A 1,033,408-nucleotide genomic window follows, 5' to 3' on the forward strand; every position below is an offset into this window, starting at 1 on the left:
GAAATTGATGTCATGTTGCACAGTCGATGATTCTGTAGTAACGGTCAGGGGGGGTTGGAGCTGGAGCTTGGTGGTTGCGACTCTCAACTCAGATACCACGGGGCCAGGCTGAAATCTATTTTTCTTCGCATTTTACTGCCCAACTTATTGCGTAGAAAGCGTACAGGATTCGATGTGATGCCCAAGCTGCGTTTGCACTGCGGACCAACAGCAGGGTGATGCGTAACCCCCCCCTTTTTGCGCACGACATGCTGTTTAGTCAGTTTGATGCTTTATGGAGTCAATGCCGCTCCATCCGGCGACCGGCGCATGGCCAAACGGACAAGTCGACCGACACATGGGGCCCCCGGGGGAGAATAGGCATTTGCCGACTTGGTTGCTTAAATGACCTTGGTAAAGAGAGAAAGTGCTGACATGACGAAATCTTGCAATAACCTTTTGCTGTGTAGAGACGGCGAGTAAGACGAGTGGATCCATCGTGTTGGGGTGCCTATGCGGTATCGAATCGAGTCGTCATCGTCTGTAGCATGATATTAGCAAATAAGTTGCTTTGTTAAATAATGAATTTTTTTTATACTCTCCCAAGAAACGTGATGGACGTCGTTTGAGGAGCGAGCCGACGATGTCGTGAATCACCCGCATCACCCGTATCACCCGTATCACTTGCATGCCATGACCGTCAAACTGCAGCGGAGTTGTAATACTGCATATGTCTCTTCTACACCTCTCTCTCCCAAGCATCTCGTCAACCATTCTAGAATATCAAAAGGAAGAAAATAGTCGTCGTGTTTAGTAGCCACAGCCTCGTGGCATGGCACATAAAACGAGTCTACTTGATAGCAGCAAAGCTAAACTTAGTCCACGACTCTTAGTGCTGGGGGGTGTCCGTCCATCCAAGTTTTCACTAACTTTAGGTCGACAGATGGAGCTTGTCTTTTTTTTTTTTTTGTGTCTCTACTTTTTTTTTTAATCCCATCCGGTGCTAAGTCGTAGTGCGAAAGCGTTGGTCGAGCCCGATTAATTTAGTGCATGCAACAGAGTTTCTTGGATAAGTGCGTGATGGTGCGAACCCAAGGCTGCGGCAGCTAATTTGGGCTGTCGAAGTTGAAAAAGCATTGGATGTGATGGAAATCACGGGGTTTGACCTCTCGTCTGGCGCCTCTATCCAAGCTGGTGGCATTAGCTGCGTCTCCCTCTTTCTCTCTATGATGACGACTGCATCAAGAATTTGAATTCCTATTCTACCTTGTCTTTGTTCAGATTCGACCACTCCTGTATACTTGCACACCCTCTTCGCATCACCTCAAGTACTTTATTTGTTTTTGTTTATGCTCATATCGATAACCTCGCTCTGCACGTCGGGCCTAACACGGATATAGAGCGATTAGCGCCACAGCAACCGCAGCATCTGAACTGCACGTCATCTTCAACCTTGCATTCTTGTGGCCTTCTTTCACATCAACTTCAACATAAACCTCGAGCATCGCCTTCTCGTATCTATCGCCTTCAGTTAATTCTTAAGCAGACGGCATTCAGCTTACTTGTTAAAAACTCTGTTAGCAGCTTTTTTCGCGATAAAAGTTTTCACTCTCAACCTACTATTCGGTCTGCTTCGAGCTCCTGCAGCCATAGCTGAGAAGCACCTCATCAATAGCAGGGCAAAGCTCGCAGCCCATCACAAAGAGCAAGCATCATCGATTTATACAGCATGGACGTCGAAAATTCATCCTCTTCAACGCCTTCGGCTCCGGATGAGCTTAAAAAATCCAACTCTACAGGCTCTACCGGCGCCCACTCGGTAAAGTCTCACGACTCTGTATCAGTCCTGGGCGCACATCCCTACGGCTCACTCCACCTTCATCAGCCTGACGAGTTACCACCTCACCAAGACAGCAATGTAGAGGCACGAGAAGACAGCCCGCCGCCCCCGCTGGATCCTCCCTTGAGTCCCGGAAGAAAGCAAGTCATGTTTAGTGCTGTTCCACCAGAGATCTTGAGCAGCCAGTCAAGTCTTTCTGCCACGCATGAGACTCATCAAGTCATTACTCATTCCATGGGTGGAGGAGACGTGTTGCTCATTTTAGATCTGCCCGAGGTGTATCTTGTGGGGTACGATGCCATCTCGTTTACCGCCAAACACTTTGGCGGCATCAGGGATATCCCAGTAGGGCCGCACTTCTTCTGGGTAACACATCCCGATAGTGGCTCCGTTCGGGCCGGCTTCTGGATCGTATCATCTGGCATCGACCAAGTCCACGTCTTGCAATGGGACAAATTCACCGAAACCATTCTTGAGCCGTCACGGGCAGAGGCTCGAATCCAAGCTGATAATCTTGAGAGCTTCCACGATAAGCTAATACCCTACCATGACCCATCATCCGTCAACTCAGAGCCGATAAAGATGGAGAGTTCTCTTGACCACGATTCAAAAGAGAAACTGAGAATGTGGAAGCGACTGACTGGATGTGTCACGGAAGGGGTACTTGGCCGTGTTACTGGACAGCGGACTAACAGCTGGCATGTCGACACAACAGATCGCGTCAGAGGGGCTGTGCTTTTGGCAGCAGAGATGGAGCTAGAACGACGATTTTCAAACCATCTGCTTCAGTCCAGAGAACTCAACTTTAGTTTCTCGCAGCATTCCAAAACGTATACCGCTGACTCTCTAGGGGCTGATCGGACTCTAGCAGCTACAGATGCGACACCTTATATGATATCTGTCATGACTGCTCCTGGCAAGGAGTTGACTGACGATGATGTCGTTGGCGAACTACAGTTCGCCTTTATTGTTGGCGTGCACCTTGGAAATGATGCTTGCATCCAGCAGTGGTGGCATATGGTGCTCAAGCTCATTCTAAAGGCCTACCTTTTGCCAGAGCAATATCCAGTCCTCGCCTCCAGGCTGCTACAGGTCATTGCTTCACAGATCCAGTACAGTTCTGAGTGGCTGGGCGAGTCTATTTTGGACTATGGTGGCTCAAATAGTCATGACCTGAGGCTTGCTCTCATCATCTACAAGCGGCGACTCGAAGAAGTCTTCCAAAGTCTCGGCAATGAAGCTACAATCGACCAGATCAAAGTCGGCAACTCGTTTGCCAAGGTCGAGGCAGAGGTGGCGGACCTTGGATGGGACCTATACGGCGATTATCTCCGAAAGGGAAAAGTAATGATGGAAGACGGCGAGGAAGTGGAGCTGGAAATGGCCGAGCTGCAGGCTGAGGATGAGCGCGGCGAGTGGGCACCAGAAGTCGTGCAGCTCGACGAGCAAGGCCGCCAGCTAGACTTGGTTTCGTGGAACGACTAGACGGCGGGCATGGGCGGTCTAAAGCTGGTAGAGACAACTATTTCATCAAACGGTCGAGAAGACGAACCGTCATCATGGCCATCTTCTGGGAGGACAGTCTTTGGAGGGGCTATGAAGCTGATGACGAGGAGGAAGATGAGCGTGTTGAAGAAAGCGAAGAGGCGCATGATTTTGTCCGAGTAGCCTTGATTCTGAGCCTCATTAATTTTCATTGTCTTGGTGTTTTAAGGACTGGATGGATACATGGAGGTATACGGCAGAAAAAGTATCATTACTGGTGTTTGGACATATGTATTTGGCTACTCGAGGTTACTTTGAGGATTGTATTATTACAAGTGGTAACGGTTACTGGTGGTTGTCAGTGCACCATGTATATATAGCCCTCTTTATAAAACGAAACGAGGTAAAAACCATGCTTTTTTACTGAATCATCTTACGGCATGCCATCGCAGTTTAAACATTGTCATTCACAACACACACACACACACACACACACACACACACACACACACACACACACACACACACACATGCACAGTGATGCGTTTCGTAAACGTTTGAAGATTTCATTAGCCTGCCAGACCCGTTACAATCCGCCCAAAGCAAGGCCATGCAAGTGCCAATGGGAAACCTATCCCCATGCCAAGGGATATGCGACTCCGGCCCCTTTTGTATTCCACATCCTGATGCCGCAAAGGACCGCCGCCCAGACGTGGCAGCAGCGCCATCCTCTCCAGCAGCCACAAGACGCTTTGTTTTCGACCAGTTTCTTCTTCTTCCTCTGCAGATTTGTCTCTTCCCCCGCCAGCGCCACAAAAAAAAGTAAACGCCTCTCCCCAAAACCCAGTTGTCGCAAACCCTTTATCGGTAAGACTTCTGGTACCTGGCACGGGCGCCGGGACCACCGAACTTCTTGGGCTCGCAGCGACGGTTGTCAGCGACCAGCAGGGTGCGGTCGAACTGGACGAGGGCCTGCTTCAGCAGGTTCTTGGAGTGCTCGTCGACGAACTTCTGGTAGTAGGCGATGAGGGACTTGGCGATGGCCTGACGGATGGCGTAGATCTGGGAGGTGTGACCACCACCAGTGACGCGGACGCGGATGTCGACGTTGGCGAACTTGTCGAGGCCGACAACCAGGAGAGGCTCGTAGACCTAAAGAGACGGGCGAAAAGTCTTAGTATTTGGGGGGTAAATCTCGTTTTAATGCAGTGACCTCTTAAGACACAATTTGTAGCCATCTCCAATTTTTTTCTTCTCGAAGTTGAACCCCCTCCAACGTTCGCGGTTGACGAGTATTTCGTTCTCCAGAAAAGCGAATTGGAGAGAGGCTACAAAAAGCGTTTTCGAGTCGATTCGGAAGGGGAAAAAAGGATGCGTACCTTGAAGCGGAGGATCTCAGGCTGGACCAGAGACAGGGGACGGCCGTTGACCTTGACGAGACCACGGCCAGCCTAGATGATGGAAACCAAACGTCAGCATTTCTGCATGTCTTTATGAAATCGTAGTGTTTTTTTCTCCTTGTCCCAAGTCAAAGAGAATTTTTGCATGACTCCAAGTCCAAAAAAAAACATCCCCCACATCGATTTCCCAGCCTCGATTCCCATCTCTTTCTCTCTCAATATCCCGCCGACGACACTCCCATCTTCCCATCCATCATGAATCCGTCCACTAACCTTGCAGTGGGCGACGGCGGTGGCCGTCTTCTTCTTGCCGAAGCATTGCACGCTCTGAGTCGACGACATGGTTGCTGGTGGTATGTGAAGGAGGGTGAGAGAGCGGGTTTGTTGCTGGCGGTCTCGCTTCGCTTGTCGTCGTGATGGACTTCGGGTCCCTTTTTCGCCTAGACGGATTTTTTTGCGTCCCGGGCACGTCTCTTGGCCGGCGAAGAGAATGAGAGGGTTTGTGCCCTTAATGTGCGCTATTCCGCTTTTGGCCGCACGAGCGAGGTTCTGCCGCAAATCTTTTCTGCGCTCTGCTCTGGAGAAGAGGACGGGGCTAGCTGGTTACGGCATAGCGGGAGGGTAGTGGGGTCGCTGTCTTGTGGTGCGCATGCCCAAACAGCACGCAAAAGAGAGCGAAAAAAAAAAGAGCGGATCCACGTGATGCGTGCCCTAAGCCCTTTGCCTAGTGTTCCAATTGTGGCATCCCGCCAAAATTTCGCATCGAGTGAAGCATCACGCCGGACAAACTAACCACAGCCAGAGTAACCGTCAAGGTACGTTTTTGCCGTCGATCCAATCTCAGTCGCGAGTCCTCCAACGGTTACCGAATCTAACAAGAAATCTCTGTTCAAGATGGTCGCCGCCAAGAAGCACGTCCCCATCGTCAAGAAGCGTACGTCTTTGATCCGAATATAGAATAAGAGCTCTCCTCTCCCGAGATACGGTCGCCGCTCCTCTTTTTGCACCTCAATTCTCAATTTCCGACTGCCTTCGAAAACAACGCACCCGACGAATGAAATGTTTGTGGACAAGGACAAGTTCGAAGCGCAGTTGGAAAATTGGTAGAATCAAGGGCAAATTGGAGCAGGCGACCGAATCGAACTCTCTCTTTAATTCTTGATGCTGGAACGAGCATGTTGGACGCATAATTAACTGGAGATGTGTGTGCAGACAAGACTTCTTTCAACCGTCACCAGAGTGACCGGTTCGATCGTGTCGGTGCCAGCTGGAGAAAGCCCAAGGGTATCGATGGCCGTGTCCGCAGACGTTTCCGCGGTACCATCCGTATGCCCAAGGTATGTGGAACTCTTGCCTCGAAAGAAAAATTGACCAAGGAACAAAGTGTGCTGATGCGATGTGAATTTGTTTTAGATCGGCTACGGCTCCAACAAGAAGACCCGTTTCTTGACCCCCTCCGGCCACAAGGCTTTCCTCGTCAACAACGTCAAGGACCTTGAGCTGCTGCTGATGCACAACCGAACCCACGCTGCCGAGTACGTCATTCCCTAAAAGACCATACACCGGAAACGTCCCCCCTCAAACTAATAATTTCCTACAGGATCGCCAGCTCCGTCTCATCCCGAAAGCGAATCGACATCATCTCCCGCGCCAAGCAGATTGGCGTCAAGGTCACAAACGCCAAGGCCAAGGTCACCACCGAGGTCTAAATGGAATAAAGTTTGTGTACGGGGATGTGCGAGAGGAAGTCGGGTTTTTTCTTCGGATCATCGGGTGTGTGGATGGGACGATAGAACAAAAATAAAGCATTTAAAGCACACACAACAATGGAGAACAAAAAAAATTGAACAAAGTCTACAAGAAGCGCAATTTTTTTAAAAAAAGTCTCTCCGGGTTTATCGGTTTATCATATCTCTGGAAAGGGAAAGGGGGCGCCTGCGGTCTTTTGGGGCTGCTGTCTTTATTTTTTTCGAAAGAGGTGCTACGGTTTGCTTTTTTGGCCATGCGTGCGTGCAATGCTGCATACGGCTGGAGAGAGAAGACGGCCTCGGGCATTTCCATGTATTGTCGATTGCTAGGGAAATATGACGCACCGTTGACGAATGACGATTTGATACCTGAAGATTGAGTGCCGTGACTACTACCTTTGAAATGAGATTGTGTGTTTTGCCATCTGGTCAGGAAAGCACACGAGCAATTGAGCTGGTATAAGCTGTCTCTAATTAGCACAAGACTGAGCATATCTGAGCTACACCACCGCTTTTTTTTATAATACTCGGCGGCGATAAGAGGCTTGCGAGCCAGCAGTTAAGGCTCTGATGAAAATCATTCCGATTCGACCCAGTTCCCTGTGGAGACACCAACGGGACTCGGGGTTGATTTTCTTAGTGCTAGTAGTACGTGATGGTAATACACATGAAGCCGAAGATCATATGCGTCTTGTCTAGTGGCTGGCTGAACCTTCATATATGTACATGTGTATATATGCGTTTGACCAGCCGCAAGCTTGTTTGCATGCGCACGACTTTTTTTTTTTGAATAATGGCAAAGAGACGGGGGTTCTTTAGGCATTCATATGAAACAACGTCCACGCATCTCCTCCACCTGTATCTGAAGAGATTCACTCACTTACACACAAATAACACCGAGCAATATTAGAGCAAACCATCAAAAACTCACAATTATTTAGTTTACTATCGGCATGATAAATCAAGCCATTCCAAAATACAACGTCAACACCATCTACGACGAATCGTCGAACTTCGCCACCTCCCTGAATCTAAAGAACAGCACCCGACCTGATGCACGCCCAACCACAACTCTACGGTCCCGCACTCGCATGACCCTTTTGCAAGACGATAACTTTTCCAAAAGAATATCGCGTTCCTCCTTTGGCAAGAATATCATCTCCTTGCCCTGCCAAGTGATGCTCCCCGCAGAATCCTCATCAAAGCTGGTGAAACTACACGGACACCATTCCGTGGGCGTTATACGCACCTCGTCACACCCCAGAATGTCCTCTATCAGGATTGGACCGGTTCCCGTCACTATATACTCTGGATATGCAGGATTGAGCTGCAAGGCGGAAAGCGAAACGCTGCACTTTGCCGTGACGCACTGGCTTGACGCAGTGTCCCATATCCAGATCTGGTGCGAAGAGCAAGCAATGAGGCTGCTTGCATCGGAATTGAACACCAATGAGACGATCGTATCCGGTCCTCGTTGCATGAGAACCTTTGCTGGCTGGGCCACGCTTTTAGGATCCTGCGGCCTGAGATCCCAGTAAAGAACTCCGTTGTAGTCACCGCCAGCCGCCACAAATCTCCCGTTTTCGGAAAACACAACCGATGTGACACGCTCGTCATGACCCTCGAGTATATACTTGCAACAATCAACGCTATCGTCGGCCTTTGAAGAGTTCCTCCCATCAATCAGACGCTGAATGTCCCACACGCGCACCATATTGTCATCGCACCCCGATGCTACAGATTTACCATCTTGTGAGAAGACGGCACACCCTATCCAGTCAGCATGCTGAAGTGAGAGCTGCTGTGAACCATTTTCACTCTCCATGTCCCAGATTTTGACGGTGTGATCTCCAGATGACGAAAGGAGATATCGGGAGTTGCGTGAGAAGTCAAGCGACAGGACCTCGTTGCCATGCGCACGTAATTGTCTTTGGAAACTCCCTGACTCTCCATCCCAGAGGCAGATTACACCGTCACTCGACTCCGAGGCCGAAGCAATGAGCTTGTTATTGCTCGAAAAGGCTATACATGATATGGCCCATGTATGAGCTGAAGCTTGTGGATCAGTCTCTGCGCCAACCTCAACGGGTGTTTCCGCAGTTGGTTTTATCAGGTCATGGCTATAGTCCCAAATGCGAAGTGTTCCGTCCGCTGAACAGCTGATGATGCGTTTCTTAGACTCCAATGGAGAAAAGGATAAGCCGTACACCATCCTCGAGTGCCCGCGCAACAGCAATCGAGCTTGTTTATGCTCGCCATCCCACGGGGCCTCCCAAATCCTGACCGTCATATCCGCTGACGCTGATGCCAGGTAAGAGCCGTCAGGAGAGAACGCGATTGCGTTGACGACGTCTTTGTGTCCAGAGATAATTATTGGTTCTCCGTCGGCTTGTAAGTCCCATATGCAGACGTCGTTGCCAGTTCCAGTAGCCACGTACTTGGAGTTGTGTGAAAATGCTACATTAGAAGCCCACTCATGATTCTTTGGTAGAAGAAGCTGTCTTGATTTTTGTAATTTCAAAATTTTCTTAAAGGGAGGCTTATCTGTATCCACCCTCCAGATGAACACACAGTTTCCTGATGTCGACGCAAGCAAGGCGTCATCGTTGGAGAAGTTCAATCCCATAATCCAGGATCCTTGTTGGGATGCATCCCGCAGTGTAAGAAGAGAGTAGGTTGACATGTCCCAGATCTTGATGTCTTTACCTACCGCCGCAGCTAACTTGCGTCCGTCATTCGAAAAGGTGAAACAGCTCACAACCCCCGTATGACCGGGATCAAAATACTGGTTGGTTGTTGATTTATGACGTTTTCCGTCGCTAACATTCCAGATCGCAATGCGATGTTGATCGGAGGCGGCGATAACTCCTAGAGAAGAGAAGGCCAAATGGTATACACGGCGGGAAAGCCCTCGGAGCGTGTGTTGGATTTTGCACATTTTTGCATCCCAAATACTCACGGAACCGCCATCAGACCCAGAAGCTACATATTGTCCATCGCTGGAATAGGCACAGCAGCGAACATGGTCGGTATGCCCTTGGAGAACACGGACGGCGGGATTCCAATCGTGATCTAGAATCGGCGAGACTTCCAATTGTGGCATCTCTTTATGTAACAATTCTTGTCCATTCTGCTATTGAGAGGACCGAAAAGAAGAGTGTTTCTGGCTCCGAATTTGGCTGGATTTTCCATGGACTTGTGGAAATCAAGAAACTTCTGCGCTTCGTGAACATGGCTAATAAAGGTCCGGAGGTAGGTGGCATTGATGCAATATTTGTCAGACTTAATCTTAGCTTCTAAATCTTTCTTTGGGAAAATTAGCAGCAAGACGCTGGAATCTAATGAGAGAAGCATACCTTGAGGCGCGTCTCCAAGTCTAGCATCAGGTAGCAAGCTTGAGATAGTCCGCCTAACGAGACGAGCAGATCTGACCATTTCAACAAATATTTAGTCATAAAATCAACCGCCTGCCCAGTTACTTCTTTATCATCAATTACATGATAGAGATGTTGGATCCAATATACTGTAGGATAATAGGTGGACGTCGTCAAATGTCTGCCTCGCTCTTCATTCGAACAATTATCTGCAGGTGGATTAAAGAATTTCGTGAGAAAAGTCAGACAGTTTTGGGCTATCCATCGATGACGTTGCGTCGACAACTCAGTCATATGATCAATGTAAAATTCTCTGGCTGAGTGATGTGTGAAGCATACTGAGTCACAACAAAGGTCCAGAAAGGTAAAGCAGTGCTTTATAATCAGAGTTTCAATGTCAACCACTGGTGATAGATTCACGAGCACCCTAAGCTCTGCGAGATTGATAGGCTGATAGGCCTCAGCTATTGCTCCAAGTATTTTCAAGCAATAGTCGTTGTCTCCAAAGGGTAGCTGATTGATGTTGTCCATCATAAGAGAATATGGGTTAGACTTTGGGTCAGAGGAATTTCGGTAATCCAGTAATTGTTTTAGAATATACTGAACATGCCATGAATCCGCCCGCTTAATAACTTCGCATGCCATATCCGCCCAGAAGAAGTCCCCGGATGATACATTTTGTAGCAATTCCGTTATTTGATGTCGCAACTCTCCGTCGTAATAATTTCCATGGAGTGTGAGTTCTTCGATCTTAGAAGGAATATAATAATCGTTGAAGATTGCCAAATTGTTTGTGTAATCTTCATTAAGGCTTATTTGTTCAGCCATATTTATTTGGTCCAGCGATGGCAAGCTATCAGCTGATAGTAACCATTTGATCCTAGATGAAATGCTAATAGTAGTCCTTATTAGCTTTAAGAAGCGATTGAAATCATTGCCCCCTCCTCTGATTTCATCCACGCCATCGATTAGAACTAAAGTAGGCTGGAATCTTTCGTCCTGCACCATTCTATTGAGTATCAGAGACAGAGCATAAAAGTCGCTCGCATAAGAGAGATGCTTTCTGCCTATGGACTTGAGCTCATCCGATATAATATCGACCAAACAGCTTTGTTTCATCAATATTGCGTGAATGAGACTCTTAATCGCGGATGCAGCATTTTCTGGCTTCTGCTGTCCGTTGCCATCCCGCGAAAACGATAAGTGTAATGGAAGAAAGCGCGTACCGTTTTGCCGAGAGTGTGCCCACATGATAGCTGACATATAGATCGACTTGCCAGTTCCTAGAGTACCAATAATCCATAGTATGCGGATCAAATCCCCATCGAATGCCTTGTACTCGGATAATGAGGATATCCATTGGTAGAGCTGTTCGTATACCGGTATTAGGATCTTTCCCTTCTCACTATGTAGACCTCAATGATGCTTTTGTCGATCTACTGCGGAAAGGTTATTCAGCAATGTTTCCACACCATCTTGGTGTGCAATCTCATCCCATGCCTTGTTCCGGAGATTGGATGCTGGTGATTCGGAAGATTTCGCCAAAATTCTCAGCGTCGTCATTTCGGATCCAGGCCCCTTTTTGAACTGCTTTTGGTTCGTTTCTGAGCCTACCCGATTCTTTTTTTGGTAGGTTGATGGTTTTATAGAATGAATGCCTTGGGCACGACAAGCAGCAAGTACTATTTGCGATTGCCCAACGCGCGTGCGGTCTGATCACCACTGGTTGTATTGTGTTGGCTGCTCCAGGTGGGGTTTGGAGGTTGTCTCTCGCGTTGATTATTGAGATTTGTAGGCGTAACTGAGACATCATGTAGCGCTCTTGCTTTGGCTTTCCAGAATATCATGGCTCCGCCTCGGCGCTCGAGCGAAGAGGCCGTAGGGGCCGTAGGGTGCCCATGCTCCATTGCAAGTTACCGTGTGTAATGATACATATCAATATTGGACTCTCAAAATCCAATAGTGACAGTACCAATGAGACATGACTAATGCCGTAGAAGAAGGCTATGATTCGATATCCGAACAAGATGGGTAAATTGAATAGCTGGAGAAGAACTTGATGGCCAAAAGTGTAGTTGACGGTCAATAGAATGAAGACGAAGTATCCTGTACAGAATATTACATCAGCTCTGCCATTGCACATGCAATTTACGATAGAATAACCAGAACATGTGGCCAGAGCCCCCACATGTGGGCAACTAGAACCATCCAGACATGGTAGCACTCAGAAGCAGTGCAGTATGTTGTATTGACGGGGATTGTTACACGAGCTCGGCGTGGTAGGTTCTAACTGGTGTCCTCTCTGCGCAAGGTTACGCTTGTTGCACCAAGGTGAGCTCGTGTATGCCTAGGCAGGATAAATACGTGGCCCTGTTCCTAAGCGAAGTAGCAAACGTCCGTTCCTCCTAAAAAGCAAACTGTCATCATCCGAAGCCAACACACATTCCCATACAACATGGATCCGGAAGACTATACGAGCTTGGACGACTCTTACTTTGGATCTCTGCTACATAGAGAATCATCCAGACACCGTTAAATAAGGCTCTCTCAAGTCGTATGACACCAAAAATTGGGATATGCCATAACAGTAGAAAGGCTGCTTTGGGTGGACGGATGGGAAGAGACAACTATTGATAATGGGAAGTCTGTGCATGGGCAAGAGGTGACGCTAGTGGTTCTCAAAATCGTAACGGCGTCACATGGTCTCTTGAGCAGAATAAGATCGAGAATGAATGCAGGCGTCACTCAAGAATTCTAGGTCACGGTCCTCTTGTCGCGACCAACTGCAGAGCCGTATCTGGTTAATTTCCGCATTGACGCATTGCGTGGGCACCATGGAGGACTTTGCAAACAAAACAAAACAATGAAATTTCTTTGGTTTGAATCCGGACAAAAACCAAGCCGTTCTTGGAGACCCCCATGGAAAAAACAAAATGTGGTTTGCAACTACGAGGGGCAAGGATATCAAGAAATGCATGCATTGACGTCAACAACCTGGGAAAACTGGTAGAAACCAGACTACCAAACTCAAGGTCCAAAGATTATAAAAGCGCATTTTTTAAGGACATATTGGCAGAAGAACAGCGACAAATACATCCATCTTGCTAGAGAAAATTTTGCTGGCGTTGACAAAAAAGCTCAAAAGGTTGGACGAATATCTTTGCTTAAGAAATGAATAGACATATATTTCAGAAAAATCAGAGAAAACGAGATGACTGTTAGACAGGGCTGCAATGCTTTATTAGAATGGACAAAGGTATAAAAATATATTCTATGATGGCTCACTTACTTTTTTATAACGGCGCCGTGGAACCTATCTGACAATGGAGTAATCTTATAGTATGGTCAATATTTATAGGCTAATTAGCAATCGGGAAGATGTCTTCCACATAAAGAAAAGTAGATATATTTGTCAGTTTCTTAGCCTACACCTATCGGATTGTAAGTCTTCTACAACACCACGGGTCGAGTCGCTCTCTGTGTATTTGAGAACACACCTATATCTTATTGGTAAACTCTCTGTCATACGCAGGTCCTGAAAAGCTCAGCAGAGAGTGTTGGTTCCTTTAATTTCGAGGACCAAACATCTCACCTGAGTCCTAAAGTTCAAAAGCAAACTTCATTGAATGACATCCAATGTTACCCTGCTACATCTGGATAATGACCTCTTGCAACTATGGATTGACTTGGGCAGCATTTAAAATGCCCATTTCAGCCACCCTTACTTACCACTTTAGCACACAGCGACTCACTTCATTTCACTTCACTCACTTTCTCAAAAACCAAGACATCACCTCTCAAAATCCTCTCATCATTCACCACTCCCCCACAAATAAAAGCAGGGGCCAAAGGCAAAGGAAATATACAAAACATAAATCGCAACATCATCTCTTTAAATAATAAAAGGCTAAAATGGGTATCTCACCGACCCTTCACACACACACACACACACATCTTCCTCCTCTCCTCCTCTATCTATCCTCTCTTTATCCTTTATCCTTTCAACTTCACTAAACCACACAGCACCAAGAACATACAGACGAATGAGGTTAAAAATGAAAGAGGGAGGGTGAAAATAGAAAATCTTCCTTTGTGGAATATATCTCCATAAAAAGGACACCGAACAATTGAAAAGAAAAAGTAAACCACCAGGGTCTAGTACATCAAATATGTCGGTTTATACTCCATTTCCTCTCCATCTCACTCAGCCAAACCAAAAAAAAAAAAAAAAAAAGTGAAAGAGAAGAAAAGGAAATAACAAAGTGAGCAGACAAAAATTGTCAACGACTTCAGCAGCCAATCCATACGGCTGAAAAAAGGGGGAATAGAAATCGGGGGAGATAAAAGAGAAGACATAAATAAAAGTGGAATACCTGACCAGGCAAAGCAAAAGAGAAAAAAAAAGTAAAGGAGAATAAAACCCATTCCATCCCTTCCAAATCTCCCGAAAAAAAAAAAGCAACCACGCCTCTGCAGTGCCTTTGCCAGCCAATAACTGTACGGCAAGAATGATGTATATATCTCATCATGAACGTGACATGACAAATGAAAGAGGAGGCCTCAGCTTCGAGCTTAAACGAAGATAAGAGAACAAGAGTTGGGTTACAAGAACAAGAAGCATATGATATGCGTCATCGCATTCAACTCGTTCGTCATGCCCGAAAAAGAAAAACTTTTTTTTTGTTCTCCCCACTGGATTTCCGCAACGCCCTTAATGGTTGGCTTGTTCCGGCAATAAAAGACGACAAAAGTTTCATGTAAATGGAAAACGACAAGCCATGCGCTGCGTGATGGGATGAGCGTGAATCCAGCAGCTGAAATTTTCTTTCAAAAACGGCGATCAACGTGCGGATATAGAGAAGAAGAAAAATTGGAACCCCAAGAGGCTCTCTTAACAAACATTATGTAAAAAATCGTAGGAAAAGCCGGTTTCGAACAAACTACGTTGGCTCAGAGGGATCCACGAGTTCGCTGTTTTCTTGCCAGCCAGTCCCCAAGCATGTTATCAAGTTGCTGTAACGATTGTTAGTAATCTGTCGTAATTGTGATACAAGAGTAAATATATCAACACTTACAGTTGTTATTTCAGCCAGCTTGGCATTCTGCTCTCGGAAGAGACCACCTACTACGGGGTGATCGCTACTTGCGGGCACCACATCGGTCTTGTCGTATACCACTACCAAGAGGTCACGAATATGCTCGGGCTCGTCGAAAAACGCACGCAGCTTCATGTCGTCCCAAGTCTGCTCTTTGCTGCCAGTAGAAGAGGAGCTGCTCTTGGATCTACCCTCAGCGGGCTGCGTTAGCTCAGGAGAGGGCGAAACAGTGGGCGATCGATCCTCTGGCGACGAAGTATCAACCATAAGAGCAGGAGGATCCGATGGAGCAATCGGTGACTCGGGAGATGCCTCTGAAGGCGAGCGGGGTCTAGACCCGGCTGAGGTCTGTTGCTGGGAAGCGGGAGTTTTGTCACCAGTAGACGGAGTGTGGCTCTCCGGGAAGGAGCGAGGAATAATAGGCTCTTCTTGTTCTTCCTCTTGGACAGCATTGGTAGCCGCAGGTGTGGATGATGACTTTGGCTTGGGCATCTGATCCAAGATGGCTTCGCCGTCGTCCGAATCGTCCGAATCGGATAGATCCAAATGGGCGTATGGGGACCGCGGTGCAGCAGCGGCTCTCGGGCTGGGAACTACCTCGCCACGACGTGCAGTAGGAGACATTGGCTGTTCCAAAGATGGGCGGCCACGAGGGGGCTGGTGCGATGGAACCTCGTGTGTCTCGTTTGTCTCGGGGTTGACGATGCGCATCGAAGGTGGAGGAACATTGGAAACATCGTTGATGCGGCTTTCGGCCAGATAAGAGGCAAGCTCCACGGTGGAATTGGCAGTCTTGTCGTTGATGGATGGCTCGACCCGGGCTTGGGGCTTCTGTAGCTTGGCTGGCTGCCTGGCCTTCTCCGGAGACGAATGCTCCTCAGACTGGCGCTCCTCGCTCTCGCGGGGCTCGCCGTCCGGCCCATCGTCATTAGGCGACCTTTTCTTGTCTTTCCTTGAGAAGAATCCTCGGAGACCACCGGATTTCTTGTCCTTATCCTTATCCTTGTTCTTTTTCCTGTCCTTGTCCGACATGAGCTCCTTTTCGAGCTTGTCTAAGCTTGTGCGAGACTTGGATCCGATGGAATCAGATGACTCTCGAGGAGGAGCATCATCCCGCAACAGATTGGGCGTAAGGGTAATCTTTTTGGTCTCGGCTGTATCGTCCTTAAAGAAAGAGTCGGTGTTCCTGATATTACCGTTACGAGATATGCTGGGGCCGTTCTTCTCCACAATATCGAGGCTGCCCCGATCTTCATCGTCTGATGAATCATCCTTGGTTGGCTCAGGTTGCTTGGCGGCCTTGGAAGATTTGGTTTTGAGTGGTTCCACCTTGGCAGTATCGTCTGCAGCGTCGTCGTCTTCTGACAGCGCCGCCTTTTTCTCTTGAGTTCCCTCTAGCAACTCATCGAGATCTTCCTCATCCGAAGAATAATCAGGGTTGTAGTTGTGGTAGGTGGGCTCTGCAAAAGCGACAGTGGCTTTCTTTTTGATGCCGATGGAGAAGCCAGTCTTTGGTTTTCCATCGGCTTGTGTATCGGTCAACATGGTTGAGGAAAGCTATTGAGCATTAGTAACAAAAAGATGCCTTCAATTTGTGAGACTTATACACACATCAATATTCCTGTGTTTGTTCAGTCGCGCTAATCTTTCGGTGGGCGTCTCGATGTGCTCGGCTGGCAAGTAGCCTACATACTGATATATTAGCCAACTGCTGATAGAAGCTGAGAAAGCAAGGCAAAACAAGTTCACATACCAATGCTACTATCCTTGACTACTCTTACCAGCCACCAGTAGCTGTTGCTATCGTCGAGCAGAACCATGGTGTCACCCTTGGTCGCGTTGGCCTGGCCCTCGACGGTGGCCACAAAGGTGTGAAGGGCATAGACGAAATCGAAATCGATATCCTCTGGTTCATGTAAGCACTCTGCTGCCCAACCATAGTCAATGAAGCGGGGGTCGTTGGGGAGGGAGAAATCAGAATCATCATCTTCTTCAAAGGATTGGTTGTATGGTATCGTGAGCGATGTATCGGCCTCTTCGATGTCGGCTTGGGTCTCGTATATGAAGGCGTCTTGATGGATACAGCCACAGCCACAGCCACAATCATGTCTTATAGCATAATCATACGTCTTCCCATCTTCGATAGCGCCGAATGTCCGATGAGCTAGATCTTGTGATATTGCCCAGTCTCCATTCTCGTCCACCACGGGATCCTATCCCTCGGTTTTCAAGACGTGTTCCACTGCCTCTTCAACATCACAGCCGCCGTCATTATCAAAATCGTCATCGTCGCCGTCATCTTCGTTTTCGTATTGGTCGCTACATTCGGCATACTCACCCGAAAGAAGATGATGATGCCCAATTCGAATCTGCTGCAGGAAATCTGTGTCTCTAGTGCTAGGGATTGGAGGAGATGGAGTGTTTGGGTGCAGGTGCAGTGATGCCCAGGGGGTCCGAGGGATGGAGGTCAGGGAAGACACTCGCCGCGGCCAGGCCACGGGAGTGACGGTAACAGAGTTGCTGCACGCACCATCTTCGATTGAGGGCGAGCTCGAGATGCGATCCATCATGTCGTCATCCAAGTCGCCGTCGTCCTCGATGTCGTCGTCATCGGCCATGCCGCCATTCTGGGCCACGGCCAGCGGGTCCTGCTGGTGCTGATGCTGCTGGTAGACGTCCATGTTGGCGGTGTCTGTGTCCGAGTCTGAGTCTGTATCGGTGTCGGTATCGGTGTATGGCGGGCCGTTGTATCTGGCGGAAAGGGCAGCCCGGGGACTGCGCGATTGCTCCTGGGCGGTCTTGTGGGCGACGTCGCGAAGGGTCTCGGCCTGATGCGGAGCGCGGGCGGCTGGGCGTCGATCTCGGTGGGCGGATTGATCCTGAGCCGAGGGAGCGTGATGGTCCTGAAGATCGATGGTGTCTGTATGTCGAAGCAAAGGAAAAGGGAGTAAATGCTCGTCAGCCTCGAGCAGTCAATGCTCACGTGTCTCGCGGCGCGGACTCGGAAATAGAAGAGGAAATGGCGATGGAAATTGAGAAGAAGAAGAAGAAGCAGAAGCAGAAGCAGAAGGAGCGTCAAAGAGAGCGAGTGAGGGCCGGCAAGTTGCAAAAAGGCAGAAAAGAAAGAGCGCAGGGAGCGCGGTCGAACGAGCGAGAGAAGAGAAGGAGAATGCAAGGGAGAAGAGAAGATGGAGACAGCTGGATGTGCACACGGAAATGCAGCAGCAACAGCAGCAGCGAGCTCTGGCAGATGCAAGATCAGAACGATGCCGGATTGGCGAAGAAGAGGTCTGGCAAAAAAGACACCCCTGGTCGAGCTTTAGGCACGCTCTTGTGGTCGTCTCGCTCTCGTCGCTCGTCTCTCGCTGTCGCAACGTGCAAATGCAATGCAAGGCTAATCACAGCAAAACGGGGGTGGCGCGCTCTGGTGCTATTCCCGTCCCTTTTTTTTCTGGAGCCAGTGACAGGCACCAAGTCCCGGGCCAGGGCCCAAAGTCTAGCAGGGGGGAGGGGAATATAAGGTGGAGGAGGTGGGAGGGTAGAGGTGGGAGGTCAGAGGCGGGAGGGCACCAACCAGAAAAGTCGACGCAGCAGTGGTGGTGATTCGATATGGAGGGACAGCATAAAGGCATGAGAAATACAGGGGCCGGGCTGGGACGATCGCTTGTTTGCAGGACACGCGGGAAGAGGCAAAGGATAAAAGATGCCTCGAATACATGAATCAGGATAACAGCACGCTGTAACTGGAATACGCACCCGCTCTGATGATGGACGGCCTCGTCATGGCGAATGGATCGCAGCCCGTCAGCTGGACCTGGCTCTTGGTCTCTTTATTCTCACGTACTGTATGTTTCCGCCCAGCGTCGAGCGAGATCGATCGATCCAGGAACAGAGGAACCACAGAGGTTTTTCCTCCTCCTTCTCAATTTTTGTGAAATGTGTTTTTAAAAAAAAATCCCTCTCGCTGGCTTTGAGCGGGTTTTCCGGCTAGCTGGCGATCTCCACGTCACTAAGCAATTGGCTTTTGCTTGCTTCGCTAACTCTGTGGGAACACGCTCGTCACTCCAAGCCTATCTTTCTTATCTGCTGCGTGTTGGCGGCCGTGCTTGTTTCTATGAATTGCAGCAAGAATAGGATCGCGTGGTCTGTTGTTGTTGTTGTTGTTGTTGTTGGCTGACTGTGCTGTGCTGCTGTATTGTGGCGCGTGCAGCTGGATGCAGTAAGATAAGAATTGCAGCAAAGCAAAAAAGCTGATGACACTTGACACTGCAAAAATAAAGAGAGAGAAAAAAGACAAAACTAAGGTGAGGGGAGATGGAAGTAAAAAGGTTTGACGGAGCGTCGGTAGGCGACGGGGTCGAGAAACAGGTGACGACAAGAGATGAACGAGTGAAACATGCGCCAGACAAGAAGACGCGGACACGGCTGCTCTTGTCTTGTCCTCCCATTGCCTTTCTATTTCTAGCACATGTCAAGGACTCTGCTCTGCGCATGTTTATAAAAAGGGCCAGCGAGCCATGTTTCCTCTCATCGTCCAACTGTAAAACGCAGCGTGCACGAGAATCAGCAGATGCAGCCCGTCCACGGTGCCATCGCAGGTACCTACATTTACTTGCCCAGCACGCGCGCCAAAATGTTTCTCCCGACGCACGTCCTCCAGCCCACACACACAAACACACGCACACACGCACACATGCTAATAACATGTCAACACCAAAACATTCCTCCAATATACCCGCTTCTCCAACACTGCCTACTGCTACCCCTCTTTTTCTACCAAACAAACAAAAATCTCACCCACTCTCGCACAAGCATGCAATAAAGCAGCATTGAATTTCTTCAAGTCAAAATCAACACACGCAGCAGACCTTGTCCAGCATCTTCAATTTTGATCTCATGCACCGTGTCCACTCCATGCAGGTGCAGATGCAGCTGAGATGCACCCGCCGGGTTCCTACATGCTCGTAGGTCCAGTCCAGCTAACGGTACCCACATATCTTTCCACCTCCAATATCCACCCGCTGCAGCTCCCATGTATCCCTCGCTCTCTATACCTCATCCGCTGTACTTCCATCCCCATCTTCAAAAACATCACCACACGCATAACACACCACCATCCTCCAAAACACCGCCGCATAAACACAGCATGACGCCGCATAAACATCCCCATCCCAATCCCATACCCGCATAACCAAACGGACTCTCCTAGCGAATCCCGCTTCAACCCAGGTTTTAAAAAGAAAGGAAAGAAAATACTACATACTACAAGTACAGGCCAAGGTACCCAAAGCTGAAACAACCCCACGCACCCTTCACGCAATCTCACTGGCTCTCTCTGGTGCTTCTACCCCTGGATCCGAAACATGATCATTCCCGGCTTGCATTTTTTTTATCAAAGTGTGTGTGGGCAATCGCGCTTCCCTTACACAATCTCTCTATTCGTAGCTTTCTTTTTTTTTTTTTTTTTTTTTTTTTTTGGACTCGCTCGTATTAGATAATACAGTAACACACCCTAGCATCTAATTAGCATCATTCTATTTTCAGAAACAAAGACATGGTAGCATTCATAAGTCCATCAGCGTCATTAGTGTAAAGACATCATCATAGTTCACAAGATAAATCATGTAATTCATCAAAATCATCCTTTTTTTATTCAGTCCTTTAATCCCATAAGAACCCTATCAATAATCCTATAAATCTATTTCTTATAAAGTTACTCCCTTGTTGATAAGGCAGCACTTGAGGGCCATTTAACCTGTTTTTTCATTTTCCTCCATTCTTCGTTTGACCCAAACTGAGAGACACTTTTTTTTGGTTGTCCTCTATTCAATGCATCATATAAAATATTGCAAGTAAAACACGCTCCAAAGGCAAAAGCAAAAAAAAGCAAGGTATTAATTAATGCAAAATCTCCTCCATTCTCCCTCTACTGGTGGATAGACATGCGTCGAACCTGCTCAGTAGGGTTGCCCTGAGCAGCCATCTCGGCCAACTTCTTTGTCATGCTATTAAAGTAAATGTTAGCAGCTATTCGTCAAATATATTAAGTTGGGGTAAATAAAACTTACAAATCAAAGAAGGCAAACTGGCTGGGCTGGCTACCAAACTCGTAAACGAATCGGCTGGCCAGGTAGCTGCCAAAGATGGCGCGCAGGTAATTCTCCGGCACGCGGGAGATGATGGTGTCGAGGCCAATCTTCTCCAGCAGCAGCTTGGGGAGAGCGTTCTTCAAAACACCCTTGCGGATGTTCTCGTTCTCCCACAGGTCAGAGTGCTGCAGCTTCTCGTCGAGGTCGGTAATGGCCACCGACAGCTTGTCGGACAGAACAGATCGGGGAATGCCAGTCTGCTCGTGCTCACGCCAGATGGCCTCGAACTCAAGTCGGGCATTCTCCTGGATCTTGGTCTGAACCTCTCGTACGTAGTCGTTGTAGAACTGGGGTGCCTTTCCGGTCTTGGCATCGACGCACATGTGCTCGATGAAGCCGTCAGTGTCAAAGGACAGAGAGGCCAGGACTTCCAGAGATGATGAGGTGACACCTCCCTTGTTGGCAGAAGCATCCTTGTAGAGAATGCAGCCGGCAGCCTCCAGGCGCAGCTTAGCGTCCTGGGTGATGAACAGGTTGGCACCCTCAACAATGTAGGGGATGATGCTCTTGCCGTCCTTGATGAGGCGGTTGACCGAGATGAGGTCAATGGATTCGGGTCGGCCACCGCAGGGAACAAAGCTGTCCGTCATATCGGTCTCGCGCAGGTGGTAAGTGTTGCGGAAAGATGTGCCGTTGTTGACGACCTCTCCGCTAGGCAGAGTGACGTTGTTCTCGTCGCAGAGAACGCGGTATCCGTCCTTGGACAGCTTGGACATGTCGTACTCGATAATCATGGCACGCTTCTTGGCCAGGCGAATCAGCTCGTCCTTGTCCAGGCCGTTGGGGTCCGCCAGCACACCAGAGCCGTCGACGACAGCAGTGTACTTTTCGTTGCTGAGAAGGATTTCGTTGCTGCCCAAGTCGCCGTCGGGACCACCGGTCTGCATCTTTCGGACCTGAGAGGGGTCGAGGTCGAGCTTGCGGTAGATGCCCTTGACATACTCGCGCACAGACAGGGTAGTCATTCCGTACTTGTCGTGGGGGATACCACCCAGCTTGGGGGACTTGCCGGTGAAGAAAGACTTCCACCAGGGAGCTCCACGAGCCTTGGCGTGCTCGGTGGCCCAGTTGACCAGGTCAGCGGTGTTCTCATCGGGACCCATGAACAGGATCTCCTCCTTTCCATATAGATCAACAATGGGGTTCTTGATTCCAGGGGTCTCTGCGGGGAGGAGAAGATCGAGGATACTATCAATGTACTTCTCAAACGCCTCGGTGGCCTTGTCCTGCTGCTTGGGGTCCAGGAGAATGACACCCTTGGATCCACCCTCGGGAATGTCCTTGTTCTTGCGCTGCTGGGTGCTGGCAAGGCCGTAGTTCTCGTCAAAGAGGTTACGCGCGTTGATGCCATAGGCCTCCTTGCTGCGGGACTTGACGATACGGATACCACCTCGAGAAATGTCTCGGAAACGGAGGTGGAAGCCACGAGACTCAGCGCCAATGACCAAGAACATACCATACAGGGGCTTGGGGTACTCAGCCTCTGGCAGGAAAGAGGGATCCAAGCGGAAGCTCAGAGCGACCTTGGTGGGGGTGAAGTAGTTGGTCTTGAGGATGGCGTTGTTGAACACGCGGAAGGCAGTCATGACCATCTCGTCGTGCTCGTTGGCGACCGTCTTGGAGATCCTGTCTCGGAGCTTGTCATCAGACATGACCTCGACGGCAGGGGTGGCCAGGACTGCGCCGTTCTCCTGCTGCAGAGGCGCGGGGAAGTGCACGTTGGCAAAGGCAGCATAGAGCAGGCGGACCAGCTCGGGGTATGTCTGGATAATCTCGACAATGTAGTCGGGGGTAAAGGTCTCGGTACGGAGACGTCGCTTGAGCTTGGACAGCAGAGCCGCATGAGCGTTCTGCTTGGGGTCCAGGATCTCGGAGAGAGAGGCGTACTCGGGGCCGAGACGGTTCAGGAAGTGCTGGACAAACACCCAGGCGCTGTGGGCGTAGACGGACTCCTGCAGGCTCAGCTCACCAGTGGCAAATAGGTGGTGGAACTTGTTCTGGGGCAGGCAGTAGAGCAGGGAGATTTCCTTGGTGATCTGGTGGATTGAGGCATCGATCGAGGGGAAGTAGCCCTCCAGGTTGGCGGCGGGGCGGAGGTAGACAGACATGACGGTGATGCCGTTGGAGAACTGCTCCACATACTTTCGCGAGGAGGTGACTCCATAGTAGTGGTACAGGTCACTGAGGGTCGAGAAGATGCCGCGGGCAGTGCGGCTGCGGAAAGCAACAACCAGACGTCTCTCGGCCGAGCCCTCAATGTCGAAGACCTCAATGACGGGGCCAGCTCGGTTGACGGCAAGCTCGATGATCTCCTGGTAGATCTGCTTGGTGTTGGCGGTGGCCTTTTGCCAGAAACCAACGTCGGAGATGACCTCGATTCTGGTCTCCTTGGGGTCGGTAGACTCGGGGCTCTGCTTGAAGTGGCACTGGTACACAAAGTAGCAGCGGAGAGTGGCCTTTGAGCTCGGGCTGGCGCCAATAGCGGCAGGCGATCGGAAGGTCTCGACACGGTACTTGCTCTTGCCCTGGTGATCCAAATACTTGGACTCGAGACGAGACTCGTACCTAGGGCCGGCAACGTGGGCCTTGCCAGGCTCGCTCGTGTCGATGTAGATGGCGTGGTCATGGGCCTCCATGTCCAGGCGGATCTCCTCCTGCTTGTCCTCTCTTGAGTGGGCAGCAACCTTGGCGGCGTAGAGAGAGGTGATCTGGTTGGCAATGACATCGGGGGTCTCGATGTGGAAGTAGACATCGTCGATGCCCAGCTTCTCGTAGAACCACTCAATCTGCTCGTCAATCAAGGCATCAGGGAGCCAGCCACCCTGCTGGATGATGGCCTTGACAGACTTGATCTGCTCCGTCTTGCCCTCAAACTGGGGGGCGACGTAGCCGACTGTGGCAGAGCGCAGAACTCGGTGTCCATTCCTCACGCTAAGAGGAACCTGGGGGACGCTGACGTGAGTGGGCTGAGGTGAGGGACCACGACTTGATTCTGATTCAGAAGTCTGAATCTGAGCCAAAGCCTTGGGCCTGGGGGGAGCTGCGGAAGACATTGTGGAGGATAGGTCTAAAGGGTCCTTGTATTCAGGGAAGCTGTCCAAGTGGGAAAAGTTAGTTTGGAGTGCCAAAGCCATGGTGAAGGTATCAAGCAGCAGAGAAAAAAAGTATTAAACAAGAAACAATGAATACACGAAATTTGGAAGAAATTAAAAGTTGGTATGAAAACGGGAAGAAGGAGAGAACGCTGGCGTGCAAGGAAAGCCGTTGCTAAGACGTATATCTTATATATACTTTCAAGCCACGATGCTCCCAAGCTGTAGCGTGAAAAGATAAGGATTTCTTTTGCATTGGTTTGCCAATGACAGGCAACCCGGCGCATGAATCAAATGACATAGGCGATCCAGGCAAGGGTAGCTATCAAGCCCCAGGTAAGACACGCCAGAGACGCAAGGAGAGATCAGATGGCAGCGCCACACTCGTGGTGTTGATACCGCGAGATATCGCAGTTGCCAGGGGCAAGGAATGCGAGTGCTCGCCCAAGCTTGGCTGGGCAAAGGCCACGGTTGAATGTAAAACACGATTCGTGCTCACCGCCGCAGGCCAAAGCTCAGGCACGTCATGATGCCACAGCCCCTTGGGCGGTTTTCTGCAAACTAGTCTGCCGTATTGATTCGACGGGAGCGGCGGAGGGCGACGAGGGGCACAGAAAAAGAAAAACAGCCACTAACAGCCCAATCGCAAGGCTAGCTATCACCACGTACCTAATATCAAGACAGGGAAGGGCGAAATGGTAAGAATAGCAGCGGATCTCGTGTCAATCCTAGAGCAATTGAAAAAAGCAGTCAGCCAACAGCTGCTTTCGGAAAAAAAGGAGAGATTGTTTGTCAGATCCATCAATCAGACGTACCAGATAACGCTATTCAAACAGCAGTTAAAAAAGCTAAAGGCTGAGGCTGTGGCGGGGCAGGGGGCTTCAGCTGATAGTGGTGCTCCTGCGGTCTGGATGGCGACAGGAGGAAGATAAGAAGACCCAAGATCGGTGAGACGGGCTTCGTATTTATGAGGTCGGTGCGTGGACGAGAGATAAGAGAAGAAATTCTGCGAGAGAGTTTCTATTTTAAGCGCTGCGTCTAGAAGCCACAGAACGGCCATCTGTTAGCAACTCCGTTGCTGTTTGCAGCCAGATTCCTCTTTTTTTCCAAAGCGGATCAGAAGGAGCTGACAGCTTCGGCAGTGCCGAGGTGCCGCTGCTGGTGATCATTGGATCGCCTGGGACCCTTTTGTTGGGCTGTGTTGGAGCTGGACTCACCGTTTTGGGACTTTTGTCTAATAATGTTTTCTCTTTTTTTTTGTTTGGTTCTTTTGTTTATCCCCTGAGGATGGTGTTGGGCGAGGGGGATGCTGGTAGAAAAGATGCAGATGGCAGAGAAAGAGTATAGGTAGTGGCGTATAGTTGACGGCTCAGAGGGATTGAGGAGCCAATTGGCGCTGGTGACAGGCCTGACGGGATGATTCAAGGACAACAAGTGAAGCTGAAGCTACTCATCTGCACCAAACGCACCCGGCGGCGCTGGCTCTTAAGTACTCTGGCGATTCTGGCTCTGGTGAGCTCGTCGACGCTTCGTGACTCTTGCCATCGTCACGGTACGCCACGGTACTTGGCGCTGGTGACCTCGTTGCCCCTCCCCGGGTGGGCCAGCCAGGCCCAGAACTGGAGCCCCCCCTGCGCTGGCCGAGTGCCGCTAGAGCGCTGTAGCACTGTACATGTACGTCCGGTACAGCGAGTACATTGTGTCCCTCCGGCACGCCTGGCCCGCTTAAGCTGCTTCTCGAATCTTTTTTTTCGTCTCGTTAGCCCGGCACAGTGCCAGCCGGTGATCCGGGCCGGTCGAGCTCGCTTTTTGCGTCGCCCTATGACCTGCTTCAGGGCCTTGCCGCTTCCCCCAGCGCCTGTGTTTTAGGGGGCCTGGCCGCTAGCAGCATCACGTTGGCTGTTGCTGGGCTTCTCGCTTTGCCTCCGGCTAGACCGTTGGCACGATGTCAGATGACTCTGGCTCTCATCTCAATGCGGCCGGGGGGGCGACAAAGTCCCTATTCCAAACAAACGGGCGTGTGCTGTACAGTATTGCCTGGGGGGCCGAGTACGAGTCCAGACGAAAGGGGGAACGAGAATGAGAATGAGAAAACCATGCACGGTGTGCGATATGTCGTATCAACACTGTGCTGCACGCACTTCGACTTTGCACTTTGTACATGCTTTGTACATGCAAGCATGTCCGGCCCCCAATGAGGGCAGAGAAACGCTCAAAAGACCCCAAGAGGAACAGCGCGCAAGTTGCGAACAATACATGCTTGATGGCGATATGACCTCACGCCAGCGCCTGGCACGCTGCAGCTTCTCTCCAGGCACTGTAGGCGGTGCGAGTAGGTAAGTATTACCAAATAGCAACTCGCGGCTAGACCCCAAGGGGCAGTATCGCTGGTCCGGGCGTCCGGTACCTGACCGTTCAGCAATCAGGAACCAGCACCGGGGCTGCAGGGCAGGCGCAGGCGCTGCAATGCGGCACCTGGTCACAAATTCCGCCAATCCTCCGGGCCGGTGACACCCACACAAGGCCGACGGTACCAGCACAGTGGCTCTGTCGACGCGCGGACGGGCATGTACCCCAATTGCGACGACGGCGTACCATCGGTACGTACCTCTGCTCTGGCAGCCGGCTATTCGAGGCTCTGCGCTAAGCAGTCCAGTTTTTTGGATTTGCTTCGTTCGCCGTCGTCCCAGAGCTTCTCCAGACGTCCCTGAGCTTTCCCCTCTCGCTGCGCTCTCCACACGAGGGATCGAGACGAGGACTAAGCCTCAAGTGGTGGCTCCCCGTCTTGGCCAGCGCAGAGTCTGGCTGTCTGGTGATGACTCGCAGGATAGACGCGGCCATGGGCCAGCAGTCAGCCAGCCAGTAATACTCGTTCTGCGTACGTTACAGGTATAACCACAAGACAGACGTGTCAGCCTGCGACAAGGGATGTGGGAGAGAGTTCGGAACAGTGTTTTCTGTCTGCTGCATGATGCAGCTCCGGCTTTGCATTGATCATCGGCCTCCCGGGTCCTTCAAGCAATTGCAAATGTGATGCCATGCTGACGTGCGACGCATCTGCGCTGCGCAACATTGTAGCCTGCCTCAACGTCTATTCTTGGCCGCTTATCCGATTTGTGAGAGGCAACGCAAGTCCATTTGGGCCACTCTGCGTATATCAACACCAGGCCCGATGTGTTATTCGAATGCGCCGTGTTACTATATGCTGTATGTACCTGCATGCAGCAGCCAAAGTATACAGACATCCACTTACAAGTGCCTATATACAAAGTACAAGTGTTCGCAAATTACACAATTTCCATCAAGATTCCAAAAGAATTACTACTCGTACAAGGTTACTCAAATCCCAGCGCCTCACAGTCCGAGGAATTCAAATCCTGGGCTTGTCAATGTCGTCGTCGGTTTCGAAAATGCCATCGTGACAATGCAAGGTTGGCTAAGACAGCATCTAGACCTGCCCGTAACGAGCTGTTTGTCATAGGTAGTCAGCAAATTTCGCCTCCAAAGGGGAAAGAAAAACGAAAAAGACCACCTGACAAGCGCCTCCACAACGCGCAGGGCCTAGTCTAATTTCTTCTTTTTCTTCCCTATTTTTTTTTCTCCGAATGCTACTGTACATGGACTACATGGACTACATGGACTACATGGTCACGATGCAGGTGGCCGTTCTGCATACCGCTTCTTTCACATTGTACCGCACTTCTACTTGTAATTCACTCGCAGAATGCACGCTTTTCTGATATCTAAACCAGGTAGATCCGGGGTATAAGCATCTCGTTTGTCTGGCTTTTCCCAACAAAAAGGGCATAAATGCACTATGCAAGCAGGGGCTCGTATATACCTGACACCTTGCATGCACAGTTGCGATCTGGCTACGGGTCCGTCCCCGGTATATTCCAGCTAAGCTTCCCGCTGGCCAGACCCAGCGGCCAGCCGCGGGGATGCTGTCCTTCGTCTTCTCCATCAAATACTATTGCCTGGCGGAAGCGGGTAGCGGGCCAATGGCCCTGTCTAGCTGGCCACGAGGCACATCACGATGGTCCAATCTGCGACGGCGACGAGATTGCGTGGCGGCCCCTATGGTCGTGCTGCTACGGGAGAAAAATTTTCAGCCCCCTGAATGCATTCCATCAACGACAAAACGCAAAACGAAGGTACCTGTACCAATCCGTGTACATAGATGCGTGTTCCTTGCGGGTGCATTGGTCCAAATTGAAACTCGACAGTTGCCCGCTTGCAGCAAATAGGGTGATGGAGCCTGGACATGGCCAGCAGCCAAACACAATGGCAGCACGACGCCTCTCCCCAATATATTCGGCACGGCCTGGAGAAAACGTCCCCACACCCGGTCTTTGTCTCCGCCTCATCGGGCTCTGAACCCCACAAAGGGCCAAGAGACAAGCCGATGGCCCCAGACCCGGCACCACCGCGCCACAAGACTGTCTCTGCATTAGGATTTCCATTACCCCCAGGTTTTCCCATCGCGGGTTTCTATTACCCCCAGTTTACCTGATGAGCGTGCAGTGGGCGAGGGCTAGCGCAGGCTAACTGTGCTTTTGCTGACTGAGGTGTTTTGGCTGCAGGAACATGCCCGTTTTGTGTCTTTAGGCCTGGCAATGGCGTAAACCGCAGCGAACTCGACGGGGTGGCTGCCTCGCATTTACCTCACAGGACGCCGATCTTTGACGCCTTGCAGGAATATGCCTACCTTATGATTTAATCCAAGTGCCTATGCTATTGCCTGTAGAGGTAAGTAGTTACCTGCGAGTACATACATACTTCTATGGAGCACCTAAGTAGTAGTATTAAATTGCCAGCCCAGGTGATGAAACCAAAACTTCTCCAGCACAGTGCGGATGGATCGATCGTCTCAGGATGAAAAATATGCGGCAGAAATGCGGCAGCTTCATTGATCCATTAGCTCATTGATTCATGCATCGTCTTCCGGGACAACTTCATCTACACTCGTCTCATCTCCCTGCCACGGCTTTCCCCAGGAAATAGAGAACAGCGAAAACAAGCTAGATGGGCGGGAGCGGCAAGTCTTGGGCGGTAAACAGGAGGGTAGCATCAAGACCTGGAGTAATAGTCGCGGCTAGAGAAATCTGGGGGAAGCCGTCCGCGCAAATCAATCTAGTATGGACTATTGTATGTGTGGCCGGGACGAGAGCCGCTACTCTTTTTTTTTTTTTTTTTTTTTTTTTTCTCGCTCTGGGGTCTGGCGGCGGAGAAAAACGCTGTGGCCACCTGTTAGTAAATCGTGGGTCCTGGGCAACAATTCGTCTCTTGTTCCACACCCCGCTTATTTTGTTCTTTTCTTTTCTTTTTCTCTTCTTTGGTTGCCCTGCCAGACAGACACCCCTTAGTCAGGGGGGCCAAAAAGACCCATCTAGGCGTCGGCACTGTACCATCACGAGGACCGCAAAAATTAGAAACGAAAAAAATTGCTTCAGCATCTTGCATTGGAGTGAGGTAACTATGTACCTTTTTGATGTGTTTCCCCGTAAAAATGAGAACGACGTACTCCGTACTAGGGATTTAATGTAATTATGTATTTATCTATTTATTTTAATTTTTTGTTTAGTTTCTTTTTCCATTATTTCCATTACTATTATTTTGACGAGTCACGATGGTGGTACCTTGAGTACACGTAGGTAGTTTTTCGTTTGCTGTTAATTCTCTCCTTTCTCACTCCCGTCTTACGTACAAAACTACAGTGGCCTCAATTGCGTGCTTGAACGCCACCGCCGGCAATTTCTCGTTGGTTTTCTTCTTTTTCCGTTTCCTTCTTTATTTGTTCTATTTTTTTTTTTTTTTAGTTTTCAACTTCCCGCTTGGCTTCCTTCTCTTCCGAGGAATTGGCGTTCCTGTAGATCATTTGTTTCCCACTGGCCGGATTATGGCTATTTTAGGAATGACAGTACGAATACAGTCCGGATGAAGATCTCTTGGGAGTACACACAACAGAAGTAGAGTTGTGAAGAAATAAAATTACAATCAAACCAGCAAAAAGCTGTCATCTGGCACATTGATATGGTCTTCCTGTGGCGCTGGATCCCCTGATCTTTTTTTAACTCACTCGCACCGCCACTATAACGGAGTAACAGGAGAAAAAAAAAAAGAATAAGAAAAGCTGGGGATCGGTCTCGGTAGCTCGTACCGAGAGGCTCTCGCTGTGTCATGTGGCCTCTTCTCGCTCGCTTTTTTTTGTGCTACTGCTTGGTACATGCTCGGCTTTGCCCGACCCCGGGTTTTTGGCCGCAGACTTGTCCATATTACTCCGGGCTAATGGTACTGCTCCATCTTGGCGGTCATGATGTAGCTACGTTGCGGGTTCGACTGGATCGGTAGTGTCTTTCATAGTTCCGGCTTCCGGAGCCCATCTAGCGCTGAGACATGACTCTTTTTGGTCACGATTTCCTGGAGAAAACCCTTTTTTTTTCTCTCGTTATGATGTAGATCAAGGGAATAAGATACGAGAGGATACTTTCTTGTCTTACATTGACAATTGCAGTGCGTTTTTTTCTTGTTCCCCGGAAGTTGTTATTTACGGATCCGACTTCCGAATCCGAGACCTGCTGTAAATGGCCTCCTCTGTTTCCACCCCCGGCCATCTTCCTTTGCAAACCCCCTTATTTAGAGTTGTTGGCGGGAATAAAAAGGGTGAGCGCAGGTCGATCACAAGACACTTCTATTAGGAAAGGCTTCATGGCAATCTTCAGTGACCGGGCGGTGTAAGGGCAGATGCTCGATCTTGGGGATTCGTTGAGAGAAGAAAGGATCGGGACAATCCTAAATACTTTTTAGGTAAATGTGTTTTACTTTTGGGGTTACGGTGAAGAGGAAAGGGGTGCGGATGGCCTCGTGGATTGGTTTTGGTGGATCATGGTGTGTTTGATGTTTTGCTGTAATACATTGTGATGGCCGTTGAATTTTAAGGGGTATGCATGTAAAGCTGGAGACGAAAATAAAAAAAAAAATAAAAAAAAAAAAAGAGGCCGTGTAGCATTGGGGGATTTTGACTTGATTCAATCTACGGGATGATCAGGTGTGCGTGCGCATTGGTTGACCAGCTATTGAAAGAAAGATTATATGATACGGGTGGTCAACGGCCAAGCAGCCATGACTTTTGCTTAGACCCTTGCCCTTGCTCAGCCTGACCGTTTGTTTGGACAGGGAACTCTAATTGCACTGATGAGCGAAGGAGGTGAGGTCGAATTGTAGATCGAGATGACATGTAATATGGAATTCAACACGTGCGGGACTATTATGTGATAATCAGAGACCATGAGTCTCAGGACAACTGGCTGATCAGCGCGACAAGAAAAAAAAACCTGCTTCTCCCTCTACTGTCAGGAGAGGAGAAATGACGGGGAAATAATTCAGCCTGTTAAGAATGCATTATGCAATGGAATTCGCATTATGTTATGAAAAAATACTTTTTTCTCCTCATTTTCTTACGCATACGGCAATGTATAAAGGATGTGTTGCCTATATAGTAAGGTATGTTTGCCAAAAGTGCAGGGTAGGTGTCTTCATCTATTTTTACATTCCAGGATAGGACTGGGAGGCCGCCATGTGGTGGAATTTTTTTGGCGGCGGCATTTGGCGGGAGGAAATACTAGCTGCGAATGGCATCTGCGTGACAACATACGCAAATATTTACGGCTAGCATTTGATTAGTTAATTTGGGGAATTGTTATTCAATGGCCCAGCCGTAGCAAAAGTTATGAATTTACAACCTGCCTTTTTTTTTTTTTTTTTTTTTTTTTTATTCGTTCTGCTGTCTCTTCTGTCTCAACTGTTGCCACTACTTTCACTTTCTTAAGAGCTATATGTTCCAAAATATTCATGTGCGTTAAATAATTACTTTGCTACGTCGCAGCTGGGATGCTGGATAACGAAACCGGGGTGTTGATAACAACTCCCTTAATTTTTCTCTAAATTAACTTATCAAAATATTCATCCTCCGTTTCGTTTTTTATAACATATACGGTGCACCAATGGGGGCCGATTTTAGGTTAGCAGATGATGTGCTGCGGCTGATAATATCCAAAAAAGTTAGTGTCCATCAAATTTAGAACACGAACTTTTTTTTCCCTAAACCAGAGAGAGCCGCGAATATGCGAAAGCGAAGGATTTACGGAGTACTTTTACTGAATAAAATTCTACAAGAAAAGGGATGACAAAATAAATTCTTTTATTTTTGCCGCTGTTGCACCGAAAAAAATGACAGTGGCACATGCGCGTATTTTTTGACTTGTTTGAATAGATTAGTACCTACTCTGCGACTTTTGAGTCTGGTGACGAGGGCGTGCAATGACATCATCAATGGGAAGAAATTGCTTCACTTCGGCATTGGAGGAAGCAATGATGTGATTAGATGGCTTAAAAAACTTGCCTAAGGCGCAGCTTGTGGCCACTTGCTGCAGTGAATTTTTTTTGGTGCCTTTTTCTCGCAGTAGCTCATCCGCTGCTGGAGCCCGTGTAAGTCAGCAGCTGAAATTGTGTGACACTCCTTGCAATGGCGTCTCTGCAGCAGTTCCGGGGCAGATTCATCTTTTGGGCATTTTCTCTTCAATTTTTCTAATTGTGAGAATGCTCCAGCCTTGCCCAGTACAACTTTCATTCAGAGTTTCTATTAGCAACCTCATACTACAGTATACGCTATGTAGCCTACATGGCATCAGAGCGTCGTAGATAAGGCACGTGACTCTTGCGATATCTTCGGCTAAACCGCCAGAAAAGACGACCCGTAAATCGGCTTCGGCGAGCATAGAGGCCAAAAAATTTGAACCACTGTAGATTTGTGACTGCAGCAATTGAGCGACTAAATCGCATCTCGTCCTCGCAAAGAATCCTCTAAACAAGGATTCGTCTTTTCACGTCTTGTCCCTCTTCTCCGACCCTGTGTTCCGAACGCAAGTTTAAAATAACCGGCACTCGAATTTTTGGAGTTCTGTCCCTCCCCCGCAAACGGAAAGCTTTCTGTATCGCCACTTTTGATATCGGCTTTTCATATCCAATTTGCTTGCGCAACTTGCATTCTTTGCCCACCGGAGCATCGCATACGCTTGATTCACAAATAATCCGTCAAAATGGTTACTCTCACAGAAGTCGAGGATGAGCACTTCCAGCACGCCCACCTCGGGGCCGAGATGGAGGATGACGACTTCACTGATACCGGTATGCTTCTGTTTCCATCCATCACCACCACCACCTCCAGGCGCATCCAGTTCTAATCAAGGCCACTCTTTTCAGAATCCGAAATCTCCAACGAGTCCGACTTTGACCCCTCAGAAGAGACCCTCGCCGAACGGCTATATGCTCTCCGCGATATAATCCCCCCCACCACCCGAGGCTGGGTCTCCAGCCGCGTCAACGCCGTCACCAGCGCCGCCTGGAGCGTCCTGTCCTTTGGCGGCAAGGGTGCCTGGGTTATCACCACCTCTGCGCTCTTCCTCGGTGTTCCGTTTGCGCTGTCCTTTGCCGAGGACCAGCAGCTGACCGCCATGGAGCAGGAGTACAACATGCGACAGACTGGCAGCGAGCTGCTTACCGCAGGAACAGAGGGAAGCACAGCGGACCAGGTCGGAGCTGCTCTGGGCCCTGAGCAGACCAAGGCTGCGCTGTGAAGAGGATAACAAAGGGACTAAACAGGCAAATTCAAACTCAAGATGTAACAAAAAAAGGGAAATGAGACCTGAGGCGCTCATGGTGCAAATGTAGGCGCTTGGAACTGGAAAACAACGATTGGTTCTAATGTAATGACTGGCTTACAATGACAAACGACGGAGGAGGAAGATGGGACGATATATGTGGTTAAGGGGGCCCTACAAAGAGCATTGTAGTCTCCCCTCCATTCGTGTACAATACCTTTAAGCAAGGGAAAGGATGTTTTTTTTGGACGGCTAACTATTAGCTGGGATCTTCCTTTTTTCTATTACAGCTTGGGATGCAAGAAGGAAGAGAAGGGCAAAGGGAAGCTTGTATGATTGACGGCCATCTCATCTCTGGAACGTGGTAGCATTCACACATACTTGTGTATATTTTTTATTCAGCCGTTTGGCCGGAACTGTTGATGAAAGATGTTTATGTGAAGGTGTAAAGACATTGCATGAAGAAGAAACGAAGATGAGAGATTCACACTCTGTGCTTGTAATAGAGCCGTGATTATAGTTTGCGCTGTGCACCTGTCAAAGGCGTGGCAGAACGTATAAGACTGGTATTTGCATGTGCTCTCCAACTGCGGGGCACTTTTCAACCTTCAACTGCTCGCCCATCGTCAACATTTAGACTCTTGACAGCTTCCACCCCTTTCTCAAAAGGTTTTCTCAAAAAAGCTCTAGCGACGCTAAAGTCATTCACCGAAAACTTTAACATGGACTTTATAGCCCTCCCAAAGATTGAGGTTTATCTGTGCCCCCTCTTCTCACCAATCCCATTATCTATCCCTGATGCATCTCATCTAACCTGAGGCTTCTGCACAGCTTCATGCCCACCTCACGGGCAGCATTTCCCGCCAGACCCTTCACGAAGTATGGCTCACCAAGAAAGCCGCCGGGCAAACCGATCTGGAAGATCCACTTGCTGTCATACCAGAAGGCAAACACGACTATAACCTCATAACGTATGTGAGATAAAAAAACGCACATATGCCCAAAGCAAACACACTCCTACACACATATTGGCCATATACCTATATATATAAAGCCTCCTCTCACAAAATACATCTTGAAAAAAATAAAGCTTCTTCCCCCTCTTCAGCAAATACATCTACGCCCTCCTCACCGACGAACCCTCCATCCGCCACGCCACAACCGCCGTCCTGCAATCCTTTCTCCAAGACGGCGTCGTCTACCTCGAGCTGCGCACCACTCCTCGTCCAACACCGCTTCTCTCCGCAGCGCAATACGTCGACATCCTGCTCTCGACAATATCCGAATTTGAAGAGCTCCATCCGCAGCTTCACACGCGGCTTATCCTCTCGGTGGATAGGCGTCATGATTTTGACATGGCCTCTTCTGTGCTTGATCTCGCCATCAACACCTCGCCAGAAGGCATCATCTCTGCCAGAAAGCACGCAATGATAGTAGGTCTGGACCTCTGCGGCGACCCCTCCGCCCGTCCTGCAGGAGAAATATCCCTCTTCACGCCCGTCTTCCAAAAAGCCCGCGCCGCAGGCCTCGGCTTAACGCTGCACTTTGCAGAAATCCAAGCCAGCGCCTCAAAGGCAGAGCTCGAGACCTTGCTGTCGTGGGGGCCCCGGCGGCTGGGCCACGTCATCTGGGAAGACGCTGAGACGAAGAAGGAGATTGCGAGGCGGAAAGACGAGCTGTGTCTGGAGCTGTGTCTGAGCTGTAATGTTCACGCGGGCATGGTGGAAGGTGGGTTCGAGAGCCACCATTTTGGGGAGTGGAGACGTGTTGAAGGGGTGAAAGTGTCACTTGCGGTGAGTTTTCTTCTTCTTCTTCATTTTACCCCGTTTGTTTGAAGTTATACACAAGTGTGGTGGTATAAAGAGGGCAAGGCAGAATATATGCTCACTGTGTTAAAATAGACAGACGATGTGGGCATCTTTGGCAGCCCGCTATCCAACGAGTACCGCCTCGCTGCACAACATTTCCATCTCGATAACCGGCAGATCTGTGCTTTGGCTAGAGAAAGCATCGACTTCATCTTTGGAGGCGAAGAGGAAAAGGAGAGGCTACGACGGATCATGTGGGATGACCATACAACCGCATTATAAACCACATCAGCAAACACTTAGAGAATAATAGAGCAAAGAGTAAAATTAAAGATGAGCATACTGTTTTTTTATTTTATTTTTGCTTCCGTTGCTCTCTTCAGTAACAACACCATTGCGCAATATTGTCATAACGCTACTTTGAATCAGGCTATATATATATATGCTAGAACAAGAAACCAGCTACAACAAGCGAGAGGAGTAGAGAATCTCCATCCATAATTTCCCAATCACTGTATTTTTTGTTTTCCACCCCTTTTAATTCCACCCCCCTTTCCCCCTGTTCCCGTCACGGCCACGGCCGAAATCAAATATCTTGCAACTTTGTAGCGGATTTATATATTAAACGCCAGAAGAAGAAAAAAAGAATCTCAAAAGTCTCAGGAGTCCCAATCTATTTTTTGTCATCAACACGTTATGGAGCACTGGATTCAATTTTTTTTTGTTATTTTATCTTTGTTTTTCTTTCTTTCAGTGCAAAGCTTGCGGAGGGGTATCGAGGTCCACTCCCTCAACCATGTTCTTCTGGACCTGAGTTTCGCCAACCAGTTTGCGGAAGAACTTGGAGGCCTTTTCGCTCTCGCCCTTGACCTTGACTGTCTCGTCGCGCTTCTTGTTGAGATCCTTGACGCTGTGGTCGAGGCCAACTCGCAGGTTGTCGGCGGGCATGCGCAAGACGGTGCGCACTGCTCCTGAAATGCGGGAGGCATTGGTATGCACATAATCAATCTCAGACAGCTGTACCTCAATCTTTCGGGCCAGCCGATGGGGAAGAGAGGTGGGAATCTGCTGAAGGACATATGCCGAGGCGGCAATGGCTAAGAAGATTAGTCAGTAAAGATCCAAGGTCAGTATTGGAAAAAAGGGCTACATACCGGCAATCACAATTCCAGGAAGGATGAGCTTGCGAAGGTTGTCATTGCCAAGGATTTTCGTCGCGGTAATGGCATGGTCCATCCAGGAGTTCATTCCCAGCATGCGAGGCACGACTGCACCAGCAATTGTCAGGGCCATACCTGTGCCGGCAAACTTCTCTTGGCTGTGCAGCAGAGTTGAAAAGTCCACAAAGTCGGCAAAATGAGTAGGGACATCCACCTGGCGGGCAAAGGCATCCTTCTTTCGTCGGAACATGACGTCTGGTCGGAAGTGGAGGTTTTGGAATTCGTCGCCCACATGCAGCAGGCCGAGCTGCTTGATAGCATTGACGCCCCTGACGGTCTGGCCACGGGCGTAGTCCTCGCAGGTGCTGACGGCGTCCGCAATGTGGGATAGAATAGCATCCTTGAGATCGTCGGCATATCCAAAAGCACCAAAGAGTCCGGGGTACGGGATATCGTACTTGGTGCTTCCGGCGTAAGTGATGGCAGCGTTAAGCTGATTTCGAGTATGGTCGTAGACGGTCTTGCAGGTCTCTTCGATGTTATGGACAACCTGCTCATCAACTTCGGATCGGGCCTTCTTGCTGGCCAAAATCTGCGGCTCAAGCTCCTTGAGCTCCTGGGTGACACGGTCAAACTCAGATTGGGCCACCTCATGGTTGACGGTAGCCAAGGTATTAACGTCATTGAGGATATTCAACAGATACGTCCTTGCGGGAGCAAGCTTCGATCTTGCACGCTTTTCCAGAACAAATCTCCGCAGCGACTGTTCGAGCTTCTCAAAGTCACGAACCTTGTCCAGGTCCTTGCCCTTGCCGTTGTCGTCGGGGTCGTCTCCACCCCCGCTGCCACTCCCACTGCCGCCTCCGCTTGGTCCGCCAGGGGGTGAAGGTGCCATGGGGATAACATTGCTGGAGACGAAATGGACAAGTTCAGACGCTTCTTTGTGAGTTCGCGGACTGAGCCCGGCAACTTGGTCCAAGATCATCTTCTGGCATCGCTCCTTGTCTCGAATGAAGTCATAGCCGTTGACAACGATGAAAATGTACGCCTTCTCCGCAGCGGCGGCCCAGATGAATTCCTTGGCAGACTGCGTAAAGTGATTCGCCGCGGAAACAACAAACACAACTACGTCAATCTCCTCTTGCCGAGCAAAAATGGCCGTCGTCTTGGTTGTATCTGAATTGAGACCTGGAGCATCGATCAGGGCAATATCCACAACGCCGTTGCTGAGTAGAGATTCATCAATCGTTCGGACATCCTTAACATAGACCTTGCACTGGATGTACTTTTCATTGTCAATGACAATTTTCTCGAGCTCCTGAAGAGAGTAAGCATCATATGTCGATTCGTCGTTTCGGTTGTAAATCATCTCCTTGTGGACGGCGTGGACTTCTTCGATGCCTGCGTTTTCCCGTGCGTTCAAAACCTCACAAAAGATGGCGGTGCAAGGCTGCTGATCCTCAGGTAAAACTTTCCGGCGCAACAGGGCATTGCAAAAGGTCGATTTGCCGGCATTCAAATCACCGGTAATAAGGACCTTGCTTGATGTATCCTCGATACGTTCACGGAGCGACACAAGATGCTTGATGCTGGAGCCGATTTTGCCATCAAGGAGTGATGCAATAGAGCCCTTTTCCAAAGAGTGTACCAGCTCGGTCTGGTGGAGAGCTCCTAGCTTCAGGTCGAGCTTTAAAATTGAAAATTCCTGAGCGATCTGAGGTGAGACAAGTCGAGGCTCCGCCGCGGGTCGAGCCTCAGCCGCTTGGCTAGACTCTGCCGACGCATCTTCGAGGCTGGTCATGGCTCTCCTAAGCATGGGTGGCGGCGCTTGGCTGGACCTGGCCGCGATATCCTCCATGGTGGATGAGTGTAAGAGTCCAGGACGAGGCACATCCGCTTCCATTTTCTCCGCTCGTTGAACAGAAGGGTAATGCGCAGGCCACGTAGCATTCATCTCTCGAAGACTATGCAGGAGGTCCAGCACCTTGTTGATTGACCGGCCCAGCGTGGCCCTCTGGGAGTTGTACCACATCTGGTGGATAGCATGGGACTGTCGACGGTCGCCATGTGTTGAGATGTCCAACATGCCTGGTTCGTCGCCCATGATGCTGCCTCCATATCCTGAATCAGCTTCGAGCATGCTCTGCAGGCGTGCGGCGTGCTCGGAGGTCGTGCCGTTGCCAACCGTCATGTAGTTGGGCCGCACTCCGGATGCACCCGCCTGGCCTGCCATGTTCGGGTCCAGGTGAGCATCGTCAGAGTCGTGCCCCGCGGGCGATTTGCCCTTGTCGTTGAAATATTCCTGGCTCATGCTGGTGAAGGCGTGCCTGCCCACAGCATTGTCGAGCTACGGGATGAGGGAGCAGAAATGCCGGTGCGGTAGAGCTGCAAAGGTTGGGTATGTAGGAGGAGGGTCAGGCGTAGAACGGGGTTCGTCAAGTAAAAAGGTTGCATGATGTTTAAGCAAATTGCCTCCCCGGCGGTCACGAAGCTCCCTTGATTGGCCTAGCTCGTCGGCATAAGCTCGGCAGGCCTGCAGCTATCTTATCGTTGGTCCCGAAAATTGGGCCAGCCGAAACAGGTATCCTGCAAGTACCTTGGCACCTCTGCGCGGTGGTGGGGGTACATTGCCCAGCTTTTTGGCAACGACGTAACGCTTTTTAGCGACGCAAGCACGGCGCTGCAGTGAGGACGACCGACGTACGTCGCTCTTCGGGCACTCCGCTAGGCAGATGTCATTCTTCCTCGTTATCATCTCGCGACAATCTATTCACCACGTAGTTCTTCCTCACTGCCGCATCTACAGCACCGCACCGCACTGCGACTGCTTCCTTTCCACAGGACGAACCCTGAATCATCATGAATGTGAGGCACTGCACTGGCATCGCAGCCTTCTCCCCCCACCCAAGGGCAACGGCACCTAACCAGACGTGCAAATGCAGATCCTAGAATGGGCGTTTGGCAAGCGCATGACGCCGGCCGAGCGCTTGCGCAAGAACCAGCGCATGCTGGATAAGGCCATTCGAGAACTCGACCAGACGCGTGTCAAGCTGGAGAAGCAGGAGAAGACGCTGATACAGCAAATCAAGACGAGCGCCAAGAACGGACAGATGGGCGCTTGCAAGATCCAGGCCAAAGATCTGGTGCGCACACGGCGGTACATTGAAAAGTTTTACGGCATGCGCAGTCAACTACAAAAGATTTCTCTGCGGCTGCAGGTATGTCATTGTCCTGTGTTGGCAACTACCCCGATACCGGCTAACAAGCGGATGACGATTAGACCTACCGGACGAACGAGCAGATGATGCAGGCCATGAAGGGTGCTACGATGGCATTGGGTAGCATGAACAAATCCATGAACCTGCCACAGCTCCAGCGGATTGCCATGGAATTCGAGCGAGAAAACGACATCATGGAACAGAGGCAAGAGATGATGGATGACGCCGTTGATGATGCCATGGACGTTGGAATCGAAGAAGAAGGCGACGAGGTTGTTGAGCAAGTGTTGGAAGAGATTGGAATAGATCTAAACCAGGCTGTAAGACTGCACTTTCCCCCGGTAAGAATCTTGACGCAAAAAAACCTTGACTGACTGTTGGATAATAGCTTGGGGAGACCCCAACCGCCTTGGGCAATTCTGCTGTGTCTGAGGGCAAGATTGCGCAGGCCGTTGGCGCTGGAGGTGGAGGCGGAAGCGGTGACCCAGTTGACGACGACCTCCAAGCCCGACTCGACAGTCTTCGAAAGTGAACAACTTCACGACCCAGTCACGAACAGAATAACCAAGGAAGGGGTCTATTGATAGAACCGTCTTTGAATGGAGCCTGCCAAGTTAAAAAGGATGTCTCTCGAGAATGTCTCTTGCTGAGGAACTGCATCCCGTTATGATGCAAGAGAAACATTCAAAAGATGACGGCCTCTACAGAGGATCGTAAAGTCTGAGGATGTTATTTATACATGTATGCGGGGGCTTAGACGGGGAGTGAGCCATGTCCGTTTTCTTGTTCGGCGCAAGAGGTGTTGATGGCGAATATGATTTACGAATACACAAGCAGACATATTTATGCATTCATATTCTAATTATTATGCTAATATGCAAGAGATGCTGCTCTATTCCAACAGGCATCAGGAATAGAGAGCATGACTGCGGCGCCATGGCTTTTTGTCTGTCCTGTTTGGACACACTGGATATTTATAGCGACTGTATGTTTCAGGCCAACAGTCTTGTTTAAACAAGAATATACACTTCTATTTTTACTTTCCATCCCCTCGCAGATTCTGATGTCCAACAATCGCAGTCTGGAGGACGGGAGCACCATCGATCAGAAGAAAGTTTCCAAGGTAACATTGGAGATCGAGATCAAGTGGACAGGTAAGAATAGCATCGATGGGGGGCGCTAGAAACCCCCGCGTCCACTAAACAGCGCCGAGACCGTCATCTTGGATCTGGAGCCTAATAATGCCCCGTTCCGTCACCCCCGACTTTTGTTTCGCTCGGTCGAGGAGGCCTAAATATAGATGGCGACGTAGTATTCTTGGGCTGGATGCCCTTACATGAGATTAGCAGTTGATTTAGCGAGCACATGATTGATGAAGGATTCATGTTTGTTTCGTTTCAGTGGTGACGTGAGAATATCAGGCCGGGGAGCTAGGTATTACCTGGCAGGGCCCTTTCCCTTGCACAGTAGCATTAGCATTAGCATTAGCAGCTTACTTATAGCACTGCTGTGCCCCGGGTCGCTACGCTGGGCCGAGACGCTAATTCGCGCCTTGCAGTCGCAGCTACTCAGCCATCCACAGCACTGTTCGTCATCTACATACGTATATCTACGCTGCCCGTCTGTTCTTCTTCTCCCTTTCTCACTGCAAACGCCGACTGCCTGATCGTCTCTTCCTGCGAGACGCACGCTCCAGCCCGAATACTGTAGTGCCGTCTTTTCCGTTGTGGTATGTAATCAGCCTCTCCGGCATTCTTTGTAAATGCCCTGGATTCCTGCTGTTTGTCCGCTCTCCCCGTACTGTGCCCTGATCATCAGAGGACAGAACTGTCCCCAGTTTCCGCCGTCACAATACTTCTTTTAGCCAGCGCCCGTCAGCAGGATAGGAGGGCGAGGACAAGGAGGATTGGTGCCAATTCACTGCTCTGCTCGTATTGCCGCTTGCCCGTCGTGAACGAGGCTCAATCCGCTGCTACCCACAGCACATGCGGAATACAAGCCGGCTTCAGTCCCTCGCCAGGCACCGGCCCAGTGGCACGCAGCATTGCAGGCAGCGCCTCACCCGAAGCTGCCAGAAGCAAACAAGCGCCAAGCCGCCTGAGTCCTCCCCGCTATCCCGCTGCTGTCCCCGCCGATGTCATCCTTTTCTATACCGGCCCCCCTCTCTATTGCCCAAACACCAGCCCGTTTGATCTCCAGCTTGTCCATTTGCAAGCCACCAGCTGTACCATAAGCTCATTGACCGGTGCAGCATTTCCCGCCTCGTCCGAATCGCCAGACATCCCCGAAGCTCGCATTGCGTCTGTCGCCTTGCCACGCCAGCGCAGCAGCCTTTCCATCTGCTCCGTGGTCAGTCGGCGCCTACAGCGTCCAATCACACAGCGTCTCCTTGACGAGAGCGCGATAGCCATCGCAACCCCCGCGACGACCCTTCAGCTGCGATATCGACCAGCTATCCATCATCCCATCGGCCCATCTCGAGGCGTGTCACCTTATTTCCCGACCGGCCCCTTTCGCACTCCACAAAACTGGCAGGAAGCAAGCGCCGCAGTCTCTCCTCTCACGGAGGAAGTCTGCTTAATAGAATGTTCGGCGGAGCTTCCAAGCCTGAGAACGATTCCAAGAGCGACGACAAGTCGCCTTCTCCCGAGCCAAGCCCCACTGCTGCGTCCGCCGTGCCCATCAAGAACGCGGACCAGGCGGCCAGCGGCGAGAAACGCAGCGGCAATGGCAGCCCGCCCACTCGACAGGACGTCGGCGAGAAGAAGCGCAGGAGTAGTGGTGTCAGCAGCAAGGCCAGCAGCCTGCTAGCCTCGGCCAGGAACTCGCTCAACTTCTCTCAGGTCACCCGCTCCGGGTCGGATTCCGGCGCTCAGACACCGCTGCAGAAGCTCGGGAAGCATGACCCTGCCCTCGTCGTGCCGCAGGGCCAACACAACAACTCGGCCGGCGAATCGGTTCCCGGGCCCAAGTCCACCTTCCGTGTCGGCGTTTGGGAAGATAGGAACAAGAAATGCCGCCGGACGATGGAAGACACCCATGCCTTTCTATACAACTTTCTAGACACTCCGGCGCCGTCGGCTGATGGATCTGGCGGAAAGGACAAGTCAAGTAAAGACGACAAGGACGCCGCTGTTTCCGAGTCTGACAATGGCTACTTCGCCATCTTTGACGGCCATGCCGGCACATTTGCTGCGGATTGGTGTGGAAAGAAGCTTCACATTATTCTGGAGGAGATGATACGAAAGCACCCTAATATGCCGATTCCGGAGCTCCTGGATATGACATTTACGGCTGTTGACACTCAGCTCGAGAAGCTCCCGTTAAAGAACAGCGGCTGTACGGCTGCTATTGCGGTTCTTCGCTGGGAAGACCGTGTGCCCAGTGACCGGTCCATCACCGGCTCTCTCGCCATTGCCCCGGCCGCCGCAACCGCCGCTGCCGCGAAGGCGATGGCCAAAGCGCAAGAATCAGAAAAAGACAAGGATGGGTCTTCAGAAGCACCGCAAACCAGTTCCAACGAGTCAATTGCTACGAAACTCAAGGGACTCTCCAGTCGACAGCGCGTCTTGTATACCGCCAACGTGGGGGATGCTCGCATCATTCTGTGTCGTAACGGCAAAGCCTTGCGCCTGTCTTATGACCATAAAGGCAGTGACGAAAACGAAGGAAAACGAATCGCCAACGCTGGCGGTCTCATCCTCAATAATCGTGTCAATGGAGTGCTAGCTGTTACCAGAGCACTTGGAGATACCTATATGAAGGATCTCGTGACTGGCCACCCATACACCACAGAAACAGTCATACAACATGACCTTGACGAATTCATCATTATTGCTTGTGACGGGGTAAGTAATACTTAGCAAATTTACGTTTGTTGTCAAAGTGGGAGAATACCATGCTAACAAGCAACTCATTAGTTGTGGGATGTTTGCAGCGACCAGGAGGCTGTTGATCTTGTCCGAGAAATTCACGACCCGGGCGAAGGAGCAAAGCTATTGGTCGACCATGCCCTCAATCGATTCAGCACCGACAACCTGTCATGTATGATTGTACGGCTAGATAAGGAGGCTCTTGTACAACGCCAGACCAGCCAGGATGCTGAGCCCGAAGCAAACCACGGTGCCGCCTCCAAGGTGAGCGAGGCAGACAAGATCGTCATGGATACAAAGCAGAAGATTGCCGACGGCTCAACTCCCGCGGTGGGCGTGTCAGCTAGTAACTCTGGACGCGGATACGACAATGCTTCCACGAACGAAGGGGAGTTTGTGCCTACGACGTTGAGCGATGCGCTTGTTGAGGAGCCTATTGCCATTGGGGAGAGCGACAGTCCCGAGCTGGTTTCGCTCGACACTTCCATTGACAAGCCAGCTGCCGCTGCTGCACAAGAGTCAAAAGATGAGTCAAAAGAGTTGGCAGACGTCTAGGACTTAGGAACCCTTGTCATCCAGCTAAAAGCCGTCTAACTTTAATTCAGTGACGGCGAGAGTCGCCCAGACGAGCTGGCCAGCTAGATCAGGCAAGGACGGGGAAATGAGAGGCATGGCATGATTAGAGTATACGTCGGTGTGGGCATGTTATGCGAGGAAGAACCTTGGTGATGCTTATCCTAGGTTCAAGTATATCGCATCATACTACAGAAGAGACAGAAGCAAGGCGATGAGGCTGGTGCCTCACCGAGGGATCGGGCATTGGGGCGCATGGTTGGACTAAGACGACGTTGGCAAAGTTTCTGTTTTGTACGCTATGCTATCTGTATGTATATGTACGTGGGCAATTTTTCAATGCAAGATTTTTGAGATGCAAGCTGCCATCTGTTCTTCCTTGGCTGTGGTTCGCCAGTATAGCAATAGCATGTGAGCTGTTCTGTCAATCAAGAGGCTTACCATACATCTATGATTTGGGACATGTATGAACTACTAATCTGAAAGCCCAAATGTTTAATAATTTGCGTTTGATTGAAATGACAATAAGACACAAGAGGAGCATGTCATTCTACTCAGGCACTCCTTACAGAAAGCCGGTGGAGTACAAGCAGACGGCGCCGACAGATGTGGCTTCCCGGATGCGACGAGGAATTTAGTGGGATGACTAAAGAATCAGATAAACTTTTGGCATAGAGTATGGGCCTGTAGCAGGCGTAGTAAATCATAAATCAAGCATCAACTTGACCGCGAATCTGTCCCTTGCTACGCTCGATCTGCACATCAGTCGCCAATAAATAGCCACAGCGCCCGCTGCATTAACCATCCGGAAACTTGGCCGGCCTCCACCAGGACATATACTTGTAGCTGCTAACCTGCTAATATGGGTAACGATGGGGCCCCTGTGCAGACAGCTGCTGCACGACGTGCGTTTCAGGGCTAGCCACCGGCATTTGGGCTGCATGTTGGGATGAACCGGTGCGGCCGCAGTGGAAGCAACAGCAGCAGCCATATAACGAGATGGCCGCGGCATGGAGCTGGAGTCTCTGTCGCGTATATTGGAGTCTCTGTCGCGTATAACAGCAGAGCACAGCAGGGCACACCGCACAGCGACCAAAGCAATCTTGCGGGAAGCCAACGGGCGATGCGCAGCTCCCAATCGCTGCTGCTGGTGAAGCACGCTATCCGATAGCCATTGCGACGCTGTGCCTGGCGTTTCGCACTACCGCCGCGATTATTGGAGGGGAAGCAATAAAGCTAAGGGGCGGCCCAAGCTTCAATTTCGACGAAACTAGCGAGACGAGATGGGGACTCCCCCCCAATGGCGGACCGCTGGTGAAGACACACACGAGGGCACTGCGGTCCTCAGTGGCAGCGGAATTCTCGTTGGCTGGCGGGCCTAGGACCCCTGTTTGCAGATGGAGACGACTTTTGACAGGGGGACAGACAAAATGGCCAGCTAAACCCCCTTAAGCTTGCCTAGCCAGAGACGTGGAATGGAAGCCCGGCTGTTGACCATGTCTTGGCTGGCTGATTGGGAGATTTTCTGCTCGCTGCTCGTGGATCTCGCGGCCTGTCTGGCACTCGTGTTTGGCTGGGCAAGGGTTGCTTGTGTGGACAGCTCGTTTTTGCCCGTCTGTTTCTCAGCTGACTGCGCGGCTCCAGCCAGTAACACGGCGCCGCGAAGCAGACACAGCCTTGATCTGGCTCTGGTTCTGCCGTGTGGGTGGCACCAAGGCGTGCATTGCATGGGCTTCTGGCGCGCCCCTTGCCTCCCTCCATGCATCTGCGGCGCGGCGCTTAGCACGCAGGTGGACTCGCTTTAGGCCAGGTCCCGTTCGATCTGTCACGGAACCTCGTGTGTTTTGTGCCGCAGCCAACAGGCGTCGTAAGAGAGAGCATACCAAGTGACAGAGAGGGCGAGAAAAAAGCGTGTGTCAGAGTGCAGCTGCATGTAATTCCGTTCCGGCGGGCAACCACTCACTCCTCCCTGCGTCTCGCCATCTTTGACCCGAACCGAGCCGTAGGAGAAGCATCCAAAAGGGCTGAGGCTTGCCTTGCATTCTGCATATCCCGCCTTCCCCACGTCGCGATTTTGCTCGTCTCCATGTCGACGTCGTCGCAACTTGCCCCTGAGCATTGGTGGTAAGACAGACAGACAGACAGACAGCCGGCGCAGCGCGTCGAGCATCTCTCAGCCCTTCGTTATTTGCTGTTGTTATTCTTCGCTCGTTTCATTGCTCAACACCCTTGTCTCTCGCTATTCACATCCTCCATTCTTTTTATCTTGTTCCCTCTTTCGATATCCAGCTGCATTGAGCTGGGCTTGGCTGGGCTGGTGGGCGCAAACGATCGAATCATAGATATCCGGGTCGTATGTCGCAGAGAATATGTCGCTAAACGGCTTAGACGATCCCAAGATTGTAGAGGCGCACGAGGCTGGCGTTGCTGAGCCTGGAGGATGGTATGCATGATTCAACTCTTCGGACTTTTAAGCGTGCTATGTAGGATTCGATTTTGCTGAGACTTTCCTGCTTTTTTGCTGTGCAATCTATAGGTTTCTGATCAAGTATTCGAGTCGCGACGAAGTTGAGCTGCTGGACAAGGGAAATGGAGGCATCACCGAAATCCGAAACGCCGTCGAGGGCTTTGACGAGGAAAGCCCATTGTATGGCTTCCTGCGGTACCGGCGAAGGAACGTCATTGTCAAATACCTGCCGGAGGACTGTTCTCGACTTATACAAGGTTAGACTCTTCTTTATATGCTCTTTACATCCCCCATTCTGCGATCGGCGGCGATCTGCGATGTCATGCGATGCGATGCGACGAGATGCAAATCATGGGTACTAACTTGTCGCAAACCAGCTCGAGTTGCTGTACACTTCACTGCCGTCTGCGAACGATTCTCCCCCTACGATGCCATTTACGAGATTTCCACCGCTGCCGAGTTAAAAGATACAAAGCTTTCTGCTGCCTGTTCGCTGCATGCCGCATCTGGATCCACAGCATCTTCCACGAGCTCCCGAAGACGACGGTTAATGGAAATCGCCGAAGAGGAGGAGGTAGAGGAACAACGCTCGTCGAAGCGGCAGTCCATAGGATCGGAACCCGATGGCGAGCGGCCGCAAACACCTGGCGGCAAATCTACAACCACAGACGAGGTCAAATTAAACTCTGAACTGGCAGCTTCCCCAGAGCATAGCAAATTTTCAGCCTCAAACACCTCTGAGGTGCCCAAATTTACGGGCATCCACGATAGACCAAGTTCACCCACGAGATCGATCGACACTACCGACAGCCGGTCAGATATCTATAGCTATTATCCTACAGGTAAACCGAAAGTGAAGCTCGCTCCTCGGCCCAAGGCCGACATTACGATTAGACCCCAAGCCGCCGGAAACTTTAGGCCCGTTTCGTCGCTTCCGGTTGGATACAAGTTGTTTGGAAAGGGCGGAAAGAAGAGCAAGAGCAAGGATACAGACTCTGCGTCTTTGATCCATGAAGAGATTCCAGAGATGGAGCCACCTACCGATGCTGCCCGAGCGTCAGAAGATGCATTAGGAATCAGCGGCGATGCGCGACCGTCCACAAGCACTGGCGCCGAGTCGCTGTCTGTACCAGCGGCGCCGGCCAAACCTACCATTACACCTGAGAAGGCTAGGCTTATGAAGGCCATGAAACTCAGAGAAAAGAGAAAGAAGCAGCAGGAGCTCTTGAAGCAACAGTCTGCAGAAGTGGGAACACCTGGCGCCGAGGAAAAGGTTATGGTGTTGAGGGGAGGAGAGGATCAAGACTTTGAGCACTCTGCGCATATTGATAATGACGATGATGAAGACGACGACGACGACGACGAAGATGAAGCGGAGGGTGAAACCGAGAAGAGCAAAGAAATTGAAGATCGGATAGCATCGATTAGCCATGCGGACTCTGGCGTCGTTTTGAATAGTCTCTCGTCGTTGTCCCCGCTCTCCCAAATTGACGAAGTCTCTGAGGAGACAGCTCGATCAGAGTCTCGTGCGCAAAGCCCAACGGTTGCCTCTTCAGAGCATGATGAGTCGACTGCTGCATCTTCGCTTTCGGGTTCCACAGATGAGACTGTCCATGGCGCTGTCACCGCGTCAAAGTCTGAGGCTGTTGATATTCAAAATGCGGCGGCTGCTGCGTTGAAGGAAAAGCCGCAGGAAGAGGAAAGCAAAACCGCACAGGTTGAAAAGTCGTCAACATCGTCACCATCATCGTCATCTACTGCTGCTGCTGCTGCTGCTGCATCACCAGAAGAAAATAAACCGAGTGCGGTTCCAACAAAAGATAATGCCAATCCAGTCGCATTGGAATCCACCAGAGCTATAGCAGCTGAGGAGGCTGCCGGGGCCGCTAATAAGGGATCGGCTAAGCCCGAAAATGAAAAGGAGAAAAAAGGGATTGCAGAGCCAATTTCAAACTTCTCGGCGAATATTCCGACGTCAAATGCCCCACCAGCTGCATCATTAAAAGGCATGGGATCTGGTGCAGCCGAGATTCCACTCAGCGACACCCCCGGCGATGTTGCGCAGGCAACAAACAAAGGGGAATTACCGCCAGTAAAATCTGCTCCACTGCCTTCTGGGCCTAAACGCTCAACGCAAGGTTTGGTCGACGCTGCAGATTCGGCCGCCAAAACCACCGTAGCGACGACACCTTCGATGGATCTCCAGCCGGAGGACCCATTGTCGGCGGCGCAGGAATCGATGCCAGCAGTAGAGACGGCTAATGAGACGGCGGCCACTCCCAAAGAAGGTTCCAAACACTCGGTTAGCAGTCCACCACCGATCCAGACAGATCTGACGGAGCCAAAGCAGCAGTCAGCAGCTCCCGCGGAAATCGCTGGCGATGACGATGCCGCTGCAGCTGCAGCTGCGCACGCCAGCAAGGAGGCGACGACTCAGCGCGACGACGCAACGGTGCAGAATGATAATAAGCCAATGAGTGCCACCAAATCTCCGCTCACCCCTGTCTTCCCCAGTGCTACAATTGCGAATGGCCCGCTAGGCGCAAGAGCTCCACAGGCGCACACTGTTCGGACAGTCTCTAATCCTGTCCGTGGCAACTACATCGCTCCGACAGATGTAACTCAGTCTACGGCGCGTTCTCTGAGCTCCGGCGCAGCTTTCCTACACAAAATCACGCAGCAGCAGTCGGCCAGCCTCGCCACCATGAAGCCCACCGTCGGGTCGAGCATTTCGCAGCGCATCAAGGCGCTCGAGAAGCTGTCAGCGACATCAGGTGATCAGGCTCGTCCGGTGAGTCGAGAGCGCCCTCAGTCGACCTTTTTCGCCGTCCAGAAGAGGGACACGTCCCGCCCGCCGTCCGTGGTGGACAGAACGAAATCCCTCAAGGGGAGGGCCGCATCGCCAACGCCATCGCAAGATGAGTTTCCGCTACCGCTAGACACAGGCAGAGTGCGCCTGCAGAGATCGGGGTCAGTCGTCAGTCGGGTTTCCATGTTTGAGCCCCTCGGCGCACCCTCCAGCGCAAACAGCCTAGCACCGGGACCTCAGTCGCGAGGACGACCAGAATCGATAGCCGTGACGCCGAGAACCTTACGGGACGCAAGCCTAGCGTCCAGGCAAGATGCCTCTGAGTACAGCTATCCGGATCTGAGGCAGCAGCAGCAGCTCACGGGTGACTATGAGGACTCAGGGCGGAAGTCTAGGTCTCTTGAGCGCGACGGCGAGGATGACATGGGTAGGCGATCCTCGCTAAATACGGTTAAAGGGTTCTTTAAAGACCCTCGGAAGTCGGTGACTGTCTCGACTAACATGCGCCAAACGATAGTATCTAGGACAACAACACAGTCGCCCAGCAGCCGGCGCTCAATCACTCTTGATCGCGACAACCTAGCTAACTCTAGTGTGACGGAGGATTCATATTCTGGCGATGAGAGGGACAAGAAGACGTCGCGCGCCGGGCGCTTCATGCGCAAGCTCTCCAACTTCTCCACCGGGTCGTCTAAGAGCAAGACTTCTTCGGTAGAAGACAGCATCAACACCACCGCCACCAGCATCACCACCACTACTAGCGCTGCTGCTGCTCCTACGCAGACCCGCAAGCCGGCCCCCCCCGCCACCTCTGGCGATGCGTCCATCGTGTCGGACCTTGGCGACGTCAACGTCCAGTTCCCGGATAGTCTCCTGTGGAAGCGACGAAACCTGTGCCTCGACTCCCAGGGGTTCATCATCCTGGCCGCGGGAACGCAGAGCGGCCGCGCCGTCGTCGGGCCTAAGCGGTACTTCTTGGGCGAGTTTCGACAGCCATACACGCCGGACGTGGAGGTGCAGGAGCTGCCTAACAGTGTGGTGTTGGATTTTGTTGAGGGCACGGCGATCCAGTTGGCGTGTGAGGATAGGACGGGACAGCTCAATGTGCTGCATGGTATGGCTGCTCCTATTGTATGAGTGTGTTTGTGAAGGATTTTGCTAACTGGATGATTAGTTTTGCAAGCTGCTCATGCTAACTATAGCCGATAAGCAGCGAACTTTAGTCACCCTATTGAAACAAGACCGTTGGAAAGGCGAATATCCTCTGCTTTGAGAGGACTTATCATGCCCCCTCATGCCTGCACGATGTCGGAATATCTTCTTACGGCACCTTTGAACTCAACTCTATTTCCCTCTTCTTTCCATATCCTAATCCTTTTCTCTCCCCTCCCTTTCTTTTTACCTAAAATTTACGCTTAACATACCTACTAGACATAGAAGGTTGGGACAGGAAAAGGGGGTTTTAGAGCGGGAACGGGTGGTGATTTGAACTTTGAGCAACAAACTATTCGTTAGAGGATGGATTTTTACACCCACAAGCGAAAGATGCACTCTCTAAAAAAGGGGGTGTGTGGTTTCTAAGGGTGTATATTATACTTGTACATCCTTATTTCTTTTTTCCCCTTCCGTTTCTACCTCTTCTCTACACTACCTATAGCATACGCATACACACCTCGACGAGCACCAAAATTTCCCTTGTTTACATCTCATCTATATTTTTTTTTTCCTCAAGGAAAGGAAGAAGAAACTACACACTCACATGATACCACTCCACAGAAAAATCCTTTTTGTCGCTTTTTTATTTATTCTATTCTGGCACCTTTTTTGTTGTTACACAGACTATTTTTGTGCTGTTTAACTAGCTAATTTCTTCGAATTACCCCCTTTTTTGTCTTTTTTCTATTTGTACTACATATGTATACACATCGCACATCTCTTTTTTTTTATATGTTGGTTATTTTCTTCTTCTATGTCTTTTTTTAGGCCTGGAGATTTGGGAGGAGAATGGTGGAGGAAGGAATATTTAATTGAAAAATAAAAAATAAAAAATGGAAAGAAAACAGATGACATGATTGTTCCTACTGTCCTGGCAAGCAAGTATCAAAAAAAGAGGAGAGAGACTGAGGTAATTTTGAACACACAAAGCAATAACTATACACACACATAAAGGCTAAGACCAGCCCATGCTCATGGTGCTCATGTAATTGCCTTGTATGTGGATATTCATTTTGCGGTCTCTATTTTTTTGATACCTGCTTGCCTACATATGTGAAATTGCTTATTTCTGCTTGCTTGCCGTAAGAGGAAACTAGTCCGCACTTACATATGTATTTTGTTTTGTGATTGGGGGATGCCATGTATTGTCGGCTCTCATTTCCTTAGTAAGTTTCTTTTGCATGAGCCTGTTTACTTTCACCAATCAGTCAAATCTGACCTTTATTATCCATGCATATCACATAGTTTGTCAAGAGCAAGGGATTCATTGCAGACCGGCGCAGACGCCACATCTTATACACATCGCTAGCCAGCTTATCCTACTGACGGCTATAGAGACCACGGAGCGAGCACCCGTCAGGGAATCATTTGATCTGGCCACCACGGCCGTCACATAGCTAGAGATCATTTTCATGTAGAGGAGCGTGCGATGTTTTCTCTTTCTTGTCAGTACTGATTTTACAGACAGAACCTCCGTAGAGTTTACCCACTTAAAATCACCAACCATTTCATGCGGCCACTGCCCAACGCCATGCATGTACTCGTACGACGGTGTACGTCCAAGGTAACACAAACTCAGTTGATGTGCTCGTGTAAGTCGGCCTTGTTGGTTGATGCCTTATCTCTTCCCCCTCATCCACGCCCAAGTCCAAGTGTGTCTCAGATTTCGCTCCTTCGTCCCGAGACATTTTGACTGATACTGCTGATTGCTATGAATAACGCACTGCTCCCGAGTCAATCACAGACATGGCCTCAAAACGACTATCTAAAATTAAGAAAGTCTTATCAAAGCTTAGAAAGATTTTCAAGTGCAAAAAGCAACAACCAATGGAGCCACAGTCTCAAACGGAGCCTGAGACAGTTTCGAAAGCTCTGGAGGCTGAGTCCTGGGCGGCAGCTCCTACTGCACAAACGATCACTTTACCAACGAACACATCCGACGCGGCCCCTGTTATACCCGAGACATCAAATCTAAGTCAGTCGAAGATAGTCGAGACATCGCTTTGGGACCGCGCATATGACGGCCTTAGGGAGAAGGATAGGAAGCTAATCGACGTATACGAGCGTCTACTATCCAGAGAGTTGCCAACAAGTACCAATACAAAGAGTGGCACACATTTCGACGATACTCGACAGGTTTCTTCACCTGCTGTACATGACAATGTCGATGAAAAATACATAAAAAACGAGAACCAGATTGACAGCGACAATCTCAATCGTCGAGACCAGTTGCATAAAATCACCCGCAACGGACTGCAGCAGTTGGATAAGAAGAGGGCCAAATACAATATATTTGGCCAGGATTTCATATTGCGTGACCAATTGACACAGGCTACTCGGCTCATCCAAACCATCAAGGATGTCATTGACGGTGTCGTTAGGGCATCCCCTGAAGCCTCTCTAGCATGGGCTGGCATCTGCGTCATTCTTCCCATCTTCATGAACCCCAGCGCCGCAGAAGAGGCCAGTCGTGATGGTTACATATACGTCACCTCTCGCATACGCTTCTACGTCAAGCTGGAGACTCTGCTGCTGAAGAGCAAGGCGCTGCACGATTCTGGCATACATGTCGAGCTTGAGGACAGTCTCTTGGCACTGTATCAGCTAATCATTGATTTCCAGATCAGGACCGTTCGACGTGTCTATCTAACACGTCTTGAGAGACTGGCAGAGGACGCGGTTGGACACGAAGACTGGAAGGGCATGATGGCTAGAATCCAAGAGTCGGAAAAGTTGTTCAGCAAAGATTACAAACTAATCAAGGATGTGCCAATGAGAGCAGCCCTAGAGGAGCTGAATGGCAATGCAGAAAAGTTGGCAGCGGACATTGATTCTATGCTGTCTTCCCTGGTCAAGGAGAGTCGCAATGTGCCTACGTTTGCGTTTCAAAATGAGGGTTCGGGTGATCAATTCAACGCGACAGGCGGGATCCAGTATAATGCGACTGGCAATGGCAAGCACTTCACTGGGGCGACTTTTAGTGGAACTGTACACTTCTAGTTTGAAGACAATGTTCAAAATGGCTGTGCTTTCATTCATGTAAACGCTAGCAAATTGAGTCTTTCAGGTATCTGCACCGATACGCAGGAGCCTAGTTATACCATCATCACCGTCTCTCAACCTTGCTGCGTGCTTGACAGTAAAGCTCGATAGCCAATGTTCCCTAGGCTTGAGGCTTATGGAAAGTCACAGTTCCTGAAAATACAGCCCCAGAAAATTGTGTTGCAGTATCCGTTGCATTGTGCTGGATACCTCCAGTCGTGTTATACTGGTGGCCAGTGTTGGAGTTTACGAATTGGCCTGCTCTAATTTGCTCGGTGGGTTCCGACGATTCAGCATCCCCCCCGGAGGGTTCCTGTCCCCCGTTGGCAGGTGCCTTGGAGCCTTTGTTGGGTTTGCCGTTTGGTGTTTGCCCATTAACGTTGTCTGATTTTTGCGAGCTCGTGCGAGTCTCTTCATCATCCTTTTGCGTTGGAGGTGTGTTTGTTGCTGTGAAGATAATAATGGCAGAAGGTGATTCCGGGGGCGTATCTTCAGGCGTCGTTTCGTCAGACTTCGTAACTGTTACTTCGCATAAAATAGCGGTAGACTTAGTAGTTGAAGTTGACATGATGGCGATTATCCTAGAGATATAGTTGCCGGGTTTAGCAAAGGTACTTTTTGTTATGTTGACGCAAATATTCGGTTTCTTTACATACCTCTCACTAAGGTAGATGTGCTTTGGGTATAGGAACTTGACACAAGATTGAAGATGGAAATGATGGATAGGGAGGAAATCATTTACCCATGGGAGCTTTGGACGGAATATTTATACCCAACTATAAGATGAGGAAAAGTGCAAAATCCACTTGTATAAACCTCCATCACCTGCTGAGACACGCAGATCAGAGAGGGGTAGTGAACCAGATAGCTTGACCATCTTGGTGTGGTCCTTCGAAGTAGCTGTAACAATCGGATTTGGTCGTCATTATCGTGTCGAAGGGATCAGCGCCTTTCCAAATGATAAGTTTGGCCAATGGTCACATAGCCTTTTTTAGACGCTGAATATAACAGTCACAAGCCTTCGTTATAAGACAGATCGACATCCAACCCCCTCTTGAGCAATATATATGTCGGTTTGATGTGGCTAAAAAAAACATGCTGCAAGGAGGAGTGCACGTCCCAGATTACCTGAGGCGGTAACATCTGCTCCCAGCTTGATCAAGAGCCCAAGAACATTGAGGTGGCCATAAGATGATGCTATATAAGCCGGTGTTTGCCGCCCATTAGTAGACGCCATATACACTCCATTGCTTGAGGAGATCGTCGGCCACATCAGCATGGTGGTTGGCAGTTCCTAACACGAGTGGCGTATTGTCATTCTCATTGCCTGCCGAGACATCAGAGCCCATTCCCGGTCAGAAGATCAACTTTTTTTAGCATAGCCGCTATCTGACACTGAATACTACAGACGTCATCACGCAGGGCAGTGAAAGGAGCAGCTGAGACACCTCTGCCTGGTCAGTGCAGGCTGCCGCATCCACATCCATCCGTCAACATTCAGGAAATTGATATCAGCACCTTTTTTCGGACCAAGAAACTAACAAGGTCGACATGACTACTCATAAGTTCCCCTCAATATGATGTTTTTTCCCCCGGCTGGCGTGATGTTAACTCCCTTCTCGATCAGTGAGTTGGTAATCTCGATTTGACCACCACAACATGCTGCATACAGCTGTTTTCCCTCGCCTCATCTGATACCATTATATTAGATTCACTTTTGATAAGCATCTTCACAATTTAATCACATCCATTGCAACATACCAATTACTATATATTCATTAATATATATATATTACACTATATCCTTTACTATATATCCATTACAACATGCCGCAAAGAACAGTGTTTACCTAGTATCTAATGTTTAAGAGGCAGTTCAAGTATATCAAAATTATGGCCATCAAAACCTGCTTTAAAGAGTGAACCATCGCCATTTCTCGTCTAGCTGATGAATGCTGGCACCTTTTGGATCAGTCTCTTTACCGTAGTTAAATAGCAATTGATACTGGCAACAAGAGAGGGAGAGACGCCATCGTCATCTCAGATTGTGATATCAGCACCATGGTCGATTAAAGGTTCGACAAGCTCCGTATAGCCATCTAGAGCCGCATACCTTATTGCGGTCCGACCCTGGGCCTCTTTGATTCCAACCTTGGCGCCGATTGCAATAAGTTCGCGAGCAAGATTCCCGCACCCCTTGGAGCATGCGACTCTCAGAGTTGAACAAATACTCGAGCTGCAATTTACACATACCTTGCCCTTCTTGAATATTGCCGTAGCCAAATTGACAAACCCAAGTTCTATTGCATAAAGAAAGTGAATTGGCGGTTTGCCCTTGGAATGAGCCCAATCGTCATTCGTCGAATCAAACCATTTCCTCCGCATGGCCCGCGGGGGTTTCTTTTCATCGAGGAACGTCTCCATCTCCATCATTCTAGGTAACCCATCTATATCTGCGCCAATGTCTTTTTCACACACTTTGTATTGTAAAAACTCTGCGCCTTTCGCTTTCATTAAAGCCTGGTGGATAGAGGATTCAGATCGACTCATCACGAGGATCCTAGCATTTGTGCCAAGCACTGCTTCGTCAATTTCTTTAACAAAGTCGGTCACGGATAGACAAAACCTGCCTGGTTCGCATTCATCAAGACCATTGACGACGAGTGTGCAGGTTGGTACCATCTTGATCGCTTCTCGGAACAATCCCGTAATGATAGCTTGTGAAGCTCTCGCATCTTGCTTCCGTTTTTTGTTGACGACATCGAGTACCGACGCATTCATCAAAGCCATATGGTATAACCACGACCGCATAGCTATCATAGGGTCTCTGTGGTTTTCCAAGTCAGGTGAGAAGAAGTAGTATGCAATGGCCTCCTCTTTCACATTCTTTATGAATTCAATGATTCGAGCGCAAAGAACTGTTTGCCCAAAGGCTGAGAGTCCGTGTATCCACAACCATTTTGGGGATGGGGAGGATTCTGTTCGCCAAGTGGTAAATTCCGGTTTATCGAGAATCCAATCACAAGTGTCGTTTATTTTTCTGTGAATAGAATTGTCGTAGCACTCGTCGGCTATGTGATTACTCTGAAGCCAAGCACAGAGCTTTTGAAGGATTTCGGCTGCGGAGGATTTGAGTTAAACGCCAATACTAGAGATATTCGCCAAGGCAAAGATCTTACCTCGGCATTCATCCTTCTCTATACTGATATTTACATTTCCATTGAAAATAGACCCCGCGATTGATACGCCTCCGGTAACGACATTCTGGCTACCGCCTTCATTATTGAACTGAGAGCCAGCACCCCAGTTATTAGCAGACGAGTGTCGAAGTATGCAGCCTTCCACTCGATTGGATTGCGTTCTGTGATTCTGTTCGGTAGAATTATGATTTGATATTCTCTCGTCCGTTTCCCTGTTGATTCCCTGCAGCTCATGGCAGAATCCCCCCATTGATTAAAGTCGATGATAGACGCGGGGAAATAATTAGTGTGTAGCTATGTTGACCGACTTTAGGTTTGATAAGGCACAACTCGCGGGATCATGGAGGATCTAGAGGATCCAACCATAATTTGGATTCAAGCAAGCACTTCTAAGATTGATACAAGTGATTCTATTGCTTTTATAGAAAAATAGTACCCAAAGCTGAGACTTTTACTCTGCGTAATCTTCTGTACAATGATATAATTACGGCATTTCATCAAGCCTGTATGTATAGTACCTAATTTCAGGAGAAGCGGAGTTGTAATTTACAAGGTAGGTCTGATCCAAGCAATGAGACATGATGATTTTCTTATATGCTATGAATGCGTGTATCTGTACTTGCATCTAAAAAAAATGCGTTTGAATGCAAAGAATGGCGAAAGTGACGGTTCCGTAACAAAGAGACGGGAGCGGCTGAACGATGAAGTGAGACATCATCTTAAGAGCCGCACTAATACGAGAAACAACCCCCCTCTCCCCAAAGTCTCCTTGCATAGATCGACAATGCTGCAACCAAGCCGGATTGGCCACCGCAGATCACCAGTGATATCATATGAGAGGATCGCGGTCGAGACCCTTCTCGACTTTCTAGCTCTAATACGGCTCACAAGGGTAACTTCCCAGATTTTTGCTGGATGTAAATGCACGCATCCGAGGATGAAGGTAATCTTTGCTCTTCTTCCTTGTATGTTGAAACAGATGACATAGGTCGGCACGTGTCTGACAGCAGAATAGAACAATAGCCCGATCTAGCCCAAGGGATCAGCAAACGATCGACACACAGCATCTTGTATGTATGTACGACGAATTAAGTGCAGGGTGCCAGATTATGCGTACGTATATGGTTATACCGACCTGCTCAACTACTTAGGTGCCTACCTAGTAGGTCCAAGCAAAGCACCACCTAGACCTACATCTTATACAAAGGGAATATGAAGCCGTAACTTCCCAACTCTATAATATCCCATAGTGGTCTAAACAAATAATGCGTGTCTATTTTTCTGCCAAAACACCAGATTCCCTATATAAATTGCAGCGAAATCTAAATATAATAGGAATCTCACATACAAAGCGGGCGGCATCTCAGTTATCTGCCCATGCGGGGGGGCTTTTGCCACGTTTGTGTCCCTTTTTTGGCTCGTATTTGTATATGGCACCTAGCCAGTGGTCCGTTTCTTCACCGAAGAAGTGATTTCTGTTCCCCGTTTTATTTTTAGACTTGGCCTATACAGGTTTCTACTCTTAGGGAAACCACTTTGTAGGCATGGCATGGCATGGCATGGCATAAGTGCCAGCACACAACCGAAATGGATGCGGTCGTCACTTTACTTTTGCCAAATGGACTGACTATTCAACAACATAATACTGAGGCTTCTACGGAAAATCCCACTCCATATTCCACATTTAGTAAGGCCGATTGGGCATCAATAAAACACTTCTCAAGAGCCAAAATTGTCGATGAATATTTTTGAACTAGGAAGTCTAAACTATATCCATCTTCGATAGTAGTTTAACTTAAAAACAATACTGATCAAGTTTAATAAGATGCCCACGAGAGCTTGTTTCCGTATGTCGATACCACCACATCTGTAACTTTTACAATCTAACACGGCTCGCGAGGCTTAGAGAGGACACAATTCAGCATAAGAATTAGAAAGCCATGATTGCTACAATCCTGGGTTCAGAAAAAAATGTTTAGCTTACGACTTCAAGCTATTCAGAAATGCCGCCACAGGAAAACGCCAGGGTGTTTTGAGTTACGCAGGGCTTTAAGTTACACTCATTAAATAAACTAAAACTCTGATTTATCAGACATAAAAGCAAAACATCGCAGCGCTTAACTACCAGGACGCTTTACACTTTTGCGCCTATACTATAATAAAGAATAAACTTGCGAGAAATCAATTGCGTCAAAGTAAATTTTCAACACAACGAACAAAGACACGTCATGAGTAAGAAAAGTCTAACATGGTTGGTCACTACGTATGCTTGTTTCTCCGTTAGATAAGAGAAAAATTGACTTCATGTGGTAGAATATAGATCCCTCGACACCCCTAATTCACTCTCCCCCCCCCTTTTTTTTTTTTCCTTTGCTAAGGTAAGTAAGAGTAGGAGTACTCTCGCTAATAAATTAATAAGTTGAATATATTTCGAAATGAGCACTCTTGCCTAGATTACCGGCGTCACCACCATCTTCAACACCCTCCTCACCTTCGCCGGCCTCGTCGTCTCCTTTCTCGTGTTCCGCCAAAACAGGCGCCTGGCCCGACGGCAGGCGGCCGACTCCGAACCGCCAAAGGAGGATGAGAAGAGGCAGATTCGAAAGGTACTGGCGATGTTGAAGTCGACGGAGTGGTTGATGGAGGATCAGGTAGGTGTGGGCGGCAGAGTTGGATTGGGGGGATCGGGTGCCCCCATTCCCAGCTTGAAACGTCCCCTCCTGAATGGTCATCACCGTTGCGCCCTCCCTCGTTACCGTTGCTCCCACCGTCGTTACCGCTGATTTTATTTCTTGTAAATAGCTTTTTTGCATCTTCTTTTTTTTTTTCTCTCTCTCTTTTTCGTCATGGGGGTTTCTCATAGCGTAGGTAGCATAGACAGCGTAGGTAGTAATAAACAATATTTGGTTTTACGCCTCCCCTCTCCGGAGGCGGAAGTGGGTTTCCTTTAACTCAATGTTTTCTCACGATATGTGTCTTGTGTTATACTCAAAATTTCTTCATCTGCTCATTAGTCACTGGAGTCCTGTGCACATTTGACGAGACTGTCTGACTTGGAGGAGATTGACGATAAATAATGATGCTCCCTTTATTACTACTCTAACTAGTCACACATCAAGATAGAAATTCTCCTCTAACCAATGTAGCAATCACACTTGTGCTCATTTTGACCGTACAGCTCTTCAATGCTTCCAGTCTCGTGATAGACACTTGTAGTGTTCCGCACAATCGCCTCCCAATCCGGATCATACACCGTTGCTTCCGGCCCCAAGTCTTGCCAAGTGCATATAATAAGGCGCTCTAGTGAGGCCTCTATAGTAATATCTGTTTTACAAGCAAGACAGGAGGTAGAGATTATAGTGTTTGGTGGTGCTGAGAAACACGTGTATAAAATCATATCCAAATCTCTTGTCAGAGTATTCCGCCCGCAAAACGCACCAAAGGAATATACATGAGGGCATATTATTAAAAACTCTATAGATTGTTGTAAAATTGTGCCCCTAGATGCAAGATAGGCATGGGCACTAAAAAGCAAGTATCTTCCATCCACAACCTTGGGGTAAAATGAACTTTGCGCTCGAACACCATTGGCTACAGACATTCCGCCAGAGATTTGACTGTCGACGTGATATGATGCAAGAAGCCTTTGAAGATGTTTCTGATGCTTCTTTTTGGGGCTCTTTAGCCGCGCGTACTTGAGCGTAAGTTCAAGGTGCCTATGGCATGGCGCATATTCAGTGTTGGGAAGTTTTCGACATTCGCTGCGTTCATCAACAAACGACAGTCCGTCTCGACATTTTGGAGTATAATTTTGGGGTTTCGGCGTATCCCACTCGCAGGTTTGATGAAGTTTGCAGCATTTGGCGCAAACCCATCGATCGGGCAGAGACCTAGCGAGATGGGTGAGATAGCACAGTCTGTCTTTCGGTGCGGCCAGGATATCTCCCTTGCCAGAAAGGAAATATTGATGAATAATTGTGCGTAGAGGTCGACAGGTCTGGTAGACTAGTAGTTGGCTGTAAGGAGGGAGATATTCGAATATTCGTAAAAGTACTTCAATTGGCAGTTGAAGGATATGGCTGCGAGTCTGAGATCGAAGACTCAATCTGGCGCGCTTTACGACGCGGATGAGGGATTTGACGGTGTTCATGACAAAATCTCCTTTCTTTTCCATCATGTATATTACTCTTAGTCGTAAAAATTTAGAAAAGAGAGAGAATTTATCCGGGGTGCAGAAGCTCTTTGTAAAATGAAGTTTTCGTCGGCTAGGCCCCATCTTCGTGCTTGGCCCCTCGGCCGTTATATAGAACAGACACTACATTTCTCCCCATATATGGCTCAAACTTTCTTTATTATTTCCATATTATCATTCAAACACCATTTTGGTATCGAACGGCAACGGTATTAAGCGGATATGTGTAGAGCATAAAGCTTGGGTAATACAGCTAATACTAGTAAATAAAGTGGCTTTCTCAGTATACCCACAATATTGCAGAAAAGAGTTCTATATAGGCGCCCAGAGGTGTTACTAAGCTTTCGTGAACCACTGCTTTTAAATAATTGGGGTGTATTCACTAGGATCGGGGCACACCAGCATGGAAAACTATGCTGTTGACGATGCCCTCTCAAAGCTTATTCAATTTATACAGCCAGCCATACGTACATAGATCGATTGCATCTTCGGGACACGAAAAATTAACACCCCTACAAAGTAATATGGCGCAAGCCGAATATATCCATGCCTGCATTCGTAGCTACCATAGGGCCCTTTGCGGCTTTCAAGGCCAGATGAGAGAAGAAGTAACGAGCGACAGTCTCTTCCCGCCAAGTGATGTGTTGAATCATTCGAGCACAAACAACTATTTCCCCCGAACCTGGGAATCCATGTATCCAGAAGTACTACACATCTAAAACAGGGTGTGTGTGTGTGTGTGAGTGTGTGTGTGTGTGTAAATGAGAGTATGAAACTCCAGCTTTGCAAGAACCACTCCACATCCACCCTCTTCACAATCAAAACCACAGTTGGCTGTTTACATCCCAAAGGGAAGAACGCACCCCTGCGCAATATGTATATTAAGCGCACGAGACAGAATGCGTGCTGTATCTAAACCATTGAACAATCCCCGTTCTGGGGCATGCTATTCATCTAAAAAAACCATAAGTAGATAGAGTATTGAGTATTAAGGCGTTAACCCTCACGGCAAAGTCTTGAGAAAGGCAATCACAGGTTCTCTACCTTTTACTTTTTACCAAATCATACTTTGCCCAGTATAGATAAATAAACTAGCAGTATGTAAACATGAGTTTATATAACCAGGGATAGTATATATACCATTACAGCACCAAGATATAAAGTGGCACTTGACTTACACCAGAAAGGCTGTTAAACAACAAAATAATAATGGGGCTTTTACCCCACTTCATAATCCACCTGCGATAAGACCGACTATTCGAGCATGAAGCAAAACGCTTCTCATGAGCTAGAATTGTTGATGAATTTTTGAAACTCGGAAATCTGAACTATATCCATCTTCTTCGATGGTAGCTTAACTAAACACGATACTAATGAAATTTGATTAAATGCCCACGACAACTTGTTTCCCGTATGTCGATACCACACCCATAACTTTTAAAATCCATGCACTCCAAAAGACAATCAGATTCGTCGCTCATTGTATATAGGTCACCGCCCTCATTTAACTCGCCGCCCCGCTATTCCCCGTACCATCTAAGCCGGGAAAGTGCACGGGATCCATGGCCATATACTCTAGGAGATCCAAGCCGCCAACGTTGACACCCTCAGCCGTCATGGCAACAGAGCTATTCTCCATGTTCTGGAAAAAGGCTGGACCAGGAGGCAGATACCACATCTCGCTCCCAGCATTGTTCCATTCGTCAAACAAGTTGACGTCCATGTTGGCCGATGTGTTGTTGTCAGCCGCTGGAGTTGATGGACCAATTGACGACGCCCCATGGTACGGAAAGTTGCCACCGGTGATATCAAAAGGCGTAGCAGAAATATTGTTCGCCTCAGCAGTGGGAGTTGGCACTCGGTCTAAGATTGCTCCAAATTAGTCTCTAAAAATCTCAAAATTATAAGCAACTTCTTCAACTTACACTGTCCGTTGAGGCCATCCCTAAGCCTCTGCGCGTGGCTGCCCACCCAGTTTGCATTCTCTCCATTCTCTCCATTCTGCACCGGCGCTGCACCACCCGCACTGCCTGTGTCTGGAACAGGACTCTGTGCTTTCGCAGATGCCTGTGGCATCGGTGCTTGGATGAAGCGGTTCCGCAGACGGCTCGTCAAAGACTCCAACAAATCGGCAAAGCGAATGCCCAAGTGGACATCATCAACAATACAGTTGCGCAGAGCCTCCACGGTAGCATCCATCAGATCAATGCTCATCTTGACATCGGAACGCGGAGCGCCGAGGGCAAAGGTCTTGAGCAAAAACATGGCGCCGCTGATGATGCGAAAGTACGTTCGCACAGGAGCGTGCTTGAGATAGCCACCGGGAAGCAGCCCCTCAACGACCGTTCGAAGAAGATTCCGGCTTCCCTCCACGACCTCACGCACATACTCCTGGTCATGGACGGTGAAACCTCCCAGCTGGCCGAGAGGCAGCTTTCCGTAGTTGATCATGGTCTGGGGGGATAGATGCGTCGGCTGCACTCCGTTGCTGGAGTTGGCAGTGTTACCCGCGTTATTAGTACACCGCTCAACTACTGCCTGTAATGACAGGGAATTGATGTAAATTCGCACATATTCATACTCAATGGTAAGAATATGCCTGATATACTGCGGCAGGCGGAACAGCTCAAACTCTCGGTACCAGTCTTTCAGAAGTGGCGTGAAATCCCTCAGCAAATCAACGTACTTGCCCGATTGAATAATCTCCGTGGTGTGCTTGCGGGTTTTAAACAGCTTCTCGTTGCCGAGATGCATGGCGTTGCTGATACCTGCCCAGCAGTGGATGATTTGGTCATCAAGCTCGAGATCGGGTACATAGTTGAATCCGTTTGCCAAAGAAGACGGATTCGTCGCCGGGGTGCTGCTGCTGTCGGTGGTCAGGGGCCTCTGACGAGCGACGGCGGGATCCGCCTTTCTAAGGTGCTCCGGCGTCATGCTGGTCCAGCCCAGGCGTCCGGCAAGCTGGCTCGTGTAGATGAGCAGAAGCCGTTTGATGCGATTGGCGCGTTGACGATAGACCTCATCTTTATACTCTGGCCGGGTGATGGCATCATCCTTGAGAAGCTCATCAATGTCATCAAATACGCCAAGCTCATAAGCCAGTCCCATGGCAGTACTAAGAAGCATCCAGCACATGCGATCACTTCTCCACGCAGGCTCCAGCCAGCTCTCGATCCTCTTACCGCCGATGCCGGGTCCGACTGTTCTGTGCAGCTCATCCTCAGATGCCATCAGCGGAGAGGCTTCGGCTATGGGGAGGACCAGCTCATCGGTAGCCTCGTTGGGGGGAAAGTGCAGCGCACGAGGGTGCCACTCGGTTAGGATCAATAGCGACTCAATCGTACCCAATGTCCTCAAGCTGCCCTTGCGAAGTCCCCGCCACGGGGCCGTGCTGCTCGTCTGGGACTCATCGGTGATCATTGAAGTGGATGCAGATCCTGAGCCGCAGAAGCCACCTCCAAAAGCTTCTTGACCCCACAGACATCTCTCAATCATGCCGCGCAAATATGTCCATAGCTGTTCTGGCACGGCGTGCGATCGACAAATACCACCAGCGCCAGGTAGTTGGCAATATCTCGAGGAAATCGTAAGCAAGGTAACTGTAAGAATAGGCTCCTCGGTCAAGAGTGTCAAGTGAGATGAAGGATTGCTAAAGGTGGGAGGAGAAATCGGTGTAAGTGGAGAAAGGTATTTATAGTAGCTAGCAGAAAGAACCAGGAGTCAGTCTCATAGGTTTTGCAACCGATAACTTGATGATACGCTTTCGACTTACTAGTCAATGTACTCGATGGCTTCCTGCGCAGTGAACCATCCTGCACGTACGAAACGGAATCTTGACCAAGCTCTCAGGGCATCTTCATAGCCGGGCTGAGCGCTCAGAGTTGGTCGATCCAGATTAGGGTCGACGGGCTGCTCTGGCCGGACGGACATGGACGGTCCTCTTGACCTGGCACGATTGTTACGCTCGTCTACTGCCTGGGCTTGTTGAGGTGGCCCTGCAACCGATGCCATGCTTGGCTGGCGCCTGTGTGCATCCGCAGCCGGGCTGGACTGGCCGTTAGCAGTACCCAAAGCAACCGAGGATGGCATGACAAACCTATCCGTCGCGGCCTTGTAGAGAAGATCGAGAGCATCGTGAGGACCAAAGACGCCCTGTCTCATGACCGTCTGAGCCTCCAGGTTCTCCAGCGTCTGGTTGGAATCGCCGTCGCCAAACTCGCCATCGCGCTTGCGGCCGTTCTCCTTGGAGCCATCCGGTCGCCGCAGCGGTTGGGACCGGCCAGTCGATCCTCCGGGCGTCAGCGGCGTGTCGCTGTAATGTCGCTTATCGAATCGTGAAAACGGCGGGCTGTCGGCGGCGTGAAGCTTCTTGCGGCCATTGCGGATGACATACTCGTCGGCGTCGCTGTCCTCCTCGTCGGTCTTTCTCTTGCGCCTGGTGGCACTGAAGTAGCAGTCCTTGCTCTCGCGACGGCAGCGCACGCATGGCGGGTCATGGGGGTTATCAACGCTGCCGAGGTCGCATCGCACCTTGCGGCGGCGACATGGAATGCACGCCTGGTAGACGCGCTTATGCTGGGAGTTCTGCGACTGCCCCGAGGACGCCGCGGCGGCGGGCTGCTGCTGAGCCGAAGACTGCGCTGAAGCTGCCGTCGCAGTCGACTGGGCGGGACTCGCGTTGTTCGTGTATTGGGCCATTTCCTCTCTTTTCCGGGGGGCCGCAGGCAGGGCTGCCCAAAAACCACCAAGGTGGTGGTGAGATGTTGGTCGGTTTGCAGCGGGATGGGCGCCAGAGGCAGAGCGTAGGCCGAAGTCAAGCGAAAATCAAACGCTGGCGGGGGTCGCTGTCTCGGTGCACGCTTGGATGGCAAATCGAATCCAGTATAAAAGAAGGTAAGAAAAAAGGAAAAATCGAACCACCCTCTGCAGGTTAAAAGGAAGCGAATCCGTCAATAGCCTTTTTTCCCTTCTTTTACCTTGTTTTCCTCTTTTCTGATGTATCTCCCAATCTCTGGCTGAAGAAAGAGAAAGCAGAATAGAGGAGAGGAATGAAGCAGAGAAGGAAAGTAGGTGGTTTGTAAGAAGAGAAGAGGAGACGGCCAATTGAAGTCAAGCGCAGACAAAAAGAAGACGTAACAGTAACAATTTTTTTTTCGTCTTCTTGCTCTCTCCTGTGCTTCGTTCCTTCCCCCGGAAAACTTTTAGCAGCAAGCACTACGGGTACTTTTTTTTTCTCTCTGTTCCAGAAGTAGGTACATGCTCGATCCAAAAAGGCCAGAACCCTCCCTCATGGGGGCCGTCGTCCCCTTCCCCTCTCTTTTTTTCTCTTGCCAATGGTTCCCAGGCGGCTGCGCCTTCGCTCTTGCCCGCCCCAGAAAAGCCAAAATAGCGATAAGGCCAGGCGGGAAAAGGCACGTTAGTGGAAATGATTAGTGGAAGCCGCAGCACGCAGCACGCAGCGACGCAGCAGCTCTTTCCCGCCGCGTTAGCCCCTCTTTCCACCCCGGATCCGCCCCAGTGCAGCAGCCAATAATGGCCGCCAATCAACGTGGCTATTAGCCAATAAGAGGCCCCGTCCGACCAATCGCAAGCCGCCAGCCGCTGCATCCTGGGAGGTCACGTTGACGGAAATGAAAACTCATTGACTCGTCCCCCATCGCGCGGTACTGTGTACTTGCACCAAACTGGTACTTGTTTGTCATTAGCACGAGTGTCACGAGCGTAGTGAAAGAGACGGTGCCGTGCTCAAGGATCGATCGCCAGCGCGCCACTGGCTACCGGCTGCACACCGAGAGTCTCAGAAAGCCCAGGTACTGATTCGCAGGCATGTGGCGTGTGAGCTGGCAATTGTTGGATGCAAGGGATGGGCGAGTTACGTGTTGCCCGCCCAGGCATCAGCAATCAGCATCAGCACCAGCATCAGCATCGGTAGCGTCATGTGAAGCGAATTATGCGTCTCACCGAAAATAAGAGAGGTGAAACAGAAAGTCAAAAGTCAAAAGCGCGTTTACACCCACTCTCTATTTCTGATACCTGGGTCAAAAGCTAGAATCAACTGCTACATAGTACACACTGCTACATATATACGGAGCTCTCTCCATACCAATCTGCAGCTCAAATTGATGCTGGTACAAAAGTACTACCTTATCTACCGTAGCAAATAGGCACAGTAGTCCACTTGCCAAGCAAGTCGACTTATGTAACCCTCCTATATGCCACGCCTAGACTATTCCATCCATAAAAAGAGTATCTACCTAGTGCAGGAACCATGACCAAACAGAGGGGGCCCGCTTACAACATCCGCCTAGTATACATATCCAAGCACGGCACACGCTTACAGGAGCTGCTCGTAAAATGCACCCAAGGAACCCATCAATCAGCCCCCATGTCCAATAAACGGCGGTCTGATAAAAAAAAAAAAAGAGAGAGAGAGTCCCTCCTGCAAGGGGACCGCCTAACGGGCACGTTCACATGCCGGCTTGTCTGTTCCGGGTGGAACTCCACATCTGCACAAGTCATCATCTATCACAAATACTCATTGCAAAAAGTCAAATAAATTATCCGCACCGATACAACATTATTCTCTTCCAACTAGCACTTATCTCTTGTAAACTAATAGGTAGTAAAAAGAAAAAAGCACCTATATACGCCCCCCTTCTTTTTTCCTCCTCCAACGATACAAATAGAGCCCAGCACGCCTCATTATAAAAAGGACCCATATGGATGGATCCTTCTGACAGCCTCATTTCACTAAAGCCAGATAGTGATCCTCTTTGATGTTCCTCCTACCTGCTATCCACACTGTAACACTTGGACGCAAGATAAGAGCAAAGAAGAAGGAAAGGTCGAAGTAGAATAAAGAAGAGAGGGGAGAATCTGTCCAGGGTCAAGGAGATCGAGAGAGAAAACATTGCTTCTGCCGCAGCTTCAAGGAAATTGTCTGTTTCATCAAACAGATAGCCTCGCAGTGAAGGAGCCTTAAAAAAACACCCAAATGCATTTCCCCCCTCTCAGAAACCAAGAAAAGTAAAAAAAAAACGGAGTAGCAGATTATTGAGTGGGAAGTTCTTTTGTGACAACCAAAAGACAAGAACCGATTTCGCGACTTCTTGTTTTTGAAGCAAATCTTTCCTTTTTTCTTAAAAAAAAAAAAAAAAAAATGCCAGGCTTGTAGCCGTTTTCTCTCTCTCTCTCTCCGGGGTACCCTTTGCGTTACAAATAAAACCACAATTACTTCCGTCGTATCGATAGTTTCCTTTGTGCGTATTCTCATAATTGCTCCTTGCCGTGATAAGTAAAAACATTAAAAGACCAAAAAAGGACAATGTGTAGCTCTCTCTCTCTCTCTCTCTCTCTCTCTCTCTCCCCTCTCTCTCTTAAAACTCAATCGACCAAGTTCCGTTGACCAGCATTTGGGTCGTCTACCCCCAAGACACAGGTTACTACAACTCGGAGGCGCAACGCACAACTTCTTTAGGCAACAAGACCCTTCTTAGACTATATACGTTGTAACGCTGTCAGAGTCCCGGCTCCATTGCTAGCATTAAAAAATGGGGTCTCATCAAGGGGGTTACTCACCAGGTGCTCCCAGAGCTTCGTCGTCAACGCATCCGGCATGGTATATAAATCGATGGAAAATTCGCCAGCTTCAGACAAGTTACTCACTACAATTCCGAAAGAAAAGCATCAACACGGGGTGTGGACTTGTCCAAAGAAGAAGAAGAGAGATGTTCAAAATTGGAAAGAAGATACACGCATGTTGATATTTTTTTTTCAATGGGAGAGAAAGGGGGGACTTACCTTCAACATCACTCCGGATATAGGTATCCGGCCCCTTGTTCTCGTTGATCAGCTGAATGACGCGCAGAAGATCCTCTTCCTCGAGCTTCTCGAGGGCCTCGGCGATCTTCTCGTAGTCATACTTTTGGGCTCCCTTCTTGCTGACGAGGCCCTTTTTCTTAGGTCTGTCTTCATCAGAGGGCAGAGGACCCGTCTCGCGCAGCCGCTCCTGGAGTGCCTGGGAAGGGTTCTTGAAGACCACCGTGTGCGTCACCTCGTACTTTTCCTGCTGAAAGTTCAGGTCATGGATGATGGGAGCCAGCTTGGTTTTTTCCGTGGTGTAGAGATCGATGCCAATCTCAAACTCACCCCAACCCTCGTTAGAGCAGATGAAGGGGGGCTTGGTGAAGGCTGCAGAACGTAAACGGTGTCAGAAACGTCTCAGAATTGGGAGCCGGGAGACATGGGAAGCAATCATGAATTACAGAAGGAGAAAGAAAATTAGACTCACTCTGGGTGGGGTTCTCGAATGTAGGATGCAGGTTGTAGACAACCTTGGTGAAGACATCGCCAGGCCGCTCATTGCCATCCTCATCTAGCAGAAAGAGCCGCAGGCTCCATTGCCGCATAGGAAACTCGGCCACGGGCGAAGGCTTGTCGCTGCAGCATCAGGTCAGTAAGGAGCCACGGAATAAAAGGACGTGGGGTTTAATGAGAATTCGTCTCTTGTTCGAGTAGCAAACACAAAGAAGGGGCTGTGTTTTGACGGGCTGTTGGTGGAAAAGCGAGATACCGGGCAAAAGGCTGCACAAAAAAAAATACTCACATGACGTGTTGGTCCGTAACGACCTTGACTTTCCTCTGCTCATCGTTAGTCCCAAGCCTCGCATGGATCGCCAGCTTCTTGGCAGCGCGCGGCGCTCCCCTGCGAATCGGCGCCATTGTGGAAAAAAAAAAAAAGAAAGAACAAATATAGAGGGAGCAATGGGGCATTCGAAATCCAGACGTGAATGGTGAAGAACCAATGCGTGAAAATATCAGGGCCGTTCAGGATCGGGCAACGCGCTTTTGTGAGGTCCTTTTTCTGCGTTTTGTGCGTGATGTGACTCGACACAGCGAAAAGTGAAGCAAGGGTGAGGATGAAGAGGAAGAAAACAGCAGCATCGCGAAAACAAGAAAAGAGGCTTCCATCATCCTTCCAAAGCGAATAGGCAAATAAAATCCAGCCGGCTGGCAGACATTTGGCGAGAACCTCCCGGCCAGCTGGCAGCTCCCATCGTCCGTCGTCTGGATTTTTTTTCCGCAGCCCTCCCTCCACCTGTCGCGATGTAAAAGCGTCCATTCGCCCGTTTCCCTCTGCGTGTCTGCCAGTGCCATCCAGCCGGCATGGATATAGATACCTCTTCCTTTATTAAAGGAAAAAAGAAAGAAAGTAAGAGAAAAAGTAAAAGTAAAAAGATATCCAGTTGCTCCGAGGAATTATATAAACGTGTCCCAACAAGGCGTAAAAGAATAGGAAAAGCCGAATTGCAGGCAAGAAGGGGAAATACGTGCGTTTCATAAACTCACCTCGACCAACATGATGAAAATGTGTCCTAAAGTTTCTCTCCTCCGTCAAAAATAAAAAGGAAAAAAAAAACCGTTCTATACCGAGTAACAGGGAATTGGAAAAATGGTGGCAAAAAACCGGGCGGGAGAAAAAAATGGGAAGGATTTCAATACAAGGAAAAGGGAATTAATTTTGACGAGGAAAAAAAAACAAGCTCGCCGCTGTTGCTGCTGCTGGCTTAGGCGGCCCTTGTCCGGTCCTACACGGCGCTCAACACAAAAGGCAAACACACAGGCAGAGCCAACCGAGCCGGGACCGCGAAAAGAGGGAGTTGAAAAGGGGGGGCTTTTCGAGCAAGAGGAACGTTGTGCAGCGAATTGGTTCACACGGCAATGAGGGATGGAAACGGTATCTGATCTGGCCGGCAGCAAATTGTCGCAGCAGCGCAATAGACGCTTTCCGTTGCAATAAGCAGAGCTGGTGAAGGGAGAAAGCGCCGTGTACAAGGAAAAAGGGCTGGGGGGTCACGTAAGAGTCGCGGCTAGTTCTCACTGTGCGCTTCTGCCGTCTTCCACTTCAGCTCAGAAAAAAACCGGGTTCCACTCTCCGTTAGAACAGTACAGTAGATGGGCAGAGACACAGGCAGACAAGCAACGGCAGACAAGCAAAGAAAAAACCTTTTTCCTGCTTCATGCCGGTAGGGGCCCGGCTATCCGCCGCCATTCGGGGCTAACGCTGTCCCCTTTGAATACCTCCGTCTCGGCTGCTATGATTCTGTACTTTGCCTGCGCTGCGCCCTTGAGGCGGTCAGGGCCGGGTCCGAGGTACCACGTCATAGCCTGATGGACGCCAGATCGGATGGAATCTCTGAGCCTCATTTCGCGCTAACCCTATCGCTGAGCTGGAAATGCACGCATCGTCGACAGCTGTTGTTGTAGTAGATAGTACTATTACGACCAAGTACCTAATAGGCACTACATATCAGGAGCTACATATCAGATGCTGCCATTTTGTTTTGCTCTTGACAACATGTACCATGTCTACCTTAGTACCTATAATATGGAGTTGACAAGTCAACGTAAATTATAGCCATCTAGCGTGCTGTCATCATCACAGCAACATGGCCGTATACACCCTTCTTACATGTTTAACTAGTAGGCACATACAACGCCCAGTGTTCATTATTTTTCTCTCTCAAATATACATAACAAAATCACTCTTTACATCATATAGCGCGCTTCTATTCTGGTATCAACTTTTTTATTCTTTGCTGCAGGGTGCTTTACTATCAAATGCCATTATCTGCTATCCCCCCCAAGCCGTGCGCCACTTGGTGCTTACTTTCATCGGGGGGACCTCTCCAGTCTTCATGAATCCAGATCGACTGCCTCTGACTACATCGACTTCGTACAGGGGCTTCTTATATATCGATGTGCTGTATTGCGTAGTGTGCGGTGTGTTGTGTTGTGTTGCGTTGTGTTGTGTGCTGTGGCGTGATGGGGCGTGGGATGGTGTCGTGGTGCTAGCATCTTTTCTGTTTGATCAACAGCTGATGCGCGGGGAAGGGGGGATTATGGTTCGAGAAGCGGCAAGCACTGGTTTCGGGTTACTAGTCGGTCGAGAAAAACTTCAGCTTAAGCAGTCTTCTCCTCCTCCTTGGACTCCTCCTCGGCGGCGGCGGCCTTGAAGAGGTGCTCGCTGTCCTTCTGGGCCTTCAGGAAGGCATCTCTGAACTGGTTGGCATCTGCAGAAAAAAAAGAAAGACTCATGTTAGTGATTGTAAAATGCAGACGTGCTCAAAGGTCTTCACATACTGTCAGAGTTGGCGAATCGAATGGCAAGGGTAACAGCCTCGGGCTCGCCCTCGCTGACATCAGCGGCAGCGTTCCACACCCAGCTGCGGTCAGAGCCAACGTTGGGGGACAGGGTGATCTCGGGGACAACTGCGCGCAAACATGTGTCAGTAAAGCTAGCTTCATTACGAACAAGGGTTTGGGGGGAACATGTGGGGAAGCATAACATACTGTAGTGGTTGGCGCAGACCTTGAGCGTCTTCTCTCGTCGCATAACCAGGCGGACCTTGTCGTTCTCCTTGTGCTTGAGAAGTCTGACATCACCAGTTCCTCGCTCCTTCCACTCGCCGGCGGCGGCGGGTGCATCCTCGCCATCCTTCTTGACGGCCTTGACGAACTTGAACAGCTTGGCGCGCATCTTGAAGAGCTGCTCCTCAGACTCCTCGTTGGTCTTGACCTCGACCTTCTCGGTCAGCTTGACGACGGGCTCGAAGTGGACATCCTCGCTCTCGGGGGCCTCCTCCTATACGACAGATATGTTCGTTAGCTTTGTCTCCTCCTTGCCTTACTCTCCTCTCGGCAGAGCTTACCTCCTCGGCCTTGGCCTCGCGCTGGGCCTTTGCGCTTCCAGAGTTGTCGCCACGGTCCTCATCCTCCTTCTTCTCCTTCTTCTCACCACCGCCGAACATGGAGAACACAGAGGAGGCGGTCACGGAGGCAGCAGGGGCCTAGACAAAAAGGCGGCGGGTCAGTATATATTACATGGATAAAACGTGGCGGGGTTGCCCCCTCCAGCATCGATATATCGTCAGACAGCGGAGAATGTCGCGCAGAAACCGACACCGATCGATCGAAAACCTGGGAGGGACAGATAGAGAACCGCATGGAAAGTCGTACCTCAGTGTTGGTCTGCTCGACCTTGGGCTCGGTGGCATCGGCGGAAGACATTTTGAATGTGTGTGTGTATCGAAAAGTCTAGTCGATAGAAGCAAAGAGCAGATATTAGTCGCCTGCAGTTGTAGCAAAAGAGGAAAGAAAAAAAAACAAGAATACGCGACGGATTTTTTTAATGTTGAAGAGCTGGCAGCGGGGCAAAAAGAGGGAGAACAAAGCAGTCTTCTCCACAAAACCTCTGCGCGCACTTTCGTGGACGGACTCACCGAAGAATGAGAAATATCGCTGATTTCTAGAGACAAAGAGAGAGTCGCAACTTTTTTTTTCTTCCCTCGGGTCTGCCTAGCGGGACGGAGTTTATGGTTAAAAAGGGTGAGTGGTGGTTGGTTTTGGTTTGGTGAGTCCCAAGACAAAGGAGGGGCTGTGTTTGGGCTGGAAAGTGGGAGTTTCCTTTTTTTGGCGCTGCCCCTCCAGTGGCGGGGGCCTGTTAATTTTTTTTCCTTGCTTCTATTGGGTTCCCTAATTTTTGTACTACGAATTTGGTAGCTTTGCACGTATTTTCTGCAGGAGAGGTACTTGCCTTTGACTTGCCTTTTTTTCTTTTTTGCAACTGTAAAGATCTGGGCGGCTAGGCTGTAGGGCCCCTTTTTATGCACTTGCGCTTGCATGCAACTCATAGGTGCCTGGGCTGCTACTCCATATTAGTCTATATCCTGTCCTCTTTATCTCTGCTTGCCACAGCGCGGTGTTGTCTACCATTTAATACGAGCAGAATCAAATCCAGATGATACCCCCGTGAATGGCTGACTAGCACGTGCTTCTCTGAGCCATTTAATGGCCCATCGAGTGAGTAACGTGGGAAATCACGGGAGATGGTCCAGATGGATCAAGTGACCGTAATATGGCGCGACCAAATAAGACATCCATCTATATAAGAGCTTACACTCCATATGCACCTGATAGGGTACTCTAACAGAACTGTGTATATACTTATCGCACAAACAACATGCCATATTCAAGGGTTATACAAATACCCATTTAAGTATTAATATATAAAAGCTGCCACAATCACTGTAAATCAAGGCTAGACACTCAATCGATGCCTAGGCAAATAAAGCAGCGTGTATATTTGCGTCTGTCATACACATCACACCTAGTAAAAACCATAGTCTCCCTTCCGCCTTGTTGAGCAAAGCAGTGGCCAAGCTAACAAAGAACAAATAAACAACAACAAAGGAAAGCCCTATAACTCCACCCATTCCGTTTCCTCCAATCCATATTTCCTGCCTCATTTCAAAAGTTTCATTAAATACATACAAAACCTAATCCTCGCGGATTCTCATAACTCACAAGAAAAAAAAGAAAAAAAAAGAGAGAGGGAGAAGGGAGATAAAGAAGAAGAAGAAAGATATTGGCACAAAACAAAGATATATATCCCATGCCCTTTATGCCGCGTCCTTGCATGAATTCTTCTCTCGACACGCTGATTTGCCTATCAACTTGGACCAGAGCCGTGAAGCTGCTTCTATTGGCTTTTCAGAGACTTCCTTTTTGGCATGCTTCATCTCTTCAGCGGCTGCGTGCTTCCTGGCCGAATAAGTCTTTGCCTTGCGCAGATATTCGTCATGTTCCTCTGCGCTGCCAAAGGTTTGCAGCCACCAGAGCTTAGCTGAGATCTGGGCGTCGAGAAGCTGGAGTTGCAGTTGGTTTTGTACATCTTCAACCGATGGCAGGTTTTCGACAGCCTGCTGTGCAAAGTTGTCAAATATCGTGGTAAACTCTTGGGTGGCTTCTTCAAGCTGGGCCTTGGCTGTCGATACGAGGTTGTCCAGATTCTGCTTGGCATCTGCAAAGGTGACGCCAAATGTCTTTGATACAGTCTCAGTGACGGTCTGGCAGACATTTTGGCATGCTGAATTGATCGACTGCTTTGCATTCTCAATACACCGCTCTGCCTCCTGAGCAGCAGCAGGCACAAGTCCGGACAGATCATGAGCAAGATGTTTGGTGCGTTCCAAGGCCTCTTCCATCAACCCTTTACCAAAGTGGACCTTGACCACTTTGTGAATCTTGGGACGGCACTTGGCTTCGAGAACAAGGCTGACAACGCCGTGGACCTCCCTCTTGGCAAACTTTAGGCGAAGGCCGTCGTCTACCATGGACATGGTGGTATCGACAATGTCATCTCCCCTCTTGACAGATACAGATAGACAATCCTTAGCCAACCACGTCTTCTTAATACTCTTAGGGATGTGTATCAAAACATCATTGTGCGCTTCGGCCGTAAAAGAAACAGCAGGCTTCTTGGCGCCAAATATCCAATCATCAGATTGTGGCTCGCCAATGGGCACTAAAGCCACGCTGTTAGTGGAAGATGGAGTCGGTTGACTACTAGAGGTTGGTAAGGATGAAGTGGTGAGATATGTAGTGGTGGTAATGGTTGCGGTGATGGGCGGTGGCGCTTGGACGTTTGATAGACCTGGGTCGGATGGCGATCGGATGAAGATGGGGAGCGCCACGAGCACAACGAGAACGAATGCGAAGCCGGGAAAAGCTCCCCATGTTGCCTCTACTAGATACTCTCTAGCTTCGGATTCGAATAGCCAAAACGGAGACACCTTCTGTTTCCAAGATTTCTTCTTCTCAGGCTCAGCTGGCCCTGGTCTCTCGATGACCCGACTGGCCTCTGGAGTAGGGAAAGAAGGAGTCCCTAAGCTCTGCTGTGTGTATTCAAGCGATGATTGAGAGTAAGCCTCATGCTCGAAGGGCGGGAAAGGCTCAAGCTTGGCAGTCTCATTTGTAAAGTGCGACTCGGCCAGCACACTGTCTTCGTGAACAGAGTCTTCGTCATCCTCTTCGTCTTCGGTCTCATCGCGGTCAGACGCCGCTGTACTGGGTACATCTGCTTCATCAACCGCAGACTCGGTCTCGTACGAGTCTTCTGTGCCCGCCAAGCTTTGCACGTCGTCTGGGCGATGAATGTCGAGCGAGCCGACGGATTCGCTCATGGACCCGGTGTAGTTGTCGTCTTGAGACTCTTCGGTATCGGTGCTCGGGCCCGAGACGAGCTCGTAGGTTGACTCGGACAGAGTGTTGTCCTCGGTGGGCGGGGCCAGATCCATGATGTTGGGGTTGCTGCTCGATATCCAATTTGCAAGCTGCTTATTCCCCTGCGGTCTAGGAAATCGGAGAGTAGGCTCTGAGGAAGCGAGGCTCGTGGGAGAAGCGGTTGTCGCCGATGGCGAAGGAATCGAAGTTGGTGCTGGGTAAGAAGCCGATGGTTTGCTAAGTCGAGGAAGCAGAGTATCGCGACGACGGGGCTGCAGTGGCGGCGGGGATGGCGACGTTTCAAGCTGTTCCATCACGAGGTGACTGCGGTCAGTCGAAGGACCATCTCACGCACCAAAGCGATGACTCGGCGGCAGGCCCATGAATCAAACAGGCGGCAGGTATGTAATTCTTTTCTGCAGTGGCAGCGGGGTGGACGTGAACGCAGCCGTGAATATGAAGGAGGGGAAGAAAAGCGGCGGGGAGGGGCTTTTGGCTCGGATGCTTTGAGGGATGATGGATGATACGGAAGTGAGGTCAGAGCCAACAGCAGCGTGCAAGACGAAAGAACTAACCGCAGTCCAGACGGAACAAGGTAGAATAGAACAAGGACGCAAAAAAAAGAATCAAAGACGAGTTTATAAAGCGAAAACGAGACTCATCCAGCCCTGGTCGCAGCAAGAATCGGCCAGGTGAAGCTTGATGAGGCAAAGCCGTGCCAGTGACATACAAGGATTTGGAGCTTCTTCTTTTGAGGCTGAGTTGCTGCCTGCGGGCACCCGAGGCTGCCTGATGGCTGGTGGACCGCTGGAAGTTTAGCTGTCGAGCGCCTATAAAGCATGCGGGTTAGCCGCTGAAGGCGGGACGGTGCAGTGGGGTTTTAGCTAGAGGTACCCAGCACGGACGCTATGCGAAGTTGAAACGACTACTGACGGCAGCTGCGCGTGACCTCGACCTGAGGTATTATCACTTCGTTATCACCACAGAAAGGATGGAGAGAAATGGCCAAGATGGCGAAGCTGGCGCGGTTCGGGGTGGAGAAGTTGATGGAGTGGGAGGATCTTGCGAGGCTCGAACGGTTTGATAGGATGGAAAGAAGATCAAATACTTGTAGATACGAAGCAGTCTCACGTGAAGATTATGCAGTCAGTTTGAGGCCATTCTCTCGGCCAGTAGGAGGAGTGGCCAGCTTTAATGAGAGCGAACCGGAAGAAAGTCAATAAAGCGAGGCTTTCCCTCTCCGAATACGGCCAATCAAATTATTATGGACTCTTGTAGAACTTTATGCCAGCCAAATTTTGCTCTGAGTCTAGGATCCAAATCTAGATAGACGCTGAGTGGAATACTTCGGACAATAGCACTACCTAGTAGTACAGGCACAGCCATGCAAAGAGATATCCGTCGGTAAGGTATGCAGTCTGCGTTAAAGATGGATATGGATATGACAGAGGAGCATATTTAATACGCATCTACATATATAATAAACATGTCTGAACTCAGCGCCATGTAATGCTATGCGTACGCTTCTCTTCTCGATAGTATCATTCTCCATTAACCCAAGTGGATCCTCCCATTCCCGCCATCCCGAGCTTCCATAGTGGGTCCCCAGCGCAATACCCCATACCAGGTACATGTCCGGAGATGTCGAAACTAAAGCGAACAGGACCAGCTATACGGCGAGCGAAATTAAAGTTAATTAGTAGTAAGTCGTCCATCTCTGGATCGATAAGAAGATGCCGGGCCATGGTATTGTCATGGACGATTCCATGTTTGAGGTTCAAATCATCCACGGCCTGAATGAGCTGCTTGAGCCACTTGAGCTTGAATCCTCGTGACGGATTATCTTCCAGCGAGCCACCTGGTATATAGGGGGTTGTAAAGCCAACAATCCGACTGTACATCTCACCGAGTACAATTTTATTAATCGGCACGATATTCGGATGGTGGGAAAGCCGGATCCAAACATTCAACTCTGTCCAGAATCGATCAGAACCCTGAAGGATGAGCACATACTTGAAGACGACTCTCCTCTCTTCTCTAGTGCCGTACGAAACGAGGTCAAGACCTCGGCCCAAGCGAGATATTTCACACAATTCGGTTCGCTTAACGGTTTCAATGCTAAGAGGCTTCTGAAGCTGGAGATCCTCCACCTTAGGTCGTATGATAGAGATCCAGGCGTTGTCTTTTGGGTCTGTAGAAACTCGAAGGTCGCCGGTCTCTGACACGTAAATCTTATAAGTATCAAGTGGGAGAGAATCAATGTGCCTTTCAAAATATTTCCCAGGTATGTCTGGATCCCCTTGACAGTCGGTTGGGGTGACGAGGGAAATCACCCGCCTCCGATCCCAGTCCATTACATGCCAAGTGGTTGGCTTCCCAGGGATAGTCATGCTCTCATAAACACAATATTTATCGATTTCTTTTAGCATATTGGCTTGTTTGATGTCAGTGGTGGCTAGAAAGGCGGAATGAGAGTAAGTCCACAACAAGCAATGATGGCAGATCGGCGTCGAATTGGATATAATCGGCCAACATGAGAAATTGTTAGATGGGTTGAGGCAGAATTCTTCCAACATCTTCTCGGGCGTAGATGTCTTTATATACAAGAAAATAGAGTTTTGAAATTGCTGAACGTAGCAAAACCCTGGTCTAACATCGGCGGAACTATATACTGTTTGCCATGCTATAAACTATGGTCGCAGAGGCTTGAGATTTCCGCACCGTACAGTAGTACTAGATGGCTTGTATAGGTGTCTAGGTCTATAATCTTAGGGAATCACTAGTGAGGTCCGACGAAGTGAACTCCATCCGTTACCCTATAGCCGTATTAACTGGCGAAAATTAGCATATGCTGGTGTAAATCAGTAAACGCTAGCTGTATGTGTACATATGTAAAGATATACATCCCATGACTTTATAAAGGCAATTTTCGAGTACATGCTTAAACGGCAAAACGAGTCTGTAGACCAGGAAGAAAGGTTGAACCACAAGCCATAACGATGCCATCACAAGACAATTTAACTCATGCAACGTTAAATCACAGCATTCATCGGGAAAAAAAAAAAAAAAATCATTGGGTAGAAAATGTTTCATATTGGAGCCGATATCGCTCGGCATTTATACGCACCCAGCCCTAGGCAGCTACCCTGTCACAAATAGAAATCTGTCATAATAAACACCATCCCGTCATGTATCCTAAACATAATAAACAATACAGGAACGTCAAAAAAAGAGAAAACGTTCCGACATTCCGACATTATACGCGTGTCGCTTCCCGCCTAGTAGTAATACTTTTGTATATCCCCTTCCCCGAATCTCCACAAACTCCGTAAGAATGATAACAAAGAAAGCAAAAATAAAGCCGAAATGCAGACCAGGCAGCAGACACTCCAGGTACAAGGATTAGGTCATGCGTTGGACGAGGGGGGTTGTATAAAACAAGCTCGAGCCAAAAAACACCAAGGGTTAAGGGGGAAAATCCCACCTCAAGTCCGTAATCCCAGTAGCCAAGAAGAGAGAATTCGAAGAAGTGGGGTATCTTCACAAAAAAATGTTGTAGCACGGATGTTGCTGCCGGTTCCAGGGAGACCGAGATGACAGATAGTGATTTTCCAAGGGATCTTCCAAAGGATGATGCTATCCGGTAGAAAATGGCATCTAGTTTGTTAAACCCAAGCAAAGCCATGTATTAACAAGGTGTACAGAGGAAGAAGAGGAAGCGAGGTGCAAGTGATTTATAGAGAGAGCAAATTATTGAGCGCAGAATTTTTTAATGTTTTTTTTTTTTTTCATGATAGCACGCCGTGCTTCTTGAGCACCTTTTGCAGGGACTCAGGGCCAAAGTGCTCATCATCTGGCATCATCTCAATAATGCCAGTGAGGTTGGCAAATAGATCGCCCTGGTTTCGGTAAGCCAGGATGGCAGGCACCGCAGCATTGTCGAATTCAATGTCCTCGTAGTGGACCTTGACGAAATGAACTGACGGATTTGCCTTGACCAAAGGCACCAGTACCGATTCGATTGCTGATGAGACTTCGCTCTGGACAGGTAATGTTAGAATACAGCTTGCGTAAAACGTTGAGTAGAAAGGGCTCTTACCTCGTGATCGTACACAAAGACAACAACAGTAGTATCTCTGTTCACCTTCTCAATGGCGTCCAGATAGCCTAGCGCATCCACCTCGTCCATGCGGCCGTAAATCCGGGTGCTTGGGCTTGTCCGTCTGGTCCGGATGGACTGTCCGGACTCCTTCTCGAGCTCTTGCCTCCGCGCTTCCCGCCACATGCTCAGGAACTCCTCTTCGTCTTCGTCATCGCCGCCGCTGAAGATGGCCTCTTCGCTCTCGCTCTCGCTCTTGTTGCTGCGTGGGGAGCCAAAGACGCTCTTGCGGACGGACGCTGCTCGCGCTCTCCACTTTGTCTTGCGGGCAGATTCATAGCTTCTGGCGTCGGCAATGACGCCCTTGACACCGGTAGAGCGGCCGCTGTCAAAAGACACGGGGGGCAGCTTAAACTCTGTAGCGGCGGTAGGCATTCTCATTGCCTCTTCGATCCTAGCGTTGCGGTATTGTTCTTCTTCAGAGAGATCAGATCCGTGTTGGGAGTCGGCGTCGTCGCGATCTTCAGGATGGACAGTTTCACGGTGGGCGTTGTTAGCGACAAGCTTGTCGAATTCGTCTTGGGCTTCAGTAGTCATGCTGGGCTAGAAGGGCTCGTCTCACGAGCGGGAGGCTGAGGGTAGTTATATAGATGGGTAGAAAAGTGGTGTTGTGGTGTAGTTGTAGTTGCAAGCTCCAGCCAGCAGACAATGCGAGGTGTGCAGGAAGAGATAACCTGTCAAGTGAGAGCCGAAGATGTGTGAGGGAGGGGGCGTGTGGGCTGTCGTTTATGCCGTCGACTGGCTCTCGGACAACGCGTTTCTAGAAGAAGCGGAGCAGGGCAGCAAGGGTGTGAGACGACTGAGCTGGTGAAGCCTCTGTTGATTTGAGCGTCGATTAGGCTGCAATAGGTTTCGCGCGCGATTGACACAAGCGACGCTCGGATCGAGAGACTGAAGAGGGTAGAATCGTCGGCGAGAGCGAGAGAAAGTTGGCGAGATGGCAAATGGGGGCCCCCCGGAGAAGTCGCACGCCCCCCTTTTTTTGATGCGTCAAGCTGTTTCAGCAGGCAGATCAGAGCATGTCAATTGCCAGGGGGAGGCTTGAGAACAGGCGGTAGTTTCAAGAGTGAAGAATAATGATGACGGGCTGAAGAGGATGCGAGCTCGTGATTGGCCGAGGCCGGCGCAGAGTGGGCGAAAAGATGGGCCGGCCAAAAGTGGCGCCGCGGGGCTGTGGCGCAAGATGCGGTACGTCGTCCAAGCACTCCATATTCTGCAATTGCAAATGAGTTTATTGTGGCTTTGCTGTGTTCTGCAACGCCAGATCAGATCAGATCAGCGTATTTCGGTATGGAGCTGATGCCAATCTCTGCTGATCAGCTGAAGAGCAATTAATATCTATGAAGCATGGGTTATCCAGCCGCATTGCCTGATGCTACATCGCTACTTGCACCAGCAGTATTCGTCCTAGCACAGCGTCCATATTCCTAAGAAGTCCCGGGCAATCAATGCTGCCGCTGCTGGACTCTTACGTACGCTTCGCGTGGAAACATCGATACGACATTGGCGAGGCTGAAGCCCGGTTCAAACACCGATAATTTGAGCCCAGGGGTCGTGGCCTTGTTCTTTGTCTTGGGCCGCAATGCGGTCATGCCAGTGTGCCAGTGGCGCCAGCAAAGCAAGACAACAGCATGGACGGCAATGAATCCAACGGTCCTGTGCGGACCCCAGGAACTGACTGCTCAATTTCTCAATTTCATCATCTCAAGCTGCCCAACGACAGAAAGAAAGCTGGGGTGATGTGTGGTTCCTCCGGCGCTAAGAAGAACGAACGACTGACGGCTGAGCCCTTGCATCACACGGCTCAGCTCTTTTCCACGGCTAACAGAGCACACGAGTAATATGTCATTTGGACAAGAAGAGAAAGGCTCTTCCCAACGCCCACCAGGTCTCACACGTGGTGAGAAGCCGGATCTGTGACAAGCCTGCTCCACCCGCAATGGAAGTGAACCAGCATTATACACACAAGGAGATGACAATTCTCCGCTCGATTCATGCAACCCAGGTGCGGCTGGCTGGACACGCCGTTTGAACGCGCTTGGCCCTCTCCCCCGCAATGGCGAGCTTTGTTAATTCCATCATTTTCTATTCTTAGGGCAGGATGAGAAGCATTGCCAGGCTATCATGTCTGCAGGGCGTCGGGCTGGGCCGACATTTCATGCGCATTGCCCAGGACGAATCGTTCGTATCCAATTACGGCAACGGGCGTGTTTTGGTCGGCTAGACGAGAAGAATGAAAGAGAGGAAGACTGGCGGTATGTTTCAATGGCCGGCCAGCCCTATCTCGCAAACAAGACGGTGAAGAAAGGACACCCCCCAGCCCTTGGCTCGGAACTTTACACGACGACACATGGCAATGCGGCTGACGTGGACGAGTCTGGACGAGAGCGTCATGAGCAGCGCACGGTGACTTTTCCCTTGTGGAATAGTAAGCTGATGGCCACGCTGCTCGTGCATATCGATTCCAAGATGCCGAGTACCTGGTCATTCTTCTCCGCGCTACCTTTGCTGCAGAATCAACGGCAAAACAGTCTCCAAGAACACATATTCGTGCTCTGTACTCCGTACTCGCGTCTCAGTGTCCGTCTCAGTCTCGTCTTCACCGCCATCTCCCAAGCCAAAGCCGGCATTCAGCCCGTTCATCCCACTGCCGAGCCCGGTTCCAGTCACAGCCCTAGCAGAGGCATTAGCAGTTCTCGGTAATAGTGCCGTGCCAGCGGCCAAGAGAGCCAAAAAGGCGAGACGACGAGGTGAACAAGGATCACTGCGTCTCATCTGACATGCTTAATCCATGGTGTGCACAGACTATCCCATATCAGGCATGGCCAGGTTATGCTGCTTGTTTCAGGAGCTGTTTCATCCTTCAAGCGCAGATCGGGAAAATGGAAAAAAGAAGAAAGCCAGCCCACTCAAATATTCAACCACCCTTGTCGTATTGTTCCTTGTCTGCTGGGTACGCACGGCAATTCTTTGCGGCCCTGCCATTGGCGCTTTTCGGATAATGGCCTTGTCTTTCAGCAAATTAGCAGAGGAATAGTAAACCAAAATACCCAAAGCGATGTGGCGCAGATTTGCCAAGTCCTGCGTTATCCAAAGAGATGGGCGTTTGGGGGCCAACGGCAATGTGTGATTATCGAGTGGTGAGATTGTGTAAATGAGGGAGCCGGATACGAGATGCTTTGCGGCTGATGATGCTGCCAATATGAGGACCTGTTGGGAGCGCAGCTGAATACTCGCAAGCATCAGAGATACTAACTCGTCGGGCAAGTTTTTACCCATCGTACCATGCTCGTGCTATTCTTGCGAATTTTCTCTCTCATAACTTGGGCTCGCATATCGGCAATTACCGTAGTGTAGCTGCAAACACCCGTTTGCGTTACATCCTGTTGGCTGCTGCCACCCTACCTTTATGCAATCATTTTATTCCCCGGCGACCTCTTGTACTTGCCATGATATTGCTACGCTCATCAGCACTTGGTTTCTTCCTTCTCGAAGGTCCTTGTGGTTCTAGGCCTCTCCGCAATCCCACACCAGCTCTTCCATCATGACACCACCAGCACCACAAAAACAAACAAGCATGATATGCAAGTGCTGCTTCTCGAATATTCCTTTCCTTTTCTAGAAACAACGAAATAGAAGCAGATTAAGAAATGACACATGGCATGACCGATTTGCTTGATTCACTCCCACTGCCGGGGCCGCCGTGCCACCGTTTCTAGAACGACGTCTCGAGTCGAAACTTACACGGGCCATATACGGGCCCTCCGTGTCTCTCCACCGTTACTGCTGTTAGAGGCTGTCTTTTTTTTTTTTTTTCTCTTTAATGACGGATGGTGCTGTCATAGATGACGCTACCGTTTATAGAAAGCTGTTGGGTTTGTTTCTGATGATATTTTGTGTTGCTACATCATCGTCACGTTCTAAGCAGCGTAGAGGGCATCTGCTGACGAGAATAGCATCCACACGCCGATCAACATGACATGCAGCACTTCAATGTCACGCCCACAATTTTATCGTCATACTTTCACGGAAGACGAATAAGCTTAACAAGTTTAATTCATTCATTAAGCTCTAGCTGTCACTGGACCCTTCCTCCTCGTTCAACAAGAGGCGTCACGTTAGACATCGTCAGCAAGCTAACCTACAGCCATGTTCAGACATGCAAGATACCCTCTTCACTGCGAGCATCAATGGACCAAGAAGAATATTCAGCGTGTTTGCATCTTTCAATTTAAATTGGGCGATTTCCTATCCGCAAGCAACCCGATGATATAAATAGGTCTCCTTCGCCTATTCGTCTAGTGACAAATTGTTGCTGATGACGGGCAGCGTCGACATACTTGACATGAAGGAATTTAGGCCGACTTTACGCTCTTCCTCGGCAGAGACTTTGATTCTTTCTTATTTATAGCGTTGTTCCTATTGTCAGATGACGGATTTGCTCTGCAGTCATCAAGTCTTATATATAGGAAAAATACTATTTGAAAAGGATAAAAAGGTTCGTCGAATCCTTTCAACCAGCCACACACTCTTCTCTTCCTTTTTTTGCACTCCTTGGGGATCAGGAACCTGGCTTTTCTGTATCCTCCCCCCAAACGCGACAATTCGTAAGCAGGACAAAATTATTAATAGTAAGTACTCAATACCGTCTTTTTGTTATTTTTATTTTTAACCTCATTTTTCGCTTCTTATTTTACCTTGTTGCCGAAAATGAAACGAAATATAATCTCATCTAACATATTTTTCACTAAATGAAGATGCAAGAAATCCATCAGTCTCACACAGTTGAAGAAACTTATTTTGCAGAAAATATTAACTATAAAGGACAACGCACCGTAACCAATCGTACGCAAGACAAAATAAGAGTATACAACCCAGATAGATGAAAGAAAACCACAGTTTGATTAAAAAAAAAAAAAAAAAAAAAAAAAAAAAAGAAAGAAAAACCAGACGCAATCCTCCCCATTGGTATACCATACTTTCCAACATCTGGAAACCATCGCGGAAAACGCATTTTTTAGTTCTTGGTTGGAGGCGCTCCATCCTAACGCAACTATCTTGATTTAAGTGCTCTGCATCTTTTCCTCTTTTACATATAATTATATGTCTCGAAATTGAGCGAGAAAGTAAAAGAAAAAAAATTTGCGACATAGTCTCGTTGAATTATTGTACTGTATTGCTTGGCCTTTACTCTCCACTGTATTGTTAGGATAAACTCATCCCATATGCTGTACACTCGTTAAAGATAGGAAATATATATTGATCTCACTCATTCAGAGTTAATAAAATAACATATTGTATCAAAAAGAGCAACTAAAAAAGAGTATAAACGCAATTTTTCCGATAACAGAATGCAAAACAAAGGAAAGGAAAAGAAAAGAAAAAGAAAAGAGAACAGAATAGAAAAGAAAGCCAAACGAAACCTCCTCCATGGTATTGTGTCACATTCAACAAACTCGTTCTAAACAGCCATCAGCACACAACGTCTCTCTCCGCCTTGCTCTTCGCGTCTCTCCTCGTTTTATGTGCCTTTGCATCCTCTTTCTTTGCATATACCTAGTCATAATATATATCCCAAAAACAGAGGAGCTCAAGAGAAAAAAAGAAGACAAAGAAAAAAATGCGGCCCGGTCTTGTTGAATCATCGTACTGTATTATCTGGAAGCTTTTTGAACTTTGCTCCTCCTTTGTTATAAGTCAACCAACTAAATCCACCACATCCCATTTCCCATCGCTAATCCCCCCACCCCCCTTCCCCTCTTCCAAACAAATCCTTCCCCTTCTCTCTCCCCTCTTTACTCTCCAGAATTTTTTTTTGGTTCTCATGAGCTCTGTTATATGCGTTGTCCTTCTAAGAAAAAGAAAACAAAACAAAACAAACAACTAAACTCGCTCGACCGCGGCATATTAAAAAGATGGGAAAAACACCGCAGAAGCAGAGCTAGAGAACACATAGACACAAAAAAAAAAGCTGGAGGACAGTAGAAGAAAAAAAACAAATAACCATCAAGTAATACACCCCGCCCGTCGCCAACAACCCAGAGCTTATCGGGAAAATGAAAAACGCAGAAACTTGTGCAAATAATTTTTGGGGGATCAGAGGCGGGAAACGAAAAAAGAGTAAAAAAGGAAAAAGAAAAAAATGAGAGATAAAGGGAACTTGGGGAAGCAAAAGGTATCAAGTCGGCCGGTTTTCCTTTTTCCCGACTGCTGCCGAAAGAAGTGGGTTGAGATGCCTCCACGAAACATGGAAGTGTTGCTCATGCATCGGCCAAAATAAATAAATAAATAATGGTAAAAAAAAAAAGGGTAATGGTGTAAGTAGGGCACGTTTCGTCACTTCGTCCTGCGTACGCCAGTATTCGCAAGCCTGATATGCGTGTGGTCGGGTGTCCGAAATTGGCGGGTAATATAGTCGTTGAATGCGGATGGTTGAAGAAGTCATGGGGTAGACTTGAATCGGCATATGCGTGAAAAGCCCGTCTGTGTCATAGATTAGGCATTTTAGTAAGCCCAAACCTTGAGCTGTAGATGGAGTTAGCGGTCAATCTCAAATAGAAGCTCAGTTTACGTCTTGTTGAAACATACCAGAGAGTCCCATGAACCTGTGCACAAGCTGATGCCATCGTTGCTCACGCCCAAGCAGCTCACACGGTTCTCGTGGCCCACCAGTGAGCCAACCTTTTCGCCTCGTGTAATATCCCAGACCTAATTGCAAAGAGTCAGCATCAGATGCATCAATATTAATCTGGGAGCGTGGCTTACCTTGCACTCAAAGTCGTCATAACCAGCGAAGAGCAGACGTCCAGAGACGGATGTGGCGACGGATGTGATACCGCAGAGAATGGATTCAGACTAGGTTGACACGTTAGCATCTCTGATCATACTTTTTCCTGACAACTCTCTCTACAAAGTTAAAAACAAAACAACTAGACGTACTCCATAGAGGTTCAATTCACGATCGGCACGGATATCGAAGAGTCGGCAGGTAGCGTCGTCGGATCCGGTGACGAAAGAGTGGCCATCAGGGAAGAACTGGATGGCGTTGATGTCAGACTCGTGGCCGGCAAAAGTCTGGACCGCCTTTCCGGCACGGATATCCCAGAGCTTGGCGAACGCGTCGCAGGCACCGGAGATGAAGGTGTTCTGGTTGGTGGGATTCAGGCTGATGCTCATGACATCGCCGAGATGGTCGGCAAACTCGGTGACCTTCTGGCCCGTCTCAATGTCCCATTTCATGCAGGTCATGTCACCTGACGAGGTGAGGATGCTGCGGTCGTTGATGAATCGACAGCAAGAAAGATAGCCGGCGTGGCCGGATAGTTCCCTGGCCACCCGCGTAGGGCCGTCGCGCTGCTGGTTCAAGTTGTAGATGGAGCAGATGTTGTCGAGACCACCGCAGGCAACAAAGTTGCCGCTGGGGGCGTAGGCGCAGGTCATGACCCATGATGATCGCAGGGGGATGGCGTGGACTTTGTTGGTGGTGTAGGCGTCCCAGATGATGAGCTTTCCGTCCTGCGAGGCGGAAACGAGGTGTCGTCGGTCGGTGGACCAGTGCATGGCGTAGATCTTGGCCAGATGGCCCTTGAGCGTTCGCTTCGACCGCATGAGCTGGTTCTTGGGGATGGACTCGTGAGCCTGCTGAGCGACAGCCCGGACTGGAAACTCGAGAGCATTAGCAACTGCGGCAACTGTATTTCTTTGGCTTTTGCGCAGAGTGAGACAAATTCGCAGCCACTCGCCATGGCGATTGAGCAGCCAGCGAAAAATCCAGAGAGACGACGCAGAGAAGAAGAAAGAGAGAGAGAGAGAGAAAAGGACAAAACATACGTGTGGTATCGGCCAGCTCATCCTTCTTCCGCTTGATCCTGTCCTTCAGAGTCTCGGCCTCGCGACGCGCTTGCTGGATGCGCGCCTGCATCGCCTCGGGCGACACATCGTTGGGCTGCGAATTCATGGCGGCGGGTTCGAGCGTGGGCGGGCGAAAGGGCAGTCGAGCAGCAGGCGATGGCGATTCTCTCTGCACGGGTTGATGGCGGATTCGCTCGTCGGGGGGGAATTGAATTGACGAACTTGGGATTGTGGAGAGCGGAGGGAGAGGAGAAGAAAGAATGCGCTGGCTTTGGGGGGGAGCGAGAACTGAACTGAGCTACAGCAACGTTAGCTCCTATCCCAGGGGGGTTGGGCTAGCTTGGCTGGGGCCCGGCTGTCTGGGGGCGGATTTGGGAAATTGACGGTGGGCTGCAAGGCCCTGAGCAGAGGTAGGGGAACAACGCTGGAGGAGCTCGCTAGCGAGGCAAACGCGCCGTGGCCTCTGAGGCGCTGGAATCGGCCTCTTCTAGGGCCGGGTCGAGCTGGCGCTACGTCTGCGCTACGTCTGCGCTACAGATACTACGTGCAACTGGACGCCGGACAGGCAATTTAGCCAAAAGCACACCTGATAAGCTAGCTGCAGCCATGTTGGCTCGGCGTGCAACTATCTGCCTGCGTGTATGTATGTATGTATGTGTGTATGTACGCACTCTACCCACTACTGTCAGCATCCACTGGCGGTCCCCTTTTTCGCAGTTTGCAGCTGCTGCATATCGCAACTGATGGGCGCTACGGAGCACTGCTGCAACAGTGCAGGCTGCGCTACGGCTAACGGCTGCGCTGCGCTTACGCTGCAACAGGCAAAGTACGTGCGGAACAACTGCCTTCTGCTACCGTCGCGGAGGTACCTGTACCTGCGTCCGTCCTCGCTCGCGGGTCGAGGTACCGCCTCCGGGCGCAGCTTTGTAACAGGACGCAACGCAGAGATGCGCTCTTCCTCTGCATCATCCGCGTTTTACTGCCTCTGTTCCGTGTTTCTTTGTACCAGCTCAGCCCTCGCCGTCAGCCTCTTCGCATTTCTCATCGCCTCACGGCCCGCCGTTCTGGTATCCGGGATTTCGGGCACAGGGCGTTATGCTTGTAGACCACCAAGTACCCAGCCTTATACGAGTTGTAGAAATCCAAGTGCTTTACTATACCTAGTAGGTACCTACATATATCCAGACAGTTTACGGAGTATTTGCACTCGTATATAAGCTCAGCGATGAAATAAATACTACTAGTAGATAGTACCTGAATTTATATGGGCATGCTGCTGGATTAATTGGCACGTTTACGCTCTGGTATTGCTATTCAATGCCTGTGCTCTATCATGAATGCCGGTGATTCTGCCCAAGGTTTGCAGGCTGCCAGCTGTATGAGAGTAGATGCACATGAGAACAACGGCACGGCGAGAGTACTCTCTGTATATGCAAGACTACAAAAAGTACTCCCAATATGGTTATTGCATCAGGGGCAAGGAGAGGAGGCCGGTGGAGTCTCGCTCTTCGCCAAAGAACATTTTCTTCTTCTCTTTTGGTTTCTGCATTGCGACCAGGGTGCGCTTTGAATTACCTCCTCCGGCATGTACTGGGTACCTCCCGGGCAGTAGCAGGTACGAGCAGGGGATGATTCGCTAGTTCCGTGCACGAAAGACCTTTGGGGCCAGATTCAAATCTTGCCGTCCATTCTGGGATGTTGCGTTTACGCGCCATTTCTGCCTCATTCCTTTTTCTCTCACCATCTGCCACACGATCTGCGGCCAACCGATGCTGCTGCACCTTCAGTCAATCGGCCAACAGCCCGGCCAATTCCCAAGTCTCTGCGTGAATGCAAATCGCCTGGTTCCTGGCCAAAGGACAAACTCCACTGACGCCCGTTGACGCCACTGGCCGGTAGCCCTGCAGCTTTAACCCCTGATGAGATTAGTCGCTGGGCGGAAGACGGGCTCCGTCGAGTGCTTTTGATACGGGTTCGAGTAATATTGCCAGCAGCGCAGACTGATTGCCTTTCTCCTGGGCAGCAAGTGGTGGTCAGTCTACCTCACACAGAGCTTGTATGTAGCACCAGCTACGCGTGCGTGCAGCGACGAGCAAGGCTTCGAATCCATCTACGCAGGCGCCTCTCCTGCGAGGCGCACAAGGCAGAACCCCCAAACTGACTCTACCCGCGACGCCTCCATCCTTCCAACCAGCAGAGCAGATGCCTCCCACTCACTGCTGCTGCGTCTTTCTGGCTTGGCTGCCTGAGCGAGGAATAAGGAACGGCCAGAATCACGCCGCGGGCCCAAGCCAAGGACGCAATTTACCATGCCTGCACGCCGACCCGCTTCTTCCTCCGAGCCCACCTTCTAAGAGCAAGTTTAGCCCCGGCCTATTACCAAGACGGTTTGCTCTGCACTCGATCCCGGCCTTGGGCAATCAATCATTCGACTTGGATGGACCCGCCTTAGCTCTTGCTGCGAGTAATTTGCAGTGCTCTTCAAGCAAAGCTGGATGTAGCTGGTCTCGTGTTGACGGCGAGAGGCGCACGCACTGATACCTAGCAGGATGAAATGGATTCTGCCAAGCTGGAAACTATTCGATGCTGCGCTCGCGCCATACTCGTAGCAGAGAAAGACGGAAAACGGAGATCTGGTGCTTCTAAATTAGCTCCGCCTTGAAAATCCAGAGCGCCGGATATTGCCAGGGCAGAGGATGGAGCACGCAATGTGAGCGAGGCATCCGTGGCCTGCTCTGCTGCCCCCCGGCCGAATGCCGTGCGGACGCTACAGTACCAGTGCCACGATCATGCTGTGCTCCAACAACGGGAGGCAGCTTGTCGGGAACTTGCGTTTGTGACTGCGGACGAGGGTGCTTGGGCGGTTACTTACGTACTTGGGAGAAGAGCTTTGAGCTATCCATAAGACCCAGAGGCCGTGCTATTTTATACGTGTACGCGGAAAATCCACTCCTATTCCGTTCACCAAATAATATACTGTACATACGCAGGCGAGCAGATCTACTTGACTAGCTTTTCTACTAAGAGAGCTTGCCGAGACATGATTTACACATTAAACATGCTCCCGCAATCTATCCACTGTTATAGATGACAGTACTACAAACTGCCGCTTTATAAGCTCTTGGATCTGACAATTTACCTACTCATATATGTCTTACTTGCATTTCTACTTCTACCTACGGAGTACCTGTAGCTGTACCTGCACAAAGCCGGCATGGCTTCCTTCCAGGGTACGCCTCTCGGCACATTTCCTCACTCTTCGTATTTATCCCTCTATCCCAATGGAGCAGTTCGCAGCAGATGATCTCGATGTCTAGCCAAATAACCCTGCACCGTTAGTCGTATAAGACGGGAACTTATTATAAGCGTGGTTTGCCTTGTATGGGCCAAATTTCATTTGCGAGCCGCGTACTAGGTATATATATGCGTATTTCCCTGCAAAGTTTGCCGTGCTGTCGTACCATTTTTTGCATGGCATGTTGCTTGGTAGGGGAAGTTATCTGTAAAATAGCAGTTAATACTGCTAGCAGCAGTACCGCCAAATATTTGTCTAGACGCCTTCCCATGGCCAGTTACCAAGCTCCGTGCTCGATACTACTTTGTTCTCCTATTGGGAAAGGCGAAGGCGAATAAAGCAACAAAGCGTTACATTTAATTGAAGCGTAGCTACTACTAACCAAATTACTAATGTACACACTGGCCGGGGATGGCTCCCCGAATCGGCAGCATCCTGTACCTGCGTGAGGCTTTTTTGGGGGGGGATATCCACAAGTGATGTTCTGATTAGAACGACGAGATGAAAAGTGATAGCGGCATACTACTGCTGCTTTGCACACACATCCGGCTTGGGGATATGCTAGCCCTTTTTTATCTTGTGTCAACAGGCTATGGATGGTGTGGGTGCTGCAGTAGAGAAAATACTAGTAGATGCATCTCATATATGATATCACGATCCACTTGAGATCTAGCTGCGTTTAACGTGTATCCTTTAGCAAAGCGATTCGACCGAGCAATTATTAACTAGCTTCTACATTGAGCTAGCTCAACACCCAAGGAACACATTAATCAAAACTTCATATATAATGCTTGTAGCTCGATTTCTTCATCATGGCATAATACTGCCCAAGCGCTATCCCGAGAGGGATTTCCACTATCCATATCCTGCTTTTTAATCTTTCATCCCTCCTCTTTTTGAATATATCTGTTTATCCAACATTACGCTTTTTTTCTATATCTCATTAATTGGCCTCTGCCCATTGCTTGAACCATTCCAGAGCCTCTGGGTTGGCCACGCTGGCGTTCGTCTTGACCGTCATGCCTGAAAGGATCTGCTTCACAGCAACTTCGATTCTATAACGGACAAAATGGATTAGCATTACTTTTCTTCGCTTTTCTGAGAGGGAAGGAAGGGACAGGAGGACTACAAACTTTTTACCATTGCCCGTCTTGGGAACACCGCCGCCACATTCCTCCACCACGCCCGGGACGTGACGGGGGCTGAGCTCGCTCTTAATCTTCTGCTTGATCCTGTTTCTCAAGTCATCGTCGAACTTGTGATCCGGCGTAGTGACCACAAAGAGGCACACCGTCTCGTCAGTGTCCGTGGCTCGTCGGCGCCCCACACAAACGGCATCTTCCACCTCGGCCGCGAAGAACCGAATCAGGATGTTGTAGATCTCGGCCGAGCCGAATCGCACGCCAGCAGGCTTCAGGACGCCGTCGGACCGTCCCAGCATCAGGAGACCGCCCGTCTTGGCGTCGGGGATCTTGACAAAATCGCCATGGTGCCATACCGCGCCCTTGACGCCGCAGACGTCCTCGAAGCGCTCAAAGTAGGCAGCCTTGTACTTGTCGTTGCCGCTGGCGCCAAAGAATGTCAGGGGCTGGCAGGGGAAAGGCTTGACGCAAACCAGGTCGCCGGGTTCTCCTGAGGGCACTTCTTCTCCGGTGACAGAGTCGACAACTCTGATGGCCATGCCGAGGCCGGCACACTGGATCTCGCCAACGCGCACGGGAAGCAGAGGGCAAGAGGCGCCGAACAGGGAGATGATGTCGGTGCCGCCGGTGATGGAGCCGAGATTAATGTTCTTGGGGAAGGCTTCGTAGACGAATGAGAAGGTGGATGGAGGCAGTGGTGATGCAGTGGAGTAGATGGCTTCAAGATGGGACAAGTCAATGCTAGGATCGCGAACAGGATAGACGCCGTTGGCCTCCAAGGCCGTGAGGTAGGCCGCTGAGGTGCCGAAGTGGGTAACTTTGAGATCTGATAGCACGCGGGGGATAGACATGTATGAGTTGGGTCGGAAGGGCGATCCCGAGTACAGGATCAACTTGGCTCCAGCAGCAAGCGCTCCGATGCTCCAATGCCACATCATCCAGGAAGTAGTTGTGTAGTAGAGCATGCTCGACGCAGGGGTCAGTGAGCAGTGCAGCACGTGCTCCTTCTTGTGCTGGATGAGTGTTCCCAAGGCTGTGTGAACAATGGCCTTGGGAAGGCCAGTGGTTCCGCTGGAGTAGAGGATGTAGAGTGGGTGTGATGGCGGCAGCTGCTCGAATCTGAGATTCTCTGAAGATGCGCTGGCGAGAAATGCCTGGTATTCAACAGCTTTGACCCCGTGAGCCTCAAGGTCCTCAATGCCAAGCTCGCCCTTGATGTTGTTGATGACAACGACCTGTTGCAAGCCCATCTTGCTAAGCGCCGCGACAATGTCCTTTGTCTTGGATGTGCTTGACCACTCCTTGCCATTGTAAACGGTACCGTTGTCGGCGAACAGGACACGAGGTCCAATCTGGCTCAGTCGATCCAGCACGGCAGAGACGCCGCTATCAGGGCTAATGCCCGTCCATATCGCGCCTATAGAAGCGGCAGCCAGCATTGCAATCACGGCCTCCACATGGTTAGACACATAACCGGCAACGATGTCATGGGGCTTCAGCCCTGCGGCGCGCAAGCCATTGGCGCATCGGCGGACAGCCTCACGCAGTTCACCCCAGGTAGTTGAGCGCAAATCGCCTGGGAGCTCGGTGGTGGTGATGACGGCGGTGGAGTTGGGGTCGAGAGGCTCTGGGGTGGGAGGAAATAGGAGGTTTTCGGCAAAGTTGAGAAGAGAGTCGGAGAAGAAGTCGGGGCGAGGAAACATGGGCGCATTAGGAGGTAGAACCTGTTCCAATGAAGAAGAAGCGCTGGTTAGTACGCAAATCCCATCATGGCTAATAGTAGAAGTTGCTATCTGGAGTTGTAACACACCGAAGAATGCGGCTTGGAGCTGACGATGCCGACAAACTGCCACACTTCGTCCCAGAACTGGGCAACGTTGTCGACGGACCACTTGTACAGGTCTGGGTAGCCATTAAGACGCAGATTGTGCTTCTCGTTCACAGTCTGCAGAAACTTCCACATGGGCGTGGAGGCAGGGTCTGGATGTCTCCAGAGCTCCTTTGCCGGCGCGACGCCTGGAATGGTGTCGTTGCGATCGATGGACTCCCCCATGGTGTATATGCCGTGAATAGCCCGCGAAGTCGAGTATGAAGATGAAGAAGAGAGAGTCAAGCGAAAGAAGGGGAAAGAGGGAAGTTGATTGGGGTCCTTTTCTCGATCTCTTCCTCTCCCACAACAGAAATTCAATCTGAACAAATAGTCTATCCGGATTCAGGGACCAAAAATCGGTTGGGGTTTATCGCGGATGGCACTTGGCCCAATGCCGAATCGGCTTCGATTGCGCACCTCCATCTTAGCCGTTACAACCCGCGGGCAGCCCTCGGGTCTAAATCTGGCATGGACGAGATGGCTAGAGGGAGAGGCTGCGGCTGTTGAGAAGGTGAGGAGGGCTGTGGCTGGAGGGTGTGGCTGGAGACCGAGGCAGGAAGCAGTGTGGCTAACCGAGCACGTCCATGTGGCTGTGCAAGAAGAGAGATGGAGAGTGTGTGGCTGGTGCAGCCCGATTGACTTTGTTGACGAGCGAAGCGAAGGCGTGGAGCATGTGATGGCTTTAGAGATGGAATCACCCCATGTGCTTGTAAGCTTTGATCTAGCGGAATGCAGAAGTGCCGAGGACCAAAAAAAGTGGCTCATGTCCAATCTTTTCTTTTTCTGTCGTTTTTTTTTGGAGTGAGGCTAGAAGTTTGCACGAAGACAGACTTTTTTTTTTATTGCCGTAGCTACAAAGTATGGACTCTACTACTTCGCACTACTGTAGGTGGTCGCTTGGCAAATACTGCTCAGGTGAGATGATGATGCATCATCCAAGTGCGCCGAAGTACATTGTGAATACTAGCTCGCAACAACAATAACTCTCCGCCCCAACTCCATGGCTGCAGGGTAACCCGTACGGGTACGCGTACAGTACAAGAGCTGTAGTTGCGGAGGAGCAATTCCGTGTATTCCGTTGGCACGAGATAACAGTGAGACACCTGCCCCCACTGTCTGGAGTGGGATAGGCACTGTTCGTTTACACAAGGTCCTTGCGTCTTATTTAAAATGAAGAAAGGATCGTCGATGTCAGTGCCAACCCAAAAAAGTTTAAAATGAAGAGGCAAAAAGAGAGAGAGAGAGAGAGACAGAAGAAAGAGAGGGCCCCTTCTATGCTGTATCTCGTTTGTCCGTTCTACGGCAGCAAGAGAAATGGAGAGCAACAGTTTAGAGGCACATATACAATACGCACACATAGAGAAAGGCTGCAGCCAGTAGTAATAACACACGCCCGGCTTCCTCGGAGAGTTTCAGCGACCGCAAACCCGCCCAGCTGGCAATAGTTTGTAGTGGCTGCCAACAGCTCGCAGCTCGCAGAGCTATCAGCCCTTTTTCTTTCCCGCCACCACGCCGCCCCCTTTCCGAGCGATAGAGAGGGCTGCGAAATGTCATCACGCGGTTACCCCCTTGCAGATCTCGACGTCGTGCGACGAGAGCTGCCAAGAGCTCTCCAGTGCGTGTAGGATTTTGCACCTCAGTGCTACAGCAGTTGCATGCCTGTGTATACAGCGCTGCATCATTGTTGGCACTCAGTACCATGTACAGTATTGACTCGCAACGTGAACCCGAGCAGACGCGGGACGAACAATGATGTATTTTCTTGCCGTGATGCCGATTAATGGCAACTTCCGGGTTCACAGGACTGCAATTGCAGCGTTTTGTCGAGCAGTATTTCGCTCGAATGACCTCATCTCAATGCACGAAGCAATGCCGGAGAAGGCTCGCGATTCGATTGTCTTGTCAGCCCCGGGGGATCCGATGCCATAACCGACAACCTGCTAACCGATAGCCTGCTGGCCCATGTCTGCCGAGAGCATGAGCTGCGTGAGTCTGGTACTCGCTGGCAGAACCACTGGTGCGCCGGTACTTGCACTGGTGCTTGCAGCGGGCGTCGCCGCGTTACGTCCGGCCCATCAGGCGCCCAGAAATCGACCTGAAGGGCCTGTAGACAGCGGAACAGGCCCAAATTAACAGCCCCATGGCCCAGGCTAGGCGCCCACTTTTGCTGGCCAGAGGCCCCTGTCTGGCCGCTCCTGAATTCCGACTTGGCTGATTTTGACCGACCCGACGACGCTACGCTCTTGGCCGCAGCGCGCCGCAGTTCCGTAGCCCCAGTGTTTTGGCAGCAGACAGACGAGGAAAACGGAGCAGAAGCGAGAAAAAAAAGGTGTTGACGGCGCACGCAGAAAAAACCCGGACGGTGTCGCAGCCCCGACGGCGTGGCTTATGAGCGCCTGTTTTTGAGCCCTCCCTCTGCTGGCCGTGGCCGAGCACTGCGCTGCCGCCGTCTCATTGGTCTCAGTGGCCCTCTGCCAGAGACCCCCTTTCGCCAATTCATCTTACCTTATCGTCCAGCCCAGCCGAAACATCCCCCCAGAGCCAAAACCTGCCTTCTTCAACCTGCTTTGCTTTGCTCTTCCCGGCTGCCATCGTGGACCTTTTATCTCGCAGTCTCCCCCCTCGCGTGGTGTCCTTGTGCTCTCAGAGTCGGATCTCCACTGGAGGATTGGCCTGCCACGACATCGCTGCGTCGACATCCGGGGCTGTGCTGGACCCCAAGCGTCGATCGATCGAGCCGAGTCGAGGCAAAACAGAGTTAAATCGCCATCACAGGCGAGCAGCTCAGCAGCAGCATCGTTCGCTGCCGGCGTCAATTACGGACTGGTAAGTCTCCATTGCGTTGATGTTCTGCGTGTGTGCCCTTCAACCCCAGCCCCAGCCAAAAACCCTCGTGATATCGGGCTTTGGGCCACTTGCACCTCTCTTCCCACAGCTCCCCTCATGCGGACGTGCAATATACCTGCAACTGTCTCCAGCTGAAAGCTTGTTTGGGGCTTCATCAGACGCCTTTCCTGCTGCGGATGTCTAATGCTGGTGGCGCTGCTAAGCAAGGCTTAAAAGCGTATGTGGCCACACCGCATCGCGCCGTAACTTTGGTGCTCGTCGCGGTCGCTGCCGAAGCAGTGGATGGCAAGGGAAAGATAAAGTAAAATTAAAACAACGAGCCAAAAGCTTCCACCACCCCCATTTCCACACCCGCAATACGCTTGCATCATCGCCGAGATCTTGTTTCGTTCCCATTGGCCGCTCAAGCTAACCCGTCTCGATTTTTTCCTCTGCCAGACGCCTAGCCCCAGAAAGCCTTGTTCTGGGCCTGCCGACCTTTCCATCCAACCACGCGAGTTGGATCTGTCTGGTTAAAACCTCGCGGAGATCATGCCGCGACGGCTTGCAAACCCCTTCTCCTCTACCCAGTCTGCTATGTCAGCATCCGAGAAGACTGGCGAAAGACGTCTCTCGTCCTCCAAGACCAACCGACTGAGCCAGCTGTTCTCATCCAGCCCAAAGTCCAAGGACCAGTCGCCTCTCGCCGCCATGCATCAAAGCCAGATGAACAACACCATCTCGCCGTCGACGGTGTCGCTGCCCACCATTTCCCTGTCCACCGCGACTGGGGAGCCCAACAACGTCGAGCCAGCCAAGATGCTGTTCAAGCCTCAATCGGCCGAGGAGCAGGAGCATCGACGACGCACCGAGGCCCAGTTTGGACCTCTGCTTGACCCATCCCACCGCTATGTTAGCAAGTCGAATGGCGAAGAGTTCAAGGAGCCGATTGAGGACATGCCCCCCTACTTCTTTCTCTTGACCACCTACATAAGCTATCTCCTCTTGATCATCTTTGGCCATTGTCGCGATTACTTTGGCAAACGTTTTGGCGATAAAAAGCGCTACAATGCCCTCAAAGTGCGAAACGGGCTTGCGCCTCTCACTGATGATTTCGACAGCTTCTACACCCGACGCTTGAAAGGCCGTCTGGATGACTGCTTTGCTCGACCTACTTTTGGTGTTCCCGGCCGCTTCATCACTCTCAAGGAACGTACGGCAGACAGGCTTAACCGCCACTATCACTACACTGGTAACCACATTGAGACGCTCAACGTGAGTTCGTACAACTATCTCGGCTTTGCTCAATCCGAGGGTCCCTGTGCCGACGCTGTCGATGAATGTGTCAAGAAGTACGGCGTTACCGCTGCAAGCCCCCGTGGTGACAGCGGCACTTCCGACTTGGCCCTTGAAGTCGAGCGCGAAGTTGCGGCCTTTGTTGGAAAGCCAGATGCCATGGTCTTCTCTATGGGTTATGTTACCAACTCCAGTACTTTCCCTGCTCTCGTGTCCAAAGGCTGCCTGATCATCTCTGACGAACTGAACCACGCCTCCATCCGTGTCGGTGCTCGTCTCAGTGGCGCCGTCATCCAGTCGTTCAAGCATAACGATATGACCGCTCTGGAGCGTGTTCTTCGTGAAGCCATCTCTCAGGGCCAGCCAAGGACTCACCGCCCCTGGAAGAAGATTCTTGTCGTTGTCGAAGGTCTCTACTCTATGGAAGGTACCATGGTTAATCTACCCGCAATTGTGGCCCTCAAGCACAAGTACAAGTTCTACTTGTACGTTGACGAAGCCCACTCCATCGGTGCCCTAGGACCCCGTGGCCGTGGTGTCTGTGATTACTTTGGCATTGACACCTCGGAGGTTGACATCCTTATGGGTACTCTGACCAAGTCGTTTGGCGCCAATGGAGGCTACATTGCGGCTGAGAAGCACATCATTGACAAGCTCCGTGCCACTAATGTCTGCTCAATCTACGGCGAAGCTCCTTCTCCTTTTGTCCTCATGCAGATTCTTACTTCGATCAAGCTGATTAACGGCGAGATTTGCCCTGGAGAGGGCGAGGAGCGCCTCCAGCGAATCGCCTTCAACTCCCGCTATCTTCGTCTTGGACTCAAGCGTCTTGGCTTGATCGTTGCTGGCTCTGATGACTCTCCCATTATCCCCGTCCTCCTGTACAACCCCGGAAAGATGCCTGCCTTCAGCCGCGAAATGCTCAAGCGCAAAATCTCCGTCGTCATTGTTGGTTACCCGGCTACCCCGCTCATCAGCTCGCGTGCCCGCTTCTGCATCTCTGCCGCTCACAACAAGGATGATCTTGACCGAATGATCAGGGCCTGTGATGAGGTTGGCGACATGCTTCAGCTCAAGTTCTCATCAGGCATTGCCGGCGGCTTGGAGCCACTGCCTGCTGGTGTGGCACCAGAAAATGAGGCTGAGTGGAGGAAGGCCAACAACGTCCCCATCAAGCCTCCTCGATGGGATGTTGAGGAGGTCATTCGACGAGGCGCCGCCGATTGCAAGCTTCCTCTGCGATAAACGCCACATTGTTTTTTTTTTAATACTGTCAACTTTTCTTTTTATTAGTGAGCAGCTCATGTTGTCTCTTCTCTTGATAAAAGAAGATATCGCATAGAACGGGTAAAAAACCAAACTATGGCCCGGTGTTTGAGGCGTAAAGTGTTGAGCTATTCATGAGAGATTTACACACAACACCTTGTTTAAACAAGAAAGAAAAAAACGCAAAACTTATAATAATGTTCGACTAATGGGGCTTCACGGTCATCCAGAGTATTACGATTATCTCTGATTTGATGTCAGCCATACTTCTACTACTATATAATTAATTAATGTGATCAATGCCTGACAGAAAGCGCCATGAATGTGAGAATTACAGATGGCCATGAGTGCAGGGCGAGGTTGATTACCTCTTTTGCTTGACGCTGGGATGGGGCTCGGGTGCCAATGCCTTTTTTTGAATTTGCTGCTTCAGACAGTTCGAATTAGGTTGGGCATAGTTCGGGTGGAATCACAGGATATATACGGCGGATTAGGTATTAAATGGGACGAGAGGAAACTTGACTAGGTAAATGTAAATAAGAGAGAAAGAGAGAGAGTGAGAGAGAGTTGTAAGCTCCGTTCAGACAATGTTTCTCTTTTAAAGACTATGTAATGAAGCTGGAACGTTGGAAGAAGAAACGACTTGGCTAATCCTTTTCATTTTAATATCGCTGCTCTTTTTGTTCTCCTGTACTCTTTGATGTGTCAGGTTGCGGGTTGGGAAGAAGCCGGGAAAAAAAAAAGAGAGAAGGGTAATCTGTCATTTTGTGATTTGTGATGTGCCTTGAAGCGACATTCCCTTTGCTTCTTATCAGGTCCGTCCCACGGGATGGGGGATGGGGGATGGGGGATGGGGGATGGGGGATGGATTTGGGTTAGCGAATTTGCTCTTGGCCATACATAGCATGAACCCATGTTCGTATTTCTAGTATCCAATGGGCTTAGTACGGCGCAGCATCGAGAAATTGTCCTAATGCGATTTCTGCAGCTTTATTAATAGCAGTAGTATTCCGTATTAGCGAGTAAACCGCCTGCTCCCCCCTAGGACGAAAATAACAAGGGAAAGAGAACAGGACGGGAGGTATGTAAAACTGAAACGCAAGAGGGGTTTTAGCTTTTTCTTGGTATATACGAGCTTTTTTCTTCTTATTTTTGGTGTTTCATGATGAGGGGTGGTTGGGGGTGAAACGTGTTTGAGGTATGAGATGTTGTTTCTGGCTTGTTCTTCTGGGGGCTCGGAATTCAGCACTGAACTACGAATGTTTATGCTTATGTTGGGTGTCGGAAAAGAGGCAAGGTGGATGTCGTTTAGTCATGTACGAAGTATAATACGAGGTTTCTCACCAATATGTAAAACACGTCTAGACGATGGGTAGGATAGGACAGGATAGGATAGGAGGAGAGGGCGCTGCAAGGGGGTGGTGGTGGTGGTGGTGGTGGTGGTGAGAGCTGGCTTCTTTTCTCCCTTGCATACGGCACATGCAAGGGAAAGGCAAATGTGAATTTTGTTGCTTTCTTTGCTACTATCCATCAATCGTGATTCGCTTGCTGTTCAGTGTAGACAGGGGAGATGCGCCGAGGCAAGGGAGAGGGAGTGAGGCTGTATCGAGATGGTGGCGAGTTAGCTGTCGATGCTGAGGCTGATAGCTCTACTGCGTAGTGGCTGGATGTGCTGGTAGCTCTCTTTATATGCAGACAGGAGGCTCAATTGATACAACAGAGCGAGTGCTGAGCTGCAGTATGCTGTTGACAATATCGACGTTTATGTAGCCACAGCACAGCTCACCTTCTCCTTGATCCTGCCTGCACCTACTTTGCAGTCCACCTCTGGGCCAAAATACAGTGGCCTGACTGGAATCATCGCAATGCGACCTTGGCGCTCGGGTGAGTCAGGTCCCGTGGCATGACGGTAGCACTGCGACGCTCAGCTGTGCCTTTCTCTGCATCCGCGCATCGTTGCCGCAGACCGGCCGTGTTATCTACAGTGCATCAAATCATTCGTGCCCTTTTCTTCTTTCCCCTTCTGCTCAGCCACAGAAAACAGGAGGTTGTTGATGTGGGGGACTAGGCCTCGTGCGGCTAGCGGCGCGCATTGCCCTGGCTCATTAAAAACGGCTGCTTGGAATAGAAACGGCGTTGCAGGTGCCAGGCCGCGGCGGCGTTATGGGCAGTTACAAGCTCTGCCTTATAGTGGACTCCAGGCGGCTAGCAGCAGCCCCAGGGCCCTTTTCCCTCGCGCGGTGGCCGCTGGCGCCGCGTACCTGTACAAGGCCCTGGGCGAGGCCCGGCGGCGGAGACGGCGGACGAGCGCCTGTTTCTGCAGCGCCGCCGCGTGCCCGCCGCTGGCCTGCTGCTGCCTGTGCGCCAGCCGCGCTGGTACCGGTACCTGCGGCCCTGCTGTGCCTGTGTCGGCGCCCGCACCTGTGCCTGTCGGCTGGCATTTATTGGCCGAGATTTGACACTCGGGCTTGTTGCGAAAGTCCAACGCGAGGTTTCGTCTCGTTCCTTGCCTTGCTGCCCCTCCTCGCAGCTTCCAAGCGACGATCGACCGAGAGCCAGACGAGGCTTGTTTCTGGTTTTGCGTGCTTCTTCTCTTCGCACATCGCTGCTGGCTTGGCCGAGCGGATTTTCGTCGTCCTCTTCTGCCTTCTTCCTGGCCCAGCCGCTGCTGACCCTGTCCACACCCATCGATCAATTAATTAGCCGCCCGCTGGCGCTTCTGGTCGCCTCCGCACGCCCTGCTCGCCTCTCGTGGTGCCTCAATTCCTGCCTACACAGCCCGCATTCCCCTGAAGCGAAGCTCGACGCCGCGAAAACAACCATCCGTCTCCAATCAAATCGCGTTTGCTATCGGATACTGTGTCGGCCAAGGGGAAAAAAAAAGGCGGTTGACGGGAGAAGAGAGAGAGAGAGAGAGAGAGAGAGAGAGAGACAGAAAGAGCAAGGAAATAGGGGAGGACACTGCGCCTGCAAGAGGGAAACAAACGAGCGAGCGAGAAAGAGGCGCTGGCCACGGACCTCCCGCTGCCGCGGCGTCTCCCCAAGATGATGAGCTTTGAAGGAGGCACGGGCTACGCCGAGTCGGATGCTGACGATGAGTATGAGCATCTGGGCGACCACTCGCCCGTAGGCGACTCCGAGACATCTCCCATAGGCTCTGAGCTGTCGACGTCTGCAGAGCACACGCCCACGACATACGGCCACCGAAGCAGCATGGACCGTCTGCCCGAGACCATCGTCACGGATTGGACGGCGGAGGAGTGCGCCGACTTTATCAGCGCCATCGGGCTGCCGCAGTATGCCGACACATTTCTAGGTATGTTTTTGACGGCAACAGGATGCAAGGCTGGGAGGACATTTCGCTGATCGTGGGCGTGTATTTACAGAAAACGATATTGTTGGCGAGGCCCTGGTTGCCCTGCTGCATGACGATCTCAAGAGCATGGGCATCGCTAGTGTTGGTCACCGTCTGACGATCCTCAAGAGCGTCTACGACGTCAAAAAGGCTCAGGATATCCCAATTGAGAGCGACCAATATCTGCCGCTCTGTAAGCCCTCCCCGAATTCCTGCTTTTCCGCATATACCAGGACTGGTTGGCTGACTTTTGCTTTTTTTCCTTTGATGAAATTTGTAGCCGCCGATGCCGAAGCTCAATATGCTACTGCAACACTCAAAGATATCAAGCGTCTAGTGGACCAGCTCCGGTTGCGAGACGAACGGATGAGCCTGCTAGAGCAAGACTTGCGGCGGATGAACGAAGATTTCAAGCGTCTTAGAGAAGATATGCTGCCGGCACTGCGGCTCGTCAAAGATGCCCAGCACCCACTACCAAATGTCAGCGGCCCCGGCCAAGGATACGCATACGAATCCACCCTCTCTCCGCCCGCGCCGACACCGCCCGGAGCCCAGCCTGGCGACAAAGGAATCAAGCGACAGTATTCCCAGCGACGAATCTTGATTGGGGCGACGCCCAAGAACAACTCACCGACGCAAGCCACACACGATCAGCGAATGATGTCGGAACAGACGCTGGATCCGTCCAGCGCAGCGGAGAGAGCGGTCATGTCGTCGTCGCACCTGGCGGCCATGAATGGTGGCAGCCAATCTGCCTCGGCTACAAATTATGCTTCGGCGTCAAGCTACCCTTGGCCAGCCGTACCATCGCCTACATCGCCGCAGAATCACCTGAGCGGAACCACTCTGGGATCTCGGTCTTACAACTCGACTACCACCCCTTCCGTAAGGACGACATTTGTCGATTCAGACCTCAACTACAACTCACGAGATAACAAGATCGCGGGCTCCGGGTCGATTCGACGTCGCGAAACGCCCGTTCCCGAGACGCCAGGCTCAAATAGCTCTGTCGAAATCTTCAAGTCGTTCAGGGTGGAAATGGACGACCCGTGTCACAAGGTGCTACCGGCCGCGCTGAAGAAGTATCAAATCAATGCGCCTTGGGACCAGTATGCCCTTTATATTGTCTACGGCGACCAGGAGCGTTGTCTCGGCATGGATGAGAAGCCCCTGATCCTGTTTAAGCAGCTGGATAAGGAGGGCAAGAAGCCCATGTTTATGCTGCGCAAGATAAATAGCGCCCAGATAGATGGTGGTATGGGGATGGATCCGGCCAGAGGAGCTACGCCATATGATCCGCCGGGAGGCATCATCTGAAGAGAAGACAAACACTCGACTACTACTCACACACTTTTTTTTTCTTTTAATATCCGCCAACAGGGCCTCCTTTTTGGAACCTGGATGATTAGGCGATATATATATATATATATTCGGGGCGCATTATGGAGTTGGTCGGAAAATGGGAGAAAATCTGGCCGCGGCGAAAGCGAGGAAGGAATAGAGAGGATTTGCCTAGTCATTCTCTGCAGCCTACTTGGGTAGGCTGCAAGCCCGTGTAAGGGCGGCTGGTCTACGCTTGGGTGGTTGATGAATGAAGTCAAAAGACGTGCTTCTGCCCATTACTCGCCCGGCGTGGTTGACGACTGTTGCACCGGCAAGCGCCCAAGGGTCAAAGGGGTGACATCATGATGCTTCAGCATAATGGGCCTGTGACATTGAAGGTAATGCGGAGACTTGAAACCAGGTGAATGGGCTATAATGGAGGATTCGGCCGACAGAGTTCCTAGTCTGGAACTCTTCATTCTACAGGGTCATGTTGACACAAGTGTATTTGGGCGAGAATTTTGTGTTTTTGTTTTTGAATATACTGGGCACTTACGCACAGATATACACATTCGGAGGAAAGGAGGGATAAGGGGGGGGAAACAAACAAACATGGTGGAATACTTTATTTTGGTGTACAATAGCAGATTTGGGAAAAAATATGGAAGGGCTAAGGGGGATGTGGATGTGTCTTTTTTAATTATTTCTTTCCCTCTTATGAGTGTGTGGATTGTGGATGAAGATGTGAAATGCGAATGTGAATGGGGGTGTGAATGTGTGAATGAGCATTTGGGGAGCATGTATTAGTAGCGTGATTATGTTAATACTATGTATTGTCATTTTTTTTTTTCTTTGCACCTATTCGAATTTGCTTTTGGTTTTATTGTACTTCTTGAGCAGTGCTTATTGTTTGAGCGAGGGGAGCGTAGGAATGGAAAATTTGTTCTTTAAAGGGGGTTGATGTGAATGGTGAGATGAGGAGAGGAGGAAGATGGGCGCGAAGCTGCTATTGATGATGATGGGGATAAGAGGAGGTTACTAATAACAAATAACAAAAAGGGAAAAAAAAAAAAAAAGGAACAACTATAGGTTCTATACTTTTGTAAAGGTTTAAAATAGGCTGTGAAAAGAAAGAAATAGGAGTTATAGTAGGATCAAATCTTTTTGCGTAAAGGAATCTATAATGGACTAGGAGTAGCCGTAGTTTTGATATATATATTTTTTTATAGATTCAGAATATTTATTTATTATGAAAAAGTGTCATTATGGTTGTGCAATGTTAGTTTGGAGATGTAAGTGGATTTGACCGGCTGCGAGTAATGACATAGCACTGGTAGGATATTACCCAAAGATGCTGATAGTTGACGGAGAATGTATTGGCTTAGGGCGTATCCGTATATTTGCAGGATTCGAGGCTCCATGTAGCTGTAGCGTGGTTATTGGATGGTGGAGATTATTGAATCGAGGAGCATCACTTGCTAAGCTGCCTCGTGAGAGCATCTCAGCTGGTAATGGCTTTAATTACTAGTTCGAGGCGTTGCTTTATAAGCCGTGAATGACATATTCCTTATCTAGACCGAATGATGATCTCCGTATGAAAGGAGGGGAGGGGGATGTTGATTGAGTTACGGGATGCTGTGCCGTAATCGGATCTCTGTCTTGGTAAAAGCTTGGGGGGCTGGATGGCCACATGGGGTAGGAAATGGAGAGGAGGAGAGCTAGGATTTAGAGTTGAGCGATGTTTTAGCTGGTGTCGAGCTACTAACTAGCGATGGTGAAGTTAGTACTAGATGGATGGATGGAAGTTGTGTGTATATACGTATATAGTTTGGGTGGGACACCGAGACTAAATGCTCATAGCTTGAATGATTTCTTGGCGGGCGTTGCTTTGCGGAGATTCACGCGTGGATTGGGGGGATTTTGATATGCTGGAATAAATTGGGATATACCTACATAGGCAAAAGCTGCCCTGTTGTATATGTATATGTATATGTGTGTGTTGTCTTGGGCCCTTGACTGGTGGGGCGGAAACGAGGAATACGGGCTGACAGGAACCTGGGCTGGAGAAAGTCGTAAGTTTGAATGGGCTGGGCTGGCTAGGCTATGATACCCGCAGAGCAGATTGCGTACACCGTTGTGCGTACACCGTCTTGCGTAAACACGAAGGATATGGCTTTGGTAGCTTAGCTGGCATGCGGATTGATCAGTAGGATAGCTTTTCTCTCAAGGTGTACGACGCTTTATAATTTGGGTGCGGGCGAGCTAGGTCCCCTGAGTCGCGAGGTGCTTATGTGAGAAGGGGAGCTGTCTTTTTTCTTCTTTTTTCCTGATCAGTCCATGGCAGCTTTTTGCTGGAAATAGATATCAGTCGGTCAAAGTAAAATGTGTGGCTTGCGTCAGGCAGATGGGCTTTTTTTAATCTGATGCTGCGCTTGAAGAAGCGTTGCTTGGTCATTCTTCCACGCCTTATGCAGTACATGTATGTAGTAGTTATTCCGAGTTATAGGCACAAAATGCGGCTTTGAGTCACGTAGTTGGCGGCGGCTCACGGCACTTGGGTCTATTACAAATGGAAGCCGAAGAGGATTGTATCATCAACTGTTTTTGATCGGCTTTGCCGTCATCGATTGCCGCTGTCACCTTGACGGCTGCCGCACCCAGCAGTATGTATGTATGTGGGATCGGTGCTGCAGCGCGGCTTCGGCTTCGGCTCACCCACAATTTTTTCTCATTCTGCTACTACATACTAGCACCAACACAGCAACAAGACGTACTCCGTATTAGCTCGTCTACATTGGCAGGAAAAGAAAAGAAACGTTTGCCTATCCCGCTTCTCCACAGCAGCAAGCCACATTTTCAAACGACGTTTGCACTACCGGTTGAGTCATATCACCGCCGGGGGGGCTTTCAAGGTCCCCACTGAGCGTGAATAGAAGGGGAGGCGTCCAATCGCAGGGCGGCGGGCGTAGAGCTGGTTTGCGCTGGCTGGTGACCTGGACACGCGCGGATGAAAGTTTGTGACGTGCTTATGCCTTTTGGGATGGGCGTTTTTGGGGCCTGACTGTTGTGTGCTGTGTTAGTCGTTCTGGTGCGTGCAAGCGAATTCCTTTGCTTCGTTCGGGGGGCTCGTTTTCCTCGGGTTCGAAGAGTATGGCGACTGGGTCTTTTCTTTTATTAAGAGGTGGTTGTCGCCTTGTTTTTTGGGGGGGGTTTTTTCTTGGCATACACGTACAATCCATTTATACTAAGGAAAATACATTACTATTATTCTTGTTTGAAAGCAAATATCAAGACTCACTCATAATATACTATTATATCCTGCTGCTTTGTTCGGATACTGCCTTACACCGTCTGTACTGCATTGAGTGACTAGAATGGAGGAGAGTATACACCATACTGGTTGATACACTTATACACTCGTCAAGGTATGGTTCACCCTAATCTCTTGTAACGGCATCAACCATTACTATTTGGCCTGTGCTGACGCATACTTGTATAGATGGGTATTATAGCACGCATGAATCTCGAACCTAATCCAGACCTTCCAAAGGGTCCTCCACGTCCAAGTCCGAGCTTAGTTTCTAGTGCTACTCCCACGGCTACCGACATCATATCAAGTATCACAAGAACCATGGCGACATCATCAACATCCTCTCCAACACCTACCAGCAAGAGCCAAGGAATTGTTGGCATTGCCGAGGGGGGCAATAGCGGAGAGAGGATACTGCGAGGATTCTTCATCGGCATGGCCCTTGGCATCATACTGAGCTTCATGCTGTGCTGCTGGCTGCCGTGTCTTAGGAAAAGCAGAAGGACGCGGTTGCAGAGGAGGAACGATAATATCCGGCGCAGACTCGTGATTCTCGAGGACGAGGCCTGGGTGAACCAGAACTGGCCACAGAGGAGACCGTGGGAAGTTGGTCAGGACGAGAGAGGAAGTTATGAGAGTCATGAACCCATGAGCCACGAGGAGGCATAAAGGATGGGCCTAGTGTTGTTGCTGTTTTGGGATGCATCTTTGCTATTCACTTTTTTACTATACATACTTGGAAAGCGGGCACAGTTATACGGCGTCGGATTATGATACAGGATATTCAGCCACCCAGGGGGATTTGTCTGACAGGGAAAGCGAATCGGGATATTACGTGTTATGGGATGGAGTTTTGAGGCGTTTTGGCTTTTGGGATTATGGAATTGACATGGGTTTCTTCTTGGTCTTGACTTTGCGAGGATGAAGTTGTAAGAGCTGACGAGTTTTAATGACGATATGCACGCGGGCTGAATCGCTTACAAAGAGAAGAAGCACACAAGAATACTATTAATGCGCAAATAATGAAAACATTGTGATTTATTTAACAAAAAGGCTGTAAATAAAATAAGCAAGCCTTAAAGCTGTGTGCCTTTCTAATGATAGTAGCCAATGCCGAGATGCGTGCATGAAATAAGGTAAGAGGCAGACTCCACCATCCAGGCCAGGTACGTACCGGCTCTCGCTGTTCCAGGCGCAGCACAGCCACCCGCAACTGGGGCGTGTCAGAACGGCAGCGGCTCAGCCAATGGGCAGCGCAGGAGAGCGTCGCGCGGCTGTGGCGCAGACGAGCCATGACGTTGGCGGGGAGCCACAGTCGTTGCGTAAAGCTGCGATGGACTTGAATCCTTTGCTGCATTTTCTCACTGTAATATATCACGATAGTTATTTATTTGCTGATTCCATATATTGCACATTTCATTTCTTGGGGATAGACGCTTTGAACAACGACTGAGCTTGACGCTGCTGCAGCCTGAAATCCTCATCATCCTTCCAGGCCCCTCCTTAGAAAGTACCGCGTTCCAGCTTGACGCAGCCTCGTTTCTATAGGCGCCCTCGTCGAAGCCAGGACTGGGATTGGAGCGACATGACCAGCTGATTTTTTTTTTGGCGCCGGCGGACGACTCTTTTCGATTCCCATCTCCAGCAGACTCTCCACCTCTGCTTATTCTCAACCCCGTCATCTTGTCTGGTCTCTCATCCTGTGCCTTGAACTGCCATGCTCGACGACAGCTTCCCGACGTACCGCTTGGCCTCTACCAAGGAAGATCCGCTCCAGACCACTCTCTTCTACACCTACAACGGCTCGGATCCTGCACGTGCCTACACCCTACAGAGACCGGCGCCCTCGTCCTCGGCAAATCAGTATGCCGTCGCCCTCTTCGACGCCCAGCATCAGTCCGTCATCTACGGCGAGGTGCTGGTAAAGCCCGAGTTTCAGCAGCCCAGCCTCTCGGCCGCCGAGCTCCGCAACCAGAACGGCTCTCCGTCCAACGTGCCCATCACGCCGGATTCCTTCGCGGTGCTGCTGTACAACCCGGACCAGAGCATCGCCGTCAAGCGGAACGCCGGGGGCTGGAATCGGGCTGACTCGTGGGGCTTTGAGATTCCCGAGCGCTCCTTTAAGCTGCCCAGCGCGAGCAAACTGGATCAAGAGACGGGCAGCAATGAGGTGTCGGACCTGTCGCCCAAGATTATGTTTCACTGGAAGCGGGATGGGCGGCTGAACAAGGATATGACGTGCTACATGTCTGGGAAGAGCGTGGGCGGCAAGAAGAGCAAGGAGCCGGACATTACGGTGGCCATGTATCGGAGCGAGAAGCAAGGCGATGCCCTGAGCATATATGAGCCCAACATGGCCCGCGTGGAAGTCGAGGATAGAAAAGGACTTGAAGTTGTGCTGCTACTGAGCGCAGTTGTTGTCAGAGACTTGCACTTTGCGCCTCGGCATGATCCCTTCAACGTCTCCAGCGCCGGCATGGCTCCGGCGGGTGGTGCAAGAAGAGGCTCACGGCCCCCCTTGGCACCGTCGCCCAACGACCCAACGCTTGTGTCGGGCGCATTGGGCAATACTCCGCCGGCGGCGATGAACAGCAATGCGGCGAAGCAGGCCGAGATTGAGGCAGAGACGCGGAGGCTGCAGGCAATGGTGGCCGAAGAAGAGCGGCAGCGTCGAGAGCGCCTGGCGCGAGAAGAGGAGGAAAAAACGAGGAGGATGCTGCAGCGGGAAGAAGAAGAAGCGGCGCAACGGCGCCGGAGGCAAGCCGAGGTCGATGCCGAGACCGAGCGTCTACGCCGAGAGTACGGCGTGCAAGGCCAATGGCCACCACCGCAGTCTTCTTCCTCCCCTCCTCTTCCGCAGCGACCTTTTGAATCGACGAACGCGGCGGCGACAATGTCTGGAGCGTTGGGCACTCGCTGGTATGGCCCGCCTGTCGTCAACAATCTCCAGCCTCCACCCCCTCCGCGGCCGAACAGTGTAGGGCCGGGACCATCCACCCAGCAGCAGCAGAAGAATGGCCGCAACAAGCTTTCTCCGCCAGTGCCAGGGGGGTCCTCAGGGCCTTATGCTGGGCCGTCTGGCGCGCGGGTGAGTGCGCTGAGTTTCTTTGGAGGGGGGAAGAGTGATGAGGAGAAGAGGAAGAAGATGAAGAAGAAACAGAGCGTGCATTTCTAGGTGTATTGAAATTTTTTTTTTTTCTTTTCTTTTTATTAAATGGCGCTGGGATAGGGGGAAAGAAAGCATACAGGTTGCTTGTTATATACTGAGCATTTGTTTATGGATAGAATGTTTTTTGGGGAGAGCATTATTCACCATCGAGTCTGTGTGTTCAATGAATTGAGGATTTATATCATTTCACTTTTTATAAGCATCAGAATAAGACAAAATGTTAAGGAGTGAGAATTATGTGGTTATTAAATGGTTTGAAGTAGATATCTAAACCGTCTTCCCCCTCTCTCCCTTCTCCTAATCCTCCTTCCCGATGCACATAAGCATCTTTTGATATCCCTTCTCCCGTGTATAATAAAATGTATCCTTGCGAATCGAATCAAATGGGTATATGTTGTAATACTCTTGATATAATAAAAAAACTTTTATTTTTCCTTCCCATGTCCCCCCAAGCAAAAAGCCAACAATCAGAATCTCAAAAAACTTTTATGTGTATGTTTTGTCGTCGTCATCATCGTATAAAAAAAGTTGGAAGTTGAAGTTGAAAAATCTTGGCAACTTTCTTAGTGGATAATAGGGCGAATCTGCTGGTAGTGCAGAGAGTGATCCTTTGTCTGGGTGATGTTGGAGGGCAGCTTCATGCCGGCGCCGCAGTTGGCAGCCTTGACGGAGGGCTTGGAGCCTGAGGAGGAGGAGAAGATGCTGAGCCTCTTCTTCTGCTTTTTCTCGTTGGAGGCGATGGAGCGGTTGTCTGGGGTGGGCGCCGCGGAGGAGGCTGCCGAGCCGGAGGGGGAGAAGATCTTGGGCTGGTTCTTGCCGCTGAGGTGGGCGCGGATGTAGAGGAGATCGTCGATGAACATTTTGATGGTGGTTTGTTTTGTGAGGTTTTGTTTTGAGAGAAGAAAGTAGTAGTAGATGATTGATTGATGTGTTTGTAAGTGAAGCTCTTTTGTTTGTGTGTGTGTGAGACTTGTGTGTGAGTGAAAGCTTGTTGATGCTGATGATGCTAATAATTTCCTCCTCGAATGGCACCTCCCACCAGCTCCTTATATATAAAATCTATCCACGACTCCGTGAGTACGTACTCTTCACGATGCCGCGACTTTCCATCCTCATCCCCTCTTACGAATCCATAGCGGGCTCCATCCTTAGCCCCCTTGGAGGATGCCTACACTGCAAATTTTCTCTTACAAAAACATGTTTTCCTCTTGTTACTACTACAGGCCTGTAAACACGGCGGATCCGTCCGTAAAACGAGGTTCCACAGCCTTCTGAGTGCCGGGGATCCACAACCCGATCGTAGCCACCACGAGAAAAACTCCTTTTTTAGAAAAGGCCCATGACACTATTGCAGGTTTTTTTCTTCGTAGTAGTACCATCGTGATTCGAAATAAGTGGGCTTTGCTATGGGTGTGGCTCAGCATGTGGGTTCCTGACTCAGCCGGAGAATATTGGTTGGAAAGATTTTTTTTTTTTTTTTTTTTTTCAGGTACCAACATTGTGTGGTACGTTCCTGTTTTTGCAAGCACGGTAAACCGCGGGTTAAGCTCGCTCGGGCCGAAAGACAGGGGTCTGTCTGTAATTTGTAACTGATGTGTGGCTTGATGAGACGTTGGTTTTTTCAGGCGTGTGACGAGGGCTGAGCTGGCGATTGGCCAGTCAGAGGGCCGTGTTTTACGTGTATAGCAGCCTGATTTGAAGCTGAAAGCTGAGGAAGTGGATGGAAAGCTGGAAGCCGGGCGGCTGCTGGTACCTGAATTGAATCGGGCCATCGGCCGTGGCGGCGATGACTGGGCGACGGTTCGGGATGACTGCAGGCGGTGCTGGCGGCTTCTACGGATTACTCACTGATTCTAGGCGTTGTGACTGTGTTTTGTGTATGACATCAAAGCTATCACAGCTTTGTAGTATTCGTGGATAGCTTCACTTTACTTCAGCACGGTATGTAGCTGTGGATAACCCTTTGGTGGAATCATCAACTCCTCATACACGTATTCATGACAAAGTAGCATCTCCACAGCATCACACAGCAATTTTTCTCTTCTTCTTCAAAAAAAATTGCCCCCTTTCCCCTTTTTTCTTTCGCTCCCGCCCCTCCAATGCATGGCAGCCCTATGGATATTTTATTTTTTTCTTAGAGTCACGAACCCTCCTCTCTGCCGTGGGACCCGCCTAGCCGGGATCCGCAATAGCTATACCTGCCCACTCTTTTTCTCTGCTGTGGCTGCCGCAGTGGAGCATCACAGAAACAATTTTTGCAATTTTCTACATAGTATAGTATTAAAAGGGCAAAAAGACTGTAAGAAAGAGCAAGAGTTGGCGAAGGGGTGGCGTGTAAGTGGACTCTGTGGCGAGACATGGAGCTGGGCAGGGCTGGGATTGTTGTGGTTCTTTGCCGTAATAATTACTACCTAGGCCTGCTAGCCTTGTGATTTATTGTATAATTTTTGTCCCACCAGCGGTGAAAGTACGATGGGATTCGCTAACTTGTATGTATATTGAGCTTCAAGTGATGCATGAAAATTTCAGGGCTGCGGGAAGCTTCAGTTAACTAAAGGGGAGGGGCGATGGATGCGCTTTGCTGGATACAATGTACCCACGTGGATTGAACGTTTCGTCGTGATGATGCTGTTGATGTGGATACGATTTGTCTTGTGTGTTTGTTGTAGGTAAAGCAAAGTAAAGGGGGGGCGCATGAACGCTCGTGTTTGCGTCGAATGATGAAGCTGGTGGTAAAACACATGATTGTCATGAGGGCATGGTGTTGATATTATTGTTTTGCGCTCCCCGACGATAGCCGCTTGCTTTGCTGTTGGATTGCGACGGTACAATGTTTTCTGGTGGGAATGATTGCTTTCATCTTAATAATGTGGAAAGGCGAGATGAATTGCGCGCGAGAGCTGGATAGCTGGACATCTTTGGGCACTCCTTCTACTGGATTGTGTAGTCAAGACCACGTAGAGAAACGATTGGTATCAACAGCCTAATACCTACTAAGTGACATTGGAATCCCACACGTAGCCGCTGGCAAAAATGGATATAATGGACATAATGGATACCTTCAACACCAGTCAGTCTCTTCTCAATGGAGATCCACTCGCTCCCGCTTGACCTTCCGCGCTAGTCATCTATAACGGACTATCCTTACTCTGCTCTGGCATCACGTTCAATAGGAGCGTAGCGCTAAGCGATCGATCAAACAAGTCCGTAGAATATGGACTGCAGGAACAAGATGCTCTCAAATGAAGACGGCTGTTGAAACTCGCTCTATCCTGGAGGCCTCGGGGCAATCTTTGGCCGTTCTTTGCCGCCGGGAACTCGAGGCAGCGTGGAGTTGTCCACAGCAATAATACTCCTTTTGCTGCCCAGTGGTTTTAAACACGACAGGGGCCAGTCAAGCGATATTGGACCAAGAGAAAGGAGAAAGTGTTGAGATGAGTCTCCAAATATCCCTCGCGACGGAAACAGGCGACATCTCAGCATCTTCTGCAAGATAGAATCCATCTTCGTCGACAACAGCATTCTGAAATTCGCCCGTTTCCCAACAAAGAAAAAAAAGGCCAGCATCACAATGTATGTAAAAAGCCAAAGAGATAGATGCATGTCATCATCATAAACGTAAAACTCGAAATAGATCTAGGCAAGTCATTTCACACATCCCCCATAAGAGCAAGTAAGCCGGCTCTCATTATAAAAAAACGCCGCTCATGCAACGCCTCCCACCTCCCCCCCTTTCCGTCTCCAATGACCCATTTATGTGACCCAAATTCCCTACCTTGTTGGCTCCTCTACACGTCAATCTCGTAAAGCTTGCTTTGTATTGTTCGAATTGATGTCAGAATGTTTTCAATTTTTTTTGCTTCTGCTTATTTCCATATTTAATCCTTTTCTGCTTTAGTTCTCCTCGTCGACCTTCTCCAGTCTCAGGTCGTTGACGAGCATGTATCGGCTGAATCCGAGCCACAGGTAGCGGAACCAGACCATCTGGCTCTTATGCGCAGTGGTCATGGCGCTCAGCGCAGTACCCAGGCTAGGCTCTGAGCCGATGAGGTTGTTGGCATAAATCAGCTTCTCAGGACGCTCGGGGTCCTTGTTGGGTGTGAATAGAGATGAGGCGATGGTGGTGAAGAGATCTAGGCCGCCAGAGTATTTGCGCAGCAGGCTGACGGTGTTGAGGGTGTAGACGTCGACGGGGCTCTTCCATTCGGGCTTGCCCTCGGTCAGAGCCTTGGCAAAACCTCGTGCGCCGTGGTAGAGAGAGATGTGGTTGGGGTGGGACGACACACCGTTGCCGTCAAAAGTGATGAGGGCGTCGATGTTGGCCGTGGGCTCGGAGGCGTTTTCGGCTCGCTGGCGCGCCAGTTGCGGCGCAAAGGCCTTTGTGAGGAGGTTTGCGATCTTGGTCTCGTCCCAGTGCGTGGCCATGGAGTCGGGGAAGTCCTTGCTGTAGATGCCAATTGTGTCAGTCTCGTCTTTGAGTTGCGCTCGTAAAAAAGTTTGGCGGCACTTACGGATTGTCAACCACAAAGACATCGGACTCGTCTCGCAGACCCAGGGCCAGGCCGCTCTGGACAAGCTCCTTCTTCCTCGTCTCGCCAAGTCCATCCGCGTTGCCTAGAAAAGCTCAAGTCAGCCCCAGTTTCCATATGCGCGCAAATTCCTCTTCCTCTCAGTATTTCCATTCCATTCCACCGGGCTTTTCGCTCCTCGTCATCGTCGCGTGGCTGACAACGTGCTAATACTCCACAAGTAAAACAACCCCACATGACATGATCATCCGGATATTCCCCCCTCCTCTTCCTCCGCACCAGATGGCCATAGAGATACCGGCAATTGAGGGATCGCAAAGAAACAAACAGACTCGCCGTACCTGAGCTCAAGCAGAGAATCTTGACGTGGTTGCCCGTCTCGGGCCGTGCCAGCGCCAGCACGGTGGGCGCAAAGAACATGGCCTCATCGTCCGGGTGGGCAATCAGCAGACACACGCGCTTCTCCAGCAGCTCCGGGAAGCGGTTGCGCACGGCGTTTGCGGTGCAGATGTAGATGCACGGCACGGCGGCGGCAACCGAGGCGGCCAGCACTAGCAGGGCGTTGGAGTCGACGGGCAGGCCGACGGGCAGCTTGAGGCCGAGGTCGAAGGGGAGGTTGAAGGGCAGGCTGAGGCTGGTGGGCATGGCGGCGGTGATGGCGGAGAGAGACGGATAAAGCTGCGGTTGAGGCGGAGGCTGAAGCTGCGGGAGGAGCGCGCGTGTGTGGCCGCTGGGACTGACTGCCTCGAAGAAAAGGGGGAGCCGCGATGCGAGTCGACGATGTTTTGCTGGCGACTGTGGTGGTGGTGTTTTGGTTTTGTTGGGGGAGCAGTACAAAGTAACAGGCCGAGTGCCCTTTTCTGCGACGGGCGGGCTTTAAAATTGAAAAGGCGGGATGGGCAAGTGGGGAGAGACCCGGAAGGCTCTTGCAGTGGCTCCAGGGCCTGGCTTAGCGGGCTGCTGGCGATTGGACAGCAGGGCGAAACGCGCCAGATGTGCTGCAAGGGATCGGCCTTGGAGAGGCCTGACGTTCTGCAGCGGACGAGTAGCAGGCCGAGGCGAGGGATCACGCGGAGGGCAGGACGCGGCATTGGGTGGCAGCTGGAGGCCGAAGGGGAGAGGCAGATGCAAGGCTTGGATTGGAATGGAATGGAGGACAGAAGTGAGCATACACGGCGCTGCGTGTTCGATTATAAGACTGTAATGGTACATATAGGTATCAACATCTGTGCGGCCATCTCTAGGTTAGGTGCCAGGTATATAAGCCACCTTGGCAGTGCTATAATGCATCTGATCTTGTGCAACTGTAAATAGCATGCGACTTACAGCTGCTGTCGATGGCGCCACTGCCAGGCACACCAAATCCCCAGCACCCGGCAGCATTATCGATAACGCCCTCCCCCCACTGACAGGTCTGCGGAGTGTTTGCCATGGCCGCTGATTGGCGGCGCCGCACGCCTCGTTCGGCTGATGTCAACCGACCAACCGATTTGATGTCATTCGTCAATTTTCCCACAAACACGAGACACGTATCTCACCACTGCCGCAAACACCACGCACACGAATACTTTTCGCTTGTTCATGGTTACTAGCAGTATTTCAATTCCCCCGCAGAATACACGCTACATACACAGAACCGCTTCAGCACGCAGCCATGGTCAAGAATCGCAAGGAAAAACCCATCAAGCTCCGCCAGCCCGACCGCTCGGGTCCAACCGAACAGACGCTGCTGCAGCTCGCCGACGAGCAGCAGCTCTTCAAAAAGGCCGCCAAGAGAGAAAAACAGCTTGCTGGAGACGACGAAAACGAAGACGATGATGAAGAGGGCCAGATGTCGCCCGGCGCAGAGCGCTTCCTCGAGGCGCTGCTGTACACGTCGACGCTGGCGACGCTGCACCTGACGTTTGACGTCTTAGTGATGAATCAGTACGGCACGTCGATCAAGTGGGACAGGGTGGTGAAGAACGCCGGCAGAGCATTCATCGGTAAGCCAGCCGACTTTGATCACCCCTTGAACTCGTTAAAAAAAAAAAGCTAATCCTTATTAAAAAAAAACAGCCTTCTTCTTCCTCTTCTACGCCCTCCACCCCTCCGAGCCCAACGCCACCCTCATCCCCGGCCTGCCGCGACGCTTCCAGCGACCCCTCCGCCAGCTGCTCTTCTTCGCCATGAGCTGCGTCGCCGGCTGCGCCCTCGTCTACACCACAAACTCAAAGGGCTACCTGGCCAACATGAAGCGCGCGCCGCCGCTGGGGTGCATCTGGCTGTGGGCCGTCGTCGAGCTGGACCTGCTGTGGGCGGTGCCGAGCCTGGCCGTCACGGGCATGTACTTGTGGGTGAATGGCTATTCGATTAAATAAAATTGGCGCGCGCATTTTCTTCGAAAACGACAATAGAAAGCTTTTTTTTTTTTCCTGTCCTCGACATTTTATTCTCCATAGTCCGACTGCCACCCCTCGTCCTCCTCAACCGTATCATCGTCCGTCCTCACCGACGAGCCCCCCTTCTCCTCAAACAGCTTCATCCGCGCCTCCAAATCGCCCATCCTCGACGCAATCATGCTAATCTGCAAAAACTGCACCCTCGCCGTCAACGCCTCCCGCTGCCTCACCAATTCCAGCGCCTTCGTCCTCACGCTCAACCACGACACCGCCACCGAAGGCCTCCCCCCCGCAGCCCACCGCCTCGGCAGAAGCCCCCATTCCGCAGTGCCCCTCAGCGCAGACTTGACCTCTATATCGGTAACGAGATCCAGCAGCCTCTGCTCCAGATTCAGCAAGTCGTCCATCACAAACTTGTACATCTGCTGCTGCCTCTGCCGCCGCGACTGCTGCCCCCTTGGCGTCGTCGTCGTCGTCGTCTTCTTCTTCTCATCCTCCTCCTGCGCGTCGTCCAGCGCGCGCAGCAGTTCCGCCAGCCAGGTTGATTCCGTCTTGTACCACGATAGGGACGTCTTGACGCGCAGGTACTCGTCGTCGCTGTTGCGCAGGAAGGCGATGCGGGCGTATGCCGCGGCGGCAATGGCCACGACAAAGGTGAGGATGCCGATGATGTTGGCGGACGTGGAGAGCGGCGAGTCTTGGTTGTTGGTGGAGTCCATTATGTCCATTGTCCCTCCCGATCAATGTATGGGGGGGTTGGATCGACCGTGTCGTTTTTAGACGTGGTTATTAGAGCATTAAAAATATCTTACTTTACGACGTTGTTTTTTTTGTAGTCAATGGATAGATTGATTGATATTTACATACGGCTGAGCTTGGGCCGGTTTCCATAGCTGGGCGCTAGTCAGGGGTAGAACCACTTTTGCCCGGGATGGAGCATGGCAGTTGACAATGCATCGACCACTACTACTAAGGTACGCCATAAGCCATTGTCTGCGGGAGAGCCACTGCTGTGGTACAACTTAAAAATCACATTGCAAGCAGTAGAAGCAAGCAAACCACAAAGTAACTAAGTTTCCTTCGCTGGTATATTTCAGTCATACACCTTCTCTTAAACTAGCAACACGTGAAATCTCTGCAACCTCACAACGTCAAATAGCCCCTTTTCGTTCCAACGATATCTGAACACGTAAAGAAGCAAGATGCGACCAAGTTAAAGGAAATGAGTAAAATAAATAGGAAAAAGAAAGAAAAGAAGAAGAAACAACACCCCATTTTGGTTCCCGGTCATTCGGTCATACATCTTCATGCAGATTACGCTATGCAACATGATATCAAGAAATCACATCACTCCTTTTTTTTTGCTCTCTTCTTCTCACTCCTCCATCTTCTTTTCAGCTTTCTCATCCTCCTCACCGTACTTCCTCTTCTTCCGCGGGTAATAATAATAATAAAAAAAAAGAAATAAAAAAAAATAGCAAACCTGTCTATGTGGATAGTGGTATCAGGTTTTTTCTTCATGCAGCGCAGTAATTAACACGAAATAGATAGCTCAGATGCTCATCATGCTCCAAGAAAAATGTAAAGTTGATAAAAAAAAAGGTGAAATATCGGGCAGATTATTTTTGTCTGCTCGGTTGCTCCGCAAAGCGAATACCCCTTCGGGCTGGTGGCACTCGAGGCGTGCCCTCGTCATCTGAGTCGCTATCCTCAGCAGCTGCCGCACCACCCATTCCCAGGGCTGCTTCACGTCGCCTTCGCTCAGCCGGTGTTTCGCCTGCAATTTCACGCCTTTGCGACTGGCTTGTTCTGCTGCCGCTGCCTTCCATCTCACTCTGCTGGCCCCCCAGCGCTGCGAGACGGCGACTCCGTTCAACGGCAGTTTCGCCCTGAAGCTCGGAAGGATGCAAAGCGTTGTTGCGACGGCCTCGGGGAGCGTCGCTTTGCCGTCTAGGGGACAAAGATTCAGAGTTTCGGGCGCTATGTTGAGGAGTAGGAGACACTGAAGTGGAAGCCGAGGTTGACCCAGAAGCGGTACTGGGTTCGGGCTCGACAATCTCGGGTATGTTCGATGGGCGGTTGGTTCTTCTGTGTGACAAATCCTGGCGAGCCACCTCTTTGAGCGCGTTGGAAGCGGTCGACTGGTCTACAACTTCCTTGCGCGTGCCAACGTCCAGCTTCTGCACCTCTCGGATGAAGTCGTCCTTGGTCATGCGTCGTCCCACTCCTCCGATTGTGAAGCGAATCTGTCTGTCGTCGTCCGAGTCTTCCTGTTGCGCCACGCTCTTCCTACGGCCCTCACCACCGCCGAGGACACCAAAGCCAGTGGTCCAACCAGGCTTGAATACGGGTTTGGCTAATGACGCAGCTGCAGACGTAGCAGCAGTCGTGGCCGCAGATGCGGCAGATGCGGCAGCGGCAGCGGCCGCACCAGCAGCAGATGATTCCCCTGCCTTGCCTTCTTCGGCGGCAGACTCAGCAGACTTGTCGGGTTGGCGCGCAAGAGCGCCGAGGCCAAAGTACTTGAGACTGTTATTAATCCGGGTACCATCCTGGCCAGAAGGTTTTTGCGGGGGAAGTTCATAAGTCTTGACGACCTCTCCGTCCTCATCTTCGACGATAATCTATGCAACATTCTAGTTAGTACAACGCGCGCACGCGCAGAGGGAAAAGAGATTCGTACCGTATTGCCAAACTGATAGGCTCGGGCAGGTTCATGTCGTCGGTGGGACTTATCCTTTTCTTTTCGCTTCTCCAACTCGGAGCTATACAGATCCGTCACTTTGCGTCGGATGCCACTCATCGTCCAATGGAACGGCTCTGCCTCAGGCTTGGGTTGCTGCCGACCGGCGAGCGCCGGGAGTTGTGTCCCTTCTTCTCCATCACCAGCTCCATGAGGGGCCGCCCGAGTATCGATAACTTCACCATCCTCATTTTCAAAGACAAGATGTTCTCCTTCCTCATAAACATTAACGTGCGGCGCCCGGGTGCTGTGCTCGCTTGTCCTGCGGCGGCCGCGCTCTTCCTCTACATCATCCGATTTCTCAATATCAACCTCTGTAGGGCTGTCACCAGAGAAGTTGGAGTCTCTGGCCTCCGCAGGCGGCGTCTCTCTGTCGGGTGGAGGTGATGCCACAGCAGGACGGTTGGGGAAGATGGCCGACTGGCTGATGGGGCCACCAGGCCCAAGGCCGTCGTCCCACTTTTTGTGCTTTCTTCTCCTGCCCGACAATGACGAGGGACGGCTGCTTGAGCGGCCATTGGTGTCGTCTTCTTTCTCTCGCTGTCGACGGAGGAATTGTCCGGGTGGGGGTATAGTGCCGGGGGGGAAGTCGGGCACCTTGTAATCATCCAAGGACGCATCTGACATGGTGCGCGCCTGGGATCTAGACTGGGATGAGATCCTTGGCAGTCGATTCATCCATGACGGCCCATCGTCAGGGGCGGCGGTGTAGGACATGGTTAGCGTCAAAGTATTGATACGCTTGCCGAGCGTAAAGACGGCAACCGAAGAACCATGGACCAGAATGGATGAGATAACCAGGAAGGTGACGATTGGCCAGACAAGGTAGATGAGGTTGAAATGCGCCGTATTGGGTGGCGGCAGCTCCGATAGCGGCACGGGCTCGTCGTGCTCCAGCTCAGACCGCGCGAGAATGGCGACGAAGATGGCTCCGACGCCGATTGGGCCAAAGTGGCCTGCGAAGAGGGCCTCTCGCCAGTTTTTTATGTCTGGTATAAAGGGCTTGAGCATCATCATGATGGGGATGCGGCGGAACAGGATGACAAAGATGGCAATGACCACGAGACGCCACACCTCCATGCCCAGGAAACCATTGTTGTACTGCTCCCAGGGGATGATTGTGCCAAAGTAGACGAAATAGGCCAAGTTGAGAAGCAAGTCGATGACGTTGGAAACGTGTGACTCCTCCGTCTTTTCGCCGAACCAGCCGTCGTTAGAGAACCCGACTCCGGCGGCAAAGCCCACAAGCAGATCGTCCACGCCGAGGATACTACCCGAACCGGCGCAGAAGAGAGAGAGGGCAAAGTAAAAGACGAGGAAGCTCTCGCGATCGATGAAGTCGTGCTCTTCGGCGAAGCGAATTCCGCGGCGTGCAATGTAGCCAATCATGAAGCCGTAGAAGGCACCAAAGATGCACTCGTACAGAATAACGTAGACGATGAAGTGGAAGCTAACCTCGCCGGCGTCGCGGTTATACTGGATCAGGTAGAGTGAGAGGTAGATGAATGGAAAGGCCATGCCGTCGTTGCAGCCAGACTCGGCGGACAGCAGATCTCGCAAGTGCTTGGGCACGCGCTTGGCGAATTTGCCCTTTCCGACGACGGACGAGGCCAGGACGGGGTCGGTAGCAGTAACGCAGGCGGCCACGACGAGCGAATCAAGCCAGTTGAGCGAGGGCATCATCCACCAGACGAAGAGGCTGACCAGCAGCCAGCCCACGGCCATGACGGGCACCAGCAGGAAGACGACGGAGCGCCAATGCTTTTCCATGTAGAACTTGGGCAACTCGACGCCGACGGCGAAGCACTGGACGACCAGGACGATGCGCGAGAACTCGACGGTGATGGTGTCGACATTGCCCCAGGACTGGGGGTTGATCAGATTGGCGGCATGGGGCCCGAAGATGACGCCGCAGAGCGTGGCGACGGTGGCCTCGCCAATGTACATGCGCTCCTTGATGATGGACGAGCACAGCATGAAGAGCGAGGTGAAGCCGCCCAGGATGATGTACACCAAGTGCGGCTTGGTGATGTCGAGGTTGTCCCACGCCATGGCGGGCGACTTGTTGAGGACAACAGGATCGAGGCTTGTGGGTGTGCGATGGACTCGATTCTGGCCGAGTTGTCTGTGTGTGTGTCGGCGCCTGTAATTTTTATTCCCACTTCGTTATTATATTCTTATATTCGCCTCCTCCTCTTGTTCCTCCTCTATGGCACAGTAGACTCGCTTGGTTCCCCCTTTTCCTCCTTCTCTTTCCTTTTCTTTCCCAACAGCTGTTTCCCGCGCAGCCCTCGTGGCGTTGCTCCCAACAGAGTATGTAAAGCTGTACTCGCCAAACGAATTTTGAGAGGGCAATACTTCCTGGCGTCCCAGCCCTTTTCTCTTTCGTTTTCCCGTCCCTTCCCTTCTTTTCTTTTTTTCTTTCTAGCTTCGTTTCAAGATCCGGCCTTCGTGTGCTCAAACGAATCACAGGGACTTTTGCGGTTTCCGGCTCACGGCACCGGTCGAGGCCCTGACGGAAGCTGGCGCCGGGAGAAGCAGCGGCCTACGGGCTGGCACTGCGATCTTGGTCTTACGCCCCAGTCAATGGTAGCCGAGCCAGGGATGTCGTGATGGCGAGACATGCAGATGAAAGAGAGAGAGAGGAGAAAAAAAAAGAAAGCAAAATAAGTTTTGGAGACCGCGATACGAATGGGCAGACAGGAATTGGGAGAGGACAAGGTAGGTGGACGGGGTTGAGCAAGAAGTGGGTTAGCACGTGTATGTGTATGGCCGGACGAGGCGAGGACGATAAGGATTCAACGGGCAAGATTGCCACGCTAGTAGGGGCGAAGAAGAGAGAAAGGGATGGAGAGAGGCCGAACGCCGCGCCAAGAGGCTTGGAAAGAGGCAACGCCGTAGAAGCAGCGATGGAATATAAGATAAAGTGGACTGAGTTGGCTTGGTATCGCAGTAGCGCGAAGTTTGATGGACGACACACAGTGGACCCGTGGAGACGGCGACTGTCGAGCTGCTGAGCAGAATTGGGGCTGTGTCGTGTCGTCACTGCTGGGGTCGGGGCGTTCGGTTCCGAGGCCGCGACCAGAGGAACTACCGATGGGCCCGGAAGAAGCTCGTGGGCCGGAAGCAGAAAATGGGGGTCCCGGCGGCCAGTTCTGGGGAAAGCTGAGGCTGGATTGGGGCGCTACGGCTGATGCAGCTGTGCTGTGGTGTGTCGTGGTATTGCTATGCTGTGATGGGTGCTATGCTATGCTACAGTATACGACTAAGTATTAGGTAGTAGTAGCTGGGCGGTATAAAAGTGGTGACGCCGTATCTGCTGCCGTGTCTAATCGTCGGTGGTGGTGGTGCTGCTGCTGCTGCGAGGATGGGTTGCGGCAATCGATAAAAGTTGCGTGCAGTGTGTGTGAGTGATTGTGAGTGTGAGTGATTGTGAGCGTGAGAGAGTGTGAGCGTGTGCCTGTCGTCAAATCCGTGCGGTCGATTGATTGATGCAGAGAACTTTGCAAAGAAGACCCCAAGAAACGAGCCAAGCTGGGGACGATGAGGGACCGCCAAGGAGCTATCGCTGCAAGGTTTGCACACCGGCGCTGATGCATTGGCCGCACTGACGCACTGCAGGCGCTGTGCGTGGGGACACTGCGGCCTCGCTACAGGGGCCTTGCATCCACTGCGGCGACCGCCAAAGAGCCACTAGCAGCCTCCAGGGCGCTTCAATGCTGTGCCCAGTGCCCCAGGCGCATCATGCTCTTGCATTGATCATGCTCTGAAATTTTTTTAGCACTTCTTGGCTGGGGCGGGTTGGGGATCAGGGAATCGTTGATGACGAATTCATCACTTTTATTATTTCATTTTATTTTGTTTCATGTCTTCGTATGCATATAGGTAGAGTAACCGTTGCGAGAATTCCAGCGGGTTTGATTTTTTGTTTTCCCTCCGCTGCAACCAGCTGTGAGACAGGCCGATCCGGGTTGCCGGGATCGCTGCGCCTTTCCCGCTCATTTTCGTTTCTTCCCTTTTTTTCCCATGTCTCACCCGCCTCGTGATGACTCAGATGCGCCGACTGCAAGTGATTGCCCAGACACTGTTTTGGGGTCTTTTTTTTTTTTTTTTTTTTTTCTCAATAGGTACTTACGCGAAGCTGGAAGTGAGACAAAGCTTCGCCTAAGCCAGCGACGGTCTCGGTACGGCTCTGCCTTCGTTGTAGGAGAGTTAGTTGGGTATCTGATTCCTTTGCTTTTCTTTTTCCTTTCTTTTTTTCTTTTCCTTTCTTCTTTTTCTTTTCTTTTTTTATAGTTGCTATTTTAATCTTGTTCGTAAATTAACCTTTTTTTTTTTTTTTTTTTTTTTAAGTTGCCATTGGGGGCTAAATGCCCGCGTGTTACTCCCGCGACGTTCTCTTCTTCCCTTTTTATGCCGTTTGGCAAATATTTGCCGTTTTATTCTTTCAGCTAGTTTCAGCCACCCCGAAGTTCAAGGATGCTGTCCCGGGATACCCCGTGAATTATTGCTTTCCTGGCGTTTTCCACCCGCTGGCATTGGCGAGGATTTGGACTCCAGAAGAACGAGAGCCAACCGCATTTTGCCACTGTGGCCCCCCCTTTTTTTCTTTTCTTGCCGTCCGGTTTTATGCTTATCTTTGGGAGCCTAACAGCACTTAACAGCACTGTAACCCGGACGGCTCATCTAGATTGATTGCTGACCAGCGCGGGAAGCAGCCCCCAACCGCTGGCCGTACGTACCCGAAGCCCCTATCACTATCAGCCAGCCATGAACTGCAGCTGAGCGTTGTTTGCTTAGGTTAATTTGAATTCCCAAAATGGCCCGGCTATTGAGGAATACAAAACCAAGCTCAAATGTTGGCTGCGCAATGACTCTCTCAAGCCAGAGCTATCCATTGCCCAGCGAAACAAAGGGGCTGATCCGTCTGTCTTGGCCTTTTCTTTCCCCGCCCAGCGATCCATCATGTGAGGAGCCATGGATGGTGCCATGCCATGGAATAGAGCTACATGCGAAAATCTTTCCTTGCAGATCGAATTACCATCCAGCTGCTTGGAGGCACTTCCTTTGAATCTGTCAAATCTGACAGCCTTGGATGATTCGCCATATCATCTAGCGGCGCACCTTTATCGCTTGCTGTCCCCCCCCGCATCTGCATGCGTTTGCATGTAAGATGTAAGATAAAACAAGAACACGGTATGCGTTGCCGTGTTCAAAACAGGCGGGATCTACGCATTCTCGTGTCTGCTGTGTCTGTGTCTCGTTCCAACCACCGCCCATGTTGCTGCCGTGGCGGAGGCTGCGCAAATCATGCACGCACGCGGTTCGTCAGGCCGGCTCTGACGGCGATTGCGGAATGGGCTTCTGCCATTGACATTCTTCTTTAAACCTTCTATTTCCGTTTGAGAAGCCGTGAGCTGACGGGATGGTGGTGGCACAGCATTCCTCCATCGGATAGCCGGCCAAGTCAAACAGCTTATGTAAAACCTTTTGGAACATGGCTCCCAGCAGCTGCAAAACATTCTGGGCTGTATAATAAAGTATGAGTGAAATTGTTGCTTGAATTTAGCTATTTGGCTGCATTATTTTGGCGGCCAGGTCGCTACATAAAACTCGGCGGGGGCTTATATCCGCATCTACAGTTTACACATATTAACAAAACAACGGCATACCTCGGTATCGCTTTAGTATTCGTGCATAATCTGGATTACGGCCACGTATAATTGCAGATGCTGACATACCCTGTAGACAATCGCGAGCTTTTCCAAGGCCGTATTATTGCTCTAGAAGAAGCTATATAAGATATTGAATTCCAGGATTTTTTATGAGTATTTGAACTTTCTATTTGTATAGCAAAATAAGTTTTTGTAAGGCAGGTTAACTTGTATGCTTGTGGTGGGATTCTGTTGTGTATGAGACTCTTCTAAATGCGCCTGCGAGCTCTGCTTTATTTGTGACCATGATTAATTTATCCAGCAGTATGTCTGCTGGATTGCAATACTATATTTCTGCTCCTGGTTTAGTAATAACTTCCGTCCATGTGGACTCAAGCTTGTCTTCACTAGGCTTCTGGATACATTTTTAATGTCAGTGTTATTTGTCATGTTTCACTATAGTTGCAATTACTCCTTTTGATGCATTGGCAGAACGGAGATGGCTTGTTCGTCGAGGGGTGTTTGTGAGTTCTAACTTGAGATGTGCCTTGTTTATTTCTGAAGTAGCTCAACTCCAAAGGTCGTGATACACCTCTTGACGCCCGCACATTCTTCGTTGGCCGATGACGAATGGGTTGACATCATAGAATACTAATAGACGTTTAGATTAGACAACTTTCCCGTCATTGGTTCACCTCCTGACCTGGCCTTTTCCTATATCATTGTTGTTGTTGTTGTTGTTGTTGTTGTTGTTGTGATACAGCGCGGACTCTAATTTACAACACATGACGGTCCTGAAGCAAGTTTTGAGATGCCTCCAACGTACGATAACCGCGCCTTTGTCTACACACATACGAAGCGTGTTATTACAGCACACCTGGAAATATACACTGAAAAAAAAAAATTAAAAAATTTATGGCAGCATATTCCTGCGTTTGAGTCCTTATTTATGAGATTGTCGTAGCTTTGCCTTGTCTGAATCATCTATCTTCCAAAAATGTAGCAGGCCCATTTGAAGTATTAGATGGCGGAGATCCTTTCCGTGACATAGACCGATAGAAGCCTTACTTTCTCGACCTCCGCGCCCATGATTGTTCTTATCTTAAAGTCCGGTAGATGGCTATGGAGAAGAAGCCTGCGCAGGAGACTGCTCTAGTGGCCGACGTCTATGTCCCCATTCCTTTACACCATGAGGCTTGGTGGTACTTTCGTCTGCCACTTGCAAGATAGAAGAAGAATCATGCAACGTAGGATGGATGCTGAGTTGTCTAATCCGGTGCTGCTGTTCATCAAAGTAAATGGCATCATCGTCAAATTGTACCATCTTCCTATATATGTCTCGCCCTTCTTCTTTGACAGGTCAGATAAACCGAGTATTGCACTAACTGCTTCCACTGTATACATTGCGTGTGGTTGATATGATCGGCTGGTAGAATTGCCGAATGTGGCTACATGGTAGATATTTCTTCAATACCAGAACCGTGAGATCTGTTGGTCGCAACCTTTGTTAGAATAAAAGCTTCATCCGGTAAATACCTCCCAGGTTCCATATGCCCTTCGTGTTCTTCATTCTAATAAATAATATACTGCATCTCCATTATTTTATTTTGACAATCGTCTTTAGGATCAAATGGTTCTTCATGCCATATCATATGTGCTTCCCAGCGAAGTGTATTTCCTTTCAGAAGCCGATTAAGAAAATAACATTAGGGGTTCGGCAGGCTTTAGTGGGATTACTGTATGCATCATGACACGGAAAACCTTTATCGCTATATATAATTTGATCTTCGGCTGCTGGAAAATGGTTTCTCGCTCTGCCAGCCGCTGATGATTTCTTTCCTCAAAGAACCTTTACACCCCTCTTTAATATTTTTGCCTATTTAGCTATATATATTGCGATTTCAAGAACTAATCCCCTGGGAAGACAGAATTTTAGACCGTCTTAAATTGCTCTCAATAAGCCCACTAAATAGCTCTTAATTCGGATAAGGGATCTTCGAGTTCATGTCTACGCTCATAGCCTCCCCGAGATTTGATATGCTGATCCCATATACCCATCTGTCTCCCAGTAGGAGTAGGCCTTGGGTGGGTGAATACTGACATTGCGATTGCACTAGCCGCGGCCACAGTCCTGTAAAACTGTTTGGGCGAGGATTAGGATTTCGTGATATGCAAGATGCAAGCGAGAGGGCTCCGCAAGGCTGCTGAATCCCTTGCATTGTCTGATAAGCGAGCGGCACGTTATCAGGCTCTCGAGCGGGGGAATTGTCCGAGATACTACATTGCAAACCAACACAGCATACTTTATGCATCCTATCGTTTAATTACTTTGTCTATATGTTAGTATTCAGTGTACTCAGTACTTATGCACTCACTCACACATCTAGGGTCAATATGGAGCTTCTTCGGTTGGTAACATTTCTCGCTGGCTGGTTTCTGGATAAGTTTTACAAGCTCAAGGCAACTTTGACAGAAAATATTCGTATATTATCCCATTAACATAAAATCATTCTAGCTTAATTCGTATCTCATATAGCATACGCATCGATGCTTCATTTCTAATAGCAAATTGAAAAGCGCCTCTGTGGTGTTGCCCCGCAACTACTAGTAAGGTACATGTATACAGGTACAGTATACAAGTTCAAGTTACCTGTATACCAAACCCGACGCATGACACAGACCCCGGTTGGTACTTTGTATCTTTGGACTTCATTCTTTAGTTTGTATCGTCAAGATACCAACTTCAGCCTCAAATCCTACTTCTCGTCTGCCCTGTCCAGCTTGCCGGCCAATTTGCCTCCGTCAAGGATGCTGCCAAACATGGCGGCTTCAAACAAATAGTTGACCTGCCAGGCGTGGTGATTCGCGTGAGCGATAATCCAAACCATCTCGAGGATCTGACCGCGAGAGAAAAGCTCGGCCATTCGCACTCTTGAGCCTTCAACAAGTTCGTATTCACGCTGCTCATCGATCTGGCCCGCTCTAATATACTCCAGTGGACCCGTGACGAGAAACTCCCAGAGTTCCCGTAGTACTGGCTTATCTTGGTTGCGATCAAGGAAATGGTCGACGTGGTCGCATGTGTCTTTGCCGTTGCATGCGTATTTGGGATCAAGCGGCCTGCTGAAGCCAGTTGTGCGGTACTGCTTGTCAAATACCTCGTCGAAGTCCGCCTCAAACTGAGGCTGAGCGGGTGTCTTTCGGGCTTTGGACCAGCCCAGAAGGGCGCGACGGAAGAACAAGTGCCGGTCATTCTGGATATGCCATGTATACAAAGCAGCACACATTCTGGCGACTGGCTCATGCCACCTCTGGGTCAGCATCCTGGCGCTTGCTGCAGCGTAGGCATCATATATCTTGTGCAGAACCTCTTCGCTTACGACACCTGTCTCTGTGATGTCTGTCACATTCAGGAAGGAGTTCATGACCTCTGAATTCACCAGGTCGCATCCAACATCGACAACGTCAGTGCCTGGGGAGCTGAAGACAAGATCAGCCATAACGCCAGCTGGATCAAAGCCTCGTGCTATCGCCTCGGCTGCCATGCCGAGCAAGCTGCTCTCTGACAGAGAAACAATTTGTGCAGAACGCCGATCTAGTCGTGCTGACCGATACGTCAAATTCTTCACGTGCCGCTTCTCCAGTGCAATCTTGCCTTGGATGTATTGCTTGCCGAGAGAGACGGCGTCTCGACGCTCGCGCCCTCCAGGAGTGCGTAGCGCATGTGGATCTTCCAAGCCTCTCTGCAGAAGCGGTTCTAACGTCGGAAAGACGTAGTTGTAACCGTGCTCGTAGTAAAAGGCCATGTCAGTGACATAGTTGGAGAACATAGTTCGCGCGTCAGCAGCGCCCATTAGCAGACTGGCAATGCCGCAGCCGAATATGGCATTGTTCGTCTTCATTGCCTCCGGCCAGTCTGATGCTCCGAGGTTCTTGAGAGCAATGTCCGAAGCCGGCTTCAGTCCGGTGCCCTTGGGTGGCAAGATGTTGCCAGCTGCATGCTGACTATCTTTCCAGCTCTGGAGGTCGGCGGATAGTTTCAATTGAACTATCCGGGGTCCTGACTCGATAGAGGATAATGATTGTTTTTCGTTTAGAGATGAACTTTCTGGCACATCTCCAATGTCCCCGAAGATCTCAGCGATGATGCCCCGGGCTTGGTCAGAGAGGGCTGCTAATTCTGGCACAGTTCCATCGCCGACCAAGGCTCTTGCTTCGGAATAGCCGGTATGGATGGGGAAAGAATGCTTTCTCGGCTTACGGCCTAGTATTCTTCTTACTCGATTTCTGAAACCCTTGGCCCAGAAATACGGAGGAATTTGATCTGAGCCGTCCTGGAAAGTGCCTTTCTTTAGTGACTTGACCTTGATCTTGATTCCTTTGAGATCAAAGTCGCTCCAGTAGCCCTGACGGGGCTCAAACCGACACAAAGAGAACACCATGATGATTAATGCCGGGAAATCAGATCAGCTTAGACTGGTGGTATACAAGGAGCATTATGAACTCAATCATTGGCTTCCTCCACCCTCTTATATAGCATATGGGCTTTCAACTTGCGGGCACTCTACGAAGTATGCGGGCACTCAAAGCGGGCACTTCCAATGGGCGTTTTTTCGCGGCCTAGCTGCGCATTTGAAAAGCCCGCATGCAGTTCCAAGGCCGTATGCACCGCGATGGAGACTCTTTCGGTCTGGGGGGAACCAACAGCACTACATGTCATATTCCACTCGGGAGTTGCTGGGATAGATTCAGACCACGAGTAACAAAGCGAACTTTTAACCTGGCCAGCTGAAGAGGAGGCCCGAGTCAGCTGATGGTTATACAGACTCTTTGGGCCGTACGGGCGTTATCGCATTACGAAAGCCTACAAGGTAGGAGGGGGGACAGCAACGAGAAAAGCCAGGTTGACAAAGACCACGACGGGAGAATCGCTCGGTTAACGTCTCGGTCCTTGCCGCTGTCGATTGGCGCAACCACTAGCAGAGAACAACGGCAGTGCCACTGTTGGATCATGACAGGCGGCAGTCCGCACATGCCTTGGCACCACTTCCCGGTTTGAGCATGAAGAACTTTACCCATTCGCACATTTAACGCAGCACAGGAACCTGAGGGGCCCCCTGCAGGTCCGATTATGCAGGCTCTCTCCACAATGATATCAGGTTCTGTTGGTCAATCCATGTTTTCGATGTCGCCACTTTCTGACTTTGGGATAGTCGCATGCATGTGTTGTCTACGGCGACGAAGCGGTGAAAAATTAGTTTTGATTGCTTTGCACTCCAAGTGCTATCGTGCTATCTCGAGCTTGGAAAACAGCACCGGGCGGTGATGGCGATATTAGTAGCAACACTGAGAGGCTCTGGAGGCGGGGCTGGATATCTTCCATGTCCGCTGACAAGCGAGATGTAACATTGGTGATGGATCATCAGCCGCGTGGCAGGTTCGTTATGCTGGAAGATCACCTGCACGATACATCGGATCCGTCGCCATTGCATGATTGTTTTTTATTTCTAGATTGAGCGATTGAAGCCGGGGCTGATGCTTACGGTTCGTAGGACTTGAACGGGCAGCAGCAGCTGCATCAATGCTAAGCCTTGCTGGCTGCCAGGATTCAAAGATCAGAGCCTTGCACAAAATGGTACTACCTGGTAGTTATCACATATGAGAAAAAGGACTGTACTCCGCAGTCGTATTACTATACCTAGTATGTAGTATGACAATACGGGGTCATTTCTGAGAGCTTTGCTCTATAAAACTTAGGTAACACTGCGACATGTGCAATGATAACCCCCGTCCAATGACATGATTTGAGTACCATCTCCCCTGCCATATGCACTTGGCCGGACGAGTAGCAGGGTCGTTCTTGTCGACGCCGGGATCTGATTGGATGTTAATCAGCCGTACTACACACCCGGCCTACCTGAGGTGGGTAGTCAACCCCGACGCGAGCCCAATACGGACGTGCCGAGGCTGAATCGAGCCAAAGGCGCAGAGGCAATACCGCAGCCTGCCGCGCTTCGCGGCAATTGGACAATCCTTTGCTGGGGACTAAAAGCTAAATGTGGATAGAGTGCAAAAAGACTCCGTTGCAACGACCCGTATTCGCTGTCGAAGAACGACTACGCGTATGGAGTATAGTATGGTGCCGCAACACCGACGTGCCAAGTGCTCGTCTCGAAAGCCTCATCTCGCCATCTTCAAGATGTCGAGTAGATAGACGGGCCGTACGCTCTGGCCAGTGGCTGATCTGGTAGATGGCACGGTCTCCCAAGCTAGCGGCGGACCGTGCCATTGGTCTGTTTCGACGGCGTTGCTTGGTGTTGTCAATGCAGCGACACACAGCTGACCCCGGCATGGGGAAGCGCCACAAGGGCTCATCTTCAAGCCCAATGTTACCGCGGAAATGACACGACCCCTTCATGGCTATTATAAGTGCCGCCGCAATCGAGATTACCAAAAAAAATTGGGTTGCTGACCTTCCATCCCGTGCGAAGGTAACCTTTTTGAAAGTTCTCAAGCATCCTTCGCATGTCAATCATGGCCCCGCCCGAAGTTGCAACGACGATTCGGTACCGCCCACTGGACCGGTCCGGAAACGAGGTGCGCTTGCTCGAGCTGCAGCCGCCGACGACCAACGACATCAGCGAACGCGTCGTGTGCCGTCTGGTGCACGAGAAGCTAAGCGATGCGTCCAACTTCATCGGCCTCTCGGCACTATACGGTGATATCAACGCCACCGAGACGATCCTCCTAAACGGCGCCAGCATAACTATTCCAGTCCACCTCGCCCAGGCGCTGCAGTACATGCGAGTCGTGTTCCTGGCGGCTTCGCTCCCAACTCCTGATGCTTCGACCACTGATCTCCCGGGCCCGGCGTCGATGCCACCGCCGCTGCCCACGCCGCCAAAGAAGGCCCCTGGCTGGCTGCGGTCTCTCCTGAAGGGCGTTCGACAGATGCTCGCTGAGCCAGGCGCGCCGAAAGGAGGCACACCGCCTCTACGGATATGGCTCGATCTCCTATGTATCAACCAACGAGACGCGCGTGAGGAGGCCGAAAGGCGGTCACACATGGCGAAGGCGTACCACCACGCCAAGATGGTGGTTGGCTGGCTGGGGCTCAAGGACTCGACGTCTGACCTCGCTATTGAGATCATCAAAGCGTGGGACAAGGCGATGCCTCGCACGTTTGGCGAGCCGGGCGACCGCGAGGCCCATCCCGAGAACTATGCCCCTATTATGAAGTGGATGGCCCCGGTGGCGCACCTAAGCGACATTCCCGAAGGCATCAAAGACCCTCGGGACGTGCCGGCCTACGTGGCCATCTCTGGATTCCTCAACCGACCATACTTTCGCAACTCTTGGATCCTCGACGACATGTCCAAGGCGCGGTTCCCAGCCTTTTTGCTGGGCGACGACATCGTGTCTTGGATGCAGATCCTGCGGCTCAATCGCGCCAACGAAGAGATTAGAGACAATGGGGCCGAAATGTTTCCCGACGAACTTCGACCGCTGCTGGAGTATCTGCCGCTGGGCAGCGTATACGCCTTCTTGAAGGACTTTGACAATCGGCAGAGGCTGGAGGGCGGTACGCCGGCGATGCTTACCGCCACAAGCTCTATTAGAAGCTCGTCATCGATGACGGGCATACGGACAAGGTCAAGGCAATAAAGCTTAAAAAAAAAAAAAAAGATCTTGTTTCTCTTTTTATTTCTTTTTATTTCTTTTTTACTTGACCCCTTTCTGTTTGGGAAATCTTTTCTTCTTTTGGTAAACATCGCGTGATGATGGTTGTTGCGGTATCATAAACAAAGGGCGTGAGAAATTGGAAATAATTTTTTTTTTGTTTTTGAGAATGATATCACCTGAGTTTATATATAAAGGGAATGTTAAATGGGGATTTATTTTTTATACTATTCATCTATCTAATACCAGACAAGATAGTTTCTTCGGCGTGTTGTTGTTGCCTTGGTTTTTTTTCTTAATTTTGTATTGTTTTTGTTATGTGGAGAGAGATAGGGGGTACGGTCATAATGTGCGATGTAATGGCTCCAGGTTGCCAGTTCGGATAGGCCTGCCGCAAGGCATACGCGTGGCATTCATTATGATGAGCTTTAAGATTTCTCACTGTACAATATATCGGGTTAGGACTACTGTTTTTTTTTTTTTAGACCTGCATGCCGTAAGGGAGGTATCATATACGTACACATCATCCCGTGCGGGAGCGTTGGCTAATGGCTGTCTTCTGTTTCGAGCAATTTGCCAAATTCGGCAAGTGTCTGCTTCTACTACCCGACGCGGGAAATTAAGCGAATGCTTAGTCATCGAGGTTACCAGACGAGCGGTTCGGGCACTACAGTAGCGCTATTATGCGGTGGAATTGGAATATTGGGGGTATAAAAAATAGACCAACTGGTATTACTATTAGGATAGTTGTTGTTGTTGGGAATGCCATTGAACATACCGCCGAAGCTCTTATTGCTTGGTTTCGCGACCTTTTAATCCTATTAAAAAAAGTCAATAGCTGTCTCTAATGTTGCCTTAACTGCAATCTTATCAGCGATACTTTCGGATCCGGTGCGCACAATGATAACGGGAAGCCTTCCCATTAAACTTGAATCTTTGCCGTTCCAATATCCTGGGTAAGCAAATATGAGAAGAGATTGTAATAGCGGTTGAAGGACTTAATTGTGAGGATCCTTGTTAAGACCATAATGACCTTTTTCGCTTGAAGCAATCGCTGCTGCATAATTTTGACGGCTGTCATTGGCATTTGCATAGATGGCTCTAAAAGGGACATGATGCTTTGTATTGCGGCCGGTATAGGTAGATCTGTGCCCCTTGGTTCAATGAGTTTGGTAATGAACTGTCTGTGTTCAATGTCACTCCGATAAGGCCTAAACTATCGGCGGTATGTAAAGTTGGGAAGTATACAAGCAGGTTGCAGGTGGCCGTCAAGATATAAGGTGGAACTGGTTTGTTAAAGATGTCGGTAAATTGCCATCGTTCTATAATGAGCAAAGGCTGATGAATTGGCGGGTGGCAAATACCACTAAACGTTATGACATACATGTCGTTGCGATGGTCTCTTTCCAATCTAGTGCGGAGGTACCAGAGCTTAATGTAAGTTTACTACTTCTACTATATCTGCTGCTCTTATCAAAGGAGGCAAATCAAAATATTCTCTGTAAGCGAACAACTTACTTTGCTTCCACTGCTTTTATATTGACTGGAAATTCGTCGAATCGGCTCGCCATCATGAATACGCCAATCCATAGCGAGCGACATATCATAATCTCTACCCCCTTTTCTATGCTTATCTATACCGAGGAGCTCTGGTAATTATTAACTCATTCAATTCCATTATTATTATATTGTATATTCCTGCCCCAACAACTTTTCCCGTCTCATCCCTTCCTACCAGTAACAATTATTTCCCAATCTGTGTCCTAAGAATTCCAAATGTCTATTTTTCCATAATTAATCTTACTAATTCATCTTTCTCACCACTGTGAGAAACCATCTCCTTGAATAATCCACCCTCTATTTCCAGTAGCTCCCTTGGACTGCCGAATTCCGCATCGACACCATCCTTGATCACCAATATCCGGTCAAAGTCCACCACCGTACTCAAGCGATGCGCAATGACTAATAGCGTAGAGTCGGAAAACTCTTCACGTATCGACTGCTGGATCAGTCTATCAGTCTCCATATCGACAGCCGAGGTCGCCTCATCCAGCAGCAAGACCTTCGGACGTGATAGGATTGCACGTGCGATGCAAAGCAGCTGCTTCTGGCCATGTGACAGGTTGGAGCCGCCGGATGCCACGGGAGATGACAGTGTCAGAGAAGAATTCGTGTCTGAACTGATGGTGGCACTAGAAGACGGAATTGTGTCCTCAGCATTTGATTCGCTAGCCGGTGTGCCAGGGCTCGAATGAACGAGGTGGGATCGTTCCAAGGCCTTCTGGAGATCATAATCGGTGAATTGGTTGAAAGGGTCGAGATTTGAGCGAATGGTGCCCGAAAATAGGAAAGGATCTTGTGGGATAATGGCCAGACGAGTACGCAAGTCGGAGAGTTTGATCTTGGAAATATCAACGCCGTCAATCGTAATGCTGCCTGATCGAGTTTGAAGGAAGCGGAAAAGGGCGAGCGACAAGGTGGATTTTCCTAGTTTATGTCAGCGTGGGTTACTTTCAGCTTCAAAAAAATGCATATAAACAAAGACATACCTCCTCCTGTTCTACCAACAATTCCAATCCTTTGGTTCTTTTCGGCAGTAAAACTCAACCCTTTGAGGACAGAGGGCAAGCCTTCGGCATATCCGACCTCCAACTTTTCGACCTCTATCCTTCCTTCTTCGGGCCAACTTGCACGTACGTCCTCTCCGCCCTGGTCTTCAATTTCCAAATTTGTGTACTCAAAAATACGCTCTGTCGCGTTCATATCGAGTTCAGTCTGAGTGGAAACAGAAATACCCCAGTTGATATAGTGGCCAAAGCTCAGTGCAAAAGAGAGGACAAAGCCGGCTAAACTGGCATCGATTTTTGGGGTGGTAATAACAAGAATACCAACGACGGCAGAAAACATGGAAGCTGTAATACCGATGCGAATCATGAGCCACATTCGGAAAGCTGAGATATACCAGGTGCAAGCTGCCCAATCGTCGATAAGAGTAAACATTCTACCGGTGAATTCAGATGACTTGGAGAATGCCCTAATGGTTGACAGACCGCTGAGGGAAGATGCGAAATGAGAAATGACTGGGGACTTGTTGGTGGACTCGAGTCTCTTGATAGTCCGTGCTGCAGCCATGTACTTTTGAGCGTAGAGAGTGCAGATCGCCAGAAGAATAATGGCAATGAAGATCATGTATGGCGAGACAAAAACACCTGCCACCAAAACACCAAGGATGTCCCAGACTACATTAGCAAAGTAGTAGAAATTAGTACCCAATGAAGAGTCCATGCTGGTGAAGTCTCCCGTGAACCTGTTCAGGATTCTTCCCGTAGGCACAGTATCTAGCCATCGAAGTGGTGCTCGGAGTACACTGCGCAATATACCCTGGAAAATCCTTCGGGAAGCACGGAGTGAGCCGAGATAAACGCAGTACAGACGGCTGACAGAAACAACCACCGAAACGAGCGATATAGCGCAGTAGATTCCGAGATAGAACCAAAGGCTTCTGATTTGGGCCTCTGATTGAGTACTTGCGGTCACACCTGTTGAGTTGAAGTAGCTTGCTGGTTGAGAAAAAAGCTGTGTCTGCAGTTTCTCCTGATAATGGTACGTCACGCGGGGTGAGAAAGAAGCATCAACTTCTCCGTATGCACCAGACCAGGTTTTGATCCAATACGTGCGGCCAAGCGTGAAGCCCTGAGCCAAAGCATATAAAAGCACGAGAAAAGCACCAAGAGTATATCCGCTGAACGATTTGAGGTATCCAACATAGACGGCAGTTTTGACTCTTCCAGTCTCTCGTTTCTCGTCTTCCACAAGCTTCTTGGGCGCTTTCTTGGCCTTTGGCGCAGGAGTCTGCGATGTGTTTGAGGCTTGACCATTCGTTTTCACAATAGCTGAATCGATATCTCCCTGCCCTTCTTCGGGCTCCGCGGCGTCGTCGGCCTCAATGATTTGATTCAAGACTTTAGTGCGTCGTAATTCCTCCACTGAGCCTGCATGTTCGACAATTCCAGTGGCTGAGAGATGCACAGCGTAATCTGCTCGCGGCAGGCAGAGTGATGTGTGATGAGTAACTAGAATTCGAGTCCTTCCTTTCGCAAGATCGCCCAAAAGCGCATTCGCAAAGACGTCCTTTCCAACATGCGCATCGAGAGCACTGAACACATCATCGATGACCATGATGCCTGCCCTCGAGTATAAAGCCCGTGCAAGAGTCAATCGCCACTTCTGTCCACCACTTAGCGTGATTCCTTGAGCTCCAACCTCAGTTTCATCGCCGTCTTCAAATAGGGAGAGATCCTGCGCAAGGGCGCAAGCCTCAAGAACCGATTGGTATCTAACAGGGTCAAATGGAAGGCCAAAGAGCACATTATTCTTGATGGTGGCATTCTCAATCCATGGAGTTTGGGAGATGAAACAGATTGCGTCAGGAATTATCCAATTGGCGGGAGTTGCTTTGCTGTCAAATCGTTGCTCTGGAGGAGGAGCTTTGGGAACTTGTATATAGCCACCGAGAACTTCAGCTTCGCCGAGAATCGCAGCCAGGAGCAGTGATTTTCCAGATCCAGTAGGTCCTGAAATAACGCTCAGCCCACTGCTGGGGAAGTTAAGGTTGAGCTTTCGCAGAGCAAATTGGTCTTCCGTTGGACCATCGGCGCCGAAAGGAAAGGTGATGGTGGCGTTGCTGAACGATATCGCAGCGCCTGGGTGGACATTATCGGCCTTATCAGGCATGCGGAAGAACTTGTCGATTCTATCGCAGCTGACTTTGGCGTTGATAGCTGTAACCAACAACAGTGGGATATGCTCCACGATGCCTTCAAGGAATCTGAATAGCGTAATCGCCGTAAAAGCAACCGAAGGCAACAGGTTCCCATTGATGTAGGAGTATGTCGCCAAAGAAAGTGCCGTGATGACGATAGGAGTAAGCTCTGAAGCGAAGGCCATGTAAATGTTGTCGAGTCGTGTCTTCCAAAGCATCGAAAGCTCTCCTTCACGTACATTCTCGATTTTCTCCGTCCACTGGGTTTCAATAGCAGAAAATTTGATCTGTCGGATTCCGCTTAGGGCTTCTGTGGTAACAGCAGCTCTCTCATCACGAAGTTTCATCAAAACTTTCTGGTTTTTGCCGTATACCGCTGCGAGAGCTCTGTTGATAGGGAAAAGGATTAAGAGTCCCAGCATTCCTGCACACAAACTTTGCCAACCAACAAGATGGAGCAAAAATGCAACGATAACTATGAATTGTCCTGCACAGTTTACGTATTGTGCGCTTTGCGATCCAAATCTGGCGATTGCATCACAGTCGACCGAAAACATGTTGACAATATCCTGCTGGGATTTTGAAGCTGGCTGCCCGTCTTGTTCCTTTGCATCATCGGAATTTTCAGCACTTGAATCCGAAGACTCCTGAGTCAGATGATTAGCTTGGCTTGAATGCTGAGGAAAGTGATTCATTCCATTATGCGCTGTGCTTTGGAAATAGGATTGTCATGCTTTTTTTAGATTACGGAATTGTATCTTACCTTCTTGGGAACATGAAGTGAATCCTCAATTCTCATCAATTTCTCATACATCAGCCCGGTCAAAGTTGATCTCAGAGGAATAACAATATCTAAGCAAAGAATATTAGCAGCCCGAAAAAGTCAATGGAAGGCACAAAGACGAAGGAGATCTCATACCAGCCATCTCTGACCACATGACTCTGGAGTCAACTAAGCGCGAACTAATTGTAGCCACGACAATTGCAGCCACCCATTTCCACGCAACGGGGTCAATAATACCACTGTCGCTACGATTCTCAAGGTATCGAAGCAGCTGTAAGTTTGCAAAGGCGGGGGCGACGTCGAAAAAGTTTGTGAAAAGAATCATGGACCACTGATAAAGGAACATCCATCGATATTTCCAGGTAATGTGCGCCCACAGAGGGAGCTTATCTTCCCTGAAGATCATTCGCTTAAAGTCTGCTGTCGAATTTTCCGATCTCGTAGCATGGTCCATTGACGGCATGTCTGAATTCTCAAATTTCTCTGTGCCAGCGGCGTTAAGCATTCCCAAGCTCCAACTAAAGCTATATCTCTCCCACAGAGTGCCTGTGAATAGCGAATCGACTACTTTTCCATTTGGGCGGTAGACGTCTGGACGTCTTCGGATTAACCAGACCGTCGCAAACAAAGCCAGTGATGCGACAATTTGAATTTCCGTTAAAATTGCAGTAACGAAAAGTCCGTCACCGTAACTGTAGTCGAGGCCATTGATTCCATGAAGATCCACTGAAGCTATCGCAGTAATCGAGACGCACGTATAGAGGCTTGAGGCAGCAGTGTTGAATCTCGCCACTGGTGCCACTTCTCTAGAAGCGACTGTGAATTGCAAAAGCAGAAGTATCTACAGAGTATCAGCTTCAAGCTCAGAATGTGCAAACCGCTGCAACTTACCCAGGCAGGCACCAGTAAGAATATCCCCAAAAGGGGCACCGCTGAACGCGAAATGTCGAGTCCTTGCTGGACAGCCGTGAAAATTGCATTTGCAAGAGAAATTGCGATTGCTAACAGACTGATGGTGAAAATCGCGATAAACTGGCGCTTGTTCGAAAATTGAGCCGCTGAGTCTTCGCTCGCGACTCCATCAATGTCTTCGTATGTAATACCATCTTGGTATAGATTCTTGGTGTTTCGGCGGCTCGTGACAAGCTTTCGAATAAACGGAATCGAGAGCAGTGCGATCAAAATCGCCAAGCCCGAGGCCACATAATCTGGCTGGTTGAGCGATCCCATCGCGCGCACCTTGTCCGCCTCACAGCCTTGCGATTTGCAAAGACTATCAACTCGAGTTGACAACAGGAATTGCTTGGCATTGAGATCTTTAAACCAAAGAACGAATTGATAAGTCGGAAATAATAGCGGGACCCGGTGCCACGCGCCCTTAAAGAGTTCGCCGTCGGTGTGTGAGTCAAATGGGTCAATCTAGCTGAATAGGGAAGGGACTTTTGTGAGCCTTGTTCCTCCTATCGTTAGCCTTTTGCTGCCTGGTACGCCGCATGGAGTAGATGACTCTGATAATGGGTCGTAATACTCGGAGCATTATCGCTCCTGCATTACGGTATTCCGTTGATGTGGAAATTTCACTTGTACTCCAGCTCTTGTGTGATTCGGAGTAATACGGGTAAAAGTTGAGCGATCCACGATTCAAGCGAGTACTACTAGATGGGCTTCCCCAGAGAGTAACGCACGTCTAAACGTTTAGCAAAGACATGACTAGAAAGCTCGGCGTTACTTTGTTGCCATCTACGGGGTACTCCATAGATTTATCAATTTGTGGTTCTACCAATCGGAGCGCTACGCTAACTAATACGGCGTCCGATTGGCGTAGCTGAAAACAAGCCGATTTACCCGCGCCAGGCCTAAGGAATACGACTTATACGGAGATGGAGGTACGTACCAGCGCTGGTGAGTCTTCCTTTTCGTCGTTTTCCTAAATAGGCAATCAGCTTGATCGGTTACCAAGTGCTTGGGCCAGTTGGTTGCATGACCCAAGCGCGCGGTGCCTGATCAGGTGCGCAGCTTACATGTGATAGTGCTTTGCGTATATTTGAGTGACTAGGGACCAACCGGTCATCGGAAACTAGACGCGACGAGCTATTCTTTCCAAATTTTGACTGCTCCCATTACTCATCTTGACACAAGCTTGAAATGGAATAGGCTGTGAAGTTACTCATATTGAACATGATCTTCTTATACAGACGACGCGTGGGCGAGCTGCCGTCAGATTAGATGTAACAGCATCTCTTCTCGTTTTGAAGCCAATGTTGGCGAAAATTGAATGAAAATAAATTAGAAGATAGGTACTTTCCAAAATACCACCATGATCTGTGCAATGATAAGGCGTTTGTACTTCCAGGGGGTTGAGCGATCTCGCAGCAGGCGTTTCGTATGACTCACCAGTGCCCCTGAGCCGTTGAGAGGATTTTCAATGTGAGGTATAGGTAAATTATTGTATCTCCTTTCTTAGAGGCATATTGACAGGGTGCTGCAAGGGCTAAGAGACACTTTAAATAAAAGGAGAGTTGTGGACCCTTCTCTCGTATCCTCACGACTCAAAAGAAACAAATGTTCTATTACGGCCCATGATTGACAACAGATTGTTAGCCCGACTTTAGGCGGCCTTAGTTTTAGGAAAGAGGACCGTCAGGTAAAACAAGCTGCATCCATGTAGGTGAAGGGATATTTGTGGCATATGTGATCTCGTACTCAACGCTATATGTCCAGGTAGAGTGCACTAAGCTTACGGGCTGCTTTCATTCATGAACAAAGTGTAGAATTTAGGAATGCCAAATTCGACTATAAAATAAGGTGAAAAGGCCAGGATAAGTATTTGCATAAGACGATTATTTACAGTAAAGGATTAGAGTAGCGATATTGATATATAACTGAATCGTGCAGCTGGTTAGCTTATTGAGCTCTGGCTTTATAGATGTTGTCCAAGCTTCTGCTTCTCTGCGTGTTTCTAGGGTATAGCAGGAAAGTCTTATAGAATGTTGATAAATACGTCAGATAATCTAAAATTTGAGAGCTGCTTGTATCTCCAATCCTTTGACCAGTTTTGACCAAGCCATGGCGGTATCGGGGCCGTTCAGGAAGATGAGATTAGGAAATTTGATATCATCGTCCTTAATTTTAATATTCGATTAGCGTTTCTCTGTCAGATTATAATGCGTCGTCTGGGTTTTTGATTGGGATTCTGAACGCCAATGACTGACTGCAACCGGATCATGAATTTATGAAACAACATCGTTTGTATGTGCGGTCGCTTTGCAACAACACAATATCCACCCATCGTAATAATGGGTTGCTAACTACCTAAACATTATCTTTTTGAAGAGTCTTAAAAACTCCCGAGAGAGACATTAGTGGCCTCTTGGACCCAAATCGGCCGTTTGGTGTTAATTTTTGACGGAGAATAGCATCAGGCACTTGTTATTAAAATGTCGACGAAAATAGCGTTCTGTATTCTTTGCCATCCGAGTCAGGTCGAAAAGCGAAATACGCCCATATACCAAAGAGATTCCCAACCATATGGGCGTACGGTGCAAGAAATCCAGGGACTCAACAGAATGCCCATTTAACACAAGCCGGATATTTGAAGTTGTTGAACGGTTGGCAATAAATCATGCTTTGATAGAATGCACTGACCGACATGGCTTGCGCTTGGATGTATGGCAGTACCTGAACAGATGTTGGGCCAGTGCCCACATATACCACATACCATATACCATATACCATAGACTTGTCGATGAAGTCATACTTTGCTGGCCATTCTGAGGCATCCCGCACATCGCCTATAAAGTGATCTATTCCGGGAATTTGTGGTGTGTTCATTCGATTATAAGTTCCGGCAGCCTAGATTAAACGTGGCAAGTCCAACGTTTGCACGAGTTCTGAAGCTGTGGGGAAAAGATGGTTTCCAGTCTGGGAACGTAAAAGTCAGCTTGTGGGCAAGTATGGATACATCTTTGTTTAATAATACCACCTACCCGGATTTCGATGCCAGCTGACTTCTTAAATGCAAATAGACACATTACAGGTAGTACCTGGATAAGTTACAGCTTTTTAGAATGCCCCTATAATCACTGTGTCGTTCCAAGATTGCAAATCTTGCGGCTGCAAAACCTTCTTTCGCAGTAACTCCGCAGCCTGCACCAAACCGCCAGCGGCAGTATTCATGCAAGAATTGTAAATCTCTGGCTCAGAGTCCATGTCATGGATAAGAAGATTGCTATCTGCTCAATTAATTGTCTTGTTTCGTTCTATTGAGGTTACTGCAGAAGACCTGGCGTATTATGTAACTAGGTATTTTGATTGCTTCATGAAATGGTTTGGATTCATTGAATGATGGCTTAGACGTAGATGCATTCTAAAAGAATTAATATTTTGAAGGGAGTATGGGCAAAGACTGACGCTGTTGCACCGTGGATGTTTACGGAGAGATCATAGTCTTAGAGTAGGTTCTTCATTTAGGATAAAGAACACGAGTTGCATATATTTGATAGTCAAACTCTACCTTACTGCTACTTGACGCATTATATCTTAGGATTCACCTATTCTGCAAGGCGAACTGTATTTGTATGCACGCCTCTACCAAAAGCATTTCACCGGGGCAAATAGTGAGAAAACTACCAATTACTTACTTACTAGCGTTTTTTTTCTGGGTTTGTACACAGGCGCTACGAGATGAATGGTATTACTTTTTCTTACCTCTTTATAGCTTCATTCTTGAACCCTTATATTAATCTATAACTTCTAACATGGGCATGAAGCGAATAGGAACACGTACATGAATGTATAGGTGGATCTTTGTGACTGCGACTATCTCCGTTTTTATATAGCATTTGTAATCGTCAAGCAGAAATTTGGAAATTCTTAAAAGAAGCAAAGACGTCCTCCCTCAACGCTTCCTTTAGCTTGTCTTGCGCAAGACATTGGAACTGCCGTAAATATTTATCCACTACCTATATGTCATTTGAGTTGTATGGAGGCAATGAAGCCCTTAGCCTTTCTTTCTGCTAGCAAACACTAGACACCCATAATACAAATTCTTTCTTTTCGTCCAATAGAAAACCAGTAAACCCGCGGCGAATGTATCTCTTCAAGCGACTGGGTCCTGGGTTCGATCCGCGCCGGGAACTCCACATAGCAAGATCTCGGCAGAAAATGTCACTTAACGTGTCTTGGCATGATATATGGCAGGCTGCACGGATCATACATTTGCGCTACCGCGACTCGTAAATGGATCTAGGGAAGCGTGGGGATGGCGGAATGGTGGAGAAGGCAAAGAAACATGCGTTTTAGAGCCCAACTCATAATGTTGAATATTTTAGCATCGTTCTTGGTAGAGTTTGAAGAAGTGATATGCTTGAAGGCATAGTTTAAAGTCCATAAGAGCTATATTGGATGTTGACAGTCCAGGTACACAACGTGTGGCAATTATCACAATAGGTGTTCTATAATATTTAGGTCTACTTCCGTTTCGCTGATAGCCTTACAGTAACTTCTATTTCAAGGCTAGCAGTACGCTCCGCATCTCCACAAGAGCTCTTCTCCACTTGGGAGGTCCCTGAAAATGGCTATGGCATTTCTTTCTCGATCACTGGATGGATCGGGAATTTCCATCACATCAAGATACCCGTCTTCACAGGCGGGGCAGAAGCATTCTAGGGCATCTCCTTTCACGAACGTTTGCCAAAACTCAATCTGAAATACTTCTTTCACGCAAGTGTCGAGAGCCCATTCGCCAAAGCTTAGCACCCCCGGTCCGAGATATGCCAATACTACTCTATACTCGGGGTAGCTTCGCTGCTGACCCACCTGATGCTCAGGAACTAAACGCCCGGGCTGGCCGGGGTTGCCGGGAGCTGGCCGAAGCGAAGCCATCACGTGCAGACGGACATACAACGGATTAGGAATCTCCTCCAATGTCTGGCTACTACTCCGTACTCGCAAATACTTCTCACCTGCGATGCATTGATCGTAGCTACTGGCCCCTTAGTTGGGATCGCGTCAGTTCTGCAGCATGCCCACAGCAACAGCTTCCAGCAGCGGGCGGCCGAAGCCTTTCTTCCCCAAGACAGATGCGGTCATCTTGTCGTCGAAACATGAGCCCCAGCCAGCTCTCCCGCAGAGCGTCTGGCCCATCTACGATCCAGACAATGCCGATAAGCCAATTGAGCCCTGGAATCCTGAAGTAGAAAAGAATTATTATCCTTCTCAGGACGACGAATATGCGCCGTCCACGGCCCCCAATGCGCCACTGGGCAATGCCGGGCAATATCTGCGCAGCTTTCTAACGGAGAATGAGAGGCTCAGGACGTCCATGCTGTGGTACTATACTCGGGATATCCTCAATGAGCCCGAGTTCCTATCTGGGCTTCAGCAGAAGGCAAACCTAGCTCAAGAATCCAGTGGCTGGGACTTTGTCGTAATCGGCATTCAAGATCTCAATTACTATATTCGTCTGGCAACTGTTGGGCTTCCCTTGGCCATGCATCCACGCGGAGAGTCTCTTTGTGCACACACAATTGCTCAGCCTCATGTATGTTGATGATGCTTGATGCGTAGATTCCTGCTAATCGTATCTAGGATATTTTCCATCTGCCTAATATGATGGAGGACTGGAGATTTAGAGACTGTCCGTATGCCAAGGCTGCTGGAATCCGTGCATATGCTGGAGCTCCAATTCGCCTACAAATGGAGGCTGGGGAGCGCGTCAACATAGGAAGTCTTACGGTGATCTCGAAAACAGTCCAAGAACCTTTGACCAAGCTTCAGCAGCAGACGCTTGCTCGGCTGGCTGACTGGGTCGCCGCCGATATCGTTCAATCGGCGAGAGCAAAGCGCCAGCGAGAGCGCCGCCGAATTTCAGAACTTCTCTCTGCAGCACAGAGCGAGGCAGACAATACGGGGTCAGAGGAACCGGTTTTGGGGATATTGAGAACTACGTACCCGGATGCGACAATTACCGTGCAATCATGCAAAGACGCTCATGTCGAGATTGAAAATCATGACCCAATACCCTTGTCTGACTTGGAAGATGGGCTGTGGGAAGATACTGACTATCTGGATGATTTTATCCAAACTTCAAATCAAAAGCCTTTCCCATCAAACAAGGTAGTGCGCGCAATTGTTGCTCCTTGCGAAACCTTATCGGGATCTTCCCTGCTTGTTGTGGCGTCCAAAGATTTTCGACTAGTGTTTGACGATGTAGACTCTTGGTTTGTCAAGTCGTGCGCAACCATGCTCTCTCAGATATGGCACAAGAGACTTCTAAAAGAAGCAATGAAAGCAAAAGAAAAGTTCCTTCGAGGGTTTTCTCACCAGCTTCGAACCCCAATCCATGGGATCCTCGGTTCTGCAGACCTACTAACAGAAGAGCTTGTGTCACAAAAACACCGTGAAAGCAGAAATATGGAGCCATTGCCAGAGATTAAGCCGGCGGGTGAGCCTGAAGAATCGATCATTTATCTGGATACCATCAAGTCATCAGGACGAGATTTGATTTCCATAGTCAACAACATGATTACGCTAAACAGATGGGCTGACATCGCCATGAAAGACAGACAGTATGCTTTACACACCGTCTACGAGCTTGAGACAGAGTTATCCAACGAGATGCGCAAAGCTATATCAGATGATACTCGCTACAGGGCCTCTGTTTTCTTTAACCATGACTCCCAATTAGACTGTGTCAGCTTCAAAACTGATCTCGGTCTACTTCGTGATAGCTTACTTCAGCTTATCATCAATGCCATACAGAACACTTCAGAAGGCATCATAACGGTGACCATAACTGTACAGCCAGGTCAACAACAACTTGTTGTTGATATTGAGGATACTGGTCGTGGCATTCACTCAGACGACCAAAAACGTATATTCGAGCCTTATGAAAAGGTTGGAATGCACTCGACGGGTGCCGGCTTGGGCTTAACTCTCGCTTCCAATTTTGCAACACTGCTCCACGGATCTGTCAGTCTAGTATGGTCAGAAATCGACCGCGGGTCACATTTTAGGGCTACCTTCCGGGAGATGGAGTGTGTTTCTTTACCACCATCGCAGCCGCTTGTTCAAAAAGTCAAGGCTTTGCCTTCCAAGTTTTGCAATATGACGTGCGGCTCGGATAATACATCATTATGCAGCAACTTCACTCGTTTTTTGGCTAGGAATGGTTTTACATCCTCGGAGAGTTTGGATGGCTGCTTTGTAGTTTTCGACTATGTGTCCGGACTGGAGAAGCACCGTTCACACCTATCTCAAATCCCAACAGGAAATGTTGCCATCTGCCTCGTCCCAGCTTCTGAAGTGAACATTTGCTTGGAACAACACCCTAGGAACATATTTTATGTCACCGCGCCATTTTTAACCTCGACAATGATCTCGGTACTCAAAGACGCAGATAATTATCTTTCAGAGGCTAAAGCCTCACGTGAATACATGTCTCAACTAGCCCTGCTCACTCCACCAGAAACACACAAAGGCCAGAGCACGGATAAAGAAGACAGGATTTCATCTTTCTTCGATAGACAGATAACCAACCCACCCGGTGGTAACGATGGTTTGTTAACGCCGCCATTTGATCCCAACACGGAAACGTCTGCGAAAGCAAGCTCTGTTGCTTCAATTCCCTCATCTATCACCATCTCCAAGCCCATGGCACTGCTTGTTGACGATAATAATATCAACCTCCGAATTCTGCAGATGTATTGCACCAAACGAGGTCTTCCATACTGCTCCGCGACTGATGGACTACAAGCTGTGGAAGCATTTGCAAAGCAGCAGTCATTGGCTGCCAATGGCGAAGGAACATGGATTCAGCTGATCTTCATGGACCTCCAAATGCCGGTATGCGATGGTTTTAAGGCGACCCAGCAGATACGACAGCTGGAAAAGGAGAATAAGTGGGGAGAAAGCATTCTCTTCATTGTGACCGGCCAGGATAGCCAATCGGATAGAACAACTGCGGAGGAAGTTGGTGCTGATGAGTTCTTAGTAAAACCGGCTCCCGTTAAGGTCCTGGATCGTAACGTCGTACGACACTTTCCAGCATTTAAAGTTGGCTGAAACTATATATCTATGCGGCAGATGCACACCAACATATGCGCGGTGTCCCCCCCCCCCGTTCTGCTGCATTCGGCATCTTTCACCCACTTATTACAACAACTTGCATCTGGTCACTCTACCAAGCGACGTTAATCTACGTTAAGCATTGCAAGGAATTGATACTTTGACGAGGCCAAACTGCTGAAGCTTTACCTAGTGTTTATCAACACAGTCGTGCAACATGAATTACGAGACATGAATTTTTTTTTGAGCGAGTTTTTATTTATGTACTATCAGTTAGTATAACCTTTCGGTCATTTAGATGATGAATGCCTTCGAATGAGCTGGTATGAAACTAAGACGACGCTGAACTTCGCTTGAAACTAAATGTACGGAGTACTGATTTATTGTATGCAAGTACTTGAAGAATGAAGAGCTCTATTATGACCCTTTTACTTGAAATAAGTGCTACACATTGTATGAATAATTAACTTTGAAGTAGAGGCAGCGTTTGATCAAATTACTGAGCTAATCGGATGACTGTTTCACTACTAGGCAGCTGCTTAAATACTGAGGGAGATTAAGTATTATTCTTGGCCACTTAATTATTCATAAATATGAGGGGTCGTCGGCAATAAGGCAAACTAAGTGCTGTGGATAAGGTTTCTGTATGTAAAGGCGAATGTGGGATGGATGGGATTTATAGGCCTACTTGTAAGCACACAGCTCTCTATTATACTATTATATATACTATTATTTTACGCTTCTGCTGCCTCTACCGCCTCTACCGCCTCTACTGCCTCTACCACCAAAACAAATAATATTGCTAGGCAACGTAAATAGCCATAATGAAAAAGGGTCATTGGCATTGATTGGGGTAAATGTAAGACAAAGCTTCCTTGCGACGATAACGACTGAATTGAAGGACGCCAACGATCGTCAATTTTCTTGCCAGCAAACGTCTAAGAGTTACTAGCATCTCTTCCAAAATATCGCGCCACCTCTCCGTTTTGGCATATCGAATCATTACTATGCATCTAGGTGCTCAGATGTTCGAGGTGGCGATTAATGACGACAGCATGTTACTGTCGGAGAATCTTTTCTCTATAATTGAAGAGTGCGCTGCGTCTTGTAAACAGATCATACCTACGGACTCAAGAACAGGGTTATCGCTGCAAGCAGACTCCCGACGGTTCGACGACTTGGCCGACCATTTCCATCTACGAATAATTCTTGAATGGCAAGTTCTACAGTCCCGCCTCCGCTGTTTGCTACTGATCAGAAAACTTATCATATATTTGATCATGAACAAAATTCGCTCTTTTTTCGGGATCAACGCCGTCCGGCATTTTCACATAATGCTGGGATGTCTCTCAGCAGCGACGGAAGAACGAATTCGTTCCCGCCACATCCTCGGATCCAAAGTGTATTCTCTGGCCTTGTCTTCCTCCGACAAAATCAGTTCTGGTATTCGCGATTTATCTACTGAAGATGTAGCACGTTGCAACCCTTATCTCGCCTACTCTCGGTGGGTGCCTTCGTGCCTCCAGCAGCTTGTCAAACTATTCACTCGGGCCGATCCGGAGCTGGCAGAGAAAGCGTCGCTTTCCTTGAAAATTTTTACCATGACTCTAGAAATATTTGCAGAATCTTCAGGCCTTGGCCAATTGGTTCTGAGTATGTTGCAGCCGGCTTTCCATCGCGGTTTTGGGCTATTCAATGAAGTCATGGACTAATTAGCAGTGTATGGTTTCGTTTCGGCGGTATGAACAGAAATTAACAGATGTCAAGGCAGCAAATGACAAACTGGGCGATGATAGCCATTGGATCGCGACACGAATCTTGTGCTTTCCAAGCCATGTTGACGCCTCTTTTCTGAAAGAAGCGACATCGCTCAGTCGTGCAGAAACTCGAATGGATGAAACACCTGCTTTTCATCAGACGGTGGAACATCATTGTACTTACTTGGCTACATCATCCGGTGTGAAATTAAGCACAGAAGGGGACTATCTTCTACAGGATGACATAGATAGTTTTGACTACATCATCCAAGATGCAAACTGGATGTGGTCGGAGGGCTTTACTACATATTTACTGTCGACACCGCCCCGGCCTGGTTTCGAAAAATATTTAAGTTAAAGTCTCTGAGAAGAACATTATCTAGAGAACTGATGGTTGCGGATACGCACGACCAGGGCCTTGTATCAAACATATTGAAGGAGGGATTGAGACGACATCCATAGATCATGATGTAACGTGTGGGGAATGCCAGAGCGGATACCTTTATCCGGGATCAGTCGGCATTGAAATGATAACAAATTGCCGTTTGCTGATTGCCAATCCTGGTATCATGTCCAATGGGTGTGCACGACTCCGATCGTCGAGTAAAGCCATATGCAGCGGCCGTTTAAGGGCGGAGGGGCGGGCAAACTCTTCAGGCGGGGCATTTCTAATCAGAGGATATTCCCACTCTTGCTGCGGCTACGGGCCAATTGATTGCCACTCTGAACCTTTGCGTGTTATTGCCGACGACGGTCAAAAGAAGCTCGATGCCATACTTCGAATTATTTCAAATCCGCTATTGACATTTTGTTTTCTTCAATACCTCGAGAAGAGTGATATCGTGAGACTCGATTATATCTGCTTATTCACCCGACTATCTCTAGGTGCGCCATGAGTACCGAGTCTCGGCCTACCGAGGCCGTAAATGGACACAAGACGCAAAAGTCGGATCCAACGAAAGAGGAAGCATCACGACCACCATGGGACGAAGCCAAATCAACTTTTGTCCAACCTCCTGAGCCTGGCTGGACCTTCGGCTCTGGTGCCAACCACACGCACGCACCAGCTTCGGCCGCTGCGACGGCTGCTAAGCATGTCGCCATCGACCCTTTTGCTCCAGACCGTAAAGCATTGGACAATTACAGACTGCTCGTGAGCGGAGTCGTTCCACGGCCCATTGCACTCATTTCAACGCGGTCTCCCGATGGCACAGTCGAGAACTTGGCGCCGATGAGCTTCTTCCAGATGGTGAACATAGACCCACCTATCTTGGCAGTCGGATTAACGAGCTCATTGAAAGAAGCCAAAGATACATTGCTCAACCTCATCCAGGCGAGGGAGTGCGTCATAAATGTCGTTAGCGAAGGATTCATCGAGGCTGTGAATGCCACAAGCATTAATGCCCCCTACGGAGTTTCTGAGTGGGATATAGCTGGCTTGACGCCTGTGCGTGATTGCCAAACTGTGTCGTGCGCACGCGTCAAGGAATCAATCTTTAGTATCGAGGCTCATCTTGAAAGTGTTCGAGAGTTTACTAGTCGCAGCAACCCTGGAAAGAAATCGGGATGCCTTGTTTTACTTGAGGTTACGTATTTTTGGGCGAGAGAAGACGCTCTCAATGAGGATAAGAATCATCTGGACCTTGCGGTTTGTCTCACCTGTTTGCCCTCCTTGCCTCCTTGCCTGCTTGTCTGTCTCTCACCTGCAATTCTTCCATCCAGTCCATCCATGAAATGAAATCATTTCTTGACTTATACATCTCAAGAAGACTATTTGACTGACTTATTAATTAGGTACTACGTCCGATGAGTAGACTAGGAGGTAATATGTACGGCAGAACTACACAAGTTATCGAACTGAAGCGCCTGGACTTTGAAAAAGATTTGAATGGGTTTGAAGGCTTGGAAAAGCTAAAGGATGCCAAAGAAAAGCAATAATAAAGGCTGCAAGGCTTCAATAGAGTTACTTTCGCGATATATGAGAATAGAAAGTAAGCTGAGCGTCTGTGCAACAACTCTGCATGCAACACGATTGCCATGCGCATCAATGTAGCGAAGATTAGCTTACAAGTAGCGTCAAATAAGCTGACATTACTTTTCAGCCCATATAAATGTTAAATATCCATCGAATCGGCTACCTGTTATATAACTCGAACCGATATGTGCGACTTTGCTGCCTTTCATGCTAGATTGTAGATGATGTCAGCTATTGAACGGGTAAGCTTGAATTTATGATCTATGTAAATTGAAACTCAAGTTATCGATCTTATCTACGGCATGAAGCCGTTAATTGTATAACTGATTCGTAGACATGTCCATTTAGAGTTGTATTTCGAATGCGATCGAAGAATTCTTAGTTGTCCATACAGTCTTGAAATGAGCAAATGAATTACTAGCTTTGTTCACTCTTCTACTCCTTGAAGATACCCTCCAAATGGCGCTTGGAGTTCTGTTTCCTTGACTCAGCAGCCCAATCAGTCAAATAAAGAGGGCACTCAAACTCCAAAAGTCCAAATGAGAAGCCTTCATCTTGTACCATCACCCGTTTAGTCGTGTCTGATGCTTCATGGCCTGATAAAGCTCTTCCCCGGGGCGTGTGTAGCCATTGGCCCGTTCAAGAAGGCCGCCACCGGGTCAGACTCGAGCTTAAGATGGTAAAACGGGGAATCTTCACGTTTGTCGTTGATGATGCCAAAAACGAACTCTTGTAGGGTGTTGCAATGGCACCAGGGCAGTAGATACGTATTTTCTACCATTTGCCAACGAGGCTCAACGCAGGCAAAGTCAACCACAGCAATGCCAGGGGTTTTCCGAATGGAGGAGCCGTCAACACAACAAACACTGAGGGATCGGCGTGACCATAACGAATGTTGGCTATGGTATCCACATGAGCCAAATCGTACTTATAGGGATACAGTGTGCCTTGCCAGCCGACGACATTGAAAGGAGTTGTAGGCTGGGAACAGCCCCATAGTTTGGTGTTTAGACGTGAGATGAGGGTCCAATCGCCAGATCCGTTGTTAGTGACGGCAATCTGCTGACTGTTTGGCCCTTGTTCAACACCATCTTGAAAATATGCCTTTGGGATCTGAAAGTCAAAAGAGCTGGCCAGGCCAGTCGTTCCAATTATACCGAGCTCAGGGAGCCTGAAATGTCCCTGATAGAGCTCGCAAATATACCTTCGGCACGGCTTCCCTTCTGGCAGCATCACACGGTATTTAATACCACGCAGAAATACTGCTATCTCGTTCTGCCTCGCCAAGATCTTGCCAAGTTCTGTCGTGATATCGAGGGCTCCGAACTGTGGAACAATAAGGACTTCACAATCTCGGCTACGAAAGGCTGATTGATCATCTATATCTCTTTGTACGTTAAATAGCCAGATAACGAGGCCTGTTTTCTGCTATGGATCGCCATTGCGTCCAACCAGACGCTGGGCCAACCAGTCTCCCTTGGTCTGCCACGGGAAGGATGACCATGTGATAGAGTTTGGGTCAAGAGTTGTCTCTGGCGGTGGATTGCCGTATTCGAAATTTTGATTCAATTCGAGAAATTCCTGGTAGATATAAGAGGGCTGGACTCTACATGTATGTATACAAATTATGTGCCCGACATTTTCTCTTTGCGCAATCCTAGAGGGGGACATTGTTCATGGGCATTTGATACTGGAACAGCACCGGCAACTGCTTCGGATCTATGATAGAAGGGTTAGACTTCATTTTTTTTGCTACTAAACTAGTACGAAACCCACCGAAAATGACTTCCAAATTCTTCATAGTATATGTACTTCTCCTTCAAGGCGAAATCCGTCCTGAGATGCATTTTCGGCCCTGTTGTTAAATAAAATTGACTGTTATTGTTTATAGGCAAAGGCTGTCGAGAGTCGAGGTTATAGTTCAAACCATAAATAGGAAAGCTAAAGCCATTAAAGTGACCTGAGTATTCAGGTCACTTTTGCGCATATCGTTCTTCTTATACCATTGCCGTCTTTAAGACGACTGAAGGTGGAATCTCAATGTGCAGCGGGCGTATCCGTCTGATTCGATCCCTCAATTCATCATAACAAAGTCATTGCAGCCAATCTGGTCATCTATCTGTATGGATAGTTGCTACTGATACCACTTTCGCTAATGGATAATAAGCCGCTTAGTGATGCTCTAGATGCACCGCTCTCGAGATATAGAACCGCCGCAACTATAAGTGGATCCGCCACCAGCGATGGCAACCTAGTTCAAAAAAGAAAAAAGTTGGCTTAGAGGAGAACAAATGGTGATAGTTAGCCTGACGACTATACAGAACGGATGTGATAGTATCTGCTAGCACCGGGAGAAAAGGGAATGTGAAACCTTAAGCTCCTTGAGCTGGGCCGTCCGGGGCGCTTAGCTGGAATCTCTGTAACACAGTATATTGTACTTGATTGCGTGATAGACTAATTACGTGTTGTGTATAGCTAACCCGGTATATTAGCTTGATATCGCGACGCTGATCGCGCGTAGTATTACTTTGCATTTTCGCAAAAAGCCCGGCCTAAGAAAACAAGCAAGGAAGAAAGTGAGCAAGAAAAGATAAATAACGCGTGTTTTGAGGTACTTTGAAGCCCCTGTCAAAAACACCTGGTCGGAACGTATGCACTGTTTACTATAATACTTTGGCCGTCTCGGAGAAAACACCCCGGGACCAAGTGTGAACTCTCTGAGAGGGTGTTATGATGTTAAGAATGATATAGTTATAAGAATTGCCAAACGAAAAGAGTGATAGAGTATAAAAATAATAATAATAAAAAAGTGTGTAATAAAAGAAGAGGGTAATATATATATATATATATATATATATATATAAGAGTATAATAAAAAAGAACGTATTAAAAAACGTTAAACAACAACGGACTTTGGTCTGTTGGAAGAGGGGGGGGGGGGGTGGTGAGGGGGTCTTAGGCCGAATGCAGCGGCAGAGTAGGCCCCCCCTACTCTACTGTCGACCGGTCTTCAAGCCAGTCGTCCTCATCTTGACAAGTGTCAGGGATACAAGGATTTGGGTGGCAGTAGGGGGAATGGTAGAGTTTCCGGTTCTTGCCGTACTTGGCGGCCAGATTCATCTTGATGTTGAAATCTTTGTATCCGCTCCAAAAGGACCAATCCTTGGCTTCCAGCATTTTGATTGAGGTTTCTTTTTTGAGGGTAGCATCAAAGCAGACTTTGTATGCCTCCAGTGCGGTTCCGACCATAGATCACGTTGGTTAGGACTGCGGCGCAAGCTGACTCAATCTCTTGTTTGGTTATCTTTGAGGGATCCTGGTGAGCGCTTGTTGGATTTCTGACCGGCTTGAAGACATGGTCTTTAAGCTGGTCGAGTCTCTGGAAGATGCGCTAGCCCTCATCCTGAATACTAAGCCATCCAGGATGAGCTTGCAGCGTTGTCTGAGGGTGATGCACAACCCCAGATACCCGCAAACGACCCCCAAAGCGCCGAAAGCAACCTCCTAATCTGCCATTTTCAAAAATCACCAGCACCCTATCCCGTTCCATCACCTGCCTCTCCAGCTTCTCTACTCCCTTCCTCATCCTCCCCCGCAGCACCTCCACCACAATCTCCAGCTCCTTCACCTTCTTCACCTCCTCGCTCTCCCCAAAGAGAGGCTCCCCATGGGACCATCGTTTGATGGCCCCCACAATATTTATAGCTTTAATCATAACTACAGCGGCGACTGCAGACGAATACCACGCAGCGGCCGATATGATGAAGAAAATTGTATATTGCTATACGATTTGCAAACGATTCTAACACCTGGGCCAAAGGAATCTGTGCATCAACCGTGTGATGACGGCCTTCAACTAGTTAGACGGTCGACTTCATGCCGAACGAACCAGTCCTAGTCTGTTCGTCCCTCCGCATGTCCGTCCGTTGGGGGGCAGCCGTCGAGGTCGTGGAGCCGGAGGGGGTCCTGGACCGAATCTGGCAGTAGACTAGGGCCCCCTTACAGTACTGTCCACCGGCTTGAAGAATCGGTCTTCGATGTCTTCGATGTCTTCGAACCGGAGGAATCTCTGGCCGATGCGGTCACTTGTATCCCAAAGTATGGACAAGTCAAGTCATGACCAACCTCAGATACCTGGAGAAGACCCCCAACGCACCAAAAATAATAGTCCAAGACTTTATCAGCCAAACCATGTTCAAACCGACTCTGCGAGAGTGAAAGTCGCGATGGCCATAGGGAGAAAGTTGGGAATAGGGGCAACTGATCCCCCAATCCAGCTCCTCTGCCCACACCTACCTGCGCCTGCTGCCCTCGCCTGTCCTCCATCAACATCGCCAACTTCGCCTGCATCTCCTTCTTCTTGGACTCGGTTATTGGCGGGGCGGGTGCCTGTCGTCGGGCCAGGCGCCTATTTAGGATAAATACGGCGAGGGCGAGGGCGAGGACGAAGCCGGCGATGCTGAAGAGACGGGCGATGGCAGAGATAATGCTGGATATCCAGCTAACGATGTTCATATCAAGATATATGTTATCTTTTTGCATTTATGTCATAAATATTACAGTATCAGCGCTAAGCGAGCAAAAATGTTGCCATGTATCAAAATGACGGAATGCAGGATGAAGACTGATCAATTGCGAGCAAGGAGAAATAAATATAGAACATCGAGGGGTGAGTAATGAATAAATGAATACGCAAAAGAAACGCCTGTGGCAAAACAAAACATACACGCGTCTGATGACGAGCTATACTTCAGACAGTAACCTTTAAGTTATCTTATCGGCCAAGTGATCTTGTAAATACCCAGGTACCTAGGTATGTAATATCGGAGGCAAGTCAAGTGTATTCATGAAACTTCATCTAGCCTGGCAATAGCTGTAGCCACGATATCCAACTCTATCGCATTTTGAGTTCTTCCAAAAGCGTATCTTTAGGCAGCCAAGAGATAGAGGCCTGGGAATGGCTCGTTAATGGAAAACACTAAAATAATTAACCCTTTGTTGTAGTAGAAGCAGTAGAAGCAGTAGAAATGGTACCAGCAGTAGCGACAACATAGGTATGTAGTAAAGATTATAGCAGCGACAGCAGAAATTATACCATAACAATCGCTCATAATAATAATTGCTAACATAAAGTGTTTGGTACTTCGTTCATGATACATAAGGCAGGAGTGCACTTTTTGCTTTGGCTACTGCCGCTTTGTGCGCTGTACATCTTCTAAGCTATGCCAAGAAAGCTTTCTTGGAGAGACGACTTCTAGGCTATATAATTTAAAGTTAACCCTTCAGTTGAAAATTGTACGCGATGCATTATAGCTCAGCAGCTTAAACGAAGTCATCTTCGCTTCAAGAAACGTAAGCTTGTTCCCACGAACGTTCCGACAACGCTGGTAAATTTACCCACCTTGCAGTCGTCGGCCCAATTAAGTCTATGATATAGATACAGCAATGAGCTTTAATATGTTATTCAATGTCAACTACTACCTTTGACCACGTCATTTCTCCCATCTTCACTTTCCCTTTATGCGGGCGCAAACATCATCGTTTTAACTCGAGAAACGCATGGCTTCGCTTCCTACGACCAAGCTTTGCCGCTTACTATAACAGACTTATTCACTATAAGCCAATAATTTGCGTGAATTATGGAATCAGTCACTGACCAGCACCTAAAGCAGCACTTTAAATAGAAATCCAATGAATAACCACCTAAATCGACGAGTGTAACGTTCAAGAAGAAGAAAACACTAACATATCTAATAATCCAGCAGCTACACTATTAGATCAATTTGTTTAATCTAGCCCTTGTCTTGTCTACTCTGTATTCCCTTGTTGAGATGGGCCATCAAGTCTCTCCTTTAAATTTTCCTTGCTTTTTAAGTCATCTGAGAGCTCCGTACCTTGACCGCTGGCTACATTATCCGTTGCAAACGCGCGTTCTGGGGATGGGGAGATATAACCATCCGATAACAACAACGCAACAATGACTTTCGCTTCCTGCCATCCCTGACTACTTCTCAAGCTCTGCTGCCAGTCTACGAGTTCGGTGTAACGAACATAAACAACTATAACTACCACGACGTGATTGCAAAGTGTTCTGATTTACAGCTTTAGGCTACTTCTATACGCAAGTGAGCAAGCGCGGCGCATATCCCTGCCGCTGTTATAGCTCCTCCCGCTGATATTTCCCACGCACTGTATTTTCCTTTGTCGGCCCCGTGTCGCGAATGATGAACCGTCAGGTACTAGGTATTTATGACATTTAAGTAGAAAGAAGTTGGCTCCGGGTGACTATCCGGCCCCATAAGAGGATATTAGCCATGCCACTGCACTTAATCTCCAACAAGCAAAGAATCAAAAACAGGTGAGCCATTTCACGTCGATGCACCCGCAGCTCACCCCCACCCTGTTTGAATGGGTTGTAATATGGGCTTGTTACAGCCTCGGTTAGGCAGAGTCACAACTCAGCTATAAAGAGTTTACCTTAAATGTATGTTGGTCGTACAGGAAAAATTTCATGCCAAAAGTACCACTGAAGCCCCACATTGCAAGGTAGGATGCGAGGTTTTTGGCCGCAGTCCGCAGTGAACCAACAACGGGCTACTGCATGTTGGTAGCAAGGTATATATCACGACAGAAGTACATGAGGAACTAGGTGTCCATTTTTCATGTCTCAGTCAACAGCTTCAGATTAAATACGAAGCACATAAAGTGGCCTGGTTACGAATTTTGCACTACGGTACGGGTACACTCAGTGCTGTAAGTGAGGCTATGAAATGAGCACTTTCAGGAGCACCGAGAGCGCCTTCACTTAGAGCCATGTCAGCGATCCGGTGAGAGGGGCATACGAGGGTGTTGCGCATAGCTAGTGCCTACATTATTCTAGGTAACCTTCGCGCTACTCTAAAAGGGTGATTCCGTGCTTCCGCCTGTCAGACGTCTCCACTCAGAGGCATTAGAGGCTTCCGCTAATGCAAGGTTTGGACTGCTGTAGATAAAGTCATGCCCTCAAATCTGTTAGAGCAAACCTAAACTCCCTGTCAATCTCGACGTTGCGCTGACTGATCCCAAGTTTGGAACCTGCAATAACTCCAGAACGGACTCGGCAACCCCGACCGCTTGTGGACCTCTAAAGGTTGAACAAGTTCAGCTTGTCTAGAGGTCGATCCTGCGGCCGGGTGTGAACCCCCTGCTTGGCGTGTTCCTGACAGGTAGTAATTTGGCGCTCTGGACGCGTTCTTTGGGATAAAAATACTGTGCCGAGGTTTCGGCTCTTTGATGGATATCTCAGGCAATGTAAACTACATTTTATATATCGGTACATATAATTCATTTACCCTAGACTGCTTTAAGACCACAATAGTTAATAAAATAGCTGAAAATACATAACTGCAACGGTTGAACTTGATACTTGAAAACGGACGTTATAGCATTACCATTCGTCTAAAATAGCGCAACTGATATAATCCCAACTCAAAGATTACCTAAAAGTATATGCTCCTTACTGTCATTCTCGCTCGCCAACTCGAACTCTCTTACCACACGAATCTCCTGATTCGGCTGTTCTCTGCTGCTAATGGACTCCTCATTGCTGGACTTCTTGTGGCTGCCACGTAAAGACAAGAAGAACTCGAATATGGCTTTGAAGGCAGGCCGCATGACGACAACGGAGGCGGCGATGATTGTAATATTCATTTCAACGACGATAATAATGTGAGTGGGGATGATAAGCCCTGAAAGAGAGAGTATTAGTATTGTTACATATGCCAGGATGCGGGTACATGCAGGTGAAGTCTTTTTTAACGTTTTGAAGATCTGCGATCATGCGGAGGCGGATGATGGAGATTGCGGTGTCGCTGGAAAGAGTCAACAATCGTCCGTATGCTGAATGGTCCAATTTCTACATACATCAACCCAAAAAGGACCAGGGCTGTGAGTTGTTTAACCTCGATCCCCTTGTTCTTAGACAGATATAGCACCGGCAAAGGGATGCAAATGAGGCATGCGCTGGTGAAGATGTTGATACCGCTAGTGACATAGTTGAACATGATAGTCGTATCGATGCATTTGCCCGGAGTCTTGGGCAGCCAGCTCTTGTAGATCGGGTTGCAGGCGAACATACTCACGAGCGTGGCGGCGGTGAAGAAGCCTGCGATAACGACCATGAGAAAGTAGTTGACCGCACGGGAGATTCTGATCAGGGTAAATTCGAGGCGGGGGTCCATGAGATCGTGATAGACAAATGTCAAAGAGAGCTTGCTGAACAATAAGGGGAGTTTGGTGAAAATTTGGATGAGCCAAAACATCTGAGTCGTCAGCTCGGAAAAATCGTGATGGAGTTTGATGGGACGTACGAGAGAGGTCTTGTAGGATCCTTGGAGGCTGGGTGGGAGGTCTTTTTGGTGGCGAGCATAGCCAAACCGAGCTGTGACTAGAAGACATTAGTTTTGGGATATTCGATGTGGGCTATAAATGGTGGCTGTCGGCGTACTGATGATATCAAGAATCATATGTATAATAGCAGCGAGCTGAGGTATAGTTAGTTAAGCATCAAATATACTCCAACATCTTCCCCATATCACTCAAATTACTTACCATAGCTATGCTCACCAAATAGTCTGAAATCGCCAGGCGGCCCCTCGACCATCGATTCACGACTCTCAGTACAACCACGCCTAGAGCCAGCATTGTGATGCCGATATCAACACCGAGAAAGACAGCGACTCTAGATTCCGGCATCTTGACTTAACTACCGCCCAGCGGATAGAGGAAGAAAAGACAGTCTTAAAGCCTCCCCCTTCTATTAAACTATTTTTTTGTCCTCCATAGATGTATATGGGCGTGGGATTCATGCTGACTATCGGCATGGATTGTGCATGGGCACGGTCACAACGCAGGGCAGCGGGAGTACTTACTGCTCGCTACACACTGGGGTCGGCTCAAGTCTTCCGGTGCAGGGGTGCGTTCTTGCACTTGACAAGGTCGAAATGCTACATTGTAACTTTTGGGCAATCCACCAGAATGTCTGCTCCGTAATCCGTAAGTTGTGCAACATTGTGCCCCACTCAAGGTCCAGCCAACGGGTTTACCCCGAAGACATTTGTCTATTTCTAGCAGCACCAGAGGACTTCTCTCCCATTTATCGCTCCTTCAATCTTCCACATCCAGCAATCATGGCGCCACCAAATGACAATGTAGTAATAACTGATGTGCCTGTGCTAGCAACTACCGAGAAGTCTAGCGATGACTTTACCAAAGAGGAAGCCGTCCTCGACGATCTCGGTCCAGCGCCCGACGGCAGCGCGGAATCCTACGAGGACCCCAAGGCAGCTCGGCGACTTCTCACCAAATGCGACATCCGTCTAATTCCGATCTTGGGATGCCTATACCTTGTATCCTTCTTGGACCGCTCAAACATTGCCAACGCGCGATTGTTTGGGCTTGAGAAATCGCTTCATATGCCATCAACGGGGTTCAACACCTGCCTGTGGATTTTTTACCTTCCTTTCGTTATTGTAGAGATCCCAAGCAACTTATTTATGAGCTTAAATAAGATCAAGCCAAATCAGTGGCTTGCTGGGGCAATGTTAATTCTTGGTATATTTTACACAATGGAAAGTTCAAATCTAAATATATTTTCTAACGAGATTTAGGTGTTGTGTCGATGTGTCAGGGATTTACAAGGAGCTATGGTGGGCTGCTTGCTTGTAGATTCATCATGGGTACTATGGAAGCTGGTTTGCCGCCGGGTATGTATCACACTCTACATGTATCCTTTTGAGAGTTTTGTAACTGATGTTTCCAAGGGGCCGCCCTTCTTATTGGGCAGTACTATAAACGCAGCGAGTTTAACATCCGCTTCTCATACTTTATCTGCTTTGCTTTACTTGGAAGCGCTTTCAGTGGGCTTCTCGCATATGCCATCGAGCACATGGATGGAATCCGTGGCTATGAGTCTTGGCGCTGGATTTTCATCCTCGAGGGCCTCTTCACTATTACTTTTGGATTCGCAGCGTGGTTCATTATCCCAGCTTTTCCGCAAGATGCTACATTTCTTGACGAAGCTGAGCGAGCTATGCTTCTCGCTCGCCTGCGTGGCGACCGCGGGAGAGAGAGGATTGACTTCAATGGAATCAGTTGGCTGAGACTCCTCACTGACTGGAAGATCTGGTCCTTTACCCTCGTTTACTTCTGCGCTGACATGGGCGCTGCCTCCATCTCGTCCTTCACCCCGACCATCCTTGCTCAGCTCGGGTGGACTGCCTCGCGAGCCCAGGTCATGAGTATCCCCATCTGGATGGTGGGAATCTTTGTTACTTTGTCTACTTCCTATGCCTCTGGAAAACTCTCTCTCCGCTGGCCATTCGTGCTGATTGGCGCCATCTTTGCCCTTATTGGCTGGTGTATCCAATATACCCAGGTCCAGCCACCTGCGGTTCGCTACTTTGCGCTGTATATCATCGCTTTCGGCTCATTCATGCAATTCCCCATCCTCATCGGCTGGCTCAACAGCAACTTACGCGGCCGCCCGCAGCAGGCCATTGCGAGCGCTGTCCAGTTGGGTATGGGCAACTGTGCGAATTTCGTGGCGAGCAATGTCTTCATCACGAAGCAGGCGCCCAGATACCCTACTGGATTTGCCACGGGTGTTGGGTTCGCGACGCTCGCGATTGTGAGTATTCTCTTGGTGTTGTGGGCATTGGTTTGGCATAATAGACAGTTTGATCGGGAGAATCAGAACAAGAGTGAGAATGTGGAGGACCAGGATAACTTTAGATACGTGTTATAATTCGTCGCATGGATAATAAGGGCCTATTCGCGGAACTGAATACTAGGTATCGTCATTTACGGGATGGTGCCTATATAGAGTTTCCACGCATAAGCTACTTAGATACTCTTCATGGACATGTTGCCCTCTCATTTTAGGATTATTTGTAATGTAATATAATTTCAAGATTATCTATTTAAATCTCGCTACGATACCGTCGATATGAGCCATAAATTGCCTGGCAATTGTGCCATTCGCCATTCTTGCCACCCATGGGCATTGCGGTAGGAATTGCGGCGTCCAACATCACACCTAGAATAATACTTTTCTTCAGGGGGCCAAAAGAAGGTTAGGGCCCCATTTAAAAATGGACCACTTATGCGGTTGGTCCCTAGCGCATATGCCCCTGAAACTACTTACTACATGTATCTACGGAGTATATACTACTACTGGCTCTGAGCGCCGTAGGATGCATGTGGCCCACAACAATCTGCTCAAGCCTCCAGATTCAGATTCTTACTCCGATGGAAGTGTTATTGAGCACGGCTGAGGCAGTGTAGTGCGGTCTAACTTATTAGAGCTGCGAGCAGGGCAATCTTCGGGTCGGACTTCTAGCAGCAGCCGTGCTCTTGACTAATATCCATTCCACGTTACACTACGATAGGGAAAACGAATCATCCTCGCGGCACATCCTCACGATACATCTTAGTCCAAGACCTTGCGTAGAAGCACTGATAAAAGAAGATGGTTTCCGCTTCTGTTGAAACGCGGCTGTTCATCAATGGTGAAGTATGAATTGACTGTATATCGGCTGCGCCCACATGCTCACGCGCGCCATTAGTTCCGCCCATCATCTAACAATGAGACCTTTGATCTATTTTCCGCAAGATCCGGCTCATTATTCGCCCAGGGCAAGTTTCTCTGATCAGGGCTTATTCTCTTCCTTTCCAGCTCTGTCTCATAATCTGTTGACTTAGATTTTAACAACATGATAAAACAGTGCACGAAGCGTCCAAGGAGGATGTAGACGACGCTGTAGCGGCAGCCAAAGCCGCCTTCCCAGCATGGGCGCAGCTCTCCCCGCGCGCAAGAGGCAGATACCTTGTGCGACTTGCCGATTTAATTGCGGAATCTAATGCAGAATTAGCGAGACTGGAGGCTGAGTCTATGGGCAGGCCTGTGTCAACCTACTTTGATGCGACTATGGGCTCTGACTATTTCCGCTACTTCTCTGAGGCAGCTTACCCTCAAGGAAGTTCGAGTTTAAATACTCCGGGATTCGTAAACGTTACTGTGAAGCAGCCGGTAGGTGTCGTTGCGGCGATTATTCCTTGGAATGCACCTCTTGTCTTCTTTTGTAAGAAGTTGGCGCCAGCATTGGCGGCAGGCAATACAGTCGTTCTCAAAAGCAGCGAGAAAGCGCCTTTAACAGTTAGTTCACCTGAAACCTTTTACGTATGAATTCTATACTAAGACATCCACAGTCTTTATATGTCGCCAATCTCGCGAAAGAAGCCGGCTTCCCCCCGGGTGTCCTCAACGTCCTCTCCGGCCATGGCCCCATCTCAGGAGCAGCGCTTGCATCGCATATGGACGTCCGAGCCCTGACATTTACCGGCTCTGTGCGCACGGGGAAATTACTCCGCAAGATGGCCGCCGATTCAAACATGAAGAATTTAATCCTCGAACTAGGCGGCAAGTCACCCGCAATCGTTTTCGACGACTGCAACATCGATGCTGCAGTTCAACATACCCAATTCAGCATCCAGCTCCTTAGCGGGCAGAATTGCATGGCAAATTCGCGCATTTACGTACAGAGCAGCATCATGGAGTCGTTTGTCGAGAAGTTCAAGGCGGCCTTTACGTCTGCTCGGTTAGGCGACCCGGCTGATCCCAATGTTAATCATGGGCCGCAGGCAGATAAGATTCAGCATGCTACTGTGCTGCAGTATATTAATCTTGGAAAGGAGACAGGGAAGTTGGTGACTGAAGAGCAGTCTGCTCCGGGATTGTTTATCAATCCTACAATCTTCAGAGACGTCCCTGAGGATGCGAAGATCATGAAGGAGGAGATTTTCGGGCCCGTGGTTGTTATCAACTCATTCGATACGGAAGAGGAAGCTATTAAGAAGGCGAACGATAGCGAATACGGTCTGTATGCGTCAGTGTTTACAAAGGATCTTGACCGGGCGATGAGAGTTGCCACGAGGCTCGAATCAGGCACTGTGGGAGTAAACTGCTCGGGTCCAACAAAAGGGGATGATATGGCTTTTGGTGGACAGAAGGGGAGCGGATTACAGAGAGAGAGCTATTTACATAGCATGGAAACGTTTATGGAGACCAAGTCAGTTATGATCAAGGTGGACGGGCTGTGATTGGGAGAAATTATATACGCGGTATCTCCGCGAATTAGACAACCAATAAGGAGGACCGATATATTCAACAACTTTAACCATGTCTTGTACAGTATCAGGCACCGCGAAACATTAATAGTAACCTCGCAATCGCACAGAGCAATATGGATTGCAGATGGCCCATTGGGAGAAGATATGACAGCCAAATCCCGCCGCGCCCACGCTAAACACCATTCCCAAGCATCCCAAGCCGAGATTATCTCATAATTTGACGGGTCCCAGCTCAACAGAGGGGCCATCAATTACTGCAACTCCACCCACAGAACCGCCATGGGTGCACTCAACAAAGCCGAGGTTTTCGACGCCGAGATCACCGGCGCACTCGTGGCGGCGCAACTCACCACAAGGTTCCTCAAAAAGCAGTCTACACCCGCTGCCGCACACTACTTCCTAGACAACCAAGCCGTGGTATCCGGCTTGCTCAAAGTCCCCCCCGGACCGTTCGTAGGACAAGCTCCTGAAGTTGAGACACCTAGCGAAGGAAGCACCCCGCAAAGATTGCTGTATCTTCACATTATGAGTCCCCGAACACAAGAACGTAGAGGGGAACGAATCAGCTGACAGCCTCGCGAAGAAGGGGCTCCAAGCTAACCCCTCGCCCGTCCAAGCCAACCTTCACTCACCTGCTACGCATCAACAGGTATCAGAAGCTTCGCAAACACACTACACAGCTACCGCGATGAGAAACTCCCTTGAGTAGACGACCACGATCCAGTTCCCTTTCCGAAAATGAATTTGTATGCAACAACAATTAAATTGACTCACTGCCATACAAAATAAACGAGAACCTAGCCAGACTGTGCGATCTGGTTGGAAATAGGGGAAAATAAACAAAATGATATACCCTAGAGCTATAGCCCACCGGGTAATCAAACTCAAAGAAATAGCCAAGGCTGCCACCATACAGTACCATAACGCTATTCGACAAAACAAGGAAACTTTTAAACTAGCACTTATAGTACTGGTATCTGACGTTCGAATTAAAAGCTGAATAAACCGTCTCTTCAACTCTTCGGCCAATAAATATTAGTGAAAGTGGAATCACAGTTTTTGAACGGTGCTGCAAAGAAGCTTGTTAACCAATCTGAAGCCGATAATGTCTTCGATGAATTCAACATAGTCCATTATAATCAAGATGATATCTGTAGGAAGACCGGATAATGTAGCCGATCGGAAATACTCCGCTTGGCCTTCATGATCCGTCTTCTTCAACAGATCATTTTTCGAAATTTCAGTGCTAGCTTTGCGTTTGATGTCTCTTGCTACTATCACATCGCTGTGCTGGTCTTGGCCGTGGGAGAAGTAGTTGTGTAGTATGTTCTGAGGCTCAACTGATGCCTGCTTCCGGTCGCCCATATGCTCAACAGGAATGGCAAGCAGGTAGTTAGCAGTGATGTTAATGACAGCGGTAAAGGTCTTTATCGAAGATATAGCGTTATATATGGGTGTTATGGTTGTCATATTCCAAGAAGATTACGATAACTAATATGGACGGTAGGTTAAGATGAAAGGGTCGACAATCTAGAGTCATTGAGGTTGGGACATCCGGGCATTATAAGATGTCAATTAGGATTAACTTCTGGGCAATAACCATTGACTTTATGCTATGCTCTTATTATAGTGGAGAATTGGCCAGGGTCGTATACAGAGTCGCTCAACCAAACGATAAACCATCTCAAAGTCAAGAAACCGAGCTAATCTTGCAAATCAAAGCCTCAGAACCTCTTTTTACTCTTATAATGTATATTTTAAGTGCGTCAACTAACTAAATGTCCACGTTACTTATGAATTTACATTCTGTGGCTATTACTCTTGCGTTTGCGCCTTGCTTTATGTGTATATTATTTCAAGGGAATACCTACAATTAATGAACCGACGTCTTTCTGTTGTTATTCTCGTCATGGAACAAGATAGTCAACAGAAGAGGTCATGGAGACTTGTTCTCTTTAGGTTCTCTATCATTTAGGACGTAGCTAATATACATAGGTAAATTAAGGTTTCGGGATATCGGGTACTGACTTTCCAACAAGGTGCATAAAGGTTTTTATACAAAAACGCCTCTTCTTCTATGCGCTGAAAGTAAATGCTATAAACAGTGAATCTTATGATCAGTAAAACCACAGCAAACAGCAAAGTGGTTAATTGCAGCAAAATATCGGCATATCTCTTCTATCAGAACAAGAAACTCGAGATCTCAAGACTTGTAAACCCACTACTTGGCGGATCAAGTCTTAGTTTGCCTCCTAGACTTAGAATATAGGGTTCTTTCCAGCTTTCGGCATTGGACTCAATATCGACTGACGTCTTCTGTTTTGGATGTAGCTATTTAAATACACCACACAGGCATCAACAACACCGCACGGTTGTGCGGAAGACGGAAGCAGAAGGCTAGAACGGGTCATAATTCACCTGCTCAACGATGTCATCCTCATAGGGCTAGAATCTCTTGTTAGCAGCAATCAGGCACAAGGCCAGTAACAGAGGTTGGTAGAAATAAAAGATACCTCGCCATTGTCTCACAGCTGGTCTGCTGGAGATCGACATTCCGCTGAATTACAGCTCGGGTCATTAATTCTAGCACAGTAGAAGCAGCTACTATTCAGAATATAGTGTACTTTGGCTCAAGGCAATTTTAACAATTATTCACTTTAAAGTAATCTGCCGTCGAAATCCTGAAAAACTTAAACATAAAAGCAAAATGCTGGCCATTTATTTACTCCCTTAGACTGAGGATTTTAACAAGCATATCATCCCGCTTTCGTTCCAAGTCCTTGGCATCTTTTCCACGTAGCTCTTCAGCAACACTAGAGCTTAGCGCATCAACGTTCTCAGGCGTCCATGTGAACGCATGAGCTTTCATATCATCCAGCCAAACTCGATACGCAGGGCCGAAGTGTTCCAAAGCATGCTTGAAGCCGTCGATTCCGCCTCCGCCTCCCATTGTGTTGGATAGAAGGGGACCAGTGGCAGCCCATCGCGGCCCAAGGCTATTGGTAACACATGTATCTAGTTTAAATATTAGTAACCAGTCTCAGATTAGTCGTAGAGTGTCAGATTCACCTAGATCTTCGGCAGAGATAATACCACGGCTCACAAGGCTGTAAGCTTCATTGAGAACCGCTATCTGGAGACGGTTGGCCGCAAACCCCGGTAGCTCTTGGCGAATATGCACCGGAGTTCGACCTAGCGATTTATAGAATGACTTTGCCGCCTCTGTGACCGAAGTTGCTGTTGTGGGATGAGGGACCACTTCGACAAGCGGCATCAAATGTGGCGGGTTAAAAGGATGCCCGATAAGCACACGCGTAGGATTGACTGCACATTGTGATATGAAATGAGAACTCGGTATTCCAGACGAAGAAGAGGCAATTATCACGTCTGGACGGGTCGCAGCATCAAGTTCTGCAAAAAGCTTAGTCTTCAGCTCGGGTCGTTCTGGCGCATTCTATTCATATTTGTTAGCGCTGTTCAGCGATAGCAACAGTTGAGGTTATTGTACCTCTTGGACAAAGTCGACATCAGCAAAGTGATCTTTGAAACTGGCTCCCACAAAGCGATAGTTGGTCAGTGCCGCGTGAGAAGACCTCTTCTGCTTTTCCAGAGTGGGCCAGATGCTGTGAAGGTAATCTGAAAGCTGTCGTTCGGCACCCGGCGCGGGGTCTGACACTATAACCTTCAAGCCATGGGCCAAAAATAAACCGGTCCAAGATGCTCCAATCACCCCGGTGCCAAGCACGCCTACTGTTCGGATTGACATGATCGGAAATTTGGATAGCGATAAAAATAAGTGAAGTTGAAACCAACAGAAACAGGAAGACTATCAGAGTGGAAAATGTATGTATTACTCAACTGCTCGACAAAGTATAAGAGACCGTCGTCAGCAGCCATTACCATTTATAGCTGAAATTTTACATATACAGAAAACAGGCCACGGCATATCCCGGCATTTGGGGGGGGGTTTGGCACATAAATTACCCGGCAATACAGCTCGCTGTAAAGAGGGGCATTCCCATAGCCAGCCTTGCGGGTGGCATATAGCCCCGGCCCGATGGCCAGGCGTAAAATACCCGACCCTTTCTCCTTTGCCTTGGCCGAGATGGGTGCAGATTGGTGAGCATCAGTCGATAGCATTGTAAAGTGAAATGCCGCAATCCTACAAATCCTCTCTTGCTTCGTGTAAGACGTCAACGGTTAAATCCGAATAATCCAGTTCCCTAGTAAACTCGTTTATGCACTTGACCCCACACACGCCGACGGGTTATTTTGTCTAAAACGTCAAAAGGGGAATCTGAATAGCCTCTCCGACGGACATGAGTTTGACAAATATGGACTCAACGGCCCGGTTAGCTTGTTTTTAACTGTCTTTCGGCGGTTCCGCAGCGTCAATCATCCTGCCGAGGGCTTAAGGCCGCCTCGGTCAGATCGTTCTGCGCCACTACCCCACTTGCCGAGATGCTTCACTTTGCAAGGGCGGGTTAGGCATAGAAGTGGGAATAAGGCTAACACCACCGCGCATACCAGGCGTCTTCACGATGGGATTATAGCTGCGAGGTGTTCCACTAGACTACGATACGCGGTCACGCCACAAATTCCTTTCTGCAAGGTCTAAGAGCATGAGACCCCTAGCTGAGGATATTTATTTTTGCGTTAGCTAAATAATGGAATACTTCTGATGAATTTCCTAATGTGGTATAAAGCTTCTCTCATCTGCTCGTTCATGCATATGACGTCTTCCTAGTGAATTCGATTTGTACATACCCATACCCATATTCTCGCTGGCCGCCACACGATGATTATGTCTCCCTTACAAAGGACAGTCCGAACTCCGGCACTTTCAACTCGCTCATGTAGGCTTGCTTGGGCCGAGGCTCGTGTCTGTTACGTGTGCGTTAATCTGGCTGCAGATGCTCTACATGATAGGTGCTCATTATTCAGGGTGGTTTGTGAGTAGAAAAATATATATATAGTCTTCACTTTTCCGATACCCTATCTTCCCGTTTTATCTCATCTATCGACACATTTTTAGTGATATAATTTTTAGAAGCGCTCAAGATCTCTAATATTTGCTTTGCCTTGTCGCATACTTCACTTACATCTTCTTATATCTCACCTAGGGCTCCATCATGGCTACTCAAGTCAGAGTTGAGGGCGTGTATGGCCCTGGATCATTCACTGATACAGCTTTTACGCCGGTGCCTGTGGAGAGCAAGAGGCTACTTGTAGAGCTTGCAAAGAAAACGCCCGGTTTTACTACGGATCAGTCCCTCATTGATGGAGTGAAGTTTGTTGGCAATGAACTCCCCTGCATACCAGGACCCATCAAGTCTCAAGCTTTCACCGCAGCTCTTCATGGGTTAGCGGGCATCATCGGGCAAGAGATCCTGCAGCTGCGTGGATTCGCGACCTCCGGAGAAACTACGATCAACACTGATGCCGCCGGCATGTTCCCTGCGACACCTGCTCTGGTACACATTGATGGGTCTGACGGCCCACAGCTCCTCAAAAAGCCTGGTGTAAAAGCGTTTGATCACGGTGCTGTCGCGACGCCTATTAAAATGCGATCGCAGGCCATCTATCCAACGGCCACTCCTGGAGTCTGGTTTCAACTCCACGGCAGCTTGGGCCCAGAGCCCATTCTTCGATCTATTGGGGTTGATGCGAACGCCAATTTTGCATCAGGAGATGAGGCGTATGAGCATATTAAGAAAATAACCCAGACATACACTGCGAGTGACCTTGAACAGCTCATGGTAAATCGAGGTTTCCCGGGATCCATTGTGCACTCGCCCGCGGGCTGGCTGGACACCATGATGGGCCGCTCGCTCGCTCGACATCCACTCATCAACTACAACAAGGTCGATCTTACTGAGGCAATCCCACCAGTTGCATTTCCCACGGCACAGGAAAATCCAGACGCAAGGCCTCTTGCTGGCATTAAAGTGCTGGAGTTGGCGAGAGTCATTGCCGCACCAGCCTGCGGCACAATCTTGGCTGCAATGGGAGCCGACGTTATTCGTGTGAATAGCAGCCGTCTCCCTGACTTTACAGTAAGTACACCTCTAGAAACATCAATTTTCATGGGATAACTATTCTAACTAACATCTGCAGCCGGCTCAACTCACACTTATGGCGGGAAAACGTTCTATCGATCTCGATGTCGGAAAAGACGAGGATCGAGAGACTCTTGAGGCTTTGATAGCTGATGCTGATGTCATCATCCAGGGCTACAGACTGGGATCACTTGAAAGGCGAGGATTTGGCAAGTCGCTGGCCCTGAAGCTGGCTGCTGCGCGCAAGCGTGGCGTTGTCTACTTGGACGAGAATTGCTATGGCCCCGACGGGTACTACGCTGAGCGTCCTGGATGGCAGCAGGTTGCCGACGCTGCTGCGGGCAGTTCGTATGTCATTGGCAAGGCCTACGGCTTCCCTGATGGCCAGGGCGTTCTCCCTTCACTTCCAATCAGCGACATGTCTACGGGCATCCTCTCTGCAGTCAACGTCATGAGCATGCTGAGAGATCGGGCCCGCTACGGTGGCAGTTGGTGGGGCTGCTCGAGCTTGACAGCTTACAATGCGACGACACTGCAGCCTTGGGTCGGTCTGTACCAGCCAGACATCGTCAAGCGCATACAAGACAGGTTTCAATTTGAGCCAATGACAAGTGATATCCATGTTATCGAGCTGTACTACGCCATCGTCCAAGCCTGGGATAAATATGCTAAGCGCAACGGCAACTCGTACACCAGAAATGAGGAGTTTTACACCCATTTCAAAGACAGTGTCTACGGCGGGGATTTGCGTATCTTGGCGCCCATTGTGCAATATAAGAACCCTATGGATAAGAAGTCGACTCCTGCTTGGACGTCGCCGCCAGTGCCGTTCTGCTTTAACGAGACGGCTGTCTTTAACTAAAATCCAAGAGTGATAAGATTTCTGCAGAGTGAACTACACGATCTTGTGTCTGTATCTTTAGAAAATAGTTTATTAAACCGTTCAGATAATTAGATTTATTCTCCTAGCTTACATTATGTGTTACATGTGTATGTTTGTGACAAACTGGGTTCCACGTATCATAACTATCTATTTTTCCTCCATTTTCCCTATGTGGCTTGGTGCTACCCATATCTGTCTCTATCTGAATAGAACGCTTCCGAAAGATTTGCAAGTTGCGGCATGTATGTACGCATACTCGATTTTTTGGTTAGCGCGGGCGCATAAACGACTTGGCGATGGGTGGAGTTTTTATGGCACATGAACCGCTGACGCGGATCATTCGGTGAGCTGTGCCGCCAATCCACCGCCGAGATGTTCCACTCTGCAGCGGCTAAGAATAACGGTGAACAGAGCTGAAGTTTCTTAGATGGGGAGTTCTTCAATCCCCTGGATATACACTACTATCCCACCAATATCTGTGACGTGCAAGCGACTCCTCGTGCTGACGTTGAGTGTAAGAATGTCATGCAATTCGCATGACGAGTGTTCATAGCGCATTACTCGCAGGGTTGAGATTATATGCAGCAACGGGCTAAACAGCCTGATTTCGCGGACCTAGCGCCCAGATGGCCCTCATGGACGTAGTTTTACGGGCTTTGCCTTTAATGACATCCTAGAGGCGATAAATGAAGAGGTCAGTAGATTCCTTTTCGGCGTTAAAAGGATGAAATGCCCACAGGTCCGAAACTGCTGTCTGAAAATGGAAAAATTAAGGGATCGGAGTGACCGCAAATTATAAGCTCGAAGATGACGTTGAGGAGGGTGTCTATATGTAAATGTAGGAGACACAGGTTTGTCATCGTATCGAACTCTCTTGCTTCGGCAGTTTAGGACCCACAAGCCGACGCCGAGGCACTGGTTTGCCTTGGGAACGGATCGGGCCGCTCGACACCAGACAAATAGTGGATCTTAACTCGCCCGAAGAAGAAATCGTGGCGGACCTGGCAATCGTGCATGGCCGCTTCCATATGCCGTGTTCATGTAGTGGCGATTCGGTCGACTAACTCCGAGAACAAGTGTTGTAGTCTCAATTTGGTCTTTTACAAAGACAGCATCGGCGTGGAACTAAGTCATCAATACTAGCTGTAAAGAGAAATGGCTGCTAAACAACAGATTGTTGAGATATTATATTCGCACCGGGACCATCTGTAAGTAAAGCATTATTGTCACCCTTCTTGGCTATTTTGCGCCTGATTTAGTTGCCGCTATAGAATTTTCTGGCGTCACATGTTAATGTAGATTAAATCTGAAACCTAGACTAGTATATATACACGCAGACGAATCTCTCATACTCTTCAACACTTGAGCTTACAATTTAAGTAATCCTTCCTTTATTCCTGCTATAGATAGCCTACCGAAAGCCAAGCGATAGACATGGCTGCCAGCACGACAACACTCTCCCTGTCCGCCCCCATCTCACTCCCCTCCTTGCCTGCTCTGCATCCTGTCCTGGCATTCTACGCCAAGTACGCAAAAGACTTTCAAGATCTCGCAAACACCCCCGCAGAAGCATACTACACACGCGACGCCTATATAAATCTGCCCCACGGGGCGTCCTTTACCGGGCGTGACCGCCTCTGGGCCTTTTACAAGCAGCTGTACGGGATTTTCCGAGCCAATCCAATAGAGCAGTTTTATACGCTCACAGTTGTGTCGGATGCTGTAGGCACACACACTCTGCATATGGAATACGTTAGAGGTTTGCACAGCCACGATGGTTCCTCTATTACGCGAGTTCCTCAGGTTTTTGTATACGAAATTGGCCCAGCCGCTGAGGGGGAGGGCACCGATGGCCTGCAGATTCGTGGACTTCGATGCTATTACGATGTTGGCCTCATGCGAGCGGCAGCCAAGGCTGAGGGTGTCGAGGTCATAGAATTTGAGAGCGCGTAGAGGCGTGATGGGTGCAGAAATTGGGTTAGTGCAACAAAGGAGCAAGAAGAAAAAGAACAATGAGTAGATAAAATGTCGGTAGGGTATTCTGGAGACCCTTATGTATGGTACATATTAGATTTATTACTTAACAGCGATTGATTGACTAATTAGCAGTTAAATAACGGCAGCTAAGCTTCTGAAAGGCCGCCTAGCTCGTTAATCATGACGATGGTAGCATGTTAAAAGCTAGTTATATATGTACGGCTCCACTTTATACAGATCTATGGATTCTCCAGGCTGATTCTTGTAATGTAAGTTGATGGGAGGACCATGAATGGTGATATGGACCTTTAGGGTTTTGTTGGCTTGCTAAGGATGGCCATCTTAGAGGAAGCGCGGACCAAAGTAGTAAGAAACTATCAATTATGACAAATTTTATAACAATTCAGATGTCATTTTTTATAAAAAAATTCGTATTAACAACGGCCTTGATGTAATATCTGGTTGAAGCTATACAAATGTGTCTTGTGGTAGTGCGGTGGCGTTGCGCTATTCTGGTGGGATCGAAACGAGCGCCCTGCTAGAATAGGTTAGAAGTTTGGGGTGTGCGAAGGGTGGACTGAATCCGCTGTGTTCCACCAGGTGTCAAAAATGGGGATGGGGCTAATCGGCCTCGGCATTGAGGCAGCCATGGATGCGATTTCAAAGACGCGTATATTGGTAGAAAAGCCGGGCTGCGTCAGGGTGGGTGAGTCTTGTAGAGAAAAGACCTCACTCTCTCCTGAGTGGTCAGTCAAACTCAATCTTCAACCTTTCCCCCCCCTTGGAATCCCAAGTTCACGGTGGCCACGAAACACAATGAAGCAGGCGCACCAGAAAGTTCGAAGTGGCTGTACTACCTGCCGGAAGAGAAGGATTAAATGCGATGAACTTAGGCCTCAATGGTTCGATTCTCTGTCTCCCCACAGTTGATAATTAATCTCACTAAGTTGGTAGTACTCAGTGTCAAAGATTAATCGTCAGACGTGGTCAGCCCGTCGACTGCAGCTACAGTATACCTCTGCAAACCGCCTCTCAAAATGGATTGCCCGAGACGGATAGCGCGTGCATTCTGTCCTCAGCAGCCATCGTTGCACCGTTGTCTCTAGATGATCCATTAACAATATCTCAATTTGGCTGGCCAAATCCGACGTCGCCAAACGAAAGGATTCTACTATATCACCTTTGCGCCATTCGGAAAGACACAACCCTAGTAACTGAACGCGGATTTTCAGTGGGCATCAGTCAGCTGTCAAGGTATTTGAGACAGTTTTCGTCCAGTCCTTCGCACAAATACTGACGGTTTATAAAATCTTCAGATTTCTTGCCATGGCTGGCAAATATGAACATTTGAGGCACTGTTTGTGTGGTATTAGCGCTGCCCACTTAAGAACAGCAACGAAATCATCTCAGATGGTTCCGTTAGAAAATCATTACCGAACACTTGCGATTCATGGAATGGTCAAAAAAATGCAAAACTTGAGCCGTCAGAGCTGCGAGTGTCGAGAAGAAATCTCACGGGGCCTCATCGCATCATCGATCTTGATGGCCTGGTATAGTCCCAATCCGTAAGCAACGCAAACGACCAAGGACATTCGGGTATATGCTTATCACAGAACATTAGACGCGAATACAGTAGCTATCTCAAAGGAAAACTTGCTGTAAGTTAAAAATCCTGGGAACCACATCTGCTAGCCTTGGGCTAAAATCAGCACGTCTATCGACGCGCAGCTCATTGAGAATGCTACCAAAGAGAGCCAAGCATCACTTCACGCAATGCAGGCGCAGCATTCTGTCTTTGAGAGGCCACGGAACGAATTTAGCCGCCCTTCGCAGTTGATGGAGGAAGATTATACACTGCTAGAATCTGTAGCCAGGTCTATTCGTAGCTTCTGTAAGTGCAAGCTAGATGGCGAGCTTGAATCTGCCGCACGGGAACTGCTCAACTTTATTCACAACGTGCGTACCTTATCTGGGCAGTACCGCTCGCTAGAGGATCAGCTATCAATCATGTTCCCTATTCGCAACTGGCTACGCCTCATGCCCAGATCACCAAACCGATTTGCTTGCAACGACTTTTTGATATACTTGTATCTGGCAAACTATGAGACAGCGATGTTAGCAATGGGTATATTACTGCCCGAAGTGAACTTGCCGCTGGAGATCGAGGAGAGAAGCATTGGCGTGGCCAAGTTACAACTATTCATACAAGAAGCCGTCGATGCACGATTTTTATCGGGCGAGAGTCTTACAAAGTCTCGTTTTGTGTACATGGCCTGCATGGAATGGCTAGTTATTGCAGACAAGTGCTTGGAGAGCTACAGAACTCGGATCCTAGGAAGCTAGGACTTGTAGAAGAAGATAACTCAAGCAACCCCGGTTAGAAGTTGTGGATGACTTTACTGATTGATGCGGCTAGCGAGAGATGCTACTCACAATTTCCAGATAGTTTGTCGCCACTTTCCGATCGCAGGGAAGTTTTGCCTCTACACCAGATGCCCCCTCCCCCCCAACAAAAGTTTGCATGACATTTTGAATAATATTGTAAAATGTAAAAGCAGATATAAAGAGATACAGTATACATTCAACGCGATGAACGATGAGTTGTGTAATAGCCCCACGTGAGCCGTTACTCATAGACCGTGGTGATGATCCACCAACGTCATGGATGTCTCATTCAGCTTTCTACTCGGGCGAGCGGGCAGCCGATCTAGAGAGAACATTTATTTAATTGCACATAATTCCCAGATTTAATTAGCACTCTCAAGACCAAAAGTCTTCGTTCCGATATCTTGAGTATCGCATTGCAAACATGGATCCAGACGCAGCTCGCGATAGAGCGCCTAAGGAGGCTTTACCTGGTGAAACCCAAATACTAGCGAGCGCTGCCTCATTCACACAAGTACTTTGTCAATATGTACTGGCCAAGAAAGCCTTTGCTGAACCAAAGCAGGACTTTAAACCAATCAAAAACATATGCGCCCATTTAAATGCATTCCACGCGTATGCTGACGACCCCAAACGAGCTGTAGAAGCAAACCACTATTGCAGCCACTTGGGTACAAAAAAAGCAAATTAGTAAAACTACGCAGAAGGCTGACCACTGAATAGATGATGAGGTTCGCCAATGCCTTATATACGACTCGCCGGAGCCCGGTGCACGAATTATAGGTATAGAGTATATGATCACGCCGAGGCTATATGAATCGCTACCCGTGGATGAGCGGCGACTATGGCACTCCCACGTCTATGAGGTCAAATCTGGAATGCTAATAATGCCGAACCGAATTGTTCCGCAAGCAGCTTGGGAAATGGCGGAGAAGAGAGAAATGGAGCAATTGATTGCATTATATGGCAAAACATACCATTTCTGGCAGATCGACCGGGGCGATAAGTTGCCTCTTGGGGAGCCGAAACTCATGACTAGCTATGTCGCCGATGGGCAACTGGACTTTGCTAAAGTGGAAGAACGAGATGGAAGATTTCAGTCGAACTACAAGCTGAAGATGGAGGCGAGGAAAGACATACCCTCTCCGAGTATCCATAAAGGTAGGCATCACAGTTATCGCGACTCATTCAAATAGTATCCGAGTTCTAACTAACAGACTGTGTAGAAGCTGACGCAGCATGGGGCACTGAAGGATGATGACGAATGGTTGCGCCTCTACTTTCACATCGAGTTGCAGCTTGGATGGAAAAATATGAAGAAAATATTGAGTAAATTGTAATATCAATCTTTATTTTACATAAAATAACAGAAGCAAAAGTTTTTTCAGTTTCCAATCAGAATAGCGCTGTGCTCAGGTGGCCATTTTAAAGGAAGCCACATGTAATGCTTGAGGTGGCCTACTTAACATTATTCCAAATTTTGGGCATCAGATTAAATATATTTACATATTTTTGCTCGGAATCCATAATATATAACACGCTGGATTACCTATAGTGCTAGTAGCACTGATGATGGTGTTTGTATGCAAAGTAGATACAGTGGCTGGTGGACGGATCTCCTGTTTAGCAGCTTACTTGTCGCAGCTATGTGTCTAATAGAAATTGCAGATCGATAAGCCGAATGAGCAGAAAAGGTGCACATCTGGCCAGCAGCCAGCTATAAGGCTCTCAGATGCAGCCCTTCTTCTATGTCTTGTTACATACATATTTCTCATGGAAACAACAGGCCGTTTTCCCCATTGTAACCAATCTTAAGTTCGTAGTTGTAATGCTGCTCTTAAACCTTCATAGGATAGAATAATTCGTGTCCTTTCAACGAGCCGCATCGAGCTCAGTTGGCAATTCATGATTGGCTAATAGTCATGTGATTTGCCCGGCTAGCTCAATCGGTAGAGCGTGAGACTCTTATGAGGTACACGTTCTGTATTGCAATCTCAAGGTTGCGGGTTCGACCCCCGCGTTGGGCTTTTCCTATAATTCAATCTGCCAACTGAGATAGATGCGGTTATTTTTTTGCTCTTTTCTTCAATCTCTTCAACAAATTTCCTATAGTTCATCATTAAATAAAGATGGGAGAGACAGAAAATATTTGCTCTCTTTTTATTTAATAATCAATTACTCATTTAGACAAGTGGATATATGTACATAGATTTTACAGAGCCAGCACTCTCAAACCTTGGAAAATTTTTGATCCATTTTCTCTCTCAGTATAGAGAAGGGAGCAAAACACTTTTTTTTATTGCATGTTCCTCCGTTTACCCAAGTACAGTGACCGAATTCATCGAATCTCACTGCAGCATTATTAAAGCCCAGAGAAAGCTGCCAGATTTCGCTGACTCTACTACATCTTCGCGTCACACACAAACAGAAGGGAGAACAGTCGTCAAAGGTCCGACAAGTCGCATTTAATTACGGCGTGATGCCAAGTTGATTCATTCATTCATAGGTATCATACATTTTCCCTCAAGAGCATTCAGCTCATATCCCCAAATCCAACGAAACCTGCGCCTGTTCCGGCCAAGCATGTATTCGTACTGCTCGCCAATCCCGTGTCTGCGATCCTGTCGCAGTTCCATGAAAAAGATAATGCCTTCTCTGTCGTTTGTTATACATGTACACCCTTTGCGTTATTGTCATTAAAGTGCCCCCGTGCTGGGAATTCATGCCGCCCGTTAGCACTTCCCTGCTCAATTATAGGCGCGCTGTTCCAGGCTCTTGTTCCCGACCATTACATAGATATTAAAGATTGATAACTTCCTCAGAATCCAAGCTGCGGCAGTAAACAAATAAAAATACAATATTATATCAGCATTAGTGTCGCCAGCGTGGCGGTAATGGCAGTGGCCACTGTGATGAGGGTTTCGGGAAAATTAAATTTGGTTGCCGCGCTGATTGCGACAAAGTCGAATGGATCTCCGCCGCCGCTACCCGGCTGTGCGTTAGGATTGATCGGCCGTGTTGGTTTTGACGGCTCCTCGCTCGATGAAGAGGGCTGATCGACACTTGTTTGCGAGGTTCGTGCGACAGACTCGATCGTCGAGCTGGGAACGGTTGCTGATGTGATGCTGTGATCCGGTGTGGTGGATGCTACCGCACTTGATGCTGCTTCAGTAGAAACAGGTCCTTGCGTTGATGTTGAAGGGGGTGCAACATCTGATGGGCTTTGAGATGTGGGCGGAACTTGTGGTGGCGGCGACGTTTGTCTCGTCGAGGTTTGTAACGTCGTCGCAGGGGGAGAAGCCGGCGTTGAAGCCGGCGTTGAAGTTGGAGTTGAAGCTGGCGAGCCTGCACTGCAGATAGCAGCCACTAGATTGCCGGCTTGTATTTGCTTGAGCAGAGGATTGTTGGCAGAGCTGACTTTGGCACACAAGGATCGCACTGTAAACTGCACCGCTTGTAATCCTTCGATGCAGCTCTCTGAGCATGTGGTGCCTTTACCGAAATCGCCTGCGGTGCATCCTCGAATTGGTGCATTGTATGCATATATGCACGAAAGAGGCGCTGGAGAGGCCAGGCCTTCGAAACTGGACAAGGTCAAGAGAGCTCCTGATGCCGTGCCGACTAGAAAGACGAGATTGGCGAGACTAAGCTGCTGCATTGCACGGTATCTCGTCATGGAGATATGAGTCGTTGCTCGTATGCTTATTATTGAGATAGCGTCAAGACCGCGGTATTACACTGCAGTGGCCGCCAGGATGAGCGTCGAGTGTATTATTAGCTGCTTTAGCAGATGAGAAGCCAGACAGGCCAGCGAAAAAATCTGGACGAGTTTTACTATTTATGACGGCCTCTGGAATGACGAAATGTCTCTCTTCCTTGGCCCTGCTGTCATGGAGCAGCCGGATCCGTGGGTTAATGATGCGAAACACTGCTTGTCTCAGGCCCTCCTAAGATGACGCCAACTAGGCGGCATAGCAAGAACGATTGGCGCTTCTGTAGCCGCACAACGGAACCAGCTTCCGTATCTACCAGCATAATGTTTCTCTAGGCTTTTTTGACATGTTTCGATTACAGCAGGGGCTTTTCATCGGGTAGTCGCGTGGCAGACAGGATGTCAGAACTTTGGTGAGAGTAGCTGGAATGGCGATGGTGATACAGGGATAATGTACAAAATACAAGCCACATGTAGCTATGAACACTCAAAGTTTTGATAGTTTTTTTTATAGAATATTAGATGATTGGACCTTGCGCTTAAAACTAGCCATTTTGGTGGGGGGGAAAAATTGAGAAATGCGATGCTTTCTGATACCCTCCTACTACATACGGCACGAACTGTAGGCTATGGCATTTACATGCAGGTAATCTGGAACATTGTGTTGGCTGAATGCGGCGTAGAAGAAGCACGTGGAATGGAACGAGCCCCTCTAATCGCCTTTGTTGCGCCAAAACAAAGCAGGCCTCGACAATCGCCGGAACCACGTTTACCCCAATACCCCAAACTCGTCCCATCTGTCATCAATGCGAAACGCATCTCGACCTCATGTGAAACAGCCTCCCCCAGGCCTCCCAGAAAATAAGAGCGAGGACAAAGAAAAAGGCACCGCCACATCATTCCACAGAATGCCGCGCTCGCTCCGGCACTTCCCTGCTTAGAGCTGATATTAGGTCGAGCCACGCACCCACAACAGCGCCACCCGTGCCAATGAAAGGCTTGCTTCGTCTAGCGAAACCAGTTCTGGCGCACACAGCAACTTGCTAGAGAGACACTAAGGATTCATATCCTAGGTGCATAAGCTGGATCCGAGGACTTATCAGAACATCAAGTGGCCTGTATGACCAGTAGTAAGGACCTATCGCCTGTAAGCAAGCCTAAGAGGAACCAAAAGAGAGAGAGAAAAACAATGTCGAGTCTTTCTTCTTCATTCCTTTGCTTCCACAGCTTCTGTGAGGCTTTCGCGACGCCTCCTTGGCATCGAATATTATGTCCGATCGCGACGGGCCAGGGTCACGACCCCCGCGCCAGGGCACATATCAACAGATCGTGTCCCTGAAAAGAAAGCCCATCCAGGCGAGGGCGGGATCATATCATCAAGGTGCGCCTCCTGTGGCGTCGATGGGCGTTATACGGGACTTTCTACGAACGACGAACGACTGACAGGCCTATAGCCGCCCAAAACGATGACCAAGCGGAAATTGAGGATGAAGATGAGGCCGTGTCAGTTCCGACACCTTACGGTTCTGATGCCGGGGTAGTTGCAGAAATCGCGTCAACTACTACTACTCAGTATTCACTGGCGCCTCCCGCCAAGTCGCCACAGAGTTCTCGCTCAAATTTGTGGATGCCAATATGGCTTAGCCCAGCCGCTCTCATTGCCTTTGCTGTCACCTTTTTTCTAATGTTACTGACCACAGCTTTACTGTATCATTTTTCTGAGCAAGGCAACGGCATTAGTGCTCAACGAGAGGCGAACCACTATGCCTGGAAGTACGGCCCTACTGCAGGTAAGATGCAAACACACTCACAGGAGAGAGTATCCGATGTAATCCTTTTGGCTGCTGACTCATATATATCCAACTAGTTCTGGTTGTAGTAGGAGCTTTGTGGCGGCAAGTCGATTTCGCAAACAAGATCCTGACACCTTGGGAAGAGCTCAAGACAGGGCCATCATCGGCTGATAAGACTCTGCTCCTGGACTATATCTCTCCTATACTACCTGTCAGCCTCTGGATGGCCATCAAAAACGGACATTGGGCCGTCGTGATATCTATTGTTGGCCAATTGTTGATACTGGGCACTGTCCGTATATCATATTATCCACTCTGCCGCTTTCTTGGCCGTTTGCTAATGCTCTGGCAGACGGTTTTTTCAACTGGTTTCCTCATATTGGAACCAACTACTTTGACCAAAACCGACGAAACTTTCCAGCTATCGTCAAAATTTCAGCTTAGCCAAAGTGTAAACCCAAAAAACGCCTGGGACGTCGGTCCTGGTCCAGCACAAACTTACTATGGAATAAATTTTTACGGACTGCGTTTCCCAGCCGGAACCAGCCAGGATTTCGTCGTACCCGAGTTTCGGGTGCCGTCGGGTGCCGCAAGTGGTTTCGAGTATTCGGTGTCTACGGATGGCCTCCAGGTCAACTATGATTGTGAACTCCTTCCGATTACCAATGGTACAGAAGCCTCCATGCCATGGCGAAGCATTATGGCTTCATTCATTGTTGCCAACGTTACCACCAAAGATTGCGAGATTAAAGGAGTCACCATGGCTGAGGGTGCTGATCATAGTTACTATCACGACCCGAACGCGACACAGAACTACCAGGCTCGGTTTGATCTCTATCCCTGCAACGTGGATTTCGATTTTAGTCGGGGTTATATACCACCGGAAAATACGACTCTTGAAGACCAGATATACAACCCCAACAACGATATGCGCCTGTTCATGTCCGTGGCTGATGTCCGCATCGCGCCATCCAGCACTCCCAACCGGTACCTGTATCTCCATAACGTTACGACTGCCCTTTGTAAACCGACTTATGAGATTCTCCAATTCAACGTCAGTGTTCCGAGCAATGTTAATGGATCTGCTCAAGCTCTCTCCTCGATACCGCCAGCCAAGAAGCAAGTCCTTCAATCATACCCTCCAGGATCACTTGCCATGGCAGTCACAGACACCACTAATCGCTGGGATTTGGGTACCGGAGGAGTCGATTATGTTCTATCAACCACTGTGCCTACATTCTTTCAGCTCATGTCAAAAAAAGCTGGATTTCAATCTATTCGAAATTTCATGGATCCAGAACTTCTCATCAGTACAGGAACCGAAGTCTTCAAGGGGATTGCCGCTCAAGTATTACATGAGGTTCTTGTTCAACCAGCGAACCGTACTACTACGGGAAGTATTACCTACACAGAGCAGAGATTGCACGCGAAAGTTCTCTCGACTGGATTCATGTGCAGCTTTCTTGGACTGCTAGTCATATTATCTCTCTTAATGATATTAATCCGCCCTAGCTTTTCAGCGCCTGACAAGCCGGCAGCAGCTTTCTCGACGGCTACTATACTCGCGTCGAGCCCTGAACTTGACAAAATTCTGTCACCTATGGGGTATTTAAGCAATGACAACCTACAGCAACGCCTTGGAGACTACCGATTTCGAGCGGATCATGTCCCTAATACAGATTCAAGTATATACATTGAGCCAATCCAGCGCAAGGAAGGGCAAACGTATATTGACCATGTTACGGAACAAGGCCAGCGTCAAGTGCCTTCATGGAGACCAATGGCCAGCACCACTTGGTTCCTTATTCTTGCGATTTGTCTCCCGCTGTCTATTATTGCGTCCCTAGAAATTGTTCAACATTTTTCAGATGTAAACAGTGGATTCATCAGTATCAACAGATCGAGTGCACTTGCATTTGCTACTTACATCCCTTCAGCCGTTGCGCTCGGGGTGGCTGGTCTCTACTCTGCTATGCAAATGATGACGGCAATTTTTGCTCCTTTTGCTCCTTTGAAAGGGGGAAAGGCCAATGCAAAAAGGACAGTTGAACTAAGTCTTGTTGCCCAGCTACCTCATCATTCCTTATTCTTGTCGCTGAGAACGAGGAATTTTGCAGTAGCTATTGCACTCTTTGGTAGCTTTATTGGAAGCTTTCTATCTATTATTGTATCAGGCCTCTACAGCGTTATTGAAGTTCCAATTGTCCAAACAGTTGCACTTCAGCAAGGTGATGTGTTCAACTTTAACAATGTCGACCTTTCTCTGACAGATAACGAAGCTGCTGCCATTGATAACTTGGTGGAATATCTAGGCTTGAATAGCACACAATGGACAAATGGGAACCTTGCGTTCAATGCACTCAAGCAAGATGTGACCTTCACGACGAATTCAAGCGCAGATGTGCCGCTGACAGTTAACGTGCCTGCAGTGAGGCCATCACTAAACTGTACTTCGATACCCAACGATCTTCGCAAAGTAACAATATTCAATCAAGAAAATGAAGAAAGTGGTACAATGATGTTCCAAATGCCCGGGCAAAACGCTATGGTGTCTCCCTCCGATGGCTATGTTTGGGTTGGCGTTAACACAACTCTAAAATATGCTGAATGGTGTGAGACTGCTCCCAAGGGTATGAAGAGTCAAGAACCATGGATGCAGTATTTCCTCCTTCCCAACGATACAAGCATGGCTTATGTGGGTAAGGCCTCCATCCTCACATGGGGTGGCGGTCTGGTTTACGGTGATGGAGCGGTAGACACAAACCCAACACACGGACAAGCGGCTGACGGGATCCAAGAAACTGACAATGGATGCCCCACATTTGCCGTAACATTCGGCCAAATGAAATTAAAGAAATCGGGCAAAGGATCCAAGAGCAAAACTATCGGCTTCGAGCAAGATCTTGCCACTCTGATCTGTTACCAAAATATGGAGCAGGTCATGACCAATGCCACATGGCAACTTCCCAACTTGTCATTTGATCCTACCCAGCTTCCTAAAGCGAATGAGAGTACGAAAGAACTCTTGAAAACGAGTCGCGGCAGCGAACGATTTCCCTTTTTGCCGAATGCCTGGTTAAACGGCCTCAGCAATCCGCTGATCAACCAGACAATTCCTGGCCCGAACAATTCTAACTCGTCGAACAATTATATCGATAATTTTATTGAGGCTCTAGTTATGACGAAGAATGGTCGACCAGCAGATGAGCTCGCTGGAGCTGCGAATGTCGAAAATCTCAGAAACGCCACTCAGCGACTCTACGGGAGATATATGGCTCAGGCCATTTCTCTGAATATGCGCGACAACAGTACTGCTAAAAATCTGCCTATGTATAATGGCCAGGTGACAATATCTGGCAATCAGAGGTTGCAGCAATCTAGCGGGTCCAAGATTGCGCTTCAGGTAGTGCTCGCAGTGATGGCGGCGTGTGCTATTGCAACAAGACTGCTTTTGCCAGTACGAGATGTGTTGCCACATAATCCTTGCTCGATTGCTGGGACAGCAACGTTGATAGCAGGGGGGAGATGGTGTCTCGAATTGCTGATAACCGGATGGATATGGACGACTTGCTCCATAATGGGCTATATAGCTTGAAGTGGTGGCGGGATGAGAAGGGTGCAGAACGATATGGCATCGACTTGGAGCCGAATTTATAGGAAAGAGAGTAGAACTCGAAGATAGGGTTATAACACAATAGTATAAAAATTAATTATTAAAATGAGAGCCACTATTATCTCATGATAGATTACCTTTTGTATAAAGTTACATTTGTTGATTGGCATGGTTCGCGATGCCTTAGATTAGGCCAGCTTGGATGTGAAAGCAAAGTAGTGCGATAAACCGAATGCTTATATATAAAGTCACGACACCTTTGAGCAATCATGCTGCGTATTTGCCAGCATTGCCTCTTTCGGCACATGCTGCATCCTTGCTGACAGCTGCGGCTGCAATTGATTGGCGCTGTGTGGTGTTTCGTCTCGTGAGCGGCGCTTAAACTGGATGCATGGAGACAAATCAAGCGGCGGGCGGTAATTGATACGGCGAGCAGGGGAAATCGTCCCTTGTTAGTAGACAGAAATCTTAAATATCTGTTAATGTAAATTCTTTATGCTTTATTTTCTCTTTATCGGCATTCTTATTGCTTTTTTTTCTTTGTTGTCTTTGGTTTCCAATGGGTGGCGATTGCATATAGACTTTTGGCCTTGTTTTCTTTGTGACATTCATTTTCCCCCTTGAGAGCAATCTCGCAACACAAAGCAAACACCATCTTCACCATGAAATTGCTCTTCTTGTTAAACACACTCATTTTATCTGCCGCGCTCTCCTCTTCGACTGTCATTGTCACTATTACTGCCGCGCCGGCGATCCCCTCCAACGAGCCCTCCTTCTCCATCCCCTCATCTTTTACATCCGCAATTCTTAATTCAACAAACACCTACCGGCGCCAATACAACGCTTCTTCACTCTCTTGGAACACTACACTCGAGAAATTCGCCACGTCATATCTCCAATCAGACACGACTTGTCGTTTTGCTCACTCGGGCGGCCCTTACGGAGAGAATCTAGCTATAGGGTACGCGAACGCCACGGCATCGGTGGAGGCGTGGGGGAACGAGGAAGAAAAGTATAACTTCAACGACCCTGGTTTCTCGGAGGAGACGGGGCACTTTACGCAGCTGGTTTGGAAGACTACGACGACGGTGGGTTGTGGGAGAAAGCTGTGCGGGACTAGGGGCTGGTTTGTGGTTTGTGAGTATTGGCCGAGGGGGAACGTAGGAGGGGAATATGGAGAGGAGGTTGACAGGAATATAGATGAAAGAGGAGGAGGGGGGGCGAGATTGAGTGGTCCTGTAGTTGCGGCTGTGGCTGTGGTGGCGAGCTTGGTTCAGTGCTGTGTGGTAATAGTCGTCTTTTGGTGGTTTGGAAAAGCCAAGCTGTGATGCTGTCAACAGGCGAGAAGGGTTTTATTCATAATTTTCCTAGCAATTTTATAGACCTTCCTGCGATTCAAATCACACGTATACAAACGCCATAGACGGATGGTATAATGGTCCATTAAGAAGCGAACTCTAACCATTGACTCATTTACTCTCATATTTTCCTACCTGCTGAAGAGTTTACAGTCTCAGGTTTTTGCTATCGAAAGTCATCTCATAGGAGAAGGCTCAAAAATCAGTTTGTGTCGACTTCGTCCAATCAAAAAGCTCATTCCTCTGTGGCGCAATTGGCTAGCGCGTCTGACTGTTAATCAGGAGGTTGGAAGTTCGAGCCTTCCCGGAGGAGATGAATTCTTTTTTTGGCCCTTTACTGTTTTTTTTTTATTAGGTAAATAACTCAAAATATTAGTAAATTGTAAAAAGTCCGTGATTTCTAAGAATTGTCACCGAGAGTTTGGTGTCATTTGAACCGCGGTTCGGCTAGTGGCTTTGATGGACCTTATTGGTAACGTGGGGGTTAACAGAGTTGCTGAAACAGCTCAACTCCCTCGGCTGGGTTCAATAATCAATGATAGAATTATTGAATCATTATTGTTTTACTTCCTTGAACCTTGCTTACATCAGTAAGTCATTGCAGCCGAAAAATCTTGAGTGCTAAAACTTCAGAGTCTTCGGAGCTTAATCGAGGCCCCTGACTCGAGCAGTCGGAGTAACGGCATATAGTAAAGTAATTTAGGTAATCGATAAATCTTTCTAAACGCCATTGCCGTAATAGCATTTGCTAAGTGGCCGATCGTGGCGAAAATGACAAAGCAAGATTAGTAATTTTAGAAGAGTGTAGACTAGTAGTCGACGGCTTTGAACCGTGAGCAGTGTTGTCCAGTAGATTCACGCCTGGGGATCGATGCCGTCGTTCCGAATATTACGGAGCGGTCAAGCTTCTCGAAATGAAGATTCTCCAAAGTTTCTAGCAAATTATCCGATAATCTATTGATATCTATACGTTCTATCTTTGAGTTCCGCCTAGCATGATTACGTTTGCATATCTTATACCTACTCAATTCTCACCACCACCAATATCTCCTTTTCTTTGTTCTATAAGTGCCGTATAGACAGGAACGAAGGCTACTTTTAAAGAGCGTAGCGGGTCTTCTGTCTAATCCTCGCACCGAATCTAAATAGTATCCAGGGGATAGGAACCAAGCCAATGGCTATGAAACCAAGCAGACTGGCAGCCCATTTTGTCGTCAACTTATCATACACTAAGACTAGATGTCAGTTTGTTATCTCCATAGGCACTGAGACCAGTCCTCAATAGTAAAACGTACTTTGAATAATGAAAAGCGGAAAAGCGGCAGCAAAGACATAGCGTGTAAAAGCATTTGCCGAAAGCGCCGAAGCTCCATACCGAGCGCCATAGCAGTCAATCATATAAGTTATACTGGTGGCCTTTTTTAATTGTTTATTTTGGTTAGGTCTAGACAGAGCCAAATGTAGAAGGAAGAGAAGGGGGGAGGCTCACAAAGATGCAAAGATTGCCCCAGTTGAATGGGATCAGGGCTAGAATCGGGCTTATCCAATGTATACTGGGGCGGGCAGTCCAAGCAAACCAAAAAAGGCCAATGGCAACTCCAAAACTTCCCATGAGCGCCGGATAGAGACGCTCTTCTGGGGGTATATGGCCTGTTTCATCCTTTTCGCGTGCCTCTGCGCATTTTCGTGTGTAGATAAATCGGTCGCAAAGAACGTTCGTCAGCGTTGCCAATAACGCGCCGATTCCCAGAGCAATGAAAACCAATCCATTCTGGTGAGAATTAAAGTGGTATGTTTCTTGGAAGACGAGTGGGACGGAAGCGAAGAACGCGTATAGCACGGCAAAATCGAAGCCAATATATAGACTCAGGAACAGGACGATGGGTTCGGTGAATAGAAGTTGCATAGGCCTCACTAAGGACTCGCTTGCCCATTTGTGTATAGCGCTCCAACTCAAGGTGGGTATCTTGATTCGGGAAGACGGTATTTGTCTCTTGAGATCGCGCTCGAGGATGGTCTTTTTGTAGGTTTCACTCATGCCAAGAGCGAATATACATGTCGCAACGCACCAGAAGACAGACACCCATTCGAGCCATCTCCAGTTCAACCGTTCTATGACGAAGCCACCTATGATTGGGGCTGATTAAGAGTTAGCATCTTGATATGTGTAATATATATCTTTCAGAGAATTGGTAAATTTGAATACAGACTCACCAATGCATGGTCCCATAAAAGGGGCCATAACAAAGAGCGCTGTCGAAGGTCCACGACGTGCAGGCGGCCACATATCTGCCATTGTTCCACCACCTACGCTCAATGCTGGGCTTCCAAAAACACCAGCGAAGAAGCGGCAAATCACAACAGAGGCAATGCCTTTAGATACCGCAGCGCCGATGAGAAAGAGGGTAGCGATAGGTAAGCCCAACCGATAGACAACCAATCGTCCTGCCGATTCGCTAAGAGGTGCTCCTATCATTGGTCCAAACGCCAGTCCGAGGCAAAAGAGTGAGATACCGAGTAATGAAACCGTTTCTGATACATGAAACTGTTCTCCAGTTGCTTTTGCCCCTGGTGCGTAGGCTGACGACATGTATGTGCTATCACAGAAGCAAGTTAGCTGGACTACCACTATACGTGTATGTCTTGTTTATTACTTACACCGTAAACGCGTAAAGGGCAACGCAGACCGTATGGTACATCCGCTTTCCATCACTCCAGTTGTATGGATTGCGAGGATCATCTTCCCATTCCATTGCATGGCTGCTTGCTGGAGCACTCTCAGGGTCGCTTGAGGGAGAGAAATCTTCTTCCTTTTCGCGAGGGGGCGCATCCTCCATGATGTCCTCTATAGTGTCCATGTTGACTCGTGGCTCGAAAGGGAACTGGGTCGTAAGTCACCAGTCAACTTCTCAAGGAGTTTTGCCAAGACCATAAGGGCTATATATTTAATACGGAAGACATTAAAGAGGGCAATGGTTAATGCCAGTTCGTGTTTTCCCTGTAAGGAGTTTTGGCGGATTTCTGTTGTTGATTCAAGCCTCGAGTCACCTCATACTCGACTCCAATGGGCAATAATCGGCATCTTCAGCCTTGAGGGGGATGTCCCAATTATTTCCATGTTTATTTCCTTCGCCAGTCGTGAAGCATTCGGTTCGCATGACAAATCTTTTGCCCAAACTAGGCTACTTACCGAGGTAAAAAGCATTGATACTAATCACTTTTCCCCCCAAAGGATTTGGAGATATTTAGGACGCATCATCAGAGTCTCCAGCAAGGTTTTAGTAGAGTATGATTACCAAGCAAGCGATAGCTCCCCTCCGCATGCCGTGTACATGATTGACTGAGGCGATATCCACCTTTTACCCCAATGCTAATAACTAAGTGCCCAAGATTTCACTAGGTTATAAGCAAATTAGTAGAAACTTCAATAGCCAATAAATACAGCTTTAAAACTAAGGATACTATCATTATTTGCCTTCTCTGAATAGTGACATCTTCTTATTCGAAGTATTGCCTAGTTTCACCAAATAGAGCCAAGTCTTGGTCAGACTACTGATCAGAATAGACATTACTCAGCAGCAGTGGTTAAAGCCTATCCACTTATACGAGCCAGCGCAGCTTCTGTCTGGAATTCGGTGCGCCCTCTGTACATTGACAAGTTTACCGCTTACAAGTGCTTTTACGAGCACTCTGACGGGCTACAGCTTCTATTTGCTCTTACTATTTGCCTGTGAAATGTGCCTAGATAAAGACTCATTAGCATCGATATACATATGTCAATGCATAACGTACATGTATATAGTCGTAGAAATTCTTCCACAATTTTGATCGTCTATTCAGCTGTGTTCGTATTTTCGTTTTGGCTTTTTCGGTTCATTGCTCTCTCTCCTCGATCGCCGCCGTCGCTTGAACAAAAAAAGAAATCTATGATGCCTTTTTCCGGTTAGACTGCCAGCCACGGATTGGTAATCAGACCAAGTAAGGCAAGAAGAAATGGATGCCTGCTATAAAGGGCTCCCCGAGGTCTGCCTGGCCTGGCCAAGTCTTTTGGTGCGGGTAGGACATGTAGAGCACTCCTGATGTAACCCGGATGGGTTGTATTTTGCGGGCGGACCGTTTGTGCATGGAACCATTCGTGGAAGACAGGGGCCGCATCTCGAAAGCGGTAAAGGCCACTAAATGCCGACCAGGGCCTACCTACATACATTGGCGCAGACAGCGAGAATGCGGAATATTTGCTCTCCCTGCCCTGGTAGGTGCAGGTGCTAGCATGGAGTATGGAGCACATGGACTATTAGTGATGGTAAAACTGCAGTGTTCATTCTCTCGAGACGAGATTCGCTCCCCTGATCTGGGACTAACACGGATTCATAAGAAATGGATGGAATACTATGCTTACTACGAAGCTCAGGTAAGGCAAGCCATCCGTGATTAGAACAAAGCGCTCGCAAAGGTAGTCGCGAGAGTTTCGTCTGGTACACAAACGGGGCATTAGTTATCACTCTTTGTGCCGGTTTTGGCAGTCACGTGATTCGATTTCTGGTAGTCACAGTCATCTATTAATAATCGTGCTACAAATCGTCGCGTGGTATAATAAATGTTTCTGGTAAAGCAAGAAACGTCGTTGAACTCTCAGCCTTTTGAGTTTTACATCTACGTCCCCTCACGATCAACAAGTCTCTGGCGCCTTGGAAAGAGCTACAGTACTTACTATACATGAATTCTACTCATCCCTAAATCTCTACGGGCATATCTAGCTAGATCATGTCATCTTCATCGGTGAGAGTGAAGAGGAGGCGCACTGGAGAATCCGACACGGAGGGCACCATCACGGAACCAGAAAGGACCAATAAAGCAGAAATCATACGACCAGTATCTGAAAGTGTAGATGGAAGCGGGAATCCGGAGCCGATAAGTGTATCAGGTGAGTCGAGTGCCCCAGCGATGTGAAGAAGCTCCTAACCAGCACTATAGAAAAGAGATATCGAGATTGGCGCAGTATGTTAAGTTTCTCCTATATGAACTCCCTCTAAGCATCTCCAAGCTCTTCTGGGCATAGTTCGGGGTACTGACTAAGTCTTACAGAGAAAGGATCTCCTCGTCAAAGCCTGTGCTTTGTGTGTAATGAAGGAGGGGACCTAAGGGACTGTTACACTTGTCCTAGGTCGTATCACAAGCACTGTTTGGACCAGCCTGTGGAACAATTCATACATAATGACAATTTCTTTTGTCGTATCTGCCAAAAGCGACAATGGCACCAGCATCTACCGCCACTCAGCCCACCACCATCTCCGCCCCCAGAGAAGCAAAGGGTGGCTCTACCCAGTCACAGGCCGAATGTGCAGGCTAATAATGAACCCCGCCTACCTTCAACATCACCGGCTCCGGCGTCAAACTCACCAGCTCTCGCTCCCACTCCCACCCATACCCCAGCTTCTGCTCCTACTCCCGCATCAGCAAACCAGCATTCTCAGGCTACGGCACCGACGTCTTTTACTTGGCTATCGCAAAATCAGTTCACCACTCCACTCACTCGCTCAGGAACGACTTCAAGTCCACGAGCCTCAACACCTCTTTCGGGTGTAATCAACATTTCAGGCGCAGGCCGAGGGATGGTAGCCGGCCCACGAGGCCCCCGGTCACGCTTTTCTACCCTACCAGCCGAGGTGGACGATGCAGTCTCCTTATTGCTTAGGGAGCTAGAGTATCTTGGTGATGCCAGACAAAAAATCACACAGCTCGAAGACGTGATTGTGAGATTACAGCAGGACGTCAAGATCAATGAGAACGCTCTCATCTTGGCACAGCGCAATGCGGCTTCATCAAATTCGCGCAATTCAGAGGGCCTGCGAGCTGAGAATGAAAAACTGAAGAAAGAAGCCGAAGATATGCGTCGATTACTGGCTGATGAAAAATCTCGATCTCGCTTCCACCAGGAAGATGCGGAGTACTGGAAATCACAAGCTCAGAGTAAGCAGACAGAATTAGAGGAGCTAAGGGGGAAGTTGAAAAACTTACTGGGCGGATAAACTCCACGAGCTGTCTTACGGAGAAAGATAATTTACTATTTTCCATGTATATATGGGGTAACCGGGACACGTTTTGGCATGGCGTAAGTGGGTCAAGGATACCAAGAAGAATTAGCTTCGTTATGTGCATCATAATATTATTAGTTATATGTATTATACTTCTCTTCAAGACATTTACCTTCTGAGACATAAAACAGGCAGAAGCTACAAGCTCCAGAGGATCATGATCCAATAGCTGGTGGTAACTTAGTACGATGAATCATTTTCGGCAAAGCATTGGTGTTGCTTTTCCGCATAATTACCGCATCTTGCCGTAAACTTGTGAGAACTCATCACCAGAATATACTAGCTTAGGTGAACAAGTTAACTTGGGCCTCACCTAGGCCGAATCCTTCATGAGATATTAGCTACACCATCAAAGATTTAGGGTCAGCAGCGTTTGACATGCATCAGAGTTTCGCTCCCATGGTCGGAATATGTTAGTTGTTGCACGGTAAGTAAATACACATCTTACATGACTTTAGAGGGCTGAGTTTAGATCAGCGTACGCAGCAGATATGATAGGTATCCTCAAAGAGCCGGAGAAAATAATGCGCTCAATGAATGTGGGACACATTACAAGTTACAGCCAGTGAGCAAACGCCCTTATCTCAAAGCCAACTTAGGTCATGCGATTAAGTAGACTACAGTGTAGTCAACTATGATTTATCATCATTGCAGCAGCTTATATCAGTCTTCTCGACAGATATTCTCGCCCGCTCTCGCATCAAGTACGACCCAGTACCACGAATTTGCTTCGCGTCTTGCTTTACAATTTACTCTACTTTCAAAAAAGCAAATGGATTTGACCCATATATCGGCTTTTTATCATGTTTCGGGAATTTTCCTCGTCGACTTACCCCTCGGGGATAGGAGTCTCTTTCTTATAGCTAGTATTTATAGAATTCTTATTACAAATTCGAGGGTATACGATTCGCTAAACTAACGACATAAGAAAGCCACGAAAGCGCAAAGTGGGCATATAAAAGATGAAATGAGATCTCATAGGTTACCTGCTATGCGAAGATTAAGACACCAATGCTATAGACTCTGGATGCTTGCATTGTTATTAAATATTCACTGAGTTGATGTCAGCAATTTCCATTGGGTTACAAACCAATTGGCTACGCAATTCAACATAGATCGTTATTTACAGCAATTGGCTGATGAAGAAGGAGGCTACCTCTTACTTGTGAAATTCTGAGAGAATGTGAAAATAAAATAAAAAATACGATTTGAATTATTAGGAAATTTTCAGATATGAAAGACTTAGACCCTCTTTCTGGCTTTTCCCCACTTATGCCTATACATAATGTAGGTCCTTTAACCACTATTTATAATTTCAAAGGGGCTTGTCGAAAGGAGAAAGAAACAATCCTTCCATCACTGGTTAGTTTTGAAGACAGTCGTTGTAAGAGACTAGGCGACTTTATTTACTCATACTCTGGAAAGCGTTGCGGTGATAATAATTAGAGAAATAGTTAGGACAATCTAAGAAACTATAGTAACGGATGCCATTTGAGAACAGAGTTCAATCTAGAGATTATGTAACATGCTAGAAGGGGTATTTGCAACGCAAGTTACTCTATACAAAACAACGCACGCCCGTGTTAAACTCTTTCAACCTCGACAGAATCTTTTACGCTCTGTCAGAAGGTTCACTCGTTGCTCTATTCCACGATGTTCGAATAGCGCCCCAGTATTCTTCTGAAAACATTTGCATATGTCGTACGTGTCCGCTTCCCTTGAACATGTGGTTATCAGATTTGTACCCTCTTTTCCTTGCTTCCGCAATATGCTCTTCAATGTCTTCGTACGGAATCAAGTCGTCGTCTTCGCTGTAGATGTACAGATGTCGCGTATCCTTAGTCTCATAATACGGATCTATAATCGCCTTCACACTGAACACTGGAGCGGGTTCCTTTCCGACAACCCACTCAATTAAGCGATTTCCGCAGAGAAAACCGGCCCAAAGAGTTTGCGTCACGGCAAATGGCCAAGGGAACCAGTTTGCAGTTCCCAACGCCATTGCACGCGACCAGCGAGCCAAGTTTTCGCGTGTCATGATGACACTACCAGGCGTGGAGTCGAAGACCAAAAGGTGATGCGGCATTGGCCTATCATGAACAGCACGATAGGCATTCAGTGTTGCAGCATAGTTTATGCCGCCGGTGTTGGACATGATGTGTGCCAGCACGCGGTCTTCCCTATTTTCAGTCTCTTGGTCGTCGTTGGATGCCTTAGGAAAGATGGCATCAATTACAGGTCTCATAGCCTGTGTGCGTTGTTCGAGATTTGACCACATGGCTGTTGAGATGGGAGCCAGCACGACGATCTGCGTTGAGCAGGGGAAGAGATCTCTGTATCCATCTGCATATTTGATCAGGTTTTTGGGCTGTCCATCGCCCCATGAATAGATGAGAACGGCTCTGGGATCAGTTGGACGCTCAATAGCATCGCTCTGTGCATCTGGGTGGCGGATGAAAACCTGCGCTGATAAGGGGGTAAAGCCTGGAAAAAAGTCTTTTTTCTCAATCATGTTGAAGTTTTTTTATCGCCAATATTTCTGACTGCCGAATGTTATGAGGCGTAATATTATTGAAGAGGTTGAATCTTCTAGCACTTGGTTCACACTCGAGCATTCATGCGCCGTCTTGGGATTGATAAAGGCTGTCAAAATGATAATAGATCTCCATGTGACTTTGTTGGGATGTGACTCGCCTTGTTGGGCACGAAATGACCCGCCTGGTCGGCGAAATTTGACAGATTCGTTACCACTTGTCCGTGCCTCGGCTCGGTGAGAGGTTTGGTAAGCAGGCTTGTACTACATTGTATTGCTGCCTAGTGGTCAATATAGCAAAGACCAGCGCATGGAATCTCGAGTGGGATATAAAGGCTCTATTACAGAGAAATAGTAGAGCATGTCGAACCTTGTTATAAATCGCCTTTTAGAGCAAGAAGTGGCGCTTGAGCCCTTGAGCAAAAGGCCCCAGATCGATCCCAATTGATCGCTTTCACATGCTTTGGCATGTGTGTTGCTGGCCCACTACTACTAAAGGCCCACTAATCCGCAGGGCCTTATTTAGTGCTGTCAACGCCATCTCCAGAACGACGAAGGGGTCAATTGGGTATTAATGCCGAGGCCGTTATCAATAGATGAAGTGATAAATCACCTCTCAGCGCATTTTGAAGACCTTATTTGGCCACTGGTGGATCTATCTTTTAATAGAAGTTCTCAACATTTTGCGGATTGTATCATGTATGACGGGCATACCTCGTGTATAGCACCGTCTTTAAAATAGGCTGCTAATTGAAGTAGATTCCACCCGCATTAATATGACCTCTTGGCTTATTCTATAACAAGAGCTTCCTAACCTTATATTCAAATGAAGCAAGGCGCCTGGTTGAACAAGTTACGAAGTGGTTGCGCTTTGTCATGAGCCCTATAAGCGGAAATTACGCTTATGCAGTATATGGCACTTGAAATCAAGTAGACTGACATCTTTCAAATACGACTTCAATTCAATCTCAACAGCCATGCAAAATTGCATGACGCGATATAAAAGGCTGGCTTTCTTTGATGTGCCGTCCGACTCTGTATCGCCCTAAATCACCAATGTATGGTTATTGGCAGATGTATCATCTAATACTGCTATGTTACTTCTGAAACTCCGGTCGGACTTTGATTTCCTCAACAACTTGTGCCGCGTCAGGGTCACCTTCTGCGGCTAAACGATGAAATTCATCAGTGTTATCCTTTACCCATTGCTCAAAATGGCCCGGCTATATTGCTTTAGTAAGTGCGTAAGCTTGAGAGTTTGTACCATTACACTTACTAGTGGGAGGTGGAATCCTGCTTCTTTCGCAACATCTAACTCTCCCATAATGAAAACCCCTCTCAGCTGTTTAGTAATGGAGTCTCTTCCGACAGTCTCATTCCAAAAGCTCTCTAGCTTGTCGGCCATGCCTTCCAAGGCTTGTTGACTGCGGCCCGCGCCACTGCGAAGGCTGACAAAGAGACGATTAATGTGTCTTTGAGTACCACCAATGTAAGAATCGGCTAAAAAGCCTTGAGAAACATCGACGAAGCGAACGTTTACGATGAACCTAGGCGACTTGAACGTAGTCGCGTGCCAGTCGGTAATGGTACGAACCAGAGCCAACTTTTGGGTCTGGGTGAGCTTGGTAGCCAGTTCAAAATGATAGATAGGCATCTTGAATTTAGCAATAGTCGAGTAATATTTTTTGTGACGAAAGGCTTCAAGGAGTATATGCCTGTTAGTATTATCTAAACTATTTCTATTTTTACAGCTGAGTTCTTAAGTATATCAATCGCAACCGATATCGGCTTGTCCAAATGTCTTCCTTAAGTTGACAGTGTGGAACCATCTTCGTGATATGGACGAGGAATCCACTTCAAGGATTGGTCATCCATCCGAAAGGAGAAACGGATACGTGCTCTGCGGGGCAAGATTGTTGGTCCTCCGCGGATATTGCCGGCAGAGACATGAGAAGCAAGTCGGAAACATGGAGACATGAAGGGCGTGATGCATGTAAAGTTGATGACTAAAGTAAACCCAGATAGGTTAGATAGGTAGAAATGCTCAGCGGGAATGTAGCCAACTTAGGCGTCAAATCTTTAACCACACTTCGTCAATCTTAGACTATGAGGCTGGAGAATTACTTCAATGAGTGGTACCCTGATCTAAAGCACTCATTACTTCTTTGATCCTTACAATTGATGGCAATGATAGCTGGTGGAGAGATGCTACGTTCAACAGGATACAAGCATCAGAAGCCATTTTTACAAATGGATCATCCTTTGTCGCAATCTTTTTGTCAGTCCGCTCAGTAGAATGCAAGAGTATTTACCGTCTTGGCAGATAAAGTGTATAAACAAGACACGATTGACGTTCTCGCAAACGACGCAGTGAAACAACACCTTAAATGGCCAAGTCTTGGCTGCCAAGAGATTTGGTAGAGATAAATTGTCGTTTCAATCTATGGGTTCGACAGTCTTCTACCACAGCTTTTGGTCGTCCGTGCTTTCAAAGCAATCCCCTTTTGGAGAAAAGAAAACTTCGTCTCTTGTTTGTTGGCGGACTTACTTTACGGCCTTCTGCGGCCCTTTGCGGTCTTTGGTCATATGCGGTGTTTTAAAAAGTCCGCAAAACTAGCGATTGTCCTTGAACTTTGCTACGTAGTGCCACAGACGAATAACAAATCGGAGATAAGCAACCACCTTGCTTCACAGGTTTCGACTTGCCAACGAAAGTAAATGAATTAGCTCTATTATCTGACAAATTTGGATGACGAAGCAAGGAGTTGGGGGATTCTGGGACTATGTACGGGATTAGATGACCCTTTAGCATGGTTCCTCTACGTACCTTGGTTAATCTGCCTCATCTCCACGTTTCTATATAAACTCTCTGAGCTCAGTCTCAGTCTCTTCTCAAACTCACATTTCGTACACATCGTCTATTCATCAATTGACAAGTACAAGCATCAGACATTTTAACCGCCAAAAATGCAAGAGAAAACAGCATTTGTGTTAATTGATCCACTTAATGACTTTTTGCATTCAGAGGGCAAGGTATATCCTGCTCTCAAGGCTAGCATTGAGGCTACCGACACAGTGAACAATCTTCAAAAATTTGTTGAGGCTGCAAGAAGTAGACATATTCCTATCTTTTACTGCCAACACCAACTCTACGAAGAAGGCCAATTTGATGACTGGCACCACATGTCAAAGAGCCAACTCAGAATCCAACAATCGAACACATTCGCAGCAGGGAGCTTCGGAGCGGAAATTTACAAAGGGCTGGAGCCGGATCGCAGTAATGGCGATGCCATTGTATCACGCCACTGGAACAGCAGGTAATTCATCGACCATCTTCCTGTGTAATTACGCCATGACTTACGAAGGGATGCAGCTCTTTCGGCAATACTGATCTTGACTATCAACTTCGCCAACGAGATATTACGCACGTCGTCTGTGCCGGCATGGTCGCAAACACTTGTTTAGAAGCTACTGCTCGCTATGCAGTTGAATTGCAAGTCTCCAAAGCCCAAACTACAGTGTATAGTGGCTAACGAGTATACTATCCTAGGGGATATCATGTCACAATCATGTGCGTATCCTCACAGAGCACATGTAACTTTCTAAGGAGCTATGATATGCTAACTCTCATTTTAGAAGCGATGCGACCGCTGGATTTTCAGTTGAGCTTAGAGACGTTGCTGAGAAAGTTATTTGGCCCACTATTGTGGACGAAGTCTCGACTATAGACCAATGGACCGAAAAGTCCAACAGCGCAAAGTAAGTGGCGCAACTATGGTGTCTGTCATCCGGACTTGCCGGCGAGTGGGTAAAGACTGAGAGAAGTTCCTGGCAACGAGTCCAGCTTCTAAATAATAACCACTTTGATATGCATGTAGAAGCATGTCACGCAAGATAAATTGAAATCACACTAGGCGCACTTTCGCTGTATTTTAATATCAGGAATCGTGAACAGTGAAGTCATAGAACGACGCATGCAGTATAAGTGACGCATCGGTTACATTTCAACGAGAAAGAGCTGATTGGCATATTTTGGTCGATGGCCAGAGTTACAACTACCTAAATCATCTGAATATAGTGATATACTTAGAAATATATATATTTACAATTTTATGTATTCCCTATTGGCAATTTTCTCGCAAAGCTCTTTTAAAGCTTTAGCACCATGCTCAAAGTCCTCTAGTTCAAGATACACTTGAGCCGAGAATCTTGCCCATAATGATCCCGAGATGAAGGCAATATTCACAAACGTATTATAATCCTTCGCAAGGCGTTCAAGAATAAAGTCAATAACTTTGCCGACGTCCGACAAGGGAACTGAATGTCCTTTCTCTTCAACAACGGATGATACAATTTCCAAAGGAAGGCGAACATTGGCAAAGGCAACTCGCTTTGTCTCCGGTATGGATATAGGGCGACTCTGTAATATCTCAACAATGAGTTTCTCGCCTTCTCGAGCCAAATCCTGGCAATAAGCCTGTATAGCCTGTTCCCCGCCACAGATGTCTTGCCTAAAACGAAGCGCAGCGGGGATGCATAACGGCGGCCCATTGTCAATTGTGCCAGTATAACTGAACTGAAATACGAATGGGTTTTTGGATGCCGGAAGCTCATATGGGCTTATGTATTGTTTCTTCTGTAGAATTTCGGGAAGTGGCTGGAAGCCATGCGACGTTGGAATAGAAGACCGCATGAGATTTTGGTTCTTCAAGGGGACATACAGGACTGCACAGGTATGTGGCACAAATAGCCATCTAAATATTGTCGGAATTAGCTGTTGTACTTCTCAAATAAAACCAATCATCGAAGAAGAAAAAGCTCACTTGTGACAGTTCGTGGTGAGAAAATCGGCTCCAAGCTCCTCCATGTTTAGATTAATTAAGCCAATACCATGAGCTCCGTCAATAGCGCTTAGCACTCCAAAGTCTCTACAGATCTGCGCCAGGCGCTCAAATGGCATTCTAAGCCCTGGCATGCTCATAACGGTATCAAAAATGGCCACACGAATGCGGCCATGGTTCTCTTGCAAAACCGAGCGAAACGCCTCGACAAGCGTATTATCATCGTCCACGGTTGGATCAAAAGGAACGCGAATACTTTCCACGGGCGTAGTTTCCACCAGATAATCCACCGTCTTCTCAATTGCTCCATAAGTTCCTTGTATATAAGCAATCATGTCTCCTGGCTGATAGGTCAAATTGCGCAGCACGGTGTTTAGTGCCGTTGTTGCGTTCGGAACTAAAACAATTTCATCTGTGTTTGCAGCATGCATATGAGTAGCAATTAGTTCGCGAACTTCATCTACTTTTGCTGGATATATGTATCGGACAAAATTATCGGGCTCGGCTTGTACTGCGTCTTGGACAGAACGTAAGGCATCTCGCACTAAATGGGGATATCCGCCATAAGATCCTAAAGAACAACGTCAGTGATGCTATTTAATACGATTTACTCCATGCTGAGATTCAACGACCTTGGTTTAAATGGATGAAACCTGGTCTAAACATAAAGTATTTCTCTCCAAACGCTTTCCCGAATTTGGGAGAATTGGCAGCATCCATTGAGTTGGCCATCGACGCTGTGAAACAAGCTCTAGTTTTATAAATATATGATATGTGATTAATCTCGTCTTAGTATATCGAGTAAAATTGATTGATAGAATAAAAAAAAAACTTTGACTTTCTGTCGGAGATTATCCTCAAGTAGGCGACTTTAGTTAATATACCTGACGATTCTAGATGCCTCACAGCACACTGTTAATCCAATTACTGCTTAATCAAATCAACTCCCCGCCATAACTGGTTTCCCACCAATGAATGACAACTAGAAAATGACTAGTTGCTGCATCGTTCAAAGGCCAGCGCCATCGGTGGATTGGAACCAAGGCTATTCGCGGCATTGCTGATTCAGCATGATTATTAAAAGAGTCTAAGATCCTTATCACCGGCACCGGTGATGCCTCGGATGTTCATTGCCGATGACAAATCGGTTACCTAAGATGGAAAAGAGCATCTGGAATGGCGTCCGAGATAGGGAGCAGTATGGAATCATTGACACTAATACGCCCTTGAGGCGGGGCTGACAACAGGAGCTTCAACTCTATTTGATAATATGAGAACAGCACACAGATTGTTTCGACAGTATTCTGAAGATAAAAGACGGAACATTGGACAAACTTTCAACTTTATGTTTGCCTTTCACCAGATACGACTTTCATAAACTTCGTTCAAAACCTTTAGTCAAAAAAATACAAAATGCCTAGCCCACAGCCCGTTCAAACAGACGCCGCTCCGGCACCTATTTCACTCTTCTCGCAGGCTCAAGTCTACAATGGCCTCGTATACTGTTCAGGAAACATTGGCATCGACCCCAAGACGGGTAAACTTGTCGAAGGCACAGTCACGGATCGTACCGTAAGCAAGCTTCTGCATCAGCATCGAGAACCTTTGGGCGCTAACACACGATCTATAGGAACAAACCATCCGTAATATATCTGCGCTTTTGGAAGCGGCTAATTCGTCTCTCAAACGCATCATCAAAGTCAACGTCTATTTGACTACAATGGACAACTTTATTCCGATGAATGAGGGATATGCCAAGTTCTTTTCAGCTCCATTTCCTGTAAGTGTTCTCCGTGCTACTGTTCATCAGCTGCACACAAGAGAGCTAATATGTTCTAGGCCCGAACATGTGTGAGTGTCGCCGGTCTTCCAATGGGTTCAGATGTAGAGATAGAGTGCGTGGCAGCATTGAACGAATAACGATACTCTTTATATGCTTATATACACAAATATTGCATGCACTCCAAACTTGATAAGCCTTTGTAAGAGACGGCATAAACCTCATTCCTCTCGTAATTAAGTGGAAACGTAAGTTGACTCCCGTAATATTATACCTATATTTGTACCGTTACTATTACCTATTTCATCGTAATGTCAGTTTGTGCCATTTTTGAACTTGTGTTCAGCTAAACGTCTTAACCGAACAACTACCTACAAGTGATTGTCTAGATACTAAATTGCGCTGTATGAAAAGATGAGACATTTTTCAGTATCCTTTTGGCAGTAGCCTAACCGATATAGCCTACTCTAGCGATTTACTAACACTTGAAGTGTAGAATATCGGTTCAATTTAGCACTGCCATGATAGAGTAGTGACCTTACATAATGAAGTTTCAAGGTTGTGTTATTATTAGTCCAGCTATTGTCCGTAAGCCATGTATTTTCAAGTTCATTGCCAGAAAAAATCCAGGTCGTATTGCGGAGCAGTATTTCCGATTCTCTGGTAATAGAGATGCGGGTAATATTCCCGGCCCCCGGGAATACAAATTTGGCCTTATATTTCCGCCTCTGTAAAGATCCGGCTGCTGGTTTAGTCGGCCCGCATAATGCAAGGACAACCCCTACCTGTGCCACTAATCGAAGGATCGCCATGTCAGCCACCAGTATGTAATCCTCCGAGTACATGCTTAAAAGCGCTGAAAGCCTCAACCATCAAGTAGAAAAGGATGCTTATAGAGTATTTATAGAGTACCTATTTGCGAGGCTTAATACTTTACTTCTATATATACATTCAGGATGGATATACTTTGAATCCCATTATACTCAAGCCTTCGTACCATTGTCATTATCTGAGGCAGCGGGTGTAGGTCAATATTTTCTACTCTGATTCGTTTTCCTTTCCCATGCACACTTGTAACTAGTATTTCGTTGCCCTATATGCACACATCAGCTGAGATCAGGGGCGCCAGTCGGATGATCTTTCGGATCAGCGACTTTCCAGAAGCAATTTGAACTGCTCAGTACCAAATGCGATCAGTCCACAAGCACAGGTAGCTTATGATGTATAACCTAAGATGGTCAGAAAATGAATGCCCTTCGTATACATGAATGCATGCAATGATAAATGCGGTATTCAATTGAAGATCTAATAGCCCTTTTGGGTAATGCAGGATTAGCCTAAATTCTGCATTGTTTATTCGATATTACAGCACGATAAACAACAGTCCTATAACTCACTAGGGACGAATAAGAAGACTAAAAAATGTATTTTATTGGTAGAATCATTACACAGTGTACCTTTTCAAGGGATATGAGATTCAAAATTCAAGAAACAAGTATAGCCAGCCAGTATGAGCCTATTATTACGAAGAATGACCATTCTTTTGTGAGAAGGCTTATTAACCCGAGTATATCTAGTGCTTTGTGAGCCTGAAGTCTCGTAACGTTTGTTAAATGAATGGCGTTCAAGTCACATAACACAAGTGTCGATTCGTGTTTATTCAACTTTTATACTGGAGGGGGATAATAGCATAATACTAAGCACTTAGTTTTTGACTCATCTTGAGTCTTGGGAGTCTAGTGTCAGTGCCCTTGTCCAAACAGGTGATCCGACCCAGCCGCAACCCCCACTTGACATTTCCTTTGTCCCGGCCCGGGCCGTCAACGACTGCAATAACTACCATTATTTACAACCAAGAGCTGGATACAACTCCAGCCCCGCCATTGATGCTCGATCTGCAGTCAGCTTATCGCTTTTCTGTAAGTTCGAACAGACGCCTACTCAGGGGTAACGGGGGGCTGGCTGTAAGCCCTAAAGGTATTGATTGTATGAGTTCATCATTTTCCGTCATGAGCTTGCGTTCTATTGAAACAAGCTGTCAATATATGAATAAGATAATAGTTTAAATTTTCAAAGCTTCTTTAATGGCCACTACAAGTCTATGGGACGGCCATAAACAAAGCGGCCTACCAAAAAATAGGGACCAGCTGGTAGCTTTTGGAAAGACTAGCTTGTGCAGTTCCCTTTGGACCCATTTCCAATCACAGACACGCGGCAGACAGGGATGGCATCGCGATAGCGGGGGTACAGTATTATAGCCCCACTGGACCGTTGCGAGCACGGAATCGCTTTCCGCCAGAGTCCTCCTGTTAACCACATACTTATAGTCGTATGACTATGGTTCTCATATAAGTCGGTGCTTCAAGGGTCTAAGAAGCTGGATAAGTTTGTAAATAAGCACTAACATGACAAAAAAAGGATGATTGGGGTTCGCTTTGGGCGACTAGGGATGGCTCCCTTGACGCGCTCTCCCGGCCCTTGTCTGTGAATACTTGCTCAGTTGACTTAGTTCCACAATGGCGGCCCAAAGAATTTCTAAGAATGAAACATAGGTGCATACATATATATAAGAGCCCAGCGCCAGTAGGAATCTAAGAACGACTGCTCACCACTCAAAGCCTCACTCTTCACTGATACTTTGACTTTCTTTCGGAGTTCAGCATGCATATCAGGGAGAGCAAAGGGCTCTTCGCCTTGGCGAGTCTTGTCGCACCGGCGGTTGGCCTTTCATTCAACTGCCAGCCGGGCCAAGCTTGTTGGCCCAGTCTCCAACAATGGGATGCCTTCAACAAGACAGTCTCTGGACGTCTCAGGACTCCAGTTATGCTTGGAAGTCCCTGTTTCCCTAGTTCGCCAGACTACAACAAGGACGTCTGTACCGATGTCCTAGAGCAGTACGGAAACGGCACGTTTCGAGAGACTACGTTTGGATCTACTCAGTTTACGCAATGGGAAGCTTGTGGTGCTGAGAACTGTTATCCTGGATTAGTGCCGCCCCAGGGGTCGACATGTTCTCTCGGAAGAATATCTCCCCTCTATGTCGACGCCTTGGAGCCTTCCGACATCAGCGCCACCATTGCTTTTGCCAAGAAGCACAATATTCGCATTATGCTCAAGAACACTGGACATGACTACCTGGGACGTAGTGCTGCTGCCAATACTCTCGGCCTGCGAACTCACAACATGAAGAACATGACATTTGCGTCTTCCTTTTCGGCCAAGAACTGCTCTGTCGCTTCTAAAAAAAAGAATATTGGCATTATTGGTGCAGGTGTCACCGCAGAAGATGCAATTGCATTCTTCAACAATCATGGCATGATGATCACTATGGGAGCTTGCCATACAGTTGGTATCGCCGGTGGATATGGTCAATCTGCAGGTCACGGCCCGCTTGGCCCTTCCAAAGGCTTGATGGTGGATCAAGCTGTTGAATTTGACGTTATTACAGCCGATGGTGTCTTGAGAACGATCAACGAATGTAACGAACCCGACCTCTTCTGGGCAATGCGCGGTGGCGGTGGCCAGTCATACGCCGTCCTTGTCAACTACAAGTTCCAGGTCTACCCGCAAACGAAGTGGGCTACATGGCTGTTCAACGCCACTATCACTTCACCCAGCTCTAATGTTACAGAGAACACTATCCTGAGGGAGGTTCTCACAGCTATGTCAACTGACCAGGAAACTTGGACAAAGAACGGCGTTGCTGGATATAATAACATTTTGCCCGAGTCTCTCACATTCCTGGAGATTCTGCCTGCTGACGGTGATCCGTTGACAACTCTTAAGGAGTTAACTGCCAGTTTTAACACATTACTATCTAATCACCCCGGCATCAATGTTATTTCGAGCACTTACCAACAATTCGACAGTGAGACAGACTTCTTCATTGGCCAAAACACTTTCTACACCCCGAATACTGCAGTTGGTCTGTCGTCTGCGGTCCCAAGTCGTCTTATCACCGTTGACAACTTCGAGAGCCCTGAGAAGATTGATACTCTTGTGTCCAGCATTCTTAACGGCTTGGAAGCTGCTCGCGTGCAAGTTGGCGAGGCACTATCAAGTGGAGTGAACGTTTTCCTGCTCAAGACTTCCCCATTCAACACTCCCGACTCAGCAAACGCAACCAGCACCAACCCTGCTTGGCGAAAGACCCTGTGGCACTTGGTTTACGGCGTTAGCTATGAGCCCGGCACTCCTGATTCCACCGCCAACCTGATGATGTCGGGCGCCCGTGCGGCCATTGATGTTATCAAGGCTCCGTTGTCTGTCCAGGCTGCCTATATGAACGAGGCCGATCCGGCTGAGCCCGACTGGCAGAACGTGTTTTTTGGAGAGTACTATGGCAAGCTTCTCGCCATTAAGAAGAAGTGGGATCCGGATACCGTGCTCAACTGCTACAAGTGTGTTGGCTATCTTGGAGACCATGATCCTATGTACTCTTGCTATGGCAACAACCCCAAAGCATCAGTACAGTATCCTTTTAACTAAACGGGGATAAGAAATGAACGAACTTACGATAGATATGGACATAGTGTAATAGATATAATAATAATATTCAAGTAAAATATCTTGTCTGACTTCATCTTAACGAACTATACTGTATGTGTAATAAAAAAAAGTTGTATGCGTATGGTTATAGGATTTCTCATCTTTTTGTTTTCTTCTTGTATATGTTTCAGTAACACTAAGTTCTGCAGTCAAGAAAAAAGGTTGCAAATATACTAAATGGCAGGTCAATGAACGTGTACAAATCTTTGATATAGAATTGAGAGTCTCGAGATTCTGAGCATTCGCACAATTTTATTATCAGATTATACATACCTAGCCTAAGTGAGTGTTGGAGAAATAAATACGAGGCCTTGGTATTGAAGAACATATAGCTGTCCCATAAAAGTGTTGGGCAATTAAAGTCATATTTATATCTGAAATGCTCACCACAGCTTGTTCAGTTTCCTTTACAACCTCAAACTGTACGCTTTTCCCACGTTGTGACATCCCAGCAATGAGGCGCGCTTCCACTTCAACTACACATTTCACAAGTTGTTCACATCAGGCATTCTTCTCAGGCCCAGAATAAGAGGTTGACGCCACGTTATAATTCATTCATTTCGATTAAATCAATAGCAGGACACTCTTGTAAATATATATATATTGCGGCCTTTGCCACCATAGAGAAATTATATACATCAAAAAACTATTAGGCCATCCGCCACTTTTTTTCCTTCCCTAGTTAGGTGCTTTAAACAGCGGGGAGAACCCAAGTGGTAACAGACTCAGTGGGAACATTGCCGCTCCACTCCTGGCCGCTCTGGGTAGTGAGGTGAATGTAGATATCGTTGCCGAAGGTGTTCTCAATGACGACCGTGCGGGTACCGTCAGGGTTGAGAGAAGCAACGGACTGGATACCACCGCTGCCGGAGTAGGTGTAGCTGCCAGTGCCGCTGAGGACGGTGGCGCCGACGGGGATGAACTTGCTGTACTGGGCCATCATGTAGTAGGCGGTCTGGAAGGTGTACTGGCCGTTGTTGATGGTGACGAGACCAGTGCAGGTGGCGCATCCGCCCTCAGACAGGTGAGGGCCGTCCTGGGCGGTGGTGCCGAGGGTCCAGGCAGCAACACCAGAGGCCCAGTTCTGGAGAGGGCCGATGGTGAAGCTGGAGGCCTGGTTCCAGGCACCGGTGGAGGGAGTCCAGCACTCGGTCATGTACTGCTCCACGTTGGGGAACTGGTTCTTGAAGTTGGTCAAGACGGTCCAGTCCAGGTTGCTGGCGTAGCAGTGCCATGCAACGGCAGAGACGTAGTCAGAGGCAATGCCCAAGACCTGCTCAGGGAAATCGGGCACGTCTACAAGATTTTTTGTTAGTCAATTAAGAGAAAAGAAACGTTTTTTTGCTTTATTAGAGACGTTTATCAGTAAGAGATACATACCGGTGTTGTGGTCGTAAGCCCAAACCTCGGTGCTGAGGCCAGCATTCTTCAACGCAGGGCCGACGTAGTTCTGGATGAGGTCTCCCTGCTCGTACGAGAACATGTACATAGTGGGATAGCCAGCCTGGCTGTTCAGGGGCTCGTTCTGGATGGTGATGGCATCGATGGTCGCGCCGTGAGACTCGTAAGCCTGGATGTACTTGACAAAGTACTCAGCAAAGGAACTGGAGTACTGAGCACCGTTGTTGGTCAAGTAGCCATCGTTCAGGTTGTTGTTGTTGGTGTTGCCGTCAATGGCGTTGTTGAGCTTCATCCAAGCGGGAGCGCTCCAGGGAGATCCAAAGATCTTCAAGTTGGAGTTGAGGCCCTTCATCTGAGCCAGCATCTGAGCCATGGCAGTACCACGGTCACCGAGGTTGAAGCCAGTCATGCCGGTATCAGCGTTGCCTCCATTGTCGTCGTAAGTGTAGGCCGGGTCGGCAGACAAGTCGGAAGCACCAATGGTGTGTCGCATGAGAGAGAAGCTAGCACCAGCACCGGTCATGAGCTCGTTAAGCAGCTGGCTGAGAGTGCTGGCAGACAGCTCGTTGAAGGAAGCGACGGTGGCATCAGTAACAGCAGCACCGAAGCCGGTGATCTTCTGCTTGTAACCGGAGCTTGTGTCGTCAATGCTCAAGTTCCAGGTAGACTCTGAGCCAGGAGATCCAGCGCCTTGAACTGGGGCAGCAATCGAGGTAAGCTTGTAGTTACCGGCCGAGTTGGAGGCATAGGCAGTGGCGCCGGCCGCACGAGGGCTGTGCTGAGCGGCAGGCTCTGGAAGAGCAGCGCTGATGGCCACCTGGCCGGCGAGAGAGGCAAAGAGAGAGGCACGCATTGTTCTTTGTCTGTTGTTGGATATTCTTGAGTTGCCTTGAGCTAGAGTTCACAACTTTGAGGAGCTTGGGCTGCCGATCTCCAAGTTTTCTCTTCGAACTTCAACGTCTTCTTATAAGACTCTCGGCCGATACCCCCCTCAACTCCCTTTACCAGTTCAATCCCCCAGCTCATCCCCATCTCTTCCATGAAGCGATCATCCTGACCCAGAAAATCACAATCACCATCCTCATTTGTCCTAGCATGTTCATCAACAAGGAAGATGAATATTCCACGTCTACGTATTCACGGGCAAATGAGTTAGTTCATCCGCAACGGCGGAGCCGCAACTCACCTGCCAAGCCAATGGGCAGGCTAAATTCCCAGTAAAACGGTCCATTTACGATTTCTCCAGAGTATGCTACTGCACAGCTACGCAAAGCAAACCTGCCTTTTAGATCTCCTATTTTAGGGGCGCTGTCAATGCCTGCTCCCCGTAATGGGTGCCGAAATACCCGTCCACAGGGATGCCGAACTTCCGTAGTAGACCGTTTTGAATTGGCACAGCTGCCCCGTTCATAATAGGCCCGAAGTTGACTCTAAATCACTATACGTCTTTATATGAGCTGCAGCGCCTAGAAGCTACGTTGTATCACGATGACGGTGCCGTTGGGCATATTACTGGATGATCTTTGGAAGATTTAGGAAAGAGACATTGTTGAAAGAGCACACGATCAAGTTCGATTCGGGCCATGGCATCGGCGACAAATGCATCAACAGCATAGTGGGGCCAGCGATTCAGTGGGATCCATCTGACAACGCTGCCTGTTTCAGAAACATACGTCCAATCGTGAAAACGCCAACGGATACCTGATTAGAAGAATGCAATCTAATTGACGGAAAAGCTGCCGTGCCCCTTGTCTGATCCTTCGGCTTCGTCCATTGTTAAGGCCTAGATTCCGCGAGGCTCAAAGTTGTCGAGTACCTACTATAAACGACTGTGAGGCAGCACCATAGTAGACGACAATACTAATAGGAGTGCTAGCAGGAATGAGCATTTCGCATCCAATATGTTTTGTACATAGCAAAACACTTCATAAATACATGTCCTAGACTATCATTTCATGCCCCATCGTGTCATTATACACCCTACTGTGTATAAGCTGACTTACATATGTGCAAATTCCTTCTCCCAAGGGCAGAAACCCCTCCCACAAACGAGCGCCAGCCAGGGCACATGGCCCCTAGGAGCAACAGACGTGGTTGGCTGCTTTCACCGGAGATTTAAGGTTATCCAAATATAGCTAATAGAAACAGAATCCTACTGGCACAGCGGGATGCAACTCCTAGCACATAGGGTGGATAAGGACGCAGTCGCCCTTTGTCAATCTTTATACCTTGGCAGTGGTGATCCGGCGTGTGCCATTTCTTCAGCGCCCGCAAAGAAGAAAGGGTTTTCTAATCGAAGATTGTATTATAGATCCAGCGTTACATGCCCGCTGGCGATCAATAAGCGCTCACGGCTTTGGATAGGGAAGGGGCGCAGGCACGCACCAATAGATACTTGACCTATCATCTTACTACTTCTGGTGAGTAGTTGGATGTTTGTTTATCATTTCGGGTGGAGAACAGCTTTTTGCGCGCCCCCTGTGCCTTGAATGTAAAAGCTTCTCCGTATCCTCAACGGCTTCAGACTCACAATCCTATTCATGTCATCACTGGGGCTTCCTGATACTTCAGGGTAATGATCGACCACGTTGCAGCCTGGTATCTCAGTGCTGACGCATAAGCCATGGTGCCAAACAAGCTCTCCTTCCATATCAGACATCAGAGTTTTCTTGAAGAAAATTCTACCTGGCCAGGAAGCCTATCAAACAGGCACGAACATTGCGTCACTGCCCCTGGTGATGCTGGGCTACTGATAGCCTAATACGAAGATGAAAGAGCCTGGTACTCATCACATCATGTGATGATGGCCTTATTCATGATATTTGCTATCTGAGCCCTTTTGCCGCACATGTAGCTTAGTTACCAATAGTCTATCGGCATGTCCTCTTTTCCTTCTTCAACCGCACTATTCGCATTGCCTAATTCTGGCAGGTCATAATCTAGGTTATTACCCTGAATCAAGACAAAAAGCGCACAGGCCACCTGCTGATAGCACTTGGAGTCGGAGAATAAAATACTATTCCTCTGCTTACTCATGTATTTAATGGTGAATATCAATTGATCCCAGTCAGTTTATTAGCTGCCTTGTCTCTCGGTCTAAGTTATCTCCAGGTACAAGTATAATAATAATACACATTGGTCTCCAGATAGTACTGCAACGGTTCAACTACAACGGAATCCTACAGCAATGTCAGTTACGTCGCTCGGAACACGGCATCAGCATGGTACCCATTCTTTATTCTCTATTGGAGGAAAAAAAATTATCGAAAGATTTACCACGTGCAGTCAACGCCGCGAATTGACCACGCTGTTTCCAAAATAAGAGAGACATACCACCAGGGTTGTGTTAGTAGTATGAGAAGACGTCCTACGGTGGGGTTCCTAATTAATTTTACCTTACGGAGTACATCAATCGGCAGATCCTTCATATTATTGAAACTCAGTATACGCGCTTTTCTGTATTTCAAGCTTAATGTATTCATATTTAATTGCTTTTTTATAAATAAATAATACCTCTCAAAAATAACTACCAAACAAAGAGATTCAATGTTATTACTTCTAAGATGCCTACTCTATAAGCTGAGATTACAACTCCTCGACGACGCAGCAGTCTGCGGTACTTACAATCTCTTAACAGAACAAGGGAAGAGTAAATGGCAGACAGACAAACAGACATTACCGTCTTAGTCCACACCTTACTCAGTGCTCCGTAGCTTGACTCACTTTCCCTGTTGTTGGTTTCCTTAGCCGCTCTCTTAAGCTCTCAGCGCTCCATGACCTTCTATCAACACAATTCCAATCTGGGCAGGTCGATGAGAGCACCCCGGACAACCTCAGCGTAAATAAAGCTCAGCGCGTCTTGGTTCTGTATAAAGCCAATTACTCGTTCCTATTTAGGCGATCTTATCCACTTCACGAAAGAGCCACAAGCTCAGTTGTTGGGAAGTCTACGAAGTAATTGCACGCCGAATACTATTTTCCCCAGGCAGCGGCCCCAGCGCCAACCAGTGTCCATTAACAAAGCCGGAAGCTCATGCGCCTTTTGCGGATAGCCTGCTGGACCGCGCGGTTCAAGTGCGGGCCACGGCTGCGGTTTTGCTGTTAGGTCCGAAGTGCGAGTGGACCTACTATACGGAGGTTCTCCCCCATGGCAGAATTGCGCCAACCATGGCCATTCATCTTTCGCTTTTGCATCCTTGCCGCGACGATGCTAGTGCAGTAATGCCCTTCTCATTCCCGGTTTTTGTATAGTAGCGCCGCAGGCTGAGAAGCAGCTCCCCGAGAATGTGGAAGGTGAACCGCCGATCACAACATGAAGAAGCCAGAGAGAGAAAAAGCCCCAAGGAAATCTGGAAGCGAGAAGACGTAACAGTGGCAAGGAGGTTTGCGCTGTTGGAGGCAATCCAGAACAAATTGCCCCTGGCGCCACGATAGATAGTACCGGAGGCCGTTGTGGGCCGGCGCTGCGTTCCATGGGGAGTGGCGTTTCTAGATTAATATCGCAGCGGGTGCTGTGGCGTTCGTAATGTAATGAATGTCCAGCCGACCATGGTGCAGTTGATGCCGCGGAGAATCAACCCAACGCACCGCGTGGTTTCGGCGGCCGCTTGAAGACGCGAGCACTTTGTAGTCTATGGGCTGGTGTCCGTGGAAAACGCCAAAAGAGAACCAACTTCCGGAGCCGTACCGAGCACGTGGGACATGGCGTGGCAGCACTCAGGCTCTCCCTCGTGCATCAAGGCACCTCCTTCGCTGGCCTTGGTTCATGCAGCCGCTGCTGCGGAACTCAGAAGCGCTAATGCAGAGATGCCTTATGACGCCAAGGGGGGTATAAACCTGTCTTTCAACCAGTTGAGAGTTTGAGATTCCATGGTATGGTGTTGAGGCAATGTCCGGGTTGAATTTCTATTCTTATTGGCCGCAATCTGTAAACCATGCGAGCTGTTTTTTTTTTTTCTTCTTTTTTTTTTTAATCATTTAAGTTCCACCAAGCACTCCATCTCGTTCTAGAGATTATGAGAGAAGGAACAAAGGTGGAATGACACTGTACCATTTGCGACATAATTTCCTTCCAAAATCCTCGCCGTAGGCAGATGCCCCTTTTTGTCAACAAGCGGCTAAACCAATAACCGAATAGTAGTCCTTCAGTTTTCGGCCGCTTTTCAGGGCACCACTCAGTTGGCCCATTGAGGCGCAAAAAAATTGGCACCAAGGTGAAACCGAATGCAAAGTCCGTGGAAAAAGCTGGAGAGAAGCTAATGCCGGCTTCTATGCCGCTGTCCGCCGGTTCTCTCGACGAGGCTCTGGATACCTTCTGAAAGGCGGTCTAAGTGGATGTAGGACATACTTCGTACATCCCTCATAATACCATTATCGCAGGGCAATGGTTGGCCTCGCAGTCATCTCCTGTCGAGCTAGAACAGGGGTGTAAGCCACTCTGCTTTGACCCGGGAAACCCGGGTAACGGCGTGGTTACAGCCTTTGCATTGCAGTCTTCCAACAGCCTGTGTTCGATTGGACGAGTGCGCTATGGTTTGATAGCTTCTAACAAAAGGCCGCCACATCTCCGAACTAATCGCGAACTGGCTCCAAGTTCACGGCCGAAAAATGGCCCAGCCCACGGCGGCTCGTCGCCCACTCCATTCCATCTTTCTATGGTCGTGGAGCCCCAGAGCTAAAGAATCTGGGGAAACAGGGGTAGCATCACGATGGTGTACGAGAGCGCTACCACAGACCGCCCACACCCAGGGTTCCTGGTCAGCAGGCGACTGAGCCCGATTGAGGTTCACAGTCCGGGGAGTCGCCAAAGAATTGGCCGGGGGTCCCCCTCCCCCCGGCATAGAGAGTTGGGGTAAACCGAGGAGCTTGCGTAGATTGGAGATTTTTGGGGTCATCACGTAGGGAGATTTTTATAGGCCAAGCTCTCCATGTAAGTGGCATCATAGGGCTGTTGAGTTTGAGACATTGAATGAATAGCAAGCACAAAGTTTTAGGCGGCTAGCCGTGAGAAATAAGCCTCTGCATTGACTCGTGTTCGGCAGCGTGAGCACAGGGGACACTACCAGTGCCAGCATCTGGGATCCTTGGAGAAAACCAATGTGCAAATCTACCCGGGCTGCTGGGAAGGGAAACAAAGAAAAAAAAAACATCAGAGTCCTTGCATATCGTAAAGAAGAAGAAGCCATTCCATTCAATCACATGGGCGGCCTCCCACGCACAGGACTAGCGTGCATATGTGCAATCCTGGCGATGCGGGAAACTATTAGAACGTGTTATAACACCACGAAAAGGAATTAGCCCTCGCTGTCTTCACTAAACGGATGGATCCGGACGAAATTCGTGCTCCAGTTTCAGGGTTGAGCGAAGATGGGAAATCCCAAGCCTCCATATTGTTTGTGACTCAAGGTGCATCCCTAGGCTGCTAGCAGCATGTCGGTCAGTTAACGTGCATGAGAGACGGGCGAATCAGCGAATGGCAGAGCCGCTATGCCGACATCCATTCCGAGGATTGATGCATCAGTTGCGACTCTCTAACCGGTAACGAAGCTGTGGGCCCTGGAGACCTTGGTGCACCTGACCTCGTTTGATATGGGTCCAGGAACAGCCTGTGATGAAGGGTCTGGAAACGCTGCTTGATCAGCAAGGCCTTGCCAGCCCAGTAATAGGATGGCTGATCAAATCACAGAAGCTTGGTTGGGGCTGGAAGGTCTTTGCTTCCTTCGCCAAAAAGTGACGTGATGGTGCGTTTCTTTGCTGCAGTACCGTAGCTCTTCTGGATTATGGATCGCAGGAGCAGGTTCTGTTTGCATGCTAAGCGAATTTTCCTTTTTTTCTTTTTCTTTTTTCATTTGCTCGTCATTTTCCCTGGGTTTGCTTTCGGTATTTCTGGAACTGCATCATTTCAAGTATATGGCGTTTGGCGGCTGGCGTATTAGTGTTGAAGCCGGCGTTGCTGTAAACTTACACCGCGATAGCTCAATCCTTCCTAGATCGGTTAGCAAGGGATGGAATGGCAGCAAGCGATTCTTGCGCCGTCTAAACGGCTATAACAGACATATGCTGCTATTTCGTGGTCTACTAGTACAGCACGCTCCATTCCGTCATACGGCCTAGTTCCATAACGGATCATTGTCCAGAGACCCCTCGATGGTGTCTTGCCTGGCTGCATAGCCGTCAGAAGCATGCGTGTGTGTGTGTGTGACTGTGCCAGTAGCACTGTAGTCGATCACAGCGTGGAGACCCACGTACGATAGAGAGCTCGCCGCTCGCTCCTAGTTACCAGGAACGGGTTCTCAGGTACCAGAACTAAGGCGGCAGCTTCTCCAAATATTGACTCACAGCCTTGCCTGACGGCATTACTCGATATCGGAGCAGATATTCGAGACAAAGAGTGTGCTGGAGATGGTTATGTTGAAGTGTGAGCGCATTGTCGCGATGAAGCGAGACAATTCGTGAACCGAGCTACGTGATCCTCCCTATGATCAACGGGCAATCCGCTTGATTCTCACAGACTAATCTTCAGGCACAAACGAGCTTCGCCGATCTGGTGCAGAAGCTATCGGAGCCTAAGGCATGGGTAGAAACCGCAATTGTTTCTAGAACGTATGGAATAATGAATGCCAGGTCAGGAGAGCACTGTTGTCTTGATATCGGAAGGATCGAGGTAAATTGTTCATCCACTGAATTGGCAAGGCGAGTGCCAGACCAAATGGCTGCGAGTGTCACGTATCGAGTCAACGCAATATGCAGTGTTCAGGCTTGATGAAAAATCGACTCGGGCTCATCTCGAGGTTTGAACTCTTCTGCAGATGCGGCTCAATGGCGAGGCGCAATAGGAAATTACTGTCGAGGATTTCGATTCTGGGAACCGACGTACAGGGAGTGTGAGAGAAGGTGGCTGATTCTGTCCGTCATCGTAGCGCAATTAATTGCAGATGAGATGAGAAGAATGATCATTGCATCTCGAAGCAATCAGCTCCAGCCTTGTGGACTTGGTTTCTTCTAACGCTTGTTAATCGAGCAAGCAGCCGTCTTTGTGTTCCTTGACGCAGCCACGCCACCAACATACGACATGGAGTAACTCGAAGCTCGCAGCCAAGAGAAGCTATGCAGGAATATGCACGAAGCATTGGCTCCATAGGATTACCATGTGATGAAGAGGGACGCAACACCTTGCCAGCAGATGGTCTTTATTTGGGCAATCCTGCGTCCTGCTCGGGCACTCCGTGCATGCCAATAGACCTCAATAGCTCGGCGAGAGCCAGATGGATAGATTAACAGCCACCCACGCTGCGGTTGGGCCGCGGCATCGTTGCCCACTGCAAGCTTTCGCTTCCTTCTAGGGGCGCGCCTCATGCAATGCACGAGGCCACAGGCCGCAGATGGGCTCTCCAGACAACGTCGCATTGATCAGGAGTTGGAGATGGGGAAGCAAACACAGCCACAGCAGCAATGGATCCGCGAACGCAGCAGCTCTCGAAACGAGGCCAGAGTGCCGGCTGTGGTGGGACCGGCGAAGATCATTTCATGTACATATGCAAGTAAATAAGGTAAGGCAGGGCAAGATATGCCTGGGTTAAGCGAGTTGTTGGCGGTGGTATCAATGTTGGGTACGATATGTACAGAGCTGTAGGCGCTTGTACAAGTACATGCATGTATTGCAGCCATGAGCTGTAAGTATACATACCTAGGTCGGATGCAATGCTTTTCGCATCAACAGTACGGCAAGGAGCTTACAACTAATTCTGATTTATAAAGCTGTTTGGTAGGTAAGTATGAGTGAGTCATTAGTAATTCATTATCATACACCTGTTCAACGCGGCCAACTGTGCTAGGCTTCAGGTTAGTCGTGGCTTGATGTCGATGTTTATTCTACACTGTCTAATACTAGTAGTGGCCGTGTCGCTAGTTCCGGCCAGCATCAATGTCCGCCTCGTTCTCGGTGCTCCTTCCATGATTTATTGCTACGGAATGGGAAGGAAAGGCCTGCGGATTTTGTATTGCTTGTTGCCCCGTCCTCCGTACCTGTCACCCCATTCGATATTCCTTTTGGCAAGAGCACACTAGGCCGCTATACGCAATGTGCCAAGGCAGGTATCGGAAAGTAGATCCCTCGTGCCTGTGCGTCTTGGTACCGTAGCAGCGTTATCAAAAGGTTCCCCAGTGGAGACTGCGGATAGATAGCCTTTCCCAGCATCCGTACAAGACGCGAAGCTTATCCGTCAGTAAGTTTGACGTCTTCTTTGACAAGCCGCATTGTCGCTATCTGACATAACTTAGAGCTCCAGCTTTGTTACCACTAGGTAGGAAGCAACAATCGCGCTCTGTAATAAGGATACATGTGTATGCAGCAATGAAGGCAGCAGGCTCACAGTGCTGTAAACCTACTGCGGTATGAGCCTGGTCTGGATGCTTACAGAAGTGATGACACCGTGCCAGTCCCCAATCACAGTGGCCGTGCCAGTGCGTTAGGCTTTCCTCGGCTCAGGTACTTGCTGGTACCTGGCGTTAGAAGCCTCTAGCTACCTACTACTAAGGTACTAAGCCGGCCATGGCCCAGCAGGCGCTCGCACCGTGCATTCTCCCAGCCACGCTGCAGATGGCCTAGTGCTATAAGGGACAAGCGCGTGATCAGAGCCCACTAGAGCCAGAACTTCTGAGCAGCGCTCAGCGGCTGCTAGCCTGGCCGCTAGTCAGCTTTTGGGCACAGCGGCGTATCGATAATCGACTAATCGACTGTTAACTCGCTATCAGCACCAGCTAGCACAACTCGCGAGCGCTGCTGTCTCCACGCCATTGGATTGCGCCAGCGGTTATTCCTGGGCCTGGGTCGCAATTTCGCCGTCTGCTGCGCTGAGCTTTGGGATTTGCTCTCTGAGCTTCTGCGGCCATCCAGAAGCAGAACAGAGCACATCGCCTGTGGAACCGACGCCCACAGGAAAGAGGTCCACGGATAGCTCCGCTCCCTCATGCGTGCACTGCAGCGGCCAAGGCATTGGCTGCGACGCACCAGATATGGCAAAGCACGGCAAGGGTAGCAAACGAGACTCTACCGCAGAAGTGCTAGCAGCGATGCGTTGATTAGGGAACTTGGACGATATATACTATGTACAGTAAGGTGGCCAGCAATACAGTCTTTGTCGTGTGGTTGGACACGGCTACGCACTGTAGGCGCGACTTTGTACGAGCAGCAACTGGGCGCACTGAGCACGCAGAAGAGCATCCCTGCTTACCCGTACACCGTACAGTGTGGCTAGCAAACCACGTACAGGAGGGTGGGCTGGCGATAAATGGTACGCCGAACGGGATAATTGCCTCGTCGGAGTCATCCCGGCATGCGAAGAAGCCAACGAGCTGCTGTGCTGCTGGGAGTGGCTGGACCAGGATGTTCCTTGTATGTACACGAGAGAACGCAGTACGTTTCATTGAAAGTGAAACTGTCAGTGAAAGGCAGCAATACTTGTATTTGCATGCCAATAAAGAGCAATAAATTGAATAATAAAATGCACAGTCGAGCCTGGGCTGCCACCGCAGTCTCGATCCGGCCAGGCCCAAGCCGGAGGCGGTGGTTGTAGTGGCCGCTCTTGAGCCTCACACTGTCCGAGCTGGACGAGGATGACGAAGAGTGTGATCTGGGTTCCATTCTTAGAAGTACTCCGGAGTAGTGGCTTGGATGCCGTTCTGGGTACCTCCGTGCCTGTGGTGTTGCAAGAATCAGCCAGCAGCAGGTCGAGCAGAGCACGGCAGGGTGGAGCGGGCTGAACTTTGGAACAGTCGGTTATAGGGATCCAGGCAAGGCAATTGGACGAGAATGAGAAGAAGGCGTTGAGAAGATTCGGTTATTGAAAATGAGGCCGGAATCGGATAAGGCTGTTTCATTGCGACAGGACGAGTCCTCGAGCTCTTGTACTCGCGCTCGTCGGCTGGGTGCGGCGGTACATGGGATTCGAGCCTATTCGCCGTAGTGCGAGATACGGAGGACAAGCCACTGTGCCGCCAAGGGGCCAAGGCGGCGCATCTACTTGCATGTACCTTACCTTATCTACGTCCTATGTAGATTCGATGCAATGGCGACGACACACGACCAGGACGAAAAGCCTTTTTCCGCCGTGGCACGGATGCTGGCTTGCTGCGTATTCGCGACTTGTGGCGGCCAGGCACGAATTGTCGGATGGGTGTGTGGCCGTTGCCGTCTAGCGTGAGCCTGACGAGCTTTAAAAACGCTGCTGCCAATGCCCAATCTTGCCATACTATACGAGCAGGTACTCATAAGGTACGAGGTATTTGCCTCCCAAAGGCTGATGCGATGCGTCCATCCGCGCCATCCGCGGGTACCCATGGCTTTGCACTGCAGAGGCAAGCCAATACGGCTCAGAGCAGAGGCATTAATTCGTGGCCCGTCTGGATTCGAGGTTCATTGCATTTTTTTGTGCAAAAAAGAAGGCCTTTATCAGGCGACGGCAGCATGACTGAAGAGGACATCCAGCGCAGGCGGCCACACCCTGTCGCAGGTTACAGTGCAGGACAGTACGGGTGGCTCCACCAGAGCACGGTACGGTACAGATACGGCACAGTACATGCAGCTGCTAGCGCTAGCCCACTTGTATCTCCCCAGGGCCCGGCGCAGCGCAGGTACTTTGCCGTCATCCCACCAATGCAGGATGGGATGAGCAGCTGATGCGTGCGACATGCCTCGTACATACATCGTTCTAGCAGTGCTACTCTGCTGCTGCTGCTCTGCTACAGGGCATGTGTAGAGCTAGCAACAGCACCTACATATGCGTACATATTAATATCCCATATCCTTACCACTCATTGCATGCCATTTGATTGCTCTGCAGCAGCTGGCCCTGGCCCCTGCCGATTGGACGCCGTCGAGCCTGCTGGGGCCCGCGGCGCTGTTCGACCAACGTGAGTTCAGCACCTTGGCGGTACGTACCTCCAGGCACAGGCCCGTGGTACAGGCCCGTAGCTCGTGAGTACTCGTACATGCAGGCGGCGCACCGTGTGAGACCCGCCCAATCCACACGGCAAGCAGCGGCCCGCTGTAGCCCTCCCAGGCTGCCCCCAGCCCCAGGCCTCTTCGGCGATGCTCCAGCGGTGTCCAGCGCCGACAGCGCACTGTGAAGCCCTGGTCCGAGCTAGCGGGCGCAGCAGGACAGGCTGGACCGCACAGTGACGACACTGTGTCGCCGCATGGTGGGCGACTCGGGAGTGCCTTTTCGTCGCTCGTCCGTCGCCAAACCTCTTCCTTCTCCCTCTGTTCTGCCCGCTCGAGCAGCATCTTTTGTCTCTGCTTCGCCGTTTGACCTGAGCGACGCCCAAGCCGCTGTTCTGTGCGCAAACCTCCGCTTGGGATGCTTGTGTTGCTCACGGGAACGCGCCTCGCCCCCCAGCCTCGTTATCTCTAGGTATTTCTTCTGTTCCGTGACTCGGCGCTTCTCTGTCGTGCTGAGGCTGGCAGTTTCCGCCCCTCCATTGCTCTGATTACGACCTCCCCGCCAAAAATATACACCTGTCACCGCGCGCAGCTTGCAGCTCGGCCAACACCCCGCGAAGCGCCCTGCAGCAACCTTTCTTGTCTCTCTCGCCGTCGCCAGCCTCGCCCTCTCGTCTGTGACCGGCGGCGTCTTCTGGCGGTGTCTTGCCATGGTGATGAATGATTCAGGCCACAGGGTGTCGCGCGCCTCCAACATGTCCAACTCGACCACTGCCGGCGCCAGCGTGGGCAGCAACGCTGCTAACAACGCAGACGACTCTGGTGAGCATCTCTCTCTGGTCGCCGGCGCCAGCCCTGCCCCTCCAGTTCCCCCCTTCCCCCAAATGCCAGACCCGCACAAAAGGCCTCCCTTCCAGCAATAAGCTTCGCCTGACAGCTGACCGTTTTGATGCTTATTTCCAGCGTCGACGATTACCGTCAACACGACTCCCAAAGCCGCTCCGAATTTCCCTCCGCCCAAAACCGACAAGCCACGCCCGCACGTCTGTTCCACCTGCCAGCGCTCCTTTGCTCGATTGGAGCACCTGAAGCGACATGAGCGCTCCCACACAAAGGAGAAGCCGTTTGAGTGCCCCGAGTGCTCGCGATGCTTTGCCCGCCGCGATCTGCTGCTCCGTCACCAGCAGAAGCTGCACCAGACGTCGACGCCCTCAGCGCGGCCTCGAAACCGCCGAGAGTCGACCAGCGGCGTGCCCCCGGGCCAGAGCCGGGCTCGCAAGAACAGCGTTGCGGGCGCCAGCCAGGCCGCGGCGGTTAACAACCCCGGCTCCAACACCATGCGTCCGCGTGCAAACACCATCAGCCATGTTGACGGCGCCGCCATGCAGATGATCGCCTCGGCGAATGCATCCGTTGCTAGGAGCATGCACGGCGGACACAGCCGCCACCCCAGCCTGGCCGGTCTGCCGATGCACAACTTTGACCAGGTGTTTGCGGGCATGTCCATGGCCGCCATGGGCCAGAGAACCATGATGCACGGACTCCCGAAGCTGGAGACGGGGCAAATCGGCGGTACCGATTTTGAAAACGCCCTCCGCACAGCGCCACCTCTCTCTGCTTTTAACCCCGAGTTTGATTTCGAAAGCCTTTTGTTTGGGCCGGGCACCACCATCAACCCCAACGCCCTCCACTATAATGATTCCCCTCCCTCGATGGTAATGGAGCAGGCCTCCCCGTTCGCGTCGGCCATCAGCGATGTGCCGCCGAACCCAACCTTTGACGACACATTTGACTGGCTGAGCGGTTTTGACCATCAAATGTCATTTCAGACAAACGAAAACGTGGTGGACGAGTCGAGCCCGTCGGCGCTTAGCACGACGAGCCAGAGTGGGATTAGCGATGTCATGTTGGATGGTTCAAATCACCCTGCACCGGCCGGGACGAGTACCATGTGGCAACCCTCCGTGATGGGACCCCCGCAGATGCCGAATCCCTTTGCTATGGATCTGAATGGTTCAGTCTTTCCGGATCTCCTCAATGGAGCTCCTTTATCACCTCAGCCAGCTACTCAAAAGATCAATGACCCATACTTCTCCACGCCCCCACCATCGCTGAGCTCGTTGAGCCCTTCCGTCGTATCTGGATTGAACACGCAGAGCATGAACCAGACCCTTGGCTTCAATGCCGGCCCGGAAACCCCATCGTCCCTCAACGGCGTTAACCATGGCGCTTCGCCCGTAACCACAATTACAGATGCCACTAGGACTACCATTGTGAATATCCTCTCCCAGTGCCTGCCCTTTGGAGGCCGTAAATACTCCTTTACCTCTCATACCTCACCGCAGTCGCCGCAGTTCCAATCGTCATCGGCCGGGCCCACCCCTTCTGCTCCGGCTGTCAACGTGCCCAGTACCCAGAATCTACAGCGTTATGTCTCAGCCTACATCACTTATTTCCATCCCCATTTCCCCTTTTTGCACCTGCCCACGTTGTCCTTTGATATGTCCACGTCCTCCTCGACTGGTCGCCAAAATGGTGTAGGCGGTAGTGGGTGTCTGGTGCTTGCGACGGCTGCCATTGGCGCCTTATATGAAATGGAGCACGCCCAGTCCAAGGAACTCTTCAATATGGCTAAGAAGATGATCTTTTTCTATCTCGAAGAAAGACGCAAAGCAGATGTTCGCAAAGCAGATATCCGACGCAGCTCACACAGCGACTCCGACCACCACACGCCGTCCTCGTCATCGCAAGGTAGGGATAGCTCAGCGCATACGCCTGTCTGGCTCGTTCAGGCCATGCTGCTCAACGTCGTGTACGGCCATAACTGCGCCGACAAGACCATTAGTGACATCGCCTCGACTCACTGTGCAGCGCTCGTCAGCCTCGCCCAAGCCGCCGATCTGCTACGCCCTGAACAAGACGGCTTCGAGGACACTCGGATGAATGATGACTCAACGTGGAACAGGAAAAGTGAAGCTGAGGAGCGACAAGAGTGGCTGCAGTGGAAGCGGAAAGAGGAGCGCAAGCGCACGCTCTACGCCGTCTTCATCATGTCTAGCCTTCTCGTCGCTGCTTACAACCACACTCCGGCGCTGACCAATTCGGAAATCATGCTGGATCTGCCTTGTGACGAAGAATTCTTCGCTGCCGAATCAAGCTCTGCCTTCTTCGCCAAGGGCGGAGTTGAGGCTGCCAACCACAATAGGCTCAAGTTTGCTGACGCTCTCGGAGAGCTCCTGCGCACAAATGAGCGACAGCAGAAGCACATGGCTGCGCTGAATGGCGGACAGCTCTCGCCAGCAACACTGCCACCGTCGAATCTCAAGCCTAGCACTTTCGGCTGTCTAATCTTGATCAACGCTTTGCACAACTATATCTGGGAAACCCGGCAGAGGCATCACAACAAAGTCTGGACTAACGAAGAGACGGAAAAGATGCACCGACACATTGAGCCGGCTTTAAAGGCGTGGCAAGCCGCTTGGTCCAGTAACCCGAAGCACTCCGTGGAGCGACCAAATCCGTTCGGCATGGGGCCACTATCTGCCGACGCAATTCCTTTACTCGACTTGGCATACGTGCGGCTCTTTGTCAACCTGTCCAGGTCAAAGGAGAAGTTTTGGCAACGAGATTGGGATGGCATGGCAGAGGAATTGGCCCGGGGGACAGAGATTGTTCAGCATGCCGAGCACTCACCGTCATCCAACGTGGAACCAGTTAGTAACGATGCCTTTGACAGCACCCTCTTTACCGGCTCTCCTTCAATGCCGCCATCAGCACTGGATCTCTCGAACAAGTTTTCAAATACGCCCAACGGCTCTCCCTTCGCTACTCGAACCATTTCCCGTCGCGAACGTCATCTGCGGAAGGCTGCCTTTTATGCGGCCGATTCGTTGGCCATGTCGGATAAGCTTGGAGTGACATTTGCTGATTTCACCAGTCGTGAACTTCCCCTGCAATCCGCCATGTGCGCTTTCGACTGCGCACAGGTTCTTGCCGAATGGGTTGCCACCGTACAGGACAGGGTTGGCCGCTACCTAGGAGTTCTTGGCCGAGATCACCTTGATGCCACACAAATGCCTGCCATCATGCTGCTGGAAGAAGAAGATGTTCAACTACTAGAAAAGATACAGGGAGTGCTGTCCTCGGCAGAGATGAAGATCAGCATGGATCTCATGGGAAGTTTGAATTCTGACGACGGATATAACGGCTTCGCAACTAAGATTCTTCGCGTCACTTCTCAGATGCTGGACAAAGCAGCTGTTTGGCCAGTTACTCACTTAATGTCCCGATGCCTTGACGTTCACGCCAATCATATGCGAGCCAGGACAGACAAGTCGATCTTGGCAACGGATTAGGTGGTAAGGAGAGGACTGGTGCCTGGCGCCTCGATTTTGGAGAATTAATTTCCTCAACGCCCATCAGTCCAGGATGTGTCGGTCAAGATGAAGAGAGAGAAGAATGAATTCAAAAAAGAAGGAAAGTATTAGCTTGACAGCCACGTCCTTCAACAGGGAATCAATTCTCAAATTCTGGGTGTCCGTGTAACCATACAGCATCACGGTCGTTGATTGCCGCGTTGACCTACGAATTCGAGTTAAAACAAGCTATTCGAAGTTCTCTACTCGAGGCACTACTCGTACCGGGGAGAGAAAAAAAAACTAGAAAAAGTTTTTCTTCAAAAAGTCAGCGCTGCGTCTTTCTGTTCCGCTACAAATTCAACAGGCGACAGAACGCAGCTTTGGCTGGATCTCACATCAATCTTTACTCAATCATCACACGACCTTCCCACCTTGAGTCGAATTTGGCTCCATGTTTTACGATTCTGTTCTTTTTCAAACGAATAAGTGAATGATATATGCGTTCAATCCAGAGCAGGGGAGCGCCTGGTTTTAGAACTGACGATAATGGAGGTTATGTCTTTAATGTGTTGTAAGATATTTGGCACGGGGCCCGGCTGGTTGTTCAAAACAAAATACGAGAAAAGGTCCTCGCACACGAACTTATTATATTAGGGTTGTTGAAGTCCTGCGGCCTACCATTTTTGGACGAAACTCTGTGCTTAACCAAGCATCGCAAGTTTGGGTGCCGGCCGTAGGTGTTGTAGAACCAACACCCTCAAAACAAGAAAGGATATCTGGTTGGTGCGGATTGGAATCGAGATGTGGGAAACAAAAAGCGATCCTCTCATGCTAGATCAAAAGACATGCGGACATTATTATTTTTTTTTTCTTGTCTTGTATCTTTGATTCCCCCAGGCTAAAGATTTTTTTTGAAAGCCAGAGTGAGCGGGACGCCTCTCTTTGCCTAAAAGGCAATATCTTTATATATAGTATATATATATCTGTATACTTTGCTTTTTTTTTTTTTTTATTCAGTATGGGCTGGGTCGCAATGGGATTCGGAAGGGATTTTTGTTTTTGTTTTTTATACTGTTATTATTAATTATAGGGAACCTGTGAATGATTCAAGACTTTGATGTTTATTCTAATGTGTGTTTCTGTGCCTGTGAGAACATACTGAAGAATTATTAACCTATCAGCGGTGAAATCCCTCGTCTACAGCCAAGAAAGAAAAATTAGTATTTCAGCTCTGGGGCTCTGATTTCGACATTCCTCTGCGAATTGAGTCACCCGGGTCTGCAAAGTAAAAGCTTAGCCTTGCATCGAATTATGACTCAACTCAATTAGTGAGTGACACACGAAAATTGAATGCTGCCTAACGGATTTGGTTTCAGCGACTAATGCATGAAGAGCCTCAAAAGTGACTACGAGAGGCTAATTCTATGGGCGGACCAGGTGTCAACTGCAACAAACAACAAACAACTTTCACATTTATCATATTTTTTCCCGCTCTTCGTCGAACTGAGCTTGCCTATCTTGATTCGAGGCTACATAGCATACGATACGAAACACCATAAGAATTTTTTTTTTTCCACTCTTAGAACACGAAACATCAAGTCTGAGCGTCATTTTTTTTCCCTCTGGAAAATTGAGACCCCAAGCAGCAGATATGTCTCAAGAAAACACCATAATAGACACAAACTCCAAAGGCGGATCCATGGCCGACTTTGTTTTCGACGAATCACTCATCGAATGGACGGTACCAAAAGCCGACTGGCTCAGGATCCACGACAAGCACTTTGACGGCATAGGCACGTCGGCATTCGTGTTTGACGCGCAGAACCGCGTGCTGTTGGTGCAGCGCGCCGCGCACGACAGCATGCCGAATCTCTGGGAGGCGCCTGGCGGGGCGGTGGACGCGGGCGACGTGTCCATCCTGCATGGGTGCGCGAGGGAGTTGAGGGAGGAGGTTGGGCTTGTGACGAGGCGGATGAAGAGGCTTGTTACGGAGGGGAAGGGGGGGGAGAAGTGGTCTGTGTTTACGAACAGGACTGGGACCAAGATTATCTGCGGGTTTGGGTTTGAGGTTGAGGTTGAGGAGGGAGCGCAGGTGGTGCTGGATGAGAATGAGCATCAGGCGTGGGTTTGGGCTGGGGAGGAGGAGGTGAGGGAGGAGAGGATGCGGGATGGGAAGGGGATCGCGTTGACGGGGATGATGATGAGGAGTAAGTTGCTGGAGGCGTTTAGATTGCGGAGGGAGGCTGGGGAGAGTGTGTGATGGGATGGTGTTGCGGCATGGGTATGAGGGATGAACTTGGCTAGGTGGTGTTTGTGAGTATGAAGATGGGACTGAGAGTTGGCTTTTGAGACTTGAGCGGTCAGATGGTCTGTTGATGTTCAGTTCTCATAGAATGATTCTGTTCTTTTGTTGGTTAAAGATAAAAATGCACCTTTTCGTTGCTTGAGTGGCAAGTAACTTGGTTGAATGTATGTATGACAGAGTGATGTAGTAGACGAAGATACAACGAGGTTCTGGTGCTATAAGGAGAGGTACCGGGTTGATGGGTCATGGAATGAACCTCTTCATGCAGACCGAGTCTGATGTGTGTTAATTGGGATTTATTTTACTCTTTTTTATGAGAACTTGTGTATCTGTAAGAGTGAGTAGCGCATTATCAAGTTGAACCTGTGAACTTGTGCATTCACTCAAGACTCAGTTTCTGCTCAGTGTATCATTCCATAAACGTTTTATTTTCTCAATAGAGTAATAGATAACTACTAATTCTTCTTCATTTAGTAATTTCGGTTGAGTATATAGTAAGTTAAGAATACGCAGTAGTTTTAGGGTAGATCGGAAGTGAGTTAAGCTCCATTGTGAACGTCATGGCGACAACTTCAACATTAGTCAAGAATTCTCATTCAAGTCCGCGTACAAGTTCAAATGTATTTTTAATTTTATATTCCTCAAATTATAAGCGGGAAAGCTAGTTGAAGTGTTTATAAAAACAAGGTGTAAAGCGATCGCGTTTCATAAATGATATGTTTGAACTCATCCTATATGGCTTTTTCTTGTCTCAAAAGTTCATAAAAAGAAATAGTAAATAACGGAATTCCTGATTATCCGAGAGCGTAAAAGTTGGACATTCTGTAATAACTAGCAGCTGCTAGTTGCCCTCTTTTAATGACGTACTGCATCTGATGACATGACCACATGCTTAAGGAATACAGGCCATACAAGATCTCTGAAGACGTTTACAATCACATGTACAATATCCAATAGTATTATTAAGATGTACCAGACATCAAGTCCCGAGCATTACCATGGCACAATGCCTCTTCTTACCGAAGTCCCCTCCACACAGCATCTAGGCAAGTGGATCCATTGGCCCCAATCATACCACCACTCGTCCCATGTTCCTAGGACCCTTAAGGACCCTTAACCCCCATTCGCAGACAGGGCAGCCCTTTGTCATGTCGATCGGCAAGATTTCAAAAGAAGCCAAGGCCGGCACGGCCTCGGCCGGGGGGTCCGGTGGCTGAAGTAAGTGTGGGGGGTGGTACGAACCGGTATAACCGGGCAACTGGGAAGCATGCAAGGCGAGAAATCTTAGATGCCCGGAATATCGTAAAGGGAAGGATAGGCAGTAACTGCCTTGTTGCTCTGCTTGACTAATGGTTAGGGCCCGGGCGAGGGAGACGGGAGATTTTCCTGCATGGAGAGTTTTTTTTTGTTACTGCTCGGATATGTTGGGAACAAGCGGATGCGGGCGTTGTCTGCAGAGGAGGCGGATGACGCACACGTGCAGATGCAGGCGTTTGTAAACATTCACGGCGGGTAAAGTGACGAGTAGATTGCGGAAAGATTTTGCTTGGGGAGGGGAAAGAGCTTCAGATGACCTACAGGACGCGTAAGAGCGTTCAGCTCAGCGAAGAGAATAATCTGTCATGGTAAATTCTGACAGTTGCAACAGATCAGCTCACAGGCAGGTGAGATCACCTATGGGTGGCCGAGCTGATAACGCCTAGGTTAGAGAGCTGAGACGGGCGGAGGAAATTACATGCAATACGGTCTAGAGCTGATACGCCAAGTTGTCGATTTGGCGTTTGAGGTGGCGACTTGTTGTATAGTTGAGCTATATAAAGTTGCCAAATATATGTCTCTCAACTCTCACCCCTTTGCGGGGGAGGAGAAAGTAGCAGAATGTATTTGGCAGTTGGCTTGGACTGCGCAAGCAACCGCGGAGTTACCTCTAATTTAGACAAGAAAACAGGAAACTAAGAATATCACTCAGCATCAAGATGATTTGGTGCGCGGCCCTGGTGGCTGAGTCACGCAACCCGGTGTTGTCAAAGTTTGGACCGAGGATGCAAAGTCAAGTCACAAGGTGAGATCTCAAATCTCCTGAGGGCTCTGAGCCTCAATTGTAGACTCTGTTCTAGAACCGAAAACCGCGGTTAGCGGGGAGAGAAAGAAGCAACGACGACAACTCCAATTATACGCTACATATTGCTAGTATGCGTGTTAGTATGATACTTAAAACATAAGTAATAGCACCATGGTGAATGGACAACAGAACTGCGGTTGTGAAATTTGGATTTGGCCTATTCCAAAAGGGATCCGGCAGATCCGGAGGGTGTGAAGACCCGGGTGTGCCGGAGCGAATCCACGTCAGGCTCGCTAAAACACCGGGTGGGTGAGAATGCGGCAGCGGGAAAAGCGGTTTTTGAGCTAAAATAATAATAATAAAAAAAATACAGTAGTAATGCCTAAAATAAAAGAATAAAAATAAAAATTTAGCGAAATGAGAAAATGAAATGATGGCCCTCCCAAAAGGGGAAAGGCGAGGGAAAGCTTCGTTTCGAGCTGCGTAGAAAGTGGCTCGGCATTGGCGCCTGTCTCGGGAATATGGAGCCTTTGATGGGGGCTGGCCGATTGCCGAATCCGCGATCTGGGATGCGAGAATGCCATGAAAGCTCCATGAAAGCTCCGAGGAGGCACAAGGTTAGGGTTAGCTGAAGCTGGCCGTGGGCAAGCTTCGCATTGGATGCAAGACATGTTCCAGCTGGAATGGAGACGGGCAGCTGGGTCGAGGTGTTGGAGCTATCGCCGGATGCTCCTGAAACGGCGCGGCCATGGTGGCCTGATGGTGCATTGTTTCCTGGGACTGGAATGCAAGGCCATGCGAGAAATGCACGGGCCTTTTTCAGCAGCGGCATGAAGCTGATGGGAGTGAGGAATGGGGCTGCGGTGCATGATCTAGTTGGGCTGCGTATGGCATAGACGCTGCAGCGTTAGTCGAGTACCTACTGTACGTGCCTGGAGTGGTGTTCTGTAGTTTTGCCTCTTGGCAGAAAACAAGCAAGACCTGGGCTGAATGTGAGATGTCGTTTTTCTGCTTCGTGCTCCTTAGATCGAGATGATATCGCGGATAAGGCGCAAGACGGTTTTGGCTGTGGCTGCCGGTCACAAGGCAGACGATGGCTCAAAAGGGATGTCGCTATGAATTGAATTAACAGCTACCCATAATAAAGGATGCCATGGCAAATAGTAGCATGTGTCTATACATGATACATGATATTTCCAACTAGAGCTGTGAATGGTAGATTTCCACGGAAATGCCCTCGTCAGGCCAGGGCTGATTGGACGGCTGGCGCATCCTTTTGGTGCCGGCCCCTCTCGAAAAGAGAAAACGGCCAGGGGGTCGCCTGGACCGGTGACGTCGATCATTTTGGCTTCGTTTTTTCTTTTTTCTTTCTTTTCCGACTTGGGCGCGTGAGACAGAGTCATGAGAAGTGCGTGCGTATGTTAGCAGGTTTGAAATAGATTGCAGGGCATCTATCGGGTGCCAAGGCAGCGGAAGATGCCACTTTGGGTGCGCGCTGCTGGGAGATGCTGCTTCGACACCCACAGTATTTGTATATAGCAGCAGTTGATTTGATATTCTTGCGGCAGTGCAGCGAGGGACCCATTCATTGTTGTGGTAGTAGCCGAGATACCCTGCGTCGCTCTCTCTGGGTTGTTGTTTGCGTATTCCAGACACTGCGGCAGGGCTGCCAATTTCCCTACCTGCTGTACATGTGCCCGTAGAACACGCCAGCACAGCATGAATGTACCTCCGTTGGTAATATTCAAGGGCTCGGCTCCCCTCTAGCTCCAAAGCTCGCGCTCGCTGTGACATCACCAGCCCTATGCCACGCAGCCATTTACTGCCCCAACGGTACTAGTAATAGCGTCCATCCACCTTGCTCCAAGGGGCACTATCGCCTACTGAGCCAAGGCCGAGCCTGGCCCGCCCGCTGGCATCAGCCCCCAGACACTGCCGAGGGGAAGGGGAGATGGAGAGATGGAGAGGCAGCGGCTAATCTGCATCGAGCGCCAAAAAGGAACGGCGCTAGGCTGCGTGTATCGCCAGCTGGGGGTGATTGCGGCATTACGTAGTGCGCCCGGCCATCGGGTCTGATTGAAAAGGACCCGCGCTGGGCTTCACGTTTCTTTTTTTGCCGCTGCCACCGGCTTCTGCGAAGTATTTGGCGTGTGTCCGTCGACTTTCTGCCGCTTAACCTTTTGCCGGCCACGAGACGATTGTTTATAAGGGCTTTGGGGAGGCTTTTCTGGGGTTTCCGTTTCGGTTCAGCTGCGACAAGCGTTTTGTCCCTTTCTCTTTTTCTCTTCTCTCTTCTCTCTTGTTCTCGCCTCAACTCGCTCGACATCCGCCCCGACCTCTTCCACCTCCTCGAGTTTCACGACGACACGAAAGCGCAGACAAGAATCCGAAACAATTGACTGCTCGCATAGTCTCTTTGCATCCGCATATCATATACCCTTTTTCCCTCGTTCTCAGCGCGTCCCATTTTCTGTCTGAGCTGCATCTCGCCTAAGGCCGCATCCCTTGTCTACCGGCCTGGTCACGCAACGTCCTCTGCTCCATCCTGCGGTATCGCTTTCTTTCAATCGCCTCCGCTTCGCCTCGCGCACAGACAAAACGACAACTCGGCAGCGATCAGCAGACAAGTTCTGCTTTGTCTTCGCCTGCAGCAGCGTCTCCAATCGCGTTTGCCGATCTGGGTTGCATCTCATCTGGCCCCAATCTGTGGTGAGTGAGCCTGGCTTTTTGTACGGCTGTCCATCTTCTCCCCCCTCTCTCCATTCATTGGCTTCTCCATTCATTGGCTCTTCTCTGCAATGTCGTATCAAGACATCTGATGGATGATACGTCGATGGTACACTTCTTGGCCACTGCTTCTGCCATCCGCATTCTGGCTGGCATCTGCTTCTTCTTCCCTTGTCTCGTCTCTGCTGCAAGCGCTCTGCAAGCCCATCCATCTCACCTCCACCAACCTGCCCCCCCCCTGCTCTACTCACCTATCATCTGGGCCACACGCTCTCAAGCCTCTCCTCCAAACCTGCTTTTGCACAGCATGCGCCTGCTGCTCCAGCGCGTTGGGCGGACACGCAACTGTGCACTGCCGGCGGGGCCTCAGTGGGCTCCGGCTGGTGGATATTCGAGCTGCCCAACCGCCAACGTCACCCTGCCACCGACGTGTCCAGCCTGCATTTGTGGATGCTCGTGCAGGCCTCATTGATCTTGTTGATGAATTTCTGGCGCTGCCAAAGCGCCACTCATGGGCCTCTGCCACGCTCCATCTGCAAACTGCCCCGGCTGGCCACTCATCGTCCATGCCTTTTGGGTCGACATCAGACTATCTTATCGCTCGCTTCGCATAATCACGAGGAGGCGAGCTCGCCTCGTCTCTCGATGCCCAATTATAATAGAATGCAAACTTTTGATCCTCTTCCCTCCTCGCTCATTTGCTCCTCTGTCTCCTCTGCGGTTTCAACGCCCCTCTCCATCTATTGTTTGGCCAGCAGCCTCTCCATTGGCCTGGCGGCCTTGCCTCGAGTGCCCCCAGAGCCAGACACAAAACCACTCTAGTCCTGCTGGCCTCGACATCCACGCAACTCTGCCCTCTTGTTTGCTGCCAGCACATCTCGAGCTTCCCTTTTTATTCACTCTCTCCCTTTCCTCAAGGCCCCCCCCCCCGCTGCATTAAGCCCTTATTTGTGTACTACTTGTCCCTTCTCTCCTCTTTTTGTCAGCCCTGCATGGCATAGTCTCAGTCGTGTCCCCTCATCTCTTTTCCGCCGCACATCATTGCCTGCTGGCCATCGTCGCCCGGCTTGCTTTGGCTCTCCACCCGGATCGTTGATGATGGGCGGTCTGAATGGCCCTGTCCGCTGCCCTTGATGCCGCTGTCGAGCTAGCACACGAGATATTCCCACCTTTCCTCTTCCCACCGGCTCTGGGCTTGAGCAAGCCCCTCCCCCCCTCCCCCAGATCATCACCACCGTCATCCGCAGAGCAAACATGCCAGCTGGAGCTGCAGTGCAGCCGCCACCATCGCGAACCCATCGCCGGGAGCAATGCCGTAGCAATAGCAACCACCTCCATGCAGCTGAGAACCAATATACTGATGACAACATGCCAGCCTCGCGCGAGTCTGACTCCCGCCATCGCAGACGCCGCCGCAGAGACGACTGGGTCCGCTCCAGCAGTGGCAACATCCTGTACCGACTCGACGCCCCTGTCGCCGACGCCTCCGCCGCTGCCGCTGCCGCTGACGACCCGGCTGACCCCATCGACCAGCAGCTTCCAGCGCCCCTCATTGGGCCGAGAAGGACGCGGCCTCACTCCATCCACGTTGTCAGCTATCCCTCTGGCTACGTGCCGCGAGAGCTTCGAACCCGAACCTCTCCTCACTCCTCCAGGACCCGTATCAGCAGCACCAGCGGTAGTCCCGCTCCAGGAACGCCGCGGTCCTCCTCCAGGTTTTCGGCCTTGGCCCAATCCAACCGGCCGCCCGAGCTACCTGTACGTCTAGCATTGACACGATTGTTTCAATCGCTGGCCAGCAACTCGTTATCCTCTGTCGATATCCCGGAACACAACGCATTTCCTGTTGGTGTTCAGACTTTTCCGACTACCGAATACCGTCCTGAATCTAGATCATCTCGCCATAGTAGCCGCGCAGATCACTCTCGCAGCCACCACTCACACCATTCTCACGAGCCAACTTCGTCTTCGTCCCGCAAGAACCGTGGCTCAAAGCCGGCCCCACCGCCCGCCAAAGACCGCGACTCTGCTCACAAACGAGAACGTCGAGACCACCGTGAACAACCACGAGACAGAGCCAGGCACAGAGCGGCCTCGAGATCCTCCAGGTCGAGGCAAAGACATCGCGGCACCAGTCATAGCCGCACCCGCCACACCAGCCGCCACGCCGGCCACCATACAAACCGTCCACGCCGCTCTTCTCAACACCGTCGATACCCCCCAAACAGCATGGCTACCACTAGAGGTGGCGTGGTGCCCATGAGCACCTACCAGCTAGGCCATCACAACAGCTTCTCATCCATGCGCAGCTCAAAATCAAGTGTCAACGCCATCGTTACTGAGGTTACCAAGCCCGTCGCCACAGGCAGTGGAGTTGCTTGCTCTATTCTTCTGGCCGAGCCCAACCTATTCCTCTCGGGTTTTGATCACAATGGCCATGAGCGCCGTGAATCTCGTGCGGGCACCGCCCTTCTCAGAGGCAGGATGCAGCTGACTATCAGCAAAAACGTCAAAATCAAGGCCGTTCAGTTGAAGCTCGTTGGTCGCGCGCGCACAGAATGGCCCGAGGGAATTCCCCCGTTAAAACAAGACTTGTACGAAGAGGAAAGTCTAAGAACGCAAGTCCTTACGTTTTTCAATGCCCTGAATGACGGGTGGGAGACCGAGTACGGCAACCAATGCACCTACAAGCTCAAGGGCGGCTCTGCAAACTCAAGCAGCACTGGCTTGAATACCTCATCCGGCGTCTCTCCATCTTCATCAATGCGAAACAACCTGACATCCAAAGAACTCAAGCGCCTCTCTCTTCAAAATGTCCAGTCTCGAAGTTTTGGAAAGGGCGAGAGCGGAGTGGTAACTCCCACTCAGGCCAAGGGATTCAAGGTGTTTTATCCTGGCGTCTACGACTATTCTTTTGAGCTTCCCATCGATCACCACCAACTCGAGACCACCAAGCTGCAATATGCCTCGGTCAAGTGGGAGCTTCACGCTACCGTTGACCGCGCCGGCGCTTTCAAGCCCAACCTCCACGGTGTCAAGGAAGTCCCCATCATCCGGTTGCCAGATCAGATGTCACTCGAGATGTCTGAGCCCATTTCTATCAGCCGTCAATGGGAAGACCAGCTCCACTACGATATCATGGTCTCTGGAAAGAGCTTTCCCATTGGAGCCAAGATCCCCATCGCATTCAAGCTCACGCCTTTGGCCAAGGTTCAAGTCCACAAGCTCAAAGTCTACATCACTGAGTCTGTCGAGTACTGGACCAGCGATAAGCGTGTGACGAGGAAAGATCCTGGCCGAAAGATTTTGCTTCTCGAGAAGACGGCAGGAAAAGACCTCGACCCCTCGTGGGCTGACTCGGAAGTCATCACCGTTCGCGGCGGCGAACTTACTGAAGAGCAACGCCGGGTCGCTCGGGATACCGCCGCAAGAAGACGAGCCCACGACGCCGCCAGGAGGAATCAAGCTCCAGAGCCGCTGCCTGCGCCGGTGGATAATCTCCTCGGCGACTTGGATCTGGGCCTTGAGAACATGTGGGGTTCCACCGAGATTGAGGCGAGCGTGCAGATTCCGACGTGTGAAATGATGGCCAAGAACAAGGCTCTTCGATTACACCCTGACTGCAGCTGGAAGAATGTTAATGTCTTCCACTGGATCAAGGTAAGTTACAAAACAGTTAATAACACCCCTTTTGTAAGACTCGATATTAATTTAAAATAGGTTGTTATGCGAATTAGCCGCTTAGATGCCGATGATCCTTCAGGCACCAAGCGCCGTCATTTCGAGATCAGCATTGACTCTCCGCTCACCATTCTCAACTGCCGGGCCACCAAGGCCAACACTTATCTGCCAGCCTATTCCGGCGAGATGAACCGACCCTCTCCTTACCAGTCAGCTTGCGGCTGCCCCGACTCGGCGACAATTGCCATGGAGACATCTCCAAACTCTTCGACTGGAACTCTTCCGGAACCCGAGAGACTGGCTGACAGCCTGCCTGCTCCGCCTCAAGCCGTCCACTTACAATCAGGGGCCCCAGCGGCAACTGGTAGACAAAGCCCAGCAGCCTGGTCGTCGGCAGAGAGACCCGGCCGCCCTATCCATCTGCTACGGGCTCCCAGCTTTAACCCACCTGCCTTTGAAGACGATACCGCACCGCCTCCTGCAAGCACCGCCGTCTATGACCATTCAGATATCCCTCAGATCATGACACCGCCTCCCCAGTATGACGCCATTGTTGGCACGCCCAGCAGCATTGATGGCCTCGCCGATTATTTCACCCGATTAGCTGAGTACGGACTCGACGACCATGAGGGCTCTGGTTCAGACGGCGATGAGTCGCCTCCAAGAATCCTAGACCGAAACGGTCGTGTCAACGTGGCTCACCCACGAACCCCTGGTGGTAGAAGGATGCCCAGCCGAAGCATGGAAATCCCCCGACCACCTATGGACCTTAACATTAGTGCTTTGCTTCAACGTTCTGCTTACGTTCGAGACGAGGCGCAGGCACAGGCGCATGCGCAACAAGTATAACATTTTTTTTTTGAAAGAATTTAATTCGTTTTTATTACATATTCTATTACACTTCCAGCCTTCCAACGGCGGGGCATATTTTTTTTTTCTCATCGCATTTGGATACGCATCATAGAGGGGGCCAATCTCTATTATTTACTTATTTTATGGCAAAACAATATGGGAAGATATTTGCCCACATTGAAACCATCTCAACAAAGGGAGCTTTCTTTCTTTCTAAATGCGTATTACTTTATGGAGGCGGATGAAGGCGTTTATATGGGTAGGATGAAAACAAAAAGAGGAACATGTCTATGAGATGGAATGCTGGGCATGATATATATACATACTTGAAGGCATACCCTGGGCTGGATGGACTTGATTATGGCTTTTATGAGGGTGAATTTATTTAAGGGATATCTTAGATGAACTTATTAGCTTTTAGTGTGTTTTAGTAATGATGCGTTATTGAGCGCTTTACCTTATCTACTTGGCTTGAGTTCTTTGACTTTTGAAAATGTGATATGATGTGCCCTATGCAAGTTGATCTTGGTGTCAGTGAGTATGATGTTAAAATTGTAATTTGGCTCGTGATCTTCCTGCTCATCCTTGGCTTCACCTCTCTCTCTCTATCAAATTAACTAGCTCCCCCTCCACTTCTCTTACTTTAGAGCCTGGTATCTCTAAACATGTCCACAAATCATCTTACTCTGTCTATTCCTAGCTGTTCTTGGAAAAGAACTTTTTTTCTTTTTTTTTTTTCTTTAAGTAATGTGCTGTTTAGCTTTAACAGGAAAATATGCCGCAGATTAGAGGGTAATTCTCATGCTTTTGTGTGATACTTGTCTGCGAGAGAGGCTCTTGAGCTTTTTTTTTTTTGTGGCAGGAATGGGGGTTTGATGGGAATGATGGCTATTGGCTATGAATTACTAAAATGAGGATGTGTGGATTTTGAGTGAGAACCAATTGCTGGTAGAATTGTATACTTGTACGTCACACCGGCAGAAGTATAAAATGTCGCTGGAAGGATCACGTGGATACGTGATTTTCCGTTGCGTCAATAATAGCAGGTACTACATCCATTAAAAAAAAAATGACTTGAAGCTATTGTCTTGTAAGTTACCTTACCACTTCTGATTATCTCACACAACCACAGATCCATTCACATACGGGACTTACATACTACACATTCGCCAATCACCCTAGGCTCAGAGCAGATGCTGGATCGAAATGCCTCCTCTTGATCATTATACATCCCCATCTATCATCTTAGCATTTCTAAACATTGCTACGGTTGTATAGGACGACGAAGAGCAGGCCATATGAATTCCTCCTGAGGTCGTTTCTCAAGAGCATCTGAAAGGTAGAGTCATGATAGAAGCAGCAGATGTGAGTAATCGAGAATATTTAGGCCGTGACATCACGTTAGCGAAGGTACTCTCTTAGAAAGAAGTCTTGTCTCCGCCGGGGCTTTTGGCTCCTCAATCGAAGTCTGGCTACCAGCGAAATCAGGTCTGCCATGCGCATTGTCGAGGAAGATGCCTTCAGTTGCCATGTATTCGCTGTTAGTCAAATGATCCTCCGTTATCGGTAGAGGCTGCATGTTATGTGAATTGTATTTGGCGCGCTAATTGGCAGATAAAATAAAATAGCCATGGCTAGGAAGATGAGCTGAAGATATGCTATACGAATATTAGTTAATATACTCGGGTTGTCCTGGGATGCTATGGATTATGGAAGAAATCATCCCTGGGAATCTCTTGAGCGATCTGCCTTTATACATCCTCTGAGCATCAGATCCGAAACTATCCACCATGTGGGTGACGTTCCGGAGGGTGTTGGTGTTCGTCAAGACTCTCTATTATCGCTTAGAAGCAGTCGAAGCAGTAGTGGTCTCCTGCTCCTGGAAACAAAAGTCTTTTAATAAAAAGGTACATTAGCGAGATAATATTGCGCATCATAGTAGATTAGTGAGTTGATAGTTTCAAAGCTCGTTACTTTTTGCCCTTTACTTGCTTGGCTACTTGAGGCTTGGCAGCCGCTACATCTCAGCCAGAACCGCGTTGCGGTGTGGTGTGTAGGACGTTTTTACGGATCTCTGTCGTACCACTATGAATTTTCCGGAATAGGCTGTCAAATAAGAATATATTGGTGATTTACTGTTGTGCGACAGAGCGGACGTGATATTAATGGCAGCACCGAGACCCAACTTAGGCAAGCCGGTCCGTCCTTGTGTTCCGGAACTGTGGGGCCGTCTCCGGCGTGTGCCACCAAGTTTCACGCAGCGGAGACAGACGGCTCACGTTCAACATCCATCGCCCACTTCAAATGCCTAGTTGTAGCTTTTAACAAGTTTCTTTTATACAAATCTCAGGGCATCATATTGTTTCTGTCGTCTTGTGCCTACCATGCCGAAGCTAAAAGTGGCAGCATCGCACAAAGAGGCCGAGAAGCATGACATCAAGAAGTCTACCCGTCCGCCTCACATCGCCAGGGATATTGCTAGAAAGTGAGCGCGTATGTGTATGAGAAAAAACTTTGCTTAGCAACAATAAAATGGACGACGGTTCACCCGGCTACTCCCTGGTGCATTTCTAGAACCCACGCCTTCCGGCGTTGCCTTGACGATCTCGGCTATGTCGCCTTCTTGGATTGGTCAACTCGATCAATTCGATTAATTCGACTCTCGGGTTCCGCGGGCATGTTATCTCGGCTCTTAATGATTCCAAATTATACATCAGCAACGCAGAGATGAATGGTAGGCTTGACGGGTATAGCTGGAATATTCGCTTTCAAATGAGACGTCCTACTTTCGTCAGTTGGTGCATCAATAAATTCAAGCTTTCTTGATTCTCTCCTTTCCGCTGGTTTCGCTCTTCAATCCTGGGATACTCAGCCTCTCCACCATTTGTACTACGACGCCATTCAGCTGGAGTGCCAGGATGCTGCGCTGTTCCAGATGATACAGGCCGCCATGTCAGAGAAAAAAGTCAAACTCGGTCCTTTTTTTTTTTGATCAGACCCTCCCCAGGATCTAAACAGGTATCCAAAGTTAACTTTTTTTGCCTTCGCAAACGAGTATCGGGTACAAGCTCCGTCGCTGCCAAGCACCAAGTACTTCGTGGATATCACAGCTATGCCGCGTATCCGACGGTGTCTTGGCAGATGTTCTTCATAAGTGAGGGAGGACCTATGTACTTATGAAATTAGGTAGGGCATTCCGCCTGCCGCCTGTCATTGGGAACAAGGTCAAGTGCTCCATTTGATAAGCACGCAGCCTACATTGCTCTTGTCTACGAGTATGTCGGAGACGGCCCAATGAGCTGACCTCGTTTCTCAGGAGTTGATAGATTTTTTATGACGTGTTGGATTCAACCACGCCCCCCCTCCCCTCACCAAAGTAGGAGATTGGACGAGTGTTGTCCTGCTTGGCCACTCAGAAATTACAAGGGGCAACTCAGTTGAGAGTTTTACCGAATACGCTTCCACCTTTAGCCGAGTGGAAGCTGAAAAAAGCACAGCATATTGGGCACCGTCATCTCTTCACACCAGGTGTATTGCAAAGAGAGTAAGAGAGTGTGGGTACAGTTTCCGCAGAGTTCCACAGGTTGGTTTAGAACACGTCCCAGAATAATGCAACGTGAAAGAATGGTGGCTCAGATGCTTCAGGGGTAAATTAGGCATCACTTAGATTTTTTGCTTCTTGTATTTTACTATTTCTGATGTATAAGATACCTAGATCCGTCAATATACCGTATGAATGATAATTGCCTGGGCTACGATTCGAATTCACTTTAGTATTCAATTATTTAACATGCTTTTGTAAAGTATTGTTGGGTTTAGTATGGTCATCATGCTAAATTATCTTAAGATATTTTGCTAGGTGCCGATATTTTATTGTAACAAAGAATCCAGTCTTTTGCATATTATCATACGTACGCTAAAGAAATATAAGCCACGTTTCACCAAGTAGGAAAGCCTTCATGCGCAAAAGTCTTGGACTGTATATTGAAACATTGTCGTCAGCTACATTGGCGGAGTAAGAACAGTTGAGGTAGGGCACAGGTTGCTGCACTAGCTAGTTATTATATCCCCATGCTATTGTATAAAATAATATACAGTCCACTTCTTTATCTTCTTTGGAATCTTCCATGCAGGTAGTTGACTGGGGGTTCTAATCAAGCAAGTCAATCAAGCAATTCTAATCAAGCAAGTTTAGTAACTGTTGCCTTGCACTTCTCACAAGGGGAACGATCTTCTATCCACTACGGTAATACCTCGTCTCTCCCTTCCCATTACCAAGTCCATTATGCAGAGGCGTCTATCGTGTAAATAGGAAGGATTTGGTTTTAAGCAAAAGTTTCATCCATCTTGAGCTTGTTAAAGCCGAAAGTTTGTCTAAATTCCGGTTTATACCCACCTATGAATACCCTCTTGAATTGGCAAATGACTCGTTATTCTGCTCCTGGATGCTCGATTAGAAATCATATATACGTTACGTTTTAAAAAGAGAGTACAAGTTTGTATATTCATATTTGTAATTTTGTATATACACCCTACAGGTAAATCACATTTCGTCATGGCCACGACCGCAACCGATGTTACAAATATGCATGCCAAGAAACACTCCCCTCCCCCCTACAATGAGCGTACCTATGACAATGAGGCTCCTTGTCTTCGATGATTCTCATGACGAAACATTCGCCCACAATAGCGACCAGCTGTGATGTCGTGGACCCTTCGTCACCGACTGAGAGCCCAGGTATATTGGGAACCCCCACATAACCCATCCTGTCCATCGGATGAAATGAGTTTCTGCGAATCAAATACACGCTGTTTGGCCCAGCTCATATTCTCCAAGTCTATAAATATGAAGTTATCCACAGTATGGCAATCCACAGGACTGCCAAAGTAAGCGAGCGTACGAATCCGGGCCCGGTACCCGGATACGAGGAGGGGCCGTGCCAAGCCCGCGGACCCCGTGTAAATCATGTGATTTTTACCAGAACAGAGAGACTGCCAAGACGATACACTGCGATTGAAAATTTTGCTTCAGTCATCTTCCTACCTCAATATTATGACAGGGAGTGATTCCTACTTTAGAAGTGTGGTTAAAAGCTTGATTTGCAGTGGGACCACCAGTTTCAAAATCACTGTTGGCTACATGAGTGTACATTAAGAAATGCCTTTCTAGTTGATATGTCTTTTCCATAAGATTTAATGAATCAGGTGATGAAATGAAGTAAATCCATATACTAGCCATAAAAATCTCTACCTAAGCTGAGGGGCAATTGCCAGATTGTCTCAATAGGCGCCAGCACTAATACTGCCTAAGGGTTAATAAATACTCTCTACACTGGGATTTACTTGATATCTCGCGGTAAACAGCTTATAGCTCATGCATCATATAACTCGCAAGTAGCAGAGTGAATATTTCCATCGGTTATAGAGACCCCCCATCTATCCTGTTTCCCAGTTTGTCGATATATGATGTAGTTTCAATACTTAATTTCGCCCCCCCTCCCTCCTTCATCATCCGCACAGGGAATATCTCAAGCGCCGCTCCCTTCTCACTGGTACCTATCATGACTCGCCCAGTCCCACTAACTTGTCGAGATGTAACCACACGTTGGAGTGCTGCGGTTAAGATCTTGAAGTATGCACCCGCCAACTCTGTTGATTGAGACTTTCTCTCCCTGCCCCCCCCTTTCAAACAGAAAAAGCAAGTCATAGTGCATGCTAGACACCCACAAATATCTTCACGGCACCCCCATACTTGTACAACTTTCGAGGCACAGTCATTCTGCAGGCTTGCATTGGCCGCTTCGGGAAGTCTCCGATTCCGATACTAGCATTGTGGCGGAGTCCATCTTGATAAGTACTAGGGGGGGGGTTCATTTTATGCTCTGTTAGGAAACTGAAATCTTCTACTAGATTACATGCATTAGATACAAAATTTACTAATCATTGGGAGAATGTCTGGCGTGTATTTATTTAATCATAAGCTGTTATAAGTTACATCAATCCATTGAGGGAGTTTATTCATTTATTTTATAGAGCACCTTTCCCACCTGGATCATGCAAGGGCCTCTAGATTGAGAACATAGCTTTAGGTTGAAATTAGCTTTATAATTTTAATGCTTCGCCACAAGCTACCAATGCTACAGGGGCGTATGACCGAAATCTTAGCGTTGGCCATGCATGAGGTCGGCCAGCATCGTGCTCCCCCTTATGTGGATGTTCAGCCTAGATACCTACTCCGCTTCATCCACCATCTGAATTATACCTTGCCAAGAAGGATAAGTCGGCATAAGAGGATATTCACCTACTAAACCAAATAGGCAGATGCTGGGGAAGTCTCTGATCCATGACGTAGTGTCCAGACGGGCAAGTCACGGACCTCTTTCAACAAATTTTCACCCAGGAATTGTACGAAATTGGCTATTACAAGCGTAGAGAGCACATACAATGCTGCTTGCGGACAAAAAAGAGACATCTTTGCTGGGACCAAAGATTTAGCCTGTGGTATTTCCAAGCTGGGGGCCTCAAAAAGCCAAATTGAGCACAGGTCAAGTCGTACTAAAAGTTTGTGGCACATCCTAACAGCAGAATGTTTTCCAGCATCTAATATTCTTCTATACCAATAAGTCATGAACAATATAAACGGTGCGTGTTTCGAAATAATGTACAAATCATCCCATCAAGCAGAACCATCTTATGGAAATGTCAATATGTACCGTAATTATAACCTGTTATTATGCGCCATAGCCCGCATTCCAAAGTTGTTTTCATAGTCGCCTTGGTCTATTGGATAGACGTCCGAGAGTCGTAAGTAAATCAATATTAAAAACGTATATAAATGATCAATATGTCGCTGAAAAGAAATTATAATGTGACTCGAGAATGCGTTGCCGGGACTTTGGACCAGTCTTTGCATAAGCCGAATACGGTCCGGCAAAACTTGCCGTATTCGACTAGCAGATCGAATTTTCTCCATGAGCCCAAGGCATGATGAACGAGTCGAGCATCGTGATGCGTAATAGGTTTAGAGCCCATGTTTCCGTAGCCTCCGCGACCAGGGCTATAATGTAACCCATTAGTCATTGCCGCATGTAGGAGAGACAACGTATAAAACTTACCTGAAGCCTGTTATGGGCAGGATTAAAGCATCTTCCACTAATTTTGATCTCCCTCCGTCTTTTAACCCTGTCAAGGCGTTCCATCTGAAGCCAATGTCGTTCTCCAGCCACATTAGCGTGGCTAGTGTAACAGCAGCAGGCCCAGTTCGAGTAAGAGGATCAACTCTGTTGGGATCATATGAGGTTGCTTCCTTTTCCAGGCGCACCTCGTCGCGAAGATTCTCCATGAACTGCTTCAGGGCCGGGTGGTCAGGGGCGGACGCCAACGCCCACTGGGTAAGTTGGACGGGATAAGTGTATCCCATTCGCCAGTACGCATTTGAATTTGGATCTGTATCAGCCTCAAGCCCCCAGATAAGGTTAACTGGCTGCGTGCCATTTGCCTCAGCCTCGGGGTTCTTGAGCCCGTAGCTCTTGCCAGTGATATCATCAACCCATCTTGAGAGATCTGACGGATCCAGCCAATTGGCAGGGTGTCGCAAGGGCTCTGTATCGATATCGGCATACTACTCGAGTTAGAAAAGGCAGAGAGCTAGGAAGAGAAGTGATGAGAATAATACATACAACGCCCCCAAGGTGTTGGCACACTAGAACACGAAAAATGTCTGCCCTCTCGACGGGAGTGAAGATTGCGTAAAAGTCGTGGATGAAATCCTTTTCATACTTCTCCATAAACAGGTCGATTCCTTCGTCATCCCAGAAGAAATAGGCCATGGGAGCGGTATTGTTTGGAGATACAGCATATCCAAGCCATTGCTGGACCCACGGAATAATTTCAGCCTTCCATGTGTCGACCTTGGACGAGGCTCCGGTCTGATGCATCAGCAGAGGAATGTTGGAAAATGAAAGCTGCCGCTCGCGCACGGAGAGGGCTGCCTTGGACGCAAGGACAGCGGCTTCGACAATATCTCGCGGCGGCTCATGGTCGTCTGCGACCCAGCTCGGAGGAATGAACCATGCTGCGGCGTTGATGTCAGCATCAAACTCTCATCAAAGGGCTTTGAATTCTATTCGGGTTATGTAATGCTGCCAGATCCGAGCGCCACAAAGCCAAAGCTGCTTACCTCCTCCGAAGCCGTCGAACGTATGGATGTGACTCCATACCAGAGGATACTTATGTTCTACCAGCTCGGCATCAAACCTCGGACTTTCTTCCTGCTGCTGGCCGTTTGTGAGCACCCAAACCGTTATCACACCGGCCAGGGCAGATAACAGGAGGAACCGCAGCCGACGGCGGATTAGACTATGCGGGAGCAGCATGACTGGCTTATGTGATTAGATTTGACCGGGACCGCGCGCGCGATTTCGTAAAAGACGCAGTCACGCAATGCAGCGGCAGAAGACTCGCGCACCGAGCGACTGGCGATGCTACCGTACTTTGCCCGCTCGTTGCGGCGTCTCAAACAAGGCTAGCCGCCTCCGGGGGATTTCCGATTGCCTGTGCAGAGCGCAAAATACGGGACAATCGACGATTAGCTCTTTTTGACATGTACAGCAGGAGTTTGTACCGTTTTCCTTTGTCCAGATGGAGCCTCCAGGCCTGATATTTTCTTCAAGTCCAGCGCAGCACGGCGCAGCGCAGCACAGGCCATTAACCCAACACGCCAAAATCCAACACGTCGCAGAATTCGCACGCCAAAATCCTCAGGGGCGGTAGCTCGGCGTTCTCGGCCGTTCTCCGAGCTGGGGTCTTTTTTTCTATTCGCTCAGCCCCTGCGACCATTGATGCGTAGGCGAGCTTAGCACCATGCGAATTGTCCAGTCAGATGCATCATTTGCCGTAATAGTTGGGCGCCAACCGTGGCGCAGCCAAGACATGGAAGCCGGGGTGGGTTACTGCGCGGGAAAAGGGCGTTGAGGCTATGACGGATTGTGTGGAGAAGATGAAGAAGGAAAAGAAGAAGAAGAAACACAATCGACTCCTGAGATGAGGAGCGGTAAGACGATGGCCACGAGACGCCCTGGGTTCTTCCTGCCCTGCCTCAATGCAGCTCCTGCCAGGCAAAGTGCTGCTGCTCTGCCCCTTCCCACATTCCTCAGACGTGCCTGCCGTGGGCCCGGGTCTCGATTGCGGCGGGAAGGAGGTGTAGGGCTCCTTCCGCTCTGGTTGGTGCAATTTGCAGGCCTACCGTCGCCTAGTACCGACCCGGTAGCGGAACAGCGACTAGTGACTTTGTCCCTGTTTTGCTAGCCAAGCAGAGGCCAGCTCCAGGCCGCGACTAGGCCAAGGTACCTCCATGGCGCGGTGCGGCAGAGCCTCGACTTGGCCGTGACTTGGCCACTGCTAGCTCCAGATTCGAAAAAGCTTGGCACTGCAGATCCAAAAGCTTAGCCATGACTGCTGAGACTCGAGTACCCTTCCCGTACCGGGTACGAAAAGTACGCTGATTAGGTTTTCCCCCTTCTACTGCCCGTATTTTCACGCCTCGCAAGATGGATATTCCGTTTAATGACTCTCCCCTCAATCAGCTGTCAATACGAGTAAGCAATCTGGATCACCTATGCCGATCAGCCGAGACACGGTTTTACTATGTACTACTAGTAGTAGGCTGCAAGTGAAGAAGAAAAAAAAAATTTCAAGGCTCTATTAACGGGTATTATTTCAAAAAGACATTAAAAGAATATGTACAAAGTGAATGAGAACTGCGAGAGGCCTTTTCCCTTTACAGGCCCTACATGAACCTCGCGTTATCTGTGCGCTGTTTTGCTCTGTTTGGTGTAGTTATACATAGAAAATGATGAGAGTGTGTTTATACAAATGACCGATCGCCCTTGAAGTTCCACCATACTCTCCGCAGCATCAGTCTTCTCCGCACAAACAGTGCGAGCACAACGCCGACGCAGAAGAAGACGATCTGGTGTAACCGTCGGCCTAGCGATGTAATAAAGCGGGCATCGTATGAATGCCATGATGAGCTGCCGAGGTGCTCAAAGATGGGCGTTGTTACGCGACCATTGAGGCTGTGCAACGGTCCAGGGAGGATCTTTAGATCGCTGCGATCCGACTCAAAGGCGTGGATAACCGAGGCGTAGTGGCAGCCCGTGCTGAACATGACAGTCGCGTAAGGGAGGCCCAGCCAGTGTTTGTTGTAGGTAGCGAGGTTGCTGACGACGTCGCCGATGAATTGGTTGCGTCTGCTGGACATCATGAAGCCGACGGAGAAGCCGACAGGATGAGCTTCGGGGGCCACAAAGTCGAATCGTCGCAGAGGGCCCAGAGCGCGCGTGCACTTGAGGTCCATGTCGAGGACTACGCCGCCGTATTCATAGAGAAGCATGTAGCGCAGAGCGTCAATTCGCTCAACGGGGTAGGTGTAACTATCCCACATCTCCTTGAGGTCGGGGAACTTCTCCTCGACAAACTTGGAGGCTTTGTCGTCTGTCCAGATGTTTGCCTCCCAGCCTGGGTGCATGTCGACGCAGCTCTGGACCGTCTCCTTCCATTCGGTCCTCCAGTTTGTGCTGTGTTTGCCGAGGGCGATGTGATGTAGGATGGGTGGCACGACATCTTCGTAAGGGGCGGCTGAGACTTGAGTTTTGCTATAGTTGGAAAATGTGATGTCGAAGTTGTCTCTCTCTTGTGAGAGGATGAAACTGTCGCGATGCATAGGCCAGTAGACAGGAAGGGCGGCCAGCGTCCATGATGTGTAGAGAAGATGGCGGAAGAGAAAGACGGCCGACGCGAAGCTCACAATCGTTAACCAGAAGAAAGTCCGGGCTCTTCTTTCAACATTATCGCCAAAAAGCCCTAAGGCACGATCCTTAATCATGATGTCGATGCTAGATGGCTAGCACTGAAGAGAAGAAGGAAGAAGAAGAAGAAGAAGAAGAAAAAGGAGGACTGAGAAGAAAAGATAATGTGTGTGGAGCGGTATTTCTCTTGGGGTCTAGTACCAACGACGGTGACACTCTGTTCGATTTTAAACCACAATGGTAAAACGGAAGAATAAGAATAAAAGAATTATTATTCGAAGATTAAAGTTTAGTTGAACATGGCTTGTGTCGAGATAAAATAAGTTTGTGGGTGTGTAAAGAGAGGAAGAGAGTGGTAAAGAGAGAGAGAGGCTGTGTGTTTCAAAGTTGGAGATTGCGGCGCGGCATCTCGACTAGATTTTTATTCTAAACAGCCTCAGGGAGTCTCGTAATTCCGCCTTCTTCTTACTCTTGACAGCATAGCCACCCCAGTCGACAACACGTTGGATCTCAGTAGCGCGTAGGCGGACAATCCCAATGCGAAAAGGAGGAGCCTCCACCACTGCAGCCATCCTTACGACAGAGCTGGCGTGGATCGCTAACCGTACCCGGCCTTAGGTAGCGACACAAAGCCACCCCCCTGCTGTTCCTTCGTCTTTTCTACGGACACTTGGGGGGGCGTTGTCTGTTACAGTGGCAGTGGTAGTTGATGCAGCGTGAAAGCCAGAAATAGAATACTGTTGAAACATCATACCAGTCTTAGAACAGAACCGGCTGATCCAGCAGTGCTTACACCCTAATCTATCTTTTGCTCTCTTCAACAAGGGAATATACCTGCTCCAGAGCCTCTACTAATCACGAATATTGTTTTCAAAAAGGGTACGGCCTCGGAGGAGAATAAAAAAAAAATCCCACTGAATATTAATAGCTCTGTATGCGAGAAAGAGGCAGAGGAGATGGGGAGAGCGTACTGGGTATGCGGTACCTACTACGGCGTACAGGCATCTGTATCTGCCACCTTGTATCTTTCACTGCAAATGACCCTGTACGCCTCGCTCCTAGCATTAGCTCGTCAGAGTGACATGATCTAGCCACACTAACCCCCGTCGCTTAGTATGCCGTCTCAGCAGCTTAATTTGCTTTAAAGCCCAGATGGACTCCCACGCGCATGAAGCAACTGGTTCGCCATGATAGGGCTGGCTAAATAAGCCCTAGACCGTCTCGGCGTTCCCCCAAAACAACCAAGCCAAAGCATGTTAGCCAACGGCCATCCCGCAATCATCTCCAGGCCTCTGGCAAGAAGCATGCGGCAACATTACACGTACCGACCCGGCGAACTGACCCAGCGCTGCGCTATACCTGCTGTAAGAGCCCTTGCCCTCCCCTGCGGCTGCTGTGACCCACGCCAAGCAATGCATTGCCTAATTGAGCTGCCCTACACCGGGAAATCGGCAAGGTTTGTGGCTGCTTTGGTCGGAACGCTGGCTTGACTTGGGCTTGGAATGGCCCACAGCATATTAACACAATGCACGCATGCACAGGTAGTTGGTACAGTAGCGCTGCTAGTGGTAACTCAGTCTTTGGCACCGGGAAACAAGCAGCCGGGACACCATCTCTTGGCAGCAGACGCATGCCCGGGCTAACAGTATGGCCGCATAATACTTGTAATACGGCGCTACGCTGGCTTGAGGAGCAACAAACGGTCTGTACAGCCTCAGCAGGCTCGTGGTATCCCTAATATCGCCGCGCCGCAGGAACGGTACAAATTTCAGGGCCTACGGAGGAAAAGTACCCGGTACTCGTACTTCACATGTCATGTCACCCTCTAATTGACAGGGATGGGGCCGCAGCTGGCTCCACGGGTCGCTCATGCTTGTACTTGTGGCCATGGTAGCTCTTCAGAGCGTCCGCATACATGTAGTACCTACCTAGCAGGTGCTTAACTCGTACGTGTACCTCGTACCTACCTACGGTCGAAGGCCGGTGGGCGTGGCACACCCCCCTTGGACAAATTACATCGGCTGTCGTCGACCTCTGCTTCGCAGCCCGCGGCTCTGCGCCGGGTCAAAGCGCCGGTCAAGCTTTTTGGGACATCGAGCCACCCAGCTCCAGAAGGGCTGCTGGCCAGTGGCGTCTGTTCTGTGCTTGCGTGTGCGAGCAGCTGTTTCGTCCCTAGTGCCGAGTGCCACGTCGTGTCGCGACATTGCTACCCAGTCGGGCACAGTTTACTCATCAAGCTTATTCGTTTTCCTGGGTCGCCCCAAGCACGCGGCTGAAATATTGGGGGCCATCGCCTTGGCTTTTCAACTCGGTGGTCTCTCTTCTTTATTCCCTTCCAAATGTTCGTTTCTTCCCCCTCCCTTGCCCTGTTGATTGCCGGTTTATTTTTATCTCACACGGGACTAGCTCGCTAGCTGACCATGGCTCGCAAAATCCGCGATTCTACCATCTTCAAGGCCTGCCATTGGTTTGTCGGGACGCGAAGCCGGCGTCGTGCCTTGCTTCGGGTAGCTGTTGTTATCCTTATCATCCCTCTGGTCTTACAGTGGCTGCTCGCCTATGTCGTCGGTAGGGATGCGCGACTGCTGCCGCCAGAGCTGCTGCAGGCCAAGAATGTGTTGATTGTTACGGCCCATCCTGATGACGAGTGCCTGTTTTTCTCGCCTACCATTCTGGGCATCCTTGACAGGAACCGGGCCATCAATGGCGGTTTGCTAGTTATGTCAACCGGTTAGTAGCTTTTTTCTTTTTTTCTTTTTTTTTTCTTTTTTTTCTCTTTTTCTTTTTTTCCTTTTTGTCAGTTCTTGGCTCCATTTTCCCCGCATCCGCCGAGGGCTTATGCTAAGTCAACTCGTCACTCTTGACGTACACAACCATTAGGAAACAATTATGGCCTGGGCGAGACGCGCAAGCAAGAGCTAAAGGGCTCGTGCAGTGCTCTACGCATCAATCCATCGAGATGCGAGGCATTAGACCATCCTAGCCTTCAGGATAACCCCAAGGTGTGGTGGGATACCGAATTGATCAAGTCCAAAGTAAAGGAATATGTCGAGAAGTGGGAGGTTGACGCCGTAAGTACTCTGCTTCTAGCAGCTGCCCCTCTTTTTTTCTTATTTGCTTTGCTTTAATTTAGTCTGGTATTTTGCATCTCCTGTGTGTGAAGCTGACGCACATCGCCATAGATCATCACCTTTGACGAGGGCGGTGTGTCTGGACACATCAACCATCGCGCCGTGAGCGCAGCCGTGAGGTACGCCACTTTCTATCCTGCATGCTCGCCTTGGGCGATGCAACGCGCACGCTATTGAAGGCCCTGCAACTGACTCGCCTGTCTAGTGAGTACGTGGTGGGTGATGAAAAGGCCCCGCCAGCATACAAGCTTGTCACCACGGCAGTTCTCAGGAAATACACTTTCCTGTTCGACTTGCCGTTGACGGCACTGTCTTTCTCATGGAGAATCATCACTGCCGTCTTTTACCCGTCTGAAAAAGCAAGCCCCGAGGTTAGCTCCAAGGCGCTAATAGCCAACACCTGGCACCGGTATCAGAGGACGCGTAATGCCTTTGCAAGCCATGACAGCCAGTATTCGTGGGATCGCCACTTGTACATGATTCTCAGTCGATATGTGTGGTTCAACGATCTCAAGAGGATACCAGCCAAGGGAATGGCATCTTAAACTGTATTTACCATAGCGAGGCTGAAATTGATTTACCGATCCAATTGCGAATGCAAGGTAGTAATGGGGTACAGTATACAATGTATGTGAAATTCGACTACCCTGCATCAATTCCCAGCTACTGGCAAGCTAAGAAAGAGGCTTCGAGGTCGAACCAAACGAACAAATCGAAATCTCGGCTGTGGAGTCGACAGCTTCATAGTAGCTTTCTGTTCGCCTCAGCAAACATCGCAGCGAATCCTCTGTGGCGCAATTGGCTAGCGCGTCTGACTGTTAATCAGGAGGTTGGAAGTTCGAGCCTTCCCGGAGGAGTCACAAAGCTGAAGTCTCTTTTTTGGGTGTCATGCCCAATACTATCTTTTTTTGTTTATACTATTGAAATCGAGCTGGAACTTTAATATGTAGATATAAGCCCTTGTTCTGAGTTGTTAAGCTACCGCGATGCATGGTGTTGCCACCAGCTACTGCAGCACGACAGTAGTTGACGAAAGGATTCGCCTAGCACTAACTCTACAGCAAGCTTTGGCAACTATTTTGTTAGTGTAGGCATTCGTGATCCTTACGGCGGTAAGGCAGAGATGCCAGCGACTTGGCTGTAGTTTTACTAGGAGTCCACTCCATGCTAAGGAACCACGCTATTGAAGCATTGGCACCGCTACTTCGTATCTAGACATCCTTAATTCTAAGATTAATTTGTTTGCCGAGCTCCAGCGCGCACCACACCGGCATTCAAGCTGAATACCAATATAGAGTGGAAGCCAAGTGACACCCTTGGCCGTGCATTAGTCACAAGGCTAGTCCCACTTGGACGAAGAACAAATGGTGAAGCTGAGAAAAGGGCTGACAGCAGTTTATAGCAAGGAAAAAGGGCTAATATCCAGGCTAACGCAACACGACGGCGCCTTTCTATAATCAAATAACGAACTGCAGATTCTATCCCAGCCCAGCAGTCGAGAGTGCTTGACAAGTCAGCCGTGGGCACCACAATCAGTCGGCGACCATAAGACCACTACTCCATTTGCATCGTGTCACACATGGAGCAAGGAGAAAATTGACGTCAAGAGCTGGGACTCAGTGGGCCACGCTTTTACCGCATATTTCCGCAATCAGACCCCTTACTGCAGCCCTACGTATGGAGTGCTGCCTTCAAGAACTTTTTGCACGGCGCAATGAATGACGGAAGTGGTAAGACTGACATTCCGCATAGGGTAGAGTCATCGGAAGGCCCAATTAGCGGCAGCCTTGCTCTCCACAGCCTGATCGGGAAGTTTAGCTTCGAAATTTGTGTCTCGAAAGATATAAGCTCTATTTTGCAAGAGTTGAGTTGTTGGTAAGCCCCCTTTACTTGTGACTTTCTCAACCTATCCAAAATTGCCAAAAAGAGAAGTCTCATGAGGAGACTCAGTAGAATTCGAGTGCTGTAAGACAACGTTCTTTCTTTTTTTGGAGTCGAATGGAACGGAAATGCCGAATACTAGTGCTCGCAATTTAATAAGGTGTCCATTCATCAACTTTAGAGAAACAACTAAAAGCATGCCAAGTAAGCTATGAATAAGAGATTTATAGTAGAGTAACTTTCCCATAATCAGATATGTATAGGAATTTCTGTAATGGAGAGAAGGTTTCAGAACCATCTAAACAATATAGCTCTCGACAGCGCACGAATCAACAGCCTTCCAAGCCCCTGTCAGCTAATAGTCCAAATCGTCAATCACTCTGAACCTTTCTATCCCAAGGGATGGGGCGCCGGTTAACTCAGGATCTGATTGGACCTTGGTTTGTTAATTAGCTGAAGATCACAATCAGTTTCGTGAAGGTACCCTCTCCTGTATGTGACACGCCTGTCGTTTTCAATATTGGTAGTAATCGTGAGAAGCAAGATCCGTTGCCAAACCATGTATACCCACCCCCTATGTACATAAGACGAGAATAGTAATCAGGCTCACGTTATCATGCACCCATGGCTTGTTTAAGCTAACTACGCGTATAATCTCCAGATCCCACAAGGCCAAAAGATAAACCTGTACCTGTGTGGGGATACACTCCAGGTACAGTAGGGGTAGGTTGTATTTCGACCACACCACCACACCAACAACTAGTCTCGATGCATCTTATGCCCCTGTAAAGCAAAAGCACCAAATTAAGTCACTTTCCAGGGTGGGAGCTAGCAGAGAGTGCTAATATGACATTAATGGTCGCCGAAATGATTCCAATGGCACCTAAGAAGACCGATGGGGTCGGAGAAGACAGGTGGGGCCGGAGAAGAATAATGGAGGTGCTCATAGCGACTTTGCAAAAGAACATGGACATAAAGCCACATGCGTGATGCGTAGTAATAGAGAGTTACAGGTAGATTTCCACAAGGGTTTACACATACGTTGGCATGACATCCAGTAAGCAACAATATATAGGTATATATATGAGAGAGAAGAAGTAGAGCGAGATGCTTTCAAAATCCGCAATGGCGGTCCTAAGTTTGAGGCAAGATGAAAAGGGGGAATACTTTATGTCGTATTGCTAAATTGTCAAGTTAGAACACTTGGAAACTAACAATGGGTTATTGCGTCAATTTTTAGCTTGACCATTATGAGAAAAGCATTAATAGCGTAAGAGATAAAACGTTAAACAAAACTATAATATTTAAGTTACAGTGCCAAGCTGTTTAGTTTGATTGCCCAAGTTTAGTGTTCGTGCGATTCACTCAATTTGACCCACGAACAGAAAATTAGAGCTATAACAGGCGAAGTAGTTCATAGTCGCAAGCTTATGAAGGAATTGAATGTTTTTGAACGAAATATCACCATGAAAAATAGAAACATCGTATTTCCTTAGACGAGAAACGCTTCACTTTGACATCATATTGAGTGGGTAGATAAACTAGATGCTGAAATTTAGACACCACTAAAAGAGTATAACCTGCAGGAGTGGTTCTATCACTCATCGCTGTCGGTGGTGAAAATGATCAAGAACATCAATATTTTATACCGATAGCACTCCAGATACTACATAGTATGTATCAAGAGGTACGCGTATTCCGTATTCCGTATCTCGTATATACTCCACACTAGCTAAAATTTATGCCTTTTACGGAAAGAATGTCGCATATGTCAGTCTTACTGTAGTTAATTTGGTAATAGACGCCTTCCTTTAGGGAACAATGATTAGTCAAATTGTGTCTAAATAAAATTTTGCCCAATTTCTCGATTACTTAACAGTCATGCTCTACGATTGAACGGGACTCAACTGCAACCTTTTCACCTTGCCATGAAGGGGCAGCCGCTTTCTATTACTAAACATGATGACTGAGTGGTGACGCAGGTCTTGCAGTGGGCAGTGGTTAGACACGCTACATAGTATTTATGAGTCAACTTCTAGAGCTAGTTGCTAAGAAGGTAACTGAGTGCTGTATTCCGTTGTGAAACTAGTGGCTATCCACATCCCTTGATTTTCTCAAGTGCTTACTTCTACGACTTTCTCCTATAATGTCGAATAATTTGTACGTCACCTGGAGTACATGAAAACTTGCTTAATAAAGTGAAATGTTGGTGCCTGAGTAGTTTGACAACAAGAAGCTTTCTCCACATTTGTTCATGGTCAGGAGAAGCTCTAATAGACTGCCCAATTGTCTATCTGTCTAAATTTGGAAGGAGTGAAAGAATAAATACTAGGCACATCGAAGCTTCTTGCGGTTGCGCGCTGAAAAGAATTATGAAATATATATACACTATATGTGTGTACATGTATCATACTGCGAACTAAGTAGTCGTTATTGATATCTAAATTTGAATGGTGGTATATGGATAATAGAGAGCTACTACCCTGCAATGTATGGATATTCATAAATTCCGCTCTTTTCCCTACACTCCGCCAGAGCCTGACAACTGCTCTACCACACTGCAGTTGACAAGAAGATAAAGTTTGGCAATGGAGCACAAGTGTCAGCTAAGTTCTCTGTCCCAATCGATTCTTCCACATTGGCTGTACCTGCTCTAATCGTGGGTCGTATCTGTGATTGATATAGAATAAAGTAAAAGGCTTCGTTCAATTTGCCATGTTCATGACTGTATTCTCGATAAGACACTCAAATCTTTTTAAGCATTACTGTTCCTGACTTCTCTCTTGGCATCCAACCCTCTGTATATGAGCCGCCAAAGTCAATGAGTTATATGTCATTAGTATGGTCGACGAGAATATTGTCTGGCTTCACATCTCACTAAACGATCCCTGCGTAATACAATAGTGTAAAAGTATCCTCAATCTTCTTGGTCAAAATCCATCGGGCAATCGTGTCTGCCTCCGGGTCACGGTACAAGTTAACGCTGTGTTTCCATAGTCAATATACGCTAAGAACAAGCCGAATAACTGGCTGTCTTCAGCTCGTACAATGTCAGGCAGACGTGACATTCGTATCGATTTATCCGAATGCGTGTCGTGAATCTTGCTTTACACGCCAATTTCCCGTAATAGAGATCATATATCCTTGGAGCGCATGAACTTTAAGAATGCGCTGCTCCCGTCTGGTAGTAGAAAGTTGGCTGGCAAGGGTGGAGGCGAGCCCATTGGGATGTTATTTACGCATGGCCGGAACATGATTGGCTTAAAAAAAGGTCAATACACAGCAGACACTCTCAGGAATATAAATACCACACATCGGATCATCAAACTCTTCAACTTTGTCGTAATATGGGATAGCAATAAGTGATTCTCCATTAGCTCGCAATGTCAAAGAGTGAGATTCAAGGAAAAGGAGCCCTTTCAAACTCTTGGAAAGATCTGGTAGAGTACCTAATTGACAGAAAATGGGGAGAAGTGGTTCTGCAGCCCAGTCATAGAAATCTTCGATGGTGTATCCGTCTAGCTTGAAATCTTCTGCAACTTTTAAGATGAATAGATATTTCTCCCCCAATGATAGCGATTTCGGGAAGTTATCCACAAAGATATAAACAATGACACGACAGCCATTGTACATGGCCACCATTTTTCGCTGCTGAAGGTAAACTCGAGTATGTCGCATACTGGCATAGTCGGAGCTCATCGTGACAGATTATGTATAGATTGCAGCCCCATTTCTACGCAACAGATAACAAATCATAAATGCAGTACCGCGGTTATGCATTTATAACCAACCATAACATAAAAAACTGCGTTATATGCCCATTGCCTTGACTTTTAGTTGCCTACTGACACGCGAAGTCAAAATAGTTGGCCACCAAAAGTGAAAATGCGAGTTTGTTAGAGACCTGCACCGCCACAGACGCTTAGAGAAGAGAGCAGTAGCCACACAGCGGGGTCATGTGGCTTCGCCGATAACAACTGATAAGATTTTTATTTCATGGATGGAATTTTTTAGAGGGGCTCAAAAAATTATATTGGGAAACTGATTGGAGTCTGTTTTGCTATTCCATACGGCGCCTCAGCTCAGAGTGAGTATATATGTGCGCATTGTTTTGGCCCGTATACATAGCTAACTATATTGCCAGCTTTATTAGGAAGTTTAGTGACTGCGAATCATACATCCAACATGTCGAAGCGCACAGCAGACCACCAGGACGATGCGCCGCTCAAGGGCGGCGAGCGTCCCGAGCAGATGGACGTTGATATGGACAAGGACATGGGCGAATTCGAAGATGAATTCGAAGACGAATTCGAAAGCGAAGATGAAATCATCGAGGCCGGTGTGGATGGCCGACCAGATGCCGAGAGGGAGGCTGAAGAGAAAGAGCGTGAGTATCCCTGCGACCCAGCATTATCGGCACTTTGCGCGCCATGACAGCGCGCTTCATGGAGTCTTAATTGAGAGCGGTGATTAATGAATATACTTGGAACAGACGCCATGGAAGTCGATCAAGGAACCTTCATCGTCGGACGAAGCAAGCTCGAGCCTGGCCAGACCTTGGCGCCGGATTTGACCACCTACGAAATGTTGCACGGCCTCAACACGCCCTGGCCGTGCCTGTCCTTTGATATCGTCAGGGACTCCCTCGGCGACAACCGCAAAGCCTACCCCCACACCATGTATACCGTTACTGGAACACAAGCCGAGTCGTCAAAGGCCCACGAGAACGAGCTGCTGGTCGTCAAGTTCAGCGGCCTCAGCAAGATGGAGCGCGGCGACGAGGATTCCGATTCTGACGACGATGACGAAGACTCTGATCCTATCCTGGAGAGCAAGTCGATCCCCCTCAATTCTTGCACCAACCGTATCCGCACGCACCAGATCCCCAACCAAGATCCTTCTCTGCCTCCCACGACGCTCACCGCAACCATGACCGAATCCTCGAGCGTCTTCATCCACGATGTTACTCCTCACCTCACCTCGTTCGATACGCCCGGTACTGTCATTACCGCCCAGCAGAACAAGCCTATTTCCACCATCAGAGCACACAAATCCGAGGGTTATGCTGTGGATTGGTCACCGCTCGTCCCTGGCGGAAAGCTCCTGACTGGTGACAACGATGGCCTCATCTATATGACGACGCGCACTGACGGAGGCGGCTGGGTCACCGACAACAGGCCCTTCCAGGGCCACGCCAGCAGCGTGGAGGAAATCCAGTGGTCGCCCTCTGAGCAGTCCGTCTTCGCATCTGCCTCAAGCGATGGCACGGTTCGAATCTGGGATGTTCGATCCAAGTCGAGGAAACCAGCCATCACCGTCCAGGTCTCCAACTACGACGTCAACGTCATGTCCTGGTCCAAGCACACGACCAACCTGCTCGCCTCCGGAGCCGACGATGGAACCTGGGCTGTATGGGATCTTAGACAATGGAAGGGCAATGATAGCAAGCCTCAGCCGGTGGCCAGCTTCAACTACCACAAGGAGCAAATCTGCAGCATTGAGTGGCATCCCACGGACGACTCTATCATCGCATTGGCTGCGGGTGATAACACTGTCACACTGTGGGATCTGGCTGTCGAATTGGATGACGAGGAGAGCAAGGACACTGCTGGTGTCAAGGACGTGCCGCCCCAGCTGCTGTTTGTGCACTACCTGAAGGATGTCAGAGAAGTGCACTGGCACCCGCAGATTCCGGGCAGCTTGATTGCCACGGGTGAGGAATTCAGCGTGTTCCGTACTATCAGTGTTTAAGGGAAAAATTTGGGAGTGATTGGAAAAATAAAGGATGTTATTTTGTATATACCTGTTATGATTATGGGCATGCTTCGCCGGTTTAGATAGTAGGAGCATGTAATAGATTCATGAATCATTAAAGCAATTGAATTAACAAGAAAACTATTCACTATGTTCATATTACTGGTCTAGAGTCTCTAGGCTTATTTCATATCCTTTTCCATATTTGTTTGCGGTGACTCTGAGCCTCTCCCGGGCTCACCCACTGCAACTCCCACCGTAGTAATAACATCATCCTCTCCACCGCTTCTGACTGGGGGGCCAGTGAAGTTCTTGCGCGCATACGCAAAGTACCAGATAAAAGCAATGGCTCCAAACCCAGCAAACACCACCGAAGCGTAGTTCATCGTCGTGGGGTCTACCGGTAGCGACACAGGCATGCAGAAAATTACGACGGAGAAGACTATCCAGATGATGCAGATGACGTTGATGATGGGGCCCATGACTTTGCCGAGAGGATAAGGGGAGTGTTGTACGGCCCTGCGGCGCTGGACAAGATTGACCAGGACTGGGACCCCGTATGATGTAGAGAGACAGATTGTGGCGACACCAGTGAAGGAGTTGAAGGCGGCGGAGGAGCCGAAGTAGATGCACCCAAGGACACAGTCAACTGCGGTAGACAGGACAAGAGCCCAGATGGGCACGTCCAGTGACTTATTCACCTTGCGCCAAAGTTTATATCCGGGAATGGCACCGTCTCGAGCAAAAGCATATGTGCATCGTGAAGCAGCCGTGAGGGCGCCGATGCCGGCAAACATCAAGATTCCAAGGATGAGAAATAGGAGGCCGAAGCCGCCGGCCGCGGATCCGGTGACGGTCTTGAAGAGGAGACCAATTGGCTGAGAATTGGCAACACTGAGCAGGGTTTGGACGTCGGGGAGGACGAAGAGGAGAGGGATGAGGTAGATGACGCCAGTAAAGCCGGCGGCCACGACGGAGAGGACAATGGCTTTGGGGACTTCGCGTTCGGGGTTTTGCACTTCTTCGCACATGGCCGCAACCATGCCGTAGCCGGTGAGAGTGTAAGCAGCTATTTATTTGTCAGTAAAATGAAGAATAAGACTGCTTACTGCGCGTGCTTGAAAAAACAAAAGAAAAAAAAAAGTAATACGGCAAACGTACCTTGGAGCAATCCAACAAAAAAGGACCAGCCTGTTGGCCATCCGCTGGCCGAAGCATCATAGTGAGCGAAGACATATTCGCCCGAGTGGCGGTGGTCGGCCATTGTAAGCAGAGTGACCATGATGATGATGACGCTGGCAGCGGTCCAGTAGATGCAGACCTTGTTGATGAGGTCCAAATACCGCGATCCAAACGCATTAACGAGGGCGCACACCAGCATCACGGCCCAAAAACACAGCACCGTCTGCCACGTATTCGCCACAAAGTCTTCGTTGAAGATGCTGATGGCGCTCAAAATCAGCTGCGCGCCTGAGAAGTTGATGCTCAGCGTCACGGTCCAGTTGCCCACAAGCGTGAGCCATCCATCCACGAAGCTGACCAGCGGCGCCCACTCGCGGGAGCTCAGCATGGCAGACCAGTAGTAGACGCCGCCCGCAGTAGGGAAGACGGCGCAGATTTCGGCGAGCGAGGCGGCGATGCACACGGAGATGAGCGACACGAGGATCCAGCCCCAGAGGACGGTGACGGACTGGCCGTTGGTGAGGGTGATGTACAGCGTGGTGCTGAGGCCGAAGGGAACGGCCATGATGGCGAACGACAGGCCCAGGATGGACATCATGGAGAGATGGCGAGGCAGCTCGGACTTGTAGCCCAGCGACGCGAGCGCCTGGTCGGCGGTCTGGGCGCCGCTGCCAACGGAGGAGCGGCGGCGGCGAGTGTCCATGGCTGTGTGAGGCTCGCGGTTGACGGGGTTCGTGATGCCAATTGCCCGTTATCGGTGGTGGATGGTGAGCGGTTGAGGCGAGGTCTTGTCGATGTCCAAACAGCAGCCCGACGAAGCAGCGCAGAGCGGCGTGAGGCTGGCTGAGAGGGGGTTAGGGTTAGGAGGAGGAGAGGTTGCAAAGACTGAAAAGGCACGCTTTTGGACGAGGACAAGCAGAGATAAGAAGCTCGCGGCTGCGTTTCGAGTGCTATCTCGTGCAAGCAATGGCTCGTCCGATGACGACGGCCGAGGCTCTCCCCTTGCCTGACGCGCCCTCCGCCGGCTGCTAGCTGGTGCTTAGCCCGTGCTCTAGTTGACGCCTCATCTGGAACAAGTAACGGCTGCGCCGATTCTGGCCCGGGCATTCGCTGCTGACGATAAGCTTGTTTGCCCTGCTTGCTGCGGCGCAGGGATTAGAAAGCGTAAAACAACACGTGGTGTCTCGCTTTTGCATGCCGTTTGTTCTTGTCTTTTGCATTGTTTCCATGTTGTCTCATGCTGCCCATTGCTTCAATCCCATCCCGGCGATGGTCCGATTGATATGGAGGCGAGATAAGAATGATGCTGGACAGGCAGTAAATCGGACCGCACGAGTCAAGCATCCGTTGACCAGGGACCAGGGCCGTGCAGATTCCCCCCTGCAGCCAATTATCTTCAGCACTCGTTGCGGGGGAGGCCGAGTCAGTTGGCACGGACGGCGAGCGATAAGCATCCTGGGGTTTTGAGGCGCAACCGCCGGCCTGTCGCGAACTGGCCCAGCAAGGGCGCTGATTCGACTCGATTGCAGATTGTCATGTCGAACAAGTCGAGTCCCACATGGCGTGCGATAACGGCGCGGTGCTTCCCCAGATCTTGAGGAGCGCTAGCGGTTGCTGTTATGTAAATGGAACGATGGCATGAGGAGTCGAATGCGGAGTAGAGCTGCTTCGAAATCACGACTTGATGCTCTTCTTCTTCGATTCAGCAAATGTGTCCATCGCAATTGGCCACGAACCCCTCCTTATTGCCAAAGACGTCGTGATACGAGTAGTACTGTATTGGTACGTGCAGATAACTAATAACTACTGTATAACACAGGCAGCTCTGCTTTGAGCTTCAGCTGAACCGCCGCTTACATCATCCAATTCGTTCTACCAACCATCTCCATCTCCATCTCCGCATCTGCTCTCTTCTTCTACACCTTCAACGGGGGTTGCTTTAGGCTTTCTGTCTCGCCTTTCACAGCGTTGTGCGTGGGCACCTTCTCTTCCTTCTTCAGCGCCACAAACTCTCTCGACAGCTTCAAGGCCTCGCCCATTCCTGCCAATGCCATTGTATCTGCTGCCGCCATGATGAACGACATGCGCTCCGCAGCCTTCTTAAACACCTCTTCGCCGCCAAAGGGAGGCGTAGGGAAGGCGAAGCCGCCATAGGGCTTGTCGTGCTTGTCCAAAACATCAAAGAACTTCTGTCGTGCCTCTAGCCATTCCGGCTCGTTACCGCCCATGCCCATATTGCTTGGCATATTCATCTCTACGCGACAGTCGAGGGTTCCGAGCCATACCATGTCAATATCAGGCACCTCTGTGAGGATGGCGTCGAGGTTGTTAATGCCTAGCGACAAAAAGAATCAGGAATCAGCAAAACAGACGCCAAGACTAAATATTTTGAGAGATTCAAGTGGTGGAGAGACACCTACCTGCTAGGGATTCAATCTGAATCATGATGGCTGCCTGGTGGTTGAGAGCCTCAAAGATGTCTCTGCCTTCCTGGAATGGTCGATCTGTAACGCCGGGGAAGAGTCGGAAGGGAGGCGCAGATCGGGTACCATTTTGCTTTGATCCGAATTTGGCTGCTGATACGACGTGTTTGGCCTGCTCAACAGTCTCAACCTGAATTTTCACAGTCAGCTTGCTCGACTTTCGAAAATTGGATGCCGCACGGCAACGAACCTGAGGAATAACGAGACTGGCGCCCGCATCTAGCGCATATCCAATAGCTGCATGATCATGCCCTGGCACCCTGACAAATGGAATCGTCTTTCCGTGGCTCATGAAGATTGCCTCATGGACTATCGTGGTCATTGTCTCGACGTTCATAGCGCTATGTTCCCAGTCGACCCAAACGACATCAAAGTTTAGAGGTGCTACCCAGCGTGTGATTTTTGTAGAGCCAAGGCCGCAGTAGTAGCCCAACAACGGAGGAATCTTCTTCTTGTGAGCATCACGAATGGCTTGGCGAGCGAAATGAGGTTGGAAGAGAGAGGGCGCGGCGTAGGCGGCCATGCCTTGAGATGGCTCGGGGTTAAACTGAGAGCGGTAAAATTCTGAACGCGACGTTGTTGCCATTGTGCTAATTTGATGAAGTGTTGCTTGAATCTGGTGGTAGCCTTGAATGGTATCAATGCTTTGTGAAGTACAAGGAGGTGTGACAAAGCGAAAGCAGTTCTTATTCGAGAGTTACCATCCTCTTTATAGCTGTAACTTCTCTGGATTTCTCCACCTTTATTCCAGTGCTATCTCAGCGTTATATCCATCCATTCCGAGGACTTTACGCCAATTCAGGCTGACTGCTTATGAGCTACTATCTCAAGGAGGGTCGGCTTACAAGTCGCGAATTTCTCACTTCCCGATGATAGATCTAGGCCCCTTTAGCGGAATTAGCGGAGTGATCAAATCAGCTTTGACGTACACGAGAAATAAACTGTCATCCACGTTGCCAAAAAATTAAAATATACTTACAATTGCATACGGGCCCTGTACTCTACCGACGGGGCGGTACGCCACGGCGTCCGATGGTGGCTTCAGTCCACCCCTGGGTTCTGTTTAGTTTCTTACATGCGATGCTCAAGATAGGTAGCACCTAAGAGCTAATCATTCTGTTCTTTTAAACTCCGAAGCTTCAAGCATTTTACAATTGCGAAAAAGGATGCCCACTAGCTTATGTGTACCTGGCTAGATATTGCCTTGAGTCTATTTTATTAGAAGTGTTGAATTCTGTCATTTAATTGCCAGTCAATCTGCAGAAAACAAACTTTGTAAAGTACATATCTAGTAGTATCTCAATACAAAATATTTCCTCAAATACCTAGACTGGAAAAGCCCTTAAACTAATAACGGAATTCGGGCCTGTTCCATGGTGGTTGCTTATGTTTATACAAATGCCTGATAAGAAGCATAGCTTATGGCGGCCAGCTCTAAGTAATAGCGTACTTGGAGCATATGCTGGATGTTGCCGTGGCGCATCTCACGTTGGATCAATTAGTCCTCGGAGTTCGATGTATTGTCTTTTTGTGGGATGAATACGATATGCGAGACCGAGACCGAGCTACTCGCCGCACCACAATATATACGGCTATACGGAGTAACTAGCACCGTATCTAGTGGCCACCACTTCTCAGCCCTACAGCGTAATAACATAGCTGATGCAAATTAAACTCGCGCTAATGAGGTTTGTTTTGTCATGCCCCAATATACCTCTCCTATCCAAGCAAGGACAGTGAACAGTGTATACTTCAGTGCCGAACGCCAAGTTGTGCATCATTGGCCCGAAATGTGTAACGAGTACACCTGAGTCCTCTTCCAGTAGGCTTCTACATGTGATCTCCACTCGTTGGAGAGGAATTCGCCACCTCGAGGTGCTGCTCTACGCTAGTAGTATACGAAAACAAGTGTCAACGGTGAAGTTCTTCCGCATTGTGAAATCTGGATATATGACCATCAGAAATAGCTTTACAAGTTGCATAAATAATGGTCGCCGTGATGTGGAAACAAAGATGAGCAGTTCTTTGCACCTTGTACAGTGTCTCTCCTTTCAGAGGGCATTGTCAGCACTGGCCAAACTCTATCTTGTATTGACGACCGAACTACTTAATAGTGGCTGGCCGCGCTAACTGATTACAAGACTCCTAGAGCCCATATTGTCTTGAGCATTCTCTTAATCCGTGCGAAGTACGTGACGCGGCAACGACGGCAAGGAACTATGCCACTCGCGCGTTAGGCCTCTAAATGTTGCCAGAAACAGAGCCTTTATGGGAACAGCGGGTTTGCCCACTGGCAATTGTCTATACATAGCAGCGTTTACCTATGTGGCTGTACGATCCTTATTCATTTAATATAGAGAATGAATTCACAAAAACGCGAGGCTGCTACTATAATATTAACATTGATATGACATTTCTCAATCGAATGTTTCTAGCGCTACGTCGTAATCTCTTTACGTTCCTCCATGCGCTTCACATTTTCTCGAGACTGTTGCCCCAATATTGACAAGCTCACTTTTACAGCGTATAGAATTAATCGACCGATGCCAGAGACTACTGAGTTATAATATGGATGCACTAATAGCTTTTTCCATCGTAGTTAACTAGGTTAGGCGCTAGAAAAGGCACGACAAACGACGGGCAAAGCTCACCATTTAGCGCTTATTCGTTACAGCTTAGCAACTCTCATATAGCAGTAAATCAGTCCTCGCTGACAAAGGACCTTTCTCTGACTAGTATTTCTACGAACGCGAGAGGCATGTGTCGAGACCTATGGCTCCTGTAGCTCATTAGTCACGCAGAAGCAGGGGGTGCTTACTAGGCGCTATATCTAGACGCGATGTTTCCAGTCTATTGGGAATGGCCTACGGGGAATTTAAGGTTTCTTGTTCTGGGAATCATAGTCTCCGTTACGATCGGATAGCTTCATTCCGAAGTTGCTTTGCCAATGACTAAGCCTCTCTGGTTGTCTCGCCTGTTGCCACTTTGAAGAATCGTAGTCTTCTAGATGCGCATGGGCAGAGGGACTTTATTGTATCTCCGAGTCGGACATCTGCCACATAACAGCAAACCCTAACTTAAACCCGAAGCTTCAGCATTTCGCCCACGCGTCACTATGAGAGACGTAGTAAGCAGCCTCGCTGGATGTGGCTTGCAGAAGCGGCTACTCTATGGGAGACCAATCCTTTTGCCGGCGGTAAAAGTAAGAGTGAGAATCTTGTCTTAGTACTTCCTCCTCAAGTCCGAGTTGCTTTTTGATCTTGGAGCTAAATAAATCTCACATCACTTTTTGGCATCGCCTCAGCTGTTTTCTGCTTTGTAATGTCCTGTTCGCCTTACCTGATGAGACGTGAGATTATGCTGCTCGCAGATGTGAAGTTTATGAGCCTTCTATGTTCCTCGTGCCATCAACCAATCAGGTAACTCGATGGTTTCGTGGTCTAGTTGGTCATGACATTTCGTTAACAACATCTGTTGACACCACCGAAAAGGTCCCCGGTTCGAGCCCGGGCGAGATCATCTCTTTTTGTCGGAAATTGTATTAATATATAAAGATTCAATACTAATTATCCTTTTTTTTCCTCCCAACAATGATACTCGATTTGGCAAGAGATTAAGGCATCCTAAATTTATAATAGGATAACTTGGCCGCAATAGTAAGCTTTTATTATTTTTATTTTTATTTCAGTTATAGAATAAATACTACATACAGCTATAAACCTTAATTAAATAAAATAAAGAAATTAAGCTATTTATTTATTTAATTACTAAAAAAGAACAAGTATATCTTTAAAGCTTTTAATAGCAAAGGCTCATTTAAGCAGTAATTTTAATATATTATTACAAATTTATGTCAGTGTTTGCAACTTCAAAATAGAAAATTTCTAACCCATTACACAGAATAGGATTCACTTTATTAAATTGCATGTCTGCTTCTAGTTTCTCTCCTATACCATATCATTACCACGTATAGCAACCAGCATCAATCCAATCAATGTTAGGCTGTGAACCTGTGGGTGTCATAAAAACATCTTTGGGTGTTCGATATTGTCTAGCCTGCTTGGGGCTCAAGAGAGTTGTAATATTGCCGGCCAGGCGTTCACTTGCGTTAAAACCTGGCCCATAGTCTTTATACTCGGCCATTAAGGTCATATTGCCGTAGTTTGAGCCATTGGTGAATGGGGCTCCTCCCGACCATGTTTTGTAGCCGGGTGGAGTAATGCTTGCATCCAATCTGGTATTTAAAAATACACTGCGGTGAAGATCATTCCAAGGCCGGCCAAGGTAACAATGTCCGACTATTGACGATGCGATTGATGAATTCGCTGCGTTTACGAACGAATCGGAGATATAGATTCCATATTTGTTGGGGAAAGTCGTGTTTGTTCCTTTCCAGGCGGTAATGCCACCGCCACAGGATCTAAGAGTAAGGTTGGAATGTTGAACCCATCCAGTTCCAAAACCTGTAACGGCTATGTTAAATTCAGCTGTCGCAAACTTAACGTTGATGTGACATACCGTAAAGAAAGTCTACTTGTCCTGCAATCTCATTACGGTAGAAATACGCATTTCCAAGCTTACCAACGTAAACCTAGTTTGTGTTGACGAGTCAGTCTGTGTTGTTGTAACTACCGGATCAACAGACTTACCGTGTCTTGATAGCTGTAGATACCGCACCAGTAGAACCCAGCGTTGGCATAACTTATGCTCACGGCTAGAGATTGTGCGGCTGCGTATTCGGCATACACGTTACGAAAGTCGATATTGTAAGCGCTGAATTTTACACAGCCGAATGGAGTGTTGGAAGGTACTGGATAGCCAGTAGGACCGGAGCCTGTTAGACTAGACTCAAGAGTGGGTGCGACTGTTAAAACAGCTGTAAATGCATTGTCTGTATATCGGCCCTTGACATTGGCTGCGGCCCAATAGACCTGCACCTGGTTTCGACTCTGCAATGTTGGATGAGGAGTTTGACCAAGCAAAGTAACCGGTCCAGGGCGGGTGATATTGAGCTGCTCCGTATAATTTCCAGGAAGAATCAAGATAATTTGATGCGACATGTCGTGAGGCAGAGACTCAATTGCAGACTGGATCGTGTTGAAGTGCACATCATGGGTACTTGAGGCCGACACCAAGATAGTTCCATTAGGGCAGTTGGTTAGCGGATCCAAAGTTGGTTTCTGGCAGTCAACATATGCAGCTGGGGCGGCCAGGACGATAGAGCTGAAAGTTTGCACAACCAGGCTAACCTGGGTGACTAGATTCAACCAAGTATTTCTCATCGTAGAAGCTTTGGGACGAATGTGAAATGATGACAGCGATTATGAGTGGGTATAATCGAATCTTCTTTTTGTGGAAGCGGCGCCTATATTTAAAGAAAATAGTTTCCAGCTCTGAACTTACAACTGTGCTGAACCAAATCCAACCAACTACCCAATTATAGATCTTCTCTGGGGTTTGATATTCATTGGTGGATAAGAATTGAAGGAACTGTACTCCGTACTCCTTATTCTTGCAATAGTTACTCCGTGCTCGATGGGCGTTTGTATTTTGCGGGGTAAACTAGCACCTACCGGTACGATTTAACCATTACAGGTCAACTGGCGGTGTATGCGATGCCCTTTCCGCCACTGTAGGCCGCTATATGAGACGTTGGAATATCTCTGAGCGAAATTCTCCTTCTGTTCTTGGGGGTATCTTTGGTACAATAACCTTTTCACTTATTTACTACTATATACGTGATGTTCATGCTCAAAGTTAAGAGAAAGTAACACAGAAAATATACATAATTACTGAATGAGTGAACCTTTGAATGCTTGTCATCATGTTTGTATTTTAGATGGAATGGGAAATTCATTTGTTGTATTCAGCCTAGCGGAAAATTGCAGCATTTCCACTCGTGGAGAAAGAGACATGAATACTCGGTGGAGGATTACCGACATGCATATAGAAATTTCCGCAATACATTTAACCACAGGTCAAACCACGTCTTATTATAAACACTTCAGTAAAGTCACACAGGACATTGCACAGGACATTAATCAGGGGAGTAGTGTAAATTGGGTAATCAATCTACTACTACTACTTCTACAACAAAGTTGAATTAACTACACTAATATTTGACTTTCTCGTGATTTGCAGAATACTTACACAGTTCAGGTTATTTTTGTATGCGTAGGTTACATATACGTGTTAACTGGACGGAAGTAGGACTAAAAGTCATGCAGGAAACGATTAAATGGCTAGAGGAATTGTTGTATGCCCTTACACCTATGGCGATACTGTATCACATGCCACTACGAAACAGTTTATGAGTAGCTGCTAATGTTAATGCTGATGCTACGACTGGTGCGCTACTGTAAGTGAGAAGTATGTGGAGAAACACTAGCCTGTGCATGCATCTCAATAGATTGGAGTGGGGTCCCAGCCTGGAGCTCGGGTTAATACAAGCGGCTTATGGCTGGCCCTCGACTCCCTATGCTGCGTAACCCTAGCCAAGACACTGTACGAAATGTGGCTGGCTTTCCCTTTCAGTCTTCAAAGAGTCAAGAAAACTCTGGTCGCAGCTCATCAAACTCAGATAATAAGAGATGACCACATGCTATACAATGGACACTGCAATTTGCCTCATTCTCCAAGCTCTGAAGATGAGCGCTTCAATGGCGGCGAGCGTGACTGTAAGCAATAGTTCCCGTACCTAAGGCGAAGATGATAGAATCGAAAGGTAGATTTAACAGAATACCTGGCGATCAATAAATGCTGGTAGATTCATTCTTTTGTAAGGGCCATGCCGGAGCAGCAACTCTCTTCATAAGTTTCATAAGATCATTTGTATAGTAAAACCTTCTGAAGATCGCCTCATATCTAAGGAAGTCCTTTATATCCATTCTCCCATGTTGTTTCAGCATACGATCCGGGAGTGTACCAGTCGCCGCAACACCTTATATCCCTAATCACCGTCCGTTAGCCATTCGAGGAGGCTGTTGCAATCATTGACTTTAGCTCACCAAGTGGCAGCATTGTAATGCCGACTGTTATGGCCGCTCAGTCTAGTTTCATGACCCCAATTGACTTACTCCACGAGGTAATAAGGTCTGCGAGACTGGTCAGTCCATCCTGACCGCATACAACCATCAAAAATGCCTTTCTCTCTCCAGTAGTAGCTATACAAGCAACTGCTCAACGTTACGTCTTGAATACTAGTGGTCTCTCGCCCTGGCTTGCACGCCAACAATTTGCTGCATCGAAAGCTCGACATAGCCCCGAAGTAGCCATCCCCATTTCTTTAAAATTCTAGTGCTTGCTCCCCATCCTAGTTCATCTGAAGATTCTCCGTAGAGGATGAAAGATGCCTTTCACGCGTCCTGGTGTCTTGTACGTTGAGAAGGTCAGAGCATAGTTCGTCCTCATCGAGACATTCAACTGCCAATACCTGCAGTAGACTATCCCGCACACGTGAAAAGGGAAAGAAGTCGATCCAAGGGTGATGCTGCACTTGAAATTGTAAGGCAAATGTATTCATCGCGGCATAAGCCTTCGACTGGAAATCCCATCTTCATGCCATTTCGTGCTAGGCCATTGGGGGCGTTCAAACGTACTAGGGAAGTAAATTGTGCGGGTCGCAGAGCGCGTATAGAATAATCCTGGTAGGCTTTTCGCATAAAGCCGCAGATCGCTGTGACCTTTTGTGGGCAGGTTGGAAGAACGTGGTGCCTAGCGTCATATACCTATAGTTCGAGAGAGCCGGCTGTATATCTCCGTGCGTAGTTACTTAATCCCACAATTCCCATATCGTGACTGGAGTTGCCCTCTAACATGTCCATAGTTTGTAGAGCCTGTGTATCGGTATTCCAACCTATATCTCCACCAACTTGGAGATCTACGTGCGATAACACACTGGCATCTCTGGGGATAAGTTGGCCATATATCTTGTGTGTGCAGCCCATGATAGGATAACCTGGCCGCAATGGGGAGCTTTTGCCTTTTTCATCTATATTTTGGTCGTTAGGTAAATATTGCTTACGGCCACGAAGTCTGATTAAATACAAGACAGAAATTGAGCTATTTACCAGTTTGATCACCAAAGAAGCAAGAACATGCATCTTCAAAGCTGCCGATTGCATAGGCTGATTCAAGCAGCAATCTTAGTATGTCATCGGAGGCGTCATCAATTAGTGGGTACGTGCAGTGATTTTGCATCTCCTGGATGGCAGGCTGAGTAAAATTTTCTTTTCCTTTGAGATGGTAGAGATATGGAGACTCATCAGAGGCATTCTTAACCTTCAGCACTGTATCATAGCTGTCGATTAAGCTGTTGACAAGAATCACAGCCCGATCTCTTCGGTCTTTGAACTTGGGCAAATCTTCCTCACAGGAGCAATTCTTGTTACCCTTGCCTATATTGACGCATTTGGGCTTCTTAAAAAGAGACCGCTCATATTTGACGGTGTTATGAAGGGGTGTATTGCTGCCATTAGGTAGTGCCCTCTTATCCAAATCCTTGCAAATGCGTGTCTGCATAAAGGCAGACTTGTCGGTTAAGGATATAAGCCTCATGTCAATTTCATTGCCGTGTATTATTGCCAGGTGTAAGTAATTTTCACCCCGACTATTCGGTTTGGCTATAGCATTTCGAATGAGGTATTCAGCCCCCAAATCGCACATTCTTTCAGCCAACCTCCAAACCCGAGGCTTCTTAGAGCCAATTGCTTGATGTAGCGCAGTTTCGCCTCCCTTTCCAGTCGTACTGATAAGTTTTTCATCGTGTTTCATAGCTATTTCGGTTATCAACAGAGCCGCTTTTTGTAGCTGATTTCATTTTCTCCCCTCCGGGATTCAACTTGGTTTACTATCCAGTGAAGAATGGTCTCGTGCGTACCTCCAGAATCTAGAGCACACTAGCCTATCTGATCTTTGTATACGTTCTCCGTATTCAGTTGAAGTCTAGCTTGAGGCTGTTTGAGATCATTCATAATGCTATGCAACAGCTCTTCGCGAATCTTGTCTGGTTCAATACAGTCTTCTCCAGTTGTATATGCATATTCCGCATATGCATTCTTCCGCATGGCCCGCTTACTATGTCGAAATGGCAGCACGCTCATGATCAAAGACAGAGTATTCGGAATAATATTGAATGAAAAGCTGTCAGGTCTAAAGATTACTGCCGACATGGCGACATAACTGACATAATATAACACTTATCTGATATGATCTAATATGTAAGCCAATACCTAAAACGGCTGGTCCATAATAATTCAACACTTGGGAATATACGGGTGGTTTCCGCATTCTTCCGTCTCAGAGATACAGTCCAATAATCTCAGCAATGCGTGCTCTATGCTTCTAATAGTGGAATATTATACCCAGCAAATTTATATCCAATGAGTGCATGACACGCTATCTCAATTAATTGAAGGCAAATGTCTCCGGTCAAACGTGATATTGTAGTTAATATGCAATTTCGAAATGAATAAGTGGTCCCTCGCATATTAAACATCCCTATTGGTCAAAGAGACGATAGCAGGTTGTCAAAGCTTCGGATTCTAGCAGCTTTTGTCTTCCTCCGTCCCCGACAAATATGTTCATAGCAGCACGTGCCACATATATCTGGTTGAGTACTGTTGTATAACTAAAGGACTTATCCAATCAACAGACGACACGCAGTCTTAATTAAATTCCAACAAAAGTCTCTGGATAAGTGTTATGTGACATATTTGAGTGATGGGCCCTCACATGCCGTACGTGTATGCTGATCCCCCCTTTTCTGAAAAGCTAGCGTTTGCAACTGCAGGAGGGCTACCTCTTATCTCAAGTCAAAGTGACATCAAGGGCGGACAGATTCCGCTGCAAGCTGTTGGGATTGCTCAGCCATCCAGAGCGCTCTCATCCGAAATGGTAGACGCGTTGCGGGTTTTATGCCGTTATGTTTATAGAACGTGAAATTTCTACTTATTGACATGTATTGCCCAACTAAATATAATCGAATGTCACTCTATAATATCGCTCTTATTAGGTTCAAAGTTATCTAAAAAAAAGTTCATATCCATCTTTTACTTACGTAACATCGCCATTGCGATACACCATAGGAAGACTATACCTCAACGCGAAGATGCAACGGTATAGATATACTAGGCTCAGAAGGTTGGCTCGTCAAAATTCTTGGAACGACGTATCTGATGAAACTGAGACGAAGACTTCGGAGCAGCAGCCGCATGAAAGCAACTCAGACAAGCCGGCTGATACTAATAAAGATAGCAATAGCGTAAATAAAAGTAGCTTTCGCGTCGAGTAAGAAGGCCACTTCTTTATATCATTTTAAGACAAAGCATTTTAACCAGATTTTAGAATATTCAGCGTTAGTGGGGTGGATGGGAAGCATGTTCAGCTGCAAGAGACTCCGTCTTGCCCATTTGAAAAACCTTCAGAATTCATCTTCAATCCCAAGTCAATCATCGGCGAACGCGCGGCCGTGAATGGGCTTGAAAGCGCTGCCGCCGAGCTCCTTGAATTTGTTCGAAGCATCGTCCCCCCACCTGGAGAGGGAAATGTATGATTTGTCCCACACCGTATATCTTAATCATCTTCTTAACTTGCATAATAGCCCTTGAACCTTCCAGCCATAATTTTCCTCGCTCGAGATCTTGGCGGAACAGTTGTTAAGCAGGTGAGTGCATTGAATTTTAATATTTATGATGACGGGCAATAGACACGTGTCGAGGAAGTCTAACGTAATGGTCTAGGCGTTGCTTAAGGCATTCTTCTCCTCAGATCCCCTTGATGTGTTTATCATTAAAAATACCACCCATCTGGTTAGTTTTATCAACTCTTTTTTTTCTCTCGCAGTTACAGTATCATTATGAAGATATGTATCAAAAACACTGAGGATACTGACCGTCCATACTATACTAGCTCTTTTTCGGTACACCACACAGAGCTTCAGAGAAATTCTCATGGGTCCTCACAATCTCCAATATAATCAACTATCAGACGGGAGAAACCCAAGGCCCATGGTCTTCTCGCGTAACTCGCCAGATGGCTGAGTCTCATGAAGCCACTGCAAGCCAATTCAACATGCTAGCCCGCCGATGTTCATTCAAAATCATCAACTACTTCCAAGTAAAATTGGACGACGAGTTGTACGAGATAGTAAGTAAAAAATCGGTTCAATTTATGTTACACAAAGTGGATATTTTCCTTACGATATACATAGATAGTCGAAAAATTTGCTGCAACGCTAGAATTCGACTGAGAACTGCAGGTTGGTCGGAAGAAAAGCCACAGTATGCTGGCGGATATGTCTCAGCCCGAAACTCAAAGAGAATTACTTTGTGTAATTCAGGATTCAAATAGCTGTATGTTTATTTTCTTCGAATCACTTTTTCCACATATAATCCGGTAACTTACACATTAAAAGGCATAAACATACAATACCAACAAGCACTGGGCCTATTATCTAGACAAAGCGTCAAAACACCATCCGAGGCAAGCTCCAGGCCGATATATAAGAATCTTTGTAACTTTCTTTTATCGAATCAGATATTAGGAAAATTGATAAGCTTCAAAATTCCGGCGGATGGACAGAGCGAATATGAAGATGCGCCGCAGCCTCCACAGGCACCTGCAGAATTAAACAAAATTTCCCTCACACATGGGTCTAAATCGATAGACCAATCCATGCAAGTAGTTTGCTTTGACCATTCGATGCTTAATGCTGCTGCCCTGGACGACTTGTTGATAGCCTCAATCATCGAACGGATGTCGACTATCCACCTGTGTCGCATCATTAAACTCACACAGCAGCCATCCATACGGATACCTATGAACAAGACACAACTTCTAATATCTTTCATACACCAATTTTTAGAAACTTTTCCACGCATTTTTTCCAAGATACAGAATGTGTGGATTGAAGCTGAAGGGGCTCTTCACACGAATAATACGTCTTGGAAAGAAGCAATTCTTTGGAAAGTCATGAAGAATTTGCTTCAGCAACATACAAACACTGAAACATTTATTCTTATTCACTATCCTCTCCAGAAGAGCCATGTACAGCCGTTTCAGGATCTAGCATCTTGTCTGTCCTCTTGGATAAAGGAGAACGAAATTTGCGCAAAGGTTATCGTTATACAAGATATAGGCTCTCAGCCAAGGTCAGCCAACAACCTAGCCATACAAGCCGCTATTTCTAGTCACTTTCCAGAGGTGCAGCTCGTAATCGATGAAGATCATCAAGCAGAGTGGGAGCACCTTCTTCAGGCTAGACCCAAGTTTTCAACCTCATGGAGCCATTTGACAAAGATACTTGGGATTGCTCATCTGCCAGCGCCTGGTCCTTGGCTTCCTCTTGTTGAAAAACATCTTCTCACCTCATCCTCTGTTTACAGGGCAGCAGATTTGCCTGTAACAAGACAAGATTATATTACTCGTATTTTGTTTGATTTACTTGTCAAATCCTCACAGCCATGGATCAATGCTGGTCTCTTATGGGTCACACAGGTTGTTCGACCCCTGACTAAATTGGAACTTGAATTCGTTTTGAGTTACGGCTCCTGGAACTATGATGGTAATATATCATCCTTCTGCCTTGTGGAAGAATTTCTAAGATCGATTGCTGGACTCGTAGAGTGCGATGAAAGCACTATTTATGTAACGAATACCGCAGCCATGGAAGCGCTTCAACTTCATTGCGAATGGCAATATCAGGAATCAAAAATCCCAGATATAGACAGTGATATTCTACAAAACGAAACATTACAACAACAAACATTCGAATGGTATTATCCAACATGCCACCCCCACTTACATATTGCTAAAATGTGTATCAATCTTCTTCAGAAGTACTTCGATGGCGAAGCTAGTTATCCTATTGAATCGAACAAGACCGTTTCCGATGAAATGGAAAATAGCTCAAATTCTAGCCCCGGATATTACATGCTACATAAAACTTTAACTGTGGCATCTCCTATGCTTTCATATGCAGCTGACCAATGGCTAACTCATTTGGAACTATGGTGCACCGAATCCGAAGGCTCCGATAAAAAGCCACAAAGAGAAAGAAATATAGACTTGATAACCAAGTTTCTCTTGGATCATAGTTCTCTGAATCAATGGCTAAAGCTTAGGATTCTTCTCCAGGGGCGAAAATTTGATCATATGGCTTTGTATAATATCCAGGACATTGCCAAGGATTTCAACTTTGATCTTAACAATCTTCATGCTCTCGTGAGGCTCGTAGGTATTATCCAACGCGCTAGCGATGCACATATGGGAGACAATGAGAGCTCCAATCATTCTATTATCCTCACGCTATCCCAACTAGGAGATGTCGAGACTTTAGCAAATTTAGATGATAGTATCATCAATAACGAGGAATTGTTGAAAGAAGCATTCGAAACAGGCTCAAATGCTTCCCTGTGTTATCTAGCAGAGAGATTTCCGGCATTTGTACGCTATAATTGGAGCAAAATGGTTTCGGATGCAGTCAAATTAGGGAATGTTGAACTTTTCCATACGCTCATTCAAAGCGATACTGATGATGCTTTTGATTCATCTCTCTGCCAAAGCATTGCAGATTTTGCAAAACTTCCATTGCTCAATGATATATGGCCTCGGCTAAGACCAATTTCTAACACTAAATTGGGCAACAATCAAACTGCATTGCACATAGCGGCTACATCAGGAAACTCCAGTTTAATGGGGAAATTGCTAACAGAAGGCCTCGATGCAAACCAAGCAGATAACTCGGGAGATACTCCGTTAATTCTCGCAGCCAAGTTTGGCCACTTCTCGATAGTGCAACAGCTGCTTGATGTCAAGGCCAACCCATCCTTTGTTGGATCTCAAACTTCTCAAACAGCGTTACATGTTGCCAGTGCATATGGGTATCTAGATATCGTTGAGCTTCTTCTCAGTTACGGTCCATCAGTCATCAAAACTCAAGATTGCAATGGAAATACGCCTCTGCATCGTGCCCTATTGAATGATCATAGAGAGATATCAATGCGCCTCTTACAAGAGTATCCAAAACCAATTAGCTCGCTCGCTGCTGCACTCCCAATAGAGGATACCGGATTAAGCATCTCTATTGTAGACATCATAAACTTGGATTCTCTATCGCCCCTTAACATTGCTATCAAACAGGGTAGAGCCGATGTGGTCCAGAATCTTCTCAAGAAGGGGGCGAGGGCAAATATTGTTGATAAAGACGGCAGAACTGCCGCACACTACGCAGCCGCTCTCAAAGATTCAGCTATTCTGTCGCAATTACTAGATGATGCGAACTCAAATGTGGACGTAAATGCCAAAGACAATTCCGGCATGACTCCTTTACACATTGCATCGTCGCAAGGCTGGGTCACAGGTATTAAAAAGCTAATAGAGTCGGAGGCTGACTGTAGCGTCACAGACGCACAGCAGCGTAGCCCTCTCGAAATTGCTAGTGGAAGAGGGTATAGTAACGCAGTTGAGACAATGCTTTTTCTGTGTCATCGCAGCCAACTCACAGCTGGTTTCTTCAAGGCAGTTTTAGGGAACCACATCAGTGTTGCTGAGCGTTTAATGGATGGTGGAGCTGACAAAAACGCTCTCATGCCGTTGCCGGGCTCTCCGTCGGCTCTACATTATGCAGTTGCGGAATCTAACGTAAGATTAGTCCAAGCATTAATCATGCGGAGGGCAGAACTTAATCTTCAGGATCAAGAGGGAAGAACCCCTTTATATGAAGCCGCTTCCCGTAACGTGGCCAACTGTCTCAAGCTTCTCATCAATGCCGGTGCCAATATCAATATTACCGATAATTCTGACATCAGCCCTCTGGCAGCAGCAGCAGCACAGAACCATGAGCATTCTATCGACCTTTTGCTCGAGTTCACGGCGCAATCTGCTATGTTACAGGGAGCCGATGAGTCGATAAGCTTAGACATAGCTTTGCAAACCAGACAAAGTGTATTAGCAAAGATTGTGCGGCGCTTAGTCCGCGACAAGACCAAATGGGACGTATCGGATTCTGCATTAAAATTGTTGATGCAGAACGATAATGAGGCCTTGGCAAAGCTGCGAACTCTCCTTAAAGCCGGGCTGCAACACAATCGCATTATTGGCGACTACGGCACGATGTTGCATCACGCTGTCCTTTGGGATGACATTGGCCTTGTTAAGTTACTGGCTGAAGATGATCATGCCCAGCCTGGTATTGTATTTAAAGAATATGGTACACCACTCCAAATTGCCGCTGAGCAGGCTAGCTATAATGCACCGGAAATTATACAAATTCTTCTCAGTGCAGGAGCTGACCCGATGCTTGGCAGCGGAGGACGAGGCTCTCCCCTACATGCTGCCGCATCCATGCGCAATGGACGTTGCGAAGGCAGATATGAAGAAATATTCAAAACTATTGTTAATCATACGCCTGATACACTACATAAAGAGGCCGGTAATTTTCCAACAGTCTTACAATCCGCTGTTGCCTCTGGCACACTTGAAATGGTGAAGTTAGTGATTGAGAGCGGCGCTCATCTTGATGTTATTGCTGGAAAATGGGGGACGCCACTGCATCTCGCGGTAGCATCTACATATCGAGCCGAAACAGACCTGCTCCTCTATCATGATGATAGCTCACTGACTGTAGGTAGTATTGATCAGGAAGGCAGGATACCATTGCACATGACACCACGGAGCGATTATTTCTGGCAGTCGGAATTCTATGAAATGACCCGTAGTGAAGAATATGGACCTCTCTATAGAGAATTCCAAAAACGCCATCTGCTGCATTTCTGTGCGGGAAATGGTTGTGAAAGCCTGCTGTCGATGATCCTCAAAGCTAAGCCTGAGGCAGTACGTGATATAGACGAGGACGGTTGGACGCCACTTCACTGGGCATGCCGTCAAAAGAACTCCGTGGATATTATTCATATACTACTCGACAACGGGGCAGAAAAGAATGCTGCAACTAAGAGAGGATGGCGACCAATTGATGTTGCTAAATATCATGGCGACATTGCTAACGAACACATGGATGAAAAAACACTTTCTTGTCTACAGCCTAATAACGATGCAGTGAATAGCATTGAAACATCAAACACGGACTGCCAAGAAGAAGAGACACTTCCCATCAAGTTTTCCCGCCAAATGACGCAACACAAATGCGACTCGTGTTTTTGCGTAAGTATGCTCTGAATCTTCCCCACGCCTTCATGCAGCATTTATGAAACCTGAATCTTTTTTTTTTTCTGACCGCTTCGTCCATTGAATTGCATCTAGCCGATCTATGGCCCACGGTATCATTGTAGTGATTGCCATGACTTCAATATGGGTTTCAAATGCTATCGCCATGTTAGGAAAGCGCACTATCAAGACCACAGTTTTACGAAGTACGGACCTACCTCTAATTACTCAGTTAGTAGGTGGGAATAAGCTAGATATTGAATCACATTTACTCTTTGAAGAAACGCTTGGCTTGAATATTTTTATTATATTTTTAAGTTTTTATGCTTTATGTTACGACCTGGTTCCCCGTAACAGATAGATCCCTTATAAGCAGCCGGTTCCGTTACAGTAATTGCTACAATAGCGATTATTGGCCTAATCTTTTGCCCTGTTTGGCTTAACGGTATAACGGATCGTTACACTTTATATTTTAACTGCGTAGGTATCTATAATGAAGTCTTGTAGTATTTCATAAGTGTATGCTTTATTTCTCGACTTTGGCTTTTCTTTTAAATCCAGCTTTTATACTTGGCCTTGATGAACAACTCAATTCACCAAGTAGTCGCGAGATTTACAGATTGACCTAGCAGAGAACCTTTTTGCCAGGCCAAACAAGGCGGAGGTCACCAGTAGGAGTATAGCAGACAAACCCATTTTTGCCGTCCCGCCCTTTATTCAAAGTATCGAAATAGAAGTCCTGGCTGATCATCTTGGAAACATAGTCTGCAGCATCCTTAGATCTATTGCCATACCTTATCTTGGGGCTGAAACTCTCATCTTGTGGATGCTCGGCCTCCGCACCTCGAGGAGTTTCTGTATGTTTCCTCCAGGAGACATCGTTCCCAACTACCCCACGAGCATGGCATATAGCTATTATTTGCTAGCTATCATATTTATTCTATCCTTATGTATTAGGATCGATTCCAACATGACGGTTCGGCTTGTGGAATTTTAGTTCGCCGTATGAGCTAAATTAATGGAAATCAGCTGATCCAAATTGATCACACACTCTCTCCTACGGGGACTGAAACATTTCCTGGCGGATACCCCGAAGGGCTACTATCGCGTGGTCATGGGTAATTTACTTTTGGTCTTTCATTGAGTTCCCATAATGTTAATTCACATGGTACGGCGAAAGTAACCCGATGCCAAATATTCTCTTAAGTGGTAAGCAAGGTTGAAATGTACTAGCAAAAGTTCCAGAACATAGTCGGTCTTAAGCATGGAAAGCTCTTTAGTGGATACCTATGGCTGAAATTCTGATATAATGTCTTATAAATATTACATAAATACATTTCAAATGTTGAAACCATGATTTGTTCTTGTATAAACTTGAAGGTAGGTAATAGCTTATATCAGTTAACAATGTGAATTCATTTGCTATATGTCACTTTTTACAATCCGCTTGCTACAGTAATAGACAAGAGCATCCGCCTCGGTGTTAAGGCATTACAGCCTCATACACAAGGCTTATCCAGTTGTACAGCCATCCCTCTCCTCCATCAAGGGGCTGAAACTCTCCTGTCTTACGAGGCTGAGCTTGTCAATGGATGTCAACTCCGCTGCCACAGCCTGATGTATAAGGCTTATAGGTACACTTTATGCGAGGGAGCGTGGGGGTGATGAATTTTCTCGGGTTTGGATGGCTTGCGCTAGGAAAGAAAAAGCCTGATCATTTTTAATGTACAAACGTAGTCTTTTCGTAACGGCTCAGCTGCGTAGCCGGCTATATCAATATCCCCGAACAGGCGACGCAGGATGAACAGCCACAGTTTATTCAGAGGAATAGTCAAAAGTAAGTCAAAAGCCTCAGTCAGCTTGATGAAACCAAGTTGTTAGGAGATATTATAGCCTAATGATTGTGGAATACTGTTCAATTGTGACATCCTATTAGAAAGAACTGAATCGCGTATCCTGAATTGAGTGAAGTCTATCTTATCTTGTGGCATTTAATTTTATAATGTCTGATACATCTATCTACGTCTTTCAATGTGGCGTACATTATATACGCCACCATAGCCTCCAATCCTCCGCTTGCCTTCAACGATCTGTGCAATGGGTAATTGTTGAGTCCTAAATTGGAGGCTTGGGAAGCACAAAGAAAAAGGAGCCGCCTTTGCTATATATATTTCATTTAACAGGATATCGCACTGATACAACAAGTTCCTATTACCGCATTGATTTAGAAATCTCTGAATGCATACGGCATATATACATAATAATCACGGCTTGTGCTGGTGACTAAAGAAGAATATACCTTGCTTCAAATAGGATGCATATATAAAAAACGTTATGAAAGATAATGAATTACTCGAGTTTAATGATATTTGATCCATTTTAATACTCTGGTTTAATATATGAAGTTTCCTCTAGTATCGCAACATTGATTTAGATGCACTGCAAATATGCCTCATCATGGAGCTGGATGCAAAAATAACATCACTTGAAAGATAACTACCATTTAGAAACCTATTTCATAGGCCTTAAAGGTGCATCATGAGGCTCAGTGCAATGAAGTGGCTCCCCTAAATGCACTGTAAGTAGTCGCGGTCAGCAGTCATGTTTGCTGCGATGCTGACATAGACATGCAATTTTCTGTCAGCTTTTCAGCCTATTCCGCCGTTCGGCGAACCTTCATCCTTCAGGAGGAAAAAATGGCACGAATTGGTGAATGCATTGCCCTATTTCGTTCAGCTTGACCGAATTCGGCTTTTGAGCGTGTTTGTCACGGCCGCGTCACGCTGACAGCGTCCAAAGAGATATAAGAATGAGCTTGGGAATCATCATGTTGGTCCTCGAACCAACAAGCACTCCCAAAGAACATTTACTAGATAATTAAAACATTTAAATCATTGCTTTATCTTCTATTCACCTATTCAAACTTTGATTCTAACAACCAATTTTACAAAATGAGACTCCCTCTTGTAGTAGTTATGGCTTCAGTTGCCGGTATGTTCACATCTACATCTGACATAACATCTTACACGCTGGCAGCTTAGTTTATAGACAAGCAACTAACGAGGATCTCAGATGCCAACGGCACCAACTCATCTGCAGGCCAATCTTCAGGGTCCGCAGGATCTGGGTCTGGAAACACTTCGGCCAGCACACCCTCCGGCTCAGGTGGAAGCAGTGGCGGATCTTCTGGATCTCAGAAGAAATAGCTTAAAGGGCTTCACGACTTTCCTCTTCTACGCCAAACGCAAAACTACATGTGCAGTTCAATGTTTGGATTTGTTTGATTAGAATCTTTTGACCAGGGCAACCAAAGGTTATAGACGCCAGTCTTGTAGAACACAGTGTACTTTTATAGATTAGACTAGACAAGAATGTTTCATGACGTTTACTTCGTTCTCGCTCTCGCTCTTCTTGAATCGGAACTCGCCGCATCGCAATGCGGCTCGATGCCGCGACTGAGCCCTGCCTTATGAATGCAGAGACGTGGAACGATGCGTATGTGTTTACGCGCACATCCTAATCGAAGATCCTTCGGTTCGCCCCAAAGTGCTGGAACACTTCCCCCCATTGGTTAATTTGGCCTTGGGTTAAATTTTAGCTCCCTATTGCCGCCCGGCCACTTATATCCGAGAACAGTCTGTCGGGGCCGCGAAGGAACACCCACAAGACTGACTCAATGTACCGCCCACTCTTCCGCCAGAACCCCAAAGACTGTGAACCGTGTTTTCCGTTTTGGGGAAATGGGTTGCTGGAGAGCTGTAAGCTGAGGTTCTCTGCAATGTTGCATCGCATCGCGCATAGAGCCATGGCTTCTTCGTTTGTCGATTGGGGAAGGTGTTTGTTCTCTAGTCCTTGTTGCTATTATTTTCTTCTGTTTCTTCTCCTCTTCTTCTCCGCTTCTTGCCCTTGTTGTTATTAATAATGCGAGCTGCGCATTGTGCAAGGCACGCCAAAAGTCTGCCTGGCATCTCGATACCATCGGTGCTAGCGTCGTGTACTCGTTCATATTTAGAATACAACGCACGATCGGGCAGCGTCATGTAGGCGCGCCGCAGCTCTGGTTTGTGCCCAGCCGCGATTCCCGTGACCAAATCGTGGCCAGTATGCCTTGATGCCAGGGGCAATCCTTCCTGAGATCCTCCTGTTTTCTGCGCCTCGTCCGAAGCGCTTATTGGGCCAACCGCGAAACGGACATGGATCTGGCATTCGCCACACTGCTAACTGAAGCTGGAATGGCCCTAGAGAGCAACTGCCGCGGCGTATCTTACGGCAGTCATTGCGTGTTCAAGAATCAATCCGTTCATCCAAAGCTGGAGATTCGTCTTCGCAAACGAACCAAGCAAGCGTGGAATTACTAGCCGATGGCCTCCCATCATCTGACTACATGAACCGCCATTCCTCTCATCTTCGGATATTTCCACGTCCGGAGAAGGCCTCGCTGGTGACCATCTCTCTGGCCGCCGATTGGCCAGCCTTATGGCTATCCCAATAGCCCCAATAGGCCCCAATAGCCCCCCTTGCGCCGAATCATCGCTTCCTGCTCTGCTGATTTGCTTCGGAACTAGTTCACGGCCCCAAGAACTTTTGCTTGGATTGGACAGCTTGGCTTCGCCATTCACTATTCCTAGTGACTAGTCGTCCAAGCCGCACCCACTGCCCTGGGATTTGTTGCGGCGTTGTGCAGTAGCCTCGCTAACCAGATCAAGCACACAACCTTGCAGGATCGCCACGCACGCAAAAAAGGCAAAATGGGCCGCCAAGATTGGACGAATTGGCCGCTTTTTGCGACCTTCTAGCGCCTATGTGTTTATAGCTTTTGCATGAGCGCCTAGTAGAGCCATAAACAACCCTTTTCGAGTTAGGTGATGGCATCCCGGGTATCGGCTACGCACAAGATGACTGGGGCGTGGCTTGTGGCATGAGATGCTGCACGCTGTGTGCCCGCCCCCAATGCTGAGGGGTCTATCAAACAGATTCCTTCGAGACCCTTGTCGGTGGAAAATATGTTTAAATAATGGGATATCTTTTTTGTTCTCGACGTTCTACCCGTGAGATAGTCTTACACGCACCATTGTCTTTCTACTGCATGCCGCGAATCTATTCAATCTATTATCAACAACATGGCAATGTCAGCGTCCAACTCAGAGCGAGCTTCCGGCAATCGAAATGTACTAAGGCTTTCTATTCATAATGAAGAGGGAATTGAAGAGAAGGTTAGAATTGATAGCATTATCGATGCTGAGGCAGCTGCAAAGGAGAGACGCAGAACGCAAAACAGAATTGCTCAGCGGAAACACAGTAAGTGGGCCGAGAAATGAAGCCGGTTCGAGTGAGCTCCATGAATGCTGACCGACTATTTCAACGTATAGGGCGCCGAAAGGCCGAGAAGAAACTATCTGCCATGTCCACATCACCTGATATTCGAGTGCTGTCTCACCCTGGGCCCTGCTGCTCTTGCGTTACAGGACGGCCAGGGAATGTTGGGACAGAGGATTACAGCCAGAATTTCATATCCATCACATCCCCAAACTCATCCTATGGTCCTCTTACTCCTTCGGCTTTTTCTGATTATGAGGGCCATTCCACCGTGTCCGCCAGAGAGGTGATCGGCAACGAGCTCCCCAACCAGTGGTCTCCATTTTGGTCAGCGACATCTCCATTATTCGACACCGACGCTAATGTCCTGCCGCCCGGAGACGCTCTTGATGGCCGTAGCCACAGCCCCATCCCAAGTTCAGCATCACTGGATATTCAGTCTTTTCAGGATTCGCAGTCTTCGGCGTCAGCCCTGCCGTACGACGTATCTCCGGGCCTCTTGAGAAGACAAAAAAGTAATTCACTATCCCCAGAAGCACCTATCGGTGGCCAATTCCCTCTGCATTTGGCTGCAAGGGGTGGGTACATAGGAACTATAAGCCTCCTCATTAGCAGAGGAGCTAGGCTAGACATTAAAGACACATATGGGCGAACTGCGCTGCACTATGCTGCTGAGGCTGGTCAATTCGAGGCTGTGACCATGCTACTCTCCTTGGGAGCAAACCCTTTTCTGGCAGACGGCGAAGGATGTAGTAGCTTACATGTCGCTGCCAGTAAGGGTCGAGAAGACATAGTTCGGGTGCTGATGGAGCGGGGGATGGATCCAAATCTTGGAGTTGGGAGTGACAATGAAGCACCCTGACATTTTTTTCTCTCTTTTTTCTTTGGGACATATTTTTTCTACTAGATACCAATTATAGCTCAATAAAATGATAGAAGTTGATCTTCAATTTCCTTGCCCATTTGACCAATGCCATCTACTTTGTAAATCAATTTGTTTCATTTAGCTCGCGATTGAGCAATCATCACCTAGAATAGTGAATTGGGTATGTATCTTTGAAGCTGGAACTATCTGAGTGCATTAGGACGAATCAATAATGAGCTTGTCCTTGCTATCCTCCTTTTAAAAGTTCATCCTCTTATTTTATGCAACTGATTATAAGAATAGATTTCCTTGATGTCCGAATAAACATCCGCTGTGTTCTAAGCTGTGGGCTCGGAATTAGTAGGGCTTGCGCCACTGTCGATCTGCTCCAGTTTAATGGCAGTCTGTAAACCCACGGTAGCACCAGCTGCTCTTCGTTGTGAATACATACCTACATGGTATAGTATTTGGCCCTCGCCTCAGCATCTCATATCACTGGATTGGGCCTAGCCAAGCTGCACTGCACCTAGATCCGCAGCAGTTCTAAAAATGAACCTATTTCATGCTTATTATAAAGCAGACTACCAAAAAGAGGCGCAGCCACTGTTACTAGGAGTGGCTATAGCCGGCTGCCGCTAGGGCTGCCGATTGTCTCACTAGTGCCCTAATGTCAGACAGAATACGAGATACACTGTATACTATCATGCGAGGATTTGACGTCAGGACATATATATGTGGCTTCGACTCAAACCACTGTTTGACAATGTTTTAGTTGAAAAGTCAAGAGGAGGAGGCGTTTTATTTCTATAATTGACTTTGCACAAGCACAGCCGCAAGATGGTCTTCCAGGCACCCACAGGGAACCTTGATGTGCTAACATGCTACCTTCTCGCCAGCATCTCTCAGGATGAGCTTCGGGCTTTCAAGGCAGCCTTTGAACTAGGTAATTTCGCACGGTTTTCTCCCATGCTGAAGATCAAAATTGTTCGCCCTCCCGAAGACTACATTGGCCAGTCTCACGAATACATTCGCCGCAAAGAAGATGAAGCTGGCCGCCAAAGGGCTTTTCTCATCCTGGATGACAAAGCGATGGAAAACGACGCTGTGTGGTACATTTCTTATTTTGCAGACGATGAGCCTCCTGAGGATCAGTGGGCTGTGAGCAAAGAAGTTCTATGGAAAATGCTCATCAGAACTGATAAGTTGGCGACGGTGTATGTGAACTACGGCATTAGCAACACATCTCTCCAAGAAGACTTGGGCAACTGCGGCGTGGAGTTTCCTGTAAAAGAGGGGTATGAACAGCCCGAAGTTTTCGATTACAAGATGGATATGCACAAAGTACAATACAGCCAGCCGACATGGGTCAGGGCTGAGCCCCAAGAATACGAATTAAATAAAGGCGGCGAAGAGTTCGGGACATATGTCGCATCACCAAATACACTTGCAAGGCTAAAAGATGGAATTGCAGAAGAGTCAGGAGTATTGAACGACTGGGTAACACCTTATCCAGCGGGCCCGTTTCGAATGCCAGATGGAACGAAGAAGGAATTTCCCGAGGGCACAATGGTTCTGCAGTTAAAACTTAACCCTGATTTTCCCTGGCCACCTTTTAAGTGGCCCAAAGGGTCACTATAATGAATATCAAAGTTTTGGGCTGTGAAGAGCATGTGAGGAGAATTAAGAGTTTACCGGCATAAACATAAATAGTAGTATGATGAACTTCATGATAGTGTCGTCGAGTTTGGACCTCATCTCACACAAAATGAGCTACTGAAGTGTATAATCTAACTAGAAGATGAAGATTTTGACATGTCATTCAGTCATTCGGTCATTCACCTATCTCAAAATTATTCTCCGCCCAGGGCAGCGTTGATTCGTTAATATCCGTTTAGTTGATATATCCAATCTACTCTGCAATAAATCCTAAAACTGAAGCTGATTTGAGGTACAATCTTGCAATGTTCGCGACCAATGTAAATAATGCTTAAGAAACTCTGTGTGCTACATTGACTTAAACCCTTACTTGAATGTTTACTAGGATATATCTTTGCCGCTTATAGAGTGCTAAGAAGCATTACAACAGAGAGACCATGCATGACTCTAGTGTAATTAACACGCAATACTTATATTAAAATAGGAATAAATCTATCAGAGACTGGATGCGGTATGGTATATATACTCTATATTACTATATATATGAAAAGAAAAGACAAAAGTGGTGATTTACAATATTAACGCCCAACGCACTATCCAACCCTACCTATATTTCCACAGGCTCCTACCCCAGTTGAAAACCAAGACACATTTTCCAATTATGTGACCAAGGACAAGTGGCAGCCCAAACTTGAACCAAGTAAAAGGCTGCCACAGTCTAGGCTCAGGCAGCTTTACCCTATTATCTTGCCCTCTCTTCGCCGCTATATCTCCTACTCGCCTCCCAGTAAATGCTTCGACGGCCTCTACCATGATGTGTACAGTCGCTTCCGGCTGGCTCAAGAACGGGGAGTGGCTAGTCTGCAGTTCCCTGTGCTCAACAGAAGCACCCATTCCTCTCGCCATTCCGACATTCATGCGCTGCACTACCACTGGTAGCCCATAATCTTCAATGGTGCCAATATACCAGGAAGGCACATCTAGCCAGCCAGAGTATGAGTATTCACCTCCCTCAAACAACGCCTTGAGACTCTGTGGCCTGAGCTGAGAGCATCGATACTCTGCCTCGTCGGCTGTTAGATCATGGTAGAAGAACTCGCGCGTAGGAATAACGATTTCGGCAAATCCAGTAGCTTTATTTACGCGCCAAGTAGGGGGTGGACGGCCGAAGAATGGATCCATAAAGGCAAGTCCTGTAAAGGTGTAGCCAGAAGCAATAAGGATAAGCCCAATGACATGGCCAGTGGCTGGGCCTTGTGACGCCTCTGCATGCTGAATACTGGTTCCTTTGGCGGTTTCTCGTGGTCGCGCGAAACCCTTGATGACGCTGTTTCCAACTATACCACCGTACGAGTGGGCAATAACTATCACGTCTCGTCCACAGCTTGTTTCGTCAGAAACTGCTTTCCTGGCGGCGTCGAGATCATCTTTAAAACTCGCATTTGGATCTCCGGTTGTTGAAGGGAGAGTTACTGCGATGCATTTCAGATTGTGCTTCTCCTGCAGGAGTTCGATAACTAGATCGTAGCATGTAGCCGCATGCCATGCACCCGGGATGAAGACTAGCGTCGGAAAGTTTTGCATTTCAGAGTACGGAGTACGCTGACGGCTTGTGGCGTTTGTTGTCTTAAGTCAGAAGTAAAGGTGAAAAAGAGGTGAATCACTGCAAGAATGCCGAATATGCTATGCTAATTTAGAATCAAAGGAAAGAAAAGGAGCAATTGCTTGTTGGTTCTATCCCTGGTGGTCAAATTGTAGTCTTTGTGGTCAATTGTTCGGCCTTCGTAGTTGCTCGGCCTGCGAGGCGAGGCGAAGTCCGAGAGATGGCCTAACAAAGGGGACAACGGCGCACTAAACTAAGTCATGCTGCACTACTAGCCAATCATAGAACATGCATTGAAACAATAGATGAAGCATAGCAAGCGAATATGACCAATAAGAGCAGAAATATATATATATATATAGAATACTCAAATTTAAGATAAGTTTTTTCTTCTGATAACCTCTAGGTGTATATACCTAGGTACGTTGAAATCCCTCCGATTAGCTTGCAAAGCGGTGCGAGAAAAACGGGGACTGCAAAATGATGAAAATACACACACATAAGCTGAAAATATGAAAACTAAGTTACCAATTCAATTGTGGGTGTTGGTGGAATTGCAGTGCGCAAATTGGAGAGCTCTGTGGCAATTGTCTCTGAATTCTCTATTTCTCTTCGCACCCCTAACTTGCATTTAGTTTATATGTCAAGATCGTGGTTTCGCGCCAATTTAGTAGGATCTACCATCTCATATGTTAAATAGCTTGCTGTTTGCTAACCTAAATCATTATCTTTTATTGTACTATATATTTACACGGTTGGTAAAACCTGATTAAACCGACAGTGAATAGGCGTTGCCCATTCTTAGCTCTGTAATGTAACTGCATTTCCAAGGGATACGGCAGTTATTGCTAAATTTGGTGAATGTATAGCATCTCTTGCAGTTGGTGAAGTATCATTCTGTCCGTAACAACAGGAGAGAGGAAGCCCTATGAAATGGCATTATAAGAAAGGCCTGGTCCAGTTAGCTTCACTCTCAATTTCTCGTAAAGATTAGGTAAATGGCAGTTGCATTTCAACAGATATAGCACATAGAGCGTATTATCAGTTAGAGGATCAGATATTTGTCAGCCTGTGCTTACCCAGCTTACCCGAAACTGCCTACGTGGATGTACGGAGTGCAAGAGTTTATAAAGGAAATGTATTGAGATGCGGCTTTTTCCGCTGGGCACTACATTACCTTATATAAAGACGTTCCCAATGCATGTGACCTTGAGATCTCTTCACGAATTTAGCTTTTTATTGTTGCAACGTTGTACCTACTTCTCCCAACATCTAACGTCTTTTGCAAAACGCATTCACCATGGCCTCACCCGCTCCTCAAGTGCAAATAATAGACAAATTGGACCACACAAAGCAATATATAGTCACTCTCCATGATGCGTATCCTCTACCCCCTTTAGCGAAGGGCAATATTCGCATTCGCAGTCGTATTATCTCCCTCACTCTTAATAACTTCACCTATGCCCAGCTGGGCCATGTCCTGGGCTGGTGGAATGTCTGGGCCGCAATTCCATCACTACCAGCGCCCTACGATGACCCTTCCAAGTACGGTCGCATCTCGGCTTGGGGCTACTGTGAGGTAACTGAGAGCGAGAACGACAAAATCCCGGTCGGAACTCAGCTATACGGCTACATTCCCATTGGAGACTATCCAGAGACTCTTCAGGTGGTTGTTGACGACGAGACTGGTCATATTTTGGAAACTACTGAACGGAGAGCCGGCCTTATGCATATATATAACCGCTATCAGCCATCTCCTCCAGGGGTGGACCCGTTATCAGCAGACAGGTCATCCGCGGCCTGGGACTCGGTTGCGCGAGCTCTGGGCGAGACCGGCTATTTGCTAAACCGCTATGCCTTTGGCTGGGACAAGACAAAGGTCGTCAATCCATCAGGCGCCTCATTGCCATGGAGCTCAGACGACGCAGATCTAACAGACGCCGTGGTGATATTTTTCGGGGCATCTGGCAAAACTGCACTGAGTCTCGCACACCAGCTCCGCCGAGCACGGCCCACCGAACACCAGCCTCGCAAGCTCGTGGCAGTTGGATCGGCCAAATCACGAGACTTCACTGAGGGGACTGGTCTGTTTAGCGATGTGTTATTGTACGAGGACCTTGCTAGTGGAACCGATGCCAGCATTGCCGCCAAACTGGGGATAGATGCCAACACCAAGGTGTTACTCGCCAACTTTAGTGGGCGAGGCACGGCTGACCAGGAGCTGCGTGCTGCCTTGACTCGCGTGTCCAAAAGCGTTGCCATTCTTATGGTGGGCGGCGATCCGACGGGTAATGGCTCTGGGCTGGGTAATATGCCGAGAAGCGTCCTTCAATGCAGTGCTTCTCACCTGCGAGATGCCGCCCTAGAGATGGATGGTGCAGCAGCATTCTTTGAGAATTCAGCTCGCGAATGGAATCGATTCAAGGAGGACGTGGCGGCCAAAGCAATGAAATTGCAATGGGGCAAAGGATTAGAGGAATATTCACAAGGCTGGGATGCGCTATGTAATGGGAGTGTCGACCCAACTCTTGGCTTGGTGTATGAAATTTAGGCCCGGATTGTTGATCGCGTAGACTGTAGTATTGCTCACAAGATGCATCCTTGTAAGCTTACCCAAAGATAGGGCCCACTCAAAATTGAGGCATAGAACTGTGTCTTTGTTGTACTGGATTACGGCGCAAAACTACGTTTCATAGAGCTGTTCACGATGAGAAATGAGAGCTTAACGTATAAGGTTAAGCTGTTAAAGGTCTGTATCCTCCTAGCTGTGATTGATCTCATAAAAGAATGAAAATAAGGCAATAGGTGACGAATGCCGTTGAGTCTTTGAGCGTCTACAGACTGGCCTAAATAGCCGCGGCGAACGATCATGACCCATAGGCGACTATGGAGTAGGTACCCCATTAAGGGTGGGGTAAACAAATAGGGACCACAAAATGAGAATACATTCACACACAAGTAGGGCAATGGACACTGAAGTTATAAACGTTACTATCAGCAGAGGCGGTAGAAGTTGCAAGAACCGTAGCAATAGGAGAAGTAAAAACCACTTCCTACAAAGTACAAGAACTCTTATATCATGTTAATAGGGTGCGTAATAAACACGATCTGTGCGTTTATGGTTATACTTTTCTTTCTTTTTTTTTTTTGCTTGTTCGTATATAATGGGCTGCGTCCAGCAGGGGTAGCATGAGAGGTAATGATTGCCCAAAATGTCCACCCCAGCCCAGTGTATTGCCCACTTCTGAAAATTTTCCGCTTCTACATGCATTGCATTTTTTGCTTGTAGTTCGCAATTCTCCGCTTTCAGATTCTCGTAAATACCTCTCTGCGATGCGTGCAGCACAGCCATGACATTGGCCATACGCCTCTCTTGAAGTCAGCAACACAAATGTAAGAGGATGTGATTAGTGAAACCACCAGAAGTGCGTTTCAACCGGTATCGGCTTGTCTAATTGAGTATGCAACGACAGGCTGGGGATAGTCAAGCTTAAAGTAACAAAAGTCAAAATAACAAGCTAAGAACTCAGACATGGATTTTGCTGGATAAATAAGCAACATCCATGTCAGTTCTGTGCCTGAGTTGTCTGCCTTGCTTATGAGCGGCAACTTCCGCCCTTAGCTTTGAAAGGTTAGCGAATACTACACCGAATTGTCCGTATGAAAACCTCATAGTTCAGTCATAAACGCATTCAGTGTGGCATTGGTACCTTGCTAATGTCTATTAACGTAGCAGGTAGTATCTGCACGATGTACCGCGACTAAATGTTGGGGTCTATTATAAGCAGCGAACCACCCCCAGCCAATATAGTGGCTCATGAATTATAATCTATTGGGTATGTAGCCGCCGATCTTGAACCTCGCGCCTCACTCTGCAGCCTTACAATTGGTTCTTGCAAGGAATCCTGAATCCTTCAGCAACCCCCTTTGTCGCATTGCCGCATACCCTTGGTTGTCAACCAGGCTATCACAATGACTAGCGAGCTGATGGGGATTTCGAGCTCAAGGGAGCCGCAAACCGCCTGATTTCGCCCAAGCGAGCCTCCCTCTAGTAAATTTCGCAATGGAACACAAAGCTTTGCCTGGGATGCAATCCTAATCTTCTTTTCTTTCTCAGTTCGTTTTCTTTGTCTTTAATCTACCAACGGCAAGTTCTATCCGTCACCCCGGGCTCCTATGAGCAGGTTACCCGATTATGAGTCTGCGGGGCCGGGCGCGCCCTCTGAAGGTGGTTATTCTGCATTGGAGGTCTCCCACAGACTTAGTGGCTCGGGCGCACCTGAGGTATACCGCGCCTACGATGGATTGGAGGTAGCAAACGGCAATATGAGCGCCGTGGGTAGCGAGGTCAAAGTTGATACCGGAGCAGCCATTGAAGAGCAATTACCACAAAGAAGTCCGCGAAGAAAGAGGTTATGGATTATTGTTGCAGCCGTTGTTCTCCTGTTGGTGGTGGTGGCGGCCGTAGTAGGCGGCGTTGTTGGATCGCGACATCAACACAAAACCACCACAGCCTCGAATTCTTCAAATCCTTCTTCAGATTCTTCTCCAACTTCTGCTTCGACCTCTTCTTCAACCCCCTCTTCTACCCCGTCATCGACGTCGCCAAACGCTGCCTATTCTAGTTCAAGCATTGCAGTAACTGGTTGGTGGACATCCACGTCCAGCTACAGTATCCGCCTCTTCTATCAGGGAAAAGACGAACATCTACGTTTGATAGGCTACGACTCCACAGATGGCATGTGGTCAACAGTAACAACCCTTACCGGCCCGACTCTTAGGCTGGGTAGTCCGATTGCAGCGTGCAATTATAACTCTACTTTGTATTTCAGTTCTGCGGTAACTTCTACAAATGTAAGCCTTTCCCCCTCCTTATTATGCCGCAGACTGTGTGATCTCCCTCTAATGCTTCAAGTTTAATCTCGTAGAATTTTACTCAAATTGATATTTTTTATGTGGACAAATTGGGCCAAATACAAGAGTGGGAGGTCCTAGAACAGAAAGTGCCTACGGTTCAAACCTCTAATATTAACGGAACAATCTCCTCTCTCGGCTTGAAGCCAGCTGCGAATTCGAGACTTGCAACATACTGGCCTAGCCTTATTTTCCAAGACGAACTTAATCAACTACAAGAGACTTATTATACCACAAGTAACAAGTGGCTACAGAATCCTCTGAATCTCCCGTCCCAAAACCATTCAGCACTGGTAGAGGTCGCCTATTCGACAAGCTCAGCAAGGCAAGGCGGCGGAAATTTCATCTATCAGGGTGATGACCAGAAGCTCCTTGCCGAGGGGAGAAGTAGCTCCACCGCATCATTGAAAGCGGGTAAGTTGATCGTGAAAGAGTCTTTATCCCTCTGCCAAATTAACATGACAATACAGATGCACCAACGGTTTCTATCCCACCCAAGTCTCCCATTGGGGCCTTCTCCGTTCCACGAAATTCACAGGCAAACAGCCCTATGAATACTTATACTTTGTGGCAAAATAGTACTGGCGGTATTCAAATAACCTGGATGGATGATGATAATGGCTGGCAAACTACATCAACACCGGATTCCTTTGGAAGACCCGATAAAGGCACAGATATAGCTTGCCTCACGCCATCTGCTTACTCCCTTACCCCGTTACAGCCTAAATACGATATGGCCCGCTGCTACTACTTAGTAGATGGGCGAATAAGAGAAGTAAAATACGATGGCTCAAATTGGTCTGTTATTGGAAATGTGCCATTGGGATAATACTCAATAATTATATATGCTTCGTATTTCTTTTACCTAGTTTTAGATACCATATCATATTTTCCAGCGTTTGATCTCGTTTAGCTATCACAGCTTTAATTAATACGATTTTCCCAGGCCATGCCGCCTCTTTTTCCAAGGTGGCTAGCAATGAACCTGCAAATCTTTAGAGTCGCGACTCTTATCCTTTTAATTTGACATTCAACGTTATTAATGCTATGTATATATGGAAGACTTTATAAACCCTACTCTTAGATGACTCTCGCGGAACGCGTGCAGCGTTAAAGAAGAAGGAAAAGCTTTAGGCTTGGGACGCTGGAAATGCGTGGGATATGGGCTATAGCGACTACGACTACTTTGATGGTTATAACGGGTACTATATGCGTTGTTTGAGTATGGTTTTGGATTTTCTTCCTCCAGTATCTTCTTCCTGCCATTGGCTACCAGCTATACTGGATTTTCTGGCGCCATAACGATCTCTGAATGGGTGCCTAAAGATTTACCTGATCTTTTAGACGAGGATACAGCTTTAAATATTTATCAGAGTATTTTAAGAAACAGCGTGATCAACAATTAAGTAAATAAACGTGATACTTTAGACTGTCCTCAAATGGTGAGAATTGTCCAAGTGGAATAGCCTGGAAGCCAGAAGATAGGTATTAGAAATAACTCAGATAGGCTCATAAACAGGGGTTACCAACGTAGTTTCGATCATCAGCCTGCCCGTCTAAAGAAACTTCTTGAGCGCCAGAACGGGATGCAGATGTGAATTGAAATCAACCATTTATTGATTAGAGTAGTACCAAGCGGTATAATTCAATTCCCTAAACTAAGCCCAAATTAATCTTATAGAGAAATAAATAAAGCATGAACTGCCATAATAATTGCCTAGCACTTATCTACAGCCTCGTGATTTATTTGCTCAAATTTTACTATTGCGGGCTCTTTATGCTAGATGTAATCTAGTGAGACAAGATGATGGGAGAAAGGCCGTCTGCTGGATAGTTCTATTTTCGCCGGCACAGGAACCCAGGTTCGGTTACGGAATGTACCGCTCACCGTATGTATCCTTTGTTTCACGAGTTCAACTACTTATATGTGCATAATGAGATTTGTGTTGTGCTGCTACGAGACGCCGTTATATGCGCAATTAAGCCTATCGACGATATTGAGCAGCGCCGTAGGGCTATGCAGCCTGTTGGGCTGACTTGAGAATGGCTGCTTGGTTGCCTAATCTCTATTGGGCCATCACTATAGCTTGTGATCAATGTTCCGATAGCTACAAATTCGCAGATTGGCTTATTTTCATTTTCATCTCCATCGCCACACTCTTGCCAACAGTTCACTAGAAATACGCTGCCACCTGTCTTTAACTAGAATCATGGCTTTAGAGACACTGCACCCAAGCCACTGTGAGGAGAGCATGGTCTCGGAGCTTCAGGAGAGTGAAACTCTTGGTATACCAGGGGAAACCACCACCACCCTTCCTCCGCCTCAAATTAAGACCATGGTGTGCGACACTGGATTCCACATGGTGGCAAATCGAATCTCCAATCCAAAATCAACATACCGCTATTCACCATTGTCAGCTCATTCTATCCGCCAACTTCGGCTACAACCGCATTCAGACGAACATGCTCTGGTACAATGTCAACTTTTCGAGTATCCTTTCGTGGACTCAGGGAAAGGGACTCACCGTTACGAGGCTTTATCTTACGTATGGGGCTCTGAAGAGAAGCCCCGACGTGTTTCAACCAATGAAGGTGACATATACGTCACGGAAAATCTCCACGCGGCTCTATTACGCCTTCGGGATCACTCCTTGGATCGGATCATATGGGTCGATGCTATTTGCATCAACCAAGATGACATGGAAGAGCGGAATCGTCAAGTTCGGATCATGGCTAAGATATATGCCAGAGCAAGTCGTGTAATTGTCTGGCTTGAAGAGGCAACAGATAGTCGTCCAGTGGGCAATAACGACTCAGCTGATGTTCACCAAGCACTCGAACTAATAAGCAGTGCTGCGGGCGGCCAGCCAGCGAAGTCTTCGGATGACGATGCAAATCGTCTAGCTATTCGCAGGCTTCTTCAACGATCATGATTTGAGCGCATCTGGGTAAGATTTTAGACGTCTAAGGGGCCGACATTTATTAATATAATCTCTTCAGGTACTTCAGGTAGCTGCGGCTCGGAACGTTCTGATCATGTTTTATTCCATGGAAATTGATGGATTTGCATTCTGCACGGGTTTAAACGCACTGAACCTTGCCATGCATGATTCAGAAGTGCAGAGTCGAATTCGTTCTGTGGCCTGCCTTATAAAGGGCGCTAGCCTGCGACCCAAATATGTGGCTGCTAGCTCAGACAGATTTTCTCTTGATATACGCCCCCTCGGGACGCTTGTGGATATGTACCACAATCACAAGGCTAAGGACTGGCGGGACAAGATTTATGCCTTGCTCGGCATGAGCTCTGATATTCCAACAGATCTTTTACCTAACTACAACATTCCATGGACAGACCTCTTCTGTCGACTTATACACTCGATCGTCGGAGAACAAGCATCTGTCCAAACTTGGGACAACAAGCAGGTCGCAGTCATCAAGCAAATGGGCTGTGTTCTCGGCAGTATATCATCAGTATCAAGCACTGGCGATTGGGATGATATACTAGATGTGAGAGTGAGGACCTGGGCCTTATCCACGCCCGACTGGATGATGAGTTATAGGGACTGGACTCTCCAAGCCTCTGCCAACTCTATCAAGGAAAATGACATCGTCTGCCTTCTGCAAGGCGCATCAAAGCCCACGATCATCAGATTATGTCAGGACTATGGTGTCATTGTCGCAATTGCCGTTAACCCCAGGGATGACTCCTGGCAATATGGTTCGCCGCAGGAAAGAATCTTCAACCGTGAATTTCTACTTGCCTGGGACTGGGAAATGTCCCCTGAAGAGTTATGCGGGGCCGACTACGAGTGCTTTTTAAACACACGAGTATTTACGCATACAGAGACGAAAGCGGAGGATCACTGGGGCAAGGCGACCAGATTACACAACATCGGACAGTTATTGAGAGCCGTGAGACAGTATGAGGATGCAATCGTAAAATTATCAAAAGCAATAGAACTTTATGAAAGGACATATGAAACAACTCGACAACAATTGCTTACAACGTTCGGAAATATTTTATTGAACTCGGCCACAGGCGAACCGGGTAAAGCAGAGTGGCTGGAAGCTGTGGCTGATACTCTGAGACTCAGGGGAGATTATACCAAGGTCATAGAGCATGGGGTAATTTTCACTGCAGGATCAGCTGATGAAGAAACAATGAAAAATCCTCTTTCCCATTATGGAGACCAAATTACCGTCACCGAGGAAGTATTAGTGGCAGCGACGACAAATAAATCAAGCGGCATTAAAATATTACAACTGCTTCTCAACCAACACGGAGACCAAGTCCTTATTACTGAAGAGGTAGTGAATTCAGCGGTGAAAAATAGTGTCAGCGGCAAGGAAATAATACAGCTGCTTCTTGATCAATACAGAAGTCAAGTCCCTATTACTGAAGAAGTAGTAGAGTGGGCAGCGGGCAATAGAGACTATGGCAATGAGGCAATGCAGTTGCTTTTTGAAGACCAAGTCCTAATCACTGAAAAGGTGGTGGAGAACGCAGCGAGCAATTTCGAATATGGCAATGAATTAATGCAGCTACTTTTTGACCAATTCGGAGGCCAAGTCCCAATTACTAAAGAGGTGGTGAAGTGCGCAGCGAGTAATCGGGAATGTGGCGATAAAGTAATGCAGCTGCTTTTCGAGCAATGCGGAGACCAAGTCCCTATTACTGGAGGGGGAGGGGGGGGAGGGGGGGGGGTTGGAACGAGCAACAGGAAACGGATACACTGGTTATAAAATAATGCAGCTACTTTTCGACCAATACGGAGACCAAGTCCCAATTACTAAAGGGGCGATAGAGGAAGCAGCAAAAAATAAGTGGTATGGCTATAAGGTAATGCAGCTGCTCTTTAACCATTACAGAGGCCATGTCCCTATTACTGAAGACGCGGTGAAATGAGCAGTGAGGAATAAGCGTGGTGGAATTTGAATAATGCAGCTGTTTTTCGACCGATACGGAGACCAAATCCCTATCACTGAAGAGGTGGTGGCATGGGCAGCGGGTAATAAGTACTTTGGTTACGAAATAATTCAGCTGCTTGTCGACCGATACGGAGATCAAGTCCCTATTTCTAAAGAGACGCTTGAATGGGCAAGACGTAATTACGTCTGTGGTTATGAAATACAGCAGCTGCTTTTCGACCGATACGGAGACCAAGTAGTGAAATGGAGAACATAGAGACGTGATGAAGCGAAATATTACTACTTCATTGGCATCAGTGATCCCAGGATCTGACCTCATAGGGATCGTCCCATGGGCAAGTATTGGAATTTTACACTTATTTTGACTCAATAGCTGCTAAATACTACTGAAGATGTAGTTCTGCATATTATATGCAGTACCAGTAGCTTGAGGCATATCCTTTGTATGCTTCCATTTCTATTGTTGATGGAATACCTTGATATCATATCCTTGCGTATATTATTCTCTTCAAGACTACGTCCAGTGTCCTAACCGAAATGATATGTAGGATTGCATAATAGCGACGATTACCACTTATTGAGTCATCGATTTAAATTTCGAATTCTTCTTCAGTCGACCAAAGTTTTTGGCTCTATTTTTATGTTAATTTAAAAACCTGCCTGTTCATACGTGGTTGGCTGGCGTACTTCGTGATGGTAATGGTATGGCCGACAGTGTTTGTTTGTACGACAAGCATTGGTCGCTACATATACAGCAGGGCAGAGCACCTGGTAGAAGTATAGATTAAATTATCGCTCAGAATACTTTTTACGTTTCTATTACCTGATCTTAGAAATGTGGATGCGACCGATGCTTTCTTGGTCAACTTCCTATTCTAAGTTGGGCTACGGTTATTACAGACGTATAACAGCGACAGGAGTCTAAGTATTTTTGCCTCCAGATAGTTAATCTGCCAACGCTATAACGCTATTCAATGGTGTATAAATTTAACTAGCTGGAAATATATAATATATATTTCTGGAAATACAATGCTTCAATTTGACTCTTCCTATCCTATCCTAGGCTTTCAACCCTGCCTAGGCTTCAGGTATACGTAAAGTGGCCCCTTCTCGTATAGTATATAGCATCTGCACCTCTTATCCCAGTCCACACTTTCTTCAGCAAGCTCAATATCGTAGTTCCAAATAAGCTTGGCCAGGATGAGTCGCATCTCGGCATAAGCAAGACTGGATCGATCAAGTATTAGTAATGATTAACGGTGAGACCTTTTACGATGAACTTACTTCTTCCCTATACAGTTTCTAGGGCCAACAGAGAAAGGAGTGAAGATTTGTCTCTTATCATGCTCAAATCTTGGATCTCCTAGCCATCGTTCTGGGATGAAATCTTCGGCTTGGGTCCAATATTCAGCATAATGGAACATGGTCCAATACCAGATATCAATGTTTGTCTGAAGTAACATATGCTTGAGTAAAAGATGTTATAGCGTTTGAAAGAATGATAGAGTGACACTTACTCCCGGCGGCACGTAGTAGCCTGCAATGGTGTCACCTTGTTCATTAATAGTTCGTGGCGTCGTCGCTGGAACCGGCGCGTGAAGCCTCATTGCTTCATCCAAAACAGCGAGCATGTAGTTTAAGCGACCAACGCTGAATAGATCAATCTCTTCTTCACTGTTAAACGCAAATCGAACTTCATCGCATAGCTTTTTGAGAGGCTCTGGGTTAGCACCAAGGAAGTACGTTGCTGCAGAGAGCACTGTTGCTGTTGTTTCTGAACCTCCAATAACTAGGATACCAGCGTTGACGGTAAGCTCTTGAAAGGATAATTCCTAGGCGAAATTAACACGTCAAGTTATCATCTAATAAATCTAGCTTCCCCCGACACTTACATCTTTTCCTTTTTTGGATACCATGGAAGCTATAAAGTCTTTCCGATCCGTTTCCGTCTTTAACCTTTTCATGACTTTTTCTTCAGATAGCTTCTTGTGTTCTTCGAACTTGTCTTTCATCGATTTGGGAGTTAACAACATTAGAATATCATGAAAATATCCCATGCGCCTAAAAGATGAATCAAATGCTATACCCTTGATGCTCTTAAAAATGAGATCTACCCAAGGATGATAGGTTGACTCCTGAAGACACCCAAATGGTTCACCAAAAGCTAAGTCTCCAATGATATCAAAAGTCGTATAATTATACCACGCGACCGCATCAATTTTTTCCCCTTTAACGCTTGTTTCTTCAAGCTTTTCAAATAATTTATCGATGTAAACTTTAATCAGAGGCTGCTGACTGATCATTGACTGCTGAGAAAATCCGTTTGCCATACTTTTTCGCATTCGAGAATGGTCTGTACGGGATGCACCAATGATGCTGTGGGGAACACTCAAGCTGCGGGATTCATCTTTGCCATTCTCAAGCTGGCCTGGCTTCCGATGAGATGAAAGATCATTCATCGCATCTGGATGGCAGAAAGCTAGATGATTTGGAGAAACTCGAATAACGGGGCCGTACTTCATGTGCATTCTCAGCATTCTTCGATGGCCTTCGCCAGATAGCTCAAGGCGAGCATAGAATCCATAGTGAAGAGCCCAGAGTTTTGGACCTGGAAATTTTTTGAGAGGGTGGAAAAAAAGATTATAAATAACGGTGTATGCGATATACAGTAACCCCTAATTTTCTTGTGTCAGGTAATAGGTAGTCTTCCCTGGCAGTAACAAATGTTCAAAACCGTACCGATAATACCGCTAGCAGTGGCAGTGCAACACTGGGCTTCAAAGAGAAATTTGAGTCTTGTATAAAGCCCATGTCGTGTTGAATGAGTCAATAAATTTCTTTCTCTCTTCAAGTGTTATGCCTTACATGAGCACTCTTAAGTGCCAGCAATGAGTGGCATTGAGCCCGTATTAACGTACATAACTTGAAGGCCAACTGGAAATTAACTAGTGTATAACTACCAAGGAATAAGGATATGTCAGCTAATGCTAGATATATTTTTAATTATATCATCCATGGATCAGGCGAAACCTCTGATAAGCGGGGTTCGCGGCCGCTTCACGACTAATCCAACTCGGCGTCCGTGTTGAAGCGGTCATTGTGGATTTGTGGACAGCGAGATGCGGACCGAAAGTCCGCTCTTGGCCACCCAATGTATTCAATCAAATTCGATGTGATACATCATATGTATTGCTCGGGATATCTACTGCTTGGGATACTTATTGTAAACTGTAAATGCTTCTAGGAATTTTTATTTGATGGAGTTAGCATCGAGCGCCTATTGCTTGTACATTTCATACGACTCGACTTTCTCAATCGGAATTTGTCAACTCTATAAAGAGGTTATGGAGCGTGTATTTATTTATATTTTTGAATATAAAATTTAAACTGGTTCATTGATGCATTGCCATGGATGCAGCGTTCTCAACTCAAACAATATGAAGCTGCTACTGGCTGTGCTTCTAGGATATAGCTGTCTACCATATCCTCGCCTGCCCAGTAATGGCAAAACATGTTTTTCATTCATTTATCGTCTTGTATACACATATAGCTTCTCTGAGCGAGCCCTGCATTGTTCCGACGCGTTCAGCTGCTGTTGTAATCCTAGCGTTGCACGCGGGTTCCCAGAGTGGTGTATAGCCAGTCTGAACACAGCGCTTCCATGAAACGCAAATGCTAAGCCAAGTCGTACATAGGCATCCAAATAGAAACATTGAGCAAACGGACGTATTGCTACATTCAGAGAGAATTTATGCGCTGTTCGGTCAGTAATTAAATCTGGCTCCCAGCTTCAATCATGAATAGTGTTAATCGTAACGGATGAAGTTGCCATCTTTGCGCCGCTGTGGTCAGTCTACTGTACTAAAAAATCGGTTATAAGAACAGTGCTGATAAGAGTCTGGTTTCGCTCGCTAGCACCATGGTTACGCTTCTTTAGAACGAAATGATGGGCTCGCATGGTACGACAAAAGTGGCTTAGAACAGGTTTTAGCTGCGGATGGATTACTTATCTTGCTTGCGCTTCTCACTGATAGATCTCTTTCCCCCGCCATTACAGCTCAATACCCTTCCATTTGTTCACTCTTTGATAAAAGTGTCAACATATTAGGGCAAGGGAAGAAAGATAATCCAACTTGTCATATACATTCTCGTTCTTGTTGCTAAGCAAACATATACTCATCGTGGGTTATATCTATATATTGCCATCTTAATGTTATTTTCTGGTCTAACTGGCTCATTCCGTTTTAATTTGATCTTTATCTACGTAGTGCTCGATACAGTGGAGGGCGAAATGGGCGTCGCTGCAGTACAAGTTGAAGGAGGGTCAAGCCACAATCCGGCTAAAAATAGACAGACCCTTATTAGTCGTTATCTACATATGTAGCTAACTCGCGACCCCATTTCGCCGTCTACTGTAGCATGATGAAGATTACATATGTAGTTACAGTAGCGCATATAATGCGCCCATTCTATGCCGCTACCAGCGAATTGCACCATTCGTGTGGCACATCAAAGGGGCATATCTAGCTATACTAGGCTCTAGCTCTAACACTATGGATTTATATTAATATTCCTTTCTCCGTCGGTTTACTTATCGTGTAGCAAGAAAGACAGCTCGCTACACATGTAGTCTTAGAATATGCTACTTGCAGTGGCACCACCCAGGAATAAATCTTGACTTGAATGCACGCGCTTCTGATAATTGATAGCTATATGGGAGGTGACCATTAGCAGAATATGTAATATGTAACGCTTTTAATTTTCTACTTCTAAGATCTAGTTCGTCGGGGAAATAAATCTGGTTATCCCGCATGAGAGCAAGCTTGGCAAGTAGCTGAAAACAGATCTTTTGGTGCCACACGGCATACAAAGTTTTGGCCGAGAATTCGTAACATGTTTCAATGACTCATTGTACAATATCATATACGGCCTTGAGGGATGTCGTTCGCTCATAGAGTTTATAACATACTCGCTTCATACTAGGGACAGGACATGGCACTCCTAAAAGACTAATGTACGGATTATTAGCTTACTATGGGGAAAAAAAAATTAAATGTTGTATAAATGTGCTTCTCTGCATTACTAACTAAGCGCATAGGAGTTCAGGACTTGATATCAATACCAGACAGTTATACCTACTAGCGTAATGCTTAATCTAGACAACAGTCAGTAAAAAAAGGAATGGATATCATATATTTCGATACGCTAGCAGCTACAATCATTAATCCCGCCCGACGTGATATATGGATTGTAACTATTTGAGCTGATTTCCAAAACAGACAATACTTGCCTGCAGCATTTGGATTATAGTACAATATGCGCAAGTTCTATTATTGCCCCATAAAACTATGCAAGAGCGATACTCCAATTATTTATTGACGATGTGCTTTCATTGAATAGCTTTCTTTTTTTCGATGCATTGCTAGGAATATTAATGAGCATGACACGCAACGCAGTAGAAACTTAAATCCCTTCTTCTTCTTCCACGCTATGAGTATTGTGTATAGGACCTTTAAACCAGGTGTGGGCGTATACGAAATAATATAGTAGTGCACCTCCCCAGACTGTTCCGTTGACAACTGGAGAGTAATTCATGACAGTTGCTTGCTCCAAGTTAGCATTTTGCCATGAAAAATATTGGTACTCTTCTTTTGTGGCGATTGGATAAAAAAATTGTTCCAATCAAGCGAAGTATGATGGGCAACAAAAGAAAGGAGTAGCTGAGAACTGCCGACTTACGATCAGGATTTGGTCCCTGCGTTGGAAACATGCATAGAATAGTAGCAAATGTCAAGTAAAGTAGCGCTAGAATGGAAACGGCAACACTGAGTCGTTTGCCCAGATAGAACGGACCCGGGCGAAATTTGGATTGGCCCCAAAGAACACGGCATAGGATAGGGATTCCCCAGGCAACATTGTTACCAGCTGCTGCCAGAGAAAACAGAGCATTGGCAGCTGCAGTGTTGATTAACGATAATAAGCCAAGGATAATGGCCGTAAGACAGCATGCCCACACTGTCCTTAAAGGCTGGTATCCAAAGGATTTGCTTATTTTGCGGAGGAACGAAGAGAACGGCAGGGCCCCGTCTCGAGAGAATGCCCAAGTTTGCCTAGACGCCGCAATTACCTAATGTTGCAAGTATTTATAAGCATTTATTCGCCATATATGACATCGCTGACCATTGGGCGGGCATTCCATAACATACAATGCTAAGTCCCATGAAGAACTGTAAGATTGATATGGCAGACATAAAGCCTAAAGCTCCATTTTTACCCAGAGCATTATAGTATATCTGCAGTCAGTACAGTTAGATGTGTAAAATAGTTAATGAGAAGAGAATAGAGACAGGAGAATTCATGCATTCATACCTGAGCCATAGGCTGGTCAAAAGGTGATTCTAGTATTGCTTCAAAATCGCTACCAGCACAAGCGGCTATAATGGCGTTCAAAAAGAAGCCTATGACCCAGCAGCATCCAACTGAAGCTACCGTACCAGCTGGTACAGCCTTTTTTGGGCTTTTAGCTTCTTCACTCATATGTACACAAGAGTCAAATGCTCCTATGGTCCAAATAGGACAGAGCCAGGATAGCATAAAAGTCCAACCCGTCGGCCATGTAATGCCGTCATTGGCGATATGGCCAAAGACAGTACCAGCTGAGTTGATCGGAACGCCTCTGATTCGCATACTCACTGGTAAGGCGATAACCGTTGCTATAATTAATGCCATGTTGGCGATAACAAACCAGGTTTGGAGATGGTGCATTATTCTTGCGCAAAAGGTTGCAAGCAGACCGTGGCAGAGCACAGTTGCAACGAAGATGGCATATAGGTATCCGCGATTAGGGGACCACTCTCCATCGCTGCTAATAGTTCCTAGTGAAACGATAAATGATGCGAATCCGTCTGTAGTCTAGTCAGCCAGAATGCTTCCATGCATAGAGGGGTTGATGAAATACAGTCTATAGAGCATATGCCTCCAATTAGCCCCAGTGTGTTGCTGTATCCGACAAGGAAGCTTAGAGGATTTTTAAAACGATCAGAGGCAAAATAATGCGTCCACCAGTATAAACCACCTGATGTTGGTAGCGACGAGCCAAGCTCGGCCTGCGGTGATTAGTTTGAGGCATCAAGGCAAGGCAGCGCAGAGACTCACTATGGCTAGGGCTACGACAAATATTAGGGCACTTGCTGAGAACCATCCCTAATAACAGTGAGCGTTTTAACAAGCCTTTGGGAGTATTTAGGGCGACTTACCCACACCATTCCAGCAGGGCCTGCAGGGACAGAGAACCATAATGTTGCTGAAATAGATGGGAGCAGTCCCATAATGCTGAATGCTATGGCAAACACCTGGATACTGGAATAATGGCGCTTGAGTTCTTGTTTGTAGCCGATATTTGCTATTTACGCATTAACATCCCGCGAAGTTTCTCTATCATAAGGGATAATAGACATCATTGGTGTCTGTATTCATGAGTCTGGACACACCTAATTGCTGGGTGTCTGCAGCGCTGGCGAGGGCAGGGTCATAATTAATGCCTTTCTCCGCTCCTGGAAGAGGATCTTCCACTTCCACAGCAATACCTTCAGCATTCTCGTGTGACTTTCGAGGCTCCATTGCTTTTACAAAGTACTACTCTCAGCTGCGATTGAGTGTTGTTGAAAGACGTAATATGAAAAGGTAGCAAGCACACGGATTTATAAATCTAGCATGTGTTGCACCCGCCATATTTATCTATATTTACTCGTCACACTTACAATCCCCGGGGCCACCTTTACGTAGTGACCTTAGTGATGTCGGTCATATAAACTGTGGCAACTGGAATGCGTTCTGCGTTACCCCAGACCCCACACGAGATGAAGTGCGGGGGGTCTGGGATTCCGTAAAAGATACGACGATCTTTAGCTTGCGTATAGTCTTTCTTCTAATTTAGCGGCCAGCAGCTGGATACTGTTGACACGCATCGGTTGGAGTTACGGACGGCTAAAAAGAATGGCGGCTAGCAATAAGGGTCGGCGCAAAACCTCTAGCTCGATAGTGAACAGTAGGGATAACAGTATAAATAATACGATACAGATTTTGCACGATTTCCTATGATATAAAGGGCATTAGGGATTATAATGTGGAGGTTCAATGGCATATTTTACGTGGGATATGATCTTATTCGAAAAGTAAATACGATAGGCTCAACCATTCGCGTAATTGTTGGAACCAGTAAACCTCAATCTTTATGAGAAAAGCTATCGAAGGACCTCAGGGATTTAAGCTCAATACCCCATCCAAAATGAGTACGTAAACATCAAACGGTAGGAGAGAGCTCCCTGACTAGGCATTGGTTGTATAGATCCTGTGTCTCAGAATAGCGAGTGTCCAGAATATTCTCAGGCTGATACTGAAACCGCTATCGAAACAATGACTGCAGCATCCTTTTCTCCCTTTAAGCTTTGACGGGCCTCAGGAGAGTTCGCTTGCTGCAAAATGATATCAATTGATGGCGGACATATTCTGTTGACATGGGAAAATGGGAAAACGTCAACAGAGGCAAAGGCAAATACGCGGTTAGTGCAAAGAAAGACTGTGGGCCTACTGCTGGCATCTTTTTTATTCAGCTCCGATCAAGAGGTTATTTCTTTTGCAAAGTCATTAAACGTAGGTCTCGCCTCTTATGCATTCGGCAAGGATATTTTGCGAACCCGGAGTAGCAGAGCTTTGCAGTAGGCATCGATACCAGCATTATCAGTGACAACAGAGCCCCGTCAATTGGTTCCCCACATCTACATTGTATCTGCCCTCGGTAAATTTTATATCTTATAGCCATTGACTAACATGCGGAATAAAGATGGTCTAGGATCAAACAAAGCGGAATCGGAAAAGAGGAAAGGAAATACGGAATCGAAGGACATCTCCTAGCTAAGACGATTGCGCTAGAACGATTGAGATACCACCTTAAGTCCAAGATCTGAAAGCTGGTTGGACGAATATCGATGCGGCGTCGTCACAATGCTGCAGGATACACGACACTAGGCAAGCTACCCCTCGTGAATCTAGTTCTTGAAATTGGTATTGATCATTGAATATGTCGCTGGTTGGTTTGTTTATTACCCACTAGTGAGCTTTTCTTTAAGCAATGGAGGGACATGGCGGCTCGCTAATGTATAAACTTCATGAAGATGCGGGGAAGAGATACGGAATAGGTATGCTCAAGCGTTTGAGCCAACAAGCGTCACGGCTAAAGAATTTAGTTTCGCTATAATCCCCATAGAAGCGGGATCTTATCATACCAGCTTCTTAATCACTATCAACATCACGGTCCACACCCAAAGATGCCCGGTTTGATATCAACCTCCTCGTAGTGGCAGTGGCTGTCGGTTGAAGACATGCCTACATTGAGTGGATTCCCTTCCCCCCCATGAATCAACGATCATCGGACCGCCCTATCCGCCGTGCATTTCGGAATAGATCATTCTCAATACTGGACAAGAGTGACACAAGATGAACGACAATGGTGTGGAGCAACCGTCGGAGAAGAAGCACAAACACCGCCCGCTGTCGGACTGGATGCTTAACGTGCCGCCAAATGACAGTTCATGAAGATTGTGATTGAATGGGGTCAAATTGCTAACGTAACATGAGAAACAAAAAGGCTAGGAGGAAACCTTTAACCCAGCCACGAAGCGTTGTGAAATTGTTCTCGGCTAGGGTTGTCTTGTCGTGTTGTTCGACCTCGCATTGAAACCATAGCACGGGGCAATATCATCCCCGAGCAAGTCAAGATCCTACCAGCTCTACATAAGATCCAACAGTTTTTTTGCTCTTGTATTGAGACCATCAAGCAATGATGCATCTACTTTGCCACTAGCGAAAAAGTGCAAAAGACAATGAGACTGAGGAAGACTTGTCGGATCAGGAGCAACCCGAGATGCTTTCGAGTAAGTCTGATAGCAATATCAAGATGTCCTCCTGGAATACCAATGTCGTTCGTCACGGCTCAGCCTATGCTTCCCCATACCCAAGCGACCTGGAATGAGAGCAGCCATCCCACGTAGAATGCTGCCAAGAGAATGTAGTCTCAGCTACCTCCATCATCTTGAATGAGGCTGTAAGGCTTCATCAGTTGATCTCAACAGCCTTTCGTAATAACCACTACATGAGTGCTCTGCTAACCTATTCCATGGCACATCGAGCACAAGCAGCTGGTGATTCATCAATGGCCAAGTCTTTCCGCCAGCAAGCTATGACACAACCGGAAAAAGCCATCATGGCCATTCGATCAGATTTACGCAGCAAGGACGAAAATTTCGAAAGTCATATCACGTCTACTCTCGTAGCCGCCACCGAGTACGAAGGGCGAAGCCTCAGATTGGTATTATCACTGTATAAGGAGAATTGAGCTGATGCGTGTCTTTGCAGCAAAAAATTAACGTGGAATATTCTGCACATTATCGGTTCCTCATCCGATATCTTATGTATTATGAAGTTCTCAGCGCAGTTACTATTCGCCAGACACCAATTCTGGATTCATCTTTCTACAGACGTGAGATAACGTGGCTTGCTCCTGGTCTACCCATCAAATGGTCGGCGCAAATGTCAAGATTGTGTCACAAATTACCAGAGTCTGCCAGTTACAAGAAAAACATATGGAAGCAAAGCAAAAGGCAGCGGAAACGCTTCCATCTTGCCCTGATACATGGCGAAGTCGCTAGAATTGAACAGCAATTGAGGACTCTCAAATTACCACATTGTCTTCTACCTCTTTTGTGCTTCGTTAAAGAAGCTTATTGCACTTCATCGTTACTATATTTATATTAAATACTAGAAGATCATTAAAAAATAACTTTCCAGACAGACGTGAGTATCACTTAGACGACTTGAAGCAACACATCATGCTCATGCTGCTCTCATCAGCACCTGTGTAAAGAAGCCAGCTGGCTACCAAGTCTGTATACAAAGATAGGTATAAAAGCATTGCCGTCACTATTACAATTAAGACATAGAATCAACCATGTTACTCAGTTATAGCCCGCGGCGCTTCTTTAGCCAGACTACCTCTACGCTCACATGTAAAGGGCATAATCCCTAACAAACCGCCGTCGATGACAATGCGGCGGAATGCTGCGTGTTATCACTGTACCTGAGCTTCGCATCGAAATAAGTTGCTTTTTAAAAGACCATAAAGATGAATTTTGAAGATGGAAAACACCAGTAGCTTCCATCACTACGTCCATCAAGAAAGACAGCTGCGGTGGCACTACACCATATTCCAAGCACCATAATGATCCCCCACCCGTATAGCTGAGAAACGCCACTCCAAAGCTCCAAAGCTCCAACGCCTCACACGGCACACATCCAATCTCAAATGCCTTCTGCATCTGAATAATCAACCGCTGCATACAAAACTCACATATACGTCATAACCAAAGCAAACCATCCACCGCCGACAGTCCGACCAACTCTCTCTGCGACATCCGAACCCGAACACCGACTCCATCCTTCAATCCCCTTCTTTTGTCAGCAAAATTGGCCAACAGCTCACCCCCAATCACGCAATCGCGCCCTAAAACCCCCCGCCCGCCAGAGAAAAAAAATCCCAGAGCTCCGCATTCGTCCGTCGCAAGTACTAGGCCAGAACAGGTCGTGCCACCAAAGAAGGGGAACCATGTATTACTCTGCTGATATTCCAAAGAGGCAGTAGGTATCTTTTAGCCCTGGAAGCCATAGCAAAGGAACACGCTTGGCAGCCGTGTCGATCCATGTAGGTACCCTGAGAAGCATGGTATTCTTTAGCGCTGCCTCCGTAGTACTTGTTTGGAAAGTAAAAGCGATGATGGCATTTGTAATGCTGGTGATTACAATGGAAAGAAAAGGAGTAGATGGATGCTTGTAGATGCAAAGCATAACAAATAATACATAATAAATAAATGAATGATGCCAGCCGCTTCAAAATCTTTTCTGTTTCCTATAATCCATCCAAATTAACACACATTTAATCATCCGATATAACAACTAATACCGAGGCTCACCACCCATCTCCTCCAGTTACACTTACATCATCACCACCATTTTCCCTCTCTCCACCACTAAAAAAAAGTCCGCATAAAAGCTTCCTAACAACCCACTTTCAATCCTCTCACACACATCTCCATCAGCAACAACACCAAAAGCATCATCTCCAGCTTCTCTCTCCCACCAAACCACCAAAAAACAAACCTACTAAAAACCCCACCACCACCACAAAATGCCCGTCGTCGATATCACCTCCAAAGCTCAATTCGACGAGCTCATCAAAACCACCCCGTACGTCGCCCTCCAGGCGCACGCCTCCTGGTGCGGCCCCTGCAAGGCCATCTCCCCCTTCTTCAGCAAGCACGCCGACGCCCACGGCAGCGACAAGTACGCCTTTGCGCGCTTCGACACCGACGACGTCGCCGACCTGGCCATGGAGCTCGGCATCCGCAGCATCCCCGCCTTCTTCTTCTTCGAGAACGGCGAGAAGACGGAGAACCTGACCGGCGCGAACCCGACTGCGCTGAGCAAGCTGACGGAGAGTTTTAGCCAGAAGGCCAAGGGCGGCGAGGTGAGTAGCAATCCTCGACGGACTTCTTTGCTGTGAAAATGGTATAGAAGAGAGAAAAAGAAAAGCAAATAAGAAATAAGAAATAAGGACCTGCGGTTTGCTGATACTGGGGTTATTTTTGAACAGCAGCTTTCTACCAACGAGGACTTTTAAATAAGGAAAAGAAAAGAAAAATACACAAAACCGAAAATATGAATAGAAATGAATACGGAGGAGGCAGCAAAAACCGATTTGGAGGAATGAGAGATGGAGAGAAATGTCGTCGAGTCCAGGTCACACAACATGATGCTATCTTCTGGTTTTGGTTTTGAGAGAATACCCCAAAGCTACAGAATGCACAGTAGAAGATAATAAAAGAAAATCACATCAGGTCTGAATTCGCACTCTGATCTTCATTCAACGAGATATACATTGTCACAGGCAATATTTTCAAATAATTTCTAGAGAAACAAAGCCAGTCTTGTGCCATCGTAAAAACGCTCTATTTAGTTTGCTCATCATCTCTCGTGTCCCAAGCAACCTATGATATCATTGATTTGCTCTACTCCCAATTCTACATACAATGCGCCCCAGTAATACACAAAAGAGGAGTCTTATTCCGTGTTCCAACACATACATATATATAAAAAAAAAGCACCAATGTTATATCCTCCCTCCACCATGGAATATATACACCGCTGGGTATAGCAAGAAAAAGAAGGAAAAAATGAATATAGACAAAAATGAAAATAAAAAAAACTCCACGCTTGTTGTATGCAGCCGTTATAAGAAAGAAAGAAAAATAAGGGGAAAAGGAAAGAATGGGGTCCGACGAGGCTGCTGTCTGAGAGCCATGAGGCAACAAGCATAGATTGAGCATTACAGCTCCTGATTTCCAAAATCAACAAGGCAGAACCTAGATGCCCAAGAAAAACTTTTCCTCTCAAGAGAGACTTGCTCTGCTTTTAAGCTGGACTTTTCCTCTTTCTCCTTCCGCTTCTTTCTCACATCGTCCCCGTAAATCATTCAGCCGTGTCATCACTCATCCTCCCCACACCAGAGTCCGCCCGCTTCTTGGGCAGCGACTGATCAGATTTGATTTCCTCGATTACATCCATTCCCGTAGTTGTTTCCTGGGATTTGCTCGCTCGAATTGTAGGGCCCATCGACCTCCTGCGATTGGTCTGATCTTCCACAACCTTGGGCCGGTTGAGGTCGGTAACCCCAATGCTCCTCCGGTTAGCTGTCCTGCTCGGCGGCTTGAGCAACTCATTGGCAGCTTTAGACTGCTCTGCTCCAGTAGCAGCAGCAGCAGAAGAAGAAGAAGAAGAAGCGGCAGCAGCATCGTGAGTGGGCTCTGTAGGAGAGCTTGCACTTATCGAGTATCGCAGTCCCGAAAAGCTACCTCTCCACCGACTGAGATTCCAAAAACTGTTGTCCTTTTCATTCTCCTCTCCATCAGCCGAGCTGATGAAATTGAAGCTGGGCGTCGGCGGCTGCGATCCTCCGTCCAACGCTCCCATCGATGGCCTACTGCGCACGCTACCTGCAGGACTGACGAGACTATTCCTCTGCGCCGCGCGTACTGGAGAGCCGCTTGGGATAGGTCGCCTTCGGGCTTCGGCTGAGGGATTGACCGCCGTTGATATGCTGGCAGGTGGTTTTGCGGCTTTCATTGGCGAAGCAGATCGCTCACTCCTTGCTGGCGTCACATTGAGGCTAGCCCGCCCCTCATCGTCAACATCTTGGCGCCAGCTTATAATCCGGTCAGACGGATGCTGGGCGCTTTGGCCTTGGCTCAGATTCAACGAAGCCCGTCTAGATAAGCTTCCGCTTGTCCTTGTAATTATGCTTCCGCTGCGTCCCAGGCCGCTCACTTTGCTAAAAGATTTGGAGCCTATCTCCCACATGTTCTGCTGGCGCTTGGCGTAAGCACAATCTTGTCGAAATACCTTGATGGTGCCGGTCCTGTCTGTTGTAACTATGATATTTCCGTCGTAATGTTTGCAGCGTTCAATGTAGGCTGGGCTTTCTTCGGGCTTCTTGATACTGGGCGGTTGGTGGTGGATCTCGGCGCCTGTTTCCGATACCTCGGTTTGACTCAGCGCTGCCTCATCAAGACTGCGAAGCAAGACCGGGGGCGGATTGCAGAGGTCAAATATCGGGTCTCCCGAGGCGCTTAAGAGCTGTCTTGTCCGTGTCGGTGCTATTAGGGCGGTGGTGACAACCTCTGGGTGGGCGTCGAAGCACTCATAAGGCTGACGGTCTTTCGTGTCGGTTTCTGTTGCATTTGTGTTCCAAATATACGCTTTCCTATCTTCGCTACCGCAAATGACGTATGTCCCATCATCGCTGAAACGAGCATGGATCTGGCTGGACTGGTTCTCCAGACCCTTGAATTTGACTTCGAGCATCCTGCTTTTCAAGCTGTAGATTCGCACGCGCGAATCGTTGGAGCTAATCAGTACCTTGACTTCGCCTGTTCCCGGGGTGGCAGTTGTCTTGATGCCTGTGATTTTGCTACCCTTGGCGTTTTTCCCTCTTGACGATCGGACATGGATCTGAAACTTTAATTTAAGCCCCTCTGTCTCGTAAAACGAGCACATGCCATTCAGCACCCCGCAAATGGCCATCTTTCCATCGGGGGAAAAAGCTACAGCTGTGATGAATTCATTTGTAGATGCCGAGAAAGCGACTGTCTTGTCCGGTATGTTCCACAGTCTGAGCTGAGCGTCCAGGGAGCCCGCGAGGAAAAAGCGGTCATCGGTGGGGTGAAAAGCTACCGAGGTAACTAGATCGTGGTGCGTAAACGTAGCAAGACACTCATCTCTGCTAATGTGCCAGAGCTTCACAGTCTTGTCCATTGATGTCGACAAGAGGAAGTTGTTTTTGCTCCAGCAAAGCGCCAGCACTTCGCCAGTATGGCCTTGAAACTCGTGAATCGGCTTGTTTCGAAATACGGGCGCGCTGAGTCGCTCTCCTCTGCTTTTGCCTTGCGCATCCCTTTCTGCTTCCTCCTCTTGCTCATGCGCCTTGCGCTCCTCCTCGGTCGATAGAACTGCAAAGACTCGCACAACCTGGTCTTTGCCAGCTACGGCGAGGTAGCGGCCGTCAAGGCTAAACTCGGCCGCCCAGATAGCATCGCCAGCCTTGAGAAGTTTTGTGCCCACTGCGGTGGCAGGGGCGCGACCTTGCGACGGCTCATCATCTTTCTCCGGCTTTGGACCTAACAGCTCCTGGGCTAAAAAGAGGCGGTTGAAGTCTCGACGCTTGCTGTTATGTGACCTCACGCGAATGTAGCGGGGGGGTTCTTTGTAAAGTGGGATGTAGCCGCCGCCATCGCTCATGACGGACATGGGAGCACGAGCGCTACTTCCTTCGGTGCGTAGCTCACCGAGCTCGGAGTCGGAGTCGGGCGCATCATCGTCGTTCTTCTTGAAGGCGCTGCGCATGGCCAGGCGGCTCAAAAACGAAGTTCCTTTCCTACAAAGCAAAAATCATGAGCAAGATGGATCAAACAGAAATTTGACAGTAGTGAACAAGAAAGACGCAACATACTTTCGATCTTTGGGCAAGTCAGCCGAGCCATTTGCCAAGCGAGCAGTGTTCTCAATAGTTATGCTCTTCCTAGGAAAGGTCTCTGTCGTGGGACTGTCGGCTTTGGTAGAGTTGCGCAAGCGCTGGGCTAAAGAGGTGGCTGTCTCAAGAGAGCCGCTGTTGGTCCTCAGAAAGATTTGCTGCAGCCAATGACGTCTGTGTCAGTAATCTCATCGTACCGATCTCGTCTAAGACAAATGCACGAAGGTATATATCCTTACATTGCTCAAAGGGTCCAGTGTCGCCGCCGCTGGCGGGGTCGAGGACAGCGTCCTGACCGACACATTCTTGGCTTCCCGGTCCTTTCCATTCTGCAGCTGCGGAGTCGAGATGCGCGACAGTCGAGTTGTTGATCGCCTCACAATCGGCACGGGCTGCGACTCGGAGTTGCCGGAGGTTCCGTTGGTGGAATGTTTGGTGCTACCGTCTTTCTTGGGGGCCAATTGGCTGTCGCCGTCGTCTACAGTCGCTGGTATTGGTGGAGGCATATTCCATGCTGCGATGGCAACGACACTGGGAGAAACAAGGCGCCTCGCCGGGAAGTCGCAGCAACCCGAGGGCGGTGATGGCCAGTGTGTGTAAGTGGTGGTGAAGAGTCGAGGTTCGAGGCTCGGGTCGGTGAAAGGGGGGCTGGTCAGATGAAATGCACAGCAAAAGTCGGTGCAGAGCGAAGGAGCAGCAAAAGGCTGACACGATGCAGCCAATCCTGGGAGCCTCGCAGAAAAGTCGAGAAGGTCGAGTCACGAGCTGACCCCGGGCTTGGCTTCACATCCGAATCAAGTCAAATCAAATGCAGGTAAAACGGACTCCGGACAACGTCCAGGGTCCGAGTGGGCCGGCTAAGCTTCTTTATAAGCGGCGAAGGTCTTTTTTTTTTTTTTTTTTTTTTTTTTCCTTCTTCAGCCCCTAGCAGAAAAAGCTACAGTGCTCCGTATAAGCAGGCCAATCCGCCAGCTTCGGGGACCTGGTCAGGGACAGCGGCCTGAATGATGGAGGCCGAAGGAGCAGCTGGTTTGGGCTCGTTCTCGTTCTCAACTTGAGCCTTGATTCCGCGCAGTTTACGCAGCAGTCCGAAGATTCGAGATCTCCAGGCTCAAACGGCGGTGGTGGAGCAGCGAACCAGGGGGCACAAGGCGAGCTTAATATCCCAGATGTATTTAAGGTGCGATGAAGGGGGGCAACTATTTATCGCTTGATCATGTGGTGATGCAATCCATAAAATAAACGACGGCGGGACGGATACTGTACAAGCTGAAGCTGAGATGGCGAAACAAAAATCGAAACCTCAAGCAAAAAATCAAGCCACCGGCTGTTTATTGTCTCTAGTCCCGGTCCGAGTACGAAGGCGAGAGAAAAATTGAAAGAAACGAGTCGCACTTGGCGCACGCCAGAGCCTTTTTCAAGTGCCAAACCATGTCCGAATCTCGATGACCCGAAATGGATAGTGCTGTACGAGGCAAGAGCAGGTACAAGCTGCAGGCCTGCAATACGAAGTAGCGCAAAGTACCCGCTGCCAAGCAGCCCAGCAGTGGTGGCATGATGACGCATTGTCCGCGTTGCGCCTCGCGGCAGGATCCAAGGCTGCCTTGTGGAGATGGGGCTTTTCCGTTGTTTCTCATCTATCGGCGCCCCTTGGAACGTCCCGTGCCCTGATCCATGCGCTGCGATTATTGAGTGTTTTTCTTTTAGGGGCCGGAGCTGGTTGATTAGTGAGTGATGGGGATCTTGGGGGAGTTTGTGAGCTGCAGAAGCAGAAACTGGAGGACTACAGGCCGTGCTATCGTTGGCGCTGCGGACACTTCCAGTACCAGCTGTCAATCGATGCCGCGACAAAACCTTGACGAGACGCCGTCGCGCAGATGCTCCGTTTCGACTGCAGGACCGGGTCGGTTTACGCGGGCGAGTGCCGGACTGTTGCTCCGAGACTGCTTCGTGCATGTCGAAATACGCGTAACGGTCATTTTGCGCAGCTTCTGTTGTCTCGTCCACGTCCCAAAGCTGCCTCGGTCCGACAAGCGTTCATCGCTTCCCCGCCAAGAGCCGCGGGGCCCGTGGGCGCAAAAGCGAAATGAGTCGTGATAATTAGTACTGACAAAGTACATATCAATCAATCAATCAATCATTCTATTCTTGTAACTACTGCCAAGCTGCGTGTAATACTGCCAAAGCACCCGCAGAACACAGCCTGCTGTCAATCTCAGGGCCATGCCGTGCAGTGCACATCATCTGCACGCGAATCAATGACTTCATGCCGCCCGCTATCAACCCCTCCCAGCCCCAGATCCTGGCACAACCCATTCCAGCCCGTCCCGAAAAGCTCTCACCAACCTGTCACAGTTGCGTTGCCGCCATCTGGAGCGTCTGCTCGGCCGAACTAGCCGAGAACGGGTGCCCACAGCAACTGCCTTATGGGGCAAAGACGCTGTTTACTTCGCATGCAAATACAGTAAACAAGCAGCATTCTGCCAACAGCGCATTCTCATCTAGGCTACCCATTCAATCTGCAGCAGCACGCCGCATTGTCCGGGCTGAGGCCCTTACTTCAAATGACGCGGCTGCCACATCGCTTGCGCAAGTGCCAGGAGGGTCGTCGAATGGAGAGGCTTCTTCGGGCAAAGCGTGCTGGACGGCTGCGCAGTTTCAGCGCCGTAAAGGGTAAGATTCGAGCGCTGCTAGCATGGATTGCTGTATGTATAATAGGCTCTCGCAGCAAGGCGCCAATTGACAGCAGCCGAATGCGAGTATAGCTGACGCTTTGTCCTGCTGTCCCGCAGCTGCCTGTCTTGGTATATCCACCACGACGTTTCAAAAAAAGTAAAGAAAAAGACTCAGGAAACGTCACTTCTGGGTGGCTGGCGGGGGAGCCTTGAGCAGGATCGCAGGATTGCTTGACATGCAGGGTTGTTGAAACTAATACTTTTTTACACGGCAGCCAAAGAGGCATATTAAGCTAGGCTATTGCAGGTCCGGAGAGAACCATCAACCAGTACATGTGCAAGAATAGGTTTTATTTTTCATCCTAGCCTCCAACTTTGGTTTGTGCGAAAAACTATTAACACAAAAAGTACTATAAGTTACCTTGACTTCTATATAGCTTAGTACTGTCTTTGCAAACATCAATGTTTAGACTGCCACTGTATATAGTAGGCATTGCTATTCGCTCATAGTCCAGAGGCGTGAAAGGTTAAAAAGAAAGAAAACAAGACGATAGTAAACAAAACTGCTTTATACGAAAGTAATAGCAGAAATAGTTATGCAAGCAGATGCAGAGGCACCATCAGCACCAACTTGAAGTCCTAAACAGATCTCAGCAAATGCCGGGTCGGTAGTAGTTTGAGGCTCAGGGCTGATGAATGCATGCGTTATTAGTGGATGGATGCTTAGCGATGACGCATAGGCGGCGCAAATCATTTGCAGGCAGCGATCGCAGCGCCACTGGAGCTTATCGGCTCAAGCCTAGGCCCGATAAGATTCTCGCCCCAACGACGGCATTCATTTGCAAAACAAGCATTGCATCAACTCTGCTTGCGGACCAGGATACCAGAGCTGTAGCCACGATTTGATCCCAAAATCACCATGAAGCTCGTATCGCGACACATACCCAAGGAGTTTGAGGACGAGCAGGTCTCGCTCCTGCCGGAAGACCCAGAAGACATGGTAAGCTGCATCATGCTCGGCCCCGCTGCAGTGCGACTTGAGGGCATCGTGACAATGGCTTCCACCCCGGCTAACAGCATCGTCCTTCTTGCAGTGGCATGCATACAATCTGATAGTTCCCGGCGACCTCGTCCATGCGCATGCCGTCCGAAAAGTCGTCAACATCAACCCCGGCACGGGCGTCCCCGCCGCCGAACGAGTCCACACAAATCTGGCCATCCGGGTCAAGTCAACCTTTTTCGATCCCGCCGTCTCTTCACTCCGAGTCTCTGGCGTCGTTGCCGCCGAGAACGATCATGTTTCTATGGGCGCGCATCACACACTCGACATCGAGATCAACAGGTCATTTACCGTGGTCAAGCCCGATGGCTGGGACAGTGTAGCCAAGGCCACCCTGGCGCAGGCGCTATCAGACGACAAGAACGGTGCCATGGCTGCCGTAGTCATGCAAGAAGGCCTTGCCAACATTTGTCTCATTACCCAGTTCCGAACTGTTCTAAAGACTCGCGTGGAGAGCGTGGTGCCCAAAAAGCGCGATACTGCGTCCGACCAAGACGCAGGAATGCGAAGATTTTACGACAAAACACTCTCATCGCTACTCAGAGCCGTCGACTTCTCCGAGTCAAGACCGTTGCTAATAGCGAGCCCCGGCTTTGTTGCGACAGACTTCAAAGAGTACATTGCAAAGCAGGGTCGGGATAAGTCAGACAAGGTTCTCACGGCTGTTGCAAGGCAAGCGACAGTAATCCACGCCAACTCAGGGCACATCCACAGCTTAAACGAGGTTCTCAAGAGCCCCGAAGTTCTAGCCAAGATGAAGGACATGAATTACGCAAAGGAGGCGCAGTATATTGATAACTTCTTTGACCTGCTCAAGCTTGACGACGGGCGAGCATGGTACGGCAGCAGAGCCGTGGAGAAGGCCATTGCCGATGGCGCAGTTGGGCCCGGTGGAGGAGTCCTATTAATCAACAACTCCCTCTTCAGGAGTCAGGATCTCGCGACACGGAAAAAGTACGTTGCGCTGGTGGACAAGGTCAAGCTCGACGGCGGCGATGCGCGAATACTAAGCAGCGACCACGAGAGCGGACAACGACTGAAGATGATGGGAGACATTGCAGCTATTCTGAATTACCCCATGCACGACCTGGACGAGGACGAAGAAGAGGAGGCAGAGGCCGAACCGACACCCAATAGACGGAATGAGGAGGACGAAATAGACATGTTGGATAGCGTCATTTAGAGGTTGAAATTGGATATATACAAAAAGCTTTTGGGATCAACAATGAATTTATGAATCAAGAATTTCACGATGCAAGCATTTTTCACTATGCCACGTACTATTTGTTGCCTGCCTGTTCCAGCTATTACTAACCTGTTTGTGGGTGCTGGAGAAGAGATCATGGATGCATCTTGCAGGCACATTAGCGTATTAATCAATAGCATTCGATTATGTGATTTGTCGATCCTAAAACTCGGCGTTAAGCAGATGCCACGGCTCCCAAATAGGAGAAAAGATGCCATAAGTGCTCGGGTTTTGTAGGCAGAATCGCTCTCTTCTCCGTGCAAACACCGCATTTATCAGCTAATCGGTGAATTGCCCCTCCAACCCCTCAATGGCGTAACTGACATCATTTAGCATATCTATATAAACAGTCAGTTGGCTCTGTATTTTGTTTTATTCTTGTCTCTCTCCTATTTCTCAAAACACACCTTTCTCCCTCAATAAGTCGCAGTCATACTTATCCCGACAAGATGGCGCAGAAACTCACGCTCCAGTCTGTGGTGAAGCTTAACTCCGGCTATGCCATGCCCCTTCTGGGCTATGGAGTGAGTGCCTAGTGACCTTAACCTTGCCGACACGGTGCTTACTGGCGCGCCATTGATTTAGGTCTATCAAACGTTTGTTTAGCTTTGAATAAGCTTGGAAGTAGACTGTTTTTGTTGACGCTTTTTATAGGCAGGCGTCTGTGGCAACTGAAGTCTGCAAAGAGGCTCTGAGAATTGGATACAGACATGTAAGCAAATCATCCAGATCTCAGCGATGAAATGCCGTTTTTCCCCTGAGGGCTTTGCGTCTCTAACATGTGTTGAAGATTGATTCTGCATCCGCGTATCACAACCAGGGACCTTCTGCAGCAGGCATTGCCGCATCTGGAGTTCCTCGGGAAGAAGTCTTTTTCACCACAAAAGTCCCAGTGCGTGGAAAGCCTCTCGGCTACAAAAACACCATCGACCTGGTCGATATCGCTCTCCAAGAGACCAAGCTGGGCTACCTGGACCTCGTCCTGATCCACTCTCCCTATGGCGGCGTCGAGAACCGAAAGGGTGCCTGGAAAGCCCTCGTCGAGTCCGTCGAGGCTGGCAAAGTGCGCTCCATTGGTATTTCCAACTACGGCGTGCACCACCTGAACGAGCTGGAGGCCTACATTAAGGAGCTCGAGTCCGAGCGTGGCGGAGCCGGCAAGGGCGGCGTGATTTCCGTCGGTCAGTGGGAGATTCACCCGTGGCTTCCGAGAGACGACATTGTGCAGTGGTGCCATGCCAGGAACATCGCCGTGCAGGCCTACTGCCCCATTGTCCGCGGTGAGCGCTTCGGCGAGCCCAAGGTCGTTGCGGCGGCAAAGAAGTACGGCAAGACAGAGGCGCAGGTGATGCTGCGATGGAGTCTGCAGAAGGGCTTTGTTCCCCTGATCAAGAGCGTTACGCCGAGTCGCATTGCTGAGAATGCGGACCTGTACGACTTTGAGCTGACGGAGGAGGAGGTCAAGGATTTGACGACAGGGGAGTACAGCCCGATAGCTTGGGATCCTACAGTTGAGCCATTGGACAGGTAAAATAAGGAGCTGATGGAAGGTGTTTATATGAATCTATGCCGAGCTTTGTACACTACAGACGAACCGGCATATGCAAGATACAGTGCTTGCATATGGAAGCGTAAATACATAGGCAGACGTTGATAGCTACATAGACCGAATCATGGAAGCGTCAATCTTTGGTATTTGCTAGTGTGCACTAAGAGATTACCATGGCGATAGATGACTGAATTTGAATGATGCAGAGGAGATTGCAGCAAGGCGTTAAATAGAAGTGGTATATTGCTGGGCTGCTTTGACTGGTCGTCAGCTATAGAATGAGGTTTTGAATAGGTGCTGTGACATGAATAATATGACACAAGTACACCAATATTTCATATTTCATTAACAAATCCAATGATATACACAAAATTCAATGAGCTACAACTTCAATAATTCCAATGCTCGCTATCCGAGATACAAAATGCTCTGAGCAGCTCGGTGCTTCATCACGTGATAGCGCATCGGCCTCGCGTCAGCATCGTCACGCTGTGCACCGCTTCGTCTTACCCCGCGACAACAACAACAATAACACCATTATCATCACCGGACATGCAATGGCTGAGGATGCCACACCCAAAAGTTCCCCTTCGTTTCCTCTGACCTATTTTCAAAAATGGGGGTTCAGAAGACATTCACCATCATACCGCCCGCCGGGCCGGCCGAGCGAACCCCGATCGATGTTCGCCCAATGACATCCAAACAAGTACGCAAGGCCTACCAAGCTGCAAACCGTGTGCCACGTGTATCCAGAGCCGAGCGCATAAGGCAAGAGAGAGCCGAACAGGAGCGCATTCGAAAGGAGTTTGAGAAGGAGAAAGCTGCGGCTAAAGCCAAGCTCTTGAGAGACAAGAAGAAGGCAAAGGAACAGGCGGAGAGGGAGGAGAAGAAGAAGAAAGGCCTGCCCTTGGTGACTGTCCGGCCAAGTCAAGATACTATTGCCAAATTTTTCCGAGGAAATGGATTGGGTCATAAGAGGGGCTGTGAGAGTGAAGACGTGGGTGAGACTACAGATACTGCGAAAGCCTCGGCATTACCTGTCGTGGACGAGCTAGCAGAGGATGATGATGACGACGACGACGATTTTCCAAGCCCCAAACGCTTATGCAATGAAAGAGAGACAAATGGAGAAGACGAAGAGGAAGTAGAGAAAAGGAGAGAAGAGACGTCTACAGCACCTGAAGAAACCTGTGCTGAGATTGATGTTGCTGAGGAAAGGCAGAATGAGCCTATCATAGAAGATGACTTCTTCGATGGGTTTGAAATCCTGTCCGATGAAGAGATTTCAAAGCTGTCTTTCAGCGAGACGGTAACAAATATTGTCGTGGACATGGCAAAGGAAGTCGCAGCGCCGCAACCTCGTGTGGAATTAAACACTACACCGGTGGAAGAAAAGACGAGCCATTTACACGACAAGACCACACCTCAACAATCCAATCCTGCCATGCCAATCAAGAACCCTGAACCAATAGCTCTCCAAGAGTTTGACTTGATATTCGACGATGAAGAGGATCTGGAATTGGAGATGTTGGCTCTTGACGCTGTCGTGACTTCTCAGCAACGGCCTACAAAGAAGCCTACAGAAAAGGCTTTACCACAAACCTCTCAAAAGCCGACTCGCAAGACGACCGGTTATGAAATAGATCTTGGAATTGCCGCTTGTTCTAGCCCCGTCAAGGAAACTCATCAGCCAAAAAGCCAAAAAGAACGTGACCAAACGTCTCTTATGCCACCGCCACCAATACCTTCAGCCTCACGACCCTCCATCTCCCCCCTTTCGCCAATAGCTGCTATACCACAAGCACCGCCTCTCAGCACTCAACAAATCCTCTTTAACATGGACGATTTCTTTCCTACGTCCTCGCAGCAGGCGGCTGAGTTGGAAGAAGAAGAAACTACCTTCATCTCTTCTCCCCTCAAATCATGCCTGGCCTCTGAAGCTCGAGCTCCGAACCCACCTCGGGTATCCCAAAAAAATTCGTTGCCTTCGGGCACTCTATCTTCGTCGCCCGAGCCACCTAAGCCATTCTTTACTGCTTCTGGATCCAATGAGAGGATGGCTGTGGCTTTACTTCGTAGTCGACGAACAGCCGAGCAAGAGGAAGAGCGGAGACGACAAACAATGCAGCTTGAGCTTGCCGAAATCCAAAAGGCCAGAAAGAAAGAAGCTGAGCGCCGTGCTCGAGAAGAGAAGCTAGCGGATGGCAAATTAAAGCCAAAGTATGCCAATCACGCAGCTCTCAGAACAGTACGTGATGAGAGCCGGATTTCGAATCCAGCGAGCCCAGCGAGCCCAGCCATTATAAGAATGCCGCAGTTTTCAGCGAGAAAAAGATTAATCATGAACGATAACCGCACTCCCGTAAAGCCCACACCACAGAGGACGCCTCTCGTTCAAACAAATCCAAAGACCATTGTGCCGGATACCCAGCAACCAATTGTGGCTAATATGAGCAGAAAAGTTACTTCTCTTGGCGCCAATATTCGACCTTGTCCCTCCTCTTTAACATCTCACAGCGCCAGCAGGACGCTGGCTCAGGAGGCGAGGCACCAATACTCATCTCCAAAGCACGCAAATACACCCACTAAATCAGCCAATAAACCGGAAGGGATCAATACATCCCCCGAGGCCAGCGAGTCTAAGCGCCCGCCGGCCTCTCAGGAGTCGGAATTCGGCGGCGGCTGGATGGACGAGCTGGCGACGGAGCTTTGCTTATAATGTACATTATTTAGCACAAAAGAGAAGTGCCTATGATGAGACAATGATATACCCCTTTTGCGGCTAGATAAACTGGCGGATTATTACAGCAGATATATGCAGATTCGGGACATGAACTGGGTGGCATACTGGGGAATTACTGGGGAATTACTGGTTGACTTTGCATTGCATTTCAGGGCGAAGATGGAGTTTATTCTTTCTTTTTACTCTTATTTAGGTACAGGCATTGAGATTAGCTGTAGATATATTTTGATAACATACAAGTTTCAGATCAACTTTTTTTTTTTCTTTTGGGCCAGCAACGTGTGACTTATAATATACGCCGTAGCCTTTGTTTCGAACGCAACTGGAAAATTATCTATTCTTCCCTTTTGTCTCTAGCTATATCCGACGTTTAATTATCCAACCTTTTCAACAATTACTAGGTCCTTGCAAATACATAACCTCACACGTCTGCCCAAGCTCTCTCCACATCCAATGCTCTACAAAAGTCCTTCAAAAATCATGTAAGTAGGTTGTAATAAAATAGCCTCATCCTTCTCACCTCATTCCTCAATCACATGCCGCCAAACAGCCATGTAGCTAGCTGCCTTAGTTTCCCCTCTCAGCAAAATGACACTCTATCCGGTTTAGTTATCGCCCAACCCACAAACTCGCGTAATCATTTCCCAAAAGAATAATTACATCATTTCATCCTGTCTCATTGGTATCCACTAAAAACCAAAAGGGAAACCTTTTCAATATTCTTAATTGTCTCTCTAAGTGATCTCTACATAACCAATAGAAGGAAGCATTGTTTCAAGAGAAGAATAATTCATACATGTAGTATTTATATTTAGAAGAAAAAACCCCTTTGTTATAAACGTTTTGGGGATTGATTATTATAGAAGGCCTGGGGTATCGCTTTCACAATAACAGAAAAAAAGAAAACCACACTACCAGATATCAAACGTGAAACAAAAAATCCGTCTATTTACAAATGTAAAACGAAAAGCAAAAAGCAAAAAAAAAGGGGGGAGCGTTGTAGCTAACCATACCTACCCCTAATAAAAAACCCCCCATCCTATTCCGTCCTATGTGTTGTTGTTGGTTCGCTGTCCCCCTTCCAACGCCTGTAAACGAAGAAAGAAAAGGAAATGAAAAAGAAAACCCCTAAAGACGTGAAAAAGAATTGCTTTCTCCTTGGCCCTGAAACTCCAAATCCGTCATTGTCCGTACCGTTAATGCCCTTGGAAGCACAAAAATGTGTTTTTGAAAGATGTGCTCCTCGTTCATGCAATGCAGACTCGTATGTATATAAAAATGCCATCCAATCGATCCATTTCCATGCAACCACCAAACCTCGGGATGTTTGTGTTTTTTTTTTTAAAAAAAAAATATGCATATGCACACGTAGACCAAAAAATGAGTCTTTTTTTTTTCTTCTCTTACTTGTTTCTTCTATGGGCAAGCCTTTTTTTTTCTCTTAGAGATATATGCCAACCCATTCGGTCTTTGAAGCCACCTTTGTCTCGCACCCTTCCACAGCGCAGCGTATGTCATTAGGGCCAGCAGCTTCCTTGTTTAAGAAGGGAAAGCCTACGCCGTCGGGGGTGGATTTGGTCGGTCTTCTGTTTTCGAAGCAATCGGAACAATAGACCTAGTGTTGACCAAAATTAGCTTCAATGTTATACAGACGCAATAGACCAGCAAAGCTATGGAATTGAAACAAATATCCCACTTACGTGACCGCATTTCTTCAGTGCCCAGAAATGATGCTCTCCAGCAACCCTCTTCCTCTTCTTGGACGGCGTGGCCGGTGAATCCGCAGGGTCGTAGGCGAGCTCCTCGTTGCACGCAGGACATATCACCACCTGCTCGCTGTCGGCGTCGGTGCATGTATCTCGAGTGAAGCCCGGCTTCGCAGGAGGCAGAGGCTCCAGAGGGGGCTTTGGTGGCTCTTGTTGCTGCTGCGATGATGACGACGAAGGAATGTGCGCGGAGTTGAACGAGTTTGGGAGGCTCATATCGCCGGTGATGAGGCCGGCTAATCTCCGAAAGGATTCTATGCCAAAGTCTTGGCCGTGAGGCATGTAGCCCAGAGCGAGCAGGTGTTCCTGGGTGGTATGGTCGTGGCCGCGGTGGTGGTGTCGGCGGTGCTGCCGGTGGATTCGCTGTGGCTGCGGTGGTTGCGGTCGCCAGGCATTTCGACTCGGTCGCTGCTCGTCTTCGGGCGAGTCTTCGGTCAAATCTATGAAGCTCGGCTGCTGCCCTACAAACGTGCTGTCGCTCCGGGATAATTGCGGCGGCGATATCCGCTGGGAATTCGTCCTCCGCGGGTTCCTGGCAGGCATGTATGGCTGCTGCTGCGTTGTCTGTGTCGGCTGCGTTCTTCGGCGCTCGACGGGCGAGTCTGGCTCTGCTGTCAGGTCGATGACGGTCGAGTCTGGGGTCGTGGTCCATGAGCGAGGAAGCGTCGATTGCGTGTGCGGCGGTCGAAGTCGGACGTGCGACTGGGACGGTCTTCTGGAGTTGCTGCTGCCGGCCATGGGGAAGCCCAGGCTCTCCATGGTTGCCCGCGCCCGCGAAGTGATGCCCCGGGGATTGAGGATATTGTCGAATATCGAGCCTGGAGCCGCGGGCCGGTTGCTCGTCGTGGAGGAGGCTCGGGTGACTTGGACTTCGATCAGCTCATCGTCACTGATTGACACCAGCCCGTCGTCCGTGGCAAGCGACATTTTTCCGCTGGTGAATCGGTGCGTTCGCCGGCGGCGGAATTCGGTATCGACGCAGTGAGACGGCGAGGAGGCGAGAGCGACTGTGAGGGCGAAGGCGGCGGCGGCGGCAGAGAGAAGCGTGAGAGAAGCAGCAAATGAAGGGCTCGGTCGTCAAGGGAGTGCCTCAAAGGCGTCTCTGCAGCCTGATTGTCTGCGGGCAGGGCATTCACCACCGGTTGCTGCGAGGTGGTGGCGCTGGATCAGAGGCCGACGGGGGAAGCGACAGAAAAGCCCGCCGCACAGTATCTGCCGTGGGATTGATAGCCTTTGAGCGATTCAGCGCACGCAGCCGGCGGTTTACGTTAGCCAGTGGGGAGATGTTGGCGGGCTTCGTCTTGAGCTGGTGGCAATAATACTGTAGGCAGCAAAAAAATGAGCGACTAGAGCGATGGGCAAAAAGAACGATGAAGAAACGACTGTCTGTGTATTCTATTTTTTGGTATTCTCTCTTTTTTTCCCGCTTTTTCCCCGTGAGCAACCCTCAAAGGAGTGTCAGCTACAAAGGCTGACGAGGGCGTCGAGTCGAGTCCCGCCGTGGCTTTGTTTGTTGACAATCAAGCTACCTACCTGCCCTTATGAGGTACCTTGGCCGTGATGTGCGTTCAGCTTATTAAACGAAAAACGATCGCACCTTGGCACCTACAAGCAGCTTGAGTTGGTGCTACACCCGGCACATGACAAATGCAGCTGGAATAAAGGGCAATGCGAGCGAGCGAGAACGAGAGAGAGAAATAAAACGATAGAATGGCATTCCCACTGCGCACAGAGTACAGAGGCAGCAACAGCGATATCTCATCAGCAACAGCGAGGGTTTAAAAGTGACGCTATTATCAGGTCAACCGCACTCGACCCGGAAGTGAGCGGCCAATCATCACCAGGCATGAATACTCTAAGACATTCCGTCGTATTTTTGCCTTCTTTTTGCTTATTTCTCTTTTTTTTCCCCTATTGGTTAATTCCAACGCCCAGGCAAAGGTTCGCTCGGCGTCAGCTGCCTTTATCCGGCCTCCCTCTGTGTCTCCCTTGCATATAAAATGGGGATTCAGCTCTCAAACGGCGTATTTCTGCGCGTCAACCAGGTATAGAGTTTAGCACCTAGTAGTAGTGGTATATACAATCGAGCAGCACCACCTTATATATTGTCGATACTTCTATTTTTTCCCCCTCTCTTCACATGTCCTCAGCTTCTGGACAAAAGGACCGTGTCATTCAGCCAAATCAGAGACCACGCGTATAATGTGTCTTTCGCTTCATATCATTGCTTGCCCTCCTTCAATAGCTAGAGCTAGATAGTAATAAAGCAGATGCCCTTGTGCTCTTTTTTTCTTAAATGTACAGCTCGAGTGACACAATCTAATACCCCTCATTGCAACAATTTCCCAGTGCGTCCCGGTGTGCAGATTTAAAATTAGGACGAAATAAAACAACAAAGCAAGCAAATCCGGAAAAAGTGGCTTGCATCCACAGCCCATTAGTTCTTCACACCAAGCACGCTCACCACACCCTCCCCGTTGAGAGAAACCAGCTTCTTGCCCGACTCGCCCCATCGAACGGCAATGGCAGCCACAGAGTTCCGCAGCGGCTCGCTCCACTTCTTGCTCGACTTTGTGTACTGCTGGACGGTGATGCCCGTCGCTCCACCAGTCGCCAAGAACTGGCCCGTATAGTCCCAAGCCAGCGACTGTACTGAGCCTCCTGTCTCGAGCACCTTGGAAACCGCCGCGTCTCCCTCTTTGCGCAGGTCGAAAATGGTAACGCTAGTCTGTCCCTTGGCTGTGGCCGCGAGCATGAAGCCGTTCTCGGAAAAGACGAGGGCCTGAACCGGCGCACCGAGCTTGAATACCACAGCCTGCTCGAGCGTCTTGGTCATATATAGCTTGACATCACCGTTGACAGTGCCCGCGGCAAACAAGTGTCCATCAGGGTGGAACGCGCATGTGGTCAAAGCTATCAAATGGATTAGCCCGCAAATTTCAAACCAAGCGGAAACAAGCACAAAAAAAAAAAAGAAAAAGAAAAGAAAAAAAGAAAAAGAAAAAGAAAAAGAAAAAGAAAAAGAAAAAGAAAAGAAAGAAAGAAGGGGTTCAACTTACAAGCATCGGCGTAGGCTCGAGAAACTCGCTTCATCGTCTCCAGGTGGTAGAATACGATGCTCTTATCAATGCCCACAGACGCAAGCAGGTCCCCAGAAGGATGTAAGCTCAGGCCACTGGCAGCTCCAGCGTGCTCTGATAGGGTGCCAATCTCGTTGCCTGCCTCGTAGACTTTGATGTTTCCCTGGCTGGTCGCAAAGAAGACCTTTGACCCAGACCAGAGAGTGTCCGTTACAGGTTCATTGACGGGCACGGTCCTCTCCACGTTATCCGCCTCAATAGAATAGATGGCCGCCTCGCCGCTCAATCCACCTGCCACCGCATAGCTACCCTCGAGATCCAGTGACGTGGCTTGTGGGACAGGTAACGAGCTGATCGTTGTTGGCTCAAATGATGACACCTCGTCGGTGGAAACCCAGCCTTCCGGCACGGGGCGCTTCTTGCGGCTCTTGGATAGGCTATAAAAATCGTAAGCAATGGGGTCAAACTTCGAGTCAAGGACAAGGAAACACCAACCTTTGATGTGTCTGGTCCACCTGTGCTGCCAGCTCTTCTGGTAGTAGCTCAACGCTATCCACAACCATTTCCTCGCCAGCCGCAGCACCGTCTGTTACAGTAACTCGGCTCAATGAATCTCTGGCCTCATCCCTCTCTTTTGTCAACCGGGCGATGACACGAACGGCGGCATCGTGCTGATACAACGCCGTGGCGAGCTCTTCTCTCGTCCGTGCTAGCTGCTCTCTCAGGTTGTACGTCTCCAGGGCAAGATTGTCCCATTCGTTTTGGAATGTCGCAAGGAGTGCAGGAATCGACGTCAGGGTAGGGGGCCGAGGTCGAGGGATGCGAGAAGACTTGATAGGCAGCAGGTCCTCTGCTGTTATAACTTCGCCGTTGGGTTCTGCGCCATGTTCGCTGATGTACTGTTCTATGAGCCGCTTCTCGTATACGACGCCTTCAAAGAGCCAGTTAGTGGCCATTTCTCGCCGGATGCGAATTGCAATTCCAAATCTACTCACCCGACTTCTTGGACGCGACAGGCTCTTGTGGAGCTTCTCCGGAGACTGGACTCTGAGTTAGCAAAGATGCAACAAGCAAGCAAGCAAGCAAGCAAGCAAGACCGAGTGGTGAGAGGGAAATGAGTCCGTTGAAAAGCCAGCAGTGCACCACTTACTTCCGCAAAGCATGGCGACTACGTTTGAATCTCCTGTGAGCTGCCAATGGCTGTAAATCAAATGGTCTAGAGGTGGTTGGATGAATTCTCAAACAAGGCTGCCAGCTTCTGCAGCGACTCGCCCGCGGCTCCTGGCGCGCGACCTGCATCCCGATCGAGATTTTCCGCTCCATGGCGCACAGACCAAGCACGTCACGCGCTGATAGTGATGCTAGTTGATAAGCCCGCCGCTCAACACGCTACCAACTCGGTATCGCTGCTTTTCGTCGCTCCACTGGAATGCGGGGGGTTAAGGGGATGAGCTTGCCTGTCGTCTGACTCTGCTTTTTCAAATTCATTCGTTTGTTTTTTCTTTTTCCTTCGTTCAGTGACTTTTGCCCAAGGCTCTTTGCCAGTTTGTTGATCTTTTCTGCGGCTGCATTTCACCTCCAAACCCCGCCCAGTCCCCTATATTCAGCCCTCTCTCCGCGGCATCGTTTGAGCGGCTCTCGGTGCTTTCTGCCCACTGCGGCGCCATTCAGCCTCAACACCAACACACCATATAGCATTTCAGCGGTCATTTCTCCTCTCCAGGAAAGCATACGTACTGCATCATGCCATTGGAGCGTCTCCCCCCTATTGCGGCTCTTCATTCGTACACGGATTTGGCGCAGACAGAGGTCCTCGACGTGCTATTTGAGCCCAGCCCAGCCATTCACGCCACCCTGTTGCCAGTCATCCGTACCGCCGTCTACACCTCCTATCCCGACTTGATAGACGTATGTCAAATTAGACTGCTTGCTCTTGCGGCCAAGTCCGCCGAGACAGAACCGCATCCAGTCCTGCTCTCTGTCCTCGGATCTCATCCACGTCTTGGGGAGAAGAATATCGAATCAGCGCAGTCCGTTGCTGAACAGGCAAATATCCAGGGGGGATCCGAAGAAGAGTTGGCCACGTTGAACAGGGAATACGAAGAGGCGTTTCCGGGACTCAGATATGTCGTCTTTGTCAACGGCAGAGGGCGACCCGAGATCATGGATGACATGAGGATGCGGATCGAACGAAGCGACTATTCAAAGGAAGTCGATGCTGCATTACAGGTACGGCCAGGCACAGCCAGCGTGGATCTCCATCTCACATGATAGTTACCGTGGAGCTAATTCTTTTTTTTTTCTTTTCCTAACAAAAAGGCCATGTGCGATATCGCAAAAGCCAGGGCCTCCAAGCTCCCCGAAGATACTAACCGCAAGCAATCCAACGGCAACTGATTCTGAAAAAACGATTATTATACACACTATATGCATTGGTGGGATATTTGATATCATAACTTCCTAGCTTATTACATTTCCGGGGGACATAATACTGTCTGGGTCCCCGCCGCCAACGCCCATAGCCTTTACATTCATCCAACAAAAAAGAACGCCTCCCCCCCTAAAAAGCCATGCAGCCCATCCTTGGCTTGAGCAACAGCCAAGCCATGCGAATAAATATACAGTAATTTTCCAGCCCCCCGCCCTTTAAAAGAAAAATACAAAGTGACTTCCGGGCATGCAAGTTCTTTTCAAGATTTTCCACCGTCTCTTGTCTCTAGAAAAGTGAAAGCACGCAAAGCGATACGGGAGAAAAAAAAAAGCAAATATCAGCCTACCCTCCAAGAAATTCCGTCTAATTCATCCATGTACTCCTCATATGTATGCTCTTCCGAAGGGGACTGGGGGTCAGGTGAAGTCGCCTTGGCCCCGAATAAGGCGTCAAAGTCGCAATACACGTCCGAATCATCGTCGTCCAGATGCTCCTCGTCCAGATGGAGGAAGGCAAAGCTGTCTTCCTCGCAGTCGTCATACATCCACGAGAGCGGTGGCCTTGGCTCTGGTGACTTTGTCGAGTCGATACGAGCCGAGCTGCGGTCATTCGTGGCATCGGCATCAGCAGAGGGAAGCGGCAGAGCTATGGGCTTCGACAGGCGACAGGCTGGGGCCTTGACGAGTGTCTCGGCAGACTGGATATCAGAGAACTCCTTCGACGCCACTTGTGAACCCAGCCCTGCCTTGTGACCAGTCTCAAGAGACCTTGCCTTTGCTTCGGGAGCCGACTCCATTTCTCGGGATTGCCATGGCGCCTTGGCATAGGTATCCATGCTTTGCCGTACCGTGCCTCCTTGGCCTGTCTTCCCCGAGTCCTGAGATCTCGCGATACCCATCCTCTTCCGCATACAGTTCATAATCGAATATCGCAAGTACGCCGTCTCCTGCAAATGCGCAGCCCGTCTGCTGGAATCAAGCGTGATGGCCATCTTCACAAACCGCCGATCGCCAACCTGCCTCCCATTTCGGTTCAAGATGTGCGTGGCAGGCTGGGAGAAAGGCTGAGATAGCCTGCTGGTGATGAGCTGCGTCCTTAGGCGACGCTTCTTGCGACTGATGGTGGCCGTGTTGGGGCCCTCCACGTCAGTCCCCAGACGACAGCGCTTTGTTCCCCTGTACGCCCATTGTGTGTCTAATGAGAATTCAAAGGCCTTTTGTGTGCTGTGATTCAATATCGTGAACTGCATAACATTCTCTGGTAGAGGACAAAAGTCGGGTCTCCAGCCGTTGGTCTTACTCCTGCTCTTAAGCCGCTGTCGATGCGGCGCCGCCTCCAGCAGAAAGTCCGAGCTCTTACGCTTAGACAGCGCCTTGTTCTGTCTTGGCCTCCCTCGACCATGGCGGCTGGCTTCAAGAGGGTCATGACATCTTAGCGTTTGCACCGGCTCAAGCGAGCTTTGCATACTGCCAGCTGTTCAAATGCTAGCGGTGGGAACAGCCCTGAGCGCCCAGTCAATTGCAGGTCTTATTGTCTATTACTTGATAAGTCGGTTTCGTCTGCTGCAGGCTGAGTAGTGTCCCTGCAGAAAGCGCGATATGAGGTCCGAGCGGCATGAGAGCAGCGGAAAACGGGGGCTCCCGAATTCACTCTGAAGGTCTGCTGCCACCTTTGCGAGACAGCAGCAATAATAACGAGAGGCTTAAGACTCGGTCCTAAGCCCTGTGCTCGCAGAACCCAGCCGAAATATTTCCCTTGCGAATTCGCTCTTGTCGATGGCAGCTGTTTTTCCCATTCACGGAGTGAGGTTTGTGTTTGAAGTGACCAAGATGCTGGGAGAAGCCGCATCATAAAGCGGGGAGTTCGCTGGGGATGAATATGGGGCGGTGTTGACCGAAGCCTCGAAACGAGCTAAGGCGACGTCCGTTTCTCGACGACTGCAAGCCATCCCAATTCCACCATGCTCCCCCAGAAAGGGAAAAGCTAGGCCCATGCAAAGCAGAGAAAAAGTCCAATCCAGTCCAACCGTCCCGAAGCCACGGGTTCGCCCCTCTTCTTTTGTGTCTCTAACTAAACCCCCCCAAGAAATTATTTGTCTCGAATTGGTTTGCGCAAAAAATGCTACATCGTGGTATAGGGAAACGCTACTGGTAGGTAGTAAGAAAAGGGGACCAACGCCCATCACAGGGATTGGTGGTGGTGCCAACGCAGCGGATTTCCACTTCTGGCCATTCCATGGTCCGGGGAAGTACGAGAGAAAGCGCAGAGCCCGGCTGTGGCAGGGATCACGATCTGCGAGTTGGAGGTGCGGGCTGCGTGCTGGATGGGCGCTGGACGATGCATCCATCGTACGAACACAACAGGCGAACAGGCGGCGTTGTGTGTGTTAGCGTTGCTGGAGACTCCCCTAATAAGACGAGAGCGTGAGAAAATCCCCAGGTTCAGGATTTGCTGCAAGACGACATCATCGTCCCGTCTCTTGCAGCGAACGGAGCTCATAGCTGCTTTTTTGGCGACAGGGGTTCTTATTGCGACCGGGATTCACTTTCTGTGCTTTTTTTGCGGCCAGCATCGCTTTTACAATGCCGAGCGTGCAGCAGCACGGCCTGGACGGAATACGATTGACTTGATTTGCCCTCGTGGATGAGGCAACGTGTGCATATCCCGCAGACATGGGCAGACCGCGCAAGACAAAGAGAGTCTCCATATATGTCTCACGATATTTTTAGTACTACTGCGCCCTTAGGGAACAGTCCCTCGCGCCAGCGTGAAGCCACAATCCACCAGCATCACGAGCAGCAAAGGCCGCAAGCTGGTGGAGAAAGGTGTTCCCTACGCCAAAGAGGTCGATATTAGCAGCAGTACTACAGCACGGGCACTAGGTTAACGAGCATGCTTCTTGACATCATTCATACATACATACATAACTTATTTTCCCTGCAGAAGGGTTACGTCCGTCTGTCAAAAACTCAATTTATTGCCCTGATATCGCTAGCACAGGTACGGTATACCATCCATCAGCTCGCTTCCAGATCTCGGGTTTAACCCAATCCTGCCCTTTTCCGGACTCTCTGTCTCCCCCCCAGATTGAGCTGCTGTGAAACCAGATGCTGCTCTGGGTGTTATATTGTACGCACTCGTACACACACACAACACACCACCACACCACACTCACAGAAGCCATTGCCCGCTATGCCCGTCGAATCGGATCGCTGCCCTGGCATATTCCTCCCCATGATAGGCCACCTGCACGCTGCATTCATCAGCAAACCCCGTTCGCCACTAAAAAAGGACGCACCTCTCTCTCTCTCTCTCTCTCTTCCCGCGGTCAATCGCCATTCGCCAGCCCTCATCGCCAAAACACGGGATTCGCATCGACAGAAATCCAGGCCAGACCAAACCAGACCCAACGTGCAGCTGAGAAAGTGGTCACGTTCATCACAGGCCCCAGAGACAACGACCCTGGCTAGTCACTAGTGGTGAATGCCACACCACTGCCTTGTAGCCACTCAAAGAACACGCACGGCCAAAGGCGGGTAATGAATCACTTTTGGGACCTTTTTGGCGGCTTTTGTTCAGTTGATGGGCATTGTCGAATCGGCCTTTGCCCGCCTGCATGCCTGGCGAGGGTCCATTTCTAGACTCCCATTGTATATGTCGACATTGCCAACCAGTCACACATCATGATTGTAGCTGGAAATGGACCGGTGCTGCACGCTACATTCCATCATCTTGCCCTTTTTTTTCTAGTTCTTGCCCGTCTTAGTTCTTCTCCTCTTTGTGATCTTATTTTACACCCTAATTTAACCCACAAGCCTGAACATGGCGCTCACCTGGGCAATCGTCCGTCATATTAATCGTATCACGGAATGACAAGTGATACATCCATACATATAGCAGTGGTGGTAATAGCGTCTACTAGCACCCGCAGCCGTCTTTTGACCTCGACCCTTCGAACTAATAAGCCGTTTCCCAAATTTGCCAGCATCGCCATCCAATAGTATATTCAGCCACTCCCTCAGCAAGCTGTTGTGTTACCCGAAACCCTCCCGCCAACTCAGTGCTGCATTAACCTCATGTCTACCTCCAACCCGCAGGTTCAAAAAAGCCAAGAAGCCGCCCAGACTATTGAGAAGCCGATCTTGCCAGCACGGCCATGTGGCCGCCTAAATATTCCAGCCCAACATTTGGAGATCGCGGGGTTACTCGCTGCCCGAGTTGAGAATGATGGCGAGTCCTGACCGATGAGGCGACGATTGATCAGCAACAAACGACAAAAGAAGCATACGGCAGGCTTTAAGCCGCCCGCTATATCCGATTATGGATGGTGGCTATTTCGCACGACCATCCTTTCCCATCCGCTCCTTCAACCCAAGCAGTCAGCCAATATTTGCGCGGCACGTACTCCGTAACCACTCGGGATACCTACTCTGTATAAGCGAAAAAGTCAGCTGTGCCGTCGCCGCAGGTCGTTTCTTGATGCTGTACACCCACGGCCAGATATGACGAGTCAGTCACACAAAGCAGCAGGCCCCCTTTTGATTACTTGTTGCTTGCTTCTTGCAAGCCTAGCTACGCCGGGCGAGTTCGCACACCGAATATGTCATTGCGCCATCCGCCTCTTTCATACTCGTAGATTTTCTGGCTGGCATCTTGGGCTTCACGCTCCCAGAGCTCCACCAGGCTTCCCGGCGCATAACGGCCGCGGAATATCTCCGGACGCACGCCAATACGAGCCTCGACATCTGGATGTGGCCTGGGGATGAGTCGAGCGGCCACAGCTCTAATAAAAGTCCATAGATCTTCTGGGCTGGCGATTTGGGTTGCGCGCAAACGTTCTCGGGCAAAGACGAGTTCTCGGTTCAGAGTGTGCAGTGCGTCCTCGATTGTGGAAGCAATGCTCCTCTCCATTGCCCGTTTCACAATTGGCCGGATAAAGGGCTTGAGAAGCCAGCCAAAGAATGAAAACCTGGAGCCACGAAGAGTGTAATTGAGATGGTGGATACGAACGCTGGCTTTGCGCAGAGAGACAATCTTTTCGAGTCGGTCTCGGCCGATTTCAATATCCAGAATCAGGTCAATGCCACGCTCGTCCAATTCGATGCTCGCAATGCCTTTGTCGGAAAATCCCAGTATACCAGAATGCAACTGCAGCCAGTATCCCAGCTCCTCCGCCGCGATGGACAGTCCCGAGATCTTGATCGTAGCCAGGGACGTTACGGTTGATAAGATCTGAAAGCGAGCTTTACGAATGTCGACATCATTTCGAGTTGAAACCTGCAGCCTATACGGGAGGAACGAAGAATTGTTGACTGTGCGGCCAGGCTCCAAAATTAAATTTTCAACAAGCAAATCGACATCCGGAGTCGAAACTTCGAGCCGTGGGATCGGCACATACTGAACCGCCTGTATCAACACTGGTAGGAACACATTGATTAAATCGGAGGTCATTTCTGTGTTGAAGTACTGATTCGGCGGCGAGATGATGTGCGCGATGCGAGCTGAACTGCGCGTGAGTTGAGTAACTTCGGCATCCTCACCCACAGAGCGCAAGGCCAAGCTCAGACTACGAAGCAGGTCATCGAGCTTGTCCCTGATTGAAGTTTCCGTGGCGAGCTCTCTCGACCTATCGCGAACATCTTCAAAACGCTTTTCCGCATTGCTGAAAAAGTCTGGATCCATCAGGATATCCTGCACCAGCTTAGAGACGTGGTCTACAAGATCTTCAAATGCCGGATCGGACTGGCCAATTTCCACAACTTGATGGAATGACTTTTCGACTTCATCCCACGCGTCTTTGCTACCGAATGACGTAATTAGCTTCCAAAAATCATGCAGAGCTTCATCGGCTTCTGGGTTGATGTTGACATCATCTTCAATAACCTCAGCCGTATAAGCCGCAGCACGCGCGTAAGTTTTGAGATAGCGCCTGAGGAGAAGCGAAATCGTAGAAACGGAATCTGAATAATTTGGCCTTTTGCGGAGTTTCAGCACGGCTTGCTTGAGGCGATACGTCAAGGCCTCTTGCTCGTCTCCCTGGAGGTGATCCCGAGCGCTGCGGGCCGCTGTGCCTACGACGTCGCCAGCGCCACTCGTGACGATTTCCGCTACTTCCATGACTTCTTCCTGCAAGTCCTCCGTTGAAGGCGCGGGCTGTTCATCTCCACCGGCCTGTTTAAGAGCCTGCTGCTCTTCTTCTGCGGGCTCGAGCTTCTTGCCCGTATCATGGGCTACATCTCTCAGTGAAAAAGCAGTATCCCGAAAAACCTCACGCGAAACAGTAGATAGATCCGTTAAGAAAATTCGAAAATCAGAATTGGTAAGCAGAAGCGATCCAACGGTCTTGAGACTGTCGACAGCGGCCATCGCGTCAGCCTTCCATTTCGCCATCGTAGCCCTGGCGTGGATTTCAGATGTGTCTACTTCGAGCCGTGCCTTGGCCAAGTACCAGAGAAAATCTTGGATCTGGTCTTTGGAGTTTTTGGACTTCAACAAGTCGATCAGTTCGCCGAGCCATATGCGAGTTGTGCGAACCAGCGCCCTGCCCGAGGGACTCAGGCCAGGAGTCTGCGGGTTGAGAACATCAGCCGCCAGCAAGGTGCGAAGGTGAGTGATGACTTGTTCGTTTGAGGGCATGTAGCCATTCGAAAGAGCCCGCAGCATCTGGTACGTGTGAAGCTTCTCATGCAGGCGAGTCTGCCTCTCCGTCGCCTCGTCATATTCAGGGAGCAGCGGCTGGTGTTCCTCGTCATGGCGAACTTGGGACGGCCTGCTCAGCGCCTTCCAAGAAAACATTTTGCCGCAGTTAATGTGTGAGTCGTAAGCCAATTAAATGCTGGTAGTTGTGGTGAAGTGAGATTCTGAGATGAAGTTGTTGTAAACAGAAAGTGGGCGTTTGCAGGGAGCTCATAGTGGCATGACTTGTACGCGAAAGTCGATGACGACGTTTTGACGTTGGTAGTGAAACACGGGAAACCGCGTTGAAGAGCGAATCACAGGGGAGGGATGGTATTTAATTATGAATAGACTTTTGCTATCAATCGCGAGACCACTTGAAATAATCATGCCTATCTAATGGAATTGAGAATGCAAAGCATCATCACTGGAGCTGCTGCTATTGTTTTGAAATGCCAAATACTGAAAAAAAAAAAAAAAAAAAAAAAAAAAAAGAGAGAGAGAGAGAGAGAGAGAGAAAGAAAAAACGGCATTTGTGGTGATGATATAGGGTAAGCTGTGCTTTAGCTGTATCGACGGTGTTGGGCCGCTGTGCCTCGTTCGTGATAGTGCATCATCATAGGCTGTAGCTGGGGCAACTTCATATGGTGCCCCCTAGCCATCGTTTCCCAAGAACGAGGCTTCGGTGATGCAACAAATTGTTCAATACTTGGTCTCTACAGCCTGCAGCTAACTAAACATTGTTTACGTGTTGAGTCTACTATTATACTAGCATAATACATACAGCTTGCTCTGTCTGCTAGCCGTATTGGGGTAATGATGGATCCAGTTCGGTCGAGTCGTTGCTGGATGCCAATTCGCATCTGAGTTGCAGCCTCGGAAATCAGCCAACGGCATTGGCCCCCAGGTCATCATTTGGCCCCTTATTGGCCATTCGCCGCTACTGAATTTAGTCGGGCACTTTAGTTTGCTTCACAATAGTTCTTCCAAGCCGTGGTTAATTCAACGCCAGACACTCATGTTTAGATCTTTCCCGGTTAATTAAGATGTATCAGTTCCGGTTCCATGTATTGTGGAATCCTGTGTTTATTCTCATTGGCACAACGGCTGATGCCACTGATGCTTAATACGTGTGCCTTGCGTTTGCTTCAATCGCCGCGGCCGTATCATAGCCCGTTTGCCAGCGGTGATCAAACAGCCGGGCTACGCTGCCAACGAAACTAGCATCGTGATGACCAAAGATCTACATAGCCTGCTATGCTGATAGAGTTGTGTGCTACCGTCCATGTAGCCAGTCACACTCATCAGACGCCGCGTAACACAACACTATTTAATGCCACATCAGCATTAAATTCTCTCCATCGCCCTTCTAAGCCCGGCGGCATTTGGTGAGGCTCCACATGCTCACTGCCCGTTCAGCTGGCGCGCCCGTTGTAGCATTGCCAAGCTACCGTGCCGGCTACGGACTTGAGCCGAGGCTCAGTGCGACTCTCCATCTGAGACCAGATCGACCCCGGTTCTCCACGCAGTGTAAGCACGCTTTATAGCCATGGCCGTCCATACTTATAGTCGCGCGGGTTCGTGATTGGGTGCGTATGCATGTGCATATGCTGCAGTATGTGCGCGTAGAAAAAGACACCCGTGTAGACCAGGAGCAACAACACCAAGTTTGGGTACCGAGCAACCGCCTTTCACAATGGCTGATTCCGAAGACGTGATTGTCCGCAGGGACTTTTCCGAGACAATGAAGTTCTCGCGGGTCCCCGACAGCAGCTCCAGAGGTGGCATCAAGAGATTCATGAGCCATACGCCGGCCTGGAGACCTGCCGGAGAGCTGCCCTGGGCGAAAGCCAACCCAGATGGGTTCAAAAAGGGCAACATGACGGATTTCCCACCCTCGGCATTTGGAGGACACGTTTATGCCCAGGCACCTTTGGTTGCGGCCAAGGCGGTGGAAGAGGAGGACAAATCCGGCAATGGAGCGGGCAAGCTTGGCATCCATGTGAGTTTTGATGCAGCCTCGTTTGAAAAGAGATGTCGTGATGGCTAACTAACCCGTGCTGGGGCAGTCCATCCAGGGTGTCTTCACAAAGCCCGGAGCGATGGATCGACCGTTTGTCTACGACGTGACAGACATCCACTCAAGTCGCACGTTTGCAACCAAGCTTGTCCAGGCGCGGCAGCCTACAGAAGCATCAAGTCAGCCGAAAGGGCCGTACCCGCTGTCTGACGCAGATCGGCCACTGGGCGACGTCAGGTTTGCCTGTCTAACAACGTTCAAGCGTCCCATGCCTTCTCCCGCAGACGAGCAGATGAAGTCGGCGCAGGAGCGATATGCCGACATCCTCTCGCAGCGCGCGCCAGACGAATGGGAGGCCAGTCCTCAGCTGGACGTTGAGGCCGTCACGGATCTGTTCCCCAACGCGGGCCATGGGGGGTTTCCGATGCTGGACATGTACAAGGTCGACATGAGGGCCTACAACGCTGGCAAAGAGGTCCCGGATCGGCGTCAGCTCATCCTGTATCGGCCACACAAGCCAATTGCCCAGGACGATCCCAATGCGCACATCGTGGCACACGCGTTTGAGGCGGACCGCAACGGACTCATCATGCTGACCAACCATCTCGGCTGGGGCTACACTCTCGGCGCTGCGGCCAGCTTGTCATATGCCTTCTATGTGCACGTCAACGCCGAAGAGGCCGTGATGAAGGGCGATGGATGGTGGATTCAGGAGGTGTACTGGCCGAGAACCGCTGCGGGCAGAGGGCTGTTGGAGAGTCGGATATGGAGTCCGGAGGGAATCCATGTGGCGAGCGGGTATCAGGACGGGGTGGCGCTGCCGTCACAGAAGGGGCTCGAGTGGAAGAAGAAGGCCGAGACGAAGCTCTGAGAGACGGGCACGGATGCATGTACATATGAATGTTTGTTTTGGTTATAGAGATGATGGAGTTAATATGGCTTAGACAGGGGCGTGGCGCTTGGTAGCTTAGGTAGGCGGTGACATTGGTGGCAGAAGAGACATCAAGCCTGCTGCCATACATAGAAGAAACGAAGCAAATTCAAGTGATGGCTCCAGTGTTCCAGATCCAAGATTAACTGCGAGACGGAACCACGTCCTTTCTATCTCGTGTGAATGCTAGCTGCGTTGGTTCAGCCCCGAGTTGGGGATGGGTATTTCTGTTTCTTGCAAACGTGCTTGCTAAACGTGTTTGTTTACTTGACTTGAGACCAAAACCCTCCGATTTCCTGACGGCCATGCAGGTGAATCTCAACTGTCATCTGCCATCACCTGGCTGCCACTTGGAGGCGACAATGCAAACGCCAGCTGCAAACAGAATCGCTGCCCACTCCAGGCACGTGAGTACGCGTGCAGCAAGCCCCTATACAAATGCGAGTCTTGTTTTTTTCTTCTCCCAATTCTCTTCCTAAACTTTCCATCTACCTGGTATGCCTCCCCCCTCGTTCTGCCTCGTTAGCAGATATTTCACGACGAAAGACCTCAACTTCTGTCTCAGCATACAGCGCTGCAAGAGTGACATCACCTCAGCAACTTTGAGAGAGCTATTTCACTACTGTCTGCTTTGTACGCGCGCCGTTGCTGCCCTATGATTCACTGTGAGACGGATTAATTGCAGTGTGGTGAGTCAATGCCGAGTATCTTTCCGTGATTCATCTACTGATGCACTTGGTTATAGCATCATAAGCCATCCGTCATTTCCCATCATCATCCTCACTCAGGCACTCGTCATGGCAGCTTTTCATCAGACAACAGGCATTACTCCGCTTTGCCTGGACACTGAAGAGGATGTAGCCACCCTGGAGAGACTGCTCATGACCCCTTTTGAGCAAGTATATAAGCTTTCACCCGATGGAAAGACTTATGTGGAGCCATATTTACTACTAGGAACGCCAGTGCAGCGGATCAACGAATCTCACGAGTACTAGGAGAGCTCGTGGGATTCGCTCGACGCCTTATTGGCGAGACAAGATCCAGAAGCCGAGAAGAAGCGAGAAGCACATGCTCATCTTCAGCGTAACCCTAATGATAAGGCACTGCAAAAGGTATTCAAGCACTATTCCGACAACTCGAGCAAGTTTAAAAAGATTCGGGACATCTTTGGAGAGCACGGTAGATATCACCCTAACCAGCTTATTGGAAAGAGATGTCTTCCTGAGCAAGGGCTGTGTCAAATGGAGGCCATGTATAAGCTTGCCTGCAAAATATCTGACCTTCAATGCTTGCAAAACAATGGTAAGCTTATGATGGACCCATTCGATTTTATCAGGTGGCGAGTGATAAAGAAGGCAGCGAGCCTGCTTGTCATGCCTGGCGACACTCCGAAACCCTTTCTCCGGTCGATTGTCTATAGGCTTGGCGATGATTGCAACGACATCAAGGGCAAGATATACGAGGATTCTGTCATGAGACAGGCAGCTCTTCTTTCGGCTCGGGAGAGAAACCTCCTAAACAGCTACGGTCCCAGGAAGAAGTTTATCAAGGGCGGTGGGCGGCAGACGCATTTGCCATTCAGAAGAGTCATTCGGAACGTCCAAGCACGGAGACCGAGACTGTTGAGCGGTGATGTCAATAACGGCACTTCTGAAGCGTCTAGACAAGTTGAAGGGCAGCAAGCCCGTCCCAATGCGGTGCCCCCTATTTATACTGGCATTAACGACTACCGAGCCAGACAGCAGCAACGGCTGCAGGCTCAGCGACGCGAGAACGACAAGTAATTGCCTTTTATGGGAGCTGGGAATTTTTCTAAAACTAGAAATTGGCAACGAAAGGCCCGGCATAGGGTCAAATATGCAAGCACTATTAATGCATGATTTGGGTGAAAATGGTGAACCTGGAGGGCGTACTCACTTGCTACTGGATGGTCTGCGATTTTTTTTTTTTGCTGCTTGGTGGCACTTTGGTTTCTTTTGGGCTTGGAATCATACAGTTCGAATCTCTTTTGTTTATTTCTCTGCAACGGACTTGTTCATGGCTATACATTGTGTGTAGCTGCGGTGGTGGTAGGAATTCTGCCTGGCTTCGAATACACGCTATCGCCTAGGGTCCTAGAGAGAAGCATATGATTTGATTATGGAGGGATTTTATTTCGGGTAAAATAAGTACTTGGTAGCTAATGATTCTGAATTCAATTATTTCACGTAAATATATTCGCGAGCTTATGCTTTTTTCTTGTTAATAAAGCTACTTGCTAGCTACCTTATATAAGAGGGATGAGGATAGCTTCTTAAGCTAGTGCAGCGTAGAATGCGAGCCTACCACATGCAAACTAGTAAGCTGTAAAGGCGTAAAAAATACTGCACAAGAGGGAATCGAGCTCGATGAATGAATTAAAATACTGGAACAGCGTTAAAGACGCTTCCCCAAGCTCGGCTCCCATACATCAGACGCAATGATGCAATCCCACCTGGATGAAGAAAAAAAGCACAGCTCACACCTACAGCTTAGTCACGTGCTGCCAATGCCCCCCCTCTGATTGGCCAATTCCCTGCCCCAAACTGGGGCCTCTTTACCCATCATGGGTTCCCAAATCAGACCATCCGGCAAATCCCTCGAACGAAACGAAGCCTCTTTTTCCCCACGTTCAAACCTCGAATCCGACGAAGCACCCCCCTTCCCTCCCCCAATCACCAAACCCCCGGGACTTCGACAAAATGTTCTTGCAACGAACTGCTATTGCTGCGGCTCGCCGCGCCGCCGTCGCTCCGGCCATTGCTCGCGGCTTCACCACCTCTATTGCTCGCCGTATGTGACTTTTTTCCTGACGTGTGTGGAGTTGGGATGGACAAGGACGGAGAAGAAGGAGACGGCGAATCCGGGTTTTGGATGCGATTGGATTGTGGCTGACGTGAGGGTCGAGCTCTGTACAGGTTCTGCTGGTCCTTCCACCCCCAGCGAGCAGGCTGCTGCTCTTGCCGGCACCGCCCAGAAGAAGGTTGGAACTTACAAGACCATCTCTGGTATGTTGTTCCCATGCACATATATGCCTATAGATTAGCCATCGTGGCATGGCAGACGCTGACGCGGGAGCTTCATCCACCGTCTATAGAGATAAAGACCGAGGACGACCTCATCGGACCCGGTGGCCAGCCTGGCGCCGTCCCTACCGATCTCGAGCAGGCCACCGGTCTTGAGCGTCTGGAAATCCTCGGAAAGATGGAGAGCGTTGACATTTTCGACATGCGACCCCTCGACGCCAGCCGCAAGGGAACCATGGAGAGCCCTATCCTGGTGCGCTCCGCTGGTGATGAGCAGCTTGCTGGTTGCACCGGTTATCCCGCCGACTCCCACGTCGTCGTCTGGCTCGGCGTAAGTTAAAATTCCATCACACATATGGGCACAGCTCGGAATATGCTAACGGTGGATGTGATAATGCGCAGCTTTCCAAGGAGCGTCCTCTGGAGCGATGCCCCGAGTGCGGCAGCGTCTACAAGATGGACTACATTGGACCCGAGGACCACGGCCACGACCACGGCCACGGACACCACGCCCAGGAGATTGCCGAGCCCAAGACCTTTGCCGACTTCGTCAAGCCCGAGTACCGCTACCAGTAAATGCACACGATGGCGATAGACAAAGGGGAGATATAAAACTGGTGGCAAAAGGAGGGTGACTCAAAGATGTACTATCAAAGGCGTAGAAACGGGAAGAGGGGCGAGACGCCATGCCCGCGGGAGGTTGGGAAGCGGCTGTGTATTCTGTAGATACCGATGATTTCGTTTCAATGTGTATCACAAGCATTGACAAGACTGGTGGCCTGTTTGTTTTTGATTTATCTAGTGCTGATGCTGGAAACTGCGTCCATTGCCTCGGCTGGTGTTCTAGGTTGTCATGTTATGGCTCTTGCACCGCCAGTGTAAAGTTCTAAATCATTAGTAACCATGTGCCGTATCATGTAGCTCCTGAAGCTTGCAGTAATAGTAATTGTCCCTTCAAGCTTCTAGCTTCGGAACTGTCGGGCGTATAGAGCTCTTTTAATATCACTTCGACGCATCGGTAGCTCAAATGCATATGCGAGCATCTGCGAGCATCTGCTGAATGCTTTTCGCTCCAAAAGGGCCCCTAGATAGATAACCCAAGAAGCTTCTACTACTGCGATGCTTGACACTCGACGTTGACGTCTGATGTAAAATGATGCTTCTTCTTTCGTAGTGTTGTTTGGTTGCGCCATTAGCCCTCCTCTTCGTCAAAGCTCAGCTTAATCTTCTTTGCCTTCTTCTTAGGTTTCCGATTGGCAGCCTGTTGCTCAGCATCCTTTTGATCCTTTTTCACTGGCTCACTCTTCTGGTGTGCAGCAGCAGTCTCGGGCTCACTGTTTTCAGCGTCTTCTCCAATCACCTTGCCAACCTTGCGTTTCCTCCCTCCTATCGAAGCTTTGGCCGTTTCAGGCTCCGTCTTGTTCGTCTTGCTTTGCGTTGTCTCTGCATCTCCGTCCTTTGTCCCATCATTGCCGCTGTCATTCGGCAATTCCTCGACGGTGCCGTCTTTATTGACTTTCAGGTCACCAACCGTGTTCCCCTCTTCGTCCACAATCAGCGGGGCATCCTCTGCTTCCTCGCTGCTTGATCTCTTCTTTCCTCCTCGGCGCTGTGCTGAAAGGATAGGGTCTGGGCCTGAAGCGCCAGATGCTTGGGCGCGGAGAGCGGCGAGAAAGGGCGGGAGAGAAGAATTGTACGAGAGGTTTTTCGAATTGATTTTCTGTGACATGCTGGGCCTGGCTGGTTGTGTGTGCGGGCTGTAGAGTCGTCTCGTGAGAGCGAAAGAGCAGGAGAGTAAATCATGAGCAGCAGCTTTGATGTCAACCACCCCTAGCAGAGTTCGAGTGCTGTCGATGCTTCATAGAACCCGTTTCGGCCGCCAGAAATCATCCAATCACAAATACGATGGTTTCGTGGTCTAGTTGGTCATGACATTTCGTTAACATCTGTTGACACCACCGAAAAGGTCCCCGGTTCGAGCCCGGGCGAAATCACCACTTTTTGCCTTTTGCGCCTCCAAATCTCGGTGTGTGGAGAGGAATCAGTAGTTAGATAAACGGGTCTTGATGGCGGAGACTCGGACGATGTGCCGCGTGGGAAAAAGGGGGGAGAATCGATGTTCCGCCGGGCCTGTTTGTTGGCACTCGGAAAATTCCCCTTTAGGTGGTGGCAACGCAATGGGCCCATGGCGCTACTGTTGACTTGCAAGTCTTGATTTCGACGTCTTGGTATGCTGTACATGTCGCACAGTGCAGTGTTCCCCAACGGTGGAGGTACCGTCCCAACGGCGCTGCCAGGGATGGACTTTTGGTCCCCGAAAATCAAAGCCTCCCGCCCCAAAATCAATAACTGGACCGCGCTAAATCAGGCGCAAATCCCCCAATCAACAGCGGTCTAGGCGCTGCTTTAGAGGGCGAGGCCTTCCAATTAGCAAAAACTCCCTCCCTCCTTTTTGAGGTAAAAAAAAAAAAAATTATTAGAGATACGACAAGACCAAGATCCTCGCTCCATTGTTGCACTGGCCTCGACCGACGGACGACGATCGAGCGCGACGCTTCTCGCTGCGGGAGGCCTTATCTTTTGGCGCGAGACTTGAGATTGGAGATTGGGGATTGTGCGATTGCGGCCGGTTGCCCCGCGAGAGGCGCATTTATCAACTGAGGAAAAAAAAGGACGACAAGACAAGGGTGGAAGACCGCGCGGTGCTTCGAAACCCACGATCCGTGTCTGCTTTTTGGCCTTCGATAGACATACGATACACGCTTTTTTTGCTTTGCTCGATTGGCATGAGTGCTTCTTGACGGCGTATCGACAACCGAATCTAATACACACGCCAAAACCACCCCTGATTACCAAGGGCCTATTTCGTGCCTTTAATCAATCTGGCCTCTATACTGCCGCCTCTCCACACACCGCATTCGACACGAGCATAGGCCACGACCTAGCCCCTCTGTCGAACTAATTTTTACGAATTTTCTCTTCTCCTCTTCCTCTCTCTCGCTCTCTTTTTGGTTGTTGCTGTTGCTGTCCCTGCAGCCATAAGCTGGCTGTTTGCTAGTCGCCATGGACATTTTCCGGCGAAAGGGGTCCGCGGGACCCTCCCACGGGCTGCCGACTTCAGACGAGAAGCGATCAAAAAACAAGGGCATGGCCTCAAGATTGGCGTTTTTCCAGAGGCCGCTGCGGCTGCGCGGCAACTCGGCGGTTTCCATCCCGCTGGGCGTGGTGCTCGTCTTCCCGGTGCTGGTTGTTGTGCTCATCCTGATGCTGTTCGTCAGGCATCCCAGCTCTCCAGGCAGGATATTGATGCCCGCTGGTTCTCCGCCAGCCATTCGGTATGTTAAAACATTGCTGTTGTTGCCTTTGTTTCCTGCGTCAGGCTATTAACTGCGTTTTGCGCGTAGGAAAATCAGCGAAAAACACGACAAAGTATTCGTCACCGGTTGCCTCGAGCCCGATACTTCACAACCACGAGCCAACGCTGCCTTTGTTGTGTTGGCCAGGAACAAGGAAATTGACGGCGTAATTCAGTCCATCAAGTCTGTCGAGCGGCATTTCAATCGCTGGTACCACTACCCTTATGTCTTCCTCAACGACGCCGAATTCGATGAAACCTTCAAGGAGACTGTACGAAACTATACATCGGGAGCTGTCGAGTTTGGCAAGGTCGAGCCAGGCACTTGGGGCTTCCCGGACTGGATTGACGAGAAAGTTGCCAAGGAGGGAATTGCCAAGCAGGGCGACGCTGCGGTCATGTATGGTGGCATGGAGAGCTACCACTTCATGTGTCGCTTCTACTCTGGGTGAGCAACTCGGCCGACGTGTGCAGCCATGGTATCGTTTAACTGACCCTTTTTGCGATTTAGCTTCTTCTACAACCACCCTCTTCTGCTCAAGTACGAATGGTACTGGCGCGTGGAGCCCGAAATCACCTACTTCTGCGACATCACCTAGTATGTTACCCATTGGGCGTATGCAAGCATTGTTTTCGAGATATTGTTGCTGACATGGTTACCAGTGATCCTTTCTTAAAGATGATCGAGAACAACAAGACGTACGGCTTTACCATTGCTGTCAAGGAGCTTCGCGAGACCGTCCCCAACATCTTCCGTTATGCCTCGGCGTACAAGCGAAACAACAACCTGACGTCACAGGGCCTTTGGGAAATGTTTGTGGAACCTCAAGAGCCAAAGGAACAGCATGACGACCCCAATGCCCTGCCCGATGAACCCAAGCCAAGCAGCCAAGCACCCATTGATCCCGAGGCTATGGAGGGCGAAAAGTACAACATGTGCCATTTCTGGTCCAACTTTGAAATTGCGAAGCTCAGCTGGTTCCGCAGCAAAGAGTACAACGACTTCTTTGAGATGATGGATCGCAGCGGTGGGTTCTGGATGGAACGGGTAAGTTCATAGACTATATCTTGCTATACTCGTCAAGATGAGAATTTAGTATGGCTGACCAACGGTTATTAGTGGGGAGACGCTCCCATCCACTCTCTGGCCGCTGGTGCTCTCCTGGCTCCCCGGGACATCCACTATTTCAGAGACTTTGGATACCGACACACGACTATCCAGCACTGCCCCGCGAATGCTCCCGCTCGACAGCTTCCTCGACCCCCCTTCCTCGAGATGACCACCCTGGACGAGCGAAAACGAGTCGAAGAAGACCAGTACTGGGAAAGCTGGGATGAAGCCAAGGAGAACGGTGTTGGATGCCGATGCCGATGCGACACTGACATTGTTGATGTTGAGGGCAAGGATGGTTCATGCCTGGCCGAGTGGGTGGACGTTGCTGGTGGCTGGGCCTCGCCATAAACGGATAAAGGAGCCTGGGTCCTTTTCTTCTTCTTCTTTTGGAAATTTGAACAAAGAACGGCCTGATTCTTCCATTTCTAGGGTTGGCCATTAATGAAGTGCACGAATATAATACACATCAAGAGGGCACAAGGAGGCTAGATACAGCTACGACTCCTTATCTATACACAGGAGAGAGGGACAATGGTGACGGGGGGCTTTGTGTTGTAACAATTTTGGGGGTTTTCTGGAAGGGTGGAAAATGGTTTTTATTCTCATGCGATTTTGTACAAGCATGAGGCTATCCCGCTGGCTCCTGATCTCTATATTTTCTTTTTCAGACATTATACGCCACTGCATCTAGGATACAAGATGGGATAGGCACAAGCGGCGACAAGTAGTCCTCTTAATTATTTTTAAACCAAGAAAACATATAAAGTAGAGCGTTGATTATGCGAAACAGAATTCAACATGTGGCGCTGTTAAATATGCTTGCGCAATTCATGGGGTCAGAGCATTGTTAGATGTGTCACTCTTATTATTTGCTGTGACAGGGGAAAGCAAACGATGGATATTATCATGGCTCTATTAGAGTTATGAGAGACTAGGTTATTTTTGAACGGTTAATTTGGAGTCGTTTGACATTCATTCGTGATTGATTTGATGATGTACATTAATCGTTTGATCATTCTATTTCTCATCAGGATGAAATATATACAGAGCGGATATAAGTCAAACATATATATACCAGACCTTGGGTTCTTGTATGAGTAAGTGAGCGTGGTCGTATAAGCAGTTGAATCATTATTAAAGCCGTTTTTGCTTGTGATGCTAACTATCGTGAATCATACGTTGCTTGCAAAGGCGCCACAACTGTACTATAAAACTCATGCTGGAACTTGTCCAGATCAAAGTCCATCTGGCCCTGATCTGCTAGAAAGACGCCGTATACGCATCGTTGCGCGGCATTGAAGTAATATATCCCGGCCTCTTGCTCTACACGATTGAGATGTAGCTTTAGCGGGCGGAAGTCGTCCTTGAGAATGGCGGAGAGGGATTCTTCGCTGAAGGATTGGTTGACGGCGAGTTCGATGAGGAGGATTCCCAGCTCGAAGATGAGATTCTTTGGGGCGGTGCCTTTTCGTAGTGAGGTGGTGGACGATGCTGGCGATGGTAGGGATGTTGGTTTAGAGATGAGGCATGAGAGGTATGCTTTTTCTGAGAGGCTGATGTAGCCGCTGGATTGCTTTCTCTGCAGGAATAACTTGATCTTGCGTCTGTCTAGGCCTTGGGCGAGCCAGGGGCTGTCTGCGAGATACAGCACCGCCCATGCGAGAGAAGCGGCGATGCCGTATCGTCTCTTTGCGGAGAGAGGTTGGATGGCGGGAGCTACTCGCTGGGACTCTGTTGCGAGGATCTTTTCGAGCGAGACATCTCTGATTACCGTGTCATGGTTACGAGAGAGGTGACTTAATGAAAATGTTCGCTCATGAGGCGATGAAGGGTCGTCAAGATCTTTGATGGAGCCAAATCCTTCTCCGGCGGCAGCGGATTCTAACTTCTCGCAGAGGTTCGTTATTGGCCGAGGGCGTATTGTGACACGTTCTGGTAATATTGGTGTAGCAGACGAGATTGATGCGTCTTCTACACTGGCTCTGGGTGTCGGAAGCTGTTTAATAAATGAATCCCGCGATTTGCTCCATATGCTATGAGCCCTGTCTCGCAATCCCTGCGAATAAGACGATCGCCTTGATCGTAGAGTCGAGGGTCTAGATAATGAAATCGGCGGCGATATCGTTCCTGAATTCTCTCTGACCGCCTCGCCAGCGGCATAGAAGAGCTTCCATGGACTCGTCCGAGGTCCACTCGGCTCATGCAGAATCCCGATACGAAATGTCAGCAGCGGAAAGCCTCCTACATGAAGACTATTCAGCTCGATGCACACTTGATGGCACTCGGCGCCGTCACCACTCAGCCCATGCTGGAGAGCGCGGTGGAGAGATCTGAGAGTGCTTCGTACAGACTCGCAGTTGCTCCGATTATACAGCCGCCTCACTCTCCTTACGGCGTAGCTCTCATCATCCGGCAAAGTTTCTGCGCTGTTGATGAGATGCCTCAGGTCGTCGTTCCAGTTGCGCAGGTCGTGGATGATCCTGTCGCATTTGTTTGCGCGGAAGCTGCGCTTGACGCGGCGCCATTCCCAGGCTGCTCTTTCGGGAGACTCGTGCGTCCAGAGGGGCTAAGAGTTGGATACATGTGAGTATCTGTAAATTGTGCCTGAGGCTGGATGAAATAACAAGGTGAGGCTACGGTCAAGGATGGGAATGATGACTACTGTTGGTGGTGGTGGTAGTAGTAGTTGGACGGGTTAAATTCTTACTTTTCGGCTTATGTCTACTTGTAGATTCTCCATCAACCTCACCATCAGGTCGTCCATCTGCCGAATAATAAAGAGGAGCTCATTGTGGTTCTGTGGGAATTTGTGCTGCAGGCACTCATGCAGCTCGCGAGGCGTCGGATGCCGCAGGCCGATGCTCTGAAAAGTGGCCTCGAGATGCATCCGCTGGATCTGCAGATTGGCCTGCAGCGTGCTAATCGCATTGTGATAGCTGCTGTAGGCCTCGAACGGCTCAGAGTACTTTTCCAAGGCCCAGATGACGATTGGCAGCACGCTGAGGGCCAGTCCTACTGCCTCTGCCATGGCTAGGGTTGGGGTTTATTTTATTTTTTTCTCAACAAGGTGTGCAAGTTGGAGGTTAGCCAGCGTTGAGTTGCTTGGATGAGAAAAAGAAAATGGCATCTGATCTGGGTGCATAAAGGCTGATGCTGCAAGTGGAATGCGGGTGATTCATCCGGGGGAGCTGTGCAAAGCCACTCTCCTCGAGTCAGACAGCGGCCTTGCTTTGTATGGAGGACCTCATTGGGTGCGATCAGCGCATATGTAGGTACATAGTAAGAGGCGAGAGGAGTGACTTGAGTGATAGCATAGCGCAGGGAGGTCTTGGAGAGCTAACGATAGGATGGGGTTGTATCGAAAGGAGTCGATTCCTTGCCGGACAGGGATCGATAGCCGTTGAACTAATACAGGCACAGCGCCGGGAAGAGCGATTGTCGCGGCATGGAGGAGGCTGGGCGATGGTGACGAATCCCACGGGACCCTATATTGCGCAGCTCCCCTCTTTTGCCTTTTCCAGATTGACAAACTGCAGGTGGTTTTTAGGTGGCTAGGAGGCACTATTTTGGATGATCTCGGTAGGGAGTTGGGGGCGATGTGCCAGATGCGTCCTCTCGTAATCTCGACTCGGGCTGTGCAGCGTCTATGTACCCAAAGCACTGAGAGTTGATGCTCTGCCATTATGCCGAGCAAAGTCGCTGGGCCGTGTCTCAGGATCAACTTTCAGAGCCCCAAAGCTGAGAACGCCGGGCAAGTGGTGCACTGCCCTTGTCGAGATAGGAGAGGATGTGTTATCGAGGCTGTTGTGAGTACGCTTTGTGCGTATGAATGAGACACTGTATCACCTGCCTAGGCAGATTAAGAATGCGCGAACATGGATGGATGAAGCACACAAGAAATACACTTGTACGTTCCGCGTGTTTTCTAGCTTACGCTTGCAACGAACCGATTCCCCATGAAGAACCATGGTAGGATTAAAAATGCCCTTCCGAATATCCAATTCCACGACCCGAATAGGCGCTACCCGACCCGAAAAGCCGCCCCATCGGGCGCCGACCCGGCGCGGGAACCCACTCACCACCCGAATGACGAAATCAACAGTCAGCCCGGAGAACAAGCTTTTTGTCCGTCTTATCAAGCAGGAATATATAAATACAGTAGAGAATCCCAGCCATATGCAGCATGTAAAATCACATCCAGCCTCTACAGCATCCACCCGCCACTATGATGAAAGCCGTTGAAGTTCGAGGCACTCAGGCCAACCCTGAAGTCACCCTCAATCCGGCCGTTCCAAGGCCATCTCCGAAAAAGGCTGAGATTCTCGTCAAAGTCCACGCTGCGGCCGTCACGAGAGATGAGCTCACCTGGGAGGAGTTGTGGCGTCGTCCCCTCCGCATTCCGGGCCACGATATCTCTGGGGAAATCGCCGCCTTGGGGCCGGACTACCAGGGAGATTTGAGAGTCGGAGACGAAGTCTATTCCATGATTCATGCATTTCGGGGTCTAGGACAGGCGGAATATGTCATTGTTGAGAGCTCAGAGGTGGCCAGGAAGCCACGGCTGCTGAATCATGCTCAGGCCTCTGCGATGCCGATTCCGCTGCTGACTGCTTGGGAGGCCATTTTCGAGCGCGCGCAGGTGCAGAAGGGATGGAAGGTGCTTGTCACTGGCGCCAACGGTGCAGTTGGGGTTATCCTGGTGCAGATGGCTTCTCGCTTGGCTGGTGCCGAGGTCGTCGCTGTCTCAAGTCCACAGCATCATGAGACGTTGAAGCAACTTGGTGCTAGTCAAGTCGTTGACTATAACACGCCGAACTGGGAGGATACGATCAAGGACGTTGATGTCGTTATCGACACGGTAGGGGATCCTATCCTGACTAAAACATGGAAGACAGTCAAGAGCCATGGTCACATCATTACCGTGGGGCCACCGCCGGCGGCATGGGAATACGGAAAAGGCCGGCCGGATGAGTTGGACGAGTTTCCCAACGTGAAGTGGCTCTTCTTCATTGTCGTTCCAAAGAGAGAAACACTGGAGAAGGCGGCGCAGTTGATTGATAATGGAACAATCAAGCCTATAGCCATCGAATTGTTTTCTCCTGATAAGGCATCTCAGGCTCATAAGAGTGCTTCAATACGGAATAGGAAGGGCAAGGTTGTCATTGAGTTTGTGCCAGAAAAGAACTGAACTGGGTTAAGGCCAATGGCCGTGGCAGTTTTCGAAGTTTTCTCTTTTTCTTGGTTAATATATCCATTTAGACTTTTATAAATGACAAAACCTATATTCAAGCTCTACCGTAACAAGGCTCCCCCAGCATGGAAGCTAGCTGGTAACTGAGGCTACTACCACGGACGATCAATGTGATCGTACGAAGCAAATCGTGATTTCTCAGTCCGCGTAAGACCATCAATCTATTATCTGTTAGTATATCTCGCGAAGAAATATATCCTTTTTCTTCCCCATTTAAACTTACCTCCTCTACAACTCCAGTGATGGAAACCTCCAATGGGACTGGCGCTTGCTCGCCAAACTTGGTAGTCTTCGCCGCACCATCCCCCATGTCCGTTTGTGTCCATCCAGGGCAGATGACCATGGACGTAAGCCACTCTTCTTCCAGATGGACCTTGCGCATAAGGTAGTTGACGGCGGCCTTGCTGGCCCCGTAGGCGCCGAATTTTTCGGGTATGTTGTCCGTGATACTTCCCATGGAGGATGAAATGACAACAAATTTAGGGTTAGTAGCATTTCGTAGGAGAGGCTTGGTGGCCTGCAGAAGTGCGATTGGGGCCACTGTGTTGATGGCAATATGAGAGGTGATCTGGTCTAGAGGCGTATCTGAAACGGGGCCATGGTGAGTCTGGACCCCAGCGTTGGCAATGACGAGATCGAGGTGGCCGATGCGATCCGAAATACTTGCGATGCTGGATGGAGTGCTAGAGTTGTCGAGGCTATCGATTTTGATGACAAGGAGAGAGCTTTCGGCTCCGTGAGGGAGCTCTGGTAGAGAGCTAACAGAAGAAGGATTGTTTGGATTTCGTACAGCGGCAACTACTACTGTGTTGTCCCTTGCAAGAAACTTTTTGACGAGCTCAAATCCAATACCTACTATAAATTAGCACATTTCCTTTCATAGCAACGATGTACTGAAGGAGCTATGCTAGAGCGCACCTCTGTTGGCACCAGTGATCAAAACCACTGTCTTGTTTGCAGCCGTCATGTTGGATTATTTTTGTATTGAACGTCTTTGGAACTTAAAGTAGTCTCAAGGTTGACAGCTTTCAACTATCAAACGCTAGATTTTATTTCTGCTGGCACTTCTCATCTTCATGCGTAGGCATCCAGGTGTTTAAATATCTACATTTCAAGCTCATGATTCTAATTACCTTTTTCCCATGTTTGTGTTCCGGGCCCCCTTGTCCCTCGCATTTCTGACAAAGTCAAGATTTCGAGAGGCAGAAATTACCAATTATATAATACCTCCTAGACCAACAAGAAGCTCTTATCACCGAGAGCGGCCGGCGCCGTGTCTCGAGCCCGAATGCATTGCCAACGGTGTACATTCTCCATATTAACGGACATTTGTCAGCTCGGCATCGGATGTGCGCCGAGAGACGCCGAGCGGCCAGGATTCATTACGAAGGTAAATAGCTAAACTGAAAGTTACAAGAAAACAATCGTCGTTATTTTTCGAGTTAGCTGACGCTATCTATTACCTACTTTCAAATTAGCAATTGCTTCCTCAATAGGGAAAACTCTCGCAAGTTCCCAAGCTCCTGTTCTCGCTGCTGTCGGCCCCTCTCACGCTCACCGTCAAGCCGATATGCAGCTGATTTGACAGTCGCGAAACTTTTGTTGGATAATCAGCAAGAAGCATAACCTGATGGAGCGGCAAGAGAGCGGCATAGATAACAATCGAGAAAGTCTCCATGCAGCCACGACGGCAGAGCCTGCTCCGGGTACAAAGCCAAAGAGCAGAGTACGTACAATGCGCTCTGCCGCGTAAGAAGTGGTACTTACAGACTTACTATTAGGCTTGCGATGTGTGTCACAAAAGAAAGGTCAAATGCGATAGGAATAAGCCATCGTGCTCTGAGTGTGTCAAGTTTGCCGCTGATTGCACCTACATTGTGGCTGCAACTCCGAAAAAGATTACACGCCGCAGGTGAGCTTACATCCGGTTATTTCTCCCCGTTAATGTTTTTTCTTGTCACCCATACAAAAATGAAATTGGAGAAAAGTCCAAAGTATCCAACTTCGGACCAACTAACCTTCCATAGACCCAAGAAACATGAAGCCCTAGAAAAGAAAGTCGGCGAGCTTGAAAGCATCCTACGCCAGGCGCTCAAAAGCCGCGAATCTGCAACAATCAGTCAACCCAATGAGGGCCAAGTAGTATCAAAGCCTACGGCGCAAAGCCTTCAAGTAGCCGATTCATCGCCTCTACACAGCCCCCCATTCAATTTTACCTACGGCTCCAATGCAGGATATGTCAGGGCATCGTTGTTGCAAGAGCTTGTGGAGTGGGTTCCGCAGCCTTTCAGATCATTTGTGAAGTCTTGCAGCGGCAGCTACACAAAGGATAATAAAATTTTAAAAGGGCGGCAGGAGTATGTTACTCTTATTCGGACCTATTTCAGTACACTCAACCAGACTATTACGCTATTCGATCAAGATGACTTCTTTGCGCGTTTTTCTGAACTCGAAATGGATCAGATTCGAGCAGACGCAGCACTCTGGACGGCCACAAATATCATGTGTGCTCTCGCTCTACGTCAAGAAGCAACGATCTCTCTAATTGGATGTCCCCGTTCTCGTGATCAAGAAGCTTGGCAGTATTTACATACTGCATTAGACAAGGCGGTAGAGATTACCATTCGAGGCAGTGAGGACCTATTAGCTATCCAAGCACTGCTAGGAATGACCATATTCCTCCAGTCTTCACCAGACGCACATCCAGCATCGACCATCCTTGCAGCTGCAATAAGGCTAGTTCTTCAACATGGCCTCCATATTCAGAAAGACGAACAGCCTCTGGATCAGCTTGACTTTGAGGCTAGGCGTCTCGCACTCCAGCGAAGTCGTGTATTTTGGATTGCATACTATCTTGATCATGACCTTGCAAGCAGACTCGAAAGGCCGCCTTTAATACACGAGGATGATATTGGTATCGATCTTCCTCCACAATACCCTGAAGATGGACTGGGTTATATATCCTCTATTAATGGTACCATAAATATCAATTATATGCATGTTCGTGCTCACCTTGCCCTCATTGAGGGCCACATCCATCGACGACTCATATCTGCAAGGGCAAGGCGCCAAACGAGCACAGAGCGACAGGCCGCGATCCAAGAGCTGGAATTAGAGCTGTGCAGCTGGAAGTCTTCGTCCCTTGATCTGAATTTTGTGATGGACAGCTTGGGCAGCTTTTGTGCAGACCGAACTCCGTGTGCGACTTTTGGAAGCGCGGGAATCTTTTTGTTCCGTGTATTGTATCTGACCTATCTCAACTGTCACACTAATCTGCATGGGTTATCTTACCAAGCCTTGAGGATGCAAGCCTGGGACTATCCCCGCCGCCAAATTAAGTCGTCTGATTCATCTACTATTCAACTGTTACCGTTGGTCCTAGCCGCCGGTGGGGATGTAGGACCGCCGCGCTGTTGTGTTGCATCAGCAAGAGCTTCCTTGAGTCTATTCCGCGTTACTGATTACGACCATGCTTGTTCACTGTAAGTAATATCCACTAGTGTCGAATTCTAAGTCGAAAGATCCTCATGAACTAACTTCTTGCAACAAAGAGCTGCACTTCACCACCATGTTACGGCTCTGATAGTTCTTGTTGCTCATGCTGCAAAGAATCCTCTAGCAGATGAGTCAATGGCAGACATCCAGCTTGTTCTGCCTGTGGTAGACATGCTCCATAAATTTGAAGAGGTTTCAAAAGACAGCAGCATTGAATATGCGAAGAAAATAGCTGCTCAGCTTGTGCATGAGTACGCGCGTCGAGCGTTATTTGAGTAGTCAAATTTGGGGGTATGCAAAACGAGTGCTGTCTGTAAATTGCTGAAAAGGGTTTGGCGAAGGGATACAACTATGAAAGTCAAAGGAACGATTAGGATTCAGATCACATCATAGAAACATTATGATGCTTTGACGAGCGAAAATCCTCAACATTCCCGACATGATGTACGTAGTACTAGTTACATAGAAGCTCGCTTAAAAGAGTCCACTTCTACTCGGGTCGACAATATGTTCATGAGGCTAGACCAATAGTCAATGTAACGGCATAAGCACGATGAAAGAGTCCCAGTTCAACCAACAACCCAAGCGGGGAAGTTCGCGTACGCAATAGTTGTATTAGCTTATGTCTTGATTGGTTGATACTGCATATTGTCTGCGTTGCCATGTGCATTAGGTGGCTTTGTGCCAACTTTTATGACTATTCATATGCGATAGATGGGACGGGGCATGATTAATGACAGAACGTATTGAGAAATGACTCGTAGCAATGTCGTTTGTGAAGATCTCTAGAGTAGTGAAGGATCAAGAGTCTCCGTGAAGTTGCCTTAGCGATATGCACCGCGGAGGTCTGAGTTGATTAATTTCTATTCAACCGCATGTAGACAAAATGCTAAGCGAACCTCTCACTCAGTTCGCCTAATTATTTTCAGGCATCGAGTTATAACTACGTCATTATTTGGAGCATCGAATATCAGCTCAAGGCAAGCAATGAATATAGGTCGAATTTTGTAGTCCGATTGGAGCAAATTGAAGTGAAGCTCGTGGATAGACTATACTTGGAATGCAAATAAAATACAAGGACTATGACGTGCAAATAAGTTCCATAAAACTTGCGTAAAGCGGACAAATAAGGTATAGATTTGTTTGTCGTATTCCATCGATCTAGTGGCACTCGGAATCAGTTCGGTCTTTAGTGTGGGTCCATCTAAGGCGAATACAGTGCCACCCCATAATCATTCTTTCTTTTCGTACGGGTTTGAACCATGATCAGATCTATTGTCCGCCTCTGATGAAATAACCAGTGGGCCTAATTCTTTCGATTATAGTGGCCCCGTCTTGTCGGTACCCTGCAAACCGAGCTCCTTAAGGCCATAACGCCACGTCCAGAGGCTGAGTCTGAAATCCCGTGGAGAATTCTTCTGATCTATTAAGAACTATATGTCATTGGTTTCATCTGAATGGTGTTTTTGATAAGAGAATGTCGACAAAGCCGAGCTTGATTGAGCTGTTGTTCAACCCCCAGCCGTATAAGCACGTTTCGGCAGAGACAATTATAGACAACATTTAGCTACTTAGTACAATAAATGTACTCTATAAGCTCACTATACTTCGTTCAACAATAAATATCTAGTGTGTATATCTAGCTTGCCAATCTTGTTCTAGATGCAATTTCTGTTTGCTTTGGAAAGCGCGCCACTACAGTCTTAGGAAACTGGATTCCTGTCAAAACGGGACGAAGCATCCAACAACATTGCAATGGCCGCTGCTCACCTCGCCATAAGGCCAGAGAAGCAAAATTTCGTATCTTGCCGTATATTTTTCGTCTGAGACGGGGTAAAGCTCTGCCCAGATTCTTGCTCAGCCACATCACTCGCAGATCTCTCTTGATTTGCTTTCGGCCTCCGCTCGCTCATTTCTCGCGTTCTGTAGTAGCTAGTGGTTTAACTTGCCACTAATTTCTGGTGTAGGGGCTAATATAGTTACGGCATCGCCGTAATTGGCAATATCACTTTATCAATCTCCGCGTGACGACTATGGGCTTCATGCAAGTTAACTGGTTGTCACACAACAATTATCTTCCAGATTATTTCATAAGTACATAGCATAGAGTTGCAATATCATTTAATACCAATCAGTACATTCAATAATACCATATATAGTTTAAATACACAAAATAATTGGCAACTCTGGCTTATTCTCACTCGCTCCGCTATGCTATCATAATAACAATGTTCAGGATTGGCCGGGTTCATGAGCGTCGATTGCCTCTAAGAACCACCACTATAGGTGACAGTGTTCTCTGCTGTGCAATACATCGCGGCCTCCTATCCTTTACGTACTGCTTAGGAATTTTCTCTCAGTTAAAATCCGAAAGCCTCGTGCTGAGTTACGTGTTTTAAAGCATCATAAATCCGCAGCCGCCGGCTACCAGTGCAAAGCTTGTTGCTGGTGTCAGAGCTTGAGTTTATGTACCTTTAACATATACGTCAGCTGTACACACGCGAAGAAGCTCGGGCTCGGGCTCACCGACCCACGCTGGGACCATAGATCCAGAGAATTTTTAGCCATTCTTATAGTACAGCGCCATTATTCTCCCAGGGATCTTAGCCAAATTGGTGCGAATTAGAAGGTGTCTGGCAAATCAAGAACCGCCTTCTCAAGTATGGAACAAATCTTCATAATTGAATGCTAAGTGAGATTCGATATGGGATACAGAGTTGCCTTTATAAACAGATGCTCATCTATACGCCCCTAAATACTCACTGGGTAGAATGATTCTACATTCAGCGAAGCAAAATGCCCCAGCAATAGTCATCTTCTATGGATACGGCAGATGGTGCAATCTGATTCTATAGAGAAAGAGATAAAAAACAGTGTCTGACCGTCCCGTTTCATTACAGCGGAGATCATCCAGTGTAATCTTATTTGGCTGAAAGCTTGCAATATCAAGGCGCCTAGTCTAGAGCTAGTTTCCCATCTCAGCTCGGATATTCGGTCTGAGGGTTATGATGGATTGTTTCAGCAGTTATATTGAATGATCAAATGCAGCTCTCTAGCTTGCTCGTTTCTAGCTTGCTTGTTTTATAACCTACTGCATGCTCAATATTGCCTATAATGTGCAAGCGACAGTGACCGGAAGAGGCTACCCGGCTATATCGAGTGACTATAAAATACAGTGAGTGCGGCATTTGAAAAGTCCTAGCAATCGCGCGCATAATTTGTTTCGTCAATGGCTTGAAGATCAGCTCATGCGGCTGAGGACGGTCTTCACCGGCTCTGACAAAAGCACACTGTAAACCACTATAGCATTATCTCATATTCAGCTGCCTGGAGAGTGCCACTGAGAGTGAATATCTTCAATTATTGGTCAAGCATACATATTTTGGAGCATTGGGTTTTCCTAGTGTAGCAAGTGTGAGCGAGCTACCTAACTCAAATTGGCATGCATCGACGATTGCAAAGGCGGCAGTGATAGTACCGGTGCTTCTACGAAGTCCAACTTTTCGCTGGGCTTTGTCTGAGAAAGGCATGGCCTGACGACGATTTGACGTATGTCGGCAATAGCTTGATGAGGAGCTATAGGGCATTGCTACGAATTGAGTTTGCCAAGGCACATGTCAGTCAGCTAAGCTGTCGTGTACGCCACCTCAAGCTAATGTAGGAGAAGTTTAGTGCCAGTCACAGCCAATAGGACCCATCCATGGTTGTTTTATATCGCTAAACACCAAGATTTGTTCGAGGACCAACAAATTCAGCTTCCTATTCGTTCAGTTTGTTCTTTTTTGGAGACCCAAAGGGTAAAGAAAGAAAGAGCTAGCCACTCTATCACATCTCCGATCCCACACGGCACAATCATGTTCATAGCTTCCAATGCAATGGTTGGATATTTTTCAAAACTCAAAGTTCCACTCAGCAAGATCAACATCCCATCTATACGATAAAACAGGTATCATCAACCCCTCTTCAGAGCGGGGTTTAAGCAATCTGCCAAGATCTGGAATCCTGCTCAGCCGGGATATGAACAGAATGGCAAGGTCGGGTATAGTCTGCTGTGCCGTCTTCTCGGGAGAGCCCTAAAAAGTTCGCCTCCAACTAGATCAGGTATACCGATGGAGTTTAGTTAAGAATTTCGTCAGAGCCGATAAAGATAGATATAAAATGGTCTTGGTTGACGAGTTTGAAAGAGCTTTGCTCGTCAAGCTGATACACTCAAAACAAAGAGTCTCCCAGTAGTTCTTTTGCTAGGCTTATTCTATCTCAACTATCTTTATGCCGTCTCATAACACGGTGCCTATCCAATTCAGCAATATGGGCAGCAAAGCAGGTGTCGCAGATGGAGACCGTTTCGACTTCATTGTCGTTGGAGGTGGCACCGCTGGCAACTGTGTTGCCGGTCGCCTGGCCGAGAATCCCAAGGCTAGCATCTTGGTGATTGAAGCCGGTGTTGGCAATCCGGAAGAACTTCCCGAGATTACCACACCGTCCAACGCTATGAACCTGCGTAACAGTGAACATGATTGGTCTTATAAGACCACCATGGTCAAGCGTGATGATTATGAGCGTGTTGAAAAGCCCAATACGCGAGGCAAGATGTTGGGTGGAAGTTCATCATTAAATTACTTTACATGGGTTCCAGGCTGTAAGCCTACTTTTGATCGATGGGAGGAATGGGGAGGCAAAGAATGGACTTGGGATCCTCTCCTCCATTACCTTCGCAAAAGTGCCACCTATCACGACGACCCCAAGCTTTATAGGCCAGATCTTAAGAAAATCGGCGGCGGAGGCCCTATCCACATCTCTCACGCTGAGCTCATTGACGAGATGAAGCCCTTCCGTGATAACGTCTTCAAGGCCTGGAAGTCACGCGGAAAGCCTATTACGGAAAATATCTATGACGGCGAGATGAACGGCCTCTATCACTGTGTCGACACTATTTATAAGGGAGTGCGCTCCGGAAGCTACCTCTTCCTTAAAGACAAGCCCAACATCACGGTTCTGGCTGAGACTCATGCCAAGAAGCTACTCATCAGCTACGCTGATCGAATTTGCCGCGGCGTGAGAGTTGTTCTTCCGAATGGCAAGGACATCAACGTCTACGCAGACCGCGAAGTCATTCTTTCAGAAGGCGTTTTTGAAAGCCCCAAGCTCTTGATGCTCAGTGGCGTTGGTCCGGAGCGTGAGCTCAAGAAATTCGATATTGACGTAATTGTTGACTCGCGTCATGTTGGCCAAAATCTCATCGATCATCCGGCTGTACCCTTTGTGTTGCGTGTTAAACCCGAGATCGGCATGGATACTGCTGTCCTTAGAAAGGGCCCAGAGAATGAAAAGATACACGCCCAATATAAGAAAGATCATTCTGGCCCAGCCGGATCAGGTTTCTTGGAGGTTGTGGGTTTCCCTCGAATTGATGAGTATCTAGAGAAAGATCCCGACTACCAGAAGGCCAAGAAAGCCAACGGCGGAAAGGATCCTTTCTCGCCTGAGGGACAGCCACATTTTGAGCTCGATTTTGTGTGCCTTTGGGGCAGCGCATTCCAGTGGCACTTCCCACCCCCTCCAGAAGGCGAACACACCACTGTCGTTGTGGATCTGGTCCGTCCTATCTCAGGCCCCGGCGAGGTTACCTTGAAGAGCGCCGATCCGCTTGAGCAACCCTACATCAACCTTAATTTCTTCGCTGACGACCTTGATATAATTGCTATGCGCGAGGGTATCCGATTCACCTACGATGTGTTGACCAAGGGCGAAGGCTTCAAGGACCAAGTCGTGTCCGAGTCGCCATGGCCGATGCCACTCCACTCAGACGTGGAGATGAAGCGCGCCGTCTTGGATCGCTGCCAAACCGCTTTCCATCCTGTCGGAACTGCCCGACTAAGCAAGAATATCGAACAAGGCGTGGTTGATCCCGCGCTCAAGGTTCATGGAGTTCATAATCTCCGCGTTATCGACGCCTCTGTCATTCCATTGATTCCCGATTGCCGTATTCAGAACTCTGTGTATGCGGTGGCTGAAAAGGGAGCCGATTTGATCAAGGCAGATCATAAGGATATCTACTGAGTGAATTGGGCAAAGAGTATGGAGCTAATGGAGAATATTCCGCGCAACCCAAAACAGTAAAACATGACAAAAACAAGAAAAAAAAATTTAACACTCAATATAATAATAGTCATCAAAATGAGAATGCAGAATCTAGGCTTTACGCAGCTTCCTACCAATACACTCTTTCAAATCATTAATATTTTAAACCTATTGAGACTACAATTGAGAACGAAGCTTGATGTAGTTCCATTGCTAACTAAAGCTTAGCCGTCTACTGGCTTCGCAGAGCTTTGATGTATAGAGAACTACGCGTGCAGGTTGTGTGTTAGTTGCTTAGTTCGCTTTCAAATTCCCCGCGCAGAAATTATCTAACAGCGGTCTGACCTTGAGAAAATCCGACCCTGCCCTTTCGGCTATTTACCAGGGTGTATTGAATTTGGAGGTTGAGAGGTCGAAACCCTTGCCATATTGGAATACAGATAATCCTTATGAACTTTTGTAGCTCATTCACAACCGGGCCTTCTTTTTTTTACGGCACATTATTTAACAATTGCTCCGTAAAATTTGCTCCAATGAAACCAGAGTATGCATTGAAAATTATAGAAGTTAACGGGCATGTTTGTTCAAATAACTTTAAACAGTAAGTTGATAGTTTAACTTGTGACAAGAGCAGATCATTAGCTGAGAAAGCTTTGGCAACCGACCAAGGTTCTAATTATATGCATCTCTTTCTCGAAGATTTATTCCTCCTTTGGAAAAAAGCGGCTCTTCCGAGGTGAGATTTACGAGAGTCATCGCATGATCAATCCTTTAAATCGGCTGTCGCCTACTGTATTTGGAATATTCGCCAAGAACAGGCGCTTCGGCAAATATCTCTGTCAAGCTGTAAACCATTCTTTGGTCAAATATACGAGCCCAGGGGAAGCTTGGAGACGAAGCAGTGGATACTCGCGACTGTATTCCATAGATCGTTCGGCATCTGAGCTGCTTACTACTCCGGATGTAGCTATTTCCGAATCTAGAGCAGTAGACATTGTTGGCACAGCTTACAACTTACACTAGATGTTATCTTACGCACGACGTCAGCGGAGGCTCAATGGGGTGGATACAGCTATTCACGAACGAAATGTTCCACACAGCACACAAGTTGGGATAATGGGATAATGAACATGTGATGATTCTTCATGCGGCTCTTATTCAAGCGTAATTCGAAACAACGATGGACAAGCCTGGGAGCCTTTGGAGAACAGCATGGAAGTGGAACCAGACAACCCCAGGCTGTCAGATTTTTAACAGAGCCCACAACTAAGTCATAAGACAGCTGTGCATAGACTTGAGAGCGTGCTTCCCATCAAATTTTCGCATTCGCTAAAGCTGAATCTTCAATGTCAAGTATAGAACCTAAGCTGAGTGATAAGCGCGAAACTATTTAGGCGTATTTTGAGGCGGCTCGAAGCGCGCAGCGTCTGCTTACTTCGCCTCAGTTAGCCAAACCAGCTCTATTGATGCTGCGCCTTGCTCTTGCAAGGGTCTATGTACGAGTCATGCCGCCTTTGCCGCATTCTTATAGGGCTGACTTCCGTATCTGGCCGCCGCATGACGCATCAGGTCTTCTTATGTTGTCATATCGAAAGATTGTATCCTTGACCATATTTTCTACTACGTATAGAGGCATATCAAAAGGTTTTCAGTGTTCATCCAACTATTTTCTACTCTACACGTCATGACACGGCCATTCCCGCTAATGTCGCTCCCTGAGGAGATTGTCGAGCTCATCTGTCGGCAGCTCACGATCCGTGACTCTCTGACTTTGTCTTTTGTTTGCCGAGCATCGAAAGCCCTCAATCGTATTGTGACGCCTGTTCTATATTCTCGTTTTAACCCGTGGGGAAAGATGAAGAAGCTTGCCGATTTCCTCAGGTCTATTAGTCTACGACCTGAACTTGGTGGATATGTGCAGGAAATCATTTTTAGCGGATCCTTATTCTGGTTTGAGCTTACAGAAGACCATCTCGCCGTCTTTGCGGATGTGGCGACTAGATTGGGCATAGACCTCGAAGATTGGATGAAGGAATATCCATACGAGGCCGTGACGCAGCTCGTCATCGCGCAGACACCCAATGTGAAGATCATGGATGTTGTTGTGGACGAGGTTTATGCCGAGGCTGGCGCCGGGGCTTTCAGACTGCTAGAGAAATTGGCTGCTCAAACTCCAAGATGGGTATCTTTGCCTCAGCTACACCAGCTTACAGTGGGCCATGAGGAGCCCAGGAGAATTTCTCTGGGATACTTTGGGGGGATTATTGAGCTTGCACCTCACATACAAGAGCTCACTATAAGCCCTTGCTACGGCCTCTATTGTGATGAGGAGCCTAAGAATGACCGATTCTCTCTCAACAATGTGACAAACCTAAAGCTTGATGGTGGTCACATATCCAAGTCTCAGTTAGAATCGATAGTCCGTCTTTGTAGACGGTTAGAGATTTTTGAGTTGAGGCACAACACTATGTATGCTGGCCTTCCGGAAGTTATTGTGACACCTAGGGAGGTGATTGAGATACTGGCGCTACGTAAACATACCCTTCGCTCTATCTCAGTTGACCTAGGATACCGAGAACGCCGGACGCCGGACGACCTTAGTTTCACCGGCTTCTGCGCAGATGGTCATCAAATTCTTTCTCTTAAAGAATTTTCGCGGCTTGAAACATTTAAGATTGATGGATCCTCAGTCCTATTTCCGGAAATTACAAAGTCAGACTATCACACGAATGTTCTCGTCAATTTATTGCCCAAATCTATCCGCCAGTTTCAGCTCATAAACGCGCAGTACGAGGCTGTTGCCAATATGATCTGTCTAGTTGAATCGATTACCGAGTTTCCCTTACTTAAAGAAGTGACTCTGACGGGAAATGTAGCGGGTGGGCCCCTAGGTGAAGACATGGTGGAATTTGATAAGCATGAGCTTGACACCCTTTACGCAATGCTGGAAAGGAATGGAATAATGATTGGAAAGAAATCAAGATAAGTTAAACTCCTACTAGGTATAGTTATTGCTATTAAAATCCTAGTGGGCAAAAGGTGTCGGGCGTTTGTCAGACTATGGGATGGATATTGGTATTCCCGGCAGGAGTGTAGTCGTATAGATGACTATACAATACACAACGTTAATTATCCACAAGAACTCGATATACTAATTTTGGAATGCCCCGATAAAAGGGGTATTACTCTTCGTATTCACTAGCTGAAAATAAAAGCGCTCTAGTTCGTACCCAGCTCGGGGGAAGATTTAGATAATAACGATCCTTCATGACCCACTAGGGCTGATGTTCCTGCTCAATTACTACTACCATCTTGGCTTGAAGTAGTGGCATGAGGGAGTGGTATGTTTTAGGAAACTCATCTTGGTCAGCAAACGATGGGCGTAATACTTATAAGAGCTAATGCAGCACTAATCGCCCGATTGGGAGCAGCAGGCATGCTGTGCCCTACCAACTTGAACAAGGCAGAAAAAGTTCATCACGCGATCCTTAGTAGAACAGATGAATGGGATATACTATGTATAAGATATACCGAGAGCCAAGACAGCGCTAGCCTATTTTCTTTTATTTCCAATACTGATACGCATGAAAATAGCTGGTTTGAGGCGCAATCTAGAACGTCTCCATGGAGTGACTATCCATGTATCGACTATCCATGTATCGACTATCCGCGGCGACTGTCACTGATGCCCTTGTAACCGTAGGTAGGGCTGACACCACTACAAATTTCCACCCATAAGGCGTGCCATGTGTTTGGGACCCCTGATACACTTCTCGGCCGGTACCCGATGTAGAAGTGGTTTCGCCCGGCCCCATTGTATCGTTCGGTCGTATCTCCTTGTATTTTCAGCCGCATCCTCCACTTCAAGCCTGACTCATTTCCTTCATCGCGGGATGATCCACCTCTCTTTCTGCTCGCTAAAAGCTCCGACACCCTTGTTTCGAACTGTTGTTAAGCAAGGGGTGTCAGGAGCGGCATCCATATCCCAGTTGAATGGCACGGTCGATGGTTTAGGACACGAGGTTGTAGCTGTTGGATTCGATGTGGAGAATCTCCGCGTCTAACCTTTCCCTTGGAAAACGCAGCTATGCGAGTTTCCCCGACGCAGGGCTAGGAGGCATACACCGATTCTAGTTCGTCCACTAAGAGCTTTGTTGAAGGAAAGCTGCGCGTACTATTATCTCACTGCCCGTAAGGGAAACTCTAGGACTAATCGAGCATGGAGTTCGCCAGCCCTATGACTCCGGTTTGGGTAGGGCTAAACAATTCGGCCCAATCGAGTCATATTTCGCGCCGACACTTGATGAGAGCACATATAACTTCCTCATCGCAAGTTCAACTCTGAGCGGGCATGGTGTTGTTCTAGTGATTCGCTGCAGTTTCCCCATGCCTGTAGTGGCTTACTCGTTCACATGTCTTGTTTATTAAAGATTACTCTCCTCATATCTTGCAGGGATGTCCAGTCAAGAAAAAGACGGCGCTTAATAAAAATTAATGGTACAATCCTATAGGCTAGAAAACGAGAAATAAGAATCTATTTTGATATACGACATCGAAAAGGAAATATCTCGAGATACGAGTGTGTGAGCTTACATACATACGGCTGCTCCCATAGTAAATTCATGCATAAGTTGTTGAACATCCGTAGGGCTGAGTAAGATGGTAAAAATGTAAAATCTCCAATTTTTGTTCTCTTTACAGTTGAGTTCAATAAGTGAAGGCCTCAATTCAATGTGGAGCCCTTTGTCTCGAAATCTTTCTCAGTTCAAGATCAGGCAGATCGGTCAAGCCACAACCCACTGGCATGGGGTTTTGGGCTGTTTGGATAACCCCTGCTTATCCCCGTTATCAGCTCCAAAGTAGGCAATCTGATCGACCTTCGCAGACAGTTCGGCATTATTAGTGGAACTCAGCACAAATCTCGGTGGGTTATAAGTGGAACTCCGATGCTCATCGCTTCTCTGATAGGCTCCCTCATATGAAACTTAGACTTTTTGTCAGTGCGTGCCGCTGTCCGGGGCGGTCTCGCCATCAATTCGGGGATGTTTGTGGGGCCGCTGGCAACCGTTGTTTCTTAACGCCGCGGCTGTCGCTTGCGCTTCGGCATTATCCGTGGAGAGGGTACCAGTAGGCCATTTTGGGGTCGTTGACAAAGAGACAGCTGGTTGCGAAACTGCGGAGAGCCTGCTTGGCATAGAGAGCTAGTGGTAATATCGTGCCACCAGTATTTCCGTGGCAGTGGTTAGACAGTAACTGTCATATGCGCAGGAGGAATGCCATTGTTGGTGGCGGGTGTCAACGGAAGGAGTCTGCTTCGTCCGACTCGTCCGAATAGTCCAAAAGTCGGAGTTGCAGGGGTCGAGCGAGCGCGTTTATGCAAGAGTATGTGATAAAGGTAACGAATTTGGAAAAACTTCCGTTTATAAGCTGGATATCGAAAGACCCGATAGCCGGTATTATTTAAGTGTTCGGATGTTGGCGCGAGTTCCTAACAATCGGATCCTCCCGTTCTCTATCGCCGTCAAATACGCCGCCACTCGGCGTTTACAGCGTGCCCATGCTATGTTCCTATTGCACCATTGCTTTCCTGCCAGCTACTTTGGGAAAGCATTCAAAAACTTTGCCGTTCGATGAGAGATGGGGGCGTTGCGGGTAAACTAGCCAGCCTTATTCGCTGCTCTGGTAGTTCCAAGATATGCCAAGGCGTTTTTTTTTTGTCACTTGCACCGATCAGCAAGAAGCATCTGTTCAGCCAAAAGAGATAGCTAGTCTAGATATCATCAGGATCGATCTTCTTCTATAGGTTTCGGCTCTCGTTCTTATGAAGCTAGTCCCCTTCTGCTTTATGGCAATGGCTTAATTAAGAAAAGAGCGTCTAATACGAGACAAGTTCTTAGTTGGTTGACAGTTGACATGTTTTACGTTCGCATAGAAATAGTCAGAGTTATATAATCTATATATCAAAATAGATTAAACAAACTATACCATGTGGGATTAATACACAAGGAAATGTCGTCGTATCGTTTCCATCAGCTGCCCAGTTATCCTTTGATCGCCACGGCATACACAGCATCTCGCTTACTTTTACAGACTTTCACTCTCAGGAAATTACTGCACTCACTTTATCTATTTCCAAATCTCTATCGCCACGTTGCCACCCCCTGGTGGCGCGATGCTCCCAATGCATCCATCCAGAGCCCCGGGATCGCGTACTGAGCCAGTGCTTAAGCGCGGCAGTGGGATGACGGGCAGCGAACCACAGGGCAATTATAGATATATCGACCCACTACAGGGTTATAAAAATGCAACTCTGACCGCTCGTGCACTCGCGGGGATGGAATGGAAATAGATTTGGCTGACTAGCTCGCGGGAGCTTGAGTCAAGGCGAAGCTAGGAAACCCAGAGACAACACCAAAATCCTGGATATCGACATTGTAAACTCTAGTTAGTTGAGCATTGAAGATGGCAAGATTCGGAAGATTCCGTCGACTGCCCTGTATCAAGACAAAAAAAATTTGCTGGAGGCGAAAAAAAGAAACTACATAAACGTGATGACCTCTGCTTCAAACCTGGAATGAACAGCCAAACACAAGCAACGCAGCAACCATCGAAGAGCTTCGGCGATCCCCGTCAATCATACAGCCTTGAAGACAATTCTCACGTGACCGGCGCCAGGAACCTATTTCCTCTACTACACGAGGGAGGATTGAGGCTCGGTATTGCGCCTCTAATTCGGAGTGCCTAGCTAGTTAAAATCCCACCAGTGGAAATGTGGCTTTCCGCGTTTCCTCCTAGCTGTCATCGATCCGGTTAATCTGTGGAGACCAGCCACCACACCCCTTCGGTGTGTGCCCTGTCAGCAGCGATCGGGGGGGGCTAGCTTATTGGTGGTGATGCCTTCGCTTAGGATATAGTTCGGACAGCATGGACTTATAAACAGCTCGACTTAATTCGAAATACGAGAGGGTTGCACTACTCCAAAGTGCTGACAGAAGATGTGATATAAAATGGGAATAGAAAAAGGGAGGTAACGAAAACCAATTGCTTGCGGAAAAGAGATAACTGGGGAGGAAAGAACAAAACCAAACCAAATAACAACTCATCTCGATCTCTTCAAAACGATTCGATATTCCAGCTTCATGTATCACAGGCGAAACTCGTTGGCACGTTGCTTGTCGGTCAAGATGCCTGGAGGCGACTCAAAAGAAAACATACCGGCGGGAGATTTTGACCTGCTCCTATTTAGGCGACGGCGATTCCGTACCGCGAAAGCCTGTTATCCGTGTCGACGACGCAAGGTCAAGTGTGACCTTAATCAGCCATGCGGGACATGCATCAGTCGGGAGCATCCCGACTTATGTGACTACACAACCAATACCTTTGCTGGTGCGGATCCGTCTACCTCCGAGAACAACCCGAATAGTAGGGAGCAGCAGCAGTCAGGAGCTGCCACCGCGAATTCTACGGCCTCTGATATGGCTCAGGGGGTTTTTGTTGACCTGGCGTTGCCCTACAATACAAAGGTGCATCTAGGCTCAGAGTCTCTGCCCAGTGTTTTCTCAATTGCAGGTGGAAAGGGGAAAGACCCTGCTTCGTCTCCGTTGAAATTTTCGATGGACCCAAAGGTAATTTTCGAGCTGCTATGTCTTCAAGACTCCAGCACTACGTTTCCCTTTACGAATTTGTGGATGCCAGGTGACGGCATTGAAAAAGTCTACAGCGCTCTACCAGAGGACGAGGTTATCTTGAGGTAAATATTGCCCTGATCTATTTCTTATTATTGCTTTATAGACTTTAAGCTAACTGATTTCAAGCCACTTTCGATTATACGAAGAATCCCTATTTCATCTCGAGTCCTCGATCATAAATCTACGAAAGTTTGAAACTTCGCTTCTGGAATTTCTTCAGCGCCGCAGAAATATTCCACCCAGTGCATTTCTGGATTGCCTGTCTGAATATCCAATCTCATGGTTTGGGCTGCTGTTCGGAATGCTGGCATGCGGTGCCCAGCTTGCTTCGATAGAAGGAGAGCTTGATATTACGAAAGCATGGGTTTTTGGTAAGTCTTTGGAGTAAAAATATCCATTATTTTTTGGGGGATTTGATACTTATACTGCCATATAGCTTGTTGCTCTTTTCAGTGCTTACGATCATGCAACTTCACTTCGTACCCAAATCTAGAGGTTGTTCAGACCTTGATAATGTTAGTAAACTACCTGAGGAACCAGGGAGATGCAGGGGCGTCGTGGTCAATGTTGGGTGAGTAATCCCGCATATTCTCCTTCTCAAAAACTTCCACGAGTCATTTTCTTACATACGGTGTGCCATAATAGGCTTAGCAATACGACTTGCCCAAGCCCTTGGCATTCACTGCACGCCTGATCCCAACAACATCAGCAACACCACAAGAAGAGAAGAAGCCATTATCAAATCATCAATATGGTAAGAGCCTTTCTCATTTTCACTGTTTGTAAGTTCATAACTAATGCTTTTGAAAATCTGCAGGCGATCTCTAGTCTGGCAAGACACTCTTTCATCCCTTTGTTACGATCGGCCATCCGGAATTACTGTTTTTGAATCCATCCCATCGACAACTGCCTCGCCTCGATTCTATTCATTCTTTGACAGCTGTCATCATCTGTTTGTTACAGCAAATAAGATCAGTCACTCTCAGAATCAAGCCAAATTCTCCGGGGAGCGACTACCCAACGAAGCGATTCTTGATTTCCGAAAGATTGTCAACGTCATCGAGACCCGATCGGTACCTCATCTACAAGATTTATCCAAATGCCAGTCCAAGAATGATTATATGCAACACTACATCTTCCGACTTTTCTCTGACTCTGTCATGGTTTGCCTATACAGGCCCGCCATGACGGGTGATGAAGCACAAGACAGCGACATCACCGAGTACTACTTGAACCGATGCCGATCTGCTTTGCAAACATACATGGAACTTCTTAATTTGAACGGAGCTTTCCAGAGGCTTTGGTTTTTCGTTCACATCACTTTCAGCTGTGCTCTTATTTTGGGCCAGGCGGCCAATACGCGAAACATTCATGCAGACAAGGCATTCTTGAAGCGTTTCTTCAATAGCGTGTCGCAAAATCGTGCATTTGTCAACCTTCCCGTTTATGAAAATGCTTGGAGGCTACTGCGTGAATTCTTATTTGCAGACGAGCCGATTACGGAATATTAGAAGGTAGAAAGGACTTTGCGAAATGTATGGCGGCATACTGGCATGATGCGGCTGGCCGCAATTTATACCCTTTGGAGGTTGTTATCATGATGTCACTCATGGCATGGCATGGCATGGTTGGATTTAATTCGCGCAACAGGAAAGCATTATTGTTTTGTAGGTTGATAGTATAGTTGGTCATGATGGGTTTGCATATACGATAAAGCTTTGTTTATTTTGAAGATCCCATAGTCTTTAAGGTGCCCTTGATTCTCAGCAATAATCTTTTCCAACGTTATATCTCTATATCCTAGGCACCCTAGAATGGTCGAGATCCACTTCTCTATCTTAACATCTGTAGCTCTTTTCCGAGTTATAATGTAGCATAACGATAAACATGGAAACGGAGAACACGGTTCACCATGAGAAAATGAGAAATAAAGCGTAATGGAAAGAAGAATGCCGAAAATGCGACTTGATATAAGAATCTATCATCGTGTTCATTAGGATAATAGCGATTCTCATCATATCATAGACGAGATGATAATGATCAGCAACTAACTGTCTGCCAGCGCCTTTTGCTTGTATTCCTCTGCCAATCGTTCTAAAACTTTAATTGCTTCCTGTTCCCTCCCCAGCGGTACAAAACAATGGTCATGGTAAAAGCCGCTAACCGGGTTGACGCCCATTTTATGCTCCGCCAATCTCGTGGCTATCACCGCCATGAACCCAACAGCCTCCAAGCTTGACGTCACATTCAGCGTGATCATTTTGCAAGGGAAGAAGAAGTCAATCTTATGTGCTTCCGCATATTCCTGGCTGACAATAACTGTAATTCCCTCGGTTTCTTTAAACAAGAGCTGGGTTTCCGCCAGCGGCGGGAGATTCGATGCGTCGGTAAGAGTTGCAAAGACATAGGTTGTGTCATGCAGAGTGGTGGTGAGAGTGGCTAAGAGCTTAGCTAGCGACTTCTCGCCAGGGTCGTTTGCGAGCTTGGACATTATGTTTCGGCTGGTATTGTATGGTTATTGCAGTGTTTTATGATAGATAGTCTTTCGTATCCCTTGATACCGGTTATAAATACGGACAGCGCTCAGCAATGACTTTGCGTGTATGAAGCAATCCATGGAATGCAAAAGTTTCTGATGTTCTTTTATACATGTTACATAAGCGCTATAATCTCCGCAAAATGTAAGGCGCGCCCATTCGTACATGGAAATTTACTAGGTTCTATAGCCGCATATAGTTGGGAAGCAGACTACCTACTAAAATGCTCCATTTCTCAACCAAAAGCAACAGATGTTGGTTCAAGTTGAGATCTTCATCCAAATCAATTCAAAATAGGTAAACTCGTTTAACAGTACAATGCTTGCAATTAAATGCTAATAGAGGTATACCAAGCTATGGGATTAGGTAATACGCCATTCATGTTCATTTTATTCAACGCTGCCAGAACCCGTGCAACAAAAGAGTGGTTTAAAGAGTTGTTTACTCGTACAACAAAAATATAAACTTGACTAATACGAGAGAGATCAGGAGTGGGTTCTAGCTGCCCAAGACCAGAAAATGTATACATGCTATACAATACAATACATATCTAAAGGTTCGAATTATCTGCACTTTTAAATACACCGTGGCGCCCAGCTCCGGCACTAAATTGGGCCGCGCCCTTAACGCTCTCCGTAGTAATTACCTGGGAGCCATTAACAAACTCATTCCTCAACGCATCCACAAACGACGTCGCGTTATAAGCCGAGTAGTAGCAGTTTGCTCGGTCCACGTTCATGCATTCCTGAGGGAAGCCAAGCAGCTGCCTAGCAATCTTCGTAGCCTCCTCTAAAGACTGTCCCTTGGGAACAATGCGGTTGGCAAGCCCCATCTGGAGAGCCTCTTGAGCACCAACCGGTCTGCCGGTGAGGATCAGATCCAATGCACGGCCAAGACCAATGATGGCCTGCAGTCGAACCGTGCCGCCATCGATGAGCGGGACACCGAAGCGTCGACAAAAGATGCCAAAAACAGCATCCTCTTCAACAACACGAATATCGCCCAAGAGAGACAGCTCCATGCCTCCCGCAACGGCGTATCCTGCTACTGCACAGATGACGGGTTTCTTGATCTGAAGTCGAGAGGGACCGATAGGCCCAATCTGGCGGTCGCCGGTCACGGCATGACCGCCATCAACAATCGGGCCCATATAGTCCATGTCTCCAGGACCGTTCCACTTGGCCACCTCGTGTAAATCGAAGCCGGCGCAGAAGGATCCATGGGCGCCATGAAAGACGCAAACCTTTTGGCTGGCATCGTCTTCGAAAGCAATAAAAGCCTCTGTCAGCTTTCGCGCAGTAGGGCCGTCAACTGCATTTCTGCGGTGTTGTCTGTTAATGGTGATGGTAGTGATGCCGTCAGCAGTCTTAGTAACCTGCACACACGCATTCTCGTCTCCGGCTGGCGGCGCCATTGTGGAGCTCTGACAATATTGGAGTTAATTTGTGATATGCAACAACATATGTATATGTATGAGGGCAAATTCTACTCTGCTTGTCATAAGCTTATATAAATGACATTTGCTCCGCTCATCCGAGGCAAAGGCGTATTCTACAGATGATTCTGAGTAGAGTACAATGCGGAGAAGAGGCTGCTGACACTGCCGTTCCTAAACATAAAGTGTTGCTCAATCTGCCGTAATGCCGTAAACAGCCGGGGTTTCTTCCCTAATTCATAGTGAGTTCATAGCTCAAAATTGCATAGTTGGCGAATACAGCAGTTTAGTCATGGTTACCGGAGACTTAAACCATGTGAAATGCCTCGGTAGAACTCAAAATGGCAATGAATTGGATACGCTTGCATGTAGCTAAAACAAGTGCCTTGCCCGAAAGAGTACACAAAATCCGATCCTGGAGGGCACTCTTCTGTAGGTATTATCGCCTCTAAGAACACAGACATAAAATAATTATTTTAAAAAAAATTTAACTCCCATTTAAATTTTTGTTCGATTGAACAAAATGGTTGATCCAGTATGAGAAACACTCCACTGTCATCTTATTGTTGACATATGATGCTGAACTAAGCGCTATAAGCAAGAGGGGCTGCATCGCCCCCCCAAGAGAAACGCGGGGGCGCTAAACACTGCAGCAAATTTAACCAAACTATGTATTCAATTGGCCCAGCATTATTAACCACTACTGCCCGAGTTTTGACAATTATAAAATTGAATCGCTGTAATATACAGAGTAGTATTGCACGTGTACTCACCGTGCTATACATACCTCTGTGCATATGTATTGAAGGGTTGTCATTCGCTATAACACTGCGCTGCTTCTGATATCTTTCAAGCCCGCCGTATTATGCCTGATTATGCATTATGTAACGTTGTCTTAAATATATCGCGTCATTGTAAAATTAACAGAAGATTGCATCATATCGTGTAACTATGTTGAAAGACTACGTGTCGTAACTATCTCTATTCAAGAGTGAGTCGTGTCGGCAATATGATATACTAGTATTATACAGCTAATAGTTGCGCATGGGATATAAGGATCGCCACATCACCATCGGTTTCAATCAGCACAACAGTCTCTTATGAAACTACCTATAGAGATGGGGGAAATAGAGATTTGCTGGGAAAATATATTCTGACCACCAGGTGGCAGACGTCTTTATTTTTATTAGAAAGCATTGACATACCGTGCCTGGTAGGATGATTCGTACTATGGGATCAATACCACTCTAGACGAGATTTCCGATAGCATATTCAGATATGCGGCCAACCACATTCTCAGCTATTTTTAGTCTATTCATTTAGGCCACAGTAGTTTGAAACATTTGTATACATGTTGGGTGAGTGCACATGGCAGATGTAGATAGCTCACTACTGCACTTGCTCGGATAGCCTATTCACGCCAATATACTTTTAGAAATCATGGATTCCCCGCACTGCCACTTCACGACATGACACCTAGATCAATTCGACGGATATTGTAATAGCTTAGTGGCTGCTGGAGAGTGTGGCAGCCTACCCAAGCGCTGATATTGGCTTTTCCGGAGATGAGAGAATGTCCTTTCGAAATGCTTGCAGGATGCAAACAAAACATCTTTGACTCGTCTCAAACCAAAATATACAGCCATTTTTCTCTTTCACTTTAAGAATAAATCTTGATACATGTTTAAATTCCTCAAAAATTTACAGATATTAATTATTTGTCCATTTCGCCACAGACCGGAGGAGTTGGCTGCTGTATCTGAGTGAGGTGATCCGGAGATCTAGAACACAGGCATCAAATGACTGTTTCATTTTGGTCTAATAACAGGAATGACAGGGATTTATATGTTGATGCGATGATTCGTCTCTGGCGAATTGTCCATTCTTAAGACAGATGTTCCAGAAGAGCCGATTTCCCTCCTCGGAGATCCTTGGATCTAGGTGTGGCAGTAGGGGGAAGAGGCGCGTCACGTGTCGTGTATCGCAATGACTTCATCCATATGTATGTACTATATAAATAAACCTTGAGGGACTCTGTATTGGCGCAGAATCTCGTCTGTATCGTATATTACATGTATGTCTCAGCCATCTCTTGCAATAGTCTCCCTTTAATTTAATCACCTTTGAATATCGCATTGCACCTTCATACGTGCTCTCTGAGGCTGCCATTCACTTCATTACATGATATATTGTTGAACACGCTTTACCATGGCCAATGCACAGCGTTGTTGTCTCTGTCAATTTGAAATTTCACGGGAAGACGTCGTCACAGGTTCGTCCCAGCATTTTATATGGGGTGGTCATGGAGGCTGACTTTATGGTTGCGAGATGAAGAAGAGTCCAAATACGGCAGCCTGAGAAACTCCCCCAGCTATTCATATCTCTATCTCTATACCGTGTGGGAATACTCTTTTTTACGAAGTTGTCATCGGCATTGTCTAGATATGATACCTCGACCAAATCCACAACGCCTCGCGGGTATCGCGGAAGCGATGAAATATGAGTACATACCTAGTTCACGTCAAATGGACATCCGCCATCGCAAAATTAAGTCCCTTTTAAGTACAGAGTTATTAGCGCACTTTGCGCATTTGGAATCAAATCTTCCATTAGAGCTCTGGAGTATCGTCGCAGAGTATCTGCTACCATACTTTGCATCGGCGAACCTGCAGAGGCTGTGGAGTCCAACACCAGAGCCCAGCTGTGCCAACATTTCAAAACCCATATGGTGTAAGTACGTTGATCTAGAGGGCAACAAATATATCGCAGCATTCTCCAATGATCCCAGCAGTGATGATTGGGAACTGATATTTCAACCTTCCGGCGAGCTTATTGTCGACATATTTGTGGGAGGAAACCACTTCGGCATCACAAAATTACTCTTTTCTAGCTCCCACAATTCACCAGATGTTGATGAGGCTGAAGGGATATGGTGGCGCAAAGTTCATGTCGAAGGAAGATACTCGAGTATACGCGGGTTCTCAGATGTGTGCTACCTCTCACTTTGTGTTTATAACCAATCTTGGTCTAATCATCTCATTAGGGCATTAAACTTCGTCATCTGATGAATGTGGATAAGGATATCACCGCATGGAGCGTTCCAAAATCTGACAACGTTCGATTTGAGCATCTTTCTCCCAGTTTTGTAACCACATTGCCGGCTCGGATGGCATCGCTCGATTGCAACTGCCCTGCAATCGTTGGTTATTCGATTCTTTGGGAATGTGGACTGGTCACAATTCATGTTCACCGGATTGATGAAGATAGATTCGAGTATGAGTTCAGCCCCTATAAATCCTGGCTGCATATGCCAGTCGATCCTGGTGAGATTATCACTGAAATTTGGTTACGTCGGAGCTTGATACGTCGGGAGAGAGCTCTAGGAGTAGGTCAATCAACGCATTTGAGAGACGTTTCACTGAGATAATTGCCTAGATCAAAACAAACACAGGGCGAGTCTTCATCGCCGGTATCTATACTAATCATCCTTCAAACTGGTCTCTAGTCGACAGGCCGAGCCAGGGAAAAATATTCTTCGATTGTTCAGAAACGGAAATGACCGCGTTAGCGTTTGATAGCGACAAGCCTGAACCCCCAGAATCTCCTTTCCCTACTCCCAAGCCATCGGATGGTTCAGTTCCTGCCGTCATAGAAGACTTTTTCTACTCAGAACACGACTTGACTGGTTTAGTGAGAGTTACTCCTTGTAAATTTTTTGATAAACCAGGCTACTCAGGTATGCTCTTCCATTTCTCAAACGGCCATCGAGAAAGTGTTGGTCAAGTGCGATTGGACTATTTGTGTTCTTCAATAGACTTGGAAACCTCTACATCATGGTTCCTGGGCTTCAAGAGAAGAAGTGATTTGCATCCTTATGTTGCGACGATTACTACCAGTCCGTGCAGCGCTGAACTGAACTGTGAGGCAGTTCTTGAGCTCTCTTTCAATGGGAGATTGGAATGGTTTTGGTCACGTCACCAATCGTATGTCATGTACAAGGACCAAAAAAGTATCAGGCCATTGTAAGTAGATGATGTCTTGAGCCGGAGTGTCTGACGGCTATAATATGATTGATAGTCTCCAATAAAATTTTGGAACAAATTGTGTCAAAGGTTACTAGTGTAGCATAACACATCGAGTTTATATACAGAGGGAGAAATGTCCATCCTTCTCCTAGATTGCAGCTTCTAGGGCGTCCTAGGTTCGCCTCATTTCACCGCCAACGTTCCTTGTATCATTTTCGCTTGTCCATCGCCTTCTAGTGTAAGCGCCATCCACAAAAGCATGGATAAATCGTCCACCTTCTCAACCCATTCGGCCAGTTCTTTCGCAAGATCAGCTTTAGCTGTCTTGAGAAAGTTTTCGCCACGAGACAAAGACTGCCTAAGTAAAAATAAGTTTCCCATCGTCAGACCTCTATTTCCCTTCATTATTTTGGAGTTATTCTCCTCGTTATATCTTTTCCTCCAGTCTCTGTCGGATAAAGGCTGCCAAAGTTCGCGGGTACAGGGCAAAGGCAGATGGACAAACTCCGGGCATCTCCCCTTCGAAGGAGTTTGACCTTTTATATGGAGTAACAAGTCTATCAGATACATAAGGCAGGCGATTCTAAGTAGTTTAGTCAAAGGCAAAAGGAATAGATCATGCTATGGCCATATACCTTCTTTGGCTCTCCACAAAGACCCATTTGCTGCGAGACAAGGATGCGTAGTCTAAACCTCGGTCGTATGAGCTAATGCTGTATAATCGGCGAGCAAAAATCTGTAAGAGTGCAACGAGGTAAGTATGATGGTCGTGCGACAGAACATTTAGTTGTAGCTCAGACCATACCTCTGTTGTCGAAATCAGCCAGTCTATATCCTCATCAGGTACAGACTCCGTGCACTGTGAACATAATAGGCCGTAAATGAAAGCCGCTTGTAAAGCGTGTAGCATGTTTTCTGTATCATAATTTTCATACTATTAACAGACTGGTTAAATATTTCTTCTTGTTATATCTTCAAGATAGGCTTTAGGGTTATCATGATCGGTTAACTGACCTCGGCGCGCATCTCACGCAGGTGGGTATATATCTGTCGCCAAATAAAAGGACCGCTTTCCAAGGTTCGAGAATAAAACATTTGAGTTAAATTTCTGCATATAGCCAGAGATTTAGGCAAACAACTGTGAGGTGCCTCTGAAGGGCATTCGTCATTTTGACTAAGGAAACATGGGGGATGTATGAAAGGTGGCAAGTTTCTACCCTCTGCAATGCGACGGGTGTAGTCAACCAGCTGACTTAATATCATCTTGGCAGTCAAAGATCCTTGCTGAAATGATCTCTCACGCATCGAAAGAGGAGGTTTGTCTGGGGTATCAACTGAGTCCATCGTCGTCATGAGAAAATCCGTGCTGTTGAAACTGATGCTGGCCGGCATAGGAGAGGATGCGGTGCTGAGGCCAAAGCTCGGCATAGGAAATGGAAGTGAAAGAGGATCGGATGTAGACAAAGGATTAATAAAATACTGCGATATAGAGCTGTTATCAGAATCTCCCTGGTTATCCAGCGACGGAGTTATCCCATAAGGAAATGTTGATGCTGCAGAAACATCAAAAGGTGAAAATGAATCGCTCTTATAGTTAGCTAGGTCTGGCATTTTGGCACTAGTATCGGCCAATGTAGGCATAACATCAAATGTAATTTCTCCCAAGTTTGTATCTGGACCAGCAAAGTAGTTTCCTGTTTCTGTTGCTACAGCATCTGAGATCTCTGCGATAGAAACTGAGTTGTCTGATCGAAAATGCCCATTGTTTACGATCTTTTGAATGGCTATCGGGGCAGTTGTAACAGGCAAGATTGGCCTGAAATCCTTCCGGCGTTGCTGGTTACCTGAATTGCGGATACGGCTGTGCGGATAGTGGCACTGGAGACAGCGCTTTGCGCACCGCAAGCATGGCGACGACAAGGAGCATCGCGATTTGGCCACGCGGCAGTTGTCGCAGGACTTGGCTCGGGTATTAGGCATCCGGAAGTTCGGTATATCTAGCAAATCACGCAAGGGATATTGAAACAAAATAGAAATGTAAAAGACGACGGAGATTGAGGCTGCTTGACTGACCCCTTTAGCCAAGCCAGCAAGATTTCTGAAGCATCGCCGGAGTTGTAAGCCAATAAGCTATCGCTGCCGGAGTTTGCAGCCAATCACAGCGAAGTGGGTAAGATCATTGTCAGCCAAAATCCGACTTGAAGCATGAAATAGTGGCGGGGCGGCCTTTGCTAAGAATGCGCTGAGATGGACGACGGGAAGCCAAAAGCGGAAGCTTGATTTGTATAAAGAGCAGGAAAAAAGATATAAGAAACAAAATATAGCCCTATGAGGAACCAGAAGCATTCTTTTGACTATATACTGTAATTCAATTCCACCAGTTCCATATTCTACATATTCTAAAGCGAAACAACTTACTCGCCTGAATAATGGCTTTACGGAAGACTTGTCTCGTCACAGGCTGCTCGGCCGGTGGAGTTGGCGCCGCATTCGCGGAAGCCTTTAAGAACAAGGGCTATCATGTGTTCGCAACAGCACGCTCGCCCTCTAAGATACCACAAACTCTGCATGAAGCATCTAACGTCACTGTTCTCGCCCTCGATGTAACATCCACGGAATCGATCGCATCGGCTCTTGAAGAAGTCAAAAAGAAAACGAATAAGCTCGATGTTCTCGTCAACAACGCTGGGCTTGGGCTGAACATGCCAGGCCTCGACACATCACTTGAGGAAGCCAAGAAACTATTCGATCTCAACTTCTTCGGAGCTCTGGCTATGATGCAAGCTTTTGGTCCTATGCTGGTCGCAGCTAAGGGTTGCGTGGTTAATAACTCTTCTGTAGGCGGCGTTTTCAACTTTCCTTTTTCCAGTACGTACATACAACTCTTTCAACTTCACTTCCAATAATGCTAAGCGAATTTTGATAGGCATCTATAACGCCAGCAAAGCAGCATTGATTCACGGAGGCGAGACCTGGCGTCTTGAAATGGCACCTCTTGGAGTCCGTGTCATGACTCTCGTCACCGGCGGTATTGCAACAAATTTCTTCGTCAACATGCAAACCCTCATCTTTCCTGAAAACTCTTACTATAAGCCCATCAAAGATATTATTGAAGATAACCCAGAAGAGAATCCCTATGGCATGAAGCCGGAAGTATTTGCCCAGGATGTTTTATCACGAGTCGAGAAGGGGGCAAATGGCAAGCAATGGGTTGGTGGCGGCGCTAGTATAGGTCGCTTTGGCTTGTGGTTGATGCCTCAAGGTGCTATTGTAAGTCCTACATCAAGCCAAAGTTAGCTTAATCTTGTGGTGGTACTAATTTGTGGACGAATTCGCAGGACAAACTCGTGCAAAGCATAAAACCCTTTGCCAAGAAGCTGGAGCAAGAGCATGCCAAGACTGCTTAAACTAAACAGCTGCGACGGTCTTCAAGATACACATTTTGTTTCGAACCGCTATTTCACTTTGACAGCTTCCTTTTCAATTTGGTAATTGTAACATATTTGCATACAGAGGTCTTTGTTTTGACTTTTGCTTTCTGCTTTTAGCTCTTGTATAGAGATAGTAGATAGTAAATAGTTTAGATATACTGCATACACAATGTTGTTTCTTTTGTTTCATTCAAGAAGCGCAACAGCTAAACAGCAATCTTCAAACGATAAAAACACATTTCATAATAAATATGACTCATTACTGCTCCATCTCGTAAACAGGATTCCTTTCCTTTATCTGATCATTTAACGCTCTTTATATAATTAGAAACTAATAATTAACTACCATTTTAGTGTTAGAACTTGAACTTATTCTCGCTTCGTAAAGACAAGCGGGCATTCATCCTGTGCAACTGGTTAGCTATATATTCTGTAAAGTAATGAGCTGCGTCCCATGACGTTAAGCCCCATGTATCTTCAACATACCATAGGGAATAAGGTAGCAAAAACTCGAATCTCTTCCGAGCGGCTTGTTGCGTGGTGCACCCAATCAATCTCCAATGAAGCTTTGCCAATCATGTGAGCAAGAGTAAGCGGCACATATCTTCTTGCAATACAGTCGTGTGCACCAGCGCCGAAGACCAGCCAATTTTTGGTCTTTGTCTCAGCATCACCTGTAATCCACCGTTCTGGGTCAAATACATCAGGGTTGGGGTAGGCTACTGGATCGTGAAGAGCCGGGTAACAAGAGGGAACAATCATGGCGTTCTTAGGAACTGTGTAGTTTGGAGTAACTGGAAACGCCTTAGTGGCTAGGTAAGGCACAAAGATAACTGGCGGGCGGTAACGGAGGACTTCTTTGATCACGGCGTGCGTATAAATCATCGACTCGAACATACCAAGTTCGAACGGTCGGTTTTTGTCGCCGCCTCGTACAGCCAAGTTCTCTTCTCTTAAGCGGTCCAAAACATCCGGTCTCTGAGCCAGAATCTGGAACAGCCATGTGGTAGCGCTACTAGATGCATCTTGAGACGCAAAAAGGAATGTGAATAGCGTCTGGGCAATTTCTTCCGGTGTGAATTCGCGAATAAGATTGGTCGGCTTCTCGATTCCTTCAGCGCCCGCCGCAATGGCTTCGTTGTACTTTGTAGATTCATACATGTGCTCGACCCATTGGTCAACTATGCATGTTGGTCTGGCACCTGAAGCCATATTGGACTTACACGCAGCAGCAGCCTTTGTAAATTCTGCCAGCACAGCATCTGCTGTACGCTTTCCTCGCCAGCACTTGGTGAATGGGATATAAATAGAGAGCGGGACGTTGACAAGGTCGAGAGCATCAGTAACAAGATAGAAATCGTCTGCAATTCTCTTGACTGCTTCCTGAGAGATGTAATCTCCAAAGAATGTTCGACAAGATAAGGCGCAATTGATCTCTCTGAACCAACCCATAAAGACGGTGGGCTTTCCCTTGTTTTTGCTGGCTTGAACAAACTTTTTGAAATAGTCCCCGTAGACCTTTTCTTGAACTGGCAGATACCTGCTCAAAGCTTTGTTTGTGAATAGGCCCGTCAATCCTCTGCGAAACTCAGCGTGCGCTTTTCCATTAAGAAAGACCCATGCCGTAGGACGCATTATTTCTATCGCCATCGGAACAAGGCATGGCCTCGTAAATGTTGGAGATTTGAAGACTTTGTGCGCTAGATCGCGGTCTGAGGCTAAGACAACAAACCTATAAAGAAGTTAGTCCAACGTCTTTAAAAAACAACACAAAGGAGCATCTCCAGCTACCGGTAAAAGGGAAATTCGAAATACATACTTGTGGAATACAGATACGCAACTAAGGGGGCCACTGGCCCATTGTGCAAGATAGGCATCGAATTTTGGGTAGATTGCTTGCAGGAATGGTCCCATAAGCGGAATCTTGAACATGGGTCCAGCTATTGAGCCTTTCTGTTTTATATATAAAACTATCATTTCGTCAGCAGTTTTAATAACTCTCGAGATAGTTTCGACGACATACACTGATCATATGCGATTAGAATCAATAAAGCCGTGACAGCTATCTGCCAGTTCGAATCAGGCAAATATGTTGATAGGACACCACACGCTTTACTCGAAATACCATGCTGAGTACCATTTGTTACAACTTCGACAGTGGCCGGAATGCCACTTTCAAGAATAGTGGCCATGATGATATTGCAGACAACTGCAAGGTCGTGTCTTGCAGAGGATACACAAATGGGTTCTATACAGGGAGGAACTTGGGGGGGAGAGACAATTGTATTAAATATATACAGGCCAGTAACAATTTCTACCTTGACATAGATACACTGGTAATTAGCTTACTGCAGCCAATTTTAACCAGAGTAAAAGTGGCCAGATTTGATACCAACATCCAAGCCAATGGTTGGCGCATTCGTTCTGCATCTACGAATTATCTGAGACTTCTCGTATTCGTATACTGGAGATTTTCTCAATCTGACTCTATCTCCCAGCATTGGGTAGCCGATTACGTGCTAGACTCCGAGAACAAAGGGCGTACAGACCTGGGAATATCATTGCTTTGGTATGCCAGAAAATGAAGCCTGATTGCTCCGAATTACCATCGCGATTAAGACATTCGGAGTCTAGTCCTGATTAGTTCTAGACCCCGAACCTCTGTGCCTCAACATGGGGCAGCCCGGCGGACTTTTCGCATTATCCTGGCTCAGGGCAGAGTTTCAATTGGCCTGCCGTCGTTAGCATCTAGAAGAGCCCACTAATTCATTGGATGTTTGCTCTGAGAACATGCGACTGTTTTCGGATGCGGACCATGGCGACGGGAATGATGATTATTTAATTTTCTCTGGGCGAGATTCTCCGCATCCTTAAAACGATGCTTACAGCCGCATCGTAATAGATACGGTTCTTCATTGCCTGTCGGCATAAATAAACTCCTTATAAAAGAGCCCTCATAAGACGACCCTTATTTGTATATACAAAGCAATCAGTGGTATAAGAAGCCGAATCAGCCCAAAGTTTTGATGTGCCAGCGGTCATGGGTATAGAGAAAGGTCTATTGCTTAATTGGGTGATTGCGATGAAAACAGAGGAACTTGCTGCCCGCGTTTCGTAACAAACTCAAATACTTCCTTCCATGTCTGACGGAAAAGCTCTTCCTGCGGCACTCTTATCCAAAGTATGCTATGCAGCCGCATGAGGACGTCCTCCCAAGTTGTCAAGTTGAGAGTTTCTGAAACCGTACTGCTTTGTTCTAAGAACCACTGATGGCCTTCTCTCCCAATTGTAGACACCATACCAACAGAGAGAGCCCAGATTATGTGTGGCTCATACATATAGTTGGTTCCAGCCAAGACCGTTAAGTTGTACCGTAGTTGGAAAATTAAGATATGTGCTAGGCCAGCGTGGGAGTAGTACGTGGTGCCGTGTATGATGAGCATATAGAGTGCGGCCGCATATCGGAGGCACTCAGACGCCGCAGAATGCATTGGGTTTTCATCTATGAGTGGAGGCAGCAGCAGCAGCCTGTGTATGACATAACATGTCAGGTCGTGCAATGCTGTATTTGTGAGATTTGAATGGCGTGGGTCCTGAAAGATGGTCCTTAGACGTGATAAAATGCTGCCCAGAGCCGGGTTTATGTTTAGATCATCAAAGATCCCATCCGGGGCTTCTGCGTCGGCTGAGACCAGCTGCCACTGCGGGATTGGACTGATTCCATCTCCGTGGCCAAAGTCATCCTTGGCTGGGAATTGAGGAGCTCCCATGACCAACATAGATACCCTGCGTGAAGCTTTTTAGCAACCATTTCCGCCATAGACATCTCCAACACTCACCATGAGACCATTCGCGCTGTAAGCGGACTTCGGCGCTTTACTTCGTTTATTCCACCCCGAAAAGTAACCATTCTTTTAACCCCATCGATATGCGTCTTACTGGCTTCGATATTTCCCTTGCCATGCTGTTCATTTCCTGTGTTAGTACCGAGAGCTTTTCTACTAGTGGGGGAGCGACATCTTACTTCAATGGCCGCCAAAGTCACCACAGAGTCGATAGTCTCATCTTGAAACGCTAATGATGAGTCTTCAATCCTCCTTCTCACCAAAGCGATTGAATCCACCATCAGAAGGTCGGAGATTGGAAAGCCCTTTTGCGCCTGTAGCTCTTCATAGAGAGAGGCCGTCTGTAATGAGACGTGAAATAGCGCCTGGTCAGCAAGGGCAAGAGGCCACCACGAAACAATGAAAGGATTTGACTCTATATTGAGATCCAAGGGGTAGTATTGGAACGCAATGCTTGAAAGAACTAGAAATGTCAGTGCATGAACGGCACAAAATCGCTGTTCGCAAAAGAGAAACACTTACACCGATGAATGAGGCGTTGAACATGTAGACGAGGGAGTCTTGTCGATGGATATGAGTCAAAGGGATCAAAAGATGCTGTCGCCGGGTTTATCAGCAATCCCGGGTTTTCCGAAGTTCGCGATATTATCTCCCTCTCCTGCGGCACCACAGACAACGCCTCGTTCTCATTCTTAGAAGCTTTTGAGTTGTATCCCGTAGTCTCTGTTGATGATACAGCTGCGTCCAGGGGCGAGTTTAGAGGCGAGTTTGCATAAACGCACTTAGACTTCCTCTTGACGCATCGAGAGCACTGCGGAACTCGGAGATCACAGCCTAGCTTCGCTTTTGCGCATGCGTTGCAGGACCTGCGCAGGGTTGTGCGCATTTTCTAGCCACGAAAACGGCGTAGCCTCGCATCAACGATGGCAAGTCGGTGAAGAGTGCAAGGTTGTATAAAATGGCACCCAGTCGGATGCGCCCATATAAGCATGTTTATAGCGAATCCGAAGCTTACTTCTAAGATGCAGGTTGAAACCACACGAAGCTCGAGAATGGATGACTAATGCGGGCCGTGTTTCGGCCAACTGGTGGTGTAGCACACAGTATTGGTGTATTAATAAATAGAGAGTAAGCAACAGTCATGTTTCCTTCGCAAGAACGTGAAGTTGTGTTCCAAGAGAGGCCTAAGATTTGTTCCTGAATTGATAAGTGTATAAAGAGTTCTCGTCTCTCACGGTCATAATACGTGGAGGCTGTTACATTGCTAGCTATTTCTAACTTTTAGCTACCCACAAGAGACTTTCGGCATAGCGCTGTAGCTACCACTTATTAGCAGATCAGCCAGCGGATAGGTCTAATAGGCAACCGAAGAACATACCTATACTCAGTACGACAACTCGCTCTTCTCAGAATGAAAATAAAGAGAGACATTATCATTGATGAACAATAGAAATTCCTTCTTACATGTTTCTCTTCAAGGCCATACGTATCTGTATTCGCACCATCTAAAGTATTAACCATCAAAAGGGCTTATAGCATAGATGCTGCACACTGTGTTTTGAGACAGAAGCCATTATAGTCAACCGCAATTAGTTGACTATAACGGCTTCTGTCTCAAAACAATTTTGAATAGCCACATCAGCTTCATTTCCCGATACCATTGTTAGAATAAATACGCCTTAGTACCACTTTGAACAAAGAACTGTACTTTGTGTCAATGTGCTACGGCCCACAGTTACTCATTCTGCATTTATTATACTTATACAGTTCTATGCTAGAATCCCAAATCATCCAAGTTATAGATGCCTCTATCAAATGTCTTCTCCGAAGGAATTATAACAGTCTCCCACTTCCTTAACGCCAACTGGTTTGCCAGTGATGACTCATCCCTCTCATACCCATTATCTGGGATATGTCCAAAGCTCGACATAGCCACATTGAAAGATGCTGTCTTAGAGGTATAAAACTCCATTTCATAAACGACGCTGCTCTCCAGCAATTCGTTAAATGGTGAATCTTCCAATCTAAGTCTCAATGCTGCATTCTTCTCAGTTATTAGTTCCCCAGCTGGATGACGCACGCCCTGATCCCAGTGGAAGCAATCATCCTTGTCACAGATTTTCTTGATTTGCTGCGATGCATGGCGATTGTCTCCATAACATACTTACTCATGAACATCTGATGCCAACATTCCATCTGGGAAATTAATGAACGCTGCCTGTCCATTGATAGAGGATGGCCTCAGCTCTCGCTTAAAATCATCGAGGAAGGTTCCACATATCTTGTTCCAAGAACTTTTCATACCATTGCCCCATAATGTATGTGTGGTAAACATAGTCGCGCCAGTGGTATGCCGTGGCTGATGGCTCTTTGGAAGCCTCTTCCCCGCCCGCATGTTTCCAAGTTACTTGCAAGAGGCTGCATTCTCCTGAAAATTTCCCCTTGAATGTAGTCATATTTCCTCTAATGATTCCTTCAATGGCATTTATATCGTCTACATTATTTTTGAAGAAAAATGAAGAATAAATCATATAAGATGGGTTTTAGGGGGAAGCTTTCTCATCTCTTCTGATCACTGAGCAACCAGCGTCTCATGAAGAAATAGAGAAGACGGCTCTTCCAAGGATCATTTTATAAGTGACTTCGATAAATCTTCGTCGATGATATTTCCTTTGATGAGTTTTTTTGAATTCGGCTTTATGGCCATCATGGCAGACAAGAAACCTGAGACCAATGTTGATCTGCGAAAGATCGCACAGCCAGGAGCTATCAATGGTGCGGTGGTTTGGCCAAGCAGTCGTATAAAACCTTTGCATCTCTTTGCATCGTCTCCATAAAGTTTTCCATCTTTTCCGGATCTTCATATGGCCTCCAAGTATATCTTTCAGCCACAACTTTGTCGCATTGGAGCTTTTGAACTGCAACTTCATTTTAACCACGACTCCAAAGTTGCCGCCGCCCGCTCCGCAAAGCGCCCAAAAGAGCATATCTTTCTTGGGGTCACCATTGCCACAGTCCTTAACAGTGACTTTTTCTCCATCCGCGATAACAATTGTAATCTCCTTGAGAGTATCGCAACCCATGCCGAAACTTCTAGTAAACGTGCTAATGCCACCTCCCAAAATGAAGCCGCTCACGCCCACAGCGGGACATCGCCCACCGTTAATAACATGATGGTTAAGCTTCTCATTAACAAATTCCTTTTATGTATCTAGATACCTGTTCTATAAGTGTTCGTACTTCGTGTGCCTATATATCGCTGCTGCGATGTGGGGTGAATTTGCACTACAAGGTTCAAATTTTATGCTCCTATCAATTGAACGACTTCATTGAAAAGCTCAAATTTTCTCTTCTTGAAATAACTTAAGAACAACTTTCATGATAATATCTCATTTATGACAAACTTTATTCTTTCAGAGTACCCAAGAGCCAAAGAATTAGCAGTCTTCACTCTTTTACATACTTGGTAGGTAGATGTCTTTACGCAGTCAATAAGGCCTTGAGATAATAAAATATCACAACTGCAGCTGAGCCAAGTTGGATGCTCAGCAGCAGAGCTACAAATATTCTCAGTGATGCAATAAAAATATGATTGTTCCGATAATTATACAGCTATCAAAATGTATGGTAAAGCATTTTGGATTTTGGCCTATTAATGGATGGCACCTATGAAGCTTCGAGGAGCGGGTACGTACCGCCAAGCTAGTCCTGGTTTAGGCCTCAGGCACCACATCCCAGATCGTACCAGTCCAAAATCTTTCAAGATCCAGTTCACCAAAATTGCCCGCGTTGCGACAAACGGCCCAATTATACCACGATGCCTCCCCGGATACCGTTTCTCAGCACAGCTTCGTGCTGTCGAGTCGCCGTCAACACTCCCGCCACCTCATTGACAGCCTGTCTTGCCAGGCTCACCCTCCAGCAAACCCAGACCCGTAATGCTTCGATCCTAGGCAGCCTGGCCAACAATGCCGGCGCTGTCAAAAACAGAAAACGAGTTGGTCGCGGTCCCTCGTCAGGCCACGGAAAGACCTCCGGAAGAGGTCACAAGGGTCAGAGACAGCACGGAAAGGTCAAGCCCTGGTTCCAGGGTGGTCAGACGCCTCTGATTGTGAAGCACGGCAGGAAGGGTTTCGACAACTTGTGAGCGCATCTGGAGGCGGGGCATTGACTTTTTGCGCCCCGCCAAATCCTCAAGATACAGAGTGATACTGACCTTTGATTAGCCGAGCACCCAAGATCTCAGAGGTGAACCTGGACCAGATCCAGAACTGGATCGACCAAGGCCGACTCGACCCCACAAAGCAAATCACCCCGAAGGAGCTGATCGAAAGCAAGCTGATCGGCAGCGTCAAAGACGGTGTCAAGATTCTCTCCCGCGGCAGCGAGGCCCTCAAACAGCCCATCAACGTCATGGTATCAAGAGTCTCGGCAGGCGCAATTGCCGCCATCGAGGCCACAGGAGGCAAGGTTCTCACCAGATACTACACAAAACTGGCCATCCAGCGGCTGCTTACTGGCGAGTCCGTCAACACCGACCGACCCCTACCTGTTGGCCCTGAGCATGTGGAGTCAATCTTGGCGGAGGCGAGAAAAGGCCCATTCCGATACAGATTACCGGATCCTACGAGCCGTGCCGATATCGAGTACTACCGAGATCCTGCACACAGGGGATACCTAAGCCACCAGGTTGCTCCAGGCCAGTCACCCAGTTTGTACTTCAAGGTGCCTGGCGTACATAAGGTGAAGAGTGTGGTGAAGAAGGACAAGAAGAAGACGGAAGAGACATTGTGGTAGGGTGGGTGTATTGTGTTATGAATGATGGCTGTATTTTGATCTTGCGGCTCATAGATCGAGCGATGGACTTTGGGGGTAAAAGGCTACCTGTTTCAATGATAGAGGATGATGCAGAACAAAGGGCAAAGTGTATAATATATGTATATGTAAAAACGGGCATAAATGTTGTGCATGCATCAGCCGCGTCATTGCCATACATGGGTACGGTAAGCGAAGTGCTGTCAGAGAATGACGCTGCTTCTGAGTACCTAGTAAGTGTGTTGAGCATGCAAAAGGCATTCAGAATATCTTGCACCTTTCACCGTTTTCATAAGAAACAGAGCATCTTGATGCATAGGATTCGTGCTGTACTGTATTGCACTTCATTCCTAGATATGGTCAACGCTGTTCCATCGCGTATCTGCCCTGCAGATGCGACGGGGCCATGCACCAACGGCTATCTATACAATGCACCTACTACACTCGGCGTCTCACACCGTATGTCTGCGGGTTGGAGATGGATTTTTCTCTTCTCCCTTTTAATTACAGTTTTTATAATCTCGTTGATTCTTTTCTTGTCTCCCGCTCTCTCATTATCTTCATCATCATTGTCATTATTAATTGCTACGTCAGCTGGCATTGTGTGTTCCTCCCTTGGACCCATCTCGCCGTCCTCCAGCCAGCCAGCAGGGCGCTACAGCGGCGCCATTACGCAGTCGCGAGCTAAGGGAAGACGCAACGCAACACTAGGCCAGCCCGGCTAACCAACCTTGCTTCATCATTAATACTGCGACAACCAACCTCGCCTCTCTCCGACGCTCGCAACCCCGCGGCCGCAACAAACCCTCGCTTCTCTTGCTGTCTGGCTTCTCGTTCTTCTTCCCTTCCCGCCTGTCCAAAGAGAAATACCGCGAGCTTCGTAATTCATCCTCGGCCCCGGCCATCGCAGCATGTCGCTCTTTGGAGACGAGCCCACCGACAATGGCCCAGCCCTGGGCTCGCCGCCGAGCCATCGAGGCGGTCTTTTCGATGACGAACCGGCGTCTGGCCGCAATTCCTCCAGCCTCTTCGACGACAACAGCGGCGCCTCTTCGCCCTGGGACATGCCCACGCCGCGGAAGCAACGCAGCCGGTCTGAGATGATCCGCAACCTGCTGCCGGCGTCGGACGTGCCCGAGAGCTACATCGGGGCATTTGATGCCGTGGTGGGCGAGGATGGCCGAGATGGCCAGGTCACAGCTGCTGGCATCGCCAAGCTGTTCGCCGTGGCTCGGCTGGATGCCGATGCCCAGGCGCGCATCATGGCGCTGGTGGCTCCCGGCCAAGGGTCCGACGTTTTATTGTCGCGCAACGAGTTCAACGTGGTTCTCGCGCTGATTGGCCTGGCGCAAGAGGGCGACATCATCAGCCTCGACGGAGTTGATGAACGACGAAGAAGTGAGTTGAAAGCACCCTTATACACGGCTTTTGTTTGCTCTTTTCCGTCCCATATTCGTCGTGAATATGCGTCACTCTATACTGGGGCATTACTTCATGGAGACCTTTTCAATATCAAGCAAGTTGCCTCGGCTCTCGAGCCGTATCGTCAACTGCGATTTAGTCGCGCCTCACGTCAAAACCAATCAGAGACCGATTGGTGGTCGCCACCTGATCTGATGTATCCTCCAACAACTAATCTCCACTAACACGGCCTCTCTTTTCTTCTCTCTTTCCATACTGGGCAGCCAGCTAACGTTTCGTCCTCTTAATCAGACATACCTCAGCCCAACTTACCAGGACTAACCGCCGAAGTTGTCATGCCTCCTATTACGGAACTTGCGGCGAAACCACCACAGGTCCCTTCCAAACATGAGACAGAGCCCGAGCCATATAAGCCCGAGCCTCAACCCCAGCCTCAGCCACAACATCTCCCGGAACCACAACCCGAGCCCGAGCTTCCGCCGCCCCCTTCAAACGTCCTAGCCAGACCAGCCATGGTTGACCCCGAAGACGATCCGTGGAACACGCCAGACTTGCACAAGGGCCACTCCCATTCCCGCTCACATGGATCAGAGAATCACGCCCCTGCGGTCAATGGAAACAATCACGATTTCAACCAGAATGCGCCTCCATCGTTCGAGTCACGTCCTACAAACCATTACAGTGCCCCGCCGCCCGAGTCAACTCGCCCGCCCAACCGCCCCAGGCAAGTCTCGAGCAGCTCTTTGTCCGGCCCAGGCGGCTGGGGAGGTGGCTTCTACAGCAGTTCACCTTCTGGTGGTGGCTTTAATGATATGCCTCCTCAGGTTCAGAACCCACCGATGCCCACTATGCAGAACCTATTTGGAGCAGACGGCGCTGGTGCAGTGTCTGGGGGTCCGCAGGCGCCGCCCCGAAGCTTGGGCGGCCGCGTAGGAAACAGCGCGGAGGAAAACGTCGTCGTAACGCTCATGCCTGGAAAGGAGGGTATCTTCATGTTTCAGCATCACAACTACGAGGTTACGAGCCAGCGCCGAGGGAGCAAAGTCGTTCGCCGGTACAGCGACTTTGTCTGGCTGTTGGATTGCTTGCACAAGAGATATCCGTTCAGGATGCTGCCACTGCTGCCGCCCAAGCGTGTAGCTGTCAATGGCAATCATCTGTCCAACGACGGCGCCTTTATCGAAAAACGACGACGAGGTCTGGCTAGGTTCCTAAACGCCCTCGTACGGCATCCGGTGCTTAGCCAAGAGCAGCTAGTCGTCATGTTTTTGACAGTTCCTACAGTAAGCCTCCCAATTTTTATCCTGAGTAGTAAGGAAGGAAAGGTGGTGTAGTAATAGATTTGCTAACCAAATACAGGAACTCGCCGTTTGGAGAAAGCAAGCAACTATTTCTGTCCAAGACGAATTCACCGATCGGGCGCTGCCCCCTGGTTTGGAAGATTCACTCCCGCCCACCATCGAGGATCTGTTCACCCGAACAAGCAACGGAGTTCGTCGTTCTTCCGAGCTGTACATCACTTCCTGTAACATCATGGACCGTCTCGTCAAAAGAACAGAAGGAGTCGCGGCAGATCATGCACGGGTTGCCATGTCGCTCATTTCGCTCACGGAAGCCTCAGCAGATACTTACGCCACCGATACGAGCGAAGTTCCGCTGCTCAACGACGGTTTGACAGCCATGAGCAAGCATTTGCGTACTTGCCAAAGCTTACTCGAGGATGAGAGCCGGGGATGGGATGAAGGGGTGCTTGAGGATCTGAAGCGACAGCGTGATGCTTTGGTCAGCCTCCGCGAGCTATTCGATCGAAGGGAGCGATTGGACAAGGACAACATCCCATATCTGGAAAAGAGAATACAGGCTAATGAGACCAAGCTGGCCAACTTGCGGTCCAAGCCAGAGGGCCTCGTCAAGCCGGGGGAGATTGAAAGGGTGGCAGAGGCCATCATCAAGGTACGTTTGATGTCATTTACGTGATCTTTTCGTTTGCTACCAGAGCTAACATGCACAAAACAGGATAAGGAGTCCATTGTGCAGCAGCACAACCGCTCCATCTTCGTCAAGGAATGCCTCCGAGACGAGCTCATCACCTTTCAGTCAACCCAGTACCACGTCAGCAGATGGAACCAAGACTGGGCTGGCGAGCGCGTCAAATATGCGGAGATGCTGGCGGATAACTGGCGTCGCCTATTGGACGCTCTGGAGGGTATGCCTCTGGGCGATTAAACGCGATACATCTGTGACTTGGGGAGACGAGCATGTTTATATGTATATATGTGTCCATGCGTTGATATAGGATAGCAAGGGGGGGGGCAGCGATGTGTCAAGTTTCATGAGACTGGGTTGATTGATTGATTGGGTTTAGAGAAAGCAGCAGTCGAGGCACGATACCCTTCGATTTCTTTTTTTTTTTTTTCTTTTACTTTCCCTTGTTTGCTCTTGTTTATGTACGAGCTTGAAGAACATTAGCCCCCTTCTTCCCCCTTTTACTTCTCACAACGGAGCGGGCGAATGGTCATTATGATTCTCATCTTTTGTCATACTATCATAAAGCGAACTGTCTTACGCATTGCATTTTTTATCATATCTCTGTTGATACAAGTTGTTTAACACAAACAGAGTGAACACCCTTACCATCCGTCTGTTACAGCTCCGTGGCTCGCATCGCCTACCAACCGTGCATACTTGGCCAGCACTCCTCTCTTAATCTTTGGTTCCGGCGGTGTCCACTTCTTCCTTCGCTCTTCCATCTCCTCATCCGATATGGCAACATCGATCCTGTTCGAGACGGCATCGATCGTTACTTCATCTCCGTCCTGGACCAACGCAATCGGCCCTCCTACTGCTGCCTCAGGCACTACGTGGCCTACGATAAATCCGTGAGAGGCACCGCTATACCGACCGTCCGTTACGAGCGCCACGTTGCTCAAACCCGCACCCATGATAATAGCCGAAGCGCGGAGCTGCTCCGGCATGCCGGGACCGCCCTTGGGTCCCTCGTATCGCACAATCAGCACGAGGTTGCCATCGTCGCGCTTGATTTGGCCCTTTGTCAGGGCAGTGTTGAGCTCGTGCTCTTTGTTGAACACGCGGGCCTTGCCGGTAAAGGAGAGGCCCTCCTTGCCGGTGATCTTGGCCACTGCGCCACCGGGCGCGAAGTTGCCCTTTAGGATGCGGATGTGGCCGCTGGACTTGATGGGATCCTCGAGTGGGCGGATGATTTGCTGGCCGGGGTCGAGGGAAGGCCAGTCTGCGACGTTCTCGGCGAGAGTTTTGCCGGTGACGGTGAGGATGGATCCGTCAATGAGGCCCTTGGCGATGAGCATCTTGAGCACAGAGGGCGTTCCGCCGACCTTGTACAGGTCCTCCATGAGATACTTTCCGCTGGGGGCGAGATCCGCTAGGAAGGGCGTACGGTCACTTGTTCGCTGAATATCGTCCAGAGAGAGAGGCACGCCGGCGGTGTTGGCCATGGCAAGGAAGTGCAAGACACCATTTGTTGAGCCGCCGAGGATCATGGTCAGGACGAGGGCGTTTTCGAAAGCTGCGCGTGTCATGATGTCGCGGGGACGAATGTCCTTTTCCATGGTGACCTTGATGACCTCGGCGACACGCTCGCACTCACGCGACTTTTCCGGTGAGACGGCTGGGTACGAGGATGAGCCGGGCAGAGTGAGGCCCATTGCTTCGATTGCCGTGGCCATGGTGTTTGCCGTGTACATGCCTCCGCAGGCACCCGCTCCGGGACAAGCATGGCGCTCAATGTCGTCCATGACGTCGGAGCTGGAGCGTCCAGGGGCGTCGGGGTTGTTCTTGGCCTTGAGCGAGCCGTAGGCGTACGCGCCGGACGCCTCGTAGCAGGTGGAAATGTTGATCTGCCTCTCCAGCAGGCTGGAATGTCCCTTTCGGATGGTGCCTCCGTAGATCATGATGAAGGGCCGGTTGTGGCGCGCGGCGGCCATGACGACGCCGGGCATGTTCTTGTCGCAGCCGGGGATGGAGATGTTTGCATCGTGGTGCTGGGCGCAGGTGACGGATTCGATGGAGTCGGCGATGATTTCACGGGTTTGGAGGGAGAAGCGCATGCCTGGGAGCTTATTAGATTGATAAGGCGTTTGATGGGGATTTGTTGGTATGAAAGGACGAACCGTCGCCGCCCATGGTGATGGCGTCTGATACACCGACGGTGTTGAATTGCCAGCCGAGCATGCCTTGTTTCTCGACGGACCGTTTGACGATTTGGCCGAATTCGAGCACTATCGTAGGAGCGTATTAGTTAGCTGGTTAATACAAAGAGGCAATGCATGCTTGGTGCTCTTTTATATCCATCTCAGGGTGATGTGAAATAGTCGTCAAAGCCAAGCACTCACAGTGTGTGCTATGATACTCAGAGTTAGCCTTCAAAATAATTGATACTTTGTATAAAATGATGGCATATTCCATACTTGCACGGATTGCCCTCCCACCATACGCTCGCAATGCCAACCTGCGGCGCCTTCTTCATCGTATCCCTATCCGGGACTCCAGCTCCGTAAAGCATGGCCTGTTCCACCAACCACGTCAGCTATAGATTGGTTTATTCCAATCATATTCCAACACACCTGAGCTCCGGGAAAGTCATGGTCTCTGGTAAGGCCCGCGGACCAGCGATTCAGCGCTCCTCCCGGGGGGAGACACTTGAACTGGATGTAGTCGCTCGACGACTTGGGGTCGTGTGCCGGCTCGGCAGTGCCAGATGTCTGCGAAGCCATTGTCCGAATGCACTTCTTCTTTTATTTTTTGGGCCTGCAAATATATATATATATATATCCTTTTATAATAGTATCAGCTATGATGTGCTCTCTGCATCATTCAATGTTGTTTTAAAAAAAAGCAAAAAAGGGCAAAGCAGTCACCAGGAGAAAAGCTCATTTATAAAAAGGTCACCAGCTCATGATCTTCTCCCCCCCCCCTCTGCAGCAGCAGCAACCCCACATCGTCGAGAAGCTCCATGCTTGGCAGAGCGCGCTCCCTCCTAGTATAATTATCAAATCACCCGGTTGAAAATCAAAAAAAGAGAATGATTTGCCTAGGTATCTCGAGCGATTCCGGAGACTGACGCAGCTAAGCTTAACTGGAACTCCCCCCCTTTCTTCGTCACATCAACTGTCCGATGCGGCGGCAATTGAGGCTTGGAAGCGGCAATTGAAGGGGGTGTGTGGTGGAAGCCCGGATGATGGAATGAGCTCATGCTTTTGCAGCAAAAGCTGGGGATCGGCACAGCTTACACCGGGGATAGAACAACAAGGAGATTGAGTTATATACCTTGCTAAGTAGACTTGTCAGTGAAAAATCTTAGTCCGTGCCGAATTCAACGTAGAAACGAGAGACAATCAGAAAAGAACAAAGAACAAAGCAAAAGAAGCATCACAGCTTCAGCTTCCCTCCCCCTCACCTCTCCATCATTCGTCTCCCAGCTCCGAGAGCTCCACCAGCTCCTCCGCAACCCACTGCCCGCCCCTCCGTCATCGTTTTTCTCCATACAACTCAACTCAGCCTAATAGCGGTAGTGCGAGCGGACTCGAAACTTTTTTTGCGGGGTCCTTTCGGAGCGTCCCCGAATCATGGCGCTGGTTTTACTCATGTCTTTCTTTGGGGGGTTAGGGGACTATTTACCTTGGTAATACTCTGTCTGCACCCCCGTAGAACGCCACGAGGTAAAGGGGGTTGGTTGATACATGGAAATTTATCGACGAGACTAAGATTTTATCCAGAAAATGCTTGTATTTGCAGATAGTATATATAGATACCAGGGATCGAAATTAAGCTCGTCGATTTTTGGTCTCCACAGCCACGTTGAAGGAACCCTGATTTATAACTTTTTACCAGGCGAAAATGCTACGAAGCTAGCGAGTCTGTCGTGGTGCTGTATTACCTACTAGTAGTAGCCTACCCTATGCAGATATACTTTGGAACCCAAAAAATGCAAATTGCGCCTTTGCAGTAACACGCTCGCAATCAAATAATCACTTTGGAACATAAATAAGTAAAAAAAAAAAAAAAAAAAAAAAAAAACTTGTTGGAATGGGAAGAAGAGAATTTTATTTCTGAGGTATTTCAGTAAAAAATTCTCCTTCTTTATAGTCCTTCAAACTAGCAATCTTCTCTAGCTCTCTTCTTCTACAACATTCAAGATACTAAGATATTCAATATCAGATAATCACGTGAATTAAAGAAAAAGGTTGATAAAAAGGTACTTTTACTTCTAAGGAAACTTTGATAAAATAATCAAACAAAGCCCAAAACTCCATCCTTTCAATCCTCTGTTTTACTCTCCGCCGTATTGTCTACGGAGCCGCGTCTTTCCAGAGCAGGCCAAACCAACCCAAACTCCGTTGTAAAAAAGGTAAAAGGAAATAAGAGATAAAAAAATGTAGAATAAAGTTTCTCCGGGTGTTGCATTCCAACTAATAGCATCGCCTCAAAAACGAGAGATACATGATGGAATTAACCGTATCAAACATAATTTGTGTCAAAAAACCAAAAAAAAAAAAAAAGTCGCATCAAAGGTCGCATCTCTTCATGAAAAGGGAGGAAAAAATTAGTAAATAGTAAACTGGCTCTTCGCAAAAGAAAAAAAAAACCTCCCCTACCACTTTTTTTTTTTTTTTTTGTATTCTTTATTTATTTATTTCTCTCTTGTTCTTTTTATCGTCTATCAGCATGAGAAGCGTCATCATCCCCGGATATGATTGACGAAATTCTCGTCCGATCCACGCTATGGTGCCTCCTCTCGACCTCAGGACTACTCACTGGTGTCATGGGACGATTAAAGGAAGGATAAGGATAGTGCTGCACGCCGTTATATACACCAGTCCTCCACGCATCCTCTAGCGTCTCCGGGGACGTGTTGTAGCCATACTCGCTCGCAATGTGGTTCCAGAAGGCGCCACGGTGAGCGTCATAGATGGCATGGAGGCGCGGGAGGTCGACTTGCACCGGCATGTCAGCCGCAGTCGACGGCAAAGGGAGAGGCACCATCTCTCTTTGAGGTGGCAGAGATGGTGTTCTGTGATGGTAATGATGGGAATGATGGTCGTGAAAGGGGGCAAATTCCTCGGCCACGCTGTGAGGACGCCATGCTGTTCGGTTGGTGGTGTACGCAGGGTCATCAGTCATGGCTGCGGGCCGCGGCAGGATGATGTGCTGTCTAGCAGGGTCGCCACCGGACTCCGTGATCCTGGGAAGGTAGTATTCGCGGCTAGATATAGTCGACATCGAGCTGTCACTCTCAGTCCTTTTGTGTGGTACCCGTCTTCTGCGGAAAGCTGAAGAAGAGGGCCCTGCGGCATCCATTTCAGGCGAGAGATCTGACATGGAAGACACCGAGCCTCGGTTTCGGCGACCACGAGCACTGTTGCGGACTAGCTGGTGAAAATGCAGCCGACAAGCCAGCTCTGTTTTGTGAAGTTGATGGGCAATCTGCTTGTACGGCATCTTGTTTTCACGAGTCTGCATGAGGAACGCATCCTAAAGTATTAATGACATAAAGTTAGCTTCTTGCCACTTTCCAGTTTGTATGACATTGATGGCTTCATTTTACCTCTTGTTCACTCCATGCGCGTCCTCCACGAGTCATTTTTCGGTTTGCGGAAGACATTGTTGATGACATTGATTGTAACTGAGGTGTTATTGTGACTGAGATATTGTTGCTTCCAAGATGCGAGAAGGGTATTGCGGCCGCCTTATACCAAGCCAAAAGCTCTGCCCCGTAATGATCCCGACCCACGTCGTAGCAGTATACAACCGACCGGATTTGATGCAAACTTTTTTCTTAAAAAAAAAAGGAAATGGCAAAAGTGAAAATGAAATTTTATCAGATTCCAAAGGAAATTCGCCTCAGATTAACCCGGTATATGGATAAGAGTATGGGGTATCCCGAACCAATGGCGCCCAGTACCAAGCTAGTCAAAAGCAAATGAAAGAATGAATGAACTTTGTGAACCAGCCACAAAGAACAAAATTAGAATATAGTTGGAATAAAAATTGGGCTAGAAGAAGCGAAAAGATGTTGACCCGAACGCCGAGGGATGCAACCAAATAAAAAAAAAACCATTAACTCAACAACAGAAAAGAGGAAGAGGGAAACGGACGGACGAGGGGGGATTGAGCAAATATTAAAACCTGCTCATGCTTGTGAGCTTAACCTGCGCGCATAACCATGGTACAACTTCCTTGCTGGCTCGTTAGCCTTCTTTGTGGTCCCCACGAAACAGACTTGCCCTGGCGGCTCTGGCGCCTTGAACAGGGGTCCCTGGTCCGGCTCTGTGAGATCTGAGTAGCCTGTGACACTTTTGGGGAGTCCTGTAACAGATTCCAACATAAGCATAACGTTCTGGCCTCTGATCTGTCCAGTGGAAGGGGTCTCCTAGGCATTGTTTCTTATGCAGCCCCGGTCAGGCAGGGTCTCGGGACGGCACTAAGAAACGCACTTCAAACATTCATGCACCTCTGGCACTTGAGCAAACGGCGTGTTTGGATTCCGATATAGTAGTGCTGTTCGATATGCGGGGCAGTGCAGCTTGGATGAAGATTGTTTGCTTGGTAGGCGAGCTGTGTTAGTCGTCATCTGTAGATAGATTATGCCACCCGTTAGATTGCTCTCCACCCAACAGTGAACGAAAAGAAAAGAGAAGCAATTGGCATTCCAACTCGACTTGTCTGTTTACTCCAACTAGTCCAACTCTGAAATCTCAATTGTCATCAGCCAAGCCACAGAAGAAATGCTTCCATCTAGATAGAGCGTTGGCCTTGTTTTTCCTTCTTCACCCAGCCTTCTCCTAGGCTTGGACGAAGCTCGGACCCGAGTTTGATTCGTAACGATCGTCTGTGCCGTTGTAGGAGATCATAATGCAAGGAGGTAGGCGTCGCTGTTTGAAGACCGTTTCCCTTGTCGAAACAGGGAGACCGTTTCTTGAAGGCCGGCTGACCCCTTGTTCCGCTATATTGAAGTAAGTAAAACAAGAGAAAGAGAGGTAAACAATACTAAAATGGGTGGGAGGTAGAGCAAGAGCAGACGCAATTGGGTGGCGATACGAACTGGGATCCGCGATTTAACAGGCCTCGGCCCAGTTAGCTCAGTTGCTCTTGGTATACGTGAGTATGATAAATTATCCGCCTAGCCAGGATTGAATGTGCTGAGGATAAAAGTATCCTCAAATACTGCGTATAATTACTCGTCTGCCCTTTCTGCCTATAACCCATTGGTCTTCGCATCACGACCAAACCTTTGAATGCAAACTCCTACAGCCAAGGAAATGTTACGCCAAAAGGCAGCAAGAGAAAATTGTATAAACAGGCAGAGGCTGCCGTTCCCCTTCTCGCCTATCGATTTCGTTTCTCATTCCGGTAGCCGCCCTGCTTCATGCTTCAGAGTTGGCCGCCGGGCCTTGGTGCAGCCGCGTTTCAACCTGTGCTCGAAACGCGCTAACGACGACTGGCGCTCCTCATGTGAGTATCAGCCTTCCAGTTGTTAGCGCCTGGCCCGGTTTCTGTTTCACGCCAGCGAGCGCTTGCGTTGTTCGGTTTGTGGGAGTTGTTTCTGGCGCATAAGGAAGAGAAGAGAGAGGGAAACAAATGAGAAACTGCCGGGGTGGATAAATGTAGCATCAGCCATACGGGTTGCTCCTCTCCCGAGCATAGACGTTCACGAACCAAACATGTTCACGTCAAACTCAACCCTTGCCCCGGAAAAGACTATTTCCATGCTGGTTGTCAACTTTACTTGCTCACACTCACTTGGCTTGATATGGATAGCGCCATGTGTTCGAAACATGTACATAGTATGGCCTACCCACCCGGCCACCGTTATCATGGAGTAGGGCTGCTGTTCGAGACAAGGACAGAGTATACACGTATTCATGCCAACTGCTGTCTTGTCTCGCTCGTTCTCCGTATCGTTGCCTATTATGCCCGGGATAATCTGGAGAAAAGCGGGTGCAATTCATTTCCATACAGCCAATTTCTCAAGTTTCTTCTATTGGAAAGCTGGCAGGGGATCCTCCGGCTTGCCGCGCGTGGCTAATGAGTAGACGCACAAAATCGCCCGAAATCGTACGACAAGCACGTTCGATCGACTGCTTTTTCTGGATTTCATCTCCTCTTCGATTTCCGCTTTACTCATGAGGAAGATCACTTCTCTTCTCTTCCTGTTCTCTTTTTTTTTTCTTCTTCCTGCCGTGGCGGGTATTTGTGCTGGTACAATGTCATATTGTGAAAGTTTATGCAATATCTACAAAGAAACTATACGTCACATGGAAGTAATAAGTAACGAAATGGCCCATTTAGGGGAGTGCATCTCGGCTGGCTTCTCCGGCTGGCCATGTTCTTTCCAGCGGATAGTGCACCCTTTCGACGTCTTGTAGATCTTTGCCAGGCATGGCTCCCCTTTCATGGATAGCACTGCCTAGCAGGATGCGGATAGACGGGCAGATATCAGCCAAGCAGACGCGATAGGAGCAAAACTGAGCAGCTCATGAATCAGGCAGGCCGGCTCGGCGCGGCGTGCGCTGGAATCCGCCGCTCAGCGACACGCTCGATATGATTAATCACACCAGCCGCCCCTAGCATCTGCTGGGCTGTGTCCAATAACGCAAGAGGAACGCTCCATCTCCTCATATCTGAGATACTAGAGCATCTGCATGTCTTTTCGTATGTTCCGCTCAGCCACTTGGATTGGCCGACAACTGTTCAAAGTAAGCGATATCGCCCATGCCATGCCTTGTTGGGCATTTGGCAGAGTGCCCTCTTGGCGATGCTCCATTTGATAAGGCAGCTCGATTTATACTTTGCCTAAAGCGCTCTCATGTGCAGTAGCCTACCCTATAATTGCTTGTAAGCTGAAGCATTCATCAGGCGAGAATGTTGCAAAGGTCAATATTGATTGCATAGATGCTGCATTTGCATCCGCACCTGCATCCCGTATTGCATTGGCATTGGCTGGGGGGGGGGCATTTCTCTCCAAACTTGTCTTGTATTCTACTGTACGCTGCTCATAACGGCAATTGGAGCACGTCTCCGGGTAAATGCCTTTGCCTATAGCATCTGACTGCCTAAGTGTACCCCAGAGGCCTGCTGGAATTAAAGATGGATGCACACATGGTCCCCGGTGGACGTATTATTGTAAATGCGGAGATTGGGAGATTCATCTGCTCGCTCGCTCTGTACCTTGCTTGGTTGGCTCTACGGAGTCGATGGGGTGCGTAAAGGCCCGTATATCAGGGACAAGACTACGGGTGAGTTGTTAGTACCGAGCTCGGGTGGCAGAACTGTGCAAGGTATCACTGCCGCTCCGTCCTGCCAGTCCCGTCGCCTTCCAGCACGATGAACCCATGGAATGAATCGAACGCCTTGATCTCCCTAGAACGAATCGGATTTTATTCCCATGCAAACGTAGCCACATTAACTGCCAAAAGACTCGCGTCCTCCACCCAAGGGCGAGGTACAATCGCCACAAGTCACCCCAAGCTCCTGATGAGGTCGAGACACCTAGATCTGGACAAGGCATGTACAAGGTGGAGCCGCGGACGTGGCCAGCGATGCGGCCCTAGCCTCTCCAGCCCAGCCAAAGGTATCGAGTACATGGCGACGAGGTATGCCATGGCGATTTGCAGTTCGCGCAAGCATAGACGGCGGCGCTGCAGGGGTTGGGCGGGATGGGCGCATTCTGGAAGATTGGCAGCACAGGGTGCTCGTCACGGCGCGGTATCGATGTGTTGTCAACTGTTTCTGTTGTTTGCTGTGACTCCCAACCTAAATGCCGTGGATCCTGCGGTGCTGGAGCAAGTCGGGGCTGCTGCTGGCAGCTCGCACAAGGGCCGACTCCACGCAAGGCTGTGCGCAGAAGGGCAGAAGGCTGGCTGCCTGCCATTCCCAGGTTCCCCGGAGCGAGGCCATCGCCCATCGCGTATCACATCACCGGAGCGTTGCTTGTTGACGCATGGCATATGGCATGGCATGGCAAGAGTGCGGCCAACCACCGGCGACCAACCAATTCCACGCAATCGCCGCAGTCTCCGCTTTTTGGCCGTGCCCTTCATCTGGGGACAGGGACAGCCTTGGTAGCCTAAGCGAGCAGCGGGAGAGTAGGTAATATAGAAGGGATATTGTGAAATGAGATGAATACAAGAAGAGGCTGTTCGGACGGGTTGATCACCTGCGAGTTGCGCCAATTACGGGGATTGTGAATCTTCTTAATTTCCTTGAAAATAAAAATAGAAAGAAGGCAAGAAAGAAGCTGCTGCGAATGTCGTATCGTATCCAGGCAGGTATTTCTTTCCTCTTACTAAAATGGGCAGTGCAAAGTATCTGGTACGGATGGCGCAGTTCTTTGCCCATCGCTGCCGAATACGACAAGCCATAGTCTCAAACTTTGGGAATTTGCAGGGAATATTGAACTGAATCTCTACTGTAAAGTTGCTGCCTTTAGCAGTTAATCTCCAATAATCAATGACTGCTACTTTGCAATTTGTGTCACCGTTGCCTTCTTCTTACCTGCCTCCTGCGGCAATAACGGCCTGTATACTCCGTAGCTGGTACTTCAACATGTTTGTACAACAGCCACTAATGCTGCTAAGCTTCGTAGAGCCCAAGTTGGAGAGGGATGGATCGGGTGGAATTACAAGTCCCTCGTACCTTGTGCACGCCTGGATGCAACGCCCTGTACTCCCGTCAAAGGTACCGCATACACGTACCTTGGCCCTGCACCCGCCCGCCGCTCCTTGCACAGCGCTCATCGCTCCATTACACATGAACGCATCCAATTTGTGGCCCCGACCCGCCCATTGGCTGCACGACGAAATGAGTGGCTGGAGCGGAAGGTGCGCAGCCCAATTTGCAGGAGCCAACGCGTAGGCGTTCTCAACCGTTGATTGGCCGGCGCACGTGCCCCAGCAGTTCCCAACAGCTGCTGCGCTCATGTTCCAATTTCTTTTATCGGAAGTTGGCTCCTCACCGTATGCAGGTGCTGCTCACTTCTGACTGTAACTGTGACTGTGCGAGACCAGCAGCAGGGCCGCTAGTACAGGTACGTGCAAGTACGAGAGCATGTCGGAAGGGACGGGTACGAGAGGGAAGAACCGGTACGAGCTGGCTTTCCGGAGCCCGCGCCTAGACTCTCTGCTTGTCTGTCTTCAAGGTGAGCAGTTCCCTGTAGATTTGTTTGGTGCTAGTATCTTAGAGCTCTGGAGCTGCATGAATGATGTATGGACTAAAGGTATAGTTGGTAGGTACCTTATGTATGTCACTCGTGGACGTATTGGGTGCTGTGTACCGTATACCTACGGACTGCCTGCCAACTAGCATCGCGTCCTTGTACTCTCGTGTCCTGTAGCCCGTACCCGTGCGTTGCCGAGCAGGAGCCATGGGAGGGCAGGCGCTGGGCCCGTGCTTCGCCGCAACCTGCTGCGGTTTCCCGTGCGAGCTGCGACAAGGCAGCCCACCGTTGGTGTCTGAAACCGGGCACTGTATGCTGTGCAACGCGATGCCTGAAGCTGGCCGTGCGAGTATGGCTCTGGAAATGTGCGTGATGCACTGTCACGCCCCTCCCTGCGCCCCGGCGTCCATCGCGCCACAGCAAGGCAGTACCGGTACTTGCACGCCCCTCGGCTCGCAGCTCACGATTGTAAGACGAGCCGCAGCAGCCAAGTACCGCAACAAGTGCGCCTGCACGTCGTCAGTGGACCCCTCCCACCCACAGACCCAGGCTTTTCTTCTCTTTTGCTCTCCAGCCGCCCTTCTCCCTTCTCCCTCCCCAAAACAGACCCGACCCAGTCGCAGTCCCAGGCCAAAACATCTACTTCTCCCCCCCAGAAAAAAAAAAGAAAAAAACCCAACCGAGTTACTTGGGCTCCAAGTACTGCTCGATCTTCCACCCCCGAGCTTGGGACTTTGCGAGAACCTGAACCTCAGCCTGACCTGGCCATCGCAAGCTTGCGCTGCACGTCTGGGCCGCGGATCCACAGCCTGGAACAGCTTCTCTCGCAACGACCGACTTGTTTGCTGCGACCTGAGCTGCAGAGTGCCGACACGAGCAGACGAGGCATATCGCGTGCGTAACGAGCTGCGTGCGTGCGTGCGTTGCGTTGCGTGTCCGCCGAAAAACACCCACTGGGGCGACTTACGTACTGTACAGGCTACACGCCATTGCAGGCTGACTCCCGCTACGCTCACCTGCTCCAGTCGCACACGCTTTCCGCATCCCACGCATCTGCTGCTCGTCCAGTAGTATTACCACCTTGCCTCTGATACTGCCGCCACTCCAACACACGGCGAACGACTATTTTGCACTTACTTATCCGTCCAAGACCAAACCCTGGCCGATCCGCGTCTTCACAGCTCTCTCTCCGGAGTACCGGGCAGTACCACTGCATCATTCGCCCTGCCGCTCCCAGCGCCGCGCCAACCAACATCCGTCGTACGTTGATGCTGCTTCTTTTTTTCTCAATTTTTTTTCTCAATTTTTTCTTGTTTGCTACTGTCTACTGTCTGTCTGTCTGTCTGTCTGCCTACCTGCCTCTCCATCTATCCGCGTGTCTGTACTTCCCTCCACCATCCCCATCATCATTGGCCACCCTCTTGTCACTCCCACCCGGCCTCTTCACTTCAGGTCGAGTCAAGGCCAGGCCAAGCCAAGTCAGGCCAAAGCCAACCGCCCAGCCAGCAGCTGGGATTGGCACAGAGCTAAGCTGAGCCTTGTCAGCACATCCATCCATCCTCACGCCGAGTCTCGTCCACGCAGACTCGAATTATTGACCCCCCCAATTCGCTCCCGTTCCCTCTTATTGCCAGCCCAATTAATCCCTCTTGGCTCGTTGTCAATTCGCCGTCCGCACCCGTCACAATAGTAACCCAAGCCCACCGTCGCCTCGGCTTCGGATCTGCCCCTAACCAACGCTTTTTGCTGCCCCCACCACCACGACAGACGCAACTTACTTTCCCACTGCAAAACTTGTACTTTGCTAGCCACCTTCTCCCCCAACCCATCAGTCCACCGCGCGTCTCAGTCAAGCCTTCACCTTTTTTATTATAAATAATATTTTTTTCTTTTTTTTCCCCAATCCCCCCCTCCACGACCTTTTTCGGTGCCACCGCGGTTTCAAGTACTTTGTTGATCCAAGTGGTCTTGCACTACTTTGGCGAATTGTGCAACCTGACCCTTTCGGCCCCCAGCTCTGCTCTTTGGTTGACCAAGGAAAAAAAAGCCGAGCCAGACTTGTCCAAGTCGGATGCTTTAGGCAACATTGACCTACATTGATTGCCTCGCCCGTAAGGACTTCCTCTCTCTCTTCCCCCCTTGCTCCCTCCTCGCCGGCTTCTTCACCTTGTGCCCTCGCAACAGTCCGTCCAGCTTCGACGGGGATGCTTCGTGTGTTCCCATTGTTGATGCGCCAGTGCCCGGATTCATGCTTCTTGGCCTGCGTCGCGTCGTGCCGTTGCAGTTCTTGACGGCATCCGCCGAAGCTTGACTACGCGTGCGCTGCGCGTAAGCGGTGCTTGAGCAGCAGAAGAGACAGACAGACAGGCAGACAGAAACCCCTCTCTGTATTTTCCTCTTTTATTTTTTATTTTTTTCTTGTCCTGCGGTCGACAGCCTTGTCGAGCCCTGGACGCGCCGCGTGCGACAGTCTCTCTGTCTGGAGAGCAGAAAAAAACACGCGCGGGCCCTTTTTTTTTCTTTGCTACATCCTGAAATCCTCTTTAATTCCGCGAAAAGCTTAAAAAGAGACACGAGATCGTTACTGACCTTGTTCGTGTGCGCTATCCTCAGATCATGCAGCAGTGGCAAGTCGGCCCCGTGCCGGACTACGTCTACTCCAACTCCCCCCACCCGTCCAACGACATGCAGTAAGTACTCGATCTCCTTGTTCCTGGTACATACATCGCCATGCGCCGTCGACCATGGCCCAAGGGCCTCACGCTGGCCGGGTCGCTGCCTCTGTACCGCCGCCATCGACGATCGCCCGGCTTTGTACCCAATCTTTTGTTTTCTGTTGTTTTTATTATTTTTACACCTCTCCCCCAGTCGTGGCATCACCGGCCGGCAGACAAACGAAATGCTGTATCACCGTCTGCCTCCTGTTGATACCTTCTATAACTTCGCCCGCTGTGCTGTGCCTGGCGCAGCGAGTGCCCTCTTCTCCCTCTCCCCGCTTCCCACCCCCCGGCCCCCATCTCGAGGGTGCCTTTTCCTATACCATGCATAGTTCCATGTCATGCCGTGATGATTCCCCTCCCCCGCCAGCGAGTCTGCTAACCGGGGTGCCTCGAACAGTAACCATCCTTACCCGGCCGATATGCGTCGCAACGAGCAGCAGCGCATGGAGTTTCCCTACGGCGCCCAGCCCAACATGGCTGCGCAGCAGCAACACCACCCAACGCCAGTCCAGCCGCCCATGAGCGTATCGCAGCAGCCGCCAAATGGCCCGCCGTCCCAGCAGCAGACGCCGACTCAGCAGCCCTCGGTCCAGCCGCCTAATGCCCGTCCTAGGAAGCGACCGGCTCAAAATGCTGCCCCTTCGCCCGCCACGGCCGCCGCTCCACCTCCCGTGCCCCCGGTCCAGGGTCAGCCTCCGGCGCCCACGCCGCCCGCTCCTCAGGCCGCTCCTCCGTCGCAGCCACCGCCTGCTGCGACCGAGGACGCAAACGCCGCTGCCGCTGCCGTGCCTCCTCCCGCTAAGAAGAGCCGGACCAACACGCCCTGGACTCCTCAGGAGGAGCTGCGATTGAAGCAGATGCGAGATGCCGGAAACAGCTGGGCTGAGATTGCCAAGGTATGTATAATGGACCTGGAAGAATGGGGCAAGGCTAACAATCCTTTGCACAGACCTTCCCCACAAGAACAGAGGGCTCCGTGAAGAAGCACTGGTACAAGGATATGCATTATGCTGAGTTTGCCGAAGACGAAGTAAGTAATGTTCTGGTTCCAAGGTTGATGCCTCATTGATTGATCAGTCTGTTCAGAGTCAGGCGCTGTTGAACGCTATTAAAGAGTACGAGAACAACAAATGGAAAGTCATCGGACAAAAAGTTGGAAAACCAGCAAAGGTACGCCCCTCTCGTGTTCCATTTCCACACACACGGCAGAAGAATTTGGTTACTAACTTTCCGCAGGCCTGTGAGCAGTATGCGAAGGAGCATTTTCCAGGTATGCTTACAGTCTTTGGCCGGTAGGGGTTAACCGCAACGATCGAGGTCCCGCTAACTCTCATACAGATCTCTTTGGCAATCCCAAGGGGAGATGAACTCGACGTGATTGCTCACCAGCGCCCTAGCCTGACCAACGCTCCTGGCCGGGCTGTTCGACGATCGTAATTTTTTACCCAGTGGTCGTCTTTTATTTTATTTGGTCTTTGAAAGGACACGGGCTCCGGAGAGCAATATGAAAAAAAATTTCGAAAAAAATCAACACGCTATGGAGAAGGAGGAAACCAGTTCATCTTTGTTTATTATTCTTTTTCGGTCTTTTATGTGTTGCAAGGGCTTCCAGTTAATAACTGCAGATGCAGATTTCTGAAGAAAAGCAAGGAACAGTAAGGAGTACGGCCAGGTTTTCCGCTACTTCGTTAATGGGCAAAAACACGGCTTTTGTCATTATTTTTACTTATTTTTTTCTCCCCCTTTTTCTTCTTGCCTCCCAACTCTTTTCTCCTTCTTTTCGTTGGTCTTGCATTTTTTTTTGCCCTCCCCCCTTTTTTATTATCATTGCCGGGCTTAGAGATATGTGTGTGCGTTTCTTTTTGCGTTTGCTGGGCGGGAAATAAATCAGTGGACGGTCTTGGCTGGCGTTGGTGACGGGTTCTTGTCGTCCTTTCTCTCTGCCTGTGCTTGCTTTGAGGGAATACGGCTCCGTGGCCTTTAGCCTCTTGACTCATACCCCCCTTTCTCATTTCATCACTTTCTCTTTTTCTTCTACAACGATACCTACCGGGTGGATGGGAGCGGTGGTGTTCAACGGGATGAGATGATGGAGAAGAAAATATACGGCGAGGCCAAGGGGGCCAACAATGATGAATTTCCCGGGCTGGAGATACTGGAGGATATAAAGCAAGCAGCCTATGCCTTGATGGCTGGGGATGCAGAAGACTGTCGCTTATAAGAGGGGATCACTATACCCGAAGCAGATGTTTTTTTTTTTTTTTTTTCGTATTTTCCTTAATTCGATTTTTATCACTATAATATGAAGTTCATTTCGATTTGTTGCGTAAGAATGGGGGTCTTGGAATAGCAGCTGGCAACCACATACCTGCGGTGGTCCGTGTATCAGAAGTCTCTACCTGTATGAAGTAGGCGGTGTGTATATCAGATGGAGCCTGTGATGAGTACTTGAGCAGCCGGTACAGACGGTACAATGGAATATACGCCCGCTAGATGTACAGCCGTTAGTGGCTTCACTTACCCCTGTTTGGCGATACATTGGCGACTCGTAGGAGTAGAAAGTAGAGAAAACATTGCTGGTATGCATACCCCGTCGCTGCGTACCTGGTAGTGCAGCGCCACGCGCGCGTGGTTGACACTAGATCCCGGGGCATCGCTCCGGTTTATTCGGCGATGGGGCTGCTACACATGACCTGCTTACCGGTTAGGCAGGTATCTATCTGACTGCCTTGGGGGGGCATGTATCTCCAAGTCTCCAAGTAGAGAATAGGGAGACGAGATGGGAAGCGGCGGCCACTGGTTACGCGAGATGCTGGGGATTTGGTAGGCACGCAGACGAGGCATTGGAACCTGGATCTTCTCTGTGATACCGCAAATGGTGTCTTTATCTCTGCGGAGGTTTCTGTTTTTCTGCCCCGTGCCAGCATGCATGCACTGCCACGTGCCTTCTAGGAGCAGAGAGACTGCCGCACTCCAGCGTAGTCGACGACCTTGGCTCTACTGCTTTGTAGAGGGTGTTTCCGATCTCCCAGATGGACCATCCAGCCCCATGTCGGCTTCAGCCCTACGAGATGCAGCGGGAGGAAGGGGACAGCACAAAAGCTAAAAGGCAAGGTACATCCCTTGTCCAAGGATGGATGCATCGAAGGCTTGTTGTGATAGGTACTTGAGCTTGGAAGATGGTGGTGGAGGGAATACTAGGTAGGTATCGTGTACGGAAAGGGGTACAAGCTACAAGGTAAGCGCTAGCGGCAGCAGTAGAGGAAAAAAGCAATTCAGCGTCGCGACGGAAGATCGTTTGGCGTGAACCCCCTCCCCGCGCTAACGTTAGGGGCCATTTGTGCTAGGTACCTTCTGTACTGTAGGGGTTGTTGACATTGATTGACACCTACTGCAGTGGACTCGCTTTCTATGGGGGGTCTTTTTTTACTGGAGCTCAGGCGATAAGATAAGGCGTGGGAATTTTTTTTTCTTCCTCCGTCTTTTCTGTAGTGATAAGGCGATAAAGCAGAGGCAGTGTTTCCAGATATACCAACCCCATCAGCCTCTGAGATTTTTTTTTTCTAACTACCACTTGACAATTGAACGATTGTCATTCCAAAAGGCAAACATGAAGCGCAAGCTCAACGAGAACGACGTGCCAACCTCGGCTGCTGCGGCCGAAGCTGAGAAGCAGAGCGAGACCGCGACGACGACAGCGGCGGCTGAAGAAGCGACGTTTGCAGACCTCGGACTCGATGCCCGGCTGGTGCAGGCCGTTGCAGAGCAGGGATTCTTGAAGCCCACGCTGGTGCAGCGCAAGGCTATTCCGCTGGCGCTGGATGGAAAGGATGTGCTGTGCAAGGCGAAGACTGGGTCTGGCAAGACGGCGGCGTATGTGCTGCCCGTGCTGGCTGGCATCTTGAAGAAGAAGAGTGTATGTTATGTTACGAGAGGTCATTAAAGCCGGAAGAGTGTGCTAAATTTTTGTTTTTTGTTTCTATAGGTCGATTCTGCGGCTGCCACGACGGCTCTGATACTGGTCCCTACTCGAGAACTTGCCGACCAAGTCTTCAAGTCGATTGAGCTGTTCTCCGCCTTCTGCGCCAAGGATGTTCGCGCCGTGAAGCTGACTGACAAGCTCACCGATGCGGTGCAGCGATCTCTGTTATCGACCTCGCCCGATATTGTCATCTCTACTCCCGCCCGAGCCTGGCACAATGTCAACGGCAATTCGTCGGCCCTGGTGCTGGACAAGCTGGCATACCTTGTCTTGGACGAAGCCGATCTCCTCTTGTCGTATGGATATAGCGAGGATTTGGAGAATCTGTCGTGGTCTATTCCCAAGAGCATCCAGACGACCATGATGAGTGCTACGTTGACGACTGAGGTGGATTCTTTGAAGAAGATTTTCTACCGTGAGCAGCAGCCTGAGTTGTTGGATTTGGAGGAGCCTGATGCGGAGGGTGAGGGTGTTACGCAGTTGGTGACCAAGTGAGTTTTGATTCCTTTTCCTTGCTTTATAGCATATAATATGATACTGACATTGGCTACAGGTGTGGTGAGGACGAAAAGTTCCTGCTCATTTACGTCATCTTCAAGCTTCAGCTGGTTAAAGGCAAATGTATCATTTTCGTCGCCGATATCGATCGATGCTACCGCCTGAAGCTCTATTTCGAACAGTTTGGCATCCGAAGCTGTATTCTTAACTCAGAGCTGCCGGTCAACTCTAGAATCCACGTGGTGGAGGAGTTCAACCGCAACGTCTACGACATCATCATTGCCTCTGACGAGAAGGAGGTTCTTGGTAACGAGGAAAAGGCCGAAGAAGAGCAAGAGGATGAGGAAAACGAGGGCGAATCGAAGGAGGAGTCTCGGCCCAAGAAGAAGCGGAAGGCCGCCAAGGGAGACGTTGAATATGGTGTTTCTCGAGGTATGCATATCCACCACACACAGGACCCTGGATGTTGTTTTACTAACTGTTTTTCTGTAGGCATTGACTTTAAAAACGTCGCTGCCGTGATCAACTTTGACCTTCCCACATCCGCCTCGTCATATACCCACAGAATAGGCCGTACGGCACGAGCTGGCCGGACGGGCATGGCGCTGTCGTTTGTCGTTCCCAAGGATCTCTACAAAAAGCACATCTACACATCCATTACCAGCGCAGAGAATGACGAGAAGATTTTGGCGAGAATCACAAAGCAACAGGCGAAGAAGGGCAAAGAGCTGAAGCCATACGACTTCAACAAGGACCAAGTGGATGCTTTCAGATACCGAATGAACGATGCGCTGCGTGCAGTGACAAAGGTGGCGATCCGAGAGGCCAGGACGAGGGAACTGCGTCAGGAGCTGCTGAAGAGCGAGAAGTTGAAGAGGTGAGTTTTGATGATGATTTTGCAAAAGCTGATTGATGCGAGGACACGATGCTAATTTTTTTCTCTCCCCTGGATAGATACTTTGAAGAGAACCCTACAGAGATGAACCACCTCCGCCACGACGGCGAGTTAAGAACGGCCAGACAGCAGGCCCATCTGAAGCACGTGCCGGACTACCTCTTGCCTAAAGAGGGCCGACAGGGCATTGCATCCGGGGATATTGGCTTTGTGCCGCTGAAGAAGCACGATAGACGCGCGGGAACCAAGAGGAAAGGCGGCGGCAAGAGGAAAGTGGGTACACGAAAGGGAGATCCCTTGAAGACGTTTAAGGCGAGACGGAAGACGAAATAAGGGAAAGATTGGAAGAATGAGCGTGTGAAATGGCGGCATCTTTTTTTTCTGTTCTGTTTTGGAGTGTGATGATGGAGCGATGCGGCAGTGGCTGCGTATATAATGCGATTTACATATAATACATACATATATATATTGTCTTGTGATCATTTATGCTTCCTAGCTATGTGAATGATGAGGTCAATAAGTAGCAGATCATTTCCGGGGTATTGATGAACTTGGATGATGGCTATGGAAGTCTTGCTTCGCCATGAGGTGTTAATTAACAGGATCGATGCTTTGGTATATATATATATATATATATATATACTGGATGCGCACATCATACTGACATAGGTGTAACAATCAACTTGATGAATTTGGCCCAACTCCAATCCTGCTGATGTATATGTATCTGTGCAGTTTAATCGCAGCAAACTTTCGTATATTAAGTTGGAGTTTGTATTCTTGTCCGCTGCTGGTATGAGATTCTCATTCTTAAAAATAGTGGTCTATGAATCTAGGACACTAATGTTCGCGCGTTGTTGTTGCAGGCTACATGCTACGCCGCACTGTAATTCCGTGAAGATCATTGACTGCTACAGCACTGGCACACTCTGTGGTAATGAATACGAAACATGGCAGCAGCGCGTTAAGCGACCGAGCCTTCATTTTTACCCCGGATTGGGGTTCTTGTCGATCACGATGATCGGGTGAGACGGAGCTTACATGCAAAATTGATTCATGCTCAGAACTAGCCCATTGGAAAAAAAAAAGAATATTCTTTCAAGCAGCATGCAGTTGGATTCTACTGCCTCCACAGGGATTGCTACCACTGCAAGTATTACACGTATTTAGAACAATGGGGGGTTCTAATGCATGAGATGCTTGCCGCTTTTCCGGATGCAAGCCACGCCGAAGGGAGTGCCGATTTCTCCGTTTACAGTGGGTTAATGTAGCTGGATAGAGAGAGAGAGAGAGAGAGAGAGAGGCTTGGAGGGGAAAAACTGTTAGGCTGTGCCCGGTCAGGTCTTTTGCATCTTGAACGAGGAGGCGGCTTGAGCTGGACTCTGGTAACTCAGAGGCTGTAGCTTGGCTATAGGTGTGGCTGCATGTGTAGGCACCAAAAGTACGAGCACCTGCAAGTAAATGCTCATTTTGTATGTGATTTGCAGTGTTAGTGCGAGCTCGTATAGCCGATGGTAGACTGGAGGGAATCGTCCGGATGGTCGGCTGGAGTGGGAGACAGAAGAGCATTGGAAGCTAAAAAGGGGGTTCCACTCGCACCTCGTGTCTGGGAGGGAAAAAAAAAGAGAGAGAGAAGAGAACGAGACGGGATGGGGCCTTTTGTTGCTTAGTGAGGAGCGGACATGGAGCCATTTATACGAGGCGAGCTTGTTTAGCTGCTGGAGCGAGAAAGAATGACGATGATTTTATAGAATGCTTCGATTCAAGGGAGAGAGAGGCTTTGCGAGGCGTTTTTTTTTTTTGTGCGTGTTTCTAGTGCTGAGGGCGCCGCGGGATTTCCCTTGCGGTTAGACGGCTGGGCTCGCGTGTTGCTTTTTTGCTGATTTTTTTTCCCTTTCCCCTGATGGGTGGCGTGGTGGCGCTTTTTGCAGGTCCGGGGTACTGACTAGAGGCTGAAGAAGCGAAGCAGCTTTGTTTGTAGGAGGAGCTTTTAGCGAAGGCGGGAGACACGAGCGATTGACGATGATGGGAATATGCAATGGGTGCTGTAGTATGCAGTGCCAGTACCTAGTAGATAGTAATACTAGAATCAGCAGCTGTATACTCCGTAATGCTGCGGTAATCTTCACTGCTCAGCAGGGCATCAGAAGCAAAAATAGCCTGCCATGCCATGATCTGACCTGCCCGATCCAGGGATCCCTTCCAGCGCTGCATCCATCCCCAGTCCAGGCTAAGCCCCTGGCCATAGCGCTGCAGACTCCATCCAGTCCTTATTTATTGTTCTGGCAGACCCTCGGCCGCTGCATTCCAGTCCCTTCCTCTGCCCACCCAAGCACGACAAACAAAACAAAGACTCTCGCTTTCTGTGTGTGTTTTGGTTCCCCCGCGGGTGCGTCACTCGTTCATCGCATCTCGCCGTCGTTGTCGTTGTCGATAATCGATTTTTTTTCTTTCTTTCTCTTTTTCCACCCGACTGCTCGTTGCATCAATCGTTTTGTGCGAGGAGAAAAAGAGCTGCGCGCGCGCATTAATTCGACACCCAGTCCCAACGATCGCTCTCTGGCGTGACACACGCAGCATCAAAATCCGATATCGCTCGCTTTCGCACAGCAAAACACAGCCACGCGCGCGATTGAACCAGATCGAATCGAATCAGCTCGAAAATGCTAAAGTCTGCTGCGTTGGCCGCGCTTCTGGGCGCTGGGGCTGCCCTGGCGGGTAGCACGACGTGCTCGCTCACCAACAAGTGCCCCAAGGAGGCTCCCTGCTGCTCCCGTATGTCTTTTTTCTCTTCATCCCCCATACCCCGAGTCTCGCGCTCGCTCTCGCTCTCACAGACAACTAACTGCGAAACGTCCAGAATATGGCGAGTGCGGTGTTGGCGCCTACTGCCTCGGCGGCTGCGATCCCCGAATGTCCTTCTCGCTCGACTCGTGCACCCCCGAGCCCGTCTGCAAGTCCAAGACCATGACCTTCGACTCCAAGCTCTCCAGCGTCGCCGACATCAGCGATTACCTCGGTGACCCGTCCACCGCCGACTGGGTCTCCCAGGGAGAGCCCACCTACTACAACGGCAACGTCCTGCTGACCATGCCTAAGAACAGCGTCGGCACCGTCATGGCCACCACCGAGTACATGTGGTACGGCAATGTCAAGGCCCGGTTCAAGACCAGCCGCGGCAAGGGTGTCGTCACTGCCTTTATCCTGCTTTCCGACGTCAAGGACGAGATTGACTACGAGTTTGTCGGCGTCGATCTGGGCACCGCGCAGACCAACTGGTACTTCCAGGGCATCCCCGACTGTAAGTATAGAGAGACACGTCCATGATATGTGACCAAGGCCGTGCAGATAAATGCTAACAATGCCTTAGACGACAACTCTGGCAACATCACCTCCCTCTCAGACACCTTCAACAACTACCACGACTACGAAATCAGATGGACCCCCGACAACATCCAGTGGCTCGTCGATGGCAAGGTCGGCCGCACCGTCAACCGCAAGGACCACTGGAACGCCACCTCCAACCAGTGGTCTTTCCCCCAGACACCTTCTCGTGTCCAAATCTCCATCTGGCCTGGTGGTCTGGCCAGCAACGCCCCCGGAACCATTGCTTGGGCCGGTGGTGAGATTGACTGGAACGCTCCCGATATCCAAAAGGCCGGCTACTTCTACGCCACCTTTGAGTCCGTCACCGTCGAGTGCTACAACGCCACTTCGGGACTTGGAACCAGCACCGGCACCAGCTACACCTACAACAACATTGCTGGCACCAACAACACCGTCATCGACGGCAACAAGCGCACCAACCTGGCTTCCCTGGAGGGTACTGGTACCGACATGGATGCTGGCAAGCCTGACACTTCCTCGGCTGCTTCGTCTGCCTCGTCTTCCTCAGGTTCTGCCACCAAGACTGGCAGCAGTAGCTCCAAGAACACCCAGGCCCAGATCCCAGGTGGAAGTAACGGTTCCTCTGGCCAGGTTCCTGGTGGCAGCAACGGATCCGGCGGCAGCAACAGTGGCAGCGGCTCTGGCGGTAGCTCTGGCGGTAGCTCTGGCAGCGGCTCTGGCAGCGGTTCTGGCGGCAGTGCCCCTGCCGACACTTCCAGCTGCTCGTCCTCCAGCTTTAACCAAGACTGCAGCGACAGCAGCAGCAGCAATAACAAGAGTGGCAAGAACGCTGGTTCTCAGGCTGGTGTGAGCTCCCTGGCCATGATCCTGGCCGGTGCTGCGCTGTTTTTGTTTTAAGTTGGGAAATACGGTACTAATACGCAAGGTAGTCTGAATGACTAGGGTTGTTTTGCTGTTACTTCTTTCTATTTCTTTGCCGGGTTCATATTAATTTTCTTTTTCCAAGATACACACCTCATTCGTTGGTGGCTTTGACGTGTTTTATGCATTATTTTGAAGATTAAGTACGCGGATGGATGTGCGAATGATAATGAGACTGAGGAGGAGATGAGAAGCTATGAGGTGGGCGGCAGGGCCCTTAATATGGGATGCAGTGGGAGAGGCTGTGTTGTATTTAGGAGAGAATGCAGTTGTATTTAACGGGCGACCTGAGTCTATTACATGAATGTGCTTGTGCGTGATTGGTGAGGCTGATGTGCTGTCACTGCTTAAGTGAGCTGGCTATTCTAGTATGCTTACCACCGGCTAGTATTATACTATCTCGCTATTTACATTTAATCTATACAACCAAAACTAGTCAATACGAGCTGCTTGACATCACTGAGTGAGTGCCAAAGCCAGGATGGACAAGATTGAGAGAATCTGCGGTGGCGTATGGAGCTGCGAGAGTGCATGTAACAATAGAAATAGAGCCCATCTTAAATGACCCCCACACAGATCGATGCATCCATCCATTCTTGCACTTATAAACCAAACCCCCCCCCCCCCCCCCCCCCCCGGCCTGTCAAGCTGCATTTTCTCCGAGACGGTTGAATTTAAACTTTCCATCTTTCTCTATTCTTCTTTGAAAAAAGTCAAAGTAATTTCTTTTTATCCCTGAAAAACATACCCTTCAGCAGGGGCTCTATGCTGCAGTGCTGCTTCTAAAGTTCTGGTCTCACCTCACTGTTTATTCATCTTTCCCCGCCTCTTATACACAGCTATCGCCCTCACTTTCAAAACATGCATGCTTAGATGGAAACACATAACCTTTAACAATACCTAACAATCAATCAATCATGTCCCGCCGCCTGCTCATTGCTCGGCCAGGCCACATCTACCTCGCAACTTACAAACCCGCTTCTCCCACCATCACCATCACCATCGACCTCGACCTCCCCATCGCGGGCAATCCCTCATGGTTCGCCGTCTCGCCAACGCACCCAAACTTCCTGTACACCTTTGACGAGAATGCCGCAACGACATTCCTTTATGAGCTCGATCTCGCAGCAAACACCCTCACCAAAGTAGCCGAGCGAAAAGACGGCAGCGAGGGCGTCTGTCATCTCGGCCTCAGCAAAGACGGCGGCATCATGATTGGCAGCTCTTGGGCCTCCGGCACGATGGACGTGTGGAACACCAAAAACGGGTCTCTGGAATTCATCAAGACGATCCCATCAAAGGACCCGGTGGCCGATGCTGGGCGAGTGGCTCGTGCCCATCAGGCCGTGCTCGATCCCACGGGCCGCTTCTTCGTCGTCAACGACCTCGGCACGGACTCGCTCCTCGTGCTGGACTCGGCTGCGGCCGATGTGCCGATTGTGAACCGGATCCGAGTGCTGGATGGATCGGGGCCCCGCCACGGGGTGTTTTATCCGTCTGGAGGAGACTCGCCGGCGACGCATTATATGCTTCTTTGCGAGAAGAGCAATCGCGTGATTGTCTTTGCTTTGAAATACACGGATAAGGATATTGAGTTTACGACTGTGGGGAGCTATTCTACGTTTATGCCGGGCGATTCTGCTGCTGAGAGGATAGCAGGTGCTGCGGCGGGGGAGATTGCTCTCTCGGGGGATGGGAAACATGCTTATACGTCGAATCGGCTGACGAGCTCTCCGACGGAGACGATTGCTCACTTTCGGGTCCTTCAGGAGGAAGAAGGGTTATCGTTGCAGCTTGTGGGGGAGACGTCAACAGGAGGGAAGCATCCTCGCATGTTTAGTATAAGTAGAGACGGAGGTGAGTTGTTTGTGGGAAATCAAGAGGGAGAATGGGCAGTTGTAGTCCTTAAAAGGAGAGATGACGGGACTTTGGACGATAAACCCTTGGCGGGAATCAGGATGGATGAGATTGTTAAGCCAGGAGGAGATGAAAGAGGTCCCATGTTTGTGTTGGAGGTTGTATAAAAAAAAAGAAATTTAATAGAAATAAAAGATATCCGATGTATATTTCATCTAAATATGAACGCTATAATCTTGTCCCATATGGCAGTCTATGCGAATATTATGCTAAAAAAAAGTAGCAAGCTGCATTTTTCTTTCCCTCTCTTTCTCTCCTGATTCATGCCCTTTTTCTTCTTTCTTAAATTAATAGCAGACCCATTGCTGCAAACACCGTGCTCCAGCCCATAGCCTGGACATTAACTCTGCCGGCACTGCTCTTACCGGCAGCATCAGACACACTTGTGGGAGTGCTCTTTGCCGTGCTTGCGGCTGTGGTTGTAGCGGGAGGGGCTTGGTCACCGGCGGGTTTGGAGGCTGCTGCTGTTGGACTCTGTACTGGCTGGACTGTGCTTGAAGCAGGGCCGTCGGGCTTAGACGCAGCAGTCTTTGAAGGTGCTGCCTTTGCGGCTGACGAGGGAGCGGGAGAGCCTGATGAAGGAGACTCGCTCTGTCCGTTGCATGTGCTGGAAAGGCCCTGGAGAGCAGAGCTTGATGTGATGGCTTGCACTTTTGTGCCGCAGTTGGTGTATTGGGCAAGATGGATGCTGTTGCCGGTGAGATCGAAGACGGCTGCATTTGGAGTTAGTAATGGCTTTCAGTATCGAGGATATACCGGAGAGAGAAAGAGACTTACCGTAGGCGGATCGCAAAAAGGTGTCGCCCAGGAGAGCAAACTCGGTGCTGCCCATCATGCCTAGATAACACTGCGGAGGTGAAGAGCTGACCTGTCGAATCAACTCGCTGTACGGCACGGAAATCGTCACGCCGTCAAAGGCAAAGTCAACTGTTCCCGCCTGGCTTGCCAAGTTGCAGTCTATCACGTAGAAGCCGCTGCTATCCATGCCGCTCGATCCAAGGCCCTTTGCAATATCTTGCACCACCTGCTCCGGCAGCAGCGTCAGCGTCGAGCCGCTGTCCAAAAAGACAGTCATGTCCGTCTGGCTGAAAGTCGTCGACTTGCCCTTGGGAGGCGACAGCGCAATCGAGTTCATCTTAACCCAGTAGCGCGCCACGCCGTCGGGCGATTCCTTTGCGGGGACAATGGGCAGCTCCGCGAGCTTGCCCTGGAACTTGGCCGTGTCGACGCCGCCAAAGATGATGACGCCCTCCTCCTCGGCCTTGCTGCCCAGGGCGAGGCTGAAGGCCTTGGTCTTGGTGACGCCCTGGGCGGCCAGCTCGTCGATGAAGTTGGGGTAGTCGGTGTTGAACCCTTCGCCGGCGCCGATGCCGAGGATGCCGGAGAACTCGTCCACGCTGGCGGAGGCGACGCCGAACTGGACCTGCTTCATGGCGGAGGCGGAGCCGGGCAGCGCGATGCTGTCCTTGAAGTAGGAGACGTTGGCGGAGCCGATGCCGTAGCGGAGCATGGCGGACTCTTGGGTGGTGGACGATGAGGAGGACGAGCGCGGGTTGTAGAAGCCGATGGCCTTGCAGAAGCGGCGGTCTGAGGAGGCGACATTGGAGCAGTCTGGGTTGACCCAGAGCTCGAAGGAGCCGGTGTCGATTTGGGCGTAGACGGTCTGGGGGGGAGTTCCGATGTTGACTGTTTGCAAGCGCGTTATGTTAGTATATATGTATATGTATATATATATATATATATATATATCTTGGCCTTCTTCTATATCCTATAGGTAGAAGCACTATAATACTTACGTTGAGCGTAGTACGAGACGTCAGATCGGTTCTCAACCTGCACTTCCACAGCTCGCTTGTCTAATACGGGGCGGTGGGCGTGAATAACAGGCAGCGTGATGGTTCCGATGGGGCCATCTTCGACGGGCAGCTTGCGCTTCTCGTTGAAGGGGAGGATGTGGAAAGGCTTGTTGTCTTCTTCTTCATCATCCTCGGCACTGCGCCTGGACGGCGGTCGAGGCACCGGAAGAGTCACCGCGCCGGCTGCTCCCTCGTCATCCTCCAGAATGGTCCGCTTGCCGTTGGGTGTATATGGGAACGGCAAGATGTGAAATGGCTTGTCTTGGTCGTCACTTGCACTTCGTCCTACTACCTCCACTCCTCGAGCTGCTGCTGCTGGGTTCGGCGCTGAAATGACTGGCAGGGTGATTTTGCTGCCCACGTCTTCCGGGTCGAATACGTGCCGTGGTCGTGCCTGTGCTAGCAGAGCTAGGGATAGGGTGAGAAAAGACCGGATGGCCATGATGCGCGCTGTGATTTATTGCTGTGATTTCGCTCAATGACACGCTGCTTTTTTATATATGTATGTGTATATCTGCGTATAGACGAAATAAAGAGATGGGGGATATTATCGGATATGATTATTAGAGGAACGGCGAAGCTCAATAATGAAGGACAATCGCAATCAACAAGCAACCATCAAGGCCGTTTGTAGTTATTCGAATAAAGAGAGAGAGAGAGAGAGAGAGAGAAGCCAGTTCCCGGATTGGAAAATATACAAAGAAAAGCGGTTGATGAAAGAAGAGAAAAAATGGAGGTTGTGGCAAAAGCAGAGAAAAGGGAAAGAGAGAGAGAGAGAAAAAAGAGAGAGTTTTTCTAAAAAGACGGTAAAGACATTACTCGCTAGAGGATTTGATTGTGAGAATAAACGAAACGCGAAGCCACGGCAAGCCTGGTATCTGGGTTGATGACGAAGCCCGGGGTTAGAGGCTTGTCATGAAATAATACGGGGGGGAGGAAACCAAGGCGCATGGAGTTATAATTAGTGGCACAAAATACCCGAAGCCAAGAACCTGCCAAGCAAGGCCAATGATTAAAAAGTAAATGGAGAGAAAGCTAAATGAAGAAATTTCAGTCTTCTATGCGGCCCAGGGAAACGCGGCCTGTAGAACTGTCATATTTTGTTGTCTTTTTGCTTTTGCCTGGGCCTTGGCTCTCGTGCTAGGAGGTATGTGGAGTTTGAAGTGTGCAGGGGGAGGCTGGAATGGTGAAACGCGAAGCTCGGGACCAGCGGATTGTCAAACACGGGGCCTAAAAAGAGAGATATGGAGAGAGAGAGAGAGAGAGAAAGCTGGTTTATTATCGCGTGGCTTAAGCAGATAAAATAAGCGAGTATTGTCAGGGGGGGGTTGAAGGACTCTACTGTTTTGGACAGTTGCTAGATAGTTCTGGATGTTTGGCAACGTTTTGGGAATAATAGTGCTGTTTGTTTGCTCCAGCTCTGATAGCATTGAGAGGTTTTTCACGTTTACGCATCTAGGACCTTGAGAGAGAGAATTTGTCTCTTTATGACTCGGCTTAAAAGGTGAGTGAATAAGTGAGAAAGCCGCACGGCATGCCAGGGCGTGGGGACGGGGGCCGAGAAAAGCCCAGCGCCCCTGAATAATCAAAGAGTCGACCACTGCACTTTGACTTTTTGACAGCTGACGCTGCTGCCAAGTTATTGTGATTATGCCTTTGGTCTTGGCTTTGGAGACGTTATTTTCGCGAAACGAAAGAGGAAGCGGATGCAGAAGCAGAAGCAGAAGCAGCCAAATCCGGTCTTGGTTGAGCATTTGGCGATCCCAACAGCTCCCCCGTGTTAGTTTGTACCTTATCTGCCACCGGAATGGCCATCTGCCGGGTCCAGTCTTTTTTCGGCCAGGGCGCTTAATGCTGTAGCACTATTTACTCCCTGCCCCATAATATGGGTGTGTGCTGGATATAAGCCTCAGGTCTGGGTCTGGCCGGTATGAGTGACATGTTCATGGCCTGCGTCTGCATCTTTACCCCAATGCTGTTGGTAGGGTTTTTTTGACTACTTCAAATAGTGCATGGAGGAGCGAGTCTGATTAAGCGCCCAAATGCTCTGACGGACCGTATGCAAGGAGTCGTGCGGATGCTCAAACCCCCGTGTATTATATGCTATTTATTGTGGGCTTGGACTCTGGCGCCCACACATTTGCGGTGCCATGCAGGCGTCAGCTCAATTCAGCCAATACTAGTACTATATCTAATATTGAGCAAAAGTAGGCCCAATTCGTACCTAATTACTGCTGCATGCATACAGTCTCAATCACCGTCTACAGAGGAAAAGAAGGAAGAAAAAAATGGCTCACCTTTTCCAATATCCGATCATCTCTGGCAACTGGATCCAGCACACCACAATTAAACACAGTAGCAAGAAAAGCGAGGAAACCCAAAGAGTCAAGTCAAGTACGTCCCCTGTTGAGAGGTCAAATAAGGCTAGAGAAGACACCAAACTGATGCGTTGTCCTGCGTCCAAGAGTCCCCCGCAGGATTGTGTGTCCCATGAGAAAATGCTTCTGCTTCACTGTTGCCGCTTTAGGGAGCTGGAGTGTCTGCTACAACCCTTCCAAGTCCTTTTCATCCTCCTTTTATCGTACTAGCTTTGATGTATTGGAAGTGTGTGTGATGACATGTTTGCGATGCGTTGGCCATGAGTTGCGGTAAATGTAGCTTGATTTTGGCTGGCTTACTCTTCTTTGTGACCTCAAGTATTCTTCTCCTAGGCCTCTGCCGCGGAAAACTCGCCTATTATTGATATTTGCAATGTTATCGAGCACTTATCTGCGCATGCAAACACCACTGCAGTCCATGTGTCAAGGAAATTTATTTCCATTGGACATTTCCCCTCAACCTGCCAATCAGGCACATGCAGACATGCGCCGAAAGACTGCAGCAAAGTCCCAGTCTTTCTTCTCCTTGCCTCTGCAGCGTGCAGCGTGTCCTCCATCAATCACCACATCTGGAGTGTATCCTATCATATGCTGTCAAGCGCTTCTAGTCTAGAAAATTGATTGGCATTCTGTATGAGAGACAAGTCGCTGTTCGCTGCTTTTTGCTCCTCATGGCGCACCCACTTGCAGCTGCATGCACTTACACCCGTCTTTTCTTGCCTTGCCACTCGTCCGGCAAGCTCGCAGGAACGGCCATGGTACTTTACGTGTAAAAGCTGCATATGCAACGTCTGCTACATCTGACCAAAATTGGTTATTCATAACAGATTGTATGTGCGACGCCGTCCAATCTTTGTAGCTTGTCTCGCTGCGATGGGTCCAAGGGACATGTATATAATGCAGTGTGATATTCAACACTCAACCTGCAGTCGCATACTTTAACCCAAGATTTGGCGTGTGATTTTTTTTTTCTTTTCTAATTTATTTTGATCCTTCATCGAAGGCTGCTGATTTAGCATCTGCCAAAAAATAGCCCGGATGTATATTCCGATATATCTAGCTCAATCTGAGGCGCTCCAGCGCTATGCACAAGTAACAGAGGAATACACGGACGAGGTAAACCATGCTCTTGTCAATATTTCCTCTATCACCAAAAAAGTACTTTCTTCAATACAGCGACGCTCAAACTCTGGAACCAATACCAACCTTGTAATCGGCCTTGTTGTCGGCTTCACCCTTGCCGCATTCACCATCGGCGTCTGCGTTTTCCTCTGCTTCTACGGCGATTCCATCAAGTTCTACAAAAGGAAGCAAAGACATAGACGCCGATCCAGTAGTAGTAAAGGATCAAGGCATTCGAAACACTCGAAAGAGGTCGAGCATACCGCGGGTGCACCTGAAGGTGAAAGGGGGGAGGCGTGATATGTTGATATTGCATTGGGATACGGCGTTGGGACCTTTTGGAATGAGAGATTAAACAATTTACTATTAATGGCGTCTAAAATTTTCTTTATCTGTATTTCTTTGACGTATAACGTTGATGGATTGGATAGATTGCTTATTAAGTACTCGAATGATTTTGGATAACAGAGCGAATAATATTGATTCTCTGCTTCTCATCTACCTGCGTGATCTCGAATCGTTAGCCTATCAACATCACTTCCTAGCCCTACAAGTCCTTTCACTCTTCCCCTCAGTGAAGTACCACTCGCCTATGCCGATGATGGCAGTGATGGTGGTGGCGATGGTGTCGTTTCCGCCGCTTCTCTCTCTGGTCTTCCTCACGCCGACCATTTTTCTGTACAGTCGCTGCCACATTAGCCCGACCATTTGCCTGATGTATATCTAGTCCATTGAGAATAGCCTCCAAGTCTGCCCGTGTGGCTATTCGAATCTGCGGCTGGATTGGCTCCTCAACCTCAGCAATGGGATCTTGCGGGCGAAAGACACGCTGGGCGCGGTTGAAACGGCGATGGCGATGAAGGTAACGAGAGTGGTGATGATCAGAATCAGTATTACCAGGAAAATTTCTGCCATCGTCATGACCATGGTAGTGGTCGCCGTGGAAATGCTTATCCTCATGCTGGTGGTGATGAACCGTCAGGGGTATAGTAGGTGGTGGAGGTCCCTCTTCATTCTGGGCATCAGCATCCTGTCCTTGAGGCACTTGCTCTACTTCAGCTACCCTCTCGTCGTTGCCACGTGCAGCGGCATTCGCTTGCTCTTGTTGATTCTCCCGGCGATGGCGCGATTCAGAGCGTCGTCGTCGAGACCGCCGGTGGCGATGACTTTGGCGCCAGCACCAAAGGTAAGTGATGGCTGCGATGATGACCACAATAAGGGTAATTCCAACGGTGAGGCCAACTGCTGCTGAGGAGGATATTTGTGCATCATAGGAGTCTCGAGAGTGAAGAATAGGGGGTGGATGGTGGTGGTGGTTGTGGAGGCAAGGCATAGTGAATAAAGGGAAGACCATGATGAGGCCTGGAAAGATCGTTTAGTTTTGCTGAGAATCTTTTATCGGATTTTTTTTTCTATTCGAAATATTAAGGAATTGCTATTCTACGACGACGATATGGCCATCTTTATACGCCTATTGGAAGAAGGAGACTACGTTATTATGGCTGCTCCAAGTACTGATTCATTGTTGCGACTTATTCTAGCTTGACAAGCCAAAGCAGCTACCCTCACCGTTTTTTTGACATTGAAACAGTTTGCTCTCTTTATAGCCGGTTAAAAGAGAATAAAAGAAGACAGCTCGGTTAGGTGATGTCTTTGGGACAAATGGGCTTCTACATATGGTGATGGTAGGTGATGTAGGAGATGAAAACCTGCAAACAATGGCTTCGTGACATGAGACGAGGCATTCTGACGACTTCTGTTGAACTTGTGAGATGACAATTCAGCTGTTTGTAGAAGTATAACAACGTGTTTTATCGGGAGAGACAAGTTTGAGGTAGACAAGCGATGTTGGTGCTGCGGTGACCAAAGTAGAAACTTTGAAGTAGAGAGCACAGAAACGTGGCGTGTGCCTGGTGCTCGTAAACAACAAGAAGGCTTCTAGAAGGCGGCCTAACTTGCCTTGAATTTTCTTTTTCTCTCGCTGTCGATTGTAGTTTGTCATCATTCAATTCAATTGCCGATAAAGTTGAACAAGCTTTGCGGGATGGATTTCCCTCGTCATACAGCCAGAGCGAGCGGCTTTAGCAAGTCCCACAAGACAAAAACGTCTAAACACTGCGCAGGCACCCCCCAGACTAGTAGAAGATAAGCCGTCGACGGTCGGATATTTGTCCGTCTATCCGTGATCCGAGATGCCTTTGTCATCCGGCGAGCAAATCGACAGATGAAGCAGAATAACGTGGTAGTACTAGCGCATACGGTAAATGATCCGTCTGCTGTATCGAGTAGAGCTTCCGCTGCTCATATCGTTGCTGCATAGCGGACAATCTATCAGCCGATCAAGGCAAGTTTGCCCTCGCAATTGGAGCGGCTCGTTTCTCCACCAGAGAGACACACAGGCAAGTCTCTCCGTCCCGCTATGAAAGTGGCGTTGGAGACGGTGGTACCTCGTTGTAACTGCGTGGGGTAGAGGGGAATGCTGGATGGACAATGTACTGCAGCGTACCATGGATGGAATGGCGACATGCAGGGCAATTCTGTGTGATTGGTAGGACCTGCTGGAGAGATTGGTGGTGGCTTCTGCATCAATTCATTGATTGGTACATACGCTTACTTTGCAACTTACACTTACTTGCGTGGGCTGAAGAATTAAGAAACTCGTCTGATTCGCCCAGTTAGTTTCCTGTGCCATCAAGGTGATGATGACCCTTTATTGCTGCTTTCGAATAGCACTTGGGCAACCAACTTATTAACTCCGTCCCAGCACACGGGCAATACTTGCCTACTATTGAATCCAGACCCCCACAAGCCACGACTATTACTAGTCATGGTGGCGGATGTGTGCCTTGTTATAGCACCGGCTTCTGCCATGTACGTAATTTGTGCCCCTCATCACCTAAAATTTCGTGCGTCTCCGATTTCCTCTTTGGGCCGCGGGGCAATTTTGGGAACTTATCTTTTTTCCTGCCTCCTACGCCTTGCCCCCTCAGATAGAGGAGAGGAGAATGATACAACAAATAGACGAATTGCTCGGCCATATGAGCAAAACCATACAATTCAAATCAATAACACGTATCATACTGTGCAGCCACAGTCTGATCGCCCTCATGAGTCAGGGGTTGTTCCAGCACTTATGATGGAGACATTTGCTGAATAAAAGGAAACCGACCCATTTTCCTCTCCAAAGAGGTGCATAAACGCCGATATTCCCCACAGAAGGCAATGGATAGAGTTGGATACATAGATATGGAGATGGGAGGCCATGGATGGGGAAAATATGATCCAAGCTCCCCCCCATAGTGACGCGCTATGGCTTGCTTTTGTGGCTACTGATAGTGTCGATACAGACATATAATAATGGCTGCCCTGCGTCACATGTGTCGATCGTCTCTCCTCTCCATCTCCCCATTCCTATCCTCCTCGACTCGTCTCAGCCACCGCGCAATTTCACACTCCAACAACTTCTTCTCCCGAACGTTCAGCATCACCACCGCAAAAATGTCTTCCGGACGAACTGTCACCCTCAACACCGGCCACAAGATCCCCCAGATCGGCTACGGCACCTGGCAGGCCGCCCCTGGCGAGGTTGGCGCCGGTGTCTACGAGGCCCTCAAGATCGGCTACCGCCACCTCGATCTGGCCAAGGTGTACGCCAACCAGAAGGAGGTCGGCGAGGGCATCAAGAAGGCTCTGGCTGATGTCCCCGGCCTGAAGCGCGAGGACATCTTCATCACCTCCAAGCTGTGGAACAGCTCTCACGCCCCCGAGGACGTTGCTCCTGCTCTGGACGACACCCTTGAGGAGCTTGGCCTCGACTACCTCGATGTATGTTGAAGACCTGAATGAAACAAGAGAAAGGAAGAAACCCACAGGTTCGCTAACTTTGCACCTCAGCTCTACCTCATCCACTGGCCTGTTGCCTTCGCCCCCGGCAACGGTCTCTTCCCCAAGAACGCTGATGGCTCCGAGACTATCCTCAACAAGAACGTCTCCATCGTCCAGACCTGGAAGGCCATGACTGAGCTGCCCAAGACCAAGGCCCGCTCCGTCGGTGTCTCCAACTTCACCATTGAGAACGTACGTGTCTTCCCATGTGCCCTGAATTCTGAAACTCAGACAGCTAACTTGGCAATTACAGCTCGAGGCTGTCATCGAGGCCACCGGCGTTGTCCCCGCCGCCAACCAGGTCGAACGCCACCCTCGTCTCCCCGACTACCCCCTGGTTGAGTACTGCCAGAAGAAGGGCATCATCATCACCGCCTACTCTGCCTTTGGCAACAACACCGTCGGCCTGCCCCTGCTCGTCAGCTCCGCCGAGGTCCAGGCCGTCGCCGAGAACCTCTCCAAGAAGCAGGGCAAGACCGTCACTCCCGCCCAGGTCATCCTCGCCTGGTCCCAGATCGGCGGCCACACCGTCATCCCCAAGTCCGTCACCAAGGCTCGCATTGCCGAGAACTTCCAGGAGGTCGACCTGGACGACGAGGCTATCGCCGCGCTGGCCAAGCTGGGCGAGTCTCCTAAGCGCTTCAACATTCCCTTCAACTGTGAGTTTTCTTCCTCCTTCGTTTGGTCAAAATGCTTCGTTTCATATAGTGCTAACCGTTTTCCGCCCACAATAGACAAGCCCAGATGGAACATCAACCTTTTCAACACCGAGGACGAGCAGGCCGCTGCTAACAAGGTTGTTGTCAAGCTGTAAATTTGGAGAAAAGATTTTGTACGTAGCGTGAGATGAATACCCCTGCACATATGGCCCGAGAGCCTGATAGATGAAACAAAAGTTATATGAAACGAATAGACTTGCATTAGATTGCACTTACAAAAAGCATATCGTGTCCTAGCATTGCAAGAGTCGCGTAGTACATACCAGCCAAGTTTCTGAGTCGCGAAATCTACTGACTGGGCTCGCCTCTTTCGTGTGCAGAGGTGACTACATGCATCAACCTCTCCACTTCCCAAGCCGTTATGTCAGCTCGTAGATAATAAGCCTTTAAAATGAAATCTGCAGACAGTGAACCAATCGATGTGAGTAATAGATCTATGAACGAAAGACTGTTGAAGTCTAAATTAACATATAGTCAATATGTCGCCTAACGAAAATATTGTTGAAATCTACATGTCAGCCTCCTCTACCAAAGGATACTAGAGCATAAACAGCAGCTAGTAGGAGCCATGACCCTAGAACACTCCTTAACCTTAATGCCATTTTTACGACTGAAGAAAGATATCTCCACCCTCATCTGATTCAGCCTGCATTTCTCAAGGTAGATGCCGACATCTCTTATCCAGCTTAATGAGCCTTCTATTTTGTAGTTTGTTGACGGTCCAAAAAGCTTCAGACGTAGCACGCGCAGGGTTTGTGAGAGGAATGCTAAGCATGTTCATTAGAATCACAATTCCCATTCTTATAATGCAAAGATCAAAACGTACCGTCTAAGCGTGTAAAGCTTATCAAATTCCGTCCTTGAATTAGTGACGATACTATCCAGCATCGCACGCATATATGCTTGCCATTCATTCTGTAGAGACGGAATTGCTAAAGGGCCTCCATTCCGAGTATACCACTTGTCAAAGTCTCCGAAACGGTCATACAAAGCTTCATACGTGTCGCAAAACTTGTCCCAAACTATTTGGTTGTTCATGTATGAGAAAATTAGACCTGTGCAAAGAAGACTTAGTTAGCAAAGATGTGAAGATGAAGATGGACCTGAGAGGTCAAATTCTACATCTCGTCACCTGACTTACCTAGCTCTTTCACACTTTGAAGCTGCTCGGTGACAGGCATGAGTCCATAACTTATTATGCTAACAGTGTTGATATTTTCAAACACCTATAGCTGCATTAGGTATTATTCGAATTAAGTAATAACAGAAAAAGAAAGATAAAAGAGAGCATACATTTCCTTTCTTATAGTTTGGTCTGGCCTTGAAAATGGTTAAGCGGTCGAGAGTTGCCTTATTGCCCAGCTCCGCCAGCAGAATTTGAATAAAAGGCACCTTCTTATTTCTAAGTACCCATGAGTTCGGAGAGACGGGCTTCTTTATATAGTCATTGGTGAAAAGCGCAGGGTACCTTGGGCCGAGGATTGTTAGGCATAGGGTTCTGGCGCTTGAAAAACCCTTTATCAAGCCACTGGTTGAAGAAGATTGATATAAGCTGGCCTTCAAAAACATGCTCCGCTAGAAGGTAGCTTAGTTAGTCAAATATACTATATAAAACAAAAAAGAATGAAAGCGTTCATGTACTTTGATACTTGGCCCGATACATGCCTGCTGGAGTATGTTCGACATCGGCAACATTTAGCTGGCCAGCAGCCCAATTAGTGCAAGAGGCAGAAACGTTGCTCCAGTACCTAGAAATAGGATCCCAACGCCCCTGCTCAATGCCATCCCATGGAAATGTTGCATCTGCTGGGAAGGCGGGATAATAGAATGCTGATTGCGGGCTAATTTTTTTTACCACCACATACCAACACCTTTTTGGGAGACAGCGTGGCTGTGCCATTAACCCGTTTCTCTAGTAGATGACCTTGCTCATCTTCGTCTTCCAACTGATTCCGTGGTTGGTGGCCTGGGATCCATTCTCCCTCTTCTGGAGGATCGATCGCGGGGTCGAAGTCTGTATAGCCGTAGAGATATTGCATACTTACACATCCACAACAAAAGCTCTTCTTGCGTTTTCTCCGCTCTTTTTCGCAGCCGACACAGTCATCGCAGCTAAATTTTGGTTGAGTAGTGTCAAACATAGTAAGGATAGCTTGGTCCTGCATAAAGGTTGAGATATTAATCGAAGTCCCAGCGCTGTAGCCCCAGCCATTTAGCTTCCCCCGGCCGCCAAGTAAAGAGTGGTTAGTCTCATTGTAGCACTTCTTTTTGTCTTTAAGAACTTGCTGTGTTTAGAACGAAAAAGACAATGGTTAAATTCATCTCGGCTGCTTGACATATACGACGGTTACTTACCGAATCATATGCAAGTTCGGCCAGATGGTCTCCGTTCCACCGGGCAAATTCACTGATTTCATCCATTCGTAAGCATCTGAATTCCGCAACTCGTAAGAGAAATAGATTATATAAAGAAACTCACGTGTTATTTTGCGATTGGTAGGCTAAAGTCCTATATGTTCACTGTGCATTAGAATATGCACCTGCTTTCCGCGGTGGACACGACATCAACTCACGTTACCGCATAATCCGCACATGACAGTTCTTGATTATCTTCATTTTCAGAAGAGAAAGTAAATTCGGTCATTGTATTGTAGGTGACGGACATCTGTAAGAAAGGTCAGTTTGTTCAACCACGTAACCATTAGAAATCGCTCACGTTGGGTAGATCAATTGGTAGAGGAACGTTTTGCCCTCCCAAAAGCAGTTTGCTTTTTAGACCAAACGTAACAATGCTGCTCAGAGCAATTCTACCACCATCTCCCAGACCATTGTACAGAACGTCAGCTTTCGACACAACAACATTATTCTTACTGCGCTTTGCGAGTGCCATGTTTGACTCCGTATCCGAGATTGGAAAATATAAAGTTGAATCGCCAAAATCGGACAGGATCCTGGTTTGTAACCGCCCATTGAATGGAATATTGTTCTCTCCAAAGCTTCTCATGTCTGTTCCATTCATAGTGGCCATTTCATACCCAATTTGGTAAAAGGGTTCAAAGGTAGCCATGTCAGCAGAGTTGCCGGCGTTGATGGCATGCCCACCTATCGTCACTGGAATCTCATCACTTATAGCAGGATTTCCCTTGCCAGCCTCTGATATATCGAGAGATCCGATTCACCCAATAGCATATGTAAAATTTGTGTTTCCAGACACGTGCAAGAATCCACTGGACTCTTGAATCTGAAACGCTCCTCGGTCAAGGGAAGCCTACCAAGATAAACTGGTCAGTGGTACTGTGGCAAGCACGGCAAATTGAAAATCCACTTACCACCATAGAGAAGCCATAGAGAAAGTGAGCATTGAGTTTTCCTTTTATGTAAGCACCAATGCCTTCATCAAATGTCGATCCTTCAATTGGACAGTCCTGAGCAGTCTGCCATAATAGTGGAGCTTGTATATCCTCACTGATATCGAAAGATTTGGAATCTTCAAACGTCGAATAACCGTCACTGGAATATTTTTCCTGCCAGTCTGCAGATGATGGAGCAAAGAATCTGCGTGTTAGATCCCGGGATTGGATGCCGGGAGAGTTGACAACAGAGTCCCAGTAGCCTTTAAGATTTGAGTAGTCGATGCGAATACTGGTGTGGTTGGTATCTCGGCGGACAAGACCCATATCAAAATCGAAGTAAAAGTCAAAGACTTGTGAGGTTGGCTGTCTGCCGCCAAATATTTTGGGGATGTATTGATCTGACCCGTCAGTTGCATGTTGCAATGCTCATAAAACATGAACTTACCAGGTGAAACCTGAATAGAGACAGCTCTTGCATATTGCTGTGATAAACACTAAGACATCCATACAAATTAGAGAGTCGGTCCCTTCCTCCAGGGAGAGAAAGATCACTAACATGAGTTGGCAACTCCACCAGAGTACCCTCGACACCTTGTTCCATGACTCGGAAACAGCCTTGCACATCATCACTAAAGCAAGCCACTCTGGCCTTGGAAATGCCAGACCGCAATGGGTTTTTCATGCAATGGCAATCTAAGAATTCGAACGGATCTGGCTCATTGTCCCGTTTAGTCAGTGGCGAAGCGACGTGAGAATCGCCTGATATGAGAAAAAAGCCGAATCCGCCGTTACTTGGATCCATATTGGTTGAACCTAGAGAACCCCCAAAGCTAACTAGTCCATATCTTGGAGTATATCCGTTAGGAGGAAGGAATTCGGTCGGGAATATGTTCTTGATATCTACTAGATCGAATGGGGTATTGTGGTTGCCAATGATGGAAGGATCAGAGATTGCTCTGAGCGCATCCAGCTGTCCATTATCAAGGTCGACGGCCCATATCATTAAGCCCGAAAGGCCGAGCTTATTCGCGTAATCGATCTTGGCCTGTATCGTTTGGGCGTCGTCAAAACTTGAGCGTCGTTAGCTCATGACTATCCTCATAGTATATCGGAGCGCCAAGTTACTTACGAGATCCATGAGTCCTTTCCATAAGGCAGATATTTAACGGCTGCCTCTTTATCCCAGTAAGCTGTCGCGCCAGTTCGGCGAAGTATATCTGTGATCTCTATATTCACCAGCTCTATTAGCACTTGCACGCCAAGACAATCATGAGCATATAAATGTGAAGTTACCTCTGAACGATAATATTCCTGCAGTGCTAGAACATGGGCCTGCATCTCCTGGACCGCTAAAGGCACATCCGGGCTTCCAGCAGTGAGGGTCTTTTAAAGAGAATGATCTGCCGTAAAATCCGAGACCCAAGACAATTTTTGATGGTTGAATTCCGACTCTCCAAAACTATTGCAAAAGACAGTCAGTAGCCTTCCAAAAGCCATACTTTTTACACTTTGGCATACTAGATCAAGTGAGAGATCAATCTCGGTCAAGTTAGTATGGGCCAAGACATGTTTGCCGATTGTATTGTTGCCATCCCAAACTCCATGAAGATCATAGGACATTAAATTCACCCAATCAACGTGAGGCACCATGTTCTCCAAGTCGAAATGGCGAAGATACCAGTAAGAGGTCGGGGCCGTAAATGTTACGATATAGTCGTGGCCGCTGGCTTTGATTGCGGCACGCAGCTCCTTTAACAGCGCAGCATAGTTTTCACCATCCTTCTCAGTGCCGCCGCGGTCGTCAGCACCAGGGTACTCCCAATCTGTTCCATTGTAAGCTAATTTTATTCTTTTAATTATATATTTTGGGTTGTTCGTGTGCGATTAATGGTATGTCGAGATCGAGATCGCTCTGGGGGAGAGACACTAACCGAAATCTATAGAGTGATGAAAGGAACCATTAGCGAACAGCCGGATCAGCCCCAAGGACAAAGCACTTACCCAACCCATCGTACCCATAGTTCTCTAAGAATGCCAATGCATTTTTAACAAACACAGCTCGATTCGCCGCTGTAGATACCATATCTGGAAATACGCTTTGCCACGGGCCTGGGTCGCTAAATTTCCAAGCACCAAGGGCAATGAGCAACTTCAAGTCCGGATTTCGAGCTTTTATGTCACCTATACTTTCGTAAATATTAGTAGACAAGCCGTCCATGTTAGTGATTCGAAAATCTGGACTGATGTATCCAAATGCAACGTTCAGGTGAGTCAAATAGTTAACAGGAATCTCTCCAGGCCCCATAGTACCGCATGGATGGTGGGAATTCCACGCCTCCCAGTATCCAACCACTCGTTTCTGAACATTTGATGGATGGCCTGACGGTTTTGGCTGATGACAGTTGGATTGGCAACCTTTTTTGCAGAACTCGCCAGTTGTACCGCAGAAACCAAACTCTGAGCAGCAAACGTAAAGGGGGCAAGCTTGTCCTGCATTTGGCGCGAATTTACCGCATTCTGCTTTGGCATTACAGTTGAACTGACAGCCTTTACCACAATACGTCGGACCGTAACCACACCGGCCGCTCACGCCGCAACAAGCACCGTTAGGACATGGCTGGTTCCTAGAGCAGGTGTAGCCGCCTTGCCCTGGTTGAAACAACCTTGCTTCAACGATGCCGGTTGCGTGCCGTTCGTGATGTAATTGAGTGTTCCGGAGACTGTAAACGCAAGAGCCGTTGTGAAGTGAAAGCAGTGCTGATATAAGCAAGAAGATAGAAGGGTAAAGGAGTGAGAATCGAGGCATCTCTATTGCATGGCAATGACTGATAACAGTCGATCCTCTGCAGCATCAAGATAATAACGTCCAATTCTCTATGTTGCGATTTCTTGTTAATACTAAAGGGTTCAAATTACATTTACTTCTCTCCCATTCATTATATTCATATATAGATAGGCATTGTACAAACTTGCCATCGCAGCGAGTCATGGGCAATCAATCGGCACTAGCCCTCAGGTCCAAAAGCTGAATCATTTGATGCAGTGCTTGATGAGGCTTCTTGGAACCCGGAGCAGCTGAATGGTGCTAATTCCCATTACGAAACATCGACGGGAAAGGGCAGATTCACCGCTAGGCAGCTGTTTGTTATCCTCATTCTCTAGTCTGGTAAGGAGCATCAGGTCTGCGTCTGCGCTACTATTGCAAAGCTTGGATGATCCAAAATGGTCATATTTCCCACACTGATCTTGTTAAATTTTATTCAAGGATCCTCTTCTATCCAGTATGGTGATCGCCTTTTGTTTTAAAGTATGTATTCCAACTATTCGAGAGTTCAATAATTGCGTCTCGTAAATCTTAGCTTAAAAATACGAAGTTTAAGCTAGAAAATCCTATATTGCTTTCAACGATATTTGCTATATTGATACCACCATCAGCAATACCGAAATCTCGATGTGTTATTCATGACTCGCCATTGCGTATGATATGAAAACAAATAAAAGAATACAGGCGACGAAGCTCTCGGTTAGCATGGAGCCTAGACTATTTTTACTTTCGGATTTGACCGACGACAGGAGAAATCCCTTAAATGCTCTATTCCGTTGTTTCAGGGAAGAAACATGGGGGTTTATGTGTTTGCCCGCGTTGATCAGTCGCCATGCCAGAACAAGGATAATATTTTAGTCCATCTAATTGCTCTTGGGGTTTCATGAATTGTTTGCCCACGCAGTATTATCGGAGCGTGACGGAGACACATCTGCCCATAAAGTCACTGATACTTGTATATGTTCCTTGTTGGTATAGAGTGCCTCAGCCGCAATAGCTGATATTGATCTCGACTGGAACTTTTGCAAAGCCAAGAGCACGGGAAGACCCATGCCGCTGCACTAGACCGACTTTAACCACATATGCTAAATCCCCAGAAACACCCATTGAATGAATAGTGACGGCATAGGCAGAACAAAATAGCGAATATATGCGTATTATTTAAGCACTTAGCAGAATACAATCTAATGTAGCCGTAACTAGTTGAAAGGGGATCAGCCCCAATATATAACACACTAGAAAATGTCATGATATTGACACCTACTATAGGGCAGCACCCTTCAAAATAATCTTCATTTTTGTGCGTTATGCATTGTATCAATCACGGCCCTCAGCTTTCCTTCCGCTAATAGGTCATCTTTGAAGTGTTAAACAGCAGTATTTGTCTTGGAAATAGCTCACAATGTGTCTTCGTAGCGGTCCGTGTGGTCGTGCCGGGAGGGATCGAGATGTTTGTCCAATGTTAGGTTATTTAAACTCTGCTGCTTCATGGGAAAAGTTTCCTTCTGCATATTTGTCTTACAATTCTACATTGGCAGCTTAGATCCAAAGACCATCTTTCACTGCAATCTTTCCACTGCCCATAATTGGATGTAACAATGAACCTTTATAAACTTTTCTTTCCTCTCTTTCTATCTACTCTTCAAGTTCATGCAATCGTATCCGCCACTGGTATTTTGACCAATGCATCTACTATTGCCACGATCGGATGCAAAAAATATATGGTTCACGATGGCGAAACTTATTTCAGCATCACCAGGGCAAACAACATCACCTATGCGCAGATTCTCGTCTGGAACAGCGACCTCAAACCCGCCTGCACGTAAGTTTCAGACATGAGCGGATAATTTGGCCCTACAGTCGGGAAAGCTAATGGTATGAAGTAACATAAAAGATTTTTTGAACAGGAACATTTGTATCAGCAATCCTTCCGGCAAATTTACCATTCCTAACAACTCGCGCGGAGCTACGGCTACCATCTCAACCCAGGCGTAAGCTTCTTCCATGCGAATGAGTATCTCGCGGAAACTTACAATCTTTGAATAGACCTAAGCCAGCGCCGGTACTCAATACAACTAATGAGAAATGCGGACAGTTCTACAAAGTAGCCAAAGGGGATGATTGTTCGACCATTGAAGCTGAGTTTGGCATATCCTTGAAGGATTTGTAAGTTACTCATTGCCGTATACCACACAGAATATTAACAGATAACTCAGAATATTTTTAAATCCAGAGGTCGGCACCAATTGTACTCATCTTTTGTTGGACTACTACTACTGTGTTAGGCCAGTAGGAGCCATCTCAACTTACATCGGATATGGAGGAGCGCAGACCAATAATACCACTTGGGCAGAGTTATCTATGAAATCAGTACCAAGGAGGGACATTATGGCATCGTTTAGAACAGACAAGCCAATGATTCCGATGGCAAATGGCACACGACGAGATTGTATCTTGTGAGTGCACTTTGCCAAGTTATTTATATAGCCACATAAATAGTTTACTAACTCTGTTCCCAGATATTTTTGGCTCGAAGATGATAACACTGACTGTTTGGGATGGTCTTACCAGGCAGAAACTTCACTCGAGGTTCGTACCATTCTGCCATCTTCTCGCCCTATGCGGAATACTTACTTAGTTCTGGTAGGAGTTCATGTTATGGAATCCATCCTTGAGGGAGGACAAGGAAAAAATCCACTCGAGTGGAAGCAATAATCCACAACCATGTACGCTCTCAGCAAGCAGCTCATACTGCCTCCTGCTAACTTCCCCTTCTCCATGTAAGTCTTTGGAACATTTATTTAATCATTTAGTTTATTTATTTCTCTTTCCCCACATTTCGCGAAGAATCTATACGAAATTGAAATTGAAACGTGGCTCATGTATGATAGCTCCTGTTTCTGAGGAAACTCCACCAAGCCCTCGAGCAGTTGGAGAGATTGCGAACTGCACCGACTGGTTTCACATCGGGCCCGAGACCACATGCGACACAATGATGGGTCTTAACAACCTGACAATGAAAGATTTCTGTTCCATGAATCCATCCGTTGGTATAAATTGCGAAGGGCTAGCTGAAGGCACGTATTATTGTGTTTCAACGCACCCCGGCGGAAACCAGCCTTACAACGAGGACGACGACCGCGGAGACGACGATCACCACACCACAATGGCGAGCCCGACAATGACTAAGAATGGACTGATTTCTACGCCGTCTCCTGTTCAAACAGGGATTAGTTCGACATGCAGGAGTTTCTACAGAGTGGCGAAAGACGACGCGTGTGACAAAATCGCCCAAGACCACAATATTACTCTATCAGACTTTTATACTTGGAATCCAGCGGTGAGCAGACACTATTCTAGTCTCCAAGCGGGAGTATATGTGTGCGTGGGTGTTTTATAGAAATATACAACTGCCACCGCAACATCCACTGGCTTACATACGCCAACTCCAACACAAAGCGGCATGGGCCAGGGGTTGCTAAGCCTACAATCACTCTCAAACAAACGACGACAGCTAAGCCCAAGACAACTATGAAGATGCTCAAAGGTATTCATACACCAGTCCCGGGGTAAACCGGCATAGTGAATCAGGCTAAGTCTTTCTACAAGGTGTAGTTAGGCAGTGATGTTTTGTACTAGTGAAAGCGTATGGTATAGTCTCTGATGACTGCTGTTGAAAATGACCACTCGGGGCTTCAAGCCAACATCTGCGTCTGCATTGGCGTTTGATAGTACCGGAATTTCACAGTTTGCTTTTGGCGTACCATGTAGTCACCCTTTCTTGTGACCTTAATTAGCACCAAAATCACATTTGTCATGTGCGTTTAAATAGATAGATATAGATTGGAATCGTCTGAAATTGAGTCATCTCCATAAAATTAATTCTATGGCACAACTATCACCGCTATACACACATTTGAGAACAGGTGTTGTACAAGTAAGAGGACAAAGCCTCAAACCCATGACAGGTCAATCGTCACCTAAGGCCTCCAAGGCATCTAGGGCTGCCTGTACGTCAGGATCTCCCCCCTTTTCATCCCAGGCCCGCATATATGCTTCCCAGTCATTGCTATCCCAAATAGGACAATCTACCCATGGACCGTCAATCTCAGGCTCAAATTCGTCCCGTATCATACCACCATCTCCGAACTTCGCGTCCTCTGGATGATCCAGGGCCCCCCTCGTACAAAAACGAGTCCACTTCTCTTTCAAGCCAAATTGCTCGGCCATACACTACATCGCTGTAATAGCCATCCAAACCAATCTTAACTTTGGGGCGAACTGCGGCATCTCTAGTACGCCAATCTAGAGTATCGCGCATCTCATCCAGCAAAGCTTTGTAACTACCTCCATCGTTTAAAAAACACAAGAAGCTGAGCTCGATGGTCCTAATAGAGGCTGGCAGTGCCACCAGAAGAGACATAACATCATCTTGCCGCACAAGGAACTTCGATAGTCCAAAGTGGCGGAGCTTCGGCCATCGCTCTATGGGAAAGATATCAAGGAGTGGCGTGAAATGATAAGGAAGACCGCTGCTATCCAGCCCAGTATTAAAGTCTGGCTCGTCCCCCCAATCTGTCCTCAAGTGGATGTGCTCCAAATCTTCCGATGCCTCTGCCAGTGCACGTCGTATGCGCCCATTCCGAAACGATATCCAGTCGAAACTGGGCTGTCCGCCAGCAGTGAGAGCGAGATCAAAACGGCGGAAACCCGGTCGGCGGAGAACAGCAACGAGTTGGTCGTATTCTCGGCAAGGATTGTCAAAAAAGTGGCAGGTTAGACCTGTTGGCAGCTGATGGACGTCGATAACAAGGTCTTTTACTGACGGCGCTTTGTTCTCTGCGAGGCAGCGGATTACTTCTCGAAAGCCTCGCCATTGCTCCTTGTCAGTCTCAGTCTCCCACGGCTCGCATTGTAAATGATCGTAGGTGCCTGGCCAGCCGCGCGGAATATTGTAGTTGAAGCCATATGGAAGCGATCGAAGCATCGGTGTCCCGTACAGTGGCTTGAATGTGAACCCATGGGCTGCTGGTGTTAACGTGATTCTCTCCAGAGCCGGGAAGCGTTCAAGGCCGTATTCAAATGCTTTAATATCGCTACCGTCTTTCAAAACTTCGTTTTGCCGGTCTGCATACTCGCAACAGAGCAGCCATGACTCAAATACAGGCATCTGAGCCTTTACTTCTTCGTCTATGGCCTTCTCAAAAGGAAAATGGACAGCGAACATGGATCGCCTGCCCAAGATTTCATACAAGTTTTCTTTGCAAGCGTGTATGTAATCATAAGGTGCCACACGGCCCTCCAATTCATACCCCTCACATCCAGAACGAGGGTTGCCGAATCGGGCCTCATCCCAGATAATTTCTTTTACACCATGCCTGTAGGCCTCATGATCCGCGATGGAGCGAAATACTTCAATGTCTATCGGATTCACACTTATAAACGCCCTAGAGAGACGCAAAGGTATGTCTGAAAATAACTTGCACGCAAGTCTCAAATTTTTGATGTCTTTACCCGTCAAATCAAGAAGGATCTTATCCAAAAGCTCCTTGGGCAAATGTGTGAGCCTCATGGTAATGTATGCCTTTGAAAGCTGTAGGGCTGATGTTATTGAAAGAAGGAAAATACGAGAGTGGAAAAGAAAAGAAACGAAACGAAACGAAAAGAAAAAGTCTGTGAATCTGCGTATTCCTACAGTCCGTGCGGCGGCCATCCAATGGCTCTTGGTATGAGCAAACAAGTGCTTTTAACAACAATAAGCTCGCAATAACAAAATGAATCTCCGCTTTCGGCCGAGTGACGACAGAAAGAATGCGTAAAAGTTAATAAAGGATAAATCAGTATGTATATTGGACAGCTTTATTACATATCACCAGCTTTATCGTCCTTTTTGATAAATGTTATACGGATACTCTGTTTGTGCTGGATCTTTCCGTTCAACTGTCCGTGCACATGGATTATGGGAACCTCAGTAAAAGCATTGATAACAGAAAATCCTGTTATCTACTAGGTATTCAGCGTTATTTGTTTACTAGTATCCTGCAGAGGCTACTTGCAGATAACTGCGTCAGGTGCATACGTAGACCTGCATCTTCAATATTGACTGGCCTGGAGACTCGTGTATCAATGCAGATTTTAGCTAGACAGTCTCATAATACATAGCTGTATAATATTACTTTTACATCTGAAAGTCATTCCTTTACTGTACCATTGAATAGCTTTTTATAGGAATAAAATGCGGACGCATATATAGAGCACTGGCAAGCCAAGAACTCTCGTTCACGTCCCACCGTTGCTACTCAATACAATCAATCGCTCCCTGTATTCTCTGTTGCTTAACGTGATTCCCGAAATATTTCACGGGATACAGTGGCTTTGGGCACTAGTTGACATGATGCCCGTCTCGCACAGACGGCCGAGCCTCTCTGGGCCTTTGCAAAAAGTATGAGCAGCAGTGTAGCGCTCCATATATGGCAACCAAGACCCCTAATTATAGAGCGGATAGAATCTATACAAGTATATAACAAGCAAAAATTGGGTCAGGAAGATGTTACCTATTTAGACTGTGTGAAATAAATACCCCCCTCGTCGCATTTAGTGAGTAACTATTGTATGCGTTTCTGCTAATTACCCAATTAGGAAATAATCCAAGGATCACCAGATGCAAGTCCACATTATATGCAACTAGATTTTCAACACGGTTCACAGGGTAGTAAAAGCTGCTTCCATAGCTAATCCACAATATCAGAACAACAAACACACTGAAAAACCCACTTTTTCAACGCACCTACATACATACGATGTACAGCAGACCTCTTGTATTCAGATCGAGTAACGATATTCGAGCAGTGCTACTAATGTTCTCAACGCACATGCCTAAAGCAGCAAAGTCCACTTCGGGAAGCGTCAGAACTCTGAACTTGAAAGACGCGTCGATCGATCTAACCAGTCGGGATGGGATGGCTTTAGGCATCTTGTTTTTTTCCCCCCGATAGATTAATTTCTTGTGATTCGTAATGGCACTCTGGAGGATAAAAGAAAAATAGTCACGGTAACGCGATGACATGTATGTACTTTCAGCACTTTATTCACAGTGAGCTTGCCCAGGTCGGCAAGACTTATTAAGATTTAATAGTAGTCATAGCACTTATAATCGCTTTAATTCAATGTTCTCATCTCCATCAAAACCCATTACATCCACCCCCCCTCTCATCGGTTTCAATCCCATCATCAACCTAATAACCACCACCTATTAGCAACGCGTCGCAAATACAACTGCCTACTGCTTCTTCACAACACACACAGGGAGAAAAAAAAAAAAAAAAAACTCACCCTCTTTAGCGAGACTGGCAGATTCCCGTAGCAGACTTCTCATCAGCGCCGGGAGCAAGCAGGCAAACCTGTCCAAAGGGGCAGGTCACGATGGTGTCCTTCATCGATCCGCAGACCAGCTTTCCATTCACGAGGGGAGCCGGAGAGGCAGCAGCAAGGCCAGCCAGGGCGGCGACAACAAAGGTAAGGCCGGTGAACTTCATATTTGCGGTATTTTGTGAAATGTGTGTCGAGAGATCTCGGTAATGACTGGTTTTTGTGTTTTTCGTTTTGTATGTGAATTATCGTGCTGTAAATGAACGGCGAAAAACCACAATAGCAAAAGAGCGACTGGACTGGAGATAGTAACAAGAAGATTCCCTTTTCAAGCGCGTACAAATCCGGGGGATCAGCGTATTTATTAAATTTCATTCCCCGGCTCCTCGAGTCGTATTCCCTCCTCTAGCCCAACTGGCCATCAAGCCACTAGGCCCCAATTCATCCTCCTCGTAAAAAAGGAGGAGACCAGACTAGTCAGTCAAGCTGGCCATGCAAGCAGAAAAGGCACGGCAAACCGACCGTCCGCCTCGTATTCCTTTGATGAACAGACCAAGCCCTTGTCTCCATCGAACTCGGTCATCGCACTTCGTATAAGCCAATATGGATAACGGGTCGGGGACCCTGGCCGGTAATTTCGGCTGTCCCAATTTGGCCTGCGCTTTTGGCGGCCCCGCCCCTTTTTTGCAGGGTGCCCCTGAATAGCTCCAGTCAGCAGCTCTAGCCTGTTCCTGTGTGGAAATGCTTGCTCTACTGTACGCCGTATTGAGGGTCTAGCCAGTGATTCTGCGGCTTGATACAATTCTCCAGTCTTGAACATTCATACTGCTAGTACTATTATTTAGTACTAGTAGATGCATCAGAGGCACGATATGGCAGATCCATACTTGCATCCGCGTAGCTCCCATCGACAACCCTGAAACCATCCTAGCAGATAAAGTTATATTGCCCAAAAGCCTCACTGGGGAACTCTGTGGGGACGCCCGCATTGAGCTGTGATATGCTACCCGAATGATGGAATGCTGAAATGCTACCCAACGAAACGTGCCATCATTTCGTGCTAGTAGAACACCTGTCTCTCATGATCAATTTGACAGGTCGTCTAATACCCTTTCCATGTTGCACCACTACCAGTGCAAGTAAAATTATATGTCACACCGCCAGCCAGCCAGCCATTCAAATATACACCTTGTTCATCAATGCCGGAACCAAATGCAATGCAATGCCGCGCCATGCCATGCCATGCCAGTTTTGCAGTAACCTCTACGCCAGACAATGAGAAAAGCCAGCCACATGAAAACAAAGTACTACTAGTCGTAACCATTCCCAAGATCCGCCACCATATTCATCAACCATGTCGTGACAATTAACTACTTCGTCCATCGCCTAGCTAAGAAGCTCTTTGATATCCTCTATTCTTTGAAGCTTCTTCTCTTCATCATTCATCATTCCCAAAGACGTCGCTCTGCACACAATCAATCGAATTAGCCTCATGAAACACCAAAACAAAAAGGAAAAAAAAAAAAGAAAAAAGAAAGAAAAAAGAAAAAACGATTCACTTACATAAACTTCTTCCTCTCTTGAATCTTCAACATCCTCTCCTCCACACTCCCCTTCACGATAAACCGCTTCACCACCACCTCATCCTGCTGCCCCAGTCTGTGCACCCGATCAATCGCCTGCAGCTCCACGGCATAGCTCCACCAGGGGTCCATCATAAAGACGCGCCCCGCGCTCGTCAGGTTCAGTCCCACGCCGCCCGCGCGCAGACTCATCAACATCACCACAAAGCCTTTGCTCTCTGAGAATTCCTGCAGCACTGCCGCTCGGGCCCGCTGCGTCATGCTCCCGTCGAGTCGAAGGAATTTGATGTTGGCGCGATTGAGTGCGGCTTCGATGAGCGACAAGAAAGACGTAAACTGTGAAAAGATGATGGACTTCATGTGTGGCCGTTCACGGCGTAGCAATCGAAGTTCTGTCAACAATGCGGCAACTTTGGCTGACGATGAATTGACGCCCAATCGTTGCAGGCTAATGCGCGGTTTCGAGGCAAACGCGTCGCCTTCGTCATGCCGTACAACCTCGAATAGATCACGCTGATTGAGTGGTGCTCGGCAGTTGAAGCACCTCGGCACTTTGCCATGGTCCGTCTCATGCTTTATAAAGTCCATCAAGCACTTCTTGCATGCAGAGTGCCAGCATCCAGTAACAATCTGCTCATTCATTGGCTCGTCAAAGCACAAGGGGCATTCCTTTTCTGCTTCATTTCGAATCTCATCAAGCGCGTGTGCTCCATATGTCTGCCTATCGTTGGTCGCTTCATCCGTGATGGCAGTAAACTGTGTAATGAGCGATTCAAGGTCCATATCATCGCCCAACCCAGTAGCTGCATCTGCTGCGGCTCCAGCTTCTTCCTCATCGGCAACGATATCCTTGTTACGGACAAGAACAGGATGACAGCATGATTGACGGAGGCGCATAATCTGAGCAAAAATTGTCGTGAATGCCTTGAGTACAGTGCCAGCCTCTACGTTCTTGGCAAATGTGTTCTTCACTTTGTTAAAGATGTGGTCGTAAATGTCTCGTTCCGCTTTGGATAATTCCACTTCCACTAAGTCGATTTGTTTCGGAGGAAGCTGTACTAAGGGCTGACCATCTGGTGTTTTCATATCTTTTGTTCTTCGTGTGACCAATGGTTCCAGAACTGTCTGCACAACGTCCAACGCGCGTACAAAGTCGCCTGATTCAAACGGTACTGTGATAAATGTCTTCCAGAAAGAAAAGTTGTTCCACGGCTCAACTCCCAGGAAGCGCACCAAGCTAAAGAGGTCTTCCAGTCTGTTGACAATCGGAGTACCAGTCAACGCCCAACGATGGTCGGCCGCAATCTCATAACACGCTCGCGCAGTTTTGGAAGCTCGGTTTTTTATGTAGTGGGCTTCGTCCAGAATCACTCGGAAGAATTTGAGTGAGAAGATGCCAGTATGGAACGACCTTTCGCCGTTCTTCGCGAGAACACTGCCAAACTCGGATAAGACGACTCCGTAACTGGTAATGACAAGGTCCGGTGCGTTGGAGCCGCTGCACAGTGACTGCAGATTCAAGGCCTTCTCAGTACCATAGTAGAGCTGAATCTTTAGGGTGCCTGCTTTGGAGGCCTTCTCGGCTTCACTTTGCCACTGCGATAGCAGGGACATCGGAGCAACCACAAGGGTAGTGCAGGGGGCATCCAAGACGTTTGACGAGTTCTTACCCAGTCGCTGGAGTTGATTTAACCCGTCTTTAGATGATAGCCTGGCATTATGTGAAGCCTCTGATCGGTGCGAGTGTATCAGACTAAGCATCTGAATAGTCTTTCCAAGGCCCATTTCATCGGCAAGAATGCCGCCGAGACAGTGTTGCTCTTGAACAGGGAACTCCAGAGTCAGGTCGCCAGAGTAAGGATTGACATAAAACTTGGACTGGCCTTCTACTGCGGGGAGATCCTTGTCGTCAACATCTTTGACTGGCCACAGATACTCCTCCCACAACGGATGCATTGAGGGTTCTCTATGGCTCCGCTCATCCCTCTCCTTAGCCAGCATCCAATGCAGCGACTGTTTTTGATACGGCCGTAGTGACATGGCAAAAGTGCTCGCGGGCTCAGCTTCCGGCATGTTAAAGTCAAATGTCTGGGCCTTCTTATACAGAGCGTCAAGCTGATCTTGCTCAAGCTCCTCTCCTTCTTCGGGTTCCTCTGACGGCGACGAGTTTCCAGACTCTTTGTTACTGCTCGCCGTTGCCTTTTTCGAGTCCTTTTGCTTCTGCTCATCCATCTCGGCAGCTTGAAGAAGCCCTTTTCGCCCACCCTTTGCCGCGGCATTTGCGGTAACCGGTTGTAGATTAATTTCCTGGAATAGTCTAACCAGCGCAACTTGTCTAAGTCGGAGTTCTTTTTCTTGCGCCGTTTCAATCTGCTGCTCGAACCATGTGGCCGAAGAATCATTCACAGGCTTAAAGCTTCGGTCAAAGAAGGCTGAGTTGAGCAGAGAGCATCTCAGCTGGAGAAAGATGGTATCGTTTGTTCGCACACGCTCGGGGCAATACACGCATGTCCCTTCAAACCCGCAAATCTTTTGGTCTATCAATGTCGACACCCAGTTCGCAGTATCTTTAGCGAGCCGTCCAATTTCTTGGCCGCTCTGGGTTGTAAATCGTACAACAACATCGACTCGTCTCGAAGCAGCGGTGTTCATCTTTACAGGAGTAGGAGGGGCGCCGAGCCGGGGTTTCGTCTTTGGAGGCTGAGGAGGCTGTATCTTTTGTCGTTCAATCTTGACGATTTCGCCGTGCTTCAGCAAGTTTGCTCCACTTCTTGTAGCCCATCCCTCGACGCCGAATGCGCCAATGTATCTTGAGGGCGGCATCGTTTGTCGGATGGGAATCGGCGAGGACTGGGCCGGGGCATCAGTCAAGGCTGTTCGGCTGGAGCCCGGTGTAGCGGGGGCTGCTGCTGGATGTGATGCCGGCTTGGATTTCACGAGTTTCCTGTACGTCCCGTCGAAATACATGTTGACAGCTCGTTCCAGGTTGTTCCCGCAGTGCTGCTGAATGGCACTCAAGATATCTGCAGCAACTTTACATCCCACAAAACTTTCAAATGTTTCTTGGTCAAAGGTCACTGACGAGGACTCGTGCTGGGGTGCGGGCTCCTCCCGTGGGGTTCGTCTGGAGGCAGCTCCATCCTCGCGAAGCTGAGTGAAGGCATTTCGATGTCCTTGTTCGGTCTCGATGCCTCCCTTGCTCTCCTGTTCCTCCCAATCTCCAGAATATTCTTGTTTTCCCTTATGCTCTTCTATCCCAGCTTCCTCCTCGCGGCCATCGTCGTCTTCAGCCTTGAAGAACAGCCTTGGTTCTTGACTCGAGCTGTACTCGTGCTTGGGGCTGCTGAACGCCACTGGATCCGACGACGCCGCGTCCGGGTCCTTGAAAAATCTCCGCCTCTTCACCGGAGGCTCTTGCGAGGATCCCAGCTCCATATTTGCGCCGAGGCTCTCATCTGGAACAAATAGGCAAAACCAGAAGCCGTAACTTTTCTCAGCGTTTCCCGCTAAGCCCGCCGGCAGACGCGCCTAGAGCTTCCGACAAACGCGAACCGTGTAGAGAGGTCACATGACCGCGTCTCGTCCCTCTCTAGCGCAACTGTGCCCAAGGAATTGCCCCATTTGTCCGACGGAGTAATAGACTGGCCAATCACGACCTGTTTATATCTGGCAGCTTGAGAGCTGCCACTCGCTGCCTTTTTTTTCTGTCGCAAAGGTGCCCGCCATGCAATGCGACTCTTTCTCGCCCGAGCCATCACCATGACGGGTGCGCCAACCGAGCCGTGATAAGGGTCAACTCACGCTGCATGCATCGCCCCGGCTTTCTAGGCAATGGCCTGAAAAGGCTCGTCAGCGCTCCTCGGAGCCGTCGCAGCTTCGCGACAGTGACCGACGCCGACGTCGAATCAGCTCGGCGATACTGCTTGAAGCAGCTTCAGTACGGCGTCAATTCCCCCCCCCCCCCCCCCCTGCTCTTCTTCTTTGACAAGAGGCAAGGCCTTCTACTTCTACTGCAGCTTCTTCTAACGATTTCTGCCTTGCTTCACAGGACAAGCGACTACGATGCCCACCTCATCCACCGCTTCATCCCGCCTCCCGTCCAGGACACCTATGCCGCCCTCCGCGCATTGAATCTCGAGCTCGTCCGCTTGCCCGAGCTGGTGTCCAATCCCACCATTGGCGTCATGCGCATGAAATTCTGGCAGGAGTCCATCGACAAGACGTTCGCCGGGCAGCCTCCCCGCGAGCCAATCTGCATCCTGCTCCACCGGGGACTGCAGCAGCTCGAGCAAAGGGCCGGTAGCAGCTCGACCACAAAGTCCATCAAATTCTGGGTCTCCCGTCTGATCCGCACCCGTGAGAGGCACATGGACAATCGGCCCTTCGCAACCCTGGCCAGCCTGGAGGACTATGCCGAGCACACGTACTCCACGATCATGTATGCGACTCTAGCATCCATGCCGCTGCGGTCAATGCACGTGGATCACCTGGCCAGCCATATCGGCAAGGCGTGCGGCATCGTCGCTGTGCTTCGGGGTATTCCTATTCTCGCCGCCCCCGCGCAGCCCGTCAGGAGCCCTTCTGGCGTTGAGACCCCGAGCCGCAACCAGGCCATCCTGCTGCCGCTGGATATCATGGCCGAGGAGGGTGTCAAGGAGGAGGAGGTCTTCCGGCAAGGCCCCAACGCCCCCGGGCTGCAGGACGCCATCTTCAAGGTTGCCACCCGCGCCAATGACCATCTGATCACTGCGCGAGAGATGCTCAAGAGGTTAAAAGCGGGGCAGGATCCAGGCCATGAGTTTGAGCATCAGGGCGAGGGGGAGCACCAGTATCTCGAGGAGGAGGAGAGCGACACGGCCCGGGACATACGGCGTGGTTTCGGAACACTGCTAGAGGCCGTTCCCGCAGCACAATGGCTGCTGAGCCTGGAGAAGGCCAACTTCGACCCGTTTGCCGTGAAGAGCAGCGGGTGGAGGCTGCCGTGGGGCATATGGCAGGCTCTCTCCAAGGAGAGGATATAGCAAATATACAATACAACTCATGTACACTACACTTTCAAACAGAAAATATGATGCAATTCATCCAGAATCACACTCAATTACTAGTATAGAGAGGCCTGGGTGACGAAACGCTACCTGTTTGAAAGCATCCATGTATGGCAATAGGCACTGCTTCGCACAATGCGATTATCTGACCCACCCACCTCGGAGTCAGATAAGCCGTCATCCTTCACCACGGCAAAACCTCGGCGCATCAGCTATGCTATGCTCAGATTTCAACCCATCCCGCAATCGCAATCGTAGAAAAAACCACACCATTCAGACCGTGGATGCTGTCGCAAAGATGCTCTACGAACTCATTGCCATTGTAAGGAGAGGTTTCTCGAACGTCTTAACACCATCAGCTTGCTAATCTGTCACTTTTTTCTCCCGCAGGTCCGGCCGGGCAGCCTCACCGAGGTAAAAGAGTATGTCTTCACACAACCAACCACCATGCCGCATACCAATATAGTCTCTTCTTCCTCTCGATCCTCCAACTCATAATTAACAAACAAACAAACAAACAGAATTGCCCAAACCGTCGGTTCCCTCGTCCTCAAGAATGGCGGCGTCATCCGCGGCCTCTCCAACTGGGGCGTCTTCTCCCTCCCCAAGCCAATCTCCATCCACCAGATGAAGCACACCCACGGCCACTACTTCGTCATGCGCTACGACTCCTCTACAAAAGTCCACCAGGATGTTCGATCCACGCTGCGCCTCGAGCCTCGCATGATCCGCGCCGCCCACGTCAAGCTCGGCGACGGCAAACTCGAGACGGTGTCGAGGTTCGGGCCGCCGAAATGGAGGACTCAGGGCAGTGAGGCGTAAAAGAAAAAGGGGGGGAGAATGTGGGGGGAGGGAAAAGAAAGTTGGTGAAATGGATTTGTGATTGGGGGGTTTTTTTTGCAGCCTTCTTCTTTTGTTTTCTTCTTCTTCTTTTTTTTTTGTTGCTTTATAAACCGCATGGAGGCGCGTTTTGGATGCAGAACAACTCAAAAATCATTGGGAACGGGAGTACATGCGCTAGCTGGGATCCAAAAATGGGATTAACGTCGTGTAAGATTATGATGATGTATCAAAAAAATTGAAAAAACAGAGGCGTCGACAAGGGGCTATAGGAAACTATCAATGCTTAGCATCAATGTAAAACGTGGGGAAGGGGGATGAGGCTTCTACACCACGCTGTACAAATTCTTGGTGTTCATAGGGGGCGGCATTGCCACATTATGAGACATTAGATGGCGGTTTCGACAAAGACGGAATGTATAGGAATATGATGTATGATGTATATATATAACATTACATCTACGCCATAGCTTCTTTGACATGCAAAACACAAGTTAAAATATGGTTTTTGTTCAATTGGCGCTTTAAGTCTATATCGTCACATAAAAAAAAATGTAGGCCAGAAGAGCTGAAAGTCTGCACCGTCAGTCTCATCCAGCATCTCTCTCTAAGATCATAGCCAGCCCTTTTTCCTTCAAGCGAAAAAGCGGGTCTCGCTTTGGTTCATAATAAGGATGAAACCTCTCGTGCCGTCAAAAACGTATCGATAAATCTCTACCCCGGATAAGTGTGTTGTGTGAAATGGCTATCGAGATCCTTTCGGTTTCACTGCTCATCGACGTCCATGGTCTCGGTCTTCCCGATGCCCTTCTGCTTGCACCACTCGACGAAATCGTCGATGACGCTTGGCCATGCGCCGTCCTCACTCCAGAATGATAGTGATTCATCCTTCTTGGTCTTTAGGGCGAACTCCAAAATCATATTCCACATGTCCCTGTTGACGGATCTGGTCCACTTCTCGCCCAGAAACGTCTTCCACAGCTCTAGCCAGTCATGTTTGCCTTTCCAAGCCATGCCCGGGGCCGAGAACAGCATGTTCCAGTAGATTAAAGCATTTTCCAAACCCAATGACTTTTGGTCCTTCTCACGGCCGGCGACGAAAGCGTACCTGTAGACTTTCTTGAACAACGCGCTATCTGATGACAGCTCGGAAATAAGTTTCCGCACATGAGAAGCGTGCTCTTGGTGAGAGGCCCCGGCCCTACCAACCGTAAGTATTTGGCTGTTTCAGACTTTGAAATTCAAAGAAAAAGGAAAAAGACTTACCCGCTTGCCTTCCAACCATCGATAAATCCGACTCTGGTGATTTCGCCCACACTCGGGGCTTGCACGAGCTCCAGGACGACGAAAAGCTCAGCATTTTCTAAGCTGACATTAAGTTTTTCGCTTAGGTAGCCCATGGTAGACTCCAGCTCCAGCTTGTCCTTTTCATCATTTTCGTCATCTATCAAGAATGTAAGCTTATGGGATAAACTTTATACCCAGCAGCAACAGGATTTTACCTCTTAGTGAATCAAATAGAGCATCTAATTTCGCATCCAGGGGGGATGGGCCTTTTGCTTCATTGGCCGAGTTCATATAAAATCTAAAATCAATCCGTTAGCCACTGCTGCGGCGCAAACCGTGCATCCTGTGCAAAGACGACAAAGGTGAAGAAATGATGCAGTGCCATCACTTGATAGACGTTTGCGACACTGGATTCGGTCCAATGTAGAATTTCCGTCTTGATGCTCATCCCCGTCTCCCCAGTCATCCAGAGTAGAATATACCGTCCAGGACCATCCTTGGCAGAGCCATCTGCGCCATGCTTCTCCCGCTTCTTCTTGGAGAGCAGGAGAGGAACTGCCTTTGCGACTTTGGACGGCAGATGCTGTTTGACGCCTTTCCAACCCAGCATCATTCTAGGCCCGATGCACGGGATGCATGCGTCCCTGAACTGCTGGGTCTTGGTCGTCTGGTCGTCGTCGCCGTGTCGTCGTCGTCGTCTAGGATGGAGCGCCGGCAGCCAGGACCTATGGGCAATATGCGCAAAGCGAACAGACAAGGAGAAAGATTATAGCAATAGCCAGATAGACGAAGAAAGTAGTATTACAAGAGATGGAATGGTCTGACAACACGCAGGGCGTAAATTAACGCAGTCAAGTGCGAGCTCGGGTCGACTGGAGAAGCTCCCAGGGATCTGGGTTTGCCAGGGAGCCGGGGCGATTGGCAAAGAAGCGTGCTCGAAAATGGATGTTTGAGGCATCCAGAAGACGACAATGCTATACGATCTGGCAAGGTAGCAACTTGGCATGCCGTAGCTTTCTGACGTCTCTGTTTCAGTAGCATCGGCGGCGCTCGGCCATACTCTGGTGAGTGTCCGACAGGACGGGCGGGCTTCGCCTTAGTGGGACCCCCACAGTCAAATCCACACCGATAACAACACTGGAAGCCTGGCGATGCATCATCTCACAGCGAAATTGTCCGAGAAGCGCCGTGAGGAGTCTGATTCGAGGAATATCCGACGGGCTGGATGGGAGGTGGGAGGGGGGGCACATCGGGGAAAATTCCAGGCGGAGATTTGAGGCTCGAAAGGGGCTGAATGAGGAGTTGAAAGAGGGCGACTTACGCATCAACGGCCTCATTGAGCTTGTAGCCGGTTGACTTGAGATACTGCAAACCACCAGCACGTTAGCGACGAACTCACGGGATCAGAGCCACTCGATCGGGATGCACGATTGCTTGCCGCGGCCGTAGCCTCACATGGCCAGCAGCTGCGGTCGAAGCCGAAACGGTCAGCCTCATGTCAGCCTCATGGTGCCGACCCAATTTTCTGCCCCGTCTGCGTGCCATGTCGTGATCCATGGACCAGCAAGGCCAGGGCCCGGGGAGATCCCCGTTGGCCTTCGGCCAGGTTGCCGGCAACGGCTCAGGATAAGGGAAAAGCAACGTTATCTCAACGTACCCGAGTCGCCTGACGTTCCGAGACCCCAGTCAGGGAAACGAACTGTGCGAGGAGGATCTTCTGTTGCGCCAGCGAGGGAGGAGGCATCGTTGCGAGAAGAGGAAGGTCGGCAGCCTTGGGTGATGAGCCGAGTCACACGAGCGTCTTTGCGCGCGGAGAAGAGGCTGCGTCGCTGTAGCTTGTTGGATAAAGCACCGAGAAGCCCCCCGTAAGTTTGTATGTAGCTCTGCCTGGCGTCGGAGACGAGAGAGCTGCCGTGGACTGTGCAGGAGCAGGGCGTCGATCGGAATCGGGCGAGTCAGCGATGGCGTTTCGCTTCCAAGGCGTCGAGTCGACGAGCGGCGGCTTGGATCAAATCGGCGGCTTGGATCAAATCGGCGGTTGTGCACGCACACGACGGTTCGAAGACGGCGGCGTTGTGGAGTTTGGAGAGCGTCTCGTCGGCCTGTCTGTCTGCAGTATGAGGTGCGAGATGCGAGATCTGCGTCCAGCAAAGGGCAGATCGTGGAACGCTCAGAGCGGCTGCAGCAGGACGAGAGGAGAGGATGCCAGCGGCTTTGCTTGTGTCTGGCAAAGAACAGAAGATGGACGCACGCAAGGCTGCGATGGTGGGGTTCTGGGTTGGGTAGGTATGGATGATGTGGATGCTGCGGGCTGGGCTACTAGAAAAAGTCGCTGCCGCATAGTAGCTGCAGTGGTCGTAGCAGAGCAGCAGCTGTAGTAGCGAGCGAGGCTTTCAGCGTGGCGAGAAGAGTGCCTTAGGCGGTTAATAGGGCACATGTAATCTGCCGCGTTTGCGAGGATTCGCCTTCGACATCGATCGTTTGGATCTTGGCAGCCCGCAGCAGTTATTGACAAGGACAAGATGAAATTTCCAGGCTCTTTCGGCTCACCACAAGCGGCTGGTCTGGGCAGCAGTTGAGCGCTGCCGCTCTGCGGATACTGGACACATGCTGTTGCTATTTGTCTCGCAGCGAGTCTCTTGGCGTATGTATACAATGTTTTGCATGGATCGTATTCTACACCAATAATTTTTTTTTCTTTTTTTTTTCTTCATCATCATCAGCTTCTTCTTCTTCATCTCCTTCTCTTAATAGTACTTTTATTGTTGCAATTTACACGATGCCTTGGCAATTGTCTTGGGTGCCTTTGCACTGACACATGTCTAATGAGGATCAATAACATAGCCACCAAACAGCGCCACAGCCCACTATAACGGCATATGCTTCAGTGCATGTTACCGCTAAGGAACAGGCCATGGATGTCATCAATCAACGCGCTTTAGCAGTCTGTGCACAAGCACCAAGACGCGTCTCTTATCGTTTATCAGTTGACGGCATCCAAACATTGATTTTACAGGTACCTACCTAGTACTGCTTCGCATTATAGTGGCTGCATACCTGCACATGCACACTCCAACTTCTTCATGTCCAAAGCAGCAGCAGCGGCAGCAAGCTGAGGTTGTTGCCCATGCTCTATACCATGGCTGCTCCTCATTCCTCAGAGGATGAAAACTACGGGATTGACCCCTCCGTGCCGTTCAAGGGCGTCATTGTCTGCTGCACCGACATCCCGACTGATCAACGGGTTCGTTTCGTTTCTCAATGCTCTACGCTCTGGCGGACATCGCCCACAAGTGCTAACAAACACTCGGCTCTTGCTCGAACAGACGGACATTGCCCAAAAGGTGGCCGAGCTCGGCGGCGTCCACAAGTACGATCTCACGCCAGACGTTACGCATCTCGTCGTCGGTGGCTACGACACCCCCAAGTATCGCCATGTTGCGCGCGAGCGAGTCGACATCAAGGCCATGGACGCCGGCTGGATCATTGCCGTCAGCGAGCTGTGGAAAAAGGACGAGGAAATCAATCTTGCCGCGCTGGAAAAGAGCTACCAATTGAAGCCACTGGAAACGAGCGGTGCCGAGCCCTGGTCGGAAGAAGAGGAATCGCCAGCCGCAAGAGGATCTCTGCTGGTGTGTCTGACGGGCTTTGGCGAGCAGAGAGACAAGATTGCCGAGACGGTTAAGCAGAACGGAGGTCGTTTCACCGGAGACTTGACCAGGAGATGCACGCATCTGATCGTCAACAAGCCCGAGGGCAAGAAGTTTACGGCCGCCAAGTCGTGGGGTGTGCACACGGTCACCTTGGACTGGCTCAGCCAGAGCGTCGAGCGCGGCATGATTCTGGAAGAAGCCAAGTTTGATCCGCTGCTACCTGCGGAGGAGCAGGGCGTTGGTGCTTGGGTAAAGACAGATCCCAGAAGGTCGTCCCTGGGGAAGAGGGCAAGGTCAGCGGTCCTACACGGCGGGCCAGACGAGGGTGTAAGGAAGCTGCGCAAGACGGCCAGCATGAAGCTGAGCTCGCAGAGAAACGACCTCTGGGGAGACATTCTAGGTAGATCTGCATCAAGAGAGTACTCGTTTGCTCACGAGAATCCGCTCAAGGAGGAAGCACAAGCACAAGCACGGCCACCTGCACCAACGCCAACTTCCGAAGTTCCCACGCAGCCGGGCTACTCTCTCCAGGAGGACCAAGGCGTCTTTGTCAACTGCACCTTTTTCATCCATGGATTTCCGCCGCAAAGGTCATCCATACTGGAACAGACAATTACCACTCTCGGCGGCAACATTGCGGCGTCGCTACAATCTCCTGCTATGCTGTCTGAGCCAACAGACCCCGAACATTACCGATTCCTCATTGTCCCCCAAACCTCACAACCCGATACCCATCCCACAGTACCAAACGAACACATCCACGTCATTACCGAGTTTTACATTGAAAATTGCCTGCATAACAGGCGATTCTTTAGCCCCAACGAGCAGGTGCTCGGGCGACCGTTCCCCCTTTTCCCCATCCCCGGCTTTTCAAGCATGATCATCTGTAGCGCCGCCTTCACCGGGATAGAGCTCAACCAGGTGGCAAGAAGCGTAACTCAGCTAGGAGGCAAGTATGAAGAGGAATTTCGACGGTCGACAAACGTGCTGGTGTGCAAGTCTCTCGTGTCGATGCGCAGAGAGAAACTGAAGTGCGCGCTGGACTGGGGCGTGCCCATTGTCTCGGCAGACTGGCTTTGGGAATGCATATCCAGCGCTGGTCTGGTCCCCATAGAAGACTTTATATACCCCGAGATTAAGAAACGTCGCGTAAAACGACGAGATCCTTTTGTCAACGAAGAAGACGAGCCCGCCCCAGCAAAAGAGGCTCCTCATCCTCGAAGAGAAAAGGATGCACCAGCAGACACAGAAGCAAAGCCTACAGCCCGGCCTCCCAAGCCCCCCATCGGCGCTGGCGTCGATACCACGGCATTTGACAACGACGCTCCTGAGAAAAGCCGTGTTAGGCAGCATACGCTCGAGTCGATTACATCCGCAGACTTCATGACAGCACAAACCCATCCAGTTGAAAGTGTCCGCGCAGCAGATACTCCTCCTCCTCTATCTGAGCTATCTTCCGCCGCGCTCAATGTGTCACCAAAGCTACCAGCTGCCAAAGTCAATGTCCCGCGCACCATATCTGCGCCGGCCAAGATGCCCGATGGCAATAGCAAAGAACAACCGATCCCTCCAGCACTCGATCCTCCTCATCCGCCTCCGCCATCAGCCCCTGAACCTTCCAAACCCTCAAAACCACCGAATCCAGTCCCTGGATCAACAACCACAACAAAACAGACAGAAGAAGAAGAAGAAGAAGAAGAAGAAGAAAAAGTAGCCGAAAAGCAACGCCAGCTCGCCGCCGCCGCCGAACTCCGTCAAGGCCTCACATCCGCCCTCTCCGACCTCATCCCCCTCCCCCCAAAGTCCACTTCCCTCAGCGCCAACCACCACCACCAACCTAACCAATCCGCCCCCATCACCCGCCGCCGTCGCCAAAAGATCCTCGGCCGCGCCATAAGCAACGCCTCCAACGCCAGCAGCGCCGCCAGCATCGACGCCGTCCTCCCTCGAGTTGCTGCCGCCGCGCTCCACGATGACGACGATGAAGAGCATCAGCAGGGGCAGTCTCCGCCGGCGACGCAGCTCGGGTATCGCGATCCGGAGGCCATGGAGACAAAGGCCATGCTGATGAGTAGGATGACGGGTGCTGCTGAGGGGGGAGCGGCAGAGATGCTTGGACGGACGAGATCTTCTACTAGGAGGAAGTGAAGGGTATATGTAAATTGGCTAGAGGATATTTTAAGCGTTTATTGCTGGATTTTGTATAATGACGGTGTGATCAATGTGAAGAGTTTTACAAGTTTTATGAAACTAGATAATGAAGTATATAAAAAAAAAAAAATAGTAAAAAAAAAGTTCAAGCAAATGGAGAAATTAATCAGTTGCTTGCTATAAGAGTAATGGCATTGATATAAGTATTTAACCTATTGCGCACAGTAGACATACACATCACTTCATAGACTAACAATCCAAATATAAAACAGAAACTGTACGCAAACACAGTCGTGTATATATAATTCAAGCTCTTCCCCAAACACAGCGCAATAGATATATACAAATATCCTCGTTATATGCAATATCCTGCCAAAACAGGCCAAAACATGCCCCTTTCAAGGGAACGAAATAAGGAAAAAAAGGAAAGGAAAAAAAAAAAAAGGGCTGGCAACGACCGATTTTTCCTACTGGGTATCTATCATCTCAACAAACAAAAGAAATGAGAAAATCAAAAATGCTTCGTCCAAAAGGCTCAGGCTATTTTTTTTTTTTTTTGTTCATGTCAGAAGAGAAAGAACAGAATAAACGAAAGCCCGCATATACACATTGACGGAAATATAAGAACAAGAGAAAGGAAAGAGAAGCAAGAGAGCTGTAACAAAAACGAATGCATCAGTGCAGTGTTGCTTAGCCTTTCTTCGCCAAACGCCACGACATTTTCCTCCTTCCATCCTCAGAATGCAAATTAGGAAAAGAGAGTAAAGAAATAAATGTTTGGTACTTTTCAACCATGGCCATGGGCTATATCCGAGTCGATATCCAGTTGTCGCACGGCAGCTTAATATGAAACGGGAAGCTTGGATGCAGAAGCCGGTCTCTTAATCTCCTCGCTCGAAAGTACATCCTCTCTATCAGAGAGCTGTTCCGACTGCATCAGTGCCCAGCGATGCTCCAACTCCTCTCTATAACGCATTACTGTTAGCACACACACACACACACACACACATTCTACAAAGGAAGAGAAAAGAAAAGAAAACACTCACTGAGAGCCCTCAATCGTCCTCACCCCCATACCCTCAAGCACCTTAATCAACCTTCTCAGCGTCCTCTCCCGCCTAAACAACACAATGACATCTCCCCTCGGCCGTCCATCCCTCGACGGAAGCCGCGTACCACGCTCCCCCATCATGAAATGCGCCTTCATGACGCGCCGGTTCCACACCACATCCATCAAGTCATCGATGCGCACATCAAAGTTGACCGGTTCCTTGAGCACGCCCCATCGCACAGGGTGACCCTCCTTGAGTACTTGGTGCTCCAGGAAGCGTCCCTCCTTTGTCCAGTGCAAGTACTGCGTGACTCGGGATGAGCTGGTGTAGAGGCGCGACTTGATCTGGTCAATGCGAAAGTCGTCTTTCGTCAGGGAAGCACCGCTCCAGAGATCCGTGTCGGTGAAATCCGCCGTGTCGTCGACAAGGATGCGGTATGGCCGAATAGACGGGGACAGTGTCCTGGCACGCTTGCTGATGGGGCCGCTTCCTGAAACCGGTGATTCGGGCGCCATCATATGGTTTTCGCTGCCGCCGTCAGATGTCAAATCTGTTGATGACCCGTCATGGTCGGCTGTCGCTCCGTTGAAGGAATAGTTGTTCTTTCGCTTACTCGACTGGGATAAATGGTGCGCATCGTTAGAGGGGGCTCCTTGGCTGCGGCGGCTTGCCTTGACGCCCGAAGGCCTGCCAATGTTCTTGAATCCAGACTTGGCTCGCAGTAGAGCCAGTTTTGGATCGTTGTAAAAGTTGTGAATAATCCTCGACACATTGAACGCCGCGCCCTGCTCTAGCCATAGCTCATGTAGACGCTGACGCATCCACTCCAGGGGATGGATGTCGAGCCCGTATTTGCCCAGCTCGCTCAAGGTCTCGCACAGCCGGAAGAGGGTGTCGTATGAAGTGATACTACCCTTTCCGGACGTGGTATACTTCTTGCTCAGGAGCTGGTAAGGGCTGATTTCGCCCTCGTCCAAGAACTCGAGAATCTTCAAGCCGCGGTTCACCTGCCGTCCCAGTTGGAACCTCGTAGAGGCCTTGTCTACGCCCTTGTCCTTGGACTGCATGGCCTGCTGGTGCTTCTCCCGCCACTGGTTCAGCGGCGGCTCAATCAAGCTCTTGATGTCGGGCCACTTGGGATCCCAATAAGGATGGCTTGGGTCAATCTTTTCCAGGGGCACGCCCTCAATGATTTCTGGATAGGTGTATTCTCGGCCGTTGTGTTTCAGAACAAGCGTCTCGCGGGTGATCTTGGGGAGGTCTGGATGGTCTGCGGAGTCTGAGGGCTGAGGCGAATACTCGATAGAGCGTGGCGTAGGGCTATTGAGATCCCGAGACGAAGGGCGACTTGGGATGTTGGCTGGTGTGAATCCCGAGCTAAACGTGTACGCTCTAACTGGCTCATGGCGGTGCTCTCTAGGCGCCGACAGCTGGTGATGTTGATGCTGATGCTCGGACTGGTAGATAGCTGGTCGGCTGGAAGGCAGTACTCGCCTCTCCGAGACCACGGGCTTAGGCTCGTCAGGTTGCTGCTGCTGAAAGTCCTTTGAATTGGCGATTTCAGTTGACTGTATGGCGTGCTGAGCAAATCCAGCCGCAGCAGCGAGTGCTTCTTGGGCAGCCTGCTCTTTTCTCACCTGGAGGTTCTGCAGATTCAGCTGTGCCGTCTCCTGCTCGCGTCTATCATCTCGCTGATCCCGGACCGGTTCCTTCTTCTCCTCGGCGTCCTTTCTAGTTTCTTCCTGTGCAGATCCTTGTCGTGACGTCTCTGTGGCAATCTCTGTCTTGGTTTCACGCGGTGATAGTGTTACCGCCGCATTTCGTGGGGAACTCTCGGAAACTCCGTTTGATGTTTCATCCTCTTGAGGAATGCTACGAGGAGAAAGCTCTCTGTCCGCGGCCGGTGACTCGCCGGAGCCTCGGTCTTTGCGCAGAGCCGCACCGTGGCAGCCCTGTCGATTCCACTCACAGTTGCCGCATTTCTGGAAAAGAGGCCCGCCGATGATGATGCAGTCGTCAAAGGCGCCTTGGTTCTTGTCGCAAGAGATACATCGCTGCTCTTGAACCTCGCCAATGGCCTGAATCATGCAAGATAGCCACTTGACGCCCTTGGCTTCGGTGTGCTCGTAAATGCCGGCGAGGTGGTCGGCAGTAAACTTACGGCCGCGTCGAATCTTGACCGGGCGCTTGATGGGCAGGCCGAGAATAGCTTTGACCCACTGATTCCACGGCTCTGTCTTGTTGATGGGTCCAATGACTCGTCCGTCTGCGTCGACAAGATCAACAATGGGCTCGATTGGCTCTTGGAGAATGCCCTTGAAAGAGGCAAGAGACGGTGTTATTGGCGTGATGGCGGTCTTGGCTGCCACCTGTCTTGTAACAATGGCCGGGAGAGACATGGGCGCTTGCTGTGAACCTTGCTCGTTCCAATACTCTACTCCTTCCATCTCGGTGGCTTCACCATCAGCCAGGTTTCTAGAAGCATCAATGGCCTTCTTGTTAATGAGTTCTCCCGCAGTACCGTTGCCAGCAGCCTGGACCTTGGCGGCAACCTCTCGTTTCTCTTGGAACCAGCGAATCATGGTCTCTGTAACTTTTTCTCTCTGCTGCAGCCAATCTTGTTCATCGTGCCGGTAGTTGCGCTCAATGGCGAGTATCCTGTCCGTCTTTCCGTCGCACTCAGTAACAACCTGGGCCAACTCCTTGTCGACTTGACTCAGTTCCAGCGCCAGCCTCTCGCGCAGCTTGCTCAGCTGGTTTCGCCTTCCGTCCAAGGTGCCCAGTTCGACTTTGGCCTCTGTCAGGGCCAGTTGGTACTTCCTCTCGGCCTCGGAATGCTGAGTTTCCTGCTTTGCGTTGAAATCTCTCCAGAATTTGCCCTCAGCCTCGTCCCAGACGAACTGATGTTCGTGGGGGGGAAGATCCTCCCATGTGGCCGCCTCTTCCATTCTCTCTTCTTCTTTCGTTTTTGATTTGTCTTCAATCTCTCTTTCTCTCTTTTTGGTGAATCTGGTTGTCGAATTTGATTGTTTCGAATGAGTCGGGTGTAAGTGCTGTTTAAGAGTAAGTTGTGAGGGCAGGTTATATATGATACTGTAACACAAAAAGAGCAAATAAATAATCAAATTCGTCTCGTTTCTTTTCCTTCTTTGTCTGCCTAGTTTCGAAATGGGAAGAGAGTCGATATCGGCGGTAATGTGGCCAGTGAGTTGGAAGCTGTAGTTTGGCGTATCGAGTCTACGGCAATAGATGTTCTTGTTCTTGTCGTCTTAATCCCCCAATGGTATACGCGAGGCTCAACCATAGTCTCAGGCAAGTGCCGAGTACAGAAGATGGCAATCCGGCGGTATGGCGGTATGGCGGTATAGTAGTTCCAAGGCTTGTTCCTCCTTTTCTCTTGTTGCTCTTTTCAGATGTATGAGACCATTGGTTTAATGAATATGGATTTATGGCAGAGTCAAGGATGGTCGCAGGATCCAATTGCCGGTGACACCGAAGAAGAGAACGATGATAATGCAGCCAAAGTAGAAGACGATGCTATTGGTCTGTGGCGATATGCTTGGGTCGTTTAGGTTGGTTAAGTTGAGCTTGTATAGTTAATCTGACTGAAACAGGCGAGGATAGCAAGGTCTGGTTTCCCGGAGCTGCGGCCAGTGGCCAAGGTTAGTCGCCACGCAATGGAAGGGTAGAAAAAGAAGAAGAGAAGAACAAGAGGCAGAAGCGGTTGCTCGGAGATGAATATGGCGGGCGTCTATATGAATATCAAAGGGACATGCGAGTACAAGCCGAGCCCACTCCAGGATTCTCCATAGCTGTGGAGAGGCACAGTCAGGTAAGCCGGCGGCGTGATACACGCCCAGGCACTAGGCAAAAGCGAGACGGTGGTGCTAACACTAGAATTTGTCTGCAAGGTGGACAAGGAGCGGCCATGTTAGACAGGGAATAATACGCCGGCTGCCTGGCTGCGGCTGCTGCGGTAGTGCAACGTCCATCCATATAGCTAATATACAGATGAGACAGACCAGCTTGACAGGATTGACGGAACCATGTCAGGCAGGGTCTCTGCTGTCTTCCTCTATGTTCGCAGGGGGTGTATAAAACGAGAGAAGAACAAGAGAGGGAAGAAGCAGGAGAAACAACAGCGAGTCCCAGCCGCGGCTCTGGGTGCCGTCAATGCAGGAGACTGACTGGACTGCCTTTGCTCGACGATGGCAGCCGCATCGGGGAAGAAGCCCATGGCAGGTTGAATTGGTTGGCAAGACGAGCAGTGAACATTGACTAACCTGGTTCGTAATGCTTCAATACGCATCACGGTCGTATTACTGATCACAGTGAAGGCCAAACGGTGTTTTGCAGCCCTGGCCGGTGGAAAATATTCCGGCAGCGTATACGGCGTAGGAAAAGGAAACCCCCACAGTGGGAAAAGGCTGTCTGGCAGGCTATATATCGCCCAGCCTCTTGTCTGGTTCTATCCGGCAGCCTATTTTCTATCCCCGGAGAGCGGCATCAAGGACAGCTCAGGACAGATACGTAAGCGTTGTAGAGCGAGGGCCGGTAGAAGGCGGGAAAGTGGCCAGTTGAGGCTGGAAGGGGAAAATCAGGCGAATCACGAAGAAAGGAAGAAGAGGATGGGAGAAGCAGGGAGGGCGTGCAGGATGAAGCATCAGATAAGAGGGTGTTTTTGGGGGAGGGGTGGGCTGGACAAGGGGAGGGGGGTGTGTTATATGGAGGAGAGCAAAGGCGAAGAAGGGAAATGCGAAGGAAGAGGAAGAAGAGGAGCGGGAAGAATGAGGTGGGAGAGACGACGAAGAAGAATTACGCAGATGGGAAAATGGAGAAGGGGGAGAAGAAGAAGAAGGCGAAGAAGAGCGTGGAAGCCGGAGAAATAATGGCAGCGAGAGAGGGAGAGAGAAGAAAAGAAAGAGCTGGAGCTGGAAGAGAGACAAGCGAGACGAGACGAGTACAAGGACGAGCCAACGCGATAGGAGCAGCAGCTGAGGGCCAGCAGCCACGGCAGGCAAGGACTAGGTAGCTGCAAGGTACTGCCAGTCTTTAGTAGGTAGTATATTAGAGGTACAGGTAGTAGTACTAGTAGTAGTATTCACGCTGCCTTTGGATGGGTTCCAGCTGGCAGGTATTCACATCGCCAGTCCGGTAGCAGTGCTGCAGGTAGGGGGGGCCTATTATTAGACGCCGCTGCGGGTGTCTGCCACCTGCCAGCCGCAGCGATAGTCGAGGCATTACGGATAGGTTAGCTAATCCGGCGGTGGTTTGATGCGGCTCAGCCTTGGTTGCTGATTATTTATCTCTGGCGTGTCTTTATATGAATTAGAAATGCATCACTTGCTATCCATACTCCCACGTAAGAACGGGCCGCCAAAGCCAAAACCAAACCAGAGAAAATGAAATCAAATCAAATAAGAACACCCAGACTGCAGGTTGCCCAGCTAGGTACTATATTTACTGCACAATTACCTATACCTACTAGGGAGTACCCTCATCGCATGAAGGCAGTACATCCAGGTACCTGCTTGCGTGCTGCTCCTACTACCCGCCACCATTGCCTGCATCTGGTATCTACCACTATACTGATCCGGCAAACGGCCGGTACAGATTCAGACGCGCTGCCTGTCAACGATATGCAGGTACCTGCTCCCACCGGTTCGGTTTGCATCGTCGGCTCTATCCTGTGCAAAAATTGACTAAAGCGGCAAATGCCCCATCCCCTTAAAAAACAAAAGTCACGCCGTCGTAGCAGCGATGCGATAGCCTGCCGTAAAGCCAGTAGCGCTGCCATTACAGTGGCCATTAGCCTAATCCGCCGAACAGCAGCAAGCCGCAGCCAGGGGAGCATTAGTAGTAGGTTAAGGCATGTACATGGAGGTACCTGTATGTATGTATGTATATGTATGCAGAGGTTATTATCAATCAATCAGCCAAAGGGCGTCCAAGTCTATCCAGGTGCCTGAACTGGTAATATTGGCATTCCCCTTTAGTGATGACCTGAAAGCAGAGGCCCGTACGTCATATACATACATGACCTCAGATAATGCTAGTAACTTGGAAGGCACCTACGATGTATACACTCGTCACATCGAACCACGCATCGTAAAATAGACGGCCAACACGGACATCAAACGTCAATCTCGCTAATGATTTTAACATTTAGACCATCTTCCTATAACCAAAAAGTAAAAATCGCGGCCAAAGTTGCCAGCACCATCCCCATGTCTTCGTTTTCAGCTCCTTTCGTTTCTTTTTCTGCGAGCTAAGCCTCTTAGCCTCCCCCACTGGCCAAACCTTGGGCAAACTAGGCACCGCAAAATAGGAACTATTTTGCCAATGGATTGAATAGTAGTTCCCGCGTTAGGGACCGGAGTTACGGACTTTGGCCAAGAAAAATAAAAAGGAATAACTGGAGAAGCGAGGGCTTGTTATCTTTTGGGGCGTTTTCTCTTTTTGCCCGCTTTATGTATGTATGTATGCTTGCGGTGGCACCTCGACATAAGACAGATGTCAATCAACGGCAGTTTGAAAAAAAAAAAAGACAGACTTACAAGAAGACATGCATAAGCCAACGCCATCGACTGACTACTGCAGCAAAATTGTCTCACTTGTCGCGAGTGCCGCTCTCAAAAGAATACATGCTGCTTACTCATGCTGCTTTAAATTGTCATTGCTGATCCCGTGCTCGCAGCCATGTTTGATGCCTTGGAGTACTGTGTGATACCGGCGGATACTGTGGCATCAATCCCCCCCCCACGCAGAGCATACGAGTTATACCTATACCTACTACATACTACAAAGTATGACATGTACCTACCCATACGTATACTACTCCCTTGCTTTGCTCTAGTCTGCAAATCTAAATTCAGGCTTGTGTGTGCATCCTCCAAGCAAGTGGCTGGCCCTCAGCCTATCTTTTCCTATGCCTTTGGCCTCCTTTCTGCCCAATCGGGGATATGCTGGTTCGGAGCGTATAATACCGACGCCAGACACTATCAAGGCGCGGATAGCCCGACTATAGCAAGCAATTCACACACGCAACGATTCAAGTGAAGCTCATTCGTTTCTTTACGAGCGTGGCTTGGCTATCAAACGAGCTATTCCAAATTTCAGCTATTGTTGCTGTCTAATTGCTTCGCCTCACCGAGTCATTCACCCTTTAACTCCGTTTTCCAGTGAAGGAAATAAAAGCGAAAGAGCGAAGAGACATTAAAAAAAAAATAGTGGTACCTATTTTGCTCCAGTTTTTTTTTTCTTCTCACTCCCATGCTCATTTCGACTCTTCCATTTTTTCTGGGTTAATCCTTCGCGTGGCTCCTGACTGTATCCGTCCGCTATCCGCTATCCGCTTTCTCCCCGCCAAAACGACGACACGAAAAGCCAAGACTCACCTTTTTTTTTTCCAAGACATCCAATCAGTTGCAACTAGCATCATTACGAGTACGAAAATACGTAGTACCATAAGCAATGCGTGGTGTCCCCTTCCCCGCCCACAAGGGAAACCGGCTGTTGGGCTAGCTTACCGTGTCTCTTACACTCACTCGCTCACTCACTTACTCACTTGGCTCACTTTTGCTCACTCACTCACTCATTCAACAATCACACATTCACCGCTATCTGTATACACGAAACAAGCAGTAGCCTATTAATTTACCACGCAATCCAGAACTGCGGACCGTTATTAGTGTGGCTGTCCATCTTACAAATGCTACCAGCGAATTTCGCATAGCCCATTGTCCAAGCGGATCCTTCGTCTCATCCCATCGCATCCCATCCACAACACCCCGGCAACTTAGACAAGAAAAAAAAAATCTACGAGTGCTTTTGTCCCTTTTTTCCCTTTTTGGCCCTTGCTTCTTTGCGGTAAAAGCACAATTATGGCATGATACATAGTATGTGCCGCAAAAAAAGGTCCAGCAAGGGGGTGGGCTCTCTCTCTCTCTCGCTCTCTTGGCAAGCTGATACAAGTAAAATCCTTCGAAGCAAAAACACCAAGAGGAGCAACCAAATAATTGGGGCCACCGCGCAAAAGCTGCCAACTATCACGCATGTCCTTATTTCGTAACTCCATAACTCCTAAAACCTGCGTGTGTCCCCCTCCTTCCCGCGGCTGCTGCAGTTCCAATTTGGCCGCTTCTTTTCTTCATGTAGGTAGGGTGATCATCGCTAAACTCGTCGTCCAATGAGACAGCAAACCCTGCTCCGTAATTGGCATCGAAACTGTGACGCAGCCGGGGCTGTAACCCAAAAACCGAGACATCTAGTCTAGAAACCACACGCTAAAAGCTTGTTTTTTATTATCCCGGTTTTACTATCCATTCTATTTTATGCCCAGTTTGCTTTTTTAGTTTTTCAGTAGGCCTAGTAGCATAGCACTATCATTCTTCGTAATGCCGCAAGCGTTGCGTGCACCGCGACTCAGAAAAACAGCGGCCCATCGCTGGTTGGCCGATTATACGACGGTCAGACCCCGGCTTGTTTTAGGATTTTCCTTTTTCTTATTCGGCAGCTTTTTTCCTCTTCCAGCCAACGGCTATCGCCCCGTTCGTTCGTTGGCTCCTAATAAACTTGCCTGTACTTCTTACATACTATCCGATGGGGTCGCGCGCGCGCGCGGGTCCTGCGGGTTGTGCGGGCTATATAGCCTACTCGGCAAGTTGCTCTTTCAACGTTACATACCTATGTTTCGTATCTTGCTGCGGCTTTGTAATGCGTCATTGGATGGGTATTTATTTTCGTCTGTCCAGTCACTTTTCCGCAATGCTTCCTGACTATCCTGACGGCGGGCATGGAGCGGATGCTACGGGGGTGCGTATATGCGTTGCGTATCGGCGCATGTGGGGATCGTTGCGTATAGCAAGGCGTTAGACTGTTTCGTGGTCCCGGGTTAGTATACTCCTTCGTTGCTATCGGCAGTTGTAGGATTCAAGCACAGGACACAAGAAATGAGAAATAAAGCCCCAGAGCAGAAAGAAGCCTCTCTTTCTCTCTCTCTCTCTCTCGCTTTATACGGTGTAGGTATTCCTGCTCCTTCACGTGTCAAAATCCTCCCTCCAACCCCTGTCGCAGCCGGTTTGGCCAAGCCTCGGGCCCTTTCATATAATAAATACAGTAAACATGTCTCATGGCCCATCATATCAAACTCATGGCCAGAGGGCGCCGCGGGATGCGGCAACTTGCGGATACATTCTTCAGTCCAGCAAATCTTCCCGAGACTCTTCGCCTTTCGACTCTCGCGTCTTTCCTCGTTCCGCCGAGAATCCTACCCACCAAGTGATCGCTCCCCCGTTAGTAATGATCTGTGCCGCGCGCGCCCCAATGTGTAGAAAAGGAAGGGGTCGACAAAAATTGAGTTCTGTAGGATTTTTTTCCGCATAAGACAAACCCGCCGACTGGCTTGTCCCTTATTTCCGGGGAAGAGATCTATCACATACCCTTTTTTTTTTGTTGGTATTGTCATCATTAGTCAATGCTAGCTTAATATCCGTATATTTGGTCAATTTGGTCAACTTTTTTGTCTCTCTTTTTTTCATATCTGTCTCTCGTTTTGATTCAAGCCCAAGCCATGTCCAGCCCAACATTACTCGCGTTCTCGACTCTACAAGTATATTCTTTATTGCGCGCTAATTAGTTCCTAGAACAAATAGGCGTGGATGGGCTATACAAGTCGTAAAACAAGATTACTCAACCCGCTTCCGGGCTATGGCTTCGCGTTAATAATCGCATGTCGTCATACGAAGCTTATTAGTCCCTACCAACACGAGGATACTTTGCCCTCGAAACCAAAAGCATGATGCCGTGGCTACCTTGGTTGGCAGTGCTGTGCTAGCCCAGACAAATGGTGAACAATACTTGACGCATCTCGAACAAACAAACTGCTTCAGGGCATTCGTGTGCACAACATGGCCAGCTCCATCATCGCAGCGAAATACTGCTAGCCGTGCCATAGTGTCCGTAGAGATGATTGAAAGGTCCCTAGCAGTATCCGCAATCGCACGATAAATGCTCCAAGTATACAAGCCACACCAGACCAGACAATGCAATGGCGTCAAAACCCAGAGCAAAAAGGCCAGCCAAATCAACTCCAGCTGCTGCTACTGCATGCTAGTTTCCCCCTTTCGCGTATTTCGCTTATGTTGCTAAGCCGCTTTAGTTCGCAGAAACATTCTAACTTCAGCTCTGATCAGCAACCCTACACGAAAGGCTAAACTGACTCACCCTGCCCATTGATTGAATCTGCCGAGAAGGGCAATAGTATTATCAATCATCTACTATTACTGGCTAAAGGTCCCGCCTGTTTTCCCCCCTTCCGCTTGGTCGGAATACGTCTCCACTCGAAACTCTCCCCCCCCTTCTCTCTCACTCTCACTCGCCGGGCTTTTGTGGTATGTAGGACTGAGCCCCCCACGTAACAAGACATGGGCCTTCAGTCTTATTTCCTGCAGCACAGTATTACCTACATCCTTACTGACAAGCTCAGCGCTGTATATTGTATAATATCCTCGGCACCCTGCCAGAAGAGCGTCTGATGATCAATCTAATAAGCAACGGCTGCATATTTTGTAATCCAGCAACCTGTATTACTTATTGGACAGCCTCGACCACGTAAATGGCTCTCAGCCGTATTGCACTAGCAGTAAAAGGCTTCCACTATTCCTATCGTCTCCAGACCCCCCTAGGTCCCACAATATGCCACTACTTTTTTGCTCTAGAACCACACGTCTTGCTTCTACACAGAACGGCAGTTCATGAGAGCAGCTGAGCTCGGCTCGGCTCAGCCGTGACACAGCAGCGAGACTATCACTCCACGTCAGCGCGCGTGAACCGGCGCCGTCTTCCGTGACAGCTCAAAGGAAAAAAGAAGAGCAGACGAAGGAAGAAAGAAGAAGACATTCTAGACTCCCCTGCACCCACTCCTCCCCCTCCGACCCCCCTGGCCAGCCTGATTCGATGCCAATGCTCGCAATCCTGCGGCCGTCCCAGATTGAATGCTTACCCGACTTGTCAAAATCCTACATGTACGCGCGCCACTACTACCTAGTAACAATGGAAAATCAAAGTTGGCCGTATTCTGGCCACTTTTTTTTCTGTTTCTCTTCTGTTTCTACCAGCAATGAATGGACCAGATAGGAAACTACAAGGGGGGGCCTTGCCGCTCTTCACGCACACCCCTCCCCTCGAAACTGTGTCCTATTTCACTCGCAAGCAAGGTTGATATGGTGATATACCGCTAATAAGGCTTGTTTTATTATAGAAGCGTATTTTCACACACTTTTCCCCCCCCACAGTAGAATCCTTGTCAGCTGCAACTCCGGTCGGACATATCCCACATCGTAATAGAAAGAAAGAAAGAAAGAAACAAACAAACAAACAAACAAACAAACAAACAAACAAACAAACAAACAAACAAGTAGCAGCCTGAACTTTGTCTTCGGCGTAGTGTGGAGCTCCTGTCGCTGAGAGTTACTGTTTTGATCCGGGATCCGACCCGTCCACTCGTACGAGAACGAGGAGCACATCCATGTCCTATACGGTATTTTCTTTTGCCTTTACTGTATGTAGTGAGCTTTACGGTCGAGATTGGCCAGTGTCAGATTTTGGCTTGCTTTTTTTTTTTTTTTTTTTTGTATACGCTATTCTAGGTATCCTGCTCATACCAATCTCGATTGATTTATAAAGAAAAAAATCGAACAAGCAACACAGCCTGAAACATATCATAAGCAAATCAAGCTCGTTTTGTTCATTTACTGTTTACTCAGGATATGTCAGCAGTACCGAAAAAAAAAAAAGTGATAGGCGCAGCAATTATAACCTATCACTTATACAGACCTCGCTCGAACGCCAATTGGCCAATAATCCAACCCCCGGATCTACCTCGGACGCGTCCTCCCCAAAGCCAAGACCCATTTGGATGGGAAATAAAAAGCCCGTGTCTAGACCAGAAGAAAAAACCCCCATTCAAGCTCCGGAGTCTCCAGTTTTCGGCGATCCAGCCCACGGTCCATGTCCTTCTCCGGCAGGCGTTGAGCTCGCAGAGAGCTTTTCTTGTAACGCCGGAATTCTGTCGGATGTAAAAGTTCGAGGATACTAATCCTCTAAAATCCTCAAAATCAACCAAGGGGGACACGAAATACACTAGACACGAAACAGTACTATGTTACGGGAATTAGACACTAGAACTAGTCAAGACGTTGAGAAGCCCCCCCTTGTTAAACTCAGCGCAGCCCAATCGTCATCCATCACTTCTCGCCATGCGTTGCCTATTCCTCCTAGTCTGCATCTGTTACTACGACTAGTGTCTGGTACTAGGCCTGCAACACCATCCTGCACAATCGGACAACCCGCTGCTCAGCTTTATCCAAAAGCGGTTGATCGGCGGCCGCTGACGAAAAGCCAACAGTAAAAGCACGCGTGTTGCCTGCAGCGAGCTTACCCCAAATTGCCAAGTTTGTTCAACGCAGGGTCGAAAATTGGGCAGGCCATCAAAAGAAAGGCTACTCCTAGTCAACGGAGAAGTATAGCAGCAGTAGTCATGCCAAACGAGGATATTACAAAGCAGCAAAAAGTAGGAGAGAGGAACGAGAGGTCAATATACGATATATACGACAAGAGAGAATGAGCAAATATATGTGTGTGTGTACGCAAGGTGCGTATGTGTGTGGTGTGTGTATATGCAGAGAGGATTCCTACTAGGTAGTCGTAAATCCGTATCACTACCGCCCTTTTTTTTTCCTCTTTCTCCATTACTTCCTTCTTAGCCGGCGCGAGTTTTACCATACTTAGGCATTAATACGTCAGTGAGTCATTCGTTGGATCTCTCTACTCCTTGCTAGTACGTACGTTGCTATACTTTCACCCTGATTGCTTGGCCTCCTTGGCAAACATAGGTAGCAAAAGCCAAGGTAAAAGCACAGGGTTGTCAGTTGATAGTACAGAATTGATACATGCATATATGCATAGAAACACAACGACTTTAGAGTTCCACACCCTCCTCCCTGCAGTATATACCAAAAGAGTCATACGGACGGTAGGTAATATACTCTACAACTTGCTGCAGCATATTTTCTTGAGTGTTGGGAGCAATAAACAACTCAAGTGTGGTAGTATTCCGCCGCCGAACAAAGAGGATCGAAAAAAGCCGGGAGGGGCGGGAAAAAAGAAGCATGAAGGAAGGATTCTCGACTTTCGCAAACCCTTTCCTTAAGCCAACTAGGAAGTTCCTTGGCGTCGGGCTGTGCTCTTTTTAACCTCCAAGCCGCCATGAGAATACTACTCTGTACTAGTATTGCTTAGTATCGCTAGTATATACTTGAACTATTATCTCCGAGAAGAGGGCACGAAGGAACAAAAATAAGGGGAGGGGTTGGTTTTTTGCTGTTGCCTTGAAGGACACAGAAGTAACAGTCTAAACAACTCCTTGAGCTCTAAACTCGTTTTTTTACTTTACTTCGCCTACTTCCAGACTTCGCCTACTTGTATCTACATCAGATTAAGACCGAGGTTAATCAGCCGCTTTTAGTAAAAAAGAACAAACTATATATGAATTGTAAACCTTTTGTTCCAAAAGGACCTCATCTGTCTCTCTAGCCCCCCACCATTTCTCATTTAGTGGAACCACCAGAGGGCGAGCAAGAAAGATAGTTAGTACTAGGAACACCACCCCATTCATGGCCAAAACAGTTTATTCATGCCGAAGGGGTGCTTTTATGAAACCCTTTGACATACTATTACTGTATGATACGACATAAAAAAAAAACCTTCTTGCTCTGGTTTGCGTGTGTGTGGTCTGAGCTCCTTGACTCGAAGGATTCAGTTTAACAGGCATCTGGGTTCTTACAGAACAGGGAAAAAGAAAAGAAAAAAAAAATGGTGTGCCTAGAAGAGGGCATAAAACTATTGCCTAGTTGCGCAAACTAGGGGGATAATGCAAACAATGCATAAAATCTGACAAGGCTCTGGGACTGGTGGGATAGCTAACTCAACTCAACTAGCTAGCCACCCTCGGTTTTATTTTCTGAATAGTAATACAAAAGGTAATCTGGGCTATACGCCGCTCTATTTGTCCGCAACTAATATACAAAGTCGGCAATATGCTTCGTACTACTCGTATAGGGCTTGCCAAATGCCCCCCCCCCCCCCCCCCCAATGAGTAAAGTCAGATGCCCGTACTACCTAGCACCGAGACGATGAGGCTGACTGACTGACTCAGGCATGTATTTCCGTTTATGCAGCTCATTCCCCTGCAAACTCCAGCTCGGCAAGGAGACTTGATTCGTCTTTTGAACCAGTCGTAAGCAACCGGAAAGGGCCCTTTCCATTGACAAGTGCTTACTTGTATATGTTGCAGCAGCAGCAGCAGCAGCAGCAGCAACACCGGCTTCCGTGCAAAAGTACGCTTCAAGCGTTTACTAAACTCAGTAATTAATTGTCCAACAACAAATAGACAACAGACTCGCAACACCCTTGAATCGTTTCACAACATAAGCCAATCGTTCCTTCGAGTCACCTGCCGCGTCATGCAGACAAGGATGACGAGAGTGATCGTTCCCATAGGTGGCATTAATAAATGGATCTCAGTCGACTTCCCCTCTTTAGTAATCGCCATCGACATAGACATAGTAGTAGTAATGAAAAGCTTGTGCTGACGATACACAATCTATACTTAGACAAAAGTTGCCAAGAATTCACGTGTTATTTCATGTATAGTGATATGTGTTTCTATAATACTACAACTTCCCCGCTCATCTATTCAAAATCGATATATTAAGAAACACTGATACTCTTAACGACTCGTCAGGTATCACACTCTCATCTCAAACGCCGATGCCATTTCAATATCCGTGCTGCAAAGAACCTCACAAAGAACCGTAAAAGCGTAAAGATCCCATCTGCTGGGAGAGAAAATAGTAGTAGCAATGTGGTGAAACTTGGAGCTGTCCATACTCGATTCACCACCAACAGCATTAAGCGCCCGTAAAAATAAAATAAAAGAGACAGCTCGAGCAAAAACAAGTAGATAAAGACGCCATCTCAGAGGCCATGGTGGATGGACTTAGTGTCGAGATGAGTAGCGATTCGTGGTCGGGGAGTAAGGCATATCGTAACCGCTCGACTGAGCATAAGGGTCATCTGCGTAGACGGTGCCGCGGCGCTCATCTTCTCCAAGGAGTTCCTTAACCTCCCAGTTGTTCATGCGAGTGCCAACAGAGAACTCGAGATCTTCCTTGGTAATGGAATCCCAGTACTGGAAACACAAATGATGTTAGCAAAATCTCAATGAGGGGAACAAGTCTCCTTCTCTCTCCTCTTCTTTTCCTCTTTCAACTTTCTTCGTTTTTTTTTTTCCTTCGTTTGTCTCTTCATTCTTTTTTTTTTTTTTTCATTCCTCCTTTTTCTTCCTTTTCATCTTCTTCCTTTCTCTCTCTCCTCCTCCCCTCTGAAACTACTACTGCTTCTTCTTCTTCTTCTTCTTCTTCTTCTTCTTCTTCTTCTTCTTCTTCTTCTTCTTCTTCTTCTTCTTCTTCTTCTTCTTCTTCTTCTTCTTCTTCTTCTTCTTCTTCTTCTTCTTCTTCTTCTTCTTCACTCTTGCTTACCTTATAAACCATCATAACAGCCAACAAATTGCAAATCGTTGCGAAAAACAGCCCATCCAGATAATGGCTCACAGCAACGCAAATCTTGGAGCTAAACGCATACAGAATCACCTGTCCGGCCACGAAAAAGAAGATGCCAAAAGCGATATCGCCCAGCGGCCACCGGTCCTGCAGCGTCCGCACAACAAGCAAGATCTGCATGCCGACGTAAACAAAGAGCTCAATGGCGTTGAGCAGGTACAAGACGACAAACAGGCCAATCGTGTTAGTCGGGCCGAGCCCAGCCCATCCCTTGAACGTCGCCAACGACACCAGGAAGGAAATGGCAAAGGCAACCAGCGAGCAGAGCCACAGCATCCACACCGACAACGGCGTGCCATCCTCATACAGCTGGAAGCCGACAAAGCCATTGACAAGCAGACACGTCACAACAGCGCTCGCCAAGCCGTTCTGCACGCTCGCAAAGTAAGGGAACGGCCCACTGCCCGCAGGCACCACACCGGCATCAACCACCAGCGAGATAAAGGTCAGGAGCATATACAGGTAGAAGAAGCTGAGAATCTCCTTGCGGCCAACGGCGGTGAACTTGCTGCGCACGTGCAGGACCATGATGACGGTCATGACGAGCGCGCCGATGTGGGCAAAGGACGCGGCGCCCTCAAAGATGATTGTGTTGGCGACTTCAATGTTTCGCGCGTAGCAGTTGGGCTCGATGCCGACGCGGCCAGATGACGAGAGGACGGGGCCGACGGAGGCGCAGAGCGGCAGCGGCGTGTGCTCGCAGATGGAGGTGAAGTCCCCAAAGCCCGACATGATGGGCTGATGATGGTGTTTGAGGCGAGGTCGTATTCGGTTTGTCGGCGATGTCGCAAGCGCGCGAAGAAATCGTAAACGAGCGACCGTGTCGGTGTCGGTGTCGATCAACAGCGCCTTTCCATCAATCTTTTCCCAGGATCCTCTCGCTCGCAATGCGACAGCTGCCAAATCCAAGCCCAAAAGCAAACAATAAACAAGACGCCACTGTTGCTCCTCCTCCCCACAAATAAAAAACGAGTGTCGGGGAAACGATTGAACGGGGAGGGGAAAAGGAAAGAGAAGAGAGAGAGAGAGAAAAAAAAAAAAAAAAAGGAAAAGATGCCTCGATTCTTTTCTTCCCGCGCTATTCAACAAAGGACTTCTTCTTCTTCTCTATTTTCGACTCGAGATTCGATCGCCGGCGGTGGTTCGACACGAGGCAAGATTGCTGGTGGAGACGAGATTTCGGGGGAGGAGAGGAGAGAATGAGACTTGGAAGGGCAGAAAAAGTTGGGGGTGGGCTTGCAGCGGTGGGTCTGCAGGGAGGGAAGGTGACTTTGGCCGTTACTAAAAATACGAGGATGCGGCCGTTATACGAAGTATCTTTGAGGTACTACTTGGAACGGGATGGATGGCGATGATTGAGAACAGCCAGGCGGTTGATTCAAGCAGAGCAAAGCCCGCAGATGCTCAAGCAGGCGCATTCATCGCCTTGCGCACGATGCAGGCCCGGCCATGCTTTGCAGCCACGATGCAGCGAGTCTCCATTTAAAGCAAATGCGTGGAGCCGTTGGTTGTCTTGGCGACAAAGATGTGCGAATGGACTTTTCAACCCACGAACAAACAGTCTATCGTGTAACAAGGGGATGCATTTTTAGTAGTTTAGGGTAATATCAAGATTGAGAATTCCTGTTTCATGATTATAAATGGCCTCATGCTTACAGTACTCCAAACACATGTTGTTTATCCAGAGTAAACACACAAACTCCAAGAGCCAGTTCCGCCAGCGCAGGATTACATGATACTACTAGGTACTAAGCGGTAATGCTGGCCTCGTACCCTACAGCAACATCAATATAACCTTACTCTTCCTTGACAGCACCATCATGCTAGAATGAAACAAATGGACTCATTCATACGCTCCCTCTCTCTCCTTGTTCTATACCTCCCTAGCAACCCTCCATCTGTTCGCTCCCCTGAATCACAAGATACGTCTTGCATGCAACACAACTAAGTAGGTAGAGAGCATACGACGTCGCCGAGTTCACAACTCAACATGCATATCCTTACTGATGAAAATCCAAACTCATCACAATTCAGCCAGGCACATAGACAATAAAGGCATACGATACGTACTTTACACCACCCAAGCAAATAGCATCGTCAGACCCTCCCTGCTGATGTGTCGATACAACATCCCTTTTCCTCCTGCAGCTCCAAACTTTAACTTTTTAACTCGCACCCTCCCTCTCCCTCGATACCGTTGCACATGATCTAGCACAAGCAATCAAAGTCAACAAGAAACATTCATTAAAACCAAGGCAGCATCATAATGCCGGTTCAATTCTCATTTCCTCAAAAGCCTAAATAGTAATCGTGGTATCTTCAAATTAACAAGAAAAACAAAGCAGACAAGGAAAAGAGAGAGAGAAAAAAAAAAGCAATAGTAACAGATGCTAATTCACAAAAGTCAAGAAAAAAAAAAAGGCTGTTCTGTTTCTTCATTCCAGCCAGTTATGCCATATCGCCCTCCCTTTTCATTTAGCCCCATATTTGCTAATGATCTTCCATGCATCCATGGATATTATAATGGATAAAAAAGGAAACGGTAAGATAGAACAGGAAAAGAGAAGAAAAAAAAAGGCATTAACCGCGTAACAAGAAAAATTGAAAATCAACTCCAAATCAATGCTTCTGGAGACGTGTATATGTATCAAGCGTTCCCCCTTCGTCCCTCCTTTAGACCCTCTCGACCAGGATTCTCATTTCCTTCATTCGCTGTACCGTCGTCATGGACATACCCGAAAAACCGACCAAAAAGCCATGTATCCACCAAGTACCAGCTAGTTTCCTTAACCAACGCCCCAAAAACCATGCAAATCGATATGCTTCGCCTTGATAAACCAGCAAAAGCCCGGAAAGAGAAATAGATAAAACGATGCAAAGCAGATAGCACTAGTAACACACGGGAGGGTGGGATTAGACCCCCCAAGCTCAAAAAAAGAAAAAAGAAAAACCGAAACGGAAAAACAGGAATAAAAGTACAAGGATGTTGAGACACTCTGCCGAATAGGAGCTTCTGTCTCACAACATCTACTGTTGATAGAAAACTGGTGTGCAGATATGCTTCCCATCCGCTAGCCAACGGTTGCAAAAGGAACAATGCAGCCACCTCTAGGGTGCATACGCTCCTTGCACTCCATTTTGCGGGAGGGACTGCTGGCCCCGATTGTACACGATAAACTCGGGCACCACGCCGGTGCGTAAATCGTTTCGTCTACCAAGAGGCTGGTAGTGCATCTGCGTGGGCTGGACGGGGACCGCCAGATGATACTGATCCAGCGATGCCGACGGCGGTGGGTAGAGCAGCCGGTTGACGTGGCGGATAGGTCTGTAGGGACTGGCCCGTTGCTGCAAGTAGACGCTGGGAGAGTGTGAGATGGGCGTAAGGGCAATCGGCGTATGTATTCCCGAGGCGGTTCCAAACAAATTCTCAGCCATTGGCGAAGAGGTGTAGGCAGAGGTGAGGTGCTTGGTGGGCGTAGTATAGGCCATCGATGGCTGGCCAGGAAGCGCCGTGTTGGGGAAACCGGCCGTGGCCGATGCCGTCGCGGCGGTAGGAGGCTGGTAGACGGTGGACATGGCGCGTGTGCCAGTCTGTAGAGGTGGCAGAGACACCACGCCCTGGTTAGCAGCGGAATAGGGTGACTGAGGGGTATATCCAGTCGTCATTGGCGTCATCGTCACTGCTGCTGATGTTGCCGAGGCCGGAAAAGTAGTTGGCTGGGTGGGAGGAACCTGCGTCGTGACGAGAGTGAGATGCGGGACAGGGAGCCTGGCCGAGTCCTGGGGCTGGGCATTCATGACCGGTGGCACCGCCATGTTGGGTCTTGGAGCTTGACGCATGTGTCGCTTGGCAGGGTGTTCAATCGGGTCCACCTCGGGGCTGCGCTTTCGGTTGACGGGCAGAACCATCGACGGCCTCGCAGCCAGCGGCGACACGGGGTTGGCGTGGTACATGGCCCAGTTCTGAGCGTGTCTCGAGGTAGTAGGCGAGAAGTTTGGTGCGCCGTTGGGCATAAAGGCCAGGTCAGCGGGGGCAGCCAGCGTTGTCGTGGTCGGCGAGGGGATGGGAGAATGGAAGCTCCTGGAAGACGGAGACGCAACGTGCAGCGGCGATGCCGAGATATGGAGGGCCTGTTCGTAGTAGTCGTGGAAGCAGGCCAGCTTGGTCAACCACTCCTCCCATTCGTCCTTGGAGGCAAGGAGGTTATATCGCATGTTGCTCAAAAACTCGACTTCCATGACGTGAATCTCATTGACGGTGAAGCAAGACACTTCAGCCCACGTCTTGTTAGTATAAGTGTTGTCGTCGAGGACTAGATACCATTGTTAGCCTTCTGTTTTATTATAATTTTTATCATTTTTTTCTTTCCCCCCCTCGCTTGCCCTTTTACTTCTTCCTTGGGTGCCTTACATTTATTGCCAAGCATGAGAGAGACAGTAAGCAATCGATACTCGCTGCCTCCTCTCCCCTTGATCTGTGGTGTTGAACACTTGAGTCGGTAGATGAATAGCAGAGCTAGCAGGATTACGTTTTGTGTGACCTGGGTCGTCGACAGCACGTTGTATACCCATTTTCGGAACTGCGGGCTGGGTTTGGCCAGATCATACAGGCGAGAGGGGAGCACATTTGGTCGTGATTTCATACTCTCGGCCTTTCTGAGCTGCTCAATAGGTTCGAACCAAAAGAGGCACGTCATCTAGAACGGAAAAGCGTAGAGTTAGCCAGCTGGGCAGAGGGAAAGGCGAGAGAAGCGAGAATAGACAAAAAGTGTATAGATGGTAGGCCCGAGGGAAATTGCAGACAACTCAAAAATATGTATATATATGTGTGTGTGTGAATATGATTTCTTTGGAAAAAAGGTTCGACTCACCTGAGCAGCAAAATCTGCCAAGCTGCCGCCGCTGGGGCTGATGCATCTCGGGATCTGGAGACTGTGGTAGATCAAGGTCTCTGAGCTCCTCCGTGATAAGGTAGTGTCCTTGGTGGAAATGACTGATGCAGGTGTTGATTTCGTAGATCGATCAGAGGGGGTGCTGTGTAGTGGTGCATGCAGAGTCTGCGAGACGGGAATCTGGTGTTGGTGTTGGTGCTGGTGCTGGTGTTGCTGGTGCTGGTGCTGGTTTTGCTGGACTGCAGCATATCGGCCATATTGCCTCGCATCGTTGACGCCAGCGACTGCCATGGCCTTTGCCCTGCTGGGGTGGACAATTGCCGAAGTGTATGATCGCAGGGCATGGCTGTCGTACGCGGCCGGCACCTGCTGGTAGGTGGTGCTCATCTCGTCGACTGGAGGCGTCCTCAGGCCGTTTACCAGATGCTGGTGATGGGCGATATCGTGGGCGACGGCCGAAGGCTTGGGCAGGGCAATGCCGAGGGGAGGCAGCACGGGTCGTCGAGAGTTGGAGCAGAAGGACGGCGACAGCGGTAGGTGAAGTAGATGCGACGTCGAGGGCGCAGCTTTAACCGACATGGGGAGCACCTATGACGAAAGTGAAGCAGGACGAGGAGCGCGGATCATGTATTATGTATGTGCGAGGCTCGCAGTGAAGCAGCGCGGCGCGGGTCTGGAACGGCGAGGTGGGCTGGGCGCGGAGGGGGGAAAAGAAGGCAGAGGAAAAGCAGAAACGCCGTCTCTGGGCTTGAGATAAAGGATTGTGGGTTTGGGAAGTGAGGTGAGGCCAAGATGAGAAGGCCAGAGGCAAGTCGTTGAAAAGAGTTTCGATCTGGGTGTAAGTGAGGTGGGTGGGTATCCGCGCATTTCAAGCACCGGTACAGGTACGGGCACAGGTACAGGTACATGCGAGGATTGGCTGCAGACAAGCACAGCGCCAGCAAGAGCCACAGACCCCAGGTTTATTTCTGCTCGGCGGATGTGCCAGGGATGTGTGTGTACAAGTCTCTTTTTTTTTTCGGGGCTGCCAGTAGCGGCACAGTGGCTCCCGTTCTCTCTCTTTTTGTCTTTCTTTAGCACGCACGTCTTTCTTTATTCCCCTTTCCTTCTTATTTTTCATTTTTGGCTTTCTCTGGCAGGGCCGATGAAAAGAGCATAGTTTGCTCGGTTCTCGGCCTGCGCAGGCATACCTACTAAGGTAGTACATATACCTTATCTTAGCAGCAGTACCTTAGTAGTGCTGTGCTGTATTGGACTGGCCCAGTAGCAGTAGCGCTCCGCTAATCGAGGTATGGATAGCAGGTACTTGTCCATGGCAGCAGCGCCGCTAGTGCCGCTAGTACCTCCTCTGGCCAAACGTGGTACGTACCCGCGAGGTATGGATGGAGTCGAACAGAGCCAGCCAGCGGTGCTAAAAAGAAGCCGGACCAGGCAAGGAACGCTTTGCTGACATGCATCCCTAGCATCAAGCGCGGAACCAGGCCAGAACCCGGCGGTACAACTGAAGAGCACGAGAGCGCATGGAAGACATGAACCAGATGCTAAAATGAGAAGGGGGGGAAGCTTGTCTGATCGGTTATGGGTTCCAGGAGAGGTACACAAGAAGAAGAGGGAAAAGGGAACCCCCCAGACCCAGAAAAAGGGACGCTGAAGGAGGGGGGTGACGAGAAGCACGACGAGAAGGGCTGACGAGGGCTGCCGCGTTCAAACGGGCTGGTTGGCTGCGTCGTTTGCCATGGGTAGGTTTTGTTTCGGCGTCGCTGCTGAGGTTTCGCGCTGGTGCTGCTTCTGGCTCCGGCTCTGGCTGGCGCGGCCAAGGGGCAGTCGCGGGCGTCGGAGGCGGCATTGCTTGCGAGCGAGCGAGCATGGAGAATACCGACCGATACTAGCAATACTGTGCGCGGATGCGTGTCGAGATGGCGGATGAGAGGATGGACTGGGCTGGATTTTGGCGATGGAGAATCTGGCGGAGGCGCTGGCTCTCGAACATGGGGCTGGCACGCTCACGCGGTACCTGCGCCGGGCGGTACCCACGCCACGCAGCCCTCACGGCGCGCGCGCCAGGTACCTCCCGGCGCTGAGTACAAGGCGGCGCTACGCCAATCTTGCCCAATGAGCCAAACCCACAGCTTCAACTTTGAGCTCTACCAAGTTAATAAAGCGCTCCTCGTACCCAGAAAACGGAGCAGCTAGCGAACGTAATTGCGCTACGCCTCCCCGAGGAGGGTCACCGAAAGAGACGAGGGGCGTCCTTTTTTTTTTTTTTTTCCTTTCTTTTTGCCTCGATATTCATTCTCACTCTTGCAATGGCGACCACGCCACGCTCACGCAAAGGACCCATTATCCATGTATGATCAAAGGACGCAGTTTGCCCGCGCCCGGCTTTCCGACGAGCGCAGGTTTGATGTGGATATGGAGACTGTAGTACGGGGCCGTGTTGGTCTGGTCTATCGTATAGGTACTTGGTAGGCATGCCTAGCCATGCCTATATCTGGATTTGAGGCTGCCCCCCCTTGTTCTGCTGTAAATGTTCTGTACAGTATGTACGTCCCGCTGCGGGCTCGAAACCAGCCGTTGCCCACACCATCCAGGCCGTACTGGGAACGTACCAGAACCTGCATGGACGGCGCAGCAGATATGCTCAAGCATGTCCTACCTCCTCCAAGTCGCAATATATCCATCCATCCATCCATCCATCCAATTTGTCCAATCCCACCAAATCACAGCCGACTGCGCGCGGCGGCCCCTGTCGCGTCGGTGCGTCGAGATAGCTATTTAATCTTGTGAGCCATGTCACTGCGTGCAGAGGGATACGCGCCGACTGCCCCGATGTGAGGCAGCAGTGCGAGGTATTTGGCGCCCGCAAGGTACCTCGCCGCCAGACAGTGGCCGTTCTGCGGGGTCCTGAGCGCATTTGCAGGGCACGGCCTTGTTGCCGCTCCAGGCAGTGCCCAGCCAAAACAGCGAGCATTGCTACTGTACCGCGTACCAAGAGCCTATTGCTGGCTGGCGCTGGGCCCGACTGTGGCGGCAACCCGCGAAGCCCCAGAGAGGCGTCCGTCCCCTGCAGTGCGCGCATGGATGGGACAAGATTCAGCACCAACAGCCCCCCCTTCCAGTGGGCGTTTTAGCGGTTGGGGTGGGTAAGGACGGACGGGCTCTGGGCCAGTGCGAAGCAGCAGTGGCAGTGGGCGAGTGAGTGAGTGAGAGCCACATCCTGGGCAAGCCCAGCTGACTGACTGACTGACTGACGCAGCGCCTGGAAACGGTTGTGACATTTTGCATTTTTCTTCTTGCCCCGGAGCACCCGCAGCCGGTCTTTTTTTATTTTATTTTATTTTATTTTTATTGGCGTTCGATGGCGTTTCAAATCGCTTGTAGTGAATCAAGTCATTTCTCCTTCTTATTCTCTCTCTATACTTTACAAAGGAGCCTCTCCTCTCCTCCTTCGCCTCTCCCTCTCTAGCTGCACCCCTGCATCCAAGCCCATACAGTGCCACCACCAGAACTGCCTTGAACATTAATTACCTACCTTACCTCGCCTTGTACATGTGACTACTACTGGTACTAGCACTGCTACCACCTGAATGGGAGCAGGGTTGAAGGTTTTGCGTTTTGCAAGGCATGAAGTGACCAGGGGATATAGACTACGGCATATGCATCTAGAAACTCTTCGGATGCCTCTCCTGCTTCATCGCATCACCACTTGCAATACGGCTTACTGTACAGTATAGATGCTTGATGCCGGAAATAGGAGCAAGGGGAGATGACGGCGTCTCTTCCATACAAGTCGTCAGCCAGTGACACATAGTAGAAGATGCACACGTTCAGTCCCAAGTAAGACATGCCCAGGCAAGTAGCAGCTGTTGTAGCGGTACCTCCTGTGCATATCTCGCTTTTTAGGCTAACGCCTAGGAGCCATTTCGCCGCCGCGTTTTTTTTTTTTTTTCTTTTCTTTTCATGTAGCCAGGCGTAAGCTAAATTCTGCTGCAACTGTCGCCTGGGCACCCCGTTTTCGTCCCCATTCCCGTCAAGTGCAAAGTGGTATTAACTAGCAGCAGCAGTAGTACGAAAAAAAAGGGTCCATGTGCGTGTGTGTGAGGTAGGCATCTGATGTGCCACTCGCGTATATGGGGCACCGTTCATACGAGCAGTGCTACTGGAATTTATACGAGTCTTGGGAGCCACGATTATAGATGCTTGCCTGTATCAAGCTACATGTGCTGTATATCCGCCTTACGTTGCACACATCCAAGCCAGTACGAGAGCAGCAGCTTCGCTGTTGACCCGGCAAACATGGGAGCGGTAATACTGTATTGCATCTAGGAGCAAGACAAATTTCAACGGGGCGTATCTCGTCTCGTACCCGGCGTCCGGCTGCTCCACTTGGAATGGCCTCGCTTGCCCCTTCAAGAAACGGAGTCGGTGTTCCGCAGACTTATGATGACTGGCAAAAGGACCGTGACGAGGAAAGATGATGGATGTATGGTAGTTGATGCTGGTGCTGATGCCGATCTGATATGACTGCTGGAAAAAAAAGAGAGAATGTTCCAATCTGATTTGACATCTCTTTTGGCGCCTTCTCAAGAGGAAACTTCTTTGATCAACTCTGCAGACCACCACTTATACAAACAACAGGGCTTTCATCCATCACGAGGCTTCTAATAACAAACCGTGCGTACTGTGCTGTGCTGTGCTGTGCCGCGCCTGCTTTGCCTTGCTTTGCGTTACCTACCCATGATCCACCGACTCTCTATTGCCAAATCGATCCCCCGATCCGCGTCAGCCAGCCCCTGCGTGGGGAGCGGATACAAAAGCATAGCGCCAGGGCTTATTGCTGATGGATACATTTGCCCGTAATTGTAGCCTTGCATTGCTTGGGGCCTTGTCTTGATATCTCGCCTGGCGATGATGCCTTTGCGCGGGGGAGAGAGCACAGGACCACAAAAAAAAATACAGAAAAATTGAGTGGCAATCAAAGGATGACTGATGGCTATTTCTCCAAGACACACAAACACCCTAGCAACTCAGTATGTAGTACCTATATAATTCACGCTTGACTTTGGCGAGATACAGCACTGATGATGGATGCACTAGCGGTACCGCTGCTTGATTCTCATATTTCAAATGTTGAGTGCTCGCATACAACTCCGGCCTTGCTCAACGCCGTTCCGAAAAGAGACGGCAATGCAGGCTTGTACAAAAACTACAGGGGCACGGCCAGCCCGGTCCGTCTGTGTGTATACAAGAGGCAGCTGAAGGAGCCGATGCTAATCCAAACAAAATGATTCAGCTACGGCCTATACCTGCGTAGGTACATGCCTGTCCCGGGGCAACCACCAAAATAACGCCCATCTGGATGGACAAGGCCCTTTTTCTCATGCGTGCTTCCTTGCTTGCTAAGCCGGGCACAGCCTAGCCCAGCTTTTTCTCTTGTTGGGCTGCCGGTAGCAGTCAGTCAAGTCTTCATGTCTTTCATCAACCACCCCCCGTTTTTTGTGATCAGCGGGGAGCATTTCGCTCACCAAAAACTGCGGCGGCCCACACCCTTTTCTTTCTCTATTACTATTACAGTAAAGCACTACTGCTGCCATGTTTTCCCTTTTCGCTCCCCACTCCACTCCTTCACCCTCCCGTGGCCATCCAATGATATCCGCGGTACGCGGCCCTTCAGCTCTTCCTCCCGCCTTTCGCCTAGAGAGAGGGAGGCCCAACAAGAAGCATGGCCCAAGGGGTGGGCATTTGATTCCCATCAAAGGATGGCAGGGGGGGGGGGGGGGGGGGGGGAACGAAACTTGATGAGGGGGAAGCTGATTATTGATGAACGAACATGACGATTATGGGCGCCAAGTATGACTGCTGCCTTGTATATAATCGATTAGATGTATTGTTAGCTACTAGGTAGATATTTTGATGATGCAGTACACAAGTAATACATGCTGACCTAGTGATGTCAAGACAACGCTGTACTGTATCGAGTACATACATGAACGGATGCTGCTGCGTCCGGCGTACTCCGGGATGAGCTGTGGGTACAAAAGCCACTTATAACATGCCTCGTGCATTGAAGATTCAAAATGTCTTATATCCATGTACTCATGTCTTGTCTTGGGTCCTTCTTTTTACTCTCTTCTCTTCTTGTTTTCGTCTAGTTGCAGGTGAAAAACCGATTTACATAATATGGAGCAAACGAGAAAGTTTAATTTTGGCTTCCTCTTTCTGCTGTGCCACGCAGAATTAGCCTGTCGTTAATTCATAGAGAGTTTAGCGGTAATATAGAATGGCCCTGCGATATTATATTACAACTGGCGTCGTCGCGGGTGTTTCTCTTTTTCTTTCTACTACCTTGCGTCCTGTCTCTACAAAGCAGGGCGGCGGGCTTCAACGAGAGAGCCTTGTTGCCGTCTAGACACCTGCCATATGGATGATGTTACCGAAACATCGTATCCGTATCAGATCCTGAGGCGAATGCTGAGCCTGTCTTTTTAATTTTCTTGCGCGCGCGTGCGTTCCCCTGCCGTTCTGGGTGGCAATTATAGTTAGGCCTATACCGCGACCCGACACCAGACCCTGCCGACGGGCATGCAAACAACGCCCAATACGCTAAGATAATGCCATGCCATGCAATGTACAAGCACGGCCATGTAATAAAAAAAGAGAGGGTTAATAATATCTCGTGTGCTGCTATTCGCACTAGCCAAAGGATATACCATCACCGTAAATATCAATGCAACTGGCATGGTCTAGGCCCACCATCCGCCTGCGGCCGTGTATCAGAAAAGAAAAAAATCCTGCTAAACTGCTGCCGTAGCTCGAGCCGGTGTGTCGTGTCCCACTCTCTGGGGACGTGATGCATTTTTTCATTTCGGAGCCGTCTTCCTTTGCATCGTCACCGCAGAGCAAGAACTGTGTCTGATCAACACGGCCGCAGGAGAAGATCCAAATAGCCAGATTTCGCACCGGCTATCAACGAAATGGACTACGTCAAGAGTGGGCTTGCTCTCGCTCCCTTGACTCGTAAAGGAAGCCCACCGCTCGTGACTGGGCTCTTGAACCCGTCTGGTCTTTTACTTGATATGGATGGATGCGCTCCTGTATGGAGTCCCATGCCATAATATCATTTTCTACAGTACTTTGCGGGTAGCAGTGCCACTACCGCTAGGAGCTTGAGCCACCTAAAATGCGACCGTGCTAGTACAAGTACGCATGGCGTCTTGCGTAAGACATTTTCTTGCTCTTCTTCTGTTAGGACCGTTTTTGTCTCTAGCGGCTGCCGTGAATCGGCAGCGCTGTTTGGTAAAAGAGGGGGGCAAGCAAGGAGACCGAGGAGTGTGAACAAAGGACGTCCCTTGTAAGTGGCCGTCCTTGGAGTAGCACTACTCCTGTATCGACTCGAGTATGTGGATTCCAGCAGAGAGAGGAGAGTCAGAAAGCAGTCTGCTGTGTCGCATGTAAGATGTGGTATTTATAAGCTACGCTCGTTTGCAGCAGGATGTAGGATGTACACGGCAGATTACATGTAGCTGAGATGCGCCAGCGTGGGGTTAGAAGCAGGGGACAGTGAAAAGGGTTAAGAGAAGGCGGCTTTTTCGTTGTTGCGGTTGGCTTTTTCCAGTCCCCCCTTCTTCTGCTTTAACCTACGGAGGTACTATCCCGAACTGATACTAAGAAACGGTGGGCAAGGCGCGCGGCTGCAAGATGCACGGTAGATAGATAGATAGTAGGTACTTTACTTTGTAGGTATGCGAATCTCTTCTCGTGGCGTCCGTCAGGTGGCTCGGGTGCATGAAAAATGCTTTGTCCGTTTGATTCCACACGTAGGTATTGTGCAATAAAATTTCAACATGCCGCGTGCCTCGATCCTGGACGACGTACGAAGGAATACGGCGAAAAGTGTTATAGATTTGACCTACCTTACATATTCATTTACGAATTCAGGTAGTGCTGCTCGTAAATGCTCGTGCCTTTCAGACACGAAGAAGGACCCATTGGCAAAACTCCCCTTTGAAGTCCTAGCAGGGGTCCTTTATTGGCTGCCAGGGACTGGTCCAGGCAGGTTCCCGCAAATGGTCCTGGGAGGATGACCAGGGGGGAGGGGCAATATCCTCTAATACACACTACGGGTAAGCGTGCCATTTTTGGGGGCGAGGCCTTGAATTTGACGTTAACTTGTACCCGCTTTATGTTAGGCAGGGCGGTTTCATTCCTTTGCAATGCGTTTGCGGCTCTGTATTACGGCTCATGAAGAGTAATTTCGTTGGTCATTCGACCATCTTCTGGCGAGATGTTGCCGTAGCAAAGAAAGAGAGGGGGAAAAAAAGAAAAGGGAAGCATATACTACTATCAGGAAGGTGGCGTGTTTCGTATGTAAATGAAAATGGAACACGGATGTCATGTCTCGGCCCGTTGGGATATACAAAGCTAAAATATGCTAGGCATCGTAGGAGCCAAGGTTGCCTGCACTACTTTACCAAGGCAACAGCCGGAGCAAGATGCTTTCGACATTCATTTAGAGATGCACGGAGCACGGAGCACGGAAGCGAGGAATGAAGGCCAATGCTGCTACCAAAGTGCCATGTCTCAAATGCACCAATAGACGGCCTTTAGTGCTAGTATAAGCGGCATCAAGCAGCATCAAGTGTCTATAGAAGGTGTGCTGCTGACCATCAACCAAATTCATCAATGTTAGTTGGAGCTGGTTGTGCTTTATGCATTTAGATGGAACCAGGATAAATCAGCCGTCAGAGATGAGTTTTTATAGATAGATTGAGGGTTGAGTGCAAAAGACGGCCACTATCAGGGCCTGTATGAAATCGAGACACCAATCTCACGGCGACAGGACGAATCAGCCGATGAGTATTAGTAGTCAAAAAAGATACGCAGGATTGGCACGGCTTGGCCACTAAAAAAATTATCTTTGCCAGACTCCAGCATCGACATAGGTTTCGTTTGCTATTCGTTTACAGAGTCAGTATAGCATGCCGTCTTCAATAGGCCAATTACAGCCCATAACGCATCAAAGGGGCGTGTAGGACCATTATTTGAAAGACGACTTTCATGAGGGTGTGCGAACCAGGTTAAGAACAAGTAGCAAAGCCCAAGGTTAGCCATCTCGGCCTTCATATGGAGTCGGGAGCGTCAGCGTCCGCTGAGCCCCAGCTGGTGGTTGTTGGAAGGTTACTTGTTAAGAAGGGGTTATGATTGCCATCATTGTACAAGTAGCGTATGATCAGAGGATATGTAGAAGTGGATGCCCCGGCCCCGGAAGGTGTGGCAACTGTGTGACGCCCTGCCCCGGCTTCAGCCATTCTCCGTCTCTTTTCTTTCTCTCCAGCTTATTACTGCTAGTTTCAAAATCACCAGCTTGCACTAGATCATCCGGCCCACTGTCCAAGAAGCCCAAGGCTCAGGTGGTTGGATCCCTTCTAGCCGTTTCCTTTGGCGCAGCAAGGCACTGATAGTCTAGGCGAGGGCGAATGATGCTCAAGGCTCGGCTTTGTGTGACGACTCGTGCTAGAACCATCATCGTGAGGCGTTTCTAGTCCCCATATCTTGCCAATGAGCAGGGAAAATGCTTGGCCCTGATGGAGCGGCTCCGATTGCGTGAATCATTTGGTGGCGGCCTGCGTCGATGTCTCATAACATAGCATCCACCAAGAGAGGGGGAAGAGAGTAATATGCAAAGGTCAAGTTTCGGCAAAGCAAGAGAAGTTTCGTGGCTCGGCGACAGCCATCCAATTCCAGCCAGCCAATGTATGGGTAGCCGAGAGATGGCTGTTCAGGTGGCCTGGATTATCGAATCAGAGGCTCAAGCAGAGCTGCTCCACTAATATTGCTCCATACTTGTACATACTTCAGCAGGAAGAAGATTCAGGATAATAAGCAATAGCGTGCCTGGCTTCTTACTTACAGAATGTCATCAGACACTGTGTGGAGTGACGGACTGGACTGCCATTTGTCTCCAAGGTTATTCGCATTGTTCTTGGAGCCCGGCGGCGTCTGTCTGGGCGAAAGTTGACGCTTTCGGCAGCAGAAGGAGAGAAGTGGATATGCGCCATGAATTCAGTCCTTTCTACCTTACGGGCCCTGCTGTTAGCGGCAAGAGATGATTGTTGTTTGCTTTTTGGTCTCGCGCAAGACGCGGGGCGAGATCAATATTGCAAAGTCCAGGTAGCACTCGGGTCTTTTAAGCAGTGGCCCTCGGAGATGGGGATCCATGATGGCGATAGTCCAGGTCCACACACTTGAAGAGCGAGAACTTTCAAGTAGGTACAGTAGGTACCACGGGCATTCTTGCAATATGCCCATGGCAAACCAACGCTCGGACGGGTCCCTCCCTACTGGTCGGTGGGCTAGCGGGACCAGACTCAGCATCCGTGTTTAAAGAGGCTGCATGTGGTGCTGAATCCTGTGACGGCCACATGGAGGAAGGACTGCGGTTATTGTGCGAGAACTCTGTAGAGGTTATGGCATCTGATCCATGCGCCAGCAGGTACTAAGCCGAGGTGTGCACTGGCAGTGCTCGTGCAGGTTCTCCGTATACTACTTATAGATGGATGGCTGACAGCGCAGTCTTCTCTGCTCTTATAGCCTGATTTGGCTTGGTGTCCAGTACCAAGGTTCAGGCTGGCTCTGGTTTGTCTCAGAGGGCCAGACAGCCATCGTCTGTGCCAGTTAGGCTGGTGGCATTTCTTGTGCTTCGTTGTGGCCCAACAGCTACTTGTGCAACGTTCATGCCCGGCGGCAGGCATCCAAAGAGGAGTTGTCTTCGGGCTCCTCGGCTGTGACGTTCGGCGAGCGCAATGATTCATCATCTCTCGCTCGGTTGCTTGTGATGGAGATGGCAAACGCGTTCGGGCCAGACCAGCAAGATGCTAACGCCTGCGTCCCCTGCCATCGTTAGTATCTTGAAGTTCCACAATCACGGGAGTAGTGGAAAGACGAAGTTTTGCGTGGAGTGGTGAGTCGCAGTCGGTATTACCACTGCTGCTACCTGTATCCTACAGTAGACCGTTGCTCCATATCCGTCCTCACATTAGTGCATGCAATGCCTGCACGATGGCGCTGGCCCACATCGAGGTCGAGCTATGCCATACGAGTGGCGGTTGCTCTGCAGTCGTATGATTGGACGATCATTGTCGATTTCCCAGTTCTGGTGAGAGAATGAGGAGCTTTCTGTATCCCAATTCTTGGTCCATCATATCTTATCGGGCATCGCCGGTGTACATGGCCACCCGCTCAGTATAAGTTGGTAGCGAGGTACCGCTTTGGGAGCCTCAGCATCCAGGCAGCTGGTCAAATCCAGGTAAAATCAAGCAAACACCAACAAAAAACAAAAATAACTGCTTGCAAGCGTCCAACCTCCAATCCTCTTGATGTGATAGCAGTCCATGCACGCGCTCGCTATGCAGGCACTTCATCCCAGCGTCAGTGGTGCACACGAGTCCTAAAGCGGGCCAGGCTCCATCGTCAATCAGCCTCGATCCTTCTGGCGTCAAGCTAGAGTCGCTCTATGGAGCACCGCGCCCTCGTACGACCAAAGTGCGTTGCAGGCCTTACAGTATTAACAAGGGCTGTGGAATACGGAGGGCCCAGTTGGCATGGCACGACTATCGCGGTTATGCTCGCTGGCCTTGCCGCCTCTGACGGATGTCGGTGGCTGATATCAAGTGCAGTATTACCTGATGCCACTTGGTCTTTATGCTTCGTGCTTGCAGTCTACAGAGTGCGGTTTTTGTCAATTCTAATTCGTTTGCAGGACCGTCTTTTCCCTCTTCCAGCTTCCTCCTTGTCCCCTTTCGGCATCGGGCGGCGGTGCGACGCCTTGTCCTCATCCCACCACACCTGCTCCTCTGATCCAACGTTGATATGCTATTTGCGTGACGAATGCGCCGTTCAAAGCACCTGTCGAGAGACGAGAACCCACTCCCTGGCTCAGCAGCGCTTGTTAGCGATCGGTGGCACATCCTGGACGACGCCACAGACACTGACTAAATGGCCGGCCGCAGCGTGAACCAGGCCGGCCAAGGGCTAGAACCGCCCCATACACTGCACACCACGCGCCAACGCCTCTGCAAATACAGGACATGGCATCGCTAGGCACCTGCTCTGTCTTTCAGGCATGACAGGACGATCATCTTTGCTGAGGTGGTGCTATCAACTCCTGAGCTGCCGCTGGGTTGTCGGTAGGGTACAAGTACGACGGCATACTAAATGCACTCTGGGCTCCATGCTGCTTTCCAGGGGGCGGCCAAAAAGAGCCCAGATTGCAGATATATCGCTACTCACTCGTGTGATTGGAATCGAGTTGCTGGAGGGGGAGCAACACACTCCAGTATACGGTACTTGCACTCGTCAATATGGAGTACCTTCTCTTCAATGTTGTGAGATAGGCATGCAATGTTGGCATGCAGTCCACTCTTGGCGACTTGTCTTTAGTGGCCCAGAAGCCGTCTTAGCTCAGGCGCCATGTCTGTTCCGTTCTCTGCTCCCACTGTCTGTTTTCCCATTTGCTTGCATCCTTCACTGTCTCTTCCCACCGGGGTAACATCAGCTGTGAAAGCGGCAACGAAACGCAGCGCCCGTTGGCTTGGGCCGAGCATCACTGCGCCCGGTCCGCAGGGAGATTAGTCGTGTTTCTCGTCATTTCAGGTGCCATGACCATTTCTCACCGCATCCATCCTACTGCTGCTACGACTGCTAGCCTTGATGGCAACGACGATGATCCCCTTCCAAGCTCCTATACTTGGCACGCTCCCTGAAACGGAGCACAGCGACATCACGGCTGGATCGGACGCAGCTGAGGCTCCCCGCCCTAGTCTTGGGCCGCGTCTCTCGCCAAGGCCCCGGTCGCTACAGACACGTTCCGGTGACACGGCGGAGCGCCGGATGGCAGTTCCTGCTCACTTGGGCTTAGGCCGCCCTTATGAACGGGCAAATTCAGCAGGTTTAACAGTGCCACCGGATTCTAGGCTATGTATGAAGTACATAGTATGGAGTACGTATGCACTAAAAGCAACCTCCTTTACCCGGGTGGGTTTCCGTCCTTACAAGTAAACTCGAAAGACGCCATACTGTAGCATGGTTCAGTCAGTGAGGCTTTCATAAATCCTTTGCTGGACGAGTTTCAGCAAAGTCAACCCTCGTCTGCTTTAAGCTAAGATCCACTTCGCTGATAAATATGGCCAATCTTTACTTTTCTCACCTCCCTGGGAGGCGTCAAGTCTCTTTACTTCTCGGCTATCAGGTTCAACGCCAAGCACGAACTGTTGGCGCTTGTGTTGTTTGTACAGGTAATACGGAGTAACTCCTTCGAAACGCAAGTTAGTCTGAGAATAGCTTGGGGCAGTCATGTTCATGTCTTGCTATCTGGTACCTCTGGCCACTTATTCTCTAGCTGTTTTTGCCGCTGCCTCCCTCGTACAGGATAATTGGAGATCGCAGGCTCGGCACAGCAAAAGCCGGTTACATCAGCGGAATTTCGTTGCGAGTTTAGCAGGACCAGTGGGTTCCCAGCCGGGTTTGATAGTCGCACCATGCCGGGTCCTTCATGACGAACGCCGCCGAAGTAGATCACTGTCGTGCAGGACACGGTCCTTTGAGCCAACCCTTCCAGCATAGGGGAAATGTGTCACGAACTAATTCATTTTGCCCAACCATATGACTGTCAATTATTTGGCCTTGCCAAAGGCCGCGTAGTCGCTGCCTGCTCTGTCTTGTTTTGAGTTCTTGGAATATTACTCCGTGTTATGGTGCCTAGTGGCTATCAAATACGTTCTTTGAGTATATTTTCGGCTATCGGACTGTCGGCCTCGGAGACCGATGAGGGGAAAGGGATAGCTTCATAACGCAATCGACTTCTATCCTGTGATGATCACCGCTGTCTATCGTCCATGTCTCCAGCATAACTGGTACTGCATCCTCTCCGTATCAAGCCTCGGAGACCGAGAAGTAGCTTGGTATGGTCAAAACCTCGAACTGAAAGAGTCACTGGCGATTCTTGTCTCAACGAAAGAGATAAATGAGCAAAAGCGGCACTTCCCATAGACGTCGTGCCAAAACTTGTCCTGAAACGAATATCAACTTTCTTAATCCACTCTCGGCTCTAATCAATCATGTCCAAGAAAACGACCTCTGCAGCTCTGTATCCCAATGCCAAGGTGGCCGCTGAAGTGACGGCATACTCAGCGTTGAGTTCAACTGCATTGCCAAAACACCTCGTTGACTACCATGCTTGGGTAGATGAAAACCGTCCGCAAGACGCGGCTTACATGGTCTCGAATTTGCAGGCACAAAGTCTCATCTTCTTTGCCCGAGCCTTTGGTGCTAAACGAATTCTCGAAATCGGCTCCTATGTTGGCTACTCTGCGCTTGTATGGGCGCATGCCGTTGGCGAAGATGGCAAAGTGACCGGTCTTGAATTTTCAGAGGAATATGCAAAGATCGCCAATGGCACTTTCGAGAAGCATGGGGTGAAGAATGTGAACATCATCGTCGGGGATGCACTTCAAACGTAAATCGCCGGTTTACTATAATGATCCCTTTGAGCGTTATAAGACTATTTGTTTGTTCTTTATGGGCGGCTAACAAAGCACTCAAAGGCTATCAACTCTCAATCCCGAGGAGCCATATGATTTGATCTTCATTGATGCCCAGAAATCAGGCTATCCAAGCTATCTGAGGGATATTCTGGCTGGGTCTCAGCCTGGCTCAACTAATCGGCTCCTTCGCCCAGGCGGCATCATCATTGCTGATAATGTCCTTCGACGCGGACTGGTTGCCGATGGGAGCGAGGATAATCCGAACTGGCAACTGCAACGACATGTTGTGCACGCAGAAGAAGATCTTGCTGCTCTCCGTGAATTCAACAAGGCCTTAGCAAACCATGAACGGTTGGAGGCACTCTTGCTGCCAGTATTTGACGGTGTCGGTTTTGCGAGACTGCTTGATTGATATGGTCACTATTAAGCTCCACGGAGTTTTGCATGAGAATGAGAATTAAACCTAAGCTGTGATTCGACCTTCGATGAGCAAGGGGCACTGTCTGCTCTAAACACCACGGAGCGTCTATTGCGAGAATTAGCGAGGAACCCCCCCGCCGATGTAGACGATCCAGACGATGTAGACGATCCGGACGAAATATCCTAAAGAAATGTTGAACTTGAATGGAAGGAAAAAAAAGAATTCTTACTGCTACATCACTGTTTCTAATATCGGCTGTATCTTGCGGAACTCCTGCCTCGTGAATTATTACGCCTAAAGAGTTGCCTCTATGTCCCAAGCCGCATCAAGGCTCTCCCTGGTAAAAGGGCTCTGATACGGAGTAGACATCGCAGGTATGACTATTGATCTTCCAGATAGAAGGCGCTTGGCCGCCACTACGCGAACGCGAAGCTATAATTAGCTTCTAGGAGCCATGCAGCCAATGCAGCACGGGGCTTATTTGCTGTGATTATTACTCCGTAAGACGCCTGCTGTTTCCAGGTCCGTCAGTCATGGTGGGCCCGGCATCAAGTAACATCCGGTGTGGCGGCGAGAAGAGCAAGGATCTCCTGCGTATTCGTCTGCGAATAATGAATGGCAAGTGTCATCGCTATGGAGAGCTCTAGTTCAGTGGGCTCTGGAGTTGGGGCTTTTTTTGATGCTGGTCGAGCGGGCTTCTGGCCTTAGTTGGTGACAAATGGACGAATTCGCAGCTCAGATTTACATGATTACTATGAAAAGCACTGGCGGCTGGGGGTGAGCCATTTCTATTCTGACTGCTGATCAATACGACTACTTGTGCCCTGTGTCTAGGTAGCTGCTTTGGCTGGTTGTAGCTTCGTCTTCGGGGTTGTTGGTGTGAATTAAATCGGAGGGGGGGCAGATGTTTGCCCGCTGGGCAGGGTAAGGGGTTGGAGTTGGCTGGGGCGTGAATAGTTTGTTTGTTGCTACCTTTATGCTATGTATACTGCTTTTTTATAGCTCTTATATTGCAGTATTAGTGTTGTATGTTTCGTAATATGTATGAGTGTTGGCAACAGATGTGCTCTTGCGCAACATCAAGAAATGTAACTGCGGTTGGATTGCGGGAGAATATGTTATGCCCCTGAACGGTATGGGACGTCTATTGAATATACGTAGTGCAATTTTTTCGAGGAGAGGCATAGCATTTGCGCTGGAGCTTTCACCGCGATACATAGCATCATGCACCTAAATTAGATGGTCTGTTAGAAAGTGAGATACTCGAATCTCGGCTGAATTCATACATGGCCCAAGCATCTGTAGAGAGAGCATTTCAGCTAGTAGTAGCAGCATCAAATTTCTTCATCCTTGTTAGTAGTGTGTGCTGGGTGTTAGCTTCTGGATCTAGTGATGGGTATTACATATTGCCTGTGCTAGCTTCGCTTTCTTGGCTAGCTGAAAATTGGCCATTTGAAGCTTTTAAGCGGCGAACAAGGGGTGAGGAGACTCATTGTTTGTGTTGTGGGTGTGTGGGTGCTGCTTGTAAGCTTTGTATTAGAATAGTGAGTGCTTTTTGCAGATTTGACAACTGGGAGGATAAGTATAGGGTAGTGGAGTTGGTATTGAAGGGTTTGTTATCACGAGTGTAGTTTATATAGGACTTTTTTTTTTTTTTTTTTGGAGGGGGGGCCTAGTACTTGATAGAGAGCCGTAGCTATGATATATCCAGAGCAAAGGAGAAGACGAGCAGCACTGTTCACGCTGAAATGGGATTCACAACTTCATTTCAGGATGTATAACCATCATCTAGAATCTTATATGCTCTAAATTTGTTATGGTTCATAGTCCTCCTATCTAGATGTTCGAGATCTTTAACGCTACGAAAAAAGCCGGCAAACAACCCAGCGTATGCTCCCATGCTCCAATCCAATGTTGATCAACCACCTTGCTGCTTGCGTACGCCCATATACATGTATATCATTGCTGCAATGCTAAATCATCAGACACAGGACTACTTGCAGCAGTGCTGTCTCCCGCCTCAGATTTCGCGACCTCCTCCGCTATCAGATCCATCCACTTCTCGCCACCAGTGCGCATAACATACAGCGTAGACAGACAATCGCCAAAGTACCTCTCTCTGCGAGTAGCCCGCCGTTCTCCGCCTTCTAGTGCCGAGTACGCGCTCCTCGTCGTGCGCATTCGCTTGCGTTTGCCGCCACCTTCGCTGAGGAGATTGCTCAGCTTTAGGCGCCTTTGCATGAGCTGATGTTCATATGCTACGATGCCCCGAATCCATGGTGCGACGTCAAGGACGATTAATTGCATTGTCCGATCGAAGACGGATGGATCGAGGTACGTTGTCGGAATAGCCTTGGGAGCTATAGCAATGGGGTCGAATGCAATGGCAATATCCATCCTGGTTGTTTGGTGAGGGTAATATCGGAAAGATGAATCGATGATGCAAATTGCCTGTTCCTCATCTACTGGCTTTAGAATCGGGGCTTTTGGTGCGGTCCCATCTAACTCCTCTGTGGTCGATTTACGCAAAGCTGCGCGGGCCAGGGACATGATGGATATTGACATGGCTTTGTTTGGCGCAGCATAATGCACCACAGGGTTGGCTTCTAGGAGAGCTTGTCCTATGATATAGTCTTCCTTGATGCGGCTTGGAAGGTCGGGTAGCGTTGGATCCAGCTTCTCCTGTAACTTGATGCCGTAGGCGCCTCCAGAACAGAGATCCGCACAGCTCATAGCACTGCAAAAATCGTCATATGCTTCTAGCATTCCTAGTGTTGTTAAATTTCTCTCGTCTCTGGGCTTTGTAGTGGCTGCGCTCCAAGAGTTCATGTTGGTACTGTTGCACCAGTCTCCCATGTCGAAGCCCCAAAAGTCCCAAGCTTGGTCTATGGCCTCTTCTTCGGCAGCAAGTCCTCTACTGCTGACAATGGGGTCGCGGTTAAGCCACCCCATGCCTTTGTAGTAGGTATCTTCGCTGATAACTCGCACCACGTCGCCATTCTCGTCAAGGTCAGAGCCTTTAGGCCAGCGAAGATAGAACCAGTCAAATCCTCCCTTACGATCACCAACTCCAATTTGACACCAGTAGTTAAGCTCCGTTATTGTTGCTCTCAGATCCTTATTGCGAGAATTATACAATGCTTCAACAGCCGATCTCTGAAGAGCATGGCCTTCGTTAGCAGCAATAAGGAGGCACAGGTCCACGGCTGGGCCATGAGGGGCTGGCGAGAAGCGGAAGATTCCATGTAGATTCAAGGTATCTATAGGCACTATGCTTTCGTTGTTGCATGTCATAATAAACGGTCGTTTGGACTGTGCAATGAGACTTATCAATGTTGCCCAGAACTGCTTGTCTTCTTCAAACAAAACGTCAACCTCTTCGAGGAGAATGAGAGACTGCTTCTGGCTTTTAGACGGAGCTTTTGTCTCTTTCTCAAAGTCCTGCTTGGGCTGCTTTGCTCCGGGCTTTGTGGGCTGTGCATTCATCTTCGGTTTAAAAAAAGACGTCATCATGCCTTGTTTCCCTGAGTTGATGTCGTTGGCCACCTCTTCTGGATCGATGGCGGTAGGTTCGGCTCGGTTGTGTTGCACCAGGTGATTCCGTGTCATATCGCCAACTTTCTCTAAAATGTCCTTTCCGCTTCTTCGACTGCCCGAATTTATCTCAAAAATCTCAAAGTCTAACTCCTTTGCAGCCGCATAGACCGCAGCTGTCTTGCCGCTACCATGGGGGCCGCTCAAAATAATGGCATTTTTGAGACGGTTGCTGCCTTTGCTTGTCGGGTTGACTGTGCGCATCACAGACTTCTTAACCAGTGCCGAGCTGGGTAATACGGCCCAGTCCCCTTCGTTATCGGAAATCTCGTCCATCTCAGCTTCCTCCGACTCACTATCGATGACGAAGCCGTCGAGTTTATTCTTCTTCCTCTTCTTCTTCGGTTTGCCTTTCCCTTTGTCTCCTTCAGAACTCCCGGATTCCACAGACTCTACCCTGAGAGCGTGTAGCCAGTCGCTAAGAAGCAATGCTTCTCTTCCTGGTTGTAATACTTGGGCGGCCGTAGTTGGCGCGTACTTTTGGATCCAGCTGCTACTTTCACACTGTGATTTATCGAAAGCTGAGAGTTGCGTGCATAGTGAATTGTAAAGACGGCTGATGGCTGGATGAATTTTGGGAGGCTTTTGACTGGCAAGCTCATCGATGTCAAGATCAACCTCGTCAGGAAGATGATGATTAGCAAAGTTGCTCTGTAGCTGGGATCGGATTCGTCTCTGGAGTTTTCGACCGCTCTCAAAGTGCCTTTGAGGTAGTCGTAATTCGGCAGGCGCTGGCAAAAAGCTGTTGTCGTCTTTAGGGAGACTCTTCTGTATTCCTGCCATGTCTAGGTCGTATAAAAGATGTTGCAATACAGACTCGTGTGGTCCAATAGAGACGGCCACCCTTTTTGACCTCCTGTGCCTTATACCAGATTCTCGAATAGTTGGCCTTGCGTGTGGGTATTCACAATCACGTACATGGGCCATCCCGTGCGCCGGCCATAACGGGTACATTGCTCCAGGAACTTTTGTACCTCCTGATTTCACTCCAAACTGGATAGCTTTGCCTGTAGAAAATGGTATCTTGAGTTTCTTTGGCGAGACTGGAGTAGACATAAATACGCGGCTGTGACTTGAGGATTTATTCGTTGAATCGTTTGGAGCACTGGTACCAGGCTGCGGCTTCGTCTTGCCCGTGAAGAATGGATGTGTAGTTTTTGACTTGTCGGCTGCTCCGTCTGCCTGCTGTGACTTGGGCTTTGTGCCTTGCTTTTTGCTCGGCACAGGCGATAATTGTAGCTTTCCTTCAAAAATTGCCACAATCTTGTCGCCCAAGGCCTTCCGATGCTCATCATCCCGTCCATATTTGATTGTGATTACTCGACTCGGCTTGTTTATAGCTTTGGGCTTCGGAGGTGAGCCCAGAGTTCCAGTTTTTGGATTGAACTTGAGTACCTTTTTCTGTTGTGCAGGGACGGGTGTTTGTTGTCGCAGAGGGTCGGCAGATGGATTCGAGGATATGGAGTTGTCCGCAGCCTGTCCAGTGGTCTCATTCGGCTGCAGTCCCGGTGCTTGCATTTCGCTAACCGTCGATAGGGCAAGGCTTTGAGCTAGCTGTGTGACTGGAACATCGCTTTCATGTCCGCCATTCTTGTCTGGCTTGTTGAGATGACTTAAAATAGCCCCGCTAAGTGTTTGTTTTGCGCTCTTCTTTCCTCGTCGAGACTTCTTGGCTTCGGGATCATCGTGAACTGTGGAAGTATCTGTCCGTTGCCGTTTTCGTGTAGAACCCTCAGCTGTGGTCGGCGGTGGCTCATCAGGTGCAGGCTGAGTCGATTCTAGCGGAGGTATCGCAGGCTGAGCAGCGGGTTGATCGGGATCGCTCTTGGTGAAGAACGGATGAAGCTTCTTGGACGATGGGTCACCATTTTCGCCCTGCACCATCGTAGCGACCAGGACCGGTCCCATTGATCCCAGAGAGACTGTTCAAGACAAAGGGCTGCATTAGCACGTTTATGCTTCGAGTTTGCCAACGCTTTTGTGTCTTGTCCCACCTTAGTCCGACATGAAGTTGCTGCTTGGTGGCTGACGTCGATATCGGAGAACAATGAAGCTGAGGATGGATGATAGAACTGCTTTATGAATCAGAATGTGTGAAAATACAAAACACACAAGTCCTCCGAGCCTCGCCGATATCCCACGTCTATTGTCGAGTCCTCATCTGGTGCAAAGGTCTCCGAGCAGCTCGCGTTTCTCGACTTCGAGAGCAATTCGACGCGTCCATCTCCCATTAACGCGTGCACTTGTACAGCGGCAGGGATTACAGCGGATTCGCGCTACCATCGAGAGCCCCGCCATGGCCATTACCTAAGCCACCCCACTAACGGAATTTTGCAACGCCGTCGCCAACTTTTTTTTTTTTTTATCAGCGATAGCTAGAATCGCTAGGAGTCGCAAAATATCAGCCATTGGACTGCACGACTTCCAGGACACCAACAAGCATCGCCATGGCTTCCGAATACAGGATACACAAGCCATACATTCTGGCGCACTTGCCGAAGCCTCTGGACCATACCAAGGGAAATATCGTGGCCAGAGAGGTGTACGGCCAGCGCGACGGCCAGAAGAAGAGGAAGCGAACCGAGCTTGTTGTTGGCGTTGACGGAGAGACAACGAGCATCTACGATGTATGAGATGAGGATTTTGCTATTGCTCTTTAGCAAAGAAAATTTGCTGACAATGTTAAAAACCACAGGTCCCCGCGTCAAGACTCATCACATCTTATCCAATCCCGCCTCAAGAATCGTTTACTTGCCCTCCATACTCTGTCAGAGTCCGTCGAAACAACACCACCGATGCCTTGCGATATACATTCATAGCAACCGCCGACAACGGGGCTCACAAAATCACTCTATTCAAGGATGTGGCGCACCGTGACGGGAAAACGACATCGAACAGCGTTTCACAAGTCTTGCAGACCTCTGCTGTCAAGTACATCACCTGCTCTTCGCCCACAAGTCAGTCCGCAAACATTGGGGATGTAATAGCTGTTTGTGAAGACGGAGAGGTTGTGTGTTTGTCTGGGGAGTCTCTGGATGTGCAATGGTCCTCGTCTTCCAAGTCAATGCTTCAAGATTCAGTGGCTGCCGCCGTTTCCGAGTTCCATATCGAATATGCACTTTCAGGAAGCACTGCCGAGTTCAACGAAGGGCTATTTAAGAATCGACCCGAAGTCTTTAGTGCTCTACCAAAGTCTGTAGGCTCTGAAGTGGAGCTTGTTGTTCTGATCTCGAAGAGCTTCAGCCAAAACGTGGAGAACCGACATTTGATCGTGTTGGCAGCAGTGTCTGGAAGCTCCTCAGCATCGGCTGACGTGCAGCATCTCGTTCCCCTCGAGATTGTGCCAATTACTTCAATCGCTAGCCAAGACAATGCTGAATCCCCCATCTACCAGGTGGATGTGCAGTCGGGCCTTCTGCTTCAGCTTCAGCAAGGAGCTATTGGTGTCTACGACATGACAGGTGCTGTGCCCAAACTCAAGTCGTCGATCGAGGCAGAGAATGCTCAAACCTTTGTCCGACTTTTCAAGCCCTTTATTCTCGCTTCTTCGTTGAACTCTATTGGTCTTTACAATTACCAGTATCGATCTATCCACTCCAAGGCCTCCCTGGACTGGTCTGAAATCCCAACTGAAGGCGAGACACCTCGATCTTGCCAGCTAATTAGCTACCTGCGGAGCCAAGATACAGTTGTTGCTCTTGTAGAGAACATTCTTGTGACCATTCAAGTCGAGCCGCCAAAGAACCCTGGCAAAAGACGAAAGGAAGGCCTCCTGATTGACTCTATTGGGCGAGGCACTGGTCTTGAAGTGCCATCCAAGAAGATCAGATGTGAAGTGTCATCTGAATTTACTAGACTGGTCCCAGGAACGCTTACAAGTGACTATCTCGTCCAATTCCAAGCCGAAACAGAAGCGGCCGATAAGTTACTCGCAAATAACGATCTCAACAAATGGGAGGACATCTTGCGCCGCAAATTTAACGTGTCCAAGAGAAGCACAGGGCTGCCGAATGGCGATAATACAAAGACTCAGGACGGTTCCGATGCGCAAGAACTACCAGAGTGGGAGTGGCTGTCTGGATCATCCTACCCTGCGGTAGATCGCAGATGGATCATTTACGCCATCACTCAAGTATTCTCAGTTGACATCAAGGAGATTGGCGACTCTACACGGCCAGAGCTGCGTCTCGTCTTGCCCGAGAGCAATGTGACAACTTACCTTGTGGTCGCGGGCCATCTCACTCTGTCTAATTTGAGAACGGCCTTCCGAGATGAACTCGCGCCCGAAGCTTCAGACAACCGCGCCGTAGCAGGAGACTTGATCCGAAGTCTTGCGGACGCTGATCTCTCGCTGACCCTGCTGCTAAACTACCTGCAGGCAACCAAGCTGGGCGAGGTTGAACTTTTACTCGCCATCAGGTCCCTGATGCTCAGCATGGACTTGATTCCTGAGGGCAAAATGGACGCCACCAAGCTTTTGACGAGCGAGCCCCATGCTGGCAACAGCGGCAAGGACGATGATATTGAAATGGACCTGGATGACTTGGAGCGAAAGATTGCTGTCACAGAACATTACCTGGGCGATGAGACAAGCAGCCGCTCGCGCGGATTGACTTTGGCATTTACCAAGCTGTGGCGGCTGCCTGCAGTCTCTACCGTCAAGGCTCTCCGAACAACAGTATCGACGGAGGATATCATGTCACTCATCTACCTGCTACGAGTGGAATTACTGCGCGGGGCATGGACCTCGCTGTACATTGATCCTACCAGCTTTGATTCGGAAGGCAACGAGCCTCCACCGGATGGCGTCATTGCGCTGATTGCAGACCTCTTGGGCCGATGCCTGGACGCTGTTGGAGCTGGTGGATGGCTATTTAACGACGCCATCTCATGGGCTGACAAGGCCGAAGCCAGCGACTTCCTGACCGCCCTCCGGCTGGAAGTGACAGCCGCGCTAGAAGGAATTGAAGAAGCCGTCTTCCTGAATGGCATCCTGGGTGAGACTGTGCGATTCGGAAACGCGGCCCAAAAGGGTGGCGCAGTCAGAGCATCACAGAATAAATCGATCCTTTTCCAGGTAGAGAACCGGGAATCCAAACTGCTGCCGCTTGGCTTGAAGACAAAGTCGCTGCCTACCAGAGAGAAGGTGGTGTCGGGAGGTGAAGTGATGCAGAGGAGCGTTCGAGAGATGGGACACCTGATCAGTCAAAAGGTGGAGGCTTATTCCTTGGAGAAACTCTCGATTTGAGCCGCAGATCTGCGCTTTTGAACAGGCGGCAGAAAGTTAAGAGGCCCATGCAAAGAGTCAATTGTATTAGGCTTTTTATTTATTTATTTATTTATTTTTGTGGAGGAGAAAGGGCTTCTAGAAAGGCAGCCTTAGAGAGAAAAGGGCGCGATGGATGGTAGGATCTTTGACTAATGCGGCTCAGACGGAATGGGTATCTCACTTGGGCAACTAGTCGGAGAAAAAAAAGTGAGGCTTCACATGCATGACATGCTCTGAAGGGGGGTGGTGAGCGAGTTTCGGTGAAGGAGACTGAATAAATTGGTTGGCAGCTTCTAATACTTTGTTAAGCTGGATAATACCATTGTTGGGAATGAAGAAAAATATAGTAGTAGCGGCTATATACGGTACGGTTGATACGAGGTAATTGCCGGTTTTGTACATAGCAAATATGATGATGCCGAGGGTGTTTGTACCTTGGCGAGTTTTTGAAAAATAGAGGAACATAACAATATATGCCTACGGGCGAGTTGAAAAGGAAGACGAAGAAGAGAAATATGGCTATAGACCACATGACGCTTCCGAAAAGGATAAGCGATTGCAGAGTGGAAAGCAGGGCGAGCAAGCATGCATGACATCTCGCCAGCACATCCATACTCGAGGTGTGTTGCATGATGGTATCTGAAACCGGGCTTGTGCGGGATGCGTAGACGAGCATGTGATTAGTGGAGGGATCGTCTGTGAGGCAATGCAGTAATTCCACCACGTTAACACTAAGCAATGAGCCCAGAAGCCCTTTCTCCCAGCTGAATTGGGGGCTTTGGTGGTGAGCTGAGAGTCTTAGGATGCAGTGTAGCCAGAACCTACATGCAGGATGTAGTTAGCCGGACTGATATGAAAAGAATGGGCGTCAGACTCGGACGAATGGGAGGGCAAAGAAACGCAGGGCTGTCAGAAGAACGGACGCAGGAGAGGGGGGTGTTACCTATTCTAGTGCTGAAGCTTGAGCTCATGTCAAGTACACGATGCGTGGGGGAGGTTGTCTGTGCACAGAGTTGCACAGATAGTGAATGGACATCCAATTATTGCTTGGCTGGGAGGCGAGAGGCGACAAGCTGAAGCTGCAATGTAACGCTCGCACTTCTTTTTTTAAACCAGCAAAAGCAAGTGTTGGTTTCTAGACATGCATATATGCGCGGCATCAACGTCTCCATCTCCGCATTCGCCTTGCAGAGTCTCGGCGCTTTGTCTCACTCCGAGCAAGGCGATTGCCACCGCACATACAGGCCGGGCTCGGTTTCCGCGATCGTGTTAGTAATAGTACTAGTACCAGATTAGTAGTGCCTGGGAATTTGCAGGTGGAGTTTTGCAGCGGCACAGCCTCGCTGAGACGAGACAAGCCGTGCATATGTACGTTGGGTGGTGGCCGCGGTTATTAACCTTAAAGTCAAGATGCAGGCAGGGTCCAAAGAGTCGTATTCTTGAAGTGCGAGTGATGGCGAGACACGAGGGAGGTGGCAAATGGCAAAAAGAAGAGGAAAATTTTTCAAGAATCCATCGTGAAGGGAAGCAGAAAGAAGGAGAGAGACATTGACAATTGCTGACTGAGATTGTGACTCTTACTGATGCCAATGTATCGATACCGTCGAGTACCGTCAGGCAGATGCAATCTTGACGTAGCACGACGCCGTCGCCAAATGGCTAAACTGGGCAGATCGGAACCAACGGGCCCGGCTGCTGCGTCAGGCTTTTCCCAAGGCTGCTGCCGCCCGGCCGACTGCTAGCCAACTGATAGCCGTTCTGTACTGCACTAATATTTGGCAAACATGTGGCTTTTAGCCCAGCCTCTGAAAAATTGGGCTCCAGGCACAGGTGCTGCTGGTAAGTACTAGGTAGCTGCACCCGCCAACGTGGACGGAATACCGACGCCTTCCAGGGCTGCTTCTAGGTACACGCGCTAGGGCCTGCACCGAGACCGGCTGGACGCTTTAGCGCAGTGGCAGTTGCTGCGAGTAGCGACATGGTACCTGTACCTGTGCCTGCGCCTGTACCTGTATCAGCAATGATAGGTAAAGGTACCCGACTAGGTACTATTACCTACTGGTAATGAGATGCAGGGAAATCCTGCTGGTGTTGCGAGTGGCCGCAGCAGGGGTCGGGATTGGCCTCCAGCTCCAGGCTTCAACCTTTCTGTTAATGCTGTACCACCACAACCACCACCACCACCATTACAGTATAGAGGTCATAGCGTTCTTGTGGCAGCACTAAACTCCCCCACTCAGGCTTTTGGCGGGGCTGGTCCAACGACGTCACAGCCCGTGGTGAAGCCACATGCTTGGTGCTCTCTTTGTTTCCTCAACCTTGGCTCGAGGCGCGTGTCCGAGTCTGTGGACGCTGGATCGGCAGACCAGCCCAGCCCAGCCCGTGTATGGGTTTGTTTCATTTCGGGGCGCCCTGTGCAGTGACTTGAGACGCTGAGATGGCCGAGAACTCGAAGGAGGGGCTGGGGCGGCTGCTGCAAGTGATGGGTGGATGATGGTCCAATGCTTGGTTCACTATGCAGGCACGGCTAGAGAGTACTTGGCAGGTAGCAGTACACACAACTGCTATGCTTTTAAGTCTTGTTTACCACCCGGGCACGATGGCCGACCTCCTCCTCTCTGCCTCAGGTACTGAGAGCTGAAAAGCGTGGCCGTCTCTCGACGAATCCTTCTTCTGCTTTCCCTTCTGCTTTTCTTTGCTTTCCCTTGTCTCAAATCTCAGCGTCTCCTCCACCATCGCATCCAGGCTTCTCCATCCATTCGGAGATACTTTGACGATACGAGCGCCCCAGACTCCCGAAGCCCCAGGCTCTGCTGCGCCATCTCAGCTCACTCATCGGTGCTGACCAACCAGCTGCCAGTCATCACGACATCAGCCCGCCGAGCTGCCCTACCTATCACGAGGACACACACGAGCGCAGACGACCTCTTGTCTCAACTGCGGCCCAACGTGATTTTTTTTTGTCTTCATTTTTTTTTCCTCCCAAAAGACAAAAGTGTACACAGACAAGTTTGCTTAACTCGCAGACTTGGCTTCGACTTTAAACTTACCACAGCCTATATACATAGGTACTATTTCTTCGCCCAAGCCAGCAACATCGCATTGCATCTCATCGCATCCTCCGTAGAGCATTTTTCCATAGCTATGAGCGGTAGTTCCGTCGTCCAACACATCGATGCCGTCGACGCCTTTGCCAGAACCCTTCACGTGCGCACCACTCAGTCAACTGTCCCGTTGCTCTCGACAGACGCTTCTCAGGCCGTTCGCAACCTCCACAATGCCCTGCGCGATCTCCGCGTCGAGGCCGCCGACCCGGATTCACGCTTAAACGCCTCAGACTCATCGTCTTATCTGAAGCAGCTAAACTCCATCATCAAGGACTCTCAGACTACGCTGAAGCAGCTCGAGCTTGTGCTGGATCTGAACACCAGGGGCGGGGGGCCGTATGCTGATGGCGCTGCTGAGGGCATCGCTGCTGTGCAGACCAAGCTGGTTCACCAAAAGACAGTCATAGATGCCTTTTTGGATCTGGTGCAACTGAGCAGCGCTCCGCCAAGCAGTGGCCGTCGCGGCCCCAGTCTGGAATACATCAAAGAGAAGGTTGACACCATCGGGCGCAAGCTTTTCCGTCGTGATAGCGCCAACAGTAAATCTACTGGAGGTGGCGACGACAAGCTGTGGAAAAGGTTCAAGGGCGAGCTTGTCAAAGAAGGGTTCTCGTCAAAGGTGCTGGACGAGCATGAGGTATGTAGTGGCGTCCTGGCATCTGGTCATGAAACGTATATTGGGGCTGACACACTCAGGATGTTCTGCGCGCCTACATTCACGAGATCGAGACCATGCTATCCGCCAAAGATGGCGCTCCCCCTACTGTCCAAGGCCTCTTAGAACTAGACGGCAACTCTGTACCCGCGTCTGTGCACAAGTATGGTCGCCATATGACCTTTCCGCTCGCCGATTATCAAAAGGCTCCTACCAGCATGAAGACTGAACGATTGATGCCGGATCAACCCTCATTCCCATCGCTAACTCCAGAGCTCTCTTATGATCCTCGTTCTTGGGCTTCAGTTGAACTTGACGGCAATGTTGCCGGCTCATTTAAGTTTATCTCGACTCAAGACTTGATCATGCTGGACTCTCTCGGTACCGGAATGGCTGGCCTCCATTTGAGCAGCTCTCCGCCACAGGCCGATATACCATCCTTCCAGCCCATGATGTCTGGTGCAATACCGCTGCCTGAGATCAAAATATCTGGCTCTACAGCTCCTCAGCCGATTCCTCAAAAGAGCAATCTTCATGTAGAGGGAACACCTCAGGTGTACGGTTCTAGTGCTCCGCCGGCATATGGAGGCGCACCGATGCCCCGCCTGGCTCCTGATAGTTACGGCCGGGATATCCCTATGGGCGCCGAGTGGACTAAGATCGACCGCTCTCTCGTTAGCCCCGAAGCCCTTCACCGGGCTGGAGTGCGGTACGAAGCTCGCCCAGGCTATGTTGCTGTCCTTGGCCGCCTGTCTCCCGATCAAGTTACATACTATGCCCGTTTGAGCGCTGAATGCCGTGCTTCTCGGCAAGCTACGATCCCAAGCAAACAGCGTTCTCACCATACGAAGAAACATGAGCGGACAGGCTCGGAGAGTAGTCGAGATGAGAATGCCGAAGATGACAAAGACTCAGAGCACCAGAGCGACATTTCTGACGATGATGATAAAGACTCTGGTGAAAAGGGAAATAAGAACTATCCCATCATTGTGAACCCGCCAGAAAAAGGCAAAACGTCTCCAACTAGTTCCACCATGCCGAAGTCCATCTTGAAGAACAAAAACACGAATCACGTGCGGTTTGACCCTGAACCTTATGAGGTGAATCCCCGAGCAGAAAAGGAAAGTCGTGAGCATCGAGACTCCAGCTCTTCAAAGAAGTCTCGAGATCGCGATGAAAGAGACAGGGATGACCATTCCAAGCGCCGAGAAGACAGAGACAGGAGACGGCGAGACAGCGACCCATCATATGGCGACAAACATCGCAGGGATAGAGATCGAGACCGAGATCGACGAGACCGAGACAGAGACCGAGACCGAGACCGAGATGACAACTACCGGCTACACACTAGTGACCGTGATCGCCGCGATGACCGCAGGCGAGACAAGACAGCCAATAAGACGCCTTGGGCCGAAGCACTTGGTGCGGTGGGCATTGGCGGCGCTGCTGCCAGCTTGCTGGGGGTTTTGGCTGAAGCCGCCATAGGAAATTAATGAGGCGATGTGCCATCAAGACGCTTCTACCATCTGATGCCATGATTTGAGATGTTTTCCCGCCTCAGATTTTCAAAGATTTCGCTCTTTCTTCAATTCGTTTTGAAACAATCCTTTTAAAACAATCCTTTGCATTCTTCTTTTGTATAAACACTCAGGTGCTAGTTGGCTGTTACAACAAACAACTGGACCTTTTTTTTTTTTCTATTGGGCTTTTGATAAACTATTTTGATAACACGACTTCATGACAGGATATATATTTTCAGCTGTGGCAGTAGCTATTTTGAAGGAGGAAAGACGACTGGTAGATACCCTAGGCTAGGTTCATCCTTTGTACATATTGACTATTAAGGCATGGATAGATGGATCGAATGAATCACGAAATTATGACTACTATACTGCAATTCTTAGCTTTTACTTGTTTTTAACGTGAAGAATCCTCTCGTGATGTGTTTGTGGTGATTCAAGTAAATTTTGCCTTATGCGTATGAATGTCTTTCTTTAAATCTTCGTAGATGTATTGTTCTATGGACAGATGACATCCATCTATACCCCTATTTATACAGATATATATATACTCTACAATACAATGTATCGAACAAATCTACAACATCAGCTCCTCTTCTAGCGTATCCCACCACTCCTGCGCTCTCGCCTCCTTTGCCCATTCTCTTGGCGGCCGTAGCATCACATCCGATCTCCTTCTCGGCACTCTCTTCCACTCCAGCACTTTCATATCCTTCACCCTCGGCCAGGGAAACTCCGGGTCGTCGGCGCCTTCAAAGTCCCGCGCGTAGATGCCCGATTTCTTCTGCGGCAAAGTCTGTCGCCAAGTGCCGTTATCCCAGTCAAAGCGCTTGGTGACGTCGGTGTCGGGCCGCTGCAGCACGACGTGGCCCTGGGCAGTGCGGTATCGCACCTGCGGGTGGAAGAAGTCTGGGAACTCGAGGAGCAGGTCCGGGATGCGCGTGTGCGCGAAGGAGCCCCCGCGCGCGGATTTGGTGGCGGAGGCGGACTTGAGGAGGCGGCTGAACCAGGAGGCGATGAGGTGGTGGGTGTGGTCTTTGAGGAGCTGGGCGTGGCGGCGGCGGGAGGTGGCGCGGGAGGTGAGCGATGAGGCACGGGCCTTGGAGAGGGTTGCGAGAGCGTCGAGCTGGAGGATCTCGTCGGTGAGGGCGTTGTGGTAGTTTGTCAGGAGGGAGGAGTAGTGGGGGATTGCGTGGGCGCGGATGGTGGCGATGGCTTGGCCAAAGGAGCGCTGGTTGATGAGGGTTTTGACGTAGATGTCGAGGTCGGCAAAGGTTGGCGTGATGTTGTACGGCTCCGATGTCATGGCGTGCCAGATGTGACGGACGTCGGCGGCGGAGCTGGAGGTGGACAGTTGGCCGGTTTGCATGTCGCGGATGGGTTTGAAGGGCTTGGAGGCGGAGATGTAGGTCCAGTTGAGGAGGCTGGACCATGTTTTGTGGGGGATGGGGATGTTGTAGCGGCGGGAGACGAAGTCGAGCAGCTTCGTGCCGAGGACGATGTGGGACATGGACCCAAAGGCCTCGACGATGGCTTGGAGGAGGCGAGGCGTGGGTGTCAGGGGGGAGTTTGGCGGAAAGTCACGGCCACCGGAGATTTCAATGTCTGCAGGCTGGCCGGAGGCGTCCTTTTGGGTGACGACGACGCCGTAGTAGTTCTCCAGGATCATCTTTTTGATGGAGTTCAGGGAGCCGGACCTGGCAAAGGCAACCATGGAAGTGCACAGCAGCTCCTCGTCCATCTCATGTCCGTAGTAGAGGCCTCGTATCCAGTGGCTCTTGAAGCTCTTGTAGCCCATACGCCGACGCATGAGGCGCCGCATGTCTTCGTCGAGCTCGTCGATCCTTCGATTCCAGGGTTCCCTTTTCAGGGCATTGACACTGAATCTGATTTTGTCCTGGTGCTTGAGTACTGACATGGGCATTGGGTTGCGGTTGCTGTACAGGTCGCGAGCAAGAAAGGCGACTCTGGAGCGGTCGAACTGGTAGTACTCCGGCTCCGTCATGAAACGGGCTTTGATGAAATCCGCCCATGATTTAGACGTGCGAGAGTCTTGCAATCCCTGAGCTGCCATGGCGTTCCAAAATACTTTGGCCTGCTGGAAGTCCACTGCTGCTCCAGCGCATCTCATGGCCACTTCGTAGTCGGCCGTTGTTAAGCTGTGAGGTGACGGTGCTTCACTACGGATGGTAATGAGTGTCCGAACGCCTTGAAGAATGCCATGGTGGACTTTGCGAACACCAAATTGGTTCAACAGCTTGCCAGGGAAGGTGAATTGAGCATGTCCCTGAGTGAGATTTAGTCCGTGGGCAATATCGACCTCTGTCGAGAGAAGAGGGTCAATGCTGCGCAGAATCTCAGAAAGGGTAGGCCCGGGGAGCTCTCTGGCTTCTCGAACTGCTGCCTCGTGACCTGGAGAATTCTCATCGCTCAATATATCAGTCCAGGCAGTGAATTCCCAGCTGATTTGCGATGTGTCCAGCTTCTGGATGGACTCTAGCAGATTTCCAAGTTCCGGGCAAACGGTTGGCGGCATCAAGTCTGGGAATAAATGGCGCTGGCTGTGGGAGACTGCCTTGTGAGACGCTAAATAGCGCCGGCCTGAAGTTGGTCGCCCATGTCTGAATGGTATAGGCTCATGATGCTGCTTTTTGAGCATTGCCAGTCCATCAAGACGGCCTCTGGGCCAGACGAGTCGTCTGAGCGTCATGATTCTGCTTGTTTTATCATCTGGCTGGTTAATCAGAATGAGGGGCCTATGATTGAGCAGCCCTCCGGCCTAGCAGTGGCACGATCGTCTGGAATCTGGGGTAAAAGTGGCTTCGAGCAACGGGGCCGCGGGTCTTGGTGAGGAAGCTTTGAAGCCATATGGGGCGGCACCCCGATATATGCATATTGCGGAAAATTCAATGTCCGTGCTGCGGCGCAGCGTCTGCCGAGGATTTTCCACGGCCATGGAGGGGCAAGGCTAGCATTTTTGACAAGGCCATGCCGCAGCTGCCCAAAACCAGAAAGCAGGAGAATCGCCCTTGCAAAGCCACGAATTCGAAGCCATCGTCCATTTCCTTGGTCCCGACGATACATACACAAGCGCAGATCGTGACACAGCCATGGCCGATGTCGGGGAGGAGACCAGCCACGTGGCCGAGCCACTCGACCTCGTGAGACTGCTGCTCAACGAGGTGGTTTTCGTCAAGCTGCGTGGTGACAGAGAGCTCAAGGGCAAGCTTCACGTATGGCCCAATGCTGCAGTCTCGATATAGACGCTGGAATTATTACTGACGTCTGCATCTGTTTGGAATAGGCCTACGATAGTCACTGCAACTTGGTGCTGGGCGAGGTGGAAGAGACCATTTACGCCGTCGACGATGATGAGGAGGAGAGCGACGAGGTCAAGGTATACGAAGACTTGCAATCTGGCCCCCCACTTGCGTATGACTCTAACCCTGTTCAAGACCATTAGCAGGAAATCAGAAATGTTGTTTGTAAGAGGTCGGGTTCTCACCATATCCTGGAGAGGCGAGGGTGTGTTTGGCTAACAGGCTCACAGGCGATAGCGTCGTTTTAATCTCTCCTCAAGTTCCTTTCTAGATATAGACAGCAATGGCAGCAATGATACCGATAATGAGACTGAGATGATATTCCACCGAACCATGCGATGCGACGAAGCGCATATAACTTGAAGGCAGCGGTAGCGCAATGATCGAGGTGAATAAGGCTGCTCCAACAACGTTTGGCTTTCGTTACCTGGAGCTCTCGCTATGAAGATTGAGTTCGCTATACGGGCACGACAGAGACTGGTGTCCAGGGCGACCAATGGACAAGGACAGGACGGAATCAAGAGGCTGTGCTTTTCCTTTCTGGAGCTGCGCGATGCTATAAACGGGTCATCTGCTCAATGAAGAAATGCATTCAATGCCCTTCAGTTCAAATGCACTGCGGCTTTCTCAGCTCAGCATGGACATGTGGGCTTTTGTTCTGCGTGTTGGCCTCGTCGGTTTGGCTGAGCGCCTGTTATGTAGTTAGTGGTGGTATGCTCTAATACCTAATACAAGACTTTGCAGCTGAACACGGGAGTCGTGTCATCGACCCACAGTTTCGACACAAGCTCGCCTTATCGATAGCCTGCTCCCCGGGTTACTCACTGCAGGCTGCTGAGCCTCCGAACTCAACGGTGACTCCCATGGTGATGGCTGAAGCTTAACTAGCCAGGCAGAAGAGTCACAGTTTCTATTTTCGGGTGCTTTTTTCTATACGTGTGTGTATATCATGCTTCCCACCGCCATTGCTCTTCCTGGTTCTCTGGCTACACAATCCTCGGTGATACGGCTGCGGCATGATGGCGACCAAGACGGCCAAGACGGCCAAGGGCCTCGAGCATGAGAAGCGCAAAGGCGAATCGGTAGGTATTCCCAATATGTATCTTGCAGAGCTTCGGTCTGCACTGGATCTGGATCCTGACACGGGCTTGGGCAGGCTCTAAGCGACTTCGCCGAATATGTAGAGCAGCAGCAGAATCTACGGTATCCAGCCTCTGCGAAGAAGCCCGCCGCCGACTCCGCAGAGCATGATGTAGAGCTCGACGAGCTACTAGACAGTCTGAATCTGGTTGACTCTGCGCCGCGAATAAAGCTGAGAGACCTCGTGCTCGGATCGGACGACGACACCCTGAAGAAGCTCGGAGACGTCATCGTCGAGCGAATAGAAGAAGGCGCCGGCGAGACTGTCTTCGATCTAGGGTTCGAGAACAGCGGTGAATCCATGCAGTTGACGCTGGAAGAGTGGAAAAAAGCATATGAAAGACTGGTCGAGGCTGCGAGGCGGGTGCGCGCAGACTGCCAGCTGCTTCTAACCACAAATGTGGGCGGCAAGGAAGAGGCGGAAAGCACAGCGACGAGCCCGACCAAGGACAAGAGCTGCAGTGGAAAGATTCTCATTCGAAGGATACCGGACAAGATTGAGGATGTCATTGAGACGAGGATAGCGGTCGTAGGCAATGGTAAGCTTTCGACACATGATTGCTATTTCCCTAACAGACAGCGAAAGTGGCTAATACCTATGCTCTGTGATCAAAAACAGTCGATGCCGGAAAGAGTTCGCTGCTTGGCGTGCTAGTCAAGAACGATCTAGACGACGGGCGAGGAAGAGCGCGAGTGAATCTCTTCCGCCATAAGCACGAAATGGAGACGGGACGAACAAGCTCTGTGGGTATGGAAATCATGGGGTTTGACAGTCTCGGCCAAGTCGTGACTTCAGACACTCCAGGCCGTGAGTAATGACGATGATCAACCAGCCAATCAAGCACGTATCGTCGACAGCCTACTAAAACCATCATCATAGGAAAACTATCATGGGAAGACATCGGAAAGCGCAGCGCCAAGGTCATCACGTTCAGTGATCTGGCTGGGCACGAAAAGTACCTGAGGACGACTGTGTTTGGCTTGCTCTCCAGCAGTCCCGACTTCTGCCTTTTGATGGTCGCGGCCAACAACGGACTGGTTGGCATGAGCAAGGAGCACCTGGGCATTGCGCTGGCCCTGAATGTTCCCGTCATGGTCATCATCACCAAGATTGACATTTGCCCTCCCAACATTCTCAAGGAGACCATCAGTCAGGTCAACAAGATCATGAAAAGCCCCGGTGCCCGAAAGATGCCCACATTCATCACAAATCGTGAGGAGTGTGTCAACACGGCAACTCAGTTCGTTAGCAAGAGGATATGCCCCGTCTTCCAGGTCTCCAACGTTACTGGCGAGAACCTTGATCTTGTACGACTCTTCTTGAACATGCTGCCTCACCACGGACACTACCACTCGGACGCGCCATTCGAGTTTCAGGTTAATGACACGTTCTCGGTGCCGTTCACAGGTACAGTCGTCTCTGGCATTGTCAAGTCTGGCATGGTTCACGAAGGCGACAACGTTCTCATTGGGCCGGATTCCCTAGGGCATTTCACTCCTACGGCAGTGCGTTCTATCGAGCGCAAGAGGATACGAGTGCAGGTGGCTGAAGCGGGACAATCTGCCTCGTTTGCGCTCAAGAAGATGAAGCGGCGAGATGTCCGGAAGGGCATGGTTATGCTTCACAAAGAAGAGGGACAGACAGGCCCCAAGGTGTTTCGGGAGTTTGTTGCAGAAGGTGAGCCATGACTCTGCATATCATCCGGTCCAAGTATAGGTATATACGACAAGTATGTGATAAACAGCTAACCAACATGACCAGTCCTTATCCTGTCGCACGCGACGACGATCAAGAAGCGCTACCAGGCCATGCTGCATGTCGGTGCCGTGTCGCAAACTTGTGCCATCATCGACATTGATCGCGAGCTGATTCGCACGGGTGATCGTGCCAATGTGGCCTTTCGCTTTGTCCAGCGTCCAGAGTATATCGCCCCTGGAGACCGACTACTTTTCCGAGAGGGCCGCACTAGAGGTCTCGGCATCGTGAAGTCTGTAGGGTACGATCCCAAGTATCCGCTGATGAGTGCTCCAGGTGATGGCAGTAAGGCAGCTGAGGAGAGCGAGCAGCAACCCACTGCAATAGAAACGAATGATGTAACGAGTGGAACGTAGGTTGTGGTGCTGGGCGATTGACACGGCTGGACGTAACACGCCGGTAGCTACTAGGTTTATGATGAGATTTGGTTCTTTTTCTCCTTTTTTTTGTTTACTGTTCTTTTCCTTTATCCCTCTTAAGCGATAGAGTTGTATCTTTTTCATCTTCTATATTATATATTATTCATGATTTGATAGCGATACACAGGGGGCTCTAGCTACCTCGTGTGTTTTATCCTTTCTATACAATCCTATTCCATTCACCAAAAACACTGCTTTAGCACGAGTTAGCCAGTACTTCCTTTGGCATTTCCAGCATCTTTATGATGCCCTCATCATCCGCACAATACTTGTCGAGATACATGCAAATCGCTTTGGCCTCTACAACACACCGTCGACGTAGCCACCAGTTCTCAAGAGGCACCACGAGACAGTGCCAGAATAAGAGGAGGAGCAGTGCCCGGGGGTCTTTCTCCTCGAGGAGAGATCTGTAGGTTGGATCGATGTGCGTAATGAATGTGAGGAAGAGGATGGCATTGTCTTCGTTGATTGTGTTAGGCCATAGGATGGACAAGATCACGCAAGCGCGGTGATAGGGATTTGTATCCGAGGAGGAAGTCGGAGTCGAGAGGCCGAAGAAGGAGTAGAAAAACGGCGAGAATACGCCTGGGCTGATGGGAGCGCTCCTGTCGATGTGTTGCTGCATGGGCGTGTTGTGGAGGATGTTGTGGAAGACGCTTTCCGGGCGAGACGGGTTGGCAATGTCCCAGACGACTTTCTTGCCGTAGCCCATCTTCAGCCAGTCCAGGTCGACGGCTGGGTTTGGGTCTGCGAGGGGCCATGCTGCCAGGGGGTCTTGGGTGCGTATGGAGGCGAAGGATGTGGCGCCGAGGATGGAGGCGCATACCCAGAGAGCGTCCCGGTGGGTGGAGGAGAGGGTTGTTGCTGGGGATGGGAGGGCGAGGAAGTGCTTGAGGATGGCGGTGCTGTGATACCAGTGGAAGGCGAGGGATTGGGAGTGAGATGGAGGGAGGGGGTCTTGGGAGAGGTGAGTGTCGTGGAGGAGAGTGATGGCCAGCAAGATGTGGATGAGAAATGCGTGCTATGGAGGAGATGGTGGAGTTAGTTTCGGTCTATATGAAAACTTATCAGAATGGGAAGAGATGGGAAGAGAGGCGTACTTCAGCTACAAGGTTGTGAACGGCTTTGAAATACCCATCCCTCATAGTGGGGGTTCCCAGTGATGAGGCTGTCCTGCCATAGAACCGGCTCAGGGCGGCATGGTCTTCTGGTCGAAGAGCATATTCACCCAGCCTGCCCTGCAGAGGCAGGACGATGGGGATCCGGAGACCAGGCTGGAGATGGGCTTCTCGACAGAGGCCGTGTATAGATGTAGATGCAGGTATGGCTTGAGTGGGAGCGAGGCTGAGTCTAAAGACGCTGGAGCGAGACAGCTGGAGAGTTGGGCCGGTGCCTGAGTAGCTGCAGGTGAAGCCGGATGCTTGACAGCGGCGGCATGTGGGCTTTGATTCGTCGCACTATGGGTGTTTTTTCACTTGCGTGTAAGTTTATTGGATGTGCATGATATGGTTCAGGATTGTCTGATGTCATGTGTGTTTGTGTGTGCTACGGTATCACGGGCAACGATGAGGCGAGGTGAGGGGAGACGGGAAGAGGACGGATGGATGAATGAGAGGAATTTACTTTGACGCTGCGAATCTTGCAGTTGCCACAGCCAAGGCGAGACTTGCGATGAGTCTTGCGTTTGCGGACGGCGATGTCGTTGTTGGAGGCGATGCCGTCGGCCATTGTGGATTACGTATGGGTTTGGGTTTGAAGGTGTCCGGCCACGCCGGGTCGGGCCGGAGGCAAAGAGAGAGAGACAAAATACGAGAGAGCTATAATCCAGGTTTTGCGTGTATTTCACAGCTATAACCGCGTATAGGGTCTCTGTTCGCCTCTTGTCCGAGAGGGTTTTGGATGGAGCTTTGAAAGTGGTTCCGAGGTGTGTTTTTTTTTGGAATCTTTACATGTATTCTAGAAACAGTGGCGGGTTTGAGTTTACGTCAAGTACGTGTATAGAGTTGTGGGCGTTGTATTATGCTTAATTCCGGGTCGTTGCAGAATTGGGTAGTACTGGGGATGTTTTATGCTGAGATTGTCTTGGATGGGGAGAGACAGAATTTCTGTGTCTCGGACAGGAACGTGCAGGACATGCGCTCCGTGTGAGACGAGACAGTTGACATGTAATTGGAACATGATGCTATCTACGGGTGGGATGGTATTACTGCATAGTGTATGTAAATCAAGTCCCGGGTAGGGTGGTGGTCTGGATACAATGTAGAGGCAGAGAAGGCATACAGCACAGAACTCCATTATGCATGAATGCATACACACATACAAGCAATTATACAGCCAGCAGCTCCGCGCTGTTGGACCGGCGCCGTCGACAACAATCTCACCGCAAAAGGAAGCATCTCGGACATCAGGCCACCACCAAGTGGCAAAACTCACGCACCTCAGCTGAACCTGCTCGCTTCGTCTGCACAAGTATTACACGCACGCAACGGCCAACCTCGTACCCGCAGCGCTACGGGGTCACTCGACCTGCCTCACCATGTACAGAATGACCTACAGCCGGCGATAAACAAAAAAAAAAGACGTGAGTGATATGATGTGATTGCGCACGGAGTCGGTGGCTTCAACCGCCGCCAGCGAGCGCTAGCCAGAATGCGTATTTTTGCGACGACGCGAATCGCGAGAGAAAAAAAAAAAAAGGAACAATTCCTATACTAGCTAGCTTGAGACGCGACGAGCACACGAGAAATTAACGTGAGAGGGAAATAAAATAAAATAAAATCACATAAAATCAAATAAAAAAAAAGGTTCCAGTCAGTAGCACCACGGAGAAAGCCATTGGGCGTCTCCACTTGGGCCGGGAACGCATCCCAGAATCGAGACCCCTTGCCACTTCACTCGCTCAAACTGCCAGTGACTCGAGTAAGTCGTCGGTTTTTGTTTTTCCTGCCGCGGGACAAAAAGACAGAGGCAGAGAGACGCGCGCGGTGCAAGGGCCGGTGCTTGGTGGGAGCGGCCGGCGTGAGACTGACGATTAATTGGCGCATTTCTGCTGCTTCGTCGTTTGCGAGGCGTTTGTCCTGCCTGGAAGGGAAGAGGCGTGACGGTGAGATGGGCTCTATTCTGGGAGGAATCCACTCTGCTTGAGCGCGTAGAGCGGTGCCTTGGCCTTTTTGTTGCTGTGCTTGCTGTGCGTGGAACCGGGCCAGGGCGTCCTGCTTCTCACCGTTGGCTCTTACGGCGCATGAGTGTATACGAGAAACGACAGTGACAGTTCAAGTCTTACCACTGCAGTTCGCCGCAACTTATAGCAGATACTATACTATACATACGTAGTAGTTTTATGAAGCCCTACCTATTTCCCTTTTTCCCCATTTAAAGTGTCCAACTCCAATTCCCCAAGCAAACGGCGCCTGCTTGCCAAGGCGATCGCGAGGCCGTGCTCTGCAGAGGCGAGAGGACTTGGCGATGTTAGGGGGGACAAGAAAAAAGAGGCGAGCTTGCGCTTTCGTGCGTTTTGCGCCCTACGAGCCGCACAGGCCGGGTCACTAAAAAGCGCCATTAAATGGCAAAAAGAACGCACTGACGCTGAAGATTCCCGGGTGATGTGGTGATCGCCCTTTCGGCTATAGAGGGCAGCGAGCAGGGCCAGCCCAGCCCAGGCCGCCTTGGCAAGCAAGCTATAGACGGAGCACAGGCTTTTTCGTCTCTCTCTCTCTATGCTGGTGATGGCGAGGACGCAAGGGGGGGGGGGCTGGCCTGGCCTGTGCCTGGGGGGGTTACAGTATGGGGGGCGGGCGAGAGTCAGCCTGAGAGACGAGACGAGACAGAATCAAAATCAAATCAAATGGGTGGTTGGGCCAGTCAACGCTGTATACAGACAGTAGTAAGTACCTAGTATAAGCCGGGCCCGGGGCTGGCTCCAGCAGGAAGAGCAAACTGCCGGAATCGAGGTACGGCTGCTCGTCTTTTTTTGGCACCCTCTCGATACTTGCGCTTCGTCTCATTTCCCGTCGTCTGCTTACTGTACACACACATTGTACATACGACTAAGTGATGAGTCCTTCGCAACTCGCTTGCCCGGGGTTGAGCCGTTTCCGCCGACGACTTCTTTTTTTCCTTGTAAATCACTGCCTGGTCCGGAACGATTCCAGCGGCTCTGTCCAATGGCTGCGCTGGTTTGACGTGTCTAGTCTATGCAAAATGCCTGTAGCGTCGGTGGGCACAAACGCCCAGCCAAGGCATTGAAACGGTGGACGAAGTACGTAGCAAATCAAGAGAGAGAGAGAGAAGTGCTGTGACACAGAGAGAGACAAAGAGAGCGTAGGATCCTTGCTTGTCCCTTTTTTTTTTTTTTTGGATTTCTCGCTTGATGTGTATGTGTGTATGTGTGTACGGCATGTTTTCCCCTACACTTCCGGAAAAAGGATGAATTTCACAGTCCAAGTTTCCCAGCCTTCATATAATCTAGTGTACTGGCTGGCATACTAGTAGTAGGCACTGCTAGCACTACTCGTGGCCATCGGAGTAAAGCTGCTCGCTTGAGGCGACAGGGCCCAGGAGATGATCGGACGTACTATTAGCAGCTGGAGACGTGCAAATGGAGAGTTCGGGGAGACGAGGCCATTGCGGCATCACGGCATGGGCGTGGGATGATGTCAGGTTCCCGGCAGTAGCACCAGCTGGAGCGCACATCGTTTGTTCGTATCTGGTATCCTTTCAAAATAGAGGACGGAACTACTCCGTGCTCGCGGATTACATGCTACAAGTATGTATGTACGTACTTTGTTTGACTCTACGCCATCTGCCTGCCAGCATTGCATTACATTACGAAAGGGGGGGGCTCCGTCCGTAGCACCACCGCTACATGCGTTGCGACTATACTTTTGTTTATTATGGGCGAGCTGCGTTTGCTAATGTACCCCGTACTCTGGCGTTCGTGCTAACGGCCGCGCAGGAATTGAGATTGGCAGCATTACAAGCAACTTTTGGTGCGTCTGCGTCTGCATTTGAAGCTATTCTGGCTCTAGCACGATGGGGAATGAATGCGACTCCATACGAACTAGCAGGTCCCTTACATTAGGAGCTGGAGTGGGAATGCGCGCTACCCTGCAATAACGACGGTCTCCCCTTTTTATTTTACTACTGTGTACTATTCACTATTTATTCTGGAGAATTGCGCATAAGGACTTGGCGACTAAGCGTGTTAGTGCGATGCAGTGCAGATTGCTGGATAGGCAGACGGGAAGAGATGAATTGCTTCAGGTGGAATGATGCTAGAGTTTGAAGCTACCAGATAGTATAGATAGATAGCTGCCTTGTATATTGGCTGATTGATTGATATGCGATATTTTTCTTCTTCTTCTTCGCCTCGCTTCTTAGTCGGCCGAATTGGTCAAACACGTCCAGCCGTCTGGATTGCTTCTGGGCCTGGGTCTGGCCTGGTCTGCGGGACAGGCCCCATGGCTGGAAAATGTCCGTAGTTTATAGTACGGAGAATCCTTGGTGGGTGCCTTTTTGAGGCTAGGAAAGGGCACTACTCCGTGTATCTATTAGAGCATTGAAGATAAGGCTTTGTTCAATTCAATGCAAAAGAGATTCAATCAATCAATTAATCAATCAATCAACCACGGGGTCAGGAGAATCAAGCCCAGGTGGCCAATAACCATCTTTTCCAATTTGGGGATGAACTGGTTGGTACTGAGTAAGTCAAGTTTCTTACGGCGAAGGCAAAAGAGTTGGCGACAGATTGTTTTGCCGCCTGTGTAGTTGCAGACGCCGAGAAGAAAAGAAGTTAAAAAAAAAAAAAAAAATTCAAAAGCCGACGACACTAAAAAATATTTTTACGTCCCCATATTCTTACTATTTTTTTTTTTTTTTTTTTTTTTTTTTTTTTTTTTTTTTTTTTTTTGCCTCTCTCCCCATACAAAATGCTGATCACGGCCCTTAATTTTTTTTCTACCTAAAAAAACTCTATTGCCGTCAATGTCAATCACCAAGACAGACAGAGAGGGAAAAAAAAAAAAATGGCCCAGCCCGCTACAGCCGCCGTGCTTGCGACTAACTGCACAAACTCAATTGGACCGTTGCTAAGATAGCCTGTGCCGCTGCCGTTGCCCGTTCACGTATCTGCCCTCGTATCTAATCCGGAGGCGTACGTAAGGCGAAACGGTGGTGGTTGGATGGGATGGATGGTGTAGCCGTGATAAGTGGGGGTGTGTGTATGTATGTATGTATGTGAAGATGAATACATTCACATTATGGAAGAGTGGCCAACTACTATACTAGTACTGCATAGTAAAGTACAGTGTTTGCTGCTGATACATGCGTGTACTGCAAACAAGTACCGCTGCTGCTACGACTACAAGATACTGCAAGTAGTAGCATCACCATATAATTTACTAGTACGGGTATAGCATCATCCAGCGGGATCTTCTCTGCATGTCGTTATTTCAGCTCCAATTACCGTCCACGGCCCTTCTCCGCGGCGCTCACCTCTGTTTTCGTTTTGGCGTCCTGCCGCTGCATTATTCATTACCGCTCTTTTCAATCTCTCTCTATCGCTCTATCGCTCGTCCTTTTGCCTCGCAGTATTTTCGAGTACGCAGAGAGTACCTGTAATACTCAGTGTAATTTACAAGAATAGCAAATCAGCACAAAGTTGGCGCTGGGGTGCTCCGAGGAATATCCACTCTCCCCCAAATCCGGCATGCCGGCGGAACGTGGTCGATATCAGCTCTAGCCTCAAGGCAATAGTTTGGGATCAGTAATTATTACCTGCTGCTTGTATCTGCATATACATAGTACTGGCCCTTTGTATCTACATTCATCAATGTACATTGCAAAGATAGTCCTGGTCCCAGCCAGGGCTTGCTAGCGCGGCTCTGACGGGCCAGTGGGGAATCTGTTCCGTGTCTGCTCTCTCTCTCTCTCTTACTGTAGAGTCTCCATTCTCCATGGAAAACTTGTCCGTGACAGGAGCAACTTTGGGTAGACCAGTTTGTACGGTATGCTCTGAAAAGGCGGCATTGATAGCTGCTTCTCTGGCTTCAAGGGGCCAAGGCCCATTTAGTGGGTGACTTTGCTGGCACCTCCTTTTTTGTGCGTGTATTGCTGTTAACCTCATTGAATAGAGTATAGTACTACTCTGTAGAAGCCGTCTTCCGTATTCACCGTTCTTTCGTCTTATTGATTTGTTGTTTTACTGGAGCCCCATTCTTGCTCTGTCTGCTATGCCGCGGCTTTGCTCGGGATTGATTACTCCTGAAGAGCACACTCACGAAATGTCACACACACATACACACACGCTATCCCAATCTCCATACAGTACTTGCGAGTAATACTAGTCCAATTGAATTGGCACAAAAAAAAAAAAAAAAAAAAAAAAAAGACGCCTGTTTCGTTCCCGTTGGCTGGCTCGAGTTTCCATCAATTCGCGCATGTTCCCCCGGATACGCCAGGGGAGACCCCCAAGGCCAGCCACCCCTTCTTTTCAGCGTGGCTAACCTGTGATTCTTGATTCTGCCACTCGCCAGCCCACCCCTGCGCGTCAAAAAAAAGCCGCGGTCGGAACTAGATTGAACCGGCCGATCTGAGTGTCTGTGGATACGCGCCGGACCCTGTTAGCGCCCTGATGCTGGATGCTAAAGAGTCCAAGAGACACCCCCCCTGGTCAGCTCTACTCCTCCGGTCCCTACTGGGTAGGTAGCAGCGCTGGGGGTCTGTTCTCCGTACGGAGGATGTGGTTATCGCCTCGCCTGGTGAATCTCCGCGGTCTTTGGGCTGTCGTTTTTGTCGGGGGGCCAGGTGATGCGTTTCTGGGGAATACCTGTCTGTATCAGTTGTGCCGCTTCGCTTGCACGACGCTTATCGAACTGGCCAGGAGAAGTCGTGATTGTGCCGAGCACGGCTCCATTGCTGTAAGCAGGGCAGGCAGGCGTGCTTTCTGGAGTTGTCCCGTCATCGGCCCAGGCTCCTCTTGAATCGCAAACAAGTCAATTCAATCGGGTCGTCCGAGGATCGTGACGCCGAATACTTGGCATGGGGCCTAGTGGTGGCGATGGTATTATGTGTGTGTGAGTGTGTGTGTGAGTGTGTGCGGTGCGGTGCGCGTAGGAATAAGTGTGGAAGTGGTAGTAGTAGTACGAGCATGTATCTATGATGTAGCAACCCCGGCTTCAAGTGTCATTCGAATAAGCTGAGTGGAAGCGCGCAAATCAGCTGTGCCATGGTAGCTCTAACAGCTCGAGAAGCATGTTGTGTCCCTTCCGGCGCCTATCTAGCAGTGGTTCGACGTCAATTCGTCCAGATAATCCATCACAATGGCTTCATCTCGTCGTGCTGGCTCGTTCTCTCGATACCTGCGCAATGGGCCCCCTTCCACGTCCACCCTCGGCTATCTTAAATTTCAAGGGAAGGGATCTGCATCGCCTAAGACGGGCCTGTTCAAGTACGCATGTATGTATGTGGTTCGGCTTCTGGGCAACGGTCTGTAAATACAGGACTACATCAAGCGGGTAAAAAAGTCGTTAAAAATATTAAGATGTAGAAATAAACATTATAGGAGCTTTGTTGATTCATATCCAGAGCATTCGTGGAACAATTGAGGGTCGCTACGCTTCGAGACGCCGGGTCGGGGTTGGGTTGGACGAAACCAGGTTGGTCATGTACCGCAGGCTGAGGTGTCGTGCTGCAAATCGCTTGACTGGTGAATTGTTAGCGCGTGACGGTTTCTTACTCTCACAGTCTCAATGACGTGCATGAACGGTGTGTCGGGGGTACGAAGTATAAGTGAATAATCAAACAAAACAGGCGGGAGATGGTATATATATATATAAAATGCCAAGCTATACCTCTGGACCGGCCCATTGGAGACGGAGGGGAGCTGCGGTGCGATTTCTGCGACTGCTTCCAAAGCCGAGCTGTCCAGCACGTTACCAGCAAGTCCAGGTCCTTTTCGTCGAGCAGGCGCAAGAGCTTCAAGCATGGTACAGTCGATGCGTGTTCTGGGGCAGCTCCAGGCGTAATGCGAGCCGGAATATTGTTGGTGTTGGTGTTGTTATTGCTACTGCTACCGCTACCGCTACCACTACCATCTGGACTACTGCCATTGTTGTTGTAAGTAGTAGCAGCAGTGAAAGTCGCAGTGGCTGCGTCCTCCATGGCCACGATGCGGCCGCTGTCATCTTTCCAGATGACCTGGTGGTGGTTCCGCCAGCGATCGCCAAATCCCACCTTGGCCCTGAAATGGCCCGCCGCTGAGCATGTCGACCAGCCCATGAGGCCTGGCGAGAGCTTGACGCTCTTGTAGCTGCGGCCGTCGCTGGCCTTGCCGTCTATGACGATGCGCCGGGGGGCATAGAAGTTGACGTAGGCATCTCGGAACAGGTAGATGTCGTCGTGACGGGTGCGCAGCCGGCCATTGCCATTGTCGCCGCCTCTGCCGTCGCCCGCCAGCCGGTATTTGACCTTTTTGACAATGTATGTGAGCGACGTGGCCTGCAGCGGCGCGGCGCTCAGCTCGTAGTAGACGAGCGCCGGGTTGGTGGCCGAGTAGACGGAGCGGCCATCCAGGGCGAGAGACAACAGCTCGCCAATGGGCAATTGGACTCTCGGGCCATGGCTGGACACCTCTTCATATGGCGGAGGAGCATGTTCTCGCAGCCGCATGATGGGATGATTGCTTGCGTGCTTGCTTGCTTGCTTGCTTGCTTGCCAATGCGCCGGAGCTGCTATCGGAGCCGGTGGAAGCTCTGCGCTGCTACGACTCGTAGCGGATGCAGGGTATTTCCTAGTAGAGCAGTAGCACGGCTGCTAACGACGACTCCATCGAGCTGCGATTTGCCTGTGCCGCACACACAGCGTGCCGCCGGCGCACATGTGCCGGCATCGAGTCGCTACATGTACATACATGAGGCCTGGAGCACTTACACGTCGGGCGCGCCGTTGCCAGAGCCATTCCAGCGCCACGCAGGCAGCTTTTGCTGCTGCCAATGGCTCACGGCTATGACGGAATGGAGGCGGCCAAGGCGGCTACCGGAGCAAAATTGCGACCGGCCCGATCAGGGTACGTACCGAGAGCGGCCTAGCCCAGAATGCGTCTAGCGCCGAACAGCTCAGAAGTCCCCAAGTACCGCAGGTATCGCAGCGCTGGCCGGTACCTCCAGTCTCGTACTGCCCACGCGCGGTCTAGCGGCCGGTACGTACCTCGCACTACCGTCCAGGTAATGTCCCTGGAAATTGGTGGCCTCGACTCCGTACTAACTGGACCGCTCAAGCTACGGGCGGTACGTACTGCTACCTAGAATTCTGGGTCCCTTCGTCCTGCTCATCCTTTTTTTTCTCCTTCTCCAGCCCGTCGCGTGAGCCAGACGCAGCGCCTGTAGCATCGCAATTGCGGCGAAAACGCGGTCTAAAACTCCATCGCCGCCTGAAGACGATCCCCACGGCCTACCTGGTCCGCCTCGTGTCCCCCTTTCACGCCCTTGGCGATCTTCAATTGCACGGCTTGTCATGCTGCAGCACATTCAAATCGCCAAATCGCCAAGCGACCTTTGTGATCGGATGGAAGCGCTAGAAAAATGCAGCGAAGCAGCCAAGTTTGCGGGGCAACGGAGCTAGGCCGGAAATGGGGCGGGCCTGCACATGGCCAATGACGTCGATGTGGAGCCCAGGCGAGGCATATCCGCGCAAAAGTTGGCCAGTCGTATGTACTGCAGCACAAGGGAAGCAGGCAGGCGCGATTGGAACGCATGTGCTGGCAGGCGCGAGGCAAGCTCAGCTCCAGTTCAGCTCCGGGGGAAGGAAGGCAAACGGCGGCAAAAGGAAAAAGGCAAGTCAGAGGCAAGACAGAGTCAAGGCAAGGGAGAGACTGCAAGGCCAAAAAAAAAAACGTAAAAATAGCATGGCAAAAAAAAAAAAAAAAAAAGAGCGGCTGAAATGCAGAATGACATAGCTAGACACTGACTAGGTCGCGCTCGCGGGCGTACATGTAAGCTGGATCAGGAAACAGACGAGGCCATCCCGTCTTCGCAACAGAGTTTTGGCGAAGCAGAGGGAAGCCCGCGCCCGGATCAAGCGTTTACATCTACCGGCATTTGCCTGAGCTGGGGAGGGGGACCCAAAAGGCGATCCCGGGACGCACCGAGGAGGGGGCCGGCGAATTGGATCGAGAGGAAGCGATGCAGGCTGCTTGGATGGACGACGAGGGCGAAGCACGAGGCCGACGCTGACAATCGGCTCAAGGCAGGCAAGCTTTCAAACAGTCATTCACCGAGAAGAAGAAGGGGGAGGCAAAAGCTGGGAAATTGATAGGGGGGAACTATGTAGGGGAACAGGATCTGGAGTCGACATCTCCGAGGTAGTCTCTTTCTTGCTGCTTGATATGCGCGATTTGGGGCTCGTAGCCGTCGGTGATGCCTTTTGCTGTGCTGTATGCCACTGCCGGGTAGTAGTAGTCGTGGGAGGTAGTAGTTATAGTATTACATGCTTTACAACGAATTAGACTTCTAGGTAGTATACAACAAGACAAGAGAATGAATGAATCAATCAATCAATCAATCAATCAAACGCAGAGCTGCCAAGCCATCCGAACTGAATCAACGGCAGCTTCATCATTGGCTCTCTCTTGTATTATGGTTTAGGTATGCTGCCGTTCACTAAAACACAGCTAAATTCAGCCTCCGACGTCGCTGGGACGTATACAAAGTACGTTTCGCGAAAGCTGCATTGCTTTGTTCCTATTCCGTGCTTCTCTGTGTCATTGAATACGCGCTTTGATTACCAGCTAGGCGGACTAGCACGACGGAGCACGCCGTTTGAAACAGTCTCCCATAAACTAACACAATCAAAAGAGGGAATTAAAACAGGGCCCCAGGAAATGACGCCGTCGCGACACTGACATGCTGATACTGTAGCTGCCGGCATGGACGAGCATCAATCAGGTCAGTGGGAGCGCGTATTATTGTGCATTATCGTCAGCTAGGCTGCTTGTAGCCCAGGTACATGCATACATGCATACATACACACGAGCAGCAGCAGCAGCAGGTTACGGTAGTAGGTACCGGTAGTAGTATTGTGATGTGCTGTACGGTATGTCGATGCGGGTAAGCGCGTAAAGGGCTAGCAAATTGGAGCTCAGGAAAAAAAAAACCCATGATTTTGATGCGGGATTTCCTTCGTACAAGTTTCTGCCTCCTCGACCGGCTGTCCCGGGATTCGTCGTGCTGATTCTGGGGGGCCCAGAGCTCGTTTTTTTTTTTCCCTCTCGTCGCTCTCAGGCGGCGGGTCCCCCAGAGCGAATAATGGATTCCCAGCTACTCCGGGCGCACAGGCTTTTCCTTGCCTCGAAGCAGTCTAGAGGCGTCTGGCTATGATGCTTGGGGGTTAAGTCGGATATCGGCATCGGTCGACAGGTTCGGTTGCGCCGGGACCTGACCAGTCGTATCCACCGCCGCCAGAGCCCTTTCGGCGCCGCTCTTTTGGCCAGGATAACTCGGCCCTCGAGGTACACGCCAGGCGAGGTACTGCGCGGCACGAAGCTACAAGGGCTAATGCTTGACCGTGCGCTGGAAGCGGTCTAGCCTGGGCCGTGGTGGACGACAATCTGCCGTCGGCCTTCGCTGGCCGACGGGGGGCGTGTGATACTACGATGGACTATGGAGGATGTGGTGTAGCGTAGCGCAGCGGAGTGTGGGCAGGCTGGAATTGGGATGGGATGGATGGATGGGGACTCGCGACTTTTCTGGCGTCTCATCGAAGGATGGGCAGAAAAACGAGAGGAAAAAAAAAGGAACCACGGCAATGGGTGGACTGGGGGGGTCCGGACGGTGGAATAAATATCTCTGGCAGGCCGCCCTGGTGGGTGAATTTTCTTTCCTCTTTCCTGCCCAGTTGCGACTTGTTGCGTCCTTTCAATTGCCAGTTTCGCGGCGGCTTCGAGAGCGCAATCTCTTCCAACAATGTCAGTCTTTCATCGACGTAAGGGCGAGGAGGGGGACGTTGAGGCCGGTGGTCGTGAGGACCACTCCGGCAGCACCGTCGCTCCCCCAGAGCCCGACAACCTGCCCGAGTACGCTGCCTTGGAGCGATACATTTCCACCTATCGTGAGGGCTCCCGCAGCGGAGACGACAACCAGAAGAAGCGTCGCAATGTGAAGTGGTGGCAGTTCTGGAGGTCAACAGACTCCGAGCTGGTTGAGGATGCCGAGCCTGCTAAGAGGGTTGTGCCCGAGGCCTGGTTGGACACCGACATTCGCACTGGTATTCGTATCAATGAAGTCGACGAGAGAAGAAAGTGGTCTGGCTGGAACGAGCTGAGTGCCGAGAAGGAGAACATGTTTGTCAAGTTCCTTGGTTTCTTTACTGGTCCTATTCTTTATGGTGAGTTTCTCTCTCTCTCTTCCCTCGTCTCATTCTCCTAGTCAGCCAATGAATGGCAATGGCTGGGTTAAAACAAACAAAAAAAAAATCAATTAATCAAAGCGGCCATTATTTACTAACAATGACTTCTCTACAGTCATGGAAATTGCCGCTCTGTTGGCTGTCGGTTTGGGTGACTGGATCGATTTCGGTGTCATCTGTGGTATCTTGCTGCTCAACGCTTTCGTCGCCTTCTACCAGGAGAAGTCTGCTGCCGATGTCGTCGCCTCTCTCAAGGGTGACATCGCCATGCGATGCACTGTTGTCCGTGACGGCCAGGAGCAGAACATTCTCGCCCGTGAGCTTGTTCCCGGTGATATTGTAAGTCTACAATCTCAATCTCATTCTCACTCTCACTCCACTACCCACTGCACTATTCTGGCGGGCAACAAAGCTAATTCGATTCCTCCCCCACAGCTCATTATCCAGGAAGGTGACACCGTTGCCTCTGATGTTCTCCTGATTTGCGACTACACCCGTCCTGAGGACTTCGAGGTCTTCAAGCAGCTCCGCGCTGAGGGCAAGCTTGGCAGCAGTGACGACGAGGAGGAGGACAACGAGAAGGAACAAGAGGAGAGCGCTCTGGTCTCCCACCGTGCCACTCCCCTTGTTGCCGTTGACCAGTCCGCCATCACTGGTGAGTCTCTCGCCGTCGACAAGTACCTCGGTGATGTCGCCTACTACACCACTGGCTGCAAGCGTGGAAAGGCTTATGCCATTGTCACTGCTACTGCCCGCGACTCTTTCGTCGGTAAGACTGCCGATCTTGTTCAGGGTGCCAAGGACCAGGGTCACTTCAAGGCTGTCATGAACAACATTGGTACCTCCCTGCTCGTTCTCGTCATGTTCTGGATTCTCGCTGCCTGGATTGGTGGTTTCTTCCACCATCTCAAGATTGCCGAGCCCGGCTCCCAGAACCTGCTCCACTACGCCCTTGTTCTCCTCATCGTTGGTGTTCCCGTCGGTCTGCCCGTCGTCACCACCACCACCCTGGCTGTCGGTGCCGCCTACCTCGCCAAGCAGAAGGCTATCGTCCAGAAGCTCACTGCCATCGAGTCTCTCGCTGGTGTCGACATTCTCTGCTCTGACAAGACCGGTACTCTCACTGCCAACAAGCTCTCCATCCGCGATCCCTTCGTCGTTGAGGGCCAGGATGTCAACTGGATGATGGCTGTCGCTGCTCTTGCTTCTTCCCACAACCTCAAGACCCTCGACCCCATTGACAAGGTCACCATTCTTACCCTCAAGCGTTACCCCAAGGCTCGTGAGGTCCTTCAGCAGGGCTGGATCACCGACAAGTTCACTCCCTTCGACCCCGTCTCCAAGCGTATCACTGCTGAGTGCCGTCTCGGCAAGGACAAGTTCATCTGCGCCAAGGGTGCCCCCAAGGCCATTCTCAAGCTTGCCAACCCCCCTGAGGAGCTCGCCGCCGTCTACCGTGAGAAGGATCGTGAGTTCGCTCGCCGTGGTTTCCGATCTCTGGGTGTCTGCTACAAGAAGAACGATGAGGACTGGGTTCTCCTTGGTCTCCTGTCCATGTTCGACCCCCCTCGTGAGGATACCGCCCAGACCATTCTTGAGGCTGCCCAGCTCGGTGTTCCCGTCAAGATGTTGACTGGTGACGCTATTGCCATTGCCAAGGAAACCTGCAAGATGCTTGCCCTCGGTACCAAGGTCTACAACTCTGAGAAGCTCATCCACGGTGGCCTTGGAGGTGCCGTCGCCCACGACTTCGTTGAGCGTGCTGATGGTTTCGCTGAGGTTTTCCCCGAGCACAAGTACCGTGTCGTCGAGATGCTCCAGCAGCGTGGTCACCTTACTGCCATGACTGGTGACGGTGTCAACGATGCTCCCTCCCTGAAGAAGGCTGACTGTGGTATCGCTGTCGAGGGTTCCACCGAGGCTGCCCAGGCTGCCGCCGATATCGTCTTCCTTGCCCCCGGTCTGTCCACCATTGTCCTTGCCATCAAGACCTCTCGCCAAATCTTCCAGCGCATGAAGGCCTACGTTCAGTACCGTATTGCTCTCTGTCTCCACCTTGAGATCTACCTGACTCTGTCCATGATCATCATCAACGAGACCATCCGTGTCGACCTGATCGTCTTCCTTGCCCTGTTCGCTGATTTGGCCACCGTCGCCGTCGCTTACGACAACGCCCACTACGAGCCCCGTCCCGTCGAGTGGCAGCTGCCTAAGATCTGGGTCATCTCCGTCGTTCTCGGAATATTGCTTGCCCTCGGTACCTGGGTCCTCCGTGGAACCATGTACCTCCCCAACGGCGGTATCATCCAGAACTTCGGCTCTGTCCAGGAGATTCTCTTCCTTGAGGTCGCTCTTACTGAGAACTGGCTGATCTTCGTTACCCGTGGTGGCCGCACCTGGCCCTCTTGGCAGCTCGTCGGCGCCATTCTTGGTGTCGATATCATGGCTACCCTCTTCGCCCTCTTCGGCTGGCTGTCTGGCGCTCCCGAGATCGACAACCCCGTCGACCTTGCCAAGCAGCGTCACGATGGCTGGACCGACATTGTCACCGTTGTCATCATCTGGCTGTACTCTTTCGGTGTCACCATCTTCATTGCCATTGTCTACTTCATCCTTAACCAGATCCCCTGGTTGAACGACCTCGGCCGCAAGGACCGCAAGAAGAAGGACACCATTGTTGAGAACGTCCTCACTGCTCTCCAGAAGCTCGCCATTGAGCATGAGAGAGATGAGACGACCGGTGTTGACCGATACCTCCTTGCCGACAAGGCTATTGATAACGAGGATGAGTAAATGGAGTTTTAATGTCGTGGATGTCAAGGCCTATTAGGAAAGAGAGTCTTGTGTATACCCCCGAATAATTTTAATATGGTACACTACTACTCGCCTACAGAGCTTAATCTATATGGTGATCTGGGGAAGAGAAAGGTTGGTCTAGGGACCAAAGTTTTCTTTTTTTTTACATTGAGGAGAGCGGGAGCAGTTAACATTTGTTTTGCTTGGTCAATCGCCTTGCAAACATCAACGTTGCTACCAAGTCAAGATGGAGGGAGAAATGAACTGATAGAAGTTCTCCAGCCGGTGGATGCATTGTTAACCTTTTGATTCCCCCAGTCGCTAACTTAATTTAAAACTTAGTATAAACCTATATCTAGTTACTATAGACTTTTCATATCTTGCTAATGTGTTATGTTCAAAAATATCTTCAAAAGTTGCTTGTGCCCATTGCCTTCGTGATCTTTGAAAACATGGTGTTTCTCTCTCCTCACTGTTCGGACCACATGCAAAAAAAAAAAAAAAAAAAAAAAAAGACCCTTCCCTAAAACAAGCTGAGTACTGAGCATCCCGCATTTTTTTTTCTCCAAACGCCACGAAAATAAATAGCGCAGGCTAGGTAAATTTTTTCTTCTTTTCCTCATATTTGAAACTACGGGCCTACGCCACCGGAGGTCGCGAGTCCACTAGATCGTGCAGAGAGTTTCGGAATCTCGGCTCTAGTATGTTGGCTAAGTTGTTAGTGTGAAGCCTTAATGACCTGCTCGACTCCGCTTTTGCCTTTCAACCTTTGGGGAAGACAGAGAGCCTTTTCTTACGTTATGTCAAGGTGAAGCTGGGCTAGAGGGAAGTATGCGCGAATTGCGATTAGGTGTGGTGTTTTTCTTCCTCTTCTTCTTTTGCTTCTGTGGGGTTTCTGCCGTGATTCGAGTGTGTTTCACGGACTGTAACTTGCTAATCTATGGAGATTTTTTTGTTTCTGTGTTCACATGATGAAACAGATATGCAGACAGATCAATAAACAAACAGATGAAACAAACAAAATGGCGTGTTTGATCATAGGTGGGTGTAATCGGCTCAGGCATGTTGGTCAACAAGTGATGATTTAGACTGTTGTCATCAAAAAAAACTTGTCTCGGTGTAGATCTATCAAAGTATGAATGGGCGGGCTAAGATCGCGGACTCCCCCACCATTTCAATGAGTAGTGACCGACCGTGGCTTTGAGGTGTGGAGGGAAAACAAGAGGAGATGGAAAAAGAAATTTGAATTGACATTCCTTGGTAGCTATCTTTGCTCGGGAAGGATGCCGCCCCCGCGCAGCTAAGCTGCGTGAGGCCATTGCTGCCAACGCCCGTTGGTCAAGGACGATTGCAGAGCTGTCATTACGTGCTTATGGCGTAGAAAAATAGGAAAGTTGGTTGAAAGCCCGAAGTAACCCTTTTGTGGCTTCCCGTGTGCGGTTAAGGATGTTATTGGATGGGCGTGTTATGCCGCTTTCTTGGATTGGCTTTTCCGAGGTCGCCGGTCGTGAGCGGAATGCGCTTGGATTGGTTGCTGCTTGTTAGATGGGCGAATGCTTAGCTTGGGGGTATTGACTTTTTAGACTTTCTGAGCTGCATAGGGTGAGGGTGGGGACGAGCGGTAGTTGAATGCTTGGCTGGTATATTTTGCTGTTGGAGTAGCTGGTTGCAATGGTGTTGATGTGCAGGCCTGGAGGGGTGACGTTTGGATTTTGAGCTTGGCTTTGAGAGGGCAAGGTTGTGTTTAAACGGTGCTGAGACGACAATGCATTAAAAAGGCGAGAGCTCGTCAGCCGTGTTGGTGCATATGAAGTTTATGAGCTATTGTTGCCAATGATGGGGGTTATGACTGGTAGTTACGTTAGTAAGTCGATAGGCGTACGGCAGTTTTCCCCATGTGGCAGAATTGATTACGCTATCGGCATTGTTGTCTTAGATCTCACTATCTGTGACTTTCTCTATCTTATACTGGTGGTCATTATTCGCAGGGCTGAAATCATGCAGCCATTTCGTTACTCATTTCATTTCGTTGATACATACTCTAGATCGAACGACGTAATATATTTATTTTATCTTGTCGTCGTGTCCTCCTTGATTACACTGCAGCGTGGAAGGCAGCAGCCTTCTTTCCAGCTAGCTCCAGGTAGAAGCTTGTGTCGGCGAAATCATTGTCGTAGCCCACAAACTTCTGGTTGGTGGGCAGCTGGTTGGTCTTGAGAGACGGCATGATTTGAGTACCTGGAGGTAAAATTGGTCAATCGGTTGTTTCTTCTTGGAACAAAAAGGTGGAAGCAGCTGCATTTGTGAACTTGCCTTCGTTGACTTCGTCGAACATGGCACTGAAGATGAATAGAGGCTTGTTGGCCATGGTGGTCAAAGCATCAGCTTGTGCAGAGTAGAAAGAGCCGTTGTATCGTGGGAAGTAGTCGAATGCTGATGGGTTGGTCCCGCCGTTGAGATGGTAGGCAGAGGTGCCGGGGAAAACAACTGGGGCGTACTGCTTGCCGAGAGACTTCAACAACCTAATAGTAAATCTTTTGTTAGGTTTGCAACGTTCGAATGTGCAGAGCCCGGTTTTAAGCTATATTACGTACTGTGCGTCCGGGACCTGGACAGAGGTGTGGAATCCTGCATAGCCGGCATCGCTATAGCCTCCAACGGTCCAAGGGCTGATGAAGTCTGCTTTCTTATAAGCCTGGAAGAAGCCTGTGTTGCCGGTGACGTCGCCGGACCACTGCTCAGGCACGCCGAAGCCGACGTACAAGCCGGCAGCCTGGAGCTGAGAGGCAATGTTGACACTGTCGGCAGCAGTGACTTTGAATCCAGAGAAGCCGATTCCAAAGACCATGGTGACTGGCTTGCCGTTTTGGTGGATGTAGGCTGAAGATGTGGTGTATTTCTTGATGTTGGCGTTGTAGTCGTTTAGGACTGCCGTGGCGACGCTGCCTTGAGACGAGTCGGCGCCAGAGACGTCGTATTCGACGATGAAGCCGAGGCCATACTTTTCAGCCGCTGCTTGGACTTGGTTGAGGACCTAGGTTGGTGATCAGATACTTTGGTCTGCGATTTTATGTGTCACGATGCATCCAAGATAGCATATAGGTACTTACTGTGATAAAGGACTGGTCGCTGACGGACTGTATAAATCTTTGTACAATCACGCCGTCAATGCCGTACTGCTGCATCCACTTAAAGTGCAGGTCGACGACACCCTCGCAAGAGCTGTCATAGAATGGGGCTGGTTGGCCATTTGGTAGTGTGAGCTGAGTGTTGAAGAGACAGTTGGCTGGGTATTGGCTGACGTCGGGGATGAAGTCAATCTCAACTACCAAAGGGTCAGTCATATATTAAGGCCATAGCTATTAGGCGATGCAAATTATTAAGAAAGAGATGGTTCCTTACTGTTATTGGGTCCCGGCGTATTGCCATCGACGGACCAGTGGTTGTTAACACCAGCGCCGGGTTTGCGGAACCAGCCTTGGTAACCGAAGAGCCATTTGCCTTGTATGGTAGAGGTATCGATGGCTGCGTCTCTGTTGGTGTGTATGTGATGGTTATGCGACGCGGCTGATACCGCAGTGGCGTAGAGGAGCCATGACAGAGTGGTCTTCATGGCGGATTGGTATAGTGGTGGCGGTTGGTGAAGAGATGGTATTTCGAAGTGAATCTCGACATATACCACTTTGATTACCACCTAGGTATAATGCAAAGATATGGAGTAGCTTATGCCTTACTTATATAACTATACTCATATTATTACTGGGCCAATATATGGCAACCCCTATGAGGAGGGCTGTGATTACTATTGCCTCTTGTTTCAGTCCCACTGCGGCTCTCGCACTGCGCGATGGCATAGAATAGGCAGCTCGTATGCCGATCTCGTCCAATCTTGCTCTGCCAGCTGTCGAGATGACAGCAAAATGCCGATTGCGCCTTTGAAGATTTCTTAATTGTCTATTATCCGTAGGCTCTTGTACTTAAATTCCGAGGACAGTACCATATAAATGCGTGTGAAGAAACACGGAGGGACATTGCATAAACTGACTCAACCAATCGACCGCTAGATCAGCCGAGATGCGATTTGCTTGTGGATCGATGGTGACAGCTGCTCTTTCAGGCGCAGAATGTGGAAACGGCCCGAACGGCAGAGGCTAAAACAAGGGATGTCCAATCGGGGCGAGGTGTTTGATGCAACGTCGCTGCTGATCATCACCTTTGAGAATTTGTGATGCTTATATTCAGTACGGTTTGATGTAGATGAAGATGAGAATGCTCCTAGGCTCATATAGGTATATCGAATACCGTGAGGTTCTCACTTCATCGGACTAGGCCGTGGTTTACTGTTAGGATTGCAGCCGCAGGAAGGGCTAAGTCGCCTGCTTTGGCAAACACAAAGCGCAAGTCTTATTGGTAAAAGAGCTGCAAGATATATGCACATGTACTGATGCCTTTTCAAGACTTTCCCGTCGGCTTATAAGAGACCAAGGATTAGTATTTTCGATGCTCTATGCCATACGAATTCGCATGCCACCTCCCTATCTCTCGGTATATCGACTTTGCTATATCTGACACTTCATTTCAATCTTGGTGATATATGAGCTCATTTTTTTTTTTTGCCTGCAATGAGAGAATCTTTACGGATAAATTCAAGGACACCTTCGACTTTATATTCTCCAGCTGACTGTGATTACTGAGTACATTATAAATTAACAAATAGGTAGTCAGCTCGGCACTTAGCTTGACTTGGGCCGCATACGTACAGTAGAAGCGGTGTGCAAAAAAAATGCTCTCTACCTTGTATAAACGCAGGTTTAAAATAATTATTGTGGCAATAATAGTTGCGATATAGGACCAACAGCTCGTTGAACGCAGCGAGAAGGATATGTATACGATTATGATACTGCATATACACTAATACTTAACCAGCAAGTTACTAATGCCGAATACAGGTGCTGAGAGTTAGCAGAGCTGCATATTGCTTTCCAGAAACACAACAAATTCTAGACTTGGAGCTGTCGTAGCTGTGCGCCGCGCTGCTTACACCGTCGCCTTGGCCCTTTTTCTCAGAAAGGCAAAAAAGCTGTCTTAGCGTGACAGCTTTCAGAAACAAGGTTTCAACATTCGTCCATCTGACGCCGATTGACGTGTCCCTAGCGCCGGATAGATTGAAGCTTGGTATCCGATGATGAGTTTTTATGTCATAATGAAGCCATATAATTGAGCCTTATAAGACAGAATAGAGCCGACTATAACAATTGCTAAATCATAACGAAATACATGTTTTACACATACATGCCGAGTTTCTCGTGGTATATACATTTGCAATACCAATATCTCTTCTACTATAATGTCGACTGAAAATCCGCCATCATTTTTTATTTCGCTTCCAGTCGAATCTCTCAGCTCTGCTACCGATTTTTATAAATCTCTCTCATTTACTCCTCTTCCTGAGTTCTCTGACTCTAACACTGCTGCCTTCCGCTTCCCTTACAAATCTAACTCTAATATCTGCCTTATGCTACACTCAACATCTCGGTTTGGAGAATTTATTCGCCATGGTTCAGAGATTATACATGCGAAGAAGGTTACGGGCGCGATATACACTCTAGGCGTGGCCGGCAGAGACGTTGTAGATGGGCTGTTAGAGAAAGCTGAGAAGGCGGGTGGCAAAAAAGATCCATTCAAAATGGAAGAATATGGGAAATCTGTGGGGATATATACAAGGAGCTTTGAGGATCTTGATGGACATATCTGGGAAGCGACAACAATGTTAGAGACGAAGAAGAAGAAGAAGAAGGAAAAGGACGAAGCGAAATCAGAAAAATCGATGGCTTCTTCAACTTAGTTGGTTGGATGGTAGTTTGTTGTATTTGACTTGGAGAAATGGTGTTAGGTGTCTGGTGGTTGATTTTCTATCATTTCCGCTAATTTATCGTTGGATTACATGGGCTGCTTATTTGCGAAATACTCTCTTGTATTGCTCTTGTGCCCTTCGCTATCAATTTTCTGCCCTGGCTCAGGCCAGAATTACACATACTCATACATACTCAATAGCTATAACTATTATCAATTGTGGATCGCATCATGAATGCCATGTTAGCTCTAGGTAGACTACCGCAACGTCAAAAGGTCTGTCCCAGCATACGAACCTCTCGTCGGGCTGGCCTACGATTCTCGGCATCTGTGAAACATGAACCACATTGGCTTGATTATGATCTAGATTTCGGATCATATTGACGCGTGCAACGGTGGTTTCTAAGCCGGCGGCCGTTAGTTATAGACACTTATTCTAATAGCTGTACCTCTCCTTCGGGAGCTAAATTATGAATTTGGCCGGCTAGCATCTCATGAATCCTTTCCAAGCTACGCATAGGGCAAGATCTTATATGTATCCCCGCTCTTTCAAGGATCCTTTAGCGTAGGATGATCTATCAACTCAATTACTAGATGCAACACCCGAACTCTCCAAGTTGGTTTGCTTTGCGTTGGCACTTTGTATCCCATCGCGGGGGGCCAGATCGCGGATCTAACCCCGCATGTAGATTCAGGACAGGGTTACACTCGGGGGGTAATAACGCGAAATTACCGATAGGATCGTCCAGCTAATCATGGGTGCCTAAAGGAGCTATTCTATTAAAGCTTCCAGATGATGCTGTGTTGTCTGTTGTAACTAAGCGACGCTGTCTATCATTTGCGAGACGATAATCATGGTTTCCAACAGCTTGATTACGCTTTATACTGGCCTTGTGCTATCGACTAGCATCCAGTATGGTGCAGCTGATACAGCCCCGAGCTGGCAAAAATATGTCAGATCGCCTGCTTCTCAGATAGTGAAGCCAGTCGGAATTGTATCAAATAGCACAATTGGCAATGTTTCAAACCCCAATGGCGTGATTGGCGGCCAAGAGCCGACAGTACTGAGTCGCAACACTGAAAGCGACCAATTGCCGACAATAGTGGTGGATTTTGGACAGAATGTAGTTGGGATTTTAAGGCTACAATTCAGCGGATCACAGAGCTTGTCCACAGGACTGCCGGGTTTGAGATTGGCCTTTTCTGAGACGACAGAGTATCTTACCGATCGGAGCGATTTTACACGATCCGATAATGCCAGCGGAGTAAGTCCAGAGATCACATATCCTTTTGCTGTCCTCTTTTGTTCTTAAAGGACTGTTGACTAAGTTGTCGACACAGGGTGAAAAATTGACAAATGGAACAGATCAGGTAAGAAATGAAATCATCAAGTTGTCAAGCAATCTGGACACCAATGTTTAGATCGTATATCATAGGTGGCTGTCAAGGACGGTAGTTACACTTGGAGTGATCTTCATGGATGTGATAACGGCTCTCAAGTCTGTTCAGATGGGCTCCACGGCTTCCGTTACGTGAAAATCTGGCTGGAAGCTTTAGCGTCGGATGCGCCATACACATCTTCCCTGGGTTCTGTTTCCATCTCGGGCGTGAGCCTTGAATGGTCTGCGTATCTTGGGACACCGGACACTTTCACCGGATCGTTTGAATGTTCAGACGAAGACCTCACACAATGGTGGTACGATGGAGTATATACCGTGGATATGGGAACAGATGTGTTTCTTGCCAACGAGACAGAGCCTAGAAGTGCTTCTAGTCCGACCTTGGAGGGCAAGCAAGTACTTTTCGACGGCGCCAAGCGTGATAGAGACCCATATGTTGGAGATCTGGCAGTGTCATCGCTTACTTCGTACTTGTCTCATGACTTTGCCGAATCGTCGAGGAATGTGTTGGAAGATTTGGCACAGCATCAGCGCTCTGATGGCTGGATTCCTCCTGCAAGCATGCAAGTCTTTCCTCAAGATTACAAAACATGACTTCTTGTAAAGCGAATTTCTGCTAACGGAATTTAAAAAACAGAAACAACTACGGTCTTCCATTATTTGACTACCCCCTCTGGTGGGTTGTCTGTAGTGTCGACCTTGTCATGTACACAGGCAATGCCTCTTATGCGAATGCTTATTGGGGTACACTAACTAAGGCTCTTGACGGATATTACCTTTCGAATATAGATGGAGTGACAGGGCTTCTGGATAAAAACGACACTGGCTATGGCGATTATGCGTTTCTGCCTCGTTCAGGGCCCGTAACGTACTACAACGCCTTGTACGTCCATGCACTATCGTATGCCTCGCAGCTGGCTACGAGCCTTGGCCGTAATGACGACGCAGGAAGATGGTCTTCTAGAGCTGCATCTGTTGGAAAAGCACTTATAAGTCACAATTTTGACCAGAGCGTTGGCGCATTTTATGATGGCGGCCCTTGCCCCGGAGCGGCAGCAGGCACATACTGCAATGTTCATGCGCAAGACGGCAACTCTATTGCGATTCTTGCAGGAGTGACAAATGACACAACTTCGGCTCAGATATTGAACTACTGGCAAAATGCAACTTCTCAGGAATATGGAAACGCATTCTACGACAGCAGCATATTGAGTCCCGGCGACCAATTCAATAATCGAGTCTACGCTTTCATCTCCTATTTTGAGATTGCGGCCCGATTTGCTACTCCTGGGCAAGCTTCGTCTGCCTTTGACGAACTCCGAAGACTGTATGGATGGATGGCTAGCCATGATCCTCAGATCACCATGTGGGAGGGCATCGGACCAGGCGGGGCTCCTTATGAGGGTGCATTTACATCCATGGCGCATGGCTGGTCAACGGGAATAGTCCCGCTTCTGACCGGATATGTCCTTGGAGTGAAACCCCAGTCACCTGGGTTTCAGACGTGGAAAATTTGCCCCGTGGTAGATGGCGGAGGGCTCACATGGGCTAAAGGAGAAGTGCCAACGCCACAAGGAAAGATAACAGTCTCATGGGAGACTGAGGATGCGCAGACGGGAGTGGTGTTTACTCTTGATATTGAAACACCAGATAACTCATCTGGCGTGGTGTGCGTTCCCATTATGGGACTGAATAATCCAACGATAAGCATGGATGGAGCACCTATAAATGTGTCTTCTAACCCAACAACTGGCTGGGCGAGCGTTGATGCTACTGGAGGAAAGCATGTCTTTACAGTTGAAGCATAACGAGTATATATGGGGATTCTATATAGGTATTCTATAACTTTTGGGGGTGCCATTCTTGCGAGCGGACGTATGCTCGCTAAATCTGAAGCCTTTTGTGCAACACGGAAACAGGCTTGGATGCTGATAGATGACTTATCAGCGAAGAGCTCTATCTTATATGAATGTCATGAGATGCATGGAATTTTTGATAAACAAAGTGTTTTGTAACATTAATTTTGATCTTCTCCTGTTTCTTCAGCTTCCTCATCAACTAGTGTACTGCCTGCAGGTGGGAAGTTGGAAAATAGCAAGACGGCCATTCCAACCACTGCAATTGCCTAAACAATTTCATCCATATTAGCCTCTTATTAACGTTGTCCAGCTCGTCTGGTGTTTGACAGAACTTACCGCATTGCAGAAAAACGTGACATATGCCTTGCCCACGCCTGCAAGACTCGAAAATACAAATCCAAATAGCCCCTGTGTTGACAATCGGGCAATGTTCTCTACAAGGGTTACGGCGTTTAGGGCATCCGCACGCTGCGACTCTGAGCACATATCTGTGATGACGCCTTTGGCAGCCGGCGCAGAGCCGGACCCGAAGGGTAGGAGGAACGCAGCTACAAAGAGATGGATTAGTATTTCCGTGAGTTGAAGTTGGTTCAATGGTAATGGTCTTACCCAAATAAATATGCCACCTTTTCGTAGCAAATGCAACCACAGTAGTGAGTGCTCCGTCAACTACGAGGCTCCACCGTAGGAAAATGAGATCAAAGTGCCCGACTTCGCGGTGATGCGCTGAGGATAGTGGCTTAGTTGGCTCTACGTCCGTCTGCTCGCCAGCAGCTGCATCGAAGTCACCAGGCTCGGTCGGTAACTGGGTGTCCGCTGTGGATATGGACGAATCGTCAGAGTCTTCTGGTGATGGGCTTGAAGTGCGCTTCATCAGGTGGCGACCGAAATTGATGATGCGCGGGAAGAGAAGGATGAGAAAGATGCTTCGCATAAAGGCAAATTCGGACATGAGCCACCCATTGTCGGCCTGGTCAAAGTCGAATGCTGCGGTGGCGTACATCTGGATCAGCAGAGGTGCGTAATCCGTTGCAAGCTGGAGAGGATCTAGTCAGTCCTGAAGACACATTATATGAAATGATGGGCTTGCTACGTACGACTCCGAGGAATATGCCGGCGCAGAGAATCACAACGCCGTAATGCTTCTTGATACCGCCGTTGGCTAAGCGCATGCGCTGCGGCACGAGAATTTTGAGCGGCGCGAAGAAGCCTGCAATGCCTTGCCGGCCTGGCTTCTTATTGCTCATGGACTCTGGAGAGATGTACGGGATTCCAAAGCGGACGTACACGCAGGCGATGAGAAACGTGATGCAGGCGACATCGAAAGGGGCGCGAATATCGATGGCATCACCAATCATTCCACCGGCTGTGCATTCAACCTATTAGTTGGGCAAACTACCAAGAATAAACAGAGACTATTCATACCCAAGTATCCAATACTTTGCCCAAGCATGATGCTTCCCTGTAGTTTACCAAAGACAACGGTACGCCGAGATGGCTCAACGAGCTCACTAGCGATGATGTTGGTGACGAGAATGTACCCTGCTGGCCCGCCAACAATGGTGAAGAGCTGGGTACTTTGGATAATCAGCATGCCTGTCCGTTTGCCGGCGATGACTCCAAGAATCTGTGCAAGGACTCGAATAGCAGGCACAAAGGTCTGGATCATGAGAGCAGCACGAGGGCCAATCTTCTTGACCGTCCATCCTGCGAGAAATAGATTGAGAGTTCCTGAGTGTCACACATGCATGCGTGCCTATTGTCAATATTACATGTACTCATGAAAATAACGATTGCGGATATGATAATCTGGTATGACAGTTAGGATTACTCACCGCATAGTGTCGTACTCATTCCCAGAATACTAAACTGTGCTGCGGTCCCAGCAGCGATTTCGTCGCGGCTGCATCGCTGGCCGGGACCTTCAAAGGGAGGATGATGGTCGTAATACTCGTCGCACACCATGAGATGGAAAACATACATGAGCCTATTCGAGTCGAATGTTAGCTTTGGCTAATATGCACTATCTATACAGATGGGCATTGCGACTCACGGGACTTGTGTGTAACTAAAGGCGACACATATTAGAAACCCAGCTGCTAGGATGCGGTTCTCGACATTAGTGAAGATGCCTCTGACCGACGCTCCAAAGCCCTTCTTTTGACTGGCCAAAGGCGAGGCCTTGCGGCCCGGGAGCAGCGGCGTAGTTTCATCCGTTGCCATTCTGAGCCAGCAGCACCTTTTGAGCCTTTTGATTTCTCCGGCTCTGCTTTGTCGCGTGCGCGGTGTAGAATGAAGCAATGGATTGGAAAGACGGCGTCTCTGGCCCGTTTCGCTCAGTGAACGGCAGCCGGCTTGTCGGTGGATCACTGATATCGCAAATGGCGAATAGAAGCTGCTGATTGCGCGAATCCCCGCCGAGTCGGAAAGCTGAGCGCTTGGAATGGCAGCTTTTTCGGCAGATAGTGGGCCTTAGCAGCGGGGATGGGTTCGTTCCCAGCAATTACCAATGCATATGCAGAGGCAAGGGAGAGAGTGAGGAAGCGGCATCGCTCTTAGTCAGACGAGGTAATGGCTGTGTATTTTTACCCTGTTAGTAATAATGGCCAGACGCCGGGTTTTAAAGTAGCAAGTTTTCTTCTACAAGGCACAACTCAATAAAGGTATATCTGCCTTTTACTTATACACTGTCCTTCATAGAATGGTTGCGGGTTGGTACTTTATGAATATGTTATTTCGTACATCATCTCATGAATCTTCACGCGTTGCAAGACTTCTCTATTCAACATCTAGTGAAATGTTAAAAGTACTGCTTGCGAGTGCCGTACCATAATAGAAATGTCTCCCTTGCTATTAGGGCGAAGTGCGCTCTCGTACTGTTTCGCCACCCTCACAGGCTTTCCCTCAGCCAGGTCATAATCGTAACTAATCCCAGCGACAGTGATATTTGTTTCCGATAGTGCACCTGGAGCAGTCATCAGCTCGACAGTAGCATAATTGACTCCGCTTCGGCTAGTGTTAAGAGTAAAGGCCGTGCTTGGTGCTGCTTCGGCTTCGGCTTCGGCTTGACTATTGCTTGGAGGGTTCCATTCGTTAAGATTTAGAGGACAACTCGCGCTAGTCGTCCTTCTAAGTATGCTGCGTATGCAGAGTAAAAATCACTGTTTAGATCAATGTTGTTGATTCTCGTGTTGGGGTTGCTTCCGATGAATTTTGAAACCATAACATGCCCGTAGTAAGGAGGGTTGGCCGATGGCCTTGTGCCGTTCTGAGAAATGGGCATCCAAGCGCCATACGGTAAGCGGTTCCCTGATGCAGGTGCATGCGGTTCACTCCCTGCCAGATTGCATTAAAAATATTATCTTAAAAATAAAGATTAAGGTGACTCACGAAAGACGCATAATAGAGCTCATAGTCAAGAATGAATAAGGCGGATCCAAATACATTAGAAACTCCAAAAGCCCCTTGACCGGAGACGCTGTTGGTCTCTCCAAGAGTATAAACACGACCAGCGCCGTGATTTAAGTTGCAGAGAGATTGATGAACAGTCCCATTTATCACTACGCTTGTGTGATTCATGAGAGTGCCTGCTATATTGTTAGTATCTTGGCTCATAGAGAACACAATAGTCTTATCTTGCAGAGACGGATTCTGCGACGTTGACGATATGTACCTATGTCTCCAATTTTGCAAACAAATCTCCTCTGAGCAAGCTTTGGCTGCAGCCTACCCGTGCTGGGATACTTCTGAGATCCATCCATCTCGAGTAAGGCGTCGTGATATTATAACAACAAGTTGAAGGAGCGTAAAAACGTAATGACTTGGCCGGTGTTTGAATGTTTTGCGAACGGTAAACCCACTCATTGACCCAATCCTCTTGAGTCCATGTTGGAGGCTGGAATCCAGACAGAGCGCCGTAATCATTCTCGTTGCCTATTTCGAATAGGTGCAGTCGCTCAGGCGGAATCTGCAGCAAGGACTGCGCTACCTCTCCCCCAAGGTTATCAAGAAATGTAGAATCATTTTTGTAAAAGTTTAGCCCAAAAATATATTTTGTCCCTTCAATGGCCGTAAGGGCCTCCCAAAAAGTTGGGCCAATAGAAGTATTGCGTGGCTGGTCCGAATTGTACGACGGATCCCTGAAATTGATGATTTGCTCTTGTTGGTCAGGAAAATACGTGACATGATCCCTGGGTTCCTTTATTAATAACCAGCTGCTGATGTAAGTGATGGACACGCACTGAGTATTTCCCCCAATGCGAAGAATCTGAGGAACATCTCCATTAAAGGCTCTTAGATTGGCCAAGAGATTATTGGTGAATTTATTCGGACGAGATTTATTTCCTGAGAGGAACAATGAGTACTTTTGCTGAGCCGCGAGTAAATCATACTTTACCTTGGAAATCAACAAGGAATGCAAATTCAATGGAAAATGACTGGAAATCAAGCGAGATTGGCGGACTTGATGATGCTGGTGCTGATCTGGCGATATCTAGGTGGACTGTTTCGCTTGCGGCGAGGGCGATGAGAGTCGCGGTTGACGATGCTGCCAAAGTCCGAACCATTTTGCAATTGTCAAATTAGCCAAATGTACATGTACCTAAATAAACTGGACGCGCTTTATATTCTTATACACCCTCATCACAATGCTAGACTAGTGTGCATTGGAGAGTGACCTTGTGGATATATGGTACGTTGATATTGAGAAGAGTATCAGATTGACGTCATTCTGGCTTCTATATCTTGCCAATGACAACAAATCTAGAAAATGGAAGGTTAATTAGCCTAAACAATACGCTTCAATTGAGGTAAGTTGTTGATTCCTGTTTCGACTGAATCCCCACGACGGGTCGCGGCAAGGTTACATCCCGACGGATCGGAAAACAGAGATCTGAAGTGTCTAAATGAATATTGACTCTAGCCTATATGTGGCGCTTGACAGGTTTAATCCCTCTCTTTTGTAAGTGCAATAACCCAAGAATTTCTCTAGTATATGATCGGTAAGTATGATGTAGTTTGTCCCATTTATCGCTACTCTAAATACTTAAATCTCTCTTTCATCCTTCTTAAAATTGTACGTGAGGTCCTACCCCCCAGATCATCGCTTTAAGAAAGTACAATTAATGGTATAAGTTATAGAAAAACCACGGGTAAAAAAATAGGTAGCTAGTATAGCGAGACGCCGTAAAGGAAGAGAAATTTTGCACAAGTGAGTCGTTTTGAGTATATTACGCTATGTAACATAGTATACTTACTCTTTCTTTCGTGGTAGCTTGCATTTAAGCGCACTGATCTATCTTTGGACCCTGTATTCGTTGCGTTGTTCATGAATCGATGTAATAGGCATATATAATAGCCTGCTCTTAACGAAAATACGGCTTACAGACCGGCTTGACCACTTCCCATCCCTTGTCAAAGGCCGCAATGAGTTCATCTGGAAGTGGCCCCTTTTGCAAGCTTGTCAAGTTCTCCTTTAGCTGCTGAACACTGCTTGCCCCAATAATCACAGCGTCACCATATTGATTCTGCATTAAGCTGTGGTGAAGAGACCATCTAAGGGCCGCCTCAACGGTGCTGATGCCGAGCTTAGCAGCCGCTGGCCTCACAATATCCAGGGCCTTGAAATAAGTCTCATTCCAGTATCTCTCTCGGTAATTAGCACCCTGCTGATGTGAAGGATCAAATCGACTGCCTTGCTCGTGTTCTTTATAATCCAGTTTATACTTGTCAGTGAGCATTCCTCCTGCCAAGGGGTTAAATTGGTAAAACGCGATGCCATAATATCTCAGACAAGGGAACAGCTCTGGTTCTACGCCTCGGTGGAGGGCATTGTACACGCCTTGGTAGACATCGGGCTTCTTCCAACCATTACGAATGCAAAGTTCGCTTATCTGAGCTGTTTCCCAGGCTGAGTAGTTGCTAATCCCCAACCGTTTGAAGTAGCCTTCTTCGTATAACTTGTTGACCTCGCGAAGAGTATCCTCGTACGGTGTATTATGATCAGGCGCATGTAGGTACCACATATCAACCTAATCAACGTTTAGTTCGAAAACGGTATACCTGACAACATACATGTCATATCCATGTCCCCTATCAACTTACATTTTCAGCTCCGAGAGCCTTCATGCTCTCCAAGAGGCCTTGTCGAATACCTGCCGGCGTATGGTTGTACTTGCCGCCAGCAGGTGACAGTTTGGTATCCATGACAATGCCTCTCTTTTGCCAATCTAGTTGTCTAAGGAACTCTTCAGAGCTCCCTCCGCCGTACACTCGGGCTGTGTCGACCTCTGAGTGGCCAAACCCTTGAAATACATCTAAGATTTCTGCACATTCCTCCAAGGTATGAATTCGAGCTTGATCAGCGCCTTGAAGTTTGCAATTAGCATACATAACGCTCTTCATAGGCTGGATTTACAAACCTTTCTCTCCGAGGGTCATAGCCCCAAAGACTATTTTTAGTGCCGAGTTAGAATGTGAACCCATCTTTTGTTACACTTTCTCAGTCCTATATCTCCTCTAAGTGAAATGATATAATTTGTATATATGTCTAATTATTGAAATTTATCACCAACAGCATAACCACCACGTCGCGAAATTTGTCCTAGATATACCAATACTTCTGGTTATGATATACGGCGGGGTAAATACGAAATGCTTAACCCCGCAATTCAGAATGGTGCCATAGGAATTAGCACGATGAAAACAGGGGGATGGGGCAAAATTCGGGCCATGAGCGGTAATAAAATCCATTTGCGCCATTTATTGGTGGAAAATTGACCATTTGACCAATATTTCGCGTAGAGAGTGGAATTTTTGCGCTGCTATCTTAACAGTTGAACTATACCTGGAGCTATAAAGATATTCACAAGCGGAAAGGCACTTCTGGAGGCTGTACTGATGGTATTCAATGTATTTCGGAGAGTACTGAAGAAAAGAATGTGCTAATTGCGATGAGTCTGTAACTATTTCATATATAACGTAACTATAAGTCTATTGGATTACACTGATAACAATTATCTATCTGTTGTAGTAATATCTTATCAAGATAACTGGCTGTCTAATTTATCTTTTGGGTCGGGGTCGGGTAATTCATTTAGCGCACTTGGACGTGTACTAATGGACAGGTAATTTAAATGCGGCCATTCACTTTGTACTTTCTTGTCCAAGTACTTGGTTAGAAATTTATATAAAAAGTAAATGGAATTTAAGAGACGCCTCATAACGCGTGGAACTGACTGGAGTCCACTGCTACTGCAAGGGATTGATATACCAAAGCTGCTGCTGGGCTGTTGCCTTTAAGTATAAAATTATATGTAGACGTGTATTCTCTCATGTTATACAAGACTGAGAAGCGTATATCACGAATTTGGGATATCTTTTAAATCCATGCTTCGTTAAAGAAAGTTCCCATAGCAAGTTTTGCAAGTACACATGTACTGCTTGTGGGAATCGTTGCTGTGGCGCTCGTATTTATAAAATCCGGCTCAGCGGGCAGACCTAAACCGGTAATTATGGCTGTTCTGAGGTGAGCTACCTGTTAGCGTGGCGTCTCAGGGCATCAATGGTAGAGCCGCTTTGGACGGTTTTAATTTGCAAAACCTTTCTGTATGTCAACTGGTAGACTAATTATTAATAGCAACTTCTATCAGACGAGAATTTAGAATTCAGTGATAGCTTTTACTGGTAAACTCCGATCCATGTAAACTCGGAATCGCCCCGCTATATATCCGCCTGATAGTTTCGATTTGTCTGAAAAGACAATTCTCAAGACAGTAATTAATAACTATTATATGTCTAGTCGCGTTTGCTATTTAAGGAGCATTATAAATTGAATACTCTGTTGTCTGAATATACATTAATGATGGCTAATAATTTAGGGCTCTTGGAGCATCATACCTCTCTACAGCGAATTAATAATGCGATCCCTGAATACAGTCTGTTTATTCCTAACGAGCGAGCTTTATATAAAGAAGGATCGTTTTGCGAATTAGAGTGATAAAGTCGCACGTTCTATCAAAAACTTCATCTATAAACATTATCCAAGTCTAATCTCACAGATATTTGCATATTAATTGACGGCGTCTCATTTATATCACGGCGCACCAAGATGGCAGACAAAATCCCCAAAGCTGTATACCAGTGGAACGTCACTGAGGGAGAAGGTTTTGAATCTTTAAAATACTCCAAGCAACCCCTTTCTCAGTTAGGGGACAGCCAAGTACTTGTGAAATGTAAGCTTTACTATAAAGATCCCACTTATATGCATGCCACATCCTAACCAATTCATACAGTGGAAGCGGCATCACTCAACGTGAGTTAATACACACTAACAATGTGACTATTACCACTAACTAGAGGATTTATTTCCTAGTATCGCGATCTTATGATAATACAAGGGTTAACCGCACACATGGTTGGCCCGAACCCGAACGTCATCCCAGGCTCGGATGGGGCTGGAACTGTCGTCGCAGTTGGGAAGCATGTCCGTCGCTTCACACCAGGCGATAGAGTTGTCACGGCATTCTTCCAAGACTACGTAGGCGGGCGCTTCCAGCCTAATATGGCTGCTTCGATGCTTGGAGGCACCCTTGATGGTACACTTCGCACTTATGGAGCGTTCAATGAGCAGGGACTGGCACGAATCCCATCGAATTTGAGCTTTCTTGAAGCCTCAACGCTGAGTTGTGCTGGATTAACCGCCTGGAGTGCTCTCTTCGGGCTGTCTGATTACAAATTGAACGCTGGCCAATGGGTACTGACTCAAGGCACCGGAGGAGTCAGCGTATTTGCGCTGCAGTTTGCCAAAGCAGTCGGCGCAAGAGTCATTGCAACTACGGGTTCCAGCGACAAGGTGAAGTTTTTGAAGGATCTTGGAGCTGATCACGTTATAAACTATAAAGAGGACTCCGAATGGGGCGCTACGGCCAAAACGTTGACGGGAGGTGTTGGCGTTGACCAAGTTGTGGAAGTTGCTGGTCCGGTGTCCATGGCGCAGAGCTTGAAGGCTACCAAGGTAGAGGGTGTCATCAATATTGTTGGCTATCTGGGAGGTGTTGAAGGCAACCAACCTAGCTTCTCGGACAGTTTCGCGCACAGGTGTATAGTACGGCCTATTGCTGTAGGATCAAGAATCTTGCTGGAAGATTTGTGTCGCTTGTCGAGGCCAATCCGGAGAAGCTTCGACCGGTGATTGACCCCAAGACGTTTCGTCTGGATCAACTCAAGGAAGCATGTGAGTATCAGTGGTCGGGGCAACACAAAGGAAAGGTTTGCATTGAGATGCCTTAAGATGGAAATGAGATTCAGAGGGCATCTGGAAGTGGTGGAACGGCGTGGAGATTGGAATTACCTACATGTATCTTCATGTCATAACGCCCTATGTAATTACTTATGCAGTGGTTTACTGCACGAGGCATTATTTATGTTCACACACACATCTAGACACCTCTTGTATAGATACTAGGCACTCCATAATACCATGTACGAATACGCTGCCACATCCTCTCGATAAGGACCTCGTGATAAATTGTGCGTGATTCGCTAGCTACTATATGCGATATATTAATTGTATCCAAGGTGGCGTCATTAGTCCACTAAGGTCCATTAACCCCGCCCTCTCTGTGCGACCCCTCCTTACTTTCGCTCCCAGGCGCCGGTGATACTGCCAGGCTGCAGGTTAGCCTTCATGTTTGTGAAGTTGACCACGTCGCCGATGACAATCTTTGACGCCTCGTGCGCAAGCGCCGCTTCGGCCTGGCCTTCATTTTCCCAGTTCAAGACGGCGACCACGTGGAATGGGGCATCAGGGCCGAACTGGAGGACCTGCCAGCTCTTGAGGCCGAGAGGCGTCCACTGCTCGTTCGCGATGGGCATGTGTTTGTTGATGTAGTAATCCATGTCGAAGTACTCGCCCTCCTTGGGCTGGTTGTAGAAAACTGTGACGTTGGAAGGCATTGTGTCGGTCTTTGCTGTGCACGAGGTATTTAGCTTGGGTCTCGTAGTATCCTATTGTTGGGCCAGTTCGTACTTTAAGATTGAGTTGCTGGTCAAAAGCTGGATCTGCGAGTTGACTGATGGCGTTGAGGCTGGACTGTCTGTTGGATGAATACCTAGGTATTTATTTATCCGCCGAGAGCTTTCCGAGGATGCGGCTTTGTGCCGCGCCGGGTGGGGCTTCGGACTAATGACTTGATGTGTCGGCGGGCTTACGAGACATTTACTGCATTCCACCAGCTGCCCAGACTCATTGCCTTTTGTCCGAGTGCTGTTGAGCTTCCATGCATGAGATTGCAAGAGGAGAAGAAGACCTGGGGAAGGATTTGGGAGGATCGCTGCAGGAATCGATATTTGCAACAAATGTATAAAATCTTGCTCGGTAGTATCTGACCTGGATGCTCTGGACATCGCTTTTCTTCTACGCTCAATATTTACAATGTATAAGCCGCATTGCGCCTTAAGAGGAAATTCAGCTTTCAGATTACCAATCACCTTCCCAGGGAAGATGGCTGAGAGTTAGATCAAATGAAGTATTATAAATCAACATTCTTTGAAGTTTAGTCTCTGAGGGAACTTCAAACCCCCCTTACGCTCCCACAGATATTGCAAGCAGATGCCGAAACCTGGCAGTTTGCAACGTAGCCTTTCAGTGTTACCAACATAGTTGTATGCACTTGTTACATGCCGGGTATGCAAAGCCTAGTAGGAATAACCATACCAGTTCCCTCAGCACATGATTCAAACCAAAAACGTGGCCGCAGAGGAGACATTAATAATACGCTTAGATGGATAGCTGGTGATTTTTGATCTTTGGTACGCATGCACGTGTGTCTCTCCCTCTGCTGCACACACACACATAGCAAAAACGAGCCGAATTGCTAGTTATATTGCTAATGAAGTTGTAGGATCTCCTCCCTCCGCGATAAACAAGATTGGCCAGGTTGGCTTCTTCATGCATTCGTCACAAATAGTGTCGCACGATACTGCGGGGAGCTGCCCATAGCTGCTATTAGCGCTGGCCTTATGGCCCAAAAACAGCAAAAAAAAGTGCCATTACGAGGAGTCGAACCTCGGTCTTCAGTGGTTTGTAGTAATACCACAAACTGATGTCTTAACCGTTGGACCATAATAGCTAGCACTTGATGATGCTACGGTCGGCAATTAGTTACCATATGAAAGTATGATAGCGCGTGAGAAACAATTCGCACCATGTCCCAAAGAAAGCAGCCAGATCTTGCTCGTGATTCGGAAATTTTCAAGCATCCCATCCCATCTCATTTTATTTTTCTTTATTTGATCATTCGCCTCCTGATTTCATGTCCCGCGCTGCTGGTTGTGAGATGCGCTGGTGCAAAGAACCTGGCATTAAATCACTTGGTTATGAGGCCAAGCGATATGATACAGTCAGTGCGCATCATGTTAAACTTCCTGCGTGTAGGCATGTAACACACACGTTTTTTTATCTGTTCTCTTTAATATAGAGCGCTGCCAATAAAGTATTTTCATCTTGCAAAAAATAGAATAAGGTGACGGGCTGGGCACAGGATATCCCTCGAATGGGCAATGATGGGCTTCCGAAATTCGTTCTACCATCAATAATGATGCTAAAATAGAGAAAACATATTGCCCATACGTCCCTTGTCCGACCTTTGCTGTGCCACAAACAGTCTTTTCCACCTTGGAATTTGCGGCGTGTATATCGGGCGCCGTCACAAGTCGGGGCTGTGATTCCACCACCATCCATTTTCGCGACAATTTTGAAGAGGCTCAACATCTTCATAAATCTAACTACGGTTACCGTTGGCGTAGCATAAGTCGCTCGTGTAGTCACTACGCCCTCCAGTGCAATTATTCGTGCGGCTATCTTTGCCAAATTTACGAACCTGCCTCCATTTCCAGATGCTACGATCGCCAAACTCCTAAGCTTCACCGCATATCGGCGCAGAGAATAGCAAACCAAAAAAAAAAAAAAAAAAACCACCTGCTATTTTAGAAAGGAACTTTCGCAAATGATACAATTGTTTCCCTCTATTGTCAGCACGAGCTTTCCTCTCCTAGTCGACTCCGACTGCCAAGGACCAACGACAGTGGCTAACAAAAATAAGATTAGCCAATAATTTAAGCTTATATGTCTATTCTCCGTTCTCCGTTCTCCGCCCAAGCTGATCTACTGCTCTTGGCCCGAATGTCACCTCACTTATCAAGGAAAATGCTATAATAGCGAGGGCATTAGGTTCGACCGCGGCCTCTCATTGCCGGATCGGGAAGCTCCATAAGCTCCCAGATAAGTCGCCATACCGCAATACAAATGAGATGATTGGTTGCTACCGCTTTCTGATATGGCAAGTGGCAGTGAATCTATGCCTAGAGAATATGGCTAGTTCTCAATACGAGCCTTACTGCGTGTATCTCTTGCGACGCCTCTTGCAGTGAAAGCATAAAATGGGTTACTGGCCCGTTCATACTGGACGCTTTTGACTGCATGTAAGAATATCTATCAGACTTATCGACTTGAGCAAATCTTGGAAAAAAAATAAAAATGATTACCAAAATTGCCATACCTCTACTTGTGGCAACTTACCCGCTTGCTCTCTCCGCGCCTCTGGCTAGCAGTGACTCAGGGCTCCGCCTCATCAAGACCTCTGAGGCTGACGTAGGCCAATGGGTAACTGAACAAGAGAAATTCGACAGATTCATCTCAAAGAATATAGGATTCATCGATATCACGGACATTAAGGTGGGTATCTCGAAATATGATTCACCATCGATTGAATACTATGGCCAGCTCTTTTAATAAAGTCAGCATACAGGACGACGAAGTGTTATCTATTCTATCCATCCCATCTTCAGAAGCCTCCATCTCCACTCGGGCGGTTACCTATCCAACTAGAGTCGAGCATGTAGACGAGGCAAAGTCGCTCATCGCGAACGTGTCTATCAGTGGCCCACAGAGCTGGCTAACCACGTTTACGCAGTGCGTACTGCACTAGTGCTGGTTATTTTGTTGCGTGGTGATGTTAACTGTAAACTAGATTTACAACGCGACACTACCGTTCGACTACTGGCACTCAAGCCTCAGCCTGGCTATTCGATCAAATCTCCAGCATCGCATCTGTGAGGCCCGAAATCATTGTGCAGAGATTCACTCACACATGGAACCAGCCCTCTATTATTGCTCGCCTACCCGGTCAAAGCTCCAATTTAAGTAAGTTCGCTGCCTTTGTAAAATTGGATACCGTTATGCCGCTGACGGACTTTAAGTTATTGTGGGAGCCCACATGGACTCTACCGCTGGCTCTACTACGGCCCGCAGTCCTGGTGCAGATGATAATGGCTCAGGATCTGTTACTATATTGGAGGCCTTACGTGTCATTGCCAATTCAGATTTTACTCCTAAAAACACCATTGAGTTTCACTGGTACAGTGGTGAGGAGGGAGGGCTCCTAGGTTCTCAGGCGATCTTTTCAAATTATAAATCCACCAAAAAGAGTGTGCTCGCCATGCTCAATCAAGATATGACTGGATATTCGCCGAGTAACCAGCTAGCTGTATATACTGACAACGTAGATGCGTCCTTGACTCAGTATGTTAGAGTAATTGCTACTCAGTACACAGGTGCTGCTCCTCTGACCACTCGATGTGGTTATGGCTGCTCCGATCACGCCAGCGCTCGATCCAACGGTTTCCGTCAGTTACGTCCCAGCCTTGAGAAGACGGTGATTTTACTTACTCTGGTTAATAGCATCTGCTTTCGTCAATGAAGACACATTCGAAAAGTCTAACCCCAACATTCATACTGCTGCAGATGTAAGGTCCACCGTGGAATTTGTTTAGCTCTGACTTACATATTCATAGTCTCTTGAGAAGATTCAGTGGCCAGCTATTCTTCGACATGCCAAATTTACAGTCGGGTTCATCGTGGAGGCATCTTACATTTAAATTATTTTACGGCTGGCTTCACGACCAATACGCGCTGACCATCCCCCCCAATGGTTGTTTTAGATGCGATTATTCTAGAAAATTAGTGAATAATTACATCTACTTGTCATTTGCATTCACTTATCGCCACTGAAAAGAAGCATCACAAAATACATGCCACTAATATTGCTTATCCAGATTACCTCGCTTCCATTAACGCCAGTTTACAAAATGTAATTACTGTACTTGTTTAAAAATAAGTATATGCTTTTATTTAAATTAGTGTTATTATCTTCTAGTATTTGCTTGCTTGTACTATATAGCCGCTTTTAATGGCTGTATGTCTCAGTGTGGATTATAAAAATTGAGTGCCATATCCTGTATCTGGCCCTCTCTGCACATCGACGGCTTGTGGTTTTCCGTAAGAATAGCCATTTGTGAATGTTCCCTCATACGTCGGATATGGAATTCCTTTCCACATTTTTTGAATCTTCTTTGCCGCTTCCAAAAAGTTCTTTCGAATCTTAGGATATTCGCCATTTACCAATTTTTTATCCTTCTTGACAAATTTGCCATCGATCAGTACGTGCAAAATGTCTCCAATATTAGCGTGTAAAATAATTGCTGCAACGGGATCTTCCCATCCCAGCATTGAAGGCGAATTTTCTGCATCCCAGACTACCAAATCAGCTTTGGCGCCGACTTTGATAACACCAAGATCTGGGCGCCGAAGAGCTAGTCCTCCAGACCGAGTGGCTAGCAAAAATGCCTGGTTGACGCTCATAGGGTTATATGTCGGCACATTCCAGTTCTCCAAGACTTGGTTATAGAAGTAATGCCTTGCGGATTGAAGCCACATACGAGCCTGCGTCAAGATATCTGAGGAATAGGTAAAATGTGTATCAATCCCCAGTGCTGCTTGGTCCTGCGCATAGTACGAGTGAGGATGACCATGGCCGTACTGCATCTCTGACTCCGCCGTGATGGAGATGTATTGGTTGGTGGAACGAAGGAGCTGTAAATCATCTGCGGTTATGAAACTCGAATGCGAGAAGACGACTGGGATAGATCCGTCCAAAAGATCAAATCGTTGAACTTGGGATGCAAGGTTGCTAAATCCCCATGGTCCAGCAAGAGAGTGTGTTGTCACAACCGAGACATTAAACTCCTTGGCAAGATCTGCAACAGTCTGGGCTTCGTTGACATCTGGGTTCGGTCCCCAGTAGTCATATGCGATGCCTAGTTCAGCAGGAGAATTACCCAGCAGCGCCTTTTTATTTTCGGCCATCTCCCGAAAGAGTGGGAACTGATCCTCTGCCGTGTAGTTCAGCGATGTTATATTGTGAAAAGTAAAGGCCCAGAAAACTCTAGCTCCGCTATCGACGGATGCATTGAGTCCGGCGTAAGATGTATCCGCTGACCAAGTGTGTGAGGCGTGATCAAGAATTGTTGTCACTCCGCCATTCATGGCTTCATAGATGCCAGCAAGCTGGCTAATGTACACATCGTCTGCTGTGAACTTGTCTGCTGAAAAATACTCTCCGTAACGATTGAAGTATTCGGTAAGCGATGTATTTGATCCAATGGTTTTAAAGACAGTTTGCCACCCATGGCGATGAGTGTCAATGAATCCAGGAGTTAAGATCTGATTTGATATGTCCACAACCGTTGTGCCAGACGGCAAATTGGATGGTAGTGGATCTGTATTCACATTGGCGATACGATCGTTCGTGATTAATACAGAACCATTTTGGATTATACGTAAATAGTTCTCATTGTCGTCCCATGCAATGATTGTGCCGCCTGAGAGCAACGTTGATGCGGCGTGAACGATGTTTGAGAGCCCAAGAGCTCCCAAAAGCAATTGGCAGCGGTGCATTGGGAATAGAGAAAGCTGCGACTGTTATAAGCAAATGATAAATATTGAAGCCTACGTGTTACAGTAATTCTACAGAGAGTTGGCCGTTTATTTATACAGCGCACCACGTCTCGCGTCACCAGGAATTTTCTCGCGAGGCTCATTGGAGCCCATTGTGTGGAACCTTTAAATAGGAGGCACAAGGCATACGTTAGCTTGCTTTCAATCAATTGGTCCTGTCTTGACGAACCCTTCATTGTGAGGCATCTGCGCGAAACTCGAAGTTCTGCCAACTCGCATGGCCCGCGTTGTCCGCGATTGCCACTTATACGCCGAACGCATACAAATGTAACCTCGCACATGGATTGCGTGGAACCGTTCGTTCATTCGGCAAATTGCGGACCAATGGCTTGGGAGACATTTGGTTGTTGGCTCGCCATTTACATAATTCTTGGTCATCCTTGCTGCCCACATATGTGGACCTGTTGGAGCCTCGGTTGCGAGTATACGCAAATGGATGTTGATAAATCTGTATTATAGGGAGGAGTGTGACGAAATATCTGCCGATGCGCCAAGTGAAATAGTAACGAGGCTTGCCAGGCTGAATTGGATCATATCGTTCATCACCGACGCTATCGGTGACCCGTCCCTGTAGATATCCTGATGCAATCTAGCCACACCGCTGGTGTCTTCATTGTAAGAGATCGTGTGTGCATTAATGCTCATCCCTCTTATCCCTCATTCCTACATCGTTGTGCAGTCGAAAAATATCTCCAGAGACCGAAAAGCTAATTTTGCCAATCTAAACCTGATGGTGAATGATGCATGGAGCTGGAGTTAAATACTGTCATCGCACCGCTGGTCACCGTCATAATCGAGAGACCGGCCAGCTGTTGAAGCTACCTGGTATCAGTGTTCGTCATGGTTGACAAATGAGCCCTACACAGTTACAGGAACAGTGGCTAAAGAATTTTCCGAGCCGCCGCTAAAGCGGTATAAAGGCATAAGCCACTGCCGTCTAGCTGTAGTAACCTATATGTAAGCTTAATTAACAGGCCTATGGCGATGGCTCTTTTCAACTATAGTAGCTGCTGATTTCCCGTCCCGTCCAGTAAGCTAAGATATGCTGAGATTACATTAACCATATCTATTTCGCACATTCTCGAGAAAAATATCTTTATAATTCTTCAATCGATGGGAGTGGATAACGCTATGTCGCTTTCAAGCCAGAAGTTACAACAGAAGCACATATTCGCTATACTTCACATCACGACTATAATGAATAGAGAGATCTGCTACCAAGTATCTAGTTCTACTGTAGCATCGATCGCCGCTATATAATAATTCGGTGACCGATTAAAAAAAAAAAAAAAAAAAAAAAAAAAAAAGAAAGTTAAATCTCGCCAAGCCAAAGTGTTCGCCAGAGCTTACAAGGCTCCCAACCCTGCAGTAGGAGGCGAAGAGCCTAAGACTCTAGCCAAGTGAGAACTACAACTCAATAATGCGAGACAAACTTGCAAGCTGAAATGCATCGCTATATATGCGAGAGGCAGACTCCTCACTTGAGCTGATAGCCTGACCATGGAACAGGCGCAATAAGACGGATCTTACTGTAATCAAATATGTAACTATGCAATAACAAGTTGAATTATCAACATATCACGGCATAGAAGCTTCACAGCATCTTCAAAGTTGAATGCTATGATAGTTTTGCTTTGTAGTTTCCATCTTATCGGCCATATGCGGGTCTTGGCCGTGCGACCTTTGGTATCTCTTAAAACACACTGCTGTTAAAAAAGGATCTTGAAGTGATTAAAAGCTGTATAGCTCCTCTAGCTTGCAAAGCTGTGGGATGACGTGGTATGAATTTTGATGGCATGCTAAATGTAAGACCGAATGATTTTACATCTTTCTCTTTAGTCCATTAACTATTCGGTTTGTTAGACGCAAAGTGACATTGCCCTGAGAATACAAGCGCTGAAGTAACTTAAATTGAAAAAAATTTCTCCGTGCATATGCCTTTTAGTCGGCAAGTCCGCGAGCCGCATGAGCTGCTGTATTGAAGTCTTTAATAATTGAACTATATGTGGAGATATAGTTATGACATTGTTCTTTATAATGAAGCGGCATATACGAATAACCTACAGCCCATTTAAGACTCGCATCATCATCAAGCCACGGCTTCTTTACTGTCAGCTACCTGTCAACATAGCATAAGCGTGGGGGGCGTTTCATTACTAGTGGAACCTGGGCAATTTTCTTAGAGAGTGCAGAACGCTGCCTTATAGGGCGCTGGTCAAGGCTTAGCGGCAGAGCTGACTGTAGAATTACAAACGTAGGATCCACCTGTCAACTTTATACGCCCAGTGAATTGACCCTGGTAATAGTACAACGTATCTCCATTAGTAACGCCACTTAGACTCGATGGATTTGCTTACTGCGGCAAAAGAACTCAATGGTACAGGCAAATCTGGATTTTTCCCCTTCTTTTTTACTAGAGAATGGTAGATAGAGGCTTGACAAATTGCTCCGTAATGATGAAGGCATCTTCAGATGAGAAATTTCTAGGGCTGTATCCTTTATTTGACCTGTAGAGAATCAAGCTCAATGACAAGGGTATTGTAGTATATATATCAAGAAGAATCCAAGCAAACGATATCTCTTCTTTACACAAACTCAGTCTTAACTATCCAACTCAGGCATCGGAGCACTCATAAGTATAGTTTAGAAATCGCCGTATCAGCAACACCAATGAAGCTCTTCTCTATCTTCACCGTAGCAATCGCATCGATGTCTACAACCGCTGTGGGAAGCAGTAAGTACTATATGAATCTCGAATTTGGGTTGATACTGATATCTCTTTTCTTGCAATTATAGCGTATCCTTATGAGAGGCTTGACAAAGACAAGGCTGTATGTTAAAACCTCTCTTTATGACCAACTTCCACACTAATACTACTCAAAGGTTCTTCTTGTCGTTGATTTGCAAGTTGGCCTTTACAATGCTGTCCGAGACTTTGATCCGGTTACGTATAAGGAGAGCATTATTGGACATGCCGCCATTGGTCAACTGTTTGACCTACCAGTTATCTTGACGACTTCTGCAGAACAAGGTAAGATAATCCCCTTGCCTACCAAAATTCAGACCTAAGTAGATATCTACAGGACCAAATGGACCATTGCCAAAGGAAATTACGGACATGTATCCAAATGCAACTTATATCAAGCGCCAGGGTGAAGTTGACGCCTGGGACAATGAGGATTTCCGCAATGCTGTTAAAGCTACAAACAGGACTCAGATAATCATGGCTGGCATTGTGACAGATGTTTGTACTGCTCATCTAGCATTGTCTCTTCGTTCTGAAGGATACTCTGTGTGGGCCAATGCCGAAGCGTCGGGTAGCTCTTCTACATTTGTCCGCGACGTCTCTAACGATAGGATGAGACATGCAGGTGTGCAGGTCGTCAGTCTTTTCTCTATCATTTGCGATCTCATGAGGGACTGGCGTAATGTTCCTGGTGCCGCGGAAGTATTTCCTTATCTTGATAAGTATTTTCCTGTTTACGGCATGGTTGCTAGGGCTCATGCCGCTGCGACCACCAACGGAGTGGTTCAGCCAGGAGAGGGTGGCCTTATCTAAGCTGAATGCAAGTTGGATTTGTGGGAATAGACTGATAGGTTGCCATGGAATCGGGTGGTTTTGACGAAAATATGGATGCGTTTTGTTTTTGAGCAGATGTAGCTGCTGACCTTGGTATGGTTTTTTCCTGTATGGTTTTCCCATGCCTTCGTGCGAATGCAAAGGTTATTTCGTTTGGAATACTTGTTACTTTAGTTGCTCAATTTATTGTTATTGATATTCTATAGCTATTTCTCTTTTTAGTAGTCTATTCACCAGGCATACTGTGTTTCTTGTACATTATTTTGTTAAAGACTCTGTTGAAGTCATGGCTATCCACTTTTTCCTTCCGCTATTGGCCGACAGTGGCCATAAATTTATAACTGGTTACCTAAATTCTTATGTCATTCTCCTTGCGATGGTCTTAGACCATATGTCTTTACGAGTGATAAGAAGCACTGGCAGACATTGCCAAAAAAAATATCTACAATCGCGACGGGTGGTATATGGGGTACCAAGATCAATTAATATCACAATAGTGAGCTCAAATGACACTATGTACAGTTCATCCTATCATTATATTCTTAAGATCTCCTCGGCAACGTGCTGATCTTTGTAGCTTGACCAGTCAAAGTGAAATTGAACGTTTGTGGTCCATTGACGTCTAGAGTGAGGGTGTATGAACCGGGGTAAATCCATCTATCACCATTGGTATCTGCACGTGCCAATGATCCGAGGTTTACTTTCAAAGTCAATTGCTGGGTCCCTCCGACACCAACGCTCTTGACACGCCCATATGCAGCCAGTTGCTTATTGGGGTGTGGTGACGGACCTGCGTTTGTGGATGAGAGGAACAGGAGACCGACATAGTCGGACGCAAGATTTGCCTTGCCGCCGGTGTTGTGAACGTTCACAACGAGCGTCGCAAATACCGATGTATCTTTGACCGCTCCTGCGTTATTAACAATAGTTGCAACATCTGTGCCAACAGTGCTTGTAGATTGGAAGGACACAGAGAAGTTGGTATAGTGCAAACCGTAACCGAATGGAAGAACTGGCGTGCCAGTGTACCAGGCATATGTGCGTCCAGGAATGCCATTGCTTGGTCGCAGGTTCATATCTTGGATATTGTTGTTATTGATGTAACTAGCGGGGTACTGGGTAATAGGAAGTCTTCCAGCTGGCGGGTTTGCGCCGGTGAGAACATCAAAAATGGCATTGCCGCCATCCTGCCCTGGATATCCGGCCCACAGAATCGAGTTAACATTGGGGTTGCTTAGCAGGGAGCTGTCATCAATCTGGCCACCTCCAAACTGAACGATCACCAGAGGCTTGCCCAGGTTTGCCAACTGAGAGATCAGACTGAGCTGGTTTCCAGGCCAAGTGATTGAGCCGCGGTCAAAACCTTCGTTCTCTACAGTTATATCAATTCCGCCGAGGTAAACAATGACATCAGAAGAGCTTGCAGCAGAGAGAGCAGCACTAAATCCGCTAGTGTCTTGGGAGTTAATAGCAGTACCCTGAGCATACTTGACATTACCCCATTTCTGTTGGAAGACAGTCAAAGGGTTTACCAGGAATGGTGCCGTGCCGGCGTAGTTGCCCTGCATCTCGGTTGTGACGTCAACCCATGGGCCAATAACAGCGACATTGGAGAGGGTGCGAGAAAGTGGAAGAGTCCCGTCATTCTTCAACAATGTCATTCCTTCAGTGGCAGCATCGTGAGCAAGTGCCTGGGTTTGAGTGGTATTGACATTTGCCCAGCTCAGCGAAGCGTATTTGGCTGGCTGATCAAAATATCCGACCTTGATCAGCGCCGAATATAAACGGACCAATGACTGGTTCAGAGCAGCTTCCGACGTCAAAGAGGCCTCTACCGAGGCGTTCAAGACGTTATAAGAGCTACCGCAGTCGAGATCGGTACCAGCATTCAGACTCAAGGCAGCAGCTTCAGTCAGGTTGCTGGCGTAGTTGTGGGGATCAAAAACGTTCTCAACAGCATCGCAGTCAGAAACGACATAGTTGAAGTCTTCAGTAAACCCAAAGCCATCTCGTAGGACATCTTGCAGGAGGTACTCGCTCGCGCAAGCTGGAACGCCATCGACAGCGTTATACGCGCACATGACAGAGGCGACCTTTGCGTCACGAACGCAAGTCTCAAACATTGGCAGATAGTAGTCAGCCATATCTTGCTGAGTGGGATTAAGATTGTTGCCCGTTCGGCCATTTTCAACGTCGTAGGCCGCAAAATGTTTGCAGGTTGCGATTATCCTGAGGAAATCAGGGTTGATTCCTCCTTGAAGACCACTAATCAGTGCCAGGACATAGCCTTGGATGCGGAAGGCATCTTCTCCTGGAGTCTCCATGCCTCGACCCCATCGCGGATCTCGGAATGGGTTGATATTTGGCGTCCAAAAGTCAAGTCCAGCAAATCCGAAATTTGCAAAGGCACGCGCTTCCGTACTGATGGCGGTGGCAACGCTTTGGACTAGAGCATCGTCAAAGGCAGCAGAGAGGAGAATGGGCATGGGAAAACTGGTTGCAGCACTAAAGTTGGCACCAAGAGGCGACTGAAACTGGACACCAGTACTGCCAGCAACTCCGTGGAGTGCTTCATTCTGCCATTGGTATGCGGGCAAACCGAGTCTTGCACTGCCGGAAGCAGAACTGCCAACGTTGGAAACCTTCTCATCAAGTGTCATAGGCTTCACAATCGCAGCGGCTCTGTCAGCCATGCTAAGAGTGGTATCGCAGATATCATTGCTGCACAGTGGATCACGAGTACAGTCCGGGAATGAAGGCGTCAAGGGGGGATTTGCCGAGGGGTTGGTGACGGAGTAGATATTAATCCTTCCAAGCGTGAGTTAGCCTGGAACATTCCATGATACATCAAGATTGTTCAGAATCATGGGATGACATACATATTTCCACCACCACATATCTTGCTGGAGTCCGCGGGACATGGTGAGCTGCATTGGCTCTCATCAGCCTTTATGGCTGTGCTCTCAATACGATGCCCGCAGAAGCATTGTCTTTCAACAGTAGAACAGTCAGTCTCAAAATGCTAAAGGTTCAATGTTTAACAAGTATGAATTCCAGATCTTCCAATATACTTACATGGTAAACTCGACACCAGCAAACTGATAACCAGCCGCACCACACACGTTGGCGCAGTACTGCGGCGAGTTGAGGTTTCCAACCGTCAAGAAAGGGCCCGCGAGATCGCGAGGCGAGTTAGGATCATGGTAGCACCCTACGTACGATATTTGCGCCTCATACGCGGGCAAACAAGTTCGAGATTGGGCGGCATGAAAGAGAGCCATGGAAAACATCCATGGTAACAACTGTAGACGCGCCATGGCTGACTTTGAAAGCGATGCACCAGACACCCTGAGGCATCAGAATATCAATCTGAGCGCCCGGTTTATAGCGATGGATCTTATTCCATATTTGCGCAAAAACAAATTCCCACCCATTATATACACCTCCCAGTTGCATATGCTCTCCGCTTACTGTCGCCCGCAGCATTCTGACTACATTAAAAAATGGCTTCATAACCTAAACCCGCTTTCTTAATCGAGCAACGCTTATAACCCGACGGGTGTGACCATGTCCGGTTTCCGAACGCCTGATTTTTTTTTTTTTTTTTTTTTTTTGCGATATGCCGATCCTCGCCATCTGCGGAAAGCTCACTCACATCTCCAACTCATCTTCTAACGATGCTTCTTCTACCAAACTAGCGTTGAACGACTAAATCATTGCGTCTATCGTCTTCCCCATATTTTCCCGTCTCCTAAAGGCTAGATTCCCGGCGGCTCGTTCGTTGACAGCCGTCGACAAGGCTTTCCCCGCAGCCTCAGCTGTCACCCCTCCCTGTTAGTTGGTGAAGCCTCTCAACAGCTACGCTGTAGAGGAGGGAGAAGCTTGCAGCTAGAGTTACGGACTATGGTTAGGCTTCAAATGTTATTTTCCGGCTAGATCTTGCAGCTGTTTAGCCTAAAGCCGCAACGCCAGCGCAACGTGAACGTGATATTAGTGGCAGATGATTTGAAAAAGTCCCGGCCCCGGGTACCCAATAATTCCTCCATGCATCGCCAATCCGGCAATCCACCTTGAAGCTAAGCTGTTTTCCTGGTTCTCAACCTCCATCTGAGATCTTGCTCTTGGTTGTCGTTACGCAACATTGGCATGCTTGTAGGTGTCTAATGCGATGGTGGGGACCATGCGTCTCGTCGTGGTGAGTTGACAGGGAACGACCGAGATTACTGCCGAACCGAGTGAGCGCCGGACACTTTTGTGGTAGGTGGCTATCGTGTTTGCTCTCCCCTGAGTAATCAGCTATTAATCCGCCATTCACAGAGTCTTTCTCTGACTGTCAATTGAAAGCTCGAAAGTAAAGGGGCAAGCGTGGAGCTTCTTGATCGGGCCTAGTCTGTTCCTAGCTGTAAGATACAGCCAAGATATACCCTATTTTTGACAACTACGACAGCATCAGACCCGGGCACTATCGATTTTAGCATCGGATGATTGTGGGCTTACCTTGGTACTTGCTCCAGTTTCAATGTGGTATCGTTTCTGAAACACGTAAACTTCCCGTTATCCGACTATCGGGAGAGTAAGCGGATAGTACGGATTATGATGAATTAGCCCGTAGCTAAAAAAAAAAAATAGGAGAACCGAGCTGGATAGATAAAAATGCAGAGAAGCACTAAGGACGATCCTATTTCTCCAGATCTTCATTGCTCTGATAGGCACTCCAGCTTTTGATCGCTGCCTATAAACCTCTGACTTCTTATACAGGGTTATCAAATCGCACTAGCAAGCCAGGATGAAGAGTGTCTTCAAAGGTAGCCTGCTGACTGCGGCTGCATTGCCGGCGCTGGCATCCGCAGCTTGTATATCTTCCGGAGACCAGAGCGTAATCAACAATGCCTTCCAATCTGGAGGAGCAAATACCGTTGTTCAACTCTGCGCCAATGCTTTGATTCAGATCACCGATCAAATCACCTTCACCGCCGATGGCCAGGAGCTCTCCACACAGGGCTACCCTACTGACAGCTCTAGAGCTACCATCGAGGTCGCTGTAGGCAGTTCTGCTAGCACTTTGATTCACGCTAGAGATCTCAACAACATTCGCATCAAGAATATCCAGCTGGAAGGTAACCGACAGAATGCTGGCTTTTTACCAGGCGGCGACGCCAACATCATCATTGGTGGTGTCACTTCCGGCGGCCAGGTCGTCTCGAATGTAGCATCGCGGAACACCCGCAGCTGGAGCTGTCTTCATGTTATTGGCTCTGGCCAGGATAGCAACCCCTGCAGAAACGTTACCCTTACCAACAATGATATTGGTCCCTGTGGTCAGTCTGGCACCGATTCCAATGGTAACGGCCTGTGGGCCGATGGTATCTCACTGGACTGCACTGCCTCTTTAGTACAGGGAAATACTGTAAGCGGCAATGCCATAGAACCTCCTGATGCGTTTGATGCTTCTAAGAGAATACTAGTAGCTAACATAGCAACGCTAGATTACGGGTAGCACAGATGGTGGTATTGTTCTCTTCGGCTCTCCTGGTAGCACCGTCACCGGTAACACTATCATATCATCTGCGGATTATCTAGGATTTGGTGCCATCAATCTTGTCGATGATGAATACGACGGTAGCTACGCCGGCGTGACCGTTACTAACAACAAAATCCAAGGCAATAAATTGTTCAACATTGGTATTGGCATTGGCTCGAATGTCTGGTCTTTCAACGACCCCTCGGCACTGTCCGGCCCAGTCACCATCACTGGCAATACCATTAGCGGACATGTCAGCTTCCCCATTGCCATCAACGGATGGACCAATGGCATCACAGTATGTGATATACGTGCACTAGTTACTTGCGGCCGTCACTGACATATCTTCAGGTCACAGGAAATACTGTATCGGGCGTAACATCTCCCAAGTCCAGCTTTGCTGATGCTTCTCAATGCAACTCAGCGATTCAAAGCGTATTCAACTCTAACGCAAATCTCATTTACTACCCTGCTGGAATTTCTGGATCTCAGAACCTCCAGTCTGGTTTTGTTGCCACTCCTGGTAACGCGACCAACTTCTTGTGCTCGACTTTGCCGCTGCCAAACTCGGTCACGTTCAGCCCCGGACAGCTGACTGTTGTTTCCGACTCCGGCCCATTTGCCACTCTTCATAATGTTATTGCTCAGTATCAGGGCGATAATAACTTGGTGGTTCTCCAGGGAGGTACCCCTGTTTGGGCATCAGGTCACACTTTGCCCAACGGTGGAAACTGCGGTAGCCCTTCCGGATGCCGACTGATTTTTGGATCCGACGGTAACCTTGGATCTTACTTCAACGGCGCCCAGCAGTGGAGCACCAACACTTCGGGCTCTGGAAAGTCCATGGTTGTCCTAAACCAGTCCCCTTGGATCCAGATTAAGGACGGCTCTGGTAACGTTATTTGGGATACTACGAAAAGTCAATAGCTGTGAAAAGACGGCAGAGTTGATCCTGTACATAGTATATATAGGTATACATAAAAAAAAAAAGAACTTGGTAGCTCAGTTAGCTGCTTGAAAGCTTCAGTTATTGTTCCAGAAAGTCAAATATTGGCTATGTCTCGTAGAAAAGATTCCACAAGAGTAGTACCTATAGCTGTTTAGCTGAGGATGCAAGCGGGTAATGAAGATTGACGATTTTTTCACTCTTTCTTGCCTTTTGACAACTATAATTACTGCATACGAAAACCTATCCGCTTGTACTGGCAAATTTTGAAGTAGGACAGAGTTGACATGAATCAAGAATATGTATTTGGTATCGACTACAACAGGCTGTTTCCAAAAAAAGAAAAAGACTTGGCTAGTGTTTAAATTTGAGTCATTACTTAAAACTAAGACATGCATTAAGCATAAGATGCTTTCTTAGGGATAGCTATCTGTGATTAGCAGTTTGACATACATCAGCTAGGCAATATTATAGACATAAGAGGTTGCTCGCATGAATTATTGTATTTGCTGGCATGTGTGTTTTATCAACAGAAGCTATGGTATGCAAAGGGAGCAAATGGAGAGGCTCAAACATTTAAATTAATACTCTTGATCTTAAAAGATTTTACATTTTGGAACTGCTTGGATATAGAACCAGTGATATAGTATGAGACCAGTGATGTAGATAGCTGTGAGGTAACCTGACGAAACCGTGTATCCTACCAGTAACCTTCATAGCCTTTCAAGAGTTCTTTTATTTCATATATAATTTGGCCCAAAATCTTCATATAAACGCTGCCTTGTAAACGAAACAACTGGCGGGCTTGAGTTTAGAGATCCAAAACTCAAATGTTTATATCATACTAGAATCAAACGAAAGACACAGCCGTTGAATAAGATTAGTTAGTGGTTTGCACGAAGTCAGTCAGCAAGAGTTAAGATTGTAGAAGTGGTCAATCGTTTCTATGAAATACGACCATTCTAATGCATACGTATGCGTGCACCTCGCTAATAGTCAAGTGGCGGATTTCTAATGAGGGAAATGAGCCCAGAAAGGTGCCTAGGATCCTCAATAAGGCTAAACTATCTCCATTGTGTGGAGCTTATTGCTATAAATAGCAGCTGATGGCAAGGGATGACCAAGCAGGAACAGCATGGCGATCTGGCTGGGGTTGTGGTAACTGATTCCTGGACTTCAAACTTGGATGCCGCGAGACCATTTTTCTCCATCGAGCCGGCGAATTAATAGTGGAGCGACATGAGCTCGCTACTCCAGAACTGGAAGCTATTCCTGCTTGCACGACCACGTACTGCTACCACGAGGCACATCGACGTCTGATTGCATTGTCTAATTTGTTTGTTCATTAACAGATTACCGCCGGGATGGAATGGTCCTATTTGGAGTTAAAAATAGGACAGAAGCCAAATACTTAAGAGTACACTAGTCAATGTCACACAAGCTTTGATTAACTGTTTACCTCTTTGCATTGAGTGGAGACAGCTTGGGAATAATCTTAAAACTATCTCGCGTAATCTTAAAAAGAGGGAAAACTTTCATTGTGGTTCTTGCTCATTCAAGAGAGAGAGGGAGAGAGGCAGAGGGGATATAACTGATACCTACTACGTACTCCGCGTACTCCGCGTTAACTAGCCTCAATAAACCCATGGTTGTGGATCTTGAACGAAGGTGAACAGCCTTGGGCTACTTCTGTATTGAAGACATGCGTGTAGGGATAGATGAGACAACTATTCGCTCTGTAAAGTATGCACCGGGATGCCAAGTAAGTCGAAACACCGACATAATTCCGTATTCAAGGCTGAGAAGCTGACATTGGATGAAGTCTCTCGCAGCACCCTACACATACTCAGCCCATCGGAAAATATCTTCACAAGAATACAAAATGTGACACAGATTGCATACAAGCACACACGCCCACCCAATTACTGCACGACACTGAGTGACGAGCAAGACTATTGAGCTTAGCGTCTCGGAGGCAAAAAGTGGCTGCCAATCCCTCCCCTAGCCCCGCACATCATCACAGGGACGGCCCGCGTATAGACCAATAGAGTAGCCCTGGAGGTTACATTTCTTTGTGATCACAGCAAACACGCCTAATGGTGGTATACCGGGCGGCTCGGCGAAGAGGTTACAGAGCATTTAGTGTATTACGTTTATGGAGTTCTGTCTTGTTGAGTATAAATGATCCGGGGTCCATGGAACGGATAATCGGAACGAGTTCGTAATGCCTTTCCCAGTATTCAACACGGCGCTCCACTAACTTCTATGAGAACAAACGTCACGATGCGACATTGTGGGCTTTGATTCAAGCGAAACCACGGATAGTTCGGCTCCAAGTAGGCCAATCTAGGTTTTCGATCTTTCCATTTTGAGACATCATGCTCCAGTAACTAGACTGCTGTTCTAAGAATAGAAGAGAGCCTTTCGATGATTCATCGAATGGAGAACTTGAAGCGCGCCAACAGAGACGGCTTCAGAGATACTCTTATTGTGTTACAGCCAATGGGCAAGCCCCTTTTGTTCAAGATTCTACTTAGGAGAGATTATTGCTTGCTTAGGTTGAACGTATGAGGTGAAATGGAACTGTGCATCACAAGTCCAGATACTGTTTGGGCGGCAAGCCTCCCTTGTTCCACAAGCAGGGAATACATCGTATAGCAGTTCTTCAACGCTGCCTAGAAGTGGATTACTGGCTGCATTGAAAAAAGTTGAAGTCGGTCTTTGCATTGTTACCAGGGAGGATCATGCCTCGATCGGCAATGCTCGGGGAGTCATCGGAAAGTGACAACAATGCGGACCTCTTCCACAGAGGATATGAAGAGTCACCGAATTCGAATCTCGGATCCAGAACTGGGGATATGTCCCTGGTGCCATTTGATATAAAAGCTCCAGGCGCTACCCTCGAAATTCTATTCATCACTCGCTTTGTATCACCAGCATCTGGCAGACAAGGTAGTGAGACACCACTAGTTGAGAGCAACAAGAGAACTATAAACTCTTCATCAATATGCACGCAAAGCTTTCTTCTGCGATAGCGGGCCTTATGCCCGCAATGATGGCCATAGCAGCCCCAGCTCCTCAGTATGTCAAATCTCCCTCTATTAGTTTAAAAGTTGGCGGCTAACAGATCATGCGGCAGGATCCAATCTCTTGGAGGGAACACTGGAGCTGTTGCTGGTGTCACTCCTCCTATTGCTACTGTCACTGCTCCTGTTGGTAGTCTTTATGGCAGCACCAGCCTCCAAGGCGGCAATGCTGCTAACATCCCCGACACTAGCAAGGAAAGCGCCGAGGTTAAGAGTTTCAAGGAGGTTCCCGGCCAGGATGCTGACTCCAGCCTTGGTGTCTATCTCGACTTCGAGAGCGTTGATGAGCCACAGCCCATCCGTGGTGCCTTTGGTGGCACAGATGCCGGCCCTCGCACATTTGAGTACGAGAAGCTGAACCCTGATCTGTTTGCGGCCCCTGGTACAGACTCTGGAGCCGTTCCCAATGCTGTTTGGCCTCTTGGTTTGTCTCATAACCGACCTGGAGCCTCTGGCAGAGCTGGCTGGGCCCGACAGCAAAACACTGCTGTGCTCCCTAACGCCAAGGACATGGCAGGTGTCGATATGAAGCTTGAGCCTCACGCTTACCGTGAGCTTCACTGGCACACTGCCGGCGAATGGTCCCTGATTCTGAAGGGCTGTGTCCGTGTTGCAGCTATCAACGACGAGTCTCAGACTTTCACTGACGACCTTTGCGAGGGAGATGTCTGGTTCTTCCCTGCTGGTGTTCCTCACTCAATTCAGGCCTTCGAGAACGGTGCTGAGTTCTTGCTTGTCTTTGATCAGGGTGACTTTGACGAGAATGGAACTTTCCTCATCACCGAGATGTTTGCTCGAACCCCTCGATCTGTCTTGTCTAAGAACTTCCGCGCCCCTGTCAATGCTTTCAAGAACCTACCCTCTAATCAGCTGTACATTTTCAATGGTACTCCTCAGCCCAAGGATATCAGCAAACAGAACACAACCGCTCCTGGTGGATTTCTTAGTGGTCCCAACGGCTACACTTTCCACTGGTCTCAGCAGAAGGCTTACGAGGTCCCAGGAGGCTCAGTCAAGATCCTAGATCCTACTACTTTCCCCATCGCCTCCAAGTTTTCTGCTGCTCTTGTTACTATCCAACCTGGCGCTATGCGAGAGATTCATTGGCACCCAACTTCTGATGAGTGGGATTACTTTATCCAAGGCTCTGGCCGTGCTACTCTATATGCTGCCCCCAGCTCCGCCAACACTTTCGATTTCACTGCTGGCGATGTCGGTTACATTCCTGTCGCGAACGCGCACTACGTTGAGAATACTGGCACCGAGGACCTGATCTTCTTGGAAGTGCTGCAAGCCACTAAATTCTCTGATATTTCAGTTGCCCAGTGGCTTGCTCTGACTCCTGAACAGACTATTATTGACCACTTGAACATTTCCAGCGACGTCATTGCGGCCCTGCCCAAGGAGAAGACACTCCTTAAAACTGGAAATACTAACCTTACCGAGATGGTTGAAAGTGGCAAGGCTTACTAAGCTAACATGAAGAAATAATAGTGGTAGAGACTCAAGGTGCTGAGTCGAGAAGTAGGTGCAAGGAGATATGTTAAAGATGAGTTTACGTAGAAGACGTTAGCCGGTGTTTTATTATTTACCGCCTCTTCTTTTTATTTTTACAAAGTCATTGCTTTAGACGTTTATCATGTATATACAATAAATGATGAGATTCAATTCACAATATGAAATGTTAGTCGAAAGTCAACACACTGTTTCTCTTATATTACATTTGATTTGTGAAATATGAAACATTTAATAGCCGTGGGAATACTATGACTGTTGCTCCGCCACAAATTCTATTAGTGCCTCTACTTTCAGTTATATACCACATCAAAACCCGACATATCATCAAGCGCCTTGCGAATTTCCTTTGCATACGTAGGAACCCCGCTGGGGTAACAGACCGGTTCAAGGGTCTTGTTAGGGTTACTTCCACCCATATAAGTTGATCTCACGGTCGGAACCAACATCTCGTTAGTGAGATCGACGATTTTCTTCTTCCAAGCTACAGATGCCGCGTGCTTCGGATTTATGTATTTAATACCATTGAGCTGCATCTTTTGAATGCAATCGGCGATCCAGCGGCCTTGCACTTCTATGGTGCTCGGGCCGTTGCTGAAAAGGGTTGGAGCTTGAGGGCCGTACAGATAGAACATATTGGGGTACCCGCTTACGGTGAGACCTAGGTATGTTTGGGCGCCAGAGAGCCACTCTTCGTCGAGTTTAGTCTTAGACAGACTCTCAAGCCCTAGTTGTGTCATTGCTGTAAAGAGATTAGCGGAATTGAAGTCAACTATAATATCAGCTCGGGATGTCCTCTCTGTGTATCGTACCTCCCGTCACAATATCCTATACGAAGACCAGTTAGCATTGTGCCGCTTGGTGTCATAAAAATGTTGGGGGTGGAGGGTTGCATACAAAGCCCGTTGCTATCGCGATCACGTCAGATTCATGGTGCGTTCCATCTTCAAGAATGATACCAGTTTCATCAAAAGCCTTGATAGCGTTGTTTTTGATGTTTACAACATCGACATTTGGCCTATTAAACTGCTCATAGTAGTTATGCTCGAGACAAGGTCGTTTAATCCCGAAATAATGAGGCATGTCCAGAGGAGCCAGTATATCCCTTTTTTTCGGGTCTTCTATACGACTTCGGATTTTCTTAGCCCAAAAATCGTAGGATTTTCTATTTGCTTCTGCATTGAAGAGGTTGTCTTTGTATAGCGCAAGCCAGAATCGGAATCCGCCACCATTCCACATTTCTTCATAAAATGCTTCTCGGTCTTCGGCCGTGTCGTCGAACGTGTTCTTCTCAGCCCAGTCATACATGAAGCCTGCGAAGCTCGTTTCACGATATCTAAAAAGTTCTGGATAATATTTCTTAGTCTTCTCTTGCTCTTCAATGCTTAGATCTCGTCTGCGCAACGGAATCGTGAGATTGGGAGTGCGTTGGAAGACTTTGAGTTCTCCAGCTTCGGGGCCCCAGGTTTGTACTATTTGCACTCCAGATGCCCCTGTGCCTATAACAGCACATTTTTTGTCCTTTACACTTATCTTTTCTTCCGGCCAAAATGATGAATGGTGAATGGTGCCTTTGAATTTGTCAATTCCAGGCCAGTCAGGGATATATCTTTTGGCCGACTGTATAATTTTAGAAACATACGAGTAAACATGGCTGGAAGGAAAGAAACTTACGAATCCAGTCCCAGGGATGAGATACTTGGCCTTTGTGATTCGGCCGTCTTCGGTACGTATGATCCATTTTCCTGCCGCCAAGTCAAAGTGTGCTCCAACTACAACAGTGTTGAATGCGCAGTCTTTTTTGACTCCAATGACTTTATCAACGTGATCAAAGTATGCTCGCAGATCCTCATAGTTGGGATAATTGTTTGACCAATTCCACGACTTCCATACTTCAGGCCAGGAAAATTCGTACTCAGGCACCTCAGAGTCAACTCCAGCACCTGGATAGCAATTCCAACGCCAAGTGCCACCAATGTCATTACCAGCTTCAAATATATATGCTTTTAGACCAAGATCACGAAGAGTCTTAAGCACAAAGATACCAGCTAGGCAGTAGGTTCGAATTAATTAGCATCAGTGAAGGCAAACATAGGAAGCCGGTATTTCTTCATACCGAAACCTGCCCCAACCACAAGGGCATCTATTTCAAGAGTGTCTGCATAAGGACCAGTTTTGTCATTGTTTGAAATGGAATAGTCTGCCAGCCCAGTGTTGAACTTCTTGGGCCCTAAAGAAATATTGTCTCCCATATTGATGTTGTATAAAGCTTTGTAAGGATGTGTAGAAGGTGTGTTAATTCGATTTTGAATACGAAATGAAATAAACCATGCTCTGTACACAAGAAGGATCTTTTGAATTTAAGCATAAATCTTATCTTATATCAACATTATTACGTCAAGATATATTCTAGTACCCACCTACCGCCTCCCCATCAGTGCGACATTAGATAAGGTAAATAGTCAAATCATTGGTGGCGTCGAGCTTCTTGCATTGCATAGCTGAGGCATCCCTGCAGCTGTGCGCCAGGCCTACGTAAAATATGTTACATCCTGCAACATCTCCACGGGTAGAACCGGATAGAAGAGGGGGATGTATGCATGCGGAGCCATATTGAGGAATAAATGCAGATTTAGATACACGTCATGCCTGGATGATCATGGGATTCGCTCGTGAGACACCTCGGCAAGTTTGATAGCTTGGCCCTCATGTGAGAATTGTATTAAAAGATAACTATATGGCTGAATGAAAAGCGAACATATTACATGAAAAAATTGTTCCGGTTTCTGATATTGAACTTGGTTTTTTCGATTACCAAAAAATGAGTTTCAGCGCTCAAACTCTGTCTCAGCTCCGTGACATAGTCGACAGAGCTTGTCTTGACCCTCAAAAAGATATCCCAGGCGCTGCGATCGTGGTCATTGGCAAAGATGGAAAGGAATTGTTCGCACACTCTGCTGGTAAGCGTGGTTTGGTATCAAAAGATCCAATGACTCTTGATACCGTTTTCTGGATTGCATCGTGCACTAAGATGCTCACTGGCTTGGCTTGCATGCAGCTTGTCGAACAAGGTGCCTTGAAACTGGATGACGGGGATCATCTTGAAAATCTTGTCCCCGAACTTAAGGAAGTACAAGTGCTACGTGAAGATGGAACCTGTGAGGCGAAAAATAGAAAAATCACTCTACGAATGCTATTGAGCCATACTTCTGGGTTCGGCTACACCTTTTTTAACGAGAGGCTGAGAGATTGGTCTTTTCCCGCTGGCGCAAATGAATTTTCTGGAAGAATTGAGGATATCATTTCTCTGCCTTTGCTATTTCAACCCGGCGAGGGATGGGAATATGGCGTGAGTGCTCATCTCTATCTTTCTCAACGAATTTAAATTCTTTTGCATACTCATAACCTTCCTGAGCTGCTAACATCATTTCATTAGACAGGCGTTGATTGGGCTGGACTAGCTGTTGAACGGATAAGTGGACTTGGCCTCAATGCATATTTACAAAAACATTTGTTCGAGCCTCTAGGCATCGAAGACATGTCCATGTTTCCTAGCAAGGACATGAGAAACAAACTTGCATACATGCACACGAGATCCCCGGATGGCATCATAAGGCCACGGGATCACCTTCTTCGAACTCCACTCGTTGTCAATCTTGATGATGTGGCTGAGACAGGCCGGGTGTTTAATAGTGGTGGTGCCGGCATGTTTGCAAAGCCCCAAGAATACTGCAGTAAGCCATATCCCTTCCTTAATGACTCACAGTTGAGGTAAATTGTGACACCTAATCGGGATATCAGAAGTATTGGCTGTTTTGTTGAACGACGGCACCTGCCCACGGACAGGTGTCCAATTACTGCATAAAGAGACAGTGGATGAAATGTTCCAAAACCAGATTCCACAGTTTCCAAATTACGGCCGCCAGGGAATTCCCGCCTCCAAACCAGATTTAACTAACGTTATTGGCGAGCTGTATCCGGTCCAGGATATTCCACCACAGGGCTGGGGGCTTACATTTATGAAGGCCAATGGAGGTACTACTGGCAGATCTACGGATGCGGCTCACTGGGCTGGATTAGCAAATTTATGGTGGTGGTGCGATCGAGAAAATGGAGTGGCTGGGATGGTATGCAGTCAGATACTTCCATTCGCAGATAGCCGAGTCATCAATCTTTGGATTGAACTGGAGGCTCAAGTGTACAAAGCACTTTCTAAATAGCTTACGTCGCAAATTTCTTGAAGAACCATCTCACTCCAGTTTGATTGTACGGCTGTCGCTCATAGATACCCATTTCAATTCCCTTAATGGCTGAGCTGCCGAGTGGGATATTGTACATTTTACTAAGGCAACGTGGCGTGATGTAATCATTTCAGTCATGTAAACAATATGGTCATGGTTGTAAATACTGTTTGTAGATTATTAACGCCGTATCAGGGTTGGGAGCGGATGATCCAAGCGGCCAGACATAACATCGCATTCCAACCACGGTTAAGTCTAACCCTTTGACTTCAGTGGAGACTTATGATATAGGAACAAGTAAACATAAAATACACCATAGTATTGAGATATGGGCAGTGTGTTTGCGAATAAGGCATGATCTAAGTTAGATAGTTATTCGACTTATAGCTTGCCAAATTTCATTCATCCTTTTGAGCCAATTTATCAACGTGTGATATTGTACTTCTGTAAATGTTTAGAGCTAGTTACCAACTTCATGGAACCTATGCAAGAACCTGGTGGAAGAATTAAAAAGCTAAAGCACTGGCTGATACGACGAAAGCTTCCCCCTCCCTTAGCGGCCGTGATAGTATACACGGTCGTGTTGGCATGGCAGCGTAATTTTTTTTTAAGAGCATCATATAAATTAGTGCGGTTCTAATGAATTAATTAATTATCCGTAACTCTCACTATCCCCTGTAAACGGATATCTCGACTGCTCGCTCCAACAGATATCTTGTACTCTCCCTCTTGGATAACCCACGCCTGTGAAACTACATCCCATACACTGAGGTCTCTTCTCGTAAGCTCAAAATGAACTACTTCTGACGTCTGGGGAGGCAGCTGCGTTTTATAGAAACCACGCAACTGCTTCGGTGGGCTATTTGGGATAGCCAAATAGAGCTGTGCGACTTCCTGTCCCGAAACAGGGCCGTCGTTGGTGATGGTTGCAGAAACTTTCGCCACAGGTTGCCACAGCTTATCGTCATTGCACTTCGACTTGGAGAGACGTACTGAAGGCTCAATTGACAGGGATGAGTATCGGAAAGACGTATAACTGAGACCATATCCAAATTCAAATCGCGGCGTGATTTCCTTCGCATCAAACGCGCGATAATCCAGGTAAACACCTTCTGTAAAATCACACTGTGGGTCAATGTCGTCTGCAGAAATACGCTTGCACGGCGCATATACTGAATAGTCGCTTTCGTTCTTTGCGATTGTGTAAGGCAGCTTGCCTGAAAAGTTGGCTTCGCCATAAAGCAGCTTCACGAGAGCCTCGCCGCTATCCTGACCAGGTAAGTGGGCGATAATAGTAGCAGTAACGTTGGGATGCTCAATCCACTTGTCAACCAGGCGGATACCTGCGGCATGGATAACGACAATGGTATTGGAACATTTGGAGGCCACGTTTTTAACAAGGTCATCGCTGAAATCATCGTGTAAGCCCTCGCGGTCCCAGCCCTCAGTCGCAATAGCATTGATGAAAACTAGGCAGGCATCGGAAGCAGCATTGACGTCGGGGTTGGAAGAGTCGAGATCCCAGTTCACCCAAGTGCCGTTTTCGCGAGCTCGGCGTTGGATAGCACTGAGTGGCTAGACAAATGTTAGCTAAAAGGAGATTCAACATTGTTCAGGGCAAAAAATATATTAATTCAAGAAGTTAGTTCACATACATCGTCAATGTAGGCTGGTGAGTTTGCGCCCGCTCGGCCGCCAGTGACGATTGTACCTCCCCTCGCGGCTTGGTCAAAATGAGCTTCATGGCCCAACACAGCTTGGCCCATCTCTGGAGACGAAGTATATCCATGCTGGAACAAGAGATCGGTGTTTTTCGTGCGTGGGATAGTGGCGTCGTAGCCAAAAACAGATATCATGGTCAGTCTATGTTTAAATGGCAACGTGTCATTCAAATTCTTAACCAAGACATGTCCTGCTATAGCACCCTCCAAAATTACGGGCTTTGATGCCGTATCTCGTGCATCTATCTGTTCATGGGGCTGCGTGAGTTGTTTCAGGCCAATACCCGGAGTTGGGAAATTGTCGCCGTCTTGGCCGGCTAAGTACCATGCGGCAATAATCCTTCAGCCCGTATAGTCAGTACAAAAGGATGTTGAGACGATAGTAGAAGGGATTCTTACCGTGTTGCCATGTCGGTTACTCGAGCTTCGCTAACCGTCCCATTTGCGACTGCGTCTGTCAGATTCTTGCCCCATGCGCCAGCAAGAGGCATAACCATGTCCAGTCCTGCTTCTGCACTATCTATATCGTGCTGCGCGTCCCAGTCTAGCATGACGAATCCTTTGAACTTCAGCTCAGTTTTAAGGATGCCATTCATCAGCTTATCGTTTTTGCATCCATATGTATTGTTGATTCTGTTATAAGAGCACATGACAGATCCCACACCAGCATGCACGCTATCCATGAATGGCCATAGATAATACTCGTGTAAAGTTTTATCATCAATATTTGCAGACATAGCTTCAACTCCAAAGTATGGACGTCTCAGTGTCTCTTGCTCATTGGCGATGAAATGCTATGATCCAGAATGGTTAGTATTTCGGATAGGCAATCTAAGCATCTATATGATACGGCGATACCTTGATATTGGCGATTACGCCGGCTTCTTGCATCCCAATAATGGTTTCAGCATTCAATTGGCCAGAAAGATATGGATCAATAGAAAAGCCTTCCCAGTTCCGACCGCCTAGAGGCGTCCGCCCCAATGGGCCAGCATTTGGACCAAGCGGTACGTTGACTAATGGGGTGGATGCTTAGTATACAGCTTTCTCACTCAAAAATTATTGGCCGAGTATAGAATATCTCACCTCCTTTGGCCTTGAATTCCTTGCCCATGTAGAATCCTCTTTTATGTGTCAGACTTCGGTCCCAGCTTGCACCGATGTGGATTCCAGACGGATAAGAGTTGACCATGTCGGTTGCACGAACTCCATTTCCAGCATCGTGAACACACATACCGGGCCATCCCAAGCGAGGGACAGAGCCAGTGTTGCCAGCGCAGACATTATCGCTGTGAAATCCGCGCGTGATGTTAGCTTTTTCTTCCAAAGTCATTTGCTGCACCAGCTTTTCAGCTCGGCGATACGCGTGTGCCCATTGCCCATTGCCTTTACTGTGAGCTGCCCGGTATTAGCAAATATTCGCTATATCTATGAAATAATAATAATAATCCAAGGGTGCCATGGAAAACACACGTGTTAGGGCGATTTGAGATGCATCTGAGTTCGGGGGTAAGGCCGCGACGACGAGAAACAAGCTCGCATAGCTGGACAGCGCATGCAGCCACATGGTATTGATATATCAGATTTTGCTCCAATCTCATGAACTTCTGCGTTGCAATCAAATCACAAATTACAGCCTTGTCTGGGAGCCTTCCAGCTTTAATACTGGCTAACATATGATGTCGCCTCAAGTTTGAGCATCGCGTTGGATACAAGCTGGGGGCTGGGCTCCGTTCACCGCTGCATATCCGCTATTCCCCAGCAAATAGGAACCATATCCGGTGCGGGGACCAGGCATCAGAAGCTATGAGAATCCCCACCCAGCCATAGTGCGTCTCGTAGTGCGACAGCGGACGCCGAAGCCGTCCCGCTATGTGAGATGACCGTGTCAAGGCTGGATATTGAAATGCGTCGTACAAACGCAAAGTTGAGTTGGCCACCACCCAGCGGGGAATCGGAGAATTTCCCGACGAGTTTTTCTGGAATGAGTTGCGTCATGTTGCATAAATTACAAAGCATAAAATTCTCTCTTTGAACAGCCGCAAGCTTGTTGAATCTTTCCTGAAATCACTAGCACAGACGTTCGTTTTCGTGATATGACCACCAGGGGTCTTCCGATTGCTTGGCCGACATTAGGCTCCAATAGAAAATTCCGTGCGCTTCTCGTGAGTGTATTTAGTGTCATTCTCGCCGCGCGGCAATGGCAATTTCGGGCCTTAGAATGCGGACCGTCGTTGTCTCAATAGTAACCCGATTTCATCCGCCTCGTCTCAAGTAAAAGAAGGAGGAATATCATAAGAGCTGACGACGGTGTTCAGTATGGCTGATGCATCCGCTTGTTCATTGCCTTGGAGATCTTGTTGCGCCCAGATGCTTCGAATGATATGCTCCGTAGAGGTTAGATTACTTAGCGGCCTCTCATTGATCGCGTTTTCCAGCGCTGAAAGAACTAATAGCCGGTCGCTGTCGCCCTCTGCTTGCAAAGCCAGCATGACCATTATGAAGGGCCTCTCGCACAATCCAAGATCACGCAACAGAGCAAACCCTTCTTCGGCACTTGTACGTGACAGCCGGGAGTCGGCAGCCGACCCGCGGACCACTCGATCAAGGTAGATGAGGACCGCAAGTTGGTACATGCGAGCAATCGTGACGTAGCGCTTCCTACTTCCGGAGACGTGGTAATCTTCTCTGTCTATTCCAACGCATGGATGCTGATTGATGTCTCTGATCTTACTTTCGAGGTCGTAGATTGCATGTGAACTGCGCTTCGAATTGTCTCGGTTGTTTACGAGGTCAATAGCCTGGCTAAGGAATTCTAGAAGCTCGAGTGAGCAGCCTAGGGTGCTGTGAATCTAGGTGTGCTTTACTTAGATATATCCATTATCGCCGCGATATGGGGGGGTCTATACTGTGCCAAAATGATCATAAGAGACAATCTGGGCGATGAACATGTCTCGCTGGGCAATGGCTGCCATTTGTGGGGTGCGTTGCTGCCAGTGTTGCAGACTGAATTTATAGAGTACACTGTGGTAAAATACCCAGTCCAAGAGAACCGCGTGTTCCCCTTCAATCTCTCGACGGTCTTGATAGCTTGACTTGACGATGGTCATACAGCCATCAAAATGTACGGACCAGACGGTTGTCTTGCCACTTGGACAGAGCACCTAAGGATGAATGAGTATTCCTACCAATACGTACAAATAGTATATAAGAGGGCAGCCAAGTCACTACAAACCTCGTACAGACTTAGGAGCAAGCTTGCAGCGATAGCTTGAGCTCTACACCTGGGATCTTTGATACGATCAATGGCGCCTTGCAAGGCCGCAACAGCGTGCATTTGATGCAACGTTGCCTCATCTGCCTTTTTGAGATAAAGATACGAAATGGCGTTCATGGCGTAGCGGACGGCAAGAGATGAAACGCCATCGTCTGTGAGCGACATACGGCGCAGAAGGCCACATACATCTTGTCGGAGGTCTCCTCGAGAGGTAATGAGTCGAACAGCCGATGATATTTCATTATCGTCTAGTGTATTCAGCATTGCCAGTTTTGAAACCAAAATCATGAAAAATGCCGGAGACAACTTACATATGGGACATTTGTTAGTGCCGAATCGCGGGAGCTTCGGTGAGCGGACTGGCGATGGTGGTGTCCAGACACCAACTCTGTTCACTATCCAATGAAGTCATCATCAGCACGACAAGTTTGATCATAGCCAGTCCTCCGAAGCTCACATTGAGATTTTGCATCAAAGTTCTCGTAGTGGAGCATGACGTCCCAGCTGGAAGTGTTTAGGAATGCGAAAGTGTCGGTCTGGTACTTCTGAGGCGGAACAGCCGCCGTAGCAGCCCGGCGCTTGTCGCCAGAACGTGGCCATGATAGATTATAGTCGTAGCCGGAGCAGATCTTCTTTCGCCGTTTGCATGAAGAACATACCGGCATCAACCTGTCACAAGCAATCTTGCGGTCTAGTAGCTGTCAGTCGTCACAGTACCCTTAAAGGGTTTTTCTTCGCGCAGTTCATGGTGCAAAATCAAGCTAAGAACTCTCACGGGAGCATACGTTTGCAGTTGAGACATGATTTCTGTCCTCTAGGCGTGAAAACTATGACTTCTTCGGTGGCCATTATGAGTTTAGGATGCTATGTCCTGTAATTATCTGTTAGCTGGTATTTGTCGCCTCTCAGAATGGGCCGTGATTGCAGATATCATGCAGTAGCCCAGAGCCACACAGTGTAAATAACGACCCAACTCGCGTGCTCAAGGCGGCTCCGCACCATCTTCAGGCAGCGAATAGGTCCTAGCATTGGGCGGTTGACTCAGCTAAGCTTAGACTTAATACAGTGTGACAAGGAAATAGGAACTCACTGGAAAACGCAGGGAATTTGTCACATGTGCTCAACTTAAGATTCGGCCGAATGCAGATGTATGACCACTCGGCAAATTGAAGTTATGTGAATCCCCATAATATAATTGTATAAAAATAAATGCGAAATAATTTATCACAAATTTAGCCTATTTTCCTTTGAGTAAAATCATATATTGGTGCTTCAGCGGGCGTGCGTCAGTGTGAGACAGAGTCATAGGTGCCCCAGCTTCTCTACAGGATCTAATGGGCGCTCCAGATGAAGAAGCATTGAACATAATCCAATTCACTACCTGTGCTTTTGAAGCAGACTTACGCTGTTGTATTCTGCCACAAAAACAAACCAACAAAAAAAAAAAAAAAAAAAAAAAAAAAAACCATGCAACCTGAGCATTTAACTAGTCACAAGAATAGCCCTTCGTTACCATCTGGATGGGTCTAGTCTGACATAATTTTGCCTTACAGGCCCAAGTTTTATAGTCAGTGCAGTGTAGGAAGCTCATCATTAGCTTCCATACATGTAGCTGGATTACTCATAGCCAGCCCAAGATTACCCCTAAAGACGTACAATTATAAGAGATGCGAGAAGAGAATAATGATTGGGCTACGTTATTGCACAATAATGTTTCAATTACTATTTAAACTCAAAAGCCCATGAAAACAGCTAATCAAGGATTCATACTGTCATTAGAACTAAAGAAAATGGAACTCATTTGTTTTGTTTGACGAATCTCTCTTCCTATGCGCTTGATGTGTCGACCACACCGCCATCCAGCTTATACAAAGGCTCAAGTTTCGCTTTGCGCTGGAAAAAGATGTACTTCTTAATGAACCAAGGTAGCCAAGTGCCTACTTGGTAAGAAATATGGCGCCGTGTTGGTACGCCAAATATAAAGTCGAGCTCTTCCAATGTACGTTTCCTGTACTCAAGTTAGCGGTTGACATATTGCGTAATTAGAGCGATTGGGGGCGGTGGCATACATTGTTTCTGGAACGATGAAAAATATGACCACGAATGCGAACATGTTTAATCCTGCGTAAAATCCAAATGCTCCAGTAGGTCCGAGCCCTTTCAGGAGCGAAGGGAAAGTAAGACTCAAAGCGCTGCCAACAGCGTTGTTGATGCAAATGGTAAAACCAGCGCCAAGCTCACGATGAGATAGAGGGAACGCCTCGGCAAAGTAGATTGATGGTAAGGGACCAATACCTTGACAAAATTTAGTGATTCACCCATCCAATGCAGAAGAATGTACATACCAGGTCCATAGAAAGCAGTGAAGAGGTAGATGAAGAAAGCAATGCAAGGGATCCGAGCGCTGTTGTCATTTGACATCAAAAAACAAAGCCCGGCAGCAAGAAGGCACCAAGCCATATTTGGAAATGTTGTTAAAAGTAAATTTCGACGGCCAAAAGTATCCATGGTGTAGACTGCTGGGAAAGCAAAGACAAAGAGAACGAGGCCAAAGCCCATGGAAGCGAGCAGGCTGCTAAGAGTCGAGTAACCCGCCTCAACGAAAATTGTTGAACTGTAGAAGGCCATGCTTTGTAACACACAGTCAGTACACACATTTTTGTACTACGTAGTGAAATATGGCCGCTTACATGTTGATTCCAGAGAATTGTTGACTGATGACGATCCATCCACTGGCTACAACCGCACGCCGCAATCGAGGCACAGAGAAGAGCTCCCATGCTCGGTGCCAATAGCTAACGCCGGCAAACGCATCTCTCTCTTCCATCACTTGGCAGTGGGCATAATACAGGTCCCTTGCGGATTGCATCTCAGTGTTCCTCAACCGACAAAATGATTGGAATGACTCCGCGTATCGCCCCTTTTTCATCAGCCATCTAGGCGATTCTGTATGCAATTGTCAGCTTTTGCTTGCTCTTCCAATAGAATAGCCGGCGATGAAGGACGAGTAGCCATACCGGGACAGAACCACACAAATATCACAACAGGAATCGCCGGTGCAAATGCTGATGCAAGCTGAAACCTCCAAGCCAACTTTCCAACCCGATAGAAGATCAGATTGCAGCAGTATCCCACAAACATGCCAAATGACACCCAAAGTTGGAAGCTGGTGACTAACCCACCACGAATAGATGCTGGTGCGACCTCTGCGGAAAATACTGGGATGGTCGAAATCTTGATACCCATTCCAAGGCCCATGAACAAGCGGCAGATCATTAAGCCCCACCAGTTCTGCGTGAATGCCTGCGCCAAGACCGGAAAGATACAGAACAGGCCCGTGACGAAGACTGTTCCCCGTCGACCGAGAAGGTTATTCACTGGGTCAGCGGCCCATGCGCTGAGAAGGCCAAAGAGAGTTGGACCTGCGTTGATGACGCCAACGAGCCAACCGTTGTCTTCAATGCCAAATTCCTGAGGAAACGACAAGTTTGCGCCGTTGGCACCGGTGTTATCCCAGCCTTGGATGGCTGATCCAAGGGAGCAAAGAGCGATGGTATAGTAAAGAGCCTTGGGCAAATGCCACCGATTGGTGACTTCGCGCTTTAGCCAATACTTGTCATCGTTTGTGAGCTCTGGTATATCTTCGTAATCTCTTGGATTCTGGGCTGCCAGAGCACCTCGGAAGAAGACATCTTCCTTGTCTTCAAAACCGTACTCTATGCAAAAGGCCCGAACTTGAGATTTCAGGTTATCTTTGGATATGCCCATCAAAGGGTTCCAAATTCTAACAAAGTTGTTAACTGAGAGATCCTGGTGAGAATAACAAATGGAAGTGAACTAACTTGGCGTTGACATTGTGAGAAATATGGGAGTCAGAGGGCTCAACGTAGGAAATAAACTCATCCTTGGGCTGCTTCAAATCTAGTGAATGGGCCATGATGGGCATAGATTCATCGAATTCTAGCAATCAATCTTCGAATCCAGTGTTTTGCTGCCGTCTAGACGGAAACGAATCAGTTTCAGATGTGCCACAGAGCAATATTTATATGTTTTTAAGATACTTAATCGAACTATCGTGCTACGGGTAGAGTCATTACCCCCCCATGGGGTTCAATCGAGTTCCACAAAACCCCAGGTTTTGGTCCGGCTCATTCAAAATAGCACCATGGCGTTAGCCCGTCTCGCTGGCTCCCAGCCACATGGAAGTTCGGATCGAAGTACCGTACGATTACGACTGTCCATAGTTTTGCCGATTCAATTAATTCTTTTATCTTTATTCAAGTATTCTAAATTGATGATGTCAGTTTCCATCTGGCCTTCTTTCATTTCACAAACCTTCATGTGGATTTTCAATTCTCATGGCTATTCAAATCCGACATACCACGAACAGATCATGCGTTTTCATGATCTTCACGATGGCCATCCCTCCACGCTAACCATCACTCTTCGTTGCAAGAGGCTAGAATGTAAAACGGGGGTCATCCTTTAAAACTCAAAATATGTTATTCCCATTCAATCCCCTGCATGCATGCATTCCACACCAGCTTCTTCGCCACCCAGTATTGCTACCCCTTGGCAACTCCCTCCCTTCTGTTCTTTTCGGCTTCTGCCCTGCGTGTTCTTCAGTTCTAAATTTGAAGTGTGGGGAACTCCCTCTGTTGCCCTGCGTGTGTTTCTTGGCAAAAGCTGTGAGCCACGCATGATTTAGCCATTTAGGCGTCTTTCTGCTAGTAGCGGTAGTATAGTTCGATGCCGAAATCCTAGGCTTTAAACTTTCCCCCGCATAAAACGGAATCTGGTTATGCATAGTTGCCCTGCGTGTGTCGAGTTCGACCTGTGCAGGTCCGCTGGAAAAAATGAGGAGATCGGCTCTTTAGCATCAAATTAGCGGCACGGCATGTGGGAGGGATCGAAGTGTCCAATCGTAACGGATAGTAACATCAAATTCGACACTGGCTTGTGACAAACCATGAGATCATTTGGCTGCTGTGTAGTTTTTCGGTGGTATTCGGCTCAGTTAAGCCCGAAATAAAGTCAGCATGAATAGTTGTATACAAATCGCAGGAGCATATGAAAGGTGGATAGGCCCGTAATAAACCAATATATAAACCTATCTCAGCATCACCTACTATTCAGATATTACAGCGCAAGCCTTTCGCAAAATATTCGACCATCTGAAACTCACTCATTCACGACCAGATCTGTTTTATTGTTTGGATGCCATTATAAATACAATGGGAAGCAAAGAAGCTCAAACATGGCTCGACAAGCTCGAGGAGCAGCGTAAGCCGATCTTACATACATACGACTGGGCGAATACGATGAACCGAAGCTGACCAGAATCTCAGTCAATGTCGATGTCGACTGGATGGACCCTGAATATATCAAGGCCATGCCAATTAAGCCGCATGACCAGACCAGTAATCAACTTTGGGTTGATATCCAGCTTGGTCATCCATCCAACGCCCAACTGTTAGTTGAAACTGCGAAAGAGCTACAAGATCAAGGCTGGCTGGCCATATACACACGCATGGTACGTTTTATCTCTTTTGGTATGATAAATGTCTTCATCTAACGACGTGTGCAAGGCCGTGTTGATGTGCAAAAAGAATATCGACTTGATTAGCGGTCGTGTCCTGCTTCAAACCCTCCCGTCCAAGGCGTATGATACACAGGCGACTCTCGATCACGCTCGGCTGTACGACAAGGAGTTTGCTAGGGCCGGCATTAGCCGAGATCGATACTGCATCAAGATTCCATCCACTGGGCCAGCCTTGAATGCGGCAAAGATTCTGAGCTCCGAGGGAATCCCGACGCTCGGAACAGCGTTATTTGGCCTCCCACAAGCCATAGCCTGTAGCCAGGCGGGTATGCTTTATATCAGCCCATACTTTAATGGTTTGTGAACAGCACTCATATTCTGTGATATGCGCGACAAATGCTAAGATACATCTAGAAACTAGGGCACACGATGATTTATCGCTCTGGCCCGACGTTGAAGATCCTGCGACCCAACATCCAATGAGCGCTCGAGTCTTCCAAATCCTCGAAACGTATCGACGATTATACAAAGAGACTGGCAAGGAGCAGCCACTTCTGAAGAATGCTAGGTGAGATGCACAAAATCTGAAGGCTCCAAACGCCAAATCCATTGACTGAACTTTTTTTTTGTCAAGTTTTATCTCTGCCAAAGAAGCCATGGCTGCGGGGGAGTTGGGCTGCCATTCAGCCACCATCTCTCATACCGTCCTGGACCAACTCGCCAAGCTCAAGTATGATGGCACCAAGCAGCCCGGTGAAGGTGCACCCAAGCCTGTCCATGTATACAAGAACGCTCCTCCGGTTCCCGAAAGGCTTCGCAAGTTAGCGAAGATCGATCCCCTTGCTGCTGCAGAGTGGGATGGCAAGCTAGCTAGCACCGGTATCGACTACCTCGCCAACGGCGGCGCGGAACTGGCCAAGGCAATTGAGGCTGATCCCATTACTAAAGAAAGATTGGCAATCGCTCTAGAGCTCTTCACTGGCGGCGAGAACAGGAGCAAGGATAAGATCGAAAAAACGCTTCGAGCTCTATGAGTGTGCCGTAGGGCGGATTATTTGGCATCTCCAGAATGTATGGATGCCATGCGTATTGAAGCAGACAGGGGCGGAAGAGAGTAGTTTGAGATTCTTCAATCAGCAAAAGTTGTCATCACCGATTATAAATATATGTGTCATTGTGGAATGATGATGGATCAGCCATGTGCATCATTGCTGTGTTGAAATGTAGAGTTTCTTCATCCAGATCATTGGTGGCCATGCCATACGTCATTGGTAGGTGAGTGTAGGATGGCGATTTATTGAGTGCATCAGCGGGAAACTCTCTATTTATAGGGATCGAGTTGGGAATAGAGAAATTCATCTCAGGAGGCATCCATGGAATTCCTGTGTTGGTTGATGTTGATGTTGGTGGCAGTTCCGTCTCGGCTGCCGGAACTAAGACTGCTTCAGGTGGAAGCTCATGTTCTGTAGGCGTAAATGAAGATTGTTCTTCCAGATATATTGGGCCGCTGCCCGTTACTCCCTGCTCTTCGCCGATTCCAATAGATGAAATGCTAGTTCTCAGCATCGAAGCGTCTACCTCGCCCATTATTGGTATTGAGGCAGCCTCAGGATCATCAGCTATAACTCGGGCTTGATGGACTTCAAGACCAGCATTCAACCGCCATGTATTTAGCTCAGAGAGGAGCTCATCGCGTTCGGCTGCGAGGCGATGAATCTTCTGGTCAGACTCGGCTATTTTCTGCTGCTCGGCTTTGTGAAGCGCAACGCTTTGGTCGATTACAACGTGTTTGGAAAGTCTGTTCGGGTCGGTTGATCGCAGTGATGGTATAAGGCTCGCAAGCGTCTAGAGGCCATATTAGCTGCATACATACACGCAAAGATTGGCAGACAACTCGTCTTGTTGCTGTTGTTGTTGTTGTTGTTGTTGTTGTTGTTGTTGTTAGTTCGACTTACGGTCAATCGTTCTTTGAACGCTTCCCGTCGAGATCTCTCAAACACTCGATGTGCTGCGCGGTCATCTGCGGTCCAGTTCCTAATGCGCTTCTTCTTATTTCTGTCGGGCGGCGACTGTGTGTTCGCCGACAAGCCCTGATCTGCCATGGGAGGCGAAGTGTTGTCTGTGGATGACATGCCCGCCGCAGAAATGCGATGGGGCGCTGCCGAGATGGGGGCAAAGGATGGCGAATATCGATCGCAGCCTTCTCAGCCAAACTGGAGTCAGTGCGCGTCCTCAATAGTCTCGACAGCCCACTGTCGCATGTCGAGGCATCGTGAGATAACAAAGAGGGGAAGCATGGAGTTGAGTGACGGCGGTGGCGAGGCTGGGCTATTAGCGCTCATGTGCTCAGGTGCTCACGCCTCAGCGCTTCAGCGCTTCTAGCGGCCGAGCTTTAAGCTCCGAATGGGAATCTGGGGTGCATGAACCGCTAAGCCTACCCTGGCGGGGGCATCTCCGCTGAAGACTCAGCTGACCATTTCGCCGGGCTGCAGGTCGACAGAATGACCCGGCCGCAAATCGGTAAACACGTCCTCCTTTGCTCAATCTCAGGACGGAGGGCATTTGAGGCATATTTGTCTCTACAGGTATTCAAAAGCGCTGAGAAATAGCCACGCAAAGGAGGGGAGTATCTATGGAAATCGCCAATAGGTATGGCCCAAAACCAGTGTAGTACATGTACCCATTCCTGATTCCAGATGCCAGATGCCTAATCTCATTCACAGCAACGACAACGACAACGGCAGATACCTGATGAGAACCAAATTGAGGCATTATTTTAATATAGGTATTCGTCTTGAATCGCTTCTACAAAGTGTCGTGCCATTATAATATCATCGCAATACGCTCATGTCCCCCTGGTACCATCCAGACATATCCGTTACTAAATCCAACCCACCCAAGCCCCCAAAGCTATCATCCATCATGCCCATGCCTCCAAAGTCTTCCGCATTCATGAAATACGACAGCCAGTCTGTCGACACGAACGAATCCAACGTCGTGGTCGGATAAGCAGGGAACTCGGCAGTCATATCCGGAAGGTCTGCGAGAGACAGCGGCTGCGAGCCCAGCGTCGGTTCGCCATGAGGCAGTAATCCTTCTCCCGGAGCAAGCATTGCATCCGCCGAAGCGACAAATCCATCTATCGTGGAGACAAGTCCGTCTCCATATGGACTATTCCCAGACTGGGACGAGATGCTAGTGCCATCAGTCATGCCCGTTGATGGCGCGGCGCTGCCAGGCTGAGAATCCGATGGCGATAACAATGGTACCCCCTTTGGATAGTCTTGTCGCGGAGAAAATCGTCTCATGGTCGCTGAGAAGATTCGATCCAAGACGTCCCGGCTCCGCTTTGCCTCGGGCCAGTACTCTCCAGTCGCACTGAGAACATCCGACGCTGCCTTCAGAGACTGGGTCAGGCAGTCAAAATTAACCTGTTCGGCAATGCTGTCTGGCGTCCAGACGCAATAGAAGAGCGTCATAATACATAAAAATAATGAGTGGACGGTAAGCCATCCGTAGCGCAGCTGATTCTCGCCATATAGTTTCGCGTAGAGTTTGCTGCATGCAATAGCGCTGCTGAAACATTCGCCCATATCCACTTTCGTTGGCCGTTGAAACACAGGATTGGGGCGCAGGATAAGCATCATCAGTTCGTGGTATCGGATTTCACAGAGATCATTCAAGTAAGACATGCGCTCGCCTTCAGCATGCTTGGGGATCTCTTGTCGCCATTTTCGCACGCGGCTGATCACGTCCGTGCGCCATGCCGACATGTCGTGAACGGCGGGAGTTACATACGGCGGATAGCTTCGATCGGTACAAAATATAACAGTTTTGATTTCAGAGCTGAGTCTGGCGTATTTGAAAAGATGAATTGCGCTTGTCATGGTTGTAAGGCTTCCAGGAGGTCTCGGGGAAGGCCTAACTCCTTCCTCGGTCAACTCGTCGTCGTTCACGTCCAACGGCATCTATTCAGCTGATGTGTCAGTGGAAACTGCCCGGGCTCGTGGGGACGCTTTGAAACCTACTCTTAATTCACATTGCTCGTCGAAAAAGCCTAGCGGACGCCCCATTGTGGTACAGAGCTGCCGGTTCATAGCATACGTGCACCAAAAGATTCTCGTGCGTAGTTCGACTTGGAGAGGATTAAAGTGGCGAGGATTCCGAACGTCGCGATGCAAGCCCAGTTCCAAGCATGAGGCCAGCGAATGGTAGTGAAGAGTCCAGAGATTCAGCCCTGAGGATGGGTCATGGAGAGTATACATCTCCAGCAATAAAAGGCATTGGCAGGTGGCGAGGGACGGCGTTCTAAAAACAGTATCCAGACGCTGCAAAGCAGAAGCATAATACCCTTCGCCCAGCATATGCCGCCGCGAGCGCCGACCATAAATCGTGGCTCCGATTGCCAGTACCATAAATACGTGGAACTCTTCCAGGGGATCCAGGATTTCACCATTGTAAATCCGGTCAATAATGCCAAGGAGAGTGGGCTCGTGCAAGAAAGGAAACTGGAGGTGAACGGAGTCGAGGTATATCTGAGTGAGGAATAGGGTTTGTCTCTTGTCATTTGGGAAATCTTTCGCTTGCAGATCAACCAAGTCTCCTGGCAAGAGCCCGTCGTTTTCGTTGCAGCCGGTGCCGCGAAGGTTTACTGTCTCAATATCTGCAACATGCGCTAAGCCTGCAAGCACGAATTTGGTGAAGAAGAGGCCGCTGGAGGGGCCCAAGTATCGAAGGTCTGAGCCACCAGAAATTGATACGAGACTCATTTGCTCCGTTATCTCATGAGGTGAAGTCTCTTCTGGGGAGTCTTTAGAATTATGGCGCGTGGAATATTGCCCACGGCCAGTCGATGCTGCCTTGGCTTGTGATGGCCTTCCCGGCCCTGAGCTGAGGTCGACATCTGGACATCTATCACGAACAATAGATTCCAGCCATGAAACTCGCGATTCAAGGTCCGTCAGATAGCTGCACAAGTTTAGATAGCGTTAGTTAGGCACACCAGCAGGGGCGCAGCAACAAACGCCGCCCCTAGTTGAAGCTGAAGGTCTCACTTTCGAGGTATCTCACGCGAGGTACCGCCATCCACACACCGGACGCCGGCCTTCTGGCAACCTGTGCATGCTGGTAAAATTCCATCACACTAGATATATTACATTGGTTAGTCAACGTCTTGATGGCCACTTTGAAGGCAGCATGTCGCAGAGATACGTGCCCGAATCTTCCTCTTTTGACATCTCACACAGGCTGCGCTTATCCGAGCACGAGTCCTCGCTCTTCTGTGAGTGGGTTGAGTGGCTGCTTGTGAATCGCGGTCTGGAATCGAGTCGCTGGGACTGGTTTTTGGCTCCATGCCGTGGTATTTCCTGTGAATATGAATGAAACTCTCATTCGATAGAGTTGCTTCTACTGCTCTGTGGACGCTTTCCTAGTGAGTGAGCGCCCAGGCCTTGTCTCATGCGGCTTGAATGCGGAGCTTACGGGGGGGCATTCAATTATCAAGCAAAGCTGATTGTCACGTGAGAGTGAGATTATTGATTCGCCTGTCGGCTACAAGATGCGCGGCATTTGTCAGCCCAGCTACTAATAAGGTTTGCTTAGGAGCAGAGTGCATACGATCTCTTCGTGCTGTTTTCTTCGATGTTCTATGTTGTAATATTGACTAACTTATTCAAAATTTCAAAGGTAGCAGGGTCCGGATTCATTTCGTGCTCATAACTTTTTATTAAGCTTGGGGAGCTGCTAAGACATCTGGCAGGCAGCTCTGTCTTTGAGCTTTCAGAAATAGCTGTTGAGCTCATCTCTTCGTATCGCCACTAGGCCGTATCATCCGCTAGTGATATATGCGTACTTATGACACTACTGTGGTAACAGTTTAGGCAGTTGTACTAATAAGTACAAGTGGGCGTCAGAACGATGATGTAAGCTCCCGGCTAGCCGTTTTGTTATTGCCTAGGCGAGGCATGTTAGGTTAGGTAGTACAGTAGTTGAGACATGAGTCGTCAGAATGTCAGAATGTCACTTATGATATCATTATTATCATTATACATCTTGGCCATAATGGACACATATGATAACTAATCTCAATTGGTAGCAGAAGAGAATAGGAAAGACTAATGAAAAGGTTAAAAAAAGAAAAGAAGACTTGGGGGGAGGGGGGGGGGGGGGATCCCAAGGTTAAAAAGTAATACACAAAAGAATTATGGGAAAAAAAAGGCGGTAGTTTTGAAACTCCCGTGTTAGGGCCATACGAGACTTCATGTATAGAGATGGTGAAATAATCAAGGCTAGTGTTATAATAATCTATTAAGTGCCAAATACCTGGCATCTGAGTCTAAAGATAGCTTATAAGTCTAATGTTATATTTTCCAGCAGTCTATCGCTTAACAAACAATTCGTTACATCATTATTAGAGTGAGATTAATTTCTCGTTGCCCCATCATACCTGTCAAATGGCCTAGTTCTGTGCAACGAGGACTGCGCGGTATCGGACGTTACCCTCAACTAGTCTAGCCATGGCATCAGTCATACCGGTTTCGTTGAGCGGGAACTTCTCAATCTGAGGAGTAATCTTGTGCAGAGCACAGAATTTCAGCATCTTCCGCATCTCAGTGGTGGAAACCACGACTGAGCCCTGGATTCGGATACCCTTCATGACAAGGTTGAACAGGATAATCTTGGAAGGGTTGAAGTCGACTGCAAGAGGGTAGATTGCGCTGTTAGGAGCCATCAAAGGAATGACGCTAGAGAATTATTAGTTAGTATTAATGATACAATTGCTCAGTAGGTAGCTTTGAAAAGTTGGAAACTTACGCATCGTAGTCAATCTGGGCATTTCCACAGAGGAGAAGGTGCTTTATGGGCTCCATCTTGCCTTCAAACTTCTCTCCCCGGCGGAGTATATGAAACTCCTGAGCGCCGAAATCGAGAGCCTCCTGGCGCTTAGACTCGCTGCTGGAAAAGACAACAACGTGGCAGCCCATGGCAGCGGCCATCTTGATGGCGATATGGCCCAAACCACCAATGCCCATGATACCAACTCGATCAGTGGACTTGATTCCATACTGGTCGAGAACGGTCCAGACAGTAGCACCTCCGCACATCAACGGTGCGGCATCAGCTGGGTCGATCTCATCGGGGATCTTGAAGACACAGCGGGCATCGAGAACAGCTCCGTGAGAGAAGCTACCGGTATCGAAATCGGCGTTGCCATATGCGACAGCCTGAGAGCAGTACTGGTCCCAGCCTAGAGAGTGTTATTAGCAATTGTCCAGCATTGCAGCCAATATCGGCTATGAGCTGTAGTTTACCAGTCAAGCATTCCATGCAGTTACCGCAGACTTGGCGAATATAGCCAAATCCGGCGACATCACCGACCTTGAGGTCCTTGACGGCAGGGCCAACCTGCTTGACAATTCCGACTCCCTCGTGTCCGAGAGTAATGTCGGCGTGTCTGAAGTGGAGGTCGGTGCCGCAAACGCCGGAGTGGGTCATCTCAAGGAAAACATCATTGGGGCGAAGTTCTCTGGTAACAGTCTTGCGAACCGGGGTCTCGCCCTCAGCACCGCGGTAGACGTCGAAGGTAACCTGGCCGCTCATTCTGATTGTGTTGGTGTGGTGTTATATAAAGTCGAAAGGTTGGTAATTATAATTATGTGTTGTAAAGCTGAAAGAGTTTGGAATTGATGTCTTAATGTAATTGTTTTATAAGTGTTGCGGTGGTTGATATTGTTGTTGATTGTTGATGTTCTTCTGGCTGGGAAAGTTGTATCGAGGGGCTGGCCCGCGATTCTTTAATACTTGCATCGCGGCAACAGTTCAAGCAACAATTGATATCATTTTTCGGCGTTTCTAAACTTAGCACCGATGAAACACAAATCTCAAGGATAATTACAAACACACTCTCTCATTACCGAGGAAACCCACCAGTCAAAGCGCCTGCTTTGCAGCTACCGGAAGATCCCATCGACGGCAGATGCTCCCTGTGTACGGCATGTCCCGTATATGTTCCGCATTAGGCTTAGTGACGCAGTGATTGCTTCGAGAAAGTTTCTAGGCCATAATTGAAAGAAATTTTCAGAGCATTTTGCGGATCTTCCCAAGCACTAGTGACATCATGTCCGAAGCCTGCTTATCTCATCGCCCGAAACCCTGCATTCAGCCAATAGAAGAGAGACATTGTTTAGTGATCCGTAGTGAAGTTTTATTGCGTTATCAAGCTGTGCGAATGTTCAAGATAACGCTGCATGTAAAAACAACCTGGAAAGTCAACGGGCCTTTCCGAGTAGAAGTTAATGGATTGAATCGACATTTTTTGCCCATCTTACTCAGCAGACAAGTACGAACAGAATTGATAATTATTGCAGAGGATCACTTTGTACGACTCGATGGCCGTATATCCGTATGCGCAACATGTGGTGGATCTTCGCCACATTGTGATCGATTCATTCTCTGAGAGTCCTTTTGAGCTATTATACAAACAATGCTGCCATGCACCCGTACATGTATACGTCAGTTGACATCGTACGCAGTGGTTGATCCACTCTCGCTAAAGTGCGCATTTGCATGAGATATAAATGTAATGCAAAAGACAGACACCGAAACTGAACGAGTCAATTTTCTTGCAAACTAAGGATAGCGAGGTGCGAAATAGTACCAGACTCCACTAACTGAGAGCTTCAGCCAGTCAACTGAGGTACCAGCGGGCCACAAAGGGATTTTGATACCACGGGAAAGGTACTATACCTGAGCCGCATTGAAACCACATCCGAGGTTAAAGATTTATTTATTAGTTAGAAATAGAATGAAGGGACAAAGGAGGGAAATGCCCCCACGCTCAATCACAGTGCATAGGGGATCAAAGATCCAATCTAGCAGCAGTTGGGACGTCTGTGCACAATGATAATGAAAATCCATCAATCTGTTCGGTATAGCAGTATATACGAATACGCATTATCCACTTGGTTACTCCGTCCGAGGCACATCATAGTCACTTAGGGTAGGCTATTATGTTGATAGAAGTTCGACCGGCTTTTCCGCCTGCAGCCATTATTAGACCCCCACTCAACTACAACGAGACTCAGTCTATTGGAGAACGAGTTACTCTTGATGTTACAGACAAAATATATTGATTATACAGAGTAATCGTCATGAGCAGAATTTGGGAGGATATGCATACTGATTCATAAGTGATGTCATGTGTATTACGGTATAATGCTGCCTTGAGGCTAGGTACAATGTACAAAGTATCCAGGAGTTGCTAGAAGTCAATGAAATCCTCAGGAGACAGTTTCATCAATGCCGGGCATCAGGTCCCAGTCGATGTCGGTGAGAACGTTCCAACCTGGGTCCCACTCCATTGCTGCCGAGGCGCAATGGAACTCATCTTGAGCGGACCCCACTTCGGCGCCTCCCATAAACCCGCCGAGATTGGCCCGGTCAAGTCCGCGATGGCTAATATACTGTAGCGAAAATCCATTTAAACTCCATGGATTTTCCACAACCGGGACATTAGCTCCTGGATCGGCTGAATAATAAGGAAGAGGAGGAGGAGCAGGCCGAGGAGGCGGGACAGAGTTTTCATCAACGTTATAGCCGACTGATTGCAATAGATTCCGGGAATTAATGGACTGTGTGTGGCGAGAACGTTTGCGAATCACTGCGCCAAAATACGGTATCACAACTTCCCGGTATTCGTCCGATGGCTCGGGCCCTTTCAAACTGAGCATTTCAAGCACCTTTCGACACTGTGCTGCAACTTTGCAGTCGCTCTTGACCTCTTCATCGAGTAAAATCTTGTCGGTAGCGGCCACCAGCTCCAGATCTTCTTCGACGTTTGGCGACAGACCTTCAGCGCTGCAATGGAAAGTCCCAACAAGAAGAACTACAGCGGCAGTGAAACAAGCAAAATCCGTTGTCTGGCATTCGAATAAACAGTTGCCCGACTTGTTCCTGTAGCGCAAAACCCGATATCTCCTCAAGATCTGTTTTGCCGATTCTATACAAGCCATTCTGCTAAAGTAATGGGGTGAACCCACCGATGAGTCTACTAAAAATGGCAAGTGAAGATATAGCTTGACCCAAAAGAAGTATAATTGCTGTAATAGCTGTTCTCTGAGATTGTCAGACTCGAGTGGCTGTAGTGATTGTCCTAGATCATTCGGGATCATCCACCAATCCTTGGATAGGGACGACGCGATCGATTCCAATTCTTCATCCAGCTCTATCGCTTTCGCGTAAGAAGGCTTGCTGGGAGTCAAATTTCGATCAATTATCTTTCCGGAAATGACTGCACAGTTGAGAACGAAATAAAATCCTTGGGACATTCCGGGTGCTGTAATAGCAGATTGATAATGGTTGTCGTTCAGCCCATAAGGCAGGCCTAGTAGCATACTACTAAATCGATCGCCATGATAAACTGCAGACCAGAGCCTCAGCTCTGTCCCAGAATAGTTGTTTCCAATGCATATGCCCTGCGCATAGTCAGATAAAGCACGAAATCATTAACTTGATTAACAAGGGGACGAACCATCAGCTGAATTGCAGCTATGCCCTTCTTCCATACAAGCCATGATCTTTTTGGCTGGCCGCAATCAGTATACGATTTAGCAAGCAGTATCAGGCATTCCAAGCCTTCTATAGTTGCTGTATAGGTAATATCTGAGATTACAAGTTCATCTACAAGGGTAAACATATAACGGTGCTTATTTAAGCTCCTCGCAAATGCAATGGCGAGAGCACCTACATCGGCCGGGTTGCTGCTTGTATAAGTTCGCTTTGCAAAGGCCTCGATTGTCTGAGACGGGGCTTCAGAAATGGCGTATGCTTTTTGACGGAAGCTGTTCCACCACGACCCCTTCGCAGCTAAGACAGACCTTATCGTGTCATAGTTCGGTAGAATTGAACGTAAAGTGGAGCATATACGTGCGGATTTGCTACCGAGAGGGTCATCAAAAGAAAGTCGCAGATTTTGACCTCTGTCTGAAAGTCGAGGGTAAGTCGATTCGCTACCCGTTGACAGCAAAACGGAAGACTCGGCCGTTTCGATTTCTGCTAATTTAGAAAGCTATGTATAACAGTTAGGGCCGAAGGGAAAATAAACATCTATTTTCTAAACAAGAATTTACCTTGGCATTGATTAGCAAGGACACGATCGGTGCAGAGTCGATCTTTTCTGGCAGTATGAGATCGGATGTCTCCGCATCTTCAAAGAGATTATCGGGCTGATCAATAGAAGATCCAGCTCGGATTTTGGATCTTCTCTCATTATCATGGTGTTTACGAAGACTATTTGGCTTCGATTCCGAAGAGCTCGAACCTTCGCTACCTTGTTCAATACAGCGGGCACCACGCGATTTGCACAAGGCGCAGTCGCGATCTCCGGGCGAATAAATACACCGTGTTTTACGTCTTCTACCTGGTAGTTAATTGTTAATATCCGCCGATCCCTTATTATGAGAAATCTTCCGCATGGCAGAGCACATGCAATGGGGGTTTGTCACATGCAAGTCGTCTGTAATTGGCAACTGGTATATACGTACATTCAGTACAGCTTCGGGTTCCCTTCCGCATCTTCTTCGCTCGATGAGCGGGCGCGCTTGTATGATTTCGAGATTCATCCATCTCGGATGAAATGTTTGGTACGAGTTGAAAGCAAAGCTCGTATTTACCGCAGACGAAATCCTATCCGGATGGGTGATATAGGAGTAAAGCGGTCGTCCGCGGACGAAGCCAATAATGGGCATCATCGCTGGCTTGTCCGCTCACGTGATCGGAAATCTTCCTCATCTCTCTGCTGCTCGCATCCACGTAGTCCGCATTTTCGTCCATGTTGTCGGTGCTACCACTACTTTTTGGATCTAGTTCAACAGGCTGTAGAAAGTTTACTTCGATCGGGATCAGCGAAGGTACGACGCCTAAAACACAGATTATGGCTAAAGCGCCAAGAATAAAGAACATACATGTTTATAAAAGGCCGTCAGAACCATACCCCAGATGAGGCCACTGCAATCCTCACATGCAATAACAATAGTTAATCATCTCTTCTTGACAAATCGATCTGTGGCACTCTTCATCCTCAAATATACTATCTATTTGCAACAAAATGGCCCCTCTTGTCTTCCTCGTTACAGGCGCCACATCTGGCATAGGAGCTGCCTTGGCACAGCACATTCTCCTTCGTGGGGATAAAGTCATTGCGAGTGGTAGAAAGGTTGAAGAACGACTTGGCCATCTAAAGTCCACATCAGATAACATCGCGCTTCTGGAACTTGATATAACCGCTGGAATCACAGAGGTTAGGGCTCAAATACAGAAAGCGTGGAACATATTTGGACACATTGATGTGCTGATGAACAACGCTGGCATGTCGGCTGCAAAAACTGTTGAAGATGCAGAGTGAGTTTTTATTCGCGAAGAATGCTCCTTATAGGCGGCTTACTAAATCATGGTTGGAAACAGTGATGCATACGTGCAAAATATGTTCCAAGTCAATGTCTTTGGACAGATGCATACAACTCAGGCTATATTGCCCTTATTCCGTGCTCAGGGTCATGGCTGTATTGCATTTACTTCCTCCAGCTCTAGCTGGATGGCTCTGCCGGCAATGTCTCACTACTCAATGACAAAAGCAGCTCTTAGTGCTTTCGCAGAAAGTCTTCACAAAGAGGTCTGCGACTTGGGTATCCGAAGCGTCGCATTCGATTGTGGCGGTTTTGTCACCAACCTTATGCAACCCCGAGAAGGAGACCATGCTGTACCCCCTTCCGAGATTACAGAGGCATACAAACCCCTTCTTGCAGAATTCCTTGGCGTCTTTGCAACCGATCCCATGGGACTTATGCCGGGGGATCCTGCAAAGGCTGCGTCTACAATGGTTGATGTAGTTAAAAGAGAAGGTGTCGCAGCCGGTCGGCCATGGGCTACTCGCATTGTATTAGGCTCGGATTCGTTTGATGGTGCAAAACACCGGCGAGAGGAAGAGCTGAAATTGCTCAAGGTTTGGGAACCTGTTAGTGTGAGCACTGATGGACGAAAATATGTACCCAGAGAGGATTTTCGGAAGTACACCATTGTAACCGGCGTACAGCTTTAATTGTGGATATAGACCATACATGCATTGATTAGCATAGAGATGACTCAATTACCAAATCCGATTTATTAGCGCATCTCCTATTTCCGAGGTGTAAGATGTACTGAATTTTGTATTGTAATGACTGTGTGCTATCAAGAGATTATCTCGTTTTATACACCTTTTATCTTTTTTTGGTTGTGTTTATGGGCATTTCTTTTAAGTGAGATCAGCTAACGTGCCGCCAACCTTAAAAGACGTTATATCCCGGGGCATCATTACTGATTTTTATATAAAATAACGGTCGAATATATGTAAATGAAAGTAGCGAATGAAAGGGATTCAAGATTCTGCTTGTATCTTACGATCGGCTGATGTTTCTACCAGGATCGATAAATTGGGGAAGTACCACAGCTGAGAGAATTTTCTCTCAGTCAGTAATCGTCTCCGCGGCTAATGACCTCCTTTACGGTAGGTCTGAGCAAGATAGTCTATTATAGTTCGTTAGTAGGTATCACTAAAAGTAGTAGCATGACAAAGGCAATACTTACATGCTCGAATTGGGCCGAATACGACCCTTTTTTATCAACCAAAGGCGGGTAGTCTTCAACTATACCACTCTTCACAAGGGTATTAAGCTGTCCGAAATGTCAGTTATTTTGAGTGCAGAATTTGACGGTTGATGGACCATACACCAAGTAGATACTTTTCCTGGCCGATTCTATCCAAGTATCGTCGGCAAAATGGAACGGTGTGAAAATTCTTCTTGATAACATTCAAGAGTGACTTGGCCGAAGAGAGACGTAAGTCTACCTTTGGTGCATCGCTGCGGAGAGCGTAATGAGAGACGTCTCCATGGTCGTATACCCAGCCATTACCAGTACTACCAAAAGTCTCGATGGCAAAGATATCACCCTCTTCCATCTTGGTAATGTCGTCCGATTTTACAGCCGGGATGCTTTTGGTACCATGGATGCGATATGGTAAGATGCTGTGGCCTCCTATATTGCGAATCGATTTAATCGGATAAGTCGTACCGTCAATCTCACATTCGTAACTTTCCATGGTTTCTTGGACATAACCACCTATCTCGCCAAGACGAACATCAATTCCTGCCTCGCGGACGCCAGTATTCGTAGCGTCTTTCACAGCTGCAAGAAGGTTATCATATTTATGATCAAACGCCATTGTAAAGGCGCTGTCGACAATGCGACCGTTGACATGCACGCCAATATCAACTTTTAACACGTTATTTTGCCCAAGCACAGTCTTATCACCTGCATTTGGACTAAAATGAGCCGCAATCTCATCGATATTCACGCCGGTCGGGAAACCCATGCCGGCAATAATCGAATCCCCTTCAGTTAAGCCGTCATGCCCCAAGAGTCGCCGAACGCTATCTTCAATGCCGTTGGCAATTTCAGTGAGGCTCTGGCCGGGCTTAATATTCTTTTGCGCCCATTGGCGGACCTGGCGATGCGTTTCGGCTGCCTGGCGGTAATCAGAGAGGAAGTCGTTGTTAATGTTATCTAAATGACGCTTTTCTTCGTAAGTAGTGCGATACAAATTCTCATCTTTATATTCGACCTCTTCGCCCTTTGGATAGTTATTGTTTGGGAATAATTTCGATACAAGGATCGATGGAGGATCCGTTTGAACAGCCTTCTTCTTCCTCTTGTTCTTCTTTTTTTTATTCTTCGGCTTCTTCATGTCACCACCCTCACCGGTGGCAGCCGCGACTTCAATAGTATGTTGATCTGGATCATCATCCGAATCTTCACCAGACTGCTCCGCAGCGTTTCCTGTAGCGGATCCATTGGTGTGAGCGGTGCTGATGACCTTTACAGATCCTTGGCCTATTCAAGGTAGTATTAGCGAAACAATGCTCGTCGGTCGTTTCTGAAAGGTGCAAACAGACCATTGAGCATCTTTCGCTCATCAGAAGGTGTTTTGGCAGCCATTTTAATTGTTTAATAGATGCCTGAAATTTTGCAAAACAGAATTGCCAAGTCTAATACCAGTCCCTGCTTCTGCTGCGTCTATGAAATCATGCGACATGTAATCCGAAGGGCGTGGGTTTCACAGTGATGCATTTACTGAGAGTAATCAAAGGCGGGCATGCAAATAAAGAGATTTTCTAGAAAACCGGGGTCTATATGCCAGATTCAAGCTCTGAAGGCCGCTGCTGTTCAGCTTGATCACTATTTAGAGAAGTATCATTTGTTTTAACCAGGGTATAGGCTTTACATTTTACGAGTGAAGACCATTTTGAAACGCTTTAATGAAATGCGTAGTGCGCACTAGCTTTACTAGAGCTTTGCGCCTCTTTCGTCTAGTTAGGTTCATGTACTGAGCCCAGCCGTTTCAGTGCCTATTTGTCTTTGGTAATACCGTAAAGAGAGATGTTTAGCAAGCGCATCGAAGGTACGCACCAATGGTTCCGAAAGGCCAAGTACGAAAATGTGGGAGTCCGATAATGTTAAATTAAGATTTTTTTTAATTGTTTGCTTCGTTGGTTAAGACTTTGTCACATCGTTGGTTTATAGCTATGGCTTGAAGACAACTTTCTGTACCTTCATCTCGTCAAATAGTGTATAGCCCTGAACAGCTTCTTGAAGCGGCATAGTGTTTTCAAACATGAATCTACCGTCTCTAGTTAGATCACCCGTCAAATTTGAATTCGATGGGAATGGGAGCTCACCCAAAGAGATGCTGCTTCTTCTCAAATAGAGCGAGAGCCTCTGAAAAAATGCTGCGAACAGGGCATCGACCCATCTGTAAACGAATATTCTTGCTATACGTATTCATCCGTTAGAATTCTGCTCTTCCCCCTTTTTCCATCTGGAGGCTAGTTTGTACTTACCCATACGCTTCATTGCCTGACCATGGAATCTGCTCGATGTTAGCGTCGAGCTGAGTCGCATTGCATTGCATTATGATGAAACTTACCTCCGCATTGTGAACACCAATGCTACTAATACATCCAAAAGGCCTCACAAGATCAAACGCTGTCCTTAATGCTGGTGAAAGTCCAACAACCTCAACGACCAAGTCGGCGCCTCTTCCTTCTGTAACCTCCCGGATTCTAGCCGTCATTCCTGCTTTGTCCTTGACAAAATTAAGAGGCTCGGCGCCGAGTTGCTTCGCTTGATTGAGTCTACTATCCACGCTATCAATAGCAAATAGATGCTTAGGCTTCAATTCGGCTGCTGCAACAATCGCACATAAACCAACAGGGCCACATCCAATAACAACCATGGTGGATTCATGTATATTGAGAGTTGGAGGGGCAAGACTGAGTGCAGACTTGACGCCGAAAAAGCCAGTGGGGAAGATGTCTGCCATTAGAATAAGAGCTTCGTCAGAGATCGAGGGCGGTGCTTTGTGCGTAGTGCCGTCTGCAAAAGGCACACGGACGTATTCGGCTTGGCCACCGTCGAGCTTGGTTGAGCCAAAGAGCAACCCTTTCTCACAGCGTGCAGAAGCGCCATTGAGGCAGTAAAAGCATTTGCCGCTGGCATTCTTGTAAGCACAAATGCTTCTATTGCGCGGAGCGAGAACGAAAGTATTATATCAAGATACGAGTACATACCATGATGCGGTAAACGGAGTTACAACCTTGTCACCCACTGCAACTGACTTAACAGCTGAGCCTATGGCTACAACAGTTCCTGTGAATTCATGCCCCATAATGAATCCAGGTTGCGGCCGTTCATGGCCGCGATAAACGTGCAGCTCGCTTATAGGGCATCCTGCATTAGCTGGGAGATTTTCCCGGTTAGGTTGGGAGAAAAATACTTACGAGCCACAGAGAGCAGTCGCGCTGACTTTGATAATGATGTCTTCGTCATCTTGAACTGAACTGAGTTTTAGAATGCTCATCTCACAATTGTAGCGCTGCCACATAGCTAGCTAGAGACTTACTTTGAGGCACTGGCCGATCTTGGACGGACACACTGCGGGGCCCGCCGAAGACGACGGCCTTCATTGTTTGAGGCAATGCCATTTTAGAAAGGAGATTGTAGAGTTATTAACACCAGAGAGCTCTATGTGCCTTGTATGATGATTTTGTAAAGTTATCTGAACCGTTTGAACTGCTATGAGGGGATTAAATGTGGACTGAAGCACCGTCGTCAGTCTGGATCATGCCATGCAATTGTGTCTCTCCACAGAATGTTCTCAGCTCTCTCAACCCCTCTCAAGCACTAGCGCACTAGTGACGCCAATTGATTGCCGAGGGTCGGCCAATCTGCGGAATAATTGAAAGATTGAAGACAGCAATTGCCCGTTTTTATCTCTCTTTAGGTGGAAGATGGAACGCATTAGTTCATGCATGTGTACTCCGTACTAGTATATAAGTTGGGCGAACGCTAGAATGGGAGACTAATAATCTGCTACATTGTTTGGGGTCTTAGCAGGTATTAATACGCCAGCTATGTCTATAATATTGGTCGTTACATACATGCGTCTGCCCTACTCAACCTGTTTCCATATCTGCTCAAGTTGGAACATTTGCATCCACTCATCTGCCCGGTTTGCATTTGCGAAACCAGCTTGCATATTCTGGAACGCTTGCGCTCCCTGTGCGCCTTGGGCTGTGTCATACCAGCCTAGCTGACTACTTCCATGAAGATGCCCATCTGTGGCGCCAGATACAGACAATAATCCATCCATACCCGTGTACATGACACTCACCAGGCCCTGAGTCATCGCGGCTTGCATTTTCGCTTGCTTCATTGAGCGGATTAAATCCATCAGAGGAATTGTTTGAGTATAAATTTTCAGCCGGTTATTTGCAAATTCGGTGAATTCTGCCACCTTGGCATCCGATTCGGGAGAGCCTGGGGCACCAGCGTCACACGCTTGCAGCCACATTGTGCGCATGCGAGACGACCAGATCTGACAAATTTGAGGGCGCTCATCAAATCCTTTCTTTATGGGCACCGAACTGCCAAGTTTAGTGTCGATAACAAAACTCAAATAGCAATCCTGACAGAACAAAGCGCCGGGATAACCCCACCAAGTTGTCTTCTCGACTGTTTTGAGCACAGGGCAGACAGGAATCGAAGCAAACGTCCGGACGTAGTCCAGGTAGTAACTGAAAACTCCTTGATCCATCGATTTGGCATACATTCTTAAATATTGCCGGAATCGAGGGCTCGACACGCAAAAATCGCAGACTAAAGTGGCCTCGGGATTGCGTCGTGCAGGCTCGAAGAAGTGGCCGACTCCACTCGTTCTTAGAATGGACGTATAACAGCTCTCACAAACATCAAAGTTGTCACACCCTCCTTGGATTGTCCACCAGTTGCCGCGAATGATCCCGTTTGCCGTACAAGGGGGGAGTCGACACGCGACTTCTGCCGAGCTACTAAACACAGACCAATCGCGCTGTTCAATTGCATTTTCCATAGCCCACACCAAGGGGAGGTTAGTTTCGTGTAGTTTGCAGGCCCATAATTGAGTAAAATGATGGATAAAAGAATCCAAATCCGTGTTCATGCTATATGCTTCGAATTCTCTTTCAAACCGCGTGAGAACAACTCTGTCCATGTAGCAAGCCTCACAAGCCTGCATATTCTGGATCTTGCGCCGTGGTATGTACCAGGTACAAGAATTTGACTGTATGTCTTTCCCTTCACACTTAGGTAAGGAGAGGCGGCGAGTAGCTCTGGCAACAAATCCGACCCAGTCATTCTGCTGAGCCAGTTTAACAACGGCTCGGGAGATGTATTGCACAGCAACATCACAGGACCAGTTCTCATTGGCAGGCTGCTGGCGATATAGAGAGAACTTGCTCTCAAACGACGTACCTACTATGCGATCCTCGTAGCAAGCTTCGCATGCGATGAACCCGTTAATTTCGCTATTGGACATTCCATACCATTTAATTTGTTCTGTGGCCGCCGTTGGATTTGCCCCTTTGCATGCCTTTATACTGCCACGCTTGTTCATGAACAGTCGCAACGCGTCGATGTTGCCTGTACGAACAGCCTGAGGCCACATAACTTCCTTTACTCGAGGAATCCAGAAAGAACAGGAAGAGTAATAGTTATCAGGCCGCTTTATCTTCTCAAACTGGCTTGCCAGCTGGGTAGATTTGATATGATCAGCGTGGCATTTTGTGCATATCAGGAAATCCGGCATGTCAGGTAAATGATACCAGTAAAGTGAATAATCTAACATCCTTGTTTCTGGACAAAAAGTAATAACTTCCAGGGGCGGCCCTGCAGCACGGATATGCGGTGGAGGCCGCGGTGCATTTTCATCCAACTGCCTTACATAGGGCTGTGACCCTGAACTATCTCCCAGGGGACTCATGCTGAGGTTAACCATTTGCGTGGAAAGACTAGCCATGGGGTCTGCAGATGACGCTGTAGTTGACCGCTGGATTTCTTCTGGGCTGATATCATTTGTGTTTTGAGCTGATGAGGCTTGAGTAGGCCGCGGTTGGTATGCTTGAGGAAGGACATGAGATTCATGTGCTTCGGGCAATGCAGCTGAATTCGGAGGAGGACTGTATGTCAAAGCTGCATGCTGAGAATTGAGAGCTACAGCGGACCTCGGTGGATCCTGCTCTTGGATAGTTTGCGGCTCAGACGACAGTAACGATGATTGATGCGCATTTTGCGATGATGCTGTAGATCGCTGTCCTTGAGTTGCTGGGTCCGTAGTCGGACGAGGCGGAGGAGGGGGAGCGTAATAGATGGTAGTGGTGCTTCCAACCGGAGGACGAGTTGACAGCGGCAAAGGAGGAGGAGATGAAGGTGTATTCGCTATTTGCTGCTGAGATGGTAAATATGGATTTCCGTGTGGCATATATTCTCCTGATACTGGCGACTGTGGTAAAGAGCTAGGCCCGCTGTATTGTTCATTAGACGTATAGCTCGTGTCTTGGTATGTTGAGCTCTGGAGAGGTGTAACTGATGGAGGGCCGGATGTGTTTGGAGCGGTCGCAACACTGCCAGAAGGGCTATTGTAATAGGTGATAGGAGGAGGTGGAAAATATGGATGTGAAGCTTGAGTTTGTGCACTTTGAGCTGGATTATATGGGGGGTGCTGGGAGTAACTAGATGGACTCTGTGGAACTGGGCGGCGGGGAATAGGAGGAGGAGGATAGGACTGAGATGGTATCTGAGTAGATGCTGCCGAGACCACGCTAGGATTTGTCGTTGCTGGACCAAGCGGATAGCTCGACTGCCTAGACGGTGGTGCGCCTGGAGGAGGCGGGTAATATGGCGCCGATGCAGTAGTAGCTGAATACGATGATGGTTCCGAGATAGGTGGAGCTTGATATCCATACGGGGTTTGCTGCTGTGGAATCATGCCTCCGTATGAGTATTGGGCATTATTTTGCACTGGCTGGTCGCCTGTCTGCCTAGGAGGGACTCGAGGAGGGGATTGAGGGGGACCAGATGCATTGCCGTATCGGGGAGGTATCGGCGGTGGCTGTGGATAGCCCGACATTATGTTATAAGCTTAATTGATGCTTTCTATAAGTGACTTTCTTGTGCGTAGATCTCACAGCCAGGTCGCGATGTTTATCGAAAGATTAGCTAGATGATAGTAGTTGGCATTTTGAGTGATTAAATACTAGCTTGTAGTATACGCAAAAGGGTTAGGATATCTTGGCCCTTTTGTGTAACGAATAGGCGATCCGGCTGCTGGCTCAGCCTCTAGCGGGGGTAAACGCACGGAATGCATCTTATTGACTGCGGCGAGGCTCCCACGCCCTTCCGATCTGCTGAAATAAGCCTTGCCAACACGTGGTCACAGGGATATGGACAAGTGAAGCGCTACGCTAACATGCATGTAGAGAGGGAGTAAGATTCTTATAATAAAGATCGATGAGTCGTTAGTTCCATTGTCAACTCAGTGCACACCTTATTTATCACTTATGCTAAAATCAAATCTGGAGCCATGTAGAGGGGCTATCCCGCCGCCATTTGATTTGTCTTTCCCTGCTCACGGCTTGTATTCCTTCGATTCCAAATGTACCGTGTGCCAGTGTCCACGTTCGGATATTATTCTTATTATATCTGAACCAGCTGAGGCTTAATGGCTCACTGCATCACCGAAGATGCATTCCTGTCGTCCTGTGGGGAGTCAGGTGAGGCAGAATCTTTACATGTTGGCTAAATCGTTACATGTTGGCTAAATCGATTCAGCCGCACTTGTATGTGCCCGCATTGCGTGCTTACAACTGCTAACGATTGTTTATCTTATCGTTTCCAGTGCGCCTTGGAGAAGCCTAGGGAGCTGTGGGGCGTCAAACACCAACTGATTACTCCATACTCCCGGAACTCATCTGATCTATATGCATTGCTTCTGATCGATTCGCCTTTGCGGCTGCAACATACAGCGTGGCAATATCAGCAATCATGACTGCATGTTTGGACCAATTTTGTGAGTGTTATATCCTTGCTGTGGCTTTTACAAAAAAAAAAAAAAAAAAAAAGTGCCCAATGGACTGTAGAGAGCAGGCTACATCAACTGTTTAGCTGACATGATTTCCTTAATAGATATCATTTTCAGTAAGGTCCAATATAAAATGCCAGCAAGAAACATTATATATAGGTCAGCAGCTCAATTTTCTGTATTTAGCACGGTATATTTAAAGCGATAGTAAGAATGGTCTGCTTCACATTTGTTAAGACGCTTAACTCACTTGTCGATGAAGACATCGGTGCATTAGGTAGTAAAACCACTGTTAGCAGCTCTGTGTTGAATAAGTATCAACCAGCAAAGCTTGCATTCTCAAATGATAATAGCAACGGAAGACTTAGCCTTTACACCGAAGGTAATGATGGCGCTGCGGTAGCACCGGTGTCTATTGACTTAGCCGACATTTTCCTTCGCACACACTGTTCTCAGAATTACGCGAGTTTCTAGTCAGTCTTTTGGTAAGGCCAGCCAATTCCACCCCCATGTTATCAGAGAGGATCCGTAGCATAGACCGAGGCTAACGGGCTCAATTTTAGGGTGGGTTTTAGTTCACAAGAAATCGAAAAGCCGCAGTGCAGTGAGTTGCGGAACGCATTTCATCTACAGTGGACCTTCATAGTACGCATTGGGCGGCCTTCTCAGCGGAGTTTCGCGTCAACTTGACCTATTTAGTGGCCTAGGAAACTAGGGGTTTTTGAGACGATATAGTATGACATACATAATACTAAGATGCGGCTCAATTCCTTGAAGTCCGTTTAATTCCTTATGTCCGAGTTTGAGCAGAAGTTGCTCTCATTCCCAGGGTTGTTTCGCTAGAGCTAGAAAGATAAGGTTGACTCGCAGGCGTGCAACGATATGAACTAGAAATTATGACCATATCTGTTCTGAACCACCGCGCAAACCATATTCTCGTCTCCAAATAAAAGGCGAAAGAGAAAGAGGACCAAAAAAAGAAGGAAAGTTAAAAAAAGGAGAAACGCACCCCCTCTATTGCAATCCGCTTAAAAACAGTACGCCACAGACAGACAGTTCCGTCTTAGTTGCGTAAACAAATAAAAACCCGGTCGGTAATGATAGATCCGGACCCAGCTTTAACTCCACCGCACAAATCCGGCTTAATAACTACTATTTGGTGCTACAAATTATTCATACGTCATCCAGTTCACACCTGATGATCTTCAGCGCTCCTTTACTAGCCACAAGTGGCACATTATCGCGGGAACCCGAGGTATGGCTGGCAACTTTAACCTTGGATCTCCGAAAGTGGGCTCGCAATCGCCGATAAAATGTTGTTGCTTAGCTACGACAGGATTAGCACTTTCTTTCGGAATTAGGGCACTAGACAAAATAACCTGGTATGAGACAAAATAACTCAGTACGAATCTCGTTACTGGCTATATTCACCGCAACAAATGGAATAATCCACAAAGTGGAAAAGTGGACCATATTCCGTTTTTGGCGGCGTTCCCGGTATCCAATAGTGTGTAAATGCGTTTGGTTGAAAACCTTCAGTAGCCAAATGCCTACACCTCGACGAAATGCAACCTGGTGCGAAGATAGCCTCTGCTGAAACTTGTAAAGTGGGACGATTATCTCCAGTTTTCCGATGGAAAGGGGCCTCTATGACTTCAATAGCAACGTGTAAAGTCTTCATTGAAAAAGATATAAAGAGGGCCTCACAGCCATGTAGCTGGATTTGAACCAGACAAGCAATTCTACACAGTTCAACTACAAAAGAAACGACATAGACTTTTCTTAATCCGCAACATATTCGAAGCAACCAAAATGTCCACCGACTACAAGTTTGAGGGATGGATGGGTGACGATGTATCCTCGTCAGAAGGCAAGATGGTTTGGAGAGAGTTTCAACCAAAGGCCTGGGAAGAGACTGATGTAGATATTCAAGTCACACACTCTGGTATCTGTGGCTCAGATTTGCACACTTTGAGATCAGGATGGGTGGGTCTTATCCTAACCATATCATTAGTCTCCGCCGTTTCAAGAGTACTAACTCAAGATTCCTTAGGGCGCCACTGAGTACCCTTGTGTTGTCGGGCACGAAATCGTTGGTATCGCGGTTCGAGTTGGCTCCGAAGCTGAGGGTGATATTAGAGTTGGTGATCTTGTCGGTGTTGGTGCTCAGAGCGATGCCTGCCTTGGTCGGGACGGGCCTTGCTCTACTTGCAATGCAGGCTTGCCGCAATATTGCAAAGGCGGCGTCACCACATACAATGCCAGACATCGCAACAAGGGCAAAGCATACGGGGGCTACGCTTTATATCATCGTGCCCCTTCACATTTTGTTGTCAAAATTCCTAAAGGCGTGGAGCCCGAGTATGCTGCCCCATTAATGTGTGGTGGTATTACCGTCTACTCGCCGCTCAAGTTCCACGGTGCTGGTCCGGGTAAAAAGGTTGGCATTGTTGGTGTCGGTGGTCTTGGCCACTTTGCAGTGCTCTTTGCGAAGGCGTTTGGCGCCGACGAAGTTGTCGGAATCTCAAGAAGAGAAAACAAGAGAGCAGATGCCATCAGCTTAGGATGCGACGACTACATTGCCACAAGCGATGACGCAGATTGGGTGAAGAAGAATAGCGAACGCTTTGATCTCATTATCTCAACCGTATCTTCTAATGATGTATGTGCAAAAAACCAATATCCATCTTTGAACTCCCGCGCTAATCTTATAATTTCTAGATGCCATTCAACGAATATGTGGCCCTACTTAAACATGAGGGAACCCTTGTGCAAGTCGGTGCCCCAGAGGCTCCTATTTCTTTGAATCCCATGTCTCTCATCTATGGCCGCAAGAATATTACTGGCTCTGGTATCGGTAGCCCAGGTGAGATCCGCGATATGCTACAACTCGCTGCCGACAAGCAAATCAAGCCTTGGGTGGAGAAGCGACCTATGAAAGACGCGAACCAGGCAATCGTTGACTTGGAGGCGGGCAAGCCTAGATTCCGCTATGTCTTGGTTAACGATTCGTGAAAGATAGAAGAGATGGGTAATTTTAGCGTTGATAAGGACACAACGAAGCGTACTGAGCATTAGAATTAGCATATAACAAAATAGATATGATCATGGGTACTTGAGCCAAAGATGCTTTTTAAATGATAATTGCGCTGAACTTTTGCAATTTGTCGAGCTGAAACCGTTGTGCTGCCCAGAATGCTTCATACTTACGAAGTAGTCTTCCCCAAAAACAAAGTCTATACTTGTATATTTCTTTCGACTACGTAAATTATAACAAAGCGTGAAGCAATACGTCCATCGATGTTTAGGTATATATATATATCTCAGCCTTGGGGTGTGATAGCCTCAATCGCCGAAAAAGAAATACAAAATACATTATGTAATGACCGCGGTTCAGAAAATGCTTTGTCTCACCTAAAATGCAGTACAAAAGGTTTACGCAAGATTTTAATTGGCTGCTTAAAATTTCATTTTATAAAAATTGCATTCTCTCCCGTGAACGTTTTAAAGGTGCTCTTGGCTTGTCTAATAAAAGACTATACAATGGCAGAAATAAGAGTTATTAGTGTAGCTAGACATTAAATTTAAGGACGGCTTATCCAGTATAGAACTTTATTATCTAGGGTGCGAAACGGTAAGAAAGAGCATCAAACAGTGTATAAGTTGACGAATGGAGAGATAGAGCACTATACCAAGCGAGCATATATTAAACTGGTGGTAATGGCTTATCAAAGTGCAGATGACTTGTCTCGTCAGATTCTTACCTGTGGTGAAATGACCCACGACTTTAAAGTAATGTCTTAAGTTTAAAATAGGAATAGCACGCGAAATCTCTTCTTCCCTAGGGTTTTTGCTGTTTTTCTCTTTCTTTTTTCAATATTTCAAGAAATATTGATGCTAATTTATATAACGGAGTTGTATTACGAAGGCTTAAATATGTGCTAGAAAAACACCGAAAGCCAGACTTTGCAAATACGTTTGGAGGATAAAATCCACACAGTCAGATTGACTAATATTTCTCTGTATAATGATGTTTATGTTAACGTTTCCTCTCCCTGGATCTCAAACAGAGCTCTCAAATAAATTTTGTCATCCCGTATTAATTGGCCTTATACAAACTTACGACCGTCTCAAGTCAGGCGCATGCATTCATGAAGAGTTGTGCGAGCTAAAGTTCATAATACGCTTTATTTACAAATACCAATCAGCTATATACGTGAAGCGTTCCAAAGATAAACCGCTATCGAGGCTAAATATTCGTAGCTAATCATTATCATAAACTGAAGTTTAAAAGGTGCGGCTATTCACAATCTTGCCGGTCATTAATTTAGCAGTGAGCAGGGTTGCTAGGATAGACGTGGTTGGTGTTGCAAGTGTTGGGAGCAACGAAGAGAGGAGTGGCTGGAATTCATGATTAGTCGTGGCTATTAAACATCGGGTTATACGAAAACATACTGTCAACACCGTAATTGGTAGGGGGGTTGCGGACGATAGAGTAGCGGCCGCCAAAGGTGAGGTTATCCTCGCAGTTGATCTGGTTCTGACCGCCGTTGACGCTGGGGGAGCCAGTCCAGATGTCAATATGAGGTTGACCGTTGTTCCAGTCACTCTCTGAGAGAGGGGTTAGCGTATGTTAATTTGACAGAGTCATTGAGAAGTGTACGTACCACACTGCTCACAGTCATCCTCATAACGACCATACTTGGTCAACAGGGGAAGGTAGACAATCTCGCAAACGTTAAGCTCGCCAGGGGCGGTAGCAATGGTGATGGGATCGGCGTAAGTTCCGGTACCTAGTTACGTTTAGAACTTCCAATTTCGTACATTCCATATTGCTAGATACTTACCACCAGCCTTGAAGTTACGACCACCGCAGTTGTGGGCAGTAGCGGGTCCGGGAGGGCTGTTGTCGGGGTAGCCATAGAAGGTGACAATGTAGTTGCCAGGAGTAGAGCAAGCCTGGCTGAGGCCGGCCATGGCGGCGCTAATGATGGAGAAAGCAGCGACAGACTTCATTTTGACTGATTAGTCGATTAGATTAAGGCTGAGATGGTACCCTGTAAAAAAAGAAGTGATGAAGATGACCACAATGTTTGCTTGTAATGGAAATGATCTGAAGCAGGCGGAAAGGCGCCCTTTTATATCGGATACATCCTAAACCTTAGGCTCCCTCCAGGTCTAAAGGGAGAAAGGAGCTGCTCCTGTAGAACGAGGTACCTAGTCCACTGCTACGTCAGGTACAGCCGGATTCCGGCATCCCACAGTTGGATCGACGGACCGATAGGACAAGATCCCTTGCTCTAGAAACAACTGATTTTCGCTCCGTCCAAGTGAAATGGCGATGTCATTGATTGGAAAGATTGGGTGGTTGTTGCCCTAGCTTGGCTGTTTTTGCTTCAGCTGCTTGTTTAGGAAATGGAGACGGAGTGGCTGTAGCAATACCTCCGGCGACGGTGATTTGTGGATTTTCAGAACCCCAGATTCAGCGCCGCTAAACTCCCTTCATAGCATTACGGCTACGGGTGGCTGCGATGAAAGACCAGAGCTAAGCTGTGCTGGGAAGGCCCCAACAGATTTGGCGGTAAAAGCAATAATACGAGCTCATCAGGGTGGGCATTCGCATGCACAAGACGTATGCCCAGACTACGCTTCGAAGCAGTTCGCTAGGACATGCTGCAGTCAGCTAGAAGATGTTTCCTTTTGTCCTTGATCCCTAGGTATCTATGCATACGCAGTAATACATGTTGCATTGGTTTCGTAGCATTGCAGAGTACACGTACCATATCTACAGTATGGGCGCAGCAAGAACAACTTACACGGATTGCTCCGAACCATGCTAGACTCCACAGGCGCCTTACACATTGATAGCTATCCGTACGCGAGGAGTTACGAGTAAGTCGATGGCTCTGCATCCTTATAATTTGCGGCTATCCGGTACGGTGATGTGCCAGCAAGATGCCCCTGCTACTATCGTGGAGTAGAGATGGGATCGGCTAGCGAATCTAAACATTTTTAGCAATACTACTACGCAGCACTACGAAGTACTGGCATTACAGTAATAGGTATTGTGTAAATGTTTAGTACTCCTTACTGGGGCACAGGAGTAACCAGATCAGAACAACGGAGTTTTGGGAGTGATACGGAGTGGAGAGTAGCTGTTGCATGTTTAGTGCTGTTTTTCCGCTGCGAGTCAGCCTCTCTCTGCTCTAGAACAGCCATCGAACTCCTAGTCCGCAGCCCCTGATCGATTGATCGTCGTGCCAAGGTGGGAGGACGCAAGCCGGCGGCTTACAGTGGTTACCCTAATGCAGACACGATTCCTCGGCTCAGCTAGGCCGACTGGCTGCACTGTCACCCGTGTTTGTTTTCCTTTTTGCATTAAACTTAAGCATGAAGTACTTAAAATTGCGTGTGCCGTTCTTCCACGGTAAATGGTCGGATAAGTTTCCGCCACTTGCGAGTGAATAGGGATATTTTTACTGTATACGGCGCAATAATTCGCCACTCAGGAACACAAGACCGGCTGTTCGGTATGAGCAAATATTAGTACGGAATATAGGTGAACGCGCCAGTGTTGCCTTAGAGAAATTTGGGTCCAAATATACATTATGTACGATGCAGTCATCCGCAGCCCGAATCTCTCAATAGCATGACACACCTGATATTCGGTCTAGTATCGTAATGTGACCATACTCAGTGATAATCTATGTGTTGTCTAGGTCACATGCTAGCGCACTGCTAAGAGCAAAAACGATGTCCTGGAGTTTGCGTGTCCAGTCGCCTTTTCCACACAAGCAGCCGCATCATCGTGTTCAATCGGTAGCTCCCGTTCTACTGTAAGCATAGCTCTCGATGCGCAGTTTCCAGATATGGGCAAGCGAGAAAAGAACAGCTCCATTTCCCTTGTTTTCCCTCCATCCATCCTCATCGGGCCAGCCTCCGCAGCTTCTTCCATCTCGCTGTTGCAGGCAAACTCAATAGCGCATGTGTTGAGCGTTGGCACTAGCCCATCAAGTAAGGCCCCAGGAGTGGCCTACCATCGCGTAAGCGTCACCGATTCACCCTCTTCATCGATTATGAAGATTAGTGGCACCGCCTGCGACATCATCGAGACGGCTCTCCAGTCAAATAATGGCACAGGCAGAATCTTAGTTCACTGCTCTGCTGGTATATCTCGCTCTCCAGCAGTAGTTGCAGCATATCTTATGAAACATCATGACATGTCATTGAGGGCGGCTCTGGGGCAAATTGTGCGCGCCCGTCCGCAGGTGTCACCGAATCCAGGGTTTTTACGGGAGCTAAAAGAACTCGAGCTACAATTGCGCGGAATGCTGTCTTTGGAAGCAGAGGAATTACCAAAACGAGAAAAAGACCGGCTGGCCATGTTCCCGGAAGAATATCAAGAAAGGCAAGAGCAGCCATATAATGATTAAGCTTACTGAAATTACGTAGACGTTAAAGCACGATTGCTCTAAACTTCTGTATAGTACTATGCAAATAATAAAAGATTAGTTATGGACTCGGAAGTCAAAAATTCTGACAGCGTGTAGCCGAGCCGCTAATAGTAGAGGGCTTTTTGCCACCAGTCACATCTCCTGTTTGCTGTAGGATCTCGAATAACGGATGAAGCGTTGACTAGGATGTTCAGAATGGAATTGTCTCGACCATAGGAAGGCGTGGTAATGCCAGTTGGAGGCTTATTTGGCGAACCATTGTTTACAAAGCCCGCTACAATATTCTTCAAAATGCTCGAAACCTGGGGGTCTACGCCTGGTGTTGGCCCATTCGAGAAAAGCGGAACCTGGTCTGACCCATGAACTGCTGGCCAGACAGAATATTCATAGCCAAATGCAGCAATATTCTGTTGTGCGGCAGCTTTGACCATGACATTCTGGTTGCAAATAAGTGCTGCTTCACCAATGATCAGCTGCGCTCTTCCAAGAGAGTCGGTATATGGCTGAGATCCATCATATGTCTGCGGATAAAGAGTTTCGAAAATAAATTCAACGTCTTTGCTAGAAAGTAGGGTGAATGTGTTTCCAATCTGTTTCCTTAATAGAGGCTCGCTATCATAAGCAGAAGGGTCCGTAAATGTCATTCCCTCGTTTCTGTTGAAAGAGGACAACACCTCCATCCCTTTTACAAATGCTCCTTGAAGAAGCAGTTTCGTCGGCATTCCTGGGACAAAAGAACCATCCACTGTTGGGCCATATATGAAAGTACCATATGGCGCATTACCAACTTGCTTCATATTGGCAGCCAGTAATGCGCTCGATGGCATATCTCTTGCCTCATCTAGTGTAGTGACGTTAAGAATGGATGGAAAGTCGTCGAAAGCTTGCTCTTGTGCTCGATTTCCAGGCATAGGGACCAGACCAGCTGACTGAGGGATAGCACGGCGGAAAAGCGCTGGTTTCTGACCTCCATAGGCAGTGATATGATGCATGATTGATCCACCACCGGCAGAGATACCCATAACAGTGACATTATCAGGATCGCCTCCAAATAAATGGATATTTTCTTGAACCCATTCGAGTGCAAGCCTCTGGTCCAAAAGCCCAGCGTTTGATGTGCCGTTTTGCTGCAATGTCGGGCCTGAAAGAAAACCAAATGCACCTAGACGGTAGTTCATAGCCACCCAGATAGCTCCGTCGGAACCCTTGGTTTGCATTGCTGCCATGAGATCATTCGGACTACCGAACATTGTTTTATCTCCAAGAACATATCCGCCACCCTATATAAAGTGTTAGGTTGCTCATGCTCAACAACGATTCCTCCTTATGACGCTACTCACAAATATCCACACCAAGACCGGTGCCCCTTTGGTAGGCTTGACGCCTTTTTTATATGTATTTCTCGCGTCAAATATTTTTTGAGGAACCAAAACATCAAGAACAAGACAGTCTTCTGTTATTCTGCCATCTTGCGACGGCGGAGGCAATCTCGATATAGTCTCATTTGCCTGTGTGACGTTGAAGGGCAACTGGTGATTCGCGAATGCCGTATCGAATAATGTGCTCATTGCTAACCAGTTAGGAGTAGCCTGAGGGCAGACTTTGCCAATACTTCCATCTTGAATTCCTGATTTTCGCCCTCTGAGTGGAACCGGCAAATTAAATCTTAGAGCACCTAGAGGGGGTTCCGCAAAAGGTATATTGGTAAAGTTATACGTCTTGTATGTTTTCTTTTTGCCAGTCAATACATATTTTCTTCGTAAATTTGATTCAAGAGCCATACATCGAATGAGATTGCACGGTGGACTTGATATCCCAGGTCAACAGTGGGCAGGTTCTTTTGTGGAACGGCAGAGCCGCTCGCAAAGGCCAGCCATGACAAGAATGCGAAAGTATGTTTCATCGCGAGGTTTCAAAACTCAGCTCGGTTTTTCTTCCAGTGGATAGAATGTGACCGAAATTGAAGGGGAAAGCGCTTCAAATATTTATATTCGAACGTTTCTTTTTACAATCGTCATCTTCCAATTTACAAACTGACAACATGTCCTATTCAACACTTTGGCTCAATACCCCCTCGCAGTGCGATATGCCCGGATTTGACATGAGTTCCGCCGAATTCCTGCTTGCGTCATCCTGTACTTCCTGAAGAGTAAAAAAAAAAAAAAAAAAAATCACGAAACATCAAATAAAGCAACAAATGCTGCGCATTCGGTTTGCGTGCCCGGCTTTGTCCAATGGACTGAGGTTATAGCTAGCGGGGCGCAAAGATGCAAATCCGCACATATGCAACTATGCTGTTTTCCGTTAACTTTTGTCAGCTGTCAGCCAATTTATTCTTTTTGGGTCGTGACTCCTTTTGATCTACAGAGCATTAATGGTGCACATGCAGCCCCTAAAATACATGCAAGGAACTGGCAACAACAAGCTACCCTGAAAAGAGCGCCCCAGCAGGTAGGTATTTAAGCTAGTATTTGATGTTCCAAAATGTAATCAGTCTGTGAAAAGTCATTCTTGTTCATTAACTATAGAATAATGATATGCTTCAATGCATGAAAGGATAGCCTTTTATAACAAGAAGTGGGAGAAATTCAACATAAGAGACGCCCCGAAATTAATAAATATTTCCCTAGGAAAGGTCTGCCCAATTCGTTAGTGTTTGTAATTTACAAATCTAGCGACACTGATAAGTGGCGACATTAAGAGTTTGTCTCCTTTACGCACGATGTAACGCAACGATGCGCCTCCTGAACTGTCGTATAAATAATGTCTATGCTTTGATATTGGTTAAACATTTGGTTATTTAAAAAGATAATGGTTTTATAGAAATGCAAAGATATTTGAGCTTTCAGCGTCCGCTTAACTTCTTACAATACTATCTTCTTCGTTTATTACACACCTAGGGTAGCGACATGAGACGATGCCCTCACTTAGAAATGAATGTTTATTAATAATCAGGCCGCGTCTATGATGTAGCACAACCAGCTGTAACCCCGCCTGAAGTCCAGGTAGCCAGCTTTCATAGTCAAGAATGTGCGGGGCCGGAAAGGGACCTTTACTTTGAATTCCGGAGAGAATCCTCCCTTCAACAGCACAAGATATACGAAAAAGATGATACAATCTAGATGAGATTTGGTAGAAAAGTAGGTTATCAAATCGTTTTCCAACCATTCTTCTTCTTTTTCTTTTCTTCTTTTTCAAATTTATTTTCTCCGGGCTACTTACTTCTTTAGAAAATGTTATTTCGCTAGTCTTTTCTTCAATCAGCGGATTGCTCGGCCGTTGGGGGCCATGATCATAATGTTAAATCCACTACGCTGTTGGCGGCTTGCTCCTCGAGGAAATCACAATAGTTCGGATTTTTCTTAGGTAAAAAAAAAAAAAAAAAAAAAAACCTAACACGGTTGGTTCATGAGAGGTAAATAAGCAGACCAACAAAACCATACTGCAATGAGCTTTGTGCACTGTATTTGGTGGTGCAGATACTGTAATGGCTCCATAAGATTTCTCGGAGTCAGTTGCCCCATTTAGCTATGAGCTAATGCTATTGACTTGTTCTGAGGCTCCGTACAGTACGCTCATACCACGCGCTTAGACAGCTTTCTCTTTAACCGCGAGAACGCGTACGCAGTTGTAAAGCGCTGGCTAAGTGGCGTTGCTTTGTCGAATCAACAGCCACACCAAGCACAAATTTTCTGGTTCGGGCAACGCCGGCCAGGGGCAAACGCCACAAGGCGCCTGTCAACTCACCGAAAGGTCTGAATATGCCCAGGAGAAATTTTGTGCAAGTGTGTAAGCGTTGTAAAGAAAGGGCATGTCCTCCGGTGTATTTTATCACGCAGGACGCAGGATATGGCGCAACCGTGCGAAAAGTCTTCTGTGGCAATCTCGGAGTCCCGAGGATAGCCATGCACTCCTCTCACAGGCAATGGTCTTTTTTTTTTTTTTTTTTTTTTAAGCTTCTCCTGCCTCGAGAAGTAATTATAAAAAATGCGGGAAGGAAAATGAAATAATGTTGTTGCGTCTATCAACATCTATTTTGTACTTTCCCCAGAATCCGAGTCGATGATCGGCTCCGTGATCCGTTGCCCCGTATTCTTTACAAAGATGTTCCCTGCTTAATCCTCCTACTTACAGGCGCGGCTTCGGGCCTCTCTGCATTAGTTAGTACTGCGGCACCCTCGGACCGCTGGTTACCCCGGCATTGGCAACAAGTTTCCAATCTGTGTAGACCCTTAGATTTGGGGCGAGAAACTGGAAGTTTAGTAGGCATTACTTGCACTACTCGCAATACCTCAGTTTCCTCGGAAATGGAAGTTGGAATCTTGGCAATGGAGTCTGCTTACGAATTGTATTCATGGATAGGCAGTAGCAGTTGGGTTGTATGTTAACAAAGGAGTGGCTGCTTCTCTAGTGTAAGGCGTCAAACTCTTCTAGAATTTCTTTTGCCTAAATGGTGCTGTCTGTGCCATTGTCATTCAGGGGCAACCTATTGCCTTGATGACTCGGTCACAATGAAAAGCTGCGATACTCCTTCCCGACGTAGAGCCGGAGGCGAATCTAGTGAGACTCGGGAGAAAAAAACACATCTATTTAGCCAGGAACATATGACTGAGAGTGCTTCCTATTCGATAACGTTGACGCCTCGTCTATACGCCAACACATGGCGGTTTGTCGCCATTTTCCATTTATGAATCCACTTGTCCATTCTAGTGACCTTCCAAAGCGCCACTCCGTTAGTTGACACCGCAGTCTACCGAATGGCGCCTCTGATGCATATGTGTTGGATGGTGGTGATACCCAAGCAGTTAGCGCCCCCCCCTTCGGTGACGACATAGTGTTTCAGTCGCTGAAGCTCTCTTGGCAGGTTCTTATATGAAATGAGATCTGAGATGGTGAGGAAAGAACAACATAAAATGGGAAGTTCACGTGAAGAGCAATAATATCGTTTATAAAACAACAACAAAAAGGCATGGCATGGCAAACCATTGCCAACCCATAGTAGAAGGATTGCGAGATTTTCCCCTTTCGCCCACGTGGATTTCACGCTAAAAGACCCTTTGTATCCACATACCGCGAGTCGGGTGCGAGTCGGACTTTTTCAGAATGGTCCCTTGCAGGTGGCGTTTTTAGGCTGCCCCCCAGAGTTGTCTTCGGCGTTTGATACCGTGGGTATCGGCCTCCCCTCATTGTCACCGCCGTCCTTCATATGGAGATTCAAGATACTGGGTAGAGTGAGAAATTTTTTTCAAAACGGTTATTTATTTTTTTTTCTTCTAAAAGATGGCGTTTGCCTTCCTGCGCGAGCATTGTAATGGGCTATATCCTATACTACTTTGCGAGCCAGACAAATAAATAATATGGACGAATCTATGTATAAAAGGCCGCTGATTCCTCCTTCTCTAAAAGAATTTCTCTTCTGAATTATCCAAAGCATTCATTCTATTCAACTTTCCATTCCTTTCTTTCAATCATCTTCCACCAACACTCCTTTCCAAACACTGATATTCTTAGCCTGGGGCTACTTCACTTCTTTCTTTCAATAAAGATTTACACAATCCAAAACATCAAGATGCTCGGAAACATTGCTCTCGTTCTTACTGGCCTCGCTGCCGTGGGTACTGCTCTCCCCGCTGCTGGTACTCCTGCCAAGCGCGGTATTGCGGACAAATATACCTACTATCAAGGTGACGGATCAGTTGCTGCTGGCTGGCCTTCTCAAGACTCTTGGGGTTCTTGGGATGATCTCTGGAAGGCCAACGTCCCTCTCATGAAGCAGTCTTGTGTCTGGAATGGCTGGGTCGACAATGACTCAGAAACCGAGATTCAGGATATCGCCAATGCTATCAAGGCAACTGCAAAGTCTACTGGTGTCGACGAGCGCTTTATCCTCGCCGTCGTGATGCAAGAGAGCAAGGGCTGCGTCCGCGTCCCCACTACCAACAACGGCGTTACCAACCCAGGCCTTATGCAGTCTCACAATGGATCTGGTACTTGCTTCGGTAAAAACCCTTGCCCTTCATCTGCCATCGATCAGATGATCAAGGACGGTGTTGCTGGCACCACCGATGGACCTGGCCTCCAGAAGCTACTCTCACAGGCTGAGAAGGAGGTCAAGAATGACGGCAGCCAGGCCTACTACGCGACAGCACGTCTTTACAACAGCGGCTCTGCTGATTTCAGCAGTCTCGACAATGGCCTGGGTAGCACTGCTTGCTATGCCTCCGACGTTGCTAACCGTCTTACGGGCTGGACCCTTGCTACTAGCACCTGTGCTTAAGCAGCTTGGCTTTACCCACGCAATGATTTAGAAAGATACGCTCTGTCTTACTAGATCATGGGCCATATGTGGATAGATTTCTTATCCTGCATATGCTTACATTTCTTTGAACGATATACCACTCTTAAGACATTCTTGTACATACCTTTATAGAGCCTTGCCTACGCTCGTTTGATACGAAAGGCCTAAATACACTCTTCTGCATAGAGCAGACTATTTACATATAAAAGAACCTTATGTGACTTATTCTGTGACTGGTTCTTCTCATTTTTGTATCATTGATTTAAAGTGATTTTCCAGCACATTTCTATTTCATGCTAGTCGAGGCAAATATACGCATTTGAATTTCGTTCGCCATTTGTGACAAGAATTCCATACATTCCGCGAGGCATATACGAGACTAGTTTGAATAAAAGAGATAAGCTAGCTGGACCATATATTAGACTCCAATAAGTGGACTTAATAATCATAAAGCCATGTATGGTATGTATATAGTATTAGATGAAGTAATTAGGTTATGTGGAAGCCGGCTGACGGATCTCCTAAGTGGAACAATTCAATGAGTTGGACATAGGTATCTAAGAGGAGTAAAACAATACGTTACTAGCCTAAGAAACATCTCCGATGAAAGCAGCCAGTCATTTGCGGCGTTTCCTTTAACATTGTTGGCCGAATAATTTGTATTATGTGGCCAAACGTTTGCGCCGTCCTTTTAGCTGGTCGCTTGGCCCCAATCTAAAGCGAAGGCTATTGTGGCTTACTCGTCACTACGCTACTTACAGCTAAGCTTGATACTACGCTACTTATCCCCGGGTATACAGTGTGTCTGCATTTGTCAACTTTTATGCTTGCTTATTATTGGCGAGAGCGCGATTGGAAGGCTGCGGAATAGTATACTTGTGCTGGCTGTTGTTAGGCTAGTACTCAAAACGTAGGTACGCCTCACACATACATACATATACGAGACATGATACGCTCACTAGGGGAGCTACTTCTTCACTAACATTATTTTTATTTTCTTACTTTACAGGTGCAACGAATACCCATGATAAAACTATTTTTGTATTCCGTGAAGAATGCCAAGGAAGCAGTAGCCAACGGTTTGGGGTTGAGAGAATTATATATGATGCTGTTTATAGCTTTGCGTTTACAAAAGCTCACAAGAGATCCCTTCGGCCGTCGGTGATAAAATAGTTTTGAACATTCTTCGAGAAAGGCCGTCAGCCTCAACTATCTATCGGGCGATATATATAATAATTAATATGATACTTATATAACCTGTGTGATTTGTATCTAGGTATGTAATTTAACCCATAAAGCTTTCAAGTATAGCATTATTCTTTTATCTGGCACTACAACCCTTCTAAAGAGATTCAGTAATGTATCCCATCCCCTTGACGTAATACTGAGACTGCTGCTTTAAGTTTTGTTAAAAACCATATTCTTGTCGGGGAGCCTATTTTAGCAGAAATAGCACCAATCATGAGCTGAAAAGAAGAGAACTCCAAGTAACTACAAGTCGTTCTTTCTGTTAGGGATAGTGCCTCCTTAAGTTCGCTAGCAAGTACTGTTATATTAGCCTCTGGCTGCGTAGGCCAGGACATGTAGAGGATGATTTGGAGGACCAAAGCAGTGCCTTTAACAGCAGGACTATTCTGGTGGAAGAGAGCTTGAGTCTTGCGATGTAGTTTAGCCAAAGGATCTTCAATTGATTGACGGTAAAGCTTAAGCCTTGAGTGCAATTCCGAAAGGAAGCAATTGACTGCCATAACTGTGCTATGCCATGGCAGATTGTAGCCACGCAAAGAATTGGGTGATTGTTATGCAGATTTAATGAATATATGACCTCTATATGATATATTGAGGGAAGTTAAATAGACTGTTGATGGAATCGCTGAGTAGTTAATTAGCTTTCTGAACTAGGCATATAAACGTAAGGATTTTGCGAACGGGACTAGGAGGTCAGTGAACCATGAGGGATGGCGGAAGCTGGCAAATGCCTCGGCTATATCTCTCCCGTATAATTTGGGCCACTCCATCCATGTCTATCTCCAAGCAATATCGCCATTAGCGAGCCGTCTGCCAATGGCCATGGTACACACTACCGCAAGAACAGCATCCGTGTGAGCTTTTGCGGAATTTATACGTTGGATGAGATTATCTACAGCTCAAATTGAGTGAACAAGGGCGTTTTGTTGGCGCGAAACATCGGCTGCCCGGTGTTGCGTGCTTACGGCCAGAGATGATTCAAGGAGCGCCGGTTCGGAAACAAGCATGTTTAACCATTCTGCGTCAGCTGGACTATTAGGATATTCACCGGAATCCAGAAATACTTGTGACTACAATGAGGCAACTACTCTTGGATGGTCAGTAATGCTAGCTGCTGCGACTTGGCATGTACATACATGCAGGTAGTCGGCCTGCTGTTGTGGACTAGATGCAGCAAGAGATAGCGCTAGTGCTGTGTCTGTCTATAGCACCACTGGCCGCAAGAACGCAATGTATTCCCTGTGCGTTTCTTGCCCTGGCCTCTTTAATTCGCTGGCGCCGGTTCGCAAAATTAGTCCGAGTAACGTGAGCTCGCATCCGCTTAGCTGTGGACGGTGATGGGCTAGGCATGCCCGTCGTATTTAAGAATGTAAATCTTGTAGAGCACATTGTTAGCTGCGTTTGGAAAATGAACTTTGAGAGTAGCAGAGACCTTGCACGAAGGTTTTAGCAGCTGAGACACAACACTAAACCCCTCTAGGAAAATGAGATTTTGTGGGGTACTTTATGCCGTATTAGGAAAATCAATACATGTATATCGATGTGACCAACAACGCCAAAATTCATGCTTCTTACTTTAAATTAATACTATTATTCTGTCCATAGAGTGTTTACTAATCTAACATTTGGAGGTAGATTAGTCAAGAGCTGCTAATCAATCATGTAACGTGCTCGTGGCCGTACGTCTGACTTGTAAGCGAACGCAGCAGACAAAGAGTATATATAACGGTGCAGAACATTTGCCTTGGGATGCACAAACTTCATCATACTCAACTGTTGTGGCGAATTTCCCAAGATGGGCAAGCAATTGATCCTGAATAGTCAAGAAGGCTTTGAGACTTCGCTCGAGTACCAAGAAAAAACTGCAGAAGAGCATATCCTACCATCTAGGATGCCCCCTACATGTTGGGTCAACGAACCGACGGAACCCTGCGGTCAATGGGAGTTTTTTTAGACGCAGCACTCATGCATGCTCCCAAGTTTTTGGGGTGGCTGCCAGCGGCGACGCTGCCCTGTAACTGGACAACGGCATGGAATGTGCTCTTTGGACTGGAGGGGAGAGCAGTCGGACCGGGAACATGGGTCCTTGTCCAAGGAACCGGTGGCGTGAGCATCGCTACCCTTCAGCTTTCCACAGCAGCTCGTGCCACAGTAGTGGCCACTACATCAACGGAAGAGAAAATGACTCGCCTGGAAGGGCTCGGGGCAGTGAAAACAGTAAACTATCGCTCCAACCCTAAAGGCAGGGGTCGAGAAGCTCGAAGCTTCACACCTAATGAGAGAGGATTCGACATTGTCGTTGACATATGCGGCAATCAAACTCTTTCGCAGTCATTGGAGGCTGTTAGGACGGATGGTATTGCTTTAATGGTGGGTAAGGTTGCAGATGATGCTGATCCAATATCCTTGTCTGCAGTATTCATGTATACCTGCATTTTCCGTGCGTCATTGGCAGGGAGTCGTTCTCATTTTCGAGAGCTTGTGCGCTACATTGATGAGAAAGGCATAGTGCCTGCAATGGATGATGTTGTGTTTGAACTAGCTGAGTTTAAGGATGCTTACAGGCGCCTTAAGGATAAGAAGCACTTTTCAAAAGTTGTAATTCAAGTTGCTCAATGTCTAGATAGGAATAAATAGAGTCGTCGCTGCGGATCGGCATTGGCTATCCAGCTTGGCAACAAGTCTCCCAGATTAATCTAGTTGACCGTACTCTATATTTGACGGTTTTGCTCATTTCCTCGGTTTTGTCTACACATCTACTCGAAGCTCTACCTGTTTATACAACGCTGGCTGATTGCAGTAAAATAGTAAGCTGTGAATCCTCTGATACATCTATATATTGCATTCTTTTTGTACATAGATCATGACGACCTTTTAATACCCCTTTCCCATTGTTTTTATCCATTCCAGAACCCCAGATTCCCAGGACTTTCCATTTCTTGGACAGACTATACAAAGCACAGCCTAGGACACGTTCTGAACTGCAAATTAGAAACATGCAAGTAGCGTTTTTTGATAAGTGTAGATACAATTTTAAGTTGGCGAGACAAGTTCATTACTCAGTTGATCCAGCCTTTTGGGCCCCCCCAAGTTCCCTTTACCATGTGGTTGTAATAAACCCAGGGGAAAAAGTGCTTCTTCATGTAGTAAAAGGATTTCCGAGGAACCGCCTGGTCGATACCAAACCAATCGCCAAAGGTCTCCTTTGGCTCTCCTCCATACTTGAATTCTGCAAGAAGGACCTTGCCGTACTCTGTTATTAGCGGGCACGAAGCATATCCGTCATATACTGCGTCAGGCGCTTTGCCCTCTAGTGATCCTAATAGGTTATGAACCAGAACAGGCGTCTGTGCTGTGATGGCGGCGGCAGTCTTAGAGGTCGGAAGACTTGATGCATCGCCAGCAGACCACACATTTGGATATTTCTTGTGGCGAGTAGTGCCATCATCTACATCAACGTAACCGGCTTCATTGGCCACGGCGCTGCCCTTGACAAAAGCATGAGGGCCCATCTTGGGTACAACATGCAAAAGGTCGAATCGCTTTGTAACAGAGGCTTTCCCGTCTGGCAGAGCAAAGGTTGCCTTGTCGCCGTCAATGGAAATGAGATCATGCTGGAATAATCCCTCGACTCCTCTCTCCTTGCGAAGCTGCTCCAGCGTGGCGTTGTACTTGGCAACGCCAAACATCACAGGCATGCCTGTAGCAAAGCTGATTTGAACTGCGGAACCTGAGGGGTTGGCGGGATCATAGAGGCCAGCGCGTTTCCAGTGATCCAAAGCGAGCCACAGAATCTTTTGAGGAGCGCCAGCGCACTTAATCGGACCAGCCGGCTGAGTGAAAATGGCAGTGCCTTTGTGGAGCTTCTGGATTGTCTCAAAGGTCTTGTCGCAAGTGTCATAGTTGTAAATGGAAGAAACAAGGCTTTTCGGGTCAGCCAAAGCCTCGGGGAGGCCCTTGACGCTGCCATAGTTGACCGAGACGCCGGGGACGATTACCAGGTGCTCATAGCTGACTTTATCGCCATTGCCGAGTGTGATTGAGTTGTCTTCTGGCGAGAAGCCGGCAACGCTGTCGTTATAGAACTTGAATTTGGAATCGATCAAGCTGTTCAGCGGCCTTCTGAGCTCCTCCTTGGTCTTGATGCCGCCACCAACCAGGGTCCACCCGGGCTGGAAATGGTGCCACGCTGCGGGATCAACAACGGCGACCTCGTCCTGGGAGAACTTCCCAGATCGCAGCAGCTTGTGGCTGATGTCCAGACCAGCCGCGCCGCCTCCAATCACCACAACGCGGTGGCTTCGGGCAGGGGAGACATTTGCTACAGTGGCGAAGCTGCGTGCCAGGCTGCTGGCATTGCGGCAGGCCGCGGACATTGTGCGTGCTTGGAACATGATGGCGACGAGAAGAGAAAAGCCCAGAAAAGACAACAAGCAACAAAACGCAGTAAACCACCAAGAATAAGAAGGACAGAAGAAATTTCCGCAATCAACACCTTAAAAAGCTAAAACATGAGCTTCTCTGCGAGATTGCGATGAATAATCACCGATCGCGCAATCGACTAGTCGCCGCGGGCCGTCTGCATCACCGACATCCGCAGCGCTGGGCAGCCGGGGATGGGCAGAGAGCCGGGATTTAGCCGCGGCCCATGGCGACGAGCCGAGATGTCAGCGACGATCCGGCGACCGCCACCGAAAAACGCATCGTCAGCGTCCGGAACTCGGTGACGGTTGATCGATGGCTGATAATCGCCGACCAGCCTCGTGGCTCGCCGAACACATTTGGCCACTCGTACGACTTAAAATGTGACACAAACTTCCGGGAATTCGATGCGGCAACCCGATTTGCGATATTAGACATGCCTCCGTCAGTTCTGGGCTGCTTGACATCCTAAGGTACGCCGGCGACTACATTACCTTCATTCTGCAACAACTATAAAAGCATTGGCGGTGCACAATGTCGCTTCGATACCACATCGCCGGCTCTTTAAAGCAGTTCGAGGCTGGCTTGTCTCTTACTTCAAACATTGTGACTCGACCTTCATCGCACGCTAGATGCTTTAGCAGTTGCAACATTCGCCCTCTTTGCCATAGTCCCAGACACAAATCATTACATACACGCTCAAGGGCTTCTTCGTCCAGCACCGCGGCTAGTATCAACCAATCCAAGGGACTATCCGCGCGCAGCAAAAAGGCTTTCACCACAACCTCTTCTAAAGTCATGGAGCCCACTATTCATAGCGAATTTGAGCACGACACGGGCACGTGGCAGTATGTCGTGGCTGATCCGTCAACAATGACGGCCGCAATTATTGATCCTGTTCTGGATTATGATCGTACAAGCCAAGGCCTTACTACGCACACCGCTGACGAGTTGTTGGCACTGGTTAAGGAGAAAGGCTACAAAGTGGATTGGATTTTGGAAACCCATGTGCATGCCGATCACCTAACAGCGGCTTCATATCTTCAAAAGCGTCTTGCTGAAGAACAGGGATATAAGCCGTCTGTTGCCATTGGCAAGCGAATTGGCCAAGTCCAAAGGTTCTTCGGCAGGAGATATGGAGTTCCAGAGGAGCAATATCAAGTTGTTTTTGACCATCTGCTAGAAGATGACGAAGAGTTTATGATTGGCAGCATCCAAGCTACGGCTATGCATCTCCCCGGCCATACACCTGACCATATGGGCTACAAAGTTGGAGGTAAGACGCCGCATCAAGTGCCAGTCGATTGCCGTAGGTTGCTGACGTGTTGATTGAAGATAACGTCTTTTGTGGCGATTCTGTTTTTCATGCCGACATTGGCTCCGCGCGCTGTGATTTCCCAGGTGGCAGCGCTGGAAGCCTTTACTCGTCAGGTCGTAAGCTGCTCAGTTTGCCAGACCATGTCAAGATCTGGACTGGTCATGATTATCCTCCGAAAGACGGCCGCTCTCCACAAGCATACATGACTGTGCATGACCACAGGGAGCAAAATAAGCATCTTAAGGACGGTATCACGGCTGAGGAGTTTGTAGCTATGCGAAATGAACGCGATGCAGGCTTAGCAGCGCCGAGGATGCTCCACCAATCTCTTCAAATAAACATACGAGGAGGGCGGCTACCATCCCCGACCCCGGATGGCCACCGAATGCTACGCTTACCGCTGGACATAAAGGGCGCAGAATGGTAGGCTGGTAGAGTGGAAGACTAAAGAATGAAAGCGATACAAGGTATGTAGTCTCTATATAGGTAATTTAATACATTCTCTAACGCGGTAATAACGGGGCGTCTCTCCTCCTTTCTCTTTTTTACTTCTGTTTGAACGGGGGAAAAAAAAAAAAGAAAAAAAAGTAAAAGAATGTTGTTTTCGCATCGTGTTGACTGTGATGAAGTCACTTTGACATTAGTGCCTCATGCGGAAATATGTGTATGAAATTAACCTCGGTTAGAGGTAGAGAGCCTAAGTCATGGCTTTACCCATCGAAGGTTTATAGCGGCAACATTCGCAAAAGTATTTTTAATAATAACAACTTACATGAATTATTTGTAGCTGCCCGGTTTAAACTTTATGTTGAAACCAAATGAATGACTGTTATCCTTGAATCTTCTAGCACTCTCCCACCTAAAATGAAATAATAGAGACGCCTGCAGTTGCAGCAGCGGTAAAAACACCACCCTTTCGCGCGCCCCAGAATGTTGAATATTGCAAATAGCAGGAATTCACTGCTATTTGCAACCTAAGCTGTTCTACTTACTCTAATTAATGGTATCAGCGAAAGTCTCTGCGCATATTTGAGGTTAATACGCCAAGCGGCTCGCTCTCTATGCACACGTTGTTGTAACTGCCAAACACCACCAGCCCATTTGGCGCAACCAACAGCGACTTTGAGCATTGGCAAGAGTACACAAAATATCTACATTTTCGATATTTAGATGAAAATCACTGTTAATTTGTCATCCGCTGAGCTGGAAAAAAAAAGTCCCTCGTGTAGCAGTGACACAAAACTCGCTTCAAGCGAGCTGCTTAGGCCGCGGTCACTTTCGCGGACCTTTTCCGGAGACTTTATCTCAGGTATTTCAAGTCTCCTTTTTCGTTCGCTTTTGGGAGCACAAACTCCAATCTGTTCAAACTCAACAGCAGTTAAACGATTATTACTATTCTGTCCAAATGGAAGGTACCCATCAAGGAAAAGAGGATTTGGCGGCAGCCAACCGCAAATTCTGGAAGTGAGTGTTTAGGTTGCGCCACCTTTGTTGTCTCTTTTGCTAAAGAAGCCGTCAATATCCGATAGTGATCACGGGCGCGAAGTATTTAAGCAGCAGTGGGTGCTCGATATGTCCAAGAAAGTCAGCGATGCCCTTTCCAACAGCGTTCAGTGGATGGGTGTCCGAGGTCGGTCAGAGGGCAGCGCTCCTGTGAAGCTTCTGGACTATGCGTGCGGCTATGGCATGGTTTCGAGCACTCTCCTGGGTCAATTCGACATCATCAGGGGCATAGACATCTCCGAAGCCAGCGTTGCGTCCTACAACGAGCTTGCCCAGAAGTCTGGTGTCCCAGTTGAGAAAATGCATGCTGTTCAGGGCTCTATCCCACCACCGTTGGACAACACGCTGCTCACCACAGAAGAGTTCTTCGATTTTGACCTAATAGCAATCAGTATGGCCCTTCATCATATTGAAGATCAAGCTGGCGTTCTCTCTGGTCTTTATGAACGCCTGCGAAGTGGCGGTGTCTTGGTTGTCATAGATTTGGCTCCAGAGACTCACTCCCATAACCACGCTCAAGATAGCGAATGCGGTGACCATGACGATTATCACACCCAGCATAAAGCTCGGGTCCGGCACACAATTTCGAGACATGGCGGATATGGAATTGAAGATATGAGAGACCTTCTGTATAAAGCTGGCTTTGTTCCCGAAAGCTTTGACTACCAGCTATATCCCAATACATCACCGCATGCGTCCAATATCCCTGACCATGGCACTTGCAAGAATTTCAGTACGAAGCCATTTTTCATCGCCAAAAGCGCAAAAGAATAGAGCTAGGGATAATAACATAGTGAAGGAGGTCGTCATCTCAGGGAGGAGCATCCTCACATCTAGCTGAGTATAAAAAGGCTCAGCATCTAATTAATCTAGTAGTCATAAATCTGACACTCGTGTATTGATTTGAAGATCCTTAGCTTTCTTTCTTCTACTCCTCTTTTACTTTGACTGTGCTCATTGAAGTGTTATATCGCACATAAGCTAGTAGTTGCTTGTTAATTCTCCATGCAACACACACCACTATGGTCTATATTAAAAAAAAAAAAAAAAAAAAAAAAAAAAAAAAAAAAAAAAAAAGGCTACATGCAGACACACCCAATGCCTTAAACCGTTCATGATTATTATGCGGCACAAATACACGGGTCTCGCGGTCACATGAGCGAAAAATATGCATGCAGGAACCGTGGGTGTACCAAAGGGCGTCCAATACCAGGCCGCATCAACGACATTCGCGCTTTCGCGTATAAAAATGCCGCGAAAGGATCAGAGCTGCACGTGGCTCTATATAGAAAGTAAAGAATACTCAACTCACTGAAAAGCCCACATTGCACAAATCTTTAATATCGCCGACTCACTAAGTTTCTGGGGAAACGAAACATATCCATCACCAAACCTCCGTCAAACCTTCACAAAGTGTAAATGACGGAAACAATTGTTGAAACTCCTCTAACATTGCGGCCAAGGGCTCAGGCGCTTTTGTCGCCGCTGGATGCGGCGTGGGATCCTTCATTACCAACTGAAGATAAAGACGAATATTGCTGGACACCTCTGCAGCTCGCTGCTAGAAGTGGAGATCTTCAGGCTGTTCGAGACATCCTCGTCTCATCAGGCCCCTCTGCCGTTAACGATCCCCCAAGAGGCTATTATGGTCAAACGGCTCTACAAGCAGCCTGCATGCAGGGACATGAAGACGTTGTAAAACATTTGTTGGACGCTGGAGCTGATGTTCATTTCTGTGGCGGGAACAACTTTCAGCGCACTGGACTGCAGATTGCTTGTGGGCAGGGGAATGAGAAGATCGTGCACCTGCTTCTAGAAGCAGGCTCAGAAGTCAACATGAGCCCCACGACCAATCACGGCATCCGCATACTGACACGAAGTCAACAAGAGGCGCACTCGCCGCCGAAAACTTTTGTCGTCGCTCGCTATAATGGAAGAACTGCACTACAGGCAGCATCAGAACGCGGCCATCTCAGCATCGTGAAGCTACTGTTGGAACGTGGCGCAGAGGTGAACGCGCCTCCATCACCAGTAGCAGGTCGCACCGCCCTACAGGCAGCGACAAGGGGCGGCTTTGGGCCAATAGTGCATCTGCTGCTTTCCCTTGGGGCGCAGGTCAATGCCCCGTCAGCAAGGTATAAAGGCATTACAGCTCTTCAGGGGGCATGCCTGCAGGGCAGTTTGGAGATCGTGGAGCTTCTGCTCAGGTCCGGCGCTGACGTACAGGCTTCAGGCGGCGGCTTTGATCGTAATGGGACTGCTCTACATGCAGCTGCTGAGAAGGGGCATGTTGAGATTGTAAAAAAGCTCATTGGCGTTGGTGCCGACATTAATGCAAGCTCTAATCGTAGAGGACAGACTCCAATGCAAGGGGCTATGGCTGGAGGACACGAAAGGGTTGTCAAATATCTAAGAGACTTGGGCGCTGTGAGTAAAACTGGGCGAGGTTTCTTTATTTTTGAGCATTCAGCTGGTTAGCTGTCATGGGCTGTATTAAATGGGCATTCAGCTTACATGTTTTTTTTTTATTGCAGGAAGGAATGGGCATTTCGATCTTCTACTGAATGTCATCAACTGTATGAGAGTGAGCCACTAAGATTTTAGTATCAGCTAATTGCCCTGTGTGCGAAACACAATCGGCGCTGGGCCCTCAGAGTGAACCGGCGTTTCCGGAATTCGGATGAGATCGAATTATGTAAGATGCCCCTTGTATGTTATTGCGCCAGTGTAATGAGCGTGATTCATGCGAGTAGTAATCATTCTCCTTTTTTGAATCAGTATCAAAGAGCATTCGTGGGAAGTCTGTACATTGTAAAAGCGCGCCTTTGAGCCGGTTGGCACGATCAGTGGGTGAAACACGTGGGTCTCCGTTATATATGGGCAAGCTTGATACAGGGGCTCGTATCCGGGCCCTGTCTCTCCACCAATGAAAAACCTTGGCTGTCAACAAGCTTACTGAGGGCCACAGAATATCTCGACTTTGTACGGAGTAGTCAACTGAGGATTTGAAAGGACGACTGATGCCCTGTTGGATCTGGACCGGCACACGATAGGGGGTGTGATAAAGTCTCAAGCTATTAAAAGATGGCATATTAAGATAGTTCTTCATATCTGAAGGTTAGGATGATCTGGCCCTCGGACGTGCTAGAAAATTTGACAGTCGCATATACGTGAAGGATTCAGCGAAGCTAGGCTCTATATTATACTACAATGATGTACGAACCAGAGTAAAGTGGCTAGAACTCGAGAGACCACCCCGGCGCGCGCTCCTGGCTGCACAATTCGTCAAATTCTGAAGGAAAGTCGTGCATTTAGCTATGATGCTTATTACAGACAGGGTTTCGTACATGTCCAGCTCAAAACATCTGCTGGGGATGTGACCTGTGCTATGGTGTGAGTGAAATCATACATTATTCGGAGTAAGAGCTCCCCAAATAAAGATATACACCTCAATATGTTGTGGTACATTGTGGGTTAGTTACTTCTGTCGAGCTAAGCGGACTAACAGGCTGCTATTTATGTTCCGTTTCGCCCAAGAACTTAAAATTAACCCATACCTGGCAAGTTATAATAACGGCAGGAAATAGCTAACGCTACATGGAAGCTCACGAGAGTCTGCGTTAGCTTAGAGGTGGATGATGAGATACAGATCAGTCAAGCCTAAAAAGAATTCTTGATCTACGTCTAGCTATATTTATTTACGGCTTAACAGTTTAATTCTTATTAACAGGATTCCACGGCCAAATGATAATATATCACATTGAGACGAACCAAACAGAAATGCAAATACGATATAAAAAGCTCAAGTCATAATACTGTTCTATAAATAACGATTACTGTTACTTGAACAACAAAACATTCACGTGTTTCGCAATTACCTAAAGACGCTCCCTATCAAATGGCTTTTCAAATGTGCAGCACACTTTTCCATCTCATTTTGGTTGATTATATGTCTGCTGCTCGGCAAGCCCGCTACGCACCTTCTTTCATATTTAGGGGTTCGAAATCGTACTCCGTGGAAAAATTATAGCCGGTGACAGTTATGTTCCAAGTGATAATAATAATTATAAAAGCGGGCGCTCAGCTGTTGGCAGATACAGGGGTTCTATGCACCAGATCGATCAAAGATGGCAGTTCGTAAGACTTGTATTCTTATTTAATACCTCCTCCGTCGACTCTTAGCCTGTTTCATCGCCTAAGCGCTAACTATTGGGCTGCGAGAAGCAGCCAGACATGTTAGCAGCCAAGAGGAGTGCAAAAAACACCGCCGCCTATCACTTACAATTTTATAGTGTTAACCGGCAGTGTTTTTTGCACCCCGCATGGCAGCGTCAACTTTGAATGGCAACCCTTATGTTTTTCCCGAAACGGGCCGACCGGCGCGCGTACACAAGCCGGATCGAATCTCTATAGAATGCTCAAGGAATAAATACTATTGAAGGAGCTCTTTATTCCTAGCGTACAAGTAATCCAGGCGAGGCAGCCTTGTGATAGTGGCCAAGCTTACGGGTCATCGACCTGCCAATTACATCTTTATGGTCTGAGTGAGATTGGTGTGCAATTCAGCGCAGAAACGGTTAACGTTTGAAAACGTGGATTGTGGTAAGGAGAGTAGCAGAGTCTAATCGGCCATCGTGGGTATCACATATACAGGTATGGCGGTCATTGAGTGTTTCGTATGGACTGTAGGCAGCCTGCTGGACAAATGCGTATTTTTTTGAAGTTTTTTAAGATAAGTGGGTGCAGCGAACACCTGGTCTATGTGGAGCCTATCTGCGGAGGGTGCCCTCTCCGCCTCGTTTTGTTTCGAAACGCCTGATGTAGCATCAATACTCAATATCCGCGGCCTATCCCCTTGGCATTACCTGACCACCCCATACATAGAAAGGCGATGCTCCTTGGCAGCGATCTGACGTCTACAGCGCTGAAGGAAACGTCCCGGCGGCTAATTCTTAACATGGTGCGGTTCTATTAATGCTTTGCTGGGGATAAGTCCATCCGCACTGTCGGCTGTAACATGTCACATAATTTCGTTACCGTTTCGCTGGGAGGTTACATATAGAGCTAAAAGAAGAAAAACATGGACCTCTAATGGTCTCGAAAAGGGGAAGTGCCTAAATTGACCCATGACTAGTGTAACCTCGTAGGATGATGGGCTGGCAGATCTTCAGTCTTTCCGGTCAACCCATGTCAAGGTTTAACCCGCAGGGGGACATGCCACTCTTTACAGCTTATTCCTGGTTAGTTTCCTGATCAAACGCTGGAAGCCATATACATAGCATCGATCTGACATGCTATTCAGCAGCGCTAAGCAGCATCTATATAACTATCTCACGATCTCGCCGAATTTCCAGCCTTTTATTACCAAGTAGTTTCAAAGCCAGCCTTCTTTTATTCGCTCTTTCATTCGTTCAACCATTCGTTCATTAACCATCTTCGACTTTTAACCGCCGAAATGCTTTGGTCAGTTCCTGTTGCGCTGGCTCTCGCCTCCGGGGCTAATGCCCACGTTGCCGCCTTCGTCAAGGGCATGTACTGCGAGGTTTGTGCAGCTTCAGGTCACAGTTTACCATTCCATGAATCACATTCTCACTTCATTATTTAGGGTGGCCCTGATCCAAACAACTATAACTCAAACTCAAACACTCCTGTCAACCCTCTCTGGGACCTCCCGCAAGAGCAGTGGTGGATGCAAGCGGACCGTGGCTGCAACTTGGCGCCTCCCCCTGGCAATGCCTCCGTTGCTCTGCCTGCAGGTGGCTCTTTCACTGTTGAGCTTGCCCATAACCAAGCTCAGACTACCCTGTCTTTCAACGGACAGTTCGCTGGAGAGTGGCCCGATGGAAACGACCACCCTGAGAACTGGTCTGGCCCTGGCAACCCTCCTGATTGCATTCAGGATGATGGTGCTATGCACACCCAAAACCAGACTATGGCTGCCGGCACTGCTTGGGCCATCTCTTACAACTCAGACATCTCTCAGGTGACCATGGAGAATCTTGTTGTCTTCTCTGTCCTTGAGCAGTAAGTGTTTGTGCCAGAAAGATGAGAAAGAAGTTTACTAATTCGATACCAGCACTCCTTGGAAGCGTATTGCCACCTACGAGGTCCCTCAGGATCTCCCTGAGTGCCCCGAGGGCGGTTGCTACTGCGCTTGGCTCTGGGTCCCTAACGGTTGTGGTCAGCCCAACATGTACATGGCTAACTACCGATGCCATGTCACCGGCACGACTTCTACCAAGAAGGTTGCTCAGGCTCAGCCCCCTGTATATTGCGGAAACGACGCATCCAAGTGCCTGCCGGGTGCTAAGCAAATGATTGCATGGAACCAGGCCTCTGGTAACAATGTCCAGGTTCCTAATGGCGCTTCTCCCGCCTACGGCACCAACATGGGCTGGACTCCTGGTCCCCAGAACGATATCTTCGAATAAGGCTCTAGTAGTAGCTCTACCATTGGCGATAAGAGAGTCGAGGGAGATATCGCTACCAGAAGCTCTTGCTCTTAGCCAACAGTGGGTACTCCCTTTTCCGTTATTCTTGTTAATATTGTATTCATCGCACTACAAATTATATTTCAGTATATAAAACCATTACTATTCATCTTTAGTAACTTGGTCACTGTCATAGTCCACGCAGAAGTATGTATCTAACCATATATGATCTCGCAATCAATTGTATATATATAGTCAGTTTTGTGAATACGTAAACAATATGTGAAGCGTAGACCATAAGAAATCTCTATATCATGCTAAAATGTTCAACTAATAGCTGTGTTATAGCTAGTAGACTTGGAAAAAAAATTTTATAACAAAACAGCGGCGCTCTCTGCTCAACGCGGTTATCAAATGAAATTGCCAAACTCCATTTCCCTAGTATACTAGTACTGGTAGGTATTACGACCTGAACATTCGTTTGTATATTAGCTAAGCAAGAGTATATACTCTAGGAGTAACTATAGACCGATGGACTAATTACAAAAGGATTATAGTTTATAGACATCCCTGTTAAATCACCAAGTAAGCTATTGTAAGCCTATGCAAGAGTAATCTAACCATAAGCCATCTAAAATAACTTACTATATAAAAACTATTTATTATATTTATTAAATAAAACTTAAATAATTAATTATTAATATAGTACTTTTAAATAATAATTAAATTAGTTATTTATAACTTTATTAGCTATATAATTATATTACTTATAAAACTTTAATTTATCTCTCTGCTAATATAAACCTAATATTAAATTTATAAATTAAAAACCTACCCTATACTTAAGTATAATAATATAGGCTAGAATATTATATATTAATAACTTTTATTTAAAAAATCTTTTAAAATCTTATAAATAATTAAACCACTATAACTAAAAATAATACTGCAGCTCTTTAAATTACTCTAGCACTTGCTATAACCTTTAAATCTATTAAACTTATTAATGTAAATGGCAATCTTGCTATAAGCTATAAGCCTAACTGGAATAATCTAAAGGGAGATGCTTTAAAGGAATATCTTTAAAATATATTTTAAATTAATAAATAATTAATTAATATTTTAAATAATAAAAAAAAGAAAATTAAAAAAAATATAAAAATCTTTATTAAGCAATAACTATTTTTTATATTTAATAAAAAGATTAATAAATTTAAACTTTTTTAAATTTAGCTTAAGGTTTATTTTATAGACTTTAAAAATATAATTAATATTAAAAATAAAAAAGTTTTTTTTATAGTATTATACCTTAAGGGAACTGCATTTAAGTAATTTTAACTTATATAAAATAAATATCTTAAAGATTTAATTAATCCCCTGCCTGCTATTAAAAAAGTATTTAATAACTTTAAAGAATTTAAAAAAAAACTTATAAAAGTATTTAAAAATATTAAAGAAGTTTAAATAGCTAAAAATAAACTTATAAAAGTATTTTAAAAAGGAAAATGCTTTAATTATACTATAAAATTTAAAAACCTTGCCTTTTAAATTAAATAAAGATAAGCTGCATTTATTAAATAATTCTATAATAAACTTAAAAAAAGCATTAAAGAAAAAGTCTATAATATTAATTAAACTTAATATAACTTTTTATTTTTTATTAAAAAATATATTAAAGCTAATAATCTTTTATATAAACTTAATATAAGTACTTACAATAATTAAAAAAATAGAGGTAGGAATAATAAATAAATTACTAAAGATAATAGTAGTACTCTAGGACTTATAAACATTAATATAATTTAAAAAGATAATAAAAAAAAAGACTTTAAATATTATAATTATAAGAAGCTAAATTATATAGTAAAAAACTATAGATTATTTAAAAAGTTTATTATTTTATTATTAAAAAATAATTATACTATAGAAAAAGACAGTAAGACTATTTTAATAATAGAAAGAGACTTTATAGCTGAAGAAGAAAATAAATACCTTTACTACTAGTTAAAAGCTAAACTATTAAATAATTTTAATATATTAGCTAAAGAATTTAAAATACTTAATTAATAAATAATCCTTTAGGAAGACTTTTAATTAACTAGAAATATAGATAAAGTAGATATTAAAATAGATAAAGATTTTAAATAGTGAAACTATAGATGTAACTATAAGCATAATAATAATATCTAGAGATAATATAATAATCTAACCCTAGAAGTTAATTAATTATTTAAATTTCAAAATTGCATTATTAAAGCCCAAGAACCTTTTAAAAATAACACTTTTTTATTTCTATATAAATGGTTATTTAAACTCTAATAGTAAAAAATAGAAGGATAACTTATCCTTTAAGCTATTATACTAGACCAAGCCTTATAATAAAACCTTAGTTATGAAAGAAGATTTAAGGATGTTGATTATATTAATTTAAACTATTTAAAATACTATTATATTAGCTAGGTTAACTATATTATATATTAATATATAGAATATTTTAATAATAAAAGGAAGTATAATACTTTTTCTATTAGGATTTTATTTTTTCCTGTTATTTATATATACTTTTATATATGCTTTTTATTATAAGATATTAAATAAAGGTTTAAATCCCTTAAGGTAGTTATCCTAAGAGAAGGAGAATATATAAAATTAAATAAGTTTACAGGAGTTTATAAAAAAGCCTTCTGTAAATATTATAAAACTTAAAAACTCTTTATATAGCATAAAAGAGAAAATGCTTAAGAAAAATATAATAAAATTAATTTTTTTAATTATAAAAATCTAAAATATATACAATATGCGGAAATTAAGATTTTAAATTAGTATAATTTAAAAAATATAGATGGTCTTTTATAAAAGGGCAATAAAAAGACTTAAAATATATTATATCTTTTAAACCAGACGATAAATATAATAGTAAAAAAAAAGAAAAAAGAATATTTAAAAAAATATTATATAATATATTTTTAAACAGAGAGCCTTTTATAGTTTTAATAAATAATGGGTTATAATATAACTATATGTTTGCTATAACTATAATATACCTGCAGTTACTAGTATATAAAAAAAAGAAAAAGTATTAATTATAATATACAGAGGGAGCGCACTTTCTTTATAATAACAGATAGATTAAATAATAGACTAATTACCTATTAATAAATATTAAAAATTACATTACTAAAACTATATATAATATAGCTAATATTCTATAATATAACTTTATTTTAAAGATACCCTAGTTAAGTAAATATAATCTTAATATAGACTGGAAAACTGGCTAAATTTATTAATAAAATAATAAAATCCTAGAAGAAAAGAAATTAAGTAGCTAAAAGCTTAAGATTTTCTTTAAGCTTACTATAATACTTCTTTAATATATTAAGAAAAAAAGGAAGATATTAAAATAAAGAATATAAAAATATATTGCTATTTTATGCTAAAAATTAATACTACTAGACTAAGAACTTAAGAAAATTAAATAATTTAATAATTTACTAGCATAAGTTTTAAAATAATATAGGAAGTATAGAAAACTCTTTAAAAAATAATTAAAAAAAGGACTTTTATTATATTTAAAATAGAATTATAAAATAATCTTAAAAGATAAAGCCTTTTTAAAGTTTTATAAAATTTATAATTTTAGTAAAATAAAACTTAAAACCCTTAAAGAATAAATTAAAGTATAACTTAAAAAGGGATATATTTAAATCTTTAAATCCCTAGTTAAATACTTTATTATCTTTATATTAAAGAAAAATAGTAAACTATAGTTAGTTATTAATTATAAAGAGTTAAATAAAATAATTATTAAAAATAAAACCCTGCTACCTTTAATTTTATAAATTAAAAATAAATTACATAAGAAAAAATAATTTATAACTCTTAATCTTATAAAAGCTTATAAGCTTATTAAAATAAAAGAAGGATATAAATAAATAACTACATTTATAATAAAATATAGATTATATAAATATATTATTATACTATAGGGACTTATAAATATACCTGCATCCTTTTAGAAAAAAATAAACTATATGCTTAAACTATACTTAAATAATTTTATAATTATATATATTAATAATATTTTAATCTTCTTAAATATTCTTAAAGAATATAAGAAATATATTTATTTTATACTGCAAAAGCTTAAAGAAAATAAACTCCTTATTAACCTTAAAAAATATATATTTTATTCTTAAAAAGTTAACTTTCTAGGATATATTATTATACCTAAAGAAATTTATATAAACCTTAATAAAGTTAAAGTAATTAATAAATAGCCAGTACTAACTATACTTAAAAAATTATAAGCATTTTTTAGATTTATAAATTATTATTAAAAATTTATTAAGGACTTTTTACTAAAAGTAATCCTGCTTATTAATATAACTAAAAAAGATAAACCTTTTAAATAGGGGGAGGAATAGTAAAAAGCCTTTAAAGAACTTAAAAAGGCTATTACTTTAAAGATAATTCTTGCTATATTTAACCTAAAGAAATCTATTATAATTAAAACTAATGCATTAAATTTTATAATTAAAGGGGTTTTAAGTTAACCAGGCAATAACAGCAAACTTAAACCTATTATATTCTTTTTATATAAACTTAATAAATTAATGCTATAATATCCTATTTATAATAAAAAAATATATACTATATTATAAGTATTTAAAGAATAAAGATATTATTGCTATAGAAGTAAATATAAGATTACTATTTATATTAATTATAAAAATATTTTATATTTTACTACTATTAAAAAGCTCTTTAGCTAATAAATTAAATACTTTAAATTCTTATTATAATTTAATTATAAATTTATTTACTATAAAGGTATAAAAAATAAAAGAGTTAATATATTAAGTAGAAGAAGTAACTATAAATAAAATATACTAGAATTTATAGTATAAGTATTATACTATAATAATAAAGGAAATATTAAGTAAGTATATATTTATACAATATTTAAAGTACTTAAAGAAAACTTAATGCTTAATAAAATTAAAGAATATATAAAAAATTATAAAAATAAAGAATATTTAAAAGAAGTAACTATAAAAAAAGAATATTTTAAATATAAAAGAAAAATTTAAGTACCTAAAGAGTTAAAAAAGGATATAGTAAAATATATTTATAAGCACCTGCTATATAAATATAAAGGAATATAAAAAATATATAATTAAGTCCTTATATACTATAAAGTAATTAAACTTAAAGTATATATTTAATATATTATATTATACTGCAGTATATACTAATAAATAAAAGATAAAAGATATAAACTATATAAGAAACTATAACTGCTGCTAGTAGTAAAATAACTATAGAAATTAGTAATATTTAACTACATTACTGACCTACCCCTTTTTACTAAACCCTTTATAAAGGTAAAATATAATAGTATTTTTATAATAGTCTATTGCTTTTTAAAAAAAGTATACTTCTTGCTATATAATAAATTACATATAGCAGAAGACCTTACTTATACCTATATAAAAATAATTACTATAAATTATAAATTATTAAAAGAAATAATATTAAATAAAAGATAAATATTTACCTTTAAATTTTAGCAGGAACTTATAGCTAAATTAAAAATAAATTATAAATTAAGTACTATATACTACCCTTAAATAAATAAATAAATAAAATATATTAATTAAATTATTAAAATATACTTAAGATACTATATTAACTTTATATAAAATAATTAAGTAGAAAAATTATTAATAGTATAATACTATTATAATAATATACCTTTAAAATCTATAAGAATTATATTATTTTATATAAACTATAGATTTACACTAGAAGCATTTAAACTACTATAAAAAAGACTTAACTTTAAAAAAGCAAGACTATAAGCAGAATTAATAATTAATTTACATAAAGAAATATATATATAACTTAAATTTATTTAAAATAAAATAAGGAAATATATAGACTAAGATAGAATTACAGGACTAATTCTTTAAAAGGGAGATATAGTTTATTTATTATAGCACTTATAAGGCTATAAATTACTAAATATTAAGACTAATAGGCTAAGTAATAAATTAAACGTTAAAAAAATAAAACCTTATAAAATCCTTAAATAAATTAAAAAAGTTAATTATAAGCTAGTGTTATTAAATATAATAAAGCTTTAAAGCCTAGTGTTTTATATATTATAACTAAAAAAAGTATAAGTTAATAAACTTATAAAAAGATTTATTTTAAATAAAATTATTATTAAAGATAAAAAAGAAGAATATAAAATTAAAGAAGTATTTATTATATACTAGAACTTTAAGATTAATAAAATAAAGTATTTTATTAAATAAAAAAAATATTTAAAATTAAAAAACTTATAAGAATTAAAAGAATACTTTAACTTTTATAAGTTAATAAAGAAGTTCCTTTAATTTATAAGGTTAATAGATTAAAATCAGCCAGTACAGCATTTTAATTAATTACATTAACACCCCTGCTAAGCTAAATATTAATCACTACCTTTAACTTAGCATACTCTACTTTATTTAATTTATTAAAACTCTTTAGGCTATAATTTACTATCTCTGCCCCTTAAGTTACTAAAGACTTACATTAAAAATAAATATACAATAACTAAAATAAAGCTTTAGCGGCTTTTTACTAATATTCAGTAAGCTATTTAGCAGCCTTCTTTTTTTTTAAATATAATTATTTATACTTAAAAGTTATATAATTTACTATATTATTAAAATAATAAAATATTATTATTTTAAAAAATAAACTTATAAGCTAATAATAAAATATTTATTATATTATAAAAATAACTATAATATATATACTTCTTGTAATATATTATACTATTTATTATTTTATAATAGTCGCCTATGCTATAATATTTATAGAAAAAATAAACTATTATAAAAAATCCTAATTCTTTAATAATAGCGGCTAAAGAAAAGCACTTATATATTTTTTAAGATACTGGTTTAAATATATAGTTAAGCATTATAAAAATTATAAAAAGAGTTTAAAAAAAAAATTACTTTAGTAAGCTAATGTAAAAAGGGCCTTTTTATAGGCCTTAAGGATAAAATTAATAAAGAGGGGGCATTATATTATAACCTAAATATTTATTTATACATTAACTAAGCAAGAGTATATACTCTAGGAGTAATTATAAACTAATAGATTAATTATAAAAGGATTATAGTTTATAGATATCTCTATTAAATTATTAAGTAAGCTATTATAAGCTTATGCAAAAGTAATTTAACTATAAGCTATCTAGAATAACTTACTATATAAAAACTATTTATTACGCTTATTAAATAAAACTTAAATAATTAGTTATTAATATAGCACTCTTAAATAACAATTAGATTAGTTATTTATAACCTCGTTAGCTATGTAACTGCATTGCTTATAAGACTTTAATTTATCTCTCTGCTAATATAAACCTAATGTTAAGTTTATAGATTAGGAACCTACCCTATACCTAAGTACAATAGTATAGGCCAGGACGTTATAGTATGAATATTTCTCACATACTCGCGAATGGTATTCATGAGTTCAATATGAGATAAAAGCATATTATTATACCACGCCTGGTTTGTTTTTATGTTTCTTTTTTTGCTAAAAACTCTGTCTTATATCAGGTAGACCTATTCACCGGTCTCGCTAGAAAGAACTTACGTGCGTATGCCTCTCTCTTACACCACTGTCATCCTATGTTTTATTAATTAGCACTGGCAGCAAGATGGTTCTTGTTTTTAGCTGTAAGTTTTAAAATATACGTCTTGAGTATTTTTAGCTGATGCAGGATTTACTTCATATGCTATAATTGTTCATTTCCCCTGAAAATACCTGACATCCAACCATGCTCCGTGCTTTTCAACCAAGCCCCACCCTTACCTGATTGGGAAATAATCGAACGCTTTTCACACCCATGACCCACATTGGGGCTGGGTTAGCGAACTGTTACGCGGCTGAGTGGAATTGTACCCCATTTCGTGTCCAGAACAAGCAGTATTTGAACGCTCTGAAGAAATTAGTTAGAATTTCCAATGCTATAGTGATTAATATTACACCAACAAAGATTGCGTACGTGATTTGACAGAAATTAGTATATAAAGAAGCTCTGGCCAGGCATTCAATGTTTCTTGAGAGAGCCATCGACAACTCAACAGCCAGCTCTACAATTACTATTCATACTGCTGAAGCCCATTTTTTGATATCTCTTTTCATACATACAAAGATGCATTTGGGCAAGCTTTTCGCCGCTGCTACTATTGTGGCTCTCGCAGCAGCCAGCACCCCAAAATGTGCTGCATTTCCGCCATCAATGATTGAGTACTCATCCGGCTTCAAGCAGCCAAAGCCGCCGTTGGTACAGCCTGAGTTCACAGCAAACTTTGTTCAGCACAAATGGTTAGTCCCTAGACTATTCGGGTTCTCTCACAGCTAATGGAATATTTAGGGATGAGACACTCTCTCACATCATGACCGGATACATTGACAATTCCCCTGCTAAAGGCATAGTTCGCGTCAATGAGGCATACGATGATGCTCCAGCTTCGTCGGTGTTTAATTATGCAAACGTTACTGGAGATGGCTTGGTGGATAACATCCTAACCATATATAACGGAACGACTCCTTATGTCTGGCAAGGTTACGTCAATTCCAACTATCCTATTTTTGAACAAGATTTCCTTGTAAAGGCCGACGCAGTCTTTGGGGGGCTTGTTACAAGGAAGTTTAACGGCGATGTAGCATCTGTAAGTATTTTCTTACGACAGTGATATACCATAGTAGGCTAATATGTTGATTAGTGGGATATCATGTATCAAGGTGTTATTCCAGTGACGGTTTATGTAAACAATTGCAATGCCATTGTCGGGTATGACTATTTCTCGCCTGGTAGGCGTACCCGAGTCATTACCGACTTTTTTAACATCCAGATTCACACTGGAAATTAAGTTTCCTGCCAAGGATAAAAGGTCTGAGGGCCTTTTACATGGTGAAAGTGGGCCAATGGTAACGTGCGTCGGCTAGAGAGACTTTTATCTGTGCTCTTTTTTTCCTTTCTCTTCATGTACTCTATATCTTGAGTATATCTATATAATAAACTGTTCAAGTTCTTATCTCAGTCGAAATTTCCAAGTCTTTATATGTCCAGAAATCACATAAATCTATCGTGATTTTTTCTGCCACTACAAAGCCACTATTATAAATTTGTTGGAGGATCTTTAGGATCTTATTTCTCCGCCCAACTTCGGCATGTGCTCCTGCCATCCGTAAGGGAAACAAGAGGATAACTCCAGGTATATTAGAATCCTGAGTTGATTTTTCGCATATGCTTATAATTGCCGCGACATACGCGTTTGATTCATGAAGGCTTAATTCAGGAACCGTTCCAGTCTCCCAACACGAATAATAAGTAAAATTTCTGCAGTGGAAGAGCTGAAGAGCATAATAGTATGCGAATGAGATCTGGGTAAAAGGATCTGCAGCTGCTGACTGTAAGAGACTACCATTGTTCCAAATGGTGATTCTGTGATCCAGTGTGGTTCCTTCACGAGCTAGAGCTTTGACAGCAGAGTTGTGAGATCTTTTCTCCGCGGGAATGCCCTCAATGGTATCGAAAAGCCTATCAACATTTAGCTCAATCTCAACTATATTAAAAAAATTTAGAGCTCACTGTTTGCTGAATCTTGACGTTTGAAACATCAGCTCTGTAATTTCCATCATCGGATCTGGAATTTTAACTTGCTCGCTTCTGGTCCTGTTTTTCAACCTCCACCTGGCCTCCGATAAAAATGTGATATCTCCGTATAAAATTACTCTGTTTGCTTCAAGCACGCGAAATGCATTGACTAGTCTTTCCTGCAGCGTCGACTGGTGAGCATCTGGGCCAGCAAGCTGCAGAACTTTTGATGTGCCATAGAACATGTGCTTTGCCCAACCGTCACCAGATGGCTCAGCCATTAACTTAGCTGTGTCAGTAATACCGATAACTTATACTTCATTATTATCTCACCTCAAATAGTCCAAGTAGAAAAGTACTCCACGCTACGTCCTGGCTCGTAGCGGCATCCTTTGTCTGCAGTTGCAGCTGGAGAGACTGTAATGAGCGACTATACGAACGGTATGCAACACATTGTGGCCTTTCCTGCTCAAGAGATGTTCTGGTTGAAGCGCGTCTGCTGGCATCTAGTGCCCCGATTGCGATACCCAAGTCTCGCAGCGCTGGCGAGGTGTGCATCAATGGCAGCAGATCTCTCCCTATGTGGATGAAATCTTTGGTGAACTGGCATCGATAAAGGAATTCCGCGAAGCCATCCAGATACACATCGCTATCGTGAGATCGTACTTGTGTTGGTAATGTGATAGCAGTTGCTCCTTTTCGTTGTGGTGGCGCGTATGCGACGAACTGCACACTGAGACTAGTAGATGACGCTACTGCTTGTGGGCTGCATGTTTTGTTGGTACGACTGCAATATTCGCAAGGAAACCCTCCTTGACACTACCGATACTAATGGTGTTAATTTCGCGAACAAAAAGGGGATAGAGCCAGTGATCCGACCTTTATGCGCCTCTTCACGCAAGCCTGGCAGCGGGAGACTCTCTTGCGTTTATCTAAAGAACCGACAGCGCGTTTCATGATGCAGGTTATACTCTTTGCCTCAACGAGCAAGCGTGAAGATAGAGTACTCTGCTTCGCACAAGACAGGGGCTTGAGCTTAGAAATATAGCATATACTTGCGCATGTTCCATCGGACTTTATCGATACGTAATAGGTCAACACGCCTTGCCCATAGCTTGATAATTCGCGTTTGGAGGCTAGGCAACAGAGACCATTGAGTATTGAACGCAATTACATGGAGTTAAGAGTAAATCGTATAATTCAATGTTGCGTTCGCGTTGGCAAAATTGTCTATCCCCTTAGCTTGTTAATCTTCACTGTGCAAATTCGCAAAGTATGTACTCCAATGGGGAATCCGCAACCAACTGAGCTAGTGTTGAGTCATTGGCCGTAACGCCATCTGGCTAGAGGTTACGCGTCATGAGGATCACCCAATGGCTCAGCTGAAATGGTTAACCCAAAGCAGCGTTGAAGGCTAAAGAACTATTTTTGGAGGCCGAAGTATTTAATATTACAGTTTCAAATTCAATAATTTTTTGGTATTGGCGCCCATTCATTTAGTCACGAAATAACCTAAGCAGCACTGTAATATACATGCAAGTTTATTGCTGTATAGTATTGCGAGCTCATTAAACCTAACCACCTCCCTCCCACTCTTCCAACGCTTTCAATGGCACACAGTGTTCTTACAAAATGCATAACTATGTGCCGTATTCAATATGCCATGATCCCTCTGCTGGCTACCAGATAACGGCGGCGCCATGCATCGCGTTTTAATCGCCGCGGACGCAGCAGAAGCAAAAGCGGCAATCCGAAGTAGCGGCGTGGGGTACCTACTTCATCTTGTTGAGACTGTCGAATGTAAGGTGGAATATTGTGTAATAGTACTCATAGTGATGGACTTGGAATTGGATTGGGGGGTTCTTTTGCGCCTTATATATCACAATAATCTGTAACTTTAATACTACCATGTAAGACATGCAAATTAAAAAGATAGTATGTCTTGAACATCCCTATGAGCGCTGTTTAACAGGTAAATGGTGTGTGTTGAGATCGCTAACACCCCGATTCCTTTTTTTTTTTTTTTTTTTTTTTTTTTGTAGAAGCAGGTATAGTTAAACCTAGTGTTTCTAGCCGCTGGGATTTTACATTTCTTCTGAAAAAAAAAAAAAAATGACATAATTATATCCTTAATAAATCTGTTGATGAAATTCTTGACTATGGCAAATACAGCTCCGGACAGAGAATTTCGAGCTTTAAGAGTGGGCTTCTCATCTAAGAATGGGGGTCGAGGTCCATAGCGACTCTATGTTTAGTGGAATATTACCCCATCCAAAATTTCGTGTGCTACATCTTGCTGCTTCAAATCTTGCTGTGATGTATTATAGCGTCGTGCGTATCATCATCTAGGCATGTGTGTGTGCATGGGAGACTATATTACAAAATACTGAAATCTATACAACCAAACTGTAAAATGTCCCATTTCTTGAGACAAATTTGGAGCCGTGTCTTGGATCCTTTGAGGTTTGGCTTATGGCTTATAGCTGAGCTAACAATTATTAGAACCACGGATTATTTGAGCTAAAGTTTTCGTGTGCTAATTTTACCTGTTGTGCGAGTTTAGAGGCCAGTCAGTATATGGCGCCGTTGCCCTGTCAAGTAATCGTATATCGAGGTTGGCCTCGTCTAGGCTTGGGTACTAAGCATCGGCAAGCACACTGTACGCGCCCACGTAAAGAATGTGGAAATGATTTCGATACTAGATCTTTTCTTTAACTTCCGTAGCTGGAAAGGAGAGACGTATTAAGCTAAAAGTAGGTTTAATGAACTGTGAATGCATAATGATTTTGGAGCAGCCAATGTGGGCTATCAGTCATACCAGAGATAGCATAAAACTGGGAGATGTTTTAGGTACGTGGCGAATATTTGAAGTTGCTATGTTTTCCTCACGAAGGTCCTCTTGTTAACAATCTATAGATGCCCCCATGAAGCTCCCCCTTAGACGAAATATAGATGTACCAATTTGTTTACGAAAATTACGAGAAACCCCCATCGCCCGCCCGCGTACAGGGTCTTTGATAGAAAAGTGGCGTAGCAACAGCTGCCCGGCAATAACGGCACAACTTTGCTCATATAAATAAATTCACTACTACTGTTTGCGCTCACCGACAGCCGTTCTTTGGGAGATCAATGATTATAATAAGTGTCGGTAATGGAAATGGAATAAACGCGAGCTAAGAATTGCGCTTTTCTGCTACGAAATCTAAGTGTAAGCTAAATGTAGACATACCTAGTACCTAGACGATATCCACTGCTGGATACGCTAATTAGCTGCTGCAAATCGTGGGCTTCAGTTTCTATATTCTACTGAAAAGGAGAAAAGTCCAGTGTCTCAAATAGATTCACATTCACATTCATATTTGTCATATGTGTTCCTATTAACTTTCCTTTTCCTATATATCGACGAGCCAGGAAGTGTTACCGTTACATGCATCGCGTGCCTAGTGATAAAAAAGTGGCAAGCTAAAAATAAGTCCCATAGATACATATATTGCGCTATAAATTTTGCTGCAATAAGGTATGAAGAAGCAGGCACGTGGGCACTCAAATCGCCAAAACTCGGTGACGAAAAGAAAAGCGACAAAAGTAATACCTTTTCTAGCGACAACCTGTCTCAATTGGGGAAAAAAAAAAATGCACTGTTTATGTCCGCATCTTCAGAAAGAGAGAGGGGGGAAATGGATCTCAATACAGCCTTTTGCCAGAGTACGGAATCCAAGATAAATAGCCTACTAGACTCGCCAAAATGGAAAGGAATATATTCGTGACATTTTCAACCGTTTTCAAGACTCATAACTCACCGCATTAGCCATGAAGAACTTATTGGCTAAGGGCATATCTGCTGCCGTTATCTTGCCTATGGTACTGGCGGCTGATGGTCCCATGGTCCCTGACTATGAAGTCCATTTGCTACTTGATCCTACCGTGGTCCTTGGCTCCGACTTCAAGCTTACCCCTACGGTTCTTTCCGCGTTTGCGATGCCGACAACGGTAACAAAGATTAATGTACAGTATATCGACACTGTTTCAGAAGATCTTTACAATAATGGCTGGAGTTGCCGTATTCGGAACATCGAGAATGAAAGCGGGTTTGATCTCACTTACAAGTGGCGTCTTCCAGTCAACAACGGAGATATTAATGGTGCCCTAAACACGGCTTTCAGCTATGGTTGGAACTCTGGCCAAGGGAACTATAATGCACAGATTGACTGGCTCTACGCTTCACAAACTCTTTCCATCCAACGAGATTACACTGCTTCCTCAAAGGGTTACAGTGGCACGGATGACCCAGATGAGAGTGATTCACGTAGCATGTTGGAATCAAAAGCGCCAAACATGTTTAATGACTGGGTATCTGATAATTGGGGCACTGATTTGCTTGAGAGCGGCGTCATATATGGCCCTGTTCTTACCAAGCGCTCGGTTGGCACATGGAATGGCGTTGAACTCGACATTGAGGTCTGGCCAATAGAAAACTCGAGCGGCACTGGAATCGACTATATCGTTGAGGCTTCTTTCAAAACGGATAATTACACATTTGCATCAGCTGGCCGCGACCAGTTGATAACCCTATTGCAGAACGAGAGTTGGTTCTTGGCAGATAGTTTATCAAAGGAGGATTTGGTTATGGAGAACTATCATCCGACATCGTAAGAATTACGATAGCTATGAAAATACAGTATTTAAGGCAAGAAAAGCTTACATTAATAAGCATTATATGTTATGCAGTATGTAAAATCTATTTTAGTGGACTACTTCAAAGCATGAAATGTCCGTAACAAGGCGTATTAGAAAGAGCCGGTGCTTAGAAGTTTTCACTTCAGCTGGAGTATTGTTATATATGTGTGTATCTAGAAAAAGCTCTTTCTCCAAGAGCAACTAAGATAATATAATTCTTTTCTACTTCAAGATATAAACCAACTTCTAGAATAGATAAGTAGTAACGAACTGCTATGGAAAGTGGTGGCGTTAACTGCTGAGCCAGAATGATATATAGTTTATTTTAAGCTATAGAAGCGTCACACAGCATCATTAGCAAGGACAGAAACCAACATAGAACGGTTCTACGAAGCAATCTTTTTTACGTAGTAGAGAGCAGAAGGCTGAAGCTGACTGGACTAAATTGGGCCATTGCCTTTGTAGATACTTCTCGATCTTAGTGAATACAAAGAGTTTCTTATATACATATAACGACTCCTTGCAATCCTCTGCATTATGGGTATTCTACAGCGACTGTTGTGCAAATTAGTATGAGAATTGTCGCCTCTCACCTTAAGTGCACACTACAGCATGGGTGTGGAAATATCAGTTTCGCACATTCTTCTGACAATAACGAAATATAGTCAAGTTGTGCTAGCGATATATAGACGCTTCAAGTACCTAATAAACCTTGATGTATTTATGGCCTACGCGTAGCTGGCACTAACTTAATATGCCATGCCTATCTGTGAAACTTCAATCGATATCTAGCAATATTGACAAGCTGTTGGCGGGCAGTAACCATGGTTACAGCTGAAGCTGCAGAGGCCCAAATATCCGTCGCCTTCTCCAGACAGAGGGCAGCCGTTGCGACCATTCGTCGCAGGGGGAGAAATAGGAGAACCATATGCAGTGCATTTACATGGCCCAGGAGGGCAGTAGCCATAGCTGTGAGAGTTAGCTGCGAAGCCAGAAAAGAGGGCGCAAAAAGCTTACTTGCAACTGAAATTACACAAACCAATATAGTTACCAGATTCACCGTCGGCGACGGTTCCGGCAACACAGACTTGACCAGATGGTGGTGTGCTGACTGGAGGAGTAGAAGAGCTAGAACGAGAAGTTGAAGGAGGAGGAGACACAGGAGGGGAAGATGCGTGAGTGGAAGAAACTGGAGGAGAAGAAGCCTGGGTCGAGGAAACTGGAATCGAAGTAATAGGACCCGATGTAACAGGGGGGTTGGTTCCTAGAGAGGGCCTAGCTTGGCAAGTTGTTACATGCAGACCAATGGTGAGAGATGCAAGACCATCTCCTTGTAGAGGGTCATCAAATCCTGCAGGAACAGTGCCGACGTATGTGTTGAAGTTGTATATCCCGCAGGCGCAGACATCGGTAATATCCATAAGGGACACGCCACTGAAGACAGTTTGGCCATTTCGTGTCAGAGCAAACTTCTGCTGGCCAAGGCTGGCTGGAACCTGGAATATATTTGCACCAGCATTTCCTTGGAACGATTGGGTAGTACCGCCAGAAGTGACAGTGACAGTGCCAGCAGACTTAAGGAAGGCGGCGACATAAACAGCGTCATCCATTGTCTCCCAGCCATCAGGCCGACCCTCAAAATAATTGCCGCTCGCGTTGTTAGCTGGGCGATTATAGGTAGTGTCCGTGGCGTCACAGTTTAACCCCTTGAGATTACGGCGATACCAGTAAACCAGCTCTTCGTTCTGGATGTATTTTGAGACATCGGTATCCTTATTCTTGTATGCAGCAATAAAAGGCTTTGAGAGATCGAGGAATCCATCATGAGGCATATCATTCGTCCATTTCGAATTTCCATCATCATAATGCTTTGACTTTAGCGGCCCGACGTAATGCGATTCGCCATAGTCGTTCCACGTGATAATCTCAACCATTGGGAAGCCTTGCTGTAGGATCTGCTGCCATCGATTGTAGATCAAGGCGCCGCTCGGGAACACCCAGTTCTTACTGAATGACACTTCGGGGCCAAAGTGCGTGAAGAACTCTGGAGAAATTGGAGCGAGATAGGGCTTGCTGCCCAACCAGCTCTTGTAGGCGTTGTCACCGTCAGCCACGGTGACGTTTTGGCCGGGCTTGGGGGCCTTGTTGTTTCCGTCATTATCCCATGCCTATAGGATCATTAGCATTGGTTTTATGTTCTTTTGACGTCAAAAGAATGCTCTTCCTACCATCCAATTGAGGGCACCATCAATATTTGAAGTGGAGGACTGGCCGGGGTGGAAGTTGGGCACGAAGTACACGTTGGACCCGGCGGCCGAACGCAACGCGTTGACATCAAGACCATCACCCGCAAACGAAGAAGCAAACACGCGATTGTCAACATATAGCTGGGCTGGTAAATTTGCGTACTGGGCGATTTTTTGTCCAACTCCAGCAGCATTGCCAGGACTCCACCAGTTAAAGTCGAAAGAGATAAAGACCTTCATGCCGTTTCTGTTGGCAGAATCATAAGCAAATCCAAGCTGCTGGTCAGTATAACCGTCAACGCCAATGTTCAAAGCAAAGGCGTCAATTCCAGCGGCTTTAGCACGTTGCATATCATCATCATAGTCAGACGAGCTGCCACGATCACCGACGATGCCAATCTACAATAAGTAATTGGGTTAGCCCAGTTACGGATGGTTTACTAACGACTACTAACCATGAAATGACAAAAGACAAGACGATCTGCAGAAGAAGCACGCTCCTCTAGGGACCGGATAGCGATATTGGCGGGAGCAGCACTGGAGAGAGAGGACAAGGCTGTGGCTGCAAGGGCACCAAGCCCGAGACGGCGAACCAAGTTCAACTTTGGCAGCATTATGAGTACGATTGACAAAGTATAGACCTACAGGTCTGAGTTTTACGTCGAGTATAGGCCACAATCAAACATTTTATACATTTCCTCTGGCTAATAGTACCCAAATCATCACCTGATCCCTTACGAAGCTCTGGATGGACTATGCATGTACTTTGTGAGAGTGGTGCATATTCCGAGAAGAAGCCGATGTCCAAGCTAGCAAAGGTCGAAGTATGTGAGATCGGTCCGAAAATATCTGCGGACATCTATGGAGCGCATTATTATCTGGTTCCCTATAGATTTCGTCTATAGCATCAACGGGCACACTTTTCCGTACGCTAGTTGCAAAGAGGCTGCTCATGAGATGCACGCCTTTCCTAGTTAGCTAAGACATAGTAATTGAGAGCTGACAGCGCTTTCGAGTGAGCTTGAATAGGCTAGCCGAAATACAGCTGCGGTGATATGTCTGAGCAGGTGTCTATGAATCAGTAATTAAGGTTAGGATTATTTTCATAAGCTTCTTATAGAGTTGTATGGGGCCTATGGCCACAATGCACCTCTATTTACTAACTCGCCGAGCATTAAACCGAGTCACACGGGATTTATGGTTCCGTCAATTCTGTTGTAAATACATGTACTTGTATGGACTTCTGTTGGCACGACCCCCTTGCGCATTTCCAGCTTTCCGTCCGCAGCACATTTTTCCGCATGCCATTTTCTTCCGCAACAATATACTCGAGCTCTTAACGGCGTTTCTTCCTGCTCCATTCTATGCTCTTTTTTTCTTGGACCTCAGGCTGACTTTGATGGAAAAAAAAAATCAGCAAATCAGAATTTACCTCGATTATCTAGTAGCTTGTCCCTGCGGCAAAATGCTCAATTTATAAACAGTACATAAATCAGTATAATCATCTGCAACAATTATTGTTCATCTCCTTTTCTACAAAGTTCGAAAGCCTTTTTTCGTCTATACTTCGTTAAACTTTATCAGTTGAAGGTCGGCAATAACTCCCGGATCGGCAGCAAACCACAGTTGGGGTTAGTTATGGACAAGGGCGGACGGAGGACGCAATCAAATTGACCGATCCTCCATAATTGACCGTCAGTCATGCACCAGTGGTAGCGGTAGCACTGCTTTGTACATCTTTCTGACGCCTATGCAACACGAGCTCTGACATCGGATGGCTCAAGAAATGTAGTCGCGAAATGAAGTAGGTAGATATGTTTACGTTTACCGCCGTCTTCTATCCACAACCAATCCCCTCTAGCATACTCCTCAGCAAATTATCTGCATACAAAATGATACCCAAGTTGCCCAGCTCACCCGGAGTTTGGCCCATGTTTCCGTATGGAAAAAGGGATGCCGGCTTTTAGCTGCCGCTGGCGGAAAGAGTGTCAATAGCACACCGTGGTTCCCCGTACCCCGCGTGAACCCCGCTCTAGCCACCTCAATATGCATTACAGTGCATGAGGAATAATAATCCCGAGTCAGCTTCATTGCCTACTTGGCTAGTTGGAAGGATGGAAACGATCAATTAGCTGTATTTGGGAGGTGAGAAATACCCTTTGGCTCTATGCTGGGGCTGGGACATCGGTCGTTGCAGCCGCCGCTAACTGCACGATTTGAGTAGGATCAGGAGATGATTGTAGCACAAGGGGTAGTGGATTGACTAAAACTTACAATTAACTGTAAACAATCTTTGATCGGGGTCGCGTCACCAGCAACGTTACTATTGAGCGTCCCTTGTTGATCATCAGCTGGTGAAGGGATTTAGATGGAGAGCATTTCTGATTGGCCTTGGCTATGGACCTCGGTCCTGCAGACTATGTCTGGGACCCGAAAATCAGCAATGCTACCTACATGAATGCTCATTGCATCCACCTGCAGCACAACACAGTCGATTAGGCCAAGATATGTACCGAAAACATATATCCTTTTTGGCAAAATTTCCGACGGTATATAACTTCGTCTGAATTGCAAATAGGATATTTTAAATATTCATCGCAGGGGGTATTCGCAGCATTTATAGGCTTCTAATATAACTACTATTTTAGTTGAAAAGACGGAGCAATATGACAAGCCTCTTATTATGTGCCGTGTGGCCGTGTGGATAGATGAATATGCTCGAATAGCACGAATCCTCGATTATAATAACTTTGGCATAGCGCTGTGCAGCCAGCTACATATGCTCTATGTACTCGAAACGTCCCCATTCGGCCATCGTTACTAGCGGTTACAGGTATTTACGCTTCTAGCACCATATTTTAACGATTAGTATCATGACAGCCAAGGCACTGCTATTATGTCTTCCTCTTTCGCTAAATTAAGCTCCACTGTACAGAACCAGATAAAGGACGTGGTTCTCTTTGGATACACTCAAGCCGCCCAAAACGGCGGCACATTCCACAACTTCTCTAACAGCAAAACGGACATATTTTGTTCTGTTGCTGATGCGGTGTGTTATGGCACTTTATTTATCTTCCTACGCATGTCCTGTGCACAGATGTGGCCTGAAGCCCCTGCGTTCCTCATCAAGGAAATCGGTTAATTGGTTACATATATCAATACTTTCTACCATTTGCTTGATGATATATGACTAAGTTAGAGTAGTAAAATATTATCGGGGGATGTCTGAAGAGAGATGATATGCATATATTATAAGTAAATAAGCACACATACAAACTCTATTCAGGGAATAACCAATACATAAGTTTTCATGAATTCACCTTGTTCTCCAGTCGGTTATTGAAGTTACAGCATGAAAGTATATCAAGAAACTGTTTCATGGTGGCCAATGCCTCATTACTTAATAAAGAGCGAGGTTTTTTAGGCGACGTGGTATTGTTCTGCAGGGAAATAATGATCCCTGTATCGATACTTCCTAGGCTTATAGACAAAGCCACCCCACTAGAACCAGAAGTTAGGCCCGCTCTGGACTGATAAAGACCTGGTGCTGTAAGCGTATGGAACAACCAGTAAATTTTAACCCCCTTTTAGCCCCTAACGCCATATTCTGGGCTTTTATCTTGCCTAAAGAGCCATTGCTTCTTAAAGATTGTATTCTAGCCATCTATGCATCCCAGCACAGGCCTCCCCGTATTCCGTGTGATCTCTACAGAAGATGAGGGATAGAAAATACCTAATACTTTGATACCATCTTATGGTGTTGTTTTGACATATTTATTATGTCAACTTACGGACAATCCTGGCCCAATAAGACCATAGATGTGCGCGCGATTGCAAGAAACCTTCAAGAGGTATCCAAGATGCACTCGCAAAGGACAGCCCGTGTAACCCGTCAGCGAGGCATTGCGTTGCCGTTGTTGAAAGCTTTGGCGACGTGACTTTTAACTCAATAAAAGTTATGCAAGATCGCTGGCTCTCGCCGATCTCTGACGGTGCTGATAGGTGGACGCGTAGTCACTTGTATTTCTGCAAGTTTGTGCGGATATATGCGAGTGACTCTCCGTCCTTCTAGCCCAGTGGGCAATTATATCATATATGTGGCAGGAAGCAGAGAAAAATGAAGATCACAGATAGAAAAGCCAGTTTATGCTATCCATCACTAGGCCTTACAGGTGCGGAAGAAGGCTTGAACATTTCTAGCTTTCTCAGCAAGAGCCTAGAAAATGTGCCGCCGCGGCTACCTCATGTTGGCTGTACATGCCGCTTGTGATGCGAATCGGCGCTGTCAAGGCGCATGATCGATCCTGCTGCTAGACATATTTGCTCTGTAACAATCTTCGTGGTAACACACTTGGGAAGACGCGATCTCTCAGATAGCAGACAGCCGCCCAAGGAGATCGGAATATCAATTCCAGGCTCTTGAACTACCCATAACAGGTGCATAGGGACTTGCATCTTCTTTAAGCGACTTCAGCAAGAATTCTTCTCTATCCCTGGGGCTGCGGAGAAGGTCTGTCTGCATTTGAGCCTGGCTACGGGCCTGTTGCTGCTGTTGTCTGCAGCTATAGGTGTGTAAATATTAGTCAAATAAATCTCGATTTTACCCGTTGCGCAGACAGTTCGATCGTTCAATCTTCAATCCACATATCGGTGAATGCTCTGCATTTCTCCGCGTCAAAACCTGCCCTGTTACTATTTTGACACGTCTTCGTGAACATGAATAGGAAAATGTTTGGTGATCATAAGGCATGACAATATGGACAAGTCCCCAGGCAGGAGCTAATGTAGTTAGACCTGATTATATTCACTTTCTGAAAAACTTTCGAGACAGAACCTCAACTAGGCATATCTGTTGATCGCAGCTTATACCATCGCATTACACATGTGAAGGTTGCTTGGCGTACGGCCAGTACTGGTTTCAATAGGACTTAATCACTATGCAAGATATAGCCATGCTCTATACGCAGGAGTAGATGGAGTTCAAAAGTGATGCAGGTTGAGAGACTCCTCTTTGAATCTCCACGTATACGAAGCCCTGGATGCAGAGTCTTATCATACCTTTGCAGCGGAGATGCTACCAACCCAGGTTAGATAAAGTTGACGATAGCTTCAGGCTTTTGGCATGTGAACATGTAGTTGCACTAGTTACGCTCTTAAAATCCAACTATCGACCTTGCCTTTATGTTTTCGTCGGTGTCAAGCACATAAGTTCTTGATACCTATAATTTACTGCCTCTCCTCAAACTCATTGGCCTAACTCACGCTCAGCACTTAAATTCGTTTCCTTAGAACTCACCAGTAACAAGACCAATGGTGCCATTCACTCTTGTCACCGCAGTTCTAGCCTGGGCATGCATGGTCACGGCTTTTTGAATAAGCAATCGTGCCAGCTCCAAACGGCAGATTCCTTTTCGACATGCTCTCCGTAAGAGACAACCAGATCCCTGGCAACCTTTTGGACCAAACTAGACAGAATGCACGGAAGAACACTGCGTCCAATGAGGATTGGTTTCAAAGAGTTGAAACGTAATCTGGGCAAAGGGGGGAATGGATATATACGCATGAATTAAAATGATCTTCGTATGCAAATTCAGCCTGCTAATACATTCAGCCCAGAACTAACCCTTACTTGTCCCGCCCAATCGTGTTATCATATTCTTTGCGCCACCAATATTAACTTCCAGTGCCCTTGTTGGCTGGCTGGTCTCTACCGGCATTTCAACTTAGAAAATATTCCAGTTGGTCAAGAAGCAGGCGCACTTCAATCTCATCCATTGTAAAGCTTTTTTTTTTTTTTTTAAATCTACCTGTCTTTTTCTTGTTACCTTTTTCCTTGTAAATTTAGTAGGTGCATTCGATACTCATGCTCTCACGTGGAAGGAATTCCAGGAACCGAGTATTGTCACGTTGAGCATGGGCGCACAGGCAGCCAGGATGTTACATGCGAAGAATACCATGTTTCTCATAATTTAGCATGGCACATGGTCACCCCCGCAACCTGAGTTCGGCACGGTGCGAATGCTAGCGGGACGAAAACGTCGAACATAGAAAGGCGCGTACAAAACTCAACCGAGCCGTCCGTCCGACGTACCAGATCATGGACGATAGTGACCTGCTGCCGTTTTCTAACCTGAACCTATACTATGAAAACACCTTTCCGAATTGCATTAAAGTAAGAGACCAGCGTCTATAATCCGTCATCAGCTAGCAAGGCTATTAGACCAATATATCATTCCCAATGGTAACTTGGCTGTCGACAGCAACCAACTTCGCGTATTTGAAGCAACCGATAACCAGTACAGCGCCGCGGATCTCGGTATGCTCTGGTGGAATCTATACTCGTGTGTAAAGTGGGCTCTGGTAACGGATCCAAACTTTGCTGACTTCTTAGCTTTTCTCGCAGAAACATTCCGAATGGAACGTATCCGATTGAGAACCTGATAGACGGTGCTATAGGTTCCCGGGAAACAACAGGCACAGCCATCCCAGGTCTGTCAGCGCTAGGTCTTGAAATTAATCTGGGCTTCAAACCCGCCTGGCCTCTCATCTAACCTCAAAAGGCTGCTCTATTTCTATCGCATGTCCAATTCTACGAGAAGGGTCTGGACCAAGGATTTCAGAAATATAGAGTCTTCTTCAATAGTAAGCAGATCGAAGTCATTACCGCACGAATATGTAAACTGAATCGATGTTCCAGCGTTCCTTAATTCATCAACGGGAGTCACTGGATCTGTAGTTCTTACGGCGAAACAGGCGATTGCGCAGGAGATGTCCGCTGTGATCTAGCCTACACCAAACCCCCGTGATCCCGGCAGCTATCAGGGTCAGCGCCAGTGTGGCGTCTTCAAGCCCACCAACATTATGTCGGTATCATATTGTGGCGGGGAAATCGACCAGGGATAGGCATATGCTGAACGCCAGTGTGATGAGATCACGAAGTCGGCGCTCCAAGACGCCGCTACAGTCGTCATGGTGTAGCGTCATTTAAGGATGACGGCGTTATACAGAGCGGTTGCCTGGGTCCCTACCGGCACCATCGTCCTCCTGCAGGCACCGGCAAGCCGTCCCTATGCGCTGAATACTGCAATCTGGTACGCGGATGAAGGGCCGTACACTCCGTTTAGGCCGCAACATGATCAGCTCCCTGAGATTTCTTCTAATTTTTTTTTCCGTCTAGCAACGGCTTTTTCAACTGTTCCCCCCTTTTAGACTATCAAATGAGCGCGGCTGAAGATATTTATCTTCCACTTACATAATTTTAATAAATATTAAAATACATATATTAGTTAAATAAAATATATAGTAAAAGTTATAAAAAGGTTTATATTAATATAAAAACAATATGAGCTTCAAGAGATATACCGATCCTTAGCAATAATTTTGAGCGATATCGGTGACGATGCTTTCCGTCTTAGTGAATGAGGCAATCTAGACATCTCTGTGCTATGAAAGGCACGTCAGCTACCACATCGGTATGGGCGGCCGTTATTACGCGTGTCGCTCACCCGTCTTAGTCGTTGACACGTCTCTGCCCGTCACAGGTGCCGATATATGTACACCCGGGACTTATACTAGCTAACGCGTGGCTCAGTGTCCGACTCTGGCTGCGGTACGTTTAGTTTTCCCGCTAGTAAAGGGGACCCAGTCGCCGGCCTCGGGTAAATATCAATCGTGTCAATCTTTGATATATGCATATATGTGTCGACCAGAAACTCCAGCTCTCCAATCTATCTGCTGTTGCTTGATGTCTTGATGAGCCCGCCTTGGAAAAGGGCTATCATTGAAAGGAAAGTCGGTTTTAATACAAAACAGTGTTTGTATCTCTAAATAAGTCTCTGCAATACATGGATGCATGGCGCTGCACAGCCCTCATGAAACTTTACCTAATCTAGATATGGCGACCTTCAAATTTATAGAGCTTACCTAGTAATCATTTTGTTACTCTGGTGACATATATCGCCTTACAATTAGCAGCAGTAAAGGTAGGAGCTGCTTTTTTAAGGAGCAGAAGCAGGGGTTTAGGCTGCAAGAGATCTTCCTGGTTAATGCAAGGTTATGTAAAACAGTATTATACCTCTGCTTCTTTAGCGCTGCTGCTAAAAAAAATTTTGTCGAAGTATTTGAATATATATTTATTAGCTCTACGGAATATATACCCTTATAAATAGCTTACTTTATAAAATGTTTTCTAGTAGCTTGAAAAAAATTAAAGTTAAAAATAAAAGAATTCTTAAGTATAATATATTAAAATTAAAAGTTTTATTGCATTAGCAGTATATGTATTTTTATATAATTATATAAAAACTATTTATATATAGATATATATATATATACATATACTATTTAAAAGTCTTTTAGTATATATTTAATAATTATATATATAGTGTTTTATTTTAAAAATTGGTATAGTAAAGCTTTTTCAGTTTTCTAAATTTATATTTTAAATGTAGCTTTTATTACACCTTTCCATTCTTGTTCTTCTATTGTTTCTACTCTGTGCATTCAAGCTTACCCACTCTTTGCGATCCTACTAATATCCAGCTGTCTCCCCGACACTCTTGAGTAAATATCAGATTTAGCTACCTTACAATGCGGTACATAAATTATTACACTACGCCCACTTCTTCATCCTCCAACGTGCAATCATCTACATATGGATTCTGGTTTAGTACACAAACGGCGACGCTTAGCCCCAGCGTGCATAGAATGCCAACGAAGAAAGATCAGATGTGATAGCGCAACGCCTTGCGGTCCTTGTAGCAAGCTCTCAAACACCAGATGCATCTACAGCAATGTTCATTTCCATCCCTTTCCAAATGGCGACTTTCGTTCCCCCAACGACACACGACTCGACATTTCCCAACTACCAAATATACAATCAAACAAGCAACATCCGCTTTTTCAAGACGGCAACTCTGGACGCCTTGATCTCTTCTCCCTTGAACCAACAACGGCGCACTTTCGTGACGATGTTGGAGCAAATCTCGCTAATTACTTGGGACTTGATGATACACATTCTCGAATTGCAACCTCGCATTCAACAAGAGTCTCATATCCAGATGCAAGTGCTTCAACCTTTTCCGATGCATCGACTGCAGTGTCTAGGCAGCTATCGACGCCAAGTGATGACCATGCTTCTTGGTCCTCTGCGAATTCAATTTTTGACCCAGAACCACAACAGAACCCGAGCGGCGCCACTCATGGGCGAATAGCAACTTGCTGGGAAGAAGCGATGAATAAATGTGAAAGGCTGCAGTTTGTTCTATACGGACTAAGGAATAAGAGGGGGCCTATACAACTGCAATCCAAGCATGAGCCATTGAGACCGCTAATGGACAGATTTGTCAAGCTCGAGCGTCAGGCAAGAGCATCAAAGAACTCAGCACCCAACTTGTCGCTAAACTGGACCGCAACTCCTGAATTACCTAATTATGCGGTGAAAAAGCTGCTACCGCCTCAGCGGATATGCGACATTCTTCTGGATGCATATCTCGCCACCTTTGAATCGGTATGGCGCATCTTGCATGTGCCAACATTTCTTCGCGACTACAGACGGTTCTGGGCGGGCTCTTCGTCAATATGGTCCCCTGACATAGAGGAGTTATTCCTCTGCAAGCTTGTGATATGTATTGCTCTAGGAGCTTTCGTTAACCCTGAACTGGACACTGCTGACAATACTGTCTCTGAGCAAAACCAAGACGGCATCTACTGGCGGGAGCAGGCGAAAACTTGGATTGCATACGGCAGACAATGGCTGGCTCGTAAAGCAATCGCTGGATCACGAGCAGACTTGAACACTGCGCAAATCATATGTCTGCTAGCGCTATCACGGTATACCGGTCCAGTCAATGCTACATCAACTGGCTCACTATGGTCTCCTGGCGATCATGACCTCACGCGCTTAGCGATACAGCTGGGTTTACACCGGGATCCTACTAAAGTCGATCCTGATATGCCAGCCACCGAGATTGAAGTTCGCCGGCGCTTGTGGGCGACTATGCTGGAACTATCCTTACAGCTATGTCTTGATCATGAGTTGCCAGCTCCCATTTCTCCAGAAACTTACGACTGTGCGCCGCCATCCGACTTGGCAGATGAGGACGCGAGTACTAGCGATGCTGATTCTACGCTATCATCTTATTTTACGAGTTATTCACCCGGCTACCGCATGACGAGGACGAATCTCTTGGTGGTATTGACACGAACGCAACGCCTGCGTCTTCGAATACTGCACATAATGCACTCTCCTGGTGCTGCAAAGGCTTTGGAAGACACGCACCGGCTCGCCGCTGAGCTGAAAGGAGCATATTCGACCGAGCTTCGCAGGCTACGATCTCTGCAGAAGAAGCCTACTGAATTCCAGATTAAGCTCTTGGATGCACTCACTTTGCCGTTTGTCCTAGCACCGCACGCCAAATTCGCAGCTCATCCTTTGCCCAGCCCAGCGTGCTATTTTTCCCGCAAAGTGCGGATGGAAATCTCGGCACTGCTCTTGACGAATCATTCATCAGACTTGGCAACGGTGACGCAGACCCCGGCTGCAGGACTCGAGGAAGTTACTGCTGATGCTGACGGCCTACCTGTCTTGCCCTCCAATACGACCTCATCTGCGGCCACGACCGCCGCTACCAGCAGTAGTGCATCCTATCCTGCAAACCCGCTAACCGTTCTGCGCATCCATGGCCAAGGCCATTTCGCCACTCTGCAGTGGCACGCAATTCTGGCTCTTTGTCTCGATCTGATAAGCGAGCTGAAAGAGGAGTTTTTTTCTGCAGTCAGCGGGCCAAGCTGGCGGCAGCTTCAAGGAACCATCCAGACCTATGTCACCATGCTGGAGCAGCGCGTCCGGACATCAGGAGGGGCCACGTCCGCGCGCGAGTTCCTCTTTTGTTCATGTGCAGCAGCCTACATTGAGACCATGCTAGGGGGGGATGGAGAGGCTGACCAAGCCATTACATCGGCAGCGTATGCGGCACTCACGCTGTGTTGCGAAATAATGGAGCAGGGGCTCCAGCCGCGGCGCGGCATCGTATGATACGAAAACAGCGGAGCATCTTGTGCGATGATGACACTGATGGGTGATCAGACCACTTATCAAGTAAATATGCCTACATGTACTCCGTATCAAAAACGTAATCACCGATCCTTTGTCCATCCAATTCTGAAAACATATGCTTTCTAATTGTGATTCCCGTGCGCCTTCCCTCCCTCCCCCAAGAGTGGCTCAAATGATGCATAGAGCAAATGATATAAAATTGTACAACAAAAGACTAAGAAGGGTTGTTTAAAATTAACAGAAAAGGAGCATTGGTGTAATATAAACTACAAACAAGATATCAAAGGCAAAAATAAATAAACAAAATATTTTTATAATAGTAATTTTTTATAAGAAAAAAATTATTATGTTTATTGTTATCAGGTCTGAAAATTTGAATTTCTATTATTACGTGTATAATATAGTATTTAATGCTTGAGATGCCAAAACCTGCATATATTTGATTACCTAATACCGAAGTTTACGGCACAGGGACAATCAACTGTGAGCCGTGTGTTCCCCACCAACTGACACTACCTGCCTAAGAGAGAAGGAGATTTAACGCAGGAAAATATGCAAAAGTAGCACTCCGTGGAGAAGCACTATTGCCTGCAGCATACAAGGAAACTAAATACCTAGTTGGTTTCATCTGGAATAAGTTAAAGCTGTACATATTTGGCTAATACTTGAAATGCTACTATCAAGGCGCATTCTAAATTTTAGTCTATTAAAATATACAAATCCAGTAAGATATAGCTATCATTGAAAAGGAAAAAGCCAGTTGCTAATCAATCTTAAATATCACCATTACAAACATATCATTGGTGAACATTGTAATCGCACAAAGTGTCTGCTCACTAACGTAACCACTACTTTAAACATAGCTTGATGCGCTTCTTGGCATTGTCATGGGTGCCGGGAATTAATATCTCGGTAAGGAAGTTGAAATAAAGATGAAGATACTCTGCGTTAGTAAATCAAGCAAATGATACGTATAAAAATAGCACAAAGGAGCTATCCGCGTCGCATTCAATTGTGAATGTGCAGAGTCATCCGTTACTTGTGTGCGCTTTTCTCCACACCGAATTCATGTTAGCTTATATTGAAACCGCCTAGAATTAATCGCTTTAACGTCATGCTTCTTACATACAAGAGTCTCCGAAATTGACTGTAAAGCCAGGTATGTGCTTTGCGCAAGATAGACACTATTCTTAATACTGATGGGCATTTCTCAGCTAACAGCTAAATAGTTGTGGTAAACGCGAATACGAAATTTCTACCGTCAGGGATTCCTGTTGGCACGCTATCTACCATCGTAATAATTATTACAACGTCAATGAACATAATAACCGTTGAATCAGTCCTAGGAAAGAATTGACTCTTGAACTTTAGTATTCAGGCTGAGAAACTAATAAGCCATTTTATGTATATAACTTCAACCTTCGGAAGCATCAAAAATAGCAAACATTCCCTTTTGACCTCGTCCGCCTTGTTGTTGCTCTACTGGCACTCGGCCGTTAAGCCACATTCTGTGGTAATCCATCTCTGTCCATTGCCATCCTAAACGTGAAAATACGTCAACACTATTCTCATTTGGGCCAAATACTTCAGCGACCAAGCTTCCAGAAGATTTTGAAACGGCTGCATGTGACATGGCTAGTTGAAGAAGAGCGGACGCATGGCTGTTCGAGTCTGCTAACAGAGGGCCAAATCGGTAGCCATGTTCGCAACGACGAACTAGTATAAATCCTGATAATTCTTCAGTGGTGGTAGATATAATAGCAAATCCAAATGCATCAGGTCGAGAAAACAAAGCTTTAGCCCAGAGTACGCCTCGATCAAGCCCAGTATGCATGCGATCCAGATCCGCAATAGTGTCCGCATCAACTTCTTTAATATCGACTGCTTTATACCCGTTGTTCAGCTGGACAGCCCCATACTTGGTCTCCAATTCTTGTTCAGGCACGCGCGTCATAATCCTGATTTTGGCTGCTTCAACAAAGCCTCGTCTTTCGTATGTTTTAACTTGCTCCTTTACAGCATCCAAACCAACCACTCGGATGCCAATTTCGTTGTAGGTGTCAAGCATTGCTTTGAACAACATCCCACCCCATCCTCTCCCTTGGTGCTGCTTATCAACTATAAAGAAACCTACCCATCCGGTGCGATTAGGGAACTTAAAACCTATCACCATCCCAATAGGCTCATTTGCGCCCGCTGGAATCAATATTAGCCAGTCTTGGCCGTTTTGAGCCACTGTAAAGTGAGTTTGAGCATCCAATTCATCTCTATTCTGGCATTTATCAGCCCTTCATTTTATGAAGAAAAAAAAATTCCGAAACTCATACCCATCCCAAGTCTCTGATCTGATTGCAGAAGAAACTGGTTACTTCGCTTAGCGAAGCGCTTGGCCGAACAGCAACGCTGGAAGTGAAATCAGGAACGGGCATTGTCATTTATGGATTTAGACAGTTTCTACTCTGAAAAAATGGACTGCACAGAGGCGATAATGTGTTGCACCGCTGATATTGTTTTGGGAAACTTCTCATACTTAATCAGAGAGAAATTGAAGAGTCGGTGACCAAAAATCCTGAAAATTTCTCGTAAAGTCTTATTAGGTGATGCGCTAATCTTGTTTTATCATGCGGTCAGAGTTGATGATTACGCTCTTTAGTTACCAAATATTGAATCTTAGTGGTTTCTCTTTGTTTCGGATTTTCTCGGAATGGGGTAATAGCGGGGCTATGTATCTATAAGGAGCTTAAAAAAAACCCAGTCTTCATTTTTATACATGCCTTTGATATAATAAAGAAGGGGGGTGTTGTGCCTACCAACTATCCATCATAGAGTGTCATCGTCCAAAGGATTGGTTAACAATGAAACAGGTATAACCCTATAGGTAATGTACATATGTGTACATGCAGCGTTGGGTATTGTATGACAGCGGATAAGCGCTGTATTTTAATGAATAAGCGCTATATTCAATGCATACGCAATGTAAGACAGTAAATAAGAGTTATATCTCATTACTAAGCGATTTTATTCAATGAATCAGTGCTGTATTTATATAAACATGGACAATCTTTTAGCTGGTAAAGAAAATTCGTTCCACGAAGCACTCACGGCTATTTTTTCTCCCTTTTCTGAATGCAGCCTTATTCTCATAGAACACTTAGAATATCTATGTTTATTCCAGGTTTTAGTTGTAATTATTTATCGAACGTTCTATTTTTAATTAGTTGCATTCCGGTGCTTTAGGAGGCTTCTCTCAGTTCGCATTGATCAATATTGGGCAAGAATCAAGACGGTGTAAATAATATTTCCATCATGGGTATTTTTTTACTTCATTCTAGTCCAATCCACACCACTTTTGTTCCTCTCTTCGAGTGGCCATTATATATTTACACACTATAGCACTGATATGACCATGGAAAAAAAAAAAAAAAAAAAAAAAAAAAAAAAAGCCTGAAATCAAGAATATAATAATATGCTTGGCAAAGAAACGCTGACGGAAAGGAATACGGCAAACGCTTCTGATAATATCAGCAATATGAAGGAAGGAAGGGGCCAATCTAACTTAGGCGACGGATAGAGTGGCTAAAGATGTCATCTAAGTATAAATCTGGTTGCAAAAATGCAGGCGGATCAAGCCTACTATGCGTATAACCCAATTGCTTGATGGCTGATAAAGGTTAAGTTACAGACCGAACCCAGCGACTTCCAGGAATGTGAAGGTAGAGAGAGATACAAATGAGCGGACATGAAATATAATAGGAAATAGTCTACTAACTCTCCGACCCTCTCTTCTTTCTTTTTATCTTTCTCTTAGCTCTTTGCAATCAGTATGTCATAATCTCGAGTGTAAAATTAAGATCTGTACACGCTGGCACCGAGCTACGGGCGCTTCACGCTCATTGTAAGTACCCTAAAATGTAGTTTATTGCATCTATATTCTAAAATTTCTTAGACTGTAGAAGCCTTGCTTACTGTAGATGATGCTAGAGCTACAAGCAACACAATAGCCCTAAAGAACTTCAGATGAGGTAGCAAGTGATAGAACAGAAGATTTTTACAATTGAATATAAACTAACTAGGCTGTTAAACGCTTAAATAATAAAAGTCATTGATAAGGAAATATACAACAGACCATGGCTGTTACGATTGCTCGATAAGTCTTGCATTAATTCGGTATAACATTAAATAGAAAGTCCCCCTTATAATTCATCATTTCCAGTAGCCCTCCTGAGATTCGAGAGAGTCATTATACCCGCTACGAGAAGAGTGGACAGTAATTTCTGTCTGTACAAGCACTGGCTGCGGTTTTCCGACAGTTGAGTCCAACAAGGCTCCATCGGGATCTCTGGTTGCTGAATGTTTACCACTCATAGGACCCAGAGAATAGAAGTTGCCACGATCTCCGGACGCGTAGCTGCGACCACTTGAAGGGTTGTGACCCTTTCGGAACTGTATTAACGGCATGCGATTAGCAAACTCCATCTCGTTAATATATGTAGGCATAGACACTAACCAATCGCAAGAAAACAGGGAGTGAGCACAGTGTAATGCCCATCGCTGGCTCAATACCCATCAACAGACACTGGACTTGGATGGCATCCAAAGCACCGTCAAAGCCATATGTGGTTATAATTCGGATGACAACCTCGATACAGGTCCTGGGAGGGGTAGTAGATTGGGTTAGCCTGGGATTCTTTCTTATTCATTTGAAATATCGGAGGAAAATGGTGACTTACAAAAAGCCAAGTGAGAAGAGACCAATAAGCAAACGCTTTTTCTGCTTATCGAGGCTCAATTTCCTGATTACAGGCAAAGGCATCGCGAACAAGATGACATCTGTGAGAAGCGACAGAATATCGATGGCTTCGTTCATTTTTATCATTTGCGCCAGTTGGACAGGGTGAGATCTCAATCCTGTCGTCCACCACCATGACATATCCCGGAAAATCAAGAGAAAGCCCAAACAACTCGCAATACCGACACAGGCCGTTAGAATGAACATGCCCTGGACTACTAGACGAAAAGTGCTGGCCGGTGTGCTCAAGAGGCGATAGTAGAGGCAAAGAATCGATAGCTTGCAAGAATAGCAAGCACCAGCCCACAAGAGGTTGAGAGAGAATGTAATCTTGGATACAGGCACATCGATGCCATCAGGATTGTCCAGATATGAGGCCGGTAAATAGACAGCCACTAGCAGAGATATGAACAAGCCTGCTGTATTAGCCCATGCAGCAATGGAGAAAAAGTCGCTTAGTTCAAGCTGTTGACGAGCCGTGATCTTCGCGTACAGACGCAGGGCAACGGCGATCGTGGGCATCACCATGAAGATGACTGCGAGAGGCGTCCCGTAATGGCGCTGGCTCCATAACTGTTCCATGAAATCTCTATCCATTTTGGCGTACTTGTAGTGTCTTTTGCTGCCGCTTGTGGTTCAACGATTAATGGCTTTGGACCATCGATCGGGCCTCTTGCTTGAGTTCTTGCCTTTGCCCTTTCCCGGTAGAGGCGCCACCATTCGGAGAAAATCGCTGACAAGGCTGTAATTGAGATGCAAGGGAGAAGGAAGTGATCAGCAGAGAAGAGGAATAATATGCATTCACTACGTGGGGAAAGATTGCAGCATTAGAACATCTGATTTGGAAGCCGAGATTAGACCAGCGCGCGACATTTCACTATTGGCGCCATTTCCTACCCTTGCCATGGCCCTTAACTTGTCTTATCGCGCCTTTTTTTTTTTTCTTCAGTAGTATCCTATATTGACCCCTGGATTTACAGTAGATCGGTTATAGAGGCACGCGACTGTCCAGCTAGCGTAAGGTCCTGAATCTTGGTAACGAGGCGTTAGTCAGGGGTGATGCGACTGGCCACCAAACTTGAGCAGTTCAGCCTGGCCACTTTTTCTCCAGAATTTGGCTCCAGAAGCCTGGAAAGGAAGAAATCTGCCCCAGCATGCGAAAGACATGTGGCATCATGGGAAAAGATCCAGCCCCTCCATATTAAGGGACGCATTGTCCGCGTATCAAGAGCCCAATCAGAGTGCTGGTGATGTGCGAGACGTGCAGCAAAAGGATACATCGGCCCTCATTTCTGCATCCTGGATTGGAACTTTTGCGCGAAATAATGCCAGAACGGTGCTAGGCAGCCAAAAGCGATAGCGACCGAGGCTGGGCACGCCCAAGTACAGGCTCTGGTCGATGTGAATGCGAATCACTGGAGGCGATGCTCTGCTGCGCACTGCTTGTGACATTTAGCTCCGGGGATATCCCCTGTTTTGGGCGGGGCGAAACCTGCGAAACCTGCGGCTGACAGAGCGCCTTCCGGTGCTGCAGATTGGAAACTGGGCTAGAGTGGTTCGTGAGGCTTCCGGGCTCGGAAATAAAACAAATCCCCCTGCATAAGCTGTGCCAAGCATTCTGTAGGATGGATTGTTGGTTAGGCGAGACTTCAACTGCTGCATCTGGATGCTCGCGACGGTTGGTCTTAGCATGGCTCGACTGTCGCAATTTTCACAAGATATCGACGGCCACGGGCGCCTCGGTGTTAACCATCTCAAAACAGGCATAGCCGATGTCGGCGTGCAGTGGCTAATTGATCTACGGCTTCCGGCTTCCATCCGTCGTATATTAGTGGGTGAAGCACGTCTTGAGACTGGCCCCATCCCGCTATAGACCAAACCGCCCGCTGCTCCAACAGGGTCGCAGACTAGAAGGCTGCCAAGACTAGCACGAGTAGCTGGAGATTGGACCTATGAGCGACTGGACCCCATAAATCCATCAGCACTACTCCATCAACTATGCTCTCTAAGACTCTCGCTAATGCTAGTACTTTGAGACAGCGTGGATTTGACTGGAGTTTTACAATGACCTTATCATGCGGGGGGACGAAATTCTCGATAGCCGGTCCACATGGTTTTTCACGCATGGTGCCACTTTCATATATGCCCCCCCTGCTTATCTGTTGTACTATGTAATGCGATGCCTTGATATACGGCACATGGTAAACAGTTCAGCTCGCTAAGTAGCGTGCTACAGCTTGAAGAGCGAAAGGGCGAGCTGGCTATCGATTAGGTGCCCTGACTAGCACATAGACTAACCCATGCCAAGCTACAGAGTACTTTGATCACCATTGAAATACACGCAGCCATTCATGGCCATTACTTGTACTCCTTACACAGCACCCTTTTCTATTGTAGGCGTCAAATTAGCTACGGCTACCACGGACAGAGACATTACTCGCGCCAAACCCCGATATTTGTAAAAGTTTCTCTGCTTTGTTTTTGATCACTCACATCTTCAAACTGTTACACCTCTTTAAACACCTCACTCCAGCTGATTAATAAACCTGGATTTACTGTTATATATTTCTACTAGACAACTTCGGAAGTACTCGTTATTATATTATACTGCATTGTACGGAGTAACTTAGCATACAGTGTCAATTCGTTTTGTTTGGCTTGTTTATACTACTTCGATTGAGTAGTTGCGGGGTTCATATAGCATCAATGGTAACATTCTATATTAGACTAGTGGGCTGAAATACTTAAGTAGGTCAATGTACTATATGGAGTAGTATTGCAATATATATATGGGACGTACAGTGGAAGGCGAAATGGGTGTTGCCAAATTTGATAACGATTATAAAAAGATCTATTCTAGTCAAGTTGTAGATTAACACTCCTGTCACCTTGTACTATTGAGGTACTGTTACGGAGTACAAGTCACCTATAATAGAGAAGAAAGAGGCTACTTCTGGCTTTATATTGGTTGCCGGGGTACAATACTCTTTACTTGTCTACAGTCAAGTCCTGGTTCAGCGGCCGCAGTCTTACTTAATACAGAGATTTATATAAATTAGGCAGATTAGATAGAGCTTATGCACTGTTAGCAGTGGAAAGTCTTTTTCATGACATCAACGGAATTTGCTGACCTAAGGCAGTGACATGCAACCTGTCAGCAAATGGCTCGCCTCGCCTTTCCTATCCTACTTTTTCCACTATAGGCACAACCCTTCCAATTCATGGCTCCTCGACTTGAAAAAACTTAAAAAAATCCGCAGAATAATTTGAGCCAGAATTCAGGGTAGACACTGAAAAAGAAAAAAGAAAAGAAAAAAAAGTTCTTAGTGGAAGAGGTGTCCAGTCCTCACCGTATCATCCCTTCCCACGCCATCCAAAGAGAATCCAATCGACGTACATGCAATACAGAACCGCCACCAATCCAGCGAAGCGTACTAGTCTGTATCCTAAGATAAATCCATTGATGCTAGATGCATTTTATATCTGGTTGCGAAAGAGCCACGTATAACTTCATAGGAGATGGCAATGCTTCTTTTTTAAAAAGATACAGTAAGCAGGTACCTGTGACTTATGTAGCCCAGCATCAGCTCCAGGACAGCTTTTTTGTACTGCTGCACAGTTAGAAGAGCCCATCCGCTACAGTTAAGAACGCAATAGGTATCTTCTTTACACTAGCCCTATATTTGACCGCAGACCCGGCCCACACACTTCAACATGCAACCAGCAACCCCAGTTGGTGTGAGAGAAGTTCCGATGAGGTCTCCAGACGTGTGGAATGCTATCAACGAACACATGATTTGTGGTCATTGCCACATCCATTTACATAGGGCATTTTGCAATCTAGCTCCCCAACCTTGTTCATTAATCTATTGTGTGGAATAGACGTTCTTGGCAGGTGTGTAGATCAAATCACTCCAGTTCTAGTCGGCTCTAAATTCATGTTGGTGTATAGGCTAAGAGGAGCTTGAGCAATGCCAGCCATGGATTGAATCGGTGAACGCACTTTATTATGCAATGATGGTCCTCACAAAAATTGAGGATTTGAGTATTTAAATGAGCGTAGAGAAGTAAACATAAATATCTAGGTGTATATGGATTGTTTGGCTTGTCTGGGTTGTGAGCCGAGGTTGGTCGAGGATCCACTTGACCAGATGTTCCATTCCTAGATTGATGCGGGTTTTAAGATACCTATCCTTTCTAAGATTATTTCCAATAAGTGGAATAAAATTAGAATCGAGATTTAATGGAAACATTCAAACGATTGAATATTATCGTTAAATCCAGGATAATGGGCGGGGAGATTGTTGATACAAGGAAATGCGGCAATAAAAGAAGGACCTTGGCAGCCCTTATTACTATATTTCCAATATTAATACACTCTTCTATCATAATAAAACTAAACCTGTTCCAAGTAAAGATAGTAAGACGGGCAACTTACTTGTAGAAGCGACATGCACCAGCTGCAGAATTGGGTTGAATTGATGATATCTTGTTGCTCATGTTTGAAGGCACCTCCTCTGTATCGTGACAAGTTAGATTATGTCGTTGCTAATTTGAGATGAATAGACATACGGCAATTATCAATGTCAACGCTGAGAAGCGGCCAGCAATCTTTGAAATTGACGTTGTTGCATGCAAGCACCTGAGGACCATTATCAAGAAGCTCAGTAGATGCTTCCATTTCGGGGCCAGCCAGCGCGGTAGTGGCGAGGCAGGTTATGACACTAAGGAGCTTAGAGAACTGCATTTTGAGTAGGGGCTTGAACGAGAGCTTTAGCTGGATAGACTTCAAAGTGACGCTGTTAGCTTATATTGTATTGTTGAATAGAAAGATTACTGCAAGAGAGTTGGCAGATGCATCCTTTTTATATTCCATAGGTGATAATACATTTTTATTTCCTTACGTATAATCTTAATAATATAAAGCTAAATTAACATTTAATATAGTAATATATGAGACACGCTCCTCTTTTATTACATACAAGCTTACTATATCTAAGGCAGTGAGATGTCTGATATTACGACAGTCGAGACAAGTTTTCTTTCCCTTACATAAAATCTTACCACATTCCATCTTAGATGAGATATTATAATACTTCTACATATAAGTCCCGATATTTTGGATATTAAATACGCCTGCTTATATACTAGATAAGCTGTCCCAAAACTCACTGTCCTCTTCTTAATACATGTTTGTATCCTGTTTGGCAATACTTTGTAAACAATGACACGCCCGATACTAACCCTGCTAGGCATTTTCTAGACATATAACTATTCTCATTTCCGTTATCCTTTATAGGAATATTTTGTCAAAGGCAAAAGTGAATAATAGAATAGTAATTAATTATTATTAAAAGGTCTTAGTTCACTAGTCGAGAAGCCAGGAGGCAGGACCTCTTATGTAAAATCTATGTGATCCACGTAGTCAGATCGGACTAGCGTTTCCTTGTTCATATATTAAGTGAACTTGGCTCGCAAGTATCGAACGATGCATCATATCTTGCATCTATGAATAAGGACGACATGAGTTCTAAAAACAAGGTGTGCCTGTTGTGCAAGGTAAGTTTCGCCGTAAAAGGGGGCATCCTATTTCCACTAATCTCTACAGGACTGAGCCAGCGTGGATATCATGTTCGTGTGCCCACTCATGATAAAAATTCAGATCACTCAGAGAAACTTCGAGATATTCTCCCCAGTGTTCAATTTGTGACCGGCCGGCCTACAGATGAGACTGCTCTACACTCTGCCTTTGCAGGCTTGGACTACGCTTTTGTCAACCTTAATAATTTTTCTCTGGGAATAAAACACGAATTGTACTGGAGTATTTGAACATTCGAAATTGCTTTGCAAAGTCGTGTTAAGGACTATGTATAGTCGTCTCTCGACGATTTTGCTCTAGAGACAAAGTTTGATGACGTTCTTCGATGCGGCCACTACTATGGTAAGGGTCATGTCAAACGCTGGATGTCATCCCTGCCACAAAGCCCTATGAAATGGCCTGTTGTGTGTAATGGGCCGTAATTTGAGCAGCTCTGGTACTTTCAGCACCCCAAAAAGCAGGAATCAGGTGTGTATGACTTTCCCATACCAATTAGCGACGGAGTAATCCAGTACGTATGTTTGGATGACTTAGGGTATTACGTACGGTGGATATTCGAACATCCAGAAAGGTCTGCTGGTCTCAACTTGGAAGTCGCGGTAGGAGATGTGTCCCTAAAACAAATCGCAGAAGTATTACTGGAAAGCCTGCTAAAGGTACCAACGTTGCGATTGAACAGTGGTTTCAAGAAACTGGGTTGCCGGAAAGTGCTACACAACACAAGATGGGTAGTTTGACATCCCCAAACGACTCATCCCTGCTAACTTTTCAACAAAACTTTTCTGCGTGGTGGAAGATATACCAAAATTCTGGAAAGAATACTAAACTTGGACTCTGCAGGAGAGATAACGCTTTGCCAGACGAAATATATCCCGGCAGAATCAGAAGCTTAAAACAATGGATGGGAAAGGTGGGTTATGACGGGGATGCAACTCGTGCTTTTGAAGCAGAGTTACAATGGGGCTTGTGAATGATCTTAAGTTGAGCTTGCACGATGAATAACATAACTTCAAAAAGCATATAACTTGTATCTACTGATATAGCTGAAGAGATTGCTCATTCTTAGTATTCGTTATGCATTGGTTCAATTCAGAGGGGGGTAGAATATCTTGTGTATTTAACAGTTATACCCCATCGTCCTGTTGTAACTCTAAATTTAGCCGAGAATGTTGCCACATTGAGCACTCACAAGCAACTTTGCCATACAGGAACACACAAAGGTGATTTGTGAACAGGAGTTATAAATATATAGCTACGATAAAAGTTTTATTTACAATGCACACACCAGACTAGTCCAATATAGCACTTTGTTGTGTGTCTCAAATGTATTATCGATATTCTGGAACTTCTCATATATTAATAGCCCATGGGATCAGCAACTTCATGACTACCTCACCTCTAGAAGAACTCTATAGAATTCGGTAGGTAATAACAAACGGTTAATATTTTTATCGGTGTCTAACATGTATTACGCTATTTTAAATTTAAACAACTTGATAAACTCTTGATGATTTCCAACTTTCGTGAATATCTTTCCTTTTTTAAACAGGATTCTCTCTCCATCCCTAGCCAGGAACCGCCCTTTGCAGCAGCTTGTTAATAGTAACAGCTTCCATTCTTAAAAAAAAAAAAAAAAAAAAAAAAAAATAGCAACATAGGCGGGATGAAACTTAGGTTGCTTAGCCACGGCGAATCTTGCATATCTAAATATTAGCCTAAAATTGATAGGACCTGAATCATATTCTTTGGTGTCCCTCATACCACTCAATCTGATTTCTTCTTCCCGGTAATGCAGAAACTACTAAAGTATACGAAAAAGGCATGTAATCTCTGCTGATCTATCGCTCATAGGGAGACAATATAGCAGTGTGAAACTAAAAGGACCGATGCGCAATTGCTCCCACTTATTAACATGCAATTAATACAATATTGGTAAAGGGTCACTTTAATGTTGCGAAAAAGTATTGCGACGGTAGACTCTGATTTAGTCTCTTGTATATAATGGTCGCGTGCCCGAAATGCATGAGTTGCGTGTAGGCTTGGAGAAGTTAGGGTGCAGTTCTCGAGATCACATTGTCAGTTGCCAGAGGGTTAGCCGAGAAGACAATAAGAAAAGGTATGTTATGAAAATAGCCATCAGTTTCAGCTTTCTAGAACGGGTAAACTGGTTAAATAGGATCAACTTAGCCGCTACTCCAGCTCAAAATCTCCTCCTATGCACGAGGTGTGTTTTTTATGAGGGTGTGACTATACTACTCCCCAAAAATAGCGAAAGTGTGCATGAAATACATTGCGTGAAGAAAAAAAAGTAGCGGGAATAATGCCGCCGCGCGAAAAAACCCACGCAACGAATCAGGGCTGCATATGCTCCAACGAGCAGAAGGGGTGCTACCTAGTTTGAAATACCAAGGACTTGGCTCTCCACACATTAATACCAAGAAGAGCTACAGGGCGATCAATTACGGCTACAAATATTCCGAAATGTCAATTTCTTGGAATATATGGGGTAGGTGCATGATTACATAGTACATGTATATACTAGCATATTGAGCAGATCTATCGTAGCAGCGGTAGGACCTGAAAACATGTGTTGATGACAACAATGACTTGGGCAAGAGCGGGGCATTGTGTTTTACCCACCGATTGTAATACGGCCGGAATATCAAGGAGTTATGGTACTGCCTGTAAATTTTATGCAATCCAATTTATATGCTTACGATTTAGAAACTAGCTAACATTGCATGGCAATCTAGGCACTAAAAGGTGCTGTGCCATATATAGGCTCGTAGATTATGTAGCAAAAACATTTAAAAATGGGAAAAAGCCGCAGTATTGACTTTTGCAAACGCCTACCTACTAGGGGGCGTGCTAGCTTAGATATCAGGATTATCGACATCTATAAGGATAATAACAATATTCAGGGAGAGAGGGGAATGATTTTTATCCAACTGTAAGGCTATTTTGTTTACTGGCGATGTAGAATTCTCGCCCCGTCTAACCACAGGAGTTTGTGTGGCGTGTTGTCAGCAGAGGTTAGCCGTTGTTTAGGTTACATTTTAATCGGCACGGCAAAAATGAGATGTATAGATGAATTTACCCCGCGCCAAGCTCGATATGTTGCCCCAAGCGGTAAGTAATTTGCACCCTAAGACTAAGATGTTTTGAACCTGCGATGCTCTTTGGCCCAAATATTGGCCCTATCAGTATGTCATGCTTTTCAAGGCTTTTGGTATCCCATGTTCTCCACAGATTTAATGATTAACGCAAACAAACAAACATTAATAGTAATAATAATGACTCACCTTGCTCTCAATACCTATTAACCAAAGGCGTTATAGTCCCGAATTATACTATCTTCCCGGATTAACGGAGATGAAATGATTTCAGGCTGATGAAGTGGCAGAATTACTACTACCCATGCATGTGTCAGTAAGCAGCGAAGGCTGTATTATTGGGTAAAACGAAAAGGGGAATATATAATAATTTACCTACGATAACGCGTATTGTATTGATTCATAACAAGTATATAAGCCTCCCGTGAAGCTGATGTGGCCGTCTTGTGCTTCTAACTCACTAACCCTTTACCTTGTAGCCATTCAGACTTGATAATAAACGAAAATGGTTGCCTTTTCTCGCTTTGTTGCCGGCCTCTCAGCCGTCACGGCCTCACTCGCGGCTCCTGCGGATGTTGCCGATAGGAACGTTGAGGCACGAGGCCCGCATAACTTCTTCCTTGGGCCTGATCATCCTCTTGCTCGTCGCTCAGCTATCAATTACAACCAGGACTATACCACCGGTGGGACAGTGAACTTCTCACCGTCAACCACTGGTTTCAACCTTAATTGGAACACTCAGGAAGATTTTGTTGTTGGTGTAGGCTGGAACCCTGGTAGCAACCTGTATGTGGATATCAAATATCTATTCTATTACTCCCATTTGCTCTTATCTTCCACCAATTTGTGACACTAATCAGATGATTTGAATATCATAGTCCTATCAATTACTCAGGCACATTCAATGTCTCTAGCGGTCTTGGCAGCCTTTCCGTCTACGGATGGACTACAAACCCCCTTGTCGAGTACTACGTCATGGAGACTAACGTTGGAATCTCTACGGGTGGCTCGCAAAAGGGTACGCTCACCAGTGACGGAGGCACCTATGCTATCTGGGAGAACCAGCGCGTCAATGAGCCTTCCATTGTGGGCACAGCAACCTTCAACCAGTACATTTCTATCCGAAGCTCACCACGGAGCAGCGGCACTGTCACTATTCAGAACCACTTCGACGCGTGGGCTAAGGCTGGTTTGAATCTCGGTACCATGAACTTCCAAGTAATCGCCGTCGAGAGCTGGAGCGGCAGCGGATCCGCGTCGCAGCAAGTCTCCAATGGTGGAAATGGAAACACTGGAACCCCAACCTCATCGGCACCTTCTTCCGGTCCCACAGGCAGCTGCTCTGCTCTGTATGGTCAGTGCGGTGGCATTGGCTGGAATGGCCCTACATGCTGCTCATCGGGAACTTGCAAGGTGGGAAATTCATACTACTCTCAGTGCCTATAAATTATACCTTCAAAAGGTGATCACTATCAAGGGTAGGAGTTGATCGGTGGGTGGAGGTGACTAAATTGAGAGGGGCATCAGAATTCTTGAAATAAACCGTCTTCGCGCAAGAGATCGAACAACAGAGAGCGAATGGTCAAGTTTCTTGCAGTGCGCCTGTCTGAAGATAGATAGTACAAAATATTTCTATGATCGTAATCCTTTTTCATCTACATAGCGATACTAGCCAATGTACTCTGCTTGATTTGACTTGAATGGTCCTAATCTGAAACCGGCTTCTACAGTAGCCTCTCCAGTCGGCAATAGAATAGTGATGTCAGCATATAATAATCTTCATCAAAGGCCAGAAAGTGGTAATGTTGTGATATTTGATTAGTTCGGCTCCGAAAGATCCATAGCCAAATTGTATTCGTGTGGGAATTTGTTTCCACACAGCTGCATATGAGGGATACCAACAGTGAATATATCACTAAGACCTTATACAATGTCTCAGCTCAACTTGCCTGATACTGATCTCCCAGACAGGCTAATGGACTCTGCAACAGGTATTGTTCTTCTGTGTAAAACTTATAGGATATTACAATATAACTGAAACAAAACACCCTGGAGTCATTGCTTGCGTCGCTTTTAGCTATCAGGCTGCTTTCACCAAGTTAGTTGATGACCGTTGACTATATTAACACTTGCATTATAATATATCCCGAAACTCCGTCAAACCTGTTAAGATGCACCGATCCTCTTTAAATGAATAAAATTATCAATATATTGTTTTCGGCTACATGAGAACTGCTCTTTCTCCTATCAAAGGCTTACATAGCTGTCTCATAAGATAAATTCATTACTCAAGCTAATGTGTTTCATTGCTTTTGTTTATGCACAAATAAATAGCCAATGGAAGCATATTAACATGAATTCGAGTAACTTAACTGTTAAAAATACAAGCCATGTATTTTATAATCTGAATTTGTGAAATAAGCGGAGCTATCCTGTCCAAACAGTGTAAATGAAACTTCTGCGTGTGACAGTTACTGCATGTGTATTGACGTAATAGTAAGTATTGTGAAGATGGCAACAAGAGAAAAAGGAACTATACTCGCCCATGAAGTTTAAAAGAACATTTATCCCAAATTTCAGTGTAGTATTTCTGGGTAGCCTAGGTTATAACATTGCAAATTATAGCAAAAAACGTCCGAGATATCTTGTATCTTGGCTTTGCAGCATAGGTCACTCTTATTTTGTGCCTAATAAATCCTAATCGCTTTATATCTAGAATGCGATAATACATGTTGTTATGTATTGATATGCAGATCAGTTACGGCTTATCCATAAATTTCCTCGTTAATGACAGCTGCCGGTATTCCTTCCAAGCGCTTCTTCAAAATAAGCACAGCACATCGAGCAGTACCAACACCTAGAGTCCAGCCGGATCCTCCATGCCCGTAATTATGAATTAGCGGAAAGGTTGCCACTTCATCAGCCCTCACTTTGACATTCCTTTTAGTAAAAGGTCGAAGGCCCTGTGCAAATTCATATTGGGGAACAAATCCAGCATGTAGCAGATTCTTAACAAAGGAACCCGCTCTGTTCCACATCATCTGGACCTCTGGTGACTCTGGAGTAAGATTTTTTGTACTGATATTGGGCTGCACAATTGATCCGACATATAAAACGTCGTCATTGCGAGGGACAATGAAAACCGTCTTGGTAGGATGATGGTTGCTATCCTTTTGCGCAGGAACCAAATATGCATCGTTTAGATGTCTAAATGAACCCTTGTGTGTGTTTTCAACGCGCCGAACAGCTCCGCGGACGGGAAAAACATCGTCATCAGCCGCCACTGTCTTGGCACCGAGACCAGTGGCATTCACAATGGCGTCTGCCCCATGGTCTCTCAATAGTTGTAAGCCAAGCTCATGCCTGATGTCGCTTTCGATTTTTCGCGTTTCCATGCTTGCTCCTTTGGCTGTAACCACCGCCATAAGATATGCCATTGCTTTGTCTGTATTCACAATGGGCGCTCTGTGGCTGTATGCGCTCTTGAGTTCTTGCCCATTCAAGCTTGGCTCGATGACTTTGTCGAATTGTTTATTCCATTCCGACTTCTTTGCTTCCGTCGTCCTGCTATATTTCTTCACATCCTTCTTGAGCGGGCTCTTCTCTATCTCCTGTAGTTTCAGAGCCTCTTCATAATTGGGATCATCCTTCTTCAATTGAGACAGGTCGTCCAAAAAGAACTGGTGGAGGTGGGTGAATTTCAAACCAAAAGATCCACCGTTCCTTTCATAGGTGTTGAACACTTGCTCATACTTCTCGTAAAACTCATAGCTCTGCAGAGCCCATTCTCGATAATGCTCAATAGCAGCCCAGCCTTTGCCCGGCGATTCAATCTCAGTCAACCCACATCCACCGGGAGGGAATTCCCATAGAGCCCCTGCAACTTGAGACGCCATCCGAGACTTTTCGAAATCCTTAGTCCAGGCCCAGTCATCAGCAATGATGGTGACACGGTATCCTTCGTCCAAGAGCATCCAGGCAATTAACAGCCCACTCACGCCGCCCCCTAAAATAAGTATGTGTTTGGACTCTTTTGTGGGCTTCACCAAAGGGGTGCTATCAGTAGAAAGGGATATCTCAGGGTATTCATATTGAATACCACTTGAATAATCTAAAGTGTCTATCTTATGACGTTTTGCTTTAAGAACAACGACGTTCCTTTCGCTGGCGATGTTCGGGACGACTGTCATGATGGAGATATATAAAGCTTGTTCTGAAGCTTTATGCTAAGAGTAGAAGACAGAATTTGGAAGATTATTCAAGATATAATGTTAGAGTAATCGCCTTTGTGATTAACACAGAAAATGAGAAGAGGAAACGTGCTTTGGGAGGGGGGGTATTAATATTTCTTTTCATCCGAACATTCCAAATCCTCTAGGCTTACTGCACATGGAGCAAATACATAAAAAGAATCCATGAATACAACATGATTATTTGACTGCTAGGATCACTTTGCATTAGTACTAGGTGTTACATAAAATCTGCTCTTCAAAAAGCTTGATGATTGGTAAGAGACTTTACTGTAGCACCATGACACCCCGAGTAGCGGCGTTCCTTCGGTCACAACGGCTCAGCCGCTAATAACAACTTTGCGCCTTTTAAGTGGAACCTTCGCAATTTTTCCCTTGTATACAGATCAAGAAGTTTCAGCTGTCCCGATTCATAAAGAATTGCATATTTATGGCCGGATTTTCCTGTTAACATTCGATAAAATGTGGACTTGGAGAAAAATGCCTGATTCAAAAGGTCAGGGATAATTAGGCTAGAACATTACAATACGACAGACAACTTTCAATTATAACTTTCGTTCTATTTATAGTATCTATGGGAATCCGAAGATTTCATTCCGGCTGCTTCTATTCGTTCTTTCAGATCTAGTCGATCTATCTATTGCATTATAGAATAATATTTGACATAGTTACAGGAATCAGAAAATCCAACCAAGTTCAGTTAGAAAGAAAAGTTGGTTTGCTGCTATTGACTTGCATATCAGATGCGGCGCAATAGTTCTCACCCTCTTGGCGAAGCGGGAAGAGGGTGGTGGAGCCTCTGTCAGTATTACTAAACTTTAAGTGACATGGGCTGAAGAAGACTTACTTGGCTTTAATCAGCCCATACTTGCAGTTATAGGATTCAAAAGCATGATGCTACTAGTAGGAAACAGCTGCAGGCTAATAAGTAACAACCGCTGATGCAACCTCCGTTGAAGCTGGAGCTTATACCTTCTGCAATTATATTGCAATTAGAACAGGCAACCGCAATTTGGAGAGCGCTAAAAGCCACTAATTATTATTGTTACATAAAAGTATCCGCCTCCTTGCTTTATGAACTACCTACTCCGTACTACTATAGGTATTAAATTTATCCTCGAAATAGTAAATGCCCTCTTTTGTCTGTAAATAGGTCTAATGGCTAAGTTATTTCTTTAGTTCATTTTGATTTTTTTTTTTTAGAAAAAAAAAAAAAAAAAAAAGAATTCCCATTCATGCTAATTCCTTGTCAAAATCTGAATCTACACTGCATTGCATTTGTGATTTTTATTGATGCGGCTTTTATTACTGCTTATACAAGAGGGTGGCATGGTAAACGGTGTTAGCCCCGACATTCTAGAATCTTATACGGAGTAAATTTCCCGAGCGGAGGCCACTATGGGATGGGCCGTCGATCAGCGTCGGCCTAGGCTACCCCGACATTCTAGAACATGGCAACTAAGCGTTTGAGTAAGTGGCAATTTAAAAGAAGCCATCAATAAATCCAGATCGGGTTAAACTTGCCCTGCAAACTAAAAGAAAAAAAAAGTAGATGTTTCATTCAAGTCGTACTCTAGGAAGATATTCTATGAAGATATTTTAGATTCTTTCCTCGATAATGTGCATACTCATGAGCTCTTGTATCACAGAAGAAAGCCAAAGCTAAGACGAAATGTAACGATCCGTCATACCGTTGAGCCAAACAGGGCAATAGATTAGACCAATAGCCGTACTTGTAGCAAATACTGTGCCGGAACCAGCTGCTTACAAGGGATTTAATTTGTTTCGAGGGACCAGATCGTAACGCGAAGTTCGGGGAGCACCCTTCTAAGCCTAGTTCTGAATTTGGGTGATCATCGCATGATTATGACACATTTTTTTGCGACCGATTGAAGAAAAAGGATCCGAGATTCTCAAAGAGTAACCTGCAAAATGAATCGAGTAGTCACTTCCACTGTTAGGAGGGGATAAGTTAAGCTAGATGCACGATTGGTTAGACACTGCCTCCATAAGGAATCTGCAACAAACAAGTGGGCACATATCTTTCGTCTGTCTGGTAACCTTTCAAAAGCAACACAGCACTAACCATGACGGCAAAAAAATTTGATGGAGAAAGGAAGTCCGAAAGAATAGAAGAATGAAGATATAACTAGAAACGAATTGAGTGTGGGTCTGTTGTGCTATCGTATACAGAAGTACTCCGTGAAAAGGGAAAAAACGCAACGAGAGTGTAAGGATTGTAGACACGTCGTCAGAACTTAGCTGGAGATTCAACCTTCTCCGCCACTTAAGACTGTTTAAAATAGAGGCCAATACAGTATTTTCAGTCTCCGATGCTCATGCGTATATTAATGCCTGCATGCAAAGAGCTAGGAATAACATTAGTTGCCACCACGCTCTTGCTGACACCGTGTTCCTTCGATGCATTGCTCTAAATGCTCTAACGGCTCGATGCATCTGCCAACCTGATTTATTATGCTAGAAGATCCATTCATCGTGTCTATGAGCTTGCCATGTTATTAGATTCACTTCTGAGGAGCCTCGACTGCACACGAGAATTTATTAGATAATAATGCGTTTGTCCCCGCAGTGACGTGAGATGCTAAGAAAATTGGCCACGGAGGCGCAGCCGTTGTGGAGATTTGTTCATTTATCTACGGAGTACGGAGTAGACCATCAGCAATGGATTGTAAGCATGAACAACATGAAAAGAGGTCTTTAATTAAGAACGTCATGGCAGTAACGCGCGTCGCAACGATATTCACTTGTTTGCCACCTTTTTTTTTTTTTTTTTTGGGGGGGTGTGCGAGCATGTTCGAGCGCGTCCTCGCGCAGCGATTCAGCTTGGGCAATACATGATCGCATTGTCTGACTTTGAAAGCCGCTATGACCGCTTCATCGCGATCGAAGAAGAAGGAGTCAGCGACAGGCATTTCAAAAGAGTGGGCAAGATATACTCAATAACCTACACACAGAGAATTGAGTGGCAGATGCCTGCGGCTCCGTTCGTCCAGATCAGTTTTACGGCTTCTGTAATACAGGTTCAGTATACAGAGCACGCCTACGATAGGGAATATATTCTATGGATATATATATATTTATATTCATGTCGTTATGGCGCGTTTCTGTCGCATCTCTCTCTGGCCCTATGAAACAGTGCTAGCCGCCTTTTATTGCCCCCCACTGTCTGCGGCATTGATGTGACCAGAAGAGGCTGCATGATGTTAGGTGTACTTGCTCCAAGCGTACGTGAGGCTCTCGCTTTATCGCCCCGCGACGGTTGTAGTCTTTATAGAGATTGCCTTCGCAGTTAACGCTAAACTAGATATCCAGCTTTTATTCGTCCTATTATCAACCTAACGTCTTCTCTATAGTATTGAACCGAGTTTACATCTAGGAGAGGCAAAGACGCATTATTATGCTATGACAAGCTACCACTAAATGCCAAGTTGTATTTTGTCCACAACACATTTATTGTTCAGTACTGCGATTGATATATCAGAAGAACGGTTTAAAGCTGGGATGTCCTCCTACTATCTCCGTTTGCACAGCTTTGTTGTAATTGACTACCCCTCCTATATAATAGAGGAAATTGTGTTTCTTGCCCTCAGCGTTATCTCCAGTGAGCCTTGACCCTCCTTTTGCAAATACAGTCGACTCGCCAATTGCGTTAGTCTGTTCTAGCCATGCATCCTCAGCTTCTTGAATAACTTCGATGATCGGCTGCTGAGCAGTTTCGCGGTCACCTAATCTCTTTTTCTTCTCTGCTTCCTCAGTGGCAATAAGCCCTGCAACGAACTCCACCTGAGTCTCGATGAGAGCTGGAACATTGGTCAAAGGTCCTTGAGGTTCGTTAATTAGGAACATGTTCGGGAAACCGGCATCTTAGTGCCATCTGCCCAATGGTCATGCATCGACAGCACTTCTCGTCCAGTAATTGAGACATCGTGATACATGCCGTCAACGGCTTCAAAGCAGTAGCAAAGACAATAGCATCTAAATCATACTTGGTACCGTCTGAAAGTTTAATGCCGGTTGGTGTAATCTCCATTGGAGTATCCAATACATCAACGACATCGACGTTGTCCCAATTAAAAGTCTCATAATACCCGTTGGCTGTGACCGGTCGGCGATTAAATCCACCGGGAGGAGTCAGCTTGCGCGCCTGGACAGGGTCTTTCACAATCTGGGCAATCTTCCTGCGGATAAAATACGAGGCCTCACTGTTCGCCTCCTCATTGATAGCAATATCTCCGAATGTGCTGAATAAGAACGTTATTCCGTTGCCTGATTGCTGTACTTGTTCAAAGACCCGTTCACGCTCCTCGGCAGTAATGCTCATTGTCGGGATTGATGACTCTATAATAGCATGGCCCGAGAGATTGGTCCGTAGATTGTGCCATATTTGGCCGTAGTTATCATTGATTCGCTTTCGGTTCTCCTCTGTGACTTTGTCGTCGCTATTGGGAATAACATGCTATGGATGTCGTTGGAATGGGATTAGCGGCTTAGAGTGGCCTGCAGGTGTAATTATGAGTTGTACACTAGTGGAACCATTCCCAATGACGCCGACATGTTTATTAAAGAAATCATGTTTAGCTGGCCAGGCACTAAGATGAAAAGGGACCATTAGCAATTGACACTTTCTGACGAATTCCTCAGGAAGAAAAAAAAGGAAGAAGCTTACGTTGTATGATACGTTTCGCCAGCAAGGCTGTCTAGACCAGGAATCCGAGGAAAATAAGCCTTTGATAGAGCACCCAGTGCAGTGACGAGGTATCTTGATCGAAAGCTTTCGCCAGTTGATAAGCGTATTTCCCACCCACCCTCCATGTACTGCGCAGACTCCATACGAGTGTTTAGCTCGATGTCTTTGACTAGATTGTGCCGTCGAACTACATGCTTTAAATAAGCCGTATTTCGGCTTGGGGCAGGTAGCGATTCGTCCAAGGGTAAGTCAACAGATCCTCTTTGTCCCAGCTATAGCGGTAGACCTTGCTATGCGTATCGCTCGTTGCACCGGGGTATCGATTCCAACCACATGTTCCTCCGACTTCAGGAGCAGCCTCAACAAGTTTGACTGACAATCCAAGCTCACGGAGTTTATATAGTTGATAAATTCCACTGAACCCTGCCCCAACTACAAGAGAATCGACATTCTTTCTCATGATGAGGTTTAGAAAGAATTTTTTTAGACTGTATGGAACGCAAACGATAACTGGAGGCTTGATGAGGTAGGTAAGAGAATAGACCACGCGGTTTACACTCTAGGTTTTCTGGCTATATAAAATTGCATTTCCATTAGATATATAGATTTTCCAAAGATGGTATTTCGAACCTCGACGTGTATACACGTTTGTCATTCTATCCATCCATTCAAAAAAAACTCATGCCAAATGGCTAGGGATGTTTCAATCCATTTTCCAAATATGGTTATCCCTCATACCCACGCCCTTTACTTGCCGATTAATAGATTATAAGTCGTAAGTCGTAACAAGGTAATGAAGGGAAAACTGTAATGGCCCATAATAGGTATAGATGTGCGGTCTCAGCATCTGTGCATAATACGTAGTAGAACGATCAATTATTCAGCGTTGGATTATTCAGCTGCACTCTGTATTATTATGGAAATATGCAGGGTAAACGGCCTGGAATTTGGTAACTGAGTATTTACAGTCGCTTTTAGAATATATCCAGGTATGGTAATTTCTGTAAACTCCGTTTACTGATTATAGTACCTAATGAAGCAAGATTTTGTACCTTCTTTGTCAGCAACAAAGCACGGCGCATGGTGTTTTGTGTCTCGTTTCACGCCGAGACTATTGTCTCTTAAGTATTGCAGAGGAGGCGATACATATTAAACTGAGAGAACGGATCGCTGTAAGGCATAAATAGTAGACTTCTTTATCGCGTCGTAGCCTCAGCTGCTTTCTGTTACCTTAGTCGTACTCCCTTAGTAAATGATTTGGGTCAGTAGGATCGCGATTGAGCCAGCAGACATTGGCTGACTAGCAGCTAAGATGTGTCCTTGTCGAGTCAGCGTACAATTTACAGGCCAACGTAGTCGACCAAAATATTTTTGTGGCAATAGTAAAAGCTCTCAGTAGCGAACTGCGTTCTTGTAAATTGGTATCACCAAGAATCCCCAACAGATACACCTAAGCTCTAGCTTTATATTGGCGGATTAAGATTTGAGTCAATATTTGTCACAGGTGCGATTCGTGCTGTAATAGGATCGGGTACCTGATTAATAGCTATTGGCTAAACTATCCAAGTAGAGCACAGAAATGAACACATTTCCGAAGTTAGGCTTGACAAGAAATCAGGAAAGCTAAATTTCTTGCGTTTTAAACCAGACTGGTATGATTGGTGTCCCTGTCTGTTGTTTATCCACGTCTGCCTATCCGTCATGTCATAAGAACTAGAAGCGTTAAGCTGCATAACACTCCCACCTAATACCAGCCCTCACTATTTCAAGCCCCTAAAAAAGCGATCGCATCTTAGTCGCTTGCTTCTCTATAAGCTATTAGGTATGTTAATAAGATTATGACAAAACAAGCAGCCACATCTTGCAATATAGATCTTAGAAGCAGGTTCGCCTATAGGATACATAAACAATTATATATTAGTAGAATCTATGAGCGCCGTACTTTTTTTTTTTTTTTTCTAAACTTTCTGTAAACATCTATTACAGGTTATTCTCATCTTAATAAGGAAATATAACTAAATGCAAACGACAACAGACAATAACCACTCGCTGATTAGTAAAGCTGAAAAGGAAACAAAAGTAGGAGATGCTGATATTGACAATTGACACAAAGTATATGCAACAAAGGTCGACAAAAACATGATGATCTATTAGTAGCAACCTATTACAAATGCGAATGATATGTTTTTTTTCAGTGGATTGAGTTTGCAACGTTGTAGTCCAGGTCACCTGCCAGTAGGTGCCCTCGATCTGACCGTTAATGTAGCTGCGACAGGCATCCAAGTTGGCACGGACATGAAACTGTGGAACTGGGTCATTTGAGAGGTGCAATGATCTTGTACCAATTCATGTGATATAAGAGAGGTTGTTATCGCCTTGAATTGTCGATGGATCGTTGTTGGCGTGTCCGGTTCGCTGCCATGTAAGAGGGCCAAATCACGGCGCTGAGCCATGACAAGCTTCCATACAAATGAGACGCTACCAACTATTCATTTTGTATATCGCTATCAGATACTTTCTCAACCATGACAGCCTCCGCTTTTTGCAAGGAGTACAGCTGCTTCAGCTTAGAATTCTCTTCATTTAGCAGCGCTCTTGGACTCCCGTGCTCGACGATCTTGCCGCGATCCAACACAATTGCAATGTCAAAGTCGAGGATTGTGTCTACCTGATGCGTAATGCACACGACAGTACTTTCTGAAAAGGTATTGAAGATGGCGCGGTGGAATTGTGATTGGATATTAACATCGACGCTGAGTGAATATATGGTTAGCATGCTGATTTTTGAAGTGGAAGGGGACAACTGTTGTATAATAAACTGCTTACTGGCTCGTTGGCTCATCCATTAAAACAATCTTGCCTCGTTGGAGACACGCCAGAGTCATCCCAAGCAACTGCCGTTGACCATGAGAAAGGCTGTCATCGGTGAGGAGCATATCTAAGCCACCGATCCGCTCAACGATGGACCAAAGACCGACTTCAGTCAACCCACGGATAATGTCCTTGTCGTTGGAGATACCGTAAACCTTTGCATATTGACGGATGCTCACAGAGAGTTTGAGAGTTTCTTGGGGAAGAGTCACAAGGCGCGTCCGGATATCTTTGGGGCGGAGCGTCGCAATGTCAACGCCATCAATCAGGATGGTACCAGCTGAGACGTGGACGAGCTGAAGAAGCGAGTTTAACAATGTACTCTTGCCGCTGTTGAAATGTAAATGAAAATTGAATAAGCATCTTTATCATTATAGTTGGTGGGAGCCGGTTTATAATAAACATACCTTCCAGTGCGACCACAGATCGCAACTTTGGAGCCGGGCGCGATGTTCAGTTCGAATCCCTCTATGACGAGCGGGAGAGAGCTCCTATTAAGTACATTAGGTAACTACTTTGGTGTGATAGCTTTATTGAAAATATGTAGCACTTACGAATGTGAGACGTTGACGTTCTGAATCTCGATAGATCCAATTCGTGGCCATTCAGGAGGCGGCTCTTGCCGCCCAGCATTTTCTGACTCGGTCTGCAAGACGAAGTCCCGGATGCGGGCCACGGCACCAAGGGTAATTTCGAGAGAGGTGTAAAAGTGGACGACAATTCTCACTGACTGCCCGAGTCCCACAATGTTTAGCAAGGCGAGACCCAGACTGCCGCCACTCGAGCTGTGAGTCCCCACGGCAATAGAAGTGACCACTATACCCAGCATCGCAACGAGGAGATCGAGCCACAAGTTCAAAGTGACTTGAGCTGTCTGAAGGAGGTGGAAAGGTACTTGCGCTTGGCCCAAGACCTTGAGCCCTCTTCGCACATACCACTCGATCCAGCCAAAAGCGCGGACGGTAGCAAGTCCGTCGATGGATTCTATCAAGAGCGATAAGACTGGTGCTTTCATTTCAATGTCCAAATACCGGAGTCTTCGTGTTGACCTCAGATAAACGCGGAAAACGAAAAGTAGAACAATTGCGAGACCGAGCACGGCGAATCCGGTCCAGGGTGATTCCACAATAATAACCACACACTGAGCAATCACGGTAAGAGTAGAAATGGCCGTTCCGATGAAACTTAGGGGCAATTCCATGTCGATGATCTGCAAATCTTGACTAAATCTATTATTGCCCATGCCAGTGTCAGTCACTATATTGCTTCGTTCATGTCATGCTACTTTTTCTTCCTTCAGCTTTAGCCTGACACGTACCTGTTGAGAGTGCGCCCACTATCATTTGTGGCAAAGAAATCCATTGAAGCACTGCCGAGACGTTAGTAATAGCAGACAGAGAGGAAGAAGAAAAGAATGGTTAGACAAACTTGAGCATTGTTTCAAGAAGCATTGTGTGGAATGAACGCGCTACTCGGACCGCCATCTGCAAAAATAGCCAGATGCAGGCGCCGTAGAAACCGAGCCACGCCATTGAGCCTACACCGAATAAGACTCCGTAAAAGCTACTGACAGTTGATTTCTGGCCTTGGAGGGTCTTTTCTGTCCAGCTTCTTAAAAAGATCTCTGTGCACCAGTATAGTCAGCAATACGGTTTCGTAAAACATGTCTGGATCGGTAGCATTTGATCTATCGGTCATGGAGTTATCTAGGACTGAGAAAGGGGGAAATGGAGGAAATATCATACGGGGATAGGTCGATCCAACGACGAAAAGCGAGCACAAAATGAGGAACAGGGCAAAGTTTCGCTTGCCGGCAGCTTGGAAATACCATTGGTACACAGCCAGGTCGCCGCTGTTAGTGGTGTCGCTGACGTCCTTTGCGACTCTCAAGAGCTCAGAATCGTCCTCTCGATGAGATTCCAGTGCGGCGTTCTGCTGTTGTAATTCCATTTGCTCAATTTGGTCGACGCCTGTGTACTCCCCTACATCAATGTATTGTCCCTCTCGTACAACATTGCAGTTGGCGTCGATAGTGATAACGTGGTTTGCCAGGGAAAGGTATCTCGCTGCTAAAATATTAGTCTCTGGGCATAACTGGGCAATGCGAGTTGGGCTAGCTTACGTGAACTTGTAGCCAAGATTGTCGCCCGGGAACTCAAGATGCCATCCGACGCGAAGAGCTTGTCGAGCACATGCTTCTCTGTGCGCCCATCCAATCCCACGAAACAATCGTCAAGGATTACAATATTTGCTCTTGAATACAATGTTCGGGCTAAAGCCTGCGTAAACAAGTTAGCAAACCCAAGCGTCACTTCTAATCAGTTGGTTGTTGCGCATACAATACGAACTCTCTGTCCGCCGCTAACAGACACGCCATTCAACCCGCACATATGCTGATCGCCTTCAGCAAGTTCTCTGATATCGCGATCCAGGGCACACGTGTCTAGTACAGTGTAGTACAGTTTCTCGTCAAAAGGACGAGCACCGACAATGTTGTCCCTGATACTGAGATTTGCAATCCACGGTGGTTGATCACAGAATGCAATATGCCGATCCGCAGTAGAGACTTTTCCTGACACGGGGAGATTATCGCCAGTCATGAGCTTCAGCAATGTTGATTTGCCACTGCCTGTTGGTCCGTAGATGACGGTAAGTCCATCTCGTGGAATATTGAAGCTGATTTCCTTGACAATCAAGTCGCCTTCATCGCTCCATTTGGTAGTGACCTTGTCCAACGTCATCGCGAACTCTGTTTCGATGCGCTTTTCGCGCGGCTCTTTCTCTGGCGCATAATCAGCAGTGCTATTATTGCTTGACTCCGATCCCACGACGATGGTGTCAGTACTTTCGTCTCCCGCATGCCGTCGCCCATCTTTCCACATGCGCTGATTGAGGGATGCCTGAACTCGTTTCAAGGAACCAATAGCTACCATAAGCTGCATTCCATGAGCAGCGCCATCTTGTATACCCGAGCTCACAAGTTGGAAAAGTGTCAGGGCGGCGAATGCATTGCGGGCGCTCAGTAGCTGACCATCCTGCGCTTTCGAGAGGGCGACAGGTAGGACCAGGCCTATTGCAGGAAGCGTAGTGATTGAAGAGAAGGCTACAGCGAATATGAGTTTCTGATAAATGGGTTTGGTAGGCAATCAATCGACACTTACACAATGTGATGATGGCAATCATTTCTAGGCGAAAACGTTTGGATAGTCCGATTTCCGAAGCTCTCTCAGCTTGAAGCAGCTCGAAAATAGCTTGAGAACCGCCCATCTGCTTGATGACTTTGATACCTTTCAAGACCTGGACAGTTTTATGGAGTCGTGTCTCCATTGCTTTGAGCCACGTCTCCTGGTATTTACTGGCGCGAGCCGACCACCATGCAGTAAGGACAAGACAAACTATGGAGCCCATTGATTAGCATCTTTCGGTTAGACAATGATGGTTGGCGTTGTAGTGGATTCTTTCCTCACCAAAGATCAGCGCCAAAGTGAGTAGAGATGAAGGCCCAAGACGAGATTCAACCAGCCATAAACCAAGACCAACAGTCGCAAGGTTGGCCCAAAGGTCATGCATTTTTCGGACGCCGGCTTGCACTCGCTCCACGTCAGCCGTAATCATTGTCGTGTTCGAGTCTTTCGAAATTACAGTGCGGTCTAATTTTAGAGACTGCTGAAATATGCGCGTGGAAAGATCGGCACGGACAAGAGTTGCTGCGCGAGCAGCCTTTCCCTCGTAAGTTGAAGCCATGATCTGTAGGCGTGGATTGTTAGTACCCGAGATGCATGTCTTGAGGGATAGAAAATGTTACCCCAATGCCGATGTAGACGATTCCATATGCAGCAATCAATCCACCTTGACATCTGTTAGCTTAGGCGAGCTCTGAATATGTAGAGTGTAGAAACAACCTACCGCCGTTCAGATAGAAATTGCGACCCCTCGTATCAGATATGAGGTCTATTGCTCGCTCAACCAAAAAAGGTTGAGTGAATTGAAGCGCGAGGTAGCCGAGGCGAGGAAAAATAGGATCCAGCAATACTTCTGAAAAATTCGATGTGAAAATGTCTATCACGAGCCCTGCAGTGGTCGCTTCCTTTTCGTTCCCTGCGCCATATGTTAGATTAGAGCTCGCGCGGATGAAATTAAACATTGATAGGATGATGGACCAACCATTCATTAATCTTGGGGCAATCTTGTACAGATCTTGAGCCTGCAGTGGGATACGATAGCCCCTGGCGAAGAGTGGAATCACGCGTAGCATGAGAGCTCTTTCGATGATACCATGCTTCTCTTCAGGAGCATCGCACAAGCCGCTCTGTAACGCAAACTCGCATTTCCAAATGATTTCTAGGATAAAAGCGCAGAGCTTAAACGATGCGTATGTGATAATTGTGATGGCTGCACCGCGGCCGTCTACGGTGCCCCAGAGGGTACGGGCGCGCAGAGCGTCCATCGGGAGCGTCCAAAGAAGATATAGCACAAGCACCGACGACGAGCGCGTGCCATGACCGTGTTGCAAGTATGAGCAGCATGTCAGTATCAGCGTGCAGGCTATACCGATGCCTCCTGCAGCAATCGAAGCTCTCGTTCGAGGGCCATGGGTCGAAACGACGACGAGAAACGCAATTTGTGATGCAATAAGGCCAATCCAAATAAACTGCGGTCCATCATTAACAAGATTTGTTAGTTTTAGATCATATATGTCCAGAAAAAGGGTGGAAGGCAATGCATATGAGGAGGTCATTACGCTGAGAACGTACAAGCTTTAGCGACAGCAGAATGCCACCTCTGAAAAGTGTTTGGTGATTGTACCGACGAGCGAGTTCCAAGATAGCCAGGACACTTGCAAGCAGCATAGGCCCGATGAAGAGGATGCTCTCCTCGAAGAGCAGCGTGAAGTCGAAATCGGACCCGCAGCCGCGAACAATGGGACCGAAGTCATCTTGGACGCTTACAGGACAGTTGAGCTTCATGGCAAGTCGTCGTCGTCGTCGTCGTCGTCGTCGTCGTCGTCGTTGCGAGAGACTCAGAGTCTGTAGGTACAGTCACGAAGAAGAAGAAGTTAAAATGCCATAACTACATGTACTCAGAGAATTGCGTCCAAACGGCTGGTCGGCAGCGACAGGGCCGAAAGATGCATGCTAAGCCGCCGTTGGGAGCGGAGCAGCCAACCCTCCGCATTGCATATCTACACGAAGTAGCCCGAAGCCGTATTAGGTGTTTTTGCTGTGCTCAGAATTTACTGGGAGTTTCCACTAGGATCAGATCTAATGGGTGCCTTTGCTCGGATCAGATTTTAGTTACTTGAGCTACACCCTGATGTTGTGCAGAGCACGATCCTCCATTATTCTGAAGAATCTGATTGTCGCAGCGCTAAGTAGCAACTTTGAAATATTTAGTTTGTTTTTCTATATGGAACATACGGATCCTGACTGCCCGGCATTGTCCATGCTGGAAAGACCACCTAAATAGCAGCCTCGTAAGTGAGGGCAATGGGACACTATCCTAAGACTCGATCCTGCATTCCTCTGAATTGTGGGTCCGGACTTCTGGGTTCTCCCACAGGTCCGGGGATCTCAACCTGGCGGGGCCAAAAGTCGGCAACCTCATTGATTAACATCCATTTAACAGCAATTTCTTCTATGGAGTACATATGGTCTTATATATCATGTGGTGCTGTATTAATATATATATATATATATATATATATATATGTAAGGTGTTGTCAAATCAGGCGTTATGGCCTGTATCTTTCATCGCTTATAAACGGCGCTTCTAAATGTAAATTAACATGCGGAAAAAGTTTTAGGCAAATGTATTTTTAGTTTTGGTTAATAGAGAATAGCAGAAACTGATACAATCAACCACACAATCTTTGCGTTCTACAAAACATAAAATGAACATCTACATTATTGAGTTTATATATTTTATTATGTATTAAATTGGGACTTCACATTTTATAATAATTTTATATAAATAATCAACTGTCTGTTTACTACTAGTTCACGTAAACTGTAATTTGTTATGAATCTTGCTTCATGAATATTATTGTCCAACGGAATTGGCTTGATCAAACATTCATGTCCCAGCCTCAACTCAATTTAACTATGTTACCTATAATTACACTAGGCCATTATTAGTTGTTCGCCAATAGTCCTTCAGCTTTAGCACGAGGGCATGATACGCTGTTCGTCGCGCCCAGAGTGCCAATGTGATAGGCACGAGTAAATCCGGACGATTATAGCATATGATTGACAGAGTTGGAATAGGGTAGCTAAAGCCTATACTAGATAGCTCAACGTTATAAGGGTGCGCATCACCTCATCCTGCTGCTAAGGGGATGATTATGTCGCAGAAGACTAAGAGAAGAAGGTATTGAGCTGCCAGTAGCGTATTAAGGTAATGTCATGTAGATAATAGTCGCTAGTATAACAACGCTTTCTCATACATTGGGGCTATTGTCATGATCCAAGTGTGAATGGTGACCATTTTTGCATAATAGTTAAGGGAGTTTAACCTAAACTCCATTTACCAAAAGCTCCATCTTCGCCTCCATCAAATTGGCTGGTAAGCTCGTCGAGAGTAGCAAAGTGCTTTGCGTGCACCAAACCCTTCAGGCGCTCGCCCTCGGTGCGCCGCCAATCCCATTCTGCCTCCTGTATTACATCTTTGGTCTCGGCGTCGGTACTGCTCGCCGTATGCTTCATACAGCTGTCGGCAACGATCCAGCCCCCCGGACGTTCGGGAAGCAGCCCGCTCGCCCCAATTACAATGGCTGGGTGGACGCTCAAGCGACCGATCTTGAAGACGTATTTGCTTACAGCAGTCGCAAAGACTTTCTTCTCCCAGTTCTCGGGTTTGCCCTTAGTCTTGCGAGTAGGCCCAAATGAGCCAGCATCCCATGACCGCGGCTTCACAGCCCCCTTCTCGACAAAGTAGGAGACCATGTAGAACCACTTTCGGTCCCAGCTTAGAACCCGTGTCCACATCTCGTAGGGCTGATATGGTTTGATCTCCCGCTTGAAGCTGCTATGAACAGCACCAAGACTGACAGAAACACTACCTTTGGCAGCCCGCGTCGGGTTTCTGGGGTCCAGAACTAGCTTCGTTTTCGAATTTTCCGAGAGAGCCTTCACACCTCGCGCAAGCAGGTGCCCGGCGAGATGTATCCGGGCGACATCGAGGTCGGCAAAGTAAGTCGAGTTAGATTTGTGAAGGTTGTAATCGATGTCATACAGCGTGGCGTGCGACTGGCAAATGCTGTAGTGAAACAGCTTGTCAGGGCTATGCGCATGATACTCACGCAGGACCAAGTGACAGGTAAGGGCACTAAAGACGCGAAACTATGTTGCAATAAGCATTTGAGTCAATAAGAAGGCGTAAAAAGTTACAAGGAGGGGTTCAGTTGGGTGGAAAATGATACTTACAGTCCATACAAACGGTACACTCTTCCAGTTTAATATCAGCATGAATAAAGCGATTATCCGACTGTTACGCCCAGGACCGCTAAGAAACCATGAGACTAATTCAACAGCCTTGTCCCACATAATGTATCCACCATATGCCAGTGAGAACACAGCTACTTGAAGGAAGATTGGTCTCAGGTTTCGTGAGAGAGCCTGAGCAATTTCACCAGCCACGGTCATTGTGAGAAATCCTTGACAAGGCTGTCTGTTAACGGCTTGTTACACTGCCCTGACTGCCCGCCGTAACCGACAAGAGCACCTTTCTACCGCGCAAAGCGCCGAATGCGACCACAAAATAAAAATTCTCGATAGTGGAAAGTATCAAGAGTAGCATGGCTTCATGAATGATCTTACACATTCTTTATGCGACTGGGATTTGGTATGATAAGGCTACCGGAAGAAATGAGATGGGGACGCCACTCATAGAGCAAATTAATAAAAATTCATCATCTCAGACTTAGGTGTCTCGGCTAGCTGGAGTTCTCTTTCTGTTAGTAGCATCGGACATGTGTGAACTTAATCCATCAAATCCAAGGGACAAGCCCAGCGGCTTCATGTTCGTCCGATGCATCTATTCCTATTCCACTTTGTAATCTCCTAGTGGATATCCTCAGGCGCGGGATTGCCCTTCGCTCCCGCTGCCCTATTACGTGACCCTGACTCCTGGTATGTAGACCCCCATAAAGTATGCCTGGTGGAATGACCCCGATTGGCTAGTCTTGCAGCTATCTATAGAACATCCCCTACCCAGAGCTATGGGGGTGTCGACATCATTGGGCCCTTTTTTACCCTTTTATGATGGGCAGCAAGGGGTATTTTGGAAAGTTAGCACCCGGGAAGATACCTACTAGCTGCCTTATAAGCTTCTATGGTCCTGAGCGGAATCCTGACATTGTGTATTGCTATACTGCAATTTTTCTCGGCCGCAAGTCTGCAGTGGTGATACGAGCATCTCATCTACACGTAAACACATATTAGCTTTCTCCACGGCATAAGATGAAATACGTAGTAGTATTGAAACTACCAGAGTAATGCTGTATGCTTGAAGTTCACGGGGGTCAAATTCCCCCCACAACGATCAAATTATTAATTAGCAAGGTCAGTATTGCACCATATCGTAGCTAGCTAAGCTTCTCCTACTACACTACGTCCTAGGCTATCAAATTATAGATATGACTCGTGGCGTGCAGGCCAAATTTTGTTCAGCTCATAGGGTTACAAGCATGCTTTGGATTTTATGACTTTATCTTAAACATCAGCCGGCATTGTACCACCAGCACTGAGGAATATCTGCTTCAAAACAATGACGGATTGTACGACACTGTCATGATCTGTCTCGTCGACGGTCGTGGCCGTGAAGTTTAGTACGTCGTGAAAATCGTCCTCCCTGCTACCTCTCCAGCAATCTTCCAGATACCTTTGACCATTTTTCCCGATCATAACATCGGTCTCAGCAAAATAAGCGTCAATTCTGAGATTTTCTTCATTGCTATCGCCCTCGCGTGCTCGCCGGCCCCGTTCAAGCTCGGCCAGCCTCTTGACAAAGAGCTCATAGTCTTCGCACTCTCCCCAAAGCCCCGCTGGTCCTTTTCGGAGACACTGAAGTAGCTCGCTATCTGCGCCGACTAAATTTTCGTTCAACATTGACTTGAGGGTCAAGGCCTGCAGTTCCTTCTGAAGCTCCAGAGGCATCCCATACTCGCTCTCTATCCTCTGGCGATTTCTTACCAGTGATGGCGTCTCCGTAGTGCTGATACCGCTGCTGAAAGGCAGCAATTTGGACATTTTTTGGAATGCCGTCTCGCCGACCGATACAAGCTTGGGTATGTTATGCCAAATGCTAAATACACTGGCTGGCAGGTTCTGCGCCATCTGCATAGCCGCAACCTGGGAATGGGCCGGATCGATCCACGGAGCTGTCTACGGGTTATTTCGCATGCCTCATCACGCTGTTGATGGTTCTTCATACCTATTAAGACAACCAGTGGCCTTTTTGGATCAAGGATTTCACGACATCGGACTAGAGTGTTTAGAAGATAAATCGTACCGGCGCTGTGACATGCCAGCGCGACATGTTCTATCTGTAAATGCGCCAGAAGGCGAGGCACCAACTCTATCCATGTATTAACTCTTTGGTCGAGAGGCACTGCGGTTGAATGTCCCAATCCCGGCCTGCAGGGTTCAATTTCTTTTAGTCCATAGGGATTGAAGTAGCGGCGTTTTAAGAGAGCCTTACCTATCTACGACCAGAACCCGGACGCCCAGCTTCTCTGCGATAGCGTGCATCCAGACACTCAGATAGCGCGATGCGAACATCCCTGGGATGAATAAAATTGTCGGATAATGTGTGCCATCGCTGCCTTGTTTCGGATTGCGCCCAACATCCGCGTAGCTAACTTGCAGCTCGCTATGATCCGCCGTGGCGGGCAGTATGAATCGTCGATGGAATTGGTCTTGTGCAAGATAGTCTACAGCGTGTGACGATGGAGCATCGCTAGTGGACTCTGGGCCTACCGCCGCCATGGTACTGGATTGAAGGCGATGAAGCAGATTGTTGGAAAATGAGAATTCAATGTCGCTGGACTGCTTACTGAGATTCACAGATCTAGACGATATGGGGGAATGTACCAGGAATCAGAAGATTTTTTGGGGCAGCAGAATGAAGGATTGTGGGATCTCTGATAAGCATGGACGGCATTTACTTGGTCAGGGGTAGATGTAAAGGATCAGATTGGGGTGAAACTAATGACACGCAGGGGGGTATGATAATAAAATGAGCGAGAAAAAATTAAATTAAAAATGGTCTCTGAATCTGTGTTTGACTTAATATCAGTTTTTTTTAATCCACTCACATTAATACGTTAATAGGGTGTTATGCCGTAGTGTGCATTTAATCCACAAAATCCTGATCATATAATTCTAGATCCTGAAGTGGCAGATCCTGCAGTGCTACGTCCTGCACAGCTACGTCCTGCACACTTGGGATAATTTACATCCTACAACGCTCTCATCTATGTCTCTGCTTGTGTACAAGAGCAGAACTACAAAGGAAATTATTGACCAAGGTCATTCCTTCGATATCAGCCACTTGCAATTTGGTCCTGAACCTGAGTATACTGTTTCATGCATTGGCTAAATAATGATGTATGCAATCTACTCTGAATACATTATTGTAGCTTGTCAACATTTGGGATTTGGAGCTTCCTCTTTCCCAAACTTGCAAAACAATCGTAGACTGGTTAGCTGACCTTAGTATTCTGTATAAATTAGCTCTCAGAAATATTATGTGGCTTAAAAGTAAGCAAGATTGGCGTATCAACCATATAGATACATACCTGCAGTCATACTCTCTTCCTGATTGATGCTATGACATTAATATTTTTTGCAACAATCTTCCCTTCCAACGTCATGGCCGCGCCTTTATGACAAATAGCTAGTCTGCCGTGCTAAGCACTGTTTCTAGCTGGTCATCGCTTAAATCCTAAAGAGCACCTAACGTTGAAAGCGCAGCCTTACCCACCAGTCTATCATTTTAAATGCTCCTTGAGGAATATAAGCAAATATCAGTGAGAGGTCGTAAGCTATACTAGAACTGTAACATTCACATTGAGATATGACAGGAAAACTTCATTAAACAATTCGCCACCGCGACTGGAAAAATAAAATAAAATAAAAGTTATCAAAACGCTATATCAACATTCCCAAGTTCCATACCAAACTATAACCTTCATCTCACATTTAATCCTTGCTCTAAACTTAGGCCACTGCCTCCACGCTGCAATTCACCCTCATCTTCTCCAGTAGGTCTCTAAGCACTGGGCTCTTTGTCATCTCGTACACCTCCTGTATACCCTCCTTCGATATATCAAAAGGCTTCCCTGTGACGTTTGTCACCCACCTGCCCACCAAACGCTTGGCGTCTACTATTGAGATCTGAGTTTCTAACACGTGGCGGAACGCAGGCATTGTAGGAAGTAGTAGAGTGCTGTGGAAGGGAACATCGACACCCTCCAAAGGTACGGTGGCAACGCCACGTTTCAGCTTTAGCCGCGTTCCGGACGATCCAAAAGTCATTTCGTGAACCTTCGTGACTGCGGTGCTTATCATAGCGTCGAGACCGGCATTGTGTAGCATATTGTTGACGATCGTATTGTGAGTAGTAGGCGCCTTGCCGCCGCTTGCAAGTTGTTCAATGACAGTTGATAGACATGCTAGCGCTTTCAGTGAGCCTGTTGCGACATATTGCTGTGTTTCAATGTTGTAATTTACTACTTCCAGCAACTCGCCAGTCGCGGCGGCAACCTTGCTGGTAATGTGACGCATGACCGCACTATCAACATGACTGCTGCTAATTCTGGAGGGATTGATGGCCACCATGCCAAATTGAGAGTGACCCTGGGCATCCCGTGTCACGGCTGAGTTCATGAGAATGGCCCGAAGAAAGGTGATGGATAGGAGTGTCTCAAATGGCACGACTTGACCGATGGTGCTGACAGCAGTATACTCTCCCAAAGAGTGGCCAGCGAACAAAGCGTTGGCCTTAATAAGGCCCTTGCTCTGGAGATATTGATACTGAGCATGCCCATTGACGGTCAGCGCCGGTTGTGCGAAGAGGGTGCTGAACAAGAGCCCATCGCTGTGTTGGAAGACGTATTTGGTGCTTTGTTCGTTTATGTCACCCAGAACTTGCTGTGTACGTCCTTTATGCTCCACTGTGATGTTCATATAGTTTTTTCTGATTTCTTGGCCAAGACGACCTCCAAAGTAGATGACGAGCTGTTTGGGATTGTGTCTCACGATGTCGCTGATGCGGAAGCCTATGTGAATGTATGTTAGTATGTGTCGATATTTACGAACGATGTTGACTAAAAGAAATTGATTGGAGATCAAGTATTACCATAAGTTTGATAGTAGAACCGATCGGCCCTGTCCCATACACCCCGAGCTACATCACAGCTGGCGTAGAGATCCATACCCATGCCCACTTTCTGACTGCCCTGCCCCGTAAACAGGTAGGCCGTCTCTATTTGGTCTACAACAGCTTCGCCGCCGACGACCTTGATGCCTGTGACGGTATTGCTCGCCTCGAAAGATAATACGCGAAGCCCTTGCTTCATCGCCACATGATCGACGGTGACCCTGACGGTCTCTCCGGGGAGTAGCATACTCAAAAAAGAGATCTTATACGATCTCATGCGGACTCGTTCGTTGCATCCGGCTGCTTTCTCAATCAGCTCCCGCACAGCTGCACTAACCCACATTCCGTGGGTGATAGTGCCAGGAAGCCCAGCATATTTGGCGAATGGCAGTGACGTGTGAATGGGATTAAAGTCACCTGACGCCTGTGAGTAGGCCAGGTTGCTGCTTGGAGCCGTAAATTCGAGCCTGTCTTGCAAACCCAGCCTCTGTGCATGCTCGAGATGTTGCTGGTTATCTACTGGATGGGCGTGGCGTCGGCAATAGTCTAGTGGTGAGCTGCTGCTGCTTATGGTCTGGCGTTGTTGCTGGTGACGGACCTCGCCTACTACCCGCTTGTCTCCTTGGTCATAGATGGTCCCCCATGTCTGTATACAACTACCAGAGATAGGCGAAGCATTTCCATCCAAGTATTCGATACTTTGCACATCGAAAACGAGCTCCCGTCCGAGCAAGTCGGCACTAACATCTCTCCAGCGGATCCAGTCTTTGCTTTTAAGGACGGCAGCCTTCGAAAGAGTGTCAATGTGAACCTTTGATAGGGGCTCTGACCTTTTTTTAAAGCAAACACTTGAATCTGCATAGTTATGGCGGAACAAAAACTCCGATGTGATACGCACAAGCGGAGCTTGAGCCTTGGAAATGACGGCCTCAACCTCCACAATTCTCCCAATCGACTCGTCTCTGATGGATGATATTTGAGCGCTACTACTTACAATATCTCCCTCGGCTAGGGATATAATGTCGTTTAATAGGATGAGTTCGTTGGAGAGATGGACTAGGTCCAAGAACCGGCCATCGACCGCTGGAGCAAAGATAGACTTCATCAACGCCTCCCATCCGACTACCATAGCAAAGTCGATGCTGGCAATGGGACCGCCATGCCCTTTAGGCAACGTGATCTGTCTTGAGTGATGTATACTCTTCTCAAATGCCTCTATTGACATGCTGGTCACAACCTGCTGCTTGCCTATGACTGGAGCAAGGGGGATTGATAAAGACCAGACGGTGACCATGCCGGCACTGAGCGGCACATGGAACCCTTGAGATCTTTACCTAGCCATAGTCGACAGTAAAAGTCTTGTAGCCGCTCATTTCGACCTTCAATTACCTCTTGTATGGGGTGCAAAGGCGCTGTCGGATGATGTGTGAATTTGAATACCATTGGCAAGGTAACTAGCTCCACATTATGTCGGACATTGAATTCCACAATTATGACACCTTTTTCCTTGTGGATAGTGACAGAGTACTGTGTCGCGTCATCAGATGATATAACTTTTCCACTCTCTGTCTCATGGAGAGCCAGCTTCATGAAGTTCTCGTCGCTGGTCTGCGCCACTTCTACGTGCATCCCCTGAACTGGCGCAAGAACTCGACGGATTGGGTTGGCAACGAACTTGGCGTCATGCACGATATCCTTTGACATAATGAGATCGAAGAGCCAAGTATTGGGGCGACCTGCTAGAGACTGGAACCACTCTTTCTCGTTGGGTAATTGATTGTCTGGGGATGATGTCGGGATCTGGTAATACAACTTGCCACCTTCGGGATAGACAGTGCAATAGGAAGGCTCTAGTGGTTGTTCCCATGGAACATTGTCAGTCATGGGCTGTACCATGCTTGGCTTGTTATCGTAGTCATCCCGTAAGATTCTAGAGATGTGGCCTTTGCGAATTTCATCGAGGATCTGTTGAACCGGTTCATCAATGATGGTTGAGTATCTTGCTGCAACGGGCCCTTGCAAGATGCACGTACGCCCCGCATCTTCGCCCACAACACCAGCGAGATCTTCAGATTGCCAAAGGGAGTCCTTCTTAAACCAGTACTCGAAATCTTCATCTATATCGGGCACGAAGGTTGGAGGCTTCCGACCAACTCGCTTGCACGCCATGATGAAATACCGTGCGTCTCTGTAGCTTATGACTTTGTCCGCTATCCGATGGCACTGCTTGCAAATTGTGTCAATTACTTGCAGTGGGGTTACCAATTCCAGTTCCAGAGCTTTAGGGAAAGATCCTGAAGCTGGCGCGTGGCTGTACATACGTCTGACGAAATCGAGGGTCAGCTGCATATATCCCTGGTCTATCCATCGGCTTTCTTTGGAGACATAAAGCAGTTGCACCAGACGCCGCAACACTTGAGCGTATGTCATGTCTTCAAGGTCTACGGCTTCGCCGTCGGCGTTTTGCCCAAACCACACTTTCTGAAAGTCCTTGTTTAGCCGCTCCACAAGGTATGTTTTCATACTCTTAAGCTTGTCGAGCCGCTTGGCTTTATCGGTGATGCTAAAGACAGTTTCGTCGAGTTCTTTCCACAAGAGAACACCCCGCGTGGCCAACTTGTGAATCGGTTGTCCCATTTCGCTATTAACGGTGATGACGCCTCCACACGGCCTGGTGTACGATTGGTCCCAAAATCCTTCGTCATCGACTCCGGGAGCGGCGACGATGGCCTCTTTAGCACCGCGGCTCGTTTTTGCTTCTTTAGCAACCATCATACGGCTGCCGAACAAGACTCCGTCAAATGGCATGGGGGGTTGACCAAAGGCTGTAGACCAGGCTCCAGACAGATACGGGTAGGTATCTTCTGCGCCACCAAACCCACTTCCAGCTAGGAGCACAATATTGGCACATTGGCGGATGCGTCCATACCATTGAATTATAGGGGAGTGGAAGTCTTCGTATGAATGATGCCCTCCTCCGCGCCCACCAGTCCACTGCAGGAGTATGGGGAAGTTATTGTTTGCTTTAGCGATATTGATGACTTGCTCTATTGCTGTACATGATCCTGGCTTGAACGATAGGTAGTGTAGCCCCATATCTACGTATTCTTGAGCCACTTCTTGCGAGGGAACTCCTGCTCCAAAAGTGATGCCGTCAATGGGCTGACCTTCAGACTTCAGTTTCCGTATGAGTGGTATCTGCCAGTTCATCTGTTTTGGACTGGCGTATATGACGTTAATGCAGATACCACGACCGCGAGGTATACTATGAGCAAGTTTATGGATCGCTTGGGTAAAATCTGAGGCCGAATGCAATCCTCCTGCTGCCAGCTCGGTGTGGTAACCCGCATTCATGATGGCGCTCACAAATTCCCATGATACTGTAGTTGGCGTCATGCCGGCTACCATGATAGGCGGCAGCCCTAGAAGGCGCGTCATCTTGTTACTGATTTGAATCGTGCCGTTTGCATCTTTTGTTAGAGTCGGACCAAAGTCCTGTAGCCAACTTGTTGGCGAAATCGCCACATGGTGAAAAAGCTCTGCACGGTTACCATATTCGGCTTTGTTAACCTCATCAGCACCCGCTAGAAGTATTCGCACGCCTGTACCATCCTTGCTCCTCTGAAGCAAAGAGCCAATACCTGAAGTGCCACCAGGGCCAAAATCGATTATGTGAGTGGCATCCTGGAAGAGGGTTGCTTTTGGCCAATCACAAGGCTCGCATAGTACCATTTGTACCAATTTGGGGATGAGATCAGATTCTTCGCTACTCCGCAAATCAGCTCCAGTGCGGGAGTGGTATATCGGCAACCCCATATTGGATGGTGCCATGTGAACGTGTGCTAGCCTTGTTGTGGCGAGAGCGGCACCTCGGGCGAGATGAATCGAGTGCAATGGCGCAGATGTTCGCAGAAAACGCAAAGAGAAGTCTGGCTTCCGCTTGGACGCTGCGATCCGGGTCTGGTCTAGGCCATTGGGAGCTTTCACCTTGCGCAGAGTCGAGGCGAGGGCGCAGAGGGAAAGTATTGGCCCCGTTATAACCACGTCCAACGGCGCATTGATGATGCCGATGAAAACATGGCCACTCGGCTCAAGCTGGTTGTTCAGCTTGATAATGCTGAGGTCAAGCTGTTCCTGAGGGTATCCAACGATCTGTAGCATGGGCGTGCATGACGAGCCTTCGCCATTTGCTATCACCTCTTCTGACACTCTCTGTAGATGCGAAGTGCTCAGCTTTGGCGTATTTTCTTGAGCTGCGGATCCTAGGTGGAACAATATCGTCGTTGCTTGAACCAACCCGCTATGGAAATTTTCCCAATCAGTGACACTCGCGAGCGTGGCGGCGACAATGATTCCTGAGCTCTGTCCTGCCATCCCTCGCAAGGAATCTGTAACCTGACCAGGAGTCAACCCAAGCTGGTCGCAGATGATTGCGTAGTTGGCAAATTGAACTAAACCAGCCAGGGGAAAGCTGACTGCTATTGATTGAAGGTACTCGTGGGATGGAGCTTTGCCTTTGTCTGGAGCACTCAGCCACTGCAAGACATCGAGACCTTGGTTATATTGCTGTCGTGTAGACACGTCTGATGTGGCCAACAACTCCAATAATGTCCCAGTTGCCGCTTTCACAAGAGGCTCGACTACATGTCTATAGTCCACTAGCAGAATACGAAGCTCTTCTAGCAGATCGCCATCACAGCATATCCCTCCGAAGGCTGCATACGTATTTGTTTCACCGGACTCACGAGAGCCTTTAAGCAAAGCTGAACTCCTGCACGTGCTCGATGCCTGGCGACCGGTAGCGGCTAGTGCCGCCAGATATGCTCGTATCATGTCTTGTCTTTTTTTTTGAGAGCTCCTGACTTGTTGGTCGACGAATACATGTATGTTGCGTCCTTGTAGAAAGTCGTGCTCAAAGGCATCTACCAGCTCCTTGATGCACTCGGTTTCATGTCGACTGTATGGCGATGCATCTTGATTCTGTTTCACTAAAACGGAGAGAAAGGCCAAGATAAGTTCGGGGACAGACTCGGGCCTATCTGTTTCATTGGTGTTGTTTTCAAGATCGTGTTGAAATGTGACAATGGTTTGCTGTACAAGATGGCGGTGCGTTTCAGCAACGCTCCACTGGTAGCGCAGATCGGCAGAGAAGACAATCTCAATAGGCCTCGTGAACTCTTCAACGCGAATATGCGGTATCCCTCCGCCCAGATCGTCAGTAGAGGTATATTCTACCTCTGAGAATAGTGAGTTCGACGATGATGGATCCATGGACGCTGACATATGAAGATTGTTTGTCCTGAATAAAAATGCGCAAAACAACGGTGTCAATGCCTGTAAAAGGAATCCAATGAGAATGCACCGTCGACACTTTCTGTAAAAAGCAGACACTGAAGACTATGCTATCAAGCAGCTACAGCATGTTGAGTCAGGCGCTTGAGGGGAATAGCTAAAACGGGCCTTGGAGGAAAACAGGATAACCCCTACCATGTATTTGGTATAGACATTGTGCTATTTGATATTCAAGGGCGTATTTTTAAAATATAAATCATTATATTGATGACTACGGATTTAATAATATACATAATGCATTCAAGGCGAGCTATATTATGGTACAAAGCACGGGAATGTCCATTCAAAGTATATATGACCAGGGGGATGCATGGCTACTGTCCAAAAAAAGGGTGTAATCCGGGTTATTGGAAGGGAATAATGGATCATTTTGGTCATCCCCTCCCATTAGTGGCTTTTGAATCCTGCATTCGGGCCAAGGTCGCCAGCGGCATGTATGCACCGAAATCCCGTATTCCTGTAAGCTGTATCTTAGTGCTCATGAGCTTGTGCGGAATATAGGATGCACTTGGTAATAAATAGACAAAAATGGGGTATGGTTGTAGTTTAAGGAATGACTTAAACAAAAAAAACGCATTCTATACAGGTGAGACTAAGCTGAATCCCTTACTCCAGTCAAAATTGCCGGTGTCATTAGCTGACCCGAATCCTGTGTCTTAGCCGGGTTCCTGAGCCAGGGCAGCGGCAAGCATGCCTCCCAGTGGGCTAGCTGCAACGCAACAACAGCGAGCCTTTATCCAACCCAACTTATGGGTACTTGTATCGTAACCCACATGCCTTGGAATAGTCATCTAGGGGGGTATTGTGGTATTTTAGACTGGGATAATCTATCTGGTGCTACCGCCATATAGTCTGCACTATACCTGGATATCTCCCCCGGTATCAATATTGCGTGCTTTGCTCAATGTTCTCAGTCGGGCAACAGGACCTGTTCTGTTGGAAACAATGACCAAGACATTTGACTTCACAACGACCTCTTCCTCTACGGAGGAGAGCGACCATGAGGTTGCTCGAACGCTCCTCATCGAGCTCTTGGCACATCAGTTTTGTTATCCTGTCCAATGGATCGACACTCAAGACTTTGTTCTGGGGCAACGCGACACCCAACGTTTGATCGAGATGGGCCCAGCGAATACCCTAGCTAACATGGCGAAGCGAACTATCGCCCTAAAATATGCCTCCAAAGACACAGCTACCGATCTATCTCGTGAGCTACTCACCTTTCACCAAAACCTCGACGCCATATCATACAACAAACAACAGCTTATTGAGGTTGGGAATAATGCACCCTCATCTCCATCCGCTGGTACAACAAAGACAACTTCCTCTGAGGAAGCAGTCCCTCGCCCATCTCAGAGCATTAATACCATTCTTGATAATGTAACGGCAGCACAACCAACACATCATTCTGCTGAGATTGAAGATTCACCTCCCACGACATTTGACATCGTTGCTGCCATAATTGCTGTTGCCCTCAAGAAGCCTTTGAACAGCTCCAGCATGACGCAGTCTATCAAAATCCTTTGTGCAGGCCGGTCGACCTTGCAGAATGAGATTCTTGGCGATCTCGATACAGAATTTGGTTCATTGCTGCCTGACAGCGCCGAAGATATGGCGTTGGAGGCGCTCTGCCAGGGTCTGCAGTCCAGGTACTCTGGAAAGCTGGGCAAAAAGTCAAACTCTCTCATTGATAGAATGACATCACAGAAGTTGCCTGCCTCTTTCCAAGCTTCCGTAGTGCGTAAGTATTTAAAGCAAACTTGGGGGCTTGAAGCAGGTCGTCAGAATAGTATTCTCTTGAGGGCAGTCAACGAGCAACTGGAGAATCGTTTGAAAGAAGACGAAGCAAAGGCCTTCTTCGATAGCATTGTTACGAAATACTTGGATCAGCACGGTCTTAAGCTCCCTGTCAATGTGTCAGGGTCCTCTGCCACTAGTGGTGCTCCGGCAATGATTAGTACAGAAGCCCTCGATCATATAGAAGGAAGGCAGAGAATGGCCTGGGAAGAACAAGCCGCACTTTACACAAGACTTCTCGGTTTCAACATGCACGAGTCCCGGGATACCATCAGCAACCTTGAACAGCGCATACTTGAGTTGGAACAACAGATCGACGGGTGGATGGCAGAGCACGGGGAAGTGTATTCTTCTGGTGTGCTACCCATATTTACACCGCTCAAGACCAGAGTCTTTGACTCTTGGTGGAACTGGGCCATGCAAGATCTCTTGCAATTGGTTGCTCTAGCCACTAAGCCCGTCAGTCACGCCCAAGATAAAGATGACGATGAAACTCTGGGTCAACTCAGTCAAAGGATAGCCAACAGGACCCATGAAAGGCTTCTCAAGGTCGTGCGATATCTGACCGGGACAACACAAGATGCGCAGGTTGCTGCGGTGCTACGCGGCGTGCTCTCGCAATGCGAAGCTCGAGTCAATGCTCCTGCATTGGTACGCTACCCAAGTGTCTCCTGGGCTCCAAGCACCGTGGTGGAGGCAAACGGAAAGATTTCTTATCGTCAGACTCGGCGACCTCTCGCCGCATACGCTTCTACGGGCGAGCTTGACCTACGTCACCTCCAGCTTGGCCGGAAGAGGCCAGATGGCTGGCAATACCGAGAAGAGCTTTCATCTACGCTGCGACAAGTACTCATTGAATCAAGATACTTGGGGTTATCACTGGCAGAGCAAACCGTTCTCGTCACGGGCGCCGGCCCAGGCTCAATCGGTTGCGAGCTCGTGGGCCAGTTGCTGTCTGCAGGCGCCACTGTTGTGCTTACGAGCAGTTCCTACTCCCCGGCCATCACAAAATTCTTTCAGGACCTGTACGCCGCCCGTGGAGGAAAGAAATCCAAGCTGATCCTTGTTCCTTTCAACCAGGCGAGTGTCCGAGACTTAGCAGCGCTAGCCCAGTACATATATGCTGAGGACGGACTGAACATGGATCTCGATTTTGTGATCCCATTCGCAGCCATATCAGAGAACGGACGTTGTATATCTGATATTGACGCTAAATCAGAGCTCGCTCATCGCTTGATGCTCACAAATACCATTCGTCTTCTGGGGCATATCAAACAGCAGAAGCAAAGCCGGGGCATCATCACACGGCCTGCCCAGGTAATCGTTCCTCTCTCGCCAAATCATGGCAGTCTGGGCAACGATGGTCTCTATGCAGAGTCAAAACTCGGACTTGAGAGTCTTTTAAACAAATTTCACTCGGAAGACTGGGCTCAATACCTCCAGGTCTGCGGTGTCATCATTGGATGGACCAGAGGGACAAGGCTGACATCTGATATCGACACAGTAGCACAGGGGATGGAGGAGCGTGGTATTCGAACCTTCTCACAGGATGAGATGGCTTTCAACATTCTAGCACTACTAAGTCCACCTATCACTCAGCTGTGCATGGACGAGCCGTTAGTTGCTGATTTCAGTGGAGGCATGGGTCGTTTCCCGGACATCAAGGGTGTAACCAACGACATCCGTGGTGCAATTCAGCAACTCAGCGAAGATCGGCGGGCCGTAGCCCAGGATTTAGTAGACCACGAGGGCAATTCGGGCACCAGGACGACCGACGAGCCGGTGCAGATCAATCCTGAGCTCCGCTTCCCTCCACTGCCAGAGTGGGAAAGTGAGATTCAGCCTCTCGCTGCTCAGTTGGAAGGCATGGTAGATCTGGATCGCGTCGTCGTCGTTGCTGGGTTTGGTGAGGTCGGACCTTTCGGCAGTTCGCGAGTCAGATGGGACATGGAAGTGAATGGACGACTCTCTCCAGAGTCTTGCATCGAGCTAGCCTGGGCCATGGGCTTGATCAAGGCCCATTCGGGTGTAATAGACGGGCAGCTCTTCTCGGGCTGGTTGGATAAAGAGACTGGGAAACCCATTGCAGACACAGCAATCCGAGAAAAATACGAAAACTTCATGCTGGAGCACGCTGGCATCCGTTTCATGGAGCAAGTGCGAGGTTCTCCTTCGTGGAGTGCTGCCGAAGCTCTTCATGAGATTGAGATCACTAGAGATCATGAGCCTTTGGAGGTTAGCCGTGAAATAGCACTGCAGCTCAAAAAGGCACATGGAGATAACATCCATCTGACGCCAATAGAGCAAGATGACAACCGCATGAAAGTGGTGCTCACCAAGGGGGCCAAGATCATGATTCCCAAGCTCATCGCCACGCAGCACACCGTCGGCGGCCAGATCCCCGTGGGCTGGGATGCCCGAACATACGGCGTCCCTCAAGATGTCGTCAGCCAGGTGGACCGAGCGACTCTCTATGCACTTGTAGCAGCCGCTGAAGCGCTGCAATCTGCTGGTATCGACGACGCATTCGATTTCTACAACTATATCCATGTCGGTGACGTTGCAAATTGCGTTGGGTCCGGACTTGGAGGCTCTCATAGCTTCGGCAATATTTTAAAAGGACGCTATAAGGATGAACCAGTGTCTAAGGACGTGCTCTCAGAAGTTTTCATCAACTCTGGTACCGCATGGATCAACATGCTACTTTTATCAGCATCAGGGGCCAACCGAACGCCGGTTGGAGCGTGCGCTACAGCTATGGAATCCCTAGACACAGCCTGCGACCTGATTCAAACAGGCAAAGCCAAAGTGTGCCTAGTAGGCGCATTCGATGATATGATGAAATCAATAGCGGACGAATTCGCCAATCTACAGGCGACCATTAACGTGGACCAAGATTTGGCTGCAGGCCGCGAGCCCAAGGAGATGAGCCGGCCGGCGACTTCAACCCGTGCAGGCTTTGTGGAGTCTGAAGGAGCGGGAATCCAAGTGGTAACATCTGCGAGCGTGGCCTTAAAAATGGGCCTTCCGATCCATTGTATCATTGCAATGAGCTTCATGGCCATGGACAAAGCCGGTCGCTCGATCCCTGCGCCTGGACGTGGACTCTTGGGTGCTGCGAAACAGACACTATCACCCAACGGAGGTTTGGACTCACCCTGGATGAGCATGGCATTCCGTCGCCAGGCGCTCCAAAATCGACTGAAGCGGATTCAGGAGATGCGCAAGCTTCATGTTGACTGCCTTGACCAGGAGCTGGCCGATATGGCTGCCTTGTCTGACACACCACAGTCAGTCACTGAGGAGCACCGAACACGACGACTCGCAGATATCGAACTTGACGCTGAGCGTGATCGCTGCGAGGCACGCAATCGGTACGGCAATCGATTCTGGACACACGATGAACGCATCTCACCAATCCGCGGCGCCCTCGCTGTATGGGGTCTGACCGTGGATGACCTAGATGTCACATCCTTCCACGGCACGTCCACAAAGGCCAATGAAAAGAATGAGGCCGGGCTGGTCAATGCACAGCTGCGGCACCTCGGTCGCAAGGAGGGCAATGTCATCCCTGTCGTGTTCCAGAAATCCTTGACCGGGCACCCGAAAGGACCAGCAGGTGCATGGATGTTGAATGGGTGCATTCAGATGATGCATGACGGACGCATTCCCGGCAATCGGAATGGTGACAACATAGACAGCGAGCTGCAACAGTGCGAATACCTCATTTTCCCCAACAAGACATTAAGCAAGCCTAACATGAAGGCGTTTGCTCTGCAATTGTTTGGCTTTGGACAGAAAGGCGGTATGGCCATTGGAGTTCATCCGCGATATCTCTACGCCACGATACAGCGAAGCGAGTTTGAAGCGTACAGCAAAAAGGTGCGCCAGCGAGAGCGAAAAGCCACGCGCCGATTTCACCATGGCATCTTTACCAACAGCATATTCCGCGCCAAACAGGCTCCGCCTTACGCGCCAGACCAAGAGATGAATGTCCTTCTTAATCCGACATATCGAACGAGTCTCGGGTAGCGGTAGCGGTATTGTATGCATATCTCATTCGGGTTATGCTGAGTATAGTTTCTCATATACGGGCGTTACGGGTGGGTGTAATTACATTTGAGTTTTAATTTATAGTAGTAGATTTGTAACAAATTACCATGTTGATCCTTTTTCTCATGCCACTATCGGAATGACTAAACTCAGACTTGTTATGTTGCTCTTATATCCATCTGCTAATTAAACCACCGAGAGTTGAGAGTCGTAATCACGCCTTGCGCACAGGACAGCTATATGCCCTGTAAATAATAGGACCGTATAAAGGGTGATTGCTCTGCCAGTGACAAGGAAAGCTACAGCAAATCAGCGCCATTGAATCTCATAGAGGAACCTCCGGCTCACTTCTTATCTGTGAAATTATTTGAATCGCCAACCTGCCAGTCTGATTCAGCTATACATCCATGATTTTGTCTTTGGGGGATTTCAAAACAACACAACCACTCATCTGGGATAATTCTGCACATCATTAGCTGTAACGGTGCCATTAAAACTCCTACTGAGCAAATGTATATTCAGATTAGGCAGGATAAGCTGAAACGAAACTAAAGTGTTCGTCAGCCACCTCGGTGACATTGCTGAATCCCCCCGGCCAAAATTCATTCCGGGCTTGACATCCGAAAGAGATCTGACCCTCCTGCATTCCTTGGATCCTGCATTAATAGTTCTACAATCTGGCCATCCTACTGCAGCTGCATAACCCGACAGCTGAGTAACCTTGCCACTTCAGTATCTACGACTATACCCCATTAAATTACCTACGTACTTTGAAGCATCTAATTGTTATGACATAACCGCCTGTTAGATTGATTTAGATTTGGGTGCGCCATAACCTGAACATTATATTAGATGACGTTCAGTTCATTCATACGCATACAGTTACTCACTGTTCTAAAACTTTCACACTTTAAACAGATATTTTAGTCTGGCATTGGTTTAAATTCCATTGTCCCTGGTAAAAATATTTAGTTAGAGCGAAATGGTTGAGCCAGCATAATGTCTAAGGTAGCACGTGGCTCTGAGACTTGTCTTGTCTACACAATGCATTTTCAGCCATCTTCAGTAGTGCCTATTGTGAGAGCCGAAGTGGAAACTGGGCTTTTGAGAGTGGAGGAGATACCAGTCAAAGAAAATGTCAGTTATTCGTCAGACTCAGAAATGCTATCAGGCCATGTCCATCAGACTGATAACTAACTCTAGGGACTTCACGCCAATTCTAAAGAAAGTGAAGAAGAGATTTGTCGGCATGACAATGTGTTTGACGCAGCTGTCGTGGATACTGAGGATGGAAATCATGATACCGCAAGGAACCGTCCTCTAGCTTTCGTGTCAACAACCAGCCAGAAAAAACCACATCGTCCCCGTCAGGTATTCATTTTTGGCCGATATAGCTGCGGTTAGATGCTCTGTCGTCTTAATATTTACGCAAATTGCATATTTGCCAGAGGCATCTCTGCGTAAAGAGCCACATAGTGGTCTGAATCAACAATCGCAATACTATATGCTTCACAAATTAAAATTGAAGACATGTCCTCATTTAATTCAGGCAAGAACCTATATGTCAAAAGCTAGTCTTTAAATGAGGTTGAATAGACTGTGGTATTCTATGGATCCGCATAGTTAAAGATAAGGTGACTTATTAAGATATAACATATCGATGAAAAATGATGTTAGTTAAATTTTAATATCCTATATCAAAAAGTCAGACCTAGTGGGGGTTTCAAATTTAACAATGCCAACTACAAGATCAGAGCATCAAGCTGTCGTGGGACATAAAAAACACTTATATATATTTTTTTCATATTCTTTGTCTGAGTCGTGATATGAATGATGTGATTGATGACGCTGGCCATCCCTTAGAACTCCAAACCCCTTCGCCTGAATTTAATCCAGGGCCCGTTACGCGCACTAGTGATATGATCGTATAATTGGTACTCGCCTGGTCGATGTCTTCCATGTCTGCCATTCTTAGTGCCGCCACCGACGTCTTTCAAGCTCTCAGCAATTTCGAAATCCAGCATCCAGCAAATGTAGGCCATCAGGAGGGAGACTTCTGTGACTGCCAAAGACTTCCCTAGGCATGCCCTTGGACCAATAGAGAAAGGCACATGCGCTTCCGTCTGATTGATCCCATACGGATTCTCCTTTTCCAACCATCGTTCAGGGATGAATTCGAACGGATGAGGAAAATACTGCTCATTGTGCTGAATACTGTAGATTCCGGTTCCGACGTTGGCACCTGCGGGAAGATAATGGCCGTCCACAACAGCACCGCCTGGCGAGACTTCGCGGAAAGGCGCAGAGGCGACTGGTGGAGCCAACCGTAGGCACTCGGATATGCAGGCTTGCAGGTAGCGGCATGAATTCAATTTCTCACCTAGATGGATATCGTCTCGAGTCGGAAAACACGAGCGGATTTCTTTCACCAATCTTTCTTTCTTCTGTGGATCTTTTGCCAGATAAAAGAATATGGACGACAGAAGAGTCGATGAGGTATCAGACCCTGTGTACGAATCTGTCAGTACAAAGGAGGCCAGGCGTACTTTGACACACAGTGTACATGAAGTAGAATCTACTTACCAGCAACAATCATCAGGATGCTTTCAGCTACGATTTCGTCCCGACTTAACTTGTTGCCTGTGGTAGGGTCCAAGGCATCAAGCAAGCCAGAGAAGACATCTCCCTTCCCGGCCCCTCGAGTCAATCGATCAGTCACCAAGTTGTGCACAAATCGCAAAAACTCTTTTCTGCCATGCACCGAATCTTTGAATAGTTTCTTGTCGAGACGGCGGAATGCGATCATTGGCCACTGCACAATTACACTGACGCGCTGGTTCGATCTCGCGAGAGCTTCGGGGACATAACGGTACCACGGACTACGAATGAGATCGAAACATTCGCCGAAGACAACAGTTGTCATGAGATCAAAGAACAAATTATCGCCTATTCAGATTCATGTAAGCTTATCATGTCAAGGAGAAGACAGGGATTTGAGTTACGACTAACACCAGGTAGCCATGTTGAACGGTTCAGACCAAACAGATTTGGTTTGCGGAATCGCCGACTCGCCACTGTCGTTCTCGGACGGCCTGGGGCACAAAACATCACAGAGTCGATCAACGAGCGTCAACACTTTTGGCTCGTACGAACGGATAGCCGAGTCCGAGAATTTCTGACTCAGAATGCGCTTTTTCCAGGCGTGTTCTTTCTTATCTATCAAAGTAAAGGTGCTCGGAGTATTGTGCACCATTACAAGATACGGAAGACTTTTTTGCATGTTCTTTCCATGGCTATATATATCTAAGTGACGTAGATGTTAGTCGGCAGTATCGACTGAAAGGATATGCCATAATATCAAACCTTTGCAAGCTTGTGACGTATTAAATATTAAGTAATTGGGTGAATATCGGACATACGGGCATGCACCAACATTGTTAGCCTTCAATTGTCTGGTTTAACAGAGGATCTGATGCAGGTGTAATACAAACCATATTTTTGATGACATTTCCACATATCGTAATGCAAGTCTCCGAGCCACGCATGGTACCCTCTGCGAGATCCTGAAAGCTTCGCCCATAACGGGCCAGGATATTTGGCAAGAGGGTGAAAGTAGAGTTGATATATGATATACCCAATCAACTACTATAGTCAGCTTTTCTCAACGCTCAAAGAAGGTTGCTGAAGTATTCTTTAGGCTTCAACTTACCGGCACTGACAAAAGTAATAATGGGATCGAGATAAACCATGGTGGAGATACACGAGCAGCGACTTCTAAGACTTTAGGAGCGTATAGATGCCACATTTTCAAAATGGTAGATAGGATCCAGTCCCAATATGGAGACTGAACACTTGAGTATGCCTCAGACGTATTTGACACAGCATCTTGAAGAGACAGTAGTTTTGGATCTGATATAGTATCCAAAAGGGAAGCAGCTAGGCCAACGGCTTCGTGAGCCTTGGCTACCACGGTCTGGGTGAGACTTGAAGTTGGGTCCATGTTGTGCACAACAGGCCACAGCGCGGCCAGCGAGAAGACAAAACTACAGAAAACTTGTCCAAATCAAGATACCTGGAATTAGTATAAAACAATGAAGACAAACAACAAATAAAGAAGAAAACAAGAAGAAGTAGAAAAGAAGAAAAGACGCCATGGAAAAGTGAATCCTTTAAGCTGGGCGGATTACTAGCTCACCAAATCTGTTGCAATTTCTCACATGTGCAGAGCGCCTAAGCTCCACTTCCTCTTTCTCTTACTATCTACCGTATGCGCTCTTCCTGAAACGCCAGGACCAGTAGGTGGTCTAATCTGTAAACACAGAAATATTCTCAATACTAACCAATCGTACGATTGGCTGGCAGCAACTGATCCAGTTGATCCACTGGATCCCTTACTCGAACTCGATCCTGCATTCCCTGTAGCCCCGACCTTTGAGAACCCCGGATCTCTCCAATCCTGCATATCCAGAGAGGATCCACAATTACCCGATGATCCTGGCAGCTTGACATTTATACCAATACATCATATTTTGGGGACTGGATTGGAATTTAAAAACACCGCGACATTCATTCTTATCCAAACATTTGGCTTATGCACGTGAAATTGACCTCAAAATCTGCTGATTTAGACGTATTTGATAACTCCCTACCAATTAAAGACAATGGTTTTCCTCCCACCCTGCTGGGTCTCCGATATTAGCCCTCAAATTCCAGCAAGGGTCACTGTTGGTGACTTCGTGCTTGATGGCAGACGCAAAAGAGCATCCGTTAGACCACCGTTGGTCGATGCCTCGACAGGCAGAACCTGTACCACAGAGGAAATAGCTGAGAATGTGGATATACTCGCAGCAGCATTACAACAGGACCTTGGATGGTCACGAGATGATGAAAATTCAGCCGAAGCAAACGTAGTTGGCGTCGTATGCTTAAACTCGGTATTTCTTCCCATCACAAGATACACTAGGAATGACAGAAGATTTGAGCTCAAATGGCTAAATAGTAATCTACCAGATTGACTTTCTGATTGTGTGCTGGGCAGTGCATCGCATTGGAGGCACCTGCTTGCTCATTCAGCCAACTACAAGCGTGCCTGAGATCATGTCGCATATGGAAAAGGCGCAGTGTAAAGCGTTGGTTGTCTGCGAGGAGCTGCTTCCTGTTTGTAAGCAGATCTTTGATCGGCTTCCTAAATTACCAGAAAAGATTTACTCTATGACCGAGAGTGCCTCTTTTCATGAAACCTTGAACGTCGAGATCAAGAGCTTGGCGCAACTTTTGACAGATGGCCGCGTCTTGGAAAAGCTGCCAAACCGTTGGATGTACAAAGGAGACACATTCAATGAAATTGCGTACCTATGCTCAACGAGCGGTACTTCAGGACGACAGGTTTGTTCGATCTCCCCAGACGTTCTCTTGCGATCAGAACAGTGTCCATCCTTGCTAACCTTGGGTGCATGCATCTAGAGACTCGCTAAAATCACGCACGCCAATGTTATCTCCAATATCCTTCAAGTTGTCGTTTATGAGGCCGAGGTGAAAGCCGACACCCCTCCAATAGAAGTAGCCCTTGGCGTATTGCCTCTAAGCCATGGCTTTGGACTTGTCTCCATTCATTCAGAAGTCTTTAGAGGGAATACGTCTGTGCTTCACAGTAGTTTCAACATGCAAGTGGTGCTTAAATCTATCCAAGATCATCGTATTGAGAGGCTATACCTGGTAAGTGGATGCAATGCGCTCGAACTCAAGGCCGAACAGCCAACTAAATTTATCTTTCAAGGTGCCTCCAGTAGTGGCTGCTCTCGCCAACAACCCTATCCTATTCCAATTATTCGACCTTTCTTCGATTCGAGAAATTGTTATGGGGGCAGCTGCATGTAGTGATAGTCTTTCTAAGAAGATGCATGCGTTGCAGCCCACATGGAAGATTCTTGCAGGCTATGGTAAGTTCGCTCTCACTTCTGACATTTGACAGGATACAAAAATACTGATAAAGGAACGTTATGCCATCGAATCTAGGACTGACTGAATGCGTATCTCCTGTAACCTTGACTCCTCGTTCAGATATAGCACCAGGATCCAGCGGATTGCTGCTGCCTTCGGTGAAAGCCATTTTGATTGATGCTGAAGGACGAGAAATTACCGATCATGAAGTTCCCGGGGAGCTATATCTCCAGTCGCCAACACAAATTCCCGGGTATCTAGGAGAAAGCGAGGAGGAGGATGCCAAGTTCCTGGTCAATGGATGGCTACCTACCGGCGACATTGGATTTTTCCGAAAAGGAACAAACGGCAACGAGCACTTATTCCTGGTAGACAGAGTAAAGGATATGATCAAAGTAAAGGTATGTCGTCTTCGTCTAGAAACGTCCGCCCTATATAATTAGAGATGCCGTCCCCCACTGCCGTTCCATCTTGACTAACCTATTCCCTTTCACGGCAATAATAGGGTCTACAAGTCAGTCCCTCAGCGATCGAAAACGTTCTGCGTCTGCATCCTGCTGTCAGCGACGCAGCAATTGTTGGAGTCGAAGATGAATTGGCGGGTGAACGTCCGTTGGCTTTCGTAGTTGCCACTAATCAAGACATTACTGACCAGCAGCATAAACATCTTTTGCTAGAGCTTGATCAATATGTCCAGAGTCAGCTAGACGAAAGTCACTGGCTCCGCAAACGGACCTTCTTGGTGGAAGAGCTACCAAAGACAGCAGCTGGAAAGGTGTTGAAGAAGAAATTAAGGGACGCAGTTAAGCGATATAATTTGAAGGCTATGGAATCGGCTATCTCCCTGAAGATAGACTTTTAAAAAGATGCGCAATAAATGATTTTATCATACATACATCTCGTTGATTAGTCCGCGAACACTATTTATCTACAACTTTGTAAATTTGTGTCAAATGCAAAATTGAAAGAAATGGGGCAGTGTAAAAGATATTTAGAGTTCTTATACCAGGCCACACACAGGTACATATTTATATGGTACGTGAGAAAGATGCAAGCCGATATCGATTTAAAAGAGCAATAAAAGCATATCTAATTGGTCCATGTATGCTGGCCTAAAACGCAGACATCTACGCACCCATGTAGATCAAGCCATGTCCTCCTACATTAGCTTTGGAGTATATAGAAAAGGCAGAATCTACTTCAGTCTCAGAAAACGTGGCGTATTCTAACCGCCAGGCTCTATTCTCTACCGAGCCAGCCAAAGACCAACCTAGCTCTAACCTCCTGGTCTCCCTTGCGAATATAATACTTGACGGCGCGATATCGCTTCCCACCGATTTGGCAAAATCCCCAGAACATATTATCCCTAATACCAGCCTTTTCACCACTGCCGGCAAAGTGGCCTGGAACGCCCTTTGGCCCTTCCGTGAGCCAATCTTTGAGCAGATATGGATCCAGTGGCTCCCCCGCCGGATTTTTGGGCTTCGAATCAGACGATAAATCAACCCACCAGGAGCGTACTCGTACCTCAGTACCAAAATAACCGCCACCCATGACGATCTCTTTGCCAGTTCCATCAAAAGCGTCAGCTTGTCCTTTGAGGCCGGCAGCAGCCTTGGTGACTAGCAAACCCTTGATCCCGTCCTCATTTGCGGTTTCCTGTACTGTCTCCGTAACACTTGCCACAAGCATGATTTTACGGATAAGGAAAGGGACGCCCTGAATCGTCAGCGCTTCTTCCAGGTTGTCTGACAGTTGTCTGTCCTGTTAGGTGTAAGCCGCGGCCGTCAGTCAGTAAGAATCAGCAAAGCTCATCGGGGAAGAAAGACAGCTCACCAGAACCCATCTTCCCGCTAAATTTCCGATAGTCACGTCCGCTGGTGAAGCCATGATGTGCTACAATGGGTAGTTTTAATTTGACTGGTATATTTTCTCTTATGGTTGAAGAAGCCACACGTTTTGATGGAACCACTTTTTTGATATGCGTAATATAGCACACGGGTGGTATGAATGAGTAAAACTTGGAGTGTTAAAGGGCAGATGCCAGCTAGTTGTTGGCGTGACTGAAGGTTATTTGAGCGAGGTAAATTTGTATATTAATTGAAACCCTTTAGGAGGTAGAAGCAACACACTCCTAAATAGGATTTAATGAAGTCTCGGGTAGTTCAAAGCAATCGCCAGCGGTGGGGGTTTCTACTGACAGGGAGAGGAGGGTGGGGATGGGGGTGGATATAGTGTTTTCGGATCCTCGGGGAGGGATCCTAGCAAGGGAGCTAAGGCGGAATACGGGATCGCCCTTGTTGTGGTTCGACGCCACGTGAAGATGGAGAAACGGCAAACTCGAAGCCACGTGGGGCATCAGCAGCGGGACTGAGGCGGACCAAGGATTCATCCATGGCTGCGGACTGCCGGATGAATTCTTACCTGCCACCATAACTGTTAAATCCTTCCTTCCTTCGGATTCAACTGCCTTAGACATTGAGGGATTACGGGATCCCCTTCTTACATTATGCTTCTCTATAATTCGGCTTTGCTTGCTGTGACACAGTACCGCACAAAAGCTCTTATAGCTGATTGAACGGCTGCCGCAGCGTACTATACACTGCGCGGTTAATCCACATACGTCTCCGTTATCACTCTGCTTTGGGAAAGGACCATCACACCGGCGAAAATGGCTGCAAATCACGGCTCCGCTGGCCTAGGGATGAGAGTAGGCATTATCGGCGCGGGCCCGCTGGGTGTGGTAGCCGCTAAGAACCTTGCTGAAGAAGGCTTCGAAGTGACCGTCTTCGAGCGCGCCGAGGGCGTCGGCGGTCTATGGCGGCAAACAACCAATACCAAGCAGACCAGCGTGTTGCCAAATACGTATACTAACACTTCAAAATTCACGGTAGGCTTATTCGGAGTCATGTTGATAGTTGTGACTCATTGCTGATAAAGTAATGTGCAGGGGGCTATGTCGGATTTTCCAATGCCAGACGGTAAGTTAACTATGCTTAGCCGTAAAAAAGCTACTGGTGAGACCGTACTAAAAATTGCGAACAGATTATCCAGTGAATCCAAGCGCAGATCAGATACAAAAATACTTTGAATTATACGCCAAAGCTTTTGATATCAAAAGGCATATCCGATTTTCGATTGAGGTTGTTTCAGTAACTTATGATCGCGCTACGAAGAAATGGCGCTTGACCGTCCGCCCAGTTGGAAGTACAGATGAGCGAAACGATGAGACTTTTGACTTTGACCGTTTGGTTGTTGCCACAGGCTCTTTCAAGACACCTTCAATTCCGGTCTTCAAAGGTCAGGAACAGTTTAAAGGCGAGATCCTTCATTCGCAAGCTTTCAAAGATCCGACCAAATACAAGGGTAAATCCGTCATCGTAGTCGGACTGGGAAACACTGCGGCAGATTCCGTCTCGGCTCTCATTAGCGAGGGTGCTGAGCGAGTTATCGTCTCTCACCGCCATCAAGCCGTCATTATACCGCGGGTCACCAAAGAGGGCAGAGTGCTCGAGTTTACGCTCACGTTTCGACTCCTGATGCTAATTTATCTGCTTCAGAGGATCAGTAAAGGACTGGCCGCGACCATTGTTGCAAGAGAGTTTGGGAAGCTCCAAGATGCATGCTATCCAGCCTTGAGAAAACACAAGGCATGTGCAGATGGTAGAGAATTGCCTGCTGCCCACGCTATCCAGCCGGTGGTCAGCGACGATTTAGCAAGCCATTTCATCGAAGGAAGGTTAGTAACCGTCCCCCCCCCCCAATGCCATCCTAGCCATCCTAGTTGGTCTGGATTTAGGTCTTCCAGGATCCAAGTACTTAGAATCGGATGCTACTATTCAGCTTACGATTTCTTATCGGCTCGAGCGATTTTGAATGCTCGTGAGACATGAAATATCTTTTACTGACCACATATTATAGAGCGGAAAGTGCACCTGATATCAGCTCTATCAGTGGCCCCAGGTCCGTCAAGTTTTCCGATGGAACGGAAGCAAACGATGTCGATGTTATTTTGCTGTGTACTGGATTGAAACCTGATCTGGGTTCGTTGATGCCCAGTGAATTCGACCCTTACAACCCTAATCTCGCGCCCACGAGCTTTGGAATGCTCCCGGCGCGTTACACTGACGAAAGGCGAGTCGCTCGGCTGTACCAAGGGTTCATCTCGCTTCAAAATCCACATCAATTAGCGTTTTTGGGATCCTGTATTGCAAAGCGGCCCAACTTCCAACTCTACGACCTGATCACAATGGCCCTAGCGCAGCTTTGGGTCGGCAACTATCCATTACCGCCACAAGCCGAAATGGAGCGTAGTGCTGATGATTTCATGGAAGATCTTGCTAAGCTGATCAAGAAGGGTGATGTTAAACTGACGGGCATCATGGGCGCCATAGAATACGATCAATGGCTGAATGATGTTGCTGGAACACGTATATACTCTCATCTAGGCAACTGGTTTAGTAAGGATTGTTGGAGATTATGGTGGACCGACCGCAAATTGTACAAAATCATGGTAACTGGCATTGTTTCGGCTCATTTTCTAAGACTGTTTGACAACAAGGGGCGAGGTAGGAAAGCTTGGCCTGGAGCGAGGGATGCCATTATGGAGGCAAATGATCGTGCCAAGAATTGGAAGTCGGAGCACTTTGAGAAATGGAAGTTGGAGCACTGGAAAGGCCAGATGAATGGCCATGCGTAATTTATACTGTAACTATAGGCTTGAATAGAGATTACATGGATACGTAATACGTGTTTGTGTTAACACAATAATTGCTCTTCCATTTCAACGTCGTTTTCTGGGACCGAAAAGTTGGGTTAAGTATTGAAAAAGAGATAGAGAGAAGCTGCTAGAAATGCATTTATATATAATGAAAACTACATGCAAAAACATATTATCGTATTCTTGAATCGAAGTCAAGACGAATAAAGGTAGAAAGCAAAGGCGTGTGTGTTGACTATTTACTATTCCTACGATATCCATTGGATAGTTACCTGCCCGCTATTACAATTTTGCTCGCGTCTTTTAATGAAAACTTTCCCATAGATTTATTTGTGTATATTGAGAGAAGAAGTGTAAGGGAAAGAGAATAATGAAATAGAGTACCCAGTAACAAGCGTCTACTATTCCCCGACACCGACTCAAGATCAGATCATGAACTATCACAAAAGGCTGTCGTTATGGAGCAAAATGTATTCTATCATCTAAAATAATAATTATGCATCTATATTTATGTATAGCTTGAAGCTTAAATACTAGGTATTTGTAACGAAAACGAAACAAGTTGAATGATGAAGAAATCCAAGTGACGCAACCGTCTCCAATGCCATACAATGCTCTCCGATAATAGAGTCAAATAAAAACCCACCCGACCGTCCACCTCTCAAATTCCGTTATTCAGCCATTGTCTTACGAATTTATAATTTTGCCTTCTTGCATAACTCTCATGGCCTCTACAAGATAATCCACCAGGCGCTGCACTGTCGCCGAATCAATCACTTCCTCAAAATACCCAGCAACAATATGCAGCTCATCACCATTTCCTTGGGGCTCAACAATGACCCAGATATCCGTAATATTGGCCGGTGTTGCTTCGTAAGCTATCCGGCATTCTGCGCCATACATTCTAATAGTGTGGCTCGCATCAAGAGACTGGTTCTGGTATTGTAGGATGGTACTAAACCTGGGACGACTCTGATTGAGGCTATGCTCGCTATGGTCGCCATTGACGAGTGACCAACTGGTGCATTCTCTAAAGATAGTTTCGAACCCGAGGTGTTCGTGTGGCAGAGTCGAGACCTGCTGGGCTTGGACCTGGGTGAGCACCGTCTCCCATTCGGCGGACGAGGCATCAACCCGGATCGGAACAAAATTGACACAGGGCCCAATCACTTGCTCGATGCCGTTAATGGGCGATGATCTACCCGAGACGAGATGACCAAATACGATATCGGTTGTCGCGGTCAGCTTGGAGAGGGCCATTGCATATGCCGCCTTGACGTATGCGGCTGGAGTGGCCCCGGCGCGACGGTGCTTGAAAGCAGGGACGACTGATCTAATGGCGTTCCCTGCCATCAATGTCTCCCTTTTCAAACCTGCGGCAGGACGTGGTCTTGTTCCAGGCAGAACAGGCATGATCGATTGATGAAGGAGTCCGCGCCAGTAATCGGTAGCAGATTCTTTGTCCAAGGATCGGAGAGCGTTGATAAAGTGAGACATTTGACTGCTACCAGATTTGTTGTTTGTGTAAGCCCCATCGAGCTGTTGTAGCAGTAGTGGAAGTGAGAGGCCGTCGTACTGCGCATGCGACAGCCGAATGATTAACGTGTCCCTGGATGCTCCCTGCACAAACCAGGCTTTGAGCGGTGGCTCGTTAAAGGGTAGCGCTTTGAGTCGCTCGTTCTGGATGAGCAACTGGCAGAAGTCTACCAGATTCTCTGAACCAGACACATATTCTTCTTGGAATGGGCCGGTGAAGCCATCGAGAATCGCCTGGTACGTACGACCATGATATTGCACAAAGGTCGCTCGCATCATCTCGGTTGTGTCGACGGCGTGTTGATAGGCCGCACGGACGGCGGATTTGTCGACCTTCCGATCAAATGCCATCGTCATATACATAACAAGACCGCCATTGCCTTCAGGGAGTGTGTGTTCAGATATGGCGAGAGTTTGGAAGTCAGTAGTCTCGATGATGGTCCCCACCTTATGGTTTGGCAGGCTAGCTTTGATTGCATCCTGTGCCGTAACGTCCAACACCACCACCTGTTCTTCGCGGTTACTATCTTTTTGGTTCGTACCATTTACACTCGTCAAACGAGCAGAAGCATTTCGCTCCACGTGCTTGCAAAGATTGCGCAGGACAGGGTTTTGGAATACTTGAGTCACCGTCAAGTCCATGCCGGCTGATTTTGCCGCTGAAACGAGCTGCATTGCTGACATGGAGTCCGCGCCAAGAGTGAAAAAATTATCCTCAAGCTCAATTGTATCAACGGGCTTTCCCAGAATAGTGGACCACATTTGAGCAAGTTCCTGTGCAACCTCTGGAAGCGCCTCTTCTGCCTTTGGCCTGGTTTCATGCTTGGGACGATAAGTCTCGAGAACCTGGTCTGTCATGCTCGCAAGCGTTTGACGAATGACTTTACGGTCGAGTTTCCCCGAGTTGTTGAGTGGTAATGTTGCCATTGGTATATAAAGGTCCGGCACCATGTACCTCGGTACAACCTCCCTCAATTTGCTGCACAGCTGTTGGAAAAGGCCCTGGAGTTTTTCGGATCCTGCCACGTCTAGAAGACTATTTGATAACTCGTCAGGCACAATCCCGTCCAAACCCTCTTTGTCGAATTCTATCGCCACGGCGAGAGTCCCTTCCCGGCGACCAGCACCCCCCCTGGAGGGAATCAGAGTTACGGCTGCGCGACGAACATGCGGCAGACATCGCAGCACCCAGTATTCAATCTCGCCCAATTCTACTCGCTGACCTCGTATCTTGACCTGCGTATCCCTTCGACCAAGCATATTGTATGTGCCATCGTCATTTTGCTGAACGAGATCGCCTGTGCGGTACATGCGGCGATTGCGACCAAGGTCATATTGCTGAACAAATTCGGGATCGATAACAAACGAAGTCGTTGTTTTGGCCGGGTCGTTGAGGTATCCGCGAGCGAGGAAATGACCTTCGATGAGTAGTTCGCCCGCAACACCAGGTGGACAGAGCCGATTATAGTCGCGTGGATCCGCAACCCAAAAGCATAACCCTGGTAGAGGCCGTCCTATCTGTGATGCGTGCTTCCGGTGGATGAGAGGGGATGAGCAAGTAGAATGGATTGAACATTCTGCCGGCCCATAGGCGTTTAATACGGATGCATGGCCCGACCAGAGGTCCACGACCGTTGGAGTCACAGGCTCGCCAAGAAGAACTAGAGTTTCGACAGTTGGAATATTGATTGGGTCCAAAAATTCTGCCACAGTCGATGTCAGGGACATGAAGTTGACACCCGTTGCTGTTATGTACCCTTCGAGGTTGTTCATACGGTCGTCTTCCGAAGGCACACACACACAACCGCCGTAGTGAAGAGTAGTAAAATTCTCCTGTATCGACACATCAAAAGTGTAGGCAGCAAACTGCAAGACACGTGAGCTAGCATCTAGACCAAAGGCTGCTCCATGAGCTTGGGCGCTCGCCGATAGAGCACCATGCTCAAGAACAACGCCCTTTGGCACACCTGTGCTGCCAGATGTATAGATGATGAAAGCACCAGCGACTGGCTTGGGTTGTCGCGTGGTGAACGATGAGCTGCAATTTGAGGCAAGGTCATCTAATAATGTGGATCCGAGAGTGACGATGTGGGTTCCCTTATCTGTTAAACGGACCGCCTGCTGCTCATCGGCAACCACAAATCGGACTTCGGCGTCGCGCATGATGCCTTCAATGCGTGTGGGAGGAAGCTGGATACCAAGAGGCACTATTGTTGCCCCTGCTCGTAGGATGGCAAGCATAACAACCACGGCCCATTTGGACTTGGCCATGGAGAGTCCCACGTTGGATTCAGGCGCGACGCCTATGTCCACCAAATGATTTGCAAGTCGGGCAGACCATCGGTCTAGTTCTGCGTAGGTCAAATTACCGTCCCAAGCGCACACAGCCTCGGCAAAGGGCTGTTCTAGTGCCTTGGCTAGGATACCGTCATGTAGGCACCCTTCTGGTCTCGGTGGCATCTGTGTGTTCTTTACTCGGATACGGCTTACATCTGATGGAGCCAAGGTCTGGATATCGCTAATCCGCAGGTGCGGCTCAGCTTGAGAGAGCTGAGCAGCGACATGGGCAAAAGATTCGAGAATTCGATTCATGGCCTGGGGCGATACGACGGCTGGATCAAAACGAGCTTCGACTGTGACTCGACTAGGATCTTTGGTCATGATGCACTCCACGGTCAGCGCAGAGGTATGGAAAGGCTCAGATGCTAGAGGTTGTTGCACTAATTCAGGAAGACCATCGGAGCCACTCTCAGCTCCGCTTAGTGATGGCTGAACAATGAAAACATGGTGCAAGTCAAGGGCTGGTACAAGGTCTGGCACATGCTGCTTGATGCGCTGCAGACCCGTGTGCTCAAAGGGCATCATTTCAATGGCCTGTTGCTTCACCTTGTCGAGAAACTCGCCCACGCCTGAGCTGGAATCAACATGAATTCTCAAAGGCACAGTTGTAACTGTCGGGGCTAGCATGTCCATTATCCCAGCGACAGCAGCGTTGCGACCAGAAAGTGCGACTGCAAAAAGTACTTCATCAAGACCGCCAGCATACTGGGCAATAACCATGGCCCACGCTGCGCGCAGTAAGGCTGCCACATGAGGATTCTGATGCTGGCCCAACTGTAATTGTCGCTTCTGTAGTTGTGTCGGCCTCGGCTGGTAGTTGGGGTGAGGGAGTAATGGGAAGCCAGCAGTCACCTCGCTCCCTGACAATTGAGCTCGCCAGAAGCTTGCAGCCTCATCATTGTTGGCGTTATTACCAAGGTATCCTATGAAGCGCGAGAAGGGCACCGTGGGAGGCAGAGTCTGTTGCTGGTAGGCTGCTGCGACCTGTTGGAACAGCATTTGCATGCTGTAGCCATCGTATATGGCGTGGTGTGCAGTCCACACTAGGTATCGCTTTCTCCTGGAAGAGGATGAAGCCTCCACGTATCCGAGTCGCATTAGTGGCTGGCCGTCTGCCATCCCCATGGCGCGATCCTTGTCAAGATAGGCGTCTAATGAATTACTTGTGTGCCATGGAATGTTGACGGTATCCTTGACTACAACTTGTAACGACCCGGAGCTTCGTCCGAGGACAATTCTTGTTCGAAGAATTGGCGCAACTGCGGTCACTTGTTGCCATGCGACCTGCAGCCTATTTTCATCCACTTTTTCGTCAAGAGTAAACATTTGGCGACCAACATACGCTGTGGATCGACGAGCAGTTGCAATCATCAGACCTTCCTGCAGTGGTGTGCAGGGATAGACATCCTCTATCTGCGCTACAGTTAAGCCGCATCGTTCGGCCACGTCTGCAAGGAGAGATTGCAATTCATCTGGCTTCTCGAGCGTATGAACTTCTGACCATAGTGAGAAAGGAGGTGGATCGCCATGTCCTTGACCTTGGTCTAGTACATCGGTGCTTGATGACTTCTCTAGGACTCCTGCAAGGTCCTCTAGGCGCGGATGTGCAAAGACTTGAGCAACTGTTAGTGAAAATGAGGCGTCGCGAGAATACTGCACTAGTCTCATGGCCATCAACGAGTCGCCGCCAGTGTGGAAGAAGTTGTCGTTGGCTCCGATGGTATTCTCTGGTCGGCCCAAGACCTTAGCCCAAAGACTTCGAAGCTCTCTTGCAGTCGCGCTCGACACTTCTGTTTTGATGCCTGTGCTGGGGAGGTAGCTCTCCAGCTTGCCCTGGCTACTCAGTGAAGAAATGGCTCCCTGGATCGCGCGTCGGTCCAATTTTCCAGACGAATTGAGGGGCAAGCTCGCCATGGGTACAAATAACTCTGGGACCATATAACGGGGCAGGACCCCCATTAAGCTGTTGCGGATTTCTTCAAATGTATCCAAGAGGCTTGGAGAAGGCTCTAGGAAGCCGTCCGCATCCGCCTTCATCTCATCCAGGACTTCATCTGTGAAATCTACGGCCACGGCAAGTACGCCTTGGTCTCGGGAAGTGCCAAGTTGAGCGAGCATGGCTGCAGCGGTGCGGATTTCAGGTCGTGATCGTACCACCCAGTACTCAATCTCACCCGTCTCCACACGCTGACCCCAGATCTTGACCTGCATGTCGCGGCGTCCAAGTGTGGTATAAGTGCCATCCTCATTTTGGCGTACCAGATCTCCGGTTCGGTACATACGCCGGCCAGACTTGCCGTCGAGTCCGCAGCGAGCAAGGAAGCTAGGATCAGTCACAAAGGACTTGTCGGTCTTGACAGGATCATTTAGGTACCCCCGGGCGAGAAGAGGTCCCTCAATAAGAAGTTCACCTAATTGCACAGAGGCACAAGGTCAGTGAGTGGTCTCCTGGACAGTATTAATTGCTGGGTTGGGTTAATTTCATACCTGGAGCTCCGATGGGGCATAATCGATTGTAATCCTTGGTGTCGACGACCCAGAAACAACTTGACAGAGGAACACCAAGAACAGGAACCTGCTTGTGGTTTGTCATGGATCGAGGCGAGCAGGTTGCGTAAATACTGCACTCTGAAGGCGCGTAAGATTCGAGCACCGTCGCCTGATCCTTCCACAAGTCAACGACAGCAGGCTTGACTGGCTCTCCCATAAGGATGACAGTTTTGACAGCGTGCAGTCTTGCTGGACTTAAAAGTCCGGCCACAGTCGAGGTTAAGGATAGGAAGTTAACGCCCATATCGAGAGTTGCCTGTTCTAAATGGTTCAGTCTCTGGTCTTCGGACGGGATGCATACACACCCGCCGCGACATAGCGTGGTAAACATCTGTGGTGACATGACGTTAGTCTTTGACATATATTACACCTCGTGTAGAAAAAAGCTAAATATATACCTCTTGGATTGTCACATCAAACGTGTGAGAGGCAAACTGCAAGACGCGAGAGCGTCTCCCAACACCGAAAGCCGCACCATGTGATTGAATACTCGAGCACAAGGCACGATGCTGGAGAACGACTCCTTTGGGTTGGCCTGTACTGCCAGATGTGTACACTACCCAGGCAGCATTATTGGTGTCGACTTGGGGGCAAAGAGGTCGATTTGTGGGAGGAGCAGGAAGTGTGTCGAGCAGCACTGAGTCAACCTTAATCAGTTGGGGCCCAACACCGGCTAATCGTTCCTGCTGCGCAGCGTCGACGAGGACGATGGGTGCTTTCGTATCCTCCAAGACCATGTTTAGTCGCGTCAGAGGCTGTTGTGTCGCCAATGGTAGGACTACGCCGCCTGCTTTCAGCGTTGCTGTTGAAAGTGTTTTGTTAGTTTACCGACGAGCAACCCATGCCGCGCATAAACAGATATGTACTTACCTAGTGTGGACACTGCTGCCCAGCGAGACTTGTCCATACACATGCCAACCATAATTTCCGGGCCGATACCAAGACCAGTGAGATGATATGCCAACCTGCTGGCCGCCTCATCGAGTGCTTGGTATGTCATTGTGCCGTCCCATGCGTATATGGCTTCGGCTGATGGCTGAGAGGCTGCCATCTCTTGGAAAAGCGAATGGATACAAGTCTCCACTGCAGCAGGTACCTGGGAGTTAGTGTTGCTGATTTGCTTCTCATCTTCTTGGGAGATAAGCTCGAGGTCGCCCAGAGGCGTGTCTGCGTTGACGGTGCTGCAGAGTGCTCCGATGACATGTTTCAGCTGGCACAACAGCCGATGGGCTGCGCCCTTGTTGGCGGCCGTTGGCAAATACTGGATGACTAACTCAATGCTAGAGTCTGCAGCATTGACGCTTAAATTGAAATCATAATCCGTAGATTCTGCTGCATCGACCTGTTGAAGCTGGATTGACTGTCCATGGCCGGCGCTATCGGCAGCGGCTCGTCGATATGACAGGGTGGTGTTGAACAGGTTTTGCTGTGATGCATGCAGAGAGTGCTGGATAGCAGCTAAAGGTGCGCGTTGGTGATCGAAGCCTTTGAGAAACTGGTTCTGGACTTGTTGGGCCGCTTTGGATGGTGTCATATCGTAATCCAGCTCGAGGTGGCAGATCATCATGTTGATCATTGGTCCGACAAGCGTGTCTACGCCGTCGATAGGAACATCTCTTCCGCTTGAAAGGTAACCGAAGGATATCTGGGGGGAATCCATACGGGACCCGAGCACGATTGACCATGCCAACTGGAAAATGTTGGCAGGTGTGACACTATGAGTCCGGCAAAAGTTTTGGAGTTCTGAAAGGTCTTGCAAGACTACAGCCACGACCGGTTCGGTTTCCTCCTCTACCTCTATAACTTCTGCAAAAGGTGCCTGGTTCAGCTGCAGGTTACAAGGCTCCGCTGTAGCAAGTAGGCCTTGCCAGTAGCGTAGGTCTTCCTCCTCGGAGCTGGCCTCTTCAAGGTAAGACACATATGAACCGTAATTTGAAGGTGGGATGATAGCAACGCCTTCATATGCCTGTAACATGGATTCGATAAGGATCTGCACCGAGGAGGCATCGACAAGTGCATGACTAATCTCAAAGTGGCCGTAGACATGGCCCTCTTTGGTGGTTTTTATGATCGTAAATTGATGCTGTGGTCGACCAGGGTGAGTTCCACTATGAGCCGCAAGTCTCTCGACGCATTCTTGAACGTCGGTATCTGTAGTACATTCAATGGTGTGAACCTCAACCTCTGCAGACTTTAGTACGATCTGGTAGAAGCGATCCTGGTGCAGCAGCGCCCTAGTAAAGATGGTGCGCATGATTGAATGCTGTTGTATGACGTGGTTCCAGGCCGTTGCTAATCGACTAGTGTCTATCTGGCCCGTGATTGTGTTGGAACCCGGTAAGATCCGGCAGGTTTGCTTCAAAAGGTAGGACGAAGGCGCTTTAAGCTGACTGAGCAGAATGCCCTGCTGGACGGGAGAGCATGGTAGGACATCCTCGACATCTTCCCAAGCAACACCGACTGGGTCGAGACACCGTTGCTTCACTAGGGCGAGGTCAGGGTTGGTGAGATGGGCGAGTGGGAAATCGCTCGCGGTAGCCGTTGGGATGGTATTGCTTAGTTCAGTAATAGTCGCGACGATGGCTTCACTGTATTCTGAACACCATTGACGGATAGCGTCCTGTTTGGGAGAGTGTTTGCTGAATCCAATGCTAATCTGAGCTTGGCCGTCCTCAACCGAAATCTCGACGTTCAGTGCCGCCTGCATTTTGACCTTACCTCCAGTTGAGGATATATCGGATTGTCCGCCTGGTTGATGGAGTCTATCGAAGCGAAGCAAGCCACCCTGGCGTTCAAGCTGCTGGAATTGACCGTGGAAATTGAAGAGAACCTCAATGGGACCTACTCTATCGGCAACATTATCCTGGAGCATATACTGCGAGGCAAATGCAAGAGCCTGACCCTCCATGTCAAGCTTGCGGACATCCTTGACTTGCTTCACCAGAGGCACTGCGCTCGCGCCGTCTTGCTCTTGGTTATGGGAAAGGCGTAGCTGCGTGATGGTGGTCAACCATCCCACCGTCTCCGACAAGTCATAATACGAGGCATCACCGCCACGGCCGTGACCTTCGATAAAGATGGATGGACCCGATCGATCGGTAAAGACTTTGCGGAACGAGACATAAAGAGCAGCCATCAAGATGTCTGCTGGCGAGGTTCGGAGTGCTTGATTTGCCGATCCAAGGAGTAGACTGGTGGTTAGTTTATCTACAGTTGCCGTCGCAAAAGCTTGGTCTGCCCATATGTACTGGCCACGCTTGATTCCCCAGTAGTCCCAAGAGGGTACATGGTCTGCTATCTCTAAGATATCTGGGACTGTCATAGCACCCTTGTCATGATCGTAACGCTGTTGCGCTTGTTGTAATAGCACGGCACACCACGAAGGGAAGCTGAGGGATTCTGATGCCGATGTAGTAGTGCCATCCCTAAGCAGATGCTCGAGATCTTGGGTAATGATTCTCCAAGACATCAAATCGATAACCAAATGATGGGCAGTCAAGAAGATAAGCTGGCGGTCAGGAAGTTCAATGAAATCTGCGGCGAAGACGGGGCCGTGCTCAATGTCTAGTGAGGCCTGCGACGATCGAATTATTGCTCGTGCCTCCTCGTCATCTGGCAGAACATGAGTCTGGAAGTGGTATGACCCGACGAGATTATTGTTGATGCGTTGCTGCCAGCCTTTCTTGTCACCAGTCTTGGCTTGGAAGCGGGCACGTAGCATGGCATGCTTGGAAACTAAGACTTCGATTGCACGAGCTACCTTGGCCTGCTGTTGGACTGGCTCTTGAAGTTGGAAAACAACACTCTGATTGAAACGATAATCTCCTCGAGATTGCAACCCATCTAAGGCGATATCCTTGAAATACATGCTCTGAGCTGGTGAAAGATCAAACGGCCCATCGGGAATCTCAGTGGCTCTGAGGAGCTGCTCGCCAAGAAGAGCGGGCTTCTTTATGTCACGGGCGACGAGTGCCAGCTCAGAAATAGCGTGGCTCTGCAGGACCTCACGGACAGTCAAAGTAAGACCTGACTTGCGACATGCCGACACAACCTGCATTGCCGTAATCGAATCACCGCCATATGACAGGAAAGAACGGCGATAGGTGATGTTCCTGACGTTCAGCACCTTGGACCAAATTTCACGAATCTGTCGCTCAACAGGTGTCGCGGGAAGTTCTTGTTCATCGCCTGCCTGGGGGTCGACGGACTGGAAATCAGAATACGAAGCCAACTCCTCGGCGCTCAGACCATTGATATATTTTGATAGACTCAAGCGGTCAATCTTTCCATTCTGATTGACAGGAAGCTTTTTCAGAGGAACCCAAAGGTGTGGAATCATGTATACTGGAATATGTTGTGACAGGTAGTGCTGGACCTCGGAAGCGACCAGCATCGCAGCTGGCTTGTCAACATCTTGAGCTTCCTCCACAGTGGTGCTATTATATCCAGCGTGACTTGGGAGGCTGAAGCCCGCCACGAGCTTCGTATCGTCGGGATTACTGCCTCGCAATAGGACAACAGCGGCATGGACCCCGGAGGAGTGCCTGCCAATGTGATATTCGACCTCTCCTATTTCCACCCGTTGGCCGCGAATCTTGATTTGGGTGTCGCGGCGACCTAGAATAGTGTAGGTCCCATCATAATTCTGCCGTACCAAGTCGCCAGTGCGGTACATGCGTCGCCCAGTTCCACCTCCTATTTGGTATCGCTTCAAAAATGCAGGATCGACAACAAAAGACTTGGCAGTCTTTCCTGGGTCGTTGAGGTACTCTCGGGCGAGCAGCGGACCTTCAATGAGAAGCTCACCCGGAGCTCCAATTGGACAAAGTCGTTCGTAGTCAGGGTCGGTTGGGTCTACAACCCAGAAATTGCTCGCCAAAGGAACACCAAGCACAGGCGCCTGCTTACGGTGTGCAAAGGGCTGCTTTGATGTAGTCACTTGAATGCTACATTCTGAAGGACCATATGCGCCAAGGACGGTAGCTCCGTGTTTGAGCCATTTCTCAAGAACGAGGGGGTTGACTGGCTCTCCTAAAAGAATGACCTGTCGCACGGCAGGGAGATGTTGTGGTTCGAGCAGTCCGGCCACAGTCGACGTGAGCGATAAGAAATTCACACCAAGGGAAAGAATGGCGTGTTCTAGGTTGTTGAGTCGATCCTCTTCGGATGGGATGCATACACATCCGCCAAAGAAGAACGTAGTGAACACTTCTTGGATCGTCACATCGAAAGTGTGCGATGCAAACTGTAAGACACGGTGGGACGCCTCAAGGCCAAACGCAGTGCCGTGTGCAAGTAGACTCGTGCATAATGCGTGATGTTGAAGGACTACGCCTTTTGGAATGCCGGTGCTGCCAGATGTGTACACGATCCATGCAGCATTGTCAGGTCGAACCTCGGCGCCGAGACTCTCTGTTGTGAGAGCAGGAAGACCCTTTACCAGCTCCTCATCCATTAGAACGAGATGGGGATCGAGACTTGATAAACGGCTTAGTTGCTTGGAGTCAACCAGGATAATAGGCGCTTGTGTATCGTTCAACACCAGCTGCAATCTCGCAAGTGGCTGTTGCGTCGACAACGGCAAGACTACGGCGCCCACCTTGAGCGTTGCCAGCATTGCCACCACAGTCCACATGGACTTATCCATGCATATTCCAACTTTGATTTCCGGACCAATGTCGAAAGACGTAGCAAGATAGTGCGCGAGGCGGCTAGCAGCCTCCTCGACTTCAGCGTAGGTCATTGTGCCATCCCAAGCATTGATAGCCACCGCGTCGGGTTGGCGAATTGCAACATCATGGGTCATAGTGTGGATGAGGTTCTCCGTTGCGGCAGGAACAATGCTATTGCTTGTTTTGATGGCTAGCTGATCTTCGGGTGACAGCAACTCGAGATCACCGATGCGAACGGCCGGGTTCATGCAGATCAGGGTCACGATGTGTCTGAGTTGAGCAATTAGGCTTTGAGCTGCTCCTGGACTTGCAACTGAAGACCAGTATTGGAGATCAAACTCAATGCCCGTGTCTGATGCCAATATATTTAGACTAAAGTCGTACTCAGTAGATTCGTCTACTTCGATCCTCTCTAGTTGTAGCGACCCTGCTTGTTTGGTGTGACCTGCACCCTGCGCCCGTCTGTACGAGATGGTAGTGTTGAACAAGGACTGTTGGAGAGAATGTTGTAGCGTGGCCAAAGAAACTCTCTGGTGATCAAAGCCCTCCAAGAAGCGGTTTTGCACGGCCTGAACAGCCTCTGACGAGGTCAACCCAGACATAGACTCAACATCAAAGTGGCAGATCATCATGTTAATCATGGGCCCAATGAGCACATCTACACCGTCGATAGGCACGTCACGACCGCTGGACAAGTAACCAAATGATATTTGGTCTCTTGAATCAACCCTCGATGCTAGAACTAACGCCCAGGCTAACTGGACAACGTTGGCAACAGTGACGCTGTGCGTCTGGCAGAAGTTGTACACAGCCATCGTATCTTGTATTACTTCGCTCACACTCAGCGAATGTGTTTTCATGGCATCATCCGCATCGTTCGAAAGTGCGCCAAGGTTTTGATCTGACTGCAAATTGCATGGCTGTGCGGAACCAAGCAAGTTCTGCCAATATTGTAGGTCTTCCTCCTCGGACCGACGCTCGAGGTAAGAGACGTACGTGCTGTAATTTGATTCCTGAATTGCTGTTGCCTTAGGAGCCTCATACGCTCTTAGCAGAGCCTCCACCAGGAGCTGAACAGATGATGCATCCACGAGAGCATGGCTTATCTCAAACTGCCCATATACATCGCCACCCGTGGTCGTGACAATTAGGAACTGGTGTAACGGCTGTCCAGGCTGATAATCTCGAAGCGAGTGTTGCTCTAGACACTGCTGCACTTCAGATTCGACGCAAGTAACAACCTTGATAGTAACATTTGGAGATGCGAGTACCACTTGGTATAATCGATCTTGATGAAGTGGCGTTGAAGTGAAGATGGTACGCATGATCGAATGTTGTTGGACGACAACACGCCAAGCATTGGCAAGCCTGTCGATATCGACACTATTTGAATTTGAAGTAGGAAGCACACGACAAGTTTCTTTCAGCCAGTAGGTAGAAGGCGACTTCATCTGACTGAGTAGGATCCCTTGCTGTATAGGAGAACACGGCAATATATCTTGAACGTCCTGCCACGACGTGATTCCGGCCGGCAACAAGCATTGCTCCTTCACTGTGACAAGATCTCGGTCGCTGTTAAGACGAGCAAGTGGAAAATCGCTTATAGTAACAGTTGGCGATGTGTGAAGGAGCACATTCACTACCTCAGAAACCATCCGGCTACAGTCTTGAACCCACTGCCGAATTTCATTGCCTCTGTGAGAGTTTTTACTGAAGCCTAATCTCATCTGCATCTTTCCAGATTCGATAGATACTTCGATATTTAGTGCTGCTTGCAGCTTCACACTCCCTCCTACCGAAGCAATGGCGGATTGCGGATCTTGAAGCTTTGCGTGGAGTTTATCCAAGCGGAAAAGGCTCTCGGCACGTTCGAGCTGTTGGAAGTGCCCATGATAGTTAAACATAATCTCACGGGTGCTATATGATGTAGATCGTTTCCTGTCTTCTGTAGTTAGATATTGGTTAGCGAAATCAGATACTTGCCGATCCGCACTAGTTCGTCGGAGTTCTTTAACTAGCTTGACCGCAGATACAATGTCAAGGTCATCATTATGGTGGCTGACGCCCAGTGGAGTGATGGTGGTGAACCATCCAACTGTGTCAGACAAATCATGATCCATCGGAACACTACGTCCATGCCCCTCGATGAAAATTTCGGGAATCACACGGTCCGGGAACGCATGTTGAAAGGAAATCATGAGTGCAGCAAGAAGGATGTCTACCGGAGTGGACCGGATAGCGGTGTGAACATCAGGCCCTAGGAGCAAGTCGGTTGTATGCTGGTCGATCTCAGAAGTGGCAAAGACTTGCTCTGACGACGTATATTGTCCCGGTCCGATGCCCCAGTAATTCCACGTTGAAGCAGTGTCTGGCACGGAAGACACAACCTCGTCGTGGCTGGGGTGGCGCACTTCCTCAGCAAGTGCGCCACACCATGCTGGGAACGGCATCGAGTGGGAAGCATGTGCTGTTCCACCCAGAAGGAGCTGCTCGAGGTCTTGTAGCACGATTCTCCACGACATCAGGTCGATTACGAGATGATGGGCGGTCAGGAAGAGGATTTGTCGTTCTGGGTATTTAATCTCGATCAAATCAGCAGCGAATAGGGGACCATCTTGGATATTGAGCGAAGTCTGGGACTGTTGTAGAATCTCCTGTGCGGCCTCGTCATCTTTTGAAACGTGTGTGTGGAAGTGATAGGACTCGGCCAGCTGCTTCTCAACGCGTTGCTGCCATCCTCTAGTCTCGCTGTGATGAAAGCGTGCTCGTAGCATGGCATGTTTCGCGACCAACGCCTCGATTGCGTCGGCAATCTTGGTCTGGGGCACTGACTGCTGCAACTCAAGGCAGGCGCTCTGATTGTACCGGTAGTCACCGTCAGATCGTAATCCTCCAATCTCGTTAAAGTACATGAGCTGTGCCGGCGAGAGATCAAATGGCTCATCCGGAATGTGTGCAGAGTTGGTCGGCGACGCCATTCCGGCTTCCAGCGCAAGTACCGAAATACCTCCACTTTGTAAGACCTGTCGTACAGATAGTGAGATACCAAGCTGACGGCACGCCGAGACAACTTGCATTGCCGTGATTGAATCACCTCCATAGGAGAGGAAGGATCGCCGGAACTTGATGCGTGAGACGGGCACGTTCAAAACTTTGCTCCAGATTTGCCGGATATTCTGTTCAGTAGTCGTTGCTTGCACGTCTTCCTCAGTCTGTGTTTGCTCAAAATCAGAAAACAAGGCGATTTCTTCGTCACTAAGACCGTGTATCCACGTAGAAACAGCCCGCCGATCAGCCTTGCCCGATGTGTTGACAGGCAACTTCGCGAGGGGCACCCAAGTGCGAGGGATCATGTAATCTGGGACATGCTGTGCTAGGTATTGCTGGAGGTCTGAGGCGACAAGCATTGCGGCTTGTTTGTCGATAGCATCGCCACCTTCCTCAACGGTCAGGCTATCGTACGTTGCTGCATCCTCGCCCAAGCTAAAAGCAGCGACTAGCTTTTCGTTGTCGAAATGATGCTTCAAAAGCACAATGACAGCTTGCACTCCAGGGGCTCGCTGAGTAATGTGGTATTCGACTTCACCAATTTCGACACGCTGCCCTCGAATGTTGATTTGCATATCTCGTCTCCCGAGGGTTGAGTATGTGCCATTGTTGTTCCGCTTCACAAGATCTGCAATGAAGATATTTTAATTAGAGCCATGACTTTAATAAATTCACATCATCAACCAGGTCAAGTGTTCAGGATCAATACTTACCACCTGTACGATACATGCGACGGCCAGAACCAAGACCAAGACGTTTAACGAAATCAGGGTCTATGATAAACGACTTGTTTGTTTTTTCAATGTCATTCAGGTACCCACGGGCCAGCAATGGCCCTTCAATAAGCAATTCTCCAGGTGCCCCGAAAGGAAGCAAGTGATTGTAATTTTTAGGATCAACGACCCAGAAACAGCTAGATAGAGGAGCTCCGAGCACTGGTGCTTCTTTCAAATTTTTCATCGGCTGAGGAGAACAAGTGGCGTAGATACTGCACTCAGAAGGTGCATATGACTCGTAGCAGTCGGCATGATGCATCCAGAGGTCTAAAACAGCAGGTTTAACAGGTTCACCTATGAATCGAAAAAGAAAAAAAAGATAATTAGCAACTTTTCATTTCACAAAAGAGAATACCGAGATTTATGCAATTCGTACCCATTAAAATCACAGTCTTAATCGCGGGAAGATGTGCGGGATTGAGGAGCCCAGCAACGGTTGATGTTAGTGAAAGGAAGTTGACTTCCATAGATATAATGGCTTGTTCCAGGTTGTTTAGCCTATCTTGTTCTGAAGGAATACATACACAGCCCCCTTTACAGAGAGTCGTGAAGGTCTCTTGTATCATAACGTCAAACGTATGCGAGGCAAATTGTAGAACACGCGAGTTTGATGTAACGCCGAATGACGTCCCATGGGCCTCAATACTTGAACATAATGCCTGTAGAAGAATGCTTAGTACGAAGATTGATGTTCCGGTTGTTGAGCACGGTCAGCAAAATTTTAACTCACGCTATGCTGAAGTACAACGCCTTTGGGAACACCTGTGCTACCAGATGTGTAAACGACCCATGCAGCATTGCTTGTGCCAACTTGAGGACAAATTACTTGGCCGTCTGGAACCGAGGGAAGACTTTCCAAAAATCCGGTCGTAATCTCAACAAGGTGCAACCCAGGAAGCTCCTCAGAGGAAAGGCGCTTTTTCTGTTCAGCATCAACTAGAATGATCTTTGCTTGAGTGTCGTTGAGGACAATCTGTAGCCGAGCAAGCGGCTGTTGAGTCGACAATGGAAGTACGACGCCACCTGCCTTGAGAATAGCAAGTGTTGAGACTGAAGAAAAGCGAGATTTATCCATGGACATGCCCACCATAACTTCAGGACCAACGCCGAGGTTAGAAAGGTGATTCGCAAGGGCACTTGCGGCCCTATCGAGTTGCCGGAAAGTCATGGTGCCGTCCCACGCAAAAACAGCCACAGCATCGGGCTGACGGCTAGTCACTTCTGCCACTATGGTATGGATACAGGTTGAGTTGGGCGTTGGCGGTATCCCGTTTATCTGCTGTAATAACTTCGAATCTTCCCGTCCAAGGAGATCCCCTTCGCCAAATTCAGCATTTGGATTACCCAGAACGAACTCAATGGCCCGTAGATATGCGCTAAGGATATTATTCGCGTAATCGACATCGGTTGTTGACTTCCAAATGTCGTAGTCCACTATAATAGTGTCGTCTCCGATCTCAACATTGAGAGAGTGATCGTACTAGTTCTACATGTCAGCAATAGCTTTCTCATTCTCAAAATTGAAAGGAGAAATAAACAGATAAATAAAGAGGGTGGGGTATGAGGAGATACGCACATCTGTTGGACTGAGGCGTCTCAGCACCTCAAAGCGAAGCGAATCTTTCTCGCTCGCTTCTGTCTGCCACGCTCTCTGGAATGACAGAATTGAATTACCCCATTTTGATGATCTTTTCCTGAGGCCTCGGTCATGAGGCATCTGTCGGAGCACATCTTCATTCGCATTTTTAAGCAGATCTAGAACTTTGATGTTGCTAGCGAAGTCCATACGCAAGACAAGACTGCTTATAAAGAGTCCAACAGCCTCAGACATTCCTGGTAATTTTGTCTGCCTCCCCGAAGTGATGTAGGAATATGAGATGTCGTCTTTGAGAGCAAAAGTTCGGAGAACCATGCCCCAGGCAACCTGGCACACGTTGACTACTGTGATACCGTAGTCATGGCAGAATTTGCGCGTCTTTTCGGGAGATATGTGCAATTTTCTTTGCAGCGAGTGGAGGCCAGTCTTGGCTTTGTTGGTGACATTGTTTCCTGCGAGGTAGGTTTCTTCGGCACCCTGCAGGTAAGCCCTCCAAAAGTCTTCAGTGGTGCGATCAACGAGTTGGTCCTCCGCAATCGCGAAATCCGCATGGCGCAGAGTCTGACCGGGAGTCATCTCGCCTGAGAATGCATCGCAAAGATCTCGGAGAACGATGCCGGCGGACCGACCATCGACAATGGCATGAGAAATGTTTAATCTGAGCATGACCTTGTTCGGCGTCATTTCTGCAAGGTACATGTGGTGACCGATTTCGGCTGTGTTATTGTTAACAGCCTGGGCTTGATCGATCTGCTTCTCATCCTGAAGAATGGTCACACTAGGCTGTACTTGATCCCAAACAATCTGGTCAAAAGTGCCTGGGCGCTCGGTGCTCTCAATAAAGGTTGTTCGGAGACTGGGATGTCGCTGGACGACAGACAGCCAATGTTTGGCAACATCATTAGTAGAAAGGGGGCTATGATCTCGTGTACGCGCGGTGAGGATGAAGCTGCAGTGATAGGCAGCTGGATGTACCGCCTGGCCAATGATTATTCGGTTTTGCATCAACGAGCAGGGTCCAATGCTTTGGACATGACCAACAGAGGGCGGCGCGGTTGCTTCGAGCTGAGCAAAGAGAGTACTAATCTCGGTAACTGATCTCCCCGAGACTGACAGCTCAGACTCGGTGGGTGATGGAACGCTCGTTAAGCTGCTTGTGGACGTTCTTGTGACGAGCTCAGAGAGAAGTTCGGACAGGGTATCAAACTTCAAGATGTCGACGATATCTGCCTCGATACCTTGGGCACGACACCTGGCCATCAACTGGATGGCGCTGAGTGAGTCGCCGCCCTGGGCCAAGAAGGATTGATCCAGCAGCAACTGCTCCGAGGTTAGATTCAGAGCAGAGGCGAGCTCCTCACGCATCATAGCGTGTAGAGCATTCTCGTCCAGGAGCATGATTGAAAGCAATGCGACGGTCGGGTGATGTTTTAGCAGCGTCGAACTAGGAATAAACCACCAGTGAAGAGAATGTCGCTTGCGGATGTCTGATAATGAATCTTGCTATTACCCTCTAGTACTTGAAAGCAATTTAGAGTACGGCAATGGAAAATATGGGAGTCACAATTGGATAGAAGGGAGTATGATAAGCTTCAATAGCTCTCACGATGAATGGGAGTAGATGCGCGTATAGCTGCAATATCAAGTATAATAGGTACATGTAGACAGTCTCGTATAGTGCTTTACCACAGAGTGTTTGAGTCACAGATTTGGCAATTGAAAAGTCCGTCGTGAGGAACGCAGGATCCTCAACCTCTCTCTACTGCATACAATCTCCCCGTCCATTAAAAGGAAGGAATCTGTCTGTCAGGATCTATGAACACGGCAGTCATACACTGATTTCTCTTAGTTCACCCAAAGCTGCAACAGTGCACACGGCCCCGTACACCATCTACACCCCGCCAAGCGGTTTACAAAAGATTTAGGGACTAAAAATGAGGGATCGGCACATTACATCGCAATCGTACACACCATTCCAAACCCAGTATCTAGGAAAGAGGATACTCTCATTTTACTGGTGGATGCCGATAATTTTTTTTTCTGATCTCGACGTTTTTGCAGACCCCTTGCCTACGTTCGCAGCTGTGGGGTACATGCTACAAGATCCTGGAATGGGGGAATCGTAGATTGCAGGATTGGAGGATTACAGGTTCCGCTTTTCTGGAATGGCAAAGCCGAAAAGGATGTAATCATTACAAGCCACGGCCAGGTGGTCCTCAGAATCAAATCGACCCCTGTGCTATCTCATCCCACAACACGTGCTACGTACACGTGGTACGTGGTGTAGATATCCAAGAGATTGATTCAATTCATTTTGAACCCCCCACCACTTTCTTATAGTTCAAGTAAGGATCATTCCTGCATAATAATAACTCTGTACGGAGTACTCCGGATTCTAATTTTTCGCAAGGTTATCTGAAATGCCCCGTAATGCTCTTTCAGTACTACTTTAAAAAAAATATTATAACTGCATAAGTGACTAGTCTTCAATCAAATATATTTGATCCTCAATAATTAAATCCAGGTTGGGGACGTAGACAAACAAAAATTCTATCCATATATACTGAGTACCTCGGATTATTTGCTCAAAACGATCGTATGCATAGATTAAGAGTAGCAGCTAAAACTAACAGCTACAAGCAGCTTTCTTGTGCAGCTGCTATATAGACGCCCACTTTCGGGTAAGCCGTGTGCTATACTTTTAGCATACATACAGGATATAGCCGTATAAAATAAATACTAATACACTGCATATGTTGTTTTTTACTATTATTAACTGTTTAATTAACAATATCCAGACAATGTGGAAGCTAAATAATTACACATGATAAGAGACTAATTAATATCTCGATATATCATAAGGAGTTTGCAAGGTGTCAAGTGGTATAAAGCTCTACTGTATATTTTGCATCAGGCGAAAATGGCTGAAGATCCATATGTACAGACAGGGGGTTGTATTACAGGAAGCGTAGTACATTAGAAGGCAATCTACTTTTCTGTCAACTTCTGCCTTGGCTATCTCTTCTATTTAAACTAGGTAAATATTTATAATTATGAATACCTATGCACGCTTGTTACGACTTGCTATCAGCACCGCAATATGAAGTTAGTGTAGCAAACTTATCTACACCTTAAACGCAATCGACTTAGGCCCACATTCTGGAGACCACCAAGTGGACCTTATTCAATAATCCGGCTGGTTTAGTGACCTAGGTCCAGACAGAAAAGTTTCAGGCATTTGTTATGGCTAGCTTACACAACCGCTAGGTGTTATACGTCAAGGTCCCTAGAGCCCCTGACTCAAATGCAGAAGAATACTGTATTTGCTACGGCAATGGAACTTGATTATAAGCCCTGTAAGGTTTGGGCTAGGCCTCCGATTAGCGAAAAGAATGGAAATCTTCTGTAATCACGACTAGGCTTCCACACAAAAGGGCTATTATCTGATTTTCAACAATATGTAAGTTCTTCTCGTTATTTATGCAAGATTTGAAGTAGCAGGGAATATCGGCCAGATGTCTAATCCAATCCGGTTTCTTGAATGGCTTGTTAAAACAAAGTAATTATACATTCTGGAGATGCTTTTCTAGCATCGCGGACAAGGGGCACTTCATATTCTGGGGAAATACAAGAGTCATCAGTATCCCAACCTCACCCAAAGCATAAGCTGATGTGAGATAATGTAATAATCCGTTATCTGGTTAAGCCGGATAGGGAAAAAAGTTAGGCCAATAATCGAAACCGTGGCAATTACTGTAACAGAGCCAGCCGCTTATAAGGGAGTTAGCTGTTACAGTAAACAGATTTGTAACAGATAATGTATCTAAGCGTGCAAGGAAACAAAAGTTAAAATGCTGCGCCTAAATGTCTGCCATGTATAACAGACTAGATTTTCTGAATTAATAGTAATATCGAAAATTTCCTTGGGCTAATTTTAAGCCTTGAGTGTATATTAGCAAATATATCAGGGAGATATTAAATATAAATAATATAATAATATATTACTAATACTACTATATCTAGAGCTATTGTATAATACAACCATATGTAGTATTAGATAAGTAAATTACATATTTATATTTTAACTTAAATATATTAATTTTATATAAATATACTAATATATTAGATTTAAAATATATATTTCTTAAAAACTAAAATTTTATTATTTATTATAAAAAAAACTATAAAATATATAATTGTATATTAAAAACAATATACTATAATTGTCAAGCAATTAATAATCTATATAACTATATATAAAAAATAAATTATAATTTTTGGTTAAATAAAATAAATAAAAATATTTTAAGTTTTATTTAATTATATAATAAAATCCTGCAAATACTATATTAAACTATAGGCAATATTAATAAATATAATATATATATATATATATATATATATATATATATATATATATTAAAATAAAGTATTTTCATTATATAATATAAAATAATTTATATTATATTATATTATATTTTAAAATAAATAAAAATTTATTTATTATTAAATTTATAATAATTATATAATATTTATTTTTATTTTCCAAATTTTAAAATTCTTCTTGGCCTTTTAATATATGAAACTATTTTCTATATATAATTAATTTTAGTTAGCTTATACTTGCTCTACAGAATATATTAAAATCCTAGACAAGGTTCTACATGCATTGGCTAATCCGTGTCAGACGCTGACCCCTGCAAGAAGGATCTCAAGCCATCAATAGTTTCGGCAGCTATACCCTATTAATTAACAGGAAGACGTAACTGCTAAGACAAGAATAAGAAATAGAGGAGTGTATGCATTAGCGCTCCAGGACTTACAGTATGTATCCGATTTAGCCGTCCTGCTTCAATATTTTTATTTGTTTTAATAGCGGCTTGGCCAAAGATATCATTTCTCAGCGGAGTAATAAGGACGGCTGCCTATTACTAGACTGTATATAGAATACATTGGTTTTTCTATGTACGGTAATTGGCTAATAGTGGAAATAGGAAACGTTTGTAGATCTTGTCTAGTGGAGGATGGGTTGCTACAATAGAACGTCGAGTTTCTGACAGGAGTAAGGTGTATAGTATATGTAAATATCAGCCACTATGCCCGATTATACAAATAAAACAGTGTGGGCAACGGTACCCATGTAAATGTCGATATGTTTCACAGTTGCAGTTGAATCTCATATTATAAACGTGCAGCAAGAGTTTTACCTATTCGGGCAACTGTATGTTAACTTAGCCGGCATTGTTCCACATATATCAACCTCCTAGTCACAAATAATAAATGCTTAATGTCCCCGTCTACTGCTAAGATTGCAATTATATGTATTTCATCATTTCTTTCAGCTTTACGCCATCGATATCCAATAAGGTTTCCTAGAAATGAGTTCGACACATACCACAGACAAAGGTTCACCTTTTGTCTTAGACTGGATGTCTGGACTGCAGACGTTTTTACCTCCAGTTGATTTCAGCCCGCCTCCCCACAGCAATGAAACTTTGTATAGTATGCTTTAATATATTCATCTTTGTGTACCTTTTCTTCGTACATACCAAATTCTGCCTAAGCTAAAGGTACCAATACCTGCTGAGACTAATACATTCTCTCTTTCATTCAGGCTCGCACTCTCGAATCGAAACAGACTCTTGCATTTCAAACACCGATTCATTACAACTAGAGGAGACCTTCCTGAATTCTATCTCCCTTTCGAGCGATGACTTATGCCAATACGGAAGCCAAGATGCAATGTGAGGCCAATCGGCAGTAGCGCCCAATGTATCAAGACGCGCATATCCGATTTTGGGACTAATTGATATGTCATACATGCACAGAGAGTGGAATCTTGATCCCATCTTCTTAGCTTCGACGCAACCTGAGTACCGACAGACTACCCGCCGGACAAATCGCACGACATCCCCAGCTGGTAGCGAGCATCGAGTGTCACGTCGCCCGCGCCCTGCCGATGACCGTCAATCAAGCAGTTCAGTGGGGGGGGATGAGAAAGCAGCCACAACAGAGCGCAGCAAATCCTTCTCAGATCTAAGGTGCTGGGATCATGGATGCAATGGCCGGGCTTTCACAACGTCGAGCAACTTGAAGAGACACCAACGAGAACGATCTAGCAGCCGTGCATATCATTTATGTCCGTTGTGTGGGGCGCATTTTAGCCGCACCACAGCCAGGAACGAGCATGTACAGAACAGGAGCTGTACCAGGATTCGGCGTTACTCTAATGGGAGGCAACGTGCGAACAAGATGGGGCGGGGGTCAGCAATCGATGTACCATATAGCTAAGAGAAGTTGAAGCCGTAGGAATTGCCCGTCTGCACACACTAATCAACATTACAGGGCTCTTGGTAAATAAATGCATCATGTATATATATTTTAATAAACTTATAGCTCAACAGATAAGGTTGGGGTTAACTAAACATTAACATTGTATAAAGTAGTTTCGTTATCAGACCTGCAACATATCAAGATAGCTTATCAAGCATTTATCAAGTAGCACATACAACACCAGTACTCAAAAAAGAATAACTAGCACCGCCTCGCACTTGAAGTGGGATAATATAGTGCTTATCTGCTACAATATGGCGCTTGTCCGATACAGCATAGCGCTTATTTCCAGTGTATTTATTGCAGTGTATTTATTATAATATAACTATATATTAATATATTTTATTGTTATAATATTAGCTATATTTTAAAATACATTGTTCTTTACCCTGGTTGTAAGCTAAATATGTATTGCCCAGTAATATCCCAAGTATGTTATAAATATTGCTTGATAAGCTCCCCTAATACCGACACTCGAAATAGGAGACAAATTGTACGCGCTATCTTGTGGATTATTCCGAAGTCCAATTATAATAAAAGCCTATTTACTATATTTCTATGGTCAAGTGTTACTGACAGCAGTTGGCAAAAGGCTTTAATAATTACTACGTCAGTAATCAATCCCTTGAAATATTGGATTATAAAGCCTGCTAATAAACTGTCTAAGCATGATAATAGGATTCAAGTAACATTAAGCTAGCCACCCTGCAATGACCAGTAGCGTTAAAGTTAGTGTTATTCTTTTTACAACTGATTGTAGTAGATCCTTTTTTTTTTTTAATGCTATTGCGCAATTTTGAACGCAAGCACTTTACCCATTTCTAAAGGGATCCAGATTTTGGTTGTTGGAAGGAATACAGTGAAGGCGTACAATCAGTGAAGGAATATTGTTTTCCCCAGAAAAATGGATTTGGCGCGTACTTATTATATACCTCAAATCCTTCACTAACTGTTTTTGGTAGCTGCTTGACTGACTGTATTAATTAGCGGAGGGATTTCTATTAGACTCTTATAAATTAATTTTTTCATTTTTTTTTAAAGAATATTACTGCATCTGTAAAGCTAGGTGAGAAAATAATACTCTCACTTTTGCACCCCGCTTTTGCATCTCCCACCCGTAGACCGTCCTGGCAAACATTTCGGGAGGGGCATGCGGAGTATACGGAGTACGCGGAGCATGCAGGCTCAATACTTATACTATGTATATGTATGGTGGCGAGTAACAAGGGTGTGTTTTATAACAGGTACAGGGTATAGTGCTCGGCGTGATGGTTGCAAACAAAATATTCCACAATCGTGGATTTACAGCTTGTTATACCGGAACATAACAGATACCAATAATGCATTTTGTTGTATACTGCAAATCCAATACTTCATGTGTAAATAAAATTAATAATGGTAAGGCTAAAGAAAATAAAGATATACATAAAATAATTGCAAAGATAAAACAATAGTAACACTAGATAACTGTTATAATCTAGAACTCATTCCTGCTAGTGCAGCCACAAAGTTATAGTGCAGTTATTAATAAATAAGTTCGACTTTGTACTACTAGTTGCAATTATCTATAGTGGTTATAAATTAATAATGCAAAATGAAGTACAAGAGCGCTGTAAATATTAGTCGCTAATACGTGTAAACACTTATCCGGTTGCAGTCAGTCTATGTAAACTAATATATAACTATTTATCAACAGGATTAACTTGCATATTGTTGCCTAAATAATATTATTTTCCCAAACTTCCTCATTAGGCAAATGCGTACTCATGTTTGTTAGCGGATACGCAGATGGATTCGTAGCCTTGTGTGTTGCTTTTAATATTGAATAATTTACACCTGGCAATAATATAATAGAACAGGAGCGTTTTAAAAGAATTTAAGTATATACCGACGCATAACTATAAACACTTGAGAAACTTACATAGCAGAAGTTGGCTTAATCTAGCTAGAAGGTTGGCAAGATAGCCTTAATACAGCCAGATGTCCTGAATTAAAGAAGATCTAGTAAAGATTCGTTAGTCCTTTACTTTAGATAAATAAATATTCGAACCATGTATTATTAAGCATATTGGTATTATAGGCTTTGCTGCAGTGGTTTACCGCTAATAAAGTATGTAAATAGCCCTACCTTCATTATTCAAAGTAATATCTAAGATAGTTAATTAGCTACTAGGTTGCTAATGGTTATTTTGTTTTACCAGTAACTATTAAAAATTCTTAATAAGACCATCCTAGAAAAGTGAAGTTATAGTAGAAATAGTAGATGTTAGTATAGTTTCGCAAACGCATTGCTATTTTAATTATTTACTAACTCTTGCAACTACTTTAACTAATCTTCTTTTTAATAGAAATCGCCTAGTAACTAACTCTTGGCAAATCGCTGACAACCAATGTAACAACCGATGAAAGGGATATGGTAGATGATGGGAAATGACTGGTGTGATTGAAATATTCATTTCTGACTACTTAAACTCCAGACTCTCATAGAGCGTTGAGACGTACGTACGCCATCTCCGGCCTGTGTGCAAGCCCTGGCTTAGGCTTGAAGCTCGCCAAAGCCGCGGGTATTTCCTCAAGTCGGAACTTCCAAATAATGAGGGATACCATGATCCTGACTTCGAGCATAGCCCACTTGCGACCTGTATTAAGGAAAATTTGAATTAGCATCGACAGTCTGTGTACAGCGGCCAGGCGAACAGTCCGATATTTTGATTATTCATTTATGACATGGATGACTTACCGAAACAACCCCTAGGACCAGCTCCGAAAGAATGTCTTGCTCCGGCAGAAGGATTGAATGAGATCTGCCCTTGATCATCCGAAACAAGCCATCTGTTGGGATCAAAGTTTCTCATGCCCTTCGACTCCCATTCACCAACTTTTTCGACTGCGCCTCTCGAGGTCTCTGATCTTAGGCTCTCATCAACGTCTAGCGGAGGCAGAAAAACGCCCGGGCCATTGTTGAGCATCAACACTTCGGTATGCTTGGGAACATGATGGCCCAGAATGACGACATCTCGTTGACTCGTCCTAATATTGGTCTGAGTTATCTCACCGCAACGAAGCGATTCTTCCATGACAGCGTCGAGATAAGGCAATTTGGCTGCGATAATCTCAGATGAAGAAGGCGTAGCACCGGTGTCAAGCGCCTGCTTTAATTGAACATGAAGTTCTTCTCGTAGCCTGGTCTGAACGTCCTGGTGAGCAGTAAGGAACTTTAGAGTCCAAAGGATCACTGTATAAACCTCGTTTCCAGCGAGCATGAAACTGAAGAGCTCATCCTGAATAATGCGACTCAAAGGTTCTGGTGTGCGGCCTTCTTTGCGGGCATACTGCAATTCTCGCGCAATGACCATATCCATTGCACTCTTCATGTATCGACGCATGTTGCTTGAGTCTTCCCATTCGAGGTCTGTCTTGTTGGCGAATCTTTCGACTGCTTTCTTTATTTCGCTTTCAATCATACGATTCCTGAGGTTTCGCGCGGCACGCAGTGAAGGGACTGCGTTGTAAGCCAAGAACAAGTATAGAGTAGGAACAAGAGATTGAATTCCGTCTTGTAGGGTGTCATTGAGTGCCATCCCGGCCTTGAAAATTGGCGGATCTGTTGCGACGGGGAAAACGATTTCCTGATCCTTGTGCGGTAGTTTCTCAAACTTTGGCAATGAAGAAAGTAGGTCAGACTGGGCCTTCATTACACCTGTCTCGAATCCCATAGTTGTGGTCCAGATTATCTCGTACGCTGCCTTGCGTAGATCCTCTATTATCGCAAATGGCCGACCTTCAGCCAGTCGTGCTTTGGTTTGCCAGAGCTCGATGGCTTTCATACTGGATTTCCACATCTGTGGACCTGCGACCACGCTCAAGAAAGCAGGAGACATAGTATCAGACACTAGCTTTCGATGCGATTTCCATCTTTCACCGGTTGGCATATGGAAGTGAAACTCGGGCGAAAGAGATGACATGAGGTCTCCCAAGAAGATGGAACGATCGAAATCTCTGCTGGTTCTTCGAGCCATGATATCATTGGATTCGCGGTTGTCGGCAATAACCACCCATGGCTTTCCTAGCGGGTGAACGAATATCTGGAAAATGGGGGCATTGAGTTCCAAGGCCAACTGGGACAAGTAGCCAAACATTTCTCCATGTTTCTGTTTCCATGCAAGCATCTCGAAGCCATTGCCAGCGATTTTCTTAGCGCAAGATTTCTTGTAGGGAATACCAGGGATTGGCCTGGGGAGCAGAGCAAGGCGTATGAGGTAGCCACTGATTAAAAAAAAGGCAGTGAGAAGGCCCAGAAACTGAAATGATAAAGTTGGAACCGTCAACAACCTTCCCAAGGCTGATAGCGCTGCCATGTTTGAGGCTGTAGTGAGCGAGGGAAAAAAAGAGTTACGTTATGAAATCGATCACCAGGCAGTCTATTTGCCGTGTTCACATAGAAAAACTACGGGTGCCTACTAGTCGCTATCATTATAAATGTTATGTGAGAACATCTCTCGCACGTACAAAAGTAGATTATGGCCTGACAGCCTCTTCTCTGGCGACGCATATCTACCAACGGAGGCAATGATATCTGCCAACGGAGATGCTGAGGAAATGAGTACGCTGTTAAATAGTGACTTTGGATATCACTTACAGACGATAAGACATCTTGGAACTTAGGTCGCTTTACGCCAGACCTTTAGTAGAAATTGACTTCTAAATGCCCAGCCAAAGTCAGAATCATGATATTATGAAGTACAGAATTAACACCGTAACGCTGCTGGTTAATTGTGAATCAAAGGCCAGTCAGACGGGCAGGATTGCAGGATTCATTGTAAGACGGACAAGGAGCCCTTTCTCGGCTTCAGGTATTTCTCCGGTGGGGGCAACTGGATGATCCGGTCCGACATATCTATGTGCTCTCAATGCGGGACAATCCTAGAGTCTGAAACATGGATCTAGGATTGACCCTGGCAGGTTCGTTGGCTAACTTAGTCTCAAGTGGAGACCCGACGACCCGAAGGACCCAGACACGATCCTTCCCAAGTCCACGTTTTTGGTACCCCGTTGCCAAGTACGAGTACTTCCCCGCAGTCTTGGAATCACGGTAAAATAGACCCTGGTTTCGCAAAGCGGCAGTAGTACCGAGTACCAAATCCCAAGTAACTGGGCCGTGGGATCAAGGCGAGAAGGAGCGGCCGTTGCAGGCATCTTGTAAGCACGAGAAATGCGGGCAGGTACGGACCGGGCAGTATTATCAGCGCCGGCCACTCTCCATCAAGATGTCCTCTAGCCTTGATTTGGACTCTGCATTTTCGCTTGCACTGAGATGAAATGCATTGGATGCAATGTTCAAAATGAATATTTGCTAACGATAGCCACCTACTTCACGGTAACAAAGCAATTTGAACCGGCTTTATGTCTACTGTCTTTTTATCTTCCTCCGTTACGCAATAGCAAACCTCAACCACAATGGGTTCCAAAGGAAGGTGGAATCCACCTGAAGACACCAAGCCTTCTTTCAAAGGCCGAAATGTCATCGTGACTGGGGCCAACTCAGGCGTAGGGTTCGAAGCTTCGGTCAAGTTCGTGCAACTTGGCGCAGACCGCGTCATTTTAGCTGTCCGATCCGTCAGAAAGGGCGAAGACGCAAAAGCAAAGATTGAAGCCAAGACTGGCCGAAAAGACTGCGTTGAGGTCTGGCCTCTTGATATGATGTCGTATGACAGCATCAGAGAGTTTGCTGCACGCGCCTGCAAGAACCTCGACCACCTTGATATTGCGCTTCTCAACGCTGGCATCCAGCCTGCACAGCATCAACTATCTCCATACGGATGGGAGACTGCCCTTCAAATCAACGCTCTGTCAACATTGCTATTGAGCCTCTTCCTCCTCCCGAAGTTGAAGAGTAGCAAAACAAAGTCATTCACCCCGGTGCTGGAGTTAGTTAGCAGCAGCAACCACTACATGGTGTCCAAAGTTGATTCGGACCCTTCTGGCGAGCAGACTGTATTGCAATACAATAACAAATTCTCATCGTTCCAAGCGTATGGCCTCTCCAAGCTGTTCCTTATGTACGGAATGGAGGGGCTTGTGACACAGGAAGGAGTAGGCGAGAACGGTCAACCAAATGTCTTCATTACCTCGGTTTGTCCTGGAGGGACCCAGTCAAATATTATGAGGAGCTATCCTTGGTATACGAAGCCCTTTTTCTGGATCATTAATAACTTTGTCAACAAGACTACGGAGCAAGGTGCTAGGACGTATATCAGCGGTACCACAACGGGCAATGCAGGCCATGGGCGGTTCTGGCGTGACGATATTATCGAAGAGTACGTTTGACTACTTGAAAAGCATCAAATCCTTGCCCGCGTATTGAGAGTTTATTGCTAATGTCTCTGTTGTTCTTAGATTAGCGCCGATGTTGAAAGGAGAGCAAGGTGCAAACCTGCAGAAACAGGTATGGGCTGAGATTATTGATGCACTAAGGAAAGATGTACCCGAAGTAGAGAATTTGGTGAGATGAAAGCAAAGATTGAGACTTCGTAGGAAGGCATGAAGAATTTCTCACTAAACCAATCATTTGATATATCGTTTATAATCCATCCAATAAACAGTTCATTGAGCTAAACTCAGTACAGTGAAAATAATGTTTCAAAATAATATGATCTTGCAGAATTAATTTCCTCATCAGCAGGCTTCACTATTTAACCATAAGAATAGGTAGAAGGTGCTTGTCTATGGCTGGATTAGAAGTCGTATGCCCACAGGGAACGCTTTGCGCCCTTTGTTGACACGGGATATGGAAACGTTTTGGTTGTCTAACCAAAGATTGCGGAGCAGGAGCCCATATATATATGTAGAAAGAATATTTGGTATCATTATCTAGATCAAATTCTTCTCTTGGGTCGCTGTTCAACATCCTTCTCTATAAATACTTATCCTAGAGCAATGCATGAGTAAACCTCAGGAATTACATTGAGATTACAGGAAGGACCAGCAGTATTATTGCATTAGGTCATTTTCTTGAAAGAGCGACAGTGGTTAGAGTAGGATTAATTTTATACAATTGGTAATCGTGTAGCATATTCAGAGATAGCAAATGTAGAAACATGCAAACCGAGAGTTTTATCATAGCAAAAATTTGGATGATTCAGATAAATATAAGGTCAGCAGAGAGATAAGTTAATGTATATACTTGGGGACTCACAAATTCGTCTTTGGAGTTGCGAGAAATCCATACTTTCCGCACATTTAAGGTTATTTCAAGAGGTATTATGCCTTTCTGGTTGTCATATGTATGTTCACCGATACCATAACGCTATTTATTTTTCTTACCCCTCGAATGCATAGCTATATTTAGAGATAGGCAAGCTCATACTTGAAACAACAAAAATAAATGGCCTCAATTCTAAGGTTCTCTGATGGAGCTATCCTCCCGAAAGACCAGCACAGGCGAGAAAATGATTACCATTTCTTTTCTATTAATTATGTAAGCCGGCGCGTAGCGAATGAGTTTATGTTCATCTCGGGTTATCAGTATAGACTCGTACATTTACAAATAGCAAAAAGGGACTATAGTAAGTTATTCATGTTATTGAAAGTTCTTTGTTAACTGGTCAAGAAGTTGGGAGGCAAAAACTCTTATATATGCCAAATCTATATGATCCACGTAGCCAAATCAGACTAGAGTTTCCCCTTTTAACATATATATGGCAAATCTAATGATAGGTTCCGCACTAAGTGAGTGAGGAAGCTAAAATTAACAATGGCATACTTCAACTCGAAGCTTGGTCTTCGACCACTCTTGTACATGGGTCAATGTTTATGGGTCAATGTTTATGGGTCAACGTTTCGAACCTTCAATCAATATTTTCCTCGTAATGTTTTCTCCGTTCGAGCTTTGAAGAGTCTTTGACCAGTATAGCTGTAGCAAGCATTGAATCTATGTCATCATTTATTCACTAGTCCATGCTCTATCTATCCCTTATACACTTGGTGCATTGAATTTATTGAACGGGCATGATTTTTTTGTTATCCATCATATTCCTATCTCTCTCTATGCTTAATCTTGGCCGACAGTCAATTGACATGTTCCTTCTCTCCAGCATTAGGACCAAACAAAGATCCGTCATCATAGGCTTTAACAATCTTCAGATCGGCAAGTCCAATCCAGAGCAGAAGCCGCACCAGCTGCGATCTCATCGCACTCATTTTCTTTGGAACTTCAGGGCTACTAAAGTTTCATTGTTAGCTTCCCATTGCAGCAGCACCCAAGTGTTCCTTTTTGAGACTATCTCACCTTGGCATAACTTGATGCGTTGTCCAGCGCGACAGCTTGGATGTCATCAGAACACAATAGCCAAACATAGCCCATCCAAGCGGCATGTCGTTGTCCAAGGTAGACAGGGTTGAGCCCAAATAGCTGCCTAGGGTGTATATTGATGCGTTTGAGCCCTTGAGCTGGTCAAACATGGAGAAGCTAAGTATTCCAATTCGAACGTAGAGAAAGCCTCGATTTGTCATGACAGACGCGCGGTGCAAGATTGAGCTTTCAAAGATATAAGCCGCAACTGTCAAAGGAAGACGATACGGCATAACGGCTTGAAAGATGGGTCTGACCATATCCGGATGTCCCTTTTGCAGGCGCCTTGTTATCATCATTGTGCTGGTGACCTGAGCCACGCAGAGGATAATATCTATGATATTTGCGACTGGTTCGGCTCTAGTTGTGATACGGGTGTAATTCCAGTGAAGAAGCTCCATCGTTGAGACGCCAATGTGAAAAAAAAGGGCAAACAGGCCTCGATTTCTCAAGTGCTTAGCTATATTAGGGAACCTTGACACTGTGCGAACCAAAAATAAGATGTGAAGTAGGATAGCAAAGCTAAGAGTAATCCAATATTTAGAAACCCAGGCAATTTGCACAACATTCTCAATTAGTTCTCTCATCATGTTTGAGGGGGTGTTCTGGAGGTTGTCTGGCATCTTGACGAAGGGGGAAGGAACATTTCTGCTCGATATGTATGCCATGCATAAAATTGAGCTGAGCGTAACAATACTAGGTTGAGAAAATATATAGTCCGTCTGAATACCGCGAAGATTAGAGAAAAACAATGCAATGGAATCGACAGCTCTTCCAGGTTTTGTGTGCGAAACCTGTAGGCCACATATATACAGTGGAAAGGAAGGGCATTTTGACTTCTCAAACGCTAGCTAAACACGAGGAGATGACGTGAGAAAAGTGCAGAGGTTAACCCGACATAAGTTAGGACCCAAAAAGGACGTCCAGGACTAGTGGAGGGGAATATTATTGGTGTCTGTCTCGTGAGGCAAAAGACGTCTATTGCAAACGGTTCTAGTGTTTATTTTTTTACTCTTAATTCTTTCGACGGTTGGATGTCCAGTTTTCTATAGTGATATTTTCATAGCCAAATGATCTTACTGTGACATTTAGTGTGCAGTATTATTTGTCCAACTTTACACCGTATATATACATCGCCTAAGTCCCCCTTACCATGTATTCTGATACTAGATTCATCGTAAATCTAAATCTAAAGATATCCATTGTAAAGCTACGTTAATCATGGGTTACTCAGCAAAGGAAATATTACCGCAACTAAACAGCGCTAAAATAGGCTGGCTTGACGCAGTAATGTTGTTGTTACTGTAATAGCTCCAAAAATAACACAATAACACAGCTAGTATTGTGTCATTACACAAGCCGAGGCTTGCTGTATTTTACGGGAAGATTAGCTAGAAAAGGGTACCATGGCCGGATTTAAACCGACTGCCTTATGCGATGAACGAGCATGAATACTGTCAGACGCTGGGCCACTGCGTCACAGGGGGGCAGGCACACATATACCTAGTATGAGTCAGTAAAATTAATAATGGTTCTAAATAAAATAGAGAGCATTATATAATATATAAAGCCAAATAAAAATATCTTTCATCCCAGCTATTTAAACGTGTATCATAGACGTCCCAGTTCAATATATCACAGATTCTGATAGCATCTTGTAAATTGGGAAGTAATCCTCCCTTTTCTCCTGCATGGTGCTATCAAAATCTAATATGTTGGTGATACTATTGCAACTTGAAGGTATTGCATGGATTAAAAAAAAATGGAAAAGGGAGAAAAAGTAAAAAAGAGAAAGAGAAAGAAAAAAAAAATAGAGGGAGGGAGGCAGTATTATCCATGTAAATTATCTTAGGACAATGTGTCCGAGGCACTCAGCCCTGCAATTGACCTTTAACTTCTGGTAGAGGGGTACTGGCATCTGCGCATCACAAGTGGCGCTACATTACACTTGGCGAGGGTTCTAACTAGAAAACATTAATATCCTTCGCACCCGAAACTGCCGGATTTCTCACCCCTCTACGATCTCCATAGCCAAATAAAATCCCTCTTATAGGTACTACACTAACTGGGCGATAATACAGCCTCAGCATCTGTCCTTGGCGAGATTGCAGCATCCTCTTTGTCTTCCACCCCAAAGTCATTGTTCAATTCTTCCCGTAGTTTAATCTCCTTCGCTACGAAAGTAACCAAGAATCCTAATGCAGCAAATGCAATTACCACCAACCAAACCGTCCGCATCGATCCAATAAAGACTTCGACTACTTCTGCGTGAAGTGCTGTATCCTCAGTACTAGATAGATAGGCACCTGTGGCATGTTGATACGCACTGCCAGCCGACAGATTACTAGCGATGTCAGCATTGCTAATGCGGCTTGCGAGACGGCGGCACTCATTGTTAAACAAAGCACTCGGGATAGTAACGCCCCAGATGCAGCCGAAATATCGAGAAAAGCTCCAAATGCCGGTAGCTGTGGCGACATAGCCTTCATTCAGAGGCGCCTGAACTGCGGGCAGGAGCACACCGTCAAGCCTGCCACTGCCGATGGTGTTTAGAAGCTGTATGCGAACCCACGCCGCGGTGCTTGAGTTGGTATCAAGTATGCTGAGCAGGCCAAAGGAGGCAGTGGTATTAGCGAACCCGCCCAAGTGGATAGGCTGGTGACGGCCAAACTTGGAGAGCAGGACGCCTGCCAGAACTGCGAAGACAAGCCCACCGGCCACATTTGGCAACGTATTTATGCCGGAGCGTAAAGGTGAAAAGCCCTTAACGGCTTGGAAATATATCGGCAGGAAGTAGTATACCCAGTACGCAACGATCGCATGGGTGAAAGTCAAGACGAGAGCAGCTGCTGAGGTGCGGTTTAACACCATCCCTCGCGGGAAAGAGGGCTCAGGACAGATCCGCGGGGTCCATTCGAAAGCGGCGAAGAGCAACACGCCCACAAGACCCAGGGCAAGGGGCACAATAATGTGGTAAGTAATCCAATTATAGATGGTACCGCCCCAAGTAAGCGCAATGAGGGCGGAGACGATTGCGGCCACGAAGATGGCATTACTAGAGATATCGATGCGCCTAAAGCGTGCCGACCAGCTCAAATCGCTCTCATATTTGACAAGGAGGAAAACAAACAGGGTATCGAAAGCGACTAGAGAATGGTCAGTTAGGAGAATTTGGCTGGAACTAGGTTACAGCGGACGGGCAACAGAGAGGAGGTCTGGTCTTACAAGCACCAATGGGTACGTTGATATAGAAACACCATCGCCAGGAAGCATGATCGGTGATCAGTCCACCCAGAAACGGCCCCACGGTAGCTCCCACAATAGCACCTATCCCCATGATGGCCATGTATTGGCCACGCTCCCGGAGTGGGACAATGTCGGTCACGATAGTCTCCTCCACTGCCGAGTCCCTGAATAGTCCAGGCCATTATCAGCATCTCCATCGAAGAGGCACCACCGCTGAGGCCGCCTCCGAGCGTGAAGAGGGCAACGGCTCCCAGTAGGAAAATTGCGGCGACCGAAAATGTTACTAGCTTGCCCAGCGAAAGGATGTATCGCTACCTGCGCCAGGAGATAGGCGCTGGGGACCCAAATGTAGGAATCACCACCGCCCAGAGCGTTTGTGATGGTGGGTAGCGCGCTCGTTATGATAGTACCCTCAATGGCAGACATCAGACCCGTAATACTCAATGCCAAAATGATAGTCTAGAGTCTCCATGTTCGGAAGCTCGCTGACCGAAGCTCCTTGTCTTGAACTGGATTGGTCGTCGGGACGATTTTGGGCTGTTCCCTGGCTAACTCATGGCTAGAGGTGGGTTGGAGTTGGTCTGGAGCCCACATATTACCCAACTCGCAGGTTTCATCCATGATGAGTCTGGCTTGATGGAAGCATATACAGTTATTGAGGAATCTAGAAATAGCCAGAGCGAAGATTGCTTGCTGGATATATACAACTCATATATCCTTTTGCGCTAGGGCATTTATGGTGAACGTTTCAAATGCGTCGCGACCAAAAGAGCAAGTCAGCGTCGCCTCATTGAGAATTATTCCACACAGCTATATCAAGATGCAGTAGCGAAACCAAAACGCATGTTATTCAATGAAATAATTCGTTCGTTCGGGCGTATCGTTTGATGATTTAGCGGAAATGCAATTCAATTCGTCTGCCATATAGCGGGTGGACCCTGTGTGTGACTCAATCCGGTGTGTGACTTTGGATCCCTCGCTAGATCCTAAACTATGCAGGGTTACGGAGAAGCCTCATTTTGTTTTCTACATGGCGGGGATGTTGCTCTTGACATTAAGCAGTGATTCCTTGGAACGCCGCTGATGAGTTTATCTTGTAAGGTGACATGTAACTAATTTCTACCCTACTATTAGAACATTCAATATAAATAACGTTGCTGGTCTCTTTTCTCACTCTCTCGTCAATATCCCCATCTGAATAACCTATAGCAAAAGTCTTGCGACTTGAATATGCATTTCTTGGTTTTACATATCATTCCTCCTTGTTATGGGCTTTCTTGTGTGGTGTTTTTAGAATGGATGAATTACCATGTACTGTCGAAGAAATTCTCCCCACTGGCATCGTTGACCCCGAATTCGAAGCCGCTTGGAAAGGCAATGGCTCGCCACAGGTCACATTACCAGCGATATTCCAACATTCCAAAAAAACCGTCCAGGCAACCCTACCCAATACTCAGAAATTGCTTGCAGCCAGCCGACCGACAACTATTGTTGAGAAAGAATATGATATTCCAGTAGACGACACATTTTCATCTCGAACAATCATCTGCCAGCCCGCTATATCTGGTACCGTTCCATCTCCTATTGTGATTCTTATTCACGGCGGCGGCCATTGCGTTGGATACCCGGAGATGGAGCTGGCTACTGCGCGGGAACTGGTATTGGCATTTAATGCCACTTGCATTTACCGTCCCACCACTTTGCGCCGGAGTACCCTTTCCCTACCGACATCAACAAATATATTCGCAGTAGTGCAGTTTATTGCGTGCAAGGCAGCTGAGAATAATAAAAGCATTCTGCCTGCGAATGTCGACCCGAAGAAGGGTTTCATCATTGGGGGCCTCTCGGCCGGGGCAGCCATTAGGAATAAGGTGGCGCATCTTGCCCGAGATCTAGAGCCTCCATTAACTAGGCAGTTCTTAGCATGCGGGATATATTATGACCCTGATAACGTCCTCGATTGTTACAAGGATTTTTATCTCTCTATGGAACAAAACAAGCCTGCCCCAATACTCGACACAATGTCTTTGAAACAATACATGAACACATATAAAGGGGATAAGCCATTACAACACAACAATATATTCTCAATTAGCCACTGTTATCACTCAGATGGTACTGTAGCAAGGCAAAAATTTCTGCCCCCGGTTTATTTTCAGGTCGCTGGAATGGACCCTGCGCGGGATGACAGTCTCATTTACGAGCGTGTGTTACGGGAAGAGTGTGGAGTACCTACAAGAATAGACATATATCGTGCCCGTTCCTCATGGATTTTGGACGACGTATCCGCACCTAATAGCCACCCAAAGACGGATACGAGATGCTATAGATGGTATTAGATGGTTGTTAGGGAGTACATAACGAATTAACTATATAGTTGATGAAGTCACCAATTTTAAAAGGAGCTTTTATAAATTAAAAAAAGAAAAGAAAATTGTCATTAATAGCACATGCTGTACAAGTGGATTCTTCACATGAGCGAAAGGCTGACTAGTTCTCTGTTAATATCAGGAAAAGCATCGAGCAAATTGAGATAACATGAACCAAATAATAAATAAAGATTTGTAAAAGACCGGCGTAATAGGTCTCAGGTCAAGACAGACGTTGAATGAAGATCAAAGACGAAATATCAGTTTTATTCTATACGGCTATATAAGGAATAGTACAGCTCGATAAAGTGCGAATGGGTACAATAGGTGAATGACGAGAGAATGGCCCTCAATCAACCTGACTTACTACTTTGAAATGGAATCTCAAACTAAAAACCAGTAACAATTATACCAGCCTTATTAAAATATTAAACAGCTTTAATACTGCGTTCTTGGTATCTATATCACCCTGCCGTAACGATATAGAACCTTGTATGTTCAAGTTAAAGAGCTTTTGTTTTATTCATGTGTATTATAAAAGATTTGGCGCGCATTGGGAGACCTTATAGTTGCTCATTAAGTAGATTGTCAATCATATAGCCATCATTGCCAAGGGTAACATTTGCTATCTTATGTATCTTATGCCTCTTAGCATAATTATATTAGTTTCATCTTACTCTCTCGTTTAACTCCTTCTCCTTCAAGTCTATAATTTTGTAGCATCAAGAGCCACAATCTTGCTGCCTGTAACTCCACCTGAAGCTGGGTCGGTCAATCCTCCATATGTGACAACATAAATTGTCTGCCTATAAAATTAATTTCTCCCGAAAGCGACGTTGGTTACACCCGCAATTATAGGATCTGACTACTCATCTCTACAAGTATTTTAATATACATATACTTGAATAATATTGTGCTTATCCTCTATAACATCCTATATTATAGCAGGTGCTGTATTTCAATTATAAGAGCTGTATTGTAGTACGTAGGCGCTTAATTAAAGCAAGCGCTTCATACTACAGCAGGTATGCAGCTTCGTATAGCAGGCAGGCCCTGTTTTATAGTAAGTAAACGCTTTATATTATAGTAAGTAAGCACTATTATGTAGCAGGTATGCTCTTTTATATCAGCCAGGCGCTATATTACGGCGGATAAGCTATTTATTATAGCCTTATAAGTATTAGTATATTTAGTTATAAAGCCCTATTGCTTTAGATACTGGTTACGCCTGCCTGGATGCTTGATACGCGGTCCCCAAAACAGTGCCGCTAAGTGTAACATGCGTGGGCCTAGGACTTTGCAAGCACTGTACTATGACACTACTTATTCTGGAGTTGCTCGGATTGTATCATACATAAGCAAACCTTCTGTTTTATAGCCCTTGAGAAATTTTCGGCCAAATTCCATTTGAAAGTTGTCTATTATGCAGTATTAGTAATAAGCGTTCCAATGGCGTCGAACTATAGTACACACCATATGTAGTTTCCGGCTTAGTCTGGCAAAAGCTGCAGAGAATTTTGCGAATGCCGTTAGCTAGGTCGAGGCGTGGAAAGATTTTATTGACAGCATCGAATATTTCCTCAGAAATCGTACCATTCTTGTCTAAGCCAGGACCTCGAAAATCTGCGCCAATTCCAAGAGCACAGATCTTGATAACCTGTTCCTTATGCAGCGCGATTGTGGGAGTAGTATGGAGAGCAATAGCATCCCACACAAGTCGAAGTTTATAATCGTCCCAGTGTTCTGCTCTTCCATTTTTTTGCTCTTCTTTGATCCAAGCACAGGCAGCTTCCGCACCGTCAACTTCGAACCTTTTGTCCTTGGAAATAAGTTCGCCTGTCACGTCCCAGCCAAGATCATGGAGAATAGCGCTCAGAGCATGTACCTCTAGATCAATTTCCGAGACAGCGCCCACCTCCTGAAGCTTCTTGTAAACAACAACGCCAAATATCCATGAACGCATTACATGATTAAACCCCATCTCATTCAGGTGAGCACGAGCATACTTTTGAGCAGCTCGAACCACAGGAGTGTCAACTACGGTGACTCCCGCGATGGTTGTCTCAGGAAAAAGAGTATCCATAGTCGAAAAAATGGTTTAATGGATAAAGAGTAGTAGATAGCTTCGACAGGGGAGTGTCGAATTGAATTGTACTTAAACAAAAGGTCAAGGAATATCTACAGAATATCTACGAGCTTTTATAGCCTGTTAGGCGGCGATTCGAGGTACAGGCCATTGCTTCGTATACTAAGAGGTAACTATTTGACAATTTACAACGTAATATTATCGTATTATTATGACTCAGTGCTCCGATAGAAGTAGTTTATTAATTCTTTTAGCATACAAATTAAAGTTCCTCCGAAAATCTCGTCGTTCTATTTTATTTACAAAGGGAAAAGGAGCCATATGCTTTCCCCACCTGCACTTGTAGTTGCAATGACTATTTTATATTAGCATGGCTTTGGGGAAGTGCATTAGTTGCCTGTTAGGCTTAGTCTCCGCAATAGCTCGGAAAATCATCACGCCTAGCAGCAATTACATTTCTGAATAATTGCCGCTAACTAAGTGCAGCAAAGACAGGGAGGGTTTATCCTGCATTCAAGCAGGGGCATTTATACTTTCTTTTAAAAAAATAAGAAGAACATAGGCTACCGATACTACAACACCTATCCCTAACCATGAACTACTACTCTGATGCTCTTGCTTTAGCTGAAAAAGGAGGAGATGCTAAGTTAGAATCTCCCAACCATCCATCCTCCCTAGAATTTGAGAAGGAGATGCTATTGGTGAATATCGATCACAACCACTATCCGCGCAGGGGCCACGTACGTGGCGCATTCATCTACTGCGCCGTTTATGGTGGCCTCACACGTTTCATCTTTGCTGCTGTTTCGTTAGGGAAAGTCCAGTACGCAGACTGGAGAGTAGCGTCACGGGAGGATGTAACCCTGGAACAAATCTCAATAATTGCAACCTCTCAATCATGATTGACAAGCTCTTCCCCTCGTGGATTGTTGAGCACAGATCTAGAGGAATTGGAATTGGGGAATAGAAGGTCACAGTTAACGAGTATACCAGAAAATCCCAACAGCAAGAAGAAAGTGAATTACTTAACTTCACATATTTTCACTCTTAATTGTAGATCATATATATGACCCTAATGTTTTTAAACACTAATCAAATTCCTCCTTAAGTAGCTCTGACATTTTGCTCATAAATTAGCTATTACAAGGACGATGATAGATTGGTTCTTTCCCATATCGCATAACTAAGAGTAGCGACTCAAATAAATTGGTTGGAGTTGTTAACTGATTTGCAAAATCAGCTGTGTATTCACGATAGGAAATAATTGAGTGCAGAGGATCTCTCGGAAGTGCAGACCACAGCCTTGCAGAGGTGGCATCCCATAGCCATGTATGCCGATCAAATGGTAGGGTTTCAACAAACATTGAATGCGGATGGAAGCCAAATTTTGCGATCTGGTAGACGCCTCGAACCAGATATGAAATTATAATGCTCCGGCGAACGCTTTCTGCAAAAGCCCAAGCCTCCCATGCGCTTAGGTTCGGCGATATTTCGTTTGGAGCTTGCTCCCATAAACGACGTGTCCACTGGTTGAGAGTAGCAACATGTGTTTCTGCAAATCTCCTCTGTTGAGGGTCCTTGTGAAAAAGACAAATAAGTAGGTAGAGTATTAAAGCTTGAAGAGAAGCTAATAAGTCACTAAATGAGTGCGATGACTGAGACTCCTTGATCAATTCGCCAAGTTTTTGATGTAGAACTCCGAAGCAAAAGTCTTCGTCATTGTCTATTGATAACGAATATGCTCGACAAATGGCATATGTATCTTTGATCTGCTTCGGTAGCCACCGGCTATACAAGGTGGAATGAATGAAAGGAGTTCTTGCTTCCCGAGAGAATGTAATTGGGAAAGCCTTCAAATGAGCCGCAAGATAATAGACAGTCGCGAGGTCTTGTCTCCACTCTATAACAGGTAAGCTCGGTTCACATACTGCCAAGCTAGCGCCTGTAGTTTTCGAATAACACCACTTTCGAACAAGATGTAAAGGGGCGTTTAGATGAGTGAAGTGGGAAAATTCCATATCGCGAGATGTTATTTTTCGACGAGATTTTACCAGTTGATTGTCTTCTAAAATTTCTGGTTTCTTAGAGCTTTTGTCTGAAAGAGGCTGATTATCGTCCACGTTGGAGACTAGAGGCTCATTGGTATACAAGCATTCCACCCCCTTGATGCGGCATCGTTCACACTTTGGAAGCCTAGCTTTACAGCGCCGCTTAGCCTTGACGCAGGCATGGCAAGACCTAGAGAGAGAAATGCTGTTCACTTTTTCCATATGAATCATGCGCATGGGCCGACAGAACTTAGTAACTTCGTTACACTTCGATGGATGAAAATACGTGAAAAAGATGTGGCCGAATCGAAGTCGAAGGCAAGTCGAAGGCAAATCCGCCCTTTTGCGGGGGCTTTCCGAGCAGGTTTAGTCTCCACCAAGCAGGTCCTTTAATGGGGGCTTTTCCTTAATGAGTTTAGTCTCCACCAATATTTGAGCTAATAATTCGTACCATGTAAATAGTTCGGGCATGATGCCATCATCGTCTCCTGTCACTTCCAACACCTTGACAGCAAGGCCCTCTAGGACAAGATTTAACGTGAAAGCCATTATACTTATGGCGCTTTTATTAGTTAAGATAGAAATCTAATCCCAGGAGAACCCGGTGGGTAAGTCATCGAATTACATTCCAATGTAAACATTTTGAAACATGCGGATATTTAAAGAGGTTCCAGCCTCTGCTCCGTATACCAGCTTATTATCTGAGAACTTCCTACCCACATATGTATGCTTTCTCTAGCCCTCTGTTTCTCTCTTTCATTTCTTTCGCGCTTTATATACGTACTCGCTTCCATTCATTTGATTGTATATCTAATAAAAAGCACAAATCGTGTGATGATGGCATACGACTCCTCGGAGCCTATTTCTGCAGAGTTTCCTTTCGAGAAGCGAAAGGTAAAGATTGTTGGCGCTGAAATGGCGTATGTCGATACCGGTACATCCGAAGGATCCCCCACCGTTTTCTTGCATGGCAATCCAACGTCGTCTTATGTATGGCGTAACATTATCCCGCACGTCTCTAGTGGGAGTCGCTGTATAGCGCCAGATCTTATAGGGTTTGGAGATTCGGATAAGATCTTGGGACTTGAATATAGAGTCGTAGACCATCAGTTCTATTTGGACGCTTTTCTCGATGCAGTTCTACCGACTGAAAAGGTCACACTTGTCATCCACGACTGGGGCTCAGCCCTTGGCTTTGATTGGGCGCGCCGCCACGAAGATCGTATCATCGGCATTGCATTTTTTTGAGTTTGTGCTCCTTGCACCAAGCTGGGATGTATTTCACCGGCTGTCGCACGCCATTTTCGGCCGTTTCGAGATCCCAAACTTGGACGGGAGCTGCTCATCAACCAAAATGCTTTTATTGAAATGGTCTTGCCACTGAATGTTTTGCGGCACCTCTCTGAAGAGGAAATGGAGCATTATCGCCGGCCGTACCTTGAACCGGAATCGCGCGAGCCCCTCTGGCGATTTCCCAATGATATTCCAATCGAAGGACACCCTGCAGATGTTTGGGAAAAGGTGATTAAGTATATAGATTGGCTACTGCATACAACGGTCCCGAAGTTGTTCTTTTGGGCAGAGCCAGGTGTGGTTATTACAAAAGAAACGGTGAAAGGTTTGGTTGAGGAGCTACAAAACACCAAAATTGTGTTTCTTGGTCCTGGTCTTCATTACTTTCAAGAGGATTATCCTCACACTATTGGCCGAGAAATTGCTCAGTGGTTACAATTACGTGGAAAAATTGAAAAAGGCATGTAATGGCATATCTATAAAGTATTGGAAATAAATATATCGTACCATTTTGAAGCGACTGCCTATGGAAGAGCCTCATGTACAAATCAATCGTTGATTCTCAAAATTAAGTACTCGGATGTACTGGGTGTTGATGTATCTAGAACTACTTGCTACATCCTTTATTAAGACACAAGGATGTAAGAAATAGGGATTCGAGGCCCTCACTGTCATCCAACAATTTTATGTTTGTGTGACGAGGCCGATGAGATATTATTGGGTAAAGTAACAAAATCGAATGGATGGGCTATCAAACATGTAGATATTACAAACTGTAGTTTATATATGGTAGAAGACTATACTTGTGTCTAAATACTATTTTAAAGAGTCTGAATGAAGCAATTTATAGCATGAGCTACCTCTTTGGGCTTCTCAAGTGGTATTAAATGCCCCGAGCCATTCACTACAACAAGGCTTGCCTTTCCATTTTGCATAGCATTAATCTTATCACGAATATTTGTCTTCATCCTCTCCACCGGCTCAAGTATGTCATTTTTACCTGCAAGCACGACAACCGGAATATCGATACGATCGAATAGATATGTTATGTCGTCCTCCATGCCATACGCCGGCCATGCATATTTGGCCCACTTGTTGCCACGCACCATATCTTCGGCGACCGTCTTCACGACCTCATCAGTGAGGTTTCCTGGCGCCGAGAGAACAGTATGAATGGTGTTTTGGGCATTCTCCATGTTATCAAAGGCGTGTATCTGGGCGTCTCTCATGCTAGGATCCGGCAAATAAACAGGCCCTGGGGGAGCAGGTCCAACTAAAGCCAGTCCTTTCAATACACCCTTGGGAAGAAGATGCCTCCCAGCAATTGCCATTGATATCTTACCACCCATTGAGTGGCCGATAAGCACGACAGATTTCAGCTCCATTTGCTTAATAACAGATTCCACATCGGACGCAAAATCCGTTACCTTGTAAGCAGTAGCTACATTAGGACCAGTGGAGGCACCCCATCCCCGAAGACTAATTCCAATAGTCGGGTAAAATGGTGATAGGGTCTCAATGACTGACTCAAAAGTCTTAGAAGAGCCACCCCAGAAGTGAAGAAATATGAGCGATGGGATATTCTGATTGCTGTTGTTCGTCGGAAATGTCAACGAAAGCTCAATTATAACGTCTTCGCTGACCTTCATGAACTTGGAAGAAGTTATCGGTGCCATTTCAAGAGGTGAAAGATGAAAAACGAATTTCTGGAAAGAATTATAGAGGAGAAAGCTGGTGGTGTATGTATTGCCTCAGATTTCGTTACATTGTCTATTCTGAAGTGTATTGGACTGCTTTTATAATCTTGATTGAATACAACATGGTTCAGATTATGATATACCGATAAGCTAAAATGGCCGACTCAGAGAGGCCTGATTAACTGCGTAAGGTAAGACATAGAAAGTCGTGCATAACTGGTATATAAGGCATTATAATGATCAGTGAGAGCTTTGCTTCAAATAGTTTAGTCTCCACTGTAGCGTATTTCTGCGGGGACTATTACATATTTTCCACTCTTAAGTAAGTAAATTGCACTTGCTTGGTAAACCTGATGGCAAATAACACGTCCACTGTGAACAAGGCGACGTCGCAATACTTGGACTGAATCCGATGTGAATGGCGAAAATGACCAAATAGCAAATACAAGCTCGATTCCAATTCAGTCTAAATACGATCGTATGATATCAATAATATTAAGAAGGCGTTCCGTGGCTGTACAGAGCAATCGCCACTAAGCTACTCGCTCTCACGCTGAAATGACCAAGGTACAATTCCCACAAATGGTTAGAGTGAAAGTACAAATCTAGCAGGCGCTAACAACAACTTGCGCCAGCTTACAGTACGATTAAATACTGGCAGGAAGTGCTAGTCCAAGTGAGGAAGAAGCACCCTGGAAAAGACAATCTCCAACCTTGTGAAAGATTACCAATACAAGAAATATTATGAATGTGAAAGATGAAAATAGTTGTAAATAATTACACATAGCAGATCTCCATTATTGTATATCATTAAGCGGCACTTTTACCAATATTCAATCTTTATAAGTAATGGTCAACGACCTGCTATACACCTCTGCATTTAATCAAGCATATTAAAAATACACGCAGCTCATTCTAACCTGACGCTATGTCCCAGTCTTTTCACGAGACGCTTCTTGAGCGAAACAAGCAAGTTGCTGACATTTCCCATATACTATCAATGATTGACTCTGACCTCTACTAAACAGGAAATACTCTGAAACTCACAACCCTGCCCCTACAATCGTTGAGCAGGTAGCTCTTGGTCGCGTCTTCGAGACGACTCTTGTCAGTGAGTAAACAAGATGACCGTTTGCGACCCTCAGGGGCTCAAAAATTAACTTATAAAGTTACTTGTGTTGATTTCCGCCTGAACTCAGATCTATTTTTGCAAACCAGGCCAGAGGGTATGTCGAGCTGTTATCTTTTAATATGATATAATGCAACGTGTGTAATATGGCAGATCAAATACTTATATCGCGCAACCCTGCTGGCCGTGTTACTCCCGCCTTACAAGAGGTGATGCTCTTTGACGTCTTTCTTGGTCTTAGAAGCGTTATAGTGATTCATTACACAGGTGCGCATCGTCCATTAACAGCGAGGTAAGAAGTATACGCTGACTTGAAGCTCTCTTTACAGACTGTGGTGCGAGTTACTTCAAGGATGTAGATATTCGAAAAGCCCATAAAAGCCGTCTGCCAAATCATTCGGAGATTGATAATATGGTGTTCGGGGCTTTTGATAAGTGAGTAATCTTCTATAGAAGCAGATATTGTCAATCTCAAAAAGACTATTCTAATTCGTAAAACAGTGTTGAGCAAAGCGTCAAAGATGATCTTCATATACTGAAGACATCTCCTTATGTGCCTAAGAGGATTGCTGATCAATGCTTTGGTTTTGTATACAATATAAAGACCGGTCTTTTAACTCCAGTCGACTATACTCATGATTCGTGATGCATTATCAGATTATCAGGTCATATGTAGATGACTATGCATGTGATAGCTTAGGTAAAGTACCAGATATACATACGTGTTCAGCTTTAGCTATTTAGCCGCATAGTCCTCACTTTACAGAAGTTCTTGGTCCGGAGATAATTTTCAATATTACTATGTCACTCCAGAGTTGATAATAATTGTGATGTGGCTTATGGTTGCATTTGGAGTGATGTATGCACTAGAATGTCAATATTTGTGGAAATCTCGGCTTGCATGATGTATGCATTCTAACGCATCAACATGGTAATTTGATATCGCTCAATCTATTGACATAATTCAACATAAACCATCTGTAGCTCTCTAGTTTCTAGTGAACGAGAGGTAATACGCGTTGGAATTCGGTCATTGTATTCAAATTTTGGTAGTCGCGGAGTATACGAAGTACATGCTAAGATTTTCTGACAGGCTGCCCGCCACTTGTCGTAGCCTGTGGATTCTGAGGCAATTTCCCCACTTCAACAGTGTTTGTCAGTGTTACATAGTATCTAGAACGTACTATTATAGTACAGTTTAAAAGGATTCTGGGATTTCCCACATCCTTGACTGCGACCCTCTCTGTTGACGACTCTAATATTCAACAATACGCAAGATACCCCGAAATATCCACCTCTAGAAATCATGGCATAGCACTAGGACAAATCCTCATTTTTTCAAGTCATCCAGCTGGCGAAACTCGGATCAGCCGCAATGGCTAGTAACAATTTTATTTGGATAAATCCGACCACTACTTTGCCCGTCGATCGCGCCAAAACACGACGTGATATCATGCAGAAAGTGGCCCAGAAAAGGAAGGCAGAACCAAAGTATCGGCATCCCAACAGCAGACAACTTCCCCTTTTCATACCCCGCGACGATCTTTGTGATAGCTCAGCAAAGTACAAGGAATCCCAAACATTTAATGTGACAAAAAGACATGCAAAAACCAAGTCCGAAGATGTCTTCATGCGGACAGATACGACATACTTGCGAACCCTCACCCCTACATATTCAACAGTCCTCGCCAAAACGAATCTACATTTCATAGATTTATCTTTACTAACTTCAGTTGGGGTTGGTCGGTATACTGGGCAAAGGCTTCTTGAAAGCCCTCAAATTATATCGCATTTCTTCAAGGGAAGAAACTGGTCATACTTTCAGTATATACCTTTGCATTACCAGCAAAACGTTTTAATAAGAAGCGCTACAGATTGTGTGCTGGCTCGCGTTAGGTGGTTACTTGCCCCCGACGACAGAAAATGGGAGTTCCTTGCTCTCTCATGCTATTCAAGAGCGCTCTCAAAGTTACAAGATGCGATTCATTCTACTTCTCAGCACATTACAGCTGAGGTCCTCTGCGCTACGCTAACGCTAGGTCTATATGAAGTAAGTACCGATCTTACAGATCTCTTGGGCGACATTGGTTAATTGTTTCTTTTTTAATATACCCAGCTCCTCAACCCTAGTCGAGAGGACGCGTGGATGAAGCACACCGCAGGAGCAACTTATATAATAAAATTACGGGGTCCACAGAACTATACATCTGAGTTCGAGAAATGTCTCTTCATGGGCCATGTTGGGCCAATGGTGAGTTTTATACTTTTCACCATGTCAGAATTTACATAAAAACAGAGCTTAACATCTTTGTAGGCCACGGAAGCAATACTCAATAATGAAACCTGTTTCCTTGATCATCCAGCATGGAAAGCGACCCTGCTATCAATTATCACTGACGATCCTCTTGTGCCGGAAAGAAGTACTATGGTTATCTCCATAGTGTTGATCTTTGTTACCATACCTACTCTGTTCAAAAGGTTCACTGATGTTATTTGTCATAAACCAGACGAGCCACTTCAAATAATTAAAGAGCTCATATCTCGAGCCCAGGAACTTCGAGTGTCTCTCCAAGGCTGGTATCACAAATATATCCAACCTAGTGGGATCTCAATTAATGACTTAGCTTCTGGAAATATGTATTACGATGCGCTTATTATATATTATATTTGCATGATATATAGTAGCCGTCTCAATACATGCATCCATCTACAGGACACACCAGGTATATACAAATTGGAAGAGGAATGCCAGCGGTTTGCGAGAATCATTGTATCATTGCATCAAAGCGGAGAATCGTCCTCTAACCACCAGAGAGCGTTGCTACTAGCTCAGAAACTACCGATTGCTGAAGCAACTATTCAATCTGGGGATGCTTGGAAAACACAGCTGAGTCTTGGTTACAGTTACAATCACATCTTCAAAATGCCTAGGGAGAAGTTTGACATCTGGTGCAAACTCTTTGGACGAAGCACTTTGTAGTAGTAATAGCTTGTTTGTTTAATAAATACCGTATATGTTCCATTTTTTCGGTACCACACGATAATACTTCTACGCAGTGGCTGGTTCAAGGGGCTCTTGATGCTGTGGCACTATGGCTTCTATCAGTATGAGAGCACTTGCAATAGCTGGACTTGAAGAATCACGGCTAAATCAAGTATTATAGGTAAATAATGCTGATTACAGGATGAAGCTCAGCATATTCCGAAAACAACCGTGTTGCATTACTATTCGATATTTATCCTTTTCCCTAATCAACATTCACCTCGCCCTTCATTAACAGCCTTGCTGTGCTGCACAAGGAGGCACTCAAGACGTCTTCCCCCAATATATCCACACCAACGTCGATAACCCCACTAGGATGCTGTATTGTCACTGTATTATCTTGAGATAAATTCTTCGCTAGCCTGGAGGCTAATGTTCCTTCCATTTGGCAGGCGACACCTAGATTTAGCGCCAGAGTAAGAGGGATTGCCTTGTGAACTTGCCCCATCGACAGGACCAAGCATTTAATATTGGCCCCGGTAGACACCTCTTTATCAATAGGCTTAAACAATATCACGACTTTTGGCACGCTCGACGTGTTTGGATCCATACCCATCAGTTCTGCAGCCTCCCGGCGAATAGCCTCCAATAAAGCCAAGGTTTCCTTTTGATGGTCTAGTTCAGCAGGCGCAATATCCGGCCGGATTTCAAGATCGCTGCCGTCAACATATACACCTGGATTAGCGACGTCCAACAACGAGGCTTTTATCTTCCTTCCCTTCTTGTCCGTGACATTCATGGATGTTAGGCCTAGACCAGTGGGCAGCACTTTCCCAGTCTGTGTTCCACCAGGCGACTGAAAAGACAGCGAGATTCTTGATGCTGTGCCCGGAACACCATCCATTCGGTTAGTTCCATGGGGGTCAAATTTTGAATCATCTCCGTTTATAGGAAATGAAGAAATGACAACCTTTTTGGTGTTGGTATTGTAGATGCGTACTCTTGCGTAGTTTGCCGCAGAGACCAAACTGAGAAGCCCTTCGTCCAGGGCGAATGGTCCAATGGCAGCCATCATATTACCACAATTACTGGCGAAATCAAGTGTCCCATCATCAATGACAACTTGAACGAACTCGAAATCCACATCGGCATCATCTCGTGTAGACGGTGAGACAACGCACACTTTGGAGAGAGACGAGACGCCGCCTCCCATGCCGTTCAATTGCCTGCCGTACGGATCAGGAGAGCCCATGGCCGCTGCAAATAGAGGCTGCCATTTTGTTCGGTCTGTGGGAAGATCGGATTTGTGAAAAATGAGAGCATTGCAAACGCCGCCGCGCCAGAAGGAAGAGCGAATGGTTGACATGCCGACGCACATCAAACACACGTGCAAAGCAACGTGAGATCAGTGTTTAGAGACGTGGACACAAACACAATCTTTACTGAAAGAATACTACTACTTTTAATATTCTTATAGGCGCCCAAAACGTAGCGTTGCATCATGGCCCGCCGCCCGACTCAGCTTATCATCTCCGCATATGACATCTCCGCGCTGCTAAGCAAGTTATGGGCAATGTGCATTTGCGTCAAAGCCCCCATCTCTGTCCGGCTACAAGTCTCACGTAACTCATTTCCGAAATTTATTCTTGGAGTCTTGGACATTTCATGGATCTAAGGCCTCCGAGTCACCGAAGCACTTTGAAATGTTGGGTGGTGGACGCCGCTCCGAATCCGATAGTACATCACTCGGCACCGTGTCCGCTGCTTTTAATTCACTGTTTGTTTAATTGATTCGGAGCCAATGCCGCCCTGGGGCTAATATGTATCGCCATCTTCAATTCCACCAATCTTGGTCCCGTTATCCGGTCAACTCTAGGTTGCGCGTATGGATAGCGGTTCGAACTCCGGACAAAGATAGACGCGCTTGAGATCGGGAGAATGGCAGGATTCCCCATGGGGTTCACGGATGCACCGGAAACCTGACTACCATACTGTAGTCAACCTACGCGGCCACAGTGAGGATCGGCCACAGTGAGGATGCGGCTGTGAGGAGCAAACAATGTGAATTTGGGTATAAAACAAACTTGTTCATCAGCACTCTCTTTCAACTAACTTTTAAGAAATTTCTAATCATATTCTAGATATATATCTACTCGCAGTTGCAAGGATCTCATTCGATAGATACCCATAATCACAGTGTTATGGCTTCGAAACACACAGAACCATCCAGAAGTTCTGTGCCGACTATGGATGCACTGGAAAAGAATGACTTGTGCGACAAGGAACGTCCATCCATTGAACAGTTGGAAACTTACCATCCTTCGTTCACACCTCACGAGCAGAAACGAATCTTGAGAAAGGTTGACTGGCGACTCGTTCCGCTTCTGTCTTTTCTATATCTTGTGTCTTTTATTGACCGAGGTAACTGTAAGTCTAATACAGTATTACTGGCCATGCTCTTACATCTCTTTTGGCTGACGGAAAAAAGTGGGCAATGCCAAAGTTGCTGGCCTAGGGAATGATCTCCATCTGTCGGGAACACAGTATAATATCGCTGTGACGTTGTTTTTTATTCCCTACTCGTTGTTAGAGGTTCCGAGCAATATCATCCTCAAGCTTACAAGGCCGTCAATTTGGATCTCTTTGATGATGTTTTCTTGGGGACTAGTCATGTATGCTGTAACCAGTTCTCTATCTTTTGATAACAGCTAATATATGATAACGGTAATAGCACTTTGACTGGAATCGTTCAAAACTTTTCTGGACTTTTGGCCATCCGCATTTTCCTCGGAGTGGCAGAGGTAAGTTATTTTTACGATGTTTTCCTATTGTGATAAACATCAATTAATGCATTCTTGGTACAGGCCGGCTTCTTCCCCGCAGGTAAGTTGAGTAACTCGGCTATCGCTCATCATCGTCGCTAATCCTATGTAGCAACCTATCTCCTTACTGTCTGGTACACGCGTTATGAAGTCCAGTCTCGAATGGTGTTCTTTTACGCAGCAGTGTCACTTGCCGGAGCATTTTCAGGCCTGCTTGCGTATGCCATTCAGATGATGGATGGAGTCGCAGGACTGCAAGGCTGGCGATGGTCAGTTCCAATGCCCTAAATGAGGGACTGCCACAGTACTAACTCGACGCGTAGGATTTTCATCTTGGAAGGTATATGCACAGTTTTTCTTTCATTTTCTATCTGGTCTCTACTTCCTGATAGCCCTAGCACGGCACCTTTTCTCACTACTGAAGAGCGGGAGTTCATCATCCTGAGGTTAGAACAGGACACGGGTTCTGGACGGGGTAAAGTCACAAACAATGACAAAGTAAACAAGCGACAAGTAATTGCAGGTCTCACAGACTGGAAAGTATGGGCAGCTGTGGTGCGTCCTATTTCTTTACGCTAAGAGTCATATCTTCGCCAGACTAACTTTCTCAAAGTTCATGTACTGGGCCACTAGCATCTCATCCTACGGCTTTACATATACAGTCCCAACGGTAATTCTAGAACTTGGATACACTTCTGCAAATGCCGTAAGTTGGTTATACATAGGCACGTTGGTAGGTATAGTTGCTGACTTCTGATATAGCAACTCCTTACTATTCCGATTTATGTCGTTGCTATGATATTCACCGTCGCAAATGCCATGGCTTCGGATCACTACCGGCAGAGAACTCCTTTCATACTTTTGGGAGTTGCGGTTGGAATAGTCGGATTCACAGCTTTGTTAGCAGTTCCCCACCCGCAGCTTCCAGGGTTGACATATGGCATGCTATTCCTTGCAACATCAGGAATATACATGTCGCTGGTCCCTACTTTATGCTTTGTCGGTAAGAGAACTCTTTAAGCAGCTATAAAAAAAATAAGAGATATTTGATATCATAGCTAACGGCTTTTGGATAATAATTAGCAAACAACCTTGCTCCTTCGTCTAAAAGAGCCGTTGGCATGGCTCATCTCATTTGCATGGGAAATCTCGGTGGTATTGCAGGCTCCAACATCTTTCTGTCACAAGAAGCGCCTCACTATTGGACAGGCTATGGATTCATCTTGGGAATCGACTGTGTAGCGTTTGTTACATGTCTAATTCTTCGTTACACATTGGAAAGAATTAATGCAAAGCGCGATCAAATGACAGAAGAAGATATCAGGGAGAAGTATGGCAACACCGATTTACTAGACCTTGGTGATCACAGCCCATACTTTAGGTATACTTTATAATTACATGGTACTATGCGAGCGATAATAACATAGGAACGTAGTATACTCTGCCTGTATATTAAGTGTTGCCCAATATTTCATATCTGTGACCATAATATTAGAATACTCAATTGAATGCTGGTAATTGACTTCAAACACCAATACCACAAACAACACTTTTGCAACAGACTTGTTATTTTACAATGATGTGCTCGATGAAATGATTTCTTAATGATTTTTCACATTTTAGTCTTTACAGCATGGATATCTCTTTGGGACAGCAACCGCCCCTCGTATCACAGACGCTGGCGGTCTAGACGCCCTCCCCAAGCCTCCTGAGCTACAATTACTGAGACCTGTGCTTTACAGACTTCTGTCAGAGAGAATGGGACACGGGGATTTTGTGGGGTATCACGAAAGATTCGGTTACAACACAAGGCCCACCTGCAAGTGCGGGGAGCCCAGGACATAAGGGCACTTCGTGGAGTGTAGAATGATGCAACCTTTTCTTCCGGAAGCCTTTGAGAAAGACTTTTTAGCAGGATTCAGCCCCTTTACTTATTTATTAGGCCTAAAGGGCTATAAAGATTTTTAGACACTTGTAGAGGACGCCAGCATATATGGCCCGGCCCTATAGAATCTAGATTAATACTACTTTTCCTTTTGTTTTGTATGATATGTAGCGAACGCGGGATTTAAACCTGCGGCTCCTACCGTCCTAATGCCCAGACGCGGCTTTATGTAACTAGCTCACTTAGCGGGCGTTAATAATAAAACAAACAAACAAACAATGCATATCTCTTTTGTGAATCACTGTCCACAGGCTTACCACCAGGGATCAACGACCAATATTCCCACACGCGGCGTAGATAAAATCGCCAAGACTGCCGATTGCATCTCACCACCGACGAGATGTTGGGTTGTTTAGTATTCAACTCTGACGAGCCCAATATTGTTCCATTCACCTCAATACTATCCATATATTCCGCTGCGGTTATGGATCACGAACTATGCCACGCTTTGTACCGCATGATCAATGGTTTTAACACCGCAGGCTTACGTACTGGAGCTCTGATAAGTATGAATCCGCAGCTACAGACTATGTGTCTCGCTATGGTATGATTCTATAATCCCTCAGGCCCTTGCACTGTTATTGCATTAAATAGCATAAACAGCGATGCTTTTATGTATATCACTAAAATACTGCTATAGCACTAATACTGCTATATACAGTAATTAACTTACTATATCTTAAGCTATTGATGTACTATAAAACAGTGCTAAAATAAAGCGCTATATTTTAGTAGTATAAGTAGCTTAATATAGCATAAGTATTGTTATAATATAGTAATACTTATTAAACCCTTAGATAAGGGAAATGCCAACTTAGATCATTTTATATGCAAGTACTACAAAAAAAAAAAAAAATATACCTCCCTAATATCACGCCGCCCTAGTATAACATTCGTACCAAGTATTCATTGCTAATCAAAAATTTACTGTTTATTTTATTAGAGTCATGATATTCTTATAATAATAATAATAATAATAATAATAATAATAATAATAATAATAATAATAATAATAATAATAATAATAATAATAATAATAATAATAATAATAATAATAATAATAATAATAATAATAATAATAATAATAATAATAATAATAATAATAATAATAATAATAATAATAATAATAATAATAATAATAATAATAATAATAATAATAATAATAATATATATATATACATATATATACACATATAATATTATTAATTAGCTGGTACCTGCTAGCTAGGCAAGTTAAATTATGCTTTAAATCTTCTTACTTTATTTCTTACTTCTCTACCTCATAGGCATTGAGAGTAATATGCATTCTGGTACATGCATGTTGAACCAGAAGCGCATGCAGTTGGTCCAGTCCAACCTTGGCCTCCACACTGGCCATACTTACTGTCAGAGGGTATTAGCATGCTGTTTGCCTCCTATATTGTAAAAGAACTTACGTCTGAGAAGCACTCGCAGAGCTGGTTGTCTTTGAAGTTGTTGGCGGAATGGTGGTGCTTGGCTTTGTAGTGGTGGTAGGGTTGGAGGTTGTTGGTCCCGAGACAGTGCTATGTGTAGTTGAAGTTGGTCTAATTGAGGTGCTTCCAGATACCGTGGGGCCGCCACATCCTACGCGGCTCGTCTCAATCGCGACGTCGTCGAACCAAACGGTATTGATGTCTCCGCTGTAGGCCTCCCAGCCAAAGTAGACACCAGTGATGTCAGGAGTATAAGATTCTCTCGTCCATCCAGCATCATTCGAATTGTCAGCATTCGGCCCCGTGGTCATACCCAAGATGAGGTTGCCGTTCAGCCAAGTCTGGATTGTGCCGTCAGTGCCCAGATAGTACTCGAAGCACTGGAACGATCCAGTAGGCAGATTGACTGAGGAAGCAATGCCTTGTGGAGATAGGTCAGGAAGGGTAGCATCGTCGGATTCGCGGTTATAGTCGAGGATTTCACTTTGACCACCAATGCGGAGATCATCACCGTCTTGAGCGTTGTCTGGCATAACAATGAATGTGACATGGTCGTTATTGAGAGCAGTCTCAAGCTGACTAAAAACACCCACTCAGTATGCGTGTGTTCAATTGCTTGGCGAGAGCACTTACAGCCAAACTCTTACATATACATCACCCGTCGGCACTTTGGTAGTGCCAAAGAAGATGTGTCCGCAAAAGCCATTGGGGCCACCAACAACTTTCATGGAGTTATTACCACTATGGGCTACTGTTGTATCGAGGCTGACGGTTCCGCCCTGGTTGCAACTTGGTGCATAGGTGGGCCATATAGTCTGGTCCCAACCTTCCTCAAAATTGTCCGAGATTTGTGCGATAGAGAGGGATGAGAGAGCCGCAAGGGCCAGTAGAGCAGTTTGGCGAGCCATGTTTGTGCAAAACGACCAGCTATGGACTCAAGGTACTATAGAGTTAACTATTATAAAGTGAATATCGCCTGGATTTCATGATAACGTGCCTAAAGAAGACTCATAGGGCAAGACCTAGATATATTGCAAGGCCCTTCCGCTGTGCGTAGCAATTTTGATTTGTTCCGGACTTGCTAAATTGAAACTTGATTAAAGTAGTACTCTATCCGCTTAATTCCCTTTACACCCTAAATCTAGTATTAAGCCGCAATGCCTATATAGAATCGAACTTAACCTCTTGCATTTTAGCGGCTAAAGTAAAAATAAAATAAAACACTTTTGCCTAATTTATTATTATTATAAAGTAATATCTTATCATAGCTTGTATGTTATAAGTTGGAATGCTAGAATTAGTATTACAATGTATTTCCAGTGGATAGCCCTTGGCTTGAGATTCTTTTGGTTAACATAAGGCGAAATGTAAGGAAGATTAAGCAATTAATACTATTACAGAGCTACTAGACTGAAATGTTATATCCAATTGGCTACATTAACAACAACCTATCTAAACTACCTGTATATGAATGAGTGTTATAATGTGAAGTTATATACCCAGTTACTTATGCTGTATTATTTGCTTCAGTCAATAAGCCTGTCAGCGATTACTAGATAACCTCTCTAATCTAACGACCTGCTCTGAATTGACCTGATGGTCCATTTCTTTAAGAGTGTTGACCCTAAAGCCCTGGTAAGGCAACCATAAGGGTTGGGTTATAAATCAATATCGACTTCACTTAGTATTCCAAAAGCAACTTCAAAATCCACCAAACGGCTGTCCCCCCTTTAGCTTAATCACTAGGCGTTTTAGTTCACTGCTAGCGTGTGTATATGGAGGTGTTAAAGACCCTCATGGACATACCAGCCGTTATAACTATCCGTTAAGACACTGGGCATAGTAGGGATTCAAGGTAGTGCATACGGCTGGCGAGGCGCATTTAGTAGGGCCAGAGTAGCCGCTGCCACCACACTGACCATACAAGGTCTGAGTTCCAGTGCCAGCAGGTGCTGACGTAGTGATGGTAGAGGAAGAACTAGCTCTGGTTGTGGCCGATGACGTTGATCTCGGCACCGTTGTAGTTCTACTGCTCGTCCCTCCAGTACTGACATTACCAGGAACTGTGGCGCTGCTGGTGGCTGTCGCGGTGGAGCTCCCTTGGGCGACACTTGAAGGGAGGCCTGATACCACGGTAGGACCAGGCATAATATAGGTAAGTGGGCTAGTGTAGATGTTGAAGAGGATACCAGGGTCTGACTCTTGGTAAAGTTCGGTCGCTAGGACACCGGTAGGTTGCAGGGATCCAGTGCCTGTGACAGCGAGATTAAAGCACTGAGGGTAGTTTTGGGCGCCATCCGCTTCCTCGGCGCTGTGTAGGGCGATGATCTCGTGGCGTAGCACGTAGTTGCCCGTCTCGAGATCCTCTGGGATCTGTACAACCCATGTATTATTGTTGGCGATTAGAACGTCTGAGGCCCAGTTGCCCGGATTTGCGCCACTGAGGAGGCCAATGCCATCAATCTTGAAGAATTTAAGTGTAGTCTTATCCACAGTCTCGCATCCACCATTGCAGTTGGCCAAGTAGTCAAGGACGGGGCCTGGGTGTGGCCACGGAACAGGCACCCACTGGAACAGCACAGAGTCTCCAGCCTTGACAGACGCGTGCCCTCGAGCATTGGTGGCATTCTTGTGACATATGATATCGGGGCTTTGATATGCGTCGGGTGAAACGAAACCTGGCGAATGGTATTAGCATCATAGCCCGAGGAGAGTTTACAGACCTGGGTGAGAGGCATTTACCGTTGTCAGTATCGGCAGCCGTCCAACCCACCACAATGGGCGGGTTTGGTTGGTATGGAAATGATGTTGGATCATAGCCCTCATAGTACACCCCATTGACGATAATGTTGTTGACATGCCCGTGTCCGACAACGCCAGTAGCCACCGTCAGTGCGCTGACGAGGAGGTTGGCAAGCTTCTGTACCATGTTTGGAAGTAATTATTACGGAGAAATTCCTGTATTTGTGTACACCCGAAACACTGCTTCGACAGATATTTCATACTAGATAATTATATCTGTATTTATGCACCGTGGCTAACCTTCAATGCCATCCAACTGTTTTCCTGCGACAATGCTCTGGTTGCCTCCTAGAATGCCGAGTTACCCGCCAATTTGGAAAACAAAGACAATAAACTATGGCGGCTAAATAATTTACCCAGAAATAAAACAATGGACCGTCTTGTTCCGATATATAGTATCCATATTGCGGAGAAGGTTGCAGCGGCTAGAAAGGATTGGCACTCAACTGGTTACAGCCGCCGCTTGTTAAGCTAGGCAAATGAAAATATCACTGATTTAACTTCTTTAGGTATTTTGTGCAAAAATAAACATACATAGAAAATATATTTTACCGATTTATAGTTTTACCTGTTCATGTAGCTAGCTATAACAGCTATATTCAATTTAGCAATTAACTTCTTTCCTTGTGTTCTAGGGTATAAGTAAGGAAGCGACCAATGCCTGTTACAACTGTTTTCTAAGCCAACTAGGAATAAAAAGAATATATCTTTCCGTTCCAATAGGCCTGTTTCAAAACTGTAGGTAGCAGTTAAAATACTTATATATAGAGGTATAAAAATAGGAATGTCAAATAGAAGAGCTTAGCCCTTTTGCTTTAGTGGTTACACTATTTGCTTTTTACACTCAGATCTTGTGTGATACCAACCCTGCTACTACCACATTAAGACGGCTCTAAAACGGATCTTGCCGTTGGTAAGCTTTTTGATCTTAGTGGTGATGCCCTCGTTGCTGAAGAGAATTTTCCTAATAATAGAATGCATGCCGTTGCGGGCTTGGATCAAGGTGCTACAGACTGTGTCGCCAGCACACTGAGGAGGGTCCGCCTCTTCGGATAATATTATCGCTGGTTTATGTTATACATAACCCTCTTGGGCAATAAAATAGTGACCCAAACTGCCATTGTTGAAGTCATCCTCGACGAAGATACTGAGACTGTAGCAAAGAATATCTTGACCAAAGATGCAGTAATTGCAACTGCTACAGCTATAGATAAAAATAGTTAATTAGTATTATATTAGAGCATTGCTGCTGATAAGAGACCTCTAGGACTTGAAAGTGCTTTTTTTTAAAAATTAAAAAAAAAAAAATATACTGCGCAAGCAACCTCCTCCAGCCCGGCCCTCAACTTTAAATATACAGCGCCTCGCCAAAAGTCTATTATAAGCTAGGTCACTAGGACTACTAAAGCTTATAACTATATAATAAAAATACCTATATTGTATTTAATTTTATAGTAAAAAACATAATTTATTTAATTTTAAATACTTAATTTTTTAGTATTATTATATATTATTACTGCTAGTAGTTAATAGTTTTTATTAAATTTAATATTATATTTTTTATTAAATATAGCTTTATTATAATATAATATTTAATAGCCGTAACTAAAGGTATATACTTTAGAATAAATATAAACTAATTTACTAATAAAATATAGGTATTATAAACTATATACTAGCTAGTTAATATTATAGCCCAACTACTATAAAATATATACCTCCAGATATACTATAAAATAATAAGCTAATTGAAAGAGAATTACTTATGAAACTGTAAGCTATTAAAAATAAATTACTATTATAAATATAAGCTTATATAAAAAATTATAATTAAAATTATAAGCTTTATAAAATAAAATACTATATAAAATTATTTATTATATTTAATAAGTACAGCATAAATAATTAATTATTAATATTATATTTATATATTAATTAAATTAAGTTTTTATTTAAAGTTATTAGCGGAGTCAAGGCAGGTATTCAGCCCGAGGCCGTAGTCTGAGCAGACAGACTAGCTAGAATGCAGGCCGAGGAACGCGCCGAATGAACGCGAGCCTTCGCCGTGACAGCTCTCAATTCGAGCTTGACGAGCTACAGCCGCATACGTCGCAATCGTCGCGAGGCAATAAGCGTCGACGAATCCGTGGCGGGATCGCAGGACGAAGTCGTGCGGAGGTGTCATAGGCCGAGAGGTCGCCGGCTAACCAGGTCCAAGCGTCACGAGAGTCGTTAGCCGAGAGCTGCATTGCCATCCCAGGAATACAATCGGCTGCAACAACATGACTTTCATGATAACCCACTGTAAGAAGCAAGGTTTGAAGGACTGAGGTACCGTCACAGAGAGGAGGGTGAGTGGCAGCCATTGATAAGGGAAAGCGAGCCGGCAGAACACCTCATCGTCGTAATGCTTCAAAACCCAAGCATCCCGTAGAAATATAATAATTAAATTAATTTGAGGGGGTCAATGTTCTGATAGCCTCGTGTTTTATTAACAAGTCGGGAACATACCTCTGAACTGGCTCGCACACATATAAACACAACTACAGAAACCCAGCTTGTTATACCACTATTAAGACCACAGGGCGAGAACACGTTACGGAACCATTTGATCAAGCCAACGCGGCTTTGTTCCCGATGGAACGTGCCCGTTATGACAGCTAGGGGTTATTTGGTATGACGAACGTGTGTTGTTTTCTATCTAAAACGAAGAGCTTCATCCTCTTATACTACAGGCTTCACTCGGCTTAACGATTCTCCGTGGCTTCCTTCCTTGTAAGGAAGGTAGGCCGCGAAGCCTCGTCAAAGTGTGTTCCGCAGCCCTGTTGAGCAGGCAGGTTAGCTTGGACGGAGTAGCTTGGCTGGTAATTCAATGATTAGTTGCTTCGACCCTTGGTGGAACGGGATGTTTCAAATCAAAATTACAATTAGTAGGGGCATGTATTAATAATCTCTCCATAAGCTTCAAAGTGAGATAGAGCTACTAAAATTGTTTCTGGGGGTAAATATTTATAAATGTTAATTTCTTATTCTTAGCTACATCCCACAAGGATTTTAAATGTTACATTGGTATATTTTACTTTGTATATAAGTTTATAAAGAAAGAGACTTAAGAACCAGCAATTTATATAAAATTTTATAATTTAAGGATTTTAAAGAAATAATATATATAATATAATATAATATATAATATAACTAATATAATACTAACATTCTGACTTTTTTTTTTATTTTTTTATTTTTTTTTTTTTACTAGCTAGAATATAAAATATAAATTTTTATACTTGTAGATTTATTATTTTTCTTAAGAAAATAATATAATAAGCAAAGTATAGGAATATAACCCATTTATTAGAAAAGAATAGAGCTTGTACTAAGCTAACTTTTAAGATCCTTGTGGGATGTATGTACTTGGTTTAGAGCCTTGATTAGCAGGGCGGATCTGCCTAATAGATGACACGGATCTACCTCTTGCGAAACTGGTTACTATTGGTGATCTCTGGCTCGGTATTACTTGGGTGGAGCCCTGCGGGCCCTGGAGGATAGCCTAAGGACTTCTATATACTCTAGTTAGGTAAGTGGGATATCCCGCGGCACACAGAAGCTCGTCGTTGTTTTATGGAAACTTCTGCTCGCAGAGTACTACCTTGTAGCGGCTGAGGCCAGCTCCGCTGTGCCGGCTGTTGAAATTCCTTAATTATCATCAAACATTCGCTTTTGCCCGAATTCTCTGTCTTTGTGCTCGAGAAATCCATACCAGAGCCTGCTGATCTCTCGAAAATTTAAACTTATCTCCGGCTGCAGCCGGTTCGGCTATAGTATTTATTGCATAGTGGTTGCGAGTTACTAGATTGCTGTGTATTGCCTGCAAATTCCTGATATATTACAACCTGGTTTAGTGTAACAGATAGAATCCCTTATAAGCAGCTGGTTCTGTTATAATAATTGCTACAATAGTAATTATTTGCCCAATCTTTTGCCCTGTTTGACTTAACAGTATAATAGATTGTAATAATATGCTTAATCTGCTGCTGCTTGGGTAACTTGCTAGTTTAAAACTTAAAATTGCTTATTATTACTACTTTCTTTTAGTGCCTTAGGCTTATGAAGCTTAAATTAGCAAATAACCAATTCTTTAATTTAATATTTATATTTAATAATTATGTACTAATACTTTATATAATATACTAGTACCTTATATATTAAGTTTTTAAAAAATATATTTTTATATTAGTTAATAAATTAATTAAGTATATAAGTAATTTTATTATATATTACTATAGGTAATAATATAAAAAAAGCAAGAAAGTATAAAAAAGCAAATATAAAGTTACCTAGTAACTTATAAATAATTATAATATAAATAAAAATTATATTTATTTTTGCTTTTTTTTTTATTTAACTCTAACTCTTTCTTTATATATTATTTAAAAATAAATATTTCTTTTGCTTAAGGGTTATAGAGTTTACTTGTTTTATTTATGCATGGCTTAAGGTGCTTTATAACTAGAGTTAAGCGGCTATTTAGCTAATATTAATACTCTATACTTAATAAACTGCAGCTGGGCGTATATATGTTATTGTTACTTTATTATGGTTTATAATTCAATAGTAAAGTTCATTCGGTGCCTCCCTTGATAAAGTCGGATAGCAGGGCTGGCCGACATGATTCTGGCCACCTGTCATAAACCAACTACATAAGATCCCTCTGGTACATACCTCCGGGTAAACCACAGACAAGATAACTAATTAGGATAAAGGAAATGTATTCTTAGTAAGATATGTACTTACTTATAAGATAAGACTGTAACTCTAAGAAAGCATTTTTATTAAATATAATATAACTTATATAAGTAATAACTATAAAATAACTTATTATATAAGATTGTTTATTATGCTTATTAAATATAGCTTAAATAGTTAGTTATTAATATAATATTTATATAATAATTAAATTAAACTTTTATTTAAAATTATTAGCTATATAATTAAGACTACTTATAAAATCTTTTATATTTCTTTACTAATATAAACCTAATGTTAAAGATTTATTCTTTAAAAATTAAATTACTTTATATTAAGTATAAGATTAAAATATTATATATTAATAACTTTTATTTAAAAAAATACTTTAGATCTTTTAAGTAATTAAACTACTATATTTTAAAATAATACTAAAAGCTAATTTACTTTAAAAAAGACTTTTTTTTTTATTTAAAATAATAATAAAAATATTACTATAAAAAGAACCTTTAATTAAAAGAATATAAATAATAATAAAGCTATTAAGTTAATAAAAAATATATATAAGTTAAATAAAATTTTTATAAATAAATTTAATAATAAAAAGTTTATTAAAAAGAATATAAAAGCATTTATTAAATAATAACCTTTACTTATATTTAATAGCAAGACTAGTAAACTTTATTTCTTTTAAATTTAACTTAAGGCCTACTTTAAAGATTTTAAAACTACTTTTAATATAAAATATAAAAAGACTTCTTTTACAGCCTCTTGCCTTAAAAAAACTGCTTTTAAATAGTTTTATCTTATATAGGACGCCTACTTTAATAATTTAAAAGAACCCCTATTAACTTAAATTTAAAAAGTTTTTAATAGCTTTAAATAATTTAAAAAAAAATTTACTAAAGTATTTAAAGACATTAAAGAAATTTAAATAATTAAAAATAAATTTATAAACATTTACTAAAAAGAAAAATGCTTTAATTATACTATAAAATTTAAAAACTTAGCCTTTAAAGTTAAATAAAAATAGCCTGCCTTTATTAAGTAATTTTATAATAAACTTAAGAAAAGTATTAAAAAAAAAGTTTATAATAAAAATTAAATTAAATATAATTTTATCTTTTTTATAAAAGAATATATTAAAGCTAATAACTTACTTTATAAACTTAATATAAGAAACTAAAGCTTTAGTAAAAAATAGTTAAACTAAGGTAAAAAATAATAAAAATTAATTATTAAAGATAATAGTAATACAGCTGGATTTATAGACTTTAATATAATGCAAAAGAAAAAAAAAAATTTAAATATTATAATTATAAAAAATTAAACTATATAGCTAAAAACTATAAATCTTTAAAAAAAAAATAATTTATAATTCTTAAACTAAAAGTAATATATATTATAAATAAAGGTAATAAAATTATTTATTTATTAAAATAATTAAAATCTTCTAAAAATAATAATAACTATAACTTTTATAAATTTATATTTAAACTCTTAAATTACTCTAGGATATTAAATATAAAAGCTAATAATAAAATCCTTAATTAATAACCTATCCCTTAAGTTAATTTTATAAACCTAGTAAACTTAATTAAAGGCATTACCCTAGAAAATAATAAAGATAATAAATAATATAATTATAAATATTACTTTAAAGAAACTTAAGATATTATATAATATTATAAAAATTTTACCTTTAAAATTATAATGCTTAATCTATTTTAATATAATATTATAAATAAAGTAAATATAAATATAAAATACTCTTTAATAGTGCTATATACTTATTAAAATAATTTATAAAAGTAAACCTTAAAAATATAATATATTATTAAAGCTATTACTATTAATTAAGCATTTATTTAAGGCCTTAATTATAAAAAATTAGCTAAAGAATATAACTACATTAACCTAGTATATCTGCTATATTATTAAATTAATTAAACTAACTGTATTACTTATAAATATATAAAATACTTTAAATAAAAGGCTAAAAAGAATATTTTCTTAATATATATCTTTTAATATATAATATTAAAACTATATAATAATTTATACTACCTTATATAAAAAGCTATTTAATAATATTAATTTTTTAAAATAATTATTTTAAAACCTTTTAAATATTTAGATAAAATAAGCTTTTTTAAATATATTAATTAATTCTATAAAGTATATAAATTAAAAAAACTATAGAATTAGCATAAATAAAAAGAAATTAAAAAAGTAAAACTAAATTACTAATAAAAAGAATTTAAAGACTATAATAAAATAAAATGTTTATAATATATAAATAAAAAGATTAAAAACTAGCATTATTTAAAAAACTATTAAAGTCCTTTATAAAAAAGCAGCAGAAGGACTTATAATACTTAAACATTATTAACTTAAAATATAATAATAAAAAAAAAAAAAAGTACTTTAATAAAAGAATTATTTTAATAGTATTACTAAATAAGAATTTACTTAGTGTTTTAATAAACAGTAGGTTAAGAAGTAACTATATATCTACTATAACTATAATATATCTATAGTTATTAATATATAAGAAAAGAAAATTATATTAATTTTTCTATACTAAAAGATAAACCTTTAAATATAATAAAGAATAAATAAAGCAATAAACTAATCCCCTGCTGCTATAAATTAATAACTACATTATAAATATAGTATATAATATAGCTAATATTCTAAAATATAATCTTATCTTAAGAATACCTTAATTATATAAATATAAACCTAATATAAAATAAAGAATAAGCTAAATCTATTAGTATAATAATAGAAGTACTTTAAATAAAACTAATATAAAAATATTAAAAGAAGAACTAAGTTACTAAAAGCCTAAGGTTTTCCTTAGCTCTTTAAATATTCTTTTTTAATATTATTAAAAAAAAAAGAAAATAAAATAAGTTTATATATAAAGGTATATTACTATCTTATACTAAAAATTAATAAAATTTAATAAAAAACTATATAAATTAAAAATAAAAAAACTTACTTTAAAAGAATAATTAGCATTAATTTTAAAATAATATTAAAAATACTAAAAACTCTTTAATAACTAATTAAAAAAAGGGTTATTATTATACTTAAAATAAGATTATAAAATAATATTAAAAAAAAGAGAATTATTAAGATTTTATAAAATATATAACTTAAGTAAAGGAAAATTAAAAATACTTAAAGAATAAATTAAAATATAATTATAAAAAGAATATATTTATATATTAAAATTACTAATTAAATACTTTATTATTTTTATTTTAAAAAAGAATAATAAACTTTAATTAATTATTAACTACTATAAATTAAATTAAATTATTATTAAAAATAAAACCCTTTTATTATTAATTTTATAAATTAAAAATAAATTATATAAAAAAAAGTAGTTTATAATTCTTAACTTTACAGAAGCCTATAAGCTTATATAAATAAAAGAAAAAAATAAATAAAAAACAGCATTTACTATAAAATATAGATTATATAAATATATAGTTATACTATAAAGGCTTACTAATATACCTATATTTTTTTAAAAGAGAATAAATTATATATTAAAACTATACTTAAATAACTTTACAATAGCCTATATTAATAATATTTTTATCTTTTTAAAAACCCTTAAAGAATATAAAAAATATATCTATCTTATACTATAAAAACTTAAAGAAATAAAACTCTTTATTAATCCTAAAAAATATATTTTTTATTTTTAATAAATAGAATTTCTTAAATATATTATTACCCTAGAAGAAATCTATATAAATCTTAAGAAAGTTACTATAATTAAAGAATAGCTAATGCCTATAATACTTAAAGAAATATAAGTATTCTTTAGACTTACTAACTATTATTAAAAATTTATTAAAGATTTTATATAAAAAGTTATTTTATTAATAAATATAATAAAAAAAGGTATTTTTTTTAAGTAAAGGAAAGAATAATAAAAAGCCCTTAAGGAACTTAAAATAGCAATAATATTAAAACCTATTTTTACTATATTTAATCTAGAAAAACCTATTATAATTAAAACTAATGTATTAGTGTTTATAATAGAAGGAGTATTAAGTTAACTTAAAGAAGATAATAAGCTATAATCTATTGCATTTTTCTTATATAAACTTTATAGACTAGTAATATAATATGCTATATATAATAAAGAAATATTAGCTATTATTAAAGTATTTAAAGAATAAAGATATTACTGCTATAAAAGTAAGCATAAGGTTATAATTTTTATAAACTATAAAAACCTTATTTACTTTACTACTATATAAGAACTATTAAGCTAATAAATTAAATACTTTAAATTTTTTTTATAATTTAACTTTAAACTTATTTATTATAAAGGATTAGAAAATAAATAAGTTAATATATTAAGTAAAAGAGTTAATTATAAGCAAGAAGTATTTAAATATACAGCATAAGTACTATAATTTAATAATAATAAAAATATTAAATAAATATAAATTTATATAATATTTAAAGTCCTAAAAAGCAACCCTATACTTAAAAAAATTAAAGAATTTATTAAAAATTAAAAAAAGGAATAATATTTAGAAAATATTATTATAGACTTAAAATACTTTAAATAATATAGAAAAATTTAAGTATTTAAAGAACTATAAAGAAAAGTAATTAAATATATTTATAAACATTTGCTATATAAATATAAAAGTATAATAAAAATATATAATTAAATTTTAATATACTATAATATTAAAAAACTTAAAAAATATATAAAGTATATTATATTATATTATAATATATATTAATAAATAAAAAATAAAAGATATAAACCTTATAAAAAACTATAATTATTACTTATTATAAAATAACCTTAGGAATTAATTACTTTTAACTATATTATTAATTTACTTTTATTAAAAAAACTATTTATAGATATATAATATAATAGTATTTTTATAGTAGTCTATTAATTTATAAAGCAAGTTTACTTTTTACTATATAAAAAGTTATATTTATTAAAAGACTTTACTTATACCTATATAAAAATAATTACTGCTAACTATAAACTACTTAAAGAAATTATTTTAAATTAAAAATAAACATTTGCTTTTAAATTTTAATAAAAACTTATAGCTAAATTAAAAATAAACTATAAACTTAATACTATATATTACCCTTAAATAAATAAATAAACTAAATATATAAATTAAGTTATTAAAGCTTATTTATAAGCTTATATTAATTTTATATAAGATAATTAAGTTAAAAAACTATTAATAGCTTAATTATACTATAATAGTATACTATTAAAATCTATAAAAATAATACCTTTTTATATAAATTATAGATTTATGCCTAAAGTATTTAAACTACTATAAAATAGACTTAACTTAAAAAAAGTATAATTATAAGCTAAATTAATAATTAATCTATATAAAGAAATATATATATAACTTAAATTTATTAATAAGTATATAAAGAAATATATAAATAAAGATAAAATTATAAAATTAATTTTTTAAAAAGAAAATATAGTTTACTTACTATAATACTTATAAGGCTATAAACTACTAAATATTAAAATAAATAAGCTAAGTAATAAACTTAATATTAAAAAAATAAAACCTTATAAAATTTTAAAATAAATTAAAGAAGTTAACTATAAACTAGCTTTACTAAATATAATAAAAATATAAAATCTAGTCTTTTATATATTATAACTTAAAAAAGCATAAATTAATAAAAAAACTAAAAGACCTATCTTAAATAAAATTATTATAGAAGATTAAGAAAAGAAATATAAAATTAAAAATATTATTGCTATATACTAAAACCCTAAAACCTAAAATATTAAATATTTTATTAAATAAAAAGGATATTTAGAATTTAAAAATTTATAGAAATTTATTAAATATTTTAATTCTTAAGCGCTAATAAAGAAATTCCTTTAAATACTGGGCTTAAATTAGCAAGCACTGTATTTTAATTAATTATATTAATACTGCTATTAAGCTATATATTTACTACTGCCTTTAATTTAATATGCTTTAAGTTATTTAATTTATTTAAAGACTAAGCCCTGTAATAAAGCATTTGCTTATTTTATATATTAATTTATTAATACTGCTCTTAAAGATATAATAATTATATAAAACTTTTATTTATTTACTAAAATAATAATATTAATTATTATTAATACTTTATTAATTTTTATTATTGCTTAAGAAGTTTATACTTAGCTTAATGTTTAATAGCATTTAAATACTTTTTTTTAGCTGCTAAATATTATACTAAGAAATAAATTAATAAAATACTTATTTATTAAAAGCTAAAAGAAAAATATTTATTAATAGCTAAAGAAATACTATTTTTATTATATATCTAACCTTTATAAATATATTCTAGATATTTATTATACTTTATTACTATTTTATAAAGTAAGCTATAAAAATTATAAAAAAAATAAAGTATAATAAAAACTTTAATAGTTTTAATAATTATTATTGCTGCTTTATAATAATTAATTAAGCTTTTAAAAATTAAAGAATATTATTTAAAAATACTATAAGGCATTATAAAGGAAATATAGTTATTTATTACCTAAGAAAGGAAAGAACAGGACTTTATATAGTCTTAGGCCTTAAGGATAAAACTAATAGAAGGGGGGTATTATATTATAAATTAACTATATAAGATCTTTTTAGTATATACCTTTAGGTAAACTATAGATAAAATAATTAATTAAGATAAAGGAAATATATTTTTAGTAAGATATATATTTATTTATAAGATAAGACTATAACTTTAAGGAAGCATTTTTATTAAGTATAATATAACTTACATAAGTAATAACTATAGAATGACTTACTATATAAGACTGTTTATTATGCTTATTAGATATAGCTTAAATAGTTAGTTGTTAATATAGTATTTATATAATAATTAAATTGGACTTTTATTTAAAGTTATTAGCTATATAACTAAGACTGCTTATAAGATCTTTTGCATCTTTCTGCTAACATAAACCCGATGTTGAAGGTTTATCCCTTGGGAACTAAGTTACCCTGTACTAGGTACAGGATCAGAATGTTACATTACCCCAATACAGCCGCCCAGAATACCCCAAGGGCCTGCATCCCCCCCCCCCTTGCCTAAGATCACCTTGAAGGGGATCGCCCAGGTCCCGGACGGAATCACTCGAGTCCCGAACGGAATCATTCGAGCCCCGACTGGAATTATTCAGGGCGTAAGGGAAAAAAAAAAAAGTGTTTACAAATGGTATATAAGCTATACAGAATACCTTCTCGATCAAGTGATTTAGCATTAGTACAGCTCGACTACATTCGCTTGTTTAAATCGCCCTAGGTCTCGGGTATAGTTCTCCAAGTCCATACCTTACAAAATGCTCTGGGTATCCATTGTTCTCGCCAGTACCCTTACAGGGCTTGCTACAGCGCAAAGCTCTTCCTGGACGGTGAACTTCTATAGTTCTCCAGATTGCTCGGCTGAGTCGCTGACTAGCACCTATACTGGAACCGACTTTTACGTGAGTTTTATACTGGAATATTGCGATTATTGCTGACAGCCTCGACCTTTAGACGGAGTACAAAGTTAGCCCGCCAGGCCAGTATTTGACTGTTACCAAGACAGGAGACGCGTCGTATCAAGGCGCTCTTGTATCCTCTGATCCTGGAGCTACCTTTGTAATGGCGCTTGTGGGTCAGGGCTGTGTTAAAGGACCGGTTGGTGGTGCAACCTTGTTCCAGATAGTGTAAAGGGGGCTTGGTGCTGGTGATCAGTGAAACACAGTTTCGGATTTGTGTGTCTATATAGTTGCCTTTCTACTCATCGGTACTAGTGATCAGTGAAATCCTATTTCAAATATATGTTTTACAAATATGTCTTCTACATCCCAATGTGACGCTAGTTCTTGGGCTTAAGAAGAGTACTCGCTATAGGTATGTATTTTGTAGTAATTTCATAATCGCGGTAGGCACTAGTTGGCTGCTAAAATAGGATACTACGTTTGTGGGTTAAATTGTATAACGTTAATCGCCCTTATTCTCATCAGCTAATGGTTGACACAGTGTGAAACTAGTAAATAAATAAGTATACAGAAGCTGCAGCCAAAATAGTGCTTGAATAAAGAATTAGGGCTCAAAATGGTTGAAAAGCCTTTGTATTCAGTATATTGTAATACTATATTAACAAGTAATCCTGGACATAGCCGATAATTAGTTTTGTATAGCTAGGATCCCTGTTATAACCTAATACATCTAGTTGCAGCTTAAAATATATACTATAGATTAACTACAGACTAAATAACTAATTATATATAAGTTAATAATAATTCAGCATTAACTTTTATAAAAATTAATATAAGTTAATTATTAATTTTAATTAACTTTATAAATATAACTTACTATATAAAAATATATATATATACTTATTAAATAACTTTAATAATTAATTATTAATAATATAATAATATTAAATATAAGTTATATTTTATTTATTAACTATATAAGTTATATTTTATTTATTAACTATATAAGTTATATAATATATTTAATAATAAAAAAAAAAAATTTATAAAATAATATTTTATTATAATAGTTTATTTTATTCAACCTTTAATAAAATCTTTTTTATAATTAAATTATTATATATTAATAACTTTTATTTAAATAAATATTATATTTTATAAATAAATAATAATAAATATTATAATATAATATTCTAATCCTATACCTAATATAGGGTAGCTAGTTCTTAAGGGATAAACCTTTAATATTAGGTTTATATTAGTAAAGAAATATAAAGGATTTTATAAATAATTTTAATTATATAGCTAATAACTTTAAATAAAAGTTTAATCTAGTTATTATATAAATACTATATTAATAATTAATTATTTAAGCTATATTTAATAAATATAATAAATATAATAAATAATTTTATATAATAAATTATTTTATAAAGCTTACTTTATAATATATTTAAGTAGTTAATAAGCCTAGTACTTTAGTATTATAGGCTTACTTCTTTAATACTTTTTTTTATAAATAAGCTATCCTTCCCTGGCTATAATTAACTATTAGTTTTAAAGTTTATTTAAAAATATATACTTTATAGGTCTTATATAGTTAATTTATAATATAATGCCCCTCTTTTATTAGTTTTATCCTTAAGGCCTAATAATATATAAGTTTTAAATTATTTATTTTTTTTCTATAGGTAATTTAGTTTTTTTTATTATATCTAAAGGCATTATTAAGTTTTTTTTATTCTTTTTCTATAGAAAAGTTTATTTAAAATTATAGGCAGCTGTTTTAGTTATAAAGACTATTAAGGTTATTATTATATTTTATTTTTTTTTATAAATTTAAAGGTTTTTTTTATAAAATAGTATAAGGTTATTAAAATTATAAAAAGTATATATACTAGGGTTATTTTTATAATAGGAATAGTATTTTTTTTCTTATATAAATTTAATAAACTAGTAATATAATATATTATATATAATAAAAAAATATTAGCTATTATTAAAGCATTTAAAAAATAAAAATATTATTGCTATAAAAGTAAATATAAAATTATTATTTTTATAAATTATAAAAATCTTGTTTATTTTACTATTATATAAAAACTATTAAACTAATCAATTAAATACTTTAAATTCTTTTTATAATTTAACTTTAAATTTATTTATTATAAAAAATTAAAAAATAAATAAGTTAATATATATTAAGTAAAAGGGTTAATTATAAATAAAAAGTACTTAAATATACTATATAAGTATTATAATTTAATAATAATAGTAATATTAAATATGTATAAATTTATATAATATTTAAAGTTTTAAAAAATAATTATATACTTAAAGAAATTAAAGAATTTATTAAAAACTTAAAAAATAAATAATATTTAAAAAATATTACTATATATTTAAAATACTTTAAGTAATATAAAAAAATTTAAATATTTAAAAAATTATAAAAAAAAGTAATTAAATATATATATAAACATTTACTATATAAATATAAAAATATAATAAAAATATATAATTAAGTTTTAATATATTATAATATTAAAAAGCTTAAAAAATATATAAAGTATATTATATTATACTATAATATATATTAATAAATAAAAAATAAAAAAATATAAACTTTATAAAAAACTATAACTATTACTTATTATAAAATAACTTTAAGACTTAATTACTTTTAATTATATTATTAATTTACTTTTATTAAAAAAACTATTTATAAGTATATAATATAATAGTATTTTTATAATAGTTTATTAACTTATAAAGTAAGTTTATTTTTTATTATATAAAAAGTTATATTTATTAAAAAACTTTATTTATATATATATAAAAATAATTATTATTAATTATAAATTATTTAAAAAAATAATATTAAATTAAAAATAAATATTTATTTTTAAATTTTAATAAAAACTTATAGCTAAATTAAAAATAAACTATAAACTTAATACTATATATTACCTTTAAATAAATAAATAAATTAAATATATAAATTAAATTATTAAAGCTTATTTATAAGCCTATATTAATTTTATATAAGATAATTAAATTAAAAAACTACTAGTAGCTTAATTATATAATAATAATATACTATTAAAATTTATAAAAATAATATTTTTTTAAATAAACTATAGATTTATATCTAAAGTATTTAAACTACTATAAAATAAATTTAACTTAAAAAAATATAACTATAAGCTAAATTAATAATTAATTTATATAAAGAAATATATATATAATTTAAATTTATTTATAATATATAAAGAAATATATAAATAAAAATAAAATTATAGGATTAATTTTTTAAAAAGGAAATATAGTTTACTTACTATAATATTTATAAAGCTATAAATTATTAAATATTAAAATAAATAAACTAAATAATAAATTTAATATTAAAAAAATAAAACCTTATAAAATTTTAAAGTAAATTAAAGAAGTTAATTATAAATTAGTATTATTAAATATAATGAAAATTTAAAATTTAGTTTTCTATATATTATAATTTAAAAAAAATATAAATTAATAAAAAAACTAAAAGATTTATTTTAAATAAAATTCTTATAAAAGATTAAAAAAAAAATATAAAATTAAAAATATTATTACTATATATTAAAACTTTAAAACCTAGAATATTAAGTATTTTATTAAATAAAAAAAATATTTAAAACTTAAAAACTTATAAAAATTTATTAAATATTTTAGCTTTTAGGCGCTAATAAAGAAATTTTTTTAAATACTAGGCTTAAGTTAGCAAGTATTATATTTTAATTAATTATATTAATACTACTATTAAGCTATATATTAACTATTGCTTTAAACTTAATATATTTAACTTAATAAAAAACTAAGCCCTATAATAAAATATTTACTTACTATATATATTAATTTATTAATACTGCTTTTAAAAATATAATAATTATATAAAATTTTTATTTATTAATTAAGTTAAAATTATTATTTATTATTAGTTTTATAATAATTATTATTTAATTTAATATTTTTTTATATTTATCTGCTTTTTTTTAATAATTAAATATTTTATTATTATAATATTAATAAATAATATATTATATAAATTATAAAAACCTATTAACTGCTAAAAAAATAATAGATTATAACTTACTATTTTCTTTTAGTTAGCTTAATACTTTTTTTATTATAAATATTAATATATTTACTTTAATTATAATAGGTTTTTTTAAGTTAAATATAATAAAAATAGGTTTTAATATTATTGCTGTTTTAAGTTTTTTAAAGGCTTTTTATTATTTTTTTTATTTAAAAAAAAATACTTTTTTTTATTATATTTATTAATAAAATAGCTTTTTATATAAAGTTTTTAATAAATTTTTAATAATAATTAATAAATTTAAAAAATACTTATACTTTTTTAAATATTATAAATATTAATTATTTTTTAATTATTATATTTTTTTTAAAATTTATATAAATTTTTTCTAAAGTAATAATATATTTAAGAAATTTTATTTATTAAAAATAAAAAATATATTTTTTAAAGTTAATAAAAAGTCTTGCTTTTTTAAGTTTTTATAATAATATAAAATAAATATATTTTTTATATTCTTTAAGAGTTTTTAAAAAAATAAAAAAATTATTAATATAAGCTATTATAAAGTTATTTAAATATAGTTTTAATATATAATTTATTTATTTTTTAAAAGAATATAAGTATATTAATAAGCTTTTATAGTATAATTATATATTTATATAAGTTATATATTATAATAAATACTATTTTTTATTTCTTTTTTTTTTATTTATATAAGCTTATAAGCTTTTATAAGGTTAAAAGTTATAAACTATTTTTTTTTATATAATTTATTTTTAATTTATAAAATTAATAATAAAAGGTTTTATTTTTAATAATAATTTAATTTAATTTACAGTAGTTAATATAAAGTTTATTATTTTTTATAAAAATAAAAATAATAAAGTATTTAACTAATAATTTTAATATATAAATATATTCTTTTTTATAATTATATTTTAATTTATTCTTTAAGTATTTTTAATTTTCTTTTACTTAAAATAAATATTTTATAAAACTTTAGTATTTTTTGTTTCTTTAATATTATTTTATAGTTTTATTTTAAATATAATAATAATCTTTTTTTAAATTAATTATTAAAGAGTTTTTAATATTTTTAATATTATTTTAAAATTAATATTAATTATTCTTTAAAAGCAAATTCTTTTATTTTTAGCTTATATAATTCTTTATTAAATTTTATTAATTCTTTATATAAAATAATAATATACTTTTATATATAAATTTATTTTACTTTTTTTTTTTAATAATATTAAAAAAAATATTTAAAAAACTAAAAAAAGCCTTAGGCTTTTAATAATTTAATTTCTTTTTTAATAATTTTATATTAGTTTTATTTAAAGTACTTCTATTATTATATTAATAAATTTAACCTGTTTTTTATTTTATATTAAGTTTATATTTATATAACTAAAGTATTTTTAATATAAGGTTATATTTTAAAATATTAGCTATATTATATATTATATTTATAATATAATTATTAATTTATAATAGCAAAGGATTAATTTATTATTTTATTTATTTTTTATTATATTTAAAAGTTTATTTTTTAATATAAAAAAGTAAATATAGTTTTTTTTTTATATATTAATAATTACAAGTATATTATAGTTATAGCAGATATATAATTGTTTTTTAATTTATTATTTATTAAAATACTAAATAGTTTTTTATTTAATAATATTATTAAAATAATTCTTTTATTAAAGTATTTTTTTTTATTATTATATTTTAAATTAATAATATTTAAGTATAATAAATCCTTTTGCTGCTTTTTTATAAAAGACTTTAATAGTTTTTTAAATAATATTAGTTTTTAATTTTTTTATTTATATATTATAAATATTTTATTTTATTATAGTCTAAGTTTTTTTAATTAATATTTTACTTTTATTTCTTTTTCTTTTTTTTACTTATATTAATTCTATAATTTTCTTAATTTATATATTTTATAATATTAATTAATATATTTAAAAAAGCTTATTTTATTTAAATACTTAAGGGGTTTTAAAATAACTATTTTAAAAAATTAATATTATTAAATAGCTTTTTATATAAAGCAATATAAATTATTATATAGTTTTAATATTATATACTATAAAATATATACTAGAAAAATATTTTTTTTAACCTTTTATTTAAAATATTTTATATATATATAGGTAATATAATTAATTTAGCTAATTTAATAATATAGCAGGTATATTAGGTTAATATAATTATATTCTTTAATTAATTATTTATAATTAAGTTTTTATATAAATGCTTAATTAATAATAATATCTTTAATAATATACTAGGTTTTTAAAGTTTTTTTTTATAAGTTATTTAAGTAAAAGTATAGTATTATTAAAGTATTTTCTATATTTATGCTTGCTTTATTTATAATATTATATTAAAATAAGTTAAAAAATATAATTTTAAAAGTAAAATTTTTATAGTATTATATAATATTTTAAGTTTTTTTAAAATAATATTTATAATTATATTATTTATTATCTTTATTATTATTTAATTTAATACTTTTAATTAAGTTTATTAGGTTTATAAAATTAACTTAAAAAATAAATTATTAATTAAAAATTTTATTATTAACTTTTTTATTTAATATTTTAAATTTATTTAAAAGTTTAAATAAAAATTTATAAAAAAGCAAATATAATATTAAGCGTTTTTATTAAATCTATAAAACTTTATAAGCTATTTAATTATTTTTAAATAATTAATTTAATAATTAAAAGCATAAAAAACTAATAATATATAAAATATTAATATTCTATAATAATAGCTTGCTGTACTTTATAACCTGCTAGTAGTACTACTAGCTATAGCACCTGCTATAATTATACTTATAGTATAATTTATTAAAATAATTAAAAAATAACCTAAAGAAATTCTTAAACCTTTTTACTTTAATAAATTTAATAAAGATCTAGCTAAGCTATATAAGTTTTTTAATAACCTTTAAACTTATTTTAAATATTATTTTTTAAACTTTTTTATATTTATTAAATTATTTAAATATATTTAATATATAGGAACTTAAATAAATAAAGCAGCAGGAAATTAAATTAAAGTAATTTTAAAAAATTATTAAAAAAAAACCTTTAATAAATAAAAATCTTAAACTATAGCTATCTTTATTAATTATAATAACTTTAAAAAAAAACTAAAAAAGTTTTTTAAAATTATTAATAAAACTTAAAAAGTAGAAAAAAAACTTAAAGACCTTAAATAAAAAAAACTATACTACTGGTATACTTTAATATTCTTTTAGCTATTTACTAAAGTAAACTAAATTAAAGACTTAAAAAAAAAATCTATTACTATAGCTTAAAACCTAAAGTTAACAATAAAATCTATAAAATAAATTAATAGAAAACTAGTTTTACTAACTTTACTTAAGAAGCTATTAAAATTAATAATTAATAATAGAAAAAGAAGTAAAAATAAAAAGCTAAAAAAAATAGCACTATAATTAAGCTTTATTTATAGGTTAATTAAGGAAAGAAAAAAAATAAATATATTATAAAAGATAATAAAACTTAATTAAGTAAAATAAACCTTAATATTATAAAAGCTATTAAGTTTAAAAGAAAATGCAATTTCTATAATAAAACAGGCTATAAAAAAGCTTACTGTTATTTTAAAAAAAAAATAAAAAAAAATAAAAAAAGCCTTAAATAAAAAAATAAAGTAATAATAAATATTATAAAAAAAAGTATATAAATAAATACTATTATTAAAATATCTTATACTAGCCTTAATTAAACTATTTACTATAATAATATATACCTAATATATAAAAGTAATAAAAATAAATTAAAATATTACTTAAAGAAATTAAAAAAAACAAAACTTTAAAAAAAATTAAAATTAATACTTTAACCTTTTATAAACTACTTAATAATAAATATTTAAACTTTAATATAGAATTAATTTATAAATACTATAAATCTATTAACTATATTTATAAGTATAATAAAAAATAAATAGTAATTTAAAAAAAAAACTATAACTATAATAATTACTATTTATAAAACCCTAACTATAAATACTAAAAATATTTAAATTATAGATTTATAGAAAGATACTAATATAATTATAAAAGAGAATAGTAATAAAATATAAAAGCTATATATAAACTCTTTAAAGAAGAAAATAAATTAATAAAAGAATATTTTAAAATATAAATCTTTAAGCTAAAGTTAAAATATATAATTTATAGTAAACTACTTATAAAAAAGTACTGCTGCTTTAAAAATAACTTATATATTATATATAAAAAAATAAATTACATTTATAAACTATTTAACTATAAACTTTAGTAATATAGCTAGTATAGTTCTTAAGAACTATAATATAATAAAGCTTGCTTAAAGTTTAATAAAAAAATATATAAATACTTATAATACTATTTATAGAATATAAGTTACTATTATAAAAAACTATAAAAGTTAAACAAATTAGTTTTATTTTATATATATTAATATAACCTTTATTACTTTTAAGACTTTAATTATAACTGCAAAGGATATAATATTTATAAATTAATAAATAAAGAATATAATTATATATATATCCTAGGAATATAAGTAAAAGAAGAAGAAAAATAAAAAAAAAGATAATAATACTTTAAAAAATATCTACTTTAAAAAATAAATTTAAAATAAATATAAAAATAAATTAAAGCTATTAAACAAGACCTAAAGGATGCCTATACCTGTATTTTAATTTATAATATTTTTAATACTTTTAATAAAAATTATAGAAAATATTATTAAAAAGAATATAATAATATATATTATTAAATATATATATTTAATAAACTAGTAGATTAATAAAGCAAGTAACTGAAAAAAGTTAAAGTAAAAAACTATTTAATAAACTACTTTCTAGACTATAATATATAATACTATAAAAAACACTATAAAGAAAAATACTAGTTTTATTAAATATCTTAAAAGCTTTTATAAAAGAACTATAGCTTTAATAATTACTTAAATAAAAAATAAAAAAATAAAACTTTAATTAAAAAATATTATTAAATAATTAAAGAATAAAATAATTAAATTAAATACTAATAATATAAGAAATATTAATTTAAAATATAGTAAAAAAGCCTTTTAAATATAATTACTATTAACTTAATTAAAATATTTAAAAAAAAAAGCTAGTAATTAATAGATATTTAAACCAGTAACTAGTTAAGATCTATATAGATAGTGGTTTAGATTGTAACCTAATTGCCGACAGCCTGGTAGACTGGCTTAAAATACCATATATTATTAAGAAGACACTATTAGTTGTCTCTAGTATTGCAAATATAACTGCAATATCTTGCTAGGATACCTATAGTTAGAAAAATATAACCCTATGATTAACTAGAAGATAAAAAAGATAACTTAAAAAGAAGACATTTCTCTAGAGTTATAACTAAGCCAGGAAGGGGGTAAAAAAAAGCAAAGATATGCTTATAGACTTATAACTAAAACCTCTTATATAATTAAAAAAAAAAAAATAAAATAAAAAAAATAAAGCTAAGAAAATAAAAAATAAAAAAAAAGTTAAATTTAACTTTAAAAAATTATTAATATTACTATAATATAATAATTAATAATAAAAAGCAAAAGTTATATAAATTAATAAAATTATTATTAAATATTATATAAAACTAGTTAAATTTAATATAATATTAATAAAAGTAAAAAAATAAATTAAAAATAATAAAAATAAACTTTTAATTAAAATATTATAATAATATTAAAAATATAAGAAATTATATTAATAAATACTTAAAAAAAGGCTATTACTTTATTTAAAATAAAATTATAAAATTATTTTTAAAAATAAAACTTTACTAAAGCTTTATAAAATTTATAACTTTAATAAAATAAAGTTTAAAATACTTAAAGAATAATTATAAATATAATTAAATAAAAAATATATTAAAGTATTAAACTTTTTAATAAAGTACTTTATTATTTTTATATTAAAGAAAAATAAAAAGCTTTATTTAATTATTAATTATTAATAGCTTAATAAAATAATTATTAAAAATAAAATACTTTTATTATTAATTATTAAAATTAAAAAAAGATTATAAAGTATAAATTAATTTATAGCCCTAGATTTTATAAAAGCTTATAAACTTATAAAAATAAAAGAAAAATATAAATAAATAATTACTTTTAAAATAAAATATAAATTATTTAAATATTTAGTTATATTATAAAGACTTATAAATATATTAATATTATTTTAAAAAAAAAATTAACTTTATTTTTAAAAAATACTTAAATAACTTTATAATAACTTATATTAATAATATTTTAATTTTCTTAAAGATATTAAAAAAATATAAAAAATATATTTATAAAGTATTTATTTAAAAAAAAAAGCTAGTAATTAATAGATATTTAAACCAGCAATTAGTTAAGATCTATATAGATAGTAGTTTAGATTGTAATTTAATTGCCAACAGCCTGATAGACTGGCTTAAAATACTATATATTATTAAGAAGATACTATTAGTTATTTTTAATATTATAAATATAACTGCAATATCTTGCTAGGATATTTATAGTTAGAAAAATATAACTTTATAATTAATTAAAAGATAAAAAAGATAATTTAAAAAAAAGATATTTCTTTAGAGTTATAATTAAGCTAGGAAGGGGGTAAAGAAAAGTAAAAATATGCTTATAGACTTATAATTAAAACCTCTTATATAATTAAAAAAAAAAAAAATAAAATAAAAAAAATAAAGCTAAAAAAATAAAAAATAAAAAAAAAGTTAAATTTAACTTTAAAAAATTATTAATATTACTATAATATAATAATTAATAATAAAAAGCAAAAGTTATATAAATTAATAAAATTATTATTAAATATTATATAAAACTAGCTAAATTTAATATAATATTAATAAAAGTAAAAAAATAAATTAAAAATAATAAAAATAAACTTTTAATTAAAATACTATAATAATATTAAAAATATAAAAAATTATATTAATAAATACTTAAAAAAAGGCTATTACTTTATTTAAAATAAAATTATAAAATTATTTTTAAAAATAAAACTTTACTAAAGCTTTATAAAATTTATAACTTTAATAAAATAAAGTTTAAAATACTTAAAGAATAATTATAAATATAATTAAATAAAAAATATATTAAAGTATTAAACTTTTTAATAAAGTACTTTATTATTTTTATATTAAAAAAAAATAAAAAGCTTTATTTAATTATTAATTATTAATAGCTTAATAAAATAATTATTAAAAATAAAATACTTTTATTATTAATTATTAAAATTAAAAAAAGATTATAAAGTATAAATTAATTTATAGCCCTAGATTTTATAAAAGCTTATAAACTTATAAAAATAAAAGAAAAATATAAATAAATAACTACTTTTAAAATAAAATATAAATTATTTAAATATTTAGTTATATTATAAGGACTTATAAATATATTAGTATTATTTTAAAAAAAAATTAACTTTATTTTTAAAGAATACTTAAATAACTTTATAGTAGCTTATATTAATAATATTTTAATTTTCTTAAAGATATTAAAAAAATATAAAAAATATATTTATAAAGTATTATAAAAACTATAAAACATTAAGCTTTTTATTAACCTTAATAAATACTAATTTTATATATAATAAGTTAAATTCTTTAAATATATTATTATATTAAGAGAAGTTTAAATAAATTTAAATAAAGTTATTGCTATTTAAAATTAAAAACTCTTAAAAACTTATAAAAAATTATAAAGTTTTTTAAAACTTATTAATTATTATTAAAGATTTATTTAAAAATATAGTAAAATTATAAAATTATTAACTAATATTATTTAACTTAAGGAAAATAAAAAAAGCAAAAAAAAATAAAAAAATAAAAAACTATTTTAAATTAATAAAATAAAATTAATATTTTAGGAACTTAAAAATACTATTACTAGTAAACTAATACTTACTATATATAATTTAAATAAATATATTAAAATTAAAATAAATCCTTTTAACTTTATTTTAAAAGAAACTTTAAAATAATAAAATAAAAATAAAAAACTTAAGCTAATAGCTTTTTTTTTTAAAAAAACTATATAGTCTAGAACTAAAATACTTTATTTATAATAAAGAATTTTTAATAATTATTAAAGTATTTAAAAAATAATAATATTATTACCTAGGAAATAAATATAAAATTAAAGTTTATATTAATTACTAAAATATATTTTACTTTATAATTATATAATAACTTTTTATATAATAAATTTATTACTTTAAATTTTTAATAGATTTTAACTATAAAAATTATTTATTATAAAAAAATAAAAAATAAAAAAGCTAATACTTTAAGTTAAAAAGAAAAATATTTTAAAGAAATTCTTAAATTTAAAGTATAAATTTTATATAAAAATAACTAAAGAAATTATAAATAAATTAAAATTAATACTTTATTTATTATAAAAGAATATAACTTTATTTTTAATAAAATTAAAAATTAAATTAAAAATTAATAATTAAAATAACTTTTTAAAAAAGTAATTATAATTAATAAACTTTTAAAATAAAGTAAATAAATTTAAATACTAGAAAAATTATAAATAAAAGTAATTTAAAATGTTTATTATAGTATAATTATAGTAGTATATTAAAGTATATAAACTATTTATAATTATATATTATACTATTACTGCTTTAAAAAACTTAAATAAAAAGTTAAAAAGGTTATTAAAAAATATAATATATATAAAAAAATAAAAGATAAATAATATTAACTATATAAAAAATTATAACTTATTTTAGTTTTTAAATAAAATTAATATATAATTATATTTAATTATATTATTAATTTACTAAAGTTAAAAGAACTATTAATTAATATAGTTTATAATAGTATTTTTATAATAGTAAATAAGCTTTTTAAGTAAGTTTATTTTTTACTATATAAAAAGTCTTATATTATAAAAGATTTAATATACCTTTATATAAAGTATATATTTATAAAATATAAACTATTAATAGAAATTATATTAAATAAAAAAAAAACCTTTGCTTTTAAGTTTTAGTAAAAATTAATAATTAAATTTAAAATTTATTATAAGCTAAGTATTATATATTACCTATAGATAAATAATTAAATAAAAAAAATAAACTAAGTTATTAAAGTATATTTATAATACTATATTAACTTTATATAAGATAATTAAGTAAAAAAGCTTTTTATAGTATAAAATTAATATAATAGCTTTATTTTAAAATCTATAGAAATTACTTTATTTTATATTAATTATAGATTTATATTAAAAGCCTATAAATTACTTTATAATAATTTAAATATAAAAAATACTTAAATTTTAGTTAAAGATATAATTTAATTATAAAAAAAGCTTAAGGAATAACTTAAGTTTATTTAAGATTATATAAAGCAATAAGCTAATTATATAAGAATTAAAGGACTAACCCTTTAGGAGGGAGATATAGCTTATTTACTATAGTATTTATATAATAAAAAATTATTAAATATTAAAATAAATTAATTAAGTAATAAATTAAATTTTAAGAAACTTAAATTATTTAAAATTTTAAAGAAAATTAAAGAAATTAACTATAAATTAAACTTATTTAATAATATAAGACTAAAAACAGCTGTTTTTTATATTTTATTACTAAAAAAGGCATTAATAAATAAAAAAACAGGCAAGCTAATTATAAATAAAATTATTATTTAAAATATAAAAAAAGAATATAAAATTAAAAAACTAATTTATATATAAATAAATAAAAAAATAAAAAAATAAAAATACTTTATAAGGTAGAAAGGATATAATTTATTTAAAAATATATAAATTTTTAAAAAAAAACTTAAAAGAAATACTTAAACAATCCTGCAGAAATACTATTAGTTTTTAAAGATAAAAATAGTAATAGGTTTAAATTAAATATAGATTAATTAATAACATTAATAAACTAAAACAGGCTGGTGGAATAAAGCATTACTAAAGTAGTTTAATAAGCAGCTTTTATAGCTTTCTTTTCCTTATATTTAGTATACTTTAATTTCTTTAAATTATTAATACTATAGGAAATAGCTTATGCTGCTTTTTCTTTTTAATTTTTATACTGCTTATAAAAATAAGCAATTTTAGCTATTAAATACATTACCTTTTCTTCAGCAGCCTTAACTTTATTATTTAATTAATTTTAATAATAGGAAATTTATAATAATTATTAAGTAATAAAAAAAGCCTTATAATAAAACCTATAATTTTTTATATATTTAAAATAATAACTTAAATCCTTTACTAAAGCAAGGCATTAAATACTTTTTTTTTATATAAATAATAAAGCTTTATTTTAATAAAATAAAAAAAAATAAATATAATAAATATTATATTTTTATTAACTTTCTTTTATTTTTAAAAATTAAGAATTTTAAATTTCTAAATATAGTAAAATATAATAAATACTAAAAGAAAAATATAAAAAAAGAAAATAACTTACTAAAGAAAGATATAAATACTTATATATTAAATAATTAGGTCTTAGGGATAAAACTAATAAAGGGGGAGTATTATATTATAATTTAACTTTTATAGTTATAACTATAGGCCTACTAGATAAGTATTACTAGATTAACTTAAGCCTAGTGCATTAATTAATAATAGATTAATATAAATTATAATTAATTTATTTTAATATATACTTAAGATTAATAAAAATTAATATTAATCTATTATAATTTAAAAACATTAATTAAATATATAAGTTTACTTTTTATATTTATTTAAATAACTTAAATAATTAATTATTAATATAGTTTTATATTTATAGATTAAAAAGCACTTTTAATCTCTACTAGTAATTATTATTATAATATTATTGCCTATAGGTTTCTTAACCTATCCGCTAACATAAACCTAAAGAACTTATTCTAGGTTTATCCCTTAAGAATTTACCCTATATTAACTATCTAGTATATGGTTTGTTATAATAACTAAGTCTTAAAAACAAAATTAATAAAGGGGGAGTATTATATTATAACTTAACTCTTATAGTTATAATTATAAGCCTATTAAATAAGTATTGCTAGATTAACTTAAGCCTAGTGTATTAATTAGCAATAGGTTAATATAAATTATAGTTAATTTATTTTAACTTATACTTAAGATTAATAAAAATTAATATTAATTTATTATAATTTAAAAATATTAATTAAATATATAAATTTACTTTTTATATTTATTTAAATAACTTAAATAGCTAGTTATTAATATAGTTTTATATTTATAAATTAAAAAATACTTTTAATCCTTACTAGTAATTATTATTATAATATTATTGCCTATAGGTTTTTTAACCTATTTGCTAATATAAACCTAAAGAACTTATTCTAGGTTTATCCCTTGGGAATCTATCCTATACTAACTATCTAGTGTACGGTTCGTCACACAATAGGCTTGCGGGGAATGAATATGCAGGGATGAACGCAAGTCAATACGCATCTTCATACCCCACAGCTCGGAATACGCTTTAATTAAACCAATGCGCGTATCTGGGAATTGTTTTGGATGAAACCGATCTCCTGTGCTAAACTATCGCATAACATCGTTAAATATCACTGCCCTACACGACCTATCCCCTATAAATGGTTACCTTTATCATATTAATAGCTACAAATTTAACCCTAGCTTAACATTTTGCCTACTAGTGTGATAGACTAACAGAAGATCAAAGTAAAAGTCTGGTACTAGTTATTTCAATCGTCCCTTGGCACAATGGTTCTCGACCTTATAAATACTAAAACAAATAAAAAATAAAAATAGGAAAAATATTATGCAGAAGCATTTAATAAAGCTAAAGCTATTAAATTTAAGGACCTTTATTATATATTTTCACTAGAATAAAAAAACAATAAAAATAACCTATTATAATGCTGTTATAGTGTTTTTTTCCCTATCCCCTTCGAATACACTTAAGATAGCCACTTTGCGGGGGTGGCCACCTAGGGGGTGGTTTGACTTAGCAATTTATAAACCTGGAATTGTAATAGTTGTCTTTTAGAAACAGTAGCCTATTCTAACAGATACAACCCGGTTTACCACAGCCGGCTAATTTGCTATCATGCGAGTTATATTACAGCCTAATCCGGGCCAAATTCAACAATAACGGCTAGTTTATCTATTAACAAATAAGCTTATTATACATCAACTGCTCTAACCTGAATTTACTAAGATTCCCTTGGTATTCCTTGGAAACTATTTCATTTGCAGGTATCTTTTCAGCCCGGCTAGTGTAGTATGTTAACAACAGGGGATGTAGGTTCTGGTGAAAATTAAATTTTTATACTATAATATATGGTGAATACCCTTTCTGTTATAGGAATACCAAGTGTCTTAAACAATCAGGTCTGCCGATTAATTTGCTACTAGGCGAGTTGTATCACGGCTTTATCCTAAAGAACATAAACAAGCCCGGCTGCTATCTGATCAGGGAGGGAACAGTGGTTCCAGAGCCGGGGCGCGGTGACTCTATGGCCTACGCGCGCCAATCGCAAGCGGCCAGACGGTCGTATCCATTATATAGCGGCTAGGTGACTGCACAAGGAAGAATGGGCTTAATATCTCCAGAACTATTATTGGCGACTTGTAGTAGAATACATAAGTCAAAGAGTATGGAGAACCTGTTCTTAGTATTTCATAGAGGTTAGATTAATATAAAGGGACAATCCCTCCCCCAAATGCAAAAGTTCATGCCTCAGATCTCTGTCCGTGGGCTACCTTCTCAGCGACTCGCCAACTTATATGTCAGCATGCTCTCTTGCGGAAACCTTGCCCTAATCCTCATTGCTGCCAGCTTGCAGGGGGCTGTGGCTTCCCTCTCATCGGGCTGCGGCAAAGCTGTAGGCACCGGCAGTGGCACCAAATCCACGACAGTAAACGGCAAGACGCGGCAGTACATCCTGCAGCTTCCGGCCAATTACAATGCCAGCACCGGTTACAAGCTCATTTTTGGGTACCACTGGCGTGGTGGAACTATGAATGATGTCGCCCCCGGCTACTATGGCCTGCGGGATTTAGCACGGGAGACAGCTATCTTCGTCGCACCACAGGGCCTGAACAACGGCTGGGCCAATAGCGGAGGAGAAGACCTCACATTCACCGACCAGATGATAGATTATATAACTTCCAACACCTGTGTCGATGAAGACCAGGTCTTTTCCACGGGGTGGAGTTATGGAGGCGCTATGACCTTCGAGCTAGCTTGCTCCCGTCCAAGTATGACAGCCAAAGAGTGATCTCTACAAGCGCAACTAACACGTTATCCTAGATGTCTTCAAGGCAGTAGCCGTTATCGCTGGGGCTCAGCTCAGCGGATGCGACGGAGGTACCACGCCAATCCCGTACCTCGGCATCCACGGCGTGGTCGACAGCGTTCTCCCCATCAGTCTTGGCCGAGGTCTGCGCGACAAGTTTCTTCAGCTTAACGGCTGTGCTTCAAAGAACACTCCCGAGCCCGCCGGCGGCTCCGGCACGCACGTCAAGACAACGTACGACTGCAGACCCGGCTTCCCAGTCTGGTGGATTGCTCATTCTGGTGATCATGTCCCAGACCCCAAAGACGCCGGCCAGAGCCAATCGTGGGCACCCGGAGAAACTTGGAGTTTCTTCACCCAGCCGGGCTTGAAAGGGCAGAGCGGCACTGGCGGTGGCAGCAGCAGCAGCAGCAGCAGTGTACCGACAACGTCCATCACAACTTCCTCCACTATTCCAACTACAACAACGGTTGGTGGTGGCTGCTCTGTCAGATACAGCCAATGTGGCGGTATTGGATGGTCAGGGCCAACATGTTGCCAGATAGGAACCATGTGTAACTACTTGAATGATTGGTATTCCCAGTGTCTTTAGAGAATTATGTATTGCACTCTGGAGGTCAAATATATGAAAAATTATACTGCCTTTTAAATTATGTTGTTTATAACATTTCATTTACATATCAAGTTATAATTTTAGTTATAAATGTAAATATGCAATAACTACTAACTATTACTTTTATCTAATTACCAGCTATTTATTATTTTACTATCACCTTAAAACCTGCTATATCCAATTAATTAATGTTTATTAATTATAGATAAAATATTTATAAGCATTAGATATCATTTCGTCTTCCTCCCTCCCCATCGCATTAAAGTTTTTTACTATCAGTCGGCATTATGTCTAACGATGGACTTCCCACGTACGAGGCTGTCATGCAAAAGGTGAAGAGCTATGCCTCCGAGTTTGTACAAACCGCGCAAGCCAAGAAGCTCCTCCTTCAAGCCCATTATTCAAGGTATTCCAGATGTCAACGCCAAGACGAACCAGAACCCCTCGACTTTTCGTTCCTTTCAAAGGAGGAGAATGAGAAGCTTACGCTCGAGATTGCCAAGCTGGTATCCTCCGACCAGGGTAAGGCCATTATGCCGGCCGTGGCTCATGGGATCAACAAGGATATCGAGAGTATCCGCAACAAGTTCTTCCCCATGTTGAGGCACCTGAAGGAGGTGGATGATAAAGCTCATAGTAGCTTAAAGTTCCATGACAGATTTGAGAATGTGCAGACGGTAAGGAACTAAACGATTTGCTTTGAGTCGAAATGCACCAAAGAGACTAACCATTGTCGGGCAGAAATTCAACACCGCAATTGACAATAGTCGGACACTTGCACAGAACATCGCCGGCTATTCTAAGGGAAAAATTCGCCGTCGACCACCATTAAACTAAGAGCCATGCTAATCGGAGTACGTTGACCTTCAGATTTTGAGGATCTAATTCTTCCACTCTATAACGATGACAGTATATCTCTAGACCGGAAGAAAAAGCTGATTCGGGACTATATTGAGGTAAGGAGAAACGCTTTTGCGATCAACTCTGACCACTAACATCTCAACTTTGCAGCAAGCAGCAGAACACTCAGAGAAATCTGGGAAGCAGAAAAAGGAGTTTGAGGATCTCTTGTCCGAGTGTGACAAGCTCGTTGGGGGACTTTAAAGACTTCGCCAAGGTTGAGCAGACCGCCATCGAGGTCGAGATCAAGAAGGTTGAAGAAGAGCTTGTAGCGCTCCAGGACAAGCTCGCAGCGGCCTTAGAGGACGCCAAGAAGTCACTGGGTATTGGTCTTGCGGTCGGAGCCTTAGGGGCCGTGTTCTTGGGCTTATTGTCCCCCCCCCCCTGCCTTGCCCGCCATTCTTGTAAGTTTAACTTCTCTGAATGTCTCCCATCTCAAGAGCATTAGTCGCAAGGGTTTGTACATCTAACTTCCTCAGGTTGCAGGAGCACTAGTCGCCAGCATCGGAGCCACCACGGCGGCAGGCTTTGGCGCCTATGCTAATTGTAGGTTCTCCATCCCCTGGCCCTCCACTATCTAGAAGCACAGCGAGGACCGAGGAAAAAGAAACTATAACATGGTTCTCACTAACCATACTCCCAGCTCTTCAAAAAGACGTGGATAACAAGCAGTCAGAGATCAAGGTTAAGAAAGACAAGCTGGCCGATATAAAACAAGTTCGGCAAGACTTGATCGAAATGGGCGAATACGACTTCCAGCTGATGCAAAGGAGCCTCGACTCTATCATCATGATCTGGGATTCTGCAAAGCGCGACGCCAACGATGTTATGTAGGCACTGAAGAAGGGATTGAAGGTGGCATAACTTCCCTGGGATTCTCTCATGTGGCACATGGCTTACACGTTGATAGCATTTCCCATCGGGGCTGAGAATTCAGCTGAATAAATCCATTAGCTCTTGTAAGTTTCCGTCTTTCCTCCTTTATTAACAAATGGATTCTATGGATTCTATCTAATAAGGCCTCGGCTCAGACAAATCAGTTGCGCTCTATCCTCGCGGCTACACTAAAGGCAGTACTGGGGACTAAGGAGGTGTGTATGTATTAACTTGTAGAAGCCATTGGATTGCGCATCCAGTTAGAATATAATAGGGGCTTCTAACGTAATTTGTACCCAATCGATTAACCACAATCTTGGTTGTACGTGCCTATTGACTGCGATGCCAAAGGCACTACATCCAATAAACAAGAGGGAAGGGAAGGGCTGGTTTGCCATTGTCTCAAGCGTCTGGAACCCTAACCCTCGCTCCCTCTGTCAAAGCAGAATGGGAACTTGCCTCTGTGATATCTGCGTGCTTTAATGCATCGTCAGCAACGATCTCCAACAATGCTAAGATTTCTTCTCAAGTCCGATATGGTTATCGCTTTCGAGGTGATGTTTCTCTGTTAAAGGGTGCTCGAAACAGCTCCCGTTTTTGTCTTCCCTCTGAGCTGGAGAAAATCGTTCAAAGCGGCAGGAATGTACTTCTCTCTATTAGAAGAATACCCTAAGCCGGGTTTTCGATGAACTTTTGGGCTTATTAATCCATAAGAACTCAAGCACCCTTTAACATCTTTTGTGTTAAGCAAGCCTTTCTAGAGGCGTGCATTACTTACATTCGAGCAATGCACTTGGCCGACTGGAAGCCAACTTTTGGGTAAGAAGATATCATGGATGGCATTTTGGTGAAGGGACGGTGTAAGACCACAACGGTAGAGGTTACAATCGCAAGGGCTAAAGGCTGGCGAAACCCCTGAACCGCCTGTCAAGACATCCTCATACATATTATTTACAGTATGTGCGAAAAACTGTGAGATATACTCATTGAGTTTATCTCCACTGGAACCTATTCATATGCTCGGACCTAGTGTTAGCAGGATTACGGTGGCTGGTAGACCTCTAGAGGCAAATCCAAGAGTAGTTGGCGTTTTCAGCTGGTCAGGGATTCTGAGCTAGCTCCAATACTCTTGGCAGCCACTTTGACCTGACTGAGCAGATACACATTGAGATAGCTGGGTGGTCTCGCCTGGTGGAAGCATCACTCGTGGTCTGTCACAGGACTTTTCGCCTTCGCCGCAGCCAACCGAGGCGGCAACTGTAGCGATGGGCTAGAAACAACCTGGACCTCCTGTCCACCATTGATCAGGTAGAACAGAACCTTGGGGCCGTCCGGAACGATGGAGCTAGCCCGAGAAGGAATCGCGATTGACGGATTCCTAGAGGGAACAACAGGAGCCGCAGGTTCGATACCAGGACCTCCGATCAGAACCCCACCGCTGAGCTTGGAGAAGTAGCCAGATGACGGCGCCGGAGTACCTCCCACTGGTGGGGCCACGGGACGAGGAGGGACGTCACCAACAGGCACGGGCTCTAGTACTGGGATGCTTCCCGATGGCCCAGTGGGGATCTTGGGAGCTAGAGCCTTGGACTTGCTGGTAGCTGTAGCATCTGTCTTCATGCCTTTGCCACACATGCGAGAAGCCAGAATGGGACGCCTGGCTGCGCTTCAGGCATCTTGACGGGCGCGGTCGTGTTTGAGCCGGTCTGAGAGAGTCCTACGCTGGCAGCAACCACCCTGGACTCGGCGAGCTTGATGAAGCTCTTATGTAGCTGATAAACTGCGTTTGGTACTGCTCTGCCTTCTCCGAGCTGATATGAGATGTCGTGCTGGAGTTTCTATGACGCTTACCAGGATTAGATGGAGGCGGGCTGGAGCCTTTAGAAGTCCCGTGTCAGAAATATCTTTTGTTGGAAACAAGCCAACGATGAGATAATAAGAGCCATTAATACTATTAAAGTCATGGAAAATGAAATTGAGAAGGCTGCAGACGACATTGCGGCTAAAAGAGATAAGCTGCAGAATGCGCTTTATGTGGTTAAGGAGACCTCGAAAGCTGGCAGTGGCCAATTATCGGTACAACAATCGCCGCTGTTGCTTCCGTTGTGATCGTTGTGGCCTTTGTTGCCTCTAATCCCGTCGGCTGGAGTACAGCAGCTATTGCGGTAGCTGCTGGAGCTCAGCAAGTGGGTTCTCTAAAGGACGAGATGTGCGACATGATAAAGGATGCAAATTGACAGTCCATTAACAAGAAGTACCTGATTAACGAGCTGGGCAGCAGCGAGGATGATATTGGCTTCTTGCTCAAGACTGCTTATATGATGAAGAATGACGGAAGCAGATCGGTTGACGAAAGTTACATGTAAAAGATGGCAGTCACTGAGGCCCAGCTGTAAAACTTCCTCAAGCAGTTTAGAGACAAGCTACCGGACAGCAAATGAGAGAATTTAAAAGTACCGCTTGACGAATTTGTCATGATCACCAAGGTGTGTAACCAAAACATCCTGACCTACAACAACGCGTTATCACACTGCATCAATAAATCAAGAATGAGACCCTGGTCCAGAAACAGATGGAGCGCTTGGGATCCGAGCTCAAGCAACATCGGGGCCTCCTATCTATTGTCGGATACTACCAGCGTCTGCGAAACGATTTGCGTATCTCGATCCTAAGAGCCATTAAGTAAAGTGCCCTGGCGCTGCGATTCTGGGGTCTCCGCGCGACCATAAAGCTCCGCTCGCCCTCGCTACTGTCTAATGTTGACCAGCTCAGGCACACTTGGGTATTCTTGCACGGGAGTACGAGTTGTCTATCTCGCGCTTCAGCTCTTTCTTGCAGTCCATCTAGCCTTGCGTTGTCTTAGACACGGGTATTCTATACCGCCTGCCTAATGATGAGCGCGACAGACTCCAGCTGGGCGCCCCCGACGCCAGCGGCCACAAGGTATACAGCGTGCAGATTATTGGCCTTAGCACCGCTGTGACGCGCAGCACGACACTCTCACAGGGCCCGTGTGCGGGACCCTCGAATGTTCGTATCTCTCAGCTGCGCACTTGGCTGCCGGGGGGGATCATTGTTGGCGGCCGTCGGGAACTCAGCGTCGAGTTGGTCCACGAGGGCAGGGAGAGCATCACCGACCCCGACGACATTGGCTTCTCGTTCGAGCATGCGCCCATCCGCCTCTCCTTCCAGTACGACAGGCAGCGGGTCAAGATGACGACCGATATAAAGCAGGAAGCTGCGACAGTGTTCCAGGTGCTGCCCTCAGACTGATCAAGCAGCAACGCCTACGCGCGGGTGCAGGCTGCTTTTGGACCATTCGCGACGTGGAGGATCACACTGAGGAAAGTTGTTAATAGGGTACTTAACTTAGAGGTCGTCCAAGAGGTATATCTTGAGTTTTGTGGCAGTAGTTTCCCTTTTAGAGGGTGAAAGACAGACTAATATAATATACAAGTTTTCCTGGCTATTAGATAATAAGTCGCACTCTGACTTTTGCAGTGGTTAATTTATATTTAATAAACTAAATATTTTATTTATTACTTTTAACTTAAATTATAAATACCAAATATTACTTAAAATTAGGAAAGTTAATAAATACTAGATATTAGATAGGAGGAAGAAGATAGTAAGAAATAGAATATTTCTAAAAGATTTAATTTTATACAATATATAATTTTAACTTGTGCTTGACTATTTGTAGTTTAGTTGAAGTAATGTATTTTAAATTTAAATTCGGGCCAAGTACAGCCACCAATGGACTCTGAACCATCTGCCAGTTAAACAGCAAGTTTGGGCCTGTGGGGCCGCCACATGCACAATTCAGCTCCAGGCCAATATTAAAGTGGGTAGCATATTTAGCGATCAGGTCCTAGACTAGCCCCCTATCTCATAGGCGCTACAGGAAATATTGGAACTTGATTCTTTTTTTACCTTGCAAGTCGAGAGAATGTGAATGAGATTAACGACCCTGACCCGTGCCATATCGGACACAATGTATCAGTGGGTGAGAAGGCATCATGGCTTGGATTTTCAGATACTTAAATCTTCAGTCGCTTTAGGCTTTCGCAAGTTGTCGAGAGTCACCATGCTGTTCATCGTGTTGAGTCTGTCGCTCATCGTTTTTATGTCGTATACAAAGGCAACATTCAATGTCCCTCACACCCTCGAGCATCTACAAGGCAATCAGACATTGGAAACTGGGCAACATCTGAGCACTCAAACTGTCCAAGTCAAACACGTCAGCAGCCAGATTTTGTCTCCTCTTCCAGAGAGCACTGCTGAGCCAGATAATGTGCAGCTTGATGTTATGACAAAAGGTCTCAAGCCAACCCTCACGCCCGAGTCTGCTATTGCAGAAATTGCCGAGCCGACCCCTTCACCTGAATCAATAAAGCATGTGGACCCTATTGATAGCCATAGCTCTAAACTGGAGATACCACAAGAGCAGCAAAGAGACCGCCGCTTCGCTTTGGTAATACCTGCTACGTCGCCGAGCCCGGATCTATGTAAGACAATAGTGACCGCCCTCGCTCTTGGCTATCCAAGCCCGATAATCATCAACTGGGGGGTAGACTATCACACGATAACAAAATGGGAGGGCGGCCAAAACCTCCCTAAGATCCCGGGATTTGTGAAGTATCTCGATGCGGCAATGCATCCGGAAGCCCATCCCGACGAGAAGCTAGAGGAAGACGACCTTGTGCTTATGGTTGATGCCTACGACGTCTGGTTCCAACTCCCCGCGGATATTCTTCTGAGAAGATACCATGAGATCAATAAGAGAGCCAATATCAGACTACAGCAACAGTGGGGCAGAGATGAGCCTATTCCCATGCGACAGACCATCGTTGCAGCGTCGGGGAAAAACTGCCACCCGCAACCGGACTCGGGCTCTAATATGCACTGCGAAAGATTGCCTGATAGCCCATTGAGAGCAGACCTGTACGGTCCAAACACGGAAAAGGATGCAACAAAGCACCGGGATCATCGCCCAAAGTATATCAACGGAGGTGTTTACATTGGCCCCGCCGGTGACATGAGGCGACTGTTTCGCCGTGCCGCACAGAAGATGGAAGCAGGCCTTAGCCAAGGCATCCACTTGTTTAGCGAACAAGGCATTCCTGGAGAAGTGCTTGGTGAGCAAGAGATCTGGCGACAATGGCAGCGAGCCATGAAAGAAGTCGTCTATGACAATGACGCGAAATTTCTAATGGATCGGGACTTTGAGTATCACTTTGGGCTCGACTATAGCCAAGAGCTGTCCATCCAGACCTTTTGGACAGATACTGATCACGGACTATTTGATGGAGCCTTTGTTTTACTAAACAATCAGTCCGCTATTGATGCACACTCCGAGGCATTGGGCATATCCCCTGTGCGGCTCAAAGGTGTTCCAGAGGATGTCAAGTCGGCAAAAAATCCGCTCACCGATGTGATTGAATCACCAGACTGGGGAGAGATGGAGCTATATGCCGACTTTTTCACCGAATCTGTTCCTGCCATTGTCCATCACAATGGGTTCAAAGAGAGACGAACCTCTTGGTGGGACAAGCCTTGGTTCCACCAGCACTTGCGGAAACTCCTTGCCATCCACCTGGCACCTAGAAGAACTGAAGCACCATTGGCGACGGTAGAGATTGAGGACGGTGGTGTCAAATACTGGGCTGCGACAGCTGAGAAGTTGGATAGACGTCCACGACTAATGGGTGACTCAGCCCAGGCTCCCTTGAAAAAGATTGGATTCCAGGACATTTGTCAGTATGCGGATGATTCACTTCGTCAGCCGGGCGACCACTGGTGGGATGAAGTGTTTCGCGATGCAGGGGGACCATTCAGTTGAGTGTGTGTGCTTTGCTCACTCATCTTTTCAAAGTTGTTGTCTAAAATTAATGTACATATCTATAAATAAGGTAAAGCTCGTGTATATTATCTAGCCGATTGGTTTCTCTCTTCTAAAGCCACCCTCGTGTAAGGGCGCATATAACAATACAAGATAAACTTGACACATCTTTACGCTGTACAATAATATTGCGACAAGAACCATTGAACAAACTTTGGAATTCCATTGTGAATCTTGGTTTCGGGCTTATATCCTAGTAGCTTGTTGGCTTTTGAGACGTCCGCAAACGTGATTGACATATCACCTGGTTGTGCCTCGCGCCTATCGAGAATTGCGGTTTGCCCCAGGCTTTTCTCAATCAGGCCAATCAATTCGCGCAGCTCAATGGTCTGCGATTCTCCAAGGTTAAAAACCTCGTACTGAGAGCCCTCGTAGTCGATGGCAGCGCAAACACCTTGTATGATGTCGTCTACATACGTGTAGTCTCGGCGGGTGGTCCCGTCGCCAAAGACAGGAATCGGCTTGCCGTCACAAATGAGCTTGGCAAATTTGTAAATGGCAAGGTCAGGGCGCTGGCGAGGGCCGTAGACAGTGAAAAATCTTAGGCAAATGCAGCGAATCCCGTAAAGATGGGAATAGGTATGACAAAGGAGTTCGGCGGCTGCCTTGGACGCTGCGTACGGCGAGATTGGCTGAGACGTCTTGTGCTCCTCTGAAAAGGGAACCTTTGAGTTGAGTCCATATACGCTTGATGATGATCCGAATAGAAACTTCCGCACGCCGAAATCCCTGGCACAGTCAAGCAAGTTCAAAGTACCGGTGACATTGGTGTCGATGTATGAAGCTGGGTGCTGAAGCGACTGCCGTACGCCAGCCCGCGACGCGAGGTGCACAATAGCAGAGATGTTGTTGTCGGCAAAGACTGCGCGAAGAGAAATGGGCTCCCGTATGTCAATCTCGTACAATTTGAAGTTAGAGTTATGAAGATGTACGGCAATGTTTGCGCGTTTAGCCTCGGGGGAGTAAAAGTCGTCAAAGTTGTCCACAACGATAACCTTCCAGCAGCCTTTTTCTAAGAGGGCTTCGACTAGGTTTGACCCAATGAAGCCTGCGCCGCCGGTGACTAGTATTTCTCTTCTAGGCATAGACTGTGAGGTCATAGGACGAGCGATGACTGTCATGATCAGTGCCGAATAAAGGGGTAAGAATTATGCGTGGATATTCTCTATTTTGTTTTCCTGTTTGTTTATGTTATTTTGTCTTCTCTTCTCTGCAAAGCTGATTTGAGTTAATTGGGCAGATTTATTCGTCTTGTAGGCGAGGTAATGCGTTTAGTGCGTGCTAAGAAGACCCTGCACAGTATTAAAAGAGCACTAATGGGCAGCGGAAAAGGAGATGATTCAGGTGCCCCATAGGGACACGGCACCCAGCTGAAATGAGGCTGAGCTGAGTTACTGGGACCTAAACTAGTTAACGCTAATACAAGAAATTATCAAGGTAAAATGACGCTATTGACTCTTCCCGACTATAGACTTATAGTCTATAGGATGACAAGCATGGTTAGTTGGCGCTATCACGCCAGGAACGGCGCGAGGAAATTTTACAGTCGCTACTTGCAAAAGTCTGCAGTTTAAGCATGGTTAACGTAACTTGCTAACAGCGGACATGGTACTAGGTATTATAATAAAATTACTTAGCTATTGGAATCGGAAATCCCAAGACAGTTCCGGCGGTTGCCCGATTAGCAGGGGGGCGCCGAATATTGCGGGAGCATACTCCGTACAAGATCCTGATTAGTCGAAATAACCAAGGATTCCCTATTAGGTGACTAGCCCGATTGGGTAATTAGGGCTTCACTTGGGAATCCCCTGTAATTCCCTCAAGCTTCTTGGTATACTGCATATTGTTTCCTTTCTCTCTAAGCCTCAGTTTAAATATATAACTATTATACTACCTGCGTGGCTATATACTATATAGAATTCTATCTACATATACTATATGTGACATATTGTTCCCACGTTCCTATAGGGTTGTTGTAGGTTAGGCAGATTCCCAAGGGATAGATATAAATATTTTTGTTAGCAGATAGGATAAAATGTCCGATTAAGCGCGTAGCGTTATTATATAGTCAGTGGTTAAGATATAACTGTTATAACCTGACTCTTAAGAACTATAACGCAGTATGTACCCCGGGATAACCTCGGAACGAACAGCCAATCAGAAGAGGACCGACCTGTGAGAGCGGTCTTACGTACTGGACTGATGTACGCGAGCGGTCCTTACGATAAAGGACCGATGGGCTATAGCGGTCCCTATAAAACGACTTACTATATAAGTCAGATAGAATATACTTATTAAATAGCTTAAATAGTTAGTTGTTAATAATATAATAATACTAGATATAAATTATATTTTATTTACTAACTATATAACTTATATAATATATTTAATATTAAATATCCTATCCTCTCTGCTTTATAAAGTAATGCATTATAATAATAATTTATTTTACTAGACCGCTAGCGAGATATTCCCTGTTAACCTGGATTATTACAATAACTTATATTCGGTATTAATATATTATTAATAACTAGCTATTTAAGCTATTTTATAAGTGTAACTATCTTTATCTTCTATAGTAAGTTGTTCTTTAGGGACTGCTGTTGCTTATTAGTCTAATATATTAAGGACTGTTTGCGTGCGTTAGGCTAGTAGGCAGGCCTACTCTCCTAGATCGGTCCTTATATAATTGGCTGTATAATCTAGAGTTATTCTGCAGTATATACTGTATTATAGTCCTTAAGAGGTTAGGTTGTAATATTATATTAATAATAACTATATTTTATAAATAATTTCCCGAGTATAAATAAGTATTTACAAAATATATTAAATAATTTCTATATACAAATAAAATTCAAGTATATTATTATAATAATAGTATTATAAATATATATATAATTCTAATTTAGTGTTACAACCCAACAACCATAAGATACATACCCACAGATAAACTACAGATCGACAGGCCAATCAGAAAGAGATTACTTATAAAAGCATAAGCCATCCCTAATAGATTATAAACACTAAAGTAAGCCACCCTAAAAGGATTATAATTAAGATTATAAGCCTTATAGAATAATTTACTATATAAAAACTATTTATTATACTTATTAAATAAAACTTAAATAATTAATTATTAATATAATACTTTTTAATAATAATTAAATTAATTATTTATAACCTTATTAGCTATATAACTATATTACTTATAAAACTTTAATTTATTTTTCTGCTAATATAAACCTAATATTAAATTTATAAATTAAAAACTTACCCTATACTTAAGTATAATAATATAAGTTAAGATATTATATATTAATAACTTTTATTTAAAAGATCTTTTAGAATCTTATAAGTAATTAAACCACTATAACTAAAAATAATACTACAGCTCTTTAAATTACTCCAGCACTTACTATAACCTTTAAATTCATTAGACTTATTAATATAGACAGCAATCTTACTATAAGCTATAAGCCTAACTAAAATAATCTAAAGGGAGATGCTTTAAAAGAATATCTTTAAAATATATTTTAAGTTAATAAGCAATTAATTAATACCTTAAATAATAAAAAAAAAAAAATTAAAAAAAATATAAAAATTTTTATTAAATAATAACTATCTTCTATATTTAATAAAAAAATTAATAAACTTAAACTCTTTTAAATTTAACTTAAGGCTTACTTTATAAACTTTAAAAATATAATTAATATTAAAAATAAAAAAGTTTCCTTTATAATATTATGCCTTAAAGAAACTATACTTAAGTAGTTTTAACCTATATAAAATAAATATCTTAAGAATTTAATTAATCTCCTGCCTATTATTAAAAAAGTATTTAATAACTTTAAAGAATTTAAAAAAAAACTTATAAAAACATTTAAAAATATTAAAGAAGTTTAAATAATTAAAAATAAACTTATAGAAGTATTTTAAAAAGAAAAATGCTTTAATTATATTATAAAATTTAAAGATCTTACCTTTTAAATTAAATAAAGACAAGCTATATTTATTAAATAATTCTATAATAAACTTAAGAAAAGCATTAAAAAAAAAGTCTATAATATTAACTAAACTTAACATAACCTCCTATCCTTTATTAAAAAATGCATTAAAGCCAACAATCTTTTATATAAACTTAATATAAACACTTACAATAATTAAAGAAATAGAGATAAAAATAATAAATAAATTACTAAAAATAATAGTAGTACTCCAGGACCTATAGACATTAGCATAATTTAAAAAAATAATAAAAAAAAAGACTTTAAATATTATAATTATAAGAAGTTAAACTATATAGTAAGAAACTGTAAATTACTTAAAAAGTCTACTATTCTACTATTAAAAAATAATTATACTATAGAAAAAAACAGCAAGACTATTTTAATAATAGAAAGAGACTTTATAGTAGAAGAAAAAAACAAATACCTTTACTATTAGTTAAAAGTTAAACTATTAAATAATTCTAATATACTAGCTAAAGAATTTAAAATACCTAACCAATAAATAATCCCTTAGGAAAACTTTTAATTAATTAAAAACATAAATAAAGTAAATACTAAAATAAATAAAGATTTTAAATAATAAAACTATAGATATAACTATAAGTATAATAATAATATCTAGAGATAATATAATAACCTAACCCTAAAAGTTAATTAACTATTTAAATTTTAAAAATGCATTATTAAAGCTTAAAAACCTTTTAAAAATAATACTCTTTTATTTTTATATAAATAGTTATTTAAACTTTAATAGCAAGAAGTAAAAAAATAATTTATCTTTTAAGCTATTATATTAAACTAAGCTCTATAATAAAAACTTAATTATAAAACAAAATTCAGGGATATTAATTATATTAATCTAGATTATTTAAAATACTATTATATTAACTGGGTTAATTATATTATATACTAATATATAGAATATTTTAATAATAAAAGGAAGTATAATACCTTTTTTATTAAAATCCTATTTCTTTTTATTACCTATATATACTCTTATATATACTTTTTATTATAAAACATTAAGTAAAGGTTTAAATCCCTTAAAGTAATTATCTTAAGAGAAGGAGAATATATAAAATTAAATAAATTTATAAAAGTTTATAAAGAAGCCTTTTATAAATATTATAAAGCTTAAAAACTCTTTATATAGTATAAAAAAAAAAATGCTTAAGAAGAATATAATAAAATTAATTTTTTTAACTATAAAAATCTAAAATATATATAATATATAGAAATTAAGATTTTAAACTAGTATAATTTAAAAAACATAAATAGTCTTTTATAAAAAAGCAATAAAAAGACTTAAAATATATTATATCTTTTAAACTAAATAATAAATATAATAGTAAAAAAGAAAAAAAAAAAATATTTAAAAAAATATTATATAATATATTTTTAAATAAAAAGCCTTTTATAGTTTTAATAGACAGTAGGTTATAATATAACTATATGTCTGCTATAACTATAATATACCTGCAGTTGCTAGTATATAAGAAAAAGAGAAAGTATTAGTTATAATATATAAAGGAAGTGCACTTTCTTTATAATAATAAATAAATTAAATAATAGATTAATTATTTATTAATAAATATTAAAAATTATATTACTAAAACTATATATAATATAGCTAATATTCTATAATATAACCTTATTTTAAGGATACCCTAGTTAAGTAAATATAATTTTAATATAGACTAAAAAACTGGCTAGATTTATTAATAAAATAATAAAACCCCAGAAGAAAGGAAATTAAGTAGCCAGAAGCTTAAGATTTTCCTTAAGCTTACTATAATACCTCTTTAATATATTAAAAAAAAAAAGAAAATATTAAAATAAAGAATATAAAAATATATTACTATTTTATGCTAAGAACTAATATTATTAAACTAAGAACTTAAAAAAATTAAATAATTTAATAATCTACTAGCATAAGTTTTAAAATAATATAAAAAATATAAAAAACTCTTTAAAAAATAATTAAAAAAAGGACTTTTACTATATTTAAAATAAAACTATAAAATAGTTTTAAAAAATAAAGCCTTTTTAAAGTTTTATAAGATTTATAATCTTAGTAAAATAAAACTTAAAACCCTTAAAGAATAAATTAAAGTATAACTTAAAAAAAAATATATTTAAATATTTAAATCCTTAGTTAAATACCCTATTATCTTTATACTAAAGAAAAATAGCAAACTATAGTTAATTATTAATTATAAAGAGTTAAATAAAATAATTATTAAAGATAAAACCTCACTACCTTTAATTTTATAAATTAAAAATAGACTATATAAGAAAAAATAGTTTATAACTCTTAACCTTACAGAAGCTTATAAGCTTATAAAAATAAAAAAAGAATATAAATAAATAACTGCATTTATAATAAAATATAAATTATATAAATACTTTATTATACTATAAAGACTTATAAATACACCCACTTCCTTTTAAAAAAAAATAAACTATATATTTAAACTATACTTAAATAACTTTATAATTATATATATTAATAATATTTTAATCTTTTTAAACACCCTTAAAAAGTATAAAAAATATATTTACCTTATACTATAAAAGCTTAAGGAAAATAAACTCTTTATTAACCCTAAGAAATATATATTTTATTCTTAAAAAATTAACTTTCTAGGATATATTATTATACCTAAAGAAATTTATATAAACCTTAATAAAGTTAAAGTAATTAATAAATAGCTAGTATTAACTATACTTAAAGAACTATAAGTATTCTTTAGACTTATAAATTATTATTAAAAATTTATTAAAGACTTTTTACTAAAAGCAATCCCACTTATTAATATAACTAAAAAAAATAAACCTTTTAAATAAAGGGAGGAATAGTAAAAAGCCTTTAAAAAACTTAAAAAGGCTATTACTTTAAAGATAATTCTTGCTATATTTAACCTAAAGAAACCTATTATAATTAAAACTAATATATTAAATTTTATAATTAAAGGGGTTTTAAGTTAATTAAGCAATAATAATAAACTTAAACTTATTGTATTTTTTTTATATAAATTTAATAGACTAATGCTATAATATTTTACCTATAATAAAGAAATATATATTATATTATAAGCATTTAAAAAATAAAAATATTATTATTATAAAAGTAAATATAAGATTACTGTTTATATTAATTATAAAAATATTTTATACTTTACTATTACTAAAGAGCTCTTTAGCTAATAAATTAAATACTTTAAATTTCTATTATAATTTAATTATAAACTTATTTATTATAAAGGCATAGAAAATAAAAGAGCTAATGTATTAAGTAAAAGAAGTAATTATAAATAAAATATATTAAAATTTATAGCATAAGTACTATACTATAATAATAAAAGAAACATTAAGTAAGTATATATTTATATAATATTTAAAGTACTTAAAGAAAATTTAATGCTTAATAAAATTAAAGAATATATAAAAAATTATAAAAATAAAAAATATTTAAAAAAAATAACTATAGAAGAAGGATACTTTAAATATAAAAGAAAGATTTAAGTACTTAAAGAATTAAAAAGGGATATAGTAAAATATATTTATAAGCATCTGCTATATAAATATAAAGAAATATAGAAAATATATAATTAAGTTTTTATATATTATAAAATAATTAAACTTAAAGTATATATTTAATATATTATATTATACTGCAGTATATATTAATAAATAAAAAATAAAAGATATAAACTATATAAAAAACTATAACTACTGCTAGTAGTAAAATAACTATAGAAATTAATAACATTTAACTATATTATTAACCTACTTCTCTTTACTAAACCCTTTATAAAGGTAAAATATAATAGTATTTTTATAGTAATTTATTATTTTTTAAAAGAAGTATACTTTTTGCTGTATAATAAATTATATACAGCAGAAGACTTTATTTATATTTATATAAGAATAATTACTGTAAATTATAGACTATTAAAAGAAATAATATTAAATAGAGGATAAACATTTGCTTTTAAATTTTAATAAAAACTTATAGCTAAATTAAAAATAAATTATAAACTAAGCACTATATACTACCCTTAAATAAATAGATAAATAGAATGTATTAATTAAATTATTAAAGCCTACTTAAGATATTACATTAACTTTATATAAAACAATTAAATAAAAAAATTACCAGTAGTATAATACTATTATAACAGTATACCTTTAGAATCTATAGAAATTACACTATTTTATATAAATTATAAATTTATATTAGAAGTATTTAAACTACTATAAAAAGGACTTAACTTTAAAAAAGCAAGACTATAAGCAGAATTAATAATTAATTTATATAAAAAAATATATATATAATTTAAATTTATTTAAGATAAAATAAAAAAGTATATAAATTAAAATAGAATTATAAAATTAATTCTTTAGAAGAGGGATATAGTTTATTTATTACAGCACTTATAAGGCTATAAATTACTAAACATTAAGACTAATAGGTTAAGTAATAAATTAAATATTAGAAAAATAAAACCTTATAAAATCCTTAAATAAATTAAAGAAGTTAATTATAAGCTAGCATTACTAGATATAATAAAACTTTAAAGCCTAGTGTTTTATATATTATAACTAGAAAAAGCATAAGTTAATAAACTTATAAAAAGATTTATTTTAAATAAAATTATTATTAAAAATAAAGAAAAAGAATATAAAGTTAAAGAAATACTTACTATATACTAAAACTCTAAGACTAATAAAATAAAGTACTTTATTAAATAAAAAAAATACTTTAAATTAAAAAACTTATAGAAATTAAAAGAATACTTTAACTTTTAAAAGTTAATATAAAGGTTTCTTTATTTTATAAAATTAATAGACTAAGGTCTATAAACTTCAGGCTAATACTAAAGGAGGATTAATTAATATTATTAAAGACCTTTATATACTAAAGATTATTTACTATACTATCTTTTTTATTTAATTCCTGCATTTTATAATAAATTAATTTACTACTCTACTTTTTTATTTTATTTTTTATATAATAAATATAAGCCAGGCAGCTTACTGCCTTAAAAAGCTTAACTTATAATTTAAAAAGTTAAAATTAAAAAGACTCTAAGGCTTTACCTGCAGCCTTTTCCTCTGCTTTTAACTTTTTTTATTAATTTAATACTTTTATTACTAAAATTAAAATATTAGCAATATAAATAAATATAAAAATAAAAGCTTATCTATAAAAAGAAGCCACTAGGACTTTATTATAAGAATAACTGCATTTAATATATTTATAATAATAAAAAGAATCCTTTATTATTTAATAAAGAATCTTTTTTTAAAAGTAATAAGTATATAGTATATTAAAATTAAAATTATAAGAAAGAATAAATAATATAAAAAGGTTATGCTTATAGGTTTTATAAAGAACTGACTTAAATACTTAATTAGTTATTATACTATTATTTAAAGAAGCAAGTTATAAATAATAGAAATAAAAAGAATAAATATATTTATAAATTATAAGGACTAATGCACGCTTGGCCTTAAGGATAAGACTAATAAAGAGGGGGCATTATATTATAACCCAATAACTATAAAATATATACTTATAGATAAACTATAGATTAATAGGCTAATTAAAAAAGAATTACTTATAGAAGCATAAGCTATCCCTAATAGATTATAAATACTAAAGTAAGCCACCCTAGAAGAATTATAATTAAAATTATAAGCTTTATAAAATAACTTACTATATAAAAACTATTTATTATGCTTATTAAATAGAACTTAAATAGTTAGTTGTTAATATAGCACTTTTAGATAATAATTAGATTAGTTATTTATAACCTCATTAGCTATATAACTGCATTGCTTATAAAACTCCAACTTATCTCTCTGCCAACATAAACCCAATATTAAATTTATAAATTAAAAACCTACCCTATACCTAAGTACAATAGTATAGGTTAGGATGTTATATTTAGTATATAGTTAAATTATATAATAATATAAATTATAGTATTTTTTATTTAAAAATATTTAAAAAATAATAATAAAGTTTTATTAATAATAAAATATAAAGTTTAATTATTTATATTAAAAATTATATTTCAATTAATATATTTTATAGTATTATATATTATATTAAACTATAAAATTATTTTATATAAAAAGTTATTTTATAAATATTTAATATAATATTATATTTAATATTAAATAAAAGCTAATATAATTTAATAACTAGCAGGTATAAAAACTATAGCTATTGGGGTAATTGTCAGGCGACAAAGAAGCTGGGATACAACTAGCTAGAAATTAGCTATCATCCTCCAAACTTAAATAAATATTCCATGCTGTACTAACAAACAAATATACCCATTGGTTTTAAACCCTACCTATTTTATATATAAATAAAAACAATAATATATAATAATATATAAAATTAATATTAAAATAAATAGCTAAGCTTTTTATTATCTTTAAGGCCACTGCTGTAATCCTAGAAAATTACAATAAGCCTTAAATTTATAATAAAAGTAATAAAAAATAACTTTTTATTTATACTGCTGCTATAATATTTAATATAAGCTATTTAGCTATTTAACAGGCCCTTTCTTTACTTAAAACCTTTAATTTAATACCTTGCTAGCCAGGGCAGCTATAATCTTTAATAAATAATAAAAATAAAGCTTTTGTTTTTTTTATAATATAGCTTTAATAAAAAGGCTTTCTAGTAATAAAAATATAGTTTATAAGCACTATAAATAACCTCTGCTGCTACTATAACCCTAAAGCCAGTAATCTAGGGAAAATATAGTATATTAAGTAGCTTTATAACTACCTTAAGCTTTAAAAATTATATATTAAAGCTATAAAAAAATTAAAGAAGTTATTTAAACCTTTAAATTTTAAAGATTTAATAACTTTTTTTAATAACTTAAAAAATATTATTAATAAGTATTAAATTAGCGCCTTAAAGTACTAGAATAAAGATAATATTATAAACCAACTACATAAGCTCTCTTCTAGTATATACCTCTGGGTAAACTATAGATAAGGTAATTAATTAAAAGGAAAGACTATACTTTTAGTTAAGTATATATTTATCTATAAAATAAAACTGTAACTTTAAGGAAGTATTTTTATTAAATATAATAAAACTTATATAAATAATAACTATAAAATAACTTACTATATAAGACTGTTTATTATATTTATTAAATATAGCTTAAATAATTAATTATTAATATAGTATTTATATAATAACTAAATTAAATTATTATTTAAAATTATTAGCTATATAACTAAAACTGCTTATAAAATCCTTTATATTTTTTTATTAATATAAACCTAATGTTAAGGTTTATTCTTTAGGAATTAATTACCTTATACTAGGTATAAGATTAAAATATTATATATTAATAACTTTTATTTAAAAAAATATTTTAGATTTTTTAAGTAATTAAACTACTATATTTTAAAATAATACTAAAAAATAATTTACTTTAGAAAAAACTTTTTTTTTATTTAAAATAATAATAAAAATATTACTATAAAAGGAACCTTTAATTAAAAAAATATAAATAGTAATAAAGCCGCTAAATTAATAAAAAATATATATAAGTTAAATAAAATTTTTATAAATAAATTTAATAATAAAAAGTTTATTAAAAAGAATATAAAAGCATTTATTAAATAATAACCTTTACTTATATTTAATAGCAAGACTAATAAACTTTACTTTTTTTAAACTTAACTTAAGGTTTACTTTAAAGATTTTAAAATTACTTTTAATATAAAATATAAAAACTTTTTTTATATTCTCTTGCTTTAAAAAAACTACTTTTAAATAGTTTTGCCTTATATAGAATGCTTATTTTAATAACCTAAAAGAACCTTTATTAACTTAAGTTTAAGAAGTTTTTAATAGCTTTAAATAATTTAAAAAAAAACTTACTAAAGTATTTAAAAATATTAAAGAAATTTAAATAGCTAAAAATAAACTTATAAATATTTATTAAAAAAGAAAATATTTTAATTATATTATAAAATTTAAAAACTTAGTTTTTAAAGTTAAATAAAAATAGCCTGTTTTTATTAAATAATTTTATAATAAACTTAAAAAAAGTATTAAAGAAAAGGTTTATAATAAAAATTAAATTAAATATAACTTTATTTTTTTTATAAAAGAATATATTAAGGCTAATAATTTACTTTATAAATTTAATATAAAAAATTAAAGCTTTAGTAAGAAATAATTAAATTAAAGTAAAAAATAATAAAAACTAATTATTAAAAATAATAATAGTATAGCTAGACTTATAGACTTTAATATAATATAAAAAAAAAAAAGATTTTAAATATTATAATTATAAAAAGCTAAATTATATAATAAAAAACTATAAATCTTTAAAAAAAAATTTATAATTCTTAAGCTAAAAGTAATATATATTATAAATAAAAGTAATAAAATTATTTATTTATTAAAATAATTAAAATCTTTTAAAAATATTAATAACTATAACTTTTATAAATTTATATTTAAACTTTTAAATTACTTTTAAATACTAGATATAAAAGCTAATAATAAAATCTTTAATTATTAATCTATTTTTTAAGTTAATTTTATAAATATAGTAAACTTAATTAAAGGAATTGCCTTAGAAAATAATAAAAATAATAAATAATATAATTATAAATATTATTTTAAAGAAACCTAAAATATTATATAATATTATAAAAATTTTACTTTAAAAATTATAATATTTAACTTATTTTAATATAATATTATAAATAAAGTAAATGCAAATATAAAATATTTTTTAATAGTATTATATATTTATTTAAATAATTTATAAAAGTAAACTTTAAATACTTAATATATTATTAAAGCTATTATTATTAATTAAGTATTTATTTAAGGTTTTAATTATAGAAAAATAATTAAAAAATATAACTATATTAATCTAGTATATCTGCTGTATTATTAAATTAATTAAATTAATTATATTATTTATAAATATATAGAGTATTTTAAATAAAAAGCTAAAAAAAATATTTTTATAATATATATTCTTTAGTATATAATACTAGAACTTTATAATAATTTATATTGCTTTATATAGAAAGCTATTTAATAATATTAATTCTTTAAAATAGTTATTTTAAAACTCCTTAAGTATTTAAATAAAATAAGCTTTTTTAAATATATTAATTAATTTTATAAAGTATATAAAGTAAAAAAATTATAAAATTAATATAAATAAAAAAAATATTAAAAAAGTAAAGCTAGATTATTAATAAAAAGAATTTAAAAATTATAATAAAGTAAAATATATATAATATATAAATAAAAAAATTAAAAACTAGTATTATTTAAAAAACTACTAAAGTCTTTTATAAAAAAGCAGTAGAAGGACTTATAATATTTAAATATTATTAACTTAAAATATAATAATAAAAAAAAATACTTTAATAAAAGAATTATTTTAATAATATTATTAAATAAGAATTTATTTAATATTTTAATAAATAATAAGTTAAGAATTAATTATATATTTACTATAACTATTGTCAGGCAATAAAGAAGCTAGGATACAACTAGCTAGAAATTAACTATTATTCTTTAAGCTTAAATAAATATTCTATGCTATATTAATAAACTTTAAGTCTTTAGCTAAGGATATAAAATAAAAGGCTTAATACAACTAGTTAAAAGCTAATTACTATAAAAAAAAAGTATAAAAAAAAAAGACTTTTTTTTATAAAAAATAAAAAAAAAGCAAAAATAAATATAGTTTTTTAATAATATTTAGTAATTATTTAATAATAAAAATATATCTAGCTTTATTTAATCTTTTATTACTTTTCTTATAAGACTTAAATTATAATAGTTTTATTTTTTTTAATAAAAAAAAAAAAAGATTAATAAAGATTAAAATAAAGGCTTAAAGTAAAAGCACTTTATATATATTATAATTCACTAGCTTAAAACCTATTATTTTTAATATATAAGTAAATACTAGTATATAAAAGCTTTTTTTACTTTAGAATCTAATAAAAAAAAAGAATCTGCAGAGGTAGTTTAATATAGAAGTTAATTAGCTATAAAAATATAAGTTATAAGCTATAAAAGACCTTATAAAATAAAAAAAAGATTTATTTTTTTATATTTAAAAAAATATTAAAGCCCTTATATTAAAAAAGCAAGCTATTAGTAAGTTAATAAAAAGCTTTTTACTAAAAAGCTTTTATAATATTTTTATATTAAAATTTAATAAAGCTTTATAGTAAGAATTTATAAGTTATTAAATTTAATTAAAATTTATATTTTATTTATATTTATAAAAATACTTAAATAATATAAAAAAAGTTTAATTTATTAACTATAAACTTATAAATAATATATAGTAATATTAAAAATAAAAAAAACTAGATAGCAGTAGCGTTTTTAAAGCTAAAATACCTTAAGCAAGCACTAAAAGAGAAGTTTCTTATATTTATAAATTAATTTAATATAATTCTAATAAAGGCTTTTTTTATTATTCTAAAACCTATAAAAATTAAATAATTTTTTATTAAATGCTTATTAAAAATAAAGAAAAACTTAATTATTTAAAAAAAAATAAATACTTAAATAAAATTATATAATAAAAGTATAAAAGTAAAGGCCTAAAGCTAAAATAAAATTAAAAATATTAAACTTAATTAAAACTTTATATACTATAATATACTATAAGCACTTATTAAAGTAAAAGAGCTAAAATAAAAAGAAACTTAATAATTACTTTACTATAAAATAGCAAATACTTTAAGAAAATATTTATATATTAAAAATATAAGAAAGTCTATTACTACAATAACTATAAAGCATTAGATTATATATTATATTAAAGTAATAAATATATTATTAAAAATATAAAAATTTAATAAATACTCCTGCTATTAGATTAAATATAAAGCTAGTTTAATATACTTATTAAGCTTAAGAAAAAAAAGCTACCTAGATTTATTATAAAACTCTTTTATATAAAAACTAATAAAGCTATAGTTAAATAGCAGGTAAAGAGATATAAATACTATATTTAACTCTAGAAGTAATATTTATTTATTAAATATAAAATTTATTAAAGACTTATTTTTTTTATTATTTATAATATAATAAATAAAAAATATCTTCTTTAATAATATTAATAAAATATATAAAAAAATAATAAAAATAATAAAGTTTATTAATAACTAAAAAATTATAAAAAAGTAATTAATTAGCTTTTATATTATTAATATAATAAATAATATATTATTAAAAAGGCTATAGTTTAAGGAAATAGATTTTATTATTTTATAGACTATAGACTATTAATATTATTTTTTTATTAAAAATAGCTTTAAATTAATAGTATTAAAGAAATAAACTAAAAGATAAAATTAAATTATTTAAATATATATAATTATAAATTTATTAAAATTAATAATACTTAATAATAATAAAATAAATTATAAGTTATAATAAAATATTTTATAAAAGATTAATAATAAAAATAAAGCTATTATACTACTACTTAAGTATAAGTAATTTAAAAATATATTTTTATTAAAAAAAGCAGTAAAATTAACTTTTATTTAAAAACTAATATACTTAATTAATTTAAAATTAAAAAAGCTATTTTTTTAAAAACTTATTTATACTTTAATAAAACCTAAGCTATAAAAACTTTATAAATATATATAAATAACTTTATTTAAAAAATAAATAAAAAGGTTTATTAATTTCTTTAATACTTTAGTATTATTTATATTTAAAAAAGGTAGTAAGCTATAACTTTATATTAACTATTATACTTTAAATAAAATAGCTTATAAAAACCAAGCATTTTTTTTTTATTTATAAAATTTTAAATTAACTTAAAGAAATACTTATATATATAAAATTAAATTTAAAAAATATATATTATTAAATATATATTTATAAAGGAAATAAATATAAAATAGTATTTTACTATAAATATAGCTATTATAAATATTAAGTTTTTTTTTTTAAATTTATAAATACTTCTATAACTTTTTAAAATTATATTAATTTAATTCTATAAGGGTTTATTAATTTTATTTATATAATATATTTAAATAATATTTTTATATATAGTAATAATTTAGTAAAATATAAAAAGTATATAGCTATAGTTTTAAAAAAACTATAGCAATATAGATTATATATAAACCTTTAGAAATATAAATTTTATATAATATTAATATTTTATTTTAGATTTATTATTTAATTTAATAAAATATATATAAAGTATATTTATATTAAAAATATTATTAAATAGCTATAACCTTATAGTATTAATAAAATATTTTTATTTTTAAAATTTATAAATTTTTATTAAAGATTTATTAAAAACTATAGTAAAATTTTAACTTTTTTAATTAATAAAATAAAAAGTAAAACAAAAGTAATATTTAAATTAAGTTTTAATAAGCTAGCTATATTTAATTAGCTAAAATAAAAGTTTTTAAAAGAATTAGTTTTAGCTTACTATAACCTAAAAGCATTAATATAAATTAAAATTAATATATTTAGATTTACTATTAGTGCAGTACTTATATAATTATAATAAAATATTTAATATTTAATTACTTATTTATTATATAAACTATAAAATTATAAATTAAATTATATAATATTAAATATAAAAATACTAGCTATAACTTATATATTTTTAATTTAAAGATATTATTTTCTTTATATAAAAGATAAAATATATATTATTATAGATTATTTAAATTATAATTATTTAATTAATAAAAAAAAATTAACTATTAAGTAAGTTTATGCTTTATAATATTTAATATTATTTAACTTTTAAATTAAATAGCGCTTAAGTAAATCTAACCTTATAAATAAATTATTTTAAAAATATAATTTATTAAATAAAAAAGTAAAATAAAAGGTAGTTTTTAGTTACTTACTTGCTTTTTTATAGTAATTTAAAAATAAAAAAGCTTATATAGCTGCTATAAATATATTATAAAAGGTGCTAGAAATTTAAATACTAGTAAATAAAAACTGCTTAAATACTAGATTATAACTAGCATTAACCTCTTTAATTAAAATTTTTTTAATTATAATTAAGTAAATAGTTTTTTTTTAGCAGGCTACTTAAAGAATTTAAGTAAATAGCTAGGATTTAACTTAATAAAAAAATATTAAAATATTATTAAAAGCTAGCTATATACTTTTATAAGCTTTATAAAAAGTTTAAAAAAAAAATACTTAAATTATAAAATTTATAAAAGTAAAGGTTAATAAATTTAATTTTATAAATAAGTTATTATAATAATATTAATATATAAATAATAATAAGCTATTATATTATTTAAATTAAGTATTTATTTTTTATAATATATAAATAAAAATATTTATATTATTTTATAATAACTTAACTACTAGGTATTAAAAAGTTAATAAAATATTTAAAAAAATAGCTAATATATTCTTTTAATAAAGTATAAAATAAAATATAAAAATATATATTAATACTTATATAATTTATTAAACTATAAAAGCTAAATATTATTTATTATATAATAAGTTAGTATTTTTACTATAGCTAATTTAATTATAATAAAAGATTTCTATAGATTTTATTATAGATTTATTAAAAATTTAATATAAAAAATATAATTATAATATTATTTTTATAATTATAAATTAATTTATTAAATACTTTTTATATATTTTATATATAAAAAATATAACTAATAGTATATTTACTAATAAGTTTTTTTAATATATATATATATTTTATAAAATACTATAAGGTATAGTTATAGATTAAAGAATTATATTTATAAGTACTTTTTAGTAAAGCTTTTACTATCTTTTTAATTATAAAAGATAACTTAGTATTGCTTTTTACCTTTAAACTAATAGCTAAATAAAAAAGTAAAATTAAAACTTAAAATATTATTTACAGGTATACTATAATAAAATTTAATTAAATTAAGCTAAAACGCTTTTATTTATTTAATTTATATATAATATAGCTATTTATTTAACTTATAGCTACTCTTTAGTATTTTTACTTTTAAAATATTATTTAAATCCTTTCTTTATTATAGAAATTATACTTTTTAATATAAACTAAAAAGTAATTAAAAAAGTAAAATTATTAAAAAATATATATAAATTAGCCTTTATTATACTATAAAAATTTAATAAAGTATATTAAAAGTAATATAATAATAAATACTAAAATAAAAGCTTTAAAGTTAATAATTAAGTTTTTATTTTTATTAAATACTTTAACTTATAATAATTAACCTATAAGTTAATAAAAAAATATATAAAACTTTATTAAATTAAAGGAATTATTAGCAGTAGCAGCTTTATATATAAATTATTTTTATTATCTTTAATTAAAATATATAATATATTTAATATTATAAATTTAAAATAATATAATAGCAGAGAACTAAAACCTAGCCTGCTGCTAGATAACCCTTTTATAGTAGAAAAAATATATAAAATTAAAAAAATTATAACTTATAAATATAATAGTAAAAAATACCTTTATTATATTAAATAAAAAAGCTATTTAAATAATAAAAATACTTAAATTAAAAATTAAACTTTATTAAGTATAAAATTTAATAAAAATATAATAATTAACTAGCTTTTAGTTAATTAAAAAGAATTTATTATTAATGTTTAATAATATAATATTAAAATTTAAAATCTACCTATATTTTAATTTTTAATTTAAATTTATAAAAGTATATTAGCTAGGCTATAGCTAGCTATTAATTAATTAAAAATAATTTATTTATAATTTACTAAAAAAGAAAAATTTAGATTTTTTAAAAAAAAAAATTAAAAGCTAATATTAAATTAAATATTAACCTTTAATAAAGTAGCAGTAAAATAATAATAAAGTAATATATATTTTATATTATAGTATTTTATTAAAATACTAAATATTAATTTAAATTAAAACTATTCTTTTTTTATTTAAATTTAAGATTTAATTAACTATAAATTAAATATTAATTATAAACTATATATTAGTTAATCTACTATTTATTACTTAAGATTTCCTCTAAAGTATTAATATCTTTATACTTATTTATAATAACTTTAAAAAATTTATTTTAAACTTTATACTTATAAACAATAATAATAATTAACTTATTAAGTTTATAGTTTTAAATAATAAGTTAAAAGCTAGCTATAAGCTACTTAAGAGCTACTTATATTAATATAAATAGTTATACTTTTAGTTAAAATAAATAATAAATTAATAATATTAATATTAATTTTATAAAAAGTATTTATATAAGTATTTTAAAGTTATTGCTTTTTAATAGCTTTTTTATTAATAATATACTTTATAATATAACTATACTTAAGCTTTATTATTTAAGCCTATTTATATTTAAATTACTAATACTTTTAAAATTTAAATTATTAAAAGTTAATAGCTAGTTAATAATTATTATACTTTTAAATACCTATTAAATAGCTATATTTAATAGCTAAACTTTAAAGCTTTTAAGTAATAAAAAAAGCAGATATATTAATAAATATATACTGCTTATTAAAAAGCTTATAATAAATATATTTTTTAAATATACCTAGCTATTAATTAACTATAAACTAATAACTATTTAACTTTTACTTATTTTTATTATTATAGCAAAGGTAAAGCTTTTATTTTATTTTTTATTTATAAGTAATTAAATAGCTTAAAAAATAATAAAAATAATAAATATAAAAAGTATAGTAATTAAACAGTAAATTAAAAGCTAGCCTTTAGTATATTAAAAACAAAAATATACTTAATTATATTACTAATAACTATATTCTTTTTAATAAATAATAACTTAAAAAGTATAATAGTAATTTTATAGGAAGTTAATTATTAAAATAAAGCTATTTAAAGAAAGGGGTATATAAACTTTATTTAAAATAATATAAAAAAGAAAAAAAAAAAAAAAAAAAAAAAAAAAAGCTACTTTTTTATTTTTAAATTTTAGCTATAGGAAAAATATAGCTACTGGCTAAAAGTAAAGTTATAATTACTAAAAAAGTAAATTATAATTAAATAACTATAAATTAAATACTAAAAAGGGATTATTAATTATTAAGTAAATAAAAATAATATAAATTAATTAAGAAAATTTATTTTAAAATAATATAAATACTAAAGGCACTAGAATGTTATTAAAAGAAAGAGAGTATATAAAAAAAATAATATAGCTAGTTAATATTTATATTATTACTTTTATTAAATCCTTCTTTAAAAGCCTTATTTTTTTTTATAATATTTTTTTTATTTATTAAAATATTTTTAGTATATTCTAGCTCTTTTAAATAATTTAGGCAGTAGTAATTTAAAAGGTTAATTTTATTAATAGCCTATATATAAGTCTAGCAATAAGTTAAAAATAAAGCTTAGTTAATTTAAAAAATAACTTATAGCTATTAAAGTAATAAAAAATATTAATATATTTAAAGAATTAATAATATTTAAATAAATTTAATTAATAAAAATTAAATAAGCCTTAATATAAAGAACTAGTAATTTAGCTATAAAAAAGTTATTAAAAGTCTAGGAGTTTACTACTGCTTTTTACTTAGCTTTTATAATATAGTTTTTATATTTTTAAAGGAATTTTTTAGTTTTTATTTACAGAGGAATTATAATAAACTAGCTAGAAATTAGCAATAAAGAAATAAAAGAATATAAAGAATATTATTATATCTAGGGTTATTTTTATAACCTCTTATATTAAATAGTAATATACTGCTTAATAACTTTTATCTATAGCTTTATAGCTTTTTTTACTTTTACTATTACTATTATCTTTAATATAAGTATAAATAATATATTTATTACTATTATCTAAATTATAGTTAATTAAAAGCAACCTGTCATAAACCAACTACATAAGATCCCTCTAGTATATACCTCCAGGTAAACCACAGACAAGATAATCAATTAGGTTAAAGGAAATGTATTCTCAGTAAAATATATACCTGCTTATAAAATAAAACTATAACTTTAAGGAAGCATTTTTATTAAGTATAATATAACTTATATAAGTAATAACTATAAAACAACTTACTATATAAAACTATTTATTATACTTATTAAATATAGCTTAAATAATTAATTATTAATATAATATTTATATAATAATTAAATTAAACCCTTATTTAAAGTTATTAGCTATATAATTAAAACTGCTTATAAAATCCTTTATATCTCTTTGTTAATATAAACCTAATATTAAAGGTTTATTCTTTAAGAATTAATTACCCTATACTAGGTATAGGATTAAAATATTATATATTAATAACTTTTATTTAAAAAAATACTTTAGATCTTTTAAGCAATTAAACTACTATATCTTAAGATAGCACTAAAAATTAACTTACTTTAGAAAAAACTCCCTTTTTTATTTAAGATAATAATAAAAATATTACTATAAAAAAGACCTTTAATTAAAAAAACATAAATAATAATAAAGCTGCTAAATTAATAAAAAATATATATAAATTAAATAAGATTTTTATAGATAAACTTAATAATAAAAAGTCTATTAAAAAGAATATAAAGGCATTTATTAAATAATAACCTTTACTTATATTTAATAGCAAAACTAGTAAACTTTATTCCTTTTAAACTTAACTTAAGGCCTACTTTAAAGACTTTAAAATTACTTTTAATATAAAATATAAAAAGACTTTCTTTATAGCCTCTTACTTTAAAAAAACTGCTTTTAAATAGTTTTGCCTAATGTAAGACATTTACCTTAATAACCCAAATAGACCTTTATTAACTTAAGTTTAAGAAGTTTTTAATAGTTTTAAATAATTTAAAAAAGAATTTACTAAAGTATTTAAAGACATTAAAGAAATCTATATAGCTAAAAATAAATTTATAAATATTTATTAAAAAAGAAAATATTTTAATTATATTATAAAATTTAAAAACTTAGCTTTTAAAGTTAAATAAAAATAACCTACTTTTATTAAGTAATTTTATAATAAACTTAAGAAAAGCATTAAAAAAAAATTTATAATAAAAATTAAATTAAATATAATTTTATTTTTTTTATAAAAAAATATATTAAAGTTAATAATTTATTTTATAAACTTAATATAGAAAACTAAGGCTTTAATAAAGAATAGTTAAACTAAAGTAAGAAATAATAGAAATTAATTATTAAAGATAATAATAATATAGCTAGACCTATAGACTTTAATATAATATAAAAAAAAAAAAAGAAATTTAAATATTATAATTATAGAAAGTTAAACTATATAGCTAAGAACTATAAATCTTTAAAAAAGAAATAATCTATAATTCCTAAGCCAAAAGCAATATATATTATAGATAAAGGCAATAAAATTATTTATTTATTAAAGCAATTAAGATCTTTTGAAAATAATAATAACTATAACTTTTATAAATCTATATTTAAACTTTTAAATATATTTAGGACATTAAATAAAGAAACTAATAATAAAATCCTTAACTAATAACCTATTCTTTAAATTAATTTTATAAACCTAGTAAACTTAATTAAAGGCATTGCCTTAGAAAATAATAAAAACAATAAATAATGCAATTATAAATATTACTTTAAAGAAACCTAAGATATTATATAATATTATAAGAATTTTACCCCTAAAATTATAGTACTTAATTTATTTTAATGCAATATTATAGATAAAGTAAGTGCAGATATAGAAAATACTTTAATAGTATTATACACTTACTTAAATAATCTATAAAAGTAAACTTTAAAAATATAGTATATTATTAAGGCTATTATTATTAATTAAGCATTTACTTAAGGCCTTAATTATAAAAAAATAATTAAAGAATATAACTATATTAACCTAGTATATCTGCTATATTATTAAATTAGCTAAATTAATTATATTATTTATAGATATATAGAATATTTTAAATAAAAAGTTAAAAAAAATATTTTTTTAATATATATCCCTTAGTATATAATATTAAAACCCTATAATAATTTATATTGCCTTATATAAAAAGCTACCTAATAATACTAATCCCTTAAAATAGTTATTTTAAAACCTTTTAAATATTTAAATAAAATAAGCCTTTTTAAATATATTAATTAATTTTATAAAGTATATAAATTAAGAAAATTATAAAATTAACATAAGCAAGAAGAAATTAAAAAAGTAAAGCTAGATTACTAATAAAAAGAATTTAAAGACTATAATAAAATAAAATATTTATAATATATAGATAAAAAATTAAAAACTAGTATTATTTAAAAAATTACTAAAGTCCTCTATAGAAGGGCAGCAGAAGGACTTATAATACTTAAATATTATTAACTTAAAATATAATAGTAAAGAAAAAAAAAAGCACCTTAATAAAAAAATTATTTTAATAATATTATTAAATAGAAATCTACTTAATGTTTTAATAAATAGTAGGTTAAGAAGTAATTATATATCTGCTATAACTATAATATACCTGCAGTTATTAATATATAAAAAAAAAAAACTATATTAACTTTTTTATATTAAAGAATAAATCTTTAAATATAATAAAGGATAAATAAAATAATAGACTAATCCCCTGCTGCTATAAATTAATAACTGCACTATAAATATAATATATAATATAGCTAATATTCTAAAACATAACCTTATTTTAGAAATACCTTAATTATGTAAATACAAACCTAATATAGAATAAAGAATAAGCTAAATCTATTAATATAATAATAGAAATACTTTAAATAAAACTAATGTAGAAATATTAAAAAAGGAACTAAATTGCCAGAAGCCTAAGGTTTTCCTTAGCCCTTTAGACATCCTTCTTTAATATTATTAAAAAAGGGAAAAAATAAAATAAGTTTATATATAAAGGCATATTGCTATTCTATGCTAAGAATTAATAAAACTTAATAAAGAATTATATAAGTTAAAAATAAAAGAACTTACCCCTAAAGAATAATTAGCATTAATTCTAGAATAATATTAAAAATATTAAAAACTCTTTAATAATTAACTAAAAGAAAGGTTATTACTGTACTTAAAATAGGACTATAAAATAGTGCTAAAAGAAAGAGAATTATTAAGGTTTTATAAAATATATAACTTAAGTAAAAAAAAACTAAAAATACTTAAAGAATAAATTAAAATATAATTATAAAAAAGATATATCTATATATTAAAATTATCTATTAAATATTCTATTATCTTTATTCTAAAGAAAAATAATAAACTTTAATTAGTTATTAACTATTATAAATTAAATTAAATTATAGTTAAAGATAAAACCCCCTTGCTATTAATTTTATAAATTAAAAATAAATTATATAAAAAGAAATAATTTATAACTTTTAATTTTATAGAAGCTTATAAACTTATATAAATAAAAGAAGGAGATAAATAAAAGATAGCATTTGCTATAAAATATAAGTTATATAAATATATAGTTATACTATAAAGGCTTACTAATATATCTATATCCTTTTAAAAAAGAATAAACTATATATTAAAATTATACTTAAATAACTTTATAATAGCTTATATTAATAACATTTTTATTTTCTTAAAGACCCTTAAAGAATATAAGAAATATATTTATTTTATATTATAAAAACTTAAAGAAATAAAACTCCTTATTAATTTTAAAAAATATATTTTTTATTTTTAAAAAGTAGAATTTTTTAAATATATTATTACCCTAAAAGAAATCTATATAAACTTTAAAAAAGTTACTGTAATTAAAGAATAGCTAATGCCTATAATACTTAAAGAAGTATAAGTATTTCTTAAACTTACTAACTATTATTAAAAATTTATTAAAGACTTTATATAAAAAGCTACTTTATTAATAAATATAATAAGAAAAGGTATTTTTTTTAAGTAAGGGGAAGAACAGTAAAAAGCCCTTAAGAAATTTAAAACAGCAATAACATTAAAACCTGTCTTTACTATATTTAACCTAGAAAAACCTATTATAATTAAAATAAATGCATTAATATTTATAATAGGAGGAGTATTAAGTTAACCTAGAGAAGATAGCAAGCTACAACCTATTATATTTTTCTTATATAAACTCCATGGATTAGTAATATAATATATTATATATAACTAAAAAATATTAGCTATTATTAAAGTATTTAAAAAATAAAGATATTATTACTATAAAAGCAAGCATAAAGTTATTATTTTTATAGACTATAAAAACCTTATTTACTTTACTACTATATAAGAACTATTAAGCTAATAAGTTAAATACTTTAAATTTCTTTTATAATTTAACTTTAAACTTATTTATTATAAAAGATTAAAAAATAAATAAGCTAATGCATTAAGCAAAAGAGTTAATTATAAATAAAAAGTATTTAAATATATAGTATAAGTACTATAATTTAATAATAATAAAAATATTAAATAAGTATAAATTTATATAATATTTAAAGTCTTAAAAAGCAACCCTATACTTAAAGAAATTAAAGAATTTATTAAAAACTAAAAAAATAAATAATATTTAAAAAATATTATTATAAATTTAAAATATTTTAAATAATATAAGAAAATTTAGGTATTTAAAGAACTATAAAAGAAAGTAATTAAATATATTTATAAACATCTACTACATAAATATAAAGATATAATAAAAATATATAATTAAGTTCTAATATACTATAATATTAAAAACTTAAAGAATATATAAAGTATATTATATTATATTGTAATATATATTAATAAATAAAAAATAAAAGACATAAGCCTTATAGAAAACTATAACTATTATTTATTATAAAATAACCTTAGGAATTAATTACTTTTAATTATATTATTAACCTACCTTTATTAAAAGAATTATTTATAAATATATAATATAATAATATCTTTATAGTAATTTACTAACTTATAAAGCAAGCTTACTTTTTACTATATAAAAAGTTATATTTATTAAAAGACCTTGCTTATACCTATATAAAAATAATTACTATTAATTATAAATTACTTAAAGAAATTATTTTAAATTAAAGATAAACATTTGCCTTTAAATTTTAGCAAAAGCTTATAGCTAAACTAAAAATAAACTATAAACTTAATACTATATATTATCTTTAAATAAATAAATAAATTAAATATATAAATTAAGTTATTAAAGCTTATTTATAAGCTTATATTAACTTTATATAAGATAATTAAGTTAAAAAACTACCAGTAGCTTAACTATACTATAATAATATACTATTAAAATCTATAAAATTAATGCCTTTTTTTATAAATTATAAATTTACACTAAAAGTATTTAAACTACTATAAGATAAACTTAATTTAAAAAAAGCATAATTATAAGCATAATTAATAATTAATCTATATAAAGAAATATATATATAACTTAAGTTTATTAGTAAGTATATAAAGAAATATATAAATAAAGATAAAATTATAAAATTAATTCTTTAAAAGGGAAATATAGTCTATCTGCTGTAATACTTATAAGGCTATAAACTACTAAATATTAAAATAAATAGACTAAGTAATAAGCTTAATATTAAAAAAATAAAACCTTATAAAATTTTAGAATAAATTAAAGAAGTTAATTATAAGCTAGCTTTACTAAATATAATAAAAATTTAAAATCTAGTCTTTTATATATTATAACTTAAAAAAGTATAAATTAATAAAGAAATTAAAAGACTTATTTTAAATAAAATTATTATAAAAGATTAAAAAGAAGAATATAAGATTAAAAACATTATTATTATACACTAAAACCCTAAAACCTAAAACATTAAATATTTTATTAAATAAAAAGGATATTTAAAACTTAAAAATTTATAGGAATTTATTAAATATTTTAATTCTTAGGCATTAATAAAGAAATTCCTTTAAATACTAGGCCTAAATTAATAAGCACTGTATTTTAATTAATTACATTAATACTGCTATTAAGCTATATATCTATTACTGCCTTTAACTTAGCATACTTTAAGTTATTTAATTTATTAAAAGACTAAGCCCTGTAATAAAGCATTTGCTTACCCTATATATTAACCTATTAATACTATTCTTAAAAATACAATAATTATATAAAGCTTTTATTTATTTATTATAATAATAATATTAATTATTATTAATACTCTATTAATTTCTATTACTGCTTAAGAAGTTTATGCTTAGCCTAATGCTTAGCAGTATTTAAATGCTCTTTTTCAGTCGCTAAACATTATGCTAATAAATAAATTAGTAAAATATATATTTATTAGAAGATAAAGAAAAACGCTTACCTATAGCTAAAGAAATGCTATTTTTATTATATATCTAACCTCTGCAAGTATATTTTAAATATTTATTATACTTTATTGCTATCTTGCAGGGCAAGCTATAGGAGTTATAAAAAAAATAAAGTATAATAAGGATTCTAATAGTTTTAATAATTATTATTGCTGCTTTATAATAATTAATTAAGCTCTTAAGAACTAAAAAATATTATTTAAAAACACTATAAGGCATTATAAAAAAGTACAGTTACTTACTACTAAAAGAAAGAAGAACAGGACCTTATATAGTCTTAGGCCTTAAGGATAAGACTAATAAAAGGGGGGCATTATATTATAAACTAACTATATAAAATCCCTCTAGTATATACCTTTAGGTAAACTATAGATAAAATAACCAATTAGGTTAAAGGAAATATATTCTTAGTAAAATATATACCTGCTTATAAGATAAAACTATAACTCTAAGGAAGCATTTTTATTAGGTATAATATAACTTATATAAGTAATAACTATAGAATAACTTACTATATAAGACCATTTATTATACTTATTAAATATAGCTTAAATAGTTAATTATTAATATAGTATTTATATAATAATTAAATTAAACCTTTATTTAAAGTTATTAGCTATATAACTAAGACTGCTTATAAAATCCTTTATATCTCTCTGCTAATATAAACCTAATATTAAAGGTTTATCCCTTGGGAACTAGTTATCTTATACTAGGTATAGGATTAGAATGTTACATAACCTTTTTAAAAGTAATTTTAAATAAACTTATAGTATAAATATAAGCTAGCTTTATTATACCTGGTTTTTAATATTAATAATAATATATATAACAATAATAAAGGTTTTTCCTAAAAGCTAATTAATATTAAGTTATAAAGGGCATTAAGCAAGTATATATTATTATATTAATTATAGATCTAGTATTTAAGGGTCTTGTATAAGCTATCTGCTTGCCTTTATTTTTAGCAGTAGTATTTTATATTCTAGCTATAGTAAAGGTATTATTTAGCAGAGAGCTTAGTAGAAGATATAGAAATAAAAATAATAAAAAGAAAATAAAAAGAATTTATTTTATTTTATATTTCTAAAGATAAAGAAAAGTAAAATTATAAAAAAAGTTACTATTAAATTACATCTAGATTTAATTTATTTATTTATAAAATACTATTTAATAAAGTATTATTTATTTATAAATTTAAAAAGCTATATAAGTTATATTTAAGTAGCACTAGATTAATACTATAAAAGAAAGGCAGTATATTAAATAATAAAAAAGCTAGGATATAATTAGCTAAAAATTAATTATTATCCTTTAAGCTTAAATAAATATTTTATGCTATATTAATAAACTTTAAATCTTAAGCTAAGGATATAAAATAAAAGGCCTAATATAATTAGCTAAAAGCTAATTATTATAAAAAAAGAAAATATAAAAAAAAGGACTTTTTTTTATAAAAAATAAAGAAAGGGCAGAGATAAATATAGTCTTTTAATAATACCTAGCAGCTATCTAACAATAAAAATATACCTAGCCTTACTTAATCCTCTATTACTCTTCTTGCAAGACCTGGATTATAACATAAAGGTTCTTCCTAGAAGCTAGTTAGCACTAAGTTATAAAGGGCACTAAGCAAGTATATATTATTATATTAATTATAGATCTAGCATTTAAAGGTCTTATATAAGCTATTTACTTGCCTTTATCTTTAGTAATAGTACTTTATATTTTAGTTATAGTAAAGGTGCTGCTTAGCAGAGAGCTTAATAGAAAATATAAAAATAAAAATAATAAAAAGAAAACAAAAAGATTTTATTTTATTTTATATTTCTAAAGATAAAAAAAAATAAAACTATAAAAAGAGTTACTGCTAAATTATATTTAAATTTAATTTATTTATCTATAGAATGCTGCTTAATAAAGTATTATTTACTTATAAATCTAGAAAGCTATATAAGTTATATTTAAGTAGTACTGAGTTAGTGTTATAAAGGAAGGGCAGTATATTAGATAATAAAGAAGCTAGAATATAACTAGCTAGAAATTAGCTATTATTCTTTAAGCTTAAATAAATATTCTATGCTATACTAATAAACTTTAAGTCTTCAGCTGAAGATATAAAATAAAAGGCCTGATATAACTAGCTAGAAGCTAATTACTATAAAGAAAGAAAGTATAAAAAAAAAAGACTTTTTTTTATAAAAAATAAAAAAAGAGTAAAGATAAATATAGTCTTTTAATAATACCTAGCAGCTATCCAGCAATAAAAATACACCTAGCCCCATTTAATTCTCTATTACTCTTCTTGCAAGACCTGGATTATAACAACTATAATATACCTATAGTTACTAGTATATACAAAAAAAAAATTATATTAATTTTTTTATATTAAAAAATAAACCTTTAAGTATAATAAAAAATAAATAAAATAATAAATTAATCCTTTGCTATTATAAATTAATAGCTATATTATATATATAGTATATAATATAGTTAATATTTTAAAATATAACCTTATTTTAAAAATACCCTAGTTATATAAATATAAACTTAATATAAAATAAAAAATAAGCTAAATTTATATAACAATTTGTTATACTGTTAAGCCAAACAGAGCAAAAGATTAGGCTAATAACTACTATTGTAGCAGTTACTATAACAGAACCAGCTGCCTATAAAGGTTTTGCAGTTACAGTACACCAGGTTGTAACAATTTATTAATATAATAATAGAAGTACTTTAATTAAAACTAATATAAAAATATTAAAAGAGGAACTAGGTTACTAAAAGCCTAAGGTTTTCTTTAGCTTTTTAAATATCTTTCTTTAGTATTATTAAAAAAGAGAAAAAATAAAATAAATTTATATATAAAAGTATATTATTATTTTATATTAAAAACTAATAAAATTTAATAAAAAATTATATAAATTAAAAATAAAAGAATTTATTTTTAAAGGATAATTAATATTAATTTTAAAATAATATTAAAAATACTAGAAACTTTTTAATAACTAGCTAAAAGAAAGGTTATTACTATATTTAAAATAAAACTATAAAATAGTATTAAAAGAAAAAGAATTACTAAGGTTTTATAAAATATATAACTTAAGTAAAAGAAAATTAAAAATACTTAAGAAATAGATTAAAATATAATTATAAAAAAGGTATATTTATATATTAAAATTATTAGTTAAATACTTTATTATTTTTATTTTAAAAAAGAATAATAAACTTTAATTAATTATTAACTACTGTAAATTAAATTAAATTATTATTAAAAATAAAACCCTTTTATTATTAATTTTATAAATTAAAAATAAATTATATAAAAAAAAGTAGTTTATAACTCTAGACTTTATAAAAGCTTATAAGCTTATATAAATAAAAGAAAAAGATAAATAAAAGACAGCATTTGCTATAAAATATAAGTTATATAAATATATAGTTATATTATAAGGGTTTATTAATATACTTATATTTTTTTAAAAAAAAATTAATTATATATTAAAACTATACTTAAATAACTTTATAATAGCTTATATTAATAATATTTTTATTTTTTTAAAAACCTTTAAAGAATATAAAAAATATATTTATTTTATATTATAAAAACTTAAAAAAGTAAAACTTTTTATTAACTTTAAAAAATATATTTTTTATTTTTAATAAATAAAATTTTTTAAATATATTATTACTTTAAAAGAAATTTATATAAACCTTAAGAAAGTTATAGCAATTAAAAAATAACTAATATTTATAATATTTAAAAAAATATAAATAATTTTAAATTTATTAATTATTATTAAAAATTTATAAAAAACTTTATATAAAAAGCTACTGTATTAATAAATATAATAAAAAAAAGTATTTTTTTTTAAATAAAGAGAAAAATAATAAAAAGCTCTTAAGGAATTTAAAATAGCAATAATATTAAAACCTGTTTTTACTATATTTAATTTAAAAAAACCTATTATAATTAAAATAAATACATTATTATTTATAATAAAAAGAATATTAAGTTAACTAAAAGAAAATAGTAAATTATAACTTATTATATTTTTTTATATAAGCTTTATAAACTAGTAATATAATATATTATATATAATAAAAAAAATTAGCTATTATTAAAGTATTTAAAAAATAAAAATATTATTATTATAAAAGTAAATATAAAATTAAAATCTTTATAAATTATTAAAATATTATTTACTTTATTATTATTTAAGAAATATTAAATTAATAAATTAAATATTTTAAATTTTTTTTATAATTTAATTTTAAATTTATTTATTATAAAAAATTAAAAAATAAATAAATTAATATATTAAGTAAAAGAGTTAATTATAAGCAAGAAGTATTTAAATATATTATATAAATATTATAATTTAATAATAATAGTAATATTAATTAAATATAAATTTATATAATATTTAAAGTTCTAGAAAGTAACTTTATATTTAAAAACATTAAAGAATTTATTAAAAATTAAAAAAAAAAATAATACCTAGAAAATTTTATTATAAAATTAAAATACTTTAAATAATATAAAAAAATTTAAGTATTTAAAAAACTAAAGAAAAAAGTAATTAAATATATATATAAATATCTACTATATAAATATAAAAGTATAATAAAAATATATAATTAAGTTTTAATATATTATAATATTAAAAAACTTAAAGAATATATAAAGTATATTATATTATATTATAATATATATTAATAAATAAAAAATAAAAGATATAAGCTTTATAAAAAACTATAATTATTATTTATTATAAAATAACTTTAGAAATTAATTATTTTTAATTATATTATTAATTTACTATTATTAAAAGAATTATTTATAAGTATATAATATAATAGTATTTTTATAGTAGTCTGCTAATTTATAAAGTAAGCTTATCTTTTATTATATAAAATATTATATTTATTAAAAAACCTTGCTTATACTTATATATAAATAATTACTGTAAACTATAAATTACTAAAAGAAATTATTTTAAATTAAAAATAAATATTTACTTTTAAATTTTAATAAAAAGTTATAGCTAAATTAAAAATAAATTATAAATTTAATATTATATATTATTTTTAAATAAATAAATAAATTAAGTATATAAATTAAGTTATTAAAGCTTATTTATAAGCTTATATTAATTTTATATAAAATAATTAAATTAAAAAACTACTAGTAGTTTAACTATATTATAATAGTATATTATTAAAATTTATAAAAATAATACCCTTTTATATAAACTATAAATTTATATTTAAAGTATTTAAATTATTATAAAATAAATTTAATTTAAAAAAAATATAATTATAAATTAAATTAATAATTAATTTATATAAAAAAATATATATATAACTTAAATTTATTTATAAATATATAAAGAAATATATAAATAAAAATAAAATTATAAAATTAATTTTTTAAAAAGGAAATATAGTTTATTTACTATAATATTTATAAAGCTATAAGTTATTAAATATTAAAATAAACAAGCTAAGTAATAAACTTAATATTAAAAAAATAAAACTTTATAAAATTTTAAAATAAATTAAAAAAGTTAATTATAAGCTAGCTTTATTAAATATAATAAAAATTTAAAATTTAGTTTTTTATATATTATAACTTAAAAAAATATAAATTAATAAAAAAACTAAAAGACTTATTTTAAATAAAATTATTATAAAAAATTAAAAAAAAAAATATAAAATTAAAAATATTATTATTATATATTATAACTTTAAAACTTAAAATATTAAGTACTTTATTAAGTAAAAAAAATATTTAAAACTTAAAAACTTATAGAAATTTATTAAATACTTTAGCTTTTAGGCGCTAATAAAAAAATTCCTTTAGATACTGGGCTTAAATTAATAAATACTATATTTTAATTAATTATATTAATACTGCTGCTAAACTATATATTTATTATTACTTTTAATTTAATATACTTTAGGTTATTTAATTTATTAAAAGATTAACTACCTTAATAAAGCATTTACTTATTTTATATATTAATTTACTAATGCTGCTTTTTAAAATATAATAATTATATAAAACTTTTATTTATTTATTAAAATAATAATATTAACTATTATTAATACTTTATTAATTTTTATTATTACTTAAGAAGTTTGCGCTTAATTTAATACTTGGCAGTATTTAAATGTTTTTTTTTAGCTGCTAACTATTGTACTAAAAAATATATTAATAACTATATACTTATTAAAACCTAAAAAATAAATCTACTAGCTGCTAAAAAAATACTATTTTTATTATATATCTAACCTCTGCAAGTATACTTTAAATACTTACTATACCCTAATGCTATTTTATAAAGTAAGTTATAGGAATTATAAAAAAAATAAAGTATAATAAAGACTTTAATAATTTTAATAATTATTATTGCTGCTTTATAATAATTAATTAAGCTTTTAAAAATTAAAAAATATTGCTTAAAAATACTATAAGGTATTATAAAAAAAATATAGTTATTTATTATTAAAGAAAAGAAAAATAAAACTTTATATAGCCTTAGGCCTTAAGAATAAAACTAATAAAAAGCAGGTATTATATTATAAACTAACTATATAAGCTCTTTTTTAATATATACCTCTAGATAAATTATAAATAAAGTAATTAATTAAAAAAAAAACTATACTTTTAGTTAAATATATATTTATTTATAAAATAAAACTATAACTTTAAGGAAGTATTTTTATTAAATATAATAAAACTTATATAAGTAATAATTATAAAATAACTTATTATATAAAACTATTTATTATACTTATTAAATATAGCTTAAATAATTAGTTATTAATATAGTATTTATATAATAACTAAATTAAACTATTATTTAAAATTATTAGCTATATAACTAAAACTGCTTATAAAATCCCTTATATTTTTTTGCTAATATAAACCTAATATTAAGGTTTATCCCTTAGGAACCAGTTACCCTATACCAGGTATAGGATTAGAATGTTATAGATAAATATAGTATTTAACTTAGCTGCTTTTATAAATATATATAGGTTTTTATTATATATATAATATAATTATAATAGCTTAAAGTATTTAATTTAAATAATAAAAAGTCTTTTATACTTATAGGCACTATTAATACTGCTAGTAAGTTTATTTTTCTTTAGTTTATTTTTAAAACATTTTTAACTAAAGCCTAGGCTGAAGTTAATATTAATAATTTAATTTATTTTACCTAGTTAAAAACAGGCTTTTTAAATTCTTAGATTATATTAAAATAGCTTTATTACTTTAATTTATAGTCCTAAAAAAAGTCAGCCTAAGTCTAATAGTCTAGCCAGTCCCTTAAGGGTTAGTTTAGTTATAATATATAGCTATAAGATCTTGCAAGGCCCTAGGCGCTGCTTTTTAATATACTGCTAATCTAGAGGCCTAAGGAAAAGAAAATATATTAATTTTTTATTATTAATAGCTTTATAGGTTATATAATTATTAATTTTATTAAATATTATATTAAATTTAATATTATTATTATAGTATTTTTATTATATTTAACTTATATTCTTTAACTATTTAATATTAATATATTTTAGCTATTAAAAATTTTATATTAAAAAATACTATAAAAGTTATTTTTTAAAAGTAACTTAAGCTTTTTATAAATAAATTTTATTATATTTTTTTAAGCTATATATAATAAAAGCTTTATAAAGTATAATATTATTTTAGGCTTTAAAAAAATAAATATTTTTTTTTTAATATATAGCCAGCAGTTATAAAAGTTTTTATTAAATAGCAAAGGTAAAAAAAAATTATTAATTTAATATTTTTATTACTACTGCCTAAAAAAATATATTTTTATTAAGCTTTTTTTTTATTTATTAAACCTGCAAGAAATACAGTAATTTTTTAAGCTCCCTAACCTATAAGGGCCTTAGGCAAGCTAGCCTTATAGTTATAAAAGCCTATATATTAAAAAAATATATTAATAACTTTATAATTAATTAAAATTACTATATTTAAAAACTAAAAAGTTAAAGAAAATAAAGCAGCCTTATCTAGCCTACTGGGGAGTTTTATACTACTGTTAGCCTTAATTAAATATAATAATAAAATCAAGAATTAAAAAAAGCTTATAAAGTTAAAGTAATAAAAATATAACTTTATAAAGGCTGCTAGATTATTAGGCTTAAAATAAATTACCTAAAGAAGCTATAGTAAGATAATTGCTTTAAAAAAAAAGCCTTAAAGCAAAAGCAGCTAATATTTAAAGTATAGCTTTAATATATAAATAAAAAAAATAAATTCCTATTTCTTAAAGTTTAAAATAAAAAGTTTATTAACCTCCTAGGCTATAATAATAATTTTTTTTTATTAATATAACTAGTTAGTAATTTTAATATATTAAAAAAATTATATAGTATATGTAATATTCTAATCCTATACCTGGTATAGGGTAGCTAGTTCTTAAGGGATAAACCTTTAACATTAGGTTTATATTAGCAGAGAGATATAAGGGATTTTATAAGTAGTTTTAGTTATATAGCTAATAACTTTAAATAGAAGTTTAATTTAATTATTATATAAATACTATATTAATAATTAACTATTTATGCTATATTTAATAAATATAATAAATAGTTTTATATAATAAGTTATTTTATTTAAATTATAGTTAAATTATAATGCATAAGCTTATAATAGCTTATAAAAGTAATTTAATAAAAAAGCCTATAAACTATAATCCTTTTTTAATTAATTTATTAGTCTTTAGTTAATTTTTAAGTATATACCTTTAGGCTATTAATATATAGATATAAAGTTTAGGTTATAATATAATGCCTTTTTTTTATTAGTTTTATCCTTATGGCCTATAAAAGGGCCTTTCTTATATTAGTTACTTAAGTAAGTCTTTTCTTTAAACTTCCTGTAATTCTTATAATACCTAACTATATTTTTAAACTAGTTTCTTAAAAAATATATAAATGCCTTTCTTTAGCTGCTACTATAAAAGAATTAAAATTTTTATAATAGCTTGTTTTTTTTATAAAAAATATAATATAGATAATTAATATAAAATAATAAATAGTATAATATATTATAAAGAGTATATATATTATAGTTATTTTTATAATAAAATAAGTATTTCTTTAAGTGCTTATAAGTTATTTTTTTTTTTAAAATAAATATAGTTTTATTAATTATTTATAGTAAATTATATTATTTTTAAGTTTAAAAGATTATAATTATAAAAAAAAAAGGCTAAAGAGCAGCTTGCTAAATATTAATAAAAAGCTACTAAAGCTTTATTTTATTTATTTTATATTTATTTTTAATAAAAATCTTTAGTATTATAAAATACTAAAATAGTAAATTATAGTTTAAAGAGTTTAAATAAATTAAATAAAGCTAAATATATTAAATTAAAGACTATAGTAAATATTTAATTTAGCAGCAGCATTAATATAATTAATTAAAATATAATATTTATTAATTTAAGCCTAGTATTTAAAGGAATTTTTTTATTAGCGCTTAAAAACTAAAATATTTAATAAATTTTTATAAATTTTTAAGTTTTAAATATTTTTTTTATTTAATAAAATATTTAATATTTTAGGTTTTAGGGTTTTAATATATAGCAATAATATTTTTAATTTTATATTCTTTTTCTTAATCTTTTATAATAATTTTATTTAAAATAAATCTTTTAATTTTTTTATTAATTTATACTTTTTTAAGTTATAATATATAAAAAACTAGGTTTTAAATTTTTATTATATTTAATAAAGCTAGTTTATAGTTAACTTCTTTAATTTATTTTAAAATTTTATAAAGTTTTATTTTTTTAATATTAAGTTTATTACTTAGCCTATTTATTTTAATATTTAATAGTTTATAGCCTTATAAATATTATAGCAAGTAAACTATATTTCTCTTTTAAAGAATTAGTTTTATAATTCTATCTTTATTTATATATTTTTTTATATATTTACTAATAAATTTAAGTTATATATATATTTCCTTATATAGATTAATTATTAATTTAGCTTATAATTATACTTTCTTTAAATTAAGTCTGTTTTATAGTAGTTTAAATACTTTTAGTGTAAATCTATAATTTATAAAAAAAAATAACTATCTTAAGGGATTAATATTATTAAATAGCTTTTTATATAAAGCAATATAAATTATTATAGGGTTTTAATATTATATACTAAAGAATATATATTAAAAAAATATTTTTTTAATCTTTTATTTAAAATATTTTATATATTTATAAATAATATAATTAATTTAGCTAATTTAATAATATAGTAGATATACTAGGTTAATATAGTTATATTCTTTAATTATTTTTTTATAATTAAAGCCTTAAGTAAGTGCTTAATTAATAATAATAGCTTTAATAATATATTATATTTTTAAAGTTTGCTTTATAGGTTATTTAAATAAATATATAATACTATTAAAATATTTTTTATATTTATATTTATTTTATTTATAATATTATATTAAAATAAATTAAGTATTATAATTTTAAAGGTAAAATTTTTATAATATTATATAATATCTTAGGTTTCTTTAAAGTAATATTTATAATTATATTATTTATTATTTTTATTATTTTCTAAGGCAATGCCTTTAATTAAGTTTATTAAGTTTATAAAATTAACTTAAGGGATAGATTATTAATTAAAGATTTTATTATTAATTTCTTTATTTAATATTTTAAATATATTTAAAAGTTTAAATATAAATTTATAAAAGTTATAGTTATTATTATTTTTAAGAGATCTTAATTATTTTAATAAATAAATAATTTTATTGCCTTTATTTATAATATATATTGCTTTTAGCTTAAGAATTATAAATTATTCTTTTTTTAAAGATTTATAGTTTTTAGCTATATAGTTTAGCTTTTTATAATTATAATATTTAAATTTTTTTTTTTCTTTTATATTATATTAAAGTTTATAAATCTAGCTATACTATTATTATCTTTAATAATTAGTTTTTATTATTTCTTACTTTAATTTATTTAAAATCTTAAATAATATTTTTCTTTTTATTTAAAGAAATTTATTTTTAATTCTTATAGTAAATTATTTACTTTTATATATTTTTTATAAAAAATAAAAGATTATATTATTTTTAATTAATTTAATAAACTTTTTTTTAATTTTAGGTTTAAGTTTATTATAGAATTATTTAATAAGTGCTAATTTTCTTTAATTAATATATATTACTAGATTTTAAAATATTATAGTATAATTTAAATACTTTTTTTTTTAGTAAATAGTAATAAGTTTATTTTTAGCTATTTTAATTTTTTTAATATTTTTAAAGGCTTTTTTAAGTTTTTTTTTAAATTTATTAAAACTTTTAAAAATAGCTTTAATAATATCTTTAGCAGTAAAGTTATATTTTATATAATTATTTTAAATTAATTTAAATTATTTAAAAGTAAGTTTTAAAAAATAAAATACTATAAAAGATACTTTATTTTCTTTTTTTTTAAAAATAGTAAAGAAGTTTTAAAAATAAGCCTTAAGTTATATAATAAATAATTAAAGTTCAGTAGGCTTACTATTATATATTAATAGAGGTTAAAGCTTAAGGGTAACTTTAATATCCTTTCCTAAGGCTAATGCTTTTTGTTTTTTATATAATTTCTTAATAAGTTTTTTAAGCTGCTTAATAATAAGCTTATTTTAATTAAGTTTATTAATAAAGTTAATATTTTTATTTATATCTTTAATAAAAATAAAGATAGAGGTATTAAAGTTACCTAAGGTTACTATAGTAATTTAAATTGCTTAAAAGATCTAAAGTATTTTTTTAAATAAAAGTTATTAATATATAATATTTTAATTCTATACTTAATATAAAGTAGCTAGTTCTTAAGGGATAAACCTTTAATATTAGGTTTATATTAGCAAAAAGATATAAGGGATTTTATAAGCAGTCTTAGTTATATAGCTAATAACTTTAAATAGGAGTTTAATTTAATTATTATATAAATGCTATATTAATAATTAATTATTTATGCTATATTTAATAAATATAATAAATAGTTTTATATAGTAAGTTATTTTATTTAGATTATAGTTAAATTATAATACATAGGCTTATAATAGCTTATAGAAGTAATTTAATAAAGGAGCCTATAAACTGTAATCTTTCTTTAATTAGTCTGTCGGTCTTTAGTTAATCCTTAAGTATATACCTCTAGGCTACTAATATATAGACATGGGGTTTAGGTTGTAATAGTATGCCTTTATAAGGCTATATATTTTTAAGTAAATATTAAAGTATTTTTAAAGTATTAAAATAAATAATTTAATAAATATTATAATAAGCTTGTTTAATAATAAAAATTATAATTAAAATAAGCTTATATAAAAAGAAATATAAAAAAGTATATAAAATATAATTTTTAACTTTACTAGTAATATTAGCAGTAAGAATAAGTTTTTTAATTTGCTGCCTTTATTACTAATGCTGCTAGTAATAAAAATGCTGTTAAAAATAACCCTAAAGGGCTATTAAAAGAAGATTTTAAAAATACTTAAGGAATTTAAAAAAATACAATATTTATAAAAAGTAATTAAAAATAATTTTATTATAATAAAAAATAAGTATTAATATATTAATTAAAAAAAAAGTAACTTTAAATTAAATACATTTCCTTTATTAAATAAAGTAACTTGATTTTTAGGGTAATTTATGAATTTTAGGCCTAACTTTAAGGCAAAGCCGAAAAGTTAGTTACTAAAAGTAAAACCAACGGGTAGTCTTTTAGTAATACCTAGCAGCTACTCAGCAATAAAAACACACCTAGCCCCACTTGATCCTCTATTACTTTTCTTGCAAGACCCGGACTGTAATATAATATTAAAAAATATATAAATATTAATTTATTAATCTTTATATTTCAATATACCCCATGTAGATACTCTAATCTATAGAATTACTTATAGTATATGTTTTGTCAGTCAGCCTCGGACAATCCTCCGGACAATCTTTCGGACAATCTTTCGGACAACCCTCCCCCCACCCGACATCGGCAGTTAATACCAGGTCAGAGTCTAACTTTAAGGCTCTACCTTGAGCCTAATTACTTAAAGTTATAACAACAGATATTACAAAGGACAACAAGCTGCTAAATACTGTAGAAGAAGCTACCTACACGCCTTACGTTTGTCTTATAGAACAACAAGCACAAACCCTTGATAACAACACTATAACTGTTTCCTCAGGTGCCTTTATTTACCTATTTATACTTTTAATAATAGATAATAAATAGTTAGTAATTATTGCTTATATGAGTAAATAGCTATAGCTATATATATAACCCTAGCTATAGAGAGCTCTTGGCTAACACTATCTTATAAAGACAACGAAGGTGCTGCGATTGATCAAAAACAAGTCTGGAAGTTGCCCGATCTCGGCGATACTGCCAACGACAATGACAAGTTCAGCAGCAGCCAGGAGAGAGCAGCAGCCTGAAGAGTAGCGGCCAGGAGAACAGCGTCCAGATAAGCGGTCGATATATAATATCCTCAGATTTCGGCAATATAAGAGATACTTTGGATGAGCCTTTTCTACCACCAAGCCCTAGTAATAGCGACAACATTTTCGCCAACCTTTTGCCCTGGCCCTCCTTTAAAACTTTTCCTATGGCCATACCACAACAGCCAATATTACAAACAGTCGTCTACCGTGCTATTGACGTCCTCCAATTACAAAAGCCATCTACTAACCCTACTTCTATCGACCAGCACGTTAGGGTGTATGAACAGATCTTCGAGGACTGCTTCGCATCCAATGCAGCTGCCAGCCGGCCTCTGTAGCCAGCGGTCTTATACGTAATATTTTCAAACAGATCTAGTTTCACAGTAATAGTATAACTATCCCTTGGCTAATCATAAATAGATTTAATTATCTTAATGAAGAGTAAGGAAAGCTCCGAAAGAAAAAGCTAGTACTTAAATACCAAGGCTGTTACAAAAAGTGGCCACTTGTATTAATTGACAATTACACTGTAAAAGTGGTTTTGGTCAAGTAATCCTTATTTGCGAGGCGCTTCCTCTGGCTCGTATGTGAGAGCTATAGATTGGTTTGGGTTGGCTAGTTAGAAGCGTTAGTGTATTCAGTGTCGATGTCGAGAAATGGGGTGCTTACGGCTTATTCACCACGCTCACCCCAGAAATGAGCTCCCAAACCAACCGTGCTCTGGCATCGGCGGTTATCGTTAGATGTAGGATCAGAGTTGCAGCTGCAGCCGAGGGCGCTGACAGCGTGCTCTTCGGCACAACCACCTCCATTGCTGTTGTAGAAGGTAATGGACTCGCAGTTATCATCGAAGTTGTTCTGGCAAACAATAAGCCAGCTACCAATGCCTCCATTAGGCTGGGGCAAAGCATCACAAGCTCCCGGAAAAAACGATCCAATGAAGTTTTGGCAGTTGTGGTCGGAGTAAATGTTGATTTGCAAAGCTGTGGCAAATGTTCCCATGGCAATAAGGCCAAGGAAAGGGATATAGGACCGGATCAGACTCATTTTGGCGGTTGGGTAGTTTGGAGAAAACTTTGAATGGGCTTAGTAGCTGTAGTGAAGTTTGTTGATGTGCAAAAGGGATAACTTCTTCTTTGTATAACAGTTGGTGGCGATGCTGTTATTTATACTACTTCAGGTAACAGCAATAGGCTTGCTCTAGTAGATATCTACAACTACAATAATACCTTGCTCGGCTAAAACGGCAGTAATAAATAATCTTTGTACATTTTAACTTCCAAGTCAAGATAAGTCAAAAGTGCCAAGGCTAGCGCTTACAGCTGCTGTTATATCTAGTACACTCCCCAGGAACCAAACCAAGAAGCAATATACTAAGTCAATGTGTTGAAGACAAATAGGTGATGTGCCAAGCCAAATAAGTGGACTTCGGCGTCACTATCACTCCGTTATATTCACCGCCTCGGCATAATCACTCCGGAAGCTGCTTTAGTACTATTCCTTTATAGAGTAACTAAACTCTTTCTCCTGCTAACATTTTAATTTGCAAATTTTGCAGTACTACTATCTTATTTCTGCTACAATTGTAGAAGTCACCCTTACTCAGTACTTGATAGGTAGAATCCCGTTATAACTGGCTTGCTAGCACCCTTGAGCCCTCTATTATTGATAACAAAGGGAGGGTCTTAGGGTCTTATCTTCATTAGAAGTTTGCACTTCCTGTTTTAGATCTCTGCAGCTCCAGTATCCAAGTTTAATCTACTGCAGCCAAGCCGACGCAAATGTGAGTTAATTACCAATTGGTGCTTCATACACACAAATAGACTAGTCATTAGCTTTACCGCAAATCAGGTGGTTTGATACACCATGGTTGAAAATCCTGTAGCTTCTGAGAGTGACAACATACAATAGAGCGCCGCACCTACTAGGTAGAAGCATCTAGCGATGAGACACCAGAAACTTCTGGGTACCATGAACCTGAAAGACGCCCCTAAAGACCCTTCTCTCTCTAGCAGCTTTTCATTTTAACCCTAGCCGTTTGGGGCTTGCTTAATCTGTCTCAGCAAATATGGTCTCACTTAATGGGCCGCCAACTATCCTGTTATTGCAGAAAAACATCCACAGAAGCGGCTTCCTGCGGTTGCATCTATGGCCTGCCGCGATGGGGGTTAGTCAAGGTTTTCGAAGAATTGGCTGATAGCTAGAACTAGACATATTATAACTACCCCGAGTTAACGAAAGAGCTTTGCATTGCTAAGGTCTCAAGCTTCGCAGGGGGCGGTATTGAAATTAAGGATAGTGCCGGTGTTATTCATACTACTATTAACAGGCACCTATTGCATTATTTGTATACGTGGTGGAAGCTCATGAGGGTAACATCATCAAGTACGCTCAGGGGTCCTACGTATAGCAACAAGGGACATGTAAAGCATTGCTTTCACGAGATATGGAAATACTTGTAATAACCTTCCGATATTAACAGGCTATCCAGTGCTACTGGTTTCATCTTTTCCCAAACTTAAGTAGCAATACCTGCTTATAAATTTATTAGCTGTCTGAGTGTAATGATTTACAAATTACTAGTAAATTGCTGATATGCATAAACCATGTAAACTAAAGCAATACGTCCAGAAATAACCAGCTTTAATTGGCATGTTTTAAGAGGGGTCTGTAAGCTTGGGATAAGGTTAGCGGGAAATATCCGAATATAGCCTGGGCAGCTAAGTCAGACCAGTGGCTAGTCGGCCACCCCCGCTAGTCGGCCACCTAATTTGGTCAATTTCTGGATTAACCTCGAGGGAGAAGATTAACACAACAACATTACGAGCTCGTTTTTTTTCCTAGTTTTTTATTATAGCTGCCATTTATAGCAGAGGTCCTTAAAGTCTATAGAATCTAGTGACCTAGATACATTTTCTGGTTGTAGTTGCTGTTCTATTTAAGCCCTTGTGTTTATTATATCCTCGATCCTGATAAATCGACTATTTGGGTTTTTTATAACCTTCTGTTTCTTCTTTTTTTTATTTCTATTAATTTAATGCTCTAGATTTTAAATCTTGGCCTCTGCGGCAGCTAGTCTTGTGTTCTAACGGTCTAGATGGCTTCTAATCTTATAAAATAATAGTCGCTGGTGGGGTTGGCAATGCCGATTGCATTTATGATTGATTGAATCTGCTGTGACTGCCTAGGCGTTTGAAAAACGAGAGAATCTGGTTCCTTTTACTTCCTAGATGCTGGCAACAGCGTTCTTGATGTTTTTTTTATTGTTTCTTTTTTAAGAAGAATGAATTTGCTTAGCAATGGCTTGGCTACATTAATAGGCTATAGGCCTGAGCCTAGCCAGCCGGCTCTTGCATTTCTTTCGGTCAGGCCTTGTTGCCAGGCTTAATAATAGCATTAGAGGAAGACTATCTTGCTGTATAGCGTAGAATCTTTAAGGTTAAGATAATCTGCGAGGGCTTGACGATAATATACCTTAATTAGCGAGAAAATTAAGATATTAAGAGGCTGAAGGACATAAGAGCTATATAGTAGTAGAAATAATAAATAAATATTATTTTTATAGTATTTATAAAGGAAATTGTTTATATAGTGGCTTCTATAACTATTTATAATAAGCAAATGTGTCACGAACCAACCACATAAGATCCCTCTGGTATATACCTCCGGGTAAACCACGGGCAAGACAACTAATCAGGACAAAGGAAATATATTCTTAGTAAGATATATACTTACTCATGAGATAAGACTGCGACTCTAAGGAAGCATTCTTATTAGGTATAATGCAACTTACATAAGTAATAACTACAGAATAACTTACTATATAAGACCATTTATTATGCTTATTAAATATAGCTTAAATAGTTAGTTGTTAATATAGCATTTATATAATAACTAAATTAAACCCTTATTTAAAGTTATTAGCTATATAATTAAAACTGCTTATAAAATCTTTTATATCTCTCTGCTAATATAAACCTAATGTTAAAGGTTTATCCTTTAGGAACTAAATTACCCTATATTAAGTATAGGATTAAGATATTATACATTAATAACTCTTGTTTAAAAAAATACTTTAGATTTTTTAAGCAATTTAAACTATTATAGCAACCTTAGGCAACTTTAATACCCCTACCTTTAATTTTATTAAGGATATAGATAAAGACATTAACCTTATTAATAAACTTAACTAAGACAAGCTTACTATTAAGCAGCTTAAAAAACTTATTAAAAAACTATATAAAAAATAAAAAGCACTAGCCTTAGGAAAAAACATTAAAGTTACCCTTAAGCTTTAACCTCCACCAGTATATAATAGCAAGCCTACTGAACTTTAATTATTTATTATATAACTTAAGGCTTATTTTTAAAACTTCCTTACTATCTTTAAAAAAAAAAAAAATAAAGTATCCTTTATAGCATTTTATCTTTTAAGACTTGCTTTTAAATAGTTTAAATTAATTTAAGATAATTATATAGAATATAACTTTACTGCTGAAGATGCTACTAAAGCTATTTTTAAAAGTTTTAATAAATTTAAAGAAAAACTTAAAAAAGCCTTTAAGGATGTTAAAGAAATTAAAATAGCTGAAAATAAACTTACTACTATTTATTAAAAAGGGAAGTGTTTTAACTATGCTATAATATTTTAAAATCTAGCAACATGCATTAATTAAGGAGAATTAGCATTTATTAAATAATTCTATAATAGACTTAAACCTAAAATTAAAAAAGAAGTTTATTAAATTAATTAAAAATAATATAATTTTTTATCCTTTATAGAAAAATATATAAAAGCAGATAATTTACTATAGAAATTAAAAATAAATCTTTTTAAATAAAAAGGAAAATATTATTTAAGATTTTAAGTAAATTAAGGTAAGAAACAATAGAAATTAATTACTAAAGATAATAGTAGTATAGCTAGACCTATAGACTTTAATATAATGTAAAAGAAGAAAAAGGAATTTAAATATTATAATTATAGGAAGCTAAATTATATGGCCAAAAACTGTAAATCCTTAAAAAAGGAATAATCTATAATCCTTAAGCTAAAAGTAATATATATTATAGACAAAGGTAATAAAACTATCTATTTATTAAAGCAATTAAAATCTTCTGAAAATAATAATAACTATAACTTTTATAAATTTATATTTAAACTTTTAGATATATTTAAAACACTAGATAAAGAAACTAATAATAAAATCCCTAACTGACAACCTATTCTTTAAGTTAATTTTATAAACCTAGTAAACTTAATTAAAGGCATTGCCCTGGAAAATAATAAAGACAATAAATAATGTAATTATAAATATTACTTTAAAGAAACTCAAGATGTTATATAATATTATAAGAATTTTACCCCTAAAATTATAGTACTTAATTTATTTTAATATAATATTATAAATAAAGCAAGTGTAGATATAAAAAATACTTTAATAGTGTTATATACTTACTTAAATAACCTATAGAAATAAACTTTAAAAATATAATATATTATTAAGGCTATTATTATTAATTAAGTACTTATCTAAGGCCTTAATTATAAAAAAATAGTTAAAGAATATAACTACATTAACCTAATACATCTGCTATATTATTAGATTAGCTAGACTGATTGTATTACTTATAGATATATAAAATATTTTAAATAAAAAGTTAAAAAGAATGTTTTTTTAATACATATCCTTTAGTATGCAATATTAAAACCCTATAATAATTTATACTGCCTTATATAGGAAGCTACTTAATAATATTAATTCCTTAAGACAGTTGTCTTAGAACCTTTTAAATATCTAGATAAAATAAGCCTTTTTAAATGCATTAATTAATTTTATAAAGTATATAAATTAAGAAAATTATAGGATTAGCATAAGTAAGAAGAAATTAAAAGAATAAAGCTAGATTGCTAATAAAAAGAATTTAAAGACTGTAATAAAATAAAATATTTACAATACACAGATAAAAAGATTAAAAACTAGTATTATTTAAAAAACTACTAAAGTCCTCTGCAGAAGGGCAGCAGGAGGACTTATAATACTTAAACATTATTAATTTAAAATATAATAGTAAAGAAAAAGAAAAACACTCTAATAAAAGAATTATTTTAACAGTATTACTAGATAAGAATCTACTTAGTGTCTTAATAGACAGTAGGTCAGGAAGTAACTATATATTTACTATAACTGCAATATACCTATAGTTATTAATATATAAAAAAAGAAAATTATATTAACTTTTCTATACTAAAGAACAGACCTTTAAGTATAATAAAGAATAAATAAAGCAATAGATTAATCCCCTACTGCTATAAATTAGTAACTGTACTATAAATATAGTATATAATATAGCTAATATTCTAAAATATAACCTTGTCTTAAGAATACCCTGGTTATGTAAATATAAATTTAATATAAAATAGAGAATAGGCTAAATCTATTGGTGTAATAATAAAAGTACTTTAAATAGAACTAATGTAGAAATATTAGAAGAGGAACTAGATTGCTAGAAGCCTAAGGTTTTCCTTAGCCCTTTAGACATCCCTTTTTAATATTATTAAAAAAGGGAGAGAATAAAATAAGTTTATATATAAAGGTATATTGCTATCTTATGCTAAAAATTAATAAAACTTAATAAAGAATTGCATAAGTTAAAAATAAAGAAACTTACTTCTAAAGAATAATTAGCATTAATTTTAGAATAATACTGGAAATATTAAAAACTCTTTAATAATTAACTAGAAAAAGGGTTATTACTGTATTTAGAATAGGACTATAAGATAGTGTTAAAAGAAGGAGAGTTACTAAGGTTTTATAAAATATATAACTTAAGTAAAGGAGAATTAAAAATACTTAAAGAATAAATTAAAATATAACTATAAAAAGAATATATCTATATATTAAAATTATTAATTAAATACCCTATTATTTTTATTTTAAAAAAGAACAGTAAACTTTAATTAGTTATTAACTACTGTAAACTAAATTAAATTACTATTAAAAATAAAACCCCTTTATTATTAATTTTATAAATTAAAAATAAATTATATAAGAAAAAGTAATTTATAACTCTTAACCTTACTAAAGCTTATAAGCTTATATAAATAAAAGAAAAAGATAAATAAAAGACAGTATTTACTATAAAATATAGGTTATATAAATATATAGTTATACTATAAGGGCTTATTAATATACCTGCATCCTTCTAAAAGAGAATAAACTATATACTAGGACTATACTTAAATAACTTTATAATAGCTTATATTAATAACATTTTTATTTTCTTAAAGACCCTTAAAGAATATAAAAAATATATCTATCTTATACTATAAAAACTTAAAAAAGCAAAACTCCTTATTAATCTTAAAAAATATATTTTTTATTCTTAATAAATAAAATTTCTTAAATATATTATTACTTTAGAAAAAATCTATATAGATCTTAAGAAAGTTACTATAATTAAAAAATAGCTAATGCCTATAATGCTTAAAGAAGTGTAAGTATTCTTTAGACTTATTAATTATTATTAAAAATTTATTAAAGATTTTATATAAAAAGCTACTTTACTAATAAATATAATAAAAAAAGGTATTTCTTTTAAGTAGGGGGAAGAATAGTAAAAAGCTCTTAAGGAATTTAAAATAGTAATAATATTAAAACCTATTCTTACTATATTTAACCTAGAAAAACTTATTATAATTAAAACTAATGTATTAATATTTATAATAGAAGAAGTACTAAGCTAACTTAAAAAAGATAGTAAACTATAACCTATTGCATTTTTTTTATATAAACTTTATAAACTAGTAATATAATATGCTATATATAATAGGGAAATGTTAGCTATTATTAAAGCACTTAAAGAATAAAGATATTACTGCTATAAAAGCAAGTATAAAATTACTATCTTTATAGACTATAAAAACCTTACTTACTTTACTACTATATAAGAACTATTAAGCTAATAAGTTAAATACTTTAAATTCCTTTTATAATTTAACTTTAAATTTATTTATTATAAAAGATTAGAAAATAAATAAGTTAATGTATTAAACAGAAGGGCTAATTATAAGCAAGAAGTATTTAAATATATAGTGCAAGCACTATAATTTAATAATAATAAAAATATTAAATAAGTATAAATTTATATAATATTTAAAGTTTTAAAGAGTAACCCTATGCTTAAAGAAATTAAAAAATTTATTAAAAATTAAGAAAATAAATAGTATTTAGAAAATATTACTATAGACTTAGGATATTTTAAATAATATAGAAAAATTTAAGTACTTAAAGAACTATAAAGAAAAGTAGTTAAATATATTTATAAATATCTACTGCATAAATATAAAGGTATAATAAAAATATATAACTAAGTTTTAATATACTATAACATTAAAAAACTTAAAGAATATATAAAGTATATTATATTATACTGCAATATATATTAATAAATAAAAGACAGAAGATATAAACCCTATAGAAAACTATAACTATTACTTATTACAGAATAACCTTAAGAATTAATTACTTTTAATTATATTATTAATCTACTTTTATTAAAAGAACTATTTATAGAAATATAATATAATAGTATTTTTATAGTAGTCTGCTGACTTATAAAGTAAGCCTACTTTTTACTGCATAAAAAGTTATATTTATTAAAAGACCTTGCTTATACCTATATAAGAATAATTACCGCTAACTATAAACTACCTAAAGAAATTATTTTAAATTAAAGATAAACATTTGCTTTTAAATTTTAGCAAGAACTTATAGCTAAATTAAGAATAAACTATAAACTTAATACTGTATATTACCCTTAAATAGATAGATAAACTAAGCATATAAATTAAGTTATTAAAGCCTACTTATAAGCTTATATTAACTTTATATAAGATAATTAGGTTAAGAAACTATTAGTGGCTTAACTATACTATAATAGTATACTATTAGAATTTATAAAATTAATGCCTTTTTTTATAAATTATAGATTTATGCCAGAAGCATTTAAACTACTGTAAGATAGACTTAATTTAAAGAAAGCATAATTACAAGCAGAATTAATAATTAATCTACATAAAGAAATATATATATAACTTAAGTTTATTAGCAAGCATATAAAAAAATATATAAATAAAGATAGAATTACAGGATTAATTCTTTAAAAGGGAAATATAGTCTACCTATTGCAACACTTATAAGGCCATAAATTATTAAACATTAAGATAAATAAACTAAGTAATAAACTTAACGTTAGAAAAATAAAACCTTATGAAATTTTAAAATAAATTAAAGAAGTTAACTATAAGCTAGCCTTACCAGATATAATAAAAATATAAAATCCAGTCTTTTATATATTATAACTTAAAAAAGCATAGATTAATAAAAAAACTAAAAGACTTATTCTAGATAAAATTATTATAGAAGATTAAAAAGAAGAATATAAGATTAAAAACGTTATTGCTATATGCTAAAACCCTAAAACCTAGAATATTAAATATCTTATTAAATAAAAAGAATACTTAAAACTTAAAAACTTATAGAAACCTATTAAATATTTTAATTCTTAGGCGCTAATAAGGAAATTCCTTTAAACACTAGGCCTAAATTAGCAAGCACTGCATTTTAATTAATTATATTAACACCGCCATTAAGCTGCATATCTACTACTGCCTTTAACTTAATATACTTTAAGTTATTTAACTTATTTAAAAACTAAGCCCTGCAATAAAGCATCTGCTTACCCCATACATTAACCTATTAATGCTACTCCTGAAGATACAATAATTATATAAAACTCTTATTTATTTACTAAAATAATAATATTAACTATTATTAATACTCTATTAATTTCTATTGCTGCTTAAGAAGTTTACGCTCGGCCTAACGCTCAGCAGTATTTAAATACTCCTTTTCAGCCGCTAAATATTATATTAAAAAATAAATTAGTAAAACACTTACTTATTAAAAGCCAAGAGAAAAAACGCTTATTAGCGGCTAAAGAAATGCCATTTCCATTATATATTCAACCTCTATAAATATATTTTAGATACTTATTATACCCCATTGCTATTTTATAAGGCAAGCCACAGAAATTACAAAAAGAATAAAGCATAATAAAGACCTTAATAATTTTAATAATTATTATTGCTGCTTTATAATAATTAATTAAGCTCTTAAGAGTTAAAAAATGTTATTTAAAAACACCATAAGGCATTATAAAGGAAATATAGTTACTTACTATTTAAAAAAGAAAGAATAAGACCTTATGTAGTCTTAAGCCTTAAGGATAAAACTAATAGAAGGGGGGCATTGTATTATAAACTAACTACATAAGATCCCTCTAGTATATACCTCTAGGTAAACTATAGGCAAAATAACTAATTAAGATAAAGGAAATATATTCTCAGTAAGATATGTATCTACTTATAAGATAAAACTATAACTCTAAGGAAGCATTTTTATTAGGTATAATATAACTTATATAAGTAATAACTATAAAACAATTTATTATATAAAACTGTTTATTACGCTTATTAAATATAGCTTAAATAGTCAGTTATTAATATAGCATTTATATAATAACTAGATTGGACCCTTATCTAAAGTTATCAGCTATATAACTAAGACCGCTTATAAGATCTTTTATATCTCTCTGCCAATATAAACCCAACGTTGAAGGTTTATCCCTTAGGAACTAAGTTACCCTATACTAGGTATAGGATCAGGACGTCATAAAATGCTTTAAGGGCTTCTTTAGCTTTGTCTGTAGAATAAAGATCTCTTTAAGTTACTTAAGGGCAATAGCATTGCTTGTCTAGCCTTTTTTAAATGCCTTAAACACCTAATTAATAAGAAAATAAAGTTCCTTTAAGAACTATTGCTGTTAAACAATTTTTTTTTAAATATTACTAGCGGCGTTAAAGCTCGCTCGGTTGCTGAGATATACTTGCAAATTGTAGTCTAATAATATAAACCAGGCTGTCTGATTATTATAGCTTTTTTCCCTGCTTGCTTAAGCACTAGCCTGTTGCTTCTACAGCCTTCTAAGATCCCAGTCTTGTCTATATTATATTAGTTCTCCAGCAGGATCTCTTTAATTACTGGAATCTTAAAGTAATAAAAGAAGTCCTTAATGATTTTAATTATAGCTCTATTAATACAGCATAAATCCATTAGCCTACCTCTTATAGTCTTAATTTCTAGATTTTATTATAAAAAGCCTTCTATTTATGCTTTTCTAAGTGGTTTATTATTGCCGCCGGCTTTAATAATCTGGGCAGTGAATTTCTTGACTTGATAATGCGTTGGGGTAAAGCCTAGGGCTTCTTGTAATAGAATCCAGAGGACGAGGTGTGCTTTCTGTAATCTAGAAAGGCGTTGCTTATGCTTATTTACTTTATTTTACATTACGCGACTATTTAATTGCTTTTGCAGTGTTAACCATAGAATTCCCCAGCGCTCTACAGCTTTTTGCTGTAAAATACCATTTTATATATCTTTAATTGCAGATATAATAGCATCTTTAGAATAAGAAGGCATTTTTCTTTAAAATAGTATATTTTATAAAGGAAAGGGATAAAAATTAAATATAATAAACGCAAGTTGCAAGGTTGAAGTTGTTGTTGTGATTTCCTAAAACGCGTGGCCGACTAGCGGGGGTGGCCGACTAGCCACTAGTCTGACTTAATCTGGATACCCAGAGGAAATATAATCAAGGACTGTTTATGCTGTAGTTGTTTATTAACAAGGATCCCTGGCTGCTAAAACGCCCGGGGGGTTGAATTTTACCTACATAGTATAAAAATTGAGAACTAAAGTCTATTAAATAATATTTACAGATTATTTTCTGGGTCTACTTAAGTTAAATATAAATAAAGAAAGCAAAGAAAATATAGATATATATAAGCTGCAAAGGGCGCTAAAGTTAAGAAAGCTAATGTTCCACTTAGCTAACCCGACATAGAATTTGTAACGCTCTATGCTCCTGCTGAAAGTCTTCGAGCGATGGATACGTCCTTGTACGCCGCACACTCAATCGAGTAGTCAATAGTTAATAGATATTTTCTGCGCTCCCTTTACCTACTCCGCTATGTATTTCAGCCGCAAAGAGTCTTAAATATCCGGTGCAGTGTAATGGCATTGGACTGTGTTTGTCTCTTGGAATACTCAAATCACGGGTTCTTGGATGTGTGTACTTCGAGTGTTCTCAGCTGTCCGCTGCGACGGAGGATCGCACAGAGAGCACGATTTCCAGAAACGGTGATGTGGAGAATAGGGCATGGTCAATGTTCCAGTACCCACCTTCTGCCTCTCTTTGCTGCGCGCTACATTACAGTTGCTCAAGACGCGTGGGCTACATTACATATTCCCCCTGGCTCATTTTAGACTACCTATGTCCTTTACGGTTTCTTTAAAACCTGAAGTGGCCCTCGGAAGTAGAAGCCTGGTGGGAGCTGCAGGCGTATGGAATAAACACCTCCCAGAGAACCGCGATATGGCCCACGGTAAAAGTAACAGGAGACAGATCCTGGCGTATGATATCCACCCTTATTTCCCAATTGCACGTCCTCAGCTCCACCTGGCTTCTACTTTTGTGTGCGTTCTCATAATTTAGCTCGTTCCAAAGAGAAAGAATAGGCTGACAGAACCTGTGTGGAATCGCCACGCAATCTACTTGCTAGAATCATTAATCTTTTCTCCGTCCGCCCCTTATTTTTCTGCAATAAGGCCCTATATCGCCAGACAGTAACTTGAGAGGGATATCAAGCCAACCACGAGCCCTGACAACGTCACAACAATTACAACGGTAGCCCTATAGTTTCCGAAAAAGCCTTCCAAAATTTCTCTGTTATTCTTTGAGAGTCCTTAGCCTCGAACTGCACGAGCTCTTGGCACTTGACGATCTGCAGAGCAGCGGCAGCGCTAAGACTGTGCGCGCTGCTTTGGAGGGGCACAGCGCGGTATAGCCTTCTGTGTTCTCAGAGTGCCTCTGATATAGGACGTGTCGGCGATGGAGGATAAACCCTTTTTCAAGATCGGAGAGAATAAACCTTACTTAATTGGGTCCCGTTGGCTATGTTCCAAAGCCTTAAACTATGATGTAATTGTTGGAGCTTGGGGCGAATCGGTTGACTATATATTCGATAATGGTAAAGACGAGACAGGAGAGAGTTCATTACCTAACCAAGTCTCATCATTGCAGTAGACATCGGTGTCGGGGTTGGTGAATAGAATGCTAACCGTGTCTGTTGATTCTCGGCTTGTCTTTGCTTCGACGTAACGAGCTGCAACATCATATAGTGGCTTGAAAATACGCAGCTGTCTATTACAGCTGGCATAGCGCGGCGATTGTGCCAGAGACTGTAGACCGTCAACCACTCCCCCCAAGCGGCCCAGGTCCGACACGTCAGCGGTATCAACAATACTGCAGACCAAAATTGTGAAAGGGATAAATGGCGCTAGGAGGAGAATCTCGCTAATCCATTTGTAAAGACCGGTCGGCCATTTTGCTGCATCTGAAAGTATGGCAATGCTGGCTTCGCTCTCTTCAAGGGCTATTCGCGCAGCGGCGATACATTGCGTACAAGGTACTATACCCGAAGGACTCTCTGTCGGAACTCCTCGGTATATGGACGCCAAGGTTGAGTATTCTACAGCTCTGTTGGTGTGTATGATGAACCGTGAAAGATTCGGATCTAGCATATGGCTACTCCACAGGCCTGGCCGATTCTGAGAAGGGTAGTTAGTAAGATTATTTAAGGACTGACTCTGTATGCTTGCTTCTGTTGGGAGTATAGGAGTATAGAAAAAATTGTTTAGATACTTACATAGTATTCGGTTCTCGCGGCTATCATTCGCTCCAGCTCAGAAGCTAATGCACTGGTACGAGACAAGTGAACGGAGCCGGGCTGTATCAATGCAGGCGGACTATATAAGCTATCGTACAAGCAGCCGTAGAGACTAGCTATATCGATCCAGTCAGGCAGCCGGTTAAATGCTAGGGAGGCCATTTTGCGGCCCAAAGTGAGTCGTGGAATGGTGATATCCTGGTCTCTAATAGTCGATGGCCTGCCGAGCCGCAAAGCCACAGTTTTCTCCAGGGCGTATACAGCCCAGAAAAGACACATCTTTCGCTGCACTGAGTTTTCTTGTTCCGTTATCATGGCCTGACTACTATGCAACCCCACGGCCAGGCACATGAGTGAAGCTCTTGAAATGAACGTCCAGGTTGCGGACACTCTTCCCTGATGCAGACAATGAAGAGACTGTATGTTGAAAATCGCAAATTAATACCATGGGAAGCGAATTGCTACTAAGAGGGAAAAACGTACCGCCATGTACAAGGCACAGATAGAGTCAATATTGGTATCGATGTGAAAGGAAAGGTTTGATAGAATTGTCTCGAGGCTCTCCTTGCATATTGTAGCTTGCACATTGTAGTCCTGTATGAGCATCTCGTCATCGGCACCAATCGAGCATTGGGTGAAGAGCGAGTAAAGACCGTAGTGGACTATGATCAGCTCCATATCGCTGATCGGGCCGGGTGTGCAGACTCTGATCACGTACTGAGTGAACTCTCCCAGAGAGCCAAATTCAAATGGCCAGTAAAGCTCGCTCGGAGAGCTCTCTGCGGGATGGTTATCAGAATGAGTGCAACATAAGCTGGAAAAGGAGAGTCGCACCTTGAGCAATCCTGAGGCATGCCATGATTTTATCCACGGAAGGGATAGGCAAATCCCTGAGACTACGACCAGAAGGCAGCACATTTAGAAGAAAACGTGACCCAGCCAGCTCCTCCTCATTTCGCTGCTGTTGATCGTTGACTGTGCTCCGTAAAGTATTCAACGCCGAAGTTATATCGTCCGTGGCCCTAGAATATGGGTCATTCATTACAGCGGTTTCGAGAGCTCCCGCTGCGCAAACGGCATGAGCAAACAATGCGGACTCAATCCCTTCCACTGGAGCTGGAATTTTGGCGGATGCCTGAAGTCTGACAAATTGGAGCGGGCAATATGATGGTGTTCGTAAACTAATCGGGGCCATGAAGCTACTATCGTCATTATTTCGGCCATCTCTAAGTTGACCTATAATTTCGTAGAGCTCCTCAATTCTATTCGAAATATGCTCAAGTCTCCTTTCGCTAATGATTTGTTAATGATTAGATAGATGTACTTGGGGGCGGGGGGAACTAACTATACACTCGAGATCATGACCCGTTGCCGCTTTTCTTTGACTTCATGAGCCAGTCTGAATGTACACTGCACCTCCGCCTTGGTACAATGTGAGCACGGATTAACGCGATTACACTTGGTCTATTGCGCCGGCTCGAAAGTCAGTAGACCAATCTCGGACACACCTCACAGGGGAACAATCTTTGCAGCAGGTAAATAGAATGATCGCACCTTCCGCTGACGGCAACGATCGCACTGTGGATCATGTCAGCATCTGATTCACATGCCACGCGACTAAGGAAAGATTCTCATACTGCCATTTTCTCCTTCACGATAACCTCATGCTCGTCTACTTCATTCCACTGAGAAGCCAGGCCGCCTTCTCCCCCTGCTACTTGGTCGGTGGGTCCGTAATTTGTGCCTCCAGGTCCGGATGACATCATTACAACGGTGTCTAGAGGCGTTCTCAATGCGATCTGGGCAGAGCAAATTGCAGGCCGAATGGTGGAACTGCCAAAAGGTTTAAGTCCGGAATTTTTGGAAGCCCTTCCCGACGAGGTTGCCGAAAGGACAGATTTGCACGCTCGCTGAAATTTCGAGCCATTGCCGGACGCTCGGGAAGCCAAGAGTGCGCAGTCCGAACAGTGGAGACACTCCCGAGGGCCTCATATACTTGACTATTACGTGCCTCTTGTTTCTTGTCTCTTGCTCGTCTTGGACACGATTGTTATGCTTGCATTTCCTGTGATTGACATTTGCGCTTATTAGTCCTTCCTAACAAACACTCCGCCATGAAGTACCGCGGCGTTGTCTATGATGTTGGCCTTAATTTCAATGGCACTGGACTCTCCGTCGAGCCATTCGATCTTGCGCTAGTCAAATACGACATGAAAACAATCGCCGATGACTTACATGCCAATGCCGTTCGGATTGAAGGAGAGGAGATATCTCGGCTGCAGATTGCCGCACGGTTAGCGCACTCGATGGGACTCAAGGTGTTTTTCAATCCGTGGAAGATGAATGCAACCATCGACGAGACCCGCGTATACTTTGAAGAAGCGGCAAAAACTGCAGGAACATTACGCAATGAAGGTATTGATTTGGTATTTATCGCCGGCTGCGAATACACCATCTTCAGCAAAGGTGTTCTCCCTGGAAATTCTTTCAACGACCGTGTAATGTTCCTCGGCCAGCAATTCCCCAGAGGCCACATAACCGAAGATATTCCTCAGGCTCTCCGTGACAAGTCTGTCGAGTTGAATAAGGCGTTGGGGTCTTTCGTTGAGGTGATTCGTTCCCAGTTCGGAGGACAGATCACATATTCGGCTGGCTCCTGGGAAGTCGTTGACTGGAGTATTTTTGACGCTGTCGGCATAGACTATTATCGCCGAGGAGAGACTGCGGAGAAGTATGTCTCATGTCTCGATCGATATAGGGTTGGGAAGCCTCTCGTTGTTTTAGAAGTTGGTTGCTGCGCCTACGAGGGAGCAGCAGAGCGCGGAGACGGCGGCTTCGTACTCTTGAAAGGCACGAATCCTGACGGCACTGGCATCTTCGAGAATGATACTGTCCCAACTCGGAGTGAGAAGGAACAGGCCGATTATGTTGGAACGCAGCTTGAGCTTCTCAATAATGCAGGGGTTGATGCGGCCTTCATATATCTGTTTTCGTTCCCTTGCATGCCGGCAGGAGAAGGGGCGAGGGATCTGGACATGATGTGTTTCTCACTCGTAAAGACCTTTCCCGAGAAGGACTCAAGATCTAAGGATATGCCTCCATGGGTACCAAAGGAGTCTTTCCATCGCGTCGCCGAAGCCTTTCGTTCTATGGAGCAGGACGACTAGAGCTCCGCAATGATTCAGTGAAATGCGCTTTTAAGCCAGGCCATGCTTAGGAATTAGTATCGCATAGTATCAGAGCAGTCGTGGCTTAGAACAGACTGTGGATTGATAAGCAACTGGGAAGACAAAATAATACGCTGTGGAATATGACAAGTCTGGTAATACCTAAGCGCCACTGCCATAGACGTGATAACGTTCACATGCTCAAGTCGAGGTATACACCCATTTCATAAGACAACAAGTTCATATATTCGGCGTAGAATGCTGTTAACGTAATATTTGTCAAACTGCTTATATTGCTTATAGATTTTCTCTTACCTATTTACGAATATAAACCTAAAGCATACATTCTAAGTTTACCTCTTGGAAATATACCTTATACTATCCAGTGTGTTCTGTTTATTTACCACAGGCAGCTGTTTGCTGACTCTCAGAATACCAAGTCAAAAATAAAGTTGCGGCCACTAACCACAACCCGATCAAACAAGACTTAGATTGACTATAATATGTATCTCACTTACTAATGCCCCTTCGTTCGCATCTCCATTAATACGGGATAATACACCGGTAGATTATGCCAACTCCAAAATTAGTTTTCTCTCACAATCATCACTTAGCAAGTTTGATCATTATGTACCTGCGGCGTAAAAGAACTCTTTTGATGCCAGATATCATCCTTCCAGAGAGTCTCTAGTATCATATTTACAAAATGTTCCAGGCGTACGTACTGCACGAGAATCGGAACGTAGCTGGTCGCGTGCTTGATTATCTGTCCCTGAGCAAGTAGTAGATAAACACAGTGCGTGAGATGCTCCCGCTTTTCAACCCCCCCCCCCCCTCCCCCCTTGGCGTTCTATTAATCTAAATACCTTATCAATGTCGAGGCCATGGATGCATTCGAGGTTCTCGTGATAGGAGAAATTCTCCCTCCGGAACAACCTATTGGTGTAATGAGGGCAATGTTCAAGATACCAAGACTATATCATTCAGGTTTTCACCACTCAATTCAATGTCGTCCGATAGAAACATTGACCCAATCTTCAAGCAAGATGCTGACGTTAAAAATCTCAGGCCAGCTGATTTTAGCTCTTCCAATGTATCGCTCGGAAACTTCGTTTTGCAACAGAGCTCTCGCGAAATTAATCAGCAAATATTGTTTTCCCATACTCGTGTTCTCCCTAACGTCGCTTTTCTGGGGATCCGTTTTTCTTTATGTCAATAAGAAAAATGAATAATAGAGTTGAATTAATTGTATTCAAAGGTCTTATTATATAGATGAGAACTCAGGAGGCTGGACCTCTTATATATATAAAATCTATGTGATCCACGTAGCTAGATCGGACTAGTGCTTCCTTGTTCGACACATTACACCAAACCATTATTAATTACCATAAATAAATAAATAATTTTACATCTATTTTTAAAAATTTACTTCATATTACATATCTAGTATATAATTAATTACAAGATATATTTAATAATGTCCCTCTTTCTTAATGTAGGAAGACTTACTAGAATTCCCAGTAGAAGAAACCTGGAAACTTAAGCCCGGTGCAATAGAAAGTCTCTTTAATTGCAATATCTGCGTGGGCCGAGAGAAAATTGAAGCTCATCATTTAAACTGTAGTGCTTTTACGAGAGGGAAAAGTTGTGTTATTACCTGTAATCTGTACGTGTTGGACCAGCAGCGGTCAAGAAGCCAAAGTCGGCCCCTTCCTCGGCCTGATTTACAGAGCGCTCATATAGCCCCCGATATCCGCGGCTAGACACCCGTCGTTTCCATACTCCTGTCTCTCTGCTTGCCATTTTCTCCAATTCTACAATTGTCTGCCTTTCGGCAATTCTTTGTGCGATATCTCCCTCATCGACCTCGAGTTTTAGAAGTCGTTTTTCAATGTCGCATGTAATAATATCCCCGTCTCTCACCACCCCTAAAACCGATGTGGGAATCACTGACTCGGGTGATATGTGAAGCACAATCGTCCCTCCTGCCGTCCCTGACATCCGTCCATCAGAAAGACGCAACATGTCCGTTACACCCGCGGCCGCCAGTTTCCTCGGTATTGGGATAAGTCCTGCTTCCGGCATACCCGGGTTACCAATTGGTCCAATCCCTTGAAGGACTAGGACGGAATCTTTAGTAACTGAGAGATTTGGATCATCAATGCGATTTGCAAGATCTGCGGAATTCTTGAAAACTACAGCAGGACCGGAGTGTTGGAGAAGACGCCGGTCTTTTGATGCGGATGCCTTCATGACTGCTCCTTTTGGCGCGAGATTCCCACGGAAGATAACTAATGATGAGCAAGGGTAGAGAGGATTTGAGAGTGGACGGATGATTTTTGAAGAGAATGAGAAAGTACAGAAGGGTGAAGTATCAAGCACTTCTCCTAACGTCTTGCCAGTAATTGTCATTGCTGAAAGATGAAGCAAGGGCCGTAAGGTATGGAGTAGGCCGAGCATGCCACCCGCATTATGAAAATCAGTCATATAGTTATCTCCACTAGGCTTTAAATCAATCAATAGAGGAACTTTCCTTCCTATTTCGTCAAAGGTCTCTAAAGTAATTTCGCTGTGGAGATTGGGGTGCCTGTTCACGATTGCCATAAGATGCACCACAGCGTTTGTCGAGCCTCCAATGGCTTGGAGAACTGTAATAGCGTTGAGAAAGGATTCCTTCGAGAGCATTTCTTGCGGAGTGCGCCTGGAGGCTGCAGCTGCTACTGCGTTTGCACCTGTCTCTTCCGCGATCCTGAGGCGAGTAGATGACACTGCTGGTGCTGAAGCACCGCGAAGTGCCATGAAGCCCAGTGCCGCTGTGATACAGGCCATTGTGCTTGCTGTTCCCATTACACCACAAGTTCCAGCCTGTGAATTGTCAGTGAATTCATGTGGCTTGACTTGATTCAATACCTACAGTTGGTGCTAATTCTTCGTTGAGCATGCTAATATCTTCCATATCAATGGTGCCGGCCCTGTAAGCAGCCCAATTGTTTCGGCAATCGGTACACGCCCCAAGACGCTTGCCTTTATGACTCCCTGGCATCATAGGTCCGGTCACCAAAGGTAAAACTGGCTTGTTTGCTGATATTCCACCCATTAACTGAGCAGGGACCGTCTTATCACAGCCTAAAGATGTCAGAATGTAATAAAAAAGTGGTAGCAACCGCTATAAGATCCGGAAAACATACCTCCAATCATAATGCATGCATCTAATGGCTGCGCTTTAATCATTTCCTCAGTATCCATACTCATGAGATTTCTGAGATACATGCTGGTGGGAGAAGAGAATGACTCGTGCACAGAAATAGTGGGAAACTCCACAGCAAGACCGCCATTGAGCTGGACACCTCGTTTGACTGCCTCAATGAGTTGTGGAATATTTGCATGACACGGATTAAGAGCAGAGTAGGTGTTGATGATGCCAATAATGGGCCTAGAAAGGGCATCTTCGCTGTATCCAAGTGCCTTGATGAAGACCTTGCGTAAGAAAAGTGAAAAATGGGCGTCGCCGTAAGATGTCAGCCCCTGACGGAGACCTGAGGTAGAATCAATAGGTTTAAATAGATCATAATCGTCACTGAGCGAGGAATTCGCTGCTTTGTTCGAGAATTGAGCCATATTGAAAAGGATGAGATATGTTTGCGGCGAATGCGATGATGGAATGACATGTGGGGTATTTAAGATCAACCCCAGATGTTTATAAAAAGCAAAGCGGAGGTTCCGCGGTTTGGGCGGGAACTCCGCCAAACTTGAATCGATAAATAAAGTCAAAAAGGCGAAAATTGAGTCGAAAAGCCTCATTCGTGTTCTTTGTCATTACCTAATATTGTCTTTCTTCTTAATCACTACTATACCTCTTAAATCAGTGGAGCCGGCAAATATGTTGAGTCTTGACGGCAAAGTCGTTCTCATCACAGGCCTTGGTCAAAGTCAGCCTGGCGGCTGGGGAATTGGCGCTGCTACGGCGGTTCTATTCGCTCGGCAAGGAGCCAAAGTATTCGGTGGCAACCGCACTCTATCGTCAACCATCTCGACAAAGCAAACAATTGAAGAGGAAGGTGGAGTTTGCGACATATTAGAGACGGATGTCACCTCATCGGAGTCTGTTAAAAGGCTGGTCGATGCTTGTATGACAAAGCATGGCCGAATCGACATCCTCGTCAACAATGTTGGTCGTTCTGAACCAGGATGCCCAGCGACCATGTCTGAGGAAGTCTGGGATTCCCAAGTCGAAATAAATCTGAGAAGTGTCTTCTTAACTTGTCATCATGTCCTACCGATCATGGAGAAGCAGGGAGCAGGGGCGGTAGTCAGCATTGCGAGTATTGCTGGCCTGCGATATATTGGGAAACCTCAAGTAGGGTACTCAGCAACGAAAGCTGCAGTCATTCAGTTCATGAAGGCAACAGCAATCATTTATGCGCCCAAAGGAGTAAGGCTGAACACAGTCGTGCCTGGACTAATGGATACTCCTTACACGAAGAGCCTAGTCGAGAGGTTTTCGAAGGACGGCGAGCATGGGGACTACATGAAGATGAGGAACGCGCAGGTTCCGACTGGGAGGATGGGAGACGCTTGGGATGTTGCCAACGCAGCTCTGTTTCTGGTGTCTGATGAGGCAAAATACATTGTGGGGCAGAAGATTGTTGTAGATGGAGGAATCACGTCTTCCACAGGAAGAGCATGATTAGTTCATAGTGTAGTCTATATCCCACCCGCTTGGAGAAATAATGTCCACATGCTGCAGAATCACTTCCCGCACGGCGCAGAATTTCTAGCCGTATTGGCGTCCTGGCAGCCTAACATTCCTTCCTCTCTGCTCCTTTAACCATCCTTTTCCTAAATAGAATTAGACAACCGCCAAAGTTACTTGTAGGCAAGTGTTTATTCCGGGTTTTCCGAGTCGATAGGCTGCTCCGTCCCTAGGACGGAAAATCCTTCCACTGTTTGAGGAAGTTACCCAACCCGAATTGCGACACCGGCATGGCCGACGTGAACTCCGCAAATATCCCTTTCCCCAAAATCAATGAATCCAACAGCCGTACCCTACCTTCCCGACAGGAAATTGCCTATTTAACCAATATGTGAGAGTATTTTCCATCTCAAGTTGTGATATCCACTATCCTTCTGTTTCTGTTATTTCACATCATTTCTATACTAAGTGAGTCGCTTGCCGCATCACCTACAACCACGTGCCCACATTCAATTCATCAGCATGGATGTTTCTCAGAGCGAACCCAACTACATTAAAATCACTTCATCGAATGCCCAATCACTAGTGGAGGGTATCCTGATAGGAAATGGCGTATCGAAAGAAAACGCCACAATCATTGCAAAGTGTCTTGTGCTGGCTGATTTACGTGGCGTGGATACTCATGGCATAAATCGAATCCCATCATACATGGCTCGAGTCCGCCAAAGGGTTCTTGACCCAAAGGCGACACCCTTGTTGACTATGGTAACACCTGTTGTTGCTCAAGTAAGTGGCCGACCCCCTCTCCTAGAATGCGGGAGAGCTGACAGGTTTGCAAGGTAGACGGACAAAATGGCTTTGGGTTCCTGGCCGCCCACCAGGGCATGGCATGCGCGATTGAGATGGCAAAAGAATTCGGTATCGGCATGGTATCCGTCAAGCACTCAAACCACTTTGGCATGTCTGCATGGATCGTACAACAAGCCCTCGACTCAGGAATGATGAGCTTGGTCTTTACCAACTCGTCACCTGCTCTTCCGGCGTGGGGAGGGAAGTCCAAACTTATGGGAGTCTCACCAATTGCTTGTGGAGCCCCAGGAGGCAGAAAGCCGCCGTTTATCTTGGATATGGCTCCATCAATTGCGGCTCGAGGGAAAATCTACAAGGCCAAACGACGAGACGAAAAGATCCCACTGGATTGGGCTCTGGACAGCGAAGGGAAGCCAACAGACGACCCTGCAAAGGCACTGGACGGCGTGATGTTACCAATGGGAGGCCCCAAGGGATCAGCCCTCGCCGTAATGATGGATGTTTTTTCGGGTGTCTTGTCTGGGTCTGCCTTCGCTGGACATGTGACAAATCCCTATGACCCCTCAAAACCAGCAGATGTCGGGCACTTTCTCATCGCGATTAAGCCAGACCTATTCATGGGCCTGGACGACTTCAAAGAACGAATGGATTACTTGTACCAACGCGTAGTTGGCTCAGAGAAAATGCATGGTGTTGATCGGATTTACTTTCCAGGTGAGATTGAGCAGTTGAGATATGAAGAGAGACTGCGTGATGGAATACCACTTGTAGAGGCCGAAATTGTAGCGCTGAATGCTGAAGCCCAGCGCGTTGGCGTTGCACTGATTTGAGAGCACGAGTGGACTTGATGCAGTTGATATAATTGGTATGGAAAATTAGAAGTAACTTTAAGGGCAATGTGGCCTTCAACTGCAAGCGTTTTGGGGTTCCCGTACTGAAATCCAGTGGCTACGAGCCTGGTAACATCGAAATTGAGAGCCTGTAAGCTTGACAATGTGCTAGATTTATCAGAAGCCTATATAGCAGCATTCCAAACCTCCTTCCAAACTATAAATACCTATACACCGAGGGGGAACATTACCCCTACGTATGATGCATCTATCGTCAAATTGTCTAGGCTAGTAATGTTATACTCTCTTCTCGACTTGAAATCTATTGTCTCTCTCTCCATCCTGATTCCCCCCTTCCTGCGCTGACGGCGGTGTCGTCAGTCCTTTCAGCAGTGCATTCCCAATCCCTTGACACATATATTCATCCTCTGTGTCAACTTCAAAGTCGAACCGAAACAGATCTTCCTTGTACGGAAACATATATGTACTCGTCACCCTACACTTCGTTAGCACTGCCTCCGCCGCTGCCTTTCAGATATCAGATATACCTATGATGTTCCTTGCTGGCTTGATACTCTGCCAGGGCTTCACGATCGCGATGATAACTGAGAAGCGCAAACTCAAATCCTTTACTCCTTTCAATGGGATCCGTAATCGAGGGTCCCCCGACTATCAAATGGCCGTCTTGAACGCAGGGTAAGGTCTTGAGGGTTTTTAATTCAGAAACGAATTTAGACTTGTGCGCCGAGGAGATATCTGGGCGGAATTTGAAAAGGACTGTAGATACATGATCATTGGCACAAAGCTAGATTTAAGAATTATTAAACTATATACATACCAATGTGAATAACAGTCATCTCGAAGAGGCAAAGTTTGGAAGGGGTGTGCTGTGAGGAGGGAAGGTGTTCTGATGAGAAGTTATGAGGTTGCCAGAATAGAAGGGCTTTGTAGCGTAGCTTTGGTCATTAAATGTTTTCGAATCAGTCGACTAATTATTTACATTGATCTACGAAGGGACGGCTTTAAAATACGCCTCCGAGCTAAGCTGACACAAACGCTGCCATTGCTCGTACCCTATAGATTTAGCGACCAGCCAACTATAATGCCCTGCAGCGATAGCGTATGAACATGCTATAATCCCTAAAAGTGACAATGCCACGGTTCGCTTAGTCAGCGAGCTTATTTTAAGCCGTCGGCGGTTCCGTCTATCGGACTCGGTGCCAATCGGAGCTTCCGCGGCGACGCCACAAGTAGGGAAACAATCTTCAACATAACCTCCCCCTTGGACTTACTTCTGTTCCCCGCCTTCATTCTTTCTCTTGCTCCGTCTTCTCATGTCAGACATTCAATATACCGAGCAAGCGCAAATTCCGTTGAATGATGATTTTATCGCCTGGCTCATCTCCCGCGCTCACGGTAGCGAATGCTGTCAATCCCGTCCAAAAGGCTCCGCAGCGCAGAACCCGTAAAACCCTCCGTATTCGAGTAGCCTGTTTGCGTTGCCAGCGCCGAAAAATACGGGTACTATCGCTTCTTCCTTCTCATCCTGCTATCAACCGTTGGTTCGAGCTAACTTGGGCGTAACCAGTGCGATGGAGCCGTTCCTTCATGCGGGTCTTGCTCAAAGACAGGTGTTGAATGTATCGACGGAGGGAAGTTTGACGGCATTGAATCACCACGCGCGTAAGTTTTCGTATTCGTATATTTTTTGGGCTTTTAGCTCAAGTTTGATGTGCCTGTCCAGGTATATTTCGAGTCTGGAGCGTCATATCCAGTGGCTTAGGTCTGTCGTTCGGACAAATTGCCCAGACATTGATTTGGAGCAAGAGCCATCTGTTATGAATGAATCCTGTCAGGACGATCCAGCTACTGAACGAGAAAGCACCCAAGATGGCCTGTCACTGGCTCAACTGAATCCAACACCAGCGAACAACAGCGCTCTTGCACCTTCTGATCCGTCTTCGTCAAGTCAGAACGTGCAATCGACACATGACGTCTCAACGATTCAGCATGAGCAGGAAACCGGGCTTGCACATGAGATTGGTCTTGTCTCTTCATGTGCTGGGACCGATCCTAAGTATATTGGCCCTTCAAGCGGCTACTTCTTTGCGAAGTTAGTCCTCGCATGTGCGCAAGAAGGCCAACGAAACCCACCACCGAAAGAGCTTCAGCAAAACCCAGATAGTCGTACAGCCCGTCTACTCCCAAAGGGAGGGTTATCAATCCCTCCTGCACCGTTGCCATCAGACATGGACTATGCTGTCAAGATATCAGAAGCGTACTTCGAAACGATCCACTTACAGTATCCTTTCCTTCATCAGCCATCCCACATGAAACTTATTGAGCACGTCTATGTTGAACCGGAGCCCAATCCAATGGCTGCATTCCAAGTGTATCTCGTCTTGGCCATTGGAGCAACAGTCCTCTCCCGACGCCTGAAGATTCCTCTCTCTGGCGAAGGCTTCTGTGCAAGTGCAATGAAATATTTCGATAAGTTGTGTATCGAAAATTCTCTCAAAGGTTTACAAAGTCTCCTATTGCTGCTCGTATACACACTAAATAGTCCTTCTATGGGTCTGAACGTGTGGTATCTCAATTATCAGTGTATAGCAGCGTTGCTAGATCTGGGGCTCCAACGAGATGTGAGATCTGGTAAGAACATGTCAGTGCTTGACCAAGAACTGAGAACCCGAGTCTTTTGGGTTATCTATTGCCTTGATAGGTCTGTTGCAACAATGATGGGCCGCCCCATTGGATTGAGAGATGAAGCCTGCGAATTGCGAGTGAGTCATGTCTTCAAGTTCTGATGCAAAATTTCTGACATTCAAAGCTGCCTACAGATGTGGAAGACAGCAAACTGACCGCAACGGGCATTCAACCTCGGCTGGAAACCGAACAGCCAACACAGATGAGCAGCGCGATCCATCTCTTTAAGCTTGCACAGCTAAATTCCGAAATCAAGTATGTTCTCCACAGTATTTCTCATGAGGTGCCACCATATGCCTACCCAAACATTCCCGATGTACTCCAGTGGCAAAAGGGAATCATAACAAGACTTCAAGCATGGGTAACCCAAATACCACAATTTACCGGCGAGCGGATATATATGACCCATCTCTGCGAGATCAAGTATCATGGTATTATGATGCTTCTTTTACGTCCCAGTCCAGCAATTCCAAAACCATCGGTCCTTTCACTCAAGTCTTGCTACGAGAGCGCCGTTGCAAGTATACGACTATATAACCAGCTTTATAAGAGAGATCTCTTGGTTTATAGTTGGGTTACCGTTCATTCTGTTTTCTTGAGCACAATCACCATGCTTCATTGCATATGGACTGTACCCGAAGTATCTGCGCAGATCAAGCTAGAAATCTTAATGGCAGATTTAAAAGCAGGTTCGAATGTGCTTAGTGCTACAGGCGAACACTGGTCAGAGGCAAAGCGCAGTAGGGACATTTTGGACGAGCTCTCAGGCACTACGATCCGCTGGATCATAGAATCTAGAGCGCGCAATTCAGAAATCGGAACTCGCAGTGGCATTTGTACAAAGGACGTTGGATCCTCTAATGGCAACAGTAGTGTCAGTAAAGCTCAACCTGCGACTCTATCAATGCAACAAAACGACAATTCCACGTTATGGAACGATGGAGAGAGCCAGCATATCAGCTTCAATCAGTCACAATCACTTGACATGAACTTCGACGGCCAATCCTTCGAGCCCGGCTTTTATAACTCCCTGTTCGGTTCCAGTACTCTCACCGATCAAATTGACTTTACTAGCCCCGCTGCTGTTAATGCTATCATGCACGGCGTCTTCACAGACTTCCAACCCATCTATGACACTGGACAAGATTTTGGAATGGATTAGATTATAGATAATTAACATTAGTAATATATACTTGGCTATTTAAGTTATATAAATCACTACAATAATTATCTATATATCTTTAATTAACTTAGTAGCTTATATAATTTATTTTACAAGCTTAATATATTTAATTACTGAGTTAATAAATAAGTTAGTAAATTGCTTATAATTAGTTGGCTTATTATAAATTTAAAATAGCTTACCCTGTAGCTTAGTCGGGTTATAATATATAAGTAAAGCTATTTATTTCTACTTCAATATCTCAAGCCCTCTTAGATATTTAAGTATATAAAAGATATAATAAAGATTTTAAGCATGCGGGGAATTATTAAAAGTAGAGATTTATATATAACCGAAAGCTTGCCTGGCTAAGGGGCTTACTTCGCTAGTATTAAAATACTTCTATTACAGAGGACGACTGGCAGCCAGTTTTAGGTTACGAAGGTTAGAAGGCCCTGACCTAAAATATTTAATTTAAACTAACTAGCTAATTAAAAACCTAACTGAAATTAAATATATTTCTAATTTGCTAGTAAATTAGATTTTATTAATTTTTATTATTAAATTATTAACAATACAAATATATAAAAAAAATAGCAAATATTATATAATTGTATATATAAGTTCTATTTTTTTTTATTATATTTTTATATAATCGTATAAACAATATTTGACTTTTTTATATGTAATACAGGGTAAGTTTCATTCTAGCATGTGAACAGCAGTTGGCAGCAGCCCCAAGATAGATTATGCAGCTAGTAAGAATGACCTATCAAGGCCTGCAAATATAAACTAGGGGTCCTAGCTAGGCTTCTCCAGTACCTAGTTGTAACTGGCTAACTAGATGTATTAGATCAGGGCCTCAATGCTGGGTTTCAACTGCCCAGCTCCAACATCACTGACTAAGAGATTGTACCGTTGACTTTATAATTTTCCAATACTATAACTATACAAGGTACAGTAAGATAGTTGCTCTTCTGAAAACCACGGACGCTACAACTAAAATAGAGATACTGTAGCGAGCACTTAGACTGAGTCTCCCAATCTGACCTGAGTCATGAATAGCTTGGGAGAGTTAGACAACGTCTGCATACCCAGCGTCTGAATGCGAGACTGATAAATGAGGCTGCTGAGTTTGTGGCAAGCAATTTGGAATAGCTGACTGAGGACTCGTCAGCGCTTGATCAGGTGCCCGTTTAATTGAGTTTGGCCTACCTACTAAGTCCGGTGGTTGCGGCATTTCCGCACCCGCTGTTTCCACTTGTTCTTGTTACAGCCGATGTTGTAGTTGCGCACGTGGCTGGCGTGCCGATTACCCGTCAAGCCACGACACTGAATGATTGCGCCGAAAGAATTGGATTAAGTCGCACACATATAGACTGTCGGATGTCGTTCAATCTTGGCATCTTGTTGGAACTTCTGGTCCAATTCCACAGTTGATTATTGTTACACCATGACGCCCTCCGAAGACGCGATAGCCAAGTTCATCTCCTGCGTTCCAGATGCCGATGAGGGCAAGGCTTGGGTCTTTTTGGAGGTAAATGCTCAAAATTCGAAGTCAGTAATCATAGGTGCTGATTCTGTGGCAAGGGGGCAGTGAGCATAGACGAAGCTGTGGAGGAATACCTCGATAACCCGGGAAAATATTTACAACCTGAGCCTAAGTCTCTCAAACAAGCCAATATCGTCCCTGGCTCGGTCAGTGAGGCGCCTCCGACATACCACGCGCCATCACATAATTTCTCCGACAACGGCAGAGAACACACCGTCCATCAACATCTACGGCCACACACGAATAAAGTAATTGAGGCGGCGAGGATACGCGCCAGAGATGAGGTTTGCCTGCGCTTCCCCCTGACCTTCTACTGAACTCCAGTCTCATGAGCCACAGCAAGAAATGCAAAATATTCTCCAGAACGTGCAGCTGGCACACCGCATATTCAATAGTGACATCGAGCCAGAGCATGATGTGGACACCTTCTGTGGGTGTGACATTCACCAATACAAGGGTCTCAAGGTGCGACGACTTGACGTGCAGAATAGGTGGTCAGAAGCCGTCATGTACCCAGGTAAGAGACGTCAGACATTCTCAGGAGCCCTCGAATGCTCATCCAGATTTTCAGGCGAAAAGTCATATCATGACTGCTACCAGACAGGGTTTGGTTACTTTTCCAAGAATCCGTATAGAATGCGCGTCATATCGCCGTACGGCAACTTTAGTTCGAGCTATATAGGTGTGGCGCGCCCCATAGCCAGGTATTACAGTCTTTCAGTTCATCAAACTATTAGCTTGAATGCGCAACTCAACGAAGAGGCCCAGTCGGCCATCAATGCAAGGGAGCCAAAGATGAATGTTTGGGACCTTGAGAATCCTGATATCTCACGGTCAACTGCAGCCAGCGAAGCTTCTGCGACATCAACAAAAAAGGGGGATGAAGGACTAGCCAGAGACAAATCTGAGAAAAGGGGTGAACAAAGCTCAACGGATGCAACGGTCAATGGGAACAGCGAAGCATCTTCATCCAGCAAACCATCAAGATTCATAACGCTAAAGAAGGCCTTTTCAATCAAGTCTCCCGAAGAGAAAGCAGCCATTAAGCTAGAAAAGGCGCTAGACCAATGCAAACAATTACATGACGAGATCTTACAGGAGGAAAATGGCAGATGGCCAGACGCCGAGTGGCGACAGATCGTGGCCACCTACCAAAGCAAAGTTGGAATGGCTAATACAATCGCCCAAATGCGCCAACGCAGCCCCATTCAATATCTTCATATGCTACGAGCAGGCTACTTTGAGCCAATTCCTGTGGCGTGGGCGAACCAAATATCCAACCCGCTCAAGTTCACGGTTGACGCAAGTGCAGGGTGGAGAGGCATTACACCAGCCTGGAGGGGCTACGACGATACAGCAGAAGAGAGACTATACTGGGTGTTGAATCACAGAACCGGCGCCGGACGGAGGCTGAAGCCCGACATAATTTCCGCGCTAGACATGGCCCGACGAAGGATGGCATCTGCCGTAGAGCCACCCCCGGCGTATTTTGCGGCAGACGACACTTGCCATCTACAGCATACCTCTGACGGCTATTCTAAACAAGTTATGCCTCCGCCATTTCGACCCTATGACGTTCCAGAGACTGCGTCAGACAATAGCGTGATATTGCTAGACGTATCTGGCTCGATGGACTTTGAGCCAATGCGCCCATTATACGACGAGTATCTCATAACAGGATACACTCGATCTACTCAACCCAAGAATAAAGGTGGAGTATTCCATCTCGCCTAACAAGCCAGCGGTTGCTAACTACACTCATTCTATTGCAGATACAGCCAAAGCCATCGTCCGCCGATTCACAGACGCCCTTGCCAACCACGATCACAACTTTCAGGGCTACCAGCTAACCACATTTTCCAACCACGCAGATTACATTGGCACTCTGAACCACCGAAACTTCGAAGAAGTCTGGAGAATGGTCAGATTCGGAGGTGGCACACGCGTTATGACGGGGTGGCAAAAGATCAAAGAGCTCCATTTTCAAAAATACTCAGCATCAGCAACCTATCACCCGGTATACGGCTGGCAAGCGGGACCGGAGACCCCCATTCTAAGAGTCCTCCTGCTACTAGATGGAGAGGCCCAAGACATGGACGAGTTTGAGCTTGATCTACTAGGTCTCTCATGGGTTCATGTCACTATATTCTTGGTCGGAGTGGACGGCTGCCCGCATCACCATCGGCATGCCAATGAGTTGCAGAGAATAAGCGAAGTCAACCCACACGTGTCTTTTGTTGATGCACAGGGGAATACGCCGGAAAGGTTTGTGACTCATGAGCTGCTGAAGAGGCACTTGGGTTACGATTTGTCCATGCAGGAGTTTGAGGAGATGGAGCACCCGCCGGCTTATATTGCATAATTTCAAGTTGTTTTTTTATTATTTATAAACCCGTTTTATAGTTTTATAAAAAATAAAACAAAGATTCCTTATAACTAATATAAATATAAATTATAAATTATAAATCTAACAATCCTGCTTAGCATGGTAATTTGCTTTAATAGCAGGCTAGGTACTAGGTATGAACCTACAGGTACCTACCTAGGTATCTAGTAGATGTTTACATTCATACCGTACCGGTGTACTCTGCCTTTGCAGACCCACAAACGACGACATTTCCTTGGCGATTGACCGACTCTGGAACGGCGTAGGAAAAGGACTCGTTTTAGTATAACACAAAGAGGCCTTAGAGAAAACATTTCTTATGTAGTAAAGAAAACTCCGTTGAAGGAGTTTGGTGAAATTTGCCTGTGTATGGATCTTGCCGCTATTTGTGTAGTCTTCGGCCTTTTGACGCTTCCAAGGAACGAGAGGCATTCTCCGTTTCCACCGCTTCGAGGCGCGCGGTTTCAAACCAACTCAACATCTTCTAAGTCTTCCAGACGCCCATTCCAATCCGGCCATACTTCACCCATGAGAGCACCGCTTAGCCAACATGGAGCTACTAACGTGTACTTGTCTGGGCGGCCAAGACTTTTGCGAATGATGTATGGCAGTTTCTCCCCCGTAAGCAGTGCAACCTCGTCTTCTGGACATATGACCAAAGTTGACATTCCGATCCTTCCACTCTCCGTCTTGAAAAGCGACCTGCCACTGACCAGCTGCAAAAACTTCTCGGTAATATTCCGAGAATCGCAGATATTTCCCCCATGCAACCCGTAATCCCAAAGTTTCTCCATACCAAAATTGTCTTCTGTCCATATTAATTGAAACCAAGCAAGAACATCTCCTGCATTCAGTTTGGTCATTTCAGATATCAGCCACGCTAGCTGATGCATGCTAGGATCCTGGTTGTTTGCTACTCCAGTTGAATCTACCCATTCCCTAAATATCACAAGGGCCTCTCTCGCGAGATTGAGATCTAGTGTGCGCGACCACGGGGCTTGTAGTGGTGCTATAGTGGGGAACCGTTTACTGATAGCTGACATAGCGCTATCAACTAGCAGTCCTTTTAACTTGAGCACTTTCGTATCATCTCCCTCTGCTATAATAGCCTTCTGAGAAATTGCCGCTGGCGTAAACTTATAGATCCATTCCGGTATATCGACAAGTGCTGTCCATGGCGGCACCCAGGTAGGAAAACTGTCCTCTCGATCAGATTGACAAGCATACCTGAAGAATTCAACGTTCTGAGTCTCCTCCAGAACAATACGGGCGGCTTCTGTATAGACATCGCTGTCAGAGACTGAGTAGTCGATGGTCAATGCACCTAGGCTTTTAGGAAACATGGCTCTCATGGCAAACAATTTGTCTTTGGCTATCGTTGCTTTCGTCTTACAAAGAACATTGAAGATGTGTTTGCCAAATTCTGCCCGCGTGTGAGTGTGGTATATGTCAAGTATGTGTAGGCCATAGCGCTGGTTTGGTTTGCTGTTGTTAAGAGAGCTGAAGATATACATAGGTGGGATCATATTATGGCTCATGTAAAATAGATCAAGTCGAAACGGTGCAGATGATCCGCATAGAACAAAGCACAATTCGTTCGCGTTTGCTTCTTGAACCGTCCATGCTCTCTCCCAATACTCCATGGATGCCAAGTCTGCCAAACCAGCTTGAAACAACTTTTTATGACCTAAAAGAGTGTTAGTTAGTTAGGAAAGCTGAAAATGGAGGACAACAGACTGCCCTACTTTTGAACGTGGGTAACAGCCCAAAAGGAAATATGACTATGGCTCCAACAAGCATCATGATGCATGCGCAGACACATGACATGCTTACTGCTGCTATCCCCAAAAAGAGCTTTATAAAGATTGAATCCACAGACGTAATAGCTCCCGCAAACTTCGCCTGGGGTTTCCAAATTCCGGAAAACGACCAACTGTACCATCTCAGCCACTTGAGGGCGAGAGCAGTTGATTCAGTTCCTTGGCCAAGCCAAATATTGACGCACGTTGCATTGGCATAGATTTCAAACATTAATTGCACTTCTACCGCCTTTTCTCTGTCATCTTTTTGGTTAATACAGATGGCATCAATCCACAGATTGCGGGAAAGTTCTGGCCTTTTTGGGCGTAGTCTCCTCATGACATCCTCCGCATTTCTAGTGACGAGATACTCTTTGCCATTGGCATAGACAGGTCGGTCGAGTGCTTGCCCAGACCATGTATATGAGATAGCCTCATAGGGCAAAGACGCATCGAGAGACACGGCGATGAGATCGAACCGAATATCGTCGCTGAGGTTAGTGGCGCCATAAAGTTTGATGACCCGAATGCTGCGCGAGTCGGCGAGCTCGGGATAAGCCTCCAACACAGCCATTGCATGTTCATTCGTCACGAAGAGAATTGAAAGATTATGAGGTTTTGAGGCTTGGTGAAAACGGCAGAGATGTGAACACGTTTGGCTGGACACAAGTTGGTGCGTCCTAGCTCCACAGTATTGTCAGTACTAGTCCCAACAGCTTGCGCTACCATAAGCTCGAGATGCTTATAACAAGATACTGAGAATAGCTCGCATATATTAAACATCAATCAACCATACTAAGGATACTTGTAGGAAAGCATATGACCAATAAACTATATGACTTGTAACTCTACAGAGTATTTATAAAAGGCTGGGCTGTAATAATTATTAACACGCAGTATCATGTCAGCCCTGCTGGTCTTACTAGTATAACCTAGTAATTTACCCCGCTTTCTCTCTTTACTATAATATTGGTGCATGTGCTGGTTAAGTATTATTAGTAACTATATATTATTTGCATATTGGTATATTATGTACAGTAGTATATATTATAATTATATAATATAATTAAATATAATGCATTATTTATTAACTGACTGCCTCTTGTACCATTTCTCTTGCTATAGAATTGCAATAGCAAACTAGTTTCTATTAAACCGTATTTCCTACTCCTACTACCTGAGTGACTTGATTTGGAATTACCTGTAACCATGGATATTGGCGCCGGATTCGATATGGACCCTCCTTTGTCTAAAGAAGTTGTTGACAGACAAATCCGGGGACGTTTTATCGACTTCATCAAAGAGTAATATAAAGATGACATCCGGGTCGAGATAAAGCCGAATTATATCAACTTCAAAGCAGGAGAACATCCCAAGCTTCCCTTTGAGGGCCATAAATTTGTGCGTTTCAGTCCGAAAGTCTCAGGGGCCATCGCGAGTAGATCAGGAGTGAAATGTTATATTAATACAGTTACACGTGTTGCGAGGGCGCATTTTGGTTCGCGTGTTCAGTGCTGGAACGAAGGTGCCGACCAGTATGGTGTCCATGACTGGAAGAAAGTCCACGAGTCAATCAGGTCTTATGAGCAGGTACGTGGTGATTGTACCATGTTCTTGGTTGATGAACAGTATTCTCATACCTTATTTGCAGCTGGGTGAACTCGAAACTCCGACTAGCACCACCCAACTCCTTAATAACATCGATCCTATCAAAGATCTAGGCATTGCACTATTCGAGATTAAGGATATCCCGGCAAAGGTAAAGGTATCGTTGCCCGGTTCAGCATATCTAAAGGCACACAAATTATTTGCGAGAAGCCATTTCTCATAACTGTACTTATGCCTCCTGACAAGCTGGAGTCGTTTCTCGCGAAGAAGTTAAAGGCAATGTCAAAAGCATCACAACGGCAGTTCTTTTCTCTTCACAACAACTTCCATGGGAAGTAACCATTTAGCGGCATCTTCAGGACTAATGCTCTGCCGTGTGGATTCGGGTCGCCCATTGGCGTCGTATACCCCACAGCGTGCTTCATCAACCACAGCTGTATCCCGAACTCTCACAACAACTGAAATAGCGCCAAGAAGCACAAAACCATCTACGCCATTCGATCAATTGAGAGAGGAGCAGAAATTACAATTTCCTATGATCATGGGGGAGCCTCAAGGGAACGACAGGTATTTTTGAAAGACCCTTTCGGTTTCCGATGCGTTTGCAGTGGTTGCTAAACCCCTCCCCCCCCCCCCCCCCCCCCCCCGGCGACTTACTTAAAGCTAGCGACAACTGGCGTAAACAGATCCAGAGTCTCGATAAAGCCATTGGCGATCCATTTTGCATGATGAGCAGCCCATATGAGAGCCTGATCGATTGCTATTTAATGCTTCAAGTTCTGGAGCAGGAGCTTGATGGCTGTGCTAGTGCGATGATTGCTAGGCTCTACTACGACGCTTTCCACATTATCATCGCGCATGGGGATCAAGCGCGGGCCAGTATGTTTGCAGAGAGAGCTTATAAGGCCAGGGTTATCTGTGAGGGTGAGGATAGTCCAGAGACACTGAGGGTGAAGTCTCTCGCAGTAAAGCCAGCATATCATAACTAAAAGATGCCACAGCTAGTTCTGATTATGCGAATATCCTATCTTGTCGATCTGAAGGTCGAGTTTACTCAGTTGGTTGGAAGGACACTCGGCTACACACATAAAGTTCTTACAACTAGCTAGTTCAATTCATCGTGATTATTAACTCAGAGTACACAACCTCAAACTTAAACTATGGCAAATTTAACTTCATGTCAGTGACATGAGACAAAAAAGCAGGATTCGGGGCCGAATTGTCGTTTCTCTCTTTTGACACCTATGTAAAGATCACGATAGCTGATAGATAGATAGCTAGGCAATAGCGACTGAGTGTTAAACCCAAGACTAAGATTGTCTCTATACATGTAGATACGGGTTACCCTGATGAAAGCATCCATGTAGCCTTCTCGTCATAGCAAAATGTCATCTTGGCCCAAACGCTTCCACAAACTGGGCTATGTCGTGAATGTATAAAGGTACTGCGTTCATTCACTGTTCCTGGAATTGCCGCCTTACGGTTAGCTATATCTACGGCAAAAGAGACATATGGGAAATGCTTGTTGATGCTAGGAATGTCATGGCAGTTCGCGAAGAAACGCACTGCGATAACTGGTCCACTCGAGCTTTGACTTGCGCAACTCGTTGTGGAAGGACTGTTAGGACGCTATTAAATGAGATCTAAGGTAAGAAGTTAGGTCATACACTAGAGTGCTACCTTTTTTTGTTACTTATTGGCGCAAAAATATGTTTCGCTAAGGATTGCGCCCCAATTACTTGCAATGAACCTTTTAACAGACTGATCAAGGGTCGTTTATTTGGAGTAGCTTTTTACATTGGAATCTAAGGGATGATTGTTACAGTAATATCATACGATTGTAAGCTATGATAGATCGTGGACACTATAAATGCATCTAAAAATGTAGGAATACCTACTTGCTTTCGCCTTAACTTCGTAACGCGCGCCGTGGACTAGCAAGTTCTTTCAACAGTCTTGACAAATCCACCAGAACCGACATTAAAAAGCCATCTTACCAAAAGGCGTACGCTTGTGTATGGAAATGGTAGAATGCAACGTGATTAAATACTTACTGTACTTGTGCTGCAATCAACGACGATTCTACAACAGCCAGTCTACAGCCACTAGAGTAAATCGTCCGGGCGTGATGCATGGTTTTCTTTTGAAACGCTTCTATGATTGTTGGGTTAAAAACGTCTGCGCTGTCCAGCATAAGTAGATGCTCAGGATTTCGCTAGGAGTTTTAGTGCATTTTCTTTATTATGCGTAGAAGGGCATTGTATTTTCATTTATATTATCAGTATAGTAATTAGACGCTATAGATGTATTATGCAATGTTACGGCTATATTCAAAACTAATGCCTCTTGTTGTTATTGTTGGTCCTCTCTATTCTCCGTTTTCTGGTGTGCGGGGAAATCTTCTGCTTCCCTGTTTCCAGACAGCCATTTGACAGAATATGAATAAGTTGCATTGATTTCCGATCAAGCCATTCGGCTAGCTGGTAACTGCAAGGCTGAAAATAGCCGGTCCCTAAAATTTAACTCTAAAACGCCCAGCATAGATAAGTACGGGGTTACAGTGTATGATTCCCGCTATTATATTATAGCAGCGGATGGTAAATGCATGCAAAAACACAAGGACTATTCTTTGCCATGTTGAAGCAACCTTATTACATGTACTCTAATCACTGATTTGTTTACACAAAGCCACAAGAGAGGAACCATTACGAGACTTCAATTAGGCGAAACGCTCAGCGTTACTTCACAAGCTATGTCTCAATCCTGTCATGGTGCGAGCCAACCAGACTCGCATGAATTGATCTCGTTTGATTGTTTTAACTGCTCGGCTCGCCCGCGATCCCAAAATACCATACTAAACCACCTCCAAGATTCAAGTGCACTTTTCGCCTGTTCGTAGTCTTGTCTGGCGGAGGTGCCTTTACTAGGTCACAGCCCCACCTAAAGGTTTCGTGCCCTCCAAGCGCATCCTTCCAAGCCCAGGGCTGGCTGCTCGTACTCGTTTCCTGTCCAAAGTCGTCGGAAGGAGTATCGCAAGCCGGCTATTGGTTGCTATGTGTAGAAGACGGTGTTGTATAGTAGTGACTTCCCCTGAACATTTTGAAGAGGCAATAGGTTGCAGATAAGCGGCTGCTAAAAATCCCCTGTTCCTGGCATAAACTGTCGAGTAGAGAGCCATCTGAATCGAGAACACTCTTCATCTTTTCTTGGCGATTTCCCCGAGCTCAGGGGCGCAATGGTTGAACTCCCAGCCTACTGGAGAGCGCTCTCCACTGGGACCTCGCTTCCTCCTCTGGTAGTCCGCCAGCGATACGAGGAGCTGGCCCAGGAAATAGTCCGTATCCGAGATGTGTTCCAATTCTCATGAGTGAAGGAGCGAGAAGACTGTTCTGATGAATCGGGGCTTATCTCGGGGTCGAGAGTACCTTCCACCCTTGAAATACACGAGCAGTTGACGGCGCAGGAGAGCTTGTGCAATCTGGTTATGTTCAATCCGACTTAGAGGAAGCTGAGAAGGAGGAAGATTTGCCTGATTTAGATCCAGCTTCTGCGCAAAATATCGAAAGCGAAAGTAGCAGAAGAGGTCGATAAAGAATTGTGTGAGCCGAGTGACATGGGTCAGGGCAACTGCAGTGTCGGCATCTATCGTCGTCAACCATGGTGCGCTAGCGACACGCAAGCGGGCTTCATAGTCTTGGGCTGCTGCGTCGACTTTGTTGGCGAGGTCATCGTGGGTTAGGGCCTCGAATCGTGAGGTTTGTGCGAGTAAAGCAGCGTCCCGAGTTGCAGGCCCGAGGATGTTGCTAGCAACGTGTCGGAGCACGGCGGGCTTGGCGGAGCGAAAAGCATAAAGCAAGGTCGGCGATGTACGAATACTAGAGGCAAGATCGCTGAAAGAGTTGCATGCGGATAGAATTGCAATCAGAACGTCGGTATTGAGAAACTCTAGCGTACACAACTGAGTGTGTTTATTCATAATAATAGAAGGTTGAAGAAGACGGGAGGTAACTAGACATAGACAGCGGGTGTTTTTACGTGTATATTAATACCCCGCAGTGAAGCGGAGCGTTCTAAGGCGGTATGCGCTCGAGTGTTTTATTATACGGCGTACTTTACAGAGAGACATACCATTAGTGGAGATATAAGTTGCACCCAATTTCACAATATTACAATGGTTTAGTTATCAAGCGAGATTGCAGGAGCAGATTTCAACCAGCAATACATAAAAAGTCGTGTGCTGTATAACTGATTCAAGATTAAAGTACACAGACAGTTGTATGTTCTGTAGAGATCTATTACAACTATTCGTTAATATACTAGCTGCACCTTTTACATAGATATCCTCTGGGCCATCTTCTTCAAATCATAGATCCATCACTATTGTCAGCGCATATTTAATAGAAGTATCTGTTAGACAGTACAAATAACAAAGCTATCCTTCTTTTCTCCTGACCAGAAAGATCCTAGTGTATACTCAAGTTTGAGCTTATCGCCTTCTCCATACACTCTGACTGAACCCCTAACCGCCCATACATCAATACCCAACGTGACACTGCTATAGAGCCCGGCCGTATAGCTACCACCAATAGGGGATCCACCAAATGTCGGTCCAATACAAATTTCCTTATCATCAAAATCAAAGTAGCCAGAGAACCAATCGAAAAAGCCTTGTAATGATGGCAGAGTCCAAAGCGCCCGCAAACGCTAATTCAATCACAGTCAATGGACGCGTGGTTGAGCCACAGGAGCACTACGCTAGAGACGCTGAAGGAACAGACCATATCGTCCTCACCCTTTATGACAACATTACTCCCGACCAGTATTCGGAGCTCGAGGAGCTGAATGTGCACTTCCAAGAAGATCTGGGCAATTTTACGTATCTATGCCGATATGAAACTCCAAATCTGGCGCCACTCTGCCACCCCGAATGGGTGCGACAAGTCGTCGTCTACCGCAACAAGTTCAAGATTCCAGAAGAGCTTTCAAACTTCGTCCGCGCAATCAAAAACTCATCAATGAGCGATAATGATGACGAAATATTGATCAATATTATGCCGCATCATGAATGTTCCGATTTCGCTGGTCTCCTAGAACTTGCTGCCAATGTAGGTGCTACAATTGGGGCAAATCCGAATGATGTTAAAGTCTTGACTGGCAAGGTACAGGTCGAGGTCAAGGCTGCGTTTGTCGAAGAGATTGCAAGAGACAAGCATGTTTGGGTTATTAAACAAGTTATGGTTCCTTATTTGGCCGACGATCAGGCAAATAAAATAGCCCTCGGTTCGGTACAATCCATGGATATACAGAGTTTCCATGGCGATAGCCAAACCATTGCTGTCATTGACACAGGGTTTGACCTTGGTACGCCCAGCGACTGCCACCTTGCTTTCCAGGGTTATATTTAATATTATTATATTATTAATAATTAATTATTTAACCTATTTAATAAATATATATATATATTTTTATATAATAAATTATATTTATAAAGTTAACTAAAGTTAATATTAGCTTTTATTAACTTGTAATATTTTTATCCTATACCTAGTATAGGGTAGCTAGTTCCCAAGGGATAAACTTTAATATTAGGTTTATATTAGCAAAGAGACACTAGATTTTATAAGCAGTTTTAAGTTATATAACTAATAACTTTAAGCAAGAGTTTAATTTAATTATTATATAAATACTATATTAATAATTAACTATTTAAGCTTTTATTTAATATATATAATAAATAGTTTTATATAATAAATTATTTTATAAGGCTTACTTTATAATATATTTAAATAACTAATAAACCTAGTACTTTAATATTATAGGCTTACTTTATAATATATTTAAATAACTAATAAACCTAGTACTTTAATATTATAGGCTTACTTCTATAATATTTTTTTTAAAAATAAACTATTTTTTTTTTAGCTATAATTAACTATTAGCCCTAAGGTTCTTCTAGAGGTATATACTTTATAAGTTTTATATAGTTGGTTTATAATATAATTTCTTTTATAAGCTGCTTAAGGTTAACAGCAGCTTATATTAACTTTTATATAATTAATCTTTTTAATCTATACTTAACCTATAGTATATACTATTATAATACATTTGGTTATAATAATTATTTATATATTTATTTAAAAACCTGTTTTTTATTTTTTAATATAAGTAATATAAAAATATATTTACTAATATAAAACTAATATTAAAGTTTATCCCTTAGGAACAGCTACCCTAGACTAGATATAAAAACTAGAATATTATATTATTTTTTAAGAATTCTTTATATTACTAACTATTTACTATAAAGTTTATTATAAAATCTTTATTAATAAACTAAAGCAAATAATTTATTAATATTATAATAAACTATACACTAGATAGTTAATATAGGGTAGATTCCTAAGGGATAAACCTAGAATAAGTTCTTTAGATTTATATTAGTAAATAAGTTAAAAAACCTATAGGCAATACTATTATAATAATAGTTATTAATAAAGATTAAAAATGCTTTTTAATTTATAAATATAAAACTATATTAATATATTATAAACCAACCATATAAGATCCCTCTGGTATATACCTCTGGGTAAACCACAGACAAGACAATTAATTAAAATAAAGGAAATATATTTTCAGTAAGATATATACCTACTTATAAAATAAAACTACAACTTTAAGAAAGTATTTTTATTAAATATAATATAACTTATATAAGTAATAACTATAAAATAACTTACTATATAAGACTATTTATTATGCTTATTAAATATAGCTTAAATAATTAATTATTAATATAGCATTTATATAATAACTAGATTAGACTTTTATTTAAAGTTATTAGCTATATAACTAAAATTATTTATAAAATCCTTTATATCTCTTTACTAATATAAACCTAATATTAAAGATTTATTTTTTAAAAACTAAATTACTTTATATTAAGTATAGGATTAAAACATTATATATTAATAACTTTTGTTTAGAAAAATACTTTAAATCTTTTAAGTAATTAAACTACTATATCTTAAGATAATATTAAAAGCTAACTTACTTTAAAAAAGACTTTTTTTTTTACTTAAGATAATAATAAAAATATTACTATAAAAAAAACCTTTAATTAAAAGAATATAGATAGTAATAAAGCTGTTAAATTAATAAAAAATATATATAAGTTAAATAAAATTCTTATAAATAAATTTAATAATAAAAAGTTTATTAAAAAGAATATAAAAGCATTTATTAAATAATAACCTTTATCTATATTTAATAGCAAGACTAGCAAACTTTATTCTTTTTAAATTTAACTTAAGGCCTACTTTAAAGATTTTAAAACTACTTTTAATATAAAATATAAAAAAACTTCCTTTATAGCCTCTTGCCTTAAAAAAACTACTCTTAAATAGTTTTATTTTATATAGAATGCTTACTTTAATAATTTAAAAGAACCTTTATTAACTTAAGTTTAAGAAGTTTTTAATAGCTTTAAATAATTTAAAAAAGAACTTGCTAAAGCATTTAAAGATATTAAAGAAATTTAAATAGCTAAAAATAAACTTATAAATATTTACTAAAAAAGAAAATACTTTAATTATACTATAAAATTTAAAGACTTAGCCTTTAAAGTTAAATAAAGACAGCCTGCCTTTATTAAGTAATTTTATAATAAACTTAAGAAAAGCATTAAAAAAAAAGTTTATAATAAAAATTAAATTAAATATAATTTTATTTCTTTTATAGAAGAATATATTAAAGCTAATAACTTACTCTATAAACTTAATATAAGAAACTAAAGCTTTAGCAAGGAATAGTTAAACTAAAGTAAAAAATAATAAAAATTAATTATTAAAAATAATAATAATATAGCTAAACTTATAAACCTTAATATAATATAAAAGAAAAAAAAGAAATTTAAATATTATAATTATAGGAAATTAAACTATATAGCTAAAAACTATAAATCTTTAAAAAAAAAATAATTTATAATTTTTAAACTAAAAGTAATATATATTATAAATAAAGGCAATAAAACTATTTATTTATTAAAATAATTAAGATCTTTTAAAAATAATAATAATTATAACTTTTATAAATCTATATTTAAACTCTTAAATTACTCTAGGACACTAAATATAAAAGCTAATAATAAAATCCTTAATTAATAACCTATCCCTTAAGTTAATTTTATAAACCTAGTAAACTTAATTAAAAGCATTGCCTTAGAAAATAATAAAGATAATAAATAATATAATTATAGATATTACTTTAAAGAAACTTAAGATATTATATAATATTATAAAGATTTTACCTTTAAAATTATAATACTTAATTTATTTTAATGCAATATTATAAATAAAGTAAATATAAATATAAAATACTCTTTAATAATGCTATATACTTACTAAAATAATCTATAAAAGTAAATTTTAAAAATATAATATATTATTAAAGCTATTACTGTTAATTAAGCACTTATTTAAGGCCTTAATTATAGAAAATTAACTAAAAAATATAACTATATTAACCCAGTATATTTACTATATTATTAAATTAGCTAAACTAACTATATTATTTATAAATATATAAAATACTTTAAATAAAAAGCTAAAAAAAATATTTTTTTAATATATATCTTTTAGTATATAATACTAAAACTATATAATAATTTATACTGCTTTATATAAAAAGCTACTTAATAATACTAATCCCTTAAAATAGTTATTTTAAAACCCTTTAAATATTTAAATAAAATAAGCCTTTTTAAATATATTAATTAATTTTATAAAGTATATAAATTAAAAAAACTATAAAATTAACATAAGCAAAAAGAAATTAAAAAAGTAAAACTAAATTATTAATAAAAAGAATTTAAAGATTATAATAAAATAAAATATTTACAATATATAAATAAAAAGATTAAAAACTAGCATTATTTAAAAAATTATTAAAGTTTTCTGCAGAAGGGCAGCAGGAGGACTTGCAATACTTAAATATTATTAACTTAAAATATAATAATAAAAAAAAAAAAAAACACCTTAATAAAAGAATTATTTTAATAATATTATTAAATAAAAATTTACTTAATATTTTAATAAACAGTAGGTTAAGAAGTAATTATATATTTACTATAACTGCAATATACTTATAGTTATTAATATATAAAAAAAAAAAACTATATTAACTTTTTTATATTAAAGGATAAACCTTTAAGTATAATAAAAAATAAATAAAGTAATAGATTAATCCTCTGCTGCTATAAATTAATAACTGCATTATAAATATAGTATATAATATAGCTAATATTTTAAAATATAACTTTATTTTAAAAATACTTTAGTTATATAAATATAAACTTAATATAAAATAAAAAATAGGTTAAATTTATTAATATAATAATAGAAGTATTTTAAATAGAATTAATGTAGAAATATTAAAAGAGGAATTAGGTTGCTAGAAGCCTAAGGTTTTCCTTAGCCCTTTAAATATCCCTTTTTAATATTATTAAAAAAAGAAAAAAATAAAATAAATTTATATACAAAAGTATATTGCTATCCTATACTAAAAATTAATAAAACTTAATAAAGAACTATATAAGTTAAAAATAAAAGAACTTACTTTAGAAAAATAATTAGCATTAATCTTAGAATAATATTAGAAATATTAAAAACTCTTTAATAATTAATTAAAAGAAAAGTTATTACTGCACTTAAAATAAAATTATAAAATAGTATTAAAAGAAAAAGAATTATTAAAATTTTATAAAATATATAACTTAAGTAAAGGAAAATTAAAAATACTTAAAAAATAAATTAAAATATAATTATAAAAAGAATATATTTATATATTAAAATCACCAGTTAAATACTCTATTATCTTTATTTTAAAAAAAAACAGTAAACTTTAATTAATTATTAACTACTATAAATTAAATTAAATTATTATTAAGGATAAAACCCCTCTACTATTAATTTTATAAATTAAAAATAAATTATATAAAAAAAAGTAATTTATAACTCTTAACCTTATAGAAGCCTATAAGCTTATATAAATAAAAGAAAGAGATAAATAAAAGATAGCATTTACTATAAGATATAAATTATATAAATATATAGTTATACTACAAGGGCTTATTAATATACCTATATCTTTTTAAAAGAAAATAAATTATATATTAAAACTATATTTAAATAACTTTATAATAGCCTATATTAATAATATTTTTATTTTCTTAAAAACCCTTAAAGAATATAAGAAATATATTTATTTTATACTATAAAAACTTAAAGAAGTAAAACTTTTTATTAATTTTAAAAAATGCATTTTTTATTCTTAATAAATAAAATTTCTTAAATATATTATTACCCTAGAAAAAATTTATATAAATCTTAAGAAAATTACTATAATTAAAGAATAGCTAATGCCTATAATACTTAAAGAAGTATAAGTATTCTTTAGACTTATTAATTATTATTAAAAATTTATTAAAGATTTTATATAAAAAGCTACTTTATTAATAAATATAATAAAAAAAGGTATTTCTTTTAAGTAAGGGGAAGAATAATAAAAAGCCCTTAAGGAACTTAAAATAGCAATAACATTAAAACCTATTTTTACTATATTTAATCTAAAAAAACCTATTATAATTAAAACTAATATATTAGTATTTATAATAAAAGGAGTATTAAATTAACCTAAAGAAAACAATAAGCTATAACTTATTATATTTTTCTTATATAAACTCTATAGACTAGCAATATAATATACTATATATAATAAAAAAATATTAGCTATTATTAAAGCACTTAAAGAATAAAAACATTACTGCTATAAAAGTAAGCATAAGGTTATAATCTTTATAGACTATAAAAACCTTACTTACTTTACTACTATATAAAAACTATTAAGCTAATAAATTAAATACTTTAAATTTCTTTTATAATTTAACTTTAAACTTATTTATTATAAAAGATTAAAAAATAAATAAATTAATACATTAAGCAAAAGAATTAATTATAAATAAAAAGTACTTAAGTATACAGTATAAGTACTATAATTTAATAATAATAAAAATATTAAATAAATATAAATTTATATAATATTTAAAGTCTTAAAAAGTAACCTTATGCTTAAAGAAATTAAAGAATTTATTAAAAATTAAAAAAAGAAATAATATTTAGAAAATATTATTATAGACTTAAGATACCTTAAATAATATAGAAAAATTTAAGTACTTAAAAAACTATAAAGAAAAGTAATTAAATATATTTATAAACATCTGCTGTATAAATATAAGGGTATAATAAAAATATATAATTAAATTTTAATATACTATAATATTAAAAAACTTAAAGAATATATAAAGTATATTATATTATACTATAATATATATTAATAAATAAAAGACAGAAGATATAAACCTTATAGAAAACTATAATTATTACCTATTGTAGAATAACCTTAAGAATTAATTATTTTTAACTATATTATTAATCTATCTTTATTAAAAGAATTATTTATAGGTATATAATATAATAGTATTTTTATAGTAGTCTGCTGACTTATAAAGTAAGCCTACTTTTTACTATATAAAAAGTTATATTTATTAAAAGATCTTGCTTATATTTATATAAGAATAATTGCTGCTAACTATAGACTACTTAAAGAAATTATTTTAAATTAAAAATAAACATTTACTTTTAAATTTTAATAAAAACTTATAGCTAAACTAAAAATAAACTATAAACTCAGTACTATATATTACCCTTAGATAAATAGATAAATTAAATGCATAAATTAAATTATTAAAGCTTACCTATAAGCTTATATTAATTTTATATAAGATAATTAAGTTAAAAAACTATTAGTAGCTTAATTATACTATAATAGTATACTATTAAAATCTATAAAAATAATACCTTTTTATGTAAATTATAGATTTATACTGTCACGAACCAACCACATAAGATCCCTCTGGTACATACCTCCGGGTAAACTACAGGCAAGACAACCAATTAGGATAAAGGAAATATATTCTCAGTAAAATATATACCTATTTATGAAATAAAACTATAACTCTAAGGAAGCATTTTTATTAAGTATAATATAACTTATATAAGTGATAACTATAGAATAACTTATTATATAAGACTGTTTATTATATTTATTAAATATAGCTTAGATAGTTAGTTATTAATATAGTATTTATATAATAACTAGATTAAACCTTTATTTAAAGTTATTAGCTATATAACTAAAACTATTTATAAAATTCTTTATATCTCTCTATTAATATAAACCTAATGTTAAAGGTTTATCTTTTAGGAATTAAGTTATTTTATACTAGGTATAGGATTAGAATATTATATATTAATAACTTTTATTTAAAAAAATACTTTAGATTTTTTAAGTAATTTAAATTACTATAGTAACCTTAGGTAACTTTAATACCTTTACTTCTAATTCTATTAAGGATATAGATGGAGACATTAACCTTACTAGCAAACCTAACTGAGATAAGCTTACTATTAAGCAGCTTAAAAAACTTATTAAAAAACTATATAAAAAATAAAAAGCATTAGCCTAAGGAAAGGATATTAAAGTTACCTTTAAGCTTTAACCTCTATTAATATATAATAGCAAGCTTATTAAACTTTAATTATTTATTATATAACTTAAGGCTTATTTTTAAAACTTCCTTACTATCTTTAAAAAAAAAGAAGATAAAGTATCCTTTATAGTATTTTATTTTTTAAAACTTGCTTTTAAATAATTTAGATTAATTTAAGATAATTATATAGAATATAACTTTATTGCTAAAGATATTACTAAAGCTATTTTTAAAAGTTTTAATAAATTTAAAGAAAAACTTAAAAAAGCCTTTAAAGATATTAGAGAAATTAAAATAGCTGAAAATAAATTTATTACTATTTATTAAAAAGGGAAGTATTTTAACTATACTATAATATTTTAAGATCTAGTAATATACATTAATTAAGGAGAATTAGTATTTATTAAATAATTCTATAATAGATTTAAACCTAAAATTAAAAAAGAAGTTTATTAAATTAATTAAAAATAATATAATCTTTTATCCTTTATAGAAAAATATATAAAAGTAGATAATTTATTATAGGAATTAAAGATAGATTTTTTTAAATAAAAAGGGAAATATTATTTAAGATTTTAAGTAAATTAAAGTAAAAAATAATAAAAATTAATTACTAAAGATAATAATAGTATAGCTAGACCTATAAACTTTAATATAATGTAAAAGAAAAAAAAAGAATTTAAATGTTATAATTATAAGAAGTTAAATTATATAGCCAAGAACTGCAAATCCTTAAAAAAGGAATAATCTATAATCCTTAAGCTAAAAGCAATATATATTATAAACAAAGGCAATAAAACTATTTATTTATTAAAGCAATTAAAATCTCCTGAAAATAATAATAACTATAACTTTTATAAATCTATATTTAAACTTTTAAATATATTTAAAATACTAAATAAAGAAATTAATAATAAAATCCCTAACTAACAACCTATCCTTTAAGTTAATTTTATAAACCTAGTAAACTTAATTAAAGGCATTGCCCTGGAAAATAATAAAAATAATAAATAATATAATTATAAACATTACTTTAAAAAACCTAAGATATTATATAATATTATAAGAATTTTACCTTTAATATTATAGCACTTAATTTATTTTAATATAATATTGTAGATAAAGTAAGTGTAGATATAAAAAATACTTTAATAGTGTTATATACTTATTTAAATAACCTATAGAAATAAACCTTAGAAATATAATATATTATTAAAGCTATTATTATTAATTAAGCACTTACTTAAGGCCTTAATTATAAAAAAATAATTAAAGAATATAACTATATTAACCTAGTATATCTACTATATTATTAAATTAGCTAAATTAATTATATTATTTATAAATATATAAAATATTTTAAATAAAAAGCTAAAAAAAATGTTTTTTTAACATATATCCCTTAGTATATAATATTAAAACCTTATAATAATTTATACTGCCTTATATAAAAAGCTACCTAATAATATTAATCCCTTAAGACAGTTGTCTTAAAACCTCTTAAATATCTAAATAAAACAAGCTTTTTTAAATATACTAACTAATTTTATAAAGTATATAAATTAAGAAAATTATAAAATTGACATAAGTAAAAAAAAATTAAAAAAGTAAAGCTAAATTACTAATAAAAAGAATTTAAAAACTATAATAAAATAAAATATTTATAATATATAGATAAAAAGATTAAAAACTAGTATTATTTAAAAAACTATTAAAGTCTTCTGCAGAAGGGCAGCAGGAGGACTTATAATAATTAAATATTATTAATTTAAAATATAATAATAAAGAAAAAAAAAAGCACCTTAATAAAAGAATTATCTTAATAGTATTATTAAATAGGAATTTACTTAGTGTTTTAATAGATAGTAGGTTAAGAAGTAATTATATATTTACTATAACTGCAATATACCTGCAGTTACTAGTATATAAAAAAAGAAAACTATATTAACTTTTCTATACTAAAGAATAAACCTTTAAGTATAATAAAAAATAAATAAAGTAATAGACTAATCCCCTGCTGCTATAAATTAGTAACTATACTATAAATATAGTATATAATATAGTTAATATTCTAAAATATAACTTTATCTTAAGAATACCCTAGTTATATAAATATAAACCTAATATAAAATAAAAAACAGGCTAAATCTATTGGCGTAATAATAGAAGTACTTTAAATAGAACTAATATAAAAACATTAGAAGAGGAACTAGGTTACTAGAAGCTTAAGGTTTTCCTTAGCCCTTTAAACATCCCTTTTTAATATTATTAAAAAAGAAAGAGAATAAAATAAATTTATATATAAAGGTATATTGCTATCCTACGCTAAGAACTAATAAGACTTAATAAAGAATTACATAAGTTAAAAATAAAGAAACTTACTCCTAAAGAATAATTAACATTAATCCTAGAATAATACTAGAAATATTAAAAACTCTTTAATAACTAACTAAAAAAAGGGTTACTACTATATTTAAAATAAGACTATAAAATAGTACTAAAAAAAAGAAAGTTACTAAGGTTTTATAAAATATATAACTTAAGTAAAGGAAAATTAAAAATACTTAAAGAATAAATTAAAATATAACTATAAAAAGAATATATTTATATATTAAAATTATTAGTTAAATACCCTATTATTTTTATTTTAAAAAAAAACAGTAAACTTTAATTAATTATTAACTACTATAAACTAAATTAAATTACTATTAAGGATAAAACCCCTTTACTATTAATTTTATAAATTAAAAATAAATTATATAAGAAAAAGTAATTTATAACTCTTAACCTTACTAAAGCTTATAAGCTTATATAAATAAAAGAAAAAGATAAATAAAAAATAGCATTTGCTATAAAATATAGGTTATATAAATATATAGTTATACTATAAGGGTTTATTAATATATCTATATCCTTTTAAAAAAAAATAAACTATATACTAGGACTATACTTAAATAACTTTATAATAGCTTATATTAATAATATCTTTATCTTTTTAAAAACTCTTAAAGAATATAAAAAATATATCTATTTTATACTATAAAAACTTAAAAAAGTAAAACTCCTTATTAATCTTAAAAAATATATTTTTTATTCTTAATAAATAAAATTTCTTAAATATATTATTACCTTAAAAAAAATTTATATAAATTTTAAAAAAGTTACTATAATTAAAAAATAGCTAATGCCTATAATACTTAAAGAAGTATAAGCATTCTTTAGATTTATTAACTATTATTAAAAATTTATTAAAGATTTTATATAAAAAGCTACTTTACTAATAAATATAATAAAAAAAAGTATTTCTTTTAAATAGGGGGAAGAACAGTAGAAAGCTCTTAAGGAATTTAAAACAGTAATAATATTAAAACCTATTCTTGCTATATTTAACCTAAAAAAACCTATTATAATTAAAACTAATGCATTAGTGTTTGCAATAGAAGGAGTATTAAGCTAACCTAGAAAAAATAATAAACTATAACCTATTGTATTTTTTTTATATAAACTCTATAGACTAGTAATATAATATACTATATATAATAGAGAAATGTTAGCTATTATTAAAGCACTTAAAGAATAAAGATATTATTGCTATAAAAGCAAATATAAAGTCACTATCCTTATAGACTATAAAAACCTTGCTTACTTTACTACTATATAAAAACTATTAAGCTAATAAGTTAAATACTTTAAATTCTTTTTATAATTTAACTTTAAACTTATTTATTATAAAGGATTAAAAAATAAATAAGCTAATATATTAAGCAAAAGGGCTAATTATAAGCAAGAAGTACTTAAATATATAGCGCAAGCATTATAATTTAATAATAATAGAAATATTAAATAAATATAAATTTATATAATGTTTAAAGTTTTAAAAAGCAACCCTATGCTTAAAGAAATTAAAAAATTTATTAGAAATTAAGAAAATAAATAGTATTTAAAAAATATTACTATAAACTTAAGATATTTTAAATAATATAAAAAAATTTAAATACTTAAAGAATTATAAAGAAAAGTAATTAAATATATTTATAAACATCTGCTATATAAATATAAAGGTATAATAAAAATATATAATTAAGTTTTAATATACTATAATATTAAAAAACTTAAAAAATATATAAAGTATATTATATTATACTGCAATATATACTAATAAATAAAAAATAGAAGATATAAACCCTATGGAAAACTATAACTATTATCTATTATAGAATAACCTTAGGAATTAATTACTTTTAATTATATTACTAATTTACCTTTATTAAAAGAACTATTTATAGAAATATAATATAATAGTATTTTTATAGTAGTCTGCTGACTTATAAAGTAAGCTTACTTTTTACTGCATAAAAAATTATATTTATTAAAAGACCTTGCTTATATTTATATAAAAATAATTACTGCTAACTATAGACTACCTAAAGAAATTATTTTAGATTAAAGATAAATATTTGCTTTTAAATTTTAGTAAAAACTTATAGCTAAATTAAAAATAAACTATAAACTTAATACTGTATATTACCCTTAGATAGATAGATAAACTAAGTATATAAATTAAGTTATTAAAGCCTACTTATAAGCTTATATTAACTTTACATAAGATAATTAAATTAAGAAACTACTAGTAGTTTAACTATACTATAATAGTATATTATTAAAATTTATAAAATTAATACTTTTTTTTATAAATTATAGATTTATGCTAAAAGTATTTAAACTACTGTAAAATAGATTTAATTTAAAGAAAGTATAATTATAAGTAAAATTAATAATTAATTTATATAAAGAAATATATATATAACTTAAGTTTATTAGCAAGCATATAAAAAAATATATAGATAAAGATAGAATTATAGGATTAATTCTTTAAAAGGGAGATATAGTTTATTTATTGTAATACTTATGAGGCTATAAACTATTAAATATTAAAATAAATAGGCTAAGTAATAAATTTAATGTTAGAAAAATAGAACTTTATAAAATTTTAGAATAAATTAAAGAAGTTAACTATAAGCTAGCTTTGCTAGATATAATAAAAATATAAAATCTAGTCTTTTATATATTATAACTTAAAAAAGCATAGATTAATAAAAAAACTAAAAGACCTATCTTAGATAAAATTATTGTAAAAGATTAAGAAGAAGAATATAAGATTAAAAACATTATTGCTGTATACTAAAACCCTAAAACCTAAAATATTAAATATTTTATTAAATAAAAAGAATACTTAAAATTTAAAAACTTATAAAAACTTATTAAATATTTTAGTTCTTAGGCACTAATAAGGAAATTCTTTTAAACACTAGGCCTAAATTAGTAAGTATTGCATTTTAATTAATTACATTAATACTGCTATTAAGCTATATGTTTATTACTGCTTTTAACTTAATATACTTTAAGTTATTTAACTTATTTAAAGACTAAGCCCTGCAATAAAGCATTTGCTTACCCTATACATTAATCTATTAATATTGCTTTTAAAGATATAATAATTATATAAAACTTTTATTTATTTACTAAAATAATAACATTAACTGTTATTAATACTTTATTAATTTCTATTGCTGCTTAAGAAGTTTATACTCAGCCTGATGTTTAGCAGTATTTAAATGCTCTTTTTTAGCTGCTAAATGTTATATTAAAAAATAAATTAGTAAAATATTTATTTATTAAAAGCCAAGAGAAAAATACTTATTAGCAGCTAAAGAAATACTATTTTTATTATATGTTTAACCTCTGTAAGTATATTCTAGATATTTATTATACCCTGTTGCTATTTTATAAAGCAAGCTATAGGAATTATAAAAAGAATAAAGTATAATAAAGACCCTAATAATTTTAATAACTATTATTGCTGCTTTATAATAATTAATTAAGCTTTTAGGAGTTAAAGAATGTTATTTAAAAATACTATAAGGCATTATAAAAGAAATATAATTACTTATTACTTAAGAAAGAAAGAATAGGACCTTATATAGTTTTAGGCCTTAAGGATAAAACTAATAGAAGGGGGGCATTGTATTATAAATTAACTATATAAGATCTCTTTAGTATATACCTCTGGGTAAACTATAGGCAAGATAACTAATTAGGATAAAGGAAATATATTCTTAGTAAGATATATACCTACTTATAAAATAAAACTGTAACTTTAAGGAAGCATTTTTATTAGGTATAATGCAACTTATATAAGTAATAACTATAAAATAACTTACTATATAAGACTGTTTATTATGCTTATTAGATATAGCTTAGATAGTTAGTTGTTAATATAGCATTTATATAATAATTAAATTAGACCTTTATTTAAAGTTATTAGCTATATAACTAAGACTGCTTATAAGATTCTTTATATCTTTCTGCTAATATAAACCCAATGTTGAAGGTTTATCCCTTGGGAACTAAGTTACCCTATACTAGGTATAGGATTAGAATGTTACATATACCTAAAGCATTTAAACTACTATAAAATAAATTTAATTTAAAAAAAGCATAACTATAAGCTAAATTAATAATTAATTTATATAAAGAAATATATATATAGTTTAAATTTATTAATAAGCATATAAAAAAATATATAGATAAAGATAGAATTATAGAACTAATTCTTTAGAAGGGAGATATAGTTTACCTACTGCAATATTTATAAAGCTATAAACTATTAAATATTAAAATAAATAAGCTAAGTAATAAACTTAATATTAAAAAAATAAAACCCTATAAAATTTTAAAATAAATTAAAGAAGTTAACTATAAGCTAGCTTTATTAAATATAATAAAAATATAAAATCTAGTCTTTTATATATTATAATTTAAAAAAGCATAAATTAATAAAAAAACTAAAAGACCTATCCTAAATGAAATTATTATAGAAAATTAAAAAAAGAAATATAAAATTAAAAATATTATTGCTGTATATTAAAACCCTAAAACCTAAAATATTAAATATTTTATTAAATAAAAAAGATATTTAGAACTTAAAAACTTATGGAAATTTATTAAATATTTTAATTCTTAGGTACTAATAAAAAAATTCCTTTAAATACTAGGCCTAAATTAGCAAGCACTATATTTTAATTAATTATATTAATACTATTATTAAACTATATATCTACTACTGCCTTTAACTTAATATACTTTAAGTTATTTAACTTATCCAGAGACTAAGCCTTATAATAAAGCATTTACTTACCTTATACATTAACCTATTAATACTGCTCCTAAAGATATAATAATTATATAAAACTTTTATTTATTTACTAAAATAATAATATTAACTATTATTAATACTTTATTAATTTCTATTATTGCTTAAGAAGTTTATACTTAACCTAATGCTTAATAATATTTAAATGCTTTTTTTTAACTATTAAATATTATATTAAAAAATAAATTAATAAAATACTTATTTATTAAAAGCTAAAAGAAAAACACTTACTAGCAGCTAAAGAAATACTATTTTTATTATATATCTAATCTTTATAAATATATTTTAAATACTTATTATACTCTATTACTATTTTATAAAGCAAGCTATAGAAATTATAAAAAGAATAAGGTATAATAAAGACTTTAATAGTTTTAATAATTATTATTGCTGCTTTATAATAATTAATTAAGCTTTTAGGAATTAAAGAATGTTATTTAAAAATACTATAAGGCATTATAAAGAAAATATAATTATTTATTACCTAAAAAAGGAAAGAATAGGACTTTATATAGTCTTAGGCCTTAAGGATAAGATTAATAAAAGGGGGGCATTGTATTATAAATTAACTATATAAGATCCCTTTAGTATATACCTCTAGGTAAACTATAGATAAAATAACCAATTAAGATAAAGGAAATATATTTTTAGTAAAATATATATTTACTTATAAGATAAAACTATAACTTTAAAGAAGCATTTTTATTAAGTATAATATAACTTATATAAATAATAACTATAAAATAACTTACTATATAAGACTGTTTATTATGCTTATTAAATATAGCTTAAATAATTAATTATTAATATAGCATTTATATAATAACTAGATTAAACTTTTATTTAAAGTTATTAGCTATATAACTAAAACTACTTATAAGATCTTTTATATCTCTTTGCTAATATAAACCTAATATTAAAGGTTTATCCCTTAAGAATTAAGTTACCCTGTACTAGGTATAGGATTAGAATGTTATATAATAACTAGTTATTTAAGTTATTTAAATAAATATAAAAAATAAACTTATATATTTAGTTAATATTTTTAAATTATAATAAATTAATATTAATTTTTATTAATTTTAAATATAAGTTAAAATAAATTAACTATAATTTATATTAACCTATTGCTAATTAATATACTAGGCTTAAGTTAATCTAGTAATGCTTATTTAATAGGCCTGTATTTATAACTATAAAAGTTAAGTTATTATATAATACTCCCCCTTTATTAGTTTTATCTTTAAGATTTAATTATTTAATATATAAATACTTATATTTTTCTTTAATAAATTATTTTCTTTTTTTATATTTTTCTTTTAATATTTATTATATTTTACTATATTTAAAAATCTAAAATTTTTAATTTTTAAAAATAAAAAAAAATTAATAAAAGTATAGTATTTACTATATTTATTTTCTTTTATTTTATTAAAATAAAGCTTTATTATTTATATAAAAAAAAATACTTAATACTTTACTTTAGTAAAAGATTTAAGTTATTATTTTAAATATATAAAAAATTATAAGTTTTATTATAAAGCTTTTTTTACTGCTTAATAATTATTATAAATTTCCTATTACTAGGATTAATTAAATAATAAAGTTAAAGCTGCTAAAGAAAAAGTAATATATTTAATAGCTAAAATTGCTTGTTTTTATAAGCAGCATAAAGATTAAAAAAAAAAAGCAGTATAAGCTATTTTTTATAATATTAATAATTTAAAGAAATTAAAGTATATTAAATATAAAAAAAAGAAAGCTATAAAAATTATTTATTAAGCTACTTTAGTAATATTTAATTCTACTGGCTTATTTTAGTTTATTAATATTATTAATTAATTTATATTTAATTTAAATATATTATTATTTTTATTTTTAATAATTAGTAGTATTTTTATAAAATTACTTAAGTATTTCTTTTAAGTTTTTTTTTAAAGATTTATATATTTTTAAATAAATTATATTTTTTTTACTTTATAAAATATTTTTATTTTTTTATTTTTTTATTTATTTATATATAAGTTAGTTTTTTAATTTTATATTTTTTTTTTATTTTAAATAATAATTTTATTTATAATTTATTTATTTATTTTTTTATTTACTAATGCTTTTTTTAAAAATAAAATATAAAAAACAACTATTTTTAATCTTATATTATTAAATAAATTTAATTTATAGTTAACTTTTTTAATTTTTTTTAAAATTTTATATAATTTAAGTTTTTTAAAATTTAATTTATTACTTAGCTAATTTATTTTAATATTTAATAATTTTTTATTATATAAATACTATAATAAATAAGCTATATTCTTTTTTTAAAGAGTTAGTTTTTTAATTTTTATATAGTTAGCTTATTACTTTATATAATCTTAAATAAACTTAAGTTATTTTTTAAATTCTTTTTATAATTAAATTATATCTTTAAGTAAAATTTAAATATTTTTTATATTTAAATTATTATAAAGTAATCTATAGGCTTTTAATATAAATCTATAATTAATATAAAATAAAATAACTTTTATAGATTTTAAAATAAAATTATTATATTAATTTTATACTATAGGGAGTTTTTTTACTTAATTATTTTATATAAAATTAATATAATATTATAAATATACTTTAATAATCTAGTTTATTTTTTTTATTTAGCTATTTATTTATAAATAATATATAGTATTTAATTTATAATAAACTTTAAGTTTAACTATTAGTTTTTATTAAAATTTAAAAATAAAAGTATTTTTTTTTATTTAATATAATTTCTGCTAGTAGTTTATATTTTATAAAAATATACCTTATATAAAAGTATATTAAATCTTTTATAGTATAAGATTTTTTATATAGTAAAAAGTAAGTTTATTTAAAAAGCTTATTTATTATTATAAAAATACTATTATAAACTATATTAATTAATAGTTTTTTTAATTTTAATAAGTTAATAATATAGTTAAATATAATAATATATTAATTTTATTTAAAAACTAAAATAAGTTATAATTTCTTATATAGCTAATATTATTTATTTTTTATTTTTATATATATATTATATTTTTTAATAATTTCTTTAACTTTTTATTTAAGTTTTTTAAAGTAGTAATAATATAATATATAATTATAAATAGTTTATATACTTTAATATACTATTATAATTATACTATAATAAATATTTTATATTATTTATATTTATAATTTTTCTAGTATTTAAATTTATTTACTATATTTTAAAAGTTTATTAATTATAGTTACTTTTTTAAAAAACTACTTTAATTATTAATTTTTAATTTAATTTTTAATTTTATTAAAAATAAAGTTATATTCTTTTATAATAAATAAAATATTAATTTTAATTTACTTATAATTTCTTTAATTATTTTTATATAAAATTTATACTTTAAATTTAAGAATTTCTTTAAAATATTTTTTTTTTAACTTAAAGCATTAGCTTTTTTATTTTTTATTTTTTTATAATAAATAGTTTTATAATTAAAGTTTATTAAAAATTTAAAGTAATAAGTTTATTATATAAAAAGTTATTATATAATTATAAAATAAAATATATTTTAGTAATTAATATAAACTTTAATTTTATATTTATTCCTTAAGTAATAATATTATTATTTTTTAAATACTTTAATAATTATTAAAAATTCTTTATTATAAATAAAATATTTTAATTCTAGACTATATAGTTTTTTTTAAAAAAAAGCTATTAGTTTAAGTTTATTATTTTTATTTTATTATTTTAAGGTTTTTTTTAAAGTAAAGTTAAAAGTATTAATTTTAATTTTAATAAATTTATTTAAATTATATACAATAAATATTAGTTTATTAATAATAATATTTTTTAAATTTTTAAAATATTAATTTTATTTTATTAGTTTAAAATAGTTTTTTATTTTTTTATTTTTTTTTATTTTTTTTATTTTTTTTAAATTAAATAATATTAATTAATAGTTTTATAATTTTACTATATTTTTAAATAAATTTTTAATAATAGTTAATAAGTTTTAAAAAACTTTATAATCTTTTATAAGTTTTTAAAAGTTTTTAATTTTAAATAGCAGTAACTTTATTTAAGTTTATTTAAAATTTCTTTTAATATAATAATATATTTAAAAAACTTAATTTATTAAGTATAAAATTAATATTTATTTAAGTTAATAAAAAGCTTAGTATTTTATAGTTTTTATAATACTTTATAAATATATTTTTTATATTTTTTTAATATTCTTAAGAAAATTAAAATATTATTAATATAAGCTATTATAAAGTTATTTAAGTATTTTTTAAAAATAAAGTTAATTTTCTTTTAAAATAATACTAGTATATTTATAAGTTTTTATAATATAATTAAGTATTTAAATAATTTATATTTTATTTTAAAACTAGTTATTTATTTATATTTTTTATTATTTTTATAAGTTTATAAGCTTTTATAAAGTTTAAGGCTATAAATTAATTTATACTTTATAATCTTTTTTTAATTTTAATAATTAATAATAAAAGTATTTTATTTTTAATAATTATTTTATTAAAATATTAATAATTAATAATTAAATAAAGCTTTTTATTTTTCTTTAATATAAAAATAATAAAGTATTTTATTAAAGAGTTTAATACTTTAATATATTTTTTATTTAACTATATTTATAATTATTTTTTAAGTATTTTAAGCTTTATTTTATTAAAGTTATAGATTTTATAAAGTTTTAATAAAGTTTTATCTTTAAGAATAATTTTATAATTTTATTTTAAATAAAGTAATAGCTTTTTTTTAAATACTTGCTAATATAATTTCTTATATTTTTAATATTATTATAGTATTTTAGCTAAAGGCTTGTTTTTATTATTTTTAGTTTATTTTTTTACTTTTATTAATATTATATTAAGTTTAGCTAGTTTTATATAATATCTAATAATAATTTTATTAATTTATATAACTTTTGCTTTTTATTATTAATTATTATATTAACAATAATACTAGTAATTTTTTAAAGTTAAATTTAACTTTTTTATATATTTTTATTTTCTTAGCTTTATTTTTTTTATTTTATTTTTTTTTTATTTATGCAGGAGGTTTTAGTTATAGGTTTATAAATATATTTTTGCTTTTTTTACTTTTTTTTTAGCTTAGTTATAACTTTAAGAAAATATTCTTTTTTTAAATTATTTATTTTATTTTCTAGTTAATTATAAAGTTATATTTTTTTAACTATAGGTATTTTAATAAAATATTATAGTTTTATAAGCTTAATATATTAAACTTAATATTTTTAGTTTAATTAATAATTATTATAAAGAAATAATTAATTTTATAAATAATAATTATTTTTATATTTATATTTATAATACTAAAGATAATTAATAGTATTTTTTTAATAATATATAATATTTTAAGCTAGTTTATTAAGCTATTGGTAATTAAATTATAATCTAAACTACTGTTTATATAAATCTTAACTAGTTACTAGTTTAAATATTTATTAATTATTAGTTTTTTTTAAATATTTTAGTTAAGTTAATAGTAATTATATTTAAATTAACATTTCTTATATTATTAGCATTTAATTTAATTATTTTATTTTTTAATTATTTAATAATATTTTTTAATTAAAGTTTTATTTTTTTATTTTTTATTTAAATAATTATTAAAGTTATAGTTTCTTTATAAAAGCTTTTAAGTTATTTAATAAAACTAATATTTCTTTTTATAATATTTTCTATAATATTATATATTATAGTTTAAAAAATAATTTATTAAGTAGTTTTTTACTTTAACTTTCTTTAATTACTTGCTTTATTAATTTACTAGTTTATTAAATATATATATTTAGCAGTATATATTATTATATTCTTTTTAATAATATTTTCTATAATTTTTATTAAAAGTATTAAAAATATTATAAATTAGAATATAGTTATAGATATCCTTTAGGTTTTATTTAATAGCTTTTATTTATTTTTATATTTATTTTAAATTTATTTTTTAAGGTAAATATTCTTTAAAATATTACTATATATTTTTTTATTTTTTTTTCTTTTATTTATATTTTTAAAATATATATATAGTTATATTCTTTATTTATTAATTTATAAATATTATATTTTTTATAGTTATAATTAAAGTATTAAAAATAATAAAGGTTATATTAATATATATAAAATAAAATTAATTTATTTAATTTTTATAGTTTTTTATAGTAATAATTTATATTTTATAAGTAATATTATAAGTATTTATATACTATTTTATTAAACTTTAAGCAAGTTTTATTATATTATAGTTTTTAAAAACTATATTAATTATATTATTAAAGTTTATAGTTAAATAGTTTATAAATATAGTATATTCTTTTATATATAATATATAAGTTATCTTTAAGGTATTAGTATTTTTTTATATTTAATTTACTATAAATTATATATTTTAACTTTAGCTTAAAGGTTTATTATTTAAAGTACTTTTTTATTAATTTATTTTCTTTTTTAAAGAGTTTATATATAGCTTTTATATTTTATTACTATTTCTTTTTATAACTATATTAATATTTTTATTACTTTATTTTTTTATTTAAAACTTTTTTTATTTTTTTTTTTATTTTTTTTTAAAATAATAATAAGCTTTTTTATAGCCTGTCTTACTATAAAAATAATATTTTCTTTTAAACTTAATAGCTTTAATAATATTAAAGTTTATTTTACTTAATTAAGTTTTATTATTTTTAATAATATATTTATTTTTTTTCTTTTTTAATTAACTTATAAATAAGGTTTAATAATAGTGCTGTTTTTTTTAGCTTTTTATTTTTACTTCCTTTTCTATTATTAATTATTAATTTTAATAGCTTTTTAAATAAAATTAATAAAATTAATTTTTTGTTAATTTATTTTATAAATTTTATTTTTAACTTTAGGTTTTAAGTTATATATTACAACCTGCCTTTTATAGTTACAATAATAGGTCTATAGGGTAGGCCAAATTGAATTAATATAAAACCAACTTACTAATTACAATAGATTATTAAATTATTACAATAATCTAATAATTTATAAATAGATTATTAATTTTATAAAATAATCTATAATAGATTATTAATTTTATAAAATAATCTATAATAGATTATTAAAATTTATAAATAATCTAGCTTAATGAACTAAATATATAAGTTTACTTCTTATGCTTACTTAAATAACTTAAATAACTAGTTATTAATATAGTTTTATACCTATAGATTAAAAAGCATTTTTAATCTTTACTAGTAACTATTATTATAATATTATTGCCTATAAGGTTTCTTAACCTATTTGCTAATATAAACCTAAAGAACTTATTTTAGGTTTATCCCTTAGGAATCTACCCTATATTAACTATTTAGTATATAGTTTATTATATATTAATAACTTTTATTTAAACAGCTATTAGACCTATAGGCAATATTAAAATAAATAACTTTAAAAACTTTATTAAACCTATAGATTAATCTAGTGTAAAAGAATAAATATAACAGCAAGCACCTCCACTAAACCTACTAAATTTACAAAACCCTATAAGCTATTTAGCTATCCTTAAATAATTAGTTTAATAATTAAAAGCGCAGAGAATTAATAATATATAAAATATTAATATTTTATAATAATAGCTTACTATACTTTATAACCTGCTAGCAGTACTACTAGCTATAGTATTTACTGTAGTTATACCTGTTATATAATCTATTAGAGTAATTGAAAAATAACCTAAAGAAATTCTTAGGTCTTTTTACTTTAATAAGTTTAATAAAAACCTAGCTAAGTTATATAAGTTTTTTAATAATTTTTAAATTTATTTTAAATATTATTTCTTAAACTTTTTTATATTTATTAAACTATTTAAATATATTTAATATATAGGAACTTAAATAAATAAAGTAGCAGGAAATTAAATTAAAGTAATCTTAAAGGATTATTAAAAAAATACCTTTAATAAATAAAAAGCTTAAACTATAGCTATTTTTACTAATTATAGTAATTTTAAAGAAATATTAAAGAAGTCTTTTAAAATTACTAATAAAACCTAAAAAGTAAAAAAGAAATTTAAAAACCTTAAATAAAAAAAACTATATTATTAATATACTTTAATATTCCTTTAGCTATTTATTAAAGTAAACTAAACTAAAGATTTAAAAAAAAAAATTTATTACTATAGCCTAAAACCTAAAGTTAAAAATAAAATTTATAAAATAAATTAATAAAAAACTAATTTTATTAACTTTACTTAAGAAGCTATTAAGATTAATAATTAATAATAGAAAAAGAAGTAAGAATAAAAAACTAAAAAAAAAATAATACTATAACTAAGCCTTACCTATAGGCTAACTAAAGAAAGAAAAGGAATAAGTATATTACTAAAAATAATAAAACTTGGTTAGGTAAAATAAACTTTAATACTATTAAAGCTATTAAGTTTAAAGGAAAATATAATTTCTATAGTAAAACAGGCTATAAAGAAGCTTATTATTATTTTAAAAAGAAATAAAAAAAAAATAAAAAAAATTATAAATAAAAAAATAAAGCAGTAATTAATATTATAAAAAAAGCATATAGGTAAATACTATTACTAAAATACCTTATACTAGCTTTTATTAAACTGCCTGCTATAATAATATATATTTAATATATAAAAGTAATAAAAATAAATTAAAATATTACTTAAAAAAGCTAAAGAAAGTAAAACCTTAAAAAGAAGTTAAAATTAATACTTTAACTTTCTATAAACTACTTAATAATAAAGATTTAAACTTTAGTATAGAATTAATTTATAAATACTGTAGATTTATTAATATTATTTATAAGTATAATAGAAAATAAATAATAATTTAAAAAGAAAATTATAACTGCAATAATTACTACTTATAAAACCTTAATTATAAATATTAAAGATGCCCTAACTATAGATTTATAAAAGAATATTAATATAATTATAAAAGCAAATAGTAATAAAATATAGAAGCTATATATAAACTCTTTAAAGAAAAGATAAATTAATTAAAAAGTACTTTAAAAAATAAAAAAAAGTATAATTTAAAAAAAAATAAAAACTCTTAAATAAAAAAGCTAATAAAAATAAAATTATTTATAATAAAAGTAAAAAAATCTATAAATACAGTTTCTATATAGCTAATAAAAAACACTAATAGTAAATTAATACTTTTTTAAATATACACCCCTTTATAAAACATAAAGCTACCTTTAAAAATATATATAATAGCAATAATATTAATAATAATAAATATTATTAATGCAGTTCTTAAGAACTATAATATAATAAAACTTATTTAAAGTTTAATAAAAAAACATATAAATATTTATAATATTATTTATAAAATATAAACTATTATTATAAAAAGCTATAAAAGTTAAATAAATTAGTTTTATTTTATATATATTAATATAACTTTTATTACTCTTAAGACTTTAATTATAATTATAAAGGATATAATATCTATAACTTATTAAATAAAGAATATAACTATATATATATTTTAAAAGCATAAGTAAAAGAAAAAGAAAAATAAAAAAAAAGGCAGCAATATTTTAAAAAATACCTACCTTAAAGAATAAGTTTAAAATAAGCAAGGGAATAAATAAAGGCTATTAAATAAAACCTAAAGAATGCCTGTAACTGCATTTTAACTTATAATATTTTTAATGCTTTTAATAAAAATTATAAAAAATACTACTAGAAGGAATATAATAATATATACTGCTAAATATATATGCTTAATAAATTAATAAATTAATAAAGCAAGTAACTAAAAAAAGTTAAAATAATAAATTACTTAATAAACTATTTTCTAGACTATAATATATAATACTATAGAAAATACTGTAAGAAAAAACACTAGTTTTATTAAATAATTTAAAAACTTTTATAAAAAAACTATAACTTTAATAATTACTTTAATAAAAGATAAAGAAATAAAACCTTAATTAAAAAATATTATTAAATAATTAAAGAATAAAATAATTAAATTAAATATTAATAGTATAAAAAATATTAATTTAAAATATAGTAAAAAAGCCCTCTGGATATAATTATTATTAACTTAATTAAAATATTTAAAAAGAAGCTAGTAATTAATAGATATTTAAACCAGCAACCAGTTAAGATCTATATAGATAGCAGTTTAGATTGTAACTTAATTACTAATAACCTAGTAAACCGGCTTGGAATACTATATATTGTTAAGAAGACACTATTAGTTATCTCTAGCATTACAAGTATAAATACAAGAATAACTATCACCTACGAGACTGATTGGAATTGGTATACTGTTATATTTAACTATATTACTGATTTACTAGGGTTAAAAGAACTATTAACTAATATAGCATCTTTATAGTAGTAGACAAGCTCTTTAAATAAGTCTACTTCCTACTATATAAAAAGGCTTATACTATAAAAGATCTAGTATATCTTTACATAAGGCATATATTTATAAAATATAAACTATCAGTAGAAATTATATTAAATAAAGGAAATACCTTTACTTTAAAATTCTAGTAAAAATTAATAGCTAAATTTAAAACTTATTATAAGCTAAGTACTATATACTACTTATAAATAAATAAATAAATAAAAAAAATAAACTAGGTTATTAAAGTATATTTATAATACTATATTAACCTTATATAAAATAATTAAGTAAAAAAACTCTTTACAATATAAAATTAATATAAAAGTTTTATTTTAAAATCTATAGAAATTATACTATTTTATATTAATTATAGGTTTATATTAAAAGCCTATAGACTACTTTATAATAGTTTTAATATAGAAAATACTTAAATTTTAGCTAAAGATATAATTAAATTATAAAATAAACTTAAAAAATAACTTAAGTTTATTTAAGATTATATAAAGTAATAAATTAATTATATAAGGATTAAAGGACTAACTCTTTAAAAAGAGAATATAGTTTATTTACTATAGCATTTATATAATAAAAAATTACTAAATATTAAAAGAAATTAATTAAGTAATAAGCTGGATTTTAGAAAACTTAAATTATTTAAGATTTTAAAGAAAATTAAAGAAGTTAACTATAAGTTAGATTTATTTAATAATATAAAATTAAAAACAGCTGTTTTTTATATTTTACTATTAAAAAAAGTATTAGTAAATAAAAAAATAGATAAATTAATTATAAATAAAATTATTATTTAAAATAAAGAAAAAGAATATAAAATTAATAAAATAACTTATATATAAATAAATAAAGAAATAAATAAATAAAAATATTTTATAAAATAGAAAAGGTATAATTTATTTAAAGACTTATAGGTTTTTAAAAAAAAACTTAAAAAGAATGCTTAAGTAATCCTGCAGGGATATTATTAGTCTCTAGGGATAGAAATAATAATAGATTTAGGCTGAATGTAGATTAATTAATAGCATTAATAGACTGGGATAGGTTAGTAGAACTAGATATTAATATAATAGCCTAACAAGCAGCAGCCTCTGCCTCCTTATGCTTATTACAATCTAATTCCTTTAAATCTATAATGCCCTATAAAACTATATATTTTATCTTTTTATACTATATTTTCTTTTACTTATAAAAACACTTAACCTTTATATTACAACCTAAAACTATAAAATATATACTCCAGATATACTATAGACTAATAGGCTAATTAAAGAAAGGATTACAGCTTTAAGAGTAAGCTATCTTAAATAAATTACTATTATAAAAGTAAGCTACTATAAGAGGATTATAATTAAAATCATAAGCCTTATAAAATAACTTACTATATAAGACCATTTATTATGCTTATTAAATATAACTTAAATAGTTAGTTATTAATATAATATTTATATAATAACTAAAATTAAACTCTTATTTAAAGTTATTAGCTATATAACTAAAACTGCTTATAAAATCCTTTATATCTTTTTATTAATATAAACCCAACATTAAAGGTTTATCCTTTAAAAACTAATTACCCTATATTAAATATAGGATTAAAATGTTATATATTAATAACTTTTATTTAAAAAGATACTTTAGATTTTTTAAGTAATTTTAACTACTATAATAACCTTAGGTAACTTTAATACCTCTACCTTTAATTTTATTAAAGATATAAATAAAGACATTAACCTTACTAGTAAACTTAACTAAAATAAGCTTACTACTAAATAGCTTAAAAAACTTATTAAAAAACTATATAAAAAATAAAAAGCACTAGCTTTAGAAAAGAATATTAAAGTTACCCTTAAGCTTTAACCTTTACTAATATATAATAGCAAGCCTATTAAACTTTAATTATTTATTATATAACTTAAGGCTTATTTTTAAAACTTCCTTACTATTCTTAAAAAAGAAAAAAATAAAGTATCTTTTATAGCATTTTATCTTTTAAAACTTGCTTTTAAATAGTTCAGATTAATTTAAAATAATTATATAAAATATAACTTTACTGCTAAAGACATTACTAAAGCTATTTTTAAAAGTTTTAATAAATTTAAAGAAAAACTTAAAAAAGCCTTTAAAAATATTAAAGAAATTAAAATAATTAAAAATAAACTTACTACCATTTACTAAAAAAAAAAGTATTTAAATTATACTATAATATTTTAAGATTTAGTAATATATATTAATTAAAGAAAATCAGCACTTATTAAATAATTCTATAATAAACTTAAACCTAAAATTAAAAAAAAAGTCTATTAAATTAATTAAAAATAATATAATCTTTTATTTTTTATAAAAAAATATATAAAAATAAATAATTTACTATAAAAATTAAAAATAAATCTTTTTAAATAAAAAGGAAAATATTATTTAAGATTTTAAGCAAATTAAGGTAAGAAATAACAAGAACTAATTATTAAAAATAATAATAGTATAGCTAGACCTATAAACCTTAATATAATATAAAAAAAAAAAAAGGAATTTAAATATTATAATTATAAAAAGCTAAACTATATAGCTAAAAACTATAAATCTTTAAAAAAGAAATAATCTATAATTCTTAAGCTAAAAGCAATATATATTATAAATAAAGGCAATAAAACTATTTATTTATTAAAGTAATTAAAATCTTTTAAAAATAATAATAACTATAACTTTTATAAATTTACATTTAAACTTTTAAATATATTTAAAATATTAAATAAAAAAACTAATAATAAAATCCCTAACTAATAACCTATCTCTTAAGTTAATTTCATAAACCTAGTAAACCTAATTAAAAGCATTGCCTTAGAAAATAATAAAAATAATAAATAATATAATTATAAATATTACTTTAAAAAAACTAAAAATATTATATAATATTATAAAAATTTTACCCCTAAAATTATAATATTTAATTTATTTTAATATAATATTATAAATAAAGCAAGCATAAATATAAAAAACACCTTAATAATATTATACACTTACTTAAATAACCTATAAAAGTAAACCTTAAAAACCCAGTATATTATTAAAGCTATTACTATTAATTAAGCACTTATTTAAAACTTTAATTATAAAAAAGTAGTTAAAGAATATAACTACATTAACCTAGTATATCTACTATATTATTAAATTAATTAAATTAATTATATTACTTATAAATATATAAAGTATTTTAAATAAAAAACTAAAAAGAATATTTTTTTAATATACATCCCCTGGTGTATAATATTAAAACCCTATAATAATTTATACTGCCTTATATAAAAAACTACCCAACAATACCAATCCTTTAAAATAGTTATTGTCATAAACTAACTATATAAAATCCCTCTAGTATATACCTCTGGGTAAACTATAGATAAAATAACTAATTAAAATAAAGGAAATGTATTTTTAGTAAAATATATACTTATTTATAAAATAAAACTATAACTTTAAGGAAGTATTTTTATTAAATATAATATAACTTACATAAGTAATAACTATAAAATAACTTACTATATAAAACTATTTATTATACTTATTAAATATAGCTTAAATAATTAATTATTAATATAGCATTTATATAATAACTAGATTAGACTTTTATTTAAAGTTATTAGCTATATAACTAAAACTGCTTATAAAATCCTTTATATCTCTCTGCTAATATAAACTTAATATTAAAGGTTTATCCCTTAAGAATTAAGTTACCTTATATTAAATATAGAATTAAAATATTATATATTAATAACTTTTATTTAAAAAAATACTTTAGATTTTTTAAATAATTAAACTACTATATTTTAAAATAATACTAAAAGCTAACTTGCTTTAGAGAAGACTTTTTTCTTTACTTAAAATAATAATAAGAATATTATTATAAAAGGGACTTTTAATTAAAAAAATATAAACAGTAATAAAGCTGCTAAATTAATAAAAAATATATATAAGTTAAATAAGATTTTTATAAATAAACTTAATAATAAAAAGTCTACTAAAAAAAATATAGAAGTATTTATTAAATAATAACCTCTACCTATATTTAATAGCAAGACTAGTAAACTTTATTCTTTTTAAACTTAACTTAAGGCCTACTTTAAAGATTTTAAAACTACTTTTAATATAAAATATAAAAAAACTTCCTTTATAGCCTTTTGTTTTAAAGGAATTGCTCTTAAATGGTTTTGTTTTATATAGGACGCCTACCTTAATAATCTAAAAGGACCTCTATTAACTTAAGTTTAAGAAGTTTTTAATAGCTTTAAATAATTTAAAAAAGAACTTGCTAAAGCATTTAAAGATATTAAAGAAATCTAAATAGTTAAAAATAAACTTATAAATATTTATTAAAAAAGGAAATGCTTTAATTATATTATAAAATTTAAAGACTTAGCCTTTAAAGTTAAATAAAGACAGCCTGCCTTTATTAAGCAATTTTATAATAAACTTAAGAAAAGCATTAAAGAAAAAGTTTATAATAAAGATTAAATTAAATATAATTTTATTTTTTTTATAAAAGAATATATTAAAGCTAATAACCTACTTTATAAATTTAATATAAGAAACTAAGGCTTTAGTAAGGAATAGTTAAATTAAAGTAAAAAATAATAAAAATTAATTACTAAAGACAATAGTAGTATAGCTAGACCTATAGACCTTAATATAATGTAAAAGAAAAAAAAGGAATTTAAATATTATAATTATAGGAAATTAAATTATATAATTAAAAACTATAAATTTTTAAAAAAAAAATAATTTATAATTCCTAAATTAAAAGCAATATATATTATAGATAAAGGCAATAAAACTATTTATTTATTAAAATAATTAAAATCTTCTAAAAACAATAATAACTATAACTTTTATAAATTTATATTTAAACTCTTAAATTACTTTAGGATATTAAATATAAAAGCTAATAATAAAATCCTTAATTAATAACCTATCCCTTAAGTTAATTTTATAAACTTAATAAACTTAATTAAAGGCATTGCTTTAGAAAATAATAAAAATAATAAATAATATAATTATAGATATTACTTTAAAGAAACTTAAGATATTATATAATATTATAAAGATTTTACCTTTAAAATTATAATGCTTAATCTATTTTAATATAATATTATAAATAAAGTAAATATAAATATAGAATACTCTTTAATAATACTATATACTTACTAAAATAATCTATAAAAGTAAACTTTAGAAATATAATATATTATTAAGGCTATTATTATTAATTAAGCACTTATTTAAGGCCTTAATTATAAAAAATTAACTAAAGAATATAACTACATTAACCTAATATATCTGCTATATTATTAAATTAACTAAATTAACTGCATTATTTATAAATATATAGAATACTTTAAATAAAAAGCTAAAAAAAATATTTTTTTAATATATATCCTTTAATATATAATACTAGAATTATATAATAATTTATACTGCCTTATATAAAAAGCTACTTAATAATATTAATCCCTTAAAATAGTTATTTTAAAACCCCTTAAATATTTAAATAAAATAAGCCTTTTTAAATATATTAATTAATTCTATAAAGTATATAAATTAAGAAAACTATAGGATTAATATAAGTAAAAAAAAATTAAAAGAGTAAAATTAAATTGCTAATAAAAAGAATTTAAAGACTGTAATAAAATAAAATGTTTATAATATATAGATAAAAAAATTAAAAACTAATATTATTTAAAAAACTATTAAAGTCTTTTATAAAAGGGCAGCAGAAGGACTTATAATATTTAGATATTATTAACTTAAAATATAATAATAAAAAAAAAAAAAGTACCTTAATAAAAGAATTATCTTAATAATATTATTAAATAAAAATCTACTTAATGTTTTAATAAATAGTGGGTTAAGAAGTAACTATATATTTACTATAACTATAATATACCTGCAGTTATTAATATATAAAAAGAAAAAACTATATTAACTTTTTTATACTAAAGGATAGACTTTTAAGTATAATAAAGAATAAATAAAGTAATAGACTAATCCTCTGCTGCTATAAATTAATAACTGCATTATAAATATAGTATATAATATAGTTAATATTTTAAAATATAACTTTATCTTAGGAATACTTTAGTTATGTAAATATAAACCTAATATAAAATAAAGAATAGGCTAAATTTATTAGTGTAATAATAGAAGTACTTTAAATAGAATTAATATAAAAATATTAGAAGAGGAATTAGGTTGCTAAAAGCCTAAGGTTTTTCTTAGCCCTTTAAATATCTTTTTTTAATATTATTAAAAAAGAAAGAGAATAAAATAAGTTTATATATAAAAGTATATTATTATTTTATACTGAAAATTAATAAAACTTAATAAAAAACTATATAAGTTAAAAATAAAAGAACTTACTTTAAAAAAATAATTAATATTAATTTTAAAATAATATTAAAAATATTAAAAACTCTTTAATAATTAATTAAAAGAAGGGTTATTACTATATTTAAAATAGAATTATAAGATAGTATTAAAAGAAAGAGAATTATTAAAATTCTATAAAATATATAACTTAAGTAAAGGAAAATTAAAAATACTTAAAGAATAGATTAAAATATAATTATAAAAAGAATATATTTATATATTAAAATTATTAGTTAAATACTTTATTATTTTTATTTTAAAAAAGAATAATAAACTTTAATTAGTTATTAACTACTGTAAACTAAATTAAATTACTATTAAAGATAAAACCCCTTTATTATTAATTTTATAAATTAAAAATAAATTATATAGAAAAAAGTAGTTTATAACTCTTAACTTTATAGAAGCTTATAAGCTTATATAAATAAAAGAAGGAGATAAATAAAAGATAGCATTTGCTATAAAATATAGGTTATATAAATATATAGTTATGCTATAAAGGCTTATTAATGTACCTGTATTTTTTTAAAAGAAAATAAATTATATATTAAAACTATACTTAAATAACTTTATAATAGCCTATATTAATAATATTTTTATTTTTTTAAAAACCTTTAAAGAATATAAGAAATATATTTATTTTATACTATAAAAACTTAAAGAAGTAAAACTCTTTATTAATCTTAAAAAATGTATTTTTTATTTTTAATAAATAGAATTTTTTAAATATATTATTACTCTAGAAGAAATTTATATAGATCTTAAGAAAGTTACTGTAATTAAAAAATAGCTAATGTTTATAATGCTTAAAAAAGTATAAGTATTCCTTAAATTTATTAATTATTATTAGAAATTTATTAAAGATTTTATATAAAAAGCTACTTTACTAATAAATATAATAAAAAAAGGTATTTTTTTTAAATAAGGGGAAGAATAATAAAAAGCTTTTAAAAAACTTAAAACAGTAATAATATTAAAACCTATTTTTACTATATTTAATCTAGAAAAACCTATTATAATTAAAACTAATGCATTAGTATTTATAATAAAAGGAGTATTAAGTTAACCTAAAGAAAATAATAAGCTATAATCTATTATATTTTTTTTATATAAACTTTATAGACCAGCAATATAATATACTATATATAATAAAGAAATATTAGCTATTATTAAAGCACTTAAAGAATAAAGATATTACTGCTATAAAAGCAAGCATAAGATTATAATTCTTATAGACTATAAAAACCTTGCTTACTTTACTACTATATAAAAACTATTAAATTAATAAATTAAATACTTTAAATTTTTCTTATAATTTAACTTTAAACTTATTTATTATAAAGAATTAGAAAATAAATAAGCTAATACATTAAGTAAAAGAGTTAATTATAAATAAAAAATACCTAAGTATATAGTATAAGCACTATAATTTAATAATAATAAAAACATTAAATAAGTATAAATTTATATAATATTTAAAGTCTTAAAAAGTAACCCTATACTTAAAGAAATTAAAGAATTTATTAAAAATTAAAAAAAGAATAATATTTAGAAAATATTACTATAGACTTAAGATATTTTAAATAATATAGAAAAATTTAAGTACCTGAAGAACTATAAAGAAAAGTAATTAAATATATTTATAAATATCTGCTATATAAATATAAGGGTATAATAAAAATATATAATTAAATTTTAATATACTATAATATTAAAAAACTTAAAGAATATATAAAGTATATTATATTATACTATAATATATACTAATAAATAAAAGATAGAAGACATAAACCTTATAGAAAACTACAACTATTACCTATTGTAAAATAACCTTAGAAATTAATTACTTTTAACTATATTATTAATTTACCTTTATTAAAAGAATTATTTATAGGTATATAATATAATAGTATTTTTATAGTAGTCTGTTAACTTATAAAGCAAGCTTATTTTTTACTATATAAAAAGTTATATTTATTAAAAAACCTTGCTTATACTTATATAAGAATAATTACCGCTAACTATAAACTACTTAAAGAAATTATTTTAAATTAAAAATAAATATTTACTTTTAAATTTTAACAAGAATTTATAGCTAAACTAAAAATAAACTATAAACTTAGCACTATATATTACCCTTAAATAAATAAATAAACTAAATGCATAAATTAAATTATTAAAGCTTATCTATAAGCTTATATTAATTTTATATAAAATAATTAGGTTAAAAAACTACTAATAGCTTAATTATACTATAACAGTATACTATTAAAATCTATAAAAATAATACCTTTTTATATAAATTATAGATTTATGCCTAAAGTATTTAAATTACTATAAAATAGACTTAACTTAAAAAAAGTATAACTATAAGCTAAATTAATAATTAATCTATATAAAGAAATATATATATAGCTTAAATTTATTAATAAATATATAAAGAAATATATAAATAAAAATAGAATTATAAAATTAATTTTTTAAAAGGGAGATATAGTTTACTTACTATAATACTTATAAGGCTATAAACTACTAAATATTAAAATAAATAGGCTAAGTAATAAATTTAATATTAAAAAAATAAAACCCTATAAAATTTTAAAATAAATTAAAGAAATTAACTATAAGCTAGCTTTATTAAATATAATAAAAATATAAAATCTAGTCTTTTATATATTATAACTTAAAAAAGCATAAATTAATAAAGAAACCAAAAGACCTATCCTAGATAAAATTATTATAGAAGATTAAGAAAAGGAATATAAAATTAAAAATATTATTATTATATACTAAAACCTTAAAACCTAAAATATTAAATATTTTATTAAATAAAAAAAATACTTAAAATTTAAAAACTTATAAAAACTTATTAAATATTTTAGTTTTTAGGCATTAATAAAGAAATTCTTTTAAACACTGGGCCTAAATTAGCAAGCACTGCATTTTAATTAATTACATTAACACTGCTATTAAGCTATATATCTACTACTGCCTTTAATTTAATATACTTTAAGTTATTTAACTTATTTAAAAACTAAGCCCTGCAATAAAGCATTTACTTACCTTATACATTAACTTATTAATACTGCTTTTAAAAATATAATAATTATATAAAACTTTTATTTATTTACTAAAATAATAATATTAATTATTATTAATATTTTATTAATTTTTATTACTGCTTAAGAAGTTTATACTTAGCTTAATGCTTAGCAGTATTTAAATGCTTTTTTTTAGCTATTAAATATTATATTAAAAAATAAATTAGTAAAATATTTATTTATTAAAAGCTAAAAGAAAAATATTTATTAATAGCTAAAGAAATATTATTTTTATTATATATTTAACCTCTATAAATATATTTTAAATATTTATTATATTTTATTGCTATTTTATAAAGTAAGCTATAGAAATTATAAAAAAAATAAAGTATAATAAAGACTTTAATAGTTTTAATAATTATTATTGCTGCTTTATAATAATTAATTAAGCTTTTAAGAATTAAAGAATATTATTTAAAAACACTATAAAGCATTATAAAGGAAATATAGTTATTTACTACCTAAGAAAAAAAAGAACAGGACTTTATATAGTCTTAGGCCTTAAGGATAAAACTAATAAAAGAGGGGTATTGTATTATAAATTAACTATATAAGATCCCTTTAATATATACCTTTAGGTAAATTATAAATAAGATAATTAATTAAGATAAAGGAAATGTATTTTTAATAAAATATATATTTATTTATAAAATAAAACTGTAACTTTAAGAAAGTATTTTTATTAAGTATAATATAACTTATATAAGTAATAACTATAAAATAACTTACTATATAAGACTATTTATTATATTTATTAAATATAGCTTAAATAGTTAGTTATTAATATAGTATTTATATAATAACTAGATTAAACTTTTATTTAAAGTTATTAGCTATATAACTAAAACTGCTTATAAAATCTTTTATATCTTTTTATTAACATAAACCTAATGTTAAAGGTTTATCCCTTAGGAATTAAGTTACCCTGTACTAGGTATAGGATCAGAATGTTATAGTTATCTTAAAACCTCTTAAATATTTAAATAAAATAAGCCTTTTTAAATATATTAACTAATCTTATAAAGTACATAAATTAAAAAAACTATAAAATTAACATAAGTAAAAAAAGACTAAAAAAGTAAAGCTAAATTACTAATAAAAAAAATTTAAAGACTATAATAAAATAAAATATTTATAATATATAGATAAAAAAATTAAAAACTAACATTATTTAAAAAACTATTAAAGTCCTCTGCAGAAGAACAGCAAAAGGACTTATAATACTTAAACATTATTAATTTAAAATATAATAATAAAAAAAAAAAAAAGCACCTTAATAAAAGAATTATTTTAATAGTATTATTAAATAAAAATTTACTTAATATTTTAATAAATAATAAATTAAAAAGTAACTATATATTTACTATAACTATAATATGCCTGCAGTTACTAGTATATAAAAAGAAAAAACTATATTAACTTTTTTATATTAAAGAATAAACCTTTAAATATAATAAAAAATAAATAAAGTAATAAATTAATCCCCTGCTGCTATAAATTAATAACTGCACTATAAATATAATATATAATATAGCTAATATTTTAAAATATAACCTTATTTTAAAAATACTTTAGTTATATAAATATAAATCTAATATAAAATAAAAAACAGGCTAAATCTATTAATATAATAATAAAAATACTTTAAATAAAATTAATGCAGAAATATTAAAAGAGGATCTAGGTCGCTAAAAGCCTAAGGTTTTCCTCAGCCCTTTAAATATCCCTTTTTAGCACTATTAAAAAAAAAGAAAATAAAATAAATTTATATATAAAGGCATATTACTATTCTATACTAAAAACTAATAAAACTTAATAAAAAATTACATAAGTTAAAAGTAAAGGAATTTACTTTTAAAAAATAATTAATATTAATTTTAGAATAATATTAAAAATATTAAAAACTCTTTAATAACTAATTAAAAAAAAGGCTATTACTATACTTAAAATAAAACTATAAAATAATATTAAAAAAAAAAAATTACTAAAATTTTATAAAATATATAATTTAAGTAAAGAAAAACTAAAAACACTTAAAGAATAAATTAAAATATAACTATAAAAAAAATATATCTATATATTAAAATTACTTATTAAATATTTTATTATCTTTATTCTAAAAAAAAATAATAAACTTTAACTAATTATTAATTACTATAAATTAAATTAAATTATAATTAAAAATAAAACCCTCTTACTATTAATTTTATAAATTAAAAATAAATTATATAAAAAGAAATAGTTTATAACTCTTAACCTTATAGAAGCTTATAAACTTATATAAATAAAAGAAAAAGATAAATAAAAAACAGCATTTACTATAAAATATAGGTTATATAAATATATAGTTATACTATAAGGGCTTACTAATATACCTATATTCTTTTAGAAGAAAATAAACTATATATTAAAACTATACTTAAATAACTTTATAATAGCTTATATTAATAATATTTTTATTTTCTTAGAAACTCTTAAAGAATATAAAAAATACATCTACTTTATACTATAAAAACTTAAAGAAGTAAAACTCTTTATTAATCTTAAAAAATATATTTTTTATTCTTAATAAATAAAATTTTTTAAATATATTATTACCTTAAAAGAAATCTATATAAACCCTAAAAAAGTTACAGCAATTAAAAAATAGCTAATACTTATAATACTTAAGGAAGTATAAATATTTCTTAGACTTATTAACTATTATTAAAAATTTATTAAAAACTTTATGTAGAAAGCTACTCTATTAATAAATATAATAAAAAAAAATATTTCTTTTAAGTAAAGGGAAGAATAATAAAAAGCCCTTAAGGAATTTAAAACAGCAATAATATTAAAACCTATTCTTATAATATTTAACCTAGAAAAACCTATTATAATTAAAATAAATATATTAATATTTATAATAGAAAAAGTATTAAGTTAACTTAAAAAAAACAGTAAGCTATAATTTATTGCATTTTTTTTATATAAACTCTATAGACCAGCAATATAATATACTATATATAATTAAAAAATATTAGCTATTATTAAGGTACTTAAGAAATAAAAATACTATTATTATAAAAGCAAGTATAAGATTACTATCCTTATAGACTATAAAAACTTTATTTACTTTACTACTATATAAGAATTATTAAGCCAATAAGTTAAATACTTTAAATTCCTTTTATAATTTAACTTTAAACTTATTTATTATAAAGGATTAAAAAATAAATAAGCTAATATATTAAATAAAAGAGTTAATTATAAGCAAAAAGTACTTAAATATATAGCATAAGTATTATAATTTAATAATAATAAAAACATTAAATAAATATAAATCTATACAATATTTAAGGTCTTAAAAAGCAACCTTATACTTAAAGAAATTAAAGAATTTATTAAAAATTAAAAAAATAAATAATATCTAGAAAATATTATTATAAATTTAAAATACCTTAAATAACATAAGAAAATTTAAATACTTAAAGAACTATAAAAGAAAGTAATTAAATATATTTATAAATATCTACTATATAAATATAAAGGTATAATAAAAATATATAATTAAGTTCTAATATACTACAATATTAAAAAACTTAAAGAATATATAAAGTATATTATATTATATTATAATATATATTAATAAATAAAAAATAAAAAACATAAGCCTTATAAAAAACTACAACTATTATTTATTATAAAATAACCTTAAGAATTAATTACTTTTAACTATATTATTAATCTACCTTTATTAAAAAAACTATTTATAGATATATAATATAATAGCATTTTTATAGTAGTTTACTAATTTATAAAGCAAGCCTACTTTTTACTGCATAAAAAATTACACTTATTAAAAAACCTTACTTATACTTATATAAAAATAATTACTATTAATTATAAACTACTTAAAAAAATTATTTTAAATTAAAGATAAACATTTACTTTTAAATTTTAATAAAAACTTATAGTTAAACTAAAAATAAACTATAAATTTAGCACTATATATTATCCTTAGATAGATAAATAAATTAAGTATATAAATTAAGTTATTAAAGCCTACTTATAAGCTTATATTAACTTTATATAAAATAATTAAATTAAAAAACTACTAGTAGCTTAACTATACTATAATAGTATATTATTAAAATCTATAAAATTAATGCCTTTTTTTATAAATTATAAATTTATATTAAAAGTATTTAAATTACTGTAAGACAGACTTAATTTAAAGAAAGTATAATTATAAGTAAAATTAATAATTAATCTATATAAAGAAATATATATATAACTTAAGTTTATTAATAAATATATAAAAAAATATATAAATAAAAATAAAATTATAAAATTAATTCTTTAAAAGGAAGATATAGTCTACCTGCTATAATACTTATAAGGCTATAAATTACTAAATATTAAAATAAATAAGCCAAGTAATAAACTTAATATTAAAAAAATAAAACTCTATAAAATTTTAAAATAAATTAAAGAAGTTAACTATAAGCTAGCTTTATTAAATATAATAAAAATATAAAATCTAGTCTTTTATATATTATAACTTAAAAAAGCATAAATTAATAAAAAAACTAAAAGACCTATTTTAAATAAAATTATTATAAAAACCTAAGAAAAAAAAATATAAAATTAAAAATATTATTACTATATACTAAAACCCTAAAACTTAAAATATTAAATACTTTATTAAATAAAAAAAATACTTAAAACTTAAAAATTTATAAAAGCCTATTAAATACTTTAGCTTCTAAAAGCTAATAAAGAAGTTTTTTTAAACTATAGGACTAAAGGATTTAAATTAATAAACTTAAGCCTAATGCCTAAAGAAAGCCAGTTAATATTATTAAAAACCTTTAACTATTAAAAATTATTTACTACTTTATCTTTTTTATTTAATTCCTGCATTCTATAATAAATTAACTCCTTACTATACTTTTTTATTTAACTCCTAGTATAATAAATATAAAATAATTAATTTACAGCCTTAAATAGCTTTAACTATAATTTAAAAAGTTAAGCCTAAAGAAATTCCAGGGCCTTGCCTATTGCTTTTTCTTTAGCCTTTAATTTTTTATATTAATTTAATACTTTTATTATTAAAAAAAAAGTTAGCTATTATATAATAAAAGAAGAATATTTATTTATAAAAAAATATAACTAATATACTATTATAAAAATAACTATACTTTATATATTTATAATAATAAAAAAAATCTTTAATTATATAATAAAAAACCTTCCTTTAAAAATAATATATATACAGTATATTTAAATTAAATCTATTAAATAAAATATATAATATAAGAATATTATATTTATAGGTTTTATAAAAAATAAACTTAAATATTTTATTAATTATAATAATATTTTTAAAAAAGCAAGTTTATAAAACTATAAATATAAAAAAGGCAATATACTTATAAATTATATACTACTATATATATAGCCTTAAGGATAAAACTAATAAAAAGGGGGCATTATATTATAATTTAAAACTATAAAATATATACTTTAGATATACTATAGATTAATAAGTTAATTAAGAAAAAGATTATAGCTTTAAAAGTAAGCTATCTTAAATAAATTACTATTATAAAAGTAAGCTACTATAAAAGAATTATAATTAAAATTATAAGCCTTATAAAATAACTTACTATATAAAACTATTTATTATACTTATTAAATATAGCTTAAATAGTTAATTATTAATATAGCATTTATATAATAACTAAAATTAGACTTTTATTTAAAGTTATTAGCTATATAACTAAAACTGCTTATAAGATCTTTTATATCTCTCTGCTAACATAAACCCAACGTTAAAGGTTTATCCCTTAGGAACTAGTTACCTTATACTAGGTATAGGATTAGAACGTTATACTTTATATTAGTATATTAATACTTTTCCTTAGCTTTTTTAAGCTTATTTTTTAAACAAAAATAATATACAGCAATACACTCTAATTACTCTAAAGTTAAACCTTAAATATTATAATATAACTAATTTAACTTAATGTACTTTAAATAATAAAAAAAATTAGTAAAAGATAATAAATATTTTTAATAACCTTTAGAAATATAAAAAAAATAATATTTATTTATTTTATTAGCACCAGCAATAATTAATTTAAATAAAGACTTATAATATATAGTCTTAGGATAAACTAATTTTAAAATCCTATCTAGTATAATAAAGTTAATAAAAAGAAACTAAAAAACGCTAGTAAAAGAACTAGAAAATAACTGCATTTATTAAGTAAGGGATATATTATTTATACTAAAATTTATAAAGGTCTTGTATTACAACCCGACTTTTATAGTTGCAACAATAGGCCTACAGGGTAGGCCAAACTGAATTAATGTTAGAACAACAGACTAATTAAAAAAGACTTATTAACTTAATTATTAAGTCAGTAAGTTAACTTAACAGGATTTATTAATAAGTCTTATAAAACACTATAAATCTAGCTTATATAACTAAATATATAAGTTTACTTTACTATATTTATTTAAATAATTTAAATAGCTAGTTATTAATATAAAATTAAAATTAAAATATACTTTTAAAAGTTTATTTACTAATAATATTATATTATTATTATTGCCTATAAATCTCCTAACCTATTTACTAATATAAACTATAAAACTAGATTTATCCTTTAGAAATCTTTTAAGCTACTAACTTTTATAAAACCTTAGTAACCAAGTTATTATATATTAATAACTTTTATTTAAATAGTTACTAGATCTATAGATAATAATAAAAATATAGCAGGCAATAATTAATAAAGAATTACTTTTATATATAAAAAAACTTATAAATAACATCTATTATTTACTTTAAAGCAAACAGCAATTAATTTACTTTTTATATAAATTAAAAAACTAAAGGATTAATTAAAAAATAAAAAAAAAGAAAAAAGAAATTATTAAGCCTAAGTAACCTAATAACTTTAATAAAGATACTTTAAAAATAAATAAATTCTTTATTAAATTAAATATTTATTTTAACTATTTTTTAATTAACCTAAGAGATAATAAAGACTAAATCCTTTTTATAGCTAACTGCCTTATAGAAACTGCTGTTAAATAATTTAAGCCTATTTTAATAGACTATAATACTATAAAAGAAAAATTTATTAAAATAAAAACTTAAATAAGCAAGATTTTTAATAATTATAAAACCTTTAAAAATTAACTAGAAAAATCCTTTAGAACTATAAATAAAAAATAAAAAGCAGAAAGAAAACTTAAGTTCCTATAATAAAAAAAGGCCTTATTTAAGTATACTACTACCTTTTTATATCTGCTTACTAAAGTTAACTAAACTAAAAAAATAAAAAAAAAATCTATTATAATAATATTAAGTCTAAAGTTAAAAATAAATTATTTAAAGAAAATTAAAGTAAAATTAAATTTATTAAATATATTTAAAAGGCTATTAATATTAATAACTGCAACTTTAAAAAAAGCTAAGAATATAAACTAAAGAAATATAGCTATTAATTAACCTTTTAATAAAAATCTTAATATTATATAAACTAAAGTAAAAAATAAAAAAATATATTATAAAAAATAATAAAACCTAATTAAAATAAATAAACTTTAATATTATTAAAGTAATTAAGTTTAAAGAAAAATACTATTTCTATAGTAAACTAAGCTATAAAAAAGTATATTACTACTTTAAGAAAAAGCAAGAAGAAAATAAAAAAAGCCTTAAATAAAATAATAAAGCTAATAAAGCTTAAATAAACACTATTATTAAACTACTTTATAATAGCCTTAATTAAACTATTTATTATAATAATATATGCTTTATATATAGAAGTAATAAAAATAAATTAAAATATTACTTAAAAAAACTAAAAAAGGTAAAACTTTAAAAAAAAGTTAAAATTAATACTTTAAACTTTTATAAGCTATTTAATAATAAAAATTTAAATTTTAGTGTAAAATTAATTTATAAATACTATAGATTTACTAATGCTACTTATAAGTATAGTAAAAAACAAGCAGCAATTTAAAAAAGAAACTATAATTATAATAATTATTACTTATAAAACCCTAACTATAAATACTAAAAATACCTAGATTATAAATTTATAAAAAAATATTAATATAATTATAAAGGTAAATAATAATAAAATATAAAAGCTATATATAAGTTCTTTAAAAAAGAAAATAAATTAGCTAAAGAATACTTTAAAAAATAAAAAAAAGTATAATTTTAAAAAAAACAGAAACTCTTAAATAAAAAAACTAATAAAAATAAAATTATTTATAATAAAAGCAAAAGAATTTATAAATATAGTTTTTATATAACTAATAAAAAACACTAACAGTAGATTAATGCCCTTTTAAATATATACCCTTTTATAAAATATAAAGCTACCTTTAAAAATATATATAATAATAATAATACTAATAATAATAAATATTATTAATATAGTTTTTAGGAACTATAATATAATAAAACTTGCCTAAAGTTTAATAAAAAAATATATAAATGCCTATAATATTATTTATAGAATATAAACTATTATTATAAAAAACTATAAAGGTTAAATAAATTAATTTTATTTTATATATATTAATATAACCTCTATTACTTTTAAGACCTTAATTATAACTATAAAGGATATAATATTTATAATTTAATAAATAAAGAATATAACTATATATATATCTTAAGAATATAGGTAGAAAAAGAAAAAAAATAAAAAAAAAGATAATAGTATTTTAAAAAACATTTACTATAAAAGATAAATTTAAAGTAAGTATAAGAATAAATAAAAGCTATTAAACTAAACCTTAAAGACGCCTATACCTGTGTTTTAATTTATAATATTTTTAATGCTTTTAATAAAAATTATAGAAAACACTATTAAAAAGAATATAATAATATATATTATTAAATATATATACTTAATAAATTAATAAATTAATAAAGCAAGTAATTAAAGAAAGTTAAAGTATAATATTATTTAATAAATTACTTTTTAAATTATAATATATAATACTGTAGAAAATACTATAAAAAAAAATATTAATTTTATTAAATAACTTAAAAACTCTTATAAAGAAATTATAACTTTAATAATTACTTTAATAAAGGATAAAAAAATAAAACTTTAATTAAAAAATATTATTAAATAATTAAAAAATAAAATAATTAAATTAAATACTAATAATATAAAAAATATTAATTTAAAATATAGTAAAAAAGCCCTTTAAATATAATTATTATTAACTTAATTAAAATATTTAAAAAAAAGCTAGTAATTAATAAATATTTAAACCAGTAATTAATTAAAATTTATATAAACAGCAATTTAAATTATAATTTAATTGCTAATAGCCTAGTAAACTAGCTTAAAATATTATATATTATTAAAAAGACATTATTAATTATCTTTAGTATTATAAGTATAAATATAGAAATAACTATTACCTATAAGACTACTTACCTCCTTATAACAGTTACTAACTAAACTAAGAATATTAAGTTTAATATATTAAACCTATAAAATTATAATATTTTATTAAAATATCTATAATTAAAAAAATATAACTTTATAATTAACTAAAGGATAAAAAAAATAACTTAAAAAAAAATACCTTTTTAAAGTTATAACTAGGCTAGGAAAGGGGTAAGGAAAGTAAAGATATACTTATAAACTTATAACTAAAACCTCCTGTATAAATAAAAAAAAAATAAAATAAAAAAAATAAAGCTAAAAAAATAAAAATATATAAAAAAGTTAGATTTAACTTTAAAAAATTACTAATATTACTATAATATAATAATTAATAATAAAAAGTAAAAGTTATATAAATTAATAGAATTATTGCTAGATATTATATAGAACTAGCTAAACTTAATATAATATTAGCAAAAGTAAAAAAATAAGCTAAAGATAATAAAAATAAACCTTTAGTTAAAATACTATAATAATATTAAAAGTATAAGAAATTATATTAATAAATACTTAAAGAAAAACTATTACTTTATTTAAAATAAAATTATAAAATTACCTTTAAAAATAAAACTTTACTAAAGCTTTATAAGATTTATAACTTTAATAAAATAAAGCTTAAAATGCTTAAAAAATAGTTATAAATATAATTAAATAAAAAATATATTAAAGTATTAAACTCTTTAGTAAAGTACTTTATTATTTTTATATTTAAAAAAAATAAAAAGCTTTATTTAGTTATTAACTATTAATAGCTTAATAAAATAACTATTAAAGATAAAATACTTTTACTATTAATTATTAAAATTAAAGAAAGATTATAAAATATAAATTAATTTATAGCCCTAGACTTTATAAAAGCCTATAAACTTATAAAAATAAAGGAAAGATATAAATAAATAACTATCTTTAAGATAAAATATAGACTATTTAAATATTTAATTATACTATAAAGACTTATAAATATACTAGCATTATTTTAAAAAAAAATTAACTTTATCTTTAAGAAATATTTAAATAACTTTATAATAGCTTATATTAATAATATTTTAATCTTTTTAAAAATATTAAAAAAACATAAAGAATATATTTATAAAGTATTATAAAAACTATAAGATGCTAAGCTTTTTATTAACTTAAATAAATATTAATTTTATATATAATAAGTTAAATTCTTTAAATATATTATAATACTAGAAAAAGTTTAAATAAATCTAGATAAAGTTACTGCTATCTAGGATTAAGAACTTTTAAAAACCTATAAAAGATTATAAAGCTTTTTAAAACTTGCTAATTATTATTAAAGATTTATTTAAGGATATAGTAAAATTATAAAACCACTAACTAATATTATTTAACTTAAAGAAAATAAAAAAAGTAAAAAGAAATAGAAAAATAAAAAACTATTTTAAATTAATAAAATAAAGTTAGTATTTTAGGAATTTAAAAATGCTATTATTAATAAATTAATATTTACTATATATAACTTAAATAAGCCTGTTAAAATTAAAATAAATACTTTTAACTTTACTTTAGAAAAGACCTTAAGGCAATAAAATAAAAATAAAAGACTTAAGCCAGTAGCCTTTTTTTTTTAAAAAACTAAATAGTTTAAAACTAAAATATTTTATTTATAATAAAGAATTTTTAGTAATTATTAAAGTATTTAAAAAAATAATAATATTATTGCTTAAAAAATAAATATAAAATTAAAGTCTATACTAACTATTAAAATATATTTTACTTTATACTTATATAATAACTTTTATATAATAAACCTATTACTTTAAATTTCTAATAGACTATAATTATAAAATTATTTACTGTAAAAGAATAGAGAATAAAAGAGCTAATGCTTTAAGTTAAAAAGAAAAATATTTTAAAAAAATCCTAGAACTTAAAGCCTAAATCTTATAGAAAATTAAAAATAATAATTATAAATAAATATATATTAATAATTTATTTACTATTAAAAAAATTACTTAATCTTAAATAAAATTAAAGTATAATTTAAAAGGCTATAATTAAATAACCTTTTACTTAATAACTTTTCTTAAGAAGTTACTATAAAAAACAATATATTAATATAAAAAAATAATAAAATCTAGGTCTTTAAAGAATTATAAAATAAAGTAATAAAAGATATATATAATAGCATAATTACTGCTGTATATAAAGGCATTAAAACTACCTATAAATATTATTAATAATATTATTATTTTTAAAAAATAATAAATAAAATAACTAATATAGTTTTAAAATATAACATCTGCCAATAAGCTAAGAGCTTTTAATATAAGCTATATAAATAACTATAACCTTTATCTATACTATAATACCTATAAGAATTTATTTTATTTAACTTTATTACTAAACTATTACTATTAAAAAAGCCAGTTATTAAAACTTTATATAATAGTATTTTTATAAAAGTATATTAATTAATAAAAATAGTATACTTTTTACTTTTTAAAAAAGTAAGTAATATAAAAGATTTAGCTTATATAATAATAAAATTTATTATAAGTAACTATAGATTATTAAAAGAAATAATCTTTAATAAAGGCAATACCTTTATATTTAAATTCTAAAAAACACTTACTGCTAGATTTAAAATAAACTATAAAGTAAATACTATATATTATCTATAAATAAAAAAGCAAATAAAATACATTAATTAAATAATTAAAATATATTTATATTGCTATATTAACTTTAAATAAAATAATTAAATAAAACTTCTATTAATTATTTAACTTACTTATAATAGTATATTATTAAAATCTATAAAAAAATTACTATTTTTTTTAAACTATAGATTTAAACCTAAAGCCTATAAATTACTTAAATAAAAAAAAGATATTAAAAAAGCTATTATTAAAGCAGAAGATATAATTAAACTATATAATAAACTAAAAATATAACTTAAGTTTATTTAGTAAAGAATAGTTAAATATATAAATAAATATAGGCTTAAAAGACTAACTTTTTAAAAAGGAAATATAGTTTAGCTACTTTACTATATATAAAGTAATAAATAAGTAAATATTAAAATAAATAAATTAAGTAATAAACTTAATTTTAAAAAACTTAAACCTTATAAAATTCTAAAGAAAATTAAAAAAGTTAATTATAAACTTAAACTCCTAGAATAATAAAAAAAATAAAGAAAATATATATACCTAATATTTTATATTTTACTATTAGAAAAAGTATAAATTAATAAAAATATTAAAGAAATTATTTAAGATAAAATTATTATTAAAAAAAAAATATAAAATAAAAAATATTAATACTATAAAAATAAAAGAAAATAATAAATAATACTACTAAATATAATAAAAAAAGGGAAGTAAAAAAAAAAAATATAAAAACCTATTAAAAATCTTATAAATGCAATAGCATTAGTAAAAAAACTCTATTAAAACCTAAAAATTTTAATAAAGATAAATCTATCTTTAAACCTAAGAAATCTACCTGCTCTAAAAAAATAAAGCTAGCCTTAAAAGAACCTCTTGCTAATTATACTATAGCAGCCTAATAAGCAGCCTTTACTTTTTTATACTTAATATAATCTAATTCCTTTAAATCTATTATACCTTATTTAACAGCTCTCTTTATTTTTTTATACTATATTTATTTTTATTTTTAAAAATAAATTACTTTTACAGCTGCTTTAGCTAGAATATCCTTAGCCTTTTTTAACTTCTTTTTTAAATAAAAATACTAAATAAAAATATAATTAAGTTAATTAAGTATTAAACTTTAAATATTATAATAAAATTTATTTAAATAAATATACTTTAAATAATATAATAAATTTAATAAAAAAACTAAATAAAATTTATAATTCTTTATAATATAATAAAAATAATATTTATTAAACTTGCTTGCGCTAGATATTATAGCTTTTAATAAAGAATTATATTACTAGGTCCTTTTATAAAAAAATCTTTTAATAATTTTATTTAATATAATAAAGGTTAATAAAAAGCTAAAAAAAAGTATTAATAAAAAAACTAAAAAATAACTATATTTATTAAGTAGAAAATATATTATTTATACTAGAACTATAAAGTCTTAAAAATAAAACTAAAAAAAAAAAAGTATTATATTATAACTTAACTCTTATAGTTATAATAATAAGCCTATAGAATAGGCTAAACTAAATAAATATTAAAACAATAAATTAATTAAAAAAGACTTATTAACTTAATTATTAAATTAGTAAGTTAATTTAATAGAACTTATTAATAAATTCTATAAAATACTATAAATCCAGCTTATATAACTAAATATATAAGTTTACTTTACTATACTTATTTAAATAATTTAAATAGCTAGTTATTAATATAGAATTAAAATTAAAATATACTTCAAAAAGCTTATTTACTAGTAATATTATATTATTATTATTGCCTATAAATCTCCTAACCTATCCACCAATATAAACTATAAGACTAGGTTTGTCCTTTAGAAATCTTCTAAGCCACTAACTCTTATAGGACCTTAGTGACCAGGTTGTTATATCTTGGGGATAAAACTAACAGAAGGAAAGTATTATATTATAACCTGCCTTTTATAGTTATAATAATAAATCTATAGGGTAGGCTAAATTAAATTAATATAAGACTAACTTACTAATTACAATAAATTATTAGATTATTATAATAATCTAATAATCTATAAATAGATTATTAATTTTATAAAATAATTTATAATAAATTATTAAAATTTATAAATAATCTAGCTTAATTAACTAAATATATAAGTTTATTTCTTATACTTACTTAAATAACTTAAATAGCCAGTTATTAATATAGTTTTATATTTATAGATTAAAAAGTACTTTTAATCTCTACTAGTAACTATTATTATAATATTATTATCTATAAGGTTTTCTAACCTATCTGCTAACATAAACCTAAAGAACTTATTCTAGGTTTATCCTTTAGGAATCTACCCTATACTAACTATCTAGTATATGGTTTATTATACTATAGTAATAGATTTCTTTTTTTAAGTCTTTAGTTTAGTTTACTTTAATAAATAACTAAAAAAATATTAAAGTATACTAGTAATATAGTTTTTTTTATTTAAGGTTTTTAAATTATTTTTTTATGTTTTAAGTTTTATTAATAATTTTAAAAAACTTTTTTATTTTTTTTTAAAATTACTATAATTAATAAAAATAGCTATAGTTTAAGCTTGTTATTTATTAAAAATATTTTTTTAATAATTTTTTAAAATTACTTTAATTTAATCTTTTACTACTTTATTTATTTAAGTTTTTATATATTAAATATATTTAAATAACTTAATAAATATAAAAGAATTTAAAAAATAATATTTAAAATAAATTTAAAAGTTATTAAAAAACTTATATAGCTTAGCTAGGTTTTTATTAAACTTATTAAAATAAAAAAACCTAAGAATTTCTTTAGGTTATTTTTTAATTATATTAATAAATTATACTATAAGTATAACTACAGCAGGTACTATAGCTAGTAATATTACTAGTAGGTTATAAAATACAGCAAGCTATTACTATAAAACATTAATATTTTATATATTATTAGTTTTTTATACTTTTAATTATTAAATTAATTATTTAAAAATAGTTAAATAGCTTATAAAGTTTTATAGATTTAATAAAAGTACTTAATATTATATTTACTTTTTTATATTAAATTAATCTATAGGTTTAATAAAGTTTTAAAAGTTATTTATTTTAATATTATTTATAAGTTTAATAACTATTTAAATAAAAGTTATTAATATATAATAAACTATATATTAAATAGTTAATATAAAGTAAATTCCTAAGGAATAAACCTAAAATAAATTCTTTAGGTTTATATTAGTAAATAAATTAAAAAACCTATAAGCAATAATATTATAATAATAGTTATTAATAAAGATTAAAATTATTTTTTAATTTATAAATATAAAACTATATTAATAACTAGTTATTTAAGTTATTTAAATAAATATAAAAAGTAAATTTATATATTTAATTAATATTTTTAGATTATAATAAATTAATATTAATTTTTATTAATCTTAAGTATAAGTTAAAATAGATTAACTATAATTTATATTAACCTATTGCTAATTAGTGCACCAGGCTTAATTTAATATAGTAATACCTACCCAGTAGGCCTGTAGTTGTAGTTAGGTTATAACAAATATATTAAATTAAACTAATAATATATAAACTATATAAATTATATTATAACCCGATTCTTATAGTTATAATAATAAGCCTATAGCATAAGCAAATCTAGATTAATATAAAACCAACTTACTAATTATAAATAAATTATTAAATTATTTTAATAATTTATTATAACCTAAAACCATAAGATATATACTCTAGATATACTACAGACCGATGGGCCAATTAAGGAAAGGATTATAGCTTTAAGAGTAAGCTATCTTAAATAGATTACTATTATAAGAGTAAGCCACTATAAGAGGATTATAATTAAAATCATAAGCCTTATAAAATAACTTACTATATAAGACTGTTTATTATACTTATTAAATATAGCTTAAATAGTTAATTATTAATATAGTATTTATATAATAACTAAAATTAAATTTTTATTTAAAGTTATTAGCTATATAACTAAAACCATTTATAAAATCCTTTATATCTCTTTACTAATATAAACCTAATATTAAAGGTTTATTTTTTAAAAATTAATTACCCTATATTAAATATAAGATTAAAATATTATATATTAATAACTTTTATTTAAAAAGATACTTTAGATTTTTTAAGTAATTTTAATTACTATAGCAACCTCAGGCAACTTTAATACCTCTATCTTTAATCCTATTAAAGATATAAATAAAGATATTAACCTTACTAGCAAACTTAACTAAAACAAGCTTACTATTAAGTAATTTAAAAAACTTATTAAAAAACTATATAAAAAATAAAAAGCACTAGCCCTAGAAAAAAATATTAAAGTTATCCTTAAGCTTTAACCTCTATTAATATATAATAGTAAGCCTATTAAACTTTAATTATTTATTATATAACTTAAGGCTTATTTTTAAAACTTCTTTATTATTTTTAAAAAAGAAAAAAATAAAATATTCTTTATAGTATTTTATTTTTTAAAACTTACTTTTAAATAGTTTAAATTAATTTAAAATAATTATATAAAATATAACTTTATTGCTAAAGATACTATTAAAGTTATTTTTAAAAGTTTTAATAAATTTAAAGAAGAATTTAAAAAAGCCTTTAAAGATATTAAAGAAATTAAAATAATTAAAAATAAACTTATTATTATTTACTAAAAAAAAAAATATTTAAACTATATTATAATATTTTAAAATCTAGTAATATATATTAATTAAAAAGAATTAACACTTATTAAATAATTCTATAATAAACTTAAACTTAAAATTAAAAAAGAAATTTATTAAATTAATTAAAAATAATATAATCTCTTATTCTTTATAAAAAAATATATAAAAGTAAATAATTTACTATAAGAATTAAAGATAAATTTTTTTAAATAAAAAAAAAAATATTATTTAAAATTTTAAGTAAATTAAAGTAAAAAATAATAGAAATTAATTACTAAAGATAATAATAGTATAGCTAGACCTATAGACCTTAATATAATATAAAAGAAGAAAAAGGAATTTAAATATTATAATTACAGGAAGCTAAACTATATAGCTAAGAACTATAAATCCTTAAAAAAAAAATAATTTATAATTCTTAAGCTAAAAGCAATATATATTATAAATAAAAGCAATAAAACTATCTATTTATTAAAGTAATTAAAATCTCTTAAAAATAATAATAACTATAACTTTTATAAATTTATATTTAAACTTTTAAATATATTTAAAATACTAAATAAAAAAACTAATAATAAAATCCTTAACTAATAATTTATTTCTTAAGTTAATTTTATAAACCTAGTAAACTTAATTAAAGGCATTGCCTTAGAAAATAATAAAGATAATAAATAATATAATTATAAATATTACTTTAAAGAAACTAAAGATATTATACAATATTATAAAAATTTTACCTTTAAAATTATAGTACTTAATTCATTTTAATGCAATATTATAAATAAAGCAAGCGCAGATATAAAAAATACCTTAATAGTATTATATATTTACTTAAATAACCTATAAAAGTAAACCTTAAAAACCTAATATATTATTAAAGCTATTATTATTAATTAAGTATTTATTTAAGGCTTTAATTATAGAAAAATAATTAAAGAATATAACTATATTAACCTAATATATCTACTGTATTATTAAATTAATTAAATTAATTATATTACTTATAAATATATAAAGTATTTTAAATAAAAGGCTAAAAAGAATGTTTTTTTAATATATATCCTTTAGTGTATAATATTAAAACCCTATAATAATTTATACTGCTTTATATAAAAAGCTATTTAATAATATTAATTCTTTAAAACAGTTATTTTAAAACCTCCTAAATATTTAAATAAAATAAGCCTTTTTAAATATATTAATTAATTTTATAAAGTATATAAATTAAAAAAACTATAAGATTAGCATAAGTAAAAAAAAATTAAAAGAGTAAAGCTAGATTACTAATAAAAAAAATTTAAAGACTATAATAAAATAGAATGTTTATAATATATAGATAAAAAGATTAAAAACTAGTATTATTTAAAAAACTATTAAAGTCCTCTGCAGAAAGGCAGCAGAAGAACTTATAATACTTAAATATTATTAATTTAAAATATAATAATAAAGAAAAAAAAAAGCACCTTAATAAAAGAATTATTTTAATAGTATTATTAAATAGAAATCCACTTAGTGTCTTAATAGACAGTAGATTAAAAAGTAACTATATATTTACTATAACTGCAATATACCTGCAGTTACTAGTATATAAGAAAAGAAAACTATATTAACTTTTTTATACTAAAAGATAAACCTTTAAGTATAATAAAGGATAAATAAAGTAATAGATTAATCCCCTGCTACTATAAATTAACAACTGTATTATAAATATAATATATAATATAGCTAATATTCTAAAATATAACTTTATTTTAAAAATACCCTGATTATGTAAATATAAACTTAATATAAAATAAAAAATAGGCTAAATTTATTAGTATAATAATAGAAGTACTTTAAATAAAACTAATGCATATTAAAAGAGGATTTAAATTACTAAAAGCCTAAGGTTTTCCTCAGCCCTTTAAACATCCCTCCTTAACACTATTAAAAAAAAAAGAAAATAAAATAAGTTTATATATAAAGGTATATTACTATCCTATGCTAAAAACTAATAAAACTTAATAAAAAATTATATAAATTAAAAGCAAAGGAACTTACTCTTAAAAAATAATTAACACTAATCCTAAAACAATATTAAAAATATTAAAAACTCTTTAATAATTAATTAAAAAAAGGACTACTATTATATTTAAAATAAAACTATAAAATAATATTAAAAAAAGAAGAATTATTAAAATTTTATAAAATATATAATTTAAGTAAAGGAGAACTAAAAACACTTAAAGAATAAATTAAAATATAACTATAAAAAAATACATCTATATATTAAAATTACCTATTAAATATTCTATTATCTTTATTCTAAAGAAAAACAGTAAACTTTAACTAATTATTAATTACTATAAATTAAATTAAATTATAGTTAAAAATAAAACCCCTCTGCTATTAATTTTATAAATTAAAAATAAATTATATAAAAAGAAATAGTTTATAACTCTTAACCTTATAGAAGCTTATAAACTTATATAAATAAAAAAAGAAAATAAATAAAAGACAGCATTTGCTATAAAATATAGGTTATATAAATATATAGTTATACTATAAAGGCTTATTAATACACCTGTATCCTTTTAGAAAAAAATAAACTATATATTAAAACTATATTTAAATAACTTTATAATAGCTTATATTAATAATATCTTTATTTTCTTAAAAACCTTTAAAAAATATAAAAAATACATCTACCTTATACTATAAAAACTTAAAAAAATAAAACTCTTTATTAATTTTAAAAAATACATTTTTTATTTTTAATAAATAGAATTTCTTAAATATATTATTACCCTAGAAGAAATCTATATAAACCTTAAGAAAGTTATAGTAATTAAAGAATAGCCAATACCTATAATACTTAAGGAAGTATAAGCATTCTTTAAACTTATTAACTATTATTAAAAATTTATTAAAAACTTTATATAAAAAGCTACTTTATTAATAAATATAATAAAAAAAAATATTTTTTTTAAGTAAAGGGAAGAATAATAAAAAGCCCTTAAAGAACTTAAAACAGCAATAACATTAAAACCTATTCTTATAATATTTAACCTAGAAAAACCTATTATAATTAAAATAAATATATTAATATTTATAATAAAAGGAGTACTAAGTTAACCTAAAGAAGACAGTAAGCTATAACCTATTGCATTTTTCTTATATAAACTCTATAAACCAGCAATATAATATACTATATATAACTAAAAAATATTAGCTATTATTAAAGCACTTAAGAAATAAAAATATTATTATTATAAAAGCAAGCATAAGGTTACTATTTTTATAAACTATAAAAACCTTGCTTACTTTATTATTATATAAAAATTATTAAGCTAATAAGTTAAATACTTTAAATTTCTTTTATAATTTAACTTTAAACTTATTTATTATAAAGAATTAAAAAATAAATAAGCTAATATATTAAATAAAAAAGTTAATTATAAGCAAGAAGTATTTAAATATATAGCACAAGCACTATAATTTAATAATAATAAAAATATTAAATAAATATAAATCTATATAATATTTAAAGTCTTAAAAAGCAACCCTATGCTTAAAGAAATTAAAGAATTTATTAAAAACTAGAAAAATAAATAATATTTAAAAAATATTATTATAGATTTAAAATACTTTAAATAATATAGGAAAATTTAAGTATTTAAAAAACTATAAAAAAAAGTAATTAAATATATTTATAAACATTTACTATATAAATATAAAAGTATAATAAAAATATATAATTAAGTTTTAATATACTATAATATTAAAAAACTTAAAAAATATATAAAGTATATTATATTATATTGTAATATATATTAATAAATAAAAAATAAAAAACATAAGCCTTATAGAAAACTATAACTATTATTTATTATAAAATAACCTTAAGAATTAGTTACTTTTAACTATATTATTAATTTACTTTTATTAAAAAAACTATTTATAGATATATAATATAATAGTATTTTTATAGTAGTCTACTAACTTATAAAGCAAGCTTACTTTTTACTATATAAAAAGTTATATTTATTAAAAAACCTTACTTATACCTATATAAAAATAATTACTGCTAATTATAAACTACCTAAAGAAATTATCTTAAATTAAAGACAAATATTTACTTTTAAATTTTAGCAAAAACTTATAGCTAAACTAAAAATAAACTATAAACTTAATACTATATATTATCCTTAGATAGATAGATAAATTAAATATATAAATTAAGTTATTAAAGCCTACTTATAAGCTTATATTAACTTTATATAAAATAATTAAATTAAAAAACTATTAATAGCTTAACTATATTATAATAGTATACTATTAAAATCTATAAAATTAATGCCTTTTTTTATAAATTATAGATTTATATTAAAAGCATTTAAACTACTGTAAAATAGACTTAATTTAAAGAAAGTATAATTATAAGCAGAATTAATAATTAATTTATATAAAGAAATATATATATAACTTAAGTTTATTAGCAAGTATATAAAGAAATATATAAATAAAGATAAAATTATAAAATTAATTCTTTAAAAAAGAGATATAGTTTATTTACTATAATATTTATAAAGCTATAAACTATTAAATATTAAAATAAATAAGCTAAATAATAAACTTAATATTAAAAAAATAAAACCTTATAAAATTTTAGAATAAATTAAAGAAATTAACTATAAGCTAGCTTTATTAAATATAATAAAAATATAAAATCCAGTCTTTTATATATTATAACTTAAAAAAGCATAAATTAATAAAAAAATTAAAAAATCTATTTTAAATAAAATTATTATAAAAACCCAGGAAGAAAAATATAAAATTAAAAATATTATTGCTATATATTAAAACCCTAAAATTTAAAATATTAAGTACTTTATTAAATAAAAAGAATATTTAAAACTTAAAAACTTATAAAAGTCTACTAAATACTTTAGCTCTTAAGAGCTAATAAAAAAGTTTTTTTAAATTATAAAACTAAAGGACTTAAATTAATAAACTTAAGCTTAATACCTAAAGAAAGCTAATTAACATTATTAAAAACCCTTAACTATTAAAGATTATTTATTACTTTATTCTCTTTATTTAATTCTTATATTTTACAATAGACTAACTCCTCGCTATACTCTTTTATTTAACTTCTAGTGCAATAAATATAAGATAATTAATTTACAGCCTTAAATAGCTTTAACTATAACTTAAAAAGTTAAGCCTAAAGAAATTCTAGGGCCTTGCCCACTGCCTTTTCTTTAGCCTTTAATTTTTTATATTAATTTAATACTTTTATTATTAAAAGAAAAGTCAGCTATTATATAATAAAAAAAGAATATTTACTTATAAAAAAATATAACTAATATACTATTATAAAAATAGCTATACTTTATATACTTATAATAATAAAAAAAATCCTTAATTATATAATAAAAAACCTTTCTTTAAAAATAATATATATATAGTATATTTAAATTAAATTTATTAAATAAAATATATAATATAAAAATATTATGCTTGTAGGTTTTATAAAAAATAAACTTAAATACTCTATTAATTATAATAATATCTTTAAAAAAGTAAGTTTATAAAACTATAAATATAAAAAAGGCAATATACTTATAGATTATATACTACTGCATATATAGCCTTAAGGATAAAACTAATAAAAAAAAGGCATTATATTATAACCTAAAACTATAAAATATATACTCTAAATATACTATAGACTAATAAACTAATTAAAGAAAAGATTATAGCTTTAAAAGTAAGCTATCTTAAATAAATTACTATTATAAGAGTAAGCTACTATAAGAGAATTATAATTAAAATCATAAGCCTTATAGAATAACTTACTATATAAAACTATTTATTATACTTATTAAATATAGCTTAAATAATTAGTCGTTAATATAGCATTTATATAATAACTAAAATTAAACTTTTATTTAAAGTTATTAGCTATATAACTAAAACTGCTTATAAAATCCTTTATATCTCTTTGCTAATATAAACCTAATGTTAAAGGTTTATCCCTTAGGAACTAGTTACCTTATACTAGGTATAGGATTAGAATGTTATATAATTTAATAATTTTTAAATAAAATTATTAATTTTATAAAATAATTTTTAAAAATTATTAAAATTTATAAATAATCTAGCTTATATAATTAAATATATAAGTTTACTTTACTATATTTATTTAAATAACTTAAATAGCTAGTTATTAATATAAAATTAAAATTAAAATATACTTTTAAAGCTTACCTATTAGTAATATTATATTATTACTATTGCCTATAAATCCTCTAACCTATCTGCTAACATAAACTATAAAACCAGGTTTATCCCTTGGAAATCTTCTAAGCCACTAACTTTTATAAGACCTTTAGTAACTAGGTTGTTATAAATTATATATTATTTTTATTTTATCTATAAGTATAAAATATACATTTGCTAGCCGATGGCCTTTAGCTTATGTAACTTTATTTTCCTTTACCTTCCAGAGAATTCTTATATACTATATAAAAGCATTACCTTTTTTAAATTACTGTATTGAAATAGCTTCAGGCATGCAAATTCATTACTATTTTCGGTACTAAAAAGGAATCTTTTAGTAACAAAACTAATTTTGTTTTATTTTTTTGTTTTTTATATAGGAATTGTTTGTTTATTAGTAAATTAGTTACTAAAAATAAAAAAAATAAAAACATTAAAAAATATATTTATTATCAATATATTCTATTAAAAGTAACAATAATAATTATATAATATATAATACATATTTTATTTTTCTTATTTAAATCTTTAATTTCTAGCTTATATTATTATTATATATATAATAACAAAATTAGTAATAAAAAAATTAATAACAAAACAAATTTTATTTGATATTAACTTTTTATATATAAAAGACAAAATTTGTTTTATTACTAAAATTCTTTATATAAAAACAAAATTTATTTTGTTACAAAAACTATATTAGTTTTTAGTAACAAGACAAAAAATAAAAAACAAAAAACTAATTTTACAACCCTGCTAGTATTCGGCTTCATACCTTTATTTTCTGCAAGAGCTAGTGGACTCCGTACGGAATTCCGGATCTGCTGTCCATTAAGCGCTTGGGCGGCCCAAGAATCAACAACCTCACGGCCGAACTTACAACACCTCATCTTGAGTCAATATAGCAGAACCGTTGCTGCGGTTTTGACCCAAATGCTCAATAGAAAATTTCTAGATATTTTTGCAATAACGCGCATCTAACTCCGGCATCCTAATTGTAATATAAATGCGGGACTGGAAGGAGAAGGCATACACCCTCCCCAGGCAAAGAAGTAGGATTAATTCGTCCGGCTGTTCCAATAGATCAATAGCATCATACTCGTTTTACCAGTTTGATAAATAGATGGGCTTGGACGCTATGGGCTCGGATTTGAAGATTCGTGGGACTTCACTACTGAATATAGCCCTATCACTAACACTACCAAAGAAGGAACCGCCATCATCATTGTTGTCTCTGCGACTCGACTTTATCTAATTTAGAGATATAGACTATCCACCAAGTAAGTTGCGATGAGATTTTCTATCCACCACTAGCCTCCGGCCCGGATAAGGCTTTAGATGCAGGTAAGCCGAGGCGGAGTCGGGATTCGCGTTGGCCTGTTACGGCCGCTACGGAGTCGGGGCTTGCATTCGCCCATTGCAGCCGTAGCTCTCCAACGAAGGTCCAATGCCTCGGCCTTTCGCAAATAGAGACACTATGAAAGGCAAGTTTCCAAAAGTTGCGAGATCTATATTTATCTTACAATCGCGTCAGCATCACAGCTTGAGAAAAACATTTCACTGACTTCCATTGGCCTTGACACCGCTATACTACCACTCGCTGGACGTCGAAATAGCAATGCCACGCATAGCACCGCGGGTAGCCGAGGCAATTATACTGCCAAGCGGGCTCTCGCTGGACAATCGTCTCATCAAAGCAGCTATGGCAGAAGGTATGGCTGTTAATAGCCAACCCAGCGATGAGTTAATCAATGCCTATGCCGAATGGGCTCCTGGTGGCTGGGGCGCTCTTATTACAGGTAGGAGCTCAAGAGGAAGCAAACCCCTTTCAGAGCTGATATAAAGGTAATATTTAGGAAATGTTATGGTCGATGAGCGTCATTTGAATAGCCCCGACGACGTTGTTGCCACTGCCGGGGATGGATCGTTATCCTGCTGGACTCGCTGGGCCAAGGCTATGCAGGCAAATGGGGCTGCCGGCATCGTGCAGATGTTATTCACCCGCCTTGAATATTATTGAAATATCCAGCTGATGGTCATTCTTATAGCTCTCACCCCGGTCGTCAATCTCCAATTGGAGCGGGTGCCAGAGGACTTTGGGCAAAAACGGTCGCCCCCAGCCGTGTGCCACTGGACCTTGGGCCTGGCATCATCGCTTGCACGGCTCGTAAATTGATCTTCGGCACCCCAAGAGAGCTAGAAGAAAAGGAGATTGAAGATATCGTCGAAAGATTCGTATCAGCCGCAAAGCTGTCCCATGCAGCCGGATTCAAAGGCGTGGAGCTCCATGCTGCCCGTATGCCACCGTCCGTTGAACCTCTCCTTCGCCCCTGCTAACCGCCTGACACAGACGGCTACCTATTAGCTCAATTCCTCTCCCCAAAGACAAATCTGCGCGAAGATTCATATGGCGGAACAGTGGCAAAGCGAGCGAAAATAGTCGTTGACATTATTAAGCGCATTCGTGCTGATGTCCCGAAACCATTTTGCATCGCCCTGAAGATCAATTCAACAGACTATCAAGGAGAAGCCGGGATTTCCCAGATGATTGAGCACCTATCCCTCTTTGAAATGGCCGGTATAGACTTTCTCGAGCTTAGCGGCGGCACGTATGAGGATCCGCAGGTATTTCCCTCTTTGCCTTGGCGCTTTCTTTCTCCTCGCTTGCTCAACAAGCTGAACAATCCAGATGATGCACGGCAAGAAAGAAGATGCACCTCAGGACAAGCCTGCCCTATCTGCCCGCTCCGCCGCTCGAGAGGCTTTCTTTCTTGACGCTGCCCGATCGGTCCGCGCGCAGTTCCCAAACATTCTTCTTCTCGTCACCGGCGGGTTCCGCAGTCGTGCGAGCATGGAGGATGCCCTTGCGAGCGGGGCCTGCGATCTCATCGGCATCGGACGACCCGCTGCGGTGACTACCACTTTACCCAATACAATCATTTTCAACGAGAATCTCGAGGCGGCTGCCGCAAACTTTAAGGTCGGTCCAGCACCAGTCCCTAGATTGCTAAAGATGTTGCCGATGAGCCGGATCATTAGTGGAGGAGCCGAATCTGTAAGCGCACCCAACTGGATATCTTTGAATTCTTATAAACGGCGTTAGCTTGCTAGAACGCAACTGACAAAAATCTCATAGAAGTACTTTAGACGTCAAATTCAGCGGATTGGTAAAGGCCTCTCACCCATAGAGCCTCCTCTTGCTGGATAGTGTTGCGTTGATTTTGAACCTGGATAGAAAATAATTACAGACTTGGAAATTGAGATCTATGCGGGATGGACGTTTGGGAATACTTCCCTCGAAGGTTGAATATTCAACAAACTACTTTGTTTGTTTTATTTCTTGCACTATACCTTCTTCACTTGGCGTTGATGTCCAACTTGGAAAAATACCCACCTCCGAGATCAAGTTCACTTGTCCAGATGCCCCTCTGATTATATTGGTCCCTGGCGTACTTTTTAACAAAACTTTCGCAACTGCTGATAAATTGGTATCATTGGTTTGATGATAAGCTTTTAGGAATAAATGTATCCTCTGTTCACAATATTCCTTTCGTTCAAACAACGCCACGCCATCGATGATACAAAATAGCGTTCCTATATCAGCCAATTCCCTCATAAATTGTTCTAATAGGTCCGTTAGCTTGTCGTACTCGTTCTTCTGCAGTTTGTTCATGATAAATATACTAGAGAGTGACCTCGTGTCAAACTTATGTTGTCGCAATAGCTGATCTACAAGGTCGTGAAGCATAAATGGCCACCGACTTTGTTCACCAGCTTTGTTCATGCCAATATGTCTGCCATATGAACAAAATAAAGATAAAATATGTTGCGTTGTTCGGAGGCCTTGTGTTATAGTACTGCAGAATACCGAGAGAGGTGAGATATCTGTGAATGTCTTTGGCAGCTTTAAATTCCAGTGAACCGTTAATTTGGCCGACGCTGGGGATACTATCCAGTTGCGGAATAACTGTGTATGGACAATCTGCTCAGCCTAGACAATATATTTACCAGCTAGGAAGCCTTTCTGAATATCAATGAAAGAGACGTCAACTAGGTCGGCGTGTGAAAATTTTACCATCTAGCGTAGAGTATCTTGGTTCAAGTACCATGTATATGCTGGTGTCGGATTAATAGGCTGTGGAATCCACATGCCACTCTGGATTGTCGAGATTCTGCGTAGAGATTCATTCTGGATGGTATGGGACGTGATTGTTTTCAGGGAGTGCTTAAAGTCATAAGGTGGTCCGCTAGCTGCTTAGTTATTATTAGTGCACAGTTGCTGTACTAATTTCTGCAATCTGCTTCTGGATAGCAATATTTTACCAGTCTGCTGGCGGCCTATTGACTAGAGTGTAGTGGATTGATTATAACAGCACCTAGTCTAATACTTTGCCTATACTAATAGAGGAAATGTAGTTGCTACTGCTGATGTCTGGGACGTGGGCCACCCAAGGTACTATAAATTGCCCGAGATTGATCTTGAAGGCGTTGCTAGCGAATACAGAGGGAGGGGCGCTAGGTCGTAAACGATAGTCCACTACCCGCCGAAGTGGAAGTTATATTATAAAAACTTCTATGAAGACAAAGCTAATGTGGTCAATTATGAGAGATGTATATTCACTTTGGTTTCCTTCGAAATACCGCCGACAGGTAATTATCTACACAGCTACAATGTCTCAAAAAACTTTGGTTGTTTTAGTACCACGGTCAACCAATGTTGTTCAGTTGTCGGCATTGTCCAATCTTCTGAGCTTTCGGCACAATATACTATTTGGAGATACTTCGCTCCGCTTCAAATGTCAAGGCCCAATCATTTTTATGAAAGGATACTGAAGTTGTTGAAGCGTACTTGGACAACGCTTCCTCTCAAAAAGCAGCTGTCGCCGACGCACACATCGAGTTCGCCCTGAAAAATAGTCAATAAAGCGGCACTCCAGTAGAGATCGAGACCCGGCAGCCGAGTGCATTTTGCGAAAAATTAGTGGATTCAGGAACGAAATATATCACTTGAAGTTCTCCATTCGCTTGCTCGAACGGCAAGCCGAATCTTAGGGGCAAGCTGAATCTTAGGTAGGGGAAAAGTAATAGTTCGGTCTAGTCAATGCAAGGGAAAGCCTTAAGTACAAGGGTATTGTTGCGATAAGAAGTATTTTCCTGTTGTCCCTATCTAGCATTAGCAAAGGCAGCCTACTGGGACTGCATATGTGGAGATTATAGTTTCGGTTAGTAAAGGGGTAATATACAAGGAATTATAGCTCTATTTTAGTATTGGTTATTTTGCAATCCAGGTTATTTATAACTTATTAATGTAAAAATATTAGTCAAATGATTGTATTATTATTATCTAGTAAAAACGTAGGGGAGGAAACACCTTATATATATATATATCATATATGTTGTTCATGTAGCTAGATGGGTTAGGACTAGTATTTCCTTGTTTAGTAACAATTCAATCCAGGGTCTATTTACACAAGCGCTTGGCTGATTTGCAGCCCAATAGCGTAAACTATATGCGTGGCGTTTAATAGCTATATGCGTGGCGTTTAATAGATATATGTATGTCTCATAGCCGAGGACTTGTTTCTCCGGCAAGCAATCCGGCACACGTGTTTCAGGTCGCGCTTCTACTGTATGCATTTAGTATCATAGATACCTGACTTTATGTCTTCTAAGTATCGAGCTGGCAATCAGGGAAGATGCTGCAGCGGTATAACGCAGCCAGTTTGGACTCCTGCATGGAGTGCAGGTTCCCACCATGCCGTATGGACATTTCTTTTATTGGGCAGGGGATCGATCTAATATTTCTACCCCGAGACTGTATTAGAATGCCGAGCTAGACTCTGTTAAAGTTTCATGCCGGAGGTTCCTCTTGGGTGATATTTTCACGCCTATAAGTTCAGTCTTGTTCTGCTGCCATTCCCAGGCTCCTCTATATAAATAGCTGTATCTGCTTGACCACTTTCTCACCGCGGTTGACTTCACGCTGCTTAATTCTTACCCAGCAGTCCATCCAGCAGACTTTGCCGGGCGCCGAGACCGAGAATTTAGCAAAATGAGACTGGGGCTCCCGCTCTTTACCCAGGCCAACGCGGCAACGCTTGAACCTCCGAAGAGGTCAACATGTCGACAAATATTTTTGGATGGACAGTCTTACATGGGACAGCGTCCACAAACCTCTACTTACCCCATTTCCAAAAACTCAGATTACGGTCTCCTAGACATCCAAAGCGACCTAATGGTAAATTGGCTCCACGAGCAGCAACTCCGGAAGCAATACGCCTCGGGATTTGACCCTTTCGAAGGCGTGGTGTTGAAAAAGGCACGGGGGAACTTCACATGCTGTCCTAAGCAGTTGGCGATATTCCCTGAGGGGATCTACGCTATGGTTTCGCTGATGAATGTTCGGGTAAGTCCTAGCTTGTTATACATAATATTGATCTCTCAGAATCTTATTGGAATATAGTGCGCGATGACGGTTAACACACCCGTTGTGAGTGCCATCTTGCGTAATCTCAAAACCCACAAGGTTTGTTTTGTCCCTCTCTCAGATGGGTTGCACGTGCAGGTTCTCAAGACAATGAACGACCTACCAAGATGTCAGTTACATCATTTTGCAGCCTTCATCGAAGACACTGAGATTCTGGTAGTTTGGGATGACGATCCGGAGCAGTTGCTCCAGCGCGCAGAGAAGCTTGAGGGCAAGCTTATGGAACTGATTTGGGAAGGTGAAAATACAGAAGAGAGTGAGAGCACTAAAAAGAAGAGGGTAGCCCAGGAGGCTGTCCACGAGCTTGATCCGAATGCTCTGGAGAAAGCACTCTCCGAGGAGAAGCGGCCAGTACGGCTGGAGAGTGCCTCCATGGTCGCTTGCACTCTCGCTCTCTGCCTTAGTTGTGTCGGGCTTGGATTTCGAAACATTGCGTTGGGAATAGCTATCGACGGTAATTATTCCGTCATTGCCCTAATTGCTGCCGTTCCAGCCCAGTTCTTCGTTAGTTTGGTATGTTGGTGAGATTAACAAAAAAAAAAAACGCAAGAAAAACAAAACGAGAGACAATATTTTTATATATGCTGACTATGCCTAGTTCATGTTCCAAGTTTTAGTCACCAATTTGTTTCAGGTTTTCGGACCTATCTCAGCGGTAGGCCAAAATTCGAAATACTACTCCGGGAAGCCTCCTATCCGACTCGCTCGAACAACAGGACTTCCCCATGTCACTATTCAGATGCCTGTTTATAAAGAAGGACTAGACGCTGTCATCCGGCCAACGGTCATATCCCTCAAGACTGCAATCTCGACCTACGAAATGCAAGGCGGAACTGCCAATATCTTCGTGAATGATGACGGGATGCAGGTCATTTCGGAGAATCTGAAAGAGGCTCGCCGCGATTTCTATGATGAGCATAATATCGGATGGGTTGCTCGGCCGAAAGACAATCCCCAGGGCGAGAATGGATTACCTGGGTTCCGTCGACGCGGGAAATTTAAGAAGGCTTCGAACATGAACTATGCGCTGCATGTGTCGAACAGGGTTGAGGAAAAACTTCAGAAGATATCGCGGACACCTAGATGGACGCAAGACGACGAAAAAAAAGAGTATGCCGCTTGTCTGGCACAAGTACTTGAGGAAGATGAAGGACGAACTGAGGCAGACGGTAATATCCGCATCGGAGATTACATCTTGCTGATTGACTCTGATACGAGAGTACCGAGCGATTGCTTGTTCGATGCCGTAAGCGAGATGGAGCAGTCGCCTAGCGTGGCACTCATCCAGTTCAGCTCTGGTGTCATGCAAGTTACTCGATCATACTTCGAGAATGGGTAAGCCGGATCACAACAAAATGCCTAGAGAAGTTCTAATCTGGCTTTGGTTCCTTAGAGTCACCTGGTTTACCAATCTAATATATTCATGCATCACCTTCGCAGTTGCGTCTGGGGACTCATGCCCTTTCGTCGGCCATAACGCTATACTGAGATGGTCTGCTATTCAAGATGCTGCGGCCTATATGGACGAAGATGGCTACGAGAAATTTTGGTCAGAGTATCATGTGTCCGAAGATTTCGACATGGCCTTACGCCTCCAAGTGGCAGGATACTCCCTGAGATATGCTTCCTACACCGGGGATGGATTCAAGGAAGGCGTCAGCTTAACTGTGTACGACGAGTTGAAAAGATGGGAGAAGTACGCATATGGTTGCAACGAACTCGTCTTCCATCCTTTTCGGTTCTGGATCACTAAAGGCCCGTTTACTAAACTCTTCAAGAAGTTCATTTTCTCTTCTATCCCTCTCCCAAAGAAGGTAACAATCCTAGCATATATCGGCACGTACTATGCAATTGCCTCTGCCTGGCTTATAACACTGATGAACTACTTTATTACGGGTTGGTTTCATGAACTTGCCGACAAGTACTATCTTGACTCGTTCTCCATCTACATCGCGACCGTTTTTGTCTTTACAGGGTTCGGTAATATCGCTCTGGGTGTTTTGCGTTACCGGCTCAACCAGAAGGACCTACTCCAAGCAGGTGAGCATACCGCCCTTACCATTCGATTTATAAATCCTTATTTATATGATAACAGTTTTCGAGAACTTCCAATGGGTCCCTATGTTTACTATCTTTCTCGGTGGCATCTCACTCCACCTCTCACAGGCGATCCTGTCTCACTTCTTCGAGATCGACATAAACTGGGGTGCAACATCAAAGGAGGTTGAGGATGTCAATTTCAGGAAGGAGACCTTACGCATAGTCAAAGATTTCAAGTGGACGTTCTTTTTCTGCTTCTCATGCACTGCGCTTATTATCAGCGGCTACTATGCTTTTCCATTGTTTTGGCGCATCCAGGCCTTCTATTGCATATACCCGCTTACTATAGCTATTATCGGTCACTTTGCCTTACCAGTTTTCCTCAATCCTGCGTTAATGAAATTTACTTGGTAGTATCTATGCTTGTAGTTGTTTACTTAATTAGTTTTAATTAATATATAGGTTATACTATATTATCTAAACATAGCCAATGCTTTAGTATAAATCTACTATCCCCTCTGCTATATATTAGTTAATAATATAAGCTTCCCTCCTGTAATATTTTAATCCCTATTCCTGGTATAAGGTAGCTAGTTTCTAAAGAATAAATTTTAATATTAAGTTTATATTAGCAAAAAGATATAAAAAATTTTATAAGTAGTTTTAGTTATATAGCTAATAACTTTAAATAAAAATTTAATTTATATATTATTTAAATATTATATTAATAATTAATTATTTAAGTTATATTTAATAAATATAATAAAAAATTTTATATAGTAAATAGTATTATTAAAGTAAATAAAAATTAATTATATAAAATTAAGCTTAAGAATATTAATAATAGCTTTTATTTTATAATAATATTTTTTATAAATTTTATATAATAATAAATTAAAAAGCTATTTTTTTTTATAATAATAAATAATTAATGTTATTAACTATATTGAAATTTAATTTTTACTTTTTATACTATTACAATCCAGGTCTTGCAAGAAGAGTAATAGAGAATTAAGTAAGGCTAGGTATATTTTTATTACTAGATAGCTGCTAGATATTATTAAAAAACTATATTTATCTCTGCCTTTTTTTTATTTTTTATAAAAGAAAGTCTTTTTTTTTTATACTTTCTTTTTTTATAGTAATTAGCTTTTAGCTAATTATATTAAGCCTTTTATTTTATATCTTTAGCTAAAGATTTAAAGTTTATTAGTATAGCATAGAATATTTATTTAAGCTTAAAGGATAATAGTTAATTTCTAGCTAGTTATATTCTAGCTTTTTTATTATTTAATATACTGCTTTTTTTTTATAATATTAACCTAGTGCTGTTTAAATATAACTTATATAGCTTTTTAGATTTATAAATAAAGAATACTTTATTAAGTAATATTTTATAAATAAATAAATTAAATTTAAATATAATTTAATAATAACTTTTTTTATAATTTTACTTTTTTTTATTTCTAGAAATATAAAATAAAATAAATTCTTTTTATTTTTTTTTTATTATCTTTATTTTTATATCTTTTATTAAGCTTTTTATTAAGTAGTATTTTTACTATAGCTAGAATATAAGGTATTATTATTAAAGATAGAGGCAAGTAAATAACTTATATCGGATTTTTAAATACTAGATTTATAATTAATATAATAATATATACTTGCTTAATGCTTTTTATAACTTAATATTAACTAGCTTTTAAAAAAAACTTTTATTATTATTATATATATTATTATTAATATTAAAAACTAGGTATAATAAAGCTGGCTTGTGTCTGTATTATAAGTTTATTTAAAGTTATTTTTAAAAAAGTTACTTTTAGTTAACTATAATTTAAATAATAGTAATAAATATATTATTTATACTTATATTAATAATAATAATAATAGTATTACAACCTAAACCCTATGTCTATATATTAATAGCCTAGAAGTATATACTTAAGGATTAACTAAAGACTAACAGACTAATTAAAAAAAAATTATAGTTTATAAGCACCTTTATTAAATTACTTCTATAAGCTATTATAAGGTTATGCATTATAATTTAACTATAATCTAAATAAAATAACTTACTATATAAAACCATTTATTATATTTATTAAATATAGCTTAAATAATTAATTATTAATATAGCATTTATATAATAATTAAATTAAACTTTTATTTAAAGTTATTAACTATATAATTAAAACTACTTATAAAATCCCTTATATCTTTTTGCTAATATAAACCTAATATTAAAGGTTTATTCTTTAAGAACTAGCTACCTTATACCAGGTATAAAATTAAAATATTATATATTAATAACTTTTATTTAAATAAATACTTTAGATTTTTTAAGTAATTAAACTATTATATCTTAAGCTAATATTAAATATTAACTTACTTTAGAAAAGACTTTTTTTTTTATTTAAAATAATAATAGAAATATTATTATAAAAAAAACCTTTAATTAAAAAAATATAAATAGTAATAAAGCTGCTAAATTAATAAAAAATATATATAAATTAAATAAGATTTTTATAAATAAACTTAATAATAAAAAATTTATTAAAAAGAATATAAAATCATTTATTAAATAATAACCTTTATTTATATTTAATAATAAGATTAATAAACTTTATTCTTTTTAAACTTAGCTTAAGGCATACTTTAAAGATTTTAAAAGTACTTTTAATATAAAATATAAAAACACTTCTTTTATAGCCTCTTGCTTTAAAAAAACTGCTTTTAAATAATTTTGCTTAATATAAAATACCTACCTTAATAACCTAAATAAACCTCTATTAACTTAAGTTTAAGAAGTTTTTAATAGTTTTAAATATTTTAAAAAAAAACTTACTAAAGTATTTAAAAATATTAAAGAAATCTATATAGCTAAAAATAAACTTATAAATATTTATTAAAAAAGAAAATATTTTAATTATACTATAAAATTTAAAAACTTAATTTTTAAAGTTAAATAAAAATAGCCTGCTTTTATTAAATAATTTTATAATAAACTTAAGAAAAGTATTAAAAAAAAGGTTTATAATAAAAATTAAATTAAATATAATTTTATTTTTTTTATAAAAGAATATATTAAAGCTAATAATTTATTTTATAAACTTAATATAAAAAGCTAAAGCTTTAGCAAGGAATAGTTAAATTAAAGTAAAAAATAATAAAAACTAATTACTAAAGACAATAGTAATATAGCTAGACTTATAAACCTTAATATAATATAAAAGAAAAAAAAGGAATTTAAATATTATAATTACAGGAAGTTAAACTATATAGTTAAAAACTATAAATCCCTAAAAAAAGAATAATTTATAATTCTTAAGCTAAAAGTAATATATATTATAGATAAAGGTAATAAAACTATTTATTTATTAAAATAATTAAAATCTTTTAAAAATAATAATAACTATAACTTTTATAAATTTATATTTAAACTTTTAAATATATCTAGGACCCTAAATAAAGAAATTAATAATAAAATCCTTAATTAATAACCTATTTTTTAAGTTAATTTTATAAATATAGTAAACTTAATTAAAGGCATTGCCTTAGAAAATAATAAAGATAATAAATAATATAATTATAAATATTACTTTAAAAAAACCTAAAATATTATATAATAATATAAAAATTTTACTTTTAAAATTATAATACTTAACTTATTTTAATATAATATTATAAATAAAATATATATAAATATAAAATATTCTTTAATAGTATTATATATTTATTTAAATAACCTATAAAAGTAAACCTTAAAAACTTAATATATTATTAAAGCTATTATTATTAATTAAGTACTTATTTAAAGTTTTAATTATAAAAAAGTAATTAAAGAATATAATTATATTAACTTAATATATTTACTATATTATTAAATTAATTAAATTAATTATATTACTTATAAATATATAAAATATTTTAAATAAAAGGCTAAAAAGAATATTTTTTTAATATATATCCTTTAGTATATAATATTAAAACCCTATAATAATTTATACTGCCTTATATAAAAAGCTATTTAATAATATTAATCTTTTAAAATAATTATTTTAAAACCCCTTAAATATTTAAATAAAATAAGCCTTTTTAAATATATTAATTAATTTTATAAAATATATAAATTAAAAAAATTATAAAATTAACATAAATAAAAAGAAATTAAAAAAGTAAAGCTAGATTATTAATAAAAAAAATTTAAAAACTATAATAAAATAAAATATTTATAATATATAAATAAAAAAATTAAAAACTAATATTATTTAAAAAATTACTAAAGTCCTCTGTAAAAGAGCAGTAAAAGGATTTATAATACTTAAATATTATTAATTTAAAATATAATAATAATAAAAAAAAAGCATTTTAATAAAAGAATTATTTTAATAGTATTATTAAATAAGAATTTACTTAATGTTTTAATAAATAGTAAGTTAAGAAGTAATTATATATTTACTATAACTATAATATATCTATAGTTATTAATATATAAAAAAAAAAACTATATTAATTTTTTTATATTAAAAAATAAATATTTAAATATAATAAAAAATAAATAAAGTAATAAACTAATCCCCTGCTGCTATAAATTAATAACTATATTATAAATATAATATATAATATAGCTAATATTTTAAAATATAACCTTATTTTAAAAATACCCTAGTTATATAAATATAAACTTAATATAAAATAAAAAATAAACTAAATCTATTAGTATAATAACAGAAGTACTTTAATTAAAATTAATATAAAAATATTAAAAGAAAAACTAAATTACTAAAAGCCTAAGGTTTTCTTTAGTCTTTTAAACATTCCTCTTTAGTATTATTAAAAAAAAAGAAAATAAAATAAGTTTATATATAAAGGTATATTGCTATTTTATATTAAAAATTAATAAAATTTAATAAAAAATTATATAAATTAAAAAATAATTAATATTAATTTTAGAATAATACTAGAAATATTAAAAACTCTTTAATAATTAACTAAAAGAAAGGTTATTACTATATTTAAAATAAAACTATAAGATAGTACTAAAAAAAGGAAAATTACTAAGGTTTTATAAAATATATAACTTAAGTAAAAGAAAACTAAAAATACTTAAAAAATAAATTAAAATATAATTATAAAAAGAATATATTTATATATTAAAATTATTTATTAAATATTTTATTATTTTTATTCTAAAGAAAAATAATAAACTTTAATTAATTATTAACTACTATAAATTAAATTAAATTATAGTTAAAGATAAAACCCTTTTGCTATTAATTTTATAAATTAAAAATAAATTATATAAAAAGAAATAGTTTATAACTTTTAACTTTATAAAAGCTTATAAGCTTATATAAATAAAAAAAAAATAAATAAAAAACAGCATTTGCTATAAGATATAAGTTATATAAATATATAGTTATACTATAACAGCTTATTAATATACCTATATTCTTTTAAAAAAAAATAAACTATATATTAAAACTATATTTAAATAACTTTACAATAGCTTATATTAATAATATTTTTTTTTTAAAAACTTTTAAAGAATATAAAAATATATTTATTTTATACTATAAAAACTTAAAAAAATAAAACTTTTTATTAATTTTAAAAAATATATTTTTTATTTTTAATAAATAGAATTTCTTAAATATATTATTACCTTAAAGACAATTTATATAAACTTTAAAAAAGTTACTATAATTAAAAAATAGCTAATGTTTATAATGCTTAAAGAAATATAAGTATTTTTTAAATTTATTAATTATTATTAAAAATTTATTAAAAACTTTATATAAAAAAGTATTTTATTAATAAATATAATAAAAAAAAGTATTTTTTTTAAGTAAAGGAAAGAATAATAAAAAGCCCTTAAAGAATTTAAAATAGTAATAATATTAAAACCTATATTTATAATATTTAACCTAGAAAAACCTATTATAATTAAAATAAATACATTAGTGTTTGTAATAAAAGGAGTATTAAGCTAACCTAGAGAAAATAGTAAATTATAATCTATTATATTTTTTTTATATAAACTCTATAGACTAGTAATATAATATATTATAAATAATAAAGAAATATTAGCTATTATTAAAGCACTTAAAGAATAAAAATATTACTACTATAAAAGCAAGCATAAGGTTACTATTTTTATAGACTATAAGAACCTTATTTACTTTATTATTATATAAGAATTATTAAGCTAATAAGTTAAATACTTTAAATTCCTTTTATAATTTAACTTTAAACTTATTTATTATAAAGGATTAAAAAATAAATAAGCTAATATATTAAATAAAAGAGTTAATTATAAATAAAAAATATTTAAATATATAGCATAAGTATTATAATTTAATAATAATAGAAATATTAAATAAATATAAATTTATATAATATTTAAAGTTTTAAAAAGCAACCCTATACTTAAAGAAATTAAAGAATTTATTAAAAAATAAAAAAATAAATAATATTTAAAAAATATTATTATAAATTTAAAATATTTTAAATAATATAAAAAAATTTAAGTATTTAAAAAACTATAAAAAAAAGTAATTAAATATATTTATAAATATTTACTATATAAATATAAAAGAATAATAAAAATATATAATTAAGTTTTAATATATTATAATATTAAAAAGCTTAAAAAATATATAAAGTATATTATATTATATTATAATATATATTAATAAATAAAAGATAAAAGATATAAGCCTTATAAAAAACTATAACTATTATTTATTATAAAATAACCTTAAGAATTAATTACTTTTAACTATATTATTAATTTACTTTTATTAAAAAAATTATTTATAAATATATAATATAATAATATTTTTATAATAGTTTACTAACTTATAAAGTAAGCTTATTTTTTACTATATAAAAAGTTATATTTATTAAAAAACTTTATTTATACTTATATAAAAATAATTACTATTAATTATAAACTACCTAAAGAAATTATTTTAAATTAAAGATAAATATTTATTTTTAAATTTTAGTAAAAACTTATAGCTAAATTAAAAATAAACTATAAACTTAATATTATATATTATTTTTAAATAAATAAATAAATTAAATATATAAATTAAGTTATTAAAGCTTATTTATAAGCTTATATTAACTTTATATAAGATAATTAAGTTAAAAAACTACTAGTAGTTTAACTATACTATAATAATATATTATTAAAATTTATAAAACTAATGCTTTTTTTTATAAATTATAGATTTATATTAACAGTATTTAAATTATTATAAAATAGATTTAATTTAAAAAAAGTATAATTATAAGCTAAATTAATAATTAATTTATATAAAGAAATATATATATAACTTAAGTTTATTAATAAGTATATAAAAAAATATATAAATAAAAATAAAATTATAGAATTAATTCTTTAAGAAGGAGATATAATTTATTTACTATAATACTTATAAGGCTATAAACTATTAAATATTAAAATAAACAGGCTAAGTAATAAACTTAATATTAAAAAAATAAAACCTTATAAAATTTTAAAATAAATTAAAGAAGTTAACTATAAGCTAGCTTTATTAAATATAATAAAAATTTAAAATTTAGTTTTTTATATATTATAATTTAAAAAAATATAAATTAATAAAAAAACTAAAAGATTTATTTTAAATAAAATTATTATAAAAGATTAAAAAAAAGAATATAAAATTAAAAATATTATTGCTATATATTAAAATTTTAAAATTTAAAAATTTATAAAAATTTATTAAATATTTTAATTCTTAAGCGCTAATAAAGAAATTCCTTTAGATATTAAGCTTAAATTAATAAATACTGTATTTTAATTAATTATATTAATGCTGCTGCTAAATTAAATATTTACTATAGCCTTTAACTTAATATACTTAGCTTTATTTAATTTATTTAAACTCTTTAAACTATAATTTATTATTTTAGTATTTTATAATACTAAAGATTTTTATTAAAAATAAATATAAAATAAATAAAATAAAGCTTTAGTAGCTTTTTATTAATATTTAATAAATTATTCTTTAGCTTTTTTTTTTTATAATTATAATCTTTTAAATTTAAAAGTAATATAATTTACTATAAATAATTAATAAAACTATATTTATTTTTAAAAAAAAATAACTTATAAGCACTTAAAAGAATATTTATTTTATTATAAAAATAACTATAATATATATACTCTTTATAATATATTATATTATTTATTATTTTATATTAATTACTTATATTATATTTTTTATAAAAAAAATAAAGTATTATAAGGAATTTTAATTTTTTTATAATAGTAGCTAGAGAAAGGCACTTATATATTTTTTAAAATATTAGTTTAAAAATATAATTAAGTATTAAAAAAATTATAGGAAGTTTAAAAAAAGGATTTATTTAAGTAATTAATATAAAAAGGGCTTTTTTATAAGCCTTAAGGATAAAATTAATAAAGAGGGGGTATTGTATTATAACCTAAACCCTATATTTATATATTAATAGCCTAGAAGTATATACTTAAAGATTAACTAAAAACTAATAAATTAATTAAAGAAAGATTATAGTTTATAGGTACCTTTATTAAATTACTTTTATAAGCTATTATAAGCCTATATATTATAATTTAACTATAATTTAAATAAAATAACTTATTATATAAAATTATTTATTATACTTATTAAATATAGCTTAAATAATTAATTATTAATATAGTATTTATATAATAATTAAATTAAACTTTTATTTAAAGTTATTAGCTATATAATTAAAACTGCTTATAAAATCCTTTATATCTCTCTGCTAACATAAACCTAATATTAAAGGTTTATTCCTTAAGAACTAGCTACCCTATACCAGGTATAGGATTAGAATATTACAAATAGTAAAAGTAAAAAAAGCTATAAAGCTATAAATAAAAGTTATTAAGCAGTATATTGCTATTTAGTATAAAAGATTATAAAAATAACCTTAGATATAGTAATATTTTTTATATTTTTTTATTTTTTGTTATTAATTTCCAGTTAGTTTATTATAGTTTTTCTATAAATAAAAACTAAGAAATTCTTTTAAAAATATAAAAATTATATTATAAAAGTTAAGTAAAAAGTAATAATAGACTTCTAGACTTTTAATAACTCTTTTACAGCTAAGTTACTGGTTTTTTATATTAAAGTTTATTTAATCTTTATTAATTAAATTTATTTAAATATTATTAATTTTTTAAATATATTAATATTCTTTATTACTTTAATAACTGTAAGTTATTTTTTAAATTAATTAAGCTTTATTTTTAATTTACTACTAGACTTATATACAGGCTGCTAATAAAATTAACCTTTTAAGTTACTGCTGCCTAAATTCTTTAGAGAAGCTAAAATATACTAAAAGTATTTTAATAAACAAGGAAGATATTATAAAAAAAAATAAAGCCTTTAAAGAAAGATTTAATAAAAGTAATAATATAAATACTAATTAATTATATTATTTCTTTTATATGCTTTTTTTTTAATAATATTCTAGTGCCTTTAGTATTTATATTATTTTAAAATAAATGTTTTTAATTAATTTTTATTATTTTTATTTACCTAGTAGTTAATAATTCTTTTCTAGCACCTGGCTTATAATTATTTAATTATAATTTACTTTTTTAATAATTATAACTTTACTTTTAGCTAGCAGCTATATTTTTCTTATAGTTAAAATTTAAAAATAAAAAAGCAGCTTTTCTTTTTTTTTTTTTTTTTTTTTTTTATATATTATTTTAAATAAAGTTTATATATTCCTTTTTTTAATAACTTTATTTTAACAGCTAACTTACTGCAAGATTGCTATTATACTTCTTAAGTTATTACCTATTAAAAAATATAGTTATTAATAATATAATTAAGTATATTTTTATCTTTAATATACTAAAGGCTAGCTTTTAATTTATTACTTAATTACTATACTCCTTATGCTTATTATTTTTACAATTTTTTAAACTATTTAACTGCTTATAAATAAAAAATAAAATAAAAGCTTTGCCCTTACTATAATAATAAAAGTAAATAAAAGTTAAATAATTATTAATTTATAGTTAACTAATAGCTAGGTGTATTTAAGAAATATATCTATTATAAGCTTTTTAATAAGCAGTATATATTTATTAATATATTTACTTTTTTTATTACTTAAAAGCTTTAAAGTTTAGCTATTAAATATAACTATTTAATAAATATTTAAAAATATAGTAATTACTAGCTAGCTATTAACTTTTAATAATTTAAATTCTAAAAGTATTAGTAATTTAAATATAAATAAGCTTAAGTAATAAAGCTTAAGTATAGTTATACTATAAAGTATATTATTAATAAAAAAGCTATTAAAAAGTAATAACTTTAAAATACTTATATAAATATTCTTTATAAAATTAATATTAATATTATTAATTTATTATTTATTTTAGCTAAAAGTATAGTTATTTATATTAATATAAATAGCTCCTGGGTAGCTTATAGCTAGCTTTTAACTTACTGCTTAAAACTATAAATTTAATAAATTAGCTATTATTATTATTTATAAATATAAAGTTTAAAATAAAATTTTTAAAGTTATTATAAATAAATATAAAAATATTAATACTTTAAAAGAAATTTTAAATAATAAATAATAAACTAGCTAGTATATAATTTATAATTAATATTTAATTTATAGCTAGTTAAATCTTAAGTTTAAATAAAGAAAAAATAGTTTTAATTTAAATTAATATTTAATATTTTAATAAAATACTATAATATAAAATATATACTGCTTTACTGTTATTTTACTGCTACTTTACTAAAGATTAATATTTAATTTAATATTAGCTTTTTATTTTTTTTTTTTTAAAAATTTAAATTTTTCTTTTTTAGTAAATTATAATTAAATTATTTTTAACTAGCTAGTAGCTAGCTATAGCCTAGCTAGTATATTTTTATAAATCTAGATTAGAAATTAAAATATAAATAAATTTTAAAATTTAATATTATATTATTAAGCATTAATAGTAAATTCTTTTTAATTAACTAAAGGCTAGTTAATTATTATATTTTTATTAAATTTTATATTTAATAAAGTTTAATTTTTTAATTTAAGTATTTTTATTATTTAAATAGCTTTTTTATTTAATATAATAAAGGTATCTTTTATTATTATATTTATAAATTATAATCTTTTTAATTTTATATGTTTTTTTTACTATAAAAGAGTTATCTAGTAGTAGGCTAGGTTTTAGTTCTTTATTATTATATTATTTTAAATTTATAATATTAAATATATTATATATTTTAATTAAAGATAGTAAAGATAATTTATATATAAGGCCGCTACTGCTAATAATTCCTTTAATTTAATAAAATCTTATATATTTTTTTATTAATTTATAGATTAGTTACTATAAGTTAAAGTACTTAATAGAAATAAAAGTTTAATTATTAACTTTAAAGTTTTTATTCTAGTGTTTATTATTATATTACTTTTAATATACTTTATTAAATTTTTATAGTATAGTAAAAGCTAATTTATATATATCTTTTAATAATTTTACTTTTTTAATTACTCTTTAGTTTATATTAAAAAATATAATTTCTATAATAAAAAAGGGATTTAAATAATATTCTAAAAATAAAAATATTAAAAAGTAGTTATAAACTAAATAAATAACTATATTATATATAAATTAAGTAAATAAAAGCTTTTTAGCTTAATTTAATTAATTTTTATTATAATATACTTGTAAATAATATTTTAAATTTTAATTTTATTTTTTTATTTAGCTATTAGTTTAAGGGTAAAAAGCAATACTAAGTTGCCTTTTATAATTAAAAAAGTAATAGAAGCTTTATTAAAAGATACTTATAAATATAGTTTTTTAATTTATAATTATACTTTATAGTATTTTATAAAGAATATATATATATTAAAAGAATTTATTAGCAAGTATATTATTAATTATATTTTTTATATATAAAATATATAAAAAGTATTTAATAAATTAATTTATAATTATAAAAATAATATTATAATTATATTTTTTATATTAAATTTTTAATAAATCTATAATAAAATCTATAAAGATCTTTTACTATAATTAAGTTAGCTATAGTAAAAATACTAACTTATTATATAATAAATAATATCTAGCTTTTATAGTTTAATAAACTATATAGGTATTAATATATATTTTTATATTTTATTTTATACTTTATTAAAAAAATATATAAATTATTTTTTTAAATATTTTACTAACTCTTTAATATTTAATAGTTAAATTATTATAAAATAATATAAGTATTTTTATTTATATACTATAAAAAATAAATACTTAATTTTAATAATATAATAGCTTACTGTTATTTATATACTAGTATTATTATAATAACTTATTTATAAAATTAAGCTTATTAATCTTTACTTTTATAAGTTTTATAGTTTTAGTATTTTTTTTAAGCTTTTTATAAAGCTTATAAAAATATATAGCTAGCTTTTAATAATATTTTAGTATTTTTTTATTAAGTTAAATTCTAACTATTTGCTTTAACTCTTTAAATAGCCTGCTAAAGAAAAATTATTTATTTAATTATAGTTAAAAATTTTTTAACTAAAGGAGTTAATATTAATTATAATCTAATATTTAAATAGTTTTTACTTACTAATATTTAAATTTCTAGCACCCCTTATAGTATATTTATAGTAGCTATATAAGCTTTTTTATTTTTAAATTATTATAAAAAAGCAAATAAGTAATTAAAAGCTATCTTTTACTTTACTTTTTTATTTAATAAATTATATCTTTAAAATAATTTATATATAAAATTAAATTTACTTAAGTATTATTTAATTTAAAAGTTAAATAATATTAGATATTATAAAGTATAAACTTACTTAATAGTTAATTTTTTTTTATTAATTAAGTAGCTATAATTTAAATAGTCTATAAAAATATATATTTTATTTTTTATATAAAAAAAGTAATATTTTTAAATTAAAAATATATAAGTTATAGCTAATATCTTTATATCTAGTATTATATAATTTAATTTATAATTTTATAGTTTATATAATAAATAAGCAATTAAGTACTAGATACCTTACTGTAATTATATAAATACTGCATTAATAGTAAATTTAAATATATTAGTTTTAATTTATATTAGTGCTTTTAGATTATAGTAAACTAAAATTAATTTTTTTAAAAACTTTTATTTTAGTTAATTAAATACAGCTAGCTTACTAAAATTTAATTTAAATATTACTTTTATTTTACCTTTTATTTTATTAATTAAAAAAACTAAAATTTTACTATAATTTTTAATAAATTTTTAATAAAAATTTATAAATTTTAAAAATAAAAGTATTTTATTAATATTATAAGGTTATAGTTATTTAATAATATCTTTAATATAAGTATACTTTATATATATTTTATTAAATTAAATAATAAATTTAAAATAAAATATTAATATTATATAAAATTTATATTTTTAAAGGTTTATATATAGCTTATACTGCTATAGTTTTTTTAAAACTATAGCTATATGCTTTTTATATTTTATTAAATTACTATTATATATAAAAATATTATTTAAATATATTATATAAATAAAGTTAATAAGCCTTTATAGAATTAAATTAATATAACTTTAAAAGGTTATAAAAGCATTTATAAATCTAAAAAAAAAACCTAGTATTTATAATAGCTATATTTATAGTAAAATACTATTTTATATTTATTTTTTTATAAATATATATCTAGTAATATATATTATTTAAATTTAACTTTATATATATAAATACTTTTTTAAGCTAATTTAAAATTTTATAAATAAAAAAAAAAAGTACTTAATTTTTATAAATTATTTTATTTAAAGTATAATAATTAATATAAAGTTATAGCTTATTACCTTTCTTAAGTATAAATAATACTAAAGCATTAAAAAAATTAATAAACCTTTTTATTTATTTTTTAAATAAAGCTATTTATATATATTTATAAAGTTTTTATAGCTTAAGTTTTACTAAAGTATAAATAAATTTTTAAAAAAGTAGCTTTTTTAATTTTAAGTTAATTAAATATATTAATTTTTAAATAAAAGCTAATTTTATTACTTTTTTTAATAAAAATATATTTTTAAATTACTTATATTTAAATAATAGTATAATAGCTTAATTTTTATTATTAACCTTTTATAAAATATTTTATTATAACTTATAATTTATTTTATTACTATTAAATATTATTAATTTTAATAAATTTATAATTATATATATTTAAGTAATTTAATTTTATTTTCTAGTTTACTTTTTTAATATTATTAATTTAAAGCTATTTTTAATAAAAGAATAATATTAATAGTTTATAGTTTATAAAATAATAAAATTTATTTTCTTAAACTATAGCCTTTTTAATAATATATTATTTATTATATTAATAATATAAAAGCTAATTAATTACTTTTTTATAATTCTTTAGTTATTAATAAACTTTATTATTTTTATTATTTTTTATATATTTTATTAATATTATTAAAGAAAATATCTTTTATCTGCTATATTATAAATAATAAAAAAAGTAAGTTTTTAATAAATTTTATATTTAATAAATAAATATTACTTTTAAAGTTAAATATAATATTTATATTTCTTTATTTATTACTTAACTATAGCTTTACTAGTTTTTATATAAAAAAGTTTTATAATAAATTTAAATAGCCTTTTTTTTTTAGGTTTAATAAATATATTAAACTAGCTTTATATTAAGTCTAGTAGCAGAAGTATTTACTAGGTTTTTATATTTTTTAATAATATACTTACTGCTATAATATAATATATAATCTAATATTTTATAGTTATTACAGTAATAGGCTCCCCTGTATTTCTAATATATAAGTATTTTCTTAAGGTATTTACTATTTTATAGTAAAGTAGTTATTAATTTTTTTTTTATTTTAGCTCTTTTATTTTAATAAATACTTATAGTATATTATAGTATATAAAGTTTTAATTAAGTTTAATATTTTTAACTTTATTTTAGCTTTAGGCCTTTACTTTTATACCTTTATTATATAATTTTATTTAAATATTTACTTTTCCTTAATTAAATTTTTTTTTTATTTTTAATAAATATTTAATAAAAAATTATTTAATTTTTATAAATTCTAGAATAATAAAAAAAGCCTTTATTAAAATTATATTAAATTAATTTATAAATATAAGAAACTTCTTTTCTAGTGCCTGCTTAAAATATTTTAGCTTTAAAAATACTACTGCTATTTAAGTTTTTTTATTTTTAATATAAAAAGTATATTATTTTATATATTTAAGAAAAAATAATTCTAGGTTTTTAATATTTACTTATTTTATATTTTAATATTACTATATATTACTTATAAGGTTATAGCTAGTAAACTAGATTTTTTTTATATTATTTAAGTATTTTTATAAATATAAATAAAATATAGCTTTTAATTAAGTTTAATAACTTATAAGTTTCTGCTATAAAGCCCTATTAAATTTTAGTATAAAAATATTATAAAAGCTTTTTAATAAAGAGTTCTTTATTAACTTATTAATAGCTTGCTTTTTTAATACAGGGGCTTTAATATTTCCTTAAGTATAAAAAAATAAATCTTTTTTTTATTTTATAAAGTTTTTTATAGCTTTTAACTTGCATTTTTACAGCTAACTAGCTTTTATATTAAACTACTTCTGCAGGTTTTTTTTTTTTTTATTAGCTCCTAAAGTAAAAAAAAGCTTTTATATATTAATATTTACTTATATATTAAAAATAATAGGTTTTAAGCTAGTAAATTATAATATATATAAAGCACTTTTGCTTTAAGCCTTTATTTTAATCTTTATTAGTTTTTTTTTTTTATTAAAAAAAATAAAATTATTATAATTTAAGTTTTATAAAAAAAGTAATAAAAAATTAAATAAAACTAAGTATATTTTTATTATTAAATAGCTACTAGATATTATTAAAAGACTATATTTATCTTTGCCTTTTTTTTATTTTTTAATAAAAAAAGTCTTTTTTTTTATATTTTCTTTTTTTATAGCAATTAGCTTTTAGCTAGTTACATCAGGCCTTTTATTTTATATCCTTAGCTAAAGACTTAAAGTTTGTTAGAACGGCATGGAATATCTATTTAAGCTTAAAAGACAATAGCTAATTTCTAGCTAGTTGTATCCCAGCTTCTTTATTGCCTGACATATATAATAATTAATAAACTTTATTAAGTTATATAAAGATAGTGCTTTTAATAAGCCATGCCCCCCTCCCGGCACTAAAATATAGTAAAATAGCTTTCCTTTTTATTAAGCTATACTATAACTTTTTTAAATTAAACAAATAGGCTAAGGTTTTACTAAAGTATAAAAACAAATCCTAATATATAAACAAAAAGCCTAATAGGAGAAATTAAGCTCAGATACTATTGTAAAACAAAACAAAATATTATAAACAATAAAATTTTCTAAGGTATAATTTCCCGCTATACTTTCTTTAATAATATTACTTTCTAGGCCCCGGTCGGGCTAGGAGGAGCCCAACCTGTTAAATTTTCAGCCACCATGGCGAGCGACACACATGATGTGGCAACACCACCGATAACGGTATACGTCAAATCGGGATCCATCAGCGTGGACGCGCCGGTCGTAAAGCTAGACACGAGGAAAATCTTGTTCAGTTGACCCTCGATGGCGCAGACAAAGGGGAAGAAGACGTTCTGCGTGCTGTCCATGGCAATGAGAATCGTATCTTTTGCGTTGGTAACCGTTGGGAACAGCATAATCATTTCAGCACCGATGGGGATGGCGTCCCAAGTGGCCAAGCGCAGGCGTGAGGCACCTACAGCAGAGATGGTGCTGGGGAAGTAGTAAAGAATTCGGCTGGCCGAGTCGCCAATGACAAGAGGGTTGGTAAGATCAGCCATGAAAGTGGTGTCATTGGTCAGGCTGGTCATTGACACGGTGCTGTTGGCTGGAGAGACGAACAAGCTACCGTTTACGTGAGGGTTAACCAGCAGCTGGCCAGTTATGTCGGTGATGGTGACAGGCGCCGTATCGTAGCCTGCCTCGGCGGTGCTGCTTGCAGCCGTGGTGGTAGCCGTGGTGGTACCAGTAGACGACGCAGTTAGACTGAACGTGTCGGCAACAATGTCGTTGGAGTTGACTATCCCGGTAGGGGCAGCACTGGTGTCCACCGTCGTCACCCGCTGGACAAGATTCATTCTCTTCTTTTGTGGTGATGCCACCTTTGTGTAGCTCCACCTTGGTGCGTCCTGCCCATCGTAAGTGGGTGTGCGACTATAATACAGCTCGCAACCAAATATAAAATTATGATTAGAATCCCAATTAACGCCAATACAGGCGCCGTTAGTCGCGCAAGCACTTATGCACTCGTCGATGCTGCCGCGTGGACCGAGTCCATCAACTTGTCCTGGCGGATATATGGCCTCGCAGTTGATCTGGAAGGATGCTCCATTTGAGACGCAATATTGTCCGTTATCGTTCGGACAGCTAAGCGAAGAGCAGTCCACCTGAGAGGTTGGGACGGAGGTAGTTCCCCCTGTTGGAGCCGCCACGGTAGCCGTGGGTGATGCGATGCTGAGGCTCTCGCCAATGCAACCCGATGCAAAGACCGGGGCATCCCACTCCTCCAGCGTATGGGTGCCCAGATCAATTTCTGTAAGATCGAGCACAACAGTGTTGACAACGCCAATGCTCCAGTGGATGCCATAGCAATCATCAGCAGGGTCGGTGTTGACGGTGCCGTTGTTGATCTCGTTGGTCCAGTCATACTCCACTAAAACAAAACTGTGGTTAGCTTGAGGCCGACCTGACAAAAGAAGGAGGAGACTTACTGCTAGCCCGAATGCCAGGGGTATCGACAAGCTTGACCTCCTTCTTGTATTTACCGTTCAGGATGTTAATTCCAAAGGCAAGGGTGATGGGGAGACCAAGAGTGGAGTTAATAGTCAAGCTACCATCAGCCTGAACGGAGTCATGGATGGTCGGGACCCAACCTGACTGGGAAGAACTACCAGGGTAAAGAACATCAAGGGTAGCTGAGAGCTGTGGCCAGTTCATGTCAGCGCCAACGAGATACTGTCCAACAGCGCTGACATCTAGATCAATGGAGACACCAAGCGAAACAATAGGACCAAGGACAAGAATATTTGGTATCTCAAGCTCCGGCAGGCCCATAGTAACAATATCAACCTCTTTGGTAGGGTCCCATTCGGCGAAAGCATTCATGCCAAGGTAGAGACTGGCGTCAAGGTTCCCGCTCATAGATAGCTGGGCCTTGGTGAGGCCATGTGACAACGAGAAAGAGGCGCTACCGAGAAGCTGGAGATCGCCAGTAGCATGGCAATTAACACACCAAAGCTCGATACTAGGCTCCGGGTCTGCCTCACCAATAAGGACGCTTGTAATCTTGTCAATAGCCTCCTCCTGAGCATTCCAGAAATCACCCTTATCAGGAGTCCACGTATAGAAATTAAAGGCATCACCCCAGGGAGAGTCATCTAGCGCGCTGGGTGGCGGTGCTACGGCCAAGGGGAAGTCAAACGATCTGTTATAGTCACCCGTGACGAGGAAAGTTGCAACTGCTATCACTCCCCGGGCGCAATTCTCAGCCATTGATAGCGCTCCCGTGGCGAATTTCTTGAAGCTTGATAGAGCATCGTTGCCAAGCGTTTGGGCCATGCTGCCGAGAGTATTCCCAATAGATGATGCTTCATTAGCAACGGCATGATAAGTATTTGTTGCAACTTGTTCTACCTTTTTAGCCATCTTGCATACAGATTCGATCAAGCATCTGCGCTCGATTAGGCCTCGGCGCTCAAGGGCGTCGTTCTCAACTCCGGGTATCACAGCCGCCAGTGTGGCCTGTTTGAGTGTTAGCATAGCCCAAGGGAAAGACAGAGGAATGAGGCATTTACATTGACATCTGTGTCTGCCATAGAATAGTAGCCCAACTGGTTATCAAGACGCTGATCGAAATCAGGACCACAGTAAATCGCGGGTAAGCCGTGGATGTCCGCTGCGCTAGGTGAAGTGCACCCATATGCGGCCGCAAGTTCAGGATCTGACTGGAGGGGTGGCACCGAAGTCTCAATAGAGCCAAAGTCGACGCCAACTGCCTGGGCAATATCGGAGACGGACTCAATAGAGCCAGAGCAGCTAACAGACATGGCATTATCGTCAAAAGCGAAGTGGCTAGCTACAAAGTATACGTAGTGGCCATCCAAGCTACATCCAGGGGCAGCCGTGATGATGATAAGGGTAGAGCTATTGCCCGCAGACTCAGCTGCTGCCCAGGAATTCTTGGCCGCATCATAGGCTGCAGTGCCATTGAAGCTGGCGGACAGAGTCCCCGAGTTACACTGGACATTGTTGATGTTGATGGAGTTGTCCAGTACAACTGAGGGATACTCAAACGTCATATTAACGCGGACGGTAGGAGAGCTAATCGCCGAGGCATTGGATGCTAGCGATGAATTACCAAACCAAAGCTGCGATACCTCCTGGGGGGTGATAACAGCAGTGCCTGCTACATCGACGTTTGGAGGCGTCAACGGGCTAAGAGTCACAGTCGGCTGAGGTGGAAGAGTGATGGCACCCGTCGGCGTTTGAATGGCGCCGTTTGGAGCTGGAGCACCGGTAACAATCGGAGCCGCACTTTGCGATGAGATATCTGAGGTGCTTGTAGAGGTATCTGTGACACTTGATGGGTTGTCTGAGGCTGACGTGGATGTCGACTCAGCGTTGGTTGAAGCTGCGGTGGCCGTGGCCGTGGCTTCAGTTGAAGTGGTGGAACCGGTGGCAGAACTAGTATCAGAGGAGCTGCTGGAAGCAGCGCTTGAGGTAGTAGCAGTGGTGACAGAAGTGGAAATCTGAGTAGACTGGGTATTGGCCGATACACTGGCGGATGTTGATGTGGACTCGGAAGTCATTGTCGTCGTTGCGGTCTTCTGGGTGGATGTTGACGTGGTGTGCTGCGTAGACGTAGATGTAGTGGGAGTGGACGTAGATGAGGACTTGGTAGTCGTTGATGTGGTCTTCTTGGTAGATCTGGATGTAGTGTGAGTAGATGTAGACGTAGTATGGGTTGACGTCTGCGGCAGCTTGCTGCTTAGCACGGCAATTTGGCCGTTGATGTGAGCATAAGATGTCAATAGTGTCTTCTTCAGCCAGCACCGGCCATCGTGGTAGGCAGCAGCAATACAGCCGTTTGTCTCGTCACACCAGGCAATGCAACTATTGAAGTTGTCGAGCTTCGCTGACGCCAAATCGCCGCCGGGACGGTCTACATTGCAAGCAATCGTGAAGCTTCTATCACTTGGCTCTTTAATCTGCTTGCCGTTCTGGCTCGGACAAAGGGAGGGGGGAGGGCTTAGCACGGAACTTAGCACGGCCACCTGGCTGTTGGTGCGTGTCGATGAAGCCGTGAGCTTGTTCTTAAGCCAGCACCGGCCATCGTGATAGACAGCGGCAATACAACCGCCCGTCTCGTCACACCAAGAAATACAATTGCCAAAGTTAGACAGTAACTTGTTCGCCAGATCACCACCCGAATGGTCAGCATTGCATTCGATGGTGAAAGTTCTACCGCTTGTTTCCTTAATCTGCTGGCCGCTCGGGCCTGGGCAGAAAGCTGGCGTGGCTGGCAGTACCGAACTCAACACAGCAGTGCTGGCCTTAGAGTTGGCAACGCCCGGCTGCAAAGATTTCTTCAAGTAACAGGTGAGAGACCGCCAACTAGCAGCGACACAACCGCTTGTCTCACTGCAGAGGCTAATACAGTTAGGAAAGTCCAGTGTTTGTACTGACTTAAGATCGCCATAGGGATGGTCAACTCCACATTGAACGGTAAAGAGTTGTCCATTAGCCGCCTTAACTTGGTTACCACCGGCTGCCGGACACGTAATTGGAGTTGGCATATATTGTACTCGGACCGCACCGCTCGATTTACTATTCCTGGTGGCCACGTTTACGGAAGACTTCAGCCAGCAGGACTTGTCAGAATAAGAGACGGCCCGGCAAGGAGCCTGGGTTGAGCAGACATTAATGCAGTCGTGAAAGCTGTTGGCGGAAACCGTCTTGTAATCCCCGCCATGGTAATCGAAGCCAGTCTCGGTGGCGAACTGCACGCCATTGTTGGCGCGGTAGGTCTGGTCGCGCGCAACTATCTCATTGCCATCAGCGGCCGGAATGGCATGGGATGTGGCCTCTCCCGCCCACAGCAGAAGCGCCGAAGCGCTGGCGAGCGAAAGACGCATGTTGTTAAACAGTCTTAGCAACCCGTGAGGTGAAAGTTGTTGCTGCAGGTGACTGACGGCCTGGTGTAGTCCCTCATGGCGGCTTGGCCTGAGTTTGTGCCTTTCATATATGAAAGAAGACTTGCTCAAACCATGCTCCGTAGAGGGACTGTTGGAAGCCTCCCCATAAGACGGTCCGGCTTGAATTGAGACCATGCGTTTGAGGCCATCGCGAAGATTGCATTGACACTATTGGCAGTCCACCATGTTTTTTGAGACTATCGTGAGAATAGCGTCGAGACTATTGGAGGGCCCCATATGTCTGTGGCAGTTTCAGGAAATTGTTATTGACTTTGGCCGAGCTGAAAAGCTTGCCATCCTTGCTTCTCCACATACCAACAACATTGGGGCATGCGAGTACAGTAGTGCACCTTACAACTTAGAAGGATCTATTTTTTCAGTTTGTTGCATATTGTCACATGTAGAGCGACCTACTTATCGCCTATTTTAATAAGAAAAATAGGTCTTATAACTTAAGTACATAAGAAAAAGACAATTCTCCCAAATATAAAAATAGTAGTTTTATATATTATATACTAGTAAATAAGTCTGATTCTCTACTGCAATACAGTGTGTAATAGTATTGACATTCTATAGCTTTTTGAAGTTTTGCTTTTTCTTTTCTCTTAAGTAGGCCTAGCTTGCGATATATTTTCTATTAAAAAAGGTACTTTTGCTGATCTCTACTGTATTAATCCATGTATCCAGTGAAGTGCAAAACTAACAAAATACTTTATAGCTGCTTGTAGGGTGTGCTATATTAAAAACAATGGTTACAGGGGAACAATCGTGCCGCTGGCCCCTTAGCATTAAAGCCACTATACAGACTACTCTAACCCATTTTCGTTAATACCATAAAGAACTTTTTAAATCTCTGCGTTTTCTAAGCCCTAGGATGCGGCGTGTTTTTAGGGCCTTAGGATCGCGATTATTAATTGGCAGCGCCCTGAGCGTAATTAAATACAGCAGCGACTGAAACTAAATATAATTTATAACCTTAACCTCCAATTTTATTATAAAATTCTATAGTACTCCGTATGTAAAGAAGAGATAATGAAGTAGTAGGGGGGGAAAACAGCATTAGAGGACTTACTCTGTGTAATGCATTTAACTACAATAGTATTAGAAAGCCAGCCCCCCCCCCGGGCCCAAATACACTAACTGGATTGGGTTAATAAAAGTGGCTTTAATGCCGAGACCCAATTGTTTCCACTCAAACAATTCTAGAGCAATCTAGAGACGCAGAACGCGAGCGGGTCAAACCGAGATATTGGCTTAGTAGGCGATATAGGGAATAGCGTATGCCGACCAACGGGAACTTCGGGAACTTCGCGGGGGCTTGCCAGCTTCGGGATTTGTTATCTAATGCAATCGCCTTTAACTTATCCACCATCTGTAGTCCCAGCTATTATGATACACTTCGGTGCCTGAAAAACAATTATGTAACCCTTATGGACAAAACTAAGATATATATATATATATAAATTAATCTTATTAGAGTGAACTGTACGAAATTCAATTGCAAGCGTTGCTTTCCCTCACCGCTAGTAATTTAATCGGCCATCAACGAAGGAATTATCGCGAAGAGGGTTTATCTAATTGGCGCGCAGCTCTGGGGCGCAGGTCTGCTAGAGCATTATGCCAAGCGGATAATAAAGAGACTAAGCAAACTGTCAGAAAATATATCAAAGGATTGTTTAATCATGAGAACGGACTCAGTATGAATAAGCAATAGAATTATCGAGGAAGTTCTGTTTTTTTGTTTTGTATCTTCCAGTATGTTAATGTATATTAAAAAAGATTGCGCTTTCCCACCTGCTAACCCTACCCCTTCTTATATATTGCATATAATCAAGAAAAGGGTTGCGCTGGATTTTCTTCAGGAGCTAGACTCACCAGGTACAATGGGACATCATGGAATGAGCCACTTAGAGCAACTAGATACATAAGAGTGTAAATAGTTGGGAGTAGTAGTAAGAGGTGAACAAAGCATCTCTTAGGCTTTTTGGACATTCGCCTCCGCTACGCTTTGGTATAGCATCAAGTAATTCAATCTGATTGCTATTATATTAACTGCCTATCTAACTATTCTAACCGAGTGTTATGAAGAGAATCTCTATATCCAGTTGGACCTGTTCTAATCGTTCTAATCGACTGAAGGCAACGGTCGACTTGCGTCGATGAATATCCTGGTTAGTCCGGGCCGACAGTCGATCTGTGTCGAACTTGAACTAATGGGCTAATTAGCCCGCACCTAATCAGGGTAGTATATACCGCTTCGTTGCGGCCGTGGGATGTTGGGCAGTAACGAAGATGCCATAGGCTTTGCAGGACATTTTCATTCGTGACGTGTATGATTACATTGACGTTTAAAGGCTTTATTGAAACAACTGCAATAGCGTGTAAAAGGTTGCGCAGAAGATTGTATTATATCAGGTCTAATAAACATATATTATTAGTTTTTCTTCTTACATATTGTAACAACCTGATTACTAAATTCCTAAAGGGGTTAGTAATATAACTGGATTTTCAAGGGATAAGCCTAGGTTTAAGGTTTATATTAGCGGTGGTTTCTCTGTGTTTGAACACTTGCGGTGATCATCTGGCGAACTGATGAACCGGTTCGGTTAACATAGGAAAGAAAAGTATGTGCTCAAGGACATGTGGATGCAAGGTCTGGGTCATTGGCGCAAACAACCAGTGTGCTCCATCTGCTAGGGAACCCGGCTCTATCTCTTGCTTTCCCTCTTTGTTTCCAAACCCTGATGGTTTCAAGGTAGCCCACATATGCGCCTGAACCAAGTGTGATTTAAATGATTCCGACGGATTTATTCTACAGATGAAGCTGAGTATGGCGAGAAATCAAGTCAAGAACCCTGAGTGTCTCCCACTGCCTAGTCATTGCCGCTTCTAGGGGCGTCGTAAGACCCAAACTCTCTGCAGCATGCTCCTCTAGCCCTCTTTCTACCAGTATCTTTGCTACTTCTTCGTGCCCATTCTTCGCCGCTAGGAGCAGTGGAGTCGCACCACGCTTGTCTTTAGTCTTCACGTCCGCCCCGTAGCTAAGCAGCGCCAAGACTACTGACTTGTGGCCTTCGGCTGCCGAGCAATGCAAAGCTGTCCACCCGTCTTGCTGTTGACTTTCTATTTTTACCCCGTATTTCAAAATCTGCGAGACTATCCCCTCATGTCCGTCAGCCGCTGCCAGTTGCATTGCCGTCCAACCTTTATTGGTTTGCATCTCAACATTCGCCTTTCCTTCGAGTAACAATCTGACTATTGAATCGTGGCCCCCTGCTGCAGCCCAATGCAGTGCCGTCCACCCCTCGTTATCCTTTGTCGTCGAAGCAGATCCGGCGTTTAATAAGACTTCCACTACTGCCTCATGTCCATTTTCTGCTGCACGATGCAATGCGGTCCATCCTTCCTGATCTTGATCGTTTACTCCTACCCCGTGTTTCAGAACTAGGCTGACTATGTCCTCGTACCCCTCTGTCGCTGCCCAGTGCAGTGTTGACCGACGTCGTTGGTCCTTCCCTGCGACGTCTGCACCATTATCTAGCAGCAACCTGACCACTTCCAAATGTCCAGCTTGGGCAGATGCGTGCAGCGCCGCCCGTCCGTTCTCGTCTTGCACGTCTGTGTTTGCTCCTTTTCCCAACAGCAACCTGATCACCTCTCCGTGCCCACGCTCGGCTGCGTAAGGCAGAGCAGTCCACATGATGTAGTCTTGCGCGTGTAGATCTGCTCCATATCGCAGTAGTATATTGACCAGTCTTGCCTGCCCCGCTTCTGAAGCTCGATGCAATGCTGTCCATCCATTCATATCTTGCAAATTAACATCTGCTCCACGCGCTAGTAAAACCTCAGCAGTAACCTCATGCCCGTTCACTGCCGCGTAGTGTAGTGCTGTCCATCCGCTCAAATCTTTCGTATCGATTTCTGACCCACGATCCAGCAGAACTTCAACTGTTTGATGTAGGCCGAAAGATGAGGCGATTTGAAGACCAGTAACACCTTTACGAGAACTTTCATTACGACGTACCCGACAAACTTCGAAGTTGAACCAAGTCTGGGCGGGGCAGCGCAGATCTGGCCTCTCACCAAGGAACCTGGCAATCAGATCTATGCATTCTCCTGTTGGATGTCCTAGTGCATGGTGGCCCCAATACTGTGCCGCATATCTTAGAAATGGAAAGGGCTGCAACTGAGCTGCCATTTCTTCACTAGTGAAGTTGCAATTATCGAAATGATCGAACAATAAAGATGTCAAGCAGGTCTTGGTGAGGTAATGATCGTTTGTATAGCTTTGTATATCGCTTTGATGTCGGAGGAATTCCTTGATCGAGGAATGACGAAGGCTGATAACAGAACTTGCATGGTCGACAACTACGAGCCCCAGGCAGGAGTCGAGAATCGATTTCAGTTGAACAAGATTGATTTTCTTTGGGCAGCAGTCCCCAGGAGATATAGCAAGGCCCTGGCAAAGCTCTTTGACCAGCATGGGTCTTTTAGCGTGAGCAAGCCACGTCAGCGTTTTCATCGCAAGATTAGAACGGTCCTTCGATTGTCGCTTGATATCCTCTAATGTTTCCTCGAGCAGTTTGCTTGTATCTAGAGACATGCGCGTGATTGCGAGCTCTATATCCGCCAGGGTTGTATGACGCATGAGAGATTGGATTTGTATTGCCGCATTTAGAAACCTGCGCTATCCTGTCATTGATTGATCTATTCAACAGATTCGGCAACTTACGTTCTCTGTGACGATTGCATAATTCTACGAATTATTTTGGACTGTAAGGATCCGTCAATGAGCTTAGCAAAGTCGTTATCTTGCTGCATCGTATGTATCAAGTACTTCCGAACATCCTTTTCGTGAGCGGTTATTGTGAATTGAGGATGATCCAACATATTACGAACTCCTACCCAGTGTGGCCTGCTGGTTACAAACAATCGGACGGTAGTGGTGGTCAACGATTTGAGTAATGCCACGAGACGATTCCAATACCGTCCATCCCCCAGCTCATCAAGACCGTCCATGACGAAGAACAACTTTCGGAACTTCTTGCACACAAGCAGGAGTGTTGTCTCAAGATCCTCTATTTGTGGTGACCATTTTCCGCGATCATATCTTTCGTAGAGCTGCAGAACTGGGCGAGGCATGGCCTTCTTAGAGTCCAATAACTGGGCTAAAAGTTCGGCCATCATCATGACCGGTGTCTGCTGACACAGATCGTTAGGATCGCAATATATATAGGCTACGCCTTCGCTACCCTCTGTAAATGAGCTAAGTAGATAGTCTACCACGAGTGATCTGACGTAGAATTAGTCAGGGTTTACCGAGTTTAAGTGGCAAGTGCTAACGTTATCACACTTTTTCCTGCACCGGGAATGCCATTACACCAGAAAATATTGTTTGGCTTCTCATCATGGCACCAAGATTGAAAAAGCGCTTGATGCAAGAACCATTCCCCAGTCTCCGGAAGTCGAATCGCGCGTAATGTTGAGTGCTGTATCTGGTTTCGAAACTTCGAAAGCCAGTGGATGATTTGACTTGCGTTCTCATCTGCCCCCGTACTTTGTATAAACATTTCCTATTTGTGGAAGTGCCAGGTGAACTTACCATCGAAGCTCTGCTCATAAGTGAATACGCGATTTCTGACGTCCCTGATCGTGATGGATGCATCTGAAATTGCTGAGATCAATTCAGGAGAGATCTTCCGGATTTTTACTGGTGAGTCAGTAATTCGTGACATCAACTGCATGAACACAGAAGCTTGCGTTGAGTTTAACTGGTCGTCCCGCAAGGGATTTGACATTAGTGGGAACATTCCCGTCATCTCCTGGATTTGTCTTGACGTGTCGATTTGACAATTTAGAATCATTAAGAAGTCCGGTGGCGTCTTAAACATAAGAGTTCTTCGATTGTTAGCCTAGTGAAGATGACGACGTAAATAAGGGTTAACTCTACCGTCCTTCAATGGTAAGACATGACTGAAAAACCTCAGTGTACAAACTTATGGTCTCCGTTACTCGTTGAACCGTTGTGTTAAGAAATGACCAGTATTCGTCATCTTGAGGGCCTCTCTTTCTTTTGATCGCTTCTATCCACTGTTCGAGAAGTTCATGAAGTTCTTGTCTACATCTGTTAACGGCTATTGAAAATATTGGTGTCTGATCGGAGTTGCTCTCCACTGAAAAGGTTGATTGGAAGAAAGGTAACTCGATCAATTGGTCCAGAACCTTATGGAGGTTTGAGAGACTCTTGATGATTGACGTTGTCTGTCTTGGAGCGTTAATGACATTGTGGTTGTAACTTTGAATTGTTCTGGAAAATTCATTAGTCCGCTCGAGTAAGCCTTCCATGAGGTGTGTTGCCGTGGATGGACTTGACATTGCAGCTTCTATGAGACAATGTCGAGATTGTCTATTCGAATCGCATCTCAAGGAGTTCGCGGGAAATTGTAAGGGGTCTTTCTGAAAATCGAATATTTTGTTGATATTCAAAGCTGTTGAGATGCTTGTGGTAATGAGATATGATGTTCGCACGAATGTCAAAGTTGAATCCTTCGAGATGCCCAGGACGCAATAGATATGGCATCAGCTTCGCCTATAATCTAGATTCATGAATCAAAACCCGTCAAAATTCACAAATAAGCTGCCGGTCCCTACAATAACTGCGATTGATACTGTCTGGAGAATTATGTGTGGCTCAGCAACTGAAATTCGCAGCAAATCGAGGCTAATGAATGTTATTCGTAGATTTCATATGCGGATTTGCTTGGTATATAATGCGACCTCATCGTAATATAAATGCACGATGTTGATGTATATTTAGCGCTCCTACTTCGTATAGCTCATTTGTTTTGCATTGTAGGGATTATCGTGACGTCGCATTGATCAGCCCATTGATCAGTTCATCGCCATAAGACAAATCCGGACTTTGAATGTCATCGACATACGAAGCAGCCACGCGTTCCCTGAGAAAGCCGCACACCTCAGTGGCTCCTCGACCCCGCAGCGACGGATGTGCAGCCGCAAGCACCATCTTCTCGTCAACTTTCATAGCCACAAACAATTTTCATAACCACAACAAAATCTTAAAGTTATCGTTAGCAATCCCTCGAGTTCGCATTCCGTGAGCTCGATCAGCCCACTATTATAATCCACAAAACTTACCCGTGCAGCAGTCGACCCCTCCCACTGCATTTGCGGGTACCCGGATTAAATTCTTGTTTCTTGATTAATTACCTAGGTGGCACTTTGTTCGCAGGATAGAGCCGAAGACTGGTATTCGTGAATCTCCTAGGCCCAATTTTAACGGAGGACTCGGAATCTTATTGTTATTAACTCATAATTTTTAAGTTTTGGCGCTAGCGACTAGTGTTTATAATAAGAATCTATAAAGAAACTAATCGACTATTTTTATATTAACCAAAAAACTATATTAATGCAACCTTAGAAAACTTATTTTTTCAGGTATGGTTAAATTTGGTGTTTTCTTAGATGATACTATTGCAAGCCGAAAAAAAGGAGTTACTGAAAATGAATTGACAACTAAGATTTACTGCCCCGCTGTTTTGGTAGCTCTATTGCAAAGATCTTCTCCACGCTTTCTCGTTCTTGGTCACCATCCTTGCGACCAGCTTTAATCTCACCTCGATCGGCTTTGATCTATATACCAAATTTGTAAGTACAACTTTTGTAAAAGATGTGTTATATATATCTAGAACCTGGAATGATCATGGAAAGTAGAGATATAAAGAAAATTTAGCTAGAGAAAAAGAGGCTGGGCGGAGGTACTTCAAGATCTAATAAAACATACATCAGCTTCGCTTTCTGTTGCTTGACTCTCCTCCCAGGTTCGGACCTCGCTAGTCGAGCTTGCATGTACAATTCTTCCGTGCGTGTCGTAAACCTTCTTGTCTGTATTGAAATCTAGCCATACAATGCACATGTTAGCCTCATTCGAAGTATAATGGCTTAGAAGCTGAATCAAAAAACGAACAGAGCTGGCCTTGTTCGTTGCTCTCGGAGCAACCTTTAAGTACAGCTGTACTTCGTAGGAACCTTATCTGGTTCAACCTCGGTAATTGAACAAATCGTTTCATGACTGCTTTTTCTTGCTTTTTCTTTTGCTGATACCTATGAAAGGTGATTTCGTGTGTCAGGTTTTTGACAGGCCTGCAGAAGTCTGCGTTATTATCCTCCCACATGGGATTTATAACTCATCAATTAGCTCGCATTTGATATAGTACTGTATCAGGCCACAAAGCAAGCATCCCCGTTCGTCAAAATCACCCGATTTATTTACTAGAATCATTGATAAAATAGTAAGTAGTAAATTTCCCAGTCTCCGCGGCCCCACTCTCTTGCACAAGTATGCGGGGTTGCGGGGTTAACACTGGCGCCTGGAGGTAGCATCTCCGAGAATTGAGAGCATGCTTTCTCCATATAAGTAAGCGGCTGTCTCATATGTGAATTTCTTGCCACCTACTCCAAGAAGCAAACACATCCAATGCCATACAACTCCAGCCCATGTATAAGACTCTTTGTAGCTGAAATGCATAGCCTAGTAGGTACTGTACATTACGTAAACACAGACTACAGCTCATGAAGCACTTAATTGTTGATTTCTTAGCTGCAAATAGCGCAGTATCCTGCTATTACTTTTAGGGACCAGAACAATAGTTTTTATTAGTAACACAAGCAAAGCGGCAATTGTTAACAGACAACAAGCTAATAAGTAAGTAAATAATAAAGGGTTTTTGTTACAACCCAACATGCTTGGTTGCAACAGAAGTACATACCATGGATTAACCATGGACTAAATAACCAATAATAAATAAATCAATAGTATTTTAGTATTAACCTTTGTATAAGTTAATATAAGTTAACTATTAATTTTAGTTAATTTAATAAAAGTAATTTATTATATAAAATAAATAAAATATATTTATTAAATAACTTAAATAATTAGTTATTAATAATATAATAATACTAGATATAAGTTATATTTTATTTACTAATTATATAATTATATAATATATTTATATTACAACCCGACTCTTATGGTTGTAATAATGGGCCTATAGGGTAGGCTAAACTAGATTAACATTAGAACGACGGACCAATTAAAAGAGACTTATTAACTTAATTATTAAGTCAGTAAGTTAACTTAATAGAACTTATTAATAAGTCCTATAAGATACTATAATTCTAGCTTATACAACTAAATATATAAGTTTACTTTACTATGCTTATTTAAATAATTTAAATAGCTAGTTATTAATACAGAATTAAGATTAAAGTATACTTCTAAAGCTTACCTACTGGTAATATTATATTATTATTATTACCTATAGATCTCTTAACCTATCTACTAACATAAACTATAAAACTAGGTTTATCCTTTAGAAATCTTTTAAGCCACTAACTTTTATAAAACCTTAGTAACTAAATTATTATATATTAATAACTTTTATTTAAACAGTTACCAGACCTATAGGCAATAATAAAAATATAGCAGGCAACAGTCAGCAAGGAACTACTTCTATAGATAAAGAAACTTATAAATAACATCCACTACTTACTGTAAAGCAGGCAGTAATTAATCTACTCCTTATATAAATTAAAAAACTAAAAGATTAACTAAAGAATAAAAAAAAGGAAAAAGGAGAAATTATTAAGCTTAAATAACCTAATGACTTTAATAAAGATACCTTAAAAATAAATAAATTCTTTACTAAACTAAATACCTATTTTAATTACTTTTTAACCAATTTAGGAAATAATAAAAACTAAGTCCTTTTTATAGTTAACTGCTTTATAGAAACTGCTGCTAAATAATTTAAGCCTATTTTAATAGATTATAATACTATAAAAAAAAACCTACTAAAATAAAGATTTAAATAAATAAGATTTTTAATAATTATAAAACCTTTAAAGATTAATTAAAAAAATCCTTTAGAACTATAAATAAAGAACAGAAAGCAGAAAAAGAACTTAAGTTTCTATAATAAAAAGAAGCCTTATTTAAATATACTATTACCTTTTTATGCCTATTTATTAAAGTTAACTAAACTAAGAAAATAAAAAAAGAAGTCTATTATAATAGTATTAAGTCTAAAGTTAAAGATAAATTATTTAAAGAAAATTAAAGTAAAATTAAATTTATTAAATATACTTAAAAGGCTATTAATATTAATAATTATAACTTTAAAAGAAGCTAAAAATGTAAATTAAAGAAATATAGCTATTAATTAACCTTTTAATAAAAATTTTAATATTATATAAATTAAAGCAAGAAGAGAGAGAAATATATTATAAAAGATAATAAAACTTGACTAGGATAAATAGACTTTAATACTATTAAGGTAATTAAGTTTAAAGGAAAATACTATTTTTATAGTAAATTAGGCCATAAGGAAGTATATTACTACTTTAAAAAGAAGTAAAAAAGAAATAGAAAAAGCCTTAAATAGAATAATAAAGCTAATAAAGCTTAAATAAACACTATTACTAAACTACTTTATAATAGCTTTAGTTAAACTGCCTGTTATAATAATGCATGCCTTATATATAAAAGCAATAAGGATAGATTAAAATACTACTTAAAGAAAATAAAAAAAATAAAACTTTAGAAAGAAGTTAAAATTAATATTTTAAACTTCTATAAACTACTTTATAATAAAGACTTAGATTTTAGTGCAGAATTAATTTATAAATACTATAGATTTATTAATATTATTTATAAGTGTAGTAGAAAATAAGCAGTAATTTAAAAAGAAAACTATAACTGCAATAACTGCTACTTGTAAAACCCTAACTATAAATGCTAAAGATGCTTAAACTATAGATTTATAGAAGGGTATTAATATAATTATAAAGGTAAATAGCAATAAAATATAAAAGCTATATATAAACTCTTTAAGGAAGAAGATAAATTAATTAAGGAGTACTTTAAAGAATAAAAAAATGCATAATTTAATTAAGAACTTTTAAATAAAAAAACTAATAAAAATAAAATTATTTATAATAAAAGTAAAAGAATTTATAAGTGCAGTTTCTATAAAATTAATAAAAGACATTAACAGTAGATTAATGCCCTTTTAAATATATACCCCTTTATAAAATATAAAGCTACCTTTAAAAATATATATAATAATAATAACACTAATAATAATAAATATTATTAATGCAGTTCTTAAGAACTATAATATAATAAAACTTACTTAAAGTTTAATAAAGAAATATATAAATGCTTATAATATTATTTATAGAATATAAACTACTATTATAGGAAACTATAAAAGTTAAATAAATTAGTCTTATTCTATATATATTAATATAACTTCTATAACTCTTAAAACCTTAATTATAACTGCAAAGGATGCAATATTTATAAATTAATGAATGAGGAATATAACTATATATATATTTTAAAAGCATAAGCAAAAGAAAAAGAAAAATAAAAAAAAATAATAATATTTTAAGAAATATTTACTATAAAAAATAAGTTTAGAATAAGTATAAGAATAAATAAAGGCTATTAAATTAAACTTTAAAGATACTTATACTTATATTTTAATTTATAATATCTTTAATGCTTTTAATAAAGATTGTAGAAAAAATTACTGGAAGAAATATAATAATATATATTGCTAAATATATATGCTTAATAAATTAATAAATTAGTAAAGCAAGTGACTAAAGAGAGTTAAAGTATAAAATTACTTAATAGACTATTTTTTAGACTATAATATATAATACTGCAGAAAACACTATAAAAAGAAATACTAGTTTTATTAAATAACTTTAAAACTTTTATAAAGAAACTATAACTTTAATAATTACTTAAATAAAAAATAAAAAAATAAAACTTTAATTAAAAAATATTATTAAATAATTAAAGAATAAAATAATTAAATTAAATGCTAATAATATAAAAAATATTAATTTAAGATATAGTAAAAAAGCCCTTTAGATATAATTACTATTAACTTAATTAAAATATTTAAAAAGAAACTGGTAATTAATAGATATTTAAATTAGTAATTAATTAAAATTTATATAAATAGCGGTTTAAATTGCAATTTAATTACTGACAGTCTGGTAGACTGGCTTAGAATACTATATATTATTAAGAAAACTCTATTAATTGTCTTTAGTATTACAAGCATAAATATAAAAATAACTATTACCTATAAAACTAATTATCTTCTTATAATAGTTATTAATTAAACTAAAAATATTAAGTTTAATATATTAAACCTATAAAATTATAATATTCTGCTAGAATATCTATAGTTAAAAAAATATAACCCTATAATTAATTAAAAGATAAAAGAGATAATTTAAAAAAAAGATGCCTCCTTAAAGTTATAACTAGGCTAGGAAGGGGGTAAGGAAAGTAAAAATATACTTATAGACCTATAACTAAAACCTCCTGTATAATTAAAAAAAAGAAATAAAATAAAAAAAATAAAGCTAAGAAAATAGAAATATATAAGAAAGTTAGATTTAACCTTAAAAAATTACTAGTACTACTATAATATAATAATTAATAACAGAAAGCAAAAATTATATAAATTAATAAAATTATTATTAAATATTGTATAAAACTAGCTAAATTTAATATAGTATTAGTAAAAGTAAAAAAATAAGCTAAAGTTAATAAGGATAAGCCTTTAGTTAAAATACTATAATAATACTAGAAGTATAAGAAATTATATTAGCAAGTACTTAAAAAAGGATTACTACTTTATTTAAAATAGGATTATAAAATTATTCTTAAAGATAGAACTTTATTAAAGCTTTATAAAATTTATAATCTTAATAAAACTAAGCTTAAAATACTTAAAAAATAGCTATAAATATAATTAAATAAAGAATATATTAAGATATTAAACTCTTTAGTAAAATACTTTATTATTTTTATACTAAAGAAAAATAAAAAGCTTTATTTAGTTATTAATTATAAATAACTTAATAAAATAATTATTAAAGATAAAATACCTTTATTATTAATTATTAAAATTAGGGAAAGACTATAAGGCATAAATTAGTTTATAGCTCTAGACCTTACAGAAGCTTATAAACTTATAAAAATAAAGGAAAAATATAAATAAATAACTGCCTTTAAAATAAAATATAAACTATTTAAATACTTAATTATACTATAAAGACTTATAAATATATTAGTATTATTTTAAAAAAGAATTAACTTTATTTTTAAAGAATACTTAAATAACTTTATAGTAGCTTATATTAATAATATTTTAATTTTTTTAAAAATATTAAAAGAATATAAGGAATATATTTATAAGATATTATAAAAACTATAAGATATAAAACTCCTTATTAACCTAGATAAATATTAGTTTTATATATAATAAATTAAGTTTTTTAAATATATTATTATACTAGAAGAAGTTTAAATAAATTTAGATAAAGTTACTGCTATTTAAGATTAAAAACCTTTAGAAATCTATAAGGGATTATAAAGCTTTTTAAAACTTGCTAACTATTATTAAAGATTTATTTAAAGATATAGTAAAATTATAAAACCACTAACTAACGCTACTTAACTTAAGGAAGATAAAAAGGGTAAGAAGAAATAAAAAGACAGAAACCTATCCTAGACTAATAAAATAAAATCAGTATTTCAGGAACTTAAAGATGCTATTATTAGCAAACCAATACTTACTATATATAACCTAAATAAGCCTGTTAAAATTAAAACAGATGCCTTTAACTTTACTTTAGAAGGAACCTTAAGATAATAAAATAAAAACAGAAGACTTAAGTCAGTAGCTTTCTTTTTTAAAAAACTTTATAATCTAAAACTAAAATATTTTATCTATAATAAAGAATTCTTAATAATTATTAAAGTATTTAAAGAATAATAATATTATTACTTAAGAAATAAATATAAAATTAAGGTTTATATTAATTATTAAAATATATCTTACTTTATAACTATATAATAACTCTTTATATAATAAACTTATTACTTTAAATTTTTAATAAACTATAATTATAAGATTATTTACTGTAAAGGAATAGAGAATGGAAAAGCTAATGCTTTAAGTTAAAAAGAAAAATATTTTAAAGAAATCCTAGAACTTAAAGCCTAGATTTTATAAAAAAATAAAAATAATAACTATAAATAAATATATATTAATAATTTATTTACTATTAAAGAAGATTATTTAATCTTAAATAAGATTAAAGCATAGCTTATAGGACTATAACTAGATAACCTTTTACTAAAAGGCTTTTCTAAAGAAGTTATTATAAAGGATAACCTATTAATTTAAAAAAATAATAAAATCTAGGTCCCTTAAGAACTATAAAATAAAGCAATAAAAAATATATATAATAGCATAATTGCTATAGCATACAGAGGTATTAAAACTACTTATAAATATTATTAATAGTATTATTGCTTTTTACAAATAAAAAGTAAAGTAACTAATATAGTTTTAAAATATAATATTTATTAGCAAGCTAAAAGCTTTTAACATAAACTATATAAATAATTATAATTATTACCTATACTACAACAACTATAGAAATCTATTTTATTTAACTTTATTATAAAGCTTCTAAAATTAAGGGAACCTATTATAAAAACACTCTATAATAGTATATTTATTAAAGTCTACTAACTTATAAAATAGCTTACTTTTTATTATTTAAAAAAGCTAGTAATGCAGAAGAATTAGCTTATATAATTATAAGATTTATTATAAGTAACTATAAACTGCCTGAAGAAATAATCTTTAATAAAGGTAATACATTTATATTTAAATTCTAAAAGGCACTTACTGCTAGACTTAAAATAAACTATAAAGCAAGCACTGTATATTACCTATAAATAGATAGGTAAATAAAATACATTAATTAAATAATTAAAATATACTTATGCTATTATATTAATTTTAAATAAAATAACTAAGTAAAACTTTTATTAATTATATAACTTACCTATAATAGTATGCTATTAAAATCTATAGGGAAATTATTATTTTTTTTAAACTATAGATTTAAATCTAAAGTCTATAGAATGCTATAGTAAGGGGAAGATATTAAAAAAGCTATTATTAAAGCAAAAAATATAATTAAACTATATAATAAATTAAAAATATAACTTAAGTTTATTTAGTAAAGAATAGTTAAATATATAGATAAATATAGGCTTAAAAGACTAACCCTTTAGGAGGGAGATATAGTCTAGCTACTTTACTATATATAAAGTAATAAATAAATAAATATTAAAATAAATAGGCTAAGCAATAAACTTAATTTTAAAAAACTTAAACCTTATAAAATTTTAAAGAAAATTAAAAAAGTTAATTATAAACTTAAACTCCTAAAACAATAGAAAAAGCAAGGAAAATATATATACTTAATATTTTATATCTTACTATTAAAAAAAGCATAAATTAATAAAAATACTAAAGAAATTATCTAAAATAAAATTATTATTAAAAAAGAAAAAGAAAAATATAAGGTAAAAGATATTAATGCTATAAAAACAGGGGAAAACAGTAAATAATACTACTAAATATAATAAAAAAAGGGAAGCAAAAAAAAAAAAATATAAAAACCTATTAAAAATCTTGCAAATATAATAGCGCTAGTAGAAAAACTCTATTAAAACCTAGAAATTTTAATAAAGATAAATCCATCTTTAAACCCAAAAACTCCACTTGCTTTAAAAAAGCAGGGCTGGCCTTAAAAGAATTACTTACTAACTGCACTATAGCAGCCTAATAAGCAGCCTCTACTTCTTTATGCTTAATATAATTTAATTCCTTTAAATTTATTATACCTTACTTAATAGCTTTCTTTATTCTTTTATACTACACCTGCTTTTATTTCTAAAGACAAGCCACTTTTGCAGCTACCTCAGCTAGAATATCCTTAGCCTTTTTTAACTCCTCTTTTAAATAGAAATACTAAATAAAAATATAATTAAGCTAATTAAATATTAAACCTTAAATATTATAATAAGATTTATTTAAATAAATATACTTTAAATAATATAATAAATTTAATAAAAAAACTAAATAGAATTTATAATTTTTTATAATATAATAAAAATAATATTTATTAAACTTACTTACACTAGATATTATAGCTTTTAATAAAAAATTATATTAATAGGTTCTTTTATAAAGAAAACTTTTAGTAATTTTATCTAGTATAATAAAGGTTAATAAAAACTAAAAAAAAGCATTAATAAAAAAACTAAAGAATAACTGCATTTATTAAGTAAAGGATGCATTATTTATATTAAAACTATAAAGTCTTAGAATAAAATTAAAAAAAGGGAGTATTATATTATAACCTAACTCTTATAGTTATAATAATAGGCCTATAGGGTAGGCTAAACTAGATTAATATTAGAATAATAGATTAATTAAAAAAGATTTATTAACTTAATTATTAAGTTAGTAAGTTAATTTAATAGAACTTATTAATAAGTCTTATAAAATACTATAATTCTAGCTTATATAATTAAATATATAAGTTTACTTTATTATATTTATTTAAATAATTTAAATAGCTAGTTATTAATATAGAATTAAAATTAAAGTATACTTCTAAAGCTTACCTATTAGTAATATTATATTATTATTATTGCCTATAGATCTCCTGACCTATTTACTAATATAAACTATAAAATTAAGTTTATTCCTTGGAAATCTTCTGAGTTACTAACTCTTATAGGACCTTAGTGACCAGGTTGTTATAAAAAGTATTAAAAAAAAGGTTTATAATAAAGATTAAATTAAATATAATTTTATTTTCTTTATAGAAGAATATATTAAAGCTAATAACTTACTTTATAAATTTAATATAAAAAATCAAGGCTTTAGCAAGGAATAGTTAAACTAAGGTAAAAAATAACAGAAATTAATTACTAAAGATAATAATAGTATAGCTAGATTTATAAACTTTAATATAATATAAAAAAAAAAAAAGGAATTTAAATATTATAATTATAAAAAGCTAAACTATATAGCTAAAAACTATAAATCCTTAAAAAAGAAATAATCTATAATTCTTAAGCTAAAAGCAATATATATTATAAATAAAAGCAATAAAATTATCTATTTATTAAAGTAATTAAGATCTCCTGAAAATAATAATAACTATAACTTTTATAAATTTATATTTAAACTCTTAAATATATCTAGAATACTAAATAAAAAAATTAATAATAAAATCTTTAACTAATAATTTATTTTTTAAGTTAATTTTATAAACTTAATAAACTTAATTAAAGGCATTGCCCTAGAAAATAATAAAGATAATAAATAATATAATTATAAATATTATTTTAAAAAAACCTAAAATATTATATAATATTATAAAAATTTTACCCCTAAAATTATAGCACTTAATTTATTTTAATATAATATTATAAATAAAGTAAATGCAGATATAAAAAATACTTTAATAATATTATATACTTACTTAAATAACCTATAAAAGTAAACCTTAAAAATATAGTATATTATTAAAGCTATTATTATTAATTAAGTACTTACCTAAGGCCTTAATTATAAAAAAATAATTAAAGAATATAACTACATTAACTTAATATATTTACTATATTATTAAATTAGCTAAATTAATTATATTACTTATAGATATATAAAATATTTTAAATAAAAAGCTAAAAAAAATATTTTTTTAATATATATCCCTTAGTATATAATATTAAAACCCTATAATAATTTATACTGCCTTATATAGAAAGCTACTTAATAATATTAATCTTTTAAAATAGTTGTTTTAAAACCTCTTAAATATTTAAATAAAATAAGCCTTTTTAAATATATTAATTAATTTTATAAAGTATATAAATTAAGAAAATTATAAAATTAGCATAAGTAAAAAGAAATTAAAAAAGTAAAGCTAGATTATTAATAAAAAGAATTTAAAAACTATAATAAAATAAAATATTTATAATATATAAATAAAAAGATTAAAAACTAGCATTATTTAAAAAACTATTAAAGTCCTCTGTAAAAAGGCAGCAGAAAGACTTATAATACTTAAATATTATTAACTTAAAATATAATAATAAAGAAGAAGAAAAGCACTTTAATAAAAGAATTATTTTAATAATATTATTAAATAAAAATTTACTTAATGTTTTAATAAATAGTAGGTTAAGAAGTAATTATATATCTGCTATAACTATAATATGCCTGCAGTTATTAATATATAAAAAAAAAAAATTATATTAACTTTTTTATACTAAAAGATAGACTTTTAAGTATAATAAAGAATAAATAAAGCAATAGATTAATCTCCTGCTACTATAAATTAATAACTATACTATAAATATAGTATATAATATAGCTAATATTTTAAAATATAACTTTATTTTAGAAATACTTTAGTTATATAAATATAAATTTAATATAAAATAGAGAATAGGCTAAATCTATTAGTATAATAATAGAAGTATTTTAAATAAAACTAATATAGAAATATTAAAAGAGGAATTAAGTTGCTAGAAGCCTAAGGTTTTCTTTAGCCCTTTAAATATTCCTTTTTAGTATTATTAAAAAAAGGAAAAAATAAAATAAATTTATATATAAAGGTATATTATTATCTTATGCTAAGAATTAATAAAATTTAATAAAAAATTATATAAGTTAAAAATAAAGGAACTTACTTTTAAAGAATAATTAGCATTAATTTTAGAATAATACTAAAAATATTAAAAACTCTTTAATAACTAATTAAAAAAAGGGTTACTACTGTATTTAAAATAGAATTATAAAATAGTGCTAAAAAAAAGAGAATTACTAAAGTTTTATAAAATATATAACTTAAGTAAAAAAAAATTAAAAATACTTAAAGAATAAATTAAAATATAACTATAAAAGAATATATTTATATATTAAAATTACCTATTAAATATTCTATTATCTTTATTCTAAAGAAAAACAGTAAACTTTAATTAATTATTAATTATTATAAACTAAATTAAATTATAGTTAAAGATAAAACCCCTTTACTATTAATTTTATAAATTAAAAATAAATTATATAAAAAGAAATAGTTTATAACTCTTAACCTTATAGAAGCTTATAAACTTATATAAATAAAAAAAAGAAATAAATAAAAAACAGTATTTACTATAAGATATAGGTTATATAAATATATAGTTATACTATAAAGGCTTATTAATATACCTATATTCTTTTAAAAAAAAATAAACTATATATTAAAACTATACTTAAATAACTTTATAATAGCTTATATTAATAACATTTTTATTTTCTTAAAGACCTTTAAAAAATATAAAAAATATATTTATTTTATACTATAAAAACTTAAAAAAATAAAACTCTTTATTAATTTTAAAAAATATATTTTTTATTTTTAAAAAGTAGAATTTCTTAAATATATTATTATTTTAAAAAAAATTTATATAAACCTTAAGAAAGTTACTATAATTAAAAAATAGCTAATACCTATAATACTTAAAGAAGTATAAGCATTTTTTAAATTTATTAATTATTATTAAAAATTTATTAAAGACTTTATATAAAAAGCTACTTTATTAATAAATATAATAAAAAAAGGTATTTTTTTTAAGTAAGGGGAAGAATAGCAAAAAGCCCTTAAGGAATTTAAAATAGCAATAATATTAAAACCTATCTTTATTATATTTAACCTAAAAAAACCTATTATAATTAAAATAAATGCATTAATATTTACAATAAAAAGAGTATTAAGTTAACCTAGAGAAAACAGCAAGCTATAATTTATTATATTTTTTTTATATAAACTCTATAAACTAGCAATATAATATACTATATATAACTAAAAAATATTAGCTATTATTAAAGTATTTAAAAAATAAAAATATTACTGCTATAAAAGTAAATATAAGGTTATTATTTTTATAGACTATAAAAACCTTATTTACTTTACTACTATATAAGAACTATTAAGCTAATAAGTTAAATACTTTAAATTCCTTTTATAATTTAACTTTAAATTTATTTATTATAAAGGATTAAAAAATAAATAAGCTAATATATTAAGTAAAAGAGTTAATTATAAATAAAAAATACTTAAATATATAGCATAAGTATTATAATTTAATAATAATAAAAACATTAAATAAGTATAAATCTATTATAACATTCTGATCCTATACCTAGTATAGGGTAATTAGTTCTTAAGGGATAAACCTTTAATATTAGGTTTATGTTAGTAGAGAGATATAAAGGATTTTATAAGTAGTTTTAATTATATAGCTAATAACTTTAAATAAAAGTCTAATCTAGTTATTATATAAATACTATATTAATAATTAACTATTTAAGCTATATTTAATAAGTATAATAAACAGTCTTATATAGTAAATTATTCTATAAGGCTTATAATCTTAATTATAATCTTCTTATAGTAGCTTACTCTTATAATAATAATTTATTTAAAATAGCTTACTCTTAAAGCTATAACCCTTTCTTTAATTAGCCTATTAATCTATAGTATATCTAGAGTATATATTTTATAATTTTAGGTTATAATATAATACCCCCTCTTTATTAGTCTTATCCTTAAGGCTATATATATAGTAATATATAATCTATAAGTATATTGCCTTTTTTATATTTATAGTTTTATAAACTTACTTTTTTAAAAATACTATTATAATTAATAAAGTATTTAAGTTTATTTTTTATAAAACCTATAAATATAATATTTTTATATTATATATTTTATTTAATAAATTTAATTTAAATATACTATATATATATTATTTTTAAAAAAAGGTTTTTTATTATATAATTAAAAATTCTTTTTATTATTATAAATATATAAAGTATAGCTGTTTTTATAATAATATATTAATTATATCTTTTTATAAATAAATATTCTTCTTTTATTATATAATAGTTAACTTTTTTTTAATAATAAAAGTATTAAATTAATATAAAAAATTAAAAGTTAAAAAAAAAGCAGCAGGCAAGGCCCTGGAATCTCTTTAAGCTTAACTTTTTAAATTATAGTTAAAGCTATCTAAGGCTATAAATTAATTATCTTATATTTATTATACTAGAAGTTAAATAAAAAAGTATAGTAAAGAGTTAGTCTATTATAAAATATAGGAATTAAATAAAAAAAATAAAGTAATAAATAATCTTTAATAATTAAAGGTTTTTAATAATATTAACTAACCTTCTTTAAGCATTAGGCTTAAGTTTGCTAATTTAAATCCTCTAGTCCTATAGTCTAAAGAAACTTTTTTATTAACTTCTAAGAGCTAAAGTATTTAACAGGCTTTTATAAGTTTTTAAGTTTTAAATATTCTTTTTATTTAATAAGGTATTTAATATTTTAAGTTTTAGGGTTTTAATATATAGCAGTAATATTTTTAATTTTATATTCTTCTTCTTAAGTTTTTATAATAATTTTATTTAAAATAAATCTTTTAGTTTTTTTATTAATTTATGCTTTTTTAAGTTATAATATATAAAAAACTAGATTTTATATTTTTATTATATTTAATAAAGCTAGTTTATAGTTAACTTCTTTAATTTATTTTAAAATTTTATAGGGTTTTATTTTTTTAATATTAAATTTATTACTTAACTTATTTATTTTAATATTTAATAATTTATAGCCTTATAAGTATTATAGTAAGTAAACTATATCTTCCTTCTAAAGAATTAATTTTATAATTTTATTTTTTTTTATATATTTTTTTATATATTTATTAATAAACTTAAGTTATATATATATTTTTTTATATAAATTAATTATTAATTTAACTTATAATTATACTTTTTTTAAATTAAGTTTATTTTACAGTAGTTTAAATACTTTTAATATAAATCTATAGTTTATAAAAAAAGGCATTAGTTTTATAAATTCTAATAGTATATTATTATAATATAGTTAAGCTACTAATAGTTTTTTAACTTAATTATTTTATATAAAATTAATATAGGCTTATAAATAGGCTTTAATAATTTAATTTATATATTTAATTTAGCTATTTATTTAAAGGTAATATATAGTATTAAGTTTATAGTTTATTTTTAATTTAGCTATAAGTTTTTATTAAAATTTAAAAATAAATATTTATCTTTAATCTAAAATAATTTCTTTAAGTAATCTATAATTAGCAGTAATTATTTTTATATAAATATAAATAAAGTCTTTTAATAAATATAACTTTTTATATAGTAAAAAGTAAGCTTACTTTATAAGTTAGTAAACTACTATAAAAATACTATTATATTATATATTTATAAATAATTCTTTTAATAAAGGTAAATTAATAATATAGTTAAAAGTAATTAATTCCTAAGGTTATTTTATAATAAATAATAGTTATAGTTTTCTATAAAGCTTATATCTTTTATCTTTTATTTATTAATATATATTATAATATAATATAATATATTTTATATATTTTTTAAATTTTTTAATATTATAATACATTAAAACTTAATTATATATTTTTATTATACTTTTATATTTATATAATAAATATTTATAAATATATTTAACTACTTTTTTTTATAATTCTTTAGGTATTTAAATTTTCCTATATTATTTAAAGTATTTTAAATCTATAATAATATTTTTTAAATATTATTTATTTTTTTAATTTTTAATAAATTCTTTAATTTCTTTAAGCATAAGGTTGCTTTTTAAAACTTTAAATATTATATAAATTTATATTTATTTAATATTTTTATTATTATTAAATTAAAGTACTTGCGCTATATATTTAAATACTTCTTGCTTATAATTAACTTTTCTGCTTAATACATTAGCTTATTTATTTTTTAATCTTTTATAATAAATAAATTTAAAGTTAAATTATAAAAGGAATTTAAAGTATTTAATTTATTAGCTTAATAATTCTTATATAGTAGTAAAGTAAGTAAGGTTTTTATAGTTTATAAAAATAATAATCTTATATTTACTTTTATAATAATAATATTTTTATTCTTTAAATATTTTAATAATAGTTAATATTTTTTAGTTATATATAGTATATTATATTGCTAGTTTATAGAGTTTATATAAGAAAAATGCAATAGATTATAGCTTACTGTTTTCTTTAGGTTAATTTAATATTCCTTTTATTATAAATATTAATATATTTATTTTAATTATAATAGGTTTTTTTAGGTTAAATATTATAAGAATAAGTTTTAATATTATTATTATTTTAAATTCCTTAAGGGCTTTTTATTATTCTTCCCCCTATTTAAAAAAAATACCTTTTTTTATTATATTTATTAATAAAGTAGCTTTCTATATAAAGTCTTTAATAAATTTTTAATAATAATTAATAAGTCTAAGGAATACTTATACTTCCTTAAGTATTATAAATATTAGCTATTTTTTAATTATTATAACTTTCTTAAGGTTTATATAGATTTTTTTTAAAGTAATAATATATTTAAGAAATTCTATTTATTAAAAATAAAAAATATATTTTTTAAAATTAATAAAAAGTTTTACTTCTTTAAGTTTTTATAGTATAAAATAAATATATTTTTTATATTTTTTAAAGGTTTTTAAGAAAATAAAAATATTATTAATATAAGCTATTGTAAAGTTATTTAAATATAGTTTTAATATATAGTTTATTCTCTTTTAAAAAGATATAGGTATATTAATAAGCCTTTATAGTATAACTATATATTTATATAACCTATATTTTATAGTAAATGCTATTTTTTATTTATCTCTTTTTTTTATTTATATAAGCTTATAGGCTTTTATAAAGTTAAGAGTTATAAATTACTTTTTTTTATATAATTTATTTTTAATTTATAAAATTAATAATAAAGGGGTTTTATTTTTAATAATAATTTAATTTAATTTATAGTAATTAATAATTAATTAAAGTTTACTGTTTTTTTTTAAAATAAAGATAATAAAATATTTAATAGGTAATTTTAATATATAAATATATTTTTTTTATAATTATATTTTAATTTATTTTTTAAGTATTTTTAATTTTCTTTTACTTAAGTTATATATTTTATAAAATTTTAATAATTTTTCTTTTTTTAATATTATTTTATAGTCCTATTTTAAATATAGTAGTAACCCTTTTTTTAATTAGTTATTAAAGAGTTTTTAATATTTTTAATATTATTTTAAAATTAATGTTAATTATTTTTTAAAAGTAAATTCTTTTATTTTTAACTTATATAATTCTTTATTAAGTTTTATTAATTTTTAATATAAAATAGTAATATACTTTTATATATAAATTTATTTTACTTTCTTTTTTTTTTAATAATACTAAAGAGGGATATTTAAAGAGCTAAAGAAAACCTTAGGCTTTTAATAATTTAATTCCTTTTTTAATATTTTTACATTAGTTTTAGTTAAAGTACTTTTATTATTATACTAATAAATTTAGCCTGTTTTTTATTTTATATTAAGTTTATATTTATATAACTAAGGTATTTTTAAAATAAAGTTATATTTTAAAATATTAGCTATATTATATATTATATTTATAATATAGTTATTAATTTATAGCAGCAGGGGATTAATTTATTATTTTATTTATTTTTTATTATATTTAAAGGTTTATTCTTTAGTATAAAAAAGTTAATATAATTTTCTTTTTTTATATATTAATAACTATAGGTATATTGCAGTTATAGTAAATATATAGTTACTTTTTAATTTACTATTTATTAAAACACTAAGTAAATTTCTATTTAATAATACTATTAAAATAATTCTTTTATTAAAGTGCTTTTTTTTTTTATTACTATTATATTTTAAATTAATAATATTTAAGTATTATAAGTTTTTCTACTGCCCTTCTATAGAAAACTTTAATAGTTTTTTAAATAATATTAGTTTTTAATTTTTTTATTTATATATTATAAATATTTTATTTTATTATAATCTTTAAATTTTTTTTATTAATAATCTAGCTTTACTTTTTTAATTTTTTTTTACTTATATTAATTTTATAATTTTCTTAATTTATATATTTTATAAGATTAATTAATATATTTAAAAAAGCTTATTTTATTTAAATATTTAAGGGGTTTTAAAACAACTGTTTTAAAGGATTAATATTATTAAATAGCTTTTTATATAAGGCAGTATAAATTATTATAGGGTTTTAATATTATATACTAAAGGATATATATTAAAAAAACATTTTTTTTAGCCTTTTATTTAAAATATTTTATATATTTATAAGTAATATAATTAATTTAGTTAATTTAATAATATAGTAAATATACTGGGTTAATATAATTATATTCTTTAATTATTTTTCTATAATTAAAGCCTTAAATAAGTGCTTAATTAATAGTAATAGCCTTAATAATATACTATATTTTTAAGGTTTACTTTTATAAATTATTTAAGTAAATATATAATATTATTAAAGTATTTTCTATATTTATATTTACTTTATTTATAATATTATATTAAAATAAATTAAATACTATAATTTTAAAAGTAAAATTTTTATAATATTATATAATATCTTTAGTTTCTTTAAAGTAATATTTATAATTATATTATTTATTATTTTTATTATTTTCTAAGGCAATGCCTTTAATTAAGTTTATTAAGTTTATAAAATTAACTTAAAAGATAGGTTATTAATTAAGGATTTTATTATTAATTTTTTTATTTAATATTTTAAATATATTTAAAAGTTTAAATATAAATTTATAAAAGTTATAGTTATTATTATTTTTAAAAAATTTTAATTATTTTAATAAATAAATAGTTTTATTGCTTTTATTTATAATATATATTACTTTTAGCTTAAGAATTATAAATTATTTTTTTTTTAAAGATTTATAGTTTTTAACTATATAGTTTAGCTTTTTATAATTATAATATTTAAATTCCTTTTTCTTTTTTTATATTATATTAAAGTCTATAGGTTTAGCTATACTATTATTATCTTTAATAATTAATTTTTATTATTTTTTACTTTAATTTAATTATTCTTTACTAAAGCCTTAGTTTTTTATATTAAGTTTATAAAGCAAGTTATTAACTTTAATATATTCTTTTATAAAGAAAATAAAATTATATTTAATTTAATCTTTATTATAAACTTTTTCTTTAATGCTTTTCTTAAGTTTATTATAAAATTATTTAATAAAAGTAAACTATTTTTATTTAATTTTAAAGACTAAGTTTTTAAATTTTATAGTATAATTAAAATATTTTTTTTTTTAATAAATATTTATAAATTTATTTTTAGCTATATAAATCTCTTTAATATTTTTAAATACTTTAATAAGTTCTTTTTTAAATTATTTAAAACTATTAAAAACTTTTTAAACTTAAGTTAATAAAGGTTTATTTAAGTTATTAAAGTAAATATCTTATATTAAATAAAACTATTTAAAAGCAGTTTCTTTAAAGTAAAAGGCTATAAAGAAAGTCTTTTTATATTTTATATTAAAAGTAATTTTAAAATCTTTAAAATAGACCTTAAGCTAAGTTTAAAAAAAGTAAAGTTTATTAGTCTTGCTATTAAATATAAGTAAAGGTTATTATTTAATAAATACCTTTATATTTTTTTTAATAAACTTTTTATTATTAAGTTTATTTATAAAAATTTTATTTAACTTATATATATTTTTTATTAACTTAATAACTTTATTATTATTTATATTTTTTTAATTAAAGATCCCTTTTATAGTAATATTTTTATTATTATCTTAAATAAAAAAAAAAGTTTTCTTTAAAGTAAATTAACTTTTAGTGCTATTTTAAAATATAGTAATTTAATTATTTAAAAAATTTAAAGTATTTTTTTAAATAAAAGTTATTAATATATAATATTTTAATTTTATATTTAATATAAGGTAATTAATTTTTAAAGAATAAACCTTTAATATTAAGTTTATATTAGTAAAAAAATATAAAGGATTTTATAAATAGTTTTAGTTATATAGTTAATAACTTTAAATAAAAGTTTAATTTAGTTATTATATAAATACTATATTAATAATTAATTATTTAAGCTATATTTAATAAGTATAATAAATAGTCTTATATAGTAAATTATTTTATAAAGCTTATAATCCTAATTATAATTCTCTTATAGTAGCTTACTTTTATAATAGTAATTTATTTAAAATAGCTTACTCTTAAAGCTATAATCCTTTCCCTAATTGGTCTATTGGTCTATAGTATATTTAGAGTATATATCTTATAGTTTTAGGTTATAATATCTATATAATATTTAAAGTTTTAAAAAGCAACTCTATACTTAAAGAAATTAAAGAATTTATTAAAAACTAGAAAAATAAATAATATTTAGAAAATATTACTATAGATTTAAAATATCTTAAATAATATAAGAAAATTTAAGTATTTAAAAAATTATAAAAGAAAGTAATTAAATATATTTATAAACATCTGCTATATAAATATAAAGGTATAATAAAAATATATAATTAAATTTTAATATATTATAATATTAGAAAGCTTAAAGAATATATAAAGTATATTATATTATATTATAATATATATTAATAAATAAAAGATAAAAAATATAAGCTTTATAGAAAACTATAATTATTACCTATTATAAAATAACCTTAAGAATTAATTACTTTTAACTATATTATTAATCTACCTTTATTAAAAGAACTATTTATAAGTATATAATATAATAGTATTTTTATAGTAGTCTGCTGACTTATAAAGTAAGCTTACTTTTTACTATATAAAAAGTTATATTTATTAAAAAACCTTACTTATACTTATATAAAAATAATTGCTGCTAATTATAAATTACTTAAAGAAATTATCTTAGATTAAGGATAAATATTTACCTTTAAATTTTAATAAAAACTTATAGCTAAACTAAAAATAAACTATAAATTTAATACTATATATTATCTTTAGACAGATAGATAAATTAAATATATAAATTAAATTATTAAAGCTTACTTATAACCTTATATTAACTTTATATAAGATAATTAAGTTAAAAAACTATCAGTAGCTTAACTATACTATAACAGTATATTATTAGAATTTATAAAACTAATGTCTTTTTTTATAAATTATAGATTTATACTAAAAGTATTTAAACTACTATAAAATAGACTTAATTTAAAGAAAGTATAATTATAAGTAAAATTAATAATTAATTTATATAAAGAAATATATATATAACTTAAGTTTATTAATAAATATATAAAGAAATATATAAATAAAAATAAAATTGCAGAATTAATTCTTTAGAAAGGAGATATAGTCTATTTACTATAATACTTATAAGACTATAAACTACTAAATATTAAAATAAATAAATTAAGTAATAAGCTTAATATTAAAAAAATAAAACCCTATGAAATTTTAAAATAGATTAAAGAAGTTAATTATAAGCTAGCTTTATTAAATATAATAAAAATTTAAAATCTAGTTTTTTATATATTATAATTTAAAAAAGCATAAATTAATAAAAAAACTAAAAGATTTATTTTAAATAAAATTATTATAAAAGATTAAAAAAAAGAATATAAAATTAAAAATATTATTGCTATATATTAAAACCCTAAAACCTAAAACATTAAATATTTTATTAAATAAAAAAAATACTTAAAACTTAAAAATTTATAAGAATTTATTAAATATTTTAATTCTTAGGCGCTAATAAAGAAATTCCTTTAAACACTAGGCTTAAATTAGCAAGCACTGTATTTTAATTAATTATATTAATACTGCTATTAAGCTATATATTTATTACTGCCTTTAACTTAATATACTTTAAGTTATTTAATTTATTAAAAAACTAAGCCCTGCAATAAAGCATTTGCTTACCCTATATATTAATCTATTAATGCTATTCCTAAAAATATAATAATTATATAAAGCTTTTATTTATTTATTATAATAATAATATTAATTATTATTAATACTTTATTAATTTTTATTACTGCTTAAAAAGTTTATGCTTAGCTTAATATTTAGCAGTATTTAAATATTCTTTTTTAGCTATTAAACATTATATTAATAAATAAATTAATAAAACATATACTTATTAAAAAATAAAGAAAAACACTTATCTATAGCTAAAGTGTAATATCCTGACCTATACTATTGTACTTAGGTATAGGGTAGGTTTCTAATCTATAAACTTAACATTGGGTTTATATTAACAAAGAGATAAGTTAAAGTCTTATAAGCAATGCAGTTATATAGCTAATAAGGTTATAAATAATTAATTTAATTATTATCTAAAAGTACTATATTAATAATTAACTATTTAAATTCTATTTAATAAATATAATAAATAGTTCTTATATAGTAAGTTATTTTATAAAGCTTATAATCTTAATTATAATTCTTTTAGAATGGCTTACTTTAGTATTTATAATCTATTAAAGATAGCTTATGCTTCTATAAGTAATCCCTTTTAATTAGCTTATTAATCTATAGTTTATTTATAAGTATATATTTTATAGTTATTAGGTTATAATATAATGCCCCTTCTTTATTAGTTTTATTCTTAAGGCTAAGCATGCATTAGTTTTTATAATTTATAAATATATTTATTTTTTTTATTTCTATTGTCTATAACTTACTTCTTTAAATAATAGTATAATAATTAATTAAGTATTTAAGTTAGTTCTTTATAAAACCTATAAGCATAACCTTTTTGCATTATTTATTCTTTTTTATAGTTTTAATTTTAATATACTATATATTTATTGCTTTTAAAAAAAGATTCTTTATTAAATAATAAAGGATTCTTTTTATTATTATAAATATATTAAATATAGTTATTTTTATAATAAAGTCTTAGTAGCTTTTTTTTATAAGTAAGCTTTTATTTTTATATTTATTTATATTACTAATATTTTAGTTTTAGTAATAAAAGTATTAAATTAGTAAAAAAAGCTAAAAGTAAAGGAAAAGGCTGTAGGTAAAGCTTTAAAGTCTTTTTAATTTTAGCTTTTTAAATTGCAAGTTAAGCTTTCTAAGGCAGTAAGCTGCTTAACTTATATTTATTATATAAAGAATAAAATAAAGAAGTAAAGTAGTAAGTTAATTTATTATAAAATATAGAAGTTAAATAAAAAAAATAATATAGTAAATAATCTTCAGTATATAAGGGTCTTTAATAATATTAATTAATCCTCCTTTAGTATTAGCCTAAAGTTTATAAACTTTAGTCTATTAATTTTATAAAATAGAAAAACCTTTATATTAGCTTTTAAAAGTTAAAGTATTCTTTTAGTTCCTATAAGTTTTTTAATTTAAAGTATTCTTTTTATTTAATAAAGTACTTTATTTTATTAATTTTAAAGTTTTAGTATATAATAAATATTTCTTTAACTTTATATTTTTTTTTTTTATCTTTAATAATAATTTTATTTAAAATAAGTCTTTTTATAAATTTATTAACTTATGCTTTTTCTAACTTAGCGGAAGTGCACAATCTTCAAGATTACATTAAAACTCCTTATAAAAATGCATAAGCGCTAAAAAAACAGAGGTAAGGTTGCATTAAAATACAAGGGTAAGGTTGCATTAAATAAGATATTAATTTTTATTAGCTAGATTATTAACCAAGCCCTATATAGCTAGTCTATATTTATATATAAGCTAACTTAATATAGATTAAAATCCTACCTTACCCTAAGTTACCCCTACCTACCTCAAGCAGCCCTACCCCAAGCAGCCCTACCCCAAGCAGCCCTACCCTCAGTTACCCTACTTGCTTAAGCAGCCCTACCTCAAGCAGCCCTACCCTCAGTTACCCTACTTGCCCAAGCAGCCCTGCCCCAAGCAGCCCTACCCTCAGTTACCCTACTTGCCCAAGCAGCCCTACCCCAAGCAGCCTTACCCCAAGCAGCCCTACCCCAAGCAGCCCTACCCCAAGCAGCCCTACCCTCAGTTACCCTACTTGCCCAAGCAGCCTTACCCTAAGCTACCCTAATATCTGGTTATCTTCTATTTTAGGCTAAGCGCCTTACTTTATATAGCTTTTATACTAGCCGTTTAAATCTATAGATTAAACTAACTAGCATCTAGTAAGCCAATATTAACTATATAAATAAGCTAGAATGTTTTAATCTATAAATAGGGATATTTATATTAAAGATACAACCTATAGTTTAAAAATGCTATATATAAAATATAACCTTAAGAATATATAGCCTAAATATTATAAATAGCTAATATAAAAGATTATAGACTTTAAGACTAGCTTAAAATAAGGGGGTATACTATAAGTGTTTTTGCTTAATTTACTATATTAATTAAATCTATTATTAGATTTATTATATATTATTATAATTAAAAAATTAATTTAGTTTTCTGCTTTATTTATCTTTAAAATATAGCAGATATTAAGGCCTAGTATTACCTAGCTATATTATTATACTTTACTTAATTACTCTATAATTAAAACACTAATTTAATAAAGTTAGTGCTTAATATTTATAAAGAGTTAATATATAATTTTTTAAATAAATATAAAAGCTAATTTAATAAATAAAAAATTAAAATCCCTTGCCTTAAGGTCTTTATAATTAAAAACCTCTATATAGTATATAAAACTAAAGGTAAATATTTTAGCTCCTGCACTAGCAGCTTTAATATACTTTTGCTTAATATTTATAAGCTAAACCTTATGCTTTTTAAATACAGGGTTAAAAAGGAAGTTAAAAAGTACTTTTAGCTTACTTTTATTATTAAGTAGGTTATTAAAACCTTTATATTAAAAATTAAACTACTAGATTAAGTAATACTTAATTATAATATTTTTAAAGATAGCTATATCTTCTTTAAGCTAAAGCATTATATTATTTATTAAGACTATAATATCTTTAAATTTATTAAACACTGCTTTTATTAGCAGTAGCTTACTATAAAGGTTAGCCTAGCTTTAAGGGAATGGAATATTAATATATTAAGTAAGAATAGGTATTATTAAGTTATATAAAAAAAAATAGGGGGCTGTAGGCAGGTAGGTGTAAGGCTATAAGGGGTATAATATAGTAGCTAAGGTTAAATAAAAAAAGGAAGTATAAAGGTAAAAAAAAAAAGAGATAAATATTTATAATATAGTAAAAAAATACTAGCTTATTTATGCATTTATATTATTAATAAATAAAGCTGGCTTATTTAATAAAGTATTTATTAAGGTGCTTTTATATAATTACTATAATAATATAACTATAAAGCAAGCTACCCTTTATCTAAAGCTAATGCTTTAATAGTTATTAATTTTATATAGGGGGATCTTTAGTAAAAACCTAAGACTAGAAAGTAATAATAAAATATATTAATTTAATAATATTTTTTATTAAAAATAAAGTAAATAAGTTTTTTTATTCTATTAAAAAAAAGCTAATTTAACTTAATCTTAAGTTTTATTAATAATATATTAAAATGCTAGTATAGATATTTAATATAAAGTATTTTATTTATGCTATTTTATTCTATAAAACCCTAACACTAAATATAGTTTCTTTAACTTAGCTATATTTAACCTATAGACTAGGTTAATAATTAACCTTAATAAAAAGTTAAAAAACCCTTTTACCTAAAGGCAGACAGTATATTATATTTAATTATTTTATTACTAAGACTCCAACCTACAATAAATGCCTATATATAATCTTTAGAAGCTAGTTTTTTATCTTTTAAATAAAGTTAAAGGCTAATTTAAAAAAAAAGGATCTAGGATCTTTCTCCTTAAGGTCTTTATAGCCTAAGGGTATAATATACTGCAAAGCCTTTATTTTAAATGCCTTAAGCTTTAGGCTTACTTCTAGAGATAGCCTCTGCTTAATATTTATAAGCTAGATATTATATTTTTTAAAGGTATAGTTTAATAAAATATTAATAAATACTCTTAGGCCGCCTTTATTATTAATAAAATTATTAAAAGTTTAATACTGTAGATTAAAAAGCCAGGCTGGGTGGAACTTAATAATAATGTTTTTTAATAGCATAAGATCTATATCCTCCAACATCTGGGCTATGCCGCCAGTAAGGATTACTAACTTGCTAAATTTGCCTAATACTGCATTTATATTTAGTTATTTGCTGCATAAGTTAGCAGAGCCTTATAACAAGCTAATACCGACCTACTAACCCTAACTTAGCGGAAGTATATAATCTTTAAAATTATATTAAAACTCCCTATAAAAATACATAAGCACTAAAAAAACAGAGGTAAGGTTGCATTAAAATATAAAGGTAAGGTTGCATTAAATAAAATATTAATTTTTATTAGCTAAATTATTAACTAAGCCCTATATAGCTAGTTTATATTTATATATAAGCTAATTTAATATAAATTAAAATCTTACCTTACCTTAAGTTACCCCTACTTACCTTAAGCAGCCTTACCTTAAGCAGCCTTACCTCAAGCAGCCTTACCCTTAGTTACCCTACTTGCCCAAGCAGCCCTACCTCAAGCAGCCCTACCCTTAGTTACCCTACTTGCTCAAGCAGCCCTGCCTCAAGCAGCCCTACCTTCAGTTACCCTACTTGCTTAAGCAGCCCTACCTTAAGCAGCCCTACCCCAAGCAGCCCTACCTCAAGCAGCCCTACCCCAAGCAGCCCTACCTCAAGCAGCCCTACCTTTAGTTACCCTACTTGCCCAAGCAGCCTTACCCTAAGCTACCCTAATATCTGGTTATCTTTTATTTTAGGCTAAGCGCCCTACTTTATATAGCTTTTATACTAGCTATTTAAATTTATAAATTAAACTAACTAGCATCTAGTAAGCTAATATTAACTATATAAATAAGCTAGAATGTTTTAATTTATAAATAAAGATATTTATATTAAAGATATAACCTATAGTTTAAAAATACTATATATAGAATATAACCTTAAGAATATATAGCTTAAATATTATAAATAACTAATATAAAAAATTATAAACTTTAAGACTAGCTTAAGATAAAGGGGTATATTATAAGTATTTCTGCCTGGTTTACTGTATTAATTAAATTTATTATTAAATTTATTATATATTATTATAATTAAAAAATTAATTTAATTTTTTACTTTATTTATTTTTAAAATATAGTAAATACTAAGGCCTAGTATTACCTAGCTGTATTATTATACTTTACTTAATTACTTTATAATTAAAATACTAATTTAATAAAGTTAATGTTTAATATTTATAAAGAGTTAATATATAATCTCCTAAATAAATATAAAAGCTAATTTAATAAATAAAGAATTAAAATCCCTTGCCTTAAGGTTTTTATAATTAAAGACTTTTATATAGCATATAGAACTAAAAGTAAATGTTTTAGCCCCTGCACCAGCAGCTTTAATATACTTCTGCTTAATATTTATAAGCTAGACCTTATGCCTTTTAAATACAGGGTTAAAGAGAAAGTTAAAGAGTACTTCTAGCTTACTTTTATTATTAAGTAGGTTATTAAAACCTTTATATTAAAAATTAAACTACTAAATTAGGTAATACTTAATTATAATATTTTTAAAGATAGCTGTATTTTCTTTAGGCTAGAGCATTATATTATTTATTAAAACTGCAATATCTTTAGATTTATTAAATACTGCTTTTATTAACAGCAGCTTGCTATAAAGATTAGCTTAGCCTTAAGGGAATAAAATATTAATATATTAAATAAAAATAAATATTATTAAGTTATATAAAAAAAAATAAAAGGCTGTAGATAAGCAGGCATAAGGCTATAAGGGGTATAATGCAGTAGCTAAGGTTAAATAAAGAAGGGAAGTATAAAGGTAAAAAAGAAAAGAGGTAAATATTTATAATATAATAAAAAAATACTAGCTTATTTATATATTTATATTATTAATAGATAAAGCTAGTCTATTTAATAAAGCATTTATTAAAGTGCTTTTATATAATTACTATAATAATATAACTATAAAGCAAGCTACCTTTTATCTAAAGCTAATATTTTAATAATTATTAATTTTATATAGGGGGATCTTTAGTAAAAACCTAAGACTAAAAAGCAATAATAAAATATATTAATTTAATAATATCCTTTATTAAAAATAAAGTAAATAAGTCCCTTTATTCTATTAAAAAAAAGTTAATTTAATTTAACCTTAAGTTTTATTAATAATATATTAAAATACTAGTATAGATATTTAATATAAGGTATTTTATTTATACTATTTTATTTTATAAAACCCTAATACTAGATATAGTTTTTTTAATTTAGCTATATTTAATCTATAGATTAAGTTAATAATTAACCTTAATAAAAAGTTAAAAAATCCTTTTACCTAAAGGCAGATAATATACTATATTTAATTACTTTATTATTAAGACTTTAACTTATAATAAATGCCTATATATAATCTTTAGAAGCTGGTTCTTTATCTTTTAAATAAAGTTAAAGACTAATTTAAAAAAAAAAAATTTAAAATCTTTCTCCTTAAGGTTTTTATAGCCTAAGGGTATAATATACTATAAAGCCTTTACTTTAAATACCTTAAGCTTTAGGCTTGCTTTTAAAAATAGCCTTTGCTTAATATTTATAAGTTAAATATTATATTTTTTAAAGGTATAGTTTAATAGAATATTAATAAATACTTTTAAGCTGCCTTTATTATTAATAAAATTATTAAAAGTTTAATGCTATAGATTAAAAAGCTAGGCTGGGTAGAACTTAATAGTAATGTTTTTTAATAGCATAAGATCTATATTCTCTAATATTTAGGCTATGCTATTAGTAAAGATTATTAATTTATTAAATTTACTTAATACTGCATTTATATTTAATTATTTACTGCATAAATTAGTAAAGCTTTATAATAAGCTAGTATTAATTTATTAACTTTAAGATTATTATAAATATAAAAAAAGAAAATGGTATTGTAGATAGTTATAATTTATAAATTAAGGGGGGGGGGGGGTAAATAAGGTTTTTTAATTTATAGATTAAATAATGTTAAAGGAGGAAGAAAGTAAAAAAGGAAATAAGCTTTTTATAATATAGAGAAAAAATTTAAATTATGTAAATCCTTAAACTATAAATTATAAATGCTTAAACTGCGCCTGTCTATAATGCTTGGCAGGCGCTGTTTAATATAATCTATAGGCAGGGAGGTCTTATACAGGTATTTAAACTATAGTTTAATCTTAATAACCCTAAAGGCAACCTACCTTAATGACCCTTATCTTAAGATTATAACTGCCAGCAGCCCCAGAAGTATAGGCAGTAAAGGTTAAGTAATACTATAAGTTTAGCCTATTTTTTATATAATTTACTTATATTAAAGGCTATATTATAACTTTATTTTTGCTTTTATATATAATATTAGTTCTATAACCTTAATATTATAAAATGCTTATTATATCCCTGCTTTAGTATAATCTGCTTATATATACTATATACTATATTAAAGACTAAAACTATTATAAAGCACTTTATATCTATTAGTACCTTGCTTTATATACTTAGCTAGCCTAGATTATATACTTAACTGCTTTATTAGTATAAGCTGTTTAATATATAATTATAATGCTAATAGGCAGCAGTAATATTTTTAAGTTCTACAGCAGAGTTTAAATTATATTTTAAATAAAAGCAAATACTAAGGCAACTAAGGGGATATTTAGATCTTTAAGCTTTAAGTCTAGGTTACTGTAGACCTTTATATAGTAATTAAGTTTAACCTAAAATTACTTAATGCTATAAAGAACTTTTTTTATTATAAGGCTTATTTACTTTTGCTTTATATTTATAACCCAGAAGCTATAATAATAAGCTTTAGGGCTTAAAAGTATATTAAAGAATTATTAAATTATAAAGTTATTATTTTTATTTATAATCTTTTTAAAAGTTATATACTAAAACTTAAGTATAGAAGCTAGTTTAAACTTAAAGATTTTATTGCTTTTTATAAAGAAGGTAGGCTGCTGTAGTAAAGTTAATACAGCCTTATAAAATATATAAAGAATAGAATTCTTTAAATTATTAATAATAATATTTATAGCTAGTGTTATTTTTTATATAAAGTTAGCAGGGTTAAAGTAAAACTATATATTAATTTTTAAAAGAAGCTTTTATTTATTTTTGCTTAGGAGATATTGTAATAGGTAAAGTGGTTTGCTGGCTGTTTTAATTTATAGGTTAAAGGCAGGCTAATGAAAGAAGAAGGAAGGAAGGAAGGAAAGAAGGAAGGAAGAGGAAGGGGGAGAAGTTCTTTATAAGCCCTTAGGCAGCCGACATTAGTTATATAGATCGGGTGTAACTTTTATTTACTAGTCTATTTATAAAGAGAGGTTAAAGGGGCCTGAACTATAGATTGTAATAGCTGGAAATAAGCCTAGTATTTAAGAGTTAAGCAGAGGGGTATTTTACTTAACTATTAGCAGTAAAGAACTTAATTAATAAACTATAGCAGTTAACGGCATCTTATAGTAAAATAGAAGATTGGATTTAAATAATTTACTTTATTATTTATGCTTTAGAGCAAAAATAATAAATAGTTAACTGCTAGAAGCTTAATTTAAGCCTTTAGAATAAAGAGTGCAGTATAGCTATTTTAATCTACAGTCTAAATTTAAACTATAGGTTAAAATAGCTGTATATAAACCCCTTTTTTTACTAAAAAGAGTATCCTTAAACCTATATTAGCTAGAAAATACATAAGTTTTATTTTTTTTTTTATTATTATTAAGTAAATAAAAAAAAGAATAAAAAACCTTAGCCTATAGTATAAGGTTTTTTACTTTTAAAACTTTATAATGTTATTAATTAAAACTTTTTATTTCTTTTTTTAATATTAACCCTAAAGAAGAAGGCTGCGGCCAAGCTAGCGACCCTAGTTATTAAGCCTAATGCTAGAAGAGTAATAAAAAATATAACTAATAAGTCTAGAATAATAGTTATTAATACTAATGCCCTGCAGAGCTTGCAGGCTGATTTTATAGAGATTTTAAATAATGCTAATAGTAATAAAGATTTTTTTAATATAAAGGATGCTAGTAAGGAGGCTGATATTAACAAGGGTATAGAGTTAAAGTTATTAGCTAATAGCTTATAGAACTTTAAAAAGGATAATATAAATAATAGTAAGTTTAATGCTAAAAGTATATCCCCCTCCTTTAGTAAGCTGCTATACAGCAATAAGATTATTAACATTACTGCCTTACTTTAACAGTAGCTAAAGTTATAAACACTATTATATATATTAAGTATTTTAATCTCTGTATAGTTATACTTCTATTATCTCTATTATCTTTATTATTTTTATTATCTTTGTTATTTTTATTATCTTTATTATTTCTATTATCTTTATTATCTTTATTATCTTTATTATTTCTATTATCTCTATTATCTTTATTATCTCTATCTAAGCGGAAACGCAAACTTGACTCAAGTTAGTTAAAACCCCATATATAAAAGCTTCTAGCGCTAAAATTACAGGGGGTTAAGTTAATTAAAATACAGGGGGTTAAGTTAGTTAAATAAATATATAATTTCTATTGGCTAAATTAACCCCAAGCCCTATATAACTAATCTATATTTATATATTAGCTATTTTAATCTATAGTTTAAAAAGGCAAGCATAGATATAGTATATAAGATTACTTAAGTTAAGGGTTATAACCTAGTATTTCTAATCTATAGGTTAAAAAGGGCAGCTACAGCTAGTTAAATAAATTAAATAATAGCCCAGTAAACCAGTAAAGAGGATAATTTATTAAATTAAAAAAGGGGAAATCTATTAGACTAGTAAAGGGGATAATCTATTAGATTAGTAAAGAGGGCATTTAATTTATAAATAAAAGAGTATATAAATATAAATATAGTAAATATAGTATAGTAGTGTTATAATATATAGTATAAAAAGATTAAGAGTAAAAGACTATTTATAGATTAAAAAAGCAGCTAAAAGCCATAGGGTTATTTTATACTCTATAATAGGCCATAGGGTATACTATATTAAATAAAACCTAGGTTTATAGCGGATTTAGTAAATAGATATTAATTAGTATTTTATATAAAGGTAATATATAGGAGAAGCGGTTAAAGAAAGGGCCTAATGTATAAGATTTAAAAAAAGATTGCCTAAAAGCTAGTAAATTTATATATAATAAATAATATTATGCAGGAAGAGAAGAAAATATATATAGATTTAAAAAGTAAGAAAAATAAAGTTATTTATTTATTTATATAAATATTTATTTATAATATATAAATTATATTAATTTATATATATAGTAAATAAGGTATTTATATATTTAAAGAAGTATTATTTAGGCATTTAAATTAGCAAGCAATATATAATTATAAAGGCAGTTATAGCTATTTCTAGTATTATTTATAGCTAGGTAAAGTTATATAAGTTTAAGCTGCTAAACCCTATTATTAAGGCAGTGGCGTTTATTAAAGCGCTAATAAAGAATAGCATAAAGTATATAAAGTATAAGTAATATTTAAAAATATATCAGTAGATAGAGCGCATGCAGTAATATTTATAAAAGGCATATAAATAAAAGAGTAATTAAAAGAAGGGAGGCAATATAGTAAAAAAGGCTAAAGAGCTATATAATATTTTATAAATAATAGGCATGCATTGCTAGCAGTTTTTCCTATTAAAAGCAGCAAGCAGCTGGTTTAAAGTTAAGCAGGCAAGTAAGCTAATAAATAAATAGTTAGGGCAGCCTGGGGTAGTGGAGGATATAATTAAGCAGATTAAGCAGATGCATTAGATACAGGAAGAAAAGTTTAAGAAGAAGATGCAGGTAAAGATTTAAGTAGTAAATAAAAAAAAAAAGCCTAACCTATGGATTAAAAGGACTGGGTGGGTATATTATTTAAAAGGGTTAAGCCTAAAGAAGCTATATAAGGCAGCAGGCCTAATTATAAAGGGGGAGGCAGAGCTATAGAGAATATAGGATGTTCTAGATTAGGTAATAGATATAGTGTAGGCAATGGCAATAGTATAAAGGGTTAAGTTAGCAGTATTATTTAAGATTTAGCGCAAGAAGGCATATATTAAGTTAAATAAGCTATTTAATAACTAGCTAAAGGATAATATATAAAAGCAGTATAAGGAGATATAAAGGAAGTTATTATATATTATATAGCAGATATAGATATAAAAGGATAAGGATTAGCTGCTATACTGGTTAATAATAAAGCAGGGTATATTATATAAGGCATTTTAAAAGGCATTAAAAAGCAAAGGGTTAGATATACTAGAGGATTTAACTTATAAATTAAAAAGGGGAGGGGATATAAGAGATATAGGGAATGCAGGGGATTTAATCTATAGGTAGAAAAGGTTAATAAACAGCCTAACCTATAGATTAAAAATGCCAGTAAAGGAGATAGAGAAGGTATATTTAAGTATAGTAATTAAATTACTAGACTACTAGTTAAAGCAGAGCTATTATAATAATGCTATTATTAGTAGGTTAGCAGTAATAGGGATTTAAAATAATAATAGGTAGGTAAAGGTAATTAACTATATGCTGATGTATTTAGCAGTAATTAAAGTAGCGCAGATGCTAATATTATATAAGGTATACTTAAAGTAAAAAGATAATATTATAGCAGTAATATAAAATAGAATAAAGGAGGAGGAGGTATAAGATATAGCGCAAGGGCTATTTAAGATTATAAGAAGTAAGGTGCAGTAGTTTATAATGCAGACAGAGGATAAAAAGAAGGCTAAGCTAATGCTAATAAATTAAATATTTAATATATAGATATATAGGATATATATTTAGTTTAATACAGCAGCTAAAGGCACTATTAATTAGCAAAGGGACTGGATTTTATACTAGTAGATTTAGTTTATAATAGGTTAGTTATTAAATATATTATATAAGCTAGTTAAGGAAATAAAGGAGTTATTAATAAAGCTAGTAATAATAAAAAGTAAAAAGACAGTATAATTATTAATAATTATATAGTTATAGATAAAAAATAATTATAATAAAGATTAAGTAGGGTATTTATTTTTATAGGATGACTGTAATAAATAATTAAGTAAAGGAAAAAGGTAGGTATTAAAATAGATTTTAAGATTAAAGAAGAGGATAAAAGCATAGCTAAAGGGGAATAATAGCAGTAGTAGTAGTAATAATAATAATAGTAGTAGCAGCAGAGGTAATAACAGCAGCAGTAACCTATATAAGGCAGGGGCGGTTTATAGGTATAGATATATAGTAAAGTAGTTCTAGAAGTAATTATAGATAGTAATGTATATAGTAGTAGGGCAGCCAGCGCAGTTAATAAAGATCTTAGGGATCTAGATAGTAAATACAGCAGATAGTAAAGTATATAATATATTAGTATATAATAGAATAATATATTTTATAATAATATATTATAAAAATTTCTAAAGCATAGGGCAGGCTAAGGTAATCTATTAATATTTACTGCAGGAGATTAAAGAGTTATTAATATAATATATATAGTTAATATTACTGTTTTAGCAGCAGGTTTAGGGGTTAGTAAAGCAGGTGGGCGAGTGCAGTATATTTTTATAGGCAGATGAAATTATAAAGCAAGAAGAGGAGAAGGGGGAGGAGATAAATAAAAAAAAAGGTATAAAGCTTAAAAAGGAAATAGTTATAGATTAAATTAAAAAGCATAAGTAAACATTAAACTAAGTTAAATATATAATATAATAATATAGTAAGTAATTATTAAAGAGCAGGCAATTAAATATTAATATATAAAAGTATATAATAATTAAGATTATAAACTAATATTTAAGCCAGGTATTTAATTAAAGCTAAAAAGGCAGAGGGTTAAAAAAAGTAAAGGATAATAAAAATAAAAAGGGCATTAAAGATAATATATTAAATTTACAGGTAGAATATAAAATATATATAGCGGGGATAGTATATATACAGAAGCTGTAGCAGAGGGCATTTAAGATGGTATTGCAGTATAAGTAGTTTTAGACAGTAAGCTGGCAGTAGTACTGGTTTTTAGAGTTTAAGGCAGAGGATTAGGGGTTAGGCAGCGGTGCTGGGGCAGGAGTAAAGTAAAGGAGGGTAAATATATTTAACAGCATGTAAGAGAAGGTATAGCACTAGTATTTCAGCTAGTTACAGCAAGTAGACATTAAGGTATAGTTATAGATAATAATAGAAGAAGGGATAGTATTTTAGGGCCAGCAGGAGAAGGTAATATAGGCAATTATATATAAGGAAAGCCTAGTAGTGTAGATTATAAAAATAAAAAGGGGCAAGAGTATATTATTTATATTGCTAGTATTTTATTTACTAGATGGGATAATAATTATAGTAGTGCTATTAGTAATATTGCAGGGGGATTTATACAGGCATTATATAGCAAGCAGGATTAAGTTATAGGTTTAATAGGGCAGGGGCAGTAATTAAGCAGCGTTAATTATATTTATAACGCTAGAGTTAGCAGTAATAAAAAAGTTCTAGGATTTTATTAATTAATTACAGGGCCGGCAGACATTAGACTAGGTAGTAGTAAATAAATATTATATTTTATTAAATAGTAGTAGAGAGTACTAGCTAAAGTTATAGAAGTTAGGCCTAGTATTATAAAAGTAAGGAGTGCAGAAGGTATTTTTAATAGTAATATTAGTGCTGTAGAATAAGGGGGAGTTTTATAAAGCAGTAGAATTATTAAAGCAAAAGGTTAAAATATTTTAGTTAATAATAATAAAAAAAAATATTAAGTATAGGGTAAAGGTAATTAAGGGTGCAGTAAGTAAGTAAAAGGAAAAAGAAGATATAGAAGTATATAAAATAATATAGAAATAAATAAACAGCAGGTATAAGAAGGGAAGAGTAATTATATACATATAGTTAATTAAGCAGGTAAAGCAGTTAAGCAAGGCATTAAAATATAAGTAATATTATAGCAAGGTAAAGGCAAGTATAGAGGGTAAGATAGTAAAGTTAAAGAAGTAAATTAAATTAAGTTAGTTAATTATAGCAATAGATATATTAAGGTTAAGGGTAAATATAGGTAAGGTATAGTTAAGGGTAAATAAAGTAAGCAGTATATAGTTAATAATATATATAGAAATGTTAAAGAAGTTATAGGATTTTATATAATAAAGCAAATGGGTAGGGCAAGATAAAGCAAGAAGTTAGTTAGTTGTAATATATAAAAAGGCAGAGAAGATAAAAAAAGGAGATAAAGAGAAAGGGGCCAGGTTGTCGGCTGTTTTAAACTATAAATCAGGGGGCAGGGGTTTAAATTATAAATTAAAAAGGCAGGGTAAAAAGCAGGATAAAAATAAAAAAAAAGGAAAAGAAAATAAAGAAAAGGGTAGAGGATAGGAGTTAATAGTAGTAGAGTTTATAAAGGGGATTAAATATTAGCAGAAGGTATTAAATAAAGTAATAAATAAAAGGTTTAGGGGATTAAGATATAAGGCAGAAGAGGAGGCATATAATATATATATAAAAAGGCAATAAAAGGCAGAGGTAAAGGAAATAATAAAGGCAGCAGTAAAGTTATTAGCAGAAGAAAAGGATGCTAAAGAAAAGGTAAAAATAGGCAAGGAGAATTTTAAAAAGCAGTAGCAGCAGGTATAGTTTATAGTATAGCAGGCATTAAAGAGATAAATAAAGGTAATATTATTAATAAAGGAGTTTTAGCAGTAGTTAAAGAAATAGGCAGATTAATATATAGTTTATAATTTAAGAGAGGAATAAAAGGTAGAGTATAAGATATTAGTATATTTAAGATAGTTAAGAGATAAATAATAGCAGGCATAGAGATTTAAAAGGTTAATAAAAAAAGAAATATTTAAAAAAAAGCAGTTAAAAAAATATTTAAGATATTTTATTTATAAATTACTGTAGTTAATATACAGCAGATAGGTTAAAGAAAATATAAATAAAGGCTAGTTTTTATAAGTTTAAGGAGTAAAATATTAATATAAGGGAGTTTTAAGGCAAGTATATAAAGGGGTATATAAATATTATAGTAAAGTAGTAAATAAAGCATTTTAAAAGATAATGCAGGAGGATAGGTTTATTAAAGGAGGTATAAAGAAGTAATATAAATAGTTAAGGAAGAAGATTTAATAAAGAGGGATAAAGATAAATTAATTTTGCTAGGGGTTTTATAAATTATATAAGTTTATAAAAAAGGAGGGAAAAAAAAAATAAAAAAAGAAAAAGAAAAATAAAAAATAAAAAAAAGATTAGTTTACAGGTATTTTAAATTAATAGGTAAAATAAAAGGGAATAAAAAATAAAATGCAGATAGTTTTAATCTATAAATTAAATAAAAATAGAAGATATATAAAAGAATTTTATAAGTATTTTAATCTATAGATTAAAAAAGTAAAAGAAAAATAAATATATAAGGTAAGTAAAAATAAAAAGGAAATATAGGGTTAGTAAAAATAAAAAAGAAATATAGGGTAAGTAAAAATAAAAAGAAAATATAAGGTAAATAAAAATAAAAAGAAAATATAAAGTAAATAAAAAAAAAAAGAAAATATAAAATAAATAAAAATAAAAAAAAAAATATAAAATAAATAAAAATAAAAAAAAAAATATAAAATAAATAAAAATAAAAAGAAAATATAAAATAAATAAAAATAAAAAAAAAATATAAAGTAAATAAAGAAAAAAAAAAAAATAAAAAAAAAAATATAAAATAAATAAAATAAAAAAAAAAATAAAATAAAAAAAAATATATATATAAATAATAATAATAAAAATAAATAAAAAAATAATTTATAAATTTATAAAAAATATAATATATAAATTAAAAATAAAATATAAATAATAAAATAAAAAAAAATATATATATAAATAATAATAATAAAAATAAATAAAAAAATAATTTATAAATTTATAAAAAATATAATATATAAATTAAAAATAAAATATAAATAATAAATTAAAAAAAAATATAATTTATAAATTAAAAAAAAAATATAATTTATAAATTAAAAAAAAATATAATCTATAGATTAAAAAAGAATATAATATAAAGATTAAAAAGAGTTATAATTTATAGATTAAAAAAGGATATAAATAATAAATTAAAAAGAAATATAATCTATAGATTAAAAAAGAATATATATAAAGGGATATAATCTATAGATTAAAAAGGGATATAAATAATAGATTAAAAAGAGATATAATCTATAGATTAAAAAAGAATATAAATAATAAATTAAAAAGAGATATAATCTATAGATTAAAAAGGGATATAATCCAGAGATTAATAAAAGGTATAATTTATATATTAAAAATAAATAATATTAATAAAAGAATAAAAAAATAAAAATAAAAATAAAAATAAAAATAAAATAAAAATAAAAATAAAAATAAAAATAAAAATAAAAATAAAAATAAAAATAAAAATAAAAATAAAAATAAAAAATTAAGGTTATAAAGATAATAAAGAATAATATTAAATAAAAATATTTAGGTTTATAATAGAAAATAAATAAAGATAAAATTATAAAAGTTTTTAAAAAAGAAGTAATAAAAGAATATAGTAAAGGGGTAAAAATAATAATAAAGTTAAGGTTTAAAGGGTTTTTAATCTATAAATTAAAGAGAAAAGAAGATATTTATTATAAGGGTTTTAATTTATAAATTAAAAAAGCAAGAAAATAAATTAGTAGTTAAGGTTAAAGTTAAAGAAATAAAGGATTAAAAGGTAAAATAAATAAAGCATTAAAGAGTAAAAGTATTAAATAAAGTAAAGGTTAATAAGTAAAAGAGTAAAATAATTAAAAAATAAAAAAAATATAAAATAATAAAGTAATTAAAAAAAAAGATATTTAAAGGTTAAAGAATAAGTAAATAAAGTAAAAAAATAAATAAATAAAGTAAAAAAAAGCATTAAATTATAAAGCAGTTAAAGAAAATAATAGTAAAGGTAAAAGAATAAAAAAGTATAATAAATTAAGTAATAAAGGTATTAAAGAGTAAAGTAATTAAGGGGAGTAGTTATAGTATATAATTAAAGGGAGTGGTTATAGTATATAGTTAAAGGAAGCGGTTATAGTATATAGTTAAAGGAAGCGGTTATAGTATATAGTTAAGGGGAGTGGTTATAGTATATAGTTAAGGGGAGTAGTTATAGTATATAGTTAAGGGGAGCGGTTATAGTATATAGTTAAAGGGAGCAGTTATAGTATATAGTTAAGGGGAGTGGTTATAGCATATAGTTAGGGGGAGTAGTTATAGTAAATAGTTAAAGGGGGCAGGGGGCAGTTATAGTATATAATTATAAAAAGTAGTAAAGATATAAGGTTAAAAAATAAATAAATATAATATAAAGTAAAAAAGAAAAATAATAATAAAGTTAAAGATAAAAGTATATAAAGGTTTTAATAAATAAGTTAAGTAAAAGGTTATAAGTGTTTTTAATCTATAGGTTAAAAAAAAAAAGATATTTATTATAGGAGGGTTAAATTTATAAATTAAAAAGGCAGGGAGTAAAGTATTTATAAAAGGGTATATAATAAAGTAAATAAAAAGTAAAATAGTAAGTAAATAAAATAAAAAGGTAGTTAAGGAATTAAAAAAATAAAAGCATTAAAGTTAAAATAAAAGTAAATATAAAGAATAAAAAAAGTAGTTAAGCAAGGGTTAAGTTAAGCAGGGAGGGAATAATAATAAAGAAGTTTTAAAATAAAAATTAAAAAAGTAAAGTATAGAATAAAGGGCAGGTAAAGAGAGTAAAGAAGTAAAGATAAGGTTAAAGAGGGTTTTAAATAATAGATTAAAAAGGGAAGGAAATAAAGGGCATAAAAGAATAAAAAATATAAAAAAGTAAAGGGGTTAAAAAAAAAAAAACAAGTTAAAAAGGAAATAAAGGGTTAAGGTTATAAAGATAAGGATAAAAATAGTTAGGGTTATAATTAATAAAAAAAAAAAAAAAAAAATAAAAAAAAAAATAAAAAAAGAATAAAAAAAATAGCCTGTGGTAAGACAGGGGCAGCATAGGTTTTAAAGAGGGGGGTTTATCCCCTCCGGCAGATGGGTTTAGGTTAATGGGCATTTAAAGAGGGGGGTTTATCCCCCCCCGACGGATGCGATTTGGGTGTATTTATGGTGGGTAGCCCGTGGTGAGATCGGGGCGGTAGGGTTAGGGTTAGGTTAGGTTAGGTTAGGGTTAGGGTTAGGGTTAGGGTTAGGTTAGGGTTAGGGTTAGG

At 41.8% G+C, this 1,033,408-nt stretch overlaps 271 protein-coding genes and 5 non-coding genes across 283 annotated transcripts; 140 read left to right on the plus strand and 136 right to left on the minus strand.

The window, feature by feature from the left end:
- Positions 1-1,708: 1,708 nt before the first annotated feature.
- On the plus strand, positions 1,709-3,304 carry TrAFT101_011708 (uncharacterized protein; the record flags this gene model as incomplete). The annotated part of the gene is made up of 1 exon (XM_024908615.2): positions 1,709-3,304. One exon carries the CDS (start codon positions 1,709-1,711, stop codon positions 3,302-3,304), a length of 1,596 nt encoding a protein of 531 aa, XP_024757871.2.
- A 74-nt stretch (positions 3,305-3,378) lies between these two features.
- On the plus strand, positions 3,379-3,684 carry TrAFT101_011709 (uncharacterized protein; the record flags this gene model as incomplete). The annotated part of the gene is made up of 1 exon (XM_066129357.1): positions 3,379-3,684. One exon carries the CDS (start codon positions 3,379-3,381, stop codon positions 3,682-3,684), a length of 306 nt encoding a protein of 101 aa, XP_065985489.1.
- A 481-nt stretch (positions 3,685-4,165) lies between these two features.
- On the minus strand, positions 4,166-5,046 carry RPS16 (40S ribosomal protein uS9; the record flags this gene model as incomplete). The annotated part of the gene is made up of 3 exons (XM_024908614.2): positions 4,166-4,456; positions 4,684-4,755; positions 4,978-5,046. 3 exons carry the CDS (start codon positions 5,044-5,046, stop codon positions 4,166-4,168), a joined length of 432 nt encoding a protein of 143 aa, XP_024757870.1.
- Positions 5,047-5,194: 148 nt separating this feature from the next.
- CRP63 (60S ribosomal protein eL32) lies at positions 5,195-6,827 on the plus strand (the record flags this gene model as incomplete). The annotated part of the gene is made up of 6 exons (XM_024900742.2): positions 5,195-5,202; positions 5,477-5,519; positions 5,599-5,638; positions 5,917-6,041; positions 6,118-6,239; positions 6,305-6,827. The coding sequence occupies 6 exons, from the start codon at positions 5,195-5,197 to the stop codon at positions 6,411-6,413; spliced, it is 447 nt and encodes a 148-aa protein (XP_024757869.2). The 3' UTR covers positions 6,414-6,827.
- Positions 6,828-7,446: 619 nt separating this feature from the next.
- TrAFT101_011712 (uncharacterized protein) lies at positions 7,447-9,390 on the minus strand (the record flags this gene model as incomplete). The annotated part of the gene is made up of 1 exon (XM_024902713.2): positions 7,447-9,390. One exon carries the CDS (start codon positions 9,388-9,390, stop codon positions 7,447-7,449), a length of 1,944 nt encoding a protein of 647 aa, XP_024757868.2.
- A 3,940-nt stretch (positions 9,391-13,330) lies between these two features.
- TrAFT101_011713 (uncharacterized protein) lies at positions 13,331-19,439 on the minus strand. The gene is made up of 6 exons (XM_066129358.1): positions 18,679-19,439; positions 17,453-17,842; positions 16,676-16,828; positions 16,534-16,607; positions 14,902-16,479; positions 13,331-14,839 (listed from the first exon to the last, which is right to left on the minus strand). Exons 1-6 carry the CDS (start codon positions 18,704-18,706, stop codon positions 14,777-14,779), a joined length of 2,286 nt encoding a protein of 761 aa, XP_065985490.1. The 5' UTR covers positions 18,707-19,439; the 3' UTR covers positions 13,331-14,776.
- Positions 19,440-20,561: 1,122 nt separating this feature from the next.
- GDH1 (glutamate dehydrogenase (NADP(+)) gdh1) lies at positions 20,562-24,328 on the minus strand. The gene is made up of 2 exons (XM_024900822.2): positions 20,991-24,328; positions 20,562-20,927 (listed from the first exon to the last, which is right to left on the minus strand). The coding sequence occupies exons 1-2, from the start codon at positions 24,203-24,205 to the stop codon at positions 20,849-20,851; spliced, it is 3,294 nt and encodes a 1,097-aa protein (XP_024757865.2). The 5' UTR covers positions 24,206-24,328; the 3' UTR covers positions 20,562-20,848.
- An 8,933-nt stretch (positions 24,329-33,261) lies between these two features.
- On the plus strand, positions 33,262-33,798 carry TrAFT101_011715 (uncharacterized protein; the record flags this gene model as incomplete). Its single annotated transcript, XM_024910108.1, has 2 exons — positions 33,262-33,349; positions 33,425-33,798. 2 exons carry the CDS (start codon positions 33,262-33,264, stop codon positions 33,796-33,798), a joined length of 462 nt encoding a protein of 153 aa, XP_024757862.1.
- A 595-nt stretch (positions 33,799-34,393) lies between these two features.
- Positions 34,394-35,982, plus strand: TrAFT101_011716 (uncharacterized protein). Its single transcript, XM_024900753.2, has 4 exons — positions 34,394-34,574; positions 34,654-34,793; positions 34,913-35,615; positions 35,724-35,982. Exons 1-4 carry the CDS (start codon positions 34,545-34,547, stop codon positions 35,910-35,912), a joined length of 1,062 nt encoding a protein of 353 aa, XP_024757861.2. The 5' UTR covers positions 34,394-34,544; the 3' UTR covers positions 35,913-35,982.
- On the minus strand, positions 35,966-39,221 carry TrAFT101_011717 (uncharacterized protein). The gene is made up of 2 exons (XM_024900799.2): positions 36,785-39,221; positions 35,966-36,727 (listed from the first exon to the last, which is right to left on the minus strand). The coding sequence occupies exons 1-2, from the start codon at positions 39,099-39,101 to the stop codon at positions 36,381-36,383; spliced, it is 2,664 nt and encodes an 887-aa protein (XP_024757860.2). The 5' UTR covers positions 39,102-39,221; the 3' UTR covers positions 35,966-36,380.
- Positions 39,222-39,649: 428 nt separating this feature from the next.
- Positions 39,650-40,540, plus strand: TrAFT101_011718 (uncharacterized protein; the record flags this gene model as incomplete). The annotated part of the gene is made up of 4 exons (XM_024903517.2): positions 39,650-39,655; positions 39,733-40,008; positions 40,071-40,328; positions 40,397-40,540. 4 exons carry the CDS (start codon positions 39,650-39,652, stop codon positions 40,538-40,540), a joined length of 684 nt encoding a protein of 227 aa, XP_024757859.1.
- A 2,053-nt stretch (positions 40,541-42,593) lies between these two features.
- On the plus strand, positions 42,594-44,435 carry TrAFT101_011719 (uncharacterized protein; the record flags this gene model as incomplete). Its single annotated transcript, XM_024904254.1, has 2 exons — positions 42,594-43,856; positions 43,929-44,435. 2 exons carry the CDS (start codon positions 42,594-42,596, stop codon positions 44,433-44,435), a joined length of 1,770 nt encoding a protein of 589 aa, XP_024757857.1.
- Positions 44,436-45,196: 761 nt separating this feature from the next.
- Positions 45,197-53,010, plus strand: TrAFT101_011720 (uncharacterized protein). Its single transcript, XM_066129359.1, has 6 exons — positions 45,197-46,896; positions 46,990-47,177; positions 47,298-50,156; positions 50,247-50,843; positions 50,904-51,940; positions 52,413-53,010. The coding sequence occupies exons 1-5, from the start codon at positions 46,823-46,825 to the stop codon at positions 50,936-50,938; spliced, it is 3,753 nt and encodes a 1,250-aa protein (XP_065985491.1). The 5' UTR covers positions 45,197-46,822; the 3' UTR covers positions 50,939-51,940; positions 52,413-53,010.
- On the plus strand, positions 52,265-54,069 carry TrAFT101_011721 (uncharacterized protein). Of its 2 annotated transcripts, XM_066129360.1 has the most exons (2): positions 52,265-52,536; positions 52,689-54,069. In XM_066129360.1, the coding sequence occupies exons 1-2, from the start codon at positions 52,455-52,457 to the stop codon at positions 53,942-53,944; spliced, it is 1,338 nt and encodes a 445-aa protein (XP_065985492.1). In that variant the 5' UTR covers positions 52,265-52,454; the 3' UTR covers positions 53,945-54,069. The 2 variants fall into 2 exon arrangements, with proteins under 2 accessions (XP_065985492.1, XP_024757854.2); XM_024908613.2 differs by having other exon boundaries at positions 52,265-54,069.
- TrAFT101_011722 (uncharacterized protein) lies at positions 53,892-54,974 on the minus strand. Its single transcript, XM_024908612.2, has 2 exons — positions 54,643-54,974; positions 53,892-54,567 (listed from the first exon to the last, which is right to left on the minus strand). Exon 2 carries the CDS (start codon positions 54,552-54,554, stop codon positions 54,108-54,110), a length of 447 nt encoding a protein of 148 aa, XP_024757853.1. The 5' UTR covers positions 54,555-54,567; positions 54,643-54,974; the 3' UTR covers positions 53,892-54,107.
- An 816-nt stretch (positions 54,975-55,790) lies between these two features.
- Positions 55,791-57,542, minus strand: TrAFT101_011723 (uncharacterized protein). The gene is made up of 2 exons (XM_024911037.2): positions 57,166-57,542; positions 55,791-57,105 (listed from the first exon to the last, which is right to left on the minus strand). Exons 1-2 carry the CDS (start codon positions 57,434-57,436, stop codon positions 56,027-56,029), a joined length of 1,350 nt encoding a protein of 449 aa, XP_024757852.1. The 5' UTR covers positions 57,437-57,542; the 3' UTR covers positions 55,791-56,026.
- A 1,892-nt stretch (positions 57,543-59,434) lies between these two features.
- Positions 59,435-60,323, plus strand: TrAFT101_011724 (uncharacterized protein; the record flags this gene model as incomplete). The annotated part of the gene is made up of 3 exons (XM_066129361.1): positions 59,435-59,449; positions 59,640-59,837; positions 60,306-60,323. 3 exons carry the CDS (start codon positions 59,435-59,437, stop codon positions 60,321-60,323), a joined length of 231 nt encoding a protein of 76 aa, XP_065985493.1.
- Positions 60,324-62,599: 2,276 nt separating this feature from the next.
- TrAFT101_011725 (uncharacterized protein) lies at positions 62,600-66,646 on the minus strand. The gene is made up of 3 exons (XM_024904253.2): positions 65,151-66,646; positions 63,304-65,078; positions 62,600-63,241 (listed from the first exon to the last, which is right to left on the minus strand). Exons 1-3 carry the CDS (start codon positions 66,074-66,076, stop codon positions 62,883-62,885), a joined length of 3,060 nt encoding a protein of 1,019 aa, XP_024757850.1. The 5' UTR covers positions 66,077-66,646; the 3' UTR covers positions 62,600-62,882.
- A 1,873-nt stretch (positions 66,647-68,519) lies between these two features.
- TrAFT101_011726 (uncharacterized protein) lies at positions 68,520-69,905 on the minus strand. The gene is made up of 4 exons (XM_066129362.1): positions 69,669-69,905; positions 69,179-69,568; positions 68,957-69,024; positions 68,520-68,875 (listed from the first exon to the last, which is right to left on the minus strand). Exons 1-4 carry the CDS (start codon positions 69,784-69,786, stop codon positions 68,852-68,854), a joined length of 600 nt encoding a protein of 199 aa, XP_065985494.1. The 5' UTR covers positions 69,787-69,905; the 3' UTR covers positions 68,520-68,851.
- Positions 69,906-71,870: 1,965 nt separating this feature from the next.
- On the minus strand, positions 71,871-74,117 carry TrAFT101_011727 (uncharacterized protein). The gene is made up of 6 exons (XM_066129363.1): positions 73,660-74,117; positions 73,397-73,474; positions 73,090-73,227; positions 72,731-73,022; positions 72,521-72,649; positions 71,871-72,450 (listed from the first exon to the last, which is right to left on the minus strand). Exons 1-6 carry the CDS (start codon positions 74,068-74,070, stop codon positions 72,341-72,343), a joined length of 1,158 nt encoding a protein of 385 aa, XP_065985495.1. The 5' UTR covers positions 74,071-74,117; the 3' UTR covers positions 71,871-72,340.
- A 307-nt stretch (positions 74,118-74,424) lies between these two features.
- TrAFT101_011728 (uncharacterized protein) lies at positions 74,425-77,578 on the minus strand. 2 transcript variants are annotated; one of them, XM_066129364.1, is made up of 3 exons: positions 77,336-77,578; positions 77,017-77,271; positions 74,425-76,746 (listed from the first exon to the last, which is right to left on the minus strand). In XM_066129364.1, the coding sequence occupies exon 3, from the start codon at positions 76,513-76,515 to the stop codon at positions 74,839-74,841; it is 1,677 nt and encodes a 558-aa protein (XP_065985496.1). In that variant the 5' UTR covers positions 76,516-76,746; positions 77,017-77,271; positions 77,336-77,578; the 3' UTR covers positions 74,425-74,838. The 2 variants fall into 2 exon arrangements, with proteins under 2 accessions (XP_065985496.1, XP_024757847.2); XM_024908611.2 differs by having other exon boundaries at positions 74,425-77,271; positions 77,347-77,578.
- Positions 77,579-77,982: 404 nt separating this feature from the next.
- TrAFT101_011729 (uncharacterized protein) lies at positions 77,983-78,870 on the minus strand (the record flags this gene model as incomplete). The annotated part of the gene is made up of 1 exon (XM_024911129.2): positions 77,983-78,870. One exon carries the CDS (start codon positions 78,868-78,870, stop codon positions 77,983-77,985), a length of 888 nt encoding a protein of 295 aa, XP_024757846.2.
- A 644-nt stretch (positions 78,871-79,514) lies between these two features.
- On the minus strand, positions 79,515-81,690 carry TrAFT101_011730 (uncharacterized protein). Its single transcript, XM_024900849.2, has 2 exons — positions 80,541-81,690; positions 79,515-80,481 (listed from the first exon to the last, which is right to left on the minus strand). The coding sequence occupies exons 1-2, from the start codon at positions 81,135-81,137 to the stop codon at positions 80,230-80,232; spliced, it is 849 nt and encodes a 282-aa protein (XP_024757845.1). The 5' UTR covers positions 81,138-81,690; the 3' UTR covers positions 79,515-80,229.
- A 1,034-nt stretch (positions 81,691-82,724) lies between these two features.
- Positions 82,725-83,303, plus strand: TrAFT101_011731 (uncharacterized protein; the record flags this gene model as incomplete). Its single annotated transcript, XM_024906933.2, has 1 exon — positions 82,725-83,303. One exon carries the CDS (start codon positions 82,725-82,727, stop codon positions 83,301-83,303), a length of 579 nt encoding a protein of 192 aa, XP_024757844.2.
- A 3,801-nt stretch (positions 83,304-87,104) lies between these two features.
- On the minus strand, positions 87,105-88,557 carry GB1 (Guanine nucleotide-binding protein subunit beta; the record flags this gene model as incomplete). Its single annotated transcript, XM_024900809.1, has 5 exons — positions 87,105-87,125; positions 87,189-87,308; positions 87,366-87,455; positions 87,540-88,258; positions 88,431-88,557. 5 exons carry the CDS (start codon positions 88,555-88,557, stop codon positions 87,105-87,107), a joined length of 1,077 nt encoding a protein of 358 aa, XP_024757842.1.
- Positions 88,558-92,116: 3,559 nt separating this feature from the next.
- TrAFT101_011733 (uncharacterized protein) lies at positions 92,117-95,451 on the minus strand. Its single transcript, XM_024902712.2, has 3 exons — positions 94,699-95,451; positions 92,880-94,612; positions 92,117-92,801 (listed from the first exon to the last, which is right to left on the minus strand). The coding sequence occupies exons 1-3, from the start codon at positions 94,939-94,941 to the stop codon at positions 92,690-92,692; spliced, it is 2,088 nt and encodes a 695-aa protein (XP_024757840.1). The 5' UTR covers positions 94,942-95,451; the 3' UTR covers positions 92,117-92,689.
- A 2,110-nt stretch (positions 95,452-97,561) lies between these two features.
- TrAFT101_011734 (uncharacterized protein) lies at positions 97,562-101,599 on the plus strand. The gene has a single exon (XM_024900852.2). It carries the CDS (start codon positions 98,137-98,139, stop codon positions 100,123-100,125), a length of 1,989 nt encoding a protein of 662 aa, XP_024757838.2. The 5' UTR covers positions 97,562-98,136; the 3' UTR covers positions 100,126-101,599.
- A 300-nt stretch (positions 101,600-101,899) lies between these two features.
- TrAFT101_011735 (uncharacterized protein) lies at positions 101,900-105,643 on the plus strand. The gene is made up of 3 exons (XM_024910105.2): positions 101,900-103,462; positions 103,533-103,694; positions 103,782-105,643. Exons 1-3 carry the CDS (start codon positions 103,192-103,194, stop codon positions 104,816-104,818), a joined length of 1,470 nt encoding a protein of 489 aa, XP_024757837.1. The 5' UTR covers positions 101,900-103,191; the 3' UTR covers positions 104,819-105,643.
- A 2,416-nt stretch (positions 105,644-108,059) lies between these two features.
- On the plus strand, positions 108,060-109,153 carry TrAFT101_011736 (uncharacterized protein). Its single transcript, XM_024902048.2, has 2 exons — positions 108,060-108,249; positions 108,324-109,153. The coding sequence occupies exon 2, from the start codon at positions 108,324-108,326 to the stop codon at positions 108,801-108,803; it is 480 nt and encodes a 159-aa protein (XP_024757836.1). The 5' UTR covers positions 108,060-108,249; the 3' UTR covers positions 108,804-109,153.
- A 326-nt stretch (positions 109,154-109,479) lies between these two features.
- On the plus strand, positions 109,480-112,495 carry TrAFT101_011737 (uncharacterized protein). Its single transcript, XM_024898654.2, has one exon. It carries the CDS (start codon positions 109,852-109,854, stop codon positions 111,307-111,309), a length of 1,458 nt encoding a protein of 485 aa, XP_024757835.2. The 5' UTR covers positions 109,480-109,851; the 3' UTR covers positions 111,310-112,495.
- On the minus strand, positions 111,531-112,193 carry TrAFT101_011738 (uncharacterized protein). The gene has a single exon (XM_066129365.1). The coding sequence runs from the start codon at positions 112,161-112,163 to the stop codon at positions 111,867-111,869; it is 297 nt and encodes a 98-aa protein (XP_065985497.1). The 5' UTR covers positions 112,164-112,193; the 3' UTR covers positions 111,531-111,866.
- A 2,702-nt stretch (positions 112,496-115,197) lies between the features above and the next one.
- On the minus strand, positions 115,198-116,477 carry TrAFT101_011739 (uncharacterized protein; the record flags this gene model as incomplete). The annotated part of the gene is made up of 3 exons (XM_024904251.1): positions 115,198-115,747; positions 115,815-115,917; positions 116,174-116,477. The coding sequence occupies 3 exons, from the start codon at positions 116,475-116,477 to the stop codon at positions 115,198-115,200; spliced, it is 957 nt and encodes a 318-aa protein (XP_024757832.1).
- A 560-nt stretch (positions 116,478-117,037) lies between these two features.
- Positions 117,038-118,245, plus strand: TrAFT101_011740 (uncharacterized protein). Its single transcript, XM_024904250.2, has 2 exons — positions 117,038-117,817; positions 117,891-118,245. The coding sequence occupies exons 1-2, from the start codon at positions 117,487-117,489 to the stop codon at positions 118,190-118,192; spliced, it is 633 nt and encodes a 210-aa protein (XP_024757831.2). The 5' UTR covers positions 117,038-117,486; the 3' UTR covers positions 118,193-118,245.
- On the minus strand, positions 118,246-119,009 carry TrAFT101_011741 (uncharacterized protein). The gene has a single exon (XM_024910104.2). It carries the CDS (start codon positions 118,939-118,941, stop codon positions 118,261-118,263), a length of 681 nt encoding a protein of 226 aa, XP_024757830.2. The 5' UTR covers positions 118,942-119,009; the 3' UTR covers positions 118,246-118,260.
- A 290-nt stretch (positions 119,010-119,299) lies between these two features.
- On the minus strand, positions 119,300-124,167 carry TrAFT101_011742 (uncharacterized protein). The gene is made up of 2 exons (XM_024906931.2): positions 120,897-124,167; positions 119,300-120,837 (listed from the first exon to the last, which is right to left on the minus strand). Exons 1-2 carry the CDS (start codon positions 123,006-123,008, stop codon positions 119,833-119,835), a joined length of 3,117 nt encoding a protein of 1,038 aa, XP_024757829.2. The 5' UTR covers positions 123,009-124,167; the 3' UTR covers positions 119,300-119,832.
- TrAFT101_011743 (uncharacterized protein) lies at positions 123,057-123,569 on the plus strand (the record flags this gene model as incomplete). The annotated part of the gene is made up of 2 exons (XM_066129366.1): positions 123,057-123,101; positions 123,429-123,569. The coding sequence occupies 2 exons, from the start codon at positions 123,057-123,059 to the stop codon at positions 123,567-123,569; spliced, it is 186 nt and encodes a 61-aa protein (XP_065985498.1).
- A 5,199-nt stretch (positions 124,168-129,366) lies between the features above and the next one.
- TrAFT101_011744 (uncharacterized protein) lies at positions 129,367-131,052 on the minus strand (the record flags this gene model as incomplete). Its single annotated transcript, XM_066129367.1, has 1 exon — positions 129,367-131,052. The coding sequence occupies one exon, from the start codon at positions 131,050-131,052 to the stop codon at positions 129,367-129,369; it is 1,686 nt and encodes a 561-aa protein (XP_065985499.1).
- A 1,684-nt stretch (positions 131,053-132,736) lies between these two features.
- Positions 132,737-134,773, plus strand: TrAFT101_011745 (uncharacterized protein). Its single transcript, XM_024908610.2, has one exon. The coding sequence runs from the start codon at positions 133,136-133,138 to the stop codon at positions 134,273-134,275; it is 1,140 nt and encodes a 379-aa protein (XP_024757826.2). The 5' UTR covers positions 132,737-133,135; the 3' UTR covers positions 134,276-134,773.
- A 1,238-nt stretch (positions 134,774-136,011) lies between these two features.
- Positions 136,012-141,146, minus strand: TrAFT101_011746 (uncharacterized protein). The gene is made up of 5 exons (XM_024902047.2): positions 140,728-141,146; positions 139,972-140,677; positions 139,816-139,904; positions 136,840-139,699; positions 136,012-136,777 (listed from the first exon to the last, which is right to left on the minus strand). Exons 1-5 carry the CDS (start codon positions 141,064-141,066, stop codon positions 136,071-136,073), a joined length of 4,701 nt encoding a protein of 1,566 aa, XP_024757825.2. The 5' UTR covers positions 141,067-141,146; the 3' UTR covers positions 136,012-136,070.
- A 4,655-nt stretch (positions 141,147-145,801) lies between these two features.
- Positions 145,802-149,326, plus strand: TrAFT101_011747 (uncharacterized protein). The gene is made up of 2 exons (XM_024910717.2): positions 145,802-146,377; positions 146,425-149,326. The coding sequence occupies exons 1-2, from the start codon at positions 145,859-145,861 to the stop codon at positions 148,897-148,899; spliced, it is 2,994 nt and encodes a 997-aa protein (XP_024757823.1). The 5' UTR covers positions 145,802-145,858; the 3' UTR covers positions 148,900-149,326.
- A 910-nt stretch (positions 149,327-150,236) lies between these two features.
- On the plus strand, positions 150,237-150,614 carry TrAFT101_011748 (uncharacterized protein; the record flags this gene model as incomplete). Its single annotated transcript, XM_066129368.1, has 1 exon — positions 150,237-150,614. One exon carries the CDS (start codon positions 150,237-150,239, stop codon positions 150,612-150,614), a length of 378 nt encoding a protein of 125 aa, XP_065985500.1.
- A 773-nt stretch (positions 150,615-151,387) lies between these two features.
- On the plus strand, positions 151,388-152,794 carry TrAFT101_011749 (uncharacterized protein). The gene is made up of 2 exons (XM_024902711.2): positions 151,388-152,307; positions 152,454-152,794. Exons 1-2 carry the CDS (start codon positions 151,552-151,554, stop codon positions 152,595-152,597), a joined length of 900 nt encoding a protein of 299 aa, XP_024757821.2. The 5' UTR covers positions 151,388-151,551; the 3' UTR covers positions 152,598-152,794.
- Positions 152,795-155,122: 2,328 nt separating this feature from the next.
- TrAFT101_011750 (uncharacterized protein) lies at positions 155,123-155,811 on the minus strand (the record flags this gene model as incomplete). Its single annotated transcript, XM_066129369.1, has 2 exons — positions 155,123-155,186; positions 155,627-155,811. The coding sequence occupies 2 exons, from the start codon at positions 155,809-155,811 to the stop codon at positions 155,123-155,125; spliced, it is 249 nt and encodes an 82-aa protein (XP_065985501.1).
- A 631-nt stretch (positions 155,812-156,442) lies between these two features.
- On the minus strand, positions 156,443-157,294 carry TrAFT101_012075 (uncharacterized protein). The gene has a single exon (XM_024908608.2). The coding sequence runs from the start codon at positions 157,174-157,176 to the stop codon at positions 156,634-156,636; it is 543 nt and encodes a 180-aa protein (XP_024757818.1). The 5' UTR covers positions 157,177-157,294; the 3' UTR covers positions 156,443-156,633.
- Positions 157,295-159,918: 2,624 nt separating this feature from the next.
- Positions 159,919-161,447, minus strand: TrAFT101_011751 (uncharacterized protein). Its single transcript, XM_066129370.1, has 6 exons — positions 161,224-161,447; positions 161,120-161,156; positions 160,983-161,059; positions 160,537-160,934; positions 160,414-160,484; positions 159,919-160,361 (listed from the first exon to the last, which is right to left on the minus strand). Exons 1-6 carry the CDS (start codon positions 161,365-161,367, stop codon positions 160,102-160,104), a joined length of 987 nt encoding a protein of 328 aa, XP_065985502.1. The 5' UTR covers positions 161,368-161,447; the 3' UTR covers positions 159,919-160,101.
- Positions 161,448-164,140: 2,693 nt separating this feature from the next.
- On the plus strand, positions 164,141-165,771 carry TrAFT101_011752 (uncharacterized protein; the record flags this gene model as incomplete). The annotated part of the gene is made up of 4 exons (XM_066129371.1): positions 164,141-164,185; positions 164,238-164,307; positions 164,397-164,827; positions 164,881-165,771. The coding sequence occupies 4 exons, from the start codon at positions 164,141-164,143 to the stop codon at positions 165,769-165,771; spliced, it is 1,437 nt and encodes a 478-aa protein (XP_065985503.1).
- A 309-nt stretch (positions 165,772-166,080) lies between these two features.
- TrAFT101_011753 (uncharacterized protein) lies at positions 166,081-166,371 on the plus strand (the record flags this gene model as incomplete). Its single annotated transcript, XM_066129372.1, has 1 exon — positions 166,081-166,371. One exon carries the CDS (start codon positions 166,081-166,083, stop codon positions 166,369-166,371), a length of 291 nt encoding a protein of 96 aa, XP_065985504.1.
- A 480-nt stretch (positions 166,372-166,851) lies between these two features.
- Positions 166,852-167,271, minus strand: TrAFT101_011754 (uncharacterized protein; the record flags this gene model as incomplete). The annotated part of the gene is made up of 1 exon (XM_024904247.1): positions 166,852-167,271. The coding sequence occupies one exon, from the start codon at positions 167,269-167,271 to the stop codon at positions 166,852-166,854; it is 420 nt and encodes a 139-aa protein (XP_024757814.1).
- A 1,106-nt stretch (positions 167,272-168,377) lies between these two features.
- On the minus strand, positions 168,378-169,774 carry TrAFT101_011755 (uncharacterized protein). The gene is made up of 3 exons (XM_024902046.2): positions 169,310-169,774; positions 168,871-169,255; positions 168,378-168,816 (listed from the first exon to the last, which is right to left on the minus strand). The coding sequence occupies exons 1-3, from the start codon at positions 169,565-169,567 to the stop codon at positions 168,524-168,526; spliced, it is 936 nt and encodes a 311-aa protein (XP_024757813.1). The 5' UTR covers positions 169,568-169,774; the 3' UTR covers positions 168,378-168,523.
- Positions 169,775-170,822: 1,048 nt separating this feature from the next.
- Positions 170,823-172,830, plus strand: TrAFT101_011756 (uncharacterized protein). The gene is made up of 2 exons (XM_024903500.2): positions 170,823-171,857; positions 171,919-172,830. The coding sequence occupies exons 1-2, from the start codon at positions 170,934-170,936 to the stop codon at positions 172,720-172,722; spliced, it is 1,728 nt and encodes a 575-aa protein (XP_024757812.2). The 5' UTR covers positions 170,823-170,933; the 3' UTR covers positions 172,723-172,830.
- A 1,037-nt stretch (positions 172,831-173,867) lies between these two features.
- TrAFT101_011757 (uncharacterized protein) lies at positions 173,868-175,132 on the plus strand. The gene is made up of 3 exons (XM_024908606.2): positions 173,868-173,951; positions 174,066-174,936; positions 174,995-175,132. The coding sequence occupies exon 2, from the start codon at positions 174,178-174,180 to the stop codon at positions 174,694-174,696; it is 519 nt and encodes a 172-aa protein (XP_024757811.1). The 5' UTR covers positions 173,868-173,951; positions 174,066-174,177; the 3' UTR covers positions 174,697-174,936; positions 174,995-175,132.
- A 1,361-nt stretch (positions 175,133-176,493) lies between these two features.
- TrAFT101_011758 (uncharacterized protein) lies at positions 176,494-177,063 on the plus strand (the record flags this gene model as incomplete). Its single annotated transcript, XM_024906929.2, has 1 exon — positions 176,494-177,063. The coding sequence occupies one exon, from the start codon at positions 176,494-176,496 to the stop codon at positions 177,061-177,063; it is 570 nt and encodes a 189-aa protein (XP_024757810.2).
- An 836-nt stretch (positions 177,064-177,899) lies between these two features.
- Positions 177,900-178,363, plus strand: TrAFT101_011759 (uncharacterized protein; the record flags this gene model as incomplete). Its single annotated transcript, XM_066129373.1, has 2 exons — positions 177,900-178,266; positions 178,332-178,363. The coding sequence occupies 2 exons, from the start codon at positions 177,900-177,902 to the stop codon at positions 178,361-178,363; spliced, it is 399 nt and encodes a 132-aa protein (XP_065985505.1).
- Positions 178,364-179,036: 673 nt separating this feature from the next.
- On the plus strand, positions 179,037-179,132 carry TrAFT101_011760. The gene has a single exon. It is a non-coding gene; the product is annotated as a tRNA-Lys (tRNA).
- A 424-nt stretch (positions 179,133-179,556) lies between these two features.
- TrAFT101_011761 (uncharacterized protein) lies at positions 179,557-180,933 on the minus strand. The gene has a single exon (XM_024908605.2). The coding sequence runs from the start codon at positions 180,779-180,781 to the stop codon at positions 179,966-179,968; it is 816 nt and encodes a 271-aa protein (XP_024757808.2). The 5' UTR covers positions 180,782-180,933; the 3' UTR covers positions 179,557-179,965.
- Positions 180,934-181,588: 655 nt separating this feature from the next.
- Positions 181,589-186,339, plus strand: TrAFT101_011762 (uncharacterized protein). Its single transcript, XM_024900817.2, has 4 exons — positions 181,589-182,198; positions 182,272-182,607; positions 182,685-182,902; positions 182,963-186,339. Exons 1-4 carry the CDS (start codon positions 182,087-182,089, stop codon positions 186,203-186,205), a joined length of 3,909 nt encoding a protein of 1,302 aa, XP_024757807.2. The 5' UTR covers positions 181,589-182,086; the 3' UTR covers positions 186,206-186,339.
- Positions 186,340-186,753: 414 nt separating this feature from the next.
- TrAFT101_011763 (uncharacterized protein) lies at positions 186,754-187,685 on the plus strand. Its single transcript, XM_024908604.2, has one exon. The coding sequence runs from the start codon at positions 186,886-186,888 to the stop codon at positions 187,549-187,551; it is 666 nt and encodes a 221-aa protein (XP_024757806.2). The 5' UTR covers positions 186,754-186,885; the 3' UTR covers positions 187,552-187,685.
- A 135-nt stretch (positions 187,686-187,820) lies between these two features.
- TrAFT101_011764 lies at positions 187,821-187,894 on the plus strand. Its single transcript has one exon. It is a non-coding gene; the product is annotated as a tRNA-Asn (tRNA).
- A 634-nt stretch (positions 187,895-188,528) lies between these two features.
- On the minus strand, positions 188,529-190,472 carry TrAFT101_011765 (uncharacterized protein). The gene is made up of 5 exons (XM_024904246.2): positions 190,240-190,472; positions 189,796-190,178; positions 189,071-189,720; positions 188,877-188,997; positions 188,529-188,810 (listed from the first exon to the last, which is right to left on the minus strand). The coding sequence occupies exons 1-5, from the start codon at positions 190,437-190,439 to the stop codon at positions 188,680-188,682; spliced, it is 1,485 nt and encodes a 494-aa protein (XP_024757805.2). The 5' UTR covers positions 190,440-190,472; the 3' UTR covers positions 188,529-188,679.
- A 1,728-nt stretch (positions 190,473-192,200) lies between these two features.
- TrAFT101_011766 (uncharacterized protein) lies at positions 192,201-193,777 on the plus strand. The gene is made up of 3 exons (XM_024902709.2): positions 192,201-192,505; positions 192,556-192,579; positions 192,667-193,777. The coding sequence occupies exons 1-3, from the start codon at positions 192,346-192,348 to the stop codon at positions 193,608-193,610; spliced, it is 1,128 nt and encodes a 375-aa protein (XP_024757804.2). The 5' UTR covers positions 192,201-192,345; the 3' UTR covers positions 193,611-193,777.
- Positions 193,778-195,071: 1,294 nt separating this feature from the next.
- Positions 195,072-196,560, minus strand: TrAFT101_011767 (uncharacterized protein). Its single transcript, XM_024908603.2, has one exon. The coding sequence runs from the start codon at positions 196,186-196,188 to the stop codon at positions 195,289-195,291; it is 900 nt and encodes a 299-aa protein (XP_024757803.1). The 5' UTR covers positions 196,189-196,560; the 3' UTR covers positions 195,072-195,288.
- Positions 196,561-197,152: 592 nt separating this feature from the next.
- TrAFT101_011768 (uncharacterized protein) lies at positions 197,153-197,878 on the minus strand. The gene is made up of 2 exons (XM_024906928.2): positions 197,486-197,878; positions 197,153-197,432 (listed from the first exon to the last, which is right to left on the minus strand). The coding sequence occupies exons 1-2, from the start codon at positions 197,861-197,863 to the stop codon at positions 197,307-197,309; spliced, it is 504 nt and encodes a 167-aa protein (XP_024757802.1). The 5' UTR covers positions 197,864-197,878; the 3' UTR covers positions 197,153-197,306.
- Positions 197,879-199,176: 1,298 nt separating this feature from the next.
- On the plus strand, positions 199,177-199,972 carry TrAFT101_011769 (uncharacterized protein; the record flags this gene model as incomplete). Its single annotated transcript, XM_066129374.1, has 3 exons — positions 199,177-199,526; positions 199,760-199,780; positions 199,846-199,972. The coding sequence occupies 3 exons, from the start codon at positions 199,177-199,179 to the stop codon at positions 199,970-199,972; spliced, it is 498 nt and encodes a 165-aa protein (XP_065985506.1).
- A 339-nt stretch (positions 199,973-200,311) lies between these two features.
- TrAFT101_011770 (uncharacterized protein) lies at positions 200,312-201,385 on the minus strand (the record flags this gene model as incomplete). Its single annotated transcript, XM_024902708.2, has 2 exons — positions 200,312-200,963; positions 201,033-201,385. 2 exons carry the CDS (start codon positions 201,383-201,385, stop codon positions 200,312-200,314), a joined length of 1,005 nt encoding a protein of 334 aa, XP_024757800.2.
- Positions 201,386-202,304: 919 nt separating this feature from the next.
- On the plus strand, positions 202,305-203,094 carry TrAFT101_011771 (uncharacterized protein). The gene is made up of 3 exons (XM_024902045.2): positions 202,305-202,622; positions 202,681-202,830; positions 202,890-203,094. The coding sequence occupies exons 1-3, from the start codon at positions 202,464-202,466 to the stop codon at positions 202,968-202,970; spliced, it is 390 nt and encodes a 129-aa protein (XP_024757799.2). The 5' UTR covers positions 202,305-202,463; the 3' UTR covers positions 202,971-203,094.
- A 2,341-nt stretch (positions 203,095-205,435) lies between these two features.
- Positions 205,436-207,366, plus strand: TrAFT101_011772 (uncharacterized protein). The gene has a single exon (XM_024900801.2). It carries the CDS (start codon positions 205,492-205,494, stop codon positions 207,316-207,318), a length of 1,827 nt encoding a protein of 608 aa, XP_024757798.2. The 5' UTR covers positions 205,436-205,491; the 3' UTR covers positions 207,319-207,366.
- Positions 207,367-208,069: 703 nt separating this feature from the next.
- On the minus strand, positions 208,070-209,632 carry ENDO1,6BETADGLUCANASE (Endo-1,6-beta-D-glucanase BGN16.3; the record flags this gene model as incomplete). The annotated part of the gene is made up of 2 exons (XM_024900739.1): positions 208,070-208,674; positions 208,759-209,632. The coding sequence occupies 2 exons, from the start codon at positions 209,630-209,632 to the stop codon at positions 208,070-208,072; spliced, it is 1,479 nt and encodes a 492-aa protein (XP_024757797.1).
- Positions 209,633-215,458: 5,826 nt separating this feature from the next.
- On the minus strand, positions 215,459-215,962 carry TrAFT101_011774 (uncharacterized protein; the record flags this gene model as incomplete). Its single annotated transcript, XM_066129375.1, has 3 exons — positions 215,459-215,578; positions 215,744-215,764; positions 215,834-215,962. 3 exons carry the CDS (start codon positions 215,960-215,962, stop codon positions 215,459-215,461), a joined length of 270 nt encoding a protein of 89 aa, XP_065985507.1.
- Positions 215,963-221,025: 5,063 nt separating this feature from the next.
- Positions 221,026-226,198, plus strand: TrAFT101_011775 (uncharacterized protein). The gene is made up of 2 exons (XM_024910101.2): positions 221,026-221,539; positions 221,681-226,198. Exons 1-2 carry the CDS (start codon positions 221,428-221,430, stop codon positions 225,070-225,072), a joined length of 3,504 nt encoding a protein of 1,167 aa, XP_024757796.1. The 5' UTR covers positions 221,026-221,427; the 3' UTR covers positions 225,073-226,198.
- A 164-nt stretch (positions 226,199-226,362) lies between these two features.
- On the plus strand, positions 226,363-227,728 carry TrAFT101_011776 (uncharacterized protein). Its single transcript, XM_024908602.2, has 2 exons — positions 226,363-226,403; positions 226,479-227,728. Exon 2 carries the CDS (start codon positions 226,727-226,729, stop codon positions 227,333-227,335), a length of 609 nt encoding a protein of 202 aa, XP_024757795.1. The 5' UTR covers positions 226,363-226,403; positions 226,479-226,726; the 3' UTR covers positions 227,336-227,728.
- Positions 227,729-231,477: 3,749 nt separating this feature from the next.
- Positions 231,478-237,154, plus strand: TrAFT101_011777 (uncharacterized protein). The gene is made up of 2 exons (XM_024900771.2): positions 231,478-235,829; positions 235,890-237,154. Exons 1-2 carry the CDS (start codon positions 233,424-233,426, stop codon positions 236,697-236,699), a joined length of 3,216 nt encoding a protein of 1,071 aa, XP_024757794.2. The 5' UTR covers positions 231,478-233,423; the 3' UTR covers positions 236,700-237,154.
- Positions 231,501-232,447, minus strand: TrAFT101_012076 (uncharacterized protein). Its single transcript, XM_066129468.1, has one exon. It carries the CDS (start codon positions 232,379-232,381, stop codon positions 231,896-231,898), a length of 486 nt encoding a protein of 161 aa, XP_065985508.1. The 5' UTR covers positions 232,382-232,447; the 3' UTR covers positions 231,501-231,895.
- A 6,068-nt stretch (positions 237,155-243,222) lies between the features above and the next one.
- TrAFT101_011778 (uncharacterized protein) lies at positions 243,223-245,671 on the minus strand. Of its 2 annotated transcripts, XM_024910100.2 has the most exons (4): positions 244,882-245,671; positions 244,382-244,776; positions 243,818-244,323; positions 243,223-243,759 (listed from the first exon to the last, which is right to left on the minus strand). In XM_024910100.2, exons 1-4 carry the CDS (start codon positions 245,075-245,077, stop codon positions 243,564-243,566), a joined length of 1,293 nt encoding a protein of 430 aa, XP_024757793.1. In that variant the 5' UTR covers positions 245,078-245,671; the 3' UTR covers positions 243,223-243,563. The 2 variants fall into 2 exon arrangements, with proteins under 2 accessions (XP_024757793.1, XP_065985509.1); XM_066129376.1 differs by having other exon boundaries at positions 244,382-245,671.
- A 723-nt stretch (positions 245,672-246,394) lies between these two features.
- On the minus strand, positions 246,395-247,878 carry TrAFT101_011779 (uncharacterized protein). Its single transcript, XM_024908601.2, has one exon. It carries the CDS (start codon positions 247,585-247,587, stop codon positions 246,568-246,570), a length of 1,020 nt encoding a protein of 339 aa, XP_024757792.1. The 5' UTR covers positions 247,588-247,878; the 3' UTR covers positions 246,395-246,567.
- A 1,817-nt stretch (positions 247,879-249,695) lies between these two features.
- Positions 249,696-251,888, plus strand: TrAFT101_011780 (uncharacterized protein). Its single transcript, XM_024900826.2, has 5 exons — positions 249,696-250,240; positions 250,391-250,581; positions 250,693-250,760; positions 250,847-251,268; positions 251,335-251,888. Exons 1-4 carry the CDS (start codon positions 249,931-249,933, stop codon positions 251,184-251,186), a joined length of 909 nt encoding a protein of 302 aa, XP_024757791.1. The 5' UTR covers positions 249,696-249,930; the 3' UTR covers positions 251,187-251,268; positions 251,335-251,888.
- A 3,511-nt stretch (positions 251,889-255,399) lies between these two features.
- On the minus strand, positions 255,400-256,221 carry TrAFT101_011782 (uncharacterized protein; the record flags this gene model as incomplete). Its single annotated transcript, XM_024905410.2, has 2 exons — positions 255,400-255,505; positions 255,836-256,221. 2 exons carry the CDS (start codon positions 256,219-256,221, stop codon positions 255,400-255,402), a joined length of 492 nt encoding a protein of 163 aa, XP_024757790.2.
- Positions 256,222-256,564: 343 nt separating this feature from the next.
- Positions 256,565-258,410, plus strand: TrAFT101_011783 (uncharacterized protein). The gene is made up of 3 exons (XM_024902044.2): positions 256,565-256,609; positions 256,667-256,909; positions 257,015-258,410. Exons 2-3 carry the CDS (start codon positions 256,708-256,710, stop codon positions 258,271-258,273), a joined length of 1,461 nt encoding a protein of 486 aa, XP_024757789.2. The 5' UTR covers positions 256,565-256,609; positions 256,667-256,707; the 3' UTR covers positions 258,274-258,410.
- Positions 258,331-261,066, minus strand: TrAFT101_011784 (uncharacterized protein). The gene is made up of 2 exons (XM_024900821.2): positions 259,438-261,066; positions 258,331-259,345 (listed from the first exon to the last, which is right to left on the minus strand). Exons 1-2 carry the CDS (start codon positions 260,159-260,161, stop codon positions 258,459-258,461), a joined length of 1,611 nt encoding a protein of 536 aa, XP_024757788.2. The 5' UTR covers positions 260,162-261,066; the 3' UTR covers positions 258,331-258,458.
- On the plus strand, positions 260,169-260,561 carry TrAFT101_011785 (uncharacterized protein). The gene has a single exon (XM_066129377.1). The coding sequence runs from the start codon at positions 260,253-260,255 to the stop codon at positions 260,466-260,468; it is 216 nt and encodes a 71-aa protein (XP_065985510.1). The 5' UTR covers positions 260,169-260,252; the 3' UTR covers positions 260,469-260,561.
- A 155-nt stretch (positions 261,067-261,221) lies between the features above and the next one.
- Positions 261,222-262,590, minus strand: TrAFT101_011786 (uncharacterized protein). The gene is made up of 3 exons (XM_024911036.2): positions 262,132-262,590; positions 261,879-262,071; positions 261,222-261,793 (listed from the first exon to the last, which is right to left on the minus strand). The coding sequence occupies exons 1-3, from the start codon at positions 262,525-262,527 to the stop codon at positions 261,375-261,377; spliced, it is 1,008 nt and encodes a 335-aa protein (XP_024757787.1). The 5' UTR covers positions 262,528-262,590; the 3' UTR covers positions 261,222-261,374.
- A 2,780-nt stretch (positions 262,591-265,370) lies between these two features.
- TrAFT101_011787 lies at positions 265,371-265,460 on the plus strand. Its single transcript has one exon. It is a non-coding gene; the product is annotated as a tRNA-Val (tRNA).
- Positions 265,461-265,901: 441 nt separating this feature from the next.
- Positions 265,902-267,223, minus strand: TrAFT101_011788 (uncharacterized protein; the record flags this gene model as incomplete). The annotated part of the gene is made up of 3 exons (XM_024910099.1): positions 265,902-266,404; positions 266,460-266,532; positions 266,591-267,223. The coding sequence occupies 3 exons, from the start codon at positions 267,221-267,223 to the stop codon at positions 265,902-265,904; spliced, it is 1,209 nt and encodes a 402-aa protein (XP_024757786.1).
- Positions 267,224-270,002: 2,779 nt separating this feature from the next.
- On the minus strand, positions 270,003-270,497 carry TrAFT101_011789 (uncharacterized protein; the record flags this gene model as incomplete). The annotated part of the gene is made up of 1 exon (XM_024906927.2): positions 270,003-270,497. The coding sequence occupies one exon, from the start codon at positions 270,495-270,497 to the stop codon at positions 270,003-270,005; it is 495 nt and encodes a 164-aa protein (XP_024757785.2).
- A 1,552-nt stretch (positions 270,498-272,049) lies between these two features.
- On the plus strand, positions 272,050-273,189 carry TrAFT101_011790 (uncharacterized protein; the record flags this gene model as incomplete). The annotated part of the gene is made up of 6 exons (XM_024904242.2): positions 272,050-272,228; positions 272,286-272,487; positions 272,542-272,604; positions 272,681-272,749; positions 272,850-273,086; positions 273,151-273,189. 6 exons carry the CDS (start codon positions 272,050-272,052, stop codon positions 273,187-273,189), a joined length of 789 nt encoding a protein of 262 aa, XP_024757784.2.
- A 2,444-nt stretch (positions 273,190-275,633) lies between these two features.
- Positions 275,634-278,227, plus strand: TrAFT101_011791 (uncharacterized protein; the record flags this gene model as incomplete). The annotated part of the gene is made up of 2 exons (XM_066129378.1): positions 275,634-278,103; positions 278,199-278,227. The coding sequence occupies 2 exons, from the start codon at positions 275,634-275,636 to the stop codon at positions 278,225-278,227; spliced, it is 2,499 nt and encodes an 832-aa protein (XP_065985511.1).
- Positions 278,228-282,408: 4,181 nt separating this feature from the next.
- On the plus strand, positions 282,409-284,341 carry TrAFT101_011792 (uncharacterized protein). Its single transcript, XM_024902043.2, has 2 exons — positions 282,409-283,400; positions 283,472-284,341. Exons 1-2 carry the CDS (start codon positions 283,223-283,225, stop codon positions 284,278-284,280), a joined length of 987 nt encoding a protein of 328 aa, XP_024757780.2. The 5' UTR covers positions 282,409-283,222; the 3' UTR covers positions 284,281-284,341.
- A 693-nt stretch (positions 284,342-285,034) lies between these two features.
- TrAFT101_011793 (uncharacterized protein) lies at positions 285,035-286,146 on the plus strand. Its single transcript, XM_024908600.2, has one exon. It carries the CDS (start codon positions 285,121-285,123, stop codon positions 285,919-285,921), a length of 801 nt encoding a protein of 266 aa, XP_024757779.2. The 5' UTR covers positions 285,035-285,120; the 3' UTR covers positions 285,922-286,146.
- Positions 286,147-286,447: 301 nt separating this feature from the next.
- Positions 286,448-287,689, minus strand: TrAFT101_011794 (uncharacterized protein). The gene has a single exon (XM_024902707.2). It carries the CDS (start codon positions 287,521-287,523, stop codon positions 286,543-286,545), a length of 981 nt encoding a protein of 326 aa, XP_024757778.1. The 5' UTR covers positions 287,524-287,689; the 3' UTR covers positions 286,448-286,542.
- Positions 287,690-288,792: 1,103 nt separating this feature from the next.
- Positions 288,793-290,344, plus strand: TrAFT101_011795 (uncharacterized protein). Its single transcript, XM_024908599.2, has one exon. It carries the CDS (start codon positions 288,843-288,845, stop codon positions 290,091-290,093), a length of 1,251 nt encoding a protein of 416 aa, XP_024757777.1. The 5' UTR covers positions 288,793-288,842; the 3' UTR covers positions 290,094-290,344.
- A 1,185-nt stretch (positions 290,345-291,529) lies between these two features.
- On the plus strand, positions 291,530-293,445 carry TrAFT101_011796 (uncharacterized protein). Its single transcript, XM_024904241.2, has 3 exons — positions 291,530-292,396; positions 292,471-292,870; positions 292,927-293,445. The coding sequence occupies exons 1-3, from the start codon at positions 291,719-291,721 to the stop codon at positions 293,283-293,285; spliced, it is 1,437 nt and encodes a 478-aa protein (XP_024757776.2). The 5' UTR covers positions 291,530-291,718; the 3' UTR covers positions 293,286-293,445.
- A 1,221-nt stretch (positions 293,446-294,666) lies between these two features.
- Positions 294,667-295,389, plus strand: TrAFT101_011797 (uncharacterized protein; the record flags this gene model as incomplete). The annotated part of the gene is made up of 1 exon (XM_066129379.1): positions 294,667-295,389. The coding sequence occupies one exon, from the start codon at positions 294,667-294,669 to the stop codon at positions 295,387-295,389; it is 723 nt and encodes a 240-aa protein (XP_065985512.1).
- A 103-nt stretch (positions 295,390-295,492) lies between these two features.
- On the plus strand, positions 295,493-296,382 carry TrAFT101_011798 (uncharacterized protein; the record flags this gene model as incomplete). The annotated part of the gene is made up of 2 exons (XM_066129380.1): positions 295,493-296,244; positions 296,301-296,382. The coding sequence occupies 2 exons, from the start codon at positions 295,493-295,495 to the stop codon at positions 296,380-296,382; spliced, it is 834 nt and encodes a 277-aa protein (XP_065985513.1).
- A 2,070-nt stretch (positions 296,383-298,452) lies between these two features.
- TrAFT101_011799 (uncharacterized protein) lies at positions 298,453-299,397 on the minus strand (the record flags this gene model as incomplete). The annotated part of the gene is made up of 4 exons (XM_024900813.2): positions 298,453-298,612; positions 298,670-298,836; positions 298,903-299,217; positions 299,278-299,397. The coding sequence occupies 4 exons, from the start codon at positions 299,395-299,397 to the stop codon at positions 298,453-298,455; spliced, it is 762 nt and encodes a 253-aa protein (XP_024757774.2).
- Positions 299,398-308,375: 8,978 nt separating this feature from the next.
- On the minus strand, positions 308,376-309,030 carry TrAFT101_011800 (uncharacterized protein). Its single transcript, XM_066129381.1, has one exon. The coding sequence runs from the start codon at positions 308,776-308,778 to the stop codon at positions 308,443-308,445; it is 336 nt and encodes a 111-aa protein (XP_065985514.1). The 5' UTR covers positions 308,779-309,030; the 3' UTR covers positions 308,376-308,442.
- A 349-nt stretch (positions 309,031-309,379) lies between these two features.
- TrAFT101_011801 (uncharacterized protein) lies at positions 309,380-310,325 on the plus strand. Its single transcript, XM_066129382.1, has 2 exons — positions 309,380-309,962; positions 310,092-310,325. The coding sequence occupies exons 1-2, from the start codon at positions 309,624-309,626 to the stop codon at positions 310,113-310,115; spliced, it is 363 nt and encodes a 120-aa protein (XP_065985515.1). The 5' UTR covers positions 309,380-309,623; the 3' UTR covers positions 310,116-310,325.
- A 638-nt stretch (positions 310,326-310,963) lies between these two features.
- TrAFT101_011802 (uncharacterized protein) lies at positions 310,964-314,026 on the minus strand (the record flags this gene model as incomplete). The annotated part of the gene is made up of 3 exons (XM_024900816.1): positions 310,964-313,424; positions 313,500-313,678; positions 313,760-314,026. The coding sequence occupies 3 exons, from the start codon at positions 314,024-314,026 to the stop codon at positions 310,964-310,966; spliced, it is 2,907 nt and encodes a 968-aa protein (XP_024757771.1).
- A 697-nt stretch (positions 314,027-314,723) lies between these two features.
- Positions 314,724-315,476, minus strand: TrAFT101_011803 (uncharacterized protein; the record flags this gene model as incomplete). Its single annotated transcript, XM_024908598.2, has 1 exon — positions 314,724-315,476. One exon carries the CDS (start codon positions 315,474-315,476, stop codon positions 314,724-314,726), a length of 753 nt encoding a protein of 250 aa, XP_024757770.2.
- Positions 315,477-317,031: 1,555 nt separating this feature from the next.
- Positions 317,032-318,594, plus strand: TrAFT101_011804 (uncharacterized protein). The gene is made up of 2 exons (XM_024902706.2): positions 317,032-317,195; positions 317,290-318,594. Exons 1-2 carry the CDS (start codon positions 317,115-317,117, stop codon positions 318,436-318,438), a joined length of 1,230 nt encoding a protein of 409 aa, XP_024757768.1. The 5' UTR covers positions 317,032-317,114; the 3' UTR covers positions 318,439-318,594.
- A 199-nt stretch (positions 318,595-318,793) lies between these two features.
- TrAFT101_011805 (uncharacterized protein) lies at positions 318,794-320,260 on the plus strand. The gene is made up of 4 exons (XM_024908597.2): positions 318,794-319,025; positions 319,087-319,097; positions 319,156-319,213; positions 319,292-320,260. Exons 1-4 carry the CDS (start codon positions 318,951-318,953, stop codon positions 320,030-320,032), a joined length of 885 nt encoding a protein of 294 aa, XP_024757767.1. The 5' UTR covers positions 318,794-318,950; the 3' UTR covers positions 320,033-320,260.
- Positions 320,261-320,597: 337 nt separating this feature from the next.
- TrAFT101_011806 (uncharacterized protein) lies at positions 320,598-323,039 on the plus strand. The gene has a single exon (XM_024908596.2). It carries the CDS (start codon positions 320,667-320,669, stop codon positions 322,767-322,769), a length of 2,103 nt encoding a protein of 700 aa, XP_024757766.2. The 5' UTR covers positions 320,598-320,666; the 3' UTR covers positions 322,770-323,039.
- A 1,195-nt stretch (positions 323,040-324,234) lies between these two features.
- Positions 324,235-325,486, minus strand: TrAFT101_011807 (uncharacterized protein; the record flags this gene model as incomplete). Its single annotated transcript, XM_024910096.1, has 2 exons — positions 324,235-324,408; positions 324,494-325,486. The coding sequence occupies 2 exons, from the start codon at positions 325,484-325,486 to the stop codon at positions 324,235-324,237; spliced, it is 1,167 nt and encodes a 388-aa protein (XP_024757765.1).
- A 1,510-nt stretch (positions 325,487-326,996) lies between these two features.
- On the minus strand, positions 326,997-328,802 carry TrAFT101_011808 (uncharacterized protein; the record flags this gene model as incomplete). The annotated part of the gene is made up of 5 exons (XM_024904239.1): positions 326,997-327,472; positions 327,619-328,076; positions 328,135-328,570; positions 328,635-328,679; positions 328,790-328,802. 5 exons carry the CDS (start codon positions 328,800-328,802, stop codon positions 326,997-326,999), a joined length of 1,428 nt encoding a protein of 475 aa, XP_024757764.1.
- A 580-nt stretch (positions 328,803-329,382) lies between these two features.
- TrAFT101_011809 (uncharacterized protein) lies at positions 329,383-329,910 on the plus strand (the record flags this gene model as incomplete). Its single annotated transcript, XM_024906926.2, has 1 exon — positions 329,383-329,910. The coding sequence occupies one exon, from the start codon at positions 329,383-329,385 to the stop codon at positions 329,908-329,910; it is 528 nt and encodes a 175-aa protein (XP_024757763.2).
- A 109-nt stretch (positions 329,911-330,019) lies between these two features.
- Positions 330,020-332,477, minus strand: TrAFT101_011810 (uncharacterized protein). Its single transcript, XM_024903492.2, has one exon. The coding sequence runs from the start codon at positions 331,533-331,535 to the stop codon at positions 330,408-330,410; it is 1,128 nt and encodes a 375-aa protein (XP_024757762.1). The 5' UTR covers positions 331,536-332,477; the 3' UTR covers positions 330,020-330,407.
- Positions 332,478-332,940: 463 nt separating this feature from the next.
- TrAFT101_011811 (uncharacterized protein) lies at positions 332,941-337,035 on the minus strand. The gene has a single exon (XM_024904238.2). It carries the CDS (start codon positions 336,863-336,865, stop codon positions 334,643-334,645), a length of 2,223 nt encoding a protein of 740 aa, XP_024757761.1. The 5' UTR covers positions 336,866-337,035; the 3' UTR covers positions 332,941-334,642.
- A 1,241-nt stretch (positions 337,036-338,276) lies between these two features.
- On the plus strand, positions 338,277-339,822 carry TrAFT101_011812 (uncharacterized protein). Its single transcript, XM_024900792.2, has 2 exons — positions 338,277-338,747; positions 338,815-339,822. Exons 1-2 carry the CDS (start codon positions 338,442-338,444, stop codon positions 339,634-339,636), a joined length of 1,128 nt encoding a protein of 375 aa, XP_024757760.2. The 5' UTR covers positions 338,277-338,441; the 3' UTR covers positions 339,637-339,822.
- Positions 339,823-340,058: 236 nt separating this feature from the next.
- Positions 340,059-341,480, plus strand: TrAFT101_011813 (uncharacterized protein; the record flags this gene model as incomplete). The annotated part of the gene is made up of 2 exons (XM_066129383.1): positions 340,059-340,103; positions 340,692-341,480. The coding sequence occupies 2 exons, from the start codon at positions 340,059-340,061 to the stop codon at positions 341,478-341,480; spliced, it is 834 nt and encodes a 277-aa protein (XP_065985516.1).
- A 637-nt stretch (positions 341,481-342,117) lies between these two features.
- COX4 (Cytochrome c oxidase subunit 4) lies at positions 342,118-343,572 on the plus strand. Its single transcript, XM_024910095.2, has 4 exons — positions 342,118-342,507; positions 342,633-342,722; positions 342,812-343,071; positions 343,143-343,572. Exons 1-4 carry the CDS (start codon positions 342,174-342,176, stop codon positions 343,314-343,316), a joined length of 858 nt encoding a protein of 285 aa, XP_024757758.2. The 5' UTR covers positions 342,118-342,173; the 3' UTR covers positions 343,317-343,572.
- A 360-nt stretch (positions 343,573-343,932) lies between these two features.
- On the minus strand, positions 343,933-344,469 carry TrAFT101_011815 (uncharacterized protein; the record flags this gene model as incomplete). The annotated part of the gene is made up of 1 exon (XM_024908595.2): positions 343,933-344,469. The coding sequence occupies one exon, from the start codon at positions 344,467-344,469 to the stop codon at positions 343,933-343,935; it is 537 nt and encodes a 178-aa protein (XP_024757757.1).
- Positions 344,470-344,647: 178 nt separating this feature from the next.
- TrAFT101_011816 lies at positions 344,648-344,734 on the plus strand. Its single transcript has one exon. It is a non-coding gene; the product is annotated as a tRNA-Val (tRNA).
- A 465-nt stretch (positions 344,735-345,199) lies between these two features.
- On the plus strand, positions 345,200-348,774 carry TrAFT101_011817 (uncharacterized protein). Its single transcript, XM_024910094.2, has 5 exons — positions 345,200-346,075; positions 346,145-346,543; positions 346,607-346,693; positions 346,759-347,143; positions 347,216-348,774. Exons 1-5 carry the CDS (start codon positions 345,804-345,806, stop codon positions 347,555-347,557), a joined length of 1,485 nt encoding a protein of 494 aa, XP_024757756.2. The 5' UTR covers positions 345,200-345,803; the 3' UTR covers positions 347,558-348,774.
- TrAFT101_011818 (uncharacterized protein) lies at positions 348,114-350,435 on the minus strand. The gene is made up of 2 exons (XM_066129384.1): positions 349,917-350,435; positions 348,114-349,775 (listed from the first exon to the last, which is right to left on the minus strand). Exons 1-2 carry the CDS (start codon positions 350,235-350,237, stop codon positions 348,372-348,374), a joined length of 1,725 nt encoding a protein of 574 aa, XP_065985517.1. The 5' UTR covers positions 350,238-350,435; the 3' UTR covers positions 348,114-348,371.
- A 698-nt stretch (positions 350,436-351,133) lies between these two features.
- Positions 351,134-352,499, plus strand: TrAFT101_011819 (uncharacterized protein). The gene has a single exon (XM_024908594.2). It carries the CDS (start codon positions 351,435-351,437, stop codon positions 352,395-352,397), a length of 963 nt encoding a protein of 320 aa, XP_024757754.1. The 5' UTR covers positions 351,134-351,434; the 3' UTR covers positions 352,398-352,499.
- Positions 352,500-352,552: 53 nt separating this feature from the next.
- On the minus strand, positions 352,553-353,427 carry TrAFT101_011820 (uncharacterized protein; the record flags this gene model as incomplete). The annotated part of the gene is made up of 3 exons (XM_066129385.1): positions 352,553-352,621; positions 352,684-353,312; positions 353,379-353,427. The coding sequence occupies 3 exons, from the start codon at positions 353,425-353,427 to the stop codon at positions 352,553-352,555; spliced, it is 747 nt and encodes a 248-aa protein (XP_065985518.1).
- A 663-nt stretch (positions 353,428-354,090) lies between these two features.
- TrAFT101_011821 (uncharacterized protein) lies at positions 354,091-356,456 on the plus strand (the record flags this gene model as incomplete). Its single annotated transcript, XM_024902704.2, has 4 exons — positions 354,091-354,186; positions 354,242-354,372; positions 354,488-355,942; positions 356,012-356,456. The coding sequence occupies 4 exons, from the start codon at positions 354,091-354,093 to the stop codon at positions 356,232-356,234; spliced, it is 1,905 nt and encodes a 634-aa protein (XP_024757752.1). The 3' UTR covers positions 356,235-356,456.
- A 3,660-nt stretch (positions 356,457-360,116) lies between these two features.
- TrAFT101_011822 (uncharacterized protein) lies at positions 360,117-362,514 on the plus strand. Its single transcript, XM_024908593.2, has one exon. It carries the CDS (start codon positions 360,225-360,227, stop codon positions 362,013-362,015), a length of 1,791 nt encoding a protein of 596 aa, XP_024757751.2. The 5' UTR covers positions 360,117-360,224; the 3' UTR covers positions 362,016-362,514.
- Positions 362,515-363,686: 1,172 nt separating this feature from the next.
- Positions 363,687-365,204, plus strand: TrAFT101_011823 (uncharacterized protein). Its single transcript, XM_024905408.2, has one exon. The coding sequence runs from the start codon at positions 363,721-363,723 to the stop codon at positions 365,020-365,022; it is 1,302 nt and encodes a 433-aa protein (XP_024757750.2). The 5' UTR covers positions 363,687-363,720; the 3' UTR covers positions 365,023-365,204.
- Positions 365,205-369,220: 4,016 nt separating this feature from the next.
- Positions 369,221-371,491, plus strand: TrAFT101_011824 (uncharacterized protein; the record flags this gene model as incomplete). Its single annotated transcript, XM_066129386.1, has 5 exons — positions 369,221-369,786; positions 369,851-370,095; positions 370,218-370,295; positions 370,370-370,478; positions 370,542-371,491. The coding sequence occupies 5 exons, from the start codon at positions 369,221-369,223 to the stop codon at positions 371,233-371,235; spliced, it is 1,692 nt and encodes a 563-aa protein (XP_065985519.1). The 3' UTR covers positions 371,236-371,491.
- TrAFT101_011825 (uncharacterized protein) lies at positions 371,440-372,318 on the minus strand. The gene has a single exon (XM_024908592.2). The coding sequence runs from the start codon at positions 372,213-372,215 to the stop codon at positions 371,772-371,774; it is 444 nt and encodes a 147-aa protein (XP_024757748.2). The 5' UTR covers positions 372,216-372,318; the 3' UTR covers positions 371,440-371,771.
- Positions 372,319-372,798: 480 nt separating this feature from the next.
- On the minus strand, positions 372,799-374,162 carry TrAFT101_012077 (uncharacterized protein). Its single transcript, XM_066129469.1, has one exon. It carries the CDS (start codon positions 373,673-373,675, stop codon positions 372,812-372,814), a length of 864 nt encoding a protein of 287 aa, XP_065985520.1. The 5' UTR covers positions 373,676-374,162; the 3' UTR covers positions 372,799-372,811.
- A 1,623-nt stretch (positions 374,163-375,785) lies between these two features.
- TrAFT101_011826 (uncharacterized protein) lies at positions 375,786-377,897 on the plus strand. Its single transcript, XM_066129387.1, has 4 exons — positions 375,786-375,968; positions 376,031-376,683; positions 376,740-377,081; positions 377,132-377,897. The coding sequence occupies exons 1-4, from the start codon at positions 375,905-375,907 to the stop codon at positions 377,720-377,722; spliced, it is 1,650 nt and encodes a 549-aa protein (XP_065985521.1). The 5' UTR covers positions 375,786-375,904; the 3' UTR covers positions 377,723-377,897.
- Positions 377,898-380,150: 2,253 nt separating this feature from the next.
- TrAFT101_011827 (uncharacterized protein) lies at positions 380,151-381,128 on the plus strand (the record flags this gene model as incomplete). Its single annotated transcript, XM_024910093.2, has 3 exons — positions 380,151-380,589; positions 380,648-380,991; positions 381,060-381,128. 3 exons carry the CDS (start codon positions 380,151-380,153, stop codon positions 381,126-381,128), a joined length of 852 nt encoding a protein of 283 aa, XP_024757744.2.
- Positions 381,129-381,462: 334 nt separating this feature from the next.
- On the minus strand, positions 381,463-383,084 carry TrAFT101_011828 (uncharacterized protein; the record flags this gene model as incomplete). Its single annotated transcript, XM_024910092.2, has 3 exons — positions 381,463-381,557; positions 381,639-382,884; positions 382,972-383,084. 3 exons carry the CDS (start codon positions 383,082-383,084, stop codon positions 381,522-381,524), a joined length of 1,395 nt encoding a protein of 464 aa, XP_024757743.2. The 3' UTR covers positions 381,463-381,521.
- Positions 383,085-383,427: 343 nt separating this feature from the next.
- On the minus strand, positions 383,428-385,970 carry TrAFT101_011829 (uncharacterized protein). The gene is made up of 4 exons (XM_066129388.1): positions 385,520-385,970; positions 385,177-385,460; positions 384,992-385,116; positions 383,428-384,938 (listed from the first exon to the last, which is right to left on the minus strand). Exons 1-4 carry the CDS (start codon positions 385,881-385,883, stop codon positions 384,218-384,220), a joined length of 1,494 nt encoding a protein of 497 aa, XP_065985522.1. The 5' UTR covers positions 385,884-385,970; the 3' UTR covers positions 383,428-384,217.
- A 1,618-nt stretch (positions 385,971-387,588) lies between these two features.
- On the minus strand, positions 387,589-388,080 carry TrAFT101_011830 (uncharacterized protein; the record flags this gene model as incomplete). The annotated part of the gene is made up of 1 exon (XM_024906925.2): positions 387,589-388,080. The coding sequence occupies one exon, from the start codon at positions 388,078-388,080 to the stop codon at positions 387,589-387,591; it is 492 nt and encodes a 163-aa protein (XP_024757741.2).
- A 669-nt stretch (positions 388,081-388,749) lies between these two features.
- Positions 388,750-389,972, plus strand: TrAFT101_011831 (uncharacterized protein). Its single transcript, XM_066129389.1, has 2 exons — positions 388,750-389,140; positions 389,224-389,972. Exons 1-2 carry the CDS (start codon positions 388,815-388,817, stop codon positions 389,792-389,794), a joined length of 897 nt encoding a protein of 298 aa, XP_065985523.1. The 5' UTR covers positions 388,750-388,814; the 3' UTR covers positions 389,795-389,972.
- Positions 389,973-390,327: 355 nt separating this feature from the next.
- On the plus strand, positions 390,328-393,650 carry TrAFT101_011832 (uncharacterized protein). Its single transcript, XM_024910091.2, has 4 exons — positions 390,328-391,210; positions 391,526-392,517; positions 392,594-393,187; positions 393,251-393,650. Exons 1-4 carry the CDS (start codon positions 390,724-390,726, stop codon positions 393,458-393,460), a joined length of 2,283 nt encoding a protein of 760 aa, XP_024757740.2. The 5' UTR covers positions 390,328-390,723; the 3' UTR covers positions 393,461-393,650.
- Positions 393,651-393,800: 150 nt separating this feature from the next.
- TrAFT101_011833 (uncharacterized protein) lies at positions 393,801-396,039 on the minus strand. The gene is made up of 5 exons (XM_024900803.2): positions 395,836-396,039; positions 395,680-395,777; positions 395,605-395,612; positions 395,383-395,490; positions 393,801-395,321 (listed from the first exon to the last, which is right to left on the minus strand). Exons 1-5 carry the CDS (start codon positions 395,983-395,985, stop codon positions 393,865-393,867), a joined length of 1,821 nt encoding a protein of 606 aa, XP_024757739.2. The 5' UTR covers positions 395,986-396,039; the 3' UTR covers positions 393,801-393,864.
- Positions 396,040-397,921: 1,882 nt separating this feature from the next.
- On the minus strand, positions 397,922-398,885 carry TrAFT101_011834 (uncharacterized protein; the record flags this gene model as incomplete). The annotated part of the gene is made up of 2 exons (XM_024906924.2): positions 397,922-398,743; positions 398,817-398,885. 2 exons carry the CDS (start codon positions 398,883-398,885, stop codon positions 397,922-397,924), a joined length of 891 nt encoding a protein of 296 aa, XP_024757738.2.
- A 4,042-nt stretch (positions 398,886-402,927) lies between these two features.
- TrAFT101_011835 (uncharacterized protein) lies at positions 402,928-403,341 on the plus strand (the record flags this gene model as incomplete). Its single annotated transcript, XM_066129390.1, has 1 exon — positions 402,928-403,341. One exon carries the CDS (start codon positions 402,928-402,930, stop codon positions 403,339-403,341), a length of 414 nt encoding a protein of 137 aa, XP_065985524.1.
- A 3,701-nt stretch (positions 403,342-407,042) lies between these two features.
- TrAFT101_011836 (uncharacterized protein) lies at positions 407,043-408,513 on the plus strand (the record flags this gene model as incomplete). Its single annotated transcript, XM_066129391.1, has 6 exons — positions 407,043-407,116; positions 407,544-408,042; positions 408,096-408,176; positions 408,233-408,316; positions 408,383-408,416; positions 408,485-408,513. The coding sequence occupies 6 exons, from the start codon at positions 407,043-407,045 to the stop codon at positions 408,511-408,513; spliced, it is 801 nt and encodes a 266-aa protein (XP_065985525.1).
- A 2,092-nt stretch (positions 408,514-410,605) lies between these two features.
- On the plus strand, positions 410,606-412,967 carry DBP9 (ATP-dependent DNA/RNA helicase). The gene is made up of 5 exons (XM_024902042.2): positions 410,606-411,062; positions 411,132-411,619; positions 411,682-412,058; positions 412,119-412,503; positions 412,581-412,967. Exons 1-5 carry the CDS (start codon positions 410,757-410,759, stop codon positions 412,852-412,854), a joined length of 1,830 nt encoding a protein of 609 aa, XP_024757733.1. The 5' UTR covers positions 410,606-410,756; the 3' UTR covers positions 412,855-412,967.
- Positions 412,968-413,000: 33 nt separating this feature from the next.
- On the minus strand, positions 413,001-414,925 carry TrAFT101_011838 (uncharacterized protein; the record flags this gene model as incomplete). The annotated part of the gene is made up of 2 exons (XM_066129392.1): positions 414,606-414,925; positions 413,001-413,083 (listed from the first exon to the last, which is right to left on the minus strand). The coding sequence occupies exons 1-2, from the start codon at positions 414,733-414,735 to the stop codon at positions 413,001-413,003; spliced, it is 213 nt and encodes a 70-aa protein (XP_065985526.1). The 5' UTR covers positions 414,736-414,925.
- TrAFT101_011839 (uncharacterized protein) lies at positions 414,689-417,241 on the plus strand. Its single transcript, XM_024902701.2, has 3 exons — positions 414,689-415,296; positions 415,382-415,822; positions 415,892-417,241. The coding sequence occupies exons 1-3, from the start codon at positions 415,185-415,187 to the stop codon at positions 416,764-416,766; spliced, it is 1,428 nt and encodes a 475-aa protein (XP_024757732.1). The 5' UTR covers positions 414,689-415,184; the 3' UTR covers positions 416,767-417,241.
- A 215-nt stretch (positions 417,242-417,456) lies between these two features.
- On the plus strand, positions 417,457-418,874 carry TrAFT101_011840 (uncharacterized protein). Its single transcript, XM_024908591.2, has one exon. It carries the CDS (start codon positions 417,708-417,710, stop codon positions 418,812-418,814), a length of 1,107 nt encoding a protein of 368 aa, XP_024757731.1. The 5' UTR covers positions 417,457-417,707; the 3' UTR covers positions 418,815-418,874.
- TrAFT101_011841 (uncharacterized protein) lies at positions 418,846-421,998 on the minus strand. The gene is made up of 3 exons (XM_024906923.2): positions 420,504-421,998; positions 419,485-420,393; positions 418,846-419,420 (listed from the first exon to the last, which is right to left on the minus strand). Exons 1-3 carry the CDS (start codon positions 421,003-421,005, stop codon positions 418,990-418,992), a joined length of 1,842 nt encoding a protein of 613 aa, XP_024757730.1. The 5' UTR covers positions 421,006-421,998; the 3' UTR covers positions 418,846-418,989.
- Positions 421,999-423,851: 1,853 nt separating this feature from the next.
- TrAFT101_011842 (uncharacterized protein) lies at positions 423,852-424,565 on the plus strand. The gene has a single exon (XM_024908590.2). It carries the CDS (start codon positions 423,980-423,982, stop codon positions 424,361-424,363), a length of 384 nt encoding a protein of 127 aa, XP_024757727.2. The 5' UTR covers positions 423,852-423,979; the 3' UTR covers positions 424,364-424,565.
- Positions 424,566-424,634: 69 nt separating this feature from the next.
- On the minus strand, positions 424,635-426,381 carry TrAFT101_011843 (uncharacterized protein; the record flags this gene model as incomplete). The annotated part of the gene is made up of 2 exons (XM_024910090.2): positions 424,635-425,229; positions 426,323-426,381. 2 exons carry the CDS (start codon positions 426,379-426,381, stop codon positions 424,635-424,637), a joined length of 654 nt encoding a protein of 217 aa, XP_024757726.2.
- A 509-nt stretch (positions 426,382-426,890) lies between these two features.
- Positions 426,891-427,220, plus strand: TrAFT101_011844 (uncharacterized protein; the record flags this gene model as incomplete). The annotated part of the gene is made up of 1 exon (XM_024903480.2): positions 426,891-427,220. One exon carries the CDS (start codon positions 426,891-426,893, stop codon positions 427,218-427,220), a length of 330 nt encoding a protein of 109 aa, XP_024757725.2.
- A 341-nt stretch (positions 427,221-427,561) lies between these two features.
- GLD1_3 (mitochondrial glycerol dehydrogenase Gld1) lies at positions 427,562-428,762 on the plus strand (the record flags this gene model as incomplete). The annotated part of the gene is made up of 4 exons (XM_024904235.1): positions 427,562-427,888; positions 427,958-428,140; positions 428,202-428,607; positions 428,683-428,762. The coding sequence occupies 4 exons, from the start codon at positions 427,562-427,564 to the stop codon at positions 428,760-428,762; spliced, it is 996 nt and encodes a 331-aa protein (XP_024757724.1).
- Positions 428,763-429,247: 485 nt separating this feature from the next.
- TrAFT101_011846 (uncharacterized protein) lies at positions 429,248-431,557 on the minus strand (the record flags this gene model as incomplete). Its single annotated transcript, XM_066129393.1, has 11 exons — positions 429,248-429,434; positions 429,494-429,722; positions 429,809-429,893; positions 429,961-430,062; positions 430,136-430,242; positions 430,309-430,366; positions 430,533-430,952; positions 431,023-431,074; positions 431,147-431,176; positions 431,241-431,332; positions 431,384-431,557. 11 exons carry the CDS (start codon positions 431,555-431,557, stop codon positions 429,323-429,325), a joined length of 1,461 nt encoding a protein of 486 aa, XP_065985527.1. The 3' UTR covers positions 429,248-429,322.
- A 285-nt stretch (positions 431,558-431,842) lies between these two features.
- Positions 431,843-434,238, minus strand: TrAFT101_011847 (uncharacterized protein; the record flags this gene model as incomplete). Its single annotated transcript, XM_066129394.1, has 9 exons — positions 431,843-431,935; positions 431,997-432,418; positions 432,466-432,514; positions 432,577-433,090; positions 433,150-433,246; positions 433,314-433,479; positions 433,539-433,843; positions 433,952-433,957; positions 434,022-434,238. 9 exons carry the CDS (start codon positions 434,236-434,238, stop codon positions 431,843-431,845), a joined length of 1,869 nt encoding a protein of 622 aa, XP_065985528.1.
- Positions 434,239-436,565: 2,327 nt separating this feature from the next.
- On the plus strand, positions 436,566-438,244 carry TrAFT101_011848 (uncharacterized protein; the record flags this gene model as incomplete). Its single annotated transcript, XM_066129395.1, has 7 exons — positions 436,566-436,666; positions 436,752-436,835; positions 436,891-437,010; positions 437,061-437,300; positions 437,364-437,433; positions 437,492-437,624; positions 437,736-438,244. The coding sequence occupies 7 exons, from the start codon at positions 436,566-436,568 to the stop codon at positions 438,242-438,244; spliced, it is 1,257 nt and encodes a 418-aa protein (XP_065985529.1).
- A 476-nt stretch (positions 438,245-438,720) lies between these two features.
- Positions 438,721-440,432, minus strand: TrAFT101_011849 (uncharacterized protein). Its single transcript, XM_024908589.2, has one exon. The coding sequence runs from the start codon at positions 440,414-440,416 to the stop codon at positions 438,959-438,961; it is 1,458 nt and encodes a 485-aa protein (XP_024757721.2). The 5' UTR covers positions 440,417-440,432; the 3' UTR covers positions 438,721-438,958.
- A 1,749-nt stretch (positions 440,433-442,181) lies between these two features.
- TrAFT101_011850 (uncharacterized protein) lies at positions 442,182-442,379 on the minus strand (the record flags this gene model as incomplete). The annotated part of the gene is made up of 1 exon (XM_066129396.1): positions 442,182-442,379. The coding sequence occupies one exon, from the start codon at positions 442,377-442,379 to the stop codon at positions 442,182-442,184; it is 198 nt and encodes a 65-aa protein (XP_065985530.1).
- A 734-nt stretch (positions 442,380-443,113) lies between these two features.
- RAD5 (DNA helicase rad5) lies at positions 443,114-447,283 on the minus strand. The gene is made up of 2 exons (XM_024902041.2): positions 443,776-447,283; positions 443,114-443,677 (listed from the first exon to the last, which is right to left on the minus strand). The coding sequence occupies exons 1-2, from the start codon at positions 447,228-447,230 to the stop codon at positions 443,599-443,601; spliced, it is 3,534 nt and encodes a 1,177-aa protein (XP_024757719.1). The 5' UTR covers positions 447,231-447,283; the 3' UTR covers positions 443,114-443,598.
- A 318-nt stretch (positions 447,284-447,601) lies between these two features.
- Positions 447,602-448,816, plus strand: TrAFT101_011852 (uncharacterized protein; the record flags this gene model as incomplete). Its single annotated transcript, XM_066129397.1, has 2 exons — positions 447,602-447,732; positions 447,844-448,816. The coding sequence occupies 2 exons, from the start codon at positions 447,602-447,604 to the stop codon at positions 448,814-448,816; spliced, it is 1,104 nt and encodes a 367-aa protein (XP_065985531.1).
- A 130-nt stretch (positions 448,817-448,946) lies between these two features.
- Positions 448,947-449,662, plus strand: TrAFT101_011853 (mitochondrial 37S ribosomal bS6m domain-containing protein; the record flags this gene model as incomplete). The annotated part of the gene is made up of 3 exons (XM_024902040.2): positions 448,947-449,162; positions 449,231-449,262; positions 449,362-449,662. The coding sequence occupies 3 exons, from the start codon at positions 448,947-448,949 to the stop codon at positions 449,660-449,662; spliced, it is 549 nt and encodes a 182-aa protein (XP_024757718.2).
- A 783-nt stretch (positions 449,663-450,445) lies between these two features.
- Positions 450,446-452,711, minus strand: TrAFT101_011854 (uncharacterized protein; the record flags this gene model as incomplete). The annotated part of the gene is made up of 5 exons (XM_066129398.1): positions 450,446-450,881; positions 450,947-451,124; positions 451,183-451,265; positions 452,289-452,332; positions 452,625-452,711. The coding sequence occupies 5 exons, from the start codon at positions 452,709-452,711 to the stop codon at positions 450,446-450,448; spliced, it is 828 nt and encodes a 275-aa protein (XP_065985532.1).
- Positions 452,712-453,811: 1,100 nt separating this feature from the next.
- On the plus strand, positions 453,812-456,888 carry TrAFT101_011855 (uncharacterized protein). Its single transcript, XM_024908587.2, has 2 exons — positions 453,812-454,211; positions 454,294-456,888. The coding sequence occupies exons 1-2, from the start codon at positions 454,095-454,097 to the stop codon at positions 456,766-456,768; spliced, it is 2,592 nt and encodes an 863-aa protein (XP_024757716.2). The 5' UTR covers positions 453,812-454,094; the 3' UTR covers positions 456,769-456,888.
- A 55-nt stretch (positions 456,889-456,943) lies between these two features.
- TrAFT101_011856 (uncharacterized protein) lies at positions 456,944-462,650 on the minus strand. The gene is made up of 3 exons (XM_024904234.2): positions 462,107-462,650; positions 457,818-461,467; positions 456,944-457,736 (listed from the first exon to the last, which is right to left on the minus strand). The coding sequence occupies exons 2-3, from the start codon at positions 460,769-460,771 to the stop codon at positions 457,613-457,615; spliced, it is 3,078 nt and encodes a 1,025-aa protein (XP_024757715.2). The 5' UTR covers positions 460,772-461,467; positions 462,107-462,650; the 3' UTR covers positions 456,944-457,612.
- A 4,229-nt stretch (positions 462,651-466,879) lies between these two features.
- On the plus strand, positions 466,880-467,546 carry TrAFT101_011857 (uncharacterized protein; the record flags this gene model as incomplete). The annotated part of the gene is made up of 2 exons (XM_066129399.1): positions 466,880-467,116; positions 467,477-467,546. The coding sequence occupies exons 1-2, from the start codon at positions 466,947-466,949 to the stop codon at positions 467,544-467,546; spliced, it is 240 nt and encodes a 79-aa protein (XP_065985533.1). The 5' UTR covers positions 466,880-466,946.
- Positions 467,547-468,438: 892 nt separating this feature from the next.
- Positions 468,439-469,920, plus strand: TrAFT101_011858 (uncharacterized protein; the record flags this gene model as incomplete). Its single annotated transcript, XM_066129400.1, has 2 exons — positions 468,439-468,465; positions 469,657-469,920. 2 exons carry the CDS (start codon positions 468,439-468,441, stop codon positions 469,918-469,920), a joined length of 291 nt encoding a protein of 96 aa, XP_065985534.1.
- A 2,520-nt stretch (positions 469,921-472,440) lies between these two features.
- Positions 472,441-474,718, minus strand: CHS7 (Chitin synthase, class 7). Its single transcript, XM_024910088.2, has 2 exons — positions 473,423-474,718; positions 472,441-473,073 (listed from the first exon to the last, which is right to left on the minus strand). Exons 1-2 carry the CDS (start codon positions 474,233-474,235, stop codon positions 472,882-472,884), a joined length of 1,005 nt encoding a protein of 334 aa, XP_024757714.1. The 5' UTR covers positions 474,236-474,718; the 3' UTR covers positions 472,441-472,881.
- On the plus strand, positions 474,391-474,989 carry TrAFT101_011860 (uncharacterized protein; the record flags this gene model as incomplete). Its single annotated transcript, XM_066129401.1, has 2 exons — positions 474,391-474,444; positions 474,798-474,989. 2 exons carry the CDS (start codon positions 474,391-474,393, stop codon positions 474,987-474,989), a joined length of 246 nt encoding a protein of 81 aa, XP_065985535.1.
- Positions 474,990-475,757: 768 nt separating this feature from the next.
- TrAFT101_011861 (uncharacterized protein) lies at positions 475,758-480,436 on the minus strand. Its single transcript, XM_024900757.2, has 3 exons — positions 478,375-480,436; positions 477,915-478,200; positions 475,758-477,816 (listed from the first exon to the last, which is right to left on the minus strand). Exons 1-3 carry the CDS (start codon positions 478,972-478,974, stop codon positions 476,612-476,614), a joined length of 2,091 nt encoding a protein of 696 aa, XP_024757713.2. The 5' UTR covers positions 478,975-480,436; the 3' UTR covers positions 475,758-476,611.
- A 5,803-nt stretch (positions 480,437-486,239) lies between these two features.
- TrAFT101_011862 (uncharacterized protein) lies at positions 486,240-486,991 on the plus strand (the record flags this gene model as incomplete). The annotated part of the gene is made up of 5 exons (XM_066129402.1): positions 486,240-486,266; positions 486,412-486,518; positions 486,585-486,651; positions 486,743-486,758; positions 486,831-486,991. The coding sequence occupies 5 exons, from the start codon at positions 486,240-486,242 to the stop codon at positions 486,989-486,991; spliced, it is 378 nt and encodes a 125-aa protein (XP_065985536.1).
- A 5,518-nt stretch (positions 486,992-492,509) lies between these two features.
- TrAFT101_011863 (uncharacterized protein) lies at positions 492,510-493,347 on the plus strand (the record flags this gene model as incomplete). The annotated part of the gene is made up of 2 exons (XM_024900811.1): positions 492,510-492,907; positions 492,996-493,347. The coding sequence occupies 2 exons, from the start codon at positions 492,510-492,512 to the stop codon at positions 493,345-493,347; spliced, it is 750 nt and encodes a 249-aa protein (XP_024757709.1).
- A 1,758-nt stretch (positions 493,348-495,105) lies between these two features.
- Positions 495,106-499,173, minus strand: TrAFT101_012078 (uncharacterized protein). Its single transcript, XM_024911035.2, has 2 exons — positions 498,945-499,173; positions 495,106-498,872 (listed from the first exon to the last, which is right to left on the minus strand). The coding sequence occupies exon 2, from the start codon at positions 498,856-498,858 to the stop codon at positions 495,316-495,318; it is 3,543 nt and encodes a 1,180-aa protein (XP_024757708.1). The 5' UTR covers positions 498,859-498,872; positions 498,945-499,173; the 3' UTR covers positions 495,106-495,315.
- A 158-nt stretch (positions 499,174-499,331) lies between these two features.
- TrAFT101_011864 (uncharacterized protein) lies at positions 499,332-502,295 on the plus strand. Its single transcript, XM_024906922.2, has 2 exons — positions 499,332-499,577; positions 499,646-502,295. The coding sequence occupies exons 1-2, from the start codon at positions 499,398-499,400 to the stop codon at positions 502,196-502,198; spliced, it is 2,733 nt and encodes a 910-aa protein (XP_024757707.2). The 5' UTR covers positions 499,332-499,397; the 3' UTR covers positions 502,199-502,295.
- A 2,261-nt stretch (positions 502,296-504,556) lies between these two features.
- On the plus strand, positions 504,557-507,876 carry TrAFT101_011865 (uncharacterized protein). The gene is made up of 3 exons (XM_066129403.1): positions 504,557-505,287; positions 505,347-505,963; positions 506,023-507,876. The coding sequence occupies exons 2-3, from the start codon at positions 505,364-505,366 to the stop codon at positions 507,472-507,474; spliced, it is 2,052 nt and encodes a 683-aa protein (XP_065985537.1). The 5' UTR covers positions 504,557-505,287; positions 505,347-505,363; the 3' UTR covers positions 507,475-507,876.
- A 56-nt stretch (positions 507,877-507,932) lies between these two features.
- On the minus strand, positions 507,933-510,303 carry TrAFT101_011866 (uncharacterized protein). Its single transcript, XM_024908585.2, has one exon. It carries the CDS (start codon positions 510,209-510,211, stop codon positions 508,079-508,081), a length of 2,133 nt encoding a protein of 710 aa, XP_024757704.1. The 5' UTR covers positions 510,212-510,303; the 3' UTR covers positions 507,933-508,078.
- A 308-nt stretch (positions 510,304-510,611) lies between these two features.
- LSM3 (U4/U6-U5 snRNP complex subunit lsm3) lies at positions 510,612-511,092 on the plus strand (the record flags this gene model as incomplete). The annotated part of the gene is made up of 4 exons (XM_024900800.1): positions 510,612-510,734; positions 510,806-510,898; positions 510,957-510,993; positions 511,052-511,092. The coding sequence occupies 4 exons, from the start codon at positions 510,612-510,614 to the stop codon at positions 511,090-511,092; spliced, it is 294 nt and encodes a 97-aa protein (XP_024757703.1).
- A 745-nt stretch (positions 511,093-511,837) lies between these two features.
- On the plus strand, positions 511,838-514,073 carry TrAFT101_011868 (uncharacterized protein; the record flags this gene model as incomplete). The annotated part of the gene is made up of 5 exons (XM_024900767.2): positions 511,838-511,903; positions 511,978-512,500; positions 512,581-512,769; positions 512,842-513,639; positions 513,724-514,073. The coding sequence occupies 5 exons, from the start codon at positions 511,838-511,840 to the stop codon at positions 514,071-514,073; spliced, it is 1,926 nt and encodes a 641-aa protein (XP_024757702.2).
- Positions 514,074-514,158: 85 nt separating this feature from the next.
- On the minus strand, positions 514,159-516,106 carry TrAFT101_011869 (uncharacterized protein). The gene is made up of 3 exons (XM_024900847.2): positions 515,760-516,106; positions 515,237-515,593; positions 514,159-515,157 (listed from the first exon to the last, which is right to left on the minus strand). The coding sequence occupies exons 1-3, from the start codon at positions 515,862-515,864 to the stop codon at positions 514,333-514,335; spliced, it is 1,287 nt and encodes a 428-aa protein (XP_024757701.1). The 5' UTR covers positions 515,865-516,106; the 3' UTR covers positions 514,159-514,332.
- Positions 516,107-516,653: 547 nt separating this feature from the next.
- On the minus strand, positions 516,654-518,595 carry TrAFT101_011870 (uncharacterized protein; the record flags this gene model as incomplete). Its single annotated transcript, XM_066129404.1, has 3 exons — positions 516,654-516,686; positions 517,166-517,367; positions 518,573-518,595. 3 exons carry the CDS (start codon positions 518,593-518,595, stop codon positions 516,654-516,656), a joined length of 258 nt encoding a protein of 85 aa, XP_065985538.1.
- A 2,274-nt stretch (positions 518,596-520,869) lies between these two features.
- Positions 520,870-523,857, minus strand: TrAFT101_011871 (uncharacterized protein). Its single transcript, XM_024900781.2, has 2 exons — positions 522,986-523,857; positions 520,870-522,837 (listed from the first exon to the last, which is right to left on the minus strand). The coding sequence occupies exons 1-2, from the start codon at positions 523,800-523,802 to the stop codon at positions 522,746-522,748; spliced, it is 909 nt and encodes a 302-aa protein (XP_024757698.1). The 5' UTR covers positions 523,803-523,857; the 3' UTR covers positions 520,870-522,745.
- An 892-nt stretch (positions 523,858-524,749) lies between these two features.
- On the minus strand, positions 524,750-525,123 carry TrAFT101_011872 (uncharacterized protein; the record flags this gene model as incomplete). Its single annotated transcript, XM_066129405.1, has 2 exons — positions 524,750-524,908; positions 525,100-525,123. The coding sequence occupies 2 exons, from the start codon at positions 525,121-525,123 to the stop codon at positions 524,750-524,752; spliced, it is 183 nt and encodes a 60-aa protein (XP_065985539.1).
- Positions 525,124-526,365: 1,242 nt separating this feature from the next.
- On the plus strand, positions 526,366-530,729 carry TrAFT101_011873 (uncharacterized protein). The gene is made up of 3 exons (XM_024900762.2): positions 526,366-527,513; positions 527,650-527,873; positions 527,970-530,729. The coding sequence occupies exons 1-3, from the start codon at positions 527,093-527,095 to the stop codon at positions 530,325-530,327; spliced, it is 3,003 nt and encodes a 1,000-aa protein (XP_024757697.1). The 5' UTR covers positions 526,366-527,092; the 3' UTR covers positions 530,328-530,729.
- Positions 530,730-532,312: 1,583 nt separating this feature from the next.
- Positions 532,313-534,374, minus strand: TrAFT101_011874 (uncharacterized protein). Its single transcript, XM_024910714.2, has 5 exons — positions 533,733-534,374; positions 533,441-533,655; positions 532,925-533,364; positions 532,644-532,852; positions 532,313-532,568 (listed from the first exon to the last, which is right to left on the minus strand). The coding sequence occupies exons 1-5, from the start codon at positions 533,941-533,943 to the stop codon at positions 532,426-532,428; spliced, it is 1,218 nt and encodes a 405-aa protein (XP_024757696.1). The 5' UTR covers positions 533,944-534,374; the 3' UTR covers positions 532,313-532,425.
- Positions 534,375-535,499: 1,125 nt separating this feature from the next.
- On the plus strand, positions 535,500-536,526 carry TrAFT101_011875 (uncharacterized protein). The gene has a single exon (XM_024908584.2). It carries the CDS (start codon positions 535,678-535,680, stop codon positions 536,173-536,175), a length of 498 nt encoding a protein of 165 aa, XP_024757695.1. The 5' UTR covers positions 535,500-535,677; the 3' UTR covers positions 536,176-536,526.
- A 489-nt stretch (positions 536,527-537,015) lies between these two features.
- TrAFT101_011876 (uncharacterized protein) lies at positions 537,016-539,572 on the plus strand. The gene is made up of 4 exons (XM_066129406.1): positions 537,016-537,448; positions 537,525-537,554; positions 537,620-538,146; positions 538,221-539,572. Exons 1-4 carry the CDS (start codon positions 537,038-537,040, stop codon positions 539,389-539,391), a joined length of 2,139 nt encoding a protein of 712 aa, XP_065985540.1. The 5' UTR covers positions 537,016-537,037; the 3' UTR covers positions 539,392-539,572.
- Positions 539,385-541,733, minus strand: TrAFT101_011877 (uncharacterized protein). Its single transcript, XM_024910087.2, has 7 exons — positions 541,496-541,733; positions 541,278-541,429; positions 540,868-541,173; positions 540,540-540,808; positions 540,052-540,478; positions 539,779-539,990; positions 539,385-539,708 (listed from the first exon to the last, which is right to left on the minus strand). The coding sequence occupies exons 1-7, from the start codon at positions 541,663-541,665 to the stop codon at positions 539,601-539,603; spliced, it is 1,644 nt and encodes a 547-aa protein (XP_024757693.1). The 5' UTR covers positions 541,666-541,733; the 3' UTR covers positions 539,385-539,600.
- A 321-nt stretch (positions 541,734-542,054) lies between these two features.
- On the minus strand, positions 542,055-544,105 carry TrAFT101_011878 (uncharacterized protein). The gene is made up of 4 exons (XM_066129407.1): positions 543,839-544,105; positions 543,684-543,786; positions 542,833-543,632; positions 542,055-542,778 (listed from the first exon to the last, which is right to left on the minus strand). The coding sequence occupies exons 1-3, from the start codon at positions 544,005-544,007 to the stop codon at positions 543,116-543,118; spliced, it is 789 nt and encodes a 262-aa protein (XP_065985541.1). The 5' UTR covers positions 544,008-544,105; the 3' UTR covers positions 542,055-542,778; positions 542,833-543,115.
- A 321-nt stretch (positions 544,106-544,426) lies between these two features.
- Positions 544,427-546,344, minus strand: TrAFT101_011879 (uncharacterized protein). Its single transcript, XM_024908583.2, has 3 exons — positions 545,862-546,344; positions 545,545-545,807; positions 544,427-545,471 (listed from the first exon to the last, which is right to left on the minus strand). The coding sequence occupies exons 1-3, from the start codon at positions 545,923-545,925 to the stop codon at positions 544,806-544,808; spliced, it is 993 nt and encodes a 330-aa protein (XP_024757691.1). The 5' UTR covers positions 545,926-546,344; the 3' UTR covers positions 544,427-544,805.
- A 1,508-nt stretch (positions 546,345-547,852) lies between these two features.
- Positions 547,853-548,632, plus strand: TrAFT101_011880 (uncharacterized protein; the record flags this gene model as incomplete). Its single annotated transcript, XM_066129408.1, has 1 exon — positions 547,853-548,632. The coding sequence occupies one exon, from the start codon at positions 547,853-547,855 to the stop codon at positions 548,630-548,632; it is 780 nt and encodes a 259-aa protein (XP_065985542.1).
- A 138-nt stretch (positions 548,633-548,770) lies between these two features.
- TrAFT101_011881 (uncharacterized protein) lies at positions 548,771-549,526 on the minus strand. Its single transcript, XM_066129409.1, has one exon. It carries the CDS (start codon positions 549,394-549,396, stop codon positions 549,076-549,078), a length of 321 nt encoding a protein of 106 aa, XP_065985543.1. The 5' UTR covers positions 549,397-549,526; the 3' UTR covers positions 548,771-549,075.
- Positions 549,527-550,486: 960 nt separating this feature from the next.
- Positions 550,487-550,571, minus strand: TrAFT101_011882. The gene has a single exon. It is a non-coding gene; the product is annotated as a tRNA-His (tRNA).
- Positions 550,572-551,941: 1,370 nt separating this feature from the next.
- TrAFT101_011883 (uncharacterized protein) lies at positions 551,942-553,606 on the plus strand. The gene is made up of 6 exons (XM_024908579.2): positions 551,942-552,175; positions 552,249-552,412; positions 552,471-552,643; positions 552,700-553,125; positions 553,181-553,245; positions 553,294-553,606. The coding sequence occupies exons 1-6, from the start codon at positions 551,978-551,980 to the stop codon at positions 553,375-553,377; spliced, it is 1,110 nt and encodes a 369-aa protein (XP_024757687.1). The 5' UTR covers positions 551,942-551,977; the 3' UTR covers positions 553,378-553,606.
- Positions 553,607-553,617: 11 nt separating this feature from the next.
- Positions 553,618-555,235, minus strand: TrAFT101_011884 (uncharacterized protein; the record flags this gene model as incomplete). Its single annotated transcript, XM_024903467.2, has 1 exon — positions 553,618-555,235. The coding sequence occupies one exon, from the start codon at positions 555,233-555,235 to the stop codon at positions 553,712-553,714; it is 1,524 nt and encodes a 507-aa protein (XP_024757686.1). The 3' UTR covers positions 553,618-553,711.
- A 2,676-nt stretch (positions 555,236-557,911) lies between these two features.
- Positions 557,912-559,059, plus strand: TrAFT101_011885 (uncharacterized protein). The gene is made up of 4 exons (XM_024902699.2): positions 557,912-558,029; positions 558,092-558,126; positions 558,179-558,326; positions 558,379-559,059. The coding sequence occupies exons 1-4, from the start codon at positions 557,966-557,968 to the stop codon at positions 558,852-558,854; spliced, it is 723 nt and encodes a 240-aa protein (XP_024757685.1). The 5' UTR covers positions 557,912-557,965; the 3' UTR covers positions 558,855-559,059.
- A 337-nt stretch (positions 559,060-559,396) lies between these two features.
- Positions 559,397-562,192, minus strand: TrAFT101_011886 (uncharacterized protein; the record flags this gene model as incomplete). The annotated part of the gene is made up of 3 exons (XM_024902698.2): positions 559,397-561,683; positions 561,755-561,865; positions 561,951-562,192. 3 exons carry the CDS (start codon positions 562,190-562,192, stop codon positions 559,418-559,420), a joined length of 2,619 nt encoding a protein of 872 aa, XP_024757684.1. The 3' UTR covers positions 559,397-559,417.
- A 747-nt stretch (positions 562,193-562,939) lies between these two features.
- TrAFT101_011887 (uncharacterized protein) lies at positions 562,940-565,396 on the plus strand. Its single transcript, XM_024906920.2, has 4 exons — positions 562,940-563,132; positions 563,193-564,282; positions 564,362-564,694; positions 564,748-565,396. Exons 2-4 carry the CDS (start codon positions 563,662-563,664, stop codon positions 565,321-565,323), a joined length of 1,530 nt encoding a protein of 509 aa, XP_024757683.1. The 5' UTR covers positions 562,940-563,132; positions 563,193-563,661; the 3' UTR covers positions 565,324-565,396.
- A 2,188-nt stretch (positions 565,397-567,584) lies between these two features.
- On the plus strand, positions 567,585-570,095 carry TrAFT101_011888 (uncharacterized protein). Its single transcript, XM_024900745.2, has 2 exons — positions 567,585-568,423; positions 568,482-570,095. Exons 1-2 carry the CDS (start codon positions 568,350-568,352, stop codon positions 569,899-569,901), a joined length of 1,494 nt encoding a protein of 497 aa, XP_024757682.2. The 5' UTR covers positions 567,585-568,349; the 3' UTR covers positions 569,902-570,095.
- Positions 570,096-570,099: 4 nt separating this feature from the next.
- On the minus strand, positions 570,100-572,247 carry TrAFT101_012079 (uncharacterized protein). Its single transcript, XM_024908578.2, has 5 exons — positions 572,060-572,247; positions 571,618-571,991; positions 570,841-571,563; positions 570,756-570,771; positions 570,100-570,685 (listed from the first exon to the last, which is right to left on the minus strand). Exons 1-5 carry the CDS (start codon positions 572,193-572,195, stop codon positions 570,237-570,239), a joined length of 1,698 nt encoding a protein of 565 aa, XP_024757681.1. The 5' UTR covers positions 572,196-572,247; the 3' UTR covers positions 570,100-570,236.
- Positions 572,248-572,641: 394 nt separating this feature from the next.
- Positions 572,642-574,264, plus strand: TrAFT101_011889 (uncharacterized protein). Its single transcript, XM_024905403.2, has 3 exons — positions 572,642-573,292; positions 573,380-573,677; positions 573,745-574,264. The coding sequence occupies exons 1-3, from the start codon at positions 572,765-572,767 to the stop codon at positions 574,161-574,163; spliced, it is 1,245 nt and encodes a 414-aa protein (XP_024757680.1). The 5' UTR covers positions 572,642-572,764; the 3' UTR covers positions 574,164-574,264.
- A 568-nt stretch (positions 574,265-574,832) lies between these two features.
- On the minus strand, positions 574,833-577,472 carry CEL3B (glycoside hydrolase 3; the record flags this gene model as incomplete). Its single annotated transcript, XM_024906919.1, has 6 exons — positions 574,833-575,759; positions 575,840-576,245; positions 576,305-576,699; positions 576,764-576,921; positions 576,992-577,303; positions 577,379-577,472. The coding sequence occupies 6 exons, from the start codon at positions 577,470-577,472 to the stop codon at positions 574,833-574,835; spliced, it is 2,292 nt and encodes a 763-aa protein (XP_024757679.1).
- Positions 577,473-578,175: 703 nt separating this feature from the next.
- On the minus strand, positions 578,176-580,031 carry TrAFT101_011891 (uncharacterized protein; the record flags this gene model as incomplete). Its single annotated transcript, XM_024900756.1, has 6 exons — positions 578,176-578,757; positions 578,815-579,069; positions 579,141-579,430; positions 579,494-579,577; positions 579,640-579,873; positions 579,968-580,031. 6 exons carry the CDS (start codon positions 580,029-580,031, stop codon positions 578,176-578,178), a joined length of 1,509 nt encoding a protein of 502 aa, XP_024757677.1.
- An 892-nt stretch (positions 580,032-580,923) lies between these two features.
- On the minus strand, positions 580,924-583,119 carry TrAFT101_011892 (uncharacterized protein; the record flags this gene model as incomplete). The annotated part of the gene is made up of 6 exons (XM_024906170.2): positions 580,924-581,190; positions 581,252-581,477; positions 581,528-581,811; positions 581,873-582,128; positions 582,200-582,966; positions 583,025-583,119. 6 exons carry the CDS (start codon positions 583,117-583,119, stop codon positions 581,010-581,012), a joined length of 1,809 nt encoding a protein of 602 aa, XP_024757676.2. The 3' UTR covers positions 580,924-581,009.
- Positions 583,120-584,305: 1,186 nt separating this feature from the next.
- TrAFT101_011893 (uncharacterized protein) lies at positions 584,306-586,084 on the plus strand. The gene is made up of 5 exons (XM_024910086.2): positions 584,306-584,465; positions 584,531-584,715; positions 584,771-585,080; positions 585,139-585,292; positions 585,359-586,084. The coding sequence occupies exons 1-5, from the start codon at positions 584,417-584,419 to the stop codon at positions 585,756-585,758; spliced, it is 1,098 nt and encodes a 365-aa protein (XP_024757675.1). The 5' UTR covers positions 584,306-584,416; the 3' UTR covers positions 585,759-586,084.
- TrAFT101_011894 (uncharacterized protein) lies at positions 585,874-586,856 on the minus strand (the record flags this gene model as incomplete). The annotated part of the gene is made up of 2 exons (XM_024900839.1): positions 585,874-586,569; positions 586,680-586,856. The coding sequence occupies 2 exons, from the start codon at positions 586,854-586,856 to the stop codon at positions 585,874-585,876; spliced, it is 873 nt and encodes a 290-aa protein (XP_024757674.1).
- A 481-nt stretch (positions 586,857-587,337) lies between these two features.
- TrAFT101_011895 (uncharacterized protein) lies at positions 587,338-590,162 on the minus strand. Its single transcript, XM_024910712.2, has 4 exons — positions 589,940-590,162; positions 589,779-589,867; positions 588,753-589,692; positions 587,338-588,692 (listed from the first exon to the last, which is right to left on the minus strand). The coding sequence occupies exons 1-4, from the start codon at positions 590,075-590,077 to the stop codon at positions 587,556-587,558; spliced, it is 2,304 nt and encodes a 767-aa protein (XP_024757673.1). The 5' UTR covers positions 590,078-590,162; the 3' UTR covers positions 587,338-587,555.
- An 859-nt stretch (positions 590,163-591,021) lies between these two features.
- Positions 591,022-592,493, minus strand: TrAFT101_011896 (uncharacterized protein). The gene is made up of 3 exons (XM_024905402.2): positions 592,035-592,493; positions 591,538-591,970; positions 591,022-591,467 (listed from the first exon to the last, which is right to left on the minus strand). The coding sequence occupies exons 1-3, from the start codon at positions 592,321-592,323 to the stop codon at positions 591,182-591,184; spliced, it is 1,008 nt and encodes a 335-aa protein (XP_024757672.1). The 5' UTR covers positions 592,324-592,493; the 3' UTR covers positions 591,022-591,181.
- Positions 592,494-593,917: 1,424 nt separating this feature from the next.
- On the minus strand, positions 593,918-596,553 carry TrAFT101_011897 (uncharacterized protein; the record flags this gene model as incomplete). Its single annotated transcript, XM_024902039.2, has 5 exons — positions 593,918-595,196; positions 595,253-595,789; positions 595,851-596,140; positions 596,265-596,406; positions 596,491-596,553. 5 exons carry the CDS (start codon positions 596,551-596,553, stop codon positions 594,003-594,005), a joined length of 2,226 nt encoding a protein of 741 aa, XP_024757671.2. The 3' UTR covers positions 593,918-594,002.
- A 3-nt stretch (positions 596,554-596,556) lies between these two features.
- Positions 596,557-597,886, plus strand: TrAFT101_011898 (uncharacterized protein). The gene is made up of 2 exons (XM_024905401.2): positions 596,557-597,120; positions 597,184-597,886. Exons 1-2 carry the CDS (start codon positions 596,828-596,830, stop codon positions 597,815-597,817), a joined length of 927 nt encoding a protein of 308 aa, XP_024757670.1. The 5' UTR covers positions 596,557-596,827; the 3' UTR covers positions 597,818-597,886.
- On the minus strand, positions 597,831-599,813 carry TrAFT101_011899 (uncharacterized protein). Its single transcript, XM_024902697.2, has 4 exons — positions 599,712-599,813; positions 598,487-599,649; positions 598,345-598,431; positions 597,831-598,284 (listed from the first exon to the last, which is right to left on the minus strand). The coding sequence occupies exons 1-4, from the start codon at positions 599,752-599,754 to the stop codon at positions 598,228-598,230; spliced, it is 1,350 nt and encodes a 449-aa protein (XP_024757669.1). The 5' UTR covers positions 599,755-599,813; the 3' UTR covers positions 597,831-598,227.
- A 526-nt stretch (positions 599,814-600,339) lies between these two features.
- Positions 600,340-601,799, minus strand: TrAFT101_011900 (uncharacterized protein; the record flags this gene model as incomplete). Its single annotated transcript, XM_024910085.1, has 7 exons — positions 600,340-600,436; positions 600,495-600,587; positions 600,657-600,685; positions 600,743-601,307; positions 601,386-601,532; positions 601,596-601,650; positions 601,718-601,799. 7 exons carry the CDS (start codon positions 601,797-601,799, stop codon positions 600,340-600,342), a joined length of 1,068 nt encoding a protein of 355 aa, XP_024757668.1.
- A 467-nt stretch (positions 601,800-602,266) lies between these two features.
- TrAFT101_011901 (uncharacterized protein) lies at positions 602,267-605,260 on the minus strand (the record flags this gene model as incomplete). Its single annotated transcript, XM_024908577.2, has 1 exon — positions 602,267-605,260. The coding sequence occupies one exon, from the start codon at positions 605,258-605,260 to the stop codon at positions 602,267-602,269; it is 2,994 nt and encodes a 997-aa protein (XP_024757667.1).
- Positions 605,261-607,940: 2,680 nt separating this feature from the next.
- Positions 607,941-609,363, plus strand: TrAFT101_011902 (uncharacterized protein). Its single transcript, XM_024900770.2, has 3 exons — positions 607,941-608,197; positions 608,265-608,873; positions 608,933-609,363. Exons 1-3 carry the CDS (start codon positions 608,024-608,026, stop codon positions 609,224-609,226), a joined length of 1,077 nt encoding a protein of 358 aa, XP_024757666.1. The 5' UTR covers positions 607,941-608,023; the 3' UTR covers positions 609,227-609,363.
- Positions 609,364-610,538: 1,175 nt separating this feature from the next.
- Positions 610,539-611,227, minus strand: TrAFT101_011903 (uncharacterized protein; the record flags this gene model as incomplete). Its single annotated transcript, XM_024900777.1, has 4 exons — positions 610,539-610,612; positions 610,667-610,822; positions 610,879-611,004; positions 611,059-611,227. 4 exons carry the CDS (start codon positions 611,225-611,227, stop codon positions 610,539-610,541), a joined length of 525 nt encoding a protein of 174 aa, XP_024757665.1.
- A 1,782-nt stretch (positions 611,228-613,009) lies between these two features.
- Positions 613,010-613,784, plus strand: TrAFT101_011904 (uncharacterized protein). The gene has a single exon (XM_024902696.2). The coding sequence runs from the start codon at positions 613,081-613,083 to the stop codon at positions 613,642-613,644; it is 564 nt and encodes a 187-aa protein (XP_024757664.1). The 5' UTR covers positions 613,010-613,080; the 3' UTR covers positions 613,645-613,784.
- TrAFT101_011905 (uncharacterized protein) lies at positions 613,770-617,823 on the minus strand (the record flags this gene model as incomplete). The annotated part of the gene is made up of 3 exons (XM_066129410.1): positions 613,770-614,945; positions 615,006-615,306; positions 617,798-617,823. The coding sequence occupies 3 exons, from the start codon at positions 617,821-617,823 to the stop codon at positions 613,770-613,772; spliced, it is 1,503 nt and encodes a 500-aa protein (XP_065985544.1).
- A 1,411-nt stretch (positions 617,824-619,234) lies between these two features.
- Positions 619,235-619,942, plus strand: TrAFT101_011906 (uncharacterized protein; the record flags this gene model as incomplete). The annotated part of the gene is made up of 1 exon (XM_024906918.1): positions 619,235-619,942. One exon carries the CDS (start codon positions 619,235-619,237, stop codon positions 619,940-619,942), a length of 708 nt encoding a protein of 235 aa, XP_024757662.1.
- Positions 619,943-623,176: 3,234 nt separating this feature from the next.
- On the plus strand, positions 623,177-623,848 carry TrAFT101_011907 (uncharacterized protein; the record flags this gene model as incomplete). Its single annotated transcript, XM_024900769.2, has 1 exon — positions 623,177-623,848. The coding sequence occupies one exon, from the start codon at positions 623,177-623,179 to the stop codon at positions 623,846-623,848; it is 672 nt and encodes a 223-aa protein (XP_024757661.2).
- Positions 623,849-623,916: 68 nt separating this feature from the next.
- On the minus strand, positions 623,917-625,724 carry TrAFT101_011908 (uncharacterized protein). Its single transcript, XM_024908576.2, has one exon. It carries the CDS (start codon positions 625,603-625,605, stop codon positions 624,271-624,273), a length of 1,335 nt encoding a protein of 444 aa, XP_024757660.1. The 5' UTR covers positions 625,606-625,724; the 3' UTR covers positions 623,917-624,270.
- Positions 625,725-625,859: 135 nt separating this feature from the next.
- Positions 625,860-626,105, plus strand: TrAFT101_011909 (uncharacterized protein; the record flags this gene model as incomplete). Its single annotated transcript, XM_066129411.1, has 1 exon — positions 625,860-626,105. The coding sequence occupies one exon, from the start codon at positions 625,860-625,862 to the stop codon at positions 626,103-626,105; it is 246 nt and encodes an 81-aa protein (XP_065985545.1).
- A 62-nt stretch (positions 626,106-626,167) lies between these two features.
- Positions 626,168-627,378, plus strand: TrAFT101_011910 (uncharacterized protein; the record flags this gene model as incomplete). Its single annotated transcript, XM_024900806.2, has 2 exons — positions 626,168-626,909; positions 626,969-627,378. 2 exons carry the CDS (start codon positions 626,168-626,170, stop codon positions 627,376-627,378), a joined length of 1,152 nt encoding a protein of 383 aa, XP_024757659.2.
- A 947-nt stretch (positions 627,379-628,325) lies between these two features.
- TrAFT101_011911 (uncharacterized protein) lies at positions 628,326-629,348 on the plus strand. Its single transcript, XM_024902038.2, has 2 exons — positions 628,326-628,415; positions 628,481-629,348. Exons 1-2 carry the CDS (start codon positions 628,357-628,359, stop codon positions 629,226-629,228), a joined length of 807 nt encoding a protein of 268 aa, XP_024757658.2. The 5' UTR covers positions 628,326-628,356; the 3' UTR covers positions 629,229-629,348.
- Positions 629,349-629,768: 420 nt separating this feature from the next.
- On the plus strand, positions 629,769-631,183 carry TrAFT101_011912 (uncharacterized protein). 2 transcript variants are annotated; one of them, XM_066129413.1, is made up of 2 exons: positions 629,769-630,881; positions 630,989-631,073. In XM_066129413.1, the coding sequence occupies exons 1-2, from the start codon at positions 629,874-629,876 to the stop codon at positions 631,016-631,018; spliced, it is 1,038 nt and encodes a 345-aa protein (XP_065985546.1). In that variant the 5' UTR covers positions 629,769-629,873; the 3' UTR covers positions 631,019-631,073. The 2 variants fall into 2 exon arrangements, with proteins under 2 accessions (XP_065985546.1, XP_065985547.1); XM_066129412.1 differs by having other exon boundaries at positions 629,769-631,183.
- Positions 631,184-633,828: 2,645 nt separating this feature from the next.
- TrAFT101_011913 (uncharacterized protein) lies at positions 633,829-635,013 on the plus strand. The gene is made up of 3 exons (XM_024911034.2): positions 633,829-633,996; positions 634,060-634,478; positions 634,531-635,013. The coding sequence occupies exons 1-3, from the start codon at positions 633,910-633,912 to the stop codon at positions 634,883-634,885; spliced, it is 861 nt and encodes a 286-aa protein (XP_024757656.1). The 5' UTR covers positions 633,829-633,909; the 3' UTR covers positions 634,886-635,013.
- An 8,099-nt stretch (positions 635,014-643,112) lies between these two features.
- On the plus strand, positions 643,113-643,833 carry TrAFT101_011914 (uncharacterized protein; the record flags this gene model as incomplete). The annotated part of the gene is made up of 3 exons (XM_066129414.1): positions 643,113-643,285; positions 643,335-643,632; positions 643,687-643,833. The coding sequence occupies 3 exons, from the start codon at positions 643,113-643,115 to the stop codon at positions 643,831-643,833; spliced, it is 618 nt and encodes a 205-aa protein (XP_065985548.1).
- A 51-nt stretch (positions 643,834-643,884) lies between these two features.
- TrAFT101_011915 (uncharacterized protein) lies at positions 643,885-645,518 on the minus strand (the record flags this gene model as incomplete). Its single annotated transcript, XM_024900832.2, has 4 exons — positions 643,885-644,504; positions 644,556-644,845; positions 644,895-645,316; positions 645,503-645,518. The coding sequence occupies 4 exons, from the start codon at positions 645,516-645,518 to the stop codon at positions 643,988-643,990; spliced, it is 1,245 nt and encodes a 414-aa protein (XP_024757654.2). The 3' UTR covers positions 643,885-643,987.
- Positions 645,519-648,202: 2,684 nt separating this feature from the next.
- TrAFT101_011916 (uncharacterized protein) lies at positions 648,203-649,390 on the plus strand. The gene has a single exon (XM_024908575.2). It carries the CDS (start codon positions 648,372-648,374, stop codon positions 649,212-649,214), a length of 843 nt encoding a protein of 280 aa, XP_024757653.2. The 5' UTR covers positions 648,203-648,371; the 3' UTR covers positions 649,215-649,390.
- Positions 649,391-649,879: 489 nt separating this feature from the next.
- Positions 649,880-652,118, minus strand: TrAFT101_011917 (uncharacterized protein). The gene is made up of 4 exons (XM_024905399.2): positions 651,940-652,118; positions 651,467-651,883; positions 650,256-651,406; positions 649,880-650,207 (listed from the first exon to the last, which is right to left on the minus strand). The coding sequence occupies exons 1-4, from the start codon at positions 652,096-652,098 to the stop codon at positions 650,027-650,029; spliced, it is 1,908 nt and encodes a 635-aa protein (XP_024757652.2). The 5' UTR covers positions 652,099-652,118; the 3' UTR covers positions 649,880-650,026.
- Positions 652,119-657,722: 5,604 nt separating this feature from the next.
- Positions 657,723-658,270, plus strand: TrAFT101_011918 (uncharacterized protein; the record flags this gene model as incomplete). The annotated part of the gene is made up of 6 exons (XM_066129415.1): positions 657,723-657,725; positions 657,787-657,825; positions 657,888-657,905; positions 657,959-657,973; positions 658,045-658,126; positions 658,182-658,270. The coding sequence occupies 6 exons, from the start codon at positions 657,723-657,725 to the stop codon at positions 658,268-658,270; spliced, it is 246 nt and encodes an 81-aa protein (XP_065985549.1).
- Positions 658,271-659,986: 1,716 nt separating this feature from the next.
- On the plus strand, positions 659,987-662,831 carry TrAFT101_011919 (uncharacterized protein). The gene has a single exon (XM_024908574.2). It carries the CDS (start codon positions 660,138-660,140, stop codon positions 662,517-662,519), a length of 2,382 nt encoding a protein of 793 aa, XP_024757650.1. The 5' UTR covers positions 659,987-660,137; the 3' UTR covers positions 662,520-662,831.
- A 1,068-nt stretch (positions 662,832-663,899) lies between these two features.
- On the minus strand, positions 663,900-665,055 carry TrAFT101_011920 (uncharacterized protein). Of its 2 annotated transcripts, none has more exons than XM_066129416.1 (2): positions 664,868-665,055; positions 663,900-664,807 (listed from the first exon to the last, which is right to left on the minus strand). In XM_066129416.1, exon 2 carries the CDS (start codon positions 664,711-664,713, stop codon positions 663,955-663,957), a length of 759 nt encoding a protein of 252 aa, XP_065985550.1. In that variant the 5' UTR covers positions 664,714-664,807; positions 664,868-665,055; the 3' UTR covers positions 663,900-663,954. The 2 variants fall into 2 exon arrangements, with proteins under 2 accessions (XP_065985550.1, XP_024757649.2); XM_024902695.2 differs by having other exon boundaries at positions 663,900-664,812.
- Positions 665,056-666,616: 1,561 nt separating this feature from the next.
- TrAFT101_011921 (uncharacterized protein) lies at positions 666,617-668,551 on the minus strand. The gene is made up of 3 exons (XM_024902694.2): positions 667,271-668,551; positions 667,048-667,192; positions 666,617-666,983 (listed from the first exon to the last, which is right to left on the minus strand). The coding sequence occupies exons 1-3, from the start codon at positions 667,924-667,926 to the stop codon at positions 666,744-666,746; spliced, it is 1,041 nt and encodes a 346-aa protein (XP_024757648.1). The 5' UTR covers positions 667,927-668,551; the 3' UTR covers positions 666,617-666,743.
- A 3,212-nt stretch (positions 668,552-671,763) lies between these two features.
- TrAFT101_011922 (uncharacterized protein) lies at positions 671,764-672,076 on the minus strand (the record flags this gene model as incomplete). Its single annotated transcript, XM_066129417.1, has 2 exons — positions 671,764-671,846; positions 671,902-672,076. 2 exons carry the CDS (start codon positions 672,074-672,076, stop codon positions 671,764-671,766), a joined length of 258 nt encoding a protein of 85 aa, XP_065985551.1.
- Positions 672,077-676,501: 4,425 nt separating this feature from the next.
- Positions 676,502-677,808, plus strand: TrAFT101_011923 (uncharacterized protein). The gene is made up of 2 exons (XM_024903456.2): positions 676,502-676,827; positions 676,920-677,808. Exons 1-2 carry the CDS (start codon positions 676,547-676,549, stop codon positions 677,485-677,487), a joined length of 849 nt encoding a protein of 282 aa, XP_024757646.1. The 5' UTR covers positions 676,502-676,546; the 3' UTR covers positions 677,488-677,808.
- An 802-nt stretch (positions 677,809-678,610) lies between these two features.
- On the minus strand, positions 678,611-680,319 carry TrAFT101_011924 (uncharacterized protein). The gene has a single exon (XM_024908573.2). The coding sequence runs from the start codon at positions 680,229-680,231 to the stop codon at positions 678,807-678,809; it is 1,425 nt and encodes a 474-aa protein (XP_024757645.1). The 5' UTR covers positions 680,232-680,319; the 3' UTR covers positions 678,611-678,806.
- Positions 680,320-683,789: 3,470 nt separating this feature from the next.
- On the minus strand, positions 683,790-685,142 carry TrAFT101_011925 (uncharacterized protein; the record flags this gene model as incomplete). Its single annotated transcript, XM_066129418.1, has 4 exons — positions 683,790-684,175; positions 684,246-684,768; positions 684,835-684,901; positions 684,979-685,142. 4 exons carry the CDS (start codon positions 685,140-685,142, stop codon positions 683,790-683,792), a joined length of 1,140 nt encoding a protein of 379 aa, XP_065985552.1.
- A 1,790-nt stretch (positions 685,143-686,932) lies between these two features.
- On the minus strand, positions 686,933-693,024 carry TrAFT101_011926 (uncharacterized protein). Its single transcript, XM_024908572.2, has 15 exons — positions 692,625-693,024; positions 692,035-692,521; positions 691,777-691,968; positions 691,676-691,719; positions 691,338-691,617; positions 691,032-691,265; positions 690,210-690,973; positions 689,993-690,149; positions 689,616-689,936; positions 689,299-689,494; positions 689,189-689,239; positions 688,425-689,099; positions 688,278-688,361; positions 687,826-688,200; positions 686,933-687,752 (listed from the first exon to the last, which is right to left on the minus strand). The coding sequence occupies exons 1-15, from the start codon at positions 692,835-692,837 to the stop codon at positions 687,485-687,487; spliced, it is 4,341 nt and encodes a 1,446-aa protein (XP_024757643.2). The 5' UTR covers positions 692,838-693,024; the 3' UTR covers positions 686,933-687,484.
- A 1,352-nt stretch (positions 693,025-694,376) lies between these two features.
- On the minus strand, positions 694,377-695,510 carry TrAFT101_011927 (uncharacterized protein; the record flags this gene model as incomplete). The annotated part of the gene is made up of 2 exons (XM_024900834.2): positions 694,377-695,207; positions 695,292-695,510. 2 exons carry the CDS (start codon positions 695,508-695,510, stop codon positions 694,377-694,379), a joined length of 1,050 nt encoding a protein of 349 aa, XP_024757642.2.
- A 964-nt stretch (positions 695,511-696,474) lies between these two features.
- Positions 696,475-697,984, minus strand: TrAFT101_011928 (uncharacterized protein). The gene is made up of 3 exons (XM_024910711.2): positions 697,567-697,984; positions 697,300-697,502; positions 696,475-697,246 (listed from the first exon to the last, which is right to left on the minus strand). Exons 1-3 carry the CDS (start codon positions 697,851-697,853, stop codon positions 696,579-696,581), a joined length of 1,158 nt encoding a protein of 385 aa, XP_024757641.2. The 5' UTR covers positions 697,854-697,984; the 3' UTR covers positions 696,475-696,578.
- A 992-nt stretch (positions 697,985-698,976) lies between these two features.
- On the minus strand, positions 698,977-701,473 carry TrAFT101_011929 (putative PKS/NRPS-like protein biosynthetic cluster; the record flags this gene model as incomplete). The annotated part of the gene is made up of 2 exons (XM_066129419.1): positions 698,977-700,147; positions 700,228-701,473. 2 exons carry the CDS (start codon positions 701,471-701,473, stop codon positions 699,087-699,089), a joined length of 2,307 nt encoding a protein of 768 aa, XP_065985553.1. The 3' UTR covers positions 698,977-699,086.
- Positions 701,474-701,496: 23 nt separating this feature from the next.
- TrAFT101_011930 (uncharacterized protein) lies at positions 701,497-705,519 on the minus strand (the record flags this gene model as incomplete). Its single annotated transcript, XM_066129420.1, has 1 exon — positions 701,497-705,519. One exon carries the CDS (start codon positions 705,517-705,519, stop codon positions 701,497-701,499), a length of 4,023 nt encoding a protein of 1,340 aa, XP_065985554.1.
- Positions 705,520-706,545: 1,026 nt separating this feature from the next.
- Positions 706,546-711,429, plus strand: TrAFT101_011931 (putative PKS/NRPS-like protein biosynthetic cluster; the record flags this gene model as incomplete). The annotated part of the gene is made up of 1 exon (XM_024902693.2): positions 706,546-711,429. One exon carries the CDS (start codon positions 706,546-706,548, stop codon positions 711,427-711,429), a length of 4,884 nt encoding a protein of 1,627 aa, XP_024757639.2.
- Positions 711,430-713,218: 1,789 nt separating this feature from the next.
- TrAFT101_011932 (uncharacterized protein) lies at positions 713,219-715,450 on the minus strand (the record flags this gene model as incomplete). Its single annotated transcript, XM_024910082.2, has 5 exons — positions 713,219-713,956; positions 714,034-714,396; positions 714,460-714,753; positions 714,942-715,092; positions 715,160-715,450. 5 exons carry the CDS (start codon positions 715,448-715,450, stop codon positions 713,310-713,312), a joined length of 1,746 nt encoding a protein of 581 aa, XP_024757638.1. The 3' UTR covers positions 713,219-713,309.
- A 604-nt stretch (positions 715,451-716,054) lies between these two features.
- Positions 716,055-718,263, plus strand: TrAFT101_011933 (putative NRPS-like protein biosynthetic cluster). The gene is made up of 6 exons (XM_024902037.2): positions 716,055-716,384; positions 716,461-716,835; positions 716,914-717,165; positions 717,227-717,389; positions 717,466-717,791; positions 717,896-718,263. Exons 1-6 carry the CDS (start codon positions 716,112-716,114, stop codon positions 718,250-718,252), a joined length of 1,746 nt encoding a protein of 581 aa, XP_024757637.1. The 5' UTR covers positions 716,055-716,111; the 3' UTR covers positions 718,253-718,263.
- A 170-nt stretch (positions 718,264-718,433) lies between these two features.
- Positions 718,434-719,512, minus strand: TrAFT101_011934 (uncharacterized protein). Its single transcript, XM_024910081.2, has 2 exons — positions 719,227-719,512; positions 718,434-719,154 (listed from the first exon to the last, which is right to left on the minus strand). Exons 1-2 carry the CDS (start codon positions 719,278-719,280, stop codon positions 718,630-718,632), a joined length of 579 nt encoding a protein of 192 aa, XP_024757636.1. The 5' UTR covers positions 719,281-719,512; the 3' UTR covers positions 718,434-718,629.
- A 291-nt stretch (positions 719,513-719,803) lies between these two features.
- Positions 719,804-722,266, plus strand: TrAFT101_011935 (uncharacterized protein). Its single transcript, XM_024902692.2, has 4 exons — positions 719,804-720,280; positions 720,341-720,371; positions 720,436-721,129; positions 721,312-722,266. Exons 1-4 carry the CDS (start codon positions 720,062-720,064, stop codon positions 722,087-722,089), a joined length of 1,722 nt encoding a protein of 573 aa, XP_024757635.1. The 5' UTR covers positions 719,804-720,061; the 3' UTR covers positions 722,090-722,266.
- Positions 722,267-722,567: 301 nt separating this feature from the next.
- TrAFT101_011936 (NRPS) lies at positions 722,568-741,027 on the minus strand (the record flags this gene model as incomplete). Its single annotated transcript, XM_024910080.2, has 8 exons — positions 722,568-728,397; positions 728,474-728,867; positions 728,935-729,338; positions 729,407-737,884; positions 737,970-738,326; positions 738,409-738,691; positions 738,763-739,512; positions 739,609-741,027. The coding sequence occupies 8 exons, from the start codon at positions 741,025-741,027 to the stop codon at positions 722,798-722,800; spliced, it is 17,685 nt and encodes a 5,894-aa protein (XP_024757634.2). The 3' UTR covers positions 722,568-722,797.
- A 7,226-nt stretch (positions 741,028-748,253) lies between these two features.
- TrAFT101_011937 (uncharacterized protein) lies at positions 748,254-750,422 on the minus strand. The gene is made up of 2 exons (XM_024900850.2): positions 748,703-750,422; positions 748,254-748,601 (listed from the first exon to the last, which is right to left on the minus strand). The coding sequence occupies exons 1-2, from the start codon at positions 750,318-750,320 to the stop codon at positions 748,444-748,446; spliced, it is 1,776 nt and encodes a 591-aa protein (XP_024757632.1). The 5' UTR covers positions 750,321-750,422; the 3' UTR covers positions 748,254-748,443.
- Positions 750,423-751,226: 804 nt separating this feature from the next.
- On the plus strand, positions 751,227-752,583 carry TrAFT101_011938 (uncharacterized protein). The gene is made up of 2 exons (XM_024902691.2): positions 751,227-752,279; positions 752,359-752,583. The coding sequence occupies exons 1-2, from the start codon at positions 751,420-751,422 to the stop codon at positions 752,471-752,473; spliced, it is 975 nt and encodes a 324-aa protein (XP_024757631.1). The 5' UTR covers positions 751,227-751,419; the 3' UTR covers positions 752,474-752,583.
- Positions 752,584-754,029: 1,446 nt separating this feature from the next.
- TrAFT101_011939 (uncharacterized protein) lies at positions 754,030-754,713 on the minus strand (the record flags this gene model as incomplete). The annotated part of the gene is made up of 2 exons (XM_024906168.2): positions 754,030-754,183; positions 754,250-754,713. 2 exons carry the CDS (start codon positions 754,711-754,713, stop codon positions 754,030-754,032), a joined length of 618 nt encoding a protein of 205 aa, XP_024757630.2.
- Positions 754,714-756,373: 1,660 nt separating this feature from the next.
- On the minus strand, positions 756,374-757,658 carry TrAFT101_011940 (uncharacterized protein; the record flags this gene model as incomplete). The annotated part of the gene is made up of 2 exons (XM_024910710.2): positions 756,374-757,458; positions 757,538-757,658. The coding sequence occupies 2 exons, from the start codon at positions 757,656-757,658 to the stop codon at positions 756,374-756,376; spliced, it is 1,206 nt and encodes a 401-aa protein (XP_024757629.2).
- Positions 757,659-758,017: 359 nt separating this feature from the next.
- Positions 758,018-758,179, minus strand: TrAFT101_011941 (uncharacterized protein; the record flags this gene model as incomplete). The annotated part of the gene is made up of 1 exon (XM_066129421.1): positions 758,018-758,179. One exon carries the CDS (start codon positions 758,177-758,179, stop codon positions 758,018-758,020), a length of 162 nt encoding a protein of 53 aa, XP_065985555.1.
- Positions 758,180-761,250: 3,071 nt separating this feature from the next.
- Positions 761,251-762,010, minus strand: TrAFT101_011942 (uncharacterized protein; the record flags this gene model as incomplete). Its single annotated transcript, XM_066129422.1, has 2 exons — positions 761,251-761,345; positions 761,401-762,010. The coding sequence occupies 2 exons, from the start codon at positions 762,008-762,010 to the stop codon at positions 761,251-761,253; spliced, it is 705 nt and encodes a 234-aa protein (XP_065985556.1).
- Positions 762,011-762,606: 596 nt separating this feature from the next.
- On the plus strand, positions 762,607-762,915 carry TrAFT101_011943 (uncharacterized protein; the record flags this gene model as incomplete). The annotated part of the gene is made up of 1 exon (XM_024906916.1): positions 762,607-762,915. The coding sequence occupies one exon, from the start codon at positions 762,607-762,609 to the stop codon at positions 762,913-762,915; it is 309 nt and encodes a 102-aa protein (XP_024757626.1).
- A 1,980-nt stretch (positions 762,916-764,895) lies between these two features.
- TrAFT101_011944 (uncharacterized protein) lies at positions 764,896-765,309 on the plus strand (the record flags this gene model as incomplete). Its single annotated transcript, XM_024910709.2, has 1 exon — positions 764,896-765,309. One exon carries the CDS (start codon positions 764,896-764,898, stop codon positions 765,307-765,309), a length of 414 nt encoding a protein of 137 aa, XP_024757624.2.
- Positions 765,310-765,429: 120 nt separating this feature from the next.
- On the plus strand, positions 765,430-765,822 carry TrAFT101_011945 (uncharacterized protein; the record flags this gene model as incomplete). The annotated part of the gene is made up of 1 exon (XM_066129423.1): positions 765,430-765,822. One exon carries the CDS (start codon positions 765,430-765,432, stop codon positions 765,820-765,822), a length of 393 nt encoding a protein of 130 aa, XP_065985557.1.
- A 353-nt stretch (positions 765,823-766,175) lies between these two features.
- On the minus strand, positions 766,176-767,030 carry TrAFT101_011946 (uncharacterized protein; the record flags this gene model as incomplete). The annotated part of the gene is made up of 1 exon (XM_024910079.1): positions 766,176-767,030. The coding sequence occupies one exon, from the start codon at positions 767,028-767,030 to the stop codon at positions 766,176-766,178; it is 855 nt and encodes a 284-aa protein (XP_024757623.1).
- Positions 767,031-767,979: 949 nt separating this feature from the next.
- Positions 767,980-768,826, plus strand: TrAFT101_011947 (uncharacterized protein; the record flags this gene model as incomplete). Its single annotated transcript, XM_024900841.2, has 6 exons — positions 767,980-768,020; positions 768,080-768,162; positions 768,221-768,277; positions 768,334-768,447; positions 768,510-768,615; positions 768,682-768,826. The coding sequence occupies 6 exons, from the start codon at positions 767,980-767,982 to the stop codon at positions 768,824-768,826; spliced, it is 546 nt and encodes a 181-aa protein (XP_024757622.2).
- Positions 768,827-769,432: 606 nt separating this feature from the next.
- Positions 769,433-771,201, plus strand: TrAFT101_011948 (uncharacterized protein). Its single transcript, XM_024902036.2, has 3 exons — positions 769,433-770,230; positions 770,297-770,431; positions 770,495-771,201. The coding sequence occupies exons 1-3, from the start codon at positions 769,556-769,558 to the stop codon at positions 771,158-771,160; spliced, it is 1,476 nt and encodes a 491-aa protein (XP_024757621.2). The 5' UTR covers positions 769,433-769,555; the 3' UTR covers positions 771,161-771,201.
- Positions 771,202-771,323: 122 nt separating this feature from the next.
- TrAFT101_011949 (uncharacterized protein) lies at positions 771,324-772,637 on the minus strand. Its single transcript, XM_024908570.2, has one exon. It carries the CDS (start codon positions 772,539-772,541, stop codon positions 771,429-771,431), a length of 1,113 nt encoding a protein of 370 aa, XP_024757620.2. The 5' UTR covers positions 772,542-772,637; the 3' UTR covers positions 771,324-771,428.
- Positions 772,638-772,787: 150 nt separating this feature from the next.
- On the plus strand, positions 772,788-775,515 carry TrAFT101_011950 (uncharacterized protein). Its single transcript, XM_024904225.2, has 10 exons — positions 772,788-773,249; positions 773,305-773,590; positions 773,652-773,835; positions 773,895-773,964; positions 774,028-774,046; positions 774,098-774,254; positions 774,309-774,540; positions 774,599-774,691; positions 774,748-774,988; positions 775,069-775,515. Exons 2-10 carry the CDS (start codon positions 773,365-773,367, stop codon positions 775,377-775,379), a joined length of 1,533 nt encoding a protein of 510 aa, XP_024757619.2. The 5' UTR covers positions 772,788-773,249; positions 773,305-773,364; the 3' UTR covers positions 775,380-775,515.
- A 1,571-nt stretch (positions 775,516-777,086) lies between these two features.
- TrAFT101_011951 (uncharacterized protein) lies at positions 777,087-778,357 on the minus strand. Its single transcript, XM_024902690.2, has 3 exons — positions 778,018-778,357; positions 777,367-777,963; positions 777,087-777,313 (listed from the first exon to the last, which is right to left on the minus strand). The coding sequence occupies exons 1-3, from the start codon at positions 778,290-778,292 to the stop codon at positions 777,211-777,213; spliced, it is 975 nt and encodes a 324-aa protein (XP_024757618.1). The 5' UTR covers positions 778,293-778,357; the 3' UTR covers positions 777,087-777,210.
- A 398-nt stretch (positions 778,358-778,755) lies between these two features.
- CEL61A (glycoside hydrolase 61) lies at positions 778,756-780,417 on the minus strand. Its single transcript, XM_024900740.2, has 2 exons — positions 780,127-780,417; positions 778,756-780,062 (listed from the first exon to the last, which is right to left on the minus strand). The coding sequence occupies exons 1-2, from the start codon at positions 780,311-780,313 to the stop codon at positions 779,203-779,205; spliced, it is 1,047 nt and encodes a 348-aa protein (XP_024757617.1). The 5' UTR covers positions 780,314-780,417; the 3' UTR covers positions 778,756-779,202.
- Positions 780,418-782,200: 1,783 nt separating this feature from the next.
- On the minus strand, positions 782,201-782,371 carry TrAFT101_011953 (uncharacterized protein; the record flags this gene model as incomplete). The annotated part of the gene is made up of 1 exon (XM_066129424.1): positions 782,201-782,371. The coding sequence occupies one exon, from the start codon at positions 782,369-782,371 to the stop codon at positions 782,201-782,203; it is 171 nt and encodes a 56-aa protein (XP_065985558.1).
- A 9,832-nt stretch (positions 782,372-792,203) lies between these two features.
- Positions 792,204-792,781, plus strand: TrAFT101_011954 (uncharacterized protein). Its single transcript, XM_024905396.2, has 2 exons — positions 792,204-792,454; positions 792,507-792,781. The coding sequence occupies exons 1-2, from the start codon at positions 792,311-792,313 to the stop codon at positions 792,681-792,683; spliced, it is 321 nt and encodes a 106-aa protein (XP_024757615.2). The 5' UTR covers positions 792,204-792,310; the 3' UTR covers positions 792,684-792,781.
- A 16,514-nt stretch (positions 792,782-809,295) lies between these two features.
- TrAFT101_011955 (uncharacterized protein) lies at positions 809,296-810,515 on the plus strand (the record flags this gene model as incomplete). Its single annotated transcript, XM_024901576.2, has 2 exons — positions 809,296-809,833; positions 809,886-810,515. The coding sequence occupies 2 exons, from the start codon at positions 809,296-809,298 to the stop codon at positions 810,461-810,463; spliced, it is 1,116 nt and encodes a 371-aa protein (XP_024754454.2). The 3' UTR covers positions 810,464-810,515.
- Positions 810,516-810,771: 256 nt separating this feature from the next.
- Positions 810,772-812,218, plus strand: TrAFT101_011956 (uncharacterized protein; the record flags this gene model as incomplete). Its single annotated transcript, XM_066129425.1, has 6 exons — positions 810,772-811,161; positions 811,226-811,250; positions 811,355-811,440; positions 811,500-811,721; positions 811,864-811,930; positions 812,028-812,218. 6 exons carry the CDS (start codon positions 810,772-810,774, stop codon positions 812,216-812,218), a joined length of 981 nt encoding a protein of 326 aa, XP_065985559.1.
- Positions 812,219-813,460: 1,242 nt separating this feature from the next.
- On the minus strand, positions 813,461-813,895 carry TrAFT101_011957 (uncharacterized protein; the record flags this gene model as incomplete). Its single annotated transcript, XM_024907168.2, has 1 exon — positions 813,461-813,895. One exon carries the CDS (start codon positions 813,893-813,895, stop codon positions 813,461-813,463), a length of 435 nt encoding a protein of 144 aa, XP_024754452.2.
- Positions 813,896-814,832: 937 nt separating this feature from the next.
- On the plus strand, positions 814,833-815,533 carry TrAFT101_011958 (uncharacterized protein; the record flags this gene model as incomplete). Its single annotated transcript, XM_066129426.1, has 3 exons — positions 814,833-814,917; positions 815,028-815,058; positions 815,167-815,533. 3 exons carry the CDS (start codon positions 814,833-814,835, stop codon positions 815,531-815,533), a joined length of 483 nt encoding a protein of 160 aa, XP_065985560.1.
- A 661-nt stretch (positions 815,534-816,194) lies between these two features.
- On the plus strand, positions 816,195-818,347 carry TrAFT101_011959 (uncharacterized protein). The gene has a single exon (XM_024909189.2). The coding sequence runs from the start codon at positions 816,216-816,218 to the stop codon at positions 818,100-818,102; it is 1,887 nt and encodes a 628-aa protein (XP_024754451.2). The 5' UTR covers positions 816,195-816,215; the 3' UTR covers positions 818,103-818,347.
- TrAFT101_011960 (uncharacterized protein) lies at positions 818,049-819,283 on the minus strand (the record flags this gene model as incomplete). The annotated part of the gene is made up of 1 exon (XM_024901577.2): positions 818,049-819,283. One exon carries the CDS (start codon positions 819,281-819,283, stop codon positions 818,273-818,275), a length of 1,011 nt encoding a protein of 336 aa, XP_024754450.1. The 3' UTR covers positions 818,049-818,272.
- A 40,257-nt stretch (positions 819,284-859,540) lies between these two features.
- Positions 859,541-860,031, minus strand: TrAFT101_011961 (uncharacterized protein; the record flags this gene model as incomplete). Its single annotated transcript, XM_024906412.2, has 2 exons — positions 859,541-859,599; positions 859,665-860,031. The coding sequence occupies 2 exons, from the start codon at positions 860,029-860,031 to the stop codon at positions 859,541-859,543; spliced, it is 426 nt and encodes a 141-aa protein (XP_024754566.2).
- Positions 860,032-871,338: 11,307 nt separating this feature from the next.
- TrAFT101_011962 (uncharacterized protein) lies at positions 871,339-874,708 on the minus strand. The gene is made up of 7 exons (XM_024905078.2): positions 874,474-874,708; positions 874,391-874,414; positions 874,182-874,300; positions 873,671-874,128; positions 873,320-873,615; positions 872,816-873,253; positions 871,339-872,717 (listed from the first exon to the last, which is right to left on the minus strand). The coding sequence occupies exons 1-7, from the start codon at positions 874,600-874,602 to the stop codon at positions 872,121-872,123; spliced, it is 2,061 nt and encodes a 686-aa protein (XP_024754563.2). The 5' UTR covers positions 874,603-874,708; the 3' UTR covers positions 871,339-872,120.
- TrAFT101_011963 (uncharacterized protein) lies at positions 874,651-876,256 on the plus strand. The gene has a single exon (XM_024909174.2). It carries the CDS (start codon positions 874,951-874,953, stop codon positions 876,001-876,003), a length of 1,053 nt encoding a protein of 350 aa, XP_024754562.2. The 5' UTR covers positions 874,651-874,950; the 3' UTR covers positions 876,004-876,256.
- Positions 876,257-877,552: 1,296 nt separating this feature from the next.
- Positions 877,553-879,637, minus strand: TrAFT101_011964 (uncharacterized protein). The gene is made up of 3 exons (XM_024902198.2): positions 879,192-879,637; positions 878,918-879,129; positions 877,553-878,868 (listed from the first exon to the last, which is right to left on the minus strand). The coding sequence occupies exons 1-3, from the start codon at positions 879,619-879,621 to the stop codon at positions 877,657-877,659; spliced, it is 1,854 nt and encodes a 617-aa protein (XP_024754561.1). The 5' UTR covers positions 879,622-879,637; the 3' UTR covers positions 877,553-877,656.
- A 567-nt stretch (positions 879,638-880,204) lies between these two features.
- TrAFT101_011965 (uncharacterized protein) lies at positions 880,205-880,763 on the plus strand (the record flags this gene model as incomplete). The annotated part of the gene is made up of 1 exon (XM_024907162.2): positions 880,205-880,763. One exon carries the CDS (start codon positions 880,205-880,207, stop codon positions 880,688-880,690), a length of 486 nt encoding a protein of 161 aa, XP_024754560.2. The 3' UTR covers positions 880,691-880,763.
- A 455-nt stretch (positions 880,764-881,218) lies between these two features.
- Positions 881,219-882,424, plus strand: TrAFT101_011966 (uncharacterized protein; the record flags this gene model as incomplete). Its single annotated transcript, XM_024902197.2, has 2 exons — positions 881,219-881,482; positions 881,536-882,424. 2 exons carry the CDS (start codon positions 881,219-881,221, stop codon positions 882,334-882,336), a joined length of 1,065 nt encoding a protein of 354 aa, XP_024754559.1. The 3' UTR covers positions 882,337-882,424.
- Positions 882,425-882,465: 41 nt separating this feature from the next.
- Positions 882,466-883,283, minus strand: TrAFT101_011967 (uncharacterized protein). The gene is made up of 3 exons (XM_024909173.2): positions 883,175-883,283; positions 882,885-883,113; positions 882,466-882,832 (listed from the first exon to the last, which is right to left on the minus strand). Exons 1-3 carry the CDS (start codon positions 883,191-883,193, stop codon positions 882,634-882,636), a joined length of 447 nt encoding a protein of 148 aa, XP_024754558.1. The 5' UTR covers positions 883,194-883,283; the 3' UTR covers positions 882,466-882,633.
- Positions 883,284-883,577: 294 nt separating this feature from the next.
- Positions 883,578-886,240, plus strand: TrAFT101_011968 (uncharacterized protein). The gene is made up of 4 exons (XM_024910843.2): positions 883,578-883,857; positions 883,925-884,019; positions 884,081-885,119; positions 885,167-886,240. Exons 1-4 carry the CDS (start codon positions 883,714-883,716, stop codon positions 886,202-886,204), a joined length of 2,316 nt encoding a protein of 771 aa, XP_024754557.2. The 5' UTR covers positions 883,578-883,713; the 3' UTR covers positions 886,205-886,240.
- Positions 886,241-887,502: 1,262 nt separating this feature from the next.
- On the plus strand, positions 887,503-890,186 carry TrAFT101_011969 (uncharacterized protein). The gene is made up of 5 exons (XM_024905670.2): positions 887,503-887,741; positions 887,795-888,040; positions 888,096-888,273; positions 888,328-889,467; positions 889,529-890,186. Exons 1-5 carry the CDS (start codon positions 887,658-887,660, stop codon positions 890,116-890,118), a joined length of 2,238 nt encoding a protein of 745 aa, XP_024754556.1. The 5' UTR covers positions 887,503-887,657; the 3' UTR covers positions 890,119-890,186.
- TrAFT101_011970 (uncharacterized protein) lies at positions 890,151-892,672 on the minus strand. Its single transcript, XM_024904728.2, has 2 exons — positions 891,888-892,672; positions 890,151-891,829 (listed from the first exon to the last, which is right to left on the minus strand). The coding sequence occupies exons 1-2, from the start codon at positions 892,513-892,515 to the stop codon at positions 890,607-890,609; spliced, it is 1,851 nt and encodes a 616-aa protein (XP_024754555.1). The 5' UTR covers positions 892,516-892,672; the 3' UTR covers positions 890,151-890,606.
- A 545-nt stretch (positions 892,673-893,217) lies between these two features.
- On the plus strand, positions 893,218-894,685 carry TrAFT101_011971 (uncharacterized protein). Of its 2 annotated transcripts, XM_066129427.1 has the most exons (4): positions 893,218-893,531; positions 893,593-894,116; positions 894,217-894,473; positions 894,551-894,685. In XM_066129427.1, the coding sequence occupies exons 2-4, from the start codon at positions 893,878-893,880 to the stop codon at positions 894,637-894,639; spliced, it is 585 nt and encodes a 194-aa protein (XP_065985561.1). In that variant the 5' UTR covers positions 893,218-893,531; positions 893,593-893,877; the 3' UTR covers positions 894,640-894,685. The 2 variants fall into 2 exon arrangements, with proteins under 2 accessions (XP_065985561.1, XP_065985562.1); XM_066129428.1 differs by having other exon boundaries at positions 894,217-894,567.
- A 1,511-nt stretch (positions 894,686-896,196) lies between these two features.
- Positions 896,197-897,525, minus strand: TrAFT101_011972 (uncharacterized protein; the record flags this gene model as incomplete). The annotated part of the gene is made up of 1 exon (XM_024904727.2): positions 896,197-897,525. The coding sequence occupies one exon, from the start codon at positions 897,523-897,525 to the stop codon at positions 896,911-896,913; it is 615 nt and encodes a 204-aa protein (XP_024754553.2). The 3' UTR covers positions 896,197-896,910.
- A 697-nt stretch (positions 897,526-898,222) lies between these two features.
- On the plus strand, positions 898,223-898,954 carry TrAFT101_011973 (uncharacterized protein; the record flags this gene model as incomplete). The annotated part of the gene is made up of 1 exon (XM_024904726.2): positions 898,223-898,954. The coding sequence occupies one exon, from the start codon at positions 898,223-898,225 to the stop codon at positions 898,952-898,954; it is 732 nt and encodes a 243-aa protein (XP_024754552.2).
- A 58,778-nt stretch (positions 898,955-957,732) lies between these two features.
- Positions 957,733-959,841, plus strand: TrAFT101_011974 (uncharacterized protein). The gene is made up of 7 exons (XM_066129429.1): positions 957,733-957,855; positions 957,906-958,170; positions 958,228-958,363; positions 958,420-958,667; positions 958,722-958,996; positions 959,061-959,426; positions 959,508-959,841. Exons 2-7 carry the CDS (start codon positions 957,990-957,992, stop codon positions 959,577-959,579), a joined length of 1,278 nt encoding a protein of 425 aa, XP_065985563.1. The 5' UTR covers positions 957,733-957,855; positions 957,906-957,989; the 3' UTR covers positions 959,580-959,841.
- Positions 959,842-962,423: 2,582 nt separating this feature from the next.
- On the plus strand, positions 962,424-965,312 carry TrAFT101_011975 (uncharacterized protein; the record flags this gene model as incomplete). Its single annotated transcript, XM_024910848.2, has 5 exons — positions 962,424-962,777; positions 962,835-963,371; positions 963,457-964,193; positions 964,252-964,898; positions 964,954-965,312. The coding sequence occupies 5 exons, from the start codon at positions 962,424-962,426 to the stop codon at positions 965,310-965,312; spliced, it is 2,634 nt and encodes an 877-aa protein (XP_024754437.2).
- A 16,060-nt stretch (positions 965,313-981,372) lies between these two features.
- TrAFT101_011976 (uncharacterized protein) lies at positions 981,373-986,209 on the minus strand (the record flags this gene model as incomplete). The annotated part of the gene is made up of 3 exons (XM_066129430.1): positions 981,373-982,728; positions 982,787-983,816; positions 983,870-986,209. 3 exons carry the CDS (start codon positions 986,207-986,209, stop codon positions 981,443-981,445), a joined length of 4,656 nt encoding a protein of 1,551 aa, XP_065985564.1. The 3' UTR covers positions 981,373-981,442.
- Positions 986,210-988,790: 2,581 nt separating this feature from the next.
- TrAFT101_011977 (uncharacterized protein) lies at positions 988,791-993,570 on the minus strand. 2 transcript variants are annotated; one of them, XM_024901583.2, is made up of 7 exons: positions 993,428-993,570; positions 992,921-993,347; positions 992,220-992,865; positions 991,872-992,167; positions 991,613-991,814; positions 991,002-991,562; positions 988,791-990,951 (listed from the first exon to the last, which is right to left on the minus strand). In XM_024901583.2, the coding sequence occupies exons 3-7, from the start codon at positions 992,642-992,644 to the stop codon at positions 989,082-989,084; spliced, it is 3,354 nt and encodes a 1,117-aa protein (XP_024754439.2). In that variant the 5' UTR covers positions 992,645-992,865; positions 992,921-993,347; positions 993,428-993,570; the 3' UTR covers positions 988,791-989,081. The 2 variants fall into 2 exon arrangements, with proteins under 2 accessions (XP_024754439.2, XP_065985565.1); XM_066129431.1 differs by having other exon boundaries at positions 991,613-992,167; positions 992,220-993,347.
- Positions 993,571-993,623: 53 nt separating this feature from the next.
- On the minus strand, positions 993,624-994,542 carry TrAFT101_011978 (uncharacterized protein). The gene is made up of 3 exons (XM_024909191.2): positions 994,257-994,542; positions 994,074-994,186; positions 993,624-993,922 (listed from the first exon to the last, which is right to left on the minus strand). The coding sequence occupies exons 1-3, from the start codon at positions 994,462-994,464 to the stop codon at positions 993,806-993,808; spliced, it is 438 nt and encodes a 145-aa protein (XP_024754438.1). The 5' UTR covers positions 994,465-994,542; the 3' UTR covers positions 993,624-993,805.
- Positions 994,543-1,015,635: 21,093 nt separating this feature from the next.
- Positions 1,015,636-1,017,224, plus strand: TrAFT101_011979 (uncharacterized protein; the record flags this gene model as incomplete). Its single annotated transcript, XM_066129432.1, has 2 exons — positions 1,015,636-1,015,648; positions 1,016,929-1,017,224. The coding sequence occupies 2 exons, from the start codon at positions 1,015,636-1,015,638 to the stop codon at positions 1,017,222-1,017,224; spliced, it is 309 nt and encodes a 102-aa protein (XP_065985566.1).
- Between the last annotated feature and the right edge of the window lie 16,184 nt (positions 1,017,225-1,033,408).

Source organism: Trichoderma asperellum, chromosome 7 (genome assembly GCF_020647865.1).
Source record: "Trichoderma asperellum chromosome 7, complete sequence".
NCBI lineage: Eukaryota > Fungi > Ascomycota > Sordariomycetes > Hypocreales > Hypocreaceae > Trichoderma > Trichoderma asperellum.

Bases quoted from the DNA above. Each gene is read 5' to 3' on its own strand.
- TrAFT101_011713 (XM_066129358.1), bottom strand. From the start codon at position 18,706: ATGACGAGGCCGTCCATCATCAGAGCGG. The intron at 16,829-17,452 runs GTGCGTGCAGCA...TACATGAACCAG, and splicing joins CTCGCCCTCAATCGAAGATG to AGGATATCGATTTCGATTTC. The intron at 16,480-16,533 runs GTGTGTATAAGT...AATGCTCAATAG, and splicing joins ACAAACACAGGAATATTGAT to CTTTCCTCAACCATGTTGAC.
- GDH1 (XM_024900822.2), bottom strand. From the start codon at position 24,205: ATGGCTTTGGCACTCCAAACTAACTTTTCCCACTTGGACAGCTTCCCT. The intron at 20,928-20,990 runs GTAAGTTTTATT...TTACTTTAATAG, and splicing joins CAGTTTGCCTTCTTTGATTT to CATGACAAAGAAGTTGGCCG.
- TrAFT101_011716 (XM_024900753.2), top strand. From the start codon at position 34,545: ATGGACTTTATAGCCCTCCCAAAGATTGAG. The intron at 34,575-34,653 runs GTTTATCTGTGC...GCTTCTGCACAG, and splicing joins TAGCCCTCCCAAAGATTGAG to CTTCATGCCCACCTCACGGG. The intron at 35,616-35,723 runs GTGAGTTTTCTT...GTGTTAAAATAG, and splicing joins GGGTGAAAGTGTCACTTGCG to ACAGACGATGTGGGCATCTT.
- TrAFT101_011717 (XM_024900799.2), bottom strand. From the start codon at position 39,101: ATGAGCCAGGAATATTTCAACGACAAGGGCAAATCGCCCGCGGGGCAC. The intron at 36,728-36,784 runs GTATGTAGCCCT...TAATCTTCTTAG, and splicing joins TCCTGGAATTGTGATTGCCG to CCATTGCCGCCTCGGCATAT.
- TrAFT101_011720 (XM_066129359.1), top strand. From the start codon at position 46,823: ATGTCGCTAAACGGCTTAGACGATCCCAAGATTGTAGAGGCGCACGAG. The intron at 46,897-46,989 runs GTATGCATGATT...TGCAATCTATAG, and splicing joins GTTGCTGAGCCTGGAGGATG to GTTTCTGATCAAGTATTCGA. The intron at 50,844-50,903 runs GTATGGCTGCTC...CTGGATGATTAG, and splicing joins ACAGCTCAATGTGCTGCATG to TTTTGCAAGCTGCTCATGCT.
- TrAFT101_011721 (XM_066129360.1), top strand. From the start codon at position 52,455: ATGCGGCCACTGCCCAACGCCATGCATGTACTCGTACGACGGTGTACG. The intron at 52,537-52,688 runs GTAAGTCGGCCT...AGTCAATCACAG, and splicing joins AACTCAGTTGATGTGCTCGT to ACATGGCCTCAAAACGACTA.
- TrAFT101_011722 (XM_024908612.2), bottom strand. From the start codon at position 54,554: ATGTCAACTTCAACTACTAAGTCTACCGCTATTTTATGCGAAGTAACA.
- TrAFT101_011723 (XM_024911037.2), bottom strand. From the start codon at position 57,436: ATGGGGGGATTCTGCCATGAGCTGCAGGGAATCAACAGGGAAACGGAC. The intron at 57,106-57,165 runs GTAAGATCTTTG...AATCCTCCGCAG, and splicing joins AGAGAAGGATGAATGCCGAG to CCGAAATCCTTCAAAAGCTC.
- TrAFT101_011725 (XM_024904253.2), bottom strand. From the start codon at position 66,076: ATGGCCCAATACACGAACAACGCGAGTCCCGCCCAGTCGACTGCGACG. The intron at 65,079-65,150 runs GTAAGTCGAAAG...TCTTTCTGCTAG, and splicing joins GCCATCGAGTACATTGACTA to CTACTATAAATACCTTTCTC. The intron at 63,242-63,303 runs GTAAGTTGAAGA...GAGCAATCTTAG, and splicing joins GGATGGCCTCAACGGACAGT to ACCGAGTGCCAACTCCCACT.
- TrAFT101_011726 (XM_066129362.1), bottom strand. From the start codon at position 69,786: ATGCGGCAATGGAGCCTGCGGCTCTTTCTGCTAGATGAGGATGGCAAT. The intron at 69,569-69,668 runs GTGAGTCTAATT...TACGTTCTGCAG, and splicing joins ATTCGAGAACCCCACCCAGA to CCTTCACCAAGCCCCCCTTC. The intron at 68,876-68,956 runs GTGAGTAACCCC...CAACGTATATAG, and splicing joins CGAAGCTCTGGGAGCACCTG to TCTAAGAAGGGTCTTGTTGC.
- TrAFT101_011727 (XM_066129363.1), bottom strand. From the start codon at position 74,070: ATGAGTTGCATGCAAGCGCAAGTGCATAAAAAGGGGCCCTACAGCCTA. The intron at 72,650-72,730 runs GTATGTTATGCT...GTTTGCGCGCAG, and splicing joins GGTCTGCGCCAACCACTACA to TTGTCCCCGAGATCACCCTG. The intron at 72,451-72,520 runs GTATGTGAAGAC...TTTTTTCTGCAG, and splicing joins TCGATTCGCCAACTCTGACA to ATGCCAACCAGTTCAGAGAT.
- TrAFT101_011728 (XM_024908611.2), bottom strand. From the start codon at position 76,755: ATGGAACAGCTTGAAACGTCGCCATCCCCGCCGCCACTGCAGCCCCGT.
- TrAFT101_011730 (XM_024900849.2), bottom strand. From the start codon at position 81,137: ATGACTACTGAAGCCCAAGACGAATTCGACAAGCTTGTCGCTAACAAC. The intron at 80,482-80,540 runs GTAAGAGCCCTT...TTACCTGTCCAG, and splicing joins TCTTTGTGTACGATCACGAG to AGCGAAGTCTCATCAGCAAT.
- TrAFT101_011733 (XM_024902712.2), bottom strand. From the start codon at position 94,941: ATGGGGGAGTCCATCGATCGCAACGACACCATTCCAGGCGTCGCGCCG. The intron at 94,613-94,698 runs GTGTGTTACAAC...TCATTGGAACAG, and splicing joins GCTCCAAGCCGCATTCTTCG to GTTCTACCTCCTAATGCGCC. The intron at 92,802-92,879 runs GTTTGTAGTCCT...TGTCCGTTATAG, and splicing joins AAGACGGGCAATGGTAAAAA to AATCGAAGTTGCTGTGAAGC.
- TrAFT101_011734 (XM_024900852.2), top strand. From the start codon at position 98,137: ATGCCGCGACGGCTTGCAAACCCCTTCTCCTCTACCCAGTCTGCTATG.
- TrAFT101_011735 (XM_024910105.2), top strand. From the start codon at position 103,192: ATGATGAGCTTTGAAGGAGGCACGGGCTACGCCGAGTCGGATGCTGAC. The intron at 103,463-103,532 runs GTATGTTTTTGA...GTGTATTTACAG, and splicing joins GTATGCCGACACATTTCTAG to AAAACGATATTGTTGGCGAG. The intron at 103,695-103,781 runs GTAAGCCCTCCC...TGAAATTTGTAG, and splicing joins CGACCAATATCTGCCGCTCT to CCGCCGATGCCGAAGCTCAA.
- TrAFT101_011736 (XM_024902048.2), top strand. From the start codon at position 108,324: ATGGGTATTATAGCACGCATGAATCTCGAACCTAATCCAGACCTTCCA.
- TrAFT101_011737 (XM_024898654.2), top strand. From the start codon at position 109,852: ATGCTCGACGACAGCTTCCCGACGTACCGCTTGGCCTCTACCAAGGAA.
- TrAFT101_011738 (XM_066129365.1), bottom strand. From the start codon at position 112,163: ATGTTCATCGACGATCTCCTCTACATCCGCGCCCACCTCAGCGGCAAG.
- TrAFT101_011740 (XM_024904250.2), top strand. From the start codon at position 117,487: ATGGTCAAGAATCGCAAGGAAAAACCCATCAAGCTCCGCCAGCCCGAC. The intron at 117,818-117,890 runs GTAAGCCAGCCG...AAAAAAAAACAG, and splicing joins CGCCGGCAGAGCATTCATCG to CCTTCTTCTTCCTCTTCTAC.
- TrAFT101_011741 (XM_024910104.2), bottom strand. From the start codon at position 118,941: ATGGACATAATGGACTCCACCAACAACCAAGACTCGCCGCTCTCCACG.
- TrAFT101_011742 (XM_024906931.2), bottom strand. From the start codon at position 123,008: ATGGCGTGGGACAACCTCGACATCACCAAGCCGCACTTGGTGTACATC. The intron at 120,838-120,896 runs GTACGAATCTCT...AATGTTGCATAG, and splicing joins CCTATCAGTTTGGCAATACG to ATTATCGTCGAAGATGAGGA.
- TrAFT101_011745 (XM_024908610.2), top strand. From the start codon at position 133,136: ATGTCAATCATGGCCCCGCCCGAAGTTGCAACGACGATTCGGTACCGC.
- TrAFT101_011746 (XM_024902047.2), bottom strand. From the start codon at position 141,066: ATGGGATCGCTCAACCAGCCAGATTATGTGGCCTCGGGCTTGGCGATT. The intron at 139,905-139,971 runs GTATGAGATCTC...TTCTTTGCTTAG, and splicing joins CATGTGGTCAGAGATGGCTG to ATATTGTTATTCCTCTGAGA. The intron at 139,700-139,815 runs GTAAGATACAAT...CATCTGACTCAG, and splicing joins CACTTCATGTTCCCAAGAAG to GAGTCTTCGGATTCAAGTGC.
- TrAFT101_011747 (XM_024910717.2), top strand. From the start codon at position 145,859: ATGCCCACAGCAACAGCTTCCAGCAGCGGGCGGCCGAAGCCTTTCTTC. The intron at 146,378-146,424 runs GTATGTTGATGA...AATCGTATCTAG, and splicing joins ACACAATTGCTCAGCCTCAT to GATATTTTCCATCTGCCTAA.
- TrAFT101_011749 (XM_024902711.2), top strand. From the start codon at position 151,552: ATGAGTACCGAGTCTCGGCCTACCGAGGCCGTAAATGGACACAAGACG. The intron at 152,308-152,453 runs GTTTGTCTCACC...CTTATTAATTAG, and splicing joins AGAATCATCTGGACCTTGCG to GTACTACGTCCGATGAGTAG.
- TrAFT101_012075 (XM_024908608.2), bottom strand. From the start codon at position 157,176: ATGCAAAAAGATAACATATATCTTGATATGAACATCGTTAGCTGGATA.
- TrAFT101_011751 (XM_066129370.1), bottom strand. From the start codon at position 161,367: ATGCCGGAATCTAGAGTCGCTGTCTTTCTCGGTGTTGATATCGGCATC. The intron at 161,060-161,119 runs GTACGCCGACAG...AATGTCTTCTAG, and splicing joins TATGATTCTTGATATCATCA to TCACAGCTCGGTTTGGCTAT. The intron at 160,485-160,536 runs GTATGTAGAAAT...GACTCTTTCCAG, and splicing joins CTGGTCCTTTTTGGGTTGAT to CGACACCGCAATCTCCATCA.
- TrAFT101_011755 (XM_024902046.2), bottom strand. From the start codon at position 169,567: ATGTCAATCCGAACAGTAGGCGTGCTTGGCACCGGGGTGATTGGAGCA. The intron at 169,256-169,309 runs GTACAATAACCT...AAATATGAATAG, and splicing joins ATGTCGACTTTGTCCAAGAG to AATGCGCCAGAACGACCCGA. The intron at 168,817-168,870 runs GTGAATCTGACA...TATTTAAACTAG, and splicing joins TATCTCTGCCGAAGATCTAG to ATACATGTGTTACCAATAGC.
- TrAFT101_011756 (XM_024903500.2), top strand. From the start codon at position 170,934: ATGGCTACTCAAGTCAGAGTTGAGGGCGTGTATGGCCCTGGATCATTC. The intron at 171,858-171,918 runs GTAAGTACACCT...TAACATCTGCAG, and splicing joins GCCGTCTCCCTGACTTTACA to CCGGCTCAACTCACACTTAT.
- TrAFT101_011757 (XM_024908606.2), top strand. From the start codon at position 174,178: ATGGCTGCCAGCACGACAACACTCTCCCTGTCCGCCCCCATCTCACTC.
- TrAFT101_011761 (XM_024908605.2), bottom strand. From the start codon at position 180,781: ATGACGAGATACCGTGCAATGCAGCAGCTTAGTCTCGCCAATCTCGTC.
- TrAFT101_011762 (XM_024900817.2), top strand. From the start codon at position 182,087: ATGTCCGATCGCGACGGGCCAGGGTCACGACCCCCGCGCCAGGGCACA. The intron at 182,608-182,684 runs GTAAGATGCAAA...ATATCCAACTAG, and splicing joins GAAGTACGGCCCTACTGCAG to TTCTGGTTGTAGTAGGAGCT. The intron at 182,903-182,962 runs GTCCGTATATCA...ATGCTCTGGCAG, and splicing joins AATTGTTGATACTGGGCACT to ACGGTTTTTTCAACTGGTTT.
- TrAFT101_011763 (XM_024908604.2), top strand. From the start codon at position 186,886: ATGAAATTGCTCTTCTTGTTAAACACACTCATTTTATCTGCCGCGCTC.
- TrAFT101_011765 (XM_024904246.2), bottom strand. From the start codon at position 190,439: ATGGACACTATAGAGGACATCATGGAGGATGCGCCCCCTCGCGAAAAG. The intron at 188,998-189,070 runs GTGAGCCTCCCC...CAATTAAAAAAG, and splicing joins GGGGCAATCTTTGCATCTTT to GCCACCAGTATAACTTATAT. The intron at 188,811-188,876 runs GTACGTTTTACT...ATCTAGTCTTAG, and splicing joins TCCGCTTTTCATTATTCAAA to TGTATGATAAGTTGACGACA.
- TrAFT101_011766 (XM_024902709.2), top strand. From the start codon at position 192,346: ATGTCATCTTCATCGGTGAGAGTGAAGAGGAGGCGCACTGGAGAATCC. The intron at 192,506-192,555 runs GTGAGTCGAGTG...CCAGCACTATAG, and splicing joins GGAGCCGATAAGTGTATCAG to AAAAGAGATATCGAGATTGG. The intron at 192,580-192,666 runs GTATGTTAAGTT...TAAGTCTTACAG, and splicing joins GAGATATCGAGATTGGCGCA to AGAAAGGATCTCCTCGTCAA.
- TrAFT101_011767 (XM_024908603.2), bottom strand. From the start codon at position 196,188: ATGATTGAGAAAAAAGACTTTTTTCCAGGCTTTACCCCCTTATCAGCG.
- TrAFT101_011768 (XM_024906928.2), bottom strand. From the start codon at position 197,863: ATGCCTATCTATCATTTTGAACTGGCTACCAAGCTCACCCAGACCCAA. The intron at 197,433-197,485 runs GTAAGTGTAATG...AAAGCAATATAG, and splicing joins CAGGATTCCACCTCCCACTA to CCGGGCCATTTTGAGCAATG.
- TrAFT101_011771 (XM_024902045.2), top strand. From the start codon at position 202,464: ATGCCTAGCCCACAGCCCGTTCAAACAGACGCCGCTCCGGCACCTATT. The intron at 202,623-202,680 runs GTAAGCAAGCTT...CACGATCTATAG, and splicing joins GCACAGTCACGGATCGTACC to GAACAAACCATCCGTAATAT. The intron at 202,831-202,889 runs GTAAGTGTTCTC...AATATGTTCTAG, and splicing joins TCTTTTCAGCTCCATTTCCT to GCCCGAACATGTGTGAGTGT.
- TrAFT101_011772 (XM_024900801.2), top strand. From the start codon at position 205,492: ATGCATATCAGGGAGAGCAAAGGGCTCTTCGCCTTGGCGAGTCTTGTC.
- TrAFT101_011775 (XM_024910101.2), top strand. From the start codon at position 221,428: ATGGTGATGAATGATTCAGGCCACAGGGTGTCGCGCGCCTCCAACATG. The intron at 221,540-221,680 runs GTGAGCATCTCT...GCTTATTTCCAG, and splicing joins TAACAACGCAGACGACTCTG to CGTCGACGATTACCGTCAAC.
- TrAFT101_011776 (XM_024908602.2), top strand. From the start codon at position 226,727: ATGTCTCAAGAAAACACCATAATAGACACAAACTCCAAAGGCGGATCC.
- TrAFT101_012076 (XM_066129468.1), bottom strand. From the start codon at position 232,381: ATGGATGGGCTTGCAGAGCGCTTGCAGCAGAGACGAGACAAGGGAAGA.
- TrAFT101_011777 (XM_024900771.2), top strand. From the start codon at position 233,424: ATGCCAGCTGGAGCTGCAGTGCAGCCGCCACCATCGCGAACCCATCGC. The intron at 235,830-235,889 runs GTAAGTTACAAA...AATTTAAAATAG, and splicing joins ATGTCTTCCACTGGATCAAG to GTTGTTATGCGAATTAGCCG.
- TrAFT101_011778 (XM_024910100.2), bottom strand. From the start codon at position 245,077: ATGCTGCTCCCGCATAGTCTAATCCGCCGTCGGCTGCGGTTCCTCCTG. The intron at 244,777-244,881 runs GTAAGCAGCTTT...TCAACGCCGCAG, and splicing joins GTTCGACGGCTTCGGAGGAG to CATGGTTCATTCCTCCGAGC. The intron at 243,760-243,817 runs GTAAGTTTTATA...GTTACATTATAG, and splicing joins CTGCCCATAACAGGCTTCAG to CCCTGGTCGCGGAGGCTACG.
- TrAFT101_011779 (XM_024908601.2), bottom strand. From the start codon at position 247,587: ATGATTAAGGATCGTGCCTTAGGGCTTTTTGGCGATAATGTTGAAAGA.
- TrAFT101_011780 (XM_024900826.2), top strand. From the start codon at position 249,931: ATGGCTCGCAAAATCCGCGATTCTACCATCTTCAAGGCCTGCCATTGG. The intron at 250,241-250,390 runs GTTAGTAGCTTT...CACAACCATTAG, and splicing joins TTTGCTAGTTATGTCAACCG to GAAACAATTATGGCCTGGGC. The intron at 250,761-250,846 runs GTACGCCACTTT...TCGCCTGTCTAG, and splicing joins GCCGTGAGCGCAGCCGTGAG to TGAGTACGTGGTGGGTGATG.
- TrAFT101_011783 (XM_024902044.2), top strand. From the start codon at position 256,708: ATGTCGAAGCGCACAGCAGACCACCAGGACGATGCGCCGCTCAAGGGC. The intron at 256,910-257,014 runs GTGAGTATCCCT...TACTTGGAACAG, and splicing joins GGAGGCTGAAGAGAAAGAGC to ACGCCATGGAAGTCGATCAA.
- TrAFT101_011784 (XM_024900821.2), bottom strand. From the start codon at position 260,161: ATGGACACTCGCCGCCGCCGCTCCTCCGTTGGCAGCGGCGCCCAGACC. The intron at 259,346-259,437 runs GTACGTTTGCCG...ACAAATAAATAG, and splicing joins TTTTGTTGGATTGCTCCAAG to CTGCTTACACTCTCACCGGC.
- TrAFT101_011785 (XM_066129377.1), top strand. From the start codon at position 260,253: ATGTCCAAACAGCAGCCCGACGAAGCAGCGCAGAGCGGCGTGAGGCTG.
- TrAFT101_011786 (XM_024911036.2), bottom strand. From the start codon at position 262,527: ATGGCAACAACGTCGCGTTCAGAATTTTACCGCTCTCAGTTTAACCCC. The intron at 262,072-262,131 runs GTTCGTTGCCGT...GTGAAAATTCAG, and splicing joins CCAGTCTCGTTATTCCTCAG to GTTGAGACTGTTGAGCAGGC. The intron at 261,794-261,878 runs GTAGGTGTCTCT...TTTTGTCGCTAG, and splicing joins TCAGATTGAATCCCTAGCAG to GCATTAACAACCTCGACGCC.
- TrAFT101_011792 (XM_024902043.2), top strand. From the start codon at position 283,223: ATGGCAATGTCAGCGTCCAACTCAGAGCGAGCTTCCGGCAATCGAAAT. The intron at 283,401-283,471 runs GTAAGTGGGCCG...TTCAACGTATAG, and splicing joins AATTGCTCAGCGGAAACACA to GGCGCCGAAAGGCCGAGAAG.
- TrAFT101_011793 (XM_024908600.2), top strand. From the start codon at position 285,121: ATGGTCTTCCAGGCACCCACAGGGAACCTTGATGTGCTAACATGCTAC.
- TrAFT101_011794 (XM_024902707.2), bottom strand. From the start codon at position 287,523: ATGCAAAACTTTCCGACGCTAGTCTTCATCCCGGGTGCATGGCATGCG.
- TrAFT101_011795 (XM_024908599.2), top strand. From the start codon at position 288,843: ATGGCCTCACCCGCTCCTCAAGTGCAAATAATAGACAAATTGGACCAC.
- TrAFT101_011796 (XM_024904241.2), top strand. From the start codon at position 291,719: ATGAGCAGGTTACCCGATTATGAGTCTGCGGGGCCGGGCGCGCCCTCT. The intron at 292,397-292,470 runs GTAAGCCTTTCC...TTAATCTCGTAG, and splicing joins CTGCGGTAACTTCTACAAAT to AATTTTACTCAAATTGATAT. The intron at 292,871-292,926 runs GTAAGTTGATCG...ATGACAATACAG, and splicing joins CACCGCATCATTGAAAGCGG to ATGCACCAACGGTTTCTATC.
- TrAFT101_011800 (XM_066129381.1), bottom strand. From the start codon at position 308,778: ATGCAGCGGTTGATTATTCAGATGCAGAAGGCATTTGAGATTGGATGT.
- TrAFT101_011801 (XM_066129382.1), top strand. From the start codon at position 309,624: ATGCCCGTCGTCGATATCACCTCCAAAGCTCAATTCGACGAGCTCATC. The intron at 309,963-310,091 runs GTGAGTAGCAAT...TTTGAACAGCAG, and splicing joins AGAAGGCCAAGGGCGGCGAG to CTTTCTACCAACGAGGACTT.
- TrAFT101_011804 (XM_024902706.2), top strand. From the start codon at position 317,115: ATGAAGCTCGTATCGCGACACATACCCAAGGAGTTTGAGGACGAGCAG. The intron at 317,196-317,289 runs GTAAGCTGCATC...TCCTTCTTGCAG, and splicing joins CGGAAGACCCAGAAGACATG to TGGCATGCATACAATCTGAT.
- TrAFT101_011805 (XM_024908597.2), top strand. From the start codon at position 318,951: ATGGCGCAGAAACTCACGCTCCAGTCTGTGGTGAAGCTTAACTCCGGC. The intron at 319,214-319,291 runs GTAAGCAAATCA...CATGTGTTGAAG, and splicing joins TGAGAATTGGATACAGACAT to ATTGATTCTGCATCCGCGTA.
- TrAFT101_011806 (XM_024908596.2), top strand. From the start codon at position 320,667: ATGGGGGTTCAGAAGACATTCACCATCATACCGCCCGCCGGGCCGGCC.
- TrAFT101_011810 (XM_024903492.2), bottom strand. From the start codon at position 331,535: ATGCAAAGCTCGCTTGAGCCGGTGCAAACGCTAAGATGTCATGACCCT.
- TrAFT101_011811 (XM_024904238.2), bottom strand. From the start codon at position 336,865: ATGTTTTCTTGGAAGGCGCTGAGCAGGCCGTCCCAAGTTCGCCATGAC.
- TrAFT101_011812 (XM_024900792.2), top strand. From the start codon at position 338,442: ATGGCTGATTCCGAAGACGTGATTGTCCGCAGGGACTTTTCCGAGACA. The intron at 338,748-338,814 runs GTGAGTTTTGAT...GTGCTGGGGCAG, and splicing joins CGGGCAAGCTTGGCATCCAT to TCCATCCAGGGTGTCTTCAC.
- COX4 (XM_024910095.2), top strand. From the start codon at position 342,174: ATGAAGAAAAAAAGCACAGCTCACACCTACAGCTTAGTCACGTGCTGC. The intron at 342,508-342,632 runs GTATGTGACTTT...AGCTCTGTACAG, and splicing joins CACCACCTCTATTGCTCGCC to GTTCTGCTGGTCCTTCCACC. The intron at 343,072-343,142 runs GTAAGTTAAAAT...GATAATGCGCAG, and splicing joins ACGTCGTCGTCTGGCTCGGC to CTTTCCAAGGAGCGTCCTCT.
- TrAFT101_011817 (XM_024910094.2), top strand. From the start codon at position 345,804: ATGGACATTTTCCGGCGAAAGGGGTCCGCGGGACCCTCCCACGGGCTG. The intron at 346,076-346,144 runs GTATGTTAAAAC...TTTTGCGCGTAG, and splicing joins GGTTCTCCGCCAGCCATTCG to GAAAATCAGCGAAAAACACG. The intron at 347,144-347,215 runs GTAAGTTCATAG...AACGGTTATTAG, and splicing joins GTGGGTTCTGGATGGAACGG to TGGGGAGACGCTCCCATCCA.
- TrAFT101_011818 (XM_066129384.1), bottom strand. From the start codon at position 350,237: ATGGCAGAGGCAGTAGGACTGGCCCTCAGCGTGCTGCCAATCGTCATC. The intron at 349,776-349,916 runs GTAAGAATTTAA...TCCAACTCTTAG, and splicing joins AAGTAGACATAAGCCGAAAA to CCCCTCTGGACGCACGAGTC.
- TrAFT101_011819 (XM_024908594.2), top strand. From the start codon at position 351,435: ATGATGAAAGCCGTTGAAGTTCGAGGCACTCAGGCCAACCCTGAAGTC.
- TrAFT101_011822 (XM_024908593.2), top strand. From the start codon at position 360,225: ATGCCGTCTCATAACACGGTGCCTATCCAATTCAGCAATATGGGCAGC.
- TrAFT101_011823 (XM_024905408.2), top strand. From the start codon at position 363,721: ATGACACGGCCATTCCCGCTAATGTCGCTCCCTGAGGAGATTGTCGAG.
- TrAFT101_011825 (XM_024908592.2), bottom strand. From the start codon at position 372,215: ATGTCCAAGCTCGCAAACGACCCTGGCGAGAAGTCGCTAGCTAAGCTC.
- TrAFT101_012077 (XM_066129469.1), bottom strand. From the start codon at position 373,675: ATGGCGCCGCCAGCCGGAGACGAGAATGCGTGTGTGCAGGTTACTAAG.
- TrAFT101_011826 (XM_066129387.1), top strand. From the start codon at position 375,905: ATGGCCAATGCACAGCGTTGTTGTCTCTGTCAATTTGAAATTTCACGG. The intron at 375,969-376,030 runs GTTCGTCCCAGC...TGCGAGATGAAG, and splicing joins ACGGGAAGACGTCGTCACAG to AAGAGTCCAAATACGGCAGC. The intron at 377,082-377,131 runs GTAGGTCAATCA...ATAATTGCCTAG, and splicing joins GTCGGGAGAGAGCTCTAGGA to ATCAAAACAAACACAGGGCG.
- TrAFT101_011829 (XM_066129388.1), bottom strand. From the start codon at position 385,883: ATGCGCACAACCCTGCGCAGGTCCTGCAACGCATGCGCAAAAGCGAAG. The intron at 385,461-385,519 runs GTAAGTGTTTCT...TGACATTTCTAG, and splicing joins TCAACGCCTCATTCATCGGT to TTCTTTCAAGCATTGCGTTC. The intron at 385,117-385,176 runs GTAAGATGTCGC...GGAAATGAACAG, and splicing joins TGACTTTGGCGGCCATTGAA to CATGGCAAGGGAAATATCGA.
- TrAFT101_011831 (XM_066129389.1), top strand. From the start codon at position 388,815: ATGCCTCCCCGGATACCGTTTCTCAGCACAGCTTCGTGCTGTCGAGTC. The intron at 389,141-389,223 runs GTGAGCGCATCT...ACCTTTGATTAG, and splicing joins AGGAAGGGTTTCGACAACTT to CCGAGCACCCAAGATCTCAG.
- TrAFT101_011832 (XM_024910091.2), top strand. From the start codon at position 390,724: ATGTCGCTCTTTGGAGACGAGCCCACCGACAATGGCCCAGCCCTGGGC. The intron at 391,211-391,525 runs GTGAGTTGAAAG...CCTCTTAATCAG, and splicing joins AGTTGATGAACGACGAAGAA to ACATACCTCAGCCCAACTTA. The intron at 393,188-393,250 runs GTACGTTTGATG...TGCACAAAACAG, and splicing joins TGGCAGAGGCCATCATCAAG to GATAAGGAGTCCATTGTGCA.
- TrAFT101_011833 (XM_024900803.2), bottom strand. From the start codon at position 395,985: ATGGCTTCGCAGACATCTGGCACTGCCGAGCCGGCACACGACCCCAAG. The intron at 395,778-395,835 runs GTGTGTTGGAAT...TTGGTGGAACAG, and splicing joins ATGACTTTCCCGGAGCTCAG to GCCATGCTTTACGGAGCTGG. The intron at 395,322-395,382 runs GTTCGTCCTTTC...ATAAGCTCCCAG, and splicing joins CATCACCATGGGCGGCGACG to GCATGCGCTTCTCCCTCCAA.
- DBP9 (XM_024902042.2), top strand. From the start codon at position 410,757: ATGAAGCGCAAGCTCAACGAGAACGACGTGCCAACCTCGGCTGCTGCG. The intron at 412,059-412,118 runs GTATGCATATCC...GTTTTTCTGTAG, and splicing joins TGAATATGGTGTTTCTCGAG to GCATTGACTTTAAAAACGTC. The intron at 412,504-412,580 runs GTGAGTTTTGAT...TCCCCTGGATAG, and splicing joins AAGAGCGAGAAGTTGAAGAG to ATACTTTGAAGAGAACCCTA.
- TrAFT101_011839 (XM_024902701.2), top strand. From the start codon at position 415,185: ATGCTAAAGTCTGCTGCGTTGGCCGCGCTTCTGGGCGCTGGGGCTGCC. The intron at 415,297-415,381 runs GTATGTCTTTTT...CGAAACGTCCAG, and splicing joins GGAGGCTCCCTGCTGCTCCC to AATATGGCGAGTGCGGTGTT. The intron at 415,823-415,891 runs GTAAGTATAGAG...ACAATGCCTTAG, and splicing joins CTTCCAGGGCATCCCCGACT to ACGACAACTCTGGCAACATC.
- TrAFT101_011840 (XM_024908591.2), top strand. From the start codon at position 417,708: ATGTCCCGCCGCCTGCTCATTGCTCGGCCAGGCCACATCTACCTCGCA.
- TrAFT101_011841 (XM_024906923.2), bottom strand. From the start codon at position 421,005: ATGGCCATCCGGTCTTTTCTCACCCTATCCCTAGCTCTGCTAGCACAG. The intron at 420,394-420,503 runs GTAAGTATTATA...GCTTGCAAACAG, and splicing joins CGTCTCGTACTACGCTCAAC to TCAACATCGGAACTCCCCCC. The intron at 419,421-419,484 runs GTAAGTCTCTTT...CTCCAAATGCAG, and splicing joins CTTTTTGCGATCCGCCTACG to CCGTCTTCGATCTCACCGGC.
- TrAFT101_011842 (XM_024908590.2), top strand. From the start codon at position 423,980: ATGTATATTCCGATATATCTAGCTCAATCTGAGGCGCTCCAGCGCTAT.
- TrAFT101_011849 (XM_024908589.2), bottom strand. From the start codon at position 440,416: ATGAGGCTCACACATTTGCCCAAGGAGCTTTTGGATAAGATCCTTCTT.
- RAD5 (XM_024902041.2), bottom strand. From the start codon at position 447,230: ATGGAGCTGGGATCCTCGCAAGAGCCTCCGGTGAAGAGGCGGAGATTT. The intron at 443,678-443,775 runs GTAAGTGAATCG...GATTGTGTGCAG, and splicing joins CAAGAGAGGAAGAAGTTTAT to AGCGACGTCTTTGGGAATGA.
- TrAFT101_011855 (XM_024908587.2), top strand. From the start codon at position 454,095: ATGCTCTATACCATGGCTGCTCCTCATTCCTCAGAGGATGAAAACTAC. The intron at 454,212-454,293 runs GTTCGTTTCGTT...TTGCTCGAACAG, and splicing joins ACATCCCGACTGATCAACGG to ACGGACATTGCCCAAAAGGT.
- TrAFT101_011856 (XM_024904234.2), bottom strand. From the start codon at position 460,771: ATGGAAGAGGCGGCCACATGGGAGGATCTTCCCCCCCACGAACATCAG. The intron at 457,737-457,817 runs GTGAGTGTTTTC...AATGCGTTATAG, and splicing joins AGGACGATTGAGGGCTCTCA to AGAGGAGTTGGAGCATCGCT.
- CHS7 (XM_024910088.2), bottom strand. From the start codon at position 474,235: ATGTCGGGCTTTGGGGACTTCACCTCCATCTGCGAGCACACGCCGCTG. The intron at 473,074-473,422 runs GTAAGCAAGAGT...TTGTGTTTCCAG, and splicing joins CTGTTATGATGGTTTATAAG to TACTGGGATTCCATTACCAA.
- TrAFT101_011861 (XM_024900757.2), bottom strand. From the start codon at position 478,974: ATGTCGGTTAAAGCTGCGCCCTCGACGTCGCATCTACTTCACCTACCG. The intron at 478,201-478,374 runs GTGAGTCGAACC...TTTCCGTTCTAG, and splicing joins TGGCAGATTTTGCTGCTCAG to ATGACGTGCCTCTTTTGGTT. The intron at 477,817-477,914 runs GTAAGGCACCCA...AATGGTATCTAG, and splicing joins TCTCATGCTTGGCAATAAAT to TCCTCGACGACAACACTTAT.
- TrAFT101_012078 (XM_024911035.2), bottom strand. From the start codon at position 498,858: ATGGGACCGGTCCTGGTCGCTACGATGGTGCAGGGCGAAAATGGTGAC.
- TrAFT101_011864 (XM_024906922.2), top strand. From the start codon at position 499,398: ATGGCTTCCGAATACAGGATACACAAGCCATACATTCTGGCGCACTTG. The intron at 499,578-499,645 runs GTATGAGATGAG...TAAAAACCACAG, and splicing joins AGACAACGAGCATCTACGAT to GTCCCCGCGTCAAGACTCAT.
- TrAFT101_011865 (XM_066129403.1), top strand. From the start codon at position 505,364: ATGAGCGGTAGTTCCGTCGTCCAACACATCGATGCCGTCGACGCCTTT. The intron at 505,964-506,022 runs GTATGTAGTGGC...TGACACACTCAG, and splicing joins AGGTGCTGGACGAGCATGAG to GATGTTCTGCGCGCCTACAT.
- TrAFT101_011866 (XM_024908585.2), bottom strand. From the start codon at position 510,211: ATGACGCTCAGACGACTCGTCTGGCCCAGAGGCCGTCTTGATGGACTG.
- TrAFT101_011869 (XM_024900847.2), bottom strand. From the start codon at position 515,864: ATGGCCGACGGCATCGCCTCCAACAACGACATCGCCGTCCGCAAACGC. The intron at 515,594-515,759 runs GTAAATTCCTCT...AAACACCCATAG, and splicing joins GCAAGATTCGCAGCGTCAAA to TGCGACGAATCAAAGCCCAC. The intron at 515,158-515,236 runs GTACGCCTCTCT...TCTCCTCCATAG, and splicing joins TTCACAACCTTGTAGCTGAA to CACGCATTTCTCATCCACAT.
- TrAFT101_011871 (XM_024900781.2), bottom strand. From the start codon at position 523,802: ATGCGGCTGCGAGAACATGCTCCTCCGCCATATGAAGAGGTGTCCAGC. The intron at 522,838-522,985 runs GTATAGCTTGGC...ACAATTCACCAG, and splicing joins TCCAATGGGCCGGTCCAGAG to TCAAGCGATTTGCAGCACGA.
- TrAFT101_011873 (XM_024900762.2), top strand. From the start codon at position 527,093: ATGTCAGTCTTTCATCGACGTAAGGGCGAGGAGGGGGACGTTGAGGCC. The intron at 527,514-527,649 runs GTGAGTTTCTCT...ACTTCTCTACAG, and splicing joins TACTGGTCCTATTCTTTATG to TCATGGAAATTGCCGCTCTG. The intron at 527,874-527,969 runs GTAAGTCTACAA...CCTCCCCCACAG, and splicing joins AGCTTGTTCCCGGTGATATT to CTCATTATCCAGGAAGGTGA.
- TrAFT101_011874 (XM_024910714.2), bottom strand. From the start codon at position 533,943: ATGAAGACCACTCTGTCATGGCTCCTCTACGCCACTGCGGTATCAGCC. The intron at 533,656-533,732 runs GTAAGGAACCAT...ACCCTTTGGTAG, and splicing joins TACGCCGGGACCCAATAACA to TTGAGATTGACTTCATCCCC. The intron at 532,853-532,924 runs GTACGTAATATA...ATTTACTATTAG, and splicing joins GTCCAGGTCCCGGACGCACA to GTTGTTGAAGTCTCTCGGCA.
- TrAFT101_011875 (XM_024908584.2), top strand. From the start codon at position 535,678: ATGTCGACTGAAAATCCGCCATCATTTTTTATTTCGCTTCCAGTCGAA.
- TrAFT101_011876 (XM_066129406.1), top strand. From the start codon at position 537,038: ATGGTTTCCAACAGCTTGATTACGCTTTATACTGGCCTTGTGCTATCG. The intron at 537,449-537,524 runs GTAAGTCCAGAG...TTGTCGACACAG, and splicing joins GATCCGATAATGCCAGCGGA to GGTGAAAAATTGACAAATGG. The intron at 537,555-537,619 runs GTAAGAAATGAA...CGTATATCATAG, and splicing joins TGACAAATGGAACAGATCAG to GTGGCTGTCAAGGACGGTAG.
- TrAFT101_011877 (XM_024910087.2), bottom strand. From the start codon at position 541,665: ATGGCAACGGATGAAACTACGCCGCTGCTCCCGGGCCGCAAGGCCTCG. The intron at 541,174-541,277 runs GTGAGTAATCCT...TGTGACACTCAG, and splicing joins AATGAGTACGACACTATGCG to GAACTCTCAATCTATTTCTC. The intron at 539,991-540,051 runs GTAAGACCATTA...ATCTCTTTGTAG, and splicing joins AAGGTGGCATATTTATTTGG to CTGCGTTCCTCCTACCCTTC.
- TrAFT101_011878 (XM_066129407.1), bottom strand. From the start codon at position 544,007: ATGGTTCGGACTTTGGCAGCATCGTCAACCGCGACTCTCATCGCCCTC. The intron at 543,787-543,838 runs GTAAAGTATGAT...TGTTCCTCTCAG, and splicing joins ATTCCTTGTTGATTTCCAAG to GAAATAAATCTCGTCCGAAT. The intron at 543,633-543,683 runs GTGCGTGTCCAT...AAAGGAACCCAG, and splicing joins CGCATTGGGGGAAATACTCA to GGATCATGTCACGTATTTTC.
- TrAFT101_011879 (XM_024908583.2), bottom strand. From the start codon at position 545,925: ATGGGTTCACATTCTAACTCGGCACTAAAAATAGTCTTTGGGGCTATG. The intron at 545,808-545,861 runs GTTTGTAAATCC...GCAAACTTCAAG, and splicing joins TATGACCCTCGGAGAGAAAG to GCGCTGATCAAGCTCGAATT. The intron at 545,472-545,544 runs GTAAGTTGATAG...AACGTTGATTAG, and splicing joins AGGCTCTCGGAGCTGAAAAT to GTTGATATGTGGTACCTACA.
- TrAFT101_011881 (XM_066129409.1), bottom strand. From the start codon at position 549,396: ATGCCTTCCAACGTCACAGTTTTCTACAACCAGCCCAAGGAGGGCGAG.
- TrAFT101_011883 (XM_024908579.2), top strand. From the start codon at position 551,978: ATGATTACCAAAATTGCCATACCTCTACTTGTGGCAACTTACCCGCTT. The intron at 552,644-552,699 runs GTAAGTTCGCTG...ACGGACTTTAAG, and splicing joins CGGTCAAAGCTCCAATTTAA to TTATTGTGGGAGCCCACATG. The intron at 553,126-553,180 runs GTCAGTTACGTC...TCTGGTTAATAG, and splicing joins CGCTCGATCCAACGGTTTCC to CATCTGCTTTCGTCAATGAA.
- TrAFT101_011885 (XM_024902699.2), top strand. From the start codon at position 557,966: ATGAAGCTCTTCTCTATCTTCACCGTAGCAATCGCATCGATGTCTACA. The intron at 558,030-558,091 runs GTAAGTACTATA...TTGCAATTATAG, and splicing joins TACAACCGCTGTGGGAAGCA to CGTATCCTTATGAGAGGCTT. The intron at 558,327-558,378 runs GTAAGATAATCC...AGATATCTACAG, and splicing joins GACGACTTCTGCAGAACAAG to GACCAAATGGACCATTGCCA.
- TrAFT101_011887 (XM_024906920.2), top strand. From the start codon at position 563,662: ATGAAGAGTGTCTTCAAAGGTAGCCTGCTGACTGCGGCTGCATTGCCG. The intron at 564,283-564,361 runs GTAAGCGGCAAT...TAGCAACGCTAG, and splicing joins CTTTAGTACAGGGAAATACT to ATTACGGGTAGCACAGATGG. The intron at 564,695-564,747 runs GTATGTGATATA...ACATATCTTCAG, and splicing joins GATGGACCAATGGCATCACA to GTCACAGGAAATACTGTATC.
- TrAFT101_011888 (XM_024900745.2), top strand. From the start codon at position 568,350: ATGCACGCAAAGCTTTCTTCTGCGATAGCGGGCCTTATGCCCGCAATG. The intron at 568,424-568,481 runs GTATGTCAAATC...ATCATGCGGCAG, and splicing joins ATAGCAGCCCCAGCTCCTCA to GATCCAATCTCTTGGAGGGA.
- TrAFT101_012079 (XM_024908578.2), bottom strand. From the start codon at position 572,195: ATGGGAGACAATATTTCTTTAGGGCCCAAGAAGTTCAACACTGGGCTG. The intron at 571,992-572,059 runs GTATGAAGAAAT...CCTACTGCCTAG, and splicing joins TGTGGTTGGGGCAGGTTTCG to CTGGTATCTTTGTGCTTAAG. The intron at 571,564-571,617 runs GTAAGTTTCTTT...AAAATTATACAG, and splicing joins TCATCCCTGGGACTGGATTC to TCGGCCAAAAGATATATCCC.
- TrAFT101_011889 (XM_024905403.2), top strand. From the start codon at position 572,765: ATGAGTTTCAGCGCTCAAACTCTGTCTCAGCTCCGTGACATAGTCGAC. The intron at 573,293-573,379 runs GTGAGTGCTCAT...TCATTTCATTAG, and splicing joins GCGAGGGATGGGAATATGGC to ACAGGCGTTGATTGGGCTGG. The intron at 573,678-573,744 runs GTAAGCCATATC...TCGGGATATCAG, and splicing joins AAAGCCCCAAGAATACTGCA to AAGTATTGGCTGTTTTGTTG.
- TrAFT101_011893 (XM_024910086.2), top strand. From the start codon at position 584,417: ATGGGAAGCAAAGAAGCTCAAACATGGCTCGACAAGCTCGAGGAGCAG. The intron at 584,716-584,770 runs GTACGTTTTATC...GACGTGTGCAAG, and splicing joins TGGCCATATACACACGCATG to GCCGTGTTGATGTGCAAAAA. The intron at 585,293-585,358 runs GTGAGATGCACA...TTTTTTGTCAAG, and splicing joins CCACTTCTGAAGAATGCTAG to TTTTATCTCTGCCAAAGAAG.
- TrAFT101_011895 (XM_024910712.2), bottom strand. From the start codon at position 590,077: ATGGAGCCAAAAACCAGTCCCAGCGACTCGATTCCAGACCGCGATTCA. The intron at 589,868-589,939 runs GCACGTATCTCT...TAATATATCTAG, and splicing joins GTCAAAAGAGGAAGATTCGG to TGTGATGGAATTTTACCAGC. The intron at 589,693-589,778 runs GTGAGACCTTCA...AAACTTGTGCAG, and splicing joins TCGCGTGAGATACCTCGAAA to CTATCTGACGGACCTTGAAT.
- TrAFT101_011896 (XM_024905402.2), bottom strand. From the start codon at position 592,323: ATGAGCGGCCAGGTTACCTTCGACGTCTACCGCGGTGCTGAGGGCGAG. The intron at 591,971-592,034 runs GTAAACTACAGC...AACACTCTCTAG, and splicing joins CTGCATGGAATGCTTGACTG to GCTGGGACCAGTACTGCTCT. The intron at 591,468-591,537 runs GTAAGTTTCCAA...ATAATTCTCTAG, and splicing joins GCCCAGATTGACTACGATGC to CGTCATTCCTTTGATGGCTC.
- TrAFT101_011898 (XM_024905401.2), top strand. From the start codon at position 596,828: ATGGCCCCTCTTGTCTTCCTCGTTACAGGCGCCACATCTGGCATAGGA. The intron at 597,121-597,183 runs GTGAGTTTTTAT...GGTTGGAAACAG, and splicing joins AAAACTGTTGAAGATGCAGA to TGATGCATACGTGCAAAATA.
- TrAFT101_011899 (XM_024902697.2), bottom strand. From the start codon at position 599,754: ATGGCTGCCAAAACACCTTCTGATGAGCGAAAGATGCTCAATG. The intron at 599,650-599,711 runs GTCTGTTTGCAC...TACCTTGAATAG, and splicing joins TGAGCGAAAGATGCTCAATG to GCCAAGGATCTGTAAAGGTC. The intron at 598,432-598,486 runs GTATGGTCCATC...CATTTCGGACAG, and splicing joins AGGAAAAGTATCTACTTGGT to CTTAATACCCTTGTGAAGAG.
- TrAFT101_011902 (XM_024900770.2), top strand. From the start codon at position 608,024: ATGTCCACCGACTACAAGTTTGAGGGATGGATGGGTGACGATGTATCC. The intron at 608,198-608,264 runs GTGGGTCTTATC...AAGATTCCTTAG, and splicing joins ACACTTTGAGATCAGGATGG to GGCGCCACTGAGTACCCTTG. The intron at 608,874-608,932 runs GTATGTGCAAAA...TATAATTTCTAG, and splicing joins CAACCGTATCTTCTAATGAT to ATGCCATTCAACGAATATGT.
- TrAFT101_011904 (XM_024902696.2), top strand. From the start codon at position 613,081: ATGGGCAAGCGAGAAAAGAACAGCTCCATTTCCCTTGTTTTCCCTCCA.
- TrAFT101_011908 (XM_024908576.2), bottom strand. From the start codon at position 625,605: ATGTTCCAAGCACGCACAATGTCCGCGGCCTGCCGCAATGCCAGCAGC.
- TrAFT101_011911 (XM_024902038.2), top strand. From the start codon at position 628,357: ATGGAAGGTACCCATCAAGGAAAAGAGGATTTGGCGGCAGCCAACCGC. The intron at 628,416-628,480 runs GTGAGTGTTTAG...AATATCCGATAG, and splicing joins GCCAACCGCAAATTCTGGAA to TGATCACGGGCGCGAAGTAT.
- TrAFT101_011912 (XM_066129412.1), top strand. From the start codon at position 629,874: ATGACGGAAACAATTGTTGAAACTCCTCTAACATTGCGGCCAAGGGCT.
- TrAFT101_011913 (XM_024911034.2), top strand. From the start codon at position 633,910: ATGCTTTGGTCAGTTCCTGTTGCGCTGGCTCTCGCCTCCGGGGCTAAT. The intron at 633,997-634,059 runs GTTTGTGCAGCT...TTCATTATTTAG, and splicing joins TCAAGGGCATGTACTGCGAG to GGTGGCCCTGATCCAAACAA. The intron at 634,479-634,530 runs GTAAGTGTTTGT...ATTCGATACCAG, and splicing joins GTCTTCTCTGTCCTTGAGCA to CACTCCTTGGAAGCGTATTG.
- TrAFT101_011916 (XM_024908575.2), top strand. From the start codon at position 648,372: ATGAAGAACTTATTGGCTAAGGGCATATCTGCTGCCGTTATCTTGCCT.
- TrAFT101_011917 (XM_024905399.2), bottom strand. From the start codon at position 652,098: ATGCTGCCAAAGTTGAACTTGGTTCGCCGTCTCGGGCTTGGTGCCCTT. The intron at 651,884-651,939 runs GTTAGTAGTCGT...TACTTATTGTAG, and splicing joins TTGTCTTTTGTCATTTCATG to ATTGGCATCGTCGGTGATCG. The intron at 650,208-650,255 runs GTAAGCTTTTTG...TAACTCTCACAG, and splicing joins TTGTGTAATTTCAGTTGCAA to CTATGGCTACTGCCCTCCTG.
- TrAFT101_011919 (XM_024908574.2), top strand. From the start codon at position 660,138: ATGGATTCTGGTTTAGTACACAAACGGCGACGCTTAGCCCCAGCGTGC.
- TrAFT101_011920 (XM_024902695.2), bottom strand. From the start codon at position 664,975: ATGACAATGCCCGTTCCTGATTTCACTTCCAGCGTTGCTGTTCGGCCA. The intron at 664,813-664,867 runs GTATGAGTTTCG...GATAAATGCCAG, and splicing joins AGATCAGAGACTTGGGATGG to AATAGAGATGAATTGGATGC.
- TrAFT101_011921 (XM_024902694.2), bottom strand. From the start codon at position 667,926: ATGGATAGAGATTTCATGGAACAGTTATGGAGCCAGCGCCATTACGGG. The intron at 667,193-667,270 runs GTAAGTCACCAT...TACCCCTCCCAG, and splicing joins CTCTTCTCACTTGGCTTTTT to GACCTGTATCGAGGTTGTCA. The intron at 666,984-667,047 runs GTTAGTGTCTAT...CCGTTAATACAG, and splicing joins TCCCTGTTTTCTTGCGATTG to TTCCGAAAGGGTCACAACCC.
- TrAFT101_011923 (XM_024903456.2), top strand. From the start codon at position 676,547: ATGGTTGCCTTTTCTCGCTTTGTTGCCGGCCTCTCAGCCGTCACGGCC. The intron at 676,828-676,919 runs GTATGTGGATAT...TGAATATCATAG, and splicing joins TGGAACCCTGGTAGCAACCT to TCCTATCAATTACTCAGGCA.
- TrAFT101_011924 (XM_024908573.2), bottom strand. From the start codon at position 680,231: ATGACAGTCGTCCCGAACATCGCCAGCGAAAGGAACGTCGTTGTTCTT.
- TrAFT101_011926 (XM_024908572.2), bottom strand. From the start codon at position 692,837: ATGAAGCTCAACTGTCCTGTAAGCGTCCAAGATGACTTCGGTCCCATT. The intron at 691,720-691,776 runs GTAGGTTGTTTC...ACAGATGTCAAG, and splicing joins CAATTTCTATCTGAACGGCG to GTGGATTGATTGCTGCATAT. The intron at 689,937-689,992 runs GTAAGCTAGCCC...ATATTTTAGCAG, and splicing joins AATCTTGGCTACAAGTTCAC to CGAGATACCTTTCCCTGGCA.
- TrAFT101_011928 (XM_024910711.2), bottom strand. From the start codon at position 697,853: ATGGCGGCGGTAGGCCCAGAGTCCACTAGCGATGCTCCATCGTCACAC. The intron at 697,503-697,566 runs GTAAGGCTCTCT...TGAACCCTGCAG, and splicing joins CGGGTTCTGGTCGTAGATAG to GCCGGGATTGGGACATTCAA. The intron at 697,247-697,299 runs GTATGAAGAACC...ACCCGTAGACAG, and splicing joins GCCACTGGTTGTCTTAATAG to CTCCGTGGATCGATCCGGCC.
- TrAFT101_011933 (XM_024902037.2), top strand. From the start codon at position 716,112: ATGGTTTTCCTCCCACCCTGCTGGGTCTCCGATATTAGCCCTCAAATT. The intron at 716,385-716,460 runs GTATTTCTTCCC...GTAATCTACCAG, and splicing joins GCGTCGTATGCTTAAACTCG to ATTGACTTTCTGATTGTGTG. The intron at 717,166-717,226 runs GTAAGTGGATGC...TTATCTTTCAAG, and splicing joins GTATTGAGAGGCTATACCTG to GTGCCTCCAGTAGTGGCTGC.
- TrAFT101_011934 (XM_024910081.2), bottom strand. From the start codon at position 719,280: ATGGCTTCACCAGCGGACGTGACTATCGGAAATTTAGCGGGAAGATGG. The intron at 719,155-719,226 runs GTGAGCTGTCTT...TACACCTAACAG, and splicing joins TAGCGGGAAGATGGGTTCTG to GACAGACAACTGTCAGACAA.
- TrAFT101_011935 (XM_024902692.2), top strand. From the start codon at position 720,062: ATGGCTGCAAATCACGGCTCCGCTGGCCTAGGGATGAGAGTAGGCATT. The intron at 720,281-720,340 runs GTAGGCTTATTC...AGTAATGTGCAG, and splicing joins CTAACACTTCAAAATTCACG to GGGGCTATGTCGGATTTTCC. The intron at 720,372-720,435 runs GTAAGTTAACTA...AATTGCGAACAG, and splicing joins GGATTTTCCAATGCCAGACG to ATTATCCAGTGAATCCAAGC.
- TrAFT101_011937 (XM_024900850.2), bottom strand. From the start codon at position 750,320: ATGGCAGCGCTATCAGCCTTGGGAAGGTTGTTGACGGTTCCAACTTTA. The intron at 748,602-748,702 runs GTAAGTCATCCA...TCCTTAATACAG, and splicing joins TGGTCCTAGGGGTTGTTTCG to GTCGCAAGTGGGCTATGCTC.
- TrAFT101_011938 (XM_024902691.2), top strand. From the start codon at position 751,420: ATGGGTTCCAAAGGAAGGTGGAATCCACCTGAAGACACCAAGCCTTCT. The intron at 752,280-752,358 runs GTACGTTTGACT...TGTTGTTCTTAG, and splicing joins CGTGACGATATTATCGAAGA to ATTAGCGCCGATGTTGAAAG.
- TrAFT101_011948 (XM_024902036.2), top strand. From the start codon at position 769,556: ATGGCTAGTAACAATTTTATTTGGATAAATCCGACCACTACTTTGCCC. The intron at 770,231-770,296 runs GTAAGTACCGAT...TAATATACCCAG, and splicing joins TAACGCTAGGTCTATATGAA to CTCCTCAACCCTAGTCGAGA. The intron at 770,432-770,494 runs GTGAGTTTTATA...ACATCTTTGTAG, and splicing joins TGGGCCATGTTGGGCCAATG to GCCACGGAAGCAATACTCAA.
- TrAFT101_011949 (XM_024908570.2), bottom strand. From the start codon at position 772,541: ATGTGCGTCGGCATGTCAACCATTCGCTCTTCCTTCTGGCGCGGCGGC.
- TrAFT101_011950 (XM_024904225.2), top strand. From the start codon at position 773,365: ATGGCTTCGAAACACACAGAACCATCCAGAAGTTCTGTGCCGACTATG. The intron at 774,692-774,747 runs GTAAGTTGGTTA...CTTCTGATATAG, and splicing joins GATACACTTCTGCAAATGCC to CAACTCCTTACTATTCCGAT. The intron at 774,989-775,068 runs GTAAGAGAACTC...GATAATAATTAG, and splicing joins CCCTACTTTATGCTTTGTCG to CAAACAACCTTGCTCCTTCG.
- TrAFT101_011951 (XM_024902690.2), bottom strand. From the start codon at position 778,292: ATGGCTCGCCAAACTGCTCTACTGGCCCTTGCGGCTCTCTCATCCCTC. The intron at 777,964-778,017 runs GTAAGTGCTCTC...GGGTGTTTTTAG, and splicing joins GTATATGTAAGAGTTTGGCT to TCAGCTTGAGACTGCTCTCA. The intron at 777,314-777,366 runs GTAAGTTCTTTT...ACCCTCTGACAG, and splicing joins TCTGCGAGTGCTTCTCAGAC to TAAGTATGGCCAGTGTGGAG.
- CEL61A (XM_024900740.2), bottom strand. From the start codon at position 780,313: ATGGTACAGAAGCTTGCCAACCTCCTCGTCAGCGCACTGACGGTGGCT. The intron at 780,063-780,126 runs GTAAATGCCTCT...ACCATTCGCCAG, and splicing joins GGCTGCCGATACTGACAACG to GTTTCGTTTCACCCGACGCA.
- TrAFT101_011954 (XM_024905396.2), top strand. From the start codon at position 792,311: ATGCTCTGGGTATCCATTGTTCTCGCCAGTACCCTTACAGGGCTTGCT. The intron at 792,455-792,506 runs GTGAGTTTTATA...CTCGACCTTTAG, and splicing joins ATACTGGAACCGACTTTTAC to ACGGAGTACAAAGTTAGCCC.
- TrAFT101_011959 (XM_024909189.2), top strand. From the start codon at position 816,216: ATGAGATTAACGACCCTGACCCGTGCCATATCGGACACAATGTATCAG.
- TrAFT101_011962 (XM_024905078.2), bottom strand. From the start codon at position 874,602: ATGATGTCATCCGGACCTGGAGGCACAAATTACGGACCCACCGACCAA. The intron at 874,415-874,473 runs GTATGAGAATCT...CATGATCCACAG, and splicing joins TCGTGAAGGAGAAAATGGCA to TGCGATCGTTGCCGTCAGCG. The intron at 872,718-872,815 runs GTAAGTATCTAA...TACCCTTCTCAG, and splicing joins CCGCGAGAACCGAATACTAT to AATCGGCCAGGCCTGTGGAG.
- TrAFT101_011963 (XM_024909174.2), top strand. From the start codon at position 874,951: ATGAAGTACCGCGGCGTTGTCTATGATGTTGGCCTTAATTTCAATGGC.
- TrAFT101_011964 (XM_024902198.2), bottom strand. From the start codon at position 879,621: ATGGCTCAATTCTCGAACAAAGCAGCGAATTCCTCGCTCAGTGACGAT. The intron at 879,130-879,191 runs GTATGTTTTCCG...TGACATCTTTAG, and splicing joins TGCATGCATTATGATTGGAG to GCTGTGATAAGACGGTCCCT. The intron at 878,869-878,917 runs GTAGGTATTGAA...GACAATTCACAG, and splicing joins ACGAAGAATTAGCACCAACT to GCTGGAACTTGTGGTGTAAT.
- TrAFT101_011967 (XM_024909173.2), bottom strand. The intron at 882,833-882,884 runs GTATATCTGATA...AACGAAGTGTAG, and splicing joins GCCAGCAAGGAACATCATAG to GGTGACGAGTACATATATGT.
- TrAFT101_011968 (XM_024910843.2), top strand. From the start codon at position 883,714: ATGATGATTTTATCGCCTGGCTCATCTCCCGCGCTCACGGTAGCGAAT. The intron at 883,858-883,924 runs GTACTATCGCTT...GGGCGTAACCAG, and splicing joins GCCAGCGCCGAAAAATACGG to TGCGATGGAGCCGTTCCTTC. The intron at 884,020-884,080 runs GTAAGTTTTCGT...GTGCCTGTCCAG, and splicing joins GGCATTGAATCACCACGCGC to GTATATTTCGAGTCTGGAGC.
- TrAFT101_011969 (XM_024905670.2), top strand. From the start codon at position 887,658: ATGACGCCCTCCGAAGACGCGATAGCCAAGTTCATCTCCTGCGTTCCA. The intron at 887,742-887,794 runs GTAAATGCTCAA...TTCTGTGGCAAG, and splicing joins AGGCTTGGGTCTTTTTGGAG to GGGGCAGTGAGCATAGACGA. The intron at 888,274-888,327 runs GTAAGAGACGTC...CCAGATTTTCAG, and splicing joins AGAAGCCGTCATGTACCCAG to GCGAAAAGTCATATCATGAC.
- TrAFT101_011970 (XM_024904728.2), bottom strand. From the start codon at position 892,515: ATGGCTGTGTTGGAGGCTTATCCCGAGCTCGCCGACTCGCGCAGCATT. The intron at 891,830-891,887 runs GTAGGGCAGTCT...ACACTCTTTTAG, and splicing joins GCTGTTACCCACGTTCAAAA to GTCATAAAAAGTTGTTTCAA.
- TrAFT101_011971 (XM_066129427.1), top strand. From the start codon at position 893,878: ATGGGAAGTAACCATTTAGCGGCATCTTCAGGACTAATGCTCTGCCGT. The intron at 894,117-894,216 runs GTATTTTTGAAA...ACTTAAAGCTAG, and splicing joins GAGCCTCAAGGGAACGACAG to CGACAACTGGCGTAAACAGA. The intron at 894,474-894,550 runs GTGAGGATAGTC...AAGATGCCACAG, and splicing joins GGCCAGGGTTATCTGTGAGG to CTAGTTCTGATTATGCGAAT.
- TrAFT101_011974 (XM_066129429.1), top strand. From the start codon at position 957,990: ATGCCACGCATAGCACCGCGGGTAGCCGAGGCAATTATACTGCCAAGC. The intron at 958,171-958,227 runs GTAGGAGCTCAA...GGTAATATTTAG, and splicing joins CTGGGGCGCTCTTATTACAG to GAAATGTTATGGTCGATGAG. The intron at 959,427-959,507 runs GTAAGCGCACCC...AAAATCTCATAG, and splicing joins TTAGTGGAGGAGCCGAATCT to AAGTACTTTAGACGTCAAAT.
- TrAFT101_011977 (XM_024901583.2), bottom strand. From the start codon at position 992,644: ATGTCAAGTCCATCCACGGCAACACACCTCATGGAAGGCTTACTCGAG. The intron at 992,168-992,219 runs GTAGAGTTAACC...TAACAATCGAAG, and splicing joins TGTCTTACCATTGAAGGACG to AACTCTTATGTTTAAGACGC. The intron at 990,952-991,001 runs GTAAGTTGCCGA...AGGATAGCGCAG, and splicing joins ATGCAATCGTCACAGAGAAC to GTTTCTAAATGCGGCAATAC.
- TrAFT101_011978 (XM_024909191.2), bottom strand. From the start codon at position 994,464: ATGTGGGAGGATAATAACGCAGACTTCTGCAGGCCTGTCAAAAACCTG. The intron at 994,187-994,256 runs GTTCGTTTTTTG...TTGTATGGCTAG, and splicing joins CAACGAACAAGGCCAGCTCT to ATTTCAATACAGACAAGAAG. The intron at 993,923-994,073 runs GTATGTTTTATT...TTTGGTATATAG, and splicing joins CAACAGAAAGCGAAGCTGAT to ATCAAAGCCGATCGAGGTGA.